Source organism: Pan paniscus, chromosome 7 (genome assembly GCF_029289425.2).
Source record: "Pan paniscus chromosome 7, NHGRI_mPanPan1-v2.0_pri, whole genome shotgun sequence".
NCBI lineage: Eukaryota > Metazoa > Chordata > Mammalia > Primates > Hominidae > Pan > Pan paniscus.
In genome coordinates this window covers 60,349,947-61,503,379 of record NC_073256.2, presented here as the reverse complement: position 1 = coordinate 61,503,379, position 1,153,433 = coordinate 60,349,947, and the positions used below count along the sequence as shown (strand labels likewise).

Here is a 1,153,433-nt window from a genome sequence, read left to right as displayed (position 1 = left end):
TTCCCTTAGTTGTGGGATGAAATTATCCCAAATGTGGACATGGTTGGGCAAGACCCAAAGGGATCAATCTGCTTCCAATTAACCTAACTGTACCCTATTAAAAAGTTCAAGAATTATTTTAGGAAAAGAAAGATACTCATCACCCAATAAAATAAAGTTCACAATTTCTGGCATCCAATTTAAAGTTTCCAGGCACACAAAGAAGTAGGAAAATTTGACTCATTATGAGGAGGAAAAAATTATATCTATCAAAACCAACCCCGAACTGACACAAACATTTCAATCAACAGACATGGGCACTAAGACAGTTGTAACTGTGTTCTTATGATCAAGAAGCTAGCAGAAATATTCCACATGTTAAGCAGAGACATGGAAGATGTCAATTAAAAAATAAATTTAACCTCTAGAGACTCAAAAATACACTGGATGGCATTAGCAGCAGATTAGACATTCTAGAGAAAAAGATTCGTGAATTTGAAGACACTAATAGAAATTATCCAAAATGAAACTGAGAGAAAAGACTGGAAAGAGATCCACAGAGCATCCATGAGCTGTCAGACACCCTTAGCTCACTAATATCTGTGTAACTAGAGTTCTCAGAGAGGAGCAGAAGGATAGAAAAAAATATTTGGAGGCATAATGGCTGCAGTTTTTCCAAATTGGAGAAAAATTATAAACCTACAAAGAAAGCTCAAAGAAGCCCAAGCACAAGAAATGTTCAAAAAATACATAACAGATCAAAATCAAATTGCTCAAAAGCAGTGATAAAGAGAAAATCTTAAAATCCACCAAAGAAGAAGACACATTAGATATAGAAGAACAAACCTGGCTGGGCAAGGTGGCTCACGCCTGTAATCCCAGCACTTTGGGAGGCCGAGGCAGGTGGATCACCTGAGGTCAGGAGTTTGAGACCAGCCTGGCCATTATGGTGAAACCCTGTCTCTACTAAAAATACAAAAATTAGGCCGAGCGCAGTGGCTCACACCTGTAATCCCAGCACTTTGTGGGGGCTGAGGCGGGTGGATCACCTGAGGTCGGGAGTTCGAGACCAACCTGACCAACATGGAGAAACCCCGTCTCTACTAAAAATACAAAAAAAGAAAATTAGCCAGGTGTGATGGCGCATGCCTGTAATCCCAGCTACTCCAGAGGCTGAGGCAGGAGAATCGCTTGAACCCAGGAGGTGGAGGATGCGGTGAGCCAAGATCGTGCATTGCACTCCAGCTTGGGCAACAAGAGTGAAACTCCATCTCAGAAAAAAAAAAAAAATTAGCCAGGCATAGTGGTGGGCGCCTGTAATTCCAGCTACTTGGGAGACTGAGGCAGGAGAATCGCTTGAACCTGGAAGGTGGAGGTTGCAGTGAGCCGAGATCGTGCCACTGCACTCCAGCCTAAGTGACAGAGTAAGACTCTATCACAAAAAAACAAAAACAAAAACAAAACAAAACAAAAACCTATAGATGACAGCAGATTCTCACTGGAAGCTGCAGTAGGCAGTCTTGCAGATGGTCCCTAAGGAGCCCACCTCTTGGAATTCATACCCTTGTAAAGTCCCCTCCACTCGAGTGTGGGCTGACCTCATGACCAGCTTCTAATGAATAGAATATGGCAAAAGTGGCCAGACCTGTAGTCCCTACTACTTGGGAGGCTGATGTGGGAGGATCACTTGAGCCCAGGGGTTCGAGGCTGCAGGGAGTTGTGATCATGTCCTGAACTCCAGTCTGGGTGATGGAGTGAGACTCTGTCTCAAAAAAGAAAAAAAAAAAGGCAAAAGTGATAGCATGCCACCCTGAGATTACAAGACTGTGACCTCCACCATGTTGGCCCCCCTGCTCCGGCCCTTATGTCTCTAGGAGCCCTCATTTTGAGGGAAGCAAATGGCCATGTTGTGAAATGCACTACGGAGAGGCCAACGTGGCAGGAAACGGACGTATCTGGCCGGTAGTTGGTAAGGACCTGAAGTGTGCCAACAGTGAGTGAACTTAGAAGCAGATCTTCCCTTCGCCCAGCTTTTTTTTTTTTTTTTTTGCGGGGTCTCCCTCTGTCGCTCAGGCTGGAGTGCACTGGTGCGATCTCATCTCACTGCCGCCTCTCCCTCTTGGGTTCAAGTGATCCTCCTGCCTTAGCCTCCCCAGTAGCTGAGACTATAGGCATGCACCATCACGACTGGTTTTTAAATTTTTTATAGAGATGGGGTTTTCGCTATGCTGGCCAGGCTGGTCTCAAACTCCTGGGCTCAAGAGATCCTCCCACCTTGGCCTCCTAAAGTGCTGGGATTGGCCTGGCACAGTGGCTCATGCCTGTAATCCCAGCACGTTGGGAGGCCAAAGTGGGCGGATCACCTGAGGTCAGGAGTTCGAGACCAGCCAGACCAACATAGTGAAACCCCACCTAAATAAAAATACAAAATTAGCTGGACGTGGAGGTGGGTGCCTGTAATCCCAGCTACTTGGGAGGCTGCAGCAGGAGAATCGCTTGGACCTGGGAGGCGGAGGTTGCAGTGAGCTGAGATGGTGCCACTGCACTCCAGCCTGGGCAACAAGGACGAAACTCCATCTCAAAAAAATAAATACAGTGCTGGAATTAGAGGAGTGAGCCATTCTACCTGACTGGTTTTTTTTTTTTTTTTTCGTTATCAGAAGTCAGTAACATTTTTGTATATTTCCTCCTAAGAGGTTTTTTAACACAAATTTTTACATGGTGATAATCAGATTTTACATACAATTTTGCATCCTACTTGTCCCTTGACATATCCCCATGTTATTTATTGTAAATACAACATCCCATCAGGAGGGACATACTAAATTTTATTTAACTATTTATTGCTGGATATGGAGATTATTTTTTATTTTTCTCTATATAATGTGACATGCCCCTTTATGCATAGAAGACTTTTCTGCAGGTAGGATTACTTCTTTGAGCTACTGAATTTTTTTTAAGGCTTTGACACATATTGCCAAGTTCCTTTTGCAAAGAGGTTGTACCAAGGCACCAGAGTGGCAGTTGTGTTGAACGTGCCTGGCACCAAAGTTGTAGACACCCTTGCAGGAGTAGAGGAGTATGAGTGAAGGTAATTTGCTTAATTCATCTTGTACTCTATTTAAGGTCTTCCCTCATTCTGTTTTTTTTTGTTTGTTTGTTTGTTTTTGAGACCGAATCTCCGTTGTCGCCCAGGCTAGAGTACAATGGCGTGATCTCTGCTCACTGCAACCTCCGCCTCTGGGGTTCAAGCAATTCTTCCTGCCTCAGCCTCCCGAGTAGCTGGGATTACAGGCGTCTGTCACCACGTCCAGCTATTTTTTTTGTATTTTTAGTAGTGACGGGGTTTTACCATGTTGGCCAGGTTGGTCTCAAAGTCCTGACTTCAGGTGATCTGACTGCCTCGGCCTCCCAAAAGTGCTGGGATTACAGGCATGAGCCACCATGCCCAGCTGGTCTTCCCTCATTCTTATGTGATATTTTAATGACAGTATAACACATATATAGAAAAATACAAATTGTTAGTCAACAGCTACACAATGATCATAAACAAGACACTCTCATGACACCAACGTCTGCACCAAATTACAGAATATTCCCACCGACCAAGCTGTCCTTGTGTCCCCTCCCAGGCACTCCCCTAAGGGTAATTATGTTTTGCCCATTTTTGAACTTTATATGTGTAGACCATGCTGTATCCATTTTTGTATCTGGCTTTTGTTCAATACTGTATCTACCAGAGTCAACTGTGTTGTATGTAATAGCAGTTCATTTGCTGTCACTGCTGAGTAGCGTTCTATTTTATGGATGTGCCACAACCTCTTTATCCATTTTACTTTAATGGATATATGAGTGGTCTCCAGTTTTGACTCTTATATACAGTGCTACTGTGAACATGCTAGTATATAAACTTTAGTGAACACACGCATGCTTTTCTGTTGGGCATATATGTAGGAGTGGAGTGGCTGGGTCATGGGGGATATGTGTTTTCAGCTTCCTGATTCAATTTTTTTTTTTTTTTGGAGACGGAGTCTGGCTCTGTCGCCCAGGCTGGAGTGCAGTGGTGCAATATCGGCTCACTGCAAGCTCCGCCTCCCGGGTTCACACCATTCTCCTGCCTCAGCCTCCCGAGTAGCCGGGACTACAGGTGCCCGCCACAACATCCGGCTAATTTTTTGTATTTTTAGTAGAGATGAGGTTTCACCGTGTTAGCCCGGATGGCCTTGATCTCCTGACCTCGTGATCCGCCCGCCTCGGCCTCTCAAAGTGCTGGGATTACAGGCGTGAGCCACCGCGCCCGGCCTCCTGCTCCAATTTTTAATGGATCATCTTCAGTTGAAAGGAGATGGAGGTTCAGCAGCAAAGATCGCATTGAGGAGTTGGGAATTCTGATCCCCAAGGCCTACGACCTATGGGGGAGGGTAGGGGTCTGGGAGTGGGTGGCAGCTGACAAGTATTATCTGTCCCTAGTCCCATGCTAGTTGCTGGGGGAAGCGATGGGAAGAGAGTCCGTTCTAGGAATTCACCTGAGAAAATAAGATCCTAGTCCAGTTTTGAGATGACTACAGCCAGGACAGGCACCTGGATTGCAGCTTTGTCAGAAAGTTTGAGCCGGAGGGACCAGCTGAGCAGCATCTGCATTCCCGCACCACAGAAACTGTGAGCCAACAAATGTGTGTTCTTTTATGTGGCCAACTTGGGGATTAATTTCTTTTTGGTTGTTGTTTTTTGAGACGGAGTCTCACTGTGTCGCCCAGGCTGGAGTGCAGCAGCATGATCTCGGCTCACTGCAACCTCCGCCTCCCGGGTTCAAGCAGTTCTCCTGCCTCAGCCTCCTGAGTAGCTGAGACTACAGGCGCCAGCCACCACGCCCGGCTAATTTTTTGTATTTTTAGTAGAAACGGGGTTTCGCCATGTTGGCCAGGATGGTCTCGGGCTCCTGACCTCGTGATCCACCCGCCTCGGCCTCCCAAAGTGCTGGGATTACAGGTGTGAGCCACTGTGCCCGGCCGCAATTTATTTCATAGCAATAGATAAGAAATACAGAAGGCTAGGGGCCGGGCACGGTGGCTCGCGCCTGTAATCCCGGCACTTTGGGAGGCCGAGGAGGGCGGATCACGAGGTCAGGAGATCACGACCATCCTGGCTAACATGGTGAAAACCCCTCTCTACTAAAAATACAAAAAATTAGCCGGGCGTAGTGACGGGCGCCTGTAGTCCCAGCTACTCAGGAGGCTGAGGTAGGAGAATGGCGTGAACCCGGGAGGCGGAGCTTGCAGTGAGCCGAGATTGCGCCACTGCACTCCAGCCTGGGAGACAGAGCGAGACTACGTCTCAAAAAAAAAAAAAAAAAGAAAAAAGAAAGAAATACAGAAGGCCAGGCGCGGTGGCTCACGCCTGTAATCCCGGCATTTTGAGAGGCCGAGGCAGGTGGATCACCTGAGGTCAGGGGTTTGAGACCAGACTGGCCAACATGGGAAAACCCTGTCTCTACTAAAAATACAAAATTAGCCGGGCATGGTGGCGCATGCCTGTAATCTCAGCTGATCGGCAGCCTGAGGCAGGAAAATCACTTGAACCCAGGAGGTGGAGGTTGCAGTGAGCTAAGATCACGCCACTGCAGTCTAGCCTGGGCGACAGACTGAGACTCCGTCTGAAAAGAAAGGGAAGGAAGGAAGGAAGGAAGGGAGGGAGGGAGGGAGGCAGGGAGGCAGGCAGGGAGGGAGGGAGGAAATATAGAAAAAATGCAAGGCCGAGGAAAGTAGAGCAACCTCTTTAAACAAGTGAAAGAAAACCCCCAGTAAAAATATGTTCCAAAAATGTGGCAAAGTACTTTTCAAGTTATAGAAAAGCTGAAGGAATTCATCACCAGTAGACTTTTAGTACGAAATACGTTAAGGGACATCCTTCAAGCAGAAGGAAAATGATATGAAACAGAAATCTGGATCTACACAAAAGAAGGGCACCAGAAATGGTAACTGTATTGTAAAATATAATATTTTTATTCTTATGCAGTCCTCTTTAAAAGATAAGTGCCTGCTTATAGCAAAACAAGTGTATTATGGGTTTAAATAACAGTTATAGATTCAAAATATAGTAGCATAAAGCATGGGCAGGAAGAATGAAGATATACTGTTGGAGGCTCTTACGCTACACTTGAAGGGGTACGATATCACTTGAAAGCAAACTGTGGTAAGTTAAACATGTAAACTATAAACCATAAAGCAACCACTAAAACAACACAACAAAGAGTTATCACAAATATGTCAACAAAGGAGATAAGATGGAATACTAAAAAATACTCAATTATTCCAAAAGAAGGCAAAAAAAGAAAAAAGGAACAATGAACAGATAGAACAAATAGAAACAAATAGCAAGATGGCAGATTTAAACTAGCCATACAAACAATTTTATTAAATGTAAATGGCCTAACACACAGATATGATTTGGATCTGTGTCTTTAACCAAATCTCATATTGAATTGTAATCCCCAGTGTCACAAGTGGGGCCTAGAAGGAAGTGATTGACTCGTGGGGGTGAATTTCTCATGAATGGTTTAGCACCATGCCCCTTGGTACTGTCCTCCAGGTAGATAGTGAGTTCTTGTGAGATATGATAACTTAAAAGTGGGTAGCATGGGGCCAGGTACAGTGGCTCACCCCTGTAATCCCAGCACTTTGGGAGGCCTTGGCGGGCAGATCACCTGAGGCCAGCAGTTCGAGACCAGCCTGGTCAACATGGTGAAACCCTGTCTCTATTAAAAATACAAAAATAAGCCAGACATGGTGGTGGGCACCTGTAATCCCAGCTAGTCGGGAGGCTGAGGCAGGAGAATTGCTTGAACCCGGGAGGCGGAGGTTGCAGTGAGCTAAGATTGTGCCACTGAACTCCAGCCTGAGCGACAGAGCAAAACTCTGTCTGAAAAAAAAAGAAAAAAGAAAATATTCTGAACTGAATAAAAAGAAAAACATAGTATATAAAAATTTGCAAGATTTAAGCAAGGTAGTACAGAGAGGGTTTTTTTTGTTTTGTTTTTGTTTTGAGACTGAGTCTCACTCTGTAGCCCCAGTTGGAGTGCAGTGGCACGATCTCGGCTCACTGAAAATTCTGCCTCCTGGTTTCAGGTGATTCTCCTGCCTCAGCCTCCTGAGTAGCTGAGATTACAGGCGCCTACCATCACGCCCAGCTAATTTTTGTGTTTTTAGAAGAGACAGGGCTTCACCATGTTGGCCAGGATGGTCTCGATCTCTTGACCTCGTGATCTGCCTGCCACGGCCTTCCAAAGTGCTGGGATTACAGGCGTGAGCCACTGTGCCCGGCCCAAAATTCCAACTTTTTAAAAGTAGAAGTTGATGAGCTGATTATAAAATTCATATGGCAAAGAACCCAAATAACAAAAACAATTTTGAAAAGGAAAAGAAACTGGAGGACTCACACCATGTGACTTCAACATTTCTTGTAAAGCTACCACAATCAAGGTAGGGTGTTACTGGTGTCAAGACAGAAATATAGATCAATGGAACCAAAAAGGAATCCAGAAATAAATAGGCTTACACATTATACTCAATTGATTTCCAACAAACATGTACAATGCAGTTCAGTGGAACAAATTTCCACTTTTCAACAAATGGTGCTGGAACAGTTTATATACCCACACACAAAATAAAAAGAAAGAAAAGAAACTTCAATCCATATTTTACACTATATACCAAAATTAAGCCGAAATGGATAATAAACCTAAATGTAATATATAACATTATGAAACTTCTAAAAAAAAAAAAAAAGGAAATCTTTGCAAGCTTAGGTTAGAAAAAGATTTCTTAGATCCAAGATGAAAATTAAGAAATTCTGCACTTTGAAAAACACACTACTAAGAAAATAGAAAGCCAAGCAACAGACTGGGAGAAAATATATTGCACATCAATTATCTAATAAAGAATTTTTTTTTTCCCAAGATGGAATGTTGCTCTGTCACCCAGAGCTGGAGTGCAATGCTGTGATCTTGGCTCACTGTAATGTCCACCTCCCGGGTTCAAGCAATTCTCCTGCCTTAGTCTCCCGAGTAGCTGGGATTACAGGCATGTGCCACCATGCCTGGCTAATTTTGTATTTTTAGTAGAGATGGAGTTTCACCATGTTGGGCAGGCTGGTCGCTAACTCCTGACCTCGTGATCTGCCCACTTCAGCCACCAAAAGTGCTGGGATTATAGGCATGAGCCACTGCGTGCAGCCTTAAAGAACTTTCATCTAGAATACATACAGAACTTTCAAAATCAATAATAGAAAAACCCAATAAAAATGGGAAACAATTTGAACAATAATTTCATCAAAAGATATATGTATGGCAAGAACATGAAATGTTCATCAAGAGGGATGAACATTAATACCACAAGATATCATTATATGCCATTAGAGTGGCTAAAGTGAAACAGACTGACCAAATCAAAACCACAGTAATACCAGTTCACACCTGCTGGAATGACTAGAATAAAACAGATGGACCCAAGTATTGGCAAGGAGGTAAAGGAGCTGAAAGTCTCCTGCACTGCTGTTGGGAATGTAAAATATACAACCAGATCATAATATAGTTTGGTGGTTTGTAAAACATGGCCAGTGTGGTAGCTCACACCTGTAATCCCAGCATTTCAGGAGGCCAAGGTGTATGGATTACCTGAAGTCAGGAGTTTGAGACCAGCCTGGCCAACATAGTAAAACTCTGTCTCTACTAAAAAAATACAAAAATTAGCCAAGTGTGGTGGCAGCCTCCTGTTATCCCAGCTATTCAGGAGGCTGAGGCAGGAGAATCGCTTGAACCCGGGAAGCGGAGGTTGCAGTGAGCCAAGATCTCGCCATTGCACTCCAGCCTGGGTGACATAGTTAATTAAGCATAGGCTGGGCACAGTGGCTGAGGCCTGTAATCCCACAATTTTGGGAGGCTGAGGCGGGTGTATCACGAGGTCAGGAGATCGAGACCATCCTGCCAACATGGTGAAACCTCTTCTCTACTGAAAATACAAAAATTAGCTGGGCGTGGTGGCACATGCCTGTAATCCCAGCTATTCGGGAGGCCGAGGCAGGAGAATCGCTTGAACCCAGGAGGCAGAGGTTGCAATGAGCCGAGATCGTGCCACTGCACTCTAGCCTGGCAACAGAGCAAGACTCCATCTCAAAAAAAATAAATAAATAAATAAAAAATTAAGCATATGACCTAGCCATTCCACTCCTAGGTGTTTACCCAAGAGAAATGAAAGCACATGTTCATAGGAATGCTTATAAACAAACATTTAAAACAACTTTATTTGTAACAGCCCCAAAACTGGAAACAACTCAAATGTCTACCACAGGCAAATGCATAGATTGTGCATTCATAGTAGTACCCATACAATGGATCCTACTGAGCAGTTAAAAGAAATGAACTATGGGTGTATACGGCATGGATAATTTTTTTTTTTTTTTTGAGACGTAGTCTTGCTCTGTCACCCAGGCTGGAGTGTCTTGCTCTGTCACCCAGGCTGGAGTGCAGTGGCCCGATCTCGGCTCACTGCAAGCTCTGCCTCCCGGGTTCATGCCATTCTCCTGCCTCATCCTCCCTGGTAGCTGGGACTACACGTGCCCGCCACCACACCCGGCTAATTTTTTGTATTTTTAGTAGAGACGGGGTTTCACCATGTTAGCCAGGATAGTCTCGATCTCCTGACCTCGTGATCCGCACTCCGCGGCCTCCCAAAGTGCTGGGATTACAGGCGTAAGCCGCCGCGCCCAGCTCGCATGGATGAATTTCAAAATAATTATGTTGAGTAAAAGAAGCCAGACAAAATGAGTACATACTATATGATTCCATTTACATAAAATTATAGACTATGCCAAATAATCTAGTGACAGAAAGCAGATAAATCATTGCCTGGAAATGGGGGTGAGTACATGGGAGCTTGGAGGGACCAGAGGAATGACAAAGGGGCCTGAGCAAACCTTAACTGGGAGTATGAACAGTTCATCACCACACATACGTGTATTCTTATTTTGGACAATATCCTTAAAATATAGTCCCCCAAGCTGGGCGCAGTGGCTCACTTGTAATCCCAGGACTTTGGGAGGTTGAGGCAGGCAGATCCCTTGAGTTTAAGAGTTTTGATACCAGCCTGGGCAACATGGGGAGACCCCTTCTCTACTAAAAATACAACAATTAGCCGGGAGTGGTAACACATGCCCGTAATCCCAGCTATTCGGGAGGCTGAGGCAAGAGACTCTCTTGAACCTGGGAGGTGGAGGTTGCAGTGAGCCGAGATCATGCCACTGGACTCCAGCCTGGGCAACAGAGTGAGACTCTGTCTCAAAAAAAAAAAAAAAACAAAACAAAAAAAGAGGGAGCGGGGTGGGCTGGGCGCAGTGGCTCAAGCCTGTAATCCCAGCACAGCACTTTGGAAGGCCGAGGCGGGCGGATCATGAGGTCAGGAGATGGAGACCATCCTGGCTAACCCGGTGAAACCCCGTCTCTCCTAAAAATACAAAAAAATTAGTCAGGCATGGTGGCGGGCACCAGTACTCCCAGCTACTCGGGAGGCTGAGGCAGGAGAATGGTGTGAACCCAGGAGGTAGAGCTTGCAGTGAGCTGAGATCACACCACTGCACTCCAGCCTGGGTGACAGAGCAAGACTCCATCTCGGAAAAAATAAATAAATAAATAAGCCAGATGTGGTGGTGCACACCTATGGTCCTAACTACTCAGGAGGCTAAGGCAGGAGGATTGCTTGAGCCCAAGAGTTTGAAGTTGCAGTGAGCAGTGTTTGCGCCACTGCACTGCGCCAGCTTGGGTGACAGAATGAGACCCTGTCTTATGAACAAATAAAGTCCCCCAAATTAGGCACCAGGGTACTTAACATTTTATATGTAACATTTTTTTTTGAGACTGAGTCTCACTCTCGCCCAAGCTGGGATTCAATGGTGTGGTCTCGGCTCACTGCAACCTCTGCCTCCTGGTTTCAAGTGATTCTCCCACCTCAGCCTCCCAGGTAGCTGGGACTACAGGCGCATGCCACTACACCCAGCTAATTTTTGTATTTTTAGTAGAGACGGGGTTTCACTATGTTGGCCAGGCTGGTCTCGAACTCCTGACCTTGTGATCCACCTGCCTTGGCCTCTCAAAGTGCTAGGATTACAGGTGTGAGCCACCGTGCCCGGCCAACATTTTATATATAACTTTTTTATAGCTTATGTTACGTGCAATTAGATACCTACCAAAAGAAGTACGAGTGTTACTTGTGGCTTCGAACCTACCAGATTTCTGTGTAGTTTCTACCTCAGGTTTTGTTCACACTGAAGTCATGTACCTGACTGTTGTGCACAGTGAACGTGCTTGGCATAGAAATCAGAAAATGGGGAAAGATTTTACCTCAGAAGTATGGTCCTCATAGCAGGCATTTTCCTTCGAGTCCAGAGTGGCAGCTGTGTAACCTGGTCATCCTACCACTGAGAATTGCAGTGTATTCTGTCACCCCATGGACCTGGTCTTGTCCATGACAGTTTTGACAAATAAGAGACGTGATGCCATGTGGTTTCCAAGGCTACAGAAGCTGCGAAGCATTCACCTGGGTCTCTTAGGACTCTTGCTCTAGGGAAAGCTGGCTGCGTGGAATAACTCACCTAGTCATTTTGTGAGAAAATCCAAACAAGTCCTGGCATGATGCTGTGTGGAAATATCCAATGCGCCTTGGAGGTGCCATCCATATCAGCCTGGGTGCCAGGCATGTGGGAGAGCAAGTCTTCAGATCACTCTGGCCTCACACGTCATCTAACCTAACCACACCCAAATGGGAGATCCCATCTGAGAACAGGGGAGCCTGAGCCTGTCTCCAGACTCAGGAGGGTTAGTAATAAGTTGTTTGAAGACCCTAGGTTTTGGAGTGGTTTGTGATACAGCAATAGATAATCAGAACAGTAGCAAAAATGTATTTAAGGCAAACCTGGCAGGTCTTTGGCTGGGGAACACTTCTTTTTGCAGGGTTTTGCTCTGTTGCCCAAGCTGGAGTGCAGTGGCACGATCTTGGCTCACTTGCAGCCTCGACCTCCTGGGCTCAAGTGATCCTCCTGCTGAGTAGCTGGGACTACATTAGTGCATCACCATAACTTCCATTGTGAACTTTAATTAATATGGGTATCTCCGATGTGTGAAAGAAAGTATGGAAAACAAATTAATTGAAAGGGAGAAAGAATGTGGAATGGAAAAGTTAAAATACAAGCGAAAAGATGCTGAAAATGATCATTTTTTGGTAACTGAGTAACAGGACATGGGTAACTTTTTTTCTACTTAAAAATTAATCACCTCTCCCTCTCCCTCTCCCGTCTCCCTCTCCCTGTCCCTCTCCCCACAGTCTCCCTCTCCCTCTCTTTCCACGGTCTCCCTCTGATGCCGAGCCGAAGCTGGACTGTACTGCTGCCATCTCGGCTCACTGCAACCTCCCTGCCTGATTCTCCTGCCTCAGCCTGCCGAGTGCCTGGGATTGCAGGCGCGCACCACCACGCCTGACTGGTTTTCGTATTTTTTTGGTGGAGACGGGGTTTCGCTGTGTTGGCCGGGCCGGTCTCCAGCTCCTAACCGCGAGTGATCCGCCAGCCTCGGCCTCCCGAGGTGCCGGGATTGCAGATGGAGTCTCATTCACTCAGTGCTCAATGGTGCCCAGGCTGGAGTGCAGTGGCGTGATCTCGGCTCGCTACAACCTCCACCTCCCAGCCGCCTGCCTTGGCCTCCCAAAGTGCCGAGATTGCAGCCTCTGCCCGGCCGCCACCCCGTCTGGGAAGCAAGGAGCGCCTCTTCCCGGCCGCCATCCCCATCTAGGAAGTGAGGAGCGTCTCTGCCCGGCCGCCCATCGTCTGAGATGTGGGGAGCGTCTCTGCCCGGCCGCCCCGTCTGAGAAGTGAGGAGACCCCTCTGCCTGGCAGCCGCCCCGTCTGAGAAGTGAGGAGCCCCTCTGCCCGGCAGCCACCCCGTCTGGGAAGTGAGGAGCGTCTCCGCCCGGCAGCCACCCCGCCCGGGAGGGAGGTGGGGGGGTCAGCCCCCCGTCCGGCCAGCCTCCCCGCCCGGGAGGGAGGTGGGGGGGTCAGCCCCCCGCCCGGCCAGCCGCCCCGTCAGGGAGGGAGGTGAGGGGCGCCTCTGCCCGGCCGCCCCTACTGGGAAGTGAAGAGCCCCTCTGCCCGGCCACCACCCCGTCTGGGAGGTGTACCCAACAGCTCATTGAGAACGGGCCATGATGACAATGGCGGTTTTGTGGAATAGAAAGGGGGGAAAGGTGGGGAAAAGATTGAGAAATCAGATGGTTGCCGTGTCTGTGTAGAAAGAAGTAGACATGGGAGACTTTTCATTTTGTTCTGTACTAAGAAAAATTCTTCTGCCTTGGGATCCTGTTGATCTGTGACCTTACCCCCAACCCTGTGCTCTCTGAAACATGTGCTGTGTCCACTCAGGGTTAAATGGATTAAGGGTGGTGCAAGATGTGCTTTGTTAAACAGATGCTTGAAGGCAGCATGCTCGTTAAGAGTCATCACCACTCCCTAATCTCAAGTACCCAGGGACACAAACACTGCGGAAGGCCGCAGGGTCCTCTGCCTAGGAAAACCAGAGACCTTTGTTCACTTGTTTATCTGCTGACCTTCCCTCCACTATTGTCCTATGACCCTGCCAAATCCCCCTCTGCGAGAAACACCCAAGAATGATCAATTAAAAAAAAAAAAATTAATCAATGCAGATTTTTTTTTTTTTTTTGACAGAGTCTTGCTCTGTTGCCAGGTTGGAGTGCAGTGGCACGATCTTGGTTCACTGCAATCTCCACCTCCCAGGTTCAAGTGATTCTCCTGCCTCAGCCTCCCGAGTACCTGGGATTACAGATGCATGCCACCACGCCTGGCTAATTTTTGTATTTTTAAAAGAGATGGGTTTTCACCATGTTGGCCGGGTTGGTCTCAAACTCCTGACCTTGTGAACTGCCCCCCTCAGGCTCCCAAAGTGCTGGGATTACAGGCGTGATCCACTGCGCCCGGCCAATACAGATTTAAAAAAAAAAAAAAAAACAGACATTTTTAACTTAAAAAAGATGATGATTCCAGGTAAAATCCTAAATTGGTATCATCAGCCAGGCACAGTGGCTCACGTCTGTAATCCCAGCACTTTGGGAGGCCAAGGTGGGAAGATTGCTTGAGCTCAGGAGTTCGAGACCAGCCTGGGCAACATGGAGAGAACCTGTCTCTTTAAAAAATAAAATAAAATATAAATAAATTGGTGTAACCCCTTTGGAAACCAGTACGACTACCCATTCAGCATTCTAATTTTAGGTATATCCGTAGTTGCAGATGTTGTCCACAGACATGGGAAAGAATGCTCATGAAGCACCTTCTATTTACCCACAAAAATTTAAAAAAGTTTTTAAAAGAAAAAAAAAATGGGTATCTCCAAGCAAATGAGTAAAGAAAACTTGTATTTATTTTTCTGACATTAAAATGGGTACTATTTTGGCTAAATATATACTAGTTTTATTTTGCTGCTAACTTCACTTTGGAACTAACAAGTTGATATTTAATGTAAATATAATCAACTTCCATTCTGCTACTACCATTTTAAATAACAACAAAGATGCCAGATTTCAATGACTAGGGGAGAGCTGGGGGAAAAGGATAAATTGTAAGGATCTAAGAAGGCAGGAAAAGTGCATTTATTGCCTAAATAGGGTGTCAACAATGCTTTACATTGTGACCTTATCACAATACTATACTCTCTGTGGCAAAATCAATCATGGCAACGTGCTAGCTCTAGAGAGAAGCAGCCATGTTTCATTTTTATCCTCAAAGGCTAATCAGCTTACAAACATAAAATACCAGCCTAAATCAACATGAAATCTACCACCAGTACTGGAAAAAAACCAAATAATACTCCTGACTTACACTCACTGCAACCTCCGCCTCCTGGGTTCAGCAATTCTGCCTCAGCTTCCCAAGTAGTTGGGACTACACGTGCATGCCACCACGCCGAGCTAATTTTTGGATTATTTATTTACTTATTTATTTATTTATTTATTTACTGAGATGGAGTCTCGCTCTGTCACCCAGGCTGGAGTGCAGTGGCGCAATCTCGGCTCACTGTAACCTCCGTCTCCTGGGTTTAAGTAATTCTCCTACCTCAGCCTCCTGAGTAGCTGGGATTACAGATGCGTGCCACCAAGCCCGGCTAATTTTTGCATTTTTAGTAGAGACAGGGTTTCACCACATTGGCCAGGCTGGTCTTGAACTCCTGACCTCAGGTAATCCGCCAGCCTCGGCCTCCCAAAGTGTTGGGATTACAGGCATGAACCACCGCACCTGGCCAATTGTATTTTTAGTAGAGACAGGGTTTCACCGTGTTGGCCAGGCTGGTCTTGAACTACTGACCTCAGGTGATCTGCCTGTCTTGGCTTCCCAAAGTGCTGGGATTACAGGCATGTGCCACCGCTCCCAGCCAGTGACATAATCTTTAAATTGATAGGACATAATGGCAAGTCTCAAAGGTGAGTGGAAGAATATCACCAATTATGAAGTATATTTGTCAGAGTTTAAGAGCAGAAAAAAGAAATCTAGGCTGAATTTTTATACAAGTCTTTATTTACAACTTGTTTAACAACTGTACACTTTTTGCAGCCTTGAAAACATTTTTGTACTTGAATGGGAAAATATAGTTTGACCAAATCTTAACTTTATTCTTCATATACATATACATATATTATATGCATACATATAAACACATACATATAATTAATACCGTAACAAGTTGGCAGTCGTAAAATTAAAATGAGTAAATGATATCAAAAGGAAATACAAGATTTCAAAAACACTAAAAATCCATCTTCTGGTGGTTTCCTGGACTTTATGTTTTTGTGATTTTAGTTGAAATTTCTTACTGAGGCTCTTTAACAAGTCATTCACCTCAGAAAAACAGCCAGAAAACCCACCAATCTCAACACATAGTAAATGGTTGGAAAACTCAGTAAACAGGTGGAAAAATGCTTGGACATCATTATGTACAACACTGCTAAATCTGTATTTCATTTTTGAAGTGAGAAGTTCCAAGTCTGATGTGGACATTGTTTTTGGATTATAATGACAAAGAATGAAATTGTGAAAAATGTAAATTCAATACTCAATCAGAAACAAGAATATACCTAGCAATATCCTTTTTGCAAAGACTAAAATGCAAGGTGGATTACTACAATGTCAAATATGAAACTAACAACAATTCACAGAACAATCAATAGTACTTAAGACATGAATATAAGGCTTCAGAGTTGGGGCTGTACTCAATACAACTCCAGCTCCAATGTACTAAGGTTTCATCCAGCTCATCTAAAAAGTTTTAAAAATACTACAGGGGGAAAAAAAAGCCTCTTTCTATCCCCAAGTTTTTTGATATAATTTATTAATCAAACTAAGGCAAATTATTATTAGATATGTTTGAATTTTACTATTCATTTCATAATCAAAAATTGAGTGTTGTAAATGGGGGGCAATTGTCAAAACATGAAAACTGCAAAACAAGATAAGCCTAGAAATTATTTTCTAAGTACAAAGCATTCTGAATTACACAGAACCTGTAAACAGCAAAGTTCATGACAGCGACGATATTTTAGTGCGTTTGAATTATAAATAACTAAGGCTGTTAAAAAATAAAAGATTTGGGCTGGGCGCAGTGGCTCATGCCTGTAATCCCAGCACTTCGGGAGGCCAATGCGGGCAGATCACGAGATCAAGAGATCGAGATCATCCTGGCCAACAAGGTGAAACCCCGTCTCTACTAAAAATACAAAAATTAGCTGGATGTGGTGGCATGTGCCTGCAGTCCCAGTTACTTGGGAGGCTGAGGCAGGAGAATAGCTTGAACCCGGGAGGCGGAGGTTGCAGTGAGGCGAGATCGTGCCACTGCTCCAGCCTGGTGACAGAGCAAGACTCCGTCTCAAAAATAAATAAATAAATAAATAAAAGATTGCTGTTAAAGACATTAAAAGGCCCCAAATCACTGATAGGCATTTGTGTACAGTCATTTCTTGTATTTAGAGTAAAATGCTATTTCTTATTTCAAGCATATTGAAAACATCCCTTAACTAATATGAATCGCTACAGAACACATACTAAAGTAGGTCACCAAGAAGATAATAAACTGAAGTCACACCACTTACTCATCTGTACTTGAACTACAATAAGAATTTCATCATAACTTGCTTGGAATTCGACACTGCTGGATCAAGTCTGTTGCTTGATTACAAAACTTTAAAGAGAAAGAAGAAAGCATCAAGATTTCGTAACAAAATAATTCTAAGCACCAAGCTGACTCAAAAGGATTATGGTTAGTCCCTTATTTCCATTAAAAAATTTAGACATGTTACTATAGATCCATTTAGTTATGTTAAGCACTTTAGTAGCAGGCCAAGTAAATTAATACATATTTTTAAATGTTTTCATTAGCTAAGTCACTGGAATAGTAAATGCCTTATACATAAAACTTAATTTGATTCATAATACAAGTTAATAAGAGCAGGAAGTTATGAAGATGAAAAAATTGTTTGCATCTTGATGTACCTTTGAGGTGGACTTTCAGGGGAAATGTTTAAGGGACAGAAACAAAAAAAAACTGTTGGCAATGTTCATTAGATCTATATAAATTTAAAAGGAAGGATATCATTAAATCTATCAATCTTTATTTGAAATAAGCATTCATATGAATTTGCCTGATAAACGTTAACTATATAACATCAATTTATATTATATTTCTTTTAGAGACAGGGGTCTTGCTTTGCCACCCAGGCTGAAGTGCAGTCAGGTGTGATCAGACCTTACTGCAGCCTGAACCTCCTGGGCTTAAGCGATGCTCCTGCCTCGACCTCTGGAGTAGCTGGGACTACAGGCATGAGCTACCATGCCCAGCTAATATCAATTTTAAAAGAGTTTACATAAAAAGGGAAAAAACACTGAAGATATTAAGAAATGATTTATAAAATGATTTTATCACTTGAAAAATAAAGTATTGAGAATCTGTTCTTAGAAAAATATATACTGAAGACTAGCTTAAAGGAATGGGGTTTTGATTTTTTCCAAGGTCTTTAAAAAGGATTAGTATTAATTTTTATAAGAGAAAAACTTTCTCTAAGTATGGTGGTAAAATCTCAGAGTTGTCTTAAGTTACTTCACTGCCTTTATTTTGTCCTTATTTTCTCTCTGGGCAATAAAAGTGCTGTTGAATAGCATTTTTGGCAATACTGGAAATGTTCTATACCTGTACTGTCTGATAGGTAACTACTATCCACATGTGACTGTGGAACACTTGAAATGTGGCTAGGCCACTGAGAAACTATAGTTTTAATTTTACCTAATTTTAACTGTCACATGTGGCTACTGAATAATCTACTCTTGTCTAGGTTAACAAGAAGACAATGGAAGTTAAGATACTTAGAGACTTAATCATTCAACAATTAATTAGTGGAAGATATTCAGAACATTGTATTTCGTCCTTATGTGTTATGTTTCACTTTTAATTTTCTAATTTGGGAGAGAAAAAAAGCAGTCCTTTCCCTCAAAGGCCAGGGTCTAGACTTCTCTATTCCAGCGTTGCTCTCTTCTAGATGAGCTTCTCATGCAAAGCACGTCAGTAGAACAGGGGGTAAGGTAGAAGAGAAACGTTTTGTACTTTAAAAGCATGTCTCTCATCTACAAACAGAACAAAACAAATGACAGAATGTTCTCATAAGCAAATCTCTCTATTCTTTGGCAGTAATTGTGTCCATATTTATGTAACATAATAAACAAGTATTTCAGTATTTTTGAACTATGATTTGAATTTTAATATACTCATGTTACAAATGTAGAAGTCCTGGCTCCTAAAGAAAGTCTCTCGGTAGACAAGTTGAAAACTTTGCTATATATGAATGTAAGAAAATGGCCAAGTTCACTGGGCATGGTGGCTCACGCCTATAATCCCAGCACTTTGGGAGGCCGAGGCGGGTGGATTACCTGAGGTCAGGAGTTCAAAACCAGCCTAGCCAATATGGCGAAACCCTGTCTTTACTAAAAATACAAAAATTAGTTGGGCGTGGTGGTGGGCACCTGTAATCCTAACTACTTGGGAGGCTGAGGTGCGAGAATCACTTGAAACCGGGAGGTGGAGGCTGCAGTGAGCTGAGATTGTGCCATTGCACTCCAGCCTGGGCAACAGAGTGAGACTCAGAGTGAGACTCCATCTCAAAAGAAAAAAAAAGAAAAAAGAAAACAGCTGAGTTCATAAAACCTATCTGTTACAGGGGAACTCAGAATGCTTTTGCAGCGTGCCATCTTTAGTGCCTGCCTTTCCAGTCACCTCTTCCCCACCATTTTCCTGATCCTCCAACTTGACAGCTCCCAGAACTCGGCTTTCCTGTCTTTTAGGTACATGCAGTGACGGAGGCACTGCTGAAGTTAGGGGCAATCTGCAGGTTTGTGTTTCAGGAGGCAGGCAAACCAAAGGTAAGAACATCTTCTGATTAACTGTAAGATGGGATAATTTTTATGAATACAACTTCAGAAAGCATCAAGTTTCATGGGTGTTTGCGTTTGAAAGGATTTGGCTTCTAAGTATTACATTATAAAAGAGTCTTCTTAAGGAGACATGTAAAAAGTAACTCATATCCAGTAGTTCCAAGCCAGCTTCCAACAGATTTCTAGACTTAGATCTTTAGATTCCTGACTCTAAGATAACAGAAAATGCCAGAAAGGTAGAGGGGAAGAGGGAAAATAATGATCTAATATTAGTAAAGTGCTACAAATTTTGCAGTAAAATATACTACAGAAATGACTAGAAGTAACAGTAAATAATATTAAGATACTATATAAAGACTATATATTAAGACACTAAATAAAATACACACACTATAGAATGTACACGGAGTAATCACTACCCATGGGTTGACAAATACACCAGAATAAACATGAGTCCTTTTTATTAATTTTACAACATAACTGCTAAAGTAATTATTTTCCTTCATCAAGCTAGTTACCACTCAAGTGATAACGCCTACCTGGAAGTCTCCCATGTTAAAGCCTCAACATGCTTTGGTAGTCTTCTTTCTCTCAAGTAGGAGTTGCTTTTCTCATGATACCTAATTCTTCCTCTAAGCTCTAAGTAGATATAATTCGGATTTGATAGTCCCATGGGCCCAAACTTTGAGGCCGTGGACACCTCTGATTTCACCTTTATCAGGTAAATAATGGCACAATGTTGAATATACTTTAAAAATGTCTACTTTTGCCTTCATTTAAAACAAAACTGTGTGGGGTTACTGTGTGTAAGTAAGAAGGACATAAAATTGAGCCTATGGCTTGCAAACTAGATAAAGCAGATCTAGATAACACCAAGTTGGTCACGATTTTCAGCCACCGCAGATTTCTTCTCATCTCATCAAATCATAGGATCCTTGGCGACCTAAAATCACTTTCTCAGCTTTAGTAATAGCCAAACAGTCTCAAAATGAAAATAAGTGTCTTTCCCTTTACTAATAAACATATACAACTACATTATGCACCTAGTTAATACTCAATGAAGGGAAGGACAATTAGAAAATAAATTAGATATTTGTTTACTCTTTTACTGAATAATCATGTAATACAGAGGATTTTAGGCAAACTATTGCTTTGGGAACATCTGTTTAGATAATGCAAGTTTTCATTGTATTAGGACTTCCCTCTGCCTGCATATTTGTTTATAATTAGGCTATTTCTTATCCCAATGATCCACTCCACTTTCTAGGAATGAATTTGCCTTAATAGCCTTCCATTATGTTCTTAGGTTTCTATACTCATGCAAACACACACAGCATGCAAACCGAGTCTTACAGAGTATTACTGGAAATTATAAGAAAACAGAAAACTTCTGAAGAGACATCAAGTAATTCCTGATCTATATCTATATATTTATCTATCATAGGAAAACATTTATAACCCCCCACAATCACCAAAACTCATATACTTGCCATAATTAGGTACAGGTCTCTTGTTTCTCAAACAAATGTCCCTTTCTCTATCATTTCAGTCAATGTGGAGAATCCAAGGATGCTCATGTTTTAAGTCAACATGAATTAAATGTTTTATAAGTTTCTATAGTCACATAGATAATACATGTGAAATGGTTTGATAAAAGGCTATTTAAAAAATAAAATCATCTATACATACTTCCCCAGAAAATCATCAGTGATTTAAAAGAGATGGGTGCCACCCCATTTGTGCTGCCCCTTGTTTTCTAGAAAGGAAGCTAAATATTAATACTTCGGTAATTTGAGGGATTGGGTGGAAATTAGCTCTGTTAGCATATTATGTTATGTTTTTTAGGCTTCTGGGAACTGAACAGCATTTGCTGCAAAACTTTAGACCACTTCTGTGCTAAAACTGGACAATAAAACATTTTCAACAAAAGGAACATACACCAATTATTATTTAAATATTCTTTATAGATAGAAAATAAAAAATTAGATGACAGATACATTGAGAATAGCCTTCCTCGTAGAAAAAACTTCATGATATAAAACATTCAAATCATTATTATAGTTATCAAGAATAAGCTCTGAAACCTCCTTCTAAATGTAATGAAACTAGGTTGGATAATTACCAAAAGAAACTGCCATTTTGACAGAATGATAGGAAGAGAGGTTATCCTTATTGAATGGAAAATCCTTCTAATTTATAAAAATGAAAAAATAGAAAAAATGATAAAATAATTTTCAAAGATTCTGACATCCCATTTTATTTTGCTCAGAATAGTCTTTCATCCTACTGTATGGTATTACACAGGCTTCACTGTTAAGAAGTACAATGCTACATCAGTTTGACGGCCACTGCTAGGCAAAGAATCCCTTCATAATATAAGAATAAAAACTCAAAATATTCTTCTACAGTTTCATGAACAGACAACAAAAAGCACTTTGTCTTCATGTTATTTTGCCCTCAGCAAAAAGCAAGATACCAAGCACTTTCCTCTCACTTTAGAAACAAAGATGTTCTTATCCACGTGGCTGGAAACTAGCTCGGTTTCCACTAGCTGTGGGTTGTGGATGCTTTCTCAGATAAATCACACATGATTCAACTGGGGATAACTGGAGTTATCCTGGACTCAGAGATCTAGATAATAGGAGACTAAATGCAGAGTTAAGAGAATTTTTAAAAGTAATTTAGATTTTTGTTTCAAGATAATTCTTATATTGGGATAAAGACTTCCAAGTTTTTAACATGCTGTTATCATTAAAACAACAGGTGAATTTTTGTGAGGGAGCAGGAGAGGCTGAAAAATATTTCAAACAATTACTTAGCAAACGAGAATAAACCAAACTGCTACTTTCGAAAAGGAAATAGGAGGCTGGGGCAGTAACACACGCCTGTAATCCCAGCACTTTGGGAGGCCAAGGTGGACGGATCACCTGAGGTCAGGAGTTAGAGACCAGCCTGGCCAACATGGTGAAACCCCGTCTCTTTGTATTTTGTAAAAATACAAAAATTAGCTGGGCGTGGTGGCAGATGCCTGTAATCCTAGCTACTAGGGAGGATGAGGCAGGAGAATCGCTTGAACCTGGTAGGCAGAGTTTGCAGTCAGCCAGGATCGTGCCTCTGCACTCCAGCCTGGGGGAGGGGAGGGGAAGGGAAGGGAAGGAAGAAAGGAAGGAGAAAAGAAAAGAAAAGAAAAAAGAAAAGAAGGGAAGGAAGGAAGGAAGGAGGAAGGAAGGAGAGATAGCAAAGTGGCTCATCAATAAAATGTATATTTTCTTCAACCTAGCTCATCTTTCACTTAACACTCACTCACTACTGATCTATTTGCACAGCACGGATTTTCATTCTTCTGTGAGAACTACTGGAATATACAGGCTGATGTTTCTTTCTTTTTTTTTTTTTTTGAGATGGAGTCTCACTCTGTGGCCCAGGCTGGAGTGCAGTGGCACAATCTCGGCTTACTGCAACCTCCACCTCCTGGGTTCACATGATTCTCCTGCCTCAGCCTCCCAAGTAGCTGGGATCACAGGCGCCTGCCACCATGCCTGGCTAATACTGTATTTTTAGTAGAGATGGGGTTTCACCATATTAGCCAGGCTGGTCTTGAACTCCTGACCTCAGGTGATCCGCCTGCCTTGGCCTCCCAAAGTGCTGGGATTACAGGCGTGAGCCACCGCACCTGGCCACAGGCTGATGTTTCTGACTGGATAACATTTAGCTTAATTTTGTACAGTTGAGCTTTTATTATATTAACAATAAAACATCAACAAAATTACAGACAGCAATTTCATCCTTATTATAGTCTAATAATCTAATTAAAACACTTAGGTTAAGGATGTCTAATAGAAATGTCAATCTTGGTAAATTTTGGAACACGGGGTCTTTAGGGACTTTTTTCTGCATTACTATCAAATAGACAAGTGGTAAAAGATATGACGGAGTTTTTCAAAGTTCTTTAAAAATATGTACAATTGTATACTTGATTCTCTTTTCAGATATTATACACTACTATATTTTCTGGATTACAAACTTCTGAAATACACACTGTGGAACATAAATGCTAGGTTTTAATATTCTTTAGTTCTTTACTTTGTATTTTCTCACCCTGGTTAGAAGGAAAACAGAAAATGATCTTCCTGTTGATAAGACTTCAGACACTGTGGTGACAGTGTGCTCCAACCCAACACAGCAACCCTGTACTTGCTCCATGCTGGTGCCTGGACAAGCTCCACTGCACAAGCCAACGTGGCCCCAGGAAGGTGCTGTATGCGAGAGTTTGTAAAAATACAGCACAGCATCACTCACGATGAGGCAAAGCTCCTAGTGACTTTAAATTTCCAGATAGACCATACAACATCACGAATCTCCTGAGGAATCATTAATCATTACTAGAGAAACAGAAACGTCATAAACCCTGTCCAAAGCTGGACACCAGACATGGAGTTGCCACCGTTAGAGCTAAATTTTATTCTTGGCTTTCTGATACCTAAAGTATATTCAGAAGTTTTTTTTTTTTTTTTTACAACAGCCTGTTTTGTTTTTAAACATCATAAAATGTTTAGAAATATAATTTCTCCTATGTAATGAAACTAATATACTGAATTTTATAGGTACAGTAAAGGAGAATGAAAATTATAAATGTAGGCCGGGCGCGGTGGCTCACGCCTGTAATCCCAGCACTCTGGGAGGCTGAGGCGGGTGGATCACGAGGTCAGGAGATCGAGACCATCCTGGCTAACATGGTGAAACCCCGTCTCTACTAAAAAATACAAAAAATTAGTCGGGCGTAGTGGCGGGCGCCTGTAGTCCCCGCTACTCAGGAGGCTGAGGCAGGAGAATGGCATGAACCCGGGAGGCAGAGCTTGCAGTGAGCCGAGATCGCGCCACTGCACTCCAGCCTGGGTGACAGAGCGAGACGTCATCTCACAAAAAAAAAAAAAAATATATATATATATATATATATATATATATAAATGTAAACATCAAAATAATAGCATACAACAGATGCTGAAGAAGTCAGAAGTACGACTGGGCGCGGTGGCTTGTGCCTGTAATCTCAGCACTTTGGGAGGCCGAGGTGGGTAGATCACGAGGTCAGGAGTTTGAGACCAGCCTGGCCAACATGGTGAAACACCATCTCTACTAAATTACAAAAATTAGCCAGCCATGGTGGTGGGCACCTGTAATCCCAGCTACTCTGGAGGCTGAGGCAGGAGAATTGCTTGAACCCGGGAGGCAGAGGCTGCAGTGAGCCGAGATCGTGCCACGGCACTACAGCCTGGGTGACGGAACGAGGCTCCGTCTCGGGGGAAAAAAAAAGTCAGAAGTAAAACTCCCCTCTAAAAGCCTGGGGCCTTTCCAACCCAGATAGAGAAAAAATATCTGGGTAGGTGGATGGGTAGGAGATTAGGACTGGGGCTGTAAATAGAAAATGAAAATGAAAACCTCTCATCTCACAGAACAAAATTCATTCAGTGAGTAGTTCACAGACTGTTTTTTTTGTTTGTTTGTTTTTTTTCTTGCGACGGAGTTTCGCTCTTGTCGCCAGGCTGGGGTGCAATGGCGCCATCTTGGCTCACTGCAATCTCTGTCTCCCAGGTTCAAGCAATTCTCCTGCCTCACCCTCCCAAGTAGCTGGGACTACAGGCACACACCACCATGCCTGGCTAATTGTTTGTATTTTTAGTAGAGACGGAGTTTCACCATGTTGGACAGGCTGGTCTGGAAGTCCTGACCTCAGATGATGTGCCTGTCTCGGCCTCCCAAAGTGCTGGGATTATACGCATGAGCCACTGCACCTGGCTCTTGTTTTCATCCATCATATTCTGCAGGTACAATTTTCCCAAAATTTTAACTTACCAAGGTTAGTGCTCATATTCCAATTTGATTGATTGATTGATTGACTGATTGAGACAGAGTCTCACTCTGTCGCCCAGGCTGGAATGCAGTGGTGCGATCTCAGCTCACTGCAGTCTCTGGCTCCTGAGTTCAAGTGACTCTCCTGCCTCAGCCTCCCAAGTAGCTGGGATTACAGCCACATGCCACCATGCCCAGCTAATTTTTGTAATTTAGTAGAGATGGGGTTTCACCATGTTGGCCAGGCTGGTCTCAAACTCCTGACCTCAAGTGATCCACCCCCACCTAGGTCTCCCAAATGGTGAGATTGCAGGCGTGAGGCACCACGTCTGGCCCCAATTTGCTTTAAAAATAGTTGGATCCTCAGGCTATTTGTGAAACACGGGTAGAGGTAAGAACTGTCTGAAAGTTTTTAATCTTTTACTTTGGAAACTTTGCAGTTGATCAGGTCTGCGTAGCCTCCTGAAGCCCTACAGCAGTTCTACTCATGGCTATCTCCATTTATCCCTAACTTTTGCTGCTTTGTGGTCTTGTCAGGCAGAAGCATTCATGCTGTGCTCAGACTTCTGTACTTAATGTAAAAAATTAGCACAATGTATGGCTCCAGTTCTGTGTATACTCTAATATCTTTCTTCAACTACGGCTTCTGAGGACAAACAAATACTACTGATTTTCAGGTCATCTTTCTTATTAAAAAGAAAGAAAGAATTTAAAAATCAAACACTTGAATATAGTTGCTGAAAATTCTTAATTACATTTAGCTTGATTTGAGGTTACTTATTCGTATTTAACATGAAGAACTAAATGAAACCTGAACTTGCAAATAGCAAGTACATAAGAAAACATCCTCCTGTATTAAGTGACCTAACCTAAAAATAAACAAAAAAACCATGACCTAATTTCAGAAATGTTTTGCTTTCAAAAAATGGGCTATGTTGCAAGAAAAAAGACTTAAATATAATTTGGGACCAAATACATAAGTCAATATGGAAAGTTAGAAGGCATTTCATTTATAAATGAATGATATTTCACACTTATATAGCACCTTATATATACAAAGTGCTTTACAATGATTACTCGACAGCCCATTCATCAATGTAAATAAATGTGGTTTACAATCTGTTAACAAATGTAAGCACTTTGAGGCAACCAAATATCCAAGAAAATCTATTTAGTAACAAATTCCTGGACTAGCAGATAGATGTGAGAAAAAACGTAAAGAGATCTGCCATAATATAACATACAAGAAGTTACTAACGTTAGTGACTGATATTAAGATATCAAGTGTTAGGAATTGTTAAAAAATGGAAGGGTTTATATTAAAGAACAAGTAAAACAAATGGGGCATAAGTCAACAAACAGCCCAAAAATAAGACTACCAATAACTTGTACATATATGAAAGATAACTCTTTTAGATGTGGAAAGCAACTGAAGGTATGTCAACCACATTGTTAGAAAATGATCCTCAGTTACTAAGATATTCCAAAAGAACAAGAAATTAATGCAGTGCCTAATTTTTTTTCTTTTGTAATTTATCCCAAAATAACCTCACCAAACATTCACTTCTGCCAGCAAACAAGATAGCAGGAAATAATGAAATTTTATGTATTTATGTTTTAAAAATAGTCTCCAAATCTTTGGACAAATTTAATTTCCTATAAAACAATGTGAAAACTCATTTTTTCCTCAAATAATTCTACCAGGTGCCTTAGGGAAGATGTGATTAGCACCTCTGCCAATGTATTCACGTCTTTGCAAAAAGAACACTTGTCAACCATTTTGTATAGTAAATATGCAAGTTATTTGAACTGTACTTGGAAAACAATTGAAAACACAGATTAATACATCATAAAAAGATTAATTCCCTTTAAACAAAGACATTCTTAGAAAGCATGGTAACACACAGGCACAATAAAGAATATAAATTGTATATCAATTATTGGCAGAAAATCTAATTCATTACAAAGCCTATACCTTTGAAGAAGAGGACATTTTCATACAAAGAAAAGTATTACACTATTATACAACATTTTTAATTGAACATGTACAAATTTTTGGCACATTAAAAATAACTGAAAGGACTACAAAATAAAAACCAAAGAAACTAAAACAAAGATACAGGAGAGAGAAAAAGTCCTCAAAATGAGAAACACTAAGTATTGACATAGAAGAGAAACAAAAAATAAGCTGGCTGAGTTTCCTGAAATGTTCTTGTGTGTAACAGAAGTATGTTGTGGGTGCAGGTGTCTGTGATTGAGCGGCACAACTTCTCTACCTTGCTGTGGCCGGCTGCACGTGGCCTGGGTATGATCTTCTGCTGCTGGTCGCTTGCCTCTGCCTCGCCAGAAACGACTGCCCTGAGCCTGTGCTTGCCAGTCTATCTTCAGCTGCCTTTTTATGCAGGGTCATTCCCTGCAACATTAAAACAAAAAAAGGAATCAATGAAAAAATAGTGGAACATACTTCACAAAAGAAAATTTCATCATGCAGAATTTGTTACAGTGTATCATAAAGCACAATTAGGAATGTTAATACTACTCACTATAGATTAAAATCTCATAGAGGCATTTTAGTTCCCATAATTAGGCACAAATTTTCTTTTGGAAAAATTCAGGCTTAATTGTCTGATTTTACAATAAACAATACAGCAGATGATAGAGACAGACATTACCCATACTCAATCATACTTCCTTTCAAATTAAATGTAGAAAGTGATTTTTTTCCAAGGAAAAGAGTATGATTGGTAGCAGTTGATTCACTCAGGTGGTAGAAATCACAGGGTTTATTTAGAATGAAAAACACAAATGCTTGTGTTGTTTCTTAAGGTAGAACGCCACACTAGGTACTGTACATACCAGCATGCTGTTTTTCTTCACTTCAAGGCAGATTTGTATTCTCAAACAAATTAAGAAAACTTCCTGACAGTCCACAACAGAGGGCCCAAATGAGAGAAGGGGGTCTTTCTTGAAGACAGGAGAAGGATCGCCTACTAACTTAGAAGGGAAAGGAGGCAACTGCTGGACCCAGAGCACCTTAACAGGAGGGAGGAAACCTCCAGGGCACTCCCTGACTGCGGAGGAATGACAAGAATATGATAATGACACTACTTACTAAAGGCAGAAGTCTATGAGTAGATCAGGAAAAAAGCAGTTTTTTGGTACTCATTTAATAAGACAATGAAGAATCCTAGCCAGAGAAACATTAAGAACTGAGTAGTGGCTCATGCCTGTAACCCCAGCACTTTGGGAGGCTAAGGTGGGAAGATCACTTGAGGCTAGAAGCTCAAGACCAGCCTTAGCAAAATAACAAGAAACCCCCTCTCTAAAATAATAAAAAAATTAGCTGGGCATGATGGCATGCCCATAGTCTCAGCTACTTGGAAGGCTGAGGTGGGAGGCTCGCTTGAGCCCAGGAGGTTGAGGCTGCAGTGAGCCGTGATTACACCACCGCACTGTAGCATGGGAACAGTGCGAGAACTTGGCTCAAAAACGATAACAACAACAACAAAAATGAAAGAACTGAGAGCTGCTGTTTAATCTCACCAATGACTGAATGCAAGTAAACTGCTGGGCATAAGCAGAAGCTGGCAGCAAGGAAGAAAAAAGCAATCAAGAGGCAAAAGGAGAGCCAGGTGGAAAAGCCAAACTACGGGATGCAATGAAGGATGTGCAGAAGACAGAAGGCTGGAAGATACATCACTAGCTGGTTTCTAGGGAAAACAGGTCATGGCTTTGCATTGTTTTATCTTTTTTCATTTTTTTTTTTAGACGGAGTCTTGCCATGTTGCCCAGGCTGGTCTCGAACTCCTGGGTTCAAGAGATCCTCCCACCTTGGCCACTCAAAGTACTGGAATTACAGGCGTGAGCCCATGCGCCCAACCTCAGCTTTGCATTTTTAATACAATTTCAGTCTATCCTATCAACCCAAATACATAATATTTTCCAAATAAGAAAAATCTAAAATATGTTTTTAAACTCAACTTGAAATCAGAGAATTTAAAGTTTTGAATAAAACTGACAAATATTTATTGGTAATCTTTAACTTATACATTTGGCTACATATATTAAAAATTTGTATTTTATTTAAATATTCTCATTTTTCCACTTTCACATTTCAAGCAATTTATTCAAATTCTTCACATAGGTTAAAGACCTCAGTCTATTGCAAGGGCATTCTCTGAGCTACTTAATACCTCTTCCCAGCACTCATCATTTCCATTTCCATTTAAGTTACCTGAGAAGCAGAACTTTCTGAATGTAAGCATGATGGTTTACTTATCTGAACATAACTTCTGGGAGTCTATTTGGAGTTATTCCTTCACTCTCTGAAGAGTTAAAAATTAGGACTATTCTGGCCGGGCGCGGTGGCTCATGCCTGTAATCCCAGCACATTGGGAGGCCGAGGAGGGTGGATCATGAAGTCAGGAGATTGAGACCATCCTGGCTAAAACGGTGAAACCCTGTTTCTACTAAACAAAATACAAAAAATTAGCCAGGCGTGATGTCGGGCGCCTGTAGTCCCAGCTACTCGGGAGGCTGAGGCAAGAGGATGGCGTGAACCCAGGAGTCGGAGCTTATAGTGAGCCGAGATTGTGCCACTGCACTCCAGCCTGGGCGACAGAGAAAGACTCCATTTAAAAAAAAAAAAACAAATTAGGACTATTCTTTAGTACCGCTTCACAGAATAAATCATTCTGGCTCCATAAGAAACAAAATATGTGAAGTCATAAAAATCAATCCAGAATATGAGATTATTGGGCTTGGTGGGGTGGCTCATGCCTGTAATCCAGCACTTTGGGAGGCTGAGGCGGGTGAATCACGAGGTCAGGAATTCAAGAACAGCCTGGCCAAGATGGTGAAACCCTGTCTCTACTAAAAATACAAAAATTAGCCAGGCGTGGTGGCAGGCGCCTATAACCCCAGTTACTCGGGAGGCTAAGGCAGAGACTTGCTTGAACCCGGGAGGCGGAGGTTGCAGTGAGCCAAGATTGCACCACTGCACTCCAGCCTGGGTGACAAAGTGAGACTCCGCCTCAAAAAATAATAATAGTAATATGAAATTATTAATAAGGCCTAAAATGCAGAGCTCCTAGATTGCTAACACTAAGCTTCCAGGAGGACAGGGAAGAGACAGAATAGTTTAAAAGTCAGGACTAATTCCCAGAGAATTTCTTTAAATATATAGTTTTATTTTTTCTATTTTTTGAATTTTAATTTTCAAGAAATCTGTATTTGTTTGTTTGTTTTCTGAGACGGAGTCTCGCTCTGTCGTCAAGGCTGGAGGGCAGTGGTGTGATCTCGGCTCACTGCAACCTCCACCTCCTGGGTTCAGGCGATTCTCCTGCCTCAGCCTCTGGAGTACCTGGGATTACAGGCACCCGCCACCACAACCTGCTAATTTCTGTGTTTTTAGTAGAGATGGGGTTTCACCATGTTGGCCAGGCTGGTCTCCAACTCCTGAGCTCAGGTGACCCGCCCACCTTGGCCTCCCAAAGTGCTGGGATTACAGGTGTGAGCCATCGTGCATAGCCTATATTTGTCAATAATAGTATTCTAACTCTGATACGATTTCCTCTCTGGTTTTAAAATTGCAATAAAATCTTAGATATGCAGTTTTTGTTTTTTGTTTTTTTTTGAGACAGAGTCTCACTCTGTCACCCAGGCTGGAGTAAAGTGGTGCAATCCCAACTTCCGCCTCCCGGGTTTAAGCGATTCTTGTGCCTCAGCCTCCTGAGTAGCTGGGACTAGAGGCATGTGCCACCATGCCTGGCTAATTTTTGTATTTTTAGTAGAGACGGGGTTTTACCATGTTGTGGCCAGGCTGGTCTCAAATTCCTGACCTCAGGTGATCTGCCTGCCTCAGACTCCCAAAGTGCCATGATTACAGGCATTAGCCACCGCACCCAGCCATAGATATGCAGTTTTGACCAAGGCAAATACAGATGTGAAAATAATATATAATGAAATTTATGAATTTTTGACAAAGATCAAATCACAGTGTTCAGAGGCCAGGGACACTAACCTTTAAGAGGCAGTTATCAATTATAACTGTAAAACAAAAACAATGGTACTGTGCCAGTAACAGAGCTACAGGGTCACAGTGGGATGTTAAAAGGAATCTGGGGCTGGGTGCGGTGGCTCACGCCTGTAATCCCAGCATTTGGGAGGCCAAGGCAGGTGGATCACAAGGTCAGGAGTTCGAGACCAGCCTGGCCAATATGGTGAAAACCTGTCTCTACTAAAAATACAAAAATTATTCGGGCGTGCTGGCAGGCATCTGTAGTCCCAGCTACTTGGAAGGCTGAGGCAGAAGAATCGCTTGAACCTGGGAGGTGGAGGTTGCAGTGAGCTGAGATCACACCACTGCACTCCAGCCTAGGATACACAGCGAGACTCTATCTCAAAAATAAATAAATAAATAAATGGAATCTGGTCCCATTTCTTGTCTTGGACAACTTTTTTTTTTTTTTTTTTTTTTGAGACAGTCTTGCTGTGTCACCCAGGCTGGAATGCAATGGCACAATCTCGGCTCATTGCAACCTCTGCTTCCCAAGTTCAAGCGATTCTCCTGCCTCAGCCTCCCAAGTAGCTGGGATTACAAGCATGTGCCACCATGCCCAGCTAATTTTTGTATTTTTAGTAGAGACAGGGTTTCACCACGTTGTCCAGGCTGGTCTCAAACTTCTGACCTCGTGATCCGCCCACCTGGCCTCCCAAAATGCTGGGATTACAGAAGTGAGCTATCACGCCTGGCCAACTAACATTTTTTAAAGGCAGAAGTGGTCTTATTGGGAAGAACAAAAAACAAAAGGAAGACAGAAAGTCTTGAAAAAATACTTCAGAAGTGCAGCACTCTTTAAAATCCGTAACTATTCACATCCCAACCAGGATGCTGATGAGCATTAGTTTTTGTGTTGGGATATTCAATTTCAAAACCTGCAGTGGTTCAGGGTCTGACATTGTGAACATTTTCCAAACCCCATGAGATAAACTACCCTCAATCAAATACCATCCTGCAAAGACACTGAAATAATCCCACAAAACAAAAACTATTGCATCTGTGTTTAGATGGTATTAATGTCCCTTTTCTTACAATAAAGTCTCTGAGGGACAGAAATTAGACTGACATTTATCTTTCTATCCTCTAGAAATAATGTTTTCAAAATGCTCTAACCCTGTTTACAGTGGTTCTCATAGTTGCTTTTCAGTTCAGAAATAACATTAAGATTCTGTTAGTGTATGTTAGGATAGCAATTACTTTCAGATTCATTTGGTAGAGTGACTTCTACAGTAAAGGGAATATAATAAGTATTACATATTCATTGAAGTTTTCATTATGCTCCAAAGTACTATTTTCTTACCATATTGTACCAGGCACTAACAATATATTTCTCTTCCATCTCTCTCTGACTCTTTGTTTTCTCATATTCTTTCTAAAAAAAAAAAAAAAGCACATGTAAATATGTAAAGATATAAAATAACTCAATATAAATAAAATACTTACAATTAATTGTTAAAACTCATGAACACAATTGTAAAATAAAACAAGGCTCCCAGAACATTAAAATCAAAACACAATTATTTTATTGTACAGTATAGTAAACTACCTCTAATGAGTGGAACAGTCGGTCTCGTTCCTGGAGCTGATTTTTAAGAGCTTGTATTTCTGGTGCTGCTCCTTGATTCTGTTTAGGATCTAAAGTACGGATGACCTGCAAAAAATAATAAAAGAAAAATTTAAAAAGTCTCAAACTTAAAGAATGTAACGTTTAAGAAAAGAATGACTATTTTTTTAAAATAAAAGGATAAACTTATGAAAAATCAAAGGTTATCTTACAAGGGTATTTTAAAAAGTAAATGCGGCCTGGAGTGGTGGCTCATGCCTGTAATCACAGCACTTTGGGAGGCTGAGGCAGGTGGATCACTTTAGCTCAGGAGTTTGAGACCAGCCTGGGCAACATAGTGAGAACCATCTCTACAAAAAGTGTTTAAAAAATTAGCTGGGTGTGGTGGTGCACCCCTATAGTCCCAGCTACTCTGGAGGCTGAGGCAGGACGATCACTTGAGCCTGGGAGGTTGAGGCTGCAGTGAGCTGAGATCATGTCACTGTGCTCCAGCCTGGGCAACAGAGCAAGAATCTGTCTAAAAAAAATTAAAAGTAAATGTATGAAATAGTATTAATTGTTGTAACTTGAAGTAAAAATTTTTTATGGGTGCATAATATTTGTACAAACATAAAACTTTTTACTTATATAAAGAACCAATTATAAAAAGTGATTCTGGCTTAAAATTAATAAATGCAGTCATGTACCACATAATGATGTTTCAGTCAACGATGAACCACATATATGATGGTGGTCCCGTAAGATTATAAGGAGCTGAAAAAGTCCTATCACAAAAATAACATTGTGTAACTATTTCCTTATACTATTCAGTACAGTAATGTGCTGTACAGGTTTGTACCTAGAAGCAATACTCCATACCATATAGCCTAGTTGTGTACTAAACTATAGCATACAGTTTTGCATAAGTACACTCTACAATGTTTGCACAATGACAAAATCACCTAAGGATGCATTTCTCAGAACGTGTCCCTGTTATTAAATGACATGTGTCTGTACAGCGGACACTACTGACAGTGGTCTACTCTTTTCCTTTCCTCTGATCTGGTCTGCTAGACTTCTGTCTCTGATCAGATACGTACTTTGGGGAGAGGGTCCTGACTGGTGTAAGCCTATCACTGTGGCCCCATTTCTTCCTCTGCTGGCAATCCTGTTTGGGCATGGACATTGGATGTGATTCTGGCTGGCCAACTAGAGGACTACTGGGAAAGGTCTTTTTACTTCTCCACCCAATATTTTTATTTAGTTTTATTTTATTTTTAAAGACAGAGCCTTGCTCTGTCACCTAGGCTGGAGTGCGGTGATGTGATCATAGCCCACTGCAGCCTTGAACCACAGGGCTCAAGTGATTTTCCTGCCCCAGCCTCCTGAACAGCTAGGATTACAGGTGCATGCCACCATGACCAGCTAATTTTTTAAAACTTTTTTTTGTAGAGACGGAGTCTGGATATGTTGCCCAGACTGACCTCAAACTCCTGGGCTAAAGCAATCCTCCAGCCTTGACCTCCTACAGCGACAGGATTACAGGCGTGAGCCACTGTGCCCAGCTCCCCTAATACTTTTACTATCAAAATGTTCAAGCCCATAGAAAACTTGAAAGGGTAGAATAAAAATCCATTTACCTTTAACCTAGACTCACCAATTGCTTCACTGCCATATTTGATTTCTCTCCACACACACACACACATGCTGTTACTTATTTGGGAGGCTATTTTAAAGTCTCCCAAATAAGTTATTCAGGCCTCATAATGCATAACCTTTAAATACTTGAGCACAAATCTCCTTAAAGATATTAACTTACATAATCACAAAGCATTATCATCTGTAAGAAAACTGACCCCCTTGGCCAGGCACGGTGGCTCACACCTGTAATCCCAGCACTTTGGGAGGCCGAGGCGGGCGGATCACGAGGTCAGGAGATCGAGCCCATCCTGGCTAACACAGTGAAACCCTGTCTCTACTAAAAAATACAAAATATTAGCCGAGTGTGGTGGCAGGCGCCTGTAGTACCAGCTACTCGGGAGGCTGAGGCAGGAGAATGGTGTGAACCCGGGAGGCGGAGCTTGCAGTGAGCCAAGAGCGTGCCACTGCACTCCAGCCTGGGCGACAGAGCGAGACTCCATCTCAAAAAAAAAAGAAAATTGACCCCCTTAACCCCCAGTCCAGGACTCAGAGATGAATGCCTTGATTTGGCAATTAGCAGGGGGCTCTTTTCAATTAGAATGGGTCCTGTGCTCTCCCACAATCCACGGCCTGTTCTTGTTTTCATGACAGTGACTTCTATTCCAAATTTTGAATTTACCTGATGGTTTCCTGAACGTGTTATTGTTCCAATAAACCTTATTTTGCCTGTGAACTGGAAATAGAAGGTTGCTTAAATTCAGGTTAACTATTATTTACAACGATACTCCATCAAGAGGCACAGGATATTGGCTGTCCTGTCATTAATTGGTGTTGTTAATTTTGATGACTAATAAGGTGGCAAGTGCCACTCATTTCCCACACAAAGTACATTTTCCTCTTGGTAATTAATAAGTAATCCATGGAATGACCTATTTTGACCACTGCTTGTTGCTCAGGTTCTTTTTGTTTGTTACAAGATTTGTTCTTCTCCTGAGAGTTTTCTGCATTAAGAAGTTGCTGTAGTGTCCGTCCATTATATTTGAGACTTCACTGAAATGTGATCAGAAGGTAGAGTGAGATGCCTACAAAATTCATACTTACACTTTTGGCTTTCTCTAAGTATTTTTTGTATCGTTCTTCCATTTGCTTCATTTCTTCCTCTTTCTTTCGTAAAGCTTCTTGTAATTCTTCAATTTTTAAGGCTGCAGATGAGACATAGTAAAATATATATATTTAGATAATATATATAAATTGTTATAATATAAATAAATTTATTTTAGATTACCACAATTTAAAAAATATTTTAATTGACTAATAACAAATAGTTAACAGCTTTGAGAGACTGGTCTATTTTTACACATAATTTTATTTTTAAAAAATTCAGAATTTTTTTTTTTTTTTTACAAAAAGATTTTCTTATAAATAAATAAAAACTCCAGTATGGAAGTACATAAATAAAGAATCCATGAGGGATGAATGGATAAACAAAATGTAGTACATAGATATAATATTATTCAGCCTTAGTTATGACACATGCTATGATATGGAGACATTATGTTAAGTGAAATAAACCAGATACAAAAGGACAAATATTATATGATTCTACTTATATGAGTGACCTAGAATAGTCAAATTCAGAGACAGAAAATGGAATAGTGGTTATTAGCGGCTGGGGAGAGGGAGGAAGGGAGAGTTATTGTTTAATGATAGAGAACTTCGGTTTGAGATGATACAGTTTTGTAGATGGGTAAAAGTGAGAGTTGTGCTATGTGAATGTCCTTAATGTCACTGGACTATACACTAAAAATGGCTTAAAATGGGTGTGTTTTGTATATTTTACCATAATAAAAATAAGTCTGTTCTCTCACCTCTTATCTCTTTATTAATACAAAAGAGTTAACAAAATCAAGCTACCTACAGGAGTAAATATTTGGGAAGCACAAGTCTGGATGACTTACATGGAACTACATTATGAAAATATCTTAACATCATATAATATTCATTAGAATACAGAGTTAACGAAAAATTCAAAGTACAATCAGAAAGACATTATAAAGATGATTATATACTCCCTATATGTAAATAGAGCCTATTTCTTTCTTTCTTTTTTTTTTTGGAGACAGTCTCACTGGAGCACAGTGGCGAGATCTCGGCTCACTCCAACCTCTGCCTCCTGGGCTCACGCGATTCTCCTGCCTCAGCCTCCCGAGTAGCTGGGTCTACAGGTGTGTGCCACCACCCCCAGCTAATTTTTTGTATTTTTAGTAGAGATGGGCTTTTACCACGTCGCCCAGGCTGGTCTCAAACTCCTGAGCTCAGGCAATCCACCCACCTCGGCCTCCCAAATAAGTGCTAGGATTACAGGAGTGAGCCACCGTTGCTGGCCTTCTTTCTTTTTTGTGAGACAGGGTCTTGCTGTGTTCCCCAGGCTGGTCTTGAACTCCTGGGCTCAAGCAATCCTCCTACCTTGGCCTGCCAAATTGCTAGGATTACAGGCATGAGCTACCATACCCAGCCAATAGAGCCTATTTCTTAAATAAAAATTTAATATAGGCCAGGTGTGGTTGCTCACATCTGTAATCCCAGTACTTTGGGAGACTGAGGTGGGCAAGTGACTTGAGCTCAGAAGTTCAAAACTAGCCTGGGCAACATGGCAAAATCCCGTCTCTACAAAAAATTATAAAAATTAGCCGGGCAGGGTGGCTTATGCCTGTATCCCAGCTATTGGGGGGGTGGTTAGGTAGAAGGATGGCTTGAGCATGGGAGGTCAAGACTGCAGTGAGCTGTGATCATACCATTTGCTCCAGTCTGGGCAACACAGCCAGACCCTATCTCAAAAATAAATAAACAGGCTGGGCACAGTGGCTCATGCCTGTAATCTCAGCACTTTGGGAGGCCGAGGTGGGCAGATCACGAGGTCAGGAGATCGAAACCATCCTGGCTAACATGGTGAAACCCCATCTCTACTAAAAATACAAAAAATTAGCCGGGCGTAGTGGCGGGCGCCTGTAGTCCCAGCTACTCAGGAGGCTGAGGCAGGAGAATGGCAAGAACCCAAAAGGCAAAGCTTGCAGTGAACCAAGATCGCGCCACTGCACTCCAGCCTGGGTGACAGTGAGACTCCATCTCAAAAAATAAAAAATAAAAAATAAATAATTAAAAATTATGTAAACTCACTATCACTATGGCAGTATACAGCAAGCCCACTTAAAAACTATCCTAATTAGGAAAACTCACAGCTGTTGTTAAATCTTGGCTCGAGATCTTCAATAATGGCTCTCTTCTTCTGTAGTTCATTATTGGCCTCATGCAGCTTCTCTCTGTAACAAACAGGTAAACATCACCTACTACTGCTTCTGTAATTTTTTCCAGTTCAAATTAAAGATCTGAGTTCCTTATATTTGGATTACACTTGCATTGCATGCAAGTGATATGAAACATATATGAAAAGACAAAACACAAATTTAATATATTTAAAAAATAAGTAAAAAATAAAGACAAAAAAATTCCTCTGTTTGAAAAAGTAGTCATTTAATTTAGATAGACCTGCATAAAGAGAGGGTATACATTTTTTCTAGGAATATTTAGATAACTTTGCAAAGGTTTTACCATGCAAAATCTTGTTGCAAAAAAATGAAGTTCTAAAAATAAGAATTAACAAATAGAACACTACATATCAATAAAAAAATGAATTAATGATATACTCAACCACATGAATAGATCTCACAGAATGTTGAACAAAAGAAGTCAAAGGGGTAACAATGTACAATTCTGTTATGTACACTGATGTTAAAATGAGTGGAAGGTGATACAGATCAGCTGTGTGGCTAGTTTTGCGGTCAATCTACTGGGAGGAAGAATGAAGAACCGATCCGGGTCACCTAGGTTTGGGAGGCCTTGGCAGGCGGATCACTTGACATCACGAGTTCAAGGCCAGCCTGGCCAACATGGCAAAACCCAGTCTCTGCTAAAAATAGAAAAATTAGCCGGGTGTGGTGGTGGGTGCTTGTAATCCCAGCTACATGGGAGGGAGAATCGCTTGAACCTGGGAGGCGGAGGTTGCAGTGAGCCAAGATGGTGCCACTGTACTCCAGCCTGGATGACAGAGTGAGACTCCATCTCAAAAAAAAAAAAAAAAAAAAAAAATCTAGGAACTTAAGACGTGTACTTTATATGTTATATTCCAATATAAAGGTATTTAAATAATTAACTGAAAGTGAGATATTTTCCCCTGGTATTTGATAATATGTGTAATTTTCCCTTTATCATATTTAATATGGCACTATGTAACATAACTAGGAAAAAAGGCTGCAAAAATGGGAAGATATAGAAAATCACTAATTAAAAAAAGCACTTTATGTCTTTCTGATCTTTTCTATGCATGATGCTTTAATAAACCTTTTTCTTTCTCAATAAATTTTTTGAAGATGAGACTTGTATGCATTTATGACCTATGACAAAGAACATATACAATATAACAGTTAAAAGAATAATACAACTAAGCCCAATGAATCACTACCATGTTAAAAAATAGAAATTGGCTGGGCACAGTGGTTCATGCCTGTAATCCTAGCACTTTGGGAGGCCAAGGTGGGTAGACTGCCTGAGCTCAGGAGTTCGAGACCAGCCTGGGCAACATGGTGAAACCCCATCTCTACTAAAATACAAAAAATTAGCCGGGCATGGTGGTGTTTGCCTGTAGTCCCAGCTACTCGGGAGGCTAAGGTGGGAGAATTGCTTGAACCTGGGAGGCGGAGGTTGCAGTGAGCTGAGATTGCGCCACTGCACTCCAGCCTGGGCAACAGAGTGAGACTCCGTCTCAAAAAAATAAATAGGCTGGGCGCAGTGGCTAACACCTGTAATCCCAGCACTTTGGGAGGCTGAGGCAGGCGGATCACGAGGTCAGGAGAACAAGACCATCCTGGCTAACACGGTGAAACCCCGTCTCTACTAAAAATACAAAAAATTAGCTGGGCGTGGTGGTGGGCGCCTGTAGTCCCAGCTACTCGGGAGGCTGAGGCAGGAGAATGGCGTGAACCTGGGAGGCGGAGCTTGCAGTGAGCCGAGATCACACCACTGCACTCCAGCCTGGGCGACAGAGCGAGACTCCATCTCAAAATAAATAAAAATAAATAAATAAATAAATAAATAAATAAATAAATAGACCAGGTGCGGTGGCTCACACCTGTAATCCCAGCACTTTGAGAGGCCAAGGTGAGTGGTTCACAAGGTCAGGAGTTCAAGACCAGCCTGTCCAACATGGTGAAACCCCGTCTCTACTAAAAGTACAAAAATGAGCTGGGTGTGGTGGGGGGGGGGCCTGTAATCCCAGCTACTTGGGAGGCCAAGGCAGAGACCTGCTTGAACCCGGGAGGCGGAGGTTGCAGTCAGCCGAGATCATGCCACTGCAGTCCAGCCTGGGTGACAGAGTGAAACTCCATCTCAAAATAAATAAATAAATAAATAAATAAATAAATAAATAAATAAATATAGTTTAAATACATAAAAATAAAAATAAATACAAATCATCCCCAAAACTTAGTAGTCATGCATGTCTCTATATTCTTCCCAGAGGTAACCAAAGTCAGAATTTGAATCATTCTCATTAAATTCATGATGGTTTTATTGTCTTTGTGCTATTCCTAAAAAATATATTGCTTAGGCCAGGCGCGGTGGCTCACATCTGTAATCCCAGCACTTTGGAAGGCCGAGGCGGGCGGATCACGAGGTCAGGAGATCAAGACCATCCTGGCTAAGACGGCGAAACCTCGTCTCTACTAAAAACACATAAAAAATGAGCCAGGCGTGGTGGCAGATGCCTGTGGTCCTAGCTACTCGGGAGGCTGAGGCAGGAGAATGTCGTGAACCCGGGAAGCGGAGCTTGCAGTGAGCTGAGATGGCGCCACTGCACTCCAGCCTGGGGGACAGAGCGAGACTCCGTCTCAAAAAAAAAAAAAAAAAAAAAAAATATATATATATATATATATATATAGAGAGAGAGAGAGAGAGCACTTAATTTTGTGCAATTTAAATTTTATACATTAATCATTACGTATTATTCTGACTTGCATCTTTCACTAAACACTATGTTCTTGAGGTTCATCTGTGTTGATGTATTAGCCATGGTTTATTTCACATTTCCCCTATTGCTTGGTATTCTATTGTTTGAATATACCTCATTCAATCATTTTCCAATTGGTGAACATTTGCATATTATTTTTACTTTTCTGTGATTACAATGCTCTTCCATACTTTCTTCTAAATGCCTCCTGGTATGCACGGACAATATTTCTAGGAATCTAGGATATATATAGTAGAACTGAGAGGTCACAGAGTATGTGGCATGTCCAGGTTTACTAAGCAGACTGATGTATGCTCCTACCACCAATGGATGAGAATTGCCATTGCTCAACATCTTCGGCAATACTCAGTATGTTGGATTTTTTAAATGTTAACAATTTGATGTGTAAAATGGTCTCCATTGTAGTTTTTTTTTTTTTTTTTTTAGATGGAGTCTTGCTCTGCCACCCAGGCTGCAGTGCAGTGCCATGACCTCGGCTCACTGCAACCTCTGCCTCCCGGGTTCAAGCAATTATCCTGCCTCAGCCTTGCAAGTAGCTGGGATTACAGGCATGCGCCACCACGCCTGGCTAATTTTTGTATTTCTAGTAGAGATGAGGCTTCACCATGTTGTCCAGGCTGGTCTCGAACTCCTGACCTTGAGTGATCCACCTGCCTCGGCCTCTCAAAGTGCTGGGATTACAGGCGTGAGCCACCGCACCCGACTTTTTTTTCTTTTCTCTCTCTTTTTTTTTTTGAGACAGAGTCTTGCTCTGTTGCTCAGGGTGGAGTGCAGTGGTGTGATCTCGGCTCACTGCAACCTCTGGTTTCTGGGTTCAAGTGATTCTACTGCCTCAGCCTCCTGAGTAGCTAGGATTACAGGTGCACGCCACCATGCCCCACTAATTTTTGTATTTTTAGTAGAGACAGAGTTTCACCATGTTGGCCAGGCTGGTCTCAAACTCCTGCCCTCAAGTGATTGACCTGCTTGGCCTCCCAAAGTGCTGGGATTACAGGCGTGAGCCACCACACCTGGACCACTGTCATTTTAAATATGCATGAGGCTGGCCATATTTGGAGATATCTGTGGCTCCTGTGGTGGGCTGAATTGTGTCTCCTAAAAAGAAAAATTGAAGCTTTAATTCCTAGGATATATGAATATGACAGTATTTGGAAATTGGGTGTTTACAGGTGTAAGTAGCTAAGATGAGGGCACGCTGGATCAGGGAAGGCCCTAAATCCAATGATTGGCATCCTTATAAGAAGGTCATTAGACACAGACATACAGAGAAAAGAATGACATGTGAAGGTGGAGAAAGAGACGGGAGTGATCTGTCTACAACCAAAAACATCAGGACTGCTGGCGGTTACCAGCCACAAGAAGGATCACAGAGCAGATTGTCCCTCCAAACCTCTAGAAGGAACCAGCCTGCTGCCACCTTGGTTCTTCTAGCCTCCAGAACTATGAGAGAATAAATTTATGTTGCCATAAACCACCTAGTGTATGGTAATTTGACATGGTAGCTATAAGAACTAATACAGGCTCCATCTTCACTAATAAATCCTTTCTGATGAAGATTTTTCACCATGTAAATGACTGCGCACAGAATAATGGTCAGTTGGTAGTTCTATGAAATGACAGGTATTATATTTTTTGCCATAAAGGAATGAGAATTTTTTTTTTAAAGGACAGAATTCAGTACTAAACTCTCATTGCAGGTAATCTCACAAAAGGCAAAGGTAATGTTTTCTGTTCTAGTACATTAAGAATCTGCCCACTGCTTGAATTGCTAGCAAATCTGTCGCCAGGAGTATCTTGTGTCTCCCACATTTATCATTTAAAACACAAAAACACAAACTGGATAGCATGAGGCAAATTGCCAGAAGAGAATTTCTTTCGCATCCTAGTAGAATAAATCCAAATTATCTTTGTGGTACTGAGGATGTCTGGTTTAGCACAGTGTAAAGTTGTAACACTTTAACAGGCTATTAATTCACAGTCACTAATTCAATGCTTGCCCGGAGTTTTGCTAGAAAAGGATGAGAAGGATTAAGGTTGTTACTGGGTGCAAGAAAAATTATGAAACATCTCTAATATGGTCAACCTCAGTTAAAGATAAAGAGAGAAGACTTCTTCTTCATGAAAAAACATATGTGAATATTTTAAAATTTACTTCATCTTTTATACCACAAAGTCCTTGTTTGTAATTCCAGGAAATATTTGAAAATCTACTGACAAGCTTTTATAGACTTTAAAAAATTTACTTAAGAAAGAAGATTAGACTGGGCGTGGTGGCATGTACTTGTAATGCCAGCTACTCAGAAGGCTGCAGCAGGAGGATCACTTGAGACCAGGAGTTCAAGTCCAGCCTGGGAAACATAGTGACCCTGCCTCTTAAAGACCTTAAAGTCTCTTAAAGACAGGGTCTCTTTTTTAAAAGACCTTGTCTCTTAACTTTTATTTTTAAATAAATAGATTAAGCTGGCAATACTTTAGAGCTGGCAAGCTATAGCCCATGGGCCAAAACCAGACTGCTGCCTGTTCGTATCTATAAAGTTTTACTGCAACATGGTCACAACCATTAATTGATGTATTGTCTATGGCTGTTTTCAAGCTACAACTGCAGAGCTCCGTGGCTGTGACAGAGACCAGCTTTCAACTCCTAAAAAGCAATTACTATCTGACCCTTTATAGAAAGAGGTGTCTGACCCATGATCTAGAGTGTCTCAAACTCCTAACTATGATTATCACAAAGACAGAAAACCCTGAAGTCTCACTTGAGAAGGCAGTTCTAAAGCAGTCATCATTCTGACCTGAGAACCTTGGGGAGAAGTGACCCTTCAGACTCTCATAATATGTATTATAATTTTCTATTTCTTCAAGAGCCACCTGTGCCAACGCCTAGACACACCGTAACTACCTAACACAAAGCACATGTGTTCCACTATAGAAGAATCAGCCTCAACAGCTTTTATACTTACAGATGTTCTTCAAGCTTCTTTTTTAGAAGGACTGACTAAAAATGAAAAACAAAATTAGTTTATTACCTCACATTTTAACTAAAATAGTATTTTCTTTTAAGTTAAAAGTACAATAGTTATTAATTTTGAGTGAGCTTTCAGTAATTTGTTTGGTCAAAGAGCTGAAAACACACAATGTACCCCAGTTTAAATCTCTTTAATAAAGGGAGAGCGCAGCCCCTAAGGGATGACAATCAGTATGAAATACCCACAACCTGGATATATATGAATTCTCTATTTATAGTCGGGCAGATGAATAAAATAGGAATGAAAAAGTCACTTAATTATAGACCTAATATTCCTGGATTTGGCAGGCAGACAGGACCCTAGTAATAATAGACTTCCTTTAAGACACTTATCTGCTATACCATTTTCCTTGAGTCATGATAAAGTATTGGGTCAGCTTCTATAAATATGTCTGACTTAATCAGTGACTTATGAAAATGCACAGGTTACAAATAATTTATGCAGTGGTATGGGAATGTGAAGGATGGCAGATGCACAGCCTTTAATATGTTGGAGAATGTAGCTTTCACTGGGTAAAAAAAAAAAAAAGTCTCCTGAAAAGCAGGAGATCAAAATTGACCTAAAAATAAACAATAAAGACATTCTCTATAAGACCACTAAATTTCATAATTTAACACTTATACAGTATATACTATTAATAAATTTTATGGAACATTTCATTTTGAGATAAATGGTTATATAATTAATTCAGTCAAAACCCAATTAACATAGGCTTATAAAACAAATTGTCCAATCAACGCCAGTGATGAGGGAAAAGGAACCCTCACACTAAGTTCTTTTGATAATAATTACCACAATTTTTTATTCACTTCCATTCTAACACAGCTCTATAATACTTCAAATTTCACTTCTTTCCTCAATATGTTAACTATAGTTACCTCAGTAGATCCACATGTCCTCTATCACCGCTTCCCAAATATACAAAAAGATAACCCTGCTACCTTTGTTTTATAAAAAATTAAAAAAAAAAAATAGAGACAGGATCTCACTTTGTTGCCCAGGCTGGTCTCAAACTTGTGGGCCTCAGTGATCCTCCTCCCACCTCGGCCTCCCAAAGTGCTGGGATTACAGGTGTGAGCCACTGTGCCCGGCCAACTCTATTAACTTTCGATTATTGCTCATTCCTTCTTTAGCACAGGGGTAAAATGTAAATACTTTTTAGAAACTTTAATTCTGTGCTTATGTTTTGATTAGACTCTAGCAAAACTTTAACTCTGAGAAGATATGTAGTAACATAGTTAAATGGGTGGTTAATATGCCAAACAATGCTCTAAATCATGTCATAGACACTGTCATATGTAAACCTCACAGCCTGTGTAACAATAGCCCCATCTTACAGTTGAGGAAGGGCAGGCTGGAGAACATTTAGTAGCTTTTAAGTGGCAGATCCAAAACCCAGGTCTGCCAGACCCCAGAGTCCATGCATGTCCTTCACCTCTATGCTTCCTATGCTGCAGTGCCTCTCCAAACTGAAGACTGTTCCTACCAAAGCATGGGGCAGGAGGGGGATAGACTGTATCAAGATAATTTATATAAATGAATTAATTATAATAATGGGATGGAACAGGAGTGGAATGGGGAATAAAACCAAGAGCAGACTTCTTGTTGGCTGACTCTTTAAGAGTTCGATATCCTTTGAGTATCTTAATTGTAAAGGTCTTAAACCTATAAGGCAAGTAATCCAGATATTCGTTTTGCACAAAACTACCTTAATAAAATTTTCCACACCATCAACTATGATGGCAGTCTAAATCCAAAAACTGCTCACTATATAAAAATGAAAAGGAAGCCATACTTACAATAGCCTTGAGCAGAAACCATGCCAAGAGACAGAGAGGACAAATTAGCATGAAGCAAACACAGCAGCCAAGAGAAGCAACGATTTAGTAATTCATGAACAGAAGTAAAAGATAAGTACTTTTTTTTTTTCAGACGGAGTCTCGCTCTGTTGCCCAGGCTGGAGTGTAGTGGTGCAATCTCTGCTCACTGCAAGCTCCGCCACCCAGGTTCATACCATTCCCCTGCCTCAGCTTCCCGAGTAGCTGGGACTACAGGTACCTGCCACCATGCCTGGCTAATTCTTTTTGTATTTTTAGTAGAGATGGGATTTCACCATGTTAGTCAGGATGATCTCGATCTCCTGACCTCATGATCTGCCCGCCTCGGCCTCCCAAAGTGCTAGGATTACAGGCATGAGCCACTGTGCCCAGCCCAATATATGCACTTTTAAAAGAAATGTACATTTTTCTTTTTTCTACCGTCTCTTCATCCTGTCTTGTTCTCTGAAGTTTTATATATTGTGGCTAGCTCAAATTATCCATATGGCTGGATATAACAATGTTTTTCTGCTTCCATGCTAAAAACAAATTACATAAAAATAATAATAAAAATGTGCAACCCCTTCTACTCTGACTTAAGATCACATGAAAGGACTGTGCTTTTGATAACAGAAGCTGGCAGAAATTATGTTGTTCTTCTCCAGAGGGGACCACTTCCTTTGGCAGGTTGCTTTATGTGTTGCACATTCCCGAGATGCAACACTTTAAGTTAGAGAAAGAGAAAGGTAAGACAAAAACATAAAAATATTTGCTGGGGCAAGAACCATATAACCTGTATTGTACTATTTATTTCTCTAAGCCATTTGGAGGCACAGTTTCAGCTATCTGAATCTTTTCTACATATAGAAAAGAACTCAGAGCAAAGTTCTGCTTAGTTTACAGCAAGACATTGGCATCTGGACAGTCAAATAAATGGACTAGTTTATGTAAATAGTACTTGACAGGGCTAGCATCTCACTTCTGAAATACGTTCTGTTAAAGTAATGGCCCACAGCATATTTAATTAGATTTGATTACCATAGCGATACCTACTCAAGCTATGCCAAATTATCTTTTGAAGAATAAATGCTTTTATTTATGTTTTAGTGTAAGAGAACCATGCACAATGGCCATCATTGTAACACTGAAGTTTAAGCTGACTCTGATATTTCACCATTTTTACTTCCTATGTACCACAGGCCCTTCCCTCACTCCCATAACAAATCAATAAAAGTCTCCTCAGACTTTTAGAGACCAGAATGGATTTTACGTTTTTCTCAGTTTAAAGGACCTAGTGATTTCACTGAATTAAGAAATGTTGCCCCATTCAGTTCATCTCTAAGATACTTAATTAGGCTTAATAATATTTCAATACACTAATGGTAGTTTTGTTTCACCTCTTTGTGATTTTGCATTTTGAATAAAAACATGTTTTAAATTTTAATAAGGGCATAAGGAAGTTTAAATGTTGGTGACAGTTTTAGGAATCAGAAATCAATCTGGGAATCTAACAAGGACTGCCAACACATTGATTAAGGGATGAGCTAACATCACCCATGTTAGAATGAAGGACATGTTGCCAATATACACGAGATGATGTCTGGAGAAACTCATTAAGCTAGGCCATGGATGAGCTTTCTATATCTAGTATTCACAAGTTTTAAGTAACATACTTAACTCCCTTTCTTCGGTTCCTTTTGTTTTTATATCCTCTTATGTTAATAAGGCGAAATGGAATTGGCTACATCTACAGTTTTGAAGTTAATCCTCCAAAATGACTCTATCAATGGAAACAAACATTTATGCTCAAATGCCAGAGTTTACAGCAAATTACATTGGTAACAGGAAAAAAACAAAACATCTGGTTGAAGCAAAGACTGATCACCAAAATTTTGTTTTTTCTCCTCTTTACACTATTTTTGAACACTCTAAGTCTTAGCTCGGTTGTTTACTGTTCATTAAACATAAAGGATTTGCAAAATTTGACTTACTTACACTTTTGCCGGAGATAGACGACTATGTGCTACCTGAGTACTGTGATAGAAGGTTAACACGCAGGTGTGAAGAAAGGCGGTCCTTGGCTAATACATTTACACTATTCTAGTGCAAGTGTGCAGAGCTGTGACAGAGACGCAGAGTGCTGGGGGATGTGCAAAAAAGGGCCAGTGTCGGGGAACAGAAGGAGTAAGAGGGATTCAGAGATTTAGAGAAAATGCAATACTAGGGACGGCAGTATTTTCTTAAAGTCACTGTTACATTAAAAATTTCTACTTGAACACTCCAAATTCCCACTAGCAATTTTTTTTTTGGCCAAAGGGGAGAAACCCTACACTTCATCTTTGAACACTGAGTTGAGCACATTTAAAACATAAAGCCTCAATTAATTCTTCAGTTGGTAACTAGAAATGAACTTCTAATTCCCAGCAGAGCGAATCTGAAGAGACAATAAAGTACTATCTGGTCCTTTTTATAAGGAATGTTAGTAAAAAGGAAAACACTATTTCTTTTCTATAACCAATATAATACTAAATTATTTTGACAAAAAACATCAAATAAAAAATAAAAGTTATTTCTCAACATTGTGAAACTGATGGACCATCGTTGGTACATATTAAAACTTACATCTTCTGCTTTTGAGCCTTGATCCTGTAAAGATTTTTGTAATTCTTCAACTTGTGACTGTACTTCCAGAAGTCTTTGATTCACCAGCCTAGAAATGAAATGTACATTAATTTTCCAAGTGGTGAGTTATGTATGCCTTTTTTCCTTAGGTTGTCATATTAGTTAGAAAGTATAATTAGCAAAATCAAGTCTCATGTTATAGCAGTAGTAGTATAGTAGTGGCCTAATGTCATGAGTGGCAGCTTACTTTTCTGATTATTTTTGGTATTGCTTGAAATTTCGAATGATGACTTCTAACACAGTGTTTGGGTGGGCACATATTTTAGAACCAATGTACTTATGCATATTAATTTCTCTGAAATTCACTTCAATACATGTTTATGAAGACTATGTCTCAAGGACTGTGCTCAGCACTAGTATTAAAAGATCTCTGCACTCAGGAAGGGGGTGGTGGCCCATGCCAGCACTTTGGGAGGCCAAGGTGGATGGACTGCATGAGAGCTCAGGAGTTTGAGGCCAGCCTGGCCAGCATGGTGAAACTCCATCTCTACCAAAAATAGAAAAATTAGCCAGGCATGGTGGTAAGCACCTGTAAGACCCAGCTACTTGTGGGGAAGAGGTAGGAGGATCGCTTGAGCCCAGGAGGTCGAGGCTGAAGTGAGCTGTGTTCGTGCCACTGCACTCCAGTCTGGGCAACACAGTGAGACCCTGCCTCACAAAAAAAAAAAAAAAAAAAAAAGATCCCTGCCCTCACGGAATTAAAGTCTAGTGGGGAGGAAAAAGTGTAAACAAATAAAATACAATCAGATAAAAACTTCAAAGTAGTACATAGATGCATATAAAAATGATGGTCAAAGAAGCAATAACTCTGGAGGAGTTAAAATACTCTGGACTTGAAATGAGACTAGAACAATAAATAAAACATCTATGAGTTAAGGGTGGAAAGGAGATTCAAGACAGAGGTCAGTATGTCCAAAGTATGCAGAAAAATAAGAGGATGCAGTGAATTCAGGAATGGTATAGATGATGAGTATTTTATGAGAGGAAGAAAGGCCGGAGAGAAACTGGGGGAAAAGGAGATCAGCACAACCCTGTATGGAATACAAAGTGTCTGCTGGGATTATCCTGTAATCAGCAAGCCTCAAGTCAGGCTGAAACTGGAACAACTCAGATAACCTTAAATAACGCTGATTCCACGGCTTGACTTTCTTTTTTCTTTTTCTTTTTCTTTTTTTTTTTTTGAGACGGAGTCTCCTTCTGTTGCCCAGGCTGGAGTGCAATGGTGCAATCTCAGCTCACTGCAACCTCCGCCTCCCAGGCTCAAGCAATCCTCGTGCCTCAGCCTCCTGAGTAGTTGGGATTACAGATGCGCACCATCATGCCTGGCTAATTTTTGTATTTTTAGTAGAGACGGGGTTTCACTATGTTGATCAGGGTGGTCTCGAACTCCTGACCTCAGGTGATCCACCTGCCTCGGCCTCCCAAAGTGCTGGGATTACAGGCATGAGCCACCGCGCCTGGCCCATGGCTTGACTTTCATAAATTCTCTAGGTCATGATGCAACATTCAGGAGACCAGCTTACCTCCCAAGGTCTTGGGTGATACTGAAGGATTGCAAGAAGGGAGAACATGGTCAGACAGATCACACAGGTAGTATGTCAGACAGATCACTTTGGTTTTAAAATGGAAGATATTATCAAAAAGGTTCAAGAGCAGGCATGAAGATAAGAGAAGGCTATTATTATTATTATTACTAAATATGCCTGAAATAGAAAGGGACAGAGGAGGAAATAGAAAGGGACAGACGAACTATCTTGAGAAAAGGCAAAAGAATATAAGGATTTTGGTATTCGCTGAGAAGGGAAGACAAAAGGAATAGGATAAGAAAGAAATACAGGAATCTGATTTTACATTTGTTGAAAATGAAATGCCTAGAAATTTGTCAAACAGCTAGATACCTCAATCTAAAGCAGAGAGAAGCCTGAATTGAACATACAGATTTGGGAGCCATGTGGAGTTAACTGAGGCCATGAGCAAAAATGATATTGTCTAGAAAGAATGTGAAAAACAGTGTAAAAGACTAACAAAGAAGGCCCATGGCGGATCAACCAAGGGGTAGAAAGAGGAACCTCACCCTGAAGAATATCAGAGAATGAGAGAGAATGTAAGAGATGGGTATTATTGAAATAAAAAATTTGAAGAAGGGGGAACTGAATAACAACACTGAATATAGCAGAAAGACGAGGAAAGATAAAGTCTTGAGTGCTGCTATGGGATTGGCCATTTAAGAGATGATCAGTTATCATAGTAAGAAATACTTCCGTGAAATGGTAGTAGCAGAAGCCAGACTGCTCCAAATTAAGGAGAAAACAAGACACTGAGTGTTTAGAATCCAAACAGCCAAACAGTTTAATAAGAAATGCTTTTACTTAAATTACAAGAAATTATAGGTTTATAATTTAGAAAGGATCACAGTAAAAATTTAATTAAAGCTATAACTTTTTCACATCAAGGTAAAAAAATCTGAGTGGTTTTGAGTAACAAAAGAATAAATTACCTGAAAAATCCACATTCAATATGGGGACACAGGTCCATAAACACATTACTAGTAATACCATAATACTGTTCACTCTTTTCAGAAAGCAAAATGGAAATATGTATTCAACTAAAAGATTATTTCAACTATCCATCTTAGTCATTTTTGAGATTATTTCATCAAACAATACTGTAAGCCAACTAGGCGGAAGCCATTGTAAACATCATAAAACACAATCCAGTATGTACCAAGATGTTCTTTGGAATGGTTTAAAAACAGCTAAATTCTCTCAGTGGGGAATAGGTGAGCAAAAATAGTAATGTAACTGTTAAAGTATGCAGTATGTAAGCAACATAAATATAAGAAAATATTTATGGAAAAAGTACATCTAGAAAATACTCAAAAAATTGAAATAATATCAAGCATCTTCTCTGAACACAATAAAACTAGAAATCAGTTAACAAAAGAAATTTTAGAAACTATACAAACACATGGAAATTCAACAATATGTTCCTGAATGACCAGTGGGTCAATGAAGAAATCAACAAGGAAACTGAAAAATTTATTGAAACAAATGATAATGGAAACACAACATACCGAAATCTATGGGATACAGCAAAAGCCGTAGTAAGAGGGAAATTTATGGGCACAAGTACCTACATCAAAAAAGAGAAAACCTTCAAATAAACAACCTAACGATGCCACTGAACGAACTAGAAAGGGAAGAGCAAACCAAACCCAAAATTAGTAGAAGAAATAATAAAGATAAGAGCAGGCTGGGTGTGGTGGCTCACACCTATAACCCCAGCACTTTGGGAGGCCAATGTGGGTGGATCACTTGAGGTTAGGAGTTTGAGACAAGCCTGGCCAACATGGTGAAACTCCATCTCTACTAAAAATACAAAAATTAGCCAGGGGTGGTGGTGCACGCCTATAGTCCCAGCTACTGTGGAGGCTGAGGCAGGAGAATCACTTGAACCCAGGAGGTGGAGGTTGCATGAGCCGAGATCGCGCCACTACACTCCAGCCTGGGTGACAGAGTGAGACTCTGTCTCTAAATAAACAAATAGATAAAAAATAAGGATCAGAGCAGAAATAAATGAATTTGAAATGAAGAAAACAATACAAAAGAGCAACAAAACAAAAACCAGTTTTTTGAAAAGATAAATTGACAAACCTTTAGCCAGACTAAGAAAAAAAGAGAGAAGACCCAAATAAATAAAATCAGAGACAAAAAAACGAGACATTACAACTGATACCGGAGAAATTCAAAGGATTACTGGTTATTATGAGCAACTATATGCCAAAAAATTGAAAAATCTAGAAGAAATGGATAAATTCCTAGACACATATGATCTACTAAGATTGAATCATGAAGAAATCCAAAACCTGAACAGACCAATAGCAAGTAATGAGATTGAAGCCATAATAAAAAGTCTACCAATAAAGGCCCCAGATCCGATGACTTCACTGGCAAATTCTACAAAACATTTAAAGAACTTATACCAATCCTACTCAAACTATTCTGAAAAATAGAGGAAGAAGGAATACCTCCAAACTCATTCTATGTGGCAAATATTACCCTGATACCAAAACGAGACAAAGACACATCAAAAGAAAAAAAACAAAACAAAACTATAGGCCAGGCATAGTGGCTCACGCCTGTAATCCCAACACTTTGGGAGGCCAAGGCAGGTGGATCACCTGATGTCAAGAGTTCGAGACCAGCCTGGCCAACACGGTGAAAACCTGGCTCTACTAAGCTACTGCACTCCAGCTTGGGCGACAGAGTAAGACCCTGTCTTAAAAAGATATATATAAGTATAGGCCAATATAACTAATGAATATTGATGCAAAAATCCTCAATAAAATACTGCAAACCAAATTCAACAACACATTAAAAAGATCATTTATTATGACCAAATGGGATTGATCCCAAGTATGTAAGGATGGTTCAACATCCTCATACCAACTAATGTGACACATTATATCAATAGAATAAAGGACAAAGACCATATGACCATTTCAAGTGATGTTGAAAAAGCATTTGATAAAATTCAATGACAATTCATGATAAAAACTCTCAAAAAACTAGGTATAAAAGGAACATACCTCAACATAATAAAAGTTACATACGAGAGACCCATAGCTAGTATCATACTGAATGGGGAAAAACTGAAAGTCTCTCCTCTAAGATCAGGAACAGGACAAGGATGCTTACTTTCACCCTGTTATTCAACACAGTACTAGAAGTCCTAGCCAGAGCAATCAGACAAGAGAAAGAAATAAAGGGCATCTAAATTAGAAAGGAAGAAGTCAAATTACAAATCAACATACAAAAATCAGTAACTTTTTTTTTTTTTTTTTTTTTTTGAGACGGAGTCTCTGTCACCAGGCTGCAGGGCAGTGGCATGATCTCAGCTCACTACAACCTCCACCTCCTGCATTCAAGCAATTCTCCTGCCTCAGCCCTCTGAGTAGCTGGGACTACAGGCGTGCACCACCACACCCAGCTAATTTTTGTATTTTTAGCAGAGACGGAGTTTCACCATGTTGGCCAGGATGGTCTCAATCTCCTGACCTTGTGATTCGCCCACCTCAGCCTCCCAAAGTGCTGGGATTACAGGGAAGAGCCACCGCACCTGGCCAAAAATCAGTAACTTTTTTTTTTTTTTTTTTTTTGAGACAGAGTCTCACTCTGTCGCCCAGGCTGGAGTGCAGTGGCATGATCTCAGCTCACTGCAAGCTGCACCTCCCAGGTTCATGCAATTCTCCTGCCTCAGCCTCCTGAGTAGTTGGGACTACAGGCGCTCACCACCACGCCTAGCTAATTTTTTGTATTTTTAGTAGAGACGGGGTTTCACCGTGTTCGCCAGGATGGTCTCAATCTCCTGACCTCGTGATCCACCCGCCTCGGCCTCCCAAAGTGCTGGGATTACAGGCATGAAACACCGGGCCCAGCCAAAAATCAGTAACATTTCTATAGGCCAACAGCAAACAATCTGAAAAAGAAATCAAGAATCCCATTTATGATCACTACAGATAAAATAAAATACCTAGGAATTAAGCAAAGAAGTGAATGAGCTCTACAATTAAAACTAAAAAACACTGATGCAAGAAATTGAAGACACAAAAAAATGGAAAGATATTCTATGTTCATGAATTAGAAGAATCAGTATTGTTAAAATGTCCATGCTGGGTGCGGTGGCTCACATCTGTAATCCTAGCTCTTAGGGAGGCAAAGGCAGGAGGATAGCCTGAGCCCAGGGGTGTGAGACCTGCCTGGGCAATTTAGTGAGACCCAGTTCTCCACTAAAAGGAAAAAAAAAAACAAAAACAAAGTACTCAGTATGTCCAAGTGCCATATGTTGGCATATTGTTGGCCAGACGCAGTGGCTCACACCTGTAATCCCAGCACTTTGGGAGGCTGAGGTGGGTGGATCACCTGAGGTCAGGAGTTTGAGACCAGCCCAGCCAACAGGGCAAAACCCTGTCTCTACTAAAATACAAAAATTAACTGGGCGTGGTGGCTCATGTCTGTAGTCCCAGCTACTCGGAAGGCTGAGACAAGAGAATTGCTTGAACCTGGGAGGTGGAGGTTGCAATGAGCTATAGATAGTGCCAGTGCACTCCAGCCTGGGTGACAGAGACAGACTCTATCTCCAAAAGAAAAAAAAAAAAAAAAAAGGTCCATACTATCCAAAGCTATCTATCTACAGATTCAAAACAATCCCTATCAAAATAACAATGATATTCTTCACAGAAATAGAAAAAACAATCCTAAAATTTATATGGAACCACAGAATACCCAGAATAACCAAAGCTATTCTAAAAAGAACAAAACCGGAGGAATCATGTTACCTGACTTCAAATTATACTACAGAGCTATAGTAATCAAAACAGCATGGCACTTACATAAAAACAGACACATAGACCAGTGGAACAGAAAAGAGAAGTCAGAGATAAATCTATACACCTACAGTGAACTTATTTTGACAAAGATGCCAAGAACATACTCTGGGGAAAGGGCAGTCTCTTCGATAAAAGGTACTGGATATCATTATGCAAAATAATGAAACTAGACCCCCTATCTCTTGCCATATACAAAGATCCAATCAAAATGGATCAAAGATTTAAATCTGAGACCTGAAAATAATAAAACAAAACTGGAGAAAGGCTCACCGGACATTGGTGTGGGCAAAGATTTCTTGAGTAATACTCCATAAGCCCAAGGAACCAAAGGAAAAAGGAACAAATGGGATCACATCAAGTTAAAAAGCTTCTGCATAGCAAAGGAAACAATCAACAAAGTGAGAGACAACTGACAGAATGGGTGAAAATACGTGCAAACTCCCCATCTCACAAGGGATGACTAACCAGAATATATAAGGAGCTCAAACAACTCTACAGGAAAAACTCCAATAATCCGATTTTAAAAACAGGCACAAGGAGAGCTGGGCATGGTGTCTCATCCCTGTAATCCCAGCACTTTGGGAGGCTGAGGTGGGTGGATTGCTTGAGCCCAGGAGTTTAAGACTAGCCTGGGCAACATGGCAAAACCCCATCTCTACAAAAAAATAGAAAAAATTAGCTAGCCATGGTGGACATGCCTGTAATCTCAGCTACTTGGAAGATGAGGTGGGAAGATCGCTTGAGCCCGGGCTGTCAAGGCTGCAGTGAGCTGTGATTGTGCCACTGCATTCCAGCCTGGGTGAGGGAGTGAGATCCTCAAAAAAAAAAAAAAAAAAAAAAGATCTAAACAGATATTTCTCAAAAGAGGCTGGACATGGTGGTTCATGCCTATAATCCCAGCACTTTCGGAAGCTGAGGTGGGAGGATCCCTTGAGTCCAGGAGTTTGAAACCAGCCTGGGCAACATAGGGAGACCCTGTCTCTCCAGAAAATTAAAAAATCAGCCAGGCATGGTGGTGTGTACCTATAGTTCCAGCTATTTAGAGGCTGACATGGAAGGACAGTTTGAGCCTGGGAGGTTGAGTCTACAGTGAGCTGTGATCATACCACTGCAGTTCAGCCTGGGCGACAGAGTAAGATCCTGTCTCAAAAAAATAAAATAAAATAAAAAAATTAATAGGCACAGAAAATGTGGTATATGTAGATGTAGACAATGTAGCACTATTTAGCCATAAAAAAGAATGAAATCCTGTCATTTGCAAAAACATGCATGAAACTGAAGGTCATTATGTTAAGTGAAATAACAGGCACAGGAAGACAAACTTCACATGCTCTCACTTATTTGTGGGAGCTAAAAATTAAAAAAATTAAACTCATGGAGCTTGAGAGTAGATGGGATGGTTACCAGAGGCTGGGAAGGGTAGTGGGGAGAGGTTAATGGGTACATAAAAACAGAAAGAATGAATAAGACCTAGTATTTCCTAGCGCAACAAAGTGACTATAGTAAAAAATAATGTAATTGTACATTTGAAAATACCTAAAGAGTATAATGGGATTGTTCGTAACATAAATGATAAATGCTTGAGAGGATGGATACCCCATTTACCCCAATATGATTATTATGCACTGCATGCCTGTATCAAACTATCTCATGTAACTCATAAATATATATACCTACTATGTACCCACAAAAATAAAAAAAATAAAAAGTTCATCTACAAAATAAATGAGGATTATAATGCCTACCTCATGGGGTTGTTTAAAAGACTTAAGTGTGCCTAGCAGAGTCCCTGCATATTGCAGGTATTCTATCAATGTGAATTGCCTCTACCTTCTTTCTCCCACTTCAGGGATTGAGATAGTTAACATTTTAATCAAAGTCTAATTGCTGAATATATACAGCTGTGGGATGCAGGGACAGGGTGAGCTTGAGATTATAGCACAGTCTGAGAGGTACAGAAACAAGATCAGGTCTACTTTGACAGAATTCCTGGGGAATCCTGATGTGGCTTCCCTCTCAACCCTCCACCCTCTTCTAATATTGTTTGAGGATTGGCAGGTATTACAGATACACTAAAGTGCTCACTCTTGGGAAAACTAATTGGAAAGGACTTCAGAGGTCTACGACAGACTTTGCTTTCTGACAGATGACATACATGGGCAGTGAGCAAACTGTAACAGACTCAGTGGGACCCAATGTTGTCAACTAGTAGGATATTAAGTTAGAGTCAAGGTAATATAAATACTCATTAAATTCAGTAAGAACAAACTTAGGGTAACTCATTTATGAGAAAAAACATCCTGTGAGAGGAAGACAGGAAAAGGAATAAATATTGTGCAAACATAGTAGAAGATAAATTGGCAAGAAAGAGGGTATGGACTAGGTATGGAGGCTTTGGAGTCAGGCAGCCAGGGTCTGAGTCTGAGTTCCCTCATCTGTAAAACTTTCATAAAGTAAGAAAGCATATTTAAGACACCCAGCACAATGCCTGAGACAAACAGGTGCTTAGTAAATATTACCTGTTATTATCGTTATAGATCATAGGCAGCCATAATCTAAGTTATTCATCATCAGTGTTGTAATTTAAGAAACAATCACAACACTAAGTTGTACCAGCGGTAAGTCACACAGGAACTTGGGTGGTGATTAGTCATCCACAGACATGGACACTGTATAAATGACAATTGGCTGTCCTGTCTCTGGGAAAAAGAGCAACAATTATAAAGCCTGTGAGAAACAACACAAAGCAGTATGAAGAAAGTTGTGGGTGCTTTCTCACTAAAAAAATACTAGGGTAGGGAGAGACTTTTCTGACTAAAATGGCTAAAATACAGCCCAGAGGCAAAGGATGAATGAGGCGAACATCAAGACACTTGCACCAGAGGGACTGCCCACCCGCCAGCTGCTCCCGCAATCTCCTCCGCTCTACTGTCTCCATTTCCCACTTTTTCTGAATACTTTAAAAAATCCCTCATTCTCTAGACTCCTCAGAGTTGATGTAAAATTTTCTCTTTCTGTTTATGCTTGATGGTGCTCTTATAATCACTCTAGCATTTATACTGATTTACACTGTTTGTTGATTCTATCTCAGTAGCTTTAAAATGTAAAGCTATAGGAAAAAGGGTAGGGTGTATACAACTGTCACAGCAATTGTGACTCCTAAGATTGACTTCCAACTGGGAGAAGCCAAATCAATCACTCAAAATAAACAAATAATCTGTAATGTCAGGTGAGCTATGAAGCTATTAATAAAAACGTCAAATCCTTAAAAAATGACAGAGTATCACTGCAGTAAAACAAAAACGACGCAAAACAAAACAAAAAAGAAAAAAAACTATAAGTTTGTGATCTAAGAAACATTTCCAAAAAGGAAAAGAACAAAAAGACAGTCACAACAAAATATAAATGTAACCCTTGTCAGAGTAAATCACTGATTTTACAGTGACTGACTTTGAGTGAATAGCACCATGTTGCTGAAAACTTACAAGCAGAAAAGTGATTTTCTTGTTAATTTTGCAAATTCTAAATTCTCAAAATAAGTCAGTTGTTCCTAAGATGAATCATTTCCTTTTAGGGTCACAATAAATAACAGATTAGAAGAAAAATGCTTTGTCAATCCAATTACGAGGGAGCTACTGCTCTCCCCACACCAACAGAGCTCCAACACACTGGCCTGTGGAAATGGTAAACTCTATTAGCCCGACAACAACTGTGAATTGAAATTCTTGTGAAAGACTGAATTATCGGATTTTTAAAAATCCTCTAGCTTTAATTAGTGATTAGAAAGGGTAAATGGTAGAGCTCTGGTATCATTTTGCATGAAGAAGTAAAGAGGACAACACCATTCTAAAAAGGCCCAATGTTTTTTGGCAAGTCTGCCCAAAAGTGGAGAAATGGATTCAAGTTCTCTAAAAGGGAAAGAGAACAGCACATGGCCATTTTTCAAACTACAATTCAGATCTTTGTTGTTGGTTTTTTTGTTTGTTTGTTTGTTTTGAGACAGAGTTTTGCTCTATTGCCCAAGCTGGAGTGCAGTGGTGTGGCCTTGGCTCACTGCAACCTCTGCCTCCTGGGCTCAAATGATCCTTCTACCTCCGCCTCCTGAGTAGCTGGGACCACAGGCATGCACCACCATGCCTGGCTAATTTTTGCATTTTTTTGTAGAGATGGAGTTTCATTCACCATGTTGCCCAGGCTGGTCTCGAACTCCTGAGCTCAAGCGATCTGCCCTCCTCGGCCTCCCAAAGTGCTGGGATTACAGGCGTGAGCCACCATGCCCTGCCAGTTCTTTGTTTAAGGGATTCAGAATCAAGGCAAATAGGGAAAACTTATAGCCAGATGCGGCCACCTATAATACTCTACCTATTCTCTGTCTCCAGTTCATTCTTGCGTAGATTTGCATCATCTAGAAGGCTCTGCAATAAGGCTATTTTTTCATTGTCCGAACCTTCTTGGTTAAGCTTTAACATCTTATTCTCATGCTGAAGACGAATAAGTTTCTCCCTGAATGAACAAAATAAAAACTAAATATTATATACACAGTCATTTGGTGCATTAATATACAACACAGGTATCAAATCCAGCTAAGCACTCTTACAAATTTAATACCAGAACAGAAATGAAAAATAAAGAACCTGCAACAAATTCAGCTATTATAGCTGGTAAAGACATTACATTTCAGGTTTTAAATATTTTCTTTATAGAAATAATACAGTCTCTAAATATCATGATTTGTCATAAATATGATTTCAAAATCCTATTTCTTCCCTGATTTAAACATTTAAACTATGAATGCATTTATTTATTTATTTGATTCTTATCAGAGAACATAATCTCTAATGATGCTATGATCTTAAATTATCAATCATTTGGTGGCAAGATACTATATTTGACAAGAATCACTTCAAGACATTCAGTCTACCCATTCCTGAAATATGTAAAATTAAATTCTTGAAACAAGCCAGATCATTACAATCAGGTTACTGGACTGCACTGTTTTGGACTCTGTATAAGCCAAAAACTTACATTAAGGGATATTAAAAACAGTATCCATACAGAACTTGCCACCATATTTACTGCAGGGACAATATAATTAAATGTTAGGTCATATGAAGACATACTTGTTGAAGATATAATTCATTCTTTTCTTTACACAGGGTCATCTTTAGAGGGCCCCATGAAGGTAGTATGAACAGATACCAAACACTATGAAAAGCTGTGGAAAAGCTTCTTGTGGATAAAGAAAAATCAAAGAAAGAAAGAAACATAGACACACACACATTGCTCTTATTTTGTAAACACAATAAATCTTTTACTTTTGCTACTGAAAAGATGAACCAAATCTGTGATCTAATTCAAGCAACTATTTAGAATTTGATGTATTTTATTATGGGCAACATGGACTTTTTTTTTTTTTTGAGACGGGGTCTCTGTCACCCAGGCTGAAGTGCAGTGGTATGATCTCAGCTCACTGCCACCTCCACCTCCTGAGTTCAAGCAATTCTTCTGCCTCAGTATGGGCAACATGGACCATATATTTTTCAGTTACAAAGTAAACACATACATTGCACGGAAAAGAAGACAAATGAAAAGAAAATATAAACCCTCCATAACTATAGCGCAAAATGACCACTGCTGAAATATAGCCTTCTAATTCTATGCACGTATACTCGCATGCAAACATTTTTCAAATGGGATCACACAGTACATGTACATTGGTACCTGCTATTTACACCTAAAATTTCACAATCTTTTTATATCATTAAATATACTTGAATATTTTAAATGACATGACATTAAAATCGTTACTTATTTAATAAACGCCCAATTATTGGGCATTTAGATTGCTGCCAATTTTGAGCTTTAACAAGTTAATAAGATTAGCTTTATAAATATACTTCTCTGTATATCCTTGGTTTTCCTTAGGATTAAACTCCCGGAAAAGTAATTTTTGGATCAAAAGATAGGTGCATTTTTAGACAACAGACACATCCTGCCAGTCTCCCCAAAAGAAAGGTTGTACCACTTTAATCTTTTCCCTTCAGTTTATGAGATCTCCAATTTGTCCACACTCTTAACATCAATGAAAAGTATCAAATATTAACCCACTGTCTAAAACATGTTGCAAAATTTTCGTCCCAGTTTATCATTTTTCCTTGATAGCTCTCTTCTGGACACAGAGCATATTTTAATCCGTATCTAGTCATACTCAGAAAAGCCATATTTGCTGAATCTTTATCATCATTGTTCTTTTTTTTCAGACAGAATCTAGCTGTCGCCCAGGCTGGAGGACTGTGGCGCAATCTAGGCTCACTGCAACCCTGCCTCCTGGGTTCAAATGATTCTCGTGCCTCAGCTTCCTGAGTAGCTGGGATTACAGGCGTGTGCTAGCACACCCAGCTAATTTTTTTGTATTTTTAGTAGTGACAGGGTTTTGCCATGTTGGCCAGGATGGTCTCGAACTCCTGGCCTCAAGTGATCCGCCTGCCTTGGCCTCCCGAAGCGCTGGCATTTTGGATGTGAGCCACCACACCTGGCCTATCATCGTTCTTAGTTTAAAAAACCAACTGTATTACCAATAAGTTTCCTTAAAAATTGTGAGTTGTTTTGGACATAACCACTTATTTATAAATGTTCATAAATACGTGTTCATTTATTCAACAAATCTTATTGGTTCAATTATAAAGTAGCATATCAGATGGCAGAAAAGAAAAAGGTACACAAGATACTTCCAGATTTGGTGCTGCCTTAACACGCCTTTTGTTTGTACTTCTTATTTTTTTTTTTTTTTGAGATGGAGTTTCGCTCTTGTTGCCCAGACTGGAGTGCAATGGCGCGATCTCGGCTCACCGCAACCTCTGCCTCCTGGGTTCAAGTGATTCTCCTACCTCACCCTCCCGAGTAGGTGAGATTACCGGCATGCATCACCAAGCCCAGTTAATTTTGTACTTTTTAGTAGAGACAGGGTTTCGCCATGTTGGTCAGGCTGGTCTCGAACTCCTGACCTCAGGTGATCCACCCACTTTGGCCTCCCAAAGTGCTAGGATTACAGGAGTGAGCCACCGTGCCCAGCCCATTTGTCCTTCTTAAACAAATGCTAACCAACAACTACAAATTGTTTCCATTTATTCAAAAAATATTTGAATGCTTATTTCAACTTTTACAGTGTATGAAACCCTTACACAATTGTTATTTAATATCCACCAAGGAGTTTATGAAGAAGCAAGGCCAGTGTCCATTTTGAAAAGGGGCAAATAGGCCCCAAAAAGGTAAAAAGCAATATTCAGAATTAATCAGTCTCCTTTTAATGGACAATTGGTGTCTCCCCCACTTATTTTTCATTTTTACACATAAAGCTAGTTATGCATAAAAATAAATGAAACTGGCTGGGTGCGGCGGCTTACACCTGTAATCCCAGCACTTTGGGAGGGCAAGGCAGGCAGATCACTTCAGCTCAAGGAGTTCAAGACCAGCCTGGGAAACATGGCAAAACCCAGTCTCTACAAAAAATAGCCAGGCGTGGTGGCACGCGCCTGAGATCCCAACTACTAAGCAGGCTGAGGTAGGAGGATTGCTTGAGCCCAGAAGGTCAAGGCTGCAGTGAGCCATGACTGTGCCACTGCACTCCAGCCTGGGTGACAGAGCAAGACCTTGCCTCTAAATAAATAAATAAATGGAATTTTTAAAATGCTATGATTAAAAATATAAGGTATGATTGAGGGAAGAGTAGTTAAGATGGGGAGTCATTTCCTCCTGTCTATAGCATTATTATCTTTCCCAGACCTTTCCGTGTGGTTAGCAGATAAATCTTTTTTTTTTTTTTTTTTTTTTGAGACGGAGTCTCGCTCTGTCCCCCAGGCTGGAGTGCAGTGGCGCAACTTCAGCTCACTGCAAGCTCCGCCTCCTGAGTTCACACCATTCTCCTGCCTCAGCCTCCCGAGTAGCTGGGACTACAGGCACCCGCCACCACACATGGCTAATTTTTTGTATTTTTTGTAGAGACAGGGTTTCACCGTGTTAGCTAGGATGGTCTCGATCTCCTGACCTTGTGATCCACCCACCTCAGCCTCACAAAGTGCTGGGATTACAGGCGTGAGCCACCAAGCCCAGCTGGTTAGCAGATAAATCTTAATAACTAATAATTTTGCATGCTTATAGCTAAGCATAACTATTGTCTACAGGCCAAATGTATTCATTGCTTAATGTCTGCTGAGGATACTCAAGCTTTGGACATAACAATTGGCTTTATATGTGTGAAAGATTGTCTTATTGAAGTGAGCAAATCAATTTTCCGTAGGCCAGTGGAAGAAAGCTTTTAACATGTTGAAAACATAAAAATTTAACACTGAGTTCATGTTGAAAGTGTCGGTGAGAAAGAATAAGGAAATTATCTTCTTCATATTGTAGAGAAGCACGTTTTCTCCAGGAATACTGTGCAGTGTAAGTGTGAACACCACAATCTCCTTACCTGATTTCAGGTGTAACAATCTCTGCAGCTAGACTGTCTGAAGACTCCTGACTTCCAAGAGGCATTAACCCTGTAAATATACAAACATAAATATAAGACTAATGGAAAACACAGTTACACAACTTTCGATATGAAACCCTACTTTGAGCATTAATTTTAACAGCAAAAATCATTTTCAAGTAAAGGACCACGTCACAGTGGTCTTAAAATATTATTAAGTATTATTATTTTACCATTTTAAGCATTTTTAAGTGTGCAACAGAATGGCATTCAGTATATTCACAATGTTGTGTAACCATCACTACTACCTATTTTCAAAACTTTTTCATCATCCAAATCACAAACTCTGTAACCAATTCCCTATGCCTCCCTCCCCTATCCCCTGGTAACCTCTATTCTATTCTACCTTTTTTTTTTTTTTTTTTTTTGAGACGGAGTCTCGCTCTGTTGCCCAGGCTGGAATGCAATGGCACGATCTTGGCTCACTGCAACCTCTGCCTCCTGGGGTCAGGCAATTCTTTTGTCTCAGCCTCCCAAGTAGCTGGGATTACAGGCGCCCGCCACCACGCCCAGCTAATTTTTTGTATTTTTAGAAGAGATGGGGTTTCACCACATTGGCCAGGCTGGTCTTGAACTCCTGACTTCAGGTGATCCTCCCACCTCAGCCTCCCAAAGTGCTGGGATTACAGGCGTGAGCCACTGTGCCCAGCCTTACTTTTTAAATGTAAAGATGTAACATACATATTTCTCTCTGTCAGGTTTATAGAAAATATTCCTTATTCTTTTTTTTTTTTTTTTTAAGACAGAGTCTCACTCTGTCGCCCAGGCTGGAGTGTAGTGGCATGATCTTGGCTCACTGCAACCTCTGTCTCCTGGGTTCAAGCAATTCTCCTACCTCAGCCTGCCGAGTAGCTGGGATTACAGGTGCCCACCACCACGCCCAGCTAATTTTTGCATTTGTAGTAGAGATGGGGTTTCACCATGTTGGCCAGGCTGGTCTCAAACTCCTGACCTAAGGCGATCTGCCCACCTCAGCCTCCCAAAGTGCTGGGATTAAAGGCGTGAGCCACCACACCTGGCCACCTTATTCTTTTAAATGGCTCTACTGTATACAGTTGAATAAGAATACTATTCCTGTATTGCTGAACTTTCACACTGTTTCAAAATCTCACTAGTAGAAACAATGCTTTAATTCATTAGGGTAAATTTAATTCCTAGAGCAAAAGTGCTAGGTCAAAGGATACATACACAAGAAAGGTGTCCTAGTCCTTTTTCTGTTGCTTATAACAGAATAACTGAAACTCAGTAATTTATAAGAAACACTATTTTTGGCTGGGTGTGGTGGCTCATGCCTGTAACCCCAGCACTTTGGGAGGCCGAGGTGGGCGGATCGATTGAGCTCAGGAGCTCGAGACCAGCCTGAGCAACAAGGTGAAACCCCATCTCCACCAAAAATACAAAAAATTAGCCAGGCATGGTGATGCGTGCCTGTATTCCCAGCTACTTGGGAGGCTGAGGTGGGAGGATCACTTGAGCCCAGGAGGCAGAGGCTGCAGTGAGTTGAGATCGTGCCACTGCACTCCAGCCTGGGTAAAGGAGTGAGACCTCATCTCAAAAAAAAAAAAAAAAAAAAAAAAAATATTATTTACAATTCTAGAGGCTGAGAAGTCCAAGACTGAAGGGGCACATCTGGTAAGAGCCTGCCTGCTGGTGGGGACTCTCTGTAGAGTCCCGAGGCAACACAGGGCATCACATGATGAAGGGGTTGAGCATGCTCACTTGTTCGCTCAGGTCTCTTTTTCTTTTTATTGAGGAGTTTCACTCTTGTCACCCAGGCTGGAGTGCAGTGGCGCAATCTCGGCTCACTGCAACCTCCGCCTCTCAGGTTCAAGTGATTCTCCTGCCTCAGCCTCCCCAGTAGCTGGGATTACAGGCACCCGTCTCCACACCCAGCTAGTTCTTGTAATTTTAGTAGAGACGGGTTTTCACCATGTCAGCCAGGATGGTCTCCTGACCTCAGGTGATCCACCCGCCTCGGGACTTTCAAAGTGCTGGGATTACAGGTGTGAGCCATCGCACCAGGCCCTCTTTTTCTTATAAAGCCACCAGTCCCACTCCCATGATGACCATTACTCCATTAACATATTAATCCATGGATGGATTAATCCATCCCTGAGGGCAGAGTCCTCATGCTTTAATCACCTCTTGAAGGCCTCACCTCTCAAAACTACCACATTGGGTATTAACTTTCAACATGAGTTTCAGAGGGGACATTCAAACTATAGCAGCAAGGTTAAAACCTATAGGTTTACAGGTGCAAAGAAACAAATGTGATAGTTTACATGAAAGGCCTTATGGTTTCTTGATGATATCAGAGCTGAGAGAAAAAGGGTTAAATTTCAGGTTAGATTCTTAAAATTGTATAAAAACTCATGTAGAGGTCGGGTGCAGTGGCTCACACCTGTAATCCCAGCACTTTGGGAGGCCGAGGCAGGTGGATCACCTGAGGTCAGGAGTTCAAGACCAGCTGGCCAACATGGTCTCTACTAAAAATACAAAAAATTAGCCGGGCATGGTGGCAGGCGCCTGTAATTCCAGCTACTCTGGAGGCTGAGGCAGGAGATCACTTGAACCTGGGAGGTGGAGGTTGCAGTGAGCAGAGATCGCACCATTGCGCTCCAGCCTGGGCAAAAAGAGCAAAACTCCATCTCAAAAAAAAAAAAAAAAAAAGAAAAAAAAAAAAAAACTAATGTAGAGATGATTAGAGATATGTGAAAGAACAGCAAGGCAGCAATGAGGATGCTGTTATAATCACAAACGATATATTTTTGGTGAAAACAAGAAAGATATATAATAATTTCCTTCAGTCGTCCTTGGTAATCTGGAATAGGGAAAAAAAATTAGGATATTTCAATTAGGGTTTGACAAGCTTGGTCTAGAAACGGTAAAGAGAATAACGAAGGAGAGTGGTGGTGAGAACAAAGTGAAAATGGTTTCTGTGCAGCTAGGTAAACTAGAAAATGAAGCAAGAAGAGAGCCGATTAATAAGAAAACAGAGAGAGGGCTAGGAGGTGAAATGAAGGAGAGGAGCAGGGAAAAAAGAATGTTGTAGTCAGAGGAAAAGAAAAATTCCAGTTTCAGGTAACTGAAAAGCCACAAGCTGGTTACTAGTCTGGGAGTGAACTGTGAAGCCAAACAAGCAATCCATCAGCCTCCACCATCCCCAGCTGATGACAAAGGAGTGGGAGGGGTAAACCTTGAGCGAAGTGTGGTTCTTTTCCTAGGAGAAAGAGCAGTTTTCTCCTTAGGATCTAAGTTCCTTAATGGAGTGACACCAACCCAACTTTTCTCAGTTGAAAACAATTCACTGCTTTAGGAAGTCTGATGTACTTAAAAGAAAAGGATCATTTCCTTTTAGAGACAGGGTCTCGCTCGGTCACCTATGCTGGAGTGAACCGGCACAATTTTGGCTCACTGTAACCTCAAACTCCTGGGCTCAAGTGATCCTCCCATCTGAGCCTTCCAAGTAGCTGGGACTACAGGCATGAGCCACTGCACCCAGCCATTATTTTTATTTTTATAATATATATTTAGAGACAGATGGAGTCTCAATGTGTTGGCCAGGCTAAACTCAAGCTCCTGGACTCAAGAAATCTTCCTTCCTTGGCCTCCCAAAGTGCTAGGATGACAGGCAAGAGCCACCATGCCTGGCCCATATCCTATTTAATCTTTGACATAATTGTGTTAAGTGTGCAACACGAAATTACCTGCCACTAGGTATGAGCTTAGATCACCAGGAAAACTAGGTCACTCTAATCTGTCAAGAAAAAATGGTTATCTGGCTGGGCACGGTAGCACATGCCTGTAATCCCAGCACTTTGGGAGGCCATGGTGGGCAGATCACCTGAGGCCAGGAGTTCAAGATCAGCCTGGCCAACATGATGAAACCCCTTCTCTATCAAAAATACAAAAAGTGACTGTGTGTGGTGGCTCATGGCTGTAATCCCAGCACTTTGGGAGGCCGAGGTGGGTGGATCACCTGAGGTCAGGAGTTCGAAACCAGCCTGGCCAATATGGTGAAACCCTGTTTCTACTAAAAAAAATACAAAAATTAGCCGGGTGTGGTGGCAGGTGCCTGTAATCCCAGGTACTCAGGAGGCTAAGGCAGGAGAATCGCTTGAAACCGAGAGGCGGAGGTTACACTGAGCTTAGATAGCGCCATTGCACTCCAGCCTGGGGGACAAGAGTGAGACTTCATCTGAAAAAAAAAAAAAAAAAAAAAAAAATTAGCCAGGCATGGTGGTAGGCACCTGTAATCCCAGCTACTCAGGAGGCTGAGGCAAGAGAATCACTTCAACCCGGTAGGCAGAGGTTGCAGCAAGGCCGAGATCATGCCATTGCACTCCAGCCTGGGTGACAAGAGCGAGACTCCATCTCAAAAAAAGAAAATGGTTATGTGATATCTTCTTAAGAAAGAATATCAGAGTATTACAGCCAACATAGGAAAAAACACAACTTTTTCTATATTACATTTAATACTGTTTTCATTTAAAATTACATACTGGGGAGTGCTTTGCATTTAAGAGCATCTAAAACTCTTCATCTGGCTCTGGAGAAATAAGTTATGATTCTCATTTCGCAGAACAAACCAAGTCTTGGACAGTTTAGTTACTAGCTCAAGCTGCACAGCTAGTTAGCAGCAGAGCCCATTATGATGGTATTCAATGTTTATGATAGTACACACCAGTTTTCTTTTTAATGTTGTGAATCTTTTTGGGCCTTCTTTAATGGTTAAGTGTTTTTGTTTTTTGTTTGTTTTTTCTTTTTTTGGAGACGGAGTCTCACTCTGTCGCCCAGGCTGCAGTGCAGTGGTGCTATTTCAGCTCACTGTGGCATCCACCTCCCGAGTTCAAGCAATTTTTGTGCCTTAGCCTCTCGAGTAGCTAGGATTACAGGCACGCGCCACCATGCCTGGCTAATTTTTCTATTTTTAGTAGAGGCGGAGTTTTGCTATGTTGGCCAGGCTGGTCTCCAACTCCTGGCCTCAAGTGATCTGCCTGCCTTGGCCTCCCAAAATGCTGGGACCACAGGTGTGAGCCACTGTGCCCAGCCTAATGGTTAAGTGTTTTAATCAAATAAAGCATACAATAAAGTTAGCCTAAATATGTTTTGGGGTATCTCCATACATCTTTTTTTTTCCTCTTAGTGACTGAAAGTTTGAATTATATGGAATCATCAGCCCACCTAAATGATTAAGCTTTGGGTCTTTTTGGGTCAACCAAGGGAAAGTGAGAAGGAAGTCAAGCAAGCCAAGAAACTACTCTCACACCCTTCTGTGGTTGGTTGTATTTGCAAGACAGGGAGTCCCCAAGTGTCTTCACTTTTTGATCCTTAGCATGGTTCCCATTTTAGAAGCTGAGGTCCCAGACTCCTTTCTGCTTATATAAGAGGTGTCAGGCAAGAGTGTTATTTAAGAAAATTTTTTCTGTAAGTCATTTCATTAATACTTCTTGAGGACTGTATGATCTCACACTGATAATAAAGGGGATGACAGAAAGGTGAGATATAAATATGTTCTCCCAACATGCAAAGTGAGGAAATGAATTTTACTTTACATCTGCCTCCATTATCCTATGCCAGAGGGCCTAAAATATTGATGTGCACAAGAAACATCTGGGGCACTATTTTAAAATTCACCTTTCTGAGCCTTGTCCCCAGAGTCCCTGATTTGTAGGCATGAATGGACCTGGGAATCTGCATCCCAGGTGATTCTAACACTATTCACCATGCAGTAAGAAACACCATTCTTTCTTTGTTTTGTCCCTAGGCTGGAGTGCAGTGGCGCGATCTCAGCTCACTGCAAGCTCTGCCTCCCGGGTTCACGCCATTCTCATGCCTCAGCCTCCCGAGTAGCTGGGACTATAGGCACCCGCCACCATGCCCGGCTAATTTTTTGTATTTTTAGTAGAGACGGGGTTTCACCGTGTTAGCCAGGATGGTCTCGATCTCCTGACCTTGTGATCCACCTGCCTCGGCCTCCCAAAGTGCTGAGATTACAGGCATGAGCCACTGTGCCTGGCCAAGAAACACCATTCTTATACCAACTTGATGAGGTTTAAAAAACTCAAATTGCAATTAAGTCTTTGTTTCTGTCATCCTTACCAAATTGTCCTATTACTAAATTGGCCCTTTTCTTTTCCTTTTTGTTGTCCAGGCTGGAATGCAGTAGTGCGACCTCAGCTCACTGGAGCCTCTGCCTCCCAGGCTCGAGTGATCCTTCTGCCTTAGTCTCCTGAGTAGTTGGGCCCACAGGCACACACCACCATACCCAGCTAATTTTTAAATTTTTTTTGTTGGGGGGGGCGGTGTCTTGCTATGTTGCCCAGGCTGCTCTTGAACTTGTGAACTCAAGCCCTCTGTCCACCTCAGCCTCCCCAAGGGTTAGATTACAGGCATGACCCCCATGCCTGGCGTAAATTTGCCCTTTTCTACCAAACACTGACAGCCCCTAACCTGAATAGCACTGTTGGGTCTAGGCTTAAATTGTCTGCCCAAAGCAATTTACAACAAAGTAGGAATTAGACTTAAATCACCTCTTATGGCACTTGGATTAAAAAATATATATATATACACACACACACACATATATATATACACATACACATCTACCTCTACATCTTGGCTGGGCGCGGTGGCTCACGCCTGTAATCTCAGCACTGTGGGAGGCCGAGGTGGGCAGATCACATGGTCAGGAGATTGAGACCATCCTGGCTAACACAGTGAAACCCTGTCTCTACTAAAAATACAAAAAATTAGCCGGGCGTGGTGGCACACCCCTGTAGTCCCAGCTACTAGGGAGGCTGTGGCAGGAAATCACTTGAACCTGGGAGGCGGAGGTTGCACTGAGCCAAGATCTCGCCACTGCACTCCAGCCTGGGTGACAGAGCGAGACTCCGTCTCAACATATGTATCTATCTTAAGGTAAGTATTAGAATACCTCTATTACACTACTTTTGTTTCTCCTTTGGAGAAATTAGCACGGCAGCGTCATCTAATTCAACAGCTGGAGAAGTCACGTCCACTTTTTTCATGGGCTTGATAAAGCCCTATCATTCCTTCTTGACTCATCCCGTGTCTTTGGGAAGGCTTTCTGGGTAAATCTATCCACAAAGAAGATCCTTTACGTCACTACCAGCCCTTGCACACGTTTCAATTATAGCACCTATCATCTTGTACCACAGTTGCCTAATTTATTTTTGTATCTTCAGCTCTACTAATAGACACAGTGCCTGGCAAACAGCAGGTGCTCAGTAACTGCGGGATGAATGAGGCCATGGCAAGAGACTAGGCCGGGAGTTTTAAAAATCAATGCTGACTGAGAAATGAAGTACGGAAATGTCAAGGGCTGGAATAAAAATAATCCCTAACAGCACAGAATCCTCCTTAAGGGAACACAGGTCAGGCAGGTGTCCCAGCCCGGCGGCGTTGAGGGCTTGGTGGTGTTTTCATTGTTAGGAAACAGGCGGGCTCTCTCCTCCCCGCAACCCCTCAAGAGCCCGGCCTCCCAGGTTCCCGCTCCTGGGTGCGCCCCACCCGTAGCCGCCTCTCCCCAGCCCGCTGCTTGTCCACCCCAGAGCCACCCCTTCCCGTCGCTACGCCAAGGAGGGGAGTTCATATCCTCTAGTGAGGGCCTAGGAGGCCTTTCTTGGCCAATCAGTAGCCAGGCCCTGCAATTCAGGAGGGACTCGGCATCCACACAGACAGCTGGACTGCCAGACGATTCCTTAGGGTTCTTGTTTTACGCACGGCTTAGAGGTCAAAAATAAGGGGGCACGGTCCTCTCAGAATGGAAAGGAGCCGCAGAGACTGTCTGGGTTTGGCCATTTTCTAAGACGAACTGCTTTTCAGATTCCTCTCCACCTTTTGCGCGTTCGTCTGAAAAAGGCGGGTGTGACTAATTTGGAAATTGGCTCAGTGACTAAGGGTTCGGACCACCATCTGGACCAATAAGAAAAGGCAATCGCTGGAGCCCGGGCTTTGCGAGGAGGAGCGCACATGGGCCCAATGTTTCATTTTTATCTATTAGCACAATCATGTTCAAGTGAACCAAATAGTTTTATTTATACTATTATAAATAAATCATCTGGCTGGGCATGGTGGCTCACGCCTATAATCCCAGCACTTTGGGAGCCAAGGCGGGTGGATTACCTGAGGTCAGGAGTTCCAGACCAGCCTGGCCAACATGGTGAAACCCCATCTCTACTAAAAATACAAAAATTAGCTGGGCGTGGTGGTGTGGCTGTAATCCCAACTACTTGGGAGGCTGAGGCAGGAGAATCGCTTGAATCCAGGAGGCAGAGGTTCCAGGAGGCAGAGGTTGCAGTGAGCCAAGACAGTGCCATTGCACTCCAGCCTGGGCAATAAGAGTGAAACTCCCGTCTCAAAAAAAAAAGAAATCATCTGGTTTGTACTCGCAAAACGTTTTTACCTTGTGTTGTGAGCTGCCCTTCTTGAGCTTGTACACAACGAAGCTCTTCAATGGTTTCCTTCAGAGAATCCCTTTCTGTTCTCAGCCTCTGGAGAGACACAAAAACATGGAGGGTTAGCTTCATGTTTTAAGAATTTATTCATCAGAGGCCTCTGCCTTACCTAATAGAATGATAAACAATAGTGAACATGAACATGTTTTACCTTTTGCTTTTCTATGGAAAGATCATAGAAGGAGGAAAAGATTAAAACAATTTTTCCCATTTAACAATACTGAATATCTACTATGTGCAGGGCAATATGCTATCCATAGTTAAACAAAACTGTCTACTCCATCTTTAACAATTAGTAACTAATTTCTTAACATTCTTTTCACTAGACATAAAACATTGGAGAACAAAGACAATAAATATTCATAAATCATGAAAAAGTAGAAATATTTTTAAAAGATTTGAAATATGCTGAACAACAAAAAGTCCTCTATTAATCATACAGAAAACAAGAAAGCTACACAAACTTATAGAAAGTCATGAGCAGAACAACGTAAAGGAGGCAACAGTGGTAGAAAAGATAACTATATAAAAAAGAAATCTGAATGGAAGTATTATAAAAATATTCTTTCCACTTTTTTGCCTTATTTCTGAAACACAAATGGAATTCTCCTATAGCTTAAAAATAAATAGGATTTCTAATTTTTAAATTCATAACTTAAATGAATTAATGTGGCCAAACATGAATTAAACATAATCGCCTTAATTTTAGCAGTGCTCAAAACCAAAATGCCTAATATATATACTCACGTCCTTTTCTTTTTGAAGACTGTCAACTTTTTCTTTTAGCCGCTTATATTCAAAATCTAGTTTATCTGCTTTCTTTGATTCTTCGGATAATCTGTTTTGTAGTTCTACCACCTGATACAGAAAGATACCATTACTTATACATAATCTGAAACATTAGAAATTATCCTTATTTTCTTCTACAGGTTCAAGAAAACCAAACTCTCTCCCACCAGTACTCAAATGCATATGATCCAGCAGTCTAACACCGTGGAGAGAACTAGGAATAAAAACCTGCCCAGTTACTATTGGGTCCCAACCAGAATCATCCAGTGTAACAATGTTCAAAATCATAAACGAATCTATAGGATTTTCATTTCCAGCAATAGAGATAACCAGGTAGTCTGAAATTCTTTTTGTATAAAACAAAATAAATGCTGGGGTGGGGCAGGGCGATTCCAATTGCATAGCTAAGCTTACAAGAAAATAAGGGAAATCCTCAGAGATTAAAACCAGAAAGAGAAGTTCATGCAGATGCTCTGGGTACCATGAGGTGTCAACTGCCGATAACAGGAACCTAGAGCTTTAAAAGGAGATGAGTGGTTGTTAAACCACCCTGGGCTCTAAAAGGTAGCAAATCAGCAAATAGGTGGATTAGGAAAAAAAATTTCATCAGCTGGAAAAATAAACGGAGTGCTTTGGGATTAAAAAAGCATAACTTGGGGGCTAAGTGCAGTGGCTCACGCCTGTAATCCCAGTACTTTGGGAAGCTGAGGTGGGAGGATGGCTTGAACCCAAAATTTAAGACCAGACAAGGCAACATAGTGAGACCCAGTCTCTATAATTTAAAAACTAGCTGGGTGTGGTGGCACATGTCATAGTTCCTCAGGAGGCTGAGGTGGGAAGATCACTTGAGCCCAGGAGTTCAAGATTGCAGTGAGCTATGATCATACCATTGCACTCCAGCCTAGGAAACAGAGTGAGATCTTGTCTTTAAAAAAAAAGTAAGAAAGAAAAAAGGGGTAACTTGGAAGTTTGTAATGACAGCCTGTTAATAATACATGGACTTGTGTTTGAATTTTTACTACTTGCATTGTCTGGGAAAACCTAAGCCAAGCAATTAGAGGGGTATTAGTTGGTAATGCTGTGGAAAATCTGCCATAAACAAACACACATATTGACCACAGAAACAAAACCTCAACCCATGAGCCTCAGGATTCCCCAATGTAAAGATGAGCTAATGAAAAAGCAAAATCCAAAATTACAAAGGCCATAAAGAAAACGCCACAACGAACAAGACTCTATGGAAAACATTAACAGCAATAACAACCAAAAAATAACAGAATAAGATCTCCAAGGATTTCAGATAGGAATTATCAGATACAAAATATACATACTTAAAAAAGTAAAGAGGAAATCTAAATTTTAAAAGGAGTTAAGAGGCCAGGCACGGCGGCTCACACCTGTAAGCCTAGCACTTTGGGTGACTGAGGTGGGCAAGATTGCCTGAGCTCAGAAGTTCCAGATCACCCTGGGGGCAACATGGTGAAACCCCGTATCCACTAAAATACGAAAATTTAGCCGGGCTTGGTGGTGCGCTCCTGTCATCCCAGCTACTCGGGAGACTGTGGCAGGAGAATTGCTTGAACCCGGGAGGTGGAGGTTGCAGTGAGCTGAGATTGCACCACTGCACTCCAACCTGGGCCACAGAGCCAGACTCTGCCTCAAAATAAATAAATAAATTAATAAAATAAAAAACAAAAAGGAGTAAGAGACCATCAAAAATAACCAGCGAGATTTGAAAAAGCACACAAAGAAGGCTTGTAGATGAAATACTATCATTTAAAAAATAAAGTGGCCAGGCACAGTGGCTCACGCCTGTAATCCCAGCACTTTGGGAGGCCAAGGCAGGTGGATCACCTGAAGTCAGAAGTTCAAGACCAGCCTGGCCAACATAGTGACACCCTGTCTCTACTAAAAATACACAAAAATTAGCCAGGCATAGTGGCAGGTGCCTGTAATCCCAGCTACTCGGGAGGCTGAGGCAGGAGAATCGCTTGAACCTGGGAGGTGGAGGTTGCAATAAGCCGAGATCGCACCACTGCACTCCAGCCTGAGCGACAGAGCGAGACTCTGACTCTGTCTCCAGAAAACAAAAACAAAAACAAAAAACACACAACATATAGCAATCTTTGTAATATACTGGCAAAATAAAACATTCTGTATGTAATCAACAAGGAATGCTTTCCCACCATTATTTTTACTCCAAGTTGTACTGAAGTCCAGTTATGCTGATTAAGAAGAAAAAAAAGGATATGGAATAGAAAGGGAGAAATTGGGCTGGGTGCAGCGGCTCACACCTATAATCCTAGCACTTTGGGAGGCCGAGGCAGGAGGATGTCTTGAGCCCAGGTATTTGAGACCGGCCTGGGCAACATGGAGAAACCCCAATTCTACAAAAATTACAAAATTAGCTGAGTGTGGCGGCACACACTTGTGGTCCTAGCTACTTGGGAGGCTGAGATGGAAGGATCACCTGAGCCTGGGGGGTCGAGGCTGCAGTGAGCCATGACTGCACCACTGCACTCTAGCCTGGATGACAGAGTGAAACCCTGTCTCAGAAAAAAAAAAAAAAAAAAAAAAAAGACCCAAATTCCTTTTAATTCTTTACTATATCCCTTCTGACAAGAGAATCTACAGACATTATCAGAAGTAATATGAGAATTTGGCAAGGTTGCAGAATCAACATATAAAAGTCAATTTCATTCATATAAACTAGCAATAAAGTGAAAATGGAATCTATCTAACTGCATTTAAAAAGCAACCCCAAACACAAAAGTACCCAACAGTAACTACAATGAAATATGCACAAAATCTTTAGAAGAACATTAATAAACTTAACCCAAAGACATGGAAGACCACGGAAAGGTATCATGTTCAGACAGAAACAACTCTCCCCAAATTGATCGACAGTCAATGTAATTCCAATTCCCAAGAGTCTGGAGTTTAAAGGGAAAGCAAAGGGCTGAGAACAGACACTTTTGAAAAAGGACAAAGTATGAGAGTCTGCACTACCACCTATCAAAATTGCTAAAAATTTGTAAAACATGAGTGTGATACTGGTGTAGGAAGAGATAAATATACCAAGGGAACAGAAGAAAGTGTCCAGAAATAAACCCATATACAACATGGATATTTTAGATATACAAGGTAGAATTGCAGGTCATTGTGGAAGAAAGGACTATTAAATAAATGGTGGTAGGCTGACTGGTTATCCACACAGACAAAAAGAGTCTCAAAGGGATCCCTATCTCACACCCTACACAAAAATTAATTCCAAGTGGATTAAATACCTAAATGTGCAAAACAAACTTTAAATCTTTGTAAAGAAAATAGAGAAGATTAGACTATAACCTTATATAGGAAATAATTTCTTAAAATATAAAAAGTACAAATCATAAAAGTACTTTAAGTTCATTATGCTGAAATTATCAACCTCAAAAAAGTAAAAGGACAAGTCATAGATCCATAGGAGATTAAGTAAAAATATGTGCAAGTGATAAAGAATATCTAGAACATATAAACAACCTTTAGAAATCAGTAAAAGAAATGATTCAATTTTTTAAGTGGGTAAAAGATAAAAATAGGAAATTTACAAAAGAAATATGGTCAGTAAATATATTTGTAATCAGGGTAACATGAAGTATAATTAAAAGGAGACACCATTTTATACCCATCTAATTGGCAAATTTTACTTATTTTTCTCTTCTCAAGACAAGGTCTTACATGTCTCATGTTGCCAGCAGAGTCACATGCGGCACAAAAGCAAAGCTGGAATGCAGTGGTGCGATCATAGCTCACTGTAGCCTCTGAGGCCCGGGCTCAAGCGATTCTTCAACCTCAGCCTCCCAAATAGCTGGGATCACAGGTTCATGCCACCATGCCCAGCTAACTTAAAGTTATTTTTAGAGATGGGGTCTTGCTATGTTTCCCAGGTTGGTTTGGAACTCCTGGGCTCAAGCCACTCTCCTGCCTCAGCCTCCCAAAGTGTTGAGATTACAGGCGTGAGACACTGTGCCAGGCCAGCAAAATTTAGTTTGCCAATACTGTGTGTTGGTGATGATGTGAAGCAACAGGAATATAAACTGCTTGTTGGTAGCACAATCACTTTAAGGAACAATCTGCTAATATCTAACTACATTGAAGATACTCTTAGACAGAAAGTCCATCAAGTTGTAAAACCTTCACACATATATAGTAGAGGACCTGTACAATACTATTTATATGGCATTTCTTTTAACATAGAAAAAAAAGCTGAAACATCCTGTAGGTCTCTTAACAGGAAAACAGATACATTTTGTTACAGAGACTAACTGAGATACTATACAGCAGCAGAAATGAATGTTATAAAGCTATACCTATCATGATAAACAAGTCTCACTGAGCAAAAGAAAAAAAAATTACAAAGAGTGCTTTCACTGTATCATTTATATAAAGTTCTGGAACATGTCAAAGTGCTATAAATTTTTAGGGATAAATATATATATGTAGCAAAAGTATAGAGAGACGAATGGGAATGAAAGCCGCAGCATGGAGGCTGCCTGTAACGAGGAGGGGGAGAGCATGTTTTATTCAAGCATGAATATTTACTGAACTATGCTTTTACATTTGTATATTTCTTAAGTATTACCTAATAAATAACTAAATAAAAATAAGTAAATAAAATAAAAGTACCTGCTATGGAGAGTTTAAAGCTCTTTAAATATTAGATAAATATAAATAAATACAATAGGCCAGGCATGGTGGCTCACAGTGGCTCACGCTTGTAATCCTAGCACTTTGGAAGGCTGAGGCTGGTGGATCACTTGAGCTCAGGAGTACAAGACCAGCCTGGGCAACACAGTGAAACCCTGTCTTTACCAAAATACAAAAAATTAGCCAGGTGTGGCAGCATGCGTCTGTAGTTCCAGCTACTCGGGAGGCTGAGGCAGAAGAATAGCTTGAACCTGGGAGGTAGAGGTTGCAGTGAGCTGAGATCATGCCACTGCACTCCAGGCTGGGTGACAGAGTGAGACTCAGTCTCCTAAATGAATAAATACAATAAAGAAATGGTAAAAAACAGAATACCATGAAAACAAATTAGTAATTTTGGTAAGCTACATGTCATAACTGAGAGCTTGCCTGAAACCATCATCAAGATGCTGTGTTTCTTTTACCTGTCTCTTGTAGGTTTCAAGTTGACTTCGCGCTGCGTTGGCCTTTCTTAACTCTTCCTCTAGACTGACAGTATTTTGCATATACATGGTATTCTTCTCTTCTAAGAGTTTAACCTGCCGCCTTAAATCACCAAGGTCTTCTAGCTTCTTTTTATAAGATTCTACTTGACCTTCTAGTTTAGATACTTTATCAGAAGAATGTCTAGAATTAGATGGGAAATTTAAAAAATCAGAAACACATCCACACTTGTAAAGTTGTTTCAGTGTTAAGAAGGATTGCCAGGAAACACACATCTAATGAAATAAGACAAAAGTGATTCCAGGTTAATTTTCTGCACAGGTTAACAAATATGACCTAAGTTACAACTAAATGTTTAATGGAGAATAATAATTTAAGGAAACCAAGCAGGAGAGGGCAGCCAGCAGAGTCACATGTGGCACAAAAGAAAAGTAAGTTTAACAGTGTCCGAATAATTTGGCAATTATCAGTGACCACCAGAATAGCAGCTTCAGTGGGGTAGTGTGGGCAGATAGTGGGGTTGAGGAGAGAATGTCAATTTTACCTTATGTAATCTAAGTTTGGTTCTGGTGGGAAGGAGAGAGTAATAACTCCCTCTCTTTTTAAGATTAAAGAGACCTAAATGCGCGTGTGCATGTGTATGAAGGAGAGAGATTCAAAAGGCAAAAGAAATGAGGATTGATGTAACACAGTCCCCGCGTAGGCCAGAAAGGTAGAGGTCCAGAACACTGAAGAAGGAATTAGCCCTGAACAGGAGGAAGAATAACAGGTCTACACTCACTAAAGAAAGGGTGGGTGGGAACCCAGGGAAGTTTAGAGGTTTTGGAGACAAAAGACATGGAGAGTTCAGCAGTTCATGGCCTCTTTCTTCGCTGCTATAGGAGACAAGGTCATCTATTGAGACTAAGGCATGGGAGGTGTGTGTGGAGGGCAGCCGGGGAGTAGAATCCTGAGGAATCAGAATGGCTGTGAGTGAGACAATGAGCAAGGGGAGGGCGGGCCATTGGGAAGAACCCAGCTCAGAAGGAAGCCACCAATTGGCAGCAGCACAAAACTATCAATTATGCATTTCCCCTGTTCTCAGTATTCAAAGAGCAAAAGTGGAAAATGTAGAGGGTTGAGATAATCAACAGAGGATAGGAGACTGTACAAGCAGAGGGGTGAAAAAATGAGGTGACAGGGAGTGAGGCACCTCATGAGAGAACTGAAGGGGTAATAACAAGGCCCAGCAAGAAAATGAGGCCTTGTGGGCGTGGCGGAAGAACAGCTCCAGAGCTGTACAAGTAAGAAGTGATGGTCACAATTTCTATTTTACAAACACTTGTGTATCGCTTAATTGCCAGACACTGTTGCAAGTGTTTACAAATATAAATTCACTCAACTCCTCATATAAACCTGAGGTAGGCATGTGTATTGTTTCCATTTTGCAGATGAGAAAACAGCCATACAGAGGTTGCATAAGCAGTAGACCCGGGATCCCAGCCCAGGTAGCCTGGCTCTTAAGCTTGCTAGATCCTCAGAAACCCTAGAGTTTCTAACACCAGAGCCAAACTGTGCTGGGCGGTGAAGGTGAGGTTTTTACCTCAGCACGTCGATCTCATCTTTCAGAGACTGAGCTTCATCTGCCAAAGTGGTCAGTTCATCATTCTGTTGCCGAAGTTCAGAGATCTCCTTTTCTAACTCTTCACAACGTATTCGATAATCATCTTTGGCTGCTTCTAGTCTGTAACCGATATAAAATAGACCAAGAAAGCACTATTTACTGCCTCCTCATTCTCCTTAGAACAGTAAAAGAAAGATATAAAGCATGAGAATAAAGCCTTCTTGAGTATGTCTCCCATGTTAGTGGCCACAAGCTGCATTCTCAAGCACTAACTGTCATAAAAATGAACTCCACTGTCCCAAGTCTTGGGAACAGTGACAACTGGTTACTATTTCCCTACCAGAAAGCAAGACATCATGCAACATTTTTCTGAAATACTGCAGATACAATTTAAGGGCTTTTTTAATTATAAAATTAACACATATGGTCCGGCACAGTGGATTACAGTAATAAACCCATTATGTTAATAAAAACAACATACTCTTTATGAAAAATAACTATTTTCTAAAACAAAAAAAGTGAGAAGAGTGGCACTGTTTTACATTTTTGTGATTCTATTATCCGTTTTAATAGAAGACAGCCGGGTTCTCATATTTGTTTCTACATTCATCTGTTGGTGACATGTTGTTTTTTGGCTGAAGCATATGAAGAAAATCCAGCCTTGCAGACACATAGTCGGGAAAGAGAGGGTCTTGCAGATTCTCCAAAATGGTTATCAGAGGACCTCCAGGAGCCTCGACCATTCTTTGAACTGCTGACGTGGACCAAAGGGAATGGACTGTTTTTAAGGTTTCTAAGGAGCCTAAGAAAAGTTTATTACTTTTTCCTGTTAAGGTAAAAGAAAAAAAAAAATCCAGAAACATTTCACTGAGGAATAACAAGAATAGTTATGTTACCACACTCAGTTACTCAGTAAAGTAAAAATCTAATTGATGTTTAATTTCTGTTTCAACACTAGAAATCTATGGCTAGGGAAGAAACAAGTGATGACGCACTTTTTAGTAAACCGTAACAAAATATTTTCATCATACTCTTGTCTTTCGATTTTGTGCTTCCGTCTTATCTTGCAGGACATATTTTCCTTTTTCTTCTTTTTCCTTTCACCACCCAAAGGTCAAAGGGCCCTTCTTCCTTTCTTTTGGGCTTTTCTTCCCACAGAAGATGTCTGGAAGATTGTTCCTTTAAATCTCGCCTGTCCTTTTAAATCAGCTCACCCCTTTAAATAAGCCTATCTCTATAAACACACACATACACACACACACACGTATATAGATTTCTATAAGTCTATAAATGCATCTGTCTTTTAAAAATCCCTGCCTGTAACTTTTCATGTCATCTGGCCCTTCCCGAAGATGTGCTTATTTTGAAATCCCTAATCTGTGGTTTATGGTCTGCTCTGACCATTACTTTTCCAAACCAAAGTCATTTCAGATTTTCAGTGAAATTTAATCTTTCTGGTGATCATGTCAACTCGCCTTCAGGCCCCTTCACAAATGTTCTTCCTCGGTCTTTCTTGAAAGTTTCCTCAGTCACCTTTGTTTCCCACAGAGGGGCAGGTGTGGGGTACTCCCTCTCACTCAGGTATCCTATAGTTGTGGCATTCTGCCTTCAAATAATAAGGAGGGTGGCGCTCTGATAGAACACTTCCTAGATGTGAAGTAGTTTCATGTTGTGTGAGGAGATTCTGAGTTGTTTATTTGGAGCCTCAATGGACTGCAGTTTCCCAGAAGTCCTAACATTATATATTTTTTTTCTTTTTTTTTTTTTTTGAGACAAAGTCGCGTTCTGTTGCCCAGGCTGGGGTGCAATGGCACGATCTCGGCTCACTGAAATCTCCACACCCCCAGTTCACGCGATTCTCATTTCTCAGCCTCCCGAGTAGCTAGGATTACAGGCACCCGCCATCATGCCTGGCTAATTTTTGTATTTTTAGTAGAGATGGGTTTTCCTCATGTTAGCCAAGCTGATTTTGAATCCCCGACCTCAAGTGATCAGCCCGCCTCAGCCTCCCAAAGTGCTGGGATTCCAGGCATGGACCAATGTGCCTGGCCAATATACTCTTAACTTTAAATGACAGCTAACAAATTTTTAAAAATCAGATTTTAATGAGTTGTCTTTTACCTGAATGTTTCTTCTTGGAGCTGTTCTAATTGAGTCTGGAGCTGCAAATGCCTTCTTCCTGCTGGACTGTTAGGGTCTTCTATAGAATCAGATTGATTGAGTCTTTCCATTAATACCTGATTCTCTGCCAACAAACTACTTTTCTCTTCCTGCAATGCTGCAACCTGTTGGAATATAGGACGACGGCAGTTATTTCTTCCAACTACACTGGCATCAGCTCAATCACTTGTGAATTACCATTACAAATTAAAGCCTATATATAGATTTTTTGAGGCGGAGTCTCACTGTCGCCCAGGCTGGAGTGCAGTGGCGCAATCTCGGCTCACTGCAAGCTCCGCCTCCTGGGTTCACGCCATTCTTTTGCCTCAGCCTCCCGAGTAGCTGGGACTACAGGCGCCCACCACCACGCCTGGCTAATTTTTTCTGTTTTTAGTAGAGATGTGGTTTCACCATGTTAGCCAGAATGGTCTTGATCTCTTGACCTCATGATCCGCCTGCCTCGGCCTCCCAAAGTGCTGGGATTACAGGCGTGAGCCACTGCGCCCGGCCATTAAAGCCTATTTTTAAAGAAGTACAATCAATCTCTACTTAAAACATTTACATCATTTTGGAATACTGCACGTGCAGAGCAAGATGTAAGAGTAACAATTCATTCTTATTTCATATTTGAAGAAACACCTCACCAGACAAGATATAGAGATGGCAAAGAAGCACACTAATAAATAATCATTAGTTATCAAGGAAATGCAAATTAAAATCACATTATTATATAACTACACTCCCACTAGAATAAATAAAATTAAAAAGACTGACTGTACCAAATGTTGGCAAAGAAACTTGTGGTGAGAATATAAAATGTTTCAAACATTTTGGAAAATAGTTTAGCAATTTCTTAAAGAATTAAACATGCAACTACCACATGACTGATTTAGCCATCCTACTCCTAGGTATTTACTCAGAGAAATAAAAGCATATGCCCACACGAAGACTTAGGAACAATGTTTACAGCAGCTTCATTTGTAATAGAAGAAAACTGGAAACAATCCAAACGTTTGCCAACAAGCAAATGGATAAATGATTTGCATCCCAAATCCAAAAATCCAAACTCAGAAATGCTTCAAAATCTGAATGTTTCTGAGCACCTACATGACACTCAAAAGAAATGTTCATTGGAGCCATTTCAGCTTTTGGATTTTTGGATTTAGGATGCTCAACCAGTAAGCATATAATGCAAATATCCCCAAATCCAAAAATATCCCGAATTTCAGATATGGAATACTCAACCTGTACTACTACTCAGCAATAAGAAAGAATTAACAATTTACAGCTACAACATAGATGAATCTCAAAATAACGTAAGAAATCAGACAAAAGGCCGGGCGCAGTAGCTCACGCCTGTAATCCCAGCACTTTGGGAGGCCGAGGTGGGTGGATCACCTGAGGTCAGGAGTTCGAGACCAGCCTGGCCAACATGGTGAAACCCCATCTCTACTAAAAATACAAAAATTAGCCGGGCGTGGTGGCAAACGCCTGTAATCCCAGCTACTCAGGAGGCTGAGGCAAGAGAATCGCTTGAACCTGGGAGGCAGAAGTTGCAGTGAGCTAAGATCGTGCCATTGCACTCCAGCCTGCAAGAGCAAGACTTTGTCTCAAAAAAAAAAAAAAAGAAAGAAGAAGAAGAAGTCAGACCAAAAAAAGTCAATATATTTGGCAGAACTCCTTTTTACACACAGACAAAAAGAATCTAATTTTCAAAACATAAACACGGCTGGCATGGTGGCTCCTGCCTGTAATCCTAGCACTTTGGGAGACTGAGGGAGGAGGATTACTTGAGCTAGGGTTGGAGAACAGCCTGGGCAACACAGTGAGACCCTGTCTCCACAAAAAATAAAAAATTAGCTGGGTGTGGTGGTGAATGCCTATGGTCCCCACTACTTGGGAGGCTGAGGCAGGAGGATCACTCGAGTCCAAGAGGTCGAGGCTATAGCGAGCCACGATCACACCACTGCACTCCATCCTGGACGACAAAGCAAGACTCTATTTCGAAAAAAAAAAAAAAAACACACGAGCCAGGTGCAGTGGGTCACGCCTTTAATCCAAGCACTTTGGGAGGCCAAGTTGGTAGGACTGCTTGGGGCCAGGAGTTTTGAGACCAGCCTGGGTAGCATAACAAGACCCCATTTCTACCAAAAAAAAAAAAAAAAAAAAAGAAAATTTTAGCCAAGCCTAGTGGTAGGCGCCTGTGGCCCCAGCTATTTGGAAGGCTGAGGTGGGAGGATCACTTAAGCCCAGGAAGTTGACTGCAGCAAGCTGTGATCATGCCACTGCACTTCAGCCTAAATGACACAGCATGACCCTGTCTCAAAAAACAAAACAAAGAGCCAGATGAGGTGGCTCACACCTGTAATCCCAGCACTTTGGGAGACGGAGGTGGGCAGATCACCGGAGCTCAGGAGTTTAAGACCAGCCTGGGCAATATGGCAAAACCCCAACTCTACGAAACATAAAATAATTAGCTGGGTGTGGTGGCATGCGCTTGCAGTCCCTGCTACTCGGGAGGCTGAGGTGGGAGGATTGCTTTAGCCCAGGAGGCGGAGGTTGCAGTGAGCCAAGATTGCACCACTGCACTCTAGCCTGGGTGACAGAGTGAGACCCTGTCTCAAAAAACAAAACAAAACATAAACATGATTATTTAAGAAAATAACAAAGCAAAGGGGCTTATAACAAAAACCTAGTTTCCTATGGAGTTTTCCCACTCTCCAGAGAATATTTTTACGGTTCCTAATTTTATTGCTTTTGGTTGTCACTTTACATATCTAAATAATGTTACACAATTATTTCTTGACTTATCAACCTTAGACATTATCTAGTGACTCTCTCCTCTGACATGTTTGATTATAGCAACTTGAGTCATTCCTTCCTACCATAAATATAGTTAATCACTGTTCTCACTTCTTTCATTGATCACCTCTGCAACTTTAAACTACTTACTGATTCATTTCACTCAGTCACCCACCCACTCATTCACTCACTCACCTACTATGTGCTAGGTATGGTTGCAGTTTTCTAAGTGCAAGGGATACAGTGATGAAAAAAGGGAAGTTCTTACTCATGTGTTATATATTCAAAACAAATTATAAGTAAAAACAAATCATTGCACAAGAAAGTAAATTAATAAATACATGTAAAAACCAGAATATAAAGTGCTACGCAGAGTGATATGGTTTGGATATTTATCCCCTCCAAATCTCATGTTGAAATGTAGTCCCAAATGTTGGAGGTGGGGCCTGGTGGGAGGTGTTTGGATCACAGCACTGGATCACTCATGAATGGCTTGGTAGTGTCCTCACAAGTGAGGGAATTTTTGCAAGACCTGGTTGTTTAAAAGTGTATGGCACCTTTCCACCCCTTGCTCCTACTCTTGCCATGTGACACAGCTGCTTCCCCTTTGCCTTCTGCCATGATTGGAAGCTTCCTGAGGCCCTCACCAGAAGCAGATGCTGGAGCCATGCTGGAAAGCCTGCAGAACCGTGAGCCAATTAAACGTCTTTTTTCTTTATAAATTACGCAGCCTTGGGTATTTCTTTACAACAATACAAAAACTGCCTAGTACACAGAGGGTACTAAGAACAACAAAAAATAATAAGAACAACAAAAAAATAATAAGAACAACAAAAAAGACTGGGTGATTATTTGGGATTACTCAACCATGGAAGGCCTTCCTGAAGAGACCTACTTTAGACCTACTTCAGTGCCTGATGCATCCCAGTGCCTGACACTTTATGACAAATAAATCAGGTGATTTTTGAGCTGAGGTTGGATGACAAGGAGCAGCCAGCCATGTAATGATTGTCTCCCTGTAGAAGTGGTTCTAGATGCCCTACTTGGTTAAGATGAAAGCCATCATTTCTGGCTCTCCCTTTCCTTCATCACTCCTGTTTTACTTCTCAAACTCTATCATTGGCATCTTAACTTTTACAATAGTGTTTCTCTGTAGGACAATTCTAAATGTTGAAAACCAATAAGGTTTACATTAAACATTACATGCTTATGACTGTGTTGCTGTTTTCTCCACAGCAAAACATGCTGTAGGGCTACCTCTTCTCTTCTCATAACCTCTCTGCAACACTATCATTCATTTTGCAATCTGTCCATACCTGGGATTGGCAAACTGTTCTGGTGTAAAGGACCATACTGTAAATGTTTTAGGCAAGTACTCCACTCTGTCATTGAAGCCTGAAAGCAGCCACAGACAATACATAAAGGAGCCATGATAAAATTGTATTTGTAAAAACAGAAAGCAAGCCAGTTTGCCAATCCAGTATATAAATTTAATTTTATATTACTAAAGATACTTATATTCTGCTTATAAAAATAATGAAATCTTATTAGTATAACTCTTAGCATTTGTATGTAAATTCTAAAATCTGAAATGCAATTAATGGCACTTACATTACGACTTTGTAAATATTATTTCCTAGATAACCCAACAAGTGTGATGTGATTACCTTCTTCAATATGCATCCAATGCAATGACCAACTCATATGCCTTTCAAAGCAAAATGCCTCTTCTATTACAAAGTGTTATGAACTCTACATATGCATAACCCAGTTTTAACAAGTATCAAAACATGGCCAACTATGTCTCCCATGTATGTCCCCCTCTTTAGTCAAAGTAAATTCCAGACAAATAATCTTATTTTTGTCTGTTATTTGTGAAAGGTATTCTTAACTTTACCTTTAATTATGCTCTCGAATTTTTTTTTTTTTTTTTTTTTCAGATGTAGTCTCACTCTGTCACCCAGGCTGGAGTGCAGTGGCACAATCTCGGCTCACTGCAACCTCTGCCTCCCAGGTTCAAGCAATTCTCCTGCCTCAGCCTCCCAAGTAGCTGGGATTACAGGCGCCCGCCATCACACCCGGCTAATTTTTTGTATTTTAGTAGAGATGGGGTTTCACCATGTTGGCCAGGCTGGTCTCGAATTCTTGAGCTCAAGTGACCCGCCCCCATCAGCCTCCCGAAGTGCTGGGATTACAGGTGTGAGCCACTGCGCCCAGCCATTTTTTCCCTAAAAAAGGGTTGCGTTATAGTTCAGATGTACTGTATGACAGTACACAGCACATTTGGTGGTATTTACAGTGGTATGTTTCAAAGAGGTGGTGCACAGAACAAATCTCTTACCTGCATATCCAGTTCATGGCATCTTTGAGCAATTTCTTCCTTTGCTGACAAAGCTTCATTTAGTTCCTCTGTAGTTTTCTTCAGCTGGTTAGAAACAAAGAGATAAACATTTTAATATGAAGTGGTAACAATTAATAATTCGTATGTTCAACACAGAATTAAAACATTTCCCCCGTCTTTCCTGAAGAGGGAAGGGTGCAAGAGGAAATCAAGAATCCTGTGGAAGAGTACAAACACAGCACTTTTAACTTTAAATTAATTTCTTTTACTCTAAGTCTTGATTTTTCTGTCCTTTGAATTTGGCTCATTCCCCATATCAAGTTTTCTTATGCGTCTTTTTTGATCTACACTACCTGGTTCTTGGTAAGGATAATTCTTTAATAACTGAGAAATTTTACCTTCATAAAATATGTATGTGCTAGGGGAATAGGGATTTTAATTGTTAAAATATGCAGCTAGAACATTTCAACACAAGTGTTTTCGTTATATTAAAACCTTATGCTGGGGGGTGGGGGAAGGAGAGTCATATTAAAACCTTATGGCAAGGCAAGGGGAGGGATAGCATTAGGACAAATACCTAATGAGTGTTGGCCTTAAAACCTAGATGATGGGTTGATAGGTACAGCAAACCACCATGGCACATGTATACCTATGTAACAAACCTGCACATTCTGCACAGGTATCTCAGAACTTAAAAAAAAAAAAAAAAAAAAAAAAACTATCAAAAACTGTTGTGAAAATAGTTAGAATACGACGAAAATTTTGCATCTCCTGAGATTAAGGAAACAAAAATATTACTGAAGCAAAAAACCTTATGTTAATTTGTACAGCACCGTTAAAAAATTTGTTTACTCTCAACATAAACCAAACATTCCTGAGTTGTATCTCATTACTATATAAACTCTAAATTAGCAAAGTATGAAAAAAAATTGATTAAAAGAAAATTTTATTGTCTCTTCATTTCATGTGACCAAACCTCTGTGTGGTAGATTAAAAAAAATTAAAGCTTGGGTTAAAATTGCAACATGTCCAAAGATTTTCCTGCAAAACATTTAGAAACCACGGGGAGGAAGTGAAAGAAGTCAAAGAATACAAAGATTTCTATTCATGTATTGCATGAGATGTACAAAATAGCTTGAACACAGAACCTGACAGTGTAATTAACACTTCATTAAGAAGCGATATTTAGGCGAGGCGCGGTGGCTCACGCCTGTAACCCCAGCACTTTGGGAAGCCGAGGCTGGTGGATCACAAGGTCAGGAGATCGAGACCATCCTGGCTAACATGGTGAAACCCCGTCTCTACTAAAAATACAAAAAAAAAATTAGCTGGGCATGGTGGCAGGTGCCTGTAGTCCCAGCTACTTGGGAGGCTGAGGCAGGAGAATGGTGAGAACCCGGGAGGTGAAGCTTGCAGTGAGCCGAGATTGCGCCACTGCACTCCAGCCTGGGCGATAAACCAAGACTCCGTGTCAAACAAAAAAAAAAAAAAAAAAAAAAAAAAAAAGGAAGACATATTTAAAAGTACAAAGTAACTTTTCTGTTAAAATCACAAAAATACATTGCAGGATTCCTTTAAAAATACAGTAGTTCTTAGAGCATTTAATTATTCACTACTTCACAGAAATGAGGGGTGGGATCGAGAAGACATCTTCAACTGACAAAAGGAAATAAAAGGTAAGTATCTTTTGCATTATATACAAACCATAAAAATAAATTCATGTCATTTTCCAGGAATTTGACATGTCATTTTCCAAGAAAATGACAACTGTATATTTCATTTTACAAGAAAATGACATGAACTTATTCTTATGATTCATATAATCATAAGCTGTAACATCTATTGTGTTAAATGTGGCACACTGATATCACTAACAGAAAAATAAAAATTCATGACTAGAAAACAGGAGTCACACTAAACTAAAAAAATTAACCTATTTCAAAGTAGGTTATGCAACAGCATTTTAATTGCAAATGCATTTTATTACAAATTATAAACTTAATTATAAATGTGTAAATTCCACTAGTAAAACAGCTTATGTTCTTAAAATTTTAGGTAAAATATAAAGAATTAAACCAATATAATAAAAAGCAATTTTAACCCATTCTTCTCATTAACATCTGATGCTTATCCTTTTCAACCTTTTCATGAATAAAAACAATATAAAATTATATACCTGACGATCAAGGTCAACATAGGCATCATTTCCAGCAGAGACAGGAGATTCTTTACTCATCAGCTGAAATCAAGATTTAAATGATTATAACTATGAGGCAAAAAAGACATTCTACATAAAATATTTAACATAAGAAAATGAATACCCAGCCACTATAGAAATATAAAAATTAAAATGAAAACATGCATGTAAAACACTTTGCATTAAAGCTTCTGAGTCCGGAACTTTTTTTGTCCCCACTCCAGAATAATGAATGCCTTCATTTAAAATTAGAGGGCTGGCTGGGCACGGTGGCTCACGCCTGTAATCCCTGCACTTTGGGAGGCCGAGGTGGGCGGATCATGAGGTCAGGAGTTCAAGACCAGCCTGACCAACATGGAGAAACCCATCTCTACTAAAAATACAAAAATTAGCTGGGCATGGTGGCGCCTGCCTGTAATCGTAGCTACTCAGGAGGCTGAGGCAGTAGAATCACTTGAACCTGGGAGGCGGAGGTTGCAGTGAGCCGAGATGGTGCCATTGCACTCTGGCCTGGGTGACAGGGCGAGATTCCTCTCAAAACAAAAAACAAAAAACAAAAAACAAAATTAAAATAAACAAATAAATAAAATTAAAGGGCTATCAGCACCATAAGACACGGCAAGAGAAAAAAAGTAAATAAAATAATAAATTGAATTAGAGGTCTAAATTCTGATGCTCATTTTCACCGCAAGCCTAGTAATAAGAATCTAGTATTACTTATTCTTATCACAAAAATGACAAATCATTAAAATTAAAATGTGGCTACATACTTAAAAATAGTGGCTTCTCACTAAAAATAGCAATACTATTTATTTCTAAAGAATAAATGTGGACAACATCAGTATTAGCGAAAATTACTGGCTAATGTTTAATGATAACACACACACACACACACACACACACACACACACACACACACACACACTGATGCCCTAACCCGTATGTTGCAAAGAGAGAAGATCCAGAGATCTTCCGGATCTCTGGGGAGAAGGGAACAGAATTCTGGTTATGACAACTGTCAGGGAGAGACTCAAATGGCCCCAGTCTTCTATTGTTTTCTTCTTATATTCTGTTTTAAAGACAAAAGGGAGAGGGACAATCAGTAATGTGGGGATGTATAACTGGGTGTGGTGGTAAGCGTCCTTTAGTTCCAGCTACTCGGGAGGCTGGGGTGGATGGAATGCTTGAGCCCAGGAGTTGGAGAATACTGTGATCACACCTGGGAATAGCCACTGCACTCTAGCCTGGGCGATGTAACAAGACCACATCTCTTAAAAGAAAAAGAGGCAAAAGGATGTACTGTTGAGATCTTGTGATTCCAGCAACAGCTCTCAATAAAAATCTAGGTATCCTACTCTGAGCACAACCATCTCTCATTGTAGGCCTCTCATTAAATTTTATCTGTTCCTCAACATCAGGAAGACTTCTAGGCCCCACCCCTCTGTACTTTCTTCTTGTCTTTCAGTCTTAGCCCATCATTTCACTTTCTTCCTCACTTAGCTCAGACTTGATAGTGAACGCAGTTGATTTTGCCTGCCTGAAGTTTACTCCTGTTTCTTCTGCTAACATTGTCTACCATTGCCCCCCCTACTTTCGATTCCTAGGTTCATTTGTTTAATCAATTATTTTCTCTAGATTTCATGTCTTTCTATGACTTTTGTCAATATTCTCTACTCTCCTCTTACCTCATTTTTTCTTACTGGCAAAAATCTCAATCCAAGATTAATCCAGCTACAACTGCCTATATGCTACCTATACCCTGACTGCTAAAGTCATCCCACGGTATAGATGGGGAACTAGTTGTAGGACTCAGGCATATACCAACATGCACACACACTCAAGTCCCACAGGCAGCCCTGCAGAACCTCCCTATGTGAAAAGTTGGTCTCTGTACATGTGAGTTTCACATCCTGCAAAGACTGTATATTCCATCTGTGTTTGGTTGTAAAAAAAGAACTGCACAAAAGTAGACCTGTGCAATACATACCTGCATAAAAGTAGACCTGTGTTGTTTAAGGGTCAACTGTATTGAGAGGGTAAAAGAAATTTAAAAACCACAAAACTGGTGTCACTATTAATAAAGTTCCCAATCTCAACTGGGCCTTCAGTGCTACTCAAAAAGCACAGCTGTTTTCCCCAGCCAGCAGCCTCATTTTCATCAGAGATTATTCCACACTGTTCCTGCTTCTCGAACCTCACCAACTCACCCACACTCATCATCAGACTATCTTGCCTTCAGATAAGAATTTCCCATACCCTAATTTACAAACTTAGTGACAGGCATGCCCACCCCTTCCTTTCTTCATTTCTGTTACAACACAAGGGCTCTTCTTCTCACCCAAGGCTAATCCGCAACTGTGCTTTCAACTCCATCTCTTCCAGCATCTCCTATGAGACTTATGCTTTGTGAGGAAAGAGACCATGTCTATCTTTTTCATGGTTGTATCCCTAGTGCTGACTACAGTGCTTGGTACATACTGGGTACTCAATAAGTATTTGCTAAATGAATATGCAAATAATAGACATATTAAAAATCTAATTTGGATTCTCTTTTACATACAACTTTATATCTTGTTCTGGTCATTTGACATTTAAAATTTTTTCCTTCTGTCCTAAGATACCCTTTTACACATTTTTATCAACTATGTAATATTCCATCATATGGACATACCACAATTTAAACACTAGCTTACTAATGGATATACATTGTTTTCATATTTCTGTTAATATAAAATAGTTTGATAAACATTGTTGTGTCCAGTCTTGGTCTGAGTTTTTAAATAATTCTTTGGGATAGGTTCATAGAAAGTCACTTGGTCACAGATTTAATTTAAAAAACATTCCTGGTTATAGATATACCACCTGTTATTATAGAAAAATTTAAAAATATAGAAAAGGGTAAAGAAAATTCAGCTATTTGGAGAGTTAACATTAAGCAAGTTTATTTGTTTTCCCTCATCTTAATTTTTATTTTTGACAGAAATGGGATCATAATATTGTTCATGTGCTTTCTATCTACCTTTTTAAACCTAATATGAGCTTTCCCTTATGTCATTAAATATTTTTCAAAGATATGCTTCAATGCCTATGTAATATGCCAGTATACTGGTATACCATAATTTATTTATCCATTGCCCTACTACTGGGTAGTTATTTCTAATGCTTCAGTACTAGGAAATAATACTGAAGCACACTATATTGAAGGGATACGGCACAATGGTTGTAGGTATGGGCTCTGCACTGCTTAGACCTGAGTGCTATCTCAGTCACTACTTCTATGCGAACCTGAGCAAGTTACTCAAACTCTCTGTTTCTTTTTATAAAATGAAGACAATAACATACACCTCACAGGATTGTAGTGAATTTTCCTTTATATTGTGATAAATATACGTAACAAAAATTGCCATTTTAACCACTTTAAGTATAAATTCAGAGGCATTACTTGCAAGTGTACAGAAATTTAAATGGAATTTGCTAACAAATGGAAATTGCTTACTCACAGCCCAATCTAGTATATAGTAGATGCTAGATAAATGCTTGTTATGACTACTATTATGTATCTTTGTATTTTACTTTTTTTTTTTTTTCTGAGATGGAGTCTGGCACTATCACCCAGGCTGGAGTGCAGTGGCGCAATCTCAGCTCACTACAACCTCCGCCTCCCAAATTCAAGCCATTCTCCTGCCTCAGCCACCCAAGTAGCTGGGATTACAGGTACGTGCCACCACGCCCGGCTAATATTTGTATTTTGAGTAGAGACAGGGTTTCACTGTGTTGGTCAGGCTGGTCTTGAACTCCTGACCTCATGATCCACCCACCTCAACCTCCCAATGTGCTGGGATTACAGGCATGAGCCACCGCGCCTGGCCGTATTTTACTTTTTTTTTTTTTTTTTTTTTAGGATAAACTCCTAAAAGTAGAATTACAGGATCAACTACACTAAGGCAGAATGGTTGGCGGTCCTCTTATTCTTTTCCCTGCTCTTGCTTAGTAACAGAAGCCTGGAATTTTGGTTGGGTCCATGACTATCTAGAATAAGGACCCCATTTCCCAGACTCCCCCATGTGGCTAGGTGGGTAATATCTGGCTAACAGGAGTGAGAATTCCTGCAAATTTACTTGCAGGAGGTGGATAACTCATTCCTCAATCCTTTCTGCTGGCTAGAAATATAAACGTGAAAGCCAGCACTGCACCACTAGCTGGGAATCATGCATTAAGAACGGCACAGCAGCAAGATGGAAGAAAGCTGGGTTCCTGATGACTATAGAGCCTCCACACCAACCCAGGACCACTTGAGAGCAAATTAAACTCATATCTTGCTTGGGTAACTGTAGTTTTGGTATTTTAACATAACCAATCTAATCTTATATGATATAAAAGGGGATAACATTTTTAAAAGATATACCAGTTTGCATTCCTGCCATCAGTGCTGACTGCTAAACCAATGAACTCTTTAAAAGCTTTGCTGGGTAATAAAGAATTTCCCTAGAGATAGGAGTTGTCTTTGCTATTCACAGTGGGCCCTTAGATAGTTTAAGCTAAGGAGATGACTCCAGATGGCAGCTGGCCACTCCAGAAAGACCAATCATGTGATTAGAAGGTTGGGGCTTTGTTATCGGCCTGATCTCTGGGAAACAAAGGAGGCTGAAAATTGATTTGGACATCATGGTCACTGATTCAATCAAACATACCCATGTAATGAAACCCCAACAAAGAATCTGGATATAAAGGCTCAGGTAAGCTTCTCTGGTTGGCAATACTCTGCATATTGCTACCATGGGGTGGGGACAAAACAAAACTGCATTTGGGACCTTCCCTGACCTCACCCTATGCATTTTTTGGTTTAACAGAAACTTAACAATCCAGAAATGCATTTAATTTGATTTGTATCCACTTGCTGTAATAAAGCTGTTATCATTCCTGACTTCTGTGAGTTGTTCTAGTAAATTACACAATGTACAGGGATAGTGGGAATCCTTGAATTTGTAGGCAGTTGGTCAGATGACAGGGTGGCCTGGAGACCCCTGAGCCTGGAGCTGGTGTCTGAACTGTAGGCAGTCTGTGGAGAGTGATGCCTTTAAATCTGTGAAGTTTGGCCCAACTTTGGGTAGTTGGTGTCAGAAGTCGTTGCAAGATTTTTTAAGCACAATTTCATCTTAATTTGCATTTAATTGAATATTTTTCATGTTTTTCTTTTGTATTTTTCTTTTTTTTTTTTTTTTGAGACGGAGTCTCGCTGTCGCCACGCTGGAGTACAGTGGTGCGATCTCAACTCACTCCAACCTCTGCCTCCTAAGTTCAAGCAATTTTCCTGCCTCAGCCTCCCGAGAAGCTGGGACTACAGGCATGTGCCACCATGCCCAGATAATTTTTGTATTTTTAGTACAGACGAAGTTTCACCATGTTGGCCAGGATGGTCTCAATCTCTTGACCTTGTGATCCACCCACCTTGGCCTCCCAAACTGCTGGGATTACAGGTGTGAGGCCACCGCACCCGGCCTGTCTTCTGTATTTTTCTATGTTAGGTGCATATTCATGTCCTGCATACGCTTTTCTATTTCTCTTAAGGGTTTCTTCCACTGCTTTTATGATTAAAAACATTCTCACATCCTGAACTTGACCAGCTATTAGTCTCTGTTTTATTTTTACTTTTACAGTTTTATGTTTTACATTTAAAACGTAAATATTCATCTAGAAATTGCTTTGGGAATGGCTGGAGGTGAAGATCCATTTTCTGCCAAACAGGAAACCACCAGTTAAGTGTGAGGAAGACTGCTGGTTTAAGATAGATATTATTTGGCCGGGCGCCGTGGCTCACGCCTGTAATCCTAGCACTTTGGGAGGCTGGGGAGGGCGGATCACCTGAGGCTCAGGAGTTCGAGACCAGCCTGACCAATATGGTGAAACCCTGTCTCTATTAAAAATACAAAAACTAGCCAGGCGTGGTGGCATGTGCTTGTAGTCCCAGCTACTCAGGAGGCTGAGACAGGAGAATTGCTTGAACCTGGGTGGTGGAGGTTGCAGTGAGCCAAGATCACACCATTGCACTCCAGCCTGGACGACAGAGTGAGACTTGGTCAAACAAATAAATAAATAAATAAATAATAGATATTATTTATTATTAGCTTTAGGAATTAGTCTGCTATTACTATTTCATTAAGGGCACTTTAAAAAATTAGGAATAGTTGGCCGGGTGTGATGGCTCACGCCTGTAATCCCAGCACTTTGGGAGGCCAAGGCGGGCAGATCATGAGGTCAGGAGATCAAGACCATTCTGGCTAACAAAGTGAAACCCCATCTTTACTAAAAATACAAAAAATTAGCTGGGCGTGGTGGCACACACCTGTAGTCCCAGCTACTCGGGAGAGTGAGGCAGGAGAATCACTTGAACCCAGGAGGTGGAAGTTGCAGTGAGCCCAGATCGCACCACTGCACTCTAGCCTGGGTGACAGAGTGAGACTCCGTCTCAAAAAAAAAAAATTTAGGAATAGTTATATCTATACCTGCAAAATAAATGTTTAAGATTTAAATAAAATTGGAAAATTTAAATGAGTATGATTTTTTAGAATAAAAACAAGAGAAGCTATATCATAAATGCAAAGTAAAAACTCTTTAAAAATGAGCAGGAGAATCTCTTTTAAAATTTTCCACTTGTATTATTCATACTCATGTTTACTCCTTTAATTTTTCATAAACTATAAGCATGAAGCTCCAACATACCTCTTGAATGGCTGTCATGACAACATGTTGAACAGATTCCTCCATCATCATAATGGCTTGGATGTACTCTGAAAACAAGAACAATCTGGAATGTCACTGTTCAAGTTAAAGATGGTCAAGGGAATCAAGGCTCATACTTCATAAATTCTTATAAGTCGTTTCCCTGTGTTTTGATTCCTCCTAGGAATCCCACATACACCATTAAATGTATTGGTAAAGTCGGAAAATCACACTATTTATCTTTCCTTAAGATCTTTTCTTGCCTTTTCAACATTCCTTCTAAAGTTGAGGCTACAGCTACAGGTCACGAGAATGGAATATTGGCATGAGTATGTGCCAATGTAAAACGATGAAATGGTAAAGCCTGAAACCAAGATGGAAAAATCTCTGTATTACTTTTTTCTAAAATCTAAAAATTATCTTTCACATTACTCTTTGCTATGCAGTTAAAAAAAAAAAAGCTTTGAACTCTGTGCTTTATTTTTATGTGACATCAACGTGCTGCATTATTCTGCCTTAATATTTCCTTTTTTTTTTTTTTAGACGGAGTCTCACTCTGTCGCCAGGCTGGAGTGCAGTGGCGCCATCTCGGCTCACTGCAACCTCCGCCTCCCAGGTTCACGCCATTCTCCTGCCTCAGCCTCCCGAGTAGCTGGGACTACAGGCGTGCGCCACCACACCCAACTAATTTTTGTATTTTAGTAGAGACCGGGTTTCACCATGTTGGCCAGGATGGTCTCAATCTCTTGACCTTGTGATCCGCCTGCCTCGGCCTCCCAAAGTGCTGGGATTACAGGCGTGAGCCACCGTGCCCAGCCTGGCTTAATATTTTCTTCTACAGCAAACAAAAAAAATGAAACTGAGAGCTGCTTAGGACAAAGAATTGAGATGAATTTAAGTTACAAATTGATACCATAGTTAAACAAATATTGTATAATCCCAGGCTTTAAAATAATTATTGACTGGTCTAAGGGTAGTGAGTTATCACAATTGACTGTTCACAGTTACAGATGGAACTCCTTGTTCTACTACTTCCCCCTTCTCACTAAGTCACTTGACCGGTCAAACACAAAAAATAAAATGATCCACACCTCCAATAAGCTAAAGCAGCAACTCCATCAATCTCATCCTCACCACTGCCAAAAAACAAAAAGATCTCTTTGTTATTAGTAATGACAAACTTGAAAACAATTTCTTGCCTTTGCAATAAGAAACACGTAAAAGAGTAAAGTAATTAGGAAATTTTAGGCTCAACCTACCTCTCCAACCCCATACATCCAAACAACATGCACAATAAAAATCTCACTCCTTGAGGTAGTATATGAAAGGGTCTTACCATGAAACTGTCAAAGTACTCTTTTGACAAGAGATTCATGTATTTGAAATGACAACTGTAATCCTCTACCCAACACAGGATTTAAAATAAATGAGGTATTTTTACAATACTATTAAATTATGACTTCTGGTTAATGCTAAAGCTTTAGTTTATCAGAAACATGTTTTTAAGGAAGTATTGCCCTAAGGCTACTTGTACCCAATCGATTGTTTGGTTATAAGTACAAATATACATAACACAACTAAATCATAGGCATTGTTCTTAGGCCAACAGGAATATCATAACTTAATCACTATTTAGTCAAAAAAGAATTCCTTTAGTCTGAGCTCAATTTTTGGTTTTGTTTTCTTAATGAGAATCACCCTATGAGTGTTGGAATACAGAAAGGGAGCTTTTAGATGTTCTGTTCAAAAGTATCAAACACAGAATTCAAAGGCTATGGAGAAACCAGCATAGGTAGGATGACTAAACAGCTCTAAAAGTAAGACTGTGAACATGGAAGAGAAGAAGCAGTGGCACTGATAATGGGGAAGGAGAATTTAATGACAGCCTATTGAAAGTGAAGGAAATAACAGTGGACTCGAGGGGTGAGGGGTTAGTAGGTGTGAGAGGGGAAGCGTTAGTTAAGAAGCGGTGTTGCCACGTCAAGGCCCTTCCCCGCGAACACCGTAAAATGCTAAATGATAAAATGATGATGAGAACTAAATTACTGTACAGTTTTTTAAATAAAAAAATTTATGAATCTTTAAAAGTCCAAAATACAAATGATGTGCTATTACCGGGTGTGTGTCTATGAGGCAATGCTGGAGAATGAGATTTGCTATGTGAGGTAGCTTATCCTGAAGCCTTCACTGTTTAAAATTCACAGCATAGTTTATCACAGGGAGTATTAAGTTTAAATGTGGAAGAAACATGAATTTTTGTCCTTGTCTAGCTTCTCACAGGTAGGAAGTATTGGGCAAGTCACATAACACTTACAAGTCCCAGCTTCCTAGTCTGTAAAAACCATTTTTTGGTACCAGAGAGAAGGGAAATAATAAATAATTATTATTAGTGTGTCTTCTACTACTAATCTTTGTTTTTTCAAACTTACCACCATTTTATTTGCCCCAATTTGAGAAGTAAGATAGCCAAGACAAATGTGCACTGAGTCAACATCCCTAGCAGATGCTCCTCACTTCTTCTAATTAGGAAACACATTTAAACATAAGCCTCTTTTAATCTGTACACTGCTTTATGGAGTACAAAGCACACACATACACACACACACACACACAATTTCATTCACTCCTCATGACAACCAGCTTTTACATCCTTATTTTGCAGACAACAACACAGGCTAAGTATCTCATCCCAAGCGAGTCAGGTAGTAAACAGCAGAACTGCTTTAGTGAGTTTTACGTTATATACCATAAATATGCAGTGACCGCTAATATTTAACCACTCAGACACTCATGTACTTGATTCTTAGCACTCTACTATGTTCCTGAGAGCAGAGGATGTCCTAAATCTAGACAAATGAGATGTTAAAATTTTGTTCAATAAGTTTCCATCATTTATACAATTTTGGGGGGAAACTCAATCTAGGTGTTTATACAGAACATTTGGTCTGAGTGAGAACTTCAATAAATATTATAATTGACTATCTTCTTTCCCACAGGAATATGCATATAGGTAACATCTTTGTCTTTTCCTAGTCCTATTCTGTAGTAAATACAATTAGCTGACTCTCAACAGTTGTGCACTTCCAAAGACCCCCTACATATTAGGAGAATTCCAGAAGTAAATGAATTTCCTAAAAGGATACATAAGAAGTTATTATCTGATATCAATCAACTTCAATTAAATAATTTCTATTTTTCACCTTAAAATCGAAGCATCTACTTAGAGATTTAATGTCTCAAATCTTAGGTATACCAATCTTCTAATCTTTGACAGAACACTTGTTAGACACTCCAGGAATATACATAGATCACAACTGCAGAAAATTCCATATTTAATTCTTGAGCTAAACTGAATAAGCAAACTAAAATTTACCTATAAGAAAATGGTGGCCAGGCGCAGTGGCTCATGCCTGTAATCCCAGAGCTTTGGGAGGCCGAGGCAGGCGGATCATGAGGTCAGGAGCTCGAGACCAGCCTGACCAACATGGTAAAACCCTGTCTCTACTAAAAGTACAAAAATTAGCCGGGCATGGCGGCACGTGCACCTGTAATCCCAGCTACTCAGGAGGCTGAGGCAGGAGAATTGCTTGAACCTGGGAGGCAGAGGTTGCAATGAGCCGAGATCACACCACTGGACTCCAGCCTGGGTGACAGAGCGAGAATCTGTCCCAGAAAAAAAAAAAAAAAGAAAGAAAGAAAGAGAAAATGGTATGATAAAATAGGAATGGGGCTAGAGAAAAGAAATATATTGTTTTAAAAAATACTGAATTGGAGACCAATAAAATTAGTCATAACTTCAAGAAAATAATGCTATTATTAAACTTACCATGGAACACCAAAAAAGTACAAACAACAAGTTAATAGAAATCTGTTTTGCACTATAAGGGGTAAACAGTGGGGAAACAAGAAAAAAACCTTTGGGCTTAAAAAAAAAATCCATCGTCTTCAACATAAGTAATAGTAACATACTGTGCTGTCATCACTTATATTAGCCCCTATCTCCTGCCGTATTTTCCTTCATCCTTTTCTCACTATACTCCAATTATAGTGTGGTGGGTTTTTTAATTCCTCAGAGATAACCTAGGTCTTTCCTACATTCAGCTTCTACTATTTACATTACTCTTAACCCATTGTCTTCCATAGCTTTGCTTAAATAACTTCCCTGACCCCAAACCCAGGCTGTCCCCCTTTAAGCTGCAGCTGAGGAACACTCACCTCTGCGTTCATCATACGGGTATCTGTGGCATTATTTAATGTCCTTCCGCTCAAGTTCCTTGAGGGCAGGTACTTGTCTGTTCTAACACTGTGTTCCTAGCCCCTAGTAATGTATAAGTTCAATATTTATGAAATAAATTGAATATAGAAGAGAAAATGAATTTAAGGTAAAATTTATCTGCTTTATTGCATAATAAATTTGAACTACAGCTTTTAGAAAACAAGTGATTTCTATGCAAATCAGTAGTTGTCAATAGAGAAAAAAAGCTATTTAAGATTAGATAAGCACTTTGGAAGAACTATAAAAAAGATATTAATTATATTATTATCTATATATCAAAGCTGGTCTTCAAGTAACTTCAACAAAGTTCAAATCTGTCAACTTGGACTTGCTGTACACACAAAAATACACTTAACTAACAAAAGCTGTAAATTAAAAGTTAACTTACTGAGAATAGCCTTCTCTAATTCTATGTTAGTGGTTTTACTAATTTACATTCTATTTATTGATAAAATAAATATAATCATTGAACACCACCTAATGACATTTTAAAAACTGCGGCTACCTTAAAGTTCACAAAAGCACACAATAAAATAACTGAATGAAAATGTTTTAAAATACTATATATAGGCTGGGGTGGTGGCTCATGCCTGTAATCCTAGCACTTTGGGAAGCCAAGGCGGGTGGATCACTTGAGGTCAGGAGTTTGAGACCAGCCTGACCAACATGATGAAACCCTGCCTCTACTAAAAACACAAAGCATTAGCCAGGCATGGTGGTGCACATCTGTAATCTCAGCTACTCAAGAGGCTGAGGCAGGAGAATCGCTTGAACCCAGGAGGTGGAGGCTGCAGTGAGCTGAGATCATGCCACTGCACTCCAGCCTGGGCAACAGAGCAAGACTCCATCTCGAAAAAATAAAATAAAATAGAATAAAATAAAATAAAATACTATATGTAAAACTTATAATGTTTTCATGTTTCCTAGTAATAACTAATGTTTTGTGAACCACTACTATGTGCAAGACACTGTACTGTTCTATATACATGATCTCATTTAGTTTCCACAATAACCTTAGGAGGTAGGTACTATAATGAATCTCTATTTTACTAAAAAACTAAAATACAGAGGTTAAGTGATCTACTCCAAGTCCTTGAGATTGCCTGCGAGAGGTGGAAACGAGTTGAAATTCATGGGTTGATGCACACTGCAGCTCATGCTCTTAATCTCATATTTCAATGTAATAATAATGATATAATATATTGGGTCATTTCAGCTCTGGGAGCTTAAAATGGGGTATTTTAGATTGCAATACAAAGGACATGGGAAAAAATAAAAGACAGTTTTCAGATTTACATGCTTAGCGAGAAATTTTTCTAGCAGTGATAGATACCATTAAGTTATTTTATTATTTTTTTTTTCTGAGAAAAAGTCTTGATCTATTGCCCAGGCTAAAGTGCAGTGGCACAATCTTGGCTCAATGCAACCTCCGCCTCCCAGGTTCAAGTGATTCTCCTGCCTCAGCCTCGCAAGCAGCTGGGATTACAGGCGCCCACCACCACGCCCGGCTAATTTTTGTATTTTTAGTAGAGATGGGGTTTCACCATCTTGGCCAGGCTGGTCTCAAACTCCTGACTTCGTGATCCACCTGCCTCACCCTCCCAAAGTGCTGGGATTACAGGTGTGAGCCACTGCGCCCGGCCCCATTAATTTTACAAGCCTGTTTATCGATGTGAAAATTAATCCCAAGGTTTTCCAGGTTTTTCAATGTTTTCTTGCCAGAGTATGTTACTACAAAATATCCTGTGGCATTTTTCTCTTTTTTTGAGACAGGGTCTTGCTCTGTCGCCCAGGCTGGAGTGCAGTGATGCGATCTTGGCTCATTGCAACCTCTGCCTCCCAGGTTCAAGTGATTCTCATGCCTCAGACACCTGAGTAGCTGGGATTACAGGAGTGTGCCTCCACACTCAGCTAATTTTTTTTTTTTTCTGGTAGAGATGGGGTTTCACCATATTGGTCAAGCTGGTCTCCAACTCCTGGCCTCAAGTGATCCGCCCACCGTGGCCTCCCAAAGTGCTGGGATTACAGGCATGAGCCACCGTACCCAGCCTCCTGTGGTATTTCTAAGAGTTTTACAATTATTTAAAAATAAATGAAACAATTTTGATATATGTAATACTATTCCTTCCTTTAAAAGATAGTCAAGGCACTATCTAAAATTTAAGTCAGAGAGTGATTTCTTAAGGAAAAGTATCTGCCAGATTTTGGGGTACGAAACCCAATTCAAAATTTATTTTTATTAAACATTGCATATAATGATACTCTTCCCTCTCTTTTTCCCCACAGTAGAGGCAAACTTGCAAATGTTTTCCAAATACAATATGCCTAAAAAAAGAAAAAGGAGAAGCTGAAGGCATCTGTTATAGATATATGTTGGGAAGGCAGACCTAAATATCTATTAAACTGCTGTATGTCTCTGCTCATTTTTTCCAGATTAGGTAGATGTTGTCAAATTAACAGCAAATTTCACTGCATTCAGTGTAGTTATCTACTCGAGGAATTATGTGGTATTGCACAAAAGAAAAAATATCACCCCAGTTAAATTTATTTTAATGTGCAAAATTCATTTAAGCTTAAAAACAAATTACTAGTAAAACTGTAGAAAATGGCATTCTTTGGGGGTGACCTTAAACAGATGTTACTGTTGGTACTGGTGATTTATATATAAAATATAAAATATACATTACTTTCCTTCATTATTTTAAATGCAAACACTAACTTGAAACAAATTACCTTGCTTCTGTTCACAGTTCACAGCACAGCCTAAGATGAGCTGAAGCATCCTTCCAAGCTCTGCTGCATCAGAATGCTCCCCAATAAGGTTCACATCAGGAAGGGTAAAGTCATTAATTTGCTGTCCTAAAATCTGAATGGAGATAAAAGGATTATAATTGCATTTACATTTATATGACCAAAAAAAAAAAAAAACTTGATCGAGGTTAGTTTGTTATTACCAGAAACTCATTGCCAAGGACAGAGTGATTATGTTCCATTTCACTCCCAATTTCTATTTCTACCTCCCATACCTAAATCATAACTATCTTGAGTCACAGCAACTTAGTCCCTACTCTGGTATGTGGCACGTACATCGAGCAAAAAAAACAAAAAAGAAAAAAACAAAACAAACAAACAAAAAAACCCTGAGTACTCCAAGAAGAAATAGGTGTATACTCTTTGAAGAAGTAGAACTAAAATGGTTATGAACTAGGGGGCACCAGAAAGAGCTAAGATTAAATATAAATTCATGTCCCCAACAGTAAGATTCTCACTAGCCACCTTCACTCCACTTGATTCCCAAAACACTGGCAGCAAAATACCTACGTCAGGAAGGAGCATGAAGGATTTCTTTATACGGAAACTGACTGTTCCCACATGAAATGATTCATATGCAGACAAATGGGCAGGTCTCTGCCTGACAATCCTACAGTGAAATGTACCACTCCAAAAGCACCCCCAACTCAGATTCCAATCAGCTTTTGATAGTGGTTTACTTTTAAATGTCAACAACCAACCAAGGACCATTAAAACATTTGAGAAGTCTCCAACATTAAAAATAGGCAAAAACAATGAAAGCAAACTCAGAAAAAAGCAAATAATGAAGCAAATGAAAGAAAATAAAATTTTAAACATCCTATAACTAGATAACATACAGGTGGTAAAACTATCAACACAAACAAGAAAACAATTATTTAAAAACCTGGGAATCATGGTTTTCCCTGGATAGGAGGTGAGGAAAGAGGTTGTGATCAAGAAGGTAAACACAAGCCCTGGTAGGTGCTGGTGACATTCAACCAACCTATGTTACATGGCTGTTCACTTCACAATTACCTTTAAAATGTACATATACATATGGTATGCTTTTCTGAATGCACTTTTATTCTACAATGAAAAAGTAATAGGGGTTTTGGAGGAGCGGGACTGGTATTTTACTTTTTCTTTCTTTATTTTTTTGAGATGGAGTTTTGTTCTTGTTGCCCAGGCTGGAGTGCAATGGCATGATCTCGGCTCACTGCAACCTCCCAAGTTCAAGCTATTCTCCTGCCTCAGCCTTCCAAGTAGCTGGGATTACAGGCGTGTGCCACCACACCCAGCTAATTTTGTATTTTTAGTAGAGACGGGATTTCACCATGTTGGTCAGGCTGGTCTCAAACTCCTGACCTCAAGTAATCCACCTGCCTGGGCTCTGAAAGTGCTGAGATTACAGGCGTGAGTCACCGTACCTGGCCAAGATTGGTATTTTAGATGGATGGTCAAAGAAGCCCTCTATGCTAAGTCAAAAACTGAGCAGAATCCTGGAATGAAGAGGCAGACCATACAGTTATAGGTGGGGGGATACGACACAGAGGTTACCATGGGCAAAGTCGTCAGGTAGGAGTGCACTTGATAAACTCCAAAAACAGTAGGGTCCTTCCCCACACTTGGCTGGGGAAGGAGTGGAAGACAAGGTCCAGGGGTCAGGATGGGGGAGGCATGTCACTTAGGTCCTCATAAGTTATGTCAAGGATGTGAGTTTTATTCTAAATAATAAGGAAAACAAATTGAATTAAATGAATAGAAACATACCACCAACCAGATTAAATTAAAATTTTCTCCTTGAATAGGAAAATCAATTCCTAGAAGGACATAAAAGAAAATACTGGCCAGACACAGTGGCTCATGCCTCTTTTTTTTTTTTTTTTTTTTTTTGAGACGGAGTCTCGCTCTGTCGCCCAGGCTGGAGTGCAGTGGCGCGATCTTGGCTCACTGCAACCTCTGCCTCCCGGGTTCACACCATTCTCGTGCCTCAGCCTCCCGAGTAGCTGGGACTACAAGCGCCCACCACCACACCCACCTAATTTTTTTTTGTATTTTTAGTAGAGATGGGGTTTCACCGTGTTAGCCAGGATGGTCTAGATCTCCTGACCTCGTGATCCGCCCACCTCAGCCTCCCAAAGTGCTGGGATTACAGGTGTGAGCCACTGCGCCCAGCCGGCTCACGCCTTTAATCCCAGCACTTCGGGAGGCCAAGGCGGGCAGATCACCTGAGGTCAGGAGTTTGAAACCAGCCTGGCCAACATAGTAAAATCCCGTCTCTACTAAAAATACAGAAATTAGCTGGGTGTGGTGGCAGGAGACTGTGGTCCCAGCTACTTGGGAGGCCAAGAGAGGAGAATTACTTGAACCTGGGAGGTGGAGGTTGCCAGTGAGCCGAGGTCGTGCCACTGCACTCACTCCGGCCTGGGTGTCAGAGTGAGACTCCATCTCAAAAATAAGTAAGTAAGTAAATAAATAAATAAATAAATAAATAAAATAAACAAAATGAAAAGACCAAACTTATGTTTGATTGGTGTACCTGAAACTGACAGGGAGCATAGAACCAAGTTGGAAAACACTCTTCAGGATATTATCTAGGAAAACTTCCCCAACCTAGCAAGACAGGCCAACGTTCAAATTCAGGAAATATAGAAAACACCACAAAGATATTCCTCAAGAAGAGCAACCCCAAGACACATAATCATCAGATTCACCAAGGTTGAAATGAAGAAAAAAATGTTAAGGGCATCCAGAGAGAAAAGTTGGGTTGCCCACAAAGGGAAGCCCATCAGACTAACAGCGGATCTCTCTGCAGAAACCCCACAAGCCAGAAGAGAGTGGGGGCTAATATTCAACATTCCTAAAGAAAAGCATTTTCGCTCTCCCTCTCCCTGTCCCTGTCCCTGTCCCTGTCCCCACGGTCTCCCTCTCCCTCTCTTTCCACGGTCTCCCTCTGATGCCGAGCCGAGGCTGGACTGTACTGCTGCCATCTCGGCTCACTGCAACCTCCCTGCCTGATTCTCCTGCCTCGGCCTGCCGAGTGCCTGCGATTGCGGGCGCGCGCCGCCACGCCTGACTGGTTTTCGTGTTTTTTTGGTGGAGACGGGGTTTCGCTGTGTTGGCCGGGCTGGTCTCCAGCTCGTAGCCGCGAGTGTTCCGCCAGCCTCGGCCTCCCGAGGTGCTGGGATTGCAGACGGAGTCTCGTTCACTCAGTGCTCAATGGTGCCCGGGCTGGAGTGCAGTGGCATGATCTCGGCTCGCTGCAGCCTCCACCTCCCGACGGCCTGCCTTGGCCTCCCAAAGTGCCGAGATTGCAGCCTCTGCCCGGCCGCCGCCCCGTCTGGGAAGTGAGGAGCGTCTCTGCCTGGCCGCCCACCGTCTGGGATGTGAGGAGCCCCTCTGCCTGGCTGCCCAGTCTGGAAAGTGAGGAGCGCCTCTTCCCGGCCGCCATCCCATCTAGGAAGTGAGGAGTGTCTCTGCCCGGCCGCCCATCGTCTGAGATGTGGGGAGCACCTCTGCCCTGCTGCCCCGTCCGGGATGTGAGGAGCGTCTCTGCCCGGCCGCCCCGTCTGAGAAGTGAGGAGACCCTCTGCCCGGCAACCGCCCCGTCTGAGAAGTGAGGAGCCCCTCCGCCCAGCAGCCGCCCTGTCTGAGAAGTGAGGAGCCCCTCCGCCCAGCAGCCACCCCGTCTCGGAAGTGAGGAGCGTCTCTGCCCGGCAGCCACCCCGTCCGGGAGGGAGGTGGGGGGGTCAGCCCCCCGCCCGGCCAACCGCCCTGTCCGGGAGGGAGGTGGGGGGATCAGCCCCCCGCCCGGCCAGCCGCCCCGTCCGGGAGGTGAGGGGCGCCTCTGCCCTGCCGCCCCTACTGGGAAGTGAGGAGCCCCTCTTCCCGGCCACCACCCCGTCTGGGAGGTGTACCCAATAGCTCATTGAGAACGGGCCATGATGACAATGGCGGTTTTGTGGAATAGAAAGGGGGGAAAGGTGGGGAAAAGACTGAGAAATCAGATGGTTGCCGTGTCTGTGTAGAAAGAGGTAGACATGGGAGACTTTTCATTTTGTTCTGTACTAAGAAAAATTCTTCTGCCTTGGGATCCTGTTGATCTGTGACCTTACCCCCAACCCTGTGCTCTTTGAAACATGTGCTGTATCCACTCAGGGTTGAATGGATTAAGGGCGGTGCAAGATGTGCTTTGTTAAACAGATGCTTGAAGGCAGCATGCTCGTTAAGAGTCATCACCACTCCCTAATCTCAAGTACCCAGGGACACAAACACTGCGGAAGGCCGCAGGGTCCTCTGCCTAGGAAAACCAGAGACCTTTGTTCACTTGTTTATCTGCTGACCTTCCCTCCACTATTGTCCTGTGACCCTGCCAAATCCCCCTCTGCAAGAAACACCCAAGAATGATCAATAAAAAAATAAAATAAATAAATAAAGAAAGAAAGAAAAGAAAAGCATTTTCAACCCAGAATTTCATACCCAGCCAAACTAAGCTTCACAAGTAAAGGAGAAATAAAACCCTTTACAGACAAGCAAATGCTGAGAGATTCTGTCACCACCAGGCCTGCCTTACAAGAGCTCCTGAAGGAAGCACTAAATACGGCAAGGAAAAACTGGTACCAGCCACTGCAAAAACATACGAAATTGTAAAGACCATCAACACCATGAAGAAACTGCATCAACTAATAGGCAAAATAACCACTAGCATCATAATGACAGGATCAAATTCACACATAATATTAACCTTAAATGTAAATGGGCTAAATGCCCCAATTTAAAGGCACAGACTAGCAAATTGGATGAAGAGTCAAGACCCATCAGTGTGCTGTATTCAGGAAACTCATCTCACATGCAAAGACACACATAGGCTCAAAATAAAGGGATGCAGGAAGATTTACCAAGCAAATGGAAAGCAAAAAAAAAAAAAAAAAAAAAAAGCAGGGGTTGCAATGCTAGTCTCTGATAAAACAGACTATAAACCAACAAAGATCAAGAGAGACAAAGAAGGCCATTAGGCCATTACATAACGGTAAAGGGATCAATTCAACAAGAAGAGCTAGCTATCCTAAATATATATGCACCCAATACAGGAGCACCCAGATTCATAAAGCAAGTTCTTAGAGACCTATAAAGAGACTTAGACTCCCACACAACAATAGTGGGAGACTTTAACACCCCACTGTCAATATTAGACAGATCAATGAGACAGAAAATTAACAAGGATATTCAGGACTTGAACTCAGCTCTGGACCAAGCAGACCTAATAGACATCTACAGAACTCTCCACCCCAAATCAACAGAATATACATTCTTCTCAGCACCACATTGCACTTATTCTAAAATTGACCACATAATTGGAAGTAAAACACTCCTCAGTAAATGCAAAAGAACAGAAATCATAACAAACAGTTTCTCAGACCACAGTGCAATCAGATTAGAACTGAGGATTAAGAAACTCATTCAAAACCGCACAACTACATGGAAACTGAACAACCTGCTCCTGAATGACTACTGGGTACATAACGAAATGAAGGCAGAAATAAGTAAGTTCTTTGAAACCAATGAGAACAAAGACACAATGTACCAGAATCTCTGGGACACAGCTAAAGCAGTGTTTAGAGGGAAATTTATAGCACTAAATGCCCATAGGAGAAAGCAGGAAAGATCTGAAATCGACACCCTAACATCACAATTTAAAGAACTAGAGAAGCAAGAGCAAACAATTTCAAAAGCTAGCAGAAGACAAGAAATAACTAAGATCAGAGCAGAACTGAAGGACATGAAAAACCCTTCCAAAAAAAAAAAAAAAAAATCAATGAATCCAGGAGCTGGTTTTTTTTTTAAAAGATTAACAAAATAGACCACTGGCCAGACTAATAAAGAAGAAAAGAGAGAAGAATCAAGTAGACACAATAAAAAATGATAAATAGGATATCACCACTGATCCCACAGAAATACAAACTACCATCAGAGAATACTGTAAATACCTCTATGCAAATAAACTAGAAAATCTAGAAGAAATGGATAAATTCCTAGACACATACATCCTCTAAAGACTAAACCAGGAAAGAAGTCAAATCCCTGAATACACCAATAACAAGTTCTGAAATTAAGGCAGTAATACCTTACCAACCAAAAAAAGCCCAGGACCAGATGGATTCACAGCTGAATTCTACCAGAGGTACAAAGAGGAGCTGGTACCATTCCTTCTGAAACTATTCCAAACAACAGAAAAAGAGGTACTCCTCCCTAACTCATTTTATGAGGTCAGCATCATCCTGACACCAAAACCTGACAGAGACACAAGAAAAAAAGAAAATTTCAGGCCAATATCTCTGATGAACATTGATGAAAAAATTCTCAATAAAATACTGACAAACTGAATCCAGCAGCACATCAAAAAGCTTATCCACCACCATCAAGTTGGCTTCATCCCTGGGATGTAAGGCTGGTTCAACATACTCAAATCAGTAAACATAATACATCACATAAACAGAACCAATGACAAAAACCATACAATTATCTCAATAGATGCAGAAAAGGCCTTCGATAAAATTCAACACCCCTTCATGCTAAAAACTCTCAATAAACTAGGTATTGATGGAATGTATCTCAAAATAGTAACAGCTACTTATGACAAACCCACAGCCAATATCATACTGAATGGGCAAAAGCTGGAAGCATTCTCTTTGAAAACTGGCACAAGACAAGGATGTCCTCTCTCACCACTCCTATTCAACATAGTATTGGAAGTTCTGGCCAGGGCAATCAGGCAAGAAAAAGAAATAAAGGATATTCAAATAGAAAGAGAGGAAGCCAAATTGTCTCTGTTTGCAGATGACATGATTGTATATTTAGAAAACCCCATCATCTCAGCCCAAAATCTCCTTAAGCTGATAAGCAACTTCAGCAAAGTCTCAGGATACAAAATCAATGTGCAAAAATCACAAGCATTCCTATACACCAATAACAGACAAATAACCAAATCATAAGTCAACTCCCATTCGCAACTGCTACTAAGAGAATAAAATACCTAGGAATACACAACTTACAAGGGATGTGAAGGACCTCTTCAAGGAGAACTACAAACCACTGCTTAAGGAAATAAGAGAGGACACAAACAAATGAACAAATATTCCATGCTCATGGATAGGAAGAATCAATGTTGTGAAAATGGCCATCCTGCCCAAAGCAATTTATAGATTCAATGGTATCCCCATACAGCTACCACTGACTTTCTTCAAAGAATTAGAAAAAACTACTTTAAATTTCATATGGAACCAAAAAAGAGCCAGTATAGCCAAGACAATCTTAAGCAAAAAGAACAAAGTTGGAGGCATCACAATACCTGACTTCAAACTATACTACAAGGCTACAGTAACCAAAACAGCATGGTACTGGTACCAAAGCAGATATACAGACCAATGGAACAGAACAGAGGCCTCAGAAATAATGCCACACATCTACAACCATCTGATCTTTGACAAACCCGACAAAAACAAGCAATGGGAAAAGGATTCCCTATTTAATAAATGGTGCTGGGAAAACTGGCTAGTCATATGCAGAAAACTGAAACTGGACCCCTTCCTTACACCTTATACAAAAATTAACTCAAGATGGATTAAAGACTTAAATGTAAGACCTAAAACCATAAAAACCCTAGAAGAAAACCTAGGCAATACTATTCAGGACACAGGCGTGGGCAAAGACTTCATGACTAAAACACCAAAAGCAACTGCAACAAAAGCCAAAATTGACAAATGAGATCTAAGAAAACTAAAGAGCCTCTGCACAGCAAAAGAAACTATCCTCAGAGTGAAAAGGCAACCTACAGAATGGGAGAAAATTTTTGCAATCTATCCATCTGACAAAGGGCTAATATCCAGAATCCACAAGGAACTTAAACAAATGTACAAGAAAAAAAAAAACCCCATCAAAAAGTGGGCGAAGGGTATGAACAGACACTTCTCGAAAGAAGACATTTATATGGCCAAAAAACATACGAAAAAAAGCTTACCATCATTGGTCATTAGAGAAATGCAAATCAAAACCACAATGAGATACCATCTCACACCAGTTAGAATGGCGATCATTAAAAAGTAAGGAAACAATAGATGCTGGAGAGGATATGGAGAAATAGGAATGCTTTTACACTGTTGGTGGGAGTGTAAATTAGTTCAACCATTGTGGAAGACAGTGTGGTGATTCCTCAAGGATCTAGAACCAGAAATACTATTTGACCCAGCAATCCCATTACTGGGTATATACCCAAAGGATTATAAATCAGTCTACTATAAAGACACATGCACACATGTTTATTGCAGCACTATTCACAATAGCAAAGACTTGGAACCAACCCAAATGCCCATCAAGGATAGACTGGATAAAGAAAATGTGGCACATATACACCATGGAATACCATGCAGCCATAAAAAAGGATGAGTTCATGTCCTTTGCAAGGACATGGATGAAGCTCAGAAACCATCATTCTGAGCAAACTATCACAAGGACAGAAAACCAAACACCGCATGTTCTCACTCATGGGTGGGAATTGAACAGTGAGAACACATGGACACACGGAGGGAACATCACCCACTGGGGCCTGTTGCGGGGGTGGGGGGCTAGGGGAGGGATAGCATTAGGAGAAATACCTAATATAGATAATGGGTTGATGGGTGCAGCAAACCACCATGGCACGTGTATAGCTATGTAACAAACCTGCACGTTCTGCACATGTATCTCAGAACTTAAAGTGTAATAATTAAAAAAACATATGAAAGTAAAAAAAATCTATGATTAATATTCTCATAGAGATAAGAGAAACATATTCATAAGCAAGAAGAGGATATAAAAGTTACATCCAGAAAACATAAAGCGCTCTTGCAAATTAAAAATGTGATAGCAGAAATGAAAAATTCAACAGGCAAGCTAGAAGGTGTATAATCATCTCAGTAAGTAGAGCAAAAACACAAGAGAGAAAAAACGAGAGAAAGGGTTGGATAATTAAAGGATTAACCCAGGCGGTTCAATAGCTAAATAGTTCAGAAAGAGGATAAAGTAAAGAAAAATAAAGTAATAAAATAAATAAATAAATAAATGAGATAAAATAAATAATAATAAGATGAAAATTTCCTAAAACTAAAGCTAGTAGGCATTCAGATTTTAAGGGTGTGCTAAGTGCCAAGCGCAATAAAACAAAAGAAAAGAACAACAAAAAAACTCCTTCTCATACCAAAGCACAGCAGCATGAACATGGAGATAAAAAGGACCTAAAAGGTCCCAGAAAGTGAACAAGTTACCAACAGGGAGTGGGAGTCCACATGAGAGATGTCAGCAGCAGCACTGGAAGCCACAGGGCATGGAGCAATGATTTCAAAATACAGAGGAATGACTTCCAACCTGGAATTCCATATTCAACTAAACCACAGTGTAAAGAGAACTAAGATTATTTTCAGATTTGTGGGGCTTAAAATAAGTATCTCTCATGTATTTTTCTGAAGATGCCACTGGAAAATGGGCTCTACCAAAACATGAAAGTAAACCAAAAAAGAGAAATACACCGAATTCAGCAAACAAAATAAGATAGGAGAAAGACAAAGGAATTCCCAGAAGGAGGGTGAAAGGCAATGACAGAACCATGAATTTATTCTTCTTGTTTATCCTAGAGTGAATAACCTTATGTTTTGCTGCAGAAATGTTAATATAATGGAATAATGGTGTAACCCCAGGCCCCACTGGGTTATTTACACAATACGTAGTGTATGCATCATGTTACCTTTCTAAAAATCTGAAAAACTCTGAATTCCAAAATGAATCTGGCCTAAAGGATTGGGATCTGAAATTGTGGACCTACATACACATTTTTATAAACACATTTATGTATATTCATGTAAAACTGGTATCATATGGCATATACAATCTCACACTTTTATATTATTAAAGAATATTTATAAATATGTATTTTCATGGCTGAATGGCATTTGTCCTACAACATGTTTCATAATTTTCTATTGTTAGACCTTGGGTTATATTCAATTTTTGCCTACTATGAAATAATGATGAGGTGGATAGCCTAATGTAGTTCTTAAAGACCAATTTCTAGAAATAGAACTATGGTGTCAAAGGGGTGTGCATTTGCAAAATGTTTAAATATATAGGCAAGTACCTTCATCTAGTTTATGAAGTATAACACATAAAATGAATTACTAAATGCACAAAGAAATATATAATATAAATCACAGTAGGCAGTAAGAAGGAAAAGAACCTTGGGCTATGAGAATAAATGGGGAAACTGATACTGAATCATATAGGTATGGGCTCACTAAACGGCAGTGTAGGCTCAAATTAGGCAAACTCCAACCACACGTACTGATTTTAGTTTTACTCATGCTCCAACTCTTTCTCCTAATCATGTAGTAATGAATATAATTAGGTTTCTAAAAGGGCATAAGTTCCAAAGACACCACATCATTTTCAGAGACTGGATTTCTTCTTCCTCTCAGGCACGCTCAGGCTAGGGGATGCTATGTGGGGCTACAGGTAACACCAGTAGGCCTAGGACCCAAAAATGTCAGGGGGCTGGGTGAGGGGGAGGAAAAAAAGAAAAATTACAAGAGGGGAAGAGAAAGAGGTGCATATGAGCCTTGGCTTCTCATGTATGAGACGAGGATAATGGCTCGGATTTCCTCTGGGTGGCTTCCACTGAGTGAGACCTGGCTCAGGATGACACTCCTGAAACAGCATCACTATCTTCAATGCCATACATTTTCTATTCTTTTTTATTGTAATACTTTATTAAAAACTATTTTTTTTTATGTAATAGGCATGATGCTCAGAACAAAACCAATCACCTCTTCTAAGCCCAAAAGATCTAGTAAATATAAGTACTTCTGGTCGAAGGAAAAAAACATTTTGTCAACGTGTCTAATACCAACCCTATGTTCGCATTCATATGTATCTTAAATATGTTTTTCTTGGAAATTAATATTTATTTGACATGATTAGGAAACTCTGAGTGCCTGCAGTGTAATAGCACTGTCCTGACGGCTGGGATGTACCAATGACTACATGAGGTCTGGCTCCAACCTCATTTCATGGCTCTAAGAATATAATGGGGTGGCCAGGCACAGTGGCTCAGGCACTTTGGGAGGCCAAGGTTGGTGGATCACAAGGTCAGGAGTTTGAGACCAGCCTGGCCAATATGGTGAAACCCTGTCTCTACCAAAAATACAAAAATTAGCTGGACGTGGTGGTACGCGCCTGTAGTCCCAGCTTCTCGGGAAGCTGAGACAGGAGAATGGCGTGAACCCAGGAGGCGGAGGTTGCAGTGAGCCGAGATCGTGCTACTGCACTCTACCCTGGGCGACACAGCAAGAATCTGTCAAAAAAGAAAGGACGGGATGGGAAGAGGGAAGAGGGAAGGGAAGGGAAGGCGCGGTGGCTCATGCCTGTAATCCCAGCACTCTGGGAGGCCGAGGCGGGCAGATCACGAGGTCAGGAGATCGAGACCATCCTGGCTAACACAGTGAAACCCCATCTCTACTAAAAATACAAAAAAATTAGCCGGGCATGGTGGCGGGCACCTGTAGTCCCAGCTACTTGGGAGGCTGAGGCAGGAGAATGGCATGAACCCGGGAGGCAGAGCTTGCAGTGAGCTGAGATTGCGCCACTGCACTCCACACTGGGTGACAGAGCGAGACTCTGTCTCAAAAAAAAAAAAAAAAAAAAAAAAGGGAAGAGAAGAATATAATGGGGTGGGACAACCAAATAAACCAACAAATAAGGAGACTGCTGATATGGCTAGGATTAAAGGGAATAAACAATAAACAGGGTGATGTGACTGAATAATGGGGCTGAGGGGTGAATGTGGCCCTGGCTGAGACAGCACATGCTCAGAGAAAGTCTCTGTAAGGAGGTAACAGAAAGTTCAAAAAAGCAAGAGCAAGAAATGCCAGGAGCTGAGGGAAGAACACTGCATACAGCAACAGCAGTGGGGCAAAGGCTAAGGAAGAAAAGGACTTAGCAGATTTCAGGCACAGAAGCAGAGAATGTGGCTCCAGTGCCTTAGGTGCGGGAAAAGTAGTTAGGAAGTCGTTCATGGTAAGAATGTGGATATGATTCTCAATGCAAGGGGAAACCACAGAGGACTTTAAGGAGGAGACTGATGTGATCACCTTTAAATTTTTAAAAATAATGCAACAGTAAAATCAGGGTCACCAGCGAGACTACTTTAGTAATCTAAGCAACAGTGAATGATGGCTTGGCATAGTTGGTGGCCGCACAGATGGAGAAAGATCTATTTTGAAGGTGTGACTAATGGGTCTTACAGATGATATTAGAAGAAAGAAGGACTGTAGGAGGCTTTCTAGGTTCTGGGCTTGAGTAATAGGGTGAATGGTAGGGGTCACTTACTGAGATGGGGAAGATCAGTGCTACGGGTATAAACATGGGTACTAAATGCAGGTAAGCTTGTAGGAAAACACAGTAGGGAAATAACTAGGGTATGGTGTTGTGTCCATTTGGCATCTTTGATCACAAAATTTAAACTAAAACTAGTTATTTCCACTGCCTGATTTCTTCCCCAGCAATGTCTGACTGTTCTGATGCCGACTCAGAGGACAAACTGAGTTCATCTAGAGGTGGGGGGTTTGCCAAGGAATAAAATGAAAGTAGACAATGGTGCATGAATTCTAAAACTATCTTCACAAGTAAAGGAAAAAAAGACAGAATTAATAGATGACATAAAGTAAAATTTGACATTAATTATAAATCATCTACAAACTACCTATAATACAGTGAAAAGGATCATCCATCTATTAACTGACTGACAGATGGTTGGTTGAACCATCATCCTATTATAGAAACTATAAAATGAACGACAAACTGATTATTAATTTTGAAAGCAATTTTTCCTTAACTTGAAACTATTATAAAATTAAACTATCCTATAGTAACACTTCTAAGCAGAATGAGAAAAAAGTCTTTACCTCATGATTATAATCCAAGATTCCTTTTAAAATTTTCTTTAAATTGCTTATCTGTTTAAAGAGAGAGAAAACAACTGGGTAAAAGGCAAGACAGATCAAAACATAATTTAACATAAAAAATTTCTGAGCCAACCAATCACTGCAGTTAATCATAAAGTAAATATTAACAAATAAAATTCAAAAGCATATTTGAATTATCATCATCATCATCAAAAAGTACTATTATATAATCCAAGAGATTTATAAAACAAATTATGTCTCCAATTATGTAGAATTTTCAATGTTATGACCACACTGAAAACAACTGGAGGGTAACTGAATGAGACTTAATAATAAGATTAAATTATTTAGGTTGTCTGTGGGTAAAGTAAAAATATGCCATCCTTAATGAAGACTTGAGTTCAGAGCTATTCTCCCTAGAAAAGTCAAACTGCATCTATATAGAAATTAAGTTCTAAAGAGAGTATTAGGCAAAAATTATAGTAAAATAATCTTTAAAATAACCCATGAAGTATAATGTCTCTAAATTCTTCCCCTACCAGAAAAAAAAACTATTGTTTCTTCAGTCAAACATCAAAGTAAATATTTATGAGCCATAATGTTAGGTGAAGAATGGGCAGAATCACCTGCCCTGTTTATTGTAAACTATAATTTTTTTCTTTCTGTTTGACCCAACTCATACAGTTTTGTTAGGTTAAATGGGTATGTGATATAGTTCTATTGATTATTTTATTGATCTAGCTGTCCCTGGGTGGTGTCTGTAGTTGAAACATCCTAGAAAAGAAGCTAGTAGGGACTGAGGCTTTCAAATAAGAGCCTGAATCACAGCAATGTGATCCAGTACTTAATTAAAGGCATATTTATTTGTAAGGAAGAAAATGAACTGAAAACTTGCTTATTTATCTTTACAGGTCTCATAAAATTAACATGCTTAAACATCTACAAAAATTTGTAGATATGGAAAATGCATATAATATGCTTTCTTTCATTCTAGGATGTTCATTTTCCCGTATTTTTAATATTTGAAATTAGATGCCTTGAAAATCAACTACCATTCATTTAAAATGGTAGTTTTTAAATCACATCACAAAAAGCTATATCTTATCTTTATTTATGTATTTATTTTTTTGAGACAGAGTCTCCCTCTGTTGCCCAGGCAGGCTGGAGTGCAATGGCGCAATCTTGGCTCACTGCAACCTCTGCCTCCCAGGTTCAAGCAATTCTCGTGCCTCAGCTTTCTGAGTAGCTGGGATTACAGGCGCCTGCCACCACACCTGGCTAATTTTTGTATTTTTAGTAGAGATGGGGTTTCACCATGTTGGCCAGGCTGGTCTCGAACTTCTGACCTCAGGTGATTCGCCCACCTTGGCCTCCCAAAATGTTGAGATTACAGGCATGAGCCACTGTGCCCGGTAGTATATCTTGTCTTTAATCAATGGCATCATAAAACTGAAGCAAAGCATAAAATATAGAGAATAAGAAGTTCAGTCCTGAATATTAAGACTATGATAAACTTTTCTACCCATCTCCATATACTACCACTGCCTTACTCATGACACTGGAGACAGTATATGTGTATCTATCTGTGTGCCTGCTGGGAGGAGATATACAACTCCCTCTGATCAAGCCAGTAAGCAGACACAAAATGATCAGTAGCATTATTTGAAACATCATAAATTGTTTTAAACATGCTGTAACATTAAAAAATAATCTTTTTTTTTTTTGAGACTGAGTCTTGCTCTGTCGCCCAGGCTGGAGTACAGTGGCGCAATCTCGGCTCACTGCAACCTCCGCCTCCTGGGTTCAAGCAATTCTCATGCCTCAGCCTCCCAGGTAGCTGGAATTACAGGCGCCCGGCACCACACCTGACTAATTTTGTTTTTCTTTTCTTTTTTTCTGAGACAGAGTTTTGCTCTGTCACCAGGCTGGAGTGCAGTGGCGCCATCTTGGCTCACTGCAACCTCCACCTCCCAGGTTCAAGTGATTCTCTTGCCTCAGCCTCCCGAGTAGCTGGGACTATAGGCGCGCAACACCATGTCCAGCTAATTTTTGTATTTTTAGTACAATGGGGTTCCACCATGTTGGCCAGGATGGTCTCGATCTCTTGACCTGTGATCCACCCACCTCACCCTCCCAAAGTGCTGGGATTACAGGCATGACCCATCATGCCGGGCCTAATTTTTGTATTTTTACTAGAAACGGGGATTCACCATGTTGGCCAGGCTGGTCTCGAACTCCTGACGGCAAGTGATCCACCCGCCTTGACCTCCCAAAGTGCTGGGATTACAGGCGTAAGCCACCACGCCTGGCCTGCCAGGTTGAGGCAGGAGGATGGCTTGAGCCCAGGAGTTCGAGACCGGACTGAGCATATAGCATGACCTCATCCCTACAAAAATTTAAAACATTAGCCTGGTGTGTTGGCCTGCATCTGTAGTCCCAGCTATTTGAAAGGCTGAGGTAGGAGGATTGGTTGAGCTCAGGAGGTGGAGGTTGCAGTGAGCTGAGACTGTGCCACTATACTCTATCCTGGGTGACAGAGTGAGACCTTGTCTCAAAAAAAAGTAAATAAAAATAAATAAATTGCCTGTCCTTGAAAGACTGTTTAGAAATTAAAACAGGGCCGGTCGGGCACAGTGGCTCACGCCTGTAAACCCAGCATTTTGGGAGGCCAAGGCGGGCAGATCACCTGAGGTTAGGAGTTCAAGACCAGCCTAGCCAACATGACGAAACCATCTCTACTGAAAAATACAAAAATTAGCCAGGCATCATGGCGTGCGCCTATAATCCCAGCTACTCGGGAGACTGAGGCAGGAGAATCTTTTGAACTCGGGAGGCGGAGGTTGCAGCAAGCCGAGAATGCACCACTGCACTACAGCCTGGGTGACAAGGTGAGACTCTGTCTCAAAAAAAAAAAAAACCGAAAACAAAAACAAAAACAAAAAAAAAAACCAGTGCCATTAAACGGTTTTCATTCACTAGCTTAGTAAAAAGAAGGAATTAGATTTTGGCAAACCCAATACTTAAGCAACAAATAAATACTTTTCTTATCAAACATGTTTCTTGGGGAAAATACAAAGACAACTCAAACTGAACATGTCTTAAGTTCAGGGGCCTCGCATGGTTAAATCATTTGTATGTCTGAGTCTTTGCCAGTCTGTATCAAAAAGAAATGGTCGCAGGTTTCTCCACACTGCCAGAAATGACAATTACTGGGTCATAACAATCAATTTAATATTAACAAAATCACAGAGATGGAGAACAAATTAGGGGTTGCACGGGATTAGGGGTGGTGTGGATGTGGTTATAGAAGCAGCACAGGAAGCTGTGTGGTGACGGAATAGTTCTGGGTCTTTCAGTCTGGTGGTAGTTACACAAAGCTACACCATGAGACAGAGCTACACAGAACTGCACACACTAACATAGAGTGCAAGTAACCTTGGTGAAATTTGAATAAAATATGGACTGTACCAATGCAAGTTCCCTAGTTTTGACATTGTATTATAGTTACGCAAGATGTTACCACTGGAGAAACTGGGTAAAAGGTACACATAACCTCTTAGTACACATTTTTTGCAACTCCTTGTGAATCTGTAACTATTTCAAAATATAGGCCGGGCTTGATGGCTGATGCTCCCAAAGTAATTCCAGCACTTTGGGAGGCCAAGGTGGGCGGATCACCTGAGATCAGGAGTTTGAGACCAGCCTGGTCAACAGGGTGAAACCCCGTCTCTACAAAAATGCAAAAATTAGCTGGGTGTGGTGGCGGATGCCTGCAATCCTAAGCTCCTTGGAAGGCTAAGGCAGGAGAATCACTTGAACCAGGGAGGCAAAGGTTGCAGTGAGCGAAGATTGCACCACTGCTTTCCAGCCTGGGGGACAGAGAAGACTCCATCTCAAAAAACAAAAAACAAAATATAAAGTTAAAAAAATAATTTGGTGGATTACGCAAACATTTTTAAAAATAAAATGAAAACATCACTGCCTAATGTAAGGATAAAAACCTGTTCAGCTATATACACACACACATTTAGGTGGGAAATTGGTTGCAACATAAACTTTTTTTCTTATTGTAAGTTTTGGTTAAAGAAACTTGTAAAATACTTAAAGGTTACTAGGAAGGAAATGAAAATGTTTCATTCTCTGAGTGTTTACAATATAGTTAATAATGATCAATGTTATCTCATTATAACTACCACGTGCACTATTCTAAGTACTTGGCATAATATTAACTCATTTCTGTGAGGTAGAAGCTATATTAATCCTCATTTTACAAATGGGGAAACCAAGGCAAAGGAAGGTCACAACACTTCCCCATAGACAGTAAATGGCAGAGCTATGATGTGGACACAGGCACACTGGCTCCATGCCCTTGGTTGCTATGCGTTACTGACTCATGTTATGCCTAGGTGTACAACTCCAGGTGAGTTCAATCTTCAATTCTACATTATTTCATTACAGGCTACCTAAGCTTCTAAAGCTCACTGGACACATCAGACAAAAAAAAAATCAACAGATATTATACACATACAAATATTCAAAGATTTAACAGATGGAAAAATAAAATACCTTTAGCCTCCAATTATCTCCTACTTCAGTTTTGATTCTGTTTAGCCAATTTTCATCAAAATATGCAGGATCTCTGCAAAATAAGAAAAAGCTTACATATTAAAATCATGTAGCTATCAAGCTAAACAAAGAAAATTGAATCTCATCCCATATCATCACTTAACTGCAACATAAAAATGTATTTGACACATATCAGCCACGAAATAACTTTCGTGTTACTAACAGTCAAGTTGGCCAGGTATGGTGGCTCATCCTGTAATCCCAGCACTTTGGGAGGCTGAGGTGGGCAGATCACTTGAGGTCAGGAGTTCAAGACCACACCTGGCCAATATGGTGAAACCTTGTCTCTACTAGAATTACAAAAATTAGCCGGGTGTGGTGGGACATGCCTGTAATGCCAGCTACTGAGGAGGCTGAGGTGGGAGAATCCCTTGAACCCGGGAGGCAGAGGTTGCAGCAAGCCAAGATTACACCACTGCACTCCAGCCTGGGCAACAGAGTGAGACCCTGTCTCAAAACAAACAAACAAAAAACCGAACAAAAACAACAACAACAAAAAAACAGTCAAGAATCTACCATAATTGCAGATTTTCTAGAAGTCAACTTGACTGTTAACACATAATCAATGACACAGTTTTTGAGTTTTTTTTTTTTTTTTGAGACAGAGTCTCGCTCCGTCACTCAGGCAGGCTGGAGTGCAATGGTGTGATCTCGGCTCACTGCAACCTCTACCTCCCAGGTTTAAGCGATTCTCCCGCCTCAGCCTCCCAAGTAGCTAGGATTATAGGCCCACACCACCACACCTGGATAATTTTTCTATTTTTAGTAGAGACGTGGTTTCACCATGTTGGCCAGGCCGGTCTTCAACTCCTGACCTCAGGTGATTCGTCCACCTCGGCCTCCCAAAGTGCTGGGATTACAGGCGTGAGCCATCACCCCTGGCCAGTGACACAGTCTTTAAACTGATAAATATATAAAGAAAGTTAAAATAACTTTTTCAGTTAATATTTCAATGAACTCCACCACCTAATACTTCAAAGGTCACCAATAACATCACTAAATTCTGATTTCTTCAAATAATATATACCGAGAATCTATTTTCTCAGATGTAGTACTAGGCTTTGGACACATCTGAACACCATTGCTGTTTACAAAAGACTTAAAATTTAAGATAAAACACTGGTGTGGACAAACATATTGAAACAAGGATAGAATCTGAATATCCTTTATATTTTCCTAGAAAAATTTTCTATGGGAAAATTTCCCATATTTCTAATAAACACTAGGAAGGAAGGAAGGGAGGGAGGGAGGGAGGGAAGGAGGGAGGGAGGACAAAACTTTTCAAACCCAGCATGAGCCCCATTTTACAGGTTTTGAAATTGATCCTCTGAAAATTAAATTACATATCTAAGGCCACACACAGAACACCTAAGTTTGTCCTGCTTGAGCAATTGCTAAGTCCAAAAATCTTTCCATAACACCACAACTGCCTCTATTCACCTCAAAAAAAAAAAAAACAGACTGACAATGAGACTGAAAGGTTAAGAAAAAAATGTATGTTTCAACTTTTACTGTAACTCATACTGATAAATACACAATCAGTATTAAATTTTACTCAAATTAGCTTAAAATGAAGCAACATGATATTCAGAATTTTTACCTATTCTGAAAAAAGAAAAATGTATTTATTTAGGTAGTAAGTATATTTTTTTAAAGTTACAACTAAGTTACCTCTATAGAAATCTGTTATGATTATTTTTGAAGCCTGTATCATATCATTGGATAACATATTTTCATTATCTATTTACTTTTAAAAACAGCTTTATTGAGAAATAACTCACACAACACAATTTACCCATTTACAGTACACAATGCATTTTAGTATAGCCAGAGTGGTACAACTATCACCACAATCTAGTCTCAGAGCACTTCCATCTTTCCAAAAAGAAACCCTATCTCCATTAGCCATCACTCCTGTTTCCTCTTCTCTCCAGCCCCTGAAAACCAGTAATCTATTTTCTGTCTCTATGAATTTGTCTATCCTGGACATTTCACAGAAATAAAATCATACACTATGTGGTCTTTTGTGTCTGGCTTCTTTCAATTAGCATGTTTTTTAAGGTTTATCCATACTGCAGCATGTATCAGTGCTTCATTCCTTTTTGTGGCTAAATAATATTCCATTTATAGATATATCACATTTTGTTTATTCATTTAGTAGCTGATGTAACTTGGGCTATTTCCACTTTGGGGCCATTATGAATAATGATGCCTTGAACACTGCTGTACTAGTTTCTGTGTGGACATTTGTTTCATTTGGGTATATGCCTAGGGGTGAAACTGATGGGTCATGTGAGGCAAGGCCAAACTCTTCCAAAGCAGCTATATTTTGCATCCTCACCAGCAATGTATGTTCTCTACAGCCTTGCCAACACTCGTTATTATCTGTCTTTTTAGTTATAGCCCTCCTAGTGGATGTGAAGTGGTGTCTCACCATGGTTTTGATTTGCATTTCCCTAATGGCTAATGATGCTGAGCATCTTCACATGTGCTTATTGGCCATTGTATATCCTCTCTGGGAAAAAAGCCTATTCAAATTATTTGCACTTTGAAAAACTGTGTTGTCTTTTTTATTGAATTGTAAGAGTTTTGGTATTTTGTTTTAATATTCAGGATACCAGCCTCTTAACAGACATATGATGTGTGAATATTTTCTCCCATTTTGTAGGCTGGTTTTCCACTTTCTTCCCTTCTTTTTTTTTTTTTTTTTTTGAGACAGAGTCTCACTCTGTTGCCCAGGCTGGGGTGCAGTGACACAATCTCAGCTCACTGCAACCAATTCTCCTGCCTCAGCCTCCCAAGTAGCTGGGCTTACAGGCGTGCACCACCATGCCCAGCTAATTTTTGTATTTTTTAGTAGAGACAGGGTTTCACCATGTTGGCCAGGCTGGTCTTGAACTCCTGACCTCAAGTGATCCGCCCACCTCAGCCTCCCAAAGTGCTGGGATTAGAGGCTTGAGCCACTATGCCCGGCCATGTTTTTCCACTTTCTTGATGGCATATTTTGCAAACAAAGTTTTTAATTTTTTTTTTAAGAGACAGGTTCCCACTCTGTTGCCCAGGCTGGAGTGAACTGGCATGATCACAGTTCACTATAACCTTGTACTTGTATTCCTGGGCTCAAGCCATCTTCCCACCTCAGCCTCCAGAGTAGCTAGTGCTAAGACACATCACAGTGCCTGGATAAAATTTTTTTCTTTCTTTTTTTTTTTTTGGTAGAGATGGAGTCTCACCATGTTGCTCATGCTGGTCTCAAACTCCTGGCCTCAAGTGATTCTCCTGCCTTGGCCTCCCAAAGTGCTGAGATTACAGGCATGAGCCACCATACCAGGTCAAAGGTTTTAAATTTTGATGAGGTTCAATTTATCTATCTTGAACTTTCTGTGTCATATCTAAGAAGCTCCTGCCTAATCGAGAGTCATGAAGATTTATTGGTATATTTTCTTTTAAAAGTTTTATATAACTTAGCTCTTATATTTAGGTCTATAATCAATTTTTGCATGGTGTAAGAAAGGGAGATAACTTCATTGTTTAGCACGTGGATAATCATACTTACCTATTTTTGTTTTAAGCTACTTTAGTTGAGGTTCTTTCGTGTTATTAAGAGAAACCAATTTGAGCAAACTTCTGCAAAAAAGGCAACTTACTGTAAGATCACTGATGTTATGGTACTTAAGATAGCTGGGCCTCACCAAGTACTGGACAATACTCTCTGACTTTCATCTTTGTTTCTTTCTATCCATCTACACCATTTTCTCTCCATACACCAGCCTTTTCCTATTCCTCCATAAACAACACTAAAAATGGCTGCAGGTATGTTCCAAGCCTGTATCACTTCAGTCCAAGCAATTTGTTTAAAGACCAGCTGTCATTTGGTCCCAATTCTAAATCCCCAGGAAAACCTCAATGATCCAAAGAGTCTCTTTTTCATTCCTGGTCCAATTATAGGTAGCCAAAAGGATGGGGGCTGCAAGGAGGACACACAGAACTTTAGGGACCACGCTGGTCAGGAGAGAACTGAGTTCTGAGGTTCTCTGACTTCTCAAAGAAACAGACAACCCCCAAAAGTGTTCTCTTTGCTTAAAACTTAGAAAAATAGATAATCAAAAGAAAAACAACTGAAGTGATTTCTACTAAAACATTAAAGAGTTACAAAAATCAATTCAGAAGTCAAAAAATATTCAATATTATTTTTGATCCTTAACCTAAAAAGCTATCACTTAAAAAGCACAATCATTAGCAATCAAGTATTGCTTTCCAACTAAAAAAGACTCACACATGAATCTGGTGCCCTGCAGCTGATGACTATCCAAAGCCAAAGAAAGGCATGAACCCACCAGAACCTACCACCCAAGAGGCAAGTCAGTTTCATTCAGCTGAAAGATTTAGTGTTTCTCTCACCAGAAAGTCCCTTGCTTTAAAAAAAAAAAAAAAAATCTTTAAAATGTCCAAGAAATTATATACTCCAAGATCTCCAAGGTTATAAAATACTTCATGTGCAATTTAGAGTAATACACCTTATGAATAAAAGAACTCAGAGAAGTTCAAATACAATGTTTCACATCAGGCATCATGATACAGCCTGCTTATTCCTTAAAAGATTACCAAATCAAAACCTAAGGATCATGTCTGAGTTCAGAAGGGAAGACAACAAAATCAGCTGCTACTATCATATACACCATGTATGACACCAGTAACATCTGTATTATATCAGCAACATACCAGGCATTGAACCAGGCACTGCGCATTCACAAAAGCACTGCAGGGAAGGTAGGTATTATTATCCTTATGTTATAGTTAAGGAACATCAGACTCAGAAATTAAGTAATTTTCCCAAGCTCAATCAGACAGTTAACTGTCAAAGTTGATAGTATAATCATTTTTGTTAAAACAGATCAGGAGAGTTCAACACATAACCAGTTCTAGCAAAACACTAAGGTCCTGTGGCTAATTATCCCCTTCATGCTCTGTAAACTAGGTCACAAGTAGAAAAAGACCAGCGTCATTCATGACCTTCTTGTTCATGAAGGGCAGGCATTTCCTCTTACTCACTGCTATCCTTCCCAATCCCCCGTGGCTGGTACATAGCAGCTTCTCAGTAAATTTGCTTAAAGGGACAGCACTTAGTAAGTTTCCAATCTACTACTTAGGCAAAATATACTAAGAATAGTAGTCTTTAGACTTCTCATATTCAGTATTACTTTCCCTGGTAAACTTTGAAGCCATATACGCAGGCATTTAACCGTAGCTTCCATTGCCATAAGTACTTTACAATTTCAGTAATGTTTTCTAAAGACCCCTTAATTAATGGTCGCAGGCTCGAATAAAACAATATAAAGGTAACTTTCTCAAAACTAGTAAGAGATGACAGTTCTGCATAGATATGTAAATAACAAGTGGTAATCTTACTGGAGAAGCTCTTCATGAGTAAGATGCTATTATTAGCTGCTCGCTATGTCCTAACTCCTGCTAAGAGAAAATATACAAAATCATTTCCTTAATTTGCCAGTAACACATTTACTTGTTTATAACTTTTGTACCACTCACAGCTTAAGCTAAAGGAAAAGCCCACTAATTTTAATTCTTAGAATAATTCCAGAAGTATATTGTCTTATGTCAAATGCCTTCACAGAAAAAAAAAAAAAAAACCCTCTCCCTCTTCCCTTTTTGTACGGTCTCCCTCTGATGCCGAGCCAAGGCTGGACTGTACTGCTGCCATCTCGACTCACTGCAACCTCCCTGCCTGATTCTCCTGCCTCAGCCTGCCGAGTGCCTGGGATTGCAGGCGCGCACCACCACGCCTGACTGGTTTTCGTATTTTTTGGTGGAGACAGGGTTTCGCCGTGTTGGCCGGGCTGGTCTCCAGCTCCTGACCGCGAGTGATCTGCCAGCCTCGGCCTCCCGAGGTGCCGGGGTTGCAGACGGAGTCTCGCTCACTCAGTGCTCAATGTTGCCCAGGCTGGAGTGCAGTGGCGTAATCTCGGCTGGCTACAACCTCCACCTCCCAGCCGCCTGCCTTGGCCTCCCAAAGTGCCGAGATTGCAGCCTCTGCCCGGCCGCCACCCCGTCTAGGAAGTGAGGAGCATCTCTGCCTGGCTGCCCATCGTCTGGGATGTGAGGAGCCCCTCTGCCCGGCCGCCCAGTCTGGGAAGTGAGGAGCGCCTCTTCCCAGCCGTCATCCCGTCTAGGAAGTGAGGAGCGTCTCTGCCCAGCCGCCCATCGTCTGGGATGTGGGGAGCGCCTCTGCCCCGCCACCCCATCTGAGATGTGAAGAGCGCCTCTGCCCTGCCGTGACCCCGTCTGGGATCTGAGGAGTGTCTCTGACCCGCCGCCACCCCGTCTGGGAGGTGAGGAGCGTCTCTGACTGGCCGCCCTGTCTGAGAAGTGAGGAGCCCCTCCGACCGGCAGCTGCCCCGTCTGTGAAGTGAGGAGCCCCTCCGCCCAGCAGCCACCCGTCTGTGAAGTGAGGAGCCCCTCTGCCCGGCAGCCGCCCCGTCTGTGAAGTGAGGAGCCCCTCCGCCCAGCAGCCGCCCCGTCTGGGAAGTGAGGAGCGTCTCCACCCGGCAGCCGCCCCGTCCGGGTGGTGGGGGGCAGCCCCCGCCCGGCCAGCCGCCCCGTCCGGGAGGTGGGGGGCAGCACCCGCCCGGCCAGCCACCCCATCCGGGAGGTGGGGGGCGCCTCTGCCCAACCGCCCCGTCTGTGAAGTGAGGAGCCCCTCTGCCCGGCCGCCACCCCGCCTGGGAGGTATACCCAACAGCTCATTGAGAACGGGCCATGATGACGATGGCGGTTTTGTCGAATAGAAAAGGGGGAAATGTGGGGAAAAGAAAGAGAGATCAGATTGTTACTGTGTCTGTGTAGAAGTAGACATAGGAGACTCCATTTTGTTCTGTACTAAGAAAAATTCTTCCGCCTTGGGATGCTGTTAATCTATAACCTTACCCCCAACCCCTTGCTCTCTGAAACATGTGCTGTGTTCACTAAGGGTTAAATGGATCAAGGGCGGTGCAAGATGTGCTTTGTTAAACAGATGCTTGAAGGCAGCATACTCGTTAAGAGTCATCACCACTCCCTAATCTCAAGTACCCAGGGACACAAACACTGCGGAAGGCGGCAGGGCCCTCTGCCTAGGAAAACCAGAGACCTTTGTTCACATGTTTATCTGCTGACCTTCCCTCCACTATTGTCCTATGACCCTGCCAAATCCCCCTCTCCGAGAAACACCCAAGAATGATCAATAAATACTAAAAAAATTTTTTTAAAATGTTAAAAAAAAACAACACCTAAATTTTATTGCTACTGCTAGAATTATTGAAGCAATGTAATTTTTTCTTTGTTTTTTTTTGAGAGAGAGAATGTCTCACTTTGTTGCCCAGGCTGGAGTGCAATGGTGCGATCTCAGCTCACTGCAACCTCCGCCTCCTGGGTTCAAGTGATCCTCCCACCTCAGCCTCCCTAGTAGCTGGGACTACAATCATCCACCACCAGGCCAGGCTAATTTTTGCATTTTTAGTAGAGACAGGGTTTCACCATGTTGGCCAGGCTGGTCTCGAACTCCTAACCTCAAGTAATTTGCCTGCCTCGGCCCAGTGTAATTTTCTTAATGAAAGCAAATTAAGATGGGATCCAAAACAAACGTATTTGGTTTCATTTCTTAACATGGCATCTTTACTAGCAAATTTTAGTGTTTTTTACAGATATATTGATTCTTAGGCATGACTATTTCCTAATAATCATTTAATGACCTAAAATAATCTTGGTCCTCTGCCATTAAATGTGTGTTAGAGTTGACTATGATAAAATTTCACATCCATAATGAATTTACACTAAGCCCCTAAGTCAAAATAAACAATACAGGTACATAATGGATAGATTCCAACAGACAACTTAGTGTACTATAAAAAATATCCATTTATGAGACATTCCAGCAGGGTCCACAGCTTTACCTTCATCCTATTTTCTTTTTCCCCTTCTCGAACTTTGAAAACAAAAACCAATGGCACTTGGAGGCACAACTTGGCACTTCTGACCTTACTCTTTCAATCAGCATGTGGTTGTGTTATAATAAAAAATATATTTGGTCTCTGTCCCTTATTTCCTGGCACTGATCTCCTAAACTCTTGGAATTTCCTGAGTGGAGTGTCTTTTGTAATTCATAAGGAGCTCCTTTAAACCATACCAGAGTTTATACTAACGAGGGGATTCATTGTGGGCCCCTTTATTGCTTTAGGATGGGGGCTGGTCACAGAGGAACCAACCGATTTATTAGAGGTTGGAACATTCAGCCCCAAAGGGAAAGGGAGAGGTACCGGAGACTGAGCTCAATCACATGACCAATGACTTCAATCATGCCTATGTAATGAGATCCCAAATAAAAACCATTAACAACAGGGTTTAGCGAGCTCCCAGGCTGATGATCACCTCAACGCGCTCAGTGAGACGCATGCCCAGAGAGGGAAGGGAAGCTCTGCACTGCCCCTAGTTTTGTTTTCTGCCATATGCTTCTTTTCCACTGGCTGTTACCAAGCTGTATCCTTTATAATAAAACTGATTGTAATTATAGTGCTTTCTGGAGTGCTGTGAGTCATTCTAACAAATTATCCAACTTAAGGGAGCACGGGGTCATGGGAACCCTTGAATCTCTGGTTGGCTGGGTACAAGTACAGCTGCACTGAGGACTATTTCCAACTAGCTGTCTTTTGGCACTGGGACCTTAACTTTAATTTGTGGGGTCTGTACTGTCAACCCAAAAGGAAGAGGATGAAGCACAAAATATGATTTAAAGAGTTTACCTGAGCCAAAGCAAAGACAGCTGCCGAAAAGACTTAGACCCAAGTAACCTTGGATATGAGCTCCATTTGGCCTTTGTTATGTGCAGGTTTGTATTTAAAGGTTTCAGAAAAGGGGGGTGGGGAGACAGAGAGTAGGTTGATACAAAGTTGTTAGAAATTCTCACTGATTTACAGAAATAGCATTGATTAGTGACTGGCTAGACACCTTTAAGCTACAGGTGTGGATTATACTGTCTGGTGCAGCTTTATTAGGTTAATGTACAGCTACTTGTGTCAACAGCAAGCACTTTCAAGAGGTGAACACACAGTGCAAAGTGGGAATAGGATGTGACTGCTGACGCATCTTAATGTCTCTCTGGGTCTTATAATTTAAAAGGACTCATTCCTCAGATAAAAGTTCTTTTCTCAATAGTAATTCTGGGTAGTTCCTGTCAGAATTGAAGGACTATGCCCTTAACTTGTGAGGTCTGAGCTAACTCAGGTAGTTAGCATCAGAATCCAATGGAACTACAGGGCACCTAATTGGTGTCAGAGAAAATGTTGATGGAAAACAACAGTGGTAAACCCTTCTTGAAAACAAAAAGCCAAAAAAAGATAAATTAGCTTTCTTTTAATTTTACAGTTAAATTGTATAATTCCACATTCATTTATTCAACAAATATTTTCTGGACACCTACAATAGAGCAGGATAAGAGGCGGCGGCAATATTAAAAAGGGTGGGCAGGGCAGGCTCCACTGAAAAACTGACCAATGTCAGGGGTGCTGGAAGGTGGTGAGGAGAGTGGGAAGGGAACATCTGATGGAGAGGCAGAGGATCTGCCATGCCAAAGCATTTAGGCAGGAGATATTTGGTGGGCCTGGGATGAGCCAGGGAGCTGCTGTGGGAAAGAATGCTGGGTGAATGAGGCCAGAGTGGTGACAAGTGGCCCACATCACTTAGGATCTCATGTACTACTGTAAGTACTTTGATTCTTAGCCTGAGTGAAATGGGACACTAATGCAGGGTTCTCAGGAGCAAATCTGATTTACTAAAGAACCACTTCAGTACCCTGGAAGCCAAATTTTAGAAGTGTTACAAGGAGATAAACATGGTAAGTGTTATCAAATGACGCTGACAGGTTAGGAGAAGAACTGAGAATGGACCATTAAAATTAACACTATATGGCCAGGCATGGTGGCTCATGCCTGTAATCCCAGCACTTTGAGAAGCCGAGACAGGCAGACCTCCTGAGGTCAGCAGTTCGAGAGCAGTCTGGCCAACATAGTGAAACCCCGTCTCTACTAAAAATACAAACATTAGCTGGGCATGGTGGTGGGCACCTGTAATCCCAGCTAACCGGGAGGCTGAGGCAGGAGAATCGCTTGAACCCGGAAAGTGGAAGTTGCAGTGAGCCGAAATCGCACCATTGCTCTCCGGCCTGGGCAACAAGAGCAAGACTCTGTCTTTAAAAATAATAATAATAATAACAAGCAATATCTACATCACGGTAGCCCTGACAAGTGCAGGTTTTTTGGGTCTTGTTTTGTTTTGAGACAGAGTCCAGCTCTGTTGCCCAGCCTGGAGTGCCGTAACACAATCCGACTTCTAGACTCAGTGATCCTCCTGCCTCAGCCTCCCAGGTGTGGGAGGTTAGGACTACAAGTATGCGCCACCATGCCCAGCTAATTATATTTTTGTAGAGACTGAGGAAAGTGAAAATCACCTGCTGACCATCGGACAGTCCCTGGAGACAAAAACTCCTTATCTGAGGAATTTAGAAGGGAGCAAAGTCCACCCAGTGACTAACAAACAGGCCACCAGGAGGCAAAACTCCTTATCTAGGGAAAATTAGAAGGAATTAAACTTCCCTAGTATCTAAAGTCGGCATCTGGCTCTTGGCCTCTTTCAACTTTTATGAGTAATTTCTATACATCTCTGGAATGCCATACTGAAACTCAAATGATGGGGTTTCAGGTTCCCATGTTAGCCAGGCTGATCTTGAAGTCCTGACCTCAAGTGATCCGCCCATCTCCACCTCCCAAAGTGCTGGGATTACAGGCATGAGCCACGGCGCCCGGTGGAGAAATATTTTTAAAGATAAAAGAAATAACAGTTTGCTTCTATGCTTAAGGATATGATCCAGTAGAGGAGGGGCAAATGATGATGCAAGAAAGAGGGGAGAACTGGTAAAGTGATGATCTTGAGTAGATTTAACCAGAGTTGTGGTATTGTCAAACAAATACAAAGAAATACAAGAAGGGCCAAGGAACTAAAAATGTGTACAAGGAGTGAATATGATTGGCCATGGAATCTCAGCTAAGAGGAAAGAGACAGAACAGCATGCAGGTGAAGGGCCATATTGAAGTCCCATCAGTGCTAGAGAACTGAAGAATTCTTGGCATCTTGGTACCAGAGCAAGTTACAGGGAATGACAGGAAGTAGTGATTAAATAGTGGTAAATAGAAAACAGATTGTGGATGGATTACATATTATTCATAATCATAAGGTATAGGGCATAATCATGGGAATAAGTAGGTGAAGATGAAGTTGGGTGCAAGACAAGATTAATGGAGAAGAGCTCAAGAAACTGAGAGGCAACAATATGAAAAATCATCTAGGTGCATACTTAAATCACTAAGAGTTTAGACAAGAGTACTATATCCACCCAAATTGTTGGGAAATGAGGGAGAATTACAGTAACAATGAAGGGCAGAGAATGTTGTCACAAGATTCAAAATTATAGGGCTTTAGGAAAAATGAAGGTGTGGCTAGAAGCAGTACGGAGGAGCACGACCATGAGTTTCCTGGTATATGAAGCCTGTGGGAGAAACAACAGCCACCACTTGAGAAGCCTGACAAAGCAGTGCTGTTAGGAGAGAACCAGATTTCTTTCAGATCAAGGTAAAGGGAACCAAAGATGAATCAGCACAAAGCATTTGTTTTTCTGGCATATGTACTGTGTAGGTTCACCAAGAACTAACTACAAGTTCTACAGCATCAACAATGAATTTAAATTCTTTTTTTTTAATGACTGGCAAAGGAAACATCATTAATCATTATTGAAATGAAAATTAAAACCACTATACAGCCACTAGAATGGCTAAAATGAAAAGACTGACCTTAGCAAGTGTTGGTGAGACTGTGGAGCAACAGGAATCCTCATACACTGTTGATGTAAATGTAAATGTCACATTGGCTTTGGAAACAGTTCGTCAGTTTCTTGAATATTAAGCATAGACCTACCATATGATCCAGCCACTCCTCTCCTAAGTGGAACAGAATACACCCAAGGGAAACTGAAGCATATGTTCATACAAAGAATTGTACACTAATGTTCAAAGCACCTTTATCTGTAACAGCCCCACTGGAAATAGCCCACATGTTCATCAACAGATGAATGGATATGTAAATTGTGGTATATCCATACAATGGGAAATGTACGAAGTATTAATACAGATAACAACATGAATGAATCACAAAATTATACTACATGAAAGAAGAGTCACATTTCTTCCCTCAAAACATACTGAGTCCATTTATATAAAATTTAGAAAACGCAAATTAATCTATAATGACAGAAAGCAGAGCAGTGTTTGCTTGGGGATGGGAAAGAGGGTAGCAGGAAAGAAGGGGTTACAAAGGGACATGAGGATACTTTTAGAAGTGATGGATGCATTCATTGCCTTGATTGTGGGGATAGCTTCACAGGCATATACACAGGTCAAAATTTATCAAATTGTATCCTTTTTAAAATGTGCATTTATTATATGTCACTTTCATCTCAATAAAGCTGAAAAAAAAGTGGGAAGCTCTAAAAAAAAATGAGCCATCAAGTCACAAAAAGACACGGAGGAACCTAAAATGCATACTGTAAGTTAAAGTCAATCTAAAAAGGTTACGTGGTGTATGGTTCCAACTATATGACATTCCAGAAAAGGCAAAACTATGCAGACAGTAAGTAAAAAGATTAGGGTTTCCCAGGTTTAGAGAGAGGGATAAATAGGCGGAACACAGAGGATAGTTATGGCAGAGAAATTATTCTGTTAAACTACCATGGTAGATACATAAAACGCATTTGTCAAAACCCATAGGATGTACAACACCAAGAGTGAACACTAATGTTAACGACGGCCTTTGAGCAGTATTGATGTGCCAGTGCTGGTTTATCTATTGTAACAAATATACCATTGTGGTGGGGGAAGGCAGTGTGTGGTGGGCAAGGAGGATGTGGGAACTCACTGTATTTTCTTGCTGATATTTTTAAAACTTTTTAAAAATTGTAAAATGTACACAACATAAAATTTACCATTTTAACCATTCTTAAGTGCACAGTTCAGTGGTATCAAATACATTCACATTGTTGCACAACCATCACCACCACCCATCTCCAGAACTTTTTCACCATCCCATATCGAAACTCTTTTCCACTCAATTTTGCTCTGAAGGTAAAACAGCTCTTAAAAAGTCTATCAATTTTTAAAAACCTAAGTAGGAGACATGAATGAATCTACATAGACAAAAAGAAAGAGAGAGATGTCAACAGCAATAAAATTTTGAAAGCTGTAAATCAGATAAAACAAACAAAACAACTTAAAAGACCAAACAGATATAAAAACTTACACTAACAAAAAGCATACTTAGATCCATTCACATTTCAAATTTCTCCTAAAACTACAAAATGATGTAGCTTCTCACTTATCAGCTCAGACAAAATGAGAAGGACTGATGTTTCCAGTAAAATCCTCTTTTTGGCACCCACACTCACCTGGCTTTCCTCCTACCCCTCTGGCTGCTCTGCCAGTTGCTCCTCTACCCAACAATTAAAGGCCAAACTTCAAGGCTCAGGGTACACATTTTTTCCTTCTTACCCAATATTCTCCCCTAAAGTGATTTAATCCACACTTACAGCTTCAATTAAGGATATTCAAATAGATATCTCCAGTTTGGACTCCTCTTCTGAACTCTAGACTGTCAACTTCACATTTCCTCTTGATTTTTCAATACCACTCGGATTTGATGTCCCCCAAACTACACTCATGACACATCCAGCTTCCTTCCACAGCAGATCTTCTTTCAGTGTTCCAATATCAGTGGTTTATACTCTCTTCAGTGGATACTGTCTTCAGTGTATTTGCTTAAGTTAAAAACCTAAAAGTCAACTCCCCCACATACCAACCATCAAAATATGCTGATTTTATATACCATTTTGAGTCCACCCACTTGTCTTCATATTCTTCAGCACCTCGTAGTCTAAGGTACCATTATCTTCCTTCTGAATTACTACAAATTTCTTTCTAACTAATCATCACCCTGGCCTCTTCCAATTCATTTTATACCTGCAGCCAGAATATTTTTCAAAATGTAAATCCAATTTGTTAATCCCCCCACCCACCGCCAAAGCCTTCAACTGCTTCTTATAGCCCTTAGATTATGTCTTTTTTTTGAGACAGAGTCTCACTCTGTCACCCAGGCTGGAGTGCAATGGCACAATCTCGGCTCACTGCAACCTCCACTTTCCCGGTTCAAGCAATTCTCCTTCCTCAGTCTCCCTAGTAGCTGGGATTACAGGCATGCGCCACCATGCCTGGCTAATTTTTGTACTTTTGTAGAGACGGAGTTTCACCATGTTGGTCAGGCTGGTCTTGAACTCCTGACCTCAGGTGATCCACCCGCCTCGGCCTCCCAAAGTGCTGGCATTACAGGCGTGAGCCACCGCACCCGACCTCTTACAGCTCTTAGAATAAAGACACAGCTCTGCATGGTCTGGCTCCATCTACCTTTTCATCCTGATCTGTACCATGCCCACCCTCTGTGCAGTAACCACTTGCACTTTTCCTTTCCATAGCAGTGCTCACCATATTCCACCATCCTGCAGGGCCTTTGAGTAAGCTCTTCCCTCCGTGAAGAAATCTGTGACTTTTAGATTTAAATTACCTTTACTTTGTCAGGTAAAATGTTCATGACCTCCTAAACCGAGTTAAAAATATACCTTGTGTAAACTTTCGTAACATTGTGTACTTCTCTGTACCACTTGTTACAACAGTTTTGTTCTCTTAGTTAATTAAAATGTTTTCCCCACTTACGAACCTCCTGAGGGTAGACACCATGTCTATGTGGCTGGTAGTTTTATCAGCCATGCTGGACACAAAGTAGCCATTCAATAAATATCAAATTGACAAAGAAAGAATCAATGTTGGTGAGGTTGTATACATCATACAACTATTTAAAATAGATACTGTGTAACAATATGGATAAATCTCACAGACATTATGTTGAATTTAAGACAAACACAAGAGTACATACTGTATGATTCTACTTACAAGACATTCAACAACAGGCAAAACTAATTAATGGCACTGAAGTCAGAATCATGGCTATCTTTGGCATAGCGGTATTGAGTAGCGAGGAGCTGGAAAGTTCTGTATCTCAATCTGAGTGGACGTTATAGGAGATACGCAAAACATATATGCAAAATTATCACTCTGTAGAATGCTCTTCTGTGTGTGACATATCTCAACAAAAGGAAAAAAAAAAGGAAGGCATTCTAGGAAGAAAGAAAGACTGAAAACTAAGTATCAATAAGAAATATGCCCATAAGACTTTGGTAAATGAAAAGACCACTTTGCAAAACACAATGTATATTATGATCTTGTTTACTTCAATTCATGAAAAAAATTTTTCAAAATTTACATTGACAAACTATATTTATGAGTACAAAACTGATGTTATGATATACGTATACAATGTGGACACATTAAATCAAGCTAATTAGTATCCATTGCCTCAAATTTTTATGTTTTATGGTGAGAACATTTGAAATCTGCTCCCTCAGAGTGCAAAATACACAGTATTAACAACTATGGTCACCATGCTTTGCAATAAATCTCAAAAAAATGTATTCCTCCTAACAGAAACTTCATGCCCTCCGACTATCATCTCCCCATTCCCCTCGGCCTCCCGCCTCTGGTAAACACCATTCTACTCTCTGCTTCTATGAGTTCAATTGTTTTAGATTCCACATAAGTGAGATGGTATTTGTCTTTCTGTCCCTGGCTTATTTACTTAGCACAATGTCCTTCAGGTTTGTCCACGTTGTTGAAAATGACAGAATTTCCTTCTTTGGGGGACATGGGCATGTTGTTTTACGCCTTTAATCTCAGCACTTTGACAGGCCAAGGCAGGAGGATTGCTTGAGCCCAGGAGTTCAAGACCAGCCTGGGCCACACAGTGAGACCCCATCTCTACAACAACAACAACAACAAAAAAGGCTGGGTGTGTGCGTGCCTGTGCTCCCAGAAGCTACAAGGGAGACTACGGTGGGAGGATCATCTGAGCCTGGGAGTTTGAGGCTGCAGTGAGCCCCGGTCAATCCACTGCACTCCAGCCTGAGTGACAGAGTGAGACCCTGTCTCGATCAATCAATTAATAAAGGCTGAACAGTATTTCATTGTGTACATATGCACCACATCTTTCTCATCCATCCATTCGCTAATAGGCACTTATGTTGCTTCCATAAATTGGGTACCTTGAATAATGCTGCAAGAAATGTGGAAGTGCAGGTATCTCCTCAACATACCAGTTTCAAATCCTTTGGCTATATACACAAAAGTGGGATTGCTGGATCATATGGTAATTCTATTTTTAGCTTTTTGTACAGTTTTCCATAATGGCTGTACTAATTTACATTCCCAAAAACAGTGTACAAGGGTTCCCTCTGCTCCACATCTTCACCAACACGTATCTTTCATCTTTTTGATAACAGCCATTCTGATAGGTGTGAGGTGACACCTCATTGCGGTTTTAATTTATATTTCCCTGGTGATCAGTGATGAGCATTTTTTCATATGCCTGTTAACCATCTGTATATCTTCTTTTGAAAATGTTTATTCAAGTCCTTCATGCTTTTTTAAATTCAGTTATCTGTTCTCTTGATATTCAGGTGCTTAAGTTTCTTATACAGACTGGATAGTAACCTCTTATTAGATGTATGGCTTGCAAATATTTTCTCCCAATCTGTAGTTTGTCTCTTTACTCTGTTGCTTGTTTCCTTTGTCATACAAAAGTTTTTAGTTTGATGTAATCCCATTTGTCTGTTTTTGCTTTTGTTGCCTGTTTTGGGGTCAAATTCAAAAAATCATCCCCCAGACCAATAACAAGAAGCTCTCCCCCTATGTTTCCTTACAGTAGTTTTTCAAATTCAGTAGGTATGTTTAAGTCTTTAATCCATTCTGAATTGATTTTTGCATGTGGGGTGAGATAAGGGTCTAACTTTATTCTTCTGCATGTAGATATCCACTTTTCCCAACACCCTTTACTGAAGAGACTTGTCCTTTTCTCATCGGGTGTTTGTGGCACCTTTGTGGAAAATCAACTGACTATAGATGTATGGGTTCATTTCTGGAATTTGTATACTGTTCCACTGGTCAATGTGTCTATTTTTATGCTAGCACTGTGTTTTAATTACCACAGCTTTGCAACAGAGTTTAAAATCGGGTAGTGAGATTTCTCCAGCTTTGTTCTTTTTGCTCATGATTGCTTTGGCTATTTGGGGTCTTTTGTCATTTCATATGAATTTTAGGTTTGTTTCTTATTTCTGTGAAAAAGGTTATTGGAGTTTTTATAGGGAATGCATTGAATCTGCAAATCACTTTCAGTAGTATGGGCATTTTAACAATAATTCTTCTAATCTATGAATACAGAGTATCTTTCCTTTATTGCAGACTTCAACTTCTTTCATCAATGTTTTACAGTTTTCAATGTACGGCTCTTTCACCTTGTTGGTTAAATGTATTCCTACGTATTTTATTTTACTTGGTAGCTATTATAAATGGTATTGTTTTCTTGATTTCTTTTTCAGATAGTTTGTTGTTAGTACTTAGAAACACTACTGATTTTTGTAGGTTGATTTTGTATCCTGCAACTTTACTGTATTCATTTACCAGGTCTAATAGTTTTTTTCTGGAGTCTTTGTGGCTTTTTGTATGTAACATCACATTGTCAGGTAACAGTGATAATTTCACATCTTCCTTTCCTATTTAGACACCTTTTACTGTTTTTTTTTTTTTTTTTTTTGCCTCGTTGCTCCGGTAAAGACTGTTGAACAGAACTGGCAGAGTCGACATCCTTGTCTGGTTCCTGAAATCTTGTTTTGATGAAACTATATATATATATATATATATATATATATATATATATATATATATATATATATACTTTCTTTCTTCTGGTTTCTCTAAGTGATAAAGATCCTACTCAAACTAGCTTAGGCAAAAAAATCATGTATTGAACTACACCTGTAAAGTTCACTTAGCTAGGCCCACAGTCTCAAACAATTTTTATTAAGAACTTCTAGAGTGAAACGTTGTAGACAATGGGAAAGCTAAAATTAGGGCACCACTCAGAGGGGACCATGAAAATGACAAGATGACTCTTCTCAGAGTGCTCAAACCAGGGCAGGCCAGGTTCCCAATGAGCCTTCTTGAGCTTCATTAAAAAATCTGTGTGCCTATATATCTGGAAAAATGTACCATGCATTTTAAGTTATAGAAGAAAGTAAAAACAAGCTGTAGTGTTCAAACACGAGTCCCCAGTTCTAAAGGCAAAGAGACAGATAATCTGAAATGTTGGCATCTGAGCTCTATGGCAACTCTATGTAGCTAATTGCAAAGAAAACCAATAATTCATTTAATAATGACACTGATTTTCAACAGAAATGCAGGGCAACCCAGCTAGTGACATGTAAATCTTTTAAAATCATCAGGCTGACAAGTGTTCAGGGCTTCAAAATATAAAAGTATCTGCAAATTACAACAAACCCAATGACTTCTTAAATTCACACATAATCCTTTATTTTAAAAAATTCCTAGGTCAAAAGCTGATAGTCATATAATATCAATTTCATAACTATTATGTTTTCAAAGTACTCAGAAGAATTGGGTATGCTTTATTTATCCCAAACAAATACTACTTCCTTTAGTCACTCAACAAACATAAACACCCACAATGCGTATTAAACTAGGAGGAACTGCTGATTTTGATCATTTTGACCTATAAAGAAGAGCAATTTCATATGGTTCAACATAAAACCACGCATTTGCCTGTTGCTTGGATACAACAGTGAAAACAAATTCCCTGGCTCCATGTGGAGTTTACATTCTGTGTATATGTGTTTGGGGATGTTGGGGCAGATGAATGAACAACCAAATATATGGTATATCAGATGGTGTTACAAACTTGAAAGAAGAACACAAAAGCTTAAGTGGGATAGAAAGTATAAGGGAATTGTCGTTGCTATTTTATATGGGCACTCAGGGCAGGTGCCACTGATGAGATGATATTTCAGCAAAATCCTAAAGAAAAATGGAGTAAGCATCTTAGATACCCCTGTAACAGCAAAATCTGGCCACTAACAAGAAAATTTCTGCCAAGCATATGCCAAAAAATACAAGAATAATTCTGCTAAAACCATTAGAGTACTAACACAATCACAGCCCTTATTAAACTTGCAACCCAATCTATACCTAATAAGTACATTCCATTAAAACTAGTGCTGCTGCCGCCTACAACTCTTACTCTACACACGTTTCATGTAAGTACTTTTTTAATCCATGTTTTCAACCTAACAAATATCCATGCATAAGAATACACATAAAGATAAGCAATTTATTCTTACATCTTTTGAAGAACCTGGGCCATCACAACCCCATTCGTTAAATCTTCCACGGTCTGGCATGGTGCATCCACATTAAATGTCTGGATCTGAAGGGAAAAAAAGGGGGGGAAAGAGATTCTGTGGTTACCTCTGTAGAAAATTTCTTAGGCCTTTTTTTTTTTTTTTTTTTTTGGAGACGGAGTCTAGCCCTGTCACCCAGGCTGGAGTGCAATGGCCCGATCTCGGCTCACTGCAACCTCCACCTCCCAGGTTCAAGTGATTCTCCTGCCTCAGCCTCCCAAGTAGCTGGGATTATAGGAACGCACTGCCACGCCCTGCTAATTTTCTGTATCTTTAGTAGATACAGGGTTTCACTATGTTGGCCAGGCTGGTCTTGTACTCCTGACCTCAGGTGATCTGCCCGCCTCGGCCTCCTGAAGTGCTGGGATTACAGGTGTGAGCCACCGCACCTGGCTGAAAATTTCTTAGGCTTTTTTTTTTTTGGTGATTATCTCATCTTAGGGATTGGAATAAATTTTAAAAAGAAGTCTAATTGGAAACTTTTGCCTTTAAAGGAAATGTCCTGCCAAGTATTACTGTAATTCTTCCCCACTGGTAAAAGAGAAATCGTGGTGGATACTGGGTGGCTTCCCAGCATCCATTCTACTCACACAAGATCAATCTATGAAAATCACGGCACCTTCATCCCCTCTACCAGTGACTGACTCAGGCACACACAGGGAAAAGACAATTTGGACTAAAGAGAGATAAGGAGATGCTTCTGGGAAAGAAAAGCCAATCTCCTGTTGATTTAAGTATGCTGCCTCCATTACTGTGAGCCGTCATCTCATGACTACAAAGGCAATCATCTTAAGATTAGGCCAATGCAGTGAAAGGCAGAGAGAAGAGCTAGAAAGAACTATATCCCCTCCACCACGGCACCCCCCCCCCCCCAAAAAGAAACAGGAAAAAAAAAAAAAAGGAACTATGTCCTAAAGGTAAAAACTGAACTACTGAATTTAAAAATCTTGATGCCTCCCGGTATGTGAGATGAATTCATTTATTCTTTACATCTGGTGAGGTTGCAGTTTATGTTACTCGGAGGCCAAATATCTTTACACAAATGTAGAAGTCACACTTAGAATGGTTAGGTTAGATATTCACTTCATTTTGATTTCAAATATATTCTGAAACTTTGTACTAATCAACATGATGTAGCCAAGAAATGTACTTTCCCTAATAGTATAAATTATCTCTCAAAGTAAGAAAATGTAGCTGAGCCAGCTACCCAGTAGTGTACTCAGGATTTAGAAGGAAATCAATCCCTGAGAACAGACAGACACAGGCCATCCTCTCATAGAACTTACAACTAGGAAAAATGAAACAGTATAATAGAAGTGTCAACAGCAGGCATAAAGATGAGAAGTGAGAGTGGGATGCAATTTAGGTATGAAGAGCAGCTTGGTACAGATCGGGTAGGGGTAAGAATTGGAGGAAGAAACAGAACAGGGGAGAATTAAAACGGTGAAAGACAGGGCAAAAAACTGAAGAATTAACATGTAAAACCTTAGAAGCCACATTAGGACCTTATTCTATGAATAAAGTAAGCAAAGGATTTGAACCAGGGGAGTGAGCCATGAGGTTTGCATTGTATTAATATAAGATCTGGCCGGGGGCGGTGGCTCATGCCTGTAATCCCAGCACTTTGGGAGGCGGAGTCGGATGGATCACGAGGTCTGGAGATCAGAACCATCCTGACTAACACAGTGAAATCCTGTCTCTTCACTAAAAATACAAAAAATTAACCAGGTGTGATGGCACACACCTGTAGTCCAAGCTACACTGGAGGCCGATGCAGGAGAATCGCTTGAACCCGGGAGGCGGAGGTTGCAGTGAGCCAAGATCATGCCACTGCACTCCAGCCTGGGCGACAGAGCGAGACTCCGTCTCAAAAAAAAAAAAAAAAATCATACCGGCTGCAGTATGAAGGAAGGAGTGGAGGAAAAGAGACAGGAAGACCCATTTGAGTAGGTTTATATACTAACACGGATGAAGCTAAACTCAGTACAGACAATGAGAATACTGGGAATAACACTCAGGTGACCATATGTCTTCACACAAATTTTTATTTATTGGGTTAGAAAAGAAGTAAAACTGCTAGGTCAAAAAGTGTATGAACATTTTACGGTTTTTGATAAAACTGTCAAACTGCCCTAAATATATACTGTAGCAATTTATTCTCTTACTAACGGTGGGTGAGTGGCTACTTCTCCGCACCGTATCATTTATCAATCTTTTGTTTTGTTTTGTTTTTCAGACGGAGTCTCACTCTGTCGCCCAGGCTGGAGTGCAGTGGCGCGATATCGGCTCACTGCAAGCTCCGCCTCCCGGGTTCACGCCATTCTCCTGCCTCAGCCCCCCCGAGTAGCTGGGAATACAGGCGCCCGCTACCATGCCCGGCTAACTTTTTTGTATTTTAAGTAGAGACAGGGTTTCACCGTGTTGGCCAGGATGTCCTCATCTCCTGACCTCGTCATTCGCCCGCCTTAGCCTCCCAAAGTGCTGGGATTACAGGCGTTTGAGCCACCACGCCCGACCTCATTTATCAAATCTTTAAAAGACAACTATTGGCCGGGCACGGTGGCTCGTGTCTGTAATCTCAGCACTTTGGGAGGCCGAAAAGGGTGGATCACGAGGTCAGGAGATGAGACCATCCTGGCCAACACGGTGAAACCCCGTCTCTACTAAAAATACAAAAAATTAGTCGGGCGCTGTGGCGGGCGCCTGTAGTCCCAGCTACTCGGGAGGCTGAAGCAGGAGAATGGTGGGAACTCGGGAGGTGGAGCTTGCAGTGAGCCGAGATAGCGCCACTGCACTCCAACCTGGGCCACAGAGCGAGACTCCGTCTCAAAAAAAAAAAAAAAAAAAAAGACAACTATTAACAGTACAGTCAGTAGCTTCTTTGTATATAATACAGGAGAGTTTTGCAGGTAGAGACAGTTATGGTGGTAGAGGCCCAGGGAATTATCTTAAAGATCCTCATAGCAAGTTTTTACTTAAGTGTCTATTTGGGAAAGCTGATAAGAGGATCCTTCCAAGCTGCCCTGACACAAACCTAACACCTGGTAGAGGTGCAATAAATGATTAGTAAATGAATACATGAAACAAATAAACACCATCTGCGGGAACTGATTTTGAATTTTACTCCATACTATTTCCAGCTGCCCGCTCATTAGTAAAAGAAATAAGCACTTAAAAGAAATAAGCACTTGCTTTCATTCTACAGTTGCCAAGTCAATGGCCCATTTTCAAAAAAGAAAACCCAATCTTTCTTGTAGGTTTGTTTAGAAGGAAAAATAGAGGCAGCAGTGAGGACTATGTCTCATTCTTCTCTTTATCACTGACCTCAGCACAATGCCTGATACAAACAAGCCCTCAGTGGACGCCACTTTGAATGAAGGGAGCTAATTCTAATCCCTAGTTTTGCCCTGTAAATTTAGACAGGATGTTTCATCTCTCTCAATATCAGTTTTTCCATATAAAGAAAGATTGGGGAAAAATAGCCTATAGAAGGGTGTGTTGCTTCAGAATGAATGAGAAAATGAATGCCCATGAGGTATTTTGCAAAGTCTAAAGCAATGGTCCCAAACCTGGTGTGTAGGGGAATCATCTGGGAGGTTTGAAAATACACATTTTGGCAGGGCGTGGTGGCTTATACCTGTAACCTCAGCACTATGGGAGGTCAAAGCTGGAGGATCACTTGAGCCCAGGAATTCGAGACCATGCTGAAAAACATGGCAAAATTCTGTCTCTACAAAAAATACAAAAATTAGCTGGGTGTGGTGGGTCACGCCTGTAGTCCCAGCTATTCAGGAGGCGGAGGTGGGAGGATCACTTGAGCCTGGGGGGTCGGGACTGCAGTGAGCTGTGACTGCACCACGGCACTCCAGCCTGGGCAACTGAGTGAGACCCTGTCTTAAAAAAAAAAAAAAAAAGAGAGAGAGAATACACATTTCTTGGCTCCCCCTACTGAATCAGAATCTGTGTGTAGGAAGCTGGGGATCTATTTTTAACAAGTTCATCAAATAATTCTTACACAGCTGGGCACTGGTTTGGCATTTGGAATCCTATGATCCAAAGCACTACGAAAGGGAAGGGATGCAAGATTGGAAAACAGCCTCTGGCCAATCAGAAGAAGCAACTCAACAAAGCAGGTAATTCAAAAAAGCAAGTAACTTAGTTGTTAAGACTTGATCTGGGCCTGGCACGGTGGCTCACGCCTGTAATCCCAGAACATTTGGAAGCCGAGGCGGATGGATCTTGAGGTCAGGAGTTCAAGACCAGCCTGACCAACATAGTGAAACCCCGTCTCTACTAAAAAATACAAAAATTAGCCGGGCGTGGTGGTGCGTGCCTGTAATCCCAGCTACTAGGGAGGCTGAGGCAGGAGAATTGCTTGAACCCAGGAGGTGGAGGTTGCAGTGAGCCGAGATTGTGCCACTGCACTCCAGCCTGGGCAACAGAGCAAGACTCCACCTCCAAAAAAAGAAGACTTGATTTGTTTTTTCTCTTGGGATTTAGGGAAGCTAAATTTTCATTTTTGTTTTTAAAACATGGCTTTATTCAATTATTTTCTCTGTATTAGCCCTTGAGGTACATAGTTGCTCATAAGGGTCAGAGATGTCCACCTCTGCTGCAAGACCAAAGTGAAACAGATCCTAAAGAAAATTTATCCCCTAGTTTATTTTTGGGGTGATGAAAATGTTCTTGGAACTAGATAGTCACGATGACTGCACAATCTTGTGATCATACTAAAAACCAAACACTTTAAAAGGATGAATTTTATGGGTATGTAAACTGTACCTTAATTTTTAAAAATCTGTCACATACCAGTTCTCTGAGCTAACATCTATTTCAGGATAGCAGTACAATAAAACTGAAAGACAATTGCACTTAACTGCATTAAGGCATGAAACTCTACCTGAAGGGTTATAATCTTTCTTTTAATTCCAAGAAGCTCTATTACCACCACCCAACCTCTACCTCCCCCTCCCCAACAAAAGCATGAGAAGAGTAAAGCATGAGATCACCTGGAATTACTATCTCTAGAGCAATGGATAATTTTGCTCCCGAGGAGACATTTTTGGCTGTGAGTTGGGTGCTATTGTCATCTAGCTGGTTAAGGCAATGGGATGCTACTATTAAACATAACACATAGTGCAGTGCCCACACAGCAAAGAACTGTCCAGCGCAAAATGTCAAATAATTTTCTAGAGCCATGGTTCTCAAAATGTGGTCCCTATGTCACCAACAATGGCATCACCTGGGAACCTATTAGAAATACAAAATCTCAGGCCCAGCCCAGACCTACAGAACTAGCAACTCTGGGCATCTGTGTTTTAGCAAGCTCTCCAGATGATGCAGATCAACACTAAAGCATGAGAATCTCTGGTGAAGTTAGCAAACATAAAGTTAAATATCAATGCAATCAAAACACAGAGGTGAAGTTACAAAGTCACATCAGTTAGTATAGAACAAAACTAGCATTTGAACCCAGGCTGCCTAATGTCAGAACCTGTATGTACTCTTATGCTATACTATCTTTTTAAGTACTTTAACTTTTGTACATCAGTGACTTATTCTTCCATTAGAGGACAAAAATTGTTGGCAGAATCGAGTTAGGCAGAGGAGAATGGAATGGGGGAGATACCACCATAATAATTATACCACCCCCAATTCTATATACTAGTATGCATTTTATAGGCTGCCAAATAAGTAATATGAAAACAATAAGGACATATTAATGTTGCTAGGTTATCCCAAAGTGTACCGAGCCTATGTGATGACTTTTTTTGTCATAACTTGGTAGCATTGTAGACTTCGTTTTTCAGTCTCTAAAACCTGGAAAAGTGCTATCTTTTCATCGAGATTCACATACAGTTCAAGAAATTAGGCTTCACAGGTGTAATAGGCAGGGCAAATTTTGACTCAGAGGGTGGAGAGAGGAGGCACAGTGGAAATTTTCAAGCATGTCCTGCTGAACTTGTTTGCATAAATTTTGATTTGGAATTTAAGCTTAAGATGTTTCCCCTTGGTAAGATGATACTTAACTCTTTTTGTAACTCTCTCTTTCGAAAAAATTTGGAACATATGGCTCTTGGGCTAGTAGGCTGTCTGATAAAAGGGCTATTTATCCAGCATGTGAGGCAATGAGACGTTCCATTGAGTTCTGTATAGGTGACAGAATCATCCCTTTAAGTACCTGAGCTTTTATTACTTTAGCCATTTCTAGTGGAATAATTTCTAAAATGTACTATATACATCTCTCCGATCTCAAACTAAATGCTATGTAGTGAAAACAAACTTTTATCTGATACTCAGGAATATAATTATGATCCTCAAAACTTGAACATGGAGGCTCTAGAAGTACATAAGGCTGTCATCCCAAAGACGGAATCATTCAGCTCTTAGATCTTGTCTGTCACTGACAGTTGTCTGCATTTTGCTGAGTGTCAGTCACCTTCTAGCTTACTGTGTGAGAGCAAAACCCCCCACACAACCAAACTGACTAGAAGCTGACATAAAATCAAGAAAACTAATCTAAATGAGTCTTTTCTTTGGAGTGTATGTGTACATTTTTGCTTGCATTTGGTTTTAGAATTGTGCTTAGCATTAATCTGGCTTACAGATAGGAGGGGTGATATTATACATTTAAATGTCATCAAACATTGCTCATTGAAACATTTATTCTGCTTTTTATAATGACAGCTAAAAGAGAACAAACCCAGCATTTAAACTCTATTTTGAAACATGTCTTTTAAAGTGTTTCCAAATTTTAGAACTGTACATCTTCATGAACACTGCCCTCCAATTTTGTCACTGATAATCTCTAATCTTATCCAGAAATTCTCATTGATGAGTTTCCAGTGACATTTCAAAAAGCCTATTCTACAATACTATACTCCCTGACCTCTCTACAGCTGATAATGTGGATTACTCGTTTTCTTGACATTTTAGGAGATTCTAAATAGATTCTCTCATGTTGTCAGGTTCTGTCAGCAGGCCTTCAAACTTCTAAGATTTCTCCTGTATATTTTTATCAGCATTTCTCACTTATATAAATGCAATTACTACCTACCATATTTTGTGGATACCCTTCAAATACAGACGGTCCCCAACTTAGGATGGTTTAACTTAAGACTTTTCAACTTTACAATGATGCAAGATACACATTCAGTAGAAACCATACTCTGAGTGCCCATACAACCATTATATTTTTCATTTTCAGTACAGTGTTCAATAAATTGCATTAGATATTCAACACTTTATTATAAAACACGTTTTGTGGTAGATGATTTTGCCCAATTGTAGGCTAAGGTAAGTGTTCTGAGCACGTTTAAGGTAGACCAAGCTAAGCTACCGTTTGGACGGTTAGGCGTATGAAATGCATTTTCAACTTACGGTATTTTCAACTTATGATGGGTTTACCGGGATGTAACCCCATCGCAAGTTAAGGAGCCTCTGTACACCTCTTTATTTCCATGTCTTCTTTCTCCCTAGATTTTAAACAATGTAGCCGTACTTAGATTCAATTAGCTTCATCTTTGCCTTCTGGCTGCTTCTTCTAGCATAAAGGGAAGCACTACTTGCACAGTCTCAAAAACTTAAATCTTAAGTTCCTCAGCATTCTGTTTACAGATGTACAGATTCTGCCAAATCTATTCCTTCCACAACATCAAAGAATTTAGTAATTCTTTCCTCTCTCTCCCCTGCCTAGTCAGAAACCTCGGCCACATTATACAACTTACCAGTCTTCCTTTTTTCTGAAATACAGCAGTGAAAGTCATCTCTTTGCCTGGAGGAAGAACTCATCAGAAGGGTAAGCTGCACGCTAACTACATACTACTTGCTAACGATCTGAAATCCCCTAAATGGTCTGATATGCAACTGGCTACTCAAGCTCTACCAAGTCTGTTTCAGAGGACAGAAATTGATTCGTGACGTAGCCAAACTATAAAAACCTTAGACTATTTTTATTAATTTTTTTAACAACCAACGTAAGGCAATACTTCTCCAGCCTTTCCAGCAAGGTGCCTTGCACAGGATCGTGACGTCTACACTCCAGGGATCCTGACTCGTAACCCAAGACACCGCTAAAGAGAATTTCTCTCACATTCGTGTTTTACCTTTAAAAGTAATACAAATGCTGTAGTCGCCTCCATAAACACATCCGTAAACATTTAATTAACATTCTCAGCAATGAGTGAAACGGAGGCTCCCGAAGGCAGCGCGGGGTCCGCCCGGGCTCTGCGCATCCCTCCCCCTCCCCGGCCGCGCCGCGGCGAGAACGACTGGAACCCGGGCGTCGGTTCCCCTGCCACGTCCTGAAGACCCGGCTTCAGGAAGGCGCGGCAGCTGACGTGAGAGGTGAACACGTTTTTAATTCAAAGCATGAGGAATCTAAAACCGTTTAAGAATTCAAAATCAGAATCCCACGACTCTGTCCCCCAAGGCCTTCGAGTTCCATTGTTGACGCCCAGACACCTCCAGACTCCTTTAAACGTCTGCCCGACGCCTCAGACAGGCGTCCGCCCCTCGCGCACTCCCACCGCCAGCGGCGCCTTGCATCCGAAACGGGGTCCCAGGGCGCCTCCCGCATTCTCCCCACGCTCCCTCACAGGTCCTTTCAGTTCCCGGGCCGGAGCCGGGCCCGTCCTCCGCGAACGCGGCAACAAAGGCGAGGAGCGGCGGCGGGTCCTGGACGCGGGGCAGTCAGGCTCGGCCACCCCCGGAGCGCAGCGCAGCCCCAGCTGCGAGCAGCCGCACGGATCCCAGAGTCGCCCGCCGCGTTCCCAGCCCAGCCCCGGCCGGGGTCCGCCCGGAACAGCGACGCCTCAGGCCCGGCAAGTCTCTCTCGGACCCTGGGCCGAGCCTCCTCGCCCCGCCCGCCCCAGGCCCCGGATGTGACGGCACCGTCGCCCGCAGCGCTCGCCCCCCGGGCCGCGCGTGGAGGGTCCCGGTAGGTGGCGGGGGGAGGGGGTCTTCACGCCGGCCCGCGGCCCCCACGTACCCAAGTGAGGAGGCTCTCGCACAGCTCCGCCCGCTCCAGCGACTCTACGCTGAACATCTTCCCCGCCGCGGCCAGGCAGCGCCTACCGCCTGGCCAGACACCGCCGCCGCTCTGTCGGGGGATCCGGGGGCCCGCGCAGCTGACTCGGCCTCAGGCCCGCCTGCTCCTCGGATCCGGCCGCCGACTCTCGCCCAGCGCTGGCAGCAGCTCCGCACCGTCACCCCCAGCGCCCCCTCCTTCTCCTTTCACTCGGGACCGCGCGCCAGCCGCGCGCGACTTCGGACACGCCCGCCGCCCCGCGTCCCCGCCCCCGGCCGCCCACACCGCTCCTCCCCAGCGCCGCCGCCCTGGCTGGAGCCGACGCCGAGGAGCCACTGCGCACGCTCGCGCCCCGGCCGACCCGCGCCGCCGCGCCGCCGCGCCGCCGCTGCCGCCGGGCGCGCCCCCGCCAGCAGTTCGCTGCGTGTCGAGGCGAGCACGCGCTCCGCCCTGCAAGCTGCGGCGACGAGTCCTCCTCCGCCGTCCGGTCGCGCCCTCGCGGAAGCTCGGCAGTGCGCGTGCGCCCGCACCCGCACTCCAAATTAGAAAGGGGACGTCTAGTGGGTTGCCCGGGAGGGGTGGCGGGAGCGGTCCCGGAAATAATCTGTCCTCTGTCGCCGGGAACTGGCGAGGTAGTTCCTTCGCGGTGGAGAGGTACGTCCGGCGCGCGGCGGCCACGCCCACCCTATCGGGGCCCGCGGAGCCGCGGACGGCGGGGTCTGGCCTTCTTGGGGTAGCTCTGGCCGCCGAGGCTCTGCGGGGCGGCGGGAGTCGCCGCCTCCTTCCCCCCGGGCCCCTCCCTCGTCTGGAAGCCCCAGAATCGCCCCGCGGCTGTCCGGAGTCGCCGGCGACGGTGGAGGGGCCGACGCGGAGAGCGGCTCTAGGTGGGTTTGGCCGGCGGCGAGGACACCGCCGCTCCCTCTAGGGTCGCTCGGAGCGTGACCCTGAGAACTCTCCTTAATGCAGGAGGGGTGTGCGCCCGTTCGCCAATCCGTAAGGACACCGGCCGACCCCGGGCCTGCGTTTCTCAGCGTTCGGAGTTGGCTTCGCTTAATGGCGAGGCGGATCGTTCTGGAGCTTCCACCTCTTTAGAGGCACGAATCTGTCTGCAGGGCTGCCGATAAATTTTTAACAGATATAGCATACGCAGAAAAGTGCATACGACATACACGTTTAAAGAAGAATTAATAAAACACCCAGATAAAAACGAAAAGGGCATTGCCGGCACCCCAGGAGTTTCTCACCCATGCCCTGTGCTCCTTTCGGAGCCTGATTGTCTCCTAGCCTGACTAGTGTGATCATTTCCTTACAGCTTTACCATCTATGTGTGCATGCGATGTCGTTTTCCTTTGCCTGTTTTTGAACTTTTGCGGGTGGATCACAGTGTGTTGTTTTGTGGTTTTCAATCAGTATTAAATCGGTGTACTGTGTATGTATAGGTAATTTTAATTGTTGCCTAGTATTCCAGTGTGAATAGAACAGTGAATCCATTCTACTCTGGTTGGGCATTTTGTTCAGACTGAGGCCACTCAGAACATGGCTATAAACATTCTAGTGTACGTGGAACGTAGTGCAAATATGTTGGAATTTCCAGGACATGCACTTTGGAGTCTTTAGAGAATTGTCGATGCGTAGAGTATGCATAACTACCAGCCAATGCCAAATTTTTATTTGGAGTGCAACAAAGCTAACTTCCCAAGACACACTTTGCTTTGTAGTTCCTGGAACCCCTTTCCCCCACTTTTTTTCCATTAAGAGTAGGTTTTCTCATTGAGCACTGAAAACTGCCAAGACAGCATTGAGTGGGGTTTTTTGTTGTTGTTGATGGTGGTTTTTGAGAAAGGGTCTCGTTCTGGAGTGCAGTGGCGCAATCTTGGTTCACTGCAACCTCTGCCTCCTGGGCTCAAGTGATCCTCCTACCTCAGCCTCCCAAGTAGCTGGAACCACCGGTGCAGGCCACGATGCTCAGCTAATTTTCTTATTTTTTGTAGAGAGGGGGTCTCGCTATGTTGCCCAGGCTGGTCTCAAACTCCTGGGCTCAAGTGATCCGCCCGCCTTAGCCTCCCAAAAGTGCTGGGATCACAAGTGTGAGCCACCGAGCCTGGGCCAGCATTGAGTTTTTAAGGTTGCCTTACAGAGTACCACTTGATAGTTGACCCCTGATCATTTAGCATTTTGTAAGTGAAAAAAAAAAAAAAAAAAAAAAAAAAACTTACCTGAAGTATTCTCAATGGTCTTTTTTTCAAACATTCTTCCCTACACCAAGGGCAGAGAAACCTTTAGAAATTACACATACGTGGCCAGGCGCGGTGTCTCGCGCCTGTAATCCCAGCACTTTGGGAGGCCGAGGCGAGCGGATCACGATGTCAAGAGATCCTGGCCAACATGGTGAAACCCCGTCTCTACTAAAAATACAAAAATTAGCCGGGCGTGATGGCGGGCTCCTGTAGTCCCAGCTACTCGGGAGGCTGAGGTAGGAGAAGCGCTTGAACGCGGGAGGCTGAGGTTGCAGTGAGCCGAGATCGCGCCACTGCACTCCATCCTGACGACAGAACGAGAATCTGTCTCAAAAGAAAAAAAAAATTACACGTGTGTCTCGCCTGTCTTTGGTTCCTGTGTTGGTGCCTCTGGATATTTGTCAAACTAGAGTTCCTACATTCCTTATCAGGTTATTTCTGTCGAATCTCTAGCACTTTTAAGTGACGTATAATCTTGTAGGCAAGTGAATGAAGTCAGTGAGTATATGTCACATTGACTTACTCCTGACTCACATGCAGCTTGTCTTTAGATGGGCAGATAAGATGCTGGCCCTACTGGAGCGACTGTGGTTGTGCCGTCCTGAGCACCCTTCCTCCAGTGGCCCCGGTTTTCAAGGCTTTGACACAATGGACCTAAAGTCTCCTTTTTCAAGCTTGGCTGCATATCCACAGTGCTTTTGTGCATGATGTTACGTTGTTCTGGAGGTTTCATTTTGTAATTCCAGTTACCTTTGATGAAAGAAATTAGTAAAAACTTTTTGGATGTGAGTAATTGCAGAAGCCATGTGGCTGCTGAGTTTCTACGTGAGCCTTGGGGTAAAAAGACACTGAGATTCTCTCCTTTGTTCCAGGAAGTCCCGGAATTTCCTATTTTTCTCTTATTTTCTCTGTGTGTTTTATTTTTTTTCCTTCCCTGAAAGCTTTGGAAATGCCTGAGGAGAGGTGAGTTGAACTTGTCTTAGCTGTCTGGTTACTCCGGTTAGTTGGAGGCTAGTTCTCACCCACAGCTGCTTATCAGATTAAAGAGGGCATGTCCTGTGTGACAGTGCTCCAGATTGCATCCTGTCTTCCCAGGGAACACATACTTAGAGCTGTGATTAAAGAGAGTTTGAGATGCTATGTGGAGCAGCTCTGGGGCAGGCATGGCTAGTTTTTATCATATCAAAACATGGCTAGTTTTATCATGATTCCTTGGCAATTGTTAATAATATTAACCAAACACTGTAGCTTCCATTTACTGAGAGCCTATATGATGTGCCAAGCAGTAAGCTAAATGCCTTACCTTCATTATCTCATTATAAACTTCACAAGGCAAAGCACTTCCCCTGCCACACCCGCCCCAAAAAAGAGTGGCAGTTTGATATGGTTCAACCTAATGCCTTTTACGTATGAGGAAGCTGAGACTGAAACTTTATGTAAGTCCAGGGCTGTCTGACTCTGGAACTTGTGCTTGTTTGCTGTCTGAAGATACTGCTCAATAAGATGTAGCCAGCTGAGCAATAGCAAAGCCAGTTTCTCTGCAAACTTCTATCAGTTACACTGCACAGTTTCCAAGATGGATGGGGTTCAGTTTTTGTGAATCTTAAACAGTTCAAAACCGAGTATTAGTAACTCTTCTTTTCATATTTTACAGGATACCATGAAATAGATTACATCCCATGTTCTATACATTTAATAACCTTGTTTTTGGGTTTAATGTAAACAACATTTAGTGGCCACTACAACATGTAAGACCCTGCGCACTACTAACAGTAATAAGATACGATTCCTGACTGAAAGGAATTCATTCTTTAAAAATGTATTTTTAATTTTTATAGATGTATAATAGTTGTACATATTTATGGGGTACCTGTGGTATTTTTATACAAATATGTACAATGTGTAATGATCAAATCTGGGCAGTTTTTTGAGACAAGGTATTGTTCTGTCACCGAGGCTGGAGTGCAGTGGTGCGATCTTGGCTCACTGCAACCTCTGCCCCCCAGGTTCAAGCAATTCTCATGCCTCAGCCTCCCGAGTAGCTGGGATCACAGGCGTGTGCCACCACGTCTGGCTAATTTTTGTATTTTTAGTAAAGATGGCGTTTCACCATGTTGGCCAGGCTGGTCTCAAACTCCTGGCTTCAAGTGATCCACCCACCTTGGCATCCCAAAATGCTGTGATTACAGGCGTGAATCACAGCACTGGCCTGAATCTAGGGTTTAAAAAAAAAAAAAAAAACGCTGCAACAGAGCCTCCAAATAACATGAAAAAATAAATCCAGTAAGATATTACTTTATGTGCTTGGAACTAAGTGCTTAACATTCTGTGATTAATAATAATAAAATTTTGAGGGTGAAGCAATTGAGCACAGTATCTACATATTCTAAAACTGAACTGTAGTCACTTGTGGATTCTGTAAATATTTGGCACCAATAAACATTAATTTTTGGCTGGGCGTGCTACCTCACGCCTATAATCCTAGCACTTTGGGAGGCCTAGGTGGGTAAATTCCTTGACCCCAGGAGTTGGAGACCAGCTTGGGCAAGATGGTGAAACCCATCTCTACAAAAAATAAAACATTTAACTGAGCTTAGTGGTGCACACCTGTAGTCACAGCAGGAAGATTGATTGAGCCTGGGAGGTCGAGGCTGCAGTGAGCCAAGGGTGCACCACTGCACTCCAGCCTGGGTGACAGAACAAGACCCTGTCTCAAAAAATAAATTTTAAAAATTTATAAACATTAATTTGAGCAATATCTGTTTTTCAAGAAGGAAATTTGTGGTGTAGTGAGAGTGTTTAGCAGTTGACATGCCAGTCATGCCACTTAGGTCAGTGTAGGTGCCTCCGGAGTAGGCACCGTCAGGAAACTGAGCGACTGGGTGGTAGATGAGAATGGGCATTGACCGGGCATTGAAGCTCAGTTTGCATATCAAGAGAGGAAGCAAGTATTGGCTTTATTTTTCTTGTTAAAGTAATTCATACTTGAAAGAATTGAAACTGTGAAACTATGTCCTAGGGAGGGTGATGGTCTGGCTTTGCCAGTCCAGCTTCTCACTGATAACCACTCTAATGTTAGCTTTGATGTGGCTTTTTCTCTATTCCGAAACTCTGAATCAGAGAAATTTAGCAGTAGAAGGAAGTGAAGAAATAAAGTCACAGTTGTTAACCTAAAATAATTTAAAAGGTCAAAATCGAGTTTAAAGAGAGTTTAAGTGTAAAGGTTGAGGACAGGCCACCTGGGAAAGGACAGATTTAAAAGCATAGAAGTCAGTGCTCGTAAGTATAGACATTTGGGATTGTTTATATAGACAAAATTTAGGGACATTTAACAGAATTTTAATATCTTAATGTAAGGCTTAATGTACAGTTATAATGATCTGATTAGTCAAGGTGCGTTTTTTAGGGAAGAAAGAATGTAACTGTCATGAGACCCCTGTTTGGGGCACCATCTGGTCTGAGTTAGGTACAGGACAATAAAGGAGGCAGTTAATCTGTAATAAAAATCAGCAATTAGAAGGAGGAGATCTGGTCTCTTTTAAAAAAAAGACTTAGTCTTTTTTTAGTTGTTTATAGAACAAGAACAATGAGGAAGAGTTAAGCTAAAAATCTAAGAAACAGAATTGTAAACATGTTACGTGACCCAGATCATAGTCATATCTCTTTCAAGGCTTAAGGTGCTTTGGAGGTTCTAAAAACGTTTGAATTTTATTTACTTTTACACAGTTGTTGTAACAGAATTGGAACTAAAATTCAGGGCTCCTCATGTCCAAGCAACAACTGCTTGGGCTTCAGTTTAGAGCCTGTATGGTTGGACAGAATCAGCAGCACTGTTTAGTTCTGGATAATCACTGACTGTGAACAACAAAAGTTGGAGAACAGAAGTCCTTGATTTTGGAATTCATTTTCAGGACTGAGGTATTATGTCATCTCCCCAAGTAGGAAATTTTGTTTCCTGTTTATCTTCTGGAGTTATAAATCAGACCAGCCTCTTTCCAAACTGAAGTGATGGTACAATACCTCATTTTTGAGCCACTAGCACCTGTAGTTGCTTTTTTACTCCAATTTTATGAGAAACTATGGCAGAAGTTGTGCTGTCAAAGCCCCCAACAAGCAGGTCAAATGGCATTAGTAGATCTCCATTTGACAGCCTGGCTTTTGTTGGGATTTCCATGGGGCAAGAAAATGCAGTGCCCTTCTCTTTTCCTCTCAACACCGCTGGGAATATCTGCTGTCAAATGATGCAAATAAAATAATATGGACATGCAATACTTAAATATCCTGGATCTCTGAGCTCTTGGAAATGTACATGAAGCAATATCTTAAGAGTATAATCACAGGCCGGGTGCAGTGGCTCACACCTGTAATCCCAGCACTTTGGGAGGCTGAAGTGGGTGTATCACGAGGTCAGGAGATCAAGACCATCCTGGCTAACACAGTGAAACCCCATCTCTACTAAAAACAGAAAAAATTAGCCGGGTGTGGTGGGGGGCGCCTGTAGTCCCAGCTACTCGGGAGACTGAGGCAAGAGAATGACGAGAACCCGGGAGGCAGAGCTTGCAGTGAGCCGAGATCGCGTTGCTGCACTCCAGCCTGGGCGACAGAGCAAGACTCCGTCTCAAAAAAGAAAAAAAAAAGTCTCAAAAAAAAAAAAAAGAATATAATCACATAGTAGTCAAGTATTTATATATAATATATATTATATATATGTTGTATAGTATAATTTATTCGCATTACCATTGATTGCACCTTGAAGGACATAGAAACAAATGTAATGCATTTTTTAAAGTACAAAATAATAAACGGCCTAAATGTATAGCATAGGGGAAAATGTAAGTAGGAATAATTACAATGCATTTGTTGATAGACTTAACTTACAAAGCACTTTCACCTCTGTTCATTTGTTTTAACCTTCACAGCTCCGTGAGGTAATTAGAGGTTGGAAATCTTGACACAGGGGATAACATTTGGGTTATCTTTGAGCAGATGCAAGTAGTTCTCAGTGCCCTTAGGACTTTTGAAACAGCTACAGCACCTCTAATTTTAAGAGAGGAAACCTGATGAAATAAAAACCTAAATTGACTCCGTGGCCCACCCCTAGCTTATTTGAGGCTCTTCAGTTCAGTTGGCAGCTCATTTAACTGTTCTTTTGAATGAAAATACTGCAATTAGAGCTGTTTCTGTGAGTTTCCTGGTGTGCACCTTCGTAGTAGTTACTTGAAACCAGTCATTAAAAGTTCCATATATCAGGCGATTAGTCTGTGTAAAGCTGATGAAAGCTGCCTTTCATCTGTTTGCGTAGGTTTCTTCCATGAGTGGTAATTTTCTTGCAGCCAGTTCAGATGATTTTCAAAGGTATTAAGACGTCTATACTCAAAATACCTGATTAGTGATGATATTGAATAAAACTTTTTTCAGCTCAATAAGTTACATAAATGCAGAACTTTATTTTAATTATTCATATATATTTAATTGAATATATATTCCTTAATTTCTCTTTAGGTGTCTTATAAGACTTTGACACTTCCTGTTTTGTCTGAAAAAAATGTGAATTACCTGTGATATTTGGACTCCAGTGTGGTTGGGCTATCTCCCCTCATACCTATAGAATTAGGTACTACCATTTTTCTCTAGTTTAGAGTGTAGGAAGGAAAGTTTCTTATCCTCCCTTTTCTCTTCATAAGGAAATGCAGCATCAGAGTGATTCTGTATTCCAAGCAGTTCAAAGAATTCTGAACCATAAGCTGAGCTTAGTTTCAGGTGGACAAATAGTTTTTCAAGCACCAGAATTTTCATTATTTCAAGTAGTTTTAGTATAGCTATAAATGTTCTATAGCCTAAATGTCTTTTACTTTTCAAATTACAACACTGTAAGTATGGTAAGTCACTTTTATTTAAACAGATATCTATTAGGTCCTACTGTGTACAAGGCATATGCTAGAGAATATGAGAATGCTTACAGAAAACTATAATATATTTCCTTTCCCATCAATACATGGGAAATGCCACAAGATATACACATGCTGTGAGGGGGAAGAGGGATCTGATCTATTTAGAGAACTTATTTGGTATTCAGGAATAAGAAGAGAGCAGTTGGATAAGAATGGCTTTTATTTATTTATTGTTTTTGGTGGGGGGGTGGGGAGGTTGGGGGGCGGGGGACACGGTCTTGCTCTGTCTCCCAGGCTGGAGTACAGTGGCGCTCTCTGGGCCTCACTACAACCTCTGCCTCCCAGGTTCAAGCGATTCTCCTGCCTTAGCCTCCAGAGTAGCTGACATTACAGGCACACGTCACCCGGCTAAATTTTGTATTTTTAGTAGAGACGGGGTTTCACCATGTTGACCAGGCTGGTCTCGAACTTCTGACCTCAGCTGATCCGCCTGCCTCAGCCTCCCATAATGCTGGGATTACAGGCGTGAGCCACTGCATCTGGCCCAAGAATGGCTTTTTTTTTTTTTAAAGGGGTTAAGCTTGAAGAGGAAAAAACATTTTTAAAAAATACATAAATAAATGATAAATTATAGTAATTGTTTTCCTTAAAAGAAATAGAATTTGGCTGGGTGCAGTGGCTCATGCCTGTAATCCCGGCACTTTGGGAGGCCGAGGCAGGTGGATCACGAGGTCAGGAGATCAAGACCATCCTGGCTAACACGGTGAAACCCTGTCTCTACTAAAATACAAAAAATTAGCCGGGCGTAGTGGTGCGCGCCTGTAGTCCCAGCTACTTGGGAGGCTGAGGGAGGGGAATTGCTTGAACCCGGGAGGCGGACGTTGCAGTGAGCTGAGATCCGCATCACTGCACTCCAGCCTGGCAACAGAGCAAGACTCCATCCAAAAAAAATAGAAATAGAATTTTGTTCTCCACAAAATAATGTGTCTGGCAAATTTTAAAGAACTCCATCAGTCCCCACTGGAGTTGTACTTAATTGCAGCCTATCAGAAACCAAATATATTAGAAGTCAGTTATATTTACATTGCTTTTATTAGTATATTTCATTTTCACTGTGTCATTTGTAACTCTCATCTTGTTTCTTCTTATTTTAGACCTGGAATGGCCAAATATCAAGGTGAAGTTCAAAGTTTGAAACTGGATGATGATTCAGTTATAGAAGGAGTAAGCGACCAAGTACTTGTGGCAGTTGTGGTCAGTTTCGCTTTGATTGCTACCCTGGTATATGCACTTTTCAGGTGAGATTTAAGGACAAAAGAATTGAGTAGATTTGCAAGGGCTGCTGACTTTTTGACCCCTAATAATGTATAATACTTAATATGAACAGCAAGTAACAGATCTCTGATTGTAGATGTTTACTAAGGTATTTTATTTTCCATGGGGCTTTGAATACTAACATATATTTCCTGTCATCAGCTGTCTTACCAAATAATAATTAAATTCATCATCCACATTTTGAATAAAATATTAGTATTTTCTATTGGCGTATGGCAATTTAAAAAACTTTAATTTCCATAATTAAATCCATCAACTTGTAGGTGATATAGATGATAAGTGCAAAATACTTTCAGTTTTAAATGGAAAAATTGAGCAAAAAAAGACTTGTATAGTAAAAAGGGAACTAATATTAGAATTAATTTAATTTTTTTACTTATTTATTTATTTATTTTTTGAGACGGAGTCTCAATGTGTCGTCCAGGCTGGAGTGCCATGGCACTATCTCAGCTCACTACAACCTCCATCTCCTGAGTTCAAGCGATTCTCCTGCCTCAGCCTCCCAAATAGTTGGGATTATAGGCACATGCCACCACACATGGCTAATTTTTTGTATTTTTTTTTTTTTTTTTTTTGAGAGAGAAAGTTTCGCTCTTGTTGCCCATGCTGGAGTGCAATGGCACTATCTCAGCTCACCGCAACCTCTGCCTCTGGGGTTCAAGCGATTCTCCTGCCTCAGCCTCCTGAGTAGCTGGGATTACAGGCATGCGCGACCACGCCCGGCTTATTTTATATTTTTAGTAGAGATGGGGTTTCTCCATGTTGATCAGGCTGGTCTCAAACTCCTGACCTGAGGTGATCCACCTGCCTCAGCCTCCCAAAGTGCTGGGATTACAGGCTTGAGCCACTGCACCTGGCCCTAATTTTTTGTATTTTTTGTAGAGACAGGATTTCGCTAGGTTGTCCAGGCTGGTCTCAAACTCCTGACCTCAAGTGAACCACCCGACTCAGCCTCCCAAAGTGCTGGGATTACACTCATGAGCCACTATGCCCAGCCTATTTATTTATTTTAGAGACAGGGTCTCGCTACATTGCCCCAGTTGGACTTGAACTCCTGGACTCAAGCAGTCCTCCCATCCCAGCTTCCCAGGTTGCTGGGACTACAGGTATGCACCACTGCACCTGATTCTAAAATTAATTTAGGCTGGATGTGGTGGCTCACCCCTGTAATCCCAGCACCTTGGGAGGCTGAGGCAGGCGGATCACCCGAGGTCAGGAATTTGAGACTAGCCTGGCCAACATGGTGAAACCCTCGTCTCTACTAAAAATACAAAAATTAGCTGGGCATGGTGGCAGGTGCCTATAATCCCAGCTACTTGGGCGGCTGAGGCGTGAGAATCACTTGAACTTGGGAGGCAGAGGTTGCAGTGATCCAAGATAGTCTCTTATTAGGGTAACATTATCTTGATTTCAATCGGGTATTTTATAGAGTGATAATCCAGAGTGATTGATACTGGTGATACACTGTGGATATCATGGGGGAAATAATGACTAGATGATAGCAGAGTTAAGTGAACTCCACTAAGCAGGTTGTTCTTAGGATTCCTGACTAATGTTTTAATATACACCAAATAGAAGGACATTGTATATTGCTGCAGGGCTCTGTCCTTGGGCCTTTTCTATTATTATTATTATTATTATTATTTTTGAGACTGAGTCTCACTTTGTCGCCCAGGCTGGAGTGCAGTGGCGTGATCTCGGCTCACTGCAAGCTCCACTTCCCGGGTTCACGCCATTCTCCTGCCTCAGCCTCCCGAGTAGCTGGGACTACAGGTGCCCACCACCACGCCCGGCTAATTTTTTGTATTTTTAGTAGAGACGGGGTTTCACCGTGTTAGCCAGGATGGTCTGGAACTCCTGACCTCAGTTGATTCGCCCACCTCGGCCTCCCAAAATCGGGGGGTTACAGGCGTGAGCCACCGTGCCTGGCCTACCAAAAATTTTAAAATTAGGCAGGCGTGGTGGTGCATCCTGTAGTCTCAGCAACTTGGAGGCTGAGATGGCAAGATCACTTAAGCCTGGGAAGTCAAGTCTGCAGTGAGCTATGATCATATCACTGCATTTCAGCCAGGGCAACAGAATAAGACCCTGTCTCAGAAAAAACAAAACAAAAAAATAAAAATACACAAAGGACCTATATAGACATTTTTCAAAAGAAGACATACAAATGGCCAAAAGGTTTATGAAAAAATGCTCAACATTACTAATCACCAGGGAAATGCAAATTAAAACCACAATGAGAAAAAACCTTTTATCTTTTAGGATGGCTGTTATCAAAAAGATGAAAACAATAAAGATGAAAGAAGCATTGGCGAGGGTGTGGAGCAAAGGGAACTGTGGTGCACTTTTTTGGGGAGTATAAAATGGTACAGTTGCTGTGGAAAACAGTATGAAGGTTCCTCAAAAAGTTAAAAATGGACTACCATATGATCCAGCAATCACACTTCAGGGTAGTATATATCAAAAGGAAATTACATCAGTATGTTGAAAAGATATCTGTGTTCCCATGTTCATTGCAGCAGTATTTACAGTAGCTGAAATATGGAATCAAGTTAGGTGTTCACTAGTGAATGAATGAAGAAAATGTGGTGTGAGTATATAGATCTCTCTGTATACACAATGGAATACTTTTCAGCCCCTAAGAAGGAAGGAAATTCTGCCATTTTCAACAACATAGATGCACCTGGAGGACATGATATTAACTGAAATAAGGCACAGAAAGACAAATACTGCACAATCCCACTTAACTGTAAAATATAAAACATTTGAATTCACAGAAGCAGAGAGCGGAATGGTGGCTCTCAGGCGATGGAAAGATAGTCTAACAGCGCAAAGTTTCAGTTACACAGATGCATTTTTAAAAAGAGCGGCAGGGCGCGGTGGCTCGCGCCTGTAATTCCAGCACTCTGGGAGGCTGAGGCAGGCGGATCATCAGAGGTCAGGAGTTCAAGACCAGCCTGGCCAACATGGTGACCCTGTCTCTACTAAAAATATGAAAATTAGCCAGGTGTGGTAGCATATACCCGTAGTGCCGCTACTCGGGAGGCTGAGGCTGGAGAATTGCTTGAACCCAGGAGGTGGAGGTTGCCGTGAGCCGAGATCGTACCATTGCACTCCAGCCTGGGCGACAAGAGCAAAACTCCATCCTTTTTTTTGTTTTTTGAGACGGAGTCTCGCGCTTTCGCCTGACCTCAGGGGATCCAGCTGCCCTAGCCTCCCAAAGTGTTGGGATTACAGGTGTGAGCCACCGTGCCCGGCGAAGACTATTTTTTTTTTTTTTTTGAGACGGCGTCTCACTCTTTCGCCCAGGCTGGACTGCAGTGGCGCTATCTCGGCTCGCTGCAAGCTCCGCCTCCCGGGTTCACACCATGCCATTCTCCTGCCTCGGCCTCCCGAGTAGCTGGGACTATAGGCGCCCGCCATCGCGCCAGGCTAATTTTTTATATTTTTAGTAGAGACGGGGTTTCACCGTGTTAGCCAGGATGGTCTTGATCTCCTGACCTCGTGATCCGCCCGCCTCGGCCTCCCAAAGTGCTGGGATGACAGGCTTGAGCCACCACACCCGGCTATTTTTATTTTAAATATTTTTCTATTATTTTCTGATTTCTCTACTATGAATATTTATTATTTGTATGATAAAAGTTTTTTCTCCACATCTCCAGACTAGAATGATGTGAAGCCCAAACTAAAAAGTTTCCATTATTGCCAGGCGCAGTCGCTCACGCCTGTAATCCCAACACTTTGGGAGACTGAGGCAAGGTGGATCCCCTGAGGTCAGGAGTTCAAGACCAGCCTGGCCAACATGATGAAACTGCGTCTCTACTAAAAATACAAAAATTAGCCAGGTGTGGTCGTGGGTGCCTGTAATCCCACCTACCCAGGAGGCTGAGGCAGGAGAATCGCTTGAACCCAGGAAGCAGAGGTTGCAGTGAGCTGAGATCGCACCACTGCACTCCAGCCCGGGCAACAAGCAAAACTCCATCTCAAAAAAAAAAAAAAAAAGAATTCATTTAATAAGGCAATTGTATATTGTAGATGCTGAAAACTGTATAGGCTACTTTTATAAAATTAATAGCTAAAGGTCACATCTGCATTATGTTCAGTTTGGGACTAGCATTTTAAGCTGGAAAACATTCAGGGGAGACTGTCAAAATAGGGAAAGCTGTGGAAACAAATCATATAAAATGCTTGAAGGAAGGAGGGAATGTCTAGCTTAGGGAAGGGACTCTTGGACAATAAAACTGTCTTTGTGATGAGGGCTTGGTCTTGTTAAAGAATTAAAATTTTAATTTGTGCAGCAGCAATAGAAAAAAAAAGAATTAGAGCCAGGCTCAGTGGCTCATGCCTGTAATCCCAGCACTTTGGGAGGCTGAGGTGGATGGATCGCTGGAGGTCAGGAGTTCGAGACCAGCCTGACCAACATTGTGAAACCCCGTCTCTACTAAAAATATAAAAATTAGGTGGGTGTGGTTGTGGGCCCCTATTACCCCAGCTACTCGGAAGCTGAGTCAGGAGAATCTCCTGAACCTGGGAGGCGGAGGTTGCTGTGAGCCGAGATCACGCCACTGTACTCCAGCCTGGGTGACAAGAGCGAAACTCCATCTCAAAAAAAAGAAAAAAAAAGAATTAAATTTATTCTGCCAGGCGCAGTGGGCAGAACTGGGGCCACTGGAACAGTGGGTGGAGATAAATGATGAAATTTTTACTCAGCCTATAGTGACATCTTTTCAAGTTACATAATGTGCTCCCGGTTACTTGGACATTGTCTGAGGTAATCGGTGAAGTAATCGTGATTACTGAGGTAATCATGATGTATTGGGGAAGGGGTGGCATTTGTAGTTTAAAATTCAGACAAGTCTCTTTTTTGTAATTTATTTGATGATTTTTAGTCATTATAATTAATTTTGTTTTGGTTTTGTGGTAAAATATACATAACAAAATTTATCATGTTAAACTTTTTAGTCAGAACATGTGATTTCTCTTTTTTTTTTTTCTTGAGACAGGTTCTCTCTTGGTGCCCAGGCTGGAGTGCAGTGGCACCATCTTGTCTCACTGCAACCTTCGCCCCCCAGGCTCAAATGATCCTCTCGCCTCAGCCTCCCATTTAGCTGAGACCACAGGCACACACCGCCATGGCCAGCTATTTTTTTGTATTTTTGGTAGAGACAAGGTTTCGCCATGTTGCCCAGACTGGTCTTGAACTCCTGGGCTCAAGCAATCCACCCACCTCATCGTCCCAAATTTCTGGGATTACAGGTGTGAGCCACTGTGCCCGGCCTGATCATGTGGTGTTTAATCTTCCCTAACAGAAACTTTATGCCCATCTAAGTAGCAACTCCCATGGTTCAGCTCTGGGTAACCTGTGTTCTACTTTGTGTCTCCATTAATGAGCCGATTTTATGCACCTCATAAAGTAGAATCATACAGTATTTGTTCTTTTGTGTTTAACTTGTTTCACTTAGCATAATATTTTCAAAGTTCATTTATGTTGTAACACGTATTAGAATTTCCTTCTTTTTTATCACTAAATAATATTTCATTGGGTATGGTGCTCACACCTGTAATCCTAGCACTTTGGGAGGCTGAGGTGGGAAGATTGCTTGGGCCAGGAGTTTTAGACTAGCCTGGACAACAGAGCAAGACCTTGTCTCTAAGAAATATTAAAATTTAAAATTTCTCATTGTATGTACATACCATATTTAGTTTCTCCATTCATCTGTCAGTGGTCATTTGGGTTACTCCCACCTTTTGGCTGTTGTGAATAATGCTGCTAGGAACACTGGTATACAAGTATCTGTTTGAGTCTGTGTTTTCAACTGGAATTTCTGGGTCATAAAGTAATTTCTATGTTTAACATTTTAAGGAACCTCCAGACTGTTTCCCACAGCAGCTGCCCTGCTTTATATTCCCACCAGCAAGGCACCATGGCAGTTTCTCTACTTCCTTGCCAACACTGTTGTTCCCTATGTGTGTGTGTTTTTTTTAATAATAACTATCCATAATAGGTATGAAGTAGTAACTCACTGTGGTTTTGATTTGTATTTCCCTACTGAGTAATGATGTTCAGCATCACTTCACATGGTTAGTGGCCATTCGTCTATCTGGTTTTTGAGGTTTCTTTTTGAGATAGGGTCTTACTCTGTTGCCCAGGCTAGAGTATAGTGGCATGATTATGGCTCACTGCAGCCTCAATCTCCCAGGCTCAAGTGATCCTCCCACCTCAGCCTCCCGGGTAGCTGGGACGATAGGTGTGCACCACCATGCCCAACTAATTTTTGTATTTTTTGTAGAAACAGTGTTTCACCATGTTGCCCAGGCTGGTCTCAAATTCCAGGGCTCAAGTGATCTGCCCACCTCAGCCTCCCAAAGTGCAGAAGTTACAGGCATGAGCCACTGCTCCTGGCCCTAGTATTTGGTTTTCTGTTTCTATATTAATTCACTTAGGAAAATGACCTGCAGCTGCATCCATGTTGCTGCATTCTTTCCTTTTTATGGGTGCATAGTATTCTATGGTGTATATGCACCACATTTTCTTTATCTAGTCTACCATTGATGGGCATGTAGGTTGATTCCATGTCTTTGCTCCTGTAAATAGCAACACCAGAGTTTTGACCTGCTCTGTTTTCATCCTGGGCCAATTCACTCCTCCTTAGGCAACCTGATGGGCCCCTGCTCCTGGGACGTCATCATATTGATGCCAAAGTTAGTGCAGACACCCAAGTGGCATATTGCATTACAGCTTAGAAGTCCTGGGCTCAAACAATTCTCCTGCGTCAGCCTCCTGAGTAACTGGGACTACAGGTGCGCACCGCCACACCTGGCAGTTTGTCTGTCTTCTATGGAGAATTGACTATTCAAGACCATTGCCCATTTTTGAATTGGGTTGTTTACTTTTTTGTTTTTGAGTTATAAGTGTTCTATATATATTCTGATATTATTATCAGATACAGTCATACCCCATAGATATTTCAGGTTTGGTTTCAGACCACCACAATAAAGTGAATAAAGTGAGTCATATGAATTTTTTGGTTCCCTAGTGCATATAAAAGTTATGTTCACATTATATCATAGTCTATGTGTGTAATAGCACTATGTCTAATAAACAGTGTACATACTTTAATTATAAAATACTTTATTGCTAAAAAATGCTAACAGTTATCTATCTGAACCTTCAGCAAGTCGTAATGTTTTTGCTGGTGGAGAGTCTTGACTCCATGTTAACAGCTGCTGACTGATCAGGGTGGTGGTTGCCGACAGTTGAGGTGGCTGTGGCAGTTACTTTTTTTTTTGAGACAGAGTATCATTCTGTCGCCCAGGCCGGAGTGCAGTGGCGTGATCTCAGCTCACTGCAACCTTCACCTCCCAGGTTCAAGCAATTCTCCTCCCTCAGCCTCCTGAGTAGCTGGGATTACAGGTGCGCACCACCATGCCCAGCTAATTTTTGTATTTTTAATAGAGATGGGGTTTCACCACGTTGGTCAGGCTTGTCTTGAACTCCTGACCTCATGATCCGCCCGCCTCAGCCTCCCAAACTGCTGGGATTACAGGCATGAGCCACTGCGCCTGGCTGGCAATTTCTTAAAATGAGACAACAAATAAAGTTGACACATTGACTGACTTTTCCTTTCACAAAAGATTTCTCTGTATGTAGCATGTGATGCAGTTTGATTGCTTATTATCCACAGGCTTTCTTTTCAAAACTGGAGTCAGTCCTCCCAAACCCTGACTGCTTCTGCTCTATCAACTTCGTTTATGTAATATTTTAAATCCCTTGTTGTCATCTCAACAATGCTCACAATGTCATTACCAGGATTAGATTCTATCTTGAGAAACCACTTCTTTTGCTCATCCATAGGAAGCAACTCCTCATCTGATCAAGTATTGTCATGATGCAGCAGTTTGGTCACATCTTCGGCCTCCGCTTCTAATTCTAGTTTCCTTGCTGTTTCCACCATATCTGCAGTGACTTCTTCCTCTGAAGTCCTGAACCTCTCAAAGTCATCCATGAGGGCTGGAGTCAACTTCTTCCAAACTCCTGTTAATGTTGATATTTTGATCTCCTCCCATGAATTAAGAATGTTCTTGGTGGGGCATGGTGGCTCACGCCTGTAATTCCAGCACTTTGGGAGGGCGAGGCAGGCAGATCACTTGAGGCCAGGAGTTTGAGACCAGCCTGGCCAACGTGGCGAAACCTTGTCTCTACTAAAAATACAAACATTAGCCAGGCACGGTGGCACACACCTGTAATCCCAGCAACTTGGGAGGCTGAGGCACGAGAATTGCTTGAACCTGGGAGACAGAGGTTCCGGCAAGCCAAGAGTGTACCACTATACTCCCAGCCTGGGCAACAGGGCGAGACTCTGTCTCAAAAAAAAAAAAGTTATTTTATTCTTTATTTATTGCTTTTGAGATGGAGTCTCACTGTGTTGCCCAGGCTGGAGTGCAGTAGCATGATCTTGGCTCACTGCAACCACCGCCCCCCGGGTTCATGCTGTTCTCCTGCCTCAGCCTCCCAAGTAACTGGGACTACAGGCACGTGCCACCGTGCTTGGCTAATTTTTGTATTTTTAGTAGAGACGGTGTTTCACTGTGTTGGCCAGGCTGGTCGCAAACTCCTGACCTCATGATCCGCCCATCTCAGCCTCCCAAAGTGTTGGGATTACAGGCGTGAGCCACCACACCTGGCCAAAAAAAAGAATGTTCTGATGGCATCTAGAATGGGGGGTCCTTTCCAGAAGGTTTCAATTGATTCCCCAGATCCATCAGAGGACTCACTATCTATGGCAGCTACATAAAGTGTATTTCTTAAGTAATAAAACTTGAAAGTCAAAATAATCCTTGATTTATGGGGCTGTGGAATGGATGCTGTGTTAAGAGACATGAAAAAAACATTCATCTCCTTGTACATCTCCATTAGAGCTCGTGGGTGACTAGGTGTATTATCAATGAGCAGCGATATTTTCTTTTTAACAGATTTTTTTGTTAATACACTACACAGATGTATGCAGTAATATTTTCAAAGAAAGTCATTTTTCTGAACAGTAGGTCTCTCAAGTGGGTTTAAATAGTTTGATATGCTGTTATCCAAGCATTGTTGTTGCATTTATAGAGCACAGGCAGAGTAGATGAGCATAATTTTCAAGGGCCCTAGGATTTTCAGAATGGTCAATGAGCATTGGCTGCAACTTAAAAGTCACCAGTTGCATTAGCCCCTAATAAGAGAGTCAGCCTGGCCTTTGAAGCTTTGAAGACAGGCATTGACTTCTCCTCTCTAGCTATGAAAGTCCTATATGTCATCTTCTTGCAAGGGAAAACTGTTTCTTCTACATAAAAATGTGTTGTTGAGCGTAGCCACCTTCATCAATGATCTTAGCTAGATCTGGATAACTTGCTGCAGCTTCTCCATCAGCACTTGCTATTCCATAAAATAAAAGTTTGCACTTCGTCTTTCCTTAAATGTCATGAACCAACCTCTGCTAGCTTTCAACTTTTCTTCTGTAGCTTCCTCTCCTCCCTCAGCTTCACAGAATTGAAGAGAGGGAGGGACTTGCTCTGAATTAGGCTTTGGCTTAAGGAAATGTTGTGGCTGGTTTGATCTTCTATCCAGAGTACTCAGACTTTCTCCATGTCAGCAATAAAGCTGTTTTGCTTTTTTATCATTTATGTGTTCACTTGAGTAATACTTTTAATGTCCCTCAGGAATTTTTCCTTTTAATTCACAACTTAGCCAACTAGCACAACTTTTGCCCTAGCTCGACTTTTTACATGTCTTTTTCACAAAGCTTAATCATTTCTAGGTTTTATGTGAAGTGAGAGACATGCAAGTCTTCCTTTCACTTGAACACCTAGAGGCCACTATAGAGTTATTTATTAGTTGGCCTAATTTCAATATTGTCAATGCCTCAGGGAATAGGAAGGTCTGAGGAGAGGGAGAGAGACTGGGGAATGGCTGGTCAATAGAGCAGTCACAGCATACACAACGTTGATTGATTGATTGATTGATTGATTGCAAGTATAACCAAAAGGCGACACAGAAACATGAAGCAAGTGCATGCTGTTGGAAAAATGGTGCCAATAGTCTTGCTCAACACAAAGTTGTCACAACCTTCAGTTTGTAAAAAACGCAATATCTGCTAAGTGCAATAAAGTGAAACAAAATAAAATCAGGATTTCCTGTATATGATTTGCCAATATTTTGTCCCTTTCTGTGGATATTCTTCTTACTCTCTTAAGTGCCCTTTGATATACATAGTTTCTGATTTTGAGAAGTCATCTTTGTGTTTTTTTCCTTTTTTTGGCCTGTGCTTTTGTCTTATATGTAAGGAATCATTGCCAGAATCCAATGGCATGAATATTTTCTTGCTTTTTCCTAAAATTTGTATAGTTTTAAGTTTGGCCCTTTGATGCATTTTGAGTTTTTATATTTTTAATATGGATATTCAGTTTTCTGGCACTTATTTGTTGAAAGAGGGTACTTTCCCTATTGAATGGTCTTGGCACCCTTGTCAAAAAGTATTTGACCATTGTCTCAATCAGTTTGGCTTGTTATAACAAATAACCATAGGCTGGGTGCGGTGGCTCACACCTGTAATCCTAGCACTTTGGGAGCCTGAGGCAGGCAGATCACTTGAGGTCAGGAGTTCAAGACCAGCCTGGCCAAAACATGGGCCAACATGGTGAAACCCCAGCTCTACTAAAAATATAAAAATTAGCTGGAAATCGCTTGAACCCGGGAGGTGGAAGTTGCAGGGAGCCAAGATTGTGCCACTGCACCCCAGCCTGGAAACAGAGTGAGATCTGTCTCAAAAACAAAAACAGGCCAGGCGCAGTGGCTCACGCCTGTAATCCCAGCACTTTGGGAGGCCGAGGCAGGCGGATCACGAGGTCAGGAGATCGAGACCATCCTGGCTAACACAGTGAAACCCCGTCTCTACTAAAAATACAAAAAATTAGCCGGGCTACTCGGGAGGCTGACAGGAGAATGGCATGAACCCGGGAGATGGAGCTTACAGTGAGCTGAGATGGCGCCGCTGCACCCCAGCCTGGACGACAGAGCAAGACTCTGTCTCAAAAAAAAAAAAAAAAGTCCGGGCACAGTGGCTCACGCCTGTAATCCCAGCACTTTGGGAGTCCGAGGCGGGCAGATCATGAGGTCAGGAGATTGAGACCATCCTGGCTAACACAGTAAAACCCTGTCTCTAGTAAAAATACAAAAATTAGGGTGTGGTGGCGTGCAGCTATAGTCCCAGCTACTTGGGAGGCTGAGGCAGGAGAATCACTAGAACCCAGGAGGCAGAGGTTGCATTGAGCAGAGATTGTACCATGGCACTCCAGCCTTGGCGAAAGAGCAAGACTCTGTCTCAAAAAAAAAAAAAAAAAACCCACAAAAAAACAAATAACCATAGACTGGGTGGCTTAAACAATAAACATTTATTTCTCACAGTTCGAGAGGCTGGGAGGTCTTAAGATCAAGGTGTTGTCAGATCTGGTGTCTAGCGAGAATTGGCTTCATGGTTTGTAGATGGTGGTTTTCTTGTTGTGTCTTTACATGGAAGAGAGTAGAGCAGGGAGCAGGTTATCTCATGTCTCTTTTTATAAGGGCACTAATCCTATCACAAGGGCACCACCCTCATGACCTAATTACCTCCCAAAGGTTTTGTCTCCAAATACCATTATTATGGGAGTTACAGGCAGTATTCAGCAGCTTGGGCTATTTGTTCTTGTTGTTTGGCTTCACAACAAGATGTAGGAATTCTTAAATCTGGTGGTAGAATATTTTTTAAAATATATTCTATTTAAATATATTTTTAAAATATATATTAAATATTCTACCACCAGATTTAAGAATTCCTACATCTTCTTTCTTATAGAAAGAAGCCAGAGGAGAGGCTTTCCAGTCACGTGGTTCATGTCTGTATTCTGAAACGTCATCACGATTTTTTTTCCAATGAAAAGGGAATGGTTTTCTACTCTCAAAGAATGGAGAAATGCCATTTACCTAGGTATTCACTGGTATTTAAATGAGATGGTTCCTCTGCTAGTTAGATTGCTCCTTGACAGGGTGCTTTCATATAGTGAGTGCTTTCTTTCACAGATCATCTGTTCAATCATAAAAATGTGCCTTATTTTAAAATGAAGAATGCATCAAGCTTTAACAGGTTTAGGCCAGGTGCGGTGGCTCACGCCAGTAATCTCCACACTTTGGGAGGCCGTGGCAGGCAGATCACCTGAGGTCCGGATCGAGACCAGCCTGGCCAACATGGTGAAACCCCATCTCTACTAAAAATACAAAAATTAGCCAGGCGTGGTGGCATGTGCCCATAATCCCAGCTACTCAGGAGGCTGAGGCAAGAGAATTGCTTGAACCTGGGAGGCAAAGGTTACAGTGAGTTGAGATTGTGCCACCACACTCCAGCCTGGGTGACAGAGTGAGACTCCTTCTCAACAACAACAAAATAAGATTTAACAGGTTTAAACAGAGTTCAAATTGTTTCATTGTTTAGATATTTGACTTTAAATTGCTTTTATGTCTTCTCTGAACTAACAGTTATATTTAGTTGACTTCTTTTTCTAAAATTTGTGTTTTTTTGCTAACAATTGAATAATCACAGGATGGATTTCTATACTTTTCCCTATCACATTCGGATATGAGAGTCCTTATGTCTGTTGGATATTGGCTTACCCAGAGAGTAAAGGCTCTCTGTAGAGTAACCATGGGACTGTGTAGACTTAAAATATTCTTGTTCAAGACATTTATGTTTAGAAGATACATCAGTAGTCAAATGAAATTAAGCTGTGATAACATGTAACGCTTCACCCCCACCCCACCTACCAGCCTGACCAACACATCTTTCTTTTTTTTTTTTTTTAAGATGGTTTTGCTCTTGTTGCCCAGGCTGGAGTGCAATGGCGTGATCTCAGATCACCGCAACCTCCACCTCCCGGGTTTAAGCGATTCTTCTGCCTCAGCCTTCTGAGTAGCTGGGATTACAGGCATTCGCCACTAAGCCCAGCTAATTTTATATTTTTAATAGAGACAGGCTTTCTCCATGTTGGTCAGGCTGGTCTCGAACTCCCAACCTCAGGTGATCCACCAGCCTCGGCCTCCCAAAGTGCTGGGATTACAGGCATGAGCCACCGTGCCCAGCCAACATCTGACTTTCAGTATGGGATGTTTTATCCCATCCATTTATATTAGCCACTAACCGCTTGCCTTTGATTCACCATTTTAATTGTTAATGTCAAGAGATTAGTGACATGTTAAGGTTTGGCTTTTCTTCCTTTTTTTTTTTTTGAGATGGAGTCTCACTGTTGTCGGCCCAGGCTGGAGTGCAATGGCATGATCTCAGCTCACTGCAACCTCTGCTTCCCGGGTTCCAGCAATTCTCCTGCCTCAGCCTCCTGAGTAGCTGAGATTACAGGCGCCCGCCACCAAGCCCGGCTAATTTTTGTATTTTTAGTAAAGGCAGGGTTTCACCATGTTGGCCAGGCTGGTCTCAAAACTCCTGACCTCAGGTGATCCACCCGCCTTGGCCTCCGAAAGTGCTGGGATTACAGGCATGAGCCACCACACTCGGCCAAGTTTTGGCTTTTCTACATTAAATTTAGTTGCTGCTCTGTTCCCCTCCCCTAATACCTGAAAATTAGGAGAAGGATCTAATTAGATGTGGAAAAGCGTTCAAATGCATAATAGTAGGTAAAATTAGATAGCTGCTTATTTTGAAGAAATTTCACCAAAGAAACAAATGTTCTTTACATTACTTGTAAGCTTCCATTTACAATAGATTTCCAAGGTACTAGGCCTCTGGATTTTACCATTTGCCGCTTGAACCTGAAATTGGCTAATGATCAGTGATCTCAGAAGAACTCACCACAGGACAGCCTGAAACGTACAGTCCTGGAAGTGAAGTGCTTGTATGCCATCAATTACATTAATTACCAGTAGTTATAAGTCAGAAAGTAGACCCATGAAGAAAATGGATTCATATGATAATATTTTCTATTCAAAATTTATTATATTCTATTCAACAGAAATGTACATCAAAACATTCACCCAGAAAACCAGGAGCTAGTAAGGGTACTTCGAGAACAGCTTCAAACAGAACAGGTATTGTATATGTATTTATTTGAGGAGTAGATGTGATAGCTCCCTTTGCATGTGAAATTGTGATAAAACATTAGTAAATTACTTTTTGGAAACATGGGCTTCTTTCCAGCTTCAAATTACCTTATATTATTTTATAGATTGTATATTTGCAAGAATGGGCAAATTGCCTAGCCTTAATCTATTCAGATGTCTTCATGTTTGTTTATTATTAATTTGCTTTAAAAGATAGCAGTTTTCCTATTATTTATTAGTGTAGAAATAATTGCTATCTAATTGACCTTAATGAAATGTAGTAGAAAAACCATTTTTTCTGACATACACTCCTTAATATCTACAAAGAAAAAACTAGAAGAGGTGGCTGTTTTTTTTTTTTTCTCTCCTTTTTTCTTCAGTTGTCAAAGTTATAACAACAAAACTAGTTAGGCAAAGAGAAAAACTAACTTTTCTCCTGTTTGTTCTTTGCTTTTTACCAGATCGAATCTCTAAGAATTGGAGATATACTTTATGAAGCCTGGAATAAATAGGATATTGTACACCTTCAGGCTAAGATATCTAACATCAAGAAACAAAATTAAAAATTCCTTTCCTATAGATCAAACTTCAGTCCCAATAAGCGTTGTTTTTTTTTTTTAATAAAAAAGAGACAGGGTCTCACTGTGTTGCCCCGGCTGCTGTCCAACTTTTGAGCTCAAGCAGTCCTCTCACCTCGGCCTCCCAAATTGCTGGGATTAGTCTGGGCATGGTGGCTCACACCTGTAATCCCAGCACTTTGGGAGGCCGAGGCGGGAGAATCACTTGAGCTTAGGAGTTTGAGACCAGTTTGGGCAACATGACAAAACTCTGTCTCTACTAAAAATACAAAAGCTAGCTGGGTATGGTGGTGCACAGCTATAGTCCCAGCTACTCAGGAGGCTGAAGTGGGAGGATCTCTCGAGCCTGGGAGGTTGAGGCTACAGTGAGCTGTGCTTGCTTGACTAAAACCAAAGTGCTGGGATTATAAGTGTGAGCCCACCATGCCTAGCCCCAATAAGGGTTTTATAATTTATCCATTCACCAGATATTTTTTGAACATCTACCACATGCCATACATTTTCTAGGCATTGGGAATTCAATTGTGAATTAAACAGACAAAAATTCCTACCCTCATGGAACTTATATTTATTGATAAAGAATAACTTAAGCGGGGCCAGGTGCAGTGGCTCACGCCTGTAATCCCAGCACTTTGAGAGGCCAAGGCAAGCAGATCACGAGGTCAAGAGATCAAGACCATCCTGGCCAATATGGTGAAACCCCATCTCTACTAAAAATACAAAAATTGGCCGGGCATGGTGGCGCACACCTGTTGTCCCAGCTACTTGGGAGGCTGAGGCAGGAGAATCACTTGAACCTGGGAGGCGGAGGTTGTAGTGAGCTGAGATTGCGCCACTGCACTCCAGCCTGGTGACAGAGAGTGAGACTCCATCTAAAAAAGACAGAATAGTTTAAGCTTATTAGTAGTACTGTGTTCCATAACAATTGTTACCCATAATTCATGTTGAGATAGTGTTTTATAATTTACAAAGTGATTTCCCAAACAACAATTGTATTTAATCTTTAGACATAAGTAAGGCAACTATTATTATTCTCATTAACATATGAGACTGCTAAGATTTGCTAACACTCACACTAGCAATTTCATGACTGGGTTCAGCTATGGAGGGGCCCCAGATTGAGGAGAATCTTCCAGGTCTCCTTGCAGCAGTGTCCACTCAACTGCCTCACCTCTTCCTGAGGCCCAGCACACAGCTCTCAGAGTGAAAATAAGGCTGGCGATGTAGTCTGTTCTGTGCTGTCCAGTATGGCAGCTACCAGCCACCTGTGGCTATTCAAGTGAGTTAAAATTAAACACAATCTGAAATTAAGTCTTTTAGTCACACTGGCCACATTTCAAGTACACAATGGCCACATGTGGCTTGTGGCTACTGTATTGGATAGCACTGATAAAGATTTCAATTATTGCAGAAAGTTCTGTTGGACAGCACCGTTAATTGTTTTTTGTCAATTTCTTTAAAAATTAATAAGGAGAAGGCTGGGTGCAGTGGCTCACGCCTGTAATCCCAGCACTTTGGGAGGCTGAGGCGGGCAGATCACCTAAGGTCAGGAGTTCAAGACCACCCTGGGCAACATGGCGAAACCCCATCTCTACTAAAAACACAACTTTAGCCAGGCGCTTGTAATCGCAGCTACTCCAGAGGCTGAAGCAGGAGAATCACTTGAACCCAGGAGGCAGAGGTTTCAGTGAGCTGAGATTGTGCCACTGCACTCCAGCCTGGGTGACAGAGCGAGACTCTGTCTCAAAAAAAAAAAAAGTAGAGAAGGGAACATAAAGTGCTGTACACTTTTTGTAGCATTAGAACTGACATAAGTGACTATAACATCAAGGTGTAGCCTTGGATCACAGAATATTCTGGTGATTTAGGACTGTTTTGGAAGTATGAAATTTTAGTTATATTTATTATTATTTAAATTTATTAAATTTGTTTATGAATATTGAGTGGCAAAAATCTGATTCACTTAAGAACAGTTCCTATTTAGTAAACTTAATACTTTTTTCTGTAATTAGATATTTTTCATGCTAGCAACTTTATCTGTGCTGGGTTCCATTAAAACAAGTTTTGATAAAAAAGTACTTTTACAATACAATAACATAAAATATATGTTATGTAGACACTTTTTTTTTTTTTGAGACAGGGTCTCTGTTGCCCAGGCAGGAGTATAGCGGTGTGATCTTGGCTCATTGCAGTCTTTACCTCTTGAGTTCAAGTGATTCTCCCACCTCACCCTTCCGAATAGCTGGGACTACAGGTGCGCGCCACCATGCCCAGCCAATTTTTGTATTTTGTGGTAGAGACAGGGTTTCACCATGTTGACCAGGCTGGTCTCGAACTCCTGACCTCAAGTGATCCACCCACTTTAGCCACCCAAAGTGCTGGGGTTACAGGTGTGAGCCACCGTGCCCGGCCATGTAGACACTTTTCTAGGTCCTGAGGTACAATGAGTCCTACAGATAAATCCCTTGCCCTCATGATCCATCCTAGTGAGGTCTTTGATATCTAGATGTATCTTGCATATGTGCAACACTTTTAAAATGAAAAAGATGTTGAAAATGAAAAAAGTGAAGACTTAGAAAACAGTTTGACATTTGATATTTTTTTCTTTTTGAGACAGGGTCTCGCTCTGTCACCTAGGCTGGAGTGCAGTGGTGCAGTCACGGCTCACTCCAGCTTCAACCTCCCAGGCTCAGGTGACCTCCCACCTCAGTCTCCCAAGTAGCTGGGACTACAGGCGCATGCCACCACCACTCCTGGCTAATTTTTCTATTTTTTGTAGAGATGGGGTTTTGCCATGTTGCCCAGGCTCGTCTGGAACTCCTAGGCTCAAGTGATCCACTTGCCTCGGCCTCCCAAAGTGCTGGGATTACAGGCGTGAGTCACTGCACCTGACCTCGACATTTATTATTGTTAGCTTATGCACTAGCTCAGCCTTGTGTTACTCAGAATAATTTACTTATTCCAGTAGAGTAAAAGATGAACTCTTGAGTTAATCTAAGTTTTTGTCTTTAAATTGTGTTTAGGAAGGAAAGTGGAGACCATGCAGCTTAAATAAAAACAATATAGCCTCATAACATTCTTAAAATTATAACCTTAAACTATTGCACGTTTACAGTTTGATGAGGGTTACACACTGCTGACTCTGTTCTCAAATATAATTTAACATGAGATACTGTTGAGGGCCACATGTGTTGTGTTCCAATGTGTGCACCTGTGTTCTTATTAGGATGCACCTGCTGCCGCTCGACAGCAGTTCTACACTGACATGTACTGTCCCATCTGCCTGCACCAAGCCTCCTTCCCGGTGGAGACCAACTGTGGACATCTTTTTTGTGGTAAGCAAACAACACTATACTTGGGAAAAGTGACTGTGTAGACCAAGACCTCTATGTGTACAAAGGCTGGATTCCCAATTTTCTCTTTGTCACATTTTGTATTTTGTGAGTAGGGTAGATTACCTCTGATATCCTGCTCTACTTGTCAACCAAGTGTACTTAGCATCTAAATAATATACTTACTTATTTATTTTCTATTTAGTGTGTCCATGTAGCAGCTATGGGTTCAGAGGTTAAAGAAACTATTCAGCTTCCCCATAAACAGAAATATGTTTGTTTGGACAGTAGTTCAAGTAGATCCATAGCATGAGGGATTCACTGAGTCCCTCTTTGTTCATCACTTTTTGGGATTTTCATTTATTATTCATCCTTGCCAGGGCAGGAAGGTTCTTCTCTCAAGAACCTGCCCAAGACCCTGCCTTAGTCCTCCTGCCTCTTTTGACTCTGAGTTTGTACTAAAAGTCTTAAAGGTCTTAGTCTCAGTCTGTTTGTCTCTGTCTCTGTCTCTCTCAACTTCTTGAGGTTTAATGAAGGAGAATGAGAATCCTAGAGCATACCTTGGGGTAAGAAGGGAATAATTTCACACTTACTTAGTATCAGGAAGGAGTGCTTTCCACCACTCATTTTTCCTGAATCTGCAGATTCAGGAAAATCTTCTATGGCTTCTTATGCCATAGAAGATTGAGGGGCAAAGTATCAGTTATTACGTGCCTATGTATTGGACATTAATGTACTTCATCTAACCCCACCTATGAGGAAACAGGCTTTAGAGATGTGAAGAAATTTTACAAAGAGGCCAGGCGCTGTGGCTCACGCCTGTAATCTCAGCACTTTGGGAGGCTAAGGCAGGAGGATTGCTTGAGCCCAGGAGTTGGAGGCCAGCCTGGGCAACATAAGGAGACCCTGTCTCCACAAAAAGTAAGAAATTAGCCAGGCGCAATAGCTCACATGTGCAATCCCAGCTACTGGGGAGGCTGAGGAAGGAGAATCGCTTGAGCCCAGGAGCTTGAGCCTGCAATGAACTGTGATCATGCTACTGCACTCCAGCATGGGCAGCAGAGCAAGATCCTGTCTCACAAATAATAATAATACATTTTACAAAGAGTAGCCCAGTTGTTAAGTGACAGAGCCAATTCTTTTTTTTTTTTTTTTGAAATGGAGTCTCGCCTTGTCGCCCAGACTGGAGTGCAATGGTGCGATCTCTGCTCACTGCAACCTCTGCCTCCCAGGTTCAAACGATTCTCCTGCCTCAGCCTCCCAAGCAGCTGGGATTAGAGGCGCCTGCCACCATGCCCAGCTAATTTTTGTATTTTTGTAGAGATGGGGTTTCACCATGTTGGCCAGACTGGTCTCGAACTCCTGACATCGTGATCCACCCACCTCAGCCTCCCAAAGTGCTGGGATCACAGATGTGAGCCACTGCACCCAGCCCAGACAGAGCCAAGTTTTTAAACCAAGGTTTATCTTCAATCCCTGTGCTCAGTTTTGCATGATTAGTGGTTCATACAATAGTAAACACTCGAAGCCACTTCGATTTGTCCAATCACTAGACCTAGTTTTTTATTGTTTCTGTTTAAACAGTTGTGTTTGAGATAGGGTATTATTGCTCCCAAAATGTAGGAAATTTTCATATAGGGACTAATTTAACATGTAGCATATAATCGTCCTGTAAATTGTGTTGGCCCTTTTGTCTAACTTCATAGTATAGAATTATTAGATACAGTGTTATTTGTGCAGTTGGAGATGGCATATTTGGAACCCATACCATATAATGGCAGGGTTTCCTGTACCTTGTGCTCTTTCAGTAATCCAATCTCATCATTGCTTCATCTACTCATTCCAGTCTCTTCTTTAAGGTTTTCACTTAAGTAGCTAACAAAGTATAAAATGCTTATTTCAGTTTTTATCTTTTAATTTTCTATTGGAAATGCTAATCACCAGGAAAGTTATGAAAGATTGGGCAGGGAAAATTAAACGGGCATCATAGAAGGCAGATACGTTTCTCCTCTTGAACCTAATCCACGTGACACTCCTTTCCGACATTTGCCCTTGCTGTTCTTAAAACCTGAAGTGTCCTCCCTCCTGTTTTCTGCCTATCTAAATCTCATCTTTCCTATGAAGTTCAGTTCAAATCCTTTCTTTTCTACAAGTTAGTTTCTAATGCATACTTCTCTGCACTCCTTTTTTGTATTTCTTTTTCTTTTTCTTTTTTTTGAGATGGAGTCTTGCTCTGTCGCCCAGGCTGGATTGCAGTGGCACGATCTCGGCTCACTGCAAGCTCCGCCTCCCGGGTTCAAACCATTCTCCTGCCTCAGCCTCCTGAGTAGCTGGGACTACAGGCGCCTGCCACCACACCTGGCTAATTTTTTGTATTTTTTAGGAGAAATGGGGTTTCACCATGTTAGCCATGATGGTCTTGATCTCCTGACCTCGTGATCCACCCGCCTTGGCCTCCTAAAGTGCTGGGATTACAGGTGTGAGCCACCGCGCCCGGCCTTTTTTTTTTTTTTTTTTTGAGACGGAGTTTTGCTCTTATTGCCCAGGCTGGAGTGCAGTGGCGCAATCTTGGCTCACTGCAACCTCCACCTCCCAGGTTCAAGCAATTCTCCTGCATCAACCTCCCAAGTAGCTGGGATTACAGGCATGCACCACCAAGCCTGGCTAATTTTGTATTTTTAGTAGAGACAGGGTTTCTCCATGTTGGTCAGGCTGGTCTCGAACTCCCAACCTCAGGTGATCCGCCTGCCTCAGCCTCCCAAAGTGCTGGGATTACAGGTGTGAGCCACTGTGCCTGGCCCTTTTTTATATTTCAAGTTAATATTACACAGTTGAAGATTTGCCTTCTACATTGATTTGAGTATGTCATCTTGGTCTCCTCAATTGGATTGCCATTGCTTGTTCTGCATTCTGAACACTTATTTGATCTGGAGGAATAAGGAACACATGAGGGCTAAGCCAGGTTGCTGAGGCAAGAGCAAGAATACACAGAGGTTCGTGGAGGGAGAAGGGACCCTAGTTCAGCACTTAGCACTTAGTTCAGATTCACAGTGGGACCTGGATAGTTGAAGATGCAGGTGTCCTACAAAAAAGAAAGTGGATTGGCCCCTTAAATCCCAGACAGTATTCAAAACTATTCCTTCACCTCTTATTGGCCTGAAGTTTGGTACTTATACACTTGGCACACCTGTGCCTTCTTGAGGTCGCCAGACTCTTCCTTTAGGCTGTGTTGCCCATCTTCGGCTGGCTTGCTGCTCATGAATACCTTCAAGCAGAAAAATCCAATCCATCTAGTGCAAGAGTTGATTCAATTCTTGAACTGGATTCTAAACTTCATTAGGGCAGAGCATATAATCTTTTTGTGTCCTTTGATTCCTTGCTTGTACTAGTTTTTTTTTTTTTTTCTGAGACAGAGTCTCGCACTGTCAGCCGGCTATAATGCAGTGGCATAATCTCAGCTCACTGCAACCTCCGCCTCCCAGATTGAAGCGATTCTCCTTGCCTCAGCCTCCCAAGTAGCTGGGATCTCCTTGCCTCAGCCTCCCAAGTAGCTCCCAAGTAGCCTCCCAAGTAGCACCCACCACCACCCCCGGCTAATTTTTTTGTATTTTTGTAGAGATGGGGTTTTACTATGTTGGCCAGGCTGGTCTCGAACTCCTGACCTCGTGATCCACCCGCCTCAGCCACCCATAGTGCTGGGATTACAGGTGTGAGCCACCGCGCCTGGCCACTTATTACTATTAGTTAATACATTGATAATTTGGTTTTCTAAACTCTTTTAAAAGTTGTGTTTTGTAACATATCAAATTTAGAACAGAAAATTTATGCTCTGATTTGTTGGTTGTTATATTTACAATGATGTTTAATTATTGTTTTATTTATATCACATAGGAAATATAATGTTTTGTATGAAGCTTCATAGTATTAAGGCAGTTAATATATACTTGCTTTTGATTGTGTACAACTGTAGATTAACTTGGAGGTTTTTTTTTGAGACAGAGTCTTGCTTTGTTGCCCAGGCTGGAGTGCAGTGACATGATCTCAGCTCATTGCAACCTCCACCTCCCGGGTTCAAGTGATTTTCCTGCCTCAGCCTCCCAAGTAGCTGGGATTACAGGCGTGTGCCACCGCACCCAGCTGATTTTTGTATTTTTTAGTAGAGACGGGGTTTCACCATATTGGCCACCCTGGTCTCAAACTCCTGATCTCAAGTGATCCACCCAGCTTGGCTTCCCAAAGTGCTGGGATAACAGGCGTGAGCCACTGTGCCCGGCCTTAACTTGGAATTTAAATAAAAAAATTTTTAATGGCTAGGAGTTCTTACTAGATTTGAATTTGCCTGAAGGGTTGGCTGGATGAAGTAAAAGGTATTTTTAAATAACGTGGTACTGTTAAAATATTTCAAATAGTTGAATCTTTCTGAGGATATGTGGACTTTAAAACATCAATATTAATGGGTTATGTGTTTGTTTTGTTTTGTCTATTAGGTGCCTGCATTGTTGCTTACTGGCGATATGGTTCATGGCTTGGGGCAATCAGTTGTCCAATCTGTAGACAAACGGTAATGTTTTGTGTGCAGAAAGTATCATTTATGCTAGTTTATTTTGTACATTTTTATAGTTTTTGTATCTACATTTGGAATTATTATTGTCTTTTTAGCAGAACTTCATTTATCCAAATCTTCTTTGATGTCACCGTATATTATTATTATTTTTTTATTTATTTTTATTTTTTTTAAAAAAAGGTCTTGCAGTGCAGTGGCATGATCGTAGCTTCCTGCAGCCTCGACCTCCTGGGCCCAAGCAATCCTTCCACCTTAGCCTCCTGAGTAGCTGGGACTATAGGCATGTGCCACCATGCCTGGCTAATTTTTTTATTTTTAGTAAAGATGAGGTCTCCCTGCATTGCCCAGGCTGGTCTGAAACTCCTGAACGCAAGCAATCCTCCTGCCTCAGCCTCCAAAGGTGCTGGGATTACAGGCATGAGATACCACGCCCAGCCCACGATTTTTTTTTTTTTAAACTGTACCCGGCCCACGATTATTTTTTTAAAACTGTCACTGAGATACCACTACAAAAGGGAATCCTATTTGAAATCCTACAGTTGTAGTGAAAGACAATCAGGCTTGAGCATATATCCTCTACATATACTTGTTTTGAAAAAAAAATTTTTTTCCTTTTCAATTTATATTTAATCTGTCTTTTTCCAGTGAGGACCCAGATAGCTTTAAATGGTATATAATGATTTTTTTTTTTAATGTTTCATTCCTTTTAGAGACATGGCCACATTGCATTGTCCAGAACAGCTTAGACCATGACAGTTAGCATCGAAGCCACCTGAGGAGGGAGGCAGTAAGTAAGCATGAACGTGAGACTGAAATGTCACTGCAGATGAGACATGCCAAATTCTCTCCATTTCTTTGATAAACTGGAGAAATGAAATACTGAACAATTCTGAGAAACCAACATTCTCAGTTTTTAAGTATGACAAAATAGGACATTGTGTCAGTTGTACACTGTTTTTCATAATTTCCTTTATATTTATTTTTCATTTAAAATAAAAATACAGGGTGGGCGCAGTAGCTCATGCCTGTAATCCCAGCACTTTGGGAGGCCAAGGCAGGAGGATCACTTGAAGCTGGGAGTTCGATACCAGCTTGGGCAACAAAATGAGATTCCATCTCTACAAAAAAATTTAAAAAATGAAATTAGCCAGGTGTGGTGGTGTATACCTGTAGTCCCAGCTACTTGGGAGGCTGAGGTGGGGGGATTGCTTGAGCTCAGGAGGTTGAGGCTGCAATGAGCTATGATCATGGGACTGCATTCCAGCTTGGGCAATAGAATGAGATTACATCACTAAAAAAAAAAGTATTCCTCCACTTACCCATGGGTGGAATGTTCACACACACTAAAAAAAAAAAGTATTCCTCCACTTACCCGTGGGTGGAATGTTCACACACACACACACACACACACACACTCTCTCTCTCTCTCCTTCAGCCTTTATTGTAGCTGTCTGTTTCCCCTCAACTGCCCTCTTATTTTGGTGCAAAGAGGGAGGTCCAAGTCATTTTCTTACCATTCTTGCTTATACATTCCCAAATTCTGCCTCTTTCATATTTTACTTGTGGCCACATGGTCAGGAGGAAAACTGATGTTTCTATATGCCTCTCTGGCTGATTTGATGCGTGACACAAGGCAGTCAACATTGAAGCTTATGGCCGGGCGTGGTGGCTCACGCCTGTAATCCTAGCACTTTGGGAGGCTGAGGCGGGCAGATCACAAGGTCAAGAGATCAAGACCATCTTGGCCAACATGGTGAAACCCAGTCTGTACTAAATATACAAAAATTAGCTGCGCATGGTGGCACACACCTGTAGTCCCAGCTACTCGGGAGGCTGAGGCAGAAAAATCACTTGAACCTGGGAGGTGGAGGTTGCAGTGAGCCGAGGTGGTGTCACTGCATTCCAGCCTGGAGACAGAGCAAAACTGTCTCAAAAAAAAAATTTTTTTTTTAATTGAAGCTTATTTGCCCGTACTACTTCTTGGCATCTTTTGCTCTCAGTCAGCAACATCCAAACCAGGGAGTAGGTCTTACATTAAAAAAATAGTTCCAGGCCCTCCCTCTTCTTGGTTCTGCCCATGGCTTTTCATAGGGCATGTGTACAGTAGCCGGTGGTATCCTGTGTACCATCCATAAATTGACTAGAGGCTCAGAAGGTCGAGATAAAGTTGTCTTAATATAATAGGTCTTGGTTCCCTAAGATAAGAGTAATTCATCCTGGAGGCAAGACAGATGGCAAATGCTTGTTCTACCTCCTGTTTTCAGTAGCCCCTTCAGTAAATGGTCATGGAAATAGCAATACACAGGCTGCCGCCTCTGACTGGAACACATTCACCACTTCTCCCCTTGAATGCGTGCACACCAGCCACAGTCCTACCACCATTTCCAGGTTTGGCTCAGTATCAGGCTTTCTGACCACCCCAGGCAGAAGAGATCCTCGCTCTCACAGCAGCATTCTTGCACCTGCCCCAGGACCATGTAAGGCTGTCGGCCAGGTCTTCCTCCCCTTTCCTTGTGGGTGTTGTAGTCACCCTGGAGCAGGCTTTTGACTTCATTTTTCTGGCATACCTAGCACTAAGCAGAGTGCCTGGCCCGCCATAGGTGTTCCATTAATGTGTATTGAAATAATGCATTTTTATTAACAAATTTGTGAAGGAAGTGATGGCTGCACCTGCTGTTCTCACCACCTTCTGTGCTTAGTCACGCCTTCTTTTAGCTGTTTGGAAAGCATCTAAACAGTGGGAAGCCTTGGTTTTACAGCTGAACTGAGGAAGGACAAAACAACAACTAAATGATTTAAAACTAAATCGGCCACCACTCCTTCCCGTTTTTATGTCATCATACAATCATTAGTGACCATTTTCTATAAGAGTGCTACGTCCTAAAGTGTATTTATTTTTCAAGGTATTGTCACCGTCAGATTACCCCAGTATGGTCCTGGGACATTTGTATATCCTTGTTACCACAACCATGAAGGAAGCAGGGTTAAATGTATTATGTTATATGACAATATCAAAAATTTCTTTTTTTAATTATAGTAGGAATTGGTGTTTGAGAGCTGGTCCCTGCAATAACATAATCTTTATATTATGGTTGGTAGCATTCAAAGATCTTTCAAATACCAGTAAGAATAACCAATCATTATTTTAATACTGAAAAAGAAAACCATAATTTTTCTGTCTTAAAGTGACAGTTATATATTTTATGTCACTTTCCTCCTGAATGTTTCCTCATCCTTCTTTTATCTTCAAATATCTGTTAGCCCAAATAGAGAACTACGGAATTTATCCCTGGTGTGGACAGGAAAATATTAGGCCAGTAGTTGGATATGGTGTCTATTTTATAGGAGTTCAAATTCTATGTTGCATTGGATTTTATTGCAAAGCAGTTACTTACTCCCCTCCCCCAGGTTGCCTTTATTTAAAAATGAGTGAAATATAAATATAGAAGCCTTTATCATTCTATTGAATAATAACACAAAATGAAAAAAACATAATGATGCAGAAAGTTGAAATAATTTTTTTTTCTGTAATATACAGGTAACCTTACTCCTAACAGTATTTGGTGAAGATGATCAGTCTCAGGATGTTGTGAGATTGCATCAGGATATTAATGATTATAACCGGAGATTCTCAGGGCAACCCAGATCTGTAAGTAATGCTAAAGCATGTTCAAAGTTAGAGGAAGACACATTTCTTCTCTTTTGTAAAGTGAGGTTTACCAACAAGTATTCTTTGACTATGAGAAATCTTGGCCAGGCACAGTGGCTAACGCCTGTAATCCTAGCACTTTGGGAGGCCAAGGCAGGTGGATCACTTGAGCCCAGGAGTTTGAGACCAGCCTTGGAAACATGATGAAACCCCATCTCTAGAAAAAACACCAAAAAATTGGACAAGAGTGTTGGCACATGCCTGTAGTCCCTGCTTCTTGGGAGGCTGAAATGGGAGGATCACCTGAGCCCAGGAGGTTGAGGCTATAGTGAGCCATGATCGCACTATTGCACTCCCACCTGGGTGGCAGTGAGACCCTTCCTCAAAAAACAAGAAAAGAAAAAGAAAAAAAAAAAATCTCATTATATGTGTTGGGTCAAGTTTTTACCTTCATTGCTGCCAATCACTACATTACACCTTTCCCAAGGACTACAATTTTCTTTCTTAAAAAACAAACAGCATTATAAAAGTTTTTATGAAAGAGAAACTAGCAGAAAAGCAATAGAAAAAATTAGAGGGAAATAGAAAATTATTTACTTCTTTGTGATACTAAAACACCATTTGTCTTTTGAGAAAAGTTACAACTGAAAACTTTAAGTTTCACAGTTGTGGTTTATTCTATTTGCCCTAGCCCTGTTTGAAATGTTCCCTTAAAAAAATTCCAGGTTGGCTGGGGGTGGTGGCTCACGCCTGTAATCCCAGCACTTTGGGAGGCCGAGGCAGGTGGATCACCTGAGGTCAGCAGTTCGAGACCAGCCTGGCCAACACGGTGAAACCCTGTCTCTACTAAAAATACAAAAATTAGCTGAGTGTGGTGGCAGGCACCTGTAATCCTAGCTACTCGGGAGACTGAGGCTGGAGAATCACTTGTACCCGGCAGACAGAGGTTGCAGTGAGCCGATATCACGCCACTGCACTCCAGCCTGAGCGACGAGAGTGAAACTCCAAAAAATTCCAGGTTTAGGCCGGGCACAGTGGCTCACACCTGTAATCCCAGCACTTTGGGAGGCTGAGGTGGGCAGATCATTTGAGGTCGGGAGTTTGAGACCAGCCTGATCAACATGGTGAAACCCCGTCTCTACTAAAAATACAAAAATTAGCTGGGTATGGTGGTTTGTGCCTGTAGTCCCAGCTACTTGGAAGGCTGAGGCAGGAGAATCACTTGAACCCAGGAGGCAGAGGTTGCAGTGAGCTGAGATCACGCCACTGCACTCCAGCCTGGGCAACAGAGTGAGACTCCGTCTCAAAAAAAAAAAAGTTTGGAGGGATATGTTTATATGTCATCTTAGCTATTTAAAAGCAGAACACTGTACAGATAACCTTTCTTCCCCTTACCCTAGAAGTATTTGATAAATCAGAAACTAGCACATTTTACTGACTCATTCTTGTTTTATCAAAATCTAACACATTCTTAGAAATGTAAAACTGAATAAGTACTTCAAAAACTAGAATGTACTAAATCCAAATTTATATGGACAGCCCAGACCTCTCCTCTGAGCTCCAGACTCTGTAGATCCAACTGCTTCGCTTCCATTTCAGCGTGGGTGCTCCACAGACATCCCTAACTTAACACGTGGAGTATTGAGCTGATTCCCTCCTTGACATAGTCTGTTCTTTTCTCAGTTTTGATTTCCTCCTCTTCTTCATTCCTCTCATCTGGTCTATAAGTAATCCTATCTTTTCTTTCTATTTTTGGGGTGTCGTATTATTTTTACTGCATCAACATATTCTTGCTGGCTGGGCACAGTGGCTCATGCCTGTAATCCTGGCACTTTGGGAGACTGAGGCAGGCAGATCACTTGAGCTCAGGAGTTTGAGACCAGCCTGGGCAACTTAGCAAGACTTTGTCTCTACCAAAAAATACAAAAATTAGTCAGGCATGGTGGTGTGCACCTGTAGTTTCAGCTACTTGGGAGGCTGAGGTGGGAGGACTGCTTGAGCCCGGGAGGCAGAGGTTGCAGTGAGCCAGGATCACGTCACTGCACTCCAGCCTGGGTGATCGAGTGAGACCCTGTCTCAAAAAGAACAAAAATGTCTTGGCTGTGTTGTTGTTGTTGTTGTTTGAGACAGATTCTCACTCTTTCCCAGGCTGGAGTGCAGTGGTGTGATCACGGCTCACTGCAGCCTCAACCTTCCAAGCTCAGGCCATCCTGCCGCCTCAGCCTCCCAAGTAGCTGGGACCACAGGGGTGCATCACCACACCCGGCTAATTTTTTATAGAGACTGGGTTTTGCCATGCTGCCCAGGCTGGCCTTGAACTCCTGGGCTCAAGCAATCCACCCCCTCAGCCTGCCAAAGTGCTGGGATTACAGGTGTGAGCCACCGTGCCCAGCCTGTGTCCACTTCTTTCAATCACTGTAGACATTGTGCTGGTCCAGCCCTGTCATCTCTGCTCACAGCAACCACAGTGGCCTCCTCACTTCTACTTTTTTCCCTGCCACAGCAGCCTGATACATGTTTTCTAGACATAAATGAGACCATGATGGTCTTGTGTTTGAAAACTTCTATTTTGTTTGTTTGTTTTGAGACAGGCTCGAGTGCAGTGGTGCAATCTTGGCTCGCTGCAACGTTTGCCTCCTGGGCTCAAGCCTTCCTCCCACCTCAGCCTCCCAAGTAGATGGGACTACAGGTGCATGCCACCACAACCCGGCTAATTTTTATATTTTTTGTAGAGATGGGGTTTCGCCATGTTGGCCAGGCTGGTCTCAAACTCCTGGGCTCAAGTGGTCCTCCCACCTCGGCCTCCCAAAGTGGTGGGATTACAGGCATGAGCCACCACTTGTGGCCCAATGTCTTTGAATGTTCCAACTCCTTACTGTGGCTTACAGGGCGCCACATGATCTGGTCCTCCCTCCCTCTCCAAATTTCTGTTAACCGCCTCAATCACCACCCTGCAGCCACCCTGCTCTATGCTCTCAGCACACACACAAACTCCTTCCACCTTAAGGCTGTCACACCTGACACTTCCTCTGCATGGAATGCTTGTCCTTCTGCTCTTATGGTGATTTCCCAGTCTTTAAATGACAACTATCTTAAGTAGACCCTCCTTGGAGAAGTTTTCCCTGCTCTGTGGCTGCCCTCTGTACCTTTCCTTCATGGCGTTTATCATAGACAGCACTCAATTCTTGTTCATTATCTTTCTCTCAGTAAACTAAAAGCTTCATAAGGGTAAGGACCATTTTTATTTATTTACCACTGCCGAGTTTCCAACAGTGCCAAATTTGGTGCCTTAATGTGTGTTGAATAAATGAATTACTGTTAAGATAAGAATTGATACTGCTGCTCCCAGCCGAATATATTAAGCTATTCAGATGCTTCAGTGTTAAACAGACATGTGCTCATGCTCCATTGTTCCTTGTTCTGTGAGGTCGTGTACATTTCAGGGCATAGATTTCAACTGTTATGGATGATAATGGGTAGATTTACCCATTTTTCATTGAGCAGGAAAAAAAAACTTAATCCAATCATGTTGTCCTCCATAATTATTTGGGAGCCTCTTCTGCAATTTTGACCCAGCAATTTTTTTTTTACATATCCTCCGGTGACATCAGTAGGATGGTTCTTTAAAAATGCAACCTGTTTCAAATTTAAGAGCTACCACTAAACTTTAATAAAGTCGTTTAACATTTTTCTTTTCATTTCTTTTCTTTTTGAGACAGAGTCTCGCTCTGTCGCCCAGGCCAGAATGCAATGGCACAATCTCGGCTCACTGCAACCTCTGTCTCCTCGGTTCAAACAGTTCTCATATTTCAGCCACCTGACTAGCTGGGATTACAGGTTTGTGCCACCATGCCCAGCTAATTTTTGTATTTTTAGTAGAGACGGGGTTTCACCCTGTTTTCCAGGCTGATCTCAAAACTCTTGGCTTCAAGCGATCTGCTCACCTTGGCCTCCCAAAGTGCTGGGATTACCAGTGTGAGCCACTGCATCCAGCCTTTAGAATTTTTCCTTCATTATTTTTAAAATGTGAAGCATACTATTACTCAATTATTATTTTTTGTGTCAGATATTTAATGAGTAAGAAAGCCTGGTATGTGATGAAATTATAATATAAAAAAGGCATTTAGCTCTTTAATATTCTGCCTCCTTCAAAGTTGGAGTAAGTTTATGCAGAAACATTTCTTACTAAACCATTTCATTATTTCTGGTCTAATTATTAAAGATTTTGTATAAATGATGATACTATATTACAAGTGAACAAAATAGCTCTGAAAAAGGACAGAAGGGTATTCAAAAGACATGCTGGCTGTTTGTTAGTATCTAAAGTCATTTACTATAAACTTTGTGAAAGCTGTAAGGCTGTTTTGCTTTAGATATTAGTTCTTCCACAGAACATAGGAAGTGATTATGAAACTACCATTCTTGTACTTCGGTGAGCATTGTTCCAAAAGGAGTCACAAGATGATTTTCTCTTAGTCTGGGGGTTTCAAAAACTATTTTCTCCTCACTTGCTCAGTTCTTTGCGTTTTTGTCTCCATCTCCCTCTCAACTTATTTGGCACTTGTTACATAAAACGCCTATCTAGAGTTTGCGTGTATGACTGTTACACAGATTGTTAAACATAGCAGAGAAATGACCAGAGGAAGTGATTCACCAGAAGGAATCAGTTTCACTGCTATTCTTAAACTATTTAAGCCATCAAAGTTCCTATGTCTTTAATGTATAATCACTTCTATATTGTCTGGCAAGTTATAAAGGTCTTTCATACACAGTATCTCTTTTAGTTATTTTTTTCTTTTGAATTTTTAGTCCGCTTGCCAGGGAACCTTTTCGTTCTTAACAGTCCTTGCACATAAATACACAGTTAGTTGTTGAATTATCTCTAGTAGGTTAAGCAACTGTTCCTAAGATCACCTGGCTAGTAAGTGATTGATTTTGAATTCAAACCCAGATCTGTCTGACTTTAAAGCTGAGACTTAAGCTCAAGTCTCAGACTCTAATCCTGCGCACTAGGTTCTTTGGTTTATTTTACTAACTCAAATCAGATGTTACTTGAGTTTTGCATTACTATATCCCGTATTTTAAGCTTGTTGACACTTTAGTTGCCTTTCAATTATCTGCAATAAGATCTATTCTGTAAGAACTAGTATTCAAAGAGCTATTTTTAAATACAACACATAATTAGAAAATATGATGTTCAATTAATGTGTAACTCCTTAATTCATCTTAACAATGTTTACATATAGTAAGAAAATTATATTATTTTGAAATCTGACACATTAGGCACTGAATCATAATACTTGTTTTTCCCTCTACCAGATTATGGAGAGAATTATGGATCTACCCACTTTACTGAGGCATGCATTCAGGGAAATGTTTTCAGTCGGGGGCCTTTTCTGGATGTTTCGCATCAGGATAATACTTTGTTTAATGGGAGCTTTTTTCTATCTTATATCACCTCTAGATTTTGTACCTGAAGCCTTGTTTGGAATTCTAGGCTTTCTAGATGATTTCTTTGTCATCTTTTTATTGCTTATCTACATCTCTATTATGTATCGAGAAGTGATAACCCAAAGGCTAACTAGATGAAAAAGAAAACAAAACTGAGTTTACTAGGATATCTGAGCTAATGTAGAACATCAAACAGAAGGACCCATGGCAGTATAAAGCAATGAAGCAATGGAGTATTATCTCACAAATATAAAACCACTATAAGACAAACATTTGATTATCACTTGACAAATACCTAGGTATAACTGGAATTTTCATGTTTGAAGTTCTAATATTAAGTTTAGAATTATAATGATCTACAGTTGTATCTTGATTCTATGTTGTCTGGAAAAAATATGGAATTATATAAAAAGGGATGCTTTTATATATTTTTCTTTTCCCCAGAATTACTTAGATTAATTAGATGTATAGTAAAATATTGTTAAATGTCAGTTTATCCATCTTATCCTTCTCAGCAGGTACCTATATGATAATATATAGCTGTGAAACTCATCTAAATATTTTTGTTACAATAAAATATTATATACTATTGGGGAAAATTCAGTATTTCTTTTAGTGCTAGCTAAGTTTTGTGCATTTGGAGCAGTTCTGCTTTTTCATTCTGGTATAATTAATTATTTGCTATCAGCTGAAACTGAAAGAAGAAACTTGAACTTCATACTTCGATACCATATTCTAGTTTACAGAACATATTTTAATCAATAGAAGAATTAAGATGAAAAACATGGCCGGGCGGGGTGGCTCATGCCTGTAATCCTAGCACTTTGGGAGGCTGAGGCGGGTAGATCACAAGGTCAGGAGATCAGGACCATCCTGGCTAACATGGTGAAACCCCGTCTCTACTAAAAATACAAAAAATTAGCCAGGCGTGGTGGCAGGCGCCTGTAGTCCCAGCTACTCGGGAGGCTGAGGCAGAAGAATGGCGTAAACCCAGGAGGTGGATTGCGCCACTGCACTCCAGCCTGGGCAACAGAGTGAGACTCCCTCTCAAAAAAAAAAAAAGATGAAAAACATTTATCTCCAGTCAGCACACTTGATGTTCACAGACATTTAAACAAGAGCTCATCCTTTCATAGTAGATATAAAAGTAATTTGTAAAGGGAAGATTGTTTTAGGAACCTGGGCAATGCTGCAAACACAGAGTAGCCTGATGCATTTCTGAGGAAGGTGAATCTTCGTGTCTTTGAGCATCAAGCCAATAGGAAGGTACTGGGAACGGTATTTACATTTGACAAAAGAAATTACTGGTTAGCTATAGCAACAGATTGGACAAATTTGGTTAGTTTTCTGTTGTCAGAAATTTTTATAATACTGTCTCAGGATGGCAGCACACAGCTCAGATTCATGTCTTGAGCCAAACAAGTGAATGTATCTGAGAAGACTCAGTACCACATGGTACTGGGAGATCTTACTCACTTCAGCTGGCATTGCTCATTAGTGAATGTATGACAGCAGGATGTGAGGGGATGCCCAGGAGTCAGTGTTAGCATTGTCATCTGAGATCACTGCTATTAATATCATCCATTAATTTATTAGTGAGCTTCACTATATGCAGACTGGGAGATAAGGAGAAAATCTGTCACATTCTCTCCAGCTAATCAGATCAGCTACTAATTAATGAGATTCTGAATGAAATATCAATATGTGTTTTTCTAATTTGGACCTAGGACAGAGCTGTTGCTTGTCAGAGAAAAACAATAATGCTTAAACATAGCACATTATAATTAAAGCAGGTTTCTCACATACTTTTCATTTTATCCTTTGGATAATTTTGTGAGGAACGCAGGACACCAACTTCCCTTTCATAGATACAATCCCCATGCTATTGATGAAAGTGTTTTTGAATGAAGTCATACAACAAATAACTGATCAAAGTGGCATTAAACCAAAATTTCTTAGTAGGACTCCTGCATAGAATGTTTAGATAGACGTGAAAGTTGTTAAGAGGAACAGCAAGAGAGAAACTTGTTCTTTGGAAGTCTTTCGTGCTACATTATACCTCCATCAGAGTAAGACAGCTTAGGCACTCCTAAGAGGAAAGGTCTGTGGAGATGACATGAATCCGAATTCTACACTTCCAAATCAAATAGGTAAAAGGGTGGCATACATCACAGAAAAACATTTCAGCTGCAGTCACCAACTTGAAAAGCGAGTGAGTAGGAGTTTGTCACACTGCCATGTACCAGACTGGAAATGCATTTCCTACCAATTACACATTTGGTGTGGGGGAATGGTGATGTCATTTTTTGACAGGATTTTATTTTGTGTGCATGCGTTCTGCTCCAAGTGTCACAATTCTGGTTACAATAATTATAATATTTGGAGTTACTACTAAGACTTTCCTGAAAGAGGTGTATTGTACCAAATTTTGTAACATAAAAAAATACTAAATGATCTTAAAGCTTCCTAAATTGTGAAAAGGGTATGTGCTAACATCTCAGAACTTTAGACCTGCTTGTTGTCATCTTTACCGATCTCTGATGATAAATGCAGAAGGGATCTGAGAGTTTTTAAAGCAAGTAGAGTCAATCAGAGTTTTGAACATCATAGTAATACTTCCGTGATTCAGAGTTAGATCATATAAATCAAAGTAACAATTTGGATTTTTTTTAAACAACAATATCATAACTGTCATAAAACAGATGGTCCAACCCCAGGAGCAGATAATAACTTGGGCAGCTCTGTGGGGAACAAGATGGGGAAAACAACTGTTCTAACTGCCCACTAGAACAGTGGTTTCAACTACTACAATTCTCAGTGTTTGAGAGGTACAAGGGAAGAAAGGACTATGTGGATCCCTTGTGGCTATGCAGATACCTACCTCACAGAGTTGTTGTAGAAGACTGGTGGTTTGGTTCAAACCTTGTGATTAAAGAGTTTGTCAAGCATTTTATTCTTTTGAATAAAAGCAACATATCTAAAACATTTTAAAGGTGTTATTTTTCTGTTTATTTAACAGTTGTTTGCTTTCAGAACTCCTGAAAGAGCATTCAGTATAATGGTTGCAATGGCTTTCATTATCACTAATGGACATCCAATATCTCATCACATTTCTCATTAATTTTGTTAGGTTTTTTATTTTGTTTGTGTGTTTGTTTTTTGGTCAGAGACAGGGTCTCACTCTGTTGCCCAGGTTGGAGTGCAGTGTTACAATCATAGCTGACTGCAGCCTCGAATTCCTGGGCTCCAGTGATCCTCCTGTCTCAGCCTCCCAAGTAGCTGGGACTATAGATGTGTGCCACCACACCTGGCTAATTAAAAAAAAAAAAAAAAAAAGTTTGTAGATACATGGTCTGGCTGTGTTGCCCAGGCTGGTCTAAAACTCCCAGGCTCAGCCTTCCAAAGTGCTGGGATTACAGGTGTGAACCACCATGCCCAGTGCTGAAAATTATTTTTCTATTAAGCAAATAAATTAATTTGCAGACCACAGTGAAAATTTAGTCATGGAGATGTTTTACAAAGAAAAATTCAACATTCAGTTCAATGCAACAAATTTTGTTTTAAATTATATGTAATTCGGCTGGGCGCAGTGGCTCACACCTGTAATCCCAGCATTTTGGGAGGCCAAGGCGGGCAGATCACAAGGTCAGGAGTTTGAGACCAGCCTGGCCAACATAGTGAAACTCCATCTCTACTAAAATACAAAAATTAGCGAGGTGTGGTGGCACGCACCTGTAGTCCCAGCTACTTGGGAGGCTGAGACAGGAGAATCGCTTGAACCTGGAAGGCAGAGGTTGCAGTGAGCTGAGATCATGCCATTGCACTCCAGCCTGGGTGACAGAGTGAGACTCCATCTCAAAAATTAGAAAAAAATAAATGAATAAATAAATTACATGTAATTCACCATACCAATGATAAGTTTACCACTTTGAAATAAGGAAATATAAGGATTATATTCAACAGGTAATAAAAGTATATATTTCATTTCCAAGTTATGGATCACTGGAAGACAGGAAACAAGAAAAGGGAACAAGGAAGAGAACTTGGCTGAGGGACACCACATTGACCAGTTTCATTCTAGATGGATTAATGATCATAGACACCAAGAGGGCACCCTGCTGGCAGGTGATCCTTGGGTGCTGCTTGAGTGGCTTGTGCCCCCAGCTTCTCTGAACTGTCTTAAACGTTCATTCTCTTCTGATATTCCTGCACCTCCCAGGTGACAACCTAGTTTTCCTAAACCACTTCTCCCCCACCAAGGCCTTTACTTTGCTGGCAGAAATAGCTCCCTTCTTTTTATTAAAGGCCGTTTGACTCTCAGTAAAAGGAACCACCATCCATCCATTTAAATGCTCAAGCGAGGACAGTGTGGTGGCTCACACCTATCATCCCAGCACTTTGGGAGTCCGAGGCAGGAGGATCACTTGAGTCCAGGAGTTTGAGACCAGTCTGAGCAACATAGTGAGACCCCCGTCTCTACAAATAAAATTAGCCAGACGTGGTGGTGCATGCCTGTGGTCCTAGCTACTCCAGAGGCTGAAGTGGGAGGATCACTTGGGCCCAGAAGTGAAGGCTGTGGTGAGCCTTGTGGGTTGCACCACTGCAGTCCAGCCTGAGTGACAGGAGATCCCATCTCAAAACGCTCAAGCCAGAGGTGCAAGCTTAATTCTGTGTTAATATCTGAATCCTTCTCTCATTCTTTCTTTTTCTTTCTTTTTTTTTTTTTTTTTTGAGACAGAGTCTCACTCTGTCACCCAGGCTGGAGTGCAATGGCACAATCTCGGCTCACTGCAACCTCCACTTCCTGGGCTCAAGCGATTCTCCTGCCTCAGTCTCCCGAGTAGCTGGGACTACAGATGCCCACCACCACACCCAACTAATTTTTCTATTTTTAGTAGAGACAGGGTTTCTACTAAACCCTGGCCAGGCTGGTCTGGAACTCCTGATCTCAGGTAATCCACCAGTCCCGGCTTCCCAAATTGCTGAGATTACAGGTGTGAGCCACTGCACCCAGCCTCTCTTACTCTTATAACCATCTATCAACAAGCCCTGGCATTTCTACCATTGACATGTCGAATCCTATCACTCTATACCCTCTGCCACCACCGCAGTCCAAGGAGAGTTCTGTGTATCCAGGAGCCCAATGGGGGCTGTGGTGGTAGAGCCCAGGGAGCTGGAAGGAGGGCATGAAGTGAGGTTGAAGAAGCAGGAAGGCTGTTGATTTGGACTTACGTGCAGTGGGAAGACATGATCTAACAAACATTTTTAAAAGGTCATTCTGACTACCGTGTGTAGGGTTCATCAGAGGAGAGCAGCTGTGCAAGTGAGCAGACCCATCAAGAGGCTGTTGCATGCCTGGACACACAGAACTCTCCTGCCTGTACAGTCGGATGCAGGTCAGGGCCTCAGCATATACCCCATGACCGAATGCTCCCTTCAGCCTCACCACTTTTATGCTTCATGTTACTAGACTGTGTTTCCATCCTTTGGTTCTCAGGTTAAATGTTCCCTCCTCACTCAGACTACCCAAAAGTAGGCAGTGGAAAAGTAGTGCAAAAGTAGGCAGTGACCCTCCCCTCCCCTTACCCCAGGGCACTCTGAGGCATTCAGACATCTCAGCACAGCATCATTATATTGACATTTCCATTGTCTGTCTGCTTCTCACTAGAACACAAGCTCTATGAAAACAGAGACAATGTTAGTTTTGTCCACCCAGATATTCACAGATGTACCGTTATGCCTGCCACCACAGTAGTGCTCAACACATTAAAGATTAATAAATAAAGCAAGGGAAAGACAGGAAAGGGCAGAAGACAAGAAAAGATCACTTCTTACTCCGTCATGGCTGCCGCCCAGGTCTAAGCCACCCTCACTTCTCACCTAAAGGATCACAGCGACCTTCCAGGCAGTCTCCCAGGCCCCAAGTGCCTGGCTCCCTACATGCAACGCAGCCCGATGATCATCTCAAGTGTGACTCTGCTGGAAAGCCTGCTCTCCCTTTCCCACAGAGTAAAGGTAAAGTCCTCACGCCAGCCTGCAAGGCCCCATGTGACCTTGGTTGCTCATTTCCTCTCTAACCTCATCTCACATTTGTCCCCACAGCTCACTCTGCTCCAGCCATCCAGCCCTCCTTGCTGTCCTTTGAGCAGGCCGAAGACGCCCAGCCTCAGGAGCTCTGCCCTGGCCAGTCCCTCTGACTGCTAGGCTCCTCCGCCGGGCATCCTCACAGCCAACTCTCACCAACTCCAGATCTTTGCACAATAGCCATTTCCTCTGTTAGGCCTGTCCTGTCCACCATAAGGAAACTTGCAACTCCCTCAGCCCACAGAGCACCTCTCACCGGCTAACATACTCTGTGGTCACGTGTTTGCTATCTGCCTCCCTAATGTCTTTGAGAACATTAGCTCCCTGAGGGCAGAAATCTCCTTCACTGACATATCCCAAGCCCCCAGAACTATGCGTGCAGCATAGTCAGTAACTATTTGTTGAATCAATGAATGAGAAAACAATTTCAGGGAACTCTAAGTTGAAATACACTTTCTCAGTTCACAATGTTATCCATTCTGACTTTTATCAGACACAGGCACAGAAGACCTCAGAGATATTCCCAGCGGTCTCAACATCCATGGTAATGCTAATAAACTACTATTCTGGCATTTTGGTACTGGCAGACCTCATTTTATTGTAATTTGCTTTATTGATTTTTGCAGATATTGTACTTTTTACAAATTGAATGTTTGTGGCATCGCGGCTTCGAGCAAGTCCATTGGCACCATTTTTCCAGCAGCACGTACTCAAGTCATGTCTCTGTCCCATTTTGGTAATTCTCGCAATATTGCAAACTTTCTCATTATTATTATAGCTGTTATGGTGATCCGTGATCAGTGATCTTTAATGTTACTACTGATCTTTGTTTTGGAGTGCTACAAACCGCACCCACTTATGGTGAGCTTAATTGATACAAGTTGTATGTGTTCTCACTCACCACTGACTGGCCATTCCCTAGTCTCTCTCGCTCTCCTTGGGCCTCCCTATTGCCTGAGACACAACAACATTGAAATTAGGCCAATTAGTAACCATACCAATGCCCACTAAGTCCTTGCTAAGATTCTTACTTTCAATCATAAGGTAGAAATGATCAAGTGTAGTGAGGAAGGCATGTTGAAAGGCACGACAGGCTGAAAGCTAGGCCTCTTGTGCCAAACAGCCAAGTTGTGAATGTAAAGGAAAAAAAAATTTTTTTTTGAGACAGAGTCTCACTCTGTCACCCAGGCTGGAGTGCAGTGGCGCTATCTTGGCTCACTGCAACCTCCGCCTCCCGGGTTCATGCCATTCTCCTGCCTCAGCCTCCTGAGTAGCTGGAACTACAGGTGCCCACCACCATGCCCAGCTAATTTTTTGGGTTTTTTTTTTTTTTTGTATTTTTAGTAGAGATGGGGTTGCACTGTGTTAGCCAGGATGGTCTCGATCTCCTGACCTCGTGATCCGCCCACCTCAGCCTCCCAAAGTGCTGGGATTACAGGTGTGAGCAAACGTGCCTGGCATAAAGGAAAAATTCTTGAAGGAAATCAGAAGTGCTATTCCAGTGAACACACGAATAATAACAAAGCTAAGCAGCCTTAATGCTGATATGGAGAAAGTTTAAATGGGCTGGGTGCCATGGCTCACACCTGTAATCCCATTTTGGGAAGCCAAAGTGGGAGGATCACTTGAGGTCAGGAGTTCGAGACCAGCCTGGCCTACATGGTGAAACCCAGTCTCTACTAAAAATATAAAAATTAGCTGGGTGTGGTGGTGCGCGCCTATAATCCCAGCTACATGGGTGGCTGAGGCAGGAGAATTGCTTTAACCTGGGAGGTGGGGGTTGCAGTGAGCAGAGATTGCGCCACTGCACTCCAGCCTGGGCTACAGAGCGAGACTCAGTCTCAAAAGAAAAAAAGTTTAAATGGTCTTCCCTTAAACCAAATCCCCCCCAACTCTGTTCAATTTTGTGAAGGCTGAGAGAGGTGAGGAAACTGCAGAACAAAGTTGTAAGCTAGCAGAGGTCGGTTCAGGAGGTTTAAGGCAAGAAGCCATCTCCATAACATAAAAGTGCAAAGTGAAGCAGCAAGTGCTGATGGAGAAGCTGCAGTGAGTTCTCCAGAAGATCCAGCTCAGATAATTAATGAAGGTGGCTACACTAACATTCTATCAATGTAGATAGAATGGCTTCTATTGGAAGAAGATGCCATCTAGGACTTTTAGTAGCCAGGAAGGAGAATTCAATGCTTGGCTTCAAAGTGTCACAGGACTGGCTGACTCCCTTGTTAGGGGCTGATGCAACTGATGACTTTAAGTTGAAGCCAATGCTCACTTACCATTTCAAAAATCCTATTGATCTTAAGAACAATGGTAAATCTACTCTGCCTGTGCTCCATAAATGGAATAATAAAGCCTGGATGACAGCACATCTGTTTACAGCATGGTTCACTTAATATTTTAAGTCCATTGTTACACCTACTGCTCAGAAAAAAAGATTCCTTTCAAAATAATACTGCTCATTGACAATGCACCTGGTCACCCAAGAGCTCTAATGGAGATGTACAAGGAGATGAATGTTGTTTTCATGCCTGTAACACAACATCCATTCTGCAGCCCCATAAATCAAGGAGTATTTTGACTTCCAAGTTTTATTACCTACGAAATAAATTTTGTAAGCCTATAGCTGCCATAGATAGTGACTCCTCTGATGGATCTGGGCAAAGTCAGTAGAAAACCTTCTGGAAAGGATTCATCATTCTAGATGCCCTGAAGAACATCAATAATTCATGGGAGGAAAAATATCAACATTAACAGGAGTTTGGCAGAAATTGACTCCAGCCCTCATGAATGGCTTTGAGTTGTTCAAGACTTTGGTGGAAGAAGTCACTGCAAGTGTGATAGAAACAACAAGAGAACTAGAATTAAAAGTGGATCCTGAAGATGTAACTGAGTTGCTGCAATTTCATGATAAAACTTGAACAGATGAGGAGTTGCTTCTTATAGATGAGCAAATAAAGTAGTTTATGAAGATGGAATCTACTTCTGGCAAAGATGCTGTGAACATTGTTGAAATGACAACAACGGATTTAGAATATTTTGAATATTAAATAAACCTAGTTGATAAAGCAGTGGCAGGGTTTGAGAGGATTAACTCCAATTCTTAAAGAAGTTCTACTGTGACCAAAATGCTATTAAACAGCATTACTTGCTACAGAGAAATATTTAATGAAAGCAAGAGTCAATCGATGCAGCAAACTTCATTGTTGTCTCATTTTAAGAACTTGCCACAGCCACCTCAACCTTCAGCAACCATGATCAGTCAGCAGCCATCAACATCAAGGCAAGACCCTCCATCAACAAAAAGATCACCATTTGCTGAAGGCTCAGGTGATCATTAGCTTTTTTTTTTTAGCAATACATATCTGTGTGTGTATGTGTATAAAATTTAGAGATGGGATCTCACTGTCATGATCATAGCTCACTGCAGCCTCAGACTCCTGGACTCAAGGGATCCTCCTTGCCTCAGCCTCCCAAGTAGCTGGAACTACAGGCATGCACCACCATACCTGACCAATTAAAAACAACTTTTTAGAAACAGGGTCTCACTATGCTGTCCAGGCTGCCTTGAGTCCCTGCCTCAGCCTCCTGAGCCCTGACACCCAGCTCGTGGTAACTGTTGGTTTGCTTGTTTGAGACAGGGTCTCATTCTGTTTGCTCAGGCTGGAGTACAAAGGCATGACCACAGCTCACTGCAGCCTCAACCTTCTGGGTTCAAGGGATCCTCTCAACTCAGCCTCCCAAGTATCTGGGACTACGGGTGTGTGCCAACATGCCTGGCTAATTTTTGTATTTTTTTTGTAGAGACAGGGTCTCACTATGTTGCCCAGGCTGGCCTTGAACACCTGGGCTCATGTGATCCACCCGCCTCAGCCTCCCAAAGTGCTGGGATTACAGGCGTGAGCCACTGCACCAGGCCATTAAGCCACATCTTAAGGGTGGACAGGTCAGGGATGGGCATTTCAAGCCAAGGAAAACAGCCTATTTAAAGAAACCACAAAAGAGCCTGCCCTCTAAGACATAAAGCTGGAACAAAGGTAAAGACAAGTGGAGGGAGATGATGGTGGAAGAGTAGAAGTACCTGGTCTTAAAGAGCTTTATAATTCACCATAAGAAGTTTGGATTTTATTCAGTACAGCAGGTAGCCTTGGAAGGATATGAGCAAGGGCGTGGCAGGCATGCACCACCCTTCTATGGAAGATAGAATGGAGAGAGGTAAAACTGGAGACTAGGATAGTTAAGGGGTTGCTGCAAGGTTAAGACCATGAGAGCTTGGTCAAGAACAGTGAGGAGGCCAGGTGCCGTGGCTCACGCCTGTAGTCCCAGGACTTTGGGAGGCCCTGGCTGACAGATAGCTTAAACCCAGGAGTTTGAGACCAGCCTGGGCAACACAGTGAGACCTCATCTCTGTTAAATATAATAATAATAATAATTAAAGAACAGTGAGGGTTGGGCGCAGTGGCTCACGCCTGTAATCCCAACACTTTGGGAGGCCGAGGCAGGCGTATCACCTGAGGTCAGGAGTTCGAGTCCAGCCTGGCCAACATGGTGAAACCCCGTCTCTACAAAAATACAAAAATTAGCCAGGCATGGTGGCGGGTGCCTGTAATCCCAGCTACTCAGGAGGCTGAGGCGGGATAATCGCTTGAACCCAGGGGGCGGAGGTTGCAGTGAACTGAGATTGCGCCACTGCACTCCAGACTGAGCGACAGAGTGAGACTCCCTCTCAAACAAACAAACAAAAAACAACAACAACAACAGTGAGGAGACATGAAGAGGGATGGATTTAAGGGGCATTTATTTATTTAGTCTACAAAATTAACCTGGTCATCAACGGGTTTTATGGGTGACAAAAAAAATCCAAGATGACTCCAAGGTTTCTGGTTTAGACAACTGTTGAACAAATAATTCACAGATGATAATTCACAGATGATAATCCCAAAGGCAGAACGGATATACAAAGGAAATAAAAGATGAGAGAATTATGGCATTTGGTTCAGTTTAAGGAGCAGGGTGTTTAGGAGTTAGAGGAGGGCAGAAGATGGAACCCTGGGGAAACACCAACATTTAAAAGGGCAGGAAAGGTAGAGAATAAGGGCCAAGGGATTACTCAACAGTCCGCTCTCCAGGTCTGCCTGGCTCAGATCTATATAAAGAAAAGGAGCAGGGAATGAAGTAAAACTGTTACAGCAAAGAGGTCCCAATCCAGACCCCAAGACAGGGTTCTTGGATCTCAGGCAAGACAGAATTCAGGGCGAGTCCACAGTACAAAGCAAAAGCAAGTTTATTAAGAACGTAAAGTGGTGAAAGTACAGCTACTCCACAGACAGAGTAGGGCATTCCCGAAAGTAAGAGGAGGAACGCGTCCACCCTAAGTACAACACTTAGTTTATATATAGGATAAAAAAAGATCATGGGGAGATGTGCTTTGCTACAAGGGTTTGTGATAAAGGATTAATTACTATATTATGTAAGAATCGATATTATCTTTATTTATTTATTTATGAGACAGAGTCTTACTCTGTCGCCCAGGCTGGAGTGCAGTGGTGCAAGCACGGCTCACTGCAACCCCCGCCTCCCGGATTCAAGCGATTATCCTGCCTCAGCCTCCAGAGTAGCTGAAATTCAAGGGCATGTGCCACCACACCCGGTTAATTTTTGTATTTTTAGTAGAGACGGTTTTCACCATGTTGACCAGGCTAGTCTTGAACTCCTGACCTCAAGTGATCTGCCCGCCTTGGCCTTCCAAAGTGCTGGGATTACAGGCGTGAGGCACTGTGCCCAGCCCAATATTATTATCTTTAAAGCAAAATTAGGAATGCTTCTGTTCTCAAAATATCGGGATATCTGGACACTTGGTAGTCTGGGTCTGTGTAGTAAACATTATCAATCTGTTGCCTTAATGGTATATACATCTAGAGGCTAGGAATACCTAACTTCCCGGGAATGCAGCCCAGCAAGTCCCAGCCTCATTTTCCTAGCCCTCACTCAACACAGAGTCGTTCTAGTTCGAACCCCTCTAACATATTCTCTCTCAGGTGTGAAAATTGCTGCAGCAGTTCGCTATTTGCAACACAGCACACGGAAATCACAGCAATGGAGAGCCCTTCAGAAAAGCTTCTGGGGAGGGACAGCCTGGTGGCTCAACTCCTGTAATCCCAACCCATTGGGAGGTCGAGATGGGAGGATCCCTTGAGCTCGAGTTCCAGACTGACCTGGGCAACGTGGGGAGACAACGCCTCTATTTATTAAAAAAATTACATATATATATATATATATACACACACACACACACACACATACACACACACATATACATACACACACACACATATATATATATACATACAAATATATAAAACGCTTCTGCGTTGGCAATTGAGATGATTTGGCGAGTGTGTCTTTTTTCATTGCTAAAAATCTGTCACGTTGGCTCTCACAGAAACTTGTGATACCTGAAGACACAGGTAATGGGATAAAGATTAGCATTCTGGGAAAAGGTTCCACAATTTTATTAATCATACACCATCTGTGTCCGCCCTTTTAAAGAAATGGGCGCAATCAGCCAACGACCTCGGCTTTACACCTGTTCTCCAAGAGGCCCTAGTTGTTCCCTACTGTAAGCTGCCCCAGAAAAGGTCCGCATCAATTAACCCACGGGAACAGCCCGGGGCTGGAGGATGCCCCAGGAATCCGGCCTCCCGCCGCGCCTCCTCCCCCCCACAAGCAGTTCCTTCCTGCCTGCCGGAAGCTCAGGGCTCCGCCCACTTCGGCAACTCTGAAGCCACCGCCGGAAACACCTGGCCTCAGCCAATAGTTAGCTTCCCAGGAAACGTTACCTCTGACCTCGGGGCTAATCAGAGACAGTGGGACGCACCCCTCGCGAGAGGTGAGGTTGAAGCTGCCTCCGCCATCTTGGAGATGGGAGACGGGCGATGGCTGTGGTCCTTCTGCTAAGGCAAACAACAAAACGGGCACACTAGTCACCCCCGAGGGAGGCCACCATCACTGTAACTGTTGGCTAAAGCTACAAAAGAAGCGAGGGAATCCAACCGAGCGCAGCGACACTGAGAACAACTTCCCCTGCCTTCTGCGGCGGCAGAAGTGAAGTGCCTGAGGACCGGAAGGATGGTGCAGTCCTGCTCCGCCTACGGCTGCAAGAACCGCTACGACAAGGACAAGCCCGTTTCTTTCCACAAGTGAGGACCCTGCGCGCCTCGCGGGGCCGGTCTCAGCCGGGGTGGGGGCGCGCGGCCGGCGGAGCCGGGGGCGGAGCCAGGCGCGTGTCCGCGCGAGGGGCGGGTGGGGTCCGAGGCCGGCCTTGCCGGGCGTTTCCCACCGCGTCCCGCTGGGAACCGCCGCCCGATCGCGCGTTCTCGGCGCGCGTCGCCGCGGCAGCCGTTTCTCGCGCTCCTGGAACAGGCCCTGGTTGCAGGCTTCGCTCACGGCCTGGGTTGACGCGTTCGGAGCCCACGGGCGATGCCTAGGGTGGCGCGGGTTTTGCCACCACCAGGGTCACAGAGCAGCCAGGTGTTTTAATATGGTCTTAAGGGGTAAATTTAAAATAGAAACAAAGGCCTTTAAACGAAGAAATCATTACTTTTCGCCCTTGCCGTGGATGGGAGGCCAGCATCGTAGCAATTAAGGGTTTTTTGGCTGGGAAATCAGGGAGAATTTTTGCCCTCAATCTCTAGGAACTAAGCTTTAAGGACCCTGTATTTTGGAGAAAGCTTCAGGTACTGCCGAGATAAATCGTTATCTTTTCAGCACACAATAATGATAATATGGACAGTTACAACATGGATCATAATAAAATGACTCACACGGATCTTTATTTATTATGGCATTACCTGTGCATAGAGGAAGCTCTTTCGAAAGAAACTGCCCCACAGCTTTCAGAGCTGTCTTATCCAGTAGGTAGCACAGTTAAGAGTGATAGGATCAAAAATATTCTCTTGAAAATAGGAAAAAAGTGCAGAGTTGCAATTACTTATGATAAACGCTTGTAAAATGTGACATAACATTTTCATTCAGCTGAATTTGTTTACAAATTTTAATTACATTTATGTTAAGTTTTCTTTGCAAGAATTCCTGACACCTATACGCAGATGATAGGTAAGAAATCAGATCCAGGGGTAAACTATACAGATTAGCCATAGGTAATTAGCTAATTATCTTTTATAATTAGGTAAATAATTACAAAAGCAAAATGTTAAATATCTTTTCAGTTAATTTATTTTTTTGCTGTGGGGCCATCTGTGTTTACCAGGGGCGTGTCCATGCATTTTTTAAATATGTTTGATATCATGTGAGATGGACCCTATAGAAATAAGAGTGTGTAGAACATAGGTCTCCAGAGTAATAATGTTACCCCTTGGAGAAGGGGATAGAACACTTAGAGGATTCGGTTCAGGATATCCTAATATTATCTCTTGATTTAATTGGAATTTCTGTAAACATGTTCTTTCTAAATGTAGGGAAAGGTCAGGTGATGGTTACAGGATTACATGCGCAGCTCCCCACCCACATTTCTGATGGCTTGGCAGAAGGAATCTAAAATTATGGAAAATGTTTCATTGGCACTGGAAACTAGTTTAAAGAGGGTATTCACACGTCGGAAATAACTGTTTTTGTCGAGGCACGATGGCTCATGCCTGTAATTCCCAGCACTTGGGGAGGCCAAGGTGGGCGGATCACCTGACGTCAGGAGTTCGAGACCAGCCTGGCCAACATGGCAAAATCCCATCTCTACTAAAAATACAAAATACAGGCGTACGCCTGTAATCTTAGCTACTTGGGAGGCTGAGGTAGGGGAATCGCTTGAACCTGGGATATGGAGGTTGCAGTGAGCTGAGATCTTGCCCTGCACTCCAGCTTGGGTAACAGAGTGAGACTCCATCTCAAAAAAAAAAAAAAAAAAAAGATACAACTGTTTCTGCTAGATGTTAAGCAGATATGGATTGAATCAAAAGAAGGGCTAACCTGCATCTTATCCCTTATCCAAAATAGCAGGTTTAGGGAGAGTAGATGGGAAAGATCTTAAGAGAATCTCACAAACAGCTGTAAATTTGTCGTCCTTGAGCCAGGAGGCCCTAGGTACTGAATTTTACCAGCAAATGCTACCATAGTTTATACTTACAGAGCCAGGAGGCCATAGGTACTGAATTTTACCAGCAAATGCTACCCTAGTTTATACTTATAGAGACCGTTCCAGCTGAGATTTTCTTTCTTTTTTTTTTTTTTTTTTTTGAGATGGAGTCTTGCTCTGTCACCAGGCTAGAGTGCAGTGGCACGATCTCAGCTCACTGCAACCTCTGCCTCCCGAGTTCAAGCGATTCTCCTGCCTCAGCCTCCCGAGTAGCTGGGACTACAGGTGTGCACCACCACGCCCAGCTAATTTTTGTATTTTTAGTAGAGACAGGGTTTCACCATGTTGGCCAGGATGGTCTCCATACTTCGACCTCCTGATCCGCCCTCCTCAGCCTCCCAAAGTGTTGGGATTACAGGCCTGATTACAGGCCACGCCCAGCCCCAGCTGAGATTTTCTAGGAGTACCACTTCTCCCACCCTCTACATAGTGGCAGCGGAGAGTGCTATGTCGTACAAAGAAAAGGGACTGTCATAAAGATCTCTTACTAGCAGAGTCAGGCTCTAGCATATCGTACATGGAAGAGAGACTGTGAAACATAAATTTGAAATTCCCTTCCCTTTTTCTTTCTAATCCCCCCAGTTTACCAAATTCTTAACTTGGAAGAGTAAAATTACCACAATAAATGTAAACTCTCACTATCCCCGTTTACCTGGGCCTAATGGACATCCCAGTTGATTAGAAAATAAATTCTTTCGTTATTATCTGCCTTTAATTCAAATTTAGCCTATTCATATTTGTCAGACTGATGCTAAGAGAACTAGAAGCCCCTTTTTCCCAGTACACAGATACAAATGTGCAATCTTTGTCTCTCTGTGCAGCACACGGAAAATTACTGGTAAAAAATATGAATACAGGTTATTTTTTTCTTTTTGAGACGGTATGGCTCTGTCACCCAGGCTGGAGTGCAGTGGAACGATCTCAGCTCACTGCAGCCTTGACCTCCCAGGCTCGAGCAGTCCTTCCACCTCAGTCTCAGCCTCCTGAGTACCTGGGCACATACCACCATGCCCAGCTAATTTTTGTGTTTTTTGTAGAGACAGGGTTTTGCCGTGTTGCCCAGGCTAGTCTCGAACTCTTGGACTTAAGTAGTCCCTCGGACAGTGGCCTCCCAAGTGCTGGGATTACAGGCATGAGCCGTGGGCACATTTACTCTATAGTATGTATTTTACTTGAATCTTTTGGTGAACTCAGTATAAAAAGTTAAACGTTAATGAATGAGGGCCAGGCGCAGTGGCTCACGCATGTAATTTGAGCACTTTGGGAGGCCAAGGCGGGCAGATCACAAGGTCAAGAAATCGAATCCATCCTGGCCAACATGGTGAAAGCCCATCCCTACTAAAAGTACAAAACTTAGCTGGGCGTGGTGGTGCACGCCTGAGTCCCAGCTACTTGGGAGGCTGAGGCAGGAGAATCGCTTGAACCCGGGAGGCGGAGACGCAGTGAGCCGAGATTGCACCACTGCACTCCAGCCTAACAACAGAGCAAGACGGCGTCTCAAAAAAATTTTAAAAAAAATTAATAAATGAGATAAATAGATAACTAGAGCTAATCTTTAATCCAATAGGATAATACAATTGTAACATCTTTAATACCAATGTAAGATATTTCCTAAGCTGGAAAGTTTGGGTGCCTTTATTTATTTAAAAAATCAGGACAGATAATTGAATTATGCCTTCTTCTTAGGTTTCCTCTTACTCGACCCAGTCTTTGTAAAGAATGGGAGGCAGCTGTCAGAAGAAAAAACTTTAAACCCACCAAGTATAGCAGTATTTGTTCAGAGCACTTTACTCCAGACTGCTTTAAGAGAGAGTGCAACAACAAGTTACTGAAAGAGAATGCTGTGCCCACAATATTTCTTTGTACTGAGCCACATGACAAGGTAATATGCGTTTTAAAATATTGGGTTGCTTTCTGTTTATCAAACTGATGTGTTCATTGATTAAAATGTGGAAAATTGAGTTAGTGTTAAGAGAATAAATGTGCCTGGAACCTTGTAGTTAACAGTGATATACTTCTGAAAACACAAAATGCAGTTTATTAAAGATAAATATCCTCACACTAAGAAACTTAGTCCAGCTTTGTAACTTAGTTAAAAACCACTCCGTACTGCCAGTTATATATTGATAAGTTTTGGGTTTTCTTTATCAGTGACAGTTTAGTTTCAAAGCATTTTTTTCTTGTCAGTGCTTAATATTTAATTAGATCTGATGATTCATTTTGTCTCTTTTTTGCACCGTCCCTCTACTTCAGGTAGAAAAGTTTATTCAAACTGAAACTGTTTTCTCATTTTGGAATGTTTCTATACCACTGATTCCCAAAAAAAGTCAGTATTTCTTAAATTCCACAGATTCTTTTATTATTTATTTATTTATTTATTTATTTTTTGGAGACAAAGTCTCTGTTGCCCAGGCTGGAGTGCAGTGACATGATCTTGGCTCACTGCAACCTCCGCCTCCTGGTTTCAAGCAATTCTCTTGCCTCAGCCTCCCAAGTAGCTGGGATTATAGGCGTGCACCACCACATCTGGCTAATTTTTGTATTTTTAGCAGAGACAGGGTTTCACCATGTTGGCCAGGCTGGTCTCAAACTCCTGACCTCAGGTGATCCGCCCACCTCTTCCTCACAAAAGTACTAGGATTATAGGCATGAGCCACTGCGCCTGGTCAGTCCACAGATTCTTTTAAACTGTTTTTAGTTACTAAATTCAAACATACTTTGTATTTTTGTTTTAGAAAGAAGATCTTCTGGAGCCACAGGAACAGCTTCCCCCACCTCCTTTACCGCCTCCTGTTTCCCAGGTTGATGCTGCTATTGGATTACTAATGCCGCCTCTTCAGACCCCTGTTAATCTCTCAGTTTTCTGTGACCACAACTATACTGTGGAGGATACAATGCACCAGCGGAAAAGGATTCATCAGCTAGAACAGCAAGTTGAAAAACTCAGAAAGAAGCTCAAGACCGCACAGCAGCGATGCAGAAGGCAAGAACGGCAGCTTGAAAAATTAAAGGAGGTTGTTCACTTCCAGAAAGAGAAAGATGACGTATCAGAAAGAGGTTATGTGATTCTACCAAATGACTACTTTGAAATAGTTGAAGTACCAGCATAAAAAAATGAAATGTGTATTGATTTCTAATGGGGCAATACCACATATCCTCCTCTAGCCTGTAAAGGAGTTTCATTTAAAAAAATAACATTTGATTACTTATATAAAAACAGTTCAGAATATTTTTTTAAAAAAAATTCTATATATACTGTAAAATTATAAATTTTTTTGTTTGTAATTTCAGGTTTTTTACATTTTAACAAAATATTTTAAAAGTTATAAACTAACCTCAGACCTCTAATGTAAGTTGGTTTCAAGATTGGGGATTTTGGGGGTTTTCTTTAGTATTTATAGAAATAATGTAAAAATAAAAAGTAAAGAGAATGAGAACAGTGTGGTAAAAGGGTGATTTCAGTTTAAAACTTAAAATTAGTACTGTTTTATTGAGAGAATTTAGTTATATTTTAAATCAGAAGTATGGGTCAGATCATGGGACATAACTTCTTAGAATATATATATACATATGTACATATTCTCATATGTAAAGTCACAAGGTTCATTTATCTTTCTGAATCAGTTATCAAAGATAAATTGGCAAGTCAGTACTTAAGAAAAAAGATTTGATTATCATCACAGCAGAAAAAAGTCATTGCATATCTGATCAATAACTTCAGATTCTAAGAGTGGATTTTTTTTTTTACATGGGCTCCTATTTTTTCCCCTACTGTCTTGCATTATAAAATTAGAAGTGTATTTTCAGTGGAAGAAACATTCTTCAATAAATAAAGTAAGGCATTGTCATCAATGAAGTAATTAAAACTGGGACCTGATCTATGATACGCTTTTTTCTTTCATTACACCCTAGCTGAAGGACATCCAGTTCCCCAGCTGTAGTTATGTATCTGCCCTCAAGTCTCTGACAAATATGCTGTGTTAGTAGAGTTTGATTTGTATCATATGATAATCTTGCACTTGACTGAGTTGGGACAAGGCTTCACATAAAAAATTATTTCTTCACTTTTAACACAAGTTAGAAATTATATCCCATTTAGTTAAATGCGTGATTTATATTCAGAACAACCTACTATGTAGCGTTTATTTTACTGAATGTGGAGATTTAAACACTGAGGTTTCTGTTCAAACTGTGAGTTCTGTTCTTTGTGAGAAATTTTACATATATTGGAAGTGAAAATATGTTCTGAGTAAACAAATATTGCTGTGGGAGTTATCTTTTTAGATTTAGAATAACTGTTCCAATGATAATTATTACTTTTATATTTCAAAGTACACTAAGATCGTTGAAGAGCAATAGAACCTTTAAGACAGTATTAAAGGTGTGAAACAATGGCATTCAAAGTGTCTTTTGTAGAACTGGTTTTCATTGTAGTTCACTGCCATGCTGCCAGTGGATAGCACTGTGATTCATGCATATTTGATGTTTTATGAACCAGTATCTCAAAAATAGAAATAATGATTAGAAGATTACTTGAAGTTGGGCGGGGCGCCATGGCTCACGCCTGTAATCCCAGCACTTTGGGAGGCCGAGGTGGATGGATCACAAGGTCAGGAGTTCAAGACCAGCCTGGCCAATATGGTGAAACCCCGTCTCTACTAAAAATACAAAAACTAGCTGGGCATGGTGGCGAGTGCCTGTAGTCCCAGCTACTTGGGAGGCTGAGGCAGGAGAATTGCCTGAACCCGGGAGGTGGAGGTTGCAGTGAGCTGAGATTGCGCCACTACACTCCAGCCTGGGCAATAAAGCGAGACCCCGTCACAAAAAAAAAAAAAAAAAAAAAGATTACTTGAAGTTACATAGTCTGATAACATCATTTAGAACTCATGCTGATCAATCAGAAGGCTTTTACAGATTATTCATGGAACTCAAGCTACAAAGTATTCAAGAAGTTTGGTTTTATATGTCATCTTTCTAGCAATTCCTGGAAGTACTCAGGAATATTTAGATTTATTCCTAAATATTTTGAAAAGTATATACCTTCGGCCGGGCACAGTGGCTCATGCCTGTAATCCCAGCACTTTGGGAGGCCAAGGCGGGTGGATCACCAGAGGTCAGGAGTTCAAGACCAGCCTGACCAACATGGAGAAACCCTGTCTCTACTAAAAATACAAAATTAGTCAGGTGTGGTGGCGCATGCCTGTGATCCCAGCTACTTGGGAGGCTGAGGCAGGAGAATCGCTTGAACCTGGGAGGCAGAGGTTGCAGTGAGTGAGGGCGGCGCCATTGCATTCCAGCCTGGGCAACAAGAGCGAAACTCCGATCTCAAAAAAAAGAAAAGAAAAGAAAAGAAAAGTATATACCTTCAATCTAAGTACTCTTCTACATAAAAGACAAATTCTATGTGTGTGTCCCAGAATGAAGAATCCAGGTAAGATTATAAAAATGGAAATCATAATTAGTTAGCATATTAGCATTATTATTTAACCTCAAGCTACTTTCTTTTCATAACAGACATAAATCCCCATTTGGAGAGAACTGAGCAAGCAGCATGTACACCAACTGCTTTCATTTAAATAATTTATCATAGTAAACAAGTTTGAGGTGCAGGTACTTATTTCTGAATTGGCTATTGTATTGTTTATAACATTGCCAAGAAAAGGAGGTCATTTAGGTAAAAATAGGTTCTGTTCAGGCATAGTAAACAGTCTGACATAAACAGGGACAAAGACTAAATTTTTTTTTTTTTTTGGAGAAGGAGTCTCGTTCTTGTTGCCCAGGCTGGAGTGCAATGGCGCGATCTGGGCTCACCGCAACGTCTGCCTCCCGGGTTCAGGGGATTCTCCTGCCTCAGCCTCCCGAGTAGCTGGGATTACAGGCATGCGCCACCACGCCCAGCTAATATTGTATTTTTAGTAGAGATGGGGTTTCTCCATGCTGGCCAGGCTGGTCTTGAACTCCCGACCTCAGGTGACCAGCCTGCCTTGGCCTCCCAAAGTGTTGGGAATACAGGCATGAGCCACCGCGCCCAGGCGGTCTCAATCTTTTAATACTGCCTTATAATGCAAATATAAAGGTCACCTGAATTGCTACTTGGCTTGAATTAGCACATTCCAATTGAAGTTTTAAGTTTTTAAAAACTAATTTAAATGTTTACTAGTTGTATACAAGTGTACTAAAAATAATTCTGTTGTTGCAAAACTTTGTACTTGGAAATCCAAGTACATGAGGGGATTTTTTTTCTTTCAACTATAATTTATGTGATCCCTTTCTTAGAATTATAACAATAATGGTGATGGCAAATGAAAGTTTCACATGATACGGGCTCTTTAGCTTGCATTAATATTCCCTGATCATCTTTTAATGCTAAAAAAAAAAAAATACATGTGTGGCCAGGCGCGGTGGCTCACACCTGTAATCCCAGCACTTTGGCAGGCAGAGGTGGGCCGATCACCTGAGGTCAGGAGTTTGAGACCAGTCTGGCCAATACGGTGAAACTCCGTCTCTACTAAAAATACAAAAATTAGACGGGCATGGTGGTGCGCGCCTGTAGTCCCAGATGTGCTCAGGAGGCTGAGGCAGGAGAATTGCTTGAACCTGGGAGGTGGAGGTTGCAGTGAGCCAAGATCACGCCACTGCATTCCAGGCTAGGCGACAGAGCAAGACTCCATCTCAAAAAAAAAAAAAAGAAAAGTATACATGTGTACACATACCCAACACTATAGCTTTTAGAAAGTTGATAGTAAACAACATAATATATTTTAAAATCCATTTGTGTTCCAGAATTTTAAAAAGATAGTCCACCCTGAATAGTATTTAAAGAAAAAGAATAGATTTTCCAGCTGATGGTAACTGGTGTTGCTTGGCATTATGATTTTATATAGTCTTGTGTTTTAAAAGTACAGTCACTCACATGAAAGAAAAATATTGAAGAGCAACAACAGTGCTTTGCAAATAAGCAAAACTATTACACTTAAAAGTAATAGAAAAATTTGCTCAAGGTAATGTTCTCTTATAATTCTGTCTTTTTAAAACTTGGATATAGCTTTATTCTACTGAGATTTTTCTGAATGATAAATATTTTTTAAATTAAAAAGCTGTTGAATTTTTATTCTCTTTAAATTCATGGCATTTTATGTCTTGAGATTATAAAAATTTTATTTTTAAAATATCCTAAAGGATACAAATAAACGTCATTGTTTTAGTTTTTGGTAAAACTGTAGAATACAAACAATAATTTAATAGAAAAATGACTTCCAGAGTGTATTGGCAAGAAAAAAATTTTTTTAAATAACCATTTAAAGTCTCTGCCGGTTGTCCTAAGGGAATATAGCAAATGAAGAAATGATAAGGAAAGTTTACTAAATCTCCATAAGAACATTGAGTCTGTGGCATTTAGGCTACAATCCATTTCTCCCTAACCAAACCCCTGTCCCAACTCAGTGCTATAGAAGCTCTACTCTGAGGCTCCACTCAGTCTTCTTGGATATGGTCAAGAAGATCGTACTCCTTAACTCCCAATCAAGGGCTATGGTATCTTTCAGGGAGGGGCTGGTTGCCAGTATTCTCACGCCCCTCTAGCTTTGTGTTGCAGAGACTAAATTCCAGGAGGGTCCAGCCAAGAGGTCAGGGACTCCCTACACCCAACTTCCACTCTAGGTGGAGGCTTTACCATAAGTATGGCAGGCCAAGACACAGGGCCTTGATCACCCTCTCCATACCTCAGTCAAGATGGATTTTCCAAGCCAGAAGTAAGCCAAGAACACCAGAGGCTATTGTCTCAACTGAGCCCATAAAGCAGGCATGTAACTCCCAGAGAGTCAGGCCGCTTTCCTCACTCCTAGCTCCAGAGTGTAATGCCCAACCTTGTTTTTTCCTTATTCACCTGGCCTTGTTTCTCCCTTAGCTAAGAGAACCAGACAAACTCCATCTTGGCTCTTTCACTGGCAGCCCCTTCCTCAAGGACTTAACTTGTGCAAGCTGACTCCCAGCACATCCAAGAATGCAATTAACTGATAAGATACTGTGGCAAGCTATATCCGCAGTCCCCAAAAATTCGTCTGATTGATAACGCCCAAAGCCCCGTGTCTATCACCTTGTAATAGTCTTAAAGCCCCTTCACCTGGAACTGTTTACTTTCCTGTAACCATTTATCCTTTTAACTTTTTTGACTACTTAACTTCTGTAAAATTGTTTTAACTAGACCCCCCCATCCCCTTCCTAAACCAAGATATAAAAGTTAATCACGCCCCTTCCTCGGGGCCAAGAGAATTTTGAGCATTAGCCGTCTCTTGGTCGCCGGCTAATAAAGGACTCTTAATTCATCTCAAAGTGTGGCGTTTTCTCTAACTCGCCTGGGTACAACAAGAGCAATGACTCAGATTTTCCCAAGGGAGATGCAGGTTATAAGAACAGAGAGCTCTGGCTGGGCGTGGTGGCTTACGCCTGTAATCCCAGCACTTTGGGAGGCCGAGGCGGGCGGATCACAAGGTCAGGAGATCAAGACCCTCCTGGCTAACACGGTCAAACCCCATCTCTACTAAAAATACAAAAAATGAGCCAGGCATGGTGGCGGGTTCCTGTAGTCCCAGCTACTCGGGAGGCTGAGGCAGGAGAATGGTGTGAACCCGGGAGGCGGAGCTTGCAGTGAGCCAAGATGGTGCCACTGCACTCCAGCCTGGGCAACAGAGCGAGATTCTGTCTTAAAAAAAAAAAAGAATAGAGAGCTCTGAAGCTATTTCCAAAGCTATTTCCAAACTGACAATTGGAACACTGTGGGAAAGTTCAACCCTAAGGATGCTATCAAAAACAATGGAGAATTTAGTGGTAAGCAATTAAGAGGAAGTTAGTAGCTCCACAACAACAGCTAAATTGTAGGCTAGTAATTAACCAGAAAGAACCAGAGGAAGAGAGAGCTAAGAAGGGCCCTCCTGGGGTCAGAGGCCAGCACAGTGGCTCACACCTGTAATCCCAGCACTCTGGGGAGCCAAGGAAGGCGGATCACCCGAGGTTGGGAGTTCGAGACCAGCCTGACCAACATGGAGAAACCCTGTCTCTACTAAGAACACAAAATTAGCTGGGCATGGTGGCGCAGGCCTGTAATCCAGCTACTCGGGAGGCTGAGGCAGGAGAATTGCTTGTATCCAGGGTGCGGAGGTTGCAGTGAGCCCAGATCTCGCCATTGCACTCCAGCCTGGGCAACAAGAGCAAAACTTTGTCTCAAGAAAAAAAAAAAAAAAAAGGGCCCTCCTGGGGTCAGATCAGATAACCCCTGCAAAGGGGCCCAAATTTAATAGGATCACACTGTGGAGCAATTCATGCCTTGGGGCATTGTCAAAAACAATAGAGAAATCAACTGGAAATTGGAGGCTTACAGCTGAGTGTGATACCAACAAAAGCAGTTAGCAAAATAAGCAGTCAAAGACAGACCTGCTGAAACTACTGTTATCCCTGGTGACTGTGTATACCTAAGCCTGCACCTTTTAAGGAATGAAATCAGAGACGTCACACTGAAGAAGATATAAACTTAATTAGTGCAGCCAAGTAATGAAATAAAGGAGCAGACAGGGCCAGGCACAGTAGCACATGCCTGAAATCCCAGCACTTTGGGAGGCTGAGGTGAGCAGATTGTTTTAACTCAGAAGTTTAATACCAGCCTGGGCAACATGGTAAAACCCTATCTCTACAAAAAAACAACACCAAAAATTAGCCAGGTGTGGTGGCTCACGCCTGTAATCTTAGCACTTTGGGAGGCTGAGACGAGCAGATTGCCTGAGCTCAGGAGTTTGAGACCAGATGCAGTGAAACCCCATCTCTTCTAAAATACAAAAGAAATTAGCCAGACATGGTGGGGTGTGCCTGTAGTCCCAGCTACTCAGGAGGCTGAGGCAGGAGAATTGCTTGAACCCAGGAGGCGGAGGTTGCAGTGAGCCAAGATCGCACCACTGCACTGCAGCCTGGGCGACAGAGCAAGACTCTGTCTCTACAGAAAAAAAAAAAAAAAAAAGGAAGAAGCTCAACAGTAGTTCGAGATGGCAGAAGAAAAATCAGTAAGCCTGAGGTAGAGATCATGCTATCTGAAAAACAGAAAAAAAAAAAGAAGAAAAATGAACAGAGCCCCAGAGAAATATGGGACTCCATTAAACACACCAAATATGCTTAATGAGAGTACCAGAAGAAGAGGGGCAGGGGGAGAGCAGAAAAAATACTTGAAGAAAAAACGACTAGAAATTTCTCAAGTTTGATGAAAAAGCACAAACTCAAGAAGCTCAATAAATATCAAGCAGAATAAATGCAAAGAGATTCACTCCCAGACATAATAGTAAAAAATGCTGAAAACCAAAGATAAAAATTTGAAAGCAGTAAGAGAAAAATGACTAGTTCCAAGGGCAACAAGATTAACAGCTGACTTTCTCATTAGAAAAAATGGAGGCCAAAAGGCAGTGGATGGCATATTCAAGGTGCTGAAAGGAAAACTCAATCAAGAATCTTATATGTAGCAAAATTATCTTTCAAACATGATGGTAAAGGGGGCTGATTCTGGGAAGATGATGACAGAGTAGGAAGCACCAGAAATCTGTCTCACTACCTACACTACAATGGGACTGGCAAAATTTGATGTAACTATTTTGGAACTCTGGAGTCTATTGAAGGCTTGCAACTTGTAGGGGTAAGGCTTGGATTACAAACTGTGATTAATTTTGGTCAATTTCAGCTCTTGGCTTGGTGGCAATTATCCATCTCCCATTCACAGCCCCATGGCAAGTAGTGCACAAGCTACAGGAGCAGCTTGCATGTGACTTGACTTGTGGAAGCCAAGGTGGGCAATATCCAAAATTCAAATATCAGTATTAATGTCTGATCACTGATTGCTGCTTAGATCATGGACATGCAAACACAGGTGAACAGCCATTGTTACATCTACCCCACAGACAGTTGCAAGCCCCTTCCCCTTTAGCTAAAGCAACTTCCAGGGAAGTTAAAGGGTTGGTGTCTTCCCCTCACTCCCTTCGTTTTTCTTTTTGTACCCTTTTGAGAGCCAGGCATTAAAGACTAGGGCATTCAAAAACAATTGCACATATGAGGGGGAATTAGAAAGTCACTGTGCATAGTCAGAGAAGGGTGCAGGTTCAGAAGAGACCTGAGAATATGTTAAGTTTACCTCAGGCTAATGCTTGCCACAGAGACAGCTTAAAACCATAAAAGCCAAAACAAGACAACAATAACAACCAACCTTGGAGAGGGGAGAGAACCTGATTTCCATGGTTTACCACACCATAAAATTCAAATGTCCTGTTTTCAACAAAAATCACAAGGCATACAAACAGGCAAGTATGGCCCATTCAAAGGGAAAAAATAAACCAACAGCAACTATCACTTAGAAAGACCATACGGCATACCTATTAAACAAAAATGTTAAAATAATAGTATTAAAGATACTTAGAGGAAGCATCTTTATTTACTTATTTATTTATTTTTTAGACAGACTCTTGCTCTGTCCCCAGGCTGGAGTGCAGTGGCATGACCTTGCCTCCCAGGTTCAAGCAATTCTTCTGCCTCAGCCTCCTGAGTAGCTGGGACTACAGGCGCGTGCCACCATGCCCAGCTAATTTTTTTGTATTTTTTGTAGAATTGGGGTTTCACCATGTTGGCCAGGCTGGTCTCAAAACTCCTGACCTTGTGATCCACCTGCTTCAGCCTCCCAAAGTGCTGGGATTACAGGTGTGAGCCACCGTGCCCAGCCTAGGAAGTATCTTTAATGGAAGACATGAAGAAAGTGAAGAAAATGATGTATGAACAAAATGGAAATGTCAATGAAGAAACAGAAAACCTTAACAAAACAAAACAATTCTGGTGCTGAAAAATATAAAAACAAATAAAAATTCACTAGAAGAATTTAAATTTGGGCAGGCAAAAGAATCAGTAAACTTGAGGATGGGACAATTGAAATTATCAAGTCAGAGTAAGAGAAAGAAAAAAGATTGAAGAAAAGTGAACAGAACCTAAGAGACCTGTGGGACACCACCAAAGGGATCAGTGTGCACTTTATGGAAGTCCCAGAAGAAGAGAGAGAGAAAGGGGCAGAGAAATTATTTGAAGAAATAATGGCTGAAAACATCTCAAATTTGATGAAAAACATGAATAGAAACATTCAAGAGACTCAATGAATGTCAAATAAAATAAACTCAAAGAGACCCCACTGAGACTGTACAGTCAAACTGTAAATCATCTTCTTAAAAGAGCAAGAGAAACACAATTCATCACATGTAAAGGATCTTCAATAAAATGATCAGCATATTTATTGACAGAAACTTTGGAAGCCAGAAGGCAGTGAGCCATTATATTCAAAGTGATAAAAGGAAAAAACTGTCAACCAAAATCTCTAGAGAGAAAAATCAGGACATTTCCAGATAAACAAAAGCTGAAGGAGGGAGTTTGTTACTACTAGACCTGCCATACAGGAAATGCTGAAGAGAGCCCTGCAGGTTGAAATGAAAGTACCCTAGGCACGGACTTGAAGTTGTATGAAGAAAAAAATCTCAGTAAAGGTACATGGGCAGAAGCTGGTATTGTAAAAGCTGATATTGTTGTAACAATAGTTTGTAAGGCCACTTTTTGTTTTGTACATTATTGAAGAGACTAATACATTTAAAAGAAGATGATTATTAGTCTAAAGGCTAGTATTATTGTAACTTTGGTTTGTAACTTCACATATGTTCTGTATAATTTAAGAGACTAATGCATTAAAAATAATTAGTTTTTATTTTTAGACACACAATGTATAAAGATGTAATTTTGAGACATCAATAACTGAGTGAGGATGGAACTGTAACAGAGTAGAGTTTTTGTATGGATTAAAGTTAAGCTGAGATAAAAGATGACATAAATCAAATTAGAGTGTTATAACCTTACAATGTTAAGTGTAATCTGCAAGGTAACCACAAAGAATATAGTTATAGAATTATACACAAGAGAAAATGAGAAAGGAATTTAAATATTTCACTATTAAAAAATCAACTGAACACCAAAGACGATTCTAATGCAGGAAATAAGGGACAAAAAAGCTATAAGACATTTATAAAACAAATAGCAAAATGACAGAAGTAGGTCCCTCCTCATCAATAATTACTTTAAATATATTGTATTAAACTTTCTAATCAAGAGACAGAGATTAGAAGAATGGATTTTTTTTTAAAAAAGAACAAGACCCTGCTGGGCCCGGTGGCTCATGCCTGTAATCCCAGCACTTTGGGAGGCTGAGGCAGGCAGATCACCTGAGGTCAGGAGTTTCAGACTAGCCTGGCCAACATGGTGAAACCCATCTCTACTAAAAATACAAAAATTAGCCGGGCATGGCGGCAGTCGCCTGTAACCCCAGCTACTAGGGAGGCTGAGGCAGGAGAATTGCTTGAACCTGGGAGGTGGAAGTTGCAGTGAGCCAAGATTGTGCTATTGCACTCCAGCCTGGGCAACAAGAGCAAAACTCCGTCTCAAAAATAAAAACAAGACCCAAGACCCAACTACATGCTACCTGTAGGAGACTCATGTTAGGTCCAAAGACACAAACAGGTTAAAAGTGAAAGGATGGAAAAAGATATTTCATGCAAATAGTAATCAAAATGAGCTGGGGTGGCTGTATTAACAGAAGATAAAATAGACTTTAAATAAAAAAGTTACAAGAGACAAAGCAGGTATTATATATTAATTAAAAAGTTTAATACACCAAAAGACATAGCAATCGTAAACATTTTTGCACCTAATAACAGACCACCAAAGTATATGATACAAAAATTGGCAGAATTAAAAGGAGAAACAGACTGATCTACAAAAATGAAGATTAAGTAGAAACATTCTCAGAAAAAGAAAAACAGAATCTGTTGTTAGCCAACCCACCTTAAAATAAATACTAGAGGAAGCTCTTCAGGCTGAAAGCAAGTGACACCTAACAATAATTCAAAAAAGCAAAGATTGCCAGTAAAGATAATTATGTAGGCTGGGCACGGTGGCTCACGCCTGTAATCCCAGCACTTTGGGAGGCCGAGGAGGGCGGATCATGAGGTCAGAAGATCGAGACCATCCTGGCTAACACGGTGAAACCCCGTCTCTACTAAAAATACAAAAAATGAGCCGGGCGTGGTGGCGGGCGCCTATAGTCCCAGCTACTCGGGAGGCTGAGGCAGGAGAATGGCGTGAACCCAGGAGGCGGAGCTTGCAGTGAGCGGAGATTGCACCACTGCACTCCAGCCTGGGAGACAGAGCGAGACTCTGTCTCAAAAAAAAAAAAAAAAAAGATAATTATGTAAATAATTATGAAAGACACATAGCTGCATCTTTTTTCTTATTTAAAAGCAACTGCAAAAACTGTATATATAATTTTAGTGTTAGGCCTGTAACATAGAGAAATGTAATATGTTTGATAGTAAGAAGCAGATGAGAAGCAAGCTGTACTGAAATAAAGAAAGAACACCAGATGAGAACTTAAATCTATAGGAAGAAATGTGGAGAAACAAATAATAAATCAAAAATTAATTAAACTATAAATACATACTTGTGGCCGGGTGTGGTGGCTCACGCCCGTGATCCCAGCACTTTGGGAGGCCAAGGCGGGTGGATCACAAGGTCAGGAGTTTTGAGACCAGCCTGGCCAACATGGTGTAACCCCGTCTCTACTAAAATACAAAAAGTCAGCCGGGCGTGGTGGTGGGCGCCTGTAGTCCCAGCTACTCTGGAGGCTGAGGCAGGGGAATCACTTGAACCCAGGAGGCGGAGGTTGCAGTGAGTCAAGATTGCGTCACTGCACTCCAGCCTGGGTGACAGGACTAGACTCCATCTCAAAAAAAAAAATTAAAAAATAAATACATACATACTTGCTCACCCTTTTTTTGAGCTTCCTCAGAAGACATAAAATTATTACAATAATTATAAAAATGCATTATTGGTTTGTAACATGTAGATGTAACATGTATATTAATAATAGTACAAAATGGGAGAAGAGGTAGTGGAACTATATACAGCAAAATATCACACTGGTAAGTTGAAGTAGATTATAATAAGATATACATGGTAAGCCCTATAGCAACCACTTAGAAAATAAGTCCAAAGTGTAGTGAAGAAAATCATTAAAATAATTAAAATATTATACTAGAAATGTTTACTTAATGTAAAAGAAAGCAGTGAAGGAAGACTAGAGAAATAAGACATGAGACTAAAAGGCAAAATGGCAGATGTAAATCCAGCTATACCAATAATAGCATCTAATGTGAACTGATCTAATCAAAGGGCAGAGACTGTCAGACTGGATATTGAAAAACGAGCTCCAATTATATGCTGTCTGCAGGAGACACACTTTAGCCTTATGATGAAAATAGGTTGAAAGCTAAAGGATGGAAATGACATACTATGCAAACAACAACTAAAACAGATGTGAAGTGGGTATGGCAATATCAGGCAAAATAGGCTTTTAAAAATGTTATTAGAGGCCGAGCACAGTGGCTCACGCCTGTAATCCCAGCACTTTAGGAGGCCGAGGTGGGTGGATCACTTGAGGTCAGGAGTTCAAGGCCAGCCTGGCCAACATGGTGAAACCCTGTCTCTACTAAAAATACAAAAATTAGCTGGGCATGATGGTACGTACCTGTAGTTCCAGCTACTTGGGAGGCTGAGGCAGAAGAAATGCTTGAACCCGGGAGGCAGAGGTTGCAGTGAGACGAGATCATGCCACTGCACTCCAGCCTGGGCAACAGAGTGAGATTTTGTCTCCAAAAAAAAAAAGAGTAAACAAGCAAGAAACGTGGAAGAGCATGTTTTCTCATACAGGTAGTTCTAAATTTTGAGACTCCGCCTTAAAACAAAACCAAAATAAATAAATAAATAAATGTTATTCGCTATAAAGGGAATTTTGTAATGTTACCAGAGTCAATCTATCAGGAAGATATAAGAATTATAAGCACATATGCAACTAACAATAGAGCCCTGAAATACATGAAGCAAAAGCTCACAGAAATGAAGGGAGAATTCAACAAAAATTGAACAACAGCTGAAGACATCAGTACTCCACCTTCAATATTAGATATAACAACTAAGCAGGAGATCAATAATGATAGAGAAAACTTTAACTGTGCTATAAACAAAATGGATCTAGCCAACTTCTATAGAACATTGCACCCAACCATAGAGAATATATATATTTTTCAAGTCACATGGAGCATTCTCCAGGATAGACCACATACTGGGTCATAAAACAAATCTCAGTAAGTTTTTTTTTTTTTTTGAGACAGAGTCTTGCTCTGTCGCCCAGGCTGGAGTGCAGTGGCTCAATCTCAGCTCACTGCAAGCTCCACCTCTCAGGTTCACGCCATTCTCCTGCCTCAGCCTCCCAAGTAGCTGGGACTACAGGTGCCCACCACAACGCCCGGCTAATTTTTTATATTTTTAGTAGAGACAGGGTTTCACCGTGTTAGCCAGGATGGTCTGGATCTCCTGACCTTGTGATCCGCCCATCTCAGCCTCCGAAAGTGCTGGGATTACAGGCGTGAGCCATCGCTCCCGGCAAATCTCACTAAGTTTTAAAGTATTAAATCATACAATTCAGGGGTCCCCAACCCCAGGGCCACAGATGGATACCAGTCTGTGGCCTGTTAGGAACCAAGCCACACAGCAGGAGGTGAGTGGTGAAGCGAGCAAGCATTACTCCCTGAGATCCACCTCCTGTTAGATCAGTGGGGACATTAGATTCTCATAGAGGCATGAACCCTGTTGTGAACTGTGCATGCGACGGATTTAGGGTCCATGCTTTTTATGAGAATCTACCTAATGCCTGATGATCTGAGGTGGAACAGTTTTATCCTGAAACCATCCCCTACTCCCAGTCCATGGAGAAATTGTCTTCCAAGAAACTGGTCCATGGTGCCAAAAGGTTAGGGGCTGCTGACATAATGTATATTCTCTGACCACAATGGAATAAAATGAGAAATCAATAACAATAAATTAGATAAACTCACAAGAAAGTGGAAATTTTAAAACACGTTTAAACAACCAATGGGTAAAAGAAGAAGTCACAAGAGAAATAAGAAAATACTTTGCCATAGATAAAAATGAAGACACAAAATACTAAAACTTCTGGTATGCAGCTAAAGCAGTGCTTTGAGGGAAATTTGTAGCTGTAAACACCTATATTTTTAAAAAGAAGAAAGATCTCAATAACCTTAAGACACAGAAAAAAGAAGAACAAACTCCTTTTAAGGTGAAGGATGAAGTTGTTGCTTCTGATCCTTCCTACAACCAAGAATGAGGCACAATGCCTAGTTGGCCTATTTAGATTTTTGGAGGCAACATATTCCTCATTTGGGTGTGTTATGTTGGGTCATTCACGAGTGATCCAAAAATCTGCTAGTTTTGAGTAGTATCCAGAATAGGAGAAAGCTCTACAACAGGTCCTGGCTGTTGTGCCAGCTTTGCCACTTGGGCCATATGATCCAGTGGATCTAATGGTGCGTGTGGTGTCTGTGCCATATAGGGATGCCGTCTGGAGACTTTGGCAGGACCCCATAGGTGAATCACAGTGCAGGCCTTTAAGACTTTGGAGCAGGGCCCTGCCATCATCCACAGATAAATACTCTCGTTTTGAGAGACAGCTCTTGACCTGCTAATGGGCTTTAGTAGAAACTGAATGTTTGACCATAGGCCGCCAAGTTACCATGCAACCTGAGCTGCCTATTATAAACTGGATGTCGTCTGACCCACTAAACCATAAAGTTGGGCATGCATAGAAGAACTTCATTATCAAATAGAAGTAGTATAAACCTGATTGGGCCCAAGCACGTCCTAAAGGCACAAGTAAGTTATATGAAGAAGTGACCCCAATGGTTCCTATTTCCAGTTCCTATTTCTGCTACACTGCCTTCTCTCTCCCAGCCTGGGCATTTGGCCTCAAGGGAAGTACCCTATGATCTTTTGACAAAGGAAGGAGAAGACGTGCACCCGGTTTATGGTTCTGTGTGATATTCAAGTACTAGCTCCCAAGTAATTGGGATTACAGGCACCCACCACGACGCCCGGCTAATTTTTGTATTTTTAGTAGAGAAGGGATTTCACCATGTTGGCCAGGCTAGTCTCAAACTCCTGACCTCAGGAGATCCGCCCACCATGGCCTCCCAAAATGCTGGGATTACAGGCATGAGCCACTGTGTCTGGCCCATAAACTTTCTTAAAACTTTTTTTTAAAGCTTATCAGCTATCATTAGTGTTAGTGTATTTTATTTGTGGCCCAATACAATTCTTCTTCCAATGTGCCCCAGGGAAGCCAAAAGACTGGACACCTTGTGCTAGATATATATGGTGAAGAAAACCATGCTTATCATATATGGCAGCATTCTTTATAAAAGCAAACAATCTGGAAAACCAGGGCTTAACTAGGGTTTCAGACTCTTAAGAATAAGAAATGGTTACACATTTCTAATATGCCGAATTCCAGCTTTCCCTGAGGAAGCATTTTAAATACTAGAAGCAATTTGGAAATGACTTCGTGAACTTATTTGCACAAATTTCAGGACATGTGGAAAGTTTACAAATATTTGTGCAAAGTTGAGTAACATTTAAGAGCCTGATCTCCAAACACTCACCATTTCTTGGTGTCATTTTCTACCAAAACTTCTGTTGGGGCCCTTTCATCTAAAAGCTGCTCTGCTGGCAGATGAATTATGCATCTGGGGACAGAGAACTGGATTTTCTGTTCTGTACTAACTCCTCAGGGAAGTTTTCCAAGGTTGAGCTGCAAGCTGTACACCCTTGAACTTGCTTCTAATTCTTTGCAGAATAGGCTCACAGCTATGAAAAAACATGAGTTTAGTTCATTCATAAATGGACACACACAAAACCTGGGCAAAGAATTGCCCTTCCCCATCTTCAATGCACTGCAAACTTAGTCTACATTTTTAGATCATGTCTAGAAAATGTCAATGTCAAAAAAAAAAATCCTCATTTACAAAGATGTTCTAGAGGCTAAAACACATGGATGACAAATTCAAATTTTAATATATACATCATCTTTTTTTTTTTTTTTTTTGAGATGGAGTCTCGCTCTGTCGCCCAGTCTGGAGTGCGGTGGCATGATCTCGGCTCACTGCAAGTTCCACCTCCCGGGTTCATGCCATTCTCCTGCCTCAGCTTCCTGAGTAGCTGGGACTACAGGCGCCTGCCACCACAGCAGGCTAATTTTTTGTATTTTAAGTAGAGACAGGGTTTCACCGTGTTAGCCAGGATGCTCTCGATCTCCTGACCTCGTGATCCGCCCGCCTCGGCCTCCCAAAGTGCTGGGATTACAGGTGTGATCCACCGTGCCCGGCCTACATCATCTTTTTTTTTTTTTTTGCTACTCCCCACCCTGTCACCTGCTTCTCCCCACCCTGTCACCTGCTTCTCCCCACTGTCTTCCCATCCTCTTCTCCCCACCATCTCCTTTTCATTCTTCTCCCCAAGGTTGTCTTTCCAGCCCCTCTGCATGCCCCTTTTCCCCACCCTCTCTCTCCACTATTTTCTCCCAGCCCCTTCTCCTCCAACAACCTGGTTTTTTGTTTTGTTTTGTTTTCCTGAAACAGAGTCTCACTCTGTCGCCCAGGCTGGAGTGCAATGGCATGATCTCAGCTCACTGCAACCTCTGCCTCCCGGGTTCAGGCAATTCTCCTGCCTCAGCCTCCCGAGTAGCTGGGATTACAGGCATGCACCACCATGCCTGGCTAAATTTTTTTGTATTTTTACTAGAGACAGGGTTTCACTATATTGTCCAGGCTGATCTCAAACTCCTGAGCTCAGAAAATCCACCCGCCTCGGCCTCCCAAACTGCTAGGATTACAGGCATGAGCCACTGCACCCGACCGTTTTTTTTTAAAGCTATTATTACTCTTTCTTTGTTTCTTTTTTTTTTTTTTTTTGAGACAGAATTTCAGTCTTGTTGCCCAGGCTGGAGTGCAGTGGTGCAATCTCGGCTCACTGCAACCTCCACCTCCTGGGTTCAAGCGATTCTCCTGCCTCAGCCTCCCGAGTAGGTGGGACTACAGCCGTGCACTACCATGCCCAGCTAATTTTTGTATTTTTAGTAGAGATGGTGTTTTGCCATGTTGGCCAGGCTGGTCTCAAACTTCTGACCTCAGTTGATCTACCCACCTCGGCCTCTCAAAGTGCTGGGATTACAGGCGTGAGCCACTGCACCTGGCCTCTTTTTTTTTCTTAAATACAGTTTTCCTCCCATTTAAAAATACAAGTACAAATTTTTACCTATTAAACTTCATGTTTCAGCTTCTTAATTAAAACATGTTAGTCTGAAACAAGCTGATTAACAAATGGGCAAAAGACTTGAGTAGACATTTCTTCAAAGAGGATAAACAAATGGCCAATAAGCAAATGAAAAGATGCTCAATATCACTAATCATAAAGGAAACACAAACCAAAACCACAATGAAACACCACCTCTCACCCATTAGGATGCCTGCTGTCAAAAGATAGAAAATAATACATGTTGGCAAGGATGTAGAGAAATTGGAGCCCCCGTGCACTGCTGTAGAAAACAATAGGGCAGTGCCTCAGAACATTAAACACAGAATTACCCTTTAATAGAATCCAGCAAGTTCCCTTCTGAGTACAGAAAAGAAGAAAAAACAGAGACTCGGCCAGGCGCAGTGGCTCAGGCCTGTAATCCCAACACTTTGGGAGGCAGAAGTGGGTGGATCACCTGAGGTCTGGAGTTTGAGACCAGCCTGACTAACATGGCGAAACCCCATCTCTACTAAAAAAAAAAAAAATTACAAAATTAGCCAGGTGTGGTGGTGCGTGCCTGTAATCCCAGCTACTAGGGAGGCTGAGGTAGGAGAATTGCTTGAACCAGGGAGGCAGAGGTTGCAGTGAGCTGAGATTGAGCCATTGCACTACAGCCTGGGCAACAAGAGTGAAACTCTGTCTTAAAAACAAACAAAAACAAACAAACAAAAAAGACTGAGACTCAAAGATATATTTATACACCCATGTTCATAGCAGCAGTATTCACAATAATCAAAAGGCAGAAGCAATCCAAGTGTTCATCAACAGATGAATGGATTATTCAGCCTTAAAAAGAAGGAAATTCTGACAAATGCTGCAACACAGACGAACCTTGAGAACGTTACGCTAAGTGAAATAAACCAGCCTCAAAAAGAAAAGCTGAGGGCAGGCAGAGCGCGGTGGCTTATACCTGTAATCCCAGCCCTTTGGGAGGCCAAAGCGGGCGGATCAGGAGGCAAGGAGATCAAGACCATCCTGGCTAACATGGTGAAACCCTGTCTCTACTAAAAATACAAAAAAGCCGGGCGCGGTGGCGGGGGCCTGTGGTCCCAGCTACTGGGGAGGCTGGCAGGACAATGGCGTGAACCTGGGAGGCGGAGCTTGCAGTGAGCCGAGATCAGCCACTGCACTCCAGCCTGGGGGACAGAGCGAGACTCTGTCTCCAAAAAAAAAGAAAGAAAGAAAAGCTGAGGGCAGACTTTGGCCCTTTATAAGGAGAAACATTTAAATAATTAGACTTGTCCAAGAGTGTCATGGATCGCGTTGTGAAGTAATGAGTTTGCCATCCCTGGGCATAATAAAGAAGATCTTAAATGATCATTGGTTTGGGACATTGTGGAAGGAATTCCTGGCTTGAGAGGAAAGCTGTTTATGCTAAAACAAGGTGGCAGGTAAGCGGGGGAGGGGGGAGCGGGGGCGGGGCTTGGCTTGAAAGAATCAGTCACTTTATATATATATAATCAAAATAAATATTTTATATATATAATAAAAATAAATTATATAGTTTCAAATAAACAGAAGGAGGGTATTGAAACTTCCCAATACAAAGATGTGATAAAGGTTTGAGATGAAGGATATGCTAATTACCCTGATCTGATCACTAAAGATTCTATGTACCAAAACATCACCAGCCAGGCGCGGTGGCTCATGCCTGCAATCCCAGCACTATGGGAGGCTGAGGCAGGTGGATCACGAGGTCAGGAGATCGAGGCCATCCTGGCTAACACAGTGAAACCTGTCTCCACTAAAAATATAAAAAAATCTTTGCCGGGCATGGTGGCACATGCCTGTAGTGCCAGCTACTCAGGAGGCTGAGGCAGGAGAATTGCTTGAACCCGGGAGGCGGAGGTTGCAGTGAACCAAGTTTGCGCCACTGCACCCCAGCCTGAGCAACAGAGTGAGACTCTGTCTCAAAAAAAAATTAATTAAAGATAAAGGTATGACTAAATAAAACAAAATACAGCAAAATAAAATAAAACAAAACAAGGCTGGGTGAGGTGGCTCAGGCCTGTGGTCCCAGCTACTTGGGAGGCTGAGGTGGAAGGATCACCTGAGCCCGGGAGGTCAAGACTGCAGCGAGCTATGATGGTGCCACTGCACTCCAGCCTGGGTGACAGAGTAAGACCCCGTCTCAAAAAATAAAATAAAATAAAATAAAAGAGAGAACAAAACAAAATAAAATAAAAATAAATTGCCTAAGGGGCTTTAAAACTTCTCCCCATTCAGAGTATGTGTTTTTGTTTTTGTTTTTGTTTTGAGACAGAGTCTAGCTCTGTCGCCCAGGCTGGAGGGCAGTGACGCGATCTTGGCTCACTGCAACCTCTGACTCCCGGGTTCAAGAGATTCTCCTGCCTCGGTATCCAGAGAAGTTGGGATTACAGGCTCCCGCCACTATGCCCAGCTAATTTTTTTTTTTGCATTTTTTGTAGAGACGGGGTTTCACTGTGTCAGCCAGGCTGGTCTCGAACTCCTGATTCAGAGTATGATCTTTAAGAGTCTTTGACAAACATTTTTTCCCCCTACAACATTGTTCTCTGCGTTATTAAGAACTTCGGTGATGCAGCATTTATTAAAAGAGTGTTCTAAGCCTGGGCAACATTGGAAGACTCCATCACTACAAATTTTTTTTTTTTTAATTTCCTGAGCATGGTGGTGCACACCCATAGTCCCAGCTACTTGGGAGGCTGAGGAAGGAGAATTACTTGAGCCCAGGAGGTTGAGGCCGTAGTGATCTCTGATTGCTCCACCGCACTCTAGCCTTGGCCACAGAGAGAGACGCTGTCTCTAAAAACAAAGATAAATAAATAAATAATAAAATAATGTTCTACTATTGTCTCCTAAATTTCCTTCCAAGTCCCTGATAGCAGCTATTTAAGCTGTGATAGTAACACTTTCTTGATCTTACCGTAAGGTGTTAAGAGAAGATTATCAGACAAAATCCAGGACTCATGTTCTTTCCTCAAATGGACCTTAAAATGGCTTCTTGGCAGAGCCATCTGGGGCTGCAGTTTTCCATCCTGCCAATTGGAAAATCAACCAAGTTCACATATGTTGATAGCATATGGCAATTGTCATGACTGTACCTGACCAACAACAGTGACAAGGCATCATCTATTGGAAGATGCTTCTGATTTAAAAAGATGTTAAAAGTGTAAAAAAAAAAAAAAGTGTGTTTAAGAATCAATGAAACATGGGCATTTCTTTATGTGTGTAAGTTACCCAGATCTGATTTCTGTTCACCAAGAACCTTGACTGGTACACTTCCTAACTTACACATTCAAATTTAACATTCAGAATATGTAACGTCCTAAAATCGAACTCATTTTGGGACTAGGTGCTCAGGAGGCTCTACAGTGTGCCCACCCCATCCCTTCCCCATTCTACCATCTAAGGCAGGACTCCTGGTTGTCAGCTGGGTCCCCTTCTCCATCTCGAGGGGACCCTGTGGAGCCAGGTCACCGCTCAGCTTACTCAGACAGATGCATCAAACGGCTCTGCCAGCTGATGAGGCACAGGGGATTTGGGCTTCTTGCCTACATTCTCATCTAGGGAATTTTGGGAAAATTTCAATCATTGATCAACTTCTGGCTTGGGACAATTGCTGGATACTGAGTGATAACCATTGACTAATTCCTCTGTCACTTTTCATTTGAAACTCTCATTCTTTCCTGACTTTTGGAACGTCCATTTTTCAAGGATGTCTAGAAAATCATGACTCACGTTTTCCCTTGGGGGCCTGATGGCAGCACCAGGTCAGAGTAAGCCATTTGGAGGGCCAAGTGTCTTATGTCCATATCATCTGATACAAGATGCCTGGAGGGTTAGCACTTGCTCATCCTGGGACTGCTGGCCGCACTGCTATGATACAGGACACTGAAGATCAAGGCGAAAGCTGTTTAACGCTTTACCAACATACTTACAGCTAAGTCATTTGACAGTTCTCACCAATAAAAAGGCAACCACACAGAATGTAATTAATGCATATGCACTGGATGAGATAGCTCATTTTGCTGTCATTTTATCCTAAGAGAGATCTAGACAAATGCTTCCGATTAGAAGAGGCTCATGATTCTTCTCCGTGGGTCAAGATTTGTAAGTAAGTATCTCTTCGTTTATTTGTTTATTTATTTATTTATTTTTGAGATGGAGTCTCGCTCTGTTGCCAGGCTGGAGTGCAGTGGCGTGATCTTGGCTCACTGCAACCTCCGACTCCCTGGTTCAAGCGATTCTCCCGCCTCAGCCTTCCAAGTTGCTGGGATTACAGGCATGCGCCACCATGCCTAGCTAATTTTTTTTGGGTTTCTTTGTATTTTTAGTAGAGACGGGGTTTCACCATGTTAGCCAGGATGGTCTTGATCTCCTGACCGTGTGATCCGCCCGCCTCAGCCTTCCAAAGTGCTGGGATCACAAGCGTGAGCCACCACATCCGGCCTCTTTGTTTGTTTATTAATCTTCTAGAAATACATAGTGACTATTTTATTCTTATTGGTTCATATCAACAGTAAGAGTAGCCCTGGCACAGTGGCTCATGCTGGTAATCCCAGCACTTTGGGAGGCCAAGGCAGGAGGATCATTCGAGGCCAGGAGTTCAAGACCAGACTGGGCAACATCATGGGACCCCCCTCTCCACGAAAAATTTTTAAAATTAGCTGGGCATGATGGTGCACACTTGTAATCTGAGCTACTCAGGAAGCCAAAGTAAAAGGATCGCTTGAGCCCAGGAGTTTGAGGCTGCAATGAACTGTGATCACACCACTGCACTCCAGCCTGAAAAAGCCCTGTAAGTGTGGTTGCTGTAAGGGAGAATATGGTTAGGCTGACTTTTACATTTTCTTAGTGAAAGAGGCTGCTATTTAGGAATTTCAGCTCCTTCTCAGTCCTCCTGGAGCAGATTTTTCTCTAATCTGGGAAGAATCACCTATCGTGTATTAGGTAAATGTGTGCAGATAGGTATTGTATGCCTAGAGGAAACATGTCCATGTTTTTGGTTTGACTAGGTTGCCCTGTGAAAGAATTTTTTTTTTTTTTAAGAAACTAGTAGATAAGAAAGAGGTAAATATATTTGTATAAGGACCAGGGATTTTCCTGCACAGTAAGAGACTAAAACCTGGGCCCTTTCTCTTTCTCTCTTTAAAAATAAACTTTTAAATTTCGGAATAATTTTAGATGTATAGAAAATTTGGCCAGGCCTCGTGGCTCACACCTGTAATCCTAGCACTTTGGGAGGGCAAGGCAGGAGGATTGCTTGAGCCCAGGAGTTAAAGACCAGCCTGGGCAACATATTGAAACCCTATCTCTACCACAAAAAAAAAAAAAAAAAAAAAAATTAAAAACTTAGCTGGGTGTGGTGGTGTGCACCTGTGGTCTTAGCTACTTGGAAGGCCAAGGCAGAAGGATCTCTTGAGCCCAGGAGTTTGTGACAAGCCTGAGTAACAGAGTGAGACCCTGTCTGTACAAAATTAGAAAAAAAGAAATGGAGGGAAGGAAGGGAGGGAGGGAGGGAGGGAGGGAGGGAGGGAGGGAGGGAGGGAGGGAGGGAGGGAGGGAGGGAGGGAGGGGAAAGAAAGAGAAAGAAAGAAAGAAAAAGAAAGAGAGAGAGAGAGAGAGAGGGAGGGAGGGAGGGAGGGAGAAAGAACATTTGCGAAGTTCCTATGTATTTCCCATCCAGTTTCAGTTTCCTTTAATGATTTCGCCCTACAAGAGCATGGTAGCTTTGTTAAAACTAAGCGACCAACACTAGTGCGTTACTCTGAACTAAATTCCCAACTGTATTCTGAGGTCACCGCTGTTCACTTAGCGTCCTTTTTCTGTTCTGGGAGCTGCATTGCGTTCTGTCCTCACACCAGACTGTTTTTCATGACCTTGGCAGTTTCAGGAGAACTATGGACTCCTTCCCCTTGGAGACCCAACAGTATCAGAACTTCTTGAGGGACCGAGTGCCGTCTATAGGCAGGGAAAGCCCCAAGGGCTTCTCCGGGGAAGCGCAGTCTGAAGAAACGGAGCCCAGGCCTGGTGAGAGAGAGACCACCCAGGGCAGGGGGTGAAAGTCCCGCTTCATCTTCCTCCTCCTTAGAGCGGTGTGCTCGGGCGGCATCACACCCAGCCAGCGCGAGTGTGAACTCAAGTGCACGGGCAGCCTTGACCGGGCTGGAGCTGAGTGAGGGGTCACCCTGCAGTGGCTGTGATGGGGAGTGGTCCTCGCTGTGGGGTCACAGAGGAGCAAGGGCCAGTGCTGTGCTGTGGCTGCCCCAGGGCAGTTCTCAGCACTGACTCTGCGGGCCGCAATGGCATTCTCACCCCTTCCCCTGCAGGCTGTTTGCACTGCAGGTTTGGCGCCTGCCTGCATCTGATTCCTACTTTGGGACAGGAGCCCATGGGCTGACGAGCACGTGGTGAGTTGAGTGATCACTCAGAAATAAACATGAGGTGGGGTGATGTAAGCCACGCTGGTGAAACGGGCCACACAGCTGTCATTTATGAGGTGCCTGCTGCTACACTGCAGCCTCATGATAACCTTGTGAAGCAGGTGTTAATATTAACCCTCCAAAATCATAGACGAGCTGAGGGGAGACCAGTCCAGGTGGCTCCAGAGGGCAACAGCCTACTTGGCAAGAAGCTGACTAGCAGGCCCTACACACGGAAACTGGAGGCTGTGTCTAGAGGTCCGTCATTCTAAAAAGGTCATTTCCTAGTATTGGAGGTTCCCATAATTATGGCTTCACTTAAGTTCCCTCTGCACCCCCCAGCCCTCCACATACTGTGTTAATATGGGAGGGATGTCCCCTACTGGGTGCTTGCATGGTGAGTCCAACTAGCTCAGCCCATTTTGTGTTGCTATAAAAGAATACTTGAGCCTGGGTAATTTACGAAGAAAAGAGGTTTATTTAGCTCATAATTCTGCTGGCTGAGAAGTTCAAGGGCATGGCCCTGGCTTCTGGTGAGGGCTTTTGTGCCACGTCACAACATGGGAGAGATGGTCAAAAGGAAGTGGACATGAGTGAAGAGGGGGAAAGCTGAGGAGTCTCCTGGCTTTATAGCAACCCGCTCTTATGGGAACAAATCCATTCCCATGTGAACTAATCCAGTCTCAGAGAGCCAGAACTCACTACCCTGAGAGCAGCACCAAGCCATTCCTGAGGGATCTGGAACCGAAACATCTCCCACCAGGCCCCCCTACCTCCCAAACGCCACCACACTGGGGATCCAATTTCAAATTGAGCTTCGGTGGGGACAAACAAACCATATCCAGACCATGGCACCAGCCACCCATGCCCAACCCAGCTCGTAGGTGGCACAAGGACAGGGGATCTTTGGAGTCTGTGGCCTTTCTCCCTGTGAGTTTCCAGATAAACACTATTCTTCATGTACACCTCATGGCCCCAGTAATGGGTGGTTCTATGACCCTTTTCCACGAAGGACTCACAGAGAGAGGTTCATGAACTTACGCAAGGTCTCACAGCTAGCAAATGGGATTTGAATGTGGGTTCCAAATGTCAAATTTCCTCATTCTTCTTTTTTTTTTTTAGACGGAGTCTCGCTCTGTTTCCAGGCTAGAGTGCAGTGGTGCAATCTTGGCTCACTGCAACTTCGACTCAGTGCAATCTCTGCTTCTCGGGTTCAAGCGAGTCTCCTGCTTCAGCCTCCCGAGTAGCTAGGACTACAGGTGTGCACCACCATGCCCAGCTAATTTTTTTGCTTTTTTTTTTTTTTTGAGAAGGAGTTTCACTCTTGTTGCCCAGGTTGGAGTGCAGTGGCACAATCTTGGCTTGCCGCAACCTCTGCTTCCCGGGTTCAAGCGATTCTCCTGCCTCAGCCTCCCAAGTAGCTGGGATTACAGGCATGTGCCACCACGCCTGGCTAATTTTGTATTTTTAGTAGAGACGGGGTTTCTCCATGTTGGTCAGGCTGGTCTCAGACTCCTGATCTCAGGTGATCCACCCACCCTGGCCTCCCAAAGTGCCGGGATTACAGGCGTGAGCCATTACGCCTGGCCAATTTTTTTGTATTTTTAGTAGAGACGGGATTTCACCAGGTTGGCCAGGATGGTCTCAATCTCTTGACCTCATGATCTGCCCACCTTGGCCTCCCAAAGTGCTGGGATTACAGGTGTGAGCCACCACACCCAGCCTCCTGATTCTTACAAATGCCATCAGCTGCCCACTGCCTCTTATTTTTTGCAAAAAAAGTATAACACAATCTCTTATACTTTACAGCATTTCTTCATTCCAAGCCTGGATGTTGCTGAAATGTTGATATTACACAAAGCGTAAGTGGCTTTGTAGTATTGTGTAGATATTACACAAAGCGTAAGTGATATTACACAAAGCACCTAAGTGGCCCTTCAGAACAGCATGAACAGATTAAAGGCCATAGTGAATGGCTGTGACAAGTAAAATGACCTGCTGTTTTATGTCTTCTTGCCTTTGATCGGTTCTCCAGCAGCAGGGCAATGCCTCTGACCTTTGTGGTCTCCTAGTAGACCTGACTATCCCCTCCTCAGTGCTCCCCTGAGCTCTGTGGAGACTTTTTGTCAGACTACCTGTAGTATGTTACTGAACTTAGTTGTTTATCTGGCTGTCTTTCTTTCTTTCTTTCTTTTTTTGTGAGATGGAGTCTCGCTCTATCACTGAGGCTGAAGTGCAGTGGTGTGATCTCGGCTCACTGCAACCTCCACCTACCGGATTCAAGCAATTCTCCTGCCTCAGCTTCCCAAGTAGCTGGGATTACAGGCATGTGCCACCACGCCCGGCTAATTTTTTTGTATTTTTAGTAGAGACGGGGTTTCACCACATTGGCCAGGCTGGTCTCGAACTCCTGACCTTGTGATCCACATGCCTTGACCTCTCAAAGTGCTAGGATTACAGGCATGAGCCACCACACCCAGCCATCTGGCTGTCTTTCTCTACAAAAGTTGATACTTGAAAATAAAGTCAAGTCTTATTCACCTTAGTCCCCTACCAGAGTGCACAGCACACAATAGGCATTCAACAGTTAAACTGTCCAGAAAAGTTATCCAAAACATGGAAATAAGGCAAAGGATGACTGCACGTCCCTTCCATGCCATGCCAGAGCGCATCTAATGGGCTCCCTCAAAGACTGTTAAGTTCTCTAAGAAATTGTACCTTTTGTTTAATTTATTATTTACTCTTGATCCAGGACTAAGAGTCTTTGAAGTTGCATGCTAACTGGCAGATTTTTGTGAGTATGCATGCATACGATTTCTGTTCAGTAAAAGAGATAACTCCAAAGGTTGCAGTTTTATCACCAGTAGGGTATTAATCTGTTTTGTATCTAATGTAGCCATTGTATTCCAGCATGTCTTTCAAACACTCTGAACCAGCTTTATCATCCTGCTGGTACCCTTATGAACGAGTTAAAAAATCTTTGACATATGTTCACTTTATATTCATGTGAAAGTCATGCTTTAATTAAAAAAAATTACCCCAGGCAACATAGCAAGTCCCCATCTCTACGAAAAATAAAAATTAGCCAAGCATGGTGGTGCACGTCTATAGTCACAGCTACTTGGGAGGCTGAGGTGGGAGGACTGCTTGAGCCTAGGAGTTTGAGGCTGCAGGGAGCTATGATTGTGCCACTGCACTCCAGCCTGCACAACAGAGACCCTGCCTCTAAAAAATAAAAGAATGAATAAATATATACTTTGACAGCTTTTTTTGACAGTTTTGGAGGCCCCACCAGAATGTTCACGTGGATTTATCTGTCAGAATCAATTAAACTGTGGTGCACGAGAAATGCACATCATGGATTGTTTAGCCCTGGGCACATCTTTCTTTAGCTTCCAGAATGAATCCCAAGTGGAAATAGAACTTGTCCTTCATTGACTCTCTATGTTTTTTACTTTGTTTATGGTTCTTGGTCAAATCTGTTAGTCCTTTAATGGTTTGGGCTCTGATCCTTTTCACAGCTGGGTCCAGGGACTGGTGTATCGTGGACCACTGTATGTCAGCCTCTGTGAATAGAATGAGAACATTCTACATTTATATAACTATAGTTTGGACATGGCAAACAAATTTTTCCTCATTGGCAGCCGCAATATCTGACAATCTATTTTATGTTCTGACCATTTGGTAATCTCTGTTGAGATGCTGGTATCTATTCTCTTTTGGATAAGACATAACAGATAATCTGTTTTTGTTTATTTGTTCATCTACTTGTGACTCCAAATTAATTACGAAGATATCTTGTCATTTAGACTGATGAGTTTTTGTTTCTTTGCTTTTTTTCTTTTTTTTTTAAGACAGGATTTGGCTCTGTCAGACAAGCTGGAGTGCAGTGGTGTGATCTCCTCTCCCTGCAGCCTCTACCTCCTAGGCTCAAGTGATCCTCCCATCTCAGCCTCCCGAGTAGCTGGGACTACAGACATGCCACCATACCAGGCTATTTTTTTTTTAGAGATGGGGTCTTGCTATGTTGCCCAGGCTGTTCTCAAACTCCTGGCCTTAAGTGATCCTCCTGCCTCAGCCTCCCAAAGTGCTGGGATTCCAGGCATGAGCCAGCATGCCCGGCCCCTTTTTGCTTACTTCTGAACCCATGACTGATGCTGTAAAATTGAAGCTGTGAGAACTCTGGGTATTTAGCTGTAATGGAGAAAAGTCCTTACTTTTCTTTACGTGTGTCAAATATTTTCCTACTTCTGAAACATATTCAGAAATTAGGTGACAGTCTCTTAAAATTGGAGTTCTGACCGGGCACGGTGGCTTACGCCTGTAATCCCAGCACTTTGGGAGGCCTAGGCAGGCAGATCACTTGAGGTGAGGAGTTCGAGGCCAGCCTGGCCAATATGGTGAAACCCCGTCTCTACTAAAAGCACAAAAATTATCTAGGCATGTCAGCACACACCTGTAGTCCCAGCTACTCAGAAGGCAGAGGTGGGAGAATGCTTTGAATCCAGGAGGTGGAGGCTGCAGTGAGCCGAAATCGTGCCACTGCACTCCAGCCTGGGCAACAGAGTGTGACCCTGTCTCAAAAAACAAAATAAATAAACAAATTGGCTGGGCATGGTGGCTCACGCCTGTAATCCCAGCACTTTGGGAGGCCGAGGGGGGTGGATCAAGAGGTCAGGAGATCGAGACCATCCTGGCTAACATGGTGAAACCCTGTCTCTGCTAAAAATACACAAAAATTAGCCCAGCATGGTGGTGGGCGCCTGTAGTCCCAGCTACTCGCGAGTCTGTGACAGGAGAATGGGGTGAACTGGAGAGGTGGGCTTGCAGTGAGCTGAGATCGTGCCACTGCACTCCAGCCTGGGTGACAGAGCAAGAGTCTGTCTCAAAAATAAATAAATAAATAAACAAACAAACAAACAAAATAGGAGTTCTCCTCTGATTTGTTTGTAGAGACTGATTAAGCACTTCCATAAATCTACTGCGCCCAGAATTCCCAGCAAATAAACAGAACTTCTAATATGTTAAAAGCCTTTTAAGAAAGCTTTTTAACGTCTGGGCGCAGTGGCTCACGCCTGTAATCCCAGCACTTTGGGAGGCCAAGGTGGGCGGATCACCTGAGGTCAGGAGTTCGAGACCAGCCTGACCAACATGGAGAAACCCCATCTCTACTAAAACCACAAAAAATTAGCCGGGCGTGATGGCAGGCACCTGTAATCCCAGCTACTCAGGAGGCTGAGGCAGGAGAATGGCATGAACCCAGGAGACAGAGCTTGCAGTGAGCCGAGATTGTGTCACTGCACTTCAGCCTGGGCGACAGAGTGAGACTCCGTCTAAAAAAAAAACAAAAAACCTGCTAGCTCAGAAGCAATTTTCTATAAGAAACCAAGTTCACATAATCAAGGTGAATCCTTGGACAAATCAGGCTGGTTTAACATCTCATGGCAGAGAAGCAAGTCTTTTTTCTTTCTTCTTATTTCTGAGCCATAATTTAGTAGACTATGCATTTATAATGTGAAATGAAGCAATCTTTAAATGTTCTCACTGACCTCTCAGAATGCAGGACCAAATATTTCTACTGAATCTTTTAATAAGAGAATGTATCCTGATTTGGTTGATGTAACATAACCAGACAAAACAGTGCAAGAAAAGAAAATTACATGCTAAGCTCACTCATTCTGAGCTATTAAACAAAGTTTATCCCAAAAATGCAGGGATGGTTTAACTCTGGGAAAAAATCTATAATGTGCCAGGCACAGGGGTGCATGCCTGCAGTTCCAGCTACTTGGGAGGTTGAAGCGAAAGAATCAGGAGTTTGAGGATGGCCTGGGCAACATTGCAGGACTCCGTCTCTGGAAGAAAAAAACTCAACAAACTATAATGTAACTCACTAGATTAGTAGAATATAGGAGACCAACCAAATAGAACTGTCATTATCTGCAAGGTCAAAAGATGGTTTTTGTTTTGTTTTGTTTTTGGAGACAGGGTCTCATTCTGTCACCCAGGCTGGAGAGCAGTGGCACCATCTCAGTTCACTGCAACCCCTGCCTCCTGGGTTCAAGCGATTCTCCTGCCTAAGCCTCCGAAGTAGCTGGGATTACAGGTGCCCCCCACCATACCTGGCTAATTTTTATATTTTTAATAGAGACGGGGTTTCACTGTGTTGCCCAGGCTGGTCTCAAACTCCTGACCTCAGGCAATCTGCCTGCCTCGGCCTCCCAAAGAGCTAGGATTACAGGCGTGAGCCACCGTGCCCCACAAAGAGTATTTCTTAATAAGATCAAGGGCTATACACGGGTGCTGGTTTTCACCATTTCTATTCAACACTCGATTAGGTCCTAAGCAGCATAATAAGGTAAGAAAAATAAATAAAGGAAATGAGTTTGAAAGGAAATAAAGAATGTCAAAATTCATAGAAAATGATTGTTTTCATAGAAAATCCAAAATAATCTACAAATAAAGTGTTGGGGTTAATGAGATAATTTAACAATGTTGCTGGACACAAAATCAAAATTAAAAAATCAGTTGCATTAATATAGTCCAGTTAGGGTATCAAAAAATTAGTTAGGAAATGTCATTTTGGCCAGGCCCAGTGGCTCACGCCTGTAATCCCAGCACTTTGGGAGGCTGAGGCATGTGGATCACTTGAGGTTGGGAGATGAGACTATCCTGGCCAACTTGGCAAAACCCCATCTCTACTAAAAATACAAAAATTAGGCCGGGTGCGGTGGCTTATGCCTGTAATCCCAGCACTTTGGGAGGCCGAGATGGGTGGATCACCTGAGGTCAGGAGTTCGAGACCAGCCTGGTCAACATGGTGAAACCCCGTCTCTACTAGGAAAAATACAAAAATTAGCCGGACGTGGTGGCAGGCGCCTGTAATCCCAGGTTCTCGGGAAGCTGAGGCAGGAGAATCACTTGAACTGGGGAGGCAAAGGTTGCAGTGAGTCAAGATCACGCCATTACACTCCAGCCTGGGGCACAAGAGTGAGACTAGGTCTCAAAAAAAAAAAAAAAGAAAGAAAATTAGCTGGATATGGTGGCATGTGCCTGTCATCCCAGCTACTCGGGAGGCTGAGGCAGGAGAATCACTTGAACCTGGGAGGTAGAAGTTGCAGTGAGCTGAGATTGCCCCACTGCACTCCAGCCTGGGCGACAGAGCGAGACTCTGTCTCAAAATAAATAAATAAATAAAATGTCATTTTAAAACAATGCACTTACAATGCTTTAAGAATATGAAATAATGAATGAATCTAACAAAAAAATTGCAAGGTCTCTACAGAGAAACTTATAAAACTTTATTCAAGATGACCTAAATAAATTATGTTTGTGTATGGAAAGCCTCAATAACAAAAGTTCTCCTCAAGTGGATTTCTACGGCCCATGCAGAAGTCCACCAGGGTCATGAAACCATAGAAATAGCATTACACACCCACCTGAACCGCAAAAATCCAGAAATCAGACAATAGCAAGTGGGGATGAGGATGTGGTGCAGTGGGAACCTTTATGCACTGATGCTCAGAGCATAAATCGCTACAACTATTTTGGAGCAAAATTTAGAAATGACAAGAAAGACTAGAGATGTGTTTATGACAAAGCAATTGCATTACTGCCATCTACCTAAGAAATCCAGCACTTACACATGGGGACATACTGTGGAATGTTCACAGAAGCTGTATTGGTATTGGTAAAAAATTAGACATCATCTAAATGCCCATCAAAACAAGTATGGCTGGGCATGGTGGCTCACGCCTGTAATCTCAGCACCTTGGGAGGCCAAGGAGAGAGGATTACTTGAGCCCAGGAGTTTGAGGCCAGCCTGAGAAACATAGTGAGACCTCATCTTTACCAAAAATTAAAAAAACAAAACAACAACAACAAGAACAACAACAAAAACAAAAAAAAACCTGGTGTGGTGGTGCAAGCCTGTAGTCCCAACCACTGGGGAGGCTGAGGTGGGAGGAGCTCTTGAGCCTGGGAGGTCGAGGCTTCAGTGAGCTATGATGTGCCACTGCACTTCCAGCCTAGGTCACATGAGATCCTGTCTCAGAGAAAAATAAAATGAGTATGAACAAATAAATGATGGCAGCTCCACAAATAGAATTCTAGATAGCAGTGAAAATGATTATACTGCTAAATGTAGATGACTCTCATAAACATGTTGGTTTTAAAAGTAACCTACAGAAGATTCCATACAATTATATCATTTATACAAATTTTATGCAAAACAATACCAGTGTTGCTTAGTGATACATACATATGGACAACAATTATAAACAAATGTGTTGGGATGATAAACATATAATTCAAAGTACCGGATACTTTTGAGTAGGAGGGAGATGCAATTAGGGAGGAGTATGCAGGAGATTTCAAACTTCATTAATAATATTTTATTTCTTGGCCAGGAGCGGTGGCTCACACATGTAATCCCAGCACTTTGGGAGGCCGAGGTGGGCGGTTCACTTGAGGTCAGCAGTTCGAGACCAGCCTGGCTAACATGGCGAACCCTCGTCTCTACCAAAAATACAAAAATTAGCCGGGCATGGTGGCATGAGCCTATAGTTCCAGCTACTCGGGAAGCTGAGGTGGAAGAATCACTTGAACCAGGGAGGCGGAGGTTGCAGTGAGCCGAGATCGCGCCACTGCACTCCAGTCTCCTGGGCGACAGAACGAGACTCCGTCTCAAAAAAAAACAAACAAAAAACATCATAAATGTCAATGCGCACACCACCCAGCTTAAGAAATAATTTCCTCTGTCGCCCAGGAGGCAGTGGCGCGATCTCGGCTCACTGCAGCCTCCGCCTCCCAAGAGTTCAAGCGATTCTCTGCTGCAGCCTCCCGACTAGCTGGAAATACAGACGTGTGCCACCAGGCTAATTTTTAAAAATTATTTTCACAACAACCTCTGGTTCTAATATACCACACCTTATTCAGAATTTTTTCATTGCAAGGAACAGCCAGTAGGTGGCAGGGGAAGCTTGGTATTTGCTGTGTCTGACAAAACAACCTTCCCCCCAACCCGCAATCACATAAACCTAAGGCTTCCTTTAAAGTCACTGATCACATGTCACTTTCCAAAATAAAATGAATTAGCTAAAACCATTGCTTTCCTTATTCATGCATATTTGCATTCTGGTATTCATTGTTCCTAATAGTAACACTATGATCTTTTGAAACATTATTAAACTTTCCAGTGGGGCAACTCTGGTTTTTATCCCCTGGTGCCACTACAGCAATGCTTCTGTGAAACAGGCTGCCACCGCAGGTTCCGACAACAGGGTTACTGCAGCATGTGCATGGGGGTGCAGTGGGGGAGTGGGACTGCAAAAACGGCAGCCATCTCATGCCTGAGTTCCTACCCATCTCGCTGACCTTAGGTGTAGACCGTCAGGCACATTGCTGAAATCTGCTTTCACACTCACTCCTAAGAACGTTCTTATTTTCTATGGGGGGTGAGGGATGGGGTGAGGGAGGTGGCAAATGCCACATAAATATCTTGCTTTATGTAGAGCAACTAAGCAATGCAGACTAGCTCAGCAAAATGATCTGTCTGCATATTTTCCTAAATAAAACAGCAACCGAAGACATCTTCTATTTTCTGCCTAGGGCGGAATTAGAAAATTATTGCAGGCCGGGTGCGGTGGCTCACGTCTGGAATCCCAGTACTTTGGGAGACCGAGGCGGGCCGATCACTCGAGGTCAGGAGCTCAAGACCATCCTGGCCAACATGGTGAAACCCCACCTCTACTAAAAATACAAAAATTAGCCAGGCATGGTGGTGCATACCTGTAATCCTAGCTACTTGGAGGCTGAGGCATCAGAATCGTTTGAACCTGGGAAGCAGAGGCTGCAGTGAGCTGAGATCACGCCACTGCATTCCAGCTTGGGCCACAGAGTGAAACTCCATCTCAGGAAAAAAAGAAAAGAAAAGAAAGGAAAATTATTGTGGGTCATGGTCTGAATCTGGCCGGCGGATGTATTTTGTGGGGCTACTGCCATTTGAAGTGTGTTTTTAATTGGTCAAAATTAAAAATTCAGGAGAGATCACATAGAATTAAGATTTTAGGTTTCTCTTAAAAAAAAAAAAAAAAGCAAAACATATTCTGGCAATGCCTTTCCATGTGGCCCAGTGAGCAGGAACAGAGCCGGGCTGACCCTGCCTCTGGAAGGGGAATATGTGGCTGTCTCACCCAGGCCTTGCACTCCTGGCTGTCTGTTGTTTTGCCCTGACAAAGACTCTCCTTATCCAAACTCTGGCCAGGCTCCTCTGAGCCCTTTCTCCACTGGACCTCAATGTTGGCCTAACAAGAGTTGAGCAAAACACTGACCCAGTTTCTAGCAGCTTAAAGCCACTTCTCTAGGATGTCCCCAGAGGAAAAGTGCCTGCCTGAGGAAACTCAAGCTGCCAAAAGAATTACTGACTCCCAACCTCGGTGGGGGCATAGGAGCCTAACTTGGGTAACACTAGGCCCTCATTCCTGCTTTTCATAACTTTTCACTTCCCTCAGTCTACTGAGCCCCTGCTCACTCACTTCACTGCTCCATCATTCTCTCTTTAAAAACTCCCAGTCACCTCTGTACAAATCGAGGTTGAGCTCAATTCATGCTAGACTCTCTCTGTTACTGAACCACCAGGGTTTCAGTCTCCGTTCTGCCGCAAGCTGCACAGAAAGCCAATGAACCGGGACCACCAGTAATGCCAAGGAAGAAGGCATTAATCCAGTGCTGTGGCCGAGGAGATGGGGACTCAGCCTCAAATCCATCTCCCTGACCCACTAAAACTAGGGGTTTCTATAGCAGGGAGGGAATGTAACAATGTGTAAGAAAACAGGAACTTGGGAGGGCCAAGGAGGCAATCATGATGAATGAAGGGTCCAACTCATTGTCAGGATGTGGTGATCTGGTGAGTTTCAGTTCCCTGATACTTTTTTTGAGCAGCCTGAAGGTCCATTCCTGAGGAAAGAACTCAGATAAAACAAACGTAAGCTTCAAGCTTTAAGACCAGAAGGGTCCATTTCTATGTCTATCCAAAAAAAACTGGCTGGGTGTGGTGGCCCACGCCTGTAATCCCAGCACTTTGGGAGGCCGAGATGGGTGGATCATGAGGTCAGAAGTTCAAGACCAGCCTGGCCAAGATGGTGAAACCCTGTCTCTACTAAAAACACAAAAATTAGCCGGGCGTGGTGGTGGGCGCTTGTAATCCCAGCTACTCGGTAGGCTGAGGCAGAGAATTGCTTGAACCTGGGAGGCAGAGGTTGCAGTGAGCCGAGATCGCGCCACTGTACTCCAGCCTGGGCAACAGAGCAAGACTCCATCTCAAATCCCCCCCTACCCCAACCAACTTAAATGTCAATAAGACTTTTTTTTTTTTTTTTTTTTTTTTAAGAGACAAGGTCGTGCTCTGTTACCTAGGCTGGAGTACAGTGGTGTAATCGTAGCTCACTATAGCCTCGACCTCCTGGACTCAAGCGATCCTCCCACCACAGCCTTCTAAATAGCTGGGACTACAGGTGTGCATCACCACACATGGCTAAGTTTTTTATTTTTATTTTTATTTTATTTTGAGACGGAGTTTCGCTCTTGTTGCCCAGGCTGGAGTGCAATGGTGCGATCTCAGCTGACTGCAACCTCTGCCTTCCAGGTTCAAGCGATTCTCCTGCATCAGCCCCCCGAGTAACTGGGATTACAGGCACCCACCACCACGTCCAGCTAATTTTTGTGTATTTTTAGTAGAGATGGGGTTTTGCTATGTTGGCCAAGCTGTTCTCGAACTCCTGACCTCAGGTGATCCACCCACCTCGGCCTCCCAAAGTGCTGGGATTACAGGCGTGAGCCACCGTGCCCGGCCTAAGTTTTTTATTTTTAGTAGAGATGGGGTCTTGCTAGATGATTTTTATTAAAGATGGGGGCCTTGTTGCCCAGGCTTGTCTTGAATTCCTGGGCTCAAGCAATTCTCCCACCTCAGCCTCCCAAAGTTCTGGGATTACAGGTGTGAATCACCACACCTGGCTGAATTTTTTCTTAAACACAAGGTTTTTGTAGCAGATAATTTAGAATTACCTGTATGAGAAAACATGCCCTTCTGTATTTCTTGCTTGTTTCCTTTTTTTTTTTTTTTTTAGACGGAATCTTACTCTGTCAACCAGGCTGGAGTGCAGTGGTGCAATCTCGGCTCACTGCAACCTCCACTTCCCAGGTTCAAGTGATTCTCCTGCCTCAACCTCCTGAGTAGCTGGGATTACAGGTGTGTGCCACCATGCCTGGTTAATTTTTGTATTTTTAGTAGAGACAGGGTTTCACTGTGTTGGCCAAGCTGGTCCTGAACTCCTGACCTCAGGTGATCTGACTGCTTCGGCCTCCCAAAGTGCTGAGATTACAGGCATGAGCCACCATGCCTGACCTCTTGCTTGTTTACTTTTTAAGTAATCAATATGACCACGTTTTTTATTCTGTTTAATAAATTCACTTTCTCTTTAATATCTCACATTAAGCCCTAATTTTAGATGGGACTAGATGTGTTATTGTTCTTCTTCCTTCCATCCTTCTGTTCTCAATAACACGAGCAACTCAAGGATACAAGATTAGTATTTTCAACCATCTGCAGTTTTGTTGTCTTTTTTTTTTTTTTTGGTTATTACCAATTTTAATTTCAGACCCAAACTTCACTTGATTAAATTTGTTAGAATTTGTTAGAAGCTCTCTTAATGCCTTGCAGAGCAGAACTGGGGTTTCCAAACGAGTGTCTCTGATGTATGTGTAAGCCACAGTCAACAAAACAGCCCAAACTTTCTGGTCCAGTCCAATTTGGCCATTGCTGTATAAATATGACCTTAAGGCTAGAGGCCTTGAAGTTATTTGATTTAGTGCTTAGCTTTCAAGCTACCATAATCCTGTCCTTTAGCTCCCTGACATTTAAAATGCCATTTCACACAGGAAGTCACTTATACTGGTTAGTGATTCTGGCAGAGTAACCAAGCTTTCAAGTTTTTCTTCCCCCTCCCACCCACCGCATGATTCCAGGTCTTGTCTGAATTATTCAACCTTCTTTCCCATCTTGCCTTTACCACCTCACTGTTTTATGCATAAATATGGCCTCCGTGCATTGTGTTTATGTAATAGATCATTCCCTCAGTCAGTTGCTAAAGATATGAAGAATTTATAAACTAAGACCATGGCCTTCAAGGGGTTATCTTCTGATTTGAGTACTGGTTTGGAGTTTGAATTTCCAAGCCCTGATTAAGGTTGTTGAAGGTGACCACTGTGGTTGATCCGAAACATCCATTCCACCCCAGATGATTAGGCTCTAACCCAGGGCGGCAGCCCTGCTCTCCAGCCTGGTGGGTCAGTTTTAGAATCCGGTGCATGAATTAGTTCTGACAGAGGAGATGAAGGGGAAGTCAGCCGAGGGAGTCTCTGGGAAAGTTCTCTCTCCTAAGAGAGAGTCACAACAGAAGAGCTTCTTGTTAAATCTGGTGGATTGGAAAAATGCCTCTCATCCAACAGAAGCTCCATTAAAATGCTATAAAAGGCCGGGCGCGGTGGCTCACACCTGTAGTCCCAGCACTTTGGGAGGCCAAGGTGGGCGGATCACAATGTCGGGAGATAGAGACCATCCTGGCTAACACGGTGAAACCCCGTCTCTGCTAAAAATACAAAAAAAAATTAGCCGGGCGTGGTGGCAGGCACCTGTAGTCCCAGCTACTCGGGAGGCTGAGACAGGAGAATGGCGTGAACCCGGGAGGCAGAGCTTGCAGTGAGCTGAGATTGCGCCACTGCACTCCAGCCTGGGCGACAAGAGTGAGACTCCATCTCAAAACAAAAAAAAAGCTATAAAAGGGATTTGAAACAGTGTAAGTTCACAAGGGCAAAGATGATGGGAGAAATGGACATTTTGGAAGCAAGGAGAGAGAGGACTGATGATTGACCCAATGAATCCAAGAAGGCAGAAACCTCAGCCAGCCATGGAGAAAGCCCTATAGGAAGTCAGGTGGTGTTGAGTACCCCCAGAAAGGCCCAAAAACTGGGGCACCGAGCACTTATGAAATGGGGGTACATGTGGTGATAAAAACGAGAACTTTTCTGAATGTGTGTCCAACAAGCACGAGACCCCAGATCTCCCTTCTTCCTCCAAGCAAAAGAGTAGAGTTCATTCTCTCAAGATACTGAGCCAAAGAGACTTAGGCTGGCTGAGGATGAAGACAGGAAGAGGGTACTATGGTGAAAATAGGGAGATAAAGTGAAACGCCTAGTGTTGAATAAGATCCTTCCCACAGGCAAAATGATTGAGGCACTTGGAGGCACAAAATTTAAGGGAACACCAAAAACTCAGTAATCTAGAGAAGTAACATTCATGCACATCAATTCACATGTTTTTTATTTTCTTTGCTTGTGCTGGTTTTTTTTTTTTTCCCTGAGACGAGTCTCGCTCTGTCACCCAGGCTGGAGTGTGCAATCTCAGCTTCACTGCAGCCTCCATCTCCCGGGTTCAAGTGATTCTCCTGCCTCACCCTCCCAAGTAGCTGAGATTACAGGCACATGTCACCATGCCTGGCTAATTTTTGTATCTTTAGTAGATACTGGGTTTCTCTATGTTGCCCAGGCTGGTATCAAACTCCTGACCTCAAGTGATCTGCCTGCCTCGGCCTCCCAAAGTGCTGGGATTACAGGCATGAGCTACTGCACTCAGCCTCATGGTTTCTTCTTTCATCTCTGATCTTCTTTATGTGATCATTTTCCTCCTTTTGAAGTTACTATAGTGAGGGCCACTTTGTGAACTCTTAGATTTTATTAACTCTTTCTGAAAAATGTCTTCATTTCATCCTGTTTTTGAAAGATAGTTTTACTGGGCCAGTTGTGGTGACTTGCCTGTAATCCCAGCACTTTAGGAGGCTGAGGTGGGCTGATCACTTGAGCTCAGGAGTCCAAGACCAATCTGAGCAACATGGCAAGACACCACCTCTACTAAAAATACAAAACATTAGCCTGGCATGGTGGCACATGCCTGTGATCCCAGCTACTTGGGAGGCTGAGGCAGGAGGATCACCTGAGCTCAGGAGATCGAGGCTGCAGTGAACTGTGATCAGACCACTGCACTCCAGCCTGGGCAATGGGAGTAAGACCCTGTCTCAAAAAAAATAGAAAAAAAAAACAGTTTTACTGGGTTTGCAACTCTGGGTTGACTCTCGTTTTCTCTAAGCATTTTGAAGATACTATTCCACCATCTTCTGACTTCTATTGTTGCTGTAGAGAAGTTTACATTCAGTCTAAGTATCATTTCTTTGTTCATGATTGGTCTTTTCTGCCTGCTTGCTTTTGAGATTTTTTTTTCCTTTGATGTTACGCAGTTTTACTGTTGTGTGGATTTCTTTTTCATTATCCTGCTTGGTATATGTAGCCATTTGTGAATCTGATGTCTTTGACAGATCTATAAAATTTTCACCCATTGTCTCTTCAAATTTCTGCAACAACTCTCTTCTTTTTATCCTCTCTTAAAATACAAATAAAATGTATTTTAAACATCAAACTCCTGGGTTCAAGTGATCTTTTCACTTCAAGCTCCCTAATAGCTGGGACTACAGATGCATGCCACAACACCCAACTAATTTTTTCTTTTATCTTTTTTGTAGAGACAGAGTCTTGCTATGTTACCCAGGCTGGTCTTAAACTCTTGGCCTCAAGTGATCCTCCTGTTTGACCTCCCAAAGTGCTGGGATTATAGGTGTGAGCCACTGTGCCTGGCCATTGTTTCTCTCCTTAGATCAGTGTTTGACCAAGGATAGTCTGAGAACTCCTGGTAGAAACTGGAGTCTTTGGGGCTGAGACACTGGCATTTGCCCTAATTAAAAGAAAAATCTCAGCCACGCGCAGTGGCTCATGCCTGTAATCCCAGCACTTTGGGAGGCCGAGGCACGCAGATCACGAGGTCAAGAGATTGTGACCATCCTGGCCAACATGGTGAAACCCCATCTCTATTAAAAATACAAAAATTAGCTATAGTCCCAGCTACTTGGAAGGCTGAGGCAGGAGAATCGCTTGAACCCAGGAAGCGGAGGTTACAGTGAGCCAAGATTGCACCACTGCACTCCAGCCTGGGCAACAGAGCAAGACTCTGTCTCCAAAAAAAAAAAAAAAAAAAGAAATCTCCAGGTGAATCTTAAACTCCTATAAGTTTGAGAACCTTCTAGATTTTAAATATATGAGGATACACATGACTATTATTTGTTTTAGTAACCTTCTCGCTCTACCCCAATCCCTTACATTAAGTAGATACTCTATGAACAATTTTAAATGAAAATGGAACATTAAATGTATGCTACCAAAACACAATACATTAGACTGAACCATTAAAAAACTGCCATTTCTGTAGGTCAAAACAGTTGAATAAGCAGCAATTTCCTTTAGTTTGTCAAAAGACAAAATTACAGCAAACAGTTTAAAAATCTAATTGGCTTTTATTTGCGATACTTGAATTGGGCAACACTTTATTCCATAAAATAGAACAAGTGCTCTGATGAGCTAAGCAGAGGAGGCTGGCTTTACATCCAGAAAAGGGCTGAAGAAAGCAGAAACAGAGAACAAAAAGTGAATTGGTCATTTCAGTGTTACTTTCCTTCTAAAGATTAAAGCAGAGAGAACTGCTTTATCATGCCGGTTAAAACTGACCTGTTCAGGGATTTGGCTAAACAAATCTCTAATATCTAATCCTTTTGTGTCTGGAATTGGTGGATTCTTGGTCTCACTGACTTCAAGAATGAAGCCGCGGACCCTCGCAGTGAGTGTTACAGCTCATAAAGGAAGTGCGGACCCAAAGAGTGAGCAACAGGAAGCTTTATTGCAAAGAGCGAAAGAACAAAGCTTCCACAGTGTGTAAGGGGACCCCAGTGGGTTGCCACTACTGGCTCGGGCAGCCTGATTTTATTCCCTTATCTGGCCCCACCCACATCCTGCTGATTGGTCCATTTTACAGAGAGCTAATTGGTCCGTTTTGACAAGGTGCTGATTGGTGCATTTACAATCCCTGAGCTAGACACAAAAGTTCTCCAAGTCCCCACTAGATTAGCTAGACACAGAGCACTGATTGGTGCATTTACAAACCTTGAGCTAGAGACAGAGTGCTGATTGGTGCATCCACAATCCCTCAGCTAGACATAAAGGTTCTCCAAGTCCCCACCAGATTAGCCAGATACAGAGTGCTGATTGGTGCATTCAAAAACCTTGAGCTAGACACAGAGTGCTGATTGGTGCATTTACAAGCCTTGAGCTAGACACAGAGTGCTGATTGGTGTATCTACAATCCCTTAGCTAGACATAAAGGTTCTCCAAGTCTCCACTAGACTCAGGAACCCAGCTGGCTTCACCTAGTGGATCCTACACCAGTGCCGCAGGCGGAGCTGCCCACCAGTCCTGCGCCCTGTGCCTGCACTCCTCAGCCCTTGGGCGATCGATGGGACCGGGCGTCAAGGAGCAGGGGGTGGCGCTTGTTGGGGAGGCTGTGCCATGCAGAAGCCCACGGCGGGGGTAGGGGGGTGGGGAGGCTTGGGCATGGCTGGCTGCAGGTCTGGAGCCCTGCCCTGTAAGGAGGCAGCTGAGGCCTGGCGAGGATTCGAGCACAGCGCCAGCGGGCCAGCACTGCTGGGGGACCTCGCGCACCCTCCGCACCTGCTGGCCCGGGTGCTAAGCAGCTCACTGCCTGGGGCCAGTGGTGCTGGCCGGCTGCTCTGAGTGCGGGGCCTGCCGAGCCGACGCCCACCTGTGGGGAAAAGCAAGAGAGATCAGATTGCTACTGTGTCTGTGTAGAAAGAAATAGACATAGGAGACTCCATTTTGTTCTGTACTAAGAAAAATTCTTCTGCCTTGAGATTCTGTTAATCTATGACCTTACCCCCCAACCCCGTGCTCTCTGAAACATGTGCTGTGTCAAACTCAGGGTTAAATGGATTAAGGGTTGTGCAAGATGTGCTTTGTTAAACAAATGCTTGAAGGCAGCACGCTCCTTAAGAGTCATCACCACTCCCTAATCTCAAGTACCCAGGGACACAAACACTGCGGAAGGCTGCAGGGACCTCTGCCTAGGAAAGCCAGGTATTGTCCAAGGTTTCTCCCCATGTGATAGTCTGAAATATGGCCTCGTGGGAAGGGAAAGACCTGACCGTCCCCCAGCCCGACACCCGTAAAGGGTCTCTGCTGAGGAGGATTAGTATAAGAGGAAGGCATGCCTCTTGCAGTTGAGACAAGAGGAAGGCATCTGTCTCCTGCCCGTCCCTGGGCAATGGAATGTCTCGGTATAAAACCCAATTGTACGTTCCATCTACTGAGATAGGAAAAAAACCACCTTAGGGCTGGAGGTGGGACATGCAGGCAGCAATACTGCTTTGTAAAACATTGGGATGTTTATGTGTATGCATATCTAAAAGCACAGCACTTGATTCTTGACCTTGTCTATGATGCAAAGACCTTTGTTCACTTGTTTGTCTGCTGACCCTCTCCCCACTATTGTCTTGTGACCATGACACATCCCCCTCTCGGAGAAACACCCACGAATGATCAATAAATAATAAGGAAACTCAGAGGCTGGCGGGATCCTCCATATGCTGAACGCTGGTTCCCCGGGTCCCCTTATTTCTTTCTCTGTACTTTGTTTCTGTGTCTTTTTGTTTTCCAAGTCTCTCGTTCCACCTTACGAGAAACACCCACAGGTGTGGAGGGGCAACCCACCCCTTCACCCACCCAGAACTCACGCTGGTCCCGTTCCTGCCTGTGCCTCTCCACACCTCTCTGCAAGCAGAGGGAGCTGGCTCCGACCTCAGCCAGCCCTGAGAGGGGCCCCCATAGTGCAGCGGCAGGCTGAAGGGCTCCTCAAGCATGGCCAGAGCAGGCCCCGAGGCTGAGGAGGCACTGAGAGCGAGCAAGGGCTGCCAGCACGCTGTCGCCTCTCACTTTCTCTCTCTTTCCTGATTTCATGGAAGATCAGAGGAACCAGTTAGTTTTGGCTTGGTGGCATGGAACTTTAGCATGAGTGACTCCATTTTGGTTACGTCTATTCACCCTAATGCAGGAGCTTAGTCTAAACCAACAGCTTTCTATAATTTTTTTTTCTTCTTTATTGAGACAGCGTGTCATTCTCGCTCTCACCCAGGCTGGAGTGCAGAGGCACAATCACAGCTCCCTGCAGCCTCAACTTCCTGGGCTCAAGCAATCTTTTCACCTCAGCCTCCTGAGTAGCTAGGATCACATTTGGGCACCACTATGCCTGGCTAATTTTTGTAGAGATGGGATTTTGCCATGTTGCCCAGGTTGGTCTGGAACTCCTGGGCTCAAGCAATTCACCCACTTTGGCCTCCCGAGTTGCTGGAACTACAAGTGTGAGCCACTGCACCTGGCCTAGATTTTATTTAACAGGTTCATTAGTCTTGCTAATTTTCTCATAATCTAATAATTAAAGAAATGTATGAACCATAAGATGTCAAGTAAATTAGACTTCTTAGTTTTGAACCTTTTGGAGAGCATATGGAAACCACCTAAACATAAAATTAGTCTTAGGTTAATAAATTCCTGAAGTTCAAACTAAAACGTAAAAATGGTTAATAGCATACTCTGAGTTGTAGTAGTCTTTAAAATGTTTATTACAAGCCATGAGAGCATTGAACTAAAAATGAGCACTGAGTTTTGTTTTGTTTTTTTTTTTTTTTTTTTTTGAGACGGAGTCTGGCTCTGTTGCCCAGGCTGGAATGCAGTGGCACGATCTCTGCTCACTGCAAGCTCTGCCTCCTGGGTTCACGCCATTCTCCTGCCTCAGCCTCCTGAGTAGCTGGGACTACAGGCGCCCGACACCATGCCCAGCTATTTTTTTTTGTATTTTTAGTAGAGACGGGGTTTCACCATGTTAGCCAGGATGGTCTCAATCTCCTGACCTCGTGACCCGCCAGCCTCGGCCTCCCAAAGTGCTGGGATTACAGGCATAAGCCACCACGCCAGGCTGAGCACTGGGTTTGAGTCTTGGTGATAGATGCAGGAGGTAGATAAGGTGGAGGATGCGTGGAGAATGTCTGACCTGCCTGCACACAAGGAGGACAGGGTGGAGTCATGGGAAGCTTGTGCCATTTGCATAGGGGAGGAGCCTGGTCTCTTCAGTTTCTGTGTGAAACTGATTGATTCTTGTGTCCTGAAATCAATCTGTGAGGTGTGGGCCTTAACGTTAGCAGGAACCTCTCCCGCTTTGCTGAGAGGTTTCTTTTCTCTTTTAGCAGAACCCAGATTTAGCTGAACAAAAGAGCAGAAATTCTGCAACACTGGGATGTCTAAAGGCACCAAGAATATTCACCGGGGAAAGGATAATCTCTTTAATTTGTGCTGGAAAAACTGGATATCCACATACAGAAGAATGAAACTAGATTCCTATCTCTCATCATATTCAAAAATCAACTCAACATGGTTGAAAGGCTTAAGTGTGTAAGACCTGAAACTAAAAAACTATTAGATGAAAACTTTGAGGAAACTGTCCAGGACATTGGTTTGGTCAAAGATTTTATGAGTAAGACCTCAAAAGTAAGGACAACAAAAGTAAAAATAGACAAATGGGATTACATCAAACTAAAAATGTTTCCACACAGCAAAGGAAACAATTAACAGAGTGAAAAGATAACCTGTAGAATGGGAGAAAATATTTGTAAACTATTCATCTAAGAAGAGATTAATATCCAGAATATACAAGAAACTCAAACAACTCAACACCAAAAATAAACAATCTGATTAAAAATGGGCAAATGAGCTGAACAGAAATCTTTCACAAGAAAATGTGCAAATGGTCAACAGACTATATTTTAAAATGCTCAAAATTACTAATCATCAGGGAAATGCAAATCAAAGCCACAATGTTATCTCACCCCAGTTAGGATGGCTACTTTCAAAAAGATTAAAAAATAAATGCTGGCAAGGATACAGAGAAAGGGTAACTCTTACACACTGTTGGTGGGAATATAAATTAGTACAGCCATTATGGAAAACAGTATAGAAATTATTCAAAAAACTAAAAATATAACTATTTTATGGATACAGGAGATAAAAAAATTATTTAGGCAGTTAGTGAGGGTAAGAGAGCCCACAGTAAGGCTTCCTTTTTAACAAAAAGCAGCCCCCAAATCATTTCTAACAAAAAGCAGCCTGTAAAATCGAGCTGCAAACATATATAAGCAAGCTGGAAGCTTGCATGGGTGAATGCCAGCAGCTGTGCCAATAGGAAAAGGCTACTTGGGGGCCAGCCATGTTCAACGTGGAGGCTCCACCTTCCCTTTTCTTTTTCTTTTTTTTTTTTTTTGAGATGGAGTCTCTGCTCTGTCGCCAGGCTGGAGTGCAGTGGTGTGATCTCGGCTCACTGCAACCTCCGCCTCCTGGGTTCAAGCAATTCTCCTGTCTCAGCCTTCCAAGTAGCTGGGACTACAGGTCACATCACCACGCCCAGCTAATTTTTGTATTTTTAGTAGAGATGGGGTGTCACCATGTTGGTCAGGCAGGTCTCCATCTCTTTACCTCATGATCTGCCCGTCTCGGCCTCCCAAAGTGCTGGCATTACAGGTGTGAGCCACCGCGCCTGGCCCACCTTCCCTTTTCTTTGTCAACCACATGTACGGTAAAGGAACAGGCAACAATGGCCAGCCAGGTAGAGACCCCATCTGCATAAAAAAATATTAGGGTGGGGTGGCCAGCTTCTTTGTGCACTATGCAAATGGAAAACCTGGTACAACCAATCTCTCGGGCTCTATGTAAATCAGACACTGCCTCCTCAAGTTCATCTATAAAACCCTGTACATTTCACCATGGAACTGGAAGACCCATGGAACTGGAAGACTGGGAGCCCTAACCTCTCTGCAGGAGAGACAACTTTTCTCTTTTTTTTTTGCCTATTAAACCTCTGCTCTTAATCTCATTCCTTGTGTATCTACGTCCTTAATTTCCTTGGCATGAGGCGACAACCCTCGGTATTACTCCAGATGATCAACACTGCTTCAATATGATCCAGGAATTTCACTAGTCAGTATACAACCAAAAGAAGGGAAACCAATATTGTTACCAAAACACCGGGGATTCAGTCTTGATCCTGCTGCTTACTGCAAAGAAAGCCAATCACTGAGACAACAATTATTGTCAAAGAAGGCTTTAATTGAGTGGTGCAGCAAAGAAGAAGGGAAATCAGTCTCAAATTCATCTCCCCCACTGACTAAAATTAGGGGTGTACAGAGCAGAGAAGAAATGTAACGATGTATGGGAAGACAGGAACTTGGGAGGGGTGAGGAAGCAATCATGATGAATGAAGGGCCTGGCATCTGATTGTATGAATATGGTGACATGGTGAGTTTCAGTTTTTTGATACCTTCTGAGAGGCCTGGGGGTCCTTTCCTGAGGAAGGAACTCAAATAAAACAAAGGTAAGTTTCAAGCTTTAACACCAGAAGAGTCAATTTCTACGTTTATCCCCCAAAACTATCTATGGGACTATTGGGTTGCTTTCAATGTGTTGAAGAGATACCTGTACCTCCATGTTTATTGCAGCTCTCTCATGATAGCCAAGGTCTAGAATCATCATAAGTGTCAATCAACAGATGAGGGAAAAAGAAAGATATACACAATGGAATACTATTCAGCCATAAAAGGAATGAAATCCTGACCTTCACAGCAACATGGATGAAACAGGAGGTCTTTATTTAAGTGAAATAAGCCAGGCACAGAAAGATAAATACTGCATGCTCTCATTCATATGTCAAAACTAAAAAAGTTGATCTCATAGAAAGAGAGAGTAGAATAGTGTGAATTAGAAGTAGAGAGTAGAGGCTAGGTGCAGTGGCTCACAGCTGTAATCCCAGCACTCTGGGAGGCCAAGCGGGGTGGATCACCTGAGGTCAGGAGTTTGAGACCAGCCTGGTCAACATGGTGAAACCTCGTCTCTACTAAAAATATAAAAAATAAGCTAGGCATGGTGGTGGGCACCTGTAATCCCAGCTGCTCAGGAGGCTGAGGCAGGAGAATCGCTTGAACCCAGGAGGCAGACATTGCAGTGAGCCGAGATTGCACCATTGCACTCCAGCCTGGCCGACAAGAGTGAAACTCCATCTCAAAAAAAAAAAAAAAAAAAAAAAAGTAGAGAGTAGAATAGAATAGTGGTTACTGGAGGGGATGAGGATGAGATAGTGAGAGGTTGATTAACATAAAATTACAGTTAGATAGGAGTAAGTTCCAGTGTTCTATAGCACTGTAGGATGAGTCAAATTGACAACAATTTATTGTATATTTTCAAATAGCTAGAGGAGCAAAGTTTGAATGTTTCCAACTCCCCAAAATGATAAATATTTGAGGTAAAGAATATGCTAATTACCTCGATTTGATCAGTACACATTGTATACTTGTATCAGCATATCACACTGTACTCTATAAATATGTGTAATTACTATGTGCCAATTTAAAATATTAATAAAAGCACAAAAGAGGTAGGAGGTGGGCTGGGCATGGTGGCTCATGCCTATAATTCCAGCACTTTGGGAGGTTGAGGCGAGTGGATCACGAGGTCAACAGATCCAGACCATCCTGGCCAACATGGTGAAACCCCGTCTCTACTAAAACTACAAAAATTAGCTGGGCATGGTGGCACACCCCTGTAGTCCCAGCTACTCAGGAGGCTGAGGCAGGAGAATCACTTGAACCCAGGAGGCAGAGGTTGCAGTGAACCCAGATCACACCACTGCATTCCAGCCTGGGTGACAGAGGGAGACTCCGTCTCAAAAAAAAAAAAAAAAAAAAGAAGTAGGAGGTGAAACTGACTCAATAGTCCCATAGACAGTTTTCTGGATAAATATAGAAATTGACCCTTCTGGTCTTAAAGCATGAAGCTTACATTTATTTTATCTGAGTTTCTTCCTCAGGGATGGACCTTCAGGCCTCTCAAAAAAAGTATAACAGAACTGAAACTCACCAGATCACCATATTCAGACAATGAGATGCCCAGCCCCCAATTCATCATGATTGCTTCCTTGTGGCTCCCTACTTCCTGTTTCCTACACATTGTTACATTTCTTACCTGCTATAGAAACTCCTAGTTTTAGTTGGTCAGGGCGATGGATTTGAGATTGAGCTCACATCTCCTTGGCTGCAGCACACAATTAAAGCCTTCTTCTGAAACAGGAATTAAAAGAAATTAAAGAATGTGTAAGCAAAAACTCAGTTGTATGTAAAAAAAAAACCAATTCCCCCTGAGGAAAAGAAAGAGCTGAAGTCCTTTAAAAATTAATCGCCTGTTTTTCTGTGGCTAGTGAGCCTTATCTCTCCCTTTCCCAGGCATTGTGAAGACCCTGTTTCTCTAGGTGTGCAACTGCAAGGTCACTAGGCAGATAAACTCAAGTCGTAAAACATGTTTTTCCTTGAAAAGTAAGAAATGATGTAATGCATGTCTCAATTGAATAACTGTCTGTTTCTCACTTCTGTAATATGCTTCCCCCTGCACAGATCTCCCCCTGCCCCACAAAATGCTTAAAAGGTAACCGGACTCTTTGTTCAGGGCTCAGTCTTTTTGGATGTTAATCTGACTGGGCCAGTGCACCTAAATAATAAATAATAAGTACCCTCCTCAACCCCTCGGTCTCTCTGAATCCTAAATTATCCTGCTGCACTTCCTTGGCAATACTTGTCCTCTGAATAATTGGCTTTCTGTGCAGCAAGCAGCAAGACCTAGACCAAACCTTGGTGTTTTGGTAACAGATGTCTGGAGTGGATTAATTTAATGCATTTCAATACTTTCCAATTCTTCAAAATATTCTGAAGAAAATACATGAGGCTGGGCATGGTGGCTCATGCCTGCAATCCCAGCACTTTGGGAGACCTAGGCAGGCAGATCACGAGCTCAGGAGATAGAGACCATCCTGGCTAACACGGTGAAACCCTGTCTCTACTAAAAATACAAAAAATTAGCTGGGCTTGGTGGCACATGTCTTTAGTCCCAGCTACTCGGGAGGCTGGGGCAGGAGAATCGCTTGAACCTGGGAGGTGGAGCTTGCAGTGAGCCGAAATCTTGCCAATGCACTCCAGCCTGGGTGATAGGGTGAGACTCCATCTCAAAAAAATATATATATATAATATATATATATATAAATTAGCTGGGCGTAGTGGTGCATGCCTGTAGTCCCAGCTACTCAGGGAGACTGAGGCAGGAGAATCACTTGAACTCGGGACGTGGTGGTTGCAGTCAGCCAAGATCATGCCATTGCTCTCCAGCCAGGGTGACAGTGAGACTCCATCTAAAAAAAAAAAAAAAAAAAGAAGAAAAATAAAATACTTAAACAAATTAAAAATAGATTTAGGGTTACAAGTGCAGTTTTGTTACATGAATATATCGCATAGTGATGAAGCCTGGGCTTTAAGTGTAACCATCACCCAAATAGCGTATACTGTACCCATTAGGTGATTTTTCATCCCTCACTATTCTCTCAATCTCCTACCTTTCCGATTTTCCATTGCCTATTTCTATTATTCCAATCTCTATGTCCATGTGTACACATTATTTAGCTCTCATTTAAAAGTGAGAACTTGTGGTATTTCACTTTCTATTTCTGAGTTATTTCACTTGTAAATAGTACTGCAATAAACATGTAAGTACAGTTATCTCTTTTTGATATAATGATTTTTTTTTCTCTTTGGCTAGATACTCAGTATTTCATTCAGTGTTGGGATTGCTGGATCAAATGGTAGTCCTATTTTTAGTTCCTTGAGAAATCTCCATTTTCTTTTCCATAGAGGTTGTACTAATTTACATTCCCAGTAACATTGTATAAGCATTCATTTTTCTCTGCATCCTTGCTAACATCTGTTATTTTTTAACTTTTCAATAATAGCCATTCTGACTGGTGTGAGATAGTATCTCATTGTGGTTTTAAGGTGCATTTCTCTCACAATTAGTGATGTTAGGCATTTTTTCATATGCTTCTCGGCTACTTGCATGTCTCCTTTCAAATATTGCCCATTTTTTAATGGAGTTTCTTTTTCTTGTTAACTTGTTTTAGTTTCCTGTAGATTCTGGATATTAGTTCTTTGTTGGATGCATAGTTTGCAAATATTTTCTCCCATTCTGTAGGTTGTCTGTTCACTCTGTTGATTATTTCTTTTGCTGTGCAGAAGCTTTTTAGTTTCATTAAGTCCCATTTGTCTATTTTTTGTTTTTGTTGCATTTGGTTTTGAGCTCATAAGTTCTTTGCCTAGGCTAATGTCAAGAAGAGTTTTCTCTACATTTTCTTTTGTTTTCTGAGATTGAGTCTCTCGCACTGTCGCCCAGGCTGGAGTGCAGTGGTGTGATCTCGGCTCACTGCAACCTCCGTCTCCCGGGTTCAAGCGATTCTCCTGCCCCAGCCTCCCAAGTAGATGGTGTGTCCGGAATTGGTGGGTTCTTGGTCTCACTGACTTCAAGAATGAAGCCGCAGACCCTCACGGTGAGTGTTACAGTTCTTACAGATGGTGTGCCAGCAGTTTGTTCCTTCTGATGTTCAGACATGCTGGGAGTTTCTTCCTTCTGGCGGGGTTCGTGGTCTCGCTGGCTCAAGAGTGAAGCTGCTGACCCTCACGGTGAGTGTTACAGCTCTTAAGGCGGGGCGTCTGGAGTTGTTCATTCCTCCCGGTGGGTTCGTGGTCTCACTGGGTTCAGGAGTGAAGCTACAGACCTTTGCGGTGAGTGTTACAGCTCATAAAGGCAGTGTGGACCCAAACAGTGAGCAGCAGCAAGTTTTATTGCAAAGAGCAAAAGAACAAAGCTTCTGCAGTGCGGAAGGGGACCCCAGCAGGTTGCCACTGCTGGCTTGGGCAGCCTGCTTTTATTCTCTTATCTGGCCCCACCCACATCCTGCTGATTGGTACAGCCGAGTGGTCTGTTTTGACAGGGCGCTGATTGGTGCATTTACAATCCCTGAGCTAGACACAAAGGTTCTCCACATCCCCACTAGATTAGCTAGATACAGAGTGTGGACACAAAGATTCTCCACCTCCCCACCAGAGTAGCTAGATACAGTGTCAATTGGTGCATTCACAAACCCTGAGCTAGACACACGGTGCTGATTGGTGTGTTTACAAACCTTGAGCTAGATACAGAGTGCCGATTGGTGTATTTACAATCCCTTAGCTAGACATAAAGGTTCTGCAAGTCTCCACCAGACTCAGGAGCCCAGCTGGCTTTACCTGGTGGATCCCGCACCAGGGCCGCAGGTGGAGCTGCCTGCCAGTTCTGCGAGGTGCGCCCGCACTACTCAGCCCTTGGGTGGTCGATGGGACTGGGTGCCTTGGAGCAGGGGGCTGCTGCTCATTGTGGAGGCTCGGGCCACACAGGAGCCCATGGAGTGGGGGAGGCTCAGGCATGGCGGGCTGCAGGTCCAGAGCCCTACCCCAAGGCGAGGCAGCTAAGGCCCGGTGAGAAATCCAGCACAGTGCTGGTGGGCCAGCACTGCTGGGGGACCCAGCACACCCTCTGTGCTGCTGGCTGGGGTGCTAAGCCCCTCATTGCTGGCCCAGGTGCTCCGAGCGCGGGGCCCGCTGAGCCCACGCCCACCCGGAACTCACGCTGGCCCGCAAGCGCCGCGAGCAGCCCTGGTTCCCGCCCACACCTCTCCCTCCACACCTCCTTGCAAGCTGAGGGAGCCGGCTCCGGCCTTGGCCAGCCCAGAAAGGGGCTCCCACAGTGCAGCGGTGGGCTGAAGGGCTCCTCAAGCCCAGCCAGAGTGGGTGCCAAGGCCGAGGAGGTGCCGAGAGGGAGCAAGGGCTGTGAGGGCTGCCAGCATGCTGTCACCTCTCAGTGGGATTACAGGCACCTGTCATCATGCCCAGCATTTTTTTTTTTTTTTTGAGACAGAGTCTCACTCTGTCTCCCAGGCTGGAGTGCACTGGCACAATCTTGGCTTACTGCAAGCTCCGCCTGCAGGGTTCACGCCATTCTCCTGCCTCAGCCTCCCCAGTAGCTGGGACTACAGGCGCCCACGACCAAGCCTGGCTAATTTTTTTTTTGTATTTTTAGTAGAGACGGGGTTTCACCAGGTTAGCCAGGATGGTCTCAATCTCCTGACCTCGTGATCTGCTGCCTCAGCCTCTCAAAGTACTGGGATTACAGGTGTGAGCCACTGCACCCGGCCCATTTCCTTCCTTCCTTCTTTCCTTCCTTCCTTCCCTCCTCCCTTCCCTTTCCTCCCCTCCCATCCCCTCCCCTCTCCTCCCTTTCCTCCTTTCCTCCCCTCCCCTCCCCTCCCCTCTCTTTTCCTTTCCTTTCCTTGGTGGAGTCTTGCTGTCACCCAGGCTGGTGTACAGTGGCGCAATCTCGGCCCACTGCAAGCTCCGCCTCCTGGGTTCAAGCGATTCTCCTGTCTCAGCCTCCGGAGTAGCTGAGACTACAGGCGCCTCCCACCAGGCCCCACTAATTTTTTTGTATTTTTAGTAGAGATGGGGTTTCACCATGTTAGCCAGGATGGTCTTGATCTCCTGACCTTGTGATCCACCTGCCTCGGCTTCCCAAAGTACTGGGATTACAGGCGTGAGCCACTGCGCCCGGCCTGTCTTTTTCTTTCTTTCTTTCTTTCTTTCTTTCTTTCTTTCTTTCTTTCTTCTTTCTTTCTTTCTTTCTTTCTTTCTTTCTTTTCCTTCCTTCCTTCCTTCCTTCCTTCCTTCCTTCCTTCCTTCCTTCCTTCCTTCCTTCCTTTCCTTCCTTCTTCTTTATTTTTTTTGATGGAGTCTTGCTCTGTCACCCAGGCTGGAGTGCAGTGGCACGATCTTGGTTCACTGCAACTTGTGCCTCCCGGGTTCAAGTGATTCTCCTGCCTCAGCCTCTGGAGTGGCTGGGATTATAGGCGCTGGCCACCACACCTAATTCTTGTACTTTTAGTAGAGATGGAGTTTCACCATGTTAGCCAGGCTGGTCTCACGATCTGTCTGCCTCAGCCTCCCGAAGTGCTGGGATTACAGGTGTGAGCTACCGTGCCGGGCTCCCTACATTTTCTTCTAGGATTTTTCTATTTTGAGGTCTTACATCGAAATCTGTAATCCATCCTCAGCTAATTTTTGTAAATAGTGAGAGGTATGGGTCCAGTTTCATTCTTCTGCACATAGAAATCCAATTTTCCCAGCACTACTTATTGAATAGGGTGTCCTTTCTCCAGTGGATGTTTTTGTCAGTTTTCTTGAAGATCAGCTGGCTGTAGGTATTAATATATGGCTTTATTTCTGGGTTCTATATTCTGTTCTATTGACTTACGTGACTTTTTTTGAGACGGGGTCTTACTCTATTGCCTGGGCTGGAGTGCAGTGGAGCAATCTCTGCTCAGTGCAATCTCCACCCCCTGGGTTCACGCCATTCTCCTGCCTACGCCATTCTCCTGCCTCAGCCTCCCGAGTAGCTGGGACTACAGGCGCCTACCACCACTATTGGCTAATTTTTAAAATATTTAGTAGAGACGGGGTTTCACTGTGTTAGCCAGGATGGTCTCGATCTCCTGACCTCGTGATCTGCCCGCCTTGGCCTCCCTAAGTGCTGGGATTACAGGCATGAGCCACCGTGCCCGGCCCTTGTGTCTATTTTTATACCACGGTGTTTTGGTTACTACAACCTTGTAGTAATTTGAGGTCAGGTAATGTGATGCCTCCAGATTTGTCCTTTTTGCTTAGGATTTCTTTGGCTATTCAGGCTCTTTTTTGGTCTCATAAATTTTAGGAATGTTCTCCCTTCCCTTCCCTTCCCTTCCTTCCCACCCCTCCCCTCCCCTCCCCTCCCCTTTCCTTTTTCCTTTCCTTCTTTCTTTCTTTCTTTTTTTTTTGATGGAGTTTTGCTCTTGTTGCCCAGGCTGTAGTGCAATGGCGCGATCTTGACTCACCCGAACCTGCACCTCCCTGGTTCACGCAATTCTCCTGCTCAGCCTCCTGAGTAGCTAGGATTACAGGCATGCACCACCGCTCTTGGCTAATTTTGTATTTTTAGTAGAGATGGAGTTTCTCCATGTTGGTCAGGCTGGTCTCGAACTCCCAACCTCAAGTGATCTACCCACCTTGGCCTCCCAAAGTGCTGGGATTACAGGCGTGAGCCACCACGACCAGCCAGATTCTTTATTTTAATGTCTTGGTTGGGGAGGTCTCGGTAGGCCCCTAAGAAGAGTCCCTGCCTTGTCTCAAGAGGGGCAGTTTCTAGCAGATAGCTACGCAGCCCTTCCTAAGAAAATTGCCTTTATTTGGAACAGAGCTTATTACAGGTATCTAAGAGCATTGTCCAAACCACTAGAGATTTACATGATAAGCAACTAAGAGGAAATGAAACAGCAGACCAGCTAGAAGTTTACCAGGGAGAACCAGGAAAAGAGATAGCTAAGAAGAGCCCTGCTAAGGTCAAAGCAAGCTTCAAAGCCTGGCATCACCCTGACTTTAATTAAATTAAATCATACTATAGAGCAACTTTTGCCCCACTGTACTGTCAAAAACAATATATGAATTAGCCAGCAACTAGTGCATGCTAACATCTGGGTGTCATTCTTGCTGAGTGCGTGACCAGCCAGAGGTTAACTGTGAGATCAGGGGAATAGACAGCCTTTTCTTCTCTTAACTGATCTTTAAAACAGTTGCAAAAGTGTATGTACATAATTGCATTGTTGGTCCTGTAACAGATAGAAATATAATATATTTGACATTAATAGCACAAAGAGGCTGGTGAGGACAAAGCTGTACTAAAGTAAGGCTAGGATTCCAGATGGTCACTGGACTCACAGAAACAAATGGAGAGGAACAGAAATGATAAATCAGAAGGTTAATATAACAAACTATAAGTGTACACTTTACTTTCTCCTTTTGGTTTCCATAAAAGACATAAAATTATATAAAATAATTATAATAATGCATTGTCAGGTTTGTAACATATATACACATCATATGCATGCCAGTCATAGCACATATAAAGGGAAGGAAGACGTTCTAGATATTTGCTCTACAGCATAGTGCCCATAGTTAAAAATATGATGTTGTGCTCTTAAAACTTTGCTAAGAGGCCGGGTGTGGTGGCTCACGCCTGTAATCTCAGTACGTGGAGAGGCCGAGGTGGGTGAATCACTTGAGGTCAGGAGTTCAAGACCAGCCTGGCCAACATGGGGCAAAAGTGTCTCTACTAAAAATACAAGAATTAGCTGGGCGTGGTGGTACGTGCCTGTAATCCCAGCTACTCAGGAGGCTGAGGCAGGAGAATCACTTGAACCTGGGAGGCAGAGGTTGCAGTGAGCCGAGATCGTGCCACTGCACTCCAGCCTGGGCCACAGAGAGAGACTTCGTCTCAAAACAAAAAAAACCTTTTTGCTAAGAGGATTGATCTTGTGTTAAATGTTCTACACACACACACACGTGCACACACGCACACTAACAAGCAAGAAAAAACCCACAAAAGGACACAAGAAAACTTTTGGAGAGGATGAATATGTTTACTACCTTGATTGTGGTGGTGGTATCATGGGTGTATGTATATGTCCCAAATCATCAAATTCTTTACACTGGACATGTGCATTTATAAAATATAAATTATATCTCAATAAAGGTGTTTTTATAAGTGTATGAGGAGGAGAAAGGAACAGAGCTATATAGAAGTAAAGTTTCTGTGTCTCACTTAAAATAAGCTAGTTAAGGTTCTGAAGTAGATAGATTATAAGATGTATATTGTAAACCCTAGATCAACTGTAATGAAAATAAGTGAAAAATGTAGCTTAAAATTCATTAAAAATACACTGGAGGCCGGGCGCAGTGTCTCATGCCTGTAATCCCAGCACTTTGGGAGCCCGAGGTGGATGGATCACGAGGTCAGGAGTTTGAGACCAGCCTGGTCAACATGGTGAAACTCCGTCTCTACTAAAAATACAAAAAATTAGCTGGGCATGGTGGCGTGCACCTGTAATTCCAGCTAGTTGGGAGGCTGAGGCAGGAGAATCGCTTGAACCCAGGAGGTGGAGGTTGCAGTGAGTTGAGATTGTGCCACTGCACTCCAGCCCAGGCAACAGTGCGAGACTCTGTCTCAAAAAAAAAAAAAAATACACTGGAAAAATTCACTTAGTGCAAAATAAGACTATAAGGAGAAACAAAGGAGCAAAAGGGACATGAGACACAGACAACAAAAAACAAAATGGCAGATGTAAATCCAATCATATCAATAATAACAGTAAATGTGAATGGATTAAATAATCCAATAAAAGGCAGATATTATGAGACTGGATTTAAAAACATGATCCAACTGTATACTCTCTACAGGAAGCATACTTTAGATTGAAAGATATAAATAGATTGAAAGTAAAAGAATAAAAAAGATATACTATGCAAGAAATGATCAAAACAGAGCTTGAGTGACTATACCAATATCAGACAAACTATACTTTAAAACAAAAATGTTAATTCAGCTAAAGTGGGGTATTTTATAAACAAACTTGCTAACTCATCAGGAAAAATAATAATTATAACCACATATACACCTCATAACAGAGCACCAAAATACATGAAACAAAACCAGTTAGAAGTGAAGGGAGAAACAGACAATTAACAATAGTTGGAGGTCTCTTTTCTTTTTTTTTTTTGAGACGGAGTCTCGCTCTGTCGCCCATGCCAGAGTGCAGTGGTGCGATCTCAGCTCACTGCAAGCTCCGCCTCTCAGGTTCACACCATTCTCCTGCCTCAGCCTCCCAAGTAGCTGGGACTACAGGCACCCACCACCACGCCTGGCTAATTTTTTGTAGTTTCAGTAGAGATGGGGTTTCACCGTGTTAGCCAGGATGGTCTCGATCTCCTGACCTCATGATCCACCTGCCTCGGCCTCCCAAAGTGCTGGGATTACAGGTGTAAGCCACCGTGCCCGGCCTCAATGCCTCACTTTCAATAATGGTTAGAACAACAAGGCAGAAGAACAGTAAGGAAATAAAAGACTTGAACAATATAAACCGATGAGACTTAACAGACATCTATAGTGCTTCCCACTCAAAAGCATAAGAATATATATTTTTCTCAAGTGTACACAGAACATTCTCCAGAATACACCATATGCTAGGCCATGAAAAAGTCTCAATAAATTTATTTATTTGTTTGTTTGTTTGTTTATAGAGTTGAGGTCTCACTCTGTTGCCCAGGCTGGAGTGCAGTGGCATGATCATGGCTGACTTGAACTCCCATCACTGCAGACTTGAACTCCCAGGCTCAAGTGATCCTCCTACCTCAGCCACCTGAGTAACAGGGGCTACAAGCAAGCACCACCATGCCTGGCTAAGTTTTTGATTTTTGTAAAGATGGGATTTTCCTATATTTCGCAGGCTGGGAATAAGTAAATTATTCTTTGATCACAATGGAATTAAATTAGAAATGAATAAGAGAAGATAATCTGGGAAATTCATGAATATGCAGAAATTAATCAACACACTCTTAAATAATCAATAGGCCAAAGAAGAAATCACAAGAGAAATTAGAAAATACTTCGAGATAACAGAAAATAAAATTACAACTTATAAAAACTTATCGGATGCAGTTAAAGCAGTGCACAGAGGGAAATTTATAGCTGCAAGTACCTATATTTAAAAAAGAAGAAAAGATGGCCAGGCGCAGTGGCTCATGCCTGTAATTCCAGTACTTTGGGAGGCCGAGGTGGGCGGATGGCCTGAGGTCAGGAGTTCGACACCAGCCTGGCCAAAGTGATGAAACTCTGTCTCTACTAAAAGTACCAAAATTAGCCAGGCATGGTGGCGGGCGCCTGTAATCCCAGCTACTCAGGAGGCTGAGGCAGGAGAATTGCTTGAACCTGGCAGGCAGAAGTTGCAGTGAGCCAAGATGGCGCCACTGCACTCCAGCCTGGGTGACAAGAGTGAGACTCCTTCTCAAAAAAAAAAAAAGAAAAGATCTCAAACTAATAGCCTAGTCTTCTACTTTAGAAACTGTAAAAGCCTAAGGCAAGCAGAAAGAAATAATACAGATTAAGGTAGAAATTAGTAAAATACAGAATAGGAAAAAAAGAGGAAAATAATCAATGAAACCAAAAGTTTGGGCTTTGAAAACAATCAACAAAATTGGCCAACTTTTAGCTAGACTGACCAAGAAGAAAAGAGAAGAATGCAATTACTAAAATCAAGAATGAAAGAGGAAAACAATCTCTGCTTATCTTAAATAACTAAAATCGAGTATTTTGAATGCCTGTATGCCAAAAAGTAGATGACTTAGTTGAAAAGACAACTTCCTAGACAGACACAAATAGACCTATAAGAATTAAAAGATTAAGTGCTATGTTTTGAATATGTCCTCCAAAGTTCATGTGTTCAAAAGTTAATCCCCAATGCAACAGCGTTGAGAGGTGGAACCTAATAGGAGGTGATTAGGTCACTGATGCCTCATGAATAGGTTAATGTCATTATTACACGATTGGGTTAGTTATTGCCAGAGTTGATCTGTAATAGAAGCAAATTTGGCCCACTCTTGCTCTCTCTCCCCTGCCCTCTTTGCTCTTTTGCCTTCTGCCATTATATGACACAACATGAAGGCTCTTGCTAGATGTCAACTCCTCATCCTTGGACTTACCAGCCTCAAGAACTGTAAGAAATAAATTTCTTTTCCTCATCAATTACCCAACCTGTGATATTCTGTTATAGCATCACAAAATGAACCAGGGCAATTAGTAATCAAAAAGCTTCCAACAAAGAAAAGACCAGGATCAAATAGCTTCACTGCCTAACAAATGTTTACTGTCTTGTAATGGATGTGTTTTATCCATTTACATTTTTTTTTGAGATGGAGTTTCTCTCTTGTTGCCCAGGCTGGAACACAATGGTGAGACCTCTGCTCACTGCAACCTCCGCCTCCCAGGTTCAAACAATTCTCCTGCCTCAGCCTCCTGAGTAGCTGGGATTACAGGCATGTGCCACCATGTCCAGCTAATTTATTGTATTTTTAGTAGAGACAGTATTTCACCGTGTTGGCCAGGTTGGTCTTGAACCCCTGACCTCAGGTGATTCACCTATCTTGGCCTCCCAAAGTGCTGGGATTACAGACATGAGCCACTGGTGGAAGACCCCATTTGCATTTAATGAGTTCTTAAAATATGATTTGGTTTATGTTGCGGGAAGTCAGGGACCCCAAACGGAGGGACCAGCTGAAGCCATGGCAGAAGAACGTGGATTGTGAAGATTTCATGGACATTTATTAGTTCCCCAAATTAATACTTTTATAATTTCTTATGCCTGTCTTTACTGCAATCTCTAAACATAAATTGTGAAGATTTCATGGACACTTATCACTTCCCCAATCAATACCCTTGTGATTTCCTATGCCTGTCTTTACTTTAATCTCTTAATCCTGTCAGCTGAGGAAGATGTATGTTGCCTCAGGACCCTGTAATAATTGCATTAACTGCACAAATTGTACAGCATGTGTGTTTGAGCAATATGAAATCTGGGCACCTTGAAAAAAGAACAGGATAACAGCAATTATTCAGGGAATAAGAGATAACCTTAAACTCTGACCGCCGATGAGCCGTGCAGAACAGAGCCATATTTCTCTTCTTTCAAAAGCAAATGGGAGAAATATAACTGAATTCTTTTTCTCAGCAAGGAACATCCCTGGGAAAGAGAATACACGCCTGGAGGTATAGGCCTATAAACGCCCCCCCCCGGGTATGCCTGTCTCTTATGGTCGATATTACAGGGGTGAAATAGACCCCAGTCTCCCATAGAGCTCCCAGGCTTATTAGGAAGAGGAAATTCCCACCTAATAATTTTGGTCAGACCGGTTACTCTCAAAACCCTGTCTCCTGATAAGATGTTATCAATGACAATGGTGCCTGAAACTTCATTAGCAATTTTAATTTCGCCCCATCCTGTGGTCCTGTGATCTTGCCCTGCCTCCACTTGCCTTGTCATATTCTATTGCCTTGTGAAGTACTTGATGTCTGTGACCTACACCTATTCGCACACTCCCTCCCCTTTTGAAAATCCCTAATAAAAACTTGCTGGTTTTTGCAGCTTGTGGGGCATCACGAAACCTACCAACATGTGATGTCTTCCCCGGATGCCCAGCTTTAAGATTTCCCTCTTTTGTACTCTGTCCCTTTATTTCTCAAGCTGGCCAATGCTTTAAGGAAAATAGAAAAGAACCTATGTGAATATCAGGGCAGGTTCCCCGATAGGTTTATATTACCATTTTACTACTTTTTCCTATTTGTCCTATTTTTTATTTGTTTGCTTGCTCTCCTTTTCCCCTTTGTTTTGTGTTAAATAAATATCTTTTATTATTCCATTTTATCTCTTTTCTCGGCTTATTAGCTATGTTTTTCTTTGCTTTTTTCCTACTTCGTGTGAACACAAAACTATGCTTTTTTTGTTATGCAGGTCTAGTGGTTGCCTTAGGATCTATAGTAAACACCTTTAACATATCACAGTCTATCTTCAGGTAATATTATACCATTTTACATGTAGTATAAGAACATTATAACAATAGACTTCCAATTTTCCTCTCCTGATTTTGTGCTATTATTATCATACATTTTTCTAACCCCACAGTACATTTAACATTTGTTTTTAAAAGGTGATTGTCTTTTAAAGAGATATTTATTTATTTATTTATTTTCAGACAGGGTCTTGCTCTGTCACCAAGGCTGGAGTGCAGTGGTGTGAACATGGCTCCCTGCAGCCATGACTTCCTGGGCTCAAGCTATCCTCCTGCCTCAGCCTCCTAAAGTGCTGGGATTACATACATGAGCCACTGCACCCAAATGAGATTTTTTTTTTTTTTTTTTTTTTTTTTTTTGGAGATGGGGTTTTGCCACATTGCTAAGGCTGGTCTTGAACTCCTAGGCTCAAATGATCCGCCCACCTCAGCCTCCCAAAGTGCTGAGATTGCAGGTGTGAGCCACTATGCTTTGCCTCCAGCTGAGATTTTTAAAATAAGAAAAAATATCTTTTATATTTACACACATATGTGTCATTCACTAAGCTCTTCATTTCTTTGTTTAGATCCACATTTTTATCTGGTATTTTCTCTTCTCCTTGAGTAGCTTTAAAGCATTTATTATAGCATAGGTTTGCTGGTGATGACATTTTCCTGCTTTTACATAGCTGCAAAAATATTTATTCCACTTCTGCTTGCAAAACAAATTTTTGCTGGGAATAGAATTCTATTTTCCTTTTCATACCTTAAAAATATTGCTCCATTGTCTTCTGGCTGGGCGTAGGTTCTTTCTGGCACACCTGCCTGGATCCCCCTCCCAGCCCCATTTCTCATTCTTCTCCCACTAACCCAGACTCTAGGGTGGCTTTGGCATTTGGGAAGACCGCTGTGCCCAGCAAGGTAGCAGGGAAGCCTGGGGCAGAGTCAAGCTCTCACAGATTCCTAAAAAACTGGGCAATTTTGGGAGGGGGCTGCATTCAGCATGACTGTAGGGGGTTAGAACTGGTGCAGTTATGACCTTGTGATTAATATCCCAGTTGTATTCACAGACTGGAGAGACCGAAGCCATATTTTATCCATAATTAGTTTAACTGCCTCTTAAAAATAGAAAACTGGTGTAATATTTTAATAACTGCAACAAAGGGAAGTTTGGCCTATTATCTTGCAATTGATTTTTAATTTTGCTTTTTGTGGACAGAGAATATTCTATATGATATAGATTATTTGTTGCTTGTTGAGACTTTTTTGTGCCTTAACAAGAGGTCAATTTTTATAAATCCATGGGTACCTGAAAAAAATAAATGTGCATTTTGTGTAACTATATTTCAGCATCTATCACTGTGCCCAGAACATAGTAGAGTTTGTCCTAATGTTGAGTTAGCTTTTTCACGTGAAACACAGTGCCTTATATAGTAACTTTGGAATATCTCTAACCTTTTTGCTTTGTGACATACAAATTTATGGGGACACAGATGTCCCAGAAACGTCTAACTCTATAATATCACAGAACCACACCATAAGTGGACTGCATGGAAATCTTCCTGCAACTGTCTGGAGGAGTGCTCCTCAGATGCGTAGTGCTGGCCACCTGCATCAGGGTCACTCTGAAGCTTTTAAAGACTGCAATTAAATCTGGTTCCCCATGCCAGATCCACTAAATCAGAATTTCTAAGGATGGGTCCTGTAAACTGATCTTTTAAGATTGCCCAGCTGGGTGTGGTAACTCACTCCTGTAATCTCAGTGCTATAGGAAGCTGGGGCAGGAGGATCACTTGAGGTCAGGAGTTCAAGACCCAGCCTGGGCAACATATTGAGACTGTTTCTACAAAAAGTAAAAAAATTATCCAGGCATGGTGGCTCACACCTATAGTTTCAGCTACTTGGGAGGCTGAGGTGAGAGGATTTCTTGAGCACAGGAGTTTGAGGCTGCAGTGAGCTATGATCGTGCCACTGCATCCCAGCCCAGGTGACACAGGGAGACTCTGTTTCTACAAAAAGCTAAAAAATAAAAAAGAGGCCAGGCGTGGTGGCTCACGCCTGTAATCCCAGCACTTTGGGAGGCCAAGGCAGGCAGATCACCTGAGGTCGGGAGTTCGAGACCAGCTTGACCAACACGGAGAAACCCCATCTCTACTAAAAATACAAAATTGGCCGGGCGTGGTGGTGCATGCCTGTAATCCCAGCTACTCGGGAGGCTGAGGCAGGAAAATCTCTTGAACCCGGGAGGCGGAAGTTGCAGTATGCCAAGATCCTGCCATTGCACTCCAGCCTGGGCAACAAGAGTGAAACTCCATCTCAAAAAATAAATAAACAAACAAATAAATAAATAAGATTACCCACACCTTTGATTCTGATGCACATTAAAATTTGAGAACTGCTAATCAGGAACCATCATATCCACAGATTTTCAGGGGTTTTTTTCTTCAAATGAACAAGAAATTGGTATAATTTTCCTGTAAAAGCAGTTATAGTTTCTGGGTCTCCCCACTGGCTCCAAAAGCCTGTCATTATACCCATCAAAATGTTGTTCTCTGGAAGAAGAAAATTAATGTGCATTGCCTCTGTGTATTTCAGTAGCTGCTGTTAGTTACATTTTCTAATGAAATACTCACCACACTCCTGGGACATGGTGTAGTGAGCTGAAGGGTGGCCCTCCAAAAAAATATGTTCACGTCCTAACCCCTGGTACCTGTGAATGTGACCTTCTTTAGAAAAAGGATCTTTGCAGATGTAATTTAATTAAGAATCTAGAGATGAGATTATCTGAGATTAGCTGGGAGGCCCCAGAATAACCAGTTTGCTTGTAAGAGACAGAAGAGGAGAAGGCACAGGCACAGGGAAAGCAGTGCAATCACAGAGTCAGAGGCTGGGGCGATTCCAGCCAGGAGCTGGAAGAGGCAGGGAAGGATCCTCCCCTAGAGCCTCCACAGGGAGTGTGGCCTTGCCCTAGCACCTTGATTTAAGACTTTTAGCCTTAGCCAGGCGTGGTGGCCCATGCCTGTAATCCCAGCGCTGTGGGAGGTCAGGAGTTCAAGACCAGCCTGACCAACATGGTGAAACCCCGTCTCTACTAAAAATACAAAAATTAGCTGGACGTGGTGGTGCATGCCTGTAATCCCAGCTACTCGGGAGGCTGAGGCAGGAGAATCACTTGAACCTGGGAGGCAGAGGCTGCAGTGAGCCAAGATTGCACCATTGCACTCCAGCCTGGGCGACAGAGCAAGACTCCATCTCAAAGAAAAAAAAAGACTTTTAGCCTCAGAACTGTGAAAGAATGACTTTTTGCTCTATGAAGTCACCAAGTTGGTGGTAATTTGTTACAGTGGTCCTAGGAAACAAACACACATTCATATTGTGATTTTCATTTACAATCACAGAGCTGGATCTACTATAGTAGAATAAATTTTATTATAATAACTGCTGTGTTCTAGGACAATGATAACTAAATTGATTGTTTTAAGGGACTTAAAATTTAGGCACATTTCATTCTACCTTGAAAGGCCCAGAGATGTTTGTTAAAGGCTGGAGGGAAATAATAGAAGGTTATTATTGATAGAAGGCTCTCAAAGGTCTGTACAGGAATCATTCTGGCTGCAGGGGTGTGGCCCATGTGCTCTTCACCAGCTCTTAGCTTCAAGATGTTCATGGCACAGCTAGCAAGAGCACGGCCTGGATGGGTGTGGCTGTCATTGGCCACTCTCCCAGGGTTGGGAACTTGCCTGATGTTAGTTTGTGGCCTAAGAGGGCACTCTCCCCAGCTCCCACTTCTGTCTCACATTATGCCTGCCATTTCAACTCCCTCTATTAATTAGCCTTGGCTTCCTCACCTTGTGGAGTGGAACAAGGGGTCAGTGGTGAATAATGACGCAGGTGGAGCTAAGCGCGGCCCATGTCAGTAACAGCTTTCTACAAATATATTGAACTTATAAACTATTTATGGATCAAACAGCACTTTTGGATCACCTTAAGGTTAAAGCATAGGTTTGATATAGACAGACCTAGATTGGAATTCCAACTCAGCCACTGATCAGCTGTGATGGACCTTTAAGCAAGTCACCTTGCTCCCTGAGTGTCCATCTCCTAACCTGCAAAATCGAGTCTTGCTTCACAGAGCTGCTGCGAAGATTAAAAGAGAGAATTTCGAGACCCTAGCATGGTGATTGACATACAGCACGTGCTCAGAGGAAGCTCTAATTATTATTCAATGTCTCAACATTTTCAACACAGTTTTAACTTTCACTGCTTGACTCCATCCCAGGTTCTAAGCCTCTCTTTTTTTCTTAAAATTTAGATGGACAAAAACTGGGCATTGTAGAGTTCATTTGAGCCTGCCTTATAATTAGTGACTTATTAAATGTTTCTTTGTGGTTTAAAATTAGCATTTAATTTGAATACTTACCCTACTGCTGTTTCATTTTCCCTGCGTGATTTGGACATGTCAAGAGTGGTGGATGTGAAATACTACCAACTAGGGATGTGGAACATGTGAGAGTTAATGACAGTGGATATTTTAAAAAAGCAGATGGGATCATTAAATTATTGATGATGTTTTTGCTGCAGTGGAGTTATAAATAATACATGTTTAAAGGGCTATTTCCTTTCTATTTCTTTATGGACAACTAAAGAATGTTCTCATTTTGAGTTTAAAGAGAACTGACAGTTGGAGAAAGGTCAACAAAAATGTTCATTCGTGCAGTTTCTATGCCAAAAAACCCTCAAACTTCAAACAAGAGCATAGCCAATTTTATAGAACCATATCAAATCATCTTTATTTTCAGAGCAGAATGAGCCACTGGATTTAATTTAGCAAATGGGGGTGGAGGGGAAGCTTGAAAGAATTTTTATAATAAAAGTTTTGGCCGGGCACAGTGCCTCATCTCTGTGATCCCAGCACTTTGGGAGGCCGAGGTGGGCGGATCATGAGGTCAGGAGTTCGAGACCAGCCTGGCCAACATGGTGAAATCCTGTCTGTACTAAAAATATAAAAATTAGCCAGGCATGGTGGCAGGTGGCTGTAGTCCCAGCTACTAAGGAGGCTGAGGCAGGAGAATCGCTTGAACCTGGGAGGGGGAGGTTGTAGTGAGCCGAGATTGCACCACTGCACTCCAGCCTGAGGTGACAGAGTGAGACTCTGTCTCAAAAAGAAAAAAAAAAAAGTTTCATATTAAACAGTATCAACCTCTTTTTTTTTCAGAAAACCTCCAAATTGAAATGAGCTTCTATGAATAAAACAGAAAAAGAAACCCAACAATTATTCCCTGAAGTCTATCAGTTTCCTAACACATTAGCTCTTTAGAATGTATTGTTTATTTATTTATTTATTTATTTTTTTTGAGGCAGGGTCTCATCTCACTCTGTTGCCCAGGCTGGAGTACAGTGATGCAATCACAGCTCACTGCAGCCTTGACCTCCTGCACTCAAGTGATCCTCTCACCTCAGCCTCCCAAGTAACTGGGACTACAGGCATGCACCACCACAGCCAGCCAAGAATGTAGGATTTTTTTTTTTTTTTTTTTTTTGAGATGCAGTCTTGCTCTGTCACACAGGCTAGAGTGCACTGGCGCGATCTGGGCTCGCTGCTAGCTCCACCTCTCAGGTTCATGCCATTCTCCTGCCTCAGCCTCCCAAGTAGCTGGGACTACAGGTACCCGCCACCACGCCCGGCTAATTTTTTTGTATTTTTTAGTAGAGATGGGGTTTCACCATGTTAGCCAGGATGGTCTCGATCTCCTGACCTCGTGATCCGTCCACCTCGGCCTCCCAAAGTGCTGGGATTACAGGTGTGAGCCACTGCGTCCAGCCCCAAGAATGTATAATTTTTTAATAGGGATAGTATAGAGTGATTGGGGACAGATACTGGGGGAAACTGTGAAACCAACTATGATTACCCTCCACACAGGGCTGGCTTTTTATGGATCTGTGAGTTCCCAGAAGTCATATGCAAAATTCTGTTTAATCCTCATACGTATATGGGGAGGTATTTCTTTCTTTTTTTTTTTGTGACAGAGTCTCATTCTGTCACCCAGTATGGAGTATAGTGGTGTGATCTTGGTTCACTGCAACCTCCACCTCCTGGGTTCAAGTGATTCTCCTGCCTCAGCCTTCAGAGTAGCTGGAACTACAGGTGTGCACCACCACACCTGGCTAATTTTTTTGTATTTTTAGTAGAGATGGGGTTTCACCATGTTGGCCAGGCTGGTCTCGAGCTCCTTACCTCAGGTGATCCGCCCACCTCGGCCTCCCAAAGTGCTGTGATTAGAGGCGTGAGCCACCACACCCAGCAGGATCCATAGTTTCAATCTGACTCATGGACCTGAAAAAGTTAAGATCCACTGCTGCTTCTTATTTCTCTTTAAAAATGGCTACGAGGAATTAGGGGTAACATGGAGTGGGAAATAAGGGGCAGGAGACACCAAAGCTCTTCCAGTATTAATTAGCCTCTTTCCGTCCAAGGCTCCATGTATCCCTCCACCTCCCTTCATCCTTTCCACCTCACTAAACCATGGACAGCACTCTAAAGTTTAGACTGTTTCAACAATATAGCTGAACAAAAACTAATTCCTGGAATGTGAACATGAAGCAGTATCAAGCAACATCAGGAAAAGATAGAATGTCTTTAAATCTTTTTTCTTTTTTTTTCTTTTTTGAAAACATATTTATTTTCTCCCTATCCATGTGTTTGCTTTTAACTTCTATCTCTGCAATTTTCTTTTCTTTTCTTTTCTTTTGAGACTCCGTCTCACTTTGTCACCAGGCTGGAGTGCAATGGTGCGGTCTCAGCTCACTGCAGCTTCCACCTCCCGGGTTCAAGCAATTCTCCTGCCTGAGCCTCCTGAGTAGCCAGGATTACAGGCGAGTGTCACCACACCCGGCTAATTTTTGTATTTTTAATAGCAACGGGGTTTCACCATGTTGGTCAGGCTGGTCTCAAACTCCTGACCTCAAGTGATTCTCGGTCCTCGGCCTCCCAAAATGCTGGGATTACAGGCGTGAGTCACTGTGTCTGGCCTGATTTTTGCAATTTTCAAAAAGAGTTTGGAGCAGGATAAAAACACATAATTCAATGACAAATCTCGAGCATTTTTCTGATGGTGGGGGCATAGTTTAAATGTTTTCTTTGAATGGAGAATGTATTTTCTTTATAAGCACTTAAACTGTATCCTTCTTATAAGCTCAGGCTCCAAGAATAACTCAAATATTGTGTTACTTATTTGAACTGGCAAGAGAGTGAATAATAATTACATGCAAAATTGGTAGAGAGAGATTCAATGATTACTAAATTTAATCACATTTTTCTGATGAGGACAGGCTGAGGTAGCTTCAGTGAGTTGCCCAGTGTCCCCCAGGCGAGTTTCAGGACCAGAGTCCAGCTCTGGGTTTGTCTGACTCCAGAGTCCATATTCTCTCTCCTGCATTCCTCGCCTCTGCGGAGCTCTTCTGCAACCTCCAGACATGAAGCCCCCCATCCTCCTGCTCTGCACCCTTGGTATACGGGGATGTAGTTCACCTACTCCTAGAATGGAGCAAGCGCTGACTTTTGGCGTATTCCAAAGGAATCCTCCTCTAGAGTGGCTTTTTTTTTTTTTTTTTTTTTGAGAATGGGTCTCTGTCACCCAGTCTGGAGTGCAGTGACACGATCAAGGCTGTCTGTAGCCTCGAACTCCTGAGCTCAGGTGATCCTCCTACCTCAGCCTCTCAAGTAAGTGGAACTACAAGTGCATGCCACCATGCCCAGCTAATTGTTTTTGTGTATTTTTTGTAGAGACAGGGTTTCACCATGTTGCTCAGGCTGGTCTCGAACTCCTGAGCTCAAGGGATCTGCCCGCCTTGGCCTCCCAAAGTGTTGGGATTATAGGCGTGAGCCACCACGCCTGGTCTTTCTTCAGTTCTAACTCCTGTTTAACCAACACTGATATCTGGTCAGAGGCTCAATTAATTAGAAACCCCCTGACATGGCCGGGTGCGGTGGCTCACGCCTGTAATCTCAGCACTTTGGGAGGCTGAGGCAGGCAGATCACGAGGTCAGGAGATCTAGGCCATCCTGGCTAACTGGGTGAAACCCCGTCTCTACTAAAAATACAAAAAATCAGCCGGGCGTGGTGGCGGGCGCCTGTAGTCCCAGCTACTCGAGAGGCTGAGGCAGGAGAATGGCGTGAACCCGGGAGGCGGAGCTTGTAGTGAGCAGAGGTCATGCCAGTGAACTCCAGCCTGGGCGACAGAGCGAGACTTCGTCTCAAAAAAAAAAAAAAAAAAAAGAAACCCACTGACATTAAACTTATACAGAAAAGAGGAAAATTATAAGAAAACCAGTTTAACAGGGATAGTTATTTATTTATTTATTTATTTATTTATTTATTTATTTATTTATTTATTTTTGAGACAGGGTCTCACTCTGCCACCCAGGCTGGAGTGCAGTGATGACATCTGAGCTCACTGCAGCCTCTGTCTCTCGCATTCAAGTGATTCTCCTGCCTCAGCCTCCTGGGTAGCTGGGACTACAGGTGTGCACCACCATGCCTGGATAATTTGTGTATTTTTAGTAGAGATGGGGTTTCACTGTGTTAGCCAGGATGGTCTCGAGCTCCTGACCTCGTGATCTGCCTGCCTCGGCCTCCCAAAGTGCTGGGATTACAGGCATGAGCCACTGCGCCTAGCCCATTTATTTATTTTTGAGACAGGGTCTTGCTCTGTCTTCCAGGCTGGAGTGCTGTGGTGTGATCTCAGCTCACTGCAGCTTTGATCTACCGGGCTCAAGTGATCCTCTCCCGTTAGCCTCCCAAGTAGCTGGGGCCACAGGCATGCCCACCACGCCCAGCTAATTTTCTATTTTTTGTAGAGATGAGGTTTCACTATGTTGCCCAAGCTGGTCTCAAACTCCTGGCCTTAAGAGATCCTCTGCCTTGTCCTCCCAAAGTGCTGGGATTAAGGCATGATCCACCATGCTTTGCAATAAGAATATTTAAATAAATGTGAAAATATCCAGGTGGTATCCATTCCTCTCATTCTCTGACATCTAGTCTCTAGTCACGGATCATCACTGAACTCAAAAAAGAGAAGGCACTGGAAACCCTGGAGTCAGAAAAAAGCAAAACGTAAACAAATTTCTGTTCTCTCCAAGCTGCACTCATTAAGACAGAAATGAGGATTCATATTTTAGAAAGTTTTCTAACAAGGTTAAGCCTTGATTAACTGGAGAACTCCATGAGTCAGGACAAACTTGTTGGGACCTAGCATGAGCTTTACCTGTAGTTGGAGCTCAGTGAATTCCCAATGGTTGAGATTGCACCACAGAAAGATCTCAGCCACTCACAGGTGTTCATCCTCCTGGGGTCCTGTCTGCCCCAGCATTTCCTTTCTGCTTTTCTTCCCCTTTCTTGCATGAAGAGACATCTAGGCTGATAGGAAATGTGATGACTCATCTGACATCAGATCGAATCTTTTTTATTCGCCCTTCATGTCTGCCTCAGTCTCTGACCCTGGTAATAACCGTGTGAAGTCCCGGGGATGTTTTGATTTCTGAGAAGACACACACGGATTGCAGTGGGCTTCTGATGATGTCAAGGTTGGATGCATGTGGCTGACTGATAGCTCTTTGTTTTCCACAATCCTTTGCCTAGGAAAAAGGAATCCAAGTGTGTTTTAACCATGCTGACCAGCAAGGGGCAGGGATTCCTTCATGGGGGCTTGTGTCTCTGGCTGTGTGTGTTCACACCTTTCTTTAAAGGTAGGTTTCATTTCTGCTTTATCTTCTATTCCCTTTTTAGCTACATGTGTTTACTCTCTTTTCTAGTTGTGCTTGAGAAGATATATTAATAAAAGTTTCTATGGTCTGCATAGGAGCCACCACTGTTACAACTGCTAATTAATCTATTCGGTTTTTATTTGTTAGGTGTAATACAAAAGATGAAATCTGAGGGGTAGGGTGGGGAGGAGAGGACCAGGAAACATAGTGCAAACCCAATTAAAATATAATAAGGAGAATGATACAGTTTTCTATTCATCTCCCCTGTGGCTGTATTGAGCTTATTTATTTGTAGTTATGTTTAATATTTTTTCAAAGTGGTAATTTATTTGTTAGCTGATACTATTACTCAGTCAATGAACCCTTCCATTTTGTAGGTAATCATGTTTGTTTGGGGAAACATCACGTGATTATGCTGAAACGTATCCCATGAGTAAGATCATTCATTTTAAAAGTTACAACTTAGAAACGGACCACTGCTGTTCTGCTGAACAAAATCACATTTCTATGCTGTTAGGTTTGCAGGGGACTTGCTTTTCAAGGCTGATGGAGGGTTTATCTGCTATAAAATGTCTTAAAGAGGAAGAAAATGGGTAATGAGGAGGATTATTTATTGTCTGTCATGGAGAAATATGTTCATCATGATTAATTATGATGGCAAGAATGATGTTTTACCTTAAATTTGTCCTTCCTGCTAAAACCCTAGTGTCTCAGTGTTTCCTAAGGTATTCGTCAGGCAACTCTTTCCATTTAGTAATTTAACAGAGATCTTTCCATTTATGTTGCCTGATGAGCTTTTCAATCCCTTTCCATTTTTTTTCTTTCAATGTGTAAATCCCTTTGAGAAATTTGTGGAGTCCTATGTTAGATATCAAATTTAAATTCTGTGAGGAAATTGTAGAGGAGGTAGTAATGAAATGAATTATGTCAAATGAGGAAAAGTAACCCCACTTTTAAGGTTTTCTTGGAAAAATACAAAGAGATATGCATAAAGTTATTGTCTAGAATTTAGTGACTGAAAGTGCTATTATTTAAGAACCAATTTCAACTTTTAAAAATGTTTCAAGTGGCAGGGCGCGGTGGCTCATGCCTGTAATCCCAGTACTTTGGGAGGCAGAGGCAGGCGGATCACAAGGTCAGGAGATGGAGACCATCCTGGCTAACACGGTGAAACCCCGTCTCTACTAAAAATATAAAAAATTAGCTGGGCGTGGTGGCAGTCACCTGTAGTCCCAGCTACTAGGGAGGCTGAGGCAGGAGAATGGCATGAACCTGGGAGGCGGAGCTTGCAGTGAGCCGAGATCATGCCACTGCATGCCCATGCCTGGGCAACAGAGCGAGACTCCATCTCAACAACAACAAAAAAGAAGTTTCAAATAAATTTGCCTTAAAAATCTTGCATTCTCAGAAATCTCCACAATAACTGAATTTCAAAGTTGATTTTTGTTTTATTTTAAGTCTGGGGTACATGGGCAGGATGTGCAGCTTTGTTACATAGGTAAACGTGTGCCATGGTGTGCACAGATCAACCCATCACCTAGGTATTAAGCCCAGCATGCATCAGGTACTTTTCCTAATGCTCTTCTTCCCTGGACCCCCTCAAGAGGCTCTAGTGTGTGGTGTTCCCCTCCCTGTGTCCATGTGTCCTCATTGTTCAGCTCCCCGTTTCAAGTGAGAACATGCAGTGTTTGGTTTTTAGTTCCTGTGTTAGTTTGCTGAGGATAACGGCTTCAAGCACCATCCATGTCCCTGCAAAGGGCACGATCTTGTTCATTTTTATGGTTGCATAGTATTGCATGGTGCATATATACCACGTTTTCTTTCTTTCTTTCTTTTTTGAGACGGAGTCTCACTCTGTCGCCCAGGCTGGAGTGCAGTGGCACGATGTTGGCTCACTGCAAGCTCCGCCTCCCAGGTTCATGCCATTCTCCTGCCTAAGCCTCCCAAGTAGCTGGGACTACAGGCGCCCACCACCATGCCCGACTAAGTTTTTGTATTTTTGGTAGGGACAGGGTTTCACCGTGTTAGCCAGGATGGTCTCGATTTCCTGACCTTGTGATCCAACCGCCTCAGCCTCCCAAAGTGCTGAGATTACAGGCGTGAGCCACCGCACCTGGCTTATACCACATTTTCTTTATCCAGTCTATCATTGATGGGCATTTGGGTTGATTCCACGTCTTTGCTATTGTGAATAGTGCTGCAGTGAACATACGCATGCATGTATCTTTATAATAGAATGATTTATATTCCTTTGGGTATATACCCAGTAATGGGATTGCTGGGTAAAATGGTATTTCGGGTTCTAGGTGTTTGAGGAATCCCCACATCATCTCCCACAATGGTTGAACTAATTTACACTCTCACTAACAGTGTAAAAGCATTCCTATTTCTCCATAGTCTCTCCAGCATCTGTTATTTCTTCACTTTTTAATAACTGCCATTCTGACTGGCTTGAGATGATATCTCATTGTGGTTTTGATTTGCGTTTCTCTAATGATCAGTGTTGTTGAGCTTTTTTTCTTGTTTCTTGGCCACATAAATGTCTACTTTTGAGAAGTGTCTGTTCATGTCCTCAAAGTTGATTTTTTAAAAGAACATGACTTGCGAAGACCATCATGAAATTACTAGTTATTTCGGTTTCCTTGGTGAAGTTTCCCCAGCTAAGTACCTTGCTGGTGTAGATACAGATTTTAGTTGATTCAGTATTTTAGACAAGAAAGGACAGGATTTTCCTGAATTACTGGAAAGGGTCTAGTGCCATCAGTAAGACTGCGAGTTACTTCAGTGACATAAGTGAAGATTCCAAGCCTTGTGTCTACTCCTTTATATCTGCAGTGCCTTAGACTTTAAGAAATGCTCTGACCAACATCATTTTCTTTGATACTGCTCTAGTCCTGAAATGCAGACATTGCTGTTTTTATCTCCATTGTAAAGGTGAACAGCTGAGGCACAGAGGGTGGGGTGAGATGGGCACTGGTGGAGCACGCACAGGTGGTAACAATACCAGGATGCAGTCATCGGCTGGGACATTCGCTCCCCACAGGGCCCGGGAAGAATTGCCTAGAATCGCTGCAGTGGCCAGTGGCCTGGCTGGCTCTAACCCTCCCCTTTGTTTGGCCTCACAGGCTGTGTGGGCTGTGCAACTGAGGAGAGGCTCTTCCACAAACTGTTTTCTCATTACAACCAGTTCATCAGGCCTGTGGAAAACGTTTCCGACCCTGTCACGGTACACTTTGAAGTGGCCATCACCCAGCTGGCCAACGTGGTGAGTGCCCTCTGATCAGAGCTTTCCCCAGCATTGTTACACTTTTGCAGGTGGTAAATGAAGGAATTTTAGAAATACAGATAGATGCAAATCTACACGAGATCTGGCCCTTCAAAGCCATCCATTTGGGAGGCAGGCAGTTTTCCCACCAATGCTGTAACTGTCTGTGTGAGGCAGTGTTTTTCCTGGAAGTGCTTTGAGAACCAGTTTACGAAACAAAGAGTTGCAGGGGAGTGAAAGGGAGCTAACTTCACGGGGCACCCATTATGCACCAGACGCCTGTTTACACTGTGTGGCCAACATCTTCATCTCACTGCTGAGGAAATGGAAGCTCAGTTAAGTGACTTTCTCAGGGTCATACAACTACAAAATGGCAAAATTGAGATTTAACTCCAAAGCTCATGCCCTTTTCACTCCACAGTTTAAAAATTGCTTTAAGGCCGGGCGTGGTGGCTCACTCCTGTAATCCCAGCACTTTGGGAGGCTGAAGCAGGCGGATCCCTTGAGCTCAAGAGTTCGAGACCAGCCTGAACAACATAGCAAGATCTTGTCTCTATAAAAATGCAAAAATTAGCCAGGTGTAGTGGCACATGCCTGTAGCTCCTGCTTCTAGGGAGGCTGAGGTGGGAGGATTGCTTGAGCCCAGGTCAAGGCTGCAGTGAGCCGAGATTGCACCACTGCACTCCAGCCTGGGTGACAGAGGAAAAAAAAAAAGAATTGCGTTAAGTCTTCTATGTTATGTGAGAACGAAAAAAATGCAATTCCATTCAGCCTTGGGAAAAAAAGATGTTGGGAATTTGAGGATCTTAATTTCATTCCTTGCTACCATGTTCAAGGGCAAGTAGGACTGGAGCTCTTTGTTTTGGATAATCTTTGCGCCCCCCATTGCAGGGAGAGGAAGTGGCGAGGCCCGTACTCTTGGGTACAGCAAGGTCTGGGCTCCAGGGCTCAGACCAAATTCTAGGAAGATGCAGGCTTAGGAAGCAAGGAAGGTCTGAAGTGTCTCCAGAGAGGGGCGCTAGAGCATTCCTGAGACTAGAGGACACAGAGGGGGAGCCCTGCTCAAGTCAGCCCCAGCCATGGATGGGGAAGGGATCTCCTTCCTCCCAGACTTTGCTCTGTGGGTGAGGCGGCGGTGGCCCTTCTGGGTACACCTGGGGAAAGACCCTAATGACAGGCATGAGTCAGACCCCACCACATTCTCCAGTCCATGCTTCTCAGTGGATGAAGCCAACCCTGGTCCAGTCCTCTGTCTGTGACCCAGGCTGAAAGTGTGCATGCACTGGCTGAAAAAAATAAAGCCAGATGTTTCCCCTCACCTGGATGTGCTCTCCCATCCTTTAGTGAGTATTTATTTGGTGCCTGTTCTAATCCACTTCCCAACTCCAGTAGCTTTGTCCTGGTTCCTGGTCTCCTGCTGGGCTGGAAGTTCTTGCTGTGGACTGGGTTGTTGTGACCCAAGAGCTGAACTGAGTTTCCTCTGAAGTCTGTGAGGGCTACCTCACTGCATGGCATCTCTCCATAACCCTGCTGGACACACCTTTGCAGGAGGTTATTCTGAAGATGGGGGTGAAAGGGCTGGTAAATGCAGATTTTGACATTTACATTTGGTTGCAAGTATCAGAGATTAAAAGAAAACCCACAGCCTTTACAAAACAAGTTTATTCCTGTCTTATGCAACAGAAATCTAAAGGTTAACAGTCCAGGAGATTAATATCAGTCAGTTTCATGGTGTTAGTGGTTGCACATGTATGTTCAGTTGCCCAGGTTATGCACCGCACAACTCCAGGGGATGTCACTCCAACGGACTGTGATTCTAAAGGCATAAACCAGATGAGGCAGCAGTGACCAAGATTCCTTCCTTCTTTCATATTTCACCACCCTTTTCACGTGGCTTCTTCCCTCAGTGTTGCTTCATGGTTCAAGATAACTGCTGTATTCCCATCCTCACATTCACATTCTTGGCAAGAAACATAAGGAAGGGAGAAAAAGAGCAAAGTGTACATCCTAGACTTCTGTGATTTCCGTAAGAGCTGCTGCTTTCCATCTCATTGACTACCTCCAGCTGCAAGGCAGACTTGGAACTGCAGGTTTTTAAAATTGAATTTTTATTTCTTGAGATCATTATAGATTGACATGCAGTTGTAAGAAATAACGGAGGGATCCCTTGTAGACTCTGCCCGTTTCTCCCACTAATCTGCCCTCCAATTCTGAAATTTTCTCATTTCAACGATGTTATACGTAACTGGAATCATAGAGCAGGTAAACTTGTGGGACTGGGTTTTTCCCTCAGCATCATCCTTTAGAGATTCCTCCGAGTCCCCGAGTGTTATCAGTAGTTCATTCCTTCTTGTTGCTGAGTAGTACTCCAGGGTGCTTTGTTTTTTTGTTTGTTTGTTTTGTTTTGCTTTTGAGATGGAGTCTCACTCTGTCACCCAGGCTGGGGTGCAGTGGCGTGATCTTGGCTCACTGCAACCTACGCCTCCCGGGCTCAAGCGATTCTACTCCCTCAGACTCCCAAGTAGCTGGGATTGCAGGCATGTGCCACTATGCCCGGCTAATTTTTGTATTTTTAGTAGAGACGGGGTTTCACCATGTTGGCCAGGCTGGTCTCGAACTCCTGACCTCAAGTGATCTGCCCGCCTTGGCCTCTCAAAGTGGGGATTACAGGTGTGAGCCACCACACCTGGACCATGGTGCTTTGTTTAACCATTAACTTGCTGAAGGACATTTGAGCTGATTCCAGTTTTTGGTCTATTACAAATAAAGCTGTTGTGAATATTTGTGTACAGGTTTTAGTGTAAATATAAACCTCCATGTCTCTGGGATAAATGCCCAGGAGTGCAATAGCTGTGTGTTGTCAGGTGAACTTGGGGTGGCCGAGAGAAGTGGCACAGCCAGGAAGCTTTGTTGCCCCTCCCTTCTGGAAGGCCTTGGAAAAGGCCCGCTGTCTGATCCCCAGCTTGGCTCTGGAGCACCAGGGCTCTACCTGGAAGTGTGTTTGTGTCATGCAAAATGACCTTGGCCAGAAAATTTTCTGATTTCTTTCAGTGCAGGAGCAAGGCCAAGTGCCCCTCGGAGGGATCCAGTGTTTGTGCTGGCCTGGCATATCTGAAATGACAAAGATAAAGCCTTGGTGTAATGCAGCCCACTTGGTCTTTTTGATCCGAGTCTCCAAGTCTGCTGCTGCTCCAGAAATGGGTCCATTTGAAATCATAACTCAAAGCCTTTGATGCAGCTGCTGTGTTAATTAATTGATTTTTCCAAGAAGGAGGTACAGGGTGATGGCACCAGGAATGGAGTTGATGCTGTGGGTCTTTGGACTCCTCCGGCAGGGATGTCTGATAGCAGTGCCATGCCCATTGGTGGGATCTGGAATTGGATGGAGAGAGAGTATGACTTGCCAGACAGGTCCTGCTCCATAGGGTCAGCTGACATCTCTGAAGGTGTCCACATCCCCATGGGCCATGTCCATACCACCTGGAGCTTCTCCGAGCCTGCGGAAGTGAGGCTGTGGAGTTGGCTATTGCCAACTGATCTCAGCCTTCTGAACACAGTGTGCTTATTCAGAGACAAAGCAGGCTTTGAAGGGCATTTAGGGCTTATGCCCTCACCCCCAAGGCCTTCCTGGAACCGAGACTGCAGGGCTAGTCCATTCCTGACCAACAGTGAGTGGATTTATGGACATGGTCCCTGCTGGACTCTGCAGATTGCAAGGGGACGCTCATTACCAGAAGGCATGACCGCAGGCTTGTGTAATTGTAAAGCCATGAATTGGTTGACCAATAGATAAGCACAGATAATTTCTTTGCTTCCTGGGACTACAGGAACCCGTGACTGTAACTCCTTTGCTGACCTTTCAAATCCCGGGGCTTACCCTGTCTTGTCACAGGCCCATTTGAAAGAGGAAGCCCAGCAGGGTTTCTGTTTAGAGTTTTCCAGAAGGGGCAGCAGTGGGGATGGAGTAGGGGAGAAGAGAACTGCAGGGCAGCCACGTGGCCCAGGGGAAGCTGGTGTCTGAGCCTGACCACGACTCCCTCGGCCACCACCATGGAGCTCATTTACTCTGGAGGGTGCCTGGGTGTCTTGGGAAGCAAGGTTGGCTGAGGAAGACTTGTGAATCTGCTGCTGGCCACTGGGGACATAAACAGCCACCAGGCTGCTGGGCTGTAAGGCCACTCAAGGTGCCAGGTGTGTCTTTGGTAGTTCTCCCACTGAGAGGTGGTAGCTTAGGAACTCATTACATTTGGGATGTCACCTGGAATGGTCTTCCTCCACACAGCCCTGACTGTCTTCTGGTCATTTAAGTATCTGCTTAAACATTACCTCCTCAAAGAAGCCTTCTTTGCCCATCCCATCTAAAATAGATGTGTGTGTGTGACTGAGATTATGTGCACATGTGTGCTAGCGTGTGTGTGCATGACTGTGAGTGTGTGTGCATGAGTGTGTTTCAGTGTGTGCATGTGCACCAGTGTGTGAGCCTGTGTATGAGTGTGTGTGTGCCTGAGTGTGAGTGGGTGTGAGTGAGTGTGTGCATGAGCGTGTGCATGTGCGTGAGTGAGTGCATGTGCATGAGTATGCACCAATGTGTATGAGTGTGAGTGCACATGTATGAGTGTGTGTATGAGAGTATACGTATAAGAGTACGAATGTGTATGAGAATTCATGAGTGGGTATATGAGTTTGCATGATTGTGTGTTCACGAGTGTGTGTGCGCGTGAGTGTGCATGAGTGTGTATGAGAGTACCGTGTATATGCATGTGTGTATGAATGTGTGTGCATGAGTGTGTGAGTGTGCATGAGTGTGCGTGTGTATGAGTGTGCGTGTGTGTGCATATGTGTGTGTGTGTCCACACGTGGACCATTCCATCCCTCTTTATTTGTCCTCATAGGACTTAACGCTGTCTTATGTTATAGTATAGATGTATTAGTAATTTTATGTCTCCCCATCTAACAGCTAAGACACATGAAGGCAGGACATTTTCCCAACTTCTTATTGCTGTATTCCCAATATTTATAGAGCACATAGTGGTTACTCAATAAATATTTGTGTAGTGAACGATCAAAGTGGTGGCTTCGCTGGGGGTGAGTAGCAGCTGCCAGCTGGAAACCCCATGGTGGCCAAGGCTGACTTTTTTTTTTTTTTTTTTTTTTGAGATGGAGTCTTTGTCGCCTGGGCTGGAGTACAGTGGCACGATCTCCGCTCACTGCAACCTCCACCTCCCTGGTTCAAGCAATTCTCCTGCCTCAGCCTCCCAAGTAGCTGAGATTACAGGCGCCCGCCACCACACCTGACTATTTTTTTGTATTTTTTAGTAGAGACGGGGTTTCACCATATTGGCCAGGGTGGTCTCGAACTCCTAACCTCAGGTGATCCACCCGCCTCGGCCTCCCAGAATGCTGGGATTACAGGTGTGAGCCACCGCGCCCAGCTGGCTGAGGCTGGCATTTCAAGATAGGATCCCAGGGCAGGGGTCTCAGGACTCAGAGCCCAGAGAGCCCTGAGGCACAGTCGAGGATGGGAGGTGTTTAGGGAACAGGCAAAAACACTGTGCGGGGTTGGAACCCTCACCACTTTCTGCAGCATCTCCCTCCCTCCTACCTGCTGTCGCACTTCTTTTCTTTCCTTCCTTTCATGGAACTAGAAACCTTTATGGGCTGCAGAGATCGGAAGCACTTCACAGAAGAGGTGAGGCTTAAATCAGCTATGAAAGAGTTTAAAGCCACATTGCCTCTCAAAATCCACAGGGCTGGAGCCAGATGTGAAAATGCGGCATTTCTGCTTGCATGCTGAATGCTTTCACACATTGCCTTTAAGTCTTCTTCTATTGGCATGAATAAGTCAGATTTGGTTCTTTTTAGTTGTAATTTTTGCTCTAAGTCTCACCTCTTTGGCAAGCACATTTGAGGCTAAAAGTATTATTTCTTCTTCCCAGGATGAAGTAAACCAGATCATGGAAACCAATTTGTGGCTGCGTCACGTATGTGCCTATATCATGTGTTGGCTTAATGATGTTGAATGGATAAAACCCACAAACACTACCTTGTTCCATCTCCAACTGGTTATAGAATATAAAATATTATCCACTAGGTCATCTCCAAAGCCTAAAGTTCAGCTCTGGTAATAGCTGACTTGATGCATGCTTCACAGGTGCAGACACTTAGTGACAAAGGTCCCTCTGACATAGAGATTTCCATCCTTCCTGGTTGCTGCTCTCAGATCTTCCACTTTTCTGTAACTTGAGCTCCAGGGTCTGATGCTTGCCTGCTCTTTGATCCTTGCTTGACCAGGCTTGGAGAAGTCAGTAGCTGAGCTTGGGAGCATGTACATGAGATTCCCAGCAGCTGGTTTTATCAGTTATACCTTTCTTCCTTAAGAAAGTCTTGGAGGGGTGCAGTGGCTCATGCCTGTAATCCCAGCACTTTGAGAGCCCAAGGTGGGCGGATCACCTGAGGTCAGGAGTTCGAGACCAACTTGGCCAACATGGTGAAATGAAACCCTGTCTCTAATAAAGATACAAAATTAGCCCGGCGTGGTGGTGGGCGCCCGTAATCCCAGCTACTCGGGAGGCTGAGGCAGGAGAATCGCTTGAACCAGGAGGCAGAGGTTGCAGTGAGCTGAGATTGCACCACTACATTCCAGCATGGGCAACAGAGCGAGACTCTGTCTTGAAAAAAAAAAAAACAAAAAACCAGAAAGGAAGTCTTAATCGTTTATACAGATTTTTTTTTTAATTCAAAGCTTATCATCATACCCTTGAACTTTTTGATAGTAGAGCTATAATCCAGTGTGAGTATAGCTCACGGAATATGGAAGTTGAGCCTAAAACTTTAACCAGCTAACTAATAATCAATACATAATTATCTAATGAAATATTTGCCTAAATCAGCTCAGCTATTTAGCTCCCTGTTCCCCATGGATATAATTGTCCAGATTTTGATAGCAACCAATGCATTCTTCAAATAAGAATGTATTATTTTTACTTTTTTTTTTTTGTTTTTTGGTTTTTTTTGAGATGGAGTCTCGCTCTGTCGCCCAGGCTGGAGTCCAGTGGCGCGATCTCGGCTCACTGCAAGCTCCGCCTCCCAGGTTCACACCATTCTCCTGCCTCAGTCTCCTGAGTAGCTGGGACTACAGGGGCCCGCCACCACGCCTGGCTAATTTTTTTTGTATTTTTAGTAGAGACGCGGTTTCACCGTGTTAGGCAGGATGGTCTCGATCTCCTGACATCGTGATCTGCACGCCTCGGCCTCCCAAAGTGCTGGGATTACAGGCGTGAGCCATCGCGCCTGGCCACTTTTTTTTTTTTTTGAGACAGAGTCCCGGTCCGTCGCCTAGGCTGGAGTGCAGTGGCACGATCTCGGCTCACTGCAAGCTCCGCCTCCTGGGTTCATGCCATTCTCCTGCCTCAGCCTCCGGAGTAGCTGGGACTACAGGCAACCACCACCATGCCTGGCTAATTTTTTTTTTTTGGTATTTTTAGTAAAAATGGGTTTTCACCGTGTTAGCCAGGATGGTCTCAATCTTCTGACCTCGGGATCCGCTCACCTCGGCCTCCCAAAGTGCTGGGATTACAGGCGTGAGCCACCACGCCTGGCCAAATGTATTCTTTTTTCAACAACAACTGTTGAACCATCATAAAGTTAACATTGGAAGAAAGTTATTAAGAAACAATTTTTTTTTTTTCCAGATAGAGTCTCACTCTGTCACCCAGGCTGTAGTACAGTAACATGATCTCAGCTCACTGCAAACTCTGCCCCCCACGTTCAAGAGATTCTCCTGCCTCAGCCTCCCGAGTAGTTGGGACTACAGGCGCTTGCCACCACACCCGGCTAATTTTTGTATTTTTAGTAGAGACGGGGTTTCACTATGCTGGCCAGGCTGGTCTCGAACTCCTGACCTCAAGTGATCTGCCTGCCTCGGCCTCCCAAAGTGCTGGGATTACAGGCGTGAGCCACCATGCCTGGCCCGAAAGTTATTAAGAAATTTTAAAAGCTGATTTCTATTTATTTTAGATCTGGAATGATTATAAATTGCGCTGGGATCCAATGGAATATGATGGCATTGAGACTCTTCGCGTTCCTGCAGATAAGATTTGGAAGCCCGACATTGTTCTCTATAACAAGTATGGGTCTCTGACCACCGTAGCCTCTTTCCAAAGCTGCTGTTGGTGTATTCTGGCCTATAGCAAAGGGAGTGTTACTAATGGTGTCTGACTTGCTTTGCAGTGCTGTTGGTGACTTCCAAGTAGAAGGCAAAACAAAAGCTCTTCTTAAATACAATGGCATGATAACCTGGACTCCACCAGCTATTTTTAAGAGTTCCTGCCCTATGGATATCACCTTTTTCCCTTTTGATCATCAAAACTGTTCCCTAAAATTTGGTTCCTGGACGTATGACAAAGCTGAAATTGATCTTCTAATCATTGGATCAAAAGTGGATATGAATGATTTTTGGGAAAACAGTGAATGGGAAATCATTGATGCTTCTGGCTACAAACATGACATCAAATACAACTGTTGTGAAGAGATATACACAGATATAACCTATTCTTTCTACATTAGAAGATTGCCAATGTTTTACACGATTAATCTGATCATCCCTTGTCTCTTTATTTCATTTCTAACCGTGTTGGTCTTTTACCTTCCTTCGGACTGTGGTGAAAAAGTGACGCTTTGTATTTCAGTCCTGCTTTCTCTGACTGTGTTTTTGCTGGTCATCACAGAAACCATCCCATCCACATCTCTGGTGGTCCCACTGGTGGGTGAGTACCTGCTGTTCACCATGATCTTTGTCACACTGTCCATCGTGGTGACTGTGTTTGTGTTGAACATACACTACCGCACCCCAACCACGCACACAATGCCCAGGTGGGTGAAGACAGTTTTCCTGAAGCTGCTGCCCCAGGTCCTGCTGATGAGGTGGCCTCTGGACAAGACAAGGGGCACAGGCTCTGATGCAGTGCCCAGAGGCCTTGCCAGGAGGCCTGCCAAAGGCAAGCTTGCAAGCCATGGGGAACCCAGACATCTTAAAGAATGCTTCCATTGTCACAAATCAAATGAGCTTGCCACAAGCAAGAGAAGATTAAGTCATCAGCCATTACAGTGGGTGGTGGAAAATTCGGAGCACTCGCCTGAAGTTGAAGATGTGATTAGCAGTGTTCAGTTCATAGCAGAAAACATGAAGAGCCACAATGAAACCAAGGAGGTAAATGTGTGTTCCCTCCACCTAGCCAGCTTGCACCCTTTGCAGCCTATGGGCACTCTGGATGCACAGTCAGACCTTCAGTGTGACTTTTGTTCCTGAGAGGGTCAGGCAGCCTTGCTCTGAGACCTGGCTCTGTTATTATGTGGTTATGGGTGGACCGACAGGGTCAGACCTGCCAGTGGAGCGGGGTCAGGTGCAATAGCCCCAGAGCAAATCTCCACCTCCAGAAATGTGAACTCAAGTAAAATTAGCTTAAAATGAACATTCAGGGCCGGGCGTGGTGGCTCACGCCTGTAATCCTAGCACTTTGGGAGGCCAAGGCAGGCAGATCACCTGAGGTCAGGAGTTTGAGACCAGCATGGCCAACATGGGGAAACCCCATCTCTACTAAAAATACAAAAATTAGCCAGGCATAGTGGCACAGGCCTGTAATCCCAGCTACTTGGGAGGTTGAGGCAGGAGAATCGCTTGAACCCAGGAGGTAGAGGTTACAGTGAGCTGACATGGCGCCCCTGCACTCCAGCCTGGGTGACAGAGAGAGACTCCATCTCAAAAATAAAATCAAACAAACAAACAAACAAACATTCAGGGCAACCTCAGTTAATGAAACCAAGAGCCTCAGCCTGGGCAACATAGTGAGACCCTGAACTACCAAAAAAAAAAAAATTAGCAGGTCTGTTGGTGCATACCTGTAGTCCCAGCCACTCAAGGGGCTGAGGTGGGAGGATTGCTTGAGCCCAGGAGGTTGAGGCTACAGCCTGGGAGATAGACGACAGATCAGGGCCCTGTCTCAGGGAAAAAAAAAAAAAAAAAAAAGCCCCTGCACAAGAAACAGCAGCAAATAAAAAGGTAGAAAGAGAAAAGCTGCCCCAGAGGGAAGGAGAAATGAGTTCGGAGCAGCGTGCAGCCTGGGGGTGCTGGGAGATGTGGGAGAGGGCGAGAGTGCATTCGTTCTGGCAGCTCTGGCCCCACTTGTCCTACTTGAGGGATTTAGGTGCTGGTGAAATGAGCCCCAGGGATATTTTTAGCGTTCACGTACTCTGCTCCTGCTGTCCAGAGTCTAACTATAGCAGCATGTACCTCCCTCAGCTTCCAAAGACAGAGCTCAAGAGAATCATGCCAATTTCCCACACCATGTGGGTGGCTAGCGGAAGGCATCTGAAACTCAGGCCAGGTGTCTAGGTTTGACCTCGGACTGCAGCTGCTGGCAGCCATCGCTCCTAGTGAAAGGATACTGTGAAACCGAAAGTCCGCCCTGTTGGTGTAGAAGGAAGATTCTGTGAATGGCTGTCATGCGGATGTGTCACCGGACAAGAGAGCCCAGAAAAATTCACCTTCATAAAATTTAAAAGAAGACCCTCTCTCTACAAAAAAAACAAAAATTAGTAGGGCATGGTGGCACATGGCTGTAATTGCAGCACTTTCGGAGGCCAAGACGGGAGAATTGTTTAAGTAAGGCCAGGAGTTTGAGACCAGCCTGGGCAACATATTGAGACCTTATTTCTAAAAAACAAATTTAAAAAAATTTGCCAAGCCTGTTGTCCCAGCTATGTGGGAGGCTAAGGCGGGAGGATTGCTTGAGCTCAGGAGTTCCAGGTTCCAGTGAGCCACAATCGCACCACTGCACTTCAGCCTGGGCAACACAGCAAAATCCTGTCCCTAACATTTTTTTTTTTTTAATCAAAGAAACAGCTGCTGTTAACTTAATTACTACCAGTTAGGGCTCTCAAGACACAAGTACAGATACAGTGGCAGAAGGCTGGAGGGTCAGGAACTGGGAGAAACACAACTAGCTCTCCATGGCCAGCATCCCTTTGAGGGCTGGAGGGCTGCCTATTCCTGATAAAGTGGTTCTCAATCATACCCCTCCATGTCCTCCGCCCCCAGTGGCACCCCCTGCCTCAAACTCATTCTCCAGATTTGCCATGGAGCCAGACTACCCACCGTTGCAAAGAATGAGTCTAGCTCTCTGAGCAGTTGCTTCTCGGGAGCGTTTCTTGCAGTTGGGAAAGTCCCTGGTGACCCATGGAGTCAGGGCTTTGCCGCAGACTCTGCTGTCTGAGGCACTCACAGAGGCTGTGCATCTGCCCTCTGCAAACGAAACAAAATTTCTTATGTGTCCTGTACAGGAGACCTGGATTCACCAAATACCAATATTTGCTTTATTTTTATTTTTATTTATTTTTCGAAATGGAGTCTTACTCTGTCGCCCAGGCTGGAGTGCAGTGGTGTGATCTTGGCTCACTGCAACCTCCACCTCCCAGGTTTAAGCGATTCTCTTGCCTCAGACTCCCGAGTAGCTAGGACTACAGGCACATGCCACCATGCCTGGCTATCTTTTCTATTTTTAGTAGAGACAGGGTTTCACCATGTTGCCCAGGCTGGTCTTGAACTCCTGACCTCAGATGATCCTCCCACCCAGCTAATATTTGCTTTAAAACGTGCCGGAGAAATCTTCTTCAAAAAAGAAGCAGCTTATTGATGAACAAGGCATGTTTCTTATGGTTTTGGTTTTTTAAAACAGCTCTTAATTTTTGTTTGCATTTCAGGTAGAAGATGACTGGAAATACGTGGCCATGGTGGTGGACAGAGTATTTCTTTGGGTATTTATAATTGTCTGTGTATTTGGAACTGCAGGGCTATTTCTACAGCCACTACTTGGGAACACAGGAAAATCTTAAAATGTATTTTCTTTTATGTTCAGAAATTTACAGACACCATATTTGTTCTGCATTCCCTGCCACAAGGAAAGGAAAGCAAAGGCTTCCCACCCAAGTCCTCCATCTGCTAAAACTGATGGCTAGATGGAAAAAGAGGACTTTCTTGCACATTAGGAAGCAGAATATCCTCCAGTGTAGCACAGGGGGAGAAGTGAGAAGTGTTATGACATTAGTGCCCTGATTGGGCAGCACCCACGGCTACAGTATCAGGTCAGGTTTCTCGTGTCTGTGTGTTTGGCTTCTAAAGACAAGAATGACTTACAATACAGCCTAATTATGTAATTAACATCAAGCCACACTAAAAACTTCTGCTGTACCTCCAGTGGATGCTGTTTCTCAGTATTATGACATGTGACAGGTGAACTCTGGGAATTGGACCATGCAACATTTGTGAACTGTTTGCAACACTTTGTGAACTATTGCATCCTTGATTTCTTGTGCATGTCTTTGTAATGTAACTCACCCTCCTCAGCATTATTTGATACACTGATTGTTAGTTTTTTTTTTTAAAAAAAAAAAACAGTTTGGTCAGGTGTGGTGGCCTGTAATCCCAGCACTTTGGAGGCTGAGGAAGGAGGATTGCTTGAGCCCTGGAATTCAAGACCAGCCTGGGCAACATAGGGAGACCCTGTGTTACAAAAATAAAAACATTAGCCACTGTAGTGTTTTGCACCTGTGGTCCTAGCTACTTGGGAGGCTGACATGGGGAGGATTGCTTGAGCTTGGGAGGCTGAGGCTACAGTGAGCCATGATCACACCACTGCACTCCAGCCTGGGTGACAGAGTGAGACCCTGTCTCAAAAATAAATAAATAAATAAAAACTACCAGATAGGGTCTTTCTCAACAGGCTGGATTTGCTTAGCATTCATCTGGCAAGAAGCTTAAGTGGAAACTCAGCACTGTGCTAGGCATTGCAAGGGTGACAAGCAATGGGTTCTTTCCCACAAGTGCTTGTAGCTTCTTAGGAAAAGTCGTAGCTATGAAGACTGCAGGCCAGATGTCATCTGGGGAATGTCACTAGAGCAACCAGAATAGGAGAACATGACGTGACATGTCCAGGCAAGCCTAAAGCAACCCCTTTGTTGTGGGTTGGAAAAAGTTGTCTTTCTAGTCTTTTTAATTTATTTTTATTTTTATTTTTGAGACAGAGTCTTGCTGCGATGCCCAGGCTGGAGTGTGATGGTGCATTCTCGGCTCACTGCAACCTCTGATTCCCCCGGTTCAAGTGATTCTCCTGCCTCAGCCTCCCAAGTAGCTGGGACTACAGGTGTGTGCCACCACGCCTGGCTAATTTTTGTATTTTTAGAAGAGACGGGGTTTCACCATGTTGGCCAGGCTGGTCTCGAACTCCTGACCTCAAGTGATCCACCTGCCTCAGCCTCCCAAAGTACCAGGATTACAGGTGTGAACCACCGTGCCCGGCAGTCTAGTCTTTTTTCATCAACAGTTTTCATTTCTTCATTGTACTGATACTGAAAATAAAGTTATTTCTTTTCTTTTCTTTTTTCTTTTTTTTTTCTTTTTGAGACAGAGTTTCATTCTTGTTGCCCAGGCTGGAGTGCAATGGTGCGATCTCGGCTCACTGCAACCTCTGCCTCGGGGGTTCAAGCGATTCTCCTGCCTCAGCCTCCCGAGTAGCTGGGATTACAGGCATGTGCCATCAGGCCCAGCTAATTTTGTATTTTTAATAGAGATGGGGTTTCTCCATGTTGATCAGGCTGGTCTCGAACTTCTGACCCCAGGTGATCTGCCTGCCTCGGCCTCCCAAAATGCTGGGATTACAGGCGTGAGCCACAGCGCCCAGCCTCAGTTATTTCTTTTTTTAAAATTTCATTTAGGTTTTTAGTTTTAAGCTGGGTCCAATGCCACGTGCATATTTCTTATATAAGGAATTATAATCTTGGAGCTTTTGGAGCAATTCCTTTTCTGAGAGGGAGAAGCTTGGGAATTCTGTTTTATCGTACTGTGATTATCTTCTTATTTGTCGTATAAATATTATAACAATTTTAAACATGTATTTTAAGGCAGAAAACAATAAATCAAATCTAACAAAGGAAATAATTTCATTTGTGCCTTTTCCCTTCTAGTCTTTGTCCGTATGTAAACACTTCAATTTTACCTTGCAATGCTGTTTCCTTAAAACATAATATTAGCAACATTCTCTTTTACAGAGTCTTGAAGTATAATTTTTGTGATGGCATAATTACCATTGTGTTGGTTCTCATAATCTTGAATTTGAATGACTGTATTTTATTTTTTATTCTTTCTTTATTTTTTTGAGACAGACTCTCCCTGTCGCCTGGGCTGGAGTGCAGTGGCATGATGCCGGCTCACTGCAACCTCTGCCTCTCGGGTTCAAGCGATTTTCCTGCCTCAGGCTCCCAAGTAGCTGGGATTACAGGGGCCTGCCACCATGCCTGGCTAATTTTTGTACTTTTAGTAGAGACGGGGTTTTGCCATGTTGGCCAGGCTGGTCTCGAACTCCTGACCTCAAGTGATCCACCTGCCTCAACCTCCCAAAGTGCTGGGATTACAGGCATGAGCCACCGCACCCAGTCTGAATGACTCTATTTTAGAGCATTTTTATTCCCTATAATATTGGTGATTGTAGTACCTACCTTTTATCTTCCTGTCTTTATAGAGGGTTGGTTGTTATGCAATACTTTATTTTTTATTATTAAGCCCAATCAATGTTTAATTTCATTTAAAATTTGTTTAACTGTGGTAAAATCACATAACGTAAAATTTCCCATCTTAACCATTTTTAAGCATCCAGTTCAATGATATTAAATCCCTTCTTTTTTTTTTTTTTTTTTTTTTTTTTTTGAGACGGAGTCTTGCTCTGTCGCCAGGCTGGAGTGCAGTGGCACAATCTCCACTCACTGCAACCTCTGCCTCTGGATTGAAGCGATTCCCCTGCCTCAGCCTCCCAAGTAGCTGGGACTACAAGCACACACCACCACGCCAGGCTAATTTTTTGTATTTTAGTAGAGACAGGGTTTCACCATGTTGGCCAGAATGGTCTTGATCTCCTGACCTCGTGATCTGCCCGCCTCGGCCTCCCAAAGTGCTGGAGTTACAGGCGTGTGCCGCCAGACGTCAAGAGATCGCGACCTTCCTGGCCAACATGGTGAAACCCCGTCTCTACGAAAAATACAAAAATTAGCTGGGCGTGGTGGTGTGCACCCGTAGTCCCAGCTACTTGGGAGGCTGAGGCAGGAGAATCACTTGAACCCGGGAGGTGGAGGTTGCAGTGAGCAGAGATTGTGCCACTGCACTCCAGCCTGGCGACAGAGTGAGACTCCATCTAAAGAAAAAAAAAATCAGGTTATTTGTTTTTGAATTGTTGAGTTGTAGGAGTTCTTGATATGTTCTGTATATTAATCGCCCATCAGATATAAAAATGAGACTTTTAAGAATTGCATTGGCCGGGTGCAGTGGCTCACGCCTGTAATTCCAGCACTTTGGGAGGCCAAGGTGGGCAGATCATGAGGTCAGGAGATTGAGACCATCCTGGCTAACACGATGAAACCCCGTCTTCACTAAAAATACAAAAAATTAGCCAGGTGTGGTGGTGGACGCCTGTAGTCCCAGCTACTAGGGAAGCTGAGGCAGGAGAACAGCGTGAACCTGGGAGGTGGAGCTTGCAGTGAGCCAAGATCACGCCACTGCACTCCAGCCTGGGCGACAGAGCGAGACTCCGTCTCAAAAAAAAAAAAAAAAAAAAGAAGAATTGCACTGCAGCCAGGTGCAGTGTCTGATGCCTGTAATCCCAGCACTATGGGAGGCTGAAGCGGAGGCATGGCTTGAGTCCAGGAGTTTGAGACCAGCATGGGCAATATCGTGAAACCCTGTCTCTACAAAAAATACAAAAATTAGCTGGGTGTGCTGGCACCTGCAGTCCCAGCTGCTTGTGAGGCTGAAGTGGGAGGATTACTTGAGGCCAGGAGATCAAGGTTGCAGTGAGCTATGATCATGCTATTGCATTCCAGCCTGGGCAACAGAATGAGACCTTGTCACAAAATAAAACAAATAAGATAGAAAAAGGAACTGCATCCCAGGAAGATGGGAGGAGAGTGCTCCCAGCCAGGGTCCCCATTCTGACTTCCTAACACATACCTTTCTACTTGAGCATGCCTTAGACTGCCCAGTTCAGCTTTCCAGAAGTTGCTCAGTGAGCCTTAGGGGAGAGAGGATCTTGTACTTACAAGTAAACAAACTAGCAACATACTTTTAAGAAGAAATGAACTAAGCATTGGGGGGGGGGGGAAGGGAATCACAGCATTTGTTCAGAAGAACCAAAGGAAAGCATGGATTGAAAATGTATAAAGGGGCATGAAGGGAGTAATAAAACATTAAAGATCTCTTTGTTAATTGAGATTTTTAACTTTTTTTTTTTTTTAATTTTTTTTGAGCTGGAGTTTTGTTCTTGTCACGCAGGCTGGAGAGCAGTGGTGCGATCTCAGCTCACCGTAACCTCCGCCTCCTGGGTTCAAGCGATTCTCCTGCCTCAGCCTCCCGAGTAGCTGGCATTACAGACGCATGCCACCATGCCCGGCTAATTTTTGCATTTTTAGTAGAGATGGGGTTTCATCAGGTTGGCCAGGCTGGTCTCGAACTCCTGATCTCAGGTGATCCACCGGCCTTGGCCTCCCAAAGTGCTGGGATTACAGACATGAGTTACCGCGCCTGGCCCGAGATTTTTAACTTTTAGAATTGACTTGAAATACTCTTGATTATGATTTCATCATTAATGTCTCTGTGTGTGTGTGTTCACATGTGTGCACATGCATTCGGGGTTGTCTGTGTATCTGAACTATAGAACCAATGATAGTAGAGACAGGGTTTCACCGTGTTAGCCAGGATGGTCTCGATCTCCTGACCTCAGATCCGCCCGCTTCGGCCTCCCAAAGTGCTGGATTACAGGCGTGAGTCACAGCGCCTGGCCCCTGATCTTCCTAAAATAAGTGGGCAGTTTGCTTCTTCTTCTTCCTGACACGGTTTACATTTCAAAGCCTTCTTCTCCCTACTGACTACTGACACTGAAAGTTGCCCCCCAAGCCACTCTCCCTAATTCGGGAGTCCCCCTGCCACCCCTGTCCTGTGGTGGTGAGCCTGGAGTTGGGGCGGGGACAGGATGAACCATCTCAATTGATTTACTTCTTTTTCTACTCTCATCTCATGGAAGAGGATGAATTGTACAGGAGGTAGAGACATGGTTAAAGAGTCAGGAGATTTGTTTTCTAGTGCTGGATTTGTTATTAATTAGCTGTATGATTGTGGGCAAACTACTCTATCTTTTGAGATAAAATAAGACTTGAGTTAAATAATCTATGAGTTTCATTTCATGTCTAAGGCGTGGTGGTGGGCACCTGTAGTCCCAGCTACTTGGGAGGCTGAGGCAGGAGAATGGTGTGAACCCAGGCGGCGGAGCTTGCAGTGAGCTGAGATGGCACCACTGCACTCCAGCCTAGGCGACAGAGCAAGACTCCGTCTCAAAAAATAAATAAATAAGTAAAAAGAAAAAAGGAAGATCAGGACTATCAGTTGGCAAAAAACAAAACAAAACAAAACAAAACCTGAGAAAGTTTATTTTAATGAGCATAAAGGATAAAAATATCTAATGTATACAAGTTTTCACAATGAGACCAATCATGGAGGTGGCAAGCTGAGTTGCGTGGTCGACATTTGGAGAAAGACAAGTCACAGGCCAGATGGAAGCATCCCAGGTTTCCTCTTCCCACTGCCCTGCCCCACCCACCCTGTCACACTTCCCATGGCAGAGGCAGCAGAAAGTGGGCAGAGGAAAAACCACTGACATCAGCAGATGCTGAGTGCAGAGGGGCGATGCCCAGGGTAGGTCATCCTGGGGGCTCATGAGCCAGATTGGAGTTGGCTGGGAAAGACACGCAGACACCTCTTTGCCCTCACCCAGCTCCACTCGGGAGCCCTCAAAGCTGCGTGCCGGATGTGGCCTCAGGTGCTTGATCATCTGATTTTTCAGAGAAAGAATGATGACCAAAATGAAGGACTGAGGCGTGTCTTGATCATCAAGGTTTATTAAGCCACTTGAGGGCGGGTCTGGGAAAAACACCGCACCTGTGGGACACACCTGTGGCTGTTTTTCATAAGAGGATTTCAGGAGGTTTAACATTTATATACGTCCTTAGAGGTGGGGGTGGGGCGAGTAGGGAGAGGGACAGGCCGGCTGCGAATAGTGCATTTTACATAAGAGAAGGTGAACATCTGGAGAGGAAAAAGGGAAAGAATCAAGCTGGGCATGGTGGCTTACACTTGTAATCCCAGCACTTTGGGAAGCCGAGGCAGGTGGGTGCTTGAGCCCAGGAGTTCGAGACCAGCCTGGGCAACACAGGGAGACCCCCATCTCCATAAAAAAATACAAAAATTAGCCGGGCGTGATAGTGCCTCCCTGTGGTCCCAGCCACTTGGAGAGGCTGAAACGGGAGGATCACCTGAGCTTGGGAAGTCAAGGCTGCAGTGAGTTGTGATCCCGTCACTGCACTCCAGCCTGGGTGACAGAGTAAGACCCTGTCTCAAAGAAAAAGAAAAAAAGATCAACAACAACAACTACAACAACAAAGTTAAAACTATAAACTAAATTTCTCCCAGTTAGTTTGGCCTACGTCCAGGGATGAACAATGGCAGCTTGGAGGTTAAAGGCAAGATGGAGTGGGTTAGGTCAGATCTCTTTTCTCACTGTTATAATTTTTACAAAGGCGGTTTCAGGAACAAGGCAATAAGAATGGGGGCACACATGTGCACACCTCCCCTCTTCCATCCCCTTTAGACTTTGGAGCGATCGTCTCAGTACTTCAGCATATCCAGCTGCTGTAGACTGAATGTGTGCCCTCCCTAAACCCATACGTGTATTTTATTTTATTTTTGGAGACAGAGTCTCACTCTGTTGCCCAGGCTGGAGTGCAGTGGTGCGATCTCGGCTCACTGCAACCTCCGCCTCCCAGGTTCAAGCGATTCTCCTGCCTCAGCCTCCTGAGTAGCTAGGACTACAGGCACCTGCCACGATGCCTGGCTAATTTTTAAAAATTTTTTAGTAGAGGTGGGGTTTCACCATGTAGGCCAGGCTGGCCTTGAACTCCTGACCTCAAGTGATCCGCCTACCTCGGTGTCCCAAAGTGCTGGGATTACAAGCGTGAGCCACAGTGCCTGGCTCAAACACAGAAGTTTAAATCCTAAACTCCAGTGTGATGATGTTAGGAGGTGGGGCCTTTGGAAGGTGATTAGGTCATGAGAGTGGAGACTCCGTGAATGGGATTAGTGCCGTTATAAAAGAGACCCCAGAGAGTTCCTTCACCCCGTCCACCATGTGAGGACTCAGGGAGAGGAGGGCTGTCTATAAACCAGGAAGCAGCCCTTACCACACACCAGACCTGCCAGCACCTTTCCTTGGGCTTCCCAGTCTCCAGAACTGTCAGCAATAAATTTCTGCAGTTTAGAAGCCACCCAATCTATGGTATTTTTATATAGCATCCTGAATAAATTTAGATACCAGTTATTCTCAACTGGAGATGCCATTGCACCCATTCTACACACACACACACACACACACACACACACATGCACACACACTCTCATACAATTTCCCATTGGTGTTTGGAAATGTATAAAGGGGTGTTTTGGCTGCCACAATGACTGGGGGTGCCCGAGTAAAGTAGGGTGAATCCTTCCCCACTCCCACCTCATGGAATTTTGCAGATGAGGAGAACCTTCATCTGTAAAACAAGAGCGATAATAGCGCTTTCCTCACAGGGCTGTTTCTTTAAGGTTGCCTGAGTTAATGTCACAGTTTTCATCCTTCTATTGTTTCCTTTTGAACACTGTGATCTTCTGGCCTGGCTGACTCTCCTCTTGATGCCCAGAGCTGAGACTGTCCTTGAGCATTTAGACGAGCATGTCTAATTCCACAGCAGGTCGGGCTGCCCTGTCCCATGGCCATCAACACTGCCTGGAGGGGTGACAGTCCACATCTGGGCACGGATTGCTGCTCTCACCTAGTTTTCCCAAACCCAAGATTATGTCCATGAGCCAGTGACATAGTGTTACTTTTAAGGTCACTGGTACTTGATTGACATACTGAACAGAAAGTTTTAATACAAAGAAGAAATACATGTCAGGTTAAACATATATGGTAATCACTGTGTTAATTAAATGAATTAATTTAAGTAGATAACAGTAGGTGCTTCAGAGAAAGAATTTTGACACAACTGAAAGGTCCATTCCAACATAAGAATGTTACTCTCTGGAAATTACTATGTTCCAATGTTGGCTGGCTATACACCATCTCCAAAGGGACCAAGATCATAGCTAAGAGTTTTTGTAACCTTGCTGTGTGTTGTGGCCTCAGGCTAGACCACAAGATTTACCACTGGATACAGTGGAGAGATCAGACTTGCATTACCTTAATCTAGGGATTAATCTTAACTCTAATGATCAGATAGCCAAGTAGCCTCCCTCCTCACTATGGTACAATATGAACACCATGTTATCATCTATAGCACATCCCTAACAAAAAGATTGAGCCGGGTGCGGCGGCTCACGCCTGTAATCCCAGCTCTTTGAGAGGCTGAGGGGGGAGGACTGCTTCAGGCCAGGAGTTCAAGATCAGCTGGCCAGTATGGTGAAACCCCATATCTACTAAAAATACAAAAATTAGCCTGGCGTGGTGGCACAAGCCTATAATCCCAGCTACTCAAGAGACTGAGGCAGGAGAATTGCTTGAACCTGGGAGGTGGAGGTTTCAGTGAGCCGAGATCGTGCCACTGCACTGCAGCCTGGTGACAGAGTGAGACTCTGTCCCAGGGGAAAAAAAAAAAAAAGATTGAACCAGAATTACGTTTAGGGATACAGATGTAACTTTCAGTTTACAGGAAAATACAGGAGACAAAGGAATAAGGTAAATGCCACCAGAAGCAAGCAACCAGACAAACTCCAAATAGGGAGATATGCTTGGGGAAAATGGATCTGGTCCTTTCAACAAATCAGTGCCAAGAAAGAGATTAAAATAGATTTAAGATCACGCCTGTAATCCCAGCACTTTGGGAGGCTGAGGTGGGCGGATCACAAGGTCAGGAGATCGAGACCATCCTGGCTAACACAGTGAAACCCCATCTCTACTAAAAATACAAAAACAAAATTAGCCGGGCGTGGTGGTAGGTGCCTGTAGTCCCAGCTACTCGGGAGGCTGAGGCGGGAGAATAGCATGAACCCGGGAGGCAAAGCTTGCAGTGAGCTGAGATCATGCCAGCCTGGGCAACAGAGCAAGACTCCGTCTCAAAAAAAAAAAAAAAAAAAAAGATTTAAGAGGCATAACAAATGGTCTTGGGTCAAATCCTATTTGAGACAAGCTAAATATCAAATTAGGATATTTTTGAGGCAGGGAACTTGAATGTAGAATTACTAATTTTGCTAAGTATGATAATAGTATTTTGGAGATTGTTTTAATGTAAGAAAATGTTTTTCTAAGGAGAATACTGAAAATTACACACACAGAGCTAGAAATATTTGGAGGGGCTGAGCAAGAGTACACATTTGTCCCCATTTTAGACAACTTCATCCAAAATTCCTGGTATCTGGTTTAATTAATCAACAAATATCAAGTAAGCCTTGACTGTGGACTACGCTCTATTAGATATTGTTGGGGGTATGATGGAGAATATGCTGGTATAGCTAAGAAAATGAGGTTCACTTAATAATAGAAATGATATTCTAAACCATACAGCATACACTGGAAATGCCACTGGCTTTCCAACACAGGGAGCCCAGTGGGGGCCATGTGTTCTCTGAAGGCTTCAGGAGGAGCAGTGGCGGGGGTGTGTGAGCAGAAATCTGAAGGCTGCACATAATGTGGACAGCTCTCTGTGGCCCCCCCGTGTGTGCCTGCACACGTGTGTCCCACACTCACACGTGTTGAGGGAAGAGAGAGATCCTCCCACATTGTTTTATACTCAGTACCTGTTTAAAAAAAAAAACAACAAGGAAGTAAAACCAAAGACAGACAGCCTTGCGCCAGGCCTGAAACTAGGCCTGGGCCTGCCTGGCCTAAACCCAGTAGTTAAAAATCAACTCATAATTTAGAAACCGATGTTATTCATAGATTCCAGACATTGTATAGAAGAACGCTGTGAAACTCCCTGCCCTGTTCTGTTTCTCTCTGACCACCAGTGCATGCAGCCCCTGTCACGTACCCCTTGCTTGCTCAAATCAAACACGACCCTTTCACGTGAAATCTTTAGTGTTGTGAGCCTTTAAAAGGGACAGAAATTGTGCACTCGGGGAGCTCGGATTTTAAGGCAGTAGCTTGCCGATGCTCTCAGCTGAATCAAGCCCTTGCTTCTACATCTCGGTGTCTGAGAGGTTTTGTCTGCGGCTCATCCTGCTGCAGTGTGATACAGAGAGAAATCGTTCTTGCAACTTCCACTTCTTGGATTAATTGGCAGATTTTGCACACAGATTTTTTTTGCTATACATTTGGAATTAAAATTTCTTTGCCTTAGAGTGATCGTTTGTGGTTACTTCCTTAGGATTATTATGTTATATAAATACTTGTTCTTTTCTGTGTTTGAAGCTGTTATTATCTCCCACCTTGGCTACATGTACACATGTGAAGGCTTAATCTTTTCTGAATCTGTGTCTGATCAGTAAGAAGCTTCCTGTAGAAGATGTTTCATGCTGGTATTTCCTTTTTTTTTTTTTTTTTTTAACTTTGTTTTGTTTTTGCTTTAGACATGAGGGCTCACTCTGCCGCTCCTGGCTGGAGTGCAGCAGCACAATCATAGCTCACTGAAACTTTCAACTCCTGGGCTCAAGTGACCCTCCTGTTTCAGCCTCCCATGTGGCTGGAATTACAGGCATGAGCCACCCCACCTGGCTCATACTGGCATTTTTTCAAAATTTGAAACTGAATTCAGATCTAAACACATTTTTCTGAAATTAGTATAATCATTGTGAAAATAAATAAAACTTAAAAGCTGTTGGAAACCCCCAAACGCTTTAAGCTTTGAGAGAGATGTGGCTGTGATCTGAGTTATATGGCATGTTGTTGTCACATCTGTTTCTTAGATTATAGCTTAACTCTCTTTCTCATTGTCCTTGTTCTGTCATTGACTAGGAAAGACCAGACCTCCCTCTTCCAAACACTGATCATTGTGATAGATTAACTGCCTCCTTTGTTATCCTGTACCTAACTCAGGCCAGATGGTGTCCCAAATGGGGACCCCATGACAGTTCCATCTTCAGTGTAGAATGTTAAATATACCTTTTCCAAAAGAAAAGAACCACCTTGACTAATGAGAACATTGTGACTATGCATTAAGCCTTATATAGAAAGAGGTTGAAATTCTGTTAAACTTCCCTAAGCTTTGTCTATAAAAGTGATCCCAAATTTCTAACTTTGGAACGCTGACTTCCATTCTTTGGAATCTGCGGTTCCTGGGAGGGTTGTCCTCAAACTTTGCAACTTGAATAAACTGCTTAAACTAGATTCTGACCCTTTTGATTATTTTAGATTGACATCATTTACCTAGCAAACTAAGAGTTAAAGTTAAGTGGTGTGTTGAAGTCAATAGTATTCTCAATAAAAAGGAGAGGAATAGTGGCTTGCCCTTTGAATCCACAATCCCATCAATAATTTAAGGCAAAGAATCCTTGATTTTCATCACAATGTATTCCTGCAAATCCCATCCTGAAGTACTGATAAAGCAGGTTCAATTTTCCCAAAGGAACAAAGTTACAGTGAGTTGTGTGGTTTAAAAACTGTGAAAGCTCCAGTAAAATTATCCAAAATATAGAAATAGAAGCAGGGGAGAGCTTCAAAGGTCATGCATGAATCATAACTCCTATAAACCAAAACTAAAATTCTAAGGCCTCCCAACCATCTGAATGGTCCCCTCCTTTTGGCCAGGGCAGCCCAAAATTAATCTGAAAAACCTATTCAGGCCATGATGGAAGTGGGGCTCAGACATGCCTCACTATACCCTCCTCCTTTTTGGAATTCAGGAAAAGCCAACCAGAATTAACATCAACACTGATCAGAAGTCTGATAAGGAACATTTGCAATCTCTTCTCTCTGAAGCCTGCTACTTGGAGGCTTCATCTGCATGATAAAACCTTGATCTCCACAACCCCTCATTGTCAACCAGACACTCCTTTCTATTGATAATAACTATTTCAACCAATTGCTAATCAGAAAATTTTAAAATCTACCTATGACTTGGAAACCCCCTCCAACCCCCCTGCATTGAGTTGTCCTGCCCTTCCAGATAGAACCATTGTAGACCGGGCGTGGTGGCTCACGACTGTAATTCCAGCACTTTGGGAGGTGAAGGTGGGCAGATCACGAGGTCAGGAGATCGAGACCATCCTGGCTAACACGGTGAAACCCCGTCTCTACTAAAAATACAAAAAATTAGCTGGGCATGGTGGCAGGCATCTGTAGTCCCAGCTACTACGGAGGCTGAGGCAGGAGAATGGCGTGAACCCGGGAGGCGGAGCTTGCAGTGAGCCGAGATGGAGCCACTGCACTCCAGCCTGGGTGACAGAGTGAGACTTCATCTCAAAAAAAAAAAAAAAAAAAAAAAGAACCATTGTAAACCTTACATGTATTTGATTGATGTCTCCTGTCTCCCTAATGTATAAAATTAGGCTGTGCCCTGATCACCTTAGGCACATGTCCTCAGGATCTCCTGAGGGCTGTGTCACAGGTCATGATCACTCATATTTGGCTCAGAATACATCTCTTCAAATATTTTGCAGAGTTTGACTCTTTTCGTCGATACTTCTTATTACTGACTGGGAAACTGAAACCCTAGAGGGACCTATCGAGTGAGGAATAATAATCAACCCCAGCATGCTTCCCATCTAGAGCATGGGATATTATACAATAATGTTTTCAAAGCTCCGAGGGAAAATGATTTTGAACCAGAATTCCATACCCAGCCAATCCATTATTTAAATGTGAAGGCAAAATAAATTACAATTTCAGAAAAGCAAGGGTTCAAGAAGGTTACCACACTCAAATATTTCCTGAAAGAATTACTTGAAGACATGTTCTTCTGAAATAATGGAAGAAATGAAGCAGGAAAAGAGGAATGCTTAAGATAGAAAACAGTGATGAACAAATCAATGAAATTGTTTGCCATGTGGTTGTGGACAAAATGTGTGATCAATACATGGTTCTTAGGGAAAGGAACACATAATATAAAAATTAATCATGTAGAACTAAAATTCTGGATGATTTAAAGAAAATGTGGAAGGTGATAAAAGTGAAATGAAGGTGAGGGGAAGTGAGGGTCCTAAAGAAATTATTTTGTGTAGAAAGTGGCAGCCACAAACACTAATTCTCAACATTGATTTAAAAAGTTGAATGTTTATTAATAAATTAATAGAAGTGGACATGTAACTTTCAAGCCATTAAAGGCAAAGAAGGAATGGACAAACTACAAACTCGGCCAAGGCTGAAAAAGGGGGGGAAAAGGTGAAGGGAAAAAGGTGAAGGAACAAGAGAATGTTATACAGAAAGCACAAACTAAATGGCATTAATAAGACAAAATACATCAGTGGTAACAATATGTGAAGGTGTTTCATGCTTAGAATTTTTTTTTTTAAATGGAATCTTGTTCTGTTGCCTAGGCTGGAGTGCAGTGACGCGATCTCGGCTCATTGCAAGCTCTGCCTCCCGGGTTCAAGTGATTCTCCTGCCTCAGCCTCCTGAGTAGCTGGGAGTATAGGCATGGACCTGGCTAATTTTTTGTATTTTTGGTAGAGATGGGGTTTCACTGTGTTAGCCAGGATGGTCTCGATCTCCTGACCTTGCGATCCATCCACCTTGGCCTCCCAAAGTGCTGGGATTACAGGCGTGAGCCACTACGCCCAGCCACTTAGATTTTTTTTTAAGAGACTGCATCTTGCTCTGTCGCCCAGGCTGGAGTGCAGTGGAGCAATCATGGCTCACTGCAGCCTCCAACTACTGGCTTCAAGTGATCCTCCCATTTCAGCCTCCTGAGTAACTGAGACTGTAGGCACACATCACTATTTAAAATTGTTAAAATTTTAATTTTGTAAATTTTTTGTAGAGACAGGGTCTTGCTGTAGAGAGCAGGCTGGTCTCAAACTCCTGGCCTCAAGCAATCCTCCTGATTTGACCTCCCAAAGTGGTAGGATTACAGGTGTGAGCCACTCCACCCAGCCTAGATTGCAAACTGCTTGCAAGAGCCATGCCTAAAAGTACTCCAGAAAGGGATTTGGATTTATAACTGGGCAGAGAGAAAAATTGCTTTAAGCTAAAATTCAGGAAGGATTGGGCAGAGGCAGCAATTTTGGAGGGCAAGAAGAACCTGAGCAGACTCCCCTCGGAGTCTTAGAGAAGGAATGATGGTGGGTGGGGGTGAAGCCCACCCAGGTGCCAGGAGACAGGGAAACAGCAGGTGGAGCCTAGGGGATAGTGTTGGTATGGATCCGATTAGACGAGGTGACATCAAAAACCATTAATCAGAGAATGTTCTGTACACTAGTTTACTAGGAAAAGATAATGGGTATTAATGAATCCACTTCTGGTAGCAAAGGACTTTGTTTCTATTGTGAGTTATTTTGGTATGCATGACCTTAAAGCAAGTCACAGCTCACAGTGGGCTCCAGTTTCACCATCTGAAAGCCTTATCATGCTGGGAATAAACCATGAATAACACCTGCTTCGGTAGGCCAGGCAACTTGGAATCTGTGTTATTGTTAAGTGTGCAGTGCCAGCTGTCCTGCCAGTGTAATCCCCAAACCCTTGTTGAGATTTGCCTGGCCCATTGCTAAGAAGCATAACACGGCCCCAGTTTGCAGCTCAGACAAAACCACCAAGGAGGCCAGTGCAGGGTGGGAGATCCAGGCTCTGCCCACACAGATAGCTCGACACCGAGACCTCCTTAATTCCAGGTGGACCCCCCCTCACCCGCCGCCGAGGCCTGCTGCTTCTAGGAGGTGTTCCTCCACCAAGTAGCAACAGCTTTTTGTGCACTCTGGCCACATGTGAGCTCAAGCCTGGACCTATGATCCCTCCCTGAATGTCTGGGAAAGCCAAGGCAGGGGTCTGAGGAGGCTCCACTTTCTTTAAAAGCAGCTCACTCTCATGGCAACCACAAATGAGCACATTTACCAGAGTTTCTCCCATGAGGAGATGTTCCATTTCCACAAAGACAACGCAATCGGGGTTCGTAGAACAAGCACATGCATTTGGATTCTGTCTGTGCGATAGCCAGATGTCAGGTCTAAGGTGTAATTTAGTCTTATGGCTTTTAAATTCCTAACGGTAACTATGTAGCCACATCTTCAAAGCAGGGGTAAAAATCAGAACCGAGCCTGTTACTGACACTATCAGAAAGAGCCACAGGAAGATTCGGTCAAGAACTTGAGCTACAAATTTCCAGTCTTGTACTACCTGCAAAAGAGAAAAAGATGCCTTTCACTCAAGACACTGAGCAACTGTTCTGTATTCATCTCAAGGGATTTAAAAAGAGTAACATTCAGATTTATAGCATTTACTTAAGTTTTCAAAACGCATCTAATGTCCCAACCACACTACAGGCTCAGGTTCTTTCAGGGACTTCGCTAATTGTGCCCAAAAGAAGCAGCTTGGAACACTCTCATCAGCACTGAAGAAGGAAAATAGAAACAATAGAATTCTGTATGCATATGTCAACATTCCTGATCAGAATGGGAAAAGTCTGATTTTTACATGAATAAAGAGTCAGTATAGGCCAGGTGCGGTGGCTCACGCCTGTAATCCCAGCACTTTGGGAGGCCTGGGGGTGGGGGGATCACCTGAGGTCAGGAGTTCAAGACCAGCCTGGCCAACATGGTGAAACTCCCTCTCTACTAAAAATACAAAAATTAGCTGGGCATGGTGGCGGGCACCTGTAATCTCAGCTACTTGGGAGGCTGAGGCAGGAGAATTGCTTGAACCCAGGAGACGGAGCATATCTTAGTAAGCCAGTATATCTTACTAGGGTGCTTCCTGATACATGTATGAAAAGAATCACAAATTTATAATTTAAGAGTTTTTGTGGCCAAATGTCACAGGCTTTCTTTTCTTCCACTCCACCTGTGCTGCAGCTCCAGAAGGAAGGGTGCTGCCAAGGAGAACCGACCAGGACAAGACAGGAATTCATGAAGGAGACAAGAGACTGAGTCCCCTTTATTAGGAAGGGGAGGTGCAGAGAGTGGGCAACAGGTCCATAAACACAAAGTCAAGGCACGACTGGCTGGGGAAGTCTGAAAGGAAGGGGAGTCCTCATCCCTCTAGAGTAAATAAATGTCCTCCGTCTTGGGGAAAAAAAAGAAATCTTTGTATTAGGTTTTTGTTTTGTTTTGTTTTGTTTTGCTTTTTTGAGACATAGTCTCGCTCTGCCACCCAGGCTGCAGTGGTGCAATCTTGGCTCACTGCAACCTCCACCTCCTGGGTGTAAGTGATTCTCCTGCCTCAGCCTCCCGAGTAACTGGGATTACAGGCACTCGTCACCATGCCCAGCTAATTTTTGTATTTTTAGTAGAGACGGGGTTTCACCATGTTAGCCAGGCTGGTCTCGAGCTGCTGACCTCAGGTGATCCACCCGCCTCGGCCTCCCAAAGTTCTAGGATTACAGGCGTGAGCCACCACACCTGGCCTGTATTAGTGTTTGTTTGTTTGTTTTTTGAGACGGAGTCTTGCTCTGTCGCCCAGGCTGGAGTGCAGTGGCGTGATCTTGGCTCACTGCAAGCTCCGCCTCCTGGGTTCACACCATTCTCCTGCCTCAGCCTCCCGAGTAGCTGGGACTACAGGCGCCGGCCACCACGCCTGGCTAATTTTTTGTATTTTTTGTAGAGACAGGGTTTCACTCTGTTAGCCAGGATGGTCTCTGTCTCCTGACCTCGTGATCCGCCCGCCTCGGCCTCCCAAAGTGCTGGGATTACAGGCGTGAGCTACCGCGCCCGGCCCTGTATTAGTGCTTTTAAAAGATGGTAAGAAACAAACAAAAAAATTCTCCCAACTTGACAGCTGAATGTTTCTTGTCTAGCAGCAGTCACTTTTCTAGTGCTTTTAAAAACAATTTTAAGTGGATGAAAAACATGACAGATTGTTAAGAGAGAGGATATATGAGGCAGTGTCTGTGAACGCAAGAGAAAATGTAGAAGGATATTTCTAAAAAAAATTCTTGGCCAGGTGCGGTGGCTCAGGCCTGTAATCCCAGCACTTTGGGAGGCCGAGGTGGGCGGATCACGAGGTCAGGAAATCGAGACCATCCTGGTTAACACAGTGAAACCCTGTCTCTACTAAAAACACAAAAAATTAGCCAGGCGTGGTGGTGGGCGCCTGTAGTCCCAGCTACTCGGGAGGCTGAGGCTAGAGAATGGCACGAACCCGGGAGGCGGAGCTTGCAGTGAGCTGAGATCGAGCTACTGCACTACAGCCTGGGCGACAGAGCAAGACTCCATCTCAAAAAAAAAAAAAAAAAAAATTCTTTCATCAGTTTGTTTACGGGATCAGGCTCTTGGCACTAATTTTCATCAATTTTAGAGTAAAATACTTGAACCCTATAAATTGAAGTTATTATATAAATTGAAAATATGTAACTTGCTTTAGGCAACAGATCACTTTTTTTTTTTTTTTTTTTTTGAGATGGAGTCTCGCTCTGTCACCAGGCTGGAGTGGAGTGCAGTGGTGCACTCTCAGCTCACTGCAACGTCTGCCTCCCAGGTTTAAGTGATTCTCCTGCCTCAGCCTCCCAAGTAGCTGGGACTACAGGCACCCGCCACCACGCCTGGCTAATTTTTGTATTTTTAGTAGAGATCAGGTTTCACCACGTTGGCCAGGATGGTCTTGATCTGTTGACCTCGTGATCCACTCACCTTGGCCTCCCAAAGTGCTGGGATTACAGGCATGAGCCACTGTGCCCGGCCCAACAGATCACTTTTTAAGCTTAATATCTGCACGTCAAATAATATTTTCATTCCACTGGGGAAGGACTGTTTAGAAGAATGGGCTGGTCACGGTGGCTCATGCCTGTAATCCCAGCACTTTGGGAGGCTGAGGCAGTGGATCACCCGAGGTCAGGAGTTCGAGACCATTCTGGCCAACATGGCAAAACCCCATCTCTAATGAAAATTCAAGAAAAATTAGCCAGGTGTGGTGGTGTGTACCTGTAGTCCCAGCTACTCGGGAGGCTGAGACAGGAGAATCGCTTGAACCCAGCAGGCGGAGGTTGCAGTAAGCTGAGATCACGCCACCGCACTCCAACCTGGGTGACAGAGCAAGACTCCATCTCAAAAAAAAAAAAAAAAAAAGAAGAAGAAGGATGAGGATGATAATTAGAAAGGTGAGAATTCACACTTGTTGACTGCTTATACAACGGAGCTGAGCCCCTGTGTGCTGGGTACACTGTGCATGTTAGTATTTTATGTCATTTAATCCTCACACAAACTTTTCAAGGTAAGGTTCAGAAAACTGAGGCTCAGGTTAAGTAACTTGTCTTAAGTCATTCAGATTATCATCTGAACCCAGGACTGTTTTCAGTCTGAAATTCACACTCTTCCCACACTACTTCTTTTCTTTCTCCTTCTCTTTTATCTTCTTCTTTTTCTTTTTTCTGAGATGAGGGTCTTGCTTTATTGCCCAGGCTGGTCTCAATTCTGGCCTCAAGTCATCCTCCTGCCTCAGCCTCCCAAAGTGCTAGGACAAGCACGCCCACCCACACCCAGTTAATTTTTAAATTTTTTGTAGAGACAGGGTCTCACTATGTTGTCCAGGCTGGTCTCGATCTCCTGCGCTCAAGTGATACACCCGCTTTGGCCTCCCAAAGTGCTGGGATTACAGGTATGAGCCACTGTGCCTGGCTCACACTTAAAAAAAAAAATCTGTAAACTAAATAACCACATCCTCTTTCCTCACCAAAATATCTGTTGTAACACTACATTTTATATTAATTTAAAAATCTCATTCTTTCTAAATACTGTGGTTGAACATATTTATCATCCAATGAAAAATGAAAGATAAATTACCAGAAACCAGGCTAACCAACTTAAAATGTGTAATTGAATTATTTAATATAGAATTATAAGAAACAATGCTTAATCAACAGTTGCTTAATCAACAGTTGCTTCACTTTTGCTCCTTATGTTTTTGTGAACTACTTCCTAAAAATTCATACTAATGTCGCTATGTTATGTCAGGGCTTGCTTTAAATGTTATATGTATAAAAAGCATGTCTTATATAATGTCACATTTAAACCATGACAATATTTTATTGTAAACAGATGTCAAAATATTTGTCTTTGGCCTACCTTTATGGCAGCATTATCAGGAATACCAGTTTACTCACCTGGCTGATAAAATGTTCCTTCTTCACATGTCTTGAAATGTATCTAATGGAATCAGCAGCTTTTTCCAAAAAAGCAACTAGAACTTTTTCTCCATCACTAAGCTGTTTCTGTTTCTTTTTTTCGAGGACTTTGCCTTTCACTACTGGTTGACTCTCCTCTTTCTCTGGGGATGAGTAGCGATCCACATGATCTTTCATGCAAAGTAATTTTGGAAGTTTCTGCAGAAAGAGCCTCTTAACCCAGGGGGCCATGGGGTGGTACGTGGAAGAAGATCTGTGGTGAACGTTAATGACAAACACGGTAACAATGATGGACAGGGTCACAAAAATCATGATGAACAGCAGGTACTCTCCAATGAGAGGAATGACTTTGGAAGACGATGGGATGATTTCTTCAATCACTAAAAGGAAAACTGTCAGAGAAACCAAGACCGATGTGGATAATGAAAGTTTTTCTCCTTCATCCGAAGGTAAATAGAACACAAGAACTGTTAGGAAAGACAGCCCCAGGCAGGGGATGATGAGAAAGAGGGTATAGAATAAAGGCAGGCGTCTCAGGACGAAGGAATATGTGATAAAGGGATAGGAGTACACGCCGTCCCTTCTGTTTCCCTTCATCCCCTTTGCGTTCAGTATTTCCCATTCTCCGTTATCGAAGAAGTCTTTTCTGTCGACATTTTCATTGATCAAAATGAGGTCAACCATGGTGCCATCATAAGTCCAGGATCCAAACTTCATGGAGCAGTTCTGTCGGTCGAACGGGAAAAACGTGACGTCCATGGTGCAGGAGCTTTTGTAGCTGGCGGGAGGGGTCCAGACAACAGTTCCATTTGATTTCACGATGACCTTGGTCATCAGGGAGCCTTCGAAGCGGCCGTCAGCGCTGCAATCAAAGCAGTTTCACCTTAGCAGTCGGTGGAGCACCTGCTAGTTTTTGTTCTTTTTCCCAGCATTGACTATTTCTATTTTATGACTTTTCTTTTCTTTTCTTTTTTGAGATGGAGTCTCACTCTATCGCCCGGGCTGGAGTGCGATGGCGCCATCTCGGCTCACTGCAACCTCCGCCTCCCGGGTTCAAGCAATTTGCCTGCTTCAGCCTCCTAAGTAGCTGAGATTACAGGCACCGGCCACCATGCCCAGCTAAGTTTTTGTATTTTTAGTAGAGACAGGGTTTCGCCATGTTGGCCAGGCTGGTCCCGAACTCCTGACCTCATGAATTGCCCGCCTCGGCCTCCCAAAGTGCTGGGATTACAGGCATGAGCCACCGCACCCTGCGCTATTTTAGGACTTTTCTACCACAACGCCAGGTAACTGTTTTAATAAACAATTTTTTTTATTTAAAATTGAATATTTCTTTTAAGTATTTTGCCTGAATCAGAATTTTCTATTCCTAGTGTTAATCTGACCAAAATTGTTTTCTTCTGTGATACTTACTTTTCTTTTTTTCACTTTTTAAAAAATTTATTTTTTTCCCCATAAGTAAGAAACAATGTGATACTTACTTTTCAAAGAGAACTATGTCAGGAAGCCACAGAGATTCTGATGGAACTTTAATGGAATGGATCCCACCATAATCATCAGGATTCCAGCGTAACTTGTGGTCTGTCCATTCCTGCATGAAATTAGTACACTGTGATTTTATTCCGAAAGTTCAGTGTATTAGATCTTGAAATCTTCAAGTTTCTGTTAGCTTTATCAAGCCACTGTTTTATTAAGAAAAGGAAATTGTCCCGATTGGACTGCGTGACCCTACTGGGGACTCAGTACAGGATTCACCTTGAGCCAGCCTGGCCTCTGATCTCACCCAGGCCCACACACTTTGCATATTACATATTTCCAAAATTACTGTATCTGCCTCACCATGAAGAGGCTCTACAACAAACGCCACTAATTCATGATCTATCTTTTCATCCTATTTTCTCTTAACAAACAAACAAAAGAAAAGCAATGATGTGTCTAATTCAGTTTATTCTAGGAGGGTGGGTCCAGTGATACTTAAATCACATGCTAACTTGTACAAGTGATTTTAAACACCACTCAAGAGGCTTGGACGAACATCCACCTGCTATGTTAATATGAGACATCCATTTTCCATGAATTCTTCTTGATCACATTAGAACTTATATCCAATAAAAAAATGTTTTCCCAGCATTTTCTTTTAAGTTTTAATCTGAATTTATTTTTGGAGCTCCCAATTATAATTTTAAATTGCATTCCTAATATCGTTAGCCTCCAGGCACTTACACATTTTTCTTCATAAGGATGAAATCACATGGCATGTTTTACAGGGGCTGATGAATCCAGATAAATAAACCTGACCACGAATTGATCAGACTGTGAAGGTCAAGAGGATGATGTATGGATGACCCAATCACAGCAGAGTGGACTCTATTAAAAAGATTTTAGGGTTCAGAATCATAGGAAATCTGACCTGAAAATTAAAATTTTCTATTCTACAGCCCCTCATGTGGATAGGTGAGTAAGGATGCAGGAGTTCAGAGAGTTAGAAGGGCATGCCCAGCATGACGCTTCCCGGAGCCCAGTGATGCCAACTTTGTCATTAAAACATCAGGAGTCAGCAGATGGATGATGTCACTAGATGGTAAAATACTGAAATATGCATGATGCCTGACAAATGATGGAACTCCACACCCCAGAGGAAACATTGTCTACCTTAGACAACATTTTTGAGACTTGATCCCCAAAAAACAAAGTTTAGGATGTATGGGCCTTTAAAAAGCTAGAATCTGAAGTATAACAAAATGGCATGATATTTATTTATTTATTTATTTATGTTTTTGAGATGGAGTCTCGCTCTGTTGCCCAGGCTGGAGTGTAGTGGCGTGATCTCGGCTCACTGCAAGCTCTGCCTCCCAGGTTCACGCCATTCTCCTGCCTCAGCCTCCTGAGTAGCTGGGACTACAGGTGCCCGCCACCACGCCCGGCTAATTTTTTTTGTATTTTTTAGTGGAGACGGGGTTTCACCATGTTAGCCAGGATGGTCTCAATCTCCTGACCTCATGATCTGCCCGCCTCGGCCTCCCAAAGTGCTGGGATTACAGGTGTGAGCCACCGTGCCCGGCCAATGGCATGATATTTATGGGAAATCATGCATATGAAACTGACAATTTAAGAGCCCAATAATAAAGTATTCACCATGTTTACTTGGTGCTCATGGGCTTCTCTTTTTTTCTTCCTCCTCTTCCTATTTTGAAGAGCAAATATAATCTCCTTCCTAGGAATAATTTGTCTCCTGCTAAGGAGACTCTTACTATCATTGGTAGGTCTGAGTCTCAGAGCTCTTGGAGGGAACTCACTTACAGTAGCATTTGTGGTTTGTTTCAATTCCACTTTATGCACTTCATAAAAATTTACTTACAATAAAATTCACTCTTTGGTTTACAGTTATTAATGCAAATAGCTGTATAATAACTGCAGGCATTAAGACGACAAAACAGTTTTTTTGCCCAAAATATTTCCCAGGTGCTGCCCTTTTGTAATCAACCCCTCCTGCATTTCCAGCCCTCGGAAATCCCTGATTTGTTCTCTGTTTCTATAATTTCAGCTTTTCTAGCATGTCATGTAAATGGAATCAACATAACATTTCAATTCTGACTTCTTTACTTAGCAATGCATTTAGATTCTTCATGTTTGTTTTTTGTTTTGTTTTGTTTTTTTAATTTGAGACAGGATCTTGTTCTTTTTCCCAGGCTGGAGTGCTATGGTGACATCATGATTCACTACAGCCTCAACCTCCTGGGCTCAAGTGATCCTTCTGCTCCCGCCTCAGGCTCCCAAGTAGCTGGGACCACAGGTGTATACCACCACAACCGGCTAATTGTTTTGCTTTGTAGAAATGAAGTCTGCCTATGTTGCCCAGGCTGGTCTTGAACCCCTAGGCTCAAGCAATTCTCCTGCCTCACCTCCCAAAGTGTAGGGATTACAGGCATGAGCCATTGAGCCCAGATTCATTGTGCTTTTTAATATGCATTTTCCTAATGACTAATCATGAATATCTTCATGTGTTTATCTGTCATCCATGTATCTTATTTGGTGAAGTGCATAATGTTTAATCAAGTTGTTTGTTTTCTTACTGAGTTTTTAGAGTTCTTTATACATTCTGAATAAAAGTGGTTTGTCAAATATTTGATTTACAAACATCTTCTCTCAGTCTTTTTTTCCTCTTACTAATGTCTTTCACAAGTCAGAAATTCTAAAAGTTCATTTTATCAGTTTTATTGTTTATGGATTGTGTCATATCTAAGAAATCTTTGCTTAACACAGGGTCACGAAGATTTTCTCGTATGCTTTCTCCTAGAAATTTTGTAGTTTTTTGTTTGTTTGTTTTTTGAGACAGAGTCTTGCTCTGTCGCCAGGCTGGAGTGCAGTCGCAGAATCTCGGCTCACTGCAACCTCTGCCTCCTGGGTTCAAGCGATTCCCCTGGCTCAGGCCCCCGAGTAGCTGAGACTACAGGTGCACACCACCATGCCCAGCTGATTTTTGTATTTTTAGTAGAGATGGGGTTTCACCATGTTGGCCAGGATGGTCTCGATCTCTTGACCTTGTAACCCACCAGCTTCGACTTAAGTCTAAGATCCATTTTCCATTAATCTTTTATAAAGGTGCAGGAATGGGTTGAGGTTCATTTTCTTTTGCATATGAATGTCCAATTGTCAGCACCTTTTGTGGAGAAGACTAAACATTATCCACGGAACTTCCTTTGTACATTTGTCAAAATGTAGTTAACTGTGTATGTGCATGGGTCCATCCTGGACTGTTCTGTTTCACTGATCTGTGTATCTGTCTTTCTTTCTTCTTTCTTTTTTTTTTTTTTTTTCGAGACAGAGTCTCACTCTATCGCCCAGGCTGGAGTGCAGTGGTGGGATCTCGTCTCACTGCAACTTCCACCTCCCAGGTTCAAGTAATTCTCATGCTTCAGCCTCCCAAGTAGCTGGGATTATAGGCATGTGCCACCACGCCCGGCTAATTTTTGTGTTTTTAGTAGAGACAGGATTTCACTATGTTGGCCAGGCTGGTCTCGAACTCCTGACCTCAAGTGATCCAGCCACCTTGGCCTCCCAAAATGCTGGGACTACAGGTGTGAGCCACGGTGCCCGGCCCTGTGTATCTGTCTTTTTGACAATATCACACTGTCTTGGTTATTATAGCTTTAGGCAAATTTTTGAATCTGCTTGTGGCTATCTATAAGATATCCTGCCAAGATTTTAATTGTGATTGATTTGAATATACAGATTAGTTTGGTGAGAACTGGCATCATAATATAGATTCTCCTGGCCCAGGAATATTATTTATGTCTCCATTTACTTAGGTCTTGATTTTTTGTTGTTGTTGTTTTGTTAGTGTTTTGCAGTTTTAGGCTTACAGGCATTGCACATATTTAGTTAGATTTATACCTAAATAGGCCAGGGGCAGTGGCTCACGCCTGTAATCCCAGCACTTTGGCAGGCCAAGGCGGGTGGATCACCTGAAGTCAGGAGTTCATGATCAGCCTGGCCAACATGGTGAAACCCTGTCTCTACAAAAATTAGCCGGGCATGATGGTGGGTGCCTGTAATCCCAGCTACTCAGGAGGCTGAGGTAGGAGAATCGCTTGAACTTGGGGGCGGAGGTTGCAGTGAGCTGAGATCGCGCCACTGCACTCCAGCCTGGATGACAGAGCTTGGCTCTGGATGACAGAGCTAGACTGTATCTCAAAAAAAAAAAAAAAAAGTCATTTGATTTTTAAAATTCCAGTCGTTCATTGTTAGTACCTAAATATACAATCGACTTTTGCATATTGACCATATGTCCTGTGACCTGGCTTACCTCACTTAATTTTGGGATCTTTTCTGTAGATTTTCTACATAGACAATTATGTCATTTGCAAGTGGAGCATTTTATTTCTTCCTTTCCAATCTGAATAACTTTGACTGCTTTTCCTTGCCTTAATTACTGAGTAGTAGTAGCTGCAACACTAGAAAGATGGCAGAGCAAGAGCAAAGAAAAATCCCTTTGGTTCTAGAAAATCTCCTGAAAATGAGGACAGCTTATCAAGCCCTCAAAGCCACCCAGGCAAAGCAGGCACTTTTGGCAAAGAAGGAGCAGAGAAAAGGAAAAGGGCTCAGGTTTAAACAACTGGAATCATTCCTACAAGATTCCTGGTGACAGAAACGTGACAAGGTACGTCTCAGACGACTAGAAGTGAAACCACACCTTGGAATTGCCAGATAAACATGCCTTTGTTGTACGCATCGAAAGGATTGATGGCGTGAGTTTACTGGTGCAGAGAACCATTGCGAGACTTTGCCCAAAGAAAATTTTTAGTGGTGTCTTTGTAAAAGTCACCCCCCAGAACCTAAAAATGCTGCATATAGTGGAAACTTATGTGACCTAGGGATTTCCAAATCTGAAGTCTGTCTGGGAACTAATTTTGAAACGTGGACAAGTCAAGGTCAAGAATAAGACCATCCCTCTGACAGACAACACAGTGATTGAGGAGCACCTGGAGAAGCATTTCCAGGAGATCTCATGGTTCTTGTGCCCTTTCCACCTCTCAGTGGCCCGTCATGCTACCAAAAATAGAGTGGGCTTCCTCAAGGAGATGGGCATACCTGGCTATCGGGGTGAATGCATCAATCAGCTCATCTGCCAGCTGAACTAGACCCAGGTGCCAAACTGCAGTAAATTTTTATCAATGAAGTGGAAGCATGTGTTTTTGTATTTTGGGGAATTTTTATCAAGTATCTTCAGAGAAGATTATTTCCTGCTTTATCTTCAAAAACTGGAAAGGAAGGGTCAAAGAAAAGACAGTAGCTGGCCGGGTGTGGTGGCTCACGCCTGTAATCCCAGCACTTTGGGAGGCCGAGGTGGGCAGATCACCTGAGGTCGGGAGTTTGAGACCAGCCTGACCAACATGGAGAAACCCCATCTCTACTAAAAATACAAAAATTAGCCGGGCATGGTGGCACATGCCTGTAATCCCAGCTACTAGGGAGGCTGAGGCAGGAGAATTGCTAGAACCCTGGAGGTAGAGGTTGCAGTGAGCCAAGATTGCGCCATTGCACTCCAGCCTGGGCAATAAGAGCAAAACTCTGTCTCAAAAAAAAAAAAAGAAAGAAAGAAAAAAGAAAAGACAGTAGCTTATGTTCATGGCAAGCACCTCTCATCACAGTCCAGTTCCAAGGAAAAAATTCCAGTGTTTTCTTTTTTTGTTTTTTGAGACGGAGTCTCACTCTGTTGCCCAGGCTGGAAGTGCAGTGGCACAGTCTCGGCTCACTGCAACCTCCGCCTCCCGGGTTCAAGCCAGTTCTCCCACCTCAGTCTCCCAAGTAGCTGGGACTACAGGCGCCTGCCACCATGCCCAGCTAATTTTTTTTGTATTTTTAGTAGAGATGGGGTTTCACCGTGTTGGCCAGGATGGTCTCGACCTCCTGACCTCAGGTGATCCGCCCGCCTCGGCCTCCCAAAGTACTGGGATTACAGGCGTGAGCCACCACGCCCGGCCAATTCCAGCGTTTTCTACATTGGCTGCCGCCTCATCTGAAATCAGCACATTCCATGGAGGAAGGAGTCCTGCTTTGCTGCATCTTCTATCCTAGAGTTTAATGTTGGTAAATGAGTAACTCTAGCATTTGTCCAAGGCTCCCTAAGACTCCTGTAGCAGTCGACCAACCCTAGGGACATAATTGAATCTGGAGATTCCTGGGGCCTTTGTTTGAAAAAGACTTGAAATACACATAGGAAGAAAGGCACAAAAATAAATGTTCACTTGTCTCTGCTGTGAGTCTATGTTCCAAAAAAAAAAATTACTGAGTAGTATTATGTTTAAGTAGGATATCCTTGCCTTGTTCTTGAACTTTGGGGGAAAGCATTTAGTTGTTCACCATTAAGTGTTTATGTTAGGTGTTAGGGGTTTTTGTAAATATCCTTTATTAGATTAAGGAGGATTCCTTCTATTACTAGTTTCCTGAGGTTTGTTTGGGGTTTTGTCATGTTGGTCAGGCTGGTCTCGAACTCCTGACCAGGTGATCTGCCCGCCTCAGCCTCCCAATGTGCTGGGATTACAGGCGTGAGCCACTGCACCCAGCCTAGGTTTCTTTTCTTTTTCTTTTTTTTTGAGATGGAGTTTCGCTCTTGTTGCCCAGGCTGGAGTACAGTGGCGCAATCTTGGCTCACTGCAACCTCTGCCTCCAGGGTTCAAGCGATTCTCCTGCCTCAGCCTCCTTAGTAGCTGGTATTACAGGCATCCACCATCACGCCCAGCTAATTTTTGTATTTTTAATAGAGACGGGGTTTCACCCTTTTGGCCAGGCTGGTCTCGAACTCCTGACTTCAGGTAATCCACCTGCCTTAGCCTCCCAAAGTGTTGGGATTACAGGCGTGAGCCACCACAACCAGACTAAAATATAATAAATATTTATTAATGCTGTATTAGATGAGGCAACCAGCACTTAGAGAGTTCAAATACCTGTCCAAGGCCACACAGCTAGTCAGTGAGGGAAACGGGATTCAAGGCTGCTGCACATGGCTGGGTCATCCGTGCAGCCACAACTCCAGAGGTGCCCTGCACACTGAGTCTGCTGTGAAGGGGGCCCCCAGGAGATGTGCAGCCTGGTGGCCTTAATGGGCTTTAAGCTAAGGTCTGCCTGAAGCCAGATCCTCCACGCTTTTACCTCTCCCCATGATGCACTGCAGTGGGAAAACCTGTAGCTTAAAATGCTTCATAAGTTCATTTGTTTCTAGAAAGCTTTCTACGGCTCAGCTCTCAGGGGTATTTCTGGTGCTGATAGATATAAAGCACAACGGTGTACTCAGGCTAAACAGCAGCTCATTTCATCTCCTCTCCATCAAAGAGAGAAAACAAAAAAAAACAATGATAGAACAGAAAAACTGTTTGGCCTTAATAGCAAAACACCTGTTAAAAGGCAAACAGTAAAATACAGTGAAATGTCTGTTAAAAGTAATAATAAAATATAAGCAATAGTAAAATAAGTAATACGATATCCTGTTGCGATATTTTAGTAAATATCTAAGTAATAGGATATCCTATTACGATATTTTAGTAAATATCTAAGTAATAGGATATCCTATTACTTACAATATGTTAGTAAATATCTAAACAGTAAAATATACGAGTAAATATCTAAATAGTAAAATATATAAGTAACAGTAAAATATCTGTTAAAGCCATCCCTCCCCCAAGGGGGAGCTGGGCAAGGTGGCTCACGTCTGTAACCCCCTGCACTCTGGAAGGCTGAGGCAGGTGGGTCGCTTCAGCCCAAGAGTTTGAGACCAGCCTGGGCAACACAGGGAAACCCCATCTCTTCAAAAAATAAACAACAACAAAAATTAGCTGGTTGTAGTTGTGTGTTTGTGGTCCCAACTACTTTGGAGGCTGAAGTGGGAGGATCACTTGAGCCTGGGTGTTCAAGGCTGCAGGCACCTGTGATTGCACCACTGCATTCCAGCCTTGGAGACAGAGCAAGGCCCTGTTTCAAAATAAATAAGTAAATACATGAATAAAAGTCGGGGGAATTATACAAAAAATCATACTGTACTGTGTCCAAGTGCCGTGATGAACAATGGGAGAATTATGAGATGAGGAATGCGCCACAGGGACACAGGCCTTTGGTCATCCTCTGCTTCGGCAAGGCCACGGGTAGGAGGGGCACACCAAGAGATCTTTTTTTTTTCTTTTTTTTTTTTTCTTTTTAATGGCGTCTCACTCTGTCGCCCAGGCTGGAGTGCAGTGGCGCGATCTCTGCTCACTGCAACCTCCACTTCCTGGGTTCAAGCCATTCTCCTGCCTCAGCCTCTCCAGTAGATGGGATGTGCCACCAAACCTGGCTAATTTTTGTATTTTTAGTACAGATGGGGTTTTGCCATGTCGGTCAGGCTGGTCTCGAATTCCTGACCTCAAGTGATCCACCCGCCTCGGCTTCCCAAAGTGCTAGGATTACAGGCGTGAGCCACCACGCCTGGCCACCAAGAGATCTTTATACAAAGAGGAGGAAATCAGATTAGGAGATAAAAAGGACACGTGCTATGTCTGCTGCCTTGAATTCACCTGCCTTTCTCTTGGTAACAGAACCCCAGTTTCCTCCACTCCACTCTCACTCTCAATCCATCTCCTCACTCCACTCTCAATCCATCAGCTTTTGGGGGAGCTGCTGCATCCTTCTGCTCCAGGCCTGCCTCTCAGACCTGCCCACTGTGATTTTCAGGGACAACAGGCAACCAAATCAGAGTTGGCAAGACACCACAGGGCTTCTGAGACCACTGGAAAAGAGGTGGGACACTCTTACCCTGATAAACTTGCACACAGGAAATGTTTTGTTTTTTGTTTTGTTTTGTTTTGTTTGAGACAGAGTCTCGCTCTTTTGTCCAGGCTGGGGTGCAGTAGTGTGATCTCGGCTCACTGCATCTCTGCCTCCCAGGCTCAAGTGATCCTCCCACCTCAGCCTCCCAAGTATCTGGGACTACAGGAGTGCACCACCATGCCCAGCTAATTATTGTATTTTTTGTAGAGACAGAGTTTTGCCACATTGCCCAGGCTGGTCTGCAGCTCCTGAGCTCAAGTGATCCACCTGCCTTAGTCTCCCAAAGTGCTGAGATTACAGGTGTGAGCCACTGCACCTGGCTTATAGGAAGCATTTTGAGTCTGGAGTTGATGTAGACATCCTGCTTCCGGGGGAGGGTATGGATGAGAATGGAATCAACACAGAGGACAGGGAGCCCAGAGACTCCCAGAGAGGAACCAGGTCCTGGGAATATAGCAGGGGCCCAGCATGAAGCTGCAGGTAAAGCCATCCCTGGACTTTTCCGATTGTGAAAGCTAATAAGTTCTCTTTTTGCTAGTGTTAGTTTATGTGAGGTTTTCTGTCACTTGCAACTAAAATGTTCTCAGCTGATCCTGGGAAGAACCTGGGTGGCTATGCAGCTGCAGCACCCTGCAAGCACATAGCTAAGAGCACTGGGGACAGGCACAGACTTGGGCAGACCAGCTAGGGCTGTGCTGTCATGCTCCAGGTCCATCTTTAGTGAGCACAGCTAATGAGCCCAAATGCACAGCTCCTCCATCTGGAACCTAAAGATTGATGGAAATGAAATCACCTGCTTCTTGGATCCAGTTTCCTTCCTTCTACAGGCACCGAAGGTCTTTACCTACACCCAGTTCTATCCTGCAAAGGAGGATGGGGGATGACTAAAATTCTAGCACTTCTGTCTTGTTGCAAATTGCAAAACTGCAGCAAACAAATACTAGCTTTATAAATTGTTCTAAGAGAACTAGGGCAAGCCTCAAGGGGAGGTATTTTTAAGTCAGAAAGATTTGTGTTGCTTACCTGACCTTCAACAGCAGGATTAACAGCTGTGACCAGAGATAAAACAGAGATAGTGGTTTATGGGGCTCACTGTTTTCAAAGAGTTCATTCATTCATCAAATATGCAAGGCATGTACTAGCACTGAGCACGGCTGCCTCGACCTCTTATCCTGGGGCTGACTCAGATGATAAACCAGTCAACTAACAAATACCCACACCTCCTGACAGTTGCTATAAAGGAGACAGTTTGGGTATGGGATACAGAACAGTGGAGTAGACAGGGAAGGCATTTCCATGGAGACGACATTTAGACTAAACATGCAGGGTAAGAAGGAGTCTGAGGGCTGGGCGCGGTGGCTCATGCCTGTAATTCCAGCACTTTGGGAGGCCAAGGCGGGCAGATCACGAGGTCAAGAGATCGAGACCATCCTGGCCAACATGGTGAAACCCTGTCTCTACTAAAAATACAAAAATTAGCTGGGCGTGGTGGTACGCGTCTTTAGTCCCAGCTGCTCGGGAGGCTGAGGCAGGAGAATCGCTTGAACCCGGGAGGCGGAGCCGAGATCGTGCCGCTGCACTCCAGCCTGGTGACAGAGCAAGACTCCATCTCAAAAAAAAAAAAAAAAAAAAAAAGAAGGCTTCTGAGTGGGGCAGGGTCGCGTGGGGAAGGAAGGCTGGCCAAAGATGGAACTGCCTATGGGAAGGTGCTGGGGCAGGAAGGAAGGAGATCATGAATGCGGGCTGCCTTCAGATCCTTGAGGAGGATTTTAAAGGGATCTAGAGCAGACTCAGTTGCTCCTAACCAGCAAAGAAAAAGAGGCTAGGTGGGACTTGTGGTCAATACTGCTAACACTGGTGGCCTCAAAAGAGAAAGCACACTGGACTCCACTCACAAGCCCTGAGCTCCACACTAGGACTGTGCTTTACTAGCTGTACAACTTGGACGAGTCACTGATCTCCAGCTGCTGCATTGCTTTGCAAGGGTGAGAGAGCATTCTTCACAACCTTAGTGTCCTTCTGCTATCAGACAGGGAATCACAGAGCGTTCTCCCTGAGATTCCTATCAGAGGGCTCATCCAGTTCCTTTTCTGTTGTTTTTAGACAGGGTCTCACTCTGTCGCCCAGGCTGGAGTGCCGTGGTGTGATCATAGCTCATTGCAGTTTCAACCTCCTGGGCTCAAACCATCTTCCAACCTCAGCCTCCCTAGTAGCTATGACTACAGGTATGCACCACCACGCCTGGCTAATTTTTCTTATTTTTTGTACGGACAGGGGACTCCCTATGTTGACCAGGCTGGTTTCAAACTCCTAGCCTCAAATGATCCTCCTGCCTTGGCCTCCCAAAGTGTTGGGATTATAGGCAGGAGCCACCATGCCCAGCCCACCCAATTCCTGCCAGGATGTGTGTTCACCACAGAGCTGGCTGTGCCCTGTAGACCAGGACCTCTGTGGGTTTAGAATGGCACAAGCCACAGGACATTTGCAAGTGGCAGAGTCAGCAGTGCCCAGCTGAGCAGCCAGAGCCCAAACCTCTATCTCATTCTCTAAGGGGCTGCGAGGTTTTCTGGTCACTTCTTTGTTCTCTCTGAAACCCTGGTGGCATCTGGGGATTAAGCTCCTGTCTCTCCCTTCTTAGGGTAAGAGATGAGAAATAATATTCCGTGTTTGCATAGTGTGTTCTAGCTGAGATGCTCAAAGCCGTCGTCAAACACCAGCTCCACATCACAGCAGTTCCCAGCTTGAGAGCTGTGTTTTTGCAGGAAACAGGATCGCACAGGATATGTCAGAGCCAAATATCAAAGTTAATCTATGACTAAGAAAAAAATGGAAAAACACTCCAACTCTGGGCTTCCTCATTCAGAAAATTGCAATTTCAAATCCATATCAAATATATATAATCCCTTAAAATTGTCTTTTCTTACATGTATTACCTGAACGATCACTCATAAATGTCTAGCTAAACCACAACCCAGAGCCAAATTTTATTTAAACCTAAATCGTAAGGCTCTTTAAAAAAAACTATAAACAAAGTCCCCGAATTATTCTTTTTTTTTTTTTTTTTTTTTTTTTTGTTTTTGAGACAGAGTCTCGCTCTGTCACCCAGGCTGGAGCGCAGTGGCGCCATCTCGGCTCACTGCAAGCTCCGCCTCCCAGGTTCACGCCATTCTCCTGCCTCAGCCTCCCGAGTAGCTGGGACTACAGGCACCCGCCACCATGCCCGGCTAATTTTTTGTATTTTTAGTAGAAACGGGGTTTCACTGTGTTAGCCAGGATGGTCTCAATCTCCTGACCTTGTGATCTGCCTGCCTCAGTCTCCCAAAGTGCTGGGATTACAGGTGTGAGCCACCACGCTCGGCCAAGTCCCCAAATTATTCTTACTTCAATGCTAATAGGACCAAAAGATAATAAGGAACAAATATCCTTTGCTGTTGTCTTGATTTGCAGTCTCTGGGACATCTCTGGGATCTCTAGTCATCTTAGATGTGAAATTCTTAAAGCCAAATTCTTGTTGATTCATTTTAATCTTAAAGGCACCAACATGACATATTATATGTTTCATATTCCTGTTAAATTCATGAGTTGTTAAGGCCAAGAAATGTGATTTGTTATTAAGGATGAAGGCCAGGCGTGGTGGCTCATCCCTGTAATCCTAGCACTTTTGGAGGCCCAGGTAGGCGATCACATGAGGTCAGGAGTTCCAGACCAGCCTAGCCAACATGGTGAAACTCTGTCTTTACTAAAAATACAAAAATTAGCCAGGCGTGGTGGCACATGCCTGTAATCACAGCTACTCAGGAGGATGAGGTGGGAGAATCACTTGAATCCGGGAGGCGGAGGTTGCGGTGAGCCGAGATCGCGCCACTGTACTCCACACTCCAGCCTGGGTGACAGAGTGAGACTCTGCCTCAAAAAAAAAAAAAAAAAAAAAAAAAAGGATGAGAAAGCTCAAAGATGGCAACAGAAAGTGACATTTATTGAGCTAGTCACATTCACATACATTATCTCATGTAACCCCCCAGACAACACTGTTGTGAGCTAGGCATCATCTCTATTTAATAGATGAAGAGACTGAGGGTCAGAGAGGTGAAGTGACTTGCCCAAGTTTATACAGTAGGCCTTTTGACCCCTACTCAATTCTTACCAGGGTCCACTTGAGTAAGAAGTCCAAACTTGGCCTCCTTTGCTAAGGTCAGAGTAAGGTTGCAGAAAAGGAAGGAAAATCAGATCATGAGTAAAGATCTGAGATGAATTCATGAACTTGTAAGTGCCATTCCAGGTTGCGGATGGTAGACTTTTGGGGAGATCACCGAGACCTCTAGTACTAGCCTGACCTTTCCACAACAGGTCTGCTTCTTATTTTTCCTGGGAAATCAGCTCCAGGGGTCTATCCAATAAGACCTTCATGTTTGCTGAACTTTTTGTTGATCTAAAACAGACATCAGCTGTTGGAAAGACACTGTTACTTTAAGATGTTGGCCTTGGCAGACATTCCAGCAGTTTTATTTTCCTCAGGATTGTCATGGGGAGAGGAGAACAAACTGTCTCAGCTACAGTGAAGCCGGGTCATTTAGTCCTCTCATTGCCTTATTTTTATATACAACAGCGCCCAGCTCAGGGCCTTATGAGGCAGAAGGTGAAACTGACTCTGGAGGCGGGGACTCGGGTACCGGACCAGATTGAGAACTAGCTAAACAGGGCCGGGCAGAAGCGGCTTTCCATAAGACAGGGCCACCAGGGCACCATGTCAGTTTACCATCGCCATGGCAATACCCGGAAGTTACCACCCCTTTCCATGGCAATGACCTGGAAGTTACCACCCACCTAGACATTTCTGCATAAACTGCCTCTTAATTTGCATATAATTAAAGGTGGGTATAAATATGCCTGCAGCCCTCGCCTGGGCGCACTGCTGGTGGGTAGCCGTGGTCTGTAGGGAGCAGTATCTCTGCGGCCGCTGTCCTTGAGTTCTTTCCTCGGTGAAGCCAGACTAAGCCCCAATTTTGGGGTTCATCTGCCCTGCATCACTTACACAGTGCAGAGCAGGCTCTCAGGAAATACGGATTGAGTAAATTTGGCATTTGTTGTCATAGTGATTATTTCTATTGTAACATCTAGGCAAAACGGCCAACCCTTGTGTCATTTCAAAAAAGGTCAGTTTCGCCCAGCACAGTGGCTCACGCCTGTAATCCCAGCACTTTGGGAGGCCAAGGCGGGTGGATAATCTGAAGTCAGGAGTTCGAGGCCAGTCTGGCCAACATGATGAAACCCTCGTCTCTACTAAAAATACAAAAATTAGCTGGGCGTGGTGGCCGGCGCCTTTAATCCCAGCTACTCGGGAGGCTGAAGCAGAATTACTTGAACCCAGGAAGCGGAGGTTGCACTGAGCCGAGATCATGCCAGTGCGCTCCAGCCTGGGTGACAGAGCAAGACTCCATCTCAAAAAAAAAAAAAAAAAAAAAGGGTCAGTTTAATTTTCATTGTCTCTAAGGTGCTTTCCACGTTTTCCTAACCTTGATATGATGGAGCAGGATCTGAGGGACTGGGGCAGTAAGTACTTTCTCACATAGTTCCAGTGAGTCAATGTTAACAATATATTTATAGTTTATAGGGTTTTGATTACTGTCTGGAAGTACAAAGGAGGAAGACAAACTAGTTTGCAAAATAAAATCAATAAAATAAAAATAGCACCATGTAGAAGACTTCCTCTGGATGTCACTAGATTTGTGCTTTATAAAGTTCTTTCTTTGGTTGAGAGGATAGAAGAAGAGTGTCTAAATATACCAGAGGAGAGCTATGGAAACAGAGGATAAGACAGGAGAATTGACTTAAAAAACCCCACAAGTATCTCATTTGCATGCGCTACCATGGAACATGCTTTTGTTCCAAGTATGTAGAATTTTCTTCTCCATGTGGATATGAATTAGAGAACATTTTTCAGTGTCTGGGAGGCAAATGAGGAAAGAGGGGGAATTGGGCATTTTTGTTTTCATTTTGACTGAGGGACACAGATGATTGCAAAGAGTTACCAATGGGTTTGCTCAAATGTGAGAGCTTTTGGATAGTGGTGTTATTGGACTACTATTCACTATTCAGGTGGTTCACAACTTCTCCACCTTTTTGGCTTGTAGAACTTCTGTTAGTCCTGTAAGACTCAAATTAAATATCCCCTCCTCCTGGGAGCTTTCCCTGACTTTCTTCCTGTCTCGTCATTTTTTAAGCTCCACAGTGGTTTATATGTACTTTTCTTTGTGCTATTTATCATGGTAATTATTTTTTGGTAACTAACGCTATGTCCTCTTCTTTCAGGCGGTGCTGTATGTTGCTCTTTATACATCCAGGATCTAGCAGGGCGCCTGGCACATAGGATGTCAATAAATCCTGGTGAATGGATGGAAGATGGAGTGGATCCTAACTTCATTCTCTCCTGAATTCTTTCTAGACCAACTCCATCAGATGTTCCGGAGACTGAGGAATCAAAGCCTTAGAAGACCAGGGTTAGGAAATTATATAGGAACAGGACTAACAGGAGAACAGGACACTCTCCAAACTCTCCCTCCAGTCTAAGGCAAGTGAAAGATTTCTCTACATAAGTCGACTTCCCTAACAGTGCTTAACCCTGGGCAAGTCACTTCCACTCTCCAGTTCTGTTTCCTCATCTGCAAAGTTAGGATTATAATAGAACCTCCCTTATAGGATGGCTGTGAAAATTCAATGGGATTATTCCCGTTACACAGTTAGCATAGTGCCTGGGCACTTAATAAGTACTCAGTAAATCTTAAATATTATTATTAGCTGCTCTGGAACTAAGATCTGTGTAAAACACCAATGATAGCTTCTTATAAATATCTGTTTTATCTTGGTTTTCTTTTTTTCATGGTTTTTTTTTAATCATTCAGCTTTCTTTAATCCATATAGCTTTAAAAAGTTTTGTTTTGTTTTGTTTTGTTTTGAGACAGAGTCTTGCTCTGTCGTCCAGGCTGGAGTGCAGTAACACGATCTCGGCTCACTGCAAGCTCCGCCTCCCAGGTACAACCGATTCTCCTGCCTCAGCCTCCCAAGTAGCTGGGACTGCAGGTGCCCACCACCACGCCTGGCTAATTTTTTTTATTTTTTATTTTTAGTAGAGATGGGGTTTCACCGTGTTAGCCAGGATGGTCTCAATCTCCTGACCTTGTGATCCACCTGCCTCAGCCTCCCAAAGTGCTGGGATTACAGGCGTGAGCCACCACGCCCGGCCAAAAAGCTCTTTTTAAAAAGCATAAAAATAACATCATGGCAGAGCTCAATGCCTCCTGTTGCAGGCAGCCTTCCCTTCTTGCCACCCACTGTTATAAAAATGACCTTTCTTTTCTGCCCCAACATTGTCTGTGCCATAACAGCGCGTATTAACTAATATCCACTGTAACATTTCCCACTCCAAACTCAATCTGTGCAAATGGACGTCGCAATGACTATATCCTCTGTAGTTTTCTGGAATGTGAAGCTTCGTTTCTCCTGCTTTGGCTCCTCCTGTGATCTAGAAGCAGGGCTTAGTGTTCAGGGAGGAGGCTGCATATGGCCAGAAAGATCCTGGCCAGGGGTTAGGAAACCCAGATTCCTGCCGGATGAGGACTGGACTCTTCTATCTCTATAAAACAGGGGTAATGATGTCTCTTTTCCTAAGTCAGGTGGTAGAGAGGTTTAAATGAGATAAACCTCATTTATGCATTTGTGAATTAAACACAATTAAAGTATATTAATCTCAATAGATATTGGAGACTCGGAAGAGTGGGAGGGTGGGAGGTGGATGAGGGATGAGAAATTACCTAATGGTTACAATGTACATTAGTATTTAGATACTCTAGAAGCCTAGACTTCACCACTACAAATGTATCTGTGTAACAAAACTGCACTTGTACCTTACATATTTATACCCAAAAAAGTCGATTATTCTCATTGCTTCTATTAAATGGGAACTTCAGTCAGTGGGCTGACTTTTCCAAGTGTCAGTGTGCTCCATGCCTGTGGATTTCTCCTGCTTGGTTTTGGGTATTGAATTGACTTTTAGGATTTAATTCCACCTTGGTTTGAAGACACCCACCAGGCTTCTGGGATTCTGGTGGCACACTTTGTGGGAAGTCCTTTCCATAGCTGTAGCTGAGGCCCTCAGGGTCCTCGGTGCCCACTCTTTGGTGTCTAATGCTGTTCTCTTTGGCCAAAACGACTCCTAATTTTCAAAAGCACAAGAAAAGTGAAAAGACCTACTATACCCATGTGAAGGCCCAGAGTCCCTGGACCCCTGCTTTATGTGAGAGATTAGAGCTTAATCTTGGCCAGGCAAAGTGGCTCATGTCTGTAATCCCAGCACTTTGGGCTGACATCAGGAGTTCGAGACCAGCCTGGCCAACATGCTGAAACCCCGTCTCTACTAAAAATACAAAAATTAGCCAGGTATGGTGGCACGTGCCTGTAGTCCCAGCTACTCAGGAGGCTGAGGCAGAAGAATCTCTTGAACCCAGGAGGCAGAGGCTGCAGTGAGCTGAGATCGAGCCACTGTACTCTAGCCTAGGCGACAGAGTGAGACACAGACTCAAAAAAAAAAAAAAAAAAAAAAAAAAAAAGAGAGCAGTAGGGGAAGGAGGTGTGCAGGAAGTAAAGGTTTGTGTGTTTGTTTGATTTTTTGTTAACTTCTAAGCCTGTTTTCACCTTAAGAGGAAAGTGTGGGTTCTTTTCTCCCCTGCAAGCTTGAATATAGGATTTCTTCTTGGCCTTTATCAACTCAAAATACTTCCCAATTCTAAGGCCTCTGAATTGCAAAAGTGGGTAAGTCACTGGGGAATGAGATGGGTGTATAGCAAGATATGTTTATTTAAATGGTATTTTTATATATACATTCCAAGCTTATTATTTTCTTTTGGGTATTTTTATTTGCAAGTAAAACAATATTCAGACCGTTTCTACTGATTAGAGAATCAGATAAGTAGAAAGCACTGAAAATCATGATAGTTCTCTAAATCTCACTAAAGTTGTTGGGTGGGAGAAATTTGATGACATGAAATGAAGCTGGGGGAAGCTCCTTGCTGTTTCTTGTATCCATTGCTCCTTATAAAGCATTAGCAGAAAGATATCTCACCAGGAATATTTTAAAACAATGGGGCAAATTAGGCAATATCTGGACAAAATACTTAGGGTGGGTGCGGTGGCTCACACCTGTAATCCCAGCACTTTTGGAGGCCGAGGTGAGCAGATCACCTGAGGCCAGGAGTTCAAGACCAATTTGGCCAACATGGTGAAACCCCGTTTCTACTAAAAATACAAAAATTAGCCGGGCGTGGTGGCGTGTGCCTGTAGTCCCTGCTACTCGGGAGGCTGAGGCAAGAGGATAGCTTGAACCCGGGAGGCGGAGGTTGCAGTGAGCCGAGATTGCGCCATTGCACTCCAGCCTGGGTGACAGAGTGAGATTCGGTCTCAAAAAAAAAAAAGAAAAAGAAAAACAAACAAACAAAAAACTTTAGAAAATCAAATATTACATGTTCTCGCTTAGAAGTGGGAGCTAAACAACTGGTACCCATGGACACAAAGATGGGAACAAAACACACTGGGGTCTCCAAAAGAGATGAAGGGGAAGGGAGGGAAGGAGGGAGGGAGGGGAATAAGTTGAAAAACTACCTATTGGGTATGATGTTCACTATTTGGGTGATGGGTTCACTAGAAGCCCAAACCCCAGCATCACGCAATATATCCATGAAACAAACCTGCACATGTAACTCCTGAATCTAAAAAATAAATAAATACATACAGTGGCTCAAGTCTGTAATCCCAGCACTTTGGGAGGCTGGGGTGGGCGGATCACTTGAGGCCAGGAGTTTGAGGCCAGCCTGGCCAACATGGTGAAACCCTGTTTCTACTAAAAGTACAAAAATCAGCTGGGCGTGGTGGCGGGCACCTGTAATCCCAGCTACTTAGGAGGCTGAGGCACAAGAATCACTTGAACCTGGGAGGCAGAGGTTGCAGTGAGCAGAGATCATGCCACTGCACTCCAGCCTGGGCGGCAGAATGAGACTGTGTCTCAGATAAATATGTAAATGAATATGAGAAAACTAAATTAAAAAAAAAACCACTGGCAAAATAAAAACACAAGCAATTAAACCAAGTTTGTTTATTTATTTATTTGACACAGGCTCTTGCTCTGTCACCCAGGCTGGAATGCAGTGGCATGATCTTGGCTCACTGCAGCCTCTGCCGCCTGGGTTCAAGCAATTCTCCTGCCTCAGCCTCCCGAATAGCTGGGATAAACCAAACTTCTTACCTGCTATCAAATGTCAATATTTTCTCTTTGTAGATAACATATGCGAAACTGGGATTTGAATGGTAATTATTTACTGACAATCCTAGAACAAACTCCTTTGGGCACACTCCCCTGACTTTAGGAAATAAGCTCTAGCCAAGCTAAAAGCAATTATCTAAGAAGAAAGCTGAAAACGATTCAAAATGCATTTTCAGTGATGTCAGGAAAACACGTATTCATCATTTTGTTTTGGGCTTCACTCTGTTCTGAAATTAATAATGGGCAGCCCCGTTATTCCCCCATTCAGGGCTCAGTTCTTCCTTGGAAGCAACAAGAGGTATTAGAGGTAGATTCTACCCACAGAGGACCAGAGAAGGCTAGGGAGGATGTAGCCCTGATTTTCCTACCTAGCTGCAGTTCCCTACCTGGGGGAAAGTGGTGCATCTTGGAGGCTCTTTGTTGTTTTCTCTAAGTGGTCCCAGGGCCCATCCCCAGGCCTTATGGCAGTAGAGTCACCTCTGCCTGCTCCACGAGCAGCTCTACTGCTGAGAGCAACCACGCACAACAGTGTGTACCCAGGGGCTTGCCAGGATCAGCTCCCCAACACTCACAACGGAAAATAAAAGCCATAGACCCTTCCCACAAATCTCCCTGAGGAACACAATATGCCCTCTTAAATAATTGTTTTTCAGATGGGAGCCTTTATAAATAGAAAATAAGTGACTGGGTTAGCAGACACAATCCTTGGATTGAAATTTACCTGTTTGAGCCACACATTGGTTGTCATCAGCTGATTCTTTTCATCCTAAGAAAATGAAAATTTAAAAAATACTGTAAGTTGAAGTGAAAATAAGTTGTGATTTTTGTTGTTGTTTTAGAAATGGGATCTCAAGATGTTGCCCAGGCTGGAGTGCAGTGGTGCCACCATAGCTCACTGCACCCTCAACCTCCGGGGCTCAAGCCATTCTCACACCCCAGCCCCCAAGGAGCTGACTATAAGTGCACGCCACCACACCCAGTTGTTTTTTGTTTGGTTTCGATCAGAAAAATCTATCTGAATCTTACCTTTGAGGTGTTAAAAGTGCAAAAGATTCTCAATTTACAATAGTCAAATGGCATGTAAACAGTCAAATGGCATATAAATAGTCAAATGGCATGCGGATTTTGCTTAAAATGAAAAACAACTGAAACAAGTAGCAGTTCATTGTGGCTATATTTACATAAAATTGGATAACCCAGAAGGCACTTTAAAGGTACAAAGTAGGCTGGGTGCAGTGGCTCACACCTATAATCCCAGTACTTTGGGAGGCCGAGGCAGGTGGATCACCTGAGGTCAGGAGTTCGAGACCAGCCTGTCCAACATGGCGAAACCCCGTCTCTACTAAAAATACAAAAATTAGCTGGGCATCATGGCACATGCCTGTAATCCCAGCTACTCAGGAAGCTGAGGCAGGAGAATCACTTGAACCTGGGAAACGGAGGTTGCAAGTGAGCCAAGATCGCGTTTCTGCATTCCAGCCTGTGTGAAACAGAGTCTCTGTCTCAACAATAATAATAATAATAATGAAGGTACAAAGTAGAGGGAAATAATAGCTAAACTGGAGACGGGCTTTGCATGACTTCCTAGAAGGAATCCTGGGGTATTGAGCCAGCCAGGGCAGGTGAGTGTGCGCACATGTGTGTAGTGGGGTGGAGAATATGGACAACATAGGAGGATTCTTCTGGGGCTTTGGGGATCATAGAAGGACAATTTTGTTGCATTTAGGGAGTTAAAGTTCACTGGTTTCTTCTAAGAACACAATCATGACAGAAAGGCAAGCTCAAAAGGAAAATTAGAATGTGAAGGCATGGGTGAGTTCAGAAGAGGTGACGGGGCTGCCTAGGGACAGCAGGAATGGGCCTTGCTCTGGGCACTGTTGTTACCACCCTGTCTCCCTGCAGAGCCCCCTACCAGCCCAGGGCACAGCCAGGGAGGATCGAAGATCACAGCACGTCAGCCCCAGGCTCAGCCCCTCTTCTCTGCAGTTCCCAGCCCTCCTCCCTGGGTGTTCAGCAAACCGGGGCCAGGAGCAATGACTTATCTTAGCAACCACATCCTCCCCGCAGCAAATCGTCCCACACTAACAGTGCTGCAATGAAAATTTACCCTGTGACAACTTCTCGTTCTTTCCTTGGGTCATTTTAGTGGCTTCTTGGGGGCAGATTTTCTCTAACAGTAAATTATTTTTAAAATTGAAATGGCAGACATAGGGAAAAAATATATTTTAGACTCATAAACAGGTTAAGGAATGCATGTTCTTTTTAGCCAAGTGCCAAGGATTACTCACCACATCTACAAGCTGGGATATTTTCAATCCAAAATATACTTTTATGGTGTCATTAGAATGTAATACAGGGCGGACCCATTTCTGATAACCTTGGAACAAATGTCTGAGGAGGGCATCTTCATTTTCGGCGATTGAGTTGAAACCTGTGGTGGCTGTAAAAGAATCATGGGCGGACCTGGGTTAATGGGAGGGGCACGATGCCTGAATGAGTGTCCCGTGGCTCCTGTGGCCTTGGCCTCCTGCACCATAGGCTGTGTCTGTTTCTAAACAGCCCAGTTCTTGAAAGGCAACTTGGAGCATGCAAGAGTCTCCACGTCCACTCCTACCTCCCTCCAAACACACACAGCTGAAAACAGAATCCACATTTTGTGTGTGTGTGTGTGTGTGTGTGTGTATTTTTTTTGAGACAGAGTCTCACTCTGTTGCTCAGGCTGCACTCAGGCTGGAGTGCAGTGGCGCGATCTCGGCTCACTGCAAGCTCCGCCTCCAGGGTTCATGCCATTCTCCTGCCTCAGCCTCTCGAGTACCTGGGACTACATGTGCCTGCCACCACACCCGGCTAATTTTTTGTATTTTTAGTAGAGAAGGGGTTTCCTCATGTTAGCCAGGATGGTCTCGATCTCCTGACCTCGTGGTCTGCCCGCCTCAGCCTCCCAAAGTGCTGGGATTACAGGCGTGAGCCACCACGCCCGGCCCAGAATCCACATTTTACCCAGAGCTGCACTCTCTCATGAGATTTTCCCATCATGGGGTCAACACCCAGGTCCCAAAAGCTCCATCTGCAGCCACCCCGACCCCCACCTCTGGTCCCATCTGCAATGCTCCCTCTTCACAGAGATGGGCCCTGCCCCCAAGCTGTTCTCCGTCCCTGAGCCTCCAGCATCTCCCTTTGGAAGTCTCTTGTCATTTGTCACACCTGTCTTCCTCTGGAGCTCCCTGACGATGGGAGCAATGGGCGTTATATTTGATCATGTTTACCCAGCACCTAGAACAGTGCCTGGCCCATAGTGGGTGTTTGTTTTATGTGTGTTAGTAGATGTCAGAGTCAGCACATGGTCACTGAACACCAGCCGTGTGCCCCTCACGGTCCTCTTGTCTTTTCCCAAGGAAGAGTCTTTCCTTACAAAGTCCTTCCTTGGTCAGCAGCCAGGATGTCACACTCTGCCCAGCGCCTCACTATGTGAGAACCTCAGAAACACCCAGTGTTAAGCTTTAACCCTCCAGTTGGGGAAATGGCTTAGGAATGCAGTCCCAAAGTAGAGTTCTATTTCCTTACAATGCCGTGCTATCACATTTAAAACAAGGAAGCCCCTACTTTTAAAAAAAGAAGACAGGGTCTCACTATGTTGCCCAGGCTAGAGTGCAGTGGCCATTCACAGGTGCAGTCCCATTACTGATCAGCATGGGAGTTTTAACCTGCCCCTCCTTGTCTGTTCAGCACCCGATTAATATCCTATAGCAACTCATTCTGCACCATGTCCTGACCATAGAAAACCTTTTTCTTCCCACTGAGATACCCACATGCTGGGTAATGATCTCATGAGAGACATACCCTCCAGGTTTGCCCACTCAAAATCCAGGGATTCTTTTAGGAAGAAAAGCACAACAGTGCACCATCCCCCTGTGTGCAGGAGGCTTCTGTAGGCACTTTCCTAAGAGAGGAGCAATTCCAGGTGCCTCTGTCCCAGCACCTCAGAGGCGTGGGTGAAGTGGGCTGTGTCCTCTGACGGTTCCCAGCCCCATTTTCCTCCACATAAAATGCAGATGAGTGATAGGGAGAGACGCAGCCTTACATTTGTGCTTATTTACTTAAAAACTGTGGGCCAGGCATGGTGGCTCACACCTGTAATCCTAGCACTTTGGGAGGCTAAGGTGGGAGGATCTTTTGAGCCCAGGAGTTGGAGACCAGCCTAGGCAACATAGGAAGACCCTGTATTACAAAAATAAAAAAATTAGCCGGGCATGGTGGCACACCCCTATAGTCCCAGCTACTTGGGAGGCTGGGGCAGGAGGATGGCTTGAGTCCCGGAAGTCAAGGCTGCAGTGAGTGGTGGTAGCACCACTGCACTCCAGCCTAGGTGACAGAGCAAGACCCTGTCTCAAAAAAAATTTTTTTTAATAAACAAAAACTGATCTGTTGATTACTATTAGTACCAAGAGCAGCACTGGGAGCAGCCAGCTGGGCAGCCACCAGGGTGTCAGTCTGTAAAGAGCCAGGTAACCTTCCTGGAACCCCACAGGCTCTAGGGGGCATTTGCTCAGAGGGACATTCTTGAAGTCATCCTTGACTCCTCTCTTTTTCTCCCACCCTACGTCGGGTCTTAATGTCCTTGAGAATACATCCCAGCCCTGATTGTTCCCCATTGTCTCCACCGGGGCCACGCTGAGGGCACAGATGCTCTCTCTCTTGGGCTCCTGCACTGCTTCCTAATTGTTTTCACTCTTGACCTTTCTGCAGTCCATTCCCCACACAGCAGCTAGAGGATTATGTCAGTTCCCTGCTAAGCGCTCCAGATGGTTTCCCATCACACTCAGAAAGAATCATCCTAAGTCCCTCCACAGTCTCCCTGACCCCATATGGCCCTAACTGTGCACCACCCCCACCATACTGCCCACATCCTCCTCCCCAGCCCTCGGGCCAGTCTGCGATTCCCAGAACAAGCCAGAATGCATCTGCTTGGGGAAAGTTCTTACCCTTACCCGGAGAGCCCACAGCCATCCCTTCACTTGTCCAGTCTTTGTTCAAATGTCATTTCCTTGAGTAAGTCATTTCAGGTTACACTATTTAAAGTCCCTCTCCTCTCTATCCTCTTAGGGTACTTCATCTTCCAGTAGAGAACCTAATCATATCACATTTATCTGTTTATTGTTGTCTCCCGTCCCTAGATGATGCCAGCTCCAGGAAGTTGGGGATTGTCTTCCTCACTCCTGTATTCCCGGCTCCTAGAACAGTGACTGTCACCCAGCAGCTGTTGAGCTAATGGCTATTGAGTGGACAACCACTCGAGCAACAATGCAGTCAGCTTCATGGACTTTGTTTTACTGAGGGGCATCTGGAGAGTTGGGACCAGAGGTGAATTGCTCAAGAGAAGAGGGAAGCAGTGAGGACACAGCTGTCCTCCTCCATCTATCCCCAGGTCAGGCAGCCCCCTCCTCTAAGGCAGAGAATATTGTTTGAAAGGCACTTGTCTTCACTTATTTTGTGCTGCTACAACAGGATACCACAACCTGAGGAATTTATAATGAACAGAAATTTATTGGCTTATGGTTCTAGAGACTGGGAAGTCCAAGATCATGAGCATCTGGTGAGATCACTGACATCTGGTCAGGGCCTTCTTGCTGCATCAAACATGATGGAAGGGCAAAGAGGGGGTGAGAGAGACAAGAGGGTGCCAACCCCTCCCATGATAATGGCATAAATCCATTCATGAGGGTGGTGCCCCCATGACCCAAACACCTACCATTAGGCCCCACCTCCCAACACTACTGCGTTGGGGGTCAAATTTCCAGCACTTGAACTTTGGGGAACACATTCAAACCACAGCAGCACTGTGGCAGACACTGCCAGTTCCCTGCCCAACAGGCATTCCCCCTTTTCCTTGGCAACAGATGCTAAATTTATTCAGGGTTGCATGGTGCCAGCTTAAAAAGCTCAGCTCTGGGCTCCCTTGCATCTGGGAATGGCCTATGGCACATGTAGCCAGTTAGATACAAACAGAAGCTGTTGGGATTGGGGTGGTTAGAGGAAAGGTTGTTAAAAAGGATGGACTTGATCTGACATGTCTGCCTCCTTCTTTTTGTCTGAAACTGGAGATTTGGCCACTTATCTGTCTTGAAAACCTGATGAAAGCTACACACATAGGAGGGCAGAATGGAAAGACACACAGAACCTGGGTTTCTGATAGCCCTGTACTATTGGTCTCCAAATTTCTTGGTATGTGAGAAAAGCAATCTCCTATTTGGTTAAGCCACTGTAGCCACTGACAGGCATCTGAACACAGCCCTGATGGCTGCTTGCACCACCTGACTAGCTGCTGAGATGCTGAAGTTCTTACAGAGTCCCTGAGTCCCAGGTCAGCCAAATTAGCACAAATTACTGAAGACACCATCTCACAATGGATGGAGGCACTCCAGGGAGGCCGAGAACAACTGAATGATGCCTGAACCAACACATGCAAGCACACACACACACACACACACACACACACACACCTATTAGCTCAGACAACTGTGAGCCGGGAGAATTTTGGACACATAAGAGAGAGTGTTCTTGAAGATGAGCAGGGACTGTAACCATGAACTTCCTTTCCCAAAAGAAAAACTGTCCAGTCATTCTGAAAGGAGGTGGAGTTGCACGTTGGGAGGGGAAATCTAGAATTCTGACCTGATATGCTTAGCGTTTGCACTTACGCAGCTGTGCTCCCTGTGAAGGTACAGGAATCCTGCTCTTCACCAAGATCCAGGGGCAGCAAGCAGCTCTGCTCTTTCACGCACAGCATACATCTCCACCTGTGTTACCACTGTCAGAAGGTGCACTTTCCGTCTGAATTAACATAAAGCATGAACCATACTGGCTGTTAGGGACTGAATGTTTATATCCCTCAAAAATCAAATGTTTAAGCCCTAACCCCCAACGTGACTATATTTAAAGACAGAGCCTATAAGGAGGAAGTGCAGAGGACACACCATGTGAGGACACAGCAAGAAGGCAGCTGTTTGTAAGCCAGGAACAGAGCCCTCACCAGAAACTGACTTTCTAGCACGTGATCACAGACTTCCAGCCTCCAGAACTGTGAGAAAATAAATGTCTGTTTTTAATCAGTCTATGGTATTTTGTGATGGCAGCCTGACTAATGCAAATCTGTTCTGACCAAAACAGACTTTACCCCCCTAATAAAAAAAGCCAAAGATTAAATGATTTCTGCCTAATATCTTCAAATTTCCAGAACCTTTCCAAAATAGAAGCTGAAGTCATTGGCATTATTGGAGCAGACTTAGAGGACAAGGCTGGAAATGTTTCTGGTTTGTCCTTCTTGTGAAATAGAACATTATGAGAAAGGCCAAGTGCTTCTCACAGTTGATCCTTTGAGACCAGGGCCTCCATAAATATTTGATGATGTTTGATGAATGAACAAATGAACACATGAACAAAAGGCCATAACGGGGCTTTCTGTGACCCAGGAGAATGAGGTAGAGCCAGCGTGGCTCACTGCTCCCGAAGATGTAAAATCACAGATGCGCTCAAGGTTTCCAGGACAAGTGGTCTTTGTATTATGGAATAAAAGGATTCCTGGAAAGTTGTGCATAGACCAAAATTTGCAAAATAACTTATATTTTAAATTAATCACTATATTCTAAGATCCATCTCAGTAATCCATTGAAAAACCAAGAATTTTTTCTCAGAAGATGAGTGTCCCCCATTGTGGATACATATATATATATGTATTTTTTTTTTTAGACGAAGTCTTGCTCTGTCACCCCGGCTGAAGGGCAGTGGCATGATCTTGGCTCACGGCAACCTCTGCCTCCTGGGTTCAAGCAATTCTCATGCCTCAGCTTCCTGAGTAGCTGGGATTACAGGCGTGCACCAACATGCCTGGCTAATTTTTGTATTTTGTAGCGAGACAGGGTTTCGCTACATTGGTCAGGCTGGTCTTGAACTCCCGACCTCAAGTGATCTGCCCGCCTTGGCCTCCCAAAGTGCTGGGATTACAGGCATGAGCCACCACTCCCGGACATGGATGCATCTCTTACAGAAGCTTGGACCCAATTTCAGCCTCAATGAAAGAGGAAGGAAAAGTGAACTGATAATGAAGCTAAGACAACAAAGCCAAGAAGTACCTCCAGGACCATCCCAGCCCCTCGTTTTACAGGTGAAGATACTGGGGCATCGAGAGGAGCCTTGCCCAGGGCCATCCAGCTGATGGTGGCCTGCGTGGTCTTCTGGCAGCCAGGCCAGCCATCTTCCCTTATTGCAAAAATTCAATTCGATATACATATATTTGCTGTTATTGCTATTTTTGATGTTTTTCTGTTAGCATTGTGTTTTCCAGAATGCTTTACTGTTATTTAGAGCAATCTACTACCTGGAAGAATTATATTCTTTTTATTTTTTTTGAGACAGAATCTCACTCTGTTGCCAGGCTGGAGTGCAGTGGCGCAATCTTGGTTCACTGCAACCTCTGCTTCCCAGGTTCAAGCAATTCTCCTTCCTCAGCCTCCCAAGTAGCTGGGATTACAGGCACGTGCCACCATGCCCAGCTAATTTTTGTATTTTTAGTAGAGACAGGGTTTCAATATGTTGGCCAGGATGGTCTCGATCTCTGGACCTGGTGATCCCACCTCGGCCTCCCAAAGTGCTGGGATTACAGGCGAGAGCCATCGTGCCTGGCCTCCTTGCTTAATCTTTGTCTCATTTTTCTTTGTCAAAATATTTCCTGTGGGGCTGGGTGTGGTGGTTCACACCTGTAAATCCCAGTTACTTGGGAGCCTGAGGCAGGAGGATTGCTTGAGGCCAGGAGTTTGAGACCGGCCTGGGTGGTGCAGAGAAGCTCTGATAAATAAATAAATAAATGTTTATTTCTATTTTAAATAAATATATATATATTTCCTTTAGGGCCAGACAGACAACTCCATGGGCAGAGGAAGGAAGATGGAGAGGCAGAGAGCGAATGTGAAGGCTTCAGTTCGGAGGCAGAGACAGGGATGGAGCGCACTTGGCCTGATGCTGGTCATCTCCTGTGCACTGAGCTCAGGCTGGGACAGGCTCTGGGAGAGTGTGCTGCCGCTGGCTCAGAAGGCTGATTCCCTTTCCGAAGTCATCACTCATTAGGAGGAGAATCCAACAAATATTTATTTAATAATGAGAGGCATTGGACTCTGATTTAGAGACCATGGGTTCTGGTCTTGATTCCAAGCAGTTAACATCTCCCAATAAGAAAAGGAAATGGGTGATGGCTGAGGCCTCCAGCAGCTCACACCTTCCAGGCTTTTAGGGTCTTTGTGTCTATGAAACATCCACAAAATGTGGCCTATTAACCCCAGATATTTGCTGTTTTCAAGATACAAAAGACTGTCAGAGTTTAAGATGTGCATATGACTGGGGAGCAGCCCTTCACTCAAGCTGCAGTTTATCTCAACAGAGCAGTCAGGTAAAAGTAACACAGCTACCAGGGGATTGGAGAGACACCTCTGTGAGGGGGTTGGGGCTCTCTCAGCCTCACTGAATGAAATCATGAAAGATATTGATAAGGTCCCTAGTAACACTTTAAGACAAAGAAATTTTCCTTTGGAATTGAAGACCTGACCTTCTGGTCTCTTTATTCTTTTTATTTTTTAATAGAGACAGGGCCTTGCTCTGTTGCCAGCTGGAGTGCAGTGGCATGATCATGGGTCACTGCAGCCTCAACCTCCTGGGCTCATGTGATCGTCCTGCCTCAGCCTCCCGAGTAGCTGCGACTACAGGAGCATGCCACCATGCCTGGCTAATTTTTAAATTTTTTGTAGAGACGGATGCCTCTCACTATGTTGTCCAGGCTGGTCTTGAGCTCCTGGGCTCAAGTAATCCTCCTGCTTTGGCCTCCCAAAATGTTGGATTACAGACGTGAACCATTGCAGCATCCTTGGTCTCTTTATTCTTTTTTTTTTTTTTTTTTTTTTTTTGAGACTGAGTCTTGCTCTGTCGCCAGGCTGGAGTGCAGTGGCGTGATCTCGGCTCACTGCAACCTCCGACTCCCGGGTTCAAGCAATTCTCCTGCCTCAGCCTCCCAAGTAGCTGGGATTACAGGCATGTGCCACCACGCCCAGCTAATTTTTGTGTTTTTAGTAGAGACGAGGTTTCACCATGTTGGCCAGGATGGTCTCCACCTCCTGACTTCATGATCTGCACGCCTCAGCCTCCCAAAGTGCTGGGATTACAGACGTAAGCCCCACACCCGACAAGTCTCTTTATTCTTGATTCTGTTTCCTTTCCTCAGTCTCTCAGATGCCCCTGCTCTCTTCCCACCTCCATATCAACATCCACTTTTAGCAAAATTTGACAAACTCACACTGAGGTACAAACAACTGATAAGACTTAACAGATAAAACTTTTCTCTCTCACAGATCTATACTAAATCCAATAACCTGTTATAAATCTCAGATCTGTGAGTATTTCTAGATCCATCAACATCTGTCCATAATTTTATGAACAGGATTTCATAAAAATCTTCAGGATTATTTATGGTTTTACTGATAATGCCATTTTTTTATCCTCAGCCAGGACAGAAAAGAAATAATTGGGCCGGGCATGGTGGCTCATGCCTGTAATCCCAGGACTTTGGGAGGCCGGAGCGGGTGGATCACCTAAGGTCAGGAGTTTGAGACCAGCCTGGCCAACATGGTGAAACCTCATCTCTACTAAAAATAAAAAAGAATTAGGTGTGATGGTGGGCACCTGTAATCTCAGCTACTCGGGAGGCTGAGGCAGGAGAATCCCTTCAATCCAGGAGGCAAAGGTTGCAGTGAGCCAAGATTGCCACTGCACTCCAGCCTGGGTGACAGAGCGAGATTCCATCTCAAAAAAACCACAAAAAACAAAAAACAAGGCCGGGCGCGGTGGCTCACACCTGTAATCCCAGCACTTTGGGAGGCCGAGGTGGGTGGATCACGAGGTCAGGAGATTGAGACCATCCTGGCTAACACGGTGAAACCGCATCTCTACTAAAAATACAAAAAAAATTAGCTGGGCGTGGTGGTGGGCACCTGTAGTCTCAGCTCCTCTGGAGGCTGAGGTAGGAGAATGGCGTGAACCCGGGAGGCGGAGCTTGCAGTGAGCAGAGATCGCGCCACTGTACTCCAGCCTGGGCGACAGAGCGAGACTCCATCTCAAAAAAAAGAAAAGAAAAGAAAAGAAAAGAAATTATTGAAGAATTCCAAATCTCAGCAAAGACGATTGGGAAATGTGGATTTTTTTGCTTTGATGCCTTTTGGTATATTTTGTTTCTTCCTTCCACTATTGCCGCCTCGTCAAAAAAAAAAAAAAAAAAGCATACCACAAATATGGCAGCCTCTTCCGTCACCCATGGAGCTAGCCCTCATGGTGAAATCAAAGAATGCATATTTAATGGATTCTTGATAGCATGAGACCTTTTTTTTCTTTTTTTGAGACCGAGTTTCGCTCTTGTTGCCCAAGCTGGAGTGCAGTGGTGTGATCTCGGCTTTCTGCAACCTCTGCCTCCCAGGTTCAAGCGATTCGATTCTTCTGCCTCAGTCTCCCGAGCAGCTGGGATTACAGGCGTGTGCCACCACGCCTGGCTAATTTTTTGTATGTTTAGTAGAAACGGAGTTTCACCATGTTGGTCAGGCTGGCCTCAAACTCCTGACCTCAGGTGATCTGCCTACCTTGGCCTCCCAAAGTGTTGGGATTACAGGTGTGAGCCATGATGCCCAGCTGAGAGCTTATTAGAAAATGGCTTTGTTTTTATTTCCTCTTGCATTCCTAGACACTGGAACCATTCCTAGGATACAGTAGATGCTCAATAAGTATTTATTGAATGAATAAACACATTATGTCTTATCATATCATCATGTTGTAAGAGAGATGGGAAGATAAATAAGATACACCTCCGCTTTTTGAGAGCAGATAGCACACACAAAATATGAAATAGCAATATGAGAGACAACCCATGGCCACACCCAAGGCTCCTTTTTACCAAAGCCAGAAATATAAAAATGAAGGGGTTGCCTCTTGTAATTTGAAAAAAGTAGTTTTGCATAACAAAAAGAAACTATTTTGCTTACAATGAATAGTAAAGTTAAAAAATCTAAGGAAATATGGGACAGATTTAAAAATATGAGCAGATGCTGATGGATCTAGAAATACAGATGTAAGATTTATCACAGGTTATTAGATTTATTATAGATCTGTGAAAGATTACACAATCTTCCCAAACTCTTCCAGCCCACACAATGGAGACCAATGCCAGAGGCCAAGCAATTCCAGTTTTCTTATGTAATCATGATTGTACACAGAGGACGAGACTTAGCTGAACCAAGAGATTTATGCTAAACACCCTCGCTAACCATTGAGAGAAATCATTCCTTGGGAAAAGAGTGGTAAGAATCAATTGTTTTATAATAAATAGAATAATAAAGACAGAAAAACATCAGACACACGTACATTAATGGTAAGCTCAAACACACAGAATTTTCTTATCATTTTTGTGATTAGCAAACTGCATTCAAGACTTTGAAAAGTCCAAATTTCATGATATTTGAAAGTGAGTTTGAGGCTTTCTGCATTTAGAAATTCCTGTTTGACTTTGAGTCCTTGGTCTGAGAAAAGGCGTTTTTGACAACAGGATAATGTTCAGGTGGCTCGCAGCCTTGGGAACTTGAAATGTAGAATTTATTTCTGGATTTGGGCAAATCTCCCTTAGTGTCTCCAGTTCTCCATTTGAAAATTACAATAATCAAACGTGGCAAAAATACTACTGAGAAATTAATACAAATTGCTAGTGAACTGACACTTTTCTCACCATCTGGCTGCGGTTTCAGATGGTTTCTGATTCAATGGGGGAAAACTTTCTGTTCTCAAGTTACACAAAAAGTGAAAAGATTCCCAAACCCAGGAAATTGGCAGGTGCAAATGACCAATCCCCAAAGCCTTTCAGTACTTTATTCCCCTTTCTTTTTCTCTTTTTGTTCTTTCTCTGCATCTCTGTCTCTATCTTTCACTTTTTCCTTTTATTTGTCCTTTATCCTTATCAAAAATTCCTCTATTTTCAGTTGATAATAGTCACATAAAACACATATTCATAGAGTTTTGATACATTGGTGTTTAATTGTGATATATAAACATGCTAAATCTACCTACATACACAGATTTATTAAAATATATAGGCCTACAGGGCATATTGGACAAAATTAAATATCTACACACAGATATAGAAATTACTGTTAAATATGATAGAAAAATGTTGATATAGTAAATTTCTGTGCCAAATATTTGAACAATTCTCTGAGTAATGCTCAGTGCATTCAATAATGTTTTTCCTGCTTTTGTATTTTCTTACCAAGCTCATAGTGATTCAGAAGGAGAAACGCAGCAAATGACAAAAACATAAACATTATGAAAATCATAGATACGATTTCTTCAGCAAAAAAACCCCACATCTCACAGAATTACTCATTTGGGCCACATTTTAAAGGTTATCCTAAATGTATCTTGTGCATTACATGTTGTAATTCTAACATTATCAACACCATAGTTTTGCCTCCTCTGCTGAAATAATTCTGCAACTGTAGTTTTAATTTACTGTGACTTGTGCTTACCTGAGGAAGGGATGCCAAGAACGATGAGAACCAGCATAAAATCTGGGAGCATCGTGATGTCAGTTTCAGAAAGACAGTTTCTTCCTTTTTAACAACAGAGCATTTCCATTGGAAAAGGGGGTTTTGAAAAGAAAATACAGGGGTTCAAAATCCGAAGTGGAACCCAAGAGGACAGCAACACCTGGAGTGGAATAAAACAATCTCAACCCCTCTCACCGAGTGCACCGCTTCTCAAAGTGCACTTCATTGATTTGCAGTCAGCTGTCAGATCGTGTAAGTCTAAAACATATCTCTGGGTCCTAACTCCTGACTTATTAATTTACTCCCTTGCAAGAGATGCGGGGCACTGGAGAAAGGATGAAACTAGACAACTTCTGAATGTTCTGTGCTATTTTTCTTACAGTTGGAGATCTGCGTACAGAAGAACCACACTTTACCACATCCATAGTGAAAAGTTTCTCATCCCCGTTATTCCTCTATTCTCTTTTCTTTTTCTTTTTATTCTTTTTTTGATATGGAGTCTCACTCTGTCACCCAGGCTGGAGTGCAATGGTGCAATCTCGGCTCACTGCAACCTCCGTCTCCCAGGTTCAAGCCATTCTCCCACCTCAGCCTCCTGAGTAGCTGGGATTATAGGCACCTGCCATCATGCCCAGCTAATTTTTGTATTTTTGTAGAGACAGGGTTTCACCATGTTGGCCAGGTTGGTCTTGAACTCCTGACCTCAGGAGATCCGCCCGCCTCGGCCTCCCAAAGTGCTGGGATTACAGGCATGAACCACTGCGCCCAGCCTCTCTATTGTCTTTTCCAGTTGGACCTGAAGTCATGAGTATGTCCTGGAGCCTCCCTATTCTGCTGGTTCCCACATGTGTTAATATCAGCACATTCTCTGTGGCTCCCTTGACCCCACCAGGCCCACCTTCTGGTCACTGCAGGGGACAGTAGGGTGGGAGGTTAGTGGTGTTTTATGTATGAGACTTGGACACTAATAACACCATCCTTTCTTCTTCACAGTTGATCAGATTTCATCTAGTTCAGTGCTGTGCACACCCAGAGGGCCCTTGATAAATACATGATACATCAAATGAATGGCAAGTACAAAGTCAGGGCTAGACAGACAAGAGGGCCAGGTGGGAGCCAAGACCTACCTGGTTGGGAACTGAGTGCTGGAGGAACCCACTCCAGGGCATGGAGGAATTCCATCTTAGCGGCAGTGATTTAGTCCAATTTTTAAATTTCTTAATTTAACCCTCCTCTGTGTGCCATTAGTGAGTTTGAGACACCCAGAGGGTGCTCGGTAAGAAGCCACCATGTGTGGAAAAGAGGTCTAGCCCAGGACCCCGGGACCCTGAGCTCTTGAGCCCTGTCAGGGCCCCTGTCTCAGAGCCCCTCACATCACAATGTCGCTGCCCTGCCTGGCCTCCCTTCCTAGACCACCAGCTCCTGCAGGAGGGCTTGGTCTCCAGCCCTCTGGAGTCTCCTCTGTGTCTCTCTGTGTCCAGGGCCTGACACCTGCAAATGCTTGAGAACGTTGCGGGAATGCAAGGAGGAAGGAAGGAGCCACGCACTGATTTCCTCCTATCCATCTCAACTGTGCTCCCAGCCTGCTGAGAATTTGTAATGGTCTCAGGAGTAAATCAGCCACCGCCAATCCAAGTGTGCAGGAAGTTTCACCTTTATTTTCAAGAAATCGAATAAAATGAAGCTAGCCTTCCATGGAACTGGCTGGAAATCCAATCTCAGTCATTGCAGGCCCTGCAGCCCTCTCCCTAGGGGAGCAACTGAATCTGGAAGCCTTTTGTGGTCCCCAAAATATGGCACAGTCTTGTATCCTCCAGGCTGCCTTGACCACAGCTGGGGTCCATGCCCCACCCACACGGTCCCGTGGAGCCAACAGCTCGGTTGCTCTTTGCCTTCTCCGATGCCAAGGATTCTGCCAAGACCCAGGATTCTGCCAAGACCCAGGATTCTGCCAATACTGGAGGCCTCGGTAACAGGACCCTGCCTCCCTGGGTCCCACACAACCCTGGCCTGCTGAGGACTGCACCCCTTGAGTGCAACCCTGAGCAGGGCACGGTCCTGCTGCCAGAAGGACCTGCCAGCCCCTTCCTATGCCTTGGGAAGTTCTTTTCTGTCTCCCTTTACAGCCACCTTTCTCCCTGCAAAGATACTCAACTCTTCACCATCCCACTGTAGAAACCTCAAATCATCTCTCCACTGAGTTTAGACTTTGGGGGGAAAAGCGGACATCAAATAGACACAGGAAAAGAGGCTGTCTTGCTCTGTTGCCCAGGCTGGAGTGCAGTGGCGCAATCTCGCCTCACTACAACCTTCACCTCCCAGGTTCAAGCAATTCTCCTGCCTCAGCCTCCTGAGTAGCTGGGATTACAGGTGTCCACCAGCACGTGCAGGTAATTTTTATATTTTTAGTAGAAACAGGGTTTCACCATATTGGCCAGGCTGGTCTCGAACTCCCAACCTCCAGTGATCCAACTGCCTCATCCTCCCAAAGAGCTGGGATTACAGGTGTGAGCCACTGCGCGAGCCCGGCCAGGTGTGCTTTCAATTGAAGATGTAAGTTCTGATTGGCATTTAGTAATCATGAAAGCAGTGTAATCCTAATACTACATTTCAAGACCACTTACAGTCCATGATTCTAATCCGATCACCATCAATGCTTTACTTCCTTCCAGTGCACACACACAAGCACACACACTAACATGCACGATAGCATTGTGGTCACCCAGTTGATGTATGAGTTAACACCCTTCAACTGAGCTTTTTATAACTTTTACTTTTTAGAATATAAAACTCAACACCATTAAAAAGGTTATTAAGGCAGGAAAGACAAAAGATTTTTTAAAGAAAAGGATATTTTGGTATTAATGATGAGAAAAGGAGAAACTTTGAGAAATTATTTCATGACCTCTAAGGGGACAAAAAGGAGCATTGTGGTTGGTTCTGTAGTACATGTAAGGGGACTCAGAACTAATTAAGCAACTGTAAACAAGGGTGTGGATTAACAAATGGATGTCAAGCCTGGAAGAGGGTCTTTAGTGGTGGGCTGCGTGGATCTAACACATTTAACATCTTGAAGGCATGGAAGATACACTTAGTGGATTTGCAAATAACAAAAATAAGAGAGCCAGCCCAATTGCCAAGGTCCCTTCCAGTGTGAAACCGTACCCGCTTATCTACCATGCAGGACAGAATCACAATACCCAGCGACCTCAGAAGTGTGGGGTGCTGGGCCCATGCTGGTAAGATAGATTGGCTTAGTTCTTGGCCACATTTATGTGAATTGGGACAAAATGTCTTTTTGCTTTATTATTTTATTTCTATATCTTTTTACAGTTAGAAAAACAAAATCACATTGAGGTATTTATTTACTTAATTGCCTTAACTGCAAAGAATACAACTACATGATACTGACAGTCACTTGGTCACCCTACGAATGGCACTCCTAGCAGCACCCCAGCCTGTCTGGAGCCGTCTTAGGGCACTGTTTTGTTTAGAACAACACAGTTAGGAAGTTAAATATGTTTATTGTGGGGACATCGAGAGACCTGGGATCTAGAAAGGAAGACTTATGAGAAAAGAGTAAAAAGCAAGGAGTTTAGATGAGAAAAAAAGAAGCCTGGCTGTGCACGGTGGCTCACGCCTATAATCCCAGCACTTTGGGAGGCCGAGGCAGGCAGATCACAGGAGGTCAGGAGTTTGAGACCAGCCTGGCCGACATGGTGAAACTCTATCTCTATTACAAATACAAAACTTAGCTGGGCGTGGCAACGCGTGCCTGTAATCCCAGCTACGCTACTCGGGAAGCTAAGGCAGGAGAATCGCTTGAACCTGGGAGGTGGAGGTTGCAGTGAGCCAAGATAGCGCCATTTGCACTCCAGCCTGGGGGACAAGAGCGAAACTCTGTCTCAAAACAAAACAAAACAAAAACAAAAAACAAAAAAAACAAGTCTAAGGGAACTGTCTTTCCTCTATAAAAAGCTTACTTGTGAGTTACCTGCTCCTCACCAACACCTGGGGAGGTGAAGTCACAGTGAGGTGGGGGCGGGATTGGGGCTGGGACCACACCTCCCACAGCCCGGTGCTCTCACCGTCTCTGTACCATGATACTTAATAAGCAATCCCACTAACCAGAGTGTGCCAGTTTATCATGGAGAGAACACACTCCCTGCCTTCTGGAGGTCCATGAGCTCCCCCTTCCTCAGTCACCCATCAGGGTTTACCAGTGCTCCCTTCCTCGGGGCCTTCCTTATGTCTAACCTCAGTCATTCCTGCTGTAGCCTGCCTGGCTCTAAGCCAGCCAGCATTTCAAATACTCCGATCCTCTTCTCACTACCAGTAGGGAGGTTTTGTGGGAGGGAGCAGGGATGCTGTCAGCGTTCACAGGATTCAGAAGGTCTGGATTCAGGATCCAAAGTATCTGAATTTGAAATTCTCACTGCCCTCCTAAATAACCTCTCATCTCTTGATGCCTAAAATTTCACTCTAGAGATAATTGTTTTGGTTTAAATCTTATTACATCCACCACTGGGCAGGATAACACTTTAATCCAATCAGCCAACCCTTTTTCTTCCTGGGCTCTATCCACACAAATGACATTTTTTCAATAGCCACACCTCTCACTATTGGTATAGATGGGAAAACCATGGCTTTTATTTTTTAGGCAGAGACAGGGCCTTGCCATGTTGCCCAGGCTGGTCTTGAACTCCTGAGCTCAAGAGATCCTTCCACCTCGCCCTCCCAAAGTGCTGGGATTACAGGCGTGAGCTACCGTACCCGGCTTTTAAATAAGTGTCCAATTCTTTCCTGGGATCAGACCTCAGAAGCCGCAGGCTCTTGGACGCGCTGCACGGCCTCCCTGGGCTGGGCCTTGCGGGGCCTTAGACCAGGGTGAGTTGTGGGGCTCGGGTGCCCTCTGGTGGCTCACTCCTCACACTGCAGGCCTTTAACCTTTAAAGGGTGTGTGCTTCAGACGGTATTTGCTCCTCAAATTTTAAATAAAAAGGTAGTAACAGCCCGAGTAAATCACAAACTAAGCACTGGAAGGCAATGGGCTGTTGGTTTAACAGCTCTGCCCTTCCACGTACCGCTTGCCAGGAGGGCAGCGCAAACCCAGAAGAGCTGTAGCCTAGAAGGCCCGCGCGTTCCTCAAAGGGGAGAGTTGGTGCCCGGGACCCAGCTGGAATCAATCGCTGGGCCGCAGCCCGGGGGAACCCAGGTGTGCGCGGGAAGAAGCCTTCCAACAGAAAGAAACCGTCTAAATGGATCACATGAGCAGCGTTTCCCAAACCTCCCCGTGCTTCCCAACCATCTGGCGAGCTTTCAAGAAACACGAATTCGGCTGGGCGCGGTGGCTCACACCTGTAATCGCAGCACTTTGGGAGGCCGAGGCAGGCGGATTACCTAAGGTCAGGAGTTCGAGACCAGCCTGGCCGACATGGCGAAACCCCGTCTCTACTAAAAATACGAAAATTAGCCGGGCATGGTGGTGGGCGCCTGTAATCCCAGCTACTCGGGAGGCCGAGGCAGGAGAATCGCTTGAACCCGGGAGGCGGAGGTTGCAGTGAGCCGAGATCGCACCACTGGCGACAGAGCGAGAGTACGTCTCAAGAAAGAAGAAAGAAAGAAAGGAGGGAGGGAAGGAAGGAAAGAAAGAAAGAAAGAGAAAAAGAAAGACGAATTCCTGGTTGTTTTCCACTGCAGTTCTGATCCGGTGGTCTGGAAAAGGGCCTGGGCTCTCTGAGAGCAGCCAGGGTCCCAGACCCTGACCGCGCTGGCCGCCTCTTCCAAGTGAAACCTCCGCAAAGACCAGGAGGAAAGGCTCAGTGGCCGCAGGGCCCGATCGCACTGAAGCACCATGTGCCAGGAGGGTGCCCGTGACCAGGAAGATCCCGGAGATATGGGGGGCACTGGGAGGGGCGCGGAGTGCAGCACGGGACCCCTGGTTGAAGAGGGGCGCCTCGCCTCTCCTTTCATCCTTCAGTCGTTGTTTCTTTTTTGAGGCTTCCCCTCATCTTGTCTGACCGACAGGAGCGTCCACACTTTGTCCTCGCCGCCGCCACCGTTCCTCAGGGCTGCAGCCTGGTCGGAGGACCAGGAAGTGTCCTGCTCAGACTGGCCAGGCACTGAAGTCTGCTTTTCCACCACGATAGGCTTTGGGTTTGAAGCAGCTTTGTCCCAGCTCCTCTGGGTGCGGATGGGCCAAACAGGCTGCGGGTGTATTGGGCTTCCGGCCCCGGTCAGCCACCCCAGTGTCCACAGCAGATGGACGCCCAGAGCTGAGGGGACAGAGGGCTGCCATCAAACTGCTGGGGCCACGTCTGTAAATCAGAGCAAAGGCAATCCCTGGGCAAGGAGTAGGGGCTGAATCTGATCCCTGAGCAAGGAGTAAGGGCTGAATTTGAAAGATCAGCCTCGGGACTGCTGAACTAAGAACAGTGTGGAGAGGAAGATCAGGAGGGAGCAGAGAAGGACAGGCCTGGGATCCCCCCACCCCCCAACAAACCCTGCTGGAAGCTCAAAGCGCTGCTTTATTGAAGGCCAGACTGGTGGTGTGTGGGCGCCTTGCCCTGATTAACAGCACTGGGGTCGACTGCAGGTAATGAGTCAGTAATTAACATCTATAAAAAGACTGTGTCCTATGCAAAGGACACTGGCCTAAGAATCCGGAACTCTGAGCTTGCCTCTTAATTGTGTGACCTTAGACAACCTTTTGTGGCATCAGACTCCTCGCCTATCGTGGAGAGAAGCTGGATTAGATCCGCTGTTCTTCATCCTGGCTGCTCACTGCTCTTGGGAAGCTTCTAGAAAGTACTGATGTCTGGGCCTTGCACCTGGACATACTGATTTCATTGGTCTGATTGTGTCCGGAATTGGTGGGTTCTTGGTCTCACTGACTTCAAGACCGAAGCCGCGGACCCTCGCGGTGAGTGTTACAGCTCTTAAAGTGGTGCGTCTGGAGTTTCTTCCTTCTGGTGGGTTCGTGGTCTCGCTGGCTCAGGAGTGAAGCTGAGGACCTTCACGGTGAGTGTTACAACTCTTAAGGTGGGGCGTCTGGAGTTGTTCATTCCTCCCGGTGGGTTCGTGGTCTCGCTGGCTTCAGGAGTGAAGCTACAGACCTTCACAGTGAGTGTTACAGCTCATAAAGGCAGTGTGGATCCAAAGAGTGAGCAGCAGCAAGATTTATTGCAAAGAGGGAAAGAACAAAGCTTCCACAGTGTGGAAGGAGACCTCAGCGGGTTACCGCTGCTGGTTGGGGCAGCCTGCTTTTATTCTCTTATCTGGCCCCACCCACATCCTGCTGATTGGTAGAGCCCGGGGGGGGGGGGGGGGGGTCTGTTTTGGCAGGGCGCTGATTGGTGCGTTTATAATCCCTGAGCTAGACACAAAGGTTCTCCAGGTCCCCACCAGAGTAGCTAGATACAGAGTGTGGACACAAAGGTTCTCCAGGTCCCCACCAGAGTAGCTAGATACAGAGTGTGGACACAAAGGTTCTCCAGGTCCCCAGCAGAGTAGCTAGATACAGAGTGTCTATTGGTGCATTCACAAACCCTGAGCTAGACACAGGGAGCTGACTGCTGTGTTTACAAACCTTGAGCTAGATACAGAGTGCCGATTGGTGTATTTGCAATCCCTGAGCTAGACATAAAGGTTCTCCACATCCCCACCAGACTCAGGAGCCCAGCTGGCTTCACCCGGTGGATGCCACACCAGGGCTGCAGGTGGAGCTGCCTGCCAATCCCGCACCGGGCGCCTGCACACATCAGCCCTTGGGTGGTCTATGGGACTGGGTGCTGTGGAGCAGGGGGCAGCGCTGGTCGAGGAGGCTCAGGCTGCACAGGAGCCCACTGAGGCGGTGGGGGGGAGGCGGGGGGGAGGCGGGGGGGCGGGGGGGAGGCGGGGGAGCGGGGGGGAGGCGGGGGGCGGGGGGGAGGCGGGGGGCGGGGGGGAGGCGGGGGGCAGGGGGGCGGGGGGGCGGAGGCGGAGGCGGGGGGGCGGGGAGGAGGCGGGGGGGGCGGGGGGAGGCGGGGGGCGCGGGGGGGCGGGGGGGAGGCGGGGGAGGCTCAGGTATGGTGGGCTGCACCTCCCGAGCCCTGCCCAGCGGGAAGGCAGCTAAGGCCCGGCGAGAAATTGAGCACAGCAGCTGCTGGCCCAGGTGCTAAGCCCCTCACTGCCCGGGGCCAGTGGGGCCAGCTGGCCGCTCCGAGTGCGGTGTCCTCCGAGCCCACGCCCATCCGGAACTCGCTCTGGCCCACAAGCACTGCAGGCAGCCCCGGTTCCCGCCCGCGCTTCTCCCTCCAAACCTCCCAGCAAGCTGAGGGAGCCGACTCCGGCCTTGGCCAGCACAGAAATGGGCTCCCACAGTGCAGCAGCAGGCTGAAGGGCTCCTCAAGTGCCGCCAAAGTGGGAGCCCAGGCAGAGGAGGCGCCCAGAGTGAGCCAGGGCTGTGAGGACTGCCAGCACGCTGTCACCTCTCATGATGAGAGACCCAGGAACTTCTTTTTTTTTTTTTTGAGATGGAGTCTCGCTCTGTTGCCCAGGCTGGAGTGCAGGGGCGTGATCTCGGCTCACTGCAACCTCTGCCTCCCAGGTTCACGCCATTCTCCTGCCTCAGCCTCCCGAGTTGCTGGGACTACAGGTGCCACCACGCCCGGCTAATTTTTTTGTATTTTTAGTAGAGACGGGGTTTCACGATGTTAGCCAGGATGGTCTCGATCTCCTGATCTCCTGATCTGCCTGCCTCAGCATCCCAAAGTGCTGGGATTACAGGCGTGAGCCACTGTGCCTGGCCTTTTTGTTTTTTTAAGCTCCTCAGGTAATTCTCATCCATAGCCAGAGTGGTGAACCCACAGAATAGATGAGCTCTTTAGGTTTGAAAATTCCACAAGTCCGTGTTACAGGTAGGGCGGCCCAGCTTCCTGGTTTGCCTAGGACTTCCCCAGTTTTGAAATAGAAAGTCCATTGTCCCAGTAATCCCCTCAGTCCCTGGCCACATTCCACATCATTCCCCCTCTGACGTCAGTATGTAAGAAAGAAGAGGCATCCTTAGAACACTCTGAGGTGTGTGTTCATGTGTGTGGGCTTTGTGGGTGACCATCAGGACACCAGGAAGCAAATGTATGATTCCACTGCCCACCTGCTCAACACTGCTAGTCTTGGAAGTACACATTTGTGTGAAACCTACCTTGCCCAGATGTCTTTTTTTTTTAATTATTTTTTATTTTTTTTCTTTATTATTATTTTTTTATTATACTTTAACTTCTAGGTACCCGTACATGTGCACAACGTGCAGGTTTGTTACATAGGTATACATGTGCCATGTTGGTTTGCTGCACCCAGTAACTCGTCATTTACGTTAGGTATTTCTCCTAATGCTATCCCTCCCCCTGCCCCCCACCCCGCGACAGGCCCCAATGTGTGATGTTCTCTGCCCTGTGTCCAAGTGTTCTCATTTTTCAATTCCCACCCATGAGTGAGAACATGTGGTGTTTGGTTTTCTGTGCATGAGTCCCCTGCCCCCCACCCCGCGACAGGCCCCAATGTGTGATGTTCTCTGCCCTGTGTCCAAGTGTTCTCATTTTTCAATTCCCACCCATGAGTGAGAACATGTGATAGTTTGCTCAGAATGATGGTTTCCAGCTTCATCCACGTCCCTGCAAAGGACATGAACTCATAGTATTCCATGGTGCATATGTGCCGCATTTTCTTAATCCAGTCTATCATTGATGGACATTTGGGTTGGTTCCAAGCTTTTGCTATTGTGAATAGTGCCACAATAAACATACATGTGCATGTGTCTTTATAGCAGCATGATTTATAATCCTTTGGGTATATACCCAGTAATGGGATCACTGGATCAAATGGTATTTCTAGTTCTGGATCCTTGAGGAATCGCCACACTGTTTTCCACAATGGTTGAACTACTTTACACTCCCACCAACAGTGTACAAGCGTTCCCATTTCTGAACATCCTCTCCAGCATCTGTTGTTTCCTGACTTTTTAATGATCGCCATTCTAACTGGTGTGAGATGGCATCTCATTGTGGTTTTGATTTGCATTTCTCTGATGACCAATGGTGATGAGCATTTTTTAATGTGTATGTTGGCTGCATAAATGTCTTTCGAGAAGTGTCTGTTCATATCTTTTGCCCATTTTTTGATGGGGTTGTTTGTTTTTTTCTTGTAAATTTGTTTAAGTTCTTTGTAGATTCTGGATATTTGCCCTTTGTCAGATGGGTAGATTGCAAAAATTTTCTCCCATTCTGTAGGTTGCCTCTTCACTCTGATGGTAGTTTCTTTTGCTGTGCAGAAGCTTTAGTTTAATTAGATCCCGTTTGTCAATTTTGGCTTTTGTTGCCATTGCTTTTGGTGTTTTAGTCATGAAGTCCTTGCCCATGCCTATGTCCCGAATGGTATTGCCTAGGTTTTCTTCTAGGGTTTTTATGGTTTTAGGTCTAACATTTAAGTCTTTAATCCATCTTGAATTAATTTTTGTATAAGGTGTAAGGAAGGGATCCAATTTCAGCTTTCTACATATGGCTAGCCAGTTTTCCCAGCACCATTTATTAAATAGGGAATCCTTTCCCCATTTCTTGTTTTTGTCAGGTTTATCAAAGATCAGATGGTTGTAGATGTGTGGTGTTATTTCTGAGGCCTCTGTTCTGTTCCATTGGTCTATCTCTCTGTTTTGGTACCAGTACCATGCTGTTTTGGTTACTGTAGCCTTGTAGTATAGTTTGAAGTCAGGTAGCGTGTCGCCTCCAGCTTTGTTCTTTTGGCTTAGGATTGACTTGGCAATGCGGGCTCTTTTTTGGTTCCATGTGAACTTTAAAGTCGTTTCTTCCAATTCTGTGAAGAAATTGGCAGCTTGATGGGAATGGCATTGAATCTATAAATTACCTTGGGCAGTATGGCCATTTTCACAATATTGATTCTTCCTATCCATGAGCATGGAATGTTTGTTTGTGTCCTCCTTTATTTCGTTGAGCAGCGGTTTGTAGTTCTCCTTGAAGAGGTCCTTCACATCCCTTTTAATTTGGATTCCTACATATTTTATTCTCTTTGTAGCAATTGTGAATGGGAGTTCACTTATGATTTGGCTATTTGTCTGTTATTGGTGTATAGGAATGCTTGTGATTTTTGCGCATTGATTTTGTATCCTGAGACTTTGCTGAAGTTGCTTGTCAGCTTAAGGAGATTTTGGGCTGAGACGATGGGGTTTTCTAAATATACAATCATGTCATCTGCAAACAGGGACAATTTGACTTCCTCTTTTCCTAATTGCATACCCTTTATTTCTTTCTCTTGCTTGATTGCCCTAGCCAGAACTTCCAACACTATGTTGAATAGGAGTGGTGAGAGATGGCATCCCTGTCTTGTGCCAGTTTTTAAAGGGAACGCTTCCAGTTTTTGCCCATTCAGTATGATATTGGCTGTGGGTTTGTCATAAATAGCTCATTATTATTATTATTATTACTATTATTATTTGAGACAGAGTTTCTCTCTTGTTGTCCAAGCTGGAGTGCAATGACGCAATCTTGGCTCACTGCAACCTCTGCCTCCCGAGTTCAAGTGATTCTCCTGCCTCAGCCTCCTGAGTAGCTGGGATTACAGGCATGCGCCACCACACCTGGCTAATTTTTGCATTTTTAGTAGAGACGGAGTTTCACCGTCTTAGCCAGGATGGTCTCGATCTCCTGACCTTGTGATCTGCCCGCCTCGGCCTCCCAAAGTGCTGGGATTACAGGCATGAGCCACCATGCCCGGCCTAATAGCTCTTATTATTTTGAGATACGTTCCATCAATACCTAGTTTATTGAGAGTTTTTAGCGTGAAGGGCTGTTGAATTTTGTCGAAGGCCTTTTCTTTATCTATTGAGATATTCATGTGGTTTTTGTCATTGGTTCTGTTTATATAATGGATTACGTTTATTGATTTGCATATGTTGAACCAGCCTTGCATCCCAGAGATGAAGGCTACTTAATTGTGGTGGATAAGGTTTTTGATGTCCTGCTGGATTCAGTTTGCCAGTATTTTATTGAGGATTTTCACATCAATGTTTATCAGGGATGTTGGTTTAAAATTCCCTTTTTTTGTTGTGTCTCTGCCAGGCTTTGGTATCAGGATGATACTGGCCTCATAAAATGGGTTAGGGAGGATTCTCTATTTTTCTATTAATTGGAATATTTTCAGAAGGAATGATACCAGCTCCTCTTTGTACCTCTTGTATCATTTGGCTGTGAATCCGTCTGGTCCTAGAGTTTTTTTGGTTGATAGGCTATTAATTATTGCCTGAATTTCAGAGCCTGTTATTGGTCTATTCAGAGATTCAACTTCTTCCTGGTTTAGTCTTGGGAGGGTGTATGTGTCCAGGAATTTATCCATTTCTTCTAGGTTTTCTAGTTTATTTGCGTAGAGGTGTTTATAGTATTCTCTGATGGTAGTTTGTATCTCTGTGGGATCGGTGGTGATATCCCCTTTATCATTTTTCATTGTGTCTATTTGATTCTTCTCTCTTTTCTTCTTTATTAGTCTTGCTAGCGGTCTATCAATTTTGTTGATCTTTTCAAAAAACCAGCTCCCGGATTCCTTGATTTTTTGAAGGGTTTTTTTTGTCTCTATCTGCTTCAGTGCTGCTCTGATCTTTCTTATTTTTTGCCTTCTGCTAGCTTTGAATTTGTTTGCTCTTGCTTCTCTAGTCCTTTTTTTTTTTTTTTTTTTTTTTGAGACAGAGTCTCACTTCTTTGCCCAGGCTGAAGTGCAATGGCATGATCTCGGCTCACTGCAACCTCCACCTCCCAGGTTCAAGCGATTCTCCTGCCTCAGCCTCCCGAGTAGCTGGGATTACAGGCACTTGCCAGCATGCCTGGTTAATTTTTGTATTTTTAGTAGAGATGGGGTTTCACCATGTTGGCCAGGTTGGTCTCGAACTCTTGATCTCATGATCTGCCCACCTCAGCCTCCTAAAGTGCTGGGATTACAGGCGTGAGCCACCGCGCCCAGCCACTTCTCTAGTTCTTTTAATTGTGATGTTAGGGTGTCGATTTTAGATCCTTCCTGCTTTTTCTTGTGGGCATTTAGTGCTATAAATTTCCCCCTACACACTGCTTTAAATATGTCCCAGAGATTCTGGTACATTGTGTCTTTGTTCTCATTGGTTTCAAAGAACATCTTTGTTTCTGCCTTCATTTCGTTATTTACCCAGTAGTCATTCAGGAGCAGGTTGTTCACTTTCCATATAGTTGTGCGGTTTTGAGTGAGTTTCTTAATCCTGAGTTCTAGTTTGATTGCACTGTGGTCTGATAGACAGTTTGTTATAATTTTTGTTCTTTTACATTTGCTGGGGAGTGCTTTACTTCCAACTATGTGGTCAATTCTGGAATAAGTGCGATGTGGTGCTGAGAAGAATATATATTCTGTTGATTTGGGGTGGAGAGCTCTGTAGATGTCTATTAGGTCCACTTGGTGCAGAGCTGAGTTCAAGTCCTGGATATCCTTGTTAACCTTCTGTCTCATTGATCTGTCTAATATTGACAGTGTGGTGTTAAAATCTCACATTATTATTGTGTGGGAGTCTAAGTCTCTTTGTAGGTTTTTAAGGACTTGCTTTATGAATCTGGGTGCTCCTGTATTGGGTGCATATATATTTAGGATAATTATCTCTTCTTGTTGAATTGATCCCTTTACCATTATGTAATGGCCTTCTTTGTCTCTTTTGATCTTTGTTCCCAGATTTCTAAAGATTATATGTCAACCATCCTGGCCTGTTTCCCATTCTCCAACCTGATGCTTGAGAAGGCATGCTTTTTTTTTTTTTTTTCCTGACTCAAGAGGAAAACAAAGAAAAATTAAGAGCAGAACAGCTTTAAAAGACATTCATTCATTCATTCATTCAGCAAGTATCTGTTCAACCTCATCTCTTGATTTCTTTCATTGTCTACCCCACTTCCAATCCACTTCCAAGACACATTTTCTCCGTCTTCAAAACATACCCCGGCTCTCAAAACATACCCCTTCTAACTGTTCCACTTCTATCACCCAAGTGCTGTGCTTCTCAGTCTTGAGGGACATCAGAATCGCCTGGTGGGTGTGTTAACATCCTAATTTCTGGGGCCTGAATTTCTTTCTCTCTCTCTCTCTCTTTCTTCCTTCCTTCCTTCCCTCCCTCCCTCCCTCTTTCTTTCTTTCTCTTTCTTTCTTTCTTTTTCTTTCTTTCTTTCTTCCTTCCTTCCTTCTTTTTTTTTTTGATGGAGTTGCTCTTATTGCCCAGGCTGGAGTGCAATGGTGTCATCTTGGCTCACTGCAACCTCTGCTTCCTGGGTTTAAGCTATTCTCCTGCCTCCGCCTCTTGAGTAGCTGGGATCACAGGCACCCGTCACCATGCCTGGCTAATTTTTTGTGTTTTTAGGAGAGACAGGGTTTCACCATGTTGGCCAGGCTTGTCTCAAACTCCTGACCTCAGGTGATCCACCCGCCTCGGCCTCTCAAAGTGCTGGGATTACAGGTGATACCCACCGCGCCTGGCCCAAGGGTCGAGTTTCTGATTCAGGAGGTCTGGGTGGGACTGATAATTTGTGTTTCCAGCAAGGTTCATGTGTTACCCATCACATTCCAGGGCAATGCATGGAGATAGGGCAGCTGGGACATCGAACTCCAGGAGAGGAACCTGTCTTGTGGGCTGTGGGGCTTCCTTTTCAATTGTGGTAAAATAAACAGAACGAAATTTCCCATCTTAACCATTTATAAGCGTATAGTTCAGTGGTATTAAATATATTCACATTGTTATTCAACCTTCACTGCCATCCATCTCCAGACCTCTTCATCTTGCAAAACTGAAACTCTATACCCATGAATCAATAATTCCCCACCTTCCCCTTCTCTCTTCCCCTGGCAAAGACCTTCTACTTTCTGTTTCTGTGAATTTGAGTACTCTAGGGACCTCATCTAAGTAGAACCATACATTGCTTTTCTTTTTGTGACTGGCTTATTTCACTTAGCAAAATGTCCTTAAGGTTCATCCAGGTTTTTAATTTTTTTTTCATTTTTTATTTTTTTGGAGATACAGTCCTGCTCCATACCCTAGGCTGGAGTGCAGTGGCGTGATCTCAGCTCACTGCAACCTCTGCTTCCTGGGTTCAAGCGATTCTCCTGCCTCAGCCTTCTGAGTAGCTGGGACTACAGGCACCTGCCACCACGTCTGGCTAATTTTTGTATTTTTAGTAGAGACAGGGTTTCACCATATTGGCCAGACTGGTCTCGAACTCCTAACCTCAGGTGATTTGCCCGCCTCGGCCTCCCAGAGTGCTGGGATTACAGGCATGGGCCACCGCACCCAGCCTCAGCCTCCCAAGTAGCTGGGATTACAGGCACTTGCCAGCCTGTGCCAGAACCTCCTTCCTTTTTTTTTTTTTTTTTTTTAGATGGAGTCTTGCTCTGTTACCCAGGCTGGAGTGCAGGGTGTGATCTCGGCTCACTGCAACCTCCACCTCCCAGGTTCAAGCAGTTCTCTGCCTCAGCCTCCTGAGTAGCTGGGATTACAGGTGCCCACCACCATGTCCAGCTAATTTTTTGTATTTTTAGTAGAGATGAGGTTTCACCATCTTGGCCAGGCTGGTCTTGAACTCCTGACCTCATGATCTACCCACCTCGGCCTCCCAAAGTGCTGGATTATAGGCGTGAGCCACCTGAATACTATTCCGTTGAATGTGCAGGCCACATTTTGTTTATCCATTTATCTGTAGATGGACATGTGGGTTGCTTCCATCTTTTGGCTATTGAATAATGCTGCAATGGGTGACTTGGTTTGGATGTTCTGTCCCCTCCAAATCTCATGTTGAAAAGTGACCTCCAGTGTTGAAGGTGGGGCTTGGTGGGAGGTATTTGGGACACGGAGGCAGGTCCCTCGTGAATGGCTTGGTGCTGTCCTCACAGTAATGAGTGAGTTCACGCTCTACGAATTCAGACAAAATCTGGTAATTTAAAAGCGCTGGCACCTCCTCCTTCTCCCTAGCTCCCTCTCTCACCATGAGAGACGCTGCCCCTTCTTCCCTTTCCTCCCTGATTGGAAGCTTCCTGAAGCTGCCCCAGAAGCAGATGGGGCACTGTGCTTCCTGTACGGCCCACAGAACTGTGAGCCAAATACATTTTTTTTCATAAATTACCCAGTCTCAGCATTCCCTTATAGCAATACAAAACAGACTGACGATGGACACATAAAACCTCTTTTGATTATTTTCTATATTCAGAAGGGGAACGGCTGGACCATATCCCATAGTAATTCTATTCTTAATGTTTTCAGGAACCACCATAATGTTTTCCACAGTGGCCGCACCATTTCACATATCCACCAGAGGCACACAAGAGTTCCAGTTTCTCCACATCCTCACCAACACATTATTATTATTATTATTATTATTATTATTATTTTGACAGTAGCCTTCCTAGGCCATGGGGCTTTTAAGCTGTATGATTAAGGAAATTTGTGCAAATGCAGTTTTTAAAACTCTCTTGGCCAGGTGCGGTGGCTCATGCCTGTAATCCCAGCACTTTGGGAGGCCGAGGCGGGCGGATCACCTGAGGTCGAGTTCCAGACCAGCCTGACCAACATGGTGAAACCCTGTCTCTACTAAAAATACAAAAATTAGCCAGGTGTGGTGGCAGGCGCCTGTAATCCTAGCTACTTAGGAGACTGAGACAGGAGAATCGCTTGAACCTGGGAGGCAGAGCTTGCAGTGAGTCGAGATCATGCCATTCCCATTGCACTGCAGCCTGGGCGACAGAGTGAAACTCCATCTCAAAAAAATAAATAAATAATAAATAAATAAAACTCTTTTAATGGGAGCTGAGTGGGGGAGAGGAGAAAAATGCACTTGTAAACAGAAACCTGACCTATGCTTTGAGGAGATTTCTTTCACCCTCCAGCTTTTCTGCATTCTCCTTTTTTACTTTTTCTTCTTTTATTCAGCTCACATATCTGTGCCTTCCTCGTTTGCTCTTATCCAATCCTCCATCATATAGAACAATCATCTTACCCATGTGGCAAGCTGTTTCCTTCTTAAAACTACCAGGATCTTTCTTGAGCCAAGAACCAGAATGAACTAAATTCTCAATCAGGTTTTAAGGGTAGACCTCTAGGTGAGTTCTTGGGTGCTTCTGAAATCTCACCCATCATTTTCCAAAATGACAGAGTAAATGTACCTTGGTTGAAGGAATGTGTAAAGCCACTGTTGAGATGCTATAAAGAAATACCCGAGACTGGGTGATTTATAGAGAAAAGAGGTTTAATTTGCTCACGGTTCTGCGGGTTGTACAAGCATGGCTCCAGCATCTGTTCAGCTTCCTATAAGGCCTCAGGGGGCTTTTACTCCAAGAAGGAGGTGAAGCAGGAGCTGGTATCCCACATGGCAGAAGGGGGGCAAGAGAGCGAGTGGGGAGAGGCCACGCACTTTTTATTTTTTTTGAGATGGAGTCTCACTCTGTTGCCCAGGCTGGAGTGCAGCAGCATGATCTCGGCTCACTGCAACCTCTGCCTCTTGGATTCAAGCAGTTGTCTACCTCAGCCTCCTAAGTAACTGGGATTACAGGCTCGCGCCACCATGCCCGGCTAATTTTTGTATTTTTAGTAGAGACAGGGTTTCACAATGTTAGCCAGGCTGGTCTTGAACTCCTGACCTCGTGATCTGCCTGCCTCAGCCTCCCAGAGTGCTGGGATTACAGGCATGAGCCAGGGGCCACACACTTTTAAACAACCAGATCTCACAGGAACTCACTCACTATTGCAAGGACAGCACCAAGGGGATGGTGCTAAACCATTCATGAGAAATCCACCCCCATAATCCAATTACCTCCCAGCAGGCCCCACAACATGAAAACTGGGTGGGGACAAATATCCAAATGATGTCAAGGAGCAATAAGGCATAATAATATGGGAATCCAAAGTGTTGGGTTTTTGTTTTTGTTTTTGCAACTGCTGAGGACTATTGGAATACTTTGTTTTATCCAAATAGCTGTTGTTTGAGGCTGGGCACGGTAGTTCACACCTGTAATCCCAGCACTTTGGGAGGCCGAGGCAGGTGGATCACTTGAGGTCAAGAGTTCAAGACCGGCCTAGTCAACATGGTGAAACCCCATCTCTACTGAAAATACAAAAAATTAGCCTGGCATGGTGGTGCATGCCTGTAATCCCAGCTACTCAGGAGGCTGAGGCAGGAAAATCGCTTGAACCCAGGAGGCAGAGTTTGCAGTGAGCCAAGATTGCACCACGGCACTCCAGCCAGAGTGACAGAGGGAGATTCTGTCTCAAAAAACAAAAACAAAGACAAAACCCCAAATAGCTGTTGTTTGAGTGCAATTACGTTGTTTGGATGCAATTATGACATAAAGTTTTTTTCTGACATAAAAGTTTTTTCTTTGTTTTTGTGTTTTAAGTGTTCATTTGCTGCTAGCATAAACTTCAGCCCTCTTTTGTTTGGTCATTACACCCCTAACCTGGCAGGGGCCTATAAGCTGCACAAATTAAGCTTCTAGTTAGTGAGGTGCATGAGCCTACCCTTAGCACAGTTCTGTAAATCATAGAATTTTATTATTTTATTTCAGACAGGGCTTAGCACACCGCAGCCTTGACATCCCAGGTTCAAGCAGTCCTCCCACCTCAGTCTCCTTAGTAGGTGAGACTACAAGTGTGCACCACAACACCTGCTAATTTTTAAATTTTTTTATAGAGATGGGGGTCTCACTCTGTTGGCCAGGCTGGTCTCAAACTCCTGAGCTCAAGTGATCCTCCTGCCTCAGCCTCCCAAAGTGCTGGGATTACAGGCATAAGCCACTGCACCTGGATTGAAAATCTCTTAAAACTTTTGTTGAATGAGAATGAGGCAAATCTAAGCCTGCTATACATCTACTTAGGATTTTAGTCACCTTTTTAAGGTGTGTGGGTATCTCTTTATTGCTAAGGGTTACCTAAAAGAAAGTCATTCTGATATTATAACTATTCTGTTCTGAGTCCATTCCAAGAACAATGTGCCCCTTACCCAAGTTTATGGGCTGATAGAGGGAGACAGAAAGATAATTGTGGACTTTTCATTTCCTTTTGCTTCTTTAGTGAGTAGGGAATTACAAAGCAGGCTCCGGTGGCTTCACTTTTCTGCCTGGGGGAACTGGAGTGGAAGTGAGGGTGGGGCTGGGGAAGCAGCCTTTGCTGCCCCTCAGCTCCTTTGTCCCAGCTCATGGGGTCTCCAGCAGCTCACAGACCTTCTGTACCACTGTGAGATAACGCTGGGGGATGGGACTGTAGTCACCTGCATGCTGGATTTGATCCTGGAAGGAAACAGACAAATTCTGAGAGGGTTGCTGATGACCCGGCAGGACTTTTTGCCCTGCTCTTCCCTCTGGCTCTCAGTTAACTCTCTGTATTAAGGAAAGTAGCTTTCAGGTTTTATAAGTGGCAGGGAGGTGTGTTCTTTGAAACAGCTCATCAGACCTATTAGAGATGATTTTCAATTCTCTGGGGAAAGTGTCAAACATCAGAAAGTAAGGAACTCACTTCCTTTCTCTGTTGTTTCAGCTTGTGCTAAGCTTTAGTTTGAGTTCATTTTTGTGAGTTCTTACCTGAAGCAATACTAAGTTGGCAAGTATAAAACTTCACGTGTAGTGGTTGAGTAAAGGGATTTTTCTTAGAAAACATGAAGTAGGAATAACCAAGTATGTTCCCACCTGCTACTTCTCTTTGGCCATGACTAGAACCACAGAAATTTCATTGAAAATCAAGGAAAGAATCTTTCAGCCAATTTGTTACCTTACTCCAGTTTCTGGGGGTGATGGGTCCTGGCCAACAGTTCTGAACTGATTTTTTTTTTTTTTTTTTTTTTTTTTTTGAGACAGAGTTTTGCCCTTGTTGCCCAGGCTGGAATGCAATGGCACAATCTCGGCTCATTGCAACCTCGGCCGCCCGAGTTCAAGTGATTCTCCTGCCTCAGCCTCCCAAGTGGCTGGGATTAGAGGCGCCTGCCACCATGCCTGGCTAATTTTTGTATTTTTAGTAGAGACAGGGTTTTACTATGTTGGCCAGACTGGTCTCGAACTCCTGACCTCAGGTGATCTGCCCGCCTCAGCCTCCCAAAGTGCTGGGATTACAGGCGTGAACCACAGTGCCTGGCCTGAACTGAAATATTTGAATAAGGAAAGGCAGACACAGTCTAGAAACTAGAGACTTACACATGGATATCAATCCCTAACAAAATCTAGACAGTCTTACTAGACAAATGAAGGTTACCACTGAGATTCAGCACGGATCCATGACAAATAAGTGGTATTGATTAAACACACCATTTCATTGATTGGGATAGTAGGGTAAGTGATCAAGGTATGATAAATGCCTGAACAGCAGACAGCTTTGGAGTTGTGGGTCCTGGCCTCTGTTGCTGGGAGACAGGTTGATAGGTTGATGCAGCAGCACAGGAGATCACCTGCGGCCAGCAGATACGTGGGATGCAGATACTGAACATGGAGAGGGTGAGCTGTGAACATCACAAAAACAAACGTGGTGGCCCCAAAGAAAGGGGATCCAGGTTGTCCTTTTCCTCACTGGTAAGACAGGGTTTTTTGAGTTATGGATTTTAGTTATTCAGAGGACCCAATCAATGACTGGGAATGTCGAGTTTTCTATCCCTAAAGGGCTAGAGGCAAAGATCTCGACAGTGGAGAGAAGGATCGGCCTAGGGCAGCCACCTCAGGAGCCCTGAGCAGATGAGGAAGCCACCATAGAGACCCCTCTCCACCCCCACACACTTTTTGGTCCTTATGAGTGATGTGAGGAACATTCAAAACCTGGAATTTGAGGAGCATGGAATGAGTTTTCAATTCCACATGCCACCTATTGACATAATTATGTATGTATATATGCATTTATTAGTTGTAAACTAAATACTAACATAGGTGTTAAAAATGATACCAGGCAGGGGTCGGTGGCTCACGCCTGTAATCCCAGCACTTTGGGAGGCTGAGGCGGGCAGATCACCTGAGGTCAGGAGTTCGAGACCATCCTAATTAACATGGTGAAACCCCATCTCTATTAAAAATACAAAAATTAGCCAGGCGTGGTGGTGCATGCCTGTAATTCCAGCTACTCAGGAGGCTGAGGCAGGAGAATCGCTTGAACCTGGGATGGGGAGGTTGCAGTGAGCCAGGCTGGTTGCGCCACTGCACTCCAGCGTGGGTGACAGAGTGAGACTCCATCTAAAATAAAAAAAGATACCATTATCCACCTAATATAGGCTCTAACAGGTTACTCCAAACACAGCTACGACAGAACAGTCTTTCCACACATCAAAGATTATCCTCTTAGACTAGACAGCCTCCTATGTGACAGTCATGCAAGGCGGGAAGACACCATGTCCCAAGGAGATCCTCTACGCCACCCTGGAGAAAAGCAGTTGACCTGTCCCAGATAGGCCATCCTTTGATGTATCAGCACCACCTCTTGCAGGCAAGACAAAGGCATGGAGGTTTGAGGCAACAACAGGAAGCCATCTAAGAACTGCTGCTCTTTGGATGTCAATATTAAGAACCAATCACTATGAGTTTGAGACCAGCCTGGGCAACATAGCAAGACTGTGTCTCTATAAAAAGTTTAAGGAGGAGCCAAGATGGCCGAATAGGAACAGCTCCGGTCTACAGCTCCCAGCGTGAGCGACGCAGAAGACGGGTGATTTCTGCATTTCCATCTGAGGTACCGGGTTCATCTCACTAGGGAGTGCCAGACAGTGGGCGCAGGCCAGTGGGTGCGCGCACCGTGCGCGAGCCGAAGCAGGGCGAGGCATCGCCTCACCTGGGAAGCGCAAGGGGTCAGGGAGTTCCCTTTCCGAGTCAAAGAAAGGGGTGACGGATGCACCTGGAAAATCGGGTCACTCCCACCCGAATATTGCGCTTTTCAGACCGGCTTAAAAAACGGCGCACCACGAGACTATATCCCACACCTGGCTCGGAGGGTCCTACGCCCACGGAGTCTCGCTGATTGCTAGCACAGCAGTCTGAGATCAAATTGCAAGGCGGCAGCGAGGCTGGGGGAGGGGCGCCCGCCATTGCCCAGGCTTGATTAGGTAAACAAAGCAGCTAGGAAGCTCGAACTGGGTGGAGCCCACCACAGCTCAAGGAGGCCTGCCTGCCTCTGTAGGCTCCACCTCTGGGGGCAGGGCACAGACAAACAAAAAGACAGCAGTAACCTCTGCAGACTTAAATGTCCCTGTCTGACAGCTTTGAAGAGAGCAGCGGTTCTCCCAGCAGGCAGCTGGAGATCTGAGAACGGGCAGACTGCCTCCTCAACTGGGTCCCTGACCCCTGACCCCCGAGCAGCCTAACTGGGAGGCACCCCCCAGCAGGGGCACACTGACACCTCACACGGCAGGGTATTCCAACAGACCTGCAGCTGAGGGTCCTGTCTGTTAGAAGGAAAACTAACAAACAGAAAGGACATCCACACCGAAAACCCATCTGTACATCACCATCATCAAAGACCAAAAGTAGATAAAACCACAAAGATGGGGAAAAAACAGAACAGAAAAACTGGAAACTCTAAAACGCAGAGCGCCTCTCCTCCTCCAAAGGAACGCAGTTCCTCACCAGCAACGGAATAAAGCTGGATGGAGAATGATTTTGACGAGCTGAGAGAAGAAGGCTTCAGACGATCAAATTACTCTGAGCTACGGGAGGATATTCAAACCAAAGGCAAAGAAGTTGAGAACTTTGAAAAAAATTTAGACGAATGTATAACTAGAATAACCAATACAGAGAAGTGCTTAAAGGAGCTGATGGAGCTGAAAACCAAGGCTCGAGAACTACGTGAAGAATGCAGAAGCCTCAGGAGCCGATGCGATCAACTGGAAGAAAGGGTATCAGCAATGGAAGATGAAATGAATGAAATGAAGCGAGAAGGGAAGTTTAGAGAAAAAAGAATAAAAAGAAACGAGCAAAGCCTCCAAGAAATATGGGACTATGTGAAAAGACCAAATCTACGTCTGATTGGTGTACCTGAAAGTGATGCGGAGAATGGAACCAAGTTGGAAAACACTCTGCAGGATATTATCCAGGAGAACTTCCCCAATCTAGCAAGGCAGGCCAACGTTCAGATTCAGGAAATACAGAGAACGCCACAAAGATACTCCTCGAGAAGAGCAACTCCAAGACACATAATTGTCAGATTCACCAAAGTTGAAATGAAGGAAAAAATGTTAAGGGCAGCCAGAGAGAAAGGTCGGGTTACCCTCAAAGGGAAGCCCATCAGACTAACAGCTGATCTCTCGGCAGAAACCCTGCAAGCCAGAAGAGAGTGGGGGCCAATATTCAACATTCTTAAAGAAAAGAATTTTCAACCCAGAATTTCATATCCAGCCAAACTAAGCTTCATAAGTGAAGGAGAAATAAAATACTTTACAGACAAGCAAATGCTGACCGATTTTGTCACCACCAGGCCTGCCCTAAAAGAGCTCCTGAAGGAAGCGCTAAACATGGAAAGGAACAACCGGTACCAGCCGCTGCAAAATCATGCCAAAATGTAAAGACCATCGAGACTAGGAAGAAACTGCATCAACTAACGAGCAAAATAACCAGCTAACATCATAATGACAGGATCAAATTCACACATAACAATATTAACTTTAAATGTAAATGGACTAAATTCTCCAATTAAAAGACACAGACTGGCAAGTTGGATAAAGAGTCAAGACCCATCAGTGTGCTGTATTCAGGAAACCCATCTCACGTGCAGAGACACACATAGGCTCAAAATAAAAGGATGGAGGAAGATCTACCAAGCAAATGGAAAACAAAAAAAGGCAGGGGTTGCAATCCTAGTCTCTGATAAAACAGACTTTAAACCAACAAAGATCAAAAGAGACAAAGAAGGCCATTACATAATGGTAAAGGGATCAATTCAACAAGAGGAGCTAACTATCCTAAATATATATGCACCCAATACAGGAGCACCCAGATTCATAAAGCAAGTCCTCAGTGACCTACAAAGAGACTTAGACTCCCACACATTAATAATGGGAGACTTTAACACCCCACTGTCAACATTAGACAGATCAACGAGACAGAAAGTCAACAAGGATACCCAGGAATTGAACTCAGCTCTGCACCAAGCGGACCTAATAGACATCTACAGAACTCTCCACCCCAAATCAACAGAATATACATTTTTTTCAGCACCACACCACACCTATTCCAAAATTGACCACATACTTGGAAGTAAAGCTCTCCTCAGCAAATGTAAAAGAACAGAAATTATAACAAACTATCTCTCAGACCACAGTGCAATCAAACTAGAACTCAGGATTAAGAATCTCACTCAAAGCCGCTCAACTACATGGAAACTGAACAACCTGCTCCTGAATGACTACTGGGTACATAATGAAATGAAGGCAGAAATAAAGATGTTCTTTGAAACCAACGAGAACAAAGACACAACATACCAGAATCTCTGGGACACATTCAAAGCAGTGTGTAGAGGGAAATTTATAGCACTAAATGCCCACAAGAGAAAGCAGGAAAGATCCAAAATTGACACCCTAACATCACAATTAAAAGAACTAGAAAAGCAAGAGCAAACACATTCAAAAGCTAGCAGAAGGCAAGAAATAACTAAAATCCGAGCAGAACTGAAGGAAATAGAGACACAAATAACCCTTCAAAAAATCAATGAATCCAGGAGCTGGTTTTTTGAAAGGATCAACAAAATTGATAGACCGCTAGCAAGACTAATAAAGAAAAAAAGAGAGAAGAATCAAATAGACACAATAAAAAATGATAAAGGGGATATCACCACCGATTCCACAGAAATACAAACTACCATCAGAGAATACTACAAACACCTCTATGCAAATAAACTAGAAAATCTAGAAGAAATGGATAAATTCCTCGACACATACACTCTCCCAAGACTAAACCAGGAAGAAGTTGAATCTCTGAATAGACCAATAACAGGAGCTGAAATTGTGGCAATAATCAATAGTTTACCAACCAAAAAGAGTCCAGGACCAGATGGATTCACAGCCGAATTCTACCAGAGGTACAAGGAGGAACTGGTACCATTCCTTCTGAAACTATTCCAATCAATAGAAAAAGAGGGAATCCTCCCTAACTCATTTTATGAGGCCAGCATCATTCTGATACCAAAGCCGGGCAGAGACACAACCAAAAAAGAGAATTTTAGACCAATATCCTTGATGAACATTGATGCAAAAATCCTCAATAAAATACTGGCAAACCAAATCCAGCAGCACATCAAAAAGCTTATCCACCATGATCAAGTGGGCTTCATCCCTGGGATGCAAGGCTGGTTCAATATACGCAAATCAATAAATGTAATCCAGCATATAAACAGAGCCAAAGACAAAAACCACATGATTATCTCAATGGATGCAGAAAAAGCCTTTGACAAAATTCAACAACTCTTCATGCTAAAAACTCTCAATAAATTAGGTATTGATGGGACGTATTTCAAAATAATAAGAGCTATCTATGACAAACCCACAGCCAATATCATACTGAATGGGCAAAAACTGGAAGCATTCCCTTTGAAAACTGGCACAAGACAGGGATGCCCTCTCTCACCACTCCTATTCAACATAGTGTTGGAAGTTCTGGCCAGGGCAATCAGGCAGGAGAAGGAAATAAAGGGTATTCAATTAGGAAAAGAGGAAGTCAAGTTGTCCCTGTTTGCAGATGACATGATTGTTTATCTAGAAAACCCCATCATCTCAGCCCAAAATCTCCTTAAGCTGATAAGCAACTTCAGCAAAGTCTCAGGATACAAAATCAATGTACAAAAATCACAAGCATTCCTATACACCAACAACAGACAAACAGAGAGCCAAATCATGATTGAACTCCCATTCACAATTGCTTCAAAGAGAATAAAATACCTAGGAATCCAACTTACAAGGGATGTGAAGGACCTCTTCCAGGAGAACTACAAACCACTGCTCAAGGAAATAAAAGAGGATACAAACAAATGGAAGAACATTCCATGCTCATGGGTAGGAAGAATCAATATCGTGAAAATGGCCATACTGCCCAAGGTAATTTACAGATTCAATGCCATCCCCATCAAGCTACCAATGACTTTCTTCACAGAATTGGAAAAAACTACTTTAAAGTTCATATGGAACCAAAAAAGAGCCCACATCGCCAAGTCAATCCTAAGCCAAAAGAACAAAGCTGGAGGCATCACACTACCTGACTTCAAACTATACTACAAGGCTACAGTAACCAAAACAGCATGGTACTGGTATCAAAACAGAGATATAGATCAATGGAACAGAACAGAGCCCTCAGCAATAACGCCACTTACCTAAAACTATCTGATCTTTGACAAACCTGAGAAAAACAAGCAATGGGGAAAGGATTCCCTATTTAATAAATGGTGCTGGGAAAACTGGCTAGCCATATGTAGAAAGCTGAAACTGGATCCCTTCCTTACACCTTATACAAAAATCAATTCAAGATGGATTAAAGATTTAAACGTTAGACCTAAAACCATAAAAACCCTAGAAGAAAACCTAGGCATTACCATTCAGGACATAGGCATGGGCAAGGACTTCATGTCCAAAACACCAAAAGCAATGGCAACAAAAGCCAAAATTGACAAATGGGATCTAATTAAACTAAAGAGCTTCTGCACAGCAAAAGAAACTACCATCAGAGTGAACAGGCAACCTACAACATGGGAGAAAATTTTCACAACCTACTCATCTGACAAAGGGCTAATATCCAGAATCTACAATGAACTCAAACAAATTTACAAGAAAAAAACAAACAACCCCATCAAAAAGTGGGCAAAGGACATGAACAGACACTTCTCAAAAGAAGACATTTATGCAGCCAAAAAACACATGAAAAAATGCTCATCATCACTGGCCATCAGAGAAATGCAAATCAAAACCACTATGAGATATCATCTCAAACCAGTTAGAATGGCAATCATTAAAAAGTCAGGAAACAACAGGTGCTGGAGAGGATGTGGAGAAATAGGAACACTTTTACACTGTTGGTGGGACTGTAAACTAGTTCAACCATTGTGGAAGTCAGTGTGGCGATTCCTCAGGGATCTAGAGCTAGAAATACCATTTGACCCAGCCATCCCATTACTGGGTATATACCCAAATGACTATAAATCATGCTGCTCTAAAGACACATGCACACGTATGTTTATTGCGGCATTATTCACAATAGCAAAGACTTGGAACCAACCCAAATGTCCAACAATGATAGACTGGATTAAGAAAATGTGGCACATATACACCATGGAATACTATGCAGCCATAAAAAATGATGAGTTCATGTCCTTTGTAGGGACATGGATGAAACTGGAAACCATCATTCTCAGTAAACTATCGCAAGAACAAAAAACCAAACACCGCATATTCTCACTCATAGGTGGGAATTGAACAATGAGAACACATGGACACAGGAAGGGGAATATCACACTCTGGGGACTGTGGTGGGGAGGGGGGAGGGGGGAGGGATAGCATTGGGAGATATACCTAATGCTAGATGACGAGTTAGTGGGTGCAGTGCACCAGCATGGCACATGTATACATATGTAACTAACCTGCACAATGTGCACATGTACCCTAAAACTTAAAGTATAATAATAAAAAAAAAGTTTAAAATTAGCCAGGTGTGGTGGTAGTTCCAGCTACTCGGGAGGCTGAGGTGGCAGAATCACTTGAGCCCAAGAAGTCACGGCTGCAGTGAGCCATGATTGCACCACTGCACTCCAGTTTGGGTGACAGAGCAAGATCCTGTCTCCCCCACCCCCAATCTCCCACCAAAAAAAGAATTTATAGATATAGATATAGATATAGATATAGATATAGATATAGATAGATATATATCTTTTCTGAGACAGGGACTTACTCTGTCATCCAGGCTGGAATGGAGTGGGGGCATGATCACAGCTCACTGTGGCCTCAACCTCCCGGGCTCAATCCTCCTACACCAGCTTCCCAAGTAGCTGGGATCACAGGCTCGTGCCACCATGCCAAGCCAATTTTTGTATTTTTTGTAGAGATGGGGTTTTGCCCCCATGTTGCCCAGGCTCATCTCAAACTCCCAGGCTCAAGCGATCCTCCTGCCTCAGCCTCCCAAAATGCTGGGATTACAGGCATGAGCTACCACCCCTGGCCGACAGGTATCTCTTCAAAAACCAATTTTGAGGCCACCTGTCATAGAAACCATCAGTGATACACAAAAAACGGCAAGACAGAATCCTGGCCTTGTGAAGTCTACAGTTTGTGATAACCAGCACTTTCTTGGTTCCAATGGATAAACTCCAACCCATGCTCGCTTAGAATAATAAAAGGTGGAAGGGGTCTTATAGGAGGGATCCCAGGGGGAGGGGTGTGTGAAGTCAAACAAGGAGCTAAATATCCGGGCTCAGAAAGGCTGGGAGACCAGCACTAGGGACAAGTCCCAGTTAACTCAACCCCTTCACAGCGTGAAAGGGCCTTGAGTTGCCCTGGGCCCCAGCTGATGTGGCTGGTTCCCAAAGAGAAATTCACTCTTCTTAGGTTGAAATGCTTGATGGTTTGATTAAGATGTCAACAAGAAATCCCAATATCTATATAGCTTGTGTATGTTAAACCAACTTAACTCTAACTGTGGGTGTCGCCAGTTCCCAGGAAAGAAAATGAGAGAATAGATGCAAGCTCTTATCACCAGAAAATTTCACCACATGACATAAATCATGAAAACAGGATGTATTTCAACAAGGAAGAATGCTGAGAAAACTATTTAGGTATAATTCGATTTAATCAAAGACACAATAGAACTGGATGGGAGAATATGAGGGAGGCTTGTTTAATTATAAAGCCCTGCAGAGGACTTGCCACAAAGAAAACATGCATTTAGGAAAGACTAGACTTTGTTTCACTGAGAATGTAAAGTTACATTCATTTATCCATCCATCCATCCATCCATCCATCCATCCATCCATCCATCCATCCATTCATCCAATCCATCCATCTATCCATCCATCCATTCATTCATTTATTCATTCATCCACCCATTCACCCATTTATCAATCCATCCATTCATTTATCCATCCATTCATCTAATCCATCAATTTATCCATCCATCCATCCATCCATCCATCCATTTATCCATCTATCCTTCCATTTATCCATCTATCCTTCCATTTATCCATACATTCATCCAATCCATCCATTTATCCACCCATCCATCCATTCATTTATCCATCCATCCTTCCATCCATTTATCCATCCATCCATCCATCTATCCATCCATCCATCCATTCATTTATCTATCCATCCATCCATTCTGATTTTCTACTGTGTTCAGGAAAGACACAGTGCAAAAAGCTCTAAGGACAAAACAATTAATAGGATGATGTTTCTGTACCTTCAGAGAATTTACAATTGCCTGTGCATCCAGCTATGTATTTGCAGGATAGTTTCTATTTTCCTTTATGGAAATTCTAGTAGCATTCTATCATGTTGCATATCCAAAAATTGAGCCAGATTTTCTTCACTCACATGGTGACTGGGGAAGGTGGGAAATGAGAGGCTGAGAGATTCCATTTCAACTGGAATGTAAAACGTGCATCCACTTATGCTCCAGGGGGCACCCTTACATAGAATATTCTCTGACTTCGGTGTTGGGCAACGATATTGGTTTTTAGTGTGCCAGGTATTTGGGAACAGGGAGATTTTAGAGAAGTTTTCTGTCTTTGGGATTCAGGAGGATAGGTTATCTGAGATTTTATTTTTTATTATTAATGTATAATATACATTGAGGAAAGTGTACAAATCTTAAATATACAACTCAGTAAAGTTTTGCATAGCTATACACTCATGTGCCCTCCCTGTAAATGAAGATATAGAACATCTCCACCCCCAGGAAGTTCCTTCATGCCGATTCCCTGACTATACCCCCTCCCATAACCGTTATTCTGACTTTGTCACATAAGTTGGTTTTGATGGCTTGAACTTCATAAAAATGGAACCATACAGCATGGACCCTCCCACTGGTCTGCTCCTTTTGCCCATCTTAATGTCTGTGAATCACCGTATTGATGCATTTAGCAGCAGTTCATTCTTTTTATTGCTGTGTTGCCATTGAAGGAACACACTCCAATGTATTTATCTATTCTCTTGTTGATGGATATTTGGGTTGTTTGCCATTTGGGGTTATTGTGACTAAAGCTGCTATGAGAGTTCTTCTGCATGTCTTTTGGTGGACATGTGTGCTTATTACCCTTGCTAAATACTCAGGACTAGAATCTGATAGTATTTTTCGATTCTAAAATCTTTGTTCCTGAAGATACATTTTTTAAAAATCTCTGGATATGTGTAGTGATATTTATTACAGAGATCTATCTGCAGCCCACAGAAAATTGATTTTTAATTGTGACTGGCACCAGTTTGCAGAAGGCATGCTGTTTTGCTCTGAAGTCACACAATGAACACCATCAACATGTATGCTACACAGCAAGCAGATGAGGCCATGAAGGGAGTTTGGTGTACTTTGCTCCTTAAAGCTAATTGATTAAAATTAAAATTGATTAGAAGAGTATGTGTGTATGTATACATGGAGTTGGCTCTGGAAATAATGCATTTCTTTTAAAAATTGCAGTGAGGCTGGTTGTGATGGCTCATGCCAGTAATCCCAACACTTTGGGAGACCAAGGAGGGAGGATGCCTTGAGGTCAGGAGTTCAAGACCAGCTGGGGCAACACAGCAAGACTCCGTCTCTACAAAAAATATTAAAAAATAGCCAGGAGTGGGGGCGTGCGCCTGTGGTCCAGCTACTCAGGAAGCTGAGGTGGAAGGATTTCTTGATCCCAGGAAGCAGAGGTTGCAGTGAGCCCTGATCACATCACTGCACACCAGCTTGGGCGACAGAGGGAGACTCTGTCTTCAATAATAATAATAATAAATAAATTTTTTAAAATTACAGCTGAACAGTATGGTGAAAGCCTTGAAGTCCTGAGGATCATCTATCCTGAAAGCCATGAGGACGTTGTGAAGGCGGAAGCTATAGCCCTGGATGACTGATTGGATGAGAAGTGTGAAGGAGAGGGTGCAGAGACAACCCTGAGGTTTCTTGACTGGATGACAAGGAAAATGGTCATGCTACTAAGATAAATAAGAAAACCAAGAGAAAGTCCAGGCAGGAGATCGTTTGAGCCCAGGAGTTAGAGGCCAGCCTGGACAACAAAGCGAGACCCTCTACCAAAAAAAAAAAAAAAAAATAGCCAGGCGTGGTGGCACATACCTGTAGTCCTAGCTACTCAGGAGGCTGAGGCAAGAGGATCACTTGAGTCTAGGAGTTCCAGGCTGCAGTAAGCTATGATCTCACCACTGCACTCCAGCCTGGGTGACAGAGTGAAACCCTATTAAAAAAAAGAAAAGAAAGGAAAAGAAAAAGAAAATCAAGAGAAAGAGGAGTTGCATCACAAATATACTCACATTCCTATGCTGATATGTAAAGAAAATGTAATTTCTTTATTTCTCCATAACCAACCAAAATTTTCAAGTGAGATCCCATTTTCTGGGTAACAGGAAACTGTACTTGGGCTTTAAGTTTGCCAAAGATTGGCCAGGTGCAGTGGCTCACACCTGTAATCCCAGCACTTTGGGAGGCTGAGGTGGGCGGATCACCTGAGGTTGGAGACTAGCCTGGCTGACACAGCAAAACCCCATCTCTACTAAAAATACAAAAATTAGCTGGGTGTGGTGGTGCGTGCCTGTAATCCCAGCTACTTGGGAGGCTGAGGCAGGAGAATCGCTTGAACATAGTAGGCGGAATTTGCAGTGAGCTGAGATCGCGCCATTGCACTCCAGCCTGGGTGACAAGAGCAAAACTCCACCTCAAAAAAAAAAAAGTTTGCCAAAGATTGGTACGTCAGTCTCTGGATGCTTTGATTTCTTGAACAAATGCTCAGTCTCCACCCAGACCCCACTGGTACCTCCCAGCCCTCTAGTCTTTCTCCAAGAGGCATCTAGGTATGCAGAGTTGGAATTGGCTGGATCACCAGGGCTCTTGATGATCTCATGGAGGTAAAGTTGATTATGAAGTTTGTAATTGTATAAATTGTAAAAGAACGAACAGCTTATTTAGATCATAAAAGCAAGAATAGCCAGGAAGCCTCTGCTAAACATGTGTAACAGGAATGGGAGAAACGGAAAAATATTACAAAGCCTCTGTGGTTAAACCAGTGTGGTGTTGGCACATAAATAGACACACAGACCAAGAAACAGACTAGAACATCTAGAACAAGATGCAATTGCTTATGGAAACTTAGTATATAATAAAAGAGGCAACTCAAATCAGTAGAGAAAGAAGGACATTTTTAAAAGTGGTTTTAGGGCCAGGCAAGGTGGTCTTATGCCTGTAATCCCAGCACTTTGAAGAGGCTGAGGCAGGAGGATCCTTGAGAACAGGAATTGGAGACCAGCCTGAGTAACATAGTGAGACTCCATCTCTACAAAAATAAAACATAAAAATTAGCCAAACCTGGCGGTGCACACCTGCAGCTCCAGCTACTCAGGAGGCTGAGGCAAGAGCCTAGAAGTTCAAGGACGTAGTGAGCTATGACCCGCCACTGCACACCAGCTTTGGCAACAGAGTGAGACTCTGTCTCCAAAAGATAAAAAAGAAAAAAGTGGTTTTAGGGTATCTGGATAGTCATGCAGAAAAATATAACATGGACTCCATTCTTCACATGGTACACTGGGATAAATTCCAAATCAGAGACTTACGTGTGCAAAATTAAGCCCTACAACTAATAGAAGAAAACATGAGTGTAATCCTTTGAAACTTTTGCACAGAGAAAACTTTCCTAAGGCTTAAAATCCTGAAGCAATGAGAGAAAAAGATTGATAAATTTGATTACATTAAGACAACTGTGCATGGCCAAAAACCCATAAGCAACATATCACATACTGGGAAAAATATTCTAGACAAAGGTTTATCATCCCTAAATATATGAATAGCTTCTAAATTAAAGAAGAAAAAGGCCAACAAGTTGATAGAAAATTGGACTAGAGAAATAGACAAGTCATAGAAAATGAAATCTAAATGGCCCTTAACCATATGAAAAAATTCCCAGTCTTCCCTATAATAAGAAAACTATAAATTAAAACTCACAAAGATACAGCCGGGCGCAGTGGCTCACGCCTGTAATCCCAGCCCTTTGGGAGGCTGAGGCGGGTGGATCGCTTGAGCTCAGGAGTTCAAGACCAGCCTGGCCAACATAGTGAAACCCCGTTTCTACTAAAAATACAAAAAATTATCTTGGCATGGTGGCAGGCGCCTGTAATCCCAGCTACTAGGGAGGCTAAGGCAGGAGAATCGCTTGAACCCAGAAGGCAGAGGTTACAGTGAGCTGAGATCACGCCATTGCACTCCAGCGTCGGCAACAAGAGTGAAATTCCATCTCAAAAAAATAAAATAAAATAAAAAATAAAAATAAATAAATAAATAAATAAAAAACTCACCAAGATATCATATCTCACCCAGCAGATTGGCAAAAGTAAAAAATGTTTAACATATTCTTGACCAAGCTGTGGGGAAGCAGGCATTCTTATACACTGCTGGTAGGAATGTGAAATGGTAGAATTACTATGGAGGGGAATTTGGCAATATCTAGCAAAACTACATATGCAGTCATTCACTGAGCTGGCTTTCCTGCTTTTAGGTATTTATCCCAAAGATAATGTGGCAAAAATATGAAAAGATGCGTGCGCTTGGCTATTATTACAGCACTACTTCACTAAGAGGCAACCGCTTAGCTGTCCCTCAGTAGAAGGTCTGGTGGATGACTTATGGTACATTTACAAAATGGAGAGCCATTCAACTGAAAAAGAAGATATTTCTACATATTATTACTATGTAGTTATTTCTGGGTTATATCTATAAATGGAAAAAGCAAATGGAAAAACATATATAGCATATAAATGTGTATACCATTTAGGTGATAGACCTATGTGATTTATATGATTAAAAGGAGGGATATGAATATGTACACACGCACACACACACACACATTTTTCTTTAAATACATCTGAACTCATATTTTTAAAAATAGAAAAACCACAAAGTGGGGCTGGGCGTTGTGGCTCATGCCTGTAATCCCAGCACTTTGGGAGGCTGAGGCAGGTGGAGGCTTGAGTTCAGGAGTTCGAGACCAGCCTGGCCAAAATGGAGAAACCCTGTCTCTACTAAAAATACAAAAAATAGCCGAGTGTGGTGGCACATGCCTGTAATCCCAGCTACTTGGGAGGCTGAGGTGGGAGAATCCATTGAACCCGAGAGGTGGAGGTTGCAGTGAGCCAAGATCACACCACTGCACTCCAGCCTGGGCAACAGACTATTTAAAAAACAACAACAACAACCCACCATTAAGAGGAAAAGGCCTACTCAAATGGAGAAAACAAGAGTAGAGTTGAGAGAATAGGTATAAAGGAGAGACTTCTCTGACCCTACTTTGTCTGGTAGATTTAATTTTTGAAAGCAGGTAAATATTCTGCATAGTTATAAAACAAAATTAAATTTAAAAAGGAAAAAAGCGATCCCTAAAAATAGCAAACAATGAAACAAATGGATGTATATGTTAAGTCGGTGACATAACCCACAGAGGTGTGATAGTTCAGGAGATGTTAATTCATGGAAATTTGATCATATATCCATAGTGAAATAGATCCTAAGGACAAAAAGAACTACAAAAATGAAAAAAAAAAAAACTTTTCAGTCTTTGTCTTGATAATAGTGTTGGTATTATTATTTTGAGATTGGTGTATACGGGGTGTGAGATGAAGCAAACTAGTAATTATCACAGTGTCATTGAGAACCAGGATTTGGGCATGGGAGAAAGGAGACACAGGTGTGAGACTGAAAGGCCTAAGGAAGGACAATGTAGTCCTGAATTTGACTTCAACTTATCTGAATCTATTAATGAATTAATTCATTGCGTATTTTATCTTTGAAAAATGTGTTTCTTAATACCATCCACTGAAAAGCCCTACAAACAGCAACCATCCCTAAGCTGTCCTACCATCCAGACTGTAATATTTAAATAGCATTTCCGGGCAGGCGCGGTTGCTTATGCCTGTAGTCCCAGCACTTTAGGAGGCCGAGGCAGGCGAATCACGTGAGGTCAGGAGTTTGAGACTAGCCTGACCAACATGGTGAAACCCCGTCTCTACTAAAAATTCAAAGATTAGCGGGATGTGATGGTGTGTGCCTGTAATTCCATCTACTCAGGAGGCTGAGGCAGGAGAATCACTTGAACCCAGGAGGTGGAGGTTGCAGTGAGCCAAGATCACGCCACTGCACTCCAGCCTCAGCGACAAGAGTGAAACTCCGTCTCTAAATAAATAAACAAATAAATATAATTTACTACTAAAAGGAACCATGGTATCATTTCCTACTAGAAAGAACCATGGAGCAGGGGGTGGAATTCATTTGCCCAGCTTCCCTCATAAAATTATACCTCATCATAACCAAAGAGTTGATGAGAGAAGTTTTTTATTTAAAGAATTAGTCCACCTAGGCAGGGTGCGGTGGCTCACACCTGTAATCCCAGCACTTTGGGAGGCTGTGGCAGGCAGATCACAAGGTCAGCAGTTCGAGACCAGCCTGACCAACACAGTGAAACCGCATCTCTACTAAAAATACAAAAATTAGCTGGGTGTGGTGGCGCGCACCTATAATCTCAGCTACTCAGGAAGCTGAGGCAGGAGAATCGCTTGAACCCGGGAGGCGGAGGTTGCAGTGAGCAGAGATCGTGCCACTGCACTCCAGCTTGGGTGACAGAGCAAGACTCCATCTCAAAAAAAGAAAAAACAAAAAAGAAGTAGGCTATCTAATAAATGAAGAAGTAATAATAAAATATCATAAATTTGCAACGTCTACTTTATCGTTCTAGGCAATGGTCACCAACAGCTGCTAACATCACCAAACATTATGTGCCTCTTTGCCAAAAAATTCAAACCTGAATCTGAACAGCTCTAAATTTAACCACCAACTAACAGAAAATACAGTGGACAGAGTAATACGTAAACCACCCCTTAGGGGCGTGATCTGTAAAAACCAGTCTGTGAGAAACTCCAGGTTTCTTCAATAATCAATTGCAAGGAAAAAGAGTAATAAAAGGGAACCAATAGTTTTTGGAAAAACAGGAAACATATCAACAAATTTCAACGTATAGATCTTAATCGGATTAGCCAAGCTCAGTGGCTCTTGCCTGTAATCCCAGCATTTTGGGAGGCCGAGGTGGGCGAATCACCTGAGGTCAGGAGTTCGAGACCAGCCTGACCAACATGGTGAAACCCCATCTCAACTAAAAATACAAAAATTAGCCAGGCCTGGTGGTTCATACCTGTAATCCCAGCTACTTCAGAGGCTGAGGCAGGAGAATTGCTTGAACCCGGGAGGTGGATGTTGCAGTGAGCTGAGATTGCACCACTGCACTCCAGCCTGGGTAACAGAGGGAGACTCCATTAAAAAAAAAAAGAATTAAAAAAAATCTTAATTGGATCACGATTCAAACAAATTGTAAAACAATAAGGAAATAAGGAAAATTTGAACACAGGTTGGATATTAAATGATTTCTTTATAGTGGTAGTAGGTGAGTTATATGGATGAATTCATCATGGCTTGATAACTAGTGAAGCTGGGTGGTGAGTACATGAGAAATCATTGTACCCTTCTGTCTATTTTTGGATATATTTGGAATTTTCCATGATAAGCGATTGTTATTGAAAACCTACTCTGCGTATCCAAAGCTGAACATTCTCCTCCTCCTCCTTGCATTCCTTCTGCAACAATCCTAACCCTCCCAGAGGCAGAGGAACGGCCAGAAATCAAACACGGGACTGCAATAGAGAAAAGCAACTGACATATTTCCAAAAATATTATTTCCATTTCAGAAGCTTTATTTTTGATGGAAGATGATAAGTTCCATTTTACATGTGTTGAATTTGAGCTTCCCAACTCCAGCAGGAGTCAAAAACGCAAGATTTCAGACTGGAAGGCATGTCAGGGCTGAAGCTGTGAAAACAGATAATGTCCCCAGCAGAACAGAAACAGAAGAAAAAGAAAAAGAGGAGCACTTGGGATAGAGTCTTTCCCCTCCTCCCTTCCTTTCTTACTCATTCATTCAGAAATGCATGTGTAAGTGCCTATAAGCTACAAGAACCAGGGGGATAAAAAGATGAAAAGGTGGCATTTATTGAGGAAGAAAGGCATTAGGTGTGCCAGGCGTGGTGGCTCAAAAGCCTGTAATCCCAGCATTTTGGGAGGCTGAGGCGGGCGGATCACGAGGTCAGGAAATCGAGACCATCCTGGCTAACATGGTGAAACTCCATCTCTACTAAAAATACAAAACATTAGCTGGGCGTGCCTGTAGTCCCAGATACTCGGGAGGCTGATGCAGAAGAATCGCTTGAACCTGGGAGGCAGAGGTTTCAGTGAGCCGAGATTGCGCCACTGCACTCCAGCCTGGGCGACAGAGCGAGACTCCTTCTCCAAAAAAAAAGAATAAAAGGAAGGCATTTGGTGCTATGAAAAGCATTAGGTTCTGTGATGGGGGTAGACATGAGGCGGAGAGGACACACAGAAGACCTCTTAAGTTTGACTGAAGAATTCAGAGAAATGCTCTTGTTTGGGAGGCCAGAGAAAAAAGTGAAACTGAGACTCAGGGCCATGTCTGAGTTCTGGCCAATGAAACTATGGGGGAACTTCTGCGAAGATGTTTTTCCTGTCTGCTAAAAAGAAAGCCCTTTTCTGCCCACATCCTTCCTTGCTGCTTCCTGCTGTGGGTGCAGTGTGAGGCTGTGGTGCTTGGAATAGCTGCAGCCACTCTGTGACCAGGAGTCAGCAAGCATGAGGACGAGATGTCAACACACTCAGGGTATTTGAAGTCACCTGATCCTTGATGCCATTGCTGAGCTGCTAAACAAGCTCTAAGCAGCCTAGACTCATTGTTAAGTAAACAATAAATCTTCTTATATTTTTTAAAAATTATTTCAACTTTTATTTTAGATTCAGGCGTTTCTTACATGGGTATACTGTGTGACATTGAGGTTTGGGGGTGTGAGTGATCCCACCACCCAGATAGTGAGCATAGTACCCAATAGTTATTTTTTCAGCCCTTGTCCCCTCCTTCTTCCTGCTCCAGGTGACCCCAGTGTCTATTCTTCATATCTTTATGTCCATGAGTACCCAATGCTTACCTCCCACTTAGGAGTGAGAACATGCAGTATTTGGTTTTTCTGTTCCTGAGTTAATTTGCTTAGGATAGTGGCCTCCAGCTGCATCCATGTTGCTGCAAAGGATATGATTTTACTCTTTTAAAAGGCTGTGTAGTATTCCATGGTGTATAGGTACTACATTTCCTTTATCCAATCCACCACTGATGGGCACCTGGGTTGATTCCATGTTTTGGCTATTGTGAACAATGCTGCGATGATAAATGTTCTTATATTGAAAACATTATTAAGTTGAATACTCTATTACTTGGAATAAAATGAACTCTCTGATGTGGTGTTTCTTCTCTACCAAACTATGAATTGCTTGGAGAAGCAACACAGCAAAATGCTCCCAACAGACCTTGTTGATGTGTATGATACCAGTCTTGAAAGCAGCAAAAACTGGAGTGGGCAGAATCCAGACTGATGGAGTGAATGTGTGGTCAATGTCAGCTTCTGGGATTCCTCCCACCCACCAATGAAGACTATAAATATGAGTCAGGGTCAAAGCCATATATGGATTGAGCCAGAAGGTAGCGGGTAAATGAATGCTCTTGACCATAGGTATTCCCTCTTGGGCTCCATCTTCCCACCCGCTTTTTCCTCAATACGGAGGGTGCCTCCCAGCAGAGTGGGGCCACCTCTGCTTACATCAGCAAAAGGTGATCTTGCCAGGAAAAGGAGGTAGGAGCATCATCTGAGAAAGTAGCAGGATTAAGGAAAGAATTTCTTTTAGAGTGGGAAGACTTGAGCATGTCTGTGGATTGAAGAAAAGAAGAAACCAAAAATGGAAGCAAAGCAGGTGATTGATGGAGCAAGGTGGAGGAGGTGGAAAGATCCAGAGATGGGGGGATGAAGAGAGGCTGGTTCATGGGTATAAAAACACAGTTAGAAGGAATGAGTTCTAGTATTCAATGGTGCAATAGGGAAATTATAGCTAACAATAATTTATTATATATTTTGAAATAGTTAGAAGATTTGTAATGTTCCCAAAACAAAGAAAAAGATAAACGCTTGAGGTGGTGGCTATCCCAATTATGCAGATTCCATCATTACCCATTGTATGCAGGGATCAAAACATCACACATACCCCATAAATATGTACAACTATGATATATCAACTTAAAAACACAAAAAAGGAGAGATGCAGAGGAAAGGTATTTTTTCTCATGAAGATAGGCAAAGAGAAGAGAATATGTGAGATACGCTAAGGGGAAGGATATACAAAGAATTTTCTTGGCTGACTCTGATGCCAGACAGGCAAGCTGCAAAACTGGGGCTTAGCCTGGGAGGGTTCTTGGCTTCACCCCAGAAGGAATTCAAGGGTAAGCTGGTGGTGTTAGACGCAGCTTTTATTGGAGTGACAGTGTACGGTGGCAGCAGAGGGACTGCTCCTTGCAAGGCAGGGCTACCCTTGAGGCAGGGAACCTGGAGGAGCAGTTCAGAGGCAGCTCTGCCATCAAGTTTATATCCACTTTTAATGACATCCAAATTAAGGGGATGATTATCCAGAAACTTCCAGAAAAAGAGTGGTAACTTCCAGGTCATCAGGTTGTTACCATGGAAAGGGACGATAGCTTCCAGTGTTGCCATGGCAATGGCAGTTGATATGGCATGGATAGGCATTTCTTATGGGGAGGTGCCCTCGTCTCTTCCCTGTCTCAGCCAGTTCTCTATCTGGTCTGGAGTCCCAGCCCTGCCTCCAGAGCCAAGTCCCTCCTTCTACCTCAACCCAACTGCAGAAGGCAGAATTGTCATTTCAGGGAGATGAAATAGAGCCTGGTCTCCAGTGGCCTCACAGGTAGCATCTCCCTGAGGCATCCCCAAGGTCAAGGGGTCAGAGTTCAGCCTTCTGTTTCAGAAATCAACTGTGTGAGCAGAATTGAGTAGACTGAAAGCGATTGTCTTATATTCACCTAAGCAGTCACTCCTGGGCTTCAGACTGAGCACTGTTTCCAGAGTGTGGCAAGCCATTCAACCTTTCTGAACCTTAGTTTCCCTATTTTCAAAATGATATGAAAAGTAGTAGTTTTCTCAAGGGGCTGCTGTTATAATCCAACCTGATCATTCGTGTAATCTACGAAGCACAGTGCTCAATAAACAATTACATTGGGAGGCCAAGGCGGGCAGATAGATCACTTGAGGTCAAGAGTTCAAGACCAGTCTGGCCAATATAGTGAAACCCGTCTCTACTAAAAATACAAAAATTAGCCAGGCTTGGTGGCAGGTTCCTGTAATCCCAGCTACTCAGGAGGCTGAGGCACAAGAATCTCTTGAACCCGGGAGGTGGAGACTGCAGTGGGCCAAGATGGCGCCACTGCACTCCAGCCTGGGTGATAAAGTGAGATTCAGTCTCAATAAATAAATAAATAAATATTACAATTTTTTTTCAACAAAATTATTGAACACCTACTTTATACCAGGCACTGTGCTCTGTGTGAGGACATACATAGGTAAATAAAATTAGCAGTGTATACCTGTCTTCATGAAGCTGTCATTAATGCTGCCAAGGGAATAATAAACGCAATGGGTTCCCATCTGAGAAACTCCAGAAAAAACCTGTTCTAGGCAGGCATGACTGTGGAGGTTTAGTAAATGCACACCAATTGTATAAAGTCAGAATGAGACTTTAAGTTTGTGTCAAGACACATAACTTGATAGGGGTCAGATCAATGCAGTCAGCTCTACAAAACACTATGGGAACGTTGCTCAGTGAATGTGGAATCAGGGTGTAGTGGGTTCAATAATTTCCCCCGTTATGGTTTGACATGGTTTTTTAGGCCCCACCAAATCTCATGTTGAAATCTGATCCCCAGTGTTGGAGGTGGGGCCTTGTGGGAGGTGTGTTGGTCTTGGGGGCTTGGTGCCATTCTCGTGGGAGTTAAGTTCTCACTCTTAGTTCTAGCAAGAACTGGTTATTGAAAAGAGCCTGGCCCCTCCCTCCCCTTTTTCCATATGGTCAGCACATGCCAGCGCCCCTTCCTCTTCAGCCGTAAGTAGAAGCAGCCTGAGGCCTCACCAGACGAAGATGCTGGCACCATGCCTCCTGTGAAGCCCACAGAATCATGAACCAAACAAGCCTCTTTCCTTTATAAATTTTCAGCCTCAGGTATTCCTTTATAGCAATGCAAGATGAAAAACCTCCCAAATTCATATCTACCCAGAGCCTCAAAATGTGACCGTATTTGAAACAGGGTATTTGCAGATATAACTAAACATTAACATGAGGTCCTATTGGATTAGAGTGAGTCCTAAATCCAATCTTTGTGTTCTTATAAGAAGAGGGAAGATCACGCAAAGACACAAGAGAAACAGACAGAGAAAGAAGGGGCCATCTGAAGGTAGAGGCAGAGACTAGAGTTATGTGGCTACTACCAAGGAGCCCTTCAAACCACCAGAAGCTGGAAGAGGCAAGGAGGACTCCCACCCTAGAGCAGAGCCTGGCTAGCACCTTGACTTTGAACTTGCGGTCTCCAGAACTGGAGGATGCACTTCTGTTGTTCTAAGCCATCTAGTTCGTGGTGATGTTATGGCAGCCACAGTAAACTAATGTGCAGAAAAGGCAAGTCTGTTCCCTGCAAATGGCTTGTGGTTTCCTATCTGGAAGCCCAGCTAGTTGGCTTTGTTTTGTGGCTCTACTCACCAAGACACCACACCCTGGCCAGCTGATCATGGCCGCTGCTCCCTGCACAGAGAGCTGGGGCCTCCCTCCCCCACTGTGGACTTCAGGCCAAAGCCCCCACCCTGCTGGCATGTTCTTTCCTTCTTACAGAGCTCCATGTCTTCACTTAATCTCCCCAGCCACACACTCCCAGACCAGACTGTCACTGGTGTTTCTCAGATGGAAACTTCTACTGATGGCACCTGGGTTCTCCTTCCTTCCACTCTGAGAATGCAGGGAGTGTCCTGCCCACATGCTCTTGTTCTGCTCACATGTGGGGTGAGCACCTGATAGATGCCCTTCAGAAGACGGGGGTGGGCCAGGCATGCTGACTCACGCGTGTAATCCCAGCACTTTGGGAGGCCGAGGCAGATGGATCACTTTAGGTCAGGAGTTTGAGACAAGCGTGGCCAACATGGCGAAACTCCGTCTCTACTAAAAATACACAAATTAGCCAGGCATGGTGGCGAGCGCCTGTAATCCCAGCTACTCGGGAGACTGAGGCAGGAGAATCTCTTGAACCTGGGAGGTGGAGGTTGCAGTGAGCCGAGATTGCACCACTGCGCTCCAGCCTGGGCGACAGAGCAAGGCTCCATCTCAAAAAAAAAAAAAGAAGGTGGGGGAGGAGGGAGAATGGGGGTGGCGCTCAGGCAAGGTGACTGGAGAACAAGGGGGTGCCCACACCTCTTTCTTGCTTCTACTAGATGAACATTGGTCAACAGATGTAGCCAAACTCCTGTAGGAAGATGGGACCTCTGTAAGTATCTATTCTTCCCTGATTCCTCTCCCCACAGTCTACGTTGTTTGGATTTAAAAATAAGTTGCATCTCAAAAATGTTGAGGCTGGCTAACAATGACCTTGTCACAGCTACTCTGAGCCTCCAGAAGTTTTTAGTTTCATCTTGTTCATGAGCTTGCAAAAAAATCCTGTTTATAAGAATCAGAAATTGGCCTTCTATTTATGAAACAATAGCAAGTGATAAAATAAACACAAACATAGCATACTTGAAAATAGCAGGACAGAAAATAAACAGTCGAAAGAAGTCTGAGCTAGCGCATTCCCTGGCTGCGTTCCACTCCTTGCCAGGGCACACACTTGCAGCCAGCACGTTCCTTCGTGAGAGGCTTGGAGCTTGACTGACAGCTGTCGCCCTGGCCCATCTCAGGCCAGAGTGTATCAAGTTTGTGTCCTTTCTTTAGGTTGCCAGCCCCAGGGGGTCAGAAGCTACATGATATCACTATTTCTATTCCCAGGCAGTGGTTTGCCCACAGCGAGCACTCGGTAAATGCCTCGTGTTCATTAAGAGCTATTTCCATTGTACTTATTTTTGGTATTTAGTTCTTAACATATCCATTCCATCATGACCTCTGTTAACTGCTGACACATGGGGTGTGCTCAAAACAAATGTGCTTTCGTCTCCTATTGTCCTTTTAAATGTGTTTGTGGAAGGTGATCATCCTTGCCCTTGAATGGAAAATTGGGCAGAACTCTGGCTTCTCTGCTAACTCTTTATTTTTTTATTTGTTCATTTAGAGACAGAGTCTGGCTTTGTCATCCAAGCCAAAGTGCAGCGGCGAAATCATAGCTCACTGCAGCCTTGACCTCCTGGCCTCAAGCAATCCTCCCCTCTTGGCCTCCCAAAGTGCTGGGATGACACACGTGAGCCACCACACATGGCCCAGACTGTACATTTTTTTTAGACTGTACTTTTTTTTTTTTAATACAGAGTTTTGCTCTTGTTGCCCAGGCTGGAGTGCAATAGAGCTATCTTGGCTCACTGGCACATGCAAGTGGGAAGAGGGGTAGACTTCATCGCAGGCTAACTGGATCCCAGCTTGCCTCACTCCCCTCTGCGTGTTCCCTTTGGTTGTAGGTGGGCATCTTCCATGTGCTGGGGCAGGCAGCTTGTGATGGCCCAAGCACACTCTTCTAGCACTGTCACCCCAGAAGAGGCCACCTACGAACACACCCATTTAGCACTGTCACCCCAGAAGCAAGAGGCCACCTTCTGATGGCCTGAACACACCCTTCTAGCACTGTCACCCCAGAAGCGAGAAGCCACCTGATGGCCTGAGCACACAGTACCATCACCCCAGAGGTCACCTTCCTCAGCAGCTCCATGAGAAAAGTCCTGGAGAAGGGGGCCAGTGGCTTTGCTAAAGTCAGGCAAGCAGCTGAGATGACAGGAGGAGGGAGACACACGCCAGGCCTCCAGGGGACAAACAGCCACTCCAGCAGTCCACAGGCATTGGAGCCCCTTGCCATTAAGAAGAAAGGAAAGCTGTAGTCAGCTAGATGTGTTACTGATGTCTCACCTTTTCTGTCTTTTTTTTTTTTTTTTGAGATGGAGTCTCGCTCTGTCGCCCAGGCTGGAGTGCAGTGGCGCGATCTTGGCTCACTGCAAGCTCCGCCTTCCAGGTTCACGCCATTCTCCTGCCTCAGCCTCCCGAGTAGCTGGGACTACAGGCGTCCGCCACCATGCCTGGCTAATTTTTTGTGTTTTTAGTAGAGACAGGTTTCACCGCGTTAGCCAGGTTGGTCTCGATCTCTTGACCTCGTGATCCGCCTGCCTCAGCCTCCCAAAGTGCTGGGATTACAGGCATGAGCCACCATGCCCGGCCACATTTTCTGTCTTTTACTCCCTCCATTTCACTTCCCTCGGTGGTGTCTATGCTAGAAAGTGACTGAGATGCTGTTAGGAGCCATAAACTAAAACTAAAATCCTAAGTCCCCCGCCGACTGAACAGACCCCCTCGTGGCTAAGGGGACCCCAGAGAAATCTCCAAAGTTGAGTTCTTGGCCATGACGGGAAGGGAGGTCGGACGTGCCTGGTGATACTCCTCCCTTTTGGAGTTAGACACAATGGCTGACCGGCATTAATGTCGAAATAGAGATCTGACTGACAAAACAGACTCTTTGTGCCAATAAGATGCCAAATTATAAACAGGATCTAAGGCCGACCCAGGCAAGGGTTAAGTCACACACTCCTACAGGTCACTCTGAGCCAATGTATTTGTTAACACAGGGGCCCCCAACCCTGTTAGGAACCGGCTGCACAGCAGGAGGTGAGTGGCAGGTGAGCTTCCTCTGTATTTACAGCCGCTCCCCATCACTCATATTACTGTCTGAGCTCCACCTCCTGTCAGATCAGCAGGAGCATTAGATTCTCGTAGAAGCGTGAACCCTATTGTAAATTGTGCATTCCGGGGATCTAGGTTGTGTGCTCCTTATGAGAATCTAATGCCTGATGAGCTGTCACTGTTTCCCATCACCCCCAGATGGGACCATCTACTTGCAGGAAAACAAGCTCAGGGCTCCCACTGATTCTACATTATGGTGAGTTGTATAATTATTTCATTATATATTACAATGTAATAATAATAGAAATAAAGTGCACAATAAATGTAATGCACTTGAATCATCCCAAAACCATCCCCCCAACCCAGTCCCTGGAAAAGTTGTCTTCAATGAAACCAGTCCCTAGTGCCAAAAAGGTTGGGGACCGCAGGCTTCTTTATCTCAACTTAAACATTCCTTTCTGCTGACTCCAAATTTTTAGACAAAGCCTTACTTGTTAACTAATTGCAATAAAGAGTCTCTGGGCCAGGCTTGCAATCCCAGCACTTTGGAAGGTCAAAACAGGCAGATCACCTGAGGTCAGGAGTTCGAGATCTGCCTGGCCAACATGGTGAAACCTTGTCTGTACAAAAAATATAAAAATTAGCCAGGGGTGGTTGTGCAAGCCTGTAGTCCCAGCTACTTGGGAATCTGAGGCACGAGAATCACTTGAACCTGGGAGGCAGAGGTTGCAGTGAGCAGAGATCATGCCACTGCACTCCAGCCTGGGTGACAGAGTAAGACCCTGTCTCAAAAAAAAAAAAATCTCTGAAACGACCTATGACCTGTAAGCCCCTGCTTCAAGATGTCCTACCTTTTTGGGCCAAACCAATGCATGAACTCCATGTATTGATTTATGACTATGCCTGTAACCTGTACTTCCCTAAAATGCATAAAACAGAGTTGAGGCTGGACGTGGTGGTTCATGCCTGTAATCCCAGCACTTTGGGAGGCTGAGGTGGGAGGATCACCTGAGGTCAGGAGTTTGAGACCAGCCTGACCAACATGGAGAAACCCCATCTCTACTAAAAATACAAAATTAGCCGGGCATGGTGGTGCATGCCTGTAATCCAGCTACTCGGGAGGCTGAGGCAGGAGCATTGCTTGAACCTGGGAGGCAGAGTTTGTGGTGAGCCAATATCGCACCATTGCACTCCAGCCTGGGCAACAAGAGTGAAACTCCATCTCAAAACAAAACAAAACAAAACAAAAACAGAGCTGAGGCCTAATAGCCTTGGAACCCCTTACTCAAGGTTTCTTGGGTTTGCATTTTTCCCCAGGTGATGGTCACTCATATTGGCTCAGAATAAACCTCTTTAAAATATTTTACAGTTTGTTTTGTCCTTTAACAGAGCTAAATTGTGTCCCCTCCCAATTTATATGTTAAATTTTTTTTTTTTTTTTTTTTTTGTGACGGAGTCTTGCTCTGCTACCCAGGCTGTAGTGCAGTGGTGCAATCTCGGCTCACTGCAATCCACCTCCCGGTTTCAAGCGATTCTCCTGCCTCAGCCTCCCAAGTAGCTGGGACTACAGGGGCCCACCACCATGACTGACTAATTTTTTGTATTTTTAGTAGAGATGGGGTTTCACCATATTGGCCAGGCTGGTCTTGAACTCCTGAGCTCAGGTAATCCGTCGGCCTCCCAGACTGCTAGGATTACAGGCGTGAGCCACTGTGCCCAGCCCCAATTTATATATTAAAATTATAATCCCCAGTACCTGAGAATGTGACTGTATTTGGAGACAAGGCCTTTAAAAAGGTAATTCAGATAAAAGGAGGTCATTAGGGTAAGCCTAATCCAATATGACTGGTGTCCTTACAAAAATGAGGTGGGGACACAGAAACGCAGGGATGGCCCCGTGAGGATGCAGGGAGGAGACAGCCTACAAGCTGAGGAGAGAATCCTCCGAGAACCAACCCCTCTGTCACCTGATCAGGGACTTCCACCCTCAGCACTGTGAGGAAGGAAGTTTCCGTTGTTTAAGCCCCTGCCTGCGGTACTTTGTTATGGCAGCTCAAGCAAACCAGGACAGATGCAGTGGCATCCCAGAAGAAAATGAAGTCTTGGGAAAGGAACCTGGAGGTGAATCGGTGTCTCTTTTGAACTTCCTGGTGCAAAGATGGGGTGGCACGCTCCACCACTGCTCAGCTCAGTGCCAAGCTCCACTCCAGAGAAGCCGGGGGGCAGAGGGAGGGGACAGAGATGCTCACCGCTGCGGTCCATCTGCCTTGAGGAGGAAGCCCTGCTTCCTTCTTGCAGCATGTAATTGGGGCTGAGTCACAGTACCAGTGCCACCCTGCTCAGCCCAAAAAGCAGAGCAGATGGCAGCAGAGAAGAGCAGCAGGAGAGGTTCATTGGCCCCTCTCTGCCTCCAGGAAGGCGCCACACAGAGCAGACTGTCAGGGCGCCCTCATTTGCAGGGCCAGGGCCAGGGCATGGAGAGGGGGCACTCACCTCGGGTATGAAAGCTTAGGGGGCTCCAACAGCTCAGCAGTTAGGATAAATCATCCTTTAATGCAATATTGTTTAAAATCTACATTAATGTAAACAAATCTATGATGAACAAAATGTTTCTGATATTTCCTTTTGCCTCAGGATCCAATGTGGTTAGCACAGAGCTTTTACGGATCCTGTCATTATTTAAAATTGTATTTTTTATCATTTTTTTGCATTAATTTTTATTTTTAAAATTACTGCATTGGCTGGGCGCAGTGGCTCACACCTGCAATCCTAGCACTTTGGGAGGCAGGCAGATCGCCCAAGGTCAGGAGTTTGAGAGCAGCCTGGCCAACATGGTGAAACCCCGTCTCTACTAAAAATACAAAAATTAGCTGGGCGTGGTGGCAGGTGCCTGTAATCCCAGCTACTTGGGAGGCTGAAGCAGGATAATTGCTTGAACCTGGGAGGTGGAGGTTGCAGTGAGCCAAGATCATGCCACTGTACTCCAGCTTGGGTGACAGAGCGAGATTCTGTCTCAAAAAAAAATATACTGCATTAAAATATTTGTCTTCAGTTGCATTCACTATATGCATACACACACACACACACATCACACATTACAAATGAATACAGGTTTAAAAACTGGCCATCTACAGTCTAGTTAACACTAATGTCCTGATGTCAATTTCCTGATTTTGATTTTGTACTATAAGATGTCATCATTGGGGGAAGTTGGGTATACCAATGTTGCAATTTCCTGTAAGTCTATAATTATTTCAAAATTAAAATTTTTGCAGGAGGGTGTCACACACCTGTAGTCCCAGCTGATCAGGAGGCTGAGGCAGAAGGATCCCTTGAGCCCAAAAGGTCGAGGCTGCAGTGAACCAAGATTGCACCACTGCACTTCAGCTTGGGTGACCCAGTCTCTTTTTAAAAATTGAAAATATATTTATTTTATGAATTCCTGAATCTGGGGGCACCCAGGTCAATTTGAGCCCATAGTGGGCATCTTACTTTCCTCTGCTAGTCCTGGCCCTGCGTGTTATGCTCTCAAACAGTGGGGAACATCAGCCAAGACTCTCACCTCGCTCAGCAAAGCACAGACACTTAGTTACCCTTGAGCCATCCATAAACCCATCCGGCTGCCCCAGACCTCCTGCTAATTCTGCCCCCAGGAACACACCTTCCCTGCAAACCGGCCCTTCCCATTTCCGTAAACACCCTGTGTGCAATGTTCAAGCATGAGCAACAATGGGATAAGCTTTTCTTTTCTTCTTCTTTGTTCTTTGACAAGTTCAGTTCAATTTCAGTGAAAACTACTCAGGGTGTAAACAAATAATGTCACATCTTAAATTTTAGTTATGAGTCAGGGCCTATGGTTTTGACAAGCACCCAGGTGATTCCAGTGTGGAAGCTGAAGTAAAGAACCACCCCTTGAGCCAGTTCTTGACTTTGTGCTCACGTTAGAATCTTCTAGGGCAGCATCACCTGGGAACTCATTAGAAATGCAGATTCTTGGCTGCGCCCTGAACCTGCTGAATCAGAAACTCTGGGAGTGTGCCCAGCCATCCGTGCTTGCAAAGCCCTCCAGGCAATTCCGATGCTTGCTGAGGTCTGAGGACCACTGATGTAGAAATTTAAAAAAATGGGATGCTTGGATCCACGTCCAGAGATGCCAGTCTCATTGGCTGAGTTACAGTCCTGCTGTCCCACATAAAGTTTCTTGGGTCATTCTACCAATCTCTGGGGTGAGAGTCGCTGCTCCACTGTGTCTTGGTGACCAGCTGAGTCTCTCTTCCTGGTTCTCCAGCATGGCTCCTAACTAGTGCTTATGTTTCTTGCAGAGAAACCAAAGATCTTCCTTTAACAACAGTCCAATGAGTTAAGAGGAAATAAAGTGCTTTCAAGAAAATGCCTTTTTAAGCACCCATGGCATCCAGGGGCCCCTATGCTGTGTATGGTTTGATTTGTGTGAATTGTAGTTTGCCTATTCTTCTCTTCTCTTTGTGAACTCTGGCAGGGTGAGAACAACTTCACAAATGTGTAAGGAAAGTTGTTCTCAAGCGGTCTGGGACGGAGCCTTTTTGCTTGATATACTTCAAATCTCCTTCTGGGAATATCATTTATTCCTGATAAAATGCTTAAGAAATTTTCTCACTAGATTTAGAAAGACGTGTCCTGAGAAAGCAGTCACCTACTTACTGTCAGTCACACACGGAGGTTCTGGAAACCAAACATGCTGACCTTTCTGTATCTGGCCTCATACTAATTATCTTAACATTTTATTCCTGGACACAGTAGTGTGTGCCTGTAGTCCCGGCTACATGGGAAGCAGAGGCCAGGAGTTTGATAGCTTGAGGACAGGAATTCAAGGTTGTAGTGTGTTATGATCTGCCTGTGAATACCCACTACACTCCAGCATGGGCAATCACAGTGAGATCCCATTTCTTTTTTTAAAAAAAAATTCTTATCCAATAATATAACCCTAACACATGTGAATTATGACTGCCAGACAGCTTCTCTCTTATAGCAATATTATAATAAAATTTTATATGGGACTACAGGTGCACACCACCACACCCAGCTATTTTTTTGTATTTTTTATAGAGATGAGTTTTTGCCGTGTTGCCCAAGCTGGTCTCAAACTCCTAGACTCAAGCCATCTGCCTGCCTCAAGCCTCCCAAAGTGTTGGGATTACAGGCATAAGCCACCACGCTTGGCCTCAAAAAGTTTTTAATGCAAGTTATATAAACATTGTATTTACTAAAAATAGTTCTATACAATGCAAACAGCAGAGACACATAAATAGCAGTAAGTGATCACCCCCACTGAATTCCACTTCCCAATGGGGGGTGACTGATTCCATGAGGTGTGTGTCTTACCACCTCTATTCATCCACTCATTCATTCATTCATCCACAATTCATTTGTCCAATATTTAATCAATCACCTATACTGTTCCAAGCTGAGTGAAGGGGATATAGAAGTGCATGAGATAAACACCGTTTTTAAACTCATGGATCTTACATAAATGTAAATACAAACTCTCATACGCAATTGGTTGAGCTATTACTGAAAGAAACTAATTTTTGGCTCAGCTTTCTTTTCCTGCCGTGGATTCACCCAGGAAGATTAAAAACATCTTTCCCTGTCCCCATGGAGAGCAGGAATGAGCTGTGCTGTCCTCTCCCGGCTCCCACCCTTTCCACTCCGCTCCTGGCCTGTTGCCCCCCTTGCCAGGGCTGCAGTTTCAGGCCCACTGGGCGATTAAGGTGGATTGCCCTGGACAAGGATCAGAGGAGATAAAAGTGGCTTGGTTGGGGGAGGGAGATGGAGAGGGTGGAAAGTGAAGAAGTGAGACTCCTCACCCCCAGGAGAGATAAAGAAGGGGCGGTGTTGGGAACCACTGGAGGTGAGAGTGACCAAGCCCATTGCACACAGCACACCATGGGGGACACAATTTCAAGGTTGCCTAAGGAGGTGGCATAGTAGGGGGTCTGGTTCCCAGTCTCCATGCCACAGCCTGGGATCAGAGCAGAACTTTGGAAGGGACAGCTGGAGGTTGAGCAGTGCACGTCTAGTTGTGGCCAGGGTAGACTCAAGGCAGAGTCACTTCCTCATGTCCTCTGGACTAATAACACCCCAGGACTCCTGCACGGCTGAGGCAATGGAAACGCACTAAGCATTCCCTGCTCTGGGCAGTGCCGGCTGAGAGAGGGGTGTTATTTGATTTAGGAAAATAAAACATGACGTTTCCTGCATCCAGGTGTTGCAAAGCAAATGCATGCCTACTGGAGACACACGCACACATGCACACACACACACATCACACACATCACATGCACAGTCATAAAGCTCCTGGTTTTGTTGATCAGCTCCTAATTGCATTATCATTCTTTTTACAGCACAGAGACTAAAACTGGACCAGAAGCCTCTTTTGCCAACAATAGGGCTTGTGGCGGCTTTAGTTGAAAATGTGCACTCTCAGTAAGAATATTGAAGCAGTTTACTTGGCTGGGTGCGGTGGCTCACACCTGTAATCCCAGAACTTTGGGAGGCCGAGGCAGGTGGATCACCTGAGGTCAGGAGTTCGAGACTGGCCTGGCCAACTTGGTGAAGCCCCATCTTTACTAAAAATACAAAAAATTAGCTGGGCGTGGTGGCATGCACCTGTAATTCCAGCTACTCAGGAAGCTGAGGCAGGAGAATTGCTTGAACCCGGGAGGCAGAGGTGCAGTGAGCCAAGATGGCGCCACTGCACTCCAACCTGGGCAACAAGAGAGAAAGTCCATCTCAAAAACAAACAAACAAACAAAAATGTTGAAGCAGTTTACTGTAAAATGGATCCTGTGTCCTTTAAAAGCCTGAACTGTCTGGGCGATATTTATGGCTGCATGACATAGCTTGGTGTGATTAAATGTGTTCCTGAAGATGTAATTTTCATAGAGCAGTCCCAGGGTCCCTTTGGGGGTCAAAAGATCATTAGAGGGTGGAGGTGGAGTGGGGCATCCCTTCCTGAATTAAAGCAGCCCTTTCCTGGCTCCCACCCTTTGAAAAAAAAAAACCACCATTATGGAGCGGTAATTTACACACATACACACAATGTACTCGCTTTAAGTGTGCAGTTCAATGAGTTTTGACAAATGAATACACAATCACAACAGTCAACACACAGAACCATTTCCATCACCCCCCAAAGGCCCCTCAGTCACTTCACAACCCCTGCCCCAGACATCTCCTGACCTGCTTTCTGTCACTAGAGATTGGTTTCGCCTCTTCCAGGCTTTCATGTAAGTGGATTCTACAGCGTGGATTCTTTCATATCTGGCTTCTTTCACTCAGCATAATTACTCTGAGATGCATGTGTGGCCTGCATGCCACAGACCTTCATTCCTTTTTATTGCCAAGTTGTACTCCATGGTATGGAGAGACCACAGATATTTATTCACCTGTTGGTGGACACTTGGGTGTTTCCAGTTTTTCTCTATTGTAAACAAAGCAAAGCAGCTGTGGTCTTACATGTTTTATATGTTCAGGTTTGTGCATCATTTCAGTTGCAAAGAAAGCATTTGGCTTCTCCAAAAAGGAAGCAAGAAGGGAGGAAGGAAAGACGGAAGAAAGAAAGGAAATAGAAGGGAGGAAGAAAGGCAGGCAGGAAGAAAGAAAACCACTGGTGAAGTAGAAAAGGTGAAGTCTTTGGAGCCAGAGACAGAACTGGGCTGGACGCCTGGCTCTGCTTCTAGTTTAGTCAGCCTGAAGAACAACTGCATTTTTTTACGTATCTGTTTTTTGATTTTTGTTTTTCTGAGATGGAGTCTTGCTCTTTCACCCAGGCTGGAGTGCAGTGGTGTGATCATAGCTCACTACAGCCTTAAGCTCCTGGGCTCAAGTGATCCTCCCGCCTTGGCCTCAAAAAGTGCTAAGATTACAGACGTGAGCCACCACACTCGGCTAAATTTTTAAAATTTTTGTAGAGACAGGGGTCTCGCTATGTTGCCCAAACTGGTCTTGAACTCCTGGCCTCAAGCAATCCTCCTGCCTAGACCTTGCAAAATGCTGGCATTACAGGTGTGAGCCACCATGCCTGGCCTTGTGGAGGTTCTCTTATTTATAAAAATAAGGAGACTACCACACAGGGTTTTTGAGAGGATTACCTTCAATGAGGTCAGATATCTAAAGTGTACAGCAAGTGCTCTAAAAATGGTATTCCTCTCCCATCCCCTGGCCTGGGAGAGAGGAGAGCCAGCCGGAAGGACTCTCTGGCCCTGTTTAGCTCAGCCGACCAGATGTACATGAGTAATTCCCAATCAGTATCACTCTGCGAGCCGTCTGTGAGCTTAGATGATTTAGCCCAAGTGCATATTGTCTGGTTCAAACCATGTTCTGTGGACTTTCACTTATTTCTAATCATGCTCTAAAATTATCCTTTTGAATTGATTAACGATTCAAAGCCCCAAAGTATCCTAGGTTATCTTTAGCATGGTTGGGGATGTTAGAGAAGATGAAGAGACTATGAGTTGGCTACTTGCTTAGTAATGGAAAGTTCCTACCAGCAAACTGCTGGAAGCTTCTAGAGAAACAGGCTCATCAGACCCTGGGGCAGGGTTAATGAGATTTACATTATAGCAGACTTCTTTGGGAAAGGCAGTGGCTTTTTCTAAGCCCTGTGCCACAGATTCTAAAGACCTGTGCTGCCAAATCTCACTCCGTGGGAGTCCCGGAAAACAGAGGCATTGAAGCATGCAGCAACTTGGAAAGTAACCACCTGGAACACCTGGAAAAACAACAGAGCCTGGAAAGGCCACGTCAAGTCTAACGAGGACAGGGCAGTGGGGGCCAAGAGGGAGAAGAATGGAGTGTTGCGATATTAATAGTTCCGCCGCGAGTTCTGTGCAAATCCCTCGGGAGCTTGGTTTCTTCATCTGTAATGAAGGGGTTGGACTGAGGTCGCTTTTAGCTCTGACAAACTATAATTTTGTGATACTGATTAATCCATGAACGTCAGGTGCTGGGAACTTGGCTGCCCCGTCAGGTTTCTGATGCACATCAAGCCCCGTGTGAAGTAACTGACGAAGACACAGGCTGGCAGGATTTGTGAGGCAAAAGACAAAAGTAATGAAGCTGGGATTGGGGTCAGGGAGGGTAGATCCGTTTTTTATCTGCTCCATTTCAGGTAAAGGTAAGCTCTTTCCATATACATTATTGAAGTCATGTGGAATACAAAACTGGAGGTTTGATGGAGAAGCCACAACTAGAAGTCACGTTGGGGATCATTGGCAAACCAGATTCAACAAATATTTATTGAGCACCCGGTAGTGCAATTAAATAGTCATCCATGCAATCAACAAACATCTTTTAGCATCTATTATGTGTCAATACCACAATATGTACTGTGGAAAAATAAAAAAGAAAGGAGGCACAGACTCATTTTTCAGGAATTTGCAATAGAAGTAGCATTTGAATAAGACAAAAAGAATTATGTGACAGGATAAGATAAATTCCATATGAGAAACATGGTGATTTGGGGGGGTTGAAGCAAGTGTATAGAATTGTGGCATCAGGGAGACTTCATGAAGGAAGTGGCGCTTGAAATAGGCTTTGAAGAAAGCATAGTGTTAATTCAGTGGAAAGGGGGACTGGAGAGGGCATTTTATGGAGAGGAAACTGCAGGTGAATATCCACCTGCACTGGGAAGGTTTGCAGCATTTTGCATGACTAGCTAGAATCCCGGTTGGAATGTGAGGACAGGCTATAAAGGAGCAGTAGGAATTAAGCTTTGGGTAGATAGAGGTTATATCACACAGTGCTGAAGGCTGAAGAGTTTCCTTATTTGGGGACATGTTAGGAGGGCGCCAGTCTTCTGTTTTTTTGTTTTTGTTTTTGTTTTTGAGATAGAGTCTCGCTCTGTTGCCCAGGCTGGAGTGCAGTGGCGCGATCTCGGCTCACTGCAAGCTCCGCCTCCCAGGTTCACGCCATTCTCCTGCCTCAGCCTCCTGAGTAGCTGGGAGTACAGGTGCCCGCCACCAGGCCCGGCTAATTTTTTTTTAAATTCTTAGTAGAGACGGAGGTTTCACCATGTTAGCCAGGATGGTCTTGATCTCCTGACCTCGTGATCCACCCACCTCGGCCTCCCAAAGTGCTGGGATTACAGGCGTGAGCCACCGCGCCCGGCCCAGTCTCCTGTTTTGTGCAGGTGTGTGTGGTGGGCTGAGTGCTTACCCTTAATAGTATTTACCTGGCCCTGCTGAGCAGAACAGATTAGAGTTTAAGATAAGATCCAGGTGAACTTCTAGGTCTAAGTTCTAAGATTGGATGAGCCCATAGTGGGTGACGGCTGAAGGAAGAGAATTGAAGTCTGGGGCTGGGCGTGGTAGCTCATGCCTGTAATTCCAGCACTTTGGGAGGCTGAGGCGGGTGGATCACTTGAGGTCGGGAGTTCAAGACTAGCCCAGCCAAAATGGCAAAACCCAGTCTCTACTAAAAATATAAAAATTAGCTGGGTGTGGTTGGCAGGCGCCTGTAATCTTAGCTACTTGGGAGACTGAAGCAGGAGAATCGCTTGATACCGGGAGGCAGATGTTGCAGTCAGCTGAGATCATGCCACTACACCCCAGCCTGGGGGACAGAGTGAGATTTCATCTGAAAAAAAACAAAAAAATAAAGTCTGGGATTTTTTTTTTTTAAGAGACAGGGTCTCACTCTGTCACCCAGGTTGGAGTGCAGTGGTGTGATCATAGCTCACTGCAGCCTTAACCTGCTGGGCTCAAGCAATCCTCCCACTTTATCCTCCCAAGTAGCTAGGACTGCAGGTGTGTGCGAACATGCCTGGCTAATATTTTAAAAATGTTTTGTAGAGATGAGGTCTTCCTATGTTGCCCAGGCTGGTCTCTAACACCTGGATTCAAGAGATCCTCCCAAAGTGCTGGGATTATAGGCATGAGCCACTGTGCCAAGGCTGGTTTGATTTTTAGAGACACTCAAAGTGGCAGGGCCAAGAGTGGACACATCCACTCCACTATTTCCAGGCCCAGAAACAAGCAATCAAGGTGGGGAGATGGATGGAAACCTTTGTGGTCTCCAAGCCTAACTCTCACATTCCCATCAAATTCAGGAAAACACAGAGCCACGGTCCAGGGCAAAGAGCTGTGGATGCGAGATCTGGCTGATCTTCCAGACCTCAGTTTTTATCCATAAAATGGGGAGCATATTAGAAAGACCCATGAGTTAATGTATTTAAACTAGTAGGCACTTAATTCCTCCAGCTGAGTCACAAGTACAACAGATTTCCTAACTGCATGCAGTCTGTTCTACAAAAAATCAGGTCATGTTTTCACCAATACAGGTTGAGCATCCCTTATCCAAAATGCACAGGACCAGAGTGTTTCAGATTACGGACAGATATGGTTTGGCTGTGTCCTCACCCAAATCTCATCTTGAATTTTAGCTCCCATGATTCTCATGTGTTGTGGAAGGGACCCTGTGGGAGATAATTGAATCATGGGGGGCAGTTTCCCCCATACTGTTCTCATGGTAATGAATAAGTCTCACGAGATCTGATGGTTTTATAAGGGGAAACCCCTTTCACTTGGCTCTCATTCTCTCTTCCCTGCCGCCATATGAGATGTGCCTTTCACCTTCTGCCATGATTGTGAGGTCTCCCCAGCCACATGGAACTGTGAGTCCATTAAACCTCTTTTTCCTTATAAATTACCCAGTCTCAGGTATGTCTTTGTCAGCAGCATGAGAATAGACTAATACATGAACTTTTTCAGATTTTGGAATATTTCCATATACATAATGACATATCTTGGGGATGGGACCCAACTCTAAACACGAAATTTACTTATGTTTCATATTCACATTATACACATAGGCTGAAGGTAATTTTATACACTTTTTTTTTTTTTTGGAGACAGACTCTCACTCTGTTGCCCAGGCTAGAGTGCAGTGGCAGGATCTTGGCTCACTGCAACCTCTGCCTCCCAGGTTCAAGCGATTCTCCTACCTCAGCCTCCTGAGTAGGTGGGATTACAGACACCCACCACCACGCCCGGCTAATTTTCGTATTTTTAGTAGAGACGGGGTTTCACCATGTTGGCCAGGCTGGTCTCGAACTCCTAACCTCAGGTGATCCACCCGCCTTGGCCTCCCAAAGTGCTGGGATTACAGGCATGAGCCACTGCACCCGGCCCATTTTATACAATATTTTAAATAATTTTGTGCATGAAACAAAGATTGTGTACACAGAACCGTCAGAACCAAAGGGGTCCCTATCTCTACCCCCATGTGGACCCCCCCGGTCTGTGGTTGTTCAGCATCACCATCATGTCTGACTCTGAATTTATATGCTACTGATCAATAATCATGTTTTTACACTTATCCGTACATAAATACTTAGTAAAAAAAAGATAAACTATTAATACAGTGAAAAATAATGTGTTCCAGGTAACTAAGCAGCACAGTAGCATCCACAGAACACTTGCATCAGCTGTGAGACAACAGCAATGGCAAACAGAGGCAGGTGTCAGTCTCCCCCTACTGTGCTATGTTCGATTCAAAGGTTACTGTTTTTTGTTTTTTTATTTGTTTGTTTGTTACCCAGGCTGGAATGCAATGGCGTGGTCTTGGGTCACTGCAACCTCCGCCTCCTGGGTTCAAGCTATTCTCCTGCCTCAGCCTCCCAAGTAGCTGGGACTACAGGTGCGCCACAACGCCCAGCTAATTTTTGTATTTTTAGTAGAAACGGCGTTTCATTATATTGGCCAGGCTGGTCTCAAACTCCTGACCTTGTGATCCGCCCACCTCAGCCTCCCAAAGTGCTCGGATTACAGGCATGAGCCACCACATCTGGCCTATATTTTAGTTTTTAGGTGAGAAGAAACATCAGAAGCAGTTGAGGGACCAGGAAGTGGGTTCTTTAGGAATGAGGAGGCGTTCTACTGGGTGGCTTTTTAAAATGTTTCCTCCAGAGTCATCTGCCTCATTAACAGCTTTTGTCTTAGATGTCTCCCTTTGATTTTATAAACTGCATGATGATTTCTTGTTCTGTTATGAATCTGCACTGCTCTAGTCCTTTAATAAGCCCAGTGCATGTTTTCATCATCTCATCAACAGGCACTTTTTCTGCAGTGTTAACAATGTCATCCTCCTCATCACTGTTACCACGATCACCTGGATTCAGAACCATTTCAACAATTTCACCATTGGTCAATGAATGAATGATGGAAGCCTCATTATTTATGTTAAAAACTCCTTCAATATCCACTTCTTCCAGCTTACGAAAGGGGTCTGAAGATATATATTTTTTTCACCTGTAAGGAGATTAGACATCATTTTTTCTCACTTGACATACAGAATCCTTCAAAGTCACCACCTTGTTCATCACCATCACTGAACATAGTCTCAGGCTAGAGGTTTCCTGCCAGGTGTGCACAACTGTGTCTAAGTTGCTGGGTTCCAGGCATTGGAAGCAGCTTATACAGCATCCCCATGCTAAACTCGTTTTGAAGACCTTCCGTACCCACACCTCTAGTCACTGCTGCCAGCATGCTGTTCAAGGAAGTGTTGTTATATTTATTCTTCATTGATCTAAGGATAACCTGGTCACACGGCTGAATTAATTAAGTCACATTTGGGGAAAAGTACACAGCATAAACATTTTTGATGAGAATTTCAGCTGGGAAAGGAGCAGAACAGTTGTCAATGAATTACAAAGTCTTGCAGTTGTCATCCAGTCTAGCTTCCCTGAAGTGAGCATGAGCTGCTGGTACAAAAAATGTTTGTGAAACCAATTAGAAAAGATGTGCCTGTGACCCATGCCTTTTTGTCATCATAATAATGGACTGGTAAGAAATTCACTCCTTGAAAACAGTGAGGACAGAAGCTTTTGCCCATCGCAAGTTGACCCTTATGCACACCTGCTGCATTAGCACAGCCCAGCACACTTGCTCTGTCCTTAGCATCCTTAATACTTGGGGGCTGTCTCATCGGCTTTTGTCAGTCTCTTTCTGGGATAATTATGCCAAAACAGCGATGTTTCATCAGCATTACAGACTTGTTCTGGCATCAGACTTTCATCAGCAACGACCTTGGCAAACTCATCAATGAATTTCTCTGCCGCTTTGTGATCATCAGATGCTCTGTCACCACACATCTTCAAAAACTTTAGTGCTGTATCTTAAATTTCTGCAACCAGCCTGTTGAATATTCACAGTTCCCTTCAATTGCCAGTTCAAAGTCATAGATCTTTGCTTGTTTCACAATCAGCATACCATTAAGTGACAGGTGTTCATTGCCACACTGATGGATCCACTTTTATTTTTTTGAGACAAAGTCTCACTCTGTTGCCCAAGCTGGAGTGCAGTGGTATAATCTTGGCTCACTGCAACCTCTGCCTCCCAGGTTCAAGTGATTCTCGTGCCTCAGCCTCCCAAGCAGCTGGGACTACAGGTGCGCACCACCACATCCAGCTAATTTTTGTATTTTTTGTAGAGATGGGGTTTCACCATGTTGGCCAGGATGGTCTCAATCTCTTGACCTCATGATCTGCCCCCCTTGGCCTCCCAAAGTGCTGGGATTACAGGCGTGAGGCACCACACCCGGCCCAATTCATTCTTTCTTTCTTTCTTTTTTTTTTTTTTGAGACAGAGTCTCACTCTGTCACCTAGGCTGGAGTGCAGTGGTGACATCTCGGCTCACTGCAAGCTCTGCCTCCTGGGTTCACGCCATTCTCCTGCCTCAGCCTCCCAAGTAGCTGGGACTACAGGTGCCCGCCACCACGCCCAGCTAATTTTTTGTATTTTTAGTAGACACGGGGTTTCACCATGTTAGCCAGGATGGTCTCAATCTCCTGACCTCGTGATCCGCCCGCCTCGGCCTCCCAAAGTGTTGGGATTACAGGCGTAAGCCACCACGCCCGGCCTCCCAATTCATTCTTTCAATACACAATCGAGATCTTCATTTTTAGCCTTAAGCATTGTTTTTCTATTTATCATTAACTTATTTTCATCACTTTCGGCATAGAACTCCAACAGTTTATCCTTCTGTTTCCTCAGGTCATATATGGTGTCCATTCTGACACCATCTCTTCTGAAAGACACTTCACACACCACTTCCAGTTTCTCCAACAGCTTGACTTTCTGTGCTACAGGTAAACATAAATGCTTTCTGTTATCACTGTTACCCACAGAGGTGTCTGCAGGCCCTTTTAACATTTTCAACAATACTTTTGCACCACAGCCCAGAGAATAAGCAAAAAAACACAGTGAGTAATGCATGCAGGTCTTGGCACCATGTGGGGCAGTTTGGGAAACCTGCATCCGGCCTGCACATGTGCCATTTTCTCACCCTTTGTGGGTATGGCTATGTGGGGGAATCCGGGTATGTACACTGAACATATATTACAGCAGAAGGGGGCCAGGAGGGTCTGAAGGATCTTTTTCCTCCCAGATGGGGATGATAAATAAACTGTGTGTTGTGCACTTGACTTTTGACTGCGACCCCTCACATGAACTCAGGTGTGGAATTTTCTACTTGTGGCATGTTGGTGCCCAAGAAGTTTTGGATTCTGGATTTTCCGATTAAGGATGCTTAGTCTGTATCAGCAAACAAAACACAGTGAACCTGCCCTGTACTGTACTGAAATGTCACTAAGACAGTGGCCCAGGTACCAGAATCTAAAAGAAGGAAAAATTCCAGAATGAACTTTATTCTGAAACCAGGAGCTTGGGCTTTCTGACCTTTTCCATTTTTAACTCCTATTTTATGTTCCAAATGCAATTACCCCCATCCCACCGACACTGTAGCCTTTCTGCCACCTCCTTGCCATGACATGGTGAGAAAAACGCGAGCGCAGTCATGATGAGCTGATGTTTGTGGAGGGCGTTGGGAGTCTTGCTGGTGCATGCTTCACAAACACAGGATATTATTTCTAAGCTGCTGCTTAAAGAAGGGAGAGACAGGGAGGAGCAGTCTCCTCGTGTTCTGGGGCAGCAGCAGGGGGCAGGTCAGGGGAACAGGAAATAACCAGCGATTTCCCAGAGCCCATGAGAGAGCAGAGCCCTGGGGGCTGAGGCTTTGAAGCCCATCTCAGTGAAGGGGGCGACCCACATTTTCCACATTGCATTGGACGGAAGCAAAGCCTCCTGAGCAACTAAGTAATAAAGATGACATTTTTGCAAATAAATTGTTGACTGGAAGGCTCATGGGAGGTAAGCAGAGATCCTGGCAGCTCACCCTCTCCTGCTGGGAGTTCTGTGTGTGTAAACTTCCTGGTGAGAATCTCCACCAGTCCCTCTTGACAGGCACCTTAGGGAGAGCCAGACCTTCAGTCTCCATGCCCCACACTGAGTTTGACACCAAAGGTCACAAAGCCATCAGCAAGAATCTGTTGTCTTTGTTGTACAAAGCAAAAGGCAGGGGCCACATCCCAGCACCTGACCTGTAATGCACAGTAAAGCCAGCACAGCTCTCTTCACGTTCTTCTAAGGATTCACACAAGGGCAGCAAGGAAACCTACCTGCCTCATAAACCTCCCGTGTCTCCCACACTATGCCTCCTTATGGTTCCACATCCCTATACAGGTAGAAGTTTGAAGTTCTGAAATTCAAAAAAGAGGTTTATCTAAATTAAAGACTGAGCAATGGAGCTTTCCATTTTCCCAACTCTGATGGGAGTTATTTTTGAAAAAATTTCACAATGGACTTACTCCAATTGCACAAATACTTATTAAGAATCTACTGCCTGCAAAACACCATGCTAAGCACCATGAGAAAGATTCAGAAATGAAGACGGTTTGAGTGATGCTTGTGACCTGTAAAAGACACAAACACATAAATAAATTACGAGCATCAGGCAGACAACAATCCTATCAGAACATAAAGGTTAAAAAGGGATTCTCTTTTCCTCCTGGGAGAATCGAGAAAGGGAGTTTGACACAGGTTGGCATTGACATGTCCCTAAAGGAAAGGACTTCAGCAAGCAACTACAGGTGGCAGCAGCTGTTTTCCATCTGCAGATTCAAGGAGGGAAGATACAGGAAGCTATGAATACCTAGATGTGGCTGGAATAGGTTTAAATAGGTTTTAGATAGAGGGTGTTGGGGAGGTGAGAAGGAACAGTAGCTATGGATAACAGACTAAGGAGTTTGGACTTTTTTCTCTGTGAAAGAGGAAAGGGTTAAATGTTCTTTAAAATGAAAGAAATGCTGTTAGAATGGAGTGAGCACGGAGTCAAGACCAGGCTGTTACAATAGCACAGGCAAGAGGAGCTGGAGACCGCAGCCATGGGCCTGAGCTCTTAGAGCTCCTAATCAAGCCTCATCCTTCTCAGACAAGTGTCAGGGAGCCACATGTGTTAAGGTGGAGATGCAATAGCTCTGTAGATACAAATAAGAATGAGGGGCCCAAGTGTCATCACTGGACAAATGTGTGATTCCTGGGGCATTTGTCACAGACATGGCCGTCCAGATTTATGCTACAACTTGAGGTCTGCAGTAACAACCCTTTCTGCTAGCTGCTTCAGTGAAGGGCAAAGGAAAGTTCGAGAATGAAGCCAGACCAATGTGGGATGGGGCAAGTCTCCAACACTCTACAGGCTCAACAAATGGCGAGCTTTTCAGATTTAACTAAAAGTTGAGCGTGTCCAATATCATGTACCATGCTGGTCAGTATCATGTACCATGCTGGTCAGTACCATGTACTGTGCTGGTCAATGTCATGTACCATGCTGGTCAGTAAGGTGTACTGTGCTGGTCGGTATCATGGCCCATGCTGGTTGGCATCATGTACCTCACTGGTTGTCATTGTGTACTGCACTGGTCAGCATCATGTACTGTGCTGGTCGGTATCGTGTGCTGTGCTGGACGGTATCAAGTACTGTGCTGGTGTCATGTACCCTGCTGGTCAGTATCATGGACCATGCTGGTTGGCATCATGTACCTCACTGGTTGTCATTGTGTACTGCACTGGTCAGCATCATGTACTGTGCTGGTCGGTATCGTGTGCTGTGCTGGACGGTATCAAGTACTGTGCTGGTATCATGTACCCTGCTGGTCAGTATCATGGACCATGCTGGTTGGTTTTACATACTGTGCTGATTGTTCCCTGACTCCACTCAGATCTGCTCTGTGCCTGGGGGCCTGACCTCTACAAAATACATCTCCCAGGCTCCCCTGCCCTCTGGTTTCCAGCTGGGCTTCAATCCAACCTTGGACACCATCCAGCAATGGTTCCCTTAACTCTGCCCACACCTCTGTACCTAGTCCCATCATCTTCTAGTAACAATAAATTCTTGTCAGTGTGCCATCTATTTCTTGCCAGGACCATGACAAATATATTATTAATACTCTATATGTGCCATCAATCCTCTTAGCAACCCTGAGAGGTATTATTTCCATTTCATAGATAAGGAAAATGAGACACAAAGAGGCTAAGAGATTTTCGTGGTAGAGGCAGTAATGTTCACCTGTTACAATGCCTCCATGCCTCCATCCCAGCCCTGAGAGAAGGAGCACTGTATGACTAATTCTGGCCAATAGGCTACAAGAAAAAGTGATGAGCTGGGTGTGGTAATGTATGCCTATAATCCCAGCACTTTGAGAGCTAAGGAGAAAGGATTGCTTGAGGCCAGGAGTTTGAGATCAGCCTGAGAAACATAGTGAGACCCCCATCTCTACCAAAAAAATTTTTTTAATTAGCTGGGTATGGTGGTCCGTGCCTGTGGTCCCAACTACTTGGGAGGCTGAGATGGGAGGCTTGCTAGAGCCTGGGCAGTCAAGGCTGCAGTGAGCCAAGATCACACCATGCATGCAAGCCTGTGTGAAAGTGAGACCCTGTCTCTAATAATAATAATAATAATAATAAATATTTAAAAATAAAAAGTGGGGTCGAGTGTGGTGGCTTATGCCTGTAATCCCAGCACTTTGAGAGGCTGAGGTGGGCAGATCATGAGTCAGGAGTTCAAGACCAGCCTGACCAACATGGTGAAACCCCGTCTCTACTAAAAATACAAAAATTAGCCGGGTGTGGTGGCACGCGCCTGTAATCCCAGCTACTCAGGAGGCTGAGGCAGGAGAATCACTTGAACCTGAGAGAAGGAGGTCACAGTGAGCCAAGATCGCGCCACTGCACTCCAGCCTGGGCGACAAAGCAAGACTCAGTCTTAAAAAATAAAGAATAAAAAATAAATAAAAAATAAAAAGTGATGTATGGACATAGGGAGAGGGGTTGTGGGTGTCTCTCTGTCAGGGCAATCCTGGGGACCTGGAGATGGGAGCTGAATAAGGTGAACGGCGCGTGCTGCTTAGCCACTGGAAAGAAGGCAGCTTCCTCGCACCCACAACCAACTTTATGTGAGTGGAATACAAACTTTCATGCATGAAGCCAAGAGATGTGTTACCATATACCCATCCAAGCAATCTGCTTTTCTAAGGTCACTAGTAAATGGCAGAACCAGGATATAAGCAGGATACAGGACAGCCGTACATCCTGTGCTTTTTATAAGGAATTAATTAGGAGGAAGAAAAAGCAAAACAAAACAGTGCTAGGCCAAGTGAAACCAAAGCCTGGGGCATTTTCTCTTGCTTATTTTTTCCACAGTTGTTCTGCCCTTCCTAACACGAACACCCATCAAGCCAGGAGCTTACATTTCCTGAGCACTTGACACGTGCCAAGAAATGTGCTATATGTTTTGCCTTGTCCTCACAGGAGGCATGCACGATTATTATCCATGGTTTTTATTTGAGGCAGCTGAGCTCAGAGGGGTTAAGTAGTTTTTGAAGTTCATGTAGGTGGTAAGTGTCAGAACTGGGATTTTAACCCAAGATGTGTGACATCAAAGCATAATCTTATGCTATTACTTAGCATAAGATTTTTGCCAAAACTGACAGGGAGGATGGCATGAAAATTGCCACACACACACACACACACACACTGAATCACTTAAGATTGAAGGGAGCCAATCCAATGAACCACAAGTACTGGAAGTGTTCCCCCAAGGCCCCGCCACTACACTTAAGCAAAAGTTCTCAGCAGCCAAAATAAAGTAGCTTTTTATCAGAAAACTTAGTGCCGTGCTTGAGAACTCCACTGCTATTTCTATGCTTGAATAGTTTCTGTTTTGCAAGGTCAGTGGTCCAGGTTTTGAGAACTAGCTATTTAGGTAAATGCGTGCTATGGAAATTGAGGGGTGTGCTTATTGAGGTGGCTCTCCATGCCTAGGCAACCACAGGGTCACAGGGTGTGTGCTGTGGTGGGACAATCACGCACCAGCAATTCCATGCAAATCATTCTTCTAGGAGACAATGACATTTGGCGAAGAGTGGGCCTGATCTGCTTAGCACACTCACCATCCAGATGTCCATCTTTTACATCACGGTGACATCAAACACACCAGGTATCTTCGAGCCACCCAACACAACTCACTCTCTTACTTAGTAATAACATTTCCTTCTTTCATCCTGTATATTTCTTTCTTTTCTTTCTTTCTTCTTTTTTGAGACAGAGTCTCGTTCTGTTGACCAGGCTGAAGTGCAGTGGTGTGATTTTTGACTCACTGCAGCATCAACCTCCTGGGCTCAATGGGTCCTGCTGCCTCAGCTTCCTGAGTAGCTGTGACTACAGGCGTGTGCCACCATGCCCAGCTAATTTTTTTTTAGACGAAGTCTCGTTCTATCACCCAGGCTGGAGTGCAGTGGCATGATCTCGGCTCACTTCAATCTCTGCCTTCTGGGTTCAAGTGATTCTCGTGCCTCAACCGCCCGAGTAGCTGAGATTACAGGCGCATGCCACCATGCCAGGCTAATTTTTGTATTTTTAATAGAGATGGCGTTTCACCATGTTGGTCAGGCTGGTCTTGAATTCCTGACCTCAAGTGATCCGCCTGCCTTGGCCTCCCAAAGTGTTGGAATTACAAGTGTAAGCCACCATGCCCAGCCCTAGCTAATTTTTGTATTTTTGTAGAGACAGAGTCTTGCCATGTTGCCCAGGCTGGTCTCAAATTCCAAGATTCAAGTGATCCACCTGCGTCGGCCTCTGAAAATGCTGGGATTACAGGCATGAGCCACCCTGCCTGGCCTGATCATGTATATTTCTTAACTAGTCTTCCATTTGGCTCATATAATTACATCAATGCTAGAATACAATTCACATTAGGGAGGCAAAGATAAAGATACATATGTGAAATTATATAAGATAAAGTTGCCTAAATAGAATGCAGCCTAATTCAGGCATCCCTGTTACCACGTCTGGGTTTCTAGAGCAGTCCAAGATGTAAGCAACATTTATAGATCTGGGTTTGGTAACTTCCAGCCAATTTTTTTTTCTAGTTATGATAATATTTCTTTTTTTTTGCAAAATATTTTTTCCTAAGGGTAAGTGATTTTTGAATATGGGAGAAAACTACCTTTTCCACTAATAAGGTGGAGTAGATATCCTGCTAAAGCAATGCTAAATAAAACATCTAAAAATATTGAATACTATATATATATATATATACTTTTTTTTTTTTTTTTTTTGAGATGGAGTCTCATTCTGTCACCCAGGCTGGAGTGCACTGACATGATCTTGACTCACTGAAACCTCCACCTCCCAGGTTTCAGTGATTCTCCTGCCTCAGCCTGCCGAGTAGCTGGGATTACAGGCACCCACAACGACGCCCGGCTAATTTTTGTATTTTTAGTAGAGACAGGGTTTCATCGTGTTGGCCAGGCTGGTCTGGAACCTCTGACCTCAAATGATCCACCCACCTTGGCCCCCCAAATTTCTGGGATTACGGGCATAAGCCACTGCGCCCAGCCTGAATACAATAATTTTTTAAGCTTTTTTTTTCAAAAAAATATTTGACTGCACTTTCAAGGCAGCAGGGGCAATTCTCAGGAGTCGGAAATGAAGAGACCAGGAAACCATGGTGGTAAGCAGGTCTGACAGCCTCTGTCCATAGACCCTATGAAGGAGTTTTTTACCATTCTCAGCTTCCAAGGCCCTGAGTTTGAATGGCCTCATGAGGTAGGGCCTTGGGTCCATATAATTTGGGAAGCTGGAAATGAGCTGCATCACATATATTTGCCACCCTCAGTGAAAAGTTGGGCTCGAAAAACTCCACACCGCAGCACGATCATGACAAAGAAGCGTATCTGCTTTGGCCTTGGCTCTAGGTGCAGGGGAAAAAGGCCCCTGAAAATGTATAATGTTAGCCTTCTGGCACATGGATTTGGGGAATGAATTTAAATCACCTGGGCTGTCCAGAAACCCCAGAGCTGAGAACTTTAACTTAGAGTGGTCTTGGGTTGAGGGCAGCTGGCAGAAGGTAAAAGTAAATCCTTTCTGGAGGTTTGCGCACTCAACCAAAGCCTCTTAAAATTCCACACACAAAGCCCAAAGGCCATGAGCTCACAGCCCCATTCACAAACATACAAGTGAACAAGCTACCATGAGCAAGAGGCAACAGAAATGACCGCCACAGAGCTAGGTCCCCCAGGGCACCAGATAGTGGAATTATCCCATATGGAATATAAAATGATCCTGTTTACACTGTTTAAAAAAATACCAGGGATTAAAACACATAAACAAGAAATAAGAGAGTTAGCCATGCATGGTGGCATACACCTGTAGTCCCAGCTACTTGGCAGGCTGAGGCACAAGAATTGCTTGATCCCGGGACGTTGAGGCTGCGGTGAGCAGAGATCAAACCACTGCACTCCAGCCTGGGTGACAGAGTGAGACCCTGTCTCAAAAAAAAAAAAAAAAAAAAAAAACAGGCCAGGCGCAGTGGCTCATGCCCGTAATCCCAATACTTTGGGGGTCTGAGGTGGGCGGATCACCTGAGGTCAGGAGTTCAAGACCAGCCTGGCCAACATGATGAAACCCCATCTCTACTAAAAATACAAAAATTAGCTGGGCCTGGTGGCAGGCACCTATAATCCCAGCTACTCGGGAGGCTGAGGCTGGAGAATTGCTTGAACCCAGGAGGCAGAGATTGCAGTGAGCCGAGATCATGCCACTGCATTCTAGCCTGGGCAACAGAGCAAGACTCTGTCTCCCACCCACCCCCCACCCCAAAAAAGAGAAGATAGTATCAAAAAGATCAAACAGACTTGAAAAAAGAAACACAGTACTTCTAAAAATAAAATAAAATAAATAATGGAAATTAAAAACTCAATCGATAGGTTAAAAAAACAACTGAAAGAATTAGGCAATCATTTCCTAGGCCTGGAAAATTCAGGTTTTTGCCTTCGAGAATGTTTATGCTAAGAAGCATCCAGCTGGATCTGTGTCCTTTTGGAGCTGGGGTCCTGCAGCGGCACTGGGTGTCTGTGGGACAGAAGGAACGTCCACCCTGTGTCCAGTAGGACAGAAAGGATGACCCTAGCCCTAGAGTTCCCATGGACTTCTAAAAGAAAATTTGTTTTTATTTAAAGCTGCTTAGAATGAAGGTCTTCAGAAGCCATCCACACAATTTTCTACTTAGAAGATATTTTCTCCTTAACTGAACAAAATCACTTTGGTGTATCTTCCGGGTTTGACCTTATTAATAAATAAACATCTGAAACTTGATGTGCACAAATGTTTAACGTTGAAGTCTGCATGTGTGTGTGTGTGTGCATGTAAATTTTAAAATAAGACTTTACTGTGCTTTAACAGAATATTTTGTTGAAAACAGAAGGCAGAAAAAATTATGAACAGCAAAATACATAAAGATCTTACCCAGAATTCAGCACAGAGACAAAGAAATTTTAAAAATGGGAGAGAAAAACAAATATGATGATGGATGGAATGAGAAGATTGGAAGCACAGTGACAAGGAATTTCATAAGAAAGAAGAATTATCAAACATTCAACGGCAGGGAATTCTCCAGAGTTGATGAAAGATACAAATTCCCAGATTTAGGAATTAAGTATATCTCAAGCTAAATAACAAAAAACGAAGCCCAGGTCACATCATTGTGAACCTAGATCACCAAAACAAAGAGAAGGTTTTAGGAGCAGCCAGGGAGGAAAGACAGCTTATCTATGAGGGCATAAAAATCAGACTGTCAGCAGAACTTTCTCATTTGCAGTCATAAGACAGAGGTACAATATTTTTCAAGCAAGAAAAAATAACTGTCAACCTAGATAACCTATCATTCAAGAACAAGGACGAAAAAGATATTCTCTCCTCTTTCTCTCTCTCTCCATATATACATATATATGTCCTTGTTCTATGTATGTATAGTTTACTGTAGCTCAAAGTTAAAGCATTCCAAGGTCTTAGAGTGTTGTGGAGCCACGCAATATGGCAGACAGCCGACTGTCTCCCAGTGTGTGCTCTTCTCTTTGTCCTTCTAGTAACAGAATACCCCACCTTGCATTTTAACTGGGCCCAACAGCTAGAGACTACATTTTCCAATGCCCAACTGCTATGGGTTAAGGGGTGAATGGGAAGGGAGAAATCTGAGACAGAATACAGACAAACTACCAAGAAGAAATAGGAGACAATAGCTGGAGGGGAACATGTATTCCAAAAACAGTTTTGCTTTTTTTTTTTTTTTTAGTTGGGGTCTTACTGTGTTGCCCAGGTTAGTCTTGAACTCCTGGCTTCAAACAATCCTTCTGTCTCAGCCTCCTGAGTAGCTGAGATTACAGGTGCAAACCACCACACTTGGCTCAGTTTTGCTATTTTTAAAGACAATAGATACTAGAGCATGTTTGCTTATGTGTATGATAATGGAGAGAGAGAAAATCTTGCAAAATAGAGGAAGCTGTAAAAGGGAAAGCTGCAAGAGGGAAGGTCTTGACAGGGCAAGAAGGGGCCCAGAGTACATGTGGTAGCAGAGGTCAACCTTTGATAGAGGCAGGACCCACCCAATTAGATAATCAGATAATTTTCCAGCATCCATGCCATCTCATTAAATTTTAATAATTCAGTTAAACATCTTGAATATTAATTGCTTTTCCTAAAAGGAGAAATTCTGTACTCTTTCAGAGTAGACATCATTGATGAGACTTAGAATCTCCAAGTAAAAGAGGATGATTCATGTTTAAGACGTAAACCAGAGTGACCGCAGGCAATGGGAAAATATTGAAGAATAGGGTTGAAAGGTAATCCTAAAACTTGTATGTTAAACATTTAAGCAAACATGCCTGGGTTCGTTGCTGGTTATTTTTCCTAGCTTTTCTATAAGGTAGATATGAGAATGAATTCTCTGGAGGTCAGACAAGGGACTCACAGAAAAAGTTGTTGAGGAAGTAATAGGACAGAGAGATGACTCTGTGAGGATGCATGTCATGTTCTTAACTGCATTGCAAGCAGTTAGAAGTTTCTGTGGCCCCTCAGCGCCTCCCATACCACTGAGTCTGCAGCAGAAATTCATCAATGTGCAAGGCCCTAGGAAAGACTGAATAAAAGGTGGAGAGGCTAACAGAGCCAAAAGTACCCACACCTAGAGCTGACAGAATGAGGCAAGGGACCGAGTGAGAGGGAATTATTCCAGTACTATAATTTAGTAAGGACCTTCTGAAACTCCAGTGGTGTCAAGATTAAGTAGTTATGGCCTAGTGGCAACTTCATGGGAAAGAACCAGAGGGAAAATTAACTTGCATTTGACATGAAATACATACTCTGTGGGTATTCATCAGAGTAAATTATATGCAGTGGGGATGTTCAAAAGCACTTCCTTTTTCTCCCTTAATGAATATGTACTGTTGAATAACATTGTACTGCCCTCTTGGCTTTTAGAAACAATCAACAACTTCTGATGCCTATAATCTAGCATTTAACTGTCTATACTTATGATTAAATTGAGGATAGATACACATTATCATAATCCCTAGGAATTGCATATTATTTCCTACCAATCCTTAGTTCCTTGCTCCTCAGCACAATGCAGGATCCCAGCCAGGCTGGCGGGCAATGCCGTGGGAGAGCCCAGTGTTCGGGAGAAGACCCAGCCTCAGGGGGAGCCTGGGAGGCCAGGTGAGCTGGCCCAGCTGCCAGCCAAAAAATGGAAGCGCCAGAGTGGGAAGATGCAGGGGCAGAGGGGTGGGAGAGGGCCAGGATAGGCATTTCCACGCCTCTCTCTGTCACCTTGAGAACATGGAACATTGGCTATTAATAGTCAGCAGCTGTGGCCTGCTGTCCTGGGGAGCCTGGGGGAACCATGACTAGGAGGACAGCCTGCACGTGGAAGGCAGCTGGGCTGGAGGGAGTGAGGGTTGCAGCCTGGCCTGGGGCCTTCGTCCTCTTCCTGCAGGGCCTCCCATGTGCTTTTCTCCATGGCTCTTGTGGTGAACGTGCAGAACACATGCATGTGAAGCCTCTGTTTACAAGAAGGAAAGAGCCAGGTGGTTCTAAGAGGTATTTTTTAAAGGAGGAGGCTGTAATCCCAGCACTTTCGGAGGCCGAAGTGAGTGGATTGCTTGAGCTCAGTTCTCCAGCAGCCTGGGCAACATGGCAAAACGCCATCTCTGCAAAAGATACAAAAATTAGCCAGGTGTGGTGGCATGTGCCTGTAGTCCCAGCTACTTGGGAGACTGAGGTGGGAGGATCGCTTAAGCCCGTGTGGTCGAGGCTGCCATGAGCTATGATCTCACCACCGCACTCCAGCCTCCAGCCGGGGTGACAGAGCGAGACCCTGTCTCAAAAAAAAAAAAAAAAAAAAAAAAGCAGGCGAGGGAGCACTGCCATGTACCCAGCTTCTTCTCACAGCACACCTGGGGGCAGGTAGCACAGGTGCAATCACTCACATTTTAGAAAAAGGGGACTGGAGAGGTAAAGTGATTTGCTCCCAGTTGGTGGCAAAACAGGGGTCAGGCTCCAGGTCTCTGGAGTCGTCTCAAGGACTCATTCCATCAGGGCTTAGAATTGGAAGCATCTTAATTAGCAGATGTGCCTTAATGAAGATGTGAAGGCAGGGAGCTGACATTAATTGCTACCCCCTCAATTATGATGAGCCAGTATCTAAGAGTGACTATCTAATATAAGCAGTTATAGAAAATAGTCATTTTAATGTCCATATCTCGACTAGCATAGGCCTAAAGCACTACCCAGGTGGTTTTTGAAAGCACTTCCCATTCTGTGTTCACAGACTCAGAAAGTGGGTAGTGGTCCTGAAAATTGTATATATTCTGTGGAAGTAAGAGTATCTGACAGCAACAGATCACAAATACAGGAGCATCACACATCATGACCATGAACATTTCCAGCTGTTACAGTCCTGAGTCTTAGTCCAAGTAGACGTTAGTAACCACTGGAACATCAGCCTGGAAAGATAAAAATGGGCAGAGAGACACGGAAAGGAGGAAGACTCCATAAATCCATTTCCCATCAACTGGTCCTGCCACCACTTCTCCCTGGCCACAGACACTTTTGGCTACTCTTTCAAGAATGGTGTAAGGGGCTCAGAAAGAGCAGAGGCCCAGCCTCTTCCCGTGGGCCTGTGGGAGAAGTCTAGAAGGTGCTCCTGTGTCAACCTCCCATCCTGGCCAGTATGAAGGAAAGGAGCCCTCAAACCTTGGGTGGCCTATGCCATCTTCCTCTTTCCACAATCCCAGCTTCTCCTGCCCAGTCTGAAACTCCTGCTGTCAGAGTTACTGAAACGTGGCAGTGGTGCAGGGAGAAGGGGAGTGGGCTGAGCAAAGGGATCACTAGGAATAAACTTGATGAGGAACGTCCGAGGCGTCACATGAACAGGCGTTAGTTTATTTTCACCAGCTAATTGCTTCTTTAACAACTTTTTGATGAATTTCTGCTGCAGACTCAGTGGTATGGGAGGCACTGAGGGGCCACGGAAACTTCTAAAGGGCTTGCAATGCAGTTAAGAACATGACATGCATATGGCACAGAAAGCTTCAATGGATAACACCAAACCATATAACTAAGCCACATACTGCAGTGGCAACCATAAGAACAACTAGGGAACTAAAGAGAAAGGGATCGGCTGGGCGCGGCTCACGTCTGTAATCCCAGCACTTCGGGAGGCTGAGGTGGGCAGATCACCTGAGGTCAGGAGTTTGAGACCAGCCTGGCCAACATGGTGAAACCCCGTCTCTACTAAAATCACAAAATTTAGCTGGGCATGGTGGTGTGTGCCAGTAATCCCAGCTACTTGGGAGGCTGAGGCAGGAGAATCACTTGAACCCAGGAGGTGGAGGTTGCAGTGAGCCAAGACCGCACCATTGCACTCCAGCCTGGGTGACAAGAATGAAACTCCATCTCAAAAAAAAAAAAAAAAAAAGGCTGGGCGCGGTGGCTCATGTCTGTAATCCCAGCACTTTGGGAAGCCAAGGCAGGCGGATCACTTGATGTCAGGAGTTCAAGACCAGCCTGTGATGAAACCCGTCTCTACTAAAAATACAAAAATTAGTTGGGCCTAGTTGAGTGTGCCTGTAATTCCAGCTGCTCGGGAGGCTGAGGCAGGAGAATCTCTTGAACCCAGAAGGTGGAGGTTGCAGAGAGCTGAGGTTGTGCCACTGCACTCTAGCCTGGGCGACAGAGTGAGACTCTGTCTCTCAAAAGAAAAAGAGAGAGAGCGAGAAAGGGACCAAAGAGGGATTCCTATCACCCAAGAGGGCGTCATGGAAACATTTCCAGGGCAAAAAGCGAAATAGTCGGTAAAGGGGTACATCCTCCCCTGGACTGTGAATTCCTCATGGGCAGGAACCAGTAAAATGACAGACGGTTTGCTGGGAGTGGAGGTAGTGGATTTGACTACATCAGAATTTTGTCCAGAACCAACCTTGCCTACCTCCACCTGATTTAGGTAGGATACCATAGTGTGGCTGTCGGGACAAATTTACCCAAGTAAATCCTGAACAGGTAAGTATCCTGAAGTTTTTGGCTTAAACACAAACACAGCTTCACATTCTCTCTGGTGGCCCAGGGACAGTGACTTTTCTTAGTGTCTGCAGGAGATACACATGTGTGCTTGCCTCTAGGTTTTGTACAGCAGATGAAGCCACTGTCACCCGAGCCGGGGCCTATTGGCAAGTTCCCAGGTGAAGGTGGGGGGCTAAACCCCGAGCGCGGCTCCACCTCGGCACTACTGGGCTGGATCATTCTCTGTTGCAGGGGCTGCCCTGTGTGTTCTGAGCAGCATCCCTGGCCTCTGCCAATCCGTGCCAGTAGTGCCCACCCCTCCCCAGCCCAGTCCAACAATCAGCAATGTCTCTAGCAGCATCAAACATCCCCCCAGCTCTAAACAGGATCCCACACTATGGTGCCATGAGAGGGTGTCCACAGCCAAAGGGTCTGTACCCTGCTCATCATTCATCACATATTCTCCGGGCAAAGCCACTTTGCTTCCGTTGATGGCATTCTTTGAAATATGAAGAGAACTTAGACTTCCTCTAATTCAAGTCTCTCTCTTTAAGGAGATTAAGGCCCAGGAGGGAGCTCAGTTCATAGAATGAGTAAACACTGTAGAATGTGCCACTCAGCCCTTGCAAGGCTGCTCCCTACCACAAAGCAGGAGGTAGAGCACCAGCTCCCCTCCCCTCCAGCAGTGCCTAGCAGGCCCCTTGCTGGGGATGATTGTGTCATACTATGGATATTTGTTTTAAAAATAGTTCTTGAGGACCAAAAGGTAAACTTAGGTCATTTATTCATCATTCAGGAAACATTTTTGATGTGCTTTTATTGACTACTGAGGACACAGGTCTCTGCTCAGAAATAAGCATATGCAGTAGGCATGAAGAGATCATCCTAAAACAAAGACAGATGTGAGGCAACAGGCATGTTGTTGGGGCTGAGGGTGCAGAAGGGCCTCATCCAACCCAATGGGAAAGGCAAGGACCACTTTCAGGGGCTGCAAACCCCTGAGCTAAGTCTAAGAGAGTGTTTTCAGCAGTCAGCCAGACAGAGTAAGAAAGCGAGGCCAGAGGAGGGCACTGAAGGTGTAAGGGGAAGCACACAAAAGCTTGTGGCCAGCCGGGCGCGCTGGCTCAAGCCTGTAATCCCAGCACTTTGGGAGGCTGAGGCAGGCGGATCACCTGAAGTCAGGAGCTCGAGACCAGCCTGGCCAACATGGTGAAACCCTGTCTCTACTAAAAGTACAAAAATTAGCTGGGCATGATGGTATGCACCTGTAATCCCAGCTACTCGGGAGGCTGAGGCAGGAGAATTGCTTGAACTCTGGAGATGGAGGTTTCAGTGAGCCGACATCATGCCATTGCACTCCAGCCTAGGCAACAGAGAAAGACTCAAAAAAACCAAAAAGCTTGTTGCCTGGAAACAATGCGGTGGGCGCGCAGAATCCCAGCACTGCCACCTCAGCAGGATGTAAGAGTCGAGTCAGAAGAGATAGAAATCAGACTGAAAGGCCGTGACTGCTGTCCCGAAGAACTTGCATTTCATTTCTTGGGCAATGAGGAGCCACTGAGAAATACAGTCAAGGAGCACAAGGTCAGGTGGGAGCAGTGGGTAGGACAATGCTGCAGTGTGGGGAGAGGTGGGAGACCCACAGGCAGGGTGGAGGGAGGGGAGTTGAGGATGCTTCTGAGGATGCCTGGAAGAGTCAAGAATGACACTCAGGGCTGGGTGCGGTGGCTCAAGCCTGCAATCCCAATACTTTGGGAGCCCAAGGTGGGAGGATCACTTGAGGCCAGGAGTTCAAGACCAGCCTAGTCAACATAGCAAGACCCCAATTCTATTTAAAACTACAAAAGCAGATGCTCAGGTGTCTAGTGGTGACTTCAAATGAGACAGCGCACACAAAAGGAGCAGGCGTGCAGCGGGAGCTCTGGACCTCCACGTGGGACACGTTATGTCTGAGAGACTCCACTTGGAGCTGCCCAGTGCATGTGTGTGTGGGACAGACGGGATGGGAGATCCAGGTTGGGAATGGTGCAGGGGGAGCAGACGGACCGGGGGTGCATCCATGAAATGGGGTGACATCATGGCAGGGGCTGGGGTATGGGCACAAGTAATAAAAGCAGGAAGCCGACTCTTCTGGGGAACAGCAACATCTAAAAGAGGCACCCCCTCGCCAGAAACCAACTTTCTGGTCAGCCCAGCCACTCTGTTAGGTGAGATGCTCTTGCAAGACTTTCACCGCCCCATCCCCTCCAGCCCCTGGCTGGAGCAGCCATGCTGGTCTCTTCTGTGCTGCAAAGGGAGCTGGAGTCTGAACACGGAGTGGGATTGGTCAGACTGCTCGTCAACCTTTGTTTCCCAATTGCTCAGGCAGCTCAAAGACTTTCATTTCCCACCACCACACTCTCCCCAAGGCACCAGAATGTGAGCTGGCACCACAGTGAGGACTCAGGACCCTACTAATGGACTGTGAACCTAACATTTGTGGAAAATGTTGCACAACTTCTAAGGCTTGTGGTCAGATGGGTTCATCCACAGCGTAATCTAAGTGTAGACTCTTAAGAACTAGATTATAGCTTACAGAAGAGGTTGACTTTTATTACAAAGTGTGCTACCAAAGGGTAGCGCACTTTTGCCACATATTTGTAGTCCTGTATGTTTGTGGTAGGGGGAATAAGGCTCTTTGAACAGCCCTCCCCGTGTGTCATGCCCTCTGATGAATACCCACAGTGTCCCCGTTTCTCATGAACCAGGACTTGCTGTTTCCCCCTGGATTTCTCTCGTAAACTTGACCCTCTCTGTAGGACAGAGACAAGAGCATTTGCTCAAACCCTTCATGAATTCTTTTCAACCCTTAGACATTTCAGTCCTTCTGACAGTAATCACACCTTTCAGCTACTGAGTTATTTAACCTGAGATTCAGAGGCCTGTCCCTAGAGGAAAATGATGGTTTAAATGAGGAGCATTTCTTAAAGCATTTTGCATTTTATTTCTTACTCCAATTTTCCAAGTGCTTCTGTGTATAGAAATTCTTACTCTTTCCCTAAAGCTTTGTAGTCTCCTTTTTACTGAAGAGAAATTAAAGTGCAGGGCTGGTGGCAGGGCCCAGAGCATAGAAAGTATCTTCAGGTGGGTCCGGGCATGGGTGTGGCCCTAGGTCACAAACCCTGGCCCTGTCCATCCTCAGGTATTACTGCCTAAAGGAGGATTGAGTGGTAGCTGAACTACAAGGACAAACAGGTTTGGTTTTTTTTCCTGTTTAAGAATGAAATGCAGTCGGGCACTGTGACTCACACCTGTAATCCCAGCACTTTGGGAGGCTGAGACGGGTGGATCAACTGAGGTCAGGAGTTTGAGACCAGCCTGGCCAACATGGTGAAATCCCATCTCTATTAAAAATACAAAAAGTAGCCAGGCATGGTGGCACACACCTATGTCACTGCACTACAGAGCGATGCTTTGTCTCAAAAAACAAAACAAAAAAACGAAATGCTTCCTGGCAGAGTGGAGTCTCTCCTCCATCCACAGTGGACTCTCTTTATTATGACTGTGATGTGTTTGGGGTGCACAAGCTGGTGTCTTCTCCAAGGTTGCTGAGGAGCATTCTGGAAACACAAGTTGATTGTGAAATCCTCCACAATTCCTCACAGCATGGTATCACCCTGTGAGAAACGTAGGGATCTAAACCCTGCAATTCACAGTGAGTCTGGTGAAGCGTCGGACAAGGAGACTGAGATTTAATCTTCATTCTCCACTAATTGGCACTGTAATGTTCCCAGAAGTCATTTCTGCTCACTGGGTCTCAATTTTCTAATCTATAAAATGAAGGGTTGAAGTAGATCACTGTTTCTCACGCTGCGGGGTATAGACATATTTTTGTGAGCTGTGAGGTCTCCTCTATAAGAATTTTTTTTTCTAAAAAAAAAATTATTTTTCTGAGATGGAGTGTCACTGTTGCCCAGGCTGTAGTGCAGCTCACTGCAATCTCCACCTCCTGGGTTCAAGCGATTCTCCTGCCTCAGCCTCCCAAGTAGCTGGGATTACAGGCGCCCGCCACCACACCTGGCTAATTTATGTATTTTTAGTAGAGATGGGGTTTCACCATGTTGGGCAGGCTGGTCTCAAACTCCTGACCTCAGGTGATCCACCCGCCTTGGCCTCCCTAAGTGCTGGGATTATAGGTGTGAGCCACCGCGCCCAGTCTTTTTTTTCTAAATTTTTAATTTTATTTATTTATTATTTTCTTTAAACTATCTCCCCCAGGAAGGATTATTTATTTTTTAGAGACAGGGTCTTGCTCTGACACCAAGGTTGGATCATATGACATGTGGTGGCATGATCATAGCTCACTGCAGCCTTGAACTCTGGGGCTCAAGCAATACTCTTGCCTCAGCCTCTAGAGTAGATGAGACTACAGGCATGTGCCACCACACTGAGCTAATTTTTTTATTTTAATTTTTTTTAGATATACTGTCTCCCTATGTTGCCCAGGCTGGTCCCAAACTACTGGCCTCCAGTGATCCTCCTGCCTCAGCCTCCCAAAATGTTGAGAATTACAGGTGTGAGCCACCACGCCCAGTCAATCCAACTTTTTAATTCAAAAAAGTTCAGACTTACAGAATAGTTGCAAAAATAAAACAAGAACATTTACACACCCTTCACATGGATTCACTAATAGCATTTTGCCACTCAAGTCTATTCCCTTCTATTGGTGTTTTCTTTTTTTTTGAGATGAAGTCTAGCTTTGTTGCCCAGGCTGGAGTGCAGTGGCATGATCTCGGCTAACTGCAACCTCTGCCTCCCAGGTTCAAGTGATTCTTCTGCCTCAGCCTCCCAAGTAGCTAGGACTACAGGCGTGTGCCACCACGCCTGGCTAATTTTTTGTATTTTTAGTAGAGACAGGGTTTCACCATGTTGGCCAGGCTGGTCTCCAACTCCTGACCTTGTGATCCACCCACCTGGGCCTCCCAGAGTGCTGGGATTACAGGCATGAGCCACCACGCCCAGCCATCTATTGGTGTTTTCATGTTCATGAAAATGGGCCGGGTGCAGTGGCTCATGCCTGTAATCCCAGCACTTTGGGAGGCCGAGGTGGGCAGATCACAAGGTCAGGAGATCGAGACCATCCTGGCCAACATGGTGAAACCCCATCTCTACTAAAAGTACAAAAATTAGCCGTGTGTGGTGGCACAGGTCTGTAATTCCAACTACTCGGGAGGCTGAGGCAGGAGAATTGCTTGAACCTAGGAGGCGGAGGTTGCAGTGAGCCAAGATCGTGCCACTATACTCCAGCCTGGGCAATAGAGCGAGACTGCGTCTCTAAATAAATGCATGTAAGCTTCTATCTGAATTATAGAATAGAATAATAACACTGAACCCATAGGGCTACTGAACAAGGGCTACTGCCCACACTAGGGCTTGGGGGTCTGCTTGTGTCTACCTTCCCTTTGGTGTCAGGCAGTACTGCTTTAATTTTCATGAGATACCCAGAAAGGAAATGAAGAGGTCTCCACAATATCCACATCAAATGATATCATGAGGCCCCACATAAATGAAGGTTGTTCAGTAATTTTAAAGGGAAAAGGGTGTGGGAAATTTGAGTTCTTTCTCATTTCATACATTTGCAATATAGTAAAGGCATGTCAAACACACACAAAAACTTCTCCAGAGAAGTCATTTTCATATTGATGTTACCAGTAGCACTTAATTTAAGCAAAACATCATTTGGCAAATTAAATTAATATTATTAATTAAATTTTAGTGGTTTGGGAGGAATGCTTTTACTGACTTTGTAAATTTGTCTTATTATACCTGTTCAAGAGCTATGAGCATAAGGAATTTATAATAACGTTGGTGCAGACTTGAGCAACACTGTAATAAAAGTAAAACTGAGATCATGCTAGAATATCACTGGGGAGACTTGCACTCATCTTGTTTGTAGACAATGGACCAGAATAAGTTCAGATGTGCCTCAAGAGGGTCAGGCAGTTGAAGTATACCCATTTTGTTATATTGAGATTCTATATAGGATTTTGTTTGGAAAATGTTTGAATATCACCTATCTAGATTAATTTGATGAATCCATTCATCTTTAGCAACTAAACCAATTTATTTTCACTGACAACAGAAAGTACTGGTAGCTGCAGACCATCTTTCATCCCCATGCCCTTTGACATTTCATTTTCTCTTTTTTTCTTCATTATTATTATTATTATTATTATTATTATTTTAGACAGGGTCTTACTCTGTCACCCAGGCTGGAGTACAGTGGTGCGATCATAGCTCACTGCAGCCTTCACCTCCTGGGCTCAAGCAATCCTCCCACCTCAGCCTCCCAAGTAGCTGGGACTATAGGCACCTGCCACCACACCTGGATAATTTTTTAAACAATTTTTTTTTTTTTTAGACAGAGTCTCACTTTGTCACCCAGGCTGGAGTGCAGTGGTGCGATCTTGGCTCACTGCAAGCTCCGCCTCCTGGGTTCACGCCATTCTCCTGCCTCGGCCTCCTGAGTAGCTGGGACTACAGGCACCCGCCACCACACGCACCTAATTTTTTTGTATTTTTATTAGAGACGGGGTTTCACCGTGTTAGCCAGGATGGTCTCGATCTCCTGACCTCATGATCTGCCTGCCTTGGCCCTCCAAAGAGCTGGGATTACAGGCGTGAGCTACCACACCCGGCCTAAAAATTTTTTTTAGAGGTAGGGTCTTGTTATGTTGCCCAGGCTGGTCTGAAACTCCTGTCATCAACTGATCCTCCCATCTCGGCCTCTCAAAGTGCTGGGATTACAAGTATGAGCCACCACACCTGGCCTCTCTTTTTTTACTGTGTATGACATGGAGTTATGTGGATATACATGTGTATTAATCAGGGTTCTCCAAAGAAACACAACCAATGGGATGTGTGTATCTATATGTATATCATCTATATCTATATCTATGAGAGAGAGATGTATTTTAAGGAAGTGAGTCACCCAATCATGGAGGTACAAGCTCAAAATCTGCAAGACAGGCAGCAGGCTGGAGACCCCGGCGCAGTCTAAGTCCAAAAGTCGTCTGCTGGCAGAACTCCTTGTTGCTCAGGGGAGGTCAGCCTTTATTTTATTTTAGTTTTTGAGATAGGGTCTTGCTCTGTCACCCAGGCTGGAGTGCAGAGCCACGATCTCGGCTTACTGCAACCTCTGCCTCCTGGGTTCAAGCGATTCTCATGCCTCAGCTTTCCAAGTAGCTGGGATTACAGGCGCATACCAACACGCCCAGCTAATTTTTTTTGTATTTTTAGTAGAGATGGGGTTTCACCATGTTGGTCAGACCAGTCTCGAACTCCTGACCTCAGGCAATCCACCCGCCTCGGCCTCCCAAAGTGCTGGGATTACAGGCATGAGCCACTGTGCCCTGCCCGGTCTTTATTCTGTTAAGGCCTTTGACTGATTCGATGAGGTCCACCCACTGTTAGAAAGAGCAATCTACTTTATTCAGAGTCCACCAACTTAAATGTTAATGTTGTCCAAAAAACACCTTCACAGAAACATACAGCATAATGTTGGGCACCTGACCCAGCCAGTTTAACACATAAAATTAGCCATAAAACATATGTCAGTTGGTTTGACTAGAAATAAGTTGTAATGGACCGGGCGCAGTGGCTCACGCCTGTAATCCCAATACTTTGGGAGGCTGAGGTAGGTAGATCACCTGAGGTCAGGAGTTCGAGACCAGCCTGGCCAACACGGTGAAACCCCATCTCTACTAAAAATACAAAAAATTAACCAGGCGTGGTGGCGCATGCCTGTAATCTCAGCTACTCGGAAGGCTGAGGCAGGAGAATGACTTGAACCCAGGAGGCGGATGTTGCAGTGAGCTGAGATCACGCCAGTGCACTGCAGCCTGGGCAACAAGAGTGAAACTCCGTCTCAAAAAAAAAAAAAATTGTAATGGAGAAAAGAATTTGTTTGCAGCAACGTCAAGATTCTTTTGAGGGCTTAAAAATCTATCCAGGTCAGCTGCAGGTAAGTAGAATGTGTAGAATGCAGGTAAAAACAGCAGTGCGGTGGAGGGAGTGCCTCCGCGATGGCCGGGGCTGTCTCTGCTTCATGGTACCCTAGTGTCCAACCCAGTGCCTGGCGTATATGATACATGCTCAGTCTGTCTGTTGACTGATGGAATGAGAAGATGTACTGGACTCCTTTGTAATATGTACCACAGCTGGGAGAAATAAGCTTTATCAAAATATCATTCTGTAAGTTGGGAAGGCACCACTAATTACCTGGCTTTAATTGATTCTTGACAGCTGAAACTTCACAGGGTAAATCAAAGCCACCAAGAACACCGGGCCAAATTCTTTCGCTTGAGACTGTCCTAAAGTCACCCAAGTATTTGTTGAGAATGAAGGTACACTCTGAGATCTAGCAAACCACGTACATTTTCCTGTACACACCTCAGGTATCTATACACAGCAAAATAAAAAGATTATAGCATGAAACTTCACTACGACCCTCCAGGCCTCCTCACCCAGCAGATGATAACAGCCTGAGGTGGGAAGCAAAGAACCCTGGTTCCGGGCGCGGTGGCTCACGCCTGTAATCCCAGAACTTTGGGAGGCCGAGGTGGGCGGATCACAAGGTCAGGAAATCGAGACCATCCTGGATAACACGGTGAAACCCCGTCTCTACTAAAAATACAAAAAATTAGCCGGGCGCTGTGGCAGGCGCCTGTAGTCCCAGCTACTCGGGAGGCTGAGGCAGGAGAATGGCATGAACCCGGGAGGCGGAGCTTGCAGTGAGCCGAGATTCTGCCACTGCACTGCAGCCTGGGCAACAGAGCGAGACTCCGTCTCAAAAAAAAAAAAAAGAAAAGAAAAAAAAAGAATCCTGGTTCCAACCTGATCCGACCTGCAACTTCTCACACTGCCTGTCTTCTGTTTATGCCTCACCATCCTCCCCAGTGTACCGTTTATTCTGAGCCAGCTTTCTTTTTATTTGCAAAAATGTCTTAGTCTTTGTTAAAGAATTGCTAAGGAGGCGTTGCTTCCCTCCAACACAGTTTGGGAAAAGGACAGCCTCCTTTACTGATTGGCTTGCATCCCCTGCTGTTCCTTAGAACTGCTGGACTTCTTCCTTCACAGCCCTGCACAGAGGAAGCTAGGACATTTCCCTTTGGGATGATGGATTCACTTCTGATAAAAGTGCAATCTGAAATGGTGTCCCCATTCCCATGCCACTAAGGCACTTCAGCACCTTAGAGCCCCATCCCCACTATGGGTTCAGTGTTATTATTCTGCACCTAATCTGTGTCCTTTGGCATCTTGTCTTTGCAGAGCAGACCCACCTCCAAGGAGCGCACACGGCACCAATCCCATAGCTCCTTGTGTAAAAACAGTCGCTCAATATGCGCTTTAAAAAGATTTTTTCCAGTCAGAAAAGAAAAACATGCTCATTAAAAGACTAACATGAGGCCAGTCATGGTGGCTCACATCTGTAATCTCAGCACTTTCGGAGGTGGAGGAGAGAGGATAGCTTAAGGCCAGGAGTTCAAGACCAGCCTGGCCAACATGGTGAAATTCCGTCTCTACTAAAAAAATACAAAAACTAGCCAGGTGTGGTGGCAGGTGCCTGTGATCCCAGCTACTCAGGAGGCTGAGGCAGGAAAATCGCTTGAATCTGGGAGGCAGAGATCATGCCACTGCACTCCAGTCTGGGCGACAGAGCGAGACTCTGTCAAAAAAAAAAATAAATAAATAAAAGAAAGAAAAAAGACTAACATGAGAAATACATAAAACGTGTTAAGTGTTCTCACCAAAAAATAAAGGTGACCATGTGAGGTGATGGATGTGTTAATCAACTTGATTGCAGTAATCATTCCACAATGTGTATGTGTATCAAATCATCACAATGTACACTATAAATATATGCCATTTTGTCAATTATATCTCAGTAAAGCTGCAATAGAGGTAAAATAATATATAAAAGGAGAAAAGAGCTATCACTACTAATTTCACTACTGTTAATATTGGAAGTGCAGTATTAAGTTTAAAGATTGAGAAAATATACAGTAATTAAATCACCCACCAAAATATCACATTAATATAATTTATTAGTATTTAATAGTTAATATTAGAGAGAGAGATTTATTTTAAGTAATTGACTCACATAATCATGGAGGTACAAGCCCAAAATCTGCAACGGGCAACAGGCTGGAGACCCAGGCGAGAGTTGCAGTCTGAGTGACAAAATGTTTATATTAATTATCAATATTAATCATTCATATACTTTTTTCATAAAAGCTTGGCAGCAGATTTTTTTTTTTTTGAGACAGGTTCTTGCTCTGTCGCCTAGGCTGGAGTGCAGTGGCACGATCACGGTTCACTGTAGCCTCAACCTCCTGAGTGCTAGCGATCCTCCCACCTCAGCCTCCCAAGCAGCTGAACCCACAGGCATGCACCACCACTCTTAGCTAATTTTTGAAATTTTTCTAGAGACAGGGTTTTGCCATGCTGCCCAGGCTGGCAGACCTTTAATTTTATAAAAGCAATAGAATATTGCAAATAAAGTTGAAGCCACATTTTTCCTTCCAACTTTCAGCCCTATTCTCTCTCCTCCCCAGAGGTAAGTATTAATACTATCACAAATGTGGGGGAAACGTAGCATGAGGCAGGAAGAAGAAAGGTGAGCCCAGGGCCCTACACAGACGCACCCAACAAGGAAGCCAAGGTGGCCACCCCATCACACCCCCTCAGCCAAGGCTGCTCCCAGAGGCAAGCAAGTGGAGTTGAGGTGAGGCTTAGGGTGCCAGTGCTGAAGGCCAGACTTTGAGTCAGAGCTTGGGGTCTGCAGACCTCGTGATCAATTCTCATTTAGCTTTGCTTACATTATTTTCCCAGAGCTTGGGATAAAAGCCATTTGGGAAACAAAAAGGAAATCTGGGTTGGGACCAGGACCACCAGGGAGCTCCTGAGCTGGCTTGGTGGCATCCCAGGCCCGTGCCAGGACCCAGCAGGGCTGGTTTCCATGGGCCTGAAAAGGCCCACATCAGAATTCCAGGGCATAGGCGAGGATTACTAACAGAAAGTGACCTCTTGAACGGAGAGCGAGCCTTTGAGTGTTCACATTTCTTCTCCTGGGCTCACACTTGGAAATGCCTCTTAACCTTTTAATCACCCGCAGGCCTGCTCACTCGCATGGGGTGGGGGTCACACCTCAGCAGCCTTGTTTCCCTCCCATGTAACATCAAAAGGGGAGGGGCGTTTCTCCTGGAAACCTCAGTTTCCTGTCCTGTCCTAAGAGGAAATGGAGTGTATGGTAACACGCAGCCACCACTGTGCTTCTCTGAGCTGTCTTGTCTAGTTCTGATGCGTCACACTACAGCTCATAAAATGAGACGGTGCCAGCAGTGCCCCAGCCCTCAGCCAGCCCTGAGTGTGGTGGCAAGTGCCTCAGGCACAGGACTAGCCCAATTCTTGGGGTTTGGAAAAATGAAGTTGGATTCAGCCAGCAGCTGATGTTATTACTCCATGGGAGGGAGTCAAAAGCACATCTCTTAGTACATAATTATCCTTTAATTTGTTTATTTGTTTCTATAGAGAACAGCATCTTGCTATGTTGTCCAGGCCGGTCTTGAACTCCTGGCCTCAAGCAATTCTCTGGCCTCCCAAAGTGCCGGGATTATAGACATGAGCCACTGTGCCTGACTCTCTAATTTAAATTTAAAGCAATTTGGTGAAAAAGACACCTAAGTTATCAGACTCTCCAAAGCTTCAGGAAACCTTTTATTCCAGTCCATGGGGTCCAACCTGGATCATAAGACAAAAAAAATCCACAATGTCTATGGGGCTGCCAATTAATTCCTTTAGGTTTTGGTCTTTTAAAGTGAACAGGTGAAATGTGGCCGGGTGCAGTGGCTCATGCCTGTATTCCCAGCACTTAGGCCGAGGCAGGCGGATCACCTGAGGTCAGGAGATCGAGACCAGCCTGGCCAACATGGCAAAACCCTGTCTGCATGAAAAATACAAAAATTAGCCAGGCGTGGTGGCACACACCTGTAATCTCAGCTACTCGGGAGGCTGAGGCAAGAGAATTGCTTGAACCCTGGAGGCAGAGGTTGCAGTGAGCTGAGATCGTGCCATTGCACTCCAGCCTGGGCAACACAGCAAGACTCCATAAAAAAACAAAAAAAGAAAGGAAAGGAAAAGGAAAGGAAAGGAAAGTGTATTACTATTGAAATGCATTATTTTCATGGGTGAGGCACTAAAGTCTGCTTATATGACAAATAATAATTTCTGAATAATATTTGGACAGCATTCTACTGTTTTCTAATCATATACACATAGCCTCATTTGCTTGCTTTGATTTGCAGTGTTTGCTGCCAGCTGGTGAGTCTCTCTCCGTAGATGGCGACTCCTGGGTGTCCGCCCTGTTTCATCTCAGGTTGCTACATGCTTTGCAGAATGGGTCCTTTAGCCGCTCTTGTTTCTGGCATTTCACAGCTGTGAAGTACAACCTCCAGGAGGATTAGATTGAACCACATGAACTCGCCATTTTTTAAGTAAAAAATGTTTGGTTAATGGTAACTTCATATGATCCAACCTAATATTTTGGTCTAAACAAAGTTTGTGACCCAAGATGCCATTCCATGAATATTGATTTTGTCTGACTCCTCTTTTTATGGATTCAGGGAAAGTGGAACTGATTCTAAATGCTTTAAATGGGCTGGGCGCAGTGGCTCATGCCTGTAATCCCAGCACTTTGGGAGACCAAGGTAGGAGGATCACTTGAGGTCAAAAGTTCAAGACCAGCCTGGCCAACATGGTAAAACCCCGTCTCTACTAAAATTACAAAAATTAGCCAGGCGTGGTGATGAGCACCTGTAATCCCAGCTACTTCGGAGGCTAAGGCAGGAGAATTGCTTGAACCCGGGAGGCAGAGGTTGCAGTGAGCTGAGATCATGCCACTGCATTCCAGCCTGGGTAACAGAGTAAGACTCTTTCTCAAAAAAATAAATAAATAAATAAAAAATAGGCCAGGCGCAGTGGCTCACGCCTGTAATCCCAGGACTTTGGGAGGCCAAGGGGGACAGATCACGAGGTCAGGAGATTGAGACCATCCTGACTGACACGACGAAATCCTGTCTCTACTAAAAATACAAAAAATTAGCTGGGCATGGTGGCAGGTGCCTGTAGTCCCAGCTACTTGGGAGGCTGAGGCAGGAGAATGGCATGAACCCGGGAGGTGGAGCTTGCAGTGAGCTGAGATGGTGCCACTGCACTCCAGCCTGAGCGATAGAGCGAGACTCTGTCTCAAAAATAAAATAAAATAAAATAAAATAGCTTTAAATATATTATCTCCGTTAGTCTGTACTATCACCCTATGAAACAGCCCTCCTGTTAGCCACCGTTCACGAGTGAAGACACCAAGACACAAAGAGGTTGAATAACTCACCCCTGCCCAGTCTCAACAGTGAGGATGTGGCTGAGCTCAGCCTTGGGCCCAGGCAGTCTAGGCCTGAAGCCTGTCTTCTTCGCTTTGGCTTCTCACCTAAGGAAACCAGAGAATGGAGAGCCAGATGGGAGTGGGAGGAGACAAGGAAAACTAATTAGTATTCATGTCCAGAGGGGTTTGCATATTTTCATCTAAAGGTAAATGCAGACCCTCACTAAAAATGGCTTAAGCCATAGGAAATGCATTAGTTACCTAATAAGAAATCTAGTGGCCAAGTACAGCGGCTCATGCCTGTATTCCCAACAGTTTGGGAGGCCAAGGTGGGCAGATTGCTTGAGCCCAGGAGCTCAAGACCAGCCTGGGCAACACGGTGAGACCCTGAAGAAAGAAGGAAAGAAAGAAAAGAAAGAAAGAAAGAAGGAAAGAAAGAAAGAAAGAAAGAAAGAAAGAAAGAAAGAAAGAAAGAAAGAAAGAAAAAGGAAAGAAGGAAGGAAGGAAGGAAGGGAAAGAAAAGAGAAAGAGAGAAAGAGAAGAAAAGAAAAAGTAGAGAAAGAGAGAAAGAAAAGAAAAGAAAAAGAAAAAGAAAGAAAGAGACAGAAAGAAAGAAAGAAAGAAGGAAGGAAAATAAATTAGTTGGGTGTGGTGGCAGTTACCTGTAGTCTCAGTCACTTAGGAAGCTGGGGTAGCAGGATCACTTGACCCCCGGGAGGTTAAGGCTGCAGTGAGCCGTGATCCACCGCACTTCACCCTAGACGACAGGGTGAGACAAATCCTGTCTCAAAAAAAGAAAAGAACTCGGCCGGGTGTGGTGGCTCATGCCTGAAATCCCAGCACTTTGGGAGGCCAAGGTGGGAGGATCATTTGAGGTCAGGAGTTCGAGACCAGCCTGGCCAACATGGTGAAACCCCGTCTCCACGAAAAATACAAAAATATTTGCCAAGCATGGTGGCAGGTGCCTGTAGTCCCAGCTACTAAGGAGGCTGATGCAGGAGAATCGCTTGAACCCGGGAGGCAGAGGTTGCAGTGAGCCGAGATTGTGCCAATGCACTCCAGACTAAGTGACAGAGTGAGACTGTCTTAAAATAAATAAAATAAAATAAAATAAAATAAAATAAAATAAGAAATAATAATAGACCCATTGCACAATAATACATATGACATTCCTTAAATATATATATATTTTTATATCATATATATAAAAATAACATATATGATATTCTTTAAATATATATATATTTTTAATTTTACTTAAGTTCTGGGACTATATTTTCTAAAATAAAAGAAAATTTAGTTAGAATAGTAGCTTTGTTTGATATTTTTACAAATCTCTTTAATGTCTGAGCTAATAAAAGATATCCCTCACATCCGCTTCTGTATTCAGTCAATGGTGATGTGTTATTTTGGTTGAAGAACATGAAGAAAACCCAGTGTCACACAGATAAATAGCTGGGAAAGGGAGGATCATTTAAATAGCCTTTCAAGATAATTGTGGATATTTTTCTTTGATGCTACACTACCTATTAGTGTGCAGGTTGAGTATCCCTTATTTGAGATGCTTGGAACCAGAAGTGTTCAGGTTTCGAACATTTTCCATTTTGATATATTTGCATATGCATAATGAGATACCTGGAGGATGAGATCCAAGTCTAAACACAAAATTTATTTGTTTCATATACAGCTTACTCATATAGTCTGAAAGTAATTTTTATATAATATTTGAGATAGTTTTGTATACGAAACAGTTTTCACTGAATTGACTGTGACTCATCACATGAGGTCAGGTGAGGAATTTTTCCAGGTGTGGCATCATGTTGGTTCTCAAAAAATTTCACATCTTGGAGCATTTTGGATTTTGGATTTTTAGATTATGGAAGCTCAACCTGTAGCATTTAATGGTTAGTTGCAATGTGGAATCAGAAACCATAATAATGAACTTTTCATACTATTATATTAAAATCCATTCATCGGCCGGGCGTGGTGGCTCACACCTGAAATCCCAGCACTTTGGTGGGCCGAGATGGGCGGATCACTTGAGGTCAGGAGTTCGAGACCAGCCTGGCCAACATGGTGAAACCCTGTCTCTACTAAAATACAAAAATTAGCTGGGCATGGTGGTGTGAGCCTGTAATCTCAGCTACTCGGGAGGCTGAGGCAGGAGAATTGCTTGAACCCAGGAGGCGGAGGTAGCAATGAGCCAAGATGGCGCCGCTGCACTCTAGCCTGGCTGACAGAACGAGACTCCATCTCAAAAAAAAATCCATTAATCTATTTTACGCTTTGAATGGATTATTTATGAATATTTCTATAACATCACACATTTTTAACTTGGAAAATATTGGCTTACTAAGTTATACAGATCTTCAAAATATTGATATATTTCACACAATATCAAAAAATTCATTCATATCACCACCTATCTTAATAAAGGAAAGTATTAAGAAGCCATCAGACTTACAGTGGTGGATCCAAGTTTTACAGTATTCTAATTTTCCATGAACTGTTCAAATTTTATTATTGGCAAGGAAAAATATCCATTGTTTTCACTTAAATAAAATGTCCACTTTGTTCATTGTGAACACAACATCTACCAAATACCCAAATCTAAGTAATCATAGTTTGTCCACCTGCTGTTCTTTCAAGTAAAAATGGTGTTCCATGATCCAAGTAGCCTGTTTAGCTCATAACTCAAATGGTTGTTGATATGGCTGGACTGTGTCCCCACCCAAATCTCATTCTTGTAGCTCCCATAATTCCCATGTGTTGAGGAGGCACCTGGTGGGAGATGATGAATCAAGGGGGCAGGTCTTTCCCATGCTGTTCTTGTGATAGTTAATGGGTCTCACAAAATCTGATGGTTTTAAAATGGGAGTTTTCCTGCACAAGCTCTCACTTTGCCTGCTGCCATCCACGTAAGATGTGACTTACTCTTCCTTGCCTTCTGCCATGATTGTGAGGCCTCCCCAGCCATGTGGAGCTATAAGTCCAATAAATCTCTCTTTTGTAAATTGCCCAGTCTCAGGTATGTCTTTATGAGCAGCATGAAAATGGACTAATACGGTTGCACAGGTGCTTTTCCTGAGACAAGCTTCATACTTCAGTATGTAGTAAAAGTGCTTCATGGGCACTTCACATTTGGTCATGCAGAAATAGTAAAAAGGTATGTGTTCAAAATGTTAAGATTTGGCCAGGTGCAGTGGCTCACGCCTGTAATCTCAGCACTTTGGGAGGCTGAGGTGGGTGGATCACCTGAAGCCAGGAGTTCCAGACCAGTCTGGCCAACTAATTTTTTGTACTAAAAATACAAAAAATTAGCCAGGCATGGTGGTGGGCACTGGTTGTCCCAGCTACTTGTGAGGCTAAGGAAGGAGAATTGCTTGAACTCAGGAGGCAGAGGTTGCAGTGAGCCGAGATCATTCTACTGTACTCCAGCTTGGGCAACAAGAGCGAAACTCCATTCCCAAAAAAGAAAAGAAAAGAAAAGAAAGAAGGAAGGAAGGAAGGAAGAAAGTTAAGATTTAATGGAATTATTGACTTTTACAGCTTCATCAAGGACATTTTTAACTGAAACTGTCTTGTCTTTTTTTAACTGCATGTATGGGATGGTGGAGGACATATGATACTTCTGATATGGAGACAACTGGTACAATTGAATGCCACTGCCTGGATTCATGCTAAGGAGCCAGCAGTTTTACTCACCGTAGCTTTTGTATCATGCATGTAAATGTCAACAGACTTGTTCCAGGAAACAACGTGAGATTCATAAGAGGCTTTTCAAAGCTTTGTATTTCTTACTAAGAGACAGGTTCATTGTCAAAAGAGTTATTCCACGATTTGCATTTGTCGCCAAATAATTCCCATGAAGGATCTTTGGTGATCATTAGTTGGGGCTGATACAGGATGAATACAGGCGCAAGAGCAAGCCCAGTCAAATTTGTAGATTCAACCCAGCAGTAAGCAAAAGTACAATTCTGCAGAAGAGATATTAATTCAGTTATTACTTTTATAGCCAAATCTTTAATGCAACAAGTTACTGGGTCATTGGAAAGTGGCATTACCGTAATTTGCTTTACTGACTTTTCATCCAGCAGGCATCCAGCAATCTGTAAAAGGCTTTATAAGGTTTCAACTCTATGTGCTTTTCTGCAGCCTATGTAACAAAATAGCTTAACTGTGCAAGGAGCTTTGGAGGTTGTCTCATTTCTCATAGGAAAAGATGTGGCAAACAACTTTTAGCTTTTAAAGAACTCATCATATCTATATTTAAAATATTTAATCCACAGGGTGACAGGGAGGTGGGGATGGTTAATGGGTACAAAAAATAGTTAGAAAAAATGAGTAAGACCTACTATTTAATAGCACAACAGGGTGACTATAGTCAATAATCATTGTACATTTTTAAATAACTAAGAGAGTATAATTGGATTGTTTGTAACACAAAGGATAAATGCTTGAGGGGACAGATATCCCATTCTCCATGATGTGAGTATTAATACCTAGTATTTGATAGCACAACAGGGTGACTACAGTCAAAATATTTTAATTGTATATTTAAAAATAACTAAAAGAGTATAATTGGATTGTTTGTAACACAAATGAGAAATGCTTGAGGGGACGGATACCTTATTCTCCATGATGTGATTATTTCATATTATATGCCTGTATCAAAACATCTCATGTACCCCATAAACTATGCACCTATGGCCAGGCGCCATGGCTCACCCCTGTAATCTTAGCACTTTGGGAGGCCGAGGTGGGCAGATGACCTGAGATTGGGAGTTTGAGTCCAGCCTGATCAACATGGTGAAACCCCACCTCTACTAAAAATACAAAATTAGCCAGGTGTGGTGGCTCATGCCTGTAATCCTAGCTACTTGGGAGGTTGAGGCAGGAGAATCGCTTGAACATAGGAGGCAGAGGTTGCGGTGAGCCGAGATCGCGCTATTGCACTCCAGTCTGGGCAACAAGAGCAAAACTCTATCTCAAAAAATAACCAAAAAACTATGCACCTCCTATGTACCCACAAAAATTTAAAATTAAAAAAAAATTTTTTTTTGAGACAAAGTCTCGCTCTGTCGCCAGGCTGGAGTGCAGTGGCGCGATCTCAGCTCACTGCAACCTCCACCTCCTGGGTTCAAGAGATTCTCCTACCTCCGCCTCCCAAGTAGCTGGGGCTACAGGTGTGCACCACCACACCCAGCTAATTTTTGTATTTTTAGTAGAGATGGGTTTCACCATGTTGACCAGGATGGTCTCAATCTCTTGACCTCGTGATCTGCCTGCCTCAGCCTGCCAAAGTGCTGGGATTACAGGCGTGAGCCACCACACCTGGCCAAAATTAAAATTTTTTAAAGAAAAAGGAAATAAAAGGAAAAAATAATAAAATATTTAATTCTTTTTTCTTTGAATTCTGAGTGAGTGGTCTTCAAGTGATGCCACAACTTAATTGGCACCATCACACTTTATCTTTTTTTATTAATAAGCTTTATTTATTAGAGAAGTTTTAGGTTCACAGCAGTAGTGAGGAAAAGTACTAAGAATTCCCACATACGCACTGTCCCCTGACACACACAACCTTCCCCATTATCAACATCCCACACCACAGTGGTGCATTTGTTACAGTCAGTGAACCTACACTGTGACACATCAGTATCACGCAAAGTCTGCAGTTTCCATGAGGGTTCTCTCTTGGTGTTGCACATTCTGTGGGTTTTGACAAGTGTATAATGACATGCATCTACCATTGTAGTATAATACACAGTTTAACTGCCCTAAAAATTTTCCGTGCTCTGTCTATTCATCCCTTCCCCTCTCCCTAATTCCTGGCAACCACTGGTCTTTTTCCTGTCCCCCTAGTTTTCCCTTTTCCAGAATGTCATATAGTTGGAATCATACAGTATGGAGCCTTTTCAGATTGGCTTCTTTCCATTAGTAATATGCATTTAAGTTTCCTCCATGTCATTTCATGACTTGAAAGCTCCTTTCTTTATACCACCAAATAATATTCCATTGTCTGAATGTATAATAGTTAATTTTTTCACAACCCTACTAAAGGGCATCTTGATTGCTTCCAGGTTTTGGCAATTATGAATAAAGCTGCTGTCAACCTCCATGTACAGGTTTTTGTGTGGACCTAAGTTTTCAACTCCTTTGGGTAAATACCAATGAGTGCCACGGCTAGATTATATGGTAAAAAATAGGTTTTCTTTTGTAAGCGAATGCCAAACTGTCTTCCAAAGTGGCTGTGTCATTTTGTATTGCTGCCAGCAATGAATGAGAGTACCTGTTGCTCCACATCCTTGCTGGGATTTGGTGTTGTCACTGTTTTGGATTTCAGCCAGTCTAATACATATGTAATGGAATTTTTTTTTTTTTTTTTTTTTTTTTGAGATGCAGTCTCACTCTGTCACCCAGGCTGGAGTGCAGTGGCGCGATCTCGGCTCACTGCAAGCTCCGCCTCCCGGGTTCATGCCATTCTCCTGCCTCAGCCTCCCGAGTAGCTGGGACTACAGGCACCAGCCACCATGCTCGGCTAATTTTTTGAATTTTTAGTACAGACAGGGTTTCACTGTGTTAGCCAGGATGGTCTCGATCTCCTGACCTCATGATCCTCCCGCCTCGGCCTCCCAAAGTGCTGGGATTACATTCTCTTTCTAGTTTTCTAAAGTGGAAACTTCAATTATTGATTTGAGATCTTTCCTCTTTTCTAATGTATACAATTATATAAATTTCCCCTTAAACACGGCTTTTGTTGTATCCCACAAATTTGATAAGTTGTATTTTCATTTTCATTTAGTTCAACATATTTTTTATTTTTTCTTTTATTTATTTATTTATTTGACATGGAGTCTTGTTCTTGTCACCCAGGCTAGAGTGCAATGGTGCAATCTCAGCTCACAGCAACCTCTGCCTCCTGGGTTCAAATGATTCTCCTGCCTCAGCCTCCCGAGTAGCTGGGATTACAGATGCCCACCAACACGCCTGGCTATTTTATATTTTTAGTAAAGACAGAGTTTCACCATTTTGCCAGGCTGGTCTTGAACTCCTGACCTCAAGTGATCAGCTCACCTCAGCCTCCCAAAGTGCTGGGATTACAAGTGGGAGCCACTGTGCTCAGCCGTCTTTTTTTTTTTTTTTTTAAGATGGAGTCTCTCTCTGTTGCCCAGGCTGGAGGGCAGTGGCGGGATCTTGGCTCACGGCAACCCCTGTCTCCTGGGTTCAAGTGATTCTCATGCCTCAGCCTCCCAAGTGGCTGGGATTACAGGTGCCTGCCACTAGGCCTGGTTAATTTTTGTATTTTTAGTAGAGACAGGGTTTCACCATGTTGGCCAGGCTGTTCTCAAACTCCTGACAGGTGATCCACCCAGCTTGGCCTCCCAAAGTGCTGGGATTAGAAGCGTGAGCCACTGTGGCCAGCCCATTTTTTATTTTTTCTTGAGATTTCCCCTTGAACCATGTGTTATGTAGAAGTGTGTTATTTTATCTCCATGTATTTTGGAATTTCCCAGTTTTCTTTCTGCTGTTGATTTCTAGTTTAATTCCACTGGGGTATTACAGCAGATATTGCAAGATTTCTATTATTTTAAAGGTATTAAGACACATTTTATGGCCCAGAATGTGGTTGTATCTTGATGAATGTTCCATGTGGGCTTGAGAAGAAAGTCTGTTGTTATTGGATAAAGCAATCTATAAACGTAATTATATCCAGTTGATTAATGGTGCCGTTTATTTCAAGGATGCCCTTACTGATATTCTGCCTGCTGGATCTGTCTATTTCTAATAGAGGAGCACTAGAGTCTCCAAGTATAATGGTGAGTCATCTATTTCTCCTTGCAGTTCCATCAGTTTGTGCCTCACATATTTTGATGCTCTGTGGTTACATGCATACACATGAAGGATTATTATGTCTTCTTGGAGAATTGATCCCTTGGTCATTATGTACTCCACCTTTATATTCCTGATAAAATTCCTTCCTCTGAAGCCTGTTCCAGCTTTCTTTAGATTAGTGTTAGCATGGCTTGTCTTTCTCCTCTCTTTGCTTTCAATCTCTCTGTGTCTTAATATTTAATGTGAGTTTCTTGTAGACAACATATAGCTGAACCTTGTTATTGATCCACTCTGACAATCTCTTTCAGTTGGAGTTTTTGGATCATTGTCATTTAAAGTGATTCCTGATATGGTAGATATTGTATTTGTCAATGTTTTCTATTTGTTGCCTTTGCCTGTTGTTCCTATTTTTGTCCACCACTCTTTTTCTGACTTTTGAGGTTTTGTTTGTTTAGACACAGGGTCTCATTCTGTTGCCCAAGTTGGAGGTTCACTGGAGCAATCATAGCTCACTGCAGCCTTGACCTTCTGGGCTCAAGCAATCCTCCCACCTTAGCCTCCCAAGTAGCTGGGACTACAAGTGTGAGCCATCATGCCTGGCTAATTTTTTTTTTTTTTTAAGTAGAGACAAGGTCTTGCTCTGTTGCCCAGGCTGGTCTTCAACTCCCAGGCTCATGCAACCTTCCTGCCTATGACATATCTTATCTTCCAAGATGCCCTCCCGGTTGCTATCCCAGCAAAATGAAGTACTGTTTGGAGAATAACATACCTTTCAATAATTTGCTTATTGTTGATAACGTTCCCACACATCCTCCTATTTGTCACCTTCATCCAATATCAATGTGGTGTTTCTCCAAACACCATCTCTTTTATCCAAACAATGGGTCAAGGAGTTACAGCCACTTTTAGGGCTACTACCTCAGAAGACCTTTACCAAGGCTATTGCAACTGAGGAAGACATGGAGAAGACATTGATCAATCCTGGAAGGATTACATCTATGACTGCATCAAGAAACTTGTTTGGTTCTTGGAGTGATGTCACCAAGCAAATCTATGATTTAAAAAAAGAAACTAGGCCGAGTGCAGTGGCTCACACCTGTAATCCCAGCACTTTGCACTTTGGGAGGCCAAGTCACGTGGATCATCTGAGGTCAGGAGTTCAAGACCAGCCTGGCCAGCATGGTGAAACTCCATCTCTACTACAAATACAAATATTAGCCGGGCTTGGTGGTGGGTGCTTGTAATCCCAGCTACTCAGGAGGCTAAGGCAGGAGAATCAGTTGAACCTGGGAGGCGGAGGTTGTAGTGAGCCAAGATCACACCACTGTACTCCAGCCTGGACAACAGAGTGACACCTCATCTCAAAAAAAAAAAAAAAAAAAAAAAAAGAAAAAGAAAAAGAAAGAAAGAAAGAAACTAAATGAAACTAAGCAAACCACCATGGACATATTTCTGAAAAGAGTGACACTTCCTGAAGGAGAGCCTCAGGCAGGTCCTTCAGGAAATAGTCCAGACAAAATGTGGAAGTGGAAGACAATGATATTGATGATCTTAATAAATAGGCCTAGGCTAGTGTGTGTTTGTGTCTTTGTTTTTAACAAAAAAAATTAAGAAGTGAAAAAATAAAAAATTTTAAAATATTTAAAAGCTTATAGACTAAAGATACAAAGAAAGAAAATGTTTTTGTATAACTATACAAGCTTTTTCTGTTTTAAGCTAAGTGTTATTTCAAAAGAGTCCAAAATTTTAAAATATTTAAGAGATTACACAGTGAACATGTTATAGTAAGCTAAGGTTAATTTACTATTAAAGAAATAATTTTTAAATAAACTTAGTGTAGACTAAGTGTACAGTGTTTAAAAATTCAATAATAGTATACAGTAATGCTGCAGACCTTCACATTCACCCGTCATTCACTCATTCATTAAATCATCCAGAGCAACTCCTAGTCCTTCAAGTTTCGTTCATGGTAAGTGCCCTATAAAGGTGTAACATTTTTTATCTTTTATACTGTATTTTTATTGTATTTATTCTATGTTTAGATACACATACTTAACATTGTGTTACAATTGCCTACAGTATTTGGTGGACAGGTTTGTATCCTAGAAGCAATAAGCTATATCATATAGCCTAGGTATGTAGTTGGCTATACCATCTAGGTTTATGTAAGTACATTCTATGATGTTCATACAATGACAAAATCACCTAACAACACATTTCTCAGAACATATCCCATCATTAATTGACATATTACTGTAATGATCTTAAAGAAACTCAGTGAGACGAGAATATACACAATTTAATGAAACCAGAAAAACAGTTCATAATATAAATTTAAAAATTTTTAAAGATAGATATCATTTAAAAATAACCAAATAGAAATCTTGGAGCTGAAGAATTCAAAGAATGAAATGAAAAATACATGTGAGAGTTCAAACAGAAGATTAGATTAGGCAGAAGAAAACTTTTTTTTTTTTTTTTTTGGAGACAGAGTATTGCTCTGTTGCCCAGGCTGGAGTGCAATGGCACAATCTCGGCTCACTCTTCAAGAAATGTTTCTGGGAAAACTGGATTTCCACATGGAATAGAATTAAATTGGATCCTTATCTTACACCTTACACAAAAATCAACTCAAAATAAATAAAAGGCCTAAATGTAAAACCTGAAACCATAAAACTCCTAGAAGAGAACACAGGGGAGAAGCTCCCAGACATTAGCCTCTGCAATGGTTTCTTGGATGTCACACCAAAAGCCCAGGCTACAAAAACAAAAATAAATCAATGGGACTACATCAAACTAAACAGCGTCTGCATAGACAAAGAAACAATCAACAAAATGAAAAGGCAACCTACAGACTGGGAGAAAATTATTGCAAACCACATATCTGATAAGGAGTCAATATCCAAAATTTATAAAGAATCTTTACAGCTCAATAGCAGATAAATAACTAGATTAAAAAATAAGCAAAGGACCTGAACAGATATTTCTCCAAAGAAGATATACAAATGGCCAACAGGTACATGAAAAGGTGCTCAACATCACTAATCACAAGGGAAATGCATATTAAAACCACTATGAGTTCATCTGACACCCATAGGGATTGGTATTACCAAAAAAACAAACAAAAAAAGCCAAGATATAATAAATGTTGGCAATGGTGTGCAGAAAAGGAACCCTAATACACTGTTGGTGGGAAGTAGATTGGTACAGCTATTATAGATAAAAGTATGGAGGTTCCTAAAGCAATTAAAAATAGAACTAACATATGACCCAGCAATCCCTCTTCTCGGCATATACCAAAAAGGAAGTGAAATTACCACCTTGTAAAGATCTCTGCACTCCCATGTTCATTGCAGAGTTATTCACAATCCCAAGATATGCAAACAACTTAAATGCTCATTGACAGGTGAATGAATAAGTAAAATGTGATATATATAAATGATGGAATATTATTCAGCCTTAAAAAAAGGAGATGCTGTGATGTGCCACAACATAGATGAACCTGGAGGACATTATGCTAAGTGAAATAAGCCAGACACAGAAATAATATTGCATGAGCTCACTTACATGTGGAATTTTTTTAAAAAGGGCTCAAATACACAGAGATAGAGACTGAAATGCTGGTTACCATGGATGAAGGTGGAGGAAATGGGGAGATGTAGGCTTAAGGCAAACTTCAGGATTTCAAAGTAATAATTAATTGAACAATAATGAGGTTGAAGGGAATATAGCAAGTATAACTGGAAGTAGCAAGAGCTCAGGAGTAGTGAAGACAGTCTTAGTTCGTCTCTGAAAATGTTCATCTTTATATCCTAAACCTACCTTCTTAGAAAATTCCAGAAAATATTCCTAAGCAAATGAGAGTATAGAAGGCAAATAATGTTTTAATATTACTATAAAATAGTTTTGACTGTGGGGCGCAGTGGCTCATGCCTATAATCCCAGCCCTTATTACCTCTGGAGGCTGAGGAGGGAGGATCACAAGGTCAGGAGTTCGAGACCAGCCTGGCCAACATGGTGAAACCTCGTCTCCACTAAAAATACAAAAATTAGCCGGGCTTGGTGGTGGGCCCCTGTAATCCCAGCTACTGGGAGGCTGAGGCAGGAGAATCACTTGAAACTGGAAGGTGGAGGTTGTAGTGAGCCGAGATCGCGCCACTGCACTCCAGCCTGGGTAACAAGAGTGAAACTCCGTCTTGAAAAAAAAAAAAAAAGTTTTGACCTTGCAAACTTCCTAAAAGGGTCTTGCAGTCTTACAGGGATCCCTGGACTACATTTTGAGAACCGCTAGATTAGCAAAACAGTCAGAGATAGACAAACAGAAGTCTAGCACAGTCACTTGGCCTGACTTATCAATGAGGGTGTTTGTGGTTGAGCAGGCGTTTTTCTCTCTGGTACTTGCAATGGGAAACAATGAATGTTTGGAGAAGGCTCCTTCGAAATGTTGACATTATAAATTAAAGGAGAAAGGAGAGTTTAAGTTAGAAGAGACAGCACCAGCCCTAGCACCTGAAGTCTTCAGTTTTCATTCCTCATTTTTTAACTACAGGTGACATGTCTCTTCAACATGGCCTTCTTCTGCAAAATGAAAATTTTAGACCACATTCATGATCTCAAAAGTCCCTTGTTGTTCTAACCACTTCTAATTAATTAATGTGATGAAAGTGCAGTAATTTTAATACTCCAAGCACTGAAAACTTGTCTCAGTTCACAAGAGGGTACAAAAATATGGCCTTAGCAATTTCCACAGACTTGCACAATGCCCTGCTCCAGTGGGGGTCCTCAGAACAGATAACACCACTGCTGCCCAGCATCCTGAGTGCTCAGTTTGGAGGCTTGATGAGATCAAACTCCAATTTTCACCAAAAATATCTCTACTATTTGGCCTGCGGGAAAAAAGCATAAACAAAAACCTTGATTTGACTAAAATACCAGCAGAGAGGGACACCATCTGTGACCTTGCTAAGGAATTTTAGAACTGAGCGGCTAAGGGAGAAATTTGCAAGAGCTCCAGTACTGAATTTACTGTTTTTAAGACTGCCTGGGAAACCTACAAAGAAAAAAATAGCAACAATAATAGTACGACGTTGGCCTGCCAATGGTTTAGTTCAGATGTGTTCCACTTAAGAATCTAATGGAAAAAAATTGTGTATTAATCATAGCCAATTGGAAAATATAATGGAAGAAAAGACATTTCTTGTCTCAAAAAAAGATAAAAATAGCTAAAAATAAATTTATCAATAAATGTGCAGTTGCCATAAAGAACATTTTATAATTTACTCTTGGACACAAAACTAATCACCTAGAAAGATCCACTATGTTCTTAGCTAGGAAGACTCCATATGTGAAAGATATCAAGTCTCCCTAAGTTGATCTATAAATTTAATTCAATTCCAGTAAGATTTTTAAATGGATTTTTTAAATCACAGAAGTATAGTCTAAACCTTGTATATAAAAATCAATATGATTTTCCAATAAAATTCTGAAAAAAAAGAGTAATTAAGGAGAACTGGAACTGAACCAACCAGATATTTTAAAATATTAAAACCTTCAAAAAATAAAATAATGCTACACATACATCAGTAGAAAGGATTAGAAAGTTGATAAATAGGCCAGGCATGGTGGCTCACGCCTATAATCCCAGCATTTTGGGAGGCTGAGGCAGGCAGATCACCTGAGGTCGGAGTTCCAGACCAGCTTGACCAACAAGGAGAAACCCTGCCTCTACTAAAAATACAAAAATTAGCTGGGGGTGGTGGCACATGCCTGTAATCCCAGGTACTCAGGAGGCTGGGGCAGGAGAATCGCTTGAACCAGGGAGGCAGAGGCAACAAGAGGCCAACTCCAGCCTGGGCAACAAGAGTGAAACTCTGCCTCAAAAAAAAAAACAAACTAAAAAAAAGGAAGTTGATAAATAGACTGGAATACATACAGAAATGGATAACATAATGAAGGTACATTAAAATCAGTTAGAACAGAATATTTAAAATAAATGGTCTTAGAACTACAAGGTAAACAAACACATGGACATGTTTCAAAGGGGCCACATATTTAAACATAAAAAAGCAAGCTGTATTTTGGGAGGCCAAGGAAGGTGGATCACTTGGGGTCAGGAGTTCGAGACCAGCCTGACCAACAGGTGAAACCCTGTCTCTACTAAAAATACAAAATTAGCTGGGTGTGGTGGTGTGTGCCTGTAATCCCAGTTGCTCGGGAGGCTGAGGCAGGAGAATTGCTTGAACCCAGGAGGTGCAGGTTACAGTGAGCCGAGATTGTCTCACTGCACTCCAGCCTGGCAACAGAGTGAGACTCTGTCTCAGAAGAAAAAAAAAAAACAAGCTGTAAAAGCATATAGAAATCATAGCAGAAAAAGGCAAGCTGTAGGCCAGGCGCGGTGGCTCACGCCTGTAATCCCAGCACTGGGAGACGGAGGTGGGTGGATCACGAGGTCAGGAGATCGAGACCATCCTGGCGAACACGGTGAAACCCCGTCTCTACTAAAAATACAAAAAAATTAGCCAGGCATAGTGGCGGGCACCTGTAGTCCCAGCTACTCGGGAGGCTGAGGCAGGAGAATGGCGTGAACCTGGAAGGTGGAGCTTTCAGTGAGCCGAGATCATATCACTGCACTCCAACCTGGGCGACAGAGTAAGACTCTGTCTCAAAAAATAAATAAATACATAAATATATGTAAGCTGTATAAGCATACAGAAATCATAGCAGAATTTATTATAAACCTAGAGGGAGTACTGACGAGCTGCAGCTCCTGTCCAGTGAGGTGAGTTAAGCAACAACTCCCATTAACTATTTAATAGAAAAGCACTTGGATCCTGCCTTGACCTTCCAGGGGTAAAAACAATATGGCTGCTTCTTCACATTTGTCCTCCAATCTCCTGTGAAAAAAGTGTCTCCTTTGGCCCACTCTCCCAGGAGGCCCACAGGAAAGGGAATTCTGAGGCCTGTAGTTCGACCTAATCAACTCGAAACATCTCAAAACCATCACCCTGAAATGATAAGCGATCAAGGCTTTTTATTCCAGTATTGCTAGTTAAAGCAATAACCCAAATAAACTATCACCAATTTTCTCATTAAACAAATGATGGTAATCTGTAAAAACATATAGATTAGTATTAAAACAAATACTATACAATCATCACAAGAATGAAAAAGTTTTATTGACCTAACACAGTTTCCAAAAAACTGTGTCAATTGAGAAAGGGAGCTGAAACCAGTAGGTTTAAAAGAAGAAAATGTGGCCAGGCGCGGTGGCTCACGCCTGTAATCCCAGCACTTTGGGAGGCTGAGACAGGTGGATCACAAGGTCAGGAGATTGAGACCATCCTGGCTAACATGGTGAAACCCTGTCTCTACTAAAAATACAAAAAAAATTAGCCAAGCATGGTGGCGGGTGCCTGTAGTCCCAGCTACTATGGAGGCTGAGGCAGGAGAATGGCGTGAACCCAGGGAGGCAGAGCTTGCAGTGAGCAGAGATCGCGCCACTGCACTCCAGCCTGGGCGACTGAGCAAGACTCCATCTCGAAAAAAAAAAAAAAGAAGAAAATATATTCTGATTTACTTCCATATGCATAAAATATCTCTGCAAGGATACACAGAAAGCATAATATTCATAAATTCCACGGGGGAAAATAGCTGAAGAAGAGGAGCCACAAGAAGATATCCTTTCACTCCTACTAAATTTTGAATCATAAATTGACCTATTTTTAAATTAGTGAGAGGTGGCAGCATGCTGGTAGCCCTCACTTGCTCTCGGCGCCTTCTTGGCCTCGGCACCCACTCTGGCCGCGCTTGAGGAGCCCTTTGCCGCTGCACTGTGGGAGCCCCTCTCTGGGCTGGCCAAGGTCAGAGCCAGCTACCTCTGCTTGCGGGGAGGTGTGGAGGGAGAGCTGCGGGGGGGAACCAGGGCTGCACGCGGCACTTGTGGGCCAGCGCGAGTTCCGGGTGGGCATGGGCTCAGCAGGCCCCACACTTGGAGTAGCTGGCGCTGCCGGCCTGGGCAGTGAGGGGCTTAGCACCTGGGCCAGCAGCTGCAGAGGGGGTGCTAGGTCCCCCAGCACTGCCGGCCTGCCTGCACCATGCTCAAATTCTTACCAGGGCTCAGTCGCCTCCCTGCGGGGCAGGGCTCGGGACCTGAGGCCCGCCATGCCCAAGCCACCCCCCCGCCCCCCGCCCTGTGGTGGGCACCCGTGCAGCCCGAGCCTCCCCAACAGGCACCACCCCCTGCTCTGCAGTGGCCAGTCCCATTGACCGCCCAAGGGCTGAGGAGTGCAGGCACGCAGCACGGGACTGGCGGGCAGCTCCGCCCATGGCCCTGGTGTGGGATCCACTAGGCGAAGCCAGCTGGGCTCCAGAGTTGGGTGGGGACTTGGAGAACTTTTATGTCTAGCCGGAGGCATGTATATGCACCAATCAGCACTCTATCTAGCTAATCTGGTGGGGACTTGGAGAACCTTTATGTCTAGCTAAAGGATTGTAAATACACAAATCAGCACTCTGTGTCTAGCTCAAGGATTGTAAACACACCAATCAGCCCCCTGTGTCTAGCTAAAGGATTTTAAATGCACCAATCAGCACTCTGTGTCTAGCTCAATGATTGTAAACATACCAATCAGCACCCTGTGTCTAGCTAAAGGATTTTAAATGCACCAATCAGCACTCTGTGTCTAGTTCAAGGTTTGTAAACGCACCAATCAGTGCTCTGTGTCTAGCCAATCTAGTGGGGACTCGGAGATCTTTTATGTCTAGCTAGAGGATTATAAATGCACCAATCAGTATTCTGTGTCTAGCTCAGGGATTATAAATGCACCAAACAGCACCCTGTCAAAACGGACCAATCAGTTCTCTGTAAAGCAGACCAATCTGCTCTCTGTAAAATGGACCAATCAACAGGATGTGGGTGGGCCCAGATAAGGGAATAAAAGCAGGCTGCCTGAGCCAGCAGCGGCAACCCACTGGGGTCCCCTTCAGTGGTGTGGAAGGTTTGTTCTTTTGCTCTTTGCAATAAATATTGCTGCTGCTCATTGTTTGGGTCTGCACTGCTTTTATGAGCTGTAACACTCACTGTGAAGGTTTGCAGCTTCATTCCTGAAGCCACTGAGACCACTAACCACCAGAAGGAAGAAACTCCAAACACGTCCGAACATCAGAAGGAACAAACTGCTGGCACACCATCTTTAAGAACTGTAACACTCACCAAGAGGGTCCACAGCTTCATTCTTGAAGTCAGTGAGACCAAAAAACCCACCAATTCCGGACACATTAGTATATGTTTTTTGAAAAAAGGAAACGATCAAAAGGGTGTATATTGGATATCCTCATGTACAAAAGGGTGTGTATTGGATATCCTCATGTACGTGGCATAGTGCTAGGTATTATCTAGTCACAGAGACAAATCCAACTTGGAACATCTCCTGTCCTGAAGGAGCTTGGCATCTTCTAGTAGAGATGGGGTTTTGCCATTATAGCCAGGCTGGTCTCAAACTCCTGACCTCAGGTGATTCGCCTGCCTCAGCCTCCCAAAATGCTGGGATTATAGGCGTAAGCCGCTGCTCCTGGACTCTCCTGGATTTTTCTTCCTCTATGTTCCTTAAATGTCAGTGTTCTGCAGGGTTCTGAGGACCACTTCTTTTCTCATTCCTGGGTAATCCCATCCACTCTAATAAATTTATTAATAACTATCATCTGCATGCTGAGTTCTCCACCATGTATGTCTCAATCCTTGTCATCCCTCCTGGGCTGTATACGTGTGCATGTGTATGTCTCTTAATTCATTTTTACAGAGTGGTCCCACAAGGATCAACATATCTAAAATCAAATCCATCACTTTCTCCACCCACAAGGATACCCCTTAGAAGCCCCAAACCTGGTATTCCTCCCTAATTATCTTAATCTCAATGGATTTTCATCCTGTGCTTCATTATTATTTACTATTATTAAAACAGAGAAGGGTTAATTTTATTTTCAAGTCTGTCTTTGCTTGTTTTCTGCTTTTGCCTGAATGCCAAGAAAAGCCTCTCCTACTCTCAAATCAGGAAAAAAAAATTGTCCATACCTTTATTTATTCCTTTTACAGTTTAATTAAATCTTTTATTTTGCTGAAAGTTATTTTGGTATGAGGTAGGGATCTGATGTTCCAATACCATTTGTTGAAAAAAAAAAATCCGTCCTTTCTTCTATTTGTTTGAATTAGTGTTCAGCTCATTCTCTGGAGTTTTCCAAGTAATAAATGTAATTAATGAAAGTTCCACTTTACTTTCCAATGTTTATACTGCTTATATTAATCAGGACTTTTGGGTTGGCAGCAATAGAAATATAGAAACTGAGCCAGGAACTGTGGCTCACACCTCTAATCCCAGCACTTTGGGAGGCCACTGTGGGAGGATCACTTGAGCACAGGAGCTCAAGACCAGTGTGGGCAACATAGTGAGACCTGTCTCTACCAAAAATAAAAACAAAAAGTATTAGCCAGGTGTGGTGGTACATGCCTGTAGTTCTAGCTACTTGGAAGGCTGAGGCAGGAGGATCCCTTGAGCCCAAAAGTTCCAGGCTGCAGTGAGCTATGATTGTGCCACTGCACTCCAGTCTGGACAAGAGACCTTGTCACAAAAACAGAAAGAAATACACACAGAAATCCAACACTGATAGGATTTGGATATTTGTCTCCTCCAAATCTCATGCATGTTGAAATATAATCCTCAGAGTTGGAGGTGGGAGGTGACTGGACCGTGGGGGCAGATCCCTCATGACTGGTTTTGCACCATCCCCTTGGTGGTAAGTTGGTTCTCAGTTAGTTCATGTGAAAGCTGATTGTTTAAAAGAGCCTGGGACCAGGCCTGGCGTGGTGGCTCACGCCTGTAAGCCTAGCACTTTGAGATGCCAAGGCAGGCAGATTGCCTGAGCTCAGGAGTTCGAGACCAGCCTGGGCAACACGGTGAAACCCCGTCTCTACTAAAATACAAAAAATTAGCCGGGTGTGGCAGCGTGCACTTGTAGTCCCAGCTACTCAGGAGGCTGAAGCAGGAGAATTGTTTGAACCTGGGAGGCGGAGGTTGCAGTGAACCGAGATTGCACCACTGCACTCCAGCCTGGGACAGAGCGAGACTCAAGACTCAAAAAAATAAAAATAAAAAAAAGAGGCTGGGACGTCCCGCCTCTCTCTCTCGCTCCCGCCCTCACCATGTGAGGCACCTGCTCCCACTTCACCTTCTGCCATGAGTAAAAACTCCCTGAGGCCTCATCAGAAGCAGATGCCAGCACCATGCTTCCTGTAAAGCCTGCAGAACCGTGAGCCAATTAAACCTCTTTTCTTTATAAATTACCCAGCCTCAGATATTTCTTTATAGCAATGCAAGAATGGCCTAATACACAGTCTTAAGCAAGAAACAAAAGTACCGATTGGACAGAAGTAGCTTTGGTCATGGCTGAATTGGAGGATTCATATGACATCTTAATTAATCTGCCATGCCATCCCTCCGCTCTGCTTCTTCCTGTCTGGTTCTCATTTTCAGACAGGTGCACCATAAACAGAGGCAAGATATTTAAGTCAACTACAGGTCCCACTTAACAGCCTCTTTTTCCCAGTGACAAAACTCCTTGGAGCCTAAGGAGGCTGCCTGGCAATGTTATTTTTGGTCATTTTATTCACCAAAATCCAATACAGACATTATCATCTTGTCATGCTGGGCCAGGCAGCTCTCAGTGACTTGAACACAGTTGGAGCTGGACCACACCTTGTCTAGTTTCTTGACAGAATGAGTAGGCTGGGCTCTGCTTCCCACTAAAACCCTGGAGTCTCAGTATATGGACAGGAAGAATTGATGGGGTAGTTTGCAGAAGGGGTCTTTCCTTTGCATAAACATCCACTTTTGCTGTATTTCAACCCTATCATCCAAAGAGGTTTCCTAAGGTTTCCTCCCTGCATTTGTTCAGCAGTGGTACGTGAGGGAAGTGCCCCAGGAAGACCCAGGGCCTGGCTGCCCCAGAAGTTTGGGTTTGCTCATTGTTTAGGTTCCTACCACGGACCCTCGATTGCAATTGCCAGAGTTCAACTTGAAGGTTAAACCTTAGCCATACAGTTAGGAGCAAAGTACAGAATTCATTTATTGCAGTTTGGTGTGATTATGAAACTGGTTCTCAGCATTTTCAAATATTTGGCTCTGTTTTTTCTGTTTCCAGCCAAGCCACCTTGGTCTGGAATCTGTCACTTTGATGATACGTTTTGTTAAAGGCTTTGATATCTGAGTTAGAGTTCCAGTTTAAGGGGGCTGTAATCCAGCAAAACTCCCTAGCATCCCAAGGGCCTTGTCTGCTGACAGAATAGATCATCAGCTGTCTCCCTGCTACGGGGGAATCTACAGTAGCCCCCAATTCCACATGTTCCCTGAGAGCCTTTTACTAGAAACCCACTCTCTGTACCATTTTTTTTTAATTTTCTCTTTTTCTTTTTTTTTGAGACACAGTCTCCCTCTGTCACTCATGCTGGAGTGCAGTGGTGCAATCTCGGCTTACTGTGGCCTTTGCCTCCCGGGTTCAAGTGGGATTCTCTTGCCTCAGCCTCCTGAGTAGCTGGAATTACAGGTGCATGCCACGACGCCTGGCTAATTTTTGTATTTTTAGTAGAGATAGGGTCTCACCATGTTGGCCAGGCTGGTCTCGAACTCCTCATCCACCCACTTTGGCCTCCCAAAGTGCTGGGAATACAGGCATGAGCCACCGCGTCCAGCCTCTCTGTACCAATTTCTGCCTTCACGAAGACCTTCCTCCTGAAGCTTAGTGGAGTGTTTGTGCTCTCTGCACCATCTCTAGTTTCTCCAGTGGGCTTAGCTCTCCACTATTCTGCACTCCCCTCACCACCAACTCCACATGAGGATTGTCCTCCCCTATGACCTCATGAGGTGTCAATGTCACCCATAGGTTTATAGTTTTGCGGGGAGGGGTAAGAGGATGAGGGAGTGTTCTTGGAAGTTATCACTGGGAAGCCAGACGGCAGCAGGGACTTGCAGAAGAGGCCGGGGGTCTTCTCCACTTTGTGGTTGGCTGGTAAGGGTGCTTGTGGCAGATAGAGTGAGGTTTCTACCTGTTTGAGTGCTTGGCAGCTGCCTGGCACAGGCTCTGGGTGCAGACAATTTGAATTCTCTAACTGCGTGGAGAAGGAGAGACCGTGGGGAAAAATAAGAGTGAGATCAGATGGGAGAAGATATTTGTAGCTTCTTAACCCAAACATGGACTAATATCTAGAGCATACAGGGAAAGAAAAGAAAGACACGAACTTCGCTGAAAAAGAGAAAGAGAAGGGTGTGAACCCAAACAAGTGCAACAACAACAGGCAATGAAAGAAGAGGAAGCCCAAAAGGCGAATAAACCCATGAAGATATGCAGGGAAATTAAACTAAAACAGGAATATAGCCCTTCAGACCTGCTAGGGCATGACATAGAAAGCCGATAATAGGCGGGGCACAGTGGCTCACCCCTGTAATCCCAGCACTTTCGGAGGCCGAGGCGGGTGGATCACGAGGTCAGGAGATCGAGACCATCCTGGCGAACACGGTGAAACCCCATCTCTACTAAAAATACAAAAAAATATATATATATATTAGCTGGGCATGGTGGCGGGCGCCTGTAATCCCAGCTACTCGGGAGGCTAAGGCAGGAGGATGGCATGAACCCGGGGGGCGGAGCTTGCAGTGACTGGAGATCGCGCCACTGCACTCCAGCCTGGGTGACAGAGCGAGACTCAGTCTCAAAAAAAAAAAAAAAAAGGCCGATAATGGCCGGGCACTGTGGCTCATGCCTGTAATCCCAGCACTTTGGGAGGCTGAGACAGGTGGATCACTTGAGGTCAGGAATTCGAGACCAGCCTGATCAGCATGGCAAAACCCCGTCTCTACTAAAATGCAAAATTAGCTGGTGTGGTGGCACATGACTGTAATCCCAGCTACTTGGGAGGCTGAGGCAGGAGAATCACTTGAACTCAGGAGGCAAAGGTTGCAGTGAGCCGAGATCGCACCATTGCACTTTAGTCTGGGCAACAAGAGTGAAACTAAAGTCTCAAAAAAAAAAAAAAAAGAAAAGAAAAAGAAAGCTGATAATACTGAGAGTGTCGGGAAAGCCAGTAAGTACTGCAGCAGGATTGTGGACTGGGGAAGCTAGTCTAGAAAGCTACCTGGTGGAACTTGGTCAAGTCAGGGATTAGCCTGTGACTAGTAATTCCTCTCCAAAAGAGCAATTACTTCATCTTTCAGGTTCCCACCATGGACCCTCCATCACAATAGCCAGACTCCAACACTAAGGTTAAACCTTATCCATATAGTTGTCCCACAGAGGACATGAAAGAGGATGTTCATTGCAGCATTGGCTGTTACTGTGAGAATGTGAAGATAGCCTAGGTGTCCATCGCAGAGATAATGGGTAAGAAAAATTGTGGCAGATGTACACTATGGAATATTCCATAGCAGTGAGAAGCAATGAGCCACATGCACATGCAGCAACATAGATTGTCTTTAGAAACACAGTGATTGATGACAATCACGGGAAACAGAAAGACAATACAGCACAATACCTGTATGTAAATCAATAATGTGTGTACGGGCTGGCACAGTGGCTCATGCCTGTAATCCCAAGCATTTTAGGAGGCTGAGGCAGGAGGATCACTTAATTCCAGGAGATAAGGTCAGCCTGGGCAACATAATGAGACCCTGTCTCTACCAAAAATAAAAAATAAAAAATTAGCCAGGCATGGTTGTGTGCACCTGTAGTCCCAGCTACTTGGGAAGCTGAGGTATGAGAATCACTTGAGCCTGGGAGGTCGAGGCTGCAGTGAACTGTGATCGCAACACTACACTCCAGCCTGGGTGATAGGCAAGACCCTCTAGGTGTCTCAAAAATAAATAAATAGGCCGGGCATGGTGGCTCACACCTGTAATCCCAGCATTTTGGGAGGCTTAGGTGGGTGGATCACCTGAGGTCAGGAGTTCGAGACCAGCCTGACCAATACGGTGAAACCAGGTCTCTACTAAAAATACAAAAATCAGCTGGGCATGGTGGCAGATGCCTGTAGTCCCAGCTGCTCAGGAGGCTGAGAAAGGAAAACTGCTTGAATCTGGAGGCGGAGGTTGCAGTGAGCTGAGATGGTGCAGTTGCACTCCCGCCTGGGCAACAGAGCAAGACTCTGTCTCAAAATAATAAAATAAAACAAAACAAAGTAAAACAAATAGTACATGCATGATAGCAGTGATAGTTGCACAATATAATGAATATACTAAAAACCATTGAGTTGTACATGTTAAAATGGTAAATTATATAGTATGTGAATTATATTTCTCAACTTAAAAATGCATGTATATAAAACAATAGTAAATGGTTTAATAAGAACAAATAAAAAGATATTTAACTTCAAATACATTAGGACGGTTTGGGGGTTAGGCAAGGGGGAGTAAAAATAGAAGCAAAAATAAATAAAAGAATAAAGCTTTGTGCAACTCCGCGACTAAAAACATGAGTTGTTGGCCGGGCGTGGTGGCTCATGCCTGTAATCCCAGCATGTTGGGAGGCTGAGGTGGGTGAATCACCTAAGGTCAGGAGTTCGAGACCAGCCTGACCAACATGGTGAAACCCCCTGTCTCTACTAAAAAAGTACAAAAATTAGCCGGGCGTGGTAGCATGTGCCTGGAGTCCCAGCTACTCAAGAGGTGGGGGCGCGAAGGTTGCAGTAAGCCGAGATCGTGCCACTGCACTCCAGCCTGGGTGACAGAGCAAGACTCCATCTCAAAAAACAAACAAACTAAACCGAAAAAAAAAGCACAAAACAAACAAACAAACAAAAAACAACCTGAGTTGTTGCCAGTGAGGTCGGTCTCCGATGCAGCAAACCTGCCACCGTCGGAGGTCCCTCTTTTCCCGCTAGCCTGGTGCTTCCTGGAAAACAGCCCCATTTGAGAATCTCACCAGTTCCAACTTCTTTCCCAGCCTCCTCTATCTTTGAGCCCAAGTCTCTTTCCACACCAGAAAGCCTTATTATCCTCTTTTCTAATAGCCCTTGATTCTAAATTAGGAAAAGCCCTGATTGTCAAGAAAAATGGAACAGTTTTCCTCTTTCTCATGGACAAAGACAGCTCAGTATTTAGATACCACCATTCTCTGATCTCCACTTCCTGGAAGAGAGAGTCACTGTTGGCTTCATTGCAGTGGAGCTTTTTCTGCCCCACAGACTGAGGCAAATTGCTTCTAATGAAACAAAGACAGAGTTCGGTTTTACATCCAAATAGACTGAACCTTCATACCTTGCTTACACAGGTAATAGAAATCTACTCAAACTACCTTAAGCCAATAAAGAAAGTTTACTGTGGAATACAAGAGCTCAATGTTGGAACTCAAATTTTGGAAGTATAATGAGACCTCAAGAAGAGAATAAAGCAGGAAGCTGGGAAGCTGCCAGGAAGCAGTGCTGTTGCTCTCTCTCTGTCTCTCTTCTCTGCACGAGGTAGAACGTGGCTTCTTCTCAACTAGTAGAGATCTGTATCAAGTCACTAAACCTCAACTCCCAATTCCTGGGAGTAAAAAACCTGACTGGCTCAGCTTGGGTCAGGCATTTCCCAATCCAGTTAGCCAGTGGGGAGGTGGAGGCAGCTGTGATGTGGGAGTGGGAAGTGGGGTAGCATGCTACAGAAACCCACCCTGAACACAGAGAGTACAATTCTCAAAGAAAGGGGTTCTAAGCTGGCCAGATATCCCCGGGAGTCTACGAAACTATTTACAAAGACCCATTCTCTATTCATCAGAAATAAGCACTTTAGTTAATTAAAAAAAAAAGTTATTTAGGCCACATTCTGTTATCACATATTAGAATCTAATATTAGAATCTAATAACATATTAGAATCTAATAACATATTAATAATCATATTAGAATCTAATAACATATCTAATATGTTATCACATATTAGAAATTAAAAATAAAAATGTAAATAAAAACAGTCAATAAACATTTAAAACACTCCAATTATGGAATAAGATAAAAACTATTCAAGAAAACTTATGACCTGAAATGATTTTATTATTAATTAGGAAAAAGTTAAAATAAATAAATCAAGAATTTTTCTCAAAAAGTTAGAAAAGAAACAGTAGAAAAAAATTAAGTCTAAGGAAAGCAGAAGGAAGAAATTGAGAAAGATAAGAGCTAAAATAAATTTTTAAGTGCAAAAATGGTATTAAATAAGTTCAGGAGCTGTTTCTCTGAAACAAAAGACACTTCTCTGGCAAGTATAATTCATACAATATGAATATGTAACATTAAACATTAGAAAGGAGACAAATTTAGATATAGAAGACAGTTAAATATAAAAGAACACCTTCTACAAATAAATTTATTTGAAAAGCTGGACAAAATAAATGATTTTATAGAAAGATATCAATGACCAAAATTAATGCAAAAGGAAGTAGCAAAACTGAACAGAACAATAAACTTGGAAAAGTTGAAATTGTCATTGGGGGAAAAAAAAAACAAACCTGCCAATGAAGAAGGCACATACAGCAGGTAGCTGTATAGTTAAGTCCAACTTCCGAGTAGATAATGTTAATGTTACCTAGAATTATGCAGAACACAGAAAAAGATGAATAATCTCCCATTCATTTCACCAAGCTAATATAACTTTAATATCAGAACTTCACAATATTGGATAATTACAGCACAGTGTAACTTGTTCATGCTTCAAGACAACCCCCTATTTTGATGTGCATGGTGAAGACGTGGGTTAATTGCTGATTTAGTTCATACAGTGCAGGATGGAAAGGAGGTACAAATCAAGACTGACCAAGAAAAGGAATGTCTTTCCCTGGAAACCGTGGAGTCCATGTCCACAGCTGAAAGGGATATGGGGTTCCCTCCTTTAGGATGAGGGATGAGTGCAGTTGTGGTTGTACATAGAAATTCAGTGTTTGTAAACTCTTTAATGTATATTAATATTTAAAACAGAAATTTGCTGTCTTGCCCTTTGTAGAAATAGTCTGCTGGCCCCTGCTGTATATGCTCAACATTTCTTGTTTAATTGCTCTATCCAATATTTACAGGATTTTTTTTTTTTTTTTCTGAGACAGAGTTTCGCTCTTGTTGCCCAGGCTGGAGTGCAATGGTGTGATCTCGGCTTACTGCAACCTCTGCCTCCCAGGTACAAGCAATTCTCCTGTCTCAGCCTCCCAAGTAGCTTAGATTACAGGCATGTGCCACCATGCCTGGCTATTTTTATTGTATTTAGTAGAGACGGGTTTCACCATGTTAGGCTGGTTGCGAACTCCTGACCTCAGGTGATCCACCCACCATGCCCTCCCAAAGTGCTGAGATTACCGGCGTGCACCACCGTGCCTGGCCAGAGGTATTATTAAATACTCACACTCCTGTGAAGTTCTGGTCAGTTTTTGCTTTATACATTCAATACAAAGATTTATAATGAACATATCTTCTTGGTTTCATTAAATGGTTTCACATCAAATTCTATTTCATATAATAATGTAATTTTTACTGTATTTTTGTTTGTATTTGCCCAATATGTTTGCCCATCCTTTAACTTGAAACTTTTTGCTTTAAGCTGCTTCTTATAAGGAAATAAGATTGATCTTGTTTTTTACTCAATCTGAAAACCTGTGACTTATAAGGAGGAATATAATAGATTAAAGCCTATACATTTATTGCTGTAATTGGTTTATTTGGAGCTACTCCCATTACCCTGTTTCTTGCTTTCAGTCAAAGTTAGGAATGAAATGCTGTATCAGCTAGATGGTTTGCAAGTAATAACCTACCCTTTCTTTTTCTTTTTTGAGACTGGGTCTCCCTATGTTACCGAGGCTGGACTCAAACTCTTCAACTCAAGGAATCCTCCCATGTAGCTGAAAGTACAGGCATGCACTAATGGGCTTAGCTCAACCTACCCTTTCTTAAACAACAAGGAAAGCTATTATCTCATCAACATCTGTCATATTCTGAGCCATAAAACAAACTTTAACAAAGTTTTAAAAATTGAAATCACATAAAATGTGTTCTGTGACAATAACAAAAGTCAGTAATAGAAAGATACCTGAAAATCCTAAAATATTAAACAATGCATATAACCCATGGATCAAGAAGGAAGTCTAAGGAGTAATTAGAAAATATCTTGAGCTGAATGAAAATTAAAAAACATACCCAAATTTGTAGAATGCAGCAAAAGCAGGGCTTAGGGGAAATTTATAGTACTAAATCCTTTTATTAGAAAAGAAGAAAGGCCTCACATTAATAATCTAAGCTTCTGCCCTATGAAACTAAAAAAAGAGCAAATTAAACTCAAAACAAGCAGAGGAAAGAAATAATAAAGAGCCAAAAGCGACAAAATTGGAAACAAAAACAATGAAAATCAATAAAAACCAAATCTACTTCTTGGATAAGATTTTTAAAACTTGAAAAACCCCTAGCCATACTGACAAAGAGAGAAGTCATAAATTACCAAAATCACAAAATACAAAAAAAATTAGCAGGGCGTGGTGGCAGGCGCCTGTAGTCCCAGCTACTCCAGAAGCTGAGGCAGAAGAATGGCGTGAACCCGGGAGGCAGAGGTTGCAGTGAGCAGAGATCGCGCCACTGCACTCCAGCCTGGGCGACAGAGCGAGACTCCATCTCAAAAAAAAAAAAAAAAAAAAAGAAAAAGAAAAAGAAAATTACTTCTGTTTGATTTATTTTTATGTTTTCTTCAGGAATACTAGTTATCCATATGTTGGATTTCCTTTCTCTGTCCTCTGCATCCATGTTTTCTCTCTTTGTTTCTGTTTTTCTTTCTTTCTTTCTCTCTTTCTTGCTTTCTGTTTTTCTTTCTTTTTTTAAGAGACAGCAACTCACTGTGTCACCCAGGCTGGTGTGCAGGGGCGTGATCATAGCTCACTGCAGCCTTGAACTCCTGGGCTCAAGCAATCCTCCTGCCTCAGCTTCCTGAGTAGCTGAGACTATAGGTGCACACCACCATGCCCAGCCTCTGTTTCTTTATTTTCTCTAAATTCTGGGATACTTTCTCAAGTTTGTGTTATCAGCTACTGCTGTAAAAAACCATCTCAAAATGTAATGGCTTAAAACTATTTCTCACAAATCTTTTTTTTTTTTTTTTTTTTTTTTTTGAGACAGGGTCTCTGCCCAGGCTGGAGTGCAGTTGCACAATCATGGCTCACTGCAGCCTTGACCTCCTGGGCTCAGGCAATCCTCCCACCTCAGCCTTCTGAGTAGCTAGGACTACAGGTGTGCCACCATGCACAGCTAATTTTTGTATGTTTTGTAGGTAGACTGGGTTTTGCCATGTTGCCCAGGCTGAATTTCTCACAAATCTATAGGTCAGCTAGGTGGTTCTGTAAACCTAGACTGGACTCAGCTAATCTTGGCTTGGCTTGCTCTTGTGTCTGTGGTCAGCTGGAGGGCTGACTAGCAGGCTAGTCATAGCTAATGTTGAAATGACTCGGTTCTACTTGAAATGGTAACTCATTCTCCTGAAGGCAAGCCTGCATATGATCTCATGTCAAAGACAGAGGAGCAGTAAAGCCTCTGTGTAGGTCAAGTATGCAAATGTTTCTTTGACAAGTCACATGGCTGAGACCAAAATCAAAGTGGATGGGACTTCAAAGTTACAGGGCAAAGGGCATAGATAGAGGAAGACTATTAATTAGTGCCATTAATGTGATCAGTCTACCATATTTTTCTTTTGTTTTTTTTTTGAGATGAAGTCTCATACTTGTCTCCAAGGCTGGAGTGCAGTGCTGTAATCTTGGCTCACTGCAACCTCTGTCTCCTGGGTTAGAGCGATTCTCCTGCCTTAGCCTCCTGAGTAGCTGGGATTACAGGTGCCTGCCACCATGCCTGGCTAATTTTTGTATTTTTAGTAGAGATGGGGTTTCACCATGTTGGCCCCACTGGTCTCGAACTCCTGACCTCAGGTGATCTGCCCGCCTTGGCCTCTCAAAGTGCTGGGATTACAGGAGTGAGCCACCGCGCCTGGCCTTCTTTGTTTTATTTATTGATATTCTGCAGAATCAACTCTGTAGACTATATATTTTGTTACTGTGTTTTCAGTTTCCACACTGAAGGAGAAGACAGTCAGAGGACTGACACAACCTGCCTTCAAGACATACTACAATGCTACTGTAAGCCAGACAGTGTGGTATTGGTGTCAGAATAGACAAATAAGTCAATGGAACACAATAGAAAGCTCAGAAATAGACCCACATAAATATAATCAACTGATATTTGATAAAGGCTCAAAGGCACTGGAATGGAGAAATACAGTCTTTTCAACGTTGGTGCTGGAACAACTGGGCATCCACATGAAAAAAAAGATGAATCATACACAGCCTTTACACACTTCACAAAAATTAACTCAAAATGGATCATAGAACTAAATGTAAAATGCAAAACTATGAAACTCCTAGAAGATAACGTAGGAGAAAACCTAGATAACTTTGGGTTTGGAGATGACTTTATATTTATTTATTTATTTTTGAGACAGAGTCTCATTTTGTTGCCCAGGCTGAAGTGCAGTGGAATGATCTCGACTCACTGTAACCTTGACCTCCTGGGTTCAAGCAATTCTCCTGCCTCAGCCTCCCGAGTAGCTGCGACTACAGGTGCGCGCCACCATGCCCAGCTAATTTTTTTCTTTTTTGTATTTTTAGTAGAGACAGGGTTTCACTATATTGGCCAGGCTGGTCTTGAATCCTCACTTCAAGTGATCCCCCTGCCTCAGCCTCCCAACATGCTGGGATTACAGCATGAGCCACCACGCCCGGCCTTGGAGATGACTTTAGATATAACACAGAAGGCATGATCTGTGAAAGAATTGGTAAGCTGGACTTCACTAAAATTAAAATTTTCTCTCTGTAGAAGACACTTTCAAGAGAGTGAAAAGACAAGCAGAGACTGGGAGAAAATATTTGCAAAAGACATATCTGGAATATGTCTTTTGCAAAAGACATAAAGGAATATTACGTGAAACATGCAAAAAAACCCACAAAACTCTTCAAATACCACAATAAGGAAACAAACAGCCAAATTTAAAAATGGGCCAAGGACTTCAACAGATCTCTCACCAAAGAAGATATACAGAAAGCAAATAAGCAAATGCAAAGATGCTCCACATCATAGGTCATCATGGAAATGCAAATTAAAATAATGAAGTACCACTACACACCTATTAGAATGGCATTAATTCAGACTACTGACAATATCACATGCTGGTGAGAATGTGTAGTAACAGAAACTCATTCATTGCTGGTGGGAATGCAAAAAAAAAAAAAAAAAAAATTCCAAGCCAAGGCAGGGCGCAGTGGCTCACGCCTGTAATCCCAGCACTTTGAGAGGCTCGGGGGGCGGATCACCTGAGGTCAGGAGTTCGAAACCAGCCTGACCAACACGCTGAAACCCCGTCTCTACTAAAAATACAAAAATTAGCCAGGCGTGGTGGCATGCACCTGTAATCCCAGCTACTCGGGAGGCTGAGGTAGAAGAATCACTTGAACCTGGGAGGCAGAGGTTGCAATGAGCCGAGATGACGGCATTGCACTCCAGCCTGGGTGATAGAGCAAGACTCTGTCACAAAAAAAGAAAGAAAGAGAGAGAGAGAGAGAAAGACACAGAGAGAGAGAGAGAGAGAGAGAGGGAAAGAAAGAAAGAAGAAAGAAAGAAAGAAAGAAAGAAAGAAAGAAAGAAAGAAAGAAAGAAAGAAGAAAGAAAGAAAGAAAGAGAAAGAGAAAAGAAAGAAAAGATGCCTTTTCTTTGCCTGGGGTTTAAACATCTGGCTACAAGACATTTTGTATAGGCAAGTTGAGGACTCTAGGGGTAGGATTGGTTTTAATATAATTTATAAATCTTTGGGCTGGGGCACGGTGGCTCTTGCCTGTAAGCCAACATTTTAGGAGGATAAGGAGGAAAGATCACTTGAGCCCAGGAATTTAAGACCAGCCTAGCCAACATAGGGAGGGAGACCCCATCTCTACAAAAAGTTTAAAAATTGGCTGGGCGTGGTGGTGGGCACTTCTGGTCCTAGCTACTTGGGAGGCTGAGGTGGGAGGATTACTTGAGCCTGGGAGGCTGAAGCTACAGTGAGCCATGATGTCACCACTGCATTCCAACCTGGGTGACAGAGCAAGACCCTATCTCTAAATAAACAAAGAAATGAAGAAAACTGTGATAAATCCCCCTGTGTTCAGACCCACTTTGTACCTGCCTAGGAGTCTGAAGGCTTTCTAGGCTCTGCTCTCTGGGTCGTGCTCAGCCCCAGCCCTGCAGTCGCAACCCTGGCCATCAGTAACTTAGGCTTTCCACCGATCTCATCTCTCACTGCCACTTCTGTGCACTTTGTGTTTACAGAAATTTGTTGAATTCTCTTGTTTGTTGATCATACCCTTTTCTATTCTCTTTATTGTTGGAGTTTTAAAAATATTATTAATTAGCATTGTAATAGAGTTTCTAAATATATGTACTCAGTCTGCCATCTGAAACAGAAAATCTTCCATTTCCTTTAGTAATCAAGAAATAATTTCATTGTGGTTTCTCAGGAAGAAAAGAAAGGATATTTTGAATCACAGGCCATTTTGATGGCTAGAATGACTAGAATTGAGGAAATTCGTGGAAGCTGAGAATGTCTTTCTTCTCCTCATTTCCAAAACAGCTCCTTAAGGCGTGAGGACAGGCAGAACTACTGGCTATTCCCAAGCCACGTTAGATGTATTTGGTTCTTTTCTCCCAGGAGCTGAGATTGCACCATTGCACTCCAGCCTGGGTGACAAGAGTGAAACTCCGTCTCAAAAAAAATAAAAAAATAAAAAATAAAAGTATCTGCAGATAATTATGGCAACAGCTCATACTTGTATAGTACTTTATCATTTGCAAAGTGCAATAACATTGTGAAATAATTCTGGTTTTATAGATGAAAACTGTGGCTAAGAGTGTTTGGATATAATCCAGCTCAACTTTGCAAACTCAGGGCTGAAGCTTGGCTCTTACTTCTCCAAATCCCATTATTACTCCAATTTATCATGCTGCCACCTTGTTTTACAAGATCATTCTTTAATTATTAAATAATTAACAACAGAATTCCTTCACAGAACTTAGTCACTTGAAGTTCTATTCTTTCTATTCATAATTTTATTCAGATATTTCTTTTCTGGAACTCACCTGTTACATTAAGTAGAATGCAGCTATGTTCATTATTTATTATTCATTTATTACTTAAATTTTTTCTTTCTTTTCTTTTCTTTTTTTTTTTTGAGACAAAGTCTCGCTCTGTTGCCAGGCTAGAGTGCAGTGGTGCAATCTCGGCTCACTGCAGCCTCCACCTCTCGGGTTCAAGCGATTCTCCTGCCTCAGCCTCCCGAGTAGCTGGGACTACAGGTTCACTCCACCACGCCCAGCTAATTTTTGTATTTTTAGTAGGGATCGGGGTTCACCATGTTGGCCAGGATGGTCTCAATCTCTTGACCTCGTGATCTGCCCACCTTGGCCTCCCAAAGTGCTGGGATTACAGACATGAGCCACCACACCAGGCCTACTTAAATATTTTAAACTATATATAATGGCTGAAAAGTATGAAGCAAATCTTTAAAGGTGCTTAAATTAAAACCAATAAGAAAATTAGGCCTGAGGCTGGGCATGGTGGCTTATGCCTGTAATCCCACCACTTTGGGAGGCTGAGGCGGGCAGATCACCTGAGATCAGGAGTTGGAGACCAGCCTGGCCAACATGATGAAACCCTGTCTCTACTAAAAACACAAAAATTAGCTAAGCATAGTGGCACACACCTGTAATTCCAGCTACTCAGGAGGCTGAAGCATGAGAATCACTTGAACTCCGGAGGTGGAGGTTGCAGTGAGCCGAGATAGCACCACTGCACTCCAGCCTGGACTCTGTCTCTCTTTTTTTTTTTTTTTTTTTTGAGACAGAGTCTCACTCTGTCGCCCAGGCTGGAGTGCAATGGCCCAGTCTCGGCTCATTGCAACCTCTGCCTCCGGGTTCAAGCGATTCTCCTGCCTCAGCCTCCCAAGTAGCTGGGATTACAGTCATGCACTACCATGCCCGGCTAATTTTTTGTATCTTTAGTAGAGATGGGGTTCCACTATGTTGGCCAGGCTGGTCTTGAAATCCTGACCTCGTGATCCACCCCTCTCAGCCTCCCAAAGTGCTGGGATTACAGGCATGAGCCACCGTGCCTGGCCAAGGACCCTGTCTCTTACCAAAAAAAAAAAGTAAAAGAAAAAAAGAAAATTAGGCCTGACACAATCTGGCACATATCATGATCCCTGGCACCACCGATTACCAAATAAAAAGCTAGCCCGGCCGGGCGCAGTGGCTCACGCTTGTAATCCCAGCACTTTGGGAGGTTGAGGTGGGCGGATTGCCTGAGCTCAGGAGTTCGGGACCAGCCTGGGCAACACAGCGAAACCCCATCTCTACTAAAATACAAAAAATTAGCCGGACGTGGCGGCGTGCGCCTGTAGTCCCAGTTACTCGGGAAGCTGAGGCAGGAGAATTGCGTGAACCTGAGAGGCATAGGTTGCAGTGAACCGAGATCGCGCCACTGCACTCCAGCCTGGGTGACAGAGCAAGACTCCATCTCAAAAAAAAAAAAAAAAAAAAAAAGCCTACATACTAAGTATCTAATTTTTTTGCCTGGCATGGTAGCTAACACCTGTAATCCCAGCATTTTTGGGAGGCTGAAGAAGGAAGATCACCTGAGGTCAGGAGTTCGAGACCAGCCTGGCCAACATGGTGAAACCCCATCTCATCTCTATTAAAAATACAAAAATGATTCCAGGCAAGGTGGCTCACGCCTGTAATCCCAGCACCTTGGGAGGCCGAGGCGGATGGATCACGAGGTCAGGAGATCAAAACCATCCTGGCGAACATGATGAAACCTCGTCTCTACTAAAAACACAAAAAACCAGCCGGGCATGGTGGCACGCACCTGTAGTCCCAGTTACTCGGAAGGCTGAGGCAGGAGAATCTCTTGAACCCGGGAGGCGGAGATTGCAGTGAGCCGAGATCACGCCACTGCACTCCAGCCTGGGCGACAGAGTGAGGCTCTGTCTCAAAAAAAATAAAAAAAACCAAAAATTAGCCAGGCGTGGTGATGAGCACCTGTAATCCCAACTACGCTGGAGGCTTAGGCAAGAGAATTGCTTGAACCCGGGAGACAGAGGTTGCAGTGAGTTACGATCGTGCCACTGGCCTCCAGCCTGGAAGACAAGAGCAAAACTCTGTCTCAAAAGAAAAAAGTATTTCTTTTTTTTTTTTAACATCCTAGCAAGTAACATAACGTGTACGTACTTCTTCGATGTTCGCTCGAATACTTGATTGTCAAATGAGCTGGATTTGATATTTTACTCTGAGGGTTCATCTCCATGCAGCCTGCTCATAGATGAGTGAGAACATAGCCATTGAGCCTAGGACACAGGGTACAAAAGGAAAGATGAGAGACTGGGGCTGAGACCAAACAGGGAGCAAGGCAGAGGGAGAAGGTAAAATTAGAAAACTGGAAGCAAATAAGAAAAAGGACTTTGTGCTTTCTCAGTGCTGGCATTGCTCTGAGATGGGGAGATGTACAGGAAAGAGAATGGCATGCTAATTAATATTCAGGTTACAGAAGCCAAAATGAACCATTTTTTAAGAGTAGAGGTAATTAAATCTCTGCACATACAAAGCAGTAGCTAACAAGCATTTATTGACTGTCTACTTCACTGGACTGGTGAGCTTCGTGTCTTTAAAATCACGAGAACTGTGTAGGTGCCATCATTGCAGACAACCTGCCCATAGCTGGGGCCTTGCTTTCCTGCCCTCCTCAGGGAGCCAGCTGCTCTGCCCACCCCATGGTTGGGCACCAGTGACATTAGCGGCCAGCTGGATAACCAATTAGTGTCACAGAGAAACTGGGTACAGATTAAGGGTGGAGGTATAACCTCATTGTAGACACCATAGGAACTTTTTCAAAAGACATTTTGAAAAATTACCCATAATCTCATAAACTCAGAGCAGTTACATTCTGTAAAGAGTGATTTATGTATAACTAGGCTTTACATTTTCTTTCCTTTTTTTTTTTTTTTTTTTGAGACAAAGTCTTGCTATGACACTTAGGATAGAATGCAGTGGTACGATTATGGCTCACTGCAGCCTCAAACTCCAGGGCTCAAGTGATCCTCTGGCCCCAGCCTCCCGAGGAGCTAGGACCACAGGTATGCCACCATGCCCAGCTAATTTTTTAATTTTTTGTAGAGATAGGGTCTCACTATGTTGCCCAGGCTGGAATGCAATGGTGAGATCATAGCTCACTGCAGCCTCAAACTCCTGAGCTCAAGCAGTCCTCCCACTTCAGCTTTCTGAGTAGCTAGGACTGCAGGCACATGCCACCACTCTCAGCTAATTTTTAAAAATTTTCGTAGAGACAGGTTCCCGCTATGTTGCCCAGGCTGGTCTCGAACTCCTGGCCTCAGGCAATCCTCCCACCTCGGCTTTCCAAAGCACTAGTATTACATGCATGAGCCACTGTGCCTGGCTTAAATTTTCATAACTGTCATATAAAAAATAACTGTCAGAAACCAACAAAGTCGGCTGAGACTTCACCTGTCAGACAGGATCAAAGAATAATGACTCTAGACTTAATCTCTGTGTACTTTTTGTTTGTTTAAGTAACACTCTTAATGTTTAGGCTGCAGGATTCTAAACAATATTTTGTAGAATAAAAAAAACATAAACAGGCTGCTGCATGGGAAAAAAGAACCGTTTGAATGTTAAACATGATATGCTCAATTACAGATTCACTTCTGATCTTAGTAAACATACTCTGCCAATCTTAACAATAATCGCTAGTCTCTGCACACTATTTTGCATTCTTCTTTAATCATTGTATGTAATTTTATATAGACATGTCCCTCAATTCATTTCCTAAGCAGCCAGCCCTGTCTCCAGTCTGTTTTTAACTCTGTGTTGTGTCAGTTTTGCTCTGGCTGTGTCGCGGGTCTGCTTAGAATCTTCTCTTGATTCTCCACTGTCTTTAGAATCAAAAAAACAAGCTTGGGAGTCAGAAACCCTTCCAAGCTGGTTCCTCACTCTATCCTCATCTTCCTTGAGAAGCCCTTCTAGGACGGATGCATGGGTCAGCTCTCCCAGCCCAGAGCTCAAGCTCTGCCCACACTGGGCACCTGCAGCTTACTGGTTTTGCTGGTCTTGTTGGTGTAAAGTGATCATGGATGAGTGTTATCATCTCCTCAGACACCTGACACTTTTGGTTCTCTCCTCTGGTATGAGCATTACTTGTGTATAACGCGTGCGCGTCTCCCAGTGGAGCAACCATCATTTTCTTACTGATTTGCATTAAATCCCTGTCAGTTTTCATGATTGAGAAAGCCTTTTCTTGGACCTGTCATTTGTGTTCACTTTGTCCATAGTGTCCTTCAATGAAGAGAAATTCTAAAATTGACATAAGTTAACTCATGTTTAGCCTAATGCATGTGCTTTGTGAGTTTTTAATGCATTCTTCCAGATCTTTCTGCTGTTACATCCTCTATCAAATTAGTCATCAACTCCCCTAGAGTCCTGAATGAATTAATACTTCTTGTATTTTGTCCTCGTTAAAGCATTTCTTTAGTTGTCCTGTCTTGTTTTCTGAAGTCAGACCTCCTCAAGGCTAGAGACTAGGAATTATTCATCCTTGAGTCCCCAGCACAGGATAGTCAGTGCTGGTGGAAGGAAGGAATGACCCATTTTAGTGGCCATGTCATTGTCTAAGTTGAATTCTAGGAATTCATTTCTTCTCACCCCTACAATGCCTTAGCCAAGAACTTTCCACTCCCATGGTCTCTTGTTCACAGTAATTTGGACCATTTGTGGACACTTGGCTCACACTGAGTGAATCAGAATCTCTTTCCTAAGAATGTAGAACTGGGGCTCAGACAGACTGAGTCAGTTCGCATCTGATGCTGGCCCCAAGGGGTCATGTAGCATCAAGCAGCCATGAAGGGAAAGCTGTGCCGATGATCAGGGATTGAGACTGAGAGGTGGTATGCAAGGAGAAAGCTGTCCTTCAGAGCAAAACAGAGCAAGAGCTGGGAAGGGGAGAGAGACTGGATCTTCCTTGGTTCCCAACAGGTTTCCAGTTCCTGGTTCTGATTCCTTATGAAGCCTTGGAGTTCATATCTCTGTCTTCTTTGACCTTGAGAAAGTTTTAGTAGGTCCTTTTTCTTTATAAGCATAGAATCCCTACAGTAGTGATTCATATATTTTGTACATAAAGAATAATTGCTATTTTCACATTGTTCACTGGAGATAGTATTAACTTGTTCAATATATATTTATTATAGTTAAGGCATCTTCTCATCTTCTCAACTCTTACAGCCACAAAAGTGGACTTAGACATTCAACTTGTTATTAGCTGAGCTCTTTTTTTTTCTTTTTTTTTTTTTTTTTTGAGATAGAGTTTCGCTTTTGTTGCCCAGGCTGGAGTGCAGTGGTGCGATCTCATTGCGAGGCTCATTGCAGCCTCTACCTCCCAGTTTCAAGCAATTCTCCTGCCTCAGCCTCCCAAGTAGCTAGGATTACAGGCACCCGCCACCAAGCCCAGCTAATTTTTTTTTTGGGTGGGGGGGACAAAGCCTTGCTCTTGTGCCCCAGGCTGCAGTGCAATGGAGCAATCTCGGCTCACTGCAACCTCCGCCTCCCGAGTTCTAGCGATTCTCCTGCCTCAGCCTCCCGAGTAGCTGGGATTACAGGTGCCCGCTACCATGCCCAGCTAATTTTTGTATTTTTGGTAGAGACTGGGTTTCACCATGTTGGCCAGGCTGGTCTTGAACTCCTGACCTCAGGTGATCCACCCACCTCAGCCTCCCAAAGTGCTGGGATTACAGGTGTGAGCCACTGTGCCCAGCCCGCTGGGCTCTTTTTTAATTACACTTTCTATTCTTTTTTTTTTTTTGGTCTGTCACCCAGGCAGGAGGGCAGTGTTGCGGTCTCCGCTCACCACAACCTCTGCCCCCTGGGTTCAAGTGATTCTCCTGCCTCAGCCTCCTGAGTAGCTGGGATTACAGGTGCACCACACCCAGCTAATTTTTGTATTTTTAGTAGAGATAGGGTTTCACCATGTTGGCCGACTGTACACATTTTATTCTTGAAGTGGGCATGACTATGCTTACCACTACTGAAATCATGAGGACTTATACAATTTGATTCATCTTTCGAAATTAACAAAACTGCCAGGGATGGCAGCTCTCATACTCATAATCCCAATGCTTTGGGAGGCCAAGGCAGGAGTATCGCTTAAGGACTGGAGTCCAGGATCAGCCTGGACAACATAGGGAGACAATGTCTCTACAAAACAAAAATTTTAAATTAGCTGAGAGTGGTGGTGCATGCCTGTAGTCCTAGCTACTCAGGAGGCTGAAGTGGGAGAATCACTTGAGCCCAGGAGTTCAAGGCTGCAGTGAGCTACGATTGTGCCACCACACTCCAGTCTGGGCAACAGAGAAAGACCCCATTTTAAGATAAAAATAAAAATGATAAAAGAAATAAATTGGCTGGGCATGGTGGCTCACACCTGTAATCCCAGCACTTTGGGAAGCTAAAGCAGGTGGATCACAAGGTCAGGAGTTCAAGACAAACCAGTCCAAGGTGGTAAAACCCCGTCTCTACTGAAAATACAAAAATTAGCTGGGCGTGGTGGCAGTCACCTGTAATCCCAGTTACTCGGGAGGCTGAGGCAGGAGAATTGCTTGAACCCGGGTGGCAGAGGTTGCAGTGAGCTGAGATCACGCCACTGCACTCCAGCCTGGGCAACAGAATGAGACTCCCTCTCAAAAAAAAAAGAAAAAAAGAAAAGAAAAGAAATCAAGGTCTAACACCCCTTACCCCTTAAATCCTGCTATGGTAATTCTGAAGGGTTCTTATCTATTCATTCGAGTAGCTTTGGCGTAACATATGCATGTAGTTCTGTTACTGTATGTTATTGAAAGTATGAAACTTCATTATTTTAAAAATTATATAATACAAATATTTTAATAATAATGATTTTTTCCTGATTTATCCTAGTAATGTATTTATTTATTTACTTACTTATTTCCTTATTTACTTATTTTAGAGACAGGGTCTTGCTCTGTTATCCAGGCTGGAGTGCAGTGGTATGATCATAGCTTACTGCAGCCTCAAACTCCTGGGCTCAAGTGATCCCCCCAATTCAGCCTCCTGAGTAGCTGGAACTACAGGCAAGCGCCACCATATCTGGCTAATTTATTATTATTATTTTTAAGATGGAGTCTCGCTATGTTGCCCAGTCTGGCCTCAAACTCCTAGCATCAAGTGATTCTCCTGCCTTGGCCTCCCAAAGTGCTGGGATTACAGGCATGAGCCACCATGCCCACCTCTCACCTTATTTTTAGCATAACTTATATAGAGTGGCTCAAAGCAAGCACAACACCAATAATAACAACTGTAATGGAATACATATTCTGTCAGACACTGTGCCAAGCAGTTAACATTGGACATTTCATTTAATCCTGAAAATAATTCTTTATGGAGGAGATATCATCTCCATTTCATAAATGAGGGCACAGGGCACTGCTGGTAAGAAAAAGAGCTGAGGCCAGGTGTGGTGGCTCACGCCTGTAATCCCAGCACTTTGGGAGGTCGAGGCAGGCAGATCACTTGAAGTCAGGAGTTCAAGACTAACCTGGCCAACATGGTGAAACTCCATCACTACTAAAAATACAAAAAATTAGCCAGGTGTGGTGGCAGGCACCTGTAATCCCAGTTACACCAGAGGCTGAGGCTCAAGAATTGCTTGAAACCGGGAGGCAGAGGTTGCAGTGAGCTGAGATCGTGCCACTGCATTCGAGCCTGGGTGACAGAGTAAGACTCTGTCTCAAAAAAAAAAAAAGAAGAAGAAGAAGAAGAACAAAGAAAGAAAAAAAGCTGCGATTTAAACCCAGGTCCCCATGTGTCTGGAATTGGTGGGTTCTTGGTCTCACTGACTTCAAGAATGAAGCCACGGACCCTTGTGGTGAGTGTTACAGTTCTTAATGGTGGTGTGTCCAGAGTTTGTTGCTTCTGATGTTCAGACGTGTTCAGAGTTTCTTCCTTCTGGTTGGTTCATGGTCTCACTGGCCTCAGGAGTGAAGCTGCAGACCTTCGCGGTGAGTGTTATGGCTCATAAAGGCAGTGTGGACCCAAAGAGTGAGCAGCAGCAAGATTTACTGCAAACAATGAAAGAACAAAACTTCCACAGTGTGGAAGGGGACTGAGCGAGTTGCCACTGCTGGCTCGGGCAGCCTGCTTTTATTCCCTTATCTGGCCCCACCCACATCCTGCTGATTGGTCCATTTTACAGAGAGCTGTTTGGTCTGTTTTACAGAGAGATGATTGGTGCATTTTGACAGGTGCTGATTGGTGTGTTTACAATCCCTGAGCTAGACACAAAAGTTATCCAAGTCCCCACTAGATTAGCTAGACACAGAGCACTGATTGGTGCATTTTCAAACCTTGAGCTAGACACAGGGTGCTGATTGGTGTGTTTACAAACATTGAGCTAGACACAGAGTGCTGATTGGTGTATTTACAATCCTTTAGCTAGACATAAAGGTTCTCCAAGTCCCCACCAGATCAGCTAGATACAGAGTGCTGACTAGTGCATTTACAATCCTTGAGCTAGACACAGGGTGCTGATTGGTGCATTTACAAACCTTGAGCTAGACACAGAGTGCTGATTGGTGTATTTACAATCCCTTAGCTAGACATAAAGGTTCTCCAAGTCCCCACTAGACTCAAGAGCCCAGCTGGCTTCACCTAGTGGATCCCACACCAGGGCCACAGGGGGAGCTGCCCGCCAGTCCCGTGCTGTGTGCCCACACTCCTCAGCCCTTGGGTGGTCGATAGGACTGGGCACCATGGAGCAGGGGGCAGCACTTGTCAGGGAGGCTCAGGCAGCGCAGGAGCCCACGGAAGGAGGGAGGCTTGGGCATGGTGGGTTGCAGGTCCTGAGCCCCACCCCACGGGGAGGCAACTGAGGCCCAGCAAGAATTCGACCATGGGCTGGTGCTGCTGGGGGACCCAGCACACCCTCCGCAGCTGCTGGCCCAGGTGCTAAGCCCCTCAGTGCCCGGGGCCCGGCAGTGCCGGCTGGCCACTCCATGTGTGGGGCCTGTGGAGCCCATGCCCACCCGGAACTCATGCTGGCCCAAGAGCGCCGCATGCAGCCCTGGTTCCTGCCCATGCCTCTCCCTCCACACCTCCCTGCAAGCAGAGGGAGCCGGCTCTGGCCTTGGCCAGCCCAGAGAGGGGCTCCCACAGTGCAGCGGCAGGCTGAAGGGCTCCTCAAGCACAGCCAGAGTGGGTGCCAAGGCCGAGGAGGCACCGAGAGTGAGCGAGGGCTGCCAGCACGTGGTCACTTCTCACCCAGGTCTGTCTCTGGTCATAGCTCGCATTGCTAATCCCTCCAATATATGCCTGGGGGATGTAGCTACTGAATTCCGTGCTCTGGCTTTTTTTACTGCATATATCTGAACTGCAGGGGGGTCTTTTTTTTTCTTTTCTTTTTTAACTTGGATATTCTTAAGTCACTGAACTGAAACTATAGCAAAAAGAGCCATTAGAGGAAGGAAATGAACAAACTTCAAGTCTTATCTGTGCTCCTAAGGCTATGACTCTTGGCTCTCTTTCTGTGATTTATAAAGTGTCAGGATAACTGCTTTGGGGGAAAAGCTAGACTTCATCCAGTCATCAGTTGGAAGCCTGGGTGGCTGCAGACTCAGTGACTCACAGAAGGAATAAACAAGAGAGGAGAAAAAGGTACCAAAACCTTCATGTCATACTTATAAATTACTGAGGTTACAGTTTTTTTGTTTGTTTTGTTTTGTTTTGTTTTTGAGATGGAGTTTCACTCTTGCTGCCCAGGCTGGAGTGCAATGGCGTGATCTCGGCTTGCCACAAACTCCATCTCCCAGGTTCAAGCAATTCTCCTGCCTCAGCCTCCCAAGTAGCTGGGATTATAGGCGTGTGCCACCATGCCTGGCTAATTTTTTGTATTTTTAGTAGAGACGGGGGTTTCTCCATGTTGGTCAGGCTGGTCTCAAACTCCCAACCTCAGGTGATCCACCCTCTCCGGCCTCCCAAAGTGCTGGGATTACAGGTGTGAGCCACTGCGCCTGGCCACTAAGGATAGTTTTTAAAATATCAGAAAGTATTATGGCAGAGTGTCAGTAAAAGAATAACTTTTCCAACAGGAAGTTATTCTGAATTTGGTTTGTGCAGCAATTTATGTAAACCTGCCTATCATTATAAAAGTTTGTCTTCTTTTGTTCTCAAAGTCATAACCTAAATGACAACCAAATATGTGAAGTGGCTTTTGTGAACTTGCTACAATCTTTGCGTGCCCAGACTTGCCTGGTACAAAGTGTACAAAATAGACCTGTGATTTATAAACTGTGGGGTAATCATGTGAACGCAAAGGAAAAAAAAAAAGAATCCCTTATATTTGAGTTTTTGAAAATGATACTTTAAAAATATTGTAAGAAAAAATTACTTGCTGCCATTTGCTTGACTTTTCTTTATCTCAAATGGACTTGAATAATAAGGTCGCTTTGTTATCTGATAAATTAGGCATGCTACATTATTCCTCAGGAATAATATCTGTATTATTTTTCTCCTGGAAACAATGCTTGGACCTCTAAATCTTTCTGTTTCTATTAGGAGAATCATAGAAACATAGAGTGGAAAGTCTGTCTTTTTTTTTTAACAGAGTCTCACTCTGTCGCCAGGCTGGAGTGCAGTGGCGCAATCTCGGCTCACTGCAACCTCTGCCTCCTGGGTTCAAGCAATTCCCTTGCCTCAGCCTCCCGAGTAGCTGGGACTACAGGTGTGTGCCACCATGCCCTACTAATTTTTTGTATTTTAGTAGAGACGGGGTTTCACCATGTTGACCAGGACGGTCTTGATCTCCTGACCTCATGATCTACCCGCCTCAGTCTCCCAAAGTGCTGGGATTACAGCCAGGAGCCACCGCGCCCGGCTGGAAAGTCTCTTAAGAGATAACACAATTCCAGTTTTGAATGTTCTCTCTCCTCTAATTTCTCTGTGTCCGTATTTCTATCTGAAAAACAGGGATATGAAGGATGATACAGAAAACTGAAAGCTTTAAAAATGTACTCAGAGGGAGGGATACCTAGCTATGTGTTCATAGATGGCAGTTTGTTGAGATGGCTTGCTTCGTGTACTTCAGAAGATTTCATTCGCCAGTACCTTTACCTGGGATGACAGGGAAAGCTAGAAAATACAAACTCTCATAGCCTGGAGGGATTAGAGACTCCATGCATACCTGATTTTACTCTTTCAGACTCTTGAGTATATACATTGGTAACCTATTAAAAACTACATTAAATAACAACAAAGGATTTTACATTGTCTTCCAAGAGGCTTAAATTGTGTATCACTTAGAATGAACATTCTAGGGTAAAGGAAGTCTTATTCTTAGCAGATGAACAAAGTGAAGCCTACCAAGGTTAATAATATGCTCAAATTCGGCCAGGTGCGGTGGCTCACGCCTGTAATCCCAACACTTTGGGAGGCCGAGGTGGGCAGATCACAAGGTCAGGAGATCTAGACCATCCTGGATAACACGGTGAAACCCCGTCTCTACTAAAAATACAAAAAATTAGCCGGGCATGGTGGCGGGCACCTGTAGTCCCAGCTACTCAGGAGACTGAGGCAGGAGAATGGCCTGAACCCGGGAGGCGGAGCTTGCAGTGAGCTGAGATCGTGCCACGGCACTCCAGCCTGGGCGACAGAGGAAGACTCCATCTCAAAAACAACAACAACAATAATAATAATATCCTCAAATTCAAACAGATACAGCATAGATTGGAATATGCTGGAACTGTTTCTAGTCCTGTGTTCTAGTCGTTACCTAACTCATTTTCTACCTACATTGGTGCTTTCAAACTTGTCCTATAATACACAGAAACATAGAGTTGCCTTTGATTGCACTAAATATAACAATACAAACTGAACAAAAGTCAAATTTTATTTTAATTACTTAGGAGAAAGATAAACTTGATCCTTTCAACTGGCCAATAACGACAAGTAATAATAGAGTTCAGAAGGAAAAAGATTATTTGGACCATGAAATGACTTCCCTCCATTCAGAATAGTTAGGAGCTAAAATTACTTTCAAACAGCTTGAAAAAGCAAATGTCAAGCTTCAGTCAAAGCTGTTAGTGAGCAGAACTGTGTCTACATTTGTCATATGTTGTTAATGTTGTGTTCATCTCAAATTTCTAAACTGCTATAATTAAGGAGTAGGTTTCTAAAAATTTATAATCCTTTTGAAGCCTACTAGATTTGCCAAGGTCTTTTTTTTTTTTTTAACAAAGAAAGCGTATATTTGACAAGTATTAAGTTTGCATAAGTAAGAATTGTTAATTCTGTTTCGCCGTGGCAACGGACCACAGGCCATTAAATAAGGCAGCTTAGAAGGGGCCAAAAACATCCAGAACTTCAAGTAAAGTTAGAATGCAATTAAATAAGCAAATTCTGAGTAATTAACTTTTCAACCACTTTTTAGTCATTTATAATTTGTAGATAAATGAAAATCTGTCCTTGGAACTTGCATGTCTAAAACCCAGTCTCCAGTCCTCTGTGGAAAACATCACAAGTCTGAAAGATGAAAAGAGAGAGCTGACTCTGATGATTAAAAGTTTCCAAGAAGAAAGGGAGCAAATCCTTTCCCAGAAAGATTTGCTGATAAAAGCCTTGACTGCTCAAAAGGGGGTGTAAAGTTTATCTGTGATTAGCCAGGCTGGCACCTTCTTCAGTGATCTGGGCTGTTGACATATTTCCTCAGTAGCAGTCAGTTTCCAATACACAATGTTTGATTATCAATGTTTTATTGATATGTAAGACAGTAATGGGATGTTAGATTTCGCTTAAGAACTATAAGCTGTGGGCAGGGTGTGGTGGTGTACGCCTATCATCCCAACACTCTGGGAGGCTGGAGGATCACTTGAGGCCAGGAGTTTGAGACCAGCCTGAGCAACACAGCAAGACCCCATCTCAAAAAAAAAAAAAAAAAAATTAGCCAGGCATGATGGCACAAATCTGTAGTTCCAGCTACTCAGGAGGCTGAGGTGGGATGACTGCTTGAGCCCAGGAGGTCGAGGCTGCAATGAGCTAGGATCATGCCACTGCACTTCAGCCTGGGTGACAGAGCCAGACTTTATCTTAAAAAAAAAAAAATGGGCCGGGCGTGGTGGTTCACACCTATAATCCCAGCACTTTGGGAGGCTGAGGCGGGTTGATCACAAGGTCAGGAGTTCAAGACCAGCCTGGCCAACATAGTGAAACCCTATCTGTACTAAAAATACAAAAATTAGCCAGACATGGTGGTGGGCACCTGTAATCCCAGCTACTCGGGAGGCTGAGGCAGAGAACTGCTTGAATTTAGGAGGCGAAGTTTTCAGTGAGACGAGATCACACCATTGCACTCTAGCCTAGGCAATAGAGTGAGACTCTGTCTCAAACATAAATAAATAAATAAATACTATAAACTGTAGAAGATGGTGACTCAAATAAATTCAAAACATGATGTTGTGACACTTGGACTACTGTGGTAATTTGCTAAGTCTGAATATAAAAATGGAAAAAGTTAATGTGTAATAAAATCACCTGCACCATGACTACTCTTTTCTTTCTTTTCTTTTCCTTTGTTTTTTTAATTTGGAGATGGAGTCTCGCTCTGTCGCCAGGCTGGAGTGCAGTGGCAGGATCTTGGCTCACTGCAACACCTGCCTCCCCGGTTCAAGCGATTCTCCTGCCACACCCAGCTAATTTTTGTATTTTTAGTAGAGATGGGGTTTCACCATGTTGGCCAGGCTGGTCTCAATCTCCTGACCTTGTGATCCACCTGCCTCGGCCTCCCAAAGTGCTGGGATTACAGGCGTGAGCCACTGCACCCGGCCTTGGTTTTTGTCAGTCTTAAAATGGGACATAAGATAGGGTTAAACATGTGATTGGTCCACCCAAGATTGCCCAAATACCAACTGGGAAGTTTGTAGATCACTGGCAACCCCTTTATAGTTCCTTCCCTTTAGAATGTGAATGGATTTGTGTTTGCTGGAATGATCATTAATTGTAGGAGCTTAGAGATGGCAAACCAATTAAAATGCTGGTATAGCAAACTAATTTGGAAAGGCAAATGTGTAACTTGGATTGTTTGCTTTTTCAGTTTTTCCATGTAACCACTTTCATTGGCATGATAAATGGAAAGTTGGTTACTGAACACTTTTAAAGAATAATTATATATATTTTTTAAAAATTTTAACTCCTCACTGGGTGCGGTGACTCACACCTGTAATCCCTGCACTTTGGGAGGCCGAGGCGGGTGGATCACCTGAGGTTGACAGTTCAAGACCAGCTTGGCCAACATGGTGAAAACCCATCTCTACTAAAAATACAAAAAATTAGCTGGGCATGGTGGAAGGCACCTGTGATCCCAGCTACTAGGGAGGCTGAGGCAGGAGAATCGCTTGAACTCAGGAAGTGGAGGTTGTAGTGAGCCGAGATCATGCCACTGCACTCCAGCCTGGGCAACGTGGCAAGACTCTATCTCAAAACAAAAACAAAACCTGAAAAATATCTAGAACACTGTGCTCTGGAGTGTTTTGAGGGGAAAATCCTTTCTTCCTTTTTGAGGGGAAAATCCATTCTGCTTTTTGGAGGGTATTAATAGCATAAGTTGTGGGGCTTTACTAACATTCACAACATGCACTGGACTGCCAGCAAAGAGCTGCAAGAATGGTAGAATCCCTGTTCCTCTCTTTTGTGCTGGGGGGAGAAAAACTATGAGGATGAAGTTATTCCATAGACCTGCTGCTTTCTGAGACAGCATGGCACTGGATTCAACCTGACTTGATTAAGTAAATATTTGTTAAACACCTACTATTGTGTCCGGAATTTATTCCTTCCAGTGAGTTCTAGGTCTCGCTGACTTCAAGAATGAAGCTGCAGACCTCTGTGGTGTTACAGCTCTTAAAGATGGTGCGGACCCAAAGAGTGAGCAGCAGCAAGACTTATTGTGAGGAGCAAAAGAACAAAGCTTTCACAGTGTGGAAGGGGACCCGAGTCGGTTGCTGCTGATGGCTCGGGTGGCCAGCTTTTCTTTCCTTATCTGGCCCCGCCCACATCCTGCTGATTGGTCCATTTTACAGAGTACTGATTGGTCCATTTTACAGAGTACTGATTGGTCCATTTACAATCCTTTATCTAGACACAGAGCACTGATTGGTGCATTTACAATCCTCTAGCTAGACAGAAAAGTTCTCCAAGTCCCTACTCGACCCAGAAAGTACAGCTGGCTTCACCTCTCACTATCTCAAGGTACTACAGTGGATCAGGGAAAAACTTGACATGAGAGGAAAGGAAATAAAGTTTTATTTGTGTGTGTGTTTTTCTAAAACCAGTTCTAAGTTAAAAACTTTCGTATATATAGTATTTTACCATATGTTTGTCAGAAACCATCTTTTTATATACCTGCCTTTGTAACACTCCCATTTGCCCCTGGGCAAACATTTTTTCCCTATCTAATCTTCACATTTCTCAACATTGCAAAAGTTCAGGACTGGAAGGGTCACTCACACGTTCACTTTTATTCATGCCTAAGGTGGTGACCAAAAGATTATTATCTGCTGGCCGGGTGCGGTGGCTCACGACTGTAATCCCAGCACTTTAGGAGGCCAAGGCAGGTGGATCACGAGGTCAGGAGTTCAGGACCAGCCTGAACCCCCATCTCTACTAAAAACACAAAAATTAGCCAGGCATGCTGGCAGGTGACCTCCCAGCTACTCGGGAGGCTGTGGCAGAGAACTGCTTGAACCTGGGAGGCAGAGGTTGCAGTTAGCCGAGATTGCACCACTGCATTCCAGCCTGGGTGAGACAGTGAGACTCCATCAAAAAAAAAAAAAGATTATTATCTGCTGTCCTCTTGAGAGGTGAAGCCAGCTGGGCTTCTGGGTCAGGTGGGGACTTGGAGGACTTTTTTGTCTAGCTAAAGGATTGTAAACCCACCAATCAGCACTGTGTGTCTAGCTAAAGGTTTGTAAATGCACCAATCAGCACTCTGTAAAATAGACCAATCAGTGCCCTGTAAAATGGACCAATCAGCAGGATGTGGGCGGGGCCAAATAAGGGAATAAAAACTGGCCACCCGAGCCAGCAGTGGCAACCTGCTTGGGTCCCCTTTCATGCTGTGGAAGCTTTGTTCTTTCGCTCTTCACAATAAATCTTGCTGCTGCTCACTCTTTGGGTCTGCATTACCTTTAAGAGCTGTAACACTCACTGCAAAGGTCTGTGGCTTCACTCCTGAAGTCAGTGAGACCACAAAACTACCGGGAGGGACAAACAACTCTGGATGTGCCACCTTTAAAAGCTGTAACGCTCACTGGGAAGGTCTGCGGCTTCACTCCTGAAGTCAGCGAGACCACAAATGCACTGGAAGGAAGAAACTCCAGACACATCTGAACAACTGAAGGAACAAACTCCAGACACACCATCTTTAAGAACTGTGACACTCACCATGAGGGTCCGCAGCTTCATTCTTGAAGTCAGCAAGGCCAGGAACCCACCAGAAGGAATCAATACTGGACACATTTTGGCGATCACGAAGGGACTATTGCCTATCGCTAAGCGGTGAGTACCATCAGACCCCTTTCGCTTGCTATTCTGTCCTATTTTTCCTTAGAATTCGGGGGCTAAATACCGGACACCTGTTGGCCAGTTAAAAGTGGCTAGTGTGGCCGCCAGACTAAAGATACAGGTGTCAGGCTTTCTGGGAAAGGGCTCTCTAACAACCCCTGATTCTTTGGAGTTGGGAGTGTTGGTTTGCCTGGAACCAGCTTCTGCTTTTCCTGTACTTCTGGGCTGAGCCTAGGGTCAACAGAGAGGAAAGCCATTCAGTTCCTAGGGTCCTGACAGCAAGTTGTTTGACCCTGCAGCCATGAGTGGAACTCTCAAAGTCACATCGCCCAAGCGAGACTCACCCATCTATCCTGACCCTTGCCTCCTGGGTCCTAATGCCTGTCAGACAAACTTCCTCTCGCCTCTCTTCTCCAAGGCTAGTCCTGCTTCTAAAAACCACTCCCTGTCTCTGGTGCTTTTCTAGTTTCTCCTATAAGAATTATTTCTAGTATAAACTCCAGGACTCTGTTACCTTCTTTAAGCACCCAGGCTCACCAATCAGAAAGATATAATTTTTGCCCAAAGCCCCGTTGGCAGGAGGGGGACTATCTTATCTGGAATTTTAGGATCCCTCCTCAGACTAGCAGGCCTAAAAAAAGCTATTCCTGAAGCTAGGATATGGGGAGCCTCAGAAATTGTATCCTTCCTATTCATATAAGTGAGGACAAAAGGCATCACCCTTCCAACTCTGGAGATCCCTTCCCTCTCTCAGGGTATGGCCCTCCACTTCATTTTTGGGGGATAACATCTTTATGGGACACAGGTAAAGTCCCAATACTAACAGGAGAATGCTTAGGACTCTAACAGGTTTTCAAGAATGCATTGGTAAGGGCCACTAAATCCGATTTTTCTCAGTCCTCTTTGCAGCCTAGGAGGACAGGCAAGGGTGCAGGTTTTTGAGAATGCATCAGTAAGAGCCACTAAATCTGATCTGACATTCCTCCATCCTCCTTATGGTCTAGGAGGAAAACTAGTGTTTCTGCTGCTGTGTCGGTGAGTCCAACTTTTCTGATCAGGAGGGTCCATGGACCATTGCAGGTTCTTGGGCAAGAGGCGTTTCTGCTGCTGCCTCAGTGAGTGCAACTATTCTGATCAGCAGGATCCAGGGACTGTTGTGGGCTCTTGGGCAGGGGGAGAAACAAACAAACCAAAACCATGGATTGTTTTGCCTTTCAGATGGGAAACACTCAGGCAAAAACAGGCTCACCCTTGAAATGCATCCTAAGCCATTGGGACCAATTTGACCTGCAAACCCTGAAAAAGAGATGGCTCATTTTTTTCTGCACTATGGCCTGGCCCCAATATTCTCTCTCTGATGGGGAAAAATGGCCAACTGAGGGAAGCATAAATTATAATACTACCCTGCAGCTTGACATTTTCTGTAAGAAGGAAGGCAAATGGAGTGAAATACCTTATGTCTGAGCTTTCTTTTCATTGAAGGAGAATCCACAAGTATGCAAAGCTTGCAATTTACATCCCACAGGAGGACCTCTCAGCTTACCCCCATATCCTAGCCTCCCTATAGCTCCCCTTCCTATTAATAAGCCTCCTGTAATCTCCCCTGCCCAGAAGGAAACAAGCAAAGAAATCTCCAAAGGACCACAGAAACCCCTGGGCTATCAGGGGGAGGGAATTTGGACCAACCCGGGTACATGTCCCCTTCTCCTTCTCTGATTTAAAGCAGATCAAGGCACACCTGGGGAAGCTTTCAGATGATCCTGATAGGTATGTAGAAGTCCTACAGGGTCTAGGGCAAAATTTCAATCACACTTGGAGAGATGTCATGCTATTGTTAGATCAAACCCTGGCCTTTAATGAAAAGAATGCGGCTTTAGCTGCAGCCCAAGAGTTTGGAGATACCTGGTATCTTAGTCAAGTAAGTGATAGAATGACAGCCAAAGAAAGGGACAAATTCCCTACCAGTCAGCAAGCTGTCCCCAGTATGGATCCCCACTTGGACCTCAACTCAGATCATAGGGACTGGAGTCACAAATATCTGTTGACCTGTGTTCTAGAAGGAATAAGGAGAATTAGGAAAATGCCCATGAATTATTCAATGATGTCCACCATAATTCAGGGAAAGGAAGAAAATCCTGCCTTCCTCAAGTGGCTATGGGAGGCCTTAAGAAAATATACTCCCCTGTCACCTGACTCTCTTGAGAGTCAATTGATTCTAAAAGATAAGTTTATTACCCATTCAGCTGCAGATAACAGGAGAAAGCTCCAAAAGTGAGCCCTGGGCCCTGAACAAAATCTGGAGGCATTATTAAACCTGGCAACCTCAGTGTTCTATAATAGGGGCCAAGAGGAACAGGCCCAAAAGGAAAAGTGAGATCAGAGAAAGGCCACAGCCTTAGTCATGGCCCTCAAACAAACAAACCTTGGTGGTTCAGAGAGGACAGAAAATGGATCAGGCCAATCACCTGGTAGGGCTTGTTATCAGTGTGGTTTACAAGGACACTTTAAAAAAGATTGTCCAACAAGAAACAAGCCACCCCCTCATCCATGTCCGCTATGCCGAGGCAATCACTGGAAGGCACACTGCCCCAGAGTGAAATGGTTCTCTGGGCCAGAAGCCCTCAACCAGATGATCCAACAACAGGACTGAGAGTGCCTGGGGCAAGTGCCAGCTCATGTCATCACCCTTACTGAGTCCCGGGTATGTTTAACCATTGAGGGCCAGGAAATTGACTTCCTTCTGGACACTGGCGTGGCCTTCTCAGTGTTAATCTCCTGTCCTGGATGACTGTCCTCAAGGTCCATTACCATCCAAGGAATCCTAAGACAGCCTATAACCAGGTATTTCTCCCACCTCCTCAGTTGTAATTGGGAGACTTTGCTCTTTTCACATGCCTTTCTTGTTATACCTGAAAGTCCCACACCCTTATTAGGGAGGGATATATTAGCCAAAGCTGGAGCTATTATCTATATGAATAAGAGGAACAAGTTAACCATTTGTTGTCCTCTACTTGAGGAGGGAATCAACCCTGAAGTCTGGGCATTGGAAGGACAATTTGGAAGGGCAAAAAATGCCTGCCCAGTCCAAATCAGGCTAAAAGACCCCACCACTTTTCCTTATCAAAGGCAATATCCCTTAAGGCCTGAAGCTCATAAAGGATTACAGGATATTGTTGAACATTTAAAAGCTCAAGGCTTAGTAAGGAAATGCAGCAGTCCCTGAAACACCCCAATTCTAGGAGTACAAAAACCGAACGGTCAGTGGAGACTAGTGCAAGATCTTAGACTCATCAATGAGGGAGTAATTCCTCTATATCCAGTTGTACCCAACCCCTATACCCTGCTCTCTCAAATACCAGAGGAAGCAGAATGGTTCACTATTCTGGACCTCAAGGATGCCTTCTTCTGTATTCCCCACACTCTGACTTGCAGTTTCTCTTTGCCTTTGAGGATCCCACAGACCACACGTCCCAACTTACATGGACCTTCTTGCCCCAAGGGATTAGGGATAGCCCTCATCTGTTTGGTCAGGCACTGACCCAAGATCTAGGCCACTTCTCAAGTCCAGGCACTCTGGTCCTTCAGTATGTGGATGATTCACTTTTGGCTACCAGTTCAGAAGCCTCATGCCAGCAGGCTACTCTAGATCTCTTGAACTTTCTAGCTAATCAAGAGTACAAGGCATCTAGGTTGAAGGCCCAGCTTTGCCTACAGCAGGTCTAATATCTAGGCCTAATCTTAGCCACAGGGACCAGGACCCTCAGGAATGAATGAATACAGCCTATACTGGCTTATCCTTGCCCTAAGACATTAAAACAGTTGCAGGGGTTCCTTGGAATCACCAGCTTTTGCCAACTATGAATCCCCAGATACAGCAAGATGGCCAGACCACTCTATACTCTAATCAAGGAGACCCAGGGAGCAAATACTCATCTAGTAGGATGGGAACCAGGGGCAGAAAGAGCCTTCAAAACCTTAAAACAGGCCCTAGTACAAGCTCCAGCTTTAAGCCTTCCCACAGGACAAAACTTCTCTTTATACATCACAGAGAGAGAGCAGGGATAGCTCTTGGAGTCCTTACTCAGACTTGTGGGACAACCCCACACCAGTGGCATACCTAAGTAAGGAAATTGATGTAGTAGCAAAAGGCTGGCCTCACTGTTTAAGGGTAGCTTCAGCAGTGGCCATCTTAGTGTCAGAGGCTATCAAAATAATACAAGGAAAGGATCTCAATGTCTGGACTACTCATGATGTAAATGGTATACTAGGTGCCAAAGGAAGCTTATGGCTATCAGACAACTGCCTACTTAGATACCAGGCATTACTCCTTGAGGGACCGGTGCTTCAAATATGTATGTGTGTGGCCCTCAACCCTGCCACTTTTCTCCCAGAGGATGGGGAACCAATCGAGCATGACTGCCAATAAATTATAGTCCAGACTTATGCCACCCGAGATGATCTCTTAGAAGTCCCCTTAGCTAATCCTGACCTTAACCTATATACCAGTGAAAGTTCATTTGTGGAAAATGGGATATGAAGGGCAGGTTATGCCATAGTTAGTGAAGTAACCATACTTGAAAGTAAGCCTCTTCCCCCAGGGACCAGCACCCAGTCAGCAGAACTAGTGGCACTTACCCAAGCCTTAGAACTGGGAAAGGGAAAAAGAATAAATGTGTGTACAGATAGAAAGTATGCTTATCTAATCCTACATGTCCATGCTGCAATATGGAAAGAAAGGGAGCTCCTAACCTCTGGGGGAACCCCCATTAAATACCACAAAGAAATTATGGAGTTATTGCATGCAGTGCAAAAACTCAAGAAGGTGGCAGTCTTACACTGCCAAAGCCATCAGAAAGGTGAAGGAGAAAAGGCAGAAGGAAACCATCAGGCAGATGCTGAGGCCAAAATTGCTGCCAGGTGGAACCTCCCATTAGAAATACCTATGGAAGGACCCTTGGTATGGAACAACCCCCTCCAAGAGATTAAGCCCAGTATTCCCTGAGTGAAACAGAATGGGGACTTTCACAGGGGCATAGTTTTCTCCCCTCGGGGTGGTTAACGACAGAAGAAGGAAAGGTACTTATACCCGAAACCAGCCAGTGGAAAATACTTAAAACCCTCCACCAAACTTTTCATATGGGTATTGAAAACACTCATCAGATGGCCAAATCCCTATTTACAGGGCCAATTCTCTTCCGGACTGTCCGACAGATCATCAAAGCCTGTGAGGTGTGCCAAAGGAATAATCCCTTTGTCCATCATAAGGCCCCTTTGGGGGAATAAAGAATAGGTCACTATCCTGGAGAGGACTGGCAGTTAGACTTCACCCATATGCCTAAGTCAAAGGGATTTCAATACTTGTTGGTCTGTGTTGATACCTTTACAAATTGGATAGAAGCTTTCCCCTGCAAAACAGAGAAGGTTCAGGAAGTGATTAAAGTCCTAATTCATGAAATAATTCCTAGATTTGGGCTTCCCCAAAGCTTACAGAGTGACAATGGTCCAAGCTTTTAAAGCCACGATAACTCAGGGAATTTCCAGAGTGCTGGGATACAATATCACCTTCACTGCGCCTGGAGGCCACAATCCTCAGGGAAGGTCGAGAAGGCAAATGAAACACTCAAGAGGCACTTAAGGAAACTAACACAAGAAACTTATCTCCCATGGCCTACTCTTTTGCCCATGGCCTTGTTGAGAATCCGAAATTCTCCCCACAAAATGGGGCTCAGTCCATATGAAATGCTGTATGGATGACCTTTTCTCACAAATGACCTTCTACTTGATCAGGAAACGGCCAATTTGGTCAAAGATATAACTTCTTTGGCAAAATATCAACAAAATCTTAAAAACCTACCTGAAGGATGTCACAGAGAAAAGGGTACAGAGTTGTTTCAACCAGGAGATCTAGTGTTGGTCAAATCTCTCCCCTCTACCTCCCCATCTATGGACTCTTTGTGGGAAGGACCATACTCAGTAATCCTCTCTGCCCCCACTGCAGTTAAGGTGGTAAGAGTGGAATCTTGGATTCACCACACCCAAGTCAAATTTTTGACACCCCCTGAGGAACCTGCGGGACCGTCAGCTCAGGAGTCCCAAGATCAGCCAGACCAGCCTCAATACACCTGCGAACCATTGGAGGACTTGCATCTCCTATTTCAGAAGGAAACATCCCAGACTAAAAAGGCTCCTACCACTGATCCTGAAGAAAAACCCCATCCTCCTTAAAAAAGATAAGTGAAAACCTATACAATCTTTATCTTTACCACCTCTCCTTGCCCCTTTAATGGAATCCTTTTACTATTTCATTATATTATTAAGCAGCATACTAACCATACTATATACTATAGCTCCTGCCAGGACAAAAATAAAATAGAACACAGGGAGCCACTCAGTTTGCCCCCAACACCCCTTTCCAGCCGCTCACCGGGGCTACCTTGGCAAGTACTCTAGGAGTATGGGAAAATGAAAACAACAAACTCACACACCTTTTTAACATATACAACCAGTTCTGTCTACCCAGCCAAGGTATATTCTTCTTATGTGGAACGTCGACCTATATCTGCCTCCCCACTAACTGGACAGGCACCTGCACCTTAGTCTTTCTAGGTCCCAACATTAACATTGCCCCAGGAAATCAGACCCTATCAGTACCCCTCAAAGCTCAAGTCTGTCAGCGCAGAGCCATACAACTAATACCCCTACTTATACAGTTAGTAATGGCCACTGCTACAGGAACCGGAATAGCCAGTTAATCTACTTCATTATCCTACTACCACACACTCTCAAAGGATTTCTCAGACAGTTTGCAAGAAATAACGAAATCTATCCTTACTCTACGATCCCAAATAGACTCTTTGGCAGCAGTATCTCTCCAAAACGGCCGAGGCCTAGACCTCCTCACTGCTGAGAAAGGAGGACTCTGCACCTCTTAGGGGAAGAGTGTTGTTTTTACACTAACCAGTCAGGGATAGTATGAGGTGCTGCCCGGCATTTACAGGAAAAGGCTTCTGAAATCAGACAATGCCTTTCAAACTCATACTAACCTCTGGAGTTAGGCAACGTGGCTTCTCCCCTTTCTAGGTCCCATGGCAGCCATCTTGCTATTACTCACCTTCAGGCCCTGTATTTTTAACCTCCTTGTCAAATTTGTTTCCTCTGGGATCAAGTCCATCAAGCTACAGATGGTCTTACAAATGGAACCCCAAATGAGCTCAACTAACAACTTCTACCGAGGACCCCTGGACTGACCCGCTGGCCCTTTCACTGGCCTAGAGAGTTCCCCTCTGGAGGACACTACAACTGCAGGGCCCCTTCTTTGCCACTATCCAGCAGGAAGTAGCTAGGGCAGTCATCGGCCAATTCCCAGCAGCAGTTGGGGTGTTCTGTTTAGATGGGGATTGAGAGGTGAAGCCAGCTGGGCTTATGGGTCAGGTGGGGACTCGGAGAACTTTTCTGTCTAGCTAAAGAATTGTAAACATGCCAATCAATGCTCTGTGTCTAGCTAAAGATTTGTAAATGCACCAATCAGCATTCTGTAAAAAGGACCAATCAGCAGGATGTGGGCGGGGCCAAATAAGGGAATAAAAGCTGGCCACCCAAGCCAGCAGGAGCAACCTGTTCAGGTCCCCTTCCATACTATGGAAGCTTTGTTCTTTCGCTCTTCACAATAAATCTTGCTGCTGCTCACTCTTTGGGTCCGCACTACCTTTAAGAGCTCTAACACTCACTGTGAAGGTCTGTGGCTTCACTCCTGAAGTCAGCAAGACCACGAACCCACCAGAAGGAAGAAACTCTGGACACATCTGAACATCCGAAGAAACAAACTCTGGACACACCGTCTTTAAGAACTGTAGTACCTACCATAAGCGTCCGCAGCTTCATTCTTGAAGTCAGCCAGACCAAGAACCCACCGGAAGGAACCAATTCTGGACACACTCTGTCTTCCTGTCTCAAGGGGATAAGACAATAGAGTTGACAGCCCTGTTTTAAATGGATTCAAAACTGTAAAATCACTTTTTTTTTTGAGACAGAGTTTTTGCTCTTGTTGCTCAGGCTGGAGTGCAATGGGGTGATCTTGGCTCACCGCAACCTCTGCCTCCCAGGTTCAAGTGATCCTCCTACCTCAGCCTACCGAGTAGCTGGGATTACAGGCCTGCGCCACCATGCCCAGTTAATTTTGTATTTTTAGTACAGAGGGGGTTTCTCCATGTTGGTCAGGCTGGTCTCAAACTCTAGAGCTTAGGTGAGATCCACCCGCCTCGCCCTACCAAAGTTCTGGGATTACAGGCGTAAGCCACTGTGCCTGGCCAGAATAACTTTTTTTTTTTTTTTAGGAGTTCCAGTGCATTTAATAATTTTGATGGGGAACAGCTGACACTCTGATTGCTAATGTTTAAGATGATAGAGGAGGGTCGGGTGCAGTGGCTCATGCCTGTAATCTCAGCACCTTGGGAGGCTGGGGCAGGTGGATCACCTGAGGTCAATCGAGACCAGCCTGACCAACATGGTGAAACCCCATCTCTACTAAAAATGTGAAAAAAGGTGTGGTGGCAAACATCTGTAATCCCAGCTACACAGGAGACTAAGGCAGGAGAATCGCCTGAACCCAGGAGGCAGAGGTTGCAGTAAGCCAAGATTGCGCCACTGCACTCCAGCCTGAGCAACAAGAGTGAAACTCCGTCTCGGGGTAGGGGGGAGAAAAAAACAAAAAAAGACGATAGAGGAGAGCAGAATTGGAAGTGGTGGCCAAACAAGAAGGCAGAGTTTAGTTAATTGCTTACATGATGTGATTTCAGAGGCCATAAACACTTTCTCATCTCTAAGAATTACCACTGCTCTCTAATGTCTAAAAACTTCATTTCCTTCCTATTGAAACCTCTCTCTGTTAAAATGCAGACCAAACGCCCTATAGGTGTAACGCTTTAACTGTTATCAGTCATGCAGACTTTTGTGGAAGTGTGTTTTAGATTCCTTTCTGGAAGTAGATTTTGATAGGGAATAGGAGGATATTGGATACTATGGGACTAAGTAGAGAAGAAAGAAGCTTAAGCTTGTCTAAGACACCTTAGACACCTCACCTGTTTTTCAGTTTTACTGATGATTGGTATGAGAGGAAAAACAAAACCTGGTTTAATAAGAAATGGATTCATAAATGCTTTTTCTATAAATTTATAAACTTCAAGCTTATAGAAAAAGTTGTTCCAGTGCAAGAAACTCCTACATGCTTTTGATCCCCACTTGGTAAAAGCCCCACTTGCTCCATCCGTGTCTCTCCTCATCTGTTCATTCATATGCCTGTAGTTTGCTGAGAACTGAGTTTCTATCTGCTGTCACTTCTCTTTAGGCCAAATAGTTTCCTTTAGTATTTCTTGTACAACAGATCTGCTGCTGATAAATCCTTTTAATGATCATTTATCTGAAAGTATTTCATTTCTCTAAACATATTTGTAATAGCTGCTTTAAAGTTCTTATCTGTTGGCCGGGCAAGGTAGCACTTGTGCCTGTAATCCTAGCACTTTGGGAGGCTGAGGTGGGCAGATGGCTTGAGTCCAGGAGTTCGAGACCAGCCTGGGCAACAGGGCAAAATCCCGTCTCTACTAAAAATACAAAAAATTAGCTCAGCATGGTGGTGTGTGACTGTAGTCCCAGCTACTCAAGAGGCAGAGTTGGGAGGATCACCAGAGCCCAAGAGGTCAAGGCTGCAGTGAGCTGTGATTTTACCACTGCACCCCAGCCTGGGTGACAGAGTGAGACCCTGACTCAAAAAAATAAAAAATCAATAAAAATTAAATAAAGTTCTTATCTGCTAATCCAATATCCGGGTAACTTTGAAGTCAGTTTCGATTGACTGCTTTTTTTCGGCTACGGACTGCATTGTCCCATTTTTTTCTCTTTGACTGTGGCCTCATTTTCCTGTTCTTTCTGTTCTCATTTTCATGTTCTTCTCACATTCCTGTAACTTTTTATTGCATATTGGACATTGTGAGTGATACAAAATCTCTAGATTGTTTTCTTTCTCTGAAAAGTGCTGATTTTTGTTCTAGCAAGCAAAAGTAATTTGGCAAGGCTCGAATGGCAATTCCTGTGGTGGCAACAGCTGAAAACTGCTCAGTTCTTTCAGCTTTTTTTTTTTTTTTGAGATGGAGTTTTGCTCTGTTGCCCAGGCTGCTGGAGTGCAGTGGCACAACCTCGGCTCACTGCCACCTCAGCCTCTTTCAGCCTTTTTAGCGATTTGCTTCCTGCTAGGCTCCTGAGAGATTATAGATGCATAGTTCAAGGATCAGCCAAAGACTTGCCCAAATTTACATGCAGTTCTTCTGTGGCTCACTTCTTTCTGGGATGTCCCTGTCACTGTCATCTCTCCAGAGTCCCTGAGCTCTGTCCTCAGAGACTGTGGCCTTCTGCCTGTGTTTCCCCATAGTCCTGAGCTGTGGACTGGGAAATGCCTTCAGGCAAAAAACCATAGAAATGAGAATCTCAACAGGTGCCTTTCTCTCAAGGCTCATCTTCTTTCTGGTTCGTCTGCATAGGGTTACCCCCAAATAGTTGGGGGTGGGGGGGTTGTTTGTTTCATTTTGTTTTTTTGAGATGGAGTCGTGCTCTAATGCCCAGGCTGGAGTGCAGTGGTGCGATCTCGGCTCACTGCAACCTCTGCCTCCCGGGTTCAAGCAATTCTCCTGCCTCAGCATCCTGAGTAGCTGGGACTACAGGCTTGTGCCACCATGCCTGGCTAATTTTTGTATTATTAGTAGAGATGAGGTTTCACCATATTGGCCAGGCTGGTCTCAAACTCCTGACCTCGTGATCCACCGGCCTTGGCCTCCCAAAGTGCTGGGATTACAAGCGTGACCCACTGCACACAGCCCAAATAGTTGTTTTTTAAATACTTTGTCCTGAACTTATTGTCACTATCTCCAAGAATTAGCCTGACACAATTACTCTGCCATTACCAGAAGCAGAGACTACACTTTTAAAAAAACATATAAAAAATATCACCTCTATAAACCGTTACAAGTAAATTAATTAATTCAACAAGTAGTTACTGAGCATTTACTTTGGGCTAGTTACTATGCCAATACTAGGTGCTAGAAATCCTTTCGGATATAAAGAATTATATAAAACTAAAGTCAACTGGAATGGGCCTGGTTCTTTAGACCTCAAAATAAAGATGTTATTCAGGGACATTACAATCCCTTCTCCCTACCCACTAAAGGAATACCATGTACATTTACTTGTTGTCTCATAGACATTTTACAATTTTGTGGTTCATTTTCTCAATAAATTCTGATTGCTGAGCCCAAAAGCATTTGCAGTTACCACCACCAAATCAGCTGTAGTTAAAAATTCTCAATTTTCTTTGGCTAGTTTGAAATTTGTCAAAATATATATAAATAAAAACCCCAGAGATAGAGTCACTCTTTCCTAACAGTGAGACCTCTGTCACTTCTCCACTTGGAAGAAAAGAAACTCTAGCGCTAGAAACATCACCCTGAAGGAGGTAAAAGCAGTGTTCCTTCAGCATCAAAACTGGGGCCAGGGAGGGGCCTCCCTTTGACTTACCCCACCTTCCTATCTGGATTGTGGAGTGTTACTAACCTCCACAAATGGTCTCAGTTTTTTACTATATCTAAATAAAATAAAGGTAAGCCTGGACGCAGTGGCCATGCCTGTAATCTCATCACTTTGGGAGGCCGAGGTGGGTGGATCACCTGAGGTCAGGAATTTGAGACCAGCCTGGCCAACATGGCGAAACCCCGTCTCTATGAAAACTACAAAAATTAGCCCAGCGTGGTGGCACATACCAGTAATCCCAGCTACTCAGGAGGCTGAGGCAGGAGAATCACTTGAACGCAGGAGGCAGAGGTTGCAGTGAGCTGACGTGGTGCCACTGCACTCCAGCCTGGGTGACAGAGTGAGACTCCGTCTCAAATAAATAAAATAAAATAAAAGTAGCAGTTTCATTTGTATAAGGTCCAATGCTGAATGCCACTTATTTGGGGTTAGAGGTCAAAGAAAGTTTGCATGTCTGCTATGGTGTGTAGGGTTCACCACCTTAGTTCTGAGTTCCTCATTCCCATTCTTAAATCCTCATTCAAGACCTGTCTCAGTCACAGGCTTATGGGACGATAAAGAGGGATGTAAAAGGGAGAGGTGGGACATTTTTCCTGCTTTATAGCTTTGTCTAAGTTTGGCTCTGGCTTCATTAAGGAGCCAAGTGGGAAATACACTCACTGAGCTCCAGCCCCTGCCCTCTGGTCCTCACTGTTGTGAACATGTTGGAGATTAGCTCAGTGCCCTTCCTATTTCCGTTGGTTTTCTGGCACCTCTTATTCTAGTTCCGCTATTAGAATAGCCTATGGAAGAGGATCACATACAGCAAGCACAGGGGAAACACTCCAGAACCAACCACTGAATGAATTACTTGGCTCTATACCACATTCTTTTATTCCTTCTCCCTTTATTTTCTAGGTTAAATTTATTCTTGTATCATCTTAACATCTGAAACTATTTTTATTACTATTTTATCTTACTTCTAATGCATACTTAAAATACTTCTGATTGTACAGCAGTTTTACCATAAACCTTGCATGTCATTTTCCGATGAATCATGAATAACTCAACCAGACGCAGCGTGAGGTCAACAGCAAACATCTGTGTCCTTGGAGGCGGCCTTCTCCCCTTCACGCAGATGGCTGGCATCAGCTAAACAGCCAGTTATTTAACACACTCAAGCTGTGCACCAGGGCAGGCTGACCAGTGCTTACTGCTGAATATCTTACACATTAAAACAGGAAGATGAAACCAGAAAAAGAATACAAGGGTTAATTACTAGCTTATTAGTAGTTCCATTTTTCTTCCAAAGAAAACAGTTCTGTTGAGTCTCAGGTGGATGTTGGGTAGAAGCAGGACAGCCAGGCAGCGCCGCTTTGAAGTGTGGCTGCAGGGCTTGCGCTCTCCCCAATTCAGCTGTTGAAGCAGGGAAGAGACTTCAAAGCCGGCTTGCTGTTGTTCCTGCCAGTGGGGTGTGTGCAATTCCCATCAGTTTGCTTTAAGGAAAAAACGGAGAGGAATTCATCTCCTGTCACTTGCCAGGGCTTGATGCTCATCAAATAATCTACTAGTTTGTAGTTATGACCATCTCTATCTAGTGGACACAAAGAAAATTCATTGTGTGACTTACGTTTATTTATGTACATTAATTTTACACATCTGAGATAGCCAGTTTGTGTAATTTGTCCAGATTGTGCCACATGTCAGTGACGAGTAAACCACTCCTACTGCTGATTAAATTCACTTGTGGAGATATACAGTAGCTCTCCTAGGCAAAGGCAAGTTTAGAAGATTGTCCCCTTGTTGCTCTGTTACTACAACCCATAATTACAACTGTTTACAATCCTTTAGTCAGATTTAAATTCAACATGTAGGAAGTGCACTCAAACTCCTTTGTGAGTTAAGAATTATTCTGTTTGGTCAATTCACTTTGTACTATATATACATTTTTGAACAACACATTTTTAAAAGTAAATGCAATTTCCCTGAATGCTTTTATTTGGTCTAAACCTTAATTTCCATTTAAAATGTATATAGTTTATTTCACAATAAGGGGGAAAGGAAATACTTGAAGCCATTATTAACTTTTTTTTTTTTTTTTCTGAGACAAAGTCTTGCTCTGTCGCCTAGGCTGGAATGCAGTGGTGTGATCTTGGCTCATTGCAACCTCCACCTCTCAGATTCGAGCACTTCTCCTGCCTCAGCCTCCTGAGTAGCTGGGATTACAGGCGCATGCCACCACACCCAGCGAATTTTTGTATTTTTCGTAGAGATTGGGTTTAACCACGTTGGCCAGGCTGGTCTCAAACTCCTGACCTCGTGATCCTCCCACCTTGGCCTCCCAAAGTGCTGGGATTTCAGGCGTGAGCCACCGTGCCCAGCCAGCTCACTCTTATAATTGAAAATAGCTCTAGTTCAAAAACGGATTCTTTTGACTTATGTGGACAATTAAACTTCCCCACTATTACCCAGTCAGCTTTTATTTAAATAAACATGAAAAATTAGGTAAAAACATTTCATTATACAGTACAGCATGGGAAAAGATATGAGGCTCTTTAGGAAGGCTTAGCATGCCAAAAATGCAGCAGTAACCAGACAGCAACATTCACCAGTGGTAGTAATACTGCCTGGCCAGTGGTAGCACTACTACCGCAGAGTTGCCAACACCAATACACAGGCATCCATTTATTCAACAGCAGGGCCCCAGTATGGCCTAAAGTAGAGCTACCTGGTAGAAATGAAACGGGGATAAAAACAAACTCGCTCCTGGGAGCATAATGAGGAAAAAATCTAGTTACAGAAAGCTTCTAAAATTAGCACAGGAGTATGCATCATGATGTAGAAAGGACGGTCTACCACACAAGTTCTGAAGAAGTAAAGATCATTAATCAAAGAGCTGTTAACAGAATATTCAGGAGGCTGTGGCAGGAGAATCGTTTAAACCCGGGAGGTGGAAGTTGCAGTGAGCAGAGATTGTGCCACTGCACTCCAGTCTGGGCAACAGACTCTGTCTCAAAAAAAAAGAGCTGTTAACAACAAATTAATCTGTTATTGATCTGACACTTATCACTCACAGAATACAATCAAACAGGAAGTTATTATTGAAATAATAACTTGCGTTTTTATTTTTTAATATTGCAAATGGCATAAACTCCAGGATTCCCACTTCCCAAGATGTGTTTTTATTTCTCACTGATTGTATCCTGAAGGAATCACAGGTCTTGGCAAGGTCAAGTCACCATCGCTGGTTACACATATCCTGGATATGTGCAGGTTCCCTGTGTCAAGGCCTTTTGAGCCACTTGGAGATGTAATTTAAAAAGGCAAAACAATGCACAGAACAATTGGGGAAAAGTTACAAGTAAAATAATTTTATGCAGACAGAAATGTTTTTAAAGCTGTTCATGATTTAGTAGAAAGAATCAGGAGCTTGAAACAATTACTTCTGTTGCTCATTTTCTGAGGTTTCATTCCAATGAGAGTTGCACACTGTCAGCTTGGTTTTGTGGCTGCTGATAGTCGTACTTTCTTGCTATTCACAACAAGAAAAAGAAGATATAAAATTAATAAAACTGCAAAATGATTACTACTTAACAACATTACAGTCAAGTCATGATTCTCAATGAAGAATTAGTTTTTGTCTGTTTGTTTCAGAGATAGTCTCCCTCTGATACCCAGGCTGCAGTGCAGTGGCACAATCACAGCTCACTACAGCTTCAACCTCTTGTGCTCAAGCAATCCTCCCACCTCAGCTTCCCAGGTAGCTGAGACCACAGACAGACACCACCACACCCGGCTAATTTTTTATTTTTTTGCAGAGATAGGGTCTCGCCATGTTGCCCAGGCTGGTCTTGAACTCCTGGCCTCAAGTGATCCTCTTGCTTTGGCCTCTTAAAGTGCTGGGATTACAGATGTGAGCCACTGCACCCCGCTAAGTAATTAGTCTAGAATTAAAACAATTTTGTTTCTTTGGAAAAGATGTACTACACTTCATGATCCTCTAATTTCTCAACACTGCTGATGCCCATTTTTATATGTTTATTATTATTATTCATGTATCAGGATTATTCATAGCTTTAAAATATAAACATTAAGCTATTAAAATTTCAAAACTGTATTTATTTTTGAGACAGTGTCTCACTCTGTCACCCAAGTTGGAGTGCAGTGGCACAATCATGGCTCACTGCTGCTTTGACCTCCCAGGCTCAAACAATCCTGCCACCTCAGCCTCCCAAGTAGCTGGGACTACTGGTGGACATCACCACACCCAGCTAATTTTTTTTATTTTTAGTATAGACAGGGTTTCACCATGTTGCCCAGGCTGGTCTTGAACTCTTGGGCTCAAACGATCATCCTGCCTTGGCCTCCGAAAGTGCTGGGATTACAGGTATGAGCCATCATGCCTGACCTAAGCTATTAAAATTAATGTTTAGTAATTTCTTCCTTTATTACCTGTCATTTCCATCTTAAAGTTAACAATAATGCTTTTGTCCACACATAAGGAATTTGACTATATTTTAACTTAAAAACCTAACAGGCTTATTGTTGATTAAACATATTATAAATGTCTTCAATATAAACTAGAAGAAAAAATAGACATGCAATTCTGTCTTCTTTTTGTACTTCTAAGAAACGTTTATTGAAGAAAAACTGTCTTAACTTGAAACTAGAGAAAATACAGGGCTAAAAATCTTTGTGTCATCCACTGCTTAGCTTTAAAACTTTCAATCTCTTCTAAGTTTTTTTTTTTTTTTTGAGTCTTGCTCTGTCGCCCACGCTAGGGTGCAGTGGCGTGATCTAAGCTCCCTGCAAGCTCTGCCTCCTGGGTTCACGCCATTCTCCTGCCTCAGCCTCCTGAGTAGCTGGGACTACAGGTGCCCGCCATCATGCCCTGCTAATTTTTTATATTTTTAGTGGAGACAGGTTTTCACTGTGTTAGCCAGGATGGTCTCGATCTCCTGACCTGGTGATCCACCCGCCTCGGCCTCCCAAAGCGCTGGGATTACAGGTGTGAGCCACCACGCCTGGCCAATCTCTTCTAAGTTTTTTACTAGCCAAGAAAGAGATACTATTTGTTTATGCTACTCAGGGTAGATCCAGATTTTTGTAGCCCAAAGCTTACAACTTCGGGAGTCTTCTATTAAAAAAAGAATTCTGTTGCCTGTGTCTTTGGAACCACCAGACTCTTGTCAGGACAAAATACATCACGAACACTAAGGACCCATTATGCTGGGATTCATTAAATGTGCAAATCCACACATGTGCTCACTGCTTATAAGCATAATGGCCCCCAAAGATGTCCACATCTTAACCCATAATCTGTGCCTATATTACCTCACAAGACAAAAGGGACTCTGAAGATGTGATTAAGGTAGGGACCTTGACATGGGGAGATGACTCTGGATTATCTGCCCAACATAATCAGATGGGCCGTTAAAATTACAGAGCTTTTTTCCTGCCTAAATTCTGAGAGAAGGAGATGTGGACATGAAATAGTCAGAAAGATGCAATGCTCCTGGCTTTGCAGATGGAGGAAGGGACTGTGACCCAAGGAGTGTGGATGGCCCTGAGAAGCTGGAGGAGGCAAAGACAGGGATTTTCCTTGGAGGCTCTAGAAAAACAGAACCGTGCAGGCACCCTGAAGTTAGCACAGTGTAGCTGCTGTGGAGCTGCTAACCCACCGAACCGTGAGACAACATGTTCGTGTGGTTTAAGCCACTACATTTGTGGTCATTTGTTACAGTAGCAATGGAAAACTGATACACCTTGCAAACAGAAATTTGTATCAATTTTATTTTATATCATTTCCATCAAAAAAGAAATAAACTGTGGGTTTGTAATGTATCTGCTATGTTACTGAGCATATTACTGACAGCAAATAACTTTTGTGTACATGTCAATAAAAACTTAGTTCTTTACTTAGAATTTTTCATACAGAGCTCCTGGCTCTGTACTTTTTTAAATTTTTTTTGAGACGAAGTTTCACTCTTGTCCCCCAGGCTGGAGTGTAATGGTGTGATCTCTGCTCACTGCAACCTCTGCCTCCTGGGTTCAAGCAATTCTCTTGCCTCAACCTCCTGAGTAGCTGGGATTACAGGCACCCACCACCACACCCAGCTAATTTTTGTACTTTTAGTAAAGATGGGGTTTCACCATGTTGGCAGGCTGGTCTCGAACTCCTGACCTCAAGTGATCCACCCGTCTCAGACTCCCAAAGTGCTAGGATTACAGGCGTGAGCCATCACACCTGACCCCAAGGCTCTGTACTTTTTTTTTAAACAATACTTATGTTTCTTTAAAAGGATTTTTTTTTATGTGGTAAAACATACATAACATAAACTTTACCATTTTAACCATTTTTAAGTGTACAGTTCAGTGGCATTACATATATTTGCATTGCTGGGACTATCACCACCATCCATCCACAGAGCTCTTCTCATCATCCCCAACTGAACTCTGGACCCATTAAACTCCCTATTCCCCTCTTCCGTAGCCCCAGGCAACCACCATTCTACTTTGTGTCTCTGTAATTTGCCTCACGTAAGTGAAATAATCCAATATTTGTCCTGTTGTGACTGGCTTATTTCACTTAGTGTGCCGTCTTCAAGGTTCATCCATGTGTAGCATGTCAGAATGTACTTCTTTTTTTTTTTTGAGACGGAGTCTTGCTCTGTCGCCCAGGCTACAGTCCAGTGGTGTGATCTTAGGCCACTGAAACCTCTGCCTCCCAGGTTCGAGTGATTCTCCTGCCTCTGCCTCCCAAGTAGCTGGGATTACAGGCACCCGCAAGTGTGCCCGGCTTATTTTTGTATTTTTGGTAGAGACAGGGTTTCACCATCTTGGCCAGCCTGGTCTTGAACTCCTGACCTTGTGATCCACCCACCTCAGCCTCCCAAAGTGCTGGGACTGTAGGTGTGAGCCACCACTCCCGGCCAGAATGTCCTTCCTTTTAAGGGCTGAATAACATTCTATTGTATGCACCACACTTTGTTTATTCATTCATGGGCTGAGGACTTATGGGTGATTTCCACCTTTTGGCTATTGTGAATAATGCTGCTATGTTGAATTAAGTTATATGTCTTATTTTGAGCCAGTAACACATGGAAATGGTATGAAATACAAAAGGAACAAAGGATAAGTATCTGAAAAACATATTAAACATCTGAAAAAAGTACTAAGTTTTCATTACTTACGATTTCTAATAACATTTTGCTAAATGAACTCAATTCCAGAAAATCTATTTTAAACGTGCGTATGTGCATCTTTCAGCACAGAATATACTTACAAATGGAATACATTTCCAGTTGTTGTCTTAAACGAATCTTGCTTATCGTGTCATAAAAGTTGGGCTCTGACAAAGTTTCCTCTGTAGATGGCACACTGAATATCCTCATAATTCTCCTTTTGTTCCTAAACACAAAATCCATGCAGAAGAGATGTTTGTATTAATGTCTATAGAGTTGTAATATGCTCATGATCCTGGTCATCAGAAGCTGTGGTAAAAGGACTTAAATGACAAGACCATTTTACTTTCTATTTTGTCTTTGAGAGCTGCTTCCTTGGCTCAAAGTATTCTTTCTTTCACTAAAAAGTATGAGGCTGTGAGGAAAGTAGCTGAACACATCCATTTAACACAACAAAGTGAAGTTCCTCCATTGTGATTCTCCTCAATCCTCCAAAAGCCAAATATCCTATGAGAAAATCACAAACAAGAAAACAGCTGATTTTTCCTCCCTTTCATGACATCCAGATAAAGCTAAATGACTGGGCTGGAGAATAAACTGAATGTGAGCAGACCTTAATTTTGGAAAGTAATGAATAAACATATTTCTTAAATACAATAGGATGGGCTTAGTGGAGACATCTTTTTAAAATTAAGAACAGCGTGCCTCTGCTTTTAAAAGAAACATGGGGAGGCGGCAGTGGCTGTTTTTAGAGGAAAGCGGTCACCTGCCAGGTGATCAGTGATGGTCAGGGTGCCTCCTCTCACCACCCCTAGAGTTCAGCAGCCAACAGGCCAGCTGCTCCAGGAGGGTTCAGCTGAGATCTGGGCGCAAGTGCGGGCTCTGAATGATTCCTCAGGGCAAACGTAAATTATTTCTGGATTACTAATTACCTTGAACTCTCGAATGCCTTTTTCCCTTGGGACAGGATACCTGTAAAGCATGTGTCTGCAGAAGCATCCCAATCTAACACTGCTCTTCCTCTTTTTAAAGCATCCCTGCACCTCCCCCTTTTTACTGTACTTCTGGGAAAGGAGCCAGGGAATGTGGAAAAGCAGTTAAATTAAGCTACAACATCTGGAATTAAAGCAGGAAATACTTATTGAAGATTTACACTATATGGCACACCAAGGACCCAAAAGTAAAAGACAAAAAAGACATGTCGTGGAATGGACAGACAAGTAATCAGATAAAACTAACATTGTTTAATAAGTGCTATGATATAGTCATGCACAAAAAACAAGGAAAAGCTTATACTGGCTAAAGGGAGATCTGCTGAATACATAGGAGTCAGTGTTTCTGCATTCAGGGACTTAAGCCAAAAAAAATGTGCTCAATGAAGGGTGACAATGAACCCAGGCTGGATGATAAAATTGGGCTATATTAGAAATTGCAGAATTGAGAGTTTAGTGCAGCTGGCCTGGGGGCTGAGAGTGCTACTTAACTCTTCACTTCTTAAAGCGATGGGGTTTTCTTTTTTTTTTTTTTTTTGAGATGGAGTCTCACTTTGTCACCCAGGCTGGAGTGCAGTGGCATGATCTTGTCTCACTGCATCCTCCTCCCATGTTCAAGTGATTCTCCTGCCTCGGCCTCCCAAGTAGCTGGGATTACAGGCTCATGCCATGATGCCCAGCTAATTTTTTTATTTTTAGTAGAGACGGGGTTCACCATGTTGGCCAGACTGGTCTTGAACTCCTGACCTCAGGAGGTCCACCAGCCTCAGCCTCCCAAAGTGCTGGGATTACAGGTGTGAACCACCGTGTCTGGCCAGCAATGGGGTTTTCAAAGCCAAACCTTGGCCACCAATGCTTGAGACCAGAGTAGACAGTGTCTTTCAGCACTAGAACAAAAATTATAATGAAATTTCTTTCTTTTTTTTTTGAGGCGGAGTCTCGCTCTGTCGCCAGGCTGGAGTACAGTAGTGCGATCTCGGCTCACTGCAACCTCCAACTCCCTGGTTCAAGTGATTCTCCTGCCTCAGCCGCCCAAGTAACAGGGATTACAGGCACGCACCACCACGTCCAGCTAATTTTTGTATTTTTAGTAGAGACAGGGTTTCACCATGTTGGCCAGGATGGTCTCAATTTCCTGACCTCGTGATCCGCCCACCTCGGCCTCCCAAAGTGCTGGGATTACAGGTGTGAGCCACTGCGTCCAGCCTGATGAAATTACTTTTATGCATTCATTTCATATTTCTTAAACTAGCAAAACTTGTAAATGCACAGTTTTTATCTACCCTGAGAAACAAAAATTTACCTTTTGGCATACATGAAGAGACCGAAGCTAACAAGGATAACTATCAAGTAAACATTGGTGGCTTCATTCCAGGCTTCATGAACAGTATAATCAATAGAACCATCGTCACCCATCACTCCATAACCCCCAGCCATGGGGCTGTAAGAGAGAAAAGAAAGCAGGGTTTCTTTTAATTAATGATGGTAGCACTGTCTGGAGAAGGGTTGGCCAACATATGGCCTGCTGGCCAAATCCAGTCCACCACCTGTTTGTGTGCAGCCCATGAGCCAAGAATGGGATTTACATTTCTAAGTGGCACATTTTAAATGGTGCAGTTGGCCCTCTCTATCTGACGGTTCTGCATCCGCATAATCAACCGTGAATGGAAAATATTTGGAAAAAAATACAAATTTTAAAAAATACATTATACCAACTATTTACATAGCATTTACATTGTATTAGGTATTGTAAGTGCTTAGAGATGATTTAAAGTACATAGAGGATGTGCTTAGGTTATATGCAAATACTATGCCATTTTATATCAGGACTTGGGCATCTACGGATTTTGATATCTGAGGGGGTCCTGGCACCAATCTCCCAAATGCCAAGGACTGCACCTACACAATATTGATTTTGTTTCAAAGCCCACAAAACCTAAAATATTTACAATCTGGCCCTTTAAGAAACTTGGGATAAAAAAATAATATTACTAAAAGGACTGAGCTTGAAATGTTATTGCAGTTTCCAAATTGTAACACCCAGAGGAAGTAACAGAATACTTTAAAACAGAGACTCTGCTGGGCGTGGTGGCTCAGGCCTGTAATCCCAGCACTCTGGGAAGCCGAGGTGGGTGATCACCTGAGGTCAGGAGTTCAAGACCAGCCTGGCTAACATGGTGAAACCCTGTTTCTACTAAAAATACAAAAAATTAGCTGGGCATGATGGCGGGTGACTGTAATCCCAGCTACTTGGGAGGATGAGGCAGAAGAATTGCTTGAACCTGGGAGACAGAGGTTACAGAGAGCCGAGGTCAGGCCGTTGCAATGCAGCCTGGGTGACAGAGCGGGACTCCATCTCAAAAAACAAAAACCACAGAGACTCAACACCTGGCTGTGCTGCTACAAAAGTGTTGCACAGCAGCCTAGCAAGGATGTGACAGCCAGAACATGGCTCTCTCACCCCGCATGCCTCCCACACTGGGAAACGTTTAGAGCTTTATCTAGTTTTGGCCTGCTGGACAAATTTGGTTGAAAGAAGCTATGGGATGAAAAGATACATTTCGCTATTGACACAGCTGTGACATCTACCCTAGGAAATGCATTCTTTGGACATTCCCACAGAAAGTTACAGTGGTCACAGCAAGTGCATCAAACAGCAAGTAAAAGTAATGACTTCTTCTTTGTGTTTGAGAAGCTAACTGAATTTTTCCTTAAAGACAGAGTTCCTCCCTTGTGTTGGGACACAAAAGGTAAGTCTAAGTAAAATGACCTAATATGTAAAGAAAATCCAGAAGTGTTGTTTTAGACACTCTGTATACAGGAGAAAAATGGACAAATATAAGTGATAGTTGCACTGTAGTTTCTGAGAATCAGTCATTTTCTAATACCAAGAAAAACAGTCTAAAAAGTTGTTTGGTGATTTTTTTCTACGCTGCCTACAACAATGAAGGCATTGCAAAAATTCTTTCACTAAAATGTCTTGCAGGAGTCCATGCTGTAAACCTCCAAAGTGTTCATTAGTGTAGATTTGGCCAGCTAGTTAATATACATGTTTTGAGGGCAGAGTTCTTTCTTTTAGCTTGCCTCTATATGAGAAAAATGAAATTTCAGGAGAGGTCTGCTCCTAAGCCACATGGCATGTTTCTGCCTTTCTGACAACTTGTCTTTGTCAGATGTTTGGGGACATACTGTACTCCTTTAGAATAAAGTGATTATCATGAACAGCCATTTAACTTCAACTCTTCACACTGAGGGCAGGAGTGATTTGACTAAACTAACTATGGGTGTCTGCTGAATATAAAGATTTGTCTCGTGAAAATTAGCCAGAGAACAATAAAAACAGAAATTAAGTTGTAAAAATTTGCAGATGCACTATCTAAATATTGTTTAAACACTAGACTATACCCAATTCCTAGATACTGAAGACTGGCTGTGGATTTTTTTGAGTGAGAGGTACGGAGGTATTTGGCATTTGGCTTTTTTTTTTTTTTTTTTTCCCTGAGACAGAGTCTCGCTCTGTCACCCAGGCTGGAGTGCAGTGGCACGATCTCGGCTCACTGCAAGCTCTGCCTCCCGGGTTCACACCATTCCCCTGCCTCAGCCTCCTGACTAGCTGGGACTATAGGAGCCCGCCACCGCGCCCGGCTAATTTTTTGTATTTTTAGTAGAGATGGGGTTTCACCGTGTAAGCCAGGATGGTCTCGATCTCCTGACCTCATGATCCGCCCACCTCGGCCTCCCAAAGTGCTGGGATTACAAGCGTGAGCCACCGCGCCCGGCCGGTATTTGACATATTGAGAGTTTCAATTCTTATTCCTCAAAACTAAATTCCAGAGTTCCTCTGAATGTAAATTTATGGTTTATAGTAAGTAATCAGCCTACTTTAGACATGGAAACTTTTGGAAGCCCAGACACTATAACTGTCTTTATAATTTATGGAATCTCAAACTTCGTTGGTGCCAAAGTGTAAAATAGCAACAACCACCACCGTGTTTGGCAAAAAAAAGATGACTTTATGTGTCTGATTTGAGATGCTGCAGAAGGCCCAGGACAATTATGCAGCAAGGGAGGCAGCTTTCAGGATTGAGAGTTATTAACAAATTAGGCAAGAAACGGGGAGCCATACAGCACTGGCCACTAGAACATTTCACGGGTGTCATTTATCTGACAAATTACAAAATGTTTCCTATTTTCTAATGACAAAATGGATCAGAACCAGGTTAATTTCTTGCTTTAATTTTTCACAAGATTCTGTTCATGTGCCACTCAGTAAATGGTATATTCCTACTCAAAGCGCTACTTCCTCCTGCCCCAAATATGCAGGTCTTTAATTACACTTAGGAAAAAAATTTCTAATTACTGCTGACATAGAATGGTAAAATTTTAACGTGAATTATACAACCTATATTATACAACATGATTGGTATGTCATGAAGTCACTCTTCTGCGCTTCCAGGCACATGCACTTGAGTTATTTTTAGGAGTGTAGTTGTGAAAGATTTGCAGAGGGGAGGCCTTTCCCGCCCAGTCCTCAATCATGATCAATGGCATGACTTTGTAAGGCTGCCAGGAGTAAGGAGTGCTCTGGTCCTGAGTCACAGTACAGACCCACAGCCCACAGGCAGCCTGAACTATGACCCCGTCCCCTCCTCCCCGGCATGCCACAGTGTAACCAAGTGTACACACATACACCTGCTGCGTGCTTACTGCATACCACCACAGCCTTCCTCTGGAATCTAAAGCAAGACACCTTTTTTCACATTTTCCTGTAATGTAATGCTTGAACTATTTCAGTAAGGAGAGGCTAGGATGGGCTGAATTAAGTCTCAAGTAAACAAGAGTATATAAACTTGCCAATATATTACAATTAGGGGTTGGTTTTAGATTGACAAACTTTTAGGATGAGAACTACTCTTTTTTTTTTTTTTTTTTTTTTAACAAAAACAGGGTCTCACTCTGTCACCCAGGCTGGAGGGCAGTGGTGCGATCTCGGCTCACTGCAGCCTCGACGTCCCAGAATCGAGGGATTCTCCTGCCTCAGCCTCCCAAGTAGTTGGGAATACAGGCAAGTGCCACCATGCCTGGGTAATTCTTATTTTTTTTTTTCAAAGACGGGGGTGGGGTGGGGGTCGTCTCACTATACTGCCCAGGCTGGTCTCAAAACTCCTGAGCTCAGGCAATCCGCCCGCCTCAGCCTCCCAAAGTGCTGGGATTACAGGCGTGAGCCACCATGCCCAGCCGAGAACTACTTTTTCTAGGGACTAGGTCACTGTATCATAAGCTTTAAAATCTGTGTCGTGATTTTGGGTTCCTGATGTCATGTCTAGGTGGTTCTAAAATTGACCACCGCTTGTCATCGTGCCTTGAATGTTATCATTTTTGTCTCTCACTTAGAACTTTGTTACTTTGATACAAATTCACATTGGAACCACTTAGTTCCTAGAGTCCCTTACAACAAAATCCTCTGCATCAAAAAATGGGATTTCTTTCTCTCATCCCTCTGAAACACTAAAGGCTTGGTATCCTGAAGCCGAAGGGTACATACAAGCTCACAGGCCTTCACCCAACATCCAGGAAAGCAATTCACAGGTGCTGGGCAGTCCACAGAGTCACTGAATTATCCCAACAACCCTGCTGGGCGGCACTAAAGCTCCATTTTACAGGAGAAGAAACTGGGGTGGCGGCGGTGGTTATATAACTTGCCCAAAGCCACACGGGCCTGGGCGTGGAGGCGCGGGGCTGTTATACACACGACTCCCAAACCTGAACTCTTCCAGTCTTGGCCCCGATCCTGCGAGACCTGCTCCTTCCGGAAGAAAGTCAAGTGGAGCAGGGAGAAAATGTAATCCTCTCCCAGGAAGCAGCCCGGGTCCCGGGGCGGCGAGGCTCTAGGGACGTTTCCGCCGCCCGCAGGCTGCGCGTGATTCAGCCTCAACCCTCCCGCCGAGCCCCCGCCGCCCTGGCAGATGGGCCGCCGCAACTGGCCCGTGTGCGCTTCCGGAAGCGGGCGACTCGCAGCTCCACGCGACGCGGAGGGGCTCCGCGCCGGGACCGGGCAGGTGCTCGGAGCTTCGGGGACCGCACGGGACCGAGGGCAGGCGGGCGGCCACCCCCCTTACCCCCGCGTCCGGGGCGGGGCGGGCGGCGCGGGGCGGGGCGGGGCCGGGTGACGCGGCCCCGCCGGGGACCGGGAGAAGCCGGGACGCGGGGCCACTCACGCTGCCGGCTCCGGAGGCGGCACGCGGCCAGCGCTGCTCCGCTCCGGGGCTCTTTACCCCGGAGTCGGGGCCGGGCGCGCGGGAAACGGTTACCGAGCGAACCTGGACGCCCTCTGCCTTCGTCATTTCCTGCCGGCCGGTCGGTTTCCGGATGAAACGAGGAGCCAGGTCTTTTTTTTTTTTTTCCTTTCCCCTTTTCAGTTTTTTGAGCCGGAGAGACGCAGCGGCGGCCCCAGTGCCGCCCCCGGGCGCGTGAGTGGAGCCGGGCTCCTTTCCCCTACCGCGCCGCGACCCCCGCCCGGGCTGCGCGCGCCGCCTCCCGCGAGCCCCCGGCCCGACTCCCGGGCTCCCGCGGGTGGGGGCCGGGGCTGGCGGGCGTCGGCGGGGCTCGCGGCGGCGGCGGGTTGCGTCCCCCGCGCCTGCTGGCCCACGTGGACCTGGCCGTCGCTTGCCGTGCGGCGCCTTTGCGAAAACTCGACGGAAGTGGCAGGGACCGGGCATTACCTGCGAGTGCCGGGCGCCTCCTGCTCCGCTGTGCGCGCTTGGGGTGGGACTCGGCGGGGGAGGGGTCGTGTACGTTGTCCCACCAGGCGCAATGAAGCCGAGCGGCGCAGAGGATTTCTTTTTTGGTCTTGAGAGCATAGAGTCCCTTTTCATATTCACGTGTACTCTTAAGAAAGCGTCTGTTCTCCAAACTGGCTTTCCATTCTCCCCGTCCTAAATGGTGCGTGGCTGACACCGTAGTGTTTTCAAAACTGGATATGGCCAGGATGCTATAGCATTGTCAGTGTAAGTCCCTTTTGGGTATTTTTATTTAATTGTGTAGTGACTTGACAGAAGTGTTTCCCAGCTTGACATAAGTAATGAATTTGCATAGGATTTCAGCATCAGTATGGAAGTGATCAGATGTCAGTGGTTGGTGCCACCTTGCAAATAAATGGCCACTGGTCCACGTAGTTCGTCTTTACTATACATTTTGATTAAGTTCTCTAGGACCAGCTGACTGGTAATTATAAGTCACATGAAACCTTGCAGAGATGAGAGCTTACATTGAACACTTCTTAACAAGTTTTCTATTCTTTGTTTCATCTGTTACAATTAAACTCACCTTTGTCTAGGGTAAGACCATTACTTTACGCAATAACATACTAGCTTAAGGTATTTATATGTATTTACATATATTGTATATACATAATCATACATATAATTTGACTCTAAAGTTGGAAAATCAGGAAAATAACAGGTGATGTTGAGTACTGATTGTTTGCCGGGCCTATGCCAAATGGTGTGCATGCTTTATGTAACTTAATCTAAAAAAATTTGAATACGTGAGTTTGATTTCAGTGTGTCCAAATGTGAAACGTGTACATTATTGTTATTGTTTTGTTTTTTTTGAGACGGGGTTTTGCTCTCGTTCAGGCTGGAGTGCAATGGCACTGTCTTGGCTCACTGCAACCTCCGCCTCCCGGGTTCAAGCGATTCTCCTTCCTTAGCCTCCCAGGTAGCTGGGATTACAGGCGCCCGCCACCACGCCCAGCTAAGTTTTGTATTTTTAGTAGAGACGGAGTTTCACCATGTTGGCTAGGCTGGTCTCGAACTCCAGACCTCAGGTGATCCGCCCGCCTCGGCCTCCCAAAGTGCTGGGATTACAGGCGTGAGCCACCGCGCCCGGCAAACGTGTGCATTAAATGCTTGTTTATGCCTTTGTAAAATAAGAGTGTTGGCAATATAAAATGTTACCCATAGAGTAAATTAATGTGTTTTTCAAGTTGGAAGATGGCTTTAAAAATTCATAGAAGTACAATTAGTCCCTTTATTTAGGTGCTGAATAGTTTCCAAAGCCCCGTGTCTCTTATTTATCAGAGTTTCTATTATATAACATTGTCACCCAGTGAACAGGCTATGCTAGGACATTGGAAAAAGGTAAATATTGAGAAAGCCTTAATGGTCCTTTCTTAAATGGCCCCCTCTTTCCATATTTAATTTCTAAGTGACATTCCTAATTAAGGGTAAACAAACATAATGAAACAAGGCTAATTTTCCAATACCAAACTAAAAAAATAAAAAACAGTGGACTGGCTATTACTTTGTTGATGAGTCTAGCACAGTTTTACTGGGCATTTAAATGTTAAGGATGTTATTTACATTGTAGCTAGTTGTGAAAGATTTGTGTGTCTAAGTTTTTAGTTTGCCTTTAAATGTCTTGAACATATGCTTAGTATTGAGTCCAGTACTTTGCATTAATAGTAAGTTTTTTGATTGGATTTAATTGAACAGTTTTGGCTTCCTTAATTTTGTTTTGAAGATAGAATTTAATGATTTGTGTAGGCATAACAGTTACAATTAACAATGATTCCGAGATGAGCGTAGGGTTTAACTTAACAGTTCACATTTTCTTGGGAGTTGAAAGGACTGGAGAGTTGGATGTGTGTCTTCTTTGTGATTAAAAAAGCATGCTGGAACTTAGCTATCAGAAGATTCTGGTGGTCCATCTTTGGGAAGAGGAAAAGATTAAGAATGCTTTGCTAGTCAGTATTTACAAGAGGGTTTCTTTACTTAAAGGCATTTTCTCTTTGGGGAGGGGAGGAGTTGAGAGTTGTCATTAATGGAAGGATCTTAGAATAAAAAAGATGTATACATGCTTTCCTTTGGAGTGAATTTGTGACTGGAGATGGGGTTTCACTGTGTTAGCCAGGATGGTCTCGATCTCCTGACCTCGTTATCTGCCCTCCTCAGCCTCCCAAAGTGCTGGGATTACAGGTGTGAGCCACCGTGCCTGGCCTATGTGCTTTTTAAAGATGGAACTGATTTAGAATGCAGTATATTACAGTACATGAAAAAATTTTGGAATTTCTGTATGTTTTTCACTGTTGGAAAGCCATAGTGAGTGTAATAACAGCATTGGCTCCTGTTCATAAGGCATTTAAATGATGTGTTTCCTATGACAGGAAGACAAGCCTTTCTCATTCCTTCCAAATTTGGCTCTCAGATGGAGTGCCCTTTAAGCTCCCTGAATGCAGGGACTTCTTCTGTTTCACTCATTGTCGTTTTTCTGGGGCTTAGAACAGAACCTGGCAAACTGAGAGTGCTATGTAAACCTTTGTAGAATGAGCACTTTCCCTGGGGAATCCTCTCTCCGCTTTCCACTAGTGAAGATCCCACCTACTTTTAGGTGCAGGGCCACTCCAGCCTGACTTTCTCTGCGATCTGCAGCCCACAATGACTCTTTGAACATTAACTGTGTATACCACACTCTATGACAGTGAATCTTTTATAGCTTTATATTGATACATGAGTGTTTCATGTATTTTGTTTCCTCACCCAAAATATAAGCTCTTCAAGGCTACAGGATGTCCTATTTTTGAGAATTGTCTTGGTATCCAGTATAATATATAATATTATATAATACCTATAATATATAATGTAATATATGTAATATATAATATATATAATATACATGTATATATACAGAGTAGGTTTATATTTACCTATTAAATGAATGTTACATACCATGGGGAAACATCAAAGATGCTCAAAATGGTAGGTTATATTTTAGTTAGGCAAACCTAGTGTACACATGTGAAACAGTACTAGAATTTGGAGCTAAATAAGAGTTAATACTTATGTCGTGCTTAAAATGTGAACCTCACAACAATCCTTTGAAGTAGGTACAATTATTTCCTCATTTTTCAGAGGAAGAAATGGAGACACAGCAAAGTAATTAAGTTTGTTGCTTAAGATCGTACCGGAAATCATAAGTAGGCAGTCTGGCTCCAGAGGCGGTGTGGTTTCTCTGGGGAGCTTTACTTTATACTTCGAAGGGACATCTAAGCACTACTTTTGCAGCTGTAAGAGATGCTCTTTTAAAAATTTCAAAGTAGCCTAAGAGATTGCAGTGTCTCTAAACTGCAGAAGGAATGCTGGATTTTCTATATAGAGGACATTGATAATGGAATGGTTAAGGGGACATTATATATTGAAATGACTAAAGATGGTGGAGAGAAACTGAAGTTTGAATCTCAAAGCTGAGGATTATGATTTTTTATAGATACCGAATTCTAGAACAGTGATTCACCAGGACATAGGACAATGATTGCTTGTTACTAATTTAGTATCAAAAAACTTATGCCAAATAAAATAATATCGAATGACACTGGATATCTTACTGCATTTCTCTTTTTAAACACTTACCAGATTTGAAGCCCTAGTGGTAGTAATTTACCTTAATGTGGGTATTACTAAAGGTTTCCTATACACTTCTGTCCATTTGCTTTATCTTTTTGTGGAATCTTTTTTTTTTTTTTTTTTTTTTTTTGAGACAGGGTCTCACTCTGTCGCCCGGGTTAGAGTACAGTAGTGTGATCTCACTGCAGCCTCTGCCTCAAGCAATCCTCCCACCTCAGCCTCCAGAGTAGCTGGGACTACAGGCACGCACCACTGTGCTCAGCTAATTTTTAAATTTTGTGTAAAGATGAGGTCTCACTATACTGCCCAGGCTGGTCTTGAACTCCTGGGCTCAAACAACCCTCCTCCTGCCTCAGCCTCCCAAAATGCTGGGTACGTCAGTGAGCCATTGTGCCTGGCCTTTTTGTAGAATCTTTTTTTTTTTTTTAGACAGACTCTGGCTCTGTTGCCCAGGCCGGAGTGCAGCAGCGCGATCTTGCCTCACTGCAGCCCCTGCCTCCCGGATTCAAGCGATTCTTCTGCCTCAGCCTCCCGAATAGTTGTGATTACAGGTGCTTGCCACTACACCCAGCTAATTTTTCTATTTTTAGTAGAAGACGGGGTTTCACCATGTTGGCCAGGCTGGTCTCGAACTCCTGACCTCAGGTGATCCACCCACCTTGGCCTCCTAAAGTGCTGTGATTACAGGTGTGAACCACCGTGCCCAACCTTTTTGTAGAATCTTTTTTTTTTTTTTTTTTTTTTTTGAGACGGAGTCTCGCTCTGTCGCCCAGGCTGGAGTGCAGTGGCGCGATCTCGGCTCACTGCAAGCTCCGCCTCCCGGGTTCACGCCATTCTCCTGCCTCAGCCTCCCGAGTAGCTGGGACTACAGGCGCCCGCTACCACGCCCGGCTAATTTTTTGTATTTTTAGTAGAGACGGGGTTTCACCGTGTTAGCCAGGATGGTCTCGATCTCCTGACCTCGTGATCCGCCCGCCTCGGCCTCCCAAAGTGCTGGGATTACAGGCGTGAGCCACCGCGCCCGGCCTTTTTGTAGAATCTTGATTCACTTTTTCAGGTTGTATTGAGCAATAGAGAATGATGTTGGGGTCAGGAGGTCTCTTCAAACCAAGTAATACTCTTTTGGTGGAAAAAAATGTAAAATTGATTGATTTGGTGACACACCTGGAATAAAGTCAGTTTGAAGCTGTTTAGAATTAGATGAGGGCCTATAAATTTCAGCAAGATGAAGAACAGTGGTATTTCTCTGAAAGTCCCAGTATGTCTCCCTTTTGTTGGGAGCTGACAGTATGATTTTGGGGGCATCGGGCATCAACAGTCACTGAATCTAAATGGCTCCACAGATAGGGGAGTGTATACATCACCACACCAGCTGTCCAGGAATTAGGAGGAAGTGCCCTTGAATGACGCCTGGGCTGCAAGCCTGGTTAGCAGCCAGGGAGGACACACACACGTTGCAGGTACAGTATTCTGTATTACACAGATTGTTTCTACTGGGAAGCATATCATATCATTTATCTTGGGGGTAGCTTCAGAATTTGAGTCAGTGATGAAATGACTTGCTGCTTTTGTTATGCTCCCTTAAGAAGAACATTACATATTTCGGGATGGCCTGCATAAAAGAAACTTGTAATAATGAATATTGACCTATACCTTGTGTTCTGTTTAAGTATCTGAGGAAGTAATTTGGAAAACTTGAGTTAAAATAGTCTATATTGAAGTTTTTATCCAATTTGCACGTTAGCCCTAATCTTCATTTCAGGCTCTTCCCTGAATGGGAAACTTTTAGGGAAAGAGAGAATGATACACTGATTAATTTATTTTCAGCCTACAAAGCTAGGATAATTTAATGAAATCTCTACCAGTCCCATGTTATGAATTTTAGGGTTGGAGAGCTGGATTCTGGACATGATCTATTCTTTAACTAGGAATGTACAGCAGAATGACCCAGGGTTTATCCTGAAAGTAGCAGATGTCTTCACTTAACTCCTGAGACGCAAATTTGGTAGAGCTGCTGCCACACGCCCCGGACATCAGTATTAAACCATCCTTAAGTGATTCTGGTGCCTTTTCTCCAGTAAGAAGAACCAGCCCTGTATTTTATATTTAAGAAAACCTGGGCAAACAAATGACTTGCCTAGATTTGGTTCAGTGGTACCAAGATTTAGTCACCAGATAATACAGTTTCAGAATCCTATGGCTGGAAGAAGTTTACCAAGTCATCAATTCAGTAGTTCATCTTACAGCGGAGTGTAAACCATGCTTTTCAGTTATTTGCGGTTCTTTTACTGTATACCCTGTGATGCCCTTTTAAGTTTTTTTGAAAATATTGTATACTTAAAACTGAAGTGAAACATTAAAATTTCTTATTAGAATTATTTTTCAGTCTTAGCTGAAATACAATATTGTATGAAAATTTGCACTGCATTATTAGTTTTTTTTTTTTAATCTAGTTGATTTTCAACTTTTCTTTTTTAAAGGCATCTCCTTGGAAACAATGCCATCTTTGAATGTGAGAGATAAACCTAGTTTCAGCATGTCTGCAGCAGAGACCAGTACATCAGGCTTATTCCCACAGGAAGCCTCCTAAAGCCTGTGGCGCGGCAACCATTTCCAGGACTAAATAATAATGTGTCAGATGCCTGTGAGTGGACTGCCTGGCCAAATGACTCATGAAGATATTCACGGAAGAATAGTCAAAAACCAAAGAAAAGGCATATTCTAGAAGCACCTTCAATTCCATCGAGGATTTTTGAGCAGCTGAAGAAGAAAGTTCTGAAAATATGAGTGACAGGACTCCAGCACATTTTTTTAGTTGTTTCTTACATTATCTTTGTTAACCCATCCGCTTTTGTGTATAATATTGAGTTATTTTCTACTACTGCAATGGCTAGTAATTTACTTAGGCTCAGAGTTTTACTCTGTATGGACAGAGAAACAGGAGGTAACAACAGTGGGAGAACAAATAGGAACAGTTCACTGGGATGTTGGTCCCCAGAAATTGGCTTTCATTGAATAATTCCTAAAGGGTGTCGTGTGCTGAATTGCTTTTTCATAGTGATGTGCTGCTTCTTGTTCATACTCTTATGACTTTAATTTCACCTTTATCTACTCCCAGCCTCTGTATATGCCTATGTTTTTTAAAAATAATTTTTGGCACTGAAGATCTGATTACCATATTTTTTCAGTTTAAAAATTATATCCTCACAAATAGACCTTTGGTATAGTTGCATTCTACCCTAGGTTATTTTCTAGGATCAAGAATAGAACAATTTCTGTTCTTTCCAGCATTACTCTTTACTATTCATATGTTCTTGTTCAGTGTTTTGTTGTTCTCATATTCTAGGTGGAAATGAAGGGTAATCTCTATGTTCTATTTTCAGTTTTCTGGGAAACCAGAAAAACATGGGTAGTAGAAATGTATAGAAAATTTATGAGGTCTCTTAACCATTGTGTTAAACTTGCATTAAGCTTCTTTTTTAGCAATATCGATGTCAGTATTACCTCTTCTTTCCTTTTTATTTATTTTTTTTGAGACAGAGTCTCATTCTGTCGCCCAGACTGGTTGGAGTGCGATGATGCGATCGCGGTTAACTGCAACCGCTGCCTCCCAGGTACGAGTAATTCTCGTGCCTTGGGCTCCCGAGTAGCTGGGATTTTTAGTAGAGACCAGGTTTCACCATATTGGCCAGGCTGGTCTTGAACTCCCAACCTCAGGTGATCCACCCACCTCAGCCTCCCCAAAGTGTTGGGATTACAGGCATGAGCCACCATGCCTGGCCCCTTTTGTTGTTTTGAGGGGCAGGCAGTAAGAAGCAGGGATTTCTTCAAATGCTAGTAAGCACAAAGAGAGAGAGGGAGAAGTTTTCGTAAGTAACGAACAGGGCCGGGCATGGTGGCGTGAGAGGCCGAGGTGGGCAGATCACGAGGTCAGGAGTTCGAGACCAGCCTGACCAACATAGTGAAACCCCCGTCTCCACTAGAAATACAAAAATTAGCCGGGCATGGTGGTGCACGCCTGTAATCCCAGCTAGTCAGGAGGCTGAGGCAGGAGAATCGCTTGAACCTGGGAGGTGGAGGTTGCAGGGAGCTGAGATCACGCCACTGCACTCCAGCCTGGGCGACAGAGTAAGACTCCGTCTCAAAAAAAAAAAAAAAAAAAAAAAAAAGAACAGTTGATCATTAAGGCCATTAATGTGCATGGACAGTTTGTTGCCCAGGTTGGAGTGTGATGACGGCACAATCTCGGTAAATATAAACCTACTCTGTAACCTCCACCTCCTGGGCTCAGGCAGTTCTCGTGCTTCAGCCTCCCGAGTAGCTGGGATCACAGGCATGCGCCACTAAGCCCAGCTAATTTTTGTATTCTTAGTAGAGACAGGGTTTCACCATGTTGGCCAGGCTGGTCTTGAACTCCTGGCCTCAAGTGATGCGCCTGCCTGGGCCTCCCAAAGTGCTGGGATTACAGGTGTGAGCCACTGCACCTGGCCCAATAGACACATTTTTTTAATAAGTAGTTTGTGGATTAGAACGAAGAGCACTTGCCATAAGTGCATGTCATTGTTTTCAGCTGTTATGGCTAAGTCAGTTAACCTCATCAACAATTTTTTCTTCTGTAAATTGAGGACAATTTTTGCTTTTATGAATGAAGTCTTACCCAGCAGGGAGAAATATAAACAAAGGAACATATTTTTAATTTAATGAAGCAAAATTCCATACATCATTTTGAAAATAGTGTTTCTTTCCCTGATAGGCCTGTTCTGCATCATTCTTTTAGCTTCCTTCTGCCCTGTTTATCACTTGGTCCCACTTTTATATTTTTCCTCTTCGGTCCAGAATTTCTTATTTAGTTTCTTGTATTTTGCCTACTCCCTCCCTTCTCCATGATTCAGCCTAGTCTTTCCGCCCTCTCTGGACTTGGGTGTGCCTTCCTCTGGGCCACCTCGTCTTTTGCTGCTGTTAGCCCTCCCGCCTGCGCACCTGCCACTTCACCCTCGCCTGTGGTCCACTTGCGTTCCACTCAGCCCGGTCAGTCCTGCTTTGTTCTTCTCCACCGCCTTGGTCTCCCGTGTGTCTTATCTAGCTCTGGTTCCTTCTCGTCTCCACATTTATTTTGTTTTCTTCCTGTGCTTGTTAGTCCTTGTGCACTTGGTCCTTGAGCTCTTTTTCTATTAATAGGTATTACTAGATGGATTTGTTGTCTGCCTTTACATAGAACACACATCCTTACTGTGCATTTCCTGGGTAGCCAGGATGAATCAATTATTATTAACTTTCCTTCAAACATTGAGCTTCCTGTGTTTTCTAAGAATTAGATTAGTATTCTAGAAGACTAATACTAAAGACAGTCAAGACAGTCATACGCTGCCATTTCAGCCCTTTATTTAAGAGTTTGTGACATTTATCACTCCCTTGAAAGATTAAAGAACACCCGAAGCAAGTTTGGGGTGGAGGTGGGGAAGGCAGGAAGAGAAAGGTAAGTGCTATAAAAGGACTCATCGTTAATTTCTAGAAATTGGACTGAGATCTGAAAGCATAAGCCTTAACATTTTTTAGATAAAAGGTCCCTGAAAAGAATAAAAAGTATCAGTACTTCCGTTAACTAGCTTTAGTATTGGGTCATTTGTAGTTTACATTCTCCTTTAAGTTTTAAGACCTTCAGTAGTTAACAAAGCAGACAGAGACTGGCCAGGCACAGTGGCTCACACCTGTAATCCCAGCACTTTGGGAGGCTGAGTTGGGTGGATCACAAGGTCAGGAGATTGAAACCATCCTGGCCAACATGGTGAAACCCCATCTCTACTAAAAATACAAAAAAAAAAAAAAATTAGCTGGGCGTGGTGGCAGGCACCTGTAGTCCCAGCTACTCAGGAGGCTGGGGCAGGAGAATTGCTTGAACCTGGGAGGCCGAGGTTGCAGTCAGCTGAGATCGCGCCACTGCATTCCAGCCTGGGTGACAGCGAGACTCTGTCCCAAAAAAAAAAAAAAAAAAGGCAGAGACTTAATCTTGTAAATATTCATTTTATTTTTGAGAGGCTTAATGTCTCCTTAAATATTAACCTGTGTCATTTTGTAATTATACTGTAATAGTGTCAGAATGCCATTAACAACCAACCCTTTTCGTTTCTTGTGTGGGAAAGCTCATAAATTGTGTGGTCTTGCCCCTCTGGACCCTGTAGTTGTAGCATTGTGAAAATGGAGCTTTTGGCAAAACTTTGTATTATGCTGTTGACTCACATTGTCTCATATTTTTCCTTTATTCTTCTATATTCTATGAATATAGTGCTGTCCTGTCATTTAATTATTATAATATATGTGAACTGCTGGAGGTAGACTGATGCGAGTGCAGTTTTTCAACTTAAAAACCCTTATATATCACATTCATGGTGTTTAAGATATAAGAACAGCCCTACAAAGAGGGGTTGATTGTATTGAAGATTCTTTCTGCTGAGCCTGCCTTAATTGTGAGGGTGGTTGTTTGGGTATCTTAGAGCTAAAAGAATGACTAAGAGTCCATTAATGGTCCTGTAATATTCACCATCCCTGAGCAGTTAGTAAAGAATGGCCGCAAAGCCACAGTTAGGCTACTAACAAGGAACTTATGTAGATGTGCTAGGTCCGGCCTGTGTTCTGGAACTATAGAGATGAATAAGGTATGGTCCTTTCTCTCTGGAGGCTCACAATTGAATAGGGAATATTAATACATGAATGATAGCAGTACAGTGTGGCAGATGCTAAAATATATGTGTGTAGCAGCTATTACAGGAGAACTGATTAATAGGGAGAGTCTGGCTGGGCTCAGTGACTCACCCCTGTAATCCCAGCACTTTGGGAGGCCGAGGCGGGCAGATCACTTGAGGTCAGGAGTTCGAGACCAGCCTGGCCAACATGGTAAAACCTCATCTCTACTAAAAATACGAAGAAAATTAGCAAGGCGTGGTGGCGGGCATCTGTAATCCCAGCTACTGGGGAGGCTGAAGCAGGAGAATCCCTTAAACCCGGGAGGTGGATGTTGCAGTAAGCTGAGATCATGCCACTGCACTCCAGCCTGGGTGACAGAGTAAGACTGTCTCAAAAACAAAACCAAAAATACTAACCATATTACTTTATAGTCAGTCACCTCACCCTTTTTTTAGTTAAAAGAAGTTTATTTAGCCTGATCAGTTTACCAGATGTCTTTTTTAGTGACTTTTATGTCTTCCATAAATCCATTCTCAAAATTTGCAACAGTTGAGCATATTTGACCAAAATGTGCCACAGGCTTCTGAAGCCTGTTCAAGAAGAAGCATGTCAACATTATTGGAGTAGGTCTTCGCAATGACTACTTTTGGGAAGATTTGAGTAAAATTTATGGATACAGAAGTTTTGGAGTATGTTAGAAAATTACTAAGTCTTTTTATAGTTGTAATCCCAACACTGGGTTATATATATTTAATACCAACCTGAGTATATTTCCTGAATAATATCTGTTTTGGAGACTTGGACAAAGTTAACTTTTTTGCTTTTTTAAAAGTTGCTGTTTAAATTAACTTCCTGCATTTCTAATGTAGAAAAAATATGGCACAGTGATTTGAATTTTGTTTATGGTTTATTATCTTCCTAAATTATCAGCTCTTTAAAATATGGGTCTCTGGCCTGTATACCATCTGATAAATTAGGTTGGGTAAATTTTTCACCTGAAAAAATTCATTCTTTTGACCCAGGTTGTTTGGCTTGGAAAAAAAAAATCACATACTCATTGCATGATTAAACTTGTCCATCAGATTGTGATTTTGTGCGTTATGAGGATTGTAGCTGGGGTAATTTTAAAATGTTGGTATTTGGATAGAACTGCCAGTCCAGGATTTTGATAAAGATCAAAATATATACTGTATCTAAAGTTTCTTTTTTAAAAGTTATTTCACTTATAATCAAAAGGTTTAAATAAGTTTAGTGTATATTTTATGATTAGTATTATTTTGTATCGATTCAGAGAGAGGAAAACTGCATTCCCATAGACAGGGAGACTTGGTGCATTAATATCCAAAGCTTAGTTTAAGCTGGTGATGATTAGAAAAGTGGCTTTCATTTGTGTTCTCTGGAAGATTCTCAGTAGTCCTGTGGGCATGTGAACAACAGCATGTGTAATCTTCATAATGTATGTCTTGTTAGCAGAAATGTCTGAGGCATTGCTGAGATGTAGGATGAGCTGAGGTACTGGTTTTGTCTTTCATGGTTCCCTATTATGTTTTTTGAGAAACTGAGCTTTTCCTGACAGTGTTTAGTTTTTCTTGGCTATTTACTAATGCTATTAATAGTAACAGTTTCCATTATGGAGCCTCAGTGGGTTCTTGACATACATTAACCCATTGCTATTATGTAATTTTCTAATAAAACGATGTGATAAAACATATTTTCTGTAATATACTCATAGAATATGTGATTATAAGTAAATAAATAGATGTTGGGGTAGTCCTCCAGATTGGTTGTATTACATTTTATTTTTTTAAAAATTCTTTTAATTTTAAAATTTCTTATTTATTACATTTAAAAAAATGAGGAAATGGGCCAGGTGAGGTAGCTCACACATGTAGTTACAGTGCTTTGAGAGGCCAAGGCAGGAGGATCACTTGAGCCTTGGAGTTCGAGAGCAGCCTAGTTAACATAGCAAGACTCCATCTCTTTGAAAAAAATTAGCTGGGTGTGGTGGCATGTGCCTGTAGTCCCATCTACTTGGGAAAGTGAAGTGGAAGGATTGCTTGAGCCAAAGAGTTTGAGGTTATGGTGAGGTACGATCATGCCACTGCACTCCAGCCTGTGTGACAGGGTAAGACCCTGTCTCAAAAAAAAAATAATAATAATAATAGGCCGGGCTCGGTGGCTCATGCCTGTAATCCCAGCACTTTGGGAGGCCGAGGCGGGGGGATCACCATGCATGGCAAATTTTTCTATTTTTTTGTAAAGGCGGGGTCCTGCTATGTTGCTCAGGCAGTTCTCAAACTCCTGGACTTAAGTGATCCACCCACCGTGACCCCTCAAAGTGCTGAGACTACAGATGGAAGCCAGTGCACCTGTTGCCAGTTTCTCCTATTGTTAACATTTTACATTCATGTCATACATTTGCTAAAATTAATGAACCAATATCAATACATTATTATTATTATTACCAAAATTTCATACTTTATTCAGATTTCAGTCATTGGCTGTGACAGTTTCTTTTTTTTTTTTTTTTTTGAGACAGAGTCTCTCTCTGTCGCCCAGGCTGGGGTGCAGTGGCGCGATCTTGGCTCACTGCAACCTTTGCCTCCCGGGTTCACGCCATTCTCCTGGCTCAGCCTCCCGAGTAGCTGAGACTACAGGTGCCCGCCACCACACCCAGCTAATTTTTTGTATTTTTAGTAGAGACGGGGTTTCACTGTGTTAGCCAGGAGGGTCTCGATCTCCTGACCTCGTGATCCGCCCACCTTGGCCTCCCAAAGTCCTGGGATTACAGGCGTGAGCCACCACACCCAGCCGGCTGTGATGTTTCTAAGACTTCTTTTTTTTTTTAAATGACCTTGACAGTTTTCAGTTCACCAGTCAGATATTTTGTAGAATGTTGCTCAGTTGAGATTCGTCTGTTGTTTTTCTCATGGTTATGCTGGGATTAGGAGTTTCAGGGAGGGAGATCACAGAGGCAGCAGGCCATTTTCATCACATCATTTCAGAGGTATATACAGTCAACATGACTCATCAGTGTTGACGTTGACCTTAGTCACTCTGCTGGGGTCGTGTTTGCCCAGCTTCACCACTGCAGAGTTCCTCCTTCTTACCTGTTTCTGTGCTTCCCTCTTGGGAAGGCAGCCCACGCTTCAGGAGTGGGAAGTTATGCCTACCTCCTTGAGGGCAGAATATCTATGTAGATGATTTGGAGTTCTGTACAGGAGCTGTATCTATCTCCTCCATTTCTTTATTCAACATTTATATCTGTATATACTCATGAATATACCCTGGGTTATAATCCAATGCTACTTTATTTATTGCTCAGATTGTTCTAGCTTTTGTCGTTGGGAGCTATTTCAGTTGGTTCCTGTGCCCCCTTGCCATATCCCTATCATCGTGGGTTTATATCTTAATTTTTTAAATATCTGCATGGTATTCCATTGTAAAAATGTACTATAATTTAACCAATCCCTTATTGATGGCAATTGAGGTATCAAATCAGTTGTAAACAATACTGTGATAAGCAGTCTTCAGAAGACATTTATGAAAATTGTCGATCATGTATTCAGAAAGGTCTGCCCATTTTACTTTCTTTTTTTTTTTTTGAGACAGAGTCTTGCTCTGTTGCCCAGGCTGGAGTGCAGTGGTGCGATCTCAGCTCATCGCAACCTCCACCTCCCAGGTGTAAGCAATTCTCCTGCCTCAGCCTCTTGAGTAGCTGGGATTACAGGTGCTCTCCACTACGCCCAGCTAATTTTTGTATTTGTGGTACAGACGGGGTTTCACCATGTTGGTCAGGCTGGTCTCAAACTCCCAACCTCAAGTGATCCACCCACCTCGGTCTCCCAAAGTGCTGGGATTACAGGGGTGAGCCACCGTGCCCAGCCATTTTACATTTCATGTGATATGTGACTCTTAATAATACGTAAGCAGATTTCAGAGGCGTGAGCATTCTCACGAAAAATAGAGGTGTATCTGTCACCAGAGTTGCCTCCCTTCCTTTTTCTGTATTTCCTTTAGTGAGGGATGATGGTGGGTGTGGCACCAGCAGTCCTAAAGAGCTGCTTTGAGATCGCACTTGTCTGAGACACCTGTGCCTTTTCAATATAGAGTCAGCTACTGTAGACAGCTAACAAAAGATGAACTAAAACTCAATTCAGAAAAAAACAAAACAGCATTCTCAGAGTAAAAATATTAGACCTGGAAGCAACCTTAGAAATCATCATGCTTTAGCAGTGGATTTTAGAAATAGGAAACTTTTTATTAGGTGAGATGATTTGCCTGGGATTATGCAGTAGCAAAAGCATTTAAGAATCTGGATTTCTGCCTCAGTCTCAGAATTTCTTGTTACATGGGTATATTTTATTTTATTTTTATTTTTATTTATTTATTTATTTGAGATGGAGTTTTGTTCTTGTTGCTTAAGCTGGAGTGCAATGGCACAATCTTGGCTCACTGTAACCTCTGCTTCCCGGGTTCAAGCGATTCTCCTGCCTCAGCCTCCCAAGTAGCTGGGATTACAGGCGCTTGCCACCACAACTGGCTCATTTTTGTGTTTTTAGTAGAGACAGGGTTTCACCATGTTGGCAAGGCTGGTCTTGAACTCCCGACCTTGTGATCTGCCCGACTCGGCCTCCTAAAATGCTGGGATTACAGGGGTGAGCCACAGCGCCCAGCCTGCATGGGTATATTTTATATCTCATGCAAGGATATGCACAATTTTTTATGTTGGAAATTTTTAAGCCTAAAGAAGACAAAATAGTGTAATTAATCATGTCCCCACCACCCAGCTTTATAAATTTGTGGCCAATCATGTTAAAACGTCTACCCACTCCCCCCACCACCATGTTATTTTGAAGTAAATCCCACATATTAAATCACTATAAATATTTCAGTATATTCAAAAGGGAAAAACTTTTTTCAAAGCATAACTATAACACCATTTTCATATCTTAAAAGCCTTTCTACTTAAGAATATTTAGTTGTAAAAATTTCCAGAAGTTGTGTTTATCATGAATTAAAATGTGGCTTTAGTGAAAATACAGTTCCTTGGTATACTCTCCCAGCAATTAGGGAGAGATTCTGTCCACCAGCAGAATGGCCTGGGTTACAGCTTTTATCAAAATCTGCTGTCTGAGGGTCTTAGTTGGAAGAAATAATCTCCTATTTGAGTTCTTCGAGGCCGAAAGATGGATAATGACTGTATGGCCGATCTCTCCTAACTATATATTGTTGCTTTTTTACCTTAATTAACTCTTAAGCTTTGTACGTGAGGAAGAAATTCCAAGGACATATCACAAGAAGAATTATTTTTCAGATTTCGCCACTAGCCGAAGCCACGGATGGGAATGTGGTGGTGGAGCTGTTCCACTCAGATCTTCTGTGAGGGATTTCTGAAGGTCAAGTAAGATTCTTACGTGTAATTTCCTGCATTGGGACTTTACAAAGCTTCTAAGAAAACCAACATGTTGATTTTGCATTTGTTTTTGAGAAGATGACTTCAGAGGAAAGAATACCCCTGATATCAGAGATGAACCTAAAGGCAGAATGGACAGTGCTTATTCTGTTTTCTTCAAGCAGCACATTAAGTGAATTACTTGACTGTTGATGACTTAAAAGGATGATTAATACTCTTGATGTTTTAAATATTGTCTTTTCCTGGGGTTTCACTTGATCTTTAAAATTAAGTGAGATACTAGCCCTGTCTCAAAAACTTTATAACCAGAACAGCAAATTTCCTTTTAAATACCCATTTATTTGCATTGAATTTATGCTATAATAGCCTCTGTTTGCACATACTGTTAAAATATGCAATTTATTTATTTATTTATTTGTTTTATTTATTTTGTTTTTTGAGACAGAGTTTCGCTTTTGTTGCCCAGGCTGGAGTGCAATGGCACAATCTCGGCTCACCGCATCCTCCACCTCCCAGGTTCAAGCGATTCTCCTGCCTCACCCTCCCTAGTAGCTGGGACTACAGGCATGTGCCACCATGCCCAGCTAATTTTGTATTTTTAGTAGAGATGGGGTTTCTCCATGTTGGTCAGGCTGGTCTCGAACTCCTGACCTCAGGTGATCCGCTCGCCTCAGCCCCCCAAAGTGCTGGAATTACAGGCGTGAGCCACTGCGCCCGGCCAAAATATGCAATTTAAATGTCTAAATTGGAGATGAGGTGAAAAAGGCAGAAATTTTCCTCTTGCTTTTTCTAAGCAAGATGAAACCAATCTTAACTGCATGATTTTATTTAAAACTTTTATTGGAAATATTCATTTGCTAGCCAGTATTGTTCATTATATACAGATTTGTGTTTTGCTCTAACCTAAGGTTGGACTTTTCTGCCTTTTGCTTTTGACAGCATTGCTGACTTTCCTTTTCCCTATTTTCTTTCTTGAACAGGCTTTGTTATACTGTAGGATTAGCTTTTTTCCCCTCCCATTTTGAGCACTCTCTTTGTATTATTTCTGAATTTTAGCTTTTATCTACTTATTTCCATTCAGTGAATACCTTTTCAAAAGGAGAAATCAATGTTAGTTTTCTTTTTGTTTTTGAGTAAAATTTGAAAGATTAATAAAAATAACCACAGTTTCAAATATATCCCTGGTCAAGCATATTCAGTTATTGTAGGCTGAAGTATATTATGGATTTGAGGTTCTTGGGAGACAGTGTTCAGCCCGTATGCTGTATGTGAATTGTGGGCATATTTAAGATTCAGTTCTATAGTATTTTTACCTACTCTATCTGTTCTAAGCTACTTTTTTTTTTTTTTTTTTTTTTTTTTTTGAGATGCAGTCTCCCTCTGTCGCCCAGGCTGGGGTGCAGTGGCACGATCTCGGCTCACTGCAACCTCCGCCTCCCAGGTTCAAGTGATTCTCCTGCCTCAGCCTGTGGAGCAGCTAGGACTACAGGCATGCGATACTACGCCCAGCTAATTTTTGTATTTTTAGTAGAGACGGGGTTTCACCATATTGGCCAGGCTGGTCTCGAACTCCTGACCTCATGATCCGCCCGCCTCGGCCTCTCAAAGTGCTGGGATTGCAGGCATGAGCCACCGCACCTGGCCTCTGAGCTACTTTTAAAACCCCTTTTTGCTGGGAGCAGTGGTGCATGCCCGCAATCCCAGCACTTTGGGAGGCCAAAGTGGGAGAATTGCTTGAGGCCAGGAGTTCAAGACTAACCTGGGCAACACAGAGGGACCCCCTCCGGCCATCTCTACAGATTTTTTTTTTTTTTTTTTAGCCAGGTGTGGTGATGCATACCTATAGTCTTAGCTACTCAGGAGGTTGAGGCAGGAGGCTCGCCTGGACCCAGGAATTCAAGGGTGTAGTGAGCTATGCTCGCACCACCACACTCCAACCTGGGTGACAGAACAAGTCTCTAAAGAAGAGAAAAGAACCCTTTTTGCTACAATAATACCTTTTTTTTTGAGATGGAGTCCCGCTCTGTCGCCCAAGCTGGAGTGCAGTGGCACGATCTCAGCTCACTGCAACCTCCGCCTCCCGGGTTCAAGTGATTCCCTGCCTCAGCCTCCCAAGTAGCTGGGATTACAGGCACCTGCTGCCACACTCAGCTGGTTTTTGTATTTTTAGTGGAGACAGGGTTTCACCATGTTGGCCAGGCTGGTCTCGAACTCCTGACCTAAGGTGATCCGCCCACCTCGGCCCCCCAAAGTGGTAGGATTACAGGCGTGAGCCACCATGCCTGGCCAGTAGTGCTTTTTCTTTACCCTTTTTGCTTTGAAATTGTATTACTTTTCTTAACTTTGACACCTTGGCCATTTACCAGCTGAAGTTGAATGAATTTCTTGTCTTCTCCATCCTTCGGTGTCCTCATCTGAAAAGTAAGGGTATTTATCAGCAACCACCTCATTGGATTGTCTGTTGAGTTAAATGAGATAGGCTCTAGTACCTGGGACGTGATAACTGCTTGCTCACTATTATTCCGGCAGTCTTCTCCTCTCTAGCCATCCATTTGCATCTTTCCCCTTTACGTGTTTGTACCTTCACTTAGGTTAGGAAAAATGGTTTATGTCTCCTAAATAGGCAACCCTCTTCACAAACTTTTAAAAAACTTTTTGTTTTTAAATGATTACAGACTCACAGGAAGTTAAAAAAGTACGGAGAGGTCCTGTTTACCCTCTACTCAGTTTTCCCCAAAAACCCAGAAAATTGCCATAAATCTGAGTCACCCACAGAGCTTATTCAGATTTCCCTGTTTTACATGCACTCATTGGTGAAGCGTGTGCATAGTTCTGTACAATTTGATCACGTGTAGATTTGTGTTACCACTACCACAATCAAGATACAGAATTGGCTGGGCATAGTGGTTCACACCTGTAATCCCAGCCTTTTGGGAGGCTGAGGCAGGAGGATCGCTTGAGCCCAGGAGTTTGAGACCAGTCTGGGCAACATGGCGCAAAACCCCATCTCTACAAAAAGTACAAAAATCAGCCAGGTGTGATGGCATGCATCTGTAGTCCCAGCTACTCAGGAGGCTGAGGTGGGAGCATCACTTGAGCCCAGGAGGTTGAGGCTGCAGTGAGCGATGATGGTGCCATTGTACTGTAGCCTGGGCAGCAGAGGGAGACCCTGTCTCAAGAAGAAAAAAAATACAGAATCGATTCATCACCCCAAGGCTTTCCCTTTGCTACCACTTTATAGCAAGCCCCTAACTTCTGGTAGCCACTAATCTGATCTCATCTCCGTAATTTTATCATTTTGAGAATACTATATAAATGGAATCATGCAATCTGTAACCTTTTGAGATTGGCTTTTTTCACTCAGCATAATGCCCTTGAGATCCGTTGAGTATTGACTATGCATTGAGTCCTGAGTATCAGCAGTTTGTTACTTTTTACTGCTGAGTAGTATTCCATGATGCAGGTATACCACAGCCTAGCCATTTGTCCATTGAAGGACATTTGGGTTATTTTGTTTTTACAAATAGTGTTGCTATGAACATTTGTGTACGGGTTTTTCTGTGGACCTAAGTTTTCATTTCTGTGGGAAAAATGCTGAAGAGTGTGATTGCTAGATCAAATTTTTTTTAAATGGAACATTAGGCTTTTTTGAATATACATGCTAATGCAGTCAACACTTATAAACAGTCATTTCTTAATGGCAACCATTATAAATAATATACATTGCACCTTGTTTTAAAATATCTTTCTGTATAATTTGCAGCTGAGTCCAACATATAGAACCCTGTCTTATGTATACTGTAAGACAACACATACTCAAATATTATTTTCTTTTCTTAATGAATCCGTTTTAATGTTTTATTGAGCTTTTTCTTGTGGGGAATAATTACTGTTCTCAGACAGTACATTTGGATGGGGAAAATATTTCAAGTAATGGGTTTTTTTTTTTTTTTTGGTTTGCTTTTTGTTTTTTGTTTTTTTGTTTTGAGGTGGAGTCTTGCTCTGTCACCCAGGCTGGAGTGCAGTGGCACGATCTCAGCTCACTGCAAGCTCCGCCTCCCGGGTTCACGCCCTTCTCCTGCCTCAGCCTCCCGAGTAGCTGGGACTACAGGCGCCCGCCACCACGCCCGGCTAATTTTTTACATTTTCAGTGGAGATGGGGTTTCACTGTGTTAGCCAGGATGGTCTCAATCTCCTGACCCCGTGATCTGCCCACCTCGGCCTCCCAAAGTGCTGGGATTACAGGCGTGAGCCACCGCCCCCAGCCTCAAGTAACGGGCTTTTAAAAAATCAATTCTTTGTAATGTGGTAGAGGTTAATTTTTACTTATTTATTTTTTTGGTGTTCCTGGGTGGACATGAAGAATTTTTTAAATACTTATAAAGATTGGCATAAAGAGGCTGGGCGCGGTGGCTCATGCCTGTAATCCCAGCACTTTGGGAGGCTGAGGCAGGCGGATCACTTGAGGTCAGGAGTTTGAGACCAGCCTGGCCAACATGGTGAAACCCCGTTTCTACTAAAAATACAAAAATTAACTAGATGTGGTGGTGGGTGCCTGTAATCCCAGCTGCTTGGGAGGCTGAGGCAGGAGAATTGCTTGAACCCGGGAGATGGAGGTTGTAGTGAGCCGAGATCATGTCACTACACTCCAGCCTAGGCAACAGAGTGAGGCTCTGTCTTAAAAAAAAAAAAAAAAAAAAAAAGATTAGCATAAAGAGTTGGGAAATTGGGAAACTCATTAATTGACTAATGTCCAGCAACATTTCAACTGATTGGTAGAGCACCACTGGCACTTTTGTTTTCCAAAATGTTTGGGGTCCTAATATGTTTTATAAAATCATTGTCTTCCAAGCTAATTATACATGATAAATTATCAGAGTGAGACTACAAATATTCTTTTGACATGTGAGGGGCTTCTAACTATGACAGCCATAAATTTAAGTCACTTTAAGTTGGGCATCAAAAGCCAACATAAGGACATTCCAGGTTATGGATGGGAGACAGGCAGGGGCTGGTCCATAGGTTTTGGCCTTCCCAGATGTATCTGGCTAGCCTTTACATAACTGATAAAGGAAGTGCTCTTTGTAAGAAGTTAGAAAAAGAGAAGGAAAAGAGTGAAATATAAAAAGCAGTAGTTCTTGACCCCAACTGCATATTCAAAATATCTAGGTAGCTTTAAAAACAAAGCAAGTGTCTATGCTGGGCCAATTCAATTAAAATCTCCGAAAGTGGCGCCCAGGTGTTGGTTGTATTTTTTTTTTTTTTTTAAGATGGAGTCTCGCTCTGTCGCCCAGGCTGGAGTGCAGTGGTGCGATCTTGGCTCACTGCAACCTCTGCCTCCTGGGTTCAAGCAATTCTCCTGCCTCAGCTTCCCGAGTAGCTGGGACTACAGGCACATGCCACCATGCCCAGCTAATTTTTGTATTTTTAATAGAGATGGGGTTTCACCATGTTGGCCAGGATGGTCTCAATCCCTTGACCTCGTGATCTGTCTGCCTCGGCCTCCCAAAGTGCTGGGATTACAGGCATGAGCCACCGTGCCTGGCCAGTATTTTTTTAAAATGCTGCCAAGGTGATACTTCTGTTAAGCCAAGACTGAGAACCACTGAACTAACAGGAACAGCGTCTGTGCTCAAATTTCAGCGCCTTACAGTTTGAGTACAGTGCCTGCATCTGTCCTCTGTGCATTAGACTACTGTGCGTTCCACATAGCTTTTATTTATGGCTCTGCTGAGATTAGTATTTTCCTGAGGGTGGGGAAAATCACCCTTGTGAATGGTGGACACATTTAAACTTCAGATCACAGCTTTAATATGTACAGCAGAATAGTGCTTATGCAGTGGAATCTAATACCCAAAACAGTGAGAAATTCAGAATCACTGAGTAGTCAAAAAGGAAAGTGGGCTTCATCTGCTTTGAAGTGGGATGGGTGGGAAACTTTTTGGGAAATTGAGCATCTAGAAAACCTGTGTGGAGTGTGGGGCTGAGCCATCTTGAGTACTGACAGAGCCTATTGTGGGCCACATTCTTCTCTTTTTCTAGCTTAATTCTTTACTTTGTAAAACTATTTACTTGTAACAAGTGAAAGTATACACGGATGAATAAAAAACAAGAGTTAATGTCCCACCCATGTTCATAGCCTGATGTGAATTCCTCCCCACCTGTTTCTGTACTCCAAAGCATGTATAATGACATAGGGTTTGTTAGATTTTTGTTTTTTAAATAGGCTCAAACTCTGAACATGATTCTGAAGCCGGATTTTCCTCCTCAATATATCATAGATATGCCTCCAGGTCAATAGATATAGATTTAACTCTTGTTTCAAAAATGTGAATAAAATTTGATAGCCATTATGAATAAAATATGAATAGCCATTTGGTATTGCTTTATGTAAAATAATATAGTCAACCATTTCCCTGTGAATGGACATTGAAGGGACATTCAGGATGTTTCCTTTCTTTAAAAAAAGTTGTCTGGGCGCGGTGGCTCATGCCTGTAATCCCAGCACTTTGGGAGGCTGAGGTGTGCGGATCATGAGGTCAGGAGATCGAGACCATCCTGGGTAACACGGCGAAACCCCATCTCTACTAAAAATACCAAAAATTAGCTGGGCGTGGTGGCACGCACGTGTAGTCCCAGCTACTGTGGAGGCTGAGGCAGGAGAATCGCTTGAACCTGGGAGGCGGAGGTTGCAGTAAGCTGAGATTGCGCCACTGCGCTCCAGCCTGGGTGACAGAACAAGACTCGGTCTCAAAAATAAATAAATAAATAATTCTTAAAAAAGTTTGCCACTACAAACAATGTTTTTGTACATACAACCTTAGGGACTTGTGCTTTTTTCCTAAAGTATTCTTATAATCCATGATTTGGTTTTGGTCAGATTTCTTAGTTTCTGGATGTCTTCTCTGTTAGAATAAATGAGTTAGTGTCAGTTGACTTCCAGTTAATTGACTCCTTCTGGATATTAAGTTGGGCATTAATAGGATAATCAACTATTTTAGGAATATTTGGATACTAATGAATCCTGGCAACCAGAATGTTTTCCAGAGGCCCTAGAATCCCTAGGATGGGGCTCCTCAACAGAAGGACCATGGTGGGCTTCATGGAGGTCCATGAACCACATGGTATTGATGGCAAAATTGTGTACACTTGTACATTTTATGGCTTTCATTAGATTTTCAAAGGGGCTCTTGCTGCAGATATGGTTAAAAATTGATAATATATTGTCAATTAGAGAATATTACTAAGCCTAAAAAACCTGTAAGTTACTCTAAGTTCCCATCAATAGCACATTTTTATTTATTACTTATTTATTTATTTTATTTATTTTTTTTTTGAGACAGCATCTCACTACAGTTGCCCAGGCTGGAGTGCAGTGGCACGAACATGGCCCACTGCGGCCTCAACTTCCCAGGTTCAGGTGATCCTCCCACCTCACCCTCCCAAAATGCTGGGATTACAGGCATGAGCCACCTCACCCAGCCTGAATAGCACATTTTAAATCACAGTATCCTCTTTCTGTAAAGACCTGGATCAAAGTAAGTTTATCTAATTTCCAGGTCACATAAAATTAGGAGAGATGACTAATACTATAGATAGCAGATTCTAGTTTCAGAATGATCTGAATAGGTTGTAATAATGTTCTAAAATCAGCAACATGAGATACTAAGGATAAATGATCTGCAGGAGTTGAGAAATGCTTGGGGGGTGGTGGATGGTCTCAAGTGCACGAGATGAAAAATAGCTCAGAGTTTATTGAGGCACAGGCTTATGTGAGGCATCTCTGTGATGTGGCTGCTAAAAACAGCAAGCTCAGGTTGCACTGATGCGTGCCTAGATTACATCGAGTCTGTTGTCCTGTTTTGTGGGTTAGTTAGAGCACCGTTGATGAATTGTGTTTAAGTCTCTGAACCACAGTTTAGGTGAGACATTGGCAAACGAGGGAGGCAGGACTAGTGGTGGATGGAGAAAGGAAGTCATATCAGGAACTGCTGCTAAAGGAGTTTGGTTGTTGGATCTGAAGGATGGTATAAAAGGAAAGTGGTAGCAGCCTTTATAGATTAGGGAATAGGAAGACCAGAGGATGGTATGTAGCTCTTCTGTGCTCAGTAACTGAATGAATGAGTAGAGATTATAAGGCAAAGGATTTTTACTTGGTCTAAGACAGAATCTTGTGGTGGTGAGAGCTCTCCAGCAATAGGATGCACTGCCCTAGAGAGCAATGACCTCCCAGGTTGGGGAACCCTTCAAGGCAAGCCATGGACAAGTCTGAGCTCCAGAGGTTATACAACAGGACTTCAGAAGTTCTTAACTGGAGTTTTATATTTCTTCTCTTAGGTACCTTAATTCTAAAACAGGAAAAAATTCTAGGATAATATTGTATTCCCTTTAAAAGTACTTTTATGGAAGGAGTGCTTTTGACTCAAAGGCTACATGATTGTCAGTACAGGTATTTCAAAGGTGCTGAGAATTGAAATATAACCGATTTTTATCTGAAACTGCAGTGCGTAAGTTACTCTGCTGTTACACCTGAAGTAACTAGTCTGGACTTGTAGGATAGTGTTTAAGATTTCATTTTGGTTACTTTAGAGAGGAGAAGAATCACAGTTTTCCAAATTACAAAAATGATTAAAAAAGGAAATTTCATCACTTCCTGCCCTCGCTATGGCTTCAGGAAGCACAGTCTCCACTAGACTAGTTGTCCTGGCTTCTGACTTGCATAGTAGCTCTGTGTGGCACCGGTGTCATGCTGTGTCATGCCCATGGTTTACACCCAAGCTTGCATACCGACCTGTGGAAGTGCACTGCCAATATTTGTTGGTTGAGACTAAGCTATCCCTTATGACTCTTTGATAATTGAAACAATATAAAAATCCTTGAAGCTGTGGAAATACATAAATATTGTCAAACATTTTTATATAAAACTTTGTTTAAAAAACCCTGTATCTTAGACCCCTGTTCTAAGACACACTAGCAGTCTTAGAACTGTTGGGGTGGGGGTTACAGTCACTTATGACCCCGGGATTTCTACTTTTTAGAGTGCCGGGGAGGGGTGGGTTAGAGGTTAGGAAGGTAGCCTCGTGGATTCAAATCTGGCTTCAGCACTTAGTGGCTGTGTGACCCTGGTTTCCTACGTCTGTTCTCTCACTTGCAGAAGAAAGATAGTGATAGACTTTTGCCATTGTGAGTAAGCACTCAGCACAGCGCCGGCACCTGGAGAGAACTCAGAAATGCTATATTCTGTTACCATACCACCTTCTCTCACCTCTTGATCTCTTTCCTATTTTTTCTGATTTAACAGATACTGTCATCTGTATGTCTTGTATTATCTTGAACACAGCATGTCTAAAACTAATTTTTTATATCCCCACCCCACCTTGCTCATCCTAAACCTACTCCTGCCATACTCTCCTGTCACCCCTGTTTAATGCACAGGTACCATTCATCAGAGATAGCATGGGGAGAGGTTAATACCACAAGCTCTGGAGTCAAAACTGTCTAGGATTCAATTCCTGCCCCGCTACTTATCTCCATGTGACCTTGGACAAGCTAATTTAACGTCTGTAAATCTCAGGTTCTTCAGCTATGAAACAGATGTGATATCAATCTGTCTTATAGAATTGGGAAAAATCAGTGAGATCAATACATGTTAAGTGCTTAGTACGGTTCCTGACACTTAGGTGCACAGTACATGTTTATTGTTTATACTTCTCACACTAGAAATGATAGTGTCATCCTTAATTCCTCTTCTTTTCCCCACTGAAGTCATCAGTGCTATGATTCTACCTCCAAAGTCTCTCTTCTTCCATCGCTGCCTTTACACCAGGCTTCCCTAAGCTGAATCCATCACTCACAGAGCTTCATCAGCCCCAGAAATTACATGTACGTTTTTTGACATACGTGCATGTTTCTTAGGAAAAGGGCTTTTTTTTTTTTCAAACAGAGTATTACTCCATTGCCCAGGCTGGAGTGCAGTGGTGTGATCTCAGCTCACTGCAACCTCTACCTCCTGAGTTCAAGCAATTTTCCTGCCTCAGCCTCCCAAGTAGCTGGGATTACAGGCGCGTACCACCATGTCCGGGTAGTTTTTGTATTTTTAGTAGAGATGGGGTTTCACCATGTTGGCCAGGCTGGTCTCTAACTCCTGACCTCAAATGATCCACCTGCCTCGGCCTCCCAAAGTGCCGGGATTACAGGCATGAGCCACTGCGCCCAGCCAGGGGAGGGCTTTTTAGCTTTTATCGTTGGCATTCATGCAAGTCCGTAACCCAAAAAAGGCTAATAACTACTCTTATCTCTTGCCTGTTTCCAGTAACCTATAAACTAACTGACAGTTCTCCCCTAGTCTCTGTTTCTAATCTTCTCTTCACACTGTTACCCAGTTAACTATTGTTTTAATGTTTTTCTATTGCTATCCTAAGCTGATGGAGTGGTGTTGACTCCCTGTTGCCCACAGGAGTGGTTCTTGCCCACAGGTTAGAATTGCTACGTGGGAAGTTTTTAAAAACTGCTAATGCCTGGACCCAATTATTATTGCTAACAAATAACAGGCCATCAGCATTTTGTTTTAAAGCTTCTCAGGAGATTTTAATGTGTATCCAGAGTTGAGAGCTTCAGAGCTACAGGATAGTGGACCCACTCCTTAGCATGGTGCTTGTAGGCCCCAGCAATCTAGCACCAATCTATTTTTGCAACCTAATCTTCTACCTCTTCTCCCATTCATATCCCATCACTTGTATTCAGAACACATACTTCTTGCTATTCCCAGAACATGCTACATGGTTTCCTACCCCTGAGCCTTTGCCTGTACTGATTGCTCTTCCTAGAATGCCTTTCACTGTTTTTCTGCCTGGGTATTTCCATCGCAAAATCTCCCCCAAGCCCCAGAGAGAATTTCATCCCTTACTTCCGTTACAGGATTTACCTGTATTATAATTATTTATATACCTGTCTTCCAGGGCACACTGAACTCCTGCAAGATAAGATCCTATTCATTTCTTTTCTCAAGCACTTGTCATCAGGTTAGGAAGCTCCCTGAGAGCCTGATGGATAAATGAACACATGAGAATGTACAACCAGCCGCCTGCTCAGGGGAGTCAGGAAATCTGTGGGGTTGGGGAATGCAAGTCAATGTGGTATAGGAGTGGTTAAAAGTGCTCAGCAAAGTTTTATCCTCTTCTATTGCTTTTTCATACCTGTATAAAAAGGCAAGATCAAAATATATGAAGTTTATCATCTAGGACGAGGAAAGTTAAGACCAGCTTTTAAAATACCCCCAAACATTGACTGTCTGAATATAACAGCATAAAGTCATGTCATATGTGTCTCCCAAGACTCCAGCGGTTTCTGAATGAGAGGTGGAGAGGCAGCCACTGTGATGGTGGCAGCTGTTAATTCTGCCCAGTGGATTGTTCCAACTGAGTTACTGATATGAGGATGCCCTTATATGGACAGTTCTCCAGACGTTATATGTTTCTAATTTTGATCTCACCCCTGGCCTTTGTGTTTTAGCTGCTGTCTAATCCTTCTCTTGGCTATTTTTAATACTTTTTTTCCTCCATGCATCTCAGAATTGTCCAGCATTCTAAAGAATGGCAAGTTAAATGTGATTTATTCTTCCTGTTTTTTCAGTGCCTAGGATTAGTTTAAGCATAAAAGTGGTTTTGAGAGAGATTACTTTAGTAAATGATCTCAGAAGATACTCTGTTGGATACTGTTTGAGGGGTGTTTTGTGTTATTCGTTCCTTATCTTAATTATTTTTCCTGAGCACTGACCACCACAACACTCTTATGAGAAGAAATGGTGTATTTAAAGCTGATACAAAGAACAGTGACTACTAATCTGATGTTGTGATTTGGGAATGCATAGTTCTGATCTGCTGTGTATGAACAACTTGAATGCTCTTTGTCTAACTAGCTGCTTATTACTTTAATAATTTTAAATAAGAAGGGCAAGAATTTTCTTTTTCAAAGTCACAGTGTTGGTTGGACCTTATAAATATGTTGCCCTTTTACATTTTTATCCATCTTACTGAAAAAGAGTTTTTTGGGCTGGACGTGGTGGCTCAGGCCTGTATTCCCAGCACTTTGGGAGGCCAAGGCGGCCAGATCACTTGAGGTCAGGAGTTCGAGACTAGCCTAGCCAATATGGTGAAACCCCATCTGTACTAAAAATACAAATATTAGCTGGGTGTGGTAGCGCACGCCTGTAGTCCCAGCTACTCGAGAGGCTGAGGCAGGAGAATCGCTTGAACCCAGGAAGCAGAGGTTACAGTGAGCTGAGATCGCGCCACTGCACTCCAGCCTGGGCATCACAGTGAGACTCCATCTCCAAAAAAAAAAAAAAAAGAGTTTTTCGAGTTTTTTTTTTTAAGCCGTAAAGAAATCTGGATCTATCCAGAGCTGTTCTTTATGGTTTACATAAAAGGTTCTTAGTTTGGGAAACTAAAAAGGATAATTTTCAGTTGTTTTCAAAGAGCATTTTTAAAAAACAGATCTGAGTCAAAGAAGTGGGAAATGAATCCTGTCCTTGTAATTGGAGAGGCAAGAATATAATGTCAAAAAGAAGAAACCAACTCTTAAAATGAAAGCATTAATGTCTAAAATGGATAATTGGCTTTCATTTCGCAGTCTACAATCAACCATGACTATCCCAGTACTGTTTGTCCACTCCTCTTTTGTGAACCATCCCCCTGTATTATGAAGGAACTGGTCTCTGGTGTTTCTCAGAATGGTCTCTTGGATTATTATAATTATTGGGCTATTATAGTTCTGAGAGCTGAGTTGTTGATCCTTCTGGGTTTGGTTTTATGGTTTTTTGGTGGGGTTTTTTGTTTGTTTTTTGCTTATCACAGCTACTTTGAAAACGAACACTCATTTTTTTAGTACTTTTTAAATGAAATACTTAGTACCTAAGGATACAATCATGTACGTTTATCAAGAGACCTGTGGAAGTAGTCACCTGCTGGATTCTTATAGCCAAGTGCAACTAGATCCTCTTATAAATATTTTATCTCTTAATTTGAGCTTGACTTTGAACTGCTTACCCTAACAGTGACCACTTCTTTTTTTTTTTTTTTGAGATGGAGTCTTGCTCTGTCACCTAGGCTGGAGTGCAGTGGCGCGATCTTGGCCCACTGCAGCCTTTGCCTCCCAGGTTCAAGCGATTCTCCTTCCTCAGCCTCCCGAGTAGCTGGGATTACAGGCACCCGCTACCACGCCTGGCTAATTTTTGTATTTTTAATAGAGATGGGGTTTCACTGTGTTGGCCAGGCTGGTCTTGAACTTCTGACCTCGTGATCCGCCTGCCTTGGCCTCCCAAAGTGCTGGGATCATAGGTGTGAGCCACTGCGCCTGGCCAAAAGTGACCACTTCTTAGTTTATCTGTTTGGAAACAGATCATACCCATTTACAGCAAAACTATTACAAATTAGAAAACAAATTTTTGATTTCCATGTCTCTTGGAAAATTGGTATCAAGTATTGTCTTCCACCACACACGTGGGCATCTGCCCTTCAAGTGCCTCTTATAGATGCTCAGAGACCTGATAGTGAAAAGGCAGGAGTCTTGAGAATGGACTTGAAATTATTCACAGTGAAGCTGGCGGCTCTCCACTGTCATTTTGAGGGTCCTTTCAGGCATACCCTGCAAGTTCCCTGTCTACCTGAAATAGGTAGCAAGGGGACCTAAAGCCCCAGAGCCCCAGAACAGATTTTCTACCTACCATGGCCAGGTGGTTTAACTAGGAATTCTCCTTCATCGTTACTTTATATAGCTTACATATAAAATATATATATTGTATGTATATTTTCTTTTTTTAAAAAAATCCATGTATAAAATTTTTTTTTCAAAAATCCATGCCAAGCTCTGTTGTAAGTGCTTTATGTGCATTGAGTCATTTTTGCAACATTCCTAGAAGGTAGATGGATCCTTATCCTCATTTTACAGATGGGCAGAGAGAACTCTGTTAAATAACTTGCCTACTGTCTCAAAGCTAGCAATTGGTTCAGTTTGATTGAACCCAGGAATATGGCTCTGTTAAAAGACTCCTACAGCCCTCTTTTCCTCAGAAAGCCTTAAATTTCGAGTTAAAAGTAGGGTAATCCTTACCTAAAGACTCTAAGTGCTCTTGAAACAGACTTGAATGATTGTGAAACAGTATAGATTGAAATCACAAAAATTAGTATTTTATACTGTGTATCAAAAGATTTGGGCAATTAGCAGCTCATTGCTTGATACTTAATAGTTTTCCTATTATCGGAGGGAGTAAACTGAGAAGTGGATGTTTATGATTAGCAGTTTAGCACAACTCATTATTTCACATTCTATCCAATACAGAATTGACAATAAGGCTTTGTTTGTGATGGGTGGAGTTTACCTTGGTGATATCTATGAAAAAGTGGTTTCTAACAAATAAATACTATAAGATTGCAGTAAAATGTTACTTATTTCAACATAGTCGAATATTTTCAAGCACTTTTAATGGGTTTTTTGTTTTTGTTTTTAGTATAATCCAGTAACTATCCTTAGTACTTTCCTTTTAAAAACAGAGGAAACTCAGTTTAATATTTGTTGATTCAAGTAATAAAACTGCATTTAAAAGTATTTTCAGTTTAGATATATATCTAGTTCAAGCCAAATTAGTCTGGGATTAGTAAGGTTTTTGTTAACCTAACTTTCGAATTACTGTGGCTTTAAATCTAATCTTTGACTTTTTCCCCAAAATCTTATTGCATTCAGAGTTTCTCATTTTAGATTAGCTTGCATAGTAATAAATTATAGAAGTGAAGGTTGCACTTAATAAGCCTGTGCTTATTTTTCCATTTGAGGTGCATATATCACATAAGGTGGTATTAGTGCTCTTTTGTTTTGAAGCTAGTGGCCGTGTTGTATCTGTGTCTAGTGGTTTCAAGCCTAGCATCTTTTTGTTTTGTTTTGTTTTGTTGAGACAAGTTCTCGCTCTGTTGCCCAGGCTGGAATGCATTGGCACAATCATAACTCACTGCAGCCTCAAACTTCTGGACCCAAGATATCCTACCACCTCAGCTTCCCAAGTACCTTGGACTACAGGCGGGTACCACTGCACCTGCTAATTTTTTTTAATTTTTAATTTTTAATTTTTTTTTTATTTTTAGAGACGAAATCTCACTATGTTGCCCAGACTGGTTTCAAATTCCTGGGTTCAAGCAATGCTATGTCCTTGTCCTCCCAAAGTGCTGGGATTATAGGCGTGACACTGTGCCTGGCTAAGCCTAGCATCTTGTATCAGCAAGTGCAGAATTATTGCCCCCAAGAGAAAGGAGAAAGCTTCCAGTGTGAAAGTAGAGGAAGGACAGCCTGTGTTCTTTTAACTGAGTGGAGGCTGATGTTGGGGTGCATGGAACTTGTCTGACCTTGTGCTCTAGATCTCTGTGGACTCCAGACAATGGAGGAGGAAGGGAAACATTTAAGTGTGTTTAGCATTTTCTACATACCAGGTACTGTTCTTGGTGATAAAGCTGTATCTCTGTATCTACATTCATACGTGCCTATCTATATCTATATAACTGTTTGCTGTGTATGCATAAACATATAAGTTTATTTAACAAAACATTTATACCAGGCACTATTCTACATACTTTACAAATGAAAAACTCATTTAGTCTTCATAATAACCCCGTGAGGCATGTATAATTATTCCCATTTTAAAAGTGATGAAGGCACAGTGAGAAAGTAATTGCCCAAGACAACTACAAAGTGATGAAGCTGGCATTTGAACCAGGTAGCCTTGCTGCAGATGCCACTTTCATTGGATACTTTATAGCCTAGATTTGGAAAAATTAAGTAATATAGTCATCAAAGCAGCTATTACTTGATGGAGCTTGAATCTCAATCAAGCCGTCCCCTAGACAAATATTATAGCTTTCCTTTTTCTCCATCTTTGCTTGTGTGTTGCTTCTGTATAGTGTTCTTTCTACTCCTGCTACTGTTGAGAGCTTAGGAGAAGGCTCCATTCAAATGCCACTCCCAGGCCGGGTGTGGTGGCTCACGCCTGTAATCCCAGCACTTTGGGAGGCCGAGGCGGACGGATCACCTGAGGTCAGGAGTTCAAGACCAGCCTGGCTAACATGGTGAAACCCCATCTCTACTAAAAATACAAAAATTAGCCAGGCATGGTGGCAGGTGCCTGTAATCCCAGCTACTCGGGAGGCTGAGGCAGGACAATCACTTGAACCTGGGAGGTGGAGGCTGCAGTGAGCTGAGATCATGCCACTGCACTCCAGCCTGGGGTTACAGAGCGAGACTCCGTCTCAAAACAAACAAACAAACAAAAACAAATACCACTCCCTCCAAGATCCCTTTTTTGAAAATGGAGATGGGGTCTCAATATGGTGCTGAGGCTGGTCTGGGACTCCTGGCCTCAGGCGATCTTCCCACCTCAGCCTCCCAAAGTGCTGGGATTATATTACAGGTGTGAGCCACTGCACCTGGCTGAAGATGCCTTTCTTTCTTTCTTTCTTTCTTTCTTTTTTTTTTTGAGACAGAGTCTTGCTCTGTTGCCCAGGGTGGAGTGCAGTGGCACGATCTTGGCTCACTGCAGCCTCTACCTCCTGGGTTCAAGCAGATTCTCCTGCCTCAGTCTCCTGAGTAGCTGGGACTACAGGCGTGTACCACCACGCCTAGCTAATTTTTTTTGTATTTTTAGTCGAGATGGGGTTTCACCATGTTGGCCAGGCTGGTCTCGAACTCCTGACCTCAGGTGATCCGCCCGCCTCAGCCTCCCAAAGTGCTGGGATTACAGGCATGAGCCACCGCGCCGGGCCAACCTTTCTTGATTAACACAACTGGAAGCCTCTTCTTTGCTTATGTTCCTATTGGAATGAACTTTTAACTTTTGGAATGCTTAGTAATTACTCCCTTATATGATAAGTTTATGGACAGTGGGACAGTGTCATGACTCATCACATTATGAGCCTCTTAAAGGCAGAACTGTCATTGACACCACTTTCTGCTGTGGTCATGGGCATCCTGCCACTTATACAAATCTTGCAAATGCTTGGGAGTTTCCTGATGGTGCTTTAACAGATGTTTGTTGAATAGGTGGCTGTTCTGAATGTAGAGCAGTATGAAAGCCCCAAGAGAATTCCAATATAATTTAAAAAATCAACTATGTTAAAATGAGTATTCAAACAACAGCAGTCATAATGCTGCCTTTACTTTCACAATCCTGATAAAAACTGTCATAAAATTATGCTGAATTAGCTATTTATCAAGGTTTTTTAAAGAACTGTCTTGAAGAATTTGCGTCTTTTTTTTTTTTTTAGCTGAAGAGGATACCAGTTTCTTCTGTGCAGAGTTAGAGCTCTCTGTTTGTATGTATGTGAATTGAGTCCGTTTCTGAAGTGTGAAGACTGCATCGCTGTGGATCACACTGGTGTAGCCCTCCTGAGCATGCAGCCTTTTTGGAGGAATGTGTGTTAGTCAGCTTTTGCTGCATAACAAACCACCTGATACTAGTGGCTCAAAAAAACAAACATTTCTTTCTGTACCTCACAGTTCTGTAGGGCACCGGAGTGGTTCTGACTTGAGCAAGCCTGGCTGGACTTTGCAGTCAGCTGGCAGCTGGCTGGCTGTGTGGTTTACGATAGCCTGACCCACCCATCAGGTGCTCAGCGGGCTGACCAGTGGCAGGGACTCAGCAGTGATGGCGCATCCCCACTCCATGTGGCCTTCTCATTTCTGGTAGGCAAGCCAGGGCGGGGCATTTCGAAGTTGCAAGAGAGGGTGAGCCCCCATGCACCAGCACTTTCCAGGGCCCAGCATTATGTTTGCTGTTGTCCTACTGGCCAAGCCCAGAGTCAGTGCGGGAAGGGACTCCCTAGGGTAAGGAAGGAATAGGGAGACTTTACAGCAGCCATCTGCCCAGACACATGATTCGCCTGTGTTCTTCAGTCAGTGACCCTGAATCCTGTGCTAACCTCTGGCTGGGGACATGAGACCATATCACGGAGAAAATTAAACAGGCTGGCGCAGCTACAGAGTTTTCCAAAGGAGTTTACAAACCCTGGTTTTCCTGAAATACTTAACGACCATTTGAAGTTCCTTTCAACATTTTATTTTTTGAAGAAGCTTCATGCTATAAAAACAGGGAGCCTTTAATCCGCACTCAGTAAATATCCCAAATTGCCCTTCAGCAAGTACCATACTGCTGCTAGACCTGCTGTGAGCATAATGGCCCTGGCCGTTTATTGAGACTCTTTGTGTGCCTGTGCTAGATACATCTCACTTCCTTCCAACACCAACCCTTGATGTCAGCAACATTATCCCCATTTTACAGGCGAGGAAGCCGAGTCACAGAGGTGAGCTCAATTGCTCGAGGTCAGACAGCTAGTAGGTCGTGGGGTACACTTTGAACCCAGGTCTTTCTGAGTCCACAGCTACAATCCAAAGAATTCCTAACGTGGGCCAGGCACAGTGGTTCACGCCTGTTATCCCAGTACTTCGGGAGGCCAAGGTGGATGGATGCTTGAGGTCAGGAGTTTGAGACCAGCCTGGCCAACATGGCGAAACTAAAAATACAAAAATCAGCTGGTCGTGGTGGAACACACACCTATAATCCCAGCTACTCAGGAGGCTGAGGCAGGAGAATCCTTGAACACAGGAGGCAGACGTTGCAGTGAGCCGAAATTGCACTACTGTGACAGAGACTTTGTCTCAAAATAAATAAATAAATAAATAAATAAAATACAGAGAATTCTTAACGAGTTGAAGAGTTTTTTCTTCAATGTTCATTTTTTGATGGCTTTTTTTTTTCTTTGAGATAGAGTCTCACTCTGTCATCCAGGCTGGAGTGGTGGCGTGATCTCAGCTCACTGCAACCCCCGCCTCCCGGGTTCAACTGATTCTCATGCCTCAGCCTCCCAAGTAGCTGGGACTACAGGTATGTGTGACCGTGCCCGGCTAAGTTTTTTGTAGAGACGGGGTTTCGCTACGTTAGCCAGGCTGGTCTCAAACTCCTGACCTCAAGTGATCCTCCTGCCTCAACCTTAAATAGTTGGATCAAATAACCAGGTTCAAGTTGATGATAAATAGCTCAGAATAGAAACTTCACTGCTATTTCCAGATGTCATTTTAAAATATTTTAGAATACTTGATTTCTCCATGACCTATCCATGCTTTTCTAAGGTTCCAAACTAAAATGCAGAATCTTGAGTTATTCCAGAACATAGATTTAAAATTTGATCAGAAAATAACCTTTATTTAAGAAATGAGGGGTCAGGCATGGTGGCTCACGCCTGTAATCCCAGCACTTTGGGAGGCCGAGTTGGGTGGATTGCTTGAGCCCAGCCTATTTATTTACTATCCTATTATGAGCTTGAGACCAGCCAGGGCAACATAGCAAAACTCCATCTCTACAAAAAATATAAAAATTAGCCAGGTGTGGTGGTGCACACCTATAGTCCCAGCTACTTGGGAGGCTAAGGTGGGAGGATCGCTTGAGCCTGGGAGGTGGAGGTTGCAGTGAACCAAGATCGTGTCACTGCACTCCAGGCTGGGCGACAGAGTGAGACATCTTCTCAATTAAAAAAAAAAAAAGGTTGGGGGGGTATTGCGTCCCTCTTGTGTGGCACCCTCCTTCCTCTCCCCGCTGTAGCCATAGCACATTGCACATAAACTGCGTCTTCATACTTACCCAAGTATTGTATCTGCCTGGGTGAGTCTGTTCTGTCACTAAAATGTGAACTCCCTGGACATGGAGACCTTGTCTTTCATCTCTGTATCTGTCCCCAGTACCTGGCATAGTAACTGGAACATGCCCTTTTTTTTTTTTTTTTTTTTTTTTTTTTTTTTGAGACGGAGTCTCGCTTTGTTGCCCAGGCTGGTGTGATCTTGGCAGTGGCATGATCTTGGCTCACTGCAGCCTCTGCCTCCTGGGTTCAAGTGGCTTCTCCTGTCTCAGTCTCCTGAGTAGCTGGGACTACAGGCGTGCGCCACCATGCCTGGCTATTTTTTTTTGTATTTTTAGTAGAGACAGGGTTTCAGCATGTTGGTCAGGCTGGTCTTGAACTCCTGACCTCGTGATCCACCCACCTCGGCCTCCCACAGTGCTGGGATTACAGGTGTGAGCCACCACGCCTGGCCGCCAATTTTTATTATATGATTTTATAACTAAAATTTCATGTCTAGCAATGAAATTCTTCTCTCTTTTTTGTTTATTTATCTTCCTTTTAGTCTTTCTTTCTCCTCGGATCTTTCCCCTTCTATCTGTCTCAGTTCCTTCATTTTCCTTAGCTCTCCATTTCTCCCAGCATCTGCTACTAGTCTAGTCTCCTGGCTCTTAACCTTTTTGAGACACAGACTCCTTTAATAAAGTGATGAAGAAAGTTATCTCCCCAGAAGAATACACACAGAGAACACAGAATATTTTGCATATTATTTCAAAGGTAAAGAATGCCAAGAAGCCAGGGGCAGTAGTTCATGCCTGTGATCCCAGTGCTTTGGGAGGCTGAGGTGGAAGAATCACTTGAGCCCAGGAGTTCGAGGCTGGCCTGGGCAACATGGTGAGACCTCCTCTCTACAAAAAAATTTTAAAATTAGCCAGGTGTGCTGGCACGTGCCTGTAGTCCCAGCTACTCAGGAGGCTGAGGTGGGTGGATTGCTTGAGCTCAGGAGGTCAAGGCTGCAGTGAGCCATGATTGTGCCACTGCACTCCAGCCTGGGTGACAGAATGAGACCCTAGCTCTAAAAAACAAAGGATGCCAAGTATCTAAACTTTGAGCTCCTTGAGGACAAAAACTAGGCGTTTTTCATCCTATATGCCCAGTATTTAGTTGATGTTTCTTGAGTGTATATAAGTGTGCACATGCCCAGAAACCTGTAAATATTAGTACATGTTGTAGAAAAGCTGTTGTCAGGAAGATATTTGTACACTCTGGCTTTCCACTATGATAGTCACCAGGCACATGTGGGTACTGAGCACTGGAAATGTGGATTGTCCAGATTGGAATGTACTAATTGTAAAATACGCATTGGATTGCACAGGCTTGGGGCAGTACAAACAAAAGAATGAAGATATCTCATTAATAGTTTTTATGATTATTACACATTAAAATGATCATATCTTGGATATATTGAGTTAAAATATATTATTAAATTAATTTTACCTCTTTATTGTTACTTTTCTAAAAGCAGCTACTAGAAAATTTTAAATTATACATGTAACTGCTCATAGAAGGTTGGTATCTGGGTTAATTCATTAGTGGACATTCATAAACATAGTAATTTTCTTTAATTTCATGGATTCGTTGAACTAAAGATCCCATAGGTCACCGCCTTCCCTGTCCCTCCTCTACCACCAAAAATTAATGAGAACAAATGGGAAGAATTTACTCTGCTTTTAAAGGTACTCTGATACAGATTTTTATCTACTGTCATAAGTATACCTAGAACAAAAGCACTGTTGACTCAAGTAGTTTCACTAATGAAAAGGAAGCAGCAGAATGACTAATGTAAATTGGAGGAGACTGTTTTATTTGGAATGCTTTGGTTCTTCCACTGTGAAACAGGTGTGGCTGCTGTTGAAACAGCAGAGTCATACTAGACATATCTGACATGTGAGGAACTGGAGCATTGCTCAGGGGCCCCTGCCTTCCGATGAATGGATGTAGGATCCATCATACATCAGATTGCTCCTTTCCAATACAAACTCTGATGCAGAAATGCACTTGGTGTATTTGCTTTTTCTTACTTTCTGGTTTAGGGCAGAAATAATATTTTGGCTTAGAGACTTTTGTCCTGAACTATGACATAATAGGATGAGAATATCATGTCAAAAATAGCCTTACAAGGTCCTTTTTGGCATTAAGACTTCTGGAGTGAGTTTGCAGTGGATTATTGAGAATAATTCTGTTCATTAGCAGCTAGCCATCTTTGATGAGTGCTGACTTCTCTTCTTTCAGCACAGAGCAGGAAATGCCTGCCTCCCATGACTCTGGGTTGGAGTGAAGGGGAATGCATACCAGCCACCCTCTTGCAGAGGTGGGGCAGGTGCTGGCACAGAGCCTCAGGTTAGGCCGAGGGGATGCAATCTCAGATCAGCAGCCAGCAGTGTTTGTAAACAACAGGAGGGAGATTGTGCTGGTGATGTCCAACTCACACCAATGAAGATCAACCGGTTTGTGCTTTGGGCAGCAGGCTGCAGATGGACAGTGCCTCCTGAGGGCATCGCCATGTTTTAGGGATCCGTGTTGCAGGATACCTGTCTGCAAGAGAGAGTCAAGGAGGGCTTTTTAAGCCCCTGGGGTTCGGGCCTGGCATCTGGGTGTTAAGTAGAGTGAATCTCCTGAAGTCCAAACTAACATATGACATTTTAAAATGAGGAAAACAAATGGCTCTGAAAAGGTCTATAGGATTATAGGTAAGTGGTTAATACGGAAGATGTTATAAAGGTCTCAGGAGGAGATGGGGTGATCCAGGGTTGGTTGAAGTCGTTGAAATGGAATTACCCTGTCTTTTACCTGTCTGTGGGGGGGAAAAAAAAAAAGAGGAAAATGACATCTCCCAAAGATGCTTGGAGATTTGATTGATGTTTGTAAAGTGCTTTGATATCTTTCATAGAGTGTTCAATAAGAGCAAAATATGTCATCAGAACTTAGTCTAAAGTAAACTAGTCCAAAACCATCTCGAGTAGATACTAAGCGGTTTTGTGTCTTTGTTATAAGTTGTACTTATATTTTCGAGAAAAAGTTTTTCATGTTCTGATTTTCTTTTCAGTGTCAGCTGTATGTTTGGGGTCTTTACCTGTTAACTTGAGTTCCAACATGCTTTGTAGATGGTCAGTCACCTACAGAGGACAATTTTTCTAGCCAAGGAGTTAAATCCACCTTAAAATGCTTCTTGCCAAGGACAATGCCTTTGCAAATATTTGAGATGTTTATTCTCAGTTGTGATTTATTACTGAATCTGTGTCTTCATAGCGACTCCTTGGGAGGTGCAGGAGGAGGCAGAGCCAGAAAGCAAGTCCCTGCAATCAGTTCATTATAGAGAAAGAAAAAGCTTTTATTTCAGGATTCTGGTGGATAGACTTACTGATATGTATATTCTGTGTCTATTTAATTTCACGTAGTGCTGCATCTAATCACGCTGTTTAAATAATCGGACAGAATGTCCTTTTGCTTTGCTTTTGCTTGTGAAGAGCACACAGCACTGCCACCTTGTTGCCAAAGTTTGGTCTGATTTGAATGTGCTTAAAAATCAAGTGAATGCCTGTTGGGAAAAAGCTTACTCCTTCTCTTTGTCAGTACTTGCAAAAACAACTTAAAAGAAGTTAGTATTATTGGACTGAATTCAGTAATTAGCATAATCATGATGCTATGTATTGTTCACCAGGGCACGCCCCTTGGCCGCATTTCCCATTAAGAGGACACCGATGTTGTCCTAGTGAATAAATCCCGGCACACATGATGCAAATCAGCGTGTTCCTGCCTGCCGCTTGGCTGCAGTTAATTTTAGCCGGGGTTAGTTCTATGAGTTGTAAAAGTAGAAGTTAGCAAGCTGAAATGTGACTTCTCGGCCTAATGTGGTAGGATATCTATTTTAGACTTCAGATTGTGTTTGTGATCAGGAGAGCAGTCTTCTGAAGAATTGTGGCTCAGTTTTCTTGGAAACTACTTGTAAGTACTGGGTGGAATTTTAAGACTTCTCTTTGTTCTTTTCTCCTTAAATCTTCCTAATGTTACCGTCATAGTAATGTTTATCTCTTGGGAAAACTGGAAGCTTTCAGGTTGGTACGTTAGAGAAAGCTAAGAGAGGTGGCAAAAGGTTTTTCTTTAAATGTCTCCTACTGCAATAAATCTGCCTTATTCAATTTGCCCAAGAAAAAGTTTTCGATTCTTATTTTTGCAAAAGCAATCTGTAGATTATTATTTTATGTTAAAATATTTGATTAATGGATATGGTTTCTGTAAATACAGAAACATTGTATTGTGTCATTGAGCTTTGTTTTCTACTATGGTAACCTAATTCTTGAGAAAAAAATGTTGAAAGTTAATTCCTGTTATACTCTGTGCTACAAGTTTATTTTGTAGAAATAATGGAGTGTCAAATGTAATTTTCTTGAATGTATAGATGGACAGTTTTTTATCCTTTTAAGGGGGATTTCGTGCTTAAAAAATAAACCCATATATGCCTAAAGAGAAGCACTTTAAAAAATTAATTTAGGAAGAAGGTTTTAGAGAATAATTTAAAGCATCCTCTTTTAGACTGAGTTAGTTATCAAAAGTAACCAAAGGCCATGGGATTCTGTAACCTTAACTGCAGTTCATCTAACACATTATTACCAACTTAAATTTGTACTGAAGAAAACAAAAGATTTTGATATTGAATATTTTAAATTAAATTTGAATCATCTTGCTTATTTAGAAGTGTGTTTTCAATGTGGACTGACCTCAAGCCAAACAGTTTGCTTACAGCAGAGAACCAGGCAGGAATTTCTTTATCAATTAGCAAGTAAATGTATCAGCTTTAGGAATATTGATATTAATAAAACAGTTCTCCTAGGCGATAGGATAGGTGCTCACCAGCTATCTGTGCCTGTCATCTCTAGAGCAAGGAAGGAGGCAGGTCCACAGTTAGTATTGTGAAAGCCATTTTCCCATTTTGAAAAGATTTAGTTAAAGACTTCTTTGTTATTATGTATTGTCTGATTTTAAATGCAAATGACATAAAGTGTCAACAATGAAAGGAAATACTTCAGTGTTCCATTTAGTAGGAAAAGAGTGTAAGAAAGGAAAGTAGTACTGAGTTCTTGGGCTATTTTTAGAAAGAAACTTACTTCATACTTAGTTTTTATTGAGCTGAAGAGAAATTTGCTGCCCAGATGAATTATAATGATAACAGAAGCCTCTAATGTCATCTTCAGCAGTAAAAGGGGTTTTGCTCCGGTAATCCTTCATAATATATATTTTTATCCAAAAATTCTGACTTATTGCTATTACTTCTTACTTCTAATTGTTAATAAGGCACCATCAGAATCTCAGTGGAGCATTTTTAAAGGTACACTGTAGTTGGGTATTAGTTTTCACACCAGTATTCACTTGATCTATTGTAGTTCTTAGTCCTGCAAAAGAGAAAAGCTGATTCGAATTTATCCATTGTTTAATTTCACAGACGTTTCTGTAGGTTTTTCTACTACTAGGAAGCATGTGCTTTATGATGAGTTGCTAAAATGCGCATAAACACTTGAGGAGTGTTCGTTTTAATGATTTACGTGCTGTGAGAGAGTGGCAGCGGTGAGTGAGAGCGGAGAAGGTTTTCATTATGTAAGTGTTAGTGCCGGAATTCCTTGTGTTTGCCGGTGCTGCGATTCTCTTCGCTGCTTCTACCCCGTGTGCCTGGTGAAATGATGCTGGCTGTGACTGGTTATGACCTTGGGCGACAAATCATGATGAGCTCTATGCAGAGTCACACACTGGGGGTCCAGGTGCGGAGAAACAGGGCAGCTTTGTGGCCGCGGAGGAGTCCAGGAGCCGAGCCCGCCTGCCCTTGCCCTGCTGTTCCCACGCCGCAGGTGACCGCACGTCTCCCCTGCAGTCCTGTTGGAGCCACTCTGTCCAGCTGCCCGTGCTCTCATCCTACTCCTCCACGTCTTAAAATAGTTACAGACCCAGAGGCTCTGACAGAATCGCTGCCGGTTGCAGATTTATTTCACTGTTACTTTCTGCCTAGAGGGATAGCCTTCTGCTCAGAAGCTTTGAGGGGTTTCTCAGGGATGCAGAGAGGAACCTTTTCTCTGGGACCCCTTCCCTCACATGAGGTTGTAATGAGTCCCTTGCCTGCATGGCTAAATGGGAACTGCGCTATGTAACAGGTTGCCTTTCGGCTTGGAGCCCGGATGCTCAGTGATCACATCCCTAGAATGTTCTCTCTCTAAAGGAAATCTTGTCGGAAGAGGCTGTGTTATGTGAGTTCCAGCTGTTCATCTAAAGTGGAAGGAGCAGTGAGCGGGAGGGATGCCTTCAGCTTCCGTCCATCTTAAAAACAAGTGTAACATAATGGGATATGGCCCTCAGGAGGAAGGCTGATTTCTCGCATACGGGGTACTGCTGTCATTATTTAGCATGTATTAAGCACCCCACAGCACATGCGGTGCACAAGGAAAGCATAGTTCCAACCCACATGCTACAACAAGGCAGGACGCAGAAACTAGGCCCCCTGACATTCAGTAACTACACTGGCAGAAAAAAAATGTGAAAATGAAGAAAAGGGAAACAAGATGAGTGGGGTGGGTTGAGGATACTTCAGCATTCAGCTCCTCTGAGCTTTTGCCAAAGACGATTAGGACAGACAGCTGTGCCACCTGGGCTGTGCCTTCCCTTTCTCCTCCATAGCTGGGAAGTGATGGGGACAAGTGACAAGACTGACCCCAGAAGCCTTGCCCCCCACTCTCAGTCCTCCGTTGCAATCCTCCTACAAAGAGGAGAAGCTTCACAGTTTCACTTGCACCTAAAACTATTATTATTATGTGGAGGGGGTAAACTTGTTATAAAGTGCAATAAATATCAAAGCATCTTTCTCCATAAAATGATATTTAGATAGAAATCTGGAGTTCCAGATTCTCCCTTCCTGAACTGGTTTGCAATTCAACAAGTTACTTAACCCCGCACTGGTTTAGGATATTGAGTCAACTGTAATATTAGTTAGGGAAATGCCTTCAGCTTCTCAGAGGAAAGGCATTATGAAGGTCTACTGAGCATTATTGCAGCTTGTAAAGGAGTTAGAAGCACATGAATCAGAAGAAGGGCTGATAGGAAGGCTTGGGTACTGGGGAGTAATAACATGAGCGGCCTGCGTGGTTCTGTGAGTCTGTGAGTCCCTCCCCCCGTGCCCAACCTCAGCCAGTCTCTAAGGTTCTGGGTCTAGTTCATGGCTCCACAACAAAGAGACTTGGCTCCACAAAGAACCTCAAAAAAAAAAAAAAAAAACCAATTGAGGGTTGGAAAATGATACCTATGATAAGAGGGTAGGGAACTTCTATTATTTAGCCTGGAAGAGGAAACAAATGACCGGGAGACTCTTGAATTGTTCTTCAAGTATATGTGTGTCTCAGTGGCAAAGAATGGTGACCCACTGGTATCTATTTCCATCTAGAATAAAAGGGTCAGGTCCAGCAAGGGTTGGGCTGGAACAGAGGTGCCGACAGTGGGGACCCTGTTTCTTCAGCGTCAGCACCGCCTGGAAACATGTGAGAAATGCAGATTCTCAGGCCCCACCCAGGCCCTGCTGAATCAGAAAACATGGGGTAGGGCCGGCAGCCTGTGTTTAAAAAATCTCCCAAGTGATTCTGGTGCACGTTGACATTTGAGGTCTGCTGGATGAGATGCAAAGATGGAGGGTATTATAAAATGGGCAATCTGGATGCCAAAAAATGTAACCCTTTTTCCTGAAGTCATCTAAACATGGGATTATATTTGTTTGCAGTGTTTTCAGTGTACTCTCTAAAGGCAGGAGATAAATGACCTCTCAAAGTCCCTTCCAGCCCTGACTTTGCTCTGGATTTCCTTTTGTCACTTAGAGAAGATTAATAATTAACCAGGAAAATTTTGCAATTACTTTTCTGAGCTAAGACAGTGTTCCTCTCAAATGAGGCTCACCTGAGATAATGTGAGAATAATATTGTGTTAGCATATGGATCTACTGTATTTTATCAGTGTTACCAGACTCTCCTCCCCATCTGACCTCACAGCCACCTGCAGGGGATCTGGGCAGAGGTAGCGTGTAGCCCATATGGGGGGTGGGGAGCTTAATGTTGGCTCATGAGCACTTTACATCACAGACTGTGACCAGGTTGGTCCCTGTCTTCACACAGCCCATTTCAGAAGAGAGGGGGCTGCAAGGAAAGTTGGACCCTACCCACTACACCCTAGGAGCAGGAAGCAATGTAGAAGGCCCTAACGAATCCAAGCACAGTGGAATGTATTATCTGTGTGTCAGCTCTCACTAGAGATAGAGGAGAGGGACACATTTTATCTCAACATTTTTGTATATACAACAAATAGCCCAGGGGCACACATAGGATGGACTTAATACAAATAAATTCTAATTCCATTGGAATGGCTAAGGCCACAAGTAAGTGTTCTGCCTTCTCCTCTGTAATGAGTTCTCTAGAGTCAGGAAGGTGGCCATTCTCACCTTTCCCAATCAAAACAGTTACTCCTAGGAGTCCCCTATTCATCTCTCTGCTCTCTCTTCCACCCACCTTTATTTGCACGTAATAGAAATGCATCTGAATTTAGTTATGCCTGTGCCCTTTTGTATATTTTCCTTTGTGCTTGACAGAAGTGTCTCCGGTTGAAACACAGGCTGCTGAGAGTGTCTATTTGTTATACTTTGTATAGCATTTAGGACAATAAAACCTTTTTGTGCTCATAATGAAGAAAGGGCTCTCTGAGGACATGTTTTGCCACTGCTGTTTAAAAAGTGTCATACTTCCTGCAGGAGCTAGGTTTTTAAAAATAATAATAAAGATAAAAATAAAAACTGTCACACAAGTAACGCACTGCCATGTCTGAAAAAGACCCGCCCTACCTTAGCCAGGAAATTGTGGCCCTAATATTTCAGCACTTGAAAATGGGATCTGGCCGGGTGCGGTGGCTCATGCCTGTATTCCCAGCACTTTGGGAGGCCAAGGCGGGTGGATCACTTGGGGTCAGGAGTTCGAGACCAGCCTGACCAACATGGTGAAACCCCCTCTCTACCAAAAATACAAAAATTAGCCGGGCGTGGTGGTGCACGCCTGTAATCCCAGCTACTTGGGAGGCTGAGGCAGGAGAATTGCTTGAACCTGGGAGGTGGAGGTTGCAGTGAGCCAAGATCACACCACTGCACTCCAGCCTAGGCAACAGAACAAGACTCTGTCTGGAAAAAAAAAAAAAAAAAGGGAGGGATCTGTAGAATCCTTGGCTTTTATAGCATAGTTAATTACATGTTTGCAGAGTACTAAAAATTGCTTGAGGTGAGAAAAGACTGGTGAGGACATTTGAGCCAAACTGTAGTTTGCCTGGTCATAAGATATTGATGTTACTATTCAGTCTTTCAATCTTTCAACCTCATTATGTTTCAAAAAACTGACCTCTCAGACATGAAGCTGCATGCACGGTTATTTTCTACATCTGTGTCTGTTTTCAGAACATATGAGGCCCAATGAACATGGTGTCTGTACAGAGATAAGATCGACGTGTCTCCCCACTCCAGAGGGCACAGGGAGCTGATCTTAACCCTGAATGAGCCTTTCAATATAAGTAGAGTCTGTGAAACCCATGAACTTCCAATAAATATACAGCCAGTAGGGAACATTCCAAGTGTCTGTTTAATTTGGTTCTTAATAATGGCAGCCAAAAAGCTATTTTCATTTCTGTACAAAGAGGAATTACTAAATAGTCATTCTTTTCTTGGTATTTCTTCCTTGGAAAAATCACGTTTCTAAAATCAATCTGTAGCTAGTTCACAAATGTGTCATGAAAAATAAGAGACGTGGCCGGGCGCAGTGGCTCATGGCTTTAATCCCAGCACTTTGGGAGGCCAGGGTGGGTGGATCACGAGGTCAGGAGATCGAGACCATTCTGGCTAACACAGTGAAACCCCGTCTCTACTAAAAAAAAAAAAAAAATACAAAAAAATTAGCCAAGTGTGGTGGCACATGCCTGTAGTCCCAGCTACTCGGGAGGCTGAGGCAGGAGAATTGCTTGAACCCGGGAGGCAGAGGTTGCAGGGAGCCGAGATCGCACCGTTGCACTCCAGCCTGGGTGACAGAGCAAGACCCTATCTCAAAAAAACAAAAAAGAGTGGTTAAGTGGTTTGGAATAAACTTTGTCTCATTATAGCTGTCCAGTCAAAAAAAATTAAACTTGAAGAAAAAGGTAAAAAATTTTACTTATTATTAGACTATACAAGATTTATGGACCTAATAGTTGAATAAAATATCCCCAGAAACAACCTAATAAGTTACTGATTGAATAATTTATGGTATTTCCACAGCATAGAACACTATGCAGCCATTTGAAATGATGGCGTTAGATGTATATCAAGTAAAAACTAGCAGGTTACAAAACATTATGTATTTATGACCCCATTTTTATAAAAGCAAGGCATACCTATGTATGTACCTGAGAAAAGAATGCTGCATTTATTATGAGCAATAACTATCTCTAGGAGGTGAGCTTATATGTGATTTTCACCCCTTCTTTTTGGTTACCTGTATGTTATTTTTTTTCTTCAATAAGCATAGATTACTTATGTAATAATAGAAAACTTTCTCTTTAAAAAGTAACTATTTTAATTCATTTTTATTTTGACTTTATATTTTATTTAATTTGGCAGTGGCCTCTCAGTTGGCTAATATAAGTAGTGCCTAGTCCAACTGATAAAGCTAGTACACCAATAGGTTAATTATGGTTATTTTGCAGTACTGGGCCAGTAGCATTTTTCCTTGTTTTACTTTCTCATTTTCTATATTTATCAAATTTGTTATGAGCACATATTATTATTATTATTAGTTTTGAGACAGGGTCTCACTGTCATCCAGGCTGGAGTGAGAGGTGCCATCAGGGCTCACAGCAACCTTGACTTCCTCAGCTTGAGCGATCCTCCCAACTCAGCCTGCCAAGTAGCTGGGACTACTGGCACACACCACCACACCTGGCTAATTTTTTAAATGTTTTATAGAGACAGGGTCTCACTATGTTACCCAGGCTGGTCTTGAACTCCTGAACTAAAGCAGTCCTGCCTTGCTCTCCCAAAGTGCTGGGATTACAGAGATAAGCCACCATGCCCAGCCAATATTATTTTTACACTGGAAAAATCTGATTCATTTTTAAGGCAGAGACTTGGGATCATGGCTTTTGGAAAGACACCCACGTAAACTGATGTGTACTGGTCATTGAAAAAGGTTAATTCTGTTAATTCTGGAGTATTAGAGGTATCCAGGAAGTGTCTGCTTTCACTACCACACTGGATCTTAACAAACTCTATAATCTGATCTCATTTTTGGCCAGGATCTCAGACTCAGTATTATTTGGAGAGCAATGGCAGCAAGCTGGGGACTTTAGCAGATTTTTAAGTCAATTAAAATAACACTTCTGGTGTTACGATTATCCATTAAAATTTCGGAAGGGCCCGGAGTTCAGAATGTTAAATTCAAAGCAGTGAACAGTGGAACCATGTGCAGTAGGCCTCAGGTAATATTTTGAGTGACAGTCATGAGGGATGATGGAAAGAATGAATCCCCTAGCCAGTGTTTCCAGGGCACTTATCTGTGTAGTATCACGGTGTATCTCACCAGCGTTCACTACATGTGAGAGTACTTTAAGAAAGTACTGGCTCCCTCAGTCATTTCTGCCAGACGCTGCCAGGATGTCCTCATGGCCTGAATCAGAAGGTTATTTTGGGTAACTGTTTTGGTGCCTGTGGCACTTGATTTAAGAAAATCTTGAACAAAGTGGGACTTCCCACTAAAGCAGGCCCCCCCTTTCCACCTGCTTTATACAGTGCCACATGAGAATAAGTACTGTTGATGGTCATTGAGAGAGTCTCTCCTAAGCCTGGGCCTGGAGCAAAATGGCATTTGTCACTAGGTTTCCTTTGGGCATTGAGGCTGAAATTCAGACTGAATTGAATCTGCTTTCAACAGGACTAAGACCTTAAACTTAATGGAAAACCAAGGCTGGGCGTGGTGGCTCACGCCTGTAATCCCAGCACTTTGGGAGGCTGAGGTGGGTGGATCACGAGGTCAGGAGATCCAGACCATCCTGGCTAACACTGCGAAACCCCATCTCTCTACTAAAAATACAAAAAGTTAGCCGGGCACGTGGTGACAGGCGCCTGTAGTCCCAGCTACTTGGGAGGCTGAGGCAGGAGAATGGGAGGCGGAGCTTGCAGTGAGCCAAGATGGCGCCACTGCACTCCAGCCTGGGTGACAGAGCGAAACTCCGTCTGAAAAAAAAAAAAAGAAAACCAAGTGCCTTGATAAACTGAAAGGAATCTGGAATCATGTGCTACCATGTTTTGGCCTAGCCTTTGGTTTAGAACCTTTGTTACTCATAGAAGAATGTTTCCTGGAATGCTCGGAACTGAGAAAGCTGGTTTTTCAAGTTTCCTCTTTACATTTGTCATCCATATAAGGAATGCTCTTCTTTTTATGCTCGCCTTCCTTTCTTCATCATCTCGTGTCTTTCTACTGCAATTATATGAGAGGAGTAGTCATGACATTCTTCTCTGCAGTATTACTTCCTTAGGAAGTGAAGACACACCTTGCATGGGCGGATCTTCGTTTTCTTTCTTTTTTTTTTTTTTTTTGAGACAGAGTCTCGTTCTGTTGCCCAGGCTGGAGTGCAATGGCACGATCTCAGCTCACTGCAACCTCTGCCTCCTGGGTTCAAGCAATTCTCTTGCCTCAGCCTCCTGCGTAGCTGGGATTACAGGCGCCCACTACCACGCCCAGCTAATTTTTTGTATCTTTAGAAGAGACAGGGTTTCACCATGTTGGCCAGGCTGGTCTCGAACTCCTGACCTCGTGATCCACCCACCTCGGCCTCCCAAAGTGCTGGGATTACAGACGTGAGCCACCGCACCCAGCCCAGTACGTCTTCATTTTCTTTGGGGAGAAGAAAGAGGTGTGGGTAAACACCTTCACTCAATAGTCACATATTCAATGAATAGAGTACTGTTCCCAGTGAGATTGTGGGGGGACAATTCCCAGGACATCAGCATGTCCTGGCTGCCAAGTAGTTCTAACTGAGTTGAGTCCCAGAGCTCTCCTGCACACCAAGTGAGTATAGATGTGCATAATGCCACATCAAGATGGAATAGTAGGTGTTAAAATTTGGTTACTTGGCAAGTTGAATGCCTTAAAAGAAGAAAGAAAATGTCTTTTTACTTCCTTAGAAGGGATAGAGCAGATAAAAAGGGTTTTCTGAGACTGTGTTGGACAAGGCAGGAAAATTGATGGTCATCAAGAGAAATAGAGTGACTTTTTTTTTTTTGAGATGGAGTCTCACTCTGTCACCCAGGCTGGAGTGCAGTGGTGCGATCTCGGCTCACTGCAACCTCCGCCTTCCACGTTCAAGCGATTCTCTTGCCTCAGCCTCCCAAGTAGGTGGGATTACAGGTGCCCGCCACCATGCCCAGCTAATTTTTTTTTTTTTTTGGAGACGAAGTCTCACTCTGTTGCCCAAGCTGCAGTGCAGTGGCGTGATCTTGGCTCACTGCAATCTACACCTCCCTGGTTTAAGCGATTCTCCTGCCTTAGCCTCCTGAGTAGCTGGGATTACAGGCATGTGCCACCATGCCTGGCAAATTTTTTTTAGTAGAGACGGGGTTTCACTGTTGGCCAGGCTGGTCTTGAACTCCTGACCTGGTGATCGCCCGCCTCAGCCTCCCAAAGTTCTGGGATTGCAGGCATGAGTCATCGTACCTGGCCAATTTTCGTATTGCCATGTTGGCCAGGCTGGTCTCTAACTCCTGACCTCAGGTGATCTGCCTGCCTCGGCCTCCCAAAGTGCTGGGATTACAGGCGTGAGCCACCACACCGGCCTGAAAGAGGGTGACTTTTATAAGAGGAAGAAGAGAGTGGATCTCAGCTTAAAAACTTGAATTGCATTTGTTTTCCTCTTTTTTGTCTTTTTTTGTTTACTTGTTTTTTTGTTTGCTTGTTTGTTTTTATCTTTACTCTGAAGACTAAAAGCAAAAGTAAGAGAGATGAATGTAGTTAACGTAGGTGTTAGGAGTTATAAAAGAGCTCATCTGTTATAAAGGTTTTTAAAAGAGTGATTGCCTTAGACCTGACTTGAAATTAAAGTGGCAGCTGTCACAGGAAGAGGGAATCACTGACTTTCTGCCTCAGCTGCTGTGCGGTTAAGTGTCCCTAGGGACTTAGAAGGCAGCGTGCCCGGCAACTCACCTCTTTCTCTCGGGCCTGATTTTTGCCATCTCTGCTTTTGTTTACATTTGTTTGGTTTCCACCTCATCTTTAAGTCATAGTGTCTTCAGGCCTGTGAGGCATGTCAGCAACAATTAAATAAATCCAGAGTTTGGGGTTTTTTTGTTTTTGTTTTTGAAACGGAGTCTTACTCTGTCTCTCAGGGTGGAGTGCAGTGGCAGGATCTTGGCTCACTGCAACCTCCGCCTCCTGGGTTCAAACAATTCTCCCGCCTCAGCCTCCTGAGAAGCTGGGATTACAGGTGCATGCCACCATGTCCGGCTAATTTTTGTATTTTCGGTAGAGACAGGGTTTACCATTTTGGCCAGGCTGGTCTTGAACTCCTGGCCTCAAGTGATCCACCCGCCTCGGCCTCTCGAAGTGTTGGGGTTACAGGCGTGAGCCACCACACCCAGCCAAAATCCAGAGTTTTTACTTGAAAAGACTCAAAAGCCTCATCCAGAAGAAATGTCTCCTGGTCAGATATAAAGCCTGACAGTATCATACTATTAACTATTATAATGATAATTTTTTTAAGTTTATATTTTTATTGTATTCTGAGAAGAAATTATCCTCAGTGACCAATGGTGTAAGAAAGCTTTTATTTTCTATCTCCCCACTAACTAGTAAGCAGTGAACTTCTAAGAACTCAAGCAGTCAAATTGAATCCAGCTTTGTAAGACCAATACAGATATAAAAGTATATTTTTCTAACAACAAATCCTGGTTATTTTTTTATTTGCACATGGTAAAATTTGCTTTTTCTGGTATACAGTTTTGTGAGTTTGTACACATGCACAGATTTTTGTGACCACCACCACAAACAGGATACAGAATAACTCCAGCTCCCCGAAGGCCACTCTTGAGCTGCCCCTTTATTCAGACCCGGCCTTCAACCATTACTCCCTGAACTGTGGAAGGAGTCTTCGAGCCACACACAGCCATGGTCAAGGGTGAAACTTCGCAGGCTACGGGGGCTTCAGCACAACCTCTGGCCACTAAGTGGCTTGTGCTGTCCCACAAGTGATCCCTAGCGAGTTAGACTAAAATATAAAAACAAGGGGAAAATCTGAGTGGGGCTGGCAGCTGCACACTGTAGGGGAATAGACTTCAGAGAATCATTAATAGTTCAACCAAGTACCCACACAATTAAGTGACAGCTGCAGGCCTCTGGGAAGTGGGAGTATCAGTGAGCAGAATTGTTACAGTTTATTATTTAAAAGATCCAGTTTTCAATGAAAAATTATAAGACATGTAAAGAAACTAGCTCGTGTGAAACACACATGGGGCGGGGTGGGGGGGGGCAGACAGTGGAGACTGCTTTGGAGGGGGCCCAGATACTGAACTTAGCAGACAGTCTTCAGAGCAGCCATTACACGTACGTTCAAAGACTAAAGAAAACCGTGTTTAAGTAATGGAAAGAAGGTACACTGGCAGACTCATCAAACAGAGAATATTCATGAAGAGATAGAAATTATAAAATAAAAAAAGAACGTGGCCAAGCGCGGTGGCTCATGCCTGTAATCCCAGCACTTTGGGAGGCCGAAGCGGGTGGATCACCTGAAGTCAGGAGTTCGAGACCAGCCTGGCCAACATGGCAAAACCCTGTCTCTACTAAAAATACAAAATTAGCTGGGCGTGGTAGCAGGCATCTGTAATCCCAGCTGCTCGGGAGGCTGAGGCAGGAGAATCGCTTGAACCTAGGAGGCAGAGGTTGCAGTGAGCCGAGACTGCACCATTGCATTCCAGCCTGGGAGACACAGCAAGACTCCATTTCAAAAAAAAAAAAAAAAAAAAAAACTCCTATAACTCAAAAACAAAAAGCAAACGACCTGATTTTTTAAATGGGCACAGGACTTTAATAGACATTTCCCCAAAGAAGACAATACACATGGCCAACAAGCATGTGAAAAGATGCCCAATATCACAAATTATTCAGGAAATGAAAAATCATACCACAATGAGCTACCACCTCCACCCATTAGGATGGCTATCATATAAAAATATAAAACCAACAGAAGATAACAGGTGTTGATGAGGGTAATGAGAAATTGGAACCCTTGTGCACTATTGGTGAGAATACTAAATGGTGAGGCTGCTGTCAAAAACAGTATGACAGTTCCCCAGAAACTTAAAATTAGAATGACCACATCCAGCAATTCCACTTCTGGGTATATATCCAAAAGGACTGAAAGTGTGGTCTTGGAAAGATATTTGTATACCCATTTTAATAGCAGTGTTATGGCCAGGCGCAGTGGCTCACGCCTGTAATCTCAGCACTTTGGGAGGCTGAGGCGGGCGGATCACAAGGTCAGGAGTTTGAGACCAGCCTGACCAACATGCTGAAACCCCGTCTCTACTAAAAATACAAAAAAAAATTAGCCAGGTGTGGTGGTGCACACCTGTAATCCCAGCTACTCAGGAGACTGAGGCAGGAGAATTGGTTGAACCCGGGAGGCAGAGGTTGCAGTGAGCAGAGATCGAGCCGCTGCACTCCAGCCTGGGCCACAGAGGGAGACTCTGTCTCAAAAAAAAAAAAAAAAAAAAAAAAGCAGTATTATTCACAGTCGCTAAAAGTCACAGCACAAATGTCCACTGATGGATGAATGGATAAACACAGTGTGATCTACACCTACAAGGAAATATTACTTGGTCTCAAAAAGGAAGGAAATCCTCATACATGCTGCAACGTGGATGAACCCTAAGTGAAATAAGCCAGTCACAAAAGGACAAATGCTGTGTCATTCCACTCCTCAGAGCTCCTTAGGCTGTGAGATTCATAGAGACTAAGGGTAGAATGTTGGTGGCCAGGGGTTGGAGAAAGGCGAGAATGGCAAGTTATTGTTTAATAGGTACAGAGTTTCAGTTTTGAAAATGAAAGGAGTTCTGTGGCTGGATGGTGGCAGTGGTTGCACAGCACTGTGAATATACCTAACGCCACTGAACTGTACACTTTCAAATGGTTAAGATGGTAAATTTTATGCGATGTGTATTTTACCACAATTTAAAAACATTTTGTAAAAGAAACTCTGCAGTTGAAAAGTATAATAACCAAGATGACAAGTTCGCTAGAGAGGCTTCGCAGTAAATTAGAGTTGCCAGAAGAAAGATCCCCAAACAATAGAGATGTTGCTGTAAGGAATGAAGAAAAATGAACAGAGCCAGAGAAATGTGGGCCACGATTCAGTGCATCAGTGGGAGAACCGACAGAGAAGGGGCAGAAAGCAGAAAACAGTATTTCAACACTTAAAAATAGGCCGGGCACGGTGGCTCATGCCTGTAATCCCAGCACTTTGGGAGGCCGAGGCAGGTGGATCATGAGGTCAGGAGATCGAGACCATCCTGGCTAACACGGTGAAACCCCGTCTCTACTAAAAACACAAAAATTAGCCAAGTGTGGTCGCGGGCGCCAGTAGTCCCAGCTACTTGGGAGGCTGAGGCAGGAGAATGGCGTGAACCCGGGAGGCAGAGCTTGCAGTGAGCCAAGATCGCGCCACTGCACTCCAGCCTGGGCGACAGAATGAAACTCTGTCTCAAAAAAAAAAAAAAAAAAGAAAGAAACCATGGCCAAGCATGGTGGCTCACACCTGTAATCCCAGCACTTTGGGAGGCCAAGGTGGGTGGATCACTTGAGGTCAGGAGTTCCAGACCAGCCTGGCCAACATAGTGAAACCGTGCTTCTAAAAAATACAAAAATTAGCCGGGCGTTGTGGCACATGTCTGTAATCCCAGCTACCCGGGAGGCTGAGGCAGGAGAATCACTTGAACCCAGGAGGTGGAGGTTGTGGTGTGCTGAGATCACACCATTGCATTCCAGCCTGGGCAACAGAGCGAGACTCTGTCTCAAAAAAATAAAAATAAAAATAATCTGTAGTAATTTATTTTAACTTCCCAAATTTGATGAAGAACACTAATGTACACATCCAGACAACTTAGCCAAATTCAGTTAGGATAAACACAGACATACTGCAGTCAAGAAGTTTAAGAGACAGAGAGAAACTCTTGGAACCCGCAAGAGAGAAGTGACTGTCAAGTCCAGTGGAACTCAAGTAAGATGGACAGCTGACTTCCATCAGGCAGTGAGGCCCGGAGGCAGCGGATGGCATATTAAAGTGCCGAAAGAATCCTTCATCCAGCAAAGCTGTCTTTCAAAAGTGAAGACAAAATAAAAACACTGCCACATAAATAACAGAGATTCCATCCATTGCTAGCAGAACTACCTCACTAGCGGAAGGCAGACGTGGCAGCTCACACCTGGAATCCCAGTATTGTGGGAGGCCAAGGCCGGAGGATTGCTTGAGCCCAGGAGTTCTAGGCCAGCCTGGGCAACATAGTAAAACTCCATCTCTACCAAAAAAACTTGCCAGGCACAGTGTCACACACCTGTAGTTCCAGCTAGTTGGGAGGCTGAGGCAGGAGGATCAAGGCTGCAGTGAGCCATTATCGTGCCACTGCACTCCAACCTGTGTGTCAAAAAAAAAATTTAAATAAAAAAATACTAAAGGAGGTTCTTTAGGCTGAAAGGAAGTGACACTAGACAGTAATTTGAGTCCACACATACACACACACACACACACACACACACACACACACACACACACACACACACAGTGAGAGAGCTCTGCTAAAGATAATTAAGTAGTTAATGATAAAAGACAATATAATTACATATTCGTTTTTCTTTCTTAACTAATTTAAAATATGAAAGAGCAGCTTCTATCTGGTTGCCCTCCAGTTTATAAGAAAGCTCTATGCTGACCTTGAAACAATCTCTCTAGCCCCAAGTTTTCTTTTTTTTTTTTTTTTGAGACGGAGTCTCGCTCTGTCGCCAGGGTGGAGTGGTGCAGCAGCGCGATCTCGGCTCACTGCAACCTCCGCCTCCCGGGTTCAAGCGATTCTCCTGCCTCAGCCTCTCGAGTAGCTGGGATTACAGGCATGCGCCACCATGCCCAGCCAATTTTTGTATTTTCAGTAGAGATGGGGTTTTACCATGTTGGGCAGGATGGTCTTGATCTCTTGACCTTGTGATCCGCCCGCCTCAGCCTCCCAAAGTGCTGGGATTACAGGTGTGAGCCACCGCATCTGGCCTTTTTTTTTTTTTTTTTTTTTTTTGAGATGGAGTTTTGTTCTTGTCACCCAGGCTGGAATGCAATAACACGGTCTCGGCTCACTGCAACCTCTGCCTCCTGGGTTCAAGCGATTCTCCTGCCTCAGCCTTCTGAGTAGCTGGGATTACAGGCGCCCGCCACTACACCCGGCCAATTTTTGTATTTTTAGTAGAGATGAGGTTTCACCGTGTTGGCCAGGCTGGTCTCGAACTCCTGACCTCAGGCGATTCACCCGCCTCGACCTCCCAAAGTGCTTGAATTACAGGCGTGAGCCACTGCGTTCGGCCTAGCCCCAAGTTTTCTAAAGGAAAAATGTAGGCACAGGGAGCTTGACAAGCTCCCCTTTTTTGGAGGGGGGTGCTTTCTGGGTCTTTTATTTGTACGCATTGTGTCCATTACCCCATGAGTGTACCCAGGGAAATCAGCTGACCTCCCTGAACATTCCATGCAGTGAGAGAAGCGGTGAGGAAATAAATGAGTGACTCTGATGCCTGGTCATCTCAGCCCCCCTTTACAGGCACAGTGGGTGGGAGAAAGGAAGGGCTGTGATTGTCCTGACCTCTGGGAAGGAGGAAAGGTGGGCTGGAGGCTGGGCTGTTAGCACCTCCCTCCCGCAGTTTCGAGGGCTCACTCCGGGCTTAGGTTTGCCAGGGTGCCCTTTGGTCCAAATGCAGGCCTTGTGGTTAGTCGTGTGCCCTGTTCACCTCTTGGCCTGGAGGCCTTTTTGTGCTGCTGCTGTCTCAGGGCCAGCTGCATGGCCGAGATGCTCAGTGGCTGCGTGTAGACCAGCAAGCAGAACACCCAGCTGGCTGGATGCCCTCGGGGTCTGGAAGGCCAGGCCCAGGTGCTCCCGCATGATATGGGAGCAGCCTTTAGCTGCCTGGCTGCCCTCCCAAGTCAGGCTCTCTTGGATCATGGTGGCTGCCAGCCATAGACCACACCCACCCACACTTCATCAGACTGCACATTGGATCTGTCAGGGGACACCATGGGGCTGCACCCCATTCTGCCCCCATGGTCTCTCCTGCAAAGCTGGAAGATAGCTTTGAAAGCACAGAGTGCAAGAAAGATGATCTTTATCGTGCATAGGGAATTAAGAGCCATGAGCATTCTCAGAGTGAGGAAATAGTTTTCAAAGAAATCTTATAAAATGTCTTTTCTCTTTTGTGTTTTTTACTGCCATCCCATGGTTTTGTGAAGGTATTAATAGTATCAAGCCAGTGCTCATGGTTTCTTAATTTAGTAAAAAGATTTCACTCTCAGTCTCCATAGAAGATGAGAGGAACTGCTAAATTTCTACCTGACTTACCAATCAAATGAACGCTCTTGGGACTATATTGCCTTGTTTAGCGTGTTTATACTGCCAATTTAGCAAGTTATTAGTGAAGTGGAATCAGGTTTTCAGATTTCTGATGAAGCACTTCAGAGAATTGAACAGATTCTCTCACATGGCAAAGAGGAAGAGGCTGCCTAGATCAACTTAATAATCATTTGTCCTCTGTTGTTTTTTCTGCTGGCTAAGAACAATTGCTTAAGAATCTCTGGAATGATAACAAGAAATATGGGGCTGTAAGTTGAGCATGGAAAGGAGTTAAGATAATTTCATTTGTCAGCTCCTCTGTTTATATTAATGTTGCATTAATGGAAAGAATATGCGGTTGTACCAGGAACAAAAAGTTTTATAAGTACCATCCATATTTTTATTGAACCTCCAATAGAATCAAAACAAAGTTAGCAAATAAACATGTAAGAGCCATATCTATTTTCATACATGGTTCCATTTTAAACTGTCTCTGAAGGGAAAGTATTTTCCTAATATAGCTCTTGGAACTTAGCCAAACAGTCCAACATTTCAGGGCACAGAATTGGAACAAGTGATCCTAGGTTTGTCATTTGATAGAAGTTTCATATGTTAAGCGATTTGCTCACGAATATCTACCTATTTTTGGTTATGAGTGAAGAAAATACCTACAATATCTGGGAGGGCGGGGAATCCATCTATAGTGCATACGGAAAGGAAGAAAGGAGAAAATGTTGAAGAGTCTTTTCTGTGTTAGAGAGTGGGAATAAATTCATAAAGCTTGGCTATTCTCGTCCCTCGCTTCCAGACAGTAGTGTGCCTCAGACTCTCCAGCAAGGCGGTGATCTACTTTAAAAGTCTCTACTGCTGGGGAGTCCACATTTCCAGTTGGAGCTCACTTCGGTGGGCTGCAACCTATTCCGTTATAAATGTGTTTCTCCTATCCAAATACAGTTAGTTAGTTTGTTTGTTTTTAAGACAGAGTTTTGCTCTTGTCACTCAGGCTGGAGTGCAATGGCACGATCTCGCCTTACTGCAACCTCTGCCTCCTGGGTTCAGCCAATGCCTCTGCCTCAGCCTCCCTGGTAGCTGGGATTATAGGCACCTGCCACCATGCCCACCTAATTTTTGTATTTTTAGTAGAGACGGATTTTAGTAGAGACGGAAACAACAGAGTCTCACCATGTTGGCCAGGGTGGTCTCGAACTCCTGACCTCAAGTGATCCACCCACCTTGGCCTCCCAAAGTGCTGGGATTACAGGCGTGAGCCACTGTGCCCGGCCCAGTTGTTTTTCTTTTTCTTTAAGAGACTGAGTTTTGCTCTTGTTGCCCAGGCTGGAGTGCAATGGCACAATCTTGGCTCACTGCAACCTCTGCCTCCCGGGTTCAAGCGACTCTCCTGCCTCAGCCCCCTGAGTAGCTTGGATTACAGGGACCTGCCCCCACACCTGGCTAATTTTTTGTATTTTTAGTAGAGACGGATTTTCACCATGTAGAGAGATTTTCACCATGTTGGCCAGGCTGGTCTGAAACCCCTGACCTCAGGTGATCCACCTGCCTTGGGCTCCCAAAGTGCTGGGATTACAGGCATGAGCCATCGTGCCCAGCCAAATACAGTTTTGTGTTTTTTAAAGACAGGGTCCTACTCTGTTGTCCAGGCTGGAGTGCAGTGGCAACACTCCAGTCTCACTGTAGCCTTGACCTCCCAGGCTCAGGTGATCTTCCTACCTCAGCCTCCTGGGTAGCTGGGTAATTTCTGTATTTTTAGTAGGGATGGGGTTTCGCCATGATGCCTAGGCTGATCTCAAACTCCTGGGCTCAAGTGATCCGCCCACCTCGACGGGATTGCAGGGATGAACCACCTCGCCCAGCCTAAATAATAGTCTTTTTTCTTATGTGAAAGACTGTTTCCTTGTGCTGTGTCCAAACTGCTGGGATTGCAGGCATAAACCACCTCGCCCAGCCTAAATAACAGTCTTTTTTCTTACATGAAAGACTGTTTCCTTGTGCTGTGTCCTCAAATTAGATAAAGAGAGGCTGATATATTTCCTAATAATAACTTTTTCATGGACTCATTGAATTGTAAATGTAAAAGGAAAATAACAAATAAAATCTTACAATTACCTGTCATACGTTCATTCAGATTCCATTTGAATGTCACCAAGGATGGCACTTACATATCCTGAGGCAGCCTTTCTACTAAAAAAAAATATTTTCCATGTAAGTCATGTCGTACCTTCGAAATCTTTTCTTCAGGCCAAATCATCCTAACTCCTCTAACTTTTTCTCATTTTAATTATTTTTTGCTGTTTCCTTTTCCTTTAAAAATATATGCACTTAGATTTATTTATTGTAGATTTATGCAATGCCTTCCCAGAGAGTAAGAGGCTGTGTGGAAAACATCTAAATATCACAGAAGCTTTATGGCTGGGAAGAAACTTCCCTGTGGAAATGAGAAGAATGCGGAGGGAGTGTGGACAGAGCAGGAATGAGACCTGGAAGGAAAAAGGGCAGGGAAGGCTGAACCCTCAGGGTCCGAAGCAGGAATCTTAGCTAGAGAACCAAACGCCAAAGTAAGTCTGTTCATGTCCCATAAGTCCATGAAGGCCGTTGACTACACTGCTCAAGACAGGGTCAGAATTTTCCACCCCTCCCTACAGGATAATCCTGTGGCTCACAGCTCCAGGCTAAATGGCCTCTTCCTGGCCCTGTGGTCTCTGGTTGATGTAGAATAATAGAGTTGGACAGGACCAGAAGATGTCATCTGATCTTGACAATTTTGAAGGGTGAGAGCCCGGCAGCATTCTTGTGAGTCCATTCTCTTTATTAGCCTCCCTCCTTCCCATGTCTCTCCCTGCCCACCCCCAGCTTAGGCCAGGAACCCAGAGAACCTCAGCACCCGGAGTTGGACCTCGTATCATCAGGGCCTGGCAAGTGTCAGCCAGGAGCATCACTTCCTAGTTTCTCGGCATTGCTTTCATTTCAGTGCCTCCTACCCTGGTGTGGTGTGGTGTGGACTCATGGGAAGGAGACAGTGCATTTAGGGACTCATTGTTTAAATCTACTTTCAGTGACGCAGCCACATCTTTAAAATGACCAAAATTGGACTCGATTACTGCTAAAGTCCCTTCAGACCCTAATGTTCTATGATCTTCTAACTCTGTAAACCAAAACAGGAATAAAAGCTTAATTATAGGTTGCTTCTTGTAAGCATTAGCTTCAAACAGTTTCAGGAGAAAAGAGGCCAGCAGAGTCCTTGGCACTATCGAGATATTTTCTATTCAGTTCAGTCTTGAGGGCCAAACCTCAAGAGAAGGATAAGGAAGATGAGGGAAGAACTGAGAAAGACTCTTTGTGACTGAGCATGGGCCCTTTGGAATATAAATTGAATATAGGGCTGGGCACAGTGGCTCACTTCTGTAATCCCAGCACTTTGGGAGGCTGAGGCGGGAGAATCAGTTGAGCCCAGGAGTTTGAGACCAGCCTGAGCAACATAGTGAGACTTGTCTCTACCAAAAAGAAAACAAAATTAGCCAAGCATGATGGCATGTGCCTGTAATCTGAGCTACTGGAGAGGCTGAGGTAGGAGGATTGCTTGAGCCCAGGAGCTTAAGGCTGCAGTGAGCCATGATCATGCCACCGCACTCCAGCCTAGACAACAGACTGACTCTGTCTCAAAACTAAAAATAAAGGAATAAATAAATAACTGGAATATAGTAGAAGACTCCACACCATGCAGAGACCTTTTTACCAAGTGCTCCAATACTAGACAAAAGGATATTCTTGACAGTGAAAAAGATAAATAAAGGGAATACAGAATGTGTTTTATGTTTTACATCATAGGTAGTAAGCCTGGAGAAAAATTGAGGCCCTGGCTGAAACCATAAATAGATTCATGGTAAATTCCTTTGTTTATTTAAGAAAACTAAGCCTATTTTTGTGATATGTTCCTAACTTTTTTTAAAAAAATGTACCTTGTAGTGTTTTGAAGCGTCTTCCAGTGATAAAAGTGGTCATTGCACATCGTAGAAAATTTTGGATAACGTCAAAAAAATAAAAAGAGACCTAGAGAGAAGTGCAATTAACCTTTGGGCTTATTTCCTGAAAGTCTTAGCCGGTGCTTTCTTAAACATAGCGGAGGTCATATGGCTAATGTCATTGTGTGTTCCCATGTTTCACCTAGGATCACTGTGTTCCAGTGTCATGAAAATCTCTCAAGTTACATCATTGTAGTGGCTACCTAATATTTCATCTTTTAGAAGAAGTTGCCTTAGCCACACCCCTGACTGGGAACATTTAGATGTTTCTTCTTTTCTATGATCATAATAAATGACACTACAGTCCACGTCTGTGCATTATTTGCCCACATTTCAAAGTCTTTGCCTATTTGCTTGAGCAGTTGAGGCTGATGTCATAAAGAGCACCCATACCCCCTGAGTGCTCCTCATTCACAATCTAGAGCCCTGGAGTTGTCGTGCATCTGACCTGGCCTGGTGAGTTGACAAGAACCATTTTCTTTTCTTTTTTTTCCAGACAAGGTCTCACTCCGTCACCCAGGCTAGAGTGCAGTGGCTCAATCTCAGGTCACTGCAACCTCTGCTTCCCAGGTTCAAGTGATGCTCCTGCCTCAGCCTCCCGAGTGGCTGGGATTACAGATGCACACTGCCATGCCAGCTAATTTTTGTATTTTTAGTAGAGACAGGGTTTTGCTATGTTGGCCAGTCTGGTCTTGAACTCCTGACCTCAAGTGATGGCCCCGCCTCAGGCCTCCCAAAGTGCTGGGATTACAGGCATGAGCCACTGCGCCCAGCTAAGAACCATTTCAATAAGAAGATAACTACTTTTTTTTTTTTTTAAGAACTGTGTAAACCATTTCTAACTGTACTTAGGTAGATAACCATTACAGAAACTTTCATCACAGATAACATAACAGTTACCCTTGCAGAACTGATTTCAGAGTTGACTTTGGGGTCACAGATCAGAGTGACCCTGTGACTGTAGCTTGCCCACACTCAGACGTTCTCTGAGTGACGTCCTTGCAGCTCTTGGTCTATGAAGTGCCCAGAACTTCACATTTACAGGATGTTCAGTCTGTGGTTCCCCATGGGAATGATTTTCACCTGAAATGTTTATATTTGCGCAAACTTAATACTAACGAATGGGTTTCTACCGTGAGATCCTCTAGAAGCCATCTGGAAGGCTTGTCTGCAGAAAGCCAGCTTTTCTTTTCCTTGTGAATTTGAAGGGAGGTCCGTAGGCTGGCCCTGGAGCAGGCCTTTCCTCTCTTCCCTGGCCCCGGAAGAGTCACGTCCCGAGCCTCTCCTCGATCCGTCTCCTCGCTGCCATTGTTTTAAATGTGCTGTGACATCACCCGTCCCTGAATCCTTGCTCAACTGAGTGAACTGGCTGGGTTTTCTGGGTCTCAGCGGAAGATTCCCTTTCTCACTGAAAAGAGAACTGTGTTTTTTTTTTTTCTTTTTTTCACTGTATAATCTATATACCATCCTAGGGGACTTGGTGGAGGTGGGGGGCAATGCTTGCAATATAGATAAGGGAAAATATCAAAAGTGAACATTACCTTTTATGACCAGCATTTTTTCTGATCACTTTTATTGAGGTAGACTGTATATAACTCAATAAATAAAGCTCAGCAGTTGTGAGTGAACAGTTTCGTGAGTTTTGACAACACGTGCAGTAATACAGCCACCACCATACTCAAGGTGCACAGCAGAGCTCTCCCTGTATAGACATGGGTAGTTGTTTCTCTTGGGTAAATATACCCTAGATTGAGGCTGCTGGGTCGTGTGGCAAGTGTACACTTCACTTTTAAGAAATTGCCAATAGTTGGCTGGGCACGGTGGCTCATGCCTGTAATCCCAGCACTTTGGGAGCCATGGCAGGTGGATCACTTGAGGTCAGTAGTTCAAGACCAGCCTGGCTAACATGGTGAAACCCTGCCTCTACTAAAATACAAAAATTAGCTGGAGGAGGAAGTGCATGCCTGTAATCCTGGCTACTGGGGAGGCTGAGACAGGAGAATTGCTTGAACCTGGGAGGCAGAGGTTGTAGTGAGCAGAGATTGAACCATTGCACTCCAGCCTGGGCAACAGAGTGAGACTACATCTCAGAAAAAAAAAGAAAAGAAAAGAAAAGAAATTGCCAATTGGCCAGGGATGGTGGCTCACACCTGTGATCCCAGCACTTTGAGAGGCCGAGGCGGGTTGATCACGAGGTCAAGAGATCGAGACCATCCTGGCCAACATAGTGAAACCGTGTCTCTACTAAAAATACAAAAATTAGCTGGGCGTGGTGGTGCGCACCTGTAGTCCCAGCTACTCGGGAGGCTGAGGCAGGAGAATTGCTTGAACCCAGGCGGCGGAGGTTGCAGTGAGCCGAGATCACGCCACTGCACTTCAGTCTGGTGACAGAGTGAGGCTCCGTCTCAAAAAAAAAAAAAAAAAAAAAAAAGAAATTACCAACAGTTTTCCAAAGTGTCTTTACCACGTTGAGTGGTTTTTTTTTTAGCGCCCTTTTAGTGTTTCTCTTCTCTACCTCTTTGCCTCCCTTCTTCCCTTAAAAAGTCCCTGTCCAGGCCAGGTGCAGTGGCTCATGCCTGTAATTGCAGCACTTTGGGAGGCCAAGATGGGCAGTTCACAAGGTCAGGAGTTCAAGACCAGCCTGCCAACATGGTGATAAGCCCTGTCTCTACTAAAAATACAAAAATTAGCTGGACATGGTGGTGCGTGCCTTTAATCCCAGCTACTCGGGAGGCTGAAGCAGGAGAATTGTTTGAACCTGGGAGGCAGAGGTTACAGTGAGCCAAGATCGCGCCACTGCACTCCAGCCTAGGCTACAGAGCAAGACTCGGTCTCAAAAAAAAAAAAAAAAAAAAAAAAAAAAGTCCCTGTCCCTCACAACATGTGTCAGTCTTTAATCAAAAACAAGGTCAGTGTCTGCGTGTTGAGGAAGAAGAGCAGGTCTAAGGGAGGAGGCTGGGGAAACCCACAGGACTGGGAAGAGAGTGGGGCACAGGGCTGCCTGAGAAAGATCCTTCCAGAAGGATTCTGGAACCTCTCGTTTGTTATTCTTCCTGTGACTACAGCGATGCCAGTAATTACAAGTTGCTTGAGGCGAAACACTTCTACCCAATTAAGTTTGTTCCTCACAATAATTCTGTAAAGTGCATGCGCCATCACTATCCCATTTTATACATGCCGCAATTCAAAAAGCGTGTTGAGGTACCCAGGGTCAGCCACTAGAGAGGAACAGAACTGCGACGGGGCCTTATGCTTTCCGACCTTTGCCCCAGGGCTTTATCTGCTAAGAATGGTAACAGTCACCACATATTGATTGCTGGCATTGAGCTTTGGCCTTTGCGTTTACATGTAACCAGTGGCGAGGCATCTGCCACAGTCCCCACGGTTCAGGTGAGTCATTGAGGTGACTTGCCCAGGGTTGCATAGCCAGGAGCTGGCCGGACGGGAATGGACCTAGAGTCCCCGACTGCAGGTCTTGTGCTCATTGCCCTTCTCCACGCAGGAGAAATGAATGTTCCTTTTGTAACCACAGAGAGGAAAGAAGGTGGCAAGCCTTTTTCCTCAGGCAGGTGCTTGCTGGACTTAGGCTGGTGGGCTGAGGGTGTGAGTGTGAAGAAGAAAAGCCGCGCTAAAGAGCATAGGCACAATTGTGGAAATGAGTTGTCTAAGGCTGTTTAAGTAGGAGAGGGGATCTCCGGGCTGACACAGTGCCAAGGGGAACATCAAGGTGATTAACAACGTCCCCAAGCAAAACCAGGCCATGGCGAAGCTGCTCGGGGCTTGTGCCAGCCGCTCTTCCCACCCAGGGCGCTCCTGTGGTTCACCTGTGTGAATTTCATGAGTTTTGACAGCATGTACAGTAGTACAGCCACTGCCATATTCAAGGTGCACAGCAAGGGAGTCCTCCATTAAGACACAGTAAACCGGCCGGGCACGGTGGCTCAAGCCTGTAATCCCAGCACTTTGGGAGGCTGAGGCGGGCGGATCACGAGGTCAGCAGATTGAGACCATCCTGGCTAACACGGTGAAACCCCGTCTCTACTAAAAATAAAATTAAAAAAAAAATAGCCGGGCGTGGTGGCGGGCGCCTATTTAGTCCCAGCTACTTCGGAGGCTGAAGCAGGAGAATGGCGTGAACCCGGGAGGCAGAGCTTGCAGTGAGCCGAGATCGCGCCACTGCACTCCAGCCTGGGCGACAGAGCGAGACTCCGTCTCAAAAAAAAAAAAAAAAAAAAAAAAGACACAGTAAACCCGGCTAGTTCACCCAATCAAAAGCGCACCTGTGGTCAGACCCCATCCTAGCCCCAAAAAGCAAAACTAAAAACAATGCAAAAGAGAAGAAAAACCCACTCGGTTATTTTTCACTTCGGTTCCATAAACCATGTATCCTCTCTCCACCCCCATGTTTAATCCACCATCTGGTCCTGTTGGATTTTGCCGCTGCAGTTCTCTTAAATCATCGTATTCCCTCCCACCCACCACCGTCCACAGCCTGGTCCCGGATGCCTCATCTCATGCCTAAGCCATGCAGCGGGCTCCTGACTCATCCTCCATGTTTCTGCTTGCCTTGTATCCAATGTGGTCGCCACACTGCAGCCAGAAGGATCTTCTGGGCCCTGGTGTGGTGGCTCACGCCTGTAATCCCAGCACTTTGGGAGGCCAAGTGGGGTGGATCACCTGAGGTCAGGAGTTCAAGACCAGCCTGGCCAACGTGGTGAAACCCCATCTCTACAAAAATACAAAAAAATTAGCCGGGAATGATGGCGGGTGCCTGTAATCCCAGCTACTCGGGAGGCCGAGGCGGGAGAATCTCTTGAACCCGGGAGGCAGAGGTTGCAGTGAGCCAAGATCGCGCCACTGCACTCCAGCCTGGGTGACAGAGTGAGACTTTGTCTCAAAGACAACAGAAAAATTCCTAAGTCTGGGCCGGGCATGGTATCTCACACCAGTGATCCCAGCACTTTGGGAGGCCGAGGTAGGAGAATCACTTGAGGATAGGAGTTTGAGACCAGCCTGGGCAGCATAGGGTGACCCCGTCTCTACAAAAAATTTAAAAATTAGTAGGGTATAATGGTGCACGCCTGTAGTCCCAACTACTGAGGAGGCTGAGGCAGGAGGATCGCTTGAGCCTGGGAGGTTAAGGCTGCAGTGAGCCATGCTTGTGCCACTGCATTCTAGCCTGGGTGACAGAGCAAAAAAAAGGAAAAGCCAAGTCTGGTCACGCCAATACCCCTCTCTCATTAAAACCCTTTGGTGGCACCCCGCTGTCCACATGGTGGCCAGTCTTTAACCAGACCCACCCGACCTTCATCCTGGTTCCCCTCACCCGGGCCTGTCTCCTGGCCCCTCCTTCCCACCATGAGAACCATCTGGAATGAGTGTCCCCCCCACCCCCCACACCAGGCCCAGCGTGACTCTGGCCGTCTGAGGTCTCAGGTGAGCCTTTGCTGCCTGCTACACCACGTCCCGCCGGCTGTGCTCTCACGACACTGTGTGGCACCGTCTCCTGCCTGCATAGTTCTTGTCACCAGTTTATAGACATTTATGTGTTGCTATGATTAGTGTCTGTTTCCTTCACTGGACTTCCCAGATGTGCCAGGACCACATCCATTTTTGTTCATCGCCGTATTTCTCAATCAATAATTGAATATTATTCATGTTTGTCCTATTGGCAAGGTAGCCCGGCAAACAAGATTTTATCAATAATTTGTTTATATCTTGAGATAGATCATACTGGCCCCCAATTTTTAAAGTTTTGATTTTCATGCATTGATTTAGTGTGCCTGTCATATTAATAAAATACTCTTTCAGTGGAATGTTGTCTTTTGCCCTTAGAGTGGGCTTTTCATTTGTCTCACTTGGGATCTGAATCTCCAAAATTGCAAAGGCTGAAAAATCTTAGAAATGATAACTATCAATGTATATTTTCTGTTTCATTGTGTGCCTATAGCATTGCACATCGATGATGCTCAATATGTTTGTAGATTTGTTTATTATATATTATTTTCATTTAAAAAGCATGTAACCACAGTATACAGTTTGGGGAGGAAAGGAAAAAATTGTCTGTAACCTTCCTATTCAACCTCTATTATAATTTTAGTATATACCCCTTGGTATTTTTATGCATTATTATTTTTATTTTTTATTTTTGAGATGGAGTCTCGCTGTGTCACCCAGGCTGGAGTGCAGTGCAGTGGCATGATCTTGGCTCACTGCAACCTCTGCCTCCCAGGTTCAAGCGATTCTCCTGCCTCAGCCTCCCAAGTGGCTGGGATTACAAGCATCTGCCACCAGGCCCAGCAAATTTTTGTAGTTTTAGTGGAGATAGGGTTTCACCATGTTGGCCAGGCTAGTCTCGAACTCCTGACCTCAAGTGATTCACCCACCTCGGCCTCCCAGAGTTCTGAGATTATAGGCGTGAGCCACTACACCCGGCCTTTTATATGCATTTTCAACATTGCCATAATCACAGTGTACATAAAATTGTGTGTCCTGATTTTTCCCTTTAAATAACCTTATTGATGGGTCAAATTATTATATTGTATATGGTGTGGTATTTATTCAGTTCAACTCAATAAGCATTTATATGCTTGATACCATTCAAAGAAAATATACAGTGCCTTGGCTCTCCAATAATAGAATACCATAATTACGAAGCTTGCAGTGACATTTTTATTTCATGGATGTATCTCATGGCATCTCCTCTCCCTCCCAGAAGCAGGAACAGTGGCATGGGGGAGGGGCTGCTCCTTCTGGGGTCAGGGAAGTCCTCTCTTAACGGTGATATTTGAGCAGGGACCTGAATGCAGGGAGGAGGGAGCTGTGCAGCTGTGGGGGAAGATTCTTCCTGCAGAGGGATCCTCAGGTACAAAAGCCCTGAGGTGAGAGTGTGCCTGGTCTTTCTAAGGGATTGCAAGGGGACAGTGACACCAGGGCATTGTGAGGGAGGGGAGAGGAGCTAAGGCCAGTGAGCTGCGAGGAGGCCTGAAGGGTCTTCCTGACCCTGGCGGGGCCTCTAGCTTTTCCTCCTAGTGAGATGGGATAGTGGCATAGTGATAGGATTGCCTCATTCTCCAGGCTTCTCTTTTCCTCTCTGGGGCCTGTCAGTTCCTGCCTTGGTCACCCTCCAGATGAGTGACCTCTCGCCAGGCCTGTAAACTCTCCCAGACACATGCATGATAATATACTGTGCTCATTGCTTATGCGTAAATGTGGAGGTGGGTCGTTGGCCACACCCAGTGGTATCACAGACTCAGATTTGGTTATTGCTGTTCCAGGAAACTGGACACATTCCACATATTTGAAAAGCCATGCAACTAAATTTCTCATTTCTTAATCTTTTGCTCATTTGAGGCACTTGTTCCTCTCTGAAAATAATGACCAAATATGTTTTTCCGATTGCATGAAAAATGTAACCTAGTAAGGATTACTATTAGTCTGTAATTATTAAGCATGCTTCAACTCCTGACAATTCTAGAAAGCAGGTTTTTTTGTTGTTTTTGGTTGGGGGTGGTTATCCTAATTATAATCTTCCTTGAATTGCTTTATGGTTAGGTCCGTCACATGCCAAAGTTAGATCCCATTAGCAGGCTTAAAACATTTATTTCTGAAAGAACAAACTGTTACAGGTTGCTGAGTATAATTGATTTCTTTTGTTTCCTTTCTGCTACAGGAGGAGACATCACAGCTTTCCCAGATCGGGAGGAAAAATATGGAATGTGTTTTACCGCTGACTGAACACAACCAAATGAACTGTCCTGACAGTAGTTTGCAAACCAGCAGCTAGCAGTTTGTCCAGCCTCTAACATTGTCCAGCACTTTCCAGAGCAAACTCACTGTTTACAAGAACTCTTGGCCTTACGAAGTTTATAACCTCAAGCTTTGTTTATTTAAAATATTCCTGCAAAAGAAAAGTACCCGGCACCCACTTTCCAAAATGGCCATGGATGAGTATTTGTGGATGGTCATTTTGGGTTTCATCATAGCTTTCATCTTGGCCTTTTCTGTTGGTGCAAACGATGTTGCCAACTCCTTTGGTACAGCCGTGGGCTCTGGTGTGGTGACCTTGAGGCAGGCATGCATTTTAGCTTCAATATTTGAAACCACCGGCTCCGTGTTACTAGGAGCCAAAGTAGGAGAAACCATTCGCAAAGGTATCATTGACGTGAACCTGTACAACGAGACGGTGGAGACTCTCATGGCTGGGGAAGTTAGTGCCATGGTTGGTGAGTAGCCTCTTCTCTATACCGATGGGACATCCGCCCACTGACCCGCTTCCCTGCAGTACTTTGCCCATATCCATAAATGTGATTTTTGCTTTGGCTTTTCAAAAACTGGTTGGATGTTTCATATTTACTCTCTTATTTTTGCTTTCTGCATATTAATTTATGATTTTTAAAGTGTTTAAATATCAGGCAACCATTTATTTTCTGAACTTTTGAGCAAACTTGGTTGCTAAAATAGATTTCAGCTAAGTGAATACTTTTCAGAAAGTACAGAAAAAGACCTTTGTAGAACAGCGCTTTATTATTTTAGAGTTGTTTGAAGGTTGTCTAAGTGAATGTGTTTTCAAGGTTGATGTATGAAATTTCCAGGAAGGTTGATTTAGATTTTTTTCTTAAGGTTTTTCATCAATTAGGAGGCAATGTTTTGAAAACTTGGATGTCAAAAATAATATTTATTAGTCTAACTTTTATATTCACAGTTTAAGTTCTAAAGAAGTTACCAAATAAATCTTAAGTGCGTGTGTTTCAAGAAATTCTGGTCTCTTACATTATTTGTCATCCTTTTGTTGGCTTTTGTTTTGATTTTCTGATTCTACCTCTGGGAGCTCCATTTGGTATGTTTGTTTTGTTTTCCGGCCAAAAAATAATGTGCGTGTTGCCTGGTGATAGCATGACCTTTTATTGCAGTTTCAAGTTGTCTACATGAAGTGTGGAGGTGTGTGAACTGTGTGAATAAGCAGAGTGGCTGGTTGGACAGAGTGATGTCCCCATGGCCTAAGCGGACACAGATCTCGGCCCCGTGGGTCTTCCCATCACTGCCCTCGCTACGACAGAAAAGAACCTTCCCGGCAGGCGTGTGTTAAGTGCAGCTGACAGGATTCTTTTTCTGCTTGCCTCTAGGTAGAGATGACGACACAACAGACAGCTGATGTATACGGGTAATTTGGTTAGGGAGAAGAGGGTTAGAGAGGAATTCTACCACCTTCTGCTTTCAACAGGACATATCCTCTTGTAGGAAGAGTCCTGCAGCAGGAGGTAAGATGCTGGTGTACTAAGAATACAGCCACATTCCCCCAAGTTCTTTATTTTGTCACTTACATTTTTTCTTTTCTTTTCTTTCTTTCTTCTTTTTTTTTTTTTGAGACAGAGTCTTGCTCTGTGGCCCAGGCTGGAGTGCAATAGTGTGATCTCCGCTCACTGCCACCTCCACCTCCTGGGTTCAAGCTATTCTCTCACCTCACCCTCCGGAGTAGCTGAGACTAAAGGCGTGTGCCACCACACCCGGCTAATTTTTGTATTTTTAGTAGAGACAGGGTTTCACCATGTTGGCCAGGTTAGTCTTGAACTCCTGACCTCAAGCAATCCACCTACCATCACCTCTCAAAGTGCTGGGATTACAGGCGTGAGCCACCACACCTGGCCTGTCACTTACATTTCTTAAACACCCGGAATTTAGAGATTATTGACCAAGTTCACAATGGCCCAATCTCATGTTGTTACGAGGCGTCTGATAAGAAGCAGCCTGTTGTACTAAGGAATTGCATATTCACCAAGCACTGTAGGCCAGTAACACACACCAGGGAGCTCCTACTTCTCAGCTTGACGCTTTGTGTTGTAAAGATGTCAGGTTCAACTTTGGGAGGCCCCCAAGATGGGCAGACCACTTGATCCCAGGAGTTTGAGACCAGTCTGGGCAACATAGGGAGACCCTGTCTCTACAAAAAAACTAAAAAATTAGCTGGGCATGGTGGCACATGCCTGTAGTCCTAGCTGCTTGGGAGGCTGAAGTGGGAGGATTGCTTGAGCCCAGGAGGTTGAGGCTGCAGTGAGTTGTGATTGTGCCACTGCACTCCTGCATGGGCGACATAGCCAGACCCTGTCTCAAAAAAAAAAAAAAAAAAAAAAATCAGGTTCAAGATCACTTTCATTCCAACAACTATAGTTATTATTGAATTTTACTTACCTTCATGGAACATATGTATATCTCAGCATAGTCAGATATAATGGAAATTTCTCTTAGAAAAATAACCGTTCTTTGTAAAATTCACCTTTTTAGTTGTGATAGATATCTAAGATTTAATTCCATCAAGTGGAAATTAAGATTTTTCTAGTCAGGAAAATCTGACTAGATGTGTTGAAAGTATGGGACAAATCAAGAAAAACACTGACAAAATTAAATCTTTTTTTTTTTTTTTTGAGACGGAATCTCGCTTTGTTGCCCAGGCTGGAGTGCAGTGGTGTGATCTCGGCTCACTGCAACCTCTGCCTCCCGGGTTCAAGCGATTCTCCTGCCTCAGCCTCCTAAGTAGCTGGGATTACAGGCACCTGACACCACACCCAGCTAATTTTTGTATTTTTGGTAGAGATGGGGTTTCACCATGTTAGTCAGGCTGGTCTCAAACTCCTGACCTCGTGATCCTCCCACCTTGGCCTCCCAAAGTGCTGGGATTACAGGCGTGAGCCACCACACCCGGCCACAAAGTTAAATCTTAACTGAAGTTTTTCCTTTTGATGGATAAACTTTAGAGGCATGGTTCTGCTTATTAAAGAAATTTGTTAGGGAAGCCACGCTGAAGACCTCCGTGTGACAGGAGGGTTCATGAACAAGGCTTCATCTGCTCACTCTTTCTGCAGACGGGATAACTTGTTTCATTTCTCCGTTCCCCACCCCGGCGTTTGGCTCTTTACTGAAAGAATGAAGGATACTTACCTCAACTAGAATTTGGGTTTACCAAAGCAATTTGGGGTTTTGCTTGAATAACTTGATTTTGTTTGCTTTGGTTTTTAAACTTTTTTTTTTTGGTATGTGGTTAAATGAATCTCAAAGCCTATTTTGTTGGGAATTTGTATGAGTTACCTAGATTCGTAAAATCGGGTTCTTTGCCCTGGGAGCTATAAATTTAAGATGGTGGTGTAATTACCATTGGCCAAAACCACAGCTGATTCTGTCCAGATGCCTGAATTCTCCAGTCTTCCTCTTCTAAATCCAACAGTCCTTTTTTCTTCTCCCTCTTTCCCTCTGTCCTTAATTCTATTGTTTGCTTCTTTTGTTTTCTCTGTTAGTCACTTCTCCCCAAGCCCCTGGGCGTCTGTGCTTCCTGACAGAGTTGTGTTAGAGTTAAGGCGATTGGGTAGAAATTATTGCTGCCAGTGAAACGTCCTGAATAAGTCATCTTGTGGGACTAGCTCAGCCCTAAAGCAGTAGTCTGTCCATTTTGTAGGAAACCACCAATGGTTCCAAAAATCTGAGAATTCAAAACTCTGCATCTTTTTTTGTGGAAAGACCCACACTAGCACAAACGAGCCAGCTCCTCGAAACCCTTAAGAAGCACACAGCCCCCTTCCAGCTCCCTCTGCCCAGCCACACTCTGCCACCCCACCCCTGCCCGGCAGCCTCCCTGGAGCCTGAGCCTTTGCTCTGCCGTTTCTTTCATCTGCACAGGAATGGCGGCCTCTGAGATGCCCATCTCCCCACTTTCCCTAGGTCGTGGCTTGCACTCTTATCCCATGCTTCATCTCTTTCCTCTATCAGATGCCATTATCTTACATTAAAGTATGCCTTTTTCCCTCTGTTCTTCCTGACAGTAACGTGATCCCATTTGTCTTCAGACATCCCTGAGGCTAAGGTGCTATCACCTACTCCCAGGCCCTCTTGCAGGTATTTCCTGGCCCCACCAGGCCCTCCCTCAGCTGTCCCCTGTCTCCTCCCCTCCCTGCTATCCTCTCTCCTCTTTCTTCCCTCTCTCAGGTGGTCCCATTACTCCCTACCTTTCTTTACAAACTCTCCTCCTCCAGGATGTATTTTGTAAAGTCAGCCACAGAAAATATAGCAGCTTTCAGGAAGGACAAATCTTATGGTCTGAATTCAATTGGGTGGGTTGATATCACTGTCTCACATCATGAGATTATTTTAATTGTAAGAATATAGGCTGGGAGTGGTGGCTCACACCTGTAATCCCAGCACTTTGGGAGGCCGAGGCAGGCGGATCATGAGGTCAGGAGATTGAGACCATCTTGGCTGACGCGGTGAAACCCCGTCTCTACTAAAAATACAAAAAATTAGCCGGGCGTGGTAGCGGGCACCTGTAGTCCCAGCTACTCGGGAGGCTGAGGCAGGAGAATGGCGTGAACCCGGGAGGCAGAGCTTGCAGTGAGCCGAGATTGCGCCTGGGCGACAGAGCAAGACTCCGTCTAAAAAAAAAAAAAAGAATATAAACCATATCATGTATTTTCTAAGCTATGAATCTGTGCTATGAAACGTGCTCCAAACCCTGGCTTTCTTTTTAAAACCACTAGTCCCCGAGGAGCCCAGGGCTCAGATGTGGAGGCTTAAGGACGTGTCCGCGGGTAGGCCTGGCGCTGCCATGGAGCCTGATATGGGTTTGGCAGCACAAGGCTGGCCCCTTCTCCTCCCAACGCACGCCTTAAGGATTGACACAGGGTCACAGCCGGCCTCAGCTCAAAGGTCAGCACGCCTAGCACTCATGGCAGCAACTGTGTGTGTTGCTTCATAGACTGGGTCCTGCACAGCCATAAATGATCCTCCTGCAACTCAGATGCCTTTGAAGGAAATGCCAGGGGTCCCCTGAAAAGTGCTGCTGCTGCCAGGCAACCAGGTTTCCAGAATTAACGTTTGGGATTAATAACGTGCCCAGCTTATCAGCCAGGCCCTTTGTTCCCCTACAGTTCCATGGGAGCTTTTCAACAACTGCTTCTGAAACTGATCTCTCCCGGTTGATTCTTTTAATACTCACTACAAAATCTGATCTGCTTATGAAAATATTTGAAGTGAACTGTAGCCTAGAAAAACATGAAACCTAGAAAAGAGTTGGTGAAATTGAGGTAAAAGGACACAAAGCCAACACTAATGAGAACCTCTTAACAACGAGGAATCAGACACACAAATAAAAGGTCCAACATTCTGGGTAGGATCTGAAAGCAGATGCCCAAATTTGGGTTAAATATCATAGTTATTTCTCATAGGAGAGGCACCATCAACAAGCAGTATGGGCTGGGTGCAGTGGCTCACTGCATCCAGTGAGCCTGTCATCCCAGCACTTTGGGAGGCCATGGTGGGAAAATGGCTTGAGCCCAGGAGTTCAAGACCAGCCAGGGCAACATAGCAAGACCCCCGTCTCTGCAAAAAAATTTTAATAATTAGCTGAGTGTGGCAGCTCATGCCTGTAATCCCAGGGCTTTGGGAGGCTGAAGCAGGAGGATTGCTTAAGGCCAGGAGTTCAAAACCAGCCTGGGTAACATAGCAAAATCCTGTCTCTGCAAAAAAATTTAAAAATTAACCAGGTGTGGTGGTGCACACTTGTAATCTCAGCTACTTGGGAGGCTGAGACAGGAGGATCATTTGAGTCCAGGAGTTTAAGGCTGCAGTGAGCCATGATTTTGCAGCTGTACTCCAGCCTGGGCAAGAGTGAGACCCTGTCTCTACAAAAGAAAAAAAGAAAAGAAAAGAAAAAAGCAACATGGTATTATACTCTCTTATATAGATAATATGACCTAGCCAATATCTGGTCCTTTTCATTATGTGACTGTAAGGCAGAACTACAACAAAATCTTTTCCCAATATATTGCCTTTCTAGTCTTTCTGTGTTCATTCGAGACTTTAATCTCTTGCTTGGTTTTGGCCAAACTTCACCCCAGAACAAGTTCATCCACAGCACCCTCACTGAAAACTGACAAGGGCAGTCAGTGTGTAGCACCAGGAGACTTGCCTTTAAATGCATAATCTGGCCGGACACGATGCCTCACGCATGTAATCCCAGCACTTTGGGAGGCCAAGGTGGGTAGATCACTTGAGGTTAGGAGTTCGAGACCAGCCTGGCTAACATAGTGAGACCCCATCTTTACTAAAGATACAAAAATTAGCCAGAGGGCTTGCTTGAACCCAGGAGGCAGAGGTTGCAGTGAGCCAAGATCAGGCCACTGCACTCCAGCCTGGGCAACAGAGCGGGACTAGCTTCAAAAAATAAATAAATAAAATAAATAAATAACCATCATCCCTGTCCCCTCTGTGTTGAAGAAGGCAGAAGCTTTCCTTTAACTGAAGTTAATTGAGTGATTTTTGTCCAGGCTGTAGCGCTTTGTAAAGAAACAATTCACAGAAAATTAAACTCTGGGAGATGTTGTTATGGAAAACATTTGGATTTCTTCCCTTGGTGTCTGCACCTCTGTACTCTGTATCTGATGGTTTTTTGTCCTTCAATCTGTAGGTTCCGCTGTGTGGCAGCTGATTGCTTCCTTCCTGAGGCTTCCAATCTCAGGAACGCACTGCATTGTGGGTTCTACTATAGGATTCTCACTGGTCGCAATCGGTACCAAAGGTGTGCAGTGGATGGAGCTTGTCAAGATTGGTAATTGGCATTTTCTTTTACCCATAAGAAGGAAAGTTTACATTTTCTAGAGTAAGTTTTATTACAAGTTACTTTTTTTTTTTTTTTTGACCCGGAGTCTCACTCTGTTGCCAGGCTGGAGTGCAGTGGTGCAATCTCGGCTCACTGCAACCTCCACCTCCCGGGTTCAAGCCATTCTCCTGCCTCAACCTCCTGAGTACCTGGTACTACAGGCTTCTGCTACCACGCCTGCTAATTTTTGTATTTTTAGTAGAGATGAGGTTTCACCATGTTGGCCAGGATGGTCTTAATCTCTTGACCTCATGATCGGCCTGCCTTAGCCTCCCAAAGAGCCAGGATTATAGGCGTGAGCCACTGTGCCCAGCCACAAGTTAATTTTATATCTTTTTCTTCAAATGTTAAGGTTTAAAAGACCTAGATGGGCCAGACATGGTGGCTCACGCCTATAATCCCAGCACTTTGGGAGGCCAAGGCAGGCAGATCACCTGAGGTCAGGAGTTCAAGACCAGCCTGGCCAACATGGTTCAACCCCATCTCTACAAAAATACAAAAATTAACCGGGCATGATGGCAGGTGCCTGTAATCCCAGCTACTAGGGAGGCTGAGGCAGGAGAATCATTTCAACCTGGAAGGCAGAATTTGCAGTGAGCCAGGATCGAGTCACTACACTCCAGCCTGGGCAACAAAGCAAGACTCCGTCTCAAAAAAAAGACGTAGATGGTATGAGTAATATATTTTCCCTTAAAATTCCTGTTTTTTGTTTTGTTTTGTTATGTTTTGTTGTTTTGTTTTGTAGAGATGGAGTCTCGCTCTGGCACCCAGGCTGGAGTGCTAGAGTGCAGTGGCGCGATCTCGGCTCACTGCAACCTCTGCCTCCCGAGTTCAAGCAGTTCTCCCGCCTCAGCCTCCCGAGTAGCTAGGATTACAGGCACATGCCACCACGCCCAGCTCATTTCTTTTGTATTTTAGTACAGACGGGGTTTCACCATGTTGCCCAGGCTGGTCTTGAACTCTTGAGCTCAGGCAATCCACCTGCCTCGGACTGCAAAAGTGCCAGGATTACAGGTGTGAGCCACCGCACCTGGCCAAAGTTCCTGTTAATAGAGATAGTGAACTATTATGTGCTGGACAGTTGTTTAACTCTATTCTTTTGAAATGTTACCTTGTCATCCAGCTTTGGAAATCACCCTCTGTTCTTCCCAGGCAGGTAAGAAATGTGTTAGACTGAAGTCAGTCTATAGGTCAGAGAAAGATTGAGCACAAGTGAGGAAGATGCCTGGAATCCAGGAGTTCATAGTCTTGGGGAAGCCTCAAAGTGAGCCCCGTGTTATGTCCCTGCCTTCAACAGATCATCCAGGTCAGGCGCAGTGGCTCAGGCCTATAATTCCATCACTTTGGGAGGCCAAGGCAGGAGGATTGCTTTAGCCCAGGAGTTCAAGACCAGCCTGAGCAACATAGCAAGAGCCCATCTTTACAAAAAAAAAAAAAGAAAAAAGAAAATTAGCCTGGTGTGATGGTGCGCACTTGTAGTCCCAGCTACTCAGGAGGCTGAGGTGGGAGGATCACTTGTACCTCGGAGGTTGAGGCTGCAGTGAGCCATGATTATGCCACTGCACTCCAGCCCCTGGGTGACAAAGCAAGACCCTGTCTCAAAAAAAAAAAAAAAAACGTCATCCAGCCTGCCCTTTGGGAAGAAACACTCTGTCAAGTGTCCTCTCTACCCTGTAAGCCTGCCTGGCAGGGACCAAGACGTAAGCCTGCACCCATTATCAGGTGTCTAACAAGTTAGTGCCTGGCTCTGCTTTTAGGAAGAGGTAAATCCATTCACCTCCACAAATACCATCCCACCCATCGTGAACGATACTCTTTCACTCCATTTCCATATTCTGGGTTACTCAATTTTTTACAAGAATCATGATGGCCTTAGGAGTCCTGGGTCAAATGGGATCCCTGAGCTGCCAGGCAGGGGCACAAACCACAAGGAAACCCACCTTCCATCCCAGGCTTCTAGAACAGTGGTTCTCAACTCTGGCTGTACTTTAGAATGACCCGGGGAAGCGATTTAAAAATACCAATGCCCAAACCCCATTCCCAACCTTTTAAATCAGAATTCTGGGGGTCCAGCCAGGGCCAAACGAGTTTTTGAAAATGCCCCAGATGGTTCCACTGTGCACCCAGAGGCGGGAACTACTTGGCTAGAGGCTAAAAGTTTCAGAGTTCCAGCAGCTAGATGGCAGGAATGAAAGTACCCGGCTGGCCTTGGCAAAGGAAATGGAAGTTGGCCCAGCTTTTAAATAACCCTTACAGTTGGAACAGCGACCGAGTCTCCATATGTGTTGATAAGAAGGGCAGGCAGAAAGACTCCGTGGGAGGCAGGACTCAGGATGCTGTCTTCTGAGGCCCGAGCTTGGGGCAGGGGTTTCTTGACCCTGCATTGGCAGTGTGGTCAGTGGTGTGTGACTGTGTGTTGATGTCTGAGTGTGGCCATAAATGTGTGAAGGTCAGCTCTGCCAAGTCACAGGGCTTGTTAGGTTCTGAATTAAAGGTAAATAATTCTGGAAATACTTATGAATGTATGTAATACATTTTGTTTATCATTGTGTTCTATGAATAGGACCATAATTATGAATGAATTTTAACATTCATTAGATTTTTTTTTTAATTATTCAGTTGCTTCTTGGTTTATATCTCCACTGTTGTCTGGTTTCATGTCTGGCCTGCTGTTTGTACTCATCAGAATTTTCATCTTAAAAAAGGTAAGTGGGGCTGCTACTTTTAATTAAATCTTAAGAACTATTTTTAGCTCTACTCAGTAGAAATTAATAATGAGAGGGGTTAGAGGAATAATTGTATTCATACATTGTTAAGGCACAGCACCCTGCAGTTAGCGTCAGATGTTATTATGAATAGCCAGAAAGAGCCAAGGTAAATTACCCAGAGATTCCCCCAGAAACAAGCACTGCAAATAGTGTTTCTTGGCTCTGTACTTTAGTTCATTAATCAACACTCCCAGGAGTTGTGCTGAGACCTCAAAAAGGAAAGGTAATTATTTCCTGAATGTTAAGCAGAATAGAATGAGATAGTGTTAAGATTTTGAAACTGTCATTAAAAAACAGCTGGAGAATTTCCTCACCCAAATGTGAAGGTGTGTTCCCTTTTTTTTTTTTAATGGAGAGAGCAAGGTTGAAACAGTGACGCAATTTGAGGAAAGGATAAAAAGAAGGAAATACACCTATTGGGTACATCTTGTCTAAAAAAAAATTAGTGCTTACTGAGATCAGTGTTCTAGACACAAAACGTGGCTATCTTCTTTTGTTTGGCAGTCACGGGGTTGCTGCAGTGTTTGATAACTATTGAGTGCACGCTTCCTCTGCAGGCAGGGACGTACCCTCCAGGTTGTACCTTGCTTGGAAGCTGGCGCAGCCCTTTTCTTGCAGCCTTGCTTGGCCGTCTGTTGAAGGGTCCATTCTCTTGGAGAGCACCAACTTGCCCTCACCGTTTCTCACCCTTCCTTCTCCTGGGACCAGGAACACTCATATTCACATATTGGAAGGCACACCCCTCTCTAGCCTGCCAGCCTTCACCCCTCCCCTCCTGTCTCTGGAATCCATACTCACCTGGCAAGCCCTACTCCGCCCTTAGGTGTCACTTCCTAGGAAGCTGCTCCTCTCCTCCCCTCCCCCAGATTCGCCTGGTCCCCTCTCTTTTGAGCTCCGGCCACAGTCCACCTTGTCATCACGGCACTTAGCATGTCATATGGTGCTGCATTTCTTGCTTAGTTGCCTGTTCACTATTTGACTGTAAGATCTGTGAGAGCAGAAACCATGACTGCCGTGGCCACTTCTGTATTCTAGGGCCCAGCACTGTGCTTAGCACTTACAAGACACTTGGTAAATATTTAGGCAGAGGGAATGACAGATGCTTGGATGAGTGGCAGATGGAGGGATGGATAGATGGAAAGGAGGGAGGGAGAGAGAGAAAGGAAGTGGAGGGAAGAAAGGAGACAGGTCAAACAAGAAATCTGTCAATGAGTTTCAAGAATAAGTTATTTTAGGCCGGGCGCGGTAGATCACTTGAGGTCAGGAGTTCGAGACCAGCCTGGCAAACATAGCGAAACCCCATCTCTACTAAAAATACAAAAAGTTAGCCTGGCATGGTGGTGCATGCCTGTAGTCACAGCTACTTGGGAGGTGGAAGCACGAGAATCGCTTGAACTTGGAGGCAGAGGTTGCAGTGAGCCAAGATTGCACCACTGCACTCCAGCCTGGGCAACAGAGTGGGACTCTGTCTAAAAAAAAAAAAAAAAAAAGATATTTGAAAAAACATACGGTAATTTAATTGAAAACACAGACTCGGGACTGTCCACCTGCAGAAGTTATTGGTTGGGAATCTCTCTTTAGCAACGTCCCTAAGAAAACAATGCCATGGAAACGGCATAGGTCATAGGCATTGAGCCTCCCAGCATTTTGTTTTCAGTTCATCCTGGGTTCTTTTCACGTGATACATCACAGATGATCATAACTGGCTGTGTCACTCATGCCAGGCTCCAGCCCGTTAATCTTGGTGTTTGCCACATGGCTGCCTCCCCTGCCTGGTCTGGTGTGACACTCCCACACTTGAGCCTCATTCTGCCCTGCTCTTGCTGCATCACGCCTCACTGCATTCAACTCGAGCCTCTTGACAAGTGCTCTTGGCTCCTTGAGACATTCCAGAACAGCTCCTTGATGGGCTGTACTGTTCTGCAAACATACTTGACTTCCAGGCGTGTTTGCATTTGGCAGTAGCAGTCTTTGAGATGCTTATCCATACTTCTGCTGCTGTCATCGATTTTTAGACCTAATTTTCCTTTTATCATGGCAGGTAGCATGTTCATGTAAATGTGGCCTTCGTGGTTATTAGAAGTTAGCCCCTTTTTGAATTATTTGAGCCACATCTGTGTGCCAGTGTTACATTGATGGGAGTTTCTGGCCCGTATTTTTACTTCAAAATTCTCTGTAGATCTGCTAAAAACTCTAAATGCCTCATATTCTCTTAGATGTTATTTAACTGAAAACATGCGCAGTACCATTCGTGTTGAACTTACTAGATTTAGGGAGTGTTGTAGCAGAAGCCTAAAGTAGTTAATAAATGTTGAATGGCAAATAAATTATTCAACAAGGAACTGCAGTTCTTTTTAACTTCTAATAGTTGAAGGTTAAATACTATACCTTGGGAAAAGATTCGGAAATTCATAGCACATGGTAACATAGCTAAGATGCATTGTGTAATAGAGTGTTGTAAAATCTCATGGTAATGCAGTGATGCTGAAGTCATCTGACTCTCTTAGAGGATGCTTGGAGGTTGGAATCTCAAATTATTTGTTGAATGTAGCCAGTTAGGGCCAAACCTGGACTTGGCTGTAGTGAGCACTACGGGTTTTGAGGAAGGAGATGCTGAGCTCTGGGCTTTGGTCCTCCGGAACCGGCTTGACCCAACAGTTCTTTTCTGTTTCCAAGTCTGACATCAGCTCATGTGATTCCAGGGCTTTAATGTGTCTGCTGGCCACAACAGTGGACTCTTTGACATTGCATTTGTGTGGGAGAGATGGCCCCAGCCAATGCCATTTCTGCAGAAGTGGAGCAGATCACAGGCAGTGACAACGCCCATCCTTTTGGCCACACTGGGGTTTGGGAAGAGTTTCTTGTAACAGTATTTGTATCATTTTGTCTGTGTTGGCTCCAAATGCTGCTGGGATCCTGACCTTCCACTCTGTCTCCTTGTACTACAGGAAGACCCTGTTCCCAATGGCCTCCGGGCACTCCCAGTATTCTATGCTGCTACCATAGCAATCAATGTCTTTTCCATCATGTACACAGGAGCACCAGGTAAGGATCCCTTGGAAGCATACTCCAGGGGCAAAGTGCATTGTATTCTAACAGTATCAGTTTATTTGGTGCTGGTATTGTTGGCTGACAGTAAAAAGCATTACTCATGGTCATTATGGAATAGGTGCTGGAGTTGTTGGCTGATAGTAAAATGCATTACTCATGGTCATTATAGAATAGTAAAAAGAGTGGTAAATGCATTTACTTGTCTTAATTAAATACCCAAGAGATATGTAGAGTACAAAGGCAGCAGACTTTCAAGTTAGAAAAAAAAATTAAATCCCCACTCTGCCATTTACGCAGCTGTGTTGCCACTATAGCTTAGCCTCTCTGAGCCTCAGAACCTGATCTAATCCCACAGGCCTACAGGGTTGTGCAGGGGTCAGGAGAGGGTGTGGAGCACCTGGGGCCGTGCCTGGCACCCAGTGAGCGGGACAGTCCACACATCAGCAATGCCCAGCGGAGCTCTAAAGCCGTTCACAGCACAGAGTACAGACCCCTGGAAATATCAGACCAGTTTATCCAGAGACTAGAAGCCATGCTTTGTTTTTTTAGATACCGAAGCCAATGATGATTTTCTTTGCTGAATTACTCCTTTCCTTGTCATTCCCATGGATTTTGTTGTTGTTTTTTATGGGTTTTTTTTTTTTTTTTTTTTTTTTGAGACAGAGTCTCACTCTCTCACCCAGGCTGGAGTGCAATGGCGCGATCTTGGAAAACTGCAACCTCTGCCTCCCAGGTTCAAGCGATTCTCCTGCCTCAGCCTCCTTAGTAGCTGGGATTACAGGAGCACACCACAGGTTTTCACTATGTTGGCCAGGCTGGTCTCGAACTCCTGACCTTGTGATCCGCCCGCCTCGACCTCCCAAAGTGCTGGGATTACAGGCGTGAGCCACTGCGCCTGGCCGCTTTTGTTCTTTTGTATAAAGGTTCAGAGGTTTTTTGTGGGGGGGGTTAAAAATTATTTTTTATTTTATTTTATTTTTGAGACAGAGGCTCGCTCTGTTGCCCAGGCTGGAGTGCAGTGCCGCTATCTTGGCTCACTGCAAGCTCCGCCTCCTGGGTTCATGCCATTCTCCTGCCTCAGCCTCCCGAGTAGCTGGGACTACAGGCGCCCTCCTCCTTGCCCAGCTAATTTTTTGTATTTTTAGTAGAGACAGGGGTTTCACCATGTTAGCCAGGATGGTCTCAGTCTCCTGACCTCATGATCCGCCCCACCTCGGCCTCCCAAAGTGCTGGGATTACAGGCGTGAGCCACCGTGCCCGGCCTTTTTTTTTTTTTTTTCTTTATTGCCCAGGCTGGAATGCAGTGGTGCAATCATAGCCCACTGCAGCCTTGACCTCATGGGCCCAAGCAATCCTCCCACCTCAGCCCCCTGAGTAGCCGGAACCACAGGTGTGTGCCACCACACCCAGCTAATTTTTTATTTTTTGTAGAGATGGGGTCTCTATATTGCCCAGGCTGGTATCAAACTCCTGGCCTCAAGTAATCCTCCTGCCTCAGCTTCCCTAAGTGCTGGGATTACAGTTTTGAGCCCTACTGCACCTGGCCTAATTCTTTTCTTTTAGTCCTTGAATAGGAAAGTGAATAAGCTTATGTATGGTATTCTTATTTGCACCCATTTCAGCACTGATGAGCTGGTAGCATTCTGTTAAACATTTCTGTACACGTTTGCTAGAGAATATTCCTCTTCTGTTTGTGAGATGCGCCTCCTACAGCCAGACTGTGGGATCTGTGACATCAACAGATGTGTTAGTTTGTACTGGTTTTCATCTTGTTAATGTCTGTTATGGATGAAGATTTGGTTATTGGCCATGTTGACAGAAAAGGCTCCCTCTCTGTGTTTTAAAGATGAAATTTCTGCTAAATGACATGTCCTATCATAATCGAAAAGCACCCTCTTCCAAAATAGTGGAAATCCTTATTACTTTCTCAAACTAGGAGTTCTCAATGTAATGTTCCTCAGATTTTATTAAGAATATCTAATTATATTTTGTATGTTTCAGTACTGGGAATAAATTATTCCTAAATGATTCTAACATTATATAACCTTTTACTGTGGTATCTGTGTAGTGTTCAGAACATTGATCTTAAAGGCTTAAATACTCAGCCGGGCGCAGTGGCTCATGCCTGTAATCCCAACACTTTGGGAGGCCGAGGTGGGTGGATCACAAGGTCAAGAGATCAAGACCATCCTGGCCAACCTGGTGAAACCCCGTCTCTACTAAAAATACAAAAATTAGCTGGGCGTGATGGTGCATGCCTGTAGTCCCAGCTACTCAGGAGGCTGAGGCAGGATAATTGCTTGAACCTGAACCCAGGAGGTGGAGGTTGCAGTGAGCCAAGCTTGCGCCACTGCCCTCCAGCCTGGGTGACAGAGCGAGACTCTGTCTCAAAAAAAAAAAAAAAAAAGTTTAAATACTCACTGTGGGGCTTCCAGACTTTGGGTGATTTGCGGATGAAGGAAAGGGGAGTGCCAGAGCTGCTTTAGGTTCTAGGAAAGCAGGAAGCAAAGGTTAGATTGATGAGGAGAGTGGGAGGAAGGTGAAATCCCAGTCACAGGTAACAGCAGCCTGCTGCCCCTTTAGGTTATATAATTCATGGACCAGGAAGTGTGTTTGTCACAGCTTTTTGAAGTATGTGCCCCAGGATAAATTTTTTTTAAGTGAGGCTGGGCGCGGTGGCTCACACCTGTAATCCCCGCTGTTTGGGAGGCTGAGGAAGGCGGATCACTTGAACCAGGTCAAGAGTTCTAAACCAGTGTGGCCAACATGGTGAAACCCCATCTCTACTAAAAATACAAAAATCAGCTGGTCATGGTGGCGGGCACCTGTAATCCCAGCTACCCTGGAGGCTGAGGCAGGAGAATCACTTGAACCTGGGAGGTGGAGATTGCAGTGAGCCGAGATCCCGCCACTGCACTCTAGCCTCGTCGACAGAGCAAGACTCCATCTCAAAAATAAAACAAAACAAAAAAATTTGTTTTAAGTGAGTGACAGAGAAAAATCAGTTCCAAACCATGGAGTTAAGCGCACCACCTAGCATGTGAATCCCTCAAACATCTCATAATGCCAGGTAATTGGAAGGCCTGGAGCACTGCGTTGGAAGTGAACTCTATAACGGGAGATATCTTAGTCCTTGTTTTTTTTTTTTTTCTTGTTTTTTTTTGAGACAGAGTCTCCTACTGTCTCCCAGGCTGGAGTGCAATGGCATGATCTCAGCTCACTGCAACCTCTGCCTCCCAGGTTCAAGCAATTCTCTTGCCTCAGCTTCCCGAGTAGCTGGGATTACTGGCGCCTGCCACCACGCCTGGCTAATTTTTTGTATTTTTAGTAGAGACGGGGTTTTGCTATGTTGGCCAGTCTGGTCTCAAACTCCTGACCTCGTGATCCGCCTGCCTTGGCCTCTCAAAGTGGGATTACAGGCATGAGCCACTGCACCTTGCCCTTTGTTCTTATTTTATATGGGCTTTTAGAGCTCAAGTTAGCTGAACAGAAAGCAAAGCCTCCTGCAATCACCAGACGCCTCCCAGGTTGCTGACTTAAGAGACTGAGCCAGTGAAAGCTGAGGACGCCTTCTGTGGTGCCAAGTCCTGAACATGGGAATTGGCATCAATATGGATGGGGTTTTTTCGTTTCTGCATTTTATTTTTTCTACCCTCTATTCTTCTTGCTTCCTGGTTCTTCTTCCAACTGTCAGAAGACAATTATGATTTTTAATAAAAGTCTGACTTTTTCTATACATGGCCTTTTTTTTTCATCTCTTCTTTTCCCCATCTTTTGGCTGCAGTTGGCACATTCGCTAAAAATATCATCTTACTGGGAGAGTAAATTATCCTAGGGAAAATTAAACTGTGTGATGAATGAGACTCTAAGAATAATATAAATACTAATATAAATACTTCATAGGGTTGTTGTGAGAAATAAATAATGTAACTGTATTGAACTGAGCTTTATGTGGATTAATCCTTTTAGTCCTCCCAACTACTCTTGGTAATTGGCAATACAAATAACCTCATTTCACAGGTGGGAAACTGAGGCAGGGCAATGCTGAATACCCAAGGTCCTGTAACTAATAGGATGCAGAACCAGAATTTGAACCATGCCTCCAGTCCTGAGCCCTGGGGTCTTAGTTGTGACATTATACAGATGTGGGAGGTAGTTTAAAACACTACATATAATACCTGGTATGTAATATAGCAGTTAATAAAAATTGCATCAACCTTAACAAATTTTTTTTTTTTTGAGACGGAGTGTCATTCTGTCACCTAGGCTCCAGCAATCTCGGCTCACTGCAAGCTCCACCTCCTGGGTTCATGCCATTCTCCTGCCTCAGCCTCCTGAGTAGTTGGGACTACAGGCGCCCACCACCACACCCGGCTAATTTTTTGTATTTTTAGTAGAGATGGGGTTTCACCGTGTTAGCCAGGATGGTCTCGATCTCCTGACCTCATGATCTGCCCGCCTCAGCCTCCCAAAGTGCTGGGATTACAGGCGTGAGCCACCATGCCCAGCCTCAACCTTAACAAATTATTTCTCTTCTCTTAACTCTCTTTAAAATGTCTTCTGGTATATTTGGGAACCTGGAGTGCATGCGCGCGCTCTCTCTCTCTCCCTCTCTCTCTCTCTCTCTCTCTCTCTCTATATATATATATTTTTTTTTTAGACGGAGTCTTGCTCTGTCTCCTAGGCTAGAGTGCAATAGTGTGATCTCAGCTCACTGCAAGCTCCATCTCCTGGGTTCAGGGATTCTCCTGCCTCAGCCTCCCAAGCGGCTGGGACTACAGACGCACGCCACCACACCTGGCTAATTTTTAATTTTTAGCAGAGACAGGGTTTCACCATGTTAGCCAAGCTAGTCTCAAACCCCTGACCTGAGGTGATCCGCCCACCTCGGCCTCCCAAAGTGCTGGGATTATAGGTGTGAGCCACCACGCCCAGCTATTTTTGTACATATTTAATATACTAGTTAGTGTGAAGAAGCAGCCACCTCCTAATTAGGAATATAAACCTGTCATCCCAGCACTTAAGAAAGCTGAGGAGGAGCATCACTTGAAGCCAGGTGTTCAAGACCAGCCTTGGCAACATAGCAAGACCCCATCTCTACCAAAATAATAATAATAATAATAATCGTAAAATCTGTATAAGGGAGTAAAGGCTGTCGTGAACTATGATCGTGGCCCTGCACTCAACCAGATGACAAAGCGAGGCCCTGTCTCAAAAAAAAAAAAAATCTGTGTAAGGATCTTTAAGTTCATTATTCCCTCGAAGCACAAGCAGTATTTATTCCCAGTCCTGAAGTTAGCGTTAGGTTCTGTAGTTGGGTGGCTGTTCTGTCAGGAATGTGACATCACCTCCCCTCCCAAAGTCTTATTCCTGATTATAAAGTAAGGCCAGGAGTAGCATCTCCGTTCGAGGGACACTATAGTCCCTGAGATAATGAAGGTGGGGTACCTGGCACAGTGCCCGGCACATAATCAATGCTTCATACAGTCATTGGTCCCTCCCTCTCCTCGGAGATTGGCTGTAGGACCTCCGTAGATACCAAAATTCGGCCGGGCGCGGTGGCTCACGCCTGTAATCTCAGCACTTCAGGAGGCCGAGACGGGTGGATCATGAAGTCAGGAGATCGAGACCATCCTTGCTAACATGGTGAAACCCTGTTTCTACTGAAAATAAAAAAATTTGCCCAGCGTGGTGGCAGGCACCTATAGTCCCAGCTACTCGGGAGGCTGAGGCAGGAGAATGGCATGAACCTAGGAGGGGGAGCTTACAGTGACCTGAGATTGCACCACTGCACTCCAGCCTGGGAGACAGAGCGAGACTCTGTCTCAAAAACAAACAAAAAAAATGATACCAAAATCCATGGATATTCAAGTCCCTTAAGTTGGCCGCCAGTATCTTCTGAACCACGGACGGAGAAGGCCAACTGTGCCTGTTAGAGGCTGTTTTGTTACCATCAGTCATAATTAACCTAACCCAGTCTTTTGGCCTTAACTTGCCAGAAACTCCTGAGTCATCCTGTCCTTCTGTTTTTCCACACATCTTTGTATGGAAAAATTCTTACTTGAAGTTTCTCAAGGGGCTTGCCTAGAGGAGAAGGTCATGGCTCTGAAGGTCCCACCATTTTGTTCCTCCGATGAGTCAAAAAAGGACTTTGCTAATATTTTGATTCCAGGGGAATGTTTCTAGAATGTCCAGTGAGTGAGTCAAAATCTTATTTTTATGTAAGCCTTGAAGGTCTTTTGTCCTTCAATGTAGACTTTCATTACATACTGTTTCCTCATATGGGGTATCTGTGCGAGTCCAGCTGTGTCATCAATAGCCGTGGTGTCCTAGTTCGTGTTTTTGGTGTTTTGTTTTGATTTCCTCTGCTTCTCTACTCTTAATTATTGTGAAGTTGATTATTTCTTAGGCTTAGTTTGATTTGTGTTACTTTACATTTGACATGACTTTTCTCAAAAGTCATTCTTACACTTCAGAGACTAAGTTCGCACTTTTAAAAAATTGTCTTTGCATTTTTGTTCTTAAAAAAAATGACTTGCAAGGACTAAAAAATAACTTTAGGAAATAAAATGCTTACTTGGGTTGGATACAAGCCTAAGCTTCATTTTTAATGAAAAAGTCTTCAGTTGTGTGGGGCCTGGTTTTTGTTCAGTGTTTAAACAGTGAATGCTAAAGTTCATGGCATGCCCCTTTGAACAGTCGAAGCAGGTCACCCAGTTAAGCCTCTGGTAGGCACCTTCAAAGGCAATGTGTGGTCCCTGGCCAGCAATAGCATGCAGGAACTTGTCAAGATGCAGATTCCGAGGCCCAGCCCTGGACCCACTGAATGCAGCCCAGTGACCTGTGGTTTAATAGGGGAGCCTCAGTGATTTGGAAGCATGTTACAGTTTGAGAACCACTGCTCTAGGCACGTCTCTTACCAGAAACGTGGCTTCCTCATTACCGTTCTAATGTAATGGGTACTCCCAAAAGTTCTAACCCTAACTCAACCTTTGCTCACTCTTTTCCACCAGCAAAGGAATTCCCAACTTAACCAGGCCTGGTTCCTGACTTTCCCAGAGCATGTCTGTACCTGAGACATGCCTGCCCCTGCCTCTGCGGCCTCCTGCGGCCTCCTCCCCCTCCTCCTCCTCTTCATCTCTTCCTCCCCTCCTCCATCTTTTCCTCCTTCTGCTCTTCCATCTCTGTCTCCTCCTCTTCATCTCTTCCTCCTCGTCCTCCCCCTCTTCATCTCTTCCTCCTCGTCCTCCCCCTCTTCATCTCTTCCTCCTCCCCCTCCTCCATCTCTTCCTCCTCCTCCTCTTTATCTCTTCCTCCTCCTCTTCATCTCTTCCTACTCCTCCTCTTCATCCCTTCCTACTCCTCTTCATCCCTTCCTCCTTCTCCATCTCTTCCTCCTTCTCCTCTTCATCTCTTCCTCTTCATCTCTTCCTCCTCCTCCATCTCTTCCTCCTTCTGTTCTTTATCTCTTCCTCCATTTCTTCCTCCTCCTATCTCTTTCTTCTCCTCCATCTCTTCCTCCTCCTCCTCCATCTCTTCCTGTTCCATCTCTTCCTCCTCTCTCTTCCTCCTCTATCTCTTCCTCCTCCACTTCATTTCTTCCTCCTCCTCTTCCATCTCTTCCTCCTCCTCCTTATCTCTTCCTCCTTCTCCATCTCTTCCTCCTCCTCCTTATCTCTTCCTCCTCCTCCATCTCTTCTCTTCCCTGTCCTCCTCCTCTTCTTCCTGTTTCTCCTCCTCCTTTGCCCCCTTTCTCCTCCTCATCCCCCTCCTCTGGTTTCTCCTCTTCCTTCTCATCTTCCTCCTCCTTCTCTTCTTCCACCTCTTCCTCCTCCCCCTGTTCCTCCTCCAGTTGCAGCTGCTTCTGATCCAGTTTCTAGGAAACCAGGACATCAGAAACCTCTCAGGCTGCCAGTTGGCTTTGTGAGAAGGAGCCCTGCACTCAGAAGGCCTCTTTCTTCCATGCTGTGATTGTGAAGTGCAGGCTGTGGAGAAGCCAGAAATTGCTGTTACAGTGATTCCTAGTCTTGGATTGGGGAAGCCCTGGGGTGAGAAGAGTCTCCAGTTATCACCAAGAGCTGGATTCAAAACAGGGTCATTTAAATTTACCTCGTTTTCAAAATTATTACAAATGTACCCTGGTTTGAAAAAGTTGGTACCAGCCAGGCTCATGGCTCACACCTGTAATCCCAGCACTTATGGGAGGCAGAGGCAGGCAGATCACCTGAGGTCAGGAGTTAGAGACCAGCCTAGCCAACATGGAGAAACTCTGTCTCTACTAAAAATACAAAAATTAGCTGGGTGTGGTGGTGAGTTCCTGTAATCCCAGCTACTTAGGAGGCTGAGGCAGGAGAATTGCTTGGACCTGGGAGGCGGAGGCTGCAGTGAGTGGAGATTGAGCCACTGCATTCCAGCCTGGGCGACAGAGCGAGACTCCATCTCAAAAAAAAAAAAGAGGCCGGGCGCAGTGGCTCATGCCTGTAATCCCAGCAGTTTTGGGAGGCTGAGGCAGGTGGATCACCTGAGGTCAGGAGTTCGAGACCAGGTTGGCCAATATGGTGAAACCCCATCTCTACTAAAAATACAAAAATTAGCTGGGCATAGTGGCATGTGCCTATAATCCCAGCTACTTGGGAGGTTGAGGCAGGAGAATCGCTTGAACCTGGGAGGTGGAGGTTGCAATGAGCCAAGATGGCACCACTTTACTCCAGCTTGGGCAATACAGTAAGACTCAGTCTCAAAAAAAAAAAAGAACGAACGAAAAAAAAATACTTGGTACCATGTGCAAAAAATATATATATATATTTTTTACTTACAGAGCAAATTAGGAAATCACATTTTTTTATTTTATTTTCTCAACTAAGTTGTTTCAGAATTCCTATTACGTAGGTAGCCCCTCTAATGCTTTGAATATATTGATCTAGAGCAAAAGACAAAGCTCAATTTATAAGGCAAGATATTAGAGCAGTTATGCAAAGGAGGTAATCTCTGTGTGTGTGCATGTGTGTGCACACATGAGTGTGAATGTTTACTATGAGAAGATATCCGCAGCATATTGTTATGTGACAAACAAAAGCATAGAGTAGTATATAGTGGGATTCTGCTTCTGTTTAATAAAAGGAAAAAAGAAAAATAAATGTTCGACATGGTGTCCGTGCCTACCTAGAAAATGCCTGGAAACATACACACCAAATAGTTCTTACTGTCTCCCTGGGAAGTAAGTTGAAGAGGGGAGGATGATGAGGAAGGTTCATATTTGTACATCATACAATTTTGTAGGTACTGCTGATATTTTTACGATAAGCATGGATTATTTATGTAATGAAGACAAAGAATCTGCATTGAGTCAATAAGAAGGAAGATTGTAGGGAGATTATGGGTCATGATATAAGGAAACTGATATGGACTAAAGCCTTATTGGTCCCATATAAGTTTTGTTTGTTTATAGATCCTTAGTCATGAGTGTTAGATGTGAAAAACAAGAAGTACAACAAGGCAATAACAATGGAGACTGAGCTCGTATAAAAAATTCTATGTATTTCTCCCTAAATGGCTTGAATATTCGTCTAATCTTTTGGGAATTTGGAATCGAATTGTAAAGATGCTTGAGGTTAGAGCTAAATCACTATTCATCGTATCTTAGCTGCTCCGCAAATGAAAGGCGCTTGACATTTGCGCCTTTTAGTGGCTAGAACCGAGAACGGAGACCCAGAGCTCCTTGCACGGGTTCCTGGCAGCTACTTTTGGCTGAGTGAACACGAGCCACTGAGGCTGTGCCCCAGTATGTCCATCCGCAGGGGGAAATGATGGCCGTGTCTTACTGCCTGATGTAGCCATAATTGGAAACAGTTCGAGATCCGTACCAGAAAGACAATTTAATAGAAAGTATTTTTGTCAAAAATGTTGTTGTGTAGAAGCCAGTCTTGAGTTTTTAGGAGAAAAACCGTTTGCCTTGGGTGTGCATTGATTCAGGCGCTGTCCTGTGCTGAATCTTTGTATTGAATTGTTTTTTATCCACGAAACTGGATTTTATATACTTAGTACAATTTGGAGCTGTGTAACACAGGTAACTGTCAGTTTACTTTTTTCACATGCAGGCCTTAAAAGTAAATCCTTGTGCTCATCTGATTCTCTCCTAAATCACCAAACTGCTGGAATACTTCAGTAAGATCCTGTCCCCATTCTGCTCCCCCTCTCACCTACTGTGAACAGCTTCCCCTGTTTTCCCAGATTCCTTCTCTCTTCTTCCTCCTCTGTGACGTGTTACTCTGTCTCCCCACCACTTCCCCTGGGTGATGCGTTTCTCTCCTGCTTCCCCTGCCAGTTTCTCATGACTGGGAGGTGATTTCAGAGTTTTCTGGCTATATCCCAGGCCACATCAGTGGTAGAGGCAGGTGTGACGGCAAAGGTGCAAAGGGCAGGTGATATTATCTTAAGTCTAAGCACAGGGTGAGAAGTCTTGCCCCCGACCTCAGGTTCACCCTTTTGGTGGTGGTCCTGACACCATCTGGGACCCCATGTGACCCTGCTGGGAGCCTGGCGTGGTCCTAGAAGGAGCCCATCAAGTAGCCCTTCTTGACTTCTCTTTCGGGCCCTGCTCAGCATGAATGGTAAAAATAGGGCCTGATAGCAAAAGCGTTCACTCATTTTTAAAATATGTATCCCAGATTGTTTCTCTCTCCCTGTGGTCTCTAGGGTTTGCCTCTCTTAGATCAGTTTGGCACAGTAGCGCTAAGCCGAAAGTAGCACAATTAGTAATTGTATCATCAGCAAAACCACAGAAGAAGCAGGGAAACCTCTTCAGGAACCATGCTTTGAAGCCATGCGTGGGATCGGTGTTGGCGTCAGTTGTTAGTTTGAGGTTGGTAAAGAGCGGGTACCATTCGAGTTGGCAAGAACCAGCTTTGGTGCAATCCTTTGCTGCGTGTATGAACCCCTACATGAAGGTGGACAGCAGACGCTGGGAAGCCTTGGCCCCAGACACAGCCCAGTGCAACCAACCAAGGGGTCGCACAAGCGGCTCTCAGCTTTGGGTGCAGGGGCAGAGCCTGAGTTGGATGGGGCCTGCTGGTGTCAGTACAGCCGCGTGGCAGAGCTGAGTCAGCCTTCTGATGTAGTCAGGGGGATGGGAGCTGAGCAGTTAAGTGCCTGTCCTCCCCCAGTGACCTTAGCTATCACTGTGCTAGGTGATTCTGGATTTTTGTTTTTACTACTTATATACATTAATTCTGACTATATATAGTATTAACTACCTATTCTATTCATACTATCTCTTACAATTATAAAAAAGAAATTTTTTTTCTTCTGAGATAGAATCTCGCTCTGTCGCCCAGGCTGGAGTGCAGTGGCATGATCTTGGCTCACTGCAGCTCCACCTCCCAGGTTCATGCCATTCTCCTGCCTCAGCCTCCAGAGTAGCTGGGACTACAGGTGCCCACCACCACGCCCGGCTAATTTTTTTGTATTTTTAGTAGAGACGGGGTTTCACCGTGTTAGCCAGGATGGTCTCGATCTCCTGACCTTGTGATCTGCCCGCCTTGGCCTCCCAAAGTGCTAGGATTACAGGCATGAGCCACCGCACCCAGCCCAAATGTATGTTAATTTTTTTTATAGTATGTTAATTTTTTTTTTTTTTTTTTTTGAGGCAGGATCTCACTCTGTTGCCCAGGCTGGAGCTCAATGGCGCTATCATAGCTCACTGCAGCCTCAAATTCCTGGGCTCAAGAAATCTTCCCACCTCAGCCTCCCAAGTAGTTGGGACTACAGGCGTGCACCACTACTCCCAGCTAATCTTTTTGCTTTTATGTTGTAGAGACAGGGTCTCACTATGTTGCTCAGGATGGTCTTGAACTCCTGGCTTCAAGTGATCCTTTCACCTCAGCTTCCCAAAGTGCTGGGATTACAGGCATGAGGCACCCTGCCCAGCCTAATAGTACCTCAGCTGAGTAACTTTGTGCTGCTTTGTATGTATAAAATGGTTAACAATAAAACAAAGACTGCAAATTTATTTAAGAGTAAAGTGTTAAATAGTTAACCCCTTTGAATTAAATTTTTTAACAATTTACAAAAGTGACATTCTTATAGTATATATATTTGTATTTCTTTTTCTTTTTTATATTTTGTTTTTTACTTTTTTTAGTAAATTCTCCCAGATCCTTATCTTATTGTATATATTTTTTAAGTTACCACTATAAAGGTGTGTGTAATAAAAAGTGAAATTCCCACTCCAGTCTCCCATCTCTCCATAAAGAAATTGGAAACCACTGTATCTTCCCAGAACTTTTTCTGTAAATTCACAGATAGGACGGGAATATGGAAAGGTGGATGTTTTATTTTTCAAACATAAATTGCATCATGCCATGTGTATATCATACAACTAGCCTGCATTACTCATTGGATCTTGGGCCTCTTTCCTTATCAGTACATATAGACCTGCATAATTCATAAGACTGTCTACAGTAATTACTTCACATTTTCATAATGATGCATATATTAGTTGTTCTACAAATTATTACTATTACAAATAATGCTGTGGTGAGTATTCTTGCATATCTACCTGTGAGTTTATGTATGAGCATAAGTGTTCAAGTTGTGCACATATGAATGTGTGTGAACGTGCCTATTGTCACCATTGACAGCAGATGGACAAAATTCAGGGTGATGAGGGCTGGAGACATGACAGCGCTATGAAACGATGACGTTCTCAAACCATGTGCACTTCCACCCTTGGATTGGCTAATGTTATTATTGCTTAGTGTGCATTATGGGAGTTGAGTGAAAAGTTTTTCTGCACTGTAATTCCGTAAGTTGATGCTTCAAAGAAGAGTTAGATTTGAAGGTCAGTGTCCTTTTAAAAAACTCTTATTCCTTGGGCCAGGTGGCTCATGCCTGTAATCCCAGCTCTTTGGAAGACCAAAGCAGGAACATCCCATGAGGCTAGGAGTTTGACACCAGCCTGGGCAACATCGCAAGACCTTGTCTCTTAAAAAAATAAAAATAAAAATAAAAATAAATAAACAACAACAAAAATCCTTTTATTTCTCAATTGATTTCAAAGAAGTTCTGTGTATGTGGTTAGGGCACATGTCCGTTTAAAGTAGGGCTACTGGCTGCTGAGGAACTAGGAGAGGCCTCAGTTGTGGAGCCAGGCAGTGTCCAGATGGCAGCTTCCTGCCGCAGGTGGGCTGGGCTGAGGTGGGCATCAGGATGGAAGACAGCTGACTCCTTTCTTTTTTTTTCTTTATTTCTTTTTTTTTTTTTGAGATGGAGTTTTACTCTTGTTGCCCAGACTAGAGTGCAATGGCGCGATCTCAGTTCACTGCAACCTCCGCCTCCCAGGCTCAAGCGATTCTCCTGCCTCAGCCTCCTGAGTAGCTGTGATTACAGGCGCCTGTCACCGCGCCTGGCTAAGTTTTTGTATTTTTAGTAGAGATAGGGTTTCAACATGTTGGCCAGGCTGGTCTCAAACTCCTGACCTCAGGTGATCCTCCCACCTCGGCCTCCCAAAGTGCTGGGATTACAGGCGGGAGCCATCGTGCCCGACCTCAGCTGACTCCCTTCTCAGCCACATTTGTTGTGCAGCCATTTAGATATTGAAATAATATGTAAATGGATTTCATCCCAACTTAAATATGCTGTTTGTGCCCAGTTGTTAAAATTTTATTTATTTATTTTTATTTTATTTATTTATTTTTTTTGAGATGGAGTCTCGCTCTGTTGCCCAGGCTAGAGTACAGTGGTGCAATCTCGGCTCACTGCAACATCCCCCTCCCAGGTTCGAACGAATCTCCTGCCTCAGCCTCCCAAGTAGCTGGGATTACAGGCATGCGCCACCACGCCCAGCTAATTTTTGAATTTTTGGTAGAGATGGGGTTTTACTATATTGGCCAGGCTGATCTCGAACTCCTGACCTCAGGTGATCCTCCCACCTTGGCCTCCCAAAGTGCTGGGATTACAGGTGTGAGCCGCCATGCCTGGCCCCCAGTTGGTAAAACTTTAATAATTAGCTTACTAACTAGTTTAAGCACATATTCGCCAGATATAAGATGTCTTGAACATACAGCTTTCTACTCCAAAAAGTATAGCATGTTTTTTTGGTTGAGAGTTTTATTCACTACAAAATCCAGGTGATTCGTTCTCGATTTGGGGAGTGGGAAGTCCACCGCCCTGAGGCCTGACCTTGCAGAAGTTTCCAGTAATGACACTGCTTCTCATTTTCCTTCCCAGTGCTCGGCCTGGTTCTCCCCATGTGGGCCATAGCCCTCATTTCCTTTGGTGTCGCCCTCCTGTTCGCTTTTTTTGTGTGGCTCTTCGTGTGTCCGTGGATGCGGAGGAAAATAACAGGTATGGGCCTTTTAATTCTTCTGATTTACAGAAATGCTCCCGATTCCCAAAACCTCACATGTAACATGCCATGATCCTTACTAATGGAGGAAATGGAAGTGTGGGTGACTCCAGAACATACCCCATCCTCTGTCTCTCCGTTCCTGAGTGCTTTCTGGCTCATACGTTTTCTTGATAAGTTGTAACCCAGGTGGGCAGCAAGGTCCCAGTTGCCATGAGTAACTGGAAGTTAACCGTGCAGTGCAGTTCTGCCAGCCTGTGGAAAAACATTAGCCTTCATAGAAATGCAAATTAACTCCACAAGGAGATTTTGTTTCCCACTCACAAGAATGGCTAAGAGTACAAAGTTCCTGCAATTCCATATGTGGGTGAAGAAGTGAAATAATTGGAACTCTCCCAGGTTTATGCTGAAATTTAAAATGGTGCAACCACTTTGGAAGTTAGGTTTGCAGTTTCTTTATAAAGTTAACCTTACACTTACCATGTGAGCCAGTAATTTCACTCCTAGCTATTTATCCAAAGAAATGAAAACGTGTTCATAAAAAGACTTGTATACAAATCTTTTTGTCATAATAGCCCAAAGTGGAAACAACCCATGTGTTGGTCAGCAGGCAAATGGGTAACCAAATTGAGTAAATTCATGCGATGGACGACCACGCAGCAATAGAGAGAATGAACTGCTGGGGACCTGACGGCTGAAGGCATCCTACAGCCGTGATACTGAGCAGAAGCCCATGATCCGGAAGAGCACCTATTCTGCATGCTGGCATTTTTCATAACATTTTCATAAATTTTCATTTAAAAGTTTTATGGATCTTTCCATTAAATTTAAGAATATGGAAAATTCATCTATAGCAACAGAAAGCACTGATCGCCTGGGATGGGTGGGGGTTGGAGAAGGCAGCTCAGGAACTTATCAGGGACATGAAATGTCTTTGTTTTCATCAGGGAAGGGGTTTAGAGTGTGCCCACTTGCGGCAGGTCATAACCTGGATGCTTAAAATGTATGCATTTTTGGCTGGGCATGGTGGCTTACACCTGTAATCCCAGCACTTTGGGAGGCCGAGGCATGTGGATCACCTGAGGTCAGGAGTTCGTTGGTCAGGAGACCAGCCTAACCAACAAGGTAAATAAAACCCTGTCTCTACTAAAAATACAAAAATTAGCTGGGCCCTGGTGGCAGGTGCCTGTAGTCCCAGCTACTCGGGAGGCTGAGACAGGAGAATTGCTTGAACCCAGGAGGCGGAGGTTGCAGTGAGCCAAGATCGTGCCACTGCACTCCAGCCTGGGCGACGGAGCGAGACTCCGTCTCAAAAAAAAAAGTATACATTTTATTATATATATATATAAAACCTATAATAATAATTGTATTATTATAGTACTGTAATAATTATACTGTGGTATAATACAATTATACTATACAATAACTGTATAGTATAATATACAATATAGTACTCTACTGTATAGTACTATAATAATTGTATTATTATAGTTATAGTAATTATAACATATATAATAAAAGGAAGCAATAAAAATAAAACACGTTATTAAAAGGAAAACAGTTTTTAAAAAGAAGAAGAATATGGCTTAGGAAGTCAGCCAGGGCTGTTTTCCTATTCCCAATTCCCCATATTTGAATTTCAAGCCTTGAAGCCACATGCTTTTTACAGAACTCTCAAAAAACAGGTATTTACATTTGGTCTCAGCATGTACCATAGGGTCACATTTCGGTATGGATATATCTGCATTTGGAAATTCACTTTTTGAAAAAGACCAAAATACATGAGACAAAGCATGCTCCTGAATTGGAAGACAGTATAGCAGAGATGCCAGTTCTTAGATTCATCTCTAGACTTTAGACAATTTAAATAGAAATCCCAGCAGGATATTTTGTAGATTTAGACAAGCCACTTTTAAAGTTCATATAGAAAGTCAAAGAAACTAGATGAGCTGGAACAATTTTGGAAAAGAAAAAAGTTGGAGGATTCATATTAACCTGACTTCACGACTTGTTATGAAGCCACAAGGCAGTGTGGAAGAGAGAGACACATAGATTAATGGAACAAGAATAGAGTCTAGCAATAGACCCACACTAATGTGGCAAATGGATTTTAAACAAAGGTACAGAAACAATTCAATGGAGAAAGGACAGTCTTTCAACAAATGGTTTTGGAACACTTGACATCCATATGCCAAAATAAGAACATTAACCTAAACCTTATTTTAAAAATTAACTTAAAATGCATCATAGATCTAAATATAAAATTTAAAAAACAATAAGACTTTTAGGAAAAAAAAAAATATAAGGGAAAACTTTTGTGACCTTGGGTTGAGAAAGGGTTTTTAGATATGACACCAAAAACATGTTCTATAAAAGAACAAGTTGGGCCAGGCATGGTGGCTCACGCCTGTAATCCCAGAACTTTAGGAGGCTGAGGCAGGCAGATCACCTGAGGTCGGGAGTTCGAGATCAGCCTGGCCAACATGGAGAAACCCTGTTTCCATTAAAAATACAAAATTAGCCAAGTGTGGTGGCTCATGCCTGTAATCCCAGCTACTTGGGAGGCTGAGGCAGGAGAATTGCTTGAACCTGGGAGGCAGAGGTTGCATTGAGCTGAGATCGTGCCATTGCACTCCACCTTGGGCAACAAGAGCAAAACTCCATCTCAAAAAAAAAAAGGACAACTTGATAAATTGTACTTCATCAAAATTTCAAACTATTGCTCTGTGAGAAGCACCGGGAACAGAATGGGAAAAAATGTTTGCAAATCCCATAACTACAAAGGACTTGTATTCAAAAAATAAAAACACATTTTAGAAAACAAATAACTCAATTAAAAAATGAGCAAAATAGGCCAGGCGCAGTGGCACACGACTATAATCCCAGCAGTTTGGGAGGCTGAGGTGGGTGGATCACAAGGTCAGGAGATTGAGACCATCTTGGCTAACATGGTGAAACCCCATCTCTACTAAAAATACAAAAATTAGCTGGGCGTGGTGGCACATGCTTGTAATCCCAGCTACTCAGGAGGCTGAGGCAGGAGAACCGCTTGAACCATGGAGTCAGAGGTTGCAGTGATCCGAGATCGCGCCACAGCACTCCAGTCTGGTAACAGAGTAAGACTCTGTCTCAAAACAAACAAACAAACAAACAAACAAAAAGAACAAAATAGCCCGGGCACGGTGGCTCATGCCTGTAATCCCAGCACTTTGGGAGGCCGAGGTGGGCGGATCACGAGGTCAGGATTTCGAGACAAGCTTGGCCAACATGGTGAAACCCCATCTCTACTAAATATACAAAATTAGTCAGGTATGGTGGTGGGTGCCTCTAATCCCAGCTACTCAGGAGGCTGAGGCAGGGGAATCACTTCAACCCGGGAGGCGGAAGTTGCAGTGAGCGGAGATCACGCTAGTGCACTCCAGCACACTCTAGCCTGGGCACAAAGAGTGAAACTCTATCTCAAAAAAAAAAAAAAAAAAAAGAGCAAAATATTTGAATAGACACTTCACCAAAGAAGATAGATGGGGCCAGACACGGTGGCTCACGCCTGTAATCCCAACACTTTGGGAGGCTGAGGCGAACAGTTCATGAGGTCAAGAAATCGAGACCAACCTGGCCAACATGGTGAAACCCCGTCTCTGCTAAAAATACAAAAATTAGCTGGGCGTGGTGGCACGCACCTGTAGTCCCAGCTACTCGGGAGGCTGAGGCAGGAGAATCGCTTGAACGCGTGAGGCGGAGGTTGCAGTGAGCTGAGATAGAGCCACTGCACTCCAGCCTGGGTGACAGAGTGAGATTCCGTCTCAAAAATAAATAAATAAATAAATAATGAAAAATACTGACAGTACTAAATTTTGTCAGTATTTAGAAGAATGAAGAGCAACTGGAACCTCGTACGTTGCTGATGGGAATGTCAAATGGTACAGGGAAACTGTTTGGCAGCTTCTTATATGGCTAGCACTTGCTATAAATTTAACCACTCCTAGATATTTCCCGAGAAAAATGAAAACTTAAATTCACACAGAAATCTGCACATGAATGTTTATAGCACCTTTATATGCAATCTCCAAAAACCCACATTATCCACAGAATAAATAAACTGTGGTGCCTTTGTACATTTGAATACTACTCAGCAATTAAAAGGAACAAATTATTGATCCATGTAACAACGTGGATGGATTTCAAAGGCATTACGCTGAGTAGAAAAAGCCAGTCTCAAAAATCGCATATTTTATTATTTTATTTATGTGACTTTCTGAAAAAGGCAATTTTTCAGAAATTGAAATTTCTGATTCTGAGGTTAGTTTAAGAAAACAGAAGGCCAGTCTGGGTGGCTATAGATTTACAGAACATTAGTGCTGGAGGGAACTGTGGTATTCGGATCTAACCCTTTTTTGGTTGTTGTTTCTGGATATGATAACTCGGGCCCTAAATTTCCATCTTTTCCTCAATTGCTGAATTTTCTGGCTAGAGTTTTCCAGGTAATTAATTGAACTTTTGACTTTCTTTTCTTTTCTTTCTTTTTTTTTTTGAGACAGAGTCTCACTCTGTCACCCAGGCTGGAGCGCAGTGGTGCAGTCTTGGCTCACTGCTAATTCTGCCTCCTGGGTTTAAGAGATTCTCCTGCCTCAGCCTCCCAAGTAGCTGGAATTACAGGCGCCTGCCACCACACCCGGCTAATTTTTATATTTTTAGTAGAGATGGGGTTTCACCATATTATCCAGGCTGGTCTCAAACTCCTGACCTGGTGATCCACCTGCTTCGGCCTCCCAAAGTGCTGGGATTACAGGTGTGAGCCACCACACCTGGCCTCAACTTCATTTTCTCTATCTAGCTATAACTTTTTTTTTTGTTTCCAAAATCAGTGCTAAAGCATAAAGATATAGATTCACTTTTTTAATATTCATGTTTCAATAATAAGAACTCTCTTCCAGAATGTTCAGTATGACTTTGCTTTCTTTAGGCAAATTACAAAAAGAAGGTGCTTTATCACGAGTATCTGACGAAAGCCTCAGTAAGGTTCAGGAAGCAGAGTCCCCAGTATTTAAAGAGCTACCAGGTGCCAAGGCTAATGATGACAGCACCATCCCGCTCACGGGAGCAGCAGGGGAGACATCGGGGACCTCGGAAGGCACTTCTGCGGGCAGCCACCCTCGGGCTGCATACGGTAAGATGTGCCCGGAGAGCTTGGGTTCTGTGGCAGCACAGAGAAGTTCCCTGGGGAGGACCAGCTGGGCCTGGGTGTGGGCAATCTGGTTTTAATGCACAAAAGGATCCCCCAGTTTTATAATTTGAGAAAACCCAGAAGCTAGGGAGGCCTCAGGAAACCATTCCGTAGTCAGCAGAGCAGGCTCACTCTTGTCCTGTGATTTCTTCCAAGAGCTGTTTATAGTCTCACCGGAGGCACTGGGGCCACGCACTGTATGTCTGTGCTGCACCCACTCAGCTACATATGCAGATCTCCATGCCCCAGGAGTTACCGAATTGCTGAACGTTGGTTAACCCAGCTTACTATGGAAGATGCAAAGAGAAAGCTAAATTTGTAACCAAGGAGGTGGTCCCACCATTGAATCACAGAAACCTTAGAAAATGTCCAGACTGACCAGGTGCAGTGGCTCACACCTATAATCCCAGCACTTTGGGAGGCCGAGGTGGATGGATCACCTGAGGTCAGGAATTCAAGACCAGCCTGACCAACATGGTGAAACCCCATCTCTACTAAAAATACAAAAATTAGCTGGGTATGGTGTGGGTGCCTGTAATCCCTGCTACTCGGGAGGCTGAGGCAGGAGAATCACTTGAACCTGGGAGGCAGAGATTGCAGTGAGCCAAGATTGCGCCATTGCACTCCAGCCTGGGCAACAGAGTGAGATTCCATCTCAAAAAAGAAAAGAAAAGAAAAAATCCAGACCATTCTGTGTCCTTTAGACTCTCAATGTTTGTGGGCAGTGCCAGGGGAGCACAGCTTCACCAAAGCCTGCCCTGGTGACTGCCACCTCTGCAAGGTGGGTTCTGGCACCTGCCTGCCACAGGTGCAGTCTCAGATGTGGCCCAGAGAAAGCAAATTCATTTTGCCTGACTCATCTCAGATACTGCCTTTGACATTCATGACTGACCTTTTAAGATGCACCTAAAAAATTAGCCTGGATGATGGTGCACACCTGTAGTCCCAGATGCTTGGGAGGCTCAGGCGGGAGAATGACTTGAGCCCAGGAGTTGGAGTGAGCTATGATTACACCACTGCACTCCAGCCTGGGTGACAGAGCTGAGACCCTGTCTCTAAAAACAAAATCAAAACAGAGGCACCTGGAATATCTACCTCACACGAAGTGGGTTTTGTCTCATGTATGAAGTTTCTCTAAGATGAGTTTCTTAAAAAGATTCTCCTTGTGTTGGTTTCTAGAAACAGAAAAAATGTGCCAAGTGCCATAGTAATTTCTGGAAGACACTTTTTAGCAGAACTTAAGATGTTTTGAAAATACCACATTGTTAGTTTTACCCTTTTGTTGTATGTTTCCATGTTTTTTTTGTTTTGTTTTTTTTTTTAGTGGTAACCATATTACATGTCCTTTATGGCCAACTTAGAAAAGAAAGTATATGTTAATAAGTCATCCCCAGCCTTCTGGAGATAAGTGCCATGAAATAGTAGGGAGTGTTTCCTTCGCTTATATTCGAAAGGCTGGGGCTGGGCACCTTGGCTCACGCTTGTAATCCGAACACTTTAGGAGGCCAAGGTGGGCGGATCATGAGGTTAGGAGCTTGAGACCATCCTGGCCAACATGGTGAAACCCCGTCTCTACTAAAAATACGAAAAAGTTAGCTGGGCATGGTGTCGCGCTTGTAGTCCCAGCTACTCAGGAGGCTGAGGGAGAATCGCTTGAACCCGGGAGGCGAAGGTTGCAGTGAGCCGAGATTGCGCCATTGTACTCCACCCTGAGGACAGAGCAAGGCTCCGTCTCAAAAAGAAAAAGAAAAAAAAAAAAAGACTGGAAAATGAGACCTTCTCTAACCCTTTTCAGGAAGAGCACTGTCCATGACCCATGGCTCTGTGAAATCGCCCATCTCCAACGGCACCTTCGGCTTCGACGGCCACACCAGGAGCGACGGTCATGTGTACCACACCGTGCACAAAGACTCGGGGCTCTACAAAGATCTGCTGCACAAAATCCACATCGACAGGGGCCCCGAGGAGAAGCCGGCCCAGGAAAGCAACTACCGGCTGCTGCGCCGAAACAACAGTTACACCTGCTACACCGCAGCCATTTGTGGGCTGCCAGTGCACGCCACCTTTCGAGCTGCGGACTCATCGGCCCCAGAGGACAGTGAGAAGCTGGTGGGCGACACCGTGTCCTACTCCAAGAAGAGGCTGCGCTACGACAGCTACTCGAGCTACTGTAACGCGGTGGCAGAGGCGGAGATCGAGGCGGAGGAGGGCGGCGTGGAGATGAAGCTGGCGTCGGAGCTGGCCGACCCTGACCAGCCGCGAGAGGACCCTGCAGAGGAGGAGAAGGAGAAGGACGCACCCGAGGTTCACCTCCTGTTCCATTTCCTGCAGGTCCTCACCGCCTGTTTCGGGTCCTTTGCTCACGGCGGCAATGACGTGAGGTGGGTGCTTTCATTCATTCATTCAACAAGGGTCCTTGAGGCTCCGCCAGGGGCCAGCGCTGTGCGGGTGCCGGGATCCAGCAGTGAATGGCACCGATGGAAGCCCCTGCCAGGGATAGGGGTGCGCAGGCGGTGGACAGACCCATAAGTCAGCATTGCGTGCGGGACAGCGAACAGTGTTAACAGGAAAGTAAGGTAGATAGACACAGGGCAGGAGCCGTCAGGATGGCAGTGCGACCTGGGCTTCCAGGGAAGGGCTGGCCGGTGACGGAGGTGCAGGGGCGGCCACGTGGCGTCAGCAGGACGGCAGGTGCAGTCTTGAGGCGGGCACACACCTGTGTTCTCCAGGACAAGCTAGGAGGTCGCCAGTCTGCAGGTCGTGGATGCAGAGCACGTGGCCGATGGACACAGGAAGGAAGGCCTCGCCTCGAGAGGGGAGCCGTGGAGCTGTGAGCAGGGGCCACACAGGGCACATTTGACAGGGGCCACACAGGGCACGTTTGACAGGGGCACTGGCTTTGGACGATGGCCTGGATGCGGATGTGAGAGAAGAAGGAAAGAGGCAGCTGCCAAGATCGGAGCCGTGGCCTTGGCAAAGGCAAGAGTGGAGCTGCTGTCTGTTAGGGATGACGGAGGCCCTGGATGCAGCCAGGGCGCGATGCTGCTATTCAGGTTGAGCAGGCAGTGGCCGTGTACGCCCGAGTTCAGGACAGGCCGGGCTGGGTGCAGAGCAGGTAACGTGGGTGGAGGAGCACTGGGGCAGTGAGGCAGGCAGGCAGGAGGCAGAGCGCACAGACCGAGGAAACAGCCAGAAGGTATGCTGAACCAGGACGCTAGGAGAACTTCCTAGGAGGTGATTTAATTTTTTTTTTAAGACGGAGTCTCGCTCTGTTCCTCAGGCTGGAGTGCAGTGGCGCAATCTCAGCTCACTGCAACCTCCTTCTCCCAAGTTCAAGTGATTCTCTTGTCTCAGCCTTCCCAAGCCGCTGGGATTACAGGCTCCTCAACCTGGCCCGGCTAATTTTTCTATTTCTAGTAGAGACGGGGTTTCCCATGTTGGCCAGGCTGGTCTCAAACTCCTGACCTCAGGTGATCCGCCCACCTCAGCCTCCCAAAGTGCTGGAATTACAGGTGTGAGCCACCACGCCCGGCCATCCTTCAGTGACATCTTCAACCCCAGTGAGAAGGCTCCGTCCCACTCATGGGCCCTAGTTCTCCCCACTGCACGATGCAGCCGCTGGAGCTGCCACCCGAGCCTGCAGGTCACGCCACATGGTAATGTCGCAGGCATCCTGCAAATGAGTGTGTAGGGATGAGCAGATATGACCCTCCAACCTTGACCCCACCCACCCCACCTGCCCCACCCCACGCCCAGGCCTGGTGTGTAGGAAGCAGGGCGGCCTCCTGGGGCCCGAGAGCCCCAAGTTTGGGTCTCTGCTGTCGTCTTACAGCTGTGTAACCCCTAGACAAGGCATGTGCTTTTCCGAAGTCTCCGTTTCCCAATCTGTAAAATGGGGGAAAACGAGTCCCAACCTCCCAGGCTTCCCCTGTGTAATATGCTCAGGATGGTGCTCCCCACTCGCTCGGTTTCTGTCCGTTTCTGCTCTTGCCATCACGGTCATGGTGAGTCCACTGACGTTTCAGGAGACTGTGCCGTTGTCATCTTCTGTCGCAGTCAGTGACTCCCCATGGGCTACGCACACTGCCTCCCCACGTGCAGCTGCAACTCTGCTCTTCGTAAAAGAAGTCTCGCTGCAGATGAAGCTGGGCATCTTATGTTCTGCTCAGCATCATATGGGCATTTCTGTGGTATTTTATTTGGTATTTTCTTGGAGACAGCATGCTCTGTCCTATGTTAGTAACTTTTTGTCTGCCCCCACACCGTCCCACTTCCTCCTCCTCATCAAGCATTCTTTCCAGAAGGCCTGGTACTGGCAGAGCGCTAGGAACTGGGTCCTCGTCCATTAGAAGTTTAAACGCCAGTTAGGGAGATGAGAAAAACATATCCATGGAAAAGTAACAACACATTCTCTAACATTCACACACTCAGATGCACACACACACATGCCCACACACTCACATGTGCACTCACACGCACACTCACACATGGACTCACGCACATTCACACACACACACACCGTGTTTCATTTCAAAGGAAACATCTAGGCAGTGGCTGCTCGGGGTGACTGTAGAATTGCGAACAGTTGCTTGCAGCGTGGGGACTATTCTGGGGCTTCGGAGCAGGGAGGGCGTCTGGTGAAAGCACCATTCTAGAAGTCATCTGAGTGAGAAGAGGCGTCCATGCATTCAGCACGAGGTTGAGCCCCGAGGCCTCAGCACTGAGCTGCCATGGCCTATCCCACCCTGTCTCTAACATCCCTCTGAGCCAGGGGCGGGTGTCTCTCAGAGATGGGATCTGATGCTCAGGGCCACACAGCAAAACCAAAGCCAAATTGGAATCCAGTTTCAGTGACTCAGTGATACCCAGTCTACACAGCTGGCTGGGGGAGGAGACAAGAGCTTGCAGTGAGCTGGGACCATGCCACTGCACTCCAGCCTGGGCGACAGAGTGAGACTGTCTCAAAAAAAAAAAAAAAATCCATTTAATAGGCCGGGTGTGGTGGCTCACGCCTATAATCTCAACACTTCGGGAGGCCGAGGCAGGTGGATCACCTGAGGTCGGGCGTTCAAGACCAGCCTGGACAACATGGTGAAACCCCACCTCTACTAAAAATACAAAAATTAGCTGGGCCTCTTTCTGGGCACTTGTGGTCCCAGCTACTCAGGAAGCTGAGGCACAAGAATCACTTGAACCCAGAAGGCGGAGGTTGCAGTGAGCCGAAATTGCACCACTGCACTCCAGCCTGGTGAGATTGTGCCACTGCACTCCAGCCTGGGCAACAGAGGGAGACTCTCTCAAAAATAATAATAATAAATTACACACCTATTAGGATGGCTACCACTTAAAAAAAAAAGTAACAAGTGTTGTCAAGGATGTAGAGAAATTGTAACCCTGCGCACCGTTAGTGGGGGTGTAAAATGGTGTAACCACTATGGAAAACAGGATGGAGGCTCCTCAAAAAATTAAACAGACCTCCCCTATGACCCAGCATTCCTGCTTCCGGGTATACATACAGAAGAATTGAAAGCAGAGTCTCAAAGAGATATTTGTACCACATGTTCAAAGCACTGCCGTTTGCAATAGGCAAGAGGGGAGAACAACCCAGATGTCCACTGCCAGGTGAATGGAAACAAATTATGTCCACGCATACACTGGAATATTATTTAGCCTTTAAAAAGAAGGAAGTCCTGTCACTTGCTGTAACATGGATGAACCTGGAGGACATTAGGCTAAGTGAAATAAACCATCACAGAAAGATAAATACTACTCATGCCTGTAATCCCAGCACTTTGGGAGGCTGAGGCGGGCGGATCATGAGGTCAGGAGATCAAGACCATCCTGACTAACACAGTGAAACCCCATCTGTACTAAAAATACAAAAAATTAGCCAGGCGTGGTGGCACGTGCCTGTAGTCCCAGCTACTCAGGAGGCTGAGGCAGGAGAATTGCTTGAACCCAGGAGGAGGATATTGCAGTGAGCCGAGATCATGTCACTGCACTCCAGCCTGGGCAACCAAGCAAGACTCCATCTCAAAAAAAAAAGATAAATACTCTATGATTCCACTTCTATGAGCTGTCTACAGCAGTCAAATTCCTAGAACTAGAAAGTAGGATGGTGGTTGCCATTAGCTGCGGGGAGGGGCAGTGGGAATTTGTTTAAAGAGTGCAGAGTTTCACATTTGCAAGATGAACAAGTTCTGGAGATCTGTTTCACAACAATGTAAATATACTTAACACTGCTGAACTATAAATAAGAATGATTATGATGGTAAATTTTATGTTATGCTTTTTACCAAAATTAAAAAAAAATCATTTGGACCATGAATAGATTATATAGGTGAACCTCAAATACACCAAGTTGAGCTATGCTCAAGACAAAAGTCACCATGTACAGGAACACCTGGGAGACACTGTGGGTTCTATTCCAGACCACTACAATAAAACAAGTTTCACAGTACCCATGAAGTTTTTGGTGTCCCAGTACATAGAAAAGTTATGTTTCTGTAATAGTATACCATAGTCTATTAAATGTGTCTTAAAAACAATGTACATACCTTAATTTGAAAATACTTTATTGCTAAAAAATAATGCTAGCAATCCTGTGAACATTCAGCAATTCATTATTTTGCTGATGGAGGGTCTGGGCCTTGATGTTGATGTCTGCTGACTCATCAGGGTGGTGGTGATTAAAGGTTGGGGTGGCTGTGGCCATTTCTTAAATTAAGACAACAATGAAATTTGCCGCATCAATTAACTTCCTTTCACAAAAGATTTCTTTGCAGCATGTAATGCAGTTTGATAACATTTTACCCACCGTAGAATTTCTTTCAAAATTGGAGTCAATCCCCTCACACCCAGCCTCTGCTCTGATAACTGAGTTTGTGGAATATTCTAAATCCTTTGTTGTCATCTCAACAATGTTCACAACGTCTTCACCAGGAGTAGATTTCATCTCAAGAAACTTTCTTTGCTCGTCCATAAGAAGCACCTCCTCATCTGTTCAAGTTCTTTCATGAGATTGCAGTAGTTCAGTCACATCGCCAGGCTCCACTTCTAGTTCTCTTGCTGTTTCCACCACATCTGCAGTGGCTTCCTTCATTTAAGTTTTGAATCCCTCAAAGTCATCCGTGAGAGTTGGAATCAGCTTCTTCCAAACTCCTGTTAATGTTGGTATTTGCACTTCCTCCCATGAATCACGAATGTTCTAATGGCATCTAGAATGGGGGATCCTTTCCAGAAGGTTTCAATGGACTCCCAAGACCCATCAGAGGAATCACTATCTATGGCAGCTCTAGCCCTACAAAGTGTATTTCTTAAGTAATAAGACTTGAAAGTCAAACTGCTCTTTGATCCATGGGCTGCAGAACAGATGCTGTGTTTGCAGACAGGAAAACAACATTCATCTCCTTGTATATCTCCGTCAGAGCTTTCTGGTGACCAAGTGCATTGTCAATGAGCAGTAATATTTTGAAATATTAATATTTTTTTCTGAGCAGTAGGTCTCAACAGCAGGCTTAAAATATTCAGTAAACCATGCTGTAAACAGATGTGCTTTGTTGTTCCATTTCTAGAGCACAGGCAGAGTAGATTTAGCATCATTCCTAAGAGCAATAGGAGTTTTGGAATGGTAAGTGAACATTGGCTTCAACTAAAGTTACCAGCTGCATTAGCCTCTGAGAAGAGAGTCAGCCTGTCCTTTGAAGCTTTGAAGCCAGGCATTGCCTTCTCTCTGGCTATGGAAGTCCTAGCTGGCATCTTCTACCAATAGAAGACTGTTCTTCTACACTGAAAATCTATTGTTAGTGTAGCCACCTTCATCAGTGATCTTAGCTGGATCTTCTGGAGAACTCGCTGCAGCTTCTCCATCAGCACTTGCTGCTTCACCTTGCACTTTTATGCTATGAGGATGGCTTCTTTCCTTAAACCTCCAGAACCAACCTCTGCTAGCTTCCAGCTTTTCTTTAGCTTCCTGACTTCTCTCAGCCTTCACAGAATTGAAGAGAACTAGGGCCTTGCTCTGGATTAGGCTTTGACTTAAGGGAATGTTGTGGCTGGTTTGATCTTCTATCCAGACCACTCAAACTGTCTCCATATCAGCACTAAGGCTGTTTTGCTTTCTTATTATTCATGTGTTCATTGAAGTAGCACTTTAAATTTCCTTCAAGAAGCTTTCCCTTTGCATTCAGAGCTTGGCTAACTGTTTGGCCCAAGAGGCCTAGTTTTTGGCCTGTCTCCGATTTTGACATGCCTTCTTCACTAAGCTTAATCATTTCCAGTTTTTGATTTAAACTGAGAGACATGCAACTCTTCCTTTCAGTTGAACACTTAGAGGGCACTGTAGGGTAATTTATTGGCTTAATTTCAATATAGCAATATCTCAGGAAATAGGCTGGAGGAGAGGGAGAGAGACAAGGCAGTGGCCGGTCAGTGGAGCAGGGAGAACACACACAGCATTTATCAGTGAAGCTCACCGTCTCATATGGGAACAGTTCATGGCACCCCAAAACAATTATAATAGTAACATAAAAGATCACTGATCACAGATCATCATAACAGATATGATAATAATGAAAAATTCGGGAATACTGTGAGAATTACCAAAATGTGACACAGAGACATGACGTGAGCACATACTGCTGGAAAATCGCTCCAGCGGACTTGCTTGGTGTGGGGGTGCCACAAACCTCAAATTCATAAAAAACATCCTATCTGAAGGCCAGATACAGTGGCTCATGCCTGTAATCCCAACACTTTGGGAGGCCAAGGTGGGCAGATCACAAGGTCAGGGGTTCGAGACCAGCCTGGCCAACATGGTGAAACCCCATCTCTACTAAAAATACAAAAATTAGCTGGGTGTGGTGGCCCGCGGCTGTAGTCTCAATTACTCAGGAGGCTGAGGCAGGAGAATCGCTTGAACCGGAGAGGTGGAGGTTGCAGTCAGCCGAGATCACACCACTGCACTCAAGCCTGGGCAACAGAGCAAGACTCCGTCTCAAAAAAAAAGAAAGAAAAACATCATATCTGTGGAGTGTGATAAAGTGAAGCACAATAAAACAAAGTCACCTGTATCATGTACAGTGCCGCTTGCATATAGTTAATCTTTTCTCTTTTTATTTTTCCCAGTAATGCCATCGGTCCCCTGGTAGCCTTGTGGCTGATTTACAAACAAGGCGGGGTAATGCAAGAAGCAGCTACACCCGTCTGGCTGCTGTTTTATGGAGGAGTTGGAATCTGCACAGGCCTCTGGGTCTGGGGGAGAAGAGTGATCCAGACCATGGGGAAGGACCTCACTCCCATCACGCCGTCCAGGTAAGCCTGGGCTGGTGGACGAGCAGGGCAGGTCTTGTCATCCGAGGCCTGGGTAGAGCTTCCCGGCTGTGTCTGAACGGCCTGCTCAGCACCGGCAGTTGGCAGCGGGTCACAGGGAGGAGGAGACAGTGGGCAAGAATGGCCCCACCTAGCATGCCACCTATCCTTGCCCTCCCTTACTGTGCCCGGCCCCCAGCCACAGCGTCCCTGAGATGAGGAGTGGGAAGGGCAGACAAGCAGGGGTAGTGGAGCAGAGCAGGCAGGGAAGAGAGGAGAAGCTCACCCTCAGCCAGCACGGGGGCCAAAGGCAGGTGGGCAGGGAGGGCACAGACTTAAACAGGCCCCTGGGCTGGCCTTTCCTGAAAGTTCTCTGGCCACCCCAGCTCTCAGCAACCACCCTGCTGGGGTTACTTTCCTCTTGCTCTGCCAGACAGGGAGGCGCCCCCTGCCATTGTGGGTGAGCTCTGGAGGCTTTAAATGTGGTCTCTCAACCGCATAGCCTTCAGCTGCATCAGGGGTTAAAGGAACTTCCAGAACTTTCAGAATATGACCAAAATTTGGAGCCACCTGTGGTAGGAAATCTCTGTCTTTTTAAAACACGTGGGAAGTTTCCTTTTCCTACAGGCTCCGGGAGTTTCAGGAAGTGATCCAAAGGCAGCTGGGGTGGGGAGGACCAGAACCCAGGTTTTATCACGCAGCTCTGCCCCACATCTGCAGAGAAAGCTAAAATAGCTCCAGTGAGCCTCCTATATACACACAGACTTAAAATTTCTAGTTTTAAGTTCTCACTTGAAATTCATTTCAATAAAAGATAGTTTAGAAGATGGATTTGAAGAAAAATTCGTAATCCGAGAAAAATACACTCTTTTGTAATTAGTGCACATTTTTAAAATGAGAGCATAGTTTTTCCTTTGCGTTTTAGAAATGACTGATTTACTGTCTTATTGCACAGCAGGAATGTCTGGCCCAGTTACTGCAGTGTGTGGTCTTTGAAAACGTATCAGAAGGCCAGGCTGCTGAGGGCCCATGCACAGGAAAATGCAGCCTTGGTGGGAATCGCTGTTGAGCAGCGGCCTCTTGTTCTGTTAAAATTGATCTTGCCCAGTCAGCAGTCGGCAGTCACCCCAGAGAATGTTCTGGTGAGCCTCTAGCACCCACAGGGTGTCAGGGAGGCTGATACAGAGGGCACCTGTGACGTGTCTCATGCTCCCCCCGCAGCGGCTTCACGATCGAGCTGGCCTCAGCCTTCACGGTGGTGATCGCCTCCAACATCGGGCTTCCAGTCAGCACCACGCACTGTAAGGTAGGCCCCTGCTAGCCGGGAGCCCTTCCCCAGGCCGCTGGGACAGGTCCAGGGCCACCGGAGTGCATGCAAGGGAAGCTGTAGGGCTCTGTAGATGGTTGTGCAAAATGCAGCTCCAGGTTCTCCAGGTCTCCGGGACCTTGTATTCCTCCATCTGTCCCCTCCACCGTCCTCCTCTCGGCAGGACGACACTATCTCTCGTTCAGACCTGGCTTTTCCAAGGCAGAATGCCAGGGCTGGCCTGCCTGGGACTGGCCTGCCTGGGACTGGCCTGCTATCCTCCCACTGTTTCCACAGTGGAGTTTGATTGGCATCCTGTGTGCGCTGGGCATACCTGTGGGCTCACTTGGGAGCCTGCCACTTGGTCCAGCCAATGAGGGGACTGGGGGTTGACAGTGTTAGAAATTAACACAAATCATCTCTGGAATTGTAGGACACAGTTGTTTCTGGTTTTGTTCCTTATATGATGTTCAAAGTGACTATATTGCCATAAATTCCCCACGAGGGGTAATTGCTGATACTGACCACTGCGGAGTGCTCTGAAACCTGCAGCTGGACAAGAGAGGGCTCCTGGTCATGGTGTGGAAAGTTGGAGCTGCAGGGAGGAGCCCTGAAGACCAGTGAAGAGGAAATGGGTTCCGGGAGTTTCAGGGAGTGATCCACAGGTGGCCAGGGTGGGGAGGACCAGAACCCAGGTGGGGAGGATCAGAGCCCCGGTCTCATCACCCAACTCTGCCCAGTATCTGCAGATACTTCTAAAATAGCTCAGGTGAGCCTCTGTATACAGACAAACTCACCAGTCTCAACAAAGCGAAAGTCACTTTGAGATTTTTCCTAGGTTCATTCATTTGTATTATTCAAGAAAAACTAATTGGTGTTTGCTGCTTGGGAGCAGAGCTCTCAGCACCAGGAGGAATATATGAGCCCTCAAAACAGACACAGCCACCCACGTTTGTATTTACTCACAATTTTAAGATTCCAGCCAGTATGTTTAAAAGACAACGCCAAGCAAAGGCAAGTGGCTTCATGCTTCAAACACCCAGGTCAGGTGGCCCTCACAAGAGTATCTGGAGTGGCCCAGCAGCGTGTTTCAAAGCTGGGGCTCCGCGCATGAAGAATCAGCCTCAGTGGAAAGAGTTTGTTTTTTCCTTTTTTGCTACCATATACAGAAATACTTCAATTTCCACAAAGTTTCTGTATACAAATCCCCCCACTTACTGATCATCAGGAGAGTGCTGGGTACCGTGCTCAACACCACACGCATGGCGCACCGTTCCCTCTCCACAGCAAGCCTGTGGGGGCGGAACTGTCACTCCCAGTCCACAGGTGAGGAGACTGGGTTCCCTCAGAGCTGAGCCGCTTCCCACATGCACACGGCCACATGTGATAGATCCAGGATTCAGATCTTCACCTCAGGCCACACACCTTCTCGTTCAGGTCCCCATCAGCACCATCGTGGTGCCCGACCATGGCCAAGGTGCCTGGGGCAAGCACTCCACTGGCGGTCTCCCCAAGAAGCTTCCCCAGCTTCATAGATGAGGAAACTGAGGCAGAGGAAAGTTAAGTAACGTGCCCGAGATTACACAGCCAGGGAGCAACCCAGCTGAGGCTCCCACATGGACGGCATGGCCAGCGTCCTCCTCCCCGGCTCCGCCTGGCAAGCATGGGGGAGGAAGGCAGGAAGAGGTGCAGGTGTACCCGCCACCCATTCATTGTGAGTTTCCTAATGTGGGTTATTTAAAACTTACCAGAGAAGCACATGTTCACTGAAATATTTCAAACAATACAAGACTATAAGGAATGAAAAGTGACATCTTCCCTGGACTCCACATCACTTCCATTCACTGTGGTGTGTGGAGCGTGGAGGAGACACGTGTCGCTAAATACATTCTTTTCCAAGGACACGGGCTTATGACTTTTCTATAGGCATCAGTTGTCTTTTGGAATGCTTTTAAACAGATGTAATGCCATCTTTTTAATGATTAACCTACACTAAAGCAAGACTGCTGAAGGCAGACTCTTCTACACCAGTTGAAATAGCTTTTTTTTGTTTTGTTTTGTTTTTGAGATGGAGTCTCACTCTCATCCAGGCTGGAGTGCGGTGGCATGGTCCCAGCTCACCGCAGCCTCTGCCTCCTGAGTTCAAGCAGTTCTCCTGCCTCAGCCTCCGGGTAGCTGAGATCACAGGCATGCGCCACCACACCCAGCTAATTTTTGTATTTTTAGTAGAGACATGGCTTCACCATGTTGGCAAGGCTGGTCTCGAACTCCTGACCTCAGGTGATCTGCCTGCCTTGGCCTCCCAAAGTGCTGGGATTACAGGCGTGAGCCACCGTGCCTGGCCTGAAAGAGCTTTTGAAAAACCAGCACAGGTTTGGTTCTTCCAGGTTGGTGCTACTTAGCTAACTGTATGAGCAGTCTAATCCGTTTGTATGTATACTGTATACAGTGTTGGAATGGACAGTACTGATTTTGCTAATAACACTAAACTCTAGAATACAGTTTATAGGAATAGATGAAAAGTATAAAATGCTTATTTAAAAAGCCAAACTCTTGAATTATCTATATGCATGACTTCCCCAATACTGTATTGATATATATACTATAATGATGTGTGACTAAGAGATTTACATCCAGTTTGTACAGGACCTTAGTGAATAGATGTATATGTTATCATTATCCTAAAATACCTGTACAAAGTACATGATCAGGTTTTTTTTTGAGATGGAGTCTCGCTCTGTCACCCAGGCTGGAGTGCAGTGGCACCATCTCCACTCACTGCAAGCTCCGCCTCCTGGGTTCATGCCATTCTCCTGCCTCAGCTTCCTGAGTAGCTGGGACTACAGGTGCCCACCACCACGCTACTTTTTTATATTTTTAGTAGAGACGGGGTTTCACCGTGTTAGCCAGGATGGTCCCGATCTCCTGACCTCGTGATCCGCCCGCCTCAGCCTCCCAAAGTGCTGGGATTACAGACATGAGCCACCGTGCCCAGCCAGTTTTGTTTCCTTTGAGCTGGTGATGAGTAGTATTAGGATAGCTTCTTGGCACTTAAAGCAGGTCTCCCTGAATGGGACTGCAGCAGGGTGCCATCTATAAAATCGACAAGACAGGTCACAACTTGGATTTGAGTAAGTTTGTCCGATATCATTGATCGTGGACTTCTGGACAAAGCCTAGAGCTATTCCCTGTGAGCACTAAGGACAGAGTCTCAGCTCTCAGGAACTTGCAGTGTAGTTGGAGAGCAGATGGCTCTCATCAGAGTCCAAATAATAGAAGTGCTGAGAAGAGCTCACAGTTGTCATTACCCCATAACACTTATTCTCTCATATCACATATTTCCCCTGCACACAACAGTCCCCAAATGGCAAATGTGGGATGAACTATGAGAGCTGTGGGATGGCGTGAAGAATGGGGCCCTCTGTAAGTGAGACTGTGAATCTGGAAACATTGAAAGGGTATTGATGTCCACATAGAGTCATAGTTGAATTGCATCAGTTTTCAGGATAATTATCCCGTATTTGATTTTTAAGTTTCATGCTTAGAGCCATCTAATAGAAAGTAGGGAGAAGTTGGGGACTTGGCAGGAAATAAGATGGAAACTATTGTTTAAAATGAGGTTTTTAATGTATCTAGGTAGACGTTATTGATTTATGCTTCCTTCTAAGTGTACATGGCTAAGTGCATAGATTTGTTTTGTTTGAGACAGAGTCTTGCTTTGTGGCCCAGGCTGGAGTGCAGTGGCTTGATCTTGGCTCACTGCGACCTCCGCCTCCTGGGTTCAAGCAGTTTTCCTGCCTCAGCCTCCTGAGTAGCTGAGATTACAGGCATGCACCACCATGCTTGGCTAATTTTTGTATTTTTAGTAGAAATGGGGTTTCTCCATGTTAGCCAGGCTGGTCTTGAACTCCTGACCTCAAGTGGTCTGCCTGCCTCGGCCTCCCAAAGTGCTGGAATTACAGGCATGAGCCAGTGCGCCCGGCCTAAGTGCATAGTTTAAATTTTGTCGTAGCCTATTTCAAAACATTTATGAAACCATACTATATTATGTGATATATGAACTGAATGTATAACTTGGGAAAAAACAATTAGGAAAGTCCTGTTATCACATTTTATTCCAGAAGGCATATATAAGGCAGTCTGTTTGATGAGTTACACCCTCTGTATGTATTCTGGTTTTATATATTTTGTATTTCATATCAGAGGACTCAGTTTATCAGATATTTTCCTGGAATAATACCTTTGAGTAGGGTCAAAAGCCTTAATTGGCCAGGCACGGTGGCTCATGCCTATAATCCTAGCTACTCGGGAGGCTGAGGCCGGAGAATCGCTTGAACCCGGGAGGCGGAGGTTGTGGTGAGTGGAGATTGCACCATTGCACTCCAGCCTGGGCAACAAGAGCAAAACTATCCCCCCCCGCACCCCCCAAAAAAAGCCTTAATTGAAGACACAGAAACCGGTTTTGAAAATAAAAGAATCCTCAGATGTTATGTTTCAGCAATTCGTTCATCATTCTTCCCTTCTGTGACCCTTAATCACTTTTGGTCTTTAGCCCTAGCAGATAACACACAGTGCCACTACTGAGCACAGTTGCTCATGTGTGTGCTCTTTAATAGGAATTTGGAAGTCATGTTCTGCAGAATGTTTTAATTCCATACTGGGTGGATTGAGATTATTCCTGTTTGTGGATCACCCACATTGTCAATCCTCACTGATGACATAGATGATGATTCAACCACCATTTCAATTTGGAACAGCATACAGGGAACACTACTGATTTCAAATGTAGGATTATAATTTCTAATTTAATTTCTAATTCTTGCTCTCTGGTCCCCCTTCTTCTCAACAATTTTTTGCTATAAGTACCTGATGATGGCCTTAAACTGGAAACACACTCGATTTATTAAAAGGGAAGTTAGAACACAGCAAAAAAATACCATTTTACATTCACAGAAGACATGATCAGTAGCAAAGACATAGTACTCTGGATCTTTTATGAATCAAATAACATGTAACTAAATACATAAAATTGTTAAGAACTCAGAAATTACTGTCTTAGCATATGATAAATGAAGTATAGAAAAAGTATGTGGGAATATGAAGAATTTGAACGTTTATTTAGAACAGCATAATTAATAAATATGTACAAGTTTTTACCCTACTGATCATATGCCTTCCTGTCAAGCATCGTGAAACATTCATAAAAATCCTAAAATCAGAAGACCATGATAAAAATCTCTATAAAATTTTAAAAACAGACCTGACATGGTGGCTCACACCTGTAATCCCAGCACTTTGGGAGGCAGAGGTAGGAGGATCGCTTGAGCCCAGAAGTTTGAAACCAGCCTGGGCAACATAGTGAGACCCTGTCTCTATTTTATAAAAGTTAAAATTTAAATTAAAAAAAAAAGTTTAAAGATAAGTTGTGCTAACCATGATCTCTAATTACAATAAAATTAAACTAGAAATTAATTATATATTGAAATAAGAATGTATCCCAATGGAGACTTTTTAATGCTTTTTTAAGGTAACAATTGAATTAAGGAGTTTAGAAAAATACAAGGATAGCTTTCTTGGAAAATAATAAAAACCAAATGTGTGTGTCTGTGGGTGGATACAAACAGCAAAACCTGTGGCAACCAAGTTATGCTAAGATGAAAATTCATATCTTTAAATGGTTTAATTGATCAAAGGGAAAATAAAATAACCAAGTATTAAAATTAGGATTTTGTAAAAAGTCCAGGACAGTAAGAATTGAGGAAACAGGTTGTAAGAAATATAGAAGCAAAATTAATTTAAAACAAAATAAGAAGGGGAGAGGAAAGTGGCTACTAACAAAATGTCAGATCACATCAAGGAAAAGAGGGAGGGGAAGGAGGAAGACATTGTAACAACAGAGAAGAGAACTGTTTCCATTATTAAATAAGCCACACAGCTATATGCTAAGAATTTGAAAACCCATGTGAATTATTTTCTGCAACAATATACATGACAAAGAAATATTGGCCTAAGAAGTAGAAAAAAGTGGAAAATCTGACCCAGAACAATAGGATGAAATTAAGGGAGTTCTCCAAAAATAATTGTTCCCACCTAAAAAAGCAAAAAGGGGCTAGGGGTGGGGCGGGTGAGGATACTGCTGACTAGATGAATTCATTAGAATCTTTTCCATTTAAACAAAAAAAAAAAACCCAGCTCTCACACGATCTCAACTTTCCCACAATGTAGGAAGAAAAACAAAACTAAAAAACCTCTCCCATTTGTGCTATGGCGTACACTGAATAACCCTAATACCAAACCTAATTTAAAATATCACAAACAATGAAATCTGTTTACCGATGAATATTGGTTGTAAAAACTTTAAGCAAGATGCTGAAAAATGACATCAACAATATTTGGCTGGGCATGGTGGCTCGTGCCTGTAATCCCAGCACTTTGGGAGGCTGAGGTGGGCAGATCATCTGAGGTCAGGAGTTCGAGACCAGCCTGGCCAACATGGCAAAACCCCGTCTCTACTAAAAATATAAAAATTAGGCAAGTGTGGCAGTGGGTGCCTGTAATCCCAGCTACTAGGGAGGCTGAGGCAGGAGAATCACTTGAACCCAGGAGGTGGAGGTTGCAGTGAGCTGAGATTGTGCCACTGCACTCCAGCCTGGGCGACAGAGCAAGACTCCATCTCAAAACAAAACAATACTATACAAGAACCTTTCAGCAGGACCAAATTGATCAAGATTACCAGAAAGTGGGCTCCCTTCGTGACAGGGCAGGACTGCATCACCCACCACCAGCAGGCTGTGCAGGGCAAGGTCCTCGCAGGGGCTCAAGTTGGGTATATAGGCAGCTTCAGTATAATATGCCTTAGCAATCCACTTAAAAAAAAAAAAGATCTCTGTTGAGATATAAGCCAAAAAGACATTTGATGATATTCAGTATTTCTTTTTTTTTGAGACGGAGTTTCACTCGTTACCCAGGCTGGAGTGCCATAATGGCATGATCTCGGCTCACCACAACCTCCACCTCCCGGGTTCAAGCAATTCTCCTGCCTCAGCCTCCCGAGTAGCTGGGATTACAGGTGTGCAGCACCACACCCAGCTAATTTTGTATTTTTAGTAGAGACGGGGTTTCTCCATGTTGGTCAGGCTGGTCTCGAACTCCTGACCTCAGGTGATCTGCCCGCCTCGGCCTCCCAAAGTGCTGGGATTACAGGCATGAGCCACCGCACCCGGCCGATATTCAGTATTTCTAAAACACTACTAGAGTTCATAAGAGTGACCAAGTCCAAGGTAAAAATAGAAAAATCCAGCACTTGTTCATCAGCAATAGCCAATTAGAAAATGTAACGGGAGGGAAAAAAAACTGCCACCATAATTGCAGCAAAAATAAAAGTTATCTCAGAATAATCCTAATAAGCACTGTGAGTGGCATCAGGCACATGGTGTGTTCTTATAGTCCCAGCTACTCAGGAGGCTGAAGGTACGAGGACAGCCTGAACCCAGGAGTTCAAGACCAGTCTAGGCAACATAGTAAGACCCCATCTCTAAATAACTAAATAAATAATTTTTTAAAAAAGAAATGTGAGTGATATATATGGAAGAGGCACAAAACTGCTCAGAGGTATAAAAAGATAATCTGAATATGAGACGTAATGTGCTATTGGATGGGAAAACCAGATGTTGTAATGAAGTCACTTCTCCCTAAATACAACCTGAACAGGATTTTACTTGGAATTTTACAAAACGAGACTAAAGAATACATTTTGGTGAAATAAATTATCAGCAATATAAAATGATCTAACAAGAAAACTGAAAGGAGGAACTAGCCTTACCTGACGTATAATGTCATATAAGGAAACAAAAGTCAAGAGTAGGTCCTGGGAGGAGGGGCTAGAACTGGGTGTTAGTGTTTTATGGGGCAGTTTCCCTGTGGGTTGATGAAAAAGTTCTGGAGACAGATTGTGGTGATGGTTTGCAAAACAATGTGATTGTACTTAATGCCTCTAAATGGTATGCTGAAAAATTACTAAAACTGTAAGTTTTATGTTATGTATATCTTACCACAATAATTTTTAAAAGTAGATACCTGGACAAGAACAGAGTAGATAGCAATGGATGGAACCTGTTCTATATGAGCATGTATTTTGAAAAAGGGAAAATTTAACCAGTAAGTGTTTGAAAGGTTGAATAGCTGACTGTCAGTCTAGAAAAACAAAATTAGACCACTCTCAAAATACATGAACATAAATCTGATGGCTTAAATAATATTTTTAAAATATTCTTAAATTTAGAGTAAAATGGAATTTTATTTTAGAAAAATAAAATGGAATTAAATATTTATCAAATATTCAAGCCAAGGATAAATCACAGAAGAAAATTATAGCATATTTTATTGCATGGTTAGAAACTTGAAAGTGAAACAAAGCAAAATACTGCCTTAAGAAAATGTGTATTCAATATCACAGAGTTAATATTATTCAGTGAAGACTACACATAAATAAATAAGGAACACATTAGATTTTAGTATGTAAATGGACAAAATACATGAAGAGACAATTTTTTTTTTTTTTTTTTGAGACAGAGTTTTACTCTGTCACCCAGGCTGGAGTGCAGTGGTGCCATCTCGGCTCACTGCAACCTCCACCTCCCCAGTTCAAGCGATTCTCCTGCCTCAGCCACCCAAGTAGCTGGGACTACAGGTGTGCACCACCACGCCCAGCTAATTTTTTGTATTTTTAGTAGAGACGGGGTTTCACCCTGTTAGCCAGCATGGTCTTGATCTCCTGACCTTGTATCCGCCCGCCTTGGCCTCCCAAAGTGCTGGGATTACAAGCATGAGCCACTGCACCTGGCCGACAATTTGTATATGTGAAAGCTAGAGAGAGTGAAATTCAGTAAATATATTTTTTAAAGTTCAGCCTTAATTGTAATTAAAGATACGCAAATTAAAACAGCAACAGTGCATCTTTTTGTCGGTTAATTAGCCAAAAAAAGAGCAACTTACATGATATCATGTGCTGATATTCACAGATTATGGATGACACTACATTAACAGCTATTTATAAAACTATTTGTCATTATGTATTAAGGTCCTAAAACACGTTGGGAGAGGAAAGAGCTCTTCCTTGAAGTAGAACTCCATGTGAGAAATTGCAATGGACTTTGGTAAATCACCATTTTATTTTATTTATTTTTTATTTTATTTTTTTTGAGACTGAGTCTCATTCTGTTGTCCAGGCTGGAGTGCAGTATCGCGATCTTGGCTCACTGCAACCTCCACCTCCCAGGTTCAAGCGCGTAGCTGGGATTCCAGGTATGCACCACCACACCTGGCTAATTTTTTTTATTTTTAGTAGAGACAGGGTTTCACCATGTTGGTCAGGCTGGTCTCGAACTCCTGACCTCAGGTGATCCACCCACCTCGGCCTCCTAAAGTGCTGAGATTACAGGCGTGAGCCACCATGCCCGGCCTGGTAAATCACCATTTTATAGCCATCGTCATAAACATTGGATTGTGAAATCTTTAGCAGAAGGGGAAAGTGAGGTTTGATAAGATGCAGGATATTTTAATCATATTAAAATGTCTCTTCACAGATTGTGGCAAATGTCAAAAAATAGTGAATTTGGGTAAAGAGAAAACAGGAGTTCTTGCAGCTTTTCTCTAAGTTTTGAATTATTTCAAGATACATTTTAAATGTTCCCTGTTAACTACAGTCGATTTCAGGGAATTTTTTTTTTTTTTTTTTTTTTTTTGAGACAGAGTCTCTCTCTGTCGCCCAGGTTGGAGTGCAGTGGCATGATCTCCGCTCACTGCAAGCTCAATGCAAGCTCCGCCTCCCAGGTTCACGCCATTCTCCCGCCTCAGCCTCCCAAGTAGCTGGGACTACAGGCGCCTGCCACCACGCCTGGCTAATTTTTTGTATTCTTAGTAGAGACGGGGTTTCACCGTGTTAGCCAGGATGGTCTCCATCTCCTGACCTCGTGATCCGCCCGCCTCAGCCTCCCAAAGTGCTGGGATTACAGGCGGAAGCCACCGCGCACGGCCGGGAATATTATTTTTAAAGCCAAAATCCAGCCTGGGCACAGTGGCTCACGCCTGTAATCCCAGCACTTTGGGAGGCCGAGGCAGGCCGATCACTTGAGGCCAGGAGTTTGAGACCAGCCTGACCAACATGGCGAAACCCCATCTCTACTAAAAAATATGAAAATTAGCTGGATGTGGTGGTGCTTGCCTGTAATCCCACCTACTCAGGAGGCTGAGACAGGAGAATCGCTTGAACCTGGGAGACATAGCTTGCAGTGAGCTGAGATTGCACCACTGTACTCCAGCACTTTGGGAGGCCAAGGAGGGAGGGTCACTTGAGGTGAGGAGTTCCACATCAGCGTGGCCAACATGGTGAAACCCCGTCTCTACTAAAAATATGAAAATTAGCCAAGGGTGATGGCATGCGCCTGTAATCTCAGCTGCTCAGGAGGCTGAGGCAGGAGAATTGCTTGAACCTGGGAGATGGAGGTTGCAGTAAGCTGAGATCACACCACTGCACTCCAGCCTGGGTGAAGAGTGAGACTGTCTCAAAACAACTGTATAAAACAACTATATAAAGAGCTATATGCTGAAGAGAAGAATCCCCAAACAATTCTACCTAAAATCTAAGCTATTTTAAAAGCTTTAACAAATGTAGGGGACTGGGTAATGTTGTACTATAGCTTGTTTCTGAGATTAGCCCATGTACATTGGTAGAGTGTAGCCTTTGTGGCTCACCTGTTTTTACTTTGCAATGTCTGCTCCCACAGGTGGGCTCGGTGGTGGCCGTGGGCTGGATCCGCTCCCGCAAGGCTGTGGACTGGCGCCTCTTTCGAAACATCTTCGTGGCCTGGTTCGTGACCGTCCCTGTGGCTGGGCTGTTCAGCGCTGCTGTCATGGCTCTTCTCATGTATGGGATCCTTCCATATGTGTGATTTGTCTTCTTCCAGCTGCAAACAGCTAAAGGGATGGTCTGGTGTTGGCGTGTGGGAGACATGTGTGCTCGTGCCGCACATACACATCCTGGCCGTGCACGGCTCTCTCATGACCAGCTCTCTGCCTCCCTTCCAGGAGGCTCCATCCCACACTGTTCACCCAGGCTGCGGAGACTCACCTTCCCGAGCTAACTTAACTACTGTACATAATAATATGTATTAAACTGGTATCGTGGTGATATAATGTGGTGCAGTTACTTATATATTAAATATCTATTGTATCCATAGAATAGGCAGCATTATTTCAAACATATTCAAGTTGGGAGTGGAGATCATTGCCTAGAAGTCAATATTCAATAAATCTTGTACATAACTATTTCGATGGCAAATGTTAAGCCTTCTAAAAGGAAAGTGTAGATTGGAAAATGATTTTTTTTCCAAATGATGTTTTTCCCTTCTAATATACTGTAAGGTAATGAGCTTCAGAACAGGCGACCTGACCCTGCAGAGGTCGCGTGCTGTGGGATGACAGCGGGACAGGAGCTCACAAGTGCTTTCACTGAAGATTTGTTCATATACTGTGTATTGATTCTTGTGTAATATATCATCATTGCTTTTGTAAATACGTAAAACTGTAATTTTTTAATGGTGTGCTTCCCTTATACTTTTTTGATCAGAGAATTTTGGAAAGTACCAAAGAAGCAGGGGAATCACTGGCCAGTGTTACGTTTTCACATTGTCTGTCTCCCACCCTCACTGATCACGCCTGCCCCGGAGCAGTGTGTGGCGGTGACACTGTCACCCAGCATGCGCCACGCCGTGGCTCCCACCAGCAGTGCCACCGCCACCACACCCCAGATCCCGCCCACCTTGCAGTGGCCTTTCCTTGTCATCAGACTAGAGAATGCACACGTGTTGGTGAGGGCGTGTGGCTGAGCACTACATGTCAAGTCCAGGGTCAGTTTCTATCCCAATTCTCCCTGCAGCCTGAAGAACGGATCCTTGTCTCCAATGTCAGCACAAAGGAGGCTTTTTCTGTGCTTTGACATTCTAGCAGTTCAGGGATGAGAGGGAGGGAGAATCCTGGATGCTGGATGGAGTATTTCTCTGAGGCCCACACAAAGCTGGACACCCCCAGGCTCTACTCCATCCCATTGGAGTCTCTTCTTTTTTTGATAGCGGGAGGGAGGAAGTACGACTAATGTTGGAGCCTGAAACTATGGAAATGCTGCTGAAATTTTTATATTGACAAACATTTTCTTGGTACTTCATTGTCATTTTTCATTAATCAACCATATTAAATTTATAATAAAAAATGCCCCTCAGAAGTTTGCCTCTGAAGCCTTTTTCTCAATATCGACAATTTTTCTTTCAGAGTTTCCACAAAAACCAAAGCTATATAATTTGGCCCTTGTATTTTTCACATACCTTTTGTTGGTTTCCCTTATTTGACTACTGTTACGGGCTTGTACAGAAAACACAGGTGAGCAGGAAAGGGAGGCACGGCGTCCCCGCCCCGCATTCAGAAACCTGCAGTCAGCAGCTCATGGAGCAGTCGGTTGCCATGTTCAGGGCTGAGGACCCAGCAGGGAAGTGCAGGTCTTATCCTTTGCTCAAGCAGCCAAAAACACCCTGGCTTGCATATTCTGGAGCCCCCAGAGGGAAACCCCTTAATCCTCTGTAGCAGTGGTGGCACAAGCTCCGACTCCCTTAGGAGCTGTGAAGGTGACAGATGAGGTAAAGTGGCAGGTGTGAAAAATGCATCTTGTGGCCGGGCACGGTGGCTCACGCCTGTAATCCCAACACTTTGTGAGGCTGAGGTGGGTGGATCATGAGGTCAGAAGATGGAAACCTTCCTGGCCAACATAGTGAAACCCCATCTCTACTAAAATACAAAAAAATTAGCCTGGCGTGGTGGCATGCGCCTGTAGTCCCAGCTACTTGGGAGGCTGAGGCAGGGGAATTGCTTGAACCCGGGAGGCGGAGGTTGCAGTGAGCCAAGATCACGCCACTGCACGCTAGCCTGGTGACAGAGAAAGACTCCATCTCAAAAAAAAAAAAAAAAAAAAATGCATCTCCACTAAGAGCCCTGCCCTTTCTGGTGTTTAAAATGGCACCTTCAGCCCTTCATTTCCGCACTTCAAGTAACAGCACAACACAATGCAGGTGAACCTTGTGCAGCCAAAGCAGTCTGCGGGATTCAGGCAGAGATGCTAGCCACCCCTGTCCAGGGAGGAGGGCTGCCACCTGGGAGCCCCGGCCCGGCCCAGCAGGCAGGACAGCAGAGGCAGCATCTTGGGGTGAGAGGGAAACAGGCCACACTCACCACGTTGAGCATTCTCGTGACTGAGCACAGGTACCTCAGTGGCAGTTCTGGGAGAAGCCTCGCCTACCCACACCCCTGCCCGGCCTCACTGTGATCTGACACACAGGGCCACCTGGCCAGCCGATCGCCTGCGAGGGAGGGAAGTCACTTCACCTGGGACCCCTCCCTCTGCAAGGTGGCTCCTGTGGGTGGCTGGGGGTGCTGCAAGCCAAGGGCGGGAAAGCAGAGTGCCCAGGGAGCCAAGCGAGGTGGTTGGGAGGGTTTGGTCAGCTGAGTCCAAGCATGGACCATCTCCAAGCTGGAGGGGACGCTGGCAGAGGCTCCCTGTCTTGGGCCACCAGCCCACAGTTCTACCCAGAGAATCTTTCCTGAGTTCACCAGCTTCTTCCTCTAATAATGCAGAGTCCTCAGACAGAGGGAACCTCACACAGACGGTGTGGGCAGTGCTGCTCACTGCGATTCTTTTCATGGGATCCCTTTACTCCACCTGACAGAACCATGGGGAGGCCTAGAGACGCCTCTTTCCTGCTGTCTGGGCTCCTCTGAGGCGGGGAAATCTGGATGCTGTCAGAGGAGCTTGAGTTCTGAGACAATGGTCTTTTACTTTATTATTGCTTTTCCAAAGGGAATGAATTTTTTTTTTTTTTTTTTTTGGAGACAGACAGTCTCTGTAGCCCAAGCTGGAGTACAATGGCGTGATCTCAGCTCACTGCAGCCTCTGCCTCCCGTGCTCAAGTGATTCTCATGCATCAGCCTCCCGAGTAGTTGGGACTACAGGCACCCACCACCACACCCGGCTAATTTTTTTTTGTATTTTTTTGTTTTTGTTTTTGTTTTTTTGAGACGGAGACTCACTCTGTCACCCAAGCTGGAGTGCAATGGCACAATCTCGGCTCACTGCAACATCTGCCACCCAGGTTCAAGCAATTCTCCTGCCTCAGCCTCCTGAGTAGTGGGGACTACAGGTGCCTGCCACCGCACCCGGCTAATTTTTTGTGTGTTTTTAGTAGAGACGGAGTTTCACCGTCTTGGTCAGGCTGGTCTTGAACTCCTGATCTCATGATCCACCCGCCTCGGCCTCCCAAAGTGCTGGGATTATAGGTGTGAGCCACCACTTCGGGCCAGGAATGAACTTTTGAGCAAATATCTAAACACAATGGATTCATTTTCCACAAGACAATTTTTTAAATAAGCCCTCTCCACCTCGCCTTCTTAAAAGAAGCTGAATTTTTAAGCAGTAGAGATCTCAAGCTGCAGAATAAACATTTAAAATCAGCAAACATTTAAAGTCAGTTCAGGATGACATGTAAAGATCGCTGGCCTCTGGGTTTATTTGATGACAAAGTGAGGTGGTGAAAAGGCCCTCTGTGTAGCTGGCACAGTGAGTTTTGAGGCATCCCAGGACAAGGCTGTTGCTGGACTGTGCTTGCCCGTGGGGGAATCACACTTGCCGGTGCCTTGAAGGCTCCTGGAGTCTGGCAGAACCAGGCTCAGAGTTCAGCTCCTGCTTCACTAACCCTGGGCCACTTCCATCGCTCCTATTAGAGCCAGTTTTCTTGTGTACAAAGTGGGCCAAGGGACCCTTTCCCGGGAGTGTGAGGTATCAGGGCATCGGCATGAAAAAGGGATCACCCCAGGGCCTGGCACCAAACGGGCTCCTCGGGCAAGCATTTGTCCCTCTCTTGTGGGTGAATCCTTTATTTTTATGGGTGAGTCCCCTCAGGAGGATGGCTCTCAGGAGAGCATTAATGGGATGATGAAGAAAAGGAATAGAAAAGAGACCACAGTTAAACAAAACCACTAGAGACAAGGACGCTAGCAAATCAGTTCCCTGCATGATGGGGGACTGGGGAAACCCATAGAATGTGGTTACATAAGCAGGCAGTGGAGCTCTGCTCTTGGATTAACTGTCACCCTCTTAAATATTTTTATCCTTCATTATATTGAAAAAACAATAGGCCAGCCGCAGTGGCTCACGACTGTAACCCCAGCACTTTGGGAGGCCGAGGCGGGTGGATCACTTGAGGGCAGAAGTTCAAGACCAGCCTGGACAAAATGGTGAAACCCCGTCTCTACTAAAAATACAAAAAAATTAGCCAGATATGGTGGTGCACACCTATAACCCCAGCTACTCCGGAGTCTGAGGCAGGAGAATCGCTTGAACCCAGGAGGCAGAGGTTGCAGTGAGCCGAGATCATGCCATTGCACTCCAGCCTGGGCAACAAGAGCGAAACTCTGTCTCAAAAAAAAAAAAAAAAAAAAAAAGCATGACTAATATTATGAAAAAAAAAAGTCACCTACATCCCATCATCCTGCCACCACCCTTCTGAAACATTTTCATTTCCCTTATTTTACTGGATCTTTGAAACACGTGGAGCTGGCCGGCCACTGCAGGCACCAAAGCCCAGAATGAGAAAAAGTTTCGGGGCCAACTCATCCGGGGCCAGGGCAAGCCTCAGGCTTCCTGACCTTATCTGGAGTCTTCCGGTTCAGCAGCGGCCGGGCCCGTCCACAGCTGTGATCTCCATAAAAGGGGACTGTGGGTAGGCCCGGGAGGAAGTTCCAGGAAGGAGCACTGCGAGGGGTGATTAGGAGCTTGGAAAGGAAGCCTAGGAAGAGAGGGTGAGGGCTCATTCCGCCTGTTTTTATAAAGGAAACACGAGAATTCAATATGATCTTAAGTGAAGGGTTTCAGACTCAGTGAGGATGACCTCTAGCTCTCCGTGTGGCTAGAACAAAATCTGCTTACACAGCAAAAGGGATTTGGGCCAGAGTAAGATGGAGAATTTCCTTGCTTTTCCCAAGACTTGCCATTTAGAGGTTAAACCTGACCCTAATTAGAGACTGCAATGAGTGGTAGGGAGTGGGGCAAGGAGGCCAAAAGAGGGACTTAAAGGGCTCCAGGCAGAAAGCACGGACGAGGAAGCTGTGGGCATCTCTGTTTGGCAGCAACAACAGCGGCACCTGGTGGTGTCGAGTTTAATTGCAACTATCTCTGGCCTATCAGACTATCTCTGGCCCTTTCAATTGCAGCAGTGAAGTCACCTCACTGAGTGTTAATTATACCATAATTCAGAGTTGCAAGAAATGCTCAGAAGTGCCAGGAATGGTCTGTGTTTCTTTGGTGGTCACAGGGAACTATGAGCGCCTGCTGAAGGAGAACCTCGGTCCCTAAGCAGAAATCCCCTTGCCTGGGAGGCCCGACCAGGCCCGCTTGCCTGAGGGCTCCTGTTCAGCAATCATCATCCACCAGTGCCTATCACCTGGCACACGACAGCCTGGCCGCTGCTGGAATGAAGACAGAGAGGCCTCCAGCGCTCATGGGCAGAGGGGAGACAGGCACGCAGCTGCAGCACAACGCTTGCCGCCGAGGCTGTGTTCACTGGAGCTGGGAGAGGTCGGGAGGAATTGTCAGAGCAGAGGCGGCAATGCGGCCGAGACGCCACGTGCGAAGGGCACCCAGCGCACAGTTTCCACCTGGGGAACGGTGACTTCTGGATGCCTGCAGAATCTCCGAGAAGAGACGTCTGCCAGGCAGCTTGAAATAAAGGTTTGGAGTTCAAGAGGGAGTTCTGCGATGGAGAAATGCTTCGGGAAAGAGCTTCAGGAGGCAGCCGTCCGGGAGGCAGGTGGGAGTGGCAGTTTACGGAGCAGGGCGGGTTATGAGCCCGGTCGGAAGGCGGGCAGAACACGCTCCACTCTCCTAGCCCCAGGCCTGGACGCCCACCCCAGGTGGGCCGCCAGATCCCGGAGAGGGGCAGAGCTGACTGTGCCTACACTGCACGGGAATGCTGAGCCCCGTCCTTAACCTTCCTTCCACGTGACTGGACCCCATTTGAAATCCACTTTTGCTTCCTACCCCCTTTAATCCACTCCGCCAGAGGAAAGGAGTGTATTCGGTAACTACGTTGGGGAAGAAGGAACTGGGCGTATTGGAGTCAGCCCCCCTTGGGAGGCGCCCCCGTCTCCTCCGGACCACCCAACCTCGGCAGGAGGGGAGGCCTGCCCAGCCCGACATTGCTGGTGACTCACCCTAAGCCACAGCCTCACTGGGCCTTTCTCAGTGGGAAAAGCGACATTCATGGAAGTCCATCCAATGGCACCCTGTCCTAATTTACAATTCGTTTTGTTTTTTAAGAGACGGGGTTCTCATTATGTTGCCCAGGCTGGTCTCGAATCCCTAGGCTTAAGGGCTCCTCTGGCTCCGAAAGTTTTAGGATTCCCGGCGTGAACCACCGCGCGGCCACGATTTGTTCAAAGCTGGGCAAGGCCGGTGGCGCTAGTATCCGACCACCCTTACCTGAGAGGCCGCTGGGGCGCAGAGGAGCCCACGATTAAGGGCGCCCGGGATGTGAAAACGCCCCTCGCGCTAACACACACGCCTGCACCCAGAACCGGGCTGTGGGTTACAGGGGAGGCAGCACCTGAGCGCCAGCACTGGCGTGGTGGGCAAGGGAAAAGGGGGCTTTGCTTCTCAAGGGTAGCCGAGGAAGCGGCATGCGGAAGGCCGGGCTTGGAGTGGGGACCCCGAGCGTTTACCGAGAACGCTCAGGGGGCCGCGCGGCTCCGGCCCCTTCTGAGCTCCCTTCCCAGCCCCTGCGCTAGAAGCTGAGGCTCAGAAAGGTAACAGCGAGCCTCCGAGGACAGGCACAGGAAGCCAGACGAAACCCCAGGACAGCACCGTCCTCCTCTGTCCCTTGAGCAGACCCTCGGCACAGGACGACGGTCAGCTATGCACAGTGACATCCTCCCGGTGACTTGCGGGAAAATCGGTATGTAAAATAGGATGCGTTCCCTTAACATTTGGCTCATGCCCGTAATCCCAGCACTTTGGGAGGCCGAGGCGGGCGGATCACCCGAGGTCAGGAGTTCGAGACCAGCCTGGCCAGCATGGTGAAACCCCCGACCGCTACTAAAAATACAAAAAATTAGCTGGGCGTGGTGGCAGGCACCTGTAATCCCAGCTACTCAGGAGGCTGAGGCAGGAGAATCGCTTGAACCCAGGAGGCTGAGGTTGCAGGGACCGAAATCGTGCAGCCTGGGCGACAGACTGAGACTGAGACTGAGACTCCGTCTCAAAAAACAAAAGAAAAGAAAAGAAAAGAAAAACCCCATGCTTGTTAGTCTCTTACCACAAGAAACACTCGTCCTCCTGCGTCACCCTCCATCGGGGTAGCCTCGCTAAGGGCGGCGAGCGGAAGCCAGGGCGTCTCGCCTAGGCTGGAACCGTGCTCCACGTGGGATGCCTGCCCGCCCGTGCAGCCGCTGGGCCTCTGCCTCCTCCAAACTGTAACAGTCCTAAGGGCTTTTTCCTGATTACAGAAATAATGCGAAACTTGCTTTAGAAAACTGGAAAAGTATACAGTAAATAAGGATATTTATAATTCCACCTTCCTGAGATAATGAATATTAACATTTTGGAGCATTTTCTTCTATATTTGCATTCACATTTTTAAAAATAAAATATTAATACAAACCTAGAGGCATATCCCTTTCATCCACTTCAGGCCATCAATACAAATAACTTCTGCCCAAGGAACAAAGAGGCCTCAGGGTTCCCCTGCTGCCACTTCCTCTCTGTCCCTTACGTGCAGGTGGAACAGTCCTGCCTCTGACACAGAGCCAGGGTCCTGGGCAGCTCATTCATCCCCCACACCCCAGAGGGATGCCTGCAGCCACGGTCAGCCCATGGGGCTCCCTCCACCCTCGCGCTACAGGGAAGGGCTTTCCAGTGAGACACAAGGTGAACTGGACTCATACTAAGTTACAGTTCACCCCTTCTCACCCCTTTTCCATTTGTTTTACTTTATCTCTGGTAATGGTGGTTCAACTCACAAAGATAACATCAGAGAAATAAAACTGTCATGTGGTTGGTATCATAGATGTTTTCTGACATACATGCCATCTAGTTCCTACCCAGTTACCCCTAATTTGGGTAAAGGATATTGTCTAGTTAAGATCATCTTTGGGGGGGATACCTTGCACTGACATTTTTCAAAAAGCAAATGTGTCTAGTTGTAAGACAACTCATCTGGAAATGCAGCAAGGAATCTGAACGGGCAAAGGAGAACTGTAAATAACCAGTCAACACAGTTCCATCTCACTGGCCATGGAGGGAAAGCAAAATAAAACAATCATTCTCACCCATAAAACGTAAAAACTTCAAACTTAGGTAACAGTCAAAATATTACTGAGGATGGGCTGGGCGCTGTGGCTCACGCCTGTAATCCCAGCACTTTGGGAGACTGAGGCGGGAGGATCATGAGGTTGGGAGTTCGAGAGCAGCCTGGCCAACATGGTGAAACCCCATATCTACTAAAAATAGAAAAATTAGCCTGGCGTGGTGGCACGCGTCTATAATCCCAGTTACTCAGGAGGCTGAGGCAGAATTGCTTGAACCTGGGAGGCGGAGGTTGCAGTGAGCCAAGATCACCCCATTGCACTCCAGCCTGGGTGACTGGAGCAAGACTCCGTCTCAAAAAATAAATAAAAATTAAAATTAAAAAAAAAAAAAACCTGAGGATGTGGGGAAACGGACACTCAAACACCACTGGTATAAACAGAAATTGGTACAAAATTTTTGGAGGGCAAGTCTGTACTACTTAGCAAATGCATATGCCCTACGGCTCAGCAATTTCAATTCTAGAAATCTATCTTACAGAACTACACTGTCCAATATCCAATATAGTAGCCACTGGCCACATGTTATTTAATTAAAATTAAATTAAGCCTGGGCAACATGGTGAAACGCAACCTCTACAAAAAAAGAATACAAAAATTAGCCAAGTGTGCAGGCATGAGCCTGTAGTCCCAGCTACTCAGGAGGCTGAGATGGGAGGATCACCTGAGCCTGGGGAGGTTGAGGCTGCAGTGAGCCATGATCACACCACTGCATTCCAGCCTAGGCAACACAGCAAGACTGTTTCAAAAACTTAATTTAAATTAAAATCTTAGTTCTTCAGTTCCCCTAGTTGCATTTCAAGTGCTCCATAGTCCTATGTGGCTAGTGCCTGCCACACAGGAGAGTGCAGAGACAGATCACCTTCATCACCCAGAAAGCTCTGCTGGGCAGTGCTGGCACAGGAACAGTCACAGAAATAGACAAGGGGCCGGGAACAGTGGCACACACCTGTAATCCCAGCACTTTGGGAGGCCAAGGCAGGCAGATTCCTTGAGGTCAGGAGTCCAAGACCAGCCTGGCCAACATGGTGAAACCCCATCTCTACTAAAAAAAATTAGCCAGGCATCATGGCAGACGCCTGTAGTCCCAGCTACTCAGGAGGCTGAGGCAGGATAATTGCCTAAACCCAGGAGGCAGAGGTTGCAGAGAGCCAAGATTGTGCCACTGTACTCCAGCCTGGGAGATAGAGCGAGCCTCAATGTCGAAAAAGAGAAAGAAAAAAAAAAAGACAAGGACATTCAATGCAGCACTGTTTATAAAGCAAAAAACTGAATATAAGCAAAAAAGGGGAATAGTTAAATAATGTCACATTTATACTAAAGCATGCAAATAACAAAAATATGAAGCAGATGTGAACAAATAGTATACTGCAAAACAAGATATCCTTTTTTTTTTTTAGATGGAGTCTCACTCTTGTCACCCAGGCTGGAGTGCAATGGCGCAATCTCGGCTCCCTGCCACCTCTGCCTCCTGGGTTCAAGCGATTCTCATGCCTCAGCCTCCTGAGTAGCTGGGATTACAGGCACCCACCACCATGCCCAGCTAATTTTTGTATTTTTAGTAGAGATGGGGTTTCACCATGTGGCCAGGCTTGTCTCGAACTTCTGACCTCAGGTGATCCACTCGCCTCGGCCTCCCAAAGTGCTGGAATTACAGGAGTGAGCCACTGCGCCCAGCCAAGGTATCCATTTTAATGTTTTGTATATATAAATAGATATTTACATAATACTGAAACATATCTTCAAGGACATATCAAACTGTCAGTGGCAGAAGAAACAGGAATTAGAAGAATGAGAATTTTCACTTTTATTTACTTCTAAATTGAACTTGTTTAGAAACAAATTCAAACAGCAAACTGCATTGCTGTAATTTTTAAAAAGAGACATGCAGGGAAGACCCACTCAGGAGCCCCTCTCTGCAGGAGAGAGCTTTTCTTTCCTTTCTCTTGCCTATTAAACCTTCACTCTTAAACTCACTTCTTGTGTGTCCATGTCCTCGATTTCCTTGGCATGGGACAACGAACCTTGGGTATTTACCCCAGACAACAATGCCACTTCATTTTGGGGTCCCGTCCAGGATTGGAAAGTACATTTATTGGAAAGAATGTTGAAGACGGAACGTCCAGATGGTGCTACAGATGGAGCCACGCATGGACACACCTTTCTTCCAAGGACCCTTAAATCAACCCCAGGAGGAGCCTTAACTGCTGTTCCCCACATGACACCCCTCTTCAGCAGGAAGTAGCCAGAAAGAGTCATCATCCAACACCCCCTAACAGCAGTGAGTTACCACTCCTTATAGGGGAAATGATACCGGAGCTAGAAAGAAATTATTTAGGCAGATAGTGAGGGTAAGAGAGTCATTGGTAAGGTTTCTTTTTAATAAAAAGCAGCCCCCAAATCATTTCTAACAAAAAGCAGCCTGAAGAAAATCAAGCTGCAAGCATAGATAAGCAAGCTGGAAGCTTGCACAGGTGCATGCCAGCAGCTGTGCCAATAGGAAAAGGCTATCTGGGGGCCAGGCATGTTCAACATGGAGGGTCCCTCTTCCTTTTTGTCACATGTGCAGTAAAAAGGCAGGCAACATGGCACCAGCCAGGTAGAGACCCCATCAGCATAATAAAAGATTAGGGTGGGATGGCCAGCTTCTTTGTGCAAACAGCACACCTGGTCCTATCAATCTCTCAGACCCGATGTAAATCAGACACCACCTCCTCAAGCTAGCCTATAAAACCCTGTGCGTTTCATCACAAAACTGAAGACCCACTCAGGAACCCCCTCTCTCTCTGCAAGAGACAGCTTTTCTCTTCTCTCTCACCTATTAAACCTCTGCTCTTAAACTCAAAAAAAAAAAAAAAAAAAAGATTTTCAAAAGGAGTTCTACTTTTAGGAAGATGATTTACCAGTGAGCCCTGAGGATTTTATAGTCTGCTCATTTCTTCTCTAAACTGGTACTTCATTCCTTGGTTATCATTTTTCTATACTAGTAATCAAAAATCATGTTTCTGAAGCCCAGGAGGAGCCCCAGAAGTGTCCACCCAGCTCTGGCCTCCTCCCACCGTCTCTCCTCCCCATGCTTCCCCAAATGCACTCGTCCCTCAACAGTCTTTTCACCCGCTCACATCCACACTTTCTCAGCAGCTGCACACAACTCCCGGGGTGAAGCAACCCTGTCACACCACAAGCACAACAGATGTGCCACTCCCCAGCACAACCATGTTCACTGCTTCCTTCCTCAGCCTGCCCTGTGAGAGCAAGAGAAGAGCAGGGGTCAGTGAAGTGAAAGGGACAGATGGGAGCCCTGATACTTTAGACACAAATCTCGCCTGTGAAAGTGCTTCTTAAAACAAATCACATCAAAGGTAAGAAAACCATCACCAGCAAGTCAGATGAGCAGTTATGTTCCAAATATGATGGGTTTATTTTATTTTACTCTGATGCAAAACCAAAGATTCCACTATAGCACAGAGACCAGTATATTACAAGGTCATGAAAAAATGGTGTGGGACATGCAGGATGTGATGTACAAACTGGTGGGTCAGATCGTCTCCTCTAACATGACACTACACTGTCGCTGAGGAACGCATTTAATAACACTTCAGAACTGAACTGAAACGTGGCACAAACATGACAACTTCCAGGCATGCCTTCAAGCGTCTCCCTCAGGAGGGATTCGCAACCCCTAGACTTCAGTGTGGGGAGGATTACAATTCTTTGGAAGAATAAAAAGTTCACACTTTTGAAATTTCACAGAAGAATTTTAAGGCCAAAACATAGTCGGTTCATTTCTCTTCACTTCCAGGGACAAATCTGATGCTTTCCTCAAACCACATTAAGCTTCCAGTTCAAATCCCAAGCCAACCTTGTGACCTCCTGCACTGAAGTTCTTCCCATCGATTAAAGCTGATAAAGTCAATTTGACTCCTAGGAAGAAGAAAACACCACAATCACTTGAAACAAGTATTACAATTAGATCTGAACTTTCTAGAAACAACAGATGGAATCAATGGTGTGGATTGTAGCTGGGTATACGAGCTATAAGCAAACAGCTATTACTCAATCGGTTATTTATAACTATCTGATGTGTAATGAGGAAAGCATGATCATGGCAAACTTTCTCTGAAGTTCAGGGTTAAGGGCAATGAGTGATCAACCAAACTCAAAGGCCAAAGTGACCACATTATAGTCAGAAATACATACTTTTTTAATGCAAAAGTATTTGATCTGTATTGTTTTCTGTCTGAACAACCAAATGTTACAAAATGGTCCGAATCAACTTACAGTGACTACAGGTTGTTCTGCAGGTTATTTTCATTGTTTTCTCTATCACCTTCCACCTCAACCCCTCTGTTACTAATTCCTTTACTTACCTGGTCGAAGGGTCTGAGTATAACCCAGTCCAATCAGGCTGGCATTATTTACTTTAGCCTAAGATTAAGAGATAGAATAATAACAGAAAACAGTGAATTACAGATCAGTCCAATATAACCATCACTTTGTGCATTAGGTTTCCAATGCTAAAAGCACCCTAGGGCCAATCTAGAATTACTGATTTTTTTTTTTTTTTTTTTTTGAGATGAAGTTTTGTTCTTGTCACCCAGGCTGGAGTGCGATGGCACGATCTCGGCTCACTGCAACCTCCGCTTCCCGGGTCCAAGCCATTCTCCTGCCTCAGCCTCCCAAGTAGCTGGGATTACAGGCATGCGCCCCCATGCCCGGCTAATTTTGTATTTTTAGTAGAGACAGGGTTTCACCATGTTGGCCAGGCTGGTCTCAAACTCCTGACCTCAGGTGATCCCCTGCGTCAGCCTCCCAAAGTGCTGGGATTACAGGCGTGACCCACCATGCCCAGCCGGAATTACTGATTAAGAAGTCAGTAGGACTTGTAGGGGTAGAACGTACCCTGAGAATGCATGCTTCAAGGCCTCAAGCAAAATTTTTAAACACTACACAACCAAACACCCTGAATTCTCTGAGATACCAGCTGACAATCTCTCACAGTGGTTACGGCATGAACTTGGGTGACAGAAAAACAGACCTAGGTTCAATTGTGGCACTGCCAGTTACTATGTGACCTTAGGCAAGTTAGCTGACCTTTCTAAGGCTCAGTTTTCTCATCTGTAAAACAGGGATAAGGATAACACTAATCGCCACATGGAGTGGTTGTGAGCGTTAAATGACATAATATACATAAAGCCCTTAGCACAGTACATGAAATTTAACAGCTCAGTGTTATTTTTAATAAGAGTTACTATAGCAACAGAAATAGTCATCTAATCCCATGAATTTCCAAATAAGAAAATTCTGAGGCCAAAGTGATAAAATGACAAGGTCAGACAACAGATATACAGGAAGAGCTAGGACTACAAGAACCCCTATTTCCTGACGTCAAGCATAATTTTTTTTTTTTTTTTTTTTTTTGAAATAGGCTCTCGCTCTGTCACCCAGGCTGGAGTGCAATGGTGTGATCTTGGCTCACTGCAACCTCTCCATCTGCAGGGTTCAAGCAATTCTCCTGCCTCAGCCTCCCTAGTAGCTGGGACTACAGGCGTCACCTACCACGCCCACCTAATTTTTGTATTTTTAGTAAAGACAGGGTTTCACCTTGTTGGCTAGGCTGGTCTTGAACTCCTGACCTCAGGTGATTCATGCACCTTGGCCTCCCAAAGTGCTGGGAATACAGGCGTGAGCCTGGCCACATTATATTCCTTTCACTACACAATGAGCTGGCTTATTAAAATTAATAAAGAACAAGCAAACTACACTCATATCACAACATTCTCTGAAAACTTAGACACAAACATAAGAGCAGATCCAATCTGGCAGCACATTCTTACAGAGAGAGAAGTTCTACAATCCAGCATGTACTTAGCAGCAATGCCAAAACGGGTGTTGTTACTCCCAGCTGTCCAAGCAAGGTTTATGGATGTTTCAATCTTCTCATTCACCTTCTGGTAGATAGAACCTCCAAATTCAGTGCCATCGTTCCTGTTTTCATAGATAAGAAAACGTCATAAATATCTAGTTTGTACCATTGTTATTATGGTATGAAAACAAATTCTAAGACTATCTAAACAAGGATCCCATTTTGTAACTATAGATTTCAGCAAATTTCTAGCATAAATGACTACTAAACAAAACACAGAACTAAATCCAGCTATGCCAGTAATGACTGCTTAATTAAAACGTTAACACTTGATCCATTTACTTGGCTCCTCCACATGATGTGAGTTTCTTAAGACAATTCGATTAAGCACAAAGGCAGACACCTCGGGTAAGTATAATCTATAGGTCTCTGAGAAGTTCACAGAACTTAGAAACTTCAAAGTAGAGTTCAATAAAGATTCTGCAAAAAAATAAAAAGGTAGAGGTATAGGAATAAAACCAATTCTGGATTTCCTTTAAAACACAATCCTACAGTTAGAAAGCACCCTCCTACGATACCTAGGGTGCACTGCTCCAGAAAACCACCTTAGTTATTGCTTCCAAGCATGCCAGAGGTGAGTCCTTGGGTTTTCACATGGTTTTCCTGATAATACTATTTCATCAATTTCAGTAACTGTCTATACCACTGCTTGCCTTTGTTTTAGCCATCATAAGTAAATTAGAGCATCTAGCAGAGAGGAATCTGCAACAGTTTAAAAACACATAGTTTGCCCTTTGCTTTTTCTTCCTGGTATAGTAGCAGTGTCCAGTAGGCTCAACATAAAATACTATGTAAAAGTTCTGATTCATCCCACCAACATGGTGCAGCCTACATAACTGAATCCCAGGACTCTTTCAGAGCACCTCTTACTTCTGAATGCATTAGCGGTACCTGGGTTCCAACCGAGAATACCAATACCTGAAACCTCCACAGAATTACCGGGATGTCCCAGGATGCTCAGATCAATTTGGTGGTGGTTGTTGGTGACCCAAACAGACCTGCTTCCAGATACTGTCAAGATGAGAGAGCAGCAGAGGAAGCAGTAACATCTCCAAAGGGTCATCTTACCATGAGGTAAGCCATGCTCTGGGCTCCCTGTATCCCAGTGGTTCTTCTACAGAGGCTGGAGCTTCCTCAAGTTTGGGGTGCAGGCTGAGGGGCCAGTGACCACCAGCAGCACAGCCTGCACACCACGTGCACCAGCCTCCTGGCAAGGTTTTGCTATGAGGATAGCACCGCAAGGATGGATATTCACCAAGGCATGCTAAATCTGAGTACCATCACTTCTCAGCATGCTAATGGCTACAATATTTTGGGCAACTGCACTGATACTTAGGAATAAATTATAAACACTCACACATGTGTGTGCAGCTGGAAGTCCGCAGCCTTGTAACCCAGGGCGAAATTATTCTGTGACAGTTTGGATTTGGCTGTGTCAAAACTCATCTGATAGCCAGCAAGCCACCCTTCGAAGGCCAACACAGCCCAGCCATTGATGGTTGGTCCAGAAAAATCTATATCAACATTACTGCCAACACTAAAACAATCTCGTTTATAGGAGGCCTTCAATTTCCCACTCTTCTTTCTGCAACAAACAAACAAACAAAAGCAAATGATGAAAACAACATGAGTTCTTACTACTGTCTAGGAATTTTTAGAGTAAGATCCTCTCTCTCATCTCCCAATGTAAATATTATTTTGGTACATGCCACATATATAGTAAAAACATTTCAAATGACCTAGTTCTACAAATATAATTTTGTTAGGATTAGACATGTATAGACTACTATCATCTATTACTCATAAGTTCAAATGATAGGATACTTCATGATTTATTTCATAAAAGCATGAACAAAAGTATAAGAATGAATAAGAGGCTGGGTGTGGTGGCTCACACCTGTAATCCCAGCACTTTGGGAGGCCAAGGTGGGCGGATGACGAGGCCAGGAGATTGAGACCATCCTGGCCAACATGGTGAAACCCCGTTTCTACTAAAAATACAAAAATCAGCTGGGCGTGGTGGCACACGCCTGTAGTCCCAGCTACTCGGGAGGCTGAGGCAGGAGAATCACTTGAACCTGGGAGGCAGAGGTTGCAGTGAGCCAAGATCATGCCACTGTACTCCAGCCTGGCGACAGAGCGAGACTCGTCTCAAAAGAAAAAAAAAGAATGAATAAGATATTTCAGTGCCAAATTAATAATCTGAAGGTGTATGTATACAGACGTACAAGAAGCCAAATCTCTTTAAATGTTTCCAAATGCCAAATGCCACAAAGAATTAATCCCCAATATACATTATTAACCTATCATGGAGAGAAGCATGCTTTTTTGAAGGACAATACTGAAAAAATGAAATTAGTTCTTAATAACCCTATTCCAATCAAGCCTCTTGTAGGAATATTTGTCCTGGCCGGGCACAGTGGCTCATGCCTGTAATCCCAGCATTTTGGGAGGCCGAGCCAGGCGGAACACAAGGTCAAGACAGAGACCATCCTGGCCAACATGGTAAAACTCCGTCTCTACTAAAAATACAAAAATTAGCTGGGCGTGGTGGTGCATGCCTGTAGTCCCAGCTATTTGGGAGGCTGAGGCAGGAGAATTGCTTTAACCCAGGAGGCAGAGTTTGCAGTGAGCTGAGATAGTGCCACTATACTCCAGCCAGGGTGACAGAGCAAGACTCCATCTCAAAAAAAAAAAAAAAAAAAAAAAAAAGAAAAGAATATTTGTCCTAAAGATAACTGAAGTGTGTGGCAAAAAGAACACACCTGTTGTTACGGCTGAGACAAATGTCACTTTGCATTCATCTAGCAACCTCCGTCCTTCAGATAGCATGGACCCGCATTAGGCAGATAGGAAATGACACAATCCTCCTTTTTTTCACGAGGAAATTGAGGTCAAGAAGTTGGGGGATTTACAGAGGCTAAGAAATCAAGTAGGCAGCAGAACTAATCATTATAGCATCTGAGAGCCAGATCACCTTCTTAAGAAATTAACTTTTCAGCACCATAAGAGAGGGTGAGGGGGAAAAAAAAAGGAACTTTTTTTTTTTTTTTTTTTTTGAGACAGAGTCTCGCTCTGTTGCCCAGGCTGGAGTGCATCTCGGCTCACTGCAAGCTCCGCCTCCTGGGTTCATGCCATTCTCCTGCCTCAGCCTCCTGAGTAGCTGGGACTACAGGCGCCCACCACCATGCCTGGCTAATTTTTTGTATTTTTTAGTAGAGATGGGGTTTCACCGTGTTAGCCAGGATGGTCTCCATCTCCGGACCTCATGATCTGCCCATCTCGGCCTCCCAAAGTGCTAGGATTACAGGCGTGAGCCACCACGCCCAGCCAAAAGGAATTAACTTTCTCAGCAGAATACCATGTCCATCAATCTTCAGAATTGCTTAAGATACATCTATGGTCTCAAGACTCTTCTAGCTCCTAAATTTTTTCTACCATGTGTCTCTCTGAAATACATTTATACATTTTTGCTCATCTATTCAGTTTTCAAATTGTTCATCCTGCCTTGGTGGGGAGGGATCTTCCTTTATCTGTATTACCTATACAAGGTCTCCAATATTCCTTATAGCAACCTTCTGAGTTCTTCCTGCCTCTGAACTTTGCACTATATCTCCTTATTCTAAAGCTGTCTACCCTTTCAGGCTCCAAAAACGTTTCAGGAAATGGGATTTGAATAATTACCCTGTGTTCGGTACAAATATGGTATCAAGAGTCAGTTTCAACCCTTCAGCCAACTGAAAAACAAAGATTTAAAATAAATAATTAGTAATTTTCAATCATTTATCCAACTCAAGAAACCAATTCTAAAGTTTCCTGAGTTCTTTAACAAAAAAAAAGGAGTCATTCAAGAAAGCAAAATATTAAATTATGTAATAAGTAAGCTCTCCATCCTCCTGTCCCCTCACCCCAAAAAATGGGGCAAATCCTATTTTAGCAAGTTACATAAAATACAGTTCAAAACCAAACAGAATTCCCATACAACAAAATCATCTTGATACTCTCTTGAAAGAGCGGTAATGAGATAACCTGACATTTAACAAGCAGGCTAAGTCATTTTACTCAGTTTTGCATGTACATTATCTATACATGGTATCTCTATCAAAAACAGTGCCCTGTACATAGTGGGCACTTGACAAATATCTAATAGACTTTCTCCTTGAAAACATGAGAACATTTTAGAAAAATTTTTCTGTCAAGCCAATTTTTCAACAATTACAAAACTAAACCAAATTTCCGCAAATAGTTTGTTCTACCCAGGAGAAGCTCAGCTGTGTAACAGGGAACCAGTCAGAACAAAGATGTAATATAGTAATTAGAGTACTCACAAACAAAGTCTTATTTTCTAGAAACATAAGACATCAAAAAAGGCCACATGCAGAGAAAAAATATGGCTACTAGATAGGTTGTAAGATCTCTTTTGATTATATTTGGGGTATGTTCATCATTCAATCTACAAGATAAATTGAACCTATGAATAACTTCTAATGCGTTCTCTTACCTTATTCTCCCAAGAGATTTCTGTCCCTAGAGTATTGTCTGTGTTCCATTTCTGGGTGAAGGTAAGTCCATAGTTACAGACCTTATATTTGGTTTCTAGGTTGCCTGATGCTTTCCCTGTATCAGTGTAAGCATGACCAGAAGTAGAAAATTCCTGGTAAGCAAGAAAAAATAATTACTTTAAAATTAGCTCATCAAATAGAAAATATTCACTTTGGAAAGCAGTGTTCAATGCATCAAAAACAATACCATTTACTGCTTGCCACAGCCCTACTCTAGAGCAACTTCTTTCCTCCTTTCCCCTTGCTTTTCCAGTCCCTAAATATTTTAACCAGTTCTGCCAGGCGCAGTGGCTCATGCCTGTAATCCCAGCATGTTACGAGGCCAAGGCGAGTGGATCCCTTGAGTCCAGGAGCTCAAGACCAGCCTGCGCAACATGGCGAAACCCCATCTCTACAAAAAATACAAAAAATTAGCCAGGCATGATGGCACGTGACTGTAGTCCCAGCCTGAGCCCAGGAGGCAGAGGTTGCAGTGAGCCAAGATCATGCCACTTCACCCTAGCCTGGGCAACGGAGTGAGACAGCTCAATACCAGTTTCAGATCTTTCCATTACTCTACTTCTCTTATTAATATCTCTTGTTCCATATACTCTCTTACTAAATGGTAATCCTAAATTCTCTCCTTTAAAAAAGAAGTATCTTTACTGAAAACAAATGCCTTTACTAAAAAGACCAAAAATATTGTATCTTAAACATTTTACTTTCATGACCTAAAAAAAGATTATCAGTTCTCTGCTATATGTTTCAAACTATCAGTTAATTTCAAGGTCCTTAAAAATCCCAAAATACTGCCCTCCTCCTTTTTAATAGGGTCAACACTTTACTACTTCCTTTTAAAAATGTTTTTTTTTATTGTGGTAAATACATGTAACATACATTTTACCATTTTAATAATGTTTTAAGTGTACAGTGAAGTGGCATTAAGTACAGTCACACTGCTGTGAAAACTTTAATGCTTTTGTGTGCAAACCTGCAAAACTTCTGCTTAGACAATTTCAATATTTGAAAGTACTACCCATTTTTCAAAATAAAGTAGAATGCTATAATTTATCTTTCTTTCCCCCTTTCTATCCTGTCTACCTTTAAGAGTGCTTTCTATCAAACAGTTACTATGAATGAGACTCTGTCTCAAAAAAATAAAATAAAATAAAATACATCCTTTGCCCTAGTTCAGTGCCCTTTAAGTCATATGACAATAAGCAATTAGAAATAGACCTCCTTCTGGGGAAAGCAGACAGCACCTGTCACTGACAATCTATGAACTGTCAAGAAAAAACATTCTGATTGGTCCTGTTTTAGGGAGCATTTCTGAAATCCTGCCAACAGTAATGAGATGCTGCCAACCCTGACCAGTCTTTTTCACTGCCTGCAACATGAATCCTCTCCTTAACAAATGCCCTGCCCCCTAACTCTAGTTCTACAGGCAGATGAGACAACTGGGAAGCTATGTTCTGTTTATCAACACCACACAGAATGGTTTCAAAGAGAGTATCATGTTGCACATTTAGGGGAAGGCCTTAGTAAAAAAAAATGATAACATGTTAATCATGTTTAACTGTTCACATAATTATTTTAACGTGACAATCATTTTTCTTTTAGTAGATCCAACTATCTAGTGTTTTATTTTTTACATTTACTTTTCACAAACTTGACAAGTATAACAAATGCAAATCTTAATTTTGGTGCTAGAAAAGCCTTATGCACAAAATTAAGGTAGAGGGGTAGTCTACATTTCTCCCTTGTCAGCATCAATTCTTAGTTTGAAGGTCTGTCACGAATCTAAAATGCCACAGGTACAAATCTCAGAAAAAAAGCTAGAATTGTTCTAAGTTGAGTTCCAGGCTCACGATTCACAGTTCAGTTTGTGTCTAATTTCATAATTTGGTCAAACAAGTGCAAAACACATTTATAACATGCATATAACATGCATATAGCTCTACATTAAATGCTTAGTAAGCAACAAAACAAACAAAAATGTTACTGTTAAGTAGATAGCATATGAGAAAAATATCAAGACACAATCTAAGAAATTTGGAACAATGATTGAAATTTATCCTAAATCAATACCAGAAACCAAAAGCAGCCATAAAAACAAGCATACGAATAAGCTTTTTTTTCTTACCATCTGAATGAATATTACCACACAACAGCAGCATGAAAGGGAGATAAAATTTTAGTTGATAATTTTTGCAACACAAACCTAATGAGCAAATTCTGGAACCTACACAAAATGAGAATGATTCTTCTATTTTAACAGAACTATATACACAGCGTGCCCATCTTAGTAAGGGAGGTGCATATATATTTATTTACTCTAGAGAAACCCAGGGAAAGAATGATGGTCACAAACCATGATTATACACAGTATCATTAGAATTCCACATGCCTTTGTCCTTCTAATTATACATTCAGAAATAAAATTTGCATGGGTTTGAATGGATAAATACCAAAAACGATGCAGCCAATGAGGAGAAATCAGAGTAAGGTAAATTAAAACTTAACCTACTTGCTGAGATTTATTAAATAAAAGCAATTTTTTTTTGAGACGGAGTCTTGCACTGTTGCCCAGGCTGGATGGAGTGCAGTGGCACGATCTCTGCTCACTGCAACCTCTGCCTCCTGGGTTCATGCCATTCTCCTGCCTCAGCCTCCCAAGTAGCCAGGACTACAGGCACCCGCCATCAGGTCTGGCTAATTTTTTTGTATTTTTAGTAGAGACGGGGTTTCACCATATTAGCCAGGATGGTCTCGATCTCCTGACCTCGTGATCCGCCCGCCTCGGCCTCCCAAAGTGCTGGGATCACAGGCGTGAGCCACCGCACCTGGCCTTTTTTTTTTTTTTTTTTTAAGACAAAGTCTCACTCTGTCACCCAGGCTGGAGTGCAATGGCTTGGTCTCGGCTCACTGAAATCTCCACCTCCCAGGTTCAAGAGATTCTCCTGCCTCAGCCTCCCGAGTAGCTGGGACTATGCGCGTGCCACCACACCCAGCTAATTTTTTGTATATTTTTAGTAGAGACGGGGTTTCAGAATGTTGACCAGGCTGGTCTCGAACTCCTGACCTCATGACCCGCCCACCTCGGCCTCCCAAAGTGCTGGGATTACAGGTGTGAGCCGCTGCGCCCAGCCAAAAGCTATTGTTAATGATACTTTGAAAATATGCCAACATAGCCTTTACTGTAGTCTTTACTTCCAATAAAAAAAACTTTATAAACATCAGTTAAAAACTGTAGAATAATGTACATGCATACGTGCAGAAATACATTTTATTTACGTATTTTGTTTCAACTAATCATGAAGGGGCAGAGTAAAGTTAATTTGTTTTTGTAAAAGGGTAATAAAATTTCCATGAACCCATTATCATGGAAGTAAGGTTTTTGGTGCCCATATACATATTCATGAAAGTATAAACATATGACATGGGTCAAAAAATATATATTCTACATCTTCTGAGTGAAAGCTGTAGTATACTGTGAGAAACACAAAAGGTCTCTTCAAAAATTCAACTTGGTTGTTTATTTTAATTGGCTAAGAATGCTGTTTAGAATCTGAGAGGACAAAGCTGTGGGGAAGACAGCATGGTGCTGGTTCAAGTAACTAGACTGTCATGATTTTAAACAGATTCCTTTAAGTTAATTATGTTACATTCATTAAAAATATATTAGATACTCACCACTCCACTACAAGACTTGGTTTTCAGGTCTATCTTGACCATGCCAAAGCCTATACACACACACACAAAAACACAGTAATGTACAAAATGTGACATTCACTAGTTTTTGCAACTCAGAAATTATGAAATAGCCTATAGTACCTTCCATATGAAAAATGCATAGTATTTTCATTGGGTGAGAGTTCCTCAAGAAACTGAATTATAACCAAATAAATGCAGTATAATTTTCAAGCACTCAAAATGAATAAAGATATACTTTTAAAATGTAAGTTAAAGAAAAAAATAAATGAAAGGAATATGCACTATTCCAAGAATCAAAATTGCTGAAAATAGTGTGCTGCTATATATATCGTTTAAAATATAGTTAACATTACTAGTTAATAAGAAAAAATCAAATATGTACAGCACATAAATTTAAGTTAAATTTTAAAACCTAAAAAATATTTATTTAGGATCAGAATATACATTACTCCAAAGAAGTCAAAAGTTATGTTGTCACTTTCATAAAAACAATGCCACTGTTTGGAGGGAGGAAAAGTTCTACCCCCTAATTTAATTGTCCTCAGGGCCAGACAAAGAGACATAAATGTTATATATATTATTCTACATTCCAGATAACATTAAATATGGACATGTATATGCATCTGTATATGTATATAATTGCTTTTAATGCTTGTAAGGGGTTCTGCCTCTAAAGAATGAGGTCTAACAGCCTGTTAATAGTTATCCCCTTAAATCTTGTGAAGTGGAATAATGCTGACTTACCCTTATTTTACTAACACAGTATTTACACACAGTAGGCATTCAACACTAACCTTTACCCCAAATTGGAAAGTTACAATAGCATACTTACCATATCCTTTGTTGAAGACATCCTTAGCAGCCTTTCCTAGGTCACAGTATGTTGGTGTGTTACACATATCTTATAAAGAAAAACAGGGCAAAGGAATAAAAATAACTATTTAGTATTTATTCACCCACAGTTCTTCTGCTGTTTAATCCTGTGAGAAGGGATATACAGTTTTCTCTTCCTGTGTATCATTAATGCTTTAATGCAATCAAAGGTATGAGACAGCAGTCTGCTCCTTAAAAAACAGACCTTTCCAGAATACTGAGAATAAAACAGTTTTCCCGTGAGATTCAGAGGTCATCTTTCTGATTGCATTTCAAAGAAAAGTAAGTTCTTACAGGATGAAAAAGATGCTATGTTAAACTGGACTTCTTTTAAAAATATATGCAAAATTTACCTTAGAAAAATCTCTCTCAGGCTCTTATGAAACCAAAGACCTGTATAAGACAACAATGGAAATTTTTAAAGAAACTGTTAAAAGATGCAATCAAAATCCTCAGGGTTAACATTTTTCTCCTCTGAAATTCAGTTCTTAAAATAAGAATTTACCATACGAATTGAAGTGTATTCATCTAGAATATATCTTCTCTCAAAGCTCTTCTTAAAGTGCTATAATTTTACCCATTAACCAGAAATATGACAGATTCTACCTGCAGCAACCTGCTTACCAAAAGTTAGTGTAAACTCTGAAGTTAAAGCCTTCAAAAACCTCAGGTGCCTTGATTTTTCATCTTGCCTACTAAAAATCTGCCCAGCTTTGCTACTGGTAATATGACCCTCATATCAAATTCTCAGAGCTATCAACACTGCTGATTATCTCATTCCTTTGCCCTCTTTGTATCATGGGAAATCTTTCTGCAGCAGGTTCTTCTGTATTCCTCTCGCAGACTCAAAAGCTATGTCTAACCAATTACAGAGCCACCTCTAGCAGTGCCATTAGCCCATATGTCAGAAAAATCCAGAGTACCAGCTAGCCCTTGCAATTGCTACGCCTGAATGATCTACACATTTAAGCTCATATTTATTTATATATAGCCCAGCTCTTAATCCAGACTTCTGCTAAGCTTCTGCCTACCCCATCATACCAAACATATACATATGATGCACTTAAATGGGAATGCATTTAAGTTTTGTTCCTTAACATAAACCTGTCAAATATGACAGACACTATGATATAAAGAGACTAGTATAAAAAACTAAAAAGAAAAAAAAATTAAAGAGGAAACGGTAGTATAAATGTACTGACTCATTCCATAGTAAAACTTTGCTCTAAGCTACCAGGTTTCATAATTCACTTACAGAACGATTATTTTACAATTCAATCCCTTGTACTAAAGTGATCAATTCTAGGCTTTTTATATTATCCCAATTGCAATTTGATATTACTCTTTATGATTACAACTGATGTTGATATTTGTTGAAATTTTGCCAGAAGTCTGTAATTTGGGAAGTAAGTATAGAAATGCAGGCAGTATATATTGAAATAGAAATGTTAAAGCTTTACAGTCTGGTTTTTCATACTGCCGAGAAAAGATACACTTAAATGTTTAGAAGCACCATATATACGTCTAGGGACTATTTACAATATTTCAGCATTTTGTTTTCTTATTTTTCAAAACCAGTACCAGATACTATGCAAAAGTCACGTAGCTGGTTTAGTATACTAACTGACCTCAATTCTGCCTAGTTCAAGCTGACTTTTTCAGGCCTATGACTCTGATGGGAAATGCACTGCTAGTATGATCAAGCAAAAATCGAGAACAACAGAAACTTCATGTTCCTCGAGAGTAAAGCTACAACCACACGTCTCCACCAGCTCTACAGAATGCACCTGCCCATAGATGTGCACACTGCACAGAGGCTGCAGGAGACGCAGACGGGGAAAGGCGTTAGCCGGGTGCTACTGCTTTACAAAGCCACTAACTTGACAGCCAGTACAGAGCCCTTTTCGTTCCTCGCTTCTCCGTTTTGAATTGCACGCAGGGCACCCTCCCTCGGCCGTAAGGAGGGGGCAGGGACGGGCGGGAGACGGGTGTGGGGTTCGAGGATCCAACTTCCCTAGAACCGATCTCCTTTCTAGCTGACCCCTGGGAGGAAAGTGCGGTCCACACGCCGGCGGGATAGGTCGCTGCCCGCGCCCGGAGGCCACCTGCCCCGCCGTGCTGCGGCTCCATCGCCTGAGGTGGGCCGGGCGGGTCCCGGCGGGAGCGAGCGGCCCCGGCCCCCCGCGCTCCGGTAGCCTGCTCCCTGCCCACAGAGCCTCCGTTAGGCCCGCCTCCCGCCTGGCGCTCTGCTCGGCCGCGGCCCACCGCTCTCCGGGACTGGAGCCCGCGCGGCCTCAGCTCTCCTCACCTCCACCCCGAGGGCCTGCCTCTGCTCCGCCAGGGCAACGCTGAAGGTCTTCAAACCAACGCCGTCCGCGCCTGCGCAGCCTCGCACCCCCCCAGCCGCGCCTGCGCGCCGCCCCTCCCCGAGAGCGCCTGTGCGCCGGCGTGTCGCGCCACGGTCGCGCGCTTCGGAGCAAGGCGCGGAGACGAACAGCCGGGCCAAGCCAGCACCACCAACTGTCCGGCTCCGCAGCGCGCGTGCCCAGGAGGGCTCGGTGTGGACAGTGAGGTTGACTGGGGGCCCAAGAGGCAGGGGACCGCACCTGTGCCCTTGAAGGGACTCATTCTCGCGAGAATGCGCGAGGTTGCTAGTTAACTGTTGCCATGGGTGCGGCCGCGAAAAGGCCGCAGGGTGCCGGACCCCAGGTTTGAGGCATGCCGCAGGCCGGAGTGTAGTGGCGCGACCTTGGCTCACTGGAGCCTCGACCTCCTGGGCTCAAGCCGTCCTCCTGCCTAAGCCTCCTGAGTAGGAGGGTCCACAGAAGCGCGCCACCACGCCCGGCTAGTTTAATTTTTTTTTTTTTTTTTTTTTTTTTTTTTTTTTTTGGTAAAGACGGGAATCTCCCTATGTTTCCAGGCTGGTCTCGAACTCCACGGCATAAGTGATCCGCCCGCCTGCGCCTACCAGAGTGCTGGGATCACAGGCCTGAGCCCACGCCCAGCCCCTTATGGGAATTTCATTTCAGACTGACCAGACTTCAAGAGTGTCACTCTTAGGTCATCTCGTCTTAAGGATGAGAATACACAGGTCCCCAGGGGGTAAGTGATTGATTGATTCAAGATCCCACAAGTAGTGAGAGATGATAATTCAAAGGGGCAGAGGATGTGGAGGAGAAAAAGCCCTTCTGTAGAGGAGAAGACCAACTAATAAAGGTAGAATAGATGACAGAAATAGAAAATCATCGTCTTGGAACCACCATGATAATAATTGATTCAGGCTGAAATGATCAGTGGACCGTTGAGGATGTTCATATGGTTTCAAAGTATCAGCCCCATAGATTACTCACTAAAGAGAAAAGGGTACCTTCACATCAAAGAGACTGATCAAACGGGGGATGGTAGGGACTGACATATGCCCCTGGTGTGAGGCACAGAGACGGACACAGAGATAATATTCTTGTAAAAGTGTGTAATTTGCCTCTCTTCAGGACGAAACAATCAGGCAAATCCAAACTGAGAGACCTGCAAGACAACTGCCCAGTCTTCAAAAATGTCAGTTTCATGAAAGATTAGGAAAAAGGCTAGTGAACTGCTCTAGGTTAAAGGAAGCAAAAGATATGACACTAAAAGCAATGTGTGATCCTAAATTAGACCCCGAATAAAAACCAAACAAACAAAACCAGCTACAGAGGAACGTTACTGGGACAATCGGGGAAATTTGAATGGAGAGTAGATTAGTGTGGCAACAATGTAAAATTTTCTGAGGGGGCCCCGGGCGCGGTGGCTCACGCCTGTAATCCTAGCACTTTGGGAGGCCGAGGGGGGCGGATCACTTGAGGTCAGGAGTTCGAGACCAGCCTGGCCAACATGGTGAAACTCCGACTCTAGTAAAAATACAGAAAATTAGCTGGGCATGGTGGCGGGTGCCTGTAATCCCAGCTACTGGGGAGGCTGAAGCAGGAGAATCACTTGAACCCCGGAGGTGGACGTTGCAGTGAGCCAAGATCGTGCCATTGCACTCCAGCCTGGGTGACAGGGCAAGACTCCGTCTAAAAAAAAAAAAAAATTCTAAGGATAGTGTACGTTGGTTATGCAGAAATGGCCTTGATTTTAGGAGATGCATGCTGAAGTATTTAGAAGTGAAATATCATGTAGCTGCAACTAACCCTCAAATGATCCAGAAAAAAAGAAAAAGCAAATATGATAAAATGTTAACAATTGGTTAATCGAGGTGGAACGTATATGTGTGTTCATTGCACTATTCTTGAAATTTTCCACTGAGTTTAAAATTTTTTTTGAAATAAAAAGAGACAAAAAGTCCCCCACAAAGTCTGTGATACTCCACAGTACACAATACCAAGTTGCTGCTTGAATCAAAAGGCAAATATCAGATTTGACCGCTGTGTGAAAGGTATTTGAAGTTAATAAGAGATAAGTAAGATACATGTCCCCAAGAGACTCATAATGTAAGACTTGGACAAATATCTGCTGAATGAGGCCAAATATGGTCAATGTCATAAGCAAGGTAGTATAACCTAGTAGCCGAAATAAAGTGAGCTTAGGAGTCCAAAGAGCTGAATTTGTGTCTCAGCTTTGCCAACTCTGTGGTCTTAGGCAAGCATTAACCTCTCTCTGCCTCAGTTTCCACATCTGTGAAACAGAACTAACTTAATATCTACTCAGGATTGTAGTGGATATTAAATCAAATAATGTATCCAGGCCGGGTGCCATGGCTCACTCTTGTAATCCTAGCAGTTTGGAAGACTGAGGCAGTGGATTGCTTGAGCCCAGGAGTTTGAGACAAGCCTAGGCAATATGTTGAACCCCATCTCTACAAAAAATACAAAAATTAGCCAGGCATGGGTGGCATGTGCCTGTAGTCCCAGCTACTTGAGAGGCTGAGGTGGGAAGATCACTTGAGCCCAGGGAGGTCAAGGCTGCTGTGAGCTGTGATTGCGCCACTGCACTACAGCCTGGACGACAGAGAGAGACACCATCTCCAAAAACAAACAAATAATGTAACCATAGTGCATAATTTACCTGGCTTATAGAAAATGTTCATCAGTAAATAACACATGAAAATAAAGGAGTTGGCTGGGCACAGTGGCTTACCCCTGTAATCCCAGCACTTTGGGAGGCCAAGGCAGGCAGATCACAAGGCCAAGAGATTGAGACCATCCTGGCCAACATGGTGAAACCCCGTCTCTACTAAAAATACAAAAATTAGCTGGGCGTGGTGGTGTGCGCCTGTAGTCCCAGCTACTTGGGAGGCTGAGGGAGGAGAATCACTTGAACCTGGGAGGCGGAGGTCGCACTGAGCCAAGATCATGCCACTGCACTCCAGCCTGGCAACAGAGTGAGCCTCCGTCTCAAAAATTAATTAATTAATTAATTAAATAAAAGAAGAGAAGAAAAGAAAGGAGTTTAGACCAGGTGCGGTGCCTTGCACCTATAATCCTAGCACTTTGGGAGGCTCGGGCGGGTGGATCACCCGAGATAAGGAGTTCGAGACCAGCCTGGCCAACATGGTGAAACCCCATCTCTACTAAAAATACAAAAATTAGCCGAGCGTGGTGGCACATGCCTGTAGTACCAGCTACTCAGGAGACTGAGGCAGGAGAATTGCTTGAACCTGGGAGGTAGAGGTTGCAGTGAGCTGAGATTGCCCCACTTCACTCTAGCCTGGGGGACAGAGTGAAACTCCCTCTCAAATAAAACAAAACAAAAAGAAAGAAAAGAAAGGAGTTTAAAAGCTATACAGGCAAAACTCACATTTATTCATATACATATGAATATTAGAGCCACAACTTCAGACTATCCTGTGAGGCAAGGAGTACAAGTGTAGGCGGAGCAACATAGTGAGACCCTGTCTCTAAAAAAAACATTTTTAATTAGCTGAGGGTGATGGTGGCCTCCTGTAGTCCTGACTACTGAGCAGGCAGAGGTGGGAGGATGGATGGCTTGAGCCTGGGATGGGAGGTCAAGGCTACAATGAGCTATGATCATACACTGTACCACAGCCTGAGTGACAGACCAAGATCCTTATCTGTTAAAAAAAATTTTTTTAATGGAAATTTCACAACATTCTGTTATCTGAAGGTCTTTCTTCTGAAAGGACCTAACAACACCAGTCCCAGGTAATCCAGAAAGACCTGAAGCAAGAAGGTGATGAGAAAACCGTGGAGGAAGTCAGCTGCTGCAGGAAGGATCCATCCTTTGCTTCCTGTCCCTCTAGTCCTGTCCAGTTAGCTCGGTCTAGATTCACACTTAATGTCCTTATCAAGACTGGCTTTCATTGGCTGGGCGCAGTGGCTCACACCTGTAATCCCAACACTTTGGGAGGCTGAAGCAGGTGGATCACCTAAGGTCAGGAGTTTGAGACCAGCCTGGCCAACATGGTGAAACCCTGTCTCTACTAAAAATACAAAAACATTAGCTGGGCATGGTGGAGGGCACCTGTAATCCCAGCTACTCAGGAGGCTGAGGCAGGAGAATAACTTGAACCTGGGAGGTGGTGATTGCATTGAGCAGAGATCGTGCCATTGCACTCCAGCCTGGGCAACAAGAGTGAAACTCCATCTCGAAAAAAAAAAAAAAAGACTGGCCTTCACTACCTCAGAACTACAGCCAAATAATGCACTCGTTCTCACATTCTCATTCCCCACCCACACTGCGATCTAAACTCTTGGGAAGTGTGGAAAGGGCTTTCTCAGTCCGAATCCTGATACCAATACCCATGGCATTCTCCTGTCAAAACAATAGAATCAGAATTTTAGAGCTGGGAAGGGACTCTCAATGCCTTCCTTTGAGGGATGTTTGCTAAGCGTCTTTCGTGTCCAGGGCACAATGACAGTGCTCAGAGCTGCCATCCAGGGAAACACCCAAAGCATCTGAGTGCAGAGGCCCAGGGAGATGCTGTCCCCAAGGGAGCAGGCTCCCAGCCCAGGTCACCCGCTGAGCCAAGGTAACCCCCTGTGGCCTCGTTCAGAAAAAAATCTTGGAAGGTTAGTATAGTTTTACTCTCAGAGATTGAAAAAACAGCTGAGAACAGCAGCTCTTCTGTAAAGACTTCATAGCTCAATTACCCTGAGTGTAGGATATGATTCTGAAGCCAGCTGTGTAGTTCAATTCCGTTTCTTTAAAGAAAAAGAGCTGGCCTGGCATGGTGGCTCACGCCTGTAATCCCAGCACCTCAGGAAGTTGAGGCAGGAAGATCGCTTAAGGCCAAGAGTTCAAGATCAGCCTGAAAAATATAGCGAGACCCCCATCTCTATAAAAAATAAAAAATTAGCTGAGCTTGGTGGCGCACGTCTGTGTTCCCAGCTACTCAGGAGGGGCTGGGAGGATCGCTTGAGACCAGGAGGTTGAGGCTACAGTGAGCCGAGATGGCGCCACTGCACTCCAGCCTGGGTGACACAGTGAGACACCATCTCAAAACAAAAACAAAGCAAAGCCAAAAGAACCCAAATGGCCAACATCTAGAGGACATTAAATAAACTATAATACATCCATATTCTGGGTTGTGGTATAGCCATGGGTTCTGATAATATTTGATGATCTTGAAGAAAGGCTCATTGAAAAAAGAAAAAGGAGGGAACAAAAGTATATGTACAGTGTAATCCCAATTGTGTGTGTGTGTGTGTGTATTGTAATTTTAAGAAGCAAGGGAGCAATAAACATAAACATCAAGTTGGGTGCAGTGGTGCACACCTATATCCCCAGCTACTTGGGAGGCTGAGGCAGGAGGATCACTTGAGCCCAGAAGTTTCAGGCTGTAGTGCACTCTGATCCTGCCTGTGAATGGCCACTGCACTCCAGCCCGGGCAACACAGTGAGACTTCGTCTCTGAAAACAGCAACCTCAGTGTATACCTCCAATCCGGGGAGGCAGACAGAGGGATTGGGAAGAAGAGGCGCACATGAGCAGATGTAGGCATTAGTAATGGCTAATTTTGGAACTGATAGTAGATTAATTATATTGCATATTAAATAAAGAAATGCTGCATGTACATATGTATACGTGACTGCATAGAAAAAAATTGGGAAAATTTTACCAAAATTTCTAGATATCTGACTTTAATTTTCTTCCTCATACTTTTCTGTATTTTCCAACATTTCTAAGATTTGGGAATGTATTTCTTTTATAATTGAAAAAGTGAGGCTCACTTGCATAAGTTGGGGAAGAACCTAGATGTATGAGAAGGACAGTGCTATTCCATGGGAAATTTCCACCAGAAATTGGGAAATGCTCCTGGAATCACGAGCCTGGACTTTGTGCTGGGCCTTCTGAATGTGCACCTCACTCTTTGCCACAAGGGGGAGCAAGGAGACAAGGTAAAAGAGAAGCCAGACCTGTGGGGGCAGGGGCGGTATGGGGGGGCCAAGGTGACAAAGTCCCCTCCCACTCCCCATGTGTCCCAGAGCCTCACCCAAGATCTTCATGAGGTTATGAACACAGCTATGAATTAGGATATGAGCTGTGTCTGAGGACTTTCTACCAAAGTCAGAATCTAATTTGTGTATCGTTTTTAGATTTTTTTTCTCTTTTTTGAGACGGGGTGTCACTCTGTTGCCCAGGCTGGAGTGCAGCAGCGCCATCTCAGCTCAGTGCAGCCTCAACCTCCTAGGCTCAAGCGATCCTCCCGCCTCAGCCTCCCGAGTAGCTGGGACTACAGGTGTGAACCACCACACCAGGCTAATTTTTCTATTTTTTGTAGAAATGGGGTCTCACTATGTTGCCCAGACTGGTCTTAAACTACTGGGCTCAAGCAATCCTCCTGCCTTGTCCTCCAAAAGTGCTGGAATTAGAGTGCCTGGCCACAAGTCTAATTTGAATGTCAGAAGGGCAGCAAGTAATTACTAAGTTGTTTTATGGAGAAACCAATGTTGTCACCATACCACACACAGCTATGTTACAGCCCTGATGACACCACCTACAAGTCATTTAGTCTCAGTCACTTCCTAGTGAAGCTCTAGCTTCCATTTAATCAGAGACAGTTTGGGAAAGAAGGAGGTGACATACAACCAGAGTCGTAATTGGAAAATAGCCCAGGCAGTGTTCCTTGTGATTTTATGTTGTTTTCATCAACTTGGTGTTTGGAAATAGATGTCAGTTAGTGACATGTGTAGCAGGCATAGAGGAAAGAATGAACTTTGAAACCAGAATTCTTGTGTTCAGATCCCAGGTCTGCAGCCCCCTCATTGTGGGCCTGTGGCAGGTTAGTGGTCCCTCCGAGTCTCGGTGTCTTCATTTTTAACATGGAGACGCCCAGAGGGAAACTCCTGGCTGGGTAAGGCCCCCCAATAGAGAGACTTCAGCTGCAGGTGGCTTTCTTTGGCCAAAGTCCTGGGAAGGCCTGGACGACACTCAAGGCAGGAGCCTGGGACAGAGGGGCCAAGATCACACCCGCTGAGCCAGATACACCTCAACACCTAGAAAGACTGGGTTTCCTAACGCAACAGGATTCACCACTTAAATCTAAAGAAAAGAATCAGATGTAGCTGGGCACTGTGGCTCATGACTGTAATCCTAGCACTTTGGGAGGCCAAGGTGGGAGGATCGCTTGAGCCCAAGAGTTCAAGACCAGCCTGGGCAACATAGCAAGACCCCATCTCTACAAAAAATACAAAAATTAGCTGTTGCGGTGGCATGCGCCTATAATCCCAGCTACTCGGGGAGCTGAGCCCAGGAGTTTGAGGCTACAGTGAGCTGTGCTTGCACCACTGCACTCCAGCCCAGGTGACAAAATGAGACCCTGTCCCTAAAAATAAAGAATTGAAGAATGAGACCCAGTTTGGTCTGCATCTTAGGGCCCAGATCCAAAGATGGCAGACCGACAGAAAAAATATTCAGAGAAGGACTGTGTGGTAGATAGAGCTCCCTCTCCCCTCTCCCCTCTCCCCTCTCCCCTCTCCCCTCTCCCCTCCCCCCTCCCCCCTCTCCCCTCTCCCCTCTCCCCTCTTTCCACGGTCTCCCTCTGATGCCGAGCCGAAGCTGGACGGTACTGCTGCCATCTCAGCTCACTGCAACCTCCCTGCCCGATTCTCCTGCCTCAGCCTGCCGAGTGCCTGTGATTGCAGGTGTGCGCCGCCACGCCTGACTGGTTTTCGTATTTTTTTGGTGGAGACGGGGTTTCGATGTGTCGGCTGGGCTGATCTCCAGCTCCTAACCGCGAGTGATCCGCCAGCCTCGGCCTCCCGAGGTGCCGGGATTGCAGACGGAGTCTCGTTAACTCAGTGCTCAATGGCGCCCAGGCTGGAGTGCAGTGGCGTGATCTCGGCTCGCTACAACCACCTCCCAGCTGCCTGCCTTGGCCTCCCTAAGTGCCGAGATTGCAGCCTCTGCCTGGCAGCCACCCCGTCTGGGAAGTGAGGAGCGTCTCTGCCTGACTGCCCATCGTCTGGGATGTGAGGAGCCCCTCTGCCTGGCTGCCCAGTCTGGAAAGTGAGGAGCGTCTCTGCCCGGCCGCCATCCCATCTAGGAAGTGAGGAGCGCCTCTTCCCGGCCGCCATCACGTCTGGGAAGTGAGGAGCGTCTCTGCCTGGCCGCCCATCGTCTGAGATGTGGGGAGCACCTCTGCCCTGCCGCCCCGTCCGGGATGTGAGGAGTGTCTCTGCCCGGCCGCCCTGTCTGAGAAGTGAGGAGACCCTCTGCCTGGCAACTGCCCCGTCTGAGAAGTGAGGAGCCCCTCCGCCCGGCAGCCACCCCGTCTGAGAAGTGAGGAGCGTCCTCCCTCCTCGTCTGGGAGGGAGGTGGGGGGGTCAGCCCCCCGCCCGGCCAGCCGCCCCGTCCGGGAGGTGAGGGGCACCTCTGCCCGGCCGCCCCTACCGGGAAGTGAGGAGCCCCTCTGCCCGGCCAGCCGCCTCGTCCGGGAGGGAGGTGGGGGGGTCAGCCCCCCGCCTGGCCAGCCGCCCCATCTGGGAGGCGAGGGGTGCCTCTGCCCGGCCGCCCCTACTGGGAAGTGAGGAGCCCCTCTGCCCGGCCAGCCGCCCTGTCCGGGAGGGAGGTGGGGGGGTCAGCCCCCCTCCCGGCCAGCCGCCCCATCCGGGAGGGAGGTGGGGGGGTCAGCCCCCCGCCCGGCCAGCCGCCCCATCCGGGAGGGAGGTGGGGGGGTCAGCCCCCGGCCCGGCCAGCCGCCCCGTCCGGGAGGGAGGTGGGGGGGTTAGCCCCCCGCCTGGCCAGCCGCCCCATCCGGGAGGTGAGGGGCGCCTCTGCCCGGCCACCCCTTCTGGGAAGTGAGGAGCCCCTCTGCCCGGCCAGCCGCCCCGTCCGGGAGGGAGGTGGGGGGGTCAGCCCCCCGCCCGGCCAGCCGCCCCGTCCGGGAGGGAGGTGGGGGGGTCAGCCCCCCGCCCGGCCAGCCGCCCCGTCCGGGAGGGAGGTGGGGGGGTCAGCCCCCCGCCCGGCCAGCCGCCCCGTCCGGGAGGGAGGTGGGGGGTCAGCCCCCCGCCCGGCCAGCCGCCCCGTCCGGGAGGGAGGTGGGGGGTCAGCCCCCCGCCCGGCCAGCCGCCCTGTCCGGGAGTTGAGGGGCGCCTCTGCCCGGCCGCCCCTACCGGGAAGTGAGGAGCCCCTCTGCCCAGCCAGCCGCCCCCTCCGGGAGGGAGGTGGGGGGGTCAGCCCCCCGCCGGGCCAGCCGCCCCGTCGGGGAAGTGAGGGGCGCCTCTGCCCGGCCGCCCCTACTGGGAAGTGAGGAGCCCCTCTGCCCGGCCAGCCACCCTGTCCGGGAGGGAGGTGGGGGGTCAGCCCCCCACCTGGCCAGCCGCTCCGTCCGGGAGGGAGGTGGGGGGGGTCAGCCCCCCGCCCGGCCAGCCACCCCGTCCGGGAGGTGAGGGGCGCTTCTGCCCGGCCGCCCCTACTGGGAAGCGAGGAGCTCCTCTGCCCGGCCACCACCCCATCTGGGAGGTGTACTCAACAGCTCATTGAGAACGGGCCATGAAGACAATGGCGGTTTTGTGGAATAGAAAGGGGGGAAAGGTGGGGAAAAGATTGAGAAATCGGATGGTTGCTGCGTCTGTGTAGAAAGAGGTAGACATGGGAGACTTTTCATTTTGTTCTGTACTAAGAAAAATTCTTCTGCCTTGGGATCCTGTTGATCTGTGACCTTACCCCCAACCCTGTGCTCTCTGAAACATGTGCTGTATCCACTCAGGGTTGAATGGATTAAGGGCGGTGCAAGATGTGCTTTGTTAAACAGATGCTTGAAGGCAGCATGTTCGTTAAGAGTCATCACCACTCCTTAATCTCAAGTACCCAGGGACACAAACACTGCGGAAGGCCGCAGGGTCCTCTGCCTAGGAAAACCAGAGAACTTTGTTCACTTGTTTATCTGCTGACCTTCCCTCCACTATTGTCCTGTGACCCTGCCAAATCCCCCTCTGCGAGAAACACCCAAGAATGATCAATAAAAAAGAAAAAAAAAAAAAAAAAAAAAAAAAACAAAGATGGCAGACCTCCCCCCACCATGTTTTGCGTCCCATGAACATGTCAGCCACAGCGTGGCACACAGGAAGGAAAGCGGGATAGTGCCCAGGAACAGGGTAGGGGGGTGCGGGGGGTGTGGCCCTTAGGACCTAGGAAGGCACAAATGGACACAACTTGATTTTTTTTTCTTTTTTGAGACAGAGTCTTGCTCTGTTCCCCAGGCTGGAGTGCAGTGGCATGATCTTGGCTCACGGCAACCTCTGCCTCCCAGGTTCAAGTGATTCTTCTGCCTCACCCTCCTGAGTAGCGGGGATTACAGGCGCGCACCACCATGCCTGGCAAATTTTTGTATTTTTAGTAGAGACGGGGTTTCGCCATGTTGGCCAGTCTGGTCTCGAACTCCTGACCTCCAGTGATCTGCCCGCCTCGGACTCGCAAATTGCTGGAATTACAGGTGTGAGTCACCGTGCCCGGCCAACCTGATTTTATTTTAAAACAAAACAATGGCAGAGCCTATCTTTGAGGAAGGAGGGTCCAGGGACCCTGGTGCTATTCCCAGCCAGATGCCTGATGTGGAGTCAGGACAACTCCAAGGCTGTTGCTGCTGGAAAGGGAGGTTCCCTGCACCAGCACATTGCACAGCTCCAAAGGCGTGGGCCACGTGCATGGAACATGGTCCAAAGGTGCCTCCTGGAGCTGAGCAACTTGGAGGCCATGGCAGATGCCAGCCCAATCTCCCAGAACACTGGTGTGTAAAAGGCCCTCAAGACCAGAAGGAACTGAGGCTGAGTGTGACATGACCTGCCAGAGGCTATACCGTCTGCAAAAGTGGCTGGCACCAGCCACCCTGGCGTCCCCCCTGTGCTGTCCCTGGGTGCTGCCCTTCACTCCCCAGCCTTATGGAGGGCTGGCCTTACCTTCTGACCGCAGGGAACCAAATGGCAACATTTCTGTCATCTCTGTGATCACATCCTGCGGTTTGTCTGCCCGCCCCATCAACATGCCCCTTCTCATCTTTTATTTGATGGAATATTTCCTGTGAGATTCTGCCAAAGACCTGCTTGCTTCCGTTACTTTGATTTTGTTTTAAGGAAAGCAAAATTTATGGAAATCAAACTGGTTTTGACACAGGAGGCATAACAAATAAAAATTTCCATTCCCGAGTGAGTATAAATGATCGGTTCTGACACCCAGCCTTTGACGTGAACCACAGCAGCTGTCATGCGGGAGGACACAGGTGGCAGGTCTCAAACACGAGTCTGCAATTTTTACCCAAAGAGTGGAATCAGTGCAGAAACTGGGACCTCTGGAAATTTCTCTTTGAGAAATTTCATTTCCTCTAAGCTTAGTCAGTATTACTCGATTTTAGTGTTCCCATGGGCTAGGTGCTCACTGCAAAACTTGAAGCATCAGCCTGAGATTTTTCAGTTAACCCATAATCCTTGCCAGGGGGCATCAGTATGGCAGTGCCTTGGCCAGAACTTCGCACGACGGCTTCCTTCGTTCTGTGGCTAAAGGAGTGTCTTGTGGTGCCGCTTTTCAAAAGACAGCCACGGCTCCAGGTGCCGCTCAGGAGGCCTTGTGGAGTGAATTCTGCGAGGTCATTGCTGCTGTGGCCTGTGCCGTGAAACTTGTGGCCTGACCTAAGAGCAAAGAGGATGCCCTTTAAGCAGAAACATTTTTTAAGTTTTCCTCTCCACAACTGCTTCACCGTGCATCCTCTCCCCACTGCCCCATCATCTCTAGTCCCCAAATCATGGAGATGCGGGCTCCTGGCAGTAGACGCTGCCACAGGGGGGCATCTCATTTCAGTTGTTGGCATTCTCGCTGAGGGACACTGTGCTGATTAGTAGCAGGCAAGCAGCCTTGGGAAATCTGAAAATATACCAAATGTCATTTTCCCAAAACTACTTCACATACCTACTTTCCTCCAAAATTGCTCTGGCTTTTTAGAGACCGTAACCCTAGTCTTATTGCAAAATGAGGCCTCAGATTAAGGGAGGTTTTTCTTTGATGAGTTGTATCGAACACATGTCCATTGACAGCCTGCTAAGGCAGGGCCATGGGAGATGCTAGGCACTAAAGTCTATGGAAGATGGAAAGTTCTGGCCTGGAAAATGGATGAGAGGCATTTGTTTAGAGGTTTTTTTGTCGTGTTTTTGTTTTTGTTTTTTAGATGGAGTCTTGCTCTGTCGCCCAGGCTGGAGTGCAGTAGTGTAGTCTTGGCTCACTGCAACCTCTGCCTCCTGGGCTCAAGCAATTCTCCTGCCTCAGCCTCCCGAGTAACTGGGATTACAGGTGTGTGCCATCATGCCCAGCTAATTTTTGTATTTTAGTAGAGATGGAGTTTCACCATGTTGGCTAGGTTGGTCTTGAACTCCTGATCTCAAGTGATCCACCCTCCTCGGCCTCCCAAAGTGCTTGGATTACAGGCGTGAGCCACCGCGCCTGGCTCGAGCTCATGGTCTAGTTGTAGAGACAAAGAAGTAGGCAATTGCAGTGGGGTTTTAGAAGCGCTGTGACAGGCTGGCGTATGCACAGATCAGGGCAGACAGGGGAGAGGAGGCCCAGCTGGTAATAGAGTCAGGCCCGGCCCCAAAGCCCACATTCTGTCAGTGCTGAGACAGAGACAGAGATGGACAGACACAGACAGGCACAGGGTCGCTCTTCAGTGTTGTTCACCCCCTGTTGGTGATCCTCTGGCATCTGGTGCCTGCACCCACTCCTCTCTGTCTCTCAGAGGCAAAACGGAGAGCCTGGTTCGTGGAAGACACAATGGCTACTCTTATATCTCCACAGTAGATATCCTGCAAACAGTTGATTGTGCGGACAGCTTTTCTCAAGGCACCCTCTTATCCTGCTCCCCCAACCTGATTTTCATCCTGAATTCTCTGTCTCTAGGCCCACCTCTACCCACCCAGTGCACCAAATCAGAGAAGGCAGGATCATCCCAGCTCCTCCTCCCCTCCCTCCCCACTCCCACATCCAGTGATGCAGCTCGAACTTCAGACTCCCATCCTTTGCTTGGTTCCCATTGTCACTGTGTCACTGCCTGAAATTGGACCTCTTCACTGTCATCGGGGCAATGACAACTGAGTCCTAAGTGGCCCCCAGCCTCCCCTCTCTCCCAGTGCAACCTAAGCACCATACTGCCACCAGCATTGTGCCCTGAAAGCAAATTAGATCACACCAGTGTCTTTCTTTTTCTTTCTCTTTCGTTTGTTCGTTCTTTCCTTCTTTCTTTTTCTTTCTTTCTTTCTCTCATTTTCTCTCTCTTTCTCTCTCTTTCTCCTTCCTTTCTCTCTCCTTCCTTTTTTCATTTATTTTTTCCTCCCTTCCTTCCTTCCTTTCTTCCTTTTCTTTTCTTTCTTTCTTCCTTTCTTTCTCTCATATTCTTCCTCTTTCTCTCTCTTTCTCTTTCCACTCTCTCCTTCCTTCCTTTTTTCCTCCCTTCCTCCCTCCCTTCTTTTTCTTTTCTTTTCTTTCTTTCTCTTTCTTCCTTTCTTCCTTCCTTTCTCTCACTTTCTTTCCTCTTTCTTTCTTTCTCTTTTTCTTTCTCCTTCCCTTCTCTCTCCTTCCTTCCTTTCGTTTGTCTTCCTTTCATTTTTTCTTCCTTCCTTCCTTCCTTTCACCCTTCCTTTCTTCCTCTCTTCTTTTTTCTTTTCTTTTCTTCCTTTCTCTCTCTCTCTCCCCCTCCCTCCCTCTCTCCTTCCCTCCCTTCCTTCCTCTCTCTCTTCTTCTTTCCCTTCTTTCTTTTCTTTTTTTTCTTTTTTCCTTCCTTCCTTTCTTTCTTTCTCTGTCTCTCTTTCTCTCTTTCCCTCCCTCCCTCCCTTCCTTCTTGTTGGTGGGAGGACAGGGTCTCGCTCTGTCACCCAGGCTTGAGTGCAGTGATAGGATCATGCAGCCTTGACCTCCTAGGCTCAAGCAATCCTCTTACCTCAGCCTCCTGAATAGCTAGGACTGCAGGCACGTGCCACCACACCAGGGTAATTTTTGTATTTTTCGTAGAGATGGGTTCTTGTTATGTTGCCCAGGCTGCTCTTGAACTCCTGGCTTCAAGTGATCCTCCCATCTCACCTTCCCAAGTAACAGAGACTACAGGCAAGTGCTGGCATGCCCAGGTTTTTTATTTTTTGTGGAGACAGGGTCTTGCTATGTTGTTCAGGCTGCTCCCTGGCCTCAAGTGGTCCTCTTGCTTTATCCTCCTCACGAAGTGCTGGGTACAAGCATGAGCCACTGCACCCAGCGGATCATGGCATTCTCAGTCTGATGTATCTCCAATGACTTTACATTGTGCAGAGAATAGAATCTGATTTTCTTAGCATGGCATATCAGGGTCTGCATCTTGCTTCATCTCATCCTTCCATCATCTGCCGCAGCCACACGATCTCTCACTAGCACCTGAGTGCACCTCCTCCCTCTTGCACACACCTCACCCTCTGAGCCCAGGTGAGGATATCTCCGACTTCCCAACCTAGGAAGCTCCTATGCAACCAACAAAATTCAGCTCAAATATTACCTCATCTGTCAACACATTCCTTTATTTCTCTAGAAAGTCTAAATCATGCCTTCGTCTGTATTTATATCTTCATAAGTCCTCCACCCTTATATTTATACCTTTATTTTAGTGCTTGTCATAATACATTGAAATCATCCATATGTACATGTCTTCTATCTGGATCTCTCTCTCTCTCTGTGTCACCCAGGTCTGTCATCCATACATACAAGTTTTCTGTCTGGATCTTTCTCTCTCTCTCTCTCTCTCTCTCTCTCTCTCTCTCTATATATATATATATATATATGCTTAATCTCCTGGGCTTAAATGATTCTCCCACCTCAGCTTCCTGAGTTGCTGAAACTACAGGTGAACACCACTATGACTGGCTAATTGTTTTTTTTTTTTTGAGATGGAGTCTCACTCTGTTGCCGAGGCTGGAGTGCAGTGGCACCGTGTTGGCTCACTGCAACCTCGGTCTCCTAGGTTCAAACAATTCTCCTGCCTCAGCCTCCCGAGTAGCTGGGATTACAGGTGACCACCACCACGCCCGACTAGTTTTTATATTTTTAGTAGAGACAGGGTTTCACCATATTGGCCAGGCTGGTCTCGAACTCCTGACCTCAGGTGATCCATCCACCTCAGCCTCCCAAAGTGGTGAGATTACAGGCGTCAGCCACCGCACGCGGCCTACTTTTTTTTTTTTGTGGAGACAGGATCTCAATATGTTGCCCAGGCTCGTCTTGAACTCCTGAGCTCAGGAGATCTTCCCACCTTGGCCTCCCAAAGTGCTGGGATTACAGGTGTGAGCCACTGTGCCTGGCCATTGGAGTTTCAAATTTTATTCCTAACATGTAATCTGAGGCTCTGTTCCATGCCAAGTGCTCTAAGTGCTCAGTGGCTGTTTGTGCCGTGTTACAGGAGTTCCCATCAGTTCTTTTGCCTGTGTATATTGCCAGGGGCCTTTGGTAACCTGAAATTCCCTTACAGTGAGGCAGCAGGAAGCAGAGAAACCCAGCAGAGACAGAACCCTGGGGCTCTTTCCTTTATCCTTGGTCATAATTGTACAACTTCAAAATAAATTCTGTAACACCCCTAGTCACCAGGGTTATCATGCTATCAAAGGGTGTTGTTTGATGTCAGTTTAAGGGATTAAAATAAGTAACTTCCATACGAGAGGTAGACAAGCAATACCAACCCAAGGACAAGGGCCAAGTAGTAGGAAGGCTCGAATCACCTGCATCACCTTCGGAATGGCACTGCATTACTCAAAATTGAGAATGTTCCCATGCACAGAATGCTGAGATTCATGTCAATGAATTGATGTTAGGTTGTTCTGCAGGAATATGTAGTAAATAATAAGATTATCATTTATGGCATAGAAAAAAATGCATTTTAGATGACTATGCTAAGAGCAATGAAACAATGAAGAGAAAAAATGATTTTTTGATCCAGATCTAGATTGTTCTACCCTTAAAGTATTTAAGACAGTGATAAGCACATGTCTAAATTACCTAATACTCCAAATGGAAAAAAATCAGACAGGAAATGGATGAAGCAGAAGTTTTAAAAAATTCATATTAGGAAAATTGGAAATACATGAAATTTCATCTGAAATCAGCCAGAGACTTGGATCCTTGTTCTGCTTAAGTGAGTTTTACATAATGCAACACAAATTAAATATGTTGCTGATAAAATGGACCCAAAGCTTCGTACTGAATTGTGTAAAATGCGCTATCATTGTTCCCACCATTAAAAAATGGGATTTTCATAAATTACATTATTTTCCTAATAACCCTAACTTCAAACAGTTCGATTTTCATTTAAAGGAAAGTAATTTCCCAAATGGCATTTAGTCAGAACAGGTGCTGTTACGTTCACAACTTTTAAGCGGTTGGGATTTTGACATCTGGATGCCAGAGCTAATCAGGGGGCGTTTTCTCTTTTTCTATCTGTCCTCACTATCTGAAGCCCAGTTTACAGCTTCTCAGTGTATTTTGTACCTCATTAGTTTTTGGCATCCTCTATAGCATATTGGCCAGTATGATTCATCCTTTCTTTGAGCACAATTAGCTGTGAAAACAGATCTTAGGGCAGACTCCCTCCCTACCCCCAAAGGATTACTGAAGGTAGGAAATGCAGGTGATTATCAGAGTTTGCCTTTGATACAGACATCCTGCTCTGCCGTGGCCCTTTGAACTAACTTTGATATGCAATAATTAAGAGGGATTGAACCCCTGGAGGAGAAGCCGCATGGCCCTGCCTCTTCTCTCCTTCTATTGAGTCCTTGTTTTGAACTATTGATCAAACAGATTTGAAGGGATTTGTTGAAGCCTGTGTGGGGCAGGAGGAAGGAACGGAGCGGGGAGGAGGCACATCTGGTTATAAATAGTTTCAGGAGGAACCTGCTGGTCAGACTTTGCTCAGCCGATTTCACGCACCTTACTCAGACTAAGGTTTACTTCTTTCAGAAAAAGCAGTGACAAACAGACGACGTGCTGAGCTGCCAGCTTAGTGGAAGCTCTGCTCTGGGTGGAGAGCAGCCTCGCTTTGGTGACACACAGTGCTGGGACCCTCCAGGAGCCCCGGGATTGAAGGATGGTGGCGGCCGTCCTGCTGGGGCTGAGCTGGCTCTGCTCTCCCCTGGGAGCTCTGGTCCTGGACTTCAACCACATCAGGAGCTCTGCTGACCTGCATGGGGCCCGGAAGGTAAGGCTGCTAGGGAGGGGGGCGAGGTACGGGACTGCTGACAGCTGGGGTGTTTTGTTTAGGCTTTAGTAAGTCATTCTGATTCATGTATGAAATGTCTTACCTAGCAGGTAAATTGAATTGGTTTCAGATTTGGGAGGGCATCCTGGTAGGATCAGTGGCCTTAGTGTGAATGTATGAAATAAACACAGTGGCTTTTCACATCATTCGGCCATACGTTTGTCTATAAATCACGAAATAAACGAACACTTTGGAAGCTCTACTATGTGCCAGCTCTTTTACATGTAATACGTCATGTACTCTTCCTCACAATTTGAGATAGGTGAAATATCCCCTAATTCCAGATGAGGAAATAAGACTCAGAGATGTTGAAGAGCTTACCCAAGCTCACACAGCCAGCAAGCAAACATGGGAATGAGAATTTAAACAGAGGGCCATGATGCATTGCCTTGTCACCATCTAACTTCACAGAAAGAGTTGTTTTAGGAATCGCTTTATGTATGTGTATATGTTATTATATATCTTATAGATTATTACATATATCATATATGATATACCTACGTTGTATGTCTATGTAGAAGCATCAACTGTGTATGAGAACAATTGATCTTCGGTATCTCTTTCTCTATGTCAATGAGGCATCATTGAAAATCAAAGGACAGTTCACTTAGGGAAGGGTCTCTAAGCTAAATGTGATTCACTAGAGTAAAAAATCAAATAGGAATGCCACAAACATCAATAGTATGTTTAATGAAACTGTAGCCAGCTTCTAGAGTTAAGATATATTGAAAATCTCATACTCACCTGTTAAGACACACATAGGAAAACATTTTTTCTCATTTTCACAAAGAGCACAGGAAAACTAAATTCTGAGTTAAGTCAATTTTTCAAACTCAAATAGCCTTTGCAGCGCCTAGGTCTCCCCGGGTGACGTGAGCTTCCCTTTGTGGGAGAAAACCATTTCCACTGGAGAGTAAGATGCTGCCCAGGGTTTGTCACAGCGCTACTGTCCTTTGGCTCCCTCCGCCTCCTGCCTTCAATAATAAGTCATCTTCCATCGTGTTGGGTTTCCTAGCCTTGTGATAACAGATTCCCTCCACAGGGCTCACAGTGCCTGTCTGACACGGACTGCAATACCAGAAAGTTCTGCCTCCAGCCCCGCGATGAGAAGCCGTTCTGTGCTACATGTCGTGGGTTGCGGAGGAGGTGCCAGCGAGATGCCATGTGCTGCCCTGGGACACTCTGTGTGAACGGTGAGCGACATAACGCCAACAGTGGTTTTTAAACCGAAGGTAGTGTCTAAGCCCCATAGACTAGAATATTCCAGGGTAGGCACTCTCTAATGGTGCTTCCTAGATTCATGCTTGAAGTAAATGTATGCAGCTGCCTTTTCTTTTCCTTTTTTTTTTTTTCTGAGGCGGAGTTTCGCCCTTGTTGTCCACAGCTCACTGCAGCCTCGGCCTCCGGGTTCAGGTGGTTCTCCTGCCTCAACCTCTGGAGTAACTGGGACTACAGGCATGTACCACCATGCCCGGCTAATTTTTGTATTTTTAGTAGAGATAGGGTTTCACCATGTTGGTCAGGCTAGTCTCGAACTCCTGACCTCAGGTGATCCACCTACCTCGGCCTCCCAAAGTGCTGGGATTACAAGTGTAAGCCACCGGACCCGGCTTGCCTTTTCTTAATGAAACAAAATAATTTATTTCCTGGCAACAGCTCTTGCCAATGACTTGGAGATAATGATTTTAAAGGAAAGACTCAAGTTGTAATCATTCAAATACTTCCATTTCCACTTGGATACCATTAACTACCTTTAATGGAATGCAATTTCCACTTAGCTACTTTCTCTGCCACATGCGAGCATGTAAATATTTAGCACATGTTCCAGAAATCTAGAAAGTTATAAACTGAAGGCAGAGGTGCTGCCAAACTATGCAACAGTAGGATAATTAGTGTGTCTGTGGTTCTCCCCCTTGAAGTTAATAATTCTAGTTACACCTGGTTGTCCCTCAGATGTTTGTACTACGATGGAAGATGCAACCCCAATATTAGAAAGGCAGCTTGATGAGCAAGATGGCACACATGCAGAAGGAACAACTGGGCACCCAGTCCAGGAAAACCAACCCAAAAGGAAGCCAAGTATTAAGAAATCACAAGGCAGGAAGGGTAAGAACAGCATTCGCAGCATATTTTATTTCAGAAATGCATTTTCTCCTCCCAGCCTCTTAAGGATAGGGTGAGACTGATTTTATTCTTCTCCATCCCAGAAACACTTAGGAAGCATGTGCTGTTTGTTATCTCTTTCTGTAAGAAGCTGTGGGGGTCACGTAGAGAGTAGCCTAAGGTAGTCTGCAGCCAGTAACAACGATCAATTCTGATGGGTAGGGGTGGAGTCGCCATGGCATTACTGCTTTTAGCGTAACACCTAGCTCTGTGAGACCTGCGTGCTGTGTCTGTTTTTACTTTGTGGCTGTCAGTCATAGGTCCCATTCCCTTATCCCAGTAGCAAACCCCCAGCAGGCCACTTTCCTTATTTATCACTAAAGCCCACATTAACCTTGTTACAGGACAAGAGGGAGAAAGTTGTCTGAGAACTTTTGACTGTGGCCCTGGACTTTGCTGTGCTCGTCATTTTTGGACGAAAATTTGTAAGCCAGTCCTTTTGGAGGGACAGGTCTGCTCCAGAAGAGGGCATAAAGACACTGCTCAAGCTCCAGAAATCTTCCAGCGTTGCGACTGTGGCCCTGGACTACTGTGTCGAAGCCAATTGACCAGCAATCGGCAGCATGCTCGATTAAGAGTATGCCAAAAAATAGAAAAGCTATAAATATTTCAAAATAAAGAATCATCCACATTGCATTTGAGCTCAATCTTGGACATTAACTTTAAAATGCTTCCATACAGATCTCTCTTAAAATCAAATCTTGTAGCAAGTGAAATAGCCTGAAACTAGAGAACTAAGAGATGGCGACCTTGTGATGAATGAAACTAGCTTTAGCCTTTTGTCCGTTTTTCCAGAAAACTGATGGGACTCTGTAACCAAAAAAATTATTTCTAATCTAGGGACTCAATTAATTCAAATCTTTAAGAATTGAAGCCAGGCGTGGTGGCTCACGCCTGTAATCCCAGCACTTTGGGAGGCAGAGGTGGGTGGATCACGAGGTCAAGAGTTTGAGACCAGACTGGCCAACACTGTAAAACCCTGTCTCTACTAAAAAATACAAAAAATTAGCTGGGCATGGTGGCAGATGTCTGTAATCCCAGCTACTCGGGAGGCTGAGGCAGGAGAATTGCTTGAACCCGGGAGGCGGAGGTTGCAATGAGCCAAGATCGCACCATTGCACTCCAGCCCAGGTGACAGTACGAGACTCGGTCTCAAAACAACAACAACAACAACAAAGAATTGAAATTGTATATATTTAAAGTGTACTGTGTGATGTTTTGACATACATATACTATAACCGAGCCACATCTCTCTCTCCAAATAAATCTTTAAACAATTTCTGGTGAAGGGCTGGTGCCTGACAGTATCCTAGGGGGTAAAAAATGATAGCATCTGAAGTTAAAAGTAAATTAATTCTTACATCTAACCAGGAAAATTATCACAGCAAATACTATATTTTTCCTTAATAACTCTATTGTTTATTTCCATTCATTTCTTAGAAGGGAAATGGCATTTCACTACAAAATAATTTGGTTAATAAAGAAGTTTCAAAAGATATGTTTGTATAGTCCTTTGCAAGTTATAAAGCATTTTCACATTTTCAGTAGCTTTACTTACCATTTGATAACTTTGTATATTTTATATTTATATAATTTTAATATTTGAAAGGCAGGGCTTTCAAGGAGTGTTTTTACTTACACATTTTGACCACTTGTGCTTAAAAGCCCAGAGGAGAACTCGGGCAAAAAAGTGAAATTTTTGTTTGAAGTTTAAAAGGGCTGTATTTTGTGCATAGAAGTGGTTGTGCTTAGGGGAGCTCTTTCTAGTGGATTTCAAGCAAGTGCTACAGATTTAAGAGATAAATCATACACCTGTTTTTCTATTCAGGTTATAAGTTTATATTACAAGATTCAATGATATGGTTTGGACGTTTATCCCCTCCGTATCTCATGCTTGAAATGTGACCTCCAGTATTGGAGGTGGGGCCTGGTGGGAGGTGACTGGACCATGGGGGCAGATTCCTCATGAATGGCTCAGCACCATCCCCTTGGTGATGAGTGAGTTCTGTTAGTTGACACAAGATCTGGTTGTTTAAAAGTGTGGCACCTCCTCTCTCTCTCTTGCTCCTGCTTTCACCATGTGAAGTGTCTGCTCCCACTTCATCTCCCACCATGAGTAAAACCTTCCTGAGGCCTCCCAAGAAGCTTAGCAGATGCCAGTGCCATGCTTCCTATACAGTCAGCAGAACCATGAGCCAATTAAACCTTTTTCCTTCATAAACTACCCAGTCTCCAGTATTCTTTTAGAGCAATGCAAGAATGGACTGACACAATCAAATATGGGCCCAACAAAAAACTAAATTTATGAAGGTCCCTAGTTTATTTTTTTGAGATGGAGTCTCACTCTGTCGCCCAGACTAGAGTACACTGGTGTGATGTTGCCTCACTGCAACCTCCGCCTCCCGGGTTCAAGCAATTTTCCCACCTCAGCCTCCTAAGTAGCTGGGATTACAGGCATATGCCACCACCCTCAGCTAATTTTTGTATTTTTGGTAGAGACAGGGTTTCACTATGTTGGCCAGGCTGGTCTCCAACTGCTGACCTCAGGCGATCCACCTGCCCCAGCCTCCCAAAGTACTGGGATTACAGACATGAACCACCGTGCCTGGCCCCCCCCAGTTTCTAGAAAATATTGAACAGTCTTCCAGAGGCTAGTCTCTGGGTGTACCTTAATTAAATAATTTTTGATCAGTAAGTAGGGGTAATGTGGTTTATAGCATAGAGCAGAATATGAGAAAATAAAAATTCCCATTAAAGATCTGCTATCATCTCATATTTCTCTCTACAAAACCCATAGTAAAGTATGATCATGAACACAATATGAAAATTTAAACATACTTGCTAAGAAAATAAGATCATCATCATCCAATAATAGTACATGAGGTTTTATTGACTACATTGCAAGCAAAAGCATGAAGAAACAATCATTTAAAAACACCAAAGACCCTTACATAGCAAAGGTTAAGAAATAAATTAAGACTCCTATTGGGTTGTGTCTGCCAGGGAGGATACAGGCCTCATTCACTCCGGTCCTTGGGTTCCCGGTATTTCCACTGGATGTAATCAAAGATGTCTTTTTCACTATCCACTGGCAGGGGTTCTCCTGCAACTCCTGCAAGTACAGAGAGAAAAAACTTATTGTAAGAACCACTTTTATAGTTTAGTCATAGAGGGTTCAAGATTCAGAGCTGTGTGGGACTTGCTTTCAGAAGAAAAAAGAAAATGGTAACCAAGTCACTAAAAAAAAAAAAAAGACCGGCGGATGTGGTAGCTCACGCCTGTAATCCCAGCACTTTGGGAGGCCGAGGCAGGCAGATCACCTGAGGTCAGGAGTTTGAGACCAGCCTGACCAACATGGAGAAACCCCATCTCTACTAAAAATACAAAATTAGCCAGGTGTGGTGGCTCATGCCTGTAATCCCAGCTACTCGGGAGGCTGAGGCAGGAGAATCGCTTGAACCTGGGAGGCAGAGGTTGCAGTGAGCCGAGAATGTGCCATTGCACTCCAGCCTGGGCAACAAGAGCGAAACTCCATTTCAAAAAAACAGACACTGACTACCTCTATCCTCTCCCAGGAGCCTGTGCTGGAGCTTCATCTCGTGAGTCATCAGTGCCACAAAGGGAACCTGGGGATCCCAGCTAGGGCCACTCAAGTCATCCTCACTCATGATTGTCCTTTCTGCTGGAGCCACTATGTATTATATACTCTAGTGAGTTCCTTTGCAACTCGGTTCTTGGACTAGCAGCACTGGCATTATCTAGAACAAGCTTATCCAACCATGGCCCGCCGGCTGCATGCGGCCCAGCTCCACTTTGAATGTGGCCCAACACAAATTCGTAAACTGTCTTAAAACACGATGAGATGTTTTTGTGATTTTTTTCTTTAAAGCTCATCAGCTATCGTGAGTGTTAGTGTATTTTATGTGTAGCCCAAGACAATTATTCTTCTTCCAATGTGACCCAGGGAAGCTAAAAGATTGGTAACCTCTGATCTAGAAGCTTACTAGAAATGCAGAATCCTGAGCCCCACTGCAAGCCAAAGGAATCAGAATCTGAATTTAGTGAGGCCCCCATGTTGCTGGTATGCACACTGAATTGTGAGAAGCACTGCCCTAGTCTACCAGGGATGAGGTATTTTATACTTTGAGGACAAAGTATTTTATACTTTGAGGACAAAATGACAAAAATTCATTCTCCTAGTAGAGAACAGTAAACCACATAAGTATACTGTGAAATGTTAACAGAACCCATTAAGCATAGATTCAGCAATCCTTATTCTTTAAACTTTAAAAGCATGGGGCCAAAGATACCATGGCACTAAAAGCAAAGTATGTGGCACTGAAAACAATGATACTTGAGTTTTTCAGGGGTCCTAGAGGTACATTAAACAACAGCAAAAAAAAAAAAAAAAAAACCCTTTTAGATGAATAAGATATTTTACCGAGCATGCAAGGATTTAATCCATTTTAACAAAGCTGGAACTAACGCTTGCCTTGATGGCCTTCAACTGAGGGCCTAGGAGCATGTTATGCATTAAATCCTCTTTCGTTGCCTGAAGGACTAAAAATACAAAGAAACTACACTAACTGGCATAGTTATTAGAAGGTTTGCTAAACCAAAGTATCTTTGAAAATAACCTTCTCTCCAGATGAGAGATGATCTCTAATACACACATGGACACTCACCAGTGACTCCCAAAGGACGGATGGTATACTCATTGATTGTGAAACCCTTTTCTAGGGCATGAGCCCTCATATTCTTATTGAAAATATCACTCCCAGTGAAATAGAGAACACCACAGTAATACTGATCTTTGGGTATCAACCTAAAAAAAATGGACAATAGATACATTTTTTTACCATGCATTTCAAGTTTAGCAAATATAGGACTCCTAAAATCAATAAGGAACAAAATACCAAAGATAAGCCTAAGTGGTCTAATAATTTGAAGAGAAGACTATCATGAGGTAGACTGCTCAAATCACCCCAACCTTGTAATTTGTTTAGGTTTCTGTGAACTTTGTTCTGAAAGAGATGTGGAGAAATGAAATTGCATTATCACCTATTACAACTAACTTAGCCCAGGCAGGAAATGACTTTTGAGCTGTGGAAGGCATCACGGTGAGGTGCAAATCTAGAGAAAATAAATCGGAGTCTGTAGACAGTCATCATTCTTTACATACTTTGGAGCTAAACATTGCATTTGGCAAGAACATATGGCTCTTGGGAGTAAAAAAAGGCTCTAGATATGAATGTGAACTCCAAGATACAAACAGGGAGGGAGAAAACGAGACAAGTTTGGAAAAGTTAACAGGTCAGCAACAAAGTCTGAACAATACCTGATATCAATTCTTCTGTGTGGATATTCTTTTTCATCATTTTTACTGGGAAGCTGGCAAACACCCTAAAATGAACATTTTAAACCAAGTTTAAAGATGTTCTAAACTTAAGGCTTAATTTTAATCAAGTAAAACACAAGGCCATTTTTGTTTTTAATGTTAGCAGCTCTAGAATTCTGAGCACTTTTAATTTAGCAGCTTCTGTGAGCAATACACTATCCCCACCTTTCTATTACACTTCACGATAATTAGAGAACTACACAAAACTGCAAATAAGGATTCTCATTATGAGGATTTGGCCTTTGTGTGATTCTAAGCAAGAACCTAATCAAAGAAAACACTGAACACGAAACACAGACATCAAAACAAACAGAAGAGAGCAACGTGGAAGAAACGATGATTATGCAGGAAGAAGAAAACAAACAAAAAAGCTACCAGTATAGTCTCAAACAAAAAAGCTTCCAGTAATAACAGAAGATATTCTATCCATGAAGTAAGAACAGAATGCTACAGAAAACCCTCAGGGAAAGGTTTAAATCAAAATTTAAAATGATAGGTAGCAGAAGTAAAAGAGTTTGAAATTGAAGAAATCTCTCAGACACTAGAAGGGAGAAAGACACGGAAAATAAGAAAAATATGAGATCAGAAAATGAGAGGATCACTTTCTTCCTTCACAGGTAATTTTTCATTATACTTCTACAATTTCCAAACAAAAGTTATCCAAGTCTGTTTTATCTTTTCCCTTTCCTGAAAAATGGACAAAAAATCTGGACTGGTCAGCAACCCATACATATGTAAAACAAGATATAAGCACCACCAAATTTCCAATTAAAAGTATCAAATGCTACATTCTAAGAAAAATACACAAGTGACAAGCTTCTGGTCCTCAAGAGTGGTCAAGTTAACACATGCCACTAAAAGCCATACTTTTTCACTCAGCAAAATAGAAAAATTAAAATCTAAACTAATTCTTTAGCTGTTCCTATGGAAGAAAGATTAATGAAATATGTTTACCTTCAAAATATGAAACCTACCTTCTTAGGCACTAACAAGTTCCAACTCAACTTCCACCTTCAAGTGGATCAGAAGTCATTTCCACCTGGAATTACCAGGAGGTATTACCTTGCGGATGCGGATGTCTAGATACCACAGGGAATGATGTTGCTGTTTGTCACATCAGTAATAGGATTTTATCTCATGGCTTTGTTCCTTTCCTCAAGGCTAATTTTATTTCCTGCACTTTTTCTGAAGTGCTAATATTAAAGAATTTCTCTGTTTTACTGTAAATTCTGTATTAGATTGAGTGGATTAGCTTTGTTTGGCATTTCATTTGGGTAGCTTCATACTGAGTGTCGGAAATAAAACCTCTTTCATTTCCTCGGGGTAGCCATGGTATCTCCTATTGTCCCTTGAATTCTTACTGCAGATATTTCACAGAAAATCACCCAAGGCCAAACTTGCACAAAATACTGAAATCTGAATGGCACTCACCTTATATAAAACCAATAGTTAAATGCAGAGGAAACTTTTTTTCTTCTGAGTGTTACTATATTCACAGGAATATAGTATAGCTCAATTATCTAAAGACTATGATTGCACAAGATGATCTGGAATAACCATGGCTTTCCTAAGGTTTGATTACTATTAGCTTAAAGGAATTTGTGTCTTGAATATAACTTGAAAAACACATGAAGAGGCATACCTTTAAGACTAGTAAGTGGTGATAGCAAGAAGAGGTTTTGCAAAAAAAAGGAGATATGGAATGAGAATGGTTTATTTCACTACCTAAGTTGAATTCATTTTGCAGCCAATTTCCTTTTAGAAGCCTAGAGCTCTTAGCTTCATTAGATATCTTGCTCATGCTCATTCCCATAGGCTTGGTGCTCGGACTCCTGCCTGGCTATCTCTTCCCTCAGATACCTGCTTAGCTAACTCCCTATGTCATTCCCTAAGTCTCATGTTCTCAATGAGGCTGCCTCCAACCACACTATTTAATACTGCCTCCTGCACTCTCCTCTCCTCTACACCCTGTTGTTCCTTTTTAAAAAATAACACTTACTACCCAACCTATTATATAATTCACATATTATGTTCATTGTTAACTATCAGTCCCTTCCCACAGTCCTCAAATATGAGTTTTACTTAAATTCATGGATACATCCCAAGCTTCGAGAACAGTGCCTGGAATGGAGGACATGCTTGTATGTATTTGCTGAACTGACTGAATACAACTGCTGCCCTGGGGGTGCTCACTCTCCTCATTCTGTTCTCCTTTCATGGCACCATCCTCTCTCTTTCTATCCCTTCTTTTGTTCCCCAATCTAACCCTTACCAGGTCACCTGCCTCTACTGACCCATTTCCACACAGATGACACCTTATATTTGTGCAGCTCTCTTTGTACAACTCTTGGAAGATCCATTATCTTTGAAGTTGTGCAAATTCTTATTTGTACATCAAATATTTGTACAAACTCTTCAAAGTTTCCACATATACTATTTAATTTTGATCTGCATAACGGTCTTCTGACGTAGGGCAAATATCAATTTTAAAGATAAAACTCAGGCCTTTTAGCAGTAAATCCACCTTCCCAATGCCATACAGAGTATTAGTAATGGAGCCAGAATAAGACCCTCTATCTTCTGTACCTAAATTTATTCTTCTATAATGAAAGATACAAACCACCTCTTACCTGTCTCTAAAATTGATTTGAAAGTTGACCTCGAGTGCTTCTCTTCCTAACAATGATTACAAATGTCAAAACAGCATGCTCAACTACGGTATTTTTTTAAGTTCCAGGGACTATGAACCACAGGTATAACATCCAAACGTTGTCAAAAACCACCCACTGAGATGGATTCCTATGTCGCAACATAAAGGCCTTAGTTTCTTGTTCTTATTGTCACCTGAATCTTCTATACTTTAAAAACAAATAAACAGACCCAGTCTTCTTGTTTTTTAGCCTGTTTTCTTCTGGAAATATGTCTGGGGGATGCCTTTCCTGGCAATACCAGTAGATGTGCTGCCAGATGTATGATTGAAAGACAGGGAAGTCAAGATAGGGTCTATCCTAGGATGGGTGAGTGGCCTTAGTATTCTTTCCTGTGGCACATGTACTGGGATAACCCAAGTCCAACACTATCAACAAGATCACAAAGACTTGGCCACCCACCTTACCTTTCCTTTTCAGGTTACATCCAGCCCACTAGATTATACTTTTTCCTTTTTTTTTTTTCCTTTGGGAGGGAGTCTTGCTCTGTCGCCAGGGCTGGAATGCAGTGGCACAATCTCAGCTCACTGCAACCACTGCCTTCCTGGTTCAAGCGATCCTTCCACCTCAGCCTCCCCAGTAGCTGGGACTACAGGCGCCCGCCACCACGCCCAGCTAATTTTTGTATTTTTAGTAGAGATGGGGTTTCGCCATGTTGGCCAGGCTGGTCTTGAACTCCTGACCTCAGGTGATTCACCTGCCTCAGCCTCCCAAAGTGCTGGGATTACAGGCGTGAGCCACCATGCCTGGCCCTTTTACCTTGTATTCTTGCTAGCTGGATTCCTATAGCTTCTGTTGGTTTTTCCTCTGGATCTGTCTTCGAGCACAGCAGAACACCATTAAGATTATAAAAAAACAGCTTCTGCCATGGTAGTGTGGAAATACCTTCCTGGTCATTAACTCTGAAAACAGTTGGCACACTTCCCAGTAAGGATTTCTAGTGACTTTCACAGGGATGATACTTGAGGAAGATTTAGGCCAGAGAGGTCCCCAAAATATGCCCAGACGTAGCAAGACACTTTTCTACTGTGCACAACATCCAACTTGTCTAGCAGATACTGTTTTTAGGATTTTATCTGACTGAATATTCTTAAATGTAAGATTCATGCAAATTCATTTTGAGTGAATTAAAATCCACCTAAATTTGAAAAGGCTGTTCATGGGGCATACACAAGCCCTATTTTTAATACCATCTCATGTATGTATATACTTTTGGGAACAGAGTAAGACTTCAAAACTTGACAGAGTCAAGAGAACACATCAGAGATTTAATTTCCAAGACTGACTAGAACCTTTACTTTTATCTTTCCAAAGTTCGTTTGGAAGCATTGTTAAAGTGTGACCACCTTAGAAAATACACTTTCACAGCCCACTAATATCACCATGCTGAATTTAATGACATGATTTTTTGTATGTGTGTGGGTTAAATATACACAACATACAATTTACCATCTATTGGCCATCTATTTTTTTTTTCTTTTTTGAGATGGGGTCTTGCTCTGTCACCCAGGCTGGAGTGCAGTAGTGCGATCATGGCTCACTATACCCTCGAACTCCTGGGCTCAAGCCATTCTCCCACCTTAGCCTCCCAAGTCACTGGGATTATAGACATGAGCCACTGTGCCTACTATTTTAACCATTTTTAAGTGTACCATTCTGTGGCATTAAGTACATTCACACTGCTGTGCAACCATCACCGCCATCCATCTCCAGAATGTTTTCATCTTCCCCAACTGAAACTCTGTGCCATTTAAACAGGAACTCCCTATTACCCCCTCCTTCCAGGGCCTGGCAAACACCACTCTACTTTCTGAATGACATGACAATTTAATTATCTTTCTCAACTATCTTCTAGTTTTGGCTAAAACTCTTGTCAAATCTATGCACTGAGACTCTTACTAATTTTAGCACATCCACTCTCCAAAAGCACAGTCTCTTTCCTTTCAGTCATATCACCCGGGAAAAGTGGGGTGTGGAGAAAATGGACTCAAATGATGTATATAAGTGACAGAACACTAAATGTCACCTTAAGAAAGAAGTAAGAGGCCCGGGCACAGTGGCTCATACATGTAATCCCAGTACTTTGGGAGGCCAAGGAGGGTGGATCACTTGAGCTGAGGAGTTCGAGACCAGTCTGAGCAACATGGTGAAACCCCACCTCTACAAAAAATACAAAAATTAGCCAGGTATGGTGGTGCGCACCTGCAGTCCCAGCTACTAGGTGGGAGGATTGCTTGAACCCTGGAAGGTGAGGCTGCAGTGAGCCATGTTTCGCCACTGCACTACAGCCTGGGTGACAGAGCAAGACCCTGTTTCAAAAAAAAAGGAACTAAGAATCTTAATTCTAGGCTGGGCACGGTGGTTCATGCCTGCAATCCCAGTACTTTGGGAGGCTGAGGCAGGCGGATCACCTGAGGTCAGGAGTTTGAGACCAGCCCAGCCAACATGGTGAAACCTGGTCTCTACTAAAAATACAAAAATTAGCTGGGCGTGGTGGCAGGCACCTGAAATTCCAGCTACTCGGGAGGGTGAGGCAGGAGAACTGCTTGAACCCGGGAGGTGGAGGTTACAGTGAGCCGAGATCACCCTCCTGCACTCCAGCCCGGGTGACAAGAGTGAAACTCCTTTTCAAAAAAAAAAAAAAAAAGAATCGTAATTCTAGATTTCTATCTGCCTTCCTGTTGGTGTTTATACAGAATCATTTATTAATCTGCTTTTAATCCACTAGCCATTCATCTTGAATTATTAAGTCTTAATTCCCCCCCAATCAACTTCCCTCGTTATCATTCCATGTAACATGTTTCTTCCCCTGAGTGTTCTATCACAGACCCTGATGACTTTTCTTTCTTTGGTGTTGAAATAGATTAATACTTTTCAATCAATTCTAACTACGTTACTTATTGAAGAATTCTGAGTCAGAGAAGATGAGAACCATTTGCTATTTTAGGGAAAAACTTACTGTGTGTCAAAGTCATTACTGGTATTTTCAAAAAGCAGATTATGCCTAATTAACCCATTCTTTTTTTTTTTTTTTTTTTTTTTTGAGACAGAGTCTCGGTCTGTCACCCAGGCTGGAGTGCAGTGGTGCGATCTCGGCTCAGTGCAACCTCTGCCTCCCGGGTTCAAGTGATTCTCCTGCCTCAGCCTCCCGAAAAGCTGGGACTACAGGCGCACACCACCACGCCCAGCTAATTTTTTGTATTTTTAGTAGAGACGGGGTTTCACCGTGTTCGCCAGGATGGTCTTGATCACCTGACCTTGTAATCCGCTGACCTCGGCCTCCCAAAGAGCTGGGACTACACCACCATGCCCAGGCCTAATTAACTATTCTGATGACACGTGTTATTTACAAGTGGAGAATTAAAAGAAAATTCTTTCCTAAAATATTCTGAGAGTAGCTATGAGAATCAGGCATCCTGCTGATTATTTTTCTTTCTTTTTTTTTTTGGCGGAGTTTCTCTCTTGTGGCCCAGGCTGAAGTGCAGTGGCACGATCTCCGCTCACCGCACCTCCGTCTCCTGGGTTCAAGTGATTTTCCCGCCTCATCCTCCCGAGTAGCTAGGATTACAGGCATGCGCCACCACGCCCGGCCAATTTTGTGTTTTTAGCAGAGACGGGGTTTCTCCATGTTGGTCAGCATGGTCTTGAGCTCCCGACCTCAGGCGATCCACCCGCCTCGGCCTCCCAAAGGGCTGGGATCACAGGCGTGAGCCACCGCGCCCGGCCCCTGCTATTATTTTTCTTTAAAGTCTCATGGATACTCTATTTGGTGACTGTAATTCAAAGCTACCAGGAAGTCACACACTCAGAATGGTTACTGAACAGTCTCCAAGTTTTTTTTTAGATGTAATAACTCTAACAAGTACTTACCATGAACTTTGTCTCACCCTTCGACAGGGTATCTGTGATAAAATGAACCTTTTGTAACTGCTCCACAACCTGATGTAACAGTTTTGGCTGTAGAATCATAATTAGGGAATAAGAAAAAGAGTAATTACTTTGTAATGGCAAGAAAATATTTAACAATATTTTTAGAGACACAGTCTTGCTATATTGCACAGGCTGGAGACTGTGCTATTCACAGGTACAATCATGGCAAACTATAGCCTTGAACTCCTGGACTCAAGTGATCCTCCCACCTCAGCATCCAGAGTACCAGGAACAACATCATGCCTGAATAAGAAAACTTTTTTTTTTTTTTGGGCAGGGAATCGAGCCCGGGAAGAAAACATTTTTAACATGAGTTTTCTAATTATTTATGGAGAAATCTCTATTTTATTTTATTTTATTTTATTTTAGATGGAGTCTCGTTCTGTTGCCAGGCTGGAGGGCAGCGGCACGATCTCGGCTCACTGCAACCTTTGCCTCCCGGGTTCAAGCGATTCTCCTGCCTCAGCCTCCCGAGTAGCTGGGACTACAGGCGCGCACCACCACGCCTGGTTAATTTTGTATTTTTAGTGGAGACGGGGTTTCACCATGTTGGGCAGGATGGTCTTGATCTCCTGACCTCGTGATCCACCTGCCTTGGCCTCCCAAAGTGTTGGGATTACAGGCGTGAGCCACCGTGCCCGGCCATCTCTATGTTTTCTAATGTTCTGAGCAAGTACTTTTTCCCTCTAATAGAAAATTCATCTTATCAAATGAAACATATTTTTAGAAACCACTGTTTAAGGTATTACGATTGTAAAAACAATGATCAGTTGTATTTATCTGTTTCCTTAAATCAAAGAGTTTTCCTGTTCTTGAAATGGCTCACGGGAAAAAAAACAATCAAAGAGTCAGCTGTTTCACCTTCCAAAGGCATATATTCTAAAATAAAAAATGTTTTGCCTTCACAGGTTTTCTAATAGAAGTAAGGTTTCTCAATATTTCATTTTTTAAGATAAAATTTAATGAAAATCTGATTATAGTATTTCTAAAGTATTTATCACAGACAGTAAATCGTTCTAAAACTATTGTATTCAATGTTATCTCTTTCAAATGTTAGACTGTCCTCCCAGCAACTCATGGAAGAATAATAGGTATCCCTTTCGAGAAATTTGCCTTTCGCAGAATTCAATCAGTACAAAGCTCTTCAGACTTTTCAGGAAGGCGAAAACAAAACTTATTCTGAAAATACCCAACTATCACTTAAAAAGTGAAATTCACTGTTGTGTAAGACTGATCACCATTGATTATAAACTCTGAGGCACCTGTTTGGTTGATTCTGAAGTGAAGCTGGGATGGGTCAGGAGAACATCCATGTCACCACTGGACTCTGCACCTGTGATGACAGAAGACACATATGAGATTGTCCATGTAAATGTATCAATTGGGCAAATGGAACCAAGCTGATGACACACAGAAGAGCCTTACTTCTTACAGCCTAACTTTCTATTTCACTGTGCTTCATAGTCAGAATTAGTTAAAAGATTTCAATTTTCTGTCCAACTATTCAGGTGTATTGATGTAGACAGCAGAATCTGTGATGACAACAGTAATCGACATTAGATATACATTGCATACAATGAGTTAATTTAATGTATTAAAAATGCACCTAAGTAACTACTCAATAATGAATAAAAACAATATTTTAAAATAGCTTTAAAATACACCTATGAACAACTCTATATGTAAAAATCTCAAATTAAACAATATACTCTAACTCTATAAAGGTTAATCAGAAAACTCATTTCGGCCGGGCACGGTGGCTCATGCCTGTAATCCCAGCACTTTGAGAGGCTGAGGCCAGAGGATCGCTGAGCCCAGGAGTTCGAGACCAACCCAGTCAACACAGAGAGATCCAGGCACTCTCTTTTTTTTTTTTTTTAAAAAGAAAACTCATTTCAATTCTTATGGTTGAACTCAATTAATAGATCTATACAACCACATAGCTTCAGGCAAGTTATATACAGCTATTTAAACCTTTCTTTTCCTATATTCTATGAAATTCTGTCTCCACTGAGATGGAATTTTTTCATTTTACTTTTTTTTCAGTGTTGCAAGTGAGGACTCTTCATTCCTCTAGACCTCAGTTTTCTTATATGTAAACTACTAAAAACTACTTCATATGCTATTGTGTAAGTAAATAAGAACATATGTAAAAGCATCCACTATAGTGCCTGGTATACAGCATAAAACAATCCAATCTATCTCCTCCCTTTCATTTTGATAAGTACAACAGAGGCCAAACACCCTTTTGGTAACTAAAGAGCTTGCAGTGTCTTTGCGATCCTCCCACTTCAGCCTCCCAAAGTGCTGGGATTACAAGCATGAGCCACAGTGCCTTAACCAAATATTTAAATATAAAGAAGGCCAGGCCGGGCAAGGTGGCTCACACGTGTAATCCTAGCACTTTGGGAGGCCAAGGTGGGCGGATCACTTGAGGTCAGGAGGTCAAGACCAGCCTGGCCAACATGGTGAAACCCCTTTTCTACTAAAAAAAAAAAAAAAAAAATACAAAAATTAGCCGGGCATGGTGGTGTGTGCCTGTAACCTCAGCTACTCAGGAGGTTGAGGCAGGAGAATTGCTTGAACCTGGGAAGTGGAAGTTGCAGTGAGCTGAGATCATACCACTGCACTCCAGCCTGGGCGACAAAGCGAGACTCTGCCTCAAAAAAAAAAGAAAAAAAGAAGACTAGACTGAATGTGTACTGGACATCCATGGAAACTATTTTAATCAAGAAAATTCTATTGCCTTCTCTTCTTCTCATTTCCTTCTCCTAAAAGCTGGATGTCTTTCACTGTCCGCCTACCAACAAAAATGTTTCACTTTATTTAAAAAAAAAACAAAAACAAACTGTATGAGCAAAGAAAGAGAAACAACCCAAGGGTCCATTAATAGGGGACTGGATAAATAAATGAAGTATGATACATGCATGCAACTGAATGTTACACAGCTACAAAAAAGAATAAGGGGCCGGGCATGGTGGTTCATGCCTGTAATATCAGCACTGTGGGAGGCTAAAGTGGGTGGATCACTTGAGCCAAGAGTTTGAGACCAGCCCAGGCAACATAGTAAAACCATGTTCCTACCAAAAATAAAAAATAAAAATTAGCCGGGTGTGGTGGCACGTGCCTCTGGTCCCAGCTACTCTGGAGGCTGAAGTGGGAGGATCACTTCAGCCTGTGAGGCGGAGGTTGCAGTGAGCCGAGATCACGCCACTACACTCCAGCCTGGGTGACAGAGAGGGACCCTATCTCAAAAAATAAATAAATAAGGAAGTTTTCTATACATTGATATGGAAAAATCTCTAGGATGTTATTTGTAAGTGAAAAAAGCAAGGTATAGTATTGTATATATATTATGTAACTTTATGAAAGAAAGGGAGAAGAAAGAAATAAAGATGGTATACTAGTATTTAGTTGTATTTTCATGAAGAAACATTACAAGAATCCATAGGGAAGTGGTTCTTAATGGGACTTAGAAGGAGTAGGAAAGAGTGCACAGGGACTGTGGAAGTGAGATGTCTTAGAGTATACCTTTTTATGTGAAAGCATATAACCATACAACATACCCAAAAAAAGTAAAATTAAAATAGAAATAAATAAATCCAGGAAGGCTGTCATAGCCAACATAGCATGCATTTGGCTTGCTGTGCTTCCAAATCTACATTTTGAAAATACAGAATCCCAGTTCCGACCTAAGGAGATTCTTATTTGCAGAAGGGTACAACAATATGTATTTTTTTTTAAGTCCTAGGTATTTCTGATGCAGACATACTTGAAAATCTGGTTAACTTCAGTTCTCTCATTTTGCGAGTATGGAATCTAAGATCAGGAGAGACATAATAGTGGTAGATTTGGCCTCAGACCCCAGGTCTTTTGACCCCAGTCCAATGTTCTTTCTACTGATCAGTGAGTATGGATTTAGTTTTCTCTCTCCAACTCTAGATTCTTACAGCAGCTACCCAGAGTATTCCTGATAGGCCATCACCTACTTCCTAGACAAAACTCCATAGGTGGCCAGAGATTCAGTTCAGGTATCTATCTACTCTAACATACTCTAAAATGTTTTAAATAAGGTTTTTCTATTCCAATTTTAAAAGTTAATTTCTTTTTTTTTTGGAGATGGAGTCTCGCTCTGTCGCCCAGGCTGGAGTGCAGCGGCTCGATCTCGGCTCACTGCAAGCTCCGCCTCCCAGGTTCATGCCATTCTCCTGCCTCAGCCGCCCGAGGAGCTGGGACTACAGGTGCCCACCACTACGCTTGGCTAATTTTTTGTATTTTTAGTAGAGATGGGGTTTCACCGTGTTAGCCAGGATAGTCTCGATCTCCTGACCTTGTGATCCGCCTGGCTCGGCCTCCCAAAGTGCTGGGATTATAGGCGTGAGCCACCGCGCCTGGCCAAAAGTTAATATTTTTAAGCATGTATGAGCTTTTCAATATTTTAAACCAGTAAGACACCAGGATTATATGGTTCTTACTTTGCTCACATTCACACACTAAGCAGAACTCTTCTGATGAACCCGGTTGTTGTAAGAATTGGTTTTGAACTGCTACTTCTAAGACATTATTCTTAGCTCTCTTATAGAAAACTTGGGCAGTTGGGCACGGTGGCTCACGCCTGTAATCCCAGCACTTTGGGAGGTCGAGGTGGGTGGATCACGAGGCCAAGAGATTGAGACCATCCTGGCAAACATGGTGAAACCCCGTTTCTACTAAAAATACAAAAATTAGCTGGGCATGGTGGCACACGCCTGTAGTCCCAGCTACTCAGGAGGCTGAGGCAGGAGAATCACTTGAACCCGGGAGGCAGAGGTTGCAGTGAGCCGAGATGGTGCCACTGCACTCCAGCGTGGCGAGAGAGTGAGACTCTGTCTCAAAAAAAGAAAAAAGAAAGGTAAATTAACAAAACTACCCACAACTTTACTATCATCTAGCCAAAAAGCCAAAGACAACCATTACTAGCATTTCAATATACTTAAAGTCATTTAATAAACGTCATTAAAACTAGTCATTAAAATATCATCCTATAATAAAATCAGGATGAATTTCCCCTAGTTACATATTCCCATCTATAAACAAATACCCTTAACTAATACTACTAGGTCTTAGTGAGTCTATGAAGTACCACAAATTACATCTTTTTAATCCAAATTCTTCCCATATATTAGGCAATTTTAACATCAGGGCAAAAATAACCCAAGATTAGGAAGTATGTTACCTCTTCTGAAACTGCCACAGACCGTAGCAATGTATTCAGAATCCACTTTTTTAACTTCATTTAGTACAATATCCTAATAGAAGAAAAATTAAGTCAGTATTCCCAAAATGGCTTTTCACCAAGTGACACTCTCAATTCTAATCAAAGAATATAATTTGACACATCTTACTTGCATTTGTAACATCTCTTCACGAGGAATTCTTTTTTCAAAGTCCCCAAAATATCTATAAAGACAGAATAAGTAGACAAAAGATTTTCGTAAAATTTAAATCTCCTTAAAAATTAAATTGCCTTTTATAACAATTGTCCATGCCATACCAGCAGATCATTCTCACAAATCAAGGCTAGAATGAATTCACTGAGATGACAACAGCAAAATTGGGGGTGGAGTGAATGGGGGGAGGTTTATTCCTAAACTGGATAAAAATCCTTAAGTGTCATCCTTTGTAATATTTCAAAGGCTCCATCTAAACTTATTTGTAAATAAACTATGGGTTCATGTAACAAGAGTAAATAAATATATTTAAGTTAGGGCATTATTTTCAAAGTAAACTGCTGTCTACTGACAAGGCAAGGGGTTACAGTTTACCGCTCTTACATCCTGCAAAATTATATTTTCAAATACTATCCTGCAACATAAACTCAGACAACAATATGCTAACTGAAAGAAGTCAGTCACAAAAGACCACATACTGTATGACTTCATTTACATTAAGTGTCCAGAATAGGCAAATCCGTAGAGACAGAAAGTAGATGAGCAGCTGCCTAGGTCTGAGGTGGGGGTAAGGGGAGGCAATGGGGGAATGACTAGTAATAGGTACAGGGTTCTTTCTGAGATAACAAAAATGTCCTAAAACTGACTGTAGTGATGGTTCCTACACTGTGCACAACTCTGTGAATATACTAAAAGTCACTGAATTGTATATTTTAAATGGATGAATTACAGGACATATGAATTACATCTCAATAAGGCTGTTAGGAAATTCAGTGTGAAACAGCAACTAAGCATATGCTTCAGCATGATGAAGCGCCTATTCACAGCCAATTCTCAGCAAACCAGTTCTTCAGAACACCTCCATTTACTACAGAAATGCCAGGAGAGCAAGAACCATACCATCCAGGTCTCTCACTGGCTCAAGATTTTGGAATGGGAGTATAAGTTTAAAATATTATGGTAAAGCATCAACAGGAAAGTTCAAAAGGTAATTAGGACTGAATCACTCACAACACTATATAATGCCAGAAGAGATACATATAGTGCTTATGCACTATAATTGTAAATAATTAGAAAAGGGGTTCCCAGACTATATCTGGCACACAAAATAATTATTGATGCTGATATAGAAACATGCCTAGTAGTTACTCCTATATGGTTATTTAGGTATGAGGTTTGTCCTTTTTTTAAATTTAGTTTTTCATATTCATGTCCTACCTTCTCGGGTAGACTATAAACTTCTTAAAAGCTACACTCAACCTCTCTGTATCTTTACCCTAGACCTAGTGTAGTGCTTTGTACAATGTGAGCATGAAATAAACACCCGCTGACTGCCTGATACACTCAGTCCTAGGTATTTTAAGAGGAAGTTCCCTGCTAAAGTCAAAAGAATAAGGGAAATCCTCAAAACAAGTAAACTAGAAAGCAAAAGTGAAAGCATTGTGTGAACACAGGCAGATACTCTGTAAGAGTCCACAAATCTTAGCACTTCTGAATAGGAAAATGGTTGTGGTTTAGCTAAGTTTGAAGAGTCCTTCTGGTGTATAAAAGAATGTCTATAAAAAATTTACTTTTATATCTCAAGTGTCAAAAGAAAATCTGCCATCTTACTTCAGCCCAATTCGCTGATGATGGTTCAATTTATCTTCATTTTTTCTGAGATCTGTATAGAAGATAAATAAAGTCGACATGTTAATTTAAATGCTTTTTGGGGGGAAAATGCTAAACTCAATGACCCTTTTTATAAAGAACCACCTGGGGAACAAATACATTGAAATGACTGAAAACACAATGAGACAAAAATTTCAGATATGAAGAGCTAGATAAAAGTGACTCTTCAGGGCCAAGCGTGGTGGCTCACACCTGTAATCCCAGCACTTTGGGAGGCCGAGGCGGGCGGATCACAAGGTCAGGAGTTCGAGACCAGCCTGGCCAACATGGTGAAACCCCATCTCTACTAAAAATGCAAAAAATTAGCGAGGCATGGTGGTGTGCCCCTGTAATCCCAGCTACTTGGGGGGCTGAGGCAAGAGAATTGCTTGAACCTGGGAGGTGGAAGCTGCAGTGAGCCGAGATTGCGCCACTGCAATCCAGCCTGGGCAACAGAGCAAGACCCCGTCTAGAAAAACAAGAACGACAACAAAAAAAAACCAGAATCACACCAAATTTTACTGACTATAGCGGTTTAATTTATTGTTAAGAGCAACAGTAGTAACCATAACTTCTGAATGTTTTCTGATTAACTAGGTTTATTCATATTGTTTATTTGTTCTTTCACTCTTTCATTCCATTAGTACTGAGTAGTAGATTTGTGCAGTCATTGTGCTCAAAATCCTGTTGAGCCGGGCACAGTGGCTCATGACTGTAATCCCAGCATTTTGGGAGGCTGAGGTGGGAGGATCATGAGGTCAGGAGTTCGAGACCAGCCTGACCAACATGGTGAAACTCTGTCTCCACTAAAACTTCAAAAATTAGCCAGGCATGGTGGTGCGCGCCTGTAATCCCAGCTACTCAGGAGGCTGAGGCAGGAGAATCACTTGAACCCAGGTGGCGGAGGTTGCAGTGAACCAAGATTGCGCCACTGTACTTCTGGGCAGACAGAGCAAGACTGTGTCTCAAAAAAAAAAAAAAAAATTCCATTGAAAGGAAAATTATTACTGTACCTGCATTTTTTAACTTAAGAATTGTCATAACATCCCATATTAAGTCTAAAAGTGACTCAGTTCCATTCAGGTGTCCCTTTACCGGGCATGAATCCAGCTGTGAGCCTTGTTAAAGAAACAGCAAGATAAGCATGCTTCAAAAGCAATTCCTACAAGCCCCCTTATAGTCACAAATATACACATTCCCTCTGGAGATATAAAATGGAGAAAAATAAGCATCTTTATGAAATATAGAGCACTTAATATTTCCTATGGTTATGTGCACACAGAAAACGCTAAAGTATACGACTAAAACTGAAGAAGTGGAAATACTGAGTATGTTAGACAGATATAGTTATAGATATCAACAGTCGTATTCCTTATGTGTGAATTGTGAAATATAAAAACCACAACAGTAGATCCTTGACACTCCCAAGAGATGCAACTCAATACCTCCAAGAAACCCACAGATTCTTGACCCCTTTAGCCAATCAATTCTCTCATATAAGCTGTCTATACCACAGGCATCAAAGCATAAACCCTGTATGAGATGCACATGTAGAGTTCATTCTCTAGCAATGTGGCTCACACAAATTCTTAACTTAGTAATACTACTAATCATGCCTCATAAGAGTTGGTTACCATTTTTAAGTAGTACTAGGTACCAAGCACTCTGCTAAGTGCTTTACATATATTATTGCATTTAATTGTACGAAGCAGAAATACCCATTTTGTAGGTGTGAAACTGACGCAATAAAGTCATCCCACTCTAATAAAGTAGTGGAGGTGGGATTCAAAGCCAGGTCAGTCTACAAAACCTGCCTACCTAACCACTGGGCTGCTTGCAAATACTCACAAATACTAAATCCCAAATGCCATGGATATGCTGTAATGAATCCATATGTATACATACACCCATGAAAAGTATAAAGAGATAAATTACATGTAAAGGATTACTATATTTAAGGAAAACGTTTTATAATTACTTGTTAGGTTCTATTTTTATCTTTTCTTTGAAAGCAAAAATTCCTTTAATAACCATTACAAATCTCTTACAGAATCTTTTTCAGTAATATATAACTTAGCTTTTAATCTAAGATTTTATTGCCTAAAATTTTATTAAAGAAATAAAGGGGGCCAGGCGCGGTGGCTCACGCCTGTAATCCCAGCACTTTGGGAGATCACAAGGTCAGACCGAGACCATCCTGGCTAACACAGTGAAACCCCGTCTCTATTAAAAATACAAAAAAAAATTAGCCGGGTGTGGTGGTGGGCGCCTGTAGTCCCAGCTACTTGGGAGGCTGAGGCAGGAGAATGGCATGAACCTGGGAGGCAGAGCAAAAAAAAAAAAAAAAAAAAAAAAAAAAGAAATAAAGGCAATTTAGATATCTGAAAAATTTGCAAACGATAACTATTTCATTGCTTTTAAGTCAAGAGGTTGGTTCTTGGTCTTCTTCTTTTTTTTTTTGAGACAGAGTCTTACTCTGTCACCCAGGCTGGAGTGCAGTGGCACCACCTTGGCTCAATGCAACCTCTGCCTCCCGGGTTCAAGCAATTCTCCTGCCTCAGCCTCCTGAGTAGCTGGGATTACAGGTGCCTGCCACCACACCCGGCTAATTTTGTATTTTTAGTAGAGATGTGGTTTCACCATGTTGGCCAGACTGGTCTCGAACCCCTGACCTCAAGTGATCCACCCGCCTCCCAAAGTGCTGGGACTACAGGCATGAGCCACCACGCCTGGCCCTGGTTCTTGGTCTTCTTAGTTTTCTCTGAGTTAGTTACAAACCTAAAAATGTTTATGATGGTAATATAAACTATACCCTATATCTACTGTACTACAGAGTTAAAAAGAAAATCTTATCATTTGTATCTACTGATTGAGAATGGGTTTTTCAAGTTGAAGTTTGTTAGAGCACTAATGGTCCTTCAGGACCATACTTAATCTGGAATTAGTGACCTACAGTCATACTCACCTTCTAGTGTTTTAATTCCTTCATCTACAAACTTCCTTGCAGCAGATGGACTACAAAAAGAAAAGCATTATCTCAATATTGGGTGAAACTTGGGATCCTTGTAACAACCATGTCTTAATAGTAAGAAGAGTTGCTATTAAGCTAAACAAGACCTGCTAAAATGTTGCATGGCTACTTTGGTAATGTTCAACTGTATCCAAAGTACGAATTATTGAAGCTTCAATCATTAGGAAGACAACTATGAATTCAGACATAAAAAGGATGTCTAAGCAGCTGCTGTCATATGCCATGTACAGATGGCACTTGAAAACTGTTCATTCATTGAACTAAGATTTACTGAGGGCCATTATGTGTCGGATACTTTCCTGGGTGCTGAAAATGTAGCAGGAATAAGAATGTAAGTGGGTAGATAGAGACAATAGTTAGTTACATAAACAAGAAAAAATCAGGTGGATAAATTAAAATAGAATGATATGACAGAATGGCTGGGTCCTACTTTAGACTGAGTGGTAGAAGGTCTCTGAGATGGTATCTAAGCTGAGGTTTGAATGACTAAAGAACCAGCTATCTAGGGGATCAAAGAGAAAAACGTTTCGGGAAAAGGAAACAATTAGTGCAAGGGCCCTAAGGCTGGCATGAGCTTGGCCTGTTCAAGAGAAGAGAAAAACTAGGATGCATAGAGTGATGTAAGTGACGGTATGAGGTGCTATGGAACAGTACGCAGGTGTTACACTCTACTGTGCTTTTAGAGCCATGGTGATAGGTTTGGATTTTATTCTGAGTGCAATGGAAAGCTATTAGAGGACACTGCACAAAGCAATGATAAAATCTGATTTAGGTTTCTAAAATATCACTTTATTCATATAAATAAATCAGAATGTCAGAAATGACTGAAGATGCTCTTATAGGATGGGGACAGAAGGAAGCTTACTGATTAACCAAATTTCTCCCTTATTTCATAAGGAAGGACACTGAAACCTAGAAAGATGAAGCGATTTGCTAAGGTCACAAATCTAGCTGGTGCTAGCTCTAGACCATTATCCAGATTTCCTGACTCTCTTCTCACCATACCAGTTTACAGCATAATAAAGCAGGAGCGGGGAACAGAAAGAAATGCATACACACACATATAAACATACAAGCACAATAGTCTGGGGCCACAGTGTTTCGGGACAAATAAACCTGTATCATTCAGTAAGCTATGCAAATATCATCACATTATATTGTGATATAGAAACTGATACTGATGTTAGGAAGGCAATGCAGCATAGAAGAAACAGAACTGAACTCGGAGTCAGAAGATATGGGTTCAAATCTGGCTCTGCCATGGTTACTCATGTTCTATATTCAACTTTCAGTTCTCTTGCCTAGAAAAAAAGGATAATAGATGCTCTCTAAAACACCTTGTGGTTCACACCTATAATCCTAGCACTCTGGGAGGCTTAAGTGGGAGGAAGGCTTGAGGCCAGGAGTTCAAGACCAGCCTAGGCAACATAGGGAGACCTCTTCTCTACAAAAGATACAAAAATTGGCCACACATGGTTGCGCAAGCCTGTAGTCTCAGCTACTCAAAAGGAGTACTAAGGCAGGAGAGTCACTTTACCCCAAGAGTTCAAGGTTACAGTGAGCTATAATAGCACCACTGCACTCTAGCCTAGATAGCAGAGTAAGACACTATCTCTAAAAAAAAAAAATTTTTTGTAATTCTTCCAATGAAAATTTTATAATGGCCTTGAGTCCCCAAGCAGTCATTTTCATTTTCAACATACTAGGTTTAAGAATTTAATATGTCTTAGAATAACTTTCACCGAAAATGCTGCCATTTAAAGAACAAATCATTATATTTAAAGGAATGCCCCATGCCATAAAGATGAGAGCACTAAAGCCTTAATATTTCAATGTTAATCTTTACTTCAGCCAGTGTCAAAAAAGCCCACCTTGGTACCAGCTCAAATTTTAAGATAATAATCCCTTCATTTAAAAATGCTTGAAGCTGGGCAAGGGGGCGTGCACCTATAATCCAAGCTACTCGGGATGCTGAGGAGGAAGAATCACTTAAGCCCAGGAGTTCAAGACCAGCATGGGCAACATAGCAACCCTGTCTCAAAAAATAATTTTAAAAAAGCTTGAGGGCTTGTTCCAAATTCATGAGGTGCTATGATAAATATCATGCTCAGAGAAACAAAAGAGGCCAAGCTGGAGCAGGAAATAGATGCACACAGAGGAAATGGTAGTGGAGTTCAGAGGAGGGACAGGTTCTTTCTGCCTGGGTAACCAAACTGGTTTCATGAAGGAGGTAACATCTGCCTTGGATGGGGACCTTACAGTAGAGACACTATCTGAAGAATCAGCCTCAGATCATAAGCTATGGAAGGGTGAACTGTATGGCTAAGGTACAGAGGTGGTGAAGTACAGGTTTTGAGAAACAGCATGTAATTTACTTTGGCTAACAGGAAAAATAAACTAACTGACGATTGTGTCTGCTTAAAAAATAGTTCTTACCCAATGCCACTAACTCGAGTCAGGAAATTGATGGATGAACTGGTATCATCCTGCCGAATCTTTAAGAAAAAAAAAGTCTAACAATGATTTAGGAATGCTTTGAGGACTTAAATGATCTTATTGGAAACATACCAGTCTGCTAAAAGACATGAAGAGCTATTTACATTTGCCTGGGTGACCCACACAAAATTATTCACAAGTAACCTAAGGAGTAATAGGTGAATAACAGAGTAACTGAAGATGTCTCATCTCTAAGTTATCCAATACTTTTAAAAGGTCTATTCTTAACAGATCAGAAGTGATATAATTACTATCATGGGGTGAAATAAAACCATAAAAATGCTTGGGAGAGTGTAAACATAGAAATTCTAAAAGATGGCCGGGTATGGTAGCTCATGCCTGTAATCCCAGCACTTTGGGAGGCCGAGGCGGGCAGATCATGAGGTCAGGAGATCGAGACCATCCTGGCTAACATGGTGAAACCCCGTCTCTACTAAAAATGCAAAAAATTAGCTGGGTGTGGTGGCGGGCGCCTGTAGTCCCAGCTACTCAGGAGGCTGAGGCAGGAGAATGGCATGAACCCAGGAGGCGGAGCTTGCAGTGAGCCGAGATCGCGCCACTGCACTCCAGCCTGGGCGACAGAGCAAGACTCCATCTCAAAAACATAAATAAAGAAATAAAGAAATTCTAAAAGATAACGATCTTTCAGTCAAAGTTTATAATCTCTTTACTGAATAGTACTGAAAACGATGAGCCAACTCTATTACGGGTGTTAATAGTCTCTTAAATGCCACATAAAACAAGTGAACATTTTATGGAAATAACATTCAAAAAGTTAAAGCCATCAACTTCACTCACCTCATTTCCTGTGAGTCTCACTACAGTGAATGACATTGGTCACCCTGCAATGACGCTACATAGTGGCCATAAAGGCAGATACTATAATTAATGAAGTAAACAAGTTAAAATTTTACCTTTTCCAGTTTACGTAATTTTCCAGTTGCTAAAAACTCATCAATCTTTTCAGCAATTTTTGTTCCTACTCCAGGCTACATGGAAAATTAGAAATATAAAAGTCATATGAATATAATGCTTATCAAATCACTAAAAGATAAAGTAAAAAGCAGAAAATGAAAAACAAATGAATACCATGTGATAAGGTTTGAAATAAAGGACACAGAAAATTGAACCCCAGTGAAAATAAATTCTCCCGAAGACAGAATGCTTACATGAATGACAAAAGGGAAACTCTGAGAAAATAATTATATCTTATTTAAAATTAACTTTTGTTTTATGGCTACACAGTATATCATTGTACAAATGCATAATAATTTAATTAGCAAATACCCCACAGGTAAACATGTAGATTGTTTCCAATTATTTGACAGTATAATTTCCAATTATTTGACAGTATAATAATATTCATAAACTTCCTTTAGAACAGAGGTTGTCAAGCTTCTGCATACATCAGCATCACATGGGGGCACTTCTTAAAACACAGAATATAAGTCCCACCCTAGAGTTTCTCATTCACCATGTCTGGAGTAGGGCCAAGAATATGCCTAAGTTCTCAGGGGACGCTGATGCTGCTGGCCTAGACACCTTGTTCTAAGAAGCGCTGCTCTGGAACTGCACATTCCAACATGGTACACTAGCCACATATGACAATTTAAGTTTAGATTAATTACAATTTAAAATTCCCTTCTTCAGTCACAACATCCACGTTTCAAGAACTCAATGGCCAAATGTGGCTTGTGGTTGCTGTATTGGGCAGCACTTCTCTAGAATCTAAGTTTTGGGAGAGCAGAGATCCCGTCTTTTCATTTTTTTATCCCTAGTGACTGGCATACAGGTGATCAAAAATTATGAATTAATGAATCCTAGTAGATACGTATCTCTATTACCTTCCTTAGGAAACATACGTCAAAGTGGAATTGCTAGGTCAAAGGATATATACATTCTGACAAAGCAGCCTTCAGAAAGGCTGTAACAACCAACACTTTCATGGGCAGTAAATGAGGGTCCTTTTTTTCACATCTTTCTCCACACTGCATGTATTTGATGGGCACTATATAGTGTCTTGTTTAATTTGCAACTTTGGTATCAGTAAAATTGAACTTTTTTTTATGTGTATTGAAAAATGTCCTGTCCTTTTTAGTTAAACATTCAGCATGCTTAATAACAGGTGTGCCAGTTATCTCTACTGCCTCTCAGGCCTAGGTTCACTCATCAATATTCTTGATTTATTTAATGTTTAATAAATGTCCCCAAATTACTGAAAGCATATTCAAGCTTGGAAAACAGCAATTACCAGATAGAAATGAACAAAAGATTTAGGAAGCAGAATAGATTAGAAAAAGGAAACTGCTCAGGCTCATTTCCTGTATCACAATATTTTTTTAAAGGGTAATTATTTTTCCCTTTACACATAGTGCTACAATAATTTTACTCAATAACATACTGACCTCAAGCAATTCAGACCCAAGCTACTTTCTATACCAAACATTAAGGAATAAAAGACAAACTACTCATTCTGGAAATTTCAGATTTCTAGAATTACTGAGAAGTAACAGATTAGATAATCTAAGAAGAATCTATTACTTCCGTTACTAAGAAGGAATAGATTAGATAATCTAGAATAATTTCTAGAATTACTGAGGAGTAATTCTAGAATAATTTCTAGAATTACTGAGGAGTAATTCTAGAATAATTTCTAGAATTACTGAGGAGTAATTCTAGAATAATTTCTAGAATTACTGAGGAGTAATTCTAGAATAATTTCTAGAATTACTGAGGAGTAATTCTAGAATAATTTCTAGAATTACTGTAGAATAATTTCTGGAATTACTGAGGAGTAATTCTAGAATAATTTCTGGAATTACTGAGGAGTAATTCTAGAATAATTTCTGGAATTACTGAGGAGTAATTCTAGAATAATTTCTGGAATTACTGAGGAGTAATTCTAGAATAATTTCTGGAATTACTGAGGAGTAATTCTAGAATAATTTCTGGAATTACTGAGGAGTAATTCTAGAATAATTTCTGGAATTACTGAGGAGTAATTCTAGAATAATTTCTGGAATTACTGAGGAGTAATTCTAGAATAATTTCTGGAATTACTGAGGAGTAATTCTAGAATAATTTCTGGAATTACTGAGGAGTAATTCTAGAATAATTTCTGGAATTACTGAGGAGTAATTCTAGAAATGGGCTAGATAGCAACTCTGTGATTCTTCAATAATTGTGAAAAGGAATAATGATGAGATTTTTACAACCAGTCTTATGCAAAAGGAATTTTGGATACCTTTGTATTCTTTTTAGGAATATACCATAAGCACAGATTTGAGATGAAGTGTATCAGAGCTTTTCAGTTTTTCTTTAAGAAATGAGCAGGCTATTTGCAATAAACATAAAAAAGGAAGTACTGTAGGGATAAAAGAGGAAGTGAATGGAAGCAGGAGTAGTTCCTGAGACTATCAATGGGTCAGTTCACCAAGACAGAAACTCAGAATTAAAGTCTAATGTATTTATAACTTACTTGGCTAGTCTATTTAAGGAGGATATACTGATGCTGAGAACTGTCTATGCCACAAGGATTTAAAGCCTATATATCAGAGCATGATTTGTACTGAGTAGCGAAGTCAAGGTTAAGATGTGGCACATGTTGAATGTGGACAATCTGTCACTAAATCACACGATGTCCAAGATTTATGGTAATGTTATGACTCTGAAGGGCAAAAATATAACGGCAGTTATGGTCCAGGCATGGTGGCTTGCACTTGTAATCCCAGCACTTTGGGAGGCTGAGGCAGGAGGATCACTTGAGCCCAAGAGTTCAAGACTAGCCTGGGCAACATAACGAGATCCAATCTCTACAAAAGAAATAAATTAAAAAAAATATATATCTGAGTGTGATGGTGCATGCCTGTAGTCCCAGCTACTCAGGAGGCTGAGGTGGGAGGATTGCTTGGCTGGGAGGGTCAAGGCTGCAGCAGTAAGCTGTGATTATGCCACCACTGCACTCCAGCCTGAGTGACAGAGCAAGATCCTGTCTCAAAAAAAGAAAAAGAAAAAGAAAAAAAAGGGCAATTATGGCTCATCTCCTGAGAAGGTTAAAGATAATCAAATATTAATTCTTAAATTCCAGAGGATGTTTGTGAAACATTAATAGGTAAAGAACAAAAGGAGGTGATAACTATCAGGACCTGGACTACTCAAAAGGCATCTCAGGCTGGGTGCAGTGGCTCACGACTATAATCCCAGCACTTTGGGAGGCTCAAGGCAGTGGATCACCTGAAGTCAGGAGTTTGAGACCAGCCTGGCCAACACAGTGAAACCCTGTCTCTACCAAAAATACAAAAATCAGCTGGGCGTGGTGGCGCATGCCTGTAGTCCCAGCTACTCGGGAGGCTGAGGCAGGAGAATCACCTGAACCCTGGAGGCAGAGGCTGCAGTGACCCAAGATCGTGCCACTGCACTCCAGCCTGAGCAACAGGGTGAGACTCTGTCTCAAAACCAACAAACAAAAAAGCCATGATAATTTGACATCTTTCACAAAAGATGAATAAGATATGGTCCTTAAATTTAAGGAACTTTGAATCATTTAGTAAGATTTAGATGAGACAACAATCTGATTATCAACAGATAGACCATCTCAGGATATTCTCAGTGATATTACAGGTTGAGTATCACTAATCCAAAAATCCACATTCCAGAATGTCCAAAATCTGAAGCATTTTGAGTGCTGACATGACACTCAAAAGGAAATGCTCATTGGAGCATTTTGGATTTCGGATTTTTGGGTTAGGAATATTCAACCAAATACAAATATTCAAAAAAAAAATCCAAAATCCAAAATAATCTGTTCCCAAGCATTTCAGATAAGGGGTATTATATTACAAATTAACAAGGCATGTGACCCTCTAGAAACTGTGACACAGTACACAAGGCTTCGTGGAAATTACAGAGAACAGGGCTAAATGCCATAAAACAAAAGGGTCTTAATCATGTGCTTATTAGTAAGATCTCTCTGGGGAACACGCACTCCCACTAACTCACATAGGTTCCTACACCTGGGGATCAGAGAAAAATAGGTGGGACCAGATATGCTAGTGCCACTTGGTCACTCTTCTTAAAAACCAACACTCAAGTTGAAATTCAACGTGAGTACATGTATATATTGTAACAGAGAGAAAGAAAACTGTAATTACATATATTTTTAAAAATTTTAACCCATCTTCCCCCAAATGAAAACATTTTGAGCTTGAAAAAGTGTGTATGAAACAGCATGAATGTTATTCCAAGAAATCAGGAGTAGTGAAATCAGCCTGTGTGGGTCAAGGCTGCTTCAGACAGGCAAGTTTGGTTTGGTGGGAACCCACCAAATTCGGACACGTGTGAACTCTTCGATCAACATGCTAACTAAACTTACCAATTTCTTAGCTTCAGCTCCACTCTTTATTTTGTGTGGGTATTTTGCTATAACAGATGCTGCTTTTCTATAAGGAAAGAAGAAAAGGAAAACCAATTAGAAATCCATCAAGGCCTTAATTTTTCTTAAACTGGAATACATATACAAGCAAATATCTATGCTTATGCTTTCACCAAGATAACTAATTTTCTTTTTTTTTGTTTTTTTTGAGACAGTTTCCCTCTGTTGCCAGGCTGGAGTGCAGCAGCGCGATCTCAGCTCACTGGAACCTCCGCCTCCCGGGTTCAAGTGATTCCCTTGCCTCAGCCTCCCGAGTAGCTGGGACTACAGGCGCGCCTTCTTGTATTTTAGTGGAGATGATGTTTCACCATGTTGGCCAGGATGGTCTCGATCTCCTGACCTCGTGATCCACCTGCCTTGGCCTCCCAAAGTGCGGGGATTACAGGAGTGAGCCACTGCGCCTGGCCTAATTTTCTACCTCCATATGGAACTTAAAACTCAGATGAGCTGACAGACCACCTAATATATGCCTAACTTTTTTTTTTTTTTGAGATGGAGTTTTGCTCTTGTTGCCCAGGCTGGAGTGCAATGGCGCAATCTCGGCTCACCACAACCTCCGCCTCCAGGGTTCAAGCGATTCTCCTGCCTTAGCTTCCCAAGTTGCTGGGATTATAGGTACCCGCCACCATGCCTGGCTAATTTTTTGTATTTTTAGTAGAGACAGGGTTTCTCCATGTTGGCCAGGCTGGTCTCAAACTCTGACCTCAGGTGATCCACCCGCCTCAGCCTCCCAAAGGAGGCTAGGATTACAGGTGTGAACCAGCTAGGATTACAGGCATGAACCACCACTCCCGGCCACTTTTTTTTTTTTTTTTTTTTTTTTTTTTTTTTTTTGAGACGGAGTCTTGCCCAGTCTGTCGCCCAGTCTGGAGTGCAGTGGCGTGATCTCAGCTCACTGTCACCTCCGCTTCCCAGGTTTAAGCAATCCTCCTACCTCAGCCTCCTGAGTAGCTGGGATTACAGGCATGCGCCACCACACCTGGCTAATTTTTTTGTATTTTTAGTACAGACAGGGTTTCACCATGTTGGCCAGGCTCATCCCGAACTCCTGACCTTGTGATCTGCCCACCTTGGCCTCCAAAAGTGCTGGGTTACAGGCGTGAGCCACCACGCCTGGCCTACGTCTAACTTTTAAAGTATCTTGAAAAGCTCCACATTTGAGAATAACTGAATTTAAACTCTATACATCAAAGAGTATGATTTGTACTGAGTAACAAAGTGATTTGTTTTGATTTGTGCTGAGTAACAAAGTGATTTAAACTGTATACATAATACTCAAGGGATGGGGAGACCAGCTGTCTTCTTTGGGAGTAAGTAGAAATCATCATTGGGCCTTTTTTAAAATAGCTAGTTTTTAGAAATTGTTCATAACTTCCTCATAAAAATGTGCCACATTTGAATTATTAGACACCAGATCTGCTTATGGATACCTATGTTACTTTTTTTTTGAGATGGAGTCACCCAGGCTGGAGTGCAGTGGCGCCATCTTGACTCACTGTAGCCTCTGCCTCCCAGGTTCAAGCAATTATCCTGCCTTAGCCTCCTGAGTAGCTGGGATAACAGGTGTATGCTACCACACCTGGCTAATTTTGTATATATATATATATATATTTTTTTTTTTTTTTTTGAGACGCAGTCTTGCTCTGTCTCCCAGACTGGAGTGCAGTGGCGCAATCTCGGCTCACTGCAAGCTCCGCCTCCCGGGTTCATGCCATTCTCCTGCCTCAGCCTCCTGAGTAGCTGGGACTACAGGCACCCGCCACCACGCCTGGCTAATTTTTTGCATTTTTAGTAAAGACGGGGTTTCACCATGTTAGCCAGGATGGTCTCGATCTCCTGACCTCGTGATCTGCCTGCCTTGGCCTCCCAAAGTGCTGGGATTACAGGCGTTAGCCACTGCGCCCAGCCAATTTTATATTTTTAGTAGAGACAGGTCTTCACCATGTTGGCCAGGCTGGTTTCCAACTCCTGACCTCAAATGATCCACCTGCCTCGGTCTCCCAAAGTGCTAGGATTACAGGCATGAGCCACCACATGCAGCCCTTGGATAGCTATTTTAAAATTCATAGTTTCAAACTGCATTCCCTTATGTCCCTATATCAATTTTTTTTTTTTTAATGCAGATGGGGTGTTGCTATATTGCCCAGGTTGGTCTTGAACTCCTGGGTTCATGCCATCCACCCGCCTTGGCCTCCCAAAGTGTTGGGATTACAGACGTGAGCCACTGTGCCTGGCCCCTACATCAGTTTTTAAAAATTGTTCCCGCCTTTCCACCCCCTAGTGCTGCTGGGCCTGCAGGTCTCTGTTCCACAGGATGGACTTTGTTAAAGTCGTTAAGAATAAGGCCTACTTTAAGAGATACCAAATGAAACTTAAAGATGACAAGATGGTAAAACTGATTACTATGCTCAGAAACGCTTGGTAATACAGGATAAAAATAAATACAACACACCCAAATACAGGATGATAGTTCATATAACAAACAGAGATATCAATTGTCAGATTGCTTATGCCCGTATAGAGGGGGATATGATAGTCTGCGCAGCATATGCACACGAACTGCCAAAATATGGTGTGAAGGTTGGCCTGACAAATTATGCTGCAACATATGGTACTGGCCTGCTGCTGGCCCACAGGCTTCTCAATAGGTTTGGCATGGACAAGATCTATGAAGGCCAAGTGGAGGTGACTGGCGATGAATACAATGTAGAAAGCATTGATGGTCAGCCAGGTGCTTTCACCTGCTATTTGGATGCAGGCCTTGCCAGAACTACCACTGGCAATAAAGTTTTTGGTGACCTGGATGGAGGCTTGTCTATCCCTCAAAGTACCAAATGATTCCCTGGTTATGATTCTGAAAGCAAGGAATTCAATGCAGAATTACACCAGAAGCACATCATAGGCCAGAATGTTGCAGATTACATGCACTACTTAATGGAAGATAAAGATGCTTACAAGAAACAGTTCTCTCAATACATAAAGAATAGCATAACTTCAGACATGATGAAGGAGATGAAAGCTCATGCTGCTATAGGAGAGAATCCAGTCTATGAAAAGAAGCTCAAGAAAGAAGTTAAAAAGAGGTGGAACCATCCCAAAATGTCCCTTGCTCAGAAGAAAGATAGCATAGCTCAAAAGAAGGCAAGCTTCCCCAGGGCTCAGGAGGGGGCTGCTGAGAGCTAAACCAAACAATTTTCTACGAGGATTTTTCAGATAAAGACAATAAACTTATGGACAGAAAAAAAAAAATTGTTCCCACTGCAGTTCAGCATAAAGCGGTGACCTGTAATTCTTGCCCACCTCCGCACATATCCAGTTTGTTAATCTGGTGACAGATTGGATACACCCTGGGAGCTCGCTGACGGTATTCTGTCTATAATTTCAATGCAAAATGTAATTCAGAGTTGATGCTGATGAGAAGTGACAGTACAGCTAAGTCAAAAGCATAAACACTGGATAGTCTTTGGAACCTTGGATTTGCATTCTGTTATAGCACAAATAACCCTTTATATTTGGATTTGAACTTCTCTCTAAGCACATGACTGATGATGAATCTGAAAAGACATATTTATAAGTAAAGGAGCAGGCAAGCACAGTTTATGGAGGGGATCATTTCAGGAAAGGCAAGTAGTTCCAGGTCATTGGCACTGTGAGGCAAAGCCTAAAAGGGAAGAAGAATCAGATGAAAGGCCTTTTGTATGCTATGATGTATTTGGGTTTTATCAAGGTAAAGAGAAAACATTATTTAATTATTTGAATGACAAGATCAGATAACTATTTTCAAAAGAATACTTTGGCCACAATCAACAGAAATGTCTACTGGGGTAGGGAGGAGCATGCAGGAGTGGTAGGGAATCACCTCCTTTTCCAGACTTATTTCCCACTCATACCATACCCGTTAAGCAAACTGAACATCTGACTTCCAGAAAACGTTATACCCTTCATGTCTCAATGCTTTGGCACATTTTATTTGTCTAGACTGCTGGCCCTCTCACTTATCCCGATGAGCTTCTTCAAACTAAACACCTCCTTTCTGAGCCCTGCTGTGATCCAAATAGAATACAAAGTTGAATATCTCTGTAATTTTGAATCATCAAATGTATGGATGATAATACAATTATTTTACTTTACAGAGGAAGTCACAGAAGTAAGGAAAGGAGGGAGCACAATCAGCTCTGAACTGTGTGGAGTGGGAATGGAAGAAGGGAGCTGACTTGGGATAAAGACAGTATAGGGCTAAAAATGTGGGAAAAAGTCCAGTGATACACAGATTTGGAGTCACTGACATAAGTGGCATTTCAAAGTCAAGAATGGCAAGATTGCCAGGGAAACTACAGAAGTAAGAAAAGAGGGCTAACGGCAGGCAGACTCCCCGGAACCACAGGTTAACTATCCCTTATCTGAAATGCCTGGGACCAGCATTGTTTCAGATTTTGAATTTTTTTCAGGGTTTGGAATATTTGCGTATACATAATAAGATATCTTAGGGATATGGGAGATACAAGTCTAAATACAAAATTCAGTCATATTTCTCACACACCTTACGCACATACCCTGAAGGTAATCTTATATAGTCGTTTTAATAATTTTGTGCATGAAACAAAGTTTTGACCATTTTGACTGCCACCTACTACATGAGATCGGATGTGGAATTTTCCACTTGTGTCATCATGTCGGCAATCATCCAGATTTTAGAGCATTTCAAATTTTCAGATTAGGGATGCTCAACCTATACCAACATTAAAAGGTAAGACAGAAGAAGAGATGAAAGACCAGAAAGAGTGCCATTACAGAAGTCAAGAGATATTCACAGCATGAGCCAGGGGTGAATGCCACAGAGAGTCCAATAAGATGAGACGTAGGTGAGCGGATTTTCAGAGCACTGGTAGGTCCAGGCAAGGACTGGGACTTCTTGAGTAAATGATTAGGTATTAAGAAGTCCAGGCAAGGAATGAAGATTTTTCAAGAAGATTCACCATAAAGTGAGAAAAGAGGGAAGGTGCTAGCTAGAGGGAAGTTAAGATTGTTTTGGTTTTGCTTTTAAGAGCTGAGGGACTTGCACATATTTATAGGCTAAGGAGAGCTGGCACCGAGGCTGATGCCTGGAATCCCAGCACTCTGGGAGACCAAGGTGTGTGGACCATTTGAGCTTAGGAGTTGGAGACCAGCCTGGGCAACATAGCAAAACCCGGTCTCTACAAAAAAAAAAAAAAGAAAAAAAAAGAAAGAAAAAAAAATTAGCTGGGTGTGGTGGCGTGCGCCTGTAGTAGTCCCAGCCACTCAGGAGGCTGAGATGGGAAGATCACTTGAGGCTGGAAGGTTGAAGCTGCAATGAGCCATGATCATGCCACAGCGAGACCCCGTCTCAAATAAAAGTAAATAAATAAATAAATAAATATAGGCTAAGGAGTAGAAGCAGGTGGATGTGGAAAGAATGAATAGGATAAGGCCCCTGGTGAGATGAACAAGGACAGGATCTCATGAACAAGGAACAAGGATCAGGATCAGGATCCCACAGGATCAGCTTCAGACCAACCAAAAGAAAAAATGTGATTCCTTGAACCACATATATTTCACAGTATGGACTTCATCCGCTGTCTTTCATTACGGTTAAAATTACACCGCATTTCTAGTAATTCATGTTTGATGACGACAAAATACGTATCCGGCTACAGCTATCTGCAATCAGAATTGGGAACTTATCTGAACTGATCCTATAACGCACTGCCCACATTCTTCAAGAAATAGTAAGGTACCAGCCTCGATTCTTGCTTTTTCCCGCTCTTGCAGATGGACCAAATATCCACTGGGCCCTCAGTCCTGTTAATTGCCACACTAAACAGGGTATCCCAGAACGTATGCTACCCGAGAATGCTGCACTGTCCCACCTGTAAGCATTGTACTTGTGGATAGCTTGGCTCACGTTCTTCTCAAAGTTTGCGAGTTCTGAAAGGCAACAGAAGGCTCGGGTGAACAAGAACCACGAGTAAACAAACGAGAACTGTTTTCTGGAAGGGGATATGGCAGCCTCTAAGAGACAGTGACCACCCGTTTCCTCCAAGGGCCAGACCAAAAGCAGCCCAAGCGATGGCCCAGGTGTAGCCGGCAGGACTGACAACCAGCCAGGGGCGCCGGAGGGAGATCCCCACGGAAGACGACCCGCTGCAAGGAACCTACCCCACCCACTGGACTGTCGGTGTGGGAGAGAAGGAAGGCAGGGGAAGAGGCTGGAAAGAAGAAAGCCAGCGGGGCCCGGCCCGGTGCTAACCTGTGAGCATGTCGGTGATTCCCCCGTTGAGAGTCTCCTGCGGCGCCTTCCGTTTGCTCATGGCGGCCTGCACCCGAGAACCCCAGAGTGTTCAGAACCAGGGACTAGAGCCCTCTCCCAGCTTGAAGGAGGTACCAGGACTTGGAGACGGGCACAGGAGCAACCCAGCTCCGGCGCCACCGGCGCGACCGGCGGAACAATGGTTGCCCCCGATGGGGGGCGGGGCGCACGGCGCTTGTTGTGACGTCACGCGTCCTGGGCGGGGCGGGGCGGGGCTAGAGGGGCGAGCCCTCGGCAGGTGAGGAGAGAGAACCCGGAGGGTTCGTGGACTCGTGGACGTGGACACCGCGCGGGGGAAATAGGCACCTCAGAATGACAGCCCAGGGGCCTTCCTATGGGAAGACCTGGAGTTTTGACCTAAGATATTAAATCTGTTTTCTCAGTGTTTATCTGGAATCCTTTCCCTAGAAGGGGAAACGGGAGTGCGATCTTGATTCTGAAATACTTGCGCTGTTGGGGTAGCTTCCTGCAGAAAAATGTGCGCTGTAATAGCTACCCAATGCATGGCGCGTTTTGTACGTGGTTAGAGGCGACACTGGCGTCACACTGTCAAAACTTTCTCTAAGGATACCGGGCAGTCCACACTCCAGTGCAGCCCCTCACGTACTAGGGCGCTGCCGGAGCCCGGCGTGAACCATGCCGAGAACAGGAATCCTCCCGCACACGTGTTAGTACACCTGCCAACCAGTGTCAAAAGATATTTTATTTTTAATCCCCCTGCCTTTGCGGTAGGGACCAAATTAATGAAGAGACCACAAGAAAGGGAGAAGTGTTTTATCTAGATCATGAGCAATGGAACCCTAATTATAACATGATGACCTACATCTGAGAAATTCACAGTCTGCTTGAGAAATGGAAATGTCACATCAGCAATAGTTTATTTTACAAGCGTAACTCCTGGGTTCATATCGAACTGCAATTCCAGGCAATTGCTTTGTGCATCGAAAAATTAAAATTTATTACAAAATGATACGTAGTTGCTGTAGAGAAATCTGGAAAAATGTATAAAAGGAGAAAATTAAAATCAGTGATCTCACCCTACAGCTGAACTATTAATATTTTGGGACGTACACTTCTAGTCTTCTAACCCAGTCTATTAAAAATTCCCATTATTTTCCAATAAATATCATTAGTTTCTTTGATTAGCAAGGTTGTGGTGATTGTGTTTCCTTACAATATCAGTGTATATCTTAAGTTATGCTTATTGGAAATCTGTAATTCTTCTTTTTTTGAATTTCCTATTCATATCATTTACCATTTTCCTAATGGGGTAGTTTGTTACTAATCTGGTAGATCTTTTCTATATATTACTACTTGCCCTTTTATGGATAGCTTTTGTAAAAATTTTGTACATATTTGTATTTTCCTCAATTTATTACTTGAGGAATAAAAGTTAAAAAAACTTTATGCCTGCAACTTAACTATCTGATTAGTTAAGCTGCAGTGAGCTGTGACCACTCTCATTTACTCTCTTTATACTCTCATTTACATATATGACTTGTCCTAGTTTTCCCTGTTCACATTTTTTTCTGTCCAATCTCTATTCCAGGTGATATTCAGATTATTTTGCTCTGAAGAATTATTCCTCCTTAAATAAAAATGTATTTACCTCTGAATTTTAAAAGTTACAAATGTAGGGAATTGTGGGATCAGTTTTACAAATTTTTTTGTTTTGAGACAGAGTTTCACTCTTGTCCCCCAGGCCAGAGTGCAATGGCACGATCTCGGCTCACTGCAACTTCTACCTCCCGGGTTCAAGTGATTCTCCTGCCTCAGCCTCCCGAGTAGCTGGGATTACAGGATCCCGCCACCATGCCCAGCTAATTTTCGTATTTTTAGTAGAGATGGGGTTTCACCATGTTGGCCAGGCTGGTCTCAAACTCCTGACCTCAAGTGATCCACCCGCCTTGGCCTATTGAAGTGCTAGATTACAGGTGTGAGCCACTGCACCTAGTCCATTTTTACAAATATATTTTTAAAATTAGTGCCAGAGAAACCAAGGAAAATAATCCATTATCTGTCCTTATCGTCTTAGAACAACCGACATTTGATCTGCTTCACAAAGTTCTTCTTGAAATAACTTGCTTCAATTGGCTTCTAAGATTCCACATGCTCTGGGTTTCCTTTTTCCTCACTGGCCAGTCCTCAGCAGGGGGTGTGTGTGCGCGCATGTGCGCCTGAGCACTGGTTCCCAGCTCCTCCTCCACTCTCCAGCCTTTATGGGAAATGGCTTCACACTTCAGTCTTCTAACCAGCTTTTCCAACTTGTCCAGTTTTACCTGTTTAAATGGCATGTCTAGCTTGAAAGTCTCCTAAACTCATAGTTCAAGTCTTGACCTCTCCCTTGAGTTCCAGTCTCATACATCAGGCTGTCTACTGGATAGCTCTAGTCCATAATAGGCATCTCAAAGATAAAATGTCCTAAAGAACTCCTGACTCTTGCCCCACCAGCTTCTCCTTAACTTTCCCCCATCTCAGTTAATAGCATTTTAATCCACCCTGCTATCAGGCCAAACCCATAGGAGTCATTTTTAATTGCTCTTTTCACACCCCACATCCCGTCTGCCAGCAGACCTTGTCTGTTCTGTCTCAGGAATATGTGCTGAACTGGATGACCTCTCATCCCGAGCTGCCACTGCCCTAGATCAAACTCCCATGACCTCCTGAACTGTTGCCAAAGCCTCCTCAGTGGGCTTCCTGCTTCTGCTCTTGTCCTCTTATAGAACATTCCCCAAACAGAGGGTGATCTTTTTAGGATGTAGTATCAAAATATGTCCCTATTTATACACCCTCCCACTGCACTTAGGATAAAATCCAAGCTCCTGGCGGGGCGCAGTGGCTCACACCTGTAATTCCAGCACTTTGGGAGGCTGAGGCAGGCGGATCACCTGAGGTCAGGAGTTCAAGGTCAGCCTGGCCAACATGGTGAAACCCCATTTCTACTAAAAATACAAAAATTAGCCAGGCGTGGTGGTGGGCGCCTGTAATCCCAGCTATTTGGGAAGTTGAGGCAGGGAGGTTGAACCCTGGAGGTGGGGGTTGCAGTGAGCCAAGATCGGGCCACTGCACTCCAGCCTGGGCAACAAGAGTGAGTCTCAAAAAAAAAAAAAAAAAAAAAAAAAAAAATCCAAGCTCCTTTTCATGGCCCACAAGGCCTTATGTGATCCACCTCCTGCCTGCTCTCCTACTGCATTTCTTGCCACTTTTCTCATTGTTTAGGACACACACACGCCCATATTTCATACATACATGTGCCTGCTCAGCATTGTCCCCTCATTGTATGGTTCTTTCCCTGGCTGCCTTCTTCTCATCATTCAGGTCCCAGCCTGGCAGTCACACCCTTGTCACGTTCCTGGACCAGGCCCAGGTTTTTACTTGTGTGTTTCCTTCACAGTACTAAGAACGACTGGTAACTTTCACACGTGGTTGCACATTATGCACTCCCTGCTCACTCCTCCTCCCACCAATGTGCAATGCCAGCTCCACGGGAGAAGGGACTTAATTTTTGTTTCCACATAAGTACTCAATAAAGTTAATAACTTAAATTGCAGTTTTGCTGAAGTGTCAAACATGGCCACCTGTAATCCCAGCACTCTGGGAGGTGGAGGCAGGAGGATCGTGCCCAGGAGTTCAAGACCAGACTGGGCAACATGGCGAGACCCCATCTCTTTTACAAAAATAAGAAAAATGTACTGGGTGTGGTGGCACGAAGAGATGAAGCATGGGACTCTTGGACTCACTCAACCATCTCAGTAGAAGTCAGGAATAGAGATGGGATTATCCCAGAAAATTTGTGGAGGACCCTCTTGTCTAATGGCATTGAACTCCATGACATTACACAGGGGACCCACAAGATTTTTGAGAATGTTACATCAGCAGAGACAGCTTAGCCTGGAAGTGACAGAGACAGTGTGAAATGAGAAAAGGCTGTTGAAATCCAAACTGCTACGGGCAAGAAATGGGCTGATAGAGCTACTGGGCTGCAAACATGCTATCCTTCAAGAAAAAGCAAGAATGACTCCAAGGGCAGAGCCAGGGGCACAGAGGCAGAGGCCAGAGGAGCAGACAGAAGTGATGGATGCAGAGACAGAGGCCTATGAGGTCACTGTGAGCACAGACTCAGAGGCCTATGGAGCCACCATGGGTACAGAGAGGCCCATGGTTCTGCTGTGAGCAGACACAAAGGTCTGCACAACTGCTGTGGGCCCAGTGGGCGGCACTTCAAGCTAGGGAATTATTTGCAGGCCTTGAATCCTAATGGAATTTTCTCTGCTAGATCAAAATTGGTTGGGAATGGTGACTTCTTTATCCCTTCCAATTTTCCCTTTCAGAATGAGAACATCTATCATATGCCTATTACATCATTTTAAATAAATTTATTTATCCAAATTCCAAAGTTATTTGGAAGCTGATAACCTGTAGTATCACAGGTCCACAGCCAGAGAAATTTAATCCTAAAATGAATCATGCACAGGGTCTCACCCACATCTGACTTAGATGATGAGATGCAGGACTTCTGAGCTAATATATAGATGCAAATTTGGTCTTAGTTCATGCTGTATGAGTTGAGACTTTGGGAGATGTTGGGAGGAATAAATGTCTTTTTCATGTAGGACAAATATGGATTTTGGGGTGCCAGAGGGTGGACTGTAGTGGGCTGAATGGTGGCCCCCAAGAAGATGTCCACATCATAATCTCCAGAGCCTGTGAACATTACCTCATATGGCAAACTGTGATTACATGAAACATCTTGAGACAAAGTGCTTACCCTGGATTTTTCAAATTGGCTCTAAATCCAATGGCAAGTATTCTTGTAAGAGATACACAGCAGAGATGTGACAGAGAAAGCGGCAGCAATATGACCCAGGGGCAGAGATGCAGTCACAAGCCAAGGATTGCCTAAAGCCAACAGAAGCTGGACGCCACCAGGGATAGAACCTCCCTAGAGCCTTCAGAAGAGGTGTGATCCTGTTCACACCTTTATTTCAGACTTCTGGCCTCCGGAACTGGGAGAGAATAAGTTTCTGTCATGTAAGCCACCAAAGTTGTGGTAACTAGCTAGGGCAGGTCTAGGAAACTAACGCAGGTAGAGAGAGCAGGCTTTCTTGTCTGTGCCCACTGGTTGGCTTCTCCAGCACTCATATCTTTTTTTTTTGAGACAGAGTCTTGCTCTGTCACCCATGCAGTGGCATGATCTTGGCTCACTGCAACCTCCGCCTCCCGGGTTCAAGCGATTCTCCTGCCTCAGCCTCCTGGGTTCAAGCGATTCTCCTGCCTCAGCCTCCTGAGTAGCTGGGATTACAGCCGCATGCCACCACACCCGGCTAATTTTTGTATTTTTAGTAGAGGCGGGGTTTCACCATGTTGGTCAGGCTGGTCTCAAACTCCTGACCTCCTGATCCGCCCGCCTTGGCCTTCCGAAGCCAGCACTCAACCTTGAGACAAAAAGAAAAGCCACGGAATAACTACCAGAGTCCTTCCTCAGATCCCAAGGTCCAGGGATAGTCTTCCATCTTATCTCTACCTTTCAGAGTCTTGTGTTTATGTGACCAAGGAGTTTAGCTGTACTTACTGAGAGGAAAAAATGTATCTATCTAATCTTTTTGGAAGCAGACATACTAACTCCTGGATTTTCACTTTTTTTTTGTTTTTTTTTTTTGAGACAAAGTTTCGCTCTTTTTGCCCAGGCTGGAGTGCAATGGCACAATCTCTGCTCACTGCAACCTCTGCCTCCTAGGTTCAAGTGATTCTCCTGCCTCAGCCTCCCGAGTAGCTGGGATTACAGGCATGTCCCACCACGCCTGGCTTTTGTATTTTTAGTAGAGACAGGGTTTCTCCATATTGGTCAGGCTGGTCTCGAACTCCCGACCTCAGGTGATCTGCCTGCCTCAGCCTCCCAAAGTGTTGGAATTACAGGCGTGAGCCACCGCGCCCGGCCTGGATTTTCACTTTTTAATCAATTACACTGTTTCAGCCATAAACTTTTTCCATTTTTTTTTCTTTCTTTTCACAACTTGTCCTGTAACTGAATAGCCATAAACTTTTAAAATGACTGCTTTGGTTGGCATTTTCTTCGTCAAAATTCTTCAGTGGCTCAGTTGCCTGTAACATAAGCTCACAGCCCTTAGCCCAACATCCTTTCCCTCCCCAATCTGCCCGTCCTTGCCTTTCGGGTGTTATTTCCCACTGTCATTTACCAGGGTTTCCAAAATTGTGCTTTATTAAATGCTAGTTCATTGGAATGTTAATACATGTTTCACACACACAATCAGCAGGAGAAAATGTTTCTATAGCCAAATGACATTGATAAACAGTGTTCTTATACAAAGTTAAGCCTGTTTCTTTATTATAAGACTTTTCAGATACTTTCCCAGTGCATAGTGTGAATCTCCACAAAGCAAGTGAAACATGAATAGCTCCCTAAACTTAACTTGACCACAGAATGCTTCATTCTATCTCCATGGAAACCACTTGTGAAAGTCTCCTACTCCAACTTTCTTCTCCAACAAAACTCACCTGTTTGTGATCATCTGAACTCATTTTGTGCTCTTGCCTTTATATAAAAGAGAAGTTCTGTGAAATGTTGAAGAAGCAGGGTTATGGCACTAGTAATGATCCAGGCACTATACAAATTGTTAAAATTTTCCATTATTTTAGTTCAGAAGCCCTAACCATAGGTATTCTAACAGTGGATTGTGGAACCCAGTATGAGTGTTTGAGACATGTTACAAAATATAGGAGCTATTTTAAAAATGAGTCCATTTAATAATACTGCTAGATGCTGTGAGAGACAGGGACTCCCCGGCCCAGCACACACGCTTGAGCAGGAATGGCGACATGGGCATGGGTAGGCAGGCTGGTGGTCAGCAGATACCCTTTCTGTCCCTCCTCTGTGACAATCACCCCCAAGTAATTTTTGGGATTCAGAATAAGGCAGCTGCTCTCCCATCCTGGTTACTATGAGTCGCTCTTGGCAGAAAGGACCACAGATGGAAAGCTTGGCACTCGCTCCAACTTTGCCGAAAAGAGGACAACCACCAAAGTAGTAGGTAAAAACACAATTTTAGCAGCAGTGAAATAAAAAGAGGAAGTGAGGATGGGGCCAGGCCGCAACTATAATTAAACTGTCTGTTTAGGAGAAGCTGAATCCAGAAGAAACACAAGCTGTAAAGTGAGAGAGGACAGGGAGCAGGGCCTTTGGAGAGCAGGAGAGGACAGGCTGTCACCAAGCGCTGCTCGGACTCTGCCCTGAAAGATTTGAATTGGACACTGTCCAGTCACGTGTGTGGCAAACCGTACTCCAAGCACTTTTCTCACGGCAGAGGAAGGAGCTGCCGTGGCTGTACCCCTGAACGCTCGTGGGGCCAGCGATGTGCGCTGGGCCTCTGTAATGGAGGACCTCCAGTGTGCAGACAAGGCGCCGGCAGTGCCCACGGAGGGCTGCGTCCTGGGTCCTGGGTGAAAGTCACAGCTGCTGAGGAAGCGAGAGCTCCATCTGGATACCAGAGACCGCTGGGCCATCAGTGCAGCAGGAACTACCATGTGAGAGCCGCGGCCAGGCAGCCCCACGTCACGCGGCCTGCTCCAGGCAGCCCCATGTCAGGGGGTTGAGTCCCCCCACTGCACAAGGCCTGCTATGGGCTGCCCCATGTCAGGGGGTCGAGTCCCCCCACATCATGAGGCCTGCTCCAGGCAGCTGTGCTCTTCTTCTTCCGTCTGTAACCAGCTCCAGTCTAGGGCCTGAAAGTCAACAGACATGTTAAAAATACAACAGCCACCAACACATTTCAGGTTATTTTTCCTCTTCAGGAGGAAATCAGGACAATTGAGAAATATACTAAAACCCAGCCAGGCACAGTGGCTCATGCCTATAATCCCAACACTTTGGGAGGCCAAGGTGGGCAGATCATGAGGTCAGGAGTTCGATACCAGCCTGGCCAAAATGGTGAAACCCCATTTCTACTAAAAATACAAAATTAGCCAGGCGTGGTGGCAAGCTCCTATAGTCCCAGCTACTCAGGAGGCTGAGGCAGGAGAATCACTTGAACCTGGGAGGTAGGGGTTGCAGTGAGCTGAGATCGTGCCATTGCACTCCACCCTGGGCAAAAGAGCAAGACTCCATCTCAAAAAATAAAAAATAAAAAATAAAAAGAAATATATTGAAACCCCTTTATTGGCTGGGTATGGTGGCTCATGCCTATAGTCCCAGCACTTTGGGAGGCAGAGGCGAGCGGATCGCTTGAGGCCAGGAGTTCAAGACCAGCCTGGGCAACATAGCAAGACCCAGGCCGCATAAAACAAATAAATTAAACAAATACAAATTAAAAAGCCAAACCCTTTTATTAATAAGTCTTGTGACTGCAGGGTACTCTTAAGCTAAGTTACATATTCAAACTGTACAGGATCTTTTCTTTGAATTGGCTCAGAGTCCTTGAGATTCTGTGACTGTGGGAATTAGAAAGTCGATGTCAGTACCACCGTGGCTCACAGCACTCACTCCCGTGCTCACTGTGGGTAGCTAATCTCAGTTATGGATTTCCAGCCTCACCACATGACTTGGCCTGATGAGACTTCCTCTTCCTCCCACAGACATGCAAGTAAGCAATGAACTGATCAAAACATTATCGTGCCAGGAGGAGGAGAGCAGCAAGAGATACAGAATGTCCACAGACTGGAGGAGGACATGTGACTACATCAGCAAAGGCTGCAATTCACAGTGGTATCCCTTGTAATTCTTCCAAAAGCTTAAAGTTAGGGGAGGTTAGCAAGTGATTAGCAGGTAAAGGCCATGTAAAGATCTAAGCAAATGATGCAGGATTCTCTCAACAATGGAAGCTTTGTCTTAATGTACCTGTAACTTGGCTAGTTTTCTCATAACTAGTACTACCTACCACTAAGCTCCAAGGCCCTGAGGACAAGGCCATGGCTGGTTCCTGCTCCTAGCCCAGCACTCAACACACAAATACTCAGCAGTAGTACCAATGGTGCAGGTGGGGACAGGCTTCTGGGAACAATGCTACCTTCCTCCTCGTCATCGGAATTAAGTGTTCCAAGGATTAAATAAGATAATGCATATATGTAGTTGTAAGCCTTCAATAATTGTTAGCCATCACTATTATTATGAATAATAAAAAATGTGTACTAGAAAATTATAAATATACACTGAAAAAATCAGCTGAATGTGGTGACGCACGCCTGTAGTCCCAGCTACTCAGGAGGCTGAGGCATGAGAATCACTTGAACCCGGGAAGCGGAGGTTGCAGTGAGCCAAGATCATGCCACTGCACTCCAGCCTGGATGAGAGAGAGAGACCCTGTCACAAATAAACAAGCAAACAAACAAACACTGAGGTTGAGGATAATGCCAGATTGCATTTCCATTTTCCCTTCTATTTTGCCATAGAAAGAAAGGACATGGAATCGCAGGAGGCTCACACAAGCTGTTACCGTGAAACTCTGGTCTTGTTCCCTCACGGTGTCCTGTATGGCATTTTCTAGCAGGGTGCACAGGTTATGTGCTTCAGCCACCAGTTCTTCACTAAAGAAAATGATCAAATTATTAGAAAGTGGTCATTATTAGTTATCAGAGCTAACACTGCTATTTTAAAATATGCTAGAGAGTTTTGATAATACTTTTTAAATGAAGTAACAATTATTTTGATCCTGAGTGTCTTAAAACACCAACCCATTGACTAATACTTTCATTCATCTTGTTATGCACTTTCCACATATGAGCGTTACTGTCCAAAATGCAAAAAAGCAAACAGATCTCAATAAAAGTCAGAAGTAAAAAGAGCTCTTTCTGCTTTCTGACTTACTAGATAGCTGAATTTAATTTTCAAACTGCCAAAATCTAAAGATATTCTCCAAATCACCTGTTTTCCAATTTTTGAAGTAGACAAAAAAAAGGCCAAGGAATTTATCAGGGTTCACAGTTCCTTGGAATCTGTTGACAATCAAGTTCTGGGATTTGGTTTCATCTAATCTGATCTCTCTCTTTTCTATAATAAGAAACCCATGTTTCCTCTGAGGACTGGGCCACAGTGAGAAAGAGCAGCATGTAGTAAAACATCTGTCTTTTTCTAACCTCAGCTCTATGCTGTGGGGAGACGAGAGACATCCTATATACCCAGGTCCACCTTTCTAGACCTTTGAGGACATCACTGAAGGGAATAAGCCACATAAAGGAAGACTGCCCTGGAACTCCTCTCACTCTGCAAAATGTGACAATCTGATGGCAGGAGCTCAGAGCACATTTTTGCCAAGCCTCATCTATGGGGCCTCTAGCTAGCCTAAAGGCTCAGTGCCTGCCCCAGAAGGGAATGGAACAGGCTCCCGGTCTAGCTACTATACTCCAGGAGCTCATGAGAGGTTGGGGAAATAATTTTTATTTAAAAAAAAAAAAAAAAAAGGGCCGGGTGCGGTGGCTCACGCCTGTAATCCCAGCACTTTGGGAGACCAAGGCGGGCGGATCACCCAAGGTCGGGAGTTCGAGATCAGCCTGACCAACAGGCTGGAGAAACCCTGTCTCTAATAAAAATACAAAATTAGCCAGGCCTGGTGGCTCATGCCTGTAATCCCAGCTACTCGGAAGGCTGAGGCAGGAGAATCGCTTGAACCCAGGAGGCTGAGTTTGAGGTGAGCTGAGATCGTGCCATAGCACTCCAGCCTAGGCAATAAGAGCGAAACTCCATTTCAAAAAAAAAAAAAAAAAAGGCTGGGTGCAGTGGCTCATGCCTGTAATCCCAGCACTTTGGGAGGCTGAGGCAGGTGGATCACAAGGTCAGGAGATTGAGACCATCCTGGCTAATACAGTGAAACCCCATCTCTACTAAAACTACAAAAAATTAGCCGGGTGTGGTGGCATGCACCTGTAGTCCCAGCTACTCGGGAGGCTGAGGCAGAAGAATCACTTGAACCTGAGAGGTGGAGGTTGCAGTGAGCCAAGATCGTACCACTGCACTCCAGCCTGGGCAACAGAGCCAGAGTCTGTCTCAAAAAAAAAAAAAAAAAAAAAAAAAAAGAGAGAGAGACAGTCTCACCATGTTGCCCAGGAGGCTTGCCTCGAACTCCTGCGAACCTCCTGCCTTGGCCTCCCAAAGTGCTAGGATTACAAGCGCGTGCCATACAGCCAAGAGAAAATTAAGTATCCAAGGTCACATAAACACCAAAAGAGGCTACAAACTCCCAAGTACAAGATTCTTCAAAGCAGACTGTATTGAGATATAATTTATATACCATAAAGCTCACCCATTTAAAGTGTACAATTCAAGGGTTTTCGCGTATTTACAGAGCTGTGCAACCATCACCATATCTAGTTTCAGAATGTTTTCGTCATCCTCAGAAGAAACCTTGAATTATCAGTCACTCCCAACCTCCTCCCCTGCCCCAGGTAATCATCGGTGTTTCCCATGCCTAGAGATTAGCCTGCAGGAACCCATAGAGCCCTGCACACAGAAGGTGTCAAACAAACCACAGGAAGAGATGGGCGTGGGAGCAGAAGTGGCCTGCAGTGTGCTGGAGAACGGGCGGAGGGCTGCTAGACACAGACTGCTGGGCCCCAACCCTGAGCTCTCAAGTGAGGTCTCCAGCAGGACCTGAGAATTTGATGATGCACTGCTGGCCCAGATGAGACTTGACGAAAGCTCAGACCTGAGCATCTATAACGGAGGGAGAAGCTGTTATTTATGACTGACTAAGGAACACCTTGGTCAGAGTGGTATTTCGTGAAGATTAATTCAACCACACAGGGCCTGGCAGCAGAAAGGCAGGAGGCAGGAGGCAGAAAGCCCTGCCCCCACCTCTGCTGCGATGGTTCAGGCAAGAGGAGGGAGAGGACGGGAAGAATGGGAAGGTCAGTGGCACCGGGAGGAGGGTGGTGACTCGGTAACTCAAGGTACTGGTAGGGTGAGTGGGGGCAGATGGCTCAGGGGAGACGAAGTGGGCCTCCCTGAAGGGAATGTGGCTTCCTATGGATAAAGGGTAACAGCATGTGCCTGACCAGCATTTCCAATGTTCTCATTAAGCAGTTAGTCATCCAAGCCTTGGACAAAGAAACTAGTTAGTAAGTTTCAAGGGACTATGAGAGCCAAACATGTATCACTTTTGTCCCCACAGGACCCAGCAGATGCAACAAACATCCAGAGAGGTGGTAATACCATCAGACAGACATTTACCAGTGACAAACGCCTCCATCCCCGATCTCCTGACGTGCCCTTGATGGTCACACTTGGCACTGCTAAGGAGGACCTACCTCTTCTTGGCTGGCTCAGGTAAGCTGTTGGAGGCCGTGGAGGGCTGAGACATCAGCTGCCCAGGCTGGCTAAGTCGAGAGGCATTCATGCTATCCGGACTTCCACTGACAGGACCACGGACCTTGCTCTAGGGGACAAAATCAAAAGAAATTAGGAGCCAAGTGATGAATCACATTTTGCATTCACGCCACAGTATTTTCTTAGGAGACAACTGGCTGGCTGCCAGAGGCCAGAGCTAACCCTACAGCCTACCAGTTGGCACCCCCACCTGCGGGTCAACTGGTGCTTCACATCTGGCTTCAAAAGTGTTTCTGTATCAACGGGGACTTTTGAGGAAAGGATTCTAAATTTAAGGAGACCTGGGTGCCTACATTAATTTGCAGGCTTTTTTATTTTCATCAGCTTTACTGATTGATTATGATTGAGAGTCTTGCTCTGTCGCCTGGGCTGAAGTGCGATGTGCGATCTTGGCTCACCGCAACCTCCACCTCCGGGGTTTAAGCGATTCTCCTGCCTCAGCTTCCCAAGTAGCTGGGATTACAGGTGTGTGCCACTACACCCAGCTAATTTTTGTATTTTTAGTAGAGACGGTGTTTCACCATATTGGCCAGGCTGGTCTCGAACTCCTGACCTCAGGTGATCTGCCTCAGCCTCCCAAAGTTCTGGGACTCATGATCCACTGCATCCAGCCCCTTAATGAACTTTTACAAGAAAAGAACAGGAAAGTATTCTTACTGTTTTCCAGGTAGAAGACAGACACACACACAAAGGCTATGGGAATTCCTGTGGCTTGCATCCTCTATGACCTGGCTGAGAAGAAACAAGGACACCCTGACTCCCAAGGGGCTGCAGCCACTGCCCCTCCCAGCCCAAAGGGTCAAGCAGGGGTTCCCATTCCAGCTACCTGAGCCTCCTCAGCTCACAGCCCACGACCGCCGGCCAATCTTCAGGTCACCCCTCTGCTGATCTCTGCCCTGCATGGTCCCCAACCCACCCATGTAGCCCCCCAGGCCCCACACCTGACACTCACTTCGGCCTGCAGTCCTTCATCCCCTCACGTGTCCCTCAGGCCGTGGAACCATCCTGGCTCCACATCCTCCCCTCCAGCGAAACCTCAAGGCCCACACATCAAGAAGCCATGTTAAGCACCCAAGCCTCCCGTTCCTGGTCCTCCTGCTGCACCTTCCCTGCTGACCATGCCTGGGGAGAGGCCCGGCATTGGCCTCCTGTGCTTCTGCCCTGGACCGAAAGTATGGCAGGGGATGGCTCCTGCACTGCCTGGCTCCCTCCCAGCCAGGCCCTGCCCCAGCTCCTGCCCCACCCTGTTCTGTGCTGCACAGTGGCGGCTCAACTCCAGCCCCGCTGAGCGGCCCTTCTCAGTGCTGAGGTTGGCCAGGGACTCAGATCCTCCAGCTGCCTGGAGAGGGACTTCCCCAAATCCCAGATGTGATCATATCCCTACACTCAAGTTCCTTTAATATCAAGGGAAAAGACAGATACTGCCATGTGTCCTGTGTGCTTTGAAAATGGACATGGGCCAGGCGCGGTGGCTCATGCCTGTAATCCCAGCACTTTGGGAGGCCAAGGGGGGTAGATCTCTTGAGGCCAGTTCAAGACCAGCCTGGCCAACATGGTGAAACCCCATCTCCACTAAAAATACAAAAATTAGCCAGGTGTGGGGGCATGAGCCTACAGTCCCAGCTACTTGGGAGGCTGAGGCAGGAGAATCACTTGAACCCAGGAGATGGAGGTTGCAGTGAACTGAGATTGAGCAGCTGCACTTCAGCCTAAGGGACAGAGCGAGACTTTGTCTCGAAAAAAAAAGAAAATGAAGCGTGGCCCATGTAAGCTCACCCTTGCCTACCTCAGCAGCTTCATCCTCCATTGTGGCCTTCCCCACACACACAAGCCTGTCCCCACTCAGAACACACTGACTCCCCAGGCTCTCTGCCTTTGATAAAGCAGTGTCTCTGTCCTGGAACATCCTCACTCTTCAGCTGGAACAGCTCCTTGTGAACCTTCTTGTTGCTCCCTCTCCTCTAAGACAAGCTAGAGCTCCCCCTGTGCACAGAAACTGCAGCTCATGCCTCCTGGAGCTGCTTCCTAGCCCTTCCTGCCCTGAACGGCTCTCACTCATGCCTCTGTCTGTGCCCCTTGAAGGATCAGGCCCTCCTGGGAACAGGTGCCATGCCTTCTCACCTGTGTGTCTTGCTGGGCATATAGTTAGCATTCAGTAAATGCTCAATGGATGTAGATGGCACATCAGGCTATCACCTGCGCATACCTGCACCTCCCTCTCCTCTTCAGATCCTCCCTACCTCGTCATCCTGTTTTCTCCCGTTCCTCTCTTCTTACAGGAGGATGTGTCAATCACGCTCCCAAGGCATGCTCAGTGCTCTGGCATGCGACCCCAGCCCCTCTGTTCTCTGCACTGTGTGTGGATTGTCCCCTCTGCCTTTGACAATGAGAATCTCCTAATGCACCATCTCCTGCTTCCACCATGAGCAACCATCTCCCTCTCTCCTTCCCTTTGCTCTTAAGGGAAACTGACACCTAAATCACTCTTTCATCCATGTCACCTTCTCTGCAGCCTTTCACAATGGGGCTTGCAGTCCCAACAGCTCTGGCTCCCACAACACGGCCAGGCCTGCCCGTCTCAGTTCTTGGCTGTTTTGTTTCCCATTTCCCCACCATGTGGCATCCCATGGACTCACAGCTACGTTAAGATGGTGTGCACAGAAAGCGTGGCTTACTGCACTGAGGGCAGTGCAGACGCAGACGATGGTCAACCAAGTTGCACTGCCGTGCATGACGGTGGGCTGAATTGGTGGCCCTAAGAAGGATATGCCCACATCCCAACTCCTGGAGCCTGTGAGTGTGACCGTACTTGGAGAAAGCGTCTTTAGAGATCCTGAGATGACATCACTCTGAACTATTTGGGTGGGACTCAAATCCAATGACAAGTGTTCTTGTAAGAGTCACCCAGATAAGGGACACAGGGGTCCCATGAAGACAGAGACAGAGACTGGAGTCACACACCAAAGAACGAACGCCTGGAACCACCAGGAGCTGGAAGAAGCAAGGACAGTCCCTCCCCAAGAGCCCTCAGAGGGAGCTTAGCCCTGCTGACACGGGACTTTCAACTCCTGGGCTCTAGAGCTCAGATAACACATTTGTTTTTGTTTTTAGTAGAGACAGCTCTGCTGCCCAGGTTGGAGTGCAGTGGCATGATCACAGCTCACTGCAGCCTTGAACTCCTGGGCTCAAGCAATCCTCCCACCTCAGCCTCCCCAAATTGCTGGCGTTACAGGCATGAGTCACCATGCCTAGCCCAAATTTCTGTTGTTTTAGCCCCTCAGTTTGTGCTAATCTTTACAGTAGCCACGCGAAAGTAATACACAGATGAATGAAAACAATTAGCACAGGCCCTTCCTCTGACCTCCCCGCTTACACCAAGTCAAAGAACAGCGACGTGAAGCCTGAGCAGCAGCTGAGTGGGCTGCTGGTGGCTCTGCGGTGTCCCGTGTGGGATGGCGGCGGTGCACAGAGGTGGAAAGGCACAGGAGGCTGCTAGGCCAAGGGCCTGGGACCACAGCACTCACTCACACAAGCAATCTTCAGGAGATTCCAGAGCTCCTTCTGCCGCTTCTCCTGCAGCCGGACAACAGTCTTCTCATCCTCATTCATTAAGCTCACCACCTCTTCCACCTTGGGCAACAGTTCCAGCGCCTTCTGCTTGCAAACCACAGTTTTACTACAAAGAATAAACATGGCAAACTAATGGCATTTGGGCTGGAGAAAGCAGAACCTGTGGCAGCTGTGCATCCAGTCAGCAGCTGCAGAAAGTCTCTTCATGAGGTCCAGCGAATGAGAGAGGAGGGAGGAAGGTGACCTCATACCTGCATCTCCCAGTCCTTCCTCCAGAGCAGGAAGGTCGGGGCTCATACCTGAGCTGCGTATAGATCACTCGCACTTTCTTCTCGAAGCTCTGAATTGCCTGAAGCAGCAGCCGTACCATTTCCTGACTGTCACCCTCAGTTCGCTGGTCTGGAGAGAGGGAGGGTAGCATAGTTCCTCAAGGAAGCCAGCAGAGAGTAGTGATGCCCCATAAATGAGATAAGGAGAAGCCCAAGGCAGACACAGAACCCCACTTACCTCGAGGTTTTTCCCTTAGTCTCCTGTACAGCTCCCTTGCTTGCTCCTCTCTAAAATATACAAAGAAGTTCTGTCTAGACTTGAGGTCAAATATGGCTAATTTTTACATTTTTTTGGTAGAGGTAGAGTTTCACCATGTTGCCCAGGCTGGTCTCGAACTTCTGGGCTCACAAGCAATCTTCTTGCCTTGGCATCCCAAGGTGCTGGGATTACAGATGTGATCCACTGTGCCCAGCCAAAATCATTTTTTTTTTTAATTAGTTGAGCATGGTGGCATGCGCCTGTAGTCCCAGTTACTTGGGAGGCTGAGATGGGAGGACTGCATAAGCCTGGGAGGTCGAGGCTGCAGTGAGCTATGATTGTGCCACTGCACTCCAGCACTGGCAACAGGGCAAGACCCTGTCTCTTAAAAAAATAATACAAATACAAATAAAAGAACTAGAGGAGAATAAAGGGTTAATTAGAGAAAATACAGAATCAAAGTTCTGACATTTGGAGCTCCTGTCCTAAGAATCCTAGTGAGAGAATCAGGGAACACTGCTGAGCTCACGGTGACACAGCCCTCAAGCGGCCTGCCTGGTTCCCTCCATCTGTACGCCAGGAGCACATGTGATCTCCTTCAGGTAGGAGTGATCTGCCTAGACCCCTCCGCCCCTCATGGAGCCAATGCCAAATACCTGACAAAGACTCAAACGAATGGTTTCCAGGTCCGAACTCCTAAGCCTCATCAGGTTCTTCCTTCTCTGTTTTACTTTCTGCTCTGAGCTATGCCTGAGTCAGGGTGGGTGGAACAAATCAGGGGAGTCTGCTACAGGGGTAGAGGCTGCTTGCATTTTACAGCCTTTACAGATTATGGCCTGCGTCTCAAATGCATTATCTGAATTCATCCTTACAACTTCGTGACTTAAGACTGTTTTTCTTGTCACTGAACAGATTTGGAAACTGAAGCTCAGTGATGATTTGCTGGAAGTGACCCCACAGAGAAGCATGCTCTAGAGAATGGTCCCGCACAGCCACTGAGGGTGCCCTTGACACACACACCGAAGCTCCAGGGCTGTCTGTGTGTGCTGGGCACAGAGGGGCCCCCCAGCCAGTACTCACAGGTCGTCCAGCGTTCCCCCCTGCTTCCGGCCCATGGGGCTCCTCTGTAAGTCCACAATGTCGGTCTGCAGAGCCATCATCCGTTCTACCAGGAGTTTCACTTCGTTCTCCTAATGGAAAAGCTGTGCTAATGTCAACTGATGTGGTAGGCGCATGCTGAGATGCAAGATCTGCGGGGGAGCGAGACCAGGGGACCCGCCACATTCCCTGAGGACCCTCAATGGACTGGCTCAAAGGAATGTGGACTGTGGGGTCTGAATGGCTGCGCCTGCATCTAGGGTCCACCGCTTTCTAGCTGTGTGACCCCTTGGCAAGTTACCCCCAGCTACAGTTTCCTTTTGCATAAAATAGGCTTCTAACAGGGCCATCTGAGGAGTCAAGTAAGATGAAGTACTTAAAGCCTCTGGCATGGTGCCTGGCATACAGAAGATGTCCAAGACACATTACTTTCTCTTCTCTTCATCTGTCTATCCTGATGTCTATCCTGATGTCTATACCCGGGCAGGGAGGCCCAGACTGTTTTATTTCACAGATTATGAGTCCCAAGATGGGGAGGAGCACTCAGCCCTTCTATGGTTAATATTCACCATTAAACACACATATACTCCATCAGTACTGATTCATAAAAATCGATACTAAGACACAGGTGAAGATCCTTGCCCAAGTACACAGGGGAAAACAGAGGATAAGTCCAGGAAAAAGCCCCGGAGCCTGACTTCAACCTTCAGTTTGTGTGAGGTTCATTAAGTCACACGTATTTCCTTTGCCTTCATAATTAACTTTTTTTGGTGACATCTGATTTACGCTGCCCTGAGACTTTCTGCCTAGACCTTTTATTTCCTATGGATTTAGCATCCCAACAAAATTAGTCAAAAACCTTCGACAAGAGGGAGTGTTGATCATCCATCCAATGCCCTTCCTAACAGGAAATGGTCTTGGCTTTTCCCCAAGGGAACCTAACCCTTGCTTCTTATTTAAACCTGGATCATCTCTGTCCATTCATGCAGCTCTTGCATCTGGCCACAGAGGGGCTCCCTTCACTGGCTACTCTCTTGGCCTCTTTTCAGCTGGTCCAGTTAAGCTCAAAGCATGGTGAGGAACACCTGATTTTTGACAGAGATCGACCCAGTGTTTGATGAGAAAGTGAAAAGTGGGAGCACAAAACCTCACCCCCTTGGTAAGTTCCGAAACCCAAAATGAGTCTCCTACCCGCCCACAGAGCTCCACAGCCTGCTCCATTTCCCTCCAGGCCAGCAGCAGTTTATCTGATGCTGAAAAAAAATTGAGAAGGAAAAACAAAACAAAACAAAATAAAAACACCACAAAACTGAAACAGAAATAAGCAACTCAATTATAATAGGACAAAAGAAACCTTAGAAAGAGAAAAAGAAAAAAAAATGGTGTCTTTAAACTCATTGCAAAGTGCACACTCACTGATCCCAAACTCGGTTTGCTCGCTGTACTTCTCCAGGTCAATCTGGATGCTGGTTTTGAAGAAATCCAACTTGGCCTTGAGCTGCTGAGACATGGAAGCCATGGAATTCTTCATTTTGGAGAGGCAGCTGTTGTTTCGGAGGAGATTCATCCTGCAGGGACCACAAGGAACAGTCTTGGAGCATCTCTGGGATCCAAATTCCATTTCCTGTACAATAACAAAACCCCCTCAAATGTCAAGGGAGGTCCCTGCTATAATTATCATCATCACTATTATTATAGCAGCCACTTATAACCCAAGGACAATTTCCTAGCCCTCAGCAATGCCTGAGGTTCTGCACTGAACTTGACATCAGGCAAAGGAAGACACAAAAGGCCAATAATGTTGGCAAACGAGTCACAATGCGGAAAGAGTCCGTAAGTCCCCAGCAGCACGGTCAGGGGTGTTTTGCTAATCCACATGGTAGTGAGCTCCCCTGGGTTCCCAAACCAGCCACAGCTTGGCCAGCCCAGCTTCAGTTCCACACTCCTCACCCTGTGCCAACCACACTCAACTCGCCAGGTCTAAAGGGGCCTCCCTCAGTCCAGCCCACCCAACCGCTTCCCGTCCATCCAAACCAGTGTCTCCCTTTTGTTGCTCATAATGGTTGCTTCTGGGTCCCTGCCTCAACCACCTCCCTGTGGCCAAAGCCACCAAGCAATTTTAAATAAATTAAGTTTAAAAAAAAAGCCTGGCATGCTACATGGCGGCTCGCTGTCCCTGCTGCAGCCGGTTGCAATCTTCCTTCAGGGTCTGGATGCTGTGCCAGACCTGGCCCCACACCTTCCTCAGCTGGAAGAAGGCGAGATTCCTCTTGGGCTCTTGAACTGGAGACAGAGACACAAGCAATTGTCAAAGAATAACCACAATAACTCTCCTACAATTAACCATATCCTGCCTTCGACACTACTGGCACTTTCACGTTTTGTACCTACTATAGGATCATGTAACTTTGGAGGGTGTTATGCCTGGTTACTGTCACATACATGTATTTGTACCAACAGCATGTACCAGTGGTCAATAAGTAGCTGTTGATTTGAAGGAACACTTTACGAACCATTGGACACATATGTATATAGGGCCATATATTTTCAATAGAATTTTTTTTTTTTTTTTTTTGAGACAAGGTCTCGCTCTTGTCACCCAGGCTGGCATGCAGTGGGGGTGATCATGACTCACTGCAGCCTTGAACTCTCAGGCTCAAGTGATCCTTCTGCCTCAGCCTCCTGAATAGCTGGACTACAGGCATGCACCACCACATCTGGCTAATTTCTAAATTTTTGGTAGACTTGCGAGCTTACTATATTACCCAGGCTGGTCTTGAACTCCTGGGCTCAAGTGATCCTCCTGCCTCAGCCTCCCAAAGTGCTGGGATTACAGGCGTGAGCCACCACGCCCATCCTAGGAGGTTGAAATTAACTAATGGTTTCCTGTATTCTCTCTTGCCTGGCTACTCCTTGCATGTCCTAAATAAGGAAGGCTGCCCTGAGGACTGGCGATACTAATTTCCTTCACGTGGCTCCCTCTTCCTTAGTCCAGTCTCCCTTCCCTGCCTTGTCCCACATATTATAACGGATTATTTAGAAAAACAAAACAAAACAAATTCTTACGGATACAGCTGACACTTTCAGGTTGGGGCCGTGGGGAGATCTGAGTCTCATAGGTGATTTTACTGTTGTCAAAGAGAAAAACAAGATCCATGTCCAATGTGTGGCCCTCATTTAACTGCAAAGGGACAAGGACAAAATGAATCTTGTGGATCCAACCCTCTCTTTTCTAACTAATAATGAAGAGGTTCCACAGCTTTCCCCACTGTTCAGCAAGAGCATCATCTTCAGCCAGCAAGTAGGAAGCATCCATGAAGTGTTTAACGTTTCCAGCCACACTTACTGTCTGAACACACTCTTTATTTACAAACGTATTACATTCTATTTTACTCTCTGTCTTCCCTGGGAAGTTCAGAAATTCACTATATACTTCCCTATGCAATGATTATTTCTCATATGATAACTTTAGCTCCACAAGTCAGCTGAGAAGGTCTTTTTGAGCAGAGGTCATGTCTTACACAGCTATAGTTAACACAGGTGCCTAACCCAGTTCTGTACACAGAGGCCATCATAAATACTTTCAGTTGACTCAAGAAAGTGCAGCATCCTTTTTTTTTTTTTTTTTTTTAGTACACTTGGAAGAGGGCCAAGCAGGCAACTTGAGAGATTCGAGTGTTATAGCATCATTTTTTGCAGTAAAGGCAAGAGAACGGTCTTGGAGGGTTTGGAAGTAACAAGTCCAGCAAGGAGATTTGTGTTTCCTATCAGGCCACACAGAGGACACCATACTCCAACTTAAAAACCAGCCAGGTATCCGCACTGTGTGATTAACAGACTACATGACAAAGCAGAATTGAAATCTGAAAGTGTGTTGAGTTTCCCAGGAGGCACAGCCAAGGTAAACAGGGTGGTGTGTACGAAGCCAGGGCTCACCTTGCCGTCTGAAATACACTGAGTGGCAGGCTTATCGGGGATCAACGCCAGGCCCGCTTCCTGCAGCAGCTCCTGGTCCTCCTCTGGGATGCCCGTGTCCTGCTGGATTCTGGCCTTCAAGCTCTGCAGACTCTCATCCTCTGTCACAGGGTAGGTGTGGATGGTGCCCGTGACCATGTTCAAGATATGAACCAGCTGCAACACAATCCAGATGTTACTGGAAAACCGATTTCTTCAAGGAAATGCCCATCTATTTGCCTAGGTCCTCTCTCTGCTACTCCCAACATTTCCCAACCACACAAAGCAAGGGCCTAGCTTGAGGGAGGGAGGTCATGTGCCATGTTTCGCATATTTTCATCTTTCATAATCCTGTCTGTGGCTATAACCTCATAGCCAATGTCAATTAGCACAACTGTCCTTTCTTTACTTATGCAGAAAGACTGATGCAGGAGCCTAAATTTCCTCACTAGGTCAGCTGGCCCCATCCCCTGCTCTGTCCTAAGAACTGCATGTTCCACTGGGGACCCCAGCTTTTGCCTCAGGGCTAACTTGGCTCCATACTCACCTTTAAGTTTAAGATGTCATCCAGGGCCTTGAAGCAGCCGTTGGGCCCATACGTGGGATCCGTGCCCCTCTGTCGGGGGTGCCACATCAGCATCAGTTGCAGCCACTTCTCCAGTCGCTCAGCCAGGACACTGTGGAGAGGAGCATAGTGTGTGAGGAGACACTTTCAGCCAATGTTGGGCTACAGTGTGTGTCTCCCAGTATACACACAGACAGCAGCCAGTAGACGGTGATGGAAAATGAAAATGGGTTTATCAGAAACAGTATAAACATTTCCAATCAATTATTCAGGTGTTCACACCTCTCTCCTGAATTCTAAAATACCCCCAAATCAGAGATTGCTGACCTCCAAATGGCTGCATAAGAATGACCCATGAGAGCCGGGCACAGTGGCTCATGCCTGTAATCCCAGCACTTTGGGAGGCCAAAGCAGGTGGATCACTTGAGGTCAGGAGTTTGAGACCAGCCTGGCCAACATGGTGAAACCCCATCTCTACTAAAAACACAAAAATTAGCCAGGCGTGGTGATGCACACCTGTAATCCCAGCTACTCGGGAGGCTGAGACGGGAGAATCCCTTGAACTTGGGAGGCAGAGATTGCAGTGAGCCAAGACTGTGCCACACTGCACTCTAGCCTGGGTGACAGAGGGAGACTCTGTCTTAAAAAGAAAGAAAGAGAGAAAGAAAAAGAGTAACCCATGAGGTTTTAAAAATACACTTTATAGGCACATCCTAGCTTAGGTAACCCCTACAGAATCTAGATCCCATGCTGCCAGATATAGCGGTTCACATGACAAACTCCAAACTCCTTCCCCTGGCCCTGCAGAGCCTGCCTCCTGTGAGCACTCAAACCCTTCCCTGAGGCCAACACAGCTACTCACCACCTCCCAAATGTGCCTTGCTCACCTCAATCTTTCCCTTAGAATGTCCTTCCTCCTTTCTCTTCATCTGTCCATGTCCTGTACATCTGTCTAGACCCTTCCAAAAAGTTCTAGCTTATCCCATGTCATTCCATATAGCACTAATCCATCCAATCATCTCTTCCACCCTCTAAATATGGTAATCATTATCCATGTCACTCAATTATGTGTGACTGCCTCATAGCTTTCTTTTGCACTGTTACCCAATTCTGTACAATTATACAATATTATTAATTGTTTAGATTCTGGCTCTGAGACTGGATTGTAATGCCATTCAGATGACAAAGATTTATTTGTTGACTGTGACACAGAATTGGGCCACATGAGGGGTGGAAAGAGAAATAAGGTATAATTCCCTACCCTTAAAAGGACTGCTGTGAATCAGAGATAAACCCTATGCAAAACCGAATGTGATACAAGGTAGAGGCTATTAAGGGTAATAAGAGGTATAGATAAATTGTTATGTGAACTTAGAAAAGAGATGATTTCTAGGGAGATAAGGGAGGAGAACCCATTCCAGATTTAAGATTAAGAACGACTATCTTAATTTCTTAGTCACAGGACGATATCCTGATAGCCTGTTTAAAAGTTATCAGATGTCACTTCAGACTTGAATTTCTTTTTTCTTTTTTTTTTTTTGAGATGGAGTCTCACTCTGTCTCCCAGGCTGCAGTACAGTGGCACGATCTCAGCTCACTGCAACCTTTGCCTCCCGGGTTCAAGTGATTCTCCTGCCTTAGCCTCCTGAGTAGCTGGGATTACAGGTGCGTGCTACCACTCCTGGCTAATTTTTGCATTTTTAGTAGAGACGGGGTTTCACCATGTTGGCCAGGTTGGTCTTGAACTCCTGACCTCAGGTGATCCACCCGCCTCAGCCTCCCAAACTGTTAGGATTACAGGTGTGAGCCACCGCGCCCAGCCAAGACCTGTATTTCTAAAAAAACGAAGAAAGATATGTATTTGTGTAATGCCACTGTGCCTCACCTGTTAAGATTATTGGGGTAGGGTAAAGAGCTTGAAAACTTCACCGTTCCATTCAAGTCTTCGCTAACAACAATGTCCACCTCACTCTTCTGCCGCACTTTCGAATGCCTGCAAATATGAATCTTGTTAGGTGCAGTCACACGTTGCTATGACAGGGACACATTCTAAGAAATTCGTCATTAGGTGATTTTAGTCCTTGTGTGAACATAACACAAACCTAGATGGTTTAGCCTACTACAGACCTAGGCTGTATAGTACACCCTATTGCTTCTAGGCTACAAACCTGTACAGCATGCTCCGGTACTGAATACTGTAGGCCAGGGTAACACAATGGTAAGTATTGGTGTATCTAAACATATCTAAACCCAGAAAAGGTACAGTAAAAATACAGTATTATAATCTCATGAGACCACTGTCATCTATGCAGTCAATTGTTGACTGGGATGTCAATGAAATATACAGTCATACATATCCCTACAACACTTAGCACTCAAGAGCCATTTTACATTTGTAATATAAGTTTACAACTATACAGGAGACTTATAGCCCCAGTCTTTTGGAATAGCAGTCAGTTCATTCACATCGAGTCAGGCAGATTCTTTGAGAGTTTAAGACTGGTCAGGACTGCCTGGATGAGTTTTTGAAGAGCAACCTTTAGCAGAGTCACTGACCATCTTGTGCCCAGAGTTCTGCAGATAGTACCACTGCCTCCTTATCTCATCCTTGGCTTTTCCTTCTCCCTTGCTCTACCTTCTATTTCATCTATTACACACTCTTGTGTTTTGACAGAGGTTAAAATTAGGACTTCCAAACCTAGATTACAGCATGCATACGACATTTACATAAAATATGCAAAACCTACGCACACACATAGATACTTCCCTCTAAATGTACACAGCTAAATACTAAGGATAAATGAACTTATACATTTCCCAACTTAGGGAACTTCTTGGGGTATGTGAAGTAGTATCTGAAGGTAAAAAAATTTTTTTTTTCTGTCGCCCAGGCTGGAATGCAGTGGCACAATCATAGCTTACTGCAGCCTCGACCTTGTAGGCTCAAGCAATCCTCCCTCTTCAGCCTCCTGAGTAGCTGGGACTACTGGTGTGCACCACCACACCCAGCAAATTTTTGTATTTTTTGTAGAGACGGGGTTTTACCATGTTGCCTAGGCTAGTCTGAAACTCCTGGACTCAAGCAATTCGCCCACTTTGGCCTCACAGAGTGCTAGGATTATAGGGGTAAGCCACAGTGCCCCGCCAGTAAAAATAATCTACATACAACTGGCTTCAAATCTTGGTAATAAGAAGAGTAAATCTGAATAATACTTCATAGATAACCAAGTACTCTGACACAGATCATTTATTCACTTATTGCCGTGACAGGCCCATGTGGCAGACATTATTTTTAGTCCCCCAATTTGGACTAAAGGAAATGATGATCAAATGATTTGTCCAAGGTCACACAACAGAGTAGCAGAATCAGGGGCTCAAACCCAATGTCTGGTGTTCTTTCTATTCTGTCTGAATGTCCAACTACGGTTTTTCCTCAAAACATCTAGGAAATTCAAATAAAAAATGCTTTGCTCCAAACAATTCTCATTGGCAAGTGGTGAACCGGCCTATCGGGAGCACACTGGCACTGGAAAGCTAGAAGAGCCGGTGCATGGCAGAGGCTGGTGCTTTATAGCTTGGGTTGAAACTCTGACAGCGCTAAGTCGGGGGCTCCAAGACTTTCTAATTATGTAAGTGTGGAATAAGCCTCTGCTAGAAAACTTAGGCTGTTGATGGGAAATTAGAAAAGGACCCAAAATAAGATGCTTATTGCTTGGGCTTGTCCTAAAATATATTTCAAAGTGGCTTTATAATAGAATTGTAAAGCCCAAATTGCATTTGTCTGGAAACTACTATTTACCTGCCATCTGAGATAAGATAGTGAAATTTTTAAAAAGTTGCCCAAAGCATTAAAAACTAGATAGTCCACAAAACAGCTCCTTATTGGGTTTCAGAGAAATCTACTTGAAACTGGCCACCTGGTCCTCCAGCACTGATGAGGGAAGCTCTAGGAAGATGGCTCTGCAGACAACAGATTTCCTATGAAGACGCTGGGCCATTAGGAATGTATTTTCAAAAAGCACCTGTTCTTCTAGTTCTAATGGATTTTAACTCATCTTGTCATAAATAAGAGAAATGCTCAACAAGTGACCTGAAGAAATGCAATAATTCCTTTAGTTAAAACCACTACAGCCGGGCGCGGTGGCTCACGCCTGTAATCCCAGCACTTTGGGAGGCCAAGGCGGGCAGTTCACGAGGTCAGGAGATCGAGACCATCCTGGCTAACACGGTGAAACCCCATCTCTACTAAAAATACAAAAAATTAGCCAGGCGTGGTGGCGGGCGCCTGTAGTCCCAGCTACTCGGGAGGCTGAGGCAGGAGAATGGCATGAACCCGGGAGGCGGAGCTGGCAGTGAGCCGCGATCGCACCACTACACTCCAGCCTGGGCAAAAAAGCGAGATTCTGTCTCAAAAAACAAAAACAAAAACAAAAAAAACCACTATAGATGTACATGCAATTTGAAGCTATTTTTATAATGCGTATACTATAAAGTGTGACTATAAATTAATGAACAAATTCCTCAATATTCCAGAACCTATGTAGCTAAAGGAGCAATGCCTGTTTTAAAATAAATCACCATAGTGGGGCATACTTTGCCACTTCTCAAAACTCAGGGCAGAGACCTCCCTCACTGGGAGGTAAACGTGGAATTGAGCAGACTGCCATCACCTAAGACCACTTTTCTGGAATTGATTTCAAAGGATACACTTTATTCTTTTTTTCTTTTCTTTTTTTTTTGGTAAGATGGAGTCTTGCTCTGTTGCCCAGACTGAAGTGCAACAGCGCAATCTTGGCTCACCACAACTGCCGCCTCCTGGGTTCCAGCGATTCTCCTGTTTCAGCCTCCCAAGTAGCTGGGATTACAGGCGTGTGCCACCATGCCCAGCTAATTTTTGTATTTTTAGCAGAGATGGGGTTTCATCATGTTGGCCAGGCTAGCCTCAAACTCGACCTCAGGTGATCCGCCCACCTTGGCCTCCCAAACTGCTGGGATTACAGGCATGAGCCACCACGCCTGGCCCACTTTATTCTTATAAACAAATACTCTCAAGATGTAGACACTTGTCCTCTGAAAACATTCATGTTTTGTTTTCATTACTTCCAGAAGGTGACAATAGCCAGTGTTGGCAAGGATGTGGTGAAAGGGGCAGTGTCCACACTCCAGGTGGAGACGTGTATTTATATGACCTTCCTGGTGAGCAGTTTGCTAACTAATATGCATCAAAAACCTTTACAACGTGCAAACTCTTTAATCTGTTATTTCCCTTTCTAGGTATTATCCTAGGGAAACAACTGTGTGCAAGAATTTCCCTACAAGGATGTTATTCTTGGTGTTATTTTAAGAAGTAAAAATTATCAACGTCCTTCCAACCACGGGGGATAAGTTAAATGAACCACAGCACAGCCATTCAGTGAAATAACAGACATTACAAATAATAAGGAAAAACATACAGCATTTTTGATATCTAGTTTGAAAGGCACGTTGTATGAGGATTATAGTAACCTATTTTTGTTTAAAAAGTACAAAAATATAACGCTGAAGAGCCTGGAGACACACAACTGTTCATAGTGATTGTTTTCCAATTATGGGATGACAGTTGATTCCTGCTTTTTTACTGTTTCCATATTTTCCAAAACACAAAAATGAAACAAAGTTAATCTGGCAAAAATGAGGGGGTAATTAAACTATGCAGTACTATTTAAGTTCAAAATAATAATTTTTTGTGTTGCAGATAAATTGGCTCAAAAAGAAATTCTCATGGTGTGAAAAGCTTGAAAGCATGTGCAGGACCGTGTTCAGATAATGCTACCATTGGGGTAAAAAAGACGGGAAACATCAATGTACAAATAAACAAATATATGCCAATTTACTGGAACACGTAGCAAACACCCTTGGAAGATATGAAAACATTCTTGGAAGACAGCAGGTGCCTGTGGGGAGGTAAATGAGGGCCTGGGAGGCTGGTATGACTTCACTGCATACTCCCTTATTCTTCTGGAAATTTGAGCCACATGAACTTATTACGGTTCCAAAAAAAATAAAACTTGAAATAAGTAAATTTTGAGCAGAGTAGCATCATTTAAACTAGTGTGTGGCCTCTCAAGGAACAATCCTAAATGAAATCTAACTGATTTGGGGGAATATTCATTTTTAAATTATGCCTTTCAGTAATAATTAACTTTTATTTCTTTTCTGCCCCCAGTTCTTGATTTAAACTGACAAATAAAAATGGTCTATATTTATCCTGTACAACATGATGTACACATTGTGGGATGGCTACATTGAGCTAATTACCATATACATTACCTCACATACCATTTTTGGTGGTGATAATTAACTTTTATATAAACATATCCTGCACAATGCATTATTTCTTTAATCAGTAAAACAAAAGCTAAAGAATACAGGGTAATTCTACAAATCTTCATCATATCCTTTAATTTTTACTGGAAAAATTTTTGTGTAATTTATTAGGTTCACAATTTCAGCTACATTCTTGTGCTTTATGCTCAGCTGTTGTTGTTTTTTTTTAATCTTTTTTTGTTTTGAGACAGTCTCACTCTGTCGCCCAAGCTGGATTGCAGTGATGTGACCTCTGCCTCCTGGGTTTAAGCAATTCTCCCACCTCAGCCTTCCGAGTAGCTGGGATTACAGGCGCCCGCCACCACACCTGGCTGGGGTTTTTAGTAGAGACAGGGTTTTGCCATGTTGGCCAGGCTGGTCTGGAACTCCTGGCCTCAACTGATCCACCTGCCTCGGCCTCCCAAAGTGCTGGGATTACAGGAGTGAGCCACTGTACCCGGCCACATTCTTATGCTTTAAAAACAAAAATTTATATTCAGGTTGTAGTAACATTTGTCAACAACAAATTTTCACATATTTCCTCCTGACTTGTCATGTGTACACGTGTTTTATTTGTTTACTAACACACAGCATTCTCAGTGTAAGTGCATATATTCATACAATAGTCTTACTTCTGAACACAGAGCAGATGACATTGACACAGCATTGTATTTAAAGATGTGAAGGCTCAGAATCCACATGAAGACTTAACAGCTACTCTACCTATTAACAGGTCCTTGGAGCACAGACCACTCCCCTACTCGTGCTAGGTCCTGACAGGCCTTCCTCTCGGAAGAGACACAACACAGATCTCCTAGGCCCGGTGATGGGGCGCCAGGGAAACAGGGTACGTGAAGAGAAAGGAACAGACAGGCTCCCTCCTCCATCCAGGTGCCCCGGGCCCACTCACCACTGCACAGGCTGCCAGTTGGGGAGGAAGGGCCGGAAGCCCGTGATGCACTCAAAGGCCAGGGTGCCGAAGCTCCAGTAGTCGACGGTCACTGTGTACTTCTGCTGCTCCAGTAGCTCTGGGGCCTGCAGCAACAGGAGGGGGCACACCTGAGCTGCTCCTCTCTGGGGGGACCACGGCAGGAGGGGGCGGCCAGCCCATCTGCTTTCACCCCAGGCTTTCCTGGCTTCATCCCAGAGGGCACTGGCACATGCATGCAGGGCGAGGAGGGCACCCCAGGCATGTTTAGCGGGTATATCATGCTACCATTTCTAAGACCTTTCTATGTCCCACTCACTCCAGTAGGTACTGATGGAGGGGCTAAAGATTCAGGGCCAGAGTACATCACACACCCATCGCTAGGCTTTAACTTCTCTCCTTTAAAACTGAGGGTTGCAGGCTGGACGCAGTGGCTCACACCTGTAATCCCAGCACTTTGGGAGGCCGAGGTAGGTGGATTACTTGAGGTCAGGAGTTTGAGACCAGCCTGGCCAACATGGTGAAACCCTGTCTCTACTAAAAATACAAAAATTAGCTGGGCATGGTAGTGTACACCTTTAGTCCCAGCTATTCAGGAGGCTGAGGCACAAGAATCGCTTGAACCTGGGAAGTGGAGGTTGCAGTGAGCCAAGATCATGCCACTGCACTCCAGCCTGGGCAACAGAGTGAGACTCTGTCTAAAAAAAAAAAGAAAGAAAGAAAAAAGGAAAAAAAAAAAAAGGGTTGCAGCATTTCAGGCGCTTATTGAAAACTAGCTTAAGGCAGGACACAGTCGTGGGCACTGTGTAGAAATGGGAAGAGAGGCTACAAATGTTAAAGGAAAATGATGCCAGGCTGTCCACACCAAATACACGCATTAAGTGCTGGTTGAACCCCTGAACCAGGTACCATGTGGTTGCAGAAAGGGCCAGGATATCTAGAAACAGGCAGGGAAAGTGTGATGCATGGCTGCTGCTGAGGCGGAGAGCGCTGGGGTGACCAAAGAAGGGGCGGCAGCACGGGGTGCTGGGGGTGCAGACTGGGCTCAGCAGGTGGGTGGAGACAGAAAGGATCGGGGCAAGCAAAAGCACAGAGACAGGGTGGTGCATGGTCTGGTTGGAAATGTGAAGCTTAAGGAAGGGCCCGGGAGACCAAACCAAGAGAAGACATTCCGGGATGGGTAGGTCAACCTCTATGTCTGGTTATGGGCAGACGTTTTAGCTCACGTGAGTACATGACTTGACTCAGCTCCTGGTTAGAGCATGGGGTCCCCCTTGCTCGACTGCTGCTGAGCTGAGGAGGACTTCAGAAGGATCTACCAAATCACACGCCATATGGACACAGGCGCCTGAATCACAGCCCTCTGCGAGACCCACTCTGAAAGCCGCAGACTCCTTGAGTCAATCCCAATTGTGGTGGCTACTGCCATCATCAAGCAACCTATGACAAGTCTTGCTGGGCATTTGTGCTAAGCCCTCCCGGAATCTAATTGCCCTCTACATCTTCACTGCCCCTACCTCACCCACTCTTCGCTCCTGTTCAGTGTGATTCCTTCTCCACACAGTGTCAGGAGTGGGCTTTCCAAAGAGTTGCTCCTTCTCCCACTTAAAACCCATCAATCTCTGCAGAGGTTTTAAGATAAAGTCTAGAACTTTAGCCCAGCCCTGAAGGCCCTTCATAATCTGTGCTCTACCTTGTTCTCAGCTTCAACTCAAGACTCTCTTTCCCTTTTGTGCTCGGTTCCAGTCACACCTGCAGGTCTTCCTGTGTGTGATCCCTTTGCACAGAATTCCCCCTGCCGTCCCCCACCTCCAGCCCTTTTCACCTCCTTACCCTTCAAGTCCCAGACCAGGCTGAGGCCACCCAATATATATTCTCGCAACACCCTGCACTCTTGCTTTGTAACACTCACCACAACTGTAATTTCTTAGTTATCTGTGTAAGCATCACAGTAATGCTTGCTTTCCTGCTAAACTCTAAGCTCTGAAGGCAGAAAAGGGCTTGTCTTTTTTCCCCACTGCATCACCAGCCCTGAGCACAGTGCCTGACACAGACTACACTCCATCAATATGCTTGAATGAATGAGTGACTCAAACAGAAACCTAATATTCAGACCAAATAACGTAAACAAAGGGTGGGGAGCTCAGAGCTCTGACCCCTACTCAGTGGCCCCTGAAATACCTCATGGAAAGTGTGGCCTCGGCCAGGCTCAGTGGCTCCTGCCTGTAGTCCTAGCTGCTCAGGAAGCTGAGGTGGGAGGACCGCTTGAGACCAGCATGGATCTGTTTAAAACCCTTTCTTTTCAGAGAAGACACTGAAGCACAGAGAGGCTAGGGGATGGTGCAAGGCACATGAGCAGAGCCCTCCGGACATCAGAGAAGATGACCACATCCCTCCACAGGGCATCTGGTGGCAAAAAATGCTGACTCGACCAGGTTATGGGTGTGACCTCATGCATCTCCAAAACATTCAGAGAGCCGGTGGGACTCAGGTGCTGGGAGCAAGGCAGGACAGGAGCCCCACAAATGCAGCAGCAGGGAGGAGCTGACAGGCAAACAGGCAAGGCCCACTTCTTACCAGGTACTGCAGGGTCCCCACGAATGATGTGCAAAGACTGCCCTGATCCAGCTCCTTGGCATATCCTAGGTCAATAATTTTGTGTATTAACTAAAACAAAAGGAAGGAGAAAGCTATGGGTTATACGAACACAATGTCCTTCTATGAGGATTCTGACTGCCTGGTGTTAGAGCAGAGGTATTTCTGAATTCCCAGGTACTATTAGATCCCAAACTCCTAAGAGCCACCAGATACACAAAAGAATGCCCTCGACACGGTAGATTCAGGGCTAAAAGAAAAGGCATATTGTAAAAATGCTAGGCACGTGTCCTCCCACACTCTGCCACGCATCATCAGAGGGAAGCTGAATGAACAGAACAGGCACCAGCCCTCAAGACAGCTAAACCCAGACTTGAAACAGGAAGGACCGGGCCAGCCTCTTCTCAGTAAATGCCCTCAGTTCTCAAATCTGAGCACCACTGACAGGAGTGAGGGTGAACTGGAACAAGGGCGAGCCCTGTGGTAGTCACAGGCCAGGCCTAGGTGCTAAGGGCAGCTGTATGGGAAGGGATTAGGTGATCTAAGAACTCAGTCACTGTATTCCACTCAGCTGAGCCTGTGCTCACCACCCCAGCTGAACACATAGAGTGGGTGGGTAAAGACCACAATGTCAAGCTTGTGGGGCAGTCAACACCATGTCTGAGCCGGGTGGCCACTGAGGAGGCCACAAAGAGCTCTGGGGAAACTATAGGCTGGACCAGGCTTGGCAGCAGAGGCCAGCTCCCAGTGCCTCTTCCCAGCCACATCCACAACCAACTGACCACTGGTTTCCATTTAGTGTCGAGAGGCGAGGCTCTTAAAGCAAATGGAAAACAAAAAGTCGACTTCCAAGAAGCGCTAGTCCCAGAGGCTAGGGGTGGAGGTAGGAAGGCAAACATTATTTTCCTTATCAGATTCCTGCAACTTGAGCAACTAACAATGTAATCCATTTAAACTTGCCTCAATCTGCAACAACCTTTTTGCTCAATTTTGTTTCAAATCAAACAGCATTCCCAGAGAATCAAAGCACAGGCAAGGAAATGCAAATACACACAAATATGCAGAGTGTGCTCCTTTCCTCCCAGGCCACTTCCCGGCACGCCCACCTGAGGCTTTCCCAGTCCCAGGAGGTCACTTACCCTCTGTTCTCCTTGCTGCAGGACGATGTTTTCTGGCTTTAGATCCCGATGGATGATTCTGTTTTCATGAAGGTATCTAAGCGCAGAGGCTGAGGAAGAGGGGGGTGAGTTTTTCTTAAGCCTAAAAAATGCTTTTCATGACAGAATCTCCTATCCTGCAAAAGATAAATGCCGCATGCCCCTGAAACATACTCTGACTTGTAGCGCAATACCTCAGGGTGGAGGGCAGGGGCCCTGCTACGTGAGGCTTAAACTTCCACAGGAATCTGGCTTACTTGCGCAAAGCACTCTTTGCCTTGCATCCATGAGGTCACCAACTGCAGCCTAGAGCAGTGCTTCTCAAACTATACTACCTGGACCAGCAGCAAACAAGCTTGTTCAAAATGTGAAATTCTCGGGCCCCACCTGAGACCTCTGGATTTAAGTCTCTGGGGATGACCCCACGATCTGTGTTAACAAACTCTCCAGGTGATGCTGACGCCAATAAAGTTTTGAGAAGGGAAGCTTCTTTGGTCTAGAGGCTCAAAAATCTAAATTCTATAGGGTGGGCAAGGAAGAAGGGCCCTTGGGGACAGAGTCCTATGGTCATATGATCGACAGTCCCAAGAGGTCAGAACTGGCTTCCAGGAAGCAGCGGGGAGGCAGAAGAGGAGAACAGGGACACCTCCCACACATACAGACAGCCCTACACAGACTTACTACATGCCCAGTTCTCTGGGAGGTTCTGTGAGGGACATAAAATAAGGGGCATGATCCCCAACTTTAAAGAGCTCAGAATCTAGTTGGAAGAAAGCAGACTGCACAACACTGGCTACGGAAGCATTTGATACCAAGAGCTTCTGCTGTGAGGAGGCAACGTGATGATGTCACATGAGGAGGCACCCGCCTGCAGCTCAGATGGCAAGAAGGACGTGATTTTACCCTCGAGAGAGTGAATAACTTTGACAGACATCTAGTTCACTGCACTATAAAAGAAAGAAATGAAATAAATAGTACTGAAATGAGATAAAATTATTTTTATTTGGAGATGCTATGACTAGAGATGGAGATAGATTTGGAGATGTAGCCTAGAGAGCTCAACAGACTAAACGCTGGATAAAATTTAGCCAGTTGTCTGGAAACGAACAAGAATACACAAGTCAATAGCTTTTCTCTATGTTAGCTATATCCAGTTGCAGTGGAAAGGAAAAAAAATCCCATTCACATTAGCAACAAAAACTCCAAAACACCATGGGATACATGTAGCAAAAAGAGCAGTGTATGCAGGAAAGTCACATGGTATAAATAGAACAGTGCAAATAACATTAAAAGGTTTTCAAAGTTTATGGCAAAAGATACTATAAACAAAGCCAAAAGATAAGAGAGGTGGGGAAACAATATCTACAACACATACACCAAAGAGTAAAGATACCTAATAGATAAAAAGCTCTTATAAATCAATAAGAAAGCAACGCAGAAGAAAAATGGGGCTAGGCGCGGTGGCTCACGCCTGTAATCCCAACACTTTGGGAGGCCAACGTGGGCGAATCACCTGAGGTCAGGAGTTCAAGACCAGCTTGGCCAACATGGTGAGACCCTGTATCTACTAAAAATACAAAAAAATTAGCTGGGTGTGGTGGCATGCCCCTGTAATCCCAGCTACTCGGGAGGCTGAGGCAGGAGAATTGCTTGAACCCAGGAGGCAGAGGTTGCAGTGAGCCGAGATCATGGCCACTGCACTCCAACCTGGGTGACAGAGTAAGACTCTACCTAAAAAAAAAAAAAGAAAGAAAAAGAAAAATGGGCAAAGAATGTCAAGTGGTGAGAAAGCACAGAAGAAGAGATACAAATGGTGACAATTACATGAAAAGTTGCTTCACTTCACTGGTAGCCCAAGGATACTTACTGCATATCTTGAATGAAATAATTAGAAACAGACAGTCATTAGGAAATGTTAGAACAAATTATGGTAGTGCCACATTAGAACAGGCAACTCTTGGGTCTATATTTTCTGACTCAGAGGGATAGTTAATGGTATGACCTGTTTCTTGTTTAAAACTTAAAAAGTCAAAAGCAGTAACATTGAGAGGTTTAACAACGAACCCTCTCTATGCCGTCGCCGCCACCACCATTCTCATTCTCTCTGTTTCTCTCTCATTCTCTCTCTCTCTCTCTCTCTCGCATTCTCTCTCTCTCTCTCTCTCTCTCTCTCTCTCTCTCTCTCTCGGCAAGCCGGGGAGGGGAAGACCCCTGAGGCCCAGGCAGCGATCCTATCTGCTGTCATGGGTACGGGCCTCTGTGCAGGGTAACGGAAAAGCCTTCCACAGAAACTGAGTAAGCAAACATGCTCTGCAAAGACTCTAAGCTGAACATTTGCTGAAAACATATTTAAGAGTCAAACTGAGAGCTGGACAACTGACTTCCACCTTATTAAAGGAGTTCCAGCTCAGAACATTAAGCTATACATGATGAGTATCTCTTATCCAAAATGCTTGGGATCAGAAGTTTTTTTTTTTGGATTTTGGAATACTGGCATATTCCTAATGAACCCAAGCTTAAACACAAAATTCATTTGTTTCATATATACCTTATATGAAACAACTGAATTTTTATAAATGATTTTATAGTCTGATGGTAATTTTATACAATAGTCTTAATAATTTTGTGCATGGAACAATGTGTTAAGTACTTAAGTGTGGAATTTTCCACTTCTGGCATCATGTCAGTGTACAAAAACCTTCAGATTTTACAGCCCTTTAGATTTTGGACTTTGGGATTAGGGATGCTCTATCTGTGGTGCCAGATCTCTCCTTGCATCTGCTCTTTTAAGTCCAGCCTTCGACCATGTGGTTCCAACATATCATACTGTTCCTTACTTTTCATTTCCTTCCTAAGTGACAGAGTAGATTAGCTTAGGTCCAATTAATGTCCAGATGAGGTGAAAGACTCGCTGCTTTCCATGTGCCTAAAAAATTCTATTTCATCTTGTTCTCAATTGTGTTAATGTTTCAAGACCAATGCTTCTCATCAGCACTTTTATTTTTGTTTTACTTTTATTAAAAATCAAAGCAAATGAAAAAGCATAATAAATTAAATGAAATATAAAAAATAGCTGCACTAACACAGCCTTGCAGACAGGGATGGCACTGCTGTTGAATATGAACTACTGGCTGGCAGAGAGCAAGGCCATGTAATAACTCAAAGTGTCTGTTAACTGATAGGTTCACAAAAGACCTGTTTTGGTATATGACAGGCTGCTGGAGAGTATCAGGATGTAATACATAAAAGTGTAGGTTAGTTTTTTCCAAAGCAGAATGTATGGAAGTTGAGATACTGTAATTTGAGCAAGTACACATGCCCAGACTGAGACAAGGCCCCCAGAGCTGGAGGCATAACATCTCAGGGCAAAACCCAGGGCACAACCAGGTGAGATGTCCCCAGAACCCCCCAGTGAAGAGGAGGAGCATTCGGATCAGACCAAAGGCACCGCTCTCTACACCACGTGGATTAGAGTTGTCACCAGATCTTCAGTGAGGAGGGACAAGAGGTTGGTAACTGAATACTCTGACTACTATTAATATCTGTCTATTTTTACGCTTAAACAGCTGTACAAAACAAACTTTATTCCTCATTTCCGGGTGGTCATCTATTCTTCAATACCTCTGTCAACTTAATAAAGTCCAGATTTAAAGAATCCAACAGGTATTGTTACACATAGTTTCTGGGACTGAAATGTAAAAATTCTGATAGGCAAGTCCTCTTAAATGTACCCTGCAGAGAATAAGCTTTCAAAAAGCTTGGTTCAGTATCACTGTGCTACATTTTACAAAACAGTACTTCAGAGCTAAAGTGAAATGAATCAAAATTGTCTCAAGCCCAGAGAATCTAACTTTGTTTAAATTTGATGAAAAATGAGACATTGAGATGAAGAAAAATACTGTTGTATCTGGAAGTTTATTAAAAATCTAAATCCCTGGCAATAGCAGTAAGACATGTTTATAAAAATTGAAAGCCACACCACAAAGCATAAAACTGTACCAGGTAATTTCTCAGGTTCCCATTACAGAGAAGAGCTGTGAGAAGCACCACATTGCAAACTATTAAGCTATTCACAACTACACAGTGAGGCCAGGCATGGTGGCTCACACCTGTAATCCCAGCACTTTCGGAGGCCGAGGTAGGAGGATCCCTTGAGGCCAAGAGTTTGAGACTAGCCTGGGCAATATAGCAAGACCCTGTCTCTAAATAAAAAAAATTTTTAATTAGCCAGGCATGGTGGCGCATGCCTTCATCCCAGCTACGTGGGAGACTGAGGTGAGAGGATCACTTGAGCCCAGGAATTCAAGGCTGCAGTGAAACATGATCGTGCCACTGCACTCTAGCCCGGACAAGAGAGCAAGACCCTGCCTCTAGAAAAATGCAAAAACTAAAATAAACAACACAGTGCAGTGTATGCAGGAAAAACACAAAAACTAAGATAAATGACACAGTACATTTCCACAGAGTGGGTCCACATGGCAGACTTGCCATAGGAAGATAACAGCCTCCTTCTCTCACCCTCCTCAGAAGCCGTGCCCCGGTGGTAACCCCAGCCTTTCCCTGGCTCATGAGGAAGGCACAAACACATAACTGAAGAACGCTGACAATCCTGTGGGTCTTATTGATGAATCACAGCTCCGAATCACAGCCCCACAGCCCTATGTATTTTTTTCAGATGACAAACCACAAACTGGGGAACAGATAAGAGCAGCAAGACTTCCGAGAAGAAAGCAGTTTTATAAGGGTGGGTCCATGAATCTCTATCTATCACAAGTTTAGAGGGATGACTAAGTACCCTTCAGAACATTTTTGTTTGAGCTACATTCCATAGAGAACAGGTGGAAAGAGAAATGGTCCAAAAGGCTGAGATAGAGGTTAGAAGGGTACAAAGATGGTTGGTTGTCAACTGGCTGGTAATCCAAGTCATCACTGAGTGAGAAAGGCAACGGGATGTCCGTTCCCTCAGTAAAATCCACTGCCTGGGTCCTACTGTGCCAGCCACTTCAATGTCACTGGGCTTCCCAAAAAATACAGACTGGAAGGCCAGCTGTGGACATGGGGAGAGAGACTGAGTCTGGCTAAAGGTCACTTGGCTAAAATAGCCTTCAATTAATCAGTGGGGCAGCAAGGCAGTAACGTTGGGTGCCAAGGCGAAAGTGCGACAACTTCACTAATTCACTCAGCAAGGCTCTATTGAGCGTCCACTATCTGCACACAATGGGAAACATGCCACTGAATCAAAGCCTTTTCCTAACTTCCTGCACAGTCTGGTCAACTGTCCCCAAACCCGGAAGTCAGCCCTCACTGCCAAGGCACAGACAGAAATCACAGGGCAGTAATGGCAATGCCAAGCGTCAAAGGAGCAAATGAGGTGACACCAGCAGAAAGATCCACAGGAAAATCCCCGTGACCCCAGGCCAGGCAATCCCCACAGAGGGGCAGGTCTGCAGCTGTGCCCAAAGGACGGGCAGGCTCAGGGTCTCTGGGAGGTGCAAGAACAGCTTCCACAAGGGGCAACGCGTGCAAGGCCAGCAAGGGACTGACAGGTGGGTTTGGAATCACGCACGGAGGCTGGCGGGTAGGTTCTGTGGGTCACATGCAGAGGTTGGCAGGTGGGTTCCGAGGATCATGCCCAGAAGCTGGCAGGTGGGTTCTGCGGGTCACACACAGAGGCTGGCAGGTGGGTTCTGTGGGTCATACACAGAGATTGGCGGGTGGGTTCTGAGGGTCACGCCTGGAGGCTGGCAGGTGGGTTCCAAGGGTCACACACAGAGGTTGGCGGGTGGGTCCTGTGGGTCATGCCCAGGGCTGAGTGGGAGAAAGGTACGGTGAAGGGGCTGGGCCTTTATCTAAGAGCGGACTGTGATGGAAGTGCCCTTCCAAGACAGAAGGGTAGGTTAGCACACAGGGTTAAGGAGGCCAGGGAGGAGGTCGCTGCAGGGGTTTGCTCTGACATTGAATCAGCAGAAGCAGCGGTCTGCAGCCTCCATAATGCAAGGCTATGAGCAGGAGCAGGGGCTGACTCTGTGAGACCGGGTTCGACACGGACACTTGGTCCTGGGCAGCGGGCAGAAAGTGGCACCATGACACAAGAAAGGGGATGGCAGGAGGGACCTGGCTGAAGAAGACAACCGGAGCTTCTACTGGAATTGACTTTGGAAGAAAGACCTGGCGGACATGGGTATGACTTTAGGATGAGTTCAGGGTTGAATTCCAGATTCTGGGAACAATATGGTGAGAAACAGGCCACAAGAACGGCCAGGGAAACAGAACGTCGAGGAGCAGCGGGCAGCCAGCGCAGGGGCAGGGAGGGAAGGACGGACAGGCGAACGCAGGGGCAGGCAGTGGAGATGAGACACAGAGCCTGTGGGAAGCAGTTAGGCCACCAGCTGGCGGATGTCAGAGATGTCCCGGGGCCACCATCCTGAAAACCAGATTTCTGGACAGTGAAATGGAGTTGTTAGAGGGAGACGGGGCCCTAGAGAGCACTCGGAGGTCCAAACCCCTCATCCTAAAGAAGGGGACGCTGCGGCCATGACATTCCATGCCTCACCCAAGGCTCTAGAGCTATAAAGTGGTGGAGCCATGACTGAGGGCCGGCTGTCTTCTCTCTCATTGTTACTGTATTAACCTGGTTACTTATGCTTTCCAAAAAGCTTTATGTGCAAATGATCTTTTGCTATAATCCACACTTCAGTCAGATGGATGCATGCAACGGAACCAGTCAGAAGATCCACAATGCTAGACAGTGCACCTGATGTGCAGTTCCTGGAATGGAGCTCTCTTCCCCAAAGCCAAATGTTTTCTCTGAAACCCTCTGTTCTTTAACGCTGAAGTCCTGTATGCCTGCTAGGAGCAGCTCCACTAGGAACAGAGGTGGGGCTCAGAGAAGGAAGCAGGGACAGCAACAGAGGGGTGGGTTCCCGAAAGGCCTGGAGCACAGGATGGTGTCACCACAGCAGACTGGCCACCTGCAGAATCCAGGAAAGGCTGATTCCAATCTAAGATCTGATAAGACCCAGGCCCGCCCAGCAGAGCCACACCCCATCAGGCAGGAGAGAGCGCCACAGCCTGCCCTGCAATCTTGAGTGCCCAGAATTTTGAGCCTCCCTTGACAAAAGAAAACACATGCCAATGTTTTCCAAAGGATAATGAGCAAGACTGTTTAAATAAAGTCCACTCACATATAACTTCCTTGAGCTATTTTAGGGTCACATTACATGGCAGTCCATATCATTTCCAGCTGCTCCACATGGGTCCCAGTCTCCTATCAGCATGGAGTGATGGTCTGGCAGAAGAGTCCTGGCCAGGATGCAGGGGGCTCACCTCTGTGCCCGCCAGGCAGCTGCTCATTCTTTTTTCTTTTTTTTTTGAGACAGTCTCGCTCTTGTTGCCAGGCTGGAGTGCAATGGCGCGATCTTGGCTCACTGCAACCTCTGCCTCCCGGGTTCAAGTGATTCTCCTGCCTCAGTCTCCTGAGTAGCTGGGACTACAGGCACACGCCACCATGCCCAGATGATTTTTGTATTTTTAGTAGAGATGGGGTTTCACCATGTTGGCCAGGCTGGTCTCAAACTTTTGACCTCAGGTGATCCACCTGCCTCAGCCTCCCACAGTGCTGAGATTCTAGGCATGAGCCACCGCGCCTGGCCATCTGCTCATTTCTCACAGGCACTCTGCAGCCTCTTCTTGGGCAATTTGAAATTCAGTGGAAAAATCCTATCCATGTCTGTTATCTTGACACTGTTCTGAGCGGGTGTCTCTGGGAGGTTAGCAGCACAGAAGAGAGTAGGGGCCAACAGTTTAAACCAGAAGAAGAGGCAATGAATCCGGACCCAGCGGTCAAGGGTGTGGCTCTGCCACTTATCTGAAGTCAACCTGGCAGAGAACAGCAGTGGCAACTCCAACAAAGGAAATGTGAGGCCAGCACTTGGAACAAACAAAATATGCTCAGGAAATGTTCCAAAATACAAAAGAGCTACGTTAGATGAACTCCGGCTCAGTCACCAGATCCTTGCAAAAAGAAATTTAATGGATTTAGAATACAAATCAGAAACAGGGATAAAAGTAAAATACAAGCTCATCAGCAGCCTCAAAAACAAAACCGGGGCTGCACTGCACCCAAAAGGTGGCGGAGATGTGAACAGGTCTGAGGAAGGCTGGCCTCTTCCAGGATGGGAGTCTCAGAAGGCACCCACCCGTGTGGTTCCCTGGATCCAGCCTCAGGTCATGCCCTAAAGAAGGCACTGAAGGTTTCCAAAAGGAGAGGCCAAAAATCAAAATCCAGAGCGGGAAGGAAATGAGCAAGGAACTAACACTTGCTGACTGCACATTCTGCAGGAACAGAGCATTGTGCTAGGAGCTTTATTTATATCACCTCATTTTATTCCATAATTCTAACAAGGTGAGTAACGCTCCCATTTTACCGCTAATAAAAGGGTGTAAGTAACGTGCCCACGGTCACACTGCTAATAAGCAAAGGAGCCAGTATTGGACCTGGAGCTGTTCATGATGTGTGGACATTTGATTTAAAAAAAAAACTAGGTCCTTACTTATTTTAATTTCCTTTAGGATTTATTTGATTCATTTGACAATTTTTTTTTTTTTTTTTTTTTTTGAGATGGAGTTTCACTCTTGTTGCCCAGGCTGGAGTGCAATGGTGCGATCTTGGCTCACTGCAACCTCTGCCTCCTGGGTTCAAGTGATTCTCCTGCCTCAGCCCCCCGAGTAGCTGGGATTACAGGCATGCCCCACACCTGGCTAATTTAGTTTTTAGTTTTTTGTTTTTTTTGTACGTTTATTAGAGACGGGGTTTCACCATGTTGGCCAGGCTGGCCTCGAACTCCGGACCTCGTGATCTGCCCACCTCGGCCTCCCAAAGTGCTGGGATTATAGGCGTGAGCCACCGCGTCTGGCCTAATTTAGTATTTTTAGTACAGATGGGGTTTCTCCATGTTGGTCAGGCTAGTCTCAAACTCCTGACCTCAGGTGATCCGCCCGCTTCCGCCTCCCAAAGTGCTGGGATTACAGGCGTGAGCTACCGCACCCAGCTCTCATTTGACAAATATTTATAGAGAAGATTATATACTGCTATTCTAGATGCTGAAGATAAGCAGTGACTGAAGTTTGTGCCCTCAAGAAGTTTAACTGTAGTGTACTAGTTAGTACTTCAAAGTCAAATTATTTCCAACTCAGGGTCACAGAGAAGACAGACAGAGAATCAGCAACCTACAGAATTTAATATTCACCTACCTATCTATCTATAGGAGACCTATAGCACACAAGCACTTAAGAAGCACCTGTTTTCATTATTCTAATTTATGTGTAACTTAAATACATACATGCACATAATTTGAATAAAATAATATAAAAGCTACCACACAAGTCAATAGTAACTGAATTCAAAGTGGACCCAGACCAAAAGAATACGTAACCAGAGAGGTTCTGTGAATATCAGCAGCAAAACACCTGCAGAATAAACAACCATATGAGGAAGCTGAGAGTTATGTGCACTTGTGCCAATAATTTTTTTTTTTTTTTCAAGACGGAGTCTCACTCTGTCATCAGGCGGGAGTGCAATGGCGCAATCTCAGCTTACTGCAACCTCTCCGCCTCCTGGGTTCAAGCAGTTTTCTGCCTCAGCCTCCCGAGTAGCTGGGATTACAGGCGCCTGTCACCATGCCCAGCTAATTTTTGTGTTTTTGGTAGAGATGGGGTTTCAGCATCTCGGCCAGGCTGGTCTTGAACTCCTGACCTTGTGATCCACCCGCATCAGCCCCCCAAAGTGCTGGGATTGCAGGCGTGAGCCACCGCGCCCGGCACTTGTGCCAATAATTTAAAGACTTTTGGCCAGGCGCTGTGGCTCATGCCTGTAATCTCGGCACTTTGGGAAGCTGAGATGGGTGGATCACTTGAGGTCAAGAGTTCGAGACCATCCTGGCCAACATGGTGAAACCCTGTCTCTACTAAAAATACAACAATTAGCCAGGTGTGGTGGTGTGCTCCTGTAATCCCAGCTACTCAGGAGGCTCATGGAGGAGAATCGCTTGGACCCAGGAGGCAGAGGTTGCAGTGAGCTGAGGTCGCCTACTGCACTCCAGCCTGGGCAACAGAGTAAGCCATCATCTCAAAAAAAAAAAAAAAAAAAAAAAAGACTTTCGTAATAACTACTTGCTAAAGTCATCAACAGCCTAAGGGCCTAAGGAGTGAAAGAAAAATATCTGAGAGAAAAACATCCAAAAAAAAATAACTTGACAAAGCTTTAACCAAAGAGAAACAAAATAAAAATCACCCAAGAAAAGCAAGAGAATACTCCCCAACCTGCTAACCTGCCTTCAACCCAATTCAACAGAGAACAAATGAAGAATCTGGCCACTGAGGTAAAAAATACAATCAAGTAAGCCTCCAAGCAAAACATGGATGGGTGAGCCTTGGGTCAGGGTGTCAAGAAAACAAGTGGAATTTCTAACTGATGGATTATGCTCTAGGTAGACAGAAGAGACTCATGCGGGCCATGTGCAGGGGGTCCCTTGGGCTAGCACTGGGTGCTCATTCGAGTCAAATAAAACTGATGTAATGTCAACGTATCCTCCATGTGAACTCCACCCAAAGGGACGAAGACACAGCACAGCACAGAGCAAGATGGGCATTTTCTGTGTCAGACTATTTGGATCTTAACCTTAAATATGTCATTGCTTGACTTTTCCCCTTCCTTTCCTTCTTGCTTCTCCTCTGTCAAAAGCAGCAGTCAGGAAGAGACCAGACCCACACTAGCAAGACAGTGTTGGACCATCAACCCTTCCAGGCCCTGGCTTAGAGAAGACAGCTTTACAAATGAGGGAGAATGTTAACATCTGGTGAACCGAGGGGAACGGTATGTGAGTTTTGCTGTACTACTCTTTTAACTTTTCTATATATTTGACAATTTTCCAAAAAAACTTGAGCAAACAAAAAGAAAAAATGTATACAGCTTTGAAAGGTTGAGGTAGGGGAGGGATGAAAATGGCATCATTCTCCAAATCTGGAGGCAAAGAGTCAAAGATAAATTCTGATAACTCTAAACCTTAGACCCCAACTATCAACTTGCACCAACAACCCTGGAGATTATTTAAAAAAAAAAACAAAAAGCTCTGAGCAAGTCCCTCTCCCTGTCTCCCCAGGCTGGGGCCAGGTGCTGACCTTTAGCACCCAGCCCTCAGACCCCTCCTGAGTGAGCGCCAGGGTCTAGGAGGCTCCACTGACTGCTGCAGGCTGAGGTCACTCTTCTCCATGAATGGCCAGCTTGGCCTTCTCAGAGGGTGCCGCAGATGCCCTCATCTGGGGACGCCAACAGTACCTTGATTAAACAAGGACAGTTTTTCCTACGCCTCTCATTGGCAAAGAACTGCCTACGTGGGAGCGGAAAAATTCACTGCCAAGGGACAAAACTCATTCGAGTGACAACTTATTCCAGCGCCGGCCATTCCAGGAAAGGAGGGAGGGGAGCTTTATAATGGGAAAGGAAATCTGTTTTCCCTATACATCATAATTCACCTGATGAGTTAATCAGGAAGGAAGGGAAACCTATTTGAGTTCAGCATCTGTCTGGCTGACTCCTTGTTGACCTCCCTACTCCACCAGGGTCCCCCCTCCCCAGGCTCCCATTCCCCTTCCACCGAGACCAAAGGATTGAAGTGTCTGCCTGCAGGGCTCCGCAGGGACTCACAGGGGCACCACACTCTCCCTGAAGGACACGGCCTGACTTCCGGGACTGGGATTTACCAATGTCACTCAGCAAGGTGAGGATGGCACCTTCCCGCAGACCACAGCAGTTCTCAAACTGGTTCAGGTACTGTCAAGAAAGTGAGAAGCAGCATCAGAGCTGGTGGTCACAAACCACCGGAAATCCACACGTCTCTTACCAGCCCATGTGACCAGAGTGCTGACCCTGGGCCCTGGTCTTTAGGGGACCTGCTTTTGAGGAAGCCAGGGCTGCAGAACTAGCAGGGATTGGCCGGAGGAGGAGGAGGAAGAGGAAGCAGTCCTGACCACCCCAGGGCTCTCACATCCTCACAGCAAGGGGCCTCTGGGGTGAGTAAAGTTTGATTCTCACCAGCTGCTGCAGTTCTGAGCAAGGCAGGCTGAAGTCTAAGCACAGGAAATAGGAATTCTCTGTGCATGAGAGTCCTAGAGACGGGCCAGGCTGGGAGGGCATGACTGGAAACCACCCTCCGACCACCGCCCTGCCATCTCCTAGCCATGTGGGTGATGGTAACAGTAGAGAACAGTTACTGAGCACTTACTACGTGCCAGGGGCTGGAAGAGCTCTGCACAGATTAGCTCAGCAAAGCCTTCCCTGCGTGACCTCATTTAATACTAACCACCACCACTGAGTAAGTACAGGTGGAATCCCCGTGTTGGAGGAGGAAACTGAGGTTACACGGTCGGATACCTGTCAGCTCACACAGCTGTGAGAGGGCAGTGCTGGAATGCGGCGCCAGGTCAATCTGAAACTCAAGCCCAAGCCCTTAATCCCCTGCCTTCCTGGCCCCCTCGACTGTCAAGAGGCTCCGTGTGCTGCTGGGAGCTGGCCTCCGAGGAGGGCGGAGAGAGGAGCTTCCCATCTGAGCCTCACCGTCGGAATTCACGTCATATTCATAAACACTCATCTGTTTACGTACCCAGCACGTAGACTTTTAACATCAACTCTTACATGTCCCCATGTGCTGGCCAAGCCTGCCTCTCCGTGCCCACGGGTATATTATAGATTTGAACTTTTTAGAGGGAACAAAGGCAACAACACATAACAAGACACTGGGCAACAGTGTCCTCCCCCAACCCCGCTGGGTGACAGCAAGGACAGGGGTCCCTTAGGATGCGAGCTCTTCCTGCCTCCCCCTCAATCATCCTGCAACCCACGCCAGGCCAGTCATGTTAAACTTTCGATCTCTTCTTCCCTGGCTCGTTGGCTCTTTGCCACCTAAAAGACCAAGTCTAAAAGCCTCTGCCTCACTTCAGAGCCCTCTGTAATCTGGCCACATCCCACCTACTTCCAGACTGCCCTCTGAGAAGTCTCCACTTGACTACAACATGGCTTTATCTCTACACAGCTGCAGTTAGTAATGGGTGACTGTCAAAGGTTAGAAAAATAAGGAGAAAATCGAAGTGCTGTTGAGTTCCCCCATCTCTCATTGTGGGTCATGCCAAGGGCTGTGTTCATATCCTGCTGTGAGTGCCACTCCCAGGACATGCCTATCTCCAGGGAGAGCCACTCCAGCACGCCAAGCCCCATGGAAAGTTTCCTTTTATTTTATTTATCTGTCTCTTTCTTCTGAGACAGGATTATCTTTTTTCTTGAGACTGAGTCTTGCTCTGTCACCCAGGCTGGCATGCAGTGGCACAATCATAGCTCACCGTAGCCTCAACCTCCCAGGCTTAAGCCATCCTCCCACCCCAGCCTCCAAAGTAGTAGGGACCACAAGCGCACACCACCACACCTGGCTAATTTTTCATTTTTTATTTTTTGAGGAGACAGGGCCTTGGTATGTTGCCCAGGCTGGTCTCAAACTCCTGGCCTCAAGCTATCCTCCTGTCTCAGCTTTCCAAAGTGGAAAAAAAAAAATTTTTTTTAAGAGGCACAAGGGCCTGGAGGAACAGTGAGAACAGCACCTGAAGTGTGTCTGGGAATGGCCACTGAACAGGAATAAACGCCTGGGCTCCCGCCCCCACTATTGTGACCCTTCTGGAGTGAAGAGGTGCACTCGCAGAGCAACCGACCTCTTTTTCAATTAAAATAAAAATTGTTGTTGGCTGGGCGCAGTGGCTCACACCTGTAATCCCAGCACTTTGGGAGCCTGAGGTGGGTGATCATTTGAAGTCAGGAGTTCGAGACCAGCCTGGCTGATGTGGCGAAACCCTGCCTCTACTAAAAATACAAAAATTAGCCAGGTGTGGGGGCGGGCGCCTATAATCCCAGCTACTCGGGAGGGTGAGGCAGGAGAATCGCTTGGACCCAGGAGATGGAGGTTACAGTGAGACGAGATCACGCCACTGCACTCCAGCCTGGGCAATACAGCGAGACTCTTGTCTCAAAAAAAAAAAAATTATTTTGTTCAGAGCTTCCAGTTTTCATAATGTTATATGGCCTTATTCAGCCTCAGAGATGGAGAGGTGGCCTGCAGCTGGGTCTGTGTGGGCTGGGACCCAGGCTCTGCTGCTACAGCTGTGTGAGGCCCAACCTCTCTGGCCCATGATATCCACCCATCATGTGGGAACCATACCTGTGCACCCATGTGTGAGCTTTTGGAAATCGAATGAGGTAACATGTACTAGCAGGCTGTGTGGTACTGTCATAGGGAAAAATGGGGAGGAGGGCACCCAACTGCCCCTGAGACCAGGAGGGGCTGCCATCCACCCACCAGAAGTGAACATTCTAGGGAAGAGGAGGTGGTGTGGTGAGAAGGTGGAGAATAGAGCCCCACAGATGAGTCCAGGTGGGTCAGGTGGATCGGATGGATTGGGGCGGGTCTGCAGCCCTGGCCCGGCTCTCTGATCATGAATCCTGCTCCCTCTCTGCTATGCTCCCTGCCCCCGTGTGTGGTGCTGTCCCATCTCTGGAATAAAATCCCTCCTAATAAGGAGAGCAGTGGCGCTGGCAACAAAGGCCTAACGTGGCCCTAACATGCCCAGGGAGGAAGCATTTGTTTTGGAACTCGCCCAGTCCTTCCCCACGCCCAGACCTGTGATGAGTTTTCCTTGTCATTGGAGTAATCCCAGCAGAGTGTGCAGCACGCCCTTACCCCTTCCCTGGTGTTCTCGGAAGCGCCTCTGACTCACACACACACCAGCCCCAGGTAGGCAGGGAACAGAGGATCTGAGAGGCAAAGCAGCCCTGCTGGAGTCACTGGGGCTCCCCAAGCTTCCTGATGATGACAGAAGTGAAAGGTCTCCCCATCCCTCTTCCTGGTGTCCCACCTGCCCAGACAGGCTGTGCACCTGGCAGCCGTGGGAGCCTCACCTTCCGGAGATCTCCTCCTTGGCAGTACTCCATGGCCAGCAGGGGCAGGTCATTGGGCGCCAAGTTCTGCATCCCCTCAGGGACATCTCGGGCAGCCACCACATTGGGGTGGGTCAGCCTAGGAGGAGGAAAACCGATGAGAGCAGACCCAGGCTCCTGCCCAGACCCATCCCCACCACCCCCACCAGGTCTCAGCAACAAAGGCCCAGGATAACCCAGGGCTTTGAAACAGAGGAAGACAGAGCCCAGGACGGGTGGCCAACTGCAATGCCTGGGTCAGTGGCGCTCACCCAGCCCCACTCACAGCACCAGAACTCAGACCCTGAGGGCACACTGCGTGTAACTTCAGTTTTTTGTGCGTGCCACATCCCAAGTCCTCATCGTGCTGCCAAACTGCTCCTACGAGGTCCTTCCAATCTCATGCCCTCCACACGGGGAGGATGTGTCACACACGCAAGCAGGCAAACAAGGTGGTGCCTGCTCTTTTTGTTTTCATATTTTTTTTCTTTTGTCTGTTTAATTTTCGGCAGGTTGGTTCATGCACACACATCACCCCAAGGTGGACACAAAGAGAAGGGTCTGAGAAGGAACTCATGTAACCAAATGGAACCATGACATAACCAAATGGCACCTCCTCTTTTTAAGAGGCTGGCAGAGGAGCCCCTGCTTGGTGTCCTCCTCACTGGCTCTTTCGGAGCCCACCTCACGCCTCACTAGCTAGGTGGTCAGCAGCCACCAGGCAGATGGACAGCCCCGTCTCCACACTAGAGGAATAAATGTCAGCGACAGCATGACAGCAGAGAACGGTCACATACCACCTTGGAACTGGAAATATAGGAGGAAAGAAGGCTTTTTTTGCTGACAAAAGAAAAGTCACTGTGATAACTGTGTTAACTTATTTAATACAATGAAATTGATGAACAGCCCTTGACAAGGCCCAGTGTGGACTTTAGCTGCTCTTCCTCTGGTGTCTTTAGAAGCAGCAGAGTCACCGTGGAGACTGCCAGGCTGGCGCCCTGATGGAGGGGCAGATATTTAAGACTCTCTTCTCTTTTTTCTAGACGGAGTCTCGCTCTGTTGCCCAGGCTGGAGTGCAGTGGCTTGATCTCGGCTCACTGCAAGCTCCGCCTCCTGGGTTCACGCCATTCTCCTGCCTCAGCCACCCGAGTGGTTGAGACTACAGCGCCCGCCACCATGCCTGGCTAATTTTTTGTATTTTTAGTAGAGACGGGGTTTCCTTGTCATTGGAGTAATCCCAACAGAGTGTGCAGCACGCCCTTCCCCCTTCCCTGGTGTTCTCTGTAGCTGGGACTACAGGCGCCCACCCATGCCTGGCTAATTTTTTGTATTTTTAGTAGAGACGGGGTTTCACCGTGTTAGCCAGGATGGTCTCAATCTCCTGACCTCGTGATCCGCCCGCCTTGGCCTTCCAAAGTGCTAGGATTACAGGCGTGAGCCACCGCGCCCAGCTAGACTCTCCTTTCTAGACACACCGGGGGCTGCTGCTCCAGCTTTCCCTTGGGTCCCTGTGCGCGAGGCCCTCACCTTCTCATGATCTGGATCTCCAGGCACCACCGCTCTCGGTTCCGGGGGCTGAGCTCCTGCCGGCACTGCTTGATGGCAATCTGCTCACCTGTTTCCTACAGAAACAGCACAGTGGGGACCAGCAGAGCAAGCTGCAGGCCAAATCCCACCCTGTCTGCTGCATGGGAGGGGTCTCCAGGCCCCAAGCGTTACCTGCAATCACCTCCTGGTGCTCCGAGGTCACATGTACACCCTGATCGACAGCCACATAGCACCTGCCCTTTGGGCTGTCTCCTTACCACTCCACCTCTCACCCAACCTCTCCAGCCTCATTTCTTTCTCTCTCTTTTTTTTTGTTTGAGATGGAGTCTTGCTCTGTCGCCCAGGCTGAAGTGCACTGGCACAATCTCAGCTCACTGCAAACTCCACCTCCCGTGTTCAAGTGATTCTTGTGCCTCAGCCTCCTGAGTAGCTGGGATTACAGGCATGCGCAACCACACCTGGCAAATTTTTGTATTTTTAGTAGAGACGGGGTTTCACCATGTTGGTGAGGCTAGTCTTGAATTCCTGACCTCAAGTGATCTGCCCGCCTCGCACTCTCAATGTGCTGGGATTACAGACGTGAGCCACCGCACCCAGCCTCTCCCACCTCATTTCTATCCATCCAGAGTCTACAGAGCCTTCAAGGCCCTGCTCCATTCCCAGCTCCGCCATGAAACCTCTACTGACCATTCCTGCGCAGAGAGGTTTCCCTGTCCGAACCCCGGCTGCTGCTGTATTAGGCTGACCCATGGGACACTGCTGATAATTGACCACATTGACCTACAAAAATGGCACCTGCATGTGGTTCAACCTAATAGTGAACACCACATTGAGTGTCTTCACTGTTTCATGTGAGAGTTTTGTCCTTTCAGAGAGAACGCAAGCATAATATGGCATAATATAGCAGATGAAACACTGGCTGGTTCAAATTCCAACTGTGCCATTTACTAGCTATGTGACCTTGGGTAAACCACTTGGTCTGACTCAGTTTCTTCTGTAAAATGGGAATACTGACACCCATCTTTCAGGGCTTGAAAACAAGCCTCTAGCAGGTATTAGTAACCCTGCAGAGCAGGGAACCCAGGTCATCCGAGTACTCCAGTTTAACATCCTACAGAGATTGGCTCCCATCTGCATTTCCAGCCACTCTTCCCACGACACTGCAGCCAGACGGCCCCACCCACCCTGGCGCTTGGCCCTGCTCTGCTACACTTGCCAGCACAGGTGCATGGGCACCACGGTCTGCCGAGCTCAAGAGGGTCTCACCCTCTGCTATACTCCTGTAACAGGTAATTCCTTCAGTGCACATGCCAAAGAGTTACTTTCTGCAGAGTAACAGGCTGTTTTCTCTTCTCTTTGTTAAATTATAGACTTGTCCATCTTCATGGGCTTTAACCTCTATCGAGGTAACCAGCAGCGTCCTCAGCGGTGGCTCCTCCACCTGGTGAATCATGAGCTGAGCCACTGGCTCCTGGCGGCCTCCCCTCTTCTCCCTGGTGCATGAGTGGGGACACTGGAGACGGGCAGGCCCTGAGGCTATGGCACGGGCAGCAGGGAAAGCGGCTCTGGCCTCGGGCACTCCAGCAGCCACAAGGGAGTCACCACTGCACCACTGTCACCTCTTTTGGCTATGGGGGGTCTCCAAGACAACTGCAGGGCAGCAGCTGCCCAAGGCAGCAGCTCCCGGAGCCCCAGCCTGAGAGCCGATCCTGCCACTGCTAAACAAGCTGACCTGCACCAACATCCTGCACCTCCTGTGTACCTACAGCACGAAACTCCCTACCCGCACACACACCTGGGCAAGAGCCACACCTGCAGGGTGGCACAGGGCACCCAGCAGTAGGAGAAGATTTCAGCATTGTACCAGACTCTACTGTGGCTCACTTGAAGGATGTCCTAGAGGCCCTGTTAGGCCAATTTCTGTTTTCTCAGTTTATGAAGATACAAACTGAAAAGAATCATAAATCTTGTAAGTGAGCAACAGACATGGTACTGAATGGGACTTAAAAAGACACACAGATCAGCCTGGGCAACGTGGCAAAACCCCATCTCTACAAAAAAATGCATAAATTAGCCAGGTGTGGTGCCATGCACCTGTAGTCTTAGCCACTCAGGAGGCTGAGGTGGGAGGATTGCTTAAGCCCAAGAGGCAGAGGTTGCAGGAGATCTGGGCAACAGAGTAAGACCCTGTTTCAAAAAAAAACAAAAACAAAAACAAAAAAAGACACATAGAGGACTGTGGCAAGGCCTCCCAGTGTGGCTGTTCCCATGGCACTCAAGCCACCTCAGTCTCACAGTTACCAAACTGGCCAGGATCCCTGCAGGAACAAGGACCTTCACAGCAAGAAAAGGAAAAATGGAAACCTCCACATACACCAGAAGCTGTCTAATAAGACCACTGAGTCACTGACCAATAAACCAATATTTAACACCGACACCAAGAACCAAAAGCTTCAGAAAAAAAGGTGGAAATGGAACAGTAGCCTCCATGCCAGAAAGGAGGTACTGTCAACACCTCTAAAATACTCTCAGAAGCTGCTTTCATCAAAGCCCAATACCACTTTGGCTAAGCTTTCCATCAGATGGTGACCTTGCATGCCTACTTTTTTTAAACAGCTCTATTGAGAATAATTCATGCACCATACAATTCATCCAATTAAATTACACAGTTCAATAGTTTCTGGCATACTAAAGAGTTGTGAGACCAAAACCACGGCACACTTTAGAACATGTCTGCCATCCCACAACAAAACTCCACACCCATCAGCAGCCACTCCCTACTCCCCCTGAGCCCCTCTAGTCCTAGGCAACCACCCACCTCTTTCTGTCTCTACGGATTAGCCTGTCCTGGACATTTCATATAAATGGAATCATATATCATGTGGCCTTTTGTGACAGGCTTCTTTCCCTGAGCACTGTTTCCAAGGTTCACCCATGGTGCAGCCACAAGCTTACGTCTGTGACTATGGGAGACCCCCTCAGTCCAGTCTGCGGCAGTAGGCATGGGCATCCAGGTTCTGCCCTAAGTATCCTTCTCATTCTCTTTGTCTAGTAGAACCCTGATCTTTGGCCTAGATTCTGAGGCGCTCTCTGAACAAGAGCTGACCTCTCTCAACAATTGTAAAACCTGTTGCTATTTTTTCTTTTTAGAGACAGGGTCTCACTCTGTTGCCCAGGCTGCAGTGCAGTGGAGTGATCATAGCTCACTGCTGCCTAAAACTCCTGGGCTCAAGCGATCCTCCCACCTCAGCTTCAAGTAGCTGGGATTACAAGCATGTGTCATTGTGTCCAGCTAATTTTTTTTATTTTTATTTTATTTTTGTAGAGACGGAGTCTCACTATGTTGCCCAGGCTGGTCTCAAACTCCTGGCCTCAAGTGGTCCTCCTACCTTAGCCTCTCTAAGCACTGGGATTACAGGCCTAAGCCCCTGCACCCGGCCACCTTGTTGCTATTAAACTGATTAGTAGTGGTACAAACCATGGTGGACACAAGTCCATCTCAAGCTTTTCAAGAATTAGGGAATGTGTCAAAAGAATAACATTTCTGGCCAGTCATGGTGGCTCATGCCTGTAATCCCAGAACTTTGGGAGGCTCAGGCAGGTGGATCACCTGAGGTCAGGAGTTCGAGACCAGCCTGGCCAACATGGTAAAACCCCATCTCTACTAAAAATAAAAAATTAGCTGGGTGCAATGGTGGGTGCCTCTAATCCTAGCTACTCGGGAGACTGAGGCAGGAGAATCGCTTGAACCCAGGTGTCAGAGGTTGCAGTGAACCGAGATCGTGCCACTGCACTCCAGCCTGGGTGACAGAGTGAGACTCTGTCTCAAAAAAAAAAAAAAAAAAAAAGAATAACGTTTCTTTAATTGATGTGCAGACCATGTTACACCTCCCTGTACCTTCCGATTCCTGGTCTGTTCTCAGGCTGACGTGAATTTGCTTTCAGGTTTCACTTCCCCACAGTGCTCAGACTCATTTTTGCCCAGTTCTGTGGTAGCTTCATCCACAGCAGCTCTGCCTGACGATATCTGCTATGGCTTAAGTTCCACAGTTTTCCATAATTCAATGAAAGCCAATTCCTGTTGTAGCAGTATCACCTCGGTATTTTTTTTTTTTTTTTTGAGATGGAGTCTCGCTTTGTCGCCCAGGCTGGAGTGCAGTGGCACGACCTCAGCTCACTGTAAGCTCCGCCTCCCGGGTTCACGCCATTCTCCTGCCTCAGCCTGCCTAGTAGCTGGGACTACAGGCACCCATCACCACGCCCGGCTAATTTTTTGTATTTTTAGTAGAGATGGGGTTTCACCATGTTAGCCACGATGGTCTCCATCTCCTGACCTCGTGATCCACCCGTCTCGGCCTCCCAAAGTGCTGGGATTACAGGTGTGAGCCACTGCGCCAGGACATCACCTCAGTATTAAGGGGCAATTCGGCCACAATGGCTCTGCATCCCAGGTGGGACTGATGGTTATAAAAGGACAAGTTTGGTCCCTTTTGTCTCTTGCCCTTTCGCCTTCACCCTATGATGATGCCTTGACCTTGGACTTCATAGCCTCTAGGACTATGAGAAATAAAATCATTATAAATTACCCATTCTCAGCTACTCTGTGATAGCAGCACTGAGCCGACTGAGACACTGCTACAGACACTTGCCTCCAGTTAGGTGGAGTTTGCAGAGGAGCTCAGACGTGGGGAACGCAGGGTTCCACAAACAGAGACCGATGGCCCCGCTGCAGCTTGAGGTGCCATTGCCAAGAGCATCTATCCACCTCCATCCACCCTGCAACATTTCCATGGACAGTATTCCAAGCAATGGTTTAGCCAAAGAGACTGTAACTTATGGTTCGTTACCTCAGAATGACTGAGACTAAACCAAGATACTGAAAAATCTGCAGCAATGTAACTTCAATACACAGAAGAGGGCACTCGTTTTCTATTGCTGCCATAATAAATTACCACAAACTTGGTGGCTTAAAATAACACACTTTATTTCCTTGCAGTTCTATCTGCTGAAGCCTGATGTGGGTCTCCCTGAGCTAAGATGTTGGTGGGGCTATGCTCCATCCAGAGGCTCTAGGGGAGAGTCTGTTTCCCTACTTTTCCTTCTGCATCTTCTAGAAGCGCCACTTTCATCAGCTCATAGCCCCTTAGCCCATCCTTGTGTCAGCCATGGCCCGCCATCTTCCTCACATGCATCGGCTGACCCTGGCTCTGCTGCCTCCTTCTCCCACGTTTAAGAACCCTTGGGATTACACTGGGACCCCCCAGGGAAGCCAGGCCAATCTCTCCATCTAAGGTCAGCTGATTAGAAAACTTAATTTCATCTGCAACCTTAATTTCCCTTTGCCATGCTGCCCCACCCAGTCATGGGTTCAGGGATTAGGATCCAGATTTCTTGGTGGGGTTGGGGGGGATTATTCTACCTACCATAAATGAAACAGGACAGATCATCAGATCCAAAAAAAGATTAGATGACTTAGTTTATTAAGTGATTTTAGGTAATCTGTCTAGCTACAAATTGGATAATTGCAGTCTTTTGCCCAACACAAACACTGGACCTGATACACAGCTGTCACTTGGCCCAACCCAGAATCAGGAGGAGATTCTGATACTGAAGACTTGATATTGGTCTTAAATATCCAAATGCAAACTAAAAAGACTGAACTCAGCAATGTGAACACTGAACAAGTCTTGAAATAACTGGGCATAGAGACCAAAACTAACTTTCTACTCACAGACAGCTCAGCTTCGCCCTAGAGTTGAGGCGAAATCCTAACTCCCTGGGCCTAGGAAGGTCTGCGTAGATACAGACATACTTAAACTTTTCCTAACACAGTGGCCTTCATCTGCCTCTAGGAAGTATTCTGAAATATTCCCAGTTTTTCCATGAGTAATGTTTCATTTGAAACAGAAATGCAAACAGAATGACTTTGTTACTAAAAACATACCTGCTCTAGAAAGCAAAATTCAATTAAAACAGAAGCAGGCTACGATCACCGGTTCTGAAACCCCAGGGAGTTTGTTCTTCACTAGCAGTGGAACTCAAACACATGTAAGGTAAGAAGGATGGCTTACTTTATTTTTCCTGGAATCTAGTGAGTCTTAGCTTAGTTCTGTGGAAACCCAGACTAGGCCTGCACCATCTCAGTACCCAACTTCTGGTACATGAACTCCTCGTGAAGGACAAAACTTAAAACTGCTTTGTGGCTGGGCATGGTGGCTCACACCTATAATCCCAGCACTTTGGGAGACCAAGGCAGGTAGATCGCTAGAGCCTGGGGGTTTGAGACCAGCCTGGGCAACATGGCAAGACTCTGTCTCTACTAAAAATATTTTTAAAAACTAGCCAGGCATAGTAGTAGATGCCTGTAGTCCCAGCTACTTGGGAGGCTGAGGTGGGAGAATCTCCTGACCCTCGGAAGTCAAGGCTGGGCAATAGAGCGAGACCTGCGTTGAGCTGTGATCACGCTGCTGCACTCCAGCGTGGACTACTGGAGTGAGACCCTGTCTCAAAAAATAAACACACACAAAACAACAAAAAACTGGTCTGTATTTTGAGAAAACGGAGAAAGGGTCCCCTGTATGTCCAGATTGAATGTAGTGATTATGAAGGTCCTCAGAGTTTGCAATTCCTTGCCTTTGATGCATGTAAACATAAAACTTATATATAAGCATGTGTGTCATAAGGTGTAAAAAAGGCAGAGGGGGAGCACATCCTCAGACCAAAAGGTGCCTGGCAGATGCGAGCTGAAGACCCAGTCACAGGAGAAACAAAAGGGGCCCAGCTTCCTCAAGTTTGCCTCTTCCAATGACTCAGGGGAAACTCACAGAGGCCAAGAGCTACGTTTAGACCCTTAGCCCAGAAAGCCCAGTGTCCCGTTATCATGGCAAGCATCCAACCAGTCCACTGTGGACATGGGGGCAATTAGTAAAAACCTCCTCCTCCTTCTCAGACCCCGCCCCCTGAAATGAATGCTTCAGAAAGGAGGTGCAGGGCTGGGACCAGAGAGACTGGGCAGGAGGACCCAGGGCTGGGAGCCAAAAAGGTCCGGGATCCAGCTGCAGTTTCACCCCTGGCTCAGCAGGTGACTGGACAGACCCTGGGCCCCAGCATCGCCTGGTCTATGCTAAGAGGGCCATGACTTCTTCACCCTACTCCCTACAGTGCAGACCCCCAAGGGGCACAGTGGCCTGCCGCCTCACCCACAGAAGCCAGGCACTCAGGCTCAGGAGACAAGCAGGTCCAGGTGTAACTCCCTCCCCCACCGCCTGGTAAAGGTGCGATAGAAGCCCATGGTACAAGCATCTAGGTCCTCATCCATAAGATGGGGATGGCTCCATCCACTCCAGGGATGTCAGCTAAAATGAAACACAGCATCCGACCACAGGGAGCCGGGAATAAACGACCGCAGCCTCACTTCCTTTTCTGGCCCTGTGGAGATGCTGCTCTGCCCACCTGAGTCGGCTTCTGTCTTCTTGCCAGGCCCTCGAAAGTGTACCTCCTATCCAGATCCTGCTAAAGCTCCATTCACCCCAAGAAGCCTCCCTTCCCCAGCGTTCGGGAGAGATCATGCGGACAGGGAACCCAGCTCGGATGCCACATGATGCCCTGGAAAAATGGCAGCCACTGTTATCCATGCAGTTCAGTGCTTGGATTTAGACTCACTTAATGCATTCCTGAATGCTCCCTGGATCACTGTGATCAGAGAGTAAGCACACGAAGGGCAGGGACCCTTTTTTCCTGGTATCCCCGACAGAGCTCGGGCCCAGGCTCTATAAATCCCTAGAGAAGTGACTGAACGGAGCAGAGGCTTTAAGGCTTCCAAGCACACAGATAAGCTGTGGTAAGCTTTGCCTTGTCCCATAAAGGGACAAGTACAGGTCCGTGCTGCTTCATAGAAGGGATCGTTAATACTCTGCCTTCTAACAGCCAGTGCACACACTGCCTCCTCCACCCCAACGAGCATCCCGCAGGGCCCCAGGCAGCGCTTCCTGGCCCTCCTCACAGCCAAGTGTACACAGAACATGATGATATCACAAGGTACCCTGGGTGGCTTCCAGAAGGCAGCTGACCCACATCCTGCCCAGCCATGTTGGGGACCCAGCACTGAGGAGATCAGTATCGGAGAATCCCCATAATCCATGCAAAAAGTGGGGACCCACAGCCAAGACGCTGACAGAGCCAGGATCTGAACCCAGGTCTGTGTGACTGAGTATCGTGTTTCCCGCCCCCACTCCCAAAACATGCTGCCAGGTGGGGGCACTCGGTTATCTCCTCCTCCTCTTCCTTTGTATTTAACAAAGTTCTCATTGAAAATATCAGCCTATCTAAACGGTACTGGGAAGTGGTTTGTGCTGACCCCTGGGCTGGAGGTCTTAGGGAGTCCCAACACAATGTGGAATGGTGAGGCCCGCGTGGCAGGAGAACCACAAGAACAGGGGAAGCAGGTTGTGGCGGGGCTCGCTTGTTCACTGCCCTCCCTCCCTAGGAAACACTCAATGTGGGGTTCTCTGTCTAACAAGGAAGACTTATAAGTGTTTTGTCCTCCAAAGAAGTGTTTTTCAACCAAGCACAGTGGCTCATGCCTGAAATCCCAGCACTTTGGGAGGCCAAGGCAGGAGGACTGCTTGAGCCCAGGAGTTCGAGACCAGCCTGGGCAACATAGAAAGACCTCATCTCTATAAAAATAAAAAAATTAGCCAGGCGTGGTGTCTCACACCTGTAGTCCCAGCTACTCAGGAGGCTGAAGTGGGAGGACTCCTTGAGCCTGGGAGTTCAAGGCTACAGTGAGCCCTGATCGAGCCACTGCACTCCAGTCTGGGTGACAGAGGGAGACCCTGTCTCAAAAAACAAACAACAAAAAATCAATAGAGAAGTGTTTTCCCCTTCCTGCTTCAAAAAGGTTTAGACTGTGGGGAACAATGAGAGCCTAAGGAACACCGAGGTCCCACCCTGAGTCCTCACCACGGAGAAGCCACAGGCACAATGGAAAAAGCATGAGGTTGGGTTCCGAACAGACGCAGGTTCCAATCCTAGCCTCTTTGCTTGCGAGCTCAGGTCTGTGGGTGAGTCACAGAGACTGTGCTTCAGTCTCCTCAACTATAAAATGGGAACAAAGACAACAGTACTTCCTTTCAGAGTTGTGAGGGCTGGAGAGAAAGCACGTAAATACCTAGTTTGATGCTGGCGCATAGCAGGTTCTCAGTAAATGATGCCTCTGATTATCAGGCCACTTCTCTGACTGAGGATACCCATGCTTAGGGGCTTTTTCATGTAACTTCTATTGTGATAACTACAACATTCCTTCTTCTGCAGACAAGATACAGTGCATGGAGTGTCAGGAAAGTGCACACTGTTGTTACGTGGAGTAAAACCATGAGAGTCAAGGAACCAACACCACCATAGCCCAGCTGCTTCTTTTAAGAGGCTGTGAACAGAGGGGTTCCCAACAGAGAACATACACGCTCATCTTCTGAACTTGGACAATGATCAAAGACTTCTCCTCAGCACCCAAAGCAGCCCTACAGATTTCCCAAACTTGGGGAGAACCCATGGGGAAGGAAGGTAGAGAGCTTCCTGGCCTGGGCTGGGCTCACGGGTAGGCATCATTGAGGACCTGCAGGCACTCCACTCCTCCTGCTCCCCTCCACCTCTACTCCACCACTAAGCGCTGTTAATTCCACCCCTTAAATCTCTCTCTCTTTTTTTTTTTTCTCAGACAGAGTTTCGCTCTTGTTGCCCAGGCTGGAGTGCAGTAGCACGATCTCGACTCACTGCAAACTCCACCTCCTGGGTTCAAGTAATTCTCCTGCCTCAGCCTCCTGGCTAATTTTGTATTTTTAGTAGAGACGGGGTTTCTCCACGTTGGTCAGGCTGGTCTCGAACTCCCAACCTCAGGTGATCCACCTGCCTCTGCTCCCAAAGTGCTGGGATTACAGGCATGAGCCACCGCACCAGGCCTAAATATCTCTTAAGTCTGCCCACCTCTCCCCATCTCTCACCTAGACGACTCCAAAACATTCAGACCTGGTCTGCCTGCATCACTGGGATGGAGCCAGTGACACCCTAGTGGCAGTCACTGAGAGCTGGTTGTTAACTACTCAGGAATCGGGCTGGAGCGGGCTATTAAACTACTGGTGGCTTGAAGTCAGCCCTGGTGGGAGTAGCTACTCCATGAGAACTACTGCACACTATGGATCAAGGCATTTCTTCTGAGAGCTGATTTTTTCCCAGCACGCTGCCCACTGCTTGGGCCCTCCCAATCTGTCCCCATGGGCACAGCGCCTCCCTCTAACATCGTTCCACAGCTCCTCCATCAAAACAAAACCTCCTCGGCTGAAACTGCCCAAAAAACACCACAGGATCTGACTCGCACCGTCCACCCTCAGCCACCCAAGCACTTGTGCCCCATCCTCCCTTCCGGCCACACTGGCCTTCAGTCTTGCCCACTTGCCACACCTGCCCTCCACAGAGGCCCCTCAGGAGCCTCTCCCTTGGCCTGGAACTCTCCTCCCACCTTCTCTGTCAAGCTGACTTCTACTAGGGCCTCAGTTCAAGTGTCACTTCCTTGGGGAACCTCCTCTGACACTGAATGATCCCACCCCAACGGAAGGTCTCAGTGCACTGGGTCCTTCTCCCAACTCACACTTTACCATACTTAGGAGCTTACATTTATAATTAGTTGACTAATGGCTCCTTCCCTTCTCCAAAGGTCTGCTTTAATTACCACTGTACACATAATAGACATTCGATAAATATTTGTGGACTGGCAGAGTAGATGATTTGGGGCACCTAGCACATATACAACGTCAGGCACTTGCTACAGGAGAACTGAAGGAACTCCAAGGCCAGACCCAGCCCTGGCTGACCAGGAATGTAGGGTCCTGACAAGACTTACTCCACATGCAGACAGGAAGGGCGGCACAGGAACCAGCCCAGAGGAACTCACCGGGAGAACCAGTTGCCACAGAACAAAGCCATCCCAGACGCATATGCGGAGGAGATGGCCTAGAGTTGGTCCTGGAGGAATGTGGAGGAGGGGGAGGCCTGTCTGGCAAGAGGGCTCAGCGCTCAAAACAGAGGCAGCCAAGGGGAGGAATGATGGAGAGGCAGGTGCAGACAGACTGCGTGGGGTTCAGCCGGCAGGAGGAGGAAGCTGGCTTTTGGCTTTTTAAAAATAAATAACAGCCCAGGCGCCTGTTAGTGGCTCATGCCTGTAATCCCAACACTTTGGGGGGCCAAGGTGGGCAGATCACTTGAGGTCAAAAGCTTGAGAACAGCCTGGCCGGCATGGTGAAACCCCGTGTCTACTAAAAATATAAAAACTAGCCGGGCATGGTGGCAGGTGCCTGTAATCCCAGCTACTTGGGAAGCTGAGGCAGGACAATCGCTTGAACCCAGGAGGCAGAGGTTGCAGTGAGCCGAGATCAAGCCACTGCACTCCAGCCTGGGCAACAGAGCGTGACTCCGTTGCAAAAAAAAAAAAAAAAAATTAGCCACACGTGGCCGGGTGCGGTGGCTCACGCCTGTAATCCCAGCACGAGGCCGAGGCAGGCAGATCACAAGGTCAGGAGATTGAGACCGTCCTGGCTAACACAGTGAAACCCCGTCTCTACTAAAAATACAAAAAAAAAATTAGCCGGGGGTGGTGGCGGGCGCCTGCAGTCCCAGCTACTTGGGAGGCTGAGGCAGGAGAATGGCATGAACCCGGGAGGCGGAGCTTGCAGTGACCCGAGATCACACCACTGCACTCCAGCCTGGGCGACAGAGCGAGACCCCGTCTCAAAAAAAAAAAAAAAAAAAAAATTAGCCGGGTGTGATGGCGCTGCCTGTAATCCCAGCTACTCAGGAGGCTGAGGCAGGAGAATCGCTTGAACCCAGGAGATGGAGGCTGCAGTGACCTGAGATCGCACCTGTCTCAGCTGAGAGTGAGACTGTCTCAAAAAAAAAAAAAAAAAACAAAAAAAACAAGAAAACATACGGGAAGTGCTTCAGGGCATTGGTCTGGGAAAAGATTTTATGGATAAGACCTCAAAAGTACAGTTAACAGAGGCAAAAGTAGACAAATGAGATTACATCAAACTAAAAAGCTTCTGCACAGCAAAAGAAAAAACAGAATAAACCTATGGAACCTATGGAGACAACTTATGGAATGGGAGAAATTATTTGCAAACTATCCATCCAACAAGGGATTAATATCAAGAATATGCAAGGAACTCAAACAATTCAACAGCAAAAAAATAAATAATCCAATTTTTCAAATGGGCAAATGATTTGAACAGGGATTTCTCAGACATACAGATGGCCAACAAGTATATGATAAAATGTTCAATATCACTAATCATCAGACAAATGCAAATCAAAACCACAATGAGATATCATCTCACCACAGTTAAAATGGCTATTATCAGAAAGACAAAAAGTAACAAATGAAGGCAAGGATGTGGAGAAAGCGGAACTCTATACACTATTGGTGGGAATGTAAATTAGCACAGCCATTATGGAAAATAGTATGGAGGTTCCTTGAGAAACTACAAACAAGGCTAGCGCAGTGGCTCACACCTGTAATTTCAGCAGGTTGGGAGGCTGAGGCAGGCGGATCACCTGAGGTCAGGAGTTCGAGACCATCCTGACCAACATGGTAAAACCCCGTCTCTGCTAAAAACATAAAAATTAGCCGGGTATGGTGGCATGTACCTGTAATCCCAGCTACTTGGAGGCTGAAGCAGGAGAACTGCTTGATCCTGGGAGGTGGAGGTTGCAGTGAGCTGAGATCATGCCACTGCACTCCAGCCTGGTTGACAGAGCAAGACTCCGTCTCAAAAAAAAAAAAGAAAAACTATAAATAGAACTACCATATGATCCAGCAATCCCACTACTGGGTATCTATCCAAAGGAAAGGAAATCAGTTTATCAAAGAGATATGGGCACCCTCATGTTTACTGCAGCACTATTCACAATAGCCAAAATATGGAATCAACCTAAATGTCCATCAATGAACAAATGAACAAAGAAAATGTGGTACACAGACACAATGTACTCTTATTCAGCCATAAAAAAGAATGAAATCCTGCCATCTGTGGCAACATGGATGAGCCTGGAGGGCATTACATTAAGGGAATTAAGCCAGGCCCAGAGAGATAAATACCACATGTTCTCACTCATCCGTGGGAGCTAATAAAAAACTGATCTCAGTTGGGTAAAGTCTGTTGGCTGACACCTGTAATCCCAGCACTTTGAGAGGCTGAGGTGGGAGGATCACTTGTGTCCAGGAATTCGAGACCAGCCTGGGCAACAGACAGACCTATCTACAAAAAATCAAAAATTAGCCGGGCATGGCGACGCACACCTGTAGTCCCAGCTACTCAGGAGGCTGAGGCAGAAGGATCATTTGAGCCCAGGAGGTCAAGGCTGCAGTGAGCCATGATGGCACCACTGCACTCAGCCTGGATGACAGATTGAGACCCTATCTCCAAAGAAATTAAAAATTAAAAAAAAAAAAATGCCAGGCACAGTGGCTCATGCCTGTAATCCCAGCACTTTGGGAGGCCGAGGCAGGCAGATCGCCTGAAGTCAGGAGTTTGAGACCAGACTGGCCAACATGGTAAAACCCTGTCTCTACTAAAAATACAAAAATTAGCCAGGCGTGGTGGTGCACGGCTATAATCCCAGCTACTTGGGAGGCTGAGGCTGGAGAATCGCTTGAACCTGGAAGACACCAGTTGCAGCGAGCCAAGACTGTGCCACTGCACTCCAGCTTGGGCAACAGAGCAAGAATCCATCTCAAAAAACAAAACAAACAAACAAACAAAAAACTGATCTCATCCAGGCTCGGTGGTTCCCACCTGTAATCCCAGCACTTTGGGAGGCTGAGACGGGGGGGCGGGGGGGGGGGGGATCACCTAAGTTCAGGAGTTCGAGACCAGCCTGGCCAACATGGTGAAACCCCGTCTCTACTAAAAATACAAAAATTAGCCAGGTGTGGTGGCAGGCACCTGTAATCTCAGCAACTCGGGAGGCTGGGGCAGGAGAATCACTTGAACCTGGGAGGCAGAGGTTGCAGTGAGCCAAGATCGCGCCACTGCACTCCAGCCTGGGCGACAAGAGCAAAACTCCGTCTCAAAACAACAACAACAACAACAACAACAACAAACTGATCTCGCAGAAGTAGAAAGTAGAATAGTGGTCACCAGAGGCAGGAAAGGGTGGTGGGGGTGGGGGGAGTTGTGGAGGGAAATAGGGAGAGACTGGTTAATGGGTACAAAATTACAGTTAGGTGGAATAAGTTACAGTATTCTATAGAACAACAGGGTGACTACAGTGAATAAAACTTTATTGTATATTTCAGGCCGGACGTAGTGGCTCACGTTTGTAATCCAAGCACTTTGGGCGGCTGAGGTGGGCAGATCACCTGAGGTCAGGAGTTTGAGACCAGCATGGCCTACATGGTGAAACCCCATTTCTACTAAAAATACAAAAATTAGCTGGGCGTGGTGGTGCACACCTGTAATTCCAGGTACTCAGGAGGCTGAGGCAGGAGAATCACTTGAACTCAAGAGGCAGAGGTTGCAGTGAGCCAAGATCACACCACTGCACTCCAGCCTGGGCAACAGTGCGAGACTCTGTCTCCGGAAAAAAAAAAATATTGTATATTTCCAAATAGCCAGAAGAAAGAATTTTGACTGTTTCCAACAAAAAGGATAAGTGTTTCAAGTGATGAACATGCCAATTACCCCGATTTGATCATTACACATTATGTATCAAAATATCACACTGTACCCCATAAATATGTACAATTATTATGTGTCAATTAAAAATAAAAACAGGCCAGGTTCAATGACTCATGGCTGTAATCCCAGCACTTTGAGAGGCCAAGGCAGGAAGATCACTTGAGGCCAAGAGTTCTAGACGAGCCTGGACAACATTGTGAGACCACCATCACTACAAAAAATAAAAAAAAACCTCAGCTGAGGCCAGGTCCCATGGCTCAGGCCTGTAATCCAAACATTTTGGGAGGCAAAGACGGGAAGACTGCTTGAGGATGAGAGTTTGAGACAAGCCTGGGCAACATAGCAAGACCCCATCTCTACAAAATTTAAAAAAATGTTAATTATTTGAAATATGGATTTTCATCATCATTCTAAATGAAATTCTCACTTTCATGTGGATCTGCTTATTTTTTGCCGTGCAGTATTGCAAGCAATACTGGGAAGACATCATAATTAGCAAATATTTTAAATATATATATATATATATTTTTTTGAGACAGGGTCTCATTCTGTCGCCCAGGCTGGAATGCAGTGACACTATCTCAGCTCACTGCAACCTCTGCCTCCTGGGTTCAAGCGATTCTCCTGCCTCAGCCTCCTGAGTAGCTGAAGTTACAGGCATGCACCACCACACCGGCTAATTTTGTATTTTTAGTAGAGATGAGGTTTCACCATGTTGGCCAGGCTGGTCTCAAACTCCTGACCTCAAGTGATCCTCCTGCCTCGGCCTCCCTAAGTGCTGGGATTACAGGTGTGAGCCACTGCGCCCGACATTTTAAATAATTTTTAAAAAATGGTTTAGAAACAAGGTCTCACTCTGTCACCTAGGCTAGAGTACAGTGGCACAATCATAGCTCCCTACAGCCTCAAACTCCTGGACAAGCAATCCTCCCACATCAGCCTCCAATGTAGTGGGACTACAGGTACGCACCATGGCTGCCTAAGTTTTTTTTTTTTTTTTTTTTTTGAGACAGAGTCTCACTCTGTTACCCAGGCTGGAGTGCAGTAGCGCAATCTTGGCTCACTGCAACCTCCGCCTCATGGGTTCAAGCGATTCTCCTGCCTCAGCCTCCCAAGTAGCTGGGGACTACAGGCACGTGCCACCAAGCCTGGCTAATTGTTTGTATTTTTAGTAGCGATGGGGTTTCACAGTGTTAGCCAGGATGGTCTCCATCTCCTGACTGCGTGATCCGCCTGCCTCAGCCTCCCAAAGTGCTGAGATTACAGGTATAAGCCACCACGCCCAGCTGGCTGCCTAATTTTTAAAACTTTTTTGTAGAGACGAGGTCTTGCTATGTTGCCCAGGCTGCTCTTGAACTACTGGCCTCAAGGAATTAAAATATTTTAAACTATTTATTTAGTCTCATCCTTTAAATTTTCCTATTTCTATATGTTTTCTAAAATATAATATCAGTATATATTAGTACATGATATTCTACTGTTACCATATATATATAATAGAGACTAAGAGCTTAACTTTATTTTACTATTTATTTAGGTGACATAGTCAATAAAGCATGGAGACCACTAACCTGGAGTCAGCTCAGAAGTCCTGAAGCCCTCTTCCCAGTCCCCCTATTCACTGTCCCAAGATGACCAAAGCCAAAGGTGAGCCCTTGGCCCAGCAGGATCAGAGAAAGTGGAGGCAGTGAGGAGGGGGCCTGGTTCCCCGCCCCTCCCCAAGCTGCACAGAGGGCCTACCTGATTGTGCCATCGGATGACATTTCCAAATCCCCCTGTCCCAAGGCGCTCTTTCATTTCCCAGGCCCCACATGTCTGCGTTGTCAGGGAAGGTGACCAGCTCATACTGATGTCGTGCTAACTCTATAAGCAATCTGGGATGGGGAAAAAAGGTTAGGATTAAGAAAAAAATGGAGCTCAAAGGGATGGAGAAGGCAAGAGATACCACTGCTCTTGAATGGGAGAGAAGAAAAATACAACTGGTTTTTTACTTTGTAAAGAAACCAATGTGTTTGGTTGGTCCAAACTTTGTGGCAAACTTTTGTCCCTCTCACCCTCCCCCATCCGGTTGCTGTGGCATCAGGCAAGGAAGAAAGTCACCGAGGGAGGCGATGCCCACGCCCTTGCCCTAGCGAGGGGATCCCCAGCTGACTCCACCAGGGGCGCCCGGGCCTGCCCGCCTTCTGCCCGAGGTGGCAGGGGCAGAACCTACTTCTGAGCGTCGCCGAGGTCACGTGTTTCTTTACAATGTTCCCATAAATCGCAGGTTCCCCTCAAAGCCACCCACCCCAAGAAGCCACCCCAGGGAGAGCTGTTTCTCCCGGCTTCCCGAACTCCAACCCGCACAAGTGAAACGCTCCCCAGTCCGCAAGCTGCGACTTCCCAGCGGCACAGAGGGGTCTTCCGGGCCTTGCAGGCAGCGGGGCGGCGGGGCCTGCAGGTGGCACCCGGGCCGCACCCACGAGGGGGACTCACCTGTCGGCAGGGACGCGGGGCAGGGGGCGGGCTCCCCGGGGCGGGGAAGGCGGGGCTGGGGCGGCCAAACCCGGGGCTATGACACCCCCCTGAAAACATTAAAATGCGGGAATCTTAACGCGGGCAGCGCGGCGCGACTTCCTCAAACACTTCCTGCTCTGACGTCACGGAGCACGTTGGCCGCGGCCGCTCTTAAAGAGGCCGCTCCCGGCGCGAGGCGGACCAGGTCCGGATGCTGCGAGTGCTGCGCCTGTCCCGGGACCCTCGACCGGGCGACTCCCCCGGGGCGGGGGTGGCGTGTGGTCTCTAGACAACTGAGGGAAAGTAGACAGACCGTGCTCACCGATTTAAAAGAACAGCCCTGAAATGACCCCCGTTACACCTTGTTCTCTTTTTTAGACAAGTTACTTCCACCTGGAGCGGTTTCTGGGCCCGGGTATGGGGATTTCTTCACCCGGCCCCCTAGGCTTTCACCTCGGTGGAATTTCCCGCGCCCCCGCTGGGATGATTTAGGGACTGTTGGCTAGAACTGCCCTTGCCTACCGCCCTACTGCGGGCGCTCCCCTGTCTGGGGGGTGCTTGGCTGGGTGTGGAGAAGGATCAATCACAGCTGACTCCTCAGAGGTGACAGCCCCTGCCCCCTTAAAAACAAGAAAAGACCTAGCAGTGTGAAGCCAAACTGCACCCCCAGCCCCGGTGACATGAGGAAACCGTGAGGCGCTCAGCCTGAGGTTCATCGTTCATCTCCTTCCTGCTTGGAATCAGAATGTCCTCACTGCTGAGTTTCTCCGTTTTATGGGATTACATTAGTGGACAAAGGAGGTGTGTGTGTGTGTGTGTGTGTGTGTGTGTGTTGCTATATTTTATTCAAGCAGAAAAAAACTACCAAAGGAACCTGAAGATGATAATAATAGCTCACATCTATAGAGTGCTTACACAGTGCAGGGCTCTGTTCTAAATCTCTGTACTTAGATTTCCTTATTCAATCCTCAGGGCAACCCTGTAAATTGGAAAATACTGCATCATCATCATTATTATTATTATTATCTCGCTCCGTCACCCAGGCTGGAGTGCAGTGGTGTGATCACAGCTCACTGCAGCCTCCAACTCCTGGGCTCAAGTGATTCTCCTGACTACAGGTGCGCGGCCGCCATACCTGGTGGCGGGGTCTCACTCACTGTGTTGCCCAGGCTGGTCTCCAACTCCTGGGCTCAAGGGATCCACCCGCCTGGGCTTCCCAAAGTGTTGAGATTACAGGCTGTGAGCCACTGCACCTGGTCTGCATTATTATTATTTCCAAGGTACATAGCTGCTACGTAGATGAGCTGATACTCAAACCCTTCTTAATCCGTGGCTAAAAGTAGCATGTTAAGAAGTTCGGAAGGAGGCAAACTGGATTTTGAATCCAGATACTGCTGTTGACTACCTCTGAGGCACGGGGGCTGGTTACTTAAACACTCTGAGAACCTATTTCCTCTTTTAAAATTTAGGCAATATTAGGTTGAATTGCATTTAATTGTCATTTTTTGGAAATTGAAAACAGCCAAAACATCAGTGACAAAGATCAGCAGTTTCATCTGCTTCATTGTAATAGCAGGGGGACAGGCGGGCTCATAGAAAGTCATAGAAAGGAGGCCACCCCAGAGTTGTTGTGAGGGACAAATGAGGTATTGATAGCAGCAGTGCCTGACAGCCCTGGGGTTGAAGTTAACTCAGGGACAGATCTCAACCCAAACATAGGGGTCAATGGTGTCCAGGGCTGTGCTAGGCACGCTGGCTGCTCGGTTTCTCCCCTCTCCCCTCTTCCCTCTCCTTTCTCTTTTTCTTTCTCTCTCTCTCTCTTTTCCTTCCTTCCTTCCTTCCCCCTCCCCTCCCCTCCCCTCCCCTCCCCTCCCCTTCCCTTCCCTTCCCGGCTAGTTGGTTTCTTTCTTTTCCTTCTTTTCTTTTCCTTCCTTCCTTCCTATCTCTCCTCCTTCCTTCCTTCTTTCCTTCTTTCCTTTCCTTTTCCTCCCCTCCCCTCCCCTCCCCCCTTCCCCTCCCCTCCCCTCGCCCCTTCCCCTTCCCCTCCCCTCCCCTCCCCTCGCTTCCCCTCCCCTTCCCTTCCCAGCTGCTAGCTTTCTTTTTTTTCTTTCCTTTCTTTCTTCCTTTCCTTTCCTTTTCTTTCTTTTTTCTTTCTTGACAGGGCCTTTCTCTATCGCCCACTTTGGAGTATAGTGGCAGGATCACGGCTCACTGCAGTCTTGACCTCCTGGGTTCAAGGGGTCCTCCCGCCTCAGCCTCCCCACTAGCTGGGATTACAGGCACGCGCCACCATGACCAGCTAATTTTTAAATTTTATTTTGTTGACATGGGGGGTCTCACTATGTTACTCAGACTTGGCTCGAACTCCTGGCCTCAAAGCAATCCTCCCGCCTTGGCCTCCCTAAGTGCTGGGATTACAGGTGTGAGCCACCGCTCCTGGCCTGGTATTTCTTGATTACTCCCAGCTAAATGGCAAGCTCAGCCTCAAGGCCAGAAGCAACAGGAACATGAGTAAATAGTTGTAACACACGTAGAATAGTGACTGCATTGTCTAAGTGCAATATAAGTGTTTGCTTAATAAGTAAATTTTTTAAATAAAATATTTATTGGCCAGGTGAGGTGGCTCATGCCTGTAATCCCAGCACTTTGGGAGGCCAAGGTAGGCAGATCACTTGAGGTCAGGAATTTGAGACCAGCCTGGCCAACATGGTGAAACCACGTCTCTACGAAAAATACAAAAATTAGCTAGGCGTGGTGGCAGGTGCCTATAATCCCAGCTACTTGGGAGGCTGAGGCAGGAGAATCACTTGAACCCAGGAGCTGGAGGTTGCAGTGAGTGGAGATCGCACCAGTGCACTACAACATGGGCAACAGAGCGAGACTCCATCTCAAAAAAAAAAAATTTGGCCGGGTGTGGTGGCTCACCCCTGTAATCCCAGCACTTTGGGAGGCCGAGGCAGGCAGATCACTTGAGGTCAGGAGTTCAAGACTAGCCTGGCCAACATAGTGAAACCCCGTCTCTACTAAAAATACAAAAATTAGGCCAGGCACAGTGGCTTACACCTGTAATGCCAGCACTTTGGGAGGCCAAGGGGGGCAGATCACGAGGTCAGGAGATCAAGACCATCCTGGCCAATATGGTGAAACGCCATCTCTACTAAAAATACAAAAAAATTAGCTGGGTGTGGTGGCATGTGCCTGTAATCCAAGCTACTCGGGAGGCTGAGGCAGGAGAATCGCTTTAACCCAGGAGGCAGAGGTTGCAGTGAGCCGAGATCGTGCCATTGCACTCCAGCCTGGGCGACAAGAGCAAAACTCCATCTAAAAAAAAAAAAAAAAATTATTGAGCACCTATATGTGCTGGGCACTGTGGAGAGTCTATTTCCAGTACAATGTCATAAAAGGTTTCTCTTTAATCCTGTCATCTCTGAAAAACACTGTCCTTGAGAAACTTACCAAGATGTCCGCTAATATGCCAAAAGTTTACTCTGCGCTCCTGTAATTTGAATCCTCATTTTGCTCAGCTCAAAATAACTTGGCTTTCAACTGAACATAAATCTCTCTGATAAGGTCACGTATTACTAGGCTTTTTTTTTTCTTCAATTAATCATGGCCCAGGAAGGGGCCTCTGGGTTTTATCATATTCCAAGATATTTATTATCTTAAGCTCAATTTTCTATCCAGATAAGACATGTTTAGATATCTCTGCCTGCATCTGGTTTCTGTCCTGCTCTGGAGACATGAGCAGACTGTTTACAAAAGATATTTTCAGATTCAGCAGAAAAATGTCCCCTTTTCTTCCTGCTTTGAGGCTGAGTGTGCTTTTTAGCTGTGCTATAGGGAAATCAAGAAATACTGACCAGCCAGAGTGCCTAGCTCAGCCCAGGGCATTACTGACCCAGGGGATCCAAGCAATGGAATGAGATCTCATCAGAGGCACTTAGAATCTTACCGGGTTTTTAAGACCCACAGGGAGCCATGAAGTAAGGACAGACAAAGGCCAGGCAATATAAAATCACACACGGATTTGTTCTGCAGTAATTAGTACCACAGTACAGTACCGTTATAGGAAAGGGGTCCCGATCCAGACCCCAAGAGAGGGTTCTTGGATCTCGCGCAAGAAAGAATTCAGGGCGAGTCAGTAAAGTGAAAGCAAGTTTATTAAGAAAGTAGGGGCCAGGCATGGTGGCTCACGCCTGTAATCCCAGCACTTTGGGAGGCAGGTGGATCACGAGGTCAGGAGATGGAGACCATCCTGGCTAACACGGTGAAATCCCGTCTCTACTAAAAATACAAAAAATTAGCCAGGCATGGTGGCGGGCGCCTGTAGTCCCAGCTACTCAGGAGGCTGAGGCAGGAGAATGGTGTGAACCCAGGAGGTGGATGGATCTTGCAGTGAGCCAAGATCGCGCCAGTGTACTCCAACCTGGGTGACAGAGCGAGACTCCACCTCAAAAAAAAAAAACAAAAAACAAAAAACAAAACAAACAAAAAAAGAAGGTAAAGGAATAACAGAACGGCTACTCCTTAGACAGAGCAGCCCCCGAGGGCTGCTGGTTGCCCATTTTTATGTTTATTTATTTATGCTAAACAAGGGGTGGGTTATTCATGCCTCCCTTTTTTTAGACCAAATAGGGTAACTTCCTGATGTTGCCATGGCATTTGTAAACTGTCATGGTGCTGGTGGGAGTATAACAGTGAGGACGACCAGATGTCACTCTCGTGGCCATCTTGGTTTTGGTGGGTTAGATCCGGCTTCTTTACTGAAACCTGTTTTATCTGCAGGGTCTTTATGACCTATATCTTGTGCTGACCTCCTGTCTCGTTCTGTGACTTAGAATGCCTTAACCATCTGGGAATGCAGCCCAGTAGGTCTCAGCCTCATTTTACCCAGCTCCTATTCAAGATGGAGTTGCTCTGGTTCAAATGCTTCTGGCAGTACTAGTGATAAGGATAAGGTTTCTGAGCACTGTTAAATTTAAAATGAAATCTTGTTCACAGAGTAAGTCAAAGATAACTGTCTTCTTACTCAGTCTTTTATGTCATCCACTGATTAAATTCTGCTCTCTCACCTGATGGCAGTGAAGCAAAGCAGCACTGAGCTCCTCCAAGTAAAGAAAGAATTGTTTTCTGTACAACCTGGAGCTGAATCATAGAAGGAGAAGACAGCTTGAAAGATAAGAGGCCGTAAGGCAGACCACAGAGGACGGGGAGGATTTCCCCAGCACCCCAGCCCCCATAGTCAGCTCTGGTTCAGCGATTTCAGCAACTCTTTCATGACCCATCTGATTTTGTTTTATCCCAGCCCTGCAGAGAAAGGACTCTGCAGGTCAGGACTTGCTTCTTCAACAGACAAAAACTCCTCTGCCAGAAAAGTTGCAGAAACTAGTTTAGAAAGTCGGAGGATGTGAAGAAGTCTGCCTTTGTTCTGGGGACCTTGGTGGGAGATGAGGGTGGGCTGGTGGAGACGAGGGTGAGAATGAACCTTGCCGCAGACCCTTTGGGCTCCATGCAGAGCTGGCTGCAGAAGAGGAAGGAAAGGAAATTGGCCAGCTGCTGTCTCTGTGACTGGACCTGGGCCAATCAAGAAACTGAGAGGAGCAGGGCCAGCCAGGTTATTGTGCCTCAAACTTAGGCAGAAACAAGCAAAGGCAAGGATTTGGGGCTCTGAGTCACCCTCTCTGGAGGAATGAGAGCTTAGAGGAGGAAATCACTTTTTAAGCTCCCTTTACTTTTACACACACGTTTTTATTCCAGTAAATTCAAACTAAAGAGGAAGAAGTCATGAAAGGGCAGCTGCCACCTCAGGCCGTGGTGGCGGAGACAAAGGGTATGGGCCGGTGTAGACGTCTAAGAAACCAACAGGTATGCTTTTCGGCTTACCTTGGTTCTGAGCTCCTACTTTTGACCCATGGGCTGTGTTGCAGCTCAGCTGCCGGACTCCAGTCCTTCCTGGGCTCAGGCCTCTCTCTGCACTTCCCCTTGTCAGTGGTGCCTGGCCCTCCTACCTGCCTGTCCCAACTTTTCCTTTCTGCAGGAGTCTGCTGGTGACTATCCGGGAGGCCAGATCACTGTAGGAGACCAGAATATGCCACCCAAAATAGGCCTCTTTGGCATACAGATTATTCTGAGAAACAGCAACCGAAGAAGCAACTCCGAAAGCAGAATAAAAATGACCCTTTTGCCCGGGTGTGGTGGTGTGCACCTGTAGTCCCATCTATCCCAGAGGCTGAAGCAAGAGGATCACTTGAGTCTAGGAGTTCACAATCAGCGTGGGAAACATAACAAGAACCTATCTTTACTTAGAAAATAAAATGGGCTGGGCACGATGGCTCACGCCTGTAATCCCAACACTTTGGGAGGCCGAGTGGGGTGGATTACCTGAGGTCAGGGGTTTGAGACCAGCCTGACCAACATGGTGAAACCCCATCTCTACTAAAAATACAAAAATTAGCTGGGCGTGGTGGCAAGCACCTGTAATCCCAGTTACTCGGGAGACTGAGGCGGGAGAATCACTTGAACTCGGGAGGCAGAGGTTGCAGTAAACAGAGATGGCGCCATTGCACTCCAGCCTGGGTGACAAGAGTAAAACTCCATCTCAAAAAAAAAAAAATGTTTAAGGCCCGGCATGGTGGCTCACACCTGTAATCCCAGCACTTTGGGAGGCTGAGACAGGTGGATCACCTGAGGCCAGGAGTTCAAGACCAGCCTGACCAACATGGTGAAACCCTGTCTCTACTAAAAATACAAAAATTAGCTGGGCATGATGGTGGGCACCTGTAATCCCAGCTACTTGGGAGGCTGAGACAGGAGAGTCGCTTGAACTAGGGAGGCGGAGGCTGCAATGAGCTGAGATCGTGCTACTGCACTCCAGCCTGGGAGACAGAGTGAAACTCAAAAAGTTAAGTTAAATTAAATAATATTTTAAAAGCTACCCTTTTGTAAGGGAAATTTACATCTATAAAAACCATCTCTCTGCTGTTTTCTGTTAGCCTCAGCAACAACAAAAAACATCTCTTGCCAGGTGTAGTGGCTCATGCCTATAATCCCAGGACATTGGGAAGCCCAGGCAGGAGGATTGCTTGAGCCCAGGAGTTTGAGACCAGCCTGGGCAATATAGGGAGACCCCATCTCTACAAAAAAATCAACATATTAGCTGGGTGTGGTGTCATGCCTGTAGTCCCAGCTACTGGGGAGGCTGAGGTAGGACGGTCACTTGAAATCAGGAGTTCGAGACCAGCAAGACCTTGTCTCTAATTAATTTTTAAAAATATAATTTTATAATTAATTATAAAAAATAAAATAAAATTAATTTTAAAATAAAATATAATCATCTATGTATACTTAAATACCAAAAAAAAAGGCCCAGCTGGGCGTAGTGGCTCACACCTGTAATCCCAGTGCTTTGGGAGGCCAAGGCAGGTGGATCACCTGAGGTCAGGAGTTCGAAACCAGCCTGGCCAACATGGTGAAACCCCATCTCTACTAAAAATACAAAAATTATCCAGGCATAGTGGCAGGCGCCTGTAATCCAAGCTCCTCAGGAGGCTGAGGCAGGAGAATTGCTTGAACCCAGGAGGCAGAGGTTGCAGTGAGCCAAAATCGTGCCATTGCACTCCGGCCTGGGCAACAGGAATGAAACTCCATCTCAAAAAACAAACAAAAAAACGCGTCTCCATTTGTAAGTGTTTCTTTGTCCCTATACCAGGAAAAGAAGTGTGGCTCTAATGCACCAGAAACTCTAATCATTAGAGAAGACACCAACATAAATCTGCACTACAAACCTTAGCTTTGCTTACCAAGCTTTTTCTGGACACCACCCCATAACTGTCCACCCCAACACCGTTCTTGTTTTGTTTCAGCTGGAGATGGTATTTAAGCCCGAATTCTAAGCCATCCCTCTAGATTTTACTCATTTCTCTGGGTATCTCCTATGTATACCTGAAATATACATGTTGTTAAACTTCCTTTTGTCTTTCTCTTCTTAATCTGCCATTTCGTTATAGGAAGTCCCAGCCGGGAACACAGAAAGGATATGGAGAAAATTATTATTCTGCCCCTACAGTTTCGGTGACCCAGATGGGATCTCTGGGACACCCTGCCTGCTCTACAATTGGGATCCCTGGAAAAGTGACAGAATCTGGCAACAGGTAAGAATGTGGTGTCGGCCGGGTGTGGTGGCTCACACCTGTAATCCCAGCCCTTTGGGAGGCCAAGGCAGGTGGATCACTTTAGCCCAGGAGTTTGGGACCAGCCTGGGCAAGATGGCAAGACCCCGTCTCTACTAAAAATACAAAAAATTAGCCAGGCATAGTGACTCACACCTGTAATCCCAGCACTTTGGGAGGACAAGGTAGGTGCGTCACTTGAGCCCAGGAGTTTTAGACCACCCTGGGCAAGATGACAAGACCCTGTCTCTACTAAAAATACAAAAAATTAGCCGGGCGTCGTGGCTCATGCCTGTAATCTCAGCACTTTGGGAGGACAAGGCTGGTGGATCACTTGAGCCCAGGAGTTTGAGATCAGCCTGGCCAACATAGCAAGACCCTGTCTCTACTAAAAATACAAAAAATTTAGCCAGGCATGGTGGTGTTCGCCTGTAGTCCCAGCTACTCAGGAGGCTGAGGCAGGAGGATCACTTGAGCCCAGAAAATCGAGGATGCAGTGAGCCGTGATTACGCCACTGCACTCCAGCCTGGGCAATGAGCATGAGACCCTGTCTCAAAAAAATAAAAAAATAGGCCAGGCGTGGTGGCTCATGCCTGTAATCCCAGCACTTTGGGAGGCCGAGGTGGGCGGATCACGAGGTCAGGAGATCGAGACCATCCTGGCTAACACGGTGAAACCCCATCCCTACTAAAAATAAAAAAAAATTAGCCTGGTGTGGTGGCGGGTGCCTGTAGTCCCAGCTACTCAGGAGGCTGAGGCAGGAGAATGGCGTGAACCCAGGAGGCGGAGCTTGCAGTGAGCCAAGATTGCGCCGTTGTACTCCAGCCTGGGCCACAGAGTGAGACTCTGTCTCAAAATAAATAAATAAATAAATAAATAAATAAATAAATAAAAGAATGTGGTAGTTAGCTCTCCTGGATCTGTGTGATGTCAGTCAGGGGAGGAAGGTACAAGTTTCTCTTTTGTGCCTTCTATTTCTTTTCTTTTCTTTTTTTTAAATAAAGTGGTCATCTTTTATTTATTTACTTTTTATTATTATACTTTAAGTTTTAGGGTACATGTGCACATTGTGCAGGTTAGTTACATACGTATACATGTGCCATGCTGGTGCGCTGCACCCACTAACTCGTCATCTAGCATTAGGTATATCTCCCAATGCTATCCCTCCCCCCTCCCACCTTCTATTTCAAATTCACATTAGCAGGAGAAATCATTTGTAAGAATTAATTTTTTTGGACAGTGACTCTGGTGAAATGTGGTTTGGGGTAACCATTGGTTATTGATCCTTTCACTCCCAGGGACAGCTATTGTTTTCCTGTTTGTCTCCTTTTGTGTCCTAAAAACGTAGCGTGACTATCCGCCTGCTGAGGCGCCCAGATTATCCAGGCTGCCTGTGAAGGCAACCAACTGCCAGGTAAGGGACACCCCAGAATACGGCCAGCCAACCACCAGGTCAGGGACACCCCGGAATATAACCAGACAGAAAGAGAAGTGTGGGCTGCATCCCATCTGTGACCAGTGTCTGTCAACCTACAATCATCAAAACGGTCAGAATCTAGTTCAAAGAGAGGTCATCAGCACAAAGTTGAGGACTGCAGCCCGGGACACACTTCCAAGTTGCCTTGGGGACTGCTCCAGACAACAAAAGAGAGGCTCAAGTTTTTAAAGGAAAAAATAACAAATCAGGAGAAGGAGAATTACAAAAGTTGTTTGTCAGGAATTCACATTGGTTTACAGAAATAACCTCGGTTATTTTTATGAATATCATTGGTGATTGGCTGTGCATTCTTGAACTACAGGGTGTATGGCATTTTATGGCTACTTGGTGACAGTTAATCTAGAGCCCCCATAGTGAGTGGCTGCTAGAGGTAATTATTTCACTCAAGGGGGAGAGGGACATGACTGGTGTTACATTTTAAATGCCTTTCTGGGTCTCATAATTTAAAGGGGCTTGCATTCCTCAAATGAAATATATTTCTTGGAAGAGGAGGTGAATAGGGTCTCACTGTCACCCAGGCTGGAGTGCAGTTGCGTGATCATGGCTCACTGCAGCCTCAACCTCCTCAGGCTTAAGCAATCCTCCCATCTCAGCCTCCTGAGTAACTGGGACTACAGGTGTACACCAGCACATCCAGCTAATATTTGTATTTTTTTGTAGAGGCGGGGTCTCACCATGTTGCCCAGGCTGGTCTCAAACCCCTGAGCTCAAATGATCCACCTGCCCCAGCCTCCCAAAGTGCTGGGATTACAGATGTAGGCCATAACAGCTAGCCAGATGAAATGATTTTTCTTTTTCTCATATCCTACCAACCACTGCCAGCTCTTGGGGTGTTTTCTAAGACTTTCTTCCCTTGGCTGTCTATGGGAGTGGCTCCCATAGTCTATGGAAAGGGCTGTATCTTTGCACCCTGTTTGGAGAGGCATCTCATTTCTGTGGCTAAGCCATAAAAGGCTCATTGGTTTTAAGTCCTAAGAGGTTTATGGCTTTGGTCTTCAGTCATTTGCTAAGTATACATTTTCTGTAAAAGAAAAAGGAAAAAAACTATTCAAATAGGAGTTCAATATTGCCAAGAATACTTAGTGTTTGTCCCAGGAGAATTTGATAATAAGATATTTGAAAGGATTTTTTTTTTTTTTTTTTGAGACAGAGTCTTGCTCTGTCACCCAGGCTGGAGTGCAGTGGTGCATCTCGGCTCACTGCAACCTCTGCCTCCCAGAGTCAAGCGATTCCCCTGCCTCAGCCTCCCAAGTAGCTGGGATTACAGACACGTGCCACCATGCTAGGCTAATTTTTGTATTTTAAGTAGGGTTTAAAACGGAGTTTCACCATGTTGGTCAGGCTGGTCTCAAACTCCTGACCTCCTGATCCGCCCGCCTCAGCCTCCCAAAGTGCTGGGATTATAGGCATGAGCCACTGCGCCCGGCCTTGAAAGGCTCTTTTTTAAAGGAGCTCTATGGTCAGAAGTTGGCCTGACTAGAAGCCAATATTCAGACCCTAGTAGGAGTTACTGTTTTAAGTCCTCTCTGTTCTGTCAAGCTGATCCTGCAGCTCCCGTGGGAATGTCTCCATCGCCTGAAACTCCCTTCCTGAAGCCCCACTGTCTATGTGCTCAACCAACTCTGTCACTTCCCTATGGTTGGCACAGTTTTTCTGAGGATAATATGGGACTTTACTGGCTTCTTTGGGGAACTTGAGATCTCCCGACTCTGGCTCCTCTACAACCTCTTCCTTCCCGTTGCTCCTGTTTCTCCTTCCTTCTCTCATCTTCTCTCCACTTCTCTCTCTCTCTTTTCTCTCTCTTTTTTTTGTTTTTTTTTTTTTGAGACGGAGTCTTACTCTGTTGCCCAGGCTGGAGTGCAGTGGCACAATCTCAGCTCACTGCAACCTCCGCCTCTGGGGTTCAAGCAATTCTCCTGCCTCAGCCTCCCGAGTAGCTGAAATTACAGACTTCTGCCACTATGCCTGGCTAATTTTTTGTATTTTCGAAGAGACAGGGTTTCACCATGTTGTTCAGGCTGGTCTTGAGCTCCTAAGCTCGGGCAATCCACCCACCTTGGCCTCCCAAAGCACTAAGATTACAGGTGTGAGCCACTGAGCCCGGCCAATTAAACTCTTACTTTATTGCAATGCCATGCTCTTCATTTGTGCAGCAGGCAGGAAGAACCTGTCAGGCAGTTATAAAAATAGGATAAAAGTATATAAATGAGCTTTTAACAATGATTATGGTTTATCACATGTCTACTAAAAATGGTTTCCCAAATCTCTTTGGTAACCTATACTCAGGGTTTTGCTAAGTTAAGTTAAATTAAATGATAAATATTTACTGCATACCTAGATATTTTCCAAATATAATAAAACATGGAAGCATTAATTGCTGAATATATGTCTGTCTACTCTTGGCTTCATAGTACAAGAGACTCCAGATGTTTGAGTGTGTTAGTAAACATATCCCATGCCACATTGAAAAACTGTGCTACAGGCTGGGCACAGTAGCTCATGCCTGTAATCCCAGCACTTTGGGAGGCCAAGGGGAGCAGATCACCTGAGGTCGGGAGTTTGAGACCAGCCTGACCAACCTGGAGAAACCCTGTCTCTACTAAAAATACAAAGTTAGTCAGACATGGTGGTGCATGCCTTTAATTCCAGCTACTCAGGAGGCTGAGGCAGGAGAATCGCTTGAACCCGAGAGGCAGAGGTTGTGGTGAACCGAGATAGCGCCATTGCATTCCAGCCTGGGCAAGGAGAGTGAAACTCCATCTCGGAAAAAAAAAAGAAAGAAAGAAAGAAAGAAAGAAAGAAAGAAAGAAAGAAAGAAAGAAAGACTGCATGACAAAATATATGTTTCTAAAAATTATAAAATGGTATATTCATAGATTTGCCTGTCTACAGAATGCTAGTGTGACAGTTCATGATTGCTTAATTTCTAGTGAAAACTAGAAATTTCTTAATGATTGCTTAGTTTCTAGTGAAAACCAGAAAGTGTAAAGAACAAAACTTGTATGCAAGGAAAATAGGATACAGGATTTCTGTAAGATAAGGTATGAAGCAGCTGGGCACGGTGGCTCAAGTCTGTAATTCCAGCACTTTGGGAGGCCGAGGCGGGCGGATCACCAGGTCAGGAGATCTAGACCATCCTGGCCAACATGGTGAAACCCCGTCTCTACTAAAAATACAAAAAATTAGCCGGGCATGGTGGTGGGCGCCTGTAGTCCCAGCTACTCGGGAGGCTGAGGCAGGAGAATGGCGTGAACCCAGGAGGCGGAGGTTGCAGTGAACAGAGATCGCGCCACTGCACTCCATCCAGCCTGGGCGACAGAGTGAGACTCCGTCTCAAAAAAAAAAAAAGAAAGAAAGACAAAAACTGAATGGAGCTAGGCATGGTGGCACATGCCTGTAGTCCCAGCTACTCAAGAGGCCAAGGCAAGAGTATTGCTTGAGCCCAGGAGTTCAAGACCAGCTGGGGCAACATAGCAAGACTGTCTCAAAACAAAAATAAAACAGAAAAAACCCTGAATAGATTTAGAAAGTTAGAGAGAGAGAATCTTGTGTGATTAAGTTGGCTAAAATTGAATCAATTTATTATAAGGATCTCAAAAATGAGCCTTAATATCAAAAGTACAATCCAAAACTAGAGTTTCATCTTCTTTCTTAAAATTACAAAGTTTTATTGGAGTATTGGACTTCTCTTGATAAAATACTATGGAAGGTTTTTCTTTACCATCTATGTAATCTGTGTAGGAAATCTAGAATTTGCTGAGGTGGAAAAAAATCTGCGTCTTATCAGAATAATTTCCTGTGTTTCATGTTGTCTTTTTCAGGTGTTTGATTACTTAAGAAGACTCAGTCTTCTCTGTTAAAAGAGCTAAGCTAAAAAAAAAAAAAAAGAAAACTGTATACCTTTCTGTAATTACCTCTGAAATCTTCCAGCGCTTTGGTTAAATGGATAACTGAGTAATGTTTTACAGTGATCTGTGATCCTGTTTAATCAAAAAATTTAGTCTTTTGACTTTTAAAAAAAAAATTGTCCTTTAAAAATTTTTTTTTAGAGATAAGGTCTCCTCCTATGCTGCCCAGGCTGATGTCGAACTCCTGGGCTCAAGTGATCCTCCTGCCTTGGCCTCCCAAAGTGCTGGGATTATAGGCATGAGCTACTGAGCCCAGCCGTCTTTTGGCATTTTTGACAACTTTGAAAAATCAAACTCTACATGAAGTGTTTTTGACCTTGAGCTAACTTTGGAATTTTCCTGAAGGCCCCTAAAAAGTCACAAAGGACTTGTCTTTCTTCTTTTTTATTTATTATTAATTTTTTTTTTTGAGATGGAGTCTCGCTCTGTTGCCAGGCTGGAGTGCAGTGGCGTGATCTTGGCTCACTGTAACCTCCACCTCCGGGTTCAAGAGATTCTCCTGCCTCAGCCTCCCAAGTAGCTGGGACTACAGGCACGTGCCACCACACCCAGCTAATTTTTGTATTTTTAGTAGAGATGGGGTTTCACCATGTTGGCCAAGATGGTCTCAATTGGTTGACCTCGTGATCCGCCTGCCTCGGCCTCCCAAAGTGCTGGGATTATAGGCATAAGCCACTGCACCCGGCCTTGTCTTTCTTCTTATAAAAACAAACTTGTTAAATTAATTTGGTATGTTAAATTACATGGGAAGCATTGTTAAAAAAGAAGTGATGCTAAAGCTTCTTTATGTCATATTTGTATGTATTTATGTGTTCCAGAAATTGCATGAAGTTATAATGTTGTCAGTTATAATTCTAGTTATTATCTTAAAATGTATGTGACAGAAGTAACTGAATTTTTTTCTCAATTGTATTACAATTAATTCTCATCCTTTAACCATGGCCATTTGAAGTCTTTTGTCATCCACAGACAGTTAATTGTTTTATTTTGATGCATTCCTAAAAGCTTTTGCAAACAACTATAATATGAACCACCATGCTTATGTGGTTTCTTTGCATGGCTGCTGTGCTGATGAGTAAGAAAAGTCATTTCCTGGTAGGCCCAGGAACCTCAAGAAAGTGCATTTGTATTTAAGGAGATTCATGGAGAAAATGGACAAGTACACATTCCTGATGACTTTAAGATCATACCGTTCAACTTCCAGAACACTAATAGAAAAACTGACTCATTCATGAAATTGCTAACCAAAGATCAAGCAGAACAAGAATTAATTACATCAGACTAGATGACCCAATGAAGATGATTTAAATTATTTTTAATTATTATTATTTTTTTTGAGATGCAGTTTTGCTCTTGTTGCCCAGGTTGGAGTGCAATGGCACAATCTTGGCTCACTGCCACCTCCGCCTCTTGGGTTCAAGTGATTCTCCTGCCTCAGCCACCTGAGTAGCTTGGATTACAGGCGCATGCCACCACCCACAGCTATTTTTTTTTTTTTTTTTGTATTTTTGGTAGAGACGGGGTTTCACTATGTTGGCCAGGCTGGTCTCAAACTTCTCACCTCAGGCTATCCACCTGCCTCAGCCTCCCAAACTGCTGGGATTACAGGCATGAGCCACCACGCCCGACTGATGATTACAATTCTTATGACTTCTTGTTTTAGGACATTTCTGGGTCTTTAATGGCTTTTCTCTTTTTTTCTTAAGCTAACTAAAATTTACAGCAATCAGGTAAATTATACCTTCGTAAACAGAATTGAAACATTTATCCTTTTTTCTCTACCTGATCCCTGTAGAATTCAGAAACTCTTACTGGCTATTCTTATTTTCATGACTACTCATGACTATATAGTTATTTTCTTTTTCTTTTTTTTTTTTTTTGAGATGGAGTTTCACTCTTGTCACCCAGGCTGGAGTGCAATGGTGCAATCTCGGCTCACTGCAACCTCCACCTCCCGGGTTCAAGCGATTCTCCTGCCTCAGCCTCCCAAATACCTGGGATTACAGGTGCCCGCCACCACTCCTGGCTAATTTTTTTGTATTTTTAGTAGAGATGGGGTTTCACTCTGTTGGCCAGGCTGGTCTTGAACTCATGACCTCGTGATCCACCCGCCTCGGCCTCCCAAAGTGCTGGGATTACAGGTGTGAGCCACCATGCTTGGCACTATATAGTTATTTTCATAAATTCAGTAAGAATCTAGTCTCCTTATAACAGGGACACAATTGAAAACCTTGATTATATTGCTAAGACGTTGACTGGAAGGAATATCAAATATGAAAATGAACATATAATCCGATATGATCAGACAGTTTTAAGGAACTAAGGTTGACTTTATGGAGCCAAAAAGCCAACCTCGTACTTTGCTTATGTGGTTTCTTTATGTGGTTGCCTTACAGATGAGTAAGAAAGGTCACTTCCTGGCAGACCTCAGGTATATTGGGGACATCAAGAAAAGAATAATTCATCAAAGTCTATAGATATTGCAGGCAAAGTTGAAACAAGCCAGACAAGTTCTCTTTGTATTCTTGAGAGACTTGGAAAGTCTAACCTGAGATTCCTTATTAAAAGTTCCAGCAAAACAGACTTAAAAAGAGCCTATATGATTTTTTTTAAATTAAAAAGTAAACTTTAATGTCGAAAATGCGAACTTGGGGAAGACAGAAAAGATCACAAACAAGGCTGTCACGTCACAGTTGGAAGGTTGCATAGCGGCCAGGCAGAGGCACTCCTCACTTCCCAGATGGGGCGACAGCTGGGCAGTGGCACTCCTCACTTCCCAGATGGGGTGGCCGGGCAGAGGTGCTCCTCACTTCCCAGACGGTGGGGGGGCTGGGCAGCGGCACTCTTCACTTGCCAGACAGGGCGGCAGCTGGGCAGACGCGCTCCTCACATCCCAGACGGGGCGGAGGCCAGGCAGAGGCACTCCTCACTTGCCAGACGGTGGGCAGCCGGGCAGAGATGCTCCTCACTTCCCAGACAGGGCGGCAGCTGGGCAGAGGCGCTCCTCACTTCCCAGACAGTGGGCAGCCGGGCAGAGGTGCTCCTCACTTCCCAGACAGGGCAGAAGTCGGGCAGAGGTGCTCCTCACTTCCCAGACAGGGCAGAAGCCGGGGAGAGGCGCTCCTCACTTCCCAGACAGTGGGCAGCCGGGCAGAGGCACTCCTCACTTCCCAGACTGTGGGCAGCTGGGCAGAGGCGCTCCTCACTTCCCAGACAGTTGGCGGCCGGGCAGAGGGGCTCCTCACTTCCCAGATGGTTGGCAGCTGGGCAGAGGCACTCCTCACATCCCAGATGGTGGGCAGCTGGGCAGAGGTGCTCCTCACTTCCCAGACGGTGGGCGGCCAGGCAGAGGCACTCCTCACTTCCCAGACAGTTGGCAGCCGGGCAGAGGTGATCCTCACTTCCCAGACGGGGCAGCGGCTGGGCAGAGGTGCTCCTCACTTCCCAGATGGGGCAGTGGCCAAGAGCCTATATGATTAATCACTACTCTTGTTGCACTTAATCAGGGCAAGTATAAAGAGACTAGACTTATTTTGCAAATTAGTCTTTACTGTGACTATCTTTGGTAGAAATGGAGGTGACAGAGAGAAATATTATGTTTTAGTAAAAAAACTATCATGCACCTGTAAAAAGTAAAGTAGAGGTTCCTCTTCAAAGACTTTCCTCCCCGTCTGATTAGGAACAAATAGTAACTTCTCTTAGAAGCAAAATTTATTCAAAGACCTGTGCTAACATTCTTAAATATCTGCTAGCCGTAATAAAGAAATCAATGTACTTTATGTTGTTAGCTCCCACAATTTAGCCTAAATATTTGCCCTGGCATGCTTATACTGGTCCAAGAAAGCATTAGGTCATAGCCTGTTCTTCTTCCTTATTTGAAGGTGTTTTTACCTTTCTCAGCATTCCACGTTACCTCCTCCTTCCTTTGTTCTCCTCTGCCTTTGCCTCTTTTAAAAAGTTCTGAGTTGCTAGAATACAGAATGTGAGGTCCTGTTGCAGCCAGTAGGGTGGATGCGTCAGGTTATAAATGACCCTGACTCCTTTGTTCGGTGTACTCTCATGGCAAAACTGCTGGCGAGTGTACCCTTTCTGCAGGAAGTATACAAATGGCCTTGCTGAGTAAATTAAATTTATGTTCAAGTGCTATTTCTTTACAGCACCAGGAAACAAGCATTTCAAACACACCTGTGACTAGATTCTAGTTCTGTTCATTGTCTTTGAAGTTTTGTTATTTACCTGCAAACTGGACTGGATCCCCAATCCTAGTTTCCTCCAATATCTGGTTATGACTCTCCAAACTAACATTTGGAGAGTCCAATTTTTTTCCAACCCTTCTGACTTGGAATCACTAAGAACAAACTGCTCTTTTCATGAAGCTGCAAAAACTGAAGCTGCTTGACTTGATATTAACTTCAGAGTGTCGATGAAGAGTCAGACTCTTTGATTGATGATCCAATCAAACATTTGATTGATGTCAAATGTATTCATCATCAATCAAATACATTTGAGAAATACATTGGTTTGGTCCAGAAAGACAAGACAACTCAAAGCAGGGGCTTTCAGGCTATAGGTAAATTGAAACATTTTCTGGTTGAAAATTGGTTGAATTTGTCTAAGACCTGCGATAATAGAAAGGAAATGTTCAGGTTAAGATAAAAGATTGTGGAGACCAAGGTTCTTTTGAAGTCTTATAGTGGCTGCCCTTAGAGACAATAGATGATAAATTTTCCTATTCAGATCTTTAAAAGGTGCTAGACTCTTCGTTAATCTCTTCAGGATTGGAAGGGCCTGGAAGAAAAAGATCTAGCTTTGTTAATAGAGATTCTTTACAGATACAAATTTTCCCCCACAAAGGACAGCTTTGCAGGGCCATTTCAAAATATGGCAAAGAAACATGTTTTGGGTTAAAATACTTTAACTTTCTTCTTTGTCATGTTAGGCTAGAGTCAGATTGGAAAGTACGTCACAATACATAGGGTTAAATAAAACCCATCTGATGAGAATTTATGGTTTGTAGAGGAATGACCCCTTTGTACTTTTTAAGGTATGATGATTCATTTGGAATTTCCTTTTGTATGAGGAATGAGGAAGAGATTCAGCACTATTTCTTTTCCCCAGTGGGCTAGCTTATTATTCCAGACATTTATTTAAAAATCTATCTTGGCTGGGTGCAGTGGCTCACGCCTGTAATCCCAGCACATTTGGAGGCCAGCGCAGGAGGATTGCTTGAGCTCAGGAGTTCAAGACCAGCCTCATCAACCTAGTGAGACTTGGTCTTTACCAAAAATTTAAAAAATTAGCTGGGTGTGGTGGCACGCACCTGTAGTCCCAGCTATTAGTGAGGTGGTGTTGCTCATCTGGGGTAATGCCTGAGGTTCATTGCCTCACACCAAGGAAAAAGAGGATGCAGACACACGCAGGAGTGAGTTTAAGAGCAGAGGTTTAATAGGCAAAAGAAAGAGAATAGCTGGCTCTCCTACACAGAGAGAGGGACTCCTGAGTGGGTCATCCGGTTCTGTGGTGGAATGCATGGGTTTTATAGAGGAGCTTGAGGAGGCAGTGTCTGATTTACATAGGGCACAAGACCTTGGTTGGACCAGGTGTGCCGTTTGCATAGTGCGAAGAAGCTGGCCATCCCACCCTAATCTTTTATTATGCAGATGGGGTCTCTACCTGGCCAGTGCCATGTCACCTGCTCTTTTACTGCATATGTGGGGACAAAGAAAAGGGAAGATGGAGCCTCCATGTTGAACATGCCTGGCCTCCAGGTAGCCTTTTCCTATTGGCGCAGCAGCCAGCATTCACTTATGAGAGCTTCCAGCTTGCTTATCTATGTCTGCAGCTTGATTTTACAGGCTCTCAGTCTGCCTTATGCCCCTTGGATGAATTCTTTCCTCTGAAGAGGCAAGAAATGAAGTTGCTGCAGACCTGTATGGATTTGTCACTGCTAACAATCTCTCCATTTGTTACTTTTCTTTTCTTTCTTTTTTTTTTTTTTTTGAGATGGAGTCTTGCTCTATTGCCTAGGCTGGAGTGCAGTGACACAATCTCAGCTCACGGCAACCTCTGCCCCAGGTTCAAGCGATTCTCCTGTCTCACCCTCCCTAGTAGCTGGGATTACAGGTGTCTGCCACCATGCCCGGCTAATTTTTGTATTTTTAGTAGATGTAGAAAGTAAAAAGTTTCCTCTTCAAAGTTTTCCTTCTTGTTAAAGAATAAATCATAAGTGTTAGGAAAAATAGTTTCTTTTAAAGACTAACTTTCTTCAAGCCTCCTTGCTTTGTGCTAATAACTCTTTGTTAAACCCTATCCTATGTAACTGTTGGACATGCTCACAGGCACGTTCCAGCTCACAGCCTATCCCCCTTCCTTATATGGAAATGTTATTGCTTCCTTAAACCTTCCGTAAGCAACTTCTTTGTTCTTCCCTGCACTAACCTATTGAGGAAAGTTTTAGGCTATTAGCAAATCGGGTATCAGTTTAAGATTGTGAGGTCCTGCTTCAGCCAATGGATGCAGAATACAGTAGTAGAGACGACCCAAATGCTTAAGGGATAACTATGTCTGCTTTTCCTTTGTTCAAGTGTGCTCTTGCCATTGTTCCATCTGTGAGTGAGCACCCTTTCTGCAGAAAGTAAAGATGGCCTTGCTGAGAGATCTTTTGTCTCTGTGGTTTCTTTTCTTCATGGCACCGATGATCTATTTCTAAAAGTTTTGGTATTTCTAGCAGTAGAGGTGGGGTTTCACCATGTTGGCCAGGCTGGTCTCGAGCTCCTGACCTCAAGTGATCTGCCCACCTTGGCCTCCCAAAGTGCTGGGCAAAGTGCTGGGATTACAGGTGTGAGCTACTGCGCACAGCCCTCCATTTGTTTCTCTAGGAACTATTTTAATTACTATAACTTCATAATATGTTTTTTTGTTTGTTTGCGAGACAGGGTCTCACTCTGTTGCCCAGGCTGGAGTACAGTGGTGTGATCATAGCTCACTGCAGCCTTGATCCTCCAGGTTCTAGCAATCCTTCTGCCTCAGCCTCCTGAATAGCTGGAATTACAGACACACACCACTGAAACCACCTTTACAAAAAGTATATCAGTGGGAAAATGATGGCAGTGGGAAAGATCTGATCTTGCCAAGCCCCATCACCACCGTTCCCTGCCCCCACCTCCTCACCCCTCCCGGCCCTGTCTTTGGCCTTCTGGCTGCCCTTAATTATTCCTGGGCTTAGGCCAAGATAACTTTGGGAGACATTTAGTTTATAGTTTAAACGATAGTAGCCCTTCCCCAAACTCAACTGCCTTTATAATCCTAATGAGGGAGCACCAGGCTAGGAGAATAGAAGATCCTGAATTCTGCTAGGGTGTAGATGTAAATGATTGGCAGCCATTATTCTGAAGGTCACAAAATATGCAACTTCCCCCAATTACCCCTGCAGATAACATCACTAACATAGAACCAATGATTGGCCTTTTGAGATGTCTTTTCAGGTTTTTTTGTATGTGTGATACCGATGGCTCCACCTGGATCCACCAACTGCTCCCGTGGCCCCACCCAGAAGTGACTCAGTGCCCAGGAGGACTATTTCCCACACCCCTGTGATTGCATTACCAACCAACCAGCAGCAAGCAATCATTACCTAGTCACCCCAACCCCTTTCCCCAAACTACCTTTGAAAAACCCTAGCCCCCAAATGCCCTAGGAGACTTATTTGAGTAATAAAAACAAACAAACAAACAAACAAACGAACAAACAAAAACCTCCAGTTTTTCATTCGGCCAGCTCTATGTGAATTAAACTCTTTCTCCACTGCAATTCCCCTGCCTTGATAAATCGGCTGTATCTGGGCAGTGGATAAGAATTCACTGGGCAGTTACACCACCACACCCAGCTGAATTTTTTTTTTTTATTTTTAGTGAAGACGAGGTTTCACTGTGTTGCTCAAGCTGGTCTCGAACTCCTGAGCTCAAGTGATCCTCCTACCTCCACCTCCCAAAGTGCCAGGATGACAGGTGTGAGCTACCGTGCCCGTCCCATAATGTCTTAACATCTGGAGAATAATACATGTTTTCTTTAATCCTCAAAATAATTCAGTGAGTAAAATCCTTCTTCCATGATTGCAAATGAGGAAATGGAACAGTGGTGAAGCAACTTGTCCCTGGCCACAGGGACGTTAAGTGCAACCCTGAGATCTGCACTAGCCTCTGCATTTCTCTCCAGGGCCTTTTTGAATGCATGGCCTTTTAGTAGAGCTTTGTAGGTTCTCATGTCATCCTAAGACTCAGAAAGTCCATCAGGTTTCCCCTGGTAGAATCAAAAGTCTTGTAATTTATTGGTCTTGTTAGTCTTAGTCCCAGTTAATAAAAAAATCATATATATATATATGTATACACACACACACACACACACACACACACATACATGCATATATAAATTATAGGGATATTTTGTCTTTTTTTTTGAAACAGGGGCCTGCTCTGTCGCCCAGGCTGGAGTGCAGTGGCACAAACACAGCGGACTGCAGCCTTGACCTCCCAGGCTCATGCAACCCTCCCACCTCGGCCTCTCGAGAAACTGGGACCACAGGCACGTGCCATCATACCTGGCCAATTTTTCAATTTTTTTGTAGAGATGGGGTCCCCTGTATTGCTCAGGCTGGTCTCAAACTCCTGGGCTCAAGTGATCCTCCTGTCTTGGTTTCCCAAAGTGCTGGGATTGCAGGTGTGAGCTACTGCACCCGGCCCAATAAAAAAATCTTGTTCTGTGAAAGAAATGTTTAATAAAAGTTGTATTGTCAAATTTTTATAAAGTGAATCCCTTTTCAAATGAACCAGTGTAAAAGAATGCTTGAAAGAACTTCCAGTGAAGCAGAGTCCTTTTGCAATTGTAAAATTTGCACCTTTGTTTATCTGTTTTGTGATGCAAATTTGGAGGGGATATTTTTTTTTTTTTTTTTTTTGGTAGAGCCTCTGTTGCCAGGCTGGAGTACAGTGGCACGATCTCAGCTCACTGTAACCTCTGCCTCCTGGGTTCAATTGATTTCTGCTTCAGCCTCCCAAATGGCTGGGACTACAGGTGCCTGTCACCACACCTGGCCACTTTTTGTATTCTCGGTAGAGACAGGGTTTCACCATGTTGGCCAGGCTGGCCTCGAACTCCTGACCTCATGATCCGCCTGCCTTGGCCTCCCAAAGTGCTGGGATTACAGACATGAGCCACTGCAGCCGGCTATTTGGGTCTCTTAAAAAAAGGCATACCCACCCAATTAAAGTCAAATTGCATTATGGAAAATGTTTGTGAAAATCAAAGCTCTCTGTAAAAAGAGCAGTAACATTGGGCTCTAAGGTAAAGATCAATGCTTCCTGGAAAACATCTACCTTTCTACATCACCAGCAATTGATATGCACTGTACAGCTGCTTGGCAAAAATGGCCAGAACAACAAATGGTAGTATCAATACTCTAAGACAGGGGTCTCCAAACCAAGAGCCGAAGACAGGTCCCGGTCTGTGGCCTGTTAGGAATCAGGCTGTACACCAGGAGGTGAGTGGTGGGCAAGCGAGCATTACCACCTATATTAGTCCGTTTTCACACTGCTGTAAAGTGTGAGATATACCTGAGACAGTAATTTATAAATGAAGGAGGTTTAATTGATTCACAGTTCCACATAGCTGGGGAGGCCTCGGGAAACTTACTGGTGGAAGGAGAAGAAGACACTTTCTTTTTTTTTCTTTTTCCGAGACGGAGTCTCGCTCTGTGGCCCAGGCTGGAGTGTGGCGGTGAGATCTCAGCTCACTACAACCTCCGCCTCCCAGGTTCAAGCAATTCTTCTGCCTCAGCCTCCTGAGTAGCTGGGATTAGAGGCGCCCACTACTGTGCCCAGCTAATTTTTGTATTTTTAGTAGAGACAGGGTTTCACCACGTTGGCCAGGCTGGTCCTGAGCTCCTGACCTTGTGATCCACCCGCCTTAGCCTCCCAAAGTGCTGAGATTATAGGTGTGAGCCACTGCACCCAGCGCAGGCACTTTCTTCACAAGGCAGCAGGAAAGATAGAGAAAAGCCCAGAGGAAATTGTCACTTATAAAACAATCAGATCTCACGAGAACTCCCTCACTATCATGGGAACAGCATGAGGAAACTGCCCCCATGATCCAATCACCTCCCACCAGGTCTCTCCCTCAACACCTGAGGATTACAATTCAAGATGAGATTTGGGTGGGTACACAAAGCCTAACCATATCATTCTGCTCCGGCCCCTCCCAAATCTCATGGCCCTTTCACCTTTCAAAACCAATCATGTCTTCCCTCAGAGTCTTAACTCATTCCAGTATTAACCCAAAAGTTTCAGTCCAAAGTCTCATCTGAGATTAGGCAAGTCCCTTCTGCCTATGAGCCAGTAAAGTCAAAAGCAAGTTAGTTACTTCCTAGATACAATGAGGTACAGGCATTGGGCAAATGTTCCCATTCCAAATAGGAGAAATTGGCCAAAACCAAGGGGCCACTGGTCCTATGCAAGTCCGAAATCCAGTAGGGCAGTCATTAAATCTTAAAGCTCCAAAATAATCTTCTTTGACTCCATGTCTCACATCCAAAACATGCTGATGCATGGCCTTGGGCAGCTCCACCCCTGTGGCTTTGCAGGGTACAGCCCACCCCCTCCGACTGCCAGCTGCTTTCACAAGCAGGCATTGAGTGTTTGTGGCGTTGTCTGTGGCTTTTGCAGACACACGATGCAAGCTGTCAGTGGATCTACCATTTTGGGGTCTGAAGGATGGTGGCCGTCTTCTCATAGCTTCACTAGGCTGCCTGAGCTCCGCCTCCTGTCAGATCAGTGGCGGCCTCAGATTCTCCTAGGAGCAGGAACCCTGTTGTGAACTACGCATGTGAGGGATCTAGGTTGTCTGCTCCCTATGATAATCTAACTAATGCCTGATGATCTGAGGTGGAACAATTTTATCCCAAAACCATTCCCCCTCACTCCCACCCCAACCCCAGGTCCGTGGAAAAATTGTCTCCCACGAAACCAGTCCCTGGTGCCGAAAAGTTTAGGGACTGCTGCTATAAGAAACCAGTCCCAACTTCCTTAGAAAACTTGAAATTGCCATGTAGGGATAGTCAAAGGGTAGAAAAGCTGCTTAAGAAGCTGTTTTCTCCTGACCCTTCTCCCTGAGATTCTGCAGTTTTATGCAACAAGATCAAGAAGGTATCCATTGCACATAGATGTTTACTGATATCGTAGAGCTAAGATTTAGTGAGCATCACTTGATGCCTGACTGTGCTAGGGGCCTGCTAAATCTCACTGGATCCTGACATATAAGTTTTATTACACATATCTTTCCCATTTTGATATTTTTAAAGTGTAGAACAATGTATTTTGGGGAGAAGGGAACCAGAGCAATAGAGAAACATATTATAGAAAGTGAAACTCTGACAAAGTCACTCACAGAGATAAACTTTTCTGCAATTTTTTTTTACTTAATACTATATCTTGAAACTATATCTGGACTGGGCACTGTGGCTTACACCTGTAATTCCAACATTTTGGGAGGCCAAGTGGGGTGGATCGCTTGAGCTCAGGAGTTTGAGACCACCCTGGACAACATAGTGAGACCCTGACTCTACAAAAATTAGCCCGGCATGGTGGCATGCCCCTGCAGTCCCAGCTGCTCAGGAGGTTAAGGCGGGAGGATTGCCTGAGCCTGGGAGGTTGACGCTGCAGTGAGCTGTGACTGTGCCACTGCGCTCTAGCCTGGGTGACAGAGCAAGATCCTGTCTCGAAACAAAAAACAAAACAAGCATAAAAGAAAATATCTCTGCATCAGATCTTATTCTTTTTAACAGCAGGATCATATTCCATTGGATTGATGTATCACTTCTTAATTAACCACTTCCCTGTTTATGATTGTTTCCAATTTTGGCTACTGCAAAATGCTGCAATAAACATCCTTTTACGTGTATCTGCAGTAAACATCCTTTTATATGTCAAGAGTTTCAGAGAAGTTCCTGGAGGTGAAATGGCTGCTTCAAAAAGTAAGCAGATATAAATATTGTAATAGTTCTTGCCCAACTGCTTTCCAAAATGTTTATCTTTTCAGTACATTTTCCAGGTAAGGGCTCTCAGGTCTTGTAAACTAAGGGCTGTCTTTCCTTTCTGAGCTTTAGAGTACTTGATTCTATAATGATTACAGAACGATGAAACAATGAGCCCTTCGAGACAGGATTTCACTCTTCCTTTATCTTGCTGTCAAATGCATGCCAAGTGTGTTCAGACAGAACCTGCGTTACTCTGCCTGGCTGTGTGATTCTCCACCGCTCAAAGGCTTCTCCAACACATTTATGTGTGGCTCCCTGGGAGCTGCTGGCAGATGGCCTGGGGCCTGTCAATCAGCCTTTGTGAACACAATCAGTTTGCAGAACTGAGGGACTGAGGTGTCCTGACCCATTTTCTGCTTCCATCACACCAGAAGTTGTAAACTCATGGTGTCATTGGAGACATGGGGGTGAGGTATTCCCAACACGTAAAGAATCATCAAACTAGAATTTCTTTTATTATTATTATTTTTAAAATTTTATTTTTGAGATGGAGTCTTGCTCTGTCGCCAGGTTGGAGTGCAGTGGTGCGATCTCAGCTAACTGCAACCTCCACCTCCTGGGTTCAAGCGATTCCCCTGCCTCAGCCTCCTGAGTAGCTGGGACTGCAGGCACGTGCCACCACGCCTGGCTAATTTTTTTTTTTTTGTATTTTAGTAGAGACAGGGTTTCACCATGTTGACCAGGATGGTCTCAATCTCCTGACCTCGTGATCCTCCTGCCTTGGCCTCCCAAAGTGCTGGGATTACAGGTGTAAACCACCACGCCCGGCCCAAACTAGAATTTCTAAAGAAAGGGCCCAAAAGTCCTTGGAAAGTAAATCATTTGGCAACAACATGCTCTCAGACTAGTCTCTCAAATGCCATAGAAGAGCTTTTTCCATAGGTTATAAGCTAGAGCACAGAGCTAGCACTGAAGTGCAGTTCAGCCTGGTAGGGCACAGGAAATAGCACTTTTGTGTGTGGTCAGTTTGGACATTGGGTCTTTCCAAACCCTGACCCAATTATAGGCGGCAGCCCAATGTAGCTAATCTATTTATAACTAACAATTTCACATATAAAATGAAACTCTAATTGGGAGGCTGAGTCAGAAGGATCACTTAGGCCCAGGAGGTCAAGGCTGCAGTGAGCACCACTGCACTCCAGCCTTGGTGATAGAGCAAGATCCCATCTCTAAAAATTAAAAAAAAAATTCAATTGCTTTTTCAAATTATTATTAATCAGCACAGGAATACCTTAAGGAAGATTAAAAGAAGTAAAAGGAATGTGGCATACTTAAATCAGGTCTGTTTACCCAAAATATAACCAATAGCTCCGTATGTGTCTGTCTGTTAACCGTCTCCACCAATGACACAGTGCTGGGACTGCCCGGGAAGCCCCCTCCCTTATTTTCTAAAGGGGAAACGGAATGGGCTCTGTTCCAAGATCTTCTTCTCCCAAGTAGGATAACTGACTACCCTGTGTCAAGTAAGACTGGAAGACTCTGAAGATTTAAAAATAATTAATCCATTCAAATAAAATTACCTGATCCATGTGACAAACACATGGGCCTGGGTTTCCTCATTTTGGGTGGATGACCTCAAAGCATGGCAAAACTTCCAAATAAAATAAGGAATACATTTTGTGAAACATTTTCATAAATATAATTGAGGGAACCAAAGCTTAGTTTCCAGAAACAGTTATCCCAAGGATAATAGGAACTTGTTTTGCAGTTTGTATAGACAATCGGGCATACAGGCTTGGAGTTAGATTAGAATTCCCTAATGGGGCAGCAGTAGATTAATCCACATCTGCTTAGATGATCCTGCATCATCTGAGTTCAGCCAGTTTCTACCTATATTCTAATTTTTCCAGTATGAACAAAATTCTAGACCATGTGCAATTGCAAAACCTCAAATATTGTGCGACCCAATAAATGAGCTTATCCAAATACATAGACTCTTAAAATGATTAACCCAGAATCCAGAACTGTTTATCCTTATTTTAATGCTCTGAACAACATGACCTTACTCACTACCAGTTACAAACTGGGTTCCTGTGAGTACTGTCCGTCTAAATTAAACTCAATTCTACCATCTGACCAAACTTCAAACCGAAGTGGCTTTATGGAGTGCTATAAGCAGTAGCACCAACAATTTCACGTGAAGTTACACTAGTTATTCTTCTACTGTCCATGATGTCAATTAATAGTTGAGATTATGATTAATCCTAATCAAAACTCAGGGAAGTGGTGGGACATAAAACCTCCAGAGATGTTCTGGGGTTCTGAGAACACAGATCTGTAACCAAGTACCCCAATTTTTCTAAGAAATAGTTTAATTATTTTTTTCTCTTTCTTCTTTTTCCTACTTTTCCCCACTTCCTACTTTAGCTCTTTAGAAATGCAATAATAGTCTATTACCTCCTCTTCATCAGATATTTCTTACAAATTCATCTAACTCTGTGCTTAGACGCTCCAGAGCAGAACGCTCACCCACCAGGAGGCTGCATGGAGAGATAACAGTCAATTTACAATCCAAAGTCCCACTACAAAACTCTCTCCCCCCCTGGAGAGTTTTAGGCCACTTTTACAACCCATTTCTGCCATGAAAATGCCAGTCCAACCGCCCAGTAGGTAAGACACTAAGCTGAACGCTCACCCACCAGGAGGCTGCATGGAGAGATAACAGTCAATTTACAATCCAAAGTCCCACTACAAAACTCTCTCCCCCCCTGGAGAGTTTTAGGCCACTTTTACAACCCATTTCTGCCATGAAAATGCCAGTCCAACCGCCCAGTAGGTAAGACACTAAGCTGGCACGAGGACCACCCCCCACCTGCTCACCTCCTCCCCTGCCTTTTAAAAGTGCCCACTTTCTACTCCGAGAGCAAAGCAGTACCCTTAAGCCAGGAAGCCTATGCTTCTTCCCCTAAGCTGGCTTTGGAATAAAAGCCACTTTATACCAGAACTCGCTCTTGTGAATTGGATTCTGCAAGTAGCAACTGACAGACCCTGCATTTTGGTTATGATCTGGGCCTTCGCTGAGTGGCCTGCTCATTACTACAAAGTCCGGTTCTGCAGCCATCATGTGGAAATCGCACTGGGTGTGGCCAGAGCCAGTGTCCCTCAGCTCCCTGTAGAGCATCAGAAGGGACTGGGGGAGGCTCAGAGCACCAGCAGCGACTTCTCAGCATGGATGAGGGGACACTTGGCAGAGGTGGCCCTGGCTATACAAGCCAGAGGCCGGGGAAGGACTGTAGGCATCAGCCGCAGATGCTGCAGCAAGTGAGGTCAATGACTAGCGACCAGGCCAAATGGAGGACATTGCTGTACAGGGTGGCAGAAGATAGCATGGACCAGTACACTCCCCACTCTCTACAGAACTCAGCTACAATTAATGGGCCAACCACATATATAGAATTCTCATTATACCTTAATTATGGGTTATAGAGACCCTACTTCCTTGATACATCCACTTGACAACATCTACCTTAATATCTCTAATTTCCTTATTATTTTTAGTGTAAAATACTGCTATAAGGTGAGCTCTGCTAATAACAGCATCTAAACCCCACAATATTAGTTCTATTCAAAATCCATTTTTCAATGCTAGGAATCTTTATCCCAACCACAGGGATGATGCTATAATCTGCTTACTGTATTTATTTATTTACTTATGTCTATTTTTAAATATTTATTTATTTATTTTTGAGACGGAGTCTTGCTTTGTCACCCAGGCTGGAGTGCAGTGGTGCAATCTCAGCTCACTGCGACCTCTGCCTTCTGGGTTCAAGCGATTCTCCTGCCTCAGCCTCCTGAGTAGCTGAGATTACAGGTGCGCACCAACATGCCCAGATAAGTTTTGTATTTTTAGTAGAGATGGGGTTTCACCATGTTGGCCAGGCCAGCTTCAAACTCCTGACCTCAAGGTGATCCGCCCGCTTCGGCCTCCCAAAGTGTTGGGATTACAGGTGTGAGCCACCACGCCAGGCCATCTGCTTACTTTAAATAGGTACCCTTTTTCATATTAACTGACCTCTCTCCTCTGATATTAGTTCGACCATCTAACTGAAGCTTGAGTTCCATACTAACCAGTTCTACCCATTCTCTTTGTGTTCTCCTGCCAGCATTAACATGACTTTTACCACTGCTACTTATAAGCAGGTGGGCTGATATGTCCCTATCAATTCCACTCTATTCTACCACAAAGGTTTGAAGCTTTCTATTTTTTCATTTGTTTCCAGTAGGTTTCTAGTTGCTCATTGAAGCATTTTTAGGATGACTGCTTTAAAATCTTTGTCAGATAGTTCTAACATCTCAGCGTTGGCCTCTGTTGATTGTCTTTTTCATTCAGTGTGAGATCTTCCTGGTTCTTGCTGTGATTAGTATTTTTTTAGTGGAAAATTCCTTGTTTATTAAGAATGTCACATTTTGAAACTAGAAGCAGTGAAGTGTACGAGAAGTTTAAAATATAAATTTCAGAAAACTCTTATAGCAGCAAAAAAGCAGAATAAAGAAAGACTTGAAAACACAGACATAGCCTTTTCCTATTACTGTGCCATAATTAACATCAAGTAGCCAACCAGTTTTTCCCCAGAAAATGGTATTACATTCTCTGCCTCCTGGGCCACAGATTTTCAACTGGCCCTTCCTAGGCAAAAAAAAAAAAAAAAAAAAAAAGATTCCAACATATCTAAAGGCATCAACAGTTGGGAATAAACCAGTAGCTTCTTAATTCAACCCTGACAAACAATGGAAACAAAGATTAAAAGCATCTGATTTTTTCTTTTAACATTTGACTATAATGGCAAAAATGATACAGATCATGTAATATCTGTTTTCCTAGCACAGCCAGACAGAAAAGAAGGTTGAATTGGAACAAGAAAAAATTCATTTTGTGGGTGTCCTAAATGTACCACATTTTTTTTTTGAGACGGAGTCTTGCTATGTTGCCCAGGCTGGAGTGCAATTGCGCAATCTCAGCTCACAGCAACCTCTGCTTCCAGGGCTCAAGCGATTCTTCTGCCTCAGCCTCCCAGGTAGCTGGGAGTAAAGGTGCGTGCCACCATGCCTGGCTAATGTTTGTATTTTTAGTAGAGATTGGGTTTCACCATATTGGCCAGGCTGGCCTCGAACTCCTGACCTTGTGATCCACCCACCTCAGCCTCTCAAAGTGCTGGGATTACAGGCATGAGCCACAGTGTCTGGCCCACATTCTGTTTTCAAGGTGTGTGGCAATATAGATTACTTGCTCTTTTTTTTTTTTTTTTTTTTTTTTTGAGACTGAGTCTCGCTCTGTCGCTCAGGCTGGAGTGCAGTGGCACGATCTTGGCTCATTGCAAGCTCTACCTCCCGGGTTCACACCATTCTCCTGCCTCAGCCTCCCAAATAGCTGGGACTACAGGCGTCCACCACCATGCCCGGCTAATGTTTTTGGATTTTTAGTAGAGACAGGGTTTCACCGTGTTAGCCAGCATGGTCTCGATCTCCTGACCTCGTGATCTGCCCGCCTCGGCCTCCCAAAGTGCTGGGATTGCAGGTGTGAGCCACTGTGCCTGGCCCCAATTACTTGCTGTTTCTAAATAAACTTAAGAGACAGGCTTAGAATTAACACTTCTAATAAAGTTGTAACTAACAGGGGAACAAAAAAACCAAAGTGATTCCTCAAAAAAAAAAAAAAAAAACAGCATCTGGCTAACAAATTGCCATCTGGTGTCACATGCTTGATTATGAAAGCATCTTGTGCAACCATCTTTAATTTTTCAAATTTTCTTATGTCTAGAGGCTGTATCATAGTTTATGTACAGAACAAGCAAATTTAAGTATTCTGTTAATGTGCAAATGACTTGGGAATCTAAAAATCAGTTTGTTATAAAGGAAAACAGAAATTCAAAAAGATTTTTCCTGGAAGACATATCATCATTCAGTTTACAATCTTGTATTTATAGTTGTAAAAAATTGCCTTTTACGGCCAGGCACGGTGGCTCATGCCTATAATCCCAACACTTTGGGAGGCTGAGGCAGGTGGATCACCTAAGGTCAGGAGTTCGAGACCAGCCTGGCCAACATGGCAAAACCTCCTTTCTACTACAAATACAAAAATTAGCTGTGGGTGGTGGCTGGTGCCTGTACTCCCAGCTATTTGGGAGGCTGAGGCAGGAGAATCACTTGAACCTGTGAGGCAGAGGTTACAGTGAGCCGAGATCATGCCATTGCACTCCAGCCTCAGCAAGAACAGCAAAACTCCGTCTCAAAAAAAAAAAAAAAAAAAATATATATATATATATATATAAATCGCCTTTTACAAAAATTGGTTGGCTCATTTGAAACCATTCAAAAGAAAGTATTTGTTTTGGAGAAACAAATACACTGTTGTTGGGCCTCAAATTGGTAATTTGTCAATTTTGGATGCTAATTCTTAATACAATATAAAGGAGGTCCAATTTGAAAACACTTTAAATTAGGCTGGGCTGGTGGGGAGAGGTACCCCCCCCTCCGGTGGGATGGGGGCCAAGCAGGTCGGGCCAGGCCACCTGAGGAATGGCAGATGCAGTGGCCCGGAGGATGGCTAAAGGGAGCGAGAAGGAAATGGGAAGGGGGATGAGGGCCATGCTGTTGGGCTTCGAGGATGGTCACCCCAGGCTCACAGGAGAGGCCCCGTAGCTGTGGCTGCTGACATAAAGCCTCCAGCTGAAGGAACTGTGATGAGTGTTTTTTGATTGATCCATGGACATTTGGGGCATTAGACTATGAGTCTCTGGATCTTACTTAAAGCATGTGTTTTAGTTTGCTTCCTCTGATACCACTCTGACAGGGGAGGAGGAGCTACCTCATCACAGCCAGATGGGGGTACAGGTCCAGGTGTAATCACCAGATGGATTCTTCTTGTGTACTGCACAGAAAAAACCAATTCACAGAGACAGCAGTGTTGCAGTAGAGAAAGAGTTTAATTAATTCAAAGCTCGCCAAGCAAAAGGATGGGAGTTTATGACTCAAATAAGTCTCCTGAAGAATTCAGAGGCTAGGGATTTTATGGATAATTTAGCAAGCAGGGGCTAGGGAATGGGTGCTGCTGATTGGTAGGGGATGAAATCACAGGGGTGTGAAAAAGAGCCCTCGTGCTAAGTCAGTCTCTGGGTGGTGGCCACAGGACTGGGTGAGTCATGACCCTTGGGCCCAGGTGGAGTCAGTTGGTCCCAGAATTAAAAAGCCTGAAAAACATCACAAAACACCAATCTTAGGTTCTACAACAAGGATGTTATCTATAGAAGTGATTGGGGAAGTCACAGATCTCACGACCTCTGGCTCCGTGACTCCTAACCAGTAAAGGATTATAGGAAAGCCACCTAAGGAACCATGGCTGATTATCATTTAACTACACCTGCATCTTAGCAAAATTCGGGCCCCTCCCATCATCCTCATCTTGTGGACTTTCATTAGTCTTTCAAAGGCTCTTTCAGTCCCTGAACAAGGAGGGGGTCAGTTTTATGGAGGGGCTATTATCATCCTTGCTTCAAAGTTAAAGTGTAAACTAAATTCCTCCCGTGGCTAGCTTGGCTTACACTCAGGAATGAGTGAGGACAGTCAGCCTGTAAGGCTAGAAGCAAGATGGACCCAGCCAGGCTAGACTTCTCTCACTCTCGTAATTTTTGCAAAGATGATTTCACACGCTCCCCACTCAGCCAATGTTGGTTCTCAAGGGTAGGGACTCATTACTGCTAGGCAGGGACAATGGTTTCCACTAACATTTCTCTGGCTGGCAGGGATCAGAATTCCTAGTTACTGCTCCCCATTTGGTCTCTACTGATACTGAGTTGTGGGGTAGCCTTGTTACCCCTGGTCTTGGTGAAAGTCCTTATTCTTTTTTTTTTTTTTTTTTTTTGAGACAGGGCCTTGCTCTGTTGCCCAGGCTGGATGGAGTGCAGTGGTACCATCTCAGCTAACTGCAACCTTGACCTCCTGGGCTCAAGTGGTCCTCCCACCTCAGCCTCTGGAGTAGCTGGGACTATAGGCATGCACTACCACACCCAGCTAATTTTGTTGATTTTTTGTAGAGAGGGGGTCTTACTCTGTTGCCCAAGATGTTGTTGAACTTCTGGATTCAAGCAATCCTCCTGCCTTGGCCTCCCAAAGTGCTGGGTTACAGGTGTGAGCTACTGCACCTGGCCAGTCCTTATTCTTCACCAGGCTCTTCTGCAACCCCCAGAAGAGAGGAGCAGATCCCCCTCATTGTAGCCTGGGGAGGGAGAGAGTCCCCCACTTGGCCTTTACTGGTAGGGGTGGGTGTCAGTCCAGAATTTTTTCTTCGACATTTGGCAAGGTATAAACTAAAAATAAGATCCTAAGGCCCACATCAACTGAAAGGGTCCCCCTCTTGACCAAGGGAACCCTAGAAAAACCTTAAAAACTGAATTCCCAGGCATTACGGGAAAGGAGGTCAGATATGCTCCATTATACCCCTCCCTTTCAGAGTTTAGATGCAACAACTGATGAGTATTAATGTTAAAATAGAGATCATAAGACTAGGCCGGGCATGGTGGTCATGCCTGGAATCCCAGCACTTTGGGAGGCCAAAGCAGGAGGATCACCTGAGCTCAGGAGTTCAAGACCAGTCTGGCTAACATGATGAAACCCAGTCTCTACTAAAAATACAAAAATTAGCTGGGCATGGTGATGGGCACCTGTAATCCCAGCTACTCGGGAGGCTAAGGCAGGAGGATCGCTTGAACCCGGGAGGCGGAGATTGCAGCAAGCCGAGATTGTACCACTCCACTCCAGCCTGGGCAACAGTGAGACTCCATCTCAAAAAAAACAAACAAACAAAAAAACTGAGACTTCTCTCGTAAAAGAGATAAGATTTGGGGTGTTTTTTTAAAAAACAACTACATTGGCCGGGTGTGGTGGTTCATGCCCATAATCTCAGCACTTTAGGAGGCCGAGGTGGAAGGATTACTTGAACTCAAGAGCTCAAGACCGGCCTGGGCAACATGGTGAGACCTTGTCTCTAATTTAAAAAATATTTTAAATTAAAATTTTGAAATATTTTTAAAAGGCTATGTTAGTTTTTGTATTTGCTCTTGAAATTTTTTTCACTTTGGTTATATGGATAACTAAGTATTGTTTCACAGTGACCTATGATTTCTTTGTGTGTGTGACGGAGTTTCACTCTTTTTGCCCAGGCTGGAGTGCAATGGCACAATCTTAGCTCACCGCAACCTCTGCCTTCTGGGTGCAAGCAATTCTCCTGTCTCAGCCTCCCAAGTAGCTGGGATTACAGGCATGCGTCACCACGCCCAGCTAATTTTTAGTAGAGACAAGGTTTCTCCATGTTGGTCAGGCTGGTCTCAAACTCCAACCTCAGGTGATCCACCTGCCTCGGCCTTCCAAAGTGCAAGGATTACAGACATGAGCCACTGTGCCCAGCCCCTGTGATTTATTTTAATCAAGAGTTTTAAATGTTTTGACAGTTTCGACAACTTTCCCAAATCAAAATCTAAATGAAGTCTTTTTGACCTAGACCTCACTTTGAGATTTTACAGAGAGATATTAAACTAATTAGGCTTATTTGATATGTTAAATTACATAGGAAGCATGACTGAAAAAGAAGTAGCCAGGCACAGTGGCTCACACCTGGAATCCCAGCATTTTGGGAGGTCAAGGTGGGTGGATTGCTTGAGGCCAGGAGTTCAAGACCAGCCTGTGCAACAAGGCAAGACCCCATCTCTAAATATTAAAAAAAAAAAAAAAAAGAGAAGTGATGCTTAATCTTTTAAAAGTTTCCTTTGTATGGATATATGTTATTAATATGAATGTTCCATGACATATCCTTGTATAATGTTATCAGTCATAATTCTAGTTTTTTTGTTTTTTGTTGTAGTTTTTTGAGATGGAGTCTCACTCTGTCACCAGGCTGGAGGGCAGTTGTGTGATCTCAGCTCACTGCAACCTCCGCCCCCCAACCCCCACCCGGTTCAAGCAATTCTCCTGCCTCAACAGGTGCCCGCCACCATGCCTAGCTAATTTTTGTATTTTTAGTGGAGATGGGGTCTAACCATGTTGGCCAGGCTGAGCCAATTGGTTCTTACTGCCCACTGCACAAACAAAATCAACTCACTCAGACCATGGCATTGCAGTAAAGACAGTTTAATTGACATGACGCTGGCCATGCCACGTGGGAGATGAAGTTACTACTCAAATCAATCTCCCCAGAGGCTTGGAGGTTAGGAGGTTTTCAAAGATAGTTTCGTGGGCAGGCCGGTAAAGTAGGGGGAATGCTGATTGATTGGGTTGGAGATGAAATCACAGGAAATCGAAGCTGTCCTCTTATGCTGAGTCAGTTCCTGGGTGGGGCCATCTGGTTGTTAGAAATGCAAAAACTTGAAACGCCATCTCAAAAGGACAATCAGGCCATGTGCGGTGGCTCATGCCTGTAATCTCAGCAATATGGGAGACCAAGGTGGGCAGATCACTTGAGGCCAGGAGTTTGAGACCACCTGGTCAACATAGAGAAACCCTGACTCTAGTAAAAATACAAAAAATTAGCTGGGCGTGGTGGTGTACACCTGTAATCCCAGCTACTTGGGAGGCTGAGGCATGAGAATCACTTGAACCTGGAAAGCAGAGGTTGCTGTGAGCTGAGATTGTGCCACTGCACTCCAGCCTGGGTGACAGAGGGAGACTCTGTCTCAAAAAAAAAAAAAAAAAGAAAGAAAGAAAAGAAAAGAAACAAGAAAAATCCACAGTAAAAAGAGTTAAAAAAATAAAAAAGAAAAAAAGAAAAAAAATTGACATCAAAAGGCCAATGTTAGGTTCTAGAGTAGTGATGTTATCTTCACAAGTAATTGGAGAAGTTGCAAATCTTATGACCTCTGGAACAATGGCAGGTAATTATTTAGAATCTGAGCCATTTTCTTTCTCTTAACTTGGTGGCCTTTCATTCGTTTTATAACAGTTTAATTTTGGGGAAGGACTATTACCATTTAAACTATAAAATAGGCCAGCACAGTTACTCACGCCTGTAATCCCAGCACTTTGGGAGGCCAAGGCGGGCAGATCACCTGAGGTCAGGAGTTCGAGACCAGGCTCGCCAACATGGTGAAATGCCATCTCTATTGAAAGTACAAACATTAGTCAGGCGTGGTGACTAATATTAGTAATATCAGGTACTTGGGAGTCTGAGGCACGAAAATTGCTTGAACTTGGGAGGTGGAGGTTGCAGTGAGCCAAGATTGCACCACTGCACTCCAGCCTGGGTGACAGAGTGAGACTCCGTCTCAAAATATAAAATAAAATAGAATAAAATAAAATAAATAAAGTATAAAATAAATTTCTCCCAAAGTTAGCTTGGTCCATGCCTAGACAGCCAACCCGTGAGGCTACAGACAAATGCAGTTAGACACATCAGATTTATCTTCTTGTCTTAATTTTGCAAAGGTGATTTCATTATTGTCTTAAAATGTTGTGTATCACAGAAATAATCACATTTTCTTGTCAATTACATTATAATGAACTCTCATAAAATCTTTTATCATGACCATTTTAAGAATTTTGTCATCCACAGTTAATTGTTTTATTTTTGTTACAGTGGGAAGCTCGTCAGGCAGGAACAGGGCAGGAGAGGGCCTCATGCCTCACCAGGAAAGTCAGGCGACCATCAGGTGATGGTCATGAAACTGCCTTTGCAAAAGGCACTGAGACAGTGAAAGAGGTCTAACTTAACTGACTCCATCTTGCTTCTAACCTCCAAGCTGTCCTTGTTCATTCCTGGGCGTAGGTTGAACTAACTTTGGGAGAAACTCAGTTTATGGTTTAAAACAAAGATGATAGCAGCCCTTTCCCAAAGCAGACCTCCTTCTTGCCTGGGTACTAGATTGCCTTTGTAGGACTGACATTAGCCACAAGATTAGAAATTATGGTTTAGGGGTCATGCAGCTGGAGGCTACAAGATTCTGACCCTCCCTAAACTGCTCCTAAGATCAGTGCTTGAGATATTTTGCAGACCCTGTACTTGATGGATCAGCTGGCACCACCCAGATCAATAAACTGACTCATCTTATCTTGCAGCCCCCACCTAGGAACTGACTCAGAGCAAGAAGACAGCTTCAACTCCCTGTGATTTCATCCCTGACCAATCAGCTCTCCTGGCTCACTGGCTTCCCCCCACCCACCAAGTTGTCCTTAAAAACTCTGCTTCCGACTGCTGGGAGAGACTGATTTGAGTAATAATAAAACTCTGGTCTCCTGCACAGCCAGCTCTGCATTAATTAGTCTTTATTGCAATTCCCCTGTCTTGATGAATTGGCTCTTTCTAGGAGGCGAGCAAGGTGAACCCCTTGGGTAGTTACAGTCAGGCAGCTGTCACACTGCCTCTCTAAAATAACAACTGGTCCTAGCCACTGCCAGGGAAAGGCAGTCTCCCTATAGATAAAAAAAACCCCTGAAACTGGTGATCAGCATCTTCCTGATAAGATCTCAGGAGTTGGGCAAGTGAGCTCAAGCATGCACATTAAGAGGCAAAATGGCGGAGTTTAACTGGTATATGACCTTCTTGGGGTATTCCACCAGAAAAGGAATGCAAGATGCTGGAAGTAAGCCGACATATAAAGCCCCAAGTCAAAAGGTCAAACCCGGCTGGGCACAGTGGCTCACACCTATAATCCTAGCACTTTGGGAGGCTGAGGCAGGCAGATCACTTGAGGTCAGAAGCTTGAGACCAGCCTGGCCAACTTGGTGAAACCTTGTCTCTACTAAAAATACAAAATTAGCCGTGCTTGGTGGTGTACACCTGTAATCCCCGCTTCTCACTTAGGAGGCTTAGGCAGGAGAATCACTTGAACCCAGGAGGCAGAGACTGCAGTGAGCTGAGATCAAGCCATTGCACTCCACCCTGGTCAACAAGAGTGAAAACTCCATCTTATATAAAAAATAAAAAGATAAAAAGGTCAGACCCCCTGCTGGACCTCCAAGATGTCCACCTGGCTCTCTTCCAAGTGTACTTTACTTTCTTTTCATTACTGCTCTAAAGCTTTTTAATAAACGTTCACTCCTGCTCTGAAACTTGCCTTGGTCTCTTCTTCTGCCTTATGCCCCTCAGTCAAATTCTTTCTTCTGAGGAGGCAAGAACTGAGGTTGCTGCAGACGGGCATGGATTTGCCGCCACTAACACTCTGATCCTTTCCTGAAAGCTTTTGTAAGCAACTATAACCTGAAAGAGCTTTGTCTCCAAGGAAATGCATGATGACAACTCTGACAAGTATAAGTTTCTGATATAATAACTTTAAGATCATCTTACTGGATTGGGTAGGAATTTCCAGAATTCTAATAATGAAACTGAACTAAGATCAAGCAGAACAAGAATTAATTACCTGGGACTAAATAAACTGAGGAGGCTGATTATAATTTTTATGACTCCTTGTTTGAACATTGGTTTTTTTAAATGTTTTGTTTTTGCTGATTTAAGGAAACATTTTTTCTCTTTTTTAAAGCTAACTATAATTTACAGCAATCTGGTAAATTATACGTTTGTAAACAGAATTGAAGTATTTATTTTTTTCTCCCTACCTGTTCCATCTGGAATTCAGAACTCTTACGAAGCATTCTTATTTTCATGGCAATGTAGTTTTTTGCATAGGTTCAATGAGAATCTGTTCTCTGTATGTCAGAACACAACTGGAAACATTGGTGATATTACCAATTATTTCACTGAGCCATACATGAGAAGAACATGCACAGAATCAGATATGACCTGACTGTTTTTGGGAACTAAGGAGGACTTTAAGGAACCAATAAAGCCTTTTGGAAGAATTGACTTGGTACCTGGCTCAAAAAGCCACCTGGCCTTATGGTGTCAACCTAAAAGCAAGAAGCTGAGGCAAAATTAGTACAAGTAAAATGTTTCTTTGAGTCACGCTTGAGGATTGCAACCCAGGAACACAGATTCAAGTTGCCCTAAATATATACCCTGCTTAGCAGCAATTGCAAGTGGATTTTTGTGGGAGGCAAGAGGCAGTTTCTGAGTTGATTACCAAGAATTTATATTAAAACAACATGAGTTATTGATTGGCTATACATCGTTAAGCTGAGAGTGTGGGTTATAGTGTCTGTTATAGCATTGTTGTGTTAATTTATAGCTACCTGTGGTAATAGCAAACAGGTTCAAGAGATGAACACATAGCTCAACAGCGGGGAGTAGAATGTGTAGAATGTGATTGCTGTCAGCACACTGATCATAAGGACCCCTCATTCTCCAAAAGCTAAAGGGCCTTAGCAGCAAGCACACAACAAGGCATACCACATCTTGTTTGACCATGTCACCCCGGAATCAGCAGTGATTTTTAAAAATCAAATGATACATGAGGGTTTGACTAAGCTATCCTCAGAATGGTTAATTTCATCCTAAGCTATCCTCAGAATGGTAAATTTCATCCTGGCAACTGAATTCATACCATTGACTTAAACCAGTACTCCCCAGTGTACGGTATGTTTACAATTTAAAAAGTGGCTGAATGCAGTGGCTCACACCTGAGATTTACTCATTTTTTAGGTATCTCCCATATATACATGAGGCACACAAGTAATTAAATATCTGCTTCTTTTTCTCTTGTTAATCTGTCTTTTGTTACATGGGTCTGTCCTGTCCACCTAAAAGGAAGGGGTTGAGACACAAAATATAATTTAGAGTCTGCTTGAGCCAACGTGAGGACAACTGCCTGGAAGACTCAGACCCAAGCCACCTCGAATAGGCGCTCCATTTGGTCTTGGCTACAAATGGGTTTTTAAAGGCAATAAAAGGGGAATACAAAGTTCCTTGTCCAGAATTCTCATTGTTTACAGAAATAGCACTGATTTGTGATTGGCTGTATATTGTTATAAGGTATAGGGTATGTGTCATAGTGTGCAGTGCACCATTCTTAGGTTAATTCATAGCTACTTGTGGCACTAGCAAGTAGTTTCAATAGATGAACACATAGCTCAATGGGGAGCAGGACATGATTGCTGGCTCATTTTTATGCCTCTCTGGGGCTGAATAATTTCTTTTTTTTTTTTTTCCTGAGACAAAGTCTCGCCCTGTTGCCCAGGCTGGAGTGCAGTGCTGCAATCTGGGCTCCCTGCAACCTCTGCCTCCTGGGTTCAAGCAATTCTCATGCCTCAGCCTCCAGAGTAGCTGGGATTAGAGGCACCCGTCACCACGCTCAGGTAATTTTTGGTATTTTTAGTAGAGGTAGAGTTTTGCCATGTTGGCCACGCTGGTCTTGAACTCCTGGGCTCAAGTGATTCGCCCGCCTAGGCCTCCCAAAGTGCTGGAATTACAGGCCTGAGCCACCACGCCCAGCCTGGGGATGCTAATTTAAAAGGCTCACACACATCACATAAAAGTTCTTTTCTCAGTTCCAGTTAAGAACTGTGAAAAATAGAAAATGATCTTTCCTCCTCTACATAAACATTACTGTTTTACTGGTAGGTCTAAATTAAGTATTTACAGCTCTCTAATTGTATGGAATCATTATAATAGAATGTAGGAAATTTTATATCAATTAATTAATTAAGACAGTGTCTTGCTGTGTCACCCAGGCTGGAGTGCAGTGGCACAATCATAGCTCACTGCAGCCTCGATTCACCCAGACTCAAGCGATCCTCCTGCCTCAGCCTTCTGAGTAGCTGGGACTACAGGTGTGTGTCACTAAACCCAGCTAATTTTTTTTTTATTTGTAGTAGAGATGAAGTCTCACTATGTTGCCCAGGCTGGTCTCCAACTCTTGAGCTCAAACAATCTTCCTGCCTCAGCCTCCCAAAGTACTGGGACCACAGGTGTGCCCCAACGTGCTTGGCCAAGGATCCTTCTTCTTGGCACTGGCCTACTGTTCAAAGCAATTTCTAGGCTGACATATAGACAGCTAGTATCTGGGTCTTTCTTCAAGATCATGCAACCCAAAATTGCCCTTCATTCTCTTGAATAAAACCTCATGACAATGAATTCATGACTAATAGGTCTATAGTCATGCATAACTGGTTTCATCTGTTGGATATCTTTTGTTTTGTTTTATTTTAATGTAACCTTAGCAGACAAACAGAAAAGTGCACAAATCATACGGATACATCTTGCCGTCACCCAGGTCACATGGTATCTTATTAAATATGAGGGATGCTGCAATCCTGATATGGCCATGGAAACCGAAAAATAGGCTCACAGCTTGCCATGTGCAATCTGTAAATGCTGTTTACTTAATGTTTGTGAGTGGTCGGGTGTGGTGGCTCACGCCTGTAATTCCAGCATTTTGGGAGGCTGAGACCACTGCACTCCAGCCTGGGCGACAGAGTAAGAGTCCATCTCAAAAAAAAAAAAAAAAGTATAAAGTAGAAATAAATATAAAATTAAATTAATCTAATTAATTTACTGCAAATCCTCCCACCTCCCTGAATTACTAACCCTATTACTTTTATTATCTTGTTAAGCCTCTAAAGGAAGATTAGTATCTACAACAGTAATAACTATTATACTATATCAGAAGGCTAATTGTTAAGTATAAACAATGTTTAAATTACTAATGTGTCTTATAATACTTGTAAATTGGATTTACATGTATGTAAATTACCTGATTTTCTGCTTTAATAAAGACACAGGCTGGGCATAGAGGCTCACACCTGTAATCCCAGCACTTTGGGAGGCCGAGGTGGGCAGATCACTTGAGGTCAGAAGTTTGAGACCATCCTGGCCAACATGATGAAACCCTGTCTCCACTAAAAATACAAAAATTAGCCAGGCGTGGTGGCGGGTGCCTGTAGTCCCAGCTACTCGAGAGGCTGAGGCGGAGAATCACTTGAACCCCAGAGACGTAGGTTGTAGTGAGCCAAGATCACACCACTGCACTCCAGCTTGGGCAACGGAGTGAGATTCTGTCTCAAAAAAAATAATAATAATACGGACACAGGACGCAAAAGCTTCCCGAATTAATTTAGCTTATATGAGAGCCGGGCAATGGAAACCCACAGATGGGCTTTTATAGGCCAAGATGCATGGAGGTTGGGCCTGGCTTCACTGTTAGTTGTCAGCAGAACTATGCATGGGAGCATCAGCATTACTGATCATAAAGACCCCTTGTTCACCGAAAGCTAAAGGGCCCTGGCAGCAAGCACACCATAAGGCAGCTTACCATATCTTGTTCAACTGTGTCACCCGGGAATCAGCAGTGATTTTTAAAAATCAAGTGATACATGAGGGTTTGACTAAGCTATCCTTAGAATGGTAAATTTCATCCTAGCATAGCAACTGAATTCATACCATTGACTTAAACCAGTACTCCCCAATGTACAGTATGTTTAAGATTTAAAAAGTGCAGTTAAGTTTCAACTAAATCATGGATAGCTCCAGCTGAAGTATAAATGAAGCTAAAATTATTTTTCCATTTTTGAAGGCAGAGGTTTCCAACACATAAAAGTTGAAAGAATGGTACAATGAAAATCTACACACCTTCCACCCAGATTAAACAATTGCTGACATATTATCATATTTGTGCATTCTTTCTCTCTCAATCTGTCTGTTAGGTAGACAGATGAGAGATAGATAGATAGAGAGACAGATAGATAAATAGAAAATTTACGTTTATATTTTGCTATGTCATTTGAAAATAAGCTGTAGACATTATTATGAATGACAGGTCATCCCTAAATATTACAGTGTGAATCTTCTTTCTTTTTTTTTTTTTCGAGATGGAGTCTCACTCTGTGGCCCAGGCTGGAGTGCAGTGGCATGATCTCAGCTCACTGCAACCTACACCTCCTGGGTTCAAGTGATGCTCCTGCCTCAGCTTCCCAAAAAGTTGGAACTATAGGCACCACCACCTTGCCCGGCTTTTGTTTTTTTTTTTTTTTTTGGAGACAGAGTTTCGTTCTCATCACCCAGGCTAGAGTGCAGTGGAGCAATCTCGGCTCACTGCAACCTCCACCTCCCGAGTTCAAGCGATTCTTCTGTCTCAGCCTCCCAAGTAGCTGGGATTACAGGCACCAGCCACCACCCCCAGCTAATTTTTGTATTTTTAGTAGAGACGGGGTTTCACCATGTTGGCCAGGCTGCTCTCAAACCCCTGACCTCGGGTGATCCGCCCACCTCGGCCTCTCAAAGTGCTGGGATTACGGGTGTGAGCCACTGTGCCCAGCCTCCAGTGTTAATCTAAGAATAATCTCCTATGTAAGTACAGTACTATTATCAGACCTATAAGAACGAATCATAATTCCATAAGATCATCTATATATAAACAGTATTCCAATTTCTGAAATGATCCCAGGAATGTCTTTCGTAGCTTTCACTGCTTGCAAGTGCTAGCTGTGTGTTCTTCCATCATCCCTTTCAGCCTAGCCCTGAAACACCCAGCCCCTTTTTTTCCCCCCAATAACTTTAATTTTTTTTCTTTTTTTTTAGAGACAGGATCTTGCTCTGCCACCCAGGCTGGAGTACTGTGGTGTGGTCACAGCTCACTGTACCTTGAATTCCCAGGCTCAAGCGATCCTCCCACTTCAGCCTTCTGAGTAGCTGGGACCACAGGCACATGCCACCGTGCCCTAGCCATTTAATTTTTAAACATTTTTTTTGTAGAGAAAGGGTCTCACTATGTTGCCCAGGCTGGTTTTGAACTCCCGGCTTCAAGTGACCCTCCTGCCTTGGCCTCCCAAAGTGCTGGGGTTACAGGTTTGTGCCACTGCATCACCTGTAGGCTGACCTTGAATTTGTGGTAAGTCTGGGACAGTCATCTTGTGCAATGTTACACAGGTTGAAGTTGCCTAGATCTGTGTAATTGATCTCTTGATGACTTTTTAAACTTTTTCTCTATCCCCTCTACTTCCAGGGACCTGGAAGTTACATTTGCCACCTTGAATAGACTCAGATTAAACATTTTGGACACTAAAGAGTTCATGGATGATAGGGTGTACTTTTTGCATCACATTAGGAGGCACATTGGGTGAGGCTGTTCCACTATCTGTGAGGCTAATTTTGATTGCCTTATTAAAGTGGTGACTGCCAGATCTCTCCATCATAAAGGCACATTTTCTCTTTGCAATTCACAATGAATCTGTGCATAATTCTTTAGTGCCATGAAAATACTCTGTTTACCATAACCTTTCACTTGATGGTTTTAGTATCTGTTGATAATTCTTGACTAAATAAATTATTACATTTAGGTTTGTAAATAGGTGATATTACAAAAATGACTTTAATATTGGAGAATACATAAATCGAGACCCTGACAAGAACTAGGTATCTCACCATGCTTTGTCCTAAATACAAAGAATTTTTTTTACCAGAGAACTGCAAGTAATGGCTTAACATTAAATGTGTGGTGCTTATATCTCTCTGAGAACCTCTTCTAGAAATGATATTCTTCTATAACCTCAGCTTATTTACCCACCATATCAGCAAAGCCTTGGTTGGATAGAAGAGTCGGTACAAGTGTAGTTATAAAACTGTTAGGAAGGCCAGGTGCAGTGGCTCACACCTGTAATCCCAGCCCTTTGAGAGGCCAAGGTGGGTGGATCATGAGGTCAGGAGTTCGAGACCAGCCTGACCAACATGGTGAAACCCCGTCTCTAGTAAAAATACAAAAATTACCCCGGCGTGGTGGTGTGTGCCTGTAATCCCAGCTACTTGGAAGGCTGAGGCAGGAAAATTGCTTGAACCCGGGAGGCGGAGGTTGCAGTGAGCAGAGATTGCACCACTGCACTCCAGTATAATTGACACAGCGAGACTCCATCTCACAAAAGAAAAAAAAAAAACTGTTAGGAGAAGCGCAGACTTTGAATTTAAAATCAACAGGCTACATTCACTTGCTTAGACTACAATGTTTATGAAGGTCTCCATGGTTAAATAGTCCAAAGGAGAATTTGACAATTAATAAAACAGTCCATAGAATGCTCACACACCACCCCTCTCTCTCCTCAATGAAAAATCTGTAATTCATAATATGATGCATTTTATTGGAACTTCTAAAGGAGATGAGTCAGAACATGGTAAGAATGCTAAAAGGTTTGGATGATCGAATTATAGCTCAGTCCAAGAAACTAATTTACTAGGGGTAGTTTTGGGGACATCTGATTACTCTGAATTCACCCTAGTCCTTTCCCACGTCTAATTAAATTGTGTTTAACATTTCCCAAAATATTCATATTCAGTCATTGACATGAAAAACACTGGGAATCTGGAAGAAGTGCTATGTGATCCTTTCGTAACTCATAAGCAGATAGTTGAGTTTTCACGCTCATGGATGGATGTGCCTCCCTCAAACCTTATCAAGATGTCGGCACACTACCTGTGTGATGTAAATTTTTAAAAAGAAAAAAAAGAAAAAGTGCTGTATGAAAATAACAAAGTAGGCCAGGTGCGGTGACTCACACCTGTAATCTCAACACTTTAGGAGGCCAAGGTGGGTGGATCACCTGAGGTCAGGAGTTTGGGACCAGCCTGACCAATATGGTGAAACCCCGTCTCTACTAAAAATACAAAAATTAGCTGGGCATGGTGGCATGAGCCTGTAATACCAGCTACTTGGAAGTCTGAGGCAGGAGAATCGCTTGAACCCGGGAGGTGGAGGTTGCAGTAAGCCGAGATCGCGCCACTGTACTCTGGCCTGGGTGACAGAGCGAGACTCCGTCTCAAAAAAAAAAAAAAAAGAAAAAAAAAAAGAAAATAACAAAGTAATAATAAAAGTTAGCAAAGACAAAAAGTTACATCGTTAGCATAAAAAATTAACCGGAACTATACGCCCAACTCTTATCAGTTTAAAATCCCATAACTGAATGAACAACTCATTAAAAGTTAACAGAATGAAGCCATCTATGTTGCAAAATAGTGAGAAGATTTATTAATAGTGGGAGAGGCCAACTTCACTTAGACATAGTTGTTTAAATGGAACTTGGGTTAAACTTTAAATACACTTTTACCAATAATAACCTTAGGATTATTTTAATAGAAAAAGGAGGTACAGCTATTTGGAAATAAGGAATATTATTTGTCGACGAAGAAAAACACCAAAATTCCCTAGCAGGCATAAGAGAAGTAATCAATTAAGTGGCTTAAGTCCTATAATCAACCAGCACTTTTTTTTTTTTTTTTTGAGACAGAGTTTTGCTCTGTTGCCCAGGTTGAAGTGCAGTGATGCAATCTCCGCTCACTGTAACCTCTGCCTCCCACGTTCAAGCAATTCTCCTGCCTCAGCCTCCCAAGTAGCTGGGTCTACAGGCATATCCCACCATGCCTGGCTAATTTTTGTATTTTTTAGTAGGGATGGGGTTTCACTATCTTGACCAGGCTGGTCTTGAACTCCTGACTTCAAGTGATCCGCCCACCTCAGCCTCCCAAAAAATTACAGGCGTGAGCTACTGCGCCCAGCCTCAACCAGCACTCTTAACAGCCCATTGAAGCATTCCCCAACCTTTTTGGCACCCGGGACTGGTTATGTAGAAGACAATTTTTCTATGGACCAGGGTTGTGGGGCATGGTTTCGGGAAGATATAAGAGGATTACATTTATTGTGCACTTTATTTATATTATTATTACATTGTAATATATGATGAAATAATGGTACGACTCAGCATAATGCAGAATCAGTGGGAGCCCTGCGCTTGTTTTCCTGCAACTAGACAGTCCCATCTGGGGGTGATGGGAGACAGTGACAGATCATCAGGCATTAGATTCTGATAAGGAGCACACACACAACCTAGATCCCTCGCATGCACAGTTCACAATAGGGCTCACACTCCTGTGGGAATCTAATGCTGCTGCTGATCCGACAGGAGGCAGAGCTCAGGCCGTAATGCTAGCTGGCCTGCCACTCACCTCCTGCTGTGTGGCCCGGTTCCTAACAGGCCATGGACCAGTACCAGTCCGTGGCCCAGGGGTTGGGGATTCCTGTGCCATTGGATTTGTCTATAATTTCTAGAAGAAATAATATTGTATAAGTTAGAAATAAGAAAATCAGATTTGTTAGCACACCTTCATTTAAAGAAGTAGGATAGAAGTAGGCTGCAAGGGTGAGATGGGGACCAGATCGGGGAGGCCTTGAGTTCTAGAGTCTGCACATTCTCCCACAGGTAGCAGAGTGTCAGTGAAGGTTGTGGAACGAGGTGGCAATGCGTAGAACACGTGGTTGGGGGATGACTAGGGGCCCCTCTCTGAGATATAACATCTAATATGAGTTGGACACTGCAGGCCCAGCCAACATGCTTCCTTCAGTCCTCAGAGCTAGTCTGCAAAGTGAATATTGTCCCTGTCTGAACAGGCTCAGAGAGCATGTGTCTCGCTGAAGGCCACGCTACTGGTAAATTGTGGAACTAAGATTCAAAACAGGTGTCTGACATGGGAGCCGACATTCTGCCTTCCACCCCAGGCAGTGGCCATGAAGAAGCAGCTGCTGCAGCCAGAAATGTAGAAACCCTGCCTGCCATGGCAAGGGAGGGCGCTGGCCTGGCACATGGGTTTCTCCTGTCTTTCTGGGGACACTGGCACAACCAGGGCATCCTCTGGGCTTACGCGTCCCTCTCCCCTCCCCATCCCTGCTACTATGTGTGTGACCTTGGAAAAACCACCTTATCTTCTGTTTAAACGGTTAAAGACTTGGCAAAGGAATGAATTAACAGGGCACAGGATGTACACACCCTATGTAGAGTGGCAATTTCAGAGACGAGGTGTTTGGCTGTCACCCTCAAATGTGTCATTTCAACATTTTTCTACTCTCACTTCCTTCTTTCCTACTTAAAATCATCATTGTTGCCAAAAGCAGGGATGGGGCAGGTACACTCAAGGGGAAGAATTTGGAAGAGGAAATTTGTAGGGGCTCATGATGTTTCCTGACCTCAGAATGTAACTTGATTCTGAATATATAAAGAATATCACTTTAGAAGTTATCAAAGGAATGGAATTGGGGTTAATGATTGTTTCTGGGTACAAGCGCAAAGTCATGTCCCCAGTGTTTCTCAGATCTTAACGTGCATATGAATCACTGGAGGATCTTTTTGTAATAAAGCTTCTAGTTCAGCAGGTCTGGGGTGGAGCCTGGGAGTCTGCATTTCTCACAAGCCCCCAGTTGCTGCTGGTCCCGAGTCCACACTTTGAGTTGCAAGGAACCAGATTTCTTTGCTTTTTTTTTTTTTTTTTTAAATATATATAGAGAGTCTCAGTCTGTTACCCACGCTGGAGTGCAGTGGTGCAATCTCGGCTTACTGCAACATCCACCTTCTGGGCTCAAGTGATTCTCCTGCCTCAGCCTCCTGATAGCTGGGATTACAGGCACCTGCCACTATGCCTGGCTAATTTTGTATTTTTAGTAAAGACAGGGTTTCGCCATATTGGCCAGGCTGGTCTCACACTCCTCACCTCAGGTGATCCACCTACTTCGGCCTCCCAAAGTGCCTGGATTACAGGTGTGAGCCACCGCACTTGGCTTAGCCAGACTTCTTTGAGGACAAATCTCTGTAAAATGGTGGCAGGTCTTGCTTGGTGTGGAGTAAATGTAAAGGAGTAAATAAAAGGCATTTGTACAAATGATGCACTTCAGTATTAATTGTTTAACTCAGCAGATATTTGGTGAAGATTCCCCAAATGCCTGACACATATGACAGAGGAAAAGAGACCTATTCTTGCAAACTGCTCCAACTTTCAGAGGGTGGAACGAAAAGAACCAAAATATTCTGCAACTAAGCAACCAAGTAAACTGGGTGCAGAGAGGAGATGAGCTGGGGCTGATGCCTCAGCAGGAATCTCTGGAATTCCTCTCGCCTGGTGACCTCAGTCACAGAGCAGCGGAGCCACGACCCCTTGGGTGGGCTCCAGGTGGGTCTCAGCCAGGATGAAGAGAGCGGAGCAGACAAACACTCCACTCCCTTCTCCCCAAGGGAGCCAGGCTTTTGCATCCCCAGGCAGCTTCCCGGGGTGAGTGGCCAACGCCTTGAGGTCCCCACCCTGTACCACCCCAGGTTCCAGGGTCCAACTCTGGGAAATCGTGGCATTCTCTGAACCCTTCCTGCTGGTGGGGTGAGGAGGGGGGTGGTTCCTGGCGATAGGGCGAGGGAGGAAAAGCATCCTGGGTCTCACGCTCCATTAGAGGCTGCACTGTGGAGAGAGCAGGGGTCCAGCTCCTGGAGGATCCGGGTTGGATGGGACTCTGCCACTTAGGGGAAGCAGTGAACATTGAGCTAGTGTTGCTGTCGCAAAATGGGATGTGTAACACCCACCTCATCGAATTTCGTGAGAATGAATGAGATCATTAATCATTTATGTAAACTATCTGGAACAGCGATGAAACCCAGAGGCTCCTTTAGTTCCTATTCTCCCCGCCCTGAGGATAAGGACCAAAGCCCTTAGCATGGCTCACAGTGCCTCTCGGAGCTGGCCCCGCCTCCCTGTCTAGCTTCATCTCTGGCTCTCACCTCCCTCGTCTCCAGCCACACTGATGGGCTGAGACTGCCAAGGCCCCAATGATGCCATGCTTCAGGGCTTGGGCTCCCACCTATGCCTCTCTTTCCAGCAGTGCCCTTTGCCCCAGCTCGCTTGGCAAATGCCTACTTCCCTTATTCAGCTCTGCACAGCAATGCCTGTCCCACGAAGCCTGTCCCATTCCAACCCCCTGCTCAGAGAAAGCGACCAGTGCCTCCTTTGAGCTGTCCCATACCAGGTGCTGCTTCTGTCTTGTGTCTCCTCTCTAGTGTAAGGTGGCAAACAACAGCCTACGGACCAAATCCAAATCACCATCCGATTTTGTAAATAACTTTTTTTTTTTTTTTTGAGACGGAGTCTCACTCTGTCGCCCAGGCTGGAGTGCAGTGGTGCGATCTCAGCTAACTGTAACCTCTGCCTCCTGGGTTTAAGTGATTCTCCTGCTTCAGCCTCCTGCGTAGCTGGGATTACAGGCACGTGCCAACACTGCCGGCAAATTTTTGCATTTTTAGTAGAGATGGGGTTTCACCATGTTGGCCAGGCTGGTCTCCAACTTCTGACCTCAAGTGATCCACCCACCTCAGCCTCCCAAAGAGCTGGGATTACAGGCGTGAGCCACTGCGTCTGGCCTAGAAATAACATTTTATTAGAACATAGCCACACTCATTGCATAGGGTCCCTGGCTGTTTTCACGTTGCAAGGGCACAATTGTATAGTTACAACAGAGACCACGCTGCCTGTAAAGCCTGCACTATTCACCACCCAGCCCTTCCCAGAAAAGTATTTCCAGCTGCCAGCTCTAGTACTTCCTTGTCTCCTCTCCCTAGACTTCTGAGACATTTGTTCTGAGGGCCAAGAACAAATGTCACTAGCTTCTGCAGCATGCTGCCTGGCCTAGCAGAACCCGCACTGAGGAGGAGAAGGCTGAGCACGTAATCAAAAAGAAGAAATCACATGTGTTTTCTTCTTTGTCTTTCTCATTCCTAGGGGAGTGAGGGCCCCTCCTGTGGCTTGAATTAGAGGTATAGGGTCTGTTTGATGGAGTCAAGGCTTCCTGGGTCCTAGTAAGTAGACCAGAGTGAAACTGTGATGTAAAGCAGCCTCTCTGCATCAGGAAAAGCTCCATCAGGAGAGGTTCCCTCCTGGCACAGTGCTCCTGAGGATGGCCCCCAGGATGCCGCAGAACCAGAGAGAAGACTCTGGGGACAGGAGAACAGCAGGGAAACCTGGCAGAAGTTCTGTTCGAGGAAGTGTTATACAGTCAGATTTTGTAAATGTCAGATCTTGACAAATGATCAAATCAGTTTCTCAGGAAGTGATGATGACATTAAATTGGTTGGGACTTTTTTTTTTTTTTGTAGAGATGGGATCTCCCTATGTTGCCCAGTCTGGCTTCAAACTCCTGAGTTCAAGCAATCCTCCTGCCTCACTCTCTCAAAGTGCTGGGATTACAGGAGTGAGCCACTGCGCCTCTCCCTACCCTTTTTCTTCAAGAGACATGGTCTTGCTCTGTCGCCCAGGCTGGAGTGCAGTGGAGCAATCATAGCTCAATGCAGCCTCAATCTTCTGGGCTCAAACAATCCTCCTACCTCAGCCTCCCGAGTAGCTGAGACTACAGGTGTGTGCCACCATGCCTGGCTAATTTTTAAATTTTTTTTTATAGAGATAGGATCTTGCTATGTTGCTCAAGCTGGTCTCAAACTCCTGGCTTCAAGCAATCCTCCCACCTTGGCCTCCCAAAGCACTGGGATTGTAGCCGGGAGTCACCACACCTGGCCTGTTTTTTAAAGTATAGTCAGGTCAAGGGAACCTGTGGTGATGAAATATTTGAAACCTTGACAACGGGAGTGCCAGTGGTCACTGTTGGTTCCAGCAAGAGGCAAGACCCCAGAAGCCTCCCCTGCATGCTGGATCATCTTGTAGGGGGCACAAGAGAGCCACACAGAATCACAGAGACATGTGTTTGCAAATGGCAGTCACTCTCAGGAACACAGCCTCTCCCAGGGACTTGAAACCACCAGGAAATAAGAATGCAGGTTCCTGGGTTCCCAAAATGTTCTCTGCAGTGGGCATGCCAATGCATACCAACAGGGGAGCTACGGTCCTTTGATGTCTTCTGTCACAATTGAGGAAGTTTGGACCATCCACTGAAACACGTTCTCCTTTCAGCTTGGGAGGGTAGGTGACTTAATACATTAATAAACACTTGAGTTTGACTTTTGTCCAACTCCTGGCCGCTGGATAGGAGCACTTCAGATGTATTTTTGTTTATTGCTTTACCTTGAATCATTTATAGGAATTCAGCAGTCAGGCACCACTTCTTGTTTAGGAGAGGCAGGAGTGCTTCAGGGAAATGGTGCCATTCAGCCGTTGGGTGCTTTGCTCCCTGCGCTATTGAACCCCTATACCCCCAGTGCTTCCACTAGCACAGCTGGAGGACCCCAGGGCGACCTGAAGAACATCCCATGCAGCTGGGCTCCCAAGCGGAGCTGCAGAGGTAGCTGCATTCCTTCCCACCTTCTCTGCTCCCGATCCTCCTTTCTGGTCTGTGCACTTTACAAAGTTACTTATTAGGGAATAAAAATTTAATGTATGCTTGATTATAGCAATGTTGCACAAATTCTCCTTTTATCCTCTAAAAGCCCTTTGGGGTAGATAGTGTCAGGTGCATTCCCATTTTATTTACTTTTGCTTTATTTATTTATTTAAGAGACAGAGGTCTTGCTCTGTCACCCAGGCTGGAGTGCAGTCACATGAACATGGCTCACTGCAGCCTCGACCTCCTGGACTCAAGCAAGCAATCCTCCCACCTCACCTCAGCCTCTCAAGTCACTGTTAGCACAGCCACACGCCAACAAGCCAGGCTAATTTTTAAAAATGTTTTGTAGAGATGAGATCTCACTGTGTTGCTCAGGCTGGTCTCGAACTCCTAGGTTCAAGTGACCCCTCTGCTTCAGCCTCTCAAAGTGCTGGGGTCACAGGCAGAAGCCACTGTGCCCGGCTCACATTCCTATTTTACAGATGAGGAAACCCAGTCCAAGAAGCGAAGTGGCTTGCTCAGTGGCTCACGGCAGATGGTCTCGGGTGTGGTTTGACCTCTGGATCGTGTTGATGCTAATGCAGAATGCCAGGGCCTTTGGGTAGTTGTGTTCCAGATGTGGGCTTGTTTCCCCACTGGCCTCCTCCAGCCTCATTCAGCTGGAAGGCAGCTTCCCCTCCTGGCCCTGTGGCACAGCCAGGACAGCTCTGCCCTTCGGGCCCCAAGGAACACAACCTCTTGCTGCTCTGACATCCTAGTGGCTGAGCGCAGGCCAGGAGGCTGCCAACATCTGCAGGGACAACTTAAAGACTCTGGCCAGGGGATGCCTTTGGCATCTCTGGGGATGGAAAATGGGCCACCTGTCCCAGCCCCACAGGGTGGAGGCTGCTGTGAGGGCAAAGTGCCACTGCAGCTGCAGCTTCCCGGATCGGCGCCCGCCCTCTCGCCAGGAGGCTGCGGCCACTGAGACCAATCGTTCCTGTGCCCGGCCAGGGGCTCCTGACTGGGACATGGGCACGGAAAGCCTCGGAGCAGATGTGGGGCAGTTGTGGGACTCAGGAAGGGGTCTCTGTTCCCATCATGGGTGAGCAAGCAGGAGGAAACGCCATGCAAAGTCTCAGGAATGTTCTGCGGAGACAGGAGCCCCACTTGCCCCCTCTGCCTTGGGGACCCAGCCGCAGCATCTGCAGGGGCGGCGTGAGCTCCAGGAAGCCACAGGACATGCAACTGCCACCGCAATCCCTCCTGGCCAGCACGCTGTTGTCGGTGTTTCTCCTCTGGTGTGGGCCCTGCGGGTAGCGCGGCAGACAAAACATCAACAAACTCCGTCCTCACTTGAGCTGCCTCCTAGGAGGCTGACAGGTGGCCCAAAGGCATGGAGCGTCTCTGTGCATGGCGCCCTGGCTGGAGCCCAGATTCCATCGTGATTGGCCTTGTTGGTTTCCCTTATGTACCGATGAGCAAACCTGTGGCCACAGGCAAGTCACCTGACCTCCCTGGGCCTCGGTTTCCTGTTCTGTGCATTGGGTATGATACTGTCTCGGCAGGCTCTTGGGGAAGTCTCTTGCTTCTCCCTGTTCGATTCTCCTTCCTCTCTCCCTCTTCTCTTCAAATCTTTACCATCCTTGAGGTATTGTGGTGGTGGTATGATGACTTGGAGGGCCATGCCATGCAGAATCAGGAATCATTGTCACTTTCCTTGGTGACTCAGAATAACTTTCATTTCCCCACTGCTGCTTCCTTCTCTGCTCCATGTTAGAGTGGCCCCCGGCTTATCTGTGGTTTCACTTGCCACAGGGTAACTACCTGTGGTATAGCACTCACTGCAGCCTCGACCTCCTGGGCTGCAGAGATCCTCTTATCTCAGCCTCCCAAGTAGCTGGACCACAGGAGCAAACCACCATGCCTGGCTAATTTTCTGTATTTTTTTGTAAAGATGAGGTGGGTCTCACTATGTTGCCCAGGCTGATCTTGAACTCCTGGCTTCAAGCAATCCTTCACCTTGACCTCCCAAAGTGCTGGGATTACAGGTGTGAGCCACCTTGCCCAGCTCACTTCTATAATAAGTTGAGAGAGAGGTATATATAGAGAGACCACAGTCACATAACTTTTATTACAGTACCTTGTTATGATCGTTCTATTTTACTATTGGTTATTGTTGTTAGTCTCTTGCTGTGCCTAATTTATACATTAACCTTGTTTTGTTTTGTTTTGTTTTGTTTTTGAGACACGGTCTCACTCTGTCACCTAGGCTGGAGTGCAGTGGCACGATCTCGGCTCACTTCAGTCTTCGCCTCCTGGATTCAAGCTATTCTCATGCCTCAGCCTTCCGAGTAGCTGGGACTACAGGCACACACCACCACACCCGGCTAAGTTTTTTGTATTTTTAGTAGAGACAGGGTTTCATCATGTTGCCCAGGCTGGTCTCCAAGGCTGACCTCAAGTGATCCACCTGCCTCGGCTTCCCAAAGTGCTGGGATTACAGGCATGAGCCACCATGCCTGGCCACATTAACCTTGATCATAGGTATGGATGTGTAGGGAAGAGCATCGTATATATAGTGCTCGGTACTACCCACAGATTCAGGCATCCATTGGGATCTTGGAACACATCCTTGTGGTTAAGGGGGACGACCATGTGTGATGGCCCTCCCAGCTCCCTGCCTCCTGCTCCTGGAGTCTCCATGGCTCCTCAGCGCCAATCCTCCCTGTCTTTCAGCCCTTTGCCCTGTCAGCCTAGACTCAATGACCCATTGTGAACCATTAACACCATGCCCGTTGACATGCTGGAAACTCTTCCCTTCTTATTCTAAACCCCAAGGCCCTGTCAACACGCTCTACTGGGGAAGCACACCTACTGCTTTGGTTTCCAATATGATTTCAGAGCAATTGCCTTGCAAACCTCCAGCAACAACCTCTCCTGTGCTGTTAACCCTTTGAAGGAGTGTGCATTTTTAAAAAGTTGGCATGGGGCACAGTGGCTGAAGCCTGTATCCCAGCACTTTGGGAGGCCGAGGCAGGTGGATCACCTGAGGTCAGGAGTTCGAGACCAGCCTGGCCAACATGGTGAAACCCCGTCTCTACTAAAAATACAAAAATTAGCTGGGCATGGTGGTGGGCACCTGTAATCCCAGCTACTCGGGAGGGTGAGGCAGGAGAATCACTTGAACCCAGGAGGCAGAGGTTGCATTGAGCCGAGATCGCATCACTGCACTCCAGGCAGGGTGACAGAGCAAGACTCTGTCTCAAAAAAAAAAAAGTTGGCATCAATGTGTTCTTCCATCTGATTTATGTCTTCACATTACAGCATGTTTTCTGTATGAGCCCACACATATCAGATGGTAACTTTAGAATGGGTGGGTCTGTGCCATTGTCCCGGCACAGCTGTGAGGGTGGTGACGGGCAGGTCAGCAGGTGCGTACAGAGGGGCTTTCTTCTACATTGGAGTTCAGGTCGGATGATCCGGGTCCACAGTGTTCATTCGGGGCTCTGTGTTCTGGTGGCTTCCGTTGATTTCTAATAAAAGCTGCAGACTGAGCCAGTCCTGCACACACAGGGAGATAGGACAACGAACATTTGGGATGTGATTAAGCCCATCAATCCAATCGGTGACTAAAATCAGACAGGAAGCCCTGTGCCCCTTAGATAAAGAAAGCCTGGGGGGAAAATGATCTCAAGTTCATTTCGATTGGCGCAAACTCCTCACAGAGGAAAAAATGTACAGTTAGAGTGAAGTGAAGGAACATCTCTATGAAATATGCATCACTTCCCTGGCGGGGAGGAGAGAGGAGCTATGGAAAGCTGCACCAAAGCTGTACTCACTGGACAAAAATGCTTGACTCAGGAAGGAGGCCGGAGCGGCGAGTCCTGTGATGCCATGGCGGGAGGTGGGTCCCATGTAAACAGTGGTGTTCCTGTCACCCTGAGCACATGCAGTCTCCCGTGGGTGACCAGAACTGATGCAAGAGCCTCTGCTGTGGAAGTCACCACGCTCTCCCAGAACGCGCCTCCCCCCAGGTCTGAGTGATCTCATTGCCGAGGTGAATAGGGCTTTGGCCGCTCTCCCAAAGGAGCCCGCCCCAGACACAGCCATGGCCTGGGACTCTGGGGTCACCCTGGGGTCAGAAGGAATTATCTGTATTCACTTGGTTTTGGTTGTTGTCAGCGTTATTTATGTGTTTATTTATTTTTTATTTTTAGAGACAGGCTTTCACTCTGTCTCCCAGGCTGGAGTGCAGTGATGGGATCACAGTTCACTGCAACCTCAAATTTTCAGGTTCAAGGGATCCTTCCACCTCAGCCTCCTAAGTAGCTGGGACTACATGCATGTGCCACCACACCTGACTAATTTTTTAATTATTTGTAGAGCTAGGGTCTCGCCATGTTGCCCAGGCTGGTCTCAAACTTCTGGGCTCAAGGAATCCTCCCACCTTGGCCTCCCAAAGTGTTAGGATTACAGGAGTGAGCCACCTCACCTGGCCTGGTGTTGTTATTTTAAAACAAGAAAAGAAATGACCAGAAAAGCTGAAAGGAAACACGCACCATCCTCCATAGGAGGCTGCAGGGGTTGGTGGCACCAGGTCCAGAAGAAGAAGGGCTCATAGAGCAGAAACCAGAGCTTGAGCACCACCCGGGTGGCATTTGGAAGTGCCTCAGCACAGCCACTTTGCAGAGTTTGCACATTTAAAATAAGGAGTAGGCTGGGCACAGTGGCTCACGCCTGTAATCTCAGCACTTTAGGAGGCCAAGGCAGGCGGATACCTTGAGTTCAGGAGTTCGAGACCAGCCTGGCCAACATGGTGAAACCCCGTCTCTATGAAAAAAATATATAAAAATTAGCCAGGCGTGGTGGTGTGTGCCTGTAGTCCCAGCTACTCAGGAGGCTGAGGTGAGAGAATCACTTGGGGAGGTGGAGGTTGCAGTGAGCCAAGATCATGCCACTGCACTTCGGCCTGAGCAATAGAGTGAGACCCTGTCTCAAAAAATTAATTAATTAAGTTAAATAAAGAGTAGCGCAATTTTCCTAAACAGATTGACCAGAGACACCCTTAAAATTATAAGACTGTGATAGAATTCCTACAGATATTCATTAGCTATGATATGTTGGATATGTAAATAAGCAGATGGCAGTGAATGTTCTCACAGACCAAATATTTCTGCAAATAAAATTAAATTCTTATGTAAAATATGCATACATAAATATATTCTAGATATAATTTTATAATATCAGAAATGATCATATTTTTCATTTGCAAGTACTTTCTTCTTTTTATTTTTAGAGTTGGGGGTCTTGCTCTGTTGCCCAGGCTGTACTGCAGTGGCATGATGATAGCTCACTGCAGCCCTGGACTCCTGGGCTGACGTGATCTGCCTGCCCCAGCCTCCTGAATGGTTTTTTCTTTTTTTTGAGACGGACTTTCACTCTTGTTGCCCAGGCTGGAGTGCAGTGGCGCGATCTCAGCTCACAGCAACCTCCACCTCCCGGGTTCAAGCCCTGAATGGCTTTTTAAAAATATTTTCTCAGAGTCAGGGTCTTGCTCTGTTGCCCAGACTGGTCTCAAACTCCTGGGTTCAAGCGATCCCCCTGTCTTGGCTTCCCAAAGTGCTGGGATTATAGATGTTAGCCACTGCCTCCTGTCAATATTTTTTAAATTAATAGACATTCCTTAGAGCAGTTTCAGGTTTACAAAAAAATTGAGCAGGAAGCACAGAGTTCCCATATTATTATCCCTTCTCTTCCCTCCGCAGTTTCCCCTGTTATTATCTTGTACTTAGTCCAGTGATATTGTTTTTTTTTAAAACTACTATTGTTTTTCAGTTTTTAGATAGTCAAAACAAAGTTGTAGACCTATCATTACCTTGTATGGGAATTTAAAAAATGTATTTCACTGGGCTAATGTATTAGTCCGTTCTCATGGTGCCGTAAAGAAATACCCAAGACTGGGTAATTTATAAAGAAAAGAGATTTAATGGACTCACAGTTCCCCACGGCTGGCAGAGCCTCAGGAAACTTACAATCATGGAGGAAGGCACCTCTTCACATGGCGGCAGAAGACAGAATGAGCACAAGGAGGGGAAATGCTAGACGATAATAAAACCATCAGATCTCATGAGACTCGTTATCACCAAAACCGCTTGGGGAAAACCGCCTTCGTGATCCAATTACCTCCACCTGTTTCTGCCCTTGACCTGTAGAGATTATGGGGATTAAAATTAAAGGTAAGATTTGGGTGGGGACACAGAGCCAAACCATATCAACTAAATATTCAAAAAAAGTACTGCTCTAAGAGAGTACTTCAATTTTTAACTTGGTAGCCTTGGTTCTTGTTCATGTGTGTGACACTAACGTTGCTTAGGAGGCAGTTGGAAAAAATTTGAGTCAGGGGCTCTTTAAAGTTCCTTTCTTCATCTTTGAGAAAACAGTACGAGGCTTTCCCTTGCAAAGTTCTTTCCATCTTTACTTCTCTTATCTGAAACGCAAGGAACCTATAGCTTATCAAAGGCAAGTGGACTGGACCAGAGTCATGCAACTGACCTCAGAGGAGAGAAAGGAAGCTTTCTGACTTCCAACCCCAGGCTCATTCCAGTAGCCTGCACATTCACCACGGGGGTGTATTTGAAGATTGATAGCTGGGGATGTGTTAGGAGGCTCAAAAGAGGTAGATTTAGGAGCAGAGAAAGAAAGTTCTGTGTCGGAGAATCAGCAAACCAACCTAAGAAACTCAACTCACTCCACAAAGGAATTGATTGAAAATTAGATGTGTTCAAAAATAACTTGAATAAACTCATGGATACTCCATCATAAGTTATTAAGGAAAATTCCTATTCTTCTGACACGCTTCCATGAACAACCAGGTCCTTCCAGTGCCAGAGAGAGAGTGTTGGGCTGGGCACACCCAGTGTGGAGCCAGTACATCTACTTTTATGAAAGTCATTTAGAAGCATCACTAAAGGAACTGAAAAACAATTCACCGATAATGACAGTACTCCAACACCTAGTTTTATCTTCTAATCTCTATCCATACATCTATGTAGTGTTTATATTATTATTATTTTTTGAGATGGAGTCTCACTCTTGTTGCATGATCTTGGCTCACTGCAACCTCCACCTCCCAGGTTCAAGTGATTCTCTTGCCTCAGCTTCCCGAGTAGCGGGGATTACAGGTGCCCGCCACCATGCCTGACTAATTTTTGTGTTTTTAGTAGAGATGGGGTTTCACCATGTTGGCCAGGCTGGTCTCGAACTCCTGATCTCAAGTGATTTGCCTGCCTCGGTCTCCCAAAGGGCTGGGATTATGGGCGTGAGACACCATGCCTGATCTACATTATTTATATCACAGCTCATGTACAAATTTATTTTCTTCTTCTTTTGGGCAAGGCAATTTTATGATTTATTTTGGTATGTCGGTATAATTATGTTATCAGTCATCACAATGGCTACACAATATTGCAGTATTCTAACATGTCCTAGTCTACTAGGCCCCTATGTTTTGACATCTAAGTTATTTTCAGTTTTTAGATAGTCAAAACAATGTTGAATACCTATCATTATCTTGTATGGGGATTTAAAAAATGCATGTCAGCAGGCTAAATATTCAAAAAATTACTGCTCCAAGAAAATAATCCAATTTTTAACTTAATATTTTGAAATAATTTCAAACTTACCAAAGAGTTGCAAGAATAAAGACCTCCTCCTACAGTTTGGTGAACAGCTCTTAACAAGAATAAGATTTGTAAGAGTCCTTCCCATGCCTTCAGCTTGTCCTGTTTTGATGTTTCTCATTGTTTGTGTGGAATTCACACAACTGGTGCTGTTACCACCATGGGCGTCTAGTCTGGATCAGTGGTCCTCAGTCTTTTTTGCACCAGGGACCAGTTTTGTAGAAGATAGTTTTTCCACGGACAGAGGGAGGGGAGATAGTTTCGGGATGATTCAAGAGGATTACATTTATTGTGCACTTTATTTATATTACTATTACATTGCATTATATAATGAAATAATGGTATGACTCAGCATAATGTAGAATCAGTGGGAACCCTGAGCTTGTTTTCTTATAACTAGATGGTCCCATCTGGGGGTTATGGGAGACAGCGACAGATCATCAGGCATTAGATTCTTATAAGGAGTGCACAACCTCAATCCCTCGCATGTACAGTTCACAATAGGGTTTGCACTCCTATGAGAATCTAGTGCCACTGCTGATCCAACCGGAGGTGCAGCTCAGGCAGTAATGCGAGTGATGGGGAGCGGCTGTAAACACAGATGAAGCTTCACTGGCTCTCCAGCCACTCACCTCCTGCTGCGCAGCCTGGTTCCTAACAGGCCATGGACAGATACCAGCCCATGGCCCCAGGGCCGGGGATTCCCAGTCTAGATGGAGACCTAGACAAGGCGTGCGACAATAACACCGATTTTAGATCCATCATGACATTTACCCCATCCCCTGCAAAGCCAGATGGCTACCAAAATTAAATCTTAGTTTAGACACAAAATGTCCGTCTTCTGGTCCAAAACATCCTTGTCATAAGTTTCTTGGCTGGGCGCGGTGGCTCACACCTATAATCCCAGCACTTTGGGAGGCTGAGGCAGGTGGATCACGAGGTCGGGGGTTCGAGACCAGCCTGACCAACATGGTGAAACCCCGTCTCTACTAAAAATACAAAAAAATTAGCTGGGCGTGGTGGCAGGCACCTGTAATCTCAGCTACTCAGGAGGCTGAGGCAGGAGAATTGCTTGAACCCGGTGGAGGCTGCAGTGAGCCGAGATCACACCACTGCACTCCAGCCTGGGCGACAGAGCAAGACTCTGTCTCAAAAAAAAAATAAAAATAAAAATAAAAAAAAAAAAAAACAAGTTTCTTGCCCACTCTTCCTTTCTCTGAGTTTCCAGAGACATCACATCATTTCTTACCCAGCTGAGCAGAGTCCCAGCATGGCTCTCGTTCAAATACCCATCCTGCCACCTGCCCCAGTGAGAAGGGTTGGAGCAGCCCCTGTTCTCTGCCCCCGCCACCTCCATGACTCATGCATTCTGTGGAGGAGGCGCCCACTGCAGAAACAGCCAGGCTGGCTGGGAAAAGCCCTGCAGCAATTCCCCGTCCAGTTTCCCTGTGCCCGCTTTGTCTCCGTGTTATCTAGGCCTGGATTTATTTCTCTTTTTTGAAAATGAAGGGCTTTGATGAAATGTTCACAGGATGTGAGGTCACCAAGATTTTTTTCCTTTTTTTCTGTTCTTTTCTTTTCCTCGAAGTGATCCCTTGACTAAAATCAAGGCTCCCATTGTCACTTTATCAGCCTGCCCATGCCTAATTCTGCATTCTCAGGCTTCCCCAGAATCTGTCCGAGGGAAACCAATCTCAATTCAGAAGGAACACAGAGGCCCCAGTTTCTAGGGCTGCAGGATATTGCTGGGTCTTAATCATTCGGGTATATTTCAGCAAAGCTCAGGGCCCCTGCTAATGATCTGCAAACCCTCTCCTCTCAGTCTCCCATTGTTTAGCCCCTATTTATAAGTGAGTGCATGTGGTTGTTCACTTTCTGTTTCTGAGTTATTTCAGTTAGGATAATGGTCTCCAGTTTCATCCATGTTGCTCCAAAAGACAGACTTCATTGTTTTTTACGGCTTTGTCGTATTCCTCGGTGTATATGTGCATTTTCTTTATCCAGTCCTCCATTGATGGACACTTAGGTTAATTCTGTGCCTTTGCTATTGTGAATTGTGCTGTTGTGAATTGTGTGTGATAAACGTGTGAGTGCAGGTGTCTTTTTGATGTAATGATTTCTTTTTCTTTGAATAGATACTCAGTAGTGGGATTGCCGGGTCAAATGGATGTTCTATTTTTAGTTTGGGAAATCTCCATATTGTTTTCCATAGAGGTTCAGGATCCAGGATTTAAGTGCAACCATTCAGTGGAAAACCATCCTCTCAAGAGTTCAAATGAGAGTCCTCATGACCAGCACTCCCTGCTGAACGGCAATGCCCCACCCCCAAAAAAAGCCTCCATCCTCACCATCTTAGACCACATTGCAGGAAAGCAGCCCCATGCCCACCAGACAGGCCCACAGCTGCTGCTGCTCATGGGAGGTCTACCTCCCGTGCTCAGCAGGCAACCCACCCCAGTGCCCCTTTTCTACAATGACCATCAGCAGGGCTGCAGCTTCATAAAAATGTGGAAAAACAGTTTGAAAGCAATGTGAAAAGCAGTTAGGTGCCTTTCAACTTCAAACTCAGCACTCATGGTTTGACAAATATGAGTATATTTAGGATCAGAATGTATGAAATCTGGCCTCTCCTGAATAGTCGGTCATCCCACAATTTCCTCTGCCAAACTTCTCTTCCCTCCCTGCGTTCTTTCTTTCACCTCTCTCTCATTTTTACAAGGTCTGGTCTCAGCCAGACATGAACCAATGATGACAGATGCTCCTGCTGAGCCCTGTGACGTGCCAGGGCCCTGACATGCGTGGCTTCTCTCTGATCCTCACGTGACCTGCAGATGCAAAAGCCAGAGCTCAGCATAGTTGAAAATCTTGATTGAGGTCATATCCCAGTTACTGGCACAGCCGGATTTAAACCTAAGACTTTCCCCTACACGACAGGGCTTTTATTTCTCTGTCATCTGAAAAGGTGTCAGCAAGGGAAATGGCTTGTCTATTTCCAGGGGCATTTTACAAGCAAATACTGAAAGGCTTCGGTGGGCTTAAGGGCTGATGGCTTTGATCGAATTTCAGGCATGTTGGCCCCAAGGCCCTGTGTATATTCCCTGGGCCCATTCAAGGGGATGCTGGAGCCAGAAAGTCCCCAGAGGCCACCTACTGCAGCCCTGCACTTTACAAAGAAGAGAAAGATTCTCCCTAAAATTACAGAGCAGGGCCAAAGATGCCTACTGGAGCAAACCCCCATCGGGGCACCTCCTACCGCAGGTGAGCCCAAGGCTGGTCCTGCCTTCTCAGTGGCTACTCCCCTGAGCTCCCGCCACCACACAAAGTGTTCCAATCCTTGTGCATCCTCCAGTCCTTTTAACCTCTCATGTCCTGAGAGGCCAGAGCTACAGCCACAGATTCCAGAAGACACCCCACTCCCAGCCCCAACCTGGTGCCTTTAGAATTAGAAACACTTCTTGTCATCACAGGGTCCTGAAAGTCCCTTTTAAGCCTGGGACACTAGGACTCTAAAGGAAGATGATTCTTAAGGTCCCATCCCACTTCCAAATTCCTGCGATTCAATGACATCACGGCTGTGAATAATCAGCCTGGCCCGAAGCCAGGATGGGCTGTGCTGCTTCCACCGTGAACTTCCTCCCCCTGCTTTATAAAAACAGGCCCGCCTCAGCTCCCTCATGGCCCTGTCCACTGAGCATCCTCCCGCCACACAGAAACCCGCCCAGCCGGGGCCACCGACCCCACCCCCTGCCTGGAAACTTAAAGGAGGCCGGAGCTGTGGGGAGCTCAGAGCTGAGATCCTACAGGAGTCCAGGGCTGGAGAGAAAACCTCTGCGAGGAAAGGGAAGGAGCAAGCCGTGGTAGGTCGGGTTTCTGTGCCTTGGGGTCTGTCTCCTCTTCTTTCTCTTTAAAGTCTTTCCAGCAAGCTGAGCCAGTGAAGGAATGCTTTAACCAAGGGACCAACTTTGTAATTCAGGCAACTAGAGGATCCGCTAGAATCCACTCCAGAGGGGAGATGTCTGTTTGCATTTGCATGTGATTGGGATAGGCTGGAGTGTTTTAGAGGGGAGAGGCAGTCGGGGAAAGGGAGACTAGGGAGGTTGCATTCATTGGAGAAGCCTCTGCTGACAGAGTAAAGGGGAAAGTGAAAAGAACGATACAGAAAAGCCCCAAATAGCCTATGGGAGTACCTCAAGATGAGCAAGCAATAAAAGGAAAATCGGCTGCCTTGGGACACGTGCCTGTGACAGCTGGGAGGGCCCTCTGGGTCCCCTAGTTTCCTCCCTCCCCCGATGAACCCCCAGGAAGGAACTGAGGCTGTGGATGGGGCAGAGGGGGACTTACTTCCAGAGCACTATTTGCTAGGTGCTGGGAGAGAGAAGCAGGTGGCTTTCACACCCCACATTACCCCGTGGGATAGAGAAATGCCTCTGATCTCCTCCCTAGGTGCCACCCCTACGAGTCTCCACAGGTCAGTTTGGCCCTCTGGCTTTTTGCCCAGGGTGCATCAGTCAAGTGTGCAGTCCTCCTTAAAGGACATTTTAATTACAGGGGAAAAAACTGACATTAATGTCTTTTATTCCTAAAGCACTCTGCAGGAAGCATGTGGGGTTCTCCAGATTTTCACTGTTATTATCTTTATTTTCTTAACCTCACAGGGAGGGAGAGAGGAAGGGAAGGAGGGAAGACGAAAACACGCCGAGGTCCCAGGTAACTAATGACAACTCAAGCTCAAAGAAGTGTGGTAACAAGGATGCGTTTGGTGGCCAATTGGGAATAATATGGTGGTCTCCTGTAGCTGCTTGATGACAGAAAAAATGTCGTGTGTGTGTGTATGCGTGTGCATTGCAGTCCCGGGAAGCGGTCTTGCAAATACCATTGTCAGGTGGAGTCCCCTCAAAGGTGACTTCCTAGCAGTACTTGCTGTGGCAAGAACACTCATTCTGGGATCTAGACTCAATCCATGACGGTCAGCATGAGCTGCTGGGTGCGTGCTTCCTGTGCAGGCAGAGTCGGACTCCAGCACTGGCAGGGACATTGTGAGTATTGAGATATGAATAGCTCCATCCTGCCCACCCATTTATTCCACCTAAAATGTTCTCAAAGACGCCAGCCTCCAAGCTCTGGATCAAATGATAAAGCCCCAGATCAAAATCTCAGGAGCAAATGAAAGCTGCCCTTGTCTCCAAAGTGCTCCTTCTCTGCCCGACTCCCCAAGACCAGCTCGGTTTATTTCACAATGACTCGCATCGGATTCTCCCAGTGTCTGCGGCTCCCCCTGCTTCATCACAGGCCTGGGACAGTCCAGGCAGCCAGGGAATAGCTGGGAATAGCAGTTCCCCTTTGTTGGTTTTTGAGTTCACTGAGGCTTTGATTTCCCCCAGGGCCTGACGTTGCTGAGCAGAGCCAGCGGCCAGTAGATTCCAAAGGATTCCAAAAAACAGCCAGGCACTCCTTTGTGAACCCAAAAGTATCTGAGACAGGTCTGTCAATTTAGAAAGTTTATTTTGCCAATGTTAAGAACACACATGTGACACGGCCTCTGGAGATCCTGAGGACATATGTCCAAGGTGGCCAAGGTGCGGCTTGGTTTCATACATTTCAGGGAGACATGAGACGTTAATCAATGTATGTAAGATGTGCACGGGTTCGGTCTGGAAAGGCAGGACAACTCGAAGTAGGCGCTTCCAGGTCATAGGTAGATAAGAGAAGGCTTCATTCTTCTGAGTCTTTGTCAGCCTTTCACTGAATACCCAATTTACATATGAGCGGGGGGCAGAGGAAGAGTCACTTATGCCTTAGTTGGCTCAGTGAATCTACTTTTTTTTTTTTTGAGACGGAGTTTCACTCTTTTTGCCCAGGCTAGAGTGCAATGGCATGATCCCGGCTACTGCAACCTCCACCTCCCAGGTTCAAGTGATTCTCCTGCCTCAGCCTTCTGAGTAACTGGGATTACAGGCACCTGCCACCACACCTGGCTAATTTTTGTATTTTTAGTAGAGACAGGGTTTCACCATGTTGGCCAGACTGGTCTTGAACTCGTGACCTCAGGTGATCCACCCACCTCGGCCCCCCGAAGTGCTGGGATTACAGGCATGAGCCAACATGCCTGGCCTGAATCTTCATTTTTATAAAAACAATAGGGCAGAGGAAGCAATCAGATATGCGTTTGTCTCAGGTGAGCAGAGGGATGACTTTGAGTTCTGTCCTTTGTCCTGTACCCATTTGCATTGCCAAGGTGAAGTTCAGCAGAACTGTTTTAGGGTAAAGATCTTGAAGTCCACAGGGAGTTTCCTTGTGGGTAAATTGTGAGAGAGGTATGTAGCCTTTTATCTTTGTAGCTGTCTTATGTAGGAATAAAATGGGAGGCAGGTTTGCCTCATGTAGTTCCCAGCTTGGCTTTTCCCTTTGGCTTAGTGATTTGGGGGTCTTGAGATTTATTTTCCTTTCATACCTTGGTAGTGTCACTTGAAGCCACCACGCCCAGCTAATTTTTATATTTTTAGTAGAGACAGGGTTTCACCATGTTGATCAGGCTGGTCTCGAACTCCTGACCTCGTGATCTGCCCTCCTCCTCCAAACTGCTGGGATTACAGGCATGAGCCACCATGCCCGGCCAATTTTTCTTTTCTTTTCTTTTTTTTTTTTTTTTGAGATGGAGTCTCGCTTTTTCACCAGGCTGGGGTGCAGTGGCACAATCTTGGCTCACTGCAACCTCCACCTCCCAGGTTCAAGCGATTTTCCTGCCTCAGCCTCCCAAATAGCTGGGATTACAGGCGCCCGCCACCACGCCCAGCTAAGTTTTCACCATGTTGGCCAGGCTGGTCTTGAACACCTGACCTCAAGGGATCTGCCCGCCTTGGCCTCGCAAAGTATTGGGATTACAGGCGTGAGCCACCATGCCCAGACAGGTTTTTCTTTGATTATTTGGCATTATGCACCTGCAGTCTCAGAATAAATTTTTTACTTTCTCTGAGTGATTTTCGCTTCTGCTTTGATGAGACTGTTGGGACGGACAATAAGGGACCAGTGCATTCTGCTCATTCCTTCTTGGGGCCATTTCTTTTGTATATACGGGAGAAAATTTCTGTCTATAGTGTCAGGCTATAAACCTCGTCCTAGTCAAGCAGCTCACAAAACCACATGGTGGGTCTCACATCAAACCAGGTAAAAGAGTGAGGATGATTTAGACTCAAAGAAAATTAGAGCTAGAAAGAAATTTAAAGCTCATCCACCCTGCTCCAACCCTAAGTCAAGCCACATGGTCTTCCGATAGTGGCTCAGTTTTCTACTTACGTATAAAGACAGCACATTCTCTTAGCAATATGTGTTTGTATGTGTGTGTGTGTGTGTGTGTGTGTGTGTGTGTATGTGTGTGGGTATATATATATATATTTAGAGACAAGGTCTGACTCCATCACCCAGGCTGGAGTGCAGCAGTGTGATCGTAGGTCACTGAACCTTCAAACTCCTGGGCTCAAGTGATCCTCCATCTCAGCCTCCCAAGTAGCTAGGACTACAGGGGCATGCTGCCATATCCAGCTAATTATAAAATTTTTTTGTAGAAGCAGGGTTTTGCTTTGTTGCCCAGGCTGGTCTCAAATTCCTGGCCTCAAGCCACCCTCTTGCCATGGCCTCACAAAATGCTGGGATTACAGGCAAGAGCCACTGTGCCCAGTCCCTCTTAGTGATATTTTGCATATTATATATTCAAAAAATATTTTCTATGTATGCCACTTGGGAAACTTCTGTAGAATGGGATAGAGGGACAGATAAACCCAATTCTTGATCCACTCAAAAATAACACCTGTGACAGAGTGAAGATGAAACAGGTGCTGGGCACACAGCAAGTGTTTTAGAAACATTTTTGAACTCAACTTTGCCTGAGTTGTGGTGCTGATCATGGCTGCCAGGAAATGCTAGCCAGCTGTTCTTCCTATACAAGTATATGACTGGGTGTCTGCAGCAGCTGCCCGGCTGTGAATTGCACACACCAATGGCCAAGACCCAGCAGCGACTTGGCTAACAGGCCCAGTCGATGTGCATGGGTGACCACGCGATGCTCCTGACACACGCACTGGTGGCTTAGGGAAGTTTTTTTGAGGATTGATCAGAAGATCTGATTCCACCTGGAGCCTCTGAAGTGATCACTTCCGGGTTAGGCTGAACCCAGATACCAGGAGACCTGTGTATTGAGAGCCTTTTGTTTTTTTTATGTAGTCACAACTATTCCATTAACATACAGCTAGGCATTAGAGAATCCATGCTGGACTCCTACAAAGGCCCCTAGATCCTTAGAACACTCAGAGATTCCAAAGCACACGTCCTCCCAGGACACCCTGGCAGCAGAGCCCGGGGGCAACTGTCACCTTTGCCTGCTGTCGGGAGCTGTGCTGATGGGTAGGGGGCTCTGTGCTTGCTGTGGCCCAGACCCAAGCCGTGGGGATGTGCTCTGTCTGGAGCAGACCCCTTCACTGTCTGCCCAACTCCTTCGTGTGTTCCCGGAACAGCTTCTGTGTTATGCATTCCAGAAAGCCTGCCTGACCAACCCCACCTCAACAAGCCTGGGATGGACAACCTCCTCCGCATTCCACTCCAAGCCCACCCCCGTCCCCACCCTGCTGCGTGGTATGGCACTGCTCTGCTGTACCCTGAGCGTCTAGTTATTCATCAGGCCTCTTCCTAACTATGAGCTCTTTCAGGATAAGAGCTGTGTCTTTGCATCACCAGAGCCTGCGCCAGGGCACGGCCGGTGCTCCATACACGTTGATGGTGAATATATAGCACGGGTAGATCATTGTCTGTGAATGCTTAACAGAGAAGCAGCTCATGTGGGTGCTTGAGGGCTGGGGGGGCAGGGTGGGGGTCTGGTAGGCGCTGGGAGGAGGACATCCCTGCAGCTTCTCCAGCACCATAGATGGGACTCTTGATGTGGGCAGTTTTTATTTCAGCTGAGTCTCCAGAAGGCAGGGGACAGGGACTGGGAGGGGATGCTAAACCCGATAACCCAGTATGGATGAGCTAACAGAGGCAGGGCACACAGCTCCTGCCTGTAATCCCAGCACTTTGGGAGCCCGAGGTGGGCGGGTTGCTTGAGCCAAGGAGTTTGAAACCAGCCCGGGTCTTGAACATAGCGAAGACTCTGTCTCTACAAAAAAATGAAAAAAAAAAAAATTAGCCAGACATGGTGGCACGCACCTGTAGTCCCAGCTACTTGAGAAGCTGAGGTGAGAGGATCACTTGAGCCAGGGAGGTTGAAACTGCAGTGAGCTGTGATCACGCCACTGCACTCCAGTCTGGGTGACTGGGCGAGACCCTGTCTCAAAACAAATAAATAAGAAAGAGAGACTACTGGTCAACTTGATTTCTGCTGGTTATTCTCTTTCTGTCATGTTCACCAAAAAGAGAAACCTGTTGTATTTTATCTTGTTGTAGCAAGAGCCAGTGTCTAACACCTGGGCTACTGAGAGAAAGCGAAGGGTTTTTTTCTGGGAAGCTCCAATTTCCTTATTTCTCTCACATGATGCCTCTGACTTTCATAGTGTGACTTGGTCAGATGGGCCTTATCAATAGAGATGGCCTGATGTCTCAGCTGTCTCATCTCAGCTGCTAGTTCTGGCTTCTGCTGGGAGTCCACAGTGGCCTCTGCATGCATGGTGTGGGAAAGGCAAATAAAAAAGCAGATTAAAAACCAGATTAAAGACATCATCCTGTATTCAGGAAATAATGGCTCCTGTTGATACTGTTCTACGAACACAGATGAAGGCACAAAATTCTACATCAATTGCAGAGAATTGGTTATAGGCTAACACAGGTGGTCGGATGATCTAGGAAGCAGGATTCAGTATTAACGGGGATCCATGAGGACCCCATGAAGCGTGGCATCTCTTCTGCGTCAGCAGCTTCAAGTTGTTCCAGGGAGAAGCGGGAAGCCTCAGTGCTTTTGTTGAGGAAGGATGTTCATGACAGTAGGTGCAGGTCACTCCTGCCGTGCAACCAGATGTGGGGGAAGGACTTTCCTGCTTCTTTTCCAATTACCTTACAATTCAGCAAGACGGAAATGATTAGCCCATGACAAAAACCAGGAAACAGGCTCAGAGAGAGTGAGTTGCCCACACAGAATGTGTGCTGTAAATGCAGTTAGATTTCCAGGTTGAGAATCCAGTGACCACGCCCCTTCTTTGTGGCATTCTGCTGTCATATACCATGTGGAACACATTAAGAACGTTATGGCCAGGCGTGTTGGCTCACGCCTGTAATCCTAGCACTTTGGGAGGCCAAGGTGGACAGATCACCTGAGGTTGGGAGTTCGAGACCAGCCTGGCCAGCATGCCGAAACCCTGTCTCTACTAAAAATACAAAAATTAGCCAGGCATGGTGGCACACACTTGTAATCTGAGCTACTCGGGAGGCTGAAGAAGGAGAATCGCTTAAACCCAGGAGGCGGAGGTTGCAGTGAGCTGAGATTGCACCGTTGCAATCCAGCCTGGGCAACAGAATGAAACTCCATCTCAAAAAAAAAAAAAGTCACAATTGGGTGTCACGTAGACAGTGAGGAGTAGTGGAAAGAGTGTTAGATTTGGGGTAAGAGAACTGTGTCTCCTGGGCTTGACTCCTGATGCCAACTCTCACAAGATGTGTCACTGTACAGCACGCCGCTTATACTTTGTTTGTTTTTTTTTTTTTTGAGACAGGATCTTGCTCTGTCTCAAGCTGGAGTGCAGTGGTATGATCACAGCTCACTGCAGCCTCAAACTCCCAGGCTCAGGCCATCCTCCCACCTCAGCCTCCCAAGTAGCTGGGACTACAGGCATGTACCACCATGCCCAAATAATTTTTTGTATTTTTTTGTTGAGATGGGGTTTTGCCATGTTACCCAGGGAGGTCTCAAACTCCAAGGATCAAGCCACCCACCCTCCTTGGCCTCCCAAAGTGTTGGGATTACAGATGTGAGCCACCACACCTTGCAAATTTTTGTATTTTTTGTACAGACGAGGGTCTCCCTATGTTGCCGAGGCTGATCTTGAACTCCTGGGCTCAAATGATCCACCCTCCTCAGCCTCCCAAAGTGTTGGGATTACAGACGTGAGCCACTGCTCTCAGCCCCTTACACTTTTTTGAAGTTCAGTTCTCCCATCTGTAAAAACGAGGTAATAATATTGCCTCAAATGACTTAATGGATGTGAAAGGGTTTAGTAAACTCTGTGCCTGGAAAGGTAGAAGCTACTCAAATATCTGTTGAGTGAGTGGCATTCATCCATGTGTACATTTCTCAGGCAACAATAATGTCACTTTCACCTAAAGCCAGTAAAATGTGGGTAAAGTCATATAATGATACAATGAAAGTTTCTGATCAGTATTTCCTAATTCAAGTGTGTTGAAATGTGGAGTTGGGCTGGAGAATTGTCAAATCATTGCGTATTTAATTACCTTGTGGTGATGTTTGCTTTAGGGAGTGGAAGGAACATGAGGAACGAACGACCTTCATCACGGAAGATGACACTCATTTAGATTCACTTTAGATTTCAGGGCTTGTTTAGATGCAGACTTTGCGGTTAACATTTTATTGCACTGACTGATTTAGTTTTCACCAGGTGGTCCTTGTGTTTGCTTCAGAAGGATCTAAGTGTATTAGGACAGTGTTTCTTCTGTTTTGATTGTGGGAGGAGGCGGGATAGACTTCTGTTTTCCTAGACCCACAACCAAAATTCCCCACTCCTCCAAATAACCAGGATTACCAGGCAGAGGGTGGAGCATTGAGGAGATGACAGCTGGACATGCCTGCTGTAGCTTTTTCTGAGTTTAATTCCATATAGCTTAGACACAGGCCATATGCCTACATTTGGAAGATGTTTTGGAGAAAATTCTGCTCTGATGGGTGGGGGGCAGGGTCTGCCAGGAAAATATTCTATTCTTTTGAAGACATGGGGTCTTGCTATGTTGCCTAGGCTGGTCTTGAACTCCTCGCCTCAAGTGATGCTCCTGCCTCAGCCTCCTGAGTAGCTAGGACTACAGGTGCAAACCACCACACCCAGCTCTGAGAGGATGCTATACTCTTCACTTCACTGGAATTGGTGAAATTAGATAAGAAACAGACTCTTCCTCTCTTCTCCCCTAGTTATAAACAGTTCTGTTAAGAGAGGGAAAATAACCATTTAGCCTATAGAAAATCACCTTTTCGAAAAGTTAAGAATTACTTATGTGATGGTAGTTTTTGAAAGTGGTTTTTATTCTGAGATCATGGCCTCTGTACTATGCAGGGCCTGGAGAAGTGGGATGAGAGCTACCAGGCTCAAAGCTCCTGTCCCGAACAAAGGGTTGCTTTCGTGGGAGCACGCCACCCTTTCCAAGGCTAGTTCCTCTCCCAGCATCTCACTTCAGCTCTCGTCCTGCTCTAGAAACGTGCCTTTGCTGGTCCAAGGAATCCTGGCCGTTTCTTTTCTTAATTGTTGGCATTCATCTGGGCTATGGTGGTTGTGGCGGGGGTGGCAGTGGAGAGTGTGTTGTTTTAAATCCATGAGTAATTTTAGGGTATTGGTACTCTTGAAGACTGACTTTCTCTTGCTCAGGTTTTCAGAGAGACCTTTTGCTAAGCAACAATAGCCTAAGAATCTCCTTGACCAAAGATAAATGTAGCAAACTTTGCACATGGTGCAACATTTGATAATAGTATCAATTTACGTTTGTCTTTCCCTTGCAATTTCCCTCCTCCTCTAGCTTGCTCACATTTCTGCCTTCTTCTTGCTGGCAAGAGTACAGACTATAATTCTCCAGTTCACTAACATCTGGAGCGACTGCACTGTTTGCAATTTCATTGATTGACTACATGTGTACAGTTCCTTTATTGCAAGTCACTTTTCTGTATAATCTTTTTTGAGACGAAGTCCTGCTCTGTCGCCCAGGCTGCAGTAGCGCAATCTTGGCTCACTGCAACTTCCGCCTCCTGGGTTCAAGCGATTCTCCTGCCTCAGCCTCCTGAGCAGCTGGGATTATAGGCGCCCACCACCATGCCCAGCTAATTTTTTTGTATTTTTAGTAGAGATGGGGTTTCACTATGTTGGCCAGGCTTGTTTTGAACTCCTGACCTCAAGAGATCTGCCAGCCTTGGCCTCCCAAAGTGCTGGGATTACAGGTGTGAGCCACTGTGCCTGGCCATATAATCTATCTTTTAAATGTTTTTATATTAAAATAAACAGAGACAGAGTCTCACTGTGTTGCCCAGGCTGATCTCGAACTCCTGGGTTCAAGTGATCCTCCCACCCTGGCCTCCCAAAGTGCTGGGGTTACAGGCGTGAACCACCTCATGTGGCCTCGCTTTCCTATGTAATTGAAACAATAGAACTATAGTGCCATTTGTAAGAGTTTCCCAGTTTATACTGCATGTGACACTCCCCATGTCGTATGTTCTCACAACAGAACAGAAACCGCAGGATGTCAGCACCGGAGGCAACCTTGGAGCATCCAGCCCACTTGGTTTTGCATTGCTGGCAGGAGATTTTATGTCTCAAAATATAGATGCTTTTTGGAAGGACAGCACATTAATTATTTTTCAGTCATTTTTACCTTATGCGAACAAGCTGATTAGTTCCTTTCCTAGGAGCTGGTTTTTATGGAGGGAAGATGGGGCCGGTAGAGGCAGATAGAGGGGGATGTAATACACAGGCACTGAGACAGCACCCCACTGACTTTCCCCTGTCCCTCCTCCAGCTGGCCTCCTCCTTTCCAGGGGCTGTGCCCAATCCAGAATCAGTTACTCACTGGTGCCCATCGACCATCATTTCCCCATGTGGCCACCATAGAAATGAACACCACCTTTCTGGTTGGCATGATCATCAATTTCTCAGCCAAAACGGCATGCATCCTTGGCTCTGGGAAACAGTACATCTCCCAGGAAAGTGAGCTTACAGCACGGTACCCCACTTCCTGGTTACCAGACTATTGTTCCCGTTTTCCCCTAGAACAGTCATCATTCACAGGTTGTTTGGCAGGGCCCGGGAACAGAGTCACTCTGGTTGCTACCGCCAACAGACCAAACACGGCTTCCAGGCAGGAAGGTCAGAGCTGCTCTGCAGGATGCACATGCAGGTTGGAAGCAGACAGGGCTGGCCGAGCACAGATATGCTGGCTGTGTCCTACACACAGGTGCCTACACACACATCCTTCAGATCCGGGCTGCACTCTATCAGCCAACCCACGGACTCTGTTTTTTCTAATTTGCACAGATTCTTTGTCAACCTGCCATGCCCTGAGACTGTTGAACTTCATCCAACAGAGAGGGTACCTTTTGCAAATCTGCAAAAATCAACTTTGTGTGCTAAGGTGGCCTGACAGGGCTAGGCCTTGGGGTCTTGGGGACCAGCATTCCACCTCTCCTCTCATACAGTGATTCTGGATTCCAGCCCAGCAAAAGTCAGCCAACCTTGGGGCCTTCCTTTCTTTCATCCTTTCTTTTTTTTCCTTTCTGTGTCTCCCTTCCTACCCCCTTCCTTCCATCTTCTCATTTGCCTGTTTTTTTTTTTTTTCAGTTCTTTGATGATCCTGAGAAGCTACTAAATATAGCAAAAGGGAGATAACACAGAACAAAATTAGAAGTCTTTCTATTTATAAAAATGAACCTCTTCCATCCCTTCCGCCAATGTCATCTCTCAACCGGGTCTCGCCAGAGCACTCATGGACCTCCCTTTGGTGAGGCCCAAAGTCCATCCCAGCCACGCCCTGCGGTCCCGAGTCTGAGTCCATTGTTCTGGCTTTCACTCTGCTCTGCATCCCGTCACTGGCCCCAGACCTCGACGCCCACCTCTTCAGCGAAGGCAAAACAAGGACTCATTTTTCCTCCCTCTCTTCTCTCTTTCTTGTTTTCAGACTGCACTGTTTTTCTGCTGGCCGGATGACTCATTTCTTTGTCATCTCTTACCCCACTTGGCCTTTTCAGCTGCTCGAATCGCCTCTGTGTGATGCGGACAGAGCTATCGCCCTGCTGGGGTGAGATTCACTTGCATTGAATCAGCTCAAGGCGCAGGAAGGCCCAGGGAAGCCAAGGAAGAGAAGAGACAAGTCTCCAACTCTCTCAGGAGCAAAGACAAAAATATACTCCTGCTCTCTTATCTCTTATTCAGACCGTTCAGTTGCAAAAGGGTTGAACATGATGCAGCGGGTGGTATGTGTGGACCAGCCCTAGGTCGTGCTCCTCCTCCATCTGGTCCCCCCACCCCTAGTTATCCAGAAAGGGGGATGTTCCCAGGCAATGCCAACGTGTCCATACTGCACTCTTCACATTGCAGTTTCCCGGCATCTGGGATTGCATTCCGTTTGGAAGGACTTTGAGTTCTTGAAATAAAGAAGTAACTTGGTGGGCATCTGGAAAAAACACCCAAACTGTATCCCAGGCTGGGGTGCAGGAGCCTATCGAGAGGGCTGGGTGGTGTGGACAGCATGATGAAGAAGGTCAAGTTCCTTGTACTCACTCGTTTGCTGTTTCATTCACAATTCCTGTGAGGTGGGAGCTCTCACCATCCTTGGGTCTTGCTTAAGAGTAAGGAGTGGGGCAACCTAGAGATACATGAACATCAAGGAGAAATGGGGAGGGAGTTTCACACGAGCTATTTTTACAAGATTAAGTAATGGGATAAAATTTAAAAGGGGAATTTAAGAGGAATTTTGGGCAGTTTTGAGAAACAGGAAATTTGAGGAAAGCTGAGAAAGAGAAGATCTGGAGTAAGTCTCTGTGATGAGAAGATTCCACCCCGCACTCCTGTTCTGGGTGGCCTCGGCTCCTGACTCCCTTTCTTCTGAAACTGCCTGGAGCCAGGGAGTAGCACAGCTGCTTCCTCCCGGGGAGAAAGGGACACCCAAAGAGCGCACTCCAGGGAGACCTTGGGCACTGCGGGCTCAAAGGCTGGAGATGGCACTTCTGTTTCCTCCTGATGGGACAGGTGCAGGGAGGCTAAGAGGATGCCACGCTGGCGAGCCTCCCTCTGACCTGTGTTTTCTCATTGGAATTGCTGTACCCGGAGCCTCCTGCAGGCTTCCCTCACCCTCTCCCTAAGCTCCTCTGCCTGACACAGGAGCCCGGGGAGAATCTGTCAGGCATGAAATGCAGCGAGGCAAGGAGGGTGATCAGCACCTCCCACGGGGGAGTTCGTTTCAAAGTAACAATCAAAGATCCAGAGCCGGACCCAGGCAGGGAGGCAAGGCCTGGAAGCCCCTGTGCCTCCAGGCCCCTAGGACGCTCGGGGGAGGGGGAGGGGGAGGGTGGGACCTGAAGTTGTTGTGACCGAAGGGAAATGAGTCAGGGAAAGAAATGCCATGCTTTAATTTTTGTGGATGAAGGAGGGAACAGGCCGCCAGACCACAAAATAACACCCGGCCGACTAACCTACTTTTAGCTGCCGAGGGCAGGATCACAGAGGAGAGGCAGATGGAAACTGGGGCTCTGGGGTCCAGGAAGATCTGAGTCTTCCGACCAAACATCATTTGCCTCCCCTCCTTCCTGCAAATATGCACATTGCCGGATCTGCTGCAGTCTATGAAAAAGGAGACAGATGTTCTGGCAGAGCGGTGGGGGTGGGGGTGGGCGTGGAGGTTGGGTTGGGGGGCCTCTGCTTTGTGGGGAGAACCTCAGGCAGGGGAGTAGGCTCCATCCTGCGTGGAGGAACCTGAGCAGTCTAAGGCAGGCTGGCTCTATGATGTGCTGGCAATAAAATCCCAATGGCTTCCGCTGCAGAAGTCCAAGAGGACATGACTGCGGCTCCATCCAGTCAAGCCCAGGGCAGGAATTCCCTTCCAGGAAACCAAGCCAGAGCGCTGTGGTCTCTGGGCTGCCAAGATGTCTCAGAAATGGTCTAGCCCTTCAGCCCACAGAAATCTCTGGGCAAAATTATCTCCCAGCATTGACAGACGAATGGATAAACAAAATGTGTTCTATCCCACAGTGGAGTATTATTCAGCTTTAAAAAGGAAGGAAAAATGCTGGGCGCGGTGGCTCACGCCTGATCCCAGCACTTTGGGAGGCTGAGGAAGGAGGATCATTTGTGCCCAGGAGTTCGAGACTAGCCTGGACAACATAGAGAAACCTTGTCTCTACACACACACACACACACACACACACACACAATCTCTCTCTCTCTCTCTTAGCCAGGCACAGTGGCACATGCCTGAAGTCCCAGCTCTGGGAAGCTGAGGCAGGAGGATCTCTTGAGCCTGGTGGGTCAAGGCTGCAGTGAACCATGTTCATGCCACTGCACTCCAGTCTGGATGACAGAGCGAGACCTTGTCTCAAAAAAAAAAAAAAAAGAAAGAAGAAAGGAAAAAGAAAAAAAAGGCAGCGGGGCGCGGTGGCTCACGCCTGTAATCCCACTACTTTGGGAGGTCAAGGCGAGCGGATCACGAGGTCAGGAGATCGAGACCATCCTGGCTAACACAGTGAAACCCCGTCTCTACTAAAAATACAAAAATTAGCCGGGCGTGGTGGCAGGCGCCTGTAGTCCCAGCTACTCAGGAGGCTGAGACAGGAGAATGGCATGAACCCGGGAGGCGGAGCTTGTAGTGAGCCGAGATCACACCACTGCACTCCAGCCTGGGCGACAGAGCGAGACTCCATCTTAAAAGAAAAAAAAAAAAAAGGATATGCTACAGCATGGATGCACCTTGAAGACATTTGCAAAGTGAAACAAACCAGTCGCAAAAGAAGAAACACTGTCTGATTTCACTTCTAGGATGTATGTAGAGCAGTCAGGTTCATACAGACAGAAAGTAGCAGCGTGGCTGCTGGGGAAAAGGGGAATGGGGAGTTATTCTTTAATGGCTACAGAGTTTCAGTTAGGGGTGATGGAGAAGTTCTGGAGATGGGCGGTGGTGACGGCCGGCCGCACAGCAATATGACGTGCTTAATGCCACTGAACTGTGCACTGAACATCGTTAAGGTGGTAAATTTTGTGTTATGTATATTTTGCAACAATAAAAAATACGTAGTTTCTAGAATCCTCTTCTAGATGCATGTCTGGCGTTTCTCCCGCGGGGCTGGCACTGGAGGAAGCCAGACAGGACAACATTGCGGCTTATCCTCCTCTGTTGCCATCATGGACCTCTCGCACCCCGTGATCAAGCTGTTTTTTCTCTCCTTCCAGAATTTAAGGGACGCTGTGAAGCAATCATGGATGCAATGAAGAGAGGGCTCTGCTGTGTGCTGCTGCTGTGTGGAGCAGTCTTCGTTTCGCCCAGCCAGGTTGGTGTCCAGGATCCCTGTGTCCCGCTCCTCAAGGCTGCGATGCTTCCGGAGGCTCCAGGGGTCTGTGTCCATCTGGGCCACGGAGGTGGGAATGCTGTCAGGGAGCAGAGAGGCACAGGGACGAGGGGCTGGCATTGCTGTGGAGCACATAGCACACATTCCCTTCTGTACAGCAAACTCTGTATTTGGGGGCCCAGTGTGTAGCTGGGCCCTAGGCACTTATTTTGACCTGAGTAAGCGGAATTAACATTCCATTCCCTGCCTGTGACTGCCTTTTTTTGCAGCTGTTTTTAAAGAATGTATTCAAATTAATCCATAAAGTACAGTTGTCCCTCATATCTATGGGGTATTTGTTCCAGGACCCCCAAGGATACCAAAATCCAGGGATACTCAAGTTCCTCATATAGAATGGTGTAGAGTTTGCATATCCTATGCACACCCTCCTGTATACTTTAAATCATCTCTAAATTACTTATAATACCTAGTACAATGTTAATGCTATGTAAATGGTTGTTATAAGGTATTTTTTAATTTGTGTTATTTTTATTGTTGTATTATTTATTTATATATTTTTTGGAAACAGGGTCTCACTCTGTCACCCAGGCTGGAGTGCAATGGCACAATCATAGCTCACTGCAGCACCAAACTCCTAGGCTTAAGCCTTGACCTCCCAAAACTCTGGGGTTACAGGTGTGAGCCACAAGCCCAGCTTATATTATTATTTTTTATTTTTCTGTTTTGGTTGCATCCACAGACATGGAACCTGCAGATACACAAAGTGGACTGTATTTATAAAAGACAATGCAGGACAGGGCACAGTGACTCACACCTGTAATCTCAGCACTTTGGGAGGCCGAGGTGGGAGGATCGCTTGAGCCCAGGAGTTGGAGACCAGTCTGGGCAATATAGTGAGATGCTGTCTCTACAAAAAATTTAAAAATTAGCCGGGTGTACTAGTATGCACCTGTGGTCCCAGCTACTCAGGAGGCTGAGGCGGGAGGATCGCTTAAGTTCAGGAGGTTGGGACTTCAGTGAGATATGATTACGCCAATGCACTCCAGCCTGGGTGACAAACTGAGATCCTGTCTCAAAAAAAAAAAAAAAAAGAAAAAGGCAATGCAAGTGCCATGAGCCACAGCAGAGGCAAGCTGCCCTCATGGTGCCTACTCTCTAGCTGAGATGGAAGCGCTACACACACTCTCTGAAAATGCCTAGCAATAAAGGGCCTCACGGAAGTCCAAACTAACCACACCTCTCCCACAGGACCCTACAGCGGGGAGAGCCAGGTGACTGCGTGGAGTAGACAGCCAGCTGCAACTCCATTGCCCAATATGGTGGCCACTTACCATGTGCAACTGTTTAAATTTAAAATAATTAAAGTTAAAAATTGTTTCTCAGTCCCACTGGCCACATTCAAAGCACTCGGTGGCCCTGTGTGGCTTCTGTCGTGGACAGCACAGACAGAAAACATTTCCACCAAGCAGAAAGCTCTTCTGGACAGAGCCAGTCAGGAAGGAGAGGAAGAATTGGACTAGAAGGCAGGAGATGGACTTTCACTTGGGCCAGTTACCCGAGGGGGTTCTCTGAGCAGGGGTATCTGGCCGGCAGGTTCACATGGGCTTCTGGGTTGGCCGCCTTTACTCTTAGTACACCTGGCATGTGCTGATCCTTCCTCCACCTCTGGTTTCTTCGCAGGAAATCCATGCCCGATTCAGAAGAGGAGCCAGATCTTACCAAGGTCGGGTGAAGCTGAGGGGTGCATGGGGTCATCAGGGAGGGAGGCAGGGCGGGGTGCAGGGTGCATCACCCACCCACCACCTGCCTTCTTCCACCCACCACCTGCCTACGGTGTGACAGTGCCATTGCAGCATGATTCTACAGAGATGCCTGTGTCGGCACCATTCTCCCATCAGCTGCGGCCACTGGGCGGGTTCTGATTCTGAGGGGAGCAGAAACAGGTGTTCCCCCCCAAGGAGCCAGGCTGTCAGGGATCACAACCTAGCGGGGGCTGGGGGGGCGGCCACTGGCCCAAGGTCCTGGTTATACAGATCAGAAGGCAGAGCCCAGGAGAGAGCAAGTGGCTTGCCCAGGGTCACACAGCCGCCAGCAGCAGGGCCAGGGCAGTCACGGCCGAGGCCAGGCCCATGCTCTGGGTCTCATCCTAGGCTGTGATCCCACCACAGTGCACCGGCAGCTTTGGTAACAACATCCCTATGTATCCATTTCCCTCTGTTGATCCAACCGGGATGTCCCAACTGGGATGTCCCACCCAGGCAACCCCTAGACATGGTGGGGTCTCTAAGTCCACATCTAGAGTTGACTCTAGAAGGCTGAGGAATGCGAGGCCCAGCTTCAGGTCCAAAACTACCCACTTAGGCCCTCGATTTCCCTCCTTCACGACCCAGTTCCTTCGAGTCTGGAAGACTCTGCAATACCCTTTGTAAAGGTGTTAAAAAGGGTGACTCACTCCCCAGAGTGAGTCACACCTGGACTCTTAATGCCTTCGTTGTTGGATGGCATCCTGCTTCCTACCAGGTTATCCTGGCCTCAGTGACCTCAGAAGCAGCAAGGGTCTGACTTACAGTGGGCACGTGCTACTTCTTTAATTAATTGAAAGTAAAGTTGTTGTTTTTTAAGTTGGCATTCTGGCTTGAAAACAGAAAGATGGCATGAAAATATTAATGGGAGTACTTCAACTATTTTCATTATGCCAAAAATACTTGGAGAAGTAGCACATTTTCTGCAAAGTCTAAAATGTCAATTTTCTTTGGGGCCAAAAATGCATCATTTCTGTGTGGGAATACTTATGTGGATAAAAAACTCTGGTAGACAGTTATGCATATATATATTTTTTGGTGAATTACAATGAGAAAAAGTCCAGGTGCAATGGCTCACATCTGTAACTCCAGCACTTTAGGAGGCGGATCCAGGAGGATGGCTTTAGCCCAGGAGTTCAAGACCAGCATGGGCAACATAGTGAGACACCTCTGCCTCCCCCACCCCACCCTGCCTCTACAAAAAAATTTAAAAATTAGCTGGGTGTGGTGGTGTGCACCTGTAGTCCCAGCTACTTGGGAGGTTGATGCAGGAGGACTGCTTGAGCCTAGGAGGCAGAGGTTGCAGTGAGCCAAGACAGCACCATTGGACTCCAGCCTGGGTGACAGAGACCCTCGAAAAAAAAAAAGAAAAAGAAAAGAAAAGAAAAAATTAGGCTGGGCACGGTGGCTCATGCCTGTAATCCCAGCACTTTGGGAGACCGAGGCGGGTGGATCACTTGAGATCAGGAGTTCGAGACCAGCCTGTCCAATATGGTGAAACCCCGTCTCTACCAAAAATACAAAAATTAGCCGGGCATGGTATCGGGCACCTGTAATCCCAGCTACTCGGGAGGCTGAGACAGGAGAATCACTTGAACCCAGGAGGTGGAGGTTGCAGTGAGCCGAGATTGTGCCACTTCACTCCAGCCTGGGCGACAGAGTGAGACTTTGTTTCAAAAATAATAATAATAAATAAATAATAAATAAATAAATCATATGAGAAGATACTCAATGGCACTCAGAAAAGAAATGCAAATTTATTTTATTTTATTTTGAGATGGAGTCTTGCTCTGTCGCCCAGGCTGGAGTGCAGTGGTACAATCTCGGCTCACTGCAACCCCCACTTCCTGGGTTCAAGCAATACTCCTGCCTCAGCCTCCTGAGTAGCTGGGATTACAGGCACCTGCCACCATGCCTGGCTCATTTTTGTATTTTTAGTAGAGATAGGGTTTCACCATGTTGGCCAGGCTGGTCTCGAACTCCTGAGCTCAAGTGATTCGCCCACCTCGGCCACCCAAAGTGCTGGGATTACCGGCATCAGTCACCATGTTTGGCCAGTATTCATTATCTTGTTGTCTTCCAGTTGTGTCTCTTCAATAAGGGAGTATGCAATGGAGTCTATAGAAAGCAAGTGAGGGAGTTTTCTCAGTAGGTGCAAGGGTAGTGAGGCATTTCATTTTGAGTCATACTCTGATGAGGCTGGCCTGTCTTTTCTCATAGTGATCTGCAGAGATGAAAAAACGCAGATGATATACCAGCAACATCAGTCATGGCTGCGCCCTGTGCTCAGAAGCAACCGGGTGGAATATTGCTGGTGCAACAGTGGCAGGGCACAGTGCCACTCAGTGCCTGTCAAAAGTATGTACTGAGGCTGGGAGGTGGTGCATGCCTGTGATCCCAGCACTTTAGGAGGCCAAGGTGGGAGGGTCGCTGGAGCCCGGGAGTTCAAGACCAATCTGGGCAAACATAGCAAGTCCCCTGTCTCTACAAAAAATAAAAAAATTAGCCAGACCTGGTATGTAGTCCCAACTACTTGGGAGGCTGAGGCAGAAGGATCACTTGAGCCCAGGAGTTGGAGGCTGCAGTAATCTACGATTGCGCCACTGCATTTCAACCTCGGTGACAGGGCAAGCCCTCATCTCTAAAACAAAACAAAACAACACAAACAAAAACAAAAACACAGAAAAGCCCAGTACAAATCGACTTCAAACTGAGACTTCGAGTTCAGGGGTCCAGTCATGAACCCTGTCTTTCATGGTCCCCGGAAAGTTCAAATCTTCAAAAGGAGCCTTCAGGCCTGTTAGGCCTTAGGCGGAGGTGAAGGTACGAGCAGAAAAGGGAGCGAGACCAAGTGACCTTGGGCAAATGCCCGCTTGCCTCAGTTTCCTCATCTGTAAAGAGGTGGGAATAACAGTACACACTTCATGGTTTGCTGTGAGGATTAAATTAGCTAATTTTTGTAGACTGTACAACAGCGCCTAGCACATAGAGCACATTCTTAATATTTTAACTCACATCATCCTTGGAGCTGCTTTGAAAGTACAGGGGACCCTTGAACAACACTTGTCTGACCTGCAGGGTCCACTTATGTATGGATTTTTTTCAACCAAAGGCAGGATGAAAACAGTATTTGTAGGATGCAGAACTGGTATACGCGTGTTCCACGCTGCAGGACTTGAGTGTGTGTGGATTGTGGTAGACAGGGCTCCTGGAACCATGGCCTGAGCACACAGAGGGAGGCTGTCATTAGGGGCTTCCTTGTTTATACTTGACAGGTTGCAGCGAGCCAAGGTGTTTCAACGGGGGCACCTGCCAGCAGGCCCTGTACTTCTCAGATTTCGTGTGCCAGTGCCCCGAAGGATTTGCTGGGAAGTGCTGTGAAATAGGTGAGTAGGTGAGAGCACGTGAAACGAGCTGAAATCCCACCTCTCCAGTCTCCCCCGCCCCCGGAAGGAAAGGCAGGGTGCGATGGCAGGGCCAGGGGTGGGGGCCACGGATAGGGAAGGCGCTTCTGCCATGGGTCAGGAAGCACAATGCCACACAGCAAGCAGAGCCTAGGTGTGACCCTGAATCCAGGCTGGCACCCTTGCCACCCAGCCTGTGGCTTCTGAGCCAGCCTGCATCAGGCCTGGGGGAGGACGGGGCAGAGAGGGGAGCCTCCTGAGGGCTGAATGAAAGGGGACTCCCATGTGAGGCATCCATGCCCTGCTCTCCGTCAGATACCAGGGCCACGTGCTACGAGGACCAGGGCATCAGCTACAGGGGCACGTGGAGCACAGCGGAGAGTGGCGCCGAGTGCACCAACTGGAACAGCAGCGTGTTGGCCCAGAAGCCCTACAGCGGGCGGAGGCCGGACGCCATCAGGCTGGGCCTGGGGAACCACAACTACTGCAGGTGAGGGCACATCCCCAAGGAGGGATTCCCCCTGTGAGAAGCTGCTACGGCTGGGGAAAGATTCTGTCAGATCCGTCAGGGTTCTCCCAAGAAACATAACCAATACAGGATGGATAGATGGATAGATGATAGACAGATAATAGATGATAGGTGATAGATGATAGATTGATAGATGATAGATGATTGATAGGTGATAGATTAGATAAATAGATGATACATACATGATAGATAGATGATAAATAGATGGTAGATGGATGACAGATAGACAGATGATAGGTGATAGATGATAGATTGATAGATGATTGATAGATAAATTAAATAGATGATAGATACATAGATGATAGATGGTAGATAGATGATAGATGGATAGATGATAGATAGATGATAGGTGATAGATGATAGACAGATGATTAGAAAGATAAATAGATGATAGATACATAGATGATAGACACATAGATGATAGACAGATTGATAGATGATAGATGATTGATAGATGATAGATTAAATAGATGATACATAGATGATAGATAGATAATGATAAATAGATGATAGATGATAGGTGATAGATAGATTGATAGATGATAGAAGATTGATAGATGACAGATTAGATAGATGATAGATGATAGGTGATAGATTGATAGATGATAGAAGATTGATAGATGATAGATTAGATAGATGATAGATACATAGGTGATAGATAGATAATAGATGTAAGATGATAGATGATAGATAGATGATAGACAGATTGATAGATGATAGAGAGATAGAGATAGAGAAAGAGGAGAGAGAAATAGAGAGAGAGAGAGAATGTGTGTGAACCCAAAGTATCTGAGACAGGTCTCAATCGATTTAGAAAGTTGATTTTGCCAAGGTTAAGGACACCCCCGTGACACAGCCTCAGGAGGTCCTGAGGACATGTGCCCAAGGTTGTCAGGGCACAGCTTGCCTTTAGACATTTTAGGGAGTCATGAGACATCAATCAACATGTGTGAGATGTACACCGGTTTGGTCGGGAAAGTTGGGATAACTCGAAGCAAGGGCTTCCAGGCCATAGGTAGATAAGAGACAAAAGGCTGTATTCTGAGTCCTTGATCAGCTTTTCACTGAACACACAATTGAGTCTGGCTCAGTTCATCTGCATTTTTACATAAAAAATAGGGCAGAGGAAGCAATCAGATACGCATTTGTCTCAGATGAGCAGAGGGATGATTTTCTGTCCTGCACCTGGGAAGATAAGCTATCCATTTACAATGCCAAGGTGAAAGTCAACAGAACTGTTTTAGGGTAAAGATCTTTAGGCCTGCAAGGAATGTCCTTGTAGAGAATTTAAAAAAAAAAAAAACAACTTTGCAGCTATCTTATTGAGGAATAAATGAGAGGCAGGTTTGCCTGACGTAGTTCCCGGCTTGACATTTCCCTTGGCTCATGACGTTGGGGTCCTGAGATTTATTTTCCTTTCACACTAGATAGATAGACATTTATGTTAAGGAACTGGCTGACAGGATCGTGGGGGCTGGCAAGTCTGAAACATCTTGGTAAGCCAGGCTGGAAGTGCAGGCAGAAGCTGAGGCTGCTCTCTTAAGGCAGAATTTCTTATTCAGGAAACCTCATATTTGCTCTTAAGGCCTTTAAGTGATTGGACGAGGCCCAACTACATTATCTAGGACAATTTCCTTTTCTAAAGTCAACTGGCTGTAGATATTAACCACATCTATAAAACACTTTCACAACTCCTAGATGAATGTTTGGTTAACTGACTGGGTGCCACAGCCTGGCCAAGTTGATATATAAGACTATTCCAGTCCACACCTTGTCAATTTGGCACCCATGTGCATCTCCTTAAACCATCCTTCACCTCCAAGTAAACACAGGAACAAAATCATACTCCTGTCTAACATGATAGAACTACCAGTGTACAACCAAAAACGCACTCCCGGCTGGGCATGGTGGCTCACGCCTGTAATCCCAGCACTTTGGGAAGCCAAGGCAGGTGGATCACCTGAGGTCAGGAGTTCAAGACCAGCCTGGCCAACATGGTGAAACCCTGTCTCTACTAAAAATACAAAAATTAGCCAGGCATGGTGGCAGGCACCTGTAATCCCAGCTACTTGGGAAGCTGAGGCTGAAGAATTGCCCAAATCCAGGAAACGGAGGTTGCAGTGAGAGGAGATGCGCCGCTGCACTCCAGCCTGGGATAAACAGCGAGACTCTGTCAAAAAAAAAAGCACCCCCCATTCCTCCAGAAAAGGATACCAAAGTCCCTGGGTCCTAAAGGAGAGGCTTCACCTTTGACCTACCCTGGCCCTTCCCTTGGCTGATTTTTCAGAAACCCAGATCGAGACTCAAAGCCCTGGTGCTACGTCTTTAAGGCGGGGAAGTACACCTCAGAGTTCTGCAGCACCCCCGCCTGCTCCGAGGGTAAGTGGCAGCCACCCCGCCTTTCCCTGAATGTCCCTGGGGGAGGAAAGTCCAGGAGGACAGGCCGACAGCCCTCCTGCACCTGAGGGGAGAAAGGGGGAGGCCAGGAGTGAGTCATTTTGGTTGCAGAGGGAAGAAAGACAGGACTTAGGTCTGTGCCTGGGCTTGGCCTCTGACTGGCTATTTGTCTGACCTGGAGCTGATCTCCTCACACTCTGACCCTCAATTTCCTCCTGTACGGAGGAGAGGATGGGGCTGAATCAGTGGTTTTCAGTCCTTTTGAGAATGAATGGAGATTCTCCCTTTTTTGATTAATGGGTGAATGGGGCTTTCTCTCTCTTTCGCTCCCTCTCAAACTTTTTAATGCAAAAAAAAAAAAAAAAAAAAAAGAACTTCCAAGATTGAAAAAAAATATATTAAGTTACAAGACCAGGCGCAGTGGCTTATGCCTATAAACCCAGCACTCTGGGAGGCTGAGGCGGGCGGCTCACCTGAGGTCAGGAGTTTGAGACCAGCCTGGCCAACATGGTGAAACCCTGTCTCTACTAAAAATACAAAAATTAGCCAGATACGGTGGCAGGCACCTGTAATCCCAGCTACTCAGGAGGCTGAGGCAGGAGAATTGCTTGAACCTGGGAGATGGAGGTTGCAGTGAGCCGAGATCATGCCACTGCACTCCAGCCTGGGTGATAGAACAAAAAACTGTTTCAAAAAAAAGAAAAAAATGAAATGCTAAGTTACAGAAAGGTACTATGAATTCAGTGGTGCTTACACAAATCATTACGTTACTTATCACATTTATCACAGCACTATGAAAGATTTTTTTTAAGTTCTAAATATATATAGGGCCAGGTGCAGTGGCTCGTGTCTATAATCCCAGCACTTTGGGAGGCTGAGGCGGGAGAACTGCTTGAGCCCAGGAGTTTGAGACCAGCCTGGGCAACAAAGTGAGATTCCATCTCTACAAAAAATACAAAAATTAGTCAGGTGTGGTGGCTTGTGCCTATGGTCCCAGCTGCTTGGGAGGCTCAGGTGGGAGGATCGCTTGAGCCCAGGAGGTTGAGGCCACAGTGAGCAATGATTGTGCCACTGCACTCCAGCCTGGGTGACAGTGAGATCCTGCCTCAAAATAAATACATAAATATGTGTGTGGGTGTGTGTATATATATATGTAATACACATATATTAAATTTATATATGATATATATAAACACACACCAGCTATATGCATTCAGCACCCAGGTCCACGGGTGATGCCTGTGACTCTGAAGACTTTACAGTCACTCTACAATATCCTCCCCATCCCCCATGGTCTGGTCTAAATGAGGACTCGCAGATCTAGATAATCTTGAAAATCCCTTCCATTTATGGTATTTATGTATAGAGGTATGCTTTGTCAGTTTCAGGTGGGGAGAAAAAAATGGAAAAATGGGGGAAATAGATGAAAACAGGCAGCACTCTACGGCTCATAACCCTCCTCCTTCCCAAGCCCATCATCAGATCCTCAGGACACTGGCAGACACAGTCCGAGAAATAACCCCCACCCCAGCCCCACTGAAGCACGTTGGTTCACTGCAGCCTGTTAAGTAACACAAGGAAACCCCTACTGGCTTTCAAAGCAGCTTCAGAAACAGCCCCCACTCATGGAATGTAGCATCCTTCCTGCTGAACCTGAAGATGTCCCCAGACTCTCTCTCAACATAGCAATCTAGGGAGCCACTTCCGGTGGAGATGAAACCCCCTTGCCATCTCTAAGTAAAAGGACTCAAAGAGGGGGAAAAAGGCTCAGGCCGGGCGTGGTGGCTCACACCTGTACTCCCAGCACTTTGGGAGGCTGAGGCGGGCAGATCACCTGATGTCAGGAGTTCAAGACCAGCCTGGCCAACATGGTGAAACCCTGTCTCAACTAAAAATACAAAATTAGCGTAGCATGGTGGCGCATGCCTGTAACCCCACCTACTCGGGAGGCTGAGGTAGGAGAATCGCTTGAACCCAGGAGGTGGAGATTGCAGTGAGCCAAGATCGCGCATTGCACTCCAGCCTGGGCAACAAAAGGGGAAGTGTGAGGTGTTACACTCTTCTCAGAGCCGGGCTAGCAGCCTCCAGCTTCCTCGACCGGCAGCTCCACTTCAAGCCCCAGCCCTGACTTGCGTGCTTCAGAATTTGTTTTTGTTTCAGTTTGAGAATTCTTTTCTCCTAGGAAACAGTGACTGCTACTTTGGGAATGGGTCAGCCTACCGTGGCACGCACAGCCTCACCGAGTCGGGTGCCTCCTGCCTCCCGTGGAATTCCATGATCCTGATAGGCAAGGTTTACACAGCACAGAACCCCAGTGCCCAGGCACTGGGCCTGGGCAAACATAATTACTGCCGGTAGGTAGCACAGGGGTTGGGGGTTCAGGTCTCGGCAGAACGTGGGATTAGGGTGTGAGACGGGGGAAGATCCGATGTCTCAAGTTGCATGACAGACCCAGTGCGTGGGAAGCACCCATGGATATTATCTAGTCCAACCTCTTCACTTGCTAGAATAACACATATTGTGAAAAGCAAGGTCTACCAGTTTTCCAACCTAAATCCCAAGTTAAGGGTCCTGGCCTGTAACCATTTAGTCCTCAGCTGTTCTCATGACATCTTTATTGCAATGATTTGTAAGAGTTCCGTAACAGGACAGCTCACAGTTCTGTCTGACAACCCTATGAGATTAGAACACTACATTACTGACCGGATAACAAAGTTAAAGAGAAGTTCTCCTAGGGTGGGGGTGTGCCACAAAGTCAAGATGAACTCGGCGTCCTCCCTCCCAGCTCAGTGGTTTTCATTGGTTTACTGAGTCTCCTTCTACTCTTACATGGCCTGTGATGTGGCTGAAAATGGGATTGAAAATCTGAAACTCCTGGCCTGGTGTGGTGGTGCATGCCTGTAATCCCAGCACTTTGGGAGGCTGAGGCAGGAGGATTGCTTGAGCCCAGGAGTTCAAGACCAGCCTGGGCAACATGGCAAGACCCCATCTCTACAAAAATTAAAAAATAAGAAGATAAAAAGGAAACCTTAAACTCTCTTATCATTTAGGAATCCTGATGGGGACGCCAAGCCCTGGTGCCATGTGCTGAAGAACCGCAGGCTGACGTGGGAGTACTGTGATGTGCCCTCCTGCTGTAAGGGCTGGGCCCCGGCTGCCTCCCTGCACCTGGTCTCCCTTCTTCACCATCTCCTCGCCACTTTCTAGGCCTTCATGGCTGTCTGGTGCAGACTGTGTGCCTACCAGACTTCCAGGCTGGGTGGGGAGGGGGCTTCCATGACTGAAGCCACGGTGGGTGGGCGGGTGTCCATGACCCATGCATGGGGGTGGTGGGGAGGGGCAAGAAGAAAGAAAAGAACACAGCAACCTCTCTGAGAAGTCAGTAGGCTCTACCCGGCTCTCTCTAGACGCTTCTATTGGTGTTGCTGAGAGTAATGGGGAATGAGGAGGAGGCCTTGCATGCATGGCTCCTTAGATAATAAAGTGCCTTCACCACATTCGTCTAACAGCGTGGTGGAGGTGGTCTTCCTACCTCCAGTTTACTGAGTAGGAAGCAGTCTCCCAGACGCCAGGTGGCCTGCCCAAGCTCGCTGGGCGCCGGGAGGTAAAGCTAGGGCCTGCCCTCATGCCCTCTGACCCCAATGGCATGTACTTCCACTGTGAGATCTTCCACGTTTCCTGTTGACCTATTTCACACAGGGGAGCTGGCTCATGATGTGGGTGAGAGACAGGAGATTCAAGTTGGTGCATATTGCTAAAAAATGAAACTTTAGTTTGGAAATGGCCAGAGAGTAGGTTATTAATCACCTCCTGTGAACACAGATCAGCCAGAATGTTCCCCAAGGAACACAAGTCCAACTGGGACGATGAGACACAGACCACCAGCTAACTCACACCCAAGGGCATTAGTGTGAGTCCTCAGTGGTCCGTGTCCCTAAGCTCCTCAGAGCTGAGCAGGTGGGGACGTCAGGAAAGCTTTGCAAGGAGGCAGGATTGCACCTGGGCCTTGAAGCATGGGTAAGGTTGGACAGATGGAAAAGAAATGAGCAGACATTCCACAGAAGGAAGCTGCAATTCTTCATTTCTTAGGCCAGGAAATGGCTGTAGGAAAACATTAGAAGGAATGAAGGATGGCAGATCCCCAGTTTTGGAGTCAAACATACTTGGGAACTAATCCAGGTGCCATTGCAACCTTGGGCAAAAACGTCTCCGCCTCCTGAAACTTATCGCTGTGGGAACTAAAGAGAATGTATGGACAACATTCGGCATGCTGATCCCACCAAGTGAAAGTTGTGGTTTTACAGCCATGCTGATGGCCTCCTCACTCTACCTACACACGTGCAGGAGGCCTGTGGGACTGACTGCCTCCTCGTCCTTTCCTCCGCAGCCACCTGCGGCCTGAGACAGTACAGCCAGCCTCAGTTTCGCATCAAAGGAGGGCTCTTCGCCGACATCGCCTCCCACCCCTGGCAGGCTGCCATCTTTGCCAAGCACAGGAGGTCGCCCGGAGAGCGGTTCCTGTGCGGGGGCATACTCATCAGCTCCTGCTGGATTCTCTCTGCCGCCCACTGCTTCCAGGAGAGGTAGGGGCTCGGAAACCCAGTTGGTTTTTCCACCCTCTAACGCCTAGAAACCAAGCCCTTTAGGGGAAATCCCACAGCAAAAATAGCATTCTAAGGCTGTTTCTCCACCAGGTTTCCGCCCCACCACCTGACGGTGATCTTGGGCAGAACATACCGGGTGGTCCCTGGCGAGGAGGAGCAGAAATTTGAAGTAGAAAAATACATTGTCCATAAGGAATTCGATGATGACACTTACGACAATGACATTGGTAAGAGCTCGTCATTCCCGGCTCCAGTTCATACAGATCACACAACACACCCACATGCACTCACCTATGTTTACACACACGGGCCTCCTCCTCCAGCCCCTGCCCCTCCTGCGTGTTCCTCCCCTCCCGGGGACGAGGCCCTCACGCCAGCTCACTCCTCCTTTCTCCCTCCCAGCGCTGCTGCAGCTGAAATCGGATTCGTCCCGCTGTGCCCAGGAGAGCAGCGTGGTCCGCACTGTGTGCCTTCCCCCGGCGGACCTGCAGCTGCCGGACTGGACGGAGTGTGAGCTCTCCGGCTACGGCAAGCATGAGGCCTGTAAGTGGAAGGAAGTCTCGGCCCCATACTGTCTGCGGGACAGCAGGGGAGGCTGCGGTCCACCAGAGGAAAATGGGGTCAGGAGAGCGAGGTTCCAGCCCCGGGTCAGGCACTGACGCCAGTCCCGTCTCCCTGTGTCGTGGGGGCCCGTCTCTGCTGTGTCTGCCTCACAGGGACACTGCAGGCGAGGAAAGGACACAACAGTATGAGGGCCTAGAAGTGCTGCAGGTGTTGGGAAGGTTCTGAGTAGGAAGTGGAGTACAGTCGCTAAGCGTGTGGGTTCTGGGAAGCTGGAGTTACAAAGACCCGATTTCAAATCCCACTTGCTGAGCTGTGTGACCGTGGACATGGATTTTTATTTTGAACTGCTCCCAGCCTCAGTTTCCTCGTTGGTAAAGTGGAGATAGAACTATCTCCCTAATTAGATTAGGAGGGTTAAATGAGATAATATTGAACGAATGGTTGTCAGCTGGGGTGATTTTGTCCCCCAGGAAACGTTTGGCGAGGTCTGGAGACGTTTTTGGTTGTTACAGTTTAGGGCGAGGGTTAACGCCGGCCTTCAGTGAGTGCAGCCAGGGATGCTGCACACTGCAGGGCTCGGGACTGTCCCCATCCCCCACAACAGGGACCTCCCTGGTCCGAAGCATCAGCAGTGCCACTACGGAGAGGCTGTGGGTTCAGTCCCGGAATCCTGCTGTTTTTGTGGGTCAAAACGATAAAATACCAGCAGTGTCATAGGATTCGACCTAATACATGTTGAATCTTGATCAATGTTAGCTATTATTGGAAAATTTGGCTTTCTCTTTCAAAAACGTTTATAAATAACTTTCCCTAAAACCATATGATGGTTCTCCCCTTTCAGTGTCTCCTTTCTATTCGGAGCGGCTGAAGGAGGCTCATGTCAGACTGTACCCATCCAGCCGCTGCACATCACAACATTTACTTAACAGAACAGTCACCGACAACATGCTGTGTGCTGGAGACACTCGGAGCGGCGGGCCCCAGGCAAACTTGCACGACGCCTGCCAGGTAACCAGGAGTGGCGTGCCCATGCTGGGCACAACCCAGGGGAGAATGCCCCTGGGACAACAGGTTCTTCACCAAAGAAAAAAGTTATCACCAGAGTGGAGTGATTTCCTCTTAGTGATACCCCTGGGGATTCTAGATGAGGGCCTCACAGAATAAAGCAACTGGAGGAAGATCAAAGTCACCTAAACCTAAGAATTCTAAACTGCAGGAAATTTCCCCAGGATCTGCACAGGCAACTCCACCTGTACAGGATTTCCTTTCAGCCCAGGCAATTGATTGACTATTGAAGTGATGGAGAGAGCCACACAATTAAGAAACGTTTGCCTCGGCCTGGTGTGGTGGTTCACGCCTGTAATCCCAGCACTTTGGGAGGCTGAGGTGGGAGGCTCACCTGAGGTCAGGAGTTTGAGACCAGCCTGACCAACATGGAGAAACCCCATCTCTACTAAAAATACAAAATTAGCCTGGCATGGTGGCACATGCCTGTAATCCCAGCTACTCAGGAGGCTGAGGCAGGAGAATCGCTTGAACCCGGGAGGCAGAGGTTGCAGCGAGCCGAGATCGCGCCATTGCGCTTCAGCCTGGGCAACAAGAGCGAAACTCGATCTCAAAAAAAAAAAAAAAAAAAGAAAGAAATGTTTGCCTCTGTTGGCACTAGAGAATTGGAGTCTGCTTTGTAGAAGGAGAAGGAAGAAAGGCAACTTACTGGGAAGCAGGATCTAGATGATGTGAGAAAGAAGTTTTCAAAACTCACATTCAGCCCTAATACCCTGGGAAAGCACACTATTTGAGGTCCTTTGTGTGGGCATCCTTATCAGAATTAGTACTTAGATTTCATGATTAGCCAGATACTGGGGTATGGGAGGACAGGCCAGCCTGCTGGTATTAAGACCTGCACAGAGCCAAGGAATTGATCTTCCTCAGACATTTCAGTGCCTGCAGCGTGCCAGGCTCTCCTTTAGGGGCTGGGGGTAGAAGAGATACAAAGAGAAGTGAGGCCAGGCTCTGGTGCTGAAGGATGTGTGGGCTTTGTTTTCGCAAGGCAGTCATATCGGCGGTTTCCCCTCTGATTCCCTGACAGGATTTAGTTTCTTTTTGAATGGTTTCTTCAGCAACCTCAGCTGTACCAGCTTACAGTCCAAAAACAAAAAGGTTGTACCAAAGTGAAACCATTATCTATCTGCAAGCTTAGTTAAAAGCAAAACCAAATCATTTTAATTCAATATAAGAACAGCTAACAATTACCAAGAGTTTTACTAGATGTCTTCCAGTGCTTTTCATGCATTCTTCTACTGAATGCCATAACCACTCTATGGGTAGTATGAATATTATCTCTATGGTACAGATAAGAAAACCGAAGCATGGTTAGTCTAAGGCCATCAGCTAGTAAGTGGTGGAGCCAAGCCAGGGTTTTTGAGGCCTGAAACGTTTGAGTAATTTACTTTACTAGAATAGATACAGCCTAATCCTCCATGGGACCAAGATAACTGAGATACAATCTACCCACTCTTCAGTAAGTCTCCACTTAACAGCATGCCTGGAAAAAATAGGTTCTTAGAAACTGCAACTGTAAGTGAAATGACGTATAACAAAACCAATTTTACCATCAGCTAATTCCAAAACCAATTTTACCATCAGCTAATTGATATAAACAAGAGTTGGTCAGGTGCGGGGCTCATGCCTGTAATCCCAGCACTTTGAGAGGCTGAGGCAGGCGGATCACCGGAGGTCAGGAGTTCGAGACCAGCCTGGCCACCATGGTGAAACCCTGCCTCTACTAAAAACACAAAAATTAGCCAGGTGTGGTGGTGCGTGCCCATAAGCACGAGAATTGCTTGAACCCCAGAGGTGGAGGCTGCAGTGAGCTGAGATTGCGCCACTGCACTCCAGCCTGGGTGGGTGACAGAGTGAGACTCTGTCTCAAAACAAAAAAACAAAAAAACAAAAAAAGAAGAGTGAAGTTCTTGTGGCAATATTTCTAGTCATAAAAACATCAGCAAACTTCTAAATAAAGACCCAAAACACTTCTAACATTCAATATTGAAATAAATGTGAGCTATACAACATTTAAGAAAGGTTAATAAAAACAAACATGGTATTTATTTACCCAATTTTTGGAGAATAAGTGAGTGATGGCGGCCATAATAGTGGTGGGTTAATTCAGGGAATAAATGTTTGCAAAGCAAAAATGGTAAGGAACACCTCTTACTACCATGAAGTTCAAAAACAATCACAAATAGGGCAGGCTCCCTGACTGCCTCCACACCTCACAGTTTATCATCATGCATTCGTGTATTTATCACAGACTAGACAGACTTTTACTTTATAACACTTTGTATTCATTCATTTTCCAACCTGCTTATTCCGGTTCAGGGTCTTGGGTGGGGGTGGCCAGAGCCACCTGGCAGCTCAGGGCGCCAGGCGGGACCAGCCCTGGACAGACGCCACCATCCTATTGCAGAGCCACTAACACCCACACTCACTCAGACTGGGCCCATGTAGACACATCCTCAGTTGGCTTAATGTGCAAGCTTTGGGATGTGGAAGGAAACCGGGGTACCTGGACAAAACCCAGGCAGACAGTGTCCCCAGACAGGAATTGATTTTTGTTTTCCTCATCAATGTTATAATGAAATGACATTGAATGGAATATTATTGAAGGGCCTGCTGTATTTTGAAGATTACGATGTTCATGCTACACATACTGACTTTCTCCAGATAGTCTGCTTTTTTTGCAAACGCCAAACCTGCTATCTCCTTTGCAGGGCGATTCGGGAGGCCCCCTCGTGTGTCTGAACGATGGCCGCATGACTTTGGTGGGCATCATCAGCTGGGGCCTGGGCTGTGGACAGAAGGATGTCCCGGGTGTGTACACCAAGGTTACCAACTACCTAGACTGGATTCGTGACAACATGCGACCGTGACCAGGAACACCCGACTCCTCAAAAGCAAATGAGATCCCGCCTCTTCTTCTTCAGAAGACACTGCAAAGGCAGAGTGCTTCTCTACAGACTTCTCCAGACCCACCACACCGCAGAAGCGGGACGAGACCCTACAGGAGAGGGAAGAGTGCATTTTCCCAGATACTTCCCATTTTGGAAGTTTTCAGGACTTGGTCTGATTTCAGGATACTCTGTCAGATGGGAAGACATGAATGCACACTAGCCTCTCCAGGAATGCCTCCTCCCTGGGCAGAAAGTGGCCATGCCACCCTGTTTTCAGCTAAAGCCCAACCTCCTGACCTGTCACCGTGAGCAGCTTTGGAAACAGGACCACAAAAATGAAAGCATGTCTCAATAGTAAAAGATAACAAGATCTTTCAGGAAAGACGGATTGCATTAGAAATAGACAGTATATTTATAGTCACAAGAGCCCAGCAGGGCCTCAAAGTTGAGGCAGGCTGGCCGGCCCGTCATGTTCCTCAAAAGCACCCTTGACATCAAGTCTCCTTCCCCTTTCCCCACTCCCCGGCTCTCAGAAGGTATTCCTTTTGTGTACAGTGTGTAAAGTGTAAATCCTTTTTCTTTATAAACTTTAGAGTAGCATGAGAGAATTGTATCATTTGAACAACTAGGCTTCAGCATATTTATAGCAATCCATGTTAGTTTTTACTTTCTGTTGCCACAACCCTGTTTTATACTGTACTTAATAAATTCAGATATATTTTTCACAATTTTTCCAAAATCAGAATGGAATGGTTTTGTTATAGATGCTGTATCCCACTCTTTATTCATGTTCACATTTTAAAATCATTTGGAATTCTGCTTCACTCGCTTAACATATACACAACACCTGTAACATACAAGGCAATGGGCTAGGTGCTCCAGACCGGGAAAAGGAGGGACAGGAATGCTTGGTCTGATGGGCTAATATGGCATTTAGAGAAGTACCAAGGTACAGTGGAGCCGGTCACAAAAGGGCAGACTTGTAGTAGAATTCAGTTGCAAGAGGGATTGGGGAATCTTAAGGAAAAAATAGAATCTTAAGGAAGAAATAACTAGGTGAGACGTGGACTGTGGACAGGTGTGGAAAAGGCACTCTCCATGGAGGTATGAATATGTAGAGGGCCAAGAGAGGGGAGTACAGGGAGAAATGAGTTGAGCTTGTCTGAAGTGAACTTCAGGAAGAGGAACATAGGCTGGAATTTAGATTATGGGGGCTCTGAACACCAAACTGAGTTTGGACTTAATTGACTTCTGTAGGCAACGAGGAGCCATGGAGATTCTGCTCAGGGAAGTGAGGAACTGGGCATGCCTTAGGAAAATTAACCAGGGGGTGGCTGGCAAGCAAGCAGACAGCAGGAGAGGAACGCTGTGGGGATAGGGAGGAAGAACCTCGCATGACCTTGCTAACACAGCAACATCCCAACCGTTGGTTCGGCCTAGAAGCTGGTATTTGGGCCATCTGTTTCCCATTGTCTTAATTTTCTGCTCATTAGAAATCGAACCCCTAAACCAGTCCACACAAGTACATTATCTAAGTAATGTTGCATTCTGCTTCTCTTAGACTACTTTTTTTTTTTTTTTTTTGAGACAGAGTCTCGCTCTTTCGCCCAGGCTGAAGTGCAGTGGCGCTATCTGCAAGCTCTGCCTCCTGGGTTCACGCCATTCTCCTGCCTCAGCCTCCCGAGTAGCTGGGCCTATAGGTGCCCGCCACCACGCCCGGCTAATTTTTCATATTTGTAGTAGAGACGGGGTTTCACCGTGTTAGCCAGGATGGTCTCCATCTCCTGACCTCGTGATCCGCCTGCCTCGGCCTCCCAAGGTGCTGGGATTACAGGCGTGAGCCACTGCACCCGGCCCTCTTAGACTATTTTCTACTTGCGAGATGCAACCCCTATTCCTGGCTGCTGTCTGGCAGCTTTTGTTCTCGCTGACATCCTAGTTCCAAGAATAAATCGGATGCTGCAATGCTGCTGTTGGGGATATGCTGACACAGCTCTCAGAGAGGAGAAAGGTGGTCGTCTCTCTGGTGGAGTTGTCAGAACTGCTCAGTTTAGAGGTTCTTGGAACAAAAGTCGTTTAAACTCACAAGAGATTCTTTAACTCCCAAGAGCTTGATTGGGGTGGGGGAGGCAGCGGGGGACATCCCTGAAGTGTTGAAGTACCTAGGCCAGTAAATAAATGCAGGTCACAGAGACTTAAGTCACAGATTTCTTGACTTCAGACTGCTCACTTGCATGTTCTACAGTTTTTAGACAGATGTGTGTCTCAGCCATTTAAGAAAAACATTGTTTGAGGCCAGGAACGGTGGCTCATGCCTATAATCCCAGCACTTTAGGAGGCTGACGTGGGTGGATCACTTGAGGCTAGGAGTTTGAGACCAGCCTGGCCAACGTGGCAAAACCCCATCTCTACTAAAATACAAAAGTTAGCTGGGTGTGGTGGTGCACGCCTGTGGCTCCAGCTACTTGGAACACTGAGGCAGGAGAATCGCTTGAGCCTGGGAGGCAGAGGTTGCAGTGAGCTGAAATTGTGTCACTGTACTCCACCCTGGGCAACAGAGCAAGACTCTGTCAAGAAAAAAAAAGAAAGAAAAAAAAAAAAGAAAAACACTGAGGACCAGTGCGAAGGAACCCCCAGCCACTGAATCTCTGGCAGAAATTCAGCTGGTTTCATCCCCTCCCCCTTTGCAGGACAAGCTCTTCTTCAGGATTAATGAAATGAACTGAGGCAGTGAGGCCCCTGGGGATGGAAATGGGAGGTAAAAAGGCCCCAGCATTCCTCCCACGCAGTCTTGGAACCACAGACTAGATAGAGACAATTGCTCAGAAGAGGCCCCTGACTGACAGACGGGGCCCCAGCCCAGTGATGCAAATTCTAAAACACGCTCAAAGAGCAACACATCATTACCGGGAATGGGTGTCAGGGGAAATTAAATATCATCTCATTATTCCCAGCTAGTTAATAAAACAAGCAGATGGTAACAGTCCAGGAGAACAAGATCTCCAGGTACCTGTGCAACTCTTCTTACTGGGTGAAGACCTAGAGGAACTCTCGGATGGTGACACTGTACCCTCCCAGAGCCCCAGTCATGTCTGTTTATCAGAAAGTGCATAAACTTTTCACTCCACTTAACTTCAAAAGCCAAAGACTCATGCAATCCTCAGTACTTAGGATCTTGGAGGAAGTTTCAGAGTTTGAAATTAAATTTCCTTTTATTTTATTTTATTTTGAGATGGAGTCTCACTCTTTTTGCCCAGGCTGGAGTGCAGTGGTGCGATCTCAGCTCACTGCAACCTCCGCCTCCTGGGTTCAAGCGATTCTCCTGCCTCAGCCTCCCCAGTAGCTGGGATTACAGGTGCCCGCCACCAGGCCCAGCTAATTTTTATATTTTTCAGTAGAGATGGGTTTTGCCATGTTGGCCAGGCTGGTCAAATTTCCTTTTAAAAATTTTAACAGGGCCGGGCGCGACAGCTCACGCCTGTAATCCCAGCACTTTGGGAGGCCAAGGCGGGTGGATCACGAGGTCAGGAGATCGAGACCATCCTGGCTAACACAGTGAAACCCCATTTCTACTAAAAAAAAAAAAACAAAAAATTAGCGGGGCATGGTGGTGGGCTCCTGTAGTCCCAGCTACTCTGAGGCTGAGGCAGGAGAATGGCGTGAACCCGGGAGGCAGAGCTTGCAGTGAGCCGAAATCGCACCACTGCACTCCAGCCTGGGCGACAGAGCGAGACTCCGCCTCAAAAAAAAAAAAAATTCTAACAGTTGGCCAGGCGCAATGGCTCATGCCTGTAATCCCAGCACTTTGGGAGGCCGAGGCAGGCAGATCTCAAGACCAGCCTGGCCAACATAGTGAAACCCTGTCTCCACTAAAAATACAAAAAAAAAAAAAAAAAATTAGCTGGGCATGGTGGCGGGCGCCTGTAATCCTAGCTACTCGGGAGTCTGAGGCAGGAGAATCGCTTGAATCCAGGAGGCAGAGATTGCAGTGAGCCAAGATCCCGCCACTGCACACCAGCCCGGGCAACAGTGCAAGACTACGTCCCCCCCCAAAAAAAAAAAAAAAAAAAAAAATCTAACCATTAAAATAATGAGTATTGATGGCATGGAGTCCCCACCTACTGGCCACAGAGAAAAGTACATGCATACAACCAACTTCCTGTCCCACCACCAGGGTCGGAGCACCCGGGAGCACAGGTGAAGAGACTGTTGACGCCGGCTGAGCGGGAGAAGGGGTGGAGCACTAGCTGGCACTGAACACTCACAGTGAGTACGCATTGAGTTTTAAGGTTTTTTGATGGCCATGAGATGTTTATAGAAAATTGTTACAGGTGTGGCGTAACAATCGACTCGCAGTGCCTTATCTTGTAAGAAGCCTCTCCTGGAATAAAGACGCCAGAGTACTGCGACACCCTGTTTCATGCCTAAATTAACAAGACAAGAGAAGCAGGTCAAGAGAATGGGGAAAGCCCTAGACTAAATGCCGGCAGCTTCAACGATTTCGTCTTTTAAAACTCTGGTGAAAAATAACTAGGTGGATCTGGACCTTACGCTCACAACCCTAAAAATGACATTAATTAATATCAGCATCTGCTATCTTCCAGATGTGACCAAAGAATCGATCAAAACACATGCTTTAGGTCTGCTGGCTAGACAGGACAGAAGCAGTAAGATCCTCCTGAGTCGATGAGTTCCTTACTCACTGCTTCTACTGAGGTTTGAGTGGCATAGCACTATTGTTAGTTCTGGTAACAAACCACTTAGGACATAGAAGACTGGTGAAACTCAACTTTATTAAACTTAAACAGAGAAGCTACTTCTGCACATGTTAAACACACATGGAACCAAACAGCTCAATGGAGACACCCTGCACTGCTTATGGTGACGCTGCAGGAATGGCGGCGGCGATGCCCGCTACACTCCATGGCCTGCTGCACATGTGACAGGACAGTTATTTCATCTATGCTTACACCTGCAGGTCCCTTACCCTAGAAACACTCTATATCTTCTTAGGTACTTCCCTTGAAACAGGATGAGTTCTAGAGGAAATAAAACTGCTGCACTTACAAACCTAGAAATATTCAGGGACCAAGATTAGTTGTTCAGTGACCTAGGAAACCTTAGAATCCTGTAGGTTCCTCAGGAGAGGTGCTTCCAAGTACTTGAGAATCCACAGGCAGAGATGCTTCCCTTTCCGTGGTGGATGTGTATGTCACTCCAGGACAAACTGCGGAGTCATGGAGTGTGGAACACATCTGGTTGTGTACAGTACACTATCCCAGAGGAAAATCACAAAGCAACACAACTCTGCAGCAAAAACTAGTCCCAAAGTCAGAAGATAAAACTAGCAAAAACTTTGCACAATATTTAGAGAAAAGCTCTAGGGTGTGGAGAGTACGGGTCTTCCTTTTTCTCCATGCACGAAGCAGAGCACAGTATCATTCCTTAAGCTATAAACAAAAACCCTTTTGTATAAATATTTAAATAGTAACAGACACACTGAACTAGGACAAAAATGACCCACTGGGAAAGAAAGCCTGAGGTATCCCTTTAGTTGCCATGTTTCTTAAACTGGGTTGCTTACACCCATGATCAACACAGTCCATCTTCCTACAGCACTGATTTTATTCAGAGATTTAGGAGAAATGTTTTGTCTTAGAATGAAAAGGGACTGGTAGATATTAATGAATACATGATAAGAGTACAAAAGAAAAGACTGAGGAAATGATAACTTTACCAAGCAGCTTCAAGGATCAACCACACCCTCGATGGTAAGCTTTCTCTTTTTCTAGGGCGACAGATGGAAAAGTTTCCGACCAACGGGAAGGTTACGATCTGGTACCAGTCCAGCACTGACAAATGGAGATATGAGCTCACTCACTCACAGCTGTGCCCACCTTCATGGGAAGAGTCGGCCCTCTCTACTCCAGTACGATGACACACAAACCCTGGCTGCACTGGGGATTATGGGATCGGCTTCTCTGAAACTCTCTTACTTTTTAAAAATCCTGTAGAAGGATCAGGTAACAGGAAAATGGCCGGTGAATTCTGTAAAAGGAAGTGAGTAGAACTGTTTTGGGTTAGAAAAGAAGTACTTTAGGCAGCCACCATGGGAAGAAGGCGGGTCACCTTCTCACTGAAGATAAGAGACCAAGTGCTGATGGACAGCAACAGGCAGTGTCTGAAAACTAGTCCGATACCATCATGGTCTTCGAGGGAAAATCTGATTCCACTGGGGTTTCCATGTCAATAGTGGACTCAAATTTAAAAAGTCTCCAGTCCATTTCCAGAAGTACAAGTGTTTTCTACATGAGTAGAGGAATCAGAAAGAAACCAACTCAACTCTTTCCTTCCCATCCCTCCTTAAGGTAGAGTCCGACCGCTTTTCTTGCCAATCTTTCATTGAAGTGTCTCCTCCTAACTCCTTTACTTCTTTTTCCTCTTTCTTCTCCTTCATAGATCAGATCCTTAAGTGGCCTTTCCTTGACTAACATGCATTTTCTTCCCATCTTTCTTTCTTTTTAATCTTTCTATCTTAAAAAATCAACAAAGAAGTCTTTCATTGGCTTTAGATAATTAAAGCCAAGCAAGCTAAACAAATGTTGGTCTTTCCTATAGAAACCACGTTTAAAATGGTTACATAAGCACCAAGCTTCCGACCCCCATCACACACCTTGTCCTTGAGAACTGGTGTTGCTGTGTTTCAGTTCTGTCCAGTTCTCCCTGGTGACCTTTTCCTCCCTTGATTAGTTCCATGGCACTGAAGGCTAAGGAAAAAAGGGAGCGGGTGGGTCCAGGAGGGGACTGACCTAGGAGACAGGCTGATATTTTGTTTTACTTTTAGACAAGTAAGAAATGAAAAAGTGTGCAAGACTATTCCCTCAGCAAATGCTCCCTTCAGGTTCGAACTTGGAACTTCCCAGCTTTGGTCATGTATTTTATGCCCTTAAAGGGTTTGTACTTTTCTCCATACATATCCAGACGATTCACCTTGAGTCCTAGAAAGGAGGGAGAGAGGGAAAATAGACATGAGTATTATTCAAAAGGAGCAGGTCGCCTAACTGTTTCTGTTCAATACACTGAGGTCAGTGGGACCGACATTGCTGTGACAGGGAACCACTTATGCAGAGCAGATGGATTCTCCAGTCTTGGGACAGATACTGACAGCAAAAAAAGGCTCCAACAGACAAGCTACCTATGAGAAGACCTGTCCCTGAAGTGGAAAGGGTACAAAGTAATGTGCAGACTAAAATGAGGATAAGGAAAAAATTAGACCACTGCACGATTTTTCTCAAATTATTGGACTGAAAAAATGAATAACAAAACAAATGAATAATGAAGTAAATTATAACTAAAGGAATTAACAATGAAAGTAATTAATAAATGAATGCTTCCTAAGTATTCTCACTAGACTAAGCCAAGAATATTTTATATGGTATAGAGCTTTATAGTTTATTGTTTCAAGATTGAAGAGCTTATACATCAAATGAATTCCAATCACTTAAATTGTATAAGGCCCGTTTGTACAGAAAAACAGAAACTTCATATAAAGCTAAAGTCATCTCCTTTCCACATCACAGAGTTTCTAAGGATTAAAAAAGAAAACACATGAAAAGAGCTTAAAACAGTGCCTGGAACATGGTAAATGCCCCCAAAGTGGTAACTGATGACTACCGTGCTAAGGTCGGCACAGACTATAGTGAACTGACCTGGAAAGGCCCAGTGGTTCCAAAATAGAAATAAGAGCAAACATGAAAAGTCTTCTGAAAACAGAAGAAAGGAGTGGAAATTACTCTTCAGTTATAGCTGAGAATGCACATGGATTCTCATACTGAAAACCTTGGGAACCTGAAATGAACAACCCTAAGATGATCCAAAAATGGCTAGTGAATACTTCCTTCTACCAATACTGTTTCTTTCTCAGTGTGTCTTAGGCACTTTTATTCAGGTCACTTATGCCAACTTCAAAGGAAGGATTGTAAATTTTCCCCAGAAACATGCCAGAAAAGATGTTACTAAAGATTGTTTATCAGGTAATGAAACTAAACCTTGTAAACAGGAAGCCCAGAAAGGCTTCCTGGTGCCTGCGCCATATGGCAGAAAGCCGTTTTTGTTCCCTTTGGAGCCTCTTGAGCTCTGGGTCACTTACCAGAAATGGCCAGCTGCTGGATCTTAAACTGCAGGTTAATTGTGGGGTTTTCATCTGGTTTGGAAGCTCCAGCCTGAAGACTCATGGTCCCCTTCAAACTTGGTAGCTTTTGTGGATTTATTTTTCCTACATCCCAAGACAGCATCTTCAAAGAAAATAAAAATGGAGAAGTGGTCTTTCCAAAAAATAGTTACAGCAGAATCCTGCATTTGAGGTGGCTGAGATCTAAACTCAGGGCACCTGTCCACAACATTATAAGCTGCCTCTGGGTATCTTTCCATTGAGAATCCTACGTGTTACTGTTAAGTTACCTGGCAGGAGAAAACAAGGTCCCTTTGACTCATCTCACCTTCCAAACAAGATCTAGAGTCTACACAGAGAACCTGCAGACTGGTTTCTGCTTAACATCAGCAATTCAAGATGTCCTACTCATCCCTACCTTTGTGACTGGGTCGAATGTGTGTGTCCCCTGTGATGGAGTAAGGCTCATGTTCAGGACCCCCTTGGGCATCTGGCTGGTGACAGTCACTCCCTCAATGGTCTTCCCCATCGTCTGCTTGGGTCCCACCGTTATTTCAAAGCGTCCAAGGGAACTACTGTCCCGGAAACTGATGTTATGTTTGACATACACTGGGATTGCAACCAGACTGGAAATGAGAGACAAAGAGTCATTTCATTCGTGCACTGGGAAAATGGTAGTTCTTCCTTTCACATGATGCTTTTTCTGCCCTGTGGGTAGCTTCTTCTCCCTTAACTATGTCCTTACTTTTTATCTGAAAAAATAAACAGAAAAAAAACCCAGTAATCTAATTTTTTCTTTTTGAAAAGCTACTGTCTAGTAACTAAATTAACTTTTCTAATGACTCTGAATAATATAAACAAAATCAAAAAGTATACTACTATGACAAAGGCATAATGTACAAAAATGTATTGTCATTATGTCTCCATGTGTTTAACTTGTAACATGTGACCAATCATTTGCACTGGGGAGTATAATATTCATAGCTCATGGACCTTTTATAATTTCTTTTTTTTTTTTTTTGAGATAGGGTCTGGCTCGGTCAGCCTGGTTGGAGTGCAGTGGCACGATCATAGCTCACTGCAGCCTCGACATACCAGGCTCAAGTGATCCTCCCACCACTGCCTCCTGAGTAGCTGGGACCACAGGCACACAACATCACACCCCACTAATTTTTACTTTTTTTTTTTTTTTTTTGTAGAGACAAGGTTTGGCCATGTTGCCCATGCTGGTCTCGAACTCCTGGGCTCAAGTGATCCTCTTGTCTCTATAATTTTTTTAGAATGCTTTCATCTGACGTCATCTGGTCCTTACAAAAACCCCATAAGGTAGGGTAGGCTGTCATGATTTGACAGAAGAAAAGGATTCAGAGAAGTCACGGAATAACCCTGAAGTAATAACAGTTCCTAACATTTATTGAGTACTTCCTGTTTGCCAGTCACTATGCTAAATGGTTTCTATCCATTTAACTCCTACCGTGTTTAATCCTCCCAATAAGTATGAAGTAGATACTGCTACTGTAACTATGCAGTAGGTACTGATTTTATAGATGAATACTGATGTCCTTATACTTAACTGAGATTAAGTAACTTGCCCAAGGTTCTAAGTACTGAAGATGGGGTTTAAGTCCAGGAAGTCTGATTCCAGAGGCTTTGACCTCAAGCACTCAGATATTTTCCCAAATGATTCATTCCACATCACACGGGAAGGGACTGGTGGCTCTGAGGCCTCCTGACTCTCTTCTGTCTGCATACCTTATACTATACAAAACTGCTTCCAAAAGCCTTTAGATTCCAAATTAAAGAGAATGTTCAAGACCAAAAATCACTGCGTTTTATGCTTTTTCATAGCATAACTTAATGCTTCTTTTAGACCAGGGACATTGAACACAGTATGCCCAGATTCTGATTTGAGAAAATAATGTTCTTGTTTAGACACATAACAACAACAAAAATAACAGCAAACTTAATGAGCACTTCTTTGTGTTAAGCACTATTCAGATTCTCTTATTCAATCTTCAGAACAAGGTACTTTTATTATTTTCAATATACAGATGAGAAAAGAGATACATAGGGGTTAAGCAACTCACCTGAGGTTACCCAATTAGTAACCACAGAAGCTGGAATGTGAACCCAGGTAACTCTAGAGCCTGAGTTCTTAATCACCACAGATACGGTTTCCACATACATGTACATACACAGATTCCATTCTTAATTATAAGAGCTGCTTACTTCTGTGCACTGACATGGTAAGACAGCAGGCGGAAGTTTCCATCAGGAGGGATGAAGGAGAGGATGCGCTCAGATTCCCAGCGCTTGAAACGAACACAAGGATGGAAGCTGACATCATCCAACAACCTAGGGTTCTACAGTCATCAGGAGAGGAGAAGCAAGAAGTGGGCATTAAACACCCGCAGTGCTTTCAGGAAAGCAATTTAAATGCTGTTTTTAATTAAAACACACCACACACACACACACACAGAAATCATGTAGTAACTTCTAGAAAATTCAAGCCTGAGACAAGCTTCGTGGCTGTCCTAATTATTTCTTCTTGTTCTATTCCATTCCCACTACTCTGTCTTTCCAGCAGCATTTAATTTCTCATCCCAAGAACTTAATCTCTGGCCCAGGATTTTACCATGAAGGAAAGTGTAAGGTCTGGCATGCCAGTCAGCTTGACACAGGCATCAATCACCCCCTGGATCTCAGCAGTAATTGTGGAGCCTGAGACAGGAATAAGACAAAAAGAACACAGATTACTGAATACTTCTCTGTCCTTCTCAACAAACTTATCTCCTCCCTCCTTCTCTTCCTCTCTCTCCCTCCCCTTCCTCTCTCTCCCTTTCTTTCCTTCTGCCTAGCCATCCAATTCATTTATACAATCCATCTATCCATCATTCTGAACACTTATCAACTGCACATCAAGCATGAGACACTATGGTGAGGTAACGGTGATAAAAAGATTAACGAAGTAGTTATTAGCCTAAAGGAGTTGTCAGTCTAATATCAGAATTAAACAGAGCATCATTATTTTAGCCAATGGTTCAGAAAATTTCCTATCAGAAACTGTTCTCCCTAAGGTCACCAATGAGCTCTGCTGCTAAAGTGAGTGGTCACTCCCGGTCTCTTATTCTACACGTCCTCTATGTGGCATGTGTCACTGTCAATCACTTCTGCCTTCTCAAACATCCCTCCCTCCTAACCTCTCCTGGTGTCCTATTTTCCCAGCTCCTCTTCCTCAGTGTCTTCGGCAGGTTCTCTTTCTTTGCACATCCCTTAAATGCTTTTTCAGTTCTGAACTTCTATTTTCTTTCACTTTACACACTCTCCTGGGTTATTTTACCTACTTCCCAAGGCTTCAATGTTCATTTACAGCCCATTATTACCTATTCTTTTTTCAAGTTCAGCCCCACTCCTGCCTAATGGACATCTCCACTTGGATGACACTGAGGCACATGTCAGAAATGAGTCCATTCTCTCATGCCCTGAACCCGGTGCTCCCATTTCCAAATCTGTGTGATGGCACCATCTATCCTGCTGCCTAAGCCAGAAACACAGATGCATCCCTGACAACGTCCACTTCTCCCGCCCACATCCAGCCAATGATCAGCTCCTTTCTTTTCGAGGATTCACCTCTCTCTGGTCTGTGCATTCCTCTCTGTCCTCATTGCACTATGGACGTCTATGTTTTGGGCCTGGATTTCAGCCTCGTAGCTGCTCCCTGCCTTCAGGCCCACCCCACTTCAGGCCATTCTTCACACAGCAGCCAGACTCATCGCTCTAAACTACAAGTCTCATCAAGTCATTCCCAACTTAAAACTCTTCAATCACTCACATCTACCCTCCTTAAACTGGCAGGCAAGGTTCTTCATGATCTGGCCACATATATTTTACTTTTTCGTTGAGGTAAACAGTAAAATGTAAAAGTCTTAAAGTGTACAGCTCAATGAGTTTTTAAATATATATACATTTATGCAAATACTAGCTACAGCAAGATACGGAACATTTTCAGCATCCAAGCACTCCCTCTTACCCATCCCAGGTAATTCACATCCCCAAAATTCTGACTTCTATTACCTTAGACTAAATTGCATCTGTTTTCAAACTTCATATACATGTAATCCCACTGTCTATACTCTTATGCATCTGATTTTTTGCTCAATATTGTGATGTTTGTGCATACTTTGCTCCCAAATCCACACATCTTAATAACTTCATTTCAATCCACTGATGAAGCATAAACACCCCCACCTCTCTGTTGCACTTTGCTCAGGGGTGGGTACCTCTTATATGCTCTACCTTTTTACCTTTCTCTCTCCCTCACTAGACTTAACTTCTGCAGCCACAGACTATGTCTTATTCATCATCAAGTGCCCACTATCTAGCACTGTGCTATGATGCAAGTTTTCAGTAAACATCTGTTGAATTTAATAAGTTCACTAATGTGAAAAGGACTTTTTACAATTTTTTTTCTTTTTAATTAAAGACAGGATCTCACTATGTTGCCCAGGCTAGAGTGCAGCTATTATTCACAGCCATAATCATAGCTCACTGCAGTCTCCAACTACTGGGCTTAAGTGATCCTCTCACCTCAGCCTCCCAATAATTGGGACTATAGGCTCATACCATCATGACTGGCTTCTACAAATTCTGAAGCTCCAGGACTTCTAGTCATATTTACCTAATTCAGAACACATAGAAAAGGCAGCTCCCTGAATTTTGTGATTACAACTTTAGTTCTGCCATCAGAACTGGGAGCCAAATACTTTCGAGAAGGTAATTTAATCAATAAGAAATTAGTTATTTTTTTTTTTTTTTTTTTTTTTGAGACAGGGTCTTGCTGTTGCCCAGGCTGGAGTGCAGTGTCATGATCAGGACTTACTGCAACCTCAACTTCCCAGGCTCAAGCAATCCTCCTACCTCAGCCCCTCACAAAGTTAGGAATACAGGCATGCACAACTATGCTCAGGTAATTTTTTTCACTTTTTGTAGAGATGGGGTCTCACTATGTTGCTCAGGGTCTCACTATGTTGCTCAGGCTGGTCTTAAACTCCTGGGCTCAAGCAATCCTCCCGCCTCAGCTTTCCAAAGTGCTGGGATTACAGGCGTGAGTCACTACATCTGGCCTGTTACTTCTCTTTTTTATTCAAGAGGATAAGACCAATAAAGCAAGTAAACATATGAAATAAACCCTGGTCTGCATCATGATATTAACGTCCATTCCCAGTACCCAGCACAGTGCCTGGCACAAAGTAGGCACTAAATTAAAGTGGATGACCTTGAATGGGGGTTAATTCTGAAACTACAAGCATTATATGAAAGAGGTCCCTTTCTATTTTCATATTTCTGAGAACATATTAAAAGCACCTACCTGATTTATCAATAATTGCATCAATCTCTTCAATCACATCAAAATAGGCCTCATTGTTGGTGTATTTCACCCCAGTCCGTCGCCAAGGCACCACTGACAGCTGCCCAGTGGGAAGCTGGTCACCCACATTCGTGCTTCCTGAGGCAATTAATATTACTGTATTTTAACACCATTTTGACTCTAGAAACCACAGAACACCTCCCTAGAAGTTTCTATGCTCCCACTATTCATGCACTCAATTGAAGAATTTTTCAAACAGAAGATGAGGTTTTTCCCAACTTCTATATGGGGTAACCTAGTCTATTTTTAAAACCCCTTGTTGCCATCTGGTCTGCCTTTTCAAACAGAATAAAGGTTTAAGAAAAAGTTACCTGAGAAACAGATATCATATTTTGGTTTTGAAAGTAACCTGAACTTAGTATCTCAGATGCAGCTTAAATAATGTATTGGCTTTCAGTAGAGTTCGTGATCTACATATCGATATAAAAATTTCATGGGTAAAAACAGTATTTGAGCCTGAGATAGGTTCTTAGGTACATTTATGGTAGGTATTAAAATGTACATATCAATATGATCTGTCTCATTCCTAAGTTCCAACACTGAAACTTAGGAAAAGAACACAAAGTTGATCTCTCCCTGTCTTTAAGAATTGTAGATCAATTCCTTCACTTGTTTTTTCCTTTACAGGCATAAACTTTTTTTTAATTTAAAAGGTTTTATACTGACATAATAAAATACATTAATTTAAATTCTATTTCCTTCTTCCATTACCTGGATCCTTTTATTTTCTGTCTTTAAACAAAATTTTTTTTAGATAGAGTCTCGCTCTATCGCCCAGGCTGGAGTACAGTGGTGCAGTCTTGGCTTACTGCAACCTCTGCCTTCCGGGTTCAAACAATTCTCCTGCCTCAGCCTCCCGAGTAGCTGGGACTACAGGCGCGTGCCACCACATCCGGCTAATTTTTGTATTTTTAGTAGAGACGGGGTTTCACTATGTTGGCCAGGCTGGTCTTGAACTCCTGACCTAATGATCCACCCGACTCGGCCTCCCAAAGTGCTGGGATTACAGATGTGAGCCACCGTGCCCACCTAAAAAATTTTTTTAAGAGATAGGGTTTTCCTATGTTGCCCATGCTGGAGTTCAGTGGCTATTCACAGGCACAATCATAACTTACTGCAGCCTCGACCTCCTGGGCTCAAGTGATCCTCCCACCTTAGCCTTCAGAGTAGCTGGGACCACAGGCATGCACCACCATGCTTGGCTAATTTTTGTATTTTTTGTAAAGACAGGGTTTCATCAAGTTGCCCAGGCTGGTTTCGAACTCCTGTGCTTGAGTGATCCTCCCGCCTCAGCCTCCTAAAGTATTGGATACAGGCATGAGCCAATATGTCAGGCCCATTTCAACTTTTCAAAAGTGGTTCTTAGATACCCTTTTCTAGATTAAAGTGAGATACAGGCTTAACTCACTTCATAATATTAGTAAATGATTCAGGCACTAACAAAGCTTTTAAGGCTTAAAATGAACTCAGAATATTGAAGAAACCACCAAATTTGTTTCCTTAAAAAGAGGAACTATGTATTAAAATGTATCATCAAGATATAATAATCAAAGTAGTCTAGGGAAAAGGCAGGAAAGCCTAAAAACAGACCAAGAATCCATAATGACAGGACAAGATAGAAATGTCATTCTAAAACAGGGGAAAAGGATAAATTACACAATGGTGCTAGGAAAACTCTTGAAGAAATAAACATTATTGCACACCAAGATAATTTTCAAATGGATTAAATAATTAAATCCAAAAATAAAATCACAAACCAGACTTTTAAAAAAGATCTTCCCTTCTCTGAGATCAAAAAGACATTCTCCTGTTTTTGTCCAATAATTATAAAGTCTGTGTTTAACTCCTTAACCTAGCTAGACTTTATTTTGTGTATAGTGTGAAGTGGAGGGACTTAATTTTTTCCATATTAAAGCTGACTGCCCTAATACAATATAGTTAACAACCAGCCCCTGGTCCACTGATTTGATAAATGACCACATCTATCTACACCAAATTCCTATAAAAGCAAGGGTCTGTTTCTGGACTATTTTATCCCAATGACCTATCTGTCTGTTACGGACAAATACCAAATTTTAAAAACTACCCAAACTTCATACAGATTGAGTAATCTTTACCTGAAATATTCAGGACCAGAAATGTTTCAAATTTTGTATTTTTTTAAATTTTGGAATATCTGGATTATACCAGTTGCACATCCCAAATTCAAAAATCTGAAATCCTCCAATGAGCATTTCCTTTGAGTGTCATGTCAGTGTCCAAAAAGTTTTGGATTGTAGAGCATTCTGGATTTTGGATTTGGGATGTTAAACCTGTAATATATCTGATATCTGGTAGGACACATTTTATCTTTCCTCTTTTTAAAAATATTATTTTCAAAACTCTCTTGGGTCTTGTAGGATGTCTACTGTATGAATATTTGTCTTGTGTATTATACAAACTCAACGTGTCCTGATATTTGACAGGGCAAATCCTCCCAACAACCCCTTTATAATTCTTTTCCAAAACTGTCCTGGCTATTCTTGCAATATTTATACTTTTAAAATGTATTTTTCAATCAGTTTATAAAATTCCATGAAAATGCTTGCTTATGCATTAAACAAGACCCAAAATGTAAAACCTTAATGAAAAGAATGATTAATTTGATTAAATCAAAACATTTAAAATGTGGCTAAACACCACCAGAACAAAGCTAAATCACAAGTGATAGACTGTAAGAAAATATCTGTAATGCAGTAATCAAAAGACATAAAGATCTCCCATAAAAGAGATTTTAAATCCACATGAAAAAAGAGATACATTTCAACAACAAAAAAATGAACAAAGGACATGAAAAGGTAATTCACAATAGAGGAAAAACAGTCAATAAATACTTGAAAAGATTTTAGTCTCCTTAATAACAAAAAATGACTGTAAATACAAGATATCAATAAACTATCAAATTGCCAATGTTTCTAAAAAATTATTAATGACAATAACAGGGTTCACTACAGTGCTTTGAAATTGTTACTGAAAGTATAAATTGGCCTAACTTTTCTGGAGAGCAACACATTACAGTACTTAAAATGTATACACCCCTTGACACAGCACTGCTACCTCTACTACTTTAAAGAAATCATCCCAGATGTGCACCAAGGTTCAAGTGTAAGAATGGTAATCCTTGTTATTTAAAAGAACAAAAATCAGTAACATCATAAATAGGGATTCAGTACGTAACTTTGGGTCCACTCCACATGGAAGAAAACTATAAATTATTAAAAATGAAGGCCAGGCATAGTGGCTCCCACCTGTAATCCCAGAACTTTGGGAGGCCAAGGTGGGTGGATCACTTGAGGTCAGGCATTAGAGACCAGCATAGTCAACATGATGAAACCCCATCTCTCCTAAAAAATACAAAAATTAGCTGGGCATGGTGGCGTGTGCCTGTAATCCCAGCTACTCGGGAGGCTGAGGTAGGAGAATCGCTTGAGCCCGGGAGGCGGAGGTTGCAGTGAGTTGAGATCGCACCACTGCACTCCATCCTGGGCAACAGAGCAAGATGCCATCTCAAAAAAAAAAAAAAGAACCATGTAGAAGACATCATCATGGGATAATGTTCATAAAATATCACATGTTAAAAGTGTGGTGGGATTAAAAGCAATTTTTGCATTCTTTGTGCTTTTCTGTATTTCTGAAGTTTCTACAATAATCATGTGTTTCTTCTGTAATCAGAAAAAAATATTTTTAAAGAACACTTCATTTTGTCATTAAAATCAGGGTATTTTCCACAAAGCAAAAATATTATTTCAGGTTGTACTCAGTCTACAAGAGGGGCCAGGCGCGGTGGCTCACACCTGTAATCCCAGCACTTTGGGAGGCCGAGGCAGGTGGATCCCCTGAGGCCAGGAGTTCAAGACCAGCCTGGCCAACATAGTGAAACACCATCTCTACTAAAAATACAAAAATTAGCTGGGTGTGATGGTGCATGCCTGTAATCCCAGCTACTCGGGAGGCTGAGGCAGGAGAATCACTTCAACCCAGGAGGCGGAGGTTGCAGTGAGCCAAGATCATGCCACTGCACTCCAGCCTGGGTGACAGAGGGAGACTCTGTCTCAAAAAAAAAAAAAAAAATACAAAGAGCAAAATTAAAGCACTGGGACACCTGAGATCCCCAAAGACAAACACTCAAAACAACGTGCGACACTTGACTAAGCCACTCAGGCTGTAGGATGGCCACTATCTATCAGTTTCCCCCTCCGCCGTACCTGTGATGGTGTTGACAACCGTTCGAAGGATGGTGGGAGGCTTTATGAGTTCTTTAAGAATGTTCGACTCGGTAGCCAATGGAAAACCATTGTCAAGCATCTCTTCCAATACCTCATAAACCACAACTACATTGTCTTTGATCACTGGCTCTGAACAGACTCCAAAATAATCCTGATGGAGACAGAATATACACATTGATCACTCAGATACTGTAAAATAAATACATAAATAAAAGAATGTGCCTACAGAGAATAAGGATCTGGCCTGTCCATGTGTTTCTGGGCTACTCTTCTACAATGAGGGAATGCAGCATAACCATAGTTCTCTTAGGCAGTCTGTTTGGTAGAAAGCACTAGACTGGCTTATGGTACTACTGTCATTACTAGCTTCTTCTACAAACAAGAGGAACTTAAATCTTTTGGGTTAATTTCCTCAACTTGATAAAATACACAGAACACAAAATTGAATCTTGATTATATGTGCTTATCAACAAGAATTTGAAAGAATTATACAAAATAATACTTGATATAACAAAGAACAGTACATGAAAATCTTTACCCCTACTGCTGTGCTATTTCTTAACATTCATGCAGTGAATAAGAGTTGAGGGGAAAAAAATGAAATGAGGGGGACAAGCTAGCACACCTGAAAATTCCTTTGGACTATCTTTAAGACGCTAGCATTCCAAGAACTCTTTGTCCTTTTATTTAAAAGGCTAACGTTAGGTGCTAAATTATCTGCATTGTGGGAAAGCACTGGATTTCAAACCAGAAGACCTGGATTATAATTTTGTCATTTGTAGATTAAGTCATGTTAATTAATTTTGATCTTGATTCTTTAATGGTATAATCAGGATAACACCACTGGAGGTACAGGGCTGTAAGAATTAGGCATGACTAATTAAACACTAACGCTCATGAATGTACTTTGTAAACTATAAAGCACTACAAAATGGAATGCGTGATCATTATTTAGCAAGAAATGTTTGTGGCTATTCAATGGTCCCTTCCAGCAATGTCAGTATGTCTTTTCCAGGACCTCTGAGAGGGTCATGCAACCCTCTTGAACTCATAGAATGAAGGAAAATTTACTCCTTTTGAGAAAGTCCATTCTATTCATGAATGGCTCTGATCATTCCAAAGTTCTTTCTTTTGCTAAACTGAAATTTGCCTCCTAGCTCTGTTTTACAGAGCAAGTGTACATAACAGCCCTGCAATTATCTGAAAACTACGAGTTTTCACCTCAGTTTTTTTCTTCTCAGGGCCACACTTTAAAGATACTTCCGCTGTTCATAAGGTATGGTTTCCAGGTTGTTTCACCATCTTTCCATTTCTTTGACATCCAAAACTGAACAGACTCTACTAGAGTCTAAATTACATTAGATAACGTCAATTATCCACAAGATTCCAATACCCGGGTCACCTAAGAGTCAGGAATGTATTCCTAAAACAAAAAAGATTTCCTCTTTAAGAGGAAAATTCTCATTTTGAATGATAATTTAAAAGAAGAAAAAGTCACACATTACCTTCCCAAAAGTGATTTATTTTTAAAAAATAAAACACTTCACTAGGTTTTATAAACCAGGCATCATGTGAACTAAGCAGCTGGAAAGGAGCCTCGCAATACAGCCAAGTGCTGCAGCCGGCCTGTGAGCCTGCAATTCTATTGCGGGGCCGCTCCTGTCACATTCTGGTCCTGGAAAAATCATGCTGCCGGAGAGGATGCACATCGGAGACCTGAGAATCAGGATGTCCACTGACTTTTAACAACTGCTTCAAGAATAACAAGCTCTGAAGTCTCAGACTTCCAAATTAGCAAATTTACTCTGCTTTCCCAAATTCCCCCGTGGTTTCAACTAGATCAAACAACTCTTCTCACTTCCTGTCTTGTAATAAGTTACATTAGTATGGCCATATAGCAGCTGTCAGTTTCACCAGTGCGACTGTTAATCTCAGAATGAGTAAAGTATCACATGTGGAAATCATAACAAGGCCCAGTTAAAAGTTGTTTAGGATCACAACTCCTGGGTTCTTCTAGTTCTTCCACATACTGGGACTTATCATACTTACGTTTTCACTGTGCAAAGGGGCCGGTATGTTGCATGAGAACTGAAATTCCAGAACAGTAGTACTACAGAGTATTGCAGGGAAAAACAAAAAATGTATTTTAATTCTCTTGGGAAGGGAAGTTGTTCTAGACGTGGTGCAGATATGAGTACAAGAGAAGGAACTCTTTGACTTGCTTTTTAACTTTTATCATAGTGTGTGGGTCCTCATTCTCTTCTCCAATTCCACAATTCCAGTGTTCATATGACTCATTCCAGACCTCATATGACACAGAAGTTAAACCAAAAGGCCCTCGCTTCTCATTTGAGTTATGCAAATAACCACAACAGTTAGAAGTTGATTGGTTCTTTTGGGAGAAAGTTCCTCTGTGTGAATCCAGGGCCGGTGCTGTCTGAACTCCTGTGCTGCAAGTGGTGTCGTGTCCTGGTATCACTGACCTCCCTTGGACATCACCCCCTAAGTTCTTAACATCTATTCCTGAAGAAAAAGCTTAAAATGAAAACTGCCTCATAAAATGGCTCACTTAAATTCTTACAGGCACATGAGATTTCCCAATCTCATCTTTGCAAGCAGAGCTCATCAGTACCACTCTCTCACTATAAAGAACCACCTCGAACCTGAGAACTAGTACAGGTTCATGAATTACCCCTGACTGGGAGAGTTAAATTAAGCATTCCTTAGCTTTTTCTACTTTTTCTTTTCTAAAACTTTATACAATCACTTTCTGATGCAACTCAAAGCAATGCAGATAACAATGGTTAGGATCAAGACCACCAGGCAAAAACAATCTAAACTCTAATTTGTGAGCAAAAAGTAGAATCAGAGCTAGAAAGACTATACATAGTCATCGCAAATAGGATGACTTTCCCACGCAAGAGGTTCAAAAGTATTCCATTTGTCATTTTGTATGCAGCCAATTCAATAAATAGAAACCAGAATCTTATCAGATGGGAGAGGAAGTGAGTAATACCAGAGTTTTGATTTTTTTTTTTAAGTTTCTTAATGGAGGCTTTACACAATGGAAACAGGACTACAAAGACACTTTACGGTTTACATATATGAACTTTCCCACATTCACGAACCTGAAATGTGTCCACCACTCGGTGAAGAAACTCAATGACAAACAGAGGGGGGACCTCCGTCTGGATCACGGCCACAAAAAAGATCTTGTGGCGGTAAACACTTAAGAGATAGTGGTGAGGGGTAGGGATAACCGGAGGCACATTTTCTGCCTCAGTAGCTCTCTCTTGCGCCTCAAAAAAGTAATCACAAACAGAACGGCTGACCACACTTTTCCAATGTTTCTCCAGGAAAATGTCTCCAGAGGAGTTGATCAAGAAAAGACTATGGATCATGGTGACGATTGTCAGTGACAGAAGAAAGCCTTTTTCAGTCTGAAAGCCTCAGGACTTTGTAAATTTTCAACTCTAAAAACAAAAGCAGCGATATTCAGTTCCATTCAACCAAAAGGCCCTCCCCATCTTTTCCCAACAGTCCAAGACTTACCCATCTTTCAAGACCAGGCCCAATCTTCCCCTCCTGCATGAGCCTGAAGATAGCCCTCCCTTGAATTCGAAAGGATAATGATCAGTCATTTGACTGTCAATCATATACTCCCAGTTATCTTTACTATCGCCCAAATTGCATCCATTTAAAATGCTACTTATCTGTGGGTGTCTATTTTCTCAACCGAACTGCAAACTCCTTGAAGAAAAGGGCCGTGCCTCATGTTTTGCGTTGCCTGACTGCAACACAATCAGTGTTCTTTGAAGAGGGCTTCGAAGAACACTGAATTTGATGTCATGTTTTGGCAACAGCTCACACATACACAAGAAATGTGCAGCTTAATACGATAGCCACTATGGGACCAGCGAGCACTTGAAAGGTGGCTGGTGCGAACTGAGGTGTGCTGTTAAGTGTAAGACACACGACAAATCTGAAAGGCTTTGCATGAAAAAAAAAATTTCAAATATCTTACCAATAATTTAATATTGATTATATGTTGTAATAACATTTTGGATATCCTGGGTTAAATCAAATATATTAAAATTAATTTAACCTGTTTTATTATTTTAAAGTGGTTACCAGAACATGTACAATTATATATGTGGTTTGCTTTCTATTTCTGCCCACCAGAATTGGTGGGAGGAATGGAAAGCTGCCCTTGGGGGTCTTTATTCATCCAATCAGAGCTATTCTCTGAGCACTCCTTAGGCACTTGCTAATGCAGTAAGACATTTAAAAAGATCCCTTGGGGCTCCCGCCTGTGATCCCAGTACTTAGGTAGGCCTCCGCGGGCAGACCGCTGGAGCTCACGAGTTCGAGACCAGCCCGGGCAACAGAGCGAGAACCCCGCCCCCCTCCACCACCTCCAAAAAAAAAAAAAAAAAATTTCCCTGGGGGACAGACACCCCAAGGCCCTCAGACGGTTGCATCTCTCTGGTGCCAGTCGCCAGGATGTGGCCATTCCGCGAAGCGGCGCGGGTGGTCAAAACGCAGAGGCCTGCGGTGCCCAGAGCCGCCCGGACGAGACAGCAGGAGGGAGAGACAGCCAGGCAGCCCGGGGTGCGAGGGAAAGGCAGCGGCCTAGGCGGGCGGTCCCTGCGCAGGCCCCGGCCCAGAGCCGGCGGCGACGGAGGCCGCGGGGCGCAGGCGGGCAGTGGCCTGGCTGAAGGGGCACGCGCGTTCCGGGGTGAAGAGCGCAGGGGCGCCGGGCCGCGCCAGCGAGCGCACGTGCGCTGCCATGGCAACAGTGTCCCCTCCGCCCGCAGCCGCGGCGCCGGGAAGGACCCCCTCCCCGAACCCTGAACCCGGCCCCTCACCTCTCCCCGCCGCGTCCGCAGCCTTGAGAGGCCGCCCGGCTGCATCCTGAGACCCCGCCCCGACCCTCGCGCGCCCCCGCTCCTGCCCCGGCTCCAGGCTCGGGGTCGTCCCTACTCCTCACCTGGCCTCGCTGCTCGCAGCGCCCACTGCTCCTAGGCGCGGACAGGCCCCGCCCCGCCCACCGCGCGCGCTGAGGCAGCCGCTCGCCCGCTGATTGGCCGGCCCGCGGGCCTGGCTACCGCTCCGCCCACGATCTGCGCCTGAAGGCCGCTGATTGGGCATCTGGGAGCCGCTCCTCCCCTCTGGTTGATCGCTGTTGGCGGCTTGCCCTGTTGTCGGGCTCGAGTCCGCCTTTGGCCCTGTTGAGGCCACGGTCATCTCCGATTGGTGCAGCTCCGAGACCCCGAGTCCTGATTGGAGGTCGAAGACAGTGCGTGCTGCTCGGCCCCACTCATCCAGTCACAAAGGGCTGGGGCGGCCGCCGCGCTCGCGTGTTTGCGGAGTGCGCCTGGAGGGGGCGCTGGAGTATGTGTGTGCCGGGGCGGGGTGGCTTCCGGGCACGAGTTGCTGACAGCGCCTCGCGGTTGATAAATCCTGAGGGCGGCGGCTACCCTCCACCCCATCGGTGCCTTTGGGAAGCGCCGCCTTCTCTGTTGTACCCGGCCGTGGGTCAGGTCGGCGCGGCTGGCGGTGGAGCCTCGGACACCGAGCCCTGGACCCCGACTCTGGAAGCCCCCAGCCCCACTGGGCCGCGGCAGGGCGCCCACGCTCCACAATCTCAGTTCCCAGCCGGGGAGTGAGGGGCTGGGCGGGTCTCTCCACCGCTTTGGAGACCTCAGGACTTGGATACGCTTTTGAGTGGTCCCAGTCGTCCTGATCCACGAAGGCGTGGAGTGGAAGTCAGGACCAGGGGTCGCCCCAGTGACGCAGGAAGTCAGGCCCAGATGCGGTGAGGCGTCGCCAGCCTTGGACCCAGCAGTGGGCGCTGGTGACAGTGGCGACCTCGCCGATGAGGGGTTCGCCCTCCCTAGCATTAGTTTTCACTTTGGTGAAATGGAGCGTGGGTGGCAGCTCCTCCACACACAAGCCCTTTGCTGAGGTGGTGCGGGGGGTTCTCTCCACGCTTGCTAAGGGCAGGTAGTTGGCTGACTTTGAACTAAGGAGAAAAGCCAGAAACAAAATGGCAGAATGGTATGACTCTGGGTGGGCTTAGGGACGCTGGTGCCAGAGGACTTGGCTTGAACCCGCTCCAACACTTACAACCTGAGTGACCGTGAGAAAGAACTGTAACTCCTCTAAACTTCAAGTTCCTCACTTCTCAAATAAGAACGTGAATAGTACCTCCCTCCTAGAGTTGTGAAGATTGAGTTAGAAAATGCTAGCAATTGTTATGCCCTAAGGAACAGCACAAGATACAATAACACGTGATAATGTGTGTCGAAGGTGCAGAAATGCAGTCGCTGCCGTGAGAATTTCTCATTCATTCACTGAATTAACATTTGCCGAAAACCCCCACGTATCGACCTGTGCTGGATGCTGGAGATGCTGCAATGACTGCTGTCACAGGCATTGTCCCTGTGGTTACAGGGCCCAGCAGGGAAGACAAATGAGAAGCAAGGGATTGCAATGTAGTGTGATGAATAAGGAACGCATAGGGGGTGGGAGGAGTGCTGTAGAGATGGCTGACCTAGAGTCAGGGAAGACCCTCTACCTTGAAACCTGAAAATGAGAATGGATCCCTCAAATGCAGGGATAGATGGACAGAGAAAAAAGTACATAAGGAAGGCTCTGCAGATCAGCAAGTTAAGTATAGCTGAGCTGGAATGGTAGGAAGAGCACAGGGAGATCAGGCTGGAAAGGTAAGTAGGAGCCTAGTGGTTGTGAACCTTGGAAATGTTAATATTTATAAAACACTGTGTGCCATACACTGTGTTTTATAATTTGTAAGTACCATTCCATAAATATTTAGTGAGCCCTACCATGCGCCAGGCACTGTTCCAGTGCTTGGATACATAACACCAGTAAACAAAAGACAAAAATCTCTTGGAGCTGGGCGCGGTGGCTTACGCCTGTAATCCCAACACTTTGGGAGGCTGAGGTGGGCGGATCACTTGACGTCAGGAGTTCAAGACCAGCCTGGCCAACATGATGAACCCCTGTCTCTACTAAAATTAAAAAATTAGCCAGGCGTGATGGCACGTGCCTGTGGTCCCAGCTACTCAGGAGGCTGAGATGGGAGAATCGCTTAAACCCAGGAGGCAGAGGTTGCAGTGAGCTAAGATCGCACCACTGCACTCCAACCTGGGCGACAGAGTGAGACTCTGTCTCAAAAAAAAAAAATCCCTGTCCTAGTGAAGCTTATATTCTAGTGGGGAAAAGACAGATAATAATCAATATACATAAGTAAAGTATATAGTAGGTTATAAGATGGCATGTGCAAAAAAAAAAACTACCAGGAGTGTTATGGGATTGGAGGGCAAATTACAGTTTTTAGTGAGAACAAGCCTCATTGAGAAGAGACATTAGTGCAAAGACTTGAAGAAGGCAGAAGAGTTAACTATAGGGAGATCTTGGGGGAGAGCATTCCAGCAAAGGGAACAGGCACTGCAAAGCCTGTAAGGCCAGAATGCTCCTGGGGAGTTTCTGGAGCAGGAAGGGTGACAGTGTGGCTGGAGTGAAATGAGCTCAGGGTAAAGGAGGAGACAAGGTTACAGGGTGGGCGGCCTGATCACACAGGGGCTGGAAAGCTCTTTTAAAGATTATGGTTGTGAAAGAGAGAGCCCATGGAGGGTTTGGACAAAGGGGTGATAGGATCTGATTTATCAGTCATCTGGGTTGAGAAGACTGTGCAAGAAGACTAGTGAGACCGCTGCAGTGACCCAGGCGAGAGGTGATGGAGCTCAGACCAGGCTGTAGCCATGGAGGTGTTGAGGAGGAGGTGGACTGTGCGTGTAGTCTCCAGGAGGAGCCAGCTGGATTTCCAGATGGATGGGATGCAGGGAGTGAGAACAAGAGAGAAGGGAGGGCCACTGAGCTTCAGCATGGAGAAGGATAGTTTCATCAGCTGAGACTAGAAAGACTATGGGTAGGCCAAGCACGGTGGCTCATGCCTGTAATTCCAGCACTTTGGGAGGCTGAGGCAGGTGGATAACCTGAGGTCAGGAGTTCGAGACCAGCCTGGCCAACATGGTGAAACCCTGTCTCTACTAAAAATACAAAAATTAGCCGGGTGTGGTGGCGGACACCTGTAATCCCAGCTACTCGGAAGGCTGAGACAAAAGAATTGCTTGAACCTGGGAGGTGGAAGTTGCAGTGAGCCGAGATTGTGCCACTGCACTCCAGCCTGGGCAATAAGGCGAGACTCCGTCTCAAAAAAAAAAAAAAAAAAAAAAGCAATCACAAAGAAATCCGATAATGTTTTAAGAGAGTTTATGAGTTTGTGTTGGGCTGCATTCAGAGCTATCCTGGGCCGCATGCAGCCTATGGGCCTCGGGCTGGACAAGCTTGCTATAAAGGAATACCTGAGACTCAGTAATTTATAATATTAAAAAAAAAGAGGTTTATTTGGCTCATGGTTCTGTAGGCTATGCAAGCGTGGCACCAGCATCTGCTCAGCTTCTGGTGAGGCCTCAGGAAGCTTTTACTCATGGCAGAAGGTGAAAGGGGAGCGGGCAGTTGCATGGTGAAAGCAGGAGTGAGAGAGAGGAGGTGCCAGGCTCCTTTAAACAACCAGCTCTCTCATAAACCAACAGAGTGAGAACTCACTCATTACCATGGGGAGGGCACCAAGCCATTCACGAGGGATCCAACCCCATGACACCTGCTAGACCCACCTCCAAAACTGGGGATCACATTTCAACATGAGATTTGGAGGGGACAAACATCCAAAGTATATCAATATATCTGTGAGCTCCATTAACTATCCAAGTGGAGATGTTGAGAAGGCAGCTGGACATATAAGTCCAGGGTTCCGGAGAGTGGGCTGAGCTTGAGATATAAATTTGGGTGTTTTCAGTATATGGATATTTAAAGTAGTAGGACCTGTTGAGATGACTGAGGGAAGGAGTGTGGAGAGATAAGAGAACCAGATTCCAGGGACACTCCAAATTTAAGAGTTCACATAAGAGAGGAGGATCTGAAATCATTTAATCCCCCCAACTACTCTAAAATGAATTACTGTTGTGATCCCCTTTTCGTAGATGAGGAAGCTGCAAAGACTGCTTAAATAACCTGCCCAAGGTCGAACAGCAAGCTGTGATTCAAGGACGTTGGAAGATCTGAGCAGAATGGCTCAGATTCCACACTTCCTACCTCTAAGCCCAGGAACCCACTGAAGAAATGTGAAGCAAGAGAGTGGCACACTTTCAGATTTCCATTTCAGAAACACTATGTGTGCAGGATGGACTGTAACAGGCTGAGCCTGGAGGCTGGGAGGTCATTTAGACAATTGCAGTAATCCCTAGGAGAGAGCTAGTGCCTGGAGCCATGAGGCAGGGAGTAGAGAGAAGTGGACACCTTCCAGAGAAGATAGGGATTAGGGATTAATGGAATGTCAGTGGTGAGGCAGAGTAGGTTTCTGATTCAGGCAATGACATGGATGGAAGCATCATGTGTTGAGATGGGGATCACTGGAAGAGGCCCCTTGCGGGGAGGGCGCATGAATCCAGTATATAGCAATGCCTGGGGGCATGAACTAAGTTGACACTCAAGTGTTTGTTGAATTGAATCAAGTAACAGAATCTGAGAGCTCATGTAATACTTTCCCATGACTTTAAGAGAGGCCACAGGAAATCATTGACAAATGATAAGTCAGTCTATTTTGTGCATAAAAATCTCTAGGGAAAGATTTCCTAAAGCTGCCACTGACAAACCATTCTAGTGTTTAAGAGCTCTCACTGCTGAGCAATTTTTCTACCATAAAAAGTCAATCCTAGCTATCAGGATTCACTGGGAACCATTTATTTATTTATTTATTTATATTTCATTTTTGGTCTGAGACAAGAGAGGCCTTGCCCACCCAGAAAGACATTTTTTTCAGAGCTGCAACATCATTTCTGCGTCTTTGCCACTTCCTCCCTGTTCACACGTATGCTCTCCTTGCAACACACCTCACTACCGGTCATGCACTGAAGCAATGGAATGCCTTCTCCTCATGCCTCCTTTCTCACGGAGCCCTCTACCTGGCACATGTTTGTCTTTTACTCATCCTATTTTGGAAATTCGCTCCAGCCCGCAAGGCCCAGCCATATGTTTCCTCCTCCACAAAGTCTGTTTGAAGCTTTATGCCCCCACACTGGGAGTAATGTTTCCCTCCTCTGTGATCAAAGAGCATTTCCCAGCTCTTTCATGTAACCTACAGAGCGGGCACACTCTGCCATGCATCAACATGTGCATCTGCTGACCAAATCTGGATTCTAAGCTCTTTGGGAAACCACAGTGTGTCTCACAATGTCTAGTGAACAATCACCTATTAAACTAACAGTGATGGAGTGCTTACAACCTCCTGGACACTGCGGGTACAAAGATGCGGTACTCTATGTTACTTCAAGGAACATACAGTCAAGTGGAGGGGGGATTTAAAGTATAGACTGCTCCCCTTATCAAAACCAGGCCGGGCGCCGTGGCTCACACCTGTAATCCCAGCACTTTGGGAGGCCAAGGTGGGTGGATCACCTGAAGTCAAGAGTTCAAGACCAGCCTGGCCAACATGGTGAAACCTTGTCTCTACTAAAAATAGAAAAAAAAAATTAGCCCAGTGTGGTGGCATGCACCTATAGTCCCAGCTACTCGGGGAGGCTGAGGCAGGAGAATCACTTGAACCCAGGAGGCGGAGATTGCAGTGAGCCAAGATCGCGCCACTGCACTCCAGCCTGGGCCACAGAGGGAGACTCCATCTCAAAAAAAAAAAAAAAACCAGCTCCTTTAAGCCTGGCCATGAAAGGAGCCTGTCCATGTGGAGAGGAGAGACTGAACCTGACGCCCTACTCTAGAAAAAGAGATCCGCTTTCCCCTTAGGGACCTCTCACTGCTGGCTGCAGCTCCCACCACCATACTGGTTTTGGGAGGGTCAGTATCCCTTTAACTCTTCAATGGCATTTAAGACACACTATTTTTTGTTGTTTGTTTAATTTCCTATAGCAGAGCAGAGACCAGGATGGACATTTATCCAAAGCTTGTCTAAAGACTTGAAGATAGGCCGAGCACAGTGGCTCACGCCTGTAATCCCAACATTTTGGGAGACAGAGGTGGGCGGATCACTTGAGGTCAGGAGTTCGAGACCAGCCTGGCCAACCCATTTCTACTAAAAATACAAAAATTAGCTGGGCATGGTGGCGGCCACCTGTAATCCCAGCTACTCGGGAGGCCGAGGCATGAGAATGGCTTGAACCTGGAAGGCAGAGTTTGCAGTGAGCCAAGATCGTGCCATTGCACTCCAGCCTGGGTGATAGAAGGAGACTCAGTCTCACAAAAAAAAAAAAAAAAAAAAAGACTTGAAGATAACAGAAAGGAAGTGAGCAGAAAGAGTAACATGCAACTAAAAATGTAGCTCACAAATGTGATCCAATCCGGGCATCTTAGATGTCTCTATGGGATGCACACCTGCTTCCAGGGGACAGGGATGCTGTGTACCTCCTCTCACCTAGGAGCCCCGGCAAGCCATCTGGAGTTCCTGAAATCCAAATCTTGTCTGACAAGGAGACAGCAGCCTCCCTCTCCTGGTGGCCTCAGGCTGGCCTCCTGGTTCCAGTCTCCTGACGGACATAATTATTGCACCAAATGGTCCCTTCCCCAGATGATTAGCCACAAGAATATCCAATCATGAGGCCACACCCTCACCTCAGGGGCATGGCATTATTCTGTGGCTTGTTAGTAGACGCTCCGCGGTTCTTTCTCTGCACTCTCCCTAGATGGCTTCATGAGTGTAATACCCTTTTAATGATGACAGCTCTCGATGTATCTCCAACCTCAACTGTTTTCCCCAGCTTAGTAAACAATACCACTATCCATCCAGCTACTCAAACCCATGAGTCATCCTCAAGTCCTCCATTACCCTCATCCCCTCATGTAATCAGAAGCACACCCTGTGGATTCTATCTTTAATGTACATCAGGAATTCAGAATCTCTCCAATGCAATGTCATCACTTTAGTCCAGGCCACAATCACCACTTCCCTGAAAGATGATAACCGCTGCCATACTGGTCTCCCATTTCTACTCTCACTCCTCCAATCCATTTTCTATACAGCAGCAAAAGTGAGCTTTTAAAACTGTAAACAGTTATGTGCAGCTTGGAACCCATCAATGCATTCCCATGGCATTAAATCAAAAATGCCTTTACTACTTCTTTTTTTCCCCCCTTAGAGTCAGGGTCTCACTGTGTTGCCCAGGCTGGAGTGCAGTGGTGTGATCATAACTCATTGCAGCCTTGAACTCCTGGACTCAAGCAATACTCCCGCTTCAGCCTCCTGAGTAAATGGGACTACAGTCATGCCACCACACCCGACTACCTTTAACAATTATCTGTCCTCTCGATCTCTCCAGTTGAATCTCTTCCCACACCCCTCCACCACTCACCCCCACTCTCAGCTCTGGGCCTAGAATATGTTCTTTCCTCTGCTTGGAAGCTCCTGTTCTTCCTTTAAGTCTTCCTTTATGGTACCTTCTCAGGGAGTCTTCCATTAAGCACCTTGTCTAAATCTACCCCCCATCTTTGTCTTCCTCTACCACCCTAAGTATTCTGTCTCTATTCTTTACAATACCCATCGCAGCTTGTAATTACTGTGTTTATTTATCTGTGGTCTTCTCTTCTTTGTCAGTCTTCCCCACTAGAGTATGTGCCCCCTGAGGTCAGGCACTGTGTCTGTCCTGCTCACCTTTGTAGCCATTGCCTAGCACAATATCTGGCACCCAGGAGGTTTCAGTAAATGTTTGTTGCCCTGTGAAAAGCAGTTTGGGGATCTCTGAAAGAACTTAAAATAGCACTACCATGCAATCCAGCAATCCCATTACTGGGCATATACCCAAAGGAAATAAATTGTTCTACCAGAAAGACATATGCACTCGTATGTTCATCACTGTGCTATTCACAATAGCAAAGACATGGAATCAACCTAGGTGCCCATCAATGGTGGATTGGATAAAGAAAATGTGGTACATTTACACCGTGGAATACTATGTAGCCATAAAACAGAGTGAAATCATGTCCTTTGCAGCAACATGAATGCAGCTGGAGGCCATTATCCTAAGCAAATTAATGCAGAAACAGAAAAGCAAATACTGCATGTTTTCACTTGTAAGTGGGAGCTAAATGTTAGGTACACACAGACACAAAGATGGGAACAATAAACACTGGGATCCCAAAAGCAGGGGAAAGGGAGGAAGTCAAGGGTCAAAAAGCTACCTATGGGTACTGTGCTCACTACTTGGCTGACGGGATCATTAAAGCCTCAGCATCATGCAATATACTCATGTAACAAACCTGCACCTGTACCCCTGAATCTAAAATTTTAAATAAATAAATGTTTGTGGCTTACATGGGCTGTTCTGATCACCTTCCACTGTTGGTGAATGAGGGGTATCCCTGCCCTAAAAAGTACAAGATAGCCAAACACATGACACCTGGCCCTGGACGGATGAGGTTGATAGCAGTTTTTTCACAATGTAAACTCACAGCTGCAGGAGGAGGAGATTGTGGACGGTGGGGGCTGCATTCTGGAGTAGAGCAAACCCCCAGAGAGGCAGCCTTGGTAGAGACAAGAGGGCAGGATGGCCCTTGGTTCCCATTGGAGCATGTGATTGGTTTGTTTGAATTATTTCGCAGGCTAATAGGAAGGTGAAGCTCATTAGGTTGAGAACTGCATGGGGTGCAGCTTGTCCTGCTGACAGAATTAGCCAGGGATGTCTGCTAAGATGAGGGGAATTCACAAGCATTCAGGCCCTGTGATCTTCAAGAATGTCAAGGTAGCACTTGAAAGTTTAGTTCTTACCATACATGGATCTATAATAGCATCTGGACAAGAGACATACACATATAGTAGCCAGAGGCAGGGGGTAAGGGGAAGAGATTATTTTATTACAAGACTAAGTGAATGAATTACTATACTACAACCCTGTGATTTGTATGTACAGGCTACTAGATGAGTAGCTAGTAAGTTTCCCTTAAAAAACTGAATTCCTAATCCTACCTTTTTTTTTTTTTTTTTTTTTTTGAGACATGGTCTCACTCTCACCCAGGCTGGAGTACAGTGGCGCAATCTTGGCTCACTACTGCAGCCTTCACCTCCCGGGCTTAAGTGATCCTCCCACCTCAGCCTCTGGGCTGGGTGGGACTACAGGTGTGTGGTCACCATGCCCAGCTAATTTTTCTATTTTTTTGTAGAGACAGGGTTTCACAACATTGCCCAGGCTGGTCTTGAACTGGACTCAAGCAATTTGCCTGCCTCGACCTCCCAAAGTGCTAGGGTTGCAGGGGTGAGCCACTGTGCCAGGCCCCCTAATTCTCCTTTATTCTTGTCCTAAATTGGAGCCCATGGGGATTATGCTTAGCTACATGTAACAGAAAAGCCAAATAACACTGGCTTAAACAAGATAGGGGTTTAGTTTTCTCTCCACATCATGAGATGTCAAGAAGTTCATAAATCCAGAGCTGGAATGGCAGCTTCCATCATGGACTCAGGCATCTCTTAGCTTGTCATCCTACCCTTCCTGGGGGTGGAGCTTTCATCCTCATGTGCATAACATTGTTGCTGTGGCTCCAGGCATCAAGCTATATTCCAGGCAAAAAAAGATAAAGAGCAAATGGGTGTGAGCCAACTGCATCGGCTCCCTTTAAGGAACTTTTCCTGAATCCCACTGGTACTCTCTTGTTCAGATAATATTATGTTAAAGGAGGTCCTGGGATTGTTCTTAGCTGGGCACATTACTGCCCCCACTCCCACTTCCAAAATGGATTCTGTGAATAAGGAAGACAGGAGAATGGATATCCAATAGGCAACTAACAAAGTGAAGTGTGATTACAATCAATGAATAGACTGAATATTTTAATTAAAGTCTAGAATTGGAGGGCTTAGGTAAGGTGGACTGGAAAACAGGAAGGTTCCACAAAATAGACTTTACTTAATTTTTTTTTTTGAGACAGGGTCTTGCTCTGCTGCTGACACTGGCCTTGAGCTGCTGGTCTCAAGCAATCCTCCAGCCTCAGCCTCCTGAGTTGGGATTACAGGCACAAGCCACAGTGCTCGACTTTTTATTTAATCTTGTTAGAAGACAAGACAGAAACATGTCCGTTGTGAAAACAAGGTACAGTACGTGATGTCAGGGTAAGAGTCATGTCTGAAAGCATTGTGGGGATGATAAGCAATCACAGGGTCATCTGCGTGGTGACAGGGTCACCACAAACTGGCGGTGTGACCTCAGGAGGTTACCTAGGGAGGTCCTTGGGTCTCATGGGTCGTAAAATGAGAGGATTGAACTAAATTATCTTTAAGATCTTTCCCAACGCTACAATTCTAGTGGTCATTTTTTTTTTTAAGAGAGGGTCTGGCTCTGTTGACCAGGCTTAAAGTACAGTGGTGTGATCTCTGGTCACTGCAACCTCTGCGTCCTTGACTCAAGCCATCCTCCAACCTCAGCCTTCAGAGTAGCTGGGACCACAGGTGTGCACCACCATGCCTGGCTAATTTTTTTTATTTTAAAAGATGAGGGTTTCACTATATTGCCCAGGCTGGTCCTGAACTCCTGGGCTCAAGAGATCCTTCCGCCTCGGCCTCCCAAAGTGCTGGGATTACAGGTGTGAGCCACCACACCAGGGCAACTTTTATTTTAATTACGTGAAATATTTTAGACAAATGGAAGGTTTCATAGAAAACAGATGAAGAGCTGGGTGAGACAGCACACACCTGTATTCTCAACTACTCAGGAAGCTGCGGGGGGAGCGATTGACCCCAGGAGTTCAAGACCATTCTGGGCAACATAGCAAGACTCTACCTCTGAAGACAAAACCAGCCAACCAACCAACCAACCAATCAACCAACAAAAAAGATCAAGCAGAGGTGCTCCAGAGGATGCAGCAATAGAATTCCGGAGCAATGTCTGCTTGGCCTCGGTCTTCATTCCCATGGTGGCCCCTGAGTTCCGTGGAGCTCACTTCTACATAGTTCCATGTGTGACTTCAACAAAATAAAATGACGCATTTATTGGTTAAAAATTAGACAGATTACCATCAGATATGGAAAATTGCTTTTACTTGGTAATAACAATCTTACGTACTTTTTACCAAACCCATCGCATTAAATAACTAGCGTTTCAAATTTTGACACTGCATAATAAACCCTCATTTGAAATGACTGGAGAAATACTCATCAAATCTCATGGAAGAATGACAGAATTTTCTCCAGAATTTATCGGAAAGGAAAAGAGGTTGGACTGTCAGGAAACGTTTTCAGGGTAACATACTTACTATTTTCTAGATAGTTACTCAGATAACACTTGTACGCAGAGGGAAACACACCCCTGGGCTTTGCAAACACTTGTTTCCTGTGTGTCAGACTCGCCTGCATCCTGTTTATCAAATGGAACTGATAGTTATTGAAAGCAAAGACCAGAACAACTTACATCTTGTCAGTCACCTGCTTTTCTTTACTTGTCATACTTTTAGCATTTACAAAGTTTTAAAAATGTGTTTATCATTTGGTAATTATTTTTAAACTTTATTTAAAAATATAGACTGAGTTCTGAACAAATTATCCTTAAATTTCTTCCTCTAGTAGTTACACTTTTCAGTATCAGTGAAGTTTTATGACGCCTCTATTTTTCCTACCCACACAGCATCTCAAGTTTGTCTTTACAGAATAACTGGAAGTCCTAGCTTTATCCTCTCTCTGCGTTTCTCTCTCACAGCCCCCTCCTCTTGGACTCTGCTCTTCCTCTCAGCACCGTAACCTTTTTTATTTCCAGATAGGTTTTGAAAACACCATCTGTTCCCCTCTTAGGATCCCTGGGGCAGATGATAGGTGAACCCCACATCCCAGACACATGGCCACCAAAGATATTCTTGCTTTTTTAATGTTTATCAAGTTCCTCCGCAGACAACAGAAAGTAAGTTTTATTTAGGTATTTATGAAAGGTAACACGCATCTTTAAAAATATGATCATGATACATTTCGAATGAGAACTGTGTGTAAAACATACAGGTCCTATTGTTTCCCTCGTCGTTTTGTCTTTTCTTCAGCCAGAAAGTGATGCGCTGCCAGCGACAGGGAGACACACAACTGGTCCTTATTCTAAAGACCCGACCCAGCCTGGAATGGGGCCCGGCGAGGAGTTCTTGCGCCGGCCGCGGGGACCGGGCGGTAATGAGCCGCTCGTCTCGGAAGGTGGTGCTGTTGGGTGTGAGGGGAGATCCGGCTTGCGCTGAAACTCAGCGAGCGGCGTGCAAGGAGGAAGCCGCGATTTCCAAGGCGGATTCCCTTCGCTGGGACACAACTCTTGAGAATAAGACTTATAAGGACTCTGAGAGTTTGAGGCAGAGGCAGAACGGCTCTGGGCTGAGTGATGGGGAGGATACCAGCACTCAGCGCGGGTGGCGGGCGCGGGGCCGAGCGCGCGCATCCAGGGACGCCTTGGGGACGGGGCGCGGAGAAAAGTTGCCGGGCGGAGAGAAAGGGTGGCGCTGGAAACCAAATGGCTTTCATCCCCTGGAGACAAAGAGGTGCCTTCTTTTGACAACAGCTGCCAGTGACACACACACCATACGGCGGGGCCGGCGGGGGAGGGGAGCCCGGGAGGAGAGCGTCTAAGGCGGGGACCGGCACTGACTTTCAATAATGGGGTGGTTGCCATGGTGACGGGCCAGGCATCTAAAGGGGCGGCTGAAAGCACCCATTGTTCTGGGGCCCGGCTGCCCGGGTTGTGCCTGTTCCTAAGAGACACCTTTAGACACCTCCCTCCGTGCAGGGGCGAGCTGCGGCCCGCGGCTGGGAGCGTCTCCGCGGGAGTTTCACACCAGGGCCCCAGGCCGCAGATCGCAGTGCCACCGCGGCTGCACGCGCGCTGCATACGGAGGGCAGCGCCGCCTCCCACGCACTATCCACCCGAAATCCGAGCGCGACGCGCGCCCGCCTGGGCCCAGATGCGCAGGCCGGGACACGCAGCTCCGCCTGCTCCCCGCTGTCCCGGGGAGACTTCGAATAATAATGCGGAGCAGGACCCGGTGACTCCACAAATAACTCGCTGAGGTCTGGGGCGAGGGCACTCGGGAAAACCCCGCAGAGTCACTTTGCAGTCGTGCTGGAAGGAAAAGCAGAACGGAATCACAGGATAAAGAAGATTAAAAGTAACAGGGCAGTGTTGCAATGTTGCTTGTAAGAGCAAGCAGCTGGAAACAACCTAAAAGCCCGTCCCTGGGGGCTGGGTGAATGATATGGGGCGCATCCCTCTGAGGGAACACTAAGCTGCCATTAAAGAGTACAGGGCAGCTGTATTTGCTAAGACGTGGAAATTTTCCGGTGTATTCTAAGTAATAAAGTGCAGAAGAGTGTGAGTAGGGCTGTGTGTATGTGGTATGTGTGTTTGCATCTCTGGAAGTGGTTGCTTCTTAGGATGGTCACTGTGGGACTAGGAGTGGAGGAGAGAAAGAAAACTTGCTTTTCACCGTACTAGAATCTTCTGCACCTTTTGAATTTTGCCGTTTATACTATGTCTTTACCTGTAAAGAAAAAAGAACTTTGAAATAAAATTGCATTTGCTTGAACACTGTCTAATGAGATGTGCCACTCTCCATAAAGCATCTGAACTCATTTTTAGTGCTTTAATAAATATTAATTTTTAAAATATATATGCACAAATGCCATTAGCCCACAGATTTGTAAAGGTAGTGACAGTGGCAAGTTAGAGATGAAAAGATACACTTCTTTCCTGCCTTCCTGTGGTGCCGAGACGGACGGAGCCAGCTGTCATTCAAGGAGCCTGCTGTATAACCCATCTGTTATTATATCACATTAATCATAGGGATCTCACATTAAACAAACATGACATTAGGGAAATTTTCCTAGTTACAAAATGGTATATAATCAGTGAAATGGACTATTGAACACCAAATGTCATGGTTTTTTTTTTTTTTTTTTTTTTGAGACGAGTCAAGCTCTGTTACCCAGGCTGCAGTGCAGTGGTGCGATCTCGGCTCACTGCAAGCTCCGCCTCCCTGGTTCAAGTGATTTTGCTGCCTCAGCCTCCGGAGTAGCTGGGACTACAGGCACCCGCCACCACGCCCAGCTAATTTTTTTTTTTTTTTTTTTTTTGGTATTTTTAGTAGAGATGTGGTTTCACCATGTTGGTCAGGCTGATCTCGAACCCCTGACCTCAGGTGATCCACCTACCTCGACCCCGCAAAGTGCTGGGATTACAGGTGGGAGCCACCGCGCCTGGCCGTGGATGATCTTTCTACACAGATAAAAATAATCATTACTTAGCAATGACTTCACTGACTAATGATAGTAAGTTAACATCTATTGAGAATTTACTGTGTGCCTTATTGAGCACTGGGTTTAGAGTTTGATATGCAGTCTGGGAGCAGTGGCTCATGCCTGTAATCCCAGCATTTTGGGAGGCCGAGGAGGGTAGATCACTTGAGGTCAAGAGTTGAAGACCAGCTTAGCCAACATGGCGAAACCCCATCTCTACTAAAAATACAAAATTAGCCGGGCATGGTGGCATGGGCCTGTAGTCCCAGCTACTTGGGAGGCTGAGGCAGGAGAATCACTTGAACCTGGGAGGCTGAGGCTGCAGTGAGCCAAGAGGGCAACAGATTGAGACTCAGTCTCAAAAAAAAAAAAGAGAGTTTGATATGCATTATTTCTTTTAATCTTCAAAACAATTTCCCTATTTCACAAATGAAGAAACATAGAAACATTCTTCAGTTTACCTGATACAACACAACTAAGAAAGCCACAGAGTCTGGATTTGAATTCACTTCTGACTGACTCTAAAACTTAAGTTTTTAACCTCTACCTTACTTATTACTTTTAAAATTATGGTGAAAATTCAGGCTCAGTATGTCTGTAATCCTATGGTTTCATGAATTGAATAAAAGGTGTCTAAAGGTTGAGAACTAGATTACCTTTGAGGAAATAGTTGCAAAGTATAGCAGGTGTAGCTGATGTAGTCTTCATCTCAGTCCATAACTAAAGTTTGATTGGAGTCCAGCCAAGCTCGTTTGTTTGTGTTGTCTGTGGCTGCTTCTCTGCTACTATGGCAGAGTTGAGTACTTGCAACAACCAAAAATATTGACTAAATGGACCTTTACAGAAATGTTTGCTGATCCTTGTTCTAGAGTGATGGTCATGTACTCAGAAAGGCAAAAGAGAATAAAACTTTTAGAATTTAAAAATACCAGCCCCATTCTAAATGTGTTATTTTCATATTCACCCAAGTACTCCATTCCTGTTCAAAATTGCGTATTCAGGCCAGGGGCGTTGGCTCACACCTGTAATCCCAGCACTTTGGGAGGCCAAGGTGGGCGGATCATTTGAGGTCAGAAGTTTAAGACCAGCTTGGCCAATATGGTGAGTCTCCTGTCTCTACTAAGACTACAAAAATTAGCCAGGCATGGTGGTGAGTGCCTTCTAATCCCAGCTACTTGGGAGGCTGAGGTAGGAGAATCACTTGAACGCAGGAGGCAGAAATTGCAGTGAGCTGAGATCGCGCCACTGCACTCCAGCCTGGGCAAGAGAGTGACACTCCGTCTCAAAAACAAAAACAAAAACAAAATTGCATATTCAGTGCTGACCTAAAGAGCTTTAGCATTTGGGGAAATAACACCTGTTTTTAACAGGATGAATATGGTATGGATTTCATTCAACCACAAAGCCTCTTTTCGACGCTTGATCGGAGCCAAAAGGCTGAGAAGCAATAGGACTCTTCTTTGGTTTTGTTTTTTGGTTGGTTTTTCTGTGAGAAGGAGCTAGCTTACCTATGAGCACACATCCTTTGCTCCTGAGTCTATTCTTAAGCAAAGACCTTCCAGGAAAAGAAATAAGCCAAGGATAGATGATGTTTTGCCAAAATGAAATAATTATTATGGCTTGAGATATATATACGGTACTTGGAACTGGCTTAGAGAGATGATTGCCAGTTTTCCTTAGATTTCAAAGAACAGTGCTCCTTTTAAAAAAGCTTTAATGGCTCTAGAAAACATACAGAAGATTGTGTGAATTTGTAGAAGAGGACAGGGCTCTCTGTCGGGACCGTGGCCACCAATTGCAGGGTGGAACTTTTAGTGAAACTGATGTGAAGGGATATGAATTCCAGCTACCCCTCCTCTTGTCACTGTCTCTGTCACCTTCTGCCCCAGAGAGGTGGCAGTTGCTCCTTGTTGCACAACCAGAAATCCAAGGTTATGCTTATGGACATCACCTGCTTCCAAGAGCCAAAAGCTGTGGGTGTCTTTAGGCAGCATGCCAGATGACTTTGAAATTTTGTTTTTTTAAGCTGGGAAGAACTCTCTAGAAGCTCCTCCACCCAGCTAACAGCTGACCTGTGTTGGCTTGTTTAAAACACTCATGAAATTGGCCACAGTACAAAACTCTTATGAAGCACTGGGCTTACCAGCAGAAACAGAGTACGTCTATGTAATTATGATAGAGCTATCACTACTCAATATCACTTGTAGGTCTAGACAAATGCTAATTCTAGCTAGTAAAAATTAGGTTCTGATTATAGAATCTGGGTGGTGGGTATATAGGTATTTACTGTACGTTTATTTTTTCTTTTCTCTCTTTCTTATTCTTCTATTTTTTATTTTTTATATTTTTTGGAGACAGGGTCTCTCTGTTGGCCAGGCTGGAGTTCAGTGGCTCACTGCAGGCTCCACCTGCTGTGCTGCACAAGCCATCCTCCCACCTCAGCATCCTGAGTAGCTGGACTACAGGTGTGTACCACCACACCCGGCTCATTTTTATTTTTCTTTATTTATTTTGAAATGAAGTCTCGCTCTGTCACCCAGGCTGGAGTGCAGTGACACTCACTGCAGCCTCTGCCTCCCGGGTTCAAGCAATTCTTGTGTCTCAGCCTCCCAAGTAGCTGGGACTACAGGCACGCACCACCACACCTGGCTAATTTTTGTATTTTTAGTAGAGACATGGTTTCACCATGTTGTCCAGGCTAGTCTCTAACTCTTGGGCTCAAGTGATCCTCCCACCTCGGCCTCCCAAAGTGCTGGGATTGCAGGTGTGAGCCATGGCACCCAGCCATTTACTGCACATGTCTTACAAATTTCCTGTATGTTTGAAGTTTTTTCTAATCAAATGCTGGGAAAAAATTAGATTCCAGTCTGAAAGCTGTCTTTTCTCCAATTTTTTGGAGGACAAAACAAAATTGAGAAAATATTAGAACTTAGGTAAAAATGTATATACCCTCTCCCCCAAAAAATACCTCAATTAAGATCATAAGGATTCTATGAATAATAAAAATAAAAGATGAGATTCATAAGCTATGATAATGTTAATGATCTTTTCCTAAGCCTTGAAAACACTTTGGGAAAAACATTTGGACATTTCCTATTAAAATAATTCCCAGGATTATTCTTAAATTATCAGTGAATAATAGTAAGACTAATTGTGTGTGTGAGCGGAATGTTCTCCTCCCATTCAGACTTAAATTGCCATTACTTAATTGTTTCTAACTCCCAAGTAGCCCTCTTTGAACACTTTCATCTCCCGGAAGTTCCCAAAAAGCCTCAACCCATGAGGATGTTGAAGTTCCCGCTTTCATTTTTTCTCATTTCCCTAATAAACATCCATTGCCATCTCTTCCTACGGCTGCCAAACTACCCCTGAGCTTCTACTCAGTCCACCTCTCAGCCTTTTCTGCACACATATAAACAAGCAGAGAAGAATATGAAGTGACTACTGAACATTGTACGTTTGGCTAATTAGACCTAATGAATTTTCTCAGCTTACTGATATTTTTTCTATTAATATACTGATATTTCATATTCATATACTAATACACCCTAAACCTAATCCCCCGCTCCACAAAAAGTCTCTTGATTAAGTACATAAGGAGCTACGTATTTAGCTTAATAAGAAAAAAAAAAGAAATTGAAGAAGAGAAAATGAAAATAACAATAAAAAGTGAAATTGAAAACTGATCAAGCAAAAAAGAGAGAAAGTAAGGGAGATGGGGAGAGTTAATAAGTACAAAAAAATAGAAAGAATGAATAAGACCTAGTATTTGGTAGCACAACAGGGTGACTATGGTCAATAATAATTTAATTGTACATTTAAAAAAATACTAAAAGAGGGGCAGGGCACGGTGGCTTATGCCTATAATCCCAGCACTTTGAGAGGCCAAGGCAGAAAGATCATTTGAGGGCAGGAGTTTGAGACCAGCCTGACCAACATGGTGAAACCCCATCTCTACTAAAATACAAAAATTAGCCAGGCGTGGTGGCTGGCGCCTGTAATCTGAGCTACTCGGGAAGCTGAGGCAGAAGAATTGCTAGAACCCAGGAGGCAGAGGTTGCAGTGAGCCCAGATCACGCCACTGTACTCTGGCCTGAGCGACAGATCAGGCCAAAAATAAATAAATAAAATAAAAATTAATAAAAGTATAATTGGGTTGCTTGTAACATAAAGGATAAATGCTTCAGGGGATGGATATCCCATTTATTTATTTATTTATTTATTTATTTATTTACTTATTTACTTATTTATGTGTTTCTTTGAGACAGTCTCGCTCTGTCACCCAGGCTGGAGTACAATGCAATGATCTCAGCTCATTGCAACCTCCACCTCCCAGGTTCAAGCAATTCTCCTGCCTCAGCCTCCCGAGTAGCTGGGACTATAGGCATGCGCCACAAGGCCCAGCTAATTTTTCTATTTTTAGTAGAGACGCAGTTTCACCATGTTGGCCAGGATGGTCTCAATCTCTTGACATCGTGATCCGCCCACCTCGGCCTCCCAAAGTGCTGGCATTACAGGCATGAGCCACCGGGCCCGGACAGATACCCGATTTTACACGATGTGATTATTATGCACTGCATGCCTGCATCAAAACATCTCGTGTACTCCATAAATATATACACTTGCTATGTACCCACAAAAATTAAAATAAAAAATTGAAAAGAGGGAAAGTAAAAATCAAAAGAATAAGAAAGATATAACCGTGAATACAGGAGAGATTAAAGATATAAATGTTAACTTCACAAAATTATGTGGCAGCAAATATGAAGATCTAGAGGAAACGGGTAACTTCCAGTAGCATGTAAATTACCAGAAATGACCCAAAAGAAAATGGAAAATCTGAATGGTCCATTATCATAGAAGATATTGGAAAAGTTATTAGACATCTTTCATTAGAAGAAGAGGAAACAAGTCTGGCATGGTGGCTCAGGCTTGTAATCCCAGCACTTCCGGATGCCGAGGTGAGCAGAGGTGAGCAAATCACCTGAGGTCAGGAGTTGGAGACCAGCCTGGCCAACATGGTGAAACCCTGTCTCTACTAAAAATATAAAAACTAGCCAGGCATGGTGGCACAGGCCTGTAATCCCAGCTACTCAGGAGGCTGAGGCAAGAAAATTGTTTGAACCTGTGAGGCAGAGCTTGCAGTGAGCAGAGATCAAGCCACTGCACTCCAGCCTGGGTGAGAGAGTGAGACTCTGTCTCAAAAAAAAAAAAAAAGAAAAAAAAGAAAGAAGAGGAAGTATAAAAACTATTATCAATATCGTCAGAGTGATCTCCATGGAATGAGAGCAGGATAATACAAAACAAGGAGCAACAGAGAGCAGATGATAGAAAATAACTTTTAGAAATTTAAAATATGACTATCTACATAAAAAACTCAATAAAACATTAGGGAGAGTAAGTCTAGGAAATCCCCCAGAAAGTATAGAAACAAAGACAAAAGTATAGAAAACAAAAGATAAAATATAGGAGAAATAGAAGACCATTTCAGGAAATCTAATTTTTATTTTAATTTATTTTATTTTATGAGAGAGAGTCTCGCTCTGTCATCCAGGCTGCAGTGCAGTGGTGCGATCTCAGCTCACTGCAACTTCTGCCTCCCAGGTTCAAGCCATTCTTCTGCCTCAACCTCCAGAGTAGCTGGGACTACAGGTGCACACCACCATGCCTTGCTAATTTTTTGTATTTTTTGGTAGAGACGGGGTTTCACCATGTTGGCCAGGCTGGTCATGAACTCCTGGCCCTCAAGTGATCTGTCCACTTCAGCTTCCCAAAGTGCTGGGATTACAAGCATGAGCCACCGCACCTGGCCCTTATCAATAGGAATGTTATTGTAAATAGAGAAAAGGAAGTTGTTTTGGGTGTTTTTTTTTTTAACTAGTAAATTTCCTAGTACTGAAGGGAAGTAAATCACTGAGTATCTAAATTGAAATAAATCAATGAGTGTCTAGGTCAAAGAATGAAAACCAACCACAGTAAAACAAAGAAATAACTAAAACCTACATGGATGCAAATTTTTTAAAGTGGAGAAAAAAGAAAAGGAGGAGGAGGGGAAGAATTGACAGGCTGCTTGGTGCCTTTGACCAGATGGGGAATAAGAAAGAGAAGTTCTATTGAAGAATGAAGGAAGAATGATTTGGGTACATACAAACCTGAGCAAATGAACAAACAAAAAGCAATCATTAACTTCAGGAAAAACAGAAAGTAACTCAAGAAAAAAAATGTCATCATAGCATATTAATTGGCTCATCAGTGAACATAATTTAACTAATCGTTATAAACTCCATCAACACTGGGACTTTATTTGGATTACTAATGAATCTCCAGCACCTACAGTAGTGCCTGACACATAGTATGCTCTCAAAAAATACTGATGAATTAATGAATGAGTACTGAATAATAACATTAACTGCAATATAACGACTAGAAGAATGTGGGAGGAGAAGGCTTAGGAAGGCTGAAGCTTCCTCCTGTATAATAGAAAATCCATAAGTAAAGTAACAACAACAACAAAAAAGAAGTAGGGATGGGGTGAGTCAAGAAATAATTGTAAAAGAATATGGAAGTATAATCCTGAAATGAATAGGTAAAAGAGTTGCAAGTGTCTGGCCTTGGGGTGTGTGGCTTAGTGGGTGTGGGTGGGCAGAGAATCTTATTTTCTTAATTACAATCTTTGTAATATAAAGAGAGGCAAACTGGAATGGGCCTGGGGCTTCCTTTTCCTCCCCCTCTGCACCCCTACAGTAATTTATCAAGAAGCTAGCTGAGCAGGTCTGAATTAGCTCAACAGAAGAACCAGCAGCCTCTGGCTGATACTAAGAGCTCAGCTCTGGAGGCTCCTCAGCTCAGCTTCTTCTCCCCAAAGAGGTTCCCACTGTTGCCTAACTGACTCAACATTCCCTGCAACTTTCCAACTCCCCTATAAACCTGCAAAACAGCACGGGGTGGAATCCTTCTCCTGGAGCTCTTTCTGCTGTAGAATGTCTGTGCCCAGGCACATCTCTAGGTGAGAAAATTAGAGGTGTGAGCACTGAAGATTCCCTGCCTGTCTGTCCCAGTGAGCCTTGGACTGAACATGCATTGTTCCAAAGAAGATATACAAATGCCAATGATGTCTCAATCAGAGTGAGAGAAAAAATAAAAACAAAACAAAACGACGAATGGCCAACAAGCCCATAAAAAGTGCTCAGCATCACTAATCATTAGGGAAATGCAAAGCAAAGCCACAGTGAGATGTCATCTCCTAGCCATTAGGATGGCTACTATTAAAAAAAAATCAGACAGAAAATTACAAGTGTTGATAAGGATGTGAAGAAATTGGAACTTTTGTACAATGTTGGTGGAAATGTAAAATGGTGTAGTCACTATGGAGAATAGCATGGTAGTTCCTCAAAAAATTAAAAATAGAATTACTATTTGATTCAGCACTTCCACTTCTTGGTATATACCTCAAGGGATTAAAAGCAGGTAAGTGGGAGCTAAGCTATGGGTATGCAAAGGCGTAGAGAATGGTATAATTGACAATAGAGAATCAGAAAGGGGGAGTGTGGGAAGTGGGGAGGGATGAAAAACTACCTATTGGGTACAATGCACACTACTCAGGTGATGGGTACACTAAAATCCTAGACTTCACCCCATGCAATTCATCCATGTAACCAAACTCACATGTACCCCTAAAGCCACTGGAATTTAAGAAAAAAAAAAGAAAGCAGGAACTGAAGAGATATTTGTACACCTATGTCCATAGCTCCATTATTTGCAATAGCCAAAAGGTAGAAGAAACCTATGTGTCCATTGAGGATAAATGGATGAACAAAATGTGGTATTATTTCGTGGTAATATATGGCGCAATAAAATATTATACAGCCTTTAAAAGGAAGGAAATTCTGACAAATGCTGTCATTGGGATGAACCTTAAGGACATTATGCTAAGTTAAATAAGCCAGTCACAAAAAGGCAAAACTGTATGATTACGTTTAGTATCTAGAGTAGGCAAATTCATAGAAACAGAGGAGAATGACAGCTGCCAGGAGCTAGGAGGAGGGGAAAGTAGGGAGTTGCTTGATAGGTATAAAATTTCAGTTTTGCAAGAGGAAAAAGCTCTGGAGATTGATTGTACAATAATGTGAATATACTTAACACTACTGAACTATGCACTCAAAAATTGTTAAGACGGCACATTTTGTTATGTGTATTTTTTCCACAATTAATTTTTTTTTTTTTGAGACAGGGTCTCACTTTGTCACCCAGGCTGCAATCATGGCTCACTGCAGCTTTGACCTCCTGGGCTCAAGTGATCCTCCCACCTCAGCCTCCCCATAGATGAAATTACAGGTGTGTGCCACTGTGCCCAGATAATTATTTATATTTTGTAAAGACGGGGTCTCACTATGTTGCACAGGCTGGTCTCGAACTCTTGGGCTCAAGTGATCTTTCCACCTTGGCCTTCCAAAGTGCTGCTGGGATTACAGGCATGTGCTACAGCACCCAGCCCTAAAATGTTTTTAAATTAACTCAAAATGGATTAAAGATCTTAATGTAAAAGCTAAAACTATAAAACTCTTAGAAGGAAACATAGGTGTAAGTCTGTGTGACTTTGGATTAGGCGGTAGTTTCTTAGGTATGACACCAAAAGATGAGCAGCAAAGAAAAATGGAAATATTGGACTTTATTCAAGTTAAATAGATACTATCAAGAAGGCAAAGAGACAACCCAAAAATGGGGGATAATATTTGCAAATCATGTGTCAGGTAAGGGACTAGTACCTAGAATATTTAAAGAACATTTATAATTCAACAGGAAAAAGATAAATAACCAATTTTGAAATGTGCAAAGGATTTATATAGACATTTCTCTGAAGAAAATATTCAAGTGGCCAATAGGTGGAAGAAAAGATGCCCCAAATCATCAGTCAACAGGGAAATGGCAATGAAAACCACAAGGAGATGTCACTTTACACCCACTAAGAAGGTTGTAATCAAAAGAGAAGAGAAAAGAAGGAAGGAGAAAAAGAAAGAAGAAACTGTTAGTGAGGATGTGAAGAAATTGTAACCCAGTAGCTCACACCTGTAGTCCCAGCACTTTGGGGAGCCCGAGGCAGGGAGGTTCACTTGAGGTCAGGAGTTCCAGGCCAGTCTGGGCAACATAGTGAGACCCCCATCTCCACAAAAAATTAAAAATTAAAAAATTAGCTGCGTGTGGTGGCACGTGACTGTAGTCCCAGCTACTCAGGTGGCAGAGGTGGGAGGATCCCTTGAGCCCAGAAAGTGGAGGCTGCAATGAGCTGTGATAGTGCTCCACTGCCTGACAGAGCAAGATGCCGTCTCTACAAAAATAAATAATGAAATTGGAGCCTTCATCTGTTGCTTCTGGGAATGTAAAATGGTGCAGTGGCTGTAGAAAACAGTTTGGTGGGTCTTTAATAAGTTACACATAGAATTACCATATGAGAGCCCACACCTGATGGCTGGCCCCACCCCACACACCTAGCCCAGCGCCTTCTCTGCACCAGGAAAGCCCCACTCACCTGAAGCCAAGCTGTCCAGCAGGCAGGCCACGGCCAGACCACCGAGAAGCCACAGTGGGCCACATCCAATGTCTTCGTGATGTTTGACCAGCCCCAATCTGGGAGTTTAAGGAGGTCTTCCATGGGTTTGCCTAGAGCTGTGATGGCTTCATTGACAAGGAAGGCCTGGCCTCGCCGGGGAAGAACCCCATGGTGAACAGCTGGAGGGTGAGATGAGTGAGGCCCTGGAGCCCATCAACTTCACCATGCTGCTCACTGTGTTTGGGGAGCAGCTGAACCGCATGGACCCTAAGGATGTGATCTGCAACACTTCGATGAGGAAGCCTCAACTTCAGGTTTTATCCAGGAAGCCCGCCACGGTGACCACCTCACAGACCAGCAAGTGGGCGAGTTGTACCCGGAGGTGCCTGTTGACAAAAAAGGCAACTTCAACTATGTGGAGTTCACCCGCATTCTCAAACACGGCACCAAGGACAGAGACCACTAGGCCATCCCAGTCGTCCTGACGCCCAGGCCCTGTCCCAGTCACCCCTCCCCGCACACACAGTCTGTACCAGCTCCATGCCCACGACCCTGCAAGACCCTCTCAGGGGGTCCCCCCTTTGAGAGGTTAGGATCCCAGCTCCCAGTGGAGGAAACGGGCCAAGAAATGTGAATGCCAGGCAAGGAGCACACTACGGAGCTGAGGTCGGTGTTCCCACCATGACCCCAGGACCAGGGGAGGGAGTCTCAGACCCCTCCAAGGAAAGATCACCTTCTGGGGAGATGGGCCAAGGGCAGGAACTGGAGGCACCAAGGGAAGACTCCTCAAGAGAGCCCAGGCCTTGGCCAAGGCCTGCCCATTCCTGGGCTGCCCCCTAGGAGGAAGGGGCCTTGAGTTGTGGGATCTGACACCACTTCACGTGCATTCTCACATAAACACAAGCTCACCAAGGTCCCCTCTCAAAGGACAGGATGCCAGACCCCTCCCCTACACCCTGTCCGGCACCAGAGCACACCCACACACAGCACACCACCCACTGTGGGAGTGTACTCACGAGGACGCAGAGGGAGGGACATCCGACCCAGGGGAGGCAGAATCTCCAATAGAGGGCTGAGTACTGAAAAGAAAAAGAAAGAAAGAATTACTGTGTAAACCAGCAATTCCACTCTTAGGTATAGGCCCAAGAGAATTGAAAACATACGTTCACACAAAAACTTGTGCACAAATGTTTACAGCAGTGTTATTCACAACAGCACAAAACTGGAGACAACCCAAATGTCCATCACCCAATGAATGGAGAAACAAAATGTGATACATTCATGCAGTGGGCTACTATTCAGTCATAAAAAGGAATGAAATGCTGCTCCATGCTACATCAGGATGAACCTTGAAAACATGATGCTAAGTTGGCTGGGTGTGGTGGCTCACGCCTCTAATCCCAGCACTTTGGGAGGTCAGTTCACCTGAGGTCAGGAGTTCGAGACCAGCCTGGCCAATATGGTGAAACCCCATCTCTACTAAAAATATAAAAATTAGCCGGGCATGGTGGTGGGCTCCTATAATCCCAGATACTTGGGAGGCTGAGACAGGAGAATCGCTTGAATCCAGGAGGTGGAGGTTGCAGTGAGTGGAGATTGTGCCACTGCACTCCAGCCTGGGTGACAGAGTGAGACTCTGTCTCAAAAAACAAACAAACAAAAAAATTACGCTAAGTGAATGGAGACAGGCACCAAAGACCACGTATTATATGATTCCACTTATGTGAAATGTCCAGAATGGGAAATCTACCTTATGGGAAACCAGAAAGTAGATTTATGGTTGCTAGGGGATAGGGAGGGGAGAAAATTGCCGCTAATTACTTATAGGTACAGGGTTTCTTTTGGGGTGGTGAAAATGTTCTAGAGTCGATAGTGGTGATGGTTGCACAGCATGTTCACTATAACTAAAACCACTAAAGTGTATACTTCAAAATGGGTGAATTTTATGTCATGTAATTTATATTTGATTTTTTTAAATGAAAAAAATATTATGGGGATGGGTTTAAAATTACAAAAAAGCATCCCAAATAAAATAACAATCATTAATTATACCATTATCTAGTATTAACCCTGTTAAGCATATTCTTTATATGTGTACAAACAAGAAGTCTTCATAATAATTTAAATAATGTAGTTTATATAAAGAAGTTTGAAGATGAAAAAAATCACTCCAAATCCCATCAATTATTACCTTTAGGGAAATATTAGTTCTAGATATAGCATACACATGCTGACACACACACACACCCCCCTAAAAGAAGAGAAAGATTTTATTAGAATAGGATTAAGTATAGGATGTTCTTTTAAAGTATACAATTTCATTTTATTTGTATTTGATAGAGTAAAAAGAAAGTGAAATACATCTAGAGGAACTGTTGAATTTTCAAGTAAATGCTTCTGCACAATAAAATACATTATTAAAAATCTTCTGGGTTTAAAGAGTTGGAGACAGAGAAGGAGGGAGGGAGAAAGAAGAGAAAAAAAACACTAGAGATTATGAAAAATAAAGCTAGTGTCTATTTTTAAAAACTCTATAGTTCCATTTCAGGTAGCGGCCAGTGTTCTCCTGCTTTGGAAGATGAGGGCATAGCTCTTACTCTCTCCCAGCCCCCACATTTTTTTGTTTGTTTGTTTTTTGAGATGGAGTTTCGTTCTTGTCTCCCAGGCTGGAGTCCAATGGCGCAATCTCGGCTCACTGCAACCTCCGCCTCCCAGGTTCAAGTGATTCTCCTGCCTCAGCCTCCTGAGTAGACCATGCCTGGCTAATTTTTGTATTTTTAGTAGAGATGGGGTTTTACCATATTGGCCAAGATGGCCTCGAACTCCTGACCTCAGCTGATCCTGGGATTGCAGGAGTGAGCCACTGTGCCCAGTCCAGCCCCCATGTTTTATGCCCTCTGTGGTATCATTAGTTATATTGCTATTCTCATACTGTCCAGGTTTGTATCAGTCACATGCTCCTATGTAACAATAACCCAATAGGTAGTCATTCTTGAGCTGGATTTTATGGACTTTGTGCTCACAGCCAGTTTTGGTTTGTTTGTTTTTTAACTGTGGCTTCTGCATTTCTGGATCATTTGTGGTGATTCATCTTGAAATCATCTGGATTTCATTGTTAAGCAGTTTGTTTTTTTCCTAAGAAGAACTCATGGTTTTGTATTTCCTGAGATTTTTCATGCCTGTGAATGTCTTCTTATTGACTTTGCTCATGAACAACATCTTGCCTGGCTATTAATTCTTGGGTCACAGGTTTTGTTTTTTAGTTAGAATTTTCTAGCTACAGCTCCTATGACCTGGGGTTTTAAGCACTGTTGTGTCCCTCTTTTGGGTAGTTTCATTTTATGTCTAAATGCCTAGAGACTTCTTTCCTTATCCTTTAAATTCACAGAAGATGTCTTGGAGAGGAGAGTTTATCAAGTTCTCCTGGTACGTTATATTATGTTGTATTTTCTATACTCTGTGGATTTAGTTTTTTCTTCAGTTTTAGTTGTGTCATCTTATATGACATAGTTTAACATAACTACTTTCTACTTCTTGGGTTCTTTGTACATATGTTGGATTATTGTTATCTATCTTCCATATGTTTTAGATTGCCCAGTTATTTTACTGTCTTTGTCTTATTCATCTACATTTGCTATGATTATTTCCAGCCTTTCTGCTTTGTCATTCATTCCTTTATTAATGCTGTTTATTCTGATTGTTGTTCTTTCTTATTTACTCATTTATTTGAGACAGGGTCTCAATCTGTCACCCAGGCTGGAGTGCAGTGGCACAATCACAGCTCATTGCAGCCTCAACCTCCCAAGTTCAGGTGATCCTCCCACCTCAGCCCCCTGAGCAGCTGGGAATACAGTTGTGTGCCACCACAGCTGGCTAATTTTTGTATTTTTTGTGAAGACAGGGTTTCACCATGTTGCCCAGGCTGGTCTCAAACTCCTGGGCTTAAACGATCCATCTGCCTTGGCTTCCCAAGGTGCTAGGATTACAGGCATTAATCACTGTGCCAGGCCTCTAATTTATTTATTCTATAATAATGTTGACTTGGACCTCAGTTAATTCCTAGTTCTGAATTCCCCCTCTGTCTCATCTTTGAGCTTGTTTTATGGTGTTCATATTCTTTTTTTTTTTTTTTTTTTTTTTTTTTTTGCGATGGAGTCTCACTCTGTTGACCAGGCTGGAGTGCAGAGGCATGAACTTGGCTCACTGCAACATTTGCCTCCTGGGCTCAAATGATTCTCCTGCCTCAGTCTCCCAAGTAGCTGGGATAACAGATGTGTGCCACCACGCCTGGCTAATTTTTGTATTTTTAGTAGAGATGGGGTTACCCTATGTTATCCAGGCTGCCCTTTAACTCCTGACCTCAAATGATCCACCTGCCTCAGCCTCCCAAAGTGCCAGAATTACAGACTTGAGCCACCGCACCCGGCCAAAGACCTTTTTTTTCTTTTCCTTGAATTATATATATATTTTCCCAGTTGGACCCTTCTGTGCTTTTTTTTTTGGCGGCGGGAGGGGCGGGGGGTGGGATGTAGCTGTAAGAACCTTTATCTCCTGATATACCATTGTGAAAATGAAAAACGGTGCAGCTGCGCTTCGGAAAATAGTTTGGTCATGCCTCAAAATGCTAAACATAAGAGTTACCAAATGATCCAGTTTAACTCATAGCTATATACCCAAGAGAATTTAAAACATATGTCTACACAAAAACCTGTACATAGCAGCATTATTAAAAATGGCTAAAAAGTAGAAATAATCTAAATATCCATTAACAAATGAATGTATGAACAAAAGGTTGTGTATTCATATAATGGACTCCAATTCAGGCATAAAAAAGAATGCAGTCAGATATATGCTACAGCAGGATACACCTTGAAAGCATTATGCTAAGTGAAAGAAGCCAGGTACCAAAGACCACGTATTGCATGACTGCATTTATGTGAAATACCCAGAAGTGGTTGGATTCTCTGTATAATTAAAGGTGGGGCTGACAGGATTTGCTGACATATTGGTTGGGAGGTATGGGAGAAAGGAGAGCCAAGAATGACTTTGAAGTCGGCCTCAGCACTTGGCAAGAATGAGACTGTTACTCTCTGCCAAGATGATGAGGACCAGAGGAGCAGGGACAGGTGAAATATTAGAAGATTGGCTTGGGACAGGTTAAATTTGAGATGCTTCCAAGTGGAGCAGTTGAGGAGTGTGGTGTAATAAAGAATACATCTTTGTTCTGGGTCTCTGGCACACAGCTTCAAAAAAACTCTTGGAATTTCCTGAGTGACAGCGACAGGAATGCGCTTGTTATGCTAATGAGGTGACTCGCGGCCTTAGATGGCTTCAGGATGGGGGCTGGTCAACAGAAAGAACTGCTTTGTGAATAGAGGGTTGCAGCTTTGGGTCAGCCTCATCCCTGGGAGGGGAGGGTGGCTGGAGATAGAGTTCAATCACATAGCCTGAGAACAAAAATCAGTAAAAACCCTGGACACCTGGTTGATGATCAGTCATGTGACAGGAGAGGGCACAGAAGCTCTGTACTCCCTCCCAGACCTCATCCTGTGTGCATCCTTTATAGGAAGTATAGCACCTTCAGTCAGCTCTGTCCATCATGTTAGGGAATTACTGAAACTGGAGGGGTCACAGTAAGGGAGGAGACCACCCCTCATATTGTCTTATGCCCAATTTCTGCCTCCAAAGAAAGAAGTAAAAACTAAAAGGCAGAAATGAAATCCACAAGCAGACAGCCCGGCGCCACACCCTGGGCCTGGTAGTTAAAGATCCACCCCTAACCTAATCAGTTATGTTACCTATAGATTACAGACATCGTATAGAAAAGCACTGTGAAAATCCCTGTCCTGTTCTGTTCCGATCTAATTACCAGTGCATGCAGCCCCCAGTCATGTACCCACTGCTTGCTCAATCGATCATGACCCTCTGATGCAGACCCCCTTAGAGTTGTGAACCCTTAAAACGGACAGGAATTGCTCACTCAGGGAGCTCAGTTGTTGGAGATGTGAGTCTTGCTGAAGCTCCCGGCTGAATAAAGCCCTTCCTTCTTTAGCTCGGTGTCTGAGGGGTTTTGCCTGTGGCTTGTCCTGCTACAACAGGAATCCCTGAATTTATAGCAGGTGGCCTGGGTGTCAGAGGTGTGTGAACCAGAGCAACTCTATCTTGAATAGGAGCTGGGTAAAATGAGGCTGAGACCTATTGGGCTGCTTTCCCAGACAGTTAAGGCATTCTAAGTCATAGGATGAGATAGAAGGTCCGCACAAGATACAGGTCATAAAGACCTTGCTGATAAAACAGGTTGCAGTAAAGGAGCCAGCTCTAACCCACCAAAACCAAGATGGCCACGAGAGTGACCTCTGGTTGTCCTCACTACTACACTCCCACCAGCACCATGACAGTTTACAAATGCCATGGCAATGTCAGGCAGTTACCCTATATGGTCTAAAAAAGGGAAGCATGAATAATCGACCCCTTGTTTAGCATATCATCAAAAAAAACCCATAAAAATGGGCAACTAGCAGCATTCGGCACTGCTCTGTCTATGGAGTAGCCATTCTCTTATTCATTTACTTTCCTAATAAACTTACTTTCATTTTTGTGGACTTGCCCTGAATTCTTTTTGGCACGAGATCTAAGAACCCTCTCTTGGGGTCTGGATCAGCACTCCTTTCCTGTAACATGGGGACCCCACTGTGGCTGCTGTCTACTGGGGACAATTCCCTTTAACTTGTGGTTGAATGGTATTGCAGTGTGCCCAATTGCTGTAGGAGCAGGTGGATGGAGATGGGATGAGGGGTTGGCTGGCATTGAGCTCAGGGATCCAGGGAAGCAGTCAAGGCTAGAAAGAAAGCATTGTGAGCTATGAGCACGTGAAGGCTGTTTGAAGGCCCAAGACTGGATGAAGCTTTCGTGTGTGTGTGTGTGTGTGTGTGTGTGTGTGTTCCAATACAACTTTATTCATAGACCCTGAAATGTGAATTTCATAGGATTTTCATGTCATAAAATATTCTTTTCCAGCCATTTAAAAAATGTAAAAACCTATGACATTATGTTAAGTCATAATGAAAGAAGCTAGCCACAAAGGACCATATATTGTATGATTCCATTTATATAAAGTGCCCAGAATAGGGAAGCCCACAGAGAAAGAAAGTAGATTAGTGGTTTCCTGGGGCTGGGAGAGATAGAGAGACTGGGAGTGTGGGGTTTCTTTTGGTGGTGATGAAAATGCTCTAAAAAGTAATTGTGGTGATGTTCATACAACCATGAATGTACTAAAAGCACTGAATTATACATGTTAAAATGGGCGAGTTGGGCCGGGTATAGTGGCTCATGCCTGTAATCCCAGCACTTAGGGAGGTTGAGGCGAGTGGATCACTTGAGGTCAGGAGTATGAAACCAGCCTGGCCAACATGGTGAAACCCCGTCTCTACTAAAAACACACACACACACACACACACAAAATTAGCCAGGTGTGGTGGCGGGCGCCTGTAATCCCAGCTACTCAGGAGGCTGAGGCAGGAGAATTGCTTGAACCCAGGAGGCAGAAGTTGCAGTGAGCCAAGATTACGCCACTGCACTTGGATGAAGCTTTCTAAGGAGTGAGTATAGACAGAAAAGAGATATCTGAGGCCATGCCAACATTTAGAAATGAGAAAAGGCTGGGTGTGGTGGCTCACATCTATAATCCCAATGCTTTGGGAGGCAAGGTGGGAGGAGTTTAAGACCTGCCTGGGCAACACAGCAAGATGCTGTCTCTACCAAAAATTTTAAAACTTAGCTGGGCATTGTGTGATGCATGCCTGGAGTTCCAGCTACTCAGGTGGCTGAGGCAGGAGGATCACTTGAGCCCAGGAGTCCAAGGTTGCAGTTAGTCATGATTGCGCTACTGTACTCAGCCTGGGTGACAGGACAAGACCCTGTCTCAATAAACATTTTTTTTTTAATTAAAAAAAAAAAGCAAGGAAGATGAGGAGGAAGCAGCAAAGGAGTCTGGAAAAGAGCAGCCAGAAGGGAAAACCAGAAAACCGTTGTCCCTGGAAAAGATAAACTGTGTCCAATGTTGCTGCTAGGCTAAGTCAGGGGGAGACTGGGGATTTTTCATTCCATTTAACAACGTGGAGGTTCTAGGAGATCAAGGTGAGAGAAGGTTAAATGGAGTGATGAAGTATAAGGAAGAATGGGAGGTGAGAGATTAAAGCAACTCATGCAACAGTTTTCCTATAAAGAGAAGAGAATTATGACAATGGCTGGAGGAGGGCATTGGTCTGTTTTCTGAAAGGCAGACTGAGCAGAAGTTTCATATGCAGACAGAAATGACCCAGGAGGAAGGGAAACATTTACACGGGAGAAGGACCTGGATCAGGGCAAGTGAGGTGAGTGAGAGGGGAGCTGGGACAGGGACCCGTGCACAAGTGGAGAGGCCAGCCCCGGTGACAGCAAGACACAGTTCACCCACAGTGCAGGAGACAAGTTGCAGTACACGGAAGAGAGGACTGTGTGGGTGCCAGGTGCCTACAGAAACTCTGCTCTAATTACTGTTGTCACAGTTTGGATGATCTAGAAGTAGACACTGAGACAGAGATGTTTATCAGAGATCAACACCTATGAACAGAAAGCAAGAGTAGGCAGAGGAAGAAGGCAAACTGGGAGGCGAGCCCAACACAGCTTGGCCAGCCCAGCGGGGCACTCTGGAGGTTGCATCACCCACCAGGGTTGTCCTGCTGTGGGCTGTCCTCTGCGGCCAGCTTCCCCAGCCCATTCTGCAGCCTAAATATGCTGGGATTCTTTGGGTTCTCCCAGTAAGAGGCTGTTGTACAGGTGTGGCCCTGCCAGCTGTGGACCCCTGGGGTGTCCTGAGGACTGTGCCTCTTCCGGTCCACTAGATCTTGTAACTGCCTCAGAGAGCTGTGTGTCCAGGGCCACTCATCACTGGATCTGCTGCCATGTACATTGGTTCAATATCTCTGATCCAGGAAGAGGGACATTTGGGACAGGAAGAGGGATGCGTGGTGTGCAGGGTGGGGGTCTGGCAGGCTGAATGTGGGAAGAGCAAGAGAAAGATCACGAAAATAAATGGGCTGGGCATGGTGGCACACACCTGTAATCCCAGCACTTTGGGAGGCTGAGGCATGGTGGCACACACCTCGAGATCAGGAGTTCGAGCAACATGATGAAATCCTGTCTTTACTAAAAATACAAAAATTAGCCAAGTGTGGTGGTGGGAGCGTGTAATCCCAGCTATTTGGGAGGCTGAGGCAGGAGAATCACTTGAACCCGGGAGGCAGAGGTTGCAGTGAACCAAGATTGCACCACTGCACTCCAGACTGGGTGACAGAGCGAGACTCCATTTCAAAAAAAAAAAAAAAAAGAAAAGAAATGGAAGGTGGACCAAATTAGATGAACCAATCCAAATCCCAAGAACAGCCTCACGAACCAAGACTAGGTCACTCTCAGCTCTCCACTAAAATGGCCTCTCTTGGGGCAAATGTGGCTTACTGCTTATAGCCGTGAACTGCTCATTAGGTCATCCCTGGGCCCTCTGATGTGGGAAATCATTCCTTGGTCTGTGCATCTTCTGTTTGGCCCTCTGGACCCACCCCCCTCTCTTCCCTGCCCTGACCTCTGCTCTGGGAGGCTCAGCTGTACAAGTTAGTTCCCTCCCTCTTTGGGTTGGGTTCAGTCAATAGGGAGCACCATCAGGAAACTGGAAGCAAGGAGGAGAATGAGGCCAGAGTATTTGTTCCCCTTACTCTCCTGTGATGCTCTGCCCTTGGACAGTAAGTCGTTGGTTCTCTCAAAGCCTCTTAATCCACATGACTCTCCTTCAGGCTACAGGCACGCTTTCCCCCCTATTCTCTCAGATTCCATTCTACAGAGTCCTGTCTAGTCTTTGCATGGTTTGCTTTTACCCTACCCATATTTTGGGAATAAGTCCCTTTGCAAATAAACCCTTCTCAAATATTACGTTTCTTGTCCCTGCCTGATCCACCTTCTAAGTCTTGATCTGCTGCCAGAGCAGCTGGGAGTGGAGGACAAAAAGAACTGGGCACAGAAACTGTAGTCAGAGGAGAGTATGTATCAGTGAGGACCCTCGCAGTTGCCATGGTCAAAGCCCAGGAGACTGTGGGAAACAGAAACCATCGGCTTATGTAACTCAAGAGCACACAGGCCATCTTTCTGCAGGTACAACGGATCTAAGGATGGAAACACTTCCTCAAGGCCCTGTCTCTTGTTTCATCTGCTGCTTTTGCTCGAGGTGTTTGTTTTATTCATAGGCAAGCTCTGGTTTTGAGGAGGCAAAGATGGCTAAAGGCAACACGCTGAGTAAAAGCTTCAGCCAAAGATGGCTAAAGGCTTCAGTGCTGATCCCATAGAAGGGAAGGATCTCTTTCCTGGCAGCACCAGCAAAAGTCCTGAGTCTTTCACTGATTGGCTTGATTTGGGTCACACGCTCATTCTGAACCAATCATGATGACCAGGGGATGGTGTCACAGAATTGACCAGACTTGGTTCATCTGCCCAGCTCTGTAGTGGGAGGGGGTGGACGGCCAACCTCGCTTGCAACACATAGTGTGAGTTCTCTGCAAGGAAGAAGAGCTCTATCACCAGCAGTGGGGTAGGAAAATGATCTAGGATAGCAGAAGTGAAAGCTCCCACAGTTCAGTGTAAGTGACTTCAGGGTGGAGGTATCAGTAGTGGCTTTTGGGAATTCTGAGAAACTGCTGCACCCCTTTCCCCTGGAGGTAGGTGATAGAACAACATGGCCCTCTTTCCACACTTGGTGGTCGGCCTGATGGGTGGGCAAACTGGGAGAGGTAGGCTCTAGGGGATTGTGAATTGCTTTGAAATTTGACACTATCCCCCAAAATGAGAAATGACTTTGGGCTCCAAGTCTGTTTAGATATCTCACAAGCAATGCTATTGACAGTGTGGGATTCTGAGAGCCACAGCAAGGGAGACCCAAGTGAATGCACCCTCAGCCCGGCAACAAGAGCCCCAGCCCAAGAACTGTAGGGTCTAGCAGGCAGACGCAGATGTGTGGAAGCTCAGCCCCTACTAGCTTCCACCGGGCTGCCCTCCCTGGAGCCTACACAGTTGCATCATGAGGGGGTACCATGAGGCCTTGTTGGAACGCTGCACCTTGAGTTTTCGCTCTCCTTCAAGGAATTCTCTTGGACCCACTGCACTGATTTTATTTTTGCCATACCAGTTCATGTAAGAAACTCTGCCTGGTCAAGAGAACCTTAGGCTGGTTGCGGTGACTCACGCCCTTAATCCCAGCACTTTGGGAGACCCAGGCAGGAGGATCCCTTGAGGCCAGGAGTTCCAGATCAGCCTGGGCAACATAGGGAGACCCTGTCTCAAAACAAATTTTTAAAATTAGCCAGGCATGGTGGCATGCACCTGTAGTCTCAGCTGCTTGAGGGGCTGAGGCAGGAGGATCACTTGAGCCTAGGAGGTTGAAGCTGCAGTGAGCTATGATTGTGCCACTACACTCCAGCAGCCTGGACAAGACCCTACCTCTTAAAAAAAAAAACCCAAAACCAAAAACAAATCCTAAGCTCAGCTTTCCTCACCCCCACCGTGCTGGTGCTACTGGTCTCACTGTGGAGAGTGGGATGTCCAGTTCGTGGCTGGTTCTACTGGGGCAGGACCAAAATTTTGGGCAGCTATAGCCACCTAATGAAGAGAAGAGGACTTCCCATGCTGCTAAGATAGTTCATTCTGCCAATTGCCCTGCTAAATCTACATTCTTTCAGAGCTGTGAAGAGTATGAGTCTCCTGTTCAGTCTTCCATTTGCTCCATCAAATTCTTGATTTTCCCTCACCGGGTAGCTATGGAGTGAAGGTGTGCTGGGGGCTGTGAGCCAGGAGTTAATGGGCCTCCAACCCTCCAGGAGCCAGAGAAGAGTCCAGAAGTCAGGAAACAGCAGGACGTGGGCTCACTCAGCGTGGCTATGGGGACTGTCGGCGGGAAAATGGCCCTAGCCATATGGAAGGTCATCTCGCTTGTCAGTAAGACCTACTGAGCCAGAAGATATCCAGAAATGAATAGGCAAAGCTGGGGTCAATCACAGAGAAGAAAAGATGTGATGAAGTGCAGATATGAACTAGGGATGGGCAGTTATTAAATACTCTGGACACCAGACTTCTAGCAAAGCAAAGTCCTTTTATATTTAACTGTCATATCCTCATCCAGTAGCAAGTCAGTCCGAAAGGGGCAGACCCCAGCGGACATGGGCTTGCCTGCAGGCCCCAAAGGGAGGATCCCAGCTAGCTAGTTTAGGCTAGAAACTCCTAGGCCATATCAATCGCCCTGGGGGCCAAATTGCATAATCCAACTGGGTCAGAGGTGCAGAGTCTGCCTGCCTTTCTCAGAAAAAGAGTCAACAAGCAGTCAGGAGGCAGTTTGGGGAGAGGGTAGGCAGGTAACAAGTAGACTTGTACTCCAGAGAATTGGTTAAGGTGAGGTCCCAAAGTCAAAAGTGTCCTGGAAGCAGACAGGAAGCCAGGAGGATGAAGAGGTGGAACTGACGACCATAGGTGGCAGAATGTATCATTCCTTGGAGAAGACCCTGGCCCAGGATAAGTTTGCATAGATGCCTGGGCCTCGCCTCAGCATGGTTCCTACCTGAGGATGCTCCAGGGCCAGGTGCAGGGTGTTAGAGCTGCAGGCTTCTGCCAGACACCCAGACTATAGAAATACATGGGGTTCCTCCAGGGAGAGAACTAAGCCTCAAATAGGGCTTGCGGGACTCAGAGCCCTGCACAGAGGTAAACAGGTGAAGTCCCCAGGACTTAACTTAGAGGTGGGCAGGGCATGGGGAATAAGGAGTAGAGGAATAGGAGGTGGCAAATGGAGCTGAGCACACGAATGATTGAGGCCTGACACAAGAATCCCTGCTCCGGCCAAGACTAGCGCCGTTTTCAGTCCTCCTCTGAGATGGCATTCTCTAGTGGGCATTCAGTTTGGTGGCCATAGCTATGAACATTTCCTTGTCCAGCTATGGTCACCTAGGGACACTCTGGAGTGACCCCAAAGGCCATATTTTGGAGGACAGGGGTTGTGTATTCTCTGTCCTTCCATGAACCCTCCATTGCTCATAGACCTGCTCACTCACCTCACCAGCTCAGTAAGGGCCAGCAGCTTCCAGCTCCCCAAAACCCCCGCTCTTCAGAGTTGCTTTCTCAGGATTTTCACTTTGAATCCCAGCCCCCATGATGTGATAAGCCCACGTGACATGGAGAGGCCATAGGTAGATGCTCTAGTTGATGGTCGCAGCTGAGTCCAGCCTTTGGTTAGCCCAGCCCAGGCACCAGACATATAAAGGAAAGAGTCACTGAACAATTCCAGCCCTCAGCCATTTGAATCCTGCCGAGGTACGGGACCAGGTGGAGCACTGTCCCTCTCGTGCCTTGGCTGAATTCCTGATGCACACGATCTAAGAGTGTGATCAGATGGCTGCTATTTTACACCATGGATTTGGGATGGTTTATTGTGCAGCAATAGATTTTAGAATAGGTCACAAGCCTTCAAAAGCAAGCCTATTGAGAGTGTTCTTCCCATTTGTGGATGGGGGCTGGGCTTCTAAGCCTGCAGGTGTAGTGGGCAGGGGCAGCGGATAGAGAAGGGGAGAAAGTTGCATGCTTCTCTGAACCTTTCTGAACTTTTCTGTAGGCAGCCTCATCTTCAATCCACCTTGAAAAAGGTCCGAGTAGCCTTTTGAGGTTGGAACCCGGCCTTGAACCTCAGCCCAGATGACTGATCCTGCCAGTCTCTAGTCCTCAAGACCAGACACTCTTCTCCAAATTCTAGTTGATTCCTGCATCATTTTAGATCAAGCTTGTCCAACCCGCAGTGCACTGGCCACATTCGGCCCAGGATGGCTTCGAATGTGGCCCAAGACAAATTTGTAAACTTTTTCAGAACACTATGAGGTTTTTTTGCAGTTTTTTTGCCCATCAGCTATTGTTAGTGTATTTTATGTGTGGCCCAAAGCAATTCTTCTTCTTCCAATGTGGCCCAGGGAAGCAAGATTGGACACCCCTATCCTAGATGGTTCTCAATTGGAGATACTACCCAGGGCCTCATTTCAGCCCTGGGTCATCATAGGCATTTAATATGTCTTTTATAAATGAATGAATTAATGACCTGTGACTTTGAGGCTGAAAGCTACTGCAGTTTAAACCACAGACTTCATATCCTTTTTGTTTCAGACCCCATACACATCAGGGCTTGGGCTTCTGGGATTACAGATGTGGACATCGTAGGGGACCATTATTCTACCAGTCACAGGTGGGAATAGTAAGAATGATAGGAATGGCTTCTCTCCCAGGAGTCTGGGGGAGGCCTTTAGTAAGGGAGGGGGCTCCACAAAGTGCTGATAATATTTAATGTAAGAAAACACCCAGAAGATAATTCCAGAGATGCACATTTCCTGTGTGAAGCAAGGCAATATGTATTGTTCAGTTTGCAATTTGGGGTTGGGGAAGGGGTTTCCAAGAGGCACTCCTATAGGGACTAGTCAGATGGAGGAGGGTGGTAGGTAGTGAGTCCCATCCCTGGAAATAAAAGTGCTGAGGTGAAGCCTCACCTTCCCCAAAGCTTCTCAGGTGCATTAGATCAGGAGCCTCTGATGGACAAACTTCCAGCTGTAAGTTCTCCGTGTTTCCTCTGCAACAAATAAAAATTAAGCCCTAAAGTCCTATATGCTCATTCCAGGGGGCAGCTCTACAAGTGAGAGTAAGGAACACTGTGGTCCAGTGGTTGGCAGGCTTTAGGGGAGAGAGAAGATAGAGAAAAACATCCCTGACCCAGAGTGGAGGTGGCAGCTACTGAGGAAGGGGATAGAAGACAGAATCTTAGTCCTATGAGTAAAAGAGAAGGAAAAGCAGGTTCCTGGAAGAGGCTCTTAGGGTGGAGCAACTGAAAGATGTATGCATAATCCTCTAACACCTGGTGAGCTCTGGGAAGCATAAGTTGTCCTTGATTCCCACTGGATCTCATGCTCAATCAACATGTATCCCAGGGCAGAGGCTGGGGGTGGTGAAATGCATATATTTCAAGCTTTGCAGGTAAAGCTGAGGCTGACTCAGATGCTCTAGAGCCATCTGAACAGATGGGTTGTAGACATGGATTTGGATGTTGTTCCCTAAATGTGGACCAGTAACCCAGCTCCTATGGTCTGAATGCTTGTGTCCCCTCCAATATTCATGTTGAAACAGAAGTCCCAGTGAAACAATGCTGGGGCCTTTAGGAGGTGATTAGGCCATGAGGACTCTACCCTCATGCATGGGATCAGTGCCCTCGTGGGAGGGCTTGAGGGAGTGTGTTTGACTTTGCCATCCCTTCTTCCATGAGAGAACACAATAAAAAGGAGCCATCTTAGAAGCAGAGAGCAGCCCTCACCAGACACGGAATCTATCAGTGTCTTGATCTTGGACTTCCCAGCCTCCAGAACTGTGAGAAATAAATTTCTATTATTTATAAATTACCCAGTCTGTGGCATTTTCTTATAGCAGCAGGAATGGATTAAGACACCAGGGTCCCACTCATCACTTCATAGAGCCTTACCAGACTGAAGGAGTTTACTAGCCAGCCTTTGTAGCAGCCCAGGTACCTAGAGCAGGCCTAGGAGGTCAGGGAGCACCAGTATCAGGGGCAAGCCCCTACTGAGCTCTAAGATGACATAAACAGAGTTCTAGGACATTCGTTAGATGGTAGCCCTGGCAGGTGAGGTGAATAAGCAGACAAAGCCATACTGTAGAGTTTTTGCTCAAGAAGTACTTGTAAGATTTGTGAACTTGGATCTAAAAAGGAGAAGAGATCTGTGCTCCAGGAATTAGGGAGATGACAGGACTCAGAATTAGCAAATTAAAGCTATTGTGAAGAGGTACTGACACCATTTTGACACAATAGATATTTGAAACCCAACTGTAAATGGAACTCATACTGAAGAAGTACAGTGGAAGACCAGGGCAAGGGGTCTCCAGAGAAGCCATGGGAAGAAACCCTTTGGCCAAGAAAAGAAATGCAACTGAGTGAGTGAGAGGGAATTCCAGAAAATCTCCCCTCCTATGACCTCAGGGCTTCTGGTAGAGAGGAGGCCAGAAATTGTCTGGGGCTCAGCTGGATTCCCTGAAGATAGGAGCTGAAGAACTCTGCCAAATCCATCTGAAGAAAAGCCTGTGGGAGAAGAGAGGACTTTTGACCAGGTGGAATTAAGAGAATTCCCAGAAGCTTCCAGAAGTTAATGCATAGAATGAAATCCTGGTATTGTCTGAATGTGGGAACATGGAATTGAGAGCCACTTAATGTTTCACATACCCATCTAGGCAAAGAAATAGAATCAATGAGGTTTTTTTCAAATGGAGGTTGTCTATGTCCAAGTCTAGCCACTTAACATGAGGTGTATGTGTTCATAAAATACTTTCCATGAATTAAAACTATTTGTGGCCACTTGGTCCCATTATCTGTGGAACTAATTACATGTGGGATTTCATGAAAGATGGCATGGATTAAGGTGCTACATAACTGCTGCAATAAATTCACTTGGGGGAGAAGTTCAGGTTCTTCCAAAGGGACTTTTAGAGGGTATCCAACAAGGCTGAAGGCAAACCAGGGAGGTCCAATTGGCTGCAGTCACCATGCACCACTCCATGGAGCTGCAAATGCATCCACATCTGGAATGCTGGTTTTCTCAGGATGAGAAGAAACCACACCTCTTCCAACCTGGTCTCACAGGTTGAGTAGGTTTTGTGGAGTCCCCTGGAGCTTGCTGTGGTTCACTTAGACACATCTTATACTATGCCAACAGAGTATTTGGCCTTGCACATACATGCAGACCCACTCGTCTTCTTGTGCTACACTCAGTTGCTAAGGAACATAACTTGAATTGCATCTGAGGGAATTCATCCTTCATGAAGATTATTGCTTCTCTGAGAAAACCAAAATTTCATGGGATCCTCAATCATTACAATGGAAAATCAAGAAGGCAGTGTAGAGACATGATGAAGACAGAGAGACCATTTGAAAGGTTCTTACATGGCTTAATTTTCTGACCATATAGAGGAATTAATTATCTGCCAGTAGAGTAGAGACAGTTGCTGCAAACTCATCTGTAACCTTGCTAAAAAATGAGCGCAGTTTGTAGATCAAAGTTGCATCTGGTGCCAAACGATGGAATCAGAGCCCTATCAGTGAAAATCAAGTGTATCCACTCTCCAGAAAGCAGCAGGGGAATGGCCACAAAGGCCCCCATGAGGCCAGAGAGAATGTTCTGCAGGAGTCATTCCTCCGTTTTCCCTGGCCTCCTATCCCACATCATATGTCCCAGGCAGGCTGACTAACTCCTATATATTTCTTTTATTTGCTCTTTTCTCTCCATTCCCATCACCAAAGCATTAGTCATTTCTCTTCTGCTCTATTGCAAACTTCACCTCAACTGATCTCTCTGCCTGCATTCCTACCCAACTTGATTAATCCTTCACATTCCCCTCAGCATTGACTGATTTACTCCATTACTGGAAATCCTTCAATAAAACCCCACTGGGGCTGGGTGGTGGCCCATGTTTGTAATTCCAGCACTTTGGGAGGTTGAGGTGGGAGCATCACTTGAGGCCAGGAGTTCAAGTCCAGCCTGGGAAACATGGTCAGACCTTGTCTCAACAAAAAATTAAAAAATTAGCTGGGTGTGGTGGTGCATGCCTGTAGTCCCAGCTACTCACCAGGCTGAGCCCGGAGGATCTCTTGAGCCTAGGAGTCTGAGGCTGTAGTGAGCTATGATAGCACCACTGCACTCCAGCCTGGACAACAGAGTGAGACTTTATCTCAAACCATTGCCCCTCAACAAAAACCCTGTTGGGTATCTACAGTACAATAAAATCCAAACTTTTGCTCTTCACTAAAAAAACTTTTTTTTTGAGACAAGGCCCTCGGTATTGACAGGTGAATTTGCCCTCTCTATTGACAGGTGAACCCGTTCTCTGTACTGACAGCTGGACCTGCCCTCTGTATTGACAGATGGACACACCCTCTGTATTGACAGCTGGACCTGCCCTCTGTATTGACAGGTGGACCCACCCTCTGTATTGACAGCTGAAATGGTCAATACACTGATATGGTTTGGCTATGTCCCTACCCAAATCTCATCTTGAGTTGTAGCTCCCGTAATTCCCTCGTGTTGTGGGAGGGACCCAGTGGGAGATAATTGAATTATGGGGACAGTCTCCCCCATACTGTTCTCTTGGTAGTGAATAAGTCTCATGCGAGCTGATGTTTTTATAAGGGGAAACCCCTTTTGCTTGGCTTTCATTCTCTTGTTTGCCCTCATGTAAGACGTGCCTTTTGCCTTCCACCATGATTGTGAGGCCTCCTCAGCCATGTGGAACTGTAAGTCTATTAAGCCTCTTTTTTGTTTATAAATTACCCAGTCTCAGGTATGTCTTTTATCAGCAGTGCGAAAATGAACTAATACACCCGCCCTCTGTATTGACAGTTGGATACTCCCTCTGTACTGACAGCTAGACCCATCCTCTGTACAGGTGGATCCTCCCTGTATACTGACAGCTGAACTTGCCCTCTGTATTGACAGTTGGACCCGCCCTCTGTATTGATAAGTAGATCTTTCCTCTGTACTGATAGGTGGATCCTCCCTCTATACTGACAGCTGGACCCGCCCTCTATATGGACAAGTGGATCCCTCCTCTGTACTGACTGGTGGATCCTCCCTCTGTACTGACAGCTGGACCCACCCTCTGTATTGACAGTTGGATCTTCCCTCTGTACTGACAGCTGGATCCACCCTCTGTATTGACAAGTGGATCCTCTCTCTGTACTGATGGATGGATCCTCCCTCTATACTGACAGCTGGACCTGCCCTCTGTATTGACAGGTGAATCCTCTCTCTGTATTGACAGGTGGATCCTGTCTCTGTACTCACAGGTGGATCCTTGCTCTGTATTGACAGCTGGACCTGCCCTCTGTATTGACAGGTGGACCCGCCCTCTGTATTGACAGGTGAACTCTCCCTCCGTATTGACAGGTGGATCTTCTCTCTGTATTGACAGGTGGACCCGCCCTCTGTATTGACAGGTGGACCCGCCCTCTGTATTGACAGGTGGATCCCTTCGTATTGACGGGTGAATCTTCTTTCTCTATTGACAGGTGGACTCACCCTCTCTATTGACAGTTGGACCCGCCCTTTGTATTGACAGGTGGATCCGCCCTCTGTATTGACAGTTGGACCCACCCTCTGTATTGACAGGTGGACCCACCCTCTGTATTGACAGCTGGACCCACCCTCTGTATTGACCGCTGGACCCACCCTCTGTATTCACACGTGGATCCACCCTCTGTATTGACAGCTGGAACTGCCCTATATATTAATAGCTGGACCCTCACTCTGTATTGACAGCTGGATCAACCGTCTGTATTGACAGCTGGACCCACCCTTCATATTGTCAGCTGGACCTGCCCTCTATATTGACAGCTGGACCCGCACTCTGTATTGACAGGTGGACCCGGCTCACTGGGCCCATCTTGGCCTCAGTCCAGGTGTTTGGTGCTCTCAGGCCTTCCCTGACCTCTCTAGGCAGGTGGATGCTTCTTCCTCCCCACTCACATTCCCATAAAGCTATGCTGGAGGACCACCCATGGCATTAGAGTTCATGGCATAGATGTCTGACTTCCCATGGAAATGTGAGCTCCTCAAGGGCAGCTTTGTGTTATTTACTGTATCCCTGGTGCCTCCCGTAACTCTGAGTAACTCATGTTAAGAAACTCATCAATTGTTTTTATTATTATTTTTTTCAGGCACAGCCTTATGGATGTAAAAACTCATCAATTTTTAAAAATGAATATTTATTGTGTTTTTCTTGTCCTTTTTCCTTTTCTTTTCTTTTTTTTTTTCTTTTTTTTTTTTTTGAGATAGAGTCTCACTCTGTTGCCCAGGTTGGAATTGCAGTGGTGTGTCTCAGCTCACTGCAACCTCCGCCTCTCGGGCTCAAACCATTCTCTGGCCTCAGCCTCCTGAGTAGCTGGGGTTACAGGCACCCGCCACCACGCCTGGCTAATTTTTGTACTTTTAGTAAAGATAGGGTTTTGCCATGTTGGCCAGGCTTGTCTTGAACTCCTGACCTCAAGCAATCTGCCCTCTTTGGCCCCCAAAATGTTGAGATTACAGGTGTGAGCCACCATGCCAAGCCCTTATTAATTTTTCAATGACTTCTCTTGCCTTTCTTTCATTGATTCCAGTCTCTAACACCTTCTCCTTAGGCCTTTCTTCCTTGTTAGAGCTATATATCCTCTTTTTCCTCTCCACAATAGTTACCCCTATCTGTACTTCCTCCCCCTGTGCAGAATTTTTCAAAGTGGAGTATACAGACCCCAAATCATAATACATTCTAAATATCTCTAAATATCCCAACTGCCAAGACACATTGATGGAGAAACAGTGCCCAGCTCCACCCCTCCCTCTGGAAGGAGGACCAAGTTCCACCCTTTACGATGACCAGTAAAGCTAATTCTAAGTCTTTGTTGAGTTGAGGGTGGAGTCTCTGGAGCTGCAGTGTCCTTTAAGTCCTACTGCACACGCGCCATCATGGAAACACTTCTGATTAGAGTCAAAGAGGAAATGTCAGGGTGCAGTGGCCCACCCCTGAAATCCCAGCACTTTGGGAGGCTGAGGCAGGTGAATCACTTGAGGCCAGGAGTTTGAGACCAGCCTGGCCAATATGACAAAACCCCATCTCTACTAAAAATACTAAAATTAGCCGGGTGTGGTGGAATGTGCCTGTAGTCCCAGCTACTTGGGAAGCTGAAGCAGGAGAATCACTTTAACCTGGGAGGCAGAGGCTGAAGTGAGCCAAGATCGTGCCACTACACTCCAGCCTGAGCAATAGAGCAAGACTCTGTCTCAAAAAAAAAAAAAAAAAAAAAGGAGAAATGTCAAAATCTTGAATCTCTGAGATTTTGGGCAAGAGGTGTGCAAGCACCCTCTTTACATTATTCCTTTACTTGCTTAGTTGTTTGGGTGGGAGGGAATTTATTGCCTGAAATCGTTCCATCTTTAAATACTTCCAGTTCCTTTAGCCTTTTTGGAACCATATACTTTTCTTGACATGCGTTGCTTCCCCTGAGCCTGAATTCCTCTTGAGTGCTTGAGATGTGCATGTGTCACCCTATGGAGAGGCTGCCCATCAGGATCTTCCCAGCCGGTGAATCTCGGGGAAACACCCCAGGGAGTTTACATGTACAGAACTTCTACTCATGTTAGCAATAGCTCCCCACTCTTAAATACGCCTCATCAAGCAACAACAAAAAGTCGTGTTCATTCATGAAACCAAGGGCAGCTGGGGGCTCCTGACTTGGACACAGCACAATCTAATGAGTAACTGCCCTAAATCAGAGGCTGCTCTCTATGAAGAGATATCTAGACAAAGTGTGGTCTAGTGGGCTATAAATCATGAATACGAGAGTCCATGCAACACAATAATGGCTAAAGTTTCGTTTTGTTTCGTTTTGTTTTCTTGAGATAGGGCTTCACTCTGTTGCCCGGGCTGGAGTACAGTGATGTGATCTTGGCTCACTGCAGTCTTGACCTCCCGGACTCAAGTGATCCTCCTGCCTCAGCCTCCCGAGTAGCTGGGACTACAGGTGCATGGCTTTTAAAAAAAAAAAATTTCGTAGAGATAGGCTTTTGCCATGTTGTCCAGGCTGGTCTCAAACTCCTGGACTCAAGCAATCCATCTGCCTCAGCCTCCCAAAGTGCTGGGATTACAGGTGTTAGCCATCATGCCTGGCCGGGCCAAAGTTCTTTGGCTTAGTTCAGCCTGTATTAGTTTAGCCAACATAACCTGGCACAGATCCTCTGGATCCTCACTTCCTTCGTGCCTCCTTGCACCTCCGCCGCCATCAGCCCCAGCCAGTATAGCCTGTATATCTCCTGCTACTGCCCACGCCGGGGATTTGTTCCTGTTCTCCCTGCCTCTGGAAGGTCTTCCTCCCTCCATGCATATTCTATTTATAAATAATTTGTGGCTGGGCATGGTGGCTCACATTTGTAATCCCAGCACTTTGGGAGGATGGTGGTGGGTGCCTGTAGTCCCAGCTACTCAGGAGGCTGAGGCAGGAGCATGGCTTGAACCCAGGAGGTGGAGGTTGCAGTGAGCTGAGATCAAGCCACTGCACTCCAGCCTGGGCGACAGAGTGAGACTTCATCTCAATATAAATAAATAAATAGTTAACTGAATTCATATGTTCTGCTCTGACGTCTTTGCCAACCTTTGTCTTTTTTCTCCCGTTAAACTAAAATCAGAAAAAACTGCCCAATTTGGCCGGGTGCGGTGGCTTATGCCTATATTCCTAGCACTTTAGAGGCCGAGGAGGGTGGATCACTTGAGGTCAGGAGTTAGAGACCAGCATGGTCAACATGGTGAAACCCCATCTCTACTAAAAATACAAAAAAAAAAAAAAAAAAAAAAAGCCGGGCATGGTGGCAGGTGCCTGTAATCCCAGCTACTCAGGAGGCTGAGGCAGGAGAATTGCTTGAACCTGGGAGGTGGAGGTTGCAGTGAGCCAAGATTGTGCCACTGCACTCCAGCCTGGGTGACAGAGCCAGACTCCATCTCAAAAAAAAAAAAAAAAAAAAAGCAACAACAACAAAAAAAACCTGCCCAATTTACACCATGTGCAAATGTGCTGATAACTATCATTTGCTGAGCATTTACTTTATGCCATGCATGGTGGGGATCTGTACAATCTAATTAAAAATATAAAACCTTATGAAGGTAAATATATTTGTTTTATGTTTGAGGAAACTGAGGCTCAGAGAGATCACGTGGTTCCCAAGAGTTACAAAGTGAGTGAATGTTAGAGCTGAAATAGGATCCCAAGACTAACCCAAAGCCTGTAATTACTTTTCTATAATTTGTCTATGCAATAAATAAGCTACTATATATAAAAATAATTTTTCAAATGTAGAAATGTAGTGTTTATTGACATACTTGATTTGTTTTTATGACTTATAAAGATTAAAAACATTCTTTGAAGAAAAGCTGCCCGAAACTACCAAGTTATAACTGGATCTGAGGTTTCTCCTCTTTGGACACATCTCTTCTTTGACCTCTAATCAGAAGTGTCTCCATGTCAGGGTGACGGTGAGGCTGCCCCTAGATCTGCTTGGTGGACAGAGCCGGGGAATGTGTGTGTCTCTGTGTGTGTGTGTCTGTGTGTGTGTGTGCACACATCAACATCTATATTTATTTTGTTATCCATCTGTATATACTGAAAACCATGAGCTCACACCAATACCTCTAATTTTTTTTCTTAAGACAGGGTCTCACTCTGATGCCCAGGCTGGAGTACAGTAGTATGAGCTCAGCTCATTGCAGCCTCAACCTCCTGGGCTCAAGCGATCCTCCCACCTTAGCCTCCCAAGTAGCGGGGACTACAGGCACACGCCACCACATCCAACTAATTTTTTACATTTTTTGTAGACATCGGGTCTCACTATGTTGCCCAAACTGGTCTCAAACTCCTAGGCTCAAGGAATTCTCCCACTTCAGCATCCCAAAGCACTGGGATTATAAGGGTGAGCCACCATGCAAAGCCCAATATCTCTAATTCAGTCTAATTTCTCCCTTCTCATTTTGTATCTCCCTTTTCTGATCCCTAGAAAGCTGCTCCCATTTTTCTGAATATGTATATTTACTTTTGTATTTTTTTATTTTTGAGAAGGATTTTTGCTCTTATTGTTCAGGCTGGAGTGCAGTGGTGTGACCTGGGCTCACAGCAACCTCCGCCTCCCGCGTTCAAGCGATTCTCCTGCCTCAGCCTCCCAAGTAGCTGGGATTACAGGTATTCGCTACCACGCCTGGCTAAATTTTGTATTTTTACAAACCACATAGAGATGGGGTTTCGCTACGTTGGTCAGGCTGGTCTCAAACTCCTGACCTCAAGTGATCCACCCGCCTCGTCCTCCCAAAGTGCTGGGATTACAGGCGTGAGCCACCGCGCCCAGCCATGAATATGCATATTTACTTTTGAATCAGGCCACGCTTGGGTGTGTGCTCTGTCTCCTAATACCTGTACTTCCTCACGCTGCCAGAGCTCAGACACTGTGTCCAGCCCCAGCCCCAGCTACACTGTATGAGAGCCTGTAAGTCTCGGAGCTGGAACTTGAACCAGGCAGATCGACTTGAGTCTCCGTGATCTTAGTTTTTGGACAGAATTATTCAGCAGAGAAAAAAAGCAAAAAGGCAAATATGTCTCTCCTTGACTTTTTGAACATATGGAACACAGTTATAATAACTGTTTTAATGTCCTTGTCTGCTAATCCTGGCTTCTGTGTCAGTTCTATGTCAGTTTTGATTGATGTATTTATCTCCTTACTATGGGTCATATTTTCCTTCTTTGCATGACTGGTTATTTTTTATTGGATGTCAGACACCATGAATTTTACTTCGCTGGGTGCTGGATATGTTTGTGTTCCTATAAATAATTGTGTGCTTTGTTCTGCGATGCAGTTAAGTTTGTTGGAAACAGTTCAATCCCTTTGGGTTGCTGTCATGATTTGGTGGGGGGTTCTGGCGCTGTGCTCAGTCTAGGCTAATTATTCCTCACTGCTCAGGCTAGTTTCTTCTGGGAAGCCTCGCTGGTGTCTGGGACTCTTCAGGCTTCTGCTCTGGCTGTTAGAAACAGACCCTGGTCCTGGTCCCGTGTCAGCACTGAGCACTCTTATCTTGAATTCTGTTGGGTGGTTCTGTCCCCAGCGTCTCATCGTTCCCTGGCACATCCGCACTGCTCAGCACTCAGTGAAGGCTCAGGAAGACCCTCTGCAGATCTCTGAGCTCTCTCCCTCTCTCCACGCAGCTCTCTCTTCTTTGGGACTTTGCCCCAAGAACTTTAGTCCCTGTGGCCTTTCTCCATTCTCAGCTCCATCTCCCTGACCCAGGGAATCCCCTGGGCTCTGCCTCAGTCTCTCTTGCCTGTGCCCTGGCCTGGGAACCCTCACAGGCTGAGGCAATTGTAGGGTCAGCTCATTTCCCTCCTATCTCACAGGAGTCACTGTCCTTCATTACCTGATGTCCAGCATCTTGAAAACCAATGTTTTGTATATTATGTCTGTTTTTTGTGGTTGCTGTTGTTTCAGGTGGAAGGGTAAATGCGGCCCTGGTTGCTCCATGGTGACTGGAAATGGAGAAATAGCAATACATATTTAAGATAAATGTATTTTAAAAATTCTTAAACTCTTAACCCCCAATATATTTCTCAATTCAGATTCTATGACAACAACTGGTATTTTAAAGATCCCATAAAGTTTCCAAGTTATGAGAGTTAAAAATGATCCTAACAGATAGGAAAGGGCCTCTGAAATCCTGTTTAAAGAGTGGTGGCTAGAAGTATTCCTGACTCTGTTTCTGACGGTTAGTGCAACTTAAAGAATGTTTAATAATTCTTACAGAATATCAGCAATATGCCTATAACTATGCTCAAGAATTAAGGGAGTGCCGGGCCCAGTGGCTCAAGCCTGTAATCCCAGCACTTTTGGAGGCCGAGGTGGGTGAATTGCTTGAGGTCAGGAGTTCAAGACCAGCCTGGCCAACATGGTGAAACCACGTCTCTACTAAAAAAAATACATAAAAAATTAGGCTGGCATGGTGGCAGGTGCCTGTAATCCCAGTTACTCAGGAGGCTAAGGCAGGAGAATCACTTGAACCTGGGAGGCGGAGGTTGCAGTGAGCCAATATTGTACCACTGCACTCTAGTGTGGGTGACAGAGTGAGACTCCATCTTAAAATAATAATAATAATGATAATAAAAGAAGGGAGTAGTCCTAACCTTAAAGAACTTGCAAATTTTTAGGGAGACAAGACATTTACACATGTAAAATGAAATCACAGGGTAGAATTGCTAATGTTTAGACGACTGATTAAGACAGTGAGTATAAAATATGATATGCTAGGAAGTATCTTGTTCCTGATGATAGACACTGGTAGGCTGTTCTACCCCGCCCACCTTTCTTTTCAAAATACTTCCATTCAAATAGATTAACATTCCCACGTTACCCGCTTCATTTGACAAGAACAAAAAGTTGACATGCCATAGCAGATACGGTAGATTGGTTCTCTCAATACTTATTTCAACCTCTCTTCTAGGGTACCTTCTTGCACTGCAAAAACAGGAAAGCTAAAACATGATTCTTCCCAGACTCCCTTGCAGCTGGGGGTCTGGATGGGATTCACTTTCCACCAATCAGATGCCTCTTTTTTCGGAAGTGGATATGCAACTGAGTCAAGTGGGAAGAAAGGCAGCAGGCATTGGTTTTGCGGGTGTGAATTGCAGCAGGTGCAGCACGGCTTTGGAGCTGACTGTTGCAGTGGTGTTGCTGATCTACAGGACACAGCCAAGGCAGCGTGTTCCTGATCTTCAAAATCTGTGAAAGCAATATGGTAGCAGCCCCCTGGACTCCCGACAGGCTAAGCTTATGATGCTCTATACAAGAGATCCTCCACCAGGGGCTATTTTGCTCCCAGTGGGGGCATTTAGCAAAGTCTGGACACATTTCTTTCTTTTTTTGAGATAGGGTCTTCCTCTGTCACCCAGGCTGGAGTGCAGTGGTACAATCATAGCTCACTGCAGCCTCAAACTCCCCAGCTCAAGCAGTCCTCCCCGTCTTAGCCTCCTGAGCAGCTAGGACTACAGGTGCGTGCCACCATGCCTGGCTAACTTTTAAAACTTTTTTGTAGAGATGGAGTCTCCCTATGTTGCCTAGGCTGGTTTTGAATTCCTGGGCTCAAGTGATCCTCCGGCTTCAGCCTCCCAAATTGCTGGGATTACAGGCATGAGCCACAGTGCCTGGCCTGGAGACATTTCTTATTGTTGTGACTGAGGGTGTGCTATCTGTATCTAGTGGGTAGAAGCCAGTGATGTTGTGAGACATCCTACAATGCACAGGACAGCCCCCTCCACAAAGAATTATCCTGTCCCAAATGTCAACCATGTCTGTCCTAGAGCCTGCGTTTTGCATGGTGGTGTCCTGATTCCAAAAGTTTCCAGTAATGATGAAGTAGCCAGGTGGTTTCCTTTTTTTTTGAGATGGAGTTTCACTCTTGTTGCCCAGGCTGGAGTGCAATGGCGTGATCTCGGCTCACTGCAACCCCCGCCTCCCGGGTTCAAGCAATTCTCCTGCCTCAGCCTCCCAAGTAGCTGGGATTACAGGCATGTGCCACCACGCCCAGCTAATTCTGTATTTTTAGTAGAGACGGGTCACCATGTTGGTCAGGCTGGTCTCGAACTCCTGACCTCAGGTAATCCTCTCACCTTGGCCTCCCAAAGTGCTGGGATTACAGGTTTAAGCCACCGCGCCCGGCCAGGCAGTTTACTTTTATTTGCATTTATGTTACTGGATTTATTCCTGAGCCATAACTTTTTGTTTCTTTGGTTTCTTTTGGCATATCTTTTTCTTCTGTGCAACCTCCTCTACCAGTTTAGGAACAATTTGTTCTTTTTCAGGAAGGGTCATCTCAGAATGTCAAGAGGCTCATCTGACCGTGAGCTCTCTCAGTTTGATAGGCATCTTGGGGGCTTTGTTCGCCTTCATGTGCTCAATGACTAGAGAATCTACATACAAATTCTTAAGGTCAGCATTACTCTCTGCATCTTGGGACAGCAATAATTCATCACTCTTTTTGGGCCACTGACCCTGCATTACCCCCACGGTCTGGCCTGGGCACTGCTGTCAACTCCACCATGGTAAGGCAGCATGGCACACATTGCTTCTGTATTGTGGCATCTTTCAGATACTGGGTGGCTTTTGGTATAGGTAAAGCCTTGGTGGCTTGGGCAGTTTCACTGGTATTCCTGAAGTGAACACAAAGATTGGATTTGTGCAATCTTGTGGAGTTTTCTGGGTCAAGTGAGTAATGCACCATTTTCAGAGATTAACTTAGGCCACTTACGGGAAAAGCAGAGGGTCACTTGGGCCCTGTCATTCTGAGACTCATTCCTAGAGGTCCAGCCTAAAGCCTGCTTTTCCAACTGCAAACATTTCTGTAAGCATCTAATTCCTTGGATTAAATTCCTTTTCTGTTTAAGATACCCAGAGCAGTTTCTAATCTGTGATTGAAGCCTGACGCACATGCCACTGCAGGAACTGATCCCCTATGATCTCGCCATTGAAAAAATGCACAAAATGTAATTTTGTGCTAACGAACCATGAGAAGTGTTAAGCTCTTGTTTATTTTTTTGTCTCTCTCCTTTAACTCATGGAGGCATCTGTCAATCTGTATGTAGAATTATGTGTAATACGCTTGCTCCAAGATTTTTAAGATAGCACAAAGCAAAGATACCCAGAAAGCAAGAAGATGCAAGGGACCTTTAACGATGTGTCAGGAAAGAAATTCCTGACATTTTCAAATATAAACAAACAGACAAACAAGAATGCACGAAGGCCTGGAGTGGGCATGAAGGCTTGCTGGAGGCAGCACTGGGCAGGCGGGGAGAGCAAGGACACTGGTCAAGAGCAGCTGTTTGGGTTAGAACGCTGGCTCTGTGTCCTGGGGAAGTTGATTGACTTCATCTATAAGTTGGCAATTGATAATAGTCTCTATGTCATAGGGACAAGTAATCCATATATGTAAAGCATGCAAATGCTGCTTGATGCATAATAATACCTTTTTTTTTTTTTTGACGGGGTTTTCACTGTCACCCAGGCTAGAATGCAGTGATGCAATCACGACTCACCGCAGCCTCCACTTCCTGGGCTCAGGTGATTCTCCCATCTCAGCCTCCTCACAGGCATGTGCCACCATGCCCAGCTAATTTTCTGTATTTTTTTTTTTTTGAGACAGTGTCTTGCTCTGTTGTGCAGGCTGGAATGCAGTGGCACAATCTCTGTTCACTGCAACCTCTGCCTCCCGGTTCAAGTGATTCTCATGTCTCAGCCTCCTGAGTAGCTGGGATTACAGGCGTGCACCACCATGCCCAGCTAATTTTTGTATTTTTAGTAGAGATGGGGTTTCACCATGTTGACCAAGCTCATCTCGAACTCCTTATCTCAAGTGATCCTCCCCCTTGGCCTCCCAAAGTGCTGGGATTACAGGTGTGAGCCACCGCATCCAGCAGTAATGCTTTTAAAAGGCATATATATACATACATATATATATATATATATTTTTTTTTTTTTTTTTTTTTGAGACAGAGTCTCCCTCTGCTACCCAGGCTGGAGTGCAGTGGCCCAATCTTGGCTCACTGCAAGCTCCGCCTCCCGGGTTCATGCCATTCTCCTGCCTCAGCCTCCCGAATAGCTGGGACTACAGGCGCCCGCCACCACGCCAGGCTAATTTTTTGTATTTTTAGTAGAGATGGGGTTTCACCATGTTAGCCAGGATGGTCTTGATCTCCTGATCTCGTGATCCGCCTGCCTCGGCCTCCCAAAGTGCTGGGATTATAGGCGTGAGCCACTGCGCCCGGCCTAAAAAGTATATTAAATCAAATAAAAATGGAGTTAGAACTTCAGCTGGATAGAATGCACATTATCAAATGAGTGAAGAGACTTTCGAGGTAGGTAAAAGAATAGCAAGGCTGGAACACAGGAAGGAAACTGGCTCCAGTTCTGTGCAAGCTGGTATCGAGAGATGGTGACATCAAATATCAGCAGAGTAAGGGAAGGGTAAGGGTGGAGGGTCTTGAACAGCTTCCTAAATAGGCTGGGCTGTAACCTGCAAAAAATTGAGATGCGGCTGTGCGCTGTGGCTCATGCCTGTAATCTCAGCACTTTGGGAGGCCAAGGCAGGCAGATCACCTGAGGTCAGGAGTTCGAGACCAGCCTGGCCAACATGGCAAAACTCCATCTCCACTAAAAATACAAAAAAGTAGCCAGGCGTGGTGCATGCCTGTAATCTCAGCTACTTGGGAGGCTGAGGCATAAGAATTGCTTGAACCCGGGAGATGGAGGTTGCAGTGAATCAAGATCGTGCCTCTGCACTCCAGCCTGAGCAACAGAGTGAGACTCTGTCTCAAAAAAATAAGTAAATAAAATTGAGACGCTACTGAAGGGTGTTCAGCAGGCAAGGGATGTGGAGACAGTGATGTTTTAGGAAGACTGCCTGAGGGGACTTTTTGGGTGTACTCCCACACCTTCATGCCAACCAGACACACCCACAAGCCAGTTGCCAGTTGGCCCATAAAAGGACGCTTTAACACCCACAAATGTTCATGGCAGCCATATGGCCTTTCTCCACTTTAAACCTTCTGTCCTGCCCAAGACAGCTTCAGTGGCCCAAGCAGTGGAAGGAAAGTTTGGGATTTAGTTAGTAATTAATTTTAATAAATGATGGTCTTAAAAATACCATAGTTGTTCTATAAATTATATTTTAGTTAAAAAATTATTGGTGTCCCTTGGCTGATATTTTTTTAATGTCTGAGCCAGATCTTTACGGGTCCTAAGTGCTCCCTGGTCTTATGAATTCAGTCTTCTTAGACAATATCTTCCACAGTCATCCATCTGAGGTCATTCCCACAACCAGTCACCCCAAATGACAAACTAAGCATGAACGGTTGTTTGTTTCTTTCTTTTCTATATGATGTTGTGGGGAGTCTTTTGGGTGGTTTAATCAAAAACAGGATAATTCCAAATTTCTTTTTGTTATCTGAACTAAGCCCATGGCATTTGGAAATGAAGATGTTAGAAATATCTAGAAAATAGACTATAGAGTTCTGGGTGCAGGGAGGGGGATAGGAGACATGAGAATGTGGAGGATCATTTTGGTGGATTTGGTGTTAGTGATTGGATGGGTAGCATCATTGAGAAGGAAAAAAGAAGAGGAGGATCAGGGCCACCACCATAAATTTACATGGTCCAATGTGAAATAAAAATGCAAGATCTTGTTGAGGCCAGGCATGGTGGCTTATGCCTGTAATCCCAGTACTTTGTGAGGCCAAGGTAGGAAGATCACTTGAGCCCAGGAGTTCAAGACCAGCCTGGGCAACATAGTGAGACCCTGTGTCTGTTAAAAAAATTTTTTTTTTAGGTTTTTCTTTAAAAGACCCCTTGCTGAAAATGCAGGAAAAACTCTTTTCCGTTTCTTCCATGACCGCTGTCTTTTGGCTTGTCATGGTGGTCTTCACTTCCTATTTAAGGTTGTCCTCCCTTGGACACAGATATTCGTAGGGTGAGTCAGACCCTCACAGACTCCTGAGGCCCATACCTCACGATTGAGCACAGGGCTAGTAGGTTCCTAGCTTCTGCCAGCCAGGGACCCACGTTCCTATAAGTCAAGCCAGGCATCTCTCCTTCCCAGTCGCCTGTAGTCCCAACCCACAGAAGATGGGTGGCTGTCAAGAGTATTGCTACTTCTGTGCCAGGCCGATGCGAGGCACCTGGATAGTGGTGGGCAACAGGCTTTCCATTGCTTAACTGCCCCCTGAATGTGCCATGGCACCTCCAGCCTGGGACTGGATGGCCACTGCTATGCCTTGCCCTGAGATACCACAGTGTACGTGTGCCTAACCCATGCCCAGGACTCCACCCCAGGGGGTGCAGAAGGTGGCAGCAGTCACAGGGGATGGGGAGGGGAGCCCTGTGGTGCCAGGGGGCAGGAGCAGTGGGCTGAGAGCCTGTCCCAGAGGTACAGGGATGGTATGTCAACTGAAGCTCCAAGCACCCAGCACACTCTCCATTGTCCCATAGGACTTCACTGACAAAACACACACTCAAAGATAACATTATTAAGCATTTCAAAACAGCTATCAAAGGGCATCAAACGTCAGGCATGGGGACTTTCTGAGCACAGGGTGTGACTCAACAACCGTGCAGTGTGGCTACACTGTTGCACAGCTGTTGCTGTGTTCTGAATATTTGTGTTCCCCTAGAATTCATATGTTGAAACCCTAATTCTCCATGTGACTATGTTTGGAGATAGGGCTTTTAGGAGGTAATTAAGGTGAAATGAGGTCATAAGGGTAGATCCTAATCCAATAAGACTTGTGTCCCTATCAGAAGAGAGAGAGACCGGGCTCAGTGGCTCACACCTGTAATCCCAGCACGTTGGGAGGCTGAGGCAGGTGGATCACTTGAGGTCAGGAGTTCGAGACCAGCCTGGCCAACATGGTGAAACCCCATCTCTACTAAAAATAGAAAAATTAGCCAGGCATGGTGGCACACGCTTGTAATCCTAGCTACTGAGGAGGCTGAGGCAGGAGAGAATTGCTTGAACACAGGAGGCAGAGGTTGCAGTGAGCTGAGATCACGCCACTGCACTCCAGCTTGGATGACAGAGTGAGTCTCCATCTCAAAAAAAAAAAAAAAAATGAAGAGAGGGAGAGACAGTAAACTACACTTTCTCAATGAGCATGCATCGAGGAAAGGCCATGTGAGCATACATGAGAAGGCAGCTGTCTGCAAGCCAGGAAGAGAGCCCTCACCAGAACACACAGACGCCCTGATCTCAGACTTCCAGGCTCCAGAATTGTGAGAAAATAAATTTCTGTTATTTAAGCCACTGAGTCTATGGCATTTTGTTCTGGCAGCCTGAGCCATCTAATGTACCTGTGGAGCCAGACCTGCAAGGAGAAAGATCATGAATTCCATTATGAACCTGTTGAGTTAGGGGATCTAAGTGACACTCAACTGGCAATTCCTCATATACAAACTAATAGATCCAGTGGCCATGAGAGAAGCTAGAAATACCAGTTTGGGAGTCATTAATATACAAATAGTAATTAGATCCATGGGAGTGGATGAGATCACCCAAGCATGGTGTTTGAAGTGAGAAGAGAGTGAAGTTAGAAGCCAAGGTGGGGGTGCCAACATTTAGAAGGTGGCTGAAAGACAAAGAGTAGGAAAGATCAAAAAGAAAGGAGGAAATCCAAGAGTAGAGCATGGTATTCTGGAAACCAAAGAAAGGTAGAAATTAGTCAGCTTGTTAAACACTGTTAACAAGTCAAGCAAGACAAAGATTGGAGAATGCCTGGTGGATCTGGCCATGAGGAGGTCTCAGGAAGGTAATCTGGTTTGAAGAGTGAAACTAGAAGCCAAACTGGGATGAAGTGAGGAGTGCAAGGGTGAGAGGCAGCATCGGGAAGCCCTTATGTCAGTGGGGCTGTATCAGATCCACCCATAAGCTGCAAAGGTTAAGATTCCTGGGCTCTTCGTGAAGGGACTATAATTTGGTAGCTCTGGGGTGAGACCCAAGAATCTGTTGTTTTTTTTTCCTTATCCGACCTCTAGATGATTTTGATGCCCTGGCAGGTTTGGGAACTACTGAGAGAATGCAAATAACATGAACTGCATTCAGAGAGACTAGAGTTGCAATCTTGATTCTGTCACATTTTCGCTGTTTGAACCAGAATGAGACACTTTAATCTCTTTGAGCTTCAAGTACCTCATTCACATACAAAACAGTGATAGTCTTTGTATTATCGATTTGAAGATTGAAGAGTATATATATAATCTGGCGCAGAGTAAATATTTAGTAAATAGCGGCCTGTGCTACTGACAGTGGATAGAGTGAATATAGACTTTCTCTCAATAAAGAGGTTGGCTAGGAGGGGCAGGAGAAAGAAGGGTCAATCCTTACAGTACTACGTCTCAAAGAGGGACAGTATTTTGTCTTGTCTTGGTTTTTGTAAGATAGCAGAGATGCGAGCACATCTGTAAGCTGGGACACAAGGGCAAGGTAGGGTACGATGAGTCCACATCTCTGAGTTGATGGGAGGAACTGCCACGAAAGCACAGATGGAAGGATTAGCTTTGGGCAGAAGAAATGCCTTGGGAGGAAGTTAGTTGGTGTGGGGGCAGGACATTCAGGGGTTTCGCTCCTGATAATTCAATTTTTTTCTGTGAAGTGGGAGGCAGTGTCATATACCAAGAGGAGTAGGAATCTTGAGTGTAGGCAAGGTCTGGAGAGAAAGTGTTGGGAGTGTGAGGAATGATAGAGCTGGATGACAAAAGATACACAGATAGGGTAACATGGGTGCCAAGGGCTTAGTTTAGATTAGAGACCACCAACTTCTTCTTTGCTTCTCTCTATAATATCTGTGCCGCCTTTAGCTAGCCTCTATATTTGTTTGGAAACAACAGATATACCACTGATAAGTGCTGAATGTCTGTGCCAGGCACTGCACTAAGCATTTTTCATGTGTTATCTCACTTAATCCTTACAACGGTCCCACCATGTCGGTACCATCCACGATCCCTGTTATAGATGATGAGCTGAGGCTTAGAGAAGTTCATTAATTTGCCCAAGGTTACACAGTTAAGTAGTTGCACAGTAAGATCTCTATTTCAGATCTGACTCCAGAGTTTTTATTCTTAACTGTGGCACACCACACATTAATTGGGATTAGATTTTGTTGGCACACATAATGGAAAATCAAAACGTGGATCAGACAAGATACAGGTTTATTCTTTTTCTTTTTCTTTTTTTTTTTTTTTTTGAGACTGAGTTTCACTCTGTTGCCCAGACTAAAGTGCAGTGGTGTGATCTTGCCTCACTGTAACCTCTGTCTCCTGGGTTTAAGTGACTCCCCTGCCTCAGCCTCCCGAGTAGATAGGACTACAGGCGCCTGGCTAATTTTTGTATTTTTAGTAGAGCCAGGGTTATACCATGTTGGCCAGGCTGGTCTCGAACTCCTGACCTCAGGGGATCCACCTGCTTCGGCCTCCTAAAGGGCTGGGATTACAGGCGTAAGCCACTGTGCCTGGCCAGGTTTGTTCTTTTTCATGTAATGGAAACTCAGAGGCAGGGAGCTCACAACTGGGGTGGCAGCTCCACAATCATCAAGTTCCCAGGCCTTTTCTATCTTTCTGGTCCACAGCTTTAACATGTGACTTCCATTCACAAGGTTGCTTCATTGTCCAAATGGCTCCTGGAGTTCCAAACCTTACATCCACATTCCAGAAAGCAAGAAGGTACAAGAAGCGAAAGGGGGCCTATCAGGGTCTGCCCTCCTTTTGAAGAATTTCCCTGCAAGTCCTACCCAATTACTTCTGCGTACATCTCACTGATGTAAGATCATCTCCATAGATACAGGAGAAATGGGAGTATGTCATCTCAAGGGCACATTTTGCTATCCATAACATAATTGAGTTTTGTTAGTAAGGAAGAAGGAGAAAGCAGATATTGGGTGGGCAACTAGCAGTATTTGCCATACAATGAGTCTCACATATACTTGAAACCATAGGGGGAAATCTGCTAATTCTCATTTCATTAATATGCTAGCCAAGCAGTTCTTGCGAAACTTTCCAAACTCACTAAGAAGCAGGCGTGCTCGGCCGGGCACCGTGGCTCACACCTGTAATCCCAGCACTTTGGGAGGCCGAGGCGGGCAGATCACTTGAAGTTGGGAGTTCGAGACCAGCCTGACCAACATGGAGAAACCCTGTCTCGATTAAAAGTACAAAATTAGCCAGGCATAGTGGTGCATGCTTGTAATCCCAGCTACTCAGGAGGCTCAGACAGGAGAATTGCTTGAACCCGGGAGGCTGAGGTTGCGGTGAGCCAAGATTGCACCATTGCACTCCAGCCTGGACAACAAGAGCGAAACTCCATCTCAAAATAAATAAATAAATAGAAGCAGGTGTGCTTTCTCAGTAGTAGATTCATAGTAGAATGCTTCAATAATGTCTTAATGTGAAGGCATAATTATTACATAAATTAGAGACATTTTAACTCCTAGTGAGAGAAGATCGAACACAAATTGGCTTAACTTTAAAACAAACTGGCTTAAACCTTGATTAGGCTAGCTGGTGAAGTCCAGTGGGCCTTGGAGGTGTTTTGGGCAGAATGACTCCTGATAAAAGTTGGAGCTAGGCCGGGCACAGTGGCTCATGCCTGTAATTCCAGCACTTTGGGAGGCTGAGGCGGGAGGATCACTTGAGGTCAGGAGTTTGAGACCAGCCTGGCCAACATGGCAAAACCCTGTCTCTACTAAAAATACAAAAATTAGCCGGGCATGATGGCACATTCCTGTAATCCCAGCTACTCAGGAGGCTGAGGCAGGAGAATTGCTTGAACGCAGGAGGTGGAGGTTGCAGTGAGCCAAGATCATGCCATTGCACTCCAGCCTGGGCGACAGACCCAGACTCCATCTCAAAAAAAAGTTGAGGCCACATGTTTCTTTGCCACATCCACAGAAAGAGAATAAGTCTGTTTTTCCAGTGATCTCCCTTAAGTGCAAGGAAGAAACTTCCCAGCAAACCTTTGGTGCAACTTTTCATTAGTCACGTGAGCCCCTTCTTTTTAAATTACATTAAATGTTATTTTACTTAGCTACAGGGTCTCACTCTGTCACCAAGGCTGGAGTACAACGTTGTGATCACAGCTCACTGCAGCCTTGAACTCCTTGTCTCAAGTGATCCTCCTATTTCAGCCTCCTGAGTAGCTGGGAACACAGGCACCACACTCAGCTAATAAGATGCCCCTTCTTAAACAAGGCATGGTAGGAAAGATAAGAACACCTGTAGACTAATAGGGCCACCCCCCTTCAGGTCGTTTCAGTTTCCCCAACCACATTGCTGCTAGAGAGAGGTGAAGGACGATGTTATCTATAGCATTTTCCGCCCCCCAAACATAGTAGAAGACATTTTCATATTCCTGTGTTCTCATCATGAAATATAATGTATTACAATGTTCTCGATTTTTTTTGTTGTTTGTTTGTTTTCTTTTTCTTTTCTTTTTTTTTTTTTAGATGAAGTCTGGCTCTGTTGCCCAGGCTGGAGTGCAATGGTGTGATCTCAGCTCACTGCAACCTCCACCTCCTGGGTTCCAGTGATACTCCTACCTCTGCCTCCCTGGTAGCTGGGATTACAGGTGCACACAACCATGCCCGGCTCATTTTTGTATTTTTACTAGAGACAGGATTTCACCATGTTGGCCAGGCTGGTCTTGAACTCCTGACTTCAGGTGATCCGCCTGCTTTGGCTTCCCAAAGTGCTGGGATCATAGGCGTGAGCCACCTCGCCCAGCCTAATGTTGTTGACAAATGGTTGAAAATATTATTTATTGCTCATGGATGGGAGTATCTTAAAAATGGTAAAAATGGAATTTGTCAAATACAAATGAGAAAATGGAAAGAAATGGAAATAGATAGTAAAGCTACATAAATTCACAGCCTTACTGTTGTGTTTAGCAAGAGTTTCATTTTTCCCTATATGGGCTTATTGATACTTTTCTAAGAAAAATTTTAAAATATGTGGTTAATTCCTACATCCTTTATAGGTTTTAAAATATTTTTGGATTCACCTTTTACTGAACTTTGTGAAAGAATCTAAAGACAGAAAGAACTATATCTAGAACCTAAGAGCAGGAAAAGTTATTAGGTTTCTGTAGCTTTTGGTTTCCATTGTAGAGGGCTTCTGATAGAGCAGAAATCTCCCTTTCCCTCTACCTGACTCTACCTTTCTTCTATGGGAGTGGGAGTAGGTTATCTAAATGGTCAGTTGCAGATAAGGAACTGGGCAGATACATCCAGTGTGAAAATCTATTATTACTAACTGTATTTTTCACTGTATTTACATTTATTATTACTGATATACTGGAATTTATTTCTTTATCTGCAAAAAGAACATAAATTTAGTTTTTAAATATAAAACCTTTCCATATTTTGCCCTTTACTAGTTTTAAAGATATGCACTAAAACTTTTTTCTTGTAGTAGTTACCCTTGGAATTTGCACCACCTACCTTAACAAAACCTAATGATAATTCATGTCTTTAGCTTTACACCAAATAATCCTTTAATTCCAGCCACCACCTTCTAGGGTTACATTGCCATTGGGTCTAACCAGGTCTTTCCTTTTCTTTTTAATTTTAAAGACTTTATTTTTTTTTTTTAGAGTAGGTTTAGTTTCACAGTAAAATTAAGAGGAAAGTACAGGCCAGGTGTGGTGGCTCATGCCTCTAGTCCCGGCACTTTGGGAGGCCGAGGAGGGCGGATCACTTGAGGTCAGGAGTTCGAGACCAGCCTGGCCAACATGGTGAAACCCCACCTCTACTAAAAATACAAAAATTAGCCAGGCATGGTGGCGGACACCTGTAGTCCCAGCTACTCAGGCGGCTGAGGCAGGAGAATCGCTTGAACCCAGGAGGCGGAGGTTGTAGTGCACCAAGATCACACCACTGCACTCCAGCCTGGGCAACAGAATGAGACCATGTCTCAAAAAAAGAAAAAGAAAAAAAAAAAGAGGAGCCGGGCGCGGTGGCTGACGCCTGTAATCCCAGCACTTTGGGAGGCCGAGGCAGGTGGATCACGAGGTCAGGAGATTGAGACCATCCTGGTTAACACGGTGAAACCCCGTCTCTACTAAAAATACAAAAAATTAGCCGGGCATGGTGGCGGGCGCCTGTAGTCCCAGCTACTCGGGAGGCTGAGGCAGGAGAATGGTGTGAACCCAGGAGGCGGAGGTTGCAGTGAGCTGAGATCGCGCCACTGCACTCCAGCCTGGGTGACAGAGCGAGACTCTGTCTCAAAAAAAAAAAAAAAAAAAAAAGAGGAAAGTACAGAGGTTCTCCATACACTCCCTGCCCCTACATGTGCACAGCCTCCCCCATTATAAACATCCCCCACCAGAGCAGTACCTGTGCTGTAACCCATGAACCTACATTGACACACCATTTTCACCCAAAGTCCATAGTTTACATCAGGGTTTACTCTTGGTATTGTATATTCTATGGGTTTGGATAAATGTATAATGACATGTGTCCACCATTGTAGTATCATACAGGGTATTTTTCACTGCCCTAGAAATCTTTTGTGTTCCACGTAGTCATCCTTCCCTCTCTGCTAACCCCTGACATCCACTGATCTTTTTATTGTCACCATAATTTTGCCTCTTCCAGGATGTTGTATAGTTGGGATAATGCAATATGTAAACTTTTCAGATTGGTTTATTTCACTTAGCAATCTGAATTTAAGGTTTCTCCATGTCTTTTCATGACGTGATAGCTCATTTATTTTTACTGCTGAACAAGATTCCACTGTTTGGATGTGCCACAGTTTATCTGTTCAACTACGAAAGGTGCTCTTGCTGTTCTTTTTAGCCCCACAAATTAGACATTATTACTGCTTTCTAACCACCAATGTTTGTTTAGAATGACCCACACTTCAGATCTTTTTTCCAGGAACACTTTCTTTCCTTGTGAAATATATCCTTTGTAAATTCCTAGTAGAAAGCAAATTGCTTTTTATTTATCCTTCTTGGCATTTATAAGAATTTCTGAATCTGTGAATTACTGTCTTTCATCAGTTATGAAAAATTCTCAGCAACTATTACTTTAGTATTGCCTCTCCCTCATTTTGTTACCTTCTCCGAGAACTTGTAGGACATGTATGGCAACTTCTCACTTTGCAGGCACATATCTTTTTTTTTTTTTTTTGAGTTGGAGTTTCGCTCTGTCGCCCAGGCTGGAGTTCAGCGTCACAATCTCAGCTCACTGCAAACTCCACCTCCCAGGTTCAAGTGATTCTCCTGCCTCAGCTTCCCAAGCAGCTGCAATTACAGGTGACTGACAGCACACCTGGCTAATTTTTGTATTTTTAGTAGAGACGGAGTTTCACCATGTTGTCTAGACTGGTCTCGAGTTCCTGACCTCAAGTGATCCTCAAGTGATCCACTATCTTGGCCACCCAAAATTCTGGGATTACAGGGGTAAGCCACCACACTGGCCTACAAGCACTTACCTTAATGAGTGTCTAGGTTTGTTAAGGCTGCTATAACAAAAACAGCATAGACTGGGTGGCTTATGAACAGCAGAAATTTATTTCTCACAGGTCTGAAGGCTGGGAAGTCCAAGATCGAGGTGCCAGCATGGTCAGGTTCTGGTGAGGGCCCCTTTCTTGGTTCATAGATGGCTGTCTTCTTGCTGTTTCACAGGGGAAGAAGTGGGATGGGCTCTCTCTGGGACCTCTTTTTAAAAGGCACTAATCTCATCGTATGCCCTTAAGACTTAATCACCTCCCAAAGTCTCCACCTCCTAACACCATCACCTTAGGGGCTGAGATTTCAACGTACGAATTTCTGGGGAACATGAACATGCAGACCATAGTGAGCAGTCTCTCGTAGTCTCTGTTTCTTGTTTCTGGGCTACAGTCTTTGAAATTGCTACAAATTTACCCTCTTGTTCAGTATTTAAACTTTTCCAGTATGCTGTTTAACTTTTCTGCCTTTTTTTCAACATTCTACTATGATAATTTTCAAAATAAGGATAAATTGAAAGAATATTACATTAAACTCCCATATACCCACCATCTATATTTTACAATTAATATTTTACTATCCTTGTTTTATCACATATCTTTCCACTGTTGACCCCTCTATGCATAATCTCAACATTTTGCACACCAAAGTAAGTTGCAGCATCAGTATGTTTACTCCTGAATCTTCCATTTAGTTTTCATTTTAGATTTACATTATTTCCATTTCTAAAAGGTCCATTTACTCCTCTTTCACATATACCCAGTCATTTCTTGCTCATCACTTCTCTTTCCAATTCCTTTCATTTCTCAAATATCTTAGATATATTTACTTTACAGTCTATATCTAAAGTTCTCAGATTTAGCAATTAAAAATACAGAATGGGCCAGGCATGGTGGCTCATGTCTGTATTCCCAGCACTTTGGGAAGCCGAGGCGGGTGGATCTCTTGAGGTCAGGAGTTTGAGACTAGCCTGGCCAACATGGTGAAACCTGGTCTCCCTGGTCTCTACTAAGAATACAAAAATTAGCCGAGTATGGTGGTGTATGCCTGTAATCCCTACTCAAGAGGCTAAGGCATGAGAACTGCTTGAACCGGGGAGGTGGAGACTGCAGTGAGCCAAGACTGGGTCACTGCACTCCAGCCTGGATGACAGACAGAGATCCTGTCTTAAAAAAATAAATAAATAAAAATGAAAAAAAATAAAAATACAGAATGTAGGCCAGGTGTGGTGGCGCAGGGCTGTAATCCCAATGCTTTCAGAGGCTGGAGTGGGAGGATCACTTGAGCCTGGGAGGTCAAGTTTGCAGTGAGCCATGGTCCTACCACTGCACTCCAGCCTGGGCAACAGAGTAAGATCCTGTCTCAAAAAATATATAATTTTTAAAAAAATAATAAAAACACAAATACAAAATACCAAATTAAATTTGAATTTCAGGTAATTAACAAATAATGTTTTAGTATAAGTTTCTCCAAAATATTGCGTGGGACATACTTATACTAAAGATTTATTCATTGCTTATCTGAAATTCCAAGTTAGCTGGGAACCCCATATTTTATCTAGATATTATCTGTTAACTCCCATATCTGAAGTCTCTATAGGGCTGATTGGTTTGTATTGCTGAATCTTTCTCTTTCACACTTCTTTCATGCCTAGGTAGAAGGTACATTCCTCCAGGGAGCTACATCTGCTTCTTCCAGGTGTCTGGGGCATTGCAGATCTGGTCCACATTTTTTTTTTTTTTCGAGACAGAGTCTCGCTCTGTTACCCAGGCTAGAGTGCGGTGGTGCGATCATGGCTCACTATAGCCTCAACCTCCCAGGCTCCAGTGATCCTCCCACCTCAGCCCCCAGAGTAGCTAGGACTACAGGCACACGCCACCACACCCAGTTAATTTTTGTATTTTTAGTAGAGACAGGTTTCACCATGTTGCCCAGGCGGGTCTCAAACTCTTGAGCTCAAGCGATTCGCCCACCTCAGCCCCACAAAGTGCTGGGATTACAGGCGTGAGCCACAGCACCTGACCTCTCATTCTTTCTTTCTTTCTTTCTTTCTTTTTTTTTTTTGAGACAGAGTCTTGCTCTGTCACTCAGGTTGGAGTACAGTGGTGTGATCTCAGCTCACTGCAACCTCTGCCTCCTGGGTTCAAGTGATTCTCATGTCTCAGCCTCCCGAGTAGCTGGGACTACAGGCATGCACCACCACACCCGGCTAATTTTTGTATTTTTTGTAGAGATGGGGTTTCACCATGTTGGCCAGGCTGGTCTTGAACTCCTGACCTCAAGTGATCCACCCACCTCAGCCTCCCAAAGTGCTGGGATTACAGGTGTGAGCCACACACCCGGCCTGAGGAGTAATTCTGGCTCTCAAATTTTATTATTTAAGAAATACACTTCATTAGGCTATAGCTGCCATAGATAGTGATTCCTCAGATGGATATGGGCAAAGCAAACTGAAGACCTTCTGGAAAGAATTCACCATTCTAGATGCCATTAAGAACATTTGTGATTCATGAGAAGAGATCAAAATATCAACATTAACAGGAATTTGGAAGAAGTCAATCCTCATGGATGACTTTGAGTGGTTCATGACTTCAACAGAGGAAGTAACTGTTGATGTGGTGGAAATAGCAAGAGAACTAGAATTAGAAGTGGAGCCTGCAGATGGGACTGAATTACTGCAACCGCGTGATCAAACTTGAACAGATGAAGAGTTGCTTCTTATGGATGAGGAACGAAAGTGATTTCTGGAGATAGAATCTACTCCTGGTGAATATGCTGTGAACATTGTTGAAATGACAACAAAGGATTTAGTATATTACATAAATTAATAATTAAAGCAGCAGCAGGCTTTGAGAGGATCGGCTCTAATTTTGAAAGTTCTCCTGTGGGTAAAAGGCTATCAGACAGCATCACATGCTACAGAGAAATCTTTAGCTCAAGAGGAGTCAATCTATGTGGCAAACTCCATTGTTGTCTTATTCTAAGAAATTGCCACAGCCACCTCAACCTTCAGCACCCACCACCATGATCAGTCAGCAGCCATCAACATGGAGGCCAGACACTCCACCAGCAAAATCATTACAACCCACTGAAGGCTCAGATGATTGTCAAAGTTTTAAGCAATAAAATATTTTTAAATTAAAGTATGGGCCGGGTGCAGTGGCTCACACTTGTATTCCCAGTACTTTGGGATGCTGAGGTGGGCGGGTCACCTGAGGTCAGGAGTTTGAGACCAGCCTGGCCAACATGGTAAAATCTCATCTCTACTAAAAATACAAAAATTAGCTGGGACTGGTGGCGGGCACCTGTAATCCCAGCTACTTAAGAGGCTGAGGCAGGAGAATTGTTTGAACCTGGGAGGCAGAGGTTGCAGTGAGCCGAGATTGCGCCACTGCACTCCAGCCTGGGCAACAGAGTGAGACTTTGTCTCAAATTAAATAAATAAATAAATTAAACTATTATTTTTTTTTTTTAGACATAATGCTATTGCACACTGAGACTACAGTATAGTGTAAACATAGCTTTTATATGGACTGGGAAACCAAAATAATTTTTTTGTGACTTGTTGTATTGTGATATTTGGTTTATTGAGGCAATCTGGAACTGAACCTACAGTATCTCTGAGGTCTGCTGGTACTGCTGTGGGGCAGTACCACTCTGTGAGGGCAGAGGCTGTGGGTTGCTGTGGAGCAACTTCAGTGTTTACTCCCTGCCCTCCATGGACTTCTGTGCTGCTTTGCTCCTGGCATCAGAGAAATTCCAGCTGCATTCTTCAGATGCATCCATTTATTTAAATGAGAGATTTTAAGATTTTGGTGGGATTTTTAGATCTTTTGTAGACCCTCTGGTTAGCCTTATTGCTGGCAACCTGTGTTTTTTATTCATCAAATGGTCTTTTGATTTTATAAAGAGTTGCTTCCGGAATTGTTAAATATGGAGATCTATCCAGGCAGACCCTATCTGATTGTTAACATCTGTAAGAAAAAATAAGCAGAATTCCTTTCACAATTCTATCTTACCTTGAGAAGCTAATCTTTTTTCTGGGTGTGCCACATGGTAGAAAAGTAAATCAATTAAAGTAGCCACAATAAAAAGAAACAAAAAACCAACCAAGACAGTGCAACTGGAATGACCAGCTTCACCAGCTCAGTCACACACACAAAGTCACATCCCTTTAACATTCAAAGTAATCTACCTTACCGGAGAGAGAACTGGAGACCCTAATCAATCCACTAGTGATCCCCATTTCCACTGCTGCAGAGCCCACTCCTTATCCTGGGGTTCCTCAGGTACAGGCTCTTTATTTCTTCTCCAGGCACCCTGCCTCTGCTAGTCACACTCTCCCACATGGCCTGGATGCCTGCATCAGGAGGCGTGGACAGCCTCCCCTGCATGACAACATTCCTGTTTACCCCGCTACCCTCATCATCCAGCCTGGGTTTTGGTTCAGATTCCCATTCCCTCATAACAAGCAACTGCCTGCAGACACTTGAGATCATTTCCCGATAGAGGACCCCAGGCAGGCCTGACTCAACGTGGCTGGAATAATCTAATAACATTGTACCTCAAGACAGGAGGAATGTGTGCATGAGGGTCTCAATCCTGTAATGCCTTGGAGAAACCGGGACCGTATGCAAAATTTCCTTTCCACTTCACAGCATAGCAAGGTGTATTGGGAATGGCAGCCTCTATCCAATCATTTAAAAATGGTCACGCTACATCCTTATTCCAGGGTAATAAGGGGTTAATTAAGAAGCACCGCTCAAGGCCCTGAGCGGGTAGCTCACACATGCAATCCCAGCACTTTGGGTGGCCAAGGCGGGTGGATCACTTGAGGTCAGGAGTTTGAGACCCTGTCTCTACTAAAAATAAAAATAAACAATTAGCCAGGCATGGTGGCGCACACCAGTAATCCCACCTACTCGGGAGGCTAAGCCACAAGAATCACTTGAACCCAGGAGGCAGAGGTTGCAGTGAGCTGAGATTTTGCCACTGCACTCCAGCCTGGGTGACAGAGCAAGACTATCTGAAAAAAAAAAAAAAAAAAAAAAGAACCACTCGAATGGTTGTCTCAGAAAAAAAATTTACTCCCAAGATGAGGTGCCTTATGATCTCCAACACTAGATGTAAAAGCAAATGGAAACTTTTATTTATGTATTTTTTATTTTTAATTTTAATTTTTTGAAAATGAAAAGAAAAAGAATGATCTTAAATCAATAACATCACTTTCCAGCTTAATAAACTAGGGGGAAAAAAAAAGAACAAACTAAACCCAAAGCAAGCAAAAGGAAGGAAAAAAATGAAGGCTAGAGTGGGAATAAATGAAATAGAGGATAGAAAAAATAACAGAAAATACAGCCTGGGTAACGTGGTGAGACCACATCTCTAAAAAAATTAGCTGGGCTTGGCAGCACATACCTGTAGTCCCAGCTACTTGGGAGGCTGAGGCGGGAGCATCGCTTGAACCCAGGAGGTAGAGCCTGCAGTGAGCGAGACTGTATCTCTGCACTTCAGCCTGGGTGACAAAGTGAGACACCATCTTAAAAAAAAAGAAAGAAAGAGGCCGGGCGAGGTGGCTCACGCCTGTAATCCCAGCACTTTGGGAAGCTCAGGCAGGCGGGATCACCTTAGGTCAGGAGTTGGAGACCAGCCTGGCTAACATAATGAAACCCCATTTCTACTAAAAATACAAAAAATTAGCTGGGTGTGGTGGTGCGTGACTGTAATCCTAGCTACTCGGGGGGCTAAGGCAGGATAATCGCTTGAACCCGGGAGGTGAAGGTTGCAGTGAGCCGAGATCATGCCATTGCACTCCAGCAGCTTGGGCAACAAAAGCAAAACTCCATCTCAAACAAACAAACAAACAAACAAAAAAAAAAAAAAAAAGGAAGGAAGGAAAGAGAAAAGAAAAACGAAAAATAAACCAAACCAAAAGTTGTTTCTCTTCAAAAGATCAGCAAAACTGATAAGCCTTCAGCTAGACCAAGGAATTAAAGAGAGAGAAAACTTAAACTATTAAATTATTTTTTTAATTTTTAAATTTATTTTTATTTTTAATTTTTTTGAGACGGAGTTTTGCTCTTGTCGCCCAGGCTGGAGTGCAGTGGCACTATCTCGGCTCACTGCAACCTCCATCTCCCAGGTTCAAGTGATTCTCCCACCTCAGCCTCCCAATTAGTTGGGATTACAGGCGCACATCACCATGCCCGGCTAATTTTTGTATTTTTAATAGAGATGGGAGTTCACCGTGTCGGCCAGGCTGGTATCGAACTCCTGAACTCAGGTGATCTGCCTGCCTCGGCCTCCCAAAGTGCTGGGATTACAGGCATGAGCCACTGCGCCCAGTCTCAAACTACTAAAATTAGAACTGAAAAAGGGGACATGATTCCAATTCACAGGAGGAAAAAAAAGGATTAAAAGGGAATACCATGAACAACTGTATGTCAACAAATTAGACAATTTGGATGAAATGGACAAATTTCTAGAAAGACACAATGTACAAAAACTGAATCAAGAAAAACCAGAAGATCTGAATAGGCATATAACAAGTTAAAGGATTGAATTAGTAACTTTAAAACTTCCCACAAAGAAAAACTCAGGCGCGGGTCACCGCATTGGTGAATTCTACCGAACACTTAAATAAGAATCATACCAATTATTTATAAACTCTTCCAAAAAGCAGAAGAGGAAGTAGCTTCCCAGTTCATTCACTGAGGACAGTACTACTCTGATTCCAAAACCAGATGAGATATACAAGGAAAAAAACCCTACAGACCAATAGCTTTTACGAATATAGACGTAAAAATCCTCAACAAAACACTAGCAGGCTTAGCGCAGGAACATATAAAAAGGATTATACACCATGACCACGTGGGAACGATCCTGGGAATGCTAGGTTGATTTAAGATCTGACAGTCAACTAATGGAATATTACAAATTAATAGAACCAAGGGCAAAAAAAATTTGATCATCTCAATAAATGCAGACAAAGCAAGTGACAAAATCTGACACCTTTTCATGATAAAAATGGTCAACAAAAATGGGATAGAAAAGTCTTCCTCAACCTGATAATGGATAGAAGGAAGCTATAAAAAACCCAATGGTAGCCGGGCGCAATGGCTCATGCCTGTAATCACAGCAGGTTGGGAGGCCGAGGCGGGTGGATTACCTGAGGTCAGGAGTTGGAGACCAGCCTGGCCAACCTGGTGAAACCCTGTCTCTACTAAAAATACAAAAATTAGCCAGGTGTGGTGGCATGTGCCTGTAATCCCAGCTACTGCTACTCGGGAGGCTGAAGCAAGAGAATTGCTTGAACCAGGGAGGTGGAGGTTGCAGTGAGCCGAGATCACACCACTGCACTCCATCCTGGGCGGTAGAGTGAGACTGAGTCTCACAAAACAAAAACAGCCAGGTGCGGTGGTTCACGCCTGTAATCCCAGCACTTTGGGAGGCCGAGGCAGGCAGATCACGAGGTCAGGAGTTCAAGACCAGCCTGGCCAACATGGTGAAACCCCGTCTCTACTAAAAACACAAAAATTAGCCGGGCATGGTGGCAGGCACCTGCAATCCCAGCTACTTGGGAGGCTGAGGCAGGAGAATCGCTTGAGCCCGGGAGGCAGAGGTTGCAGTGAGCCGAGATTGCACCATTGCACTCCAGCCTGGGAGACAAGAGCGAGTTTTCGTCTAAAAAACAAAACAAAACAAAACAAAACAAAACAAAAACCCAGTGGTAAAAAACCAAATGTTTTCCCCTAAGATTGGCAAGAAGACAAGGATGTCCGCTCTAGCCACTACTCTTTAACATTGGAATTTAGGGAAATTAGGCAAGATAAGGAAATAAAATGCATCTAAGTTGGAAAAGAAAAGTAAAACTATTTCTATTTACAGATGCCATGATCTCGTATAGAGAAAATTCTAAGGAGTCCACAAAAAATCATTAGCCCTAATAACCGAGTTCAGCAAGTTTGCAGGATACAAGATCAATACACAAAAATCAACTATTTTTATACATTAGCAATTAACATTCTAAATATGTAATTAAGAAGTCAATTCCAGCTGGGCTCGGTGGCTCATGCCTATAATCCCAGCACTTTGGGAGGCCAAGGCCGGCGGATCACAAGGTCAAGAGATCGAGACCATCCTGGCCAACATGGTGAAACCCCATCTCTACTAAAAATATAAAAATTAGCCGGGACTGGTGGCATGCATCTGTAATCCCAGCTATTCGGGAGGCTGAGGCAGGAGAATTGCTTGAACCCAGGAGGCGGAGCTTGCAGTGAGCCAAGATCGGCCACTGCACTCCGGCCTAGTGACAGAGCAAGACTCCGTCAAAAAAAAAAAAAAAAAAGGTCAATTCCATTTACAATAGCATCAGAAAGAATAAAATCCTTAGGTATAAATTTAACAACAGAGGTGCAAGACTTGTACATGCGGAACTATAAAATGTTGAAAGAAATTTAATAAGATCTCAATAGGCCGGGCATGTGGCTCATGCCTGTAATTCTAGCACTTCAGGAGGCCAAGGTGGGCGGATCACTTGAGGTGAGGAGTTTGAGACCAGCCTGGCTAACACGGTGAAACCCCATCTCTACTCAAAGTACAAACAATTAGCTTGGCGTGGTGGCGGGCGCCTGTAATCCCAGCTACTCAGGAGGCTGAGGCAGGAGAATCGTTTGAACCTGGGAAGCAGAGGTTGCAGTGAGCTGAGATCACGTCACTGCACTCCAGCCTGGCGACCCAGTGAGACTGTCTCAAAAAAAAAAAAAAAGAAAGAAAAAAAAGAAAAGAAAGAAAGAAAGAAAAAAAAGATCGCAATAAATGAGAAGTCCTCACATGTTCATAGATGGGAACATTTAATATTGTTAAGATGGCAGTACTCCCCAAACTGATCTACTGATTCAGTGCAATCCCTACACTGAAAAATTCCAGCTGGCTTTTTTGCAGAAATTTACAAACTGACCCTAAAATTCTCATGGAATTCAAGGAACCCAGAAGAGCCAAGACAATTTGTAAAAAGAACAAAGGAGCCAGGCGCGGTTCACATCTATAGTCTCAGCTATTTGGGAGGCTGAGGCTGGGGGACTGCTTGAGACTAGGAGTTTGAGGCCAGCTGTGTCTTTACAAAAGAAGGAAGGAAGGGAGGGAGGGGAAGAAGGAAGGAAGGAGAGATGAAGAAAGAGAGAGAAAGAAAGAAAAATAAGACACAATTTACAAATTCAAAACGTGTTATAAGGGTTCAATAATCAAGATGGTGAGGTATTGGCACACAGGCAGGCATGTAGATCTATGAAACAAAAATAAACCCTTACATTTATGGTAAATTGATTTTGGAAAAGGGTCTTAAAACTATTTAACAGGGAAATAATAGTGTATTCAACAAATTGTACTAGAAAAACTAGGTATCCTCATGCAAAAGAATGAAGCTGGATCTCTATTTCACGCTATACACAAAACATAACTCAAAATGGATCAAAGACATAAATGAGAGCTTACTATAAAACTGTTATAAGAGGCCGGGTGCAGTGGCTCACACCTGTAATCCCAGCACTTTGGGAGGCCGAGGCAGGTGGTCAAAAGTTTGAGACCAGCCTGACCAATATGGGGAAACCCCGTCTCTACTAAGATTACAAAAAATTTAGCTAGGCGTGGTGGCGTGCACCTGTAGTCCCAGCTACTCGGGAAGCTGAGGCAGAAGAATCTCTTGAACCCAGGAGAAGGAGGTTGCAGTGAGTTGAGATCATGCCACTGCACTCCAGCCTGGGCGACAGAGCAAGACTCTGTCTCAAAAAACAGATGAACAAAAACAAAACAAACAAACAACAAAAACACTGTTATAAGAAAACATAGGAATAAATCTTCATGACCTTCAGTTAGGAAATGGTTTCTTAGCTATGACTTCAAAAACACAAGCAATACAAGAAAAAAAAAAATTTAGATGTCACAAGAACTAAAAACTTGTGTTGCAAATGATTCCATCAAGAAAGCAAAAAGATGCCGGGTGTGGTGGCTCACACCTGTAATCCCAGCACTTTGGGAGGCCGAGGCGGGCAGATCGTGAGGTCTGCAGTTCGAGACCAGCCTGGCCAACATGGTGAAACCCCGTCTACTAAAAATACAAAAATTAGTTGGGTGTGGTGGCGTGTGCCTGCAATCCCAGCTACTCAGGAGACTGAGGCAGGAGAATCAGTTGAACCTGAGAGGCAGAGATTGCAGTGAGCCGAGTTCACCCCACTGCACTCCAGCCTGGGTGACAGAGTGAGACTCTGTCTCAAAAAAAAAAAAAAAAAAAAAAAAAAAAAAGCAAGCACAAAGACAACCCATGGAATAGGAAAAAAAAATTGCAAATTACAAATCTGATAATGGACTTGTATCCAGAATATATTAAAAACTCAGTGGCTGGGTGCAGTGGCTCACACCTGTAATCCCAGCACTTTGGGAGGCCAAGGGGGGCAGATCATCTGAGGTCAGGAGTTCGGAACCAGCCTGGCCAACATGGTGAAACCCCGTCTCTACTAAAAATACAAAAATTAGCTGGGCGTGGTGGTGGGCGCCTGTAATCCCAGCTACTTGGGAGGCTGAGGCAGGAGAATTGCTTGAACCCGGGAGGTGAAGGTTGCAGTGAGCTGAGATCGCGCCATTGCACTCCAGCCTGGGTGACAGCAAGACTCCGTCTCAAAAAAAAAAAAAAAAAAAAAACTCAGCAATAAAAAGACACCCAATTTAAAATGGGCAAATGATTTGACTAGACTTTTCTCTAAAGAAGATACGTAATGGTCAAATGAGCACATGAAAAGATGCTCAGCCTCACTAATCATTAGCAAAATCAACACTGCAAGAAGAGTCTGCTTTATACTCACTAGGATGGCTATAATCAAAAAGATGAACACGTTTTAAAGATGTCATGGAGAAATAGTAATCCTCATAGCTTGCTGCTGGGAGTGTAAAATGGCATAGACTCTTTGAAAAACAATTAGGTAATTCCGTAAAAATTTAAACATAGAGTTACACATAACCCAGTAATTTCACTCCTAGGTATATACCCAAGAGAAATGAAAACATACATCCACATATAAACTTGTATACGGATGAATGTCTGTAGCAGCATTATTCATGATTGCCCCAAACTGGAAACAACATAAATGTCCATCAACATGTGTTGATGGCTAAATAAAATGTAGTATAACCATACAATGGAATATTATTCAGCTGTAAAAAGAAATAAAATACTGGCTGGGTCTACTAGCTTATGCCAGTAATCCCAGGACTTTAAGAGTCTGGGGTGGGAGGATTGCTTGAGCCCAGGAGTTCAAGTCCAGCCTGGGCAACATAGTGAGGACTAGTCTTTTCAAAATATTAAAAAATTAGCCAGGTGTGGTGGTACAGCTACTTGGAAGGCTGAAGTGGGAGGATTACGTAAGCCCAGGAGGTCGAGGCTGCAGTGAGCTGTGATTGCACCACTGTACTCCAGCCTGGGCAACAGAGTGAGACCCCATCTCCAAAAAAAGAAAGAAAGAAAAAAGGAAATAAAGTACTGATACCTGCTACATGCTACAACACAAATGAACTTTGAAACCATTATGCTAAGTGAAAGAACTGAGTCACATAAAACACACATTGTATGATGCAATTTATATGAAATGTCCAGAATAGGCAAATCTAGAGAGGTGAAGTTAGATGAATGCTTGTTAAGAGCTGGGTATGGGGGTTGGAGTGGTAAAAGGGAGATAGGGAGTAATAGTTGATGGGCATGGTTTTTTTGTTTTTTTTTTAGGGAGGACGAAAATATTCTAAAGTTAGATTGGGGTGATAGTTGCACAGCCCTGTGAACTTAGTAAAAAGAATTGAGTTGTAGGTTTTAAATGAGTAAGTTTTACGGTATGTGACTTATAACTCAGAAAGTTGTTTTTAAAAAAAAATAACTTCATCAATGAGGGGCAAGTAGAAGTCACATACCTCCAGAGGACACAGAAAATAAACTGCAAACTTTTCTGTAACATAAATGGTCTGTATCCTTCAAAAATGCCACTATCATGAAGGACAAACAATGGTTGGGGAAATTTGCTGGATTAGGAACATGCCACATATGATCCTGGACTGGATCCTGGAGAGAAAAATGTCTTCAAGGATATATTTGGGACAATCAACAAAATTAGAATGTGGATTATAGACGAGATTAAACTGTTGTGTCAATGTTAAATTTTCTGAATTTCATAACTGTACTATGGTTAGGTAAGAAAATAACTTTTCTTTTTTTGAGATGGGGTCTCACTCTTGTTACCCAGGCTGGAGTTCAGTGGCTCAAACTCAGCTCACTGCTCACTGGAGATCATGCGACCTCCTGGGCACAAGTGATCCTCCTGTCTCAGCCTCCCAAGTAGCTAGGATGACAGGTGTGCACCATCATGCCTGGCTAATTTTTATTTTTTGTAGAGATGGTGTCTCCTATGTTTCCCAAGCTGTCCTGAACTTCAAGTCTCAAGCGATCCTCCTGCCTCAGCTCCTAAAACGTTGAGATTATAGGAGTGAGCCACTGTGCCTGGCCAATATCTTTGTTATAAAGAAGAAACCTAAAGTGAGAGGCATGATGTGTGCAATCTACTCTACCACAGACAGAGTAAAAATCAACACAAAAGGAATATATACATGTTTACATCAAATTAGTATATATTAATATACACACACATAAACATGTGTATATATGTACATAAAACAATATAAAAACATGTAACTGAATATAATATACATACACATACATATATATGTATACACAGAGAGAGAGAGAATTATGACAAATAGACAAACTTTAAAAAATCTTTGGATAAAAGATACACAAAAATTTCTCTAAATTATTCTTGTAACTTTCCCACATGTTTGAAGTCATTACAAAATAAAAAGGATTTATAATATAAGTCTATGGGGGCCAGGTGTGGTGGCTCACATCTGTATTCCCAGTATTTAGGGAGGCTGAGGGGGAGGATTGCTTGAGCCCAGGAGTTTGAGACCAGTCTGGGAAATATAGCAAGACCCTGTCTCTGTAAAACTTTAAAAATTGGCCGGGCACAGTGGCTCACGCCTGTAATCCCAGCACTTTGGGAGGTCGAGGCAGGGGGTTGGGGGGATCATGAGGTCAGGAGTTCGAGACCAGCCTGGCCAACATGGTGAAACCCCCTTCTCTACTAAAAATACAAAAATTAGCCGAGCCTGGTGGCGGACGTCTGTAATCCCAGCTACTTGGGAGGCTGAGGCAGGAGAATCACTTGAATCCAGGAGGCAGAGTTTGCGGTGAGCTGAGATCGCACCATTGCACTCCAGCCTGGGTGACAGAGTGAGACTCTGTCTCAAAAAAAACAAAAAACAAAAAACAAACAAACAAAACCTTAAAAATTAGCTAGGTGTGGTGGTGTACACCTGTGGTCCCAGCTACTCTGGAGGCTGAGGCAGGAGGATCCCTTGAGTCCAGGGGTGAGCTGCAATTAGCTATGATCACACCACTGCAGTCCAGCCTAAGTGACAGGGCAAGCCCTCAAAAAGCCTGAGTCCAACTTTAAAGAGTTTACCCTTTTATTTAAAAAACAACAACAAGAAAAAACACTTTTACAACAAATATTACAAGAGGTTAATAGGTATTAAGTCTTTGTTGTTGTTGTTTTGTTTTGTTTTGTTTTTCTGAGATGGAGTCTCACTCTGTTGCCCAGGCTGGAGTGCAATGGTGCGATCTCAGCTCACCGCAAACTCCGCCTCCCGGGTTCAAGCGATTCTCCTGCCTCAGCCTCCCAAGTAGCTGGGATTACAGGCATGAGCCACCACGCCCGGCCCAATAGGTAAGAATTCTGTCTTTACGATCTCATGTAACACAGTGGAAAATGCAGGTACCTGAAGATCAAAGAGCGTTTCTCACATCACATGGGCCAAGTTCCCCCAACTCTCCTTGTTTGCCTTACTTCCAGGAAAAGGGCAGTTCCCTGGGCTCTGCATGGTTTCTGGCCTTGACCCTAGCTGGCCTCACAGAGAAAATCAGAGGTCACTCTTCTCCAAATGGAGCCTCCATCACCTGATTCACCCCTTTACAACCCCATATCTGGTAGATAAGGCTATTCTGGTTTGGCTTTTTTTGGACTATGTGTAGGACTTTATATTTAGTCAAGTGATTTTTTAAACTATAAAATGTAACACACACAAGAGTATTTAAAAAGATATGTTCATTTTTGAGGATAACAATAATATAAACACCTGTGTTCCATCCATCAGGCTACGAAATAGAATAGTATCCCCCTCTCTCTGCCCCAAAGCATCCCTTCCTTCCCCCTCTGCTCCTGACTTTTGCGATAACCATGCCTTTGCTTCTCTTCCTGGTCTTGATCCCCAACATATATTTCCCTAAACAATACACTGTTCGGCTCTGCCTGTTTTGAACTTTATATAAATGGATCTTATTGTAATGGGTTTTTTTTTCTATGACTTGCTTATTTCACTCAATGTTATGTTTTTGATGAATTTTCCCTATTAAAGATAACTTGTTAAAATCTGCCTATTAAATTTAAAAAATAAATATTAATTCTGGATGGAGGGTCAATAGATGTTTGTTAAATTCTCTACATTTCTAGGATTTTTCCTGCAAGTTAAATTACATTAAATTTAAAAGTGCATGCTTGAGTCTGCCTTTTAAAAAAACTTTCTAGGCCGGGTGCGGTGGCTCACACCTGTAATCCCAGCACTTTGGGAGGCCGAGGCAGGTGGATCACGAGGTCAGGAGTTCGAGACCAGCCTGGCCAAGATGGTGAAACTGTGTCTCTACTAAAAATACAAAAATTAACTGGGTGTGGTGGTGGGTGCCTGTAATCCCAGCTACTCAGGAGGCTGAGGCAGCAGAATTGCTTGAACCGGGAGGCGGAGGTTGCAGTGAGCCGAGATGGCGCCACTGCACTCTAGCCTGGGCGACAGACTGAGAATCTATCTCAAAAAATAATTATAATAAACAACTTTCTAGAGTCATGGATGAAGATGATTTGTCAAAGTGTGTGGCTGACAATCATGTTTTTCTGGGCTTTTATACCTGACTACTTTTATGACCTTGAGCTATTAATCATGGATCAGTTGCTAGCCTTGTGGATCATTGGCTATACACTTAAATATTCTTTTTTTTTTTTTTCTCTCTAAAGTAGGGAATAGGATTCACCCGTCATTTTGTTATGACATAACATTCTTTGAGGGAAGTTACTGACAATTGGAAATCAGATTTAAAGAACCTAACAATTTTAAGATTCATCATTTATTTAACGCTTTCAGCTTTTTGAAAAAGGAAGGAAAGGAGGAGTGGGGAAGAAAGAAAAAAGAAGAAAATGAAAAAAAGACCACCACGATGAATTTACAAATCCTCCCAAAGTGCATCATAGTATCAAGAAAATACAGTAATTGGCCAAGCTCAGAAGTAATTAAAATTACATTGAAGAATCTTGAAAACAAAGGAAAATCGTCAGCACTAGGTACCTCTGGAATTTGGGAGTAATGGAATGGCTAAAATAAGGAGGACTGGGTAAAGCCATGTATGAAGGTGAAATATCTAGATCTTCCTCTCCAGGTGTACACCACTGGGCAACTGTTTCTCATCTACATATGATCAATAAATTAGGTTTATCCTCTAGAGAAGATAAAACAGAAAGTCTCTGGATTGGCGGAAGCCAAGCACATTTGAGGGTCTAGGTAACATATCCAAAAGCCAGAAGATTAAGAAACAGTTTCTGAGAATATATTTGTTCTCAGGAAATATACATTGAAGTATGAAGAGGTTAATGGACATTATGTAGCAATCTCTACTCCCAAATGGTTCAGAAAAAAAAAAAATACTAATTTTTGTGTGTGTGTTGGGGGGCAAAATATTAAATGTGGCAAAATGCTAAAAACTGGTAAATCCGGATAAAGAATATATGGGCATTCTCAGGACTTTTCTTGCAACTTTTATGTAAATTTGAAATAAAAAGCTGTTTTTTTTTTTAAAGAGAGACAATATGCATACTGAATGCTGAATGCAAAGAACACCAGATCATTTCTGCCTCTACCCATTGACTATTGAAAGCCCTATGGCCAGATCCTTACCCTACAGAATAATATCTCTCTCTATGGAGTTTGAGCAGCTCAAGAGGAAGGACTTAAAGTTACTTAATTGGGGGAATCCTCTCCCCAACAGCCCACTGAAAATGACTCCTATAGCACTCTATGCCCCACACACATGGTCAGATCTTCCAATCACCTCTTTAGTACTCCACACTTAAGCATAAACAGACAGCAGAGAGGCAAGATAGATACCAAAGCAAACAGAAAAAGCCCCACTTAGAGAATTAGAAATTATGCAAGGGGAAAAACCTGGGGGGGAAACTATCATTAATATTCTCAGAGAGATAAGGCGTTACATTCATGAAATAAGAAGATCCCCTTCTATTAAAAGGAACATTCAGAGAATATAAAATAGCTCTTAGAAATTTTTAAAATGTTAGTAAAAATGAAGAAATCCATAAAAAATTAGAAAAATAAAATTTTAGGATTTCCCCAAAAGTAGAGAAAAAAGACAAAGAGACAGAAAATTAAAGAGAAAAGGGGATAAAATAAGAGGATCTATCCAATGGATCCAAAACCCAAACAATAGGAGATCTAGAAAAAGGGAAAATGAGAAGCAGATATCAGCAATGAAATAATTCAATAAAACTTACCAGGATGAATAACAAATTGTCAAATTGAAAGCCCCATTGAGTGTCTGACACAATAGATTAAAAGACTTACACCAAGATAAATCACTGTGAATTTTCAGAACATTTGGAACAGAGAAAATTCTACAAGCCTCTAGCGACAGGGGATAAAAACAAATTATGAAAAGAGAGGGGGTAAAATCTGGAATCTACATGGTTTTGGATTTCTTCTTAGAAACTCTAGAAGCAAAAAGACTACAGAGACTATAAGATTGTGAAGGAAAATTATTTTCAGGCCAGGTGTGGTGGCTCACACCTGTAATCCCAGCACTTTGGGAGGCCAAGGCAGATGCATTACCTGAAATCAGGAGTTTGAGACCAGCCTAGCCGACATATCAAAACTCCATCTCTATTAAAAATACAAAAATTAGCTGGGTGTGGTGGCACATGCCCATAGTTCCAGCTACTTGGGAGGCTGAGGCAGGAGAATCACTTAAACCCCAGGAGGCGGAGGCTGCACTGAGCCAAGATCACGCCACTACACTCCAACATGGGCAACAGAGCAAGACTCTGTCTCAAAAAAAAAAATTATTTTCATATATAATTTTATTTTTATACCCAGGTCAGTTATCATTTATGTATGAAGATAGATTAGAGTTGGGTGTGGTAGCTCATGCCTTATAATCCCAGCACTTTGGGAGGCTGAGGTGGGAGGATTGCTTGAGCCCAGGAGTTTGAGAATAGCCTGGGCAACATAGTAAGACCCTGTCACTACAAAAAATAATCTTAAAAATTAACTGGGCATGGTGGTGCATGCCTGTAGTCTCAGCTATTCAGGAGCAAGAGGCAGGAAGATTGCTTGAGCCTGGTAGGTCGAGGCTGCAGTGAGCTGTGATTGTGCCACTGCATTACAGCCTGGATGACAGAGCAAGACCCTGTCTCAAAAAAATAAAAATAAAAAATATATATATACACACACACACACACACATATAGATAGATAGATAGATAGATAGATCACAAACATTTTCAGATTTTCAAAAATCTCTTCCCCAAATTTGCCTCCCATCTACTCTTGACTCAAGATGCTCTCAAACAAACAAACAAACAAACAAAACTTAGTCAAGAACCAGGAAATATATCAGTAAAAAGAAGATTCTAGACAGGAGAGGGGCAAAGCAAATACAAGCAGAACCATGAAAAGACATTCTAGGACCATAGTTACACAGCAGATGTACAGGGCAACATATTTAGCACATTCAAACTACCAACATACTGAAGATTATAATTTCCAAGATCCCTGTTGCCATTGAACCATCTTTTCTTTTTCTTTTCTTTTCTTTTTTTTTTTTTTTTTTTGAGACGGAGTTACACTCTTGTTGCCTAGGCTGGAGTGCAATGGTGCAATCTCGGCTCACCACAACCTCCGCCTCCAGGGTTCAAGCGATTCTCCTGCTTTAGCCTCCCAAGTAGCTGGGATTACAGGCATGCACAACCATGCCCCGCTAATTTCATATTTTTTTTAGTAGAGACGGGGTTTCTCCATGTTGCTCAGGCTTGTCTCGAACTCCCGACCTCAGGTGATCTGCCCGCCTTAGCCTCCCAAAGTGTTGGGATTAAGGTGTGAGCCACCGTGCCCAGCTGAGCCATCTTTTCAACTTGAGGACACAGTGAGCCTGGCACTGATTCTTTTTTTTTTTTTTTTAGATAGAGTCTCCCACTGTCGCCCAAGCTGGAGTGCAGTGGCACAATCTTGGCTCATTGCAACCTCCACCTCCTGGGTTCAAGCGATTCTCCTGCCTCAGCCTCCCAAGTAGCTCACCATCAGGCCTGGCTAATTTTTTCTTTATTTTTAGTAGAGACGGGGTTTCACTGTGTTGGCCAGGCTGGTCTCGAACTCCTGACCTCATGATCCACCCCATCCCCTGCCCCCGCCTTGGCCTCCCAAAGTGCTGGGATTACAGGTGTGAGCCACCAGGGCCTGGCACTGATTCTTATCTAATGTGGCTTGGCTTAAAGCCATATGAGAATGAATTTCTGCTCTTCTTTCTATGTCCTGCTGCCTAAATCAACTGAAGACATTTACTTCACCCCACAGAAATGGTCTGTTTTGATTTACTCATGAGCACTAGAAGTAGGTTATAAGCAGCCGGGTGCGGTGGCTCACGCCTGTAATCTCAGCACTTTGGGAGGCTGAGGCCAGCGAATCATGATGTCAGGAGTTCAAGACCAGCCTGGCCAATGTGGTGAAACCCTGTCTCTACTAAAAATAAAAAAATTAGCCAGGCGTGGTGGCATGTGCCTGTCATCCCAGCTACATGGGAGGCTGAGGCAGAAGAATCGCTTGAACCCAAGAGGTGCAGATTGCAGTGGGACAAGGTTATGCCACTGGACTCCAGCCAGGGTGACAGAGGGAGGCTCTGTCTCAAAAAAAAAAAAAAAAGAAATAGATCATAAGCATAGAAGCATAAAATACATACTACATACTTTAAGAGGCGAGGCAGGAGGATTACGTGAGGCCTGGAGTTTGAGACCAGCCTGGGCAACATAGCAAGACCCCATGTCTACAAAATATTAAGAAAACAAACTTAGCTGAGTGTGGTGGCACACATTTGTAGTTTCAGCTACTTAGGAGGCTAAGGCAGGAGGATTGGTTGAGCCCAGAAGTTCAAGGCTACAGTGAGCTGTGGTTGGGCCACTGCACTCCAGCCTGGAAGACAGAATAAGATCCTGCATCTTAAAGAAAAGAAAAGAAAAGAAAACGGGGCATAAAATACAAAGCAACTCACTCTCACACATTTCTGTCATGTATCCACCACCAAGTCTATGTATGCTCCAGCCAAGCCTGATGGCCCAGCCATGCTGAGCCCTGTGATACCCCGCCTCACTCATGATTTTACCCACAGACCCTCACGTAACAGTAGTCTTTTCTCTACAGAACTAGGTTTTTATTTGTTATGCACTTTTTAAAAAGAAACAACCTATTATTTAGGAATACAAATTAAGATGGAAAACTAAAGAAAAGCAAGAAATTATCAACACAGGATAGTGATTACCTATAGTTGGGGAGAGGGAAATGGAGGGAAATGCAGCTGGAGGGAGAACATTAAAGGTACTAGTAATGTTTTATTTATCAGCATGAGTATGTATAGGGGTGTGTGTGTGTGTGTGTGTGTGTTTGTGTGTGTGTGTTTGTGTGTGTGGTTTTGTTTTTTTTTTTGAGACAGAGTCTTCCTCTGTTGCCCAGGCTGGAGTGCAGTGGTATGATCTCGGCTCACTGAAATGTCCGCCTCCTGGATTCAAGTGATTCTTATGCCTCAGCCTTCTGAGCAGATGGGATTATAGGTGCCTGCCACGACACCTGGCTAATTTTTGTATCTTTAGTAGAGACAGGGTTTTGCCATGTTGGCCAGGCTGTTTGGAACTCCTGACCTCAAGTGATCCACCTGCCTCGGCCTCCCAAAGTGCTGGGATTATAGGCTTGAGCCACTGCACCCAGCCCTGAATATCTGTATTAGGTACTGTTGCCTTCCTGGGGTGAAGGACGTCAATGACCATTTATTTCCTCTGAAGTAGTCGGTTGGTCATGAACTTCCTTTTTTTTTGGGACGGAGTCTCGCTCTGTCGCCCAGGCTGGAGTGCAGTGGCACAATCTCGGCTCACTGCAACCTCCACCTCTCAGGTTCAGGTGATTCTCCTGCCTCAGCCTCCTGAGTAGCTGTGATTACAGGTGTGAGCCACCACGCCTGGCCGGTCATGAACTTTCTAATTCAGATAGTTACTGTATCGTTCATGATGGTGGTCAATCCTTAGACGGCCAGGGAAGAAAAAAGGGCAGACTAATTTAAAACAATTTTTTCCTCAAGAAATTTCAATGATCCTCTTACAATCCATTTTTAAGTGCTCAAGTAATCTGTATGGTTAGAGGAAGGGTGAATGTGACTGAATGCAGGAGGTGAATCTCTAGAGGCAGACAATGCCAGGTCATGAAGAGCCTTGTGTGCTGAAATCATTCTGTGTTGCAGGGAGGTCTCCAGCTAATCCTGGACAAAGACCAGGTATGTGCTGCCAATGACCTCCACCCCCAGTCTTGCTTCATCAGTGCATGTTGGGTAGATGAGGACACACTGTGGAACTCTAGTAACACGTAATATGGGAGCTCACAGGAAATGCCATAGCTTCTAAAATCAGGTCAGCAGTTTTTTGAGAAACAGCTCTTGCCTTGCCGCTGGTCTTTGGTAGGAGTTGAACATCTAGCCATTAGACACCACGGCAACAGGTAAGCTGAGCTGCCTTACATGGACCAGGTGTCAGCTGATCCAATCAGCCACTGTACTGCTACTGCTCATTGGTACTACATCTTCCAAAGAAACGGGTACAAGTAACAAGGATTAGGCCAGAACAGGTCCTGGAAGATGACTGCTTCAAGAACAGATGGATCAATGACTCTGCACGGTGGCTCACGCCTGTATTACCAACGCTTTGCAAGGCCGAGGCAGACGGATCACCTGGGATCAGGAGTTTGAGACCAGCCTGGCCAACATGGTGATACCCTGTCTCTACTAAAAATACAAAAATTAGCTAGGCTTGGTGGTGCGTGCCTATAATCCCAGCTACTTGGGAGGCTGTGGCAGGAGAATTACTTGAACCAGGGAGGTGGAGGTTGCAGTGAGCTGAGACCACGCCACTGTACTCCAGTCTGGGCGACAGAGTGAGACTCCATCCTGCCCCCACCAAAAAAAAAAAAAAAAAAAAAAGAACAGGTGGATGATATTTGCAGTATGTCTACTCATGGTGCACTCTGGCCCCCGCTTAACTGTGGACACTACTGTGTCCTTATGGAGAATTCTTCACTAATCCAACTGAATGAGGAAAAACAATTTTGAGCCTGGCTTACCAGTGGAATTTGTGGTGCTGTAGTCTCACTAAGAAGTTGTCCTGGGGCTGGGCGCAGTGGCTCATGCCTGTAATCCCAGCACTTTGGGAGGCCGGGGCGGGCGGATCACCTGAGGTCAGGAGTTGGAGACCAGCCTGGCCAACATGGTGAAACCTTGTCTCTACAAAAATACAAAATTAGCCAGGAGTGGTGCTGCGTGCCTGTAATCCTAGCTACTTGGGAGGCTGAGGCAGGAGAATCGCTTCAACCCAGGAGGTGGAGGTTGCAGTGATTGGAGATGGCACCATTGCGCTCCAGCCTGGGCAACAGGAGCAAAACTCCATCTCAAAAAAAAAAAAAAAAAGAAGAAGAAGAAGAAGAAGAAGAAGAAGAAGAAGTTGTCCTGAAGACAGTGAAGCAGAAAAATCCTCCAGCCAGATAGAACATTAAGCAGCACATCTCCTTGTCCAGCTCATCAAGAAGAGAATAGCCTGAAATGAGAACCTACCTCAATTCACGAGTAAAGGCTGGTGGCTGGACTGGATGATCAGTGACTTGGAATGACCTTGATTTGGAGGGTGGCTGCTTGAGGGAGGAGGTTTGAGGACAGACCTCTCAGAATGGGCCAGGAGTATGCAACTCTCTGTGCCCAGATAGATGTTCACCAACAGCCCTAATAACCAGGTTGGCAAGATGACTGGAGCTACCTGCCTCCTTCTCCCACCACTTCAGTGCTTGCTCAATGACTCATGAATAAAGTGGCAGTGGTGGCAAGGCAGGAGCTGTGCAAAATCTCATCAACGTGAACTTCCCTTCACCAAAGCCAGCCTTGGGTATCATGGGCTCATGGCCATTGCTTTGGCCTAGCATGCCAGCAGCAGCCACCAGTCCTGAGTCCCCGTATGGTATCACTTCCGGGAATCAGTTGTTATGTGGTAGTAGGCTGATTACAAACCAAAGGACCTCTTCAGTCCTGAAGGGGCTAACAATCCATCCTCACACGGAAGGAGACATAGGGGGCAACAGTACATCCTCACAAGGAGGGGCACGTATACTTACTTTGCATTTGTTTTCATTGCCTGTTGTACTTGTAGCACCACCATCCACAGACTTACAGAAAGTTATACTTGTCATAGGACTCCTGAATAATATTACCTGTAACCTAAAAAATCAGTCCACACTGAAAAAAGAAAAGGGCTGGGGTTTATCTTCTCAGGATTCATTGATCTTACCGTGTACTCAATCACCTAACAGCAGCTAGCTGCTCATTTACAGGGGTAGCATGGACCATTATGGTCAAGTGGGAACAATAACGTAATCGCCAGCTACTACAGAGAGATGAAGCAGGAGAAAACTTTCCCATCCGAGTGGAACTGGACATGCAGAATCATGTGGATACGAAAAAGCCGCATATCTGAGGCACTGCAGGTAGTTGAGAAGGGCAGAAAATGGGGCAGGCAGGTGAGCTTTGTGGGTCCCACTGTAATCCCAACACTTTGGAAGGGTGAGGTGGGTGGATCATTTGAGGTCAGGAGTTCGAGACCAGCCTGGCTAACATGGTGAAACTCTGTCTCCACTAAAAATACAAAAATTAGCTGGGCGTGGTGGCACACAACCTGGGCTTTCCCCTACAGGTGATAGGAAGCCAAAGATGGTTGCTGTAAGAGCGACAGGGACCAGGACAGTTTACATTTGGAGGAAAGCCTCATAACCTCCTCCCCTCTGCAAGCTACTCGGGAGGCTGAGGCAGGAGAATGGCGTGAACCCAGGAGGTGGAGCTTGCAGTGAGCTGAGATCGCGCCACTGTACTCCAGCCTGGGCAACAGAGCAAGACTCTGTCTCAAAAAAAATAAATAAAAAATTAAAATAAAGAAAACGTTATTTACAGATACAACAGAAATCACATGGCTTACAGAAGGATATAAACAACTTACTGAAAACTAAAATGAAATGGATACATTCTTAGAAAAATATGTTATCAAAACTGGTTACAGAAGATAGAAAACCGTAATAATCTTATGACCATTAAGAAACTGAATCAGGATGCAAACATTTTTCTATGAAGAAAATACTACATCTGGATGCTTTTATTGATGAATTTTCCCAAATGTTTAAAGAAAAAATAATTATGTTCTATAAAACGTTCTAGAGTATAGAAAAAGAAGGAACGCTCCTTTCTCATTTCATGAAGCAAGCATAACTTTGATACAAAACCAAGCAAGAGGCCGGGCGTGGTGGCTCATGCCTGTAATCCCAGAACTTTGAGGGGCCAAGGCGGGAGGATCACCTGAGGTCAAGAGTTCAAGACCAGCCAACATGGTGAAACCCTGTCTCTACCAAAAATACAAAAATTAGCCGGGTGTGGTGAGGCGTGCCTGTAATCCCAACTACTAGGGAGCCTGAGGCAGGAGAATCGCTTGAACCCAGGAGGTTGCAGTGAGCCAAGATTGTGCCACTGCATTCCAGCCTGGGTGACAGAGCAAGACTCTGTCTCAAAACAAAAAACAAAACAACTCTTAGCAATGTGGAAATAGAAGGGAAGTTCTTCATCCTCATAAAGAGGATCCTCAAAATACCTATAGCAAACATCATCCTTAAATTGAAAGCATTCCTTGTAAGATTAGAAGCAAGATAAGGGTACCAATTATCATCGCACAAATGACAAAAAAGGGAAAGGATACCTTTATGTAAACGAATAATAGGAGCTTCCACTCGACAAAAGACACGCTTAAAAAGACTGAAAGGAAAAGCTTAAAACTAGGGGACATAATATGCAACATACATGAACTGACATGTATCAGTACCTTGAATATATGAAGAACTATGAAAAATATAAGCAATCCAATAGAAAAATAGACAAAAGACTTGAAGAAGAGCTTCCCAGAAAAGAAAACTCAAATGGCCAATAAACAAAGGTCAATCTCACTAGTAATCAAGGAAATGCAAATTAAAATACTACAAATAATAACAACTCTAATAAGAGTTAACACTTACATTGTGGTCTCTATATAACTTAGATTGGTTTAGTGCCACAACTATATGTAGTAACTTTAAAAATTCTCACAACAATCCTATGTCATAGTATGGTAGGTATTAGTGCTATTCACTAATAAACCTTGCATGAGAAAACATAAGAATCCTTAAAATCATGTAGTATAAATCCAGCAAACTTTGTCCTTTTTCAAAGTTTATGACAATCCTGTACTTTGTATTTCATAAGACTTTAGAATTTGCTTGTCAGTTTCTTTTCCTTTTTTTTTTTGAGATGGAGTTTCACTCTTGTCACCCAGGCTGGAGTACAGTGGCGTGATCTCAGTTCACTGCAACATCTGCCTTCTGGGTTCAGGCGATTCTCCTGCCTCAGCCTCCCCAGTAGCTGGGATAACAGGCGTGCACCACCACGCCCAGCTAACTTTTGTATTTTTATTAGAGACAAGGTTTCACCATGTTGGCCAGGCTGATCTCGAACTCCTGACTGCAGGTATTCTGCCTGCCTTGGTCTCCCAAAGTGCTGGGATTACAGGCGTGAGCCACAACGCCCGGCCTGCTTGTCAGTTTCTATAAACAAAGCCTGCTGGGATTATGATTACAATTGCATTGAATCCATAGCTGAATTTGGGAATAATTGATATCTTAACACCATTGAGGTTTCCAACCACAAAACAAGGTGTATCTTTCCATTTTCTTAGTTCTTTTTTTTTTTTTTTTTGAGACAAAGTTTTGCTTTTGTTGCCCAGGCTGGAGTGCAGTGGGGTGATCTCTGCTCACTGCAACCTCTGCCTCCCAGGTTCAAGTGATTCTCCTGCCTCAGCCTCCCGAGTAGCTGGGATTATAGGTGCCCGCCACCAGGTCCAGCTAATTTTTTTTTTTTTGTATTTTTAGTAGAGACAGGGTTTCACTATGCTGGTTGAACTCCTGACCTCAGGTGATCCACCCGCCTCGGCCTCCCAAAGTGCTGGGATTACAGGCGTGAGCCACTGCGCCCGGCCCTATTTTCTTAGTTCTTAGGTCTTGGCAATATTTTGTAGCATTCAATGAACAGATCTCGCACTTATTTTGTCAGATTTATCCCCAAAGCTTTCATATTTTTAAGCAACTGTAAAAAGCTAGTTTTTTTTTAATCGCCAATTGTTTGTTGTTAGTATACAGAAATACACTTTATTTTTTTAAAAAAATTCTGGTAAAATACACAAAACATAAAATTTACCATCTTAATAATTTCTAGGTGTTCACTTGATGGGTGTTAAAAATACATTGATATTGTACAACCATCACCACTATTCATCTCCAGAACTCTTTTCATCTTGTAAAACCAAATATCTGTACCTATTCAATAATAACTCCTCATTTTTCTTTTCCTCCAGGACCTGGCAACTACTATACAACTTTCCGTTTCTGTAAATTTGACTACTTTATGTAAGGGAAATCATACAATATTTATATTTTTGTGACTGGCCTATTTCACTTGACACAATGTCCTCAAGTTTCATCAATGTTGTAGCGTATGTCAGAATTTCCTTCCCTTTTTAAGGCCAAATAATATTCCACTGTATGTATATACCACATTTTGTTTATCCATTCATCTGTTGATGAACATTTGAGTTGCTGCCACTTCTTGGCTACTGTGAATACTGCTACTCTGAACATGGGTATACAAACATCTCTTCAAGATTCTGTTTTCAATTTTTTTTTTTTGAGACGGAGTCTCACTCTTTGTCGCCCAGGCTGGAGTGCAGTGGTGCAATCTCGGCTCACTGTAACCTCTGCCTCCCGGGTTCAAGAAATTCTCCTGCCTCAGGCTCCCAAATAGCTGGCATTACAGGCTTGCGCCACCACACCCAGCTAATTTTTGCATTTTTAGTAGAGACAGGGTTTCGCCATGTTGGCCAGGCTGGTCTCCAACTCCTGACCTCAGGTGATCCGCCCGCTTTGGCCTCCCAAAGTCTGGGATTATAGGTGTGAGCCACCGCGCCTGGCCTGTTTTCAATTCTTTTGGATATATATCCAGAAGTGAGATTGCTAGATCTTATGGTAATTCTATTTTTCACTTTTGAGGAAGCTTTATACTGTTTTCCACAGTGGCTGCACCATTTTATATTCTTAACAACACTACACAAGGACTCCAATTTTTCCACATGCTTACCAACACTTCTTGTTTTTTTTTTTTTTTTTGAGACAGAGTCTTGCTCTGTCACCCAAGCTGGAGTGCAGTGGCACGATCTCGGCTCACTACAAGCTCCGCTTCCCGGGTTCATGCCATTCTCCTGCCTCAGCCTCCCGAGCAGCTGGGACCACAGGCGCCCACCACCATTCCTGGCTAATTTTTTTGTATCTTTAGTAGAGATGGGGTTTCACCGTGTTAGCCAGGATGGTCTCGATCTCCTGACCTCATGATCCACCCGCCTCGGCCTCCCAAAGTGCGGGATTACAGGCGTGAGCCCCCGCGTCCAGCCCACTTCTTGTTTTTTGTTTGTTTGTTTGTTTGTTTTGAGACGGAGTCTCGCTCTGTTGCCAGGCTGGAGGCTGGAGTGCAGTGGTGTGACCTCGGCACACTGCAATCTCCACCTCCTGGGTTCAAGCGATTTCCCAGCCTCAGACTCCCAAGTAGCTGGGACTACAGGTGTGCACCACCACGCCCAACTAGTTTTTTCTCTTTTAGTAGAGACGGGGTTTCATCATGTTGGCCAGGATGGTCTCGATCTCCTGACCTCGTGATCCGCCCGCCTCCGGCTCCCAAAGTGCTGGGATTACAGGCGTGAGCCACGATGCCTGGCCGTATATTGATCTTATATCCTACAACCTTGATAAACCTATTAATTCTAGCAGTTGTTTATAGGATATTTTAGATATTCGATCATGTCATCTGTGAACAAAGATAGCTTTCTTTCTTTCCAATTTGGATGCCTTTTTATTTTCTTTCCTTACTGTTCTGCCTAGAAACTATAGTACCATGTTGACTAGAGAAGTGGTGACAACAGATATCTTTGCTATGATCATGTCTTAGAGGGAAAGTATTTGTCTTTCATCATTAAGTACCATGTTAATTGCAGGTTTTTCGAGATTTCTTTTATCATTTTGAGGAAGTTCCTTCCTATTTCTAATTTGCTCATATTTTTATCAGGAATAGATGGATTTTGTCAAATGCTTCTCTCTTCATCGAGATAATCATATGAGATTCCCGTTTTAGTTTGTCAATGTGATGAATTACATTGATTGATTTTCAAATGTTAAAGCAGCCTTGCATTCCTAGGACAAAGCCAGCTGGTCATGTTCATGAAGGACATCCCTTTTCTTGGAATGCCTTTGTCTGGTTTTGGAATGAGAGTAATGCTAACTTCATAAAGTGAATTGGGGAATATTCCCTTCTCTTCAAATTTCTAGAAGAATTTGTGTAAAATTCGTCTTATTTATTTACTGTTTGGTAGAATTTGTCAGTGAAATAATCTGTGCCTGACTTTTAACTATAAATTTTGTCATTCTTATAGATACAGGATTATTCAAATCGTCTACTTATTCTTATGTGACTTTTAGTACATTGTCTTCCAAGGAATTTTTTTCATTCAATCTAAGTTCTTAAACATATTGCCGTAAAGTTGTTCACAATATTCCTTGTTTTTTTAATGCACTTAGAGTCTATAGTTATGTTTTTTCATTCCTCATATTGTTAACTTATATTTTCTGTTTTCCTAGTCAATCTTAGAACTTTATCAATTTTATTAAGCTTTTCAAAGAAGTCTTTTGGTTTCATTGATTTTCTCTATTGCTTTTCTGCTTTCCATTTCAGTGATTGGTGCTCTTCATTATTTCTTCCTTTCTACTTATTATGTGGCTTGTTCTTTTTTTCTGCAATTTTTTTGAGTAGATGCTTAGTTAATGGATTTGAGACATCTCTTCTAATATGACCATTTAAATTTCTCTCTAGGTATAGATTTAGCTGTATTCCATAAATTTTGATATGTTTCTTTTTATGTGCATTCAATGAAACATCTGTTCAAATTTCTTGAACATCTGTTTTAGAAGTTTTCTAACTTCTCTTGTCATTTTCTGTTTGACTCATGTTGTTTGATTTGCAAATATTTGGTTTTCCAGACTAATTTCATTTTGATCAGCGATCACACTTAATATAATTCTAATCTCTTAAATTTATCAAAATTTATTTTACAACACAGAACATAGTCTATCTTGGTGAATATTTTCTGCACACTGGCAGAGTACATGGATTCTTTTGTTGTTGGGTACAATGTCCTATAAACAAGTAGCTCAAGTTAATCGACAATATTGTTCAAGCATTACTCCTTTTCTTTCTACTTAAAAACCTCAATTATTAGCATAGTGTTGAAATCTTAAACTTTAATTGTGGATTTCTCTATTTTCCTTTAGGCTCTCAGTATTTTTATTATTTATTTATTTATTTATTGAGACAGAGTCTCCCTCTGTCACCCAGGCTTGAGTGCAGTAGTGCAATCTCGGCTTACTGCAACCTCTGCCTCCTGGGTTCAAGCGATTCTCCTGCCTCAGCCTCCTGAGTAGCTGGGATTATAGGCATGCACCACCATGCCTGGCTAATTTTTGTATTTTTAGTAGAGATGGGGTTTCACCATGTTGGTCAGGTTGGTCTCAAACACCTGACCTCGTGATCAGCCCACCTTGGCCTCCCAAAGTGCTGGGATTACAGGCGTGAGCCACCGTGCCCTGGTGGCTCTCAGTTTTTGATTCAGCATTTTGTAGGCCTGTTATTTGTTCCATAAGCATTTTGGATTATTGTGTCTATTTGATAAATTGACTCTCTTATCATTCTGAAATATTAATCTTTATTCCTGGTAATATTCCCTGTTCTGAAATCTGTCTGTTTGATAGTAATACTGTCACTCCATCATTCTTTTGGTTCGTGTTTGCCTGGCATGTATTTTTCATTCTTTTGCATTTAATATATTTGTGTTTTTTTATCTAAAATGTGTTCCTACAAACAGCACATATTTTGCTCTTGCTTTTATATACAATCTGATAATCTCTGCCTCTTAGTTTGATGTTTAGACCACTTATATTTAATACAATTATCAATATAGTTGAGTTTAAGTGTATCATCTTGCTATAGTTTTCTATTTGTCTAATCTGGTTTTTACTCCTTTTTTTTCTTCTTTTCCTGTTTTCTTCTAAATTGAGTATTTTTGTGACTCTTTTATTTCCATGATTGGCCTAGTAGCTCTACTTTAGTTTTATTATTACTTTTAGTGGTTGTTGTAAGGTTTACAATATGCATCTTTAGCTTACTACAGTCTACCTTCAAATGATAATTTGCCACTATACGTACAGTGTAAAACTTTGTAACCACTATTCCCATTTCTCCATATTCTCCCTATTATCCATTTTACTATTACATAAGTTTTAAACCCCATAATACATTGTTATTAATTTGCCTTACACAATCATCTTATAAATAAAAAAATTGTACTTATCCACACATTTCACAATTACAGAGTTCTTAACATTTATCTACAAATCAAAATTTCAGTCTAGTATCCTTTCCCATTATTTTTGAAGAAGTATCTTCAATATTTCTGAAAGTTCATGTTTGCTAGTGATAAACTATGTTAGCTCTTTCTTTCTTTTCTTTCTTTCTTTCTCTCTCTCTTTCTCTCTCTTCTCTTTCTTTCTGACAAGGTCTTGATCTGGAAGTTCATGTTTTCTCGTGATAAACTATCTTAGCTTTATTCTTTCCTGCTCTCCCCTCTCTCCCTCCCTCCCTCCCTCCCTTTCTTTTTTCCTTTTTTTTTTTTTTTTTTTTGAGACAAGTTCTTGCTCTGTCACTCAGGCTGGAGTGCAGTGGCACAATCATGGCTCACTGAAGCCTTGACCTAGGCTCAAGCAATCCTCCCACCTCAGCCTCTCAAGTAGCTGGAATTACAGGCATGCACCACCACACCCAGCTATTTTTCAATTTTTTTTTTTTTTTATAGAGATGGGGGTCTCACTACGTTGCCTAGGCTGGTCTTGAACTCCTGGTGTCAAGCGATCCTCCTCCCTTGGGCTCTTATCGTGCTGGGATTACAGGTGTGAGCCACTGCACCCAGTTGCTTTTTTCTTTTTTTTTCTTTCTTTCTTTGTTTTTTTTTTTTTTTTTTTTGAGACAGAATCTCACACTGTTACCCAGGCTGGAATGCAACGGGGTGATCTTGGCTCACTACAACCTCTGTCTCCCAGGTTCAAGCGGTTCTCTTGCCTCAGCCTCCCAAGTAGCTAGGACTACAGGTGTGCGCCATCCTGCTCGGCTAATGTTTTCTATTTTTAGTAGAAACAGGGTTTCACCATGTTGGAGAGGCTGGTCTTGAACCCCTGACTTCAGGCGATCTGCCTGCCTCAGCCTCCCAAAGTGTTGGGATTACAGGTGTGAGCCACTGTGCCCAGCCGCTTTTTTTTTTTGTCTGAAACATTTTTCTCTTCCATTTCTGAAAGACATTTTTGCTGAGTAAAGAACTCTAGGTTGATTTTTAAAAATCTTTCAGCAATCTGAAGACTTTTTTTTCTTGGTTGAATAGTTTCTAATAACAAGTCTAATGTAATTCCTATCTTTGTTCTTTCCTGTGTATTATCTTTTTTTTCTGGCTGATATTAAGACTTTCGCCTGGTTTCAGCAATTTTACTATAATGTGCCTTGTTGTGGTTACAATTTTTTATTCTGCTTGGTGTTCTTTGAATGCCTTGAATTTGTGGGTTTATAGTTTTTATTAAATTTGGGACTATTTCAGCCATTATTTCTTCAACTCTCCCACGCTCCTTTTAATATAGGCAAATTCATTTTCAGTACCAAGATGACACCCTCCTGAGGACTAAGGACAAAATGTACAGATAGGTCTTTCCATTCAGCTGGTGAAAACAGGCACAATTTCCATTCATATGGGAGCTCTGGGAATTGTTTTTCCTGCTCTTTTTTGGTGGTTTGTTTTCCCAATTAGTTTCCAATTAGTCTCTTCTTAAATATGTGCAAATCAATGCTCATCCAAAGAAGCAAAAGGACCCCTCTGTAGATATTTGGAGTTGTATATACATATGTAGCTTTCCCCTTTCTGTTTCTCTGTCCTCCAAACTTTAGCTACGTTGGCCTCCCTGAAGCCTGATATTTGTCTCCTCAAGTCAGCAGTATTGCTGGGCTTTGGGCTCTGCCACTGCCTGTCCCATGGTCTGGAAACTGTTGCAAGGCAGTAGGCTGGGGCAATTAGATGGCTCAACTTGTTAACTTCTCTTACCTTAATCACTGTCCTACACTGTCTATTGTCCAATGTCTAAAAACCATTGTTTCATATATTTTGTCAGAAAACCATTATTATTTTTTTTTCCAGATGTTTAAGAGGGAAGGATAAATCCAGTCCCCATGGCTCAATTGTTGTCAGAGCAAATGTTCATACCTGGAAAGCATTTTAAAATACAGAGCCAAATTAATCTCTCAGAAATTCGGATCTAGTAGGTCTGGTGTGGAATTCTGGACTCTTTTACTTATTAAAAAGTACTGAGATGATTCTGATACACAGAGAGTGTTGTAAACTATATCTTGATACCTCAAGCAGAGCCTTGTTCAGACATTTTTTTTTTTTTACTGAGGGGGAAGGCAAGATCATTTCATATGAAAAACATTTCCTGGTTCTGAGTACGATGGGGGTACTTATAGCCAACCAATAATCCAGCTGAAAACAATTAGGAGAGCCAGCTGAAACATAAAACATCTGTTTGAAGGCTGCTGAGGCAACCAGAACTTATGAGGACACAATCTCAGAGAAGGGGAAACTATACGTAGAGGTGAGCTGACATTCAGCAGTACCTTCATTCCTTGGGGAAATTCTGGGCATAAGGCCAGAGTCTGAGTTTTGGTTCTGAGTATAGAAAGAGGCCCTAACAGGCAAAGACACCACCAGGGATGATTCTGTCAGTTCAGCAGGGTTGGAGAGACAAACTTAAGAACAAGAGGGGCCAGATTCCCAGTGAGAAGGGAGGGGTAAATAATTGAGCCCAATACTGTCAGTCTCCCTCAAGTCATTTTCCAAATTCTGAAGATGCATGAGACAGAAGGTTAAGAAGCTTAGCAGAAAGCCTCTGAAAAGCAGAGTGAAGAGATTTTGACCGTCTCATGGTTCTGCAGAAACAAGAATTAGAGTTCAGTATCCACTGGGATGAAGGGTCCCAGGGAACACACACGACTCTCAGTTGGAACCCCTGGAGGCTTATGCTACTGGAGCAGCAGCAAAAAAGAGGTGAATTAAATCTTGCCAAAACCCAACCCCAAGTTAACTCAGTCTCTGGTTGATTAAGGTGGTTAGCTCTCACTCTAAATGCTTTGCAAAGGACAGTAGGAATCCCTCTCTGGATGATGATAATACTATCCAGAGCCTCTGCAATTTTTCATACTTGAAAGTGTGACATCCTATTAAAAATTCTCAGGCAAGCTAAGAGCCAGGAAAAAAAAATGATCGAAACCAATGGAAAGAATATACAATAGAAATAGATCCACAGAAGATTCAGCTATTGTAATGATTGGAAAGAGCTTTAAAATATCTAGGGTTAAAAAAAAATCTAGGATTGATATGTTCAAGAAAATAGAGGCAACAGCAGAGAAAATACATATATAAATAAATAATTTCTCCAAATGAGTTTGATTTTAAGAATCGTATGAAAATTCTAGAACTTAAAAATATAATAAACAAAATAAAGAATTCACAAATGGGTTTAAAAGTACACAATTAAATAGAAAATATACCGACTCATGCATAGAGAAAAAAATGGGGGAAAAAAGATGATAGGAAATACAGATGGTAAACAATGAAAAATTCTGACATATGTATAATTTAAACCCTAAAAGGAAAGGAGAGAGAAGAGACAGTGATCAAGAATTTCCTAAAAGATATAAACCCACAAATGCAAGGGACTCCGCATACACCCATTGCACTCATGAACCCAAGTAGGATAAATACAAAGAAAACCACATCTACACACATCATAGTAAAGCTGTTGACAACCAAAGACAAGAAAAAATCCTAAAAGGAGTCAAAGGAAAAAAGACATTACTTTCAAAGGAATAAAAGGGAGTGATAGAAACCAGAAGACAATGGAAGAACATCTTCAAAGTGCTGGGAAAAAAAAAAACAAAAAAACAAAAAAAACTTGCCAAATCAGAATGCTATACCCAGCAAAAATATGAAGGATAATGCAAAGTTTTAGGCAATAAAACCCCACAAAAAACAAAAAGCAAAAACTCAAACAACCTTGGAGAGAACTTGTCATCAGCAGACCTGCTGTAAAACAGGGGAATTATTCAAATAGAAGGAAAACCTTCAGACAGAAGCACAGAAATGCATATTGGAATGAAGAGCAATATAAGGATAAATATGGAGGTTAATCTAAATGAGTACTTATTGTACAGAACAATAAGTATAAATTCTTGTGTGGCTTAAAATACACACACAATTAAAATCCTTGACGACAATAAACACAAAAGGGAGATGGGTAGGTGGAGATACAGTATTTTAATGTCTTAGCATTCCCGGGGAAGTGGTAAAAGTAATTATTTTGTATAAGATCATAAGTCAAAAAGCAATGTTGTAATCTCTAAAACTAGTAATGTATAATTTAAAAATTAATAGAGGGGGTTAATGATATAGTTAAAATATTTTAATTAATTCAAAAGAAGGCAAAAAGCAGAGAACAAGGAATGTGAAATAGGTGATCCAAAATAAATGGTAAGATGGTAGGCATACATCCACATATACCAGTAATTATATTAAATGTAAATGGACTAAAAATGTTTCCTGTTGAAACCAGGACAGAGCAAACTTCCAATTTCAGGCTGGCATGGACTCTGTATAAGACACAAGTACCAAGTACAAGTGAAAAGGCAGGGATTCCTAGAGCAAAATATGCAAGGGGGAAATAACCTTTAGTTGCCAGCTCCACAGGGCTGAATCGTGAGTAAAGTTTGAGCTAAGAAAAACTATCCGATTTTCAGAGTGCAGATTGCTTTTTAACTTGCAAATGATGAGGACTTTAATCTGTCTTTGTTGCAAGATTTTTATTTTGAGAAGACCTCCTGAATGTGCCATTTAGTTATGCAAATGTAAAGCAGAGACTCTTTATGGAAGCTGTGTGAAAAGCTCAACTGTGCTTTGTTGTTATAAATTGTTTTAAATTCTTGCTACTGTTTAATCCCCAGTTTGGTCTTTTCACAGGATGGCTGTGGCTAGTTTTCTTCCAAATTATCCAAAAGTAAACACAACTCATCTCTGTATTATTTTTCTTCTGAAGGCCACACACTCTAGTCTCACATGAAGAACTCATTGTCTTTGTATTAATATGACTTTATCTGCCCTCTTTGGGAAATAAAAATCTGCCTATTCTACTAAAAGAAAAAATATATATATTTATATATATATATTTTTTTTCCTGGAGGTGATTTCATTACAAACAGGGACCATTTTACCTGAGAATGTGTCTATCTGATTCATCTAGGATGAAAGAGATCCTTTCTATTGGATTATCATGTATTCCAAATTTCTCTACTGCTTTGGAGATGGGGCTTGGAAGTAGGCGATGAATGGCAACTCAGTCAACCTCACTACATTACACTTCTGTTTCTGTCAGTGTCAGGATATTGATTAGGCTGGACCATGATCTGAAAAGTTACGTTATTCTTACTGAATGGTCCAGAGTCTACCGTATGGAAGGTAGGGCTATGGATTAGAGTGGAGACGGGATAGATAGAAAAGTTTGGGTTCCCTCTTGCTGTGTCTCTCAGGCTGGAGTGTAGTGGCGATCATAGTTCACTGCAGCCTGGAACTCCCGGGCTCAAGCAGGCCTCCCGAGTAGCTGGGCTACAGCAGCGCCCCGCCACAAACGGCTTTCTTAACGGTTTAAAAAATTGTTCATTCACGAGCAACATTTTTTAATTTTAAACCGCCTACTACAGTACTAGTACAACATTATTCTAGGTGCTGGAGATGCAGAGTCATTATAGGAGAGCATTTACCAGTGAATGTATTCGGAATATATATATATATATCACATGTAAGTGCAAAATGACTAGAGCAAATGATACTACTACAGAAGTTCAGAAAAGGAAGTCAGCATGGAAGTTAAGGCAGTGGGTGAGAGGGAGGCCCTTAAAAGCTAAAGTTGAGATAAAATGAGGTATTGCGGGCGACAGTCTAGGCGGGGTGTGTCGTACGGGGTTGGGGACAGGGCAGATAAAGGTCAGGCAGCAGGATACACGTCCATGTCAACGATTAAACATTTAGTGTCTTTTTCATGTCTACTGTCTTTCTAGTGAATGCAGAAAAAAAAAAAAAATGCATGACTTGGCCAGGTGCAGTGTCTCAGGCCTGTAATCCCAGCACTTTGGGAGGCCGAGGAGGGCGATCACTTGAAGTCAGGAGTTCGAGACCAGCGGCCTGGCCAACATAGTGACACCCCGTCTCTACTAAAAATACAAAAATAAGCCAGGCGTGGTGGCGGGCGCCTGCAGTCCCAGCTACTCAGGAGGATGAGGCAGGAGAATCGCTTGAACCCAGGAGACGGAGGTTGCAGTGAGCCAAGATCGCACCACTGCACTCCAGCCTGGGCAACAGAGCGACACTGTCTCAAAAAAAAAAAAAAGTATGACTCAGTCTCTGCATCAAAGAGTTTAAACTAGATGAAAGGCAAGACAAAGAAACGTCCATACAGCCAGTAGTGGACAGGCAGGCCATGAAGAACCGCCTGCTCGTGGTTCCGCCCTAAGTATGGACAAGAGTTGCGCACAGGGCAAGAAGGGAAGACCGGCTTTGGAATAAGACAAATCTCAGTCCCAGGCTCAGGTGCGCGCCACACACTAGCTGTGTGACCTTGTCCAAGTCACACGACCCAGGTCTGTGGAGTCTCCCATAAAATGGCTCTAGTGAGGTCCAAGAACCCTCTCAGCTGCTGGGGGAGGGAAGAAATGAAGTCACTGCTGAAAGGGATTAAGACGGGTGCTTCTGGTTCCACCCTCTCCCCAACTCTTCCCACCGACACAGGAGAGCCGTCGGGGGCTGAGGCGAGCAGCCAGGGGTGAGGACGGGAAGCCGCCTCCTCTCCGCCCCCCAGGCCCCGCCCTCGGGCTCCGGAAAGTCGCTGTGCAGGCAAATGAGTGGGGAGGGAGGGCTCACTAACTGTAAACAGACGCCGCCGAGAGTTCCCATCCTGCGTGGCTGCCGGATTTCCGTGCCACACTGAAGCCACCCCACCCAGACTCCTGCCCTCAGTTTCCCCAGCGGTGGCATGGGGTGCACCAGCTCCTCCTCTCCCGGGTCGCCGTCTGACTTAAACGCGTGAGAAGGGAGAGGAGGAAGCCCCGCTCACCAGCCTCCAGCCCCACCAAGTCTTCCTCCTCCCCTGGCTTTGGCCTTTTGTACCGGCCCCACGTGACCCCGCCGGCCGGCTCTTCCCTGCTGCCCCGCCCCGCCCTCCGGCCTTTCCCGGCTCTCGGCCCAGCTCTTCCCGCTCTCGGCCGCCCCCCACCCGCGCTGCCGGGCCTCCGCCTCCCCTCGCCGCCCGCCCAGGCTCTTCCAGCTCCCTCCCCCAGGCCGCCGTTCCCTCGCGACGCTCCCCTCCCCCCGCGGCTGTTCCGCCGCCTTGCCTCCCCTCCCCCCGGCTGGAGCTCACTGTCTCCAAGATGGCGGCCGTGTCAGTTTGGGGCATCTCCGCGGTCCGGCCCGGGGCCCCGGGATCTCGGCTGTCCTTCCTCCCGGTAAGTAGCCGAGGGGCCGTTCCCGGCCGGCCCCGGCCGCCCAGCCCGAGGCCGAGCCGCTCCAGGGCCCACTCCGCTGCCTCGCGGGGTCGGCGGGCCGCTGCAGGCCCCGCCGCGGCCTGCGCCGCCTCCCGCTGCTCTGCGCCAGGCCTCGGGCTGGGGCGCCGTGGCCGCCCCCTCGCGCCCGCCCGCTCTGTCGCTCGCTTGCTCGGCGCCCGGCTGCCCCGGCCCGCGGCCCGGGCGCCGCCGCCCGGCCCCGCGCTCGCGGGCCCCGCGCCCCCGACCCCGCCGGCCGGGCCCGCCCTGGGGGAGCCGGCGGGTGGGCGGGCGGCGAGCGGCCCAGGCCGCGGAGCCTCGGGCTGGCGGAGCCGGCGAGCCTGCTCTCCCTCGGGGCGCGCCCACCCGCCCGCCGCGCGCGTGCTGGCTGTGCCGGGCCGGGCCGCTTCTCCCCGCGCTCGCGGGCGCTCGGGCTCGGGCTCGGGCTCGGGTTCCGGCTCCGGCTTTGGCTCCGGCCGGGGGCGCGGGGATCCGAGCAGGGCTGAGGCGGCGAGCGGGGCTGACAGGCCGGCGGGTGTTGTGGTGCGAGGCGCAGCACGTGTGGTGTTGTGTCTGCCGGGCTGTCAGCCCAGCCGCCGAGGGGAGGCCGGGCGCCTGTCAACCTCGCGGCTTGGCCCGGTGCGCGACTGTCAGGCTCCCAGCAACCCGCGCCGCCCTCGAGCCGGCCCCCAGAGCTTAGGGTGCGGAGCTGGGCCGGGGCTATGCACCGCTCTGAACTCCTTCACGTGATTTCATTGTTAACTTGTGCTCGGGGTCTCTTTCCATCGCGTGGAAACGGTGCAGCGCCCCGTCGGCGAGCTGCCGGGCTGTGCAGATCCAAGTTTTTAAAGTTTCTCGCTCTTTGAAAAGAGAGCGCGAAGACGTGTTTAGGGGTGGGGAATGGGGACGGGAAGGACTGTCGGAAGCGAGTTGCGCTCGCTCTAGCCGCTGGTGTACTTTCCGGGAGTTAAGATCCGAGGCTGCAGGCGCTTGACTTTCCGAAGACCTGGAGACTGATGACAATCCCGACTGGAAAGACAATGAGTGACTGTCACTCATTCTTTTACCTGCGAAGCTTAGTCAATTAGGACGTTCGTTCCCAGCTTGTTAAACTCAGGATGTAGCTTCTCATTTAGTTTAGACTTAATATCTGTATAATGAGCTTACTTGGAGTAATAATACTCTGATTTCTATCCTCTTGAGACCCTCACCAAATTGAAGCATGACTCTCCCAGGGGGCTTCTTTTTAGGCAGCTGATTTAAAAACAAATCTTGGCTCAGGTTTGAATGTTTGCTTCACTCTTTTCTTTCCTATCAGAGTTAATAGTAATATCTCTTTCCTAGTGTGTATTAGTTTTCCGTTTGATTTTAATGTCACTACCAAGAATAGTTGCTGTGGGAGCCATTTGTCTAGCATTGTTTATATTGTAATGCAAATGATCTCCAGAATGAGAGCAGAAGTTCTAAAAAAACACTTCAGTTAAACTTATTTTTGGAGGCAAAAGAGTTAGATTCAGAATTCAGTATTTTAGTGATTAAACAAAATTGCATCTACCAGATTCTTTTATAGGGATACTGACTTTGATTCAGAGAGACGGTACATTTCTGTTTATGTTTCATTAATGTTCGTTTCAGGACAGCAATCTTGAATTTATATCTTTATTATTTGGGCTTCTCTTTAGTCCTACAAGTAGCCAGTGTATTTCTTTTTCTGTACCGTCCGTTTGATATGTAGTATGTGCGTTGACCCCAGTGATTCTGGGCCTTCCTCATTTCTAGTTTTCCTGTCTGAATTACTTACACGCAGTTTGACAGTTGTGACTCTCTTCAGCATATGGATAGAAACATCTTAGTTTGGGTTAGGAGAAGCTATCAGCATGTAATTCTTAAAATTTGAATGAAAGTGGATTATTGTTAAATTCAGTAAGCACTTTTACACTAGGCTATTTTCAATAGTATTTTTGTTTCCATTAGGAGAGATTAAGGTAATACTGTACTTAAATTATAAACTGGGTGTGCATATTGTATTCATTCTTTTCATGTAAGAAAGAACTAAAATTTTCTCAGTCGTTTTCTGCCTTATTGACTGTTTTTGTCTACTCTGAATGTCTAGAATTTTGAAAGATGAAAGGTTCACTTTTACTTTCATTGCAGGATTCTTTCTACTAATCCAGATACTTGTTGAAGTGCTGACTAGTTTCTTGGGGAAAGATGTCAAGGAAGAGTTGAAATTCCTAGACTGGTGAGCAGAGATTGCGGAGTACAGAATAGCCATCACCCACTCTGGTTAGTGGTAGCTTAAGGTCATTCTTAGAACATCTCATCGTGTTTCCTCATTGTATCCTAATTACTCATCTTTTTTTTTCTTTTCTTTTTTTTTTTTTCTTTTTTATCCCAATGGTTTACATACATGATTGTTTTGGAATATTAATAGATAAGTTTGGAAATTCTTAAGGGTGCCTAGTAAACACTTGCTGTTTGATTGCTTTATGATGAGGATGCTTATTTTCATTCGAAATAGGTCTTGGTAGAAAACTGACCTTATTTTCATTGCTTTTCAGGCATAAGATGCACATTTTTCTGCTCTGAAGCCGGGAATGACATATTCTTGAGTTCTTACAACTTTATGACGAGACCCATGTGTGGTGCTATTGAGAAATTCATTGGGAAGTTGGAAGACATTTCAAACAACAGGTTGTTTTGGTTTCTATAGTACAATTGGGGTGGCATTCTGTTTTGTGAAAGGAGGAAGGACTTAGGCCAGAAAACTTGTATGCTATGGTTAACTGGTTCCCAGCCTCCGAGAATCTTGTTTTCCATGGTGTAAAACTTACTCAGCATCAGGATAAGGGATAACGACTCTATGGATATACAGAATCCTTCACCATGGTAAAACTCGCAAACCCGCTTTATACTGAGTGGATTTTGGAGGCCATCAAAAAAGTGAAAAAGCAGAAACAGCGTCCTTCAGAAGAAAGGATATGCAATGCTGTGTCTTCATCCCATGGCTTGGATCGTAAAACTGTTTTAGAACAATTGGAGTTGAGTGTTAAAGATGGAACAATTTTAAAAGTCTCAAATAAAGGACTCAATTCCTATAAAGATCCTGATAATCCTGGGCGAATAGCACTTCCTAAGCCTCGGAACCATGGAAAATTGGATAATAAACAAAATGTGGATTGGAATAAACTGATAAAGCGGGCAGTTGAGGGCTTGGCAGAGTCCGGTGGCTCAACTTTGAAAAGCATTGAACGTTTTTTGAAAGGTCAGAAGGATGTGTCTGCATTATTCGGAGGCAGTGCTGCCTCTGGCTTTCACCAGCAGTTACGATTGGCTATCAAACGTGCCATTGGCCACGGCAGACTCCTTAAAGATGGACCTCTTTATCGGCTCAACACTAAAGCAACCAACGTGGATGGGAAAGAGAGTTGTGAGTCTCTTTCCTGTTTACCTCCAGTGTCCCTTCTTCCACATGAAAAGGATAAGGTAAGAATGGCATATGCTTCGGGGTTTATAGAGCTGATGATATAGGATGCTACAAATTCACATTTCTGGGAAGTTATATTCAAGTTTTTTGTTTGGGGACTTTTGTGGAGTGATCACCTCTGGTTTTTTATTGGTGAGTTGTAGCTATGAGAACTTCATAGATTTGTTCTGGTACTTTGAAATATTTGAAGCCTAAGATTAAAAATGTAGAATGTTAATCTGACTAAAAGAACTTATTTACATTACAATGAAAAAGTGACATATGAGTTTAAAACTTTTTTTAAATTTTTTTTTATTATTTTGCTTGAGGAGTACTCCAGCGTGAGACTTTAAAACTTTAACTAAAGGTTCTTAGAACACCTTACTACTGGAAGTTGATGAGCAGCCAAATCATGGAGACTTGAATTTGAAACAAGCAGATGACTCTGAGAACATTTTTCTGTTTTCCATTTTGTTGCAGATTACTCGTTAGACAGAAATGAGACAGATTCTCATGACCCATAGGTGCAACTAAGCAAACTTAACAATTCTTGTTTCTGCTGTTTGTATTATAGCTTTCTATCATGTATTATGGCTTTGCATATGATGAAGTCCTAAATGCTATTTATGACAGCTGTAGTTGCATGGGACAGGAATACAGTATCCTAAACTAGAAAAGTTCTGGAGGGTCTGGAACAGTAGTTCATGCCTGTAATCCCAGCGCTTTGGGAGGCTGGGACAGGAGGATGTCTTGAGCCTAGGAGTTTGAGCCCAGCCTGAGCAATATAGCGAGACCCCATGTCCACCAAAAATAGAAAAATTAGCCAGGTATGGGCGTGCCTGTAGTCCTAGCTACTTGGGAGGCTGTGTTGGGGAGGATTGCTTGAGTACAGGTGTCTGAGGCTCCAGTGAGCTATGCTGTCACCACTGCACTCCAGCCTGGACGACTGAGACCCTGTTCTAAAAACAAAAAGAAAGGTAAAGTTCTGGAGAGTTGGGAGTTTTGATGCCCAGATGTGTACTTTATTCTGTTGTGTTTTAGGATGTTATTGTATATAGTTGAAATTATGATTTCTTAAACAGTAAATTTTGGTGCTTAAATAGATATTTGGAGATTAGGAGAATTTTGTTAGTACCTGTTTTTTACATTGACCTAGTATCTTAGCTGTAAATTTACTTAAGGTGCTCTGAATTACAGTTCCTTGGAGAGCAGTGATGCTTTAAGTTGCTGCACACCTTGGTAGACATAAGTAAAATGATCTTCATTTTGCTTAAGATGATGGAGGATACTCCTAGGGTGGAAAGATGGTAAAGTTAACATTGAATGTATTTTGAAAATTGGAGATTTGATCTCAATTTGTTGTATTATTAGCAGCCCACTGAATACCTGTAGATTTTTCTTTAACAATTGAAAATTAACGGTATTTTTCTTTGATGAAATTTTTAGAGATCTATTTCAGGGTTCAATTTTCCCTGTGAACATTGAAATAAAACATAATCTTACTATTATTACCCTTGAAATGATTCTCATACAGTCATGAATTGATAGAGAATCTCATTCATAAAATGGCTCTATGTAACTTGAGCATTTATTAAAAGTATGTATTAAAAATTCAGGGTAGACAAGTAATTAAAATGCTTTATTCTGTATTTAAGTGCTGTAAGAACTCTTACCTGTAGAAACTTTATCACATGTGGCTGAATTTAAATACAATTATCGGATTTCTACAATTATTAAATGATCTAACAGGTTAACTGCCTGGAAACAGGAAATAATTTATAGTTAGATCAGTTCAGTGCCATACCTGTGAATTGGATTTATAAGTTCCTGTTAGGCCACCTGTTTGCTTTTATTTATTTATTTTTGAGACAGAATCTCGTTCTGTTGCCCAGGCTGGAGTGCAGTGGTGCAGTCTCACTGCAACCTCCGCCTCCCAGGTTCAAGCGATTCTCTTGCCTCAGCCTCCCAAGTAGCTGGGATTACAGACATGCACCACCACGCCCAGCTAATTTTTGTATTTTTAGTAGAGACGGGGTTTCACCTTGTTGGCCAGGCTGGTCTCGAACTCCTGACCTCGAGTGATCCACCCGCCTCTGCCTCCCAAAGTGTTGGGATTACAGGCTTGAGCCACCGTGCCTGGCCTGTTGTTTGCTTTTATTGTAATTACACTTGCTTGAATTATCAATAGATATTTTAATTTTAAAAAATATTAGCTATATAAAAATGTCATTTGAGCATATTTTTAAAAGGTAGTAAATATAGTACAGTGCAAGACAAATCCAAGTCCTAGAACCCTGAGATTTTACTTTTGGAAGGGACCCTGAGAACCGTCTAATCCAACAAGTCCTTATTTTGCAGCTGAGCTAAGGACCTTTGTTGAGACCATTTCATAGCACCTTTGCATTAAGAAAAGTTTAATTCAGTAGAGATGTGCTGTTTTGCTTTGACTGGAGTGCAGTGGTGTGATCTCAGCTCACTGCAACCTTCACCTCCCGGGTTCAAGCGATTCTTCTGCCTCAGCCTCCTGAGTAGCTGGGATTATAGGTTTGTGCCACCACGTGTGGCTACTTTTTTTTTTTGTTGTTGTTGTATTTTTAGTAGAGACAGGGTTTCACCATGTTGGCTAGGCTGGTCTCAACTCCTGACCTCAAGCGACCTGCCCACCTCGGTCTCTCAAAGTGCCGAGGTTATAGGAATGATCCACCGCACCTGGCCACATTTGATTTTGGAGAAATAAAGCAAGAAAAACAAAAGTGATTTAATAATTGAAAAAATGAAAAAGAAATGCCCATTTGCTTACATAGCTTTCATATATAGTGTTTTTTTGTTTTTTTTTTTGAGATGGAATTTCGCTCTTGTTGCCCAGGCTGGAGTGCAGTGGCACGATCTTGGCTTACTGCAGCCTCCGCTGCCCAGGTTCAAGCAATTCTTCCTTCTCAGCCTCCCATGTAGCTGGGATTACAGGCATGCACCACCATGCCCTGCTAATTTTGTATTTTTAGTAGAGACGGGGTTTCTCCCTGTTGGTCAGGCTCATCTCGAACTCCCAACCTCAGGTGATCCGCCCACCTTGGCCTCCCAAAGTGCTGGCATTACAGGCATGAGCCACCCTGCCAATAGTGTTGTTAACTGAAGTAACTAAATTTAGACATGTTGGAAAATAGAGTTTGTTTCTTCGGGTAGACTTGTATATGTACTAATCTCATTGGAAAACTAATTTCATGATAGTATCTATTCAATTAGAGTTGGTGAGCTCTGTTCTATATTTTTAAATGGAGTCTTACTTTCAGTAGTGAATTTCCTGTGTGACTTTCCCCAAAGATATGAAAAGTTTACATTAAAAATCGTAATACAGTGAACTCTAGGATGAGAGATTATTCCTTTGAACAGATTATGTCTGCTCCTTTTATTGTATTTTAACTATTTTCTTTCCTCTCCTTCGAACTACGCAGTCAGTTCCTATGCAGAATTGATAGTTTGCTGTTACGAACCTAGATGTTCTCAAAAAAAGAAAAGAATTATCCAGAGTTTATTTGACAGTGATGGAGAAAGGAAGGTGTATAGGTCAGGAGTAGTTTCACTTTTAGGAATTAATTGGTTCAGCATATAGTCATTGAGCACCTACTGTGGGCCAGGCACTCTGCTTGGAACAGAAACAGTTCTGTCTTCTCTGGGATGCTAATGCAGGTATTTTGACCTGGCCAACTGTAAGGTGAAGATGAAATTCAAAGACTGCGTGGAGTAACCCAAGCAAGTTCCTCTTTACTTTTTCTGGTATCAATTCTAACTTTTTTTTTTTTTTTTTTTGTGATATTAACCTTTGGAAGGAACTGTATGTTAGATTTTCAGCAGCTGAGTGGTTTTGATCCTTTTGGGAGATGAGCTGTGTTGGAATACGTTTAAGAGGAGTTTTTGTGAAGACATTTGTACTTTAGTGTGTTCTTTTCACATTGATAAGTACTGAGGAGAATCCATGGGATACTGTGATTAAAAGTTTTTAGGCCAGGCCTGGTGGCTCAGGCCTGTAATCCCAGCACTTTGGGATGCTGAGGGGGGCGGATCACCTGAGGTCAGGAGTTCAGGACCAGCCTGGCCAATATGGTGAAACCCCATCTCTACAGAAATACAAAAATCAGCCCGGCATGATGGCGGGTGCCTGTAATCCCAGCTACTCGGTAGGCTGAGGCAGGATAATCGCTTGAACCCAGGAGGCGGAGGTTGTAGCGAGCCTAGATTGTGCCACTGCACTCCAGCCTGGGCAACAGAGCAAGACTCCATCTCAAAAAAAAAAAAAAAGTTTTTACCCATGTTATAAGGGAAATTTTTGAGCTAACTTTAGAGTGTGGTAGTTAATGGTGAGTTTATTTATTTAAGTGTTTATTTACTATGTGCCAGGCGTTATTTTAATGCTGTACATATATTAACTCATTTAATCCTCTAACATAACTAGCTACTGTTAGGTTAGTTAGTTATTAATAACATAACAGTACCAGCAGTGAAATAGCTACTGTTATTTTACAGGTGAAGAAACTGAGGCATAAAAGAGATTTCAGTAACTTGCTGAAGTCACACAAATATTAGGTGGCAGAGCTGGGATTTGAATTTGGGCAGTCTGGCTCCAGAGTCTTTGTAATAGCCATACTGACCACCTCTTAGGAGCAGTAATGTATGATGGCTATCACTGCACTCAAGTACAGAATCGTGAATGTCCTTGGTGTTAACTTCATAGCACATTTCCTAATTGTTAAAGGACAAATTCCCGCCCCCGCCTTCATTGTGTCCATTTTTCTTTTTTTGCAGAACAGATTTGAAAATTCACTTTGGACCAGTGATAAGAATGTGTTAGGAACCAAAGATTAGGAGTAATCTAGTTTTGTATATCTGAGGTCCATTAAAAAAAAGTTTCACCTACATGCCATTTTTTTCCCTTAAAGATAATTTCTGTGCTAACTCATTTTCATTTCAGTTGTCACTAACATTTTCTGATAGGCAAGGTAGGGATCAGTTGTATGGCTATACCAGAGTGCTTTAATTTGGGACAGAAATACTGTTTTCCTTGAATCATGGGATTATAGGTGAGGAGAAGAGTGTGTAACTGGCTTAAATAGCATCTTCCTCTTTGTAAATTTCTTTTTGAAATATAGATATTACTGTAAGGTAATTTGTTCCATTTACTTTTTTATTATTTATTTACTTTTTTACTATTTATCCATTTACTTTTTTATTATTTATTTAGCAAACATTTGAATGCCTGCCATGAACAGTGGATTTAAGATTTAGGTCCTGTGAGGGGATTAAAGCAGACAGAATAGAGATACAAAATAAATTTTTTGAAAGCCTTTTTTAGTTTATGAACTGTAATTTTTTTACATTATTATTTTTTCATAACAATTAAGTATCATGACTCAGAAATAATAATATGTTTAGTGGGCAAGGCAATTATTTGAGATTGTGATGGTCCATTTAAAAAATTATCTTTATATAGTGAGTCTTGGAAAGATTCAATTTCCTTTCAAGAATAATTTTCACCTTGATTTCAAACTTCTGAGTTCATTTTTACACACTGACATAATTTACTTGAATATGTATAGTTTGTGTTCTGTATTACTAGCCCAGAAAAATATTCTCTTTCATGGTAATCAGCCAGATCATTAAAAGTATTGTTATTTGGTGGCATAGTATTTTGGAACAGAATTATAATTTGCTAAAGCGTTCAGTTGGACGGGGAAGAGTAGGTATTGTCAACTAATGTTATTGTTCAGGTTACTCCCAGCTGGGTAACCTGGAGCAGAAAGATCCAATGATAAATCTCTTGCCTTCTACTCTAAGTTACATCTCAATTTGGTCAACTCTTAGTAGAGTCCAAATTATTTTGTTTTATTGGAATTTATATTTTAAATTATAGAGGAAGTAGAGCTTTGACAGGAATTTAGAATTTAAATTTTTGATGTAGAGATACTGATTAAAATGGGGATTTTTTTTTTTTTTTGAGAGATGGAGTCTTGCTTTGTTGCCCAGGCTGGAGTGCAGTGGTGCAACCTCCACCTCCTGGGTTCAAGCGATTCTCCTGCCTCAGCCTCCCGAGTAAGCTGGGATTATAGGCGCATGCCACAATGCCCGGCTAATTTTTATATTTTTAGTAGAGATGGGGTTTCACCAGGTTGGCCAGGCTGGTCTCGAACTCCTGACCTCATGATCTGCCTGCCTCGGCCTCCCAGAGTGCTGGGATTATAGGCATGAGCCACTGTGCCTGGCCAGGGATATGTTTTTAAGTTACTGAAAGTTAAGAGTGATGAAGTTTTGATGTAGCTATTTGGAAATGACCTTTATAGTAGAATAGTTGCACATTTTATATGTTAGAATCGTGGTATTTTATAAGAAAATTGTTAACCAATATAAGCTTGGAAATTTCAATTTCAGATACTCTGTTGCGTTGATACTGTATAAAAAGGCAATAAACAGTTGTCCATGCTGTTAAATTCAGGGCTATGTGGACTGCTTGACAGAATGATTGTTCACTTTGAAAAAACAAAAAAAACAAAAAATCTTCTGAAGGCAAAAGATAAAATATTGAGGATACAGTGACGTGGAAAATGTAGATATTATATTATCAAGTGTGAAATGGATTGATCTCAGTAATTGTTATATTTAATAATTTAAACATTTTTTATGACATGCATTTCTTTTCTTTTTTTTTTTGAGATGGAGTCTTGCTCTGTTGCTTAGGCTGGAGTGCGGTGGCCCAGTTTCAGCTCACTGCAACCTCCGCCTTCCAGGTTGAAGCAATTCTACTGCCTCTCCCCTCCTGCTGTCTGCGATTACAGGCGTGTGCCACCATACCTACCTAATTTTTGTATTTTTAATAGAAATGGGGTTTCACCATGTTGGCCAGTTGTGTTCTCGAACTCCTGACCTCAGGTGATCCGCCCACCTCCGCCTCCCAAAGTGCTAGGATAACAGGCGTCAGCCACCATGCCCGGCCCATGCCGTACATTTCTGACATCATTGTTTATACCATTTGTTTGTGACTCCAAATGTACCAGGAGCAGTGGGCTAGAAATAAAAATTTGTTACTAACAAGTCATTGAGATGGATTAATTGTAAATCTGGTTAGGAATTAATTTTGTCTTAGCAGATTTATTCTTCAAAAATTCAGAAATTTAAAAATAACTCAGATATGTTTGTAAAATAGTATCTGTTTAAGTACAATCAGCTGTACAGTTTTTTTTTTTGAGACGGAATCTCACTCTTGCCCAGACTGGAGTGCAGTGGCGCAACCTTGGCTCACTGCAACCTCTGCCTCCCAGGTTCAAGTGATTCTCCTGCCTCAGTCTCCCAAATAGCTGGGATTACAGGCATGCGCCACCATGCCTGGCTAATTTTTGTATTTTTAGTAAAGATGGGGCTTCACTGTGTTGGCCAGGCGAATCTCAAACTCCTGATTGGCCTCCCAAAGTGCTGGGATTATAGGTGTGAGCCACTGTACCTGGCCAACTGTGCAGATTTTTTTGATCTTCTAGTTCACCTATGAGCACAATGATTTTTTGGTAATTTTCAGTGCATGACATACCTCGAAATAAAGCTACTGAGCTACTAAAGCTTGGGTTAGCCATTACTAATCCAAAGTTCTATACCAAACCAATTTTTCTTTTCTTTCTTTCTTTCTTTCTTTTTTTTTTTTTTTTTTTTTTGAGACAGAGTCTTGCTCTTGTCACTTAGGCTGGAGTGCAATGGTGCGATCTCGGCTCACTGCAGCCTCCGCCTCCTGGGTTCAGGCGATTCTCCTGCCTCAGCCTCCCGAGTAGCTGGGTTTACAGGCACCCGCCACCACGCCCGGCTAATTTTTTGTATTTTTAGTAGAGACAGGGTTTTGCCACGTTGTCCAGGCTGGTCTCGAACTCCTGACCTCAGGTGATCCACCCGCCTTGGCCTCCCAAAGTGCTGGGATTACAGGTGTGAGCCACCATGCCCAGCCACCAATTTTTCTTATGCTTACAACCTAGACATTTTTCTAGCAAATAAGTACTTTACTCTTTCTTGGTCTACCTTCCAATTGGTGAAATAAAGGGAAGGAATTAATGAAGACATCAGGTACCACAAATGGCTTCAGGAATAGAAATCCAGAGGATCTAATGGTCTTAACCTCGTTTTTTCTTTGCTCTGTATCAGTAGGCTAAGGGAACGTAAAGAGTTGCTTATAGAAACCTATTAATAGCTAACATTTGTTAAGGGCTGATGATGTGTTGGGGACTTTTTTTTTTTAAGTGTTTTAACATGTACTTTCTTATTGAAGTCTCAAAAGAATTCTATATGATTAAATTTTATAGGCATAATATATTTATATAATAGGTATTTAATAGTATTTAATCATACAAATTTTCAGCAGGGCGCGGTGGCTCACGCCTATAATCCCAGCACTTTGGGAAGCCGAGGCAGGCGGATCTCGAGGTCAGGAGATGGAGACCATCCTGGCTAACATGGTGAAAGCCCGTCTCCACTAAAAAATACAAAAAAAAAAAAAAAAAAAATTAGCCAGGCATTGTGGTGGGCGCCTGTAGTCCCAGCTACTTGGGAGGCTGAGGCAGGAGAATGGCGTGAACCCGGGAGGTGGAGCTTGCAGTGAGCCGAGATTGCGCTACTGCACTCCAGCCTGGGTGACAGAGTGAGACTCCGTCTCAAAAAAAAACAAAAATTAATAATAATAATACAAGTTTTCATTATGTCTTATAGAAAACCAAATGGAAAATGAATATAAGGAAATGCAAAATACATTAAATTTCTTTTTACCCTTGCTGCCTGTTTTTTCTTTAGTTCATCCTGGACTTGTGGGCCAATACTTTTTTGTTATGTTTAATACTAGGAGAGCAAATACATAACAGGAACTGTGATGAATCTGGAAAGAAAATTTATATCATTCAGTCTTCCTGAAGCTGTAAGAATCTCCTTAACATCTATTAGATTTATTTTCTCTTTGCATTTAAAGTTTTGGAGAAAATATCTTTGTCATACTGACTTGGTTCTTAGCTATGTAAGAGGACTAAATCTAGGTGTGGAGTTTGCTGGTTTAAATAGAATTAAAAATTTATTTTTTTCTGGTGACCTGGAGAGTGTTTCTTAAAATTATAATAATGAATACTTTTCATGCTCTGATTTATGTATAGGAATTATTAAGAGCTTCACTCTCATAAAGTTATTTACCACTTGGCTACTCAGGGGTGGAGTCATTTCACAAAGGATCTGCAGCGAATGAATTAGACCAGGAGTAACTTCACCCTTCTGCTTGTCCCAGCTGGAGCAGGATTAGGACTCATTCAGCTGTAGCTGGTTCCCAGGAAAATGAAAGCAGTTCCTTCTGGTTTTTTCCTTTCATATGAAAGTCATAGTTCCCAACAGATGGCTTTCATCAGCCCTGTACATGTATCTGTAAATTCAAGGCCAAGGAATTATTTTCAGCTTCATTAGGGAACAGGTGAAGAAACCATTTGTAGTGTGGCACTATTTTATTAGGAGGTGAAATTAAGCATAGAGATTATAGTAGTATGCCATTCTGGGTCAAAATAGTTTTTAACTGTCAGCAATTAAAAAAAAAAAAGACTGCTAAGGAAAAGTAAGTCTGGCTGTAGTGTTGATTGAGTTATCTTTTATGGTTGAATTGTATTATGCTTACGAAACATAGATTATTAGAAAAAAAGACTTGTATCTTCTGCATTGTGTAGAATGTGCAGCCAGTAGCAATCTTGGATCACAGTGATTCTAATCTGATTTCACAAATAATAGGGAAATTTGAGAGCCAAAGAGGTTGAAGTGTCTTGTCCAGTGCCACACAGCCAGTTAATACCATCTGGAAGAATTGGTCAGGCCCTTCTCAGTTCTGTGCTTTTTTCATTATGCTGTAGTACTGCTTTATAGTATTAGAGAGCAGTGAGCCTAAAATAATTTAGTTAGAATTCTCTTCCTTAATGGAAACCATAGAATAAACCTTGTCTAGAGAATATTGGTGGTATCGTAAACCACAAATATATAAATCTGCTATTTCAGTGTGTGAAAATAGCTATACACTCTTGTTAGAGTTTTGAAACAACTTTTTGGGAAAGACTGCTTTCTTATGGCCCAAGTTAGAGGAATCAAGGTTTTCTTATGTTGTTGGCTAAATATTAGAAGAGGAACATGTTGAGCTACCTTAATGCTGGAAGAAAAAGTACTCCTTGAGTTTTGGGAAAAAAAGTCCATTTAAAGGTAAGTCTAATTTTCAGTAGGTCTGCAACACAAATGACCTCTGAGTGACTTGGATCATTGGTTAGAATTTAAAATTCTTGAGACTGAGCTAGAGATAGCAAGGTACAAACCTTTCTATTAATTAATGAAGTAATTTTTACCAAAGACATTAAATATGGGTGGACCAAAAGTGTATAGTCTAGCACTTCTATAAACATAGTGTCTGGGAGGAGCTTGAGAGATTTGTAATGTTACCTGTAAACAGACCGTGTGGGGAAGACCGCAGACAGCACATCATTTTTTGTCTTTATTGGTCTTTATGACTAACACTTCATCTCTGCATCACTTCTGCTTTGCTGTAAAACTTAGCAAGTACATTAGGATAGTGGCAAATAAAGATTAAGATTGAGGACAGTTGTTTGTAAAATAACTGGGCGATTTTAAGATTATAGGTGTAACTTGTTAAGAAGAAGATAACTGGTGTGGAAATAAAATCTGGCAGCCAAAAAAAAAAAAAAAGCTTTCAATGTGTTAAAGAAGATAGTTGCTTCTTTTGCCGTTTACCTTTTATGTAGAATAGGTGATTCCGCAGATCTAGAGGTGTTGTCAGACTTGTACTATGGGCTGCGTTTTCCTCCAGGGAATTGTGAACGGTAGTTGACCTGAAGAGCTGCTAAGTGTTGGTTTTTAATTCTTTGAGCTTAGTAAAGTCTAGGTTCCTTTTTTCTTAGTCATTGGGTACAGTGAAGCATTTAACTCCTGAGTTTTCTAGAACCTTTAACAGAACTCTCAGAAACATTATTACTATTTTTGTGTGTGGAGTGTGATTCTGTACTTTAATGGTTTCCCAATTTTTCTATTCAGGGCATCTTTAAATATCTAACTTACTATTTAAACCCTCTTTCACCATTTTCCTGCCTTACTTTTTTCCATGCCACTCAGTTTTTCTTTAATTCTGTAACATGAATCCAAAGCCTTATTCTTTGGAAAGCAGTGGTACTTGGCACTAAATTCACTTTAGCATTACCTGAAGCTTAAAAAATAAATACCAAACTAATTAAATTTGACTAGTAGTGAGGCCCAGGTTTCAGTTTTTTTTATTTTTTATTTTTTTAAGAATGTTTATCTGATGTGCAGCTGGGGTTGAGAACCATTGCTCTAATGCTTAGAACCAACATCTCTGTAGTGGGGACTGGCTAAGAGAGTCAGGAGACAGAAGAAGCAGGTACTTTTTAACCTCATAATTGACATTCAAACAAATGATGAAATAGCATGCTTCACACACACCCTCATGAACACACTTTGGACCCAGGACAGTGTACTTCTGGAAATGTACATTCCGTTTTATTGTCCTCCCTGGCTATAACTGCTCTAATCTTCCACCTTTCTTTCTCCTTACCCTCACTGCTTTATCTCATGAAGATCTTGTGTGGTATATAGTTGCGAGAAAGTTACCTGCATGATTCCGACAGGTGCCCTGCCATCACTCTAATGCTGTTCTCATTGCTTGGCCTTATGGCACATCCTCACTCACTCACTACTCCTGCATCATGTTGGCGAACTCCAGCCATTTACCACCTTCTTTTTTTTTTGAGTTGGAGTCTTGCTCTGTCACCCAGGCTGGAGTGCAGTGGTGCGATCTCTGCTCACTGCAACCTCCATCTCCTGGGTTCAAGCGATTCTTCTGCCTCAGCCTCCCAAGCAGCTGGGATTACAGGTGCCTGCTACCACTCCTGGCTAATTTTTGTGTTTTTTTAGTGGAGACGGGGTTTCATCATGTTGGCTAGGCTGGTCTTGAACTCCTGACCTCAGGTGATCCGCCCACCTTGGCCTCCCAAAGTGCTGGGATTACAGGCATGAGCCATCGTGCCCAACCTCTCTGCTTTAACTTTGGGGAAAATCTCATGACCATGTGGTGGGATGCCACTTACAAATTTGTGGCCTCCAATCTGAGCTCTGCCCTCTGCTTGAAGATGTATGTCTGTGTATAGTCTGTTCTGTCTGCAGAAATTCAGTATTTCTTCCCACCTTTTTTTCTCATTTTCAGTAGATACTCCCATATGCCACATCATAGAGATAATGGAATCTGTCCAATTGAGCTCATTGAGTTTATACCCCTCTCATGCCATCCTAAATACATCTGTGCTTATTTCTGCCCGCTTTGCTACCTTGTCATAGGACAGTGAAAGAAGTGTGAAAGGCTCATCTCTCCATTCTTTTTCAGGACCCCATTCTCTGCTACCTCAGGGGCCGTGTGCCATCAAAAATAGTCCCATTTTTTGACTCTATCATCTTTCTCACTCACTTTTTCGTCCTTAGCAGGCAGAAGACTCTCCCATTAGAGTAAAAACAACCAAAAAACCACTGCAGATCCTTCTTTCTATGTATACCCTGTCTGTTTCCATTCATTTTTAAACTTCTTGAAAAAAGTCTATATTCATTCCACGTCTGCTGCAATCTGGCTTTTGGCCCTAGAGCAGCACTATTTGAAACTGCTCTTGTGGACAGTTTTCAGTCTTATTTTACCTGAGTTCTCAGCTGCATTTAGCATTTGTTGACCATTCTTCCCTTTCCTCTGGGATAATTCTTAGATGTCTCCCCCTTCCTCCCATCTTTCTGGTAATTCCTTTTCAGTTTATTGGCATTTTATCTTTTGCCTGTATCTAGATGTTGGATTCCCTAAGGTTCTGTTCTTCACTCATTTCTTACTGTTTTCTAGAGAGTTATCTAGAGATAACTTTCCTGAGTTATCTCTAGACCTCTGTGTTCTTTACTGATGACTCTAATTTCATATCTTAATTTGAGAGCTCTCTTCTGATCTCTGGACTTGTATATTCCATTGTGTAGTATTTTATGTCAGTCTCTTCAGATTCACAATGGCTCAGATGGAATTTATCAACTTCCTTTAACCGGCTGTCATTTCTTACAGTGGTAAGAGCCATTGCCATTGATTCTGATGCTTAAAATGGAAACTTTGGTGTCATCTTCCATACCTCACTTGTCTGTCTTTTGGATTCAGTTCTATTCCATCCCATGTCTTCTCTCTTACACTTTTTAACATCTCTTATTTAACCTCTTCTGTATTCGAGGTCCTCTGTTAGAGCAGGTCCTCATCATTTCTCTCCTGATTACCTTAGTAGTTTCTTCATTGATTTTCCTTCCTCCAGTTTCATCTTCATCTAGTCCACATTATTGCCAAAATGATCTTACTAAGAAATGATTAAGAACACAAGCGCAAAGACCAGACCATCTGGGCTTTCTATCCCACACTGGGACTACTTGCTTTATGACCTTGGGTAATTTGCTTAACCATTCTTTGCCACATTTTCTTCTATAAAATGGGGATAATACAGTGCTTATCTCATAGTGAAGTTGTGAGAATTTAATGAGTTAATATACATCTGGGCTGACAGAACTTTGTGCAATGATGGAAATGTTCTATATCTGTACTGCCCTCTGTGGTAGCCAGAGCCATGTGTAGCTATTGAGCTCTTGCAATATGGCCAGTTGAGTGAGGAGCTGAATTTTAAATTTCATTTAGTTATAATTTAATTGAAATAGCCACATGTGGCTAGTAGCTGCTATAATGGACAGTACAGAATATGTAAAGTCCTTAGAAATAGTGTTTAGCACATAAGTGCTCCATAAATGTTAACTATTATTACCATCTTTCTAAAATTAAACTTCTCTGCTTAAAATCCTTCAGTACCAAATTCTGCGATATAGTATATATGAGTTGTAACCCATTCCCCTGCGTTGCTCCAAACTTGTCAATTGCCACTTCTTCATAATGCCCTCTGTGTTCCACTGTACCAGTTCTCAAAGTGTGGATGTAGAGGACAGCACCAGCAATAGTATCCCCAAAAACTTGTTTAAAATGCAGATTCTTGAGCCATATTCCAGGCCTATTCAATCAGAAACTGAATTTGGGGCTTTGCAACCCGTATGTTAGTAAGTCCTCCAGGCAATTCTGATGCACGCTTAAGTTCGAGAGCCATTGTACTGCATCAGTCTCCCTGCAGTTCTTCAGATCTATCTTGTTTTCCCTTGCCCCTATATTTTTCTCCTGTCTGGAATGATTGTTATCCATTTTTTCTTCCTCATAAATTAGCTCTTCAACCTTGCAGACTTAGTTTAGTCAAGTTTCTTTCTGTTTCTTCCTCCTTACCACCCACCCTGCTCCCAGGCTGACTTCAAGACCTGTCTTAATCTCCATGCTGCATATGTCCGTACACACTTGCATCATAGACCATTTTACATAGTACTTTTTTAGCCTGTCTCCTATTAGTGAATTTAGGTTCTTGTTTTTCGTCTTTGTATTTCCATCTATCTGGCAGTATCTGATTGTTTTGTTTATTTTTAATTTTTTTAATTAAAAAATTTTTAACTGTTTTGTTTGGGTTGTTTCATATGTATTAAGCATCTTCCAGGGGCCGGCACAGTGATTAGGAGTGACAGAGTAGGTAAAGCAGACATCGTCTCTGTAATAAATACACATGGTGATAAGTGCTCTGATGAAGTAAAATAGAGCACTGTGGAAACACAGAGGAGGGGGTGGAAAAAGTCAGGGAAGTCTGTTCAGAGGAAGTCACATGTGAAGTTAGTGAAGTGGGGAAGCAAATGGGTGCGGTGGGAAAGAGAGTAGTTCCTGAAAAGGGAACAGCATGTACAAAGGCCTAGAAGCAAAACATTGTATGCACATAGTAACTGTTTAATTGGATATGAATTTTAAAAATCACATGTCTAACTTAGCTCTCGGTTTTGAAGACATCACCTTTCCCAGCAAACATTGCATTTTATATGCTTCTGTATTTTTAAAGCAGTTTTCATACTTGATATCACACTTTGAGTAGATGGTTATGGTGTGATAGGGTAACTTCCAAGCCAGCAGGATACATCTTTTTACTTACTGCCTTTTAAAGCAGAAAAAAGGATTTGTTTTGTCTGAGAATTATTCTACAGGGCCAGGAACACATCAGTGGTGACAGAGGTAAACGCATTACTCTTATTGAGTAAGAATAGCCAAGGTTTGGCCAGGCACAGTGGCTCACGCCTGTAATCCCAGCACTTTGGGAGGCCGAGACAGGCAGATCATGAGGTCAGGAGTTCGAGACCACCCTGGCCAACATGGTGAACGTCTCTACTAAAAATACAAAAATTAGCCGAGTGTGGTGGTAGGTGCCTGTAATCCCAGCTACTTGGAGGCTGAGGCAAAAGAATCACTTGAACCTGGGAGGCAGAGGTTGCAGTGAGCTGAGATGACCACCACTGCACTCCAGCCTGGGCAACAGAGCAAGACTCCATCTCAAAAAAAAAAAAAAAAAAAGCCAAGGTTTTAAATAAGCATTAGACCATTGAGAAAGCATATCATTAGGAAGGCTGAAGGCAGCCAGTGTGCCAACCACAGCTGTTGTCACTTTTTTAGCCTCACTGTGTATTGGCTCTTTTTGCTCTTGTTGATGCCATCCCACTTCCTGTTCTCATTAGCCCTCCATTGTAAGAGTAACGTGGCATTGGTTGATGTGCTGTGTAAGCTCCAACTATTAATTTGCTACTGAATATTTCCTTTTGTCTTTTTGAGACTTTATATAATTTTTAGTAAAATAACTCACCTTTTGCTCTCTTTGATTGCTTTGCAAATGGGTTGTCTTCATAATTTATTAACTTTGAAAGAAGACTGATAAAAATACAGTTTTGTTTCTCATAACTTTAGCCAATCGGGACAAACCTAGAGAAGAAGGAAAAAGGGAAATAAAATCTGTTCCCCTAAAACTTTATATGGATGGTAATATTGAAATATTTCAGATATTGAAGAATTTTGCTTTCACATACATATATTTTTTGATATAACAATTTTGTACATAGGTACAAAAGATAGGCAGTCCAGGTGCTATGATTGCCAAGTTTTACTTAGTCAGAATTATATAGTTAAGGTAATAAATGGAACTAGAGCCTAGGTCTGTTCAATCTTAGTACTCCTTGAGCCACATCAAGCTGCCTGTTGTGCAAGACTACAGTTCATGAAAATGACAAGCATTAAAAAACAAGTACTCCTGGCTAACACGGCAAAACCCTGTCTCTACTAAAAATACAAAAAATTAGCCAGGCATGGTGGCAGGCGCCTGTAGTCCCAGCTACTCGGGAGGCTGAGGCAGGAGAACGGCGTGAACCCGGGAGGCGAAGCTTGCAGTGAGCTGAGATCGGGCCACTGCATTCCAGCCTGGGCGATAGAGCGAGACTCCGTCTCAAAAAAAAAAAAAAAGTACGGCCAGGCATTGTGGCAGGTGCCTGTAGTCCCAGCTACTCGGGAGGCTGAGGCAGGAGAACGGCGTGAACCCGGGAGGCGAAGCTTGCAGTGAGCTGAGATCGGGCCACTGCATTCCAGCCTGGGCGATAGAGCGAGACTCCGTCTCAAAAAAAAAAAAAAAAAAAAAAAAGTACGACCAGGCATGGTGGCTCACGCCTGTAATCCTAGGACTTTGGGAGGCTGAGGTGGGTGGATCACCTGAGGTCAGGAGTTCAAGACCAGCCTGGCCAACATGACGAAACCCCATCTCTACGAAAAATACAAAAATTAGCCAGGCGTGATGATGGGTGCCTGTAATCCCAGCTACTTGGGAGGCTGAGGCAGGGAGAATTGCTTGAACCCGGGAGGTGGAGGTTGCGGTGAGCCAAGATCACACCACTGCACTTCAGCCTGGGTGACAGAGCTAGACTTCGTCTCCAAAAAAAAAAAAAAAAAAAAAAAGTGAATGCTCCTTCAATATTTATTTCATAGAGCTGTGAAACCATTTATCAAATCATAGGTATTATTCATCTTTGGATCCACCTTGCAGCACTTTCTAACGATGCCCATAGAGTGTTTTTATAATTGAAACCATCATGTTTGAACTAGAAGGGGGATGATAGAAATTAGGTTGATTAAAAAAATTATTCAGCTCTCTTTATCCTCTCAAAATTTATAGCCTCTAGATGAAAAGGAGAAAATAGGGTATCAGATGTATTCTAGAAATGCTTGATACCTCAGCTGAAAAGTACCATTTGCCACTTCCTTCAAGATAGTATTTGTTTTGTATTACCCATATAATATTTTTAAAAGTTAAAAAAACTGTTTTCTGAATAGGTAATGTATTCATCACTGTGTAAAATTCAAAAAGTACAAAAACGAGAATTCTGTGAAAAGTATTATTCTAAGTCTTATTCCCTAGCTACTTGGCACCCCTCTGGCAGGCAGCCAGTGAGCTGTATGTTTCTTTTGTACCTTTTGAAATGATTGTATGTGTATACAAATGATCACTTTATGTATACATTTCTCCTGTCCCCCCCTTTTTTTTTTGCATTTGGCAGCATACCTTAACATACTCTTTTGCATCTTACTTTTTTTTCTCACCACTTAACAATATATGCTCATGCACTGCATAACAATGTTGCAGTCAACAGTAGACCACATATACAAAAGTTGTCCCATAAGATTTTAACGGAGAGGCCGAGCACAGTGGTTAACCCCTGTAATTCCAGCACTTTGTGAGACTGAGGCAAGCAGATCACTTGAGGTCAGGAGTTCAAGTCCAGCCTGACCAACATGGTGAAACCCTGTCTCTACTAAAAATACAACAACAACAACAACAAATTTGTCAGGTGTGGTGGCAGGCTTCTGTAATCCCAGCTCCTTGGGAGGCTGAGGCACGAGTATCACTGGAACCTGGGAGGCAGAGTTTGCGGTGAACCAAGATCCCGCCACTGCACTCCAGCCTGGGTGACAGAACAAAACTGTGTCTCAAAAAAATAATAAAATAAAATAAAATAAAATTTTAATGGAGAGAGGTGAAATTAAGGAGGCTTAAAGATGGGTGACTAGAGGACCCCAACATTCACCTTCTCCACAAAGGTGGACCAAAACAGCCAGTAGATAATCACATTTTGAATGCAGCATTTAAGAGAGAACACTGAAATTAAACACGGAAAGGATGAGGAACCTCTGAGGCACAGGAAGAGAGGGAAGTGAACAGCCGGCCTGGCTGGGATTGGCTTGGAGCCGGGAGAAAGTCCCCAGTGTGGAGAACAGGTAAGAGACAGATCCCCAGTGATCTGTGTTCCCACCATGGACTCCTGTAATCTGGCCTCAGGAGAGCTTCTTGGCCTTCATGGGCCCTGATACTAGAATAGGAAAATAGGGAGCTGCCTGGAGCCCCCTTCTCCGAGACCCAATGAGCTGCAGCAGGGTGCCATTTTGACAGTCCAGCCCCTATTAGACCACATCTTGCTCTGGCGCCCAGTTGCCCTTGAATCTCCATATCCGTAGTGCTCTGATGACATGTTCCTGTGTCCATCCAGAGGGCTGCAGCATCACAGTGCCAGCTGGACCCAGCAGTGCAGAGCATATTAATTCTCCAGAAAGAGTCCAATGGAAAAAAAGAAAAATGCCTGAGAAACAGTTCAAAATAATATTAAAGAAGCTCAGTGAAATACAGGGGTACACAATGTAAAGAAATCAGAAAAATAATTCATGATCTGAATGAGAAATTTAACAGATAACATAAACAAGAAACAGAAATTGTAGAACTGAAGAATTCAACGAATGAAATAAAAGCTATAATTGAGGTGGTCATGGTGGCTCATGCCTGTAATCAATCCCAGCATTTTGGGAGACCAAGGCGGGAGGATCGCTTGAGCCCAGGAGTTTGAGATCAGCCTGGGCAACATGGTGAGACCCCTGTCTCTTGAACTGTGATCATGCCACTGCACTCCAGTCTGGGCAACAGAGTGAGAACCTGTTTCAAAAAAAAAAAAAAAAACAAAAAAAAACTACAACTGTGAGTGCTTTTAACTATAGACTAGATCAAGCAGAAGAAAGGACATCTGAATTTGAAGACAGATCTTTTGAAATAATTGTCATACAAAAAAATAAGAAAGCATATGTGACATATGGGAGGGACACCATAATGTGACCAAATATTTGAGTGTTGGGTATTCCAGAAGAATAGAGGGGCAAAGGCATAGAAAATCTACTTAATAATTCATTAAATTATTACTGAAATAATAACTGAAAAGTTTTCAAATCTTACAAAAGATATAGACATACAGATTTAGAAAACTAAAAGATTTCAAAATAGATTCAGTCCATAAGGTGTTCTCCATGGCACATTATAGTCAAACTGTCACAAAGACAGAGAATTCTAAAAATAGCAGGAGGAAAGCAGTGAATCACAATATAAGGGAAGCCCCATCAGACTAACAGCAGAAATCTTATAGGCCAGGAGAGAATGGGATGATATATTCAAAATACTGGAAGAATGAAATTACTGGCCAAGAATACTACACCTAACAAAGCTGTCTTTTTAGAATGAAAGATAAATAAATTCTTTCCCAGATAAGAAAAAAATCAAGGGAATTTATCAACACTAGATGGCCCTACAAGAAATGCTTAAGGGAGTTCTAAATCTGAAAGTGACAGGACAATATGTACCGCCATGAAAACATGCAAATACATAAAACTCACTAGAAGAGCAGACATACAAATGAAAAAGAGAAAGGACCCAAATATTACTACAGGAAATTACCAAACTGCAGTGACAACCAATGAGAGAGGAAGAAAGGAACAAGGATACACAAAACAACCAGAAGGTTAACAAAATACAGGATAAGTCTTCAGCTGTCAATAATAATCTTGAATCAGATTAAATTCCACACTTAAAATATGTAGATAAACTGATTTTTTTTAAGACCCAATTATATACTGCCTACAAGAAACTTACTTCACCTATGAAGACATATAGACTGAAAGTGAAGGGATGGAACAAGATATTTTATGCAAATGGAAACCAAAAGTGATTAGGATTACTATACTGCTATTAGATAAAGTGGACATTAAGTCGAAAACTGCAAAAAGAGATAACATGGGTCATTACATAGTGATAAAGGGATCAGTACAGCAAGAGGATATAACAATGGTAAATATATACGCACCCAATATAGGAGCACCCAGATACATAAAGCAAATGTTATTAGATCTAAAGGGAGAGAACAACTCCAATATGGTAATAGTTGGGGACTTCAACACTTCACTCTCAGAATTGGGCAGGTCAGCTGTGCAGAAAATCAGCAAAAACTGTGGATTTAAACCACACTTTACACCAAATGGACCTGACTGGTATTTACAGAACATTTTATCCAGCAGCCAGAGAATACACATTCTTCTCATCAGCACATGGATCATTCTCTAGGATAGACCAAACAAGTCTCAACAAATTTTTTAAAACCAAAATCATATCATGTATTTTCTTAGACCAAAATGGAATAAAACTAGATATCCACAAGAAGAGGAACTTTGGAAACTATATAAATACAAGGAAATTAAACAGCATGCTCCCAAACAATCACTGGGTCAATGAAGATACTAAGAATGAAATAAAAAAATTTCTTACAACAAATGGGATATAGCAAAAGCAGAGTTAAGAGGGAAGTTTACAGCCAATAAGTGCCTCCATTAAAAAAGTAGAAAGATATCACATAAACTACCTAATGCTGCACCTCAGGGAACTAGAAAAGTAAGAACAAACCAAATCCTCAAATTAGTAGAAAGAAAGAAATAATAAAGGCAGGAGCAGAAATAAAATAGAAACTGAAAAAATACAAAGAATCAACAAAATGAAAAGTTAGTTTTTTAAAAAGACAAAATTGATAAACTGCTAGCGAGGCAAACCAAGAAAAAAGAGAGAAGACCCAAATAAATTAGAAATGAAAAAGGAGACATTACAACTGATACCACAGAAGTACAAAGGATCATCAGCAACTATTATGAACAACTGTATGCTAACAAATTGGAAAACCAGAGGAAATGGATACATTACTGGACACGTACAACCTACCAAAATTGAATCAGGAAGAAACAGAATACCTGAACACCCAATAATGAGTAACACAATTGAATCAGAAATAAAAAGTTTCCAAAAAGAGAAAAGCCTAGGACCAGATGGCTTTCCTCTCAATTCTACCTGCTGAATTTTACCAAACTTAAGAAGAAGAACTAACACCAGTTTTTCTCAAACTATTCCAAAAAATTAAAGAGGAGGGAATTCTTCCTAACTCACTCTACAAGGCCAGCATTATCCCAATACCAAATCCAGATAAGAATACAACAACAACAAAAAAAGAAAACTACAGGCCAATAGTCCTGATGAACATACATGCAAAAATCCTCAACAAAATACTAATAGACAATCCAAACAATCCAGCAACAATCAAAAAGATAACACACCATGATTAATTGGGGTTTATCCTAGGGATGCATATTCAAATATGTTAATGTTCAACCTATGCAAATCAATAAATGTGATACATTGCATCAATAGAGTGAAGGACAAATATCTTGATAATCTCAATAGATGCAGAAAAAGCACTTGATAAAATTCAACATCTTTTCATGATAAAACCTCTCAACAAATTAGGCATAAAAGGAGCATACTTCAACATTAATAAGGGCCATACATGACAGACCCACAGCTAACGTTATACTAAGTGGGGAAAAGCTGAAAGCCTTTTCTCTAAGAATTGGAATAAGGCAAGGTTACCCACTCTCACAACTTGTATTCAGCGTAGTACTGGAAATCCCAACCAGAGCATTCAGGCAAGAGAAAGAAAGAAAAGGCATCCAGATTGGAAAAGAGGAAGTCAGATTGTCCCTCTTTGCAGACAACATGATCTCATATGTAGAAAAACATGAAGACTCTACAAAAAAACTTTTAGAACTGATAACACAAATTCAATAAAGTTGCAGGATACAAAATCAACATACAAAAATCAGTAGTGTTTCCATACACCAATAACAAAAGAATGGAAAAATAAAGCAATCCCACTTACAAAGCTACCAAGACAATCACACAAAACCTAGTTATAAATTTAACCAAGGAGGTGGAAGACCTCTATAAGGAAAACTGTTAACAGTGATTAAAAAAAAATTGGAGGACACAAACAAATGGGAAGACATCCCCTGTTCATGGATTGGAAGAATTACTGTTGTTGAAATGACCATATTACCCAAAGCAATCTACAGATTAAATGTAATCCCCATAAAAATACCATCGACATTGTTCACAGAAATAGAAAAAACAATCCTAAAATTTTTACGGAACCACAAAAGACCCTGAGTAGCCAAAGCAATCCTGATCAAAAAGAACAAAGCTGGGGGCATCACACTACTTGACTTGAAAATATATTACAAAGCTGTAGTAACCAATTCAGCAAGGTATTGGTATAAAAACAGACAGACCACTGGGACAGAATAGAGAACTCAGAAATAAATCCATGTATTTACAGCCAACTGTTTCAGTAAAGGTGCCAAGAGCATACACTGGTGAAAGGACAATCTCTTTAATAAATGATGCTGGGAAAGCTGGATGTCCATAAGCAGAAGAATGAAACTAGACCCCTATTTCTCACTTTATGCAAAAGTCAGCTCAGAATGGATTAAAGACTTAAATGTAAGGTCTGAAACTGTAAAACTACTTGAAGAAAACATAGGACAAGAAGCTACAAGAAAACAAGAAAGCTTAAGGACATTGATACAGGCAAAGATTTTATGGTTAAGACCTCGAAAGCATGGATAACAAAAACAAACAATAGACAAATGGGAATATATTAAACTAAGGAGCTACTGTCCAACAAAGAAAACAATCAACAGAATGAAGAGACAACCTGTAGATTGGGAGAAAATATTTGCAAACTATTCATCCAACAAGGGACTAATACCTAGAATGTACAAGGAACTCAACTCAAAGACAAGAAAACCAAATAATCCTATTAACAAGTTGGCAAAGGATCTGAATAGACATTTCTCAAAAGAATACATACAAATGGCCAACAGGTGTATAAAAAAAATGCCCAGCCAAAAGTGCAGTGGCTCACACCTGTAATCCCAGCACTTTGGGAGGCTGAGGAGGGCGGATCACCTGAGGTCAGGAGTTCGAGACCAGCCTACCCAACATGGCGAAACCCCATCTCTACTAAAAATACAAAAAATTAGCCAGGCATGGTGGTGGGCACCTGTAATCCCAGCTACTCGGAAGGCTGAGGCTGGAGAATCACTTGAACCTGGGAGGTGGAGGTTGCAGTGAGCCGAGATCATGCCACTGCACTCCAGCCTGGGCAACAAGAGGGAAACTCCATCTCAAAAAAAAAAAAAAAACAAAACAAAAAAAACCCCCTCAGCATCACTAATCATCTGGGAAATACAAATCAAAACTATAATGAGATATCATTCTACCTTGTTAGAATGGCTGTTGTCAAAAAGACAAAAAATAAGTGCTGGTGAGGATAGGGAGAAAAGGGAACTCTTATACATCGTTGTGAGAATGTAAATTAGTACAGCCATTATGGAGAACAGTATGGAGGTTTCTCAAAAACTGAAAGTAGAATTGCCATATGATCCAGCAGTTCCACTATTAGGTGTTTATCTAAAGGAAGGAGAATCAGCATATCAAAGGGATACTTATACCCCCATATTTATTGCAACACCATTCACAATAGCCAAGATATGGAATCAACCTAAGTATCTATGAGTTGTTAAATGGATAAAGAAAATTTTATAAATGTATATGTATATATACACACCATGGAATACTACTCAGCTATCAAAAAAGAATGAAACTCTATCATTTGCAGCAACACGGATGGAACTGAAAGCCATTATTTTAAATGATATAAGCCAGCCACAGAATGACAGCTGTCACGTTCTCACTTATATGTGGGAGTAAAAACAATTGACTCATGGAGGTAGAGAATAGAATGATAGTTACCAAAGTCTGAGATGGGCGAGGGGTGGGGTGGATGAAGAGAGGTTGGTTAATGGGTACAAACATAAAGTTAGAAGGAATAAGTTCTAATTTCATTGCTTAGTGGGGTAACTGTAGTTAACAGCAATATATTGCATATTTCAAAATAGTTAGAAGATTTCAAGTGTTAACCAACACAAATGATAAATGTTTGAGGTGATGGATATCCTAAATACCCTGATTTGATCATTACGCATTGTATGCAGGTATCAAAATATCACGTGTACCTCATAAAGATGTACAATTATGAATATATTAAAAATTATTACAGTGGCGCTGAACAGTTTCTACACCTAGTGATGTCATAGACATTATAGTGTACATAGTGTGCACTACTCAGCATGTTTGTGGTGATATTGGTATAAACCTGTGCTGCCAGTCTTATGAGAGCTTAGCACATACTATTATGTATACTACATAATACTTGATTATAAGCAACTACCTGCTACTGGTTTATGTATTTATTATAGTTGTTATCATTATTTTAGAGTGTACTCCTTCTTATTAAAAAGAGTTTACGGTAAAACAGTCCCAGGCAGGTCCTTCAGGAAGTATTCCAAAAGAAGGCATTGTTACCACAGGAGATGACAGCTCCATCTGTGGTATCACCCCACTTTCCAGTGGGGAAAGATGGGGACAGTGGAATACAGTGATATTGATGATCCTGACCCTGTGTAGGCTTAGGCTAATGTTTAATGTTTGTTTTTTAATGCTTAACAAAAAGTAAAAAAAAAAAATTTTTTTTTTTTTTGGATAGAGAAAAGTTTGTAGAATAAGGATATAAAGTAAGTAGGCTGGGCGTGGTGGCTCACACCTGTAGTCGCAGCAGTTTGGGAGGCCAAGGCAGGTGGATCACTGGAGCCCAGGAGTTTGCAACCAACTTGGGCAACATGACAAAACCCCGTCTTTGCAAAAATACAAAAATTAGCTGGACATGGTGGCGCGCGCCTATAGTCCCAGCTACTTGGGAGGCTGAGGTGGGAGGATCACTTGAGCCTGGAAGGTTGAGGCTGCAGTGAGCCAAGATCATGCCACTGCACTCCAGCCTGGGCAACAGAGTGTGACCCTGTCTTAAAAAAAAAAAGTAAATATATTTGTACAGCTGTACTGTACAATGTGTGTTTTGAGTGAAGTGTTATTACAAAAGAATTTTAAAAGTAAAAGAAATTAAAAATTTTATAATGTAAAAAGTTACATTGTGGTAAGGTTAACATTATTGAAGATAGAAATTTTTTTTCAAATTTAGTGTAGCCTAGGTGTTCAGTGTTTATAAAATTTGTATTAGTGTATAGTAATGTGCTAGGCTTTTGTGTTCACTCACCACTCATTCACTGACTTTCTTGGGGCAACTTCTAGTCCTGCAAGCTCCATTTGTGGTAAGTGCCCCATACAGGTGTACTAATTAAAAAAAACTTATATATTTTATTTTTACTGTTCCTTTTCTATGTTTAGATACTCAAAATCTTACCATTGTGTTACAGTTGCCTTCAATATTCAGTATAGTAACACGTTGTACAGGTTTGTAGCTAGGAGCTGTAGCCTATACCATATAGCCTAGGTGTGTAGTAAGCTATACAGTCTAGGTATGTGTAAGTACACTTTATGATGTTGCACAATGATGAAATTGTCTAATGACATATTTCTCAGCATGAATCCCCATCAAGCGACACATGACTGTATCTTAAAGGATGTTTCATATCAGTACATTAGGCTTAGTAGTGTTTCATTGTATGAGTGTATCATAATTTATACATTTTTATATGTAGCCCCTTGTTAATGGACATTTGTTTCTAATTTTTTTTGTGATGACAAATAGTGCTGCATTAATAACCTCATTTGTATATCATTTCACTTATAAGTCCCTAGAAGTGGAATTATTGGGTTAAAGAGTGTTATGGCGTTATAATTTTGATATTTCTGTATTTTTCTCCATAGAGAGTCATCAACAGTATGTGAGAGTAACTGCTTCCCTATACCCTTTGCAACACACTGTAAATTTTTTGATTTTTGGCAGTCTGACAAGTGAAAAATCGTTACCCACTTTTGACTACATGCTTTCACTCACAAGGGAGTTTGCTCTTCCAGCCTAATGACCAAAGACAACATCTAATTTGTATTTGTACTGTTAGGCTGTTTTAACCCTGATTTTCCAAAAAAAAATGTACAGTTCTTAGAGGTAATCAAATTTTTTTTTTTTTAAACTGTTACTATGTTGCTTTAGAAATATCTAGGTTTTTTTGCTGGGTCTGATTTGAAAGCAGTGACCTGATAGATTTCTGTTAACCTTACCACAGTGTAACTTTTTACGTACAGTATTTTACAAACCTGGTACAGTATCAGGTTTGATACTGATAGGTTTGTCAGTCTTTTTAAGTGCCCATTATGTAGTACCTGTATTTGAAAACCTGTATAATTTTGAATACATATTATATGTTAGGTATTATATTTAGATCACAGCAACTCTTTAAAGAAGATTGTCTGTGTTGAAGGCTCATAGAGGTCAAACGATTTGCCGTAGTATATTAGAATGTAGATGCTGGTAGAGTCATTAAAAGAGAAAAATACACATTTGGAGTTGAGATAAACTGAAATTGTTAAACTTGTGCAATATTAACTGAGTTTTGTTTTGTTTTGTTTTTGAGACAGAGTCTTACTCTGTTCAGGTTAGAGTGCAGTGGCACGATCTCTGCTCACGGCAGCCTCTGCCTCCCAGGTTCAAGTGATTCTTGTACTTCAATCTGCAGAGTAGCTGGGACTACAGGTGTCTAATTAGCCAGCCTAATTTTTGTATTTTTAGTAGAGATGGGGTTTCTCCACATTGGCCAGGCTGGTCTTGAACTCCTGGCTTCAAGCAATCTACCTGCCTTGGCCTCCCAAAGTGCTGGGATTACAGGTGTGTGCCACTGTGCCTGGTCTAAAGTACTCCCTGAGTTTTTTACAACACAAATTCTCATTAGTTTAGGACTTGAGTAAGAGTATTAAGAGCAGAGATTCCAGTCTCACCATTTACTTGTTATTTGATCTTTAAATTACTTAATTCTCCATGAGCTTCAGTTTCCTTTTCTATAAAAGAGGGATAGTATTATAATAGTACCTAAATTACAAAATTCATAAAGCAACCTTACCTTTTTAAAAATTGTGTTTAGCCTGATCATGTCATTGTTGCAGTGGTTTTTTAGCCTGTTTCAAAAATAAAGAGCAAGAAATAGTGCTGACTTCCTTCTCTTTTCTCCAGTAAAACAAGACAAAACAAAGTATCAGTTTGTTAACTCACAAAATATTGCCATCACATTTTAAGACCATTTGAAATTTTCATGAACACATAAATATTAATATGACATAGAAGTAGACAGATAACATAAAACCATTTGTCACGTTTTATAATCTATTTAAATTAGGATGGATTTTTTGGATCATATTCCTTTGGGAAAGGCAAAATATTTAAACAATATTCCTATTCCCCCTCAGTTTGGCCCTATTTGGAAGTAACAGTATATCTCTCTTTCCTCAATAAAAGAACAGTAACAAGGACAACAAACTTCCTCATAAAAAACAACAACAACAGCAACAAGCAGAGTACCCCCCCATTGTTAAGTTGTTAAAATAAGTCTTTATTTTATATCTTGAAAGCTCAAGATTAGGGTAAGGATCAAGTTACAGAGCTGTTTTTTCCCCATGCAAAGTGCCTGGTTCATATTAGGAATGAAACTAATGACTGTAATGTAATTAAGCACTGTGTTGTATAGCACTGCTTCTCAAGTTTTCCTTTGGGGATTTTGCTAAAATGAAGTTTCAGATTTTTGGTGAGGTCTGAGATTTTGCATTTTTAAAAAGCTCCCCAGTATTAACGGTGCTGCACAAAACACACTTTTGAGTAGCACGTTTCTGTAGCACTAACCCATCTTTTACTCTTGAGTAATTATCTTAAATCATATGCTTATTTTCAGACATTCATTCAGCAGATTTCTGCTGAACGTCTATGTCCCTGGCACTATGCTAGGTACTGGGGTTACTAGGGATGCTGGGTAGATAGTCTGCTGTCAGGCAAGTGGGGAAGCCAAAGAAATAACAACAAAGTATATGTAACTGGTGATGGGAAAGTCCAGGGAGCTGATAATCTTAAGCACAAAAATTGCTTTTTGACAGATTTATGAACAGAGTGAACCTAGTTTATCTGATACCGTGACATCTAGGTTCCCAATAGACGTAGAATGGAGGATATTCATTGGATATCAGTCTAGAATGGTTGTTGGCAAACTCTTTCTGTAAATAAAAGGCAGGGTAGTAAATATTTTAGGTTTTGCGGGCCATACAGTCTCTGCTGATTACTCAAGTCTGCGAACCAGGTGACATGTAAATGATTGTGTGTTCCAGAAAGACTTTATTTACAAAACCAGGTGGTAGACTGGATTTGGCTTGCAGGCTATAGTTCTAGATTGGCAGCATATCACTCTTCACTTACAAGATATGAAAATAGTTTAAAGGAATGATTTATTTAAAAAAAGAAGGTAATTACATTGATAACATCACTGCATCACTGATTCATTTGCATTTGAATATGCTATCTTGGAACATTAGTTGTTATGTACCTAAGGATACCCCTGAGAATATATTATACATGTGATTGTCATTTGTGTTGTATATCACTGGAGGAAAAAAAAGGGTTAAGGTCTATTGCTTGGAACTTTAGTTAGAACTCCTAAAGAGCTGCACAGATGCCCATTTTTCCCTTCTATTATATGGGGGAAAGAAACCATGATATATAGGAGTTATAGAATTTCAGTATAGGTATGCAGTGAAGCATATCTGTAAATTGCTTTTTCTGGACAATATTGAAAACTGTGTAATCCCCAGACCAGAAGAGGACATCCCTGGATACTCAATCAGTTACCATCATTTAGGGTAATGAATATAATTTGGGCTCTGGAGTTTACCTTTTGGTTTCATCACTTAACTCATGTGAATTTGGCAGAGTAGTTAACCTCTTTGCCCTCAGTTTCTTCATGGGATAATGATACTGCAACATACTTTTGAAAATTATAAAAAATACACTATATTTGATAGCAACTAGTATAGCACTAGAAAATAGTGAGCCTTCTATAGATGTTACTTTTCTTCTCTTCTGACCTGCCTGCAGAGCAATTTACTAATGTACTGAAGGAAACTGAGGAAAAAAATGTTCCTGGCACATAAGAATCTTAAAATTGAGCAGTATACTAATGTACTGAAGGAAATTGAGGAAAAAAATGTTCCTGGCACATAAGAATCTTAAAATTTTCTTGGAGTTGTATATAAAAATAAAGAGGAACACTTTCAAAATAACATGGTAAGGCCTCTCAATAGAGGTATCTCAAACAGGTAAAAATATCATTTAGTTGTAGAACTAAAAGTCTTAGGACTTCTTTAAATTCAAACCCTTATTTTTACAGATGAGATCAAATGACTTTCCCTAAATGCTGATATGTTGCCTTTTTGTGTGGAGAATTTATTCTCTAACATTCATTGATTAACCAGATGCTGTTGCCTCTTGGTTAGGAATTTAAGTTAAATTCATCCGTTTCAGTTTAAGCACCGAATAACTTGTTCTACATGGTTTTTTTGTTTGTTTGTTTTTGTTTTTTTTTTTAATTTGAGACAGAGTCTCGCTCTGTCGCCAGGCTGGAGTGCAGTGGTGCCATCTTGGCTCACTGCAACCTCTGCCTCCCCGGTTCAAGCTATTCTCCGGCCTCAGCCTCCCGAGTAGCTGGGATTATAGGGGTGGCCACCACGCCCAGCTAATTTTGTAATTTTAGTAGAGATGGGGTTTCACCATGTTGGCCAGGCGGGTCTCGAACTTCTGACCTCAGGTGATCCATCCACCTCGGCCTCTCAAAGTGTTGGGATTACAGGCATGAGCCACCTTGCCCAGCCTGTTCTATGTGTTTTTAATACTTAGGAAGTGTTGATACATATAATTTTCTGGCCTTAACAGAGATGGTTAGTAGCTATTCATAGGTCTGACTGTAAATTAAATAATTTTTATTTATTTATTTACTCTTTTGAGATAGTTTTGCTCTTGTTGCCCAGGCTGGAGTGCAGTGGCACAATCTCGGCTTACTGCAACCTCCGCCTCCTGGGTTCAAGCGATTCTCCTACTTCAGCCTCTCAAGTAGCTGGAATTAACAGGCATGTGCCACCACACCTGGCTAATTTTTGTATTTTAGTAGAGACTGGGTTTCACCATGTTGGCCCGGCTGGTTTTGAACTCCTGACCACAGGTGATCCGCCCACCTCAGCCTCCCAAAGTGCAAGGATTACAGGTGTGAGCCACCGTGCCTGGCCTAATAATTTTTATTTCTTTAATATTGCCACTAGGAACAATTTTCTGTGACATTTTTGTAGCTCTGTAGTTAAACTAACTTGGAATTTCTTTACAGAGCTTAGAATTTACAATACTGTTAGTCTCTTTGAGTTGTATTAGTAGAAAGGAAAGGTGACATTAAATACTGACAAGCAAAAAATATAAAGTAATTGCTGTTTGGCAGCTTTAGTCATGCCTCCTATATCTGTCTCATTTTGCCTTGGTTCATGCCCTCGTCTTTTCTTTCTTGGGTTATTGTAGTTGTCTTTCAGATGGTTTCCCTTTAGTCATTCAATAAATAAGTGGTGACACATGATAGGTACTTCTAAGTGCGGTGAATTCAGCAGTAAACAGATGGATCAACCTCCCTGCCCTCGTGGAGCTTATTATTTAGCAGACTCTAGCTCTGTACTTTGAGAGCTTCCCTCTCTACTTTTTTCTGAGTGCTATCTCTAAAATATGTCCTCCCAGTGTTCAGAATCCTCAAGTGCAAGTGGAGTGGGTTTCTATTGTCTTTTGGACAAGGTTCGGGCTTCCTTGCCTTTATTGCAACTTCATCTCTTGCCATGCTCTTCTTAACCCTCTGCCTTCCAGCACACTGTAGTCCCTTGTTGGCACCACACTGTCTTAACATTTTTATACATATATTTCTGTCTGCAAATTCATTCCTTTAGATCCCCCCACCCCAACAAACAAAAACAAAAATAGCGAATATTCATCTTTTAAGCCTCTTTGACTTGCCCACTACTACCTCTCTGCTTTGGTGCCATGACTCCCTTCCTTTATAAACAAATATATTCTCATGGTCCATTAGGCATACTGATACTATGACGTTTTTCTCCCTGTATTATGATAGTCTGTTCATTTATCTGCCTGTCCTACTAGAATTAAAGGCAAAGGCTGCTTTTTTGTTTATTTTTCAGTGTCTCTCAAGGGGCCTGGCTCATAGTGGTTTGAAATATTAATTGAACAAATGAATGAATAGCCCAGACTTCTACTATCTCAATGCTGTCAACCTGACAACGTGCGGGGGATTCATTCAGTAACCCTTTAAATTAGTGGAGTGCTTATTACTATGTGCCAGTGATAGAGATACATAGATAATCTGTCCTCAGATGAGTCCACAGTAAGGCTGACAGCTTCCTTATTTTCACAGCATACTATCTTTTAAATTTTATATATATTTATTAGAAAACCAATAAGTAGTCTCTATCAAGTATCTAAACAAGTGTTGAGAGTATCTTTTTATTGAAATAGTGGCTTAAACTATTGAAGAGATATTGATAAAAATTTGGGGAAAATAAAAGTGTATGTAGTGCTAATTTTTTTTTGCATCCCTCAGAGATCCAGAGTCATTTGGATAGTTTAGTAATATATAAAATATATTTTGAAAAACTGTGTTTGTTAAGTTTTTAGTATCTTTAAAAATGTGAAGGCTGATAAAATTTTATTTTTCTAATTAAGAACAAAGTTTTGACCTGTAAGTGCTACCCTTGGAGAAAAATTTCTTCTATCTCCCTCCTCTCTTTATAGTAAAGCCATCTACTTGTATATCTCTGTATCATATATGTCCGCCTTTTTTAAACAGTAGATTTAGTTGTTCTCACATTACAGTTCTCTTTGACCCTTATTTTATGGATATTACAGTTTGACTTTTGTATTTACAACTGTTAATCTCTCAACCTGTTTTATGTTTATGGAGATGTTAAGTGTTTTGTGTACTTCATGATGGTTTTTCAAATATGGTTATACAAATATCCTTGGATATACCAAATATAAATATATTATTTTGAAAACAACTGTTAGAATATACATTGTGTGCAAATTTGTTATAAGGGAAAGGTTTAACTAATTGAAATGAACTTTGCTATTAATTTTTATATTGCCTGCATTTGATAGTAATTTTAAAACAGTAAGAAGAGAGTTGTGTTTCTCAAATTGCTTCCTTGGCATGCAGTTCCTGAATGTGTTCAGAGAACAGTGGATTCCAAGGCAGAATAAGCATAGCAAATGGTACATACTCATATTTCACATAAACATAGTGAAGGAACTGTGGAATTCCCACCTCTACACCTGTTTAACTTTGCTAACTTAACTTATTTGTGTAAGGGAGGACAACCTCCCTTCCCTCATCTCTTGCCTCCCTTAAGACCTGTTTGGGAAGCACTGCTGTTAACGTGCAGTTTCTGGGGCTCTGATGTCCTGGTACCTTGCCTTTTGGTTATTTAATGGGAGTTAAGAGTCTTTGCCTCATCTGCATTTGCAGTAAAATGTCTGTGGGAGTTACTTCAAGGGGAAAAATGAGCTAGTCTGTTTCAATTGGAAAAGTCTATGTCTAGAGTGTGTCTATATGCATGAGCAAACTTTGCTATTTTTAAATCCCTGTGTGAACGTCAGATTTTCTGGCTGTTTTGGCTTATTGCAGTAGGAATAGATAAATTGATGTTCAGCTCAGTTGTTCATAGCATTGCATGGGACAAAAAGATGGTTACTACAAAATTATGAAATCAAAATGCTTTTTGAAAACCTAAATTTTCAAATGAAAAATATCCTTCAACATACATATTTAGCTCACCCTTTATTACCTGTTTCTCTGCTGAAAGGATAGAATAGTACATATGCCAGGAGTTGAAATTTATCTATACATTGAAATTTGTACGACTGTATAGGAGGTTGTGGTTTGGCAGCAAAAGCTTTCTAGATCACTAATTTGTAAGCGCCTTGAAGGTAAGTGTTCAGTGTCTCTTACATCTTTGTATTGCCCACAGGCAAATGCTGTTTTATGAGTGGCAGTAATTTGTATTCTGAACTTAAGGCAAGAAAGACTTTGTATAGGATCTGCTTTTAAGTGCTGTCGTGGTATCTGGAAAGTTGTTTGCATAGTTACCTCCTTATCTGTCTGTCCTCTTGGCTTCCTAGTTCTGCTGTCCCCCCAGCTCATCCATGTTGAAGGGATCTGGCTATAGATTGCAACTCTGCTTACTGTAGCATAGGGCTGCCAGCTTGGTAGTCCGGATTCTTTTTAGCACAGAAGGGGCATGAGACCACATTGGACACATTACTTGTGAGCTTTGAGAAGTTTTTGTGGATAACATTGGCAGACAGCCTCTGACTTTGACATTATAGCCTACTCTGTTATATTGTTCTCCTCTCTTCTGCCTTACTATCTCCCTTCATGCACTGGTTATCCCATTTGAAATAGTGTTTCTGGAGGCTTAAAGATGAGGAGTAGTTGAACAGTTATGGACAGTGATTTCTCAGCTCCTTAGAGAACTGAACCCATAATCTAACCTTTCCTAGCGTAATCCTGAACCTGTAACTACATTTAATAACTGCATGTACCGAAGTATTTCAAGTAATCCTGAACCTGTAACTACATGTAATAACTGCATGTACCGAAGTATTTCATTGGATCACATACTGCTCCAGCTTCTACTTCAGTTTCTACCTCCCTTGTATATGAGGTCGCTTATTCTAGTTGAGTAATATCTCTGAATTTCTGCCTTTATTTATTAAAAAAGTGCTAATATGCTGTCCTCCGGGCCCCATTTAATCTTTTTCTGTTTTCTTATTTTCCTTGCTTCTCTTTAGCCCCCCGATCTGTCCTTGTCTTATTGCTGTAACCCGCTGCCCCTTATCGATCATACAGTGGATTGAAGGTATATTTGTTGACTTAATTATCTATGTGTTTTAAGAAACTGGTTGCCTGAGGCATTTCTGCGTGTGTGTTTTAAAAGAGAGTATAGCCTCTTGATCTCAGGCCAAAAATGTGGTTCATTTAACTGGTATTTTATCTTCAATTGATTTTTCTGTGGAATTTGGCCTTGGATATATATAGTATGGGTATAGATGATTGTGAATGGCCTATAATAGCTGATTACAGAGTATGGCCCAGAAATTCTTTTGCTTTGTACTGTGTATGGAACAGTTTGGTATGAAAATTAACTGTAGCAAAAGCATAGTTAACTTTAATAGCATATCTGGCATCTCTTTTCTCACACATCACATCTAGTACAGTAGCAAATCCTTTTGGCTCTGCCCCTTAGAACAGGGGTTAGCAAATTATGGCCCCCACCTCTTTATAGTTCATGAGCTAAAAATGTTTTTTTTTTAACAATTCTAAATGGTTGAAAAATATTAAAATAATATTTCAAACACATGCAAATCATATGTAATTCAGATTTCAGTGTCCATAAGTAAAGTTGTATTGGAGCACAGCCACACTTGTTTTCGTTTCTGTGTTGTCCAAGGCTTCTTTCACGCTACCGCGGCAGACTTGAGTAGTTGTAACAGAGACCCTGTGACCTCAGAACTGAATATATTTACTGTCTGGTCTTTACAAACAGTTTGCCAAACCCTGCTCTGTTGTATATCCAGAATCTAGCACTTTTTACTTCCCTCTTGACTAAGTCATTGTTCTTGCCTCCTAATTGAACTCCTTGCTTCTGTTCTTGTCCCTTTAAATCTGCAGTCAGTGGAGTGATCTTTTTAGAAAGTAAACCACCCTCTGTTTAGATAAAATAGGTTAATAAATAAGTAAATATCAAGGACAGTTTTGAATGAAAATTATAGAAGGACCATTAATCTTGGTTAGGATAGGAGCAAGGAACCCCATATATTGTGTTTAAATGCTGATGAATACAGAAGTGACCATACATATGTGTGCATGAGCATTTGTAATTGAAAAATAGCAGAGCCAAGGCCGGGCGTGGTGGCTTATGCCTGTAATCCCAGCACTTTGGGAGGCCAAGGCGGGTGGATCATGAGGTCAAGAGATGGAGACCATCCTGGCCAACATGGTGAAACCCCAACTCTACTAAAAAATACAAAAATTAGCTGGGCTTGGTGGCATGCGCGGCTGAGACAGGAGAATCGCTTGAACCCGGGAGGCGGAGGTTGCAGTGAGCCAAGATCGCGCCACTGCACTCCAGCCTGGCAACAGAGCGAGACTCCATCTAAAAAAAAAAAAAAAAAAAAAAGAAAAATGACAGAGCCACCTCCCTCTGTATTGCTATATTTATTTATCTATAAATTTACATGCAGTAATGCATTCTTTTCTGTGTCTACTTTTATGAGCTTTGATAAATGGATAGAGTTATATAACCAATCACCACAATCAAGATATAGGAAAGAGCCATTATCCACTAAAAAAAAAAAAAAAACTTGACTTTTGTAGTCATCACCCTCCCCCAACCCTGGCAAACCACTGAGCTATTATTCTCCCTATAATATTACATTTTCCAGACTGTCATATAAATGGAATCAAGTATAGTTTTTTAAGTTTGGCTTATTTCATTTGGCATCATGCATTTGGGATTCATCCATGTAGTTGTCAATAGTTTGTTCCTTTTTGTTGCTGAGTAGTATTCCATGGTGTGGTAGGTACACCATAGTTTGTTTATCTCTTCCCCTATTGAGGGACATTTGGTTTCAGTTTTTGGCAATTATGAATAAGCTTGCTATAAACATTCATATATAGGTTTTTGTGTGAATACAGTACAGTAGTTTCCTGTGGCTGCTGTAAAAAATTGCGAAACTGGATAGCTTTAAAACAGCAGAAATTTATTCCCTCACTACCCTGAGGGTTGGAAGTCTGAAATTAGTATTTCTGGACCGAACTCAAAGTGTTGGCAGGGACACATTGCCCCTGCAGGCGTTCTGAGCTTCTGGTGGCTCTTGGCATTTCTTGGCTTGTGGTCAGAGCATCACTCCCATCTCTGCCTCTTCACATCATGTGTTCTCCTTCGTGTGTGTGTCACCTGTTCCTCTGCTTCTCTAGGGACACTTGTCACAACATGTATGGCCTGCTTAGATAATCCAGGATAACCCCCCCATCTCAAAATTCTTAATTTAATCACACTTGTGAAGACCCTTTTCCCAAATAAAATTATCCTTTACAGGTTCGAAGGATGAGGATGAGCTGTCTGTGGGGGATTTCAGTCTACTACTCTAGGTTTTCATTTGACTTGGGCAGATACCTAGGAGGTGTGTTGCTGGGTTGTATGGTAATGGTATGTTTAACTTTTATAAGAAACTGCTAAGCTGTTTCCATAGTGGCTGTACTGTTTTGCATGCTTACCAGCTATGTATGAGTATCTCATTTATTCAGACTCCTCACTGGTACTTGATATTGTCATTTTAAAAAGCCATTCTAATAGATAGATAGTGGTATTTCATTGTGATTTTAATTTGCATTTCCCTAACGATTGGTTGTGTGAAGCATCTTTTCATGTGTTTTATGTACATATCTTCTTTGGTGAAGTGTCTCTTCAAGCAGTTTGCCTATCTTTTTCAGGGGGTTGGCTTTCCTCTTTGTTATTCTTTTTTTTTTTTTTTTTTTCCTCTTCTTTTTTTCCCCACACCTCTGTTCTTCCTAAAGTTAGTTTTGGGCTCCAGGGAATTGGGAAGATATTTGTGCTTTTATAATCCTCTGTATGCCTCAATATTTCCTTGCCACAAACTTGTTCTGAGTTTCTTATTCTTTTTTTTTTTTTTTGAGATGGAGTTTCACTCTTGTTGCCCAGGCTGGAGTGCAATGGCACAATCTCAGCTCACCACAACCTCTGCTTCCTGGGTTCAAGCGATTCTCCTGCCTCAGCCTCCTGCGTAGCTGGGATTACAGGCATGCATCACCACACCCAGCTGATTTTTCTGTGTTTTTAGTAGAGACGGGGTTTCTCCATGTTGGTCAGGCTAGTCTCGAACTCCTGACCTCAGGTGATCCACCCACCTCAGCCTCCCAAAGTGCTGGGATTACAGGTGTGAGCCACCGCACCCGGCCGAAGTAGTGATTTTTAACTGTCGATCAGCATTGTGAATACTCATTTCTAGAACAAATGGTCTCATTTACTAGTCTATTGAATTAAAGAAGGTAATGTAGGATCTTGAAAGTTGGGGTTCTTATTTTCAAGATTTTTTCTAAAGTTGAATATCTAGACTGCAAAATGTGTCAGTGGTTTTAGAGGGAAGAATTAGCTTTTCATTCTGAGTTTCTAAAACTAGGTATATTAGACTTGGGTTCTTTTCTGGCTTTTGATAGACTTTCTCAGAAAATAAAATATAATCTAAATTAACATGTAAGGGGTATGTTAGGTCTGGGGTTGCAAGTGACTGAAGCCCTTGAGTAAAAAGGGCGATTTGTTAGTGCATAGGACCAAACTGTAAGGAATGATAGGGATGGAATTGGTTTTGGGGGACAACTGATCTGGGAATTAGTTTATTGCCTGGATTATCTCCTCTTATCTCTGCTCTCCCTTTGAATTGATTACATTGTTTCCTGTCTCAGATGAGTTTTCTCCAAATGATTGGGATCATGGTTGCTGGTGTTTTAGGACTCGTATCCTTCTATTTTAGTGACCCCAGAGGAAGAAAAGGGACCTTCTTTGCCAGTAGGCTTAGGAAACCCTGGGGAAGCAAAGAAGAATCTGGTGTCAAGAATGATTGGGCACATAGTAGAGCACAAACAGTTTATAATGCTGGCTGGGAGTGACTGCTGGGTTAGTGAAGGTGTGGGCCATCATAAGATTTGTTACACAAGCCAGATCACTTTTGAGATGAAGGGAAGTACTAGGACAACAGATGTAAACTTGGGCTGCCTCACATACCCCAGTGATGGGGAGGTGATAATCAGACTTGTTGCACAGTAGGGCACTCTGAGGCTGAGGGTTTGGAATCGTGAAGAGACTTGCCTAAGTGTGTGTGGAAGAAAGCCAGGCAGAGCTCTGGGCTTTCTTGAATCTTTTTGAGGCAACCCAAGATTTCTGTAGATCTGCCCTAATTAGTAAATGTAATTGCTTTATGGATAAAGTTGAAGTCCTAGAATCTGAACCCAATTTCTACTTTCTCATAGGAAACTAGTTCTGTGCTCTGATACAATGTTTACTCAACAAGTACATAGAGTGTGATCTGCAGTCTTCTGGCCTATTGTCAATAGATGGTATTGACAATACCAGTCACCCAGGCTGGAGTGCAGTGGTGCGATCTTGGCTCACTGCAACCTCTGCCTCCTGGGTTCAAGCGATTGTCTTGCCTCAGCCTCCAGAGTAGCTGGGACTACATGCGTGCGCGACCACACCAAGCTAATTTTTGTATTTTTAGTAGAGTCAGGGTTTCACAATGTTTGCCAGACTGGTCTTGAACTCCTGACCTCAAGTGATCCATCTGCCTCTGCCTTGGCCTCCCAAAGTGCTGCGATTACAGGTGTGAGCTACTGCGACTATCCTGTTTTATTTATTTATTTATTTCTGTTGGGTAAATCTGTACTTTTTCTTTAATGAGACCTGTGCTTTTTACAAAGGATTGTGGTGTTTTGTTTTTTTTTTTTGAGACAGGGCTTTGTCCTGTCGCCAGGCTGTAGGTGCTGTGATCATGGCTCACTGTAGCCTCTGTTTTCTGGGCTCAAGTAATCCTTTCACCTCAGCCTTCTATGTAGCTGGGACCACAGGTGCATGTCACCATGCCCAGCTAATACTTAAAATTTTTTGTAGAGACAAGGTCTTCATATGTTTCCCAGGCTGGTCTTGAACTGCTGGGCTCAAGCAGTCCTCCCACCTCAGCCTCCCCAAATGCTGAGATTACAGGCATGAGCCACTGCACCTGGCCTGACAAAGGATGTTAATGTTTAATATGTTGTGGAAAAACAGAAAAAAAATTAAAGGTTTTGTGAAGAATGTAAAATGCACCCACATGCACCCATTAGTCGTCTCAGGGTCACATGTCACCTTTTCCATGAAGATACTTGTTATGGTCTTTTATGTAGGGTGTTTTTTTCTTTTTAAACTTACATACTAGATTATCTGCACCTAGCACAGTGGTGCTGTATATGGTTGTTCAGCAAGAATCCAGTTCCTGTGAAGTTTCGTAAGATAACAGCATAAGATAATATTTAAAATTTTTATTTTCGTATAAACTAATAGCATTACCTTTTAATATTTTACTTCAGATTACTTTTTGGTTCCTGTTCTTTTATTCAAGTTCTGCAGATCTAGTTACTGTTATCCCCATTTTATGGTCAAGGAAAGAGACACATTGTAGTTAACTAACTGATTTTCTCTCTTATGTAGCTAGTTATTTGTATGCAATGTTCTCACTAATGTATTTTCCGCAACGAATTAAACTAAAACTTGAGAGCATGATATTAAAAGGTGAATGATGATATGTGATTTGAGACACTTGGTATGAAAGCCAGCCTTGTACAGGGGTGCTGTGTATGCAGAGTCATTTACTGTAGAGTTTACATTAAAAATTGATTTTCAAGGTAAAAAATTGCTCTCTTCATCTTTTATATTGCTTTATTCACCAACTTTTAAATTACAATTTTAAAATGTCTTCTATATATAGACTTTCTAGAACTAAACCAGTACAGTTGCCATTAGGTGCATGTAGCTATTTAAATTTCAATTAATTAAAGTTAAAGTAATGATAACCACTAGCACATTTCAAGTACCCACTAGCTCACATGTGGCTAGTGGTTACAGTATTGGACAACAGAGATATAGAACATTTCATCATCCCAGAAAGTTCTACTAGATGGCACTGTTCTTGAGAACAGTGTTAAAAAAATATCACTTGAGGGGCCAGGCGCAGTGTCTCATGCCTGTAATCCCAGCACTTTGGAAGGCCAAGGCAGAGGCAGGCGGATCACTTGAGTTCAGGAGTTCGAGACCAGCCTGGGCAACGTGAAACCCCGTCTCTACTCAAAAAATATATAAAACTTAGCTGGGTGTGGTGGTGCACGCCTGTAATCCCAGCTACTTGGGAGGATGAGGCAGGAGAATCGCTTGAACCCAGGAGGCAGAGGTTGCAGTGAGCCAAGATTGTGCCACTGCACTCCAGCCTGGGCGACAGAGTGAGACCCTGTCTCAGAAAAAGAAAATATTACTTAAGGATAGGGTTTCAGTTTTTAGGCTCTAGGATTTTTGGAGTTGAAAATGTTAGCTTTGGATTATCCTAATGAGGGGAGCTTTGTGAGTTACTGTCTGTGGATCAAGCCTGTCATGTTCACACTCTGCCTAATCTTTTACTAGTCTCTCTGGCTCTGTATATATCAGCCATACTTGGCTGAGGGTTTTTTTGGGGGGGTTAAGTAGTACAGAATTTGCAAATGTTTGTTTTATGTAGTTAAAGCCTTGATGCTTAGTATCTTTTCCTTATCAATAAAATGAAGTAATGAGATACTGACTATATGGAATTTGAATTAATTGATTGGGATTATGAAGTTAACAATAAAAAAAAATTTTTTTTTTTAAGACGGAGTCTCACACTGTCGCCCAGGCTGGAGTACAGTGGCACGATCTCAGCTCACTGCAAGCTCCGCCTCCCTGGTTCACGCCATTCTCCTGCCTCAGCCTCCCGAGAGCTGGGACTACAGGCGCCCGCCATCACACCCGGCTAATTTTTTGTATTTTTAGTAGAGACGGGGTTTCACCGTGTTAGTCAGGGTGTTCTCAATCTCCTGACCTCGTGATCCACCTGCTTTGGCCTCCCAAAGCCCTGGGATTACAGGCTTGAGCCACTGCGCCCGGCCAACAATAAAAATTTTAATGAACCTTCTAGTCCTAGTCCCAGGAGAAACCTTTGCTGTGTTTTAAAGTTAACTCAACTTCATCTCTCATTCTGTAGACTCCTCAGCCCTTAAAAGCTCAGTTTAGTGCCTTATAGAACTCAGTCCACACACTTCTTAAGTAACTGCTCTGGACCAGTCACTGTCTTACATAATTTACTAATTCATTTATGATTATCTTTAACTAGATAATGAGGTCCTTGAAAGTAAGAAACCCTGTTTTATACTATAGTTTTAGAAATTAAGAACTGAAAGAGACTTTAGAGATAGCCATGTCAAATATTTTCATTTTACAAATGAAGAACCCAGGCAGGTTAAGTCAGTTCCCCATATTTGGAGAATTAGGATTAAAGAACTAGCCTTTCATCAGACTATCTACTTTATTGGTTGATTGTTAAATTAATCTGAAGGAAGTTCTCAGCACTACTCTACGTTGAGGATTCGATATTGTCTATATAAACTGTGTCATTGTAGAATAAAGTTATTTATAACTCCTGATTTCAGCACACGGTATTTCCTATTTGTTTCTTATGACGTATTCTTAGGGGCAAATTGCATGATAGTTTTGGAGATACAGTATTATGAAAAAGGCATTTTTGGTTTTAGATTAGAGTAAGTTGACTGATTTTTTTTTTTTTTTTTTTTTTTTGAGTTGGAGTCTTGCTCTGTCATCCAGGCTGGAGTGCAGTGGCATGATCTTGACTCACTGCAACCTCTGCCTCCTGGGTTCAAGTGATTCTTGTGCCTCAGCCTCCCAAGTAGCTGGGATTACAGGTGTGCATCACCATGCCCAGCTAATTTTTGTATTTTTAGTAGAAACGGGGTTTCACCACGTTGGCCAGTCTGGTCTCGAACTCCTGACCTCAGGTGATCCGCCCACCTCGGCCTCCTAAAGTGCTGGGATTACAGGCATGACACTGTGCCCAGCCAACTGATTTCTTAGGTTAAATAAATACTCCTGGTTTATATCTTCATTTATTATACTTGCTAGTACAGGTTGAGCATCCCAAATCCAAAAAGTTCCAAAGTCTGAAACTCTTTGAGCGTCAACATGACTCTCAAAGGAAATGCTCATTGGAGCATTTTTGATTTCGAGTTTTTGGATTTGGGATGCTCAACCAGTGAGTATAATGCAAATATTCCAAAATCTAAAAAACATCTGAAATCTGAAACACTTCTTGTCCCAAGCATTTCAGAGATAAGGGATACCCAACCTGAGGTGACGTAACGTAAGATGTTACGGAGTTGGAGTGTCCATTTATAGAAGCAAATAGGCCTGACTGTTTCTATGAGCTATACGTTTTGATCTCTAGTTTTATATTCCAGGTACAGTTTTGGTTTTGATATTACTATTGTGTACACACATGTGCACCTGCACACACACACATAACATACTCCCAGACACCTACTTACAAGAGTGCTAAGAACAGGAAACTGTCCTAGGTGCAGACAAGGCTAGACTCTTCTAGGGTCCCTAAACTGTTTCTTAAAATTCGTTTTTATTCCTCCTAGTCCTTGGCAAAGTGGTGGGTGTATATTAGGTATTAGTAAGGTAATTGTTATTTGATGGTATACTTTTGCTTCACAGAAACTTTGTTTATTTCTGTGGTAGCATATGCTTGTAGTTGTCAGGGACCAGATCAGGTCAGGCTTTTTTGCAGAATACAGGTTATTTCCCCATAGGGTTAGTATCCCCACCTTCTTCCCCCAAGAACTGAAATCATTTTCAGAAGGGAGTCATTGCTTCTGGATCAAGACTTTAATTATGGGCTTTTTTTCAAAGGCAGTTCCCTTTTCTGCAGTTGTTCTTTGGATGGATGGATGGATGGATGGATGGATGGGGAGAAAGAGAGAGAGTGAGTGTGTGTGTGTGTGTGTGTGTATTTGCTTGCAGCATTTGAATATGTGCAGCACATTGGCTTTCTAGACATCCTTTGTATAGTAACAGCATGTGTGGAAGGGCTGGCAGCCTGTAAAACAGTTTTTCTCCTCTTCCCCCTCCTTCCAACCTCACTCCCTCTCTGGATCTGGTGACATTACATAGATAAATGTGCTGGCTAGGAAAACAGCAGAAGGAGTTGAATGTCTGCCAAAAATTTGCAGCATGAAACCAAGCTGGCTGCTTCAGCCTCGCTTTCCTGATTTCTTTTCGTGTGTGTGCAGTCTGCATTTGTCAGGGTTTTCCTTATTGAGCATTACGTCACTATGTTCTCCACCCTTATCACACTGGCTTTTCTTTTGAAAGCTACTGTCCTCAGGCTTCAAACTCGTTAAATACTTAAGGCTTTATTTATACTGTTATGGAGGTAGTATTGAAGATGAAATATATTTAAGTCAGAGAAATTTTAATTTGATGCAATATTAACTTAGAGTATGCTTTTGTGTGTTTCTGGGCAACATTAGGGTAGTGTAGAAAAGAATATCTTCTGAAAGGACTTTGAAGACAGAAAAGTACTGATTTTTTTTAAACACGAATATTTATAATGGCTTTATAAGAATCAAAATCTGGAAACAATTCAAATGTTCCTCAAATGGGGAATGGACTGTGGCCTAGTCATACAATGGAATGCTACTAGCGATGAGAAGGAACAAACTATGACATAGCCATTAACATGAATGAATTTCAGATGTAATCTGCTAAGCAAAAGAAGCTAGACTTACAAGGCTACTGACTGTATGATTCCATTTATATGCAGAAATAGCGACTTTTTTTTTTTTTAGAGACGGAGTTTCACTCTTGTCGCCCAGGCTGCAGTGCAATGGCGTGATCTCGGCTCATTGCAACCTCTGCCTCCCAGGTTCAAGTGATTCTCCTGCCTTAGCCTCTTGAGTAGCTGTGACTACAGGCGCACGCCACCACACCCGGCTAATATTTTTGTATTTTTATTAGAGATAGGGTTTCACCATGTTGGCCAGGCTGCTCTCAAACTCCTGACCTCAGGTGATCTGCTCGCCTCAGCCTCCCAAAGTGCTGGGATTACAGGTGTGAGTCACCGCACCCGGCCGAAGTAGTGATTTTTAACTGTCGATCAGCATTGTGAATAGTCATTTCTAGAACAAATGATCTCATTTACTAGTCTATTGAATTAAAGAAGGTAATGTAGGAGCTTGAAAGTTGGGGTTCTTATTTTCAAGATTTTTTCTAAAGTTGAGTATCTAGACTGCAAAATGTGTCAGTGGTTTTAGAGGGAAGAATTAGCGTTTCATTCTTTGCAGAGTATGGTGAGAGTGCTTGAATCCATGTCTAAAAAAAGGGCTTTGCTTATTAAAGCTTTATGTAGTTACTTAAAAAATAAGTGTGCTCCTACTTCTTTTTTTCCTGAATCCTTCAGGCTTATACAGTTTAGGAACCATTAATTTGAATCAGTTTATTTGGGCAACTTACCTGTAATATTTTCATTATGTTTGTTACTTAGCATATGCTATCCTGTATTGTAATGTTAATGCACACATCTTAATTTTACAACTGGATCATAAGACCCAGCAGCAGGGAGCTAGTTTTATTATATATTTGTTTCTCTAGCACCTAACTAAATATCCTTATACACAATAAATACTAAAGATAATGGTCTGTGTAGGTAACATTGAGGATATGAATAGTATGAGGTGATTTCACTAGCTGACTACTAGTATGCTAGGGCTGTTATTACAGAATACCGTAGACTAAATGGCTTAAGCAACAGAAATTTGTTTTCTTACAATTCTGGAAACTGGAAGTTGCAAATCAAGGCACTGGCAAGGTTATCCTCTCTCCTTGTCTTGCAGATGGTCACCTTTTTGCTGTGTCCACATGAGCTTTTCTCTGCGAGTACACTCCTGATTTCTCTTTCTCTTATAAGGATACCAGTCCTATTGGATTAGGGCCCCAGCTTTATGATCTGTTTAACCTCAATTACCTCTGTTAAAGGCCTTCTCTCCAAATAGAGTCACATTGAGGAATTAGGGCTTCACCATATGAATTTTTGCAGGGAGCAAAATTTAGCCTGTAACAATGACCTCCTGAAGATAGGTAGGTATGCCAAGTTGCTAAGATATTAAATAGAATCCACACTAGATACTTCAGTAAAGAAAATGATGTATAGGGAATTGATAAAGCAGATGCTGGAGAACTGAAATGCAAAATGGAAAATTGAAGTAACACCAAGGCAATAACTTCCTGAATCAGCTACAACCCCATGGGCTGGGGAAACAAAAAAAAAAAAAAAAAAGAGGTTTGAATTATTAGAAGCTTGGAGGACGGGCTCCACAGAGCTGAGATTCAGACTTTGGAGGAAGGCCCACTGCCTGATTGCTTTCAAAGACTTGAGCGAGAGGCCCCACAAAGTTGGGTCTCAGATCTCTCAAAAAGATGTCTTGGCCTGCTGCTGTTGGGCTTTCTGAGGGCGCATGGTAAGTCTAGTTCTGAGAGAGCTGAAGGAAGCTGAAGACTGGAAACAACCGTTTCTCCTCGGAAAGGGCCAATGCTAGGGTTCCAGTGGCAGGATAGGAGATAGCAAGGAGCAAGTCCGTTCTTTTGTCACCTTTACGTTCTAGTCTTCCTCTAGTGTGTTCCCGGCTGGTGGAGATGAGTGGGAAGCCGCCTGACAGGAGAAATGAAGTGTGCAGAATCTGAGCCCCACATCATAAGGCCCGGTAGAGAAGAGTGAACTTGGACTTGAGACACAGCAGCTTAATAGATGGTACTATTATTGGCAGGAGTACAGCCTCCCTGAAATTCACTTTGGCAGTATGGATCAAAAATCTTAGAAATGTGCATACCTTTTGGCCCAGTAATTCCAGTTCAAGGAATATGTCCTAAGGAAATAATCCAAAAAGTAGTAAAGATGTAAGTACAAAGCTGTTTGACTGCAATATTGCATATAATAAAAAATTAGAATTTAAATGTTCATCAATATGGGATTGGTCAAATTACCTTATAGCATTTAGTGAAGTGTTATATAGCCTTAAGAAAGATGATATTGATTTGGATTTGTTGATGTGGAAATAGAAATTTAACAAAAAAAACAGATTATACTCCATCCTGCTGTGGACTTGTCTGTGTGTATATGTGGGTTTTTTGTTTTGTTTTGTTTCGTTTTGTTTTTGTTGTTTGTTTTTGAGCAGAGTCTCACTCTGTCACCCAGGCTGGAGTGCAGTGATGCTGTCTTGGCTCACTGCAACCTCCACCCCCCAGGTTCCAGTGATACTCGTGCTTCAGCCTCCCGAGTAGCTGGGATTACAGGCACACACCACCATGCATGGCTAATTTTTGTATTTTTAGAAGAGATGGGGTTTTGCCGTGTTTGCCAGGCTGATTGTTTTGTTTTGTTTTGTTTTAAATCTATGTAAAGAAAAAGCTGAAAACAATATACAGGAAAAGAGACAGTACATCAGGTTGAAGAATGCAGGCTCTGGAGCCAGACTGCCTGGGTTTGTATCTGGGCTGTGCCACTTACATCTTTATGACTTGGGTAACCCAAATTAATCTTTCTGGGGATGTTTCCTATCTGGAAAGTGGTGATGATATTACCTTCTCCATAGGACAGTTGTGAGGTCTGAAGGTGTTAATACCTGTAGAGCATATAGAACAGTGCTTGTGATTAAGTTCTCAGTAGATGCTGGCTATTAAGAGGAGGAAGCGAAAGATTAGGAGAGAATTTTAGTCTTATCTCTCGTTTTATTATCAAAATTTTAGTATGAATGTTACGATTTTATAATTAGGGTAAATAGTAAAGCTTTTCCATTAAAACTAAAAACAATGAAGCAGACAAAGACGTACTAAGTATCTTTGCATACATGTAGGAGACCTAGAACTCTAGGATGCTCTCTTTGTAGGTAGCCAAGCATTTCCTGCTGCAGCCTAGATATAGCTGACAACTGAGGCTTGTCTTTTGACAAGCCCCTGTTCCTTGTTGTAGGAGAATTTCATTCTTCTCAAGATCTGTACAGATCCTCAGGAACTTGCATTGTTACGCTTACTTCTGGCTAGGTTCCCAAGGCCTTCATCTTACTTTTGCCCTAGCTCTTTGGGTGTGTCTCTTCCCTCTGCTCTGCACTGCACAGAATCAAACTTAAGCCCCATGCCTTTTAAAAAATTACTGAAAAATGACATACTTGTTTTTTTAGTGGGCTGCAAGTTTCAAGATTTTTATTGTAGCATAGAAAAATTTTAGAATGTAGTCTTAGACAGTTTTTTAAAAAGTCCCTTGACCACGTTGCCTTTAGGAACTTGTCACTAGCTGCCACTTACTCTACATTTCAACCTCCTTCCACCTTTCTTGACCCTCTCAATGCCTTGTCTTAGTTTCTTAGGCAGAAAAGTTTTTGTCTTACTTAGTTACAGAGACACTAATGTGCTGTGTTAAAATAAAAGGTCTTATTAGTTACATTTAGGAACCTGCTTTGGTTCCACATTTTTGTCTGTCTTTTCCCCTTTCTTAATAATTCTCTGGGAGTGGAAAAAGGGAGTAAAAGATTGATTTCTTTTTGCTATGAATAATGCTGTTCTTTGAGGAAGGCAGCAGAGAACCTCTGGTCAGTATTTGTTTTAAATATCCAAGTTTAAACCATTCTACACTATATTATGTTAGTATCACTATTTACCAATAATAGAAACCGAGCATTTTCTACCTGTAAAGCCTCCTTCCTCCTCCTTCCTTCCCTCCTTCCTCTCCCTCCCTCACGTTTTATCTATAGATTGTTCACTTGAGCAACTGAGTTGAAAACTGCATAATGTATTTAGAGTTATGAACTTGGAGTCAGAATATCTACCTGACTTTGAATGTCACTTTTGTCACTTTACTAGTCATGTGCACCCTTTGACAGTGATTTTTTTTCTTTGTTTAACTGAGGAGCATATAATGATTTTTGCAGATCCCTTTCAGTTCCAAACATCGTGATTCTGGTAGCAGAACCTTGCATTCTATCAGATATGTATCAGTTATTGTTCTTCATAGGTCTTGAAGAAAATGATGCTATATGCCGATTTGTTCACGTGTTCTTAAACCTTTGGCCGAAATAAATGCCTACAATAACAATATTTTAAAAATTTAATGAACATGAAAGTCTTGTTGAACATCTTCTTCTAAAACATCACTTTTTTTTCTTTTTTTTTCTTCTGTTTTTTTGAGATGGAGTCTTGCTCTGTTGCCCAGGCTGGAGTGCAATGGCGTGATCTCGGCTCACTGCAACCTCTGCTTCCTGGGTTCAAGTGATTCTCCTGCCTCAGCCTCTAGAGTAGCTGGGATTACAGGCGCTTGCCACCACACCCCGCTAATTTTTGTATTTTTGGTAGAGACGAGGCTTCACCAGGTTGGCCAGGCAGGTCTCAAAGTCCTGACCTCAGATGATGCACCCGCATCAGCCTCCCAAAGTGCTGGGATTACAGGCGTGAGCCACCGGGCCTGGCAACCATCACTTCTGTATATATTTTAGCATAGAAATATTCTTTTGCTAATGCTGTTATACTCAAGTACCACTAAATTATTTTTTTAAGTGGGTAATATGCAGTGTGGCAAATGTGTACGTACAAAGACTTTAAAACTCTTAATGCAGTTGCATAAGTAAATACCATATATAGAAAATTTCTTAGGCCACAGGAAATTTTAATGAACTTGCCTATTTCAGGAAGTTAAAATAGAACTAAAACTTGCCCTGAGTTAAGAAGTGGCAATCAGTCAGTTAACAAAAATAAGCTTTGAAGGATAGATACAGTTTTGAAAAAGGTGTAGCAGAAACTAGCACTTACTAGGTGTTTCTTACATTTGAATTACACAGCCATAACTTTATCTGTTAATCTTCACATTAACTTGAAAGGCAGGTATGTTGTACTTTTCAACACTTAAGTAACTTGCTTAAAGTGATGCCACAGTGGCAGAACCCAGTTTGTTTCTAAGTGCTGCTGAGGTGATTCTTGTAGGTGGAGATACAAACGACTTTGAGAGAAGGGGTAAAATACCCTGGAGAATGAGTGTAAAGTATGATTTCTGAAGATGAATGAGTAGATTGGGAATAGAGGAAGATAGAGTGAGAAAGGTAGTTTAGTATATAAAGGAGGGAATTGAATGCCAGCCTGTGGGAGTTGACAGTTGAGATATATTTTATAAGTTTTGAGCCAGGCAAATGACTGGATAAAAATAGTATTTAAGGAGGATTAATCTGGTAGCAATATGCAGAAAAAAGTCAAAGAAAGAGTAGAGGGAGTCAGTCTATGGAGGAGATTGCATATGGTGACATGACTGAGTCAGGAGAGAGGTACAAACATGTAAAAGAAACTAAAGTAGAAAGAAAAGGACCACAAAGGAAGGGAGAGGCAATAATAATTTGTAAATATCATCCAGTATTTGGATGAATGAGGAAATGTATCACTGACAAATAGAAAGTGGAGCTTTCAAATAACCACTAAACCTGTGAAAGGAAGATAACGCTTTGCAGTTTCTTAACTTAGAATTTAAATTCAGCAAATATGGATATTGTCATTTTTGATGTCACTTCTGATTAAGAAATAGAAGATTGTTAGAGTATCTTAATAGATGATTGATTTCTCATCTGAATTTCCAATAATCTACATACATAGTAAAAGTGGAAATTGAAGTTTATCATTACTGATCCAATTATATCATTAACTTTCACCAGTAATCTTATTGATGTCTAATTGTAGAAGTCATTGAATGAACTCATCATAATAAAAATGAATTCAATTTAGCATCCCTATTAAAGTTTTGTAATGGCTAATGGGTTATGTTGGAATTGATTAAAATTATAGAAAGTTATATACTATAAATAATGGAAATTATAGGTCTTTTCCCAGGCCATTCATGGTTTTTTTTTTAATTATTATAAATCTTTTGCAGGTGTGTACTTTTGAGAACAGCTTATCCTTAAAAATGTTTAATAAGCAGCCATAGAGTACTTGATAGTATATGGGATGCTGAAGAATTTAAAGAGATTAAAGTCCACCCAGATATAGTTTCCTTGAAGATATAGAATCTAGGAGGAAAGGCTCTGAGTAAGTAATGATAAATGGAGCTAAGCATGGTTTCATTGCATTTTAATTTCAACAAATGCTTACTTAGTATATACTAAGTGCAAGGCACAGGTGAATTAAGTGGTGATATCTGCTCACCTAGGATATCAGTTTGGAAAAGGTGGCTAAAAATGGAATTCAAAACTGTCAGAAAGGATTTGGTCAGAGCATGAGTTCATCAAAGGCTATTATTAGTGGAAGAATGAAAAACTTGGTAAAATTGACATGAAGAGCTTGCCTGAGTGGAAGAGAACCATACGTTTTAGAACATTCAGCTTTCTCAAAGTATGAACACTTTCCAACAAAGGATGAGTTTCCTAAAGGGAATATGTGTGCAGTTTGTTACTCTTATGATATTGGAAATAACTAATTTTGCAAAGATTCTTCCAGAAGGCTTACTTTTTTGGTGTGTGAGTGAAAATATGAATGGTACTTAATTGGTTTCTAATTGTTTTGTGTGGATTTTGTCTTTGAATTGACTGACATTTATAAGTGCTTTGAAAATGTGAGTACAACCTTTTCTTTGATTGATTCAAATTTTTATGTTATGTTAAAATGCCCACCAAGGAGTAACATTTACTAGACTTCTTACTGTGTATTGGGTTATATTTTGACAACCTAGCAATACTCGTTTTCCTCATGCCCAGCCATTGAGCATCATTTTGGTTTCCTTCACTATACCATGCCTGAAAATAGTCCAATTTTCCACCCTTCTAAGCTTAAGACTTAACTCCTCTTAATCCTTCAGGTATTTGTATAGTAGAGTGCTTGTCAGTAGATGTTTATCAGCTTATAGATAATGTCTCTGCTGAAAATTATTTGTTTCAAGTTCTGTGAAACAAATACCCACCGAAGAAAGTTAATTTCAAGTTAAATTTACTTTACTTGATTATAGAAGAAGGGAGTAGGATGAAGTACCTGGGAGCCACTAGAGGACTGGAGAGGCAGTCTAGGTTGTAGTTGTAGAGGGATAGATTTGAGAGAAGCTTATGGTGGTTTATGCTCAGAGTAACCTGGATGGATAAGATATATGGTGGTCAGAAAGAATTTTTTGTTTGAGACTGAAAAGTGTTTGATCTATAGATTTAATTCTTAAAAATTTTTCTTAAGACAAAGTGAGTTGTTTTTATGCAATTGGATTAAAAGATAACTAACTTCCATGTAGGTACAGTGAAAATAAAATGGCTAACATTTAAATTCAGTAGCCAAATATAATTGTTATTGGTAACTTTTTTTTCCAGTTTTGATGGGCTACAATTATATTTCTAATTCTGTTTACTGCATACCAGATTTAACATATTCCTAGGGTTCCACAGGAATGGTTAAAAATACAGGTTTCAAGATGAGAACAAATTATAGTAGTTGCTTTTCATTGCATGAGTTTTGACCTATTACTTAAATCATCTGATTTGTGAGAATATGAAAAATCTATACTAATTGGTTTTGTTCATTTTTATATTGTAAAATTTATATAAAAACTTACCATTTTAACTATTTAAGTGTATAATTCAGTGGCATTAAGTACATTCACACTGTCGTGATACCATCAATTTCTTTTCCATCCATTCAGAACGTTTCCATCATCTCAAACAGACTCTGTATCCATTAAACAGTAACTTCCCATTCTCCACTTCCCATGGCCTTTGGTAACCTGTTTTATTTTCTGTCTCTGAATTTGTCTATTCTAGGTACCTCATATAAATGGAATCATATAATATATATATAATATATGTCCTTTTGTGGTACACTACTAGATTTTAAAGAAACGAGTTGCAATAATTATAGTTGAACATAAGTTTTGTGTATGCCTTAGTCTGTTTTCTGCTGTTGTAACAGAATGCTACACACTGGGTAATTTATAAAGAAAGATGTTTATTTGGTTCATAGTTTTGGAGACTGAGAAGTCTAAGATCAAGGGGCCTCATCTCTCTGTGAGGGCCTTCTTGCAGTGCCATAACATGGCATAAGGGCAGAAGATAGAAGCGAGCACGCAAGACAGAGAGGAAAAGGGGGCCAAATTCCAACGATAACTAGCCCACTCCCCTGATAACAGCATTAATCTAGTCATGAGGGCGGAGCCCTCATGGCCCAATTACCTTCCGAAAGCCCCCACCTCTTAACAACACCAGACTTGGAGGGGACATTGAAACCATAGATACTTTATAGATGTTTTGTATTTAAGTCTATGGTAGGATGTGCTCATTATCCTTTTTTGTTGCTTAGTGCATGTTTGAGTGTTATAGGGAGTATTACATGAATTATATGTGTACTTCTTCCATACTCTTTTAATTGGATATGCCAGTGTGTCTCAGTAATTTCCAGTGGCTGTAAAACTTGAGAAATTTTGTAGCTTTTAGAAACCACATACCTGTATTGCCTGATTGCTTATTAAGTGATCTCTTAGAGGTTTCCAAAGTTATGAGTTTGAGTTTACAAGTGCAGTTTTTTTCCATGAAAATTTCAGTGGTGACAAATTATAGAATTTATCATTCAATTCAGTCTTAACTAGAAATAATTGCATATAATAAAACAGGTTCTTGACTGTTCTTTTTGTCAGTGTTTAAGAATAGAGACAAAATAAAGTTAGATTTGAGTGCCTCAGAAGATATTTAGAAAATAGAGATAAGGTTTATGGCCTTTAAAAAATTAAAGACAGTATTGGGGGAAAGAAATGAAAATTGGGACCGGGCGTGGTGGCTCACTCCTGTAATCCCAGCAGTCTGGGAGGCCAAGGTGGGTGGATCACCTGTGGTTAAGAGTTCGAGACCAGCCTGACCAACCTAGTGAAACCCCCGTCTCAACTAAAGATACAAAATTAGCTGGGTGTGGTGGCACATGCCTGTAATCCCAGCTACTCGAGAGGCTGAGGCAAGAGAATCGCTTGAACCAGGAGATGGAGGTTGCAGTGAGCCGAGATCACCTCATTGCACTCCCGCCTGGGCAACAAGAGCAAAACTCCATCTCAAAAAAAAAAAAAAAGAAATGAAAATTGGACTTTTAAGATGGGAATATCTCAGATATATATCTGTGTATCTAGAAAATGTCATTATTTAAGATATTCTAAATGGTTATGATTAAAAATTATTTCATGGTATAAACTTCAACAGAGAGCATTGGGCAAAATTTTTACTGTTCCTGTTTTTAAAAGTTCAAGTCAGAATGCCTGCTTGTTACCGAATCATCCACCCTGTGTTTGCCTCAATACTGCCATCTGGTGATTATTATAGAGATCTCAACAGGGTGCTTAAAGGAGATGTAGGGCAACCGACGACACAAGGTACACAATATTGGTGCCCTCTGCCACAAATCTCCCTCTGCTTTTGAGTTGCTATGGCAGAAATCTTACTTAGTTATGGCCATGAAATCACTTTGTGAGATTGCTTTGTAAACAATAGAGCATTTCTGTACTGCTGTGATTATTACTGCACTGCACATGGCTTTTTATCAGGCTCATACCCAACTCATTGTTCTTTCTATGTAAGGTACTCTTATTATATCTGGTTCTACAAGGTAATTCAATTAATTATTCAGCAATACTTATTGAGTGACTTCTATATACTAGGCATTGTTTTTATTTTTATTTTTATTTTTTGAGATGGAGTCTCGCTCTTGTTGCCCAGGCTGGAGTGCAGTGGCACGTTCTTGGCTCACTGCAACCTCTGCCTCCTGGGTCCAAGCGATTCTCCTGCGTCAGCCTTTTGAGTAGCTGGGATGACAGGTGCCTGCCACCATGCCTGGCTAATTTTTGTATTTTTAATAGAGACGGGGTTTCACCACGTTGGCCAGGCTGCTCTTGAACTCCTGACCTCGTGATCCACCTGCCTCAGCCTCCCAAAGTGCTGGGATTACAGGTGTGAGCCACCGTGCCCAGCTTAGGCATTGCTTTTAGTAGTAAGAATATGGTCCTAAAAAACAGGTGAAAATCAGAGTCTTCATAGAAGTTACATTTAGTTAAGAATAAATAATAAGATATACATACACACATGTTAATTAGTGAAAAGGGTTAAGGGGAAAAAGCAAAGCAGGGAAGGAACTTGTGAATTATTGAGGTTGGTGGGTTGCTTTGAAATGCTAGATGGGGTGTTCAAAAAAAGCCTTACTGAGAAGGTGACTTCCTGAGTAGAGATCTGAAAGATCTTGGGACGAACATTCTAGATATAGAAGGAAAGCAAATGCAAAGGCCCTGTGCCTGTAACCACTGCCTTGAAAACCTAAGCAAGGAAGCTGGAGTGGAGTGTAGAGGGAGAGAGCAATAGAAGATGAGGTCAGGCAGGTAACTGAGGGGGAAAGCAGGGGAGTACAGATCACACAGTACCTTGTAGTTCATGTGGCATTTAATCTGAGATGGAAGCAATTGGACTGGAGAGTTTGGGGCAGCTGAATGACATGCTTTGATTTACCTTTTAACAGATTCACTGTGGCTGCTGTGTTTAATGGTGTGTAAAGTCATTTGCTACAACCTTTTTTCTTTTATTAGTTGTAGGAACAGGTTTACTTTATATAGATCATGGGAACAATAAGGTATAAGAAAGAAGCTTGGATAGGTCTGAGAGAAATATATGGCATATTTTCTGTCTCTGCACAGATTTTTTCACTGATTATCAGTAGTTTTTGTCTTTGTGATACAGAGCAATTGAAATCAGCTTGTAGAGTTTTTCTTGGAAAATGCTATGAATATCTCTTCTATTTTTCCTATAACCACCTTAGCGCATTTCAGATTCAAATCTTATGGTGAACCCAATATAGTTTTAGCCCTACCTCACTGGTTTTCATGCTCATTAATAGTTTGGGAATGAGAGTGACCTGGAGTTATAATTTTTAAATGCTTTTAACAATATAGTTTGGCATATTGTAAAACAAATCATGGTGTACTGATTAGCAGTGCTATTTGACCAATAAATTAAAGAAAACTGATAGACTGTGTCTTAACCTAGATGATTTATTTAAACCATTTGTTGCTGTAGCTCATCAGCTGAAATGACTAAACCCCCAAGGTACTGTTACTCTTTCCCAAATTGCACTTAAAAAACAAACTGAAATTATCACTTAGTTAAAATGTCATGATCATTGTCAGTAATAGTATATCTCTGTGGATTCACTTTGGTTTGGTAGCTGAAAAGTTTATTATTTTTATGCTTGGCCAAAGAATATGCGTCTTCAGTGGGGAGCATGCCATGTGTGACTGAAAACTGTTTTTATACAGCTTGACTCTGTTTGGAATAACGCCTTTATTTGGCTTAACAAATTGCTTTTCAGCTTTATTTTCACACTGTAAATATCAATATTGTATAAACTTGTCATTATTGGGACTAATCAGCAAATTGTTTTGTGTCATGAGTAAGCACGGTCTAAGACTGGGATTATTTGATAAGTGCTAGAATAATTTGGTTAAACTGTCTATCCAGCTCTAAGTAACAACACAGCCAGTTGGTCTGAATCACTGTGCCTCAACCCTTCACTTTCATGAATAGGTTTGAATGGCTGAAGCTAATTTAGTTTGGGGTAGACAAAGTCTAGTAATGTGAAACTGATCATATATAAAAGAAGTGTTAATAGTAGTAATATTACAGGGACATAGAGGGACAATTTTGCTAGGGGTTTCTTAGTTATGATTTTGAATACCATTTTTTTTGCAGTTAGAAACTTTACTGTCTTGTTCTGGATGATAAAGACACATGTTTGAAGACACAGGTTTCCTATGCTGAAGAATAACAATAATTTGTTTTCCAGACTTTCTCCTTTTTTTCCCTTTTACGTTTGCTTCGTTAAGTAGTAATAAAATGATCTAATCTGTCCCTGAGAAGTATAGCAGATTGGCCAAGTACTTTGCTATACTTAAATATGTTAATTTTGGTAATTTAGTTTGAGTTGCGATACTGTTCTCAGTCTTCCCTCTAGCTTCCCTGTCCTAAAGTAGGCTTCTCTTCAGTGATTGCTCTAAACCCAACTTTGTTCCTTTTTTTAATCCAGACTGCTAAAGTGATACAATGAGCTTTATATGTGAACCTGGTACTGTGACCTGCCATTCATAGGTCATTACATTGAATTGTGTACATATCCCTCGAGGAGAATGACTTTTCCATGCTCTCACCCCTGTTTTATAAAAGATGGTGTAGTGGAGAGAGGCCCAGGAAGAAGAGTTGACACATCATTTGATCTTCACTGCCTCTAATAGGTCCAATCTCTTTTACTACATTTGTCTTCTCTTCTACATTTAAATAGGTTTAGTCTTTCCCATCTTGAACACCTAGAATACATTAAAACCTATTGCAATTTCTTTTTAGCTACCTTTTGTCTGCTCTCTGTCCGTTCATGGCAGTTTGTTGGTCCTGTGACTTTAGTTCTTATTCTGTCACTGACAAGGGCTCTCTCACAGTGATGCCTTCAACTATTTCTCAGTTGCAGAATCTAGTAAATACCTTTTTTTTCCTTTTTTTTAAAGACAGTCTCGCTCTGTTGCCAGGCTGGGGTGCAGTGGCATGATCATGGCTCACCGCAGCCTTGACTTCCTGGGCTCAAGCGATCCTCCCACCTCACCCTCTCAAGTAGCTGGGACTACAGGTGCTCACCACCGTACCTGGATAATTTTTGTATTTTTTGTAGAGATGGGGTTTTGCTTGTTGCCCAGGCTCCAGTAGATACTTTATCTTTCCAAAATTGATTATTGATTACTTTCTACTTGTTGAAGTTCTTGTGTCATTACTTCTTTTGTTTCTGTTTTCTCTTAGATTGGTCCTTTGTGGTCTCCTTTTTTTTCTCAGGTGCTCCTGAATGTTGGTATGCTTCTCTCAGTCTTTATCCCATTTCTGTACTCCCCTCTCCTCACTTTCTACCCTTTTCTGCCCCCTCCACGTTCTGAGTGCTGTCAGTTATCACCTGTATGTTGATATCTTTTCAGTCCATCTTCAGCCTGTTTCCTAAGTTCCAAACTTTAATGTCCAAATCACTATTGATGTTTCTTGAAGAATATTCCAAAGGTACCATGGTCCTATACTATATTTTTTTATTAATTTAAATTTAACTCTAATTAAAATATACATACAGAAAATGCACAGATTATAAGTGTACACCTTAACTACACATAATTAACATCCATGAAACCACCATCCAGGTCCTGAAAGAGAACATTACCAGCACCTCAGAAGTCTGTTTACAATTCACTACTGCTTCCTTCCTTTCCAAAGGTAACCACTTTCCTGACATAACAATGTAGAACTATATTTGAACATTACATTAAAAAAATGTACAGGATGTATTCTTTTTTCTGTTCTTTCAATATAGTTTGTGATATTCATCCATGTTGTTGGCAGCATTTGTTTATTTTTATTACTGTTTAACATTCTACTGTGTGAATACAGCACAGTTTATCTGTTTAACCACCTAATTATTTGGGTAAATTTTGTTTGAATAAAATGTATTATTATGAATAATGCTGCTCTGAACATTCTGGTGTATGTTTTATTAATATGTACTTCAGTTGTGTATATAGCTAGGAGTGGAAGTGCTGGATCATGTGGTATGGACATGTTCAATTTTAGTAGATAACGTCAACATTTTCAAATTGGTCTTGTCAGTTTATATTTATATTCCTGTCAGCAGTGCATGTGTTGTTCCACCTTTTTTTTTTTTTTTTTTTGAGATGGAGTCTCGCCCTGTCACCCAGGCTGGAGTGCAATGGCACAATCTCGGCTCACTGCAACCTCTGACTCCCAGGTTCAAATGATTCTTCTGCCTCAGCCTCCTGACTAGCTGGGATTACAGGTGCCCGCCACCATGCGCAGCTAATTTTTTGTGTGTTTTTAGTAGAGACGGGGTTTCACCATGTTGGTCAGGCTGGTCTTGAACTCCTGACCTTGTGATCCGCCCGCCTTGGTCTGCCAAAGTGCTGGGATTACAGGTGTGAGCCACCGCACTTGGCCGTTGTTCCACTTTTTAATCAACCCTTAATATCAGTGGTCTTCATAATTTTAGCCATTCTCGAAAGTCTATTTTCTTGATGACTAATGAGGTTGAACATCTTTCCTTATGTTTGTTGGCCTTTCATGTATTATTCGCGTATTTTCTGTGGGAAAGTACCTGTGGAAGTCTTTGCCATCTCTGTTGAACTGTCCGCCTCTTCCTTACTGCAATGTAAAAAGTTCTTTATCTATGCTGGATATGGGCCATTTGTTGGTTAAATTTGTTGTTAATGTCTTACATTCTGTGGCTTGCCTTTTCATTTTCTTAGTGCTGTCTTCCCAGTCTCTTGTCTTCCTTACTATGCTTCCCTCCCCAAAGCAATTAGCCATCAAGTCCTGACAATTTTATCTTTTAATATCTTTTTCTTCTTTTATCCATTTCTTTGCTCAGCGCCTTAATACAGTCCTTCTTTGCTCATGGCCTGGATTATAGATCACATCCCTTGCAATCAGTTTTTAACTGCTTACAGAATGACTTTTCTAAAATTTAAATCTTGGCCGTACTATTCCTCTGCCTAAAATCTCCCAGTTGTACCTTAGAGGCTACAGAATAAAGCTCAAATCTCATGACTGGCTTCTACCTTCTTCCTAGGCCTTCTTTAGAGTTGTTGTTTTTTCTTTTTTTTTCCCCAGATTTTTACTGCTGGATAAAGTCTTTGCTGACTTACTTCCCCAGTTCTTTTTTCATACTCCTTTTTGAGGAAAGGATGTGGTAGTCTTAATTATGATTAAGCCATAATTATTAAGACAACTAGCCGTTCATCTCTCAGTCTCTTGGCTGAGCACTACTGTTAGCTTATTTGTGTTGGATGTTTTGATATTGGTGTTCCACCCAACTCTCTCATTAATCTGTTTGCTTTTCTGGCTTATTCTCTGCCAGCCACTTAATTATTGGTATTCTCACCTTAGCTCTCTTCTTCATACCTTTCTCCGTGAGAAAACTCATCAATTCTGATGGCTTTAATGCCATTTTGTATGTATATGACTTCTAGATTTTTAAATCCAGACCAGTCTCTGTCTTAAATTTCAGATCTCTCTGTATTATATTGTCAGTGGGTATTGCTACATGAATGTTACATAAGTATTTTTTATTTTTTATTTTAGTTATGTTATGTTATGTTGTTACGTTACGTCACGTCACGTTACGTTATGTTATTTTTCCGAGATGGACTCTTGCTCTTGTCACCCAGGCTGGAGTGCAATGGTGCGATCTCGGCTCACTACAACCTCTACCTCCCGGGTTCAAGCGATTCTTCTGCTTCAGTCTCCCGAGTAGCTGGGATTGCAGATGCATGTCACCACGCCTGGCTAATTTTTGTATTTTTAGTAGAGACAGGGTTTCACCATGTTGGCCTTGCTGGTCTCAAACTCCTGACCTCAGGTGATCTGCCCGCCTCGGCCTCCCAAAGTGCTGGGATTACAAGCGTGAGCCACTGTGCCCGGCTGCATAAGCATTTTTAAGCTCAGTAAGCCCCAAACTAAGCTCACCTTCCCTTCCCAAACCTGATTGTGTATTTTCTACCTTTTTGAACACCTTTTTGAACCTGGTGGGGCTGCCTGTTAAATACTTCTGGAAAAACTTAAGTCAAAGGGTACTTTTGTGAAAGTACCTCCTTCCCCACTTTCCTCCTGTTTTCTATTACTATAGTTCTATCATGGTACCTACAAACATTTTATTGTACTTTATCTGTTCTCCCCAGTAGACTAAAAGCATCTCGATACTTTGTCCTTGGGGAAGCAAGCAAATGAATGAACGAATGAATGAATGCATCTTGAGGGCTTTCCATTGCCATCCTGCACAGTGCCTAGCATAAACAGTTGAGAGGTGACTGAGGGTACCTCCAACTAAACACATTTAAAATGGAACTCACCAGTTTCCTCCAAATTGCTTTCCTCCAAACTTTCTGCTTTAAAATGACTTGCTGTGCACAGTTGATAGCGTCACCATCTTTTCAGTTCACTTAGTCATATTTAACTCACTTTGTTTTTCTGCTACTCTCAAAACTGGTTTTAAGCCCATTGCTATTTCTTCTATTTCATTTCCTTAGCTTTGGTTCAAGTTCTCATCTTGTCTTCACCAGATCATTGTAACCACTGTTTAAATGTTTTACCTATCTTTGGAGTTTTCCCCGTTTGTCTTTGATATTGCTACAATAATTATTTTTCTCCAAGTGATTATCTCCTGGTTCTGTAAACTTGCCTATAGGATAAAGTCCAATTTAAAAAAAAAATTATTTTCGTTTTAAAGCTGTATTTAGGTATAATTGATATATAAAAAGCAAATATTTAATGTATACATTTTAATGAGTTTGAGAGTCCAACTTCTTTACCTTCGGTGGCAGTCTTCACGAACTTATCTAGCTTCTTTCTTTTATTTTTTTTCCCCTCCCTTATAGCAGAAGCTATGTACTTTAAGCATTGGCCTTACCAGACTGCACACCTAAGTCTATTCTGCTTATACTACCTCTATTGCCTTCTCTCCATCACTCTTAGGAGGAACATAGATTAAACAAACCACTCTTAACATTTGTTAGCTACTGTCCTTGGACAAGTTTCTAAAGATCCCAAAACATAGTACTGATGCTTAGTACATGTTGTTTTCCCCTTTCAACCTTTCCCTTCCTCCACACCACAGTTGGAATTTCTTTTTCATACTGCTAGAAAACACATACTGTTTCTCTCACTTAATGTCTTCTGCCGAGGAGTCACTGTGTCTGTTTACTTGTATATATCTTACTGCTCTTGTACTAGATCACATGCTTTTTCAGCGCTTACACTGTGTCTTCTTGAACTTATTCCAGTTGAATTTTTCAATCTTAAGGGTTTGCTTTTTAAAATCCACACTGTATCATTTAGGTTCTAAGTGATGAACATGACTGGGATAGGATTTTTTGGAGTAAAGTTTCTAAATGGTCATAACAAGGACCAGTTGTAAAGGCCCAGCCAGAGCAGGCTTTGTAAAAACTCACCTACTTAGCTGGAATTTAGGAGAGTAATACAATTGTCCTAAACTTACTCTGGTAGGAATTTAAAACTATAATTTTGATGTCTTTGTAGTAATACTAAATAAAAGTATTAGTACTGGAATGAATTGTGTTTTTCTTCACAGCCGGTTGCTGAACCAATCCCCATCTGTAGTTTCTGTCTTGGTACAAAAGAACAAAACCGAGAAAAGAAGCCAGAGGAACTCATCTCCTGTGCCGACTGTGGCAACAGTGGTATGTGATTTCCTTCTGTTTTTCTTCTAAAATGTGTTATGAAGGCAAGCGGAAAGTATGTTGACTTGAGTTTGTATCCTTGATCCTTATGAGATTAATACAGTCATACATCTTTTAATTATGGGGGATAAGTTCTGAGAAACATGTCTTTAGAAGGTTTCATCATCGTGTGAACATCATCGAGTGTTCTGACACAAACCAAGAGGGATGGCCTACTACACATCTGGGTTATGTGGTGTAGTCTGTTGCTCATAGGCTCAAACCTGTACAGTACTGAATATTGTAGGCAGTTGTAACACTGGTGAATATTTGTGTATCTAAACATATCTAAATGTAGAAAAGGTACAGTAAAAATACAGTAGTATGACCTTACGGGGCTACAGTCATATGTGGTCTGGTTTTTTGTTTGTTTGTTTTTGAGACAGAGTCTTCCTCTGTCACCCAGGCTGGAGTGTAGTGGCGTGATCTTGGTTCACTGCAACCTCTGCCTCCTGAGTTCAAGCAATTTTCCAGCCTCAGCCTCCCGAGTAGGTGGGATTACAGGTGCCTGCCACCACACCTGGCTAATTTTTATATTTTTAGTAGAGACAAGGTTTCACCATATTGGCCAGGCTGGTCTCAAACTCCCGACCTCAGGTGATCCGCCTGCCTTGGCCTCCCAAAGTGCTGGTATTACAGATGTGAGCCACCACACCCGGCCATATGTGGGCTGTATTTGATTGAAACGTCATTGTGTGGTGCATGACTGTATTTTAATTTGATTATGGTTTTAGGTGACTGAGATGAGCTTCTGTACTAGGGAGGGATTTGAATATATAGCTGAAATGTGTAATTCAGTTAATTTAAATCAGGTCTTAGTTTTTTTTTATATATATAAAACACTTTCTGTGGGTTTATTTTTTCCTCTTGGTCTTTACATTTCAGTATTTAACATCTGCTTAAATCACAGCAATCAGTTTGAAGTTATTGCTGGTTTCTTTAATAATCGCTACTTAGTCTTTCTTGATTTATGCCTCAGGCTTGATGAATAGAACCAGGATGATAACAGATTTGTTTTTCTTGATGGAAACTTACATATGTCACATTGGGAAATAGTGTTGATACTGCAGTCTAGCGAGCAATGTGAAATTCTAGGCCCTAAGAAAGATTTTGCAGAATCTCCTAATTTGCCAGTTCCAGAGATATTCTTGCTCTACATTTCAAGAACTCACAAGATCGGCCAGGCGCAGTGGCTTACGCCTGTAATCCCAGCATTTTGGGAGGCCGAGGCGGGCAGATCACGAGGTCAAGAGATCGAGACCATCCTGGCCAACATGGTGAAACCCCATCACTACTAAAAATACAAAAATTAGCTGGGCGTGGTGGTTCGCACCTGTAGTCCCAGCTACGCAGGAGACTGAGGCAGGATAATTGCTTGAATCCAGGAGGCAGAGGTTGTGGTGAGCTGAGATGGCGTCACTGCACTCCAGCCTGGCAACAGAGCGAGACTCTGTCTTAAATTAAAAAAAACAAAAACAAAAACAAAAAAAAACTTACAAGACCTTACAGGAAGGCCTTAGCAAACCAGCATTATCTTTGACCATTGGCTTAATTTTCAGTGTTTTATAGTGATAACAACCATGATTTAGTTCAGAAAACAGAAACCACACTAGATACTTCAAGAGGAAGGAAGTTAAATATAAGAATTAGGTATTTGTGAAATCATTGTCAGGGCTGAAGAAGCAAGCTGGAGGTTGGGCTTTAAGGACTGACTCTGGGGTCACTGCAGAACTGACCCATCTGAGGAGTTACTGTGTCTGCCTCTATCTGGAAGAGGTGCAAGCAAGGGGGAGTCCACTGCACAACAGTTGCGCTCTGTAGTTGGTGCTGAAGTGCTAAGTTTGGCCATCATTACAATAGCTCTAGATATCCACGAGGGAGAAGCATGGATACGGTTGTTTCCGTGACTTTGCTTATCATTAGAAAATAGTACTAGGAGGAGGATGATCTTTGCTTTGTTTTTGCCTTTCTAATATCCCTGGAGAACACATCCACTTGTCAGAACTTAGAGCCTAGCTGCAAAGGAGTCTTAAGAAGTATGATTTTTTAGCTTTTCAGTTTTTATGCATAGTAGAAGGTGAGAACAGATCTTGAGTGCTAGGTAGTCATATCCAGCGTGTTGTCACAAACCAGAATGAACTCTGGATGGATTTCATAGTTAAATATAAACCGTAAATCATGAAAGATTAGATGAAAATATAATGGCATGCCATACAATGCAGTTATTTCCAAATTCCCTAATTAAAACCCAAATATATAAAACATAGAATGAGTTGTTCTAGGTGGGGTGGGAATGAAACGGAGGAGAGGAAGTGTTGTATCTGCAGCCCTGCCGTCTAAGTAGCATTATATTTGAGGTGGTCTGTGCGTCTCTCTAAGCTAAGGATGAGCATAATTTGAAAACTATTACTGTAGCGGTAACTTTTTTTTTTTTTTTTTTTTTTTGAGACAGTCTCACTCTGTTGCCCAGGCTGGAGTGCAGTGGCGTGATCTCGGCTCACTGCAAGCTCTGCCTCCCGGGTTCACGCCATTCTCCTGCCTCAGCCTCCGGAGTAGCTGGGATTACAGGTGCCTGCCACCATGCCCGGCTAATTTTTTGTATTTTTAGTAGAGGTGGGGCTTCACCATCTCTACTTCACCAGGATGGTCTCGATCTCCTGACCTCGTGATCCTCCCGCCTTGGCCTCCCAAAGTGTTGGGATTACAGGCGTGAACCACTGTGCCCAGCCCCTGTAGCGGTAACTTTTAAAGAAATTGTAGAACAATAAACTACTAGTTATCTGTTGCTGCAGAAATAAATTACTCTAAATCTTAGCAGCTTAAAGCAACAAAACATTTTTTACTTCATACTGTTTCTGTAGGTCAGGAATTTGGGAGTTGCTTATCTGGGTGGTTTTGACTTGGTATCTTTCATGAGGTTGCTGCCAAGATTTTAACTGGTGCTGCAGTCATCTGAAGGCTTCCACGATGGCTCATTTACCTGGCTGGCAAGTTGCTGCTGCCGTGGGCCTGTCGACAAGAAGCTTCAGTTCCGTGCCATGTGGACATCTTCACAGGACTGCATGCATGCCTGCAGCATGGCAGCTGGCCTCCCCCGATGAGTGTCTGAGAGAGAGTGAGGTGGAATCTGCAGTGTGTTTTATAACCTGGCCTTAGAGTCACACTGTGTTATTTCAGCAATATCTTCTTGGTTACGCAGATCAACCCGGTTCATTATGAGAGGGAGTTGTGAGAGTATGACTAGCAGGAGGCAAGAATGCCTAGGGAGCAGCCTGGAGACTGGCTGTCACAATAGCCAAAGAAGAACAGCATGGGCATAGCTGGATACATGAACGTTGATATTTTCTAAATTAAAAAGTAACATGCTTAAAGTAGAGCAAGAATAATTTGGGGGAACATAACTGCTTTAAATATGGCAAAGGGCCAAAAGCTATATAAGTATAAAGAACATGTTTACATTTCTAAGCATGAAGTCCAAAGAGCAGAGCCTGTGAACTGGCAATTTATATGAAAGAAAACTAATAGTTGAGCCTATGAAAAGTGTTTTACTCAAGTAGTAATAGGAACACATACCACAGTAGCAGTGAAGTATCGTTGTATAGCGTTTATAATAATCACAATTGAAATATAACAGACCTAGAGCTCATGTAATTGTGCTAAAACACTTGTTCTTTTGCTGGTGGCACTGCATATTATATCATAGTTTTTGGAAAATGTTTTGGCAGTGCATATCAAGCTATAAAAATGTTTAATACATTTGACTCACCAATCCCACTTTCAGGAATTCATTCTAAGGGATTAAAAGAAGTAAAGAATCTGTAAACATGAAATAATTCATTTTAGTGTTCCGTAGTCTCAGTATTTAACAATAGGGAAATGTTCATGCAGGTTATAGTATATCAATCAGTGGAATATGATCAGTTTAAGGAATATAAAGTTTACTTAAAATTTAAAATAAAACAAAAACTGTATGTTTGCTAAAATTACAGTCATGCAGAGCTTTCAGCTAGTTTAAACAGGAAAGTCTAACATAAAAATGGCTATTATTCTAGGATGATAGGATTGTGGGTGAAATTTTCACACCTCTTGGATTTTCCGTCAGTGTTAGTGATGTTTTGATAATAAACTTGCTATCTCATAAAAGAGAAAATCCTTTAGGAATAGAAAAGAGAGGAGAAGATTTAACAAGCCCTTTCTCTCACCAAAGAAAAATAAGCACGACCAACTTTTAGAGGAGAGGGACAGCTCTTTTCAGTTGAGGGGAAATTGGCTACCCTTAATTTTTGAGAATCAGACTGATAACTGACTCTTGGAAGAGGAAGCATTTTTTTCTCTTGCTATTCATTCTGAGCACAGTAGAAATACTGCTTTTGGTTTTAGTTTTAGCTTGCATGCCTTAAATTGTGAGCAGATAACTCACTTTAAGTGATGGGATTTTTATTATATACAGGAGTCCCCCTTATTCTTGGAGGTTTCAAGACCCCCAGTGGATGCCTGAAACCTTGGATAAAACCGAACTCTGTATATGGTGCTATGTTTTTCCCTGTGCATGTGCATACATACATATAATAAAGTTTAATTTATAAATTAGGCACAGTAAGAGGTTAAGAATAATAGATAACAAAATAGAACAATTATAACAACATGCCACCATCACTAGTTTTGTGCTTTGGGACCATTATGAAGTAAAATAAGGGTGACTCCAACACAAGCATGATAATAACACTAGCATGGTGATACCAGCAACAGTCTGATAACCCAGACAACCACTAAGTGACTAACAAATGGGTAGTGTATGCAGTGTGGGTGATCGCAGCCCAGCTGGGACAGCAGATCTCATTATGCTACTCAGAACAGTGTGCAGCTTAAAACTTAGGAGTTGCTTATTTAATATTTTCACACTGCAGTTGACTGTGGGTAACTAAAACCTCAGAAAGCAAAACTGCAGATAAGGGGACTAACTGTATTTTTTAAATTACAAAAGTAAAACGTTATTTAAAAAATGACAGCACAAAAGGGTATAAACTGAGACATAAAATCCTTCTTCTTGATATATATAGCTCAGTTTTCTAGGATGTTATCAATGTAAACAGCTTTTTTGTATATTCAGTAATGCATATATGAGCATTTCTCATATATGAACATATATGTATTCATATATATACATATATACCGGATATGTACAAACATAATGCTTTGATGTAGGCTTAATAAAAGTTTGGAGTTTGTCAAGTTTTTTTTATAATCAAATTGTGGGGAGGGGTCCTAACTTCTCTTTAACATTAATAAAACTGAATTGTGGTGCCAAGTCCTGATGAGAAATGTGTGGCAGGCTTCCTGGTGCATCTTGCTTTATTTGATATATATTTTGTATTTAAGATGATTGCCTTTTTCTACATCATTTCTTTAGTACAATAGCAAAATAGTTCTTGATTGTTTCATTCATGAATGTTCTCCCTCGTATTAGGCCATCCATCCTGTTTAAAGTTTTCCCCTGAACTAACGGTTCGAGTGAAGGCCTTACGGTGGCAGTGCATCGAGTGTAAAACATGCAGCTCCTGTCGAGATCAAGGCAAAAATGCGGTGAGTATCTTTGCCTTCTAATATGGGTGTTTCATTTAGTAGTAGAATGTACAACCAGCATTTTCATCTAAGTATGACTGGTTATTTTTCAGACACTTGGTCCAGTAGCATTTAGAATAGCCAGTAGTCTCTTTAAACTACATGTCATTAGTTTAGAATGCTTGCTAATTTAGACTTCAGTTATGTCTAGGTAATTTGTAAAGCACTTAATTATATATTTGCAGAGAGACTAAGCCACATTAAAGAAATACTCCCCAAATTTCTTGGAGCAGTACAGAGGCATTCATTTAGGATGGTCAGTTGATATATTAATTACAAGTCGCCCTTTTCTCATTATTAAAGCAGACCAGGGTTAGCTTATTTCTGGTTATTGGATATACTTGAAACTAATGAAACTTTAGCTCTTTATCAAAGATTGGCTGGAACATAACTTTTTGCTAACTCTATTTACATAGTTAATACAAATTAAGGAAACTTTTAATATTATGGTCACTCATCTCTTTTATTTATTTATTTTTTTTTGAGAAGGAGTCTCACTCTGTCGCCCAGGCTGGAGTGCAGTGGCACGATCTTGGCTCACTGCAACCTCTGCCTCTCTGGTTCAAGCAGTTCTCCTGCCTCAGCCTTCTGAGTAGCTGGGATTACAGGCACATGCCACCATGCCCGTCTAATTTTTGTATTTTTAGTAGGGACAGAGTTTCACCATGTTGGTCAGGCTAGTCTCGAACTCCTGACCTCATGATCCACCCGCCTCGACCTCCCAGAGTGTTGGGATTACAGGCGTGAGCCATTGCGCCTGGCTTATCTCTTTTTTTAAGATCCCTGAAGCTTTCTAGGTTTTATGCAGTCGTGATTGTAACATGTTTCTGCTTCATAAGGTTAAGCAAAACTGTCCTTTCTTTTTTCTAATAGGATAACATGCTCTTTTGTGATTCATGTGACCGAGGTTTTCACATGGAGTGTTGTGATCCGCCACTCACCCGTATGCCAAAAGGTGAGAAATACTTTCTGAAATAAAACTGGGAATATAAAGGAGGATGTTAGTGAAAGCACATTTTATCTACTTTGTTAAATGAAAGAATAATTGGATCTTTCTTTTTGAGGTTGTATAAGTAGGAAGAGAACTGTCACCTTAAAAGGTGGGGGGATAGTCTTTCTGAGTGGTCATCTTAACATTCTTACATGATATGGATTTATTGTTATTTTCAATATCTAGGCATCCATCAATGGTGAAGTGGTTCATTTATACATATTTGCCAATCTCTAGCTAGAAGATAAAATACTTGCCTTAAATATATCTTGAAATATCTCTTTATTGAAAGGAGGAAATAAAATAGTATTAGGTCGTGTTGATTATATCACTGCTTAGCACTTTTGAGGGCCCTAGAGCTATAGAGATATGGTTTATTCAGAACTTAAAAAAAAACCTTTTTATGAAATACTTTATGAAATAAAAAGGTTTTTTGTTGTTGTTGTTGTTGTTTTAATGAAATACATTCTGAACAAATAAGTGTCCAGATTGTAAGGGCGCAGCTTAATGTTACTCATTTCTTTTGATTCCTGTTCATTTGAGAGGTATTTAGTTTGGGCATAGTTGCCTCATGGTTGGACTTCCATATTCATATGCTCATAGGTTCTTTAAAAAAAAAAAACTTCAGCCAGACCCCCCTTTTTGTCCTATCACAAATTCCATTTTAACTCTGATTTTATAATTTATAGGCTTCTTAAGTAAAATGCCTATAGGATATTTCATAATATTTGTTTGGAAAAAAATTTCCTGTTGATAGAAAATGACTTAACTGTACTTTGTAGTCATGTTAACACTTTAGGTTTTTACTTGAATTCACTTATTCCACCCCCTCACCCATGGAGTCTCACTCTGTCGCCCAGGATCTTGGCTCACTGCAGCCTCCACCTATCAGGTTCAAAGCGATTCTCTGCCTCAGCCTCCCATGTAGCTGGGACTACAGGCGTACCACGACACCCGGCTAATTTTTGTATTTTTAGTAGAGATGGGGTTTTGCCATGTTGGCCAGGCTCGTCTTGAACTCCTGGCCTCAAGTGATCTGTTTGCCTCGGCCTCCCAAAGTGCTGGGATTACAGGCATGAGCCACCGCGCCCAGCCTGAATTCACTTACTGATTGTTACTTTTTGAAACGTCTTCAATTTATAAATACTAAAGAATAAATACCCACTTTTTCCATTTATATGAAGTCTGAGCAAGGGGCCTTCTAAGAGTCCTAAGGAAATTTTTTTTTTTTTGGAGATGGAATCTCACTCTGTTGCCCAGGCTGGAGCCCACCTTGGCCTCCCAAAGTGTTGGGATTACAGGCGTGAGCCACCATGCCTGGCTTGCAGCTAATGTTTTTTGTAGAGATGCAGTTTCACCATGTTGGCCAGGCTTGTCTCAAACTCCTGACCTCAGGTAATCCGCCCACCTCAGCCCCCCAAAGTGATGGGATTACAGGCATGAGCCACTCTGCCCAGTCAAGAAACATTTCCTTAGGACTCCTTTCCTGTGTGTTTAACTTCTACAAAAGAGATTATATAGCAGCTTTAGGCAGGAAACTTTTTTTTTTGAGACGGAGTCTCACTCTGTCGCCCAGGCTGGAATGCAGTGGTGCAATCTCGGCTCACTGCAACCTCCGCCTCCTGGGTTCAAGCGATTCTCCTGCCTTAGCCTCCCGAGTAGCTGGGACTACAGGCACGTACCACCATGCCCAGCTAATTTTTGTATTTTTAGTAGAGACGGGGTTTCACCATGTTGGCCAGGCTGGTCTTAAACTCCTGACCTCAGGTGATCCACCCGCCTCGGCCTCAGTGGACTTCAAGTGCAGTCAGTGGACTTCCAGTGCAGGCTTGAAGGTGTATGTGAGTCTCTTCCAATTATTTGTAGAATTTTGTGTGTATATGTTTTAATGTTTATTTTGGATTGGAGGGGGTATTCATCAGATTTTCTAATGACAGTCTTTTACCTGAAAAAGTTAAGATCCTGACTTAAGACTATCTGAAACCTTTCAGTGTATTTATGTCTGTCACACTTCTATGTGGAATTTTATTTTTTTATAGGCATGTGGATATGTCAAATATGTCGACCTAGGAAAAAAGGACGAAAACTTCTACAAAAGAAGGCAGCACAGATAAAACGGCGCTATACTAATCCAATAGGACGTCCAAAAAACAGGTTAAAGAAACAAAACACGGTGTAAGTTGTACTTGTGGCAAGGTGAGGGGAGAAAAGGATAGGGTCTTCTCTGTAGTGTAGGATTCACTTGTTTTCTCTATGAAAAAAATTCCATTGTCATATCTGGCACTTTTATATAATAAAAATGGCTAACACTTATTCAGCCCTTAATAAGTGCCAGACACTGTTCTAAGTGCTTTATATGCATTGAATTGTTTAATTCTGCCAACAACCCAGTGAAATATAGCTGCTGTTGTTACTTTCATTTTTCAAAGGAAGAAACTAAGGCATAGTAAATGTTGAACTGGGATGAAAATCCAAGTAGTCTGGCACCAAAGTCTGACTCTTAACCATTGCTTTATGTTGCTTCTCTTATATAAAAACAGGAAAGAAAAAGTTGTTACTGTGACATTTCACATGTCACTCTCCTGATCTTGTCTCAATTGTTAATATCTATTAGGTGTACAAATCACTGGATAGGTTCTTCCTATTGAGGTGATGGCTAAGTCCCATTTTTGTGTTCTTTGGATGTAAAATAATTTGAATGTTTTCATCTATTAGCAGAAATCAGAAATTGTGGACTAGAAAGCTGGGCTATGTCTGGAGGAGGTGGGGCAAGATTCAGTAGCTAGTTTTGTCTTTTTAAAAATGTCTGTAGTAACTCACCTTTGATGATATGTAAATGTCTTCAGGCTTGTCAACCTCCCTTTATTATCAAAAGTTTTACTTACCTTTTTTACACGTAAGACTATCTTGAAGGTGATATAACTGAAATGAATGGGCATTAGCAGCCTGAAATGTACAGAACCAATATTGTAGTCTATATTCAAAATCTTAAATCAAGCTTTGATTTTCCTATAAAATGATCTTTTGATTCCTGGCCTTCGAAGAATAACCCATCCTTGTGTTTTAGAGATAAAAGTATAACTTTCAGTTGGTGCAGAGATCACAGTGTAGTAGAACTTTATACCTGGAAGGATCTTAGTTGTTCTTAGTCCAGTTCTCATTTTACAGATGAAGGCACTGACATATGTTTAGAAAAAATGTGATTTGTCCAAGTCGTACAGCTAGTAAGAGAGAATTATGACTAGAACAAGTCTTCTGACTCCTGGCCTGTCATTCTTTGCACTATAAGTAGGCTTCCTGGCAATAGATGTTTCTAATAATAATATTAATTTTCATTCACAGAGTACTATTTATAGTTTGCAGAATATTCTTAATAATATAGATTTTAATAAAGCTGTAGGTTACTTACTAATTATATGCTATATATTAAAAAGGAACCTTACAAGTATCTTTTTTAATACTTACCCTTTCCCCTGTTTAATTGTTTAGATCAAAAGGTCCCTTCAGCAAAGTTCGAACTGGCCCTGGAAGGGGTAGGAAACGAAAAATCACTCTTTCCAGCCAATCAGCATCATCATCATCATCAGAAGGATATTTAGAGCGGATAGATGGCTTGGACTTCTGCAGAGATAGCAATGTCTCCTTGAAGTTCAACAAGAAAACCAAAGGGCTCATTGATGGCCTTACCAAATTTTTTACCCCTTCCCCTGATGGGCGGAAAGCTCGGGGGGAAGTGGTGGACTACTCCGAGCAATATCGAATCAGAAAGAGGGGCAACAGGAAATCAAGCACTTCAGATTGGCCCACGGGTAAGAGTTTAGAACAAACTTAGAAACAAATAGTATTCTGTACATGTATTATTGGGGATAACACTAATTATCTATAATGGATTTATATTTGATTATTAACAGTTGGTTATAGAATATAAGAACACATTGAAAAAACATGTAGATGATACTGAGGTGATAACTGTGGCAGGAATTTAGAGGATGGAAATAAAGTTGCAGAATGGGACAGTAGGAACTCTTAGGCAAAAGGAAGCTGCTTTTTTGTAGAACCACAAAGAATCTGCCTAGAGAAACTTGGGGTGTAACCTTGAGGATTACTTTACATTTCACAAATTACTAAAGAAATCATATGGTGAATGTTATGATGCCTGCTTATTCCAGGAAGGAAACTGGAAAGAATAGAACTGGGTAAAATGCTGTTGATCTAAGCATAAAAAAAAGACCAAAATATTTGCAGATGTGATGAGGTCATTGACTTTTCTACTTCAGATCTTGACAAATATAGTTGTAAGTCATGGATTGCACTTAAAAAGGGAGAGACAGAACCACAGCTCCAGGCTGCTTATGTATCAGGCTAAGTTCCCTAGTTTTCAAAGTAGAAAACATCTGTGGAGAGGACTTAATAATGTGGCAAATCATTCAAGTCAGAGGAGAAGAATTTGATTAACTGTCCAATAAATTAAAGCTTAAAATAGTCTTATTGCTGAGCCTTGAATTTAGAGATACTAACCCTGTGAAGGAAGTAGAAAAGGCTTGAAGAAAGTAGAATGAGAATGAACTCTTTTGGACCACAAGGGCCAGAGTTGTAGTGTCTCATCTACTACAAGAGAATTCCCTGACCTTGGTTTCCTCCCTGAATGTCTCCTTGGTGAGGGAGAGTGTATTCACTGCTCTCATTCCTGCTTTCATAAGTGGTTGATTGTCCAGTGCAGGAGAGAAAGTCCTTGTAATTGTCAGAGTCCCCTTTGTATGCTTTATTGATTGGTCTTTTACCATAGTGATGATCAACTAATTACTCTTTAAGCGTTCAAGACTCTTCATGTCTTTATCAACCTGTAGATAAGTTCCTGATCTGAGCATGTTTATCTAAGAAAATATGCAATCCGTTTAGATTAAACTAGGAAAGAATCTCAGAGCAAATCCTAATGAAAGACATTTTTGAATTAACCATTTGTACTGGAGATGGTTTATTAGAAGAATCTACTAGAAAGCTTTTGAAATAGAAATTGTTAGAGCAAGTGTATCAAGTATATGGAGAACCAATATTGAATTTTTGACAGTGGTGTGAGCATTTGCTTTAATAGGCTCTGTCATTTTCTTTATGAATTATAAAGTTTAAGTACCAAATGCTGTATTAGAGAGGTGCATGCATCATGCACTAGGGGGCATTAAAGTCACATAGTACCTTTAGATTGTACTTTTTTCTTCCAGTCTGAGAATGTTGTCAACAGTGAGTCCTTGACCTTTTTCTTCTTGTGTTAAGTTAATAACAGATGGCCCATATGTGCAGTTGACTTGAGAACTGTCACCAATTGGTCTTTTCAGCCATACTTATAAAGAGAGCAAATGAGCCCAACAGCAGTGTCATCTTCAAATGCAAAGGATAATGATCTTCATAATTCCCAAATACTCTCTTCACTAGTTTTTTGCCAACTTGAGGAAGTTCCATCATTTAGTAGATAATTATCATACGTTTTCATATTTACCCAGATGATTATCATCTGGGTAAATGGAGTTTGTGCTTTAAAAGGACAGTCTTTTAAAGTTTGTGCTTTAACTTTAAAAGGGCACCCAGAATGTGATGGGAGTTAGTACTGCTGACATCAGTTAAGGTAGCTACTCAAGAGGTTTTTTTGAACGTTGATGCATTAAACCTATACTAAAAGTGTCAAATTTATACTATTTCAAAATGAAATTTATATTCCTTATATCATTTTTCTGTCTGCCTTTCTGTGTATTAAAATGTAATCTTTAATGAAGTTTAAATTTAGTTATATAATATTTTTAGGAAGCTTTAAGACAATTCAAGATTTCCACTATAAGGCAGATTTAATACATAAATATTATTTATTGAGTAGCATTCTTCTAAGAGTCAGTTTAATGCTATATTCTTCTTTGTTATATATTAAGTTCTTCAAATTGAAATAAAGACCTGAAATTTTTTCTAGTTCATGTATTAATCTGAGGACAGTTAACATGTGAGCTCTTTTTTTATATGTAGACAATCAGGATGGCTGGGATGGCAAACAAGAAAATGAGGAGCGACTTTTTGGGAGCCAGGAAATCATGACTGAGAAAGATATGGAATTATTTCGTGATATCCAAGAACAAGCACTGCAGGTAAAGTTGGATATTCAGGTTAGACAGTCAAGCAACTTGTTCATGGCTGAGAAACAGCAGATTAATTACATTGTGGGTTAAGCAGTAACAGCAGTTTGCCTAATCTCAGAATAGTTGTGGTTTGTGTGTGTATGTAGTTCTGCTGTTTATAATATTCCTTTCAAACCCATGATAACTGCTTTGGTTTTGCAGATAAGCACATGGCTTTGACTATCAATATTAAATAAGCTTGGTTTATTTTTTGTCTTACTGTATGAAGAAGAATTTGGGATTTGACCAAAAACAAACAAAAAACAAGCTTCTCATGAGTGATAAAACACCTATATTTATTAATTCAAGAAGTATTTCATGCCTGTAATCCTAGCACTTTGCCAAGGTGGGTGGATTGCTTGAGTCTGGGAGTTTGAGACCAGCTGGGGCAACATGGCAAAACCCCATCTCAAAAAAAAATAGAAAAATTAGCCAGGTATGTTGGTGCACACCTGTAGTCACAGCTATTTAGGAGGCTGAGGCAGGAGAATTGCTTGAGCTGGGGAAATGGAGGTTGCAGTGACCTGAGATCATGCCACTGTACTCCAGCCTGGGTGACAGAGTGAGACCCTGTCTTCCAAAAAAAAAAAAATTGCAGTTCTTTGTGACACATGGCAAGATCGTAAATATATAGACAGAGTCTATGTGCCACATGCTGGAGATGCCAGTGAATGACTGAATTCTTTCCCTGAACTATAGGAGAGATTTGTGAATAAGTAATGTCATTAATATGAAAAGTTCAATTATAGAATACTTGATGTTTTGGGAGAATAGGGAAGCCAGCTTCTACTTCTGCCTGGGGAGGTCAGAGGAGGATTCATTGAGGGGCCTTAAAGGATATGTAGGAGTTGTACATATCCCTTAAAGGGATATGTAGGGAGTTGGTTCTTATATAATCAGAAGGAACAGAAGTGAAGGTGGAATAGACTTGAAGATAGGGGAAAACATGCTTAATTGTGGGAATTAAAATGGCTCAGGATAAAGAATATAGGGTGTGGAGAATGGCAGGAGGTGAGGTTGGAAAAGTGCAGGGGCTAGATCATAAAGGCTCTTCCAGATTATGTTCATTTATTTTTTGTCTTTTCCTTCTTTGCCACCAACAAATGTACCATGTAAGCCAAGTTCTCTTTTATCTTGAAAAGAAGAATTTCTAGGCTGGGCACGGTGGCTCACCCCTGTAATCCCAGCACATTGGGAGGCCGAGGCGGGTGGATCACTTGAGGTCAGGAATTCGAGACCAGCCTGGCCAGCATGGTGAAACCCCGTCTCTACTAAAAATACAAAAATTAGCCGGTGGCACACGCCTGTGGTCCCAGCTACTCGGGAGGCTGAGGCAGAAGAATCACTTGAATCCGGGAGGTGGAGGTTGCAGTGAGCCGAGATCGTGCCACACCACTCCAGCCTGGGCAACAGAGTGAGACTCCATCTCAAAAAAAAAAAAAAAAAATTCTAAGGCTGATGCCGAGGGTTCTAGGGAAAACTCTTCATATTAAGAGACCCAGTGGTGGTGAATAGACTGTTGATGTCGGTCATTATGTGAGTACTTTTGGAAAAATAAAACAGCAGTACAAATACTCAGCATGCATTTACTCAGCATTCTGCTGTATTATGATTTAACAAAATATTAGCTTTGATTCAGGTGGATCTGGGTTCAAGTCTTGATCTGTCATTTACTAACTTCTGCTTTGGGCAGGTTGCCCTCAAAGCTTGTTTCCTTTCATGCTAGTGAGTTATTATAGGTACTCTAGTAGAAATCTACATGGACTTCAGTGGGAACTGAAAGGAGGCAGTAGTTATGTTCTTCCTGACTGAAAGAATTTTTTTTTCTCCTCCCGAGTAAGTTGCAGACATAATGTGTTAATATCCCTTTACTCCTAATTATTTGTGTGTATTTCCTAAAAACAGAAATGTTCTCATACATGACCATGGTCCAATCATCAAATCAGGAATTTAACACAAATTAAGTACTATTATCTAATTTAGTTGTCACGTCTCTCTAGTCTCCTTCCAATTGGGAACAGTTCCTCAGTCTTTATCTTTCATGACCTTGACAGTTTTGAAGTGCACAGGTCATTTATAGAATGTCATCACTTTGAGCTTGTTTTATTTTTCATGATTAGAAAATTCCACAGGTGTGCTGTGTCCTCCTCAGTGTGTCACATCAGAAGGCATGTCATATCCAAGTTCTCATCACAAGTGCTGCTAACAGTGACCACCTGGTTTAGGTGGTATCCATGTTTCTTCTCTAACATTGCTTTCTACCTATAATTAAGTATCTTGGGGGGACATACTTCGAGACAGAAATGCAGATATCCTGTTTTTCATCAAACTTTTATCTACCACATTTAGCATCCAGAGATGATTTTTGCCTGAATCATTTACTTTGTTGGTGGCCAAACATTATTTTCTAATTCTGTCATTTCTTTGCCATTTATTAATTGGCATTCTATTGTAAGGAGAAGCTTTTTCTTCTTCCTATTTATTTATTCATTTTGTTTAAACTCATAGATTATTTTATGGTTATAATCCATTGCTATTAGTATTTATTTTGATGCTTAAATTGTTCCAAATTTAGGCAGAGGGGAACTCCTTTCTAGAAGCTCCTCTGTCCTTTTAACACATCATCATCATTTTTATTTACTTCTGGCCACAGCAAGATGTTCTAGGCTCTTACTGTTGTAGCCATAGATTCTGGCTTTTAGTGGTGAACAAGAGTAAATGGTAGCTCTATCCTGTACTTGCTTAGGCCCACAGAGATGTCATCTTGATTTTTTTTTTCTCTGTCATACTTCACATTCAGTCCATCAGCAAATCCTAATGGTTCTGCCTTCAGAATATGTCTGTATTTGCTACTGCCAACCCACTGTCATCTCTGGCTTAGGCTGCTATAATTGCCTCCAGACTAAACTTGCTTCTGCTTTTGCCCCCACCCCACTCTCTAGTCTATTTTCTTCACACAGCGGCCAGGGTAATTATTTTTGAACGTAGGTTGGATTATACCACTTCCTTGCTCAGAAAACCTTTCATGTCTTACAGTCTTCTTTAGAATTTAAAAAAAAAAAAAAAAAAAAGAGTCTGTTCTCTTATCTCCAAGGCTGTATATGATCTTGTGCCTGCCTCCCTCTTTGGCTGCTCTTCTTGCTCTCAGGCTACTCCAGCCACAGCCGCCTCCTCTTCCTCAGACACACCAAGCATGCCTGCCTTGGGCCTTTGCAGTCGCTGCACCTTGCCTCGATGGCCCTTCCTCTAGAGTCGATGATTTAGTAGGTTCACTGCCCATTCCATTTAGGTCTTGCTCATATCCACACGAAAATAGCTTACAGCCCATTGTGTCACTGTATCCCCTGACCTGCCTGCTTTTTCTGCATAGTACCTACCACCTCTTGAATTTAAATTTTTTATTTCTAGAATGTAAGTGCCTTGAGAACGAGGCCTTTTTTGTTTTTTTTTTTTAATTATACTTTAAGTTCTAGGGTACATGTGCACAACGTGCAGGTTTGTTACATATATGTATACATGTGCCATGTTGGTGTGCTGCACCCATTAACTCGTCATTTACATTAGATATATCTCCTAATGCTATCCCTCCCCCCTCCTCCCACCCCACAACAGGCCCCGGTGTGTGATGTTCCCCTTCCTGTGTCCATGTGTTCTCATTGTTCAGTTCCCACCTATGAGTGAGAACATGCGGTGTTTGGTTTTTTGTCCTTACAATAATTTGCTGAGAATGATGATTTCCAGCTTCATCCATGTCCCTACAAAGAACATAAACTCATCCTTTTTTATGGCTGCATAGTATTCCCTGGTGTATATGTGCCACATTTTCTTAATCCAGTCTATCATTTCTGGACATTTGGGTTGGTTCCAAGTCTTTGCTATTGTGAATAGTGCCGCAATAAATATACACGTGCATGTGTCTTTATAGCAGCATGATTTATAATCCTTTGGGTATACACCCAGTAATGGGATGACTGGGTCAAATGGTATTTCTAGTTCTAGATCCTTGCGGATTCGCCACACTGTCTTCCATGATTCTTGAACTAGTTTGCAGTCCCACCAACAGTGTAAAAGTGAGAACGAGGCCTTTCTTTTTGGTCACTGCTATCTACTGAGTACTTGGAATATAGTAAAGGCTCAGTAAATATTTGTTTAATGAATGGATATTGAATGAAATTTTCTTCTGGGAGAAATGGGGCAGGAGTTGAAATAATAGAAAGGTGCAAGAAGGATGACCAAAGAGAGTTAAACGGGTTGCTGAGCCCTGCTGAGGCTCGGGGAGACAGTGTAAATGCTTATTGACAGTAATCGGGCTAATCCTATGTTTCTTTCCAGTATTTGATTAAACTCAGGATTGTCTGTGTGTGTATTGGCACCAAGGAAATAAACAGCTAGATCTTGGAAGTCTAGTTCATGCTTATTTTTGTTGGCAGTGCACTGAAATTCTGATGATGGTGCTATTTCTCCATGAGGCTTATTCATTTAGCATCATGCACCTGCCTTGGTACCAGAACTATAGGGCAAACAAAAAGACACAGACTCTGCCTTCATGAAGCTGTTAGTTTCACAAACAGACAGATAATAAACACTCATAAAAATAAAACTGTACTTACAAACTGATAGTCGGAAGGAAATAAGAATGCAGTGAGGGTTTCTGACGGGCTGGGCTACCTTGCTGAGGGTTGGGGTTGGAGTGTTTATGAGAAGGGAAGACTTTTGAAGAAGTAACAGTTTATACGTAGTTCCAAAAGAGTATTCAAAAGTCAGCAGAGTAAAGAGCTAGAGAAGAATATTTCAGAGACAAGTGGATTGCCTATGTAAACGTCTAAGGGTGTGAAAGAGGTTGATAAACTTAAGGAACTGAAGTTCAGTGTAACTCAAATACAGTGAACAGAAGAGTTGCATAAGGTGAAGCTGGGGAAATAGACTGAGGCCAGAAGTTAGAATTGGGGTTTTTATCATAATTGCAGTGGGAAGACATTGAATGGTTTTTAGCAAGGAAACAGCAAGATCAGTTTTATTAAAAAATGGTTTTTCTTGGCTACTACATAAAGAGTGGTTTAGAATTAAGCAAGAGTGGAAGCTGGGAAACCACTTTGCAGGCTTTTCCAGTGATCAGGATGAGAGAAGATGTTAGCTAGGACTAGAGGGGTGGTGGTAGAAATGGGAGAGAAGTGGATGGATTTAGATATATTTTGGAGTTGGAATCAGCAGAACTTAGTGATGAGTTTTATGTGTAGCTTGAGGAAGCAAGAGATGATCAAAGATGACTTCCAGGTTCTCTGACTTAATTTAATAAAGAAAGTGGTTTGAAGCCACTTGGGAAAGTTCATGTTGACTAGATAAGAGGACATTTTGAATAATGAAAGGATTCATAAATATAGTGCAGAAAGTCATTTTTGAGAGCATAGATATAGCTTAGATGATGCTTGAAGCTGTGTTTCAAAAATTTTGCAGGTAGATTTTATTACAGGGTCTTTGGTAGTCTTACAGCAGCATCAGCAAAAGACATGATAAAGGAATTAATATTAGAATCCATCCAACTAATAACACATTGTTTATTGAGTGCCTGCTATGTTCTAGAAACGATGGTACGTGGAGGGGCTATCAGAAGGACATAGTTTCTGTTCTCTTAGAGCTTATAGTCTGGAAGGGACTATCTTGAATAATCAAACTTTGCATGGAACATTATCTAAGTCAAAGATAATTGAAATATTTAGCAAGATTTTTTTCAAAAGGAGTCAGCCACTTATTGGTTTTAATTTTTTAAAAAAATTATTGCAGGCAGTAGGGTAAGTATGGATGTAGTTTGCCTAGTACTGTGTTCCATCATTAGCTATACAACATACACTTCCATGAAAAAGAGCCACCTCTGAATACAAAAGTGGAAGCATAAAAAAATTAGTAGTATAGGTTTTTGTTCTAGAATTTTATTTCAACTATGATCTTACGAGCTTGGAGAAACTATTTTTCTTAAAAGACTGTCAGTAGAAAGAAGCATTTGTGTGCATGTGTCTTTATAGCAGCATGATTTATAGTCCTTTGGGTATATACCCAGTAATGGGATGGCTGGGTCAAATGGTATTTCTAGCTCTAGATCCCTGAGGAATCGCCACACTGACTTCCACAATGGTTGAACTAGTTTACAGTCCCACCAACAGTGTAAAAGTGTTCCTATTTCTCCACATCCTCTCCAGCACCTGTTGTTTCCTGACTTTTTAATGATTGCCATTCTAACTGGTGTGAGATGATATCTCATTGTGGTTTTGATTTGCATTTCTCTGATGGCCAGTGATGGTGAGCATTTTTTCATGTGTTTTTTGGCTGCATAAATGTCTTCTTTTGAGAAGTGTCTGTTCATGTCCTTCGCCCACTTTTTGATGGGGTTGTTTGTTTTTTTCTTGTAAATTTGTTTGAGTTCATTGTAGATTCTGGATATTAGCCCTTTGTCAGAAGAGTAGGTTGCAAAAATTTTCTCCCATTTTGTGGGTTGCCTGTTCACTCTGATGGTAGTTTCTTTTGCTGTGCAGAAGCTCTTTAGTTTACTTAGATCCCATTTGTCAATTTTGGCTTTTGTTGCCGTTGCTTTTGGTGTTTTAGACATGAAGTCCTTGCCCGTGCCTATGTCCTGAATGGTAATGCCTAGGTTTTCTTCTAGGGTTTTTATGGTTTTAGGTCTAACGTTTAAGTCTTTAATCCATCTTGAATTTATTTTTGTGTAACGTGTAAGGAAGGGATCCAGTTTCAGCTTTCTACATATGGGTAGCCAGTTTTCCCAGCACCATTTATTATATAGGGAATCCTTTCCCCATTGCTTGTTTTTCTCAGGTTTGTCAAAGATCAGATAGTTGTAGATATGCGACGTTATTTCTGAGGGCTCTGTTCTGTTCCATTGATCTATATCTCTGTCACATGCGCACACATGTTTATTGCGGCACTATTCACAATAGCAAAGACTTGGAACCAACCCAAATGTCCAACAATGATAGACCGGGTTAAGAAAATGCGGCACATATACACCATGGAATACTACGTAGCCATAAAAAATGATGAGTTCATATCCTTTGTAGGGACATGGATGAAATTGGAAATCATCATTCTCAGTAAACTATCTCAAGAACAAAAAACCAAACACCACATATTCTCACTCATAGGTGGGAATTGAACAGTGAGAACACATGGACACAGGAAGGGGAACATCACACTCTGAGGACTGTTGTGGGGTGGGGGGAGGGAGGAGGGATAGCATTGGGAGATATACCTAATGCTAGATGATGAGTTAGTGGGTGCAGCGCACCAGCATGTCACATGTATACATATGTAACTAACCTGCACATTGTGCACATGTACCCTAAAACTTAAAGTGTAATAAAAATAAATAAATAAATAAATAAATAAATAAATAAAATTTTTTTTAAAAAAAAGAAAGACGCATTTGTATTCAGTTCATTCCAGTGGAGCATGACCACCTTCTTGAAATATATAGAATGATTTTTACATAAAATATCAAAGAGCACATTGTATTTTCATACAGATTTTAATGCTTTCTGATTTTGAAGGATTCCTTTGGTTTTTGTATGGTTCTGCAAAGTTACAGAGCATTTTTGAAATCTGTGTGGGTTATTAAAATTTCTTCTCTGCATGAAGAGTTAAATCATTATTAAAAATACAGTAAGCTAGGTTCAACAACTTTATTAACCCCATGATGTAGAGGTGTTACCCCATTTTACATATGAGGAAACCAACACTATTAGTTCAGTGACTTCCTGTAAGTTTTTATGTTAGTGGAGCCGAAATTAAAACTTAGGCCTGTGTGACTTCTAATTCTCTACCCTTAATCACAATAACATCCTGCATTATTCTGTATGCGGGATGTTATGGGGGTAGCAAAATCATTAGGCATGTGCTAAGTGCAGGCAGGTAAAGGTGCATAGGAAGATACACAGCAGACAGTAGCTTAGAGTACCAATGAAACATAGTGCATTGCTGTATTAAATGATTCAGACTTGTCTCAGATGTTCACAGTATACTAAGATGTGTGAGAATTGGCGCAATCTGAGATGATCACAGAAGCAGCAGTCCTAAGGAATGATGAGGATTTAGGTAGATGGAGAGAACTAGGGCTTATCAGATGGAGTAAACAACATTAACTTTAGCTTTGAGGAAGAAATGACTACTATACAGGAGTCCCTGCGTATCCACCAGTGATACGCTCCAAGATCCCCAGTAGATGCCTGAAACCGTGGACTGTACTGAACCCTGTATGTACTGTATTGTGTTACATGAATGTAGTCTGTCTCTCTCTAAATCTCTTATTGTACTATTGTACTGTACTAACTCTTCTGATGGTGTGAGATGATAAAATTTGCACCGAGGCTGACGACAGGTAACTAGAACCTCGAAAAGCAAAGCTGGGGATAAGGGGAGACTACTATAAATAATTCCAGCTGGAGGGCAAAGACATATTGTCTGTGTATTCCAAGAACCTGCCACTGAGATAGCAAGCAGAAGCTCACATTTATTTGGCACTCACTGCATGAATGGCATAGTGCTGTAAGTTCTGTGCAAATATCAACTCGTTTAATCTTTTCAACAAATCTGATAGTGACTTGCCCAACTAAGGTGACTCAGCCGAGATAGGATTTGAACTTTTCTAGTTCCCAGGCTCTTAACTACTATTTTAATAAGTTGTGCTAAATTATCCAGTGAACTAAAAATACATCTATGCGGCCTTTAATATGTGACTTATATTTAATGGGTAAATGCCTTAACACAGTAAACATCGCCCCACCTACCATTCCTACTTTCAGCAACATCAAGGAGAAATCACTTAACAGCAAAAAGATGTCATGGGGGGTACCTTAAAATCCCGTCATGCCGAAACTGACATCTTGTTACTAGCTTTCAAAATGCTCCAAAATGCAGCTTAATACTAGTAATTCAGTGTATTACCATTGCCCAACAGATGTTCCACCCTGTCTTATCTCAAACTAAACTCCAGCTATTCCTCACTTTGCGTGGTGCAATGTTAACTGAAACCCATGCTTATCAAACTAAAGTAGATTGAAGGAACAGGAGATGATCAAAGATGACTTCCAGGTTCTCTGACGCTGTAATAAAAAAAGTGGTTTGAAGCCAGTTGGGAAAGTTCATCTTGGCTAGATAAGAGGATGTTTGGAATAATAAAAAGACTCATAAAGGTAATGCAGAAAGTCATTTTTGAGGGCATAGATACAGCTTAGAAACTGCTTCACCTGTGTTAGGGTTGGCAAAATATGGCCTGTGGCCCAGTCCCATCCACAGCCTGTTTTGTATGACCTGCAAGCTAAGGATGGTTTTAATATTTTTAAACAGTTGGACAAAAATAAAAAGAATAATATTTATGGACATGTGAAAATTATGTGAAAAATGTTAGTGTTCGTAAATAAAGTTTTATTACAACATACACAAAACCCATGCATATCAGAACTAAGGTCAAATCTGTCACCTCAGAAGCACGGACGCAATTCTGATGTGTACCTGTTTCCATTAACACAGTGCCATCAAAAACAAGGACTGCCTGTCTTACAACACCTTTATGGGCAGATACTGTGTTTTCTATATCATCTCCACAGTGTGACTTGCATGTAGTAGGTCCTCAAATATTTGTTGATCTGATGGGCCAATAATCACCCTATCTCCTGTATTTACAGTAATCCCCCTTTTATCTGTGGTTTTGCTTTCCATGGTTTCAGTTACCCTTGGCTCGCCAAGGTCTGAATTTTATTATCATCGTCTCCTCCTCCTCATCATCATAAGAGTGCATACCGTGCAATAGGATATTTTGAGAGAGACCACATTCACGTAACTGTTATTACAGTACATCGTTTTAATTGTTCTGTTTTTAGTTATTGTTAATCTCTTACTGTGCCTAATTTATAAATTAAATATCATAGGTATGGATGTATAGGAAAAAACATAGTATATACAGGTTGAATATCCCTTATCCAAAATGCTTGGGACCAGAAGTGTTTTGGATTTTGATTTTTTTTTTTTTTCAGATTTTGGAATATTTGCATCATATGCTTAGCAGTCGAGCATCCTGAATTCAAAATCTGCAGTGTTCTTACGAGCATTTCGTTTGAGTATCATTAGTGCTCAAAACGTTTCAGATTTTGGAGCATTTCAGGTTTCAGATTTTCAGATTAGGGATACTCAACTTGTATAACATTTAATACTGTCTGCAGTTTTCAGGTATTCACTGTAGGTTTTGGAAAGGTGTATTCCCAGTGGGTGGATAAGGGGGACTATTGAAAAAACAAGTAATTAAAGCCATGTGTTTAGTAATAGATACCCTCTTATTATATGTAAAATACTATATTCAGCATTATATATTAATTTGTTTCATTTAATACAACTTTATTGTTAATTACTTGGCCTCATCTTACAAATGAAGAAATGGAAACATTAGAAGGATTGTTTTACCTAGAGTTATAAATTGTTAAGTTTCAGAGTCAATATTTGAACCCTGGTATTCTGACTCCATGGCCTTAACTGCTTAATTTATGATATAGTATTACTGTGGAGATATGCATAAGTTGCAGTGAGAATGAACAGGAAGACATCTAGGGATGTTATTGTTCTATTTTTAGTTATTGTGGTTAACTAAAATTTTAAGTCTTTGTAGAGGAGGTGACATTTGTGTAGGGTGCTGAAGGGATGAGTAAGTTTACTATTGGAGAAGAGTGAGAAGGCATTTCTAGTAGAAAGTTTGGGTGTGAGAAATCGTGTATCCTCGGAGCTGTGTGTAGTTGGTTGGAGTTCAAACAAGAGATGATATTGGAAGGGTACTAGATCATGAAGATTTTGTGTTTCATATTAAGGAGTTTGTACTTAATCTTGCAGGTAAAGTAGCTCTTTAAAGTAGTTAAGTAGTAGCTAAATAGCTCTTGAGGAACTGCTAAAGAATTTCTAAAAAGTGGATGACATCATATTTGCATTTTAGAAACTCAACTCTGGTGATATTGTAAGCAATGGATTGAGGAACACCTGAGCAAGGGACCAGTCAGATGATTACAATAGTCAAAATGAAAAGTGACTGGGGCCTAAATGAAGGTAGAAGAGATAGATAGGAGACAGAGATAGATAATCGTTTTGAGAAAGACTTAAGATAGAATGGAAAAGACTGCTGTTGGATTGGGAGTTAGGATTGAAGGAGAGGGCAGAACCAAGTAGGTCTTCTAGTGTTCTATTTGGAGTAGATGATGGTATTACATGTAGGAATATAGGAAAAGAAGCTTATTTAGATGGAAGAAGAGACCATGCTTACACAGTTGTGGGATTGTGTGAAATCTAAAGTGGAGAACTTTGGTAGATGGTTGTGCACATGTATATACAGGAGACCTTGGGTAGGAGATTTGCTGTGTTACCAGCACATGTGATTGTTTAAAGTTTTTATCAAAGATAATATTTATCTAATAATAAATATTACTAAATACTGGCTACCATGTTCCAAGCACTAGAGATTTAGCAGTGAACAAAACATTAAATAAAAAATGTCTTCCTCTTGGGAGCTTACAGTTTAGTTTGGGTTGGAATGGGTTAAAATAAATGGTATGCCATGTGGTAGTGTTATGGAGAAAAAGCAGGGGAGGAAGAGGGAGAATTCAGAGGGAGAGGATTAATGTATGCAGTATTAAATTGGTCAGGTGGGGACTGTCTCTCTGACATTTAGCAAAAACTTGAAGGAGGTGAGGGGATGAAACATGTAGGTAACGGGGGAATAGCATTCCAGGCATAGGAACAGGAAATGCAAAGACCCGAGTCACAATTTGTGCTTGGCATGATCAAGGAAGTACAAGGAGGCCAATGTGACTAGAGCCAAATACATAAGGCTCAAAATAGCAGATGACAAGGACAGAAGGGTAATGGAAGGCTGGCTTTTGTAGGGTCTTCTTGGCCATTGTAAGGACTTTGACTTTTACTCTGAGATGGGAATGCTGGGAGGGTTTTGAGCAGAAGAATGACTTTGGTTTTAACAGGATTTCTCTGGCTCCTGTGTAGATTGAGGGGCGGGGGGCAGTATACAAGCAGGGAGAACTTTGGGAAACTCTTGAAATTATTGAAGTAAGAGACATGGTGTTTTGGATCATGGTGGTAGTGGTGGAATTGGAATTCCGAGTATGTTTTGAAGGTAGACCCATTGGGATATGTTGATGCATTGTGAAAGCAGGGAGTCCGAGACGATGCCAGAACACAGTTGGAAGATGGAGTTGCCATCTACTGAGATGGGGAAATAGGAAGAGCACATTTGGGGAAAAGATTTAGGAGTTTGATTTTGGATGTGTTAAACCTGACGTGAGAGGGGATATCAAGTAGATAGTGGGATATGTGTCTCTGGAGTTCAAAGAACAGGTCTGGGCTGAAATTTTCAATTCAGGACTCACCAGCAAGTAGGTTGTTTTTTTGAAAAATGAGACTAGATGAGATCACCAAGGGAGAAGAGAAGAACTTTGAGTCTAGGTTATTCCAACTTTTAGAGATTGGAGAAACTGAGAAGGAATGGCCAGTGAAGTAGGAAAAAAAACATGAAGGTGTAGTTCCTTAGAAGCTAAGTGAAGAATGTGTTGTAAGAAGGAAGGATCAGTTTTTAAATTCTGCAAATAGGCCAAGTAAGAAGAGAACTGAAAATTGACTGTCCAGCTTAGCAACAAGGAAGTAATCTTGAGAAACTGTTTCCATGATGGGGACAGGGGAGGGTGAAGAGATAATTGGAGTGGTTTCAAGAAAGAATGGAAGGAGAAATTGGTTATAGTAGTAATATGTGGCCATTCTTTTGAGGTTTTTTACAGTAATTAGGAGCAGAGAAAGGGAGAGTTGGATAGAGCTGTGAGGGCTAAAGAAGATACCCTTTTTTTTTTTTTTTTTTTGAGATGGAGTCTCGCTCTGTCACCAGGCTGGAGTGCAGTGGCACCATCTTGGCTCACTGCAACCGCCACGTCCCGGGTTCAAGGGATTCTCCTGCCTCAGCCTCCCGAGTAGCTGGTACTACAGGTGTGTGCCACCACTCCCAACTAATTTTTGTATTTTTAGTAGGGACAGGGTTTCACCATGTTGGCCAGGATGGTCTCGATCTCTTGACCTTGTGATCCGCCCACCTTGGCCTCCCAAAGTGTTAGGATTACAGGGGTGAGCCACCATGCCCACACACCCCTCTCCCCCTTTTTAAAATATGAAATGAATAACAGCTGTTTGTATGCTGATGGAATGCCCTGGTAGAGGGAAAGCTGATGATGCAGAAGATAGGAGGGCAACTGCTGGGTGATGTTCTTTGGCTAGGGAGCAGGAAGATGTTATCTCATGCACAAACGGAAGCCGTGGGCTTAGGAGCTCAATCTTTAGCCATAGTATTGGTGAAAGGCAGGATGTGTGGCACAAAGGTGGAGGCAGACAGATGTGGGTGGGAAAAATTGCAGAAGTTTTCTTTTGATTTTGTCCAGTTTAGTGCAGTAGGAAGCAAAAGCATTGGCTGAAAGTGAAGGTGGAGTAAGCAGTGTTGGAGGCTTGAGCAGAGGAGAAAGGATGCAGTTGTCTTTTAGAACGGGAGAGTGAATGGAGTAGGAAGCATCAGGACCTGCTTGAGGTTTGTGGGTGGGTGTATAATGTGAGACTGGGTAGCATGATTCTCTGTTTTTCTCCACCGATATTCACATTAAGGTAATAACTTGGATTATGTGAAGAGTTGAATTTAACAGGGGTTAGGATTTTGTTGTGAAATTAGAAGAGAAACTAGAGAGTTAAAGGTCTATGCAAAGGGTGGAATTACAGGGAAAAAGACCTTAGAATCTAAGCTGCGTGGAGAGAAAGGAGGGTGTGGGGAGAGTGGAAAGCTGATGGAAGCACTGGATTATGGGTCCTCCGGATGGAAAAGGTAAGATGGCCGAGGACAGAATTCTAGATTTTGTCAATATTTAATGGTAAAAGAATTAGCAAAGGAGATGGATAAAGAGAAGTCTGAGTGTAGAGCAAAAAGGCTTAGGAAAAGGGAAAGATAGGTCACAATATCCAGAATCCTGAAATTTAAGGAGTCCTGAAAACTTGAAAAAAAATAATTGTGGTAAAATATACATAACGTAAAAGTTATTTTAACCAGACCTTTTTTTTTTTTTTTGAGACGGAGTCTTACTCTGTCACCCAGGCTGGAGTACAGTGGCGTCATCTTGGCTCACTGCAAGCTCCGCCTCCCGGGTTCTCGCCATTCTTTGTATTTTTAGTAGAGACGGGGTTTCACCTTGCTAGCCAGGATGGTCTCGATCGTGATCCGCCGGCCTTGGCCTCCCAAAGTGCTGGGATTACAGGCATGAGCCACTGCGCCCGGCCTAACCAGACCATTTTTAAGTGTACAATTCAGTGGCATTAAAGACATTCACCTTGTTGTGCAATCATCACCATCATCTATTTCCAGAACTTTTTCATCTTGCAAAACTGGAACTCTGTACCCATTAAACAACTCCCAACCCCCCACCCCCACCCCCACCCCTGGTAAGCATCATTCTGTCTTCTGCCTTTATTAATTTGTCTACTCTAGGTACCATAAGTAGAATTATACAATATTTGTCCTTTTGTGTCTGGCTGTTTCACTTAGCATAATGTCCCCAAGGTTCATATGTATTTTAGCCTGTGTCAGAATTGCCTTCCTTGTATTTTTTTTTTTTTCTTTGAAGACAGAGTCTTGCACTGTTGCCCAGGCTGGAGTGCAGTTGCGTGATCTTGGCTCACTGCAACCTCTGCCTCCCGGGTTCAAGTGATTCTTCTGCCTCAGCCTCCCGAGTAGCTGGGACTACAGGCATGTGCCATACACCCAGCTAATTATTGTATTTTTAATAGAGACGGGGTTTCATCACGTTGGCCAGGATGGTCTCAATCTCTTGACCTCATGATCCGCCCACCTTGGCCTCCCAGAGTGCTGGGATTACAGGCGTGAGCCACCAGCGCCCAACCATTGCCTTCCTTTTTAAGGCTGGAGAATATTCCATTGTATGTATGTACCACATTTGGTTTATCCATTCATCTGTCAGTGGATACTTGGGTTGTAAATAGTGCTGCTATGAACATGGGTATGCAAATAGATACCCATATACAAAGAACTACTTTCAGTTCTGTGGGGTCTATACTCAGCAGTGGAATTGCTAGATTATGTGGTAATTCTGTTTACTTTTTTGAGGAACCATCATACTGTTTTCCACAGCAGCTGTGCCATTTTGTATTCCCGCCAGCAATGGGACAAGGGTTCTGATTTTTCCACATCTTCACCAACATCTGTTATTTTCTGGTGTTTTGCATTTAAAAATAATAACCATCCTAATGGGTGTGAAGTAGTATCTGATTGTGGTTTGATTTACATTTTCCTAATTATTAGTGATGTTGAGCATCTTTTCATGAGCTTATTGGCCATCTGTATATCTTCTTTGGAGAATGGAAAGAAATTTTTTTCCAACATTTCTTTTTTTTTTTTTTTCCGAGACAGAGTCTGGCTCTGTCACCCAGGCTGGAGTGCAGTGGCGCGATCTGGGCTCATTGCAAGCTCTGCCTCCTGGGTTCACCCCATTCTCCTGCCTCAGCCTCTGAGTAGCTGGGACTACAGGTGCCCGCCACCAAGCTCCTCAGCTAATTTTTTGTATTTTTAATAGAGATGGGGTTTCACCTTGTTAGCCAGGATGGTCTCGATCTCCTGACCTCGTGATCCGCCCACCTCAGCCTCCCAGAGTGCTGGGATTACAGGCGTGAGCCACCGCGCCCGGCCTTTTCCAACTCATTTTGCAATAAAGTCCCACTCGACCTGAACTGAGTTACTGACAAAAACATGATCTGAGCTGATGTGAGACTATTTGTATTCCTTACTTATGCCAGTTAATGTGAATATTCATATGCTTTGCTAAAGAAATTTTAGTGTGTCTGATTATGGAGTGCTGCTCCAAATCCTACTAGGGCTATACACATGCATGTACTATACACATATATGTACTAATACTTTTCTAAAATCAGAAAAATTCAGAATTCCAAAACACATTCTACTCCAGTCCAAGGGTTTTGGGTTAAAAGTTTGTGGACTTCTGGCTTCATTTCTTTGGAAAACCAAGTTCCTGTTTTTAAAAACTTACCCATAAACTTTGGGAATTTAGGGAGGAATTAGTTGAGGGCTGTCGTTACTTCCGTCACATCTCAACCCATGTCATTCTTTTCTGTCTTTATGCTTCACTCGCTGTTCCTGCCCGGTGCTTTTGCCTCTTAACCTGAGGCTTATCTGAGGCTTATTTTTTCATCTGCAGAGTGGGTATATTGTTTTCTACTTTGAAGGATGGATTGTGGGGAGCAAAGGAGGTAACGACATAAGGCTCAGGTCAGAGTCTAGCACAGTAGGTGCTCCACGAACATGATTTTCTCTAGTCCTTAAATTCATGCTCTCTCTGTTGTGGAGCATGTGAATTCATTCTTTCATACCTCTTTCATCATGTAACTTTTAATCCCTAATGAATGGAATTACTTACTGTAGTGTTTCTGTGGGAGAATGTTCAAATGCCAGAAAGCCATCTCTTCTCCCCACATTTCCCAGCCTCACACTGATAATAAAGGGGTACCTCCCTCTCTCCTCAAAACATTGCACCCCCTTGGCGAATGGAGAGGGAAGGGCAAGTGAGAGCGCTCCAGTGGACAGACGGGGGAAGGCAGCAGCTCTGTGTTTACAGAAATTGTTAAATTATTTACACAATTTTGGTGTCCCTACCAGATCCAGAGTTGGGGATACTGCAAGAATGGCCTTTTTTATGTTACAAACTGGAATTAGATGAGTCATTTAATGGAAGCTTAAGTTTTTGTAGAAGAGTAATACTCTTTTCATATAAACTGGTGGTAATAAAAGCTTTGTTATCTAGCAGTAGGCATAAAGTTTTCTTTTGGTTTAGCCCAATTATTAGAGTATTTAATCCACCCCCTTGCTACCCCCTGTTAGTTATCTTAGATTAAAAGGTCAATTCTAGCCTGGAACATACGTCTTCTTTTAAATAATTTGGCATATTTAAATTAGGAGGACATGAAGTGGCAGAATTTGAGTTAAACATTTAAATATATTTTGTGCCCTTGATTATATTAGACACCTGCTGCTTTGGAAAGTCACATGTTTAACGAAAACGTACTTTGGTTGAAATGTTAAAATAAAATGACCTAGCAAAGGTAACCTTGTAGTTCAGATATGACAGTTTGATTTTGGCTAGGACTGGAATGAGTGGTTTCTGTGTAGCCATTTCTTCCTCCCTGTGTAGAGAGCCTTGCTGATTTCTAAATCTTCGTAAAAGGAAACACCCTTGCTGTGGAGGCTTGCTCAGGGGAGCTGGGAGTGGAGGCGGGCTCACACATGAGCGCATGTGCAGGAACGTTTCACGGTGCAAAGGTTAAAGGCGGGTGTGGGCAGAGGGGAACCTACCACAGGTCCCATTCTGGACAGACGTGCGCAGTTGTGGTGATGTGCAAACAGCTGTACTGGAACTGGATATCCACTTTCACATCGGGCATCCGCCTAGAAGAGCAGCGGGCAGCTGATGGGAAGACCCTCAAACAACAGACAGTGCCGCAGCAGGTGCATGACTTCAGCTTTCGGGCTTTCTATCTGATCCTTGCCTCAGGAAGTTAGATCTGGTTTCTGGTATTCAGTTATTTTGAAAGTTTCCTATACTGTTGTTATTACTTTGAGTTGTGAAGATAGATGAAAAGATAGTACTTTATGAGTTAGAGTAGTTGATTCTAGAATGTAGTTTAAAAACAGCCTTTAAAAAATCTTTTTACAAAGTTCTGTTTGGGTTTTGAGAAATGAAAGAAATCTTATTTTAACCCTGTATTATGTATTCTTCATTGTTTTTGGTTTTGTATTTGGAGGAGCCCCAGTACTTGGTGGTGTTATAACACAATTCATCCCACAAACAGATCATTGTCTTTTGTCTTTTGTTTTGAGGTGTCTAAGGAAGAGCTTGAGGTTTCATTTGGCTACATTCCAGTATGAAACCTGAGATAAGTCCCTTGGCCTTTTATAAAAGAGAATGGTTAGAAAGACCAGAAGGTCTCTAATGAGTTATGGTGAAGAGGCTTCTTTAAACGTATTTATATAAAACCAATGAATAAAAATCTCTTTTCTTTTAGTTTTGTTATAAAATATGTATGTGTGTCTGCATGCTCCAACAAGGGATTTTTACTAGTCTCTTAGTGGTCTTTAAAGCATAAAATTGAAGGATAATTTCAGTTATCCTTTTGGGGAAGAGTTATTAATGCTTGTTTTTGGTTAGGCTAAACTCTTTTGTCTTTTTCTTGTCAGTTAGTATTTGTAGAGCATCCATGATATATCTGCACTCACACACATGGACATGAGTGTGTATATGCATCTGTTGCTAGACTGGGTGCAGAGCAAGTCATGTTGCCCTTGAGTTAACATGTTAAGACCCTTAACAGCCTTTATTTTCTTGAGCTACGTACTTACGTTTGAATTTCTGATCTGGAAAGTCAGGGAAGTCATAAAGGCTTTAAAAATTCTCTGTTTAGATAATGTAGTTCAGACTATTGCAGGGATGAGGGGTATAGAGATTGTTTTCATTGTAAAGAGAAGGCAGAAAAAAGAGAAGGTCTGTATATAACAGAGTGTCTTTTTCTTTGGTTAAATCTATGCAGAGCTACTAATGAAGGGAATTTTAGGCATAGTATGAAATGAAGACTCTCTTGATACTTGTTTTGTCAGATTCTTTTTATATTTCTCTTAAATATCTACTTTCCCAAACTAAAAAATCATCCTTTGTGTGCTTACATGTTCAGTAGGGCATCTCCATTGTTGTCAGCGGAGGCAGTGTGGTAGGACTTCAGCAAATATGCGGTATCCCCCTCCCTCACTTGTAAATTATTCTTTATCTTATATCACCAAGTATCAGCAGTTTCTCTTTAATATTAAGTCATTAAGAGTGAGTTTAATTGAGGAAAATACTTTTAGTGTTATTAAATGTAGAAATGCAGCAACACCCAATGCATTTGGTTCTAAGAGATTTATTAGCATTTTTATTTTTCATCTGGGTGCTCTGTTTAAGGAATAATATAACTTATTTCAAAATATGTTAGCTTGTTCTGGCTTTTGTTTTTGTTTTACTCCTTTGGAGTCCTGAGAAGACAACATTTAGATTCAGAACTTTCTTTGTTATCTCAGTGTGTCTAATTTAGCTAACTTTTGAATGTATTTCTTGACTGCACAGAAAGTTGGAGTGACTGGTCCCCCTGATCCACAAGTCCGCTGTCCCTCTGTCATTGAGTTTGGGAAGTATGAAATTCACACCTGGTACTCCTCCCCATATCCTCAAGAATACTCAAGGTATGTTTTGAGAGACCCTTGACCTTCTGTTTTGAGATCCATAGAAGTCTGGAACTGGAAGGGATCTTGAAGATGTTTGAGTCCACCTTATCCTTTACATTTGAGGAAACTGGGGGCTTTTAAATGTCCATAATAGCAGCGGCTTTGGCAGCCACTTCATCCCAGTTTGCTTTAGATGTTCTCTTCTGTAACCTCTCAGACGCTGATGTTTAAAATGAGAAACCCGAATGCATGGTCACAATAAAAGGGGAATGCTTTTTTATTTTTTTTTAAGAGAAATTTGTCTTCACTCCTATCACTAAGAATTTTGAAAAAGAGAAGAAGAGACTCATATATAAATTAATATAAAGTTTCAGTTGATTAGTCTTTGATGTAAATAAATATTTATAATTTGACAAACTTAGTAAATGGTTTGTTTTCCCAGAAATAATTGGACAATTGGTGTAAAATTATATATAAATAGTTTGGGCTTCCAGATATATTAATAAACATTGATCACTCACCAGCTTGGTGGAGCTAAAGTGGTTTCATGACTCAGCTCTGAAATTGGTAAGTTGTGTAACCTTAAAAGCTGCCCAACTGCTCTGTGCCTCAGTTTCCTCATCTGTAAAGCAGAGATAGTAATAGTACTTACTTCGTGGGGATATTGAGGACATTAAATGAGCTACAACATGTAAATCACTTAGAAAATGGTAAGTGCTCAATAATGTCAGTTATTATATTTTTTCTTTATGGTTAAAATTAAAAGATGAAATGAGATCAAAAAATTAAATACTAGTTAATTGTAGTGACATTAATGCTCTCTAATCTATAAACTACTTATGCCTCAGTTTCCCATTTAGTAGGGTGTTACAAGAAATAATACATCATGGTGCTTTGTGGGTTAAATACATGTTCAGAATATTCTCATCATGTAAGTTTTCACCCATGTAGTAACATTGCCTGGCTAAAATATTAGCAAAATTTATTTAGTACCTTACAATATGTTGAGTGCCTTAACATGGGTTGTTGCCAAGAAACTAGGAATAGGCCAGTATAGTTGTTAAAAGGGCCATCCAGTAAAACTTATTTATTTTTTACTTTTTCTTTCCATATAATAACTTGCTTCTCTAGTCTACAGTCGAAGTAGAAAAATAGGGGTAAGAATGCCATTTCAGACACTGACCTCAAAGTGACAGCTAACAAAAACAGAAGAAAAAGCAAAACCCCAGGAAACTAACACACAAGCTCATGAACCACAGCAATTGAGGGCCATTTACTGTGGGATCAGTTAGCCCCAAACACTGTGGTGTATCTTTAAGGAAGCACACTGTATCATGAGCTGACAACAATTAATGTGACTTTAAGATAAGGTTACATTGTATTTGCATTTCCATATTATACATATATATATATTATACATGTATGTATTGTATATGTATATATGTTAAAGGAAGGCAGGAACTTCCTCAACTACCTACAGAACTCAGCGTTCAAGTTAACTCATTCCTCAGGAATTCTGAATAGCCAAGATCTTTTATGACCGAGAAGAAATACACCAAGGACACGCCTGTAATCCCAGCACTTTGGGAGGCCGAGATAGGCAGATCGCCTGAGGTCAGGAGTTCAAGACCAGCCTGGCCAACATGGCGAAACCCTGTCTCTACTAAAAATATAAAAATTAGCTAGGCGTGGTGGTGGGTGCCTGTAATCCCAGCTACTCAGGAGGCTGAGGTAGGAGAATCGCTTGAACCCGGGAGGCGGAGGTTGCAGTGAACTGAGATTGCGCCATTGCACTCTCGCCTGGGCAACAGGAGCGAAACTCCATCTCAAAAGAAAAGAAAATAAATATGCCAAGGAATTAATTTTTTCATCAGGTTTAAAATAAGTTGTTATGATCATTTTTTAAGTGAGCTCTTTGCAAGCTGCCCAAATCACAAGAGCACTCAACTTAGAAAAGAAAGCTTTTCCACATGTCTGTCAACTGTTCCGGAGACTGTAGTACAGATAGATGGAAACCACAGGCCCCTTGTCTACTCAAGGTGGGGAGAGGAAATAGATTCAGGAATGGAAATAGAGGGCTAGCATTTACTTTTGTTCAAGAGAATGATGAGAATGGAATCATAAACTGTTTTCTTTTAAGATAGATATTTAAAGGATTTATTGAAAATGTAGCTTTTGTTCTGATGAGATTTTCATTAGAAACAGGTGTGAGGAGACTAGTTATCAGTGAAAGAATAAATAATGCCATCAAAAAATAACCAAAAAAAGTATAATAGGAACCAGTAGAAAGCAGAAACAGGATAGGAACTTGTAAAATTCATCAACTTCCTTAAGCAGTTTTAGACATTTTCTGTATATTTTTTCATCCATTGGATAGGGTTCTTTGAGTTTTCAATTAGAAAATATCCTGTAATTTTTAATAGGTTCTTGAGTAATTATGACTTTTTTTCTATCTTTATATTCGTAGTTCTCTTGGTTACATTTTTAAAAAAATTATATTTACTTAAATGAGCTTGAAACTTGAGGTGACTAAAATGTTTGGAGATCTTACATTTTCCAAATAATAAACCTCTATTCTTAATTTTGTTAATGCCTATTTATTATTTCGTGCTAAACTGCTTATAAATTATTTTCTTATTAAAGGTTTTAAACACTGTAACGTACAAAAACAGGGCAATAGGAGCAAACAAAAATGCAAAGATCACAAGAAAAACGTCTTTTGGGAAGTGGGATTATACTTTACGGAATGTTCTTTCACATCCAGATATTTGTGTATGCATTGCCTATTAAGTAATCTTGTATCCCTGTCTTTAAAAATCAAAAACAATGAAGCAATAATACTGTTTCATTTGGTTTATCAGTAGGTTCATTGCGAAACCTACTCTGCCATTAAGAGCATGACATAGATGGGCTTAAGGCAAAAGAAATTGTGATCATTGGATGCCCTCTGCTCCTGTGCTGCTTTGAGCTTAGCTTTGAGATCCTAAAGAGGTAGATTCCTAGGTGATAGAGTAGCCTAGGAAGATTCCTCTGCCTTTTGATTCTCCTCTGGACTTTATTTGATGCTTAGATTATGAGATTGTCACTAGAACCAGTTTGATTATTCTCGTCATCCCAGTTACTGAAGAAGAAACCAAATAGAATCCCTAATGCCTTTGGCTATTAAATTATTGAGTAAAATTGATGAAAGAAGAATACAAATAATAATCGTTAAGTAGTAGCAGCTGTAATTACCATCCATTGAGCTTGGTACTGGACTAAACATCTCTGGTGTAATTCTGTGAGATGAATATTACTGTATTCATTTTGCAGACCTGGTCCCAGACAGTACAGTGTATAAGTGGCAGAACTTGAAGCTCACTTCTCTCTTACTACATAGCCATAACCATTAATCACTGGGCCTACGCTGCTCCATGTAGCATGTGTATCTAGGTTGATCTCACTTGACTTGTACCATAATCTTAGATTTAAGTAATATTTGGTATAATTTTTATTGTTACATTAAAAATTTGCTACAAGTTGACTGCACAAACTGCTACTATGTTGGGCCATGTTCAGAAGCCAGAAGGTACTGTAGAAATTCCTGAGAAGAATAATTGCATCATTCTAGAAGTTAGAGAAGCATGCCCAGCTGCAGCACAGCCCTGATTCCATGGGCTGGGTTATCAGCATTGTGGCAGACTTTAGAATCAACTTCCAGTGTGGAGGTGACACTTCATGTGCAGTTGATCAAAGACACCGTACAACTACCTGTTTGATAGCTGAGACCTAGGTCCTGCCAGGAAGAAGATCACTAAAAGCAGCCCCCAACAAGATTCTCTAGGGCTAGGAGTATTCATAATCTTTATAACTACATTTCATTTCCTGTAGTCTCATGTTCTTTCTATATGATAGATCTTTTTTTCTGTGAGAGAACAGCAGTTGTTTATAATATTTCTAGAAATATTTTGGTTTTCCAGTAGTTTTTTTTCCAGATGATTCCCTTTCGATTAGCAGTATCATCCCAGTGGGCTTGGTTCTAATAAAGTAAGGAGCTTTTAAAATGTTTTCAGTGAGAACTAGATTGGAATAAAGTAGATCATAATGCTTGTTTTCAGTTTACTATTTTTCACATAATAAGGTTCACTAAAGTTTTGTTTTTTTTTTTTAATCATCAATAAAATGCCATACATCTTGCCATTCTAAGGAAGTGGCATGAACTCTTCATTTACTGGAGAAGACTTGATAGTAATTTTCTCAGAGATTTTATTTCTCCTGATGTTTTCTTGAGCAATTTGGTTACTGTAAGAGCTTTAAACATTTTTGGCCTTCTCTCACAGACCTTAGGAAATAAATTGTACTTTATTTTCCTCCCTTCCTCCCTCCCTTCCTCTCTCCCCTCTCCCTTCTGTTTCCAGAAAAGTAATTAGCATTTATTGAATATTTTCTACTTTTTAATTGACAGATAAAATTGTATATATTTATCATGTACAGCATGATGTTTTGAAATATACACATTATGAAATATGACTAAATCTAGCTAACATAAATGGTACTTTATTTTCATGTCTCTGTGCTGAGACCTAACAGTTGGATTGGATGCCCTTAAAGTTGGCATTTATCTTTACCATAATTAGGAAAGCTTCATGGTCTGTCACTGTTTTTTGCTCTATCATTTTTACAAAAATACTTTAAAAAGCACAAAATTTTTTAGGTTTCTCTGATTCGTATTATAGGAAGTATTTAGTTGTAATATTTAGCCCTCAAAATGAAACTGTACTCAGATAGTGTTACTTCTGTATCTTCATGCTGTGACAAGTTAAGATTGCTCACTGAGAATTTAGCACAGGTAAGAGGTAAGTAAAACAGTTAGGGAGGGAGGTGCCACCCGTTATATCTACATAAGGAGACTCATTCTTCCTCTTCCTTTGAAGAAGAAATTACTCAGAATCCAGGTATTCAGGAAGGTGGTCTGGCAGTTGTAGGTCACCTGTAAGGCTTAGTTAATACATTTAGTGCTCATATTAGATGATGAAGTTTATAACAAGCCATTTCATTCTGTGATTTGTAGCTGTGGTGGTGAAGAAGGAAAAACCTCTTTATCTAGTGGTTCCTCTTGAATAGTGGGGCTTGAGGCAGAATGCAGTGGAAACAAAGTAGCCAACAACACACTGCTTTCCATGCTCTTAGCTCCTGCTTCTTGACTCTAATTTATAGTGCCAGACATTATTTGTTTCACTTAGTGCTTGATTTTGGAAGGGTTGTACTAATAATATAATTACAAGTTGTATTGGTGTGGCTAACATGAGAGATTTTGAAAAACAATATTGTATACCATAGATGTTTAGTAATAGTATACTACAAAAGTTCCTTGGAAACTTTCAGTGTGCTGAATTGAATGACAGTTAAAAAAATAAGATGTGAGGTTATATGGGAAGAATTAATGCACATTGTGAGTCCCCCAGGAAAGTTGGGAAAAAGCATGTGCCCTCTTGCCCTTATTTGAGCATGAAATCTTTAGTACCTGCAGGATTTGTGTTCCATAAATATACCTTGGGAAAAGCTTTAGTAGAATTTTAGATGTTCTCAGATAAATTATATTTCAAAAGCTGCTTTCAAAGTGGAAACTTGAAAAAATGGTTGTGGTCTTCACACAAATCAAACATTTTTGTGTGTGTTAATCTACTTAGCAAATATTATTTTCTTTAATTCTAGGGTAGTATTTTAAGCATAACTATCCAAATTGATAGCAAGTAAATTAATTTTTTCATCTCAGTACTTAAATATGAGACAAGATACAGTAATTTATTTGAATTATATATTTTGTCATTTTACCGTCCAGTATTTTTGCATATGCAGTTTTTTTTTTTAACCTGTTACCTGGGTAGTAATGAGAGGCAAAAAGATGATAATTGTGGAAGTTTGAAGTACTCTAAAGTATAAAGCCCTGTCTTTTTTGTTTAATTATCGTTTACAGGCTGCCCAAATTGTATCTTTGTGAATTTTGTCTAAAATATATGAAAAGTAGAACTATTCTGCAGCAGCACATGAAGAAATGTGGTTGGTTCCATCCTCCTGCCAATGAGATTTACAGAAAGAATAATATTTCTGTCTTTGAGGTAAGGTAGATACTTAGTAATTGTCCTCTCATCCATTTCATAAGTAGGGCCACCTATATTGCATCTATTGTGCAACTTTCTGTTGTCTATTTTATGTATCACTAAAATGGAAAAAGTACTAATTATAATTTTTAAAACTTCATTTGATTATAAAATGCCAGTTGATTTTGCATATATTAAGATGTGATAAAAGTACATCTTAGAATCTATGAAATATGGCATTTAAATGAAAGGATTTCTATCACTTATTTAAAAAGAATATCTCACAGAGATCTGTTTAATAGTAAAGATGATGATGATGATGATGATGATGATGATGTGTGACCTCTGCTCTGTGATTCTCTATTGCTGTTAGTAGCGCTCTTGATCCTCAGTTCTGTGGTTTTCGTGCCAAGTATTAATTGAGTACTTGCTTATGTGCCATTACTTACTGTAACAGTAAAATTTCAGATTGTCAGGATCCCCTCAGTCTCTCACTTTCTTGGTCCTCCCTAAGACTCTTTTAAGTGATCAGTAGAGGAGTTCTTTACCTTGGGAGAAGCTGGGGTAGGTGTGGTATATACTGTTTGAAGAGAATATTAAACTACCTGGGTTGTTGAGGAGTTCTGTTAGTATCGCAGACAGTGTCTTGGGAGCTAATGTGGGCATCCATTGGCGTTTTGATAGAAAGCTCTGGCAACTCCATGAACACAGACAAGGCTGCCAGGAGCAAAAGAGCAGCAGAGTGCTCCTGGGCCTGGCCAACCTGGAGCCGCATTTACCACATGATTACTTGAGGAACCCGCTTGGTGCTTCTGTGTGGCAATAGTTAGTACCCCCTTAAGTAGTTTTATCTGGGTTCAAGCCCGATCATGGTAGTCAGATTGCATTGCTTCAGGCAGCTGGCATAGATTAGACTACATAGTTACATCTTATTTTACCTAATAAATGTATTTTAGAAGGGTTGTATTTAGATCTTTTGTTGTGTTAAGTACTTTGAAAACGAAACTTGCTATCTAAAGGATTGCTACAATTCATCTTTTTATTAAAGCAAAAATTGCTCTTTTAAAACCAGATTATCACTTCCTTATCTGGCTGTTCCTGCTATGTTGAAGGTATGAGATTTTATATATTTGGTTGTCTTAAAACAGCAGATAGCATAATACTGCCATTTCAAAGGATGGCTTCCAGGTTCCAAAGTGTTCCGGTCCTGGACACCTTCTCCTAGTCTGGACTGTGGATATCTAGAGATGCTTTTAACTGATACATATTATTCTAGAACTAAAGAGACCCTCTATTGACTGTTTTGTTCTGTTTATTTCTCTAGGTTGATGGGAATGTGAGTACCATTTATTGTCAAAACCTGTGTCTCTTGGCAAAGTTGTTTCTTGACCACAAAACCCTCTATTACGATGTGGAGCCATTTCTTTTTTATGTACTAACACAGAATGATGTCAAGGGCTGCCACCTTGTTGGCTACTTTTCTAAGGTAAGTATGTCAGCTTAAAGTTTGTTTGAACTCATATAGAAATCTGAAAGAATCTTTGCTGGTTCTCACTCGGGGACACAACAAGATGCAGCACCTCCTAGGTGTCATCTAGCTGTTCGGAAAGAATAGAAGGAACATTTGGAAACTTACCAGGTGCTAGAAGGTGCTTAGTAACATTCAACAACCTATATTCTCCTAGGATTATGGACTGCTGGCAATACTCACGGGGAAGGTTTTAAATGGCTTCTCTTCCCATGGTAATAACATGGAACTTCTGAAATAAACAGTCATTAGCTCTCTGAGTTCTGTCTCAGCTTCAATCTTCTCTTCCTAATTTGAACTTTAGGCATAGAAATAAGAGTAAGAAGGCATTTTGATTAAAGGATATTTTCTCCTTTTTTAATCTTCCATGCCCTTAGAGGGAGAAAGTTTATTTTCTAGTCAGAGAACATAAAAGATATACTTTTATTTAAGCAAGTCCATGGTAAAATCCAAGTGTATAAAACAGTTAGGGGAAGTACTAGCTTTTTATAAGCATTTATAAGAATTCTTTAGGCTACTTCATTAGTTAGATGTGACTTAAAATATATTCACTCATTTATAAAATTATAAAAGTGACTATTTTGTGTAAAGTTAGATACAACTAATAGGACTGCTCTGAGGAGCACCAGAGCAGGAGAGAAAGAAAACTCTGACATAATTAATGAGTCTTCTCACTTCTAGAGTGGCACACTGATTCATCATTTGTAGCTTTACGGATTGTTTGGGACTCAGATTCCGGTGCTGATCCTTAGGCATTGGCGTGCTGTGTTTGAGTTGCAGATGGTGTTGGATGGCATTGTTTTGTTTTATATTTTTACTCTCCTGGGATGGTTGCTTTGTGGGTAATGGCAGTGACTTGACATTATCCTATCTTCTCCCAGCTGGGTAGTTGTTTGTTGATGTACGTTGCTATTCCCAAAGGACCAGGGCTGTGGGTTTTGGCCATTAGTCTTTGTTTCTTAATTCACATTATTATTCACTTTTACCAGCCTGTTTTCAAACTTGACTTGTATTTTCTCCACCAGGAAAAGCACTGCCAACAGAAGTACAATGTTTCCTGTATAATGATTCTTCCTCAATACCAGCGTAAGGGCTATGGCAGGTTTCTCATCGATTTCAGTAAGGATTATATTAATTTCTCATTGGTCTCTTCCGGTGGACCTTCTCTGTGTGTGTGTGTGTGTGTGTGTGTGTGTGTGTGTGTGTATATTTAAAGATTTGTAGGTGCTTTGTTGGCTGCTAGTATCTTTTGTCATATTGCTATATGATTCTTTAAAACCTAAAGCCACTGCTGGACACTGTGGCTCATGCCTCTAATCCCAGCACTTTGGGAAACTGGGGTGGGAGGATTGCTTGAGCCCAGTAGTTCAAGACCAGCTTAGGCAACATGGCAAGACCCTGTCTCTACAAAAAATTTAAAAAGTTAGGTGGGCATGATGGCATGTACCTAGGGTTCCACCTACTCAGGAAGCAGAGGTGAGAGGATCACTTGAGTGCCCAGGAGGTTGAAGCTGCAGTGAGCAATGCTACCCCTGCATTGCAGGCTCTAGCCTGGGCCACAGAGCAAGACTCTGTCTCAAAATAAAAATGGAAATAAATAAAACCTAAAGCCACACGTTCCTTTTATTTTGGTTGGACACGAAATTTTTTTTTTTTTTTTTTTTTTTTTGAGAGACAGAGTCTCGCTCTGTCACCCAGGCTGGAGTGCAGTGGCGTGATCTCGGCTCACTGCAAGCTCTGCCTCCTGGGTTCAGGCTATTCTTCTGCCTCAGCCTCCCGAGTAGCTGGGACTACAGGCACCAGCCACCACAACCCGGCTAATTTTTTTGTATTTTTAGTAGAGACGGGGTTTTACCGTGTTAGCCAGGATGGTCTCGATCTCCTGACCTCGTGATCCACCCGCCTCGGCCTCCCAAAGTACTGGGATTACAGGCGTGAGCCACCATGCGTGGCCTTGGACACGAAATATTTTTAAACAGCTAATATTGAATAACATTTTGTGTGATGTGTAGCACATACCTTTAATTTCCTATTGTTCATTTACAATGGAACTTAGTTTCATGCAATAATACTAATAATACTAAAAACATTGTATAACTACTTCAATTAGCACTAATAAGGAAGTACTGTGGGCCGGATGTGGTGGCTCACGCCTGTAATCCCAACAGACCAGCCTGCCCAACATGGTGAAACCTCGTCTCTACTAAAAATACAAAAAATTAGCTGGGTGTGGTGGTGGGCGCCTGTAATCCCAGCTACTTGGGAGGCTGAGGCAGAAGAATTGCTTGAACCCGGGAGGCGGAGGTTTCAGTGAGCCAAGATCACGCCACTGCACTCTAGCCTGGGTGACGAGCGAAACTCCATCTCAAAAAAAAAAAAAAAAAAAAAGAAGTACTGTACCTGCCGTATTTTTGTTATCCAGTTATCTGAGAAAATGTGTGCATTTTTTTTAGTTAGGCTCTACCTAGTGGTTAAACATCTGCAACACATCTTTAAATATCTGAAGAAGTGAATGATAGAGAAAATTGTTTAATCTGAGTTCAAAAGTGGTAGCTCACAGTTCTAAAGAGATCACTGTGGGATCTGTGTAATTTGAGGGAATATTTTACCTCAGATATTGCTATACAATGATATTTAGATGAATATATGCAGAACTAATGGTTCAAACAAAGGATTTTGATTCTAGTCTTGAGATGTTAATTAAGCCTTCTCTTAGCTTTAGACTGTCCTGTCCATATTTTATTGGAAGCTTGTGCTACTGGTTGTTTTACACATTTTCTGGTCTTTTTAGATGAGCAGTAGGGGATGGAACTCAAATTACTTCCTTTAATGTTAATATATTGTTTTGAAATAGGACTCATGATTAGACATGTTATATATGCCATTAAATTGCAAAGTTAGGGAAAATATTTTACTTTTGGTGATTGGGGGTGTGTGTGTATGGTATACAAACAGTCCGTGCAATAACAGTATTGTTTGTATTTACTTTTCCTAATGTAATACATGTTTCCAAATTAACATTCTTAGACTGCTTTTACGTTTTCTTTAATGACAGTAAAAATACCTTTCTCTGCCATCTCCATTTTCGTTGCTTTTCCTTAGAAGTTAGGCCTTTGTTTTTCAGTTCTTGAGAGTTGTGCACTATAGAGGACAGAGTCCACAGTTCCACACTTATATTGGCAGTCCTGCTTGCCTAGAGTTAGAATGATAGGTAATTGTGAGGAGTTTTGGTTGAAGTGAAAGATTGTCATCTAATTCACTGACAGAACTACAATTTTAATAGGATTATGTGAAAATGAAGGCATTCTTTTGTACTTCTCAGTTCAGATACAGCAGTTGCCACCTAGTGGTCCAAATAAAGCATGCAAGGCTTGTTTTCCCCAGGACGTTGAACGAAACTGTTAACAGTCCTGATTTTTAACACTTCGAATATTTTAACAAGGTGATTGATATTAACTGTAGACATAATAATACTAACTTAGTCTTCAATATATATAAATTATGTGTTCTTTCTGCAGATTTGTTTTGAAGTAGTTTTGCAATTTGTTTCTCTCTTTTTTTTGTGGAAGGAATTTACCTTTGGAGTTATTCTTGGTTGTAGAAGAGGGGATTGTTATTTTGGTGAATCCAGTTTTTCAGAGTTGCTGACCTAGTTCTGATTTGAGTTATTTGTGATTCTTTAGGTTATTTGTTATCAAAGCGTGAAGGCCAAGCAGGGTCTCCAGAGAAACCGTTATCTGATCTGGGTCGTCTTTCCTACATGGCATATTGGAAAAGTGTAATATTGGAGTGCCTTTATCACCAAAATGACAAGCAGATCAGCATTAAGAAGTTAAGCAAGTTGACTGGAATCTGCCCTCAAGACATCACTTCCACACTCCACCACCTACGAATGCTGGACTTCCGTAGTGACCAGTGAGTATCACATCTTTTTGTATACCTTTGAAAGATAATTAGGTTGAAGTTTTTTGGATCAGCCAGTCAGATTATTGATGAAAGGGCATTAACTAATATAAATGATATACTTGGTGATAATGAGATATCATTTTCCTTTCTAGGATATTTTATTTGATTGACTATATATATGGTCTATATATAGTCTATATATATGCTTTTTAAACTGAATTGTTTTTCTGATACCCCTAATTTTTGGACCTAAGCTACTGAATCTTTCATCTTCTAGTATTGGGAGCTCTTTCACAATACAAGAAGTAACCACTCTAGAAACAGAGTCATTAAATAAAATTCCCATGTTAAATTTTCATATAAATGGCACAAAGTAAATATAGATTGAAAGGAAGAACAGACAGTTCACCCTTCACTAAAGTGGTCAGAAAAAGGTCACAAAGAAAGGAGGCATTTGAGCCAAATAAATGGAGAATAGGAAAGAGAGTGCAGAAGAGCAGCAGAACTTCTGGAGCGGGACGTGTGAGACAGCAGGCAGTGAAAACAGCCCGCGGCCACGGTAGAGAGCGAAGCATTTGTCTTGCTTCACACTCCTGGCCGTCTCATGTGGTGGCACATTTCTGCATTCCATCGTCCCAGGCAGGCTATCTTTGCAGCACCTATCATCTTCTTACATGCTTCACCAGGGGTCTCATCTCCACATTCATTTTTATGTACACCTTGTACATTGTTGATTGCTATAAACTTTTCTCTGGTTCCAGATTTGTGATTATCCGCCGGGAAAAACTTATCCAGGATCACATGGCAAAGCTTCAGCTGAATTTGCGACCTGTAGATGTAGATCCAGAATGTTTGCGCTGGACTCCAGTCATAGTGTCCAACTCTGTGGTCTCAGAGGAGGAAGAAGAGGAGGCTGAGGAAGGAGAAAACGAAGAGCCACAGTGCCAGGAAAGAGAATTAGAGATCAGTGTAAGGGCATGAATAGTCTCTATTTTTGATGACAGAAGATATATTTTTGATTTCATGAGTATTTATAATAATGTATTATGATCGTCTTTCACAGAAAAGTAAATTCACATTAGAATGTCAAGAGTTTTATTTCAATGGTAGAGATTTCAAGAAGACTGGGCCTGGTTTACTTAAGTATTTTTAAGCCTTGGACAATTAGGAGGAGACCATCAAATTTCTTATAATGTGTTACTTGTGAGAAAAATATTTGTTACCAGGGTGCCAAGAAGCAGCTCAGTTTTAAGCTGGATAGTAGTTGAGAAATCTGAATTGAATCCAAATCTGACAGTTTTTAAAAATGAAATGGAGGTTGGGTGTGGTGTTTCATGCCTGTAATCTCAGCGCTTTAGGAGGCCCAGGCGGGAGGATTGCTTGAGACTAGGAGTTCAGGACAACCAGGGAAATATAGTGAGACCCCATCTCTACAAAAAAAACCCAACAACAAAATGAAATGGAGATACATTTTCCTTAAATAGAATATTAAGTAACTATTGTAAACTTGTGTATGTTTTCTAATGGGGCACCAAAACATCCTGTGGACACACAGATCTCTTTAGCCATTAAAGGGTTGCTGGTGAACTGTAGTGCATGTGTCATTGTCAGTATTTTTCTTCATGTGATGCATACTTTTATAGCTCTTTTTTTTTAAGCAGTGCTTCATCCTTTCAACACCGGTATCCTCCTTTAATAAACATAAAAAATCCCATGCCTCTCTTTAGTGCAGTTTAATTTTCAAAATGAAATTATTCAGAATAAAAGTAAATTTAAAAACTACATAAACTTTCTTTCATATTTCTCAAATGCCTCCTTCCTCTTGCCCATGTCTCAAGATCCTGTCTCCTCCACCCTGTTTACAAATTTTTATTTCTGAGAAATGTTATTAAACAATCTCATTTAACATTTAAAAGAACAATAGTATTCACTTTGCTTATTGAGGGTGGTACTGCAGAAAGATTCAGAACATAGGCTCTGGAGTCAGACTGCCAGGCTTTCTATCCCAGCATCTTCTCTTGCTCTTGCGTGACCTGGGGCAGATTACTTAAATTTTTTTCTACCCCACATGCCTCATTTGTAAAGTGGAGTTGTAGTGGTAATACTTCATATGATTGTTGGGGAGATTAAATAAATAATGCATATACAGAATTTAAAGCAGTGCTGAAACAGGAAATATCCATGTTAAATAATTGATCATTTTCTTTTTAAAGCTCAGTTTCCTTTTCTTCTCTCAATACTTAAAAGATCAGAATAGGTAAATGTAAGCAAACAAGACTGAAAAATTAACCAGCATTGTTTTATTTTCTAAAATCAGGTGGGAAAGTCTGTGTCTCATGAGAACAAAGAACAAGATTCTTATTCAGTAGAAAGTGAAAAGAAACCAGAAGTTATGGCTCCAGTCAGTTCTACACGTTTGAGCAAACAAGTCCTTCCTCGTGATAGTCTTCCTGCAAATAGCCAGCCATCTCGGAGGGGCCGCTGGGGGAGGAAGAACAGAAAAACCCAGGAACGTTTTGGTGATAAAGATTCTAAACTGCTCTTGGAAGAGACGTCTTCAGCTCCTCAGGAACAATATGGAGAATGTGAGGAGAAATCAGAAGCCACCCAGGAAGAATACACTGAAAGTGAAGAACAGCTGGTGGCTTCTGAGGAGCAGCCAAGCCAGGACGGGAAACCTGACCTTCCCAAGAGAAGACTCAGTGAGGGGGTTGAGCCCTGGCGAGGACAGCTCAAGAAAAGCCCTGAGGCTCTGAAGTGCAGATTAACAGAAGGAAATGAGAGACTGCCCCGTCGCTACAGTGAGGGTGACAGGGCTGTCCTCAGGGGCTTCAGTGAGAGCAGCGAGGAGGAGGAGGAGCCGGAAAGCCCTCGGTCAAGCTCGCCACCAATTCTCACAAAGCCCACGCTGAAGCGAAAGGTAACGCATTTCTTTCCAGGTCTTCTCTTCCTCCAATTCCAGTTTATCTTACACCTTCTCGTTTTAGCTTACAGTTCTGAAAGAGTATAAGTTAGAAATTCCTAGTGCATTGCTTTATAAACCTTAAGCCTCTGTATATTGTAGCCCAAGATCTTCCCAGTGAACATTTGAGATGTGTGTGTGTGTTTGACTTCTTTGATTCATGGGAATTCACTTAGAAATCATAAGCTTATTTAAGGGCTTCACCTCCTGGGATGCAAACAAACTTTTTTTTAGCTTACTGGTTTGATGTTCAAATCATGACTTTTAGGGGCTTTAAAGATATTTTTAAAGTATGTACAGATTAGAAGTGTTTATATTAGAAAAGGAGGCCAAAATATTACATAATTAATTGGAAAGTGAACATAGTACTGCCCTATATTTTGGGGTACTCAGAGTACAGTAGCTCATCTTGGGTGCTATTGTTTTCTCTCTACTCTCCCCACTTCTCGCACATCCCTCCAATAGTTTAACGTGGTCTCTCTTGCTTTAAAAATATTTTCTAAACTATATTCCATCATAATGATAGCCAATTAGTTATTAAATAATGTACAGTGATGATAATGAATTCTGTTAAGCCGTTTACCAGAAACATCCCAGGCTGTGGAGTGGATTTTAAGCATTGCCAGGAGGCAGCCAGACTGAAGCGAGGCCGCTCCCTGGAAGAGCCACTCAGCCAGCTTCCAGCCAAAGCAGCACAATCGTTCCTTTCCTTACAGGGTCTTAAAAAGCAAGACAGGATCTTTTGTTTTGTTTTGTTTTGTTTTGTTTTGTTTTAAGAATAATATCTTCAGAGCAGTTTTACATTTACAGAATTAATGCAAAGAAAGTACAGAGAGTTCTCGCATACCCCAGCCAGTTTCCTCTATTATTAATCCCTTGCGTTGGTGTGGTACATCTATCACAGTTACTGAACCAGTGTAGATACATCAGTAACTAGAGTTCATACTTTATTCAGATTTCCATAGTTTTCCCTAACGTCCTTTTTCTGTTCCAGGATCCCACCCAGCATATCGCATTACATTTAGTAGTCGTGTGTCTTTAGGTTCCTCTTGGCTGTGGTAGTTTCTCAGAATTTCCTTAGTTTCGATGGCCTTCATAGTTTTGAGAATGACTGGTCAGGTATTTTGTAGATGATCCCTCATGATATTAGAATGGGGTAATATATTCTTGAGAGGAAGACCATAGAGGTAAAGTGCCATTCTCATCACATAATTAAAGGGTACCTGTCGGCATATATCTATCAGTATGTATAGGGAAGCTGGGCATAGTGGTCACTCTTGTAATCCTAGCTACTTGGGAGGCTGAGGCGGGAGGATCACTTGAGCTGGAGGCTGTAGTGCACAATGATCGTACCTGTAAATAGCCACTGTAGTCCAACCTGCGTGACATAGCAAGACCCCATCTGTAAAAATAAAAAGAAGCAAGTATCAAATATAAGGGTATTATCAATATGATTTTTCCCTATTGAAGTTAACTTTGATGACCTGGCTTAAGATATTGTTTGTCAGGTTTCTACTTTTCTTTTCCCTTTACTGGAAGGCAGTCACTGTGCATAGCCACACTTAAGATTTCTACCCCCTCAGAGTGGAGGCTCAGCATAAATTATTTGAATTTCTGCTTGGGAGATTTGTCCTTTCTCCTTCATCTGTTTATTTATCCAAGCATTTATTTATATCATTATTGGCCCAGATATTTACGTGATACTTCAGTTTATAATCCAATACTACTGCTTTTTAAAATTTGTTGCTCAGATTGTTCCAGTTTTGACCATTAGAAGCTCCTTCTTTCAGTTTCCCTCTTGGGCTGCTGCTGCTTTTTTTTTTTTTTTTTTTTCCTTCCCCAGATGGGGTCTTACTCTGTCACCTAGGCTGGAGTGCAGCGGCATGATCTCAGCTCACTGCAACCTCCACCTCCTGGGATGCAAGCAACGCTCCCACCTCAGCCTCTTGAATAACTTGGACTACAGGCATGTTCCATCACGCCTGGCTAATTTTTTGTACTTTTGATAGAGACAGGGTTTTGCTGTGTTGCTCAGGCTGGTCTTGAACTCCTGAGCTCGGGCAGTCCACCTGCCTTGGCCTCCAAGGTGCTGGGATTACAGGTGTGAGCCACCGCGCCTGGCCTCCTGTGTTTAACATATATACTGTTGTTGTCATTGTGGGGTCTTTTTGTTTGTTTTTAAGCATTTCCTTTCTGGCACTACAAGATGCTTCAAGTTCATCTTGTATATTTCATGCCCTTGTCCTAGAATCAGCCTTTTCTCCAAGGACCAGGGCCATTTTTAATCTAATTTGAAAACATTCTCGATTGGGACTATTAAGTTTGAAGTAGAGAAAAGTTGAACATTGACTAACTGCTGTTCATTGCATGATCATGAAGAATAGATCTTTGTCATCCTAGCACTTGTATTGCCAATTTATGAAGTAAAACAAATCATGTTAAAAAAAGAAAAAGAACAGGCAGTAAGCTCACATGCAAAGTAATTTTGAAGTTAATGAATAAATGCTTTGACTGGATGTGTGAACTTAAGCAAGTCCTATAGCCTCTCTGACATCTATAGAATGAAAGGATTGGATTAGATAATCTCTGGGGCATCATCTCTTATTTTGTGATATTAGTTGTATAATTTTAGCTATTTGGTCAGTCCAGTGCAAAGTTGTGCTCAGTGTGCCCAAATTTCAGTAACAGATTTATTTTACTTTTGAAATATTTCACTAACACTGAGTAAATACATTTCAGCCCCATATTTCTACATTCCACAGCTTTTTATGAGTAGTTCATGAAAATGGCATACAACTTTACTGATAGTTCTGCAAACCTTCACAGTAGTGCTATAAGACAAAGTGTTTTTATTTCTCTTTTGCTCTTAAGTTGGAAAAGTTAAGGGATTAGCCTCTGGGTCATTTCAGTATTAAAACAGGGCAACTCTCTAGGGTGCTAAATTTAACTGAACTATTAAGAGAATTATAATGTCTGCTATTTGGAGATGGCTGCCTATTCTTTTACAAAGTTGTGTTCAATTGCCTAATACCTTTGTATTTATAATAAGTGTATTATCTTACTATAGTATTTTGAAATAATATTCAAAATATTTTTTGGCAAACAACATCCTCATTTTATATGTGCTAATTCTATTTGGTTTTAAAACTGTTTTCGTATTATTAATAGAAAAGATAGTGTTCATAACTGTAAATACTTGCTTTCTCTATTAAACAGAAACCATTTCTCCACCGAAGGAGGAGAGTCCGAAAGCGCAAACACCACAATAGCAGTGTAGTCACAGAAACTATTTCTGAGACCACTGAAGTGTTAGATGAACCTTTTGAAGATTCTGACTCCGAGAGGCCAATGCCAAGATTAGAACCCACGTTTGAGATCGATGAAGAAGAGGAGGAAGAGGATGAAAATGAACTTTTCCCTAGAGAATACTTCCGTCGTTTGTCTTCGCAGGATGTACTCAGGTGTCAGTCCTCTTCTAAGAGGAAGTCTAAAGATGAAGAAGAAGATGAAGAGTCAGATGATGCTGATGGTATGTTTTACAGAACTCACTTACTGTGGTTTATTGTCTTCAGATATACAGCAGTAGCAGTGACAGACCCTTCAGTAAAAAGGCTGAAAAATGAACACAACCCACTAAGCAAGAAAAGGAACGTTTGGCAATCTCTAAAAAGTTGTATCAAGTATATCCATCTTGATTTTTAAATGTGTTTTCCCTTCAACTCAGAACCTCTATTAATTTGCCTCTGCAGAAAATATCTTACTATTAGGCAACTGTTCTTTTTTGCCCAATCCTTTCTAAGCCTTTATCAGAATCTTTAGTTAATGGGAGAGTTGGACTTAGCATCAGGAAGATGTAATAACCCTTCACTAGAATGTGCATTCTCTAGTCTGTTTTGCTCATTGCTGTATGCTGAGTGCTTAAGCCAGGCGCTCAGTAAGTAGTGTTAAATGAGTGAATGCTAAGAAGACAATTCTCCAGAAAGAGCAGATTCATGTAAATCGGAACTTGTGTCAGATCTGCTCAGGAGTCTTTCCTGAATTGTATCTCTAATGTGTCTTACCCAACTAGTAGTAAATTTCTCACAAATGGTAACAATAACTCAAAATAAATTTTATAGTATAGATACAAATCCAACTATTTACTTTTAAAGCAGCCTAGTTGTCATTTCTTCTCTAGAGACACTGAAACTAGGTCTCATATGTATGAGCCAGGTCAGAAACAAGTCTTTTTCACCCTAGCCTAAAGTTTTGCCAGTGTCTCATGCTGCCTGCATCTGCAGTGTGTTTATCTCGCATGGGCTCAGAATGAGCATTTTTACTTTGTTGGGCAAATATGAAGAAATCTACTTGTCCAGTCTTGGTACATAAACCTTTAGCTTTTATGCATTAACTGGTTGAACTTTTTAATTCTTTTAAAAATTCAGTCAGTTTCAAGTCTAGAAGATAAACTTACATTTTCTCCATTCTCATATTTTCTATATAACAAATACTTTTTTATTTTTTATTTTTTATTTTTTTGAGATGGAGTCTCCCTCTGTCACCTAGGCGGGAGTGCAGTGGCACAGTCTCAGCTCACTGCAACCTCCACCTCTGGGTTCAAGCGATTCTCGTGCCTCAGCATCCCAAGTAGTTGGGATTATAGGTGCACGCCACCATGCCTGGCTAATTTTTGTATTTTTAGTAGAGACGGGGTTTCACCATGTTGGCCAGGCTGGTCTCAAACTCCTGACCTCAAGTGATCCACCCGCCTTGGACTCCCAAAGTGCTGGGATTACAGGTGTGAGCCACCCTGCCTGGCCAACAAATACTTTTAATATAGTGATAAGATGAATGTGTTCTTTGCTCTATCATGAATGATTCTACAAAGTTTAACTTGCTATGTTTTGAAATAACATAACTAGGAAACTAAAAATTTATTTTGTAAATTTAGCACTTTATATTCTGTCTTAGATCATTGTACACTAAAATATACCCCTGATTAAGTTCCCATGGACTTAGATTTTTGCTGATGCAGCCATTTCCTTTGTTGACTTTCAAGTTACTACTACTAACTGTGTCTTTTTAGCCGCGCCCCCACTGCATCATGTTCTTGTCTTGGTATTCTTATTCTTTAAAAATTAATAGGCAATGTGAGTGTACTTAATGCCACTGAACTTACACTTATAAATGGTTAAAATTTTAAGTTTTATGTTACGTATAGTTTACCATAGTTTTTTTAAAATGCTAATAATATAAAATTTATTTCTAATGAATGTAATTGGTGCTTTAATTTTTTCTTGTTTGTCTAAGTCTAAATGTCAGTTTTTGTCTAGGACTAAATAAATGCTTTGCAGCTATTCCCATACAAACACAACATTAACTGAACAACTGTTCACATACGATGGCTCAGTCATGGCCTAGAGTAATTGGCTCATCATACTACCTGAAGTGATGATTTGTGGAAACTAAGAAAATCCGAGAGATAAAGTAAATCACAAGCAGAAAAAAAAGAGGAAATAAGCTAATTTGTAACTTTTAGTAGAGACAACTTGATAAAAGTACTGCTTACTACTTATTTGCCTCTTTATAAAGTTCATCTCCATTTTACAGATGATGAAACCGAAGTGTAGAGTAACTTCCCACAGCCATGCAGCTGATGATGATAGTCTTGAATTGGTTCTGACTAGTGTCTGATAACATAATGTTGACCAGGATTCTTTCATAGTTCTGCCAATTCACTGTGTGACTTAGAATATGTCACTAATTAGTTTTATCCTCTAGGTTCTTAACTTTAAAATGAAGACAATCAGGAGTTTATAAAAGTAATGATTAATAAAGTCATTTCTATTGTATATGCTAGTCTTGGAAGAAGGAACTAGAAAATGTAAGACCTTGTAACCTGTCTTTATTTTTCTTCCTTCCTGTATAGACACTCCTATCTTAAAGCCAGTATCTCTTTTGCGAAAACGTGATGTGAAGAATTCTCCTCTTGAGCCAGATACATCCACACCTTTGAAAAAGAAAAAGGGATGGCCCAAAGGCAAGAGCCGCAAACCAATCCACTGGAAGAAAAGACCTGGTCGAAAACCAGGATTTAAGTTGAGTCGGGAAATCATGCCAGTTTCTACTCAAGCATGCGTCATTGAGCCCATTGTTTCCATTCCTAAAGCTGGACGTAAACCCAAGATCCAGGAGAGTGAAGAAACTGTTGAGCCAAAAGAAGACATGCCCCTACCCGAGGAGAGGAAGGAGGAGGAGGAGATGCAAGCAGAGGCAGAAGAGGCTGAAGAGGGTGAGGAAGAGGATGCAGCCAGCAGTGAAGTCCCAGCAGCCTCTCCAGCAGACAGCAGCAATAGTCCTGAGACCGAAACCAAGGAGCCTGAGGTGGAGGAGGAAGAAGAGAAGCCCCGTGTCTCAGAGGAGCAGAGGCAGTCAGAGGAGGAGCAGCAGGAATTAGAGGAGCCAGAGCCAGAGGAGGAGGAAGATGCAGCTGCAGAGACTGCCCAGAATGACGACCACGACGCTGATGATGAGGATGATGGCCACCTGGAGTCCACAAAGAAAAAGGAGCTAGAGGAACAGCCCACGAGGGAAGATGTCAAGGAGGAGCCTGGTGTTCAAGAGTCTTTTTTAGATGCTAATATGCAGAAGAGTAGGGAAAAGATAAAGGATAAAGAGGAAACCGAGCTGGATTCCGAAGAGGAGCAGCCTTCCCATGACACGTCCGTGGTGTCAGAGCAGATGCCTGGGTCTGAGGACGACCACGAAGAAGACTCCCACACTAAGGAAGAGTTAATCGAATTAAAAGAGGAGGAAGAGATTCCTCATAGTGAGCTGGATCTGGAAACTGTACAGGCAGTGCAGTCTTTGACTCAAGAAGAAAGCAGTGAGCATGAGGGCGCCTACCAGGACTGTGAGGAAACTCTTGCGGCGTGTCAGACCCTGCAGAGTTACACCCAGGCTGACGAGGACCCTCAGATGTCCATGGTTGAAGACTGTCATGCGTCAGAACATAATAGCCCTATCTCCTCTGTTCAGTCTCACCCCAGCCAGTCAGTCCGTTCGGTCAGCAGTCCCAACGTGCCTCCCCTCGAGAGTGGCTACACCCAGATCAGCCCAGAACAAGGATCCCTGTCCGCGCCCTCTATGCAGAACATGGAGACCAGCCCCATGATGGATGTGCCTTCCGTATCAGACCACTCTCAGCAGGTGGTGGACAGCGGCTTCAGTGACCTGGGCAGCATTGAGAGCACCACTGAAAACTATGAGAACCCGAGCAGTTACGACTCCACGATGGGCGGCAGCATCTGTGGGAACAGCTCTTCCCAGAGCAGCTGCTCCTACGGTGGGCTGTCGTCCTCCAGCAGCCTCACCCAGAGCAGCTGTGTGGTCACTCAGCAGATGGCCAGCATGGGCAGCAGCTGCAGCATGATGCAGCAGAGCAGCGTCCAGCCTGCTGCCAACTGCAGCATTAAGTCACCTCAGAGCTGCGTGGTGGAGAGGCCTCCCAGTAACCAGCAGCAGCAGCCGCCACCACCGCCTCCACAGCAGCCACAGCCGCCGCCGCCACAACCAGCACCACAGCCTCCACCACCCCAGCAGCAGCCGCAGCAGCAGCCGCAGCCTCAGCCCCAGCAGCCTCCACCCCCACCCCCTCCCCAGCAGCAGCCCCCGCTGTCACAGTGTAGTATGAATAACAGTTTCACCCCAGCTCCTATGATCATGGAGATACCAGAATCTGGAAGCACTGGGAACATAAGTATCTATGAGAGGATTCCAGGGGATTTTGGTGCCGGCAGCTACTCTCAACCATCAGCCACCTTCAGCCTAGCCAAGCTGCAGCAGCTGACCAACACCATTATGGACCCTCATGCCATGCCTTATAGCCATTCTCCTGCTGTGACTTCCTATGCAACCAGTGTTTCTCTGTCCAATACAGGACTGGCTCAGCTGGCTCCATCTCATCCCTTAGCTGGGACTCCTCAAGCACAAGCCACCATGACGCCACCCCCAAACTTGGCATCCACTACCATGAACCTCACATCTCCTCTGCTTCAGTGCAACATGTCTGCCACCAACATTGGCATTCCTCACACGCAGAGATTGCAAGGGCAAATGCCAGTGAAGGGGCACATTTCCATCCGCTCCAAGTCTGCGCCACTGCCCTCTGCGGCTGCTCACCAGCAGCAGCTGTATGGCCGTAGCCCATCGGCAGTTGCCATGCAGGCTGGCCCTCGCACACTGGCTGTTCAGCGTGGCATGAACATGGGGGTTAATCTGATGCCTACTCCCGCCTATAATGTCAATTCCATGAATATGAACACCTTGAATGCCATGAACAGCTATCGAATGACACAGCCCATGATGAACAGCAGTTACCATAGTAACCCTGCCTACATGAACCAGACAGCACAGTATCCTATGCAGATGCAGATGGGAATGATGGGGAGCCAGGCCTATACCCAGCAGCCTATGCAGCCTAACCCTCATGGGAACATGATGTACACAGGCCCCTCCCATCACAGCTACATGAACGCTGCTGGCGTGCCCAAGCAGTCACTCAACGGCCCTTACATGAGAAGATGAGCAAGATGAACTTGCAATCAAAAACTTAAATATATATAAATAAAGGAACCTTTTATACTGACAAACCAGAGAAAAATGGACCTTTTTCCAGTTAAAATATTGCTGTAGATTTAGAGGAATTTTTCTTTGGTTTATTTTATTTTTTAGAAAACCTGATCTTCTCTTTTTTTGGGTTCATTTTGTTCTGGGTTTTGGTTTTCTTCACAATCTTGAACATTTTACAGTAGAACTCATCTAAAAATGGATTTGGGGATGGGGAAACATGCACAAAATCTTTTCATAATTAAAAAGAGCCTTACTTTCTTTACATACCACATGGACAGAATTTGTGTAAAAGTGAATTATCTTTATTTTAAAATGTATGTTTCCCCTCACTGTTTGCAGCTCCCAATGTTGTCATTTTTAAATGTTATATGCATCTCAAGGGTTAACCAGACCCTTTCCTCCAAACCCAACGTTTCATTTCCTACTTCATTCCAGCAGGAGGCACTTAGGGGAGACTCGGATGGGGACATGGAGAACAACCCAAGCTCCTTAAACTTATTATTATTGTTAATATTATTATTATTATTATTAATAAAGTGAGGCAGGAAAATGCTTCTCCTTTTAAAATCCCCTCCACTCCTCACACACACACACCTCTTGAAACCCTTCCCCAAGAATGTTTCTTTATAGACGGACTTCATTGAAATCTTTGTTGTTCTTGAATCAAGTGTAATATAATTTTTTTCTTCTTTTTTAAAATATTCCCACTCAGCACTCAGAGACACAAAAATACTGTAAGTCTCAATTAACAGCAGAATCTCAGAGAAAAGCTGTTTGCAATCCAAATCCAGCCTTTGGAGGAATAGAGATGGTCAATTAACAATCAAAAAGAGGAGATTAACCTCTTGTTTTTTTACCACCTGGTGAATCAGCCATAACGCACACACGCCACCCAGCCTCTTGTTTCTAGTATGTACTTTGAAATGCTAACTGAGGGTCTTGATGCTTGAGCCTTTGACTGATAAAACTCAAATAGCAGTCCCCAGTGATTTGCCTCTTAGGTTCTTTCTTAAATTGTTGGTGGATGACTGTACATTTTAGTGATTTGAAAAATAACTGACAAACCATTGAAACTGTTTATTTTATGTTGGAAGAGATGGCACAGATGTGTGTCAGAAGGGAGATCACGGTGTGAGTTTCATAGCTATTTAAATGATACATACCTCTAGTTTTTGTTTGTCTTTTGAGATCCTGAGTTCATCCCCTGTGAATCAGAGTGCACAAGCACCTCTCCTGTGAGTGGCTAATGAGAAGAGGGACAGACCGACCACCAGCACAGCAGGGCAGAGCTGGACAGCAGAATGTTATAACGCAAGTTCATGTGTTGCTCCCAACTCCATTCTCTTTTCTCTCGTGCAACCAGTTTGCCCATTCTCTTCCTATTACTTGCTCCAGGGATAGGTAAAAAAAAAAAAAAAAAAAAAAAAAAATATATATATATATATATATATACACACACACACACACACACACACACACACACACACACACACATATATATATATATATATATTCCATCATTAGAAGATGGAAACTATTATACCACTTCGTATGTGCAGTCAAATATCCAAAAGGGGGAAGTACTGCTTAGAGAAATATCTGTAAGCATTAAATTCTCTCCTTTATTTGTACATTTTATATAGATAAATTTTTAAAGTACTAATTAGGCATTAACTTTTTTCAAATGCACAGGTTTGTTGGTTTTTTAAATACACTTTAATTGACTTTCTCAAGCGTGCTAGGTAGAAACGCAGAATTCCACATCTTCCCGCTCTCAGCTCTGAGCATGTGCAAGGCTGTGTAGGACCCAGTTTCTCTGTATATACTATTCCAGTTCCCAGTCATCTATGTAGAAAGTGCACTGTGCTGCCATCGCCCTACATCTTCAGCTGTGTCATTGCTTCCTGGTTGGGGTGGGGACGGGGTGGGTCGGGAGGGAGGTATATTGGGAGGAGGGTGGGTCAAGGCAGAAGGAGAAGCTGTTGAAATGAGGGCCGTGAAATCAGTTTCTGTTGGTTTGCGGTTGTGTTTGGTTTTGTTTGTTTCTTTATAAAAAATTCAATCGGGCAGCTCCCTTTTCCACAAGCCTCTTTGTGACTGTAGAACTATTGTAGAAAAAAAAGTTCTTTTCTATATTATAAAAGAAATTATCCAACACAGTAATATTGGTACCTGTCATTTTTTCACTTCTGTTTAAAAAAAATGTATTTTTAGCAAGATAACTTGGGTAATCTTCTAAAAAAGAAATTTAAAAACTCACTGTTAGTGACTTTGATGCCTTTTAAAATAAGAGCTTTTTCATTTCATTCCATCTTTAAAATTTTTTATCTTTGTTGTAGAATATTAAAAACTATTTTAAGAAAGATAAAAATTCTCTTTAAAGAGATCTCTAGCGTGTGTGAATAGAGCTCCAGATGCCTCTAAAAGCCGCATGTACAAAGGAAGCCACGTCTATCCTGTCTGTTTATATTTGCTTTTCCTGTTTTGTAACCTCTTTGTACTTTGTTCATGGTGACTTGTAAGCTAAGGGGAAGGGGTGCCTAGATGCCTTTGTATCTCTCCATGTCACGCGCTCCTGGGCCAGCCGGCCTCCCTTCCTCTCCTTGTATGTAATACCTTTTTTTCCCCTTTCTAGCAAGTACTTTCAAAAGAACTCTGTACATTTTAACATAAAAAATAAATTATGTTGAGCCATTTTGGATGTCTGTCTTGCATGTGGAATTTTTCTCCCTTCCCAGTACGTCAGAACTCTTCAATTCTTGTTCTACACCCAGAGACCTATAAACATTAGTCTTTTCATTTTCCTCTTTATTATAGGAGTACAAGTCCATGGCCTTTGCTTTGAAATTCCAGTTTTCATTTATGTCTGTGTTTAAATGCCAACAATATGGATGGGTTTTCCATTTCCAAGGAACATGGCACAGTAACCCTACTTTGGATTTTGTAGGGGCATTCATATAAAAACCTCCTAAAGGGATTTTAATTCCCTTCCCCCCCACTCCCCTAAAAAAAAGCAATTGCAATAACAAGTAGCTCCTAGACTTGTGATAAATGGGAGGAGTAATTTTTATAGATCTTATTTTATAATGTAACTTTTTAAAAGAAAGCGTTGTGGGGTTTTTTTCATTTCATTTTACCTAATTGGGTAATCTAGGAAGATTTGTCATTCTCCTTTTGCCAGAATTCAAGGCCCTGAATGCTGATTACTTTTTGGTGGTCTCTTGGGTTGTGTTTGCCTGTCATCATTTAGAATTGTGGACAGGAGGCAGAGTCCAGAAAATTTGATTTCACTTCGGGAAATTGGCCTTAGTTTCTGGTGGTAGGCAGTGAGGCAGGTTCAAGTTTTAGCGGCCTCCACACTTCCTCTGCCCCTTCACACTGAGGAATTGAGGAACTGTACATGATACTACCTATAGCAGACATTTGTTCTGAATTTCATGCTGTTTAAAGTTTAGACAGTATAGTCATGTCATCTCAAAAGGAATGATGTATGTCGGTTGATTTCTTGGCTGGCTTATATAACCATTATTTGGACACAGGCTGTGTCACTGTGCTATGCAATTACTAGTGGATTGTCTTGAAAACATTCTTGCCTTTGCCACTGAAGAGTATTTGCTTTAAGTGATTTCAACATAAACCAATTATGTTTTTTCAATATAAGACATAATGTGGCCAAAGACTATTCTAGACTTTCAAAAAACATAAATATATTTACTATATATTGCATTTAAGTATAATTTGAATTACATAATCCCATGTATAGCCAAGGAACAAATGAGTTGTTCGGAGTAGGGGAGGTGCTCCTATTTCTTTGTTGTCTCTCCACCTCCTGCTGACAGTAGATTGGGGAGGATGACACACTCAATGTGTGTGATACTGAGAGCCCTAGTCCACCAACCTGTCGTCGAACTTTCAGAAACTAGAGCACCAGGAATCACATTCTTTTAAAGCCTTTCTGGGCACTTTAGGTGGTGCCTGGCTTCCTTTGTAGCATGGGGACACCTGTATGAACTCCCTGAACACCAAGAGTCTTGGCAGCCTCACAGTTCCAGCTCTTTAGGTGAAAATTATTATTTCAGATTATCCAAATCACAGCTCAGGCAGTGTGGTGATTTTCGTCATATTCCTTCCTCTAGTCTTTTCATAATGTACAAGATGTGGGTCAATGGTGATGGTAATTGAATAGTGAAAGAAACAAAAAATGCTATCTTTGGCAGAACAGAGTATGCAGGATCCTTATGATGAGTGGTGGGGGAAAGGAGCTCTACTTATTGATGTAATATTCAAGAAACCTAAAAATTCAAATGAATGATTCCTGTAAACTCAAAATATCATTTAGAGTAACATTTTTAGTGTTGACAAGTGTCTGGAATTCTTTTTTTTTTTTTTTTTTTTGAGATGGAGTCTCGCTCTTGTCGCCCAGGCTGGAGTGCAGTGGCACGATCTTGGCTCACTGCAAGCTCCGCCTCTCGGATTTACGCCATTCTGCCTCAGCCTCCCGAGTAGCTGGGACTACAGGCGCCCGCCACCAGGCCCGGCTAATTTTTTGTGTTTTTAGTAGAGGCGGGGTTTCACCATGTTAGCCAGGATGGTCTCGATCTCCTGACCTTGTAATTGCCTGCCTCAGCCTCCCAAAGTGCTAGGATTACAGGCGTGAGCCACCGTGCCTGGCCGTGTCTGGAATTCTTGAGCATGGTCATCCAAGTAAAAGCCTACAGTCCCCAGAACAAAACCCAACCCATTTTTGTTAAAAAGTTTCTATTAGTGGGCAGGATGGGTTTGTTAGGTAAATTGGTGTGGTTACGTAACACAACTTAGACCCATAGATTTTCTTTCCGGAGTGACAGCTACAGATTGGGCTTCATGGAGATTTTTAGCTATGTTAGTAAGGAGCCTACATACTGGTATACCAATTGCATAAAGCCTCAAAAAGGTGGCAGCTGTCATTTTTGCCTAAAATAAGGAAAGCCTGGGATATGATGGACTTTGGTTTTTGAGGTCTTTTAAGGCCCTGGACAGAGATAGTCATAGGGAATGTTTTCCTGTGGCTATTATGAACAAATTTTGTGAGTGTGAAATACACATTCTTGTTATTTCAAGGAAAAAATGTTCTAACATTTAACTTTTTACTAAATAGACATTTCTGAAAGTCACATTTAAGCCATTTCAAAAAAGAAGGTAGTGAATGTGTTCTCTGGGATGGTGAGTTCATTTTTAACTGTTCTTAATTTATACATGCACAAAGATGAGCCAGCAAGGTAAACATGATGAACTGAGGTCAGCTGTTGCCTGTGCTTCAAGTGCACACCAACATTTCACTTTAGAGCTGGTGCATTTAATTGGAATTTCTATTAATATGCATTGAAAAATGGACATCTGCTTAATGTTGGAAGACATGAGCCATTCAAATCATCTCTCATTAAAATTGGCCTTAAAGAGCTTTTTGAGCCCCAGAATCTTAATATTTTAAAAGTTTTATATAAAACCTTTAAATTGATATTCTAAGTGTAAAGTCTGTTGTGAACAAAGTAAAGAAAAACATTCATACACAATTTCCTTGCTAGGACTGAGGCTCTGTCCCATGTACAAGCAAGTTTCACTGGTTTAATTGATTTGTTACATTTAGTAAAATTGCTTGATTTAATTTTTTTCTTTTTTTCTTTTTTTTTTTTCTTGAGATAGTCTGGCTCTGTCACCTAGGCTAGAGTGCAGTGGCACTATCACAGCTCACTGCAGCCTCGACCTCGTGGGCTCAAGTGATCCTCCCACCTCAGCCTTTCCAAATGCTATAGTTTTCTTTGTAAATGACGGTTAATAAAGCAGTTGTAGTCAATTACATCAAAATGATTGAATTTGATCATAGTTTTCCAAAGAAAATGAAAACATTGACAAAGAGACAGTGATTAAGGCTTTACTAATAAAGGCAAGGACTTCTTGCAAATGGGATAAGTACATGATTTCAAAGAAGTTTGTCTTACCTCCTGTTTAGAGAAAACAGCTAAAATAAACTAGAACTAACCTGACATTCTCAAAGGATGATTGAAAGCTGTAAATCTGAAAGCTGAATAATATGTATTATTGCAAGAACAACTTTAAAAGGTCAGGGAAGTAGTTCAATTAAAAGAACAGAGGAATACAAAGCAAAGCAGACCCAAGCCAGCTACTGCCACTCACCTTTGCTGAGTCTCAGCACAGGGATCTCAGATTGCAGTGCTGCTGCTATCAGGCAACTCCCCGCTCCGTGGGGTCTGCCTTGCTGCCAGCGGATTGCCATCTAAACTGCTTTCCTCTGCAGCCTCAGGTGTCACACGAAGACATGAAAATGCCCATGCAATAAGATGGACTTGGTTCCCTTACATCTTTTTTAAACCCCTTGTTATTGTGAAAATAAAGCACATACAGAAAAGTCAATAAAACACATATAGCTGAATGCATTTGTCTAAAGTGAATACCTCTCTAAAAATAAATCAGGCTGCAAAATAGAACTGCAGCTCAGTAGTCCCTCCACTGTGGCTTGGAGGGCCCTTCCTAAGCACAGTCTACCCTCCCAAGCAGAAATGATCACCATCCAGGCTTAGGCGGTAAATCTTTTTCTTGTATCTTACTACCTAGGTGTGCATTCTTAAGCATCATAGCTTCACTCTATCTTGTTTTGAAGTTTACAGAAATGGAATCATACAGTTTGCATCTGGCTTCCCTCAACATGTTTGTGAGATTTGTTTATGAAGTTGGACGTTGCTGTAGTTCATTTATTTTCACTACTGTATAATATTATATGACTACAAAAAATGTATACATTCTAAAGTTGACAAATATGTAGGTTTCAGTTTGGGTTATTACCAATGATACTGCTGTGTTTAATCCCACATACATCTGGTGCACATTTGCAGACATTGCTCATAGGTATGCTCCTAAAAGGTGAATTGCTGGATGATCAGGCAGGTGTAACTCCAGCTGTACCACCTAACGCCAGACTCAAAAGTAACCATTCCATTTCTTGTTGTTGGCCCCCATTAGCCGTGTATGAAAGTTCTTGTTATTCCACATTCTTGTCAATACTTGATATTTTCAAATATTTCAATTTCTGCCAGTCTGGTGTGTGTGTAGTGGAATCTCTGTGATTTTCTTTTGCATTTCTCTGATTACTAATGAAGTTGAGTACCTTTTCATATGCTTAGTGGCTATTTGAGATTCCTCATTTGTGAAGAGTGTGTTTAAGTCTTGTGCCTGGATCGTTATTGAATTGCCTTTTTCTTATTGATTTATAGGAGTACTTTATGTACTTTGAATAAGAGTCTTTGGTCAGTTACATATGTCACACGTATCTTCTGCCATTCTGGGACTTGCCCTTTCACTTTAAGGGTATCTTTTGATGAACATAAGTTTTTAGTGTGTTCCAAGTTCAGTAATATCCTCCTTTATGGGTAGTGCTTTTTTCTGTGTGGGTTGGGAAATCTTTCCCTACTCTTGAGATTATAATGGTTTTATCTGATATTCTCTAGTTTCTAACAGCTTATTTTGCTTACATTGTTAAATCTTTAAAGTATCTGAAATTGATTTTTGTTCATGGCATGAGGTAGGGACCAGTTTCATTTTTTCCCCATGTGGAGACACGGTTCTGACAGCACTATTTCTTTCTCCACTGCTCTATGTCAAGTGTCCATATACGCATCAGCCTATTTCTGGACGATTTATTCTGCTTCATTGATCTCTATGTCTATTCTGGTTTGATTACTGTAGCTACAAAATACATCTTCATATTAAGTAAAGCAAGTCCTCCTCCTAAGTTGTTTTTCTTCTCAGAAGTGATTGACCCTTCTAGGCTTTGTGCATGTCCATATATTTTTAGAATTAACGTATTAGATTCCTAAATGATCATAATGACATTTTATTTTGATTGCATTTATTCTAAAAATCAATTTAATGAAAATTGACAACAGTATTGATTCTTCCATTCACCGAACATTATATCATTTTTTCTTTTTTTGGTCTTACGGCACTGGCTCAGTACAGTGTTGAAGTCATTAGAGCAGGTATACCCTTAATCACATGAAGGAATATCCATTCAATTTCTAGTTTCCTAAGAGTTTTTATCATAAAAGGATGTTGAATTTTATCAAACACTTTTTCTGCGTTATTGGAAAGGCATGATTTTTTTCTCTCATACACACGTGCATTGCATACACTTAAACACAAGACAATTTCATATCAATTAGGAAGGGATAAATGGAGTTAAAGTGCTTCAACGTCTTTCCAATGTCTTGATTAATATTACTGAGAAATTAAAGATACTTTTTTTGAAAGATGCATATTTTAATTTCCAGGGTAATCACTAAAAGAACAGAAACAGTGTGTAATTCCAAAATAATACAAGGAGAAAATGGAATGATAAAATGTGAAAAATAATCTGAAAGAAGGGAACAAAAGAGAGAAAAGACACAAGTAAATAGAAAACACATTATAAATAGACTTAAACCCAAATATATCAGTAATTAAGTGATTTGTAAATGGACTAAATATTCCATTTAAATGACACAGATTATTAGAAAAATAAAGCTTAAAAACCTTATATGCTGTTGATAAGAGAAACATCAAAAACATAAGAAAAACATAAGTTAAAAAAATAGAAAAACTATGTTAGGAAATCACTAACAAAAGAAAGCATTAGTATAGGTATATTAATATGAGACAAAATAGAATTTAAGGCAAAAAGGATTACCAAAATAAATAGGGTTAATAATGGTAAAAGTTTTAATTCATCAGGAAGGTATAAAAATTCTAAATTCGTATGGCCTTATTAATGTGATCCTAAAATATATAAAGCAAAAATGGGCAAAACTATAATGAGAGAAAAATCATAGAGGGAGGTTTTTCTAAAAAAAATTAATGTACTTGATTTACTAGACCAGTTTTAGGTTCACAGCAAAATTGAGTAGAAAGTACAAAATGTTCCTTGTCCCCACACATGTACAGCCTCCCCGATTATTGACATCCTCCTCCACAGTGGTACATTTGTTACAATTGATCTACATTGATACATCATTATCACCCAAAGTCTGTAGTTGACATTAGAGCTCAGTCTTCGTGTTGTACATTCTGTGGCTTTCCCCAAATGTATGATGACATGTGTCCACCATCATACAGAATAGTTTGACTCCCCTAAAAATTTTCTGCCTAGTCATCCCTCCCCGCTATTCCTTGGCAACCCCTAATCTTATTACTGTTTTCATAGATTTGTCTTTTTCAGAATGTCATATAATTGGAATCATACAGCATGTGACCTTTCAGATTGGCTTCTTTCACTTAGTAATAATATGCATTTAAGTTTCTTCCATGTCTTTTCATAGCCTGACAGCTCATGTCTTGTTAGTGCTAAATAATATTCCATGGTCTGGATGTACCAGTTTATCCATTCATCTACAAAAGGACATCTGGTCCCTGCCAATGCTGGCTATTGTGAACAGAGCTGATAAATGTCTGTTTGCAAGTTTTTGTGTGGAGACAAGTTTTGAATTCATTTATATGAATACCAAGAAGGGCAATTGCTGGATTATATGGTAAGAGAATGTTTACTTTTGTAAGAAATTACCAAACTGTCTTCTAAAGTGACTGTACTATTTTGCATTTCCACCAGCAATGAATGAGAGTTCCTGTTGCTCCACATCGTTACCAATATTTGGTGTTGTCAATGTTTTGGATTTTGGTAATTTTTTTTTTTTTCACTGAGACATCACTGGATTTTGGTCATTCTAATAGGTGTGTAGTCATGTTTCATTGTTGTTTTAATTGGCATTTTCTTGATGACATATGATGTGGAGCATCTTTTCACATGCTTATTTGCCACCTGTATATCTTCCTTGGCAAAATGTCTGTTCAGGTCTTTTGCCCATTTTTATATTGGGTTGTTCATTTTCTCATCATTGACATTTTTTATTTATTTTTATTTTATTTTAGTTATTTTTTGAGACAGAGTCTTGCTCTGTCGCCGGGCTGGAGTGAGGTGGCATGATCTCGACTCACCACAACCTCTGCCTCCCCGTTCAAGCAATTCTCCTGCCTCAGCTTCGCAAATAGTTGGGATTACAGGTACAGGCTACCATGCCCAGCTAATTTTTTATATTTTTAGTAGAGGTGGGGTTTCACCATGTTGGCCAGGCTGGTCTTGAACTCCTGACCTCAAATGATCTGCCCACCTCGGCCTCCCAAAGTGCTAGGATTAGAGGCGTGAGCCACCGCACCCAGCCACATCATTTGCTCTTTTTTTTGAGACGGAATCTCGCTCTATTGCCAGGCTGGAGTGCAGTGGCACAATCTCGGCTCACCACAACCTCCGCTTCCTGGATTCAAGTGATTCTCCTGCCTCAGCCTCCCAAGTAGCTGGTACTACAGGTGTGTGCCACCATGCCTGGCTAATTTTTGTATTTTTAGTAGAGACAGGGTTTCCCTATGTTGGCTAGGCTGGTCTTGAACTCTTGACCTTGTGATCCATTCCCCTCAGCCTCCCAAAGTGCTGGGATTACAGGCGTGAGCCACCGTGCCTCGCCCATCATTGACTTTTAAGAGTTCTTTGTGTATTTTGGATTCCTTTATCAGATGTGTTATTTGCAAATATGTTCTCCCAGTCTGTGGCTTGTCTTCTCATTCTCTTGTGAGAATTGTCTTTTGCAGACAAAAGTTTTGAACTTTAATGAAGTCCAGCTTATCAATTATTTCTTTCATGAATTGTGCCTTCAATGTTGTATCTAAGAAGTCATTGCTATACCCAAGGTCATCTATGTTTTCTCCTGTTCTCTTCTAGTAATTCCATAGTTTTGCATTTAGGTCTGTGATCCGTTTCAAGTTAATTTTTGTGAACAGTATCAGGTCTGTGTCTAGATTCTTTTTTTTTTTTGCATGTGGATGTCCAGTTGTTCCAGCACCATTTGTTGAAAATGCTATCCTTACTTTATGGTACTGCCTTCGCCCCTTTGTCAAAGATCAGTTGACTATATGTATGTAGGTCTATTTCTGGTGTCTTTATTCTGTTCCATTGATCTATTTTACTATCCTTTCACCAATATCACACTGTCTTTTTTTGAGATGGTGTCTCACTCTGTTGCCCAGGCTGGAGTGCAGTGGTGCGATCTCAGCTCACTGCAACTTTCGCCTCCTGGGCTCAAGTGATTCTCCTGCCTCAGCCTCCTGGGTAGCTGGGTAGCTGGGATTACAGGTTCCCACCACTGCACTTGGCTAATTTTTGTATTTTTAGTAGAGATGGGATTTCACCATGTTGGCCAGGCTGGTCTCAAACTCCTGACCTCAAGTGATCTGCCCACCTCGGCCTCCCAAACTGCTGGGATTACAGGCGTGAGCCACCATGCCTGACCACACACTGTCCTTATATTGTTGCTTTATAGCAAGTCTTGAAGTCAGATGGTGTCAATCCTCCAATTTTGTTTTTCTCTTTCAATATTGGGTTGGTTATTTGGGTCTTTTGCCTGTACACTTTAGGATCAGTTTTTCAATAATCCACAAAATACCTTGCTGGGATTTTAATTGGGATTGCATTGAGTCTATAGATCAAGTTGGGAAGAACTGACATCTTGACAATATTGAGTCTTTCCTTCTATGAAATGAATATCTCTCAATTTATTTATTTCTTCTTTTTTTCATCAGCGTTTTGAAGTTTTCCTCATATGGATCTTGTACATATTTTGTTAGATTAAGAACTAAGTATTTCAGTTGGGGGGATGCTAATGTAAATAGTGATGTGTTTTTAATTTTGAATTCTACTTGTTCATTGCTGGTATATTTTAAAGTACATAGTGGGAGATTTTGCTGATTCTTCTAGGTGTATGACAGAATAGCAGACAAATCAATCATGATATAAAAGAATTGAACAGGTGTAGTAAAATTGTCCTAATGGACAAATATAAAACATAACAAAATATGCAATATCTTTAAAAATTGACCATACATACAGCAATAAAACATATTTCAACAAATATGAAAAGATTGAAATCACACAGAGTAAGTCTTCTGACTATAATGTGAATGTGCTAGAAATCTATTTAAAAAGGCCAGGCGCAGTGGCTCACACATGTAATCCTAGCACTTTGGGAGGCCGAGGCGGATGGATCACCTGAGGTCAGGAGTTCAAGACCAGCCTGGCCAACATGGTGAAACCCCATCTCTACTAAAAATACAAAATTAGCCAGGCATGGTGGCACATGCCTGTAATCCCAGCTACTTGGGAGGCTGAGGCAGGAGAATCACTTGAACCCGGGAGGCAGAGGTTTCAGTGAGCTCAGATTGTGCCATTGCACTCTAGCCTGGGCAACAAGAGCAAAACTCCATCTCAAAAAAAAAAAAAAAAACAAAACTGGAAAATTCCCAGATATTTAGAAATTAAGAAATTCTTTTAGATAATTAATGAGCCAAAGAAGACTAGAAATTAGAAAACATGCCTGGGCGCAGTGGCTCACACCTGTAATCCCAGCACTTTGGTAGGCTGAGGCGGGCAGAACACGAGTTCAAGAGATCAGGACCATCCTGGCCAACATGGTGAAATCCCCTCTCTACTAAAAATTAGCTGGGCGTGGTGGCACACACCTGTAGTCCCAGCTGCTCGGGAGGGTGAGGCAGGATAATTGCTTGAACCTGGGAGGCAGAGGTTGCAGTGAGCCGAGATCGCGCCACTGCACTCCAGCCTGGCGACAGAGCAAGACTCCATCTCAAAAAAAAAAAAAGAAATTAGAAAATATTTTGAGCTGAATTATTTGCAACCCGTATGAAATAATGGATCTAGGCAAAGATTATCAAATGCCACTAGCATCTCAAAAAGAAACACCTGGGATATTGTGTGCCTTTTCATACCACCTATGAAAATACCCTTGTCAGAAAACCATGCTGGTTCTAAATGTGCTTCAATTTATCAGTTTACAGAAAACACAAGGGACAGAGGCACATGGTAAACACCACCACAGGGATGGAAGCAACCACATCTAGACCATGAGAAACTTCACAGGATAAATGACAGATCAATTACAAGGAATAATAGGAGAGGAGGGCATGGAGGGTGCAGATTAAGAGATTTAAGAAATATGTGAATGAAATGCATCCTGATTCTGAGAAATTACAACTTTTATGAGGTAGCAGTTTGAACACTGAAGATTTGATGATGTTGAGGATTTTCAACTTTAAGGTGTGAAATAGTGATATTGTCTTTATTTTTTGAAAGGTCATTTTATTTACAGTTAAATCCTGAAATAAGGCTGGGCACGCTGGCTCATGCCTGTAATCCCAGCACTTTGGGAGGCCGAGGCGGGTGGACCACGAGGTCAGGAGATTGAGACCATTCTGGCTAACACAGTGAAACCCTGTCTCTACTAAAAATACAAAAAATTAGCTGGGTGTGGTGGCACATGCCTGTAGCCCCAGCTACTTGGGAGGCTGAGGCAGCAGAATTGCTTGAACCTGGGAGGTGGAGGTTGCAGTCAGCCGAGATCACACCACTGCACTCCAGCCTGGGTGACACAGTGAGACTCCATCTCAAAACAGACAAACAAAAAAAAAGCTGAAATAAGTATTGATGCAAGGATATTGTGTCTGGAATTTGCTTCAAAATAATCCAGCATTGGTCTAAAGGAAATAATATTAACAATGAGCTGATAAATGTTGAAATTGGGTAGTGAGTACATGGGGTTTCATGATACTATTCTCTCTACTTTTGAAGATATTGAAAGGCTAAAGAAGTATTTAGAGGGAAATTTATGGCCTTAATGAAAAATGTATATAGTCAAAAAAAAGAAAAAAAGAGCCAAAGATGAATGGCCACTATGCACCCACTAGATTAACATTGAAAGGATTGAAAATATAAAGTATTGGCTGGGCGTGGCGGCTCACACCTATAATCCCAGAACTTTGGGAGGTGGAGGCAGGTGGATCACTTGAGGTCAGGAGTTTGAGACAAGCCTGACCAACATGGTGAAACCTCATCTCTATTAAAAATACAAAAATTAGCCAGGCGTGGTGGCGCACGCCTATAATCCCAGCTACTTGGGAGGCTGAGGCGGGAGAATCACCTGAACCCGGGAGGTGGACGTTGCAGTGAGCTGAGATGGCACTACTGCATTCCAGCCTAAGCAACAGAGAGAAGCTCCATCTCAAAAAAAAAAAAAAGAAGAAAAAAAGAAAAAGGCAAAGAAAAGAAATATAAAGTATTAATAAGAACATGAAGCAACTTATAAACTACTATGGGAGTATAAATTAGTTTAACTACTTTTGAAAGCTTCTTGGCGTTATCTGGTACAGTTGAAGTTATGCATGTTCCGTCCCTCAGCAATTCCACAGTAAGTTACAAACTTAGAGAAATACAAGTCCATGTGTCTCAGGGTACATGTACAAGAATGTTCATAACAGCATACATAATTTGCAGCGGCCCAAAACAGTCCACATACCGTCACAATAGAATGGTTATTTGCAGTATGTACATGCCGAATTCTACACGCCAATGAAATTTAAAGAACTACAGTTACATGCAATGAATGAATCTGAAGTATAATGTGCAAAAGAAGCCAAAAAAAGAATACCTAGGACACCGAAAAACACAATCCATTAAAGAAAAAAAATGATAAATTGAATTCCATTAAAAAAACTCCTGCTCTTTGAAAGACACCACTAAAAAATGAAAAGTTTGGCCACAGGGTGGGAGATATACATATTTACAATATGTATATCTGACAAAGGACTGGTGTCCAGATAAGTAAGGAACTCTTTCAACTTGATAGTATAAACAATCTAATTTTTAAAAATGGGTAGGAGATTTGAACAGACACTTTACCAAAGAAGATATACGGATGACCACTAATACATGAAAAGATGTTTAGTATCATTAGTAAGGAAATACAAATTACAACTGCAGTGAGATACTGTTTCCCACAATTAGAATGGAAAAGACTAAAAAGTGGCCATATTAAGTGTTGATCAGGACATGGAGAAATGTGTACTCTCATGCATCGCTGATGGCAGTGTAAGAGAGTAAACCACATTGAAAAGCAGTGCTCTGGCCATTTCTTAAAAAGTTAAACATACACTTCCCACATCCATCTCAGCAGGTCCACTCCTGGGTATTTACCCAAGAGAAACAGAAGCATATGTTCCCCCAAAGACTTCTACACAAATGTCTGTAGCAGCTTGAGTCACAAATGACCAACACTGGAAAGAACCCAGATGTCCATTAGCTGTTGAGTGGACACACATGGTATAGCCATACAATGGAACAGTAACTGTCCAATAAAGGACATACACAACAATATGAGTGAATCCCAAAACCCTTTGCTGAACAAAAGAAGCCAGATTCGAAAGAGTGCTTTCTATATCATTCCATTTATATAAAGCTTTAGAAAAGGCAAAACTGCTGGGCGTGCCTGTACTCCCAGCAACTTGGGAGGCTGAGGCACAAGAATCACTTGAACACGGGAGGTGGAGGTTGCAGTGAGCTAAGATCATTGCCACTGCACTCCAGCCTGGGGGACAAAGTGAGACTCTGTCTCAAAAAAACAAAAAACAAAAAACAACGCAAAACTGACCTACGGTGACGGAGAGCAGAAGGGGTTGCTGGGGATTGGGGGAGAGATTAACTGCAAAGGGCACAGGAAATTTCCGGGGCAATGGAAACATTCTGTATCTAGTGGACACCTAGCAAACTGCACACGAAAATGGATACATTTTACTGCATATAAATTATACCTAATCAAATTTAATTTTTTAAAAAACAAGTGATATTCATACACCCCAATAGCATTATTCATAATACCCCAAAGATGGAAACAACCCAAGTGTTCATGAACAGATGAATGGATGAACAGATGTGGTCTATTCACACCACGGGATATGACTCACCCTTTAAGAGGAGGGGGATGCTGCACACCCTGCACCGTGGATGCACCTTGAGGGCACAAGGAATGAAAGGGCCAGTTACAAAGGGACAGATCCCATGTAGATGAGGCACCTCCTGAGCCCTGCCTGGTGGTCACACCATCTGTCTGCAGGCCCCTGGATGGCCCACTAAACACCTGTGCCAGCTGCTGAGTGTCAGGTGGCTCCTATGCAGTTTCACAGTGGCAGTCACTAAGTCATTGGAAACGCCTTGGCAGGGGGAGGGGATGTGTTGGGGGATTTTGAGTGGAGGAGTGTTATCGTCTGTCCTACATCTGAAGAGGGTCACTCGTGCTGTGGTGTGGAGGGCCAGGGTGGAAACGCGGGGAGCAGCAAAGAGGCTACTGCGGTGACCTGGGTGAGACTTGATGGTGGCTGGGACGGGGAAGCCATGATGGAGGTGAAGGGAAGGTCAGGGCTCTGGTTATATTTTGAGTATAATACCAGCGCAATACCAAATTAAAGAGTTTGCATTCGGGTGGGTGGGTGTGGCAGAGATGGCAACTGAAGGGGAATTGCAGGTTTGGGGGGAAGATGGGGTCAAGATCTGAGACGGCCTTTGAAGCAGTGGTGAGGGTGGAGTGGAGTGAGGTGGGGCAGGAGTCTGAGACCGATACCTGGAAGAAAGCCTGGCGGTGGCCAGCAGACTAGGCCTGTTTGGGCTGAGTGACCCGGGAGAGGCACATAAAAGGGTGAGTGCATGAAGCCATGGGCTACCACCAACACCTTAGCATAAACTCGGCACTGGATCAGTCATGTGAACTTGAGGGAAATAGGCAAAGAATAGATGCATTTTAATGGGTGCAGATAAGGGAGAAAGTTCTTACCTTGGGGCTCTGGGTGATAAATAGGATTATGAGGGGAGGGTGGAGGCTGAGGGGCATGGACAGCAGGAGAGATCTGGATATCTCCAAGTCAGGGAAAGGGGACAAGATGGAAGGGAAGGAAAATCTCCTACAAGCCTACACTAACAAGAGAGTGTGGTCCCAGCATAAAGACAGACATATAGACTGATGGAACAGAAGAAAGAGATCAGAAATAAACCCTCATGTGAAGACGGGCAACTGATTCTCAACAAGGATGCCAAGGTCATTCAGCAGGGAAAGGACAGTCTTTTCAACAAATAATGCTGAGAAAACTGGATACCCACATGCAGAATGAAGCCACACCTTGTTTCACACCACACACACACACACACGCACACGCGAAACTCAAAATGGATCACAAAACAAAATGTGAAAGCGAACTCTACAAAGCCCTTATTGGGGAAAAGTTTCATGACACTGAATTTGGCAGTGATTTCCCAGACATGACACCAAAAGCTCACACAACAAAAGAGAAAATAGACAAATTGAACTTCATCAAGATTAAAAACGTTTTGTGCATCACAGGACACTATCAACAGAGAGAGAAGGAGACTCACACAATGGAAGAAAACATTTGCAAGTTTCATTTTGGAGAAATGATTAATATCTAGAATATACAAAGAATCTTACAACTCAATGACAAAAAACCAAACAACTCAATTAGAAATCGGGTGTGGCCAGGCGTGGTGGTTCATGCCTATAATACCAGCACTTTGGGAGGCTGAGGTGGGTGGATCACTTGAGCCCAGGAGTTTGAGACCAGTCCGGGCAACATGGTGAAACCCTGTCTCTACAAAAAATACAAAAATTATCCAGCGGTGGTGGCGTGTGCCTATAGTCCCAGCTACTTGGGAGGCTGAGGGGGGAGGATTGCTTGAACCTGGGAGGCAGAGGTTGCAGTGAGCCTCAGTCATGCCACTGCACTCCAGCCTGGGTGACAGAGCTAGACCCTATCTCAAAAAAAAAAAAAAAAAAAAAAAAAAAAAAAAAAAAAAAGGGAAGAGAGAGAGAAATTGGATGAAGGACTTGAATAGATATTTCCCCAAATAGGATATACAAAAAACCAATAAAGACCTGAAAAAAATGCTCGATATCGCTAATCTTTAGGGAAATATGAGCCAAAAGCACATTGAGGTATGACCTCATACCCATTAGGCTTACTATTATCAAAAAACAGAAAACAGTAAGTATTGGCGAGGATGTAGTGTAACTGGAGCCCTTGTGCTCTGTTGGTAGGAATGCAAAATTGAATGACTGCTGTGGAAAGCAGTGGGGCAGTTTCTCAAAAAATTAAACAGAATTACCATATGATCCAACAATTCCACTTCTGGGCATATATCCAAAAGGAATGAAAGCAGGGGCTCACACAGACATTTGTCCACCCATGTTCCTAGCAGGCTACTTCACAATGGCCAAAAGGCGAAATCAACACAAGTATCCATAGACAGTGGAACAGACCACAGAATATGGTCAATCCACACAATGGAATATTATTCAGCCTTAAAAAGGAAGGGGATTCTGACACATGCTGCAACAGAGATGCACCTTGGAGACATTATGCTAAGTGAAAGAAGCCAGTCACAAAAAGACAAATGTTGCACGATTCCACTTATAAGAGGTACCTGGAATAGGCAAATTCAAGAGACAGAAAGTTTGGCGCAAAAGTAATTGCGGTTTTTACATTGTTGAAATTTGCCATTTGACATTGGAATACATTCTTAAATCAATGTGGTTATGTTACACATCATTTTAATGTGCGTTTCTCACTTTTTTTTGCTAATGACATTAGTGCTGTTTATTCTATATTTATTTTAGACTATGGAAATGATGTTAGACCAAAAGCAAATTTGAGTGATTTTCTTATTCAAGTTCAAAATGGGTCATAAAGCAGCAGAGACAACTCTCAACATCAACAATGCATTTGTCCCAGGAACTGCTAACAAACGTACAGTGCAATGGTGGTTCAGGAAGTTTTACAAAGGAGACGAGAGCCCTGAAGATGAGGAGTGTAGTGGCCGGCCATCGAAAGATGACAACGACCAACTGAGAGCCATCATCTAAGCTGATCCTCTTACAACCACACGAGAGGTTGCCAAAGAACTCAACATAGACGATTCTATGGTCCTTTGGCATTTGAAGCAAATTGGAAAGGTAAAAAAGCTCGGTAAGTGGGTGCCTCATGAGCTGAGCAAAATTAAAAAAAAAAACAAATTTGTCATTTTGAAGTGTCGTCTTCTCATATTCTACTCAACAACAAGGAACCATTTTGAGATTGAATTGTGACATGCCATGAAAAGTGGATTTTATACAACTGGTGATGACCAGCTAAGTGGTTGGACAAAGAAGAAGCTCCAAAGCACTTCCCAAAGCCAAACTTGCACCAAAAAAGGGTCCTGGTCACTGTTTGGCGGTCGGCTGCTGGTCTGATCCACTGCAGCTTTCTGAATCCCAGCAAAACCATTACACCTGAGAAGTATGCTTGGCAAATCAATGAGATGCACCGAAAATTGCAACGCCTGCAGCCAGCACTGGTCCACAGAAAGGGCTCGATTCTTCTCTGACAATGCCCAACCGACCGCACATCACACAACCAATGCTTCCGAAGTAAACGAATTGGGCTGCGAAGTTTTGCCTCATCTGCCACATTCACCTGACCTCTCGCCAACCAGCTACCACTTCTTCAAGCATCTCAACAACTTTTTGCAGGGAAAATGCTTCCACAACCAGCAGGAGGCAGAAAATGCTTTCCAAGAGTTTGTCGAATCCCAAAGCATGGATTTTTACGCTACAGGAGTAAACAAACTTATTTCTCATTGGCAAAAATGTGTTGATTGTAATGGTTCCTATTTTGATTAATAATGTGTTTGAGCCTAGTTATAATGATTTAAAATTCATGGTCCTAAACCTCAATTACTTTTGCACCAACTTAGGCACCCCTGGAGAGTGGTTACCAGGGGCTGCAGGGAGGGCGGAATGGGGAGTTACTATTTTTTTTTGTTTGTTTGGAGTGCAGTGGCGCGATCTCGGCTCACCACAACCTCCACCTCCCGGGTTCAAGCGATTCTCCTGTCTCAGCCTTCCGAGTAGCTGGGACTACAGGTACATGCCACCACGCTGGGCTAATTTTTGTATTTTTAGTAGAGACGGGGTTTCATTATGTTGGCCAGGCTGGTCTCAAACTCCTGACCTCATGATCCTCCCACCTCGGCCTCCCAAAGTGCTGGGATTACAGGCATGAGCCACCGCGCCAGGCTGGGAGTTACCATTAACAGGAACAGAGCTGCAGTTTGGCAAGAGGAGAAGGTTCTGGAGGTGGATGGTTTTGATAGTTGCACAACAATGTGAATGTAGTTAATGCCCCTGAACTGTTCATCTAAAAATAGTGAAAATGGTAAATATTTGTGTTATATATAGGTTGCTATATATTTTTTTTAAGTGAAGAAGGAGAGCCAACAAAGGAGTGCCAGGAACCAGTTTATTCATAATCATTTCTAAGAGACAGCCCTCATCGCGGGGCTGGGGGTCTAAAGGGTTCGTGGCTAGCAGGAAGGTGGGTCGGGCCCCCTGAGAGCAGGGTCAAGTGAGGGATCAGGGGAGCTTGAGAGCTGACAGCGCCTGCAGGAAGGATAAATAAGGAGCAGTGGAAAGGAAACTAGGCTCTCACTGGCAGGAGTCCTCCTCGGTGGTTCTGCCAGGAGGTAACCAAGACTCTCCAAGAGAGAGATGTCAGAGCACACAGAGCAGCCAAAGAAGAGCCTTAACATTCTGTTCTTAGGCCGGGTGCGGTGGCTCATGCCTGTAATCCCAGCACTTTGGGAGGCCAAGGTGGGTGGATCGCCTGAAGTCAGGAGTTCAAGACCAACCTGGCTAACATGGTGAAACCCCGTCTCTATTAAAAGTACAAAAATTAGCTGGGCATGGTGGCAGGCACCTGTAATCCCAGCTACCTGGCAGGCTGAGGCAGGAGAATCGCTTGAACCCAGGAGGCAGAGGTTGCAGTGAGCTGAGGTCGCGCCATTGTACTCTGATCTGGGTGACAAGAGCGAAACTCCGTCTCCAGAAAAAAAGTAAGACATTCACATGTCAGAGAATCAGAACTGCATACAGGACATACATACAATGGAAAGTTTAATTCCTCTCTCTGCCCCAACTCCTCTGTTCCCTTCCCCATGGCAGACAGTTCCCATGTGTTATCTCAGCAGAGACAGACACGGCTGTCTATGAGTACGTCCATGCCACCTAGCTCTCCTCTTGTGTTTGAGTACACAGATGAAAGACTACTTTCTTCATCTGATTTATATCACCTATTCTATGGAATCATCTTGTTCTTTTTTTTTCTCCTTTTTGAGACAGTCTCACTCTGTCACCCAGGCTACAGTGCAATGGCATGATCACAGCTCATTGCAACCTCCACCTCCCAGGCTCAAGCAATCCCCCCACCACAGCCTCCTGAGTAGCTGGGACTACAGGGGTGTGCCACCATGCCCAGCTAATTTTTCTTTTCTTTTCTTTTTTTTTAAGAAAAGGTCTCCCTATATTGCCCAGGCTGGTCTTGAACTCTTGGGCTCAAGCCATCCTCCTGCCTCGCCTTGGCCTCCCAAAGTACTGTGATTACAGGTGTGAGCTACAGTGCCTGCCCACCTTGTTCTTTTAAAGGCTTCATAGTACTCCATTTCAGGGATGTGTCATTATGCCTATAGGCTAAGGCAAACCACTTTTCACTTTTTCTTGTAACCTCCTGGGTTTTTTCCTGTTAAGCAACTGGTGGCAGCATAGATGCTGAATTCCCCCACCCCTGACACGTTTCTGTGCACCGGGCTATGCAACAGACGTGTTCAGTCAGCACACGGATGAAGGATGGTACCTCTGCCTCTGCATGCCTGTGCCATCTCTTAAATTCTCTGGGCCTGCACCACCTCCCTGCCCTCTGCGTGCACTTTCATTCTGCTCCTTCTCACTGAGAAATGAGGGGGCCTGGCTGTGAAGTCTTTGGAACCCCCTTCTGTGGTGTGTCTTTCCCTTTCCCTCTGTCACAGCTGGACTCGAAGGAAGCTGCGAGGGACACCCAGGGGACTGGGAGCTCAGGCGTGTGTGATGGGCACAGGGGTTTCTGTGGGCTGATCTGGGAGGAAGATTCCTCCCTCCCCTGACTTCTCCCCTTCCCTGGAGCCACCACTTGGCCGCTCGGGGCTCACACCAGCCCTTGAGGGCAAAGCTAGGAGCCCATAGCGGCAATCGGAAACTCTGGGAGGGAAAAATGAGAAGGTCAAGAAAAGCCCAAAGTATTTGTAAGCATTTTACCAAAGAAATGCCAGGACAGCTGTATCTACCTTGATGTAGTATAAATGCTCTAAATGGTATTACAGGAGTTACAATTTGTAAGTCAAATCACATTTTATGAGCACAAAAGGAAAACCACCACTAAGGAAATGCACATTGAATTTTTAAAAATAAAGAAAAAAGACCTTTTAGTAAAACCATCACCTTTCCCTTTGGCCCTCTGCCTTTCGTTGATGTTTTCGGCATTTACACTTGTTATCTGTTGAGTCTTCTTAAAGCGAGGCCCATGGTTACAGAAAATTCACTGGAGGAAAAAAAAATCTGCATTTATGCCTCTCAGGGTGTGTTTTTAAATACCAAACAGAAGGGCAGGAGGGAAGAAAACGATTTGCCTTCTGGAGCCACAAATGGTTAAGAAATGAAAAGGCTGTTGGGAGTAGGAAAAAAGTGACAGGGAGGAAGCAGCCTGCAAATGAATGAGCAAAAGCGTGGCATGAATGACCGTGATGAGTGTTTCCAAGGATGAGTCCATGTTCAGAGCTCACAAAAATATCTTCCAGAAGAATAAAGAAAAAAATAGGAACATCAGGATACTCCAGAGGCCTTGCAAAAACAGCTGTGGCTTTAATTTATCAAGTCAATATACATTAACTATAGATGTTAATTATGTTATATTAAGATAGCGGCTGCCTTACCAGGCTCTGTTAAAGGCACGGCGGATAAGGCAGAAAGTGAAACAGACAAGACTCCCTACCCTCCTGGGGCTCATACTGCAGCAGGGGACACAGGCCAGGAATTCTATGCATAATTAAAATGCGCAGTGTGACAGACAGACAGTGATGAGTGCTGGAGGAGCAAAACCCAAGTGGGAAGGGGAGCTGAGGCACGCCAGATGGAAGGTAATGGGGCAGGGGTAAGGGAGGCTGTTACATGCGAACTGCCCCCCCAAAAATCCATGTCGAGATCCTCACCCCTACCCGTCAGAATGTGACTGCATTTGCACACAAGGCCTTTAAGGAGGTGATTCGGTTAAATGGCATTATTAGGGTAGGTCCTAATGCAATAGGACTGGTGTCCTATGAGACAAGATTAGGACCTGTATGCACAGGGGGAAGGCCACGGGGAGGCACAGGGAGGAGACAGCCTCTGCAAGCCAAAGACGGGGAGGCCTCAGGGGAAGCCACCCCTGCTGACACCTTGATCCCAGATTTCTCACACCCAGAATTGTGAGAAAACGGACGTCTGAGGTTTCAGGCACCCGGGCTGTGGTACTTTGTTATGGAAGCCCAAGCAGACCAATAGAAAGAGCTCGCTGTGAAAGCTAACTTTTGGGGCCGGGCGCGGTGGTTCATGCCTGCAATCCCAGCACTTTGGAAGGCCGAAGCGGGCAGATCACCTGAGGTCAGGAGTTTGAGACCAGTGTGGCTAACATGGCAAAACCCAGTCTCTACTAAAAATACAAACATTAGCTGGGTGTGATGGCAGGTGCTTGTAGTCCCAGCTACTCTGGAGGCTGAGATAGGAGAATTGCTTGAACCTGGGAGGTGGCGGTTGCAGTGAGCCAAGATCGCGGCCTTGCAGACTGGAGTCTGGGTGACAGAGCAAGACTCCATCTCAAAAAAAAAAAAAAAAAAAGAAAAAAGAAAACAGAAAGTTAACTTTTGGGTGATGCTCAGAGGGAAGTGAGGGAATGTGCCAGGCAGAGGGTGTGGGGCAGCAGACAGCAGGTGCAAAGGCTCTGAGGCAGGAGGTGCCCAGACAGCCAGCAGGGCAGCAGGCGGGTTAGAGAGCCAGGAGGTGGCAGGGGCAGCTTTGGCTTTTACTCTGAGATGGGCAAGTGTTGGAGGGTTTTGAACAGAGGAGTGAGACACGGTTTCATCTAATTTGAGCAGAATCGCTCTGGCTGCTAATTGGAACAGGCATCATGTAGACAAGGGGGAAACAGAAATGAGTTAGTGGGTTGTCTGCACTTCAAGAGAGACAGGATGGTGGTGTGAACAAGGGCAGGGCAGAGGGCTGAGTTCCGGATGCAATTGGAAGGTGGAGTTAGTGGGACTGGCTGACAGATCACATGTGGGATATGAGAGAAGAGTTAGGAGAACTGTGTTTTGCTCTGAGCAACTGGAGGCATGAAGCTGGCGTGGCCTAGGATACATGAGATAGTGGGAGGAGCCAGAGGTAAGACTCAGCTCTGGGCGTGTTAGGTCAGAGCAGTGGGTTGGAAATCCAGGTGCAGGTGTGAAGACGGTAGCTGGCTACTGAACTTCAGAGAGGGTGCGGCATGAAGATGTGCAGGTGGGAGTGGCCAGCTGATGGATGTGTCTAAACCATCAGATGGTGAGAGCATTGAGAGTAGGTGCAGGAAGGAACGGGGTGCGGGGACAGTGCCCTGGGATGCCCAGTACTCAAAGGCAGGGAGTGAGAAGGAGCAGCTGGAAAGGTCAGAGGAGAACCAGCCAAGGTGGGTCTCAGGCACCAAGGGTGCGCTGTGCTGGAGATGGGGGAGTGGCCAGTGACCAGCTCTGTTAAACGCTGCTGATGGGCTGAGTCAGATGGGACTGAACATGGCCTCTGGAGCCATGGGTGGAGGCCTGATGAGGGTGAGAGAGCAGGAGGCAAGGAATCAGAGGCAGCTAAGGCTAAAAATTGGGAGAAGAAGTGAAAACAGCAAAGGTTTTTTTTTGTTTTGCTTTCAATTTTTTGGAGCAATGTGGTCTTGCTATATTGCCCAGGCTGGTCTGGAACTCCTGGCCTCAAGCCATCCTCCGAATTGGCCTCCAAAGTGCTGGGATTATAGAGGTTTTAGGAGACGGGAGGGAATTGTTAAGTGAGGAGATGGACTAGGTGCACGGCTCCTTTCCCTGTCTCGCCTCTGCAGACTCTCTGTGCAGTGCACACGCACTGGTGCCTACCCTGGAGCACTGTGCTAGGTGCTCTGGGTCCTGGAGACCAAGGAGTGGAGGTGTCAGCCCCTCCCGATCCCAATCCACTCCCCACTCCCTCCAGCTGGCCGCGTGACCTGGTTCTGGGGACTGAATCTGAGCCTAAGTGCCTCGGCTCCTAGGCTGACTCATCTCCCTCCTCCCGACCTGAGCTGCTGTAGTCCCCACTGGGCCCTGGGCTGGGATGGGGGTTCTGTGACTCCTGTCCATCCTGTGCACAGACAGTCCAGCAGGGCCAAGTCCCGAGGAGAGTGCTCAGGCGACATCAGGGCTGGCCGCTCAACTGTGCTCTGCAGCGTGCCTCCTGAGACCCGCTGGCTGTGGCGGTTGAGTGGGACAACAAACTCAGAGCCCAGTTGGTGCCTGGCACCTGGCAGGGGCTCCGGGAGTGATTGGTGAATGACTGAAGGGCACCGAGGGAGGGGGGCAGGCACAAGACTGACTTGCGATGGGCGTCCTCACAGAAGGGGGCATCTGCCCGATGCGTTCCGGGTTCCAGCAGGGCCATTTGGGGATGGCTCTGCAGCCCATGACCCTTGGAGGACAGGGAGACCTGCAGGGGAGGGAGTGGGCCTGAGTTGATGCATGTGGAGCTTCATACATGGCTGGGTTGGGGTCAGCAAGGCCTCTTCCCCGGCTGGCATGAGGGCATCGGGGGATGAGACTAGAAGCCAGGGAGGGGCTGAGCCAGGAGCCTCGACACCCATCCCAGGGACTCTTTACTCTATTGGCGGGGAGAGGAAGCTTGTTGCTGAGGGCTTAATTCAGGGGAGAAGAGAGCGTGAGGGATTGAATTGTGGTCCTCCCAAAAATGCTACAGTCCCAACTCCCAGAACCTGAGACCATCACCTTGGAACCAGTCACTTAACTCGGTGTGTAACATATCATTTGGAAAAAGTGTCTTTGTTGATCAAATTGAGATGTCATTAATGTGGGCCCTCATCCAATGTGACTGGTGTCCTTTTAAGGGGACATTTGGACACAGGGACAGACGCATCAAGGGAATCTGATGGGGAGATGCAGGGAGAAGACACAGGCTTCCATCTCCAAGCCAAGGAGCACCTGAGCCACGAGGAGCAAGCAGGGAGGCCTGGGACAGATGCTCCCTCGCAGTGGTGAGGAGTGACCTTGACCTTGACTTCCAGCCTCCACGCCTGGGAGACATCTCCGTTGTCCTCCCCGCCACTCCCTGACAGGCTGCCACAGCAAGGGGTGAGGTGTGTGGGGAGATTTAGGAGGTGAGGAGGCCGCCCTACAGTGACACACAGAGACAGGGGGTTTGGCTGATGGGGTTACCAAACAAAGGAGACTCTCAGCCCAACGTGCAAGAAGCCAGTGCTCTGACACTGGGCTTTTGAGAAAAGAAAGTTTTGATTGCTAGTGGGCTAACAAGGAGACAGGAGTCCAGCTCACATCTGTCTCCCTGTGCTGGCTTTAAGGCAGGAATTTTATTAGAAAAGGTTTAGGAGTGGATTCTGGGATTAGTAGGTGATTGGTGGAGTTTTGAAAAAGGAGGTCTGGAAAGTTCTTGCACCCGTGCAGTTGTCTCTTCATGCCTCCTCATGGGTCCCATGTGCAAATTCTGGGGAAGTTAGTGTGACATATGCAGTAGAAATTCAGGCTATGACAATTAGCAGGCGGGCTCTGTGCAGACTTAGTTGGCCATATTGGTTCCAACCAATTGCAGCCGGTTTTAAAATCTCATAAGCAGAGGGAGTTTCAGTGTTTCCGGAAGTTGTGGTTTCTTATCTGCTATCCTGAAAACTCAAGCATTTCTATTAGTCATTAGGTTTTTTTTTCTAAGCTCTGGGGCACGGTTTCAGTGGGTGACATGTCGCCAAAGCCCAGGGGACAACAGTGGAGGGCCTGGGGGAGGGGCAGTGGCCGTGGAGCGAGAGGGGAGTGATTGATGTCTGAGGTGAGCCGGTGGACGCCAGTGTCCATGTGCAGCACAGACACGTGGCTTGGAAGATGGGACTTAGGCACCAATGATGGCTCTATGTTAAGGCCGGGCCTGCAGACTCACCCTGGTGGGGAGGGACGTCCCTCAGAAGCGACTGGAAGGAAACTGGCATGGAAAGGGAATGTGGAGGAGCTCATGGGTGGAGTGGGATTAGGAAAATACCACTGCGAAATAATAAGAAATATGTACATTGTTATCTGGCTCTGGTTTCTGACATACAGCTCCTAATACTGCTGTAGAAAGGGGTGCTGGAAGAATCTTTTGTTCTAATATTTGCCCTTTGACCCTGGTTCCTGACACAGAGCTCCTAATCCCTTGGGAGTTCCTAGGTGATCGGAGCATCTTTTGTTCTAATGAGGTGACTCTTGGTGGGCTCTGGATGGCATCAGGATGGGCTGGTTGCCAGGGTGCCAAAGGTCAAAACAGTGCTTGCCTTTTTTGGAGGGGCACTGACAGGGGAGGTAAGAGAGAGCACATGGGGAGCTGGAAATGTGGGCTTGGGCTCGGGGCGCTCACAGAGGCATGTATGTAAATTGTATACATGGGCTGGGTATGGTGGCTCACGCATGTAATCCCAGCACTTTGGGAGCTGAGTCAGGCAGATCACCTGAGGTCAGGAGCTCAAGACCAACCTGGCCAACATGGTGAAACTCCATCTCTACTAAAAATACAAAAATTAGTCCAGTGTGATGGTGGGTACCTGTAATCCCAGCTACTGGGAAGGCTGAGGCAGAAGAATCGCTTGAACCCAGAAGGCAGAGGTTGCAGTGAGCAAAGATTGAGCCACTGCACTCCAGCCTAGGCAACAGAGCAAGACTCCATCTAAAAAAGAAATTAATTAAATTAAATTAAAATAAATAAATAGTATACACGCAGGGGAGAGGACCATGAGCCGTGGCTGCAATCTATCCATAGCAGTTGAATCAGAGTCCGAATTTTCATAAGATCCTTAGGTGATGTGAGTGCATGTGCAAATTTGAGAACTGGTTTTGAAGAAAGCCTCTGAAATCTAGTGAGTAAGAAGACTAGGGGCTGTAAAGGAGAGGAAGGGGGCTCTCTGGGATGCCCAGGTTTCTGCCTGGGTTAACTGGGGACTGAGGAGCCAGGAGGTGACTTCTGATGGTACACTGGGCAGACTTGTTGCCTCAGTCTTCTGAGAGGTCAAAGCTGGAGTTATAGATCCAGGCATGTGGGTGGTAGTGGAAGCCAAGGCTAAGAAGGTATAAACTGAAAAAGAGCCCAGGCAGAAGTTTTTATTAGTGAGTCCTGTAGAAAGCATTCAGGAGCTGGGAGAAGAGCAGGGAGAGTGGGGGTCTCAGGAACCGGGGAGACACACCGCCAGGTCAAAAGGTCCAGGGAGTCAGATCCAAGTGCGTCCGTAGGTTCCGTGGTGGCAAGAGAATTTGGAGTGCAGTAGGGCTGCACCCAGAAGTAACAGGCTGGAGGAGCTGGTGACAGGCACACCATGGGGACGCAGTGAGAGCAGAGCTCTCTGGCAGCCCGGTTTTTCTGAGGAGGTGAGAAGGAGTGGGGTCCAAAGACGTCAACAAGGGGTGGATGCAGACACATTTCAATGGTGCAGAAGGGAGGGCACTGAGCACATGCAGCCCAGGGTTTCCATTTCCCCTCTGGAGTGGAAGGCACTGTCACCACGGAGGAGTGAGATGGTGGCCACCTTGGGTGGGAGAGTGCAGAGGAGGGAGCAGTAGGGGCCTCACCCACACGCAGGCCTGAGGACCCAGCCAGCCAACGCTGGACTTTCAAGTCAGCCTCCCCTCCCCTCCCCTCCCCTCCCCTCCCCTCCTCCCCTCCCTTCCCCTCCCCTCCCCTCCCTTCCCCTCCCCTCCCCTCCCCTCCCCTCCTATCCACTCCCCTCCCCTCCTCTCCCCTCCCCTCCCCTCCTCTCCCTTCCTTCTCTCTCATTCTTTTTTTTTTTTTTTGAGACAGAGTCTCTGTCTGTCACCCAGGCTGGAGCGCAGTGGTACCATCTTGGATCATTGCAACCTCTGCCTCCTGGGTTCAAGCGATTCTCCTGCCTCAGCCTCCCAAGTAGCTGGGATTACAGGCATGCACCATCACACCCAGCTAATTTTTGTATTTTTTTAGTAGAGATGGGGTTTCACGTTGTTAGTCAGGCTGGTCTCAAACTCCTGACCTTAGGTGATCCACCCGCCTCGGCCTCTCAAAATGCTGGGATTAGAGGCAGGAGCCACCACGCCCAGCCTTACTCCAGCATTTTCTACGAATCTGGATGTAATCCTCTTCCTGCTTTTCTGTTTTCTCTGAACACCTTGACTTATAGGCTCTTTTATCTCTTCAAATTCCACCCTGGAAAATGCAATTATGAAAAGGACAGATTGCTGTCATCGGTAAACCTTGGACAGGAAATTAGGAATCTGTGAGCTCAATATTCACCTTTACTATGAACTCCTGACATTATTTTGGTCAAGCATAGGGAGGAGTGAAAGCTCTCCTCAAATATTTGAAGGGCTATCACACAGAAGCAGGGCTTGAATAATTTCAGTGTAGTAGCGCTGGATGGCAGAGCAGGGCTGGTGTGCACACACCCGGGGAGACGGCTTGAACCCAGTGGGAAACGGACAGCAGCTCTCTTGCGGAGTGATCTGGTCTGGGAATGTGAGAGTGAGCAGAAGAAGCCTCCCATTGGTTGGGAAATGCCAGGCAGTTCCTTCTCATTCTGCAATTCTAATTTTCCATTTGTCTTTCTGTTTTATCCTCTATATTCGTGGCTCCTGGATAACCTCTTCTGAATCAAACTTGACCTGAACACCTATAGGGTATGGCACTGGACTGGATGGCTGAGACCCCACAGCCATCTGCCCTCAGAGGAGTCAGGACTGGTAGACACTGGTTGGCTCCTTCTTTCCTAAAAGGGATTAATGGTACATGGACAGAACCTTCCAGGCCCACGCTCAATTTAGGATGTTTGTCCTAAGTAGCAGTAAAAGTACAGTCTCTAAAGATTGACTGTTTTGTTTCAAATCTGAGGTCCATGACTTAGTAGCCATTGATCTTGATCAAGTTATTCATTCTCTCTGTGCCTCAGTTTCTTAACTGTAAAATGGTGATGACAATGGCATCTGCCTCATGGAGTTGTTCTTAGGGTTAAATACGCTTAGAAGAATGCCCAGTGCTCTCATTATGTTTTAGCTATTTATATTATTTAGTTCAAGAGGCAGCTTTTATCTTGGGAAGCTTTATTAATTATTAATAATGTTTCTTTTAAAAACACAAGTTGGTCTAGTTGCATAAATGCATACACTCAGGATGGGACTGGGATCCAGATGGAAATCTTAGGGAAGAAAGCAGCAAAGATATAAAAATGGACTCCATTCCCCTTCACTTAGCAGCTAAATAAAAAGGCCCCACTGAAATACAGAATTTCCTTGAGTAATAAGCATCCTTATATAAAAAAATGAAGAACTGGGGCTGTCTTCTGTGCTAGAGTTCGGACTCACTCCCCACACCACTTCCCTGCATGCTGAGTGACCAACTGTCCTCACCCACGGGGTAGTGACCCCCTTTGTGGGTGTGTGCCGGATTCTGTGGCTCCCAAGAAATGATGAGAAGAGCCTGAGAATGAATGGTGGGAACCCAGCAGGGACACCTCAGTGAGGGGTGTGGCTGCAGTAGAGGAGGTGGCTCTCTGGGGACCACAGTGGGGCAGTCTTTTGTCTTGTCTCTTGATGCTGTGTGTGGGTCACTGTGGGTTCTGTTTCTATCACTTTGGAGGAATAGGTTGGCCCTTTGGTTGCCTGCCTGGAGATATTATTTTATGTGTCTAACTCAGGTTACTAATACTTCTACACTCAGGAGAACTGGCTGAGTCACTGTCAAAATCGGTCACCTGATGGTTCCTTTTAGGTCAGGCCTTGCATTAGGCAGCTTGGGCCTGAATTCTGACTCCGCTCCATCAGAATGTGACCTGGGGGAAGTCACTTAAACACAGACGGCCTGTCTTGGTCTGTTCGTGTTGCTATAAAGGAATACCTGAGGCTGGGTCATTTATAAAGAAAAAATGTTTGTTTGGCTCACAGTTCTACAGAAAGTGTGATGCCAACATCTGCATCTGGGGAAGGCCTCAGGCTGCTTCCAGTCATGGTGGGAGGGGAAGAAGAGCCGGCATGTGAAGAGATCATACAGCGAGAGAGGAAGCAAGAGAGAGGGGAGGGGCCTGGCTCTTCCTAACAACCATTTCTAGTGGGAACTAGGAGTGAAAACTCACTCACCCGAAAGGGAGGGCATTAATTGTCCCTTCATAAGGGAGCCACCTCCGCGGCCCAAAGACCTCTCATTAGGCCTCACTTCCAGCTTTGGGGATCAAATTTCAACAGAGGTTTGGAGAAGACAAACATCCAAACTATAGCACAGCCTTGGCTTCCTCATATGGAAAACAGGGCCATCAATGCTTTTGTTATGAGAAATCAATGTTTGGTATATGATCAGCAGTGCTTGGAGCACAGCAAAGAATCTGGTCAGTGAGTGGTGATTATGATGCTGCTGCTGCTGATAGTGATGATGATTATGATAATGATGCTGGTGATGGTGATGCTGGTGATGATGATGGGGATGATGATGATGGGGATGATGATGGGGATGGTAATGATGGGGATGATGATGCTGGTGATGGTGATGCTGGTGATGATGATGGTGATGATGATGGGGATGATGATGGGGATGGTGATAATGGAGATGGTAATGATGGGGATGATGCTGCTGGTGATGATGCTGGTGATGATGATGGGGATGATGATGGGGATGATGGTGATGATGGTGATGATGATGGTGCTGATGATGATGGTGATAAGGCTGCTGATGGCGATGATGGTGGTGATGATGATGGGGACGATGATGATGGTGATGATGATGAGGGGATGATGATGATGGTGATGATGATAATGGTGATGCTGCTGCTGCTGCTGCTGATGAAGATGATGCTGGTGATGATGAAACTAGAGATGGTGATGATGATTATGGTGATAATGATGCTGCTGCTGCTGATGATGAGGATGATGCCGGTGATGATGAAACTAGTGATGGTGATGATGGTGATGATGATGGGGATGATGATGATGGTGATAATGATGATGGTGATGATGATGTGGTGATGATGATGATGGGGATGATGATAGTGATGATGATGGTGATATGATGGGGATGATGATCATCGCCATGATGACACTGGTGATGATGATGCTGGTGATGATGATGTTGGTGATGATGATGCTGGTGATAATGATGATAGGGATGGCGATGGTGGTGATGATGATGGGATGATGATGATGGTGATGATGATGATGATGGTGATGATTATGCTGGTGATGATGATGAGGATGATGGGGATGATGATGATGGTGATGATGCTGGTGATGATGCTAGTGATGGTGATGATGGTGATGATGGTGATGCTGGTGATGGTGATGCTGGTGATGGTGATGATGATGATGGGAATGATGATGATGATGGTGATGATGATGCTGGTGATGATGATGCTGGTGATGGTGATGATGATGAGGATGATGAGGATGATGATGATGGCAATGATGCTAGTGATGATAATGATGATGGTCTGTTGCAATGGGGAGTGTGGAGAAGGGTTGCATCATCTTTCCTCTGAACAGGAGTGAGGAAGCTCCTCTGGCTGCTGAGATGCTAGTGTTCCCTGGTCCCTCATTTCAGTAGGAACTCAGCTAGAGCACCCACCATTTCCTTATCACTCTCACGGTGTCCAGATCAGCCTGTTAAAGGCTTCAGACCACAGCTTCAACACTACATTCCCACTTTCTCTTTCTCAACCTGAAATCTTCCTAATATATAATAGGATAACAGGGGAGCTACCTCACAAGTAGACCAGGGACATGAACAGGACTCTCATTGTACCCCAACTGAGATTGTTGAATATTCAGGGCCACAGCCACCACCCTAAGTGTTGATTTGAGGGGGACTCAGGCAGGACTTTCCTATCTACCAAGTGCTGTCTGCTGTTCCTTAAGGATAATATATTCCCTTTGAGTCAGAGAGATAATTTTTTTTTCTAACCTTCAAAAGGCTTCTATAAAGATTTAGATCTACAGGAGGAATCAGGGTCCTGGGGCTGAAGGGGACTTAGGCACCAACTAGTCCATGAAGAAACTGACACTCTATACAGCACTTGATGTTTTCCTGAAACATTTCACGTTCTTTCTCTCCTGGTCCTCCTGACAATCCTTCGAAGGAGGTAATATCAGATTCTTGTTTATAGATAAGGAAATAGAGTGATTTAGTATGGTGCAATGGTTAAGACTCCACAGCTAGCCCCTCAGGATTCAAGTTCTGGTTCTGCTATTTTTTATTTTATTTTATTTTATTTTATTTTATTTTATTTTATTTTATTTTATTTTATTTTATTTTATTTTTAGAGACAGGGTCTCGCTCTGTCACCCAGGATGGAGTGCAGTGGTGCAAACATAGCTCACTGCAGCCTCAAACTCCTGGGCTTAAGTGATCCTCCCACCTCAGCTTCCTGAGTAGCTGGGACAATACTCATAAGCCACCATCCCTGGCTAATTGTTTTAATTTTATTTTTTGTAGAGATAGGGTCTCACTTTGTTGCCTAAGCTGGTCTTGAACTCCTGGGCTCAAGTGATCCTCCAGCCTCAGCCTCCCAAAGCACTGGGATTACAGGCAGCTCCACTATTTACTAGCTGTGTGACCTTGAATAAGTTACTCAGCCTTTCTGTGCCTCATCTTTCCTATCTGTAAAATGGTGACAATGCTTGGTGCAATGGAAATGCTGCTATTTTTTATGATTATTCCTTAAACCAGGACACAGTAGACCTGTGGATTTCTTCAACACATGTTTATCGAGCCCCTACTATCTGTCAGGCACTATGCAAGTGCTGCAGATACAATAGTCAGCAAAACCAGACACTACCCCTTCCCTTACGGAGCTTCAAGTCTAGTGGGAGAGCTATGCATGAATCCAATCAATCACACTAATGTAAAATTACATGTGTCACGAAGGAGGCACATATGATGTTATTGCAAGAGGACAGAGCCAGTCTGGGGCCCCGGGGGAAGTGAAGACCGCAGTGAAATCTGATGAGTGAGTTGGAGTTAGCTATACTGGGGATGGGGCTGGAGTGGACACAGGGCAGTCTGTGCAGGGGCCATCAAGGACACAGCAGCCTGGTAGAGGGACAACATGGACCTGCTCAAAGCCTGCTGAGGCTGGAGCACAGGGACCAGCACAGACCTGAGTGAGATGAGTCAGTGGGTAGGAAGGGCCTGATCATTCAGGTCCTCATAGGCGGTGTAACAGATTCTGATCTTCAGGAGCAAAAAGGAAGGATGCTAAGTGGAGACGTGACAATAGCCACATCTGTGATGTGCAGTCCATCCTGCAGTGGAGGGTGGACAGGTGGATGGCCAGAGGGAATGGAGGCATGACTGTGAGGAGGCCCAGGGGAACAGTGGCCCTGGGGCCTGTGCTCAAGGAATAGGGCTGTGCTGGAGATTAATTATGTGTGTTGTCGGTAGGTTGATTACAGCCCCGGCCAGGGGGTGAGTTGGCCTAGGGAGACAGTCTAGAGCTGTGCTGTGTAATAGAGTAACCACTAGTCAAATGTAACTATTAAGCAATTAAAATGTGCCGGGTCTGAATTTAGATGTGATGTAAGTGTGAAATACACACTGAATGTTGCACTTAGTAAAAGAATGTAAAATGTCCTATTCATAATAAATCCATTGCATGTTGAAATATTTTGAATATATTGAATTAAAATAAATTATTAAAATTAATTTTACCAGTTTT

The 1,153,433-nt window shown here is 43.5% G+C and overlaps 15 protein-coding genes, 2 non-coding genes and 3 pseudogenes across 65 annotated transcripts; 13 read left to right on the top strand and 7 right to left on the bottom strand.

Moving 5' to 3' along the window:
• Positions 1 to 15,582: 15,582 nt before the first annotated feature.
• Positions 15,583 to 148,893, bottom strand: HOOK3 (hook microtubule tethering protein 3). 4 transcript variants are annotated; one of them, XM_034966029.3, is made up of 23 exons: positions 148,550 to 148,893; positions 139,501 to 139,586; positions 119,997 to 120,069; positions 115,431 to 115,481; positions 102,385 to 102,517; positions 95,376 to 95,443; positions 88,635 to 88,697; positions 86,459 to 86,542; positions 81,277 to 81,440; positions 79,135 to 79,275; positions 77,534 to 77,735; positions 72,342 to 72,452; positions 71,543 to 71,630; positions 63,055 to 63,124; positions 58,950 to 59,090; positions 48,140 to 48,227; positions 43,635 to 43,669; positions 37,830 to 37,912; positions 35,694 to 35,794; positions 32,955 to 33,059; positions 32,709 to 32,780; positions 27,624 to 27,760; positions 15,583 to 17,257 (listed from the first exon to the last, which is right to left on the bottom strand). In XM_034966029.3, the coding sequence occupies exons 1-23, from the start codon at positions 148,604 to 148,606 to the stop codon at positions 17,233 to 17,235; spliced, it is 2,178 nt and encodes a 725-aa protein (XP_034821920.1). In that variant the 5' UTR covers positions 148,607 to 148,893; the 3' UTR covers positions 15,583 to 17,232. The 4 variants fall into 4 exon arrangements, with proteins under 4 accessions (XP_034821920.1, XP_054972500.1, XP_034821922.1 ...); XM_055116525.2 differs by having other exon boundaries at positions 15,583 to 18,693; positions 148,550 to 148,874; XM_034966031.3 differs by having other exon boundaries at positions 15,583 to 27,760; positions 148,550 to 148,874.
• RNF170 (ring finger protein 170) lies at positions 148,867 to 197,736 on the top strand. Of its 7 annotated transcripts, none has more exons than XM_014345932.5 (8): positions 148,957 to 149,242; positions 157,871 to 158,014; positions 172,083 to 172,158; positions 175,975 to 176,083; positions 180,568 to 180,641; positions 184,183 to 184,293; positions 195,631 to 195,759; positions 195,847 to 196,419. In XM_014345932.5, the coding sequence occupies exons 2-8, from the start codon at positions 157,878 to 157,880 to the stop codon at positions 195,946 to 195,948; spliced, it is 738 nt and encodes a 245-aa protein (XP_014201418.1). In that variant the 5' UTR covers positions 148,957 to 149,242; positions 157,871 to 157,877; the 3' UTR covers positions 195,949 to 196,419. The 7 variants fall into 7 exon arrangements, with proteins under 7 accessions (XP_054972497.1, XP_034821917.1, XP_014201418.1 ...); XM_034966025.3 differs by lacking the exons at positions 195,631 to 195,759; positions 195,847 to 196,419 and adding exons at positions 188,009 to 188,130; positions 189,613 to 192,729 and having other exon boundaries at positions 148,960 to 149,242; XM_034966026.3 differs by having other exon boundaries at positions 148,954 to 149,242; positions 195,631 to 196,422.
• Positions 197,737 to 202,576: 4,840 nt separating this feature from the next.
• Positions 202,577 to 209,367, top strand: THAP1 (THAP domain containing 1). 2 transcript variants are annotated; one of them, XM_003823275.5, is made up of 3 exons: positions 202,577 to 203,021; positions 206,657 to 206,852; positions 207,706 to 209,367. In XM_003823275.5, exons 1-3 carry the CDS (start codon positions 202,951 to 202,953, stop codon positions 208,078 to 208,080), a joined length of 642 nt encoding a protein of 213 aa, XP_003823323.1. In that variant the 5' UTR covers positions 202,577 to 202,950; the 3' UTR covers positions 208,081 to 209,367. The 2 variants fall into 2 exon arrangements, with proteins under 2 accessions (XP_003823323.1, XP_008975154.1); XM_008976906.7 differs by lacking the exon at positions 206,657 to 206,852 and having other exon boundaries at positions 202,662 to 203,021.
• A 68,037-nt stretch (positions 209,368 to 277,404) lies between these two features.
• Positions 277,405 to 293,028, top strand: CHRNA6 (cholinergic receptor nicotinic alpha 6 subunit). 2 transcript variants are annotated; one of them, XM_003823276.5, is made up of 6 exons: positions 277,405 to 277,839; positions 280,983 to 281,122; positions 287,059 to 287,103; positions 289,139 to 289,248; positions 289,352 to 290,330; positions 292,880 to 293,028. In XM_003823276.5, exons 1-6 carry the CDS (start codon positions 277,761 to 277,763, stop codon positions 293,009 to 293,011), a joined length of 1,485 nt encoding a protein of 494 aa, XP_003823324.2. In that variant the 5' UTR covers positions 277,405 to 277,760; the 3' UTR covers positions 293,012 to 293,028. The 2 variants fall into 2 exon arrangements, with proteins under 2 accessions (XP_003823324.2, XP_003823325.2); XM_003823277.5 differs by lacking the exon at positions 287,059 to 287,103.
• Positions 293,029 to 308,367: 15,339 nt separating this feature from the next.
• CHRNB3 (cholinergic receptor nicotinic beta 3 subunit) lies at positions 308,368 to 347,569 on the bottom strand. Its single transcript, XM_003823278.6, has 6 exons — positions 346,655 to 347,569; positions 335,342 to 335,493; positions 333,775 to 333,819; positions 313,927 to 314,036; positions 312,425 to 313,307; positions 308,368 to 308,508 (listed from the first exon to the last, which is right to left on the bottom strand). The coding sequence occupies exons 1-6, from the start codon at positions 346,704 to 346,706 to the stop codon at positions 308,374 to 308,376; spliced, it is 1,377 nt and encodes a 458-aa protein (XP_003823326.1). The 5' UTR covers positions 346,707 to 347,569; the 3' UTR covers positions 308,368 to 308,373.
• LOC129398614 (ribosomal protein uL30-like) lies at positions 315,738 to 319,800 on the top strand (annotated as a pseudogene).
• A 20,805-nt stretch (positions 347,570 to 368,374) lies between the features above and the next one.
• PLAT (plasminogen activator, tissue type) lies at positions 368,375 to 875,781 on the top strand. 4 transcript variants are annotated; one of them, XM_008976915.6, is made up of 15 exons: positions 843,173 to 843,408; positions 844,207 to 844,258; positions 857,674 to 857,771; positions 859,470 to 859,512; positions 861,812 to 861,949; positions 862,867 to 862,977; positions 863,311 to 863,485; positions 865,812 to 865,903; positions 868,104 to 868,275; positions 868,972 to 869,057; positions 870,309 to 870,504; positions 870,616 to 870,752; positions 870,928 to 871,068; positions 871,931 to 872,097; positions 874,863 to 875,781. In XM_008976915.6, exons 1-15 carry the CDS (start codon positions 843,226 to 843,228, stop codon positions 875,019 to 875,021), a joined length of 1,950 nt encoding a protein of 649 aa, XP_008975163.4. In that variant the 5' UTR covers positions 843,173 to 843,225; the 3' UTR covers positions 875,022 to 875,781. The 4 variants fall into 4 exon arrangements, with proteins under 4 accessions (XP_063463248.1, XP_008975163.4, XP_008975164.4 ...); XM_063607178.1 differs by lacking the exons at positions 843,173 to 843,408; positions 844,207 to 844,258 and adding an exon at positions 368,375 to 368,396; XM_008976916.6 differs by lacking the exon at positions 861,812 to 861,949 and having other exon boundaries at positions 843,211 to 843,408.
• Positions 495,936 to 508,998, bottom strand: SMIM19 (small integral membrane protein 19). Of its 5 annotated transcripts, none has more exons than XM_003823283.6 (4): positions 508,873 to 508,998; positions 503,454 to 503,591; positions 501,260 to 501,384; positions 495,936 to 497,506 (listed from the first exon to the last, which is right to left on the bottom strand). In XM_003823283.6, exons 2-4 carry the CDS (start codon positions 503,585 to 503,587, stop codon positions 497,442 to 497,444), a joined length of 324 nt encoding a protein of 107 aa, XP_003823331.1. In that variant the 5' UTR covers positions 503,588 to 503,591; positions 508,873 to 508,998; the 3' UTR covers positions 495,936 to 497,441. The 5 variants fall into 5 exon arrangements, with proteins under 5 accessions (XP_003823331.1, XP_034821914.1, XP_034821913.1 ...); XM_034966023.3 differs by lacking the exon at positions 508,873 to 508,998 and adding an exon at positions 508,471 to 508,658; XM_034966022.3 differs by lacking the exon at positions 508,873 to 508,998 and adding an exon at positions 508,369 to 508,508.
• On the top strand, positions 508,056 to 631,963 carry SLC20A2 (solute carrier family 20 member 2). Of its 8 annotated transcripts, none has more exons than XM_034966017.3 (11): positions 508,056 to 508,209; positions 576,716 to 577,268; positions 583,493 to 583,633; positions 586,304 to 586,389; positions 589,401 to 589,497; positions 603,730 to 603,846; positions 608,811 to 609,014; positions 610,867 to 611,452; positions 618,198 to 618,383; positions 619,602 to 619,686; positions 630,471 to 631,963. In XM_034966017.3, exons 2-11 carry the CDS (start codon positions 576,980 to 576,982, stop codon positions 630,633 to 630,635), a joined length of 1,956 nt encoding a protein of 651 aa, XP_034821908.1. In that variant the 5' UTR covers positions 508,056 to 508,209; positions 576,716 to 576,979; the 3' UTR covers positions 630,636 to 631,963. The 8 variants fall into 8 exon arrangements, with proteins under 8 accessions (XP_034821908.1, XP_034821907.1, XP_063463245.1 ...); XM_034966016.3 differs by lacking the exon at positions 508,056 to 508,209 and adding an exon at positions 508,363 to 508,536; XM_034966015.3 differs by lacking the exon at positions 508,056 to 508,209 and adding an exon at positions 509,019 to 509,157.
• On the bottom strand, positions 642,539 to 656,822 carry VDAC3 (voltage dependent anion channel 3). Of its 2 annotated transcripts, none has more exons than XM_003823280.5 (10): positions 656,504 to 656,822; positions 654,549 to 654,588; positions 654,155 to 654,223; positions 653,302 to 653,351; positions 649,569 to 649,721; positions 648,752 to 648,804; positions 646,425 to 646,652; positions 644,979 to 645,129; positions 643,512 to 643,569; positions 642,539 to 643,065 (listed from the first exon to the last, which is right to left on the bottom strand). In XM_003823280.5, exons 3-10 carry the CDS (start codon positions 654,219 to 654,221, stop codon positions 642,974 to 642,976), a joined length of 852 nt encoding a protein of 283 aa, XP_003823328.1. In that variant the 5' UTR covers positions 654,222 to 654,223; positions 654,549 to 654,588; positions 656,504 to 656,822; the 3' UTR covers positions 642,539 to 642,973. The 2 variants fall into 2 exon arrangements, with proteins under 2 accessions (XP_003823328.1, XP_054972492.1); XM_055116517.2 differs by having other exon boundaries at positions 642,987 to 643,065; positions 643,508 to 643,569; positions 656,504 to 656,635.
• Positions 656,640 to 678,765, top strand: DKK4 (dickkopf WNT signaling pathway inhibitor 4). Of its 2 annotated transcripts, XM_003823284.5 has the most exons (6): positions 656,640 to 656,767; positions 657,116 to 657,297; positions 673,582 to 673,819; positions 674,922 to 675,072; positions 675,833 to 675,985; positions 676,387 to 678,765. In XM_003823284.5, the coding sequence occupies exons 3-6, from the start codon at positions 673,709 to 673,711 to the stop codon at positions 676,644 to 676,646; spliced, it is 675 nt and encodes a 224-aa protein (XP_003823332.1). In that variant the 5' UTR covers positions 656,640 to 656,767; positions 657,116 to 657,297; positions 673,582 to 673,708; the 3' UTR covers positions 676,647 to 678,765. The 2 variants fall into 2 exon arrangements, with proteins under 2 accessions (XP_003823332.1, XP_054972494.1); XM_055116519.1 differs by lacking the exon at positions 657,116 to 657,297 and having other exon boundaries at positions 656,654 to 656,767.
• POLB (DNA polymerase beta) lies at positions 678,912 to 712,923 on the bottom strand. 5 transcript variants are annotated; one of them, XM_034966012.3, is made up of 15 exons: positions 712,384 to 712,622; positions 712,004 to 712,061; positions 706,056 to 706,122; positions 701,599 to 701,673; positions 700,625 to 700,683; positions 698,123 to 698,172; positions 696,171 to 696,275; positions 695,119 to 695,170; positions 693,463 to 693,517; positions 693,294 to 693,366; positions 689,341 to 689,411; positions 688,019 to 688,105; positions 681,381 to 681,445; positions 680,728 to 680,867; positions 678,912 to 679,154 (listed from the first exon to the last, which is right to left on the bottom strand). In XM_034966012.3, the coding sequence occupies exons 1-15, from the start codon at positions 712,442 to 712,444 to the stop codon at positions 679,060 to 679,062; spliced, it is 1,113 nt and encodes a 370-aa protein (XP_034821903.1). In that variant the 5' UTR covers positions 712,445 to 712,622; the 3' UTR covers positions 678,912 to 679,059. The 5 variants fall into 5 exon arrangements, with proteins under 5 accessions (XP_034821903.1, XP_003823336.1, XP_054972491.1 ...); XM_003823288.5 differs by lacking the exon at positions 696,171 to 696,275 and having other exon boundaries at positions 712,384 to 712,923; XM_055116516.2 differs by lacking the exon at positions 712,004 to 712,061 and having other exon boundaries at positions 712,384 to 712,450.
• LOC117981387 (large ribosomal subunit protein uL18-like) lies at positions 706,135 to 711,990 on the top strand (annotated as a pseudogene).
• Positions 718,646 to 779,505, bottom strand: IKBKB (inhibitor of nuclear factor kappa B kinase subunit beta). 9 transcript variants are annotated; one of them, XM_008976912.5, is made up of 22 exons: positions 779,277 to 779,505; positions 778,542 to 778,675; positions 762,055 to 762,149; positions 760,510 to 760,627; positions 757,275 to 757,344; positions 745,497 to 745,585; positions 744,340 to 744,429; positions 741,745 to 741,869; positions 736,375 to 736,482; positions 734,472 to 734,601; positions 733,907 to 734,101; positions 733,037 to 733,151; positions 732,130 to 732,253; positions 731,387 to 731,538; positions 731,162 to 731,223; positions 729,953 to 730,062; positions 728,852 to 728,901; positions 728,644 to 728,743; positions 728,303 to 728,450; positions 724,696 to 724,823; positions 721,878 to 721,980; positions 718,646 to 720,183 (listed from the first exon to the last, which is right to left on the bottom strand). In XM_008976912.5, the coding sequence occupies exons 2-22, from the start codon at positions 778,644 to 778,646 to the stop codon at positions 720,118 to 720,120; spliced, it is 2,283 nt and encodes a 760-aa protein (XP_008975160.1). In that variant the 5' UTR covers positions 778,647 to 778,675; positions 779,277 to 779,505; the 3' UTR covers positions 718,646 to 720,117. The 9 variants fall into 9 exon arrangements, with proteins under 9 accessions (XP_008975160.1, XP_034821898.1, XP_024785615.2 ...); XM_034966007.3 differs by having other exon boundaries at positions 721,890 to 721,980; XM_024929847.4 differs by lacking the exon at positions 741,745 to 741,869 and having other exon boundaries at positions 744,340 to 744,404; positions 779,277 to 779,439.
• LOC112440791 (small nucleolar RNA U13) lies at positions 825,139 to 825,240 on the top strand. Its single transcript, XR_003028801.1, has one exon. It is a non-coding gene; the product is annotated as a small nucleolar RNA U13 (small nucleolar RNA).
• Positions 875,782 to 879,816: 4,035 nt separating the features above from the next.
• On the bottom strand, positions 879,817 to 898,135 carry AP3M2 (adaptor related protein complex 3 subunit mu 2). 4 transcript variants are annotated; one of them, XM_003823292.5, is made up of 9 exons: positions 897,896 to 898,135; positions 896,034 to 896,378; positions 892,885 to 893,056; positions 888,581 to 888,718; positions 885,848 to 885,933; positions 885,442 to 885,575; positions 883,631 to 883,838; positions 883,192 to 883,336; positions 879,817 to 882,040 (listed from the first exon to the last, which is right to left on the bottom strand). In XM_003823292.5, the coding sequence occupies exons 2-9, from the start codon at positions 896,304 to 896,306 to the stop codon at positions 881,940 to 881,942; spliced, it is 1,257 nt and encodes a 418-aa protein (XP_003823340.1). In that variant the 5' UTR covers positions 896,307 to 896,378; positions 897,896 to 898,135; the 3' UTR covers positions 879,817 to 881,939. The 4 variants fall into 4 exon arrangements, with proteins under 4 accessions (XP_003823340.1, XP_014201411.1, XP_008975166.1 ...); XM_014345925.5 differs by lacking the exon at positions 896,034 to 896,378 and adding an exon at positions 896,458 to 896,516 and having other exon boundaries at positions 897,896 to 897,979; XM_008976918.4 differs by having other exon boundaries at positions 897,774 to 897,906.
• A 100-nt stretch (positions 898,136 to 898,235) lies between these two features.
• On the top strand, positions 898,236 to 912,718 carry LOC129398613 (uncharacterized). Of its 2 annotated transcripts, XM_055116511.2 has the most exons (3): positions 898,236 to 899,633; positions 907,912 to 908,072; positions 910,003 to 912,718. In XM_055116511.2, the coding sequence occupies exons 1-3, from the start codon at positions 899,598 to 899,600 to the stop codon at positions 910,568 to 910,570; spliced, it is 765 nt and encodes a 254-aa protein (XP_054972486.1). In that variant the 5' UTR covers positions 898,236 to 899,597; the 3' UTR covers positions 910,571 to 912,718. The 2 variants fall into 2 exon arrangements, 1 of the variants encoding a protein (XP_054972486.1); XR_008626385.2 differs by lacking the exon at positions 898,236 to 899,633 and having other exon boundaries at positions 906,094 to 908,072; positions 908,692 to 912,718.
• An 8,255-nt stretch (positions 912,719 to 920,973) lies between these two features.
• On the top strand, positions 920,974 to 922,245 carry LOC129398470 (myosin regulatory light chain 2, smooth muscle major isoform-like; annotated as a pseudogene).
• Positions 922,246 to 996,943: 74,698 nt separating this feature from the next.
• Positions 996,944 to 1,121,352, top strand: KAT6A (lysine acetyltransferase 6A). Of its 6 annotated transcripts, none has more exons than XM_063607172.1 (18): positions 996,944 to 998,774; positions 1,000,965 to 1,001,052; positions 1,001,372 to 1,002,296; positions 1,063,293 to 1,063,401; positions 1,068,908 to 1,069,023; positions 1,069,936 to 1,070,017; positions 1,072,093 to 1,072,207; positions 1,073,543 to 1,073,862; positions 1,076,063 to 1,076,181; positions 1,095,468 to 1,095,583; positions 1,101,522 to 1,101,663; positions 1,102,970 to 1,103,131; positions 1,104,199 to 1,104,292; positions 1,106,857 to 1,107,088; positions 1,107,841 to 1,108,048; positions 1,109,397 to 1,109,999; positions 1,113,258 to 1,113,570; positions 1,115,950 to 1,121,352. In XM_063607172.1, exons 3-18 carry the CDS (start codon positions 1,001,697 to 1,001,699, stop codon positions 1,118,604 to 1,118,606), a joined length of 5,988 nt encoding a protein of 1,995 aa, XP_063463242.1. In that variant the 5' UTR covers positions 996,944 to 998,774; positions 1,000,965 to 1,001,052; positions 1,001,372 to 1,001,696; the 3' UTR covers positions 1,118,607 to 1,121,352. The 6 variants fall into 6 exon arrangements, with proteins under 6 accessions (XP_063463242.1, XP_054972485.1, XP_034821893.1 ...); XM_055116510.2 differs by having other exon boundaries at positions 1,072,093 to 1,072,228; XM_034966002.3 differs by having other exon boundaries at positions 1,000,965 to 1,001,096.
• Positions 1,007,098 to 1,007,169, top strand: LOC112440775 (small nucleolar RNA SNORD112). Its single transcript, XR_003028787.1, has one exon. It is a non-coding gene; the product is annotated as a small nucleolar RNA SNORD112 (small nucleolar RNA).
• Positions 1,121,353 to 1,153,433: the final 32,081 nt, after the last annotated feature.

Bases quoted from the DNA above. Each gene is read 5' to 3' on its own strand.
- HOOK3 (XM_034966029.3), bottom strand. From the start codon at position 148,606: ATGTTCAGCGTAGAGTCGCTGGAGCGGGCGGAGCTGTGCGAGAGCCTC. The intron at 79,276-81,276 runs GTAAAAGACAAC...TATCGGTTACAG, and splicing joins CTCCAAGAAGAAACATTCAG to ACTAGAAGCAGCCAAAGATG. The intron at 17,258-27,623 runs GTAGAGAAGTTG...TTCTCTTTAAAG, and splicing joins GTGCAGCCGGCCACAGCAAG to TTTTGTAATCAAGCAACAGA.
- RNF170 (XM_034966027.3), top strand. From the start codon at position 157,878: ATGGCCAAATATCAAGGTGAAGTTCAAAGTTTGAAACTGGATGATGAT. The intron at 158,015-172,082 runs GTGAGATTTAAG...TCTATTCAACAG, and splicing joins CTGGTATATGCACTTTTCAG to AAATGTACATCAAAACATTC. The intron at 184,294-195,630 runs GTAAGTAATGCT...TCTCACCTAAAG, and splicing joins TCTCAGGGCAACCCAGATCT to GATCACAGCGACCTTCCAGG.
- THAP1 (XM_003823275.5), top strand. From the start codon at position 202,951: ATGGTGCAGTCCTGCTCCGCCTACGGCTGCAAGAACCGCTACGACAAG. The intron at 203,022-206,656 runs GTGAGGACCCTG...CCTTCTTCTTAG, and splicing joins AAGCCCGTTTCTTTCCACAA to GTTTCCTCTTACTCGACCCA. The intron at 206,853-207,705 runs GTAATATGCGTT...TTTTTGTTTTAG, and splicing joins GTACTGAGCCACATGACAAG to AAAGAAGATCTTCTGGAGCC.
- CHRNA6 (XM_003823276.5), top strand. From the start codon at position 277,761: ATGCTGACCAGCAAGGGGCAGGGATTCCTTCATGGGGGCTTGTGTCTC. The intron at 277,840-280,982 runs GTAGGTTTCATT...TTGGCCTCACAG, and splicing joins GTTCACACCTTTCTTTAAAG to GCTGTGTGGGCTGTGCAACT. The intron at 287,104-289,138 runs GTATGTGCCTAT...TATTTATTTTAG, and splicing joins CCAATTTGTGGCTGCGTCAC to ATCTGGAATGATTATAAATT.
- CHRNB3 (XM_003823278.6), bottom strand. From the start codon at position 346,706: ATGCTCCCAGATTTTATGCTGGTTCTCATCGTTCTTGGCATCCCTTCC. The intron at 314,037-333,774 runs GTAAATTTCAAT...AATTTCATGCAG, and splicing joins CCAATGTGTGGCTCAAACAG to GAATGGACAGACCACAAGTT. The intron at 308,509-312,424 runs GTGAGTAAACTG...TCTCTTTTGCAG, and splicing joins AGGAACATTTTATCAGCCAG to GTAGTACAAGACTGGAAATT.
- SMIM19 (XM_003823283.6), bottom strand. From the start codon at position 503,587: ATGGCTGGGGGTTATGGAGTGATGGGTGACGATGGTTCTATTGATTAT. The intron at 501,385-503,453 runs GTAAATTTTTGT...TTTTGTGTTTAG, and splicing joins CTCTTCATGTATGCCAAAAG to GAACAAAAGGAGAATTATGA. The intron at 497,507-501,259 runs GTAAGTATATTC...TGTTGTGAATAG, and splicing joins ACTGGAAATGTATTCCATTT to CAAGAAAGTACGACTATCAG.
- SLC20A2 (XM_034966017.3), top strand. From the start codon at position 576,980: ATGGCCATGGATGAGTATTTGTGGATGGTCATTTTGGGTTTCATCATA. The intron at 586,390-589,400 runs GTAAGTGGGGCT...CTTGTACTACAG, and splicing joins GAATTTTCATCTTAAAAAAG to GAAGACCCTGTTCCCAATGG. The intron at 589,498-603,729 runs GTAAGGATCCCT...TTTCCTTCCCAG, and splicing joins CATGTACACAGGAGCACCAG to TGCTCGGCCTGGTTCTCCCC.
- VDAC3 (XM_003823280.5), bottom strand. From the start codon at position 654,221: ATGTGTAACACACCAACATACTGTGACCTAGGAAAGGCTGCTAAGGAT. The intron at 653,352-654,154 runs GTAAGTATGCTA...GTGTGTGTATAG, and splicing joins TGTCTTCAACAAAGGATATG to GCTTTGGCATGGTCAAGATA. The intron at 643,570-644,978 runs GTAAGAATGTGC...TCTTAATCTTAG, and splicing joins ATTGTAGAACTTCTCTCTCT to GCTAAAGTAAATAATGCCAG.
- DKK4 (XM_003823284.5), top strand. From the start codon at position 673,709: ATGGTGGCGGCCGTCCTGCTGGGGCTGAGCTGGCTCTGCTCTCCCCTG. The intron at 673,820-674,921 runs GTAAGGCTGCTA...TTCCCTCCACAG, and splicing joins ACCTGCATGGGGCCCGGAAG to GGCTCACAGTGCCTGTCTGA. The intron at 675,986-676,386 runs GTAAGAACAGCA...ACCTTGTTACAG, and splicing joins GAAATCACAAGGCAGGAAGG to GACAAGAGGGAGAAAGTTGT.
- POLB (XM_034966012.3), bottom strand. From the start codon at position 712,444: ATGAGCAAACGGAAGGCGCCGCAGGAGACTCTCAACGGGGGAATCACC. The intron at 700,684-701,598 runs GTAAAATTTTAA...TTTTTCTTAAAG, and splicing joins AATTACGTAAACTGGAAAAG to ATTCGGCAGGATGATACCAG. The intron at 681,446-688,018 runs GTAAGTACTTGT...TGTTCATTTTAG, and splicing joins AGGGTGAGACAAAGTTCATG to GGTGTTTGCCAGCTTCCCAG.
- IKBKB (XM_008976912.5), bottom strand. From the start codon at position 778,646: ATGAGCTGGTCACCTTCCCTGACAACGCAGACATGTGGGGCCTGGGAA. The intron at 734,102-734,471 runs GTGAGTATGGAG...ATTGTGTTGCAG, and splicing joins ATGACATCTTAAACTTAAAG to CTGGTTCATATCTTGAACAT. The intron at 730,063-731,161 runs GTAGGAGACTCA...CTTTTCCATTAG, and splicing joins CTGTGGAGCTCTGTGGGCGG to GAGAACGAAGTGAAACTCCT.
- PLAT (XM_008976915.6), top strand. From the start codon at position 843,226: ATGGCCCTGTCCACTGAGCATCCTCCCGCCACACAGAAACCCGCCCAG. The intron at 859,513-861,811 runs GTCGGGTGAAGC...CTTTTCTCATAG, and splicing joins AGGAGCCAGATCTTACCAAG to TGATCTGCAGAGATGAAAAA. The intron at 862,978-863,310 runs GTGAGTAGGTGA...GCTCTCCGTCAG, and splicing joins TGGGAAGTGCTGTGAAATAG to ATACCAGGGCCACGTGCTAC.
- AP3M2 (XM_003823292.5), bottom strand. From the start codon at position 896,306: ATGATCCATAGTCTTTTCTTGATCAACTCCTCTGGAGACATTTTCCTG. The intron at 885,576-885,847 runs GTAAAATCCTGG...TGATGACTGTAG, and splicing joins ACCTTACACTTTCCTTCATG to AACCCTAGGTTGTTGGATGA. The intron at 883,337-883,630 runs GTAGGGATGAGT...TTTTCTTTGAAG, and splicing joins CATTCGACCCAGTCACAAAG to ATGCTGTCTTGGGATGTAGG.
- LOC129398613 (XM_055116511.2), top strand. From the start codon at position 899,598: ATGGTAGGAAGAGCACAGGGAGATCAGGCTGGAAAG. The intron at 899,634-907,911 runs GTAAGTAGGAGC...TTTTTGAGACAG, and splicing joins AGGGAGATCAGGCTGGAAAG to GGTCTTGCTCTGCTGCTGAC. The intron at 908,073-910,002 runs GTACAGTACGTG...TCTTTTCTTCAG, and splicing joins ATGTCCGTTGTGAAAACAAG to CCAGAAAGTGATGCGCTGCC.
- KAT6A (XM_034966001.3), top strand. From the start codon at position 1,001,697: ATGGTAAAACTCGCAAACCCGCTTTATACTGAGTGGATTTTGGAGGCC. The intron at 1,107,089-1,107,840 runs GTGAGTATCACA...CTCTGGTTCCAG, and splicing joins CTGGACTTCCGTAGTGACCA to ATTTGTGATTATCCGCCGGG. The intron at 1,113,571-1,115,949 runs GTATGTTTTACA...CTTCCTGTATAG, and splicing joins AGAGTCAGATGATGCTGATG to ACACTCCTATCTTAAAGCCA.